Here is a 1,153,433-nt window from a genome sequence, read left to right as displayed (position 1 = left end):
AGCACACACACACACACTCTCTCTCTCTCCCTCTCCCCCTCTCTCACTGGATACCCATGGTATATGTGCCATGAAAATTATGTTTTTGCAGGAACAGCACAGTACGTTACAAGATGACAACAAACATAATTTACCAAACTTAAATTACCAAATTATACATTACACAGATATGCACAAATTATACAGAAAAGTAACAGTATTGGTTTATTATTGCCTCACGTACCAGGATACAATGAAGAGTTCATCTTTCATACTGTCCATACAGATCAGATCATTACACAGTGCATCGAGGTAGAACACGGTAAAACAATAACAGTGCAGAATATCAATAACAATAAAGGGCTTTGCGGTAGGGACATTTTAGCAGTTTTTAGAGTAGGTTACATGGTCGGCACAACGTTGTGGGCCGAAGGGCCTGTAATGTGCTGTAGATTTCTGTGTTTCTATGAAAAAAGTATGGCACGTACAGAGATAGACTGCGTGGCCTCCTATGTGGAAGGAGATGCAATTTAGAGGAACACACATGATATCGGAGGAACTCAACATGTCAGGCAGCATTAATGGAGGCGAATAAACAGTTGTTTTGGGCCAAGAGCCTTCATTAGGACCTGCTGAGTTCTGCCAGCATTTTGCATGCATTGCTCAAGAATTCTAGCATCTGCAGAAACTCTTGTGTTTGGGAGATCTGATCTAAAGGTATTCCACATTAGGAGTTGCAGTATTTAGTGTGTTTGGCAATTCTGGGCACAGTGCTAAGTAAATCTTTGCTACTGAAGTGCCAAGTTCAATGGGAGACTCATCTAAACGAATCCTTCGAATGTCTGGTTTCTACTTGATGAGATTCTGAGCCTATTTTTTTTACCCCAGAGCATCGATTACTATTCTATGGTTTTTGATCTGAATTTATCCAATAACCTAAAGCACGGAATGGGGTGGTGCAGGAGAACCTTAATCATTGACCTAATCATTAATCATTGACTTAATCATTGCTTATCACTTAATGTTGAGCTTGAGGTCTGCATTCAACATTTAAATAAACCAACTATCTGGCATTCAGCATTTCACAGCCTTGCAAAGAGGTTGTTTGCATCTGCTATTCAATTGAAACCAGCTCAGTTCCATGGGCTGATGTCTAAAATTATAGACAATAAATATCAAGGGTCATTTTAATCACATCAAATTGGATCAAGTGCTAGTTTTCATGGACAGGGTGTAAAACAACTGGACTATCTAAACTAATGGCATACAAGTTGTGATTTAATTTGATGTAACGGTTGCATGGGTAAATTGTCTTGTTTTTCTTCATATGTTAGGGGATACAAATGTGAAACTGACATTAGATTACGGCCAAAATTTTCAAGGCTGTTTTGTCTTTCAGAGATGATGAAAGTGTAGCTCTTTCTTCTGAAAAGCTGCATCAGCAATTCAAATGTGCATTTTAGTGTGGATTGTTATCAAGGACCTAATTAAACTTTGTTCTCTCCCCACTTTCACTCACCCTCTCTCAAGTACACTTTTATCCCCTTTCCACCCCCAGTACTTCCCTTTCCACCCCCAGTACTTCCCTTTCCACCCCTCCCTCCCTCTTTCCCACCCTCTCTTTATCTCCCTGCTCCCTTTCTCTAGAATGCTGATGTTTTAATTTCTTTTCCATGTTTTCTACTTCTTCTGTCCCCATTCAGCAAGTTGATCTTTCTTGTAATGTTGGGTGTTTGCCCACTTTTGTGGTATTAAGATGTTGGTGATATTGGAAGTTCATGTATTTTTTTCCCTCTGTCTCCCTTCACCTTACCCCGCCACCACCCCACCCCCCTCTCTTTTATCACAGTGAGTGTGGTGTGAAAGAAATGCGCCCAGATGGGGACCTTGAAATGAGCAGTACGGAGCAGTCATCACTCCTCAGTGGTGCTGACGTGGTGACCAATGGCAATAAGAGCGATCTGGAGGCAGCCAGGAGGCTGGCCAAGAGATTGTACAATTTGGAAGGATTTAAGCGATCTGATGTGGCGCGACACTTGGGTAAAAAGTAAGTCTGTGCTCCCCTTTATTGTTTAACATTTGCAGGAGGCTTTGCTGACCTGAGTTTAACCGATTCATTGCACATTATTGCACAGCCAGCTTGTTACATTGACCGGACTCTTGTTCTCAATTGTAGCATGTTAAAGGGTGTTCAAATTGTGCTTTCAAAATTATTTAAAAGCTGAATTTTTCCTCTGGTGTTCAAGGTGCAATCAAATCAGAGATCAGACTATTTGGGAGTGATCCCTCTGTCAAAGGATGGCGGAAGTCTAGGACTTTACAGTGAATAGCTGATCTGTAATAGAGTTGCACATTTTATGGCAGGGAGTTTTATTTGGCTTGGTTATTAAGAAATGTGGGATTAAGATGGATAGATATAGTTAAGACTCCACTTGATTGAATGATAGAACCTTCTTGAAGGGCTGAATGTCCCACTCCCTGATGTTATGTTTCAAGGGGTTGGGCTGCCCTTGTACTCCACCCCTCCCCCTGTGCTGCTGATACCTTTCATTTTTTTCAGAAGTGACGAGCACCGTTCTGAGGGTAGATCTTTCAACTGGTTTGGCCACAATCTTATCTTGAGTAACTGATGTTTAAGCAACGACTGGGTGGGACATCTAGTGCTGCACTGTACTGATCAGTCTGTCCCTGACTCCTGACATGAAGATTAGTGCAATTCTTGACTATATCGAGGATTATCTTGGGCTACAGGATAGTATCAGTGTGTCAGTGAAATGGGCTGAGAAACCGCAGAATTAATTTAATTCAGATTAATATGAAGTAGTTCATTCGTGAGTTCTGATGAGTCATGAGCATACACAATGAACGGTAGGTTCTTACAGAGTACTACAGAGTAGAGGGACCTTGGCATACAAGTCTAACGATCCTTGAAGGTGGTAGGGCAGGAAGATAATGTGGCTAAAACGGCAAGTGGGATACTGGTCTTCATTCGGGTACTGAATAGAAGAGCAGGGTGGCTATGCTCCAACTTTATAGACATTGCTTAGGCTTCAGTTGGAGTGCCAATCTGTGCAGAGGAGTTTCGCCAGGGTGTTGCTGGGATGGATCACTTTTGTTATGAGGAGGGACTATAATGGGGTAGATCTGTTTTCTCTGGAAGAGAGGAGGTTAAGAGGGGGCATGATTGAGATACTTAATAATTGAGGGATATAGATAGGTAGAATGCAGCAAACTTTTCCCTATATCAGAGGTGAATAAAGCTAGAGAACATAGGTTTAGGGTGAGGGCTAAGGGATTTGGAGGAAATCTGAAAAGGACCTTCTTCACCAAGAGAGTGATGAGAACCTGGAATGTACTGCCAGTGAGATCGTGGAGGTGTCTAGTCAAGCATTTAAATCCTCTAGACATTGAAGGCTATGGGCCAAGTGCTGGAAGAAGCGGGAATGTGGTAACCTGTGACCATGCTATGACATCTGTGTTTGCATGTTGTGGTGTGGTGGTCTGAAATGAGCTGTAGGTCAAAACAAATCCGATGGTACAATGCACACAATTATGATGCAGCAGCATAGAACATAGTTTGGAGCGTATTACCAGTGAAGGTGAGGGCTGTTGAATTAGTGTTTGCTGAATATTAATCTGTATAATATGGATCACTTTGCGGTATCTTTGGTTTTGCCACAACATTCTAAATAAATGTCCATATCACCTGAACTGTGCTCAGAAATCTCACTCTGTGCAGGATTAATACAGAGCCTTTTTAGTTAAGTTTTTGCAGACTGACGGAATTCATATCCGTGTAAGATACACTCTGGACTCTCGAGCACATAATCCAGACTGACTCAGCAGAGCAGTGAAAAGATATTACTTTGCCCGAGAAGCCACCTTCAGGGTGAAATACAATCTGTCCTCTTCTGGATGTACAGGAAGATCAGAAGACTTCTTGTGGTGGCCTATTCAATATTTATCAACCAACCAACATCACAAACTGTTACCCTTTGTCTGATTACCTCATTTTCTGCACTCTCATCGATTACTGAATGCATTTGATTGATATAAAATCGTTCAAGCTGGTCTTTGACCTTACATTTGCATATCACTGCATTTTACTTTCTTATGTCTCCATTGTGTGCCCTCCTACTCTAATTTTATTTCCCCCCTGTAGTGATGGTCACTACACTGGGAGCAAAATTCAACATGCGTTATTTTTGCATTCTTCCTTAGTTCTTAATTAAAATGAGATTAGAGTTAAACCTTGGCATAACAGGAGTAGGGAAGTGGTGACTGTGATGGTGGTTCCTTTTAGTAAAAACCTGCATAACTCCCTTCTGTTACATTATAAGGTGTGGAATAAATGGGCTGGCTGAGTGGGGCAGCTAGTAGGCTTATTGGCACACGGTTTCAGTGACTTGGGTTTTATTCCGACCTCTGATGCAGTTTGTGTTGAGTTTGCACATCATCTCTATGGCCATGTGTGTCTCCCCAGGATGCTGCAGTGTCTTCCCACATCTACAGATGTGCTAATTCCTAGCTGAACGGGCGCTTAGTGTGTAGATGGGTGATAGAACCTGCTGGGGCTTGACAGAACGCAGAGTGAATAGGTTACAGGGAAAGTGGCTGTGCAGTGGGAGTGGAATAGTCCTTGAGCTGGGAAACACTTAGTGGCTTCCATTTGTGATAAGGAAATATGGAAACAGTAGAGACTGCTTTTTGTTCTGACAGTGTTCCCTTGTATATTGCAGTGATTATGAGTTCTAGATCTGCGTTTGAGTGAAACACTATTGTCGTTCTGTGCTATTCCTGCATCGTTCTGCTTGCAACTTCAAGCAGACCAGCTGAAACTCACTCCCACTTGTGGAGCTGAAGTTGGTCAAATTGTGCAAAGACTTTCTCCTTATCCAATCATCACATGTATCTCCCATTGTATACTCTACCTTTCTTTTTATAATGGTAACCGCTTCAGTGTGATCCAGACACTTTTAATTGAAACCTACATGGACTTGGTGATGAGTTGGTTTGAAGAGCAGAACTGCAAAATGCAATGCTTCTTGATTTATTTTTAATCAATTTCTTGTGATGTTCAATTGATCACTCATGCTAGTTTTATTAGGTCAACAAGGTAGTTTGCATAATGATTTTGTATTAAACTAGATGAGAAATGCAGTTGCATATGTTAATTACTGCCATATCTTTATAACTTATTGAGTTAGAAACAGCAAGGCTTTCCATTATAGGAGAATTGGCACTGTTGCATTAAAAAAAGTGAATGGGGATAAAGAGGCTTGAAGCAGCAAGTCATGTACAAACTTTGTATTTTCCTGACTCCATATATACCAAAAGCAGAATTAATCAATATCAAAGCAAAGTATAGTGCTTCACAGCACCGGTCACTTGAGTTCATCCTGCTCTTCTAAAATGCTGGCTAAAGATTAAAGATTAGCTTTATTTCTCAGATGTATATCAAAAGATGCAGTGAGATGTGTCATTGCATCACCAAGCTTCACGATCTGAGGCTCTGCTGCTGAAAGCCATGCTTCCAGCACCAACATGGCACGCCCACGTTTACCATCCTAACCCGAGAGTATCTGCAGGCGCTGGAAATCCGAGCAACACACACAAAATGCTGGAGGAACTCAGCATCTGTGGAAAAGAGTAGACAGTCGGTGTGTCAGGCCGAGATCCTTCATCAGGACTGGGGAAAAAAAGATGAGAAGTTAGAGCAAGAAGGTTGGAGGGTGGAGGGGAGGGGAGGGGAGGAGGGAGTACAAGGTAATAGGTGATAAGTGAAATCAGGAAAGGGAAGGGGTGAAGTAAAGAACTGGGAAGTTCACTGGTGAAAGAAATAAAGGGCTGGAGGAGGGGGAATCTGAGAAGAGAGGGTAGAAGACCATGGAAGGGGGAGGGACACAAGAAGGAGGTGGAGGGGGAAACAGGAATGGGAATGGTGAAGGGGGGGAAAACTACTGACTTATTTACAATTACTTACTGACCCTAACCTGCACATCTTTGGAATGTGGAAGGAAGCCAGAGCACCTGGAGGAAACCCATTATAGGTAGCGGCAGGGATTGAACTCCAATCACTGGAATTGTAAGGTGTTGTGTTACTGTTCTGCTCATGCCGTGTTTGCACGTTCTCCCTATAACTGAAGTGTGCTCTGGAAGCTGCAGTTTTCTCCCACATACCAAAAATATGTTGGTTGATAGGTTATAAATTATAAATTAACCCTTCTGTGTAATTTGGGAGGTAAGTTGGGGGAGAGTGTAGTTGTGGGGGAAGTTGAAAGGAAGTTGGGGAGAATAAAACAAGTTAGTGTATAATTGGGTACTTGATAGACACTGTGAATGCAGTAGGCTGAAGGTGTTTTTCTGTACCGTATCCCTTTATGGCAAAGCAATGTTAGCTCTTTCACGGCCCGAATAAAAGCTGCTGAGGTTGTACTGTCGAATGTTGAATACAAAATGTGATAAATTGTTTGAAAGCTAAGTGATCTGGAAACCAGTGGGGAAATGGCAATCAGGCATGATGCAGTTGAATGGCAGAGGAGAGTCAAAGGGCTCAGCGCCCTTTTCTTGTGTTTTGCATCATTGGATGAAGTGCATAGTAGAGCTATGGAGACCGGAATAGCTTGAGCTTCAAATCTGTGCTGAATTGTCACATCCCAGCTGGGCTAACAAGTGCCAACAGGCTAATGCACAAGGGAGTGGATATATATTGATTAAATTACTAAATATAACAACAGCAGAATAGCTGAGAGAGGAAGGGTGAAGAGTACAAAACACGGCAGTGCCATTGTGAGAGGGATGTGAAAGAGGTGAATTGGTTCAGGAGTCTGTTAGAAGTGGGAAAGAAGCTTTTCCTAATCTGGATATCCAAGCTTTCAAGCTCCTATATCTTATCCCATAAAGTAGAGCGAAAAGGGAACGGCCAGGGTGACAGGCAGCTGTGTCTGTACCATGTGACCTTCCAGTGGCAATGCACCATGAATTTGGACTGGATGGAATGAAGTGAGGAAGGAATTGTTTTAATAGCCATTGAACTGTACTCTGAGTGGGTTATTGTCTTTGTGTGGGAAGAAAAGGAAGAATGTTGTTTTCCATGTTAACTGAAGGAATGTTGATAATTTCAAGTCTTGTTCCATCAGGAACACACTTTTATAAAAAATGTTCTCATCATTACAAGTCGTGTGTGTTTTTATCTCCCTATTTGCAGTAATGAGTTCAGCAAGTTAGTAGCAGAAGAATACCTCAGATTTTTTGACTTCACTGGGTTGACCTTGGACCAGTCCCTAAGGTAAGCTGTGAGTTATTCTAGGGGAGATACAAGCTGCTACCACTGATACCACCAGCCACTCCCCATCTCTCCTCATGAATCCCCCTCCATCTCCCATTATATTTGTAAATTAAACCAAAATAATTACACGTTTCCTCCTGTGATTTGATCGAGGACTTGGGAGGCATTCACTCTGCCATCTCTTAATTTAAGTAGAAGGTTAGTTTGCCAGGGAAAGCTACAAATATTTCAGTATAACTTCTTGCACTACTTTTGTCACTGTGTTGTTGCTGTGTATACTGTTTATTCTGTGAGCTTCACATGAGCAAAGTTTCATTGAACTAGGGAGTAGGTGACTATAACCTAACTGGAAGCTGAATCTAGCCTGCGAGTATGAGGTGGGATTTAAGCGACACAACAGCGCCAGCTACTGGTAAACCATCAATACTGCACCCAGCCTTGCTTTGAAATTTGACAGGCTAATTTATTTAGAGGTATGGAACAGTAACGAGCCCTTCTAGCCCAGCGAGCCTGAGACACTCAGTTACACTTATGTGATCAATTAACCTACGAACCTGTACATGTTTGGAATATGGGAGGAAACTGAAGCACCTGCAGTCACGGGGCATGTGCAAACTCCTTACGAGTTTGGCGAGAAATGAACCCGGGTCACTGGGGCTGTAATAGAACATGGAACGTAGAACACAGAAATCTACAGCACATTACAGGCCCTTCAATGTTGTACCAGCCATGTAATCTACACTAAACTCCTGAGAATTACCATAACACATAGCGCTCTGCACCCTTTCTGTGGTTTCCACATCCTAACTGTAGTGAGGTGATCAGAACTAATAGTGTTATGCTAACAGCTTACACCACTGTGTCTAACGTTCGTTTGTGGGGTATCATTAAGTGTCTTTCAGGTTCTTTTTGTTCTTTCTTCACTCAGCCTGGGATCCTTCCCCTTGCTCTCTCCTTTCAGTAGCTTCATCATTTCTTTACCTTCTGTTAGCTGGGGTGGATCAGATTGACCTCTGCTGTCAAGAAGTAACATGACATTTATTCAAAATAGACATGTCAGAAAGGCCTTTCAGAATCCCCTCTGAGACTGTCTCAATCTGACTGTAATACCACTGCAAAGCTCTTCCTAGCTGCACAGCTGGAGGGGTGTCGCAGTCATCCAACACTCTGTCAGGATTTTATTGCCTAATTCAGTAATCTCTCATTTTATTAGTGAGGGGTCTTCAAGCGGGCTCGATGCACAGTATGCTATCTGGCAAAGTGACCCTCTTGTGTAAGCGGTGGGAATTTAAAGGGAGCACTCTAACTCGAGTAGCTTTAATTGACACATGTGGCAAAAAATTCTCAAGTTTATGAATTGTACCTGACTAAGCTCAGTATCACCTGGCAAAGTGCAGGAGGTCATATTGTGGTGAGACACCAGTACCTGGGTACAAATGGGCTCTAGATCAGCAAGGCTTAGGGAAAATGCTGCTGAGATTTGACCTTGTAACCCTTCCCTAACATAATGACAAAAGTTGCATGTGTTTGGTCTCAGGAGTCCTTGTTCAGACAATCTATTGTGGAGTTGTCACCCTCTTCTTCTGCTTAATGTCTTCTCATTCTTTTGCAGAATTTTCGTGAAAGCATTTGCACTGATGGGAGAGACTCAGGAGCGGGAGCGGGTTTTAATTCACTTCTCCAACAGATACTATCAGTGTAACCAGGGCTCTATTCCTTCGCAAGGTAGGTTCAATCCCCACTGCAGGCATTGTTCTGTGTTCTTTTATATTTTTGTGACCTGGCTTTTGGAAGGCATTTATTACCCATATCTAATTACCTTTGATAGTGTTGACCTCACACCTTGAACTTCCACAGCTGGAGGGTGAAGCTACTTGAACAGTGCTATGGTAGGGTGGGAGCTCTGGGCTTTAGACCCAGTAATGGTGAGGGAACAGTAATATATTTGTAAGGCCTTAGGAGTGTGACCAGGTCAGTCTGACCAGTTTAGTGTTATTCTCTTTGAACATTAGGGCTGTAGTAGAATTGAACAGCTTGCTAGAGCATTTCCATAAGAACATAAAATATAGGAGCAGAATTAGGCCATTCAACCCATTGAGTCCATTCACCATTCCATCATAGCTGATCCACCTCCTTCTCAGTCCCAATCCTCCGCCTTCTCCCTGTATTCCTTTATGCCCTGACTAATTAAGAATCTGTGCCTTAAATATACCCAATGACTTTATGTCTTGGCTTCCACAGCCACCTGTGGTAAGGAATTCCACAGATTGATCACACTCTGACTAAAGAAATTTCTCCTCATCTCCATTCTAAGTGGATGTCCCTCTATTCTGAGGCTGTGTCCTTTGGTCAGACTCCCCCACAATAGGAAATATTCTATCAAAATCCACTCTATTGAGACCTTTCAACATTAAATAGGTTTCAATGAGATTCCACCCCACCCCCCCATTCTTCTGAATTCCAATAAGTACCAGCCCAGAACCTTCAAATGCTCCTCATACAATAAGCCTTTCAATTTTGGAACCATTTTTGTAAACCTCCTTTGAACCTTCTCCAGAGTCAGCACAGTCTTTCTTAGATAACGGGCCCAGAACTGCTCACTATACTCCAAATGAGGCCTCACCAGTGCCTTATAAAGCCTTATCATTACATCATTACACCCTAATGTTAAAATTGCACTTTCCTTCCTCACCACCAACTTTCAGCCTGCAAATTAACCTTTAGGGAATCATGAACAAGGATTCCCAAGTCCCTTTGTGCTTCAGATTTTTGAATTTTCTGTCCATTTAGAAAATAATCTATACTTTTATTTCTTCTACCAAAGTGCATGACCATACACTTCCTGAAACTGTATTTCATCTGCCACTTCTTCACCCATTCTCATAATCCGCTTAAATCCTTTATAGCCTCTCTGCTTTGTCGACACAACGTGCCCCTCCACCTGTCTTTGTCGTGGTTTCTCGTGCCCCACAAATGACCAAGAGACGCAGAAGATTCTTCAAGAAGGGTTAAACTTTAATTTGCAAATCAAAGCTGAGACTGTCATTGAGCTAGTCACTGATTGCACCCCCCCCCCCCTCCGGACACAGCAATTTTTATAGCAATCTCCTGGTCCAGTTGCATTAGCATATGTAATCGCTACACCACATACTGCACGTACATCATGTCCCTATTGTTCCTATCAATTGGCTTAATCATGTTCTAATCTACATCTCTTAGCTACCTCTCATTAACACATCATTGTCTTCTACATTTTTAGGATACATGCATAGCAAATAGCAAGCTCAGAACTGCAAATAGCAAGCTCAGAACTGACTTCATAGTTTTGGTAAATTTATACTTTTATACTCCAATATATCCCCCCTTTGAGGGTCTCACACAGAGAAAGAAGACTAAGAGTCTGCGCACAAAAGCCCCAATAAACTCAAGCACTTATTCCCAAATCTCGGGTTAAGCTATAATTTTCTGCGCCAGGACCTCAAAGTATTCTCTCCGTTACCCTGGGCCGCTGAGCCAAAAATCTGTCCCTATTGTATCTGAGACAGGGAAAAAGACTCAGCAGCCCTTACAATCTACTCCCACACTGTCGTTTTGCTCCTGTTCATCCTGCAGGTGTTGTAAGCTGTAACGATACATTATCGGTGTTTCTTTCTCCACTAAGCTTGCTTCAGTAATTGCCACGAGCATTGGAAATTGTTTGGTTGCAGCACGCACTATAAGAGATTTGAGACAAGGAAGAAAACAGCACAAACGCACAGCTCAACAATACTGACAGTTATTGCTATTTTAGTCAGCCATGCTCCCCACCCTCCGAGTCTACTTTCTAACCAAACAAAGAACTGATGTCCGAACCCTGCATTCTGTTTGACCTCCATCCGCAGATTCTTTAACTTATTCATTGCTCTGGTGAAAGACCCTTCTGAGCTAGTATTGTTCGTATGAAAGTGCAGCATTGTTCTCCAAACATTACACACACACCCCCTTTCTCTGCCAAAAGCCAATCCAGTACCTGTCTGTTTTGCCACGCCACCCTGCTAGTTGCATCTAGCTGTTGCCCTAAGGCCTCCAGTGCATCATCGGTGTAGTTGATGAACCTCTGTTGATTGTAGTATATATAGTTTATCCATTCAACATTTTTGCTTACCCCTATCACAGGTATGATAGCTTCCCAGCCTGCAGCAATCTCATTTCGTGCCTTGAATTCATTAGGTATACCTCTCAGCTGCCCTATACTGTCAATCCGGATTGTCGGGTCCGGGTCATATTTTCTCTTCTGCCGTAGCAGAGTCCGCTGCTCAGGGAAGTTAGCATTGGACTGTACTTCAGGGGACATTATAACTTCCTGAAGCAGCATGACACACGTACATGTTCCTGCCCACCTGAGGGGGAGCGTAGAACTCAGACCTCCTTCCTGTCCACACAGCCACCAAGTGTCTGCTAATGGGATAGTCTGAGAGTCCATTGCACCCTCAGGAGGAGGGGAACCCGTCAAGTATCTTTTACCTGGGGTTACATCCCACGTCTGAGTGCAGTTGCCTCGGAAGTGGCCAACCGGGTGAGTGCCCACCCGCATGAAACATTCATAATTCAGATGGTCCTGCATTATAAGCTGTTGCAGTGTAGGTGTCTGGCTTCTTTTATTTATAGCCCATGGTCTGCTGTAATTGCATTCAGAGGCAAGCTTGCTTTGATCAAACTGCGAGGAAGCTTGATATAGCATACGCCAATAGGGACACATTGGTGCATTGTTCATACAGTTTTGATAGCAGGGATCTGCTTTGCAAGTGGAGGAGTTATAAGGCATGGGAACTACATGCTGAGTGGGGCTTTCCCTTGAGCACAGGTAACAATTCTGTCTCTTCATCATTCCTGCCGTGTAAGTTGCCCATTGATACCACTGATTAGTACGTGTCTTTAACCATGGCGAGGAGGTAAGTGTTGTGCTCCTCTTACTTCTTTTCTGCAGGTTACCAGTCCCATTTCATATCTGCCCCACTAATGGTTCCCAAGTCTGCACTAGAGTATGTGGGTGCTTTGTCCCCGGGGGCGCAACTGGTCGTTCCCAGCTCATCGTCATTATCTGAAGAAGCCCTATTATCCACCACCACATCCTGAGGGTCTTGAGGCCTGTCCTCAGAATCAAAAATTTCCCTTACTAATTGATCAAACTCCTGCGGTGCAGTGTCAGCTTCTTGTTCCCCCTGTCTGTCTCCTGCTAACTGCTCTTCCGCATCACTTACCTCGGACACTTCACCTGATTGCCCTTGCAGGACTGCCCTCATGCAGTGGTTCAGATGGTACCAGGTGGAGCGTCCTTCTACCTGAACTGCGGTGGGTGATGTCTTAGTCACCGTAAAGGGTCCCTCCCTTCTTGGCTCGTTCCACTTTCTCCGAAAAACTCGCAGGTAAACCTGGTCTCCTGGTTTAATCGGTCCTTCCCCTTGTACGGTCTCCGGCTCTTTCTGTTTTTCCTGGGCATAAATGGACCTATGTATCATGGTTAGCTGCTGCATGTATTGTTTCAATTCTATTTCCAATTGTTCCAAGCTAAGTCCCTTATACGGCCCTCTCCACTGAGGCACTGGCATGGTCCTCCCAGTGAGCATCTCATGCGGTGTCAGGCATGTCATTCGATTAGTTTGCATGCGGTAACTCATCAATGCTAACGGTAAAGCATCGACCCAATTAAGTTTAGTGTCTGCACAAATTTTGTTTAATTTGGTTTTCAGGGTTCCATTAATTCTCTCTACCATGCCCTGCAACTGAGGGTGGTATACACATCCAAATCTTTGCCTTATCCTCAGCGCCTGTAGTACCAGTTTGACCACTTTCTGGATAAAAGCTGAACCATTGTCTGAGCTAACTTCTGTAGGTATTCCAAACCTTGGGATCACTTCATTTGTCAGGAATTTCACCACTGTCTTTGCCCCTTGATCTCTTGAAGGTACCACTTCCACCCATCTGCTAAATCGATCAATTACTACCAGCATGTATCTTTTCCCTCTCACTGTCTTTATCATGTCTACTTAGTCGATCACTAAATGTTTAAATGGTCCTTCAGGTACAGGAATATGACCTATTGGGGTTGTAATTCCCTTCCGAACATTATTTTGTGCGCATACCTCGCACTGTGACAAAACAAAGTCCACTGAAGCCTGTAAATAAGGTGACCAAAAACCATCCTTCTTTATTTTCCTTATCACTTACCCCCTTGCACAATGGTCCATCCCATGCGCTTCTGAAATCAGAATCGTCAGTAGAGGGGTGGGTGCTACCAACAAACCGTCTTCCGTGCTCCACAAGCCTTCCGGGTTCTGCTTGGCCCCCCTTTTTCTCCACATTCTCTGTTCTGCCAAAGTTGCCTTACCTTGTATTTCATTAGGTCCTCTACGTCAGGTTCTGGAGTTAGGCTTACCTTGGGGGCAATGACAGCTGACGTACACCCAGACGCTTTTCTGGCTGCCTCGTCCGCAGCTTGATTTCCCTTTGTTATTACATCGTTTCCCTTTTTGTGTGCCTGGCATTTTACTATAGCCAATGCTTTAGGTTTCATTATGGCTTTTATTAAGTCTAGAATTTGCTGACAATGTTGTATGGGATCTCCACTACCTTTTTTAAAACCTCTCTGCTTCCACACTGCCCCGAACAAATGGCATACTCCATGAGCATATGCCGAATCAGTATAGATGTCTACTTTCTCACCTTCCATCATTTCACACGCAGCTGTCAGGGCTTTGATTTCTGCTAATTGGGCGGAACACGGTTGGGGACAGGACTCCATCCTAATAATCTTATAGATCCTGCTGCACCACTGAGAATCCTGCGTGATTTCCATCATAATCCCTATAACAAGAGCCATCTACGAACAGAACCTTTTTATCTATATCCTCTAGTGGTTCTGACCGTAAATCTGCTCTCAATTTGGCAATGCCATCATCTTCCCTACACAATCATGGGGTTCTCCTTCATAGTCTAAAGGGACAAAATCGGCTATATTACTGGTAGTGCATCTCTGTATAGTTATGTCAGGAAATGTCAATAGCATCTGATACGCTGCTATCCTGGCTGGCGTCAGCACAAATTTCCCTCTTTCCAGCAATTCTGCTACTTTGTGGTGTGTGTACAGAATCACAGGATAGCCCAGGGTTACCGATGATGCCTTTTCATATGCATAGTACAGCACTGCCAATCCCTGATAACAGGGTGGGTACCCCTGAGCCACCTCATCTAGTCTCGTACTGTAGTATGCTATCGGCTGCTTTGCTTTTCCTGTGCCTGTCTCTTGTGTTAGAACCGCTGTGACATACCCCTCCTGTCGATTGGATACATACAAATAAAAAACCTTCTCGTAGTCAGGAAAAACCTTCTCGTAGTCAGGAAAAACCTTCTCGTAGTTAGGCAAAGCTAATGCTGGTGCTGACTGCAATTCCTGCTTAATAGTATTGAAAGCTATCTCCGCCTCTCCATTCCACTGTAAGCCGTTCTTCAAATTTGTATGTCCTGCTTCTTTCATTATCTTTCTCAAAGGTGCCACAATCTCAGCATATTCTCCTATCCAATCTGAGCTGTACCCTGCCATTCCCAAAAACGTCATCATTTGCCCTACAGTCTGGGGTTTGGGAGCCTTAGTTATTGCCTCAATCTGATCTGGTGCTATCACCTTCACTCCCTTGGATATTACCCTGCCTAAGTATTCCACTTGCTGCGTGCAAAATTGCAGTTTCTTTTTGGATACTTTATGTCCTCCGCGCGCTAGCTTCTCTAACAGAGTTATAGTGTCCTGCTTACACTGTTCCTCGCTGTGGGAGCAAATCAACAGGTCATCCAAATACTGTAACAATGTACTTTCCAACGGCATGCCCTCTAGGTCTGCCTTCAATACCTGATTAAAAATGTGTGGTGAATGTTTAAATCCTTGCGGCATTCTGGTATAGGTATACTGAGCACCTCTGTAAGTAAATGCAAAAAAAAAGACACTGATCGGCTAGAGGAATGCTGAAGAAAGCCGAACACAAATCAATCACTGAAAAGTAACTTGCTTCTGGTGGAATATTAGTCAAAAGCGTGTGTGGGTTGGGGACTACCGCTGGCCAGTCCTCTACCACATCATTTACCGCTCGCAAATCATACACCAATCTCCACTTAGATTTATCTGCTTTTAAGACCGGCCGCAACGGGGTATTGCATGGACTGTTTGTTCTTTCAAGCACTCCTATTTCAAGCAACCCCTGCACTGTCGACACTATTCCCTCTTCTGCTTCTGGTCTTAGTGGGTATTGTGGTCTCCTGGGTGGAATTGCTCCTTTTTTCAGCCTTATTTCCACCGGACTAGCTGTTTTTATTTTCCCAACGTCCGTGTCATGCTGTGACCACAGAATAGATGGCAACTCATCTAACCTTCTATCTTTCTGCTGGCTTCTTTCCTTTCCTATCAAGGCCATGTGTGGTTGGGGAGTTATTTCGACCTCTCTCACTGTCCCTACCATATCTACACTTACCATTATTTTAATACAATTGTTGTCTTCTGATATCCACACCTCTGGCGTGATTTTCCTCCGGGCTGTTACGGTTTCAGCACTCTTAACTAAAGGTCCTAAGTCTTTAGACTGATATCCCTTGTTTACCAACAACGTTACGTAGGGCGCAGCCTCTGGTATCCTGTACCATTTTTCTAAAAAGGTGTTCCACTTAACTTGTAAAGCTGCCCCTTGCTTTCCAATTATCACAGCCTCCCCTTCCAGGTGCTGCTGGGTACATGCCTCCAGGTGCCATTTCTCCTCTAACTCCCTGTTCTGAGTCTCGTCAAAAATCACTGTACAATGTAGCTCAGATTTGGGCATTACAGCCCTGGGTAATATAGCCTGCACGCCCTTTTTCCATTTTTCCCAGGTTTCCTGAATCTGATCTGCGATGTCTCCTATCCAAAAGACATTAGCCTTCTTGTCTTCTTGCACTATCAATTGAGCCCCTGCTCTTTTCACACTCAGCCCATTTCTGGTGCATCCTAATTTTAATTCCAGTTTCAACAAGGCATCTCTGCCTAACAAATTAATCGGAGTTCCTTTAAATACTAGCACCGGCAAAACAATTTCTTTATTTCCCATTCTCAACCACACTGGAGCCGTGCACTGTGTCAACTGTGTTTTCCCCGAGAACCCTACCGTCTTAATAAACTTTCCTGACATGGGAAGGTGAAGGGCATACTGTGGCTGTACGCAAGTGTACATGGCTCCAGTATCTATCATCATTGGTGTCAGTTGCTCTTCTAACATAACCTGAACAATGGGTTCCTCGTCTGCCTCCCTTGTTATCATTGGGTAATGTCCCTTCCCACTCAAGTTCTCGGGGCACCCCTAATACCTCGCATAGGGGTTCACAGGTCTGCTTGGGCCTGTGGGGGCTGGTCCTTGGCTAAACTTTAGTTCCCTTCTTATCGGTTCCTGCTGGTGTGTGACAGGCCATAGTATAAACGGACAATCTCTTTTCATGTGACCTGGCTGATTACATTCCCAGCACAATCTCTCTACCTCTCTTTCCCACTGTCTTCTCACTGGTCTCCTTTGCCCATAGCTCCTCTGTCCCCCTCCTTGGGACTTCCAGTCCTGTCTGGGCTGTTTGAATTTAGTCTGTTCCTGATAAGGCATTTGTGGGAATGCTCCCTCAAAGACAATTATTGGCATAGGGTTTTCCAGCCCTTGTCTTACAATATGATCGGTCCCTCCATATAGCAATGCTTTGTCCAGTTCGATGGCTGTACTCGAACTGGTGGTTGCTGGCAGCATCTTTTTGCTTTTCTCTTTTTCCTTCTTTTTAAGTTCTTCGAGCTGCATTTGTATTAACTTTCTTTGCACCTCTTCCTGCTGCTCAGCCAACCTTCGTTTGTCTTTCTGGTATTTTTCAACCGCATGGACTACATGGTCGCTAAATTCTTGTGGGGTCATTGACGTCAGCCCAACCACTTCCTCCAGTTTGGATTTTACTTGTGGAGGCATTGCATCCAAAATGCTATGTCGGAACAGTGAGGTCATAAATAAGCTATTCTCCACCTCTTGCTCAATCTCCAGTCTCCACCTTTTCAACTGGTTTTCTACGTAGGCTGCTGGGTTTTCAGTGTCTCCCAGTGGATCCCCCTTTAAGGCTTTGGGGTCCACTTTGGGTGGATAAAGCTTTCTGAGGGCCTGCCATACCCTCTGCCTCACTCTGTCAAACCCATCTCCATCAGTTCTTGGGTCGTTCAAGTTTACTATGCCAGCCATTTCCATTAGTTCGTTAAATTTGGAGGTTCCCATCAACCTTATCAACAGTGCCTTCAAATCTTCCATAGCCATTAATCGTCCCGCTGTTTCTTCTTCAAAGGCTCTAATCCATTTCCCTGCTCCTTCATGTAAATTGGGCGGAGTGTTTTTCAGCCCTTCTAGGTCCTGGGATCCCCAAGGGATATACTGCACTTGTCCTGATCCTTTAACTAACAACGGCATCATTCTTCCTCCTTCTTCCCACCTGCCCTGGCTCTTCTCCTCACCTGACTCCCCATCTGTCTCAGGGTATGTCTTTACTGCCTCCCACACAAATGTCTCCGGGGTCCTCTTCTTCCCTCGGTCTCCCTGTGGAGTCCTTTCTTTTTGTCTTGATTCAATACTTGGTTGGCCCCTAGAGTATTTTTCGCATCTCTCCTGGCAATCCCCTCTCAGTAACTTATCTAGCTCTCTCTCTACTTCCGCAAGTCGCTCCCCTACTGCCTCCTTCTGTCCTTCTAGGCTTCTGCCTCCTACCTCTTCCCCACAAATTCTCGCATCCTCTCTCTCTCCACTTAACCCTTGCTCCTCCAATGAGTCACCTTCTTTTCTAGTCTGTTTATTTCTATGGTATAACCGATACTCCTCATACTCCTTTACCTCTCTCAAGTATTTCATCCGTTCAATCCCTTCTTCCATTTCTCTCTGTACCTGTTCTATCTTTATCCTTTCTGCCTGTATCTCCTTCCATATCACCGCTCTTTCCTTCTCATATTGTTTTTTCTCCTCATTATCCCAAAACCTGTACTACTCCCTGCATGTTTACTGTCCCCGTCAGCAGGGGGCACTGCTTAGGGGTTCCTTCCTCATTATAGGGAGGGGGTTTTTCTGTTTCTTTTGCATCCGGGTATGGAGCCGAAGCCAGCTTCTCACCGTACCCTTCTCTCTCTCTAACAGGCTGTTTCTCCAGCACCTTAGTGTTTTCCTCATTTGTAATCAATATTCTACATGTCCTCCTCAGCCTTTCTCCCTCCGTTCTGAAGAGTTTTAGCACTTCCACTTCTCGTTCTCTTTTTTGCCCTCTTTTAGATTTATCTTTTGGTTTGTAATTTTTAATTAGTCCCTCCATTTCTTCGCACAAACTTACATCAAACGTTCCTTCTCTTGGCCACTTTGTGACCAGGTTTTTGGTTCTTTTTTCCCATTTTTCTGAAGTTTTTGTGATCTCATTTTGAATTAATGGGAATTTTTTGCTCAGAATCTCTACTGCTGTTCCTTTACCTACAATGTTATTCTCTCTTTTAAGGTATTTCAGAGATTCACAGTTTGTTTACTGGATATTATTTACTCTAATTCTACACCTAGTCCTAGTCTAACACCACATGGACTTTTTCTTCCTAGTCTAACACCACGTGGACTTTTTCTTAACTAAACTTACTCTAATTCTATGCCTATTCTATTTTCCTTTCCCTGCCCGTTCAGCCCTTCGTCTCATACGAAGCGGTACCCACAGGGATTTCCCAACACCATGTGGACTTTTTCTTAACGTCTTATTAACTTATTTGTACTTACCCTCACTGCAGTGTTCTTGAGCAATCCTCTGAGCCTCCTCTGTTAACCCCCAATTCTGCCAGATTCTTTGGACCGGAGAGACCCTTCGGCAGCGGTTCCACACTTCTGAGACTCCAAGACCTCCCCAAAGCCAACAGAATTCTTAGTCCAAATTGTCGCAAAAAGCGCTTTCCTTTTGTTTGGGTGCACCCTTAATTCTGTTAGCCTTGTGGGGGTCCCTAGAGGACTGGGAAGCGTCCCCAATCTGCTGTTTCCCTTCCGCGGGTCTCTATCCGGTCCTGCCGCGGTCGCCAATTTTGTCGTGGTTTCTCGTGTCCCACAAATGACCAAGAGACGCAGAAGATTCTTCAAGAAGGGTTAAACTTTAATTTGCAAATCAAAGCTGAGACAGTCATTGAGCTAGTTCCCCCCCCCCCCCCCGCGCGACCTCTGGACACAGCAATTTTTATAGCAATCTCCTGGTCCAGTTGCATTAGCATATGTAATCGATCTATAGTTGCATATTACACGTACTGCACGTACATCATGTCCCTATTGTTCCTATCAATTGGCTTAATCATGTTCTAATCTACATCTCTTAGCTACCTCTCATTAACACATCATTGTCTTCTACATTTTTAGGATACATGCATAGCAAATAGCAAGCTCTTTCTGTACCTACCTTTCATTAACACACCATTGTCTTTTACATTCTTAAGACTTCAGTCTCCTACCAAATTGGGTACATGCATAGCAAATAGCAAACTCAGAACTGCAAATAGCAAGCTCAGAACTGACTTCATAGTTCTGGTAAATTTATACTTTTATACTCCAATATCTTCATATTGTCTGCACACTTGGCCACAAAGCCGTCAATTCCTTCATCCAAATCACTGACATATATTCTAAAAAGAAGCGGTCCCAGCACAGACCACTAGTCACCAGCAGTCAACCAGAAAAGCCTCCCTTTATTCCCACTCTTTGTCACCTGATCTATCCATGCTAGTGTCTTACCCAGCCTTTCTCAACTTTTTTGCCTTGGAGAAACTTGAAATAATTTTCGGGTCTCAGGGAACCCCTGCGTAAAAATTATTGTATCTACAGCTCTCAATACATTAGTGAGATCAGTAAGTTGTAGATATAATAATCCAAAGATAATTTGTCAATGCTGTTTTGAGTAGAGAGTGAACTTTTAGCCAAACATTCTTGGGGGGGAAAAAACAGGTAGTTAAGCTTAGCTTACCTTTCTTGAAATTAATCCCTTTCTTTCCCTTTCATAAATTTGAAAACCTCATAAGGCTGTTAATAAACTTTGTTTCCTTGAATTTGTCTTGAAGCCATTATTCGGGAGTGTGGCTCGTTTCTGACAGCACATATAATAAATAAACTTCTGTTAAATAACTGGCTTAAGCCAAAAGGGGATTTAATTTTTCTAAAGGTAGGCTCAGTAGATTTAATTTAATAAAGGTTGCAAATTAATTAATGCTATTTACAATATGAAAATTCAATGACAGTGTTGAATAGTAAAGTTACTAAAAACCATAAGCCAAAACAATATGAATATATATATGTATATCCTCAGACACAATTCTATACAAGACTTTGTAAAAACATTTTCTTGCTAAGTGAGATGATCAGGCTCAACTATAGACCTAGCATGTGAAACCTATGCTTGAATTTGCTGCACAACTACTCAATTCTGGGTTGAACTTGAGCTAAGTAGACACGGATTTCACCTCAACTTTTAACTAAAGCAAAATGATTTCTATCCTTGCTCTTGATGCTTGTTAAACAAGGAAAATCTTGTTCACATATGTAAAATGTTGTAAACTGCAGCAAAGTGTTCATTGCTTTCCTATGAATGGCACAATACTCTTCTTTCAGAGAAATCCAGAACTTGTCCAGGGGCAGGTCAGTAAATTGCATCTTGAATGCACGATCAGAGTGCAGCTCAGAAAGGTTTTCATCTTCTCTCAAAGTCAAGTTCTCAGGCTGAGCAGATGATTCAGAGAAAGGGTCCCTCACCCAGTCTACATTTGTGTTGAAAGGGAGGTGATTGATAAAAAATGATGAAAAATGTCTGCTAAGTAGGTTAGATTATGTAGCCATTCTTCATCTACAAAGCACTCAGCAAAATCTGGCCTTCTACTTTCTTGAAAGGACTCCTGCAATTCACCTTTCAGAATCAGACACCCTGCTGAGAACTCTTCCTCTGTTAAGCCACTGGATTTCTGTATGTAGCAGGAGATTGAGGTGCTTGTCCTGAATTGTCACACAGTTTTTCAAACATTCTCGAGTGAACTGGTATTTGTTTAAAGTTAACCATTTTTGTAGCATCTTCCAGAATTGTTTTCATCTCATCTCCAAGAGTTTTTGACATTGAAACCCCAGTTGAGAAACCCTGAATTCTTACCTGTAATGCCATGGACTCTTAACTTGTTAAGAAGCATCATGTGCGGCACCTTGTCAACGGCCTTCTGAAAATCCAAGTACATAACATCCACTGATGATCCTTTGTCTATCCCGCTTATTATTTCTTCAAAGACTTTCAACAGATTTGTCAGACAAGACTCCCTTAAAGAAACCATGCTGAATTTGGCTAACTTTATCATGAGTCTCCAAGTACCCCAAAATTGCATCCTTAACAGTCAACTCCAATATCAACCCAGCCCCTGAGGCCAGATTAAATGGCCTGTAATTTCCCTTTTTCCGCCTTTCTCCCTTCCTGAAGAGTGGAGTGACATTTGCAATTTTTTGGTCCTCTGAAACCATGCCAGAATCCATTGAATTTTGAACTATTACTAATGACTCCATAATCACTCATTTTTGCTGTATAATATGCCCTCTTATTGGCTTTAATGTTGGCTTTGACTTCTCTTGTCAGCCGTGGTTACATCATCCTACCTTTAAAATACTTCTTTGGGATGTATCTATCCTGCACTTTCCAAATTGCTCCCAGAAACTCTAGCCATTGGTACTCTGCCATCATCCCTGCCAGTGTTCTTTTCCAATCAATTTTGGCCAGCTTCTCCCTCATCTCTCTGTACAGTAATTCCCTTTACTCCACTGTAATACCGATACATTTGACTTTAGCTTCTCCTCCTCAAATTGCAAGGTGAATTCTATCATATTATGATCACTCTTTCCTAAGGGTTCCTTTATCTTAAGGTCCTTAATCAAATCTGGTTAATTGCATAACACCCAATCCTGAATAGCTGATCCCTTAGTGGGTTCTACCATGAGCTGCTGTAAAAAAGCTATTTTGTAGGCATTCCAGAAATTCCCCATCTTTGAATCCAGCACCAACCAATTTTCTCAATCTACCTGCACGTTGAAATCTCCTATGACTATTGTAACATTACCCCTTCAACATGCATTTTTGATCTCCTGTTGTAATTTGTAAACCAAATCTTTGCTACTGTTTCCCATCAGGGTCTCTTTACCTTTGCAGTTGTTTAGCTCGACACACTGTGAATCTATATCTTCCAGTCCTATGTCACTTATGTCTAATGACTTGATTTAATTTTTTACCAATAGAACCACCCTGCCCTTCTGCCTATCTCCCTGTCTTTTCGATACAATGTGTTTCCTTGAACATTAAGCTTACAGCTATAATATTTTTTCAGCCACGATTCAGTGACGTCCATCACGTCATACATGCCAATCTGTAAATGTGCTACAGGTCCATGTACATGATTTCATAGATCGCGTGTATTTAAAAATATAACAACTGAAGTCCTGCATTCAGTACCCTTTTGATTTTTTCCCCTTTTTATGTTGCAACTCATCCCATTCACTGAAATTTTGTCCTATCATCAGTCTGTCCTTGCTAACAGTCTCACTACACACTGTTTGTAAACCAACTGGCCCATCCTCAGCCCTATCACTCTGATTCTCATCTCACTGCCAAGTTAGTTTAAACCCTCCTGAACAGCTCTAGCAAATCTGCCCACAAGGATACTGGTTCCCCTTGGTTTCAGCTGCAACCTGTCCCTTTTGTACAGGTCGTACCTCCCCCAGAAGAGATCCCAATGATCCAGAAATCCAAACACCAGCCCCTTGTTCCAGTTCCTCAGCCACACATTCATCTGTTAGTTTATTCTATTCTTACCCTCACTGTTAAGTGGCACAGGCAACAATCCAGAGATTACCACTCTGGAGGTCCTGCTTCTCAGCTTTCTACCTAGCTCTTTATCTTCTCTCTTCAGGACTGCCTCACCTTTCCTAGCTATGCCATTGTTGCCAATTTGCACCAAGACTTCTGCCTGCTCACTTTCCCCCTTTAGAATGCCGTGGACCTGATCCAAGAGATCCCCAATCCTGGCACCAGGGAGGCAACGTACTGTCCAAGTGTCTCTATCAGGCCCACAGAATCTTGTCTCAGTTCCTCCGACTCTGGAATCCCCTGTCACCACTGCTGTCCTCTTCACCTCTCTTCTCTTCTGAGCCAGAGACCCGGTCACTACGACTCTCCCCAGTAGATTGTCCCCCTCAACAGTATCTTAACGTGTTATATTTATCAAAGAGAACAGCTACAGGGGTACTCTGCACTGGCTGTCCATTTCCCTTACTTCTCCTGACAGTCACCCATTGCCTCCTGCAGCCTAGGGGTGACTACCTCCCTGAAGCTCCTGTCTGTCTTTTCCTCAGGCTCCCATATGAGTCGAAGCTCATCGAGCTGCAGCTCTAGTTTCTTAACATGTTCTCTGAGGATCTGTGGCTCAATGTACCAGGTACAGATGTGGTTATCTGTTAGGCTGGAGGTCTCCCTGAATTCCCACATCCCACACACACAGCAAAACACGGCCCCTGGAGCCATTCTCACTGCACTACCTGTGCCCTGACAGACGAGGAATGAAAAATAAAGAAGAAAAAAGAAACCTACCTGATACTTGTCAAAGCCTGGATAAGCCAAAACCGCTCCAACTCTTGCCCACTCACACTAGTTCAGAGATTAGTTAAGAATCAGCAAAATTGCAGTGAGTCTGAGATCTAATTGTTGGCCAGACTGGGTAAGAATGGAGCATTTCCACGCCTTGCAAGATGGTACTGAACCCAAATGGATGGTTTGATGGTTGGCTCAGCTTTATTTAATCATCCTGCTGTCTTAGTGAAATTTGAGCTTGAGTTTCTGGATTGTTATCGCAGACAAAGTGGATGTCTATAATAAAGCTTCAATGATCCACCATCTGAATTTTCCTGATAGTTTAGCAACCACTATGTGATGCTTCACCCGCACACCCTCTCAACCAGCCGGAGCCCTAGTTCCCCCTTTCTCCACATACTCACCTGCTTCACTGAGGCAAGTGTTAACCCATTGTGTAACATTTCAAAAAATGAATTCAAATGTGTTGATGCATTGATTGAGGGCAGGAGACATCCAATAATCTAGGAAATATGCCAGTCTAGCACCATCCAAAATCCTGATGCTATTAGATTATCAGAGCTTTACAGGGAAAAAATATTAGCCACTGGGATTACATAACACGTGTTTTTAGCACTCCTAGCACAATGCCTTTGAGATCCGATTCTGTCAAAGCTTTGTCAAATTTTACTTGTTAAATTTTGGTACTACATCTATGTTTTTAACTTATTATAATATTAATATTTCAGAACTTCTGCTAAGTAACTATTTAAAAAAATCTCACTATAGTGTTGGTCTTAATCTGGGTCTGCAATGCAGAACCTTAGAAAATATATGCATTCCTTAATGGCTACATGCCTCTGACCTGGCGGTCACTACCATACACTTTCCAACCCCTGCTATTCCACTTATCGTAAATCTGATTGAAGATCTCTCGATCCTTGAGTAACCCTGAGAGATACTTCTACTCTGTATAGTTATCTCTGAGCATCATCATCTTGTGGTGATTTCCTGAGATTCCAAGAGTGATACTGTCTGGAGCTTAGCTCCTGGTCGAGTCACCTATGGTGGTAAAGTTAAGGGTGACATTCCAGACGAAGAGTGATCCAACCAAGACCTCAGCAGTGGAGCTGGTGGACGATAATGACACCTCACAACAGCAGTGAAGATGGAGAAAAGCTGCAGCAATGAAGGATCCCAGTCATATTGGATGTTATGCCACTGGATACTGACCCTGATTTGTCAAGGACCGTGTGATGGCTACTCCCACATTAAACTTAGTCACACACAGGCATTCTTCATTACGAGAGTAACCCCTTCAGAGAACAGCATATTCAACTTGATTGATCGCCCTTCTAGTTATTTTCCTTTGGAACAATGAAAATAGTTTTGCTTTAGTTTTATTTTTTTCTTGGATTGTAACTACTATAGCTACTGTTTTATTTTAAGGCAATAAACATTATATGGCCCACCTACTTGCAAGGAAATTGAATAAAATATTTCATCTACCTGCCGAATTTCCATTATTCAAACCAGCCAGCAACTCTGCTTCTCTAACCTGTTGCATTCTGTTCTCAGTGACCTTGCCTATCAAAAGCAGGTTGAATCCACTAATGTTCTGTTCCCTGTAGCTCAGCTGAACATAAAGAACTTCCCTTCCACTTGATTGTATGTTTAACAGATTTACATCTTGGTATTTTAATTCTGAGAATCAATGAATAATAGGATGCTGACAAGACAAAAAAAACAGTACTGAGGCATGAAAGAAAGGAATTTGACATTATTTGATATTAAAATGGAGTTTTAAATTCCATGACTGTTGTAAGACTGGGATATTTTCACAAAATGGACAGCATGATTCCATGGAATATTGTAATGATTGATCACTTAACTGGAAGCTAATGTGTTAGGAAGCAGTACATGAATCATTGGACTGAGATGCATAATTAGTGTGGCATGCTTTTGGATGCCTGATTCCAAGTCTTCACACTACTGGATATATTCCTTTCCTTGTGTGCTTTGAGTATATTGTAATTAATCAAGCATGTCTCCACCCATAAGATATAGGAGCAGAATTAGGCCATTTAACCTATCAAGTCTGTTCCACCATTTCATCATGGCTGATTCAATTTTCCTCTCAGCCCCAATCTCGGGCCTTCTGCCCGTATCCTTTCATGCCCTGACCAATCAAGAATCTGTCAACTTCTGCCTTAAATATTCATAAAGACTTGGCCTCCACTGCAGCCTGTGGCAAAGAATTCTGCACATTTACCACTCTCTGGCTAAAGAAATTCCTACTCATCTCTGTTCTAAAAGGATGGCCCTCTATTCTGAGGCTGTGTCCTCTGGTCTCAGACTCTTCCACCATAGGAAACATCCTCTCCGAATCCACTCTATCAAGGCACTTCACCATTCAATAGGTTTCAATGAGGTCATCCTTCATTCTTCTGAACTCTAGTGAATACAGACCCAGAGCCATCAAACACTCTTCGTATGACAAGTCTTTCAATCCTGGAATCAGTTTTTTATGAACCTTTTCTGAACCCTCTCCAGTTTTAACATATCCTTTCTAAGCTAGGGGCCCAAAACTGCTCACAGTACTTCAAGTGAGGCCACACCAGTGTTATATAAAGCTTCAATGTTACATCCTTGCTTTTATATTCTAGTCCTCATGAAATGAATGCTAACATTGCATTTGCCTTCTTCACCACAGACTCAACCTTCAAATTAACCTTTAGGGAATCCTGCACTAGGTCTTTCAAATCCCTTTGCACCTCAATTTTTTGTATTTTCTCTCCATTTAGAAAATAGTCAACCCTTTCATTTCTTCCACCGAAGTACATGACCATACACTTCCTGGTACTATTCCACCTGCCATTTCTTTGCCCATTCTCCTCATCTGCCTAAGTCCTTCTGTAGCCTCTCTACTTCCTCAAAACTACCTGCTCCTCAACCTATCTTCATATCATCTACAAACTTTGCAACAAAGCAGCATGCCACCATCTGATGGTAGGTAGACTCTGAACACGTCAAATCTCTCAGTTTTGAAGAGGTTGGTTGTTTCCAGAAGGGAAATCCAGAATATTAGCTTTTCTTCCTTGGTCTGATTTTAATGGCAGTGATTAACATTTGGTTATAAGAATCCTGTCACTTGGTGGCATAATTAGGAGACACGAGTCTGCAGATGTTGGAATTTGGAGCAAAAAACATTCTGGTGGAAGAATTCAATGGGTCAAGCAGCACCTGAGGGAAGAAATGAATTTAGCTTCATTTGTCACATGCACCCGGAAACATCAAAACATAGAGTGACTCGTGGTTTTGTGTCAACGGCCAACGCTGTGCGCTGGGGGCAGCCTACAAGTGCCGTCATGCTTTTGGAGCCAGCATAGCATGCCACAACTTATTAACCCTTCCTAAACCATATTGCTTTTGAATGTGGGAGGGAACAAGAGCACCCAGAGGAGAAACACTTGTTCTCTTTGTGACCCACACTGTCATGTGGAGAACATACAACTCCTTGCAGGCAGTGGCAGGAATTGATCCTTGATCTACCCCAAACAGCCGCTGGCACTATAAAGCATTACACCATCTGCTAGATGTTGATATTTTGGATCAAAGCTCTGCAGGAGTTTGACACAAATTGTCAGCAGTTCCTTTTCTCCCACAGATGCTGCTTGGCATGCTGAGATCTTCAAGTAGATTGTATGCTGCTCTTACTTAAGTGAAAAATATCTGCAAAATCCAGATATTTCTGACCTCATTACTTCCTATTGCTGCACAATATTTAACTCTTACGTAAAGTGGATTAGTGACTTAAATTTACTTGGTACTGCTGACTGAATTCATTTGATTGCATTAATTAAGGCTTCTTGTCTTGTTGCAAAAACATTGTAGTTCAGTTACTAATCTTCTAGCATTGAAAAAGTTCAGAAGTATGTTTTAAATTATTTTTCAAATGACTGTTTCTACCTAATTGGGAATCTCTCAATAAACAAATTGAATTTGGGCTTGTGTAAGTGGTTTGATTGGTATTCATGAGCCATGCAGTTGAGGTTTGCTCTCCCTGGAAAACTTCCAAAATTGTGTCAGTGGCTTTCTCGTGAGGTATTGGTTGATCTCAACCCCAAAATACTCCACTTTCTACTTTCTCTGATCTGACCCAGAGAACAAAGGATAAAGGGAGAGGTGAGTGGCAAAGTAGTTAAAATTCATGGGCCAACAGCAGCTGTAAGCCAATTGATGTTGTAAATGGCAGAATTTCTGCACTGATTCATTTTAGACAATTTAGTTGGTAATGCTGGGGTAATTAAGTGTTCCTTAAACATTGTCTCAACTCTGTAGTTGGAACTGGCATGTTGACATGTTCACACAAACATGATTTGTCAGCATGTTTTGCCATAGAGTGAGCACTTACACAAGCCTTTCTGCCCTTTTACAGATGGGGTCCATTGCCTTACTTGTGCACTGATGCTGTTGAATACTGATCTCCATGGCCATGTAAGTATTAAGATCCAAGCATTTATATACAATATAAATTGATATGCTTAAATGGAAAATGAAATTAGATTCTATTATGGAATGACTTTGTATACTGTTCACTGCCTTAAATTCAGTTCCATGATTTGCGAATGGAAGTGAAAGATATTTGATGATATTAAGTCCACAAGCTGTTACCTATTAGGACTAATGATTTCCTAATTTGATTCAAGTATGTAGTCTATATTTGGTATGCAGTCTTCATGGTTATCTCTGCTAAATTGATTCAAATTGTTTTGCCATCGTCGGTCATCATAATATTTCCTCAGCTTCGCCAGTTTAATTTACAGTTTATGGCAGCAGCGCACTTGTTTATTCATTCTGGCTCAAACACATCAGCACAGTTATCTGAGAATATTGTTAATAGAATGAATTTCTGTTCCAGTTAACTGATTCAGATTGAAAGCCATTGCTGTCTATCCAGTTTTGTCTTTGCTTGACTTAATAACATCAGTATGTTTTGCACTTTTTTCATTACATAAACCACTCACTCCTATGATTGGAGAATGAATTTTTCCTGCTCTTCTGAAGTCATAGAGACTCTGCTCACCTATATGAATCACTCTTGTTACCAGAACTTCTAATTTTTTGTGTATTGCTTGCATCGTGAACAGATGCTGTTGATAGAGAATATGGCTGCTTTCTCTGCATAGAATACATGATATAAAGTTTATGTTATTCCTTTTTTATAAAAAGCTATTAACTCTTTTGAACTTGTGCAGTCTTTATGTTCTCTGCATAATTAGCTCCTGTAGAATACATAACACCACAGTGTTACAGGGTGACCAATGGCAATACATTTGCCATTGCTTGCTGTAAATAGCACAAGATAGGCTGTATTACTACAGAGAGAAATGAAGCAAGTGTGCAGAAGGTTTAGACCACCCATATTATTAATGGCTGATCTGTGCTCTTGCTGAATTGCTTTGGAGTTGTGACCTTGGATCAAATAGGAAAATGATTTTCAGTAAATTGATAGAAATCGCAGTTCCTTGTCAACAATTTTGTAAATTCAATTTACTCCAAATGTTTTAAGTTCTGTTGCCCATTTGGAAACATGTCAGTCAAGCATTGTATCAGACAACAGTGAGGAGCCTTCTTCATCCTATAGGCATTGCACAGTTTGAGCTTCGATGCCCCTTAATGCAGGTACAGCTACAGATACGTTACAAGAAAGACTAGTGAGATAGATATAATTGGTGGATTTAGACCCTTTCTTATTCGGAAGGCTTTCACCTCTGATGCTAGTCAACGGCTTCTATTTATGGTTAAATGGAAGTTAAGCATCATATTTAGCTAATATGCTTAGGATGATGAAGAAAGCCATTTGGTTTATTGGGACCATGCTGCCTCACAGTGCATTCTAAATTCCCCCCACTAATTCATCCTGTAGTCTATTCTGGCAAAGCGTTTCCATTAACTCCCTGCCATTTCACGAGGAGAAAATCCTGTCCTTTTAACTGGCTTTGCCTCCAATGGAGAAGTATTCTTACAATTCCATTGAACTCAATGGAAAAATAACAAGAAATGAGTGTTAATCTGAAGTTGCTAGGTCATATAAGGTGCACAGTGGAGCACTGACACCTTCCCAAGGTATTTATTTCTTTTTTAATTGCTCATGTTTGAATCCCAGGCTGGCAGTGTGAGTTACACCCAAACTGTTTGGCTTCAAGAGGCAGTCACCACTTAACAGCTGGGGTGCTAACTAAACGTAGTGATGGGTTGCTGATGTAAAGGGCTGATTATCCTACTTCTGTTTTGTGTGGAGTTGAGACGGTTAGTGTGATATCACTGTAGAAAGTCAAGCCTGACAAACTCTGCATCATTGTTTGCAAGTAGGATGAAACACCATACCAGTGAGTAAGGCGGCTTTGCAGGTTGTGCAGTTTGCATGCTTTATCAGCTTTTTGCTTTTTGACATTAGCTCGCAGCCCCAGAGGACTGAATTAGTCAGATTTTTGTTGTGACCGAACTAGGTTGTTGGGGTTGCAGTCCTTCACAATCCTTACCTAAATGTAATAACTATTGGCAGTAGTGAGTTATGTGACAGATCTTCATTTCCCAGATTAGGTTCATGTCATAAAGTAACGGCAGCTTCTGCTGGTGCAGCTAATGTGTGATACCTGCAGGCGGCATCATGATTCCACTGCTCTCGTTAGGAGAATCTCTTTCCGTAGTGAATTATATTGGGAGCTTTGTACCCGTGGGAAGGATAGATAGATACTTTATTGATTCCAAAGGAAATTACAGTGTCACAGCAGCATTACAAGTGCACAGATATACATATATTAGAAATAAGAAAGAAGAAAAAATAAAATACCTCAAACAGTCTAACAGGAGGAAGTCATCGCTTCCCGGCTATAGGTTGACTCATTATAGAGCCTACAGACCGAGGGTAAGAATGACCTTATATAGCACTTTTTGGAGCAGCACAATTGTCTTAGCTTATTACTAAAATTGCTTCTCTGTTCAGCCAAAGTGGCATGCAGAGGGTGAGAAACATGGTCCAGAATTGCCAGGATTTTCTGTTGGGTCCTTTGTTCTACCACAGCCTCCAGTGTGTCCAGTTTAACTCCAATAACAGAGCCAGCCTTTCCTGTTGGCATCACCCACACATCCTCCATGTTGTTGCTTCAGTCAAGTCTGTCATCCAGGTGCACCCCAGGTACTTCCAGGTCCTCAGCATATCCACATCCTCACCATCAATACTAACAGGGAGCAGTGCAAGCTTAGTCTTCCTAAAGTTCATCCCCATCTCCTTTGTCTTGCTGATTTTGAGCTGCATCATTTGACAAAGTCCTCCACTAGGGATCTGTATTCATCCTCCCAACTTCCTTTTATAAACCCATCTAGTGCTGATCACAGTGTTATGAGCAACAACACTGTTTTTTAAAAGAGAACCAGTGGATGGAGCTAACATTACTCTTTCCTGTGAGTGGAATTAAATCTTCAAAGAAGTTGTCCTATTTTCATTGGTTGCTTTCAAGATATGGTTGTTACTGGCAAGGCCAGATTTCATTAGCAACTGATGGGTATCCCATTCTGAGCCACAGCAACCTGTGTAACATTGTTGCCACAGGAAATGCTGGGCTTTTGATTTGCCTGCTGTAGAAGGATACTCGTTGGGATGGTGTTTGATGCTGAGGTACTTCCTGAGCTTGCTCTTGTAGATGAGGGCTTTGAGAGTTGTTGCCAAGGAAGACTTGAAAGATCATGTGGGGTTTCAGCATTGCATCACTAAACAGGAATGTAGGCTGCAGGCAGGCCCTGAAAGCAAACTCCTGCAGCTGTTGGAAGTCTGAAATAAAATCAGAGCAATATTCAATTGACTAGGCAATATTTGTGAAGAGAAAAACAGTTAATCATGAACACAAGAGAATCTGTAGATGCTGGAAGTCTTGATTAGCATGCACAAAATGTTGGAGGAACTAAGCAAGTCAGCAGCATCTATGGAGGGGAATGAACAATCAAAGTCCGGATGAAGGAGCTTGACCCAAAACATTGACTGTTCATTCAGTCCTGATGAAGGGTCTCTGTCTGAATCATATATTGTTTATTCCCCTCCATAGATCCTGCCTGACTTACTGAGTTCCTCTAGCATTTTGTGTGTGTTGAAAACAAATTTAATGTTTTCAGTTGATGATGCTTCATCAGATTTGAGAAAAGTAAAAAAGTTTCCCAGTTCTACGTTGCAGAAAAAAGCAGGAAGGTGTGAAGAGAATGAAAAGAGAGATCTGTGAAAGGGTGGAGATCAGAAAGATGGTGTTGGGCTGCTCTTATTGTTCCTACCTTAAGCTCTATACACTTAGGATAATTTTATATTTCAGCAAAGTAGCTTCACATCTGTGAAGCTACTGCTAATTACTTAGAAGGGGAGTTGCTGTTTATTGCTGTTAACTAACCTAATCTGCCACAGTCTGAGGTTTGATCCATACGTTGTATCGGCATAAACGTCAATACAAGGATCATGATGTTCAATATTTTCATGTTTCTAAATGCCAGAGCTTTTAATGAATCATTGACTAAGGTGTTTTCAGATTCTTCGCATTTTTTAAATTATCTGAGGATTGTTTCTTCATACTTAAATCAATAATGATTGAGTGATAAAACTGGTGCTAAAACTTGTACTGTACCTCAGGGACTCATTGGAATTCCAGGGAGAATGTTTCCATTAACAAGCCTGAATAGGAATTTCCTTTAGATAGACATGGAGATATTATGTAAACTTGCTGATAATTCTATATTATCAGTGAAAATGTGAGCAAACTTGAATATTGGTAATACATCTTTTACAATAGTTTCAAGATTGCTATACTTTGTGTTTAACTGGCAGCAGTGGTAAAACTAGAGTCCATACTTTGAAAGTGCAATTATGAGGGTAAATTTCACATCTCAATATCACAGCAGAGATGTTTTGTTGGCTTTCAGATCTCTAGCAACAGCAGCTTTCATATTGCTTTTTAGTATCAAACTTTCAGAGGCAACAGTCAGTTTCCGAAATGCTGGCATCCATAATAGCAGTGATATCGAGTAGATTGAACCTAATTTGATTGGTGCGATCTTTTGATCTCAGCGCAGGGAGATGCCATACCACTATTACAACAGCAAACTAATTGCTCAGCCAACCATTAACTCCAGGATCATATTCTGTTTGCTAAGTTGTTAATGCAGATTTATGGGTGACATCAAAACTCCATCTCTCTGATCTAAATCAAAAGTTTTTAAAAAGAAAAATAACATTTTTATTCCCCCCCTTTGAAACTGTACTGTATCGCCTTCATGGAAGTCTGAATTTGTAACAGGCATAGAAAATTCCAGATGCTTTTTCCACTAAGGCAGAACTTCTGAGTCAATACCCCAGTTTTAAGAGGCATACTTGCAGTCCCTTCTTCTTCCTCTCGAGGTCAGCAGAGAGACACTGAAGCTGGTAATATAGAAGTCTTCATTCACTACAGACACTCTTATGGAGACACTCTTGATAGAGGCCCACAACCCCAAAGGCGTATCACATTTTTACACCCTTAAGATCAAGGGTGATTCAATACAATTTCAAAAGTTACAATCACAAACGAGAAAATTTGTAGATGCTGGGAATCTGAGCAACGCATACAAAATACTGGAGGAATTCAGCAAGCCAGGCAGCATCTATGGAAAAGAAGTACAGTTGACATTTTGGGCTGAAACCCTTCAGCAGGACTGGAGAAAAAGGCTGAGGAGCAGATTTAAAAGGTGAGGGGAGGAGAGAGAGAAATGCCGGGTGATAGGTGAAATCTGGGGGGGGGGGGGAAACAATTAAAGAGCTGGGAAGTTGATTGGTGAAAGAGATTCCATTTGGGTAGCCTCCAACCTGATGGAATGAACATCGATTTCGCAAACTTTCAATAATGCCTCCCAACACGTCCCCTCTCTCCATTTCCCATCCACCTTTCCCTCTTTCACCTCATCTTCTTGCCACTCATCACCTCCCTCTGGTTCTCCTTCTCCCTTTTTCTTTCTTCCATGGCTTTCTGTCTCTTTCACCAATCAACCTCCCAGTTCTTTACTTCATCCTTCCCCTTCCAGGTTTCATCTATCATCTGGTGTTTCTCTGTTCCCTCCCCTCACCTTTCAAATCTGCTCCTCAGCTTTTTTTCTCCAGTCCTGCTGAACCATTGACCTGCACCTGGACCATAGTCCACCATACTCTCCTGTCCACGTACCTATCCAAACTTCTCTTAAATGTAGAAATCGAAATTGTATCCTCCACTTGTGCTGGCAGCTCGTTCTACACTCTCACCGCCCTCTGAAAGAAGTAGTTACCCCTCATGCTCCCCTTAAACATTTCTTCTTTTTACCCTTAACCCATGACCTCTAGTTGTAGTCTACAAATTCTCTCTCTTGGGATCCAGCACCAACTGGATTTTTCCAATATACCTGCATGTTGAAATTCCCCTTGAGGGCAACATTGCCCTTTCTACATGTGTTTTACGTTTTAACATTCAAAATGTTTCAATGAGATTCCCCTTCATCCTTCTAAATTCCAGCGATTATATACCCAGGGCCATCAAATGTTCCTCATATGATAACCCTTTCATTCCGAGGATCATCCTTGTGAACCTTTTCTGAAACCTCTCCAATGCCAGTATATCTTTTCTTAGATGAGCCCAAAACTGTTCACAATACTCAATGTGAGGTCTCACCAGTTCACTATAAAGCCTCAGCATCACATCCCAGCTCTTGTATTCTAGACCTCTTGAAATGAATGCTAACATTGCATTTGCCTTCCTCACCACCACTGTACCTGTAAGTTATCCTTTAGGCTGTTCTGCACAAGATCTTCCAAATCCCTTTGCATCTCAGATATTTAGATTTTTTCCCCATTTAGAAAATAGCCTGCATATTTATTTCTACTACCAAAGTGCATGGCCATGAATTTTCCGACATTATATTTCATTTGACACTCTCTTGCCCATTCTCCTAATCTTTCTAACTTCTGCGTCCCACCTGTTTCTGTAACTATCAACCACAAACTTAGTAACAAAGCCATCTATTCCATCATCTAAACCATTGAAAAACAGCAAAAAGAGAAGTCCCAACACTGACCCTTGCAGAACATCACTAGTCACTGGCAGCCAACCAGAAAAGGATTCTTTCATTCCCACACGCTGCCTCCTACCAATCAGCCAATGCCCTAACTATGCCAGTAACTTTCCTGTAATGCCATGGGCAGTTAACTTGGTACGCAGCCTCATGTGTGGCACCTTGTCAAAGGCCTTCTGAAAGTCCAAATATACAACATCCACTGCAGCTCCTTTATCTATCCTATGTGTAATCTCCTCAAAGAATTCCAACAGATTTGTCAGGCTGGATTTTCCTTTAAGGAAACCATGCTGACTTTATCCTATCTTGTCCTGTGTCACCAAGTATCCCATAACCTCATTCTTAACAATAGACTCCAACATCTTCCCAACCATTGAGGTCAGATTAACTGGTCTAGATTTTCCTTTCTGCTGCCTTCCTCCTTTCTTCAAGAGTGGAGTGACATTTGCAATTTTCCAGTCCTCTGGCACTATGCCAGAGTCCAGGGATTTTTGAAAGATCATTACTAATGCCTCCACAATCTCTACCTCTATCAGAAACCTAGGGTGCAGTTCATCTGGTTGGGGTAACTTATGTACCCTTAGGTCTTTCAGCTTTTTGAGCACCTTCTCCCTTGTTGTAGTAACTGTGCTCACTTCTCTTCCCTCACACCCTTCAACATCTGGCACACTGCTAGTGTCTTCCATAGTGAAGACTGCAAAATACTCATTTACTTCATCTGCCGTCTCCTTGGCCCCGTAATTATTTCTCTGGTCTCATTTTCTAGCGGTCCTAAATCCACCCTCATCTCTCTATTTTTTTACATACTTGAAAAAACTTTCACTATCCACTTTGCTATTGCTTGCTAGCTTGCTTTCATGTTTCATCTTTTCTCTCCTAATGAATCTTTTACTTCCTCTCTGTAGGGTTTTAAAAGCTTCCCAATCCTCTGTCTTCTGGCTAATTTTTGCTTTGTTGTATGCCCTCTCTTTTGTTTTTACATTAGCTTTGACTTCCCTTGTCAGCCACGGTTGTACTATTCTGCCATTTGAGTGTTTCTTTTATTTTTTGAATACATCTATATTGCACCTTCCTCATTTTTCCTAGAAACCCACACCACTGCTGCTCTGCTGTCATCCTTGCCAGCATCTCCTTCCAATTTACTTTGGCCAACTCCTCTCTCATACCGGTGTAATTTCCTTTACTCCACTGAATTACTGCTACATCAATCTTCACTTTCTCCCTATCAAATTTCAAGCTGGACTCAATCATATTGTGATAACTGTTTTCTAAGGGTTCTTTTACCTTAGGCTTCCTAATCACATCCGGTTCATTACATAACACCCAATCCAGTATAGCCGATCCCTTAGTAGGCTCAATGACAAACTCTTCTAAAAAGCCATCTTGTAGGCATTCAACAGACTCACTCTCTTGGGGTCCATTTCCAACCTGATTTTTCCAATTGCCGTGCATGTTGAAATCTCCCATGACTCATAATATTGCCCATTTGAAATGCCTTTTCTATTTCCAGTTGCTATCTGTGGTTCACATCCCAGCTACTGTTGGGAAGCATGTATATAACTGCCATCAATGTCCTTTTACCCTTGCAGTCTCTTAACTCAACCCACAAGAATTCAAAATCTTACGATCCTATGTCATATCCTTCTACTGATTTGATGCCATTATTTACCAGCAGAGCTACAGAACCCCCTTTGCCAACCTTCCCATCCTTCCGATACAACATGTAACCTTGGATGTTCAACTACCAACTACAACCATCCTTCAGCCATGATTCAGTGATGGCTACTACATCATTTCTGACAATCTAAAAGTGCAACAAGAACATCCACCTTATTTCTTATACTCTGTGCATTAAAATATAACATGTTGAGTGCTGTATTTGCTACCCTTTTTGATTCTGCCTCCCTAATGCACTGATACTCATCTTGCTGGTTGCAATTATGTCCTATCATCTGCCTGCCCTCCCTAACAGTCTGACTGAATGCTACCTTTGCTTTTTTACCATCACTCCATTTCCCACTCCCCTGCCAAATTAATTTAAACCCTCCCCAACAGCTCTAACAAACCTGCCCGTGAAAACATTGGTTCTACTCGCGTTTAGGTGCAACCTGTCACTTTTGAACAGGTCATTCCTCCCCCAGAAGAGATCCCAATGATCCAAGAACCTGAAGCCTTGCTCCCTGCTTCAGCTTCTCAGCCACGCATTAACCTGCCAAATCATCCTGTTTCTACCCTCACTGGCATGTGGTGCAGGCAGCAATCCAGAAATTACTACCTGGGACGCCCTGCTTCTCAGCTTTCTACCTAGCTCTCTGAGTTCATTTTTCAGGACTTCTTTGCTTTTCCTTCCTACATCATTGATACCAATACCTTTGGCCACTCACCCTCTCTCTAAAATGCTGTGGACATGATCTGAGATGTTCCTGTCCCTGGCCCTGGCACCTGGGAGGCAACATACCATCCAGGTGACTGGTTCACATCTACAAATCTCCTGTCTGGTCCCCTGACTATTGAGTCCATTATGACTACCGCTCTCCTCTTCTCCCTCTTACCCTTTTGCACCATGGACCTATGCTCAGTGCCAGTAACCCAGTCTCTGTGGAACCCCCCACTACAGTATCCAAAGCAGCAATACCTGTTTTTGAGGGGAATGGCCACATTGAGATTGAGATGATGAAAGAATAATGGTACGATTTTAAAAGATAAATATCCTCAGAATAGACGTACTGAGGGAGGCAGGGATTGTCACAGGCTTCAGAAAGGGAGGAATAACATGGACAAGTCTGCCTATTCACGTTTCCATTTCTGATAGTCACCCAGCTACTCACCTCCTCATGCTATCTCAGTGTGGTTTTATTGAGGGCAGTATAGTCTATTTGATCATCTGGGTTCTTTACTGACCGTGAAGGTTACCACAGTCTTGCTTGTGTAAAGTCCATACATCTAGGATCTGCTAACAAAGAAACCCATAGACACTGTCCTGGCTTTAGTGTTGTTATATTGCTATATTTCTTCACTATTCTTGGTTGGTGCGGCTGTAACGAAACCCAATTTCCCTCGGGATCAATAAAGTATTTCTGTCTGTCTGTGCTTGATGATTGGAGTAGCTATGGCAATGCTGGCTAGGTTCTGTACTCTATAGTTTGTACATATTCACTGCTCCTGACTTGTCCATGTTATTTCTCCCTTTCTGAAGCCTGTGACAATCCCTGCCTCCCTCAGTATGTCTGTTCCGAGGATATTTATCTTTTAAAATCTTATCATTCTTTCATCATCTCAATCTTCATTATTTGGACAAACCCAGGAATGCACTTCACTGATTTTGAATATTTGTGACTCACCTCTTTCTGCCTTCGCCGTTCTTCTGCTTACATCTGTACTACAAGTAGCCTCTCCGGTCATTGGCAAGGGTAGCTCAGTTATTGATGCCGAAGTCCCTGTGTCTGTGAACGCATCACATTGCTGGTTCCCTAACAATGCTGTTGTGTTCATCTGTGGATCACCATTGCTGACAGTGGGGCCATCACCAGCTATTTGTCTGACCTTGAGGCTGTCTTTATTAATTCTATAAACTGGTCAGCAGTAAGATTGGACAGAGGGCACTGTTGGGATTGGGGATTTGGCTTCTGATGTGTCTCTTCTTGTCTTGGTGAGTGACTTTTGTGTATCCTTCCTCGGTTAGGACACTGTCTCTAACCATGACCTGGGAGACCACAGTTGTCACATATTATCTCCTATGCCCTCCTAAGGACTAGTGGGGCAGTCCCTTGTTAAGTGCTGTGGTTGGTGGCAAACAAGGCAAGATCCCTACACCTTTACAGCAGCTATGTCTGATACCTTACAACCTCTTTTCCCCCTCTTTCAAATCCTACCATTATCCCTGAGTCTAAGACCTCCTGATGTGCTGAACTCTGTCCTTCTTTGAGCATTTCCAGGTAGACTGGATCAACCCTCCCTGGAATGCCTGGCCCTGAGTATTTCTCATATGCCTTGAGTTTTCACTCTGTGCACAGGTTCATTGGCCTTCTGACAACAGACATTATAATTCCCCTGTTACTCCCTCCTCCTCCAAGTCGGTGCCCTCAGTTCTTCCTCAAAGTTCAGATATCTTTCCTCATTGTCGGCATTCCCAGTAGTTGCTCATGTTCCATCCTGCACCCCTGGAATCACATTGTCACTTGTATTTCTTGGGCATTTAGCTTTAGCAATATGTGTATGCCTTTGAGATGCATCTGGTGGATTTTCGATCATTTCCTCTTACACCAAATTTCATACACAACAGTAAGTGAAGGCAGTTTGGACAGAAAGCTGTGCTTTCCCCCCGGGGTGGAAGGCTTGTCGATGGTGGAGATGAGTGTGAGTGACTGGCTGTGATGATCAGGATTCTGAGCCTGTTATTGCCGGTTCTCAATAGGTGCCATTCCGACAGGCCGTTTGTGAGTATTTTCCCACCTGCCAACTCCCTGGTCCAGCACTTTGCAATTTACCTTGTCACCCTTCCTCAGCAGTTAACCATGGCTGCTGCCAAGTGTGCACCCACCTGCTGGGCCTCCCCAGTCTGTCCAGACCCCCAACTAATGCATCTTTGTATTGTTCTGACTGTCTTGCTTGTTTTTCATGCGTGCCTCTTTCTCTTTGTAAGTGTTCTAACAGTTTCTTCAATCTATCCCTCTCTATTTACATACTGTCTCGGTCGGTGTCCCTTCCTTCTGCAGCCCTTCTATTTGTACACTCTATGATTCCATCCACTTTGTTCTCTCTTGCAAATATGCATGACATAGAATGACTGCTGCTTCATCTCCCTTCCTCTTTGATTGACCACCACTGCCAATGTTCCTCTGGGCTGTAGGTCTTAACCCATCCAGCTTGTCCATTCCCTGTTCAGCCTTCTCAAGTTTATGGAGTGAGTTCTCCCTGTAGAAGGTTAAATATTTCTGCACTAAAGCCAATCTTCTTTTCTCTCTCTCTCTCTCTCTCCCTCTCTCCCTCTCTCCCTCTCTCCCTCTCTCCCTCTCTCCCTCTCTCCCTCTCTCCCTCTCTCCCTCTCTCCCTCTCTCCCTCTCTCCCTCTCCCTCCCTCTCCCTCCCTCCCCTTCTTCTCTCTCCTCTCCCCCCCCCCCCAAACAAACTGCCTACCTCCCACCCTCACTCTCCACCATGCCCTTTGAAACTCCATGATCCTCTGCTGGTTGTCGACCTAATCTGATCTAAGTATGCGTGCTATTCTTTAAACAAAAATACTCACCCCCTTAGACTGTATCCCGGACGAGCCTCAAATGTTGTGACTGTGATCGATGTCAGCGGAGAGACACTGAAGCTGGTGATACAGAAGTCTTTATTCATTACTACAAACAAATATTCTCATGGAGTCACTCTTGGTAGAGGCTCACAAACCTAAAGATACATTACATTTTTTTATACCCTTAAGTTCAAAGGTAACAGTAGGTGATTTAATACAATTTCAATAGTTACAATGACATTGTTTAATTCGATACCTTGGTTCTTTTGAGATACATAGTGGAAGCTCATTGTAATTGATAAACCTCTAAAGTTCCAAATGCCTTCGGGAGAAACTAATTAATTTAGATATTCTAAAATCTTTTGATGACAGAGAGCTAAGCCCAACATTAACATTGTCAGGGCTGTCTCTGAGTACACAAAAGCTATTGACTGCCTATATCTGTGTTATGCAAAGTGACAACATCTGTCTGGTCTGCCAGATTGCACTAAAGTCACAATGGTACAAATAATTTAGGCATGTTACCTGGTTTGACACAAATCCATTGTCTTAACGTTTGACTCTAGCATATCAAGCTTCTTGAATTTATTTACAATAAGAACTGAAGCCCGGTTCTTGTTTGAATTAGTATCTGCTACATACATGTAGCTCCAGAATACTCACTAACCCTTCCTTCTACTTGGAAAACAGATGCAGAGGATGACACATTTACTGCCCTGGGAGTAAGAGGCATATTTGCAGTGCCCTCTTCTTCCTCTCATTGTGGAAGGTTGTCATGGTACCCATTAGGGTATTTTGATAGTCTGTTTCATTTCAGGTGTATATTTTACTTCTGTATAAATCAAACATGGAGCAAAGAACCAATCCCATGACTCTGGTGATTGATGCTAGTTCTGAAAACATCAGTTTTATATCTGGGCAGGGTGCTCTCCATATTGGGAACATCCCAGAGAGATTTGGTTTTGTTGTTTTCTGACTTTCTTGGCAAGTGCAACATGTGCTAATCTTTGCAATTCTTTCAACGTTTCAGAATATTGGAAAGAAGATGACCTGCCAAGACTTCATTAACAATTTGGATGGATTGAATGGAGGAAAAGACTTCCCAAAAGAGCTATTAAAGGTATTGGATGTGGATCTGTTTGTGGTATAGAATTGAAATGGACTGAATAGGTATCCACTTGTAATCTAAAGGAAGTGGTGAAAGCACAAGGATGTTGTTTGAGGGCGGGGACAGTATGCTGTGACGGCTGATTGTCCCATTGTGTACGCATCTGTATTTTTGCAATCACTTGTTTACTTGCGGACATTGCTGCAGTGCTGCTGTTTATTGTCTGTAATTGCTTCTGAATTGAAAATTTAGATCAGATTCAACCTCATTGATGGGTCTGAAGTGAAGTAGATGCGAGTTAGGGTAAGGAGGACAGGTTTTCATTCCTTGAAGGACATTATTGAACCAGCTTGGTTTATGTGATAATCTGGTATTCTCAGTTTCCCTTTATGGAGACAGGAATCTTTAATAATTTGAGTTTTCCTTGCTGCCGTGGTGGGCTTAGAACTTGTGTTTATGTCAGTGGTTAATGAGTCCAACATATAGGCTTATTACAGTGGTGCTAAAAAGTTTGTAAACCCTGTAGAATTTTCTCTGTTTCTGCATAAATATGAACTAAAATGTGATTGGATCTTCACTTAAGTCCTAAAACTAGATAAAGAGAACCCAATTAAATAAGTAACACAAAAAGCATTATACTTGTTCATTTACTTGTTTGGAAAAATGATACATTATTACATGTATTTGTTGGAAAAAGTACATGAACCTCTGGGGTAATGCCTTCTACAAAAGATTTAACAAACTTTTAGCACCAATGTATTTACCACTGTAGTCCTGTTATCAAAGTGTTTTGGGCATGTAACTGGATGAGGCATCTTTACCATAAGGTATCCATAAGAATGAGGTATCGGATAACCCTGTGATCTCTATCTTGGAGGCCAGCGCCAGGCTACCTTTCAGGCGGGTGAACCCTCACAAGGCAGTCTGAAAGCCTGTGCCAACCAACTGGCAGGGGTATTCAAAGACATTTTCAATCTCTCATTGCTACAGTCAGAAGTTCCCACCTACTTCAAAAGGGCAACAATAATGCCAGTGCCCAAGAAGAGCAGCGTGAGCGGCCTCAATGACTATCGTCCAGTAGCATTCACAATTATGTTGATGAAGTGCTTTGAGAGTTTAGTCATGGCTAGAATCAACATCTGTCTCAGGAAGGACCAGGACCCACTGCAATCTCTCCGTACCTACAATAGGTCTACAGCAGGCATGATCTCAGTGGCTCTCCATGCAACCTTGGGCCACCTGGACAGTACAAATACTAACATCAGGATAACACGAGTGAATCTGCAGATGCTGGAAATAAATAAAAAAACATGAAATGCTGGCAGAACTCAGCAGGCCAGACAGCATCTATGGGAGGAGGTAATAACGACATTTTGGTTTCCTGATGAAGGGTTTCAGCCCAAAACGTCGTTATTACCTCCTCCCATAGATGCTGTCTGGCCTGCTGAGTTCTGCCAGCATTTCATGTTTTTTACTAACATCAGGATGCTGTTTATTGACTAATTCAGAATTTAACACAATCCTTCCTACAGTTCTGATCGAAAAACTACAAAACCTGGGTCTCTGTATCTCTCTCTCACTGACAATTAACAATGGTGCTGTACAGGGATGTGTGCTTAGCACATTACTCTGCCCTCTCTCCACCCATGACTGTGTGGCTAAGCATGGCTCAAACAGCATCTATAGATTTGCTGATGATACAAACCATTGGAGGCAGAATTTCAGGTGGTGACAAAGGGGATACAGGAGCGAGATATACCAATTGTGGTGTTACAACAGCAAACTGGCACTCAACGTCAACAAGACCAAAGAGCTGATTGTGGACTTCAGGAAGGGTAAGACGAGGGAACACAAACCAATTTTCATAGAGGGATGAGAAGTGGAGAGAGTGAGCAATTTGAAGTTTCCGGGTGTCAGTATCTCTGAGGACCTAACCTGGATGCAGCATATTGATGCAGCTAGAAAGACAGCAAGATGGTGGATGTATTTCATTCGGAGTTTGAGGAGGTTCAGTTTGTCACCTAAAACATCCAACAACTTCTACAAATGCACCACGGAGAGCATTCTGATTGGCTGCATCTCTGTCTGTTATGGGGAGAGGTGTCTACTACATGACATCAAAATAAGTTGCAGAGACTTATAAAAATTAGACAGCTCCATCATGGGTACCAGCCTCCATAGTATCCAAGGCATCTTCAAGGAGCGGTGCCTCAGGAAGGTGGTGTTCATCATTAAGTATCCTTACCAGTCAGGGTATGCCCCCTTCACTCTGTTACCGTCAGGAAGGGGGTACAGAAGCCTGAAGGCACACACTCAGCAATTCAGGAACAGCTTCTTCCCCTCTGCCTTCCGATTTCTAAATGGACATTGAACCCATGAACACTACCTCACTACTTATTTATTTCTGTTATTTTGCACTACTTATTTTAACAACTATTTAATAGAGATATATACACTTACTGTAACTCTTTTTTCTCTGTATTTATCATGTATTTCATTGTACTACTGCTGTTAAGTTAAATTTCATGATATGCTGGTGATGTTAATTCTGATGCTGATATTATTTCTGGTCTATTAGAGATGCTGTCTGTACTTGTGTTACTCCTAAACTCCAGTGTCAATGTAACTTCCAGAGAATGAGCAATTTGCACTTAGTTTAATATTTTGCCCCATGCTCTTCTGCATGGGAACACGGACCTGTCCAATCCATCAATACTTGTGTGTATTTTTACCACAGAGAGTGGTGAGCAACCTGCTTTCACCTGGCTGGCTTCTTGGCTTCAACATGGAATTGTTCTGGTACCCTTCTGCTATATCCCAATTCCAGATACCAATGACCAGTCACCCTTGTGTTTTCTGACCCACTTTTGCTTCTAGTCCAATAATAGGACAACTGTAAGTTTTACAAATACTCCTTAATCACCACCTACCATCACAGAAATGGCTTGGGCTTCCCCATTGCTGAAATCTCTTCAATGGAAATACACATGTTTGAACTTCAGTTCTGGCCCTGCAAGCATTGATTGTTCCCTGAATTGGAGGCTACACACAACACACAACTAGTTTGGAACTCACATTTTTAACTCCTTCACATCTGTTCCTTTGCTTGAAGCCCACCAATTTGACAAGACTTTTGGGTTATTTTTAACGTGTCTCCTCTGGCTCTGTGTTAGCCCTTCTGAGAATACTTATGTGAAAGTGGTAAGTTAAGATCCAACATAAGTTGTAGTTGCTAATTCTGCTCTCAAGTAATCGCAGGAAATGAAGTGATTTGAAAATTCAAATGTTTGGATATTAGTGATGCATGTGATGTCATATGGTAGCTAATGACTGAGAACAAATGAGCAAGGCTTGAGTTTTCCCTTCCCTGGAGAGTAGCAGATGTACAAAACACCTGCTGTCAAAATGATTAATAAGTAGTATGCCAGTTTAAAAGCATAATGGAATTTGATATTAGGAGTGGAAATTAATATTATTGAAATAAAAGCAAAACATATTGGAATTACTTGAGTCAACTGCATTTGAGAAGGTTCCTGCTTTTAGATATCATTGAATATACATGAGTAGCAATTGTTGAAGAAAACCTATAGGAGATTATTCCTGAACTTCTAGAATCAGGTTTATTATTACTGGCAGATCTCATCAAATGTGTTGTTTTTGGCAGCAGAAAATACTATAAGTTACAATAGGAAATATCTTAAAAAGTAAGCATGGAAAAAGAGAACAAATAAGAAGGCAGTGTTCATGGGTTTGTTCGTTCAAAATTTTGATGGCAGAACTTTTGTTCCTTATGATTACTTACCACGTGACATCACTAATATCTGAAGATCTGTATATAATCTCATTTTCTACCGTTAATTGGGAGTGGAACTAGCAACTATATGGATACTTTTAAGTTCTCACTTTCACCGAAGTATTAACTTTAGCCTTAGGGTATCCTAGGCTCTCTGTGTAAATAGAAAAACCAAGAACTTGAGTGCAGATGTGACTAACATCCATCCTACTTCAGCAGGATTTCATCAGGGCAAGTACAAGACTGATTACAAAAATCTAGAGAGTTCAGCGTGGTCAAAAGCAGAATATAAGAAACAAAGTGCAAGTGAGTTGGAGATGGCAGCTCAAGAGTATTTCTACCCCTATGTGCTTCATGGATGAGTTACATTGGACTATTGTTGTCTCGGTCAGTTTGGATAGGTGTAGAAAATGTACTAAATATCAATAATTGTGGAAATTCCTGAAGAATTTCTTGGTAAATGGAGTGCTGGAGGTATCTCCTGGATATCGGTGCCTTGTTATCAGCGTGAGGTAGCTTTGAAAGCAAAGTGACACACTGGGGCCTTGTTTGTCTTCTGAAACATTGCTTTATTACAGGTGGTGCTAGGACTGGATGTTCTTGTTGCATCTGTTTGCCTGATGCACATTCTGTGAATGACACACCATGCAATCTCAGACTAATTATTATATGCAATCTGTTCTCTTGATGTTTCTATGACTGATCCACCCCCAGTGTTGAGGCAAAGTAAGTTCCAACACTAGCAAACCTCTTTCCATGTTTAATTTTCAAACTTAAAAAATGGAAAGATTATTTAGTAGCAAGTTCACCCAATCTGGTGGCTGATTCAAGCAACAAACCTGTCATTGTTTTCTTGTATTGTGTGGATTCCAGCTTGATCTCAGGACTGGGGATATTAGGAGAAGCTGTTAGAGGTGTTGAGTGCTTCCTCCACTAACTCCAATATATGGGGCTTATAATCTCTTCAGTTGGTTGGGCGAGCTTTCATTTCAGTGTGAACAGCACCATTGCAATGCTGGACTTCCATTCTTGTTTATATTGCTTATAGAAACCACATGACAGATAATAAGTGCACAAACTGTTGTGCAAAAATACACCACCAGTCATATCAGTTCAATGCGTGTTTCGTCAAGGATTGAAATAAGTTTTGATGCAATTCAACATGTTTTGTGATGAATGATTGGAAAGTCAGACTGAGATGAGCATGAGCATTGATTTTTCTAAATTTAAGGTAATTTTTGCCCACCCCTTCTGCTCTGCTCACATTTTACTTACGACTGTGAGGCTAAGCACAGCTCCAATTCTATGTTGAAACTCCGTGCTGATGACACGCTATCGTAGGCTGAATCAAAGGTAGTAACAAATAAGCAAATAGGAGGGATATTGAAAATCTGATGGACTAGAGCCACAACAGCAATCTCTCACTCAATGTCAGCAAGACCAAGGAGCTGATTTTTGATTTTAACAGGAGGAAACCAGAGGCCCACGAGCCGTTCCTCATTGCGGAAATCAGAGGTGGAGGCAGTCAGCAATTATAAATTCCTTGGTATTGTAATTTCAGAGGATGTCGTGGGTCCAACACATAAATGCCATTATGAGTGTAAAGGGGGTTTCTTCTTTTCCTTTGTTACTGTGTATGTAATCAAAATGGCGTCTTTGTTTTATTAAAAGTAGGAATGCTGGCGCCTTTGTTAAAAGTAGGAATGCTGGCGTCTTTGTTATGATAAGTGCTGGAAGCTTGTTTGGGACTGTAAACTGATTGTTGGCGGGGATTTTGGGGAGTCGGCGCGATGGAGTGAGAGAGAGAGGACGGGATGCTGGAAGCTGGGCGATGGAACGGACCCCGAGCGGGGGTCCCCGGCCCAAGGTTTTCGGTGAGGAGAGGAGACGGAGACAGAGGAGTGTGGAGCGTCTGGTCGACCACCGTGGGTGGTCCCAGGAGGCGGGTCGAGGAGTTCAGAGGGGATCGAATGCCCGAAGACTTCAGTAATTGAGCTCCAACGGTTGTGCACGAAGTGGTTTGGACTTTGATAAGTTTGGCGCCTTTTCTTTTTTTTCTCATATTCATATATACTGTATCGTTAGTAATCGCTTAGTTATAGTAATCTTTATAAATTGTGCTCATTTAATCACATAAAGTGTACTGTCTGTTTTTTGGGCGAGGCGGGGACATCACACAGCATCCACACCAGCTGATTACCCAGTTTGGCGGGGCCGAAGGCTGCTCCCCCTAGACGAGAACGAGTTTGAGCGATGCCTGGGGCGACCCAGGGGTTACATGAAGAAAGCATGGCAGCACCTCTACTTCCTTGGCAATTTGTGACCATTAGGCATGGCGGGTTAAACTTGGACAAACTTATATAGATGTGTGCTAGAGAGTATATTGATTGGCCGCATCACCGCCTGGTAGAGAAATACCAATGCCCTTGAACGGAAAATCCTATAAAAAATAGTGGATATGGCCCAGTCCAGCATGGGTAAAGCCCTCCCCACCATTGAACACATCTACATAGAGCGCTGTTGTAGGTAAGCAGCATCCATCGTCAAGGACGCCCAGCATCCCACCATCCAGGTCATGCACTCTTCTCACTGCTGCCAACAGGAAGAAGGTACTGGAGCCTCTGGAGTTACATCACCAGGTTCAGGAACACTTATTACCCCTCAACCTTGACCAGAGGGGAAACTCCACTCATCCCAACAGTGAACTGTTTCCACAATCTATGGATTCACTTTCTTCATCTAATGTTCTCAGTATTTATTGCTTATTTATTATTGTTGCATTTTTTCTTTGTATTTACATAATTAGTTGTTTTCTGCACGTTGGTTGTTTGTCTATCCTGTTGCGTGCAGTATATCATTGATTTTATCGTACTTCTTGGAAATGCAGTATATGACCGCAAGAAAGTGAAGCTCAGGGTTGTATATGGTGACACAAAGATTTTGCTTCCTGAATATTTTTGAGTGTATCTTATGGATTTTGCACTGCTGATCATGAAAATTACCATGAAATTTCCCCATCATGCACCATCTTTTAAAATTTGCCTATATTTGTTAGTTCAATTCATAATTCAGGTCAGAATAACTGATGCCAAAATTAAGGAAGGAATTTTTGATGGTCCACAAATTAAACAGGTTATCAATAACAAGCAATTCAATGAACTTATAGTGGATCAGAGAAAATCGCATGGGAGGCATCAAGGATGATTAAATTTTGGAGCACCAAACTACGTGCAGTTGATTGAAAACATGCTTCAGTCATACAAAGCCATGAAATGCACCACGTCACTAAAGATTCATTTACTGCATTCCCATTTAGACGACTTCCCTGCAAATCTTGGCACAGTCAGTGACGAGCATGGTGAAAAGTTTCACCGGGACATTGCAGTCATGGAGAAATGATATTAGAGCAACTAGAATCCAACAATGTTTGACACTTTAGTGAGAAGCCTCAGACACTGAGTACAAATGAAAATCATCACCGAAGCATTTTTAGCTTAGTTGAGGTCTCGCAAAGTGTCAGCACCATTATGCAATTAAACCCATTATATTCAATAAAAGTTAATTTCTTGTGTCTCCAAATTCCTACGAGATACAAGTAGTCTGAAATGATTTTTGTGTTCAGCTTCAAGCAGTCTATGATAAACAAAAAAAAATTCTGAGGAAGCAGCACTTTTAAAAAATTTGTTGTCCAATATAATAAATTTACTTTGAATTTGGAAGATTCTTGGCCCAAAATATTGACTATTTACCCCTTTCCATAGAGGCTACCTGACCTGCTAAGTTCCTACAGCATTTTGTATGTGTTATGCTGAGCTTCTGCTCTTTTCACAAGTTTGTAATTTATGGTGATAATGTATTGTACTGCTGCTGTAAATGAAACAAATTTTCATGGCATTTATACACTGTGTATGTGTTTGCTCATGATAATGTTTGTCCATGACTTGAATTTCTGCAGCAATTGCAGAATTTCTGCAATACTCAGTTATGATCATTTTTTAAAAAATTGGCTGTCAAATGCTGATAGGGCACAATCTGGAAAATTGATCCTGCCATTTTGTCTTATCAGTTGCATAAAACTTAGATTAGGCCACACTTAGCATATTGTGTGCATTTCTTGTCTCCCCATTACAGGAAGGATGTGCAGGATTTGGACAGGGTTTAGAAAAGATTTACCATGATGCTGCCTGGATTAGAGGCTATGAGTTATAAAGAAAAGTTAGACAAAACTTGGGTTGCTTTCCTTTAAGTATTGGAAGCTGAGTAATGACCTGGCAGAAATTTCTAAAATTACGAGAGGCAATAAATAGGGTAGACAGCTAGAATCTTTCTTTCCAGGTTGGAAATGTCAAAACTAGAAGACATAGATTTAAGGTGAGAGTGATAAAGAAATTGAAAAGAGAGAGTAGCTTTATTTGTCACCTATACATAGAAATATACAGTGAAATGCATCTTTACATCAAAGATGAAATCAAGTTTTCTTTAACACAGGGAGCGGTAGGTATCTAGAATGTACCACTGGGAACAGTGGTCGAAGCAGCTACAATATTGATATTCAAGAAGCTTTTAGATAGAAACACTGAAATGCAGGGAGATAGAGTGATATATGGAAAATATACAGGCAGAAGGGATTAATTTGAAATTGAGCGGATGGGCAAAGAAGTGGCAGATGGAATATAGTCAAGAAGTGTATAGTCATGCATTTTGGTAGAAAGAAGGAAGGCGCAGACTATTTTCTAAAAGAAAAGAAAATTTAAAAATCAGTTGTTCAAAGGGACTTGGGTGTTCTTATGCAGGATCTCTTAAAGTTTAACTTGCAGGTTGAATTAATGGTAAATAAGGCAAATGCAATGTTAGCACTTATATCAAGATGACTAGAATAGAAAAGCAAGGATGTAATGCTGAGGCTTTATAAATCATTGGTCAGACCACACTTGAAATATTGTGAGCAGTTTTGGACCCCTTAACTAAGAAAAGGTATGTTGGCATCAGAGACTGTCTAGAGGAGGTTCATGAGAATGATTCTAGGAGTGAAAGGGGTTAACATATGAAAAATTGATCCTGCCAGTTTGTCTTATCAGTTATCAGAAGAACGTTTGATGGCTTTGGGCCTGTATTCTCTGGAGTTTAGAAGAATGAGGGAGGATCTCATTAAAACCTATTAAATATTGAAAAGCCTACATAGAGTGGATGTGAAGAGGATGCTTCCTATAGCAGGTGAATCTAGGACCAGAGGGTGCTGTTGTGTGAATTGAGTCACTGGAGAAAGGTACTGTTGGATACAAAGCAGCTTCTTTATTCAACTAAACAAGGAACAGCAGGCATCATACGGACATGCTTTTGGTCGAAAGGACAAGGGCAGCGGATAGCTGAGACATCAGCATGTGGGTTCACCTACTAATTGCATTTGATCCTGACTTTGAAATACATTGTCATGTTTTCATCATCACTGGGTCTAATCCAGGATCATTGTCCCCAAAAGGACTGTGAGAGTTCCTTCACCAAGACTTGTCATAGTCTAACTAAGAAGGTGACTCACCATTTCTTCTGAAGAGCAATTAGGGACATTAATAAGCAATGTACTTTGAAAAATTCATTAAGTAAGTAATTTGAAGATAAACAAGTTTGTCGATGCTTGAATCTAGAACAAAATCAAAATTTCTGGAAGACTTCAGTAGATCAATCATATTCTCTGGAGGCAAAAGGTATATACTGATGTTTCTGACTTAGACTGCATCAGAATTGAGAGGCAACACAGGGAAGATAGTCGGTATGTTGAAATATGTAGCGGGGGTAGAATAAGTGAAACCAGATGGAGAGCAGATGATGGATAGATGGAACCAGGTTGGTGGAGGAGATGCCAGGGAAGAACTAAGGGAGAGAAAACTACGTGGAGAGGCAAATTTGGTTTGGAGGAGAACATCTGGGGTGTAGATTACCTGAAACTGAAAAAATCAATGTTCATTTCACTTGGTTTTAAGCAAGCCATGCAGAATACAAGATATTGTTCTTCCAATTTATGCTTAGCCTCGTTGTTATCATGGAGAAGGCTGACGACAGATATTTCAGAGCTGGGAGTGGTATCATGAAGGAGAGTTAAAATGGCATGCAACCAGACACTTGAAATGTTAGTTGCAGGCAGAGTGCATGTATGCCCCACAAAGTTGTTGTCTAATCTGTGCTTGACTCCTCTGGTGTAAAGGATGCCATCTCATAAGCACAGGCTATGGTAGAACAGGTAAGAAGAGGTGTAAGTGAACCTCGGCTTCACATCGAATGACTGGTGGTGACCGGAGGAGGAGATGATGGGGTAGGTGTTATAACCTCTGGATGCAGGGAAGAGTGCTGGGAGATGGGGAGGGGTGAGGGGGGAGACCAGGGAGTCATTCAGAGTGGTCCTTGTAGAAATGGAGTGGATAATGGAGGAGGTGGAGGTTGAAGTGCTGGATTTTGTGTCTGGTGGGTTCAAAGTTAAGGACAAAAGGTAGAGGGGTGGTGTCAGAGCTGTGGTGTGGAAGCTAGCAGAATATCTGTTAGAGCACCACCTTTAGCCAAGGGGAAGAAAGAGGATATTTTAGTTGTAAAGAAAAAGGCCTCATTTTGAGAGCAAATACAGTGGAAATTGGGAACCAGAAATGGCAACTTTACAAGTGACAGAGCTGAAGAAGAGAAGGTAGCTGTGGGAGGCCGTGTGTTTGTAGGAGATGCCAATCTTGTGAGGTGGAGACATGGATCTCTAGGAAAGGAAATGAAATGTCAGAAATGGTCCAGGTAATTTTAAGGGCAGGGTGGAAGTTGGTGGCAAGGTTATGAAGTTGATGAGTTCTGCCATAGTGGAGAAGGCAGTACCAACACAGTCTTTGATGTAGCAGAGGACGAGTTGTGAGGATCCACCAGAATAGGTTTGGCACAAGGTCTGTGTTGGCATGGGTGGAGGGGGTCTTGCTGAAGGAAAGAATGAAAAATCAGCTTTTCCATCATGAGAAAATCTGCAGATGCTGGAAATTCAAGCAACACACACTGAATGCTAGAGGAACCCATGACTGTGATGTAGGGTCTTGCCCTGAAGCGTCAGCTGTTTACTCTTTTCCATAAATGCTGCCTGGCCTGCACTGTTCCTCCAGCATTTCATGTGTGTTGCTCAGTTTTATTGTATTTTTCACGTGGGCATCGATGCGTACAGTGAAATGCACCATTTGCGTCATTGACCAATACAGTCTGAGGATGTGTTGGGGCAGTCTGTCTTCAGACACCAACAAAGCGTGCCCACAACTTACTAATCCTTACCAAACCATACGTCTTTGGAACGAGGGAGGAAACCAGGGCACCCAGAAGAAACCCACATAGTCATGGGAGGAATGTACAGACCCATTACAGGCAGCAGTGGGAATTGAATGCAAATCTCCGGTGCTATAAAGCATTATACTAGCCACTGTGCTGCCCAACTCCGCTACCATGCCACCCTTTGTTGGAAGGAAGAAGTTTGGAGAACTTTGTGCATCACAGGACAGATTAGCTTCCATAGATTTGAGCAGGTTAGTGTATAAGGGTTCAATGAAAATCGCCCACTGAAACTTGTAATGTAGAAACTCAAAATGTGGGTGTCCTGTAATCTTTGATACCTTTCCTCCCTTTCCTCCTCTTAATCCTCATTTAGTTGTATTGGAGTCTGATGGACTCCCATTTTGGGTGGGTGTGAGGAATAATGCTCTGTAGAGATTTCACTGGAAAAGAATATAGATCATCTCATGTCTTAGGGATATACAGCAGGGATCACATCTGCCTTTCTTACTGCAGACCTTCTCTCTTCTGAAGATTTCACCTTGTTTCCATGGTTAAAGCAGAAGCTATCAACCATGCTGGAACATCTTTGATCATTAGCTTGGCCTTTTAAGGCCACACATGATTTAAGATGTAACAACATATAATTGAGAAGGGATACATTGTCTCTCCCCCCCCCCCCCCCCACCCACCGATCACACCTTATCTCTGAGAACAATGGTTTGTCTTTGTCCAGCAGCTTACTACGCCACCATCTTGGTAAAGGGACATGGAAACAGGCCATTCAGCCCGCCCACCTAATTAATGCCAATTCTCAGCTTCCTGTTTTGATTGATTCTGTGAGTCCAATTTTACTCTACCCTAAGTTCCATCACACCCTGTCCCTCACCCTGGTTCTATCATGCATGTACACACCAGAGGCATTTAACAGTGGCAAATTAACCTAGTGAACCACACGTACAGTATATGGAAAGATCAATATTCATCCCTTACTTAAAAGCAACTTATCTAATGACTGAACTCATTTTCAATTACTAGGACAATCCTGTATAATAACTGACATCTGCTGTTGAGCATCTTACAGTGAATAATACCAGTACAGTGAGCTGTTAGCTCTAAAACATATTGGGAAATCCAGAGGTATCCAGAGGAAAAAGTCAAAAAAGATAAGTTGCTTTCAGAAAGCACAGTGCAGAATGGTGTTGATTTAGGGAAGGAATTCCAGAGCTTCCATTAATGTTTAGCTAGCGTCCTGTTGCTGAAGTAGGATTAGAATTATTCCTATTGATTCAAGAACCTGATGGTTGTAGAGAAGTCGTTTTCCTGAACTTGTGATGGGGGACTTTGGGCATCTTGCCCTATGGTAGCCAGGAAAAGAAGGCTTAACCTGATGGTGGGGATCCTTGCTGATAACGGCTGCTTTCTTGAGGTAGTTACTGTCAGTGATGGGAAGGTCAGTGCCCATGATGGACCAAGTAGACTCCACTACGCTCTGCAGCCTGTTGCATTTCTGTGTGTGGTTACGTTTGTTCTTTGTGCTATCACCAATGTTACTTGCACAATATGGCTCAAATTTAAGAGACGACTAGAGCTGTTCTAACAGAGAAGTAAGAAATAGCATATCCAGGCTCATGACACGATTTGTGCCTTTTATATCAGGGTTATTAAAATAATTCCATAATCTTCATAAAACTAATCTGCGTTTGCAGTGAATTGTATTACATTTTATTGTGATACTGTGCGCTTACTGCTTTGAAAATGGATTGAATTATAGTCTTCATTTGCTCATAAACAGATAAATTTTATGTTTAAGGAGATAGGCAATAAAAATGATTTAAATGCATCTTTTGACATTAAGGTAAAATTTACAAACTAGTATGAATGAAATTGCTTGTAAATCTTTAGTCAAGGGTATTTAGTTTGCTGTCAGACTGTGCCAGTGGGGGGAGGGATTTTTTTAAAAATTAAAATCTTAAAAGGTCAAAACAAATTTCGATGTTGATGGCATACTATTTTTTCACTGTTAATTTGCTGTCAGTTTGTAGCCATGATTAAAGGTTTACATTGCTGCATTCGAACATCAATCCTCAAGCACATTGTAATTAAAGTGCTATTTGAGCTGCCTACAATTCAATAAAATTATTTAAAATGTCATAGGGGTGGGGGAAGTAAAGTGAGATTTAATCATTGTGCTGTTCCTTATTGGTGTAATGAAATGAAATTGACTGCCATGTGCCTTTTTCTGCATTTAGCTGCACCTGTCCACAAGACTTCTTAAGACCTATAGAATGCCAGTTAGAACTGCTGGTGTCATCTTTTGCTGTCACTTCCAAAACCAATCTAGTCATGTCTGCTTGGTAAAATTCCCATTGGGGGTTCCAGCTTGGAAGAGCACAGAGCTTTAAGTGTGGTGGAATGTAATCCATCTTTTTGGGAGACTTTGGCACTGCCCCAACCTTCACTTGAAACTTGCAGCTCAACACTAGGAGGTTTTTTGTTAAAATGAAATTGCTTCCACATTGCAGATTATTTTAAATTCTTAAAGGCAAGTCTTGAGCTCAGTTTGGCGTTGCTATTCTTTCGTTCTTTACATGAGCAGCATTTTTGCTCCACATAGGTTGAAGGAATTTTGTGATAGCTGGATGGAATATTGATGGCGACTTGTCATTTATGCATACAATCTGCTGGAGAAACTCAACCGGTTGAGTGGCATTTGTAGGAGCCAAAGAATTGTTTGTGTTTCAGGTTGAAGGCCTGGCATCGAATCCTAATACAGCATTTAAAACCTGAAATATCCACAATTCCTTTCCTCCCTCAGATACTACTCGACCTGCTGAGTTCCTGTAGTAGAAAATTTGTTGCTCCCAATTCCAGCATCTGTAATTTCTTGTGTCTTCATGGTACAATTCATCACACTTCTTGCCTGAAGGCAGTCTGTTCCCAATCATTTGTTCGTGAATAGAAAGTTGTCAATTTTGTGTGATGTCATTAGGAGAACGGAGAACTTGCCAAGCTGAAGGAATTGTGTAGGAAGTTGAAGTTCAGGAGCTGGTTCTAGTGATGGCTGTGTTTGGAAGGCATGCTTTATTATGTTTTAGTTTCCTTTATTCTATTAAATCCATTAGAGATTACAACAGATTTACTTGAGCTGTATGATTATCATTGATGAGATGTCTGTGTAGAAACCATTAAATGGTCCTTTAAATGGAAGACTTGTTTTGAACTTAAAATCCGAACAAGATTGGGTTCCTAAATTTGTAGTTCTGAAATGTTGCGCATATATCTTTTATTAGTTAATTATCAACCTTTTCACAAATAAAATTTATATTTGGATGTCCCTACTTTCTATAGATATCTGTTTTCTGTTTTCATTCTTTTTATACTTGATCATTTTGATTTTCCAAGATAGATTTCTGGATTTGCCATTTCACAACCACACTCTCATAAGAAACCAGGAGAAAACCAGGAGACATGTATAAAGGGTCAAGTTACTTTATATTCCTCCGGGTTTCTGCTAATATTTTAAATGGTAAACCATTGAATACTTGTGGAATTTGTCTTCATTTGCAAATTTGCTATCATAGCATCTAGAGACCTTGATTGTCTATTGGCCCACAATGTACAGAAGTTAGAGAACGTTTGTTGCATTTTGCTTAAATTTAATGATGTTTTATGAAAGCTTTCCATCTGGAAATGTCTGATACACCAGTTTATCTCAGGAACTGAGATTTCAATTTGCCCAAATAATGGATTATACAGTTCTGAAATATCAAAATAGTATTTTTTCAATAAATTGTGTTTAATCTCTTTCACTGCCTTCATTAAATTTTCTTTATTGATAGCGCAAAACTTTGACCTCACAACTTTGTTCAAAACTGTTGCACATTCTAGCTTCTGCCCTCTTCCTTTCCATTCCAGATGAAGGGTCTCGCCTGAAATGTCACTGTTCATTTCCCTCTATAGATGCTTCCTGACCTTCTGAGTTCCTCCAGCATTTTGTGAGCTGCAAATCAAAGTTGTTTCTTCAGCCTAACTATACACCTAACTTCCACAAAATGCTGGTGGAACACAGCAGGCCAGGCAGCATCTATAGGGAGAAGCGCTGTCGACGTTGGTCTCGGCCCGAAACGTCAACAGCGCTTCTCCCTATTGATGCTGCCTGGCCTGCTGTGTTCCACCAGCATTTTGTGTGTGTTGTTTGAATTTCCAGCATCTGCAGATTTCCTCGTGTATACACCTAATTTGTTGATTTCATCAGTACAGTTCAGTCAGTAGCACTGATGGAATTCTTTAGTTTCAGTCATTTTTGTCAATTAATTTTCAAGATTGGTAGAATATAATGGAATAAGGTATAAAAGGCTTGAGAAGGAATGAGAGAATTATGATCCTCCACTGATTATTGTACCCTTTCAAAAAGTTATTGAGCTGAGACAGTGAATTAGTTTCCTGTAAGAATTGACTGGTACAGGTATTTTATCAACATTTTGCTGACTCCATAGGTAAGAGATCACTTTACTATCACTTGAACACAGAGATGGATGGAGAGAGGCAGATACACAGAGGTTTCAATGTTTCTCGACCATCCTGCCCTTTTGCTTCCTCCTGTCATTAGGTTGGGGGGTGGGTAATGGAAATAATGAAAGAGCCCACATTCCATACTCTGTTCCCAGAAATTGTCCACGAAAGTGAGGCTGAGATAATTATTCCTCACAAGAGCGTGGAGGTGCAAAGTTTGAAAAGAAGCCCAAAGAGAAAGGAGAGAAAGGAAAACGTCTGGCACATAAACAGAAGAGAGTTGTAATAAAGATGCATTTTCCAACTTTCTCTGTACACTGCCAGGAGTGATTTACCAGAACATTTGTGCCTAGGTTTGGGATAAAGTGTTTGAATAAGTGTTCCATGTGGAGTAAGAAGGCAACTTAATTAATCTTCTCTGGAATCCAGATAAAGCCTGAGGATTATAGCAATTGACCATATGACATAGGAGCAGAATTGGGCCACTTGGCCCATTGATTCTGTTCAGCCATTTGATCATGGCTGATTTATTTTCCTTTCAACCCCAAGTATACACTCCTCTGGTTTAACATTTAAAAGAATACATCAGTGAAGTTGGAGGGACAAGATATGTCTCTCCAGTGCTTTAATTAAAAAATTATAGGAGAATGAACACACAAGATGTAAAAACTGTGATTACTGAGCAGAGTAATGAGGATTATCGAAACGGGATATGTGCACATCAGGATAGATGCGTAGGTAAAAAGGCATCCAGGAGAGAGACAGGCATAGGTACGCTCAAAGGAAACAGAGCAAGTTCACAGAAAAATAAATTTCTAAAATGTCATTAAAGATATCATGGTATTGATATTGTGAAGAGATAGGAAGCTGCAGATGTCATAAGAATCCGATATGCTTAATTGAAGTGAACAGAGAGCGAGGGTCCACACCATTAACCTGGTTTAGAAGACAAAACAAAGCCAAGAGGGTCTCCTTAAAACCAGAAGATGCCTTATTTTATGTTCCCTTCTGAATTCCTCTGTTCACATTTATATTGGAAAGTGCCTGTGCAAACTGGTCCAGTTAATTCCACCCACAACCGGTGGCTACATAACAGGTTAGGAGAAAATAGTGTCTCTGTTTTTAAGACCTAAAATTTGTTAGTTATTTAGTTACGACATTAGACTGTGGAGCTGCTGGGGTTGTTTCTGAAGCAAAGAGGGAGGAGATCTGTTAGAGGTATACACCATAATGATGTATTTAGATACAGTAAGTAGAACCTGATCTGTTAGCAAAAGGGATACAGATTCATACTGATGGTAAGATGTAAGAAGGAAGAAAATCTGTATTCAGAGTGACTCTGGTTTGAAACTTGTCTCCTGTAAGAGTGGTAGAACTCTTGGGGCTTGACAACTGACGGGAGCTCATTTGCATGGCAACCGTGACTGAGCAGAGAATTGGGACTGGCAAAGTTAAATTGCGACACTCCATCACATGGGCATCGAAACGTACAGTGAAATGCACCATTTGCATCATTGACCAATACAGTCTGAGGATGTGTTGGGGCAGTCTGTCTTCAGACACCAACAAAGCGTGCCCACAACTTACTAATCCTTACCAAACCATACGTCTTTGGAACGAGGGAGGAAACCAGGGCACCCAGAAGAAACCCACATGGTCATGGGAGGAATGTACAGACCCATTACAGGCAGCAGCGGGAATTGAATGCAAATCTCCGGTGCTATAAAGCATTATACTAGCCACTGTGCTGCCCGACTCCGCTACCATGCCACCCTTTGTTGGAAGGAAGAAGTTTGGAGAACTTTGTGCATCACAGGACAGATTAGCTTCCATAGATTTGAGCAGATTAGTGTATAAGGGTTCAATGAAAAGCGCCCACTGAAACAGTGCTGCTGAAATGGGAAGTCCAGTTAAGGAAATTGATAAGAAATGATTGAAAGCATTCTGTTCTTTATAATGTTTGTGCAGAGATACATGATGGTCATTTAACATGTGTTCTGGGCAGTCCTTCTGGGATTTTGGAGTTCTGAATGCCTTCGGACTCACCTTGCTATTACAAAGAATTGACTCTGTGTGAAACCTCTGGAAGTAGTGGACATGGAAAAGACCTTGCCATTAGTAGGGGAGACTGGGAACCATGGGAATAGCTTCAGAATAAATGGAAGACACCTTAAAATGAAATGAAGAGGAATTCATTCAACCTTTGGGTGGTAAATCTGTGGAGTTCATTGCCACTGACTGCAGCAGAGGCTAAATTTTTGGGTAAATTTGATTTTCTTGATTAATAAAGTCGATAAGAGTTGCAGGAAGAATGCAGGAGAATGGATTTAAATTTTTAAAACCATCTGTGATTAAATGGTGGAGCAGACTCGATAGGCTGAATGGCCTAATTGCAGTAAAATTTCAATTCTACTTCTGTCAGAAAGGAGGTTGAGGAGCCTGAAGACACATACTCAGTGATTAAGGAGCAGCTCTTCCCTTCGGTCGTCAGATTTCTGAATGATCCATGAACACTACCTGGTTTTCCCTTTGAAATATTTATTTATTTTGTAATTTATAACATTACAAATTTACATCATGCTACCGTGCAGCAAAACAATAGATTTCATGTCATAAAGGGCAGTGATAATAAACCTAATTGTGATTCTGACATTCTTTGGTCCCTCATCCTCTCTCTTAAAGAGCACAAGAGAGAGCAGCAGAATTAGGCCATTGGGCACATTATGTAGGCATCAAAGTATTTTTCCACTAGGTTGCATGTGCTTTAATTTGTTTGTAATCCTGTTGTCTTAGCTGTTCTGCAATGACGAGATAGAGCAAGGCTCCGACACTTGGGTTTTCCAAGAATAACATCAACTTTATTGCCAAATTTGAATTTAAGACGAAATTGTGCATTCTTCTTGACAAAAAAAGGAGTTGTAATTAAAAAGGTACTTAAAATACTGATCATTAAAACTTTGTTTTGTCAGATATTAGGCCTATTAATAAGTGATAGAGACTTTATTTTCTTTCTTGAGTGACTAACAGCTCTAAGATCTAAAGGGTGGATAAGCAGCCTGGTTTTATTACTTAAACACCAGGTGGCAACATTAGTCTCGGAGCAAGCTTGTCTTTTGTGTGCCATAGCAACGGCAACAGTGTTAGAGAGTATGCTGCAATGTTGATTAGCTCTGCTTCTTTCACAGAAATATGTAACCTTTCCCTCTATCTCCTGGCAGAACTGTGTGCAGGCAAAAATAGAGCTGTTTACTGCACCTACTGACTTCAGCTCCACTGAAACTTGCAGTAACGGCATTTTCGGTGCTTGGCTTTTCAGGGCGTTTGGCTTTGACACAGCTGACACCCAAGGGAAAGCAAAGAGCTATTTGTAGAGGTTACGTTTTTCTCCCCAATTAACGGCAATCCTGCATGACAAAGAGCTTGGAAGTGGTGGTTGGGGAAGCGGAGATGAGTGAGAATCTTGCGCTTATACACGTTCAAGAACTAGTGGTCACCTTTGGCTCATTTGAAGAGGGGCTTCAGTCACATCAAATCTGATTCTATTGGGGTTTCAGCTGAGGTTGTGTTACATTCTGTGGAGCTCGGCAGCCAGATTGTAAAACATAGACTGTAATGAAAACAGAAAATGCTAAAGATGCTCATCAAGTGAGGCAGCGTTTGTGAATAGAAAAATAAGGAATTAAATGTAATGAAGGCCCATCACCCTAAAGCATTACAATCATTTACTACTTTTATTTCAAATTTCCAGCATCATTTGTACTTTTATTTTGCCGAGCATGAATTGGGGATTTGCATTGAAGTTAGGATCACTGCTCAAAGCTATTATGAGCTTAGTTAGAAGTTGAATGGGTTATTTGTTTGAAGTCTTTTTTCACATTATTAAGAATTGCTAGGGAGGAAAACAATATAAGCTCCACACAGACAGCACAGAGATCTGGCTGGAATGAGTGTCGCTGGAACTGAGGCAACAGCTCAACCAACTGTGCCACCCTTGAGATCTGAAGAACCATTCCTTCACTCACTGTGCCATTGTGATGGAGGTACTGATGATGAAGGAATGGAATATAATCAGGTTGGAGAAGAGATTAAGTCATTCAAGTGCTTCCCTTCCTCCACCATCAATGCTGCCCTCAAATGTAACTCTTCCTTTTCATGTACGTCTGCTCTCACCCCATCCTCCTGCTACCCTCCTAGGAATGAGGTTCCGTGTGTCCTCAACCAACCACTGACCAGCCTCCGTGTCCAGCAGGTAATTTTCTGCAACTTCTGCCATCTCCAACAGGATCCCACCACCAAGCACTCCCCCTCACTTTCTGATTTCCATAAGGATTGCTCCCTAAGCGACTCCCTTGTCCATTCATCCCCCACATTCATCTCCCTCAAGGCACTTATCCTCGCAAGCAGAACAAGTGCTGCACCTATCCCTACTCCTCCTCCCTCACTACCATTCAGAGCCCCAAACAGTCCTTCCAGGTGAGGCGACACTTCACCTGTGAATCTGTTGGGGTCATGTACTCTGTCCAGTGCTCCTGGAGTGGCCTCCTGTATATCGGTGAGACCTAACACAGATTGGGAGACTGCTTTGCCAAGCCTCGTCCATCAGAAAAAGTAAGATTTCCCTGTAGCCACCCATTTTAATTCCTGTTCCCATTCCCATTCCGATATGTCAATCCATGGCCTCCTCTACTGTCGTGATGAGGCTACGCTCAAGTTGGAGGAACAACATCTTATATTCCATCCTCCAACCTGATGGCATGAACATTGATTTCACTAACTTCTGGTAATGCCCACGTCCCTTCACCAATCCCATCCCCCTTTCCCTCTCTCACCTTATCTCCTTGCTCGCCCATCACCTCCCTCTGGTGCTCCTCCCACTTTTCCTTCTTCCATGGCCTTCAGTTCTCTCCTGTTGGATTCTTCCTTCTCCAGCCCAGTATCTCTTTCACCAATCAACTTCCTAGCTCTTTACTTCATCCCTCCCCTCACAGTTTCACCTATCACCTTGTGTTTTTCCCTCCCCCTACCCCCACCTTTTAACTCTACTCCTCATCTTTGCTTCAGTCCTGATGAAGGGTCTGAGCCCAAAATGTCGACTGCACTCTTTTCCATAGGTGCTGCCTGGCCTGCTGAGTTCCTCCAGCATTTTGTGTGTGTTGTATGTGGTGACATGTAAGACCATAAGACATAGGCATAGAAATTGGCCATTTGGCCCATCAAGTCTGCTCTGCTATTCAATCATGGATGATCCTTTCTTCCCCTCCTGAAACCCATTCCCCAGCCTTCTGCCCGTAACCTTTGATGCCGTGTTCAATCAAGAACCTATCAATCTCTGCTTTAAGTACACCCAACAACTTGCCCTCCACGGCTGCTTGTGGTAACAAATTCCACAAATTCATCATCCTCTGGCTAAAGAAATGTCCCCACAGCTCTGTTTTAAATGGATACCCTTCTATCCTGAGGCTTGTACTAGACTTCCCCCACCATGGGAAGCATCCTTTCCACATCTATGCTGTCTAGGCCTTTCAACATTCGAAAAATATAATGAGAACCCCCCTTGCCAAGGGATGGATTGTCACTGCAAGGGATATGTCTTACAATGGACCTAGCTAATGAGGGTTCCTGGTACTCGAGTCTTCCCTTTCAGTGACACTGAAGTAACCCACGCTAGCGATACTTCCTCACAAGTGGCCTGAGTGCAGTTGGAAGTTGCAGTAGTGGTATGCAAGCACGCAGCTATACATTCAGGTGTGCTGTCGCTTTAATAGATTGGATGCATGGTAGCTGCAGAAGGAAAATAGTGAACTTTACGAAATAAATAATCAATCACAAAATTTTCTTTTTCATTGGTTGTACATCTTTTTTTATGGAACCTGTGTAATGCGATGTTCATAACTGTTTTGCTATGCAATACAATTTCCAGACGCATATGCTCTGAGCTTTTTTAAAAAAAGAAAATATTTTCCATTTGGGAGCTGTTCCTTCTGTGAGCTGACAGATTGCCTCCCCGTTATGGAATCCATCCAATTGCCTAAAATATTAAGCACACTGCTTTGTGTGACACTTTTTTTAGTTTAACAGTACGGAAGGTGCGAGCCATCTGCTTTTTTGCCTCAAACATTTTGGGCAGGTTACGCAAGGTTCGCTGCCCGATACTCACCTTGTTCTGAAAGCCATCCTGCCGCTGCGAAGGAGACGGAATTAAAAAATATATTTTCCTCTTGAAGAATGGAGCTTCAAGGAATAATTCACATTGTAATTTTAAATCAAAGTTAATGAACTCACTAACAAACATCTTCCCTGAGCCTTGTGGAGTGTGCTTTCATTTGAAACGAGTAGTTATAGGACTCTGGAGCCCACTCTACCATTCAATAAGCTTGTGGTTGATTCGATCCGCCACATCTCCACTTTCTTGCCTGTTCCCCATAGCTCTCTACCACCAGCAGACAAAGCTCTATTTCAGCCTAAATGTAGTCAGTGACTCAACCTCCATAGCAGCCTAGGAAGAGAATGACAAAGGTTTTCTGTTCTTTGAGTGGAAACAAACTATTCCCTTAATTAATCTTAAATGAGCAATACCTTATCTTAAATTATGCATATTGCTTCTAGACTCCTCTCCGATGCAATACCCTCATAATCTTATATGTTTCAATACTAGCATTTAAGAGCTTTTAAATAGTCCTATGAACATGCAGGAAATGCAGTGATTTCATTCAATTTGGCATCACGTTTAGCACGTACCTTGTGGGAAAGGCCTGCTCTTCTGCTCTAATGTTGACATGGTAATATACAATCGCTTCACTGATTGGGGTTCATAAGGAGTTGGTGCCTTCTCCTCGTGACCCCATGGGTTTCCTCTGGGTGGCTCCAGTTTCCCCCCTTACTCCAAAGACATACGGTTAGAATTATAAACACAAAGTACACTGCAGATGCTGGGGTCAAAGCAGCAAGTACAACAAGCTGGAGGAACTCAGCAGGTCGGGCAGCATCTGTGGAAACGAGCAGTCAACATTTCGGGCCGAGATCCTTCTTCAGGTTAGGATTAGTAAGTTGTAGGCATGCCATGGTGATGACGCCTGCCCCAGCACAATTTTTGGACTGTGTTGGTTGTTGACACAAAATGTGCTTTTCACTGTGACAAATAAAACTGATGTTCCATGTATGCTCTAGTACTGTTACCTCTCTAAATGTTACTGATTTCAGCCCCACCTGCCAGTCATTCCTTATAAGCCAAACCTCTTTTCCCATGAAGTGCATTCATGAGTCTTCTCTGAATTGCCTGCAATTCAAGTATATCCTTCCTTAAATCGAGAGATCCTATTATACAAAACTGATAGGCTTTGCTCAGACAGTGCATCCTCCCAGTTGAAACAAAACCTGTCAGTTTCTTTATTTCATACCCATTACAATAATGACCGTCATCCTACCATTCCTGTTTTCTGCTGCATCTGTGTGGGTTCTTTTCAAGTCGGCCCCTTCATCCTGTCTACTTGCCTATTGTGTGCAGAGATCCACCACTCATTAATAACAGTGCATCATCAGTAATTTCACCCCATGCGATGTCATGAATGAGCTATGGAGATGAGATACAGTGTTCATCTATCTTGCCAATAAGTCACATCTTTACTCCTGCCATATTGAATGTTCCTGCTGGACTGAAGGAGGGTGTTGTCTTCCTCTGTGTAGCTTCAGATACAGGTGAGTGATGTTTCAGTAGCAGCAGCAACTTACTGCTCATTTTGCTGTTCCTTAGAGACAAGTGACAATAATATATATTACACCTGCACCAGATGCTAAACTGGAACCCATGAGTGATGTCGGCCACTAACTCCTAACTGAAGCAGTTTGAGTACAAGAAGCTCTATCCCTTTGTTAATGATCTGTCCCTTTTCATAAACAACCTCTTGAATGACACTGAGCAATGAATGAATTAAAGGCTGCCAAGGCAAAAGGCATGGATATCTCAAACTCTACTGTCCTACCAATAAACTACTAGCTTGGCAACTCCCATTTATTAATGACCTCATCTTTGATTGCCTTGAAGACTTATAGCATATTGCTTGAGGATCTATAACATGCTACAAAATCGTATACAAAGATGTTGGATTCGGTCCAGTACATCACAGGCAAAGCCCGCTCAGCCATTGAGCACATCTACATGAAACGCTGTTGTCGGAACGCAGCATCCATCATCAGAGATCCTTGTTACTCAGACCGTGCTCTCTTCTCGCTGCTGTCATCAGCTAGAAGGCGCAAGATCCTCATGACTCCCACCACCAGGTTCAGGAACAATTATTACCCCTCAACCATCAGGCTCTTAAATAAAAGAGGATAACTACACTCAGTTGCCCATCCATTGAGATCTTTCCACAACCAACAATTTCACTTTAATGACTGTTTATCTTGTTATTTCATGTTCTCCTTATTTGTTGCTATTTATTTATATTTGCATTTGCACAGTTTGTCTTGTAGTTCATTGATCCAGTTATAGTTACTATTCTATAGATTTGCTGAGTATGCCCACAAAAAATGAATCTCAGGGTTGTATGTAGTGCCATACAGTACTTGTACATTGATAATAAAATTCTCTTCAAAATTTTTGACCTTTGAACTTTGCTGTTCTTTCTGTGCTTTATGGTAAGCTATGTTGGAAAGAAGGAAGGAATGAATTTGAATTGCACACAAAAGGCTGTCACCCTCTACCTCGTTTGCATGTTAAGTATATTTCACGATTGTACACAATCACATTTCCTTTTCCGGTTTCTGATGCTGACAGTGTTGACAACGTGGAGTTTGCGGTGATTTGTCTGCAGATTTTAGAACTGGCTTATTTATACAGTTTTTATTGACAAAATTATTGATTCACAATGTCAAATTCCAAAGAAGCAGAGGACGTGAAGCACAAAAGAACTGCTAGTTGATTTAAAGCGGAATGGCTTAATGAAGCCGCAGAAACTATTACACCTAAAGCTCATGAGGTCAGGAAGATGCAGCTATGAAAAATATTTATGTACAAAGCAGAAACTGGAGTTACCTGCATGTATTGTTGTGATGCAAAAGTTGCTCATTGATGTGTATTATTTTATTTCTTTTAAACAATGAATAACAAACTGGACTTAGTAGTTTATTATCCTCAGATAGCTTCAGGTTTACTTCCACTTAAAATTCAGTGAGCAAAAAATTGCATAGCACAAGATCTTTGCGCACGCTGGTCATTACAAATTAGAGGGAACATTGATTGTAATGATCCATCAGAATCAATTGACAGGAAAACTGCTGGGTGCTAAATAGCGTGGTACTCATTCCCAGTGCAATGAAGTTCAGCAATGATAATCAAACAAACAAGGCATCTGATTAAATCTATGTAGCAGGATTACTAGTTGTCAGGTTCCTGTATGTAGGACCTTTTTGGATTGGTTCTTGGGATAGGGGTGATAGTGGCAAAAAGCATTCCTCTCAGATTCCTTGGGCGGCTTACTTCAAACCAGTTTAGCAGAGATGATAAGCTCTCTTACATCACCTCCCCTGGCACAATTGAGCAGGTAGTCTTTGCATTTGCTGCCAGATTTATTGAATTTGGATCGCTGCTTGATTCATGAAACAGCTGTGTCACCCGATGGGGAAAAGATCTCAGTGTTGATTTATCAGTGTTAATCGCTTGATTTTATTTTTGAAACAGTATTGCATTTTCATTGGGCCAGTGTTTTTCTCCAGATGAGATGGTTTCTTTGTGTATTCTGAGTGCATTCAGGGAACTTGTAAAACACTGGGGTGAAAGTACATGATCAAGTGTCAGTCAATAAGGTCTCTGCCCTTTCTCTACAATGGCTAACTTTGGTGGCAACAACTGACTGCTGTCAACAGAATTGCATTGCAAGTGTTTTCAAAACAACCTAAAGCTTCAAAGTTTCTGGAATTTTGTGTAATTCTTGTTCCCAGTTCTCTTTTCAGTTTATGTGAAGGCATTTTTACCCCCGCCCCACCCCCCCGCTCCCCACTTTCCCCAAATGGCTTTGGCACTTCACTGCTATTTCAACACATCTTTCTAGGTCCAGTCTTAACCACTATTTGGACGCAGACTGTATTGCAGACTGATATTTACATGGGATTTCTCCATGTAAACTCCAGCAAGATGCTGGAGTGGGGATGTTGGCTAAGTTATTAGCCCCCATCCCCAATCCAAATCGAGGCTGATTGGCTCAAATGGCCAAGACAGATGAGGAACTGACTTGGGATATTCTGACCCTACACAATCAATAGGGGCCAGTTTCTTTCTTTCCTTTAAGATCAGCAGTTTGCATCTTCTTCTTGCATGGAATGTGGCAAAAGATTCAGCTCATGAAGTTTTCTGAGCTTAACTTTTTAAAAAAAAGTGTACTTTGTTTAAACCTGACAGATCTGTCAATAAGTGGATTGCCATAAATGATTACATTTCACACAAACTTTTCTGTCTCAAATGTTCCCAATCAAGAGCCCTAAACTGGTCACCAGTAAAGGATAGTTACCATTCAGGGCAGAGTGGTTCCTTCCCAGAGTAGTGTATTGTCAGCAATGTTAAAAGTACATTGTAAAATATGAAACAGTTTAACTTTACCAATCACAACCTTTTTATTTGTCTATAGTCTACAGGGTTGCAACTATGGGTTGGATTGCTTTCTGTTCTTGGATTTAAGACATGACATCAGTGAGTGATAGAGGTGCACCATGAAGCAGAATTATAAAGACTTGTTCTGCCAAATGCATTGCTGCTGAATGTATGGAACCTTAAGCTAAATAATAGTTCTGACGAAGGACCTCACCAGAGAGATTCCCATCCATAGATTTCTGTGATTCAGTGGCAATAATTGCACAAATGTGCTATATAAGCCTCCATGTGGAACACCGACACAAACTAGCCTGCAGTTTGATATTCATTTGCCTGGATTCCAGTTATTGAAACCTTTCGTTTCTGAAGGAGTTAGAGCACACTGCATGGCTGTAATTGAATTTAAAGAAAATTAATCATCTTATAAACTTAATATGGTCCACACCACCCCAGGGGTTTATATCAATAATAAATCTCGATGAACATTTAGTAACCTCCAACCAGGGTGATGTGCACTGCTAAACAAACAACTTTCCTCGTTCCCTTTCCCATTCACATAATTTGTCAGTGTGTCACTGATGGACATCATTTAATTTGTGTGAGCTGCAGTCCTTTCCTTGGGCTTCATATTTTAAATTGGCATAATAAAGTTATATTAAAGAAGGAAACAAATTAATTTCCTGAGGGGAAAATGTAGATCAAGACATGCAAATATTTCACAGATGGGAATTAATAACTGTTGTTTAAGTTTTACATTTTAATTTGGTAAGCATGTTGCTTTGTGAACTGCTTTTCACAGAGAGGTCTGTGACACTTTTATAATCTGTTACCTCCTTGCTTCCCTCTTCCCACTTCTGCAGCTCCTTCTGTAATCCCCTTGCTCCTCTCTTTGCTCTTCCTGACCTTCCTTGTCCAACCTACTGATCTTCCTCTAGTGTCACTCCCTCCCCTTCACATTCTCCCCCTACCTTCCTTCCCTCCAACCCCTGAATCTTCAGAAACCCTTCTATCCCCAACTATAATGACCTGCCCCCGATCTTTGCCTCATCTCCAATCTTTTTACCTTCACCCAAGCTTGCACTTCCCTTTATTTTCCTAATGCCTTACCACTCCATTGTCAGTACACACATTCTCCCTTTGTGTTTAATGTCCTCCTTTCTCATCCAGCATTGTACCAAGGTTTTCACAGTGACAAGATCCTGTGTTAACTTCTGGAGTGTTCATAACTCACCATCTAGAAAGTTAGTAAGTCCTCAACTAAAAAAATTAACTCCTTTGAGGAAATTACACCCATCCTTTCATTTATTTTTCAAAGTATTGATGTAAATTGCAAAATCATATCCTAAGCAACACACACAAACTCAGCAGGTCAAGCAGCATCTATGGAAACGAATAAACAGTTGACTAATTTCTTCAGAAATACAACTCATGAAATTTTAAAAATGAATAAGATTCAGCAATAATGAATGTCGCTGATGGAAGTACACAGCTTTTCTTGTTTGTGTGTGTGGTAATTTATAGCCAATACTGGAAGCGAGCAGTTATGCTGTCATTTTGTGGGACCTTGGTGAGAACAAGCTTGGAGTGCTGTTTGAAGGCCTGTTCTCCCTGGACAGGAGTGTGCATGTAGTGGAGAGAATGCAGACTTTACTCAGGATTGATTTGAGGCTGAAGGATTTGTGGATTTCTAGATATTACGGCCGCATGGGAATTTGGGATTAGGAAGGAAAGTGGTTTTGAGATGTGAAATCAGTCATGTACTAATTGAAAGATGTAAAAGTCCTGAGGGACTGAATGATTTAGCCTTGATTTAGCATGAGCTGGACAAATCAGGGCAGCGATAAAATGTTTATACCGTACAATTACCAGGCAATGACCAACTCTCACTGGGCAAAGTTTTACTACTTCCCTTTGATGTTCAGTGGTTTTGTCATCCCTGAATCCTCCAGCACTATCCTAGAGGTCACCAAGGACCAGAAATGGACGTGGACTAATTACATAGACATTATGATTACAACAGCAAGTCAAAGGTGAGTGATGCATCTTCAGAGTTTTTCGACTGTCAACAAGATACAAGTCAGGACAGTGATGGAATAGTCCACCTACCTAGATGTCTACAGCTCCAATAACCCCAAGAAGCTCAACGTAATCCAGGGCAAAGCAGTCCATTCGATTGGCATCTCATTCAGTATTTTACCACTTCTTTTACAATCAGCAAATCGTACGAAGTATGATAGCTTTCACAGTGTTTCCCAAATTTTCAACCACTGTTAGCTAGGTGGACATAGATCCCTCTCCAAATCACACAGCATTCTTGGAACCAATCAGTGTTGTTTCATTGTTGTTGGCGCAATATCTCAGAACACCCTACCCAAAAGCACTAATGGGGGACCTTAACTTCAAAGACTTTGGAAGTTCAAGAACATGATTATTATAGTATCAAGGAGAATGACGGATGCGTAGCAAATGTAAGCTTTGCAGTCATGTCACACATACCCTGTGGGACTCTTTTAGTTATTCATACAAATAAGGTTGCCTACTCTGAAGGGAAGGAAATACCCTCTGGAAGCAGACCTAGATCCAGCTCTCTCACCACCCGAATCACAGTAATAAACCGAAGAAGCAAGTGAATTCATTAGGACTTTCAAACTAAAGGACCGGGCGCAGGAGTGGGTATGATGTTGCATTATATATATTTCTGTAGGAATGGGTGGGTGATTCAGAGGTGCAGCTGGACGTGACAGGAGAGGAGGTGGTGGGGCTTGATGTATTTGTGTGTGGTGCTGTTGAAATGTGTGTACGTTAGGGGTACTATGTATTCTTTGGGAAGAAGAATATCCAAGGGAGCTATCTACGTTGAAAGTCCCCTGCAGGTTCTGGTGTTCACCCAAATCTTGCTCTCCTCGATGTTAGCATCTGCTGCCAATGCACAAAGGATGCAGAAGCAGAAGCTAGCTGTGCTAATTGGGGAGGACTGTTAGCTGACCCTAGACATGGAATACATGAGGTCTGAGCAAAGAGCTGGAGCAATGTACTGTAACACTAAATGAGCTGTTCATTACAAACAGAAAGACAACTGCTACTGCTGACAGCATTGAAATCAAGACCAGTTTCCTGTTAACCATTTTGAGTCTCGTACTATACACTGGCCTCAGTGCCTCACTATGGATAAACTACTCATGCCTCATGTAATTTTTAACATCCTTTTGTGGAGTAGCTTGTTTCAGGTGTATAATTAATTTTATCTTGTATTCATTGTTCATATTCTTTGGGGAAGGAACCTGCATTTATAGTTCACTTTACCATCCGCAACACATGCAAAATTAATTCTGCCTATAAACAAACATGACAGCCAGTGATAAAATAAGTACCCATTTCTCTCTTTAAGCCAGGATGCTAAATGAGAGTCATGGGAAATGTTCTATTAATAAAAAGGCTACCTAGCTATGATTTAATAACTTCTTTAGAGGACACCAGCTCTGACTCAGTACTACATGGTTTACTGTGCTCTGGCCTCTACAGTGGGACTTGAACCCACAACCTTGGATTCTGCAGTGGACATGCCAGAAATGAGACCAGACTGACACCTATTGGTAGGTGGAAAAAAACTTTGAGACTGCAGTATTCCAGTGGGTAATTGGTGCATTATTGTCACATGTACCAGGGTACAACAAAAAGCCTTTGTTTGCCTGCCATTTGGACAGATCATTTCATGCATAATTACACTGAGGCAGTCTAAAAGAAACAAACCAGAATGCAGAATATAGTGGTACAATTACAGATAGTGCAGTGCAAAGTAGACAAATAAAGTGCAAAGGTCATGACTTAGTAGATTGACAGATCAAGACTTCGTTGATATATGAGGTCCCTTCAAAAGACTTACAACAAAGCTGTCCTTGAGCCTGGTGGTATATGTTTTCAATCTTCTGCTTGAAGGGAGGGAGAAGAAAAGAGAACAGCTATGGTGGATGGGTTCTTTGAATACACTAGCTGCTGTCCTGAGGCAGTGGAAGATATCGACAGAGTCACTGGGGAGGCCCAGTCTTTTGTTTATATTCATTATGTTTGCTTTTGCCATTTTGGAGGTTTTGTTAGGATTGCTTGTTCATCTGCCCTGTTGGGTGCAGTCCTTCATTGATTCTATTGTGATTCTTGGACTTACTAAGTATGTCTGCAAGCAAACAAATCTCAGATTTGTATATTGTGAACATATATGTGCTTTAATAATAAGTTTGAACAGGTGGATATTGCATCAGTAATATTGGCTGGGGTAGGTCTGAGTGAGTGAGAAAGTAAGAAGGACCTCCCCAATCTCAAGGTTTTCAAGATATTTTACTAGATTGTTTCTGTTTTAGTGTAGGAAATTTGCTTCCATCAAAATCCAACAAGCATGATGGCAAAATTACTTTTTTGTGTGTGCTGATTGTGAGTAAAGTTTAACCGAGACTCCAAGGATGTAATGACCTTTGAAGTAAAACCTAGGTCTTACTTAGCTTATTTTGTTTAAAGTCTCACACAAATGCAGTATCCCCATTTAGAGAATGGTTGCCTTTCTGAGAAACACATTAGTAATGCAAAGGTAGGTGTGTGGAGAGGTAGTCTTGCCTCCCACCTATAGGCAACTTGTATCGCCATTGCTAGAATGAAATGAGATAAATATCAGAAAATGAAAAAACTGTAGAATTTGTGGAGTCACATGAGATTGGCAGCAATAGGTTAGGTTAACGACTTAAAATATGTGAAACATTTTCCTTAACTATTAACATTTTGAAGTTATATTGAATGTTAACAGTGCATAATCTATAAGCTAAGAAGTTGTAATAAAAAGTCATTAGAAACACAACCTTTAAAGAAAAGCTCTGGGCAAATATGAACCAAAATAAGGCCTGTTTAAATTTTGTTTTGGTCCAGTTTGATTAATATCCACTAACCAACATACAGTATAAGAGTGTAATTTGGATCGCATGAATAGAGGCCATATCTTTTATGCCGACCTATTAAAACTTACCAAAACATTTTCCAGGAGTGATCTGTATGTAGAATCAGAACAGTCGAGATTGTCTCTATCAATGACATTGATATGTGTGTGTTTGTTGAGTTGCCCTCTGGAAGGTCAGCTTCTTCACTGGCTCAATTGTTCTTTCAACAAATGATCTGAGTTTTAAACTAAGGGAATAGAGAATCTATCAAATAATACAATGCACTGGGACTCAAATAAGTGCAAGTTTGTCTGAATATTACTTCCATAAATTTCATTTAGAGTCATAGAACACAAGAGCACAGAAACAGGCCCTTCAGCCCATCTTGTCCATGGCAAACTATTAATCTGCCTAGTCCTATTGACCTGTGCCCGGACTAAAGCCCTCCCCATCATTGAGCACATATACAAAGTGCGGTATCCACAGGAAAGCAGCATCTATCTACAAGAACCCCTTCTACCATCTGGTCCATGCTCTCTTCTCGCTGCTACCACCAGGAAGGAGCTACAGGAGCCTCAAGACCCACAACAGGTTCATGAACAGTTATTCAAATATGATGGCAAAAGATAGTATTAATGGTAAGACTCTTGGCAGTGTATCTTGGGATCCGAGTCCATAGGACGCTCAAAGCAGCTACGCAGGTTGACTCTGTGGTTAAGAAGGTGTATGGTGTATTGGTCTTCATCAACCGTGGAATTGAATTTAGGAACCGAGAGGTAATGTTGCAGCTATATAGACCTTGGTCAGACCCCATTTGGAGTACTGTGCTCAGTTCTGGTCGCTTCTCTACAGGAAGGATGCGGAAGCCATAGAAAGGGTGCAGAGGAGATTTACAAGGATGTTACCTGGATTGGTAACAGGCTTTTAGATAGGTACATGGAGCTTAGTAAAATAGAGGGCTATAGGTAAGCCTAGTAATTTCTAAGGCAAGGACATGTATTGCACAGCTTTGTAGGCTGAAGTGCCTGTATTGTGCTGTAGGTTTTCAATGTTTCTATGTTTCTATTACCCCTCAGCCATCAGGTTTAAGTTTAATTGTCAATCAATCATACATGAATATAGCCAAAGGACACAGCTGTTCCCGCAATCTATGGACTCACCTTTAAGGACTCTTCATCTCATGTTCTCAATATTTATTGCTTGCTTGCTTATTCATTTATTTATTTATTAGTTCTTTTTGTATTTGCACAGTTTGTTGTCTTTTGCATGGGTTGTTCATCCATCTTGTGTGTGTGTGTTTTTCATTGAATCTGTTGTGTTTCTTTTTATTTGCTGTGAATCTCAGAGTGGTATATGGTGACATGCAAGTACTTTCATAATAAATTTATTTTGAACTTTGAACTTTGTAGCCCTCACATCCAAGTATCTGTCCAAATTTCTGTTAAGTGTTGTAATTTAAACTGCATCCGTCACTTCCACTGGCAGCTAGTTCCACACTCGCGTCCCACACGTATTATTTCACCAGGCATCACCATGTATACACAGTATATCATCAAGTGCCTGTTATGTAGTTGTACGTGGTTACTCCTCAGAGGACGGCAGACCATCACAAGATTCGCTTCAGTATTAGTTAAGATCCCAGCTTCTGGACTCCAACTCTGGGAGACATTTTAATTTGGCACTTTCAGTGTTAAAACATTATTCTTCACAGCAGCTGTTCTTCGGGGCTTCTGTTGGTTGTGAATTTTATTCTCCCGCTTCTCAAGCTAATCCTTAAGGTCTGATTCATGTTTAGGCCCTTGCCCTTCTCCGTTATGCTATTACCTTTCTCTATTGTAAACTGGCAAGTGTAGTGAATGGAGGCAAGGTCTTTGAACATAGTCATCGTGTTATGGTTGATTCATTGTCTTTGCCCTCACGTAACTAGCCACTGTATCACAGTAAGTATTCATTATGTCTACTCCCACAATGTGTTTCACTCATCTGTCTGGCCACTGAAAATTTTTTCAGAACGTGAGTCTTCCAATCTAGACATTTATAAACAGAAAATCATGTTGGGATCACACTTGTCAATGTATGATCCTTATGCCACCTGTACTGATCAACCACTATATCTGCTGTATGCGTGGAGGTGCTGATGGTGTTGGAAATCAGTAATAACTTTCTTTTTAGGATGGTTGTTCACATGTGGTATGGATTACATTTCGGTTTCAGTTGGAAGACATACACTCCAGTAGTTAAAGTGGGTTCTGTGAAGTTGGGGTTGCGAACTGGAAGGCTTCGCAAAGCTCAGAGAGTGTAAAATATCCAAGACCTCTTCACCTGATGTGCCTTTACGTAGACATCACTGGAATCGATGCTTTGAGTATTCTTAGAAACCTCAGGCAAGTGTGCAGCACTGGAAAATCACCTGACTGGCTGGTAAGCCACCTTGAGCCATTAATTATAGAAGAAAAAAAATGACTTGCTATCTACACACTAATGTTAGCTATTAATATCCTTCCATCATTACTCAAATGTCATGTATATAGCCTCTGTGGGTTATAGAATGTGTACTAAATTAATGGAAAACTTGATGAATTCTGTGACTGCAGTGCAGGAGGAATGAAGATTCTCTTCCATCTCCCTTTTAGTTGGTATTATATGCTACCAAAGAACAAACACGACAAATCAACTGAAGGTCTGAGATACTTGATTTTTTTTTTGTCCTATGCTGAGCAATTCTGTTTTTGGGAAGTGCTGTTGCAATAAACTGGAATGACTTGGAGGAGCTTAGTAGTATAAGAATAATAGATCAACTGAAGTGTGAACTTGGTTACTGCCTCTCACTTATTTAGGCAATCAGATTCCTTCTGTCCTCCAAACGTCAGATGGGAGTGTCAGGACCTGCACTATATTTTGAAAGTATAGGGTATTGGAAATATACTGGAGGTCAATCAACTCTGTATGGATAGTTAATATTTCAGCTCAACAGTTTAGTTCTGTTGGAGGGTTAACCACCTGAAACGTTAGCACTGTTTCTCTTTTCATCGTGGCTGACCACCTTGTTGAGTGCTTCTACCATTTTCTGTTTTATTTCATATTTCCAGCATCTGCAGTATTTAATTTTTGCATTTTACAATCTGATCTAAGGTAGAAAAACTCCAAAAATAATTGAGCGGCTTAAAGCAAAAGTCAGGTTTGTCATGCTCACATGCTCAGGTACAATAAAAAATATGGCAGCAGCGTCACAGGCTCATAGCATTAGGGGCACATCAATTAAACATCAGTTATACACATTTTAATGAGAACAAGTACAATTAGAATAAAAATTAGTCTATTGTAGTGCAAAGTGGTCAAAAGTGGTCATCGTATTGCTATACTGTGAATGATTAAAGATGTTCATGTAAGTTTAAGGACAAACGATTGAGGGGAAACAGCTGTTCTTGAACCTAGTAGTGTGTGAATTCAGGCTTTTGTACTGTGAGAAGATAGCATGGCTTGGATGGAAGGGTGTTTGAAGATAGGTGTTGCCTTTTTACTGCAAAGTTCTATGCAGATACTTTTGCTACTGGGGTGGACTGTGCCCATAATGCATTGGGCTGACCCCATTAAATATCTACTCACTGCTCCTTTGAGATCATTAAGATTTTTTGTATACATTTGATATCCAGAAGTCATCCAAATAGTCATGTTTCACCTTTGACAACAGGGTTCATTTGTTCTGGTGTAACGAAGTTCCACAAAATGAAAGTGTTTTTTTTTTCTCAGATCCATTACCTGCTTTCTTTACCAATGTATTTTGACCTGCTGATCATCCAGTTTCCTTTCCTGATGTCCATTTTAGCTGATATTGCAAATGTTTCTCAATCATTCAGAGACAATGAAACTAATCCAACCTTAGCCTTTCAATACTTGTGTCACGCCCGTGGCCCCCTCCTTTTTGAGAATCGCAGGATCGCTATTGATTCGAGTCAGGAGACCCAGGAAATGAGAGAATGACATGCAGAATCCACAAAGAGTTTGGAATGTGTCTTGGCCTCCGAAAGGCGGAACCATTGATAACGGCTGTTGTGTTGGAGACGGGATTGTGTATTGAATCCTGTATGATGCATCGAAGCGCCAGGCAATGAACCGAGGGGGGGGGGGGGGGTTGGTGGAGGGATTGCATCATCCCAACCTGATTGACATCTGAGACCCTGTGAGTCAGGATAAAAGAGGGTCTGGGGAACAGCCCCTTCAGACGCACCAGAAGAAATGCTAGAACTCCTGTAACAGCGTAACAGCGTAACAGCGAAAGCCAGTGGAACCAGCCCACGTGCGTCCTTTTCCATTTGCCTCGGAATTGGTGGGTCTTGCCACGGAAGCATGGCTTTAGCTAACCTCAAAGGGGAAATCAGTCCCCCAACGACTCTCGAAGGATTGACATCATAAAAGGAATGGGCAAGTTAAACCTCCGTCTTTCTCTCCAACCAAAAAGGCTGCAGCCTACAGCTTGACTGAACTAAAGTGACTTTTATATTTCCATCGGACAATACATTATCCCCTAGACAACGATAGAGCTATTTCTTATTGATTATTATTATACCCGCGCTTTTAGATTTAGTATTGACGGCGTATATTATCGGTGTGTTTGCAGTGATATTATTTTTTTGTATTTTTATCAATAAATTCTGTTAAAAATAGTATCATCAGACTTCAACGGACCTCTCTATTTTTGCTGGTAAGTGACCCAGTTACGGGGTACGTAACAATTGGGGTTCTCGTCTCGAGATCTGATACCAAATTGGGGAGCCAGTGAATCGGGCTTGTAAGTCCAAACTTGGATCTGGTTACGTGGGTAGCCAGACGGGAAACCAGCAAAGATGGACATGGGTGAATTTATAGAAAACCCGACTCTGGAGGCGCTAGAGGCGGTCACCAAATCAGACTTGATAAATTTGGCGAAGGGGTTAAACCTCGCAGAGGTGAGGTTGTCAATGAAAAAGCGGGAGGTGTGAAGGGCAATAACTCAGTATTATATTGGGAAGAATGTGTTTGCAGCTGAGGTATTGGAAAATATCCCTGAAAAGGTACCAGCTAGTGGGACGGCTCAGTTAGAGTTGGAGAAATTAAGGTTGGAACATGCAATTAAGTTAAAGCAGCTGGAAGCAGCTGAGAAGGAGAATGAAAGAGCCGAGAGAGAGAGAGAAAGAGAGGGAAAGAGCTGAGAAGGAGAAAGAAAGGGCCGAGAGAGAAAGGGAACATGCGCTCCAGCTAAAGGAGTTAGAGGTGAAACGGGAGCAGGAAAGAGCTGAGAAACAAAGAGAGCACGAAATTCAGTTAAAAGAGCTGGAAGCAGCTGAAAAAGAGAAGTTAAGGCAAGAGCAACGAGTTCAGGCGTCAGACCGAGAGGAGCAGTTTAATGTTAGTCGGGAGTTGAGGTTAAACGTACTTCTGTTCGAGGAGACGGATGTTGATTGCTATTTCTTGCTTTTTGAAAAGGTGGCAGTGAATCAGAAGTGGCCCAGAGATCAGTGGGTGGCGTTGTTACAAAGTGTGTTAAAAGGGAAGGCACAGTGGGCATATATGGCGTTGTCCATGGAGGAGGAAGAGGAGGAGAGTTATGACAAAGTAAAGGCAGCCATCCTCCGGAGTTATGAGTTAGTACCTGAAGCGTATAGACAAAAGTTCAGAAATTTGAAAAAAGGGTGGAATCAGACCTATACCGAGTTTGCCTATGAGAAGGGTGTGCTCTTGGACCGTTGGTGCACAGCAGAGATAGTGGAAGAGGATTATTGGTGTCGCAGGGAGTTAATTCTGATTGAGGAATTTAAAGGTTGTGTTTCAGAGGATATCCGGATGTATTTGAATGAGAAGCCGAATAAGTCCATTTCAGAATTTGCTAGGTTCGCAGATGAATATGCCCTAACCCACAAGACAAAGTTTTCCTCGAATAAAAGTTCCCAGAGAGACCGTGGGAACGATCGAGAAAGCCGGCCGGCCGAGGCAGAGGTCCCGCTGGGAGCTAGTGGTAAGATTGAGGGGGAAAGGCAAGACGGCCAGAGATTTCCGGGCTTGACCTGTTTAATTGTGGAAAGGGGGGGCATATTGCATCTAGGTGCTTTGCTCCAAGGAAAGAGACAGGAAAAGGGAAAGCAGCAGTCCCTATCGGATGTGCCGTGGTAATCAGTAAATCGACAAGAGAGCCCCGGGTAGACAGAGTACGAGAAGGGTCTGAGACTTGTATGTCAAATGGAACCGTGTCTGTGAGGGAGGGAGGTACACCAGTTCCAGTACGGATCTGGAGAGACACGGGTGCTGAACTGTCATTGATTAGCAGTAAGGTACTAGATTTTGGTCGCAAGACGGGAGTGGTAGCTGTGAAAGGAATAGGAAAAGGGACGGAAATGGTGTCCTTGCATAAGATCATTATGAATTGCGAGCTAGTCTCTGGACCAGCTGAAATGGGGGTGCGATCAGAATTCCCGAGAACTGACGCGGACGTCCTTCTGGGTAACAATTTAGCTGGTGGTAAGGTTTGGTCAGCAATGACGCTGACGAGCTGGCCGGTTAGCGTTGCAGCCCCGCCCCTAGAGTCCAAGATCTATCCCGCATGCGCGGTCACTCGCAGCATGTCGAGAAAGGCAGCTGAGAACGAGAGCAGTTTAAATCTGGCTAGTATCGATTTGGCCGAGACGTTTTTACCGATCCTGTACCGCGAGGGTTTGGAGGGTGGTAAAACCGAGAGTAGTAAAGTGAAAGAGAGTAAGGGAGAGGAGGTAGCCCTGCCCTTAGCGAGGAGTGAAGTGCTAGAGGCACGAGATAAAGATGAGAAACAGATAGAGCTGTTAAAAGGTCCAGAGGTGGACATGGATGATCTGTCTGGTTTGGCAGAACTGTTTGAAGAAGTTGAAAATTCTAAAGGTGTTCCCAATAATGAAATGAGGGCAGTCCTAGATGTAAAGGGTGCCCTTACCTTGAAGAAGTCTGCTGGGTTGGCAGATGAGGTTGTTTCAGCCTGCGGGGTTGAGTTTACTCTGGAAGGGAGTTGCCCAGGGAGTAGCTGGGAGAATCAGGGGAATTTAGAATTTGGACCGGGTACGGGTATTGAAAGCCTGGAAGAGGCAAATGTCCCATTTGAGTGTGTCCAAGATGTGGATGCACATGGTACTGAACCTGGTAATGGAGCTCAGAAAAAGTCTGAGGTATTTGATTCAGTTGAAAAGGAAGGCAGTCCTTGTGGGTCAGATAGACTTGGTTCAGTGAAGAAAGGGTTAACCTTGGTAATAGTGGGAAGTGAGAGTTCCCAGGTGTTTGTGCTCGAAGGTGTGTTAAAAGTTAATGTGGAGATCGAAAGTGGGGAGATGAATATTATTATTGAAGGAAAAGGGAAATATGTAGTTCCCAAATCGAATGAAGAAAATTTAAAGGCTGGATTAATATCAAAGGCAGCAACCAGGCTCCAGCCATTTCACTGGTGTGGTACCACAAAGCCTGCGGATCACTTACAGGTTGAGTTGGAAGAGGACGGGGGCCCCCCATGCTATTGTTATTCCAGAGTGTGGTGTGAAAAGACAGAATTTGAAATGCTGCTTGAACAAAGAGTTCGAACTGAAAACTAATAGCCTGAAGGGTCCTGAAGAGAAAACTAGCAACTTGCGTAAAATTAAAGAATTGGGTGGAAATTCAGAAGATGGTCTAAGTTTGGGACACAGTGTTGATAAAATAACTCCTATGGAAGAAGCGGGCGAAAGCCTATTTCGCCAGGGTACCCAAGCCCCCCACGTGGGAATTAACAGGAAAAGAGGCGAGGGTTAATAGGGACGCCATTTTTAAATAGCAAAAGCCGGTTTTACAGGATTTCGACAAAGCATGTGAATAATAAAGACAACCCCCATGGAAGCCTGCCTGTTAAGTTTGAAAGCAACATAAAGATTAGTATTTGCATGAACTTTTGTAGTATACACTTAAGCTAAGATCACCACTCTTTAGTTTTTGTTTGCTGAAGGAAAGAAATAAAAATAGGTGGTTATTAAATTGAAGTCTGATGCTACAAGACTTTAGTAAGGTACAAGATGTTAAGATATTAAAGGAAGTGACACTGTAATCGTTAACTGTTTAGATGCTGAATTGAATGTATACCTGTATTACTCTGTAGAAAAAAACTTTGGTGTTGTGTTAGATTCTAAAATCCTGCAAGACTCTGTATTACTCCGTTTTTACTGATGGTAAAAATGCATTGAAGAAAGGGGGTGTTACGCCCGTGGCCCCCTCCTTTTTGAGAATCGCAGGATCGCTATTGATTCGAGTCAGGAGACCCAGGAAATGAGAGAAAGACATGCAGAATCCACAAAGAGTTTGGAATGTGTCCTGGCCTCCGAAAGGTGGAACCATTGATAACGGCTGTTGTGTTGGAGACGGGATTGTGTATTGAATACTGTACGATGCGTCGAAGCCTCCAGGCAATGAACCGGGGTGGGGGGTGGTTGGTGGAGGGATTGCATCATCCCAACCTGATTGACATCTGAGACCCTGTGAGTCAGGATAAAAGAGGGTCTGGGGAACAGCCCCTTCAGACGCATCAGAAGAAATGCTAGAACCCCTGTAACAGCGTAACAGCGAAAGCCAGTGGAACCAGCCCACGTGCGTCCTTTTCCATTTGCCTCGGAATTGGTGGGTCTTGCCACGGAAGCACGGCTTTAGCTAACCTCAAAGGGGAAATCAGTCCCCCAACGACTCTCAAAGGATTGACATCATAAAAGGAATGGGCAAGTTAAACCTCCCGTCTTTCTCTCCAACCAAAAAGGCTGCAGCCCACAGCTTGACTGAACTAAAGTGACTTTTATATTTCCATCGGACAATACATTATCCCCTAGACAACGATAGAGCTATTTCTTATTGATTATTATTATACCCGTGCTTTTAGATTTAGTATTGACGATGTATATTATCGGTGTGTTTGCATTGATATTATTTTTGTGTATTTTTATCAATAAATACTGTTAAAAATAGTATCATCAGACTTCAACGGACCTCTCTATCTTTGCTGGCAAGTGACCCAGTTACGGGGTACGTAACACTTGTAAAATGCCACTGTCTCCAAACCTACCTTTACAGTCCTTAACTATTGTTTGTTTCCAAATCCATAGATTCTTCAAATGCTTTGTACAGTTAAAGAGAGACACTGATGCAATCCTGATGAAAGGTCTCGGCCTGAAATGTCGACTCTTTATTCATTTCCATGGATGCTGCCTGACCTGTTGAGTTCCTCCAGCATTTTGTGCGTGCTACGCTGGTGCTTCCCTTAATTGCTTGAGGCAGTGAATAGAGAGACAAGGATAAAGTAAGATGTTGATGCAATGACAGTTAGGCCACAGCCTGGGTACTATGTGTATTTTTAGGTCCGAATTACAAGAGGACAATGATTACATTGGAGATGGAGTAGAGGAATTTGGCAGGCCATGAAAATTTTAGCCACGAGCAAAGATTTAATAAGCTGATATTTTCCTTGGAACAGAGGAGGTTGAAGGGGGCGTGTAGTTGAGATGTATGAAATAAGAAGTGCCACCTTTGATCCATTTTCATTAGTCAATGGATCAAAGATCAGGGAATATGGACTTTGAAATAATTGGTAGAAGAGAGATGAGGAAAAGTCATTTCAAAAAGAGATGGTAGGGGTCCAGAAGTCACTTCCTGAAAGGGTAGTGAAGGCCTAGCCCTCATTGCGATTAAAAAGTCCCTGGATGTACAGTATACTTGAAGAGATGGGAGCTGCATGACTACAAAATTAGTGCCATAAGGTGGAAAGAGGCTAGGTATCTCTTCTGCAAATGGGCTAAATGGCCTCTTTCCATTTGGTGTTTTTCCAAGCCATCTTCCTAAAGCTTATGTTTTATCTTTTCTTTTGGGCTTTTGCCCAGTAAAGTAGTGAAACAATTATAAGCAGTCAAAAATAACAATGTCAAGGATTTTGTGCATCCACGTGCGAGCAACCTTCAGGAGGGTGAAACCATGAAAAGCATCCAACCCAAACAGGACACCTGACCAAGTACTAAAGGCCTGTGCTGATCAACTGGCTGGAGTGTTCATTGAGATCTTTATCATCTCACTTTGTCAGTCTGAGGTACCCTCTTGCTTCAAGCAGGCTTCACTTATACCATATATGTCAAACTCAAGGCTCGCGGGCCAAATCCGGCCCGCGGTGGAATTATCTTTGGCCCGCGAGATAATATCTAATTACTATTAAAGCTGGCCCCAGTTATCGAAGCGCCTATGGCGTATGATATGGCTAATGCTGAGTTTATTCAGGTACCAGGTTTTCAGGGTTTTTGGTGTTTATTCGGCAGTCTTGCTCGGCAGTCTTCTTCATAAGAAACGGAATTTGTAAAGTGAAACACTTTGTAGTTATAGCAGAGACTGAGACACATGAGAGCAGGCTGAAAAAACGGAGGCAACGAAAACTGCGTTCGCACGCATCCGACTGATCCGGCCCGCATGAAGCTGCATTTTGCTCAATCCGGCCCGTGACCTAAAATGAGTTTGACACCCCTGACTTGTACTGATGCCTAAGGAGAATGTGGTAACCAGCCTCAGTGACTATCATGCAGTAGCACTTACCTCCACAATAATGAGGTATGTTGAGGGGTTAGTGATGAAGCATATCAACTCCTGCCTGAGAAGTGACTTGGATCCGCTCCAGTTTGCCTGCCAGCACAACAGGTCCACAGCAGATGCCATTTCATTGGCTCTTCACTCAACCCTGGAACATCTGGAAAGCAAAGGTACATACATCAGGATGCCCCTTATCGAATATTGCTCGACATTCAATACCATCATCCCCGTAAAACTAATCAATCAGCTCCAAGACCTTGGCCTCAGTACCTCCTTGTGCAATTTGACTCTTCATTTCCTCACTTGCAAACCCCAGTCAGTTCAGATTGGCACCAATATCTCCTCCAGAATCTCCATTAGCACAGGTGCATCACAAGGCTGTGTGCTTAGTCCCCTGCTCTACTCGCTTTACACTTATGACTGTATGGCTAAGCACAGCTTCAGTGCCATGTTCAAGTTTGCTGACAACACCACTGTCATAGGCTGAATCAAAGGTGGTGACGAATCAGCATATAGGAGGGAGATTGAAAATCTGTCTGAGTGGTGCCATAGCACCAATCTTATTGAATGCCAGTAAGATCAAGTAGTTGAATATTGACTTCAGGAGGAGGATACCAGAAGACCATGTGTCAGTCTTCATCAGAAGATTAGAGGTGGAGTGGGTCAGCAACTATAAATTCCTCAGTGTTATCATTTCAGAGGATCTTTTCTGGACTCTCCTTTTGAGTGCATTTAAGAAGAAAGCACAACACCACTAATTCCTTAGGAGCTTGTGAAGATTTGACATTTCATCCAAAACTTTGACATACTTCTGTAGATGTGTGGAGGAGAATATATTGACTGGCTGCATCACAGCCTGGCATGGAAACACCAATGCTTTTGAATGGAAAATCCAACCATAAGGAATGGATATGGCCCAGTTCATCATGGTAGAGCATACCCCAACATTCAGCTTATCTGCACAGAGTGTTGTTGCAGAAAAGCAGAATCCATCGTCAGGGAACCCTGGTGCCATCAGGAAGAAACTACAGGAGCCTCAGGTCTCACACCACCAGATTCAGAGATGGTTATTACCTCTCAACCATCCGGTTTTTGAACCAAATGAGATAACTTCGCTCAACTTTACTTGCCCTATCACTGAAATGATCCCACAACCTCTGGACTCACTTTCAAGGACTCTTTATCTCAGGTTCTCCAGGTTGATTGCTTACTTGCTTGCTTGCTTATTTATTTATTTATTGATTGATTTATTTATTAGTTATTTCTTTCTATTTTTCATTCACATAGTTTATTGTCTTTTGCACACTGGTTCAACATCCAAGTTGGAGCAGACTTTCATTGATTCTATTATGGTTATTATTCTATTATAGATTAACTGAGTATGCCCCACAAGAAAATGAATCTCAGGGTTATCTATGGTAACATATATGTACTTTGATGATAAATTTATTTTGAACTTTGACTTGCCTTTCCACCATAGTCTTTGCACACACCATCTTTCTCCTGTTGCATTTCCCTGTGCTTTTTGTGGGATAGCCCTCATTTAGTTACACTTCTGAATTTATGCTTTCTAACAATTGTGTCTCCTCCTGCCTCTGTAGTTTTACTTCTAAGACCACACAAGCCCAAAGAAACCACCCACAGCTACAGAGAAGTGGTACCTGGACTCTCTTATCTTTCTTATTTACACTCTCTTTTGATAATAGCATGGAACTTTCCAACCCTAACTCTTTATCAGTTCAGCACCTTTCAACTCCCTTCCACCTCTTTGTTGTCAGTTTGTCCACTATCTAGTCCTTGAGCCTTGACTGGAAGATTGAAACCAGTATATTTACCTCCCAATCCAAACTCTATTCCCATTGCCACTTCCTGATTGATTCCGATAAGCTAACCATTAACACGTGCAGGTGCATTCCTCCTCCTGAGCTCATCTCCTCCTTCTACATTTCCATCACTTTGATAAACATCCACCTCCTGTGTTAAAACACTCACTGGTGACATTGTTACGTCTAAATTCTTCAGGCGGTCTTCTGCCTGATTCATCCAACCTAAGTTTCAGGGAGTCCCATCCTGCACCAGGTCTCCCTTAACTATTAGCCAGTCATTTGCCGATGTGCACTGACTTCAATTTGCAACTTTTTTTTCTTGTGTTTAAATCTTCTCATTTGATCTCTCAACAGCTTTAGAGTCTTAAAGTAAAATTGAACAGAACAGGCCCCTCATCTCAACTCGTCCATACCGAACAAGAATTCCAATTAAAATAGGCACATTGGTCCATAATCTAAACTTTTCTTATCCATGAGCTTATAGTCTTATTGTCTACTTATCCAAATGTTGTTATTGTACTTGCCTTAACCACATCTCTGACAGCTTGTCCCATATACACCTTATCCTCTGTGTGAAGGAATTCCCCGGGGTTTCTGTTAAATCTCTCTGCTCTCAAATTAAGTTCGCTAGTTCTTGATTCCCCAAACCTGGGAGAAAGATTGTGTCCATTTATCCTATCTACTGTTGCCCCACACAATTTTAGACACTTCTATAAGGTCATTCGAAGGTTTGTATCTCTATATCTCAACTTCAAACCCAATTGTTACTCCTCTTTTCAGTCCTTTGTCGCCTTGTGTATCCTCCCTCCTGTTTGGAGTACACCGGGTGACTGTTTCTTCACCTATCTAGACTCCACACTTTAGAATTCCCATTCTGTTACTCCCAGCTTTAAAGACTTCTTAAAGCTCATCTCTCTTTCCCACACTTCTAGTATTCACTTTCTTGCCTGCTCCATCAGTCCCTGTGTATCTACATGAAGTATCTAAGAATGCTTCTTCAAATTAAAGGTGTAGAAATGAAATTTGTTTCAAATTTAAAAAAATATTTATTCACTTATGAACTTGGACTATGCAACCACTGATGATCCCTCCCAAATTTCCTTTGAATTGAAGTGGAAAAGTAGTAGTCAAACACACAAATCTCCCAAGAATCAGATAGAGACCCAGAACTGGTAAGGATGGCAGACTCTCTTCTTTGATGCACGTTATTTGCGTGAGTACTTTAACTGTGATACTTCTTTCCATATCTTTTTGTTCAATTGAATTATTTGACATTAAAAAAATCTCCAGCTGCTGTGTGGGATTCTCAATCATTCATCCACAAGTCTGGATGTCAGCCTACGGTACCTGTAACCTCCAACTTCTCCTCACAACAAACGTGTATATCACTGAGAGGGTCAAGAAAAGGGGAAAACAGCTACAGTACAGTTTCTTAAATCAAAATCTATATGCTTTGAAGTGTCATGTTATTTAATAAATAAAATTTATATCATTTTCACTAAGTGTGAAATTAACCATGCATTAGTGGGAAGAAATTTATAAGCAAGAGAGGGAGAGGCATAACTGTATTAGGTGGGTTAAATACCGATCATTATGAAAATAAAAACTAAAACAGCAATACCCATCACAGTTTGGGATTCTTTGTAGCTCTTTCTGTCAGCAGGTTGCCATGTCATTACTGCTCTGTTCAAATACCGCTTTTTTTTAATAAGCTCAAGGAAACATCTCAGCAATTTGCAGGAGGTCTGATTAATACAGGTTTTATATCTCATGTACAGTGCCTTTCTCTAAATAAAGCTCAGTTTAGTTCCCAAAGTGAAGCTGATGGTCTATTATAATCTTTATTCATAGTATTTCAATGCTTACCTTTAATGAGCTTGCAGTTCAATAATCAGGAAACAGTGATGTTGCTATTTTGAATATAAATGAACTGCTTGTCTGGCTCTTTGCCATTGGCTTGGGCCATTCAGGGGATGGTTTTTGTGTCTGTGTGTATGTATGTGTGTGTGTGTGCGCGCGTGAATGTGACTTAAGCCCCTAATGTGAGCCTGCACTGAAATAGCAGTCCAAACCTGAACAGTGTGGGAAATAGCTGGAAAAGACAGACACAGTTCTCTTACTGAAGCTGGAAGACTCTGGTACTGTGAAAGCTGCCTCTTGATCAGATGCTGATTACTGAGCTTGAGATTTAACACGGTGCTGGTTCCCTCCGTCCGTCCGACCACCGAGAACACAGCGAGTGCCTTCGGGGAAATGATCGGCGTGAACAGTGTCCAGGGGACTAGCAAGGTCCGAGTGAAGAGTAGTGGGTCAGTGAGGTATCAGCGAGAGGAATTGAGACACCTACCTCGCCGCTCCAAGTCACTGAAGACCTCCTATTCCTCTGAATTTTCGGCTTCCAATCCATCAGCAGGCAAGGTACGCGAAAGAAAATATAAATATCAGCCCATTCAAAGGCAGGCTCGCAAATAGGTTTGAAGACAGTGTAGCGTGATACTTAACCATCTCCTACCATTGTGGGAACATAACTAGTACATGTGAAAATACTATTGGTTTATAGCCATGCAGAATTTTTATTTACTTAAGGCTATTTCTTGTCTGTCGTGTATCTCTATCCCCTTGTTAAGCCCTTTTATTCTGTATTAGCTGCTTCCCTCACTAACTGCTGCAATTGATTTAAGCTACATACACACTGGAGCTCCAATATTTAAAGCTCTTATTTTCCATTTGATAGAAAAAGCAGCCACACTCATAATTCATGGAAGGAATATAATTTCAGCTGTAATATTCACACGTTGCTTTGAAGCATGTCTCTGTAGTTATTTTATTAATAAGGCGTTACATGGAATAGTCTTCAGCTTAAAACAATGCAGCAATGACTTGTGCAATAAAAAAGCTGCTTTCCCCTTCATTATGAATCCAAATTTCCCTTTGGATGACCTGATAATTACTAGGGGAATTAGCCTCAGATTATTTACCGGGTGCAATGTGCATTTGTGTTTATTTTTGAGGATGAATTCTGTTGGGGAAAAGCTTGGGCTGAAACTGATTCTTTAAACAGTTTAGTTTCCCAATTGATTTATTTTTGATTACCCATGACTTGCCAGTGCACCCCTTAACAGAGCCGAAACCATAAAGGCACGTTGTCTCACACAACGGTATCTGTGAATATAGAAAAGAAAACAGCAAATAGACAGCAACTTGTTTATGCTTTCACTTGTCAGTAGTATTCCAATTCCACTCCGTGTATCTGAAATTAGACCCTTGAAAATCACACAACAGTTAACTTCAAGTTCTCACGGTTTAATGATCTGATCAACATTTGCCCAAACCAAATCATGTTAGCTCTGTAAGAACAGTGTATGTGCAAGGCATATTCAAAGGCTTTTGAATGTGTGACAAGTTACATAAGGGTGCAGAATAAAGAAAACAATTGCAGTCAACAAAAATAATTCTGTTATTTGTAATGAATTGAAAATCGCAAAAGCCCATTTTGATCTTGACAGAATTCAACTTAATTTAAAAACTGTGCTTGAAACTCTTTTGCATTGACAGGAAAACCTCAACAAATAAGGTGCATTTGGGGTACTTTCAGAGTTAGCTGATACTAGATTAAGTTTAAATTAGCAAAATGTTGAGCATCCGTACTGGTCTGTCATAGTAAGGGTCTTTAAATGCATTTTTGGATATTTTGTCAAGAAGACCTCCATTCTTGTATACAAAATAGAATAATTCTCAATCAGTGCATAATTGTGTTAGTGGCAATCCAAACCAGCTTTTAAGATAAGCCTCCCCAGTTCTTTCACTAATTGAAGGAAAATTGAAGTGGATACTTAGGGAATTGTATCGAACTGAAGTGTTTCTTATTTGCCTTGTGCTGAAGTGTAATTGTTTGTAATAATGTTTTTAATTTTAAATAAGAGATAGTGTTTGAATGGACTTGGAGCTGGCAGAAGGAACATTTTAGTTTATGTTTCTTTAATATTAGGGATGAGTATTGAATCACTAACAGTTACAAAAATAAAGTGAAGGAGACCCTTGCAAAACGCTGTCCCACCTTGTATATTTAATCTGGTTATTATCATAACTTAATTTGTGTATGTATTGGAGTGTATTGAAGTAATTGATTGCATCCTAAACAATAAACACAATAAATAAACTTGCTGCTTCTGCTTACATTGCAGGCGTTGTACAATTCAATCAAGAATGAAAAGCTGGAGTGGGCAATGTAAGTAGGGTAGTGAGGATGGCAGTTTCTGACAATGTGCTACTGTGGAGCTGTGTGATGTGTGCATCTTAATCCTATTTTAGCAATGCTTTTATAATGAGACAAATGATGTTTTGGTTGTGACATTCTTCTCTCATGTATACGTAACAAGTCCTATCTCATGGTAGTGAAAATTGGTTGATGAGACCTTATTAGGATCTTGCTTTGCTTAACGATGGATCTGAAGATATGCTGCCTGTCTATTTCTTATTTCTGTACGATGCAGTTGAGTTGGGCATGAGGGTTTATTATGGTTTTGTTGGCCCTTGCACCAGCATAAGAGCGGATGCAAGCCAAATCTTGGCCCCCATGCTAACCTGACAGCCTGTCAATATTCTGACATCATCCGCTGCACCTTCCTAACGTTCCAAGGAGACTTCTAACAAACTGAATGTTAAATAGGTGGTTAGTTTAAACACGAAGTGGTGCCATTCCACTTGAGGCATTTGAATATTGGAGCAGAATTGGAAAGAGCCTGAGAATGGATGAGCATTCAACCAGCATTTTGCTTCTTTTATAATTTTTCCTTTCTCTTCTTTATTTCTGAAGCTTCTAAGGGCACAAAGATCTGTCAATTTGTTAATGTGGTAACATTTTATCATTGAATACTATTATGTCAGCCTAATGAGTTCGGAAATTAATCTCCAAAGGATTCTGGGTTCGGTTGTCAACTTGGCTGCATCAGTCATCCACTTAGTTATGGATCTGGCTTTATGCTGGACAGCACAGCACCCTCCTCATTCCCTATATTAAAGCTGCCTTTCAGGCACATCAATAACATTACTGAAATCCAGCTTCCAAATGTACACTGCTATCATTCAGCACCCTTGACTTCTCTGTGCTGTGAAACAGGATCCAGAAGAGCCAAAACTTTGTCTAGTTCAGCATTGGCAAGGCTGAAGTCACCCTTTCTGATCCCCGTTACAAAGTCCATACCTCCAGCATTGAACTCTGACGTCACACCACTGACCCCCTTTGCTAATCTTTGGCTGAATAAGGTCATTCCTGCCAGTCTCACATGGTGGGTTGACTTTGAGACTGGTTTCAAAGAGGTAAGGAGCCTTGCACTTGTACACTGCTTTTCATGTTTTCAGGATATTGCACAGTGTTTGAAAGCCAATTAATTACTTTTGGAATACTGCTGCTTGTTATCAAGGCAATTACAATGACCATAAGGAGCAGAGCAACTCATCTACACTATTTTGCTACAAATTGTGGAAAATGTAGCTCAAAACACCACAAGAACGCTCCTCTTTGAATTATGGCAAGGTTTTTCTGAGGTCAATTGTACATATAAATGGAGCCTCAGTGTGGTACCATATCCAATTGGTAGTCTCCTCCCTTAATAATGTGCTTATGAGACTAATTTCTGTGAGGGGATGTGTAAATTCACTTGGGATATTGTAAGTGTATCAAGGACCAACATTTTAGCCCAGAGACCCTGCCTTTCACCAAGATTTGTAATGATGGCTCTACCCTAATTTCAGTCAATGTGCTATCCAAGCTCTATGTGCTTTATTTACACTGAATCATGAGTTCTCCATGGCATTCCAAGAGTCTTTCCTAGTGTCATGTCCCAAAGTAAGTCCTGTTTGCCTGCCACCATCGTACCCAATAACTAGCACAGGATTTGTTTTCCTCAGCCTACCACTTTGTGAGAATTTCCAGCTTCATTACAAAGGTTTCCCCTAAACTTTCTTTCCCCTCTCAAAACCTACCGGTATTTCTTTAACCTACCTTGATGTGTCAACACAGCTTTATGTGAAGCATGGTTGGAATTTTTTTTGACATCCATGGTGTTGTGTTTGCTAAGTTTTGTCCTTCACACTGACTCCCCATGTATGTTTATTGCAAGCTTAGATACTGTGCCACGTAAAACTGACTATCTGGATGCTCCAGTTTCTATTAGATTGCATTACTGTGTCAAAGCACTGGTATAAACCTACTATCATGTGAAAATTGCAGGTTCAAACCCCATCTGGCACTTGAAAACAAGGGGCCATTTCCATTTTAGCAGGTTAAGGTTTAATCACTTCCCCTCCACTCTCAGTCTTGATGCAGAGTCTCAACCCAAAACATTGGCTACATATAGTATTTCCTTCTTTTGACGACCCACTGAGTTCCTCCGGTAGTTTGTCCAAATTACGGTATCTGCAGTGCCTTAAGTCTCCAAGGTTTATGCATTATCTAGCACTTTGAAGTATTTCACAAAAGTTTCAATAATGTGTGAATGTATGCTTTTGTCTATATTCTCAATTTGGAGTTCTTGCTTTGCCAGTGTAGTATCACTGATCATTTCCATCAGGATGGAGAAAAGTCATGCCCCTGTAATGCATTGCCTTTGAACACAAATTACTTATTAATCTGTAACATGCTGAAAATCTAATCCTCTGCTAAGTGTTCTTGCCTCAAAAGTCTTTATTGATTTTTCAATCTGGTTAATTGACCTAATCTTATCAGATTCTGCATTTTGTTTCCAAGAAACACTTTCCAATATACACATTGAAGAAATTCTTTAATCATTAGCTGTCAGTTTAACAATATTAAAATCCATTGTGGAAGTTACATTAAATGTGATTGTCTTATTCTGGATTTTAGCTATAAGTAATCTGTGGTATTGCTTGACCACACACCTCTCTCCAGGTTTTTTAAGGTTTTTACCATATTCACTACCTCTTTTAATAAAATGCATGGTTTCAAAAACACGCCTTGTGCTGTGTTATATGTCGACGAGCTTCATTGAACAGTTAATGCTTGTACAATACTGCAGATGCTGGAAATCTGAAGTAACAACACAGAATGCTGGACATATTCAGCATCAGGCATCATCAGTGTAGAGAGAAATAAATAAACACTACTGTTTCGTGATTCTTCATCTGTGTATTTCTCTCTCCACTAATGCTGCCTGGCCTGCTATGTATTTGCAGGATTTCCTGTCTCCTATTTGAATTCATAGGTCTCTCAGTTGTTGATATTTAGAAGCTCCACCTCTGGAACATACAGTACCTCTTGCAGATTAGATTGTAGAATGGGTCTAATGATGGGCCAAAGATAACTTTATCTTCCTGCATCCCCTTTTCTTCCCCAGCCCTGTTCATTAAGTAGGCACATGAGCCATTTTTTCATTCATACCTGACTGTTAAATTCCATTGGCCATTCTCCAGAGTTCCATATTTAGCGTAGCCTGGCTTCATTGCCATGACCAATTGCACCTTTTGGCATCTTCATCAATCTCTGTTGAGTTGTTAATTCTGTCCGTTCCATCTCATTGATCTAAAATTGAAATCACAGTCCCAACACTATTACCAAAGTCATAAAGTAACTGATAGCAGTCCTGCTCAAACATTTCTTGGCCAGTCGCTTCTAGCACTTCAGTCAACCCTGATTATTGTGGTGAGGTTGTGTTTATAAAATAGGAGCAGGAATAGCCTACTCCATCTTTTGTTATGACATTGGAGGAGGTCATTTCAGTCTGTCATATCTATGTTAGCTTCCACGCCTTGTAACCAATTCTCCCCACAGTCCAATCAGCAGTTCTGCACTTCAATAGATTATGGAGAATTCGATGGGAACCAGAACTCACCATTCCTTTTTATTCACTTTACATCCTCTTGCTAATCAAGAATTTACCAACCTTTGAATTTGGAACAGTACAGCACAGAAACCAGTCCACTGTGCCTGCACCAATCATGCTGCTAGTCTAACTAATCCCACCATAATTTCTTCCAGGCTCAACAAGAAGCTCAGAGACCTCAGCCTTCACCCTGCCTTGTGTAGCTGGATCCTAGACTTCCTGTCAGATCGCCGGCAGGTGGTAAGAGTGGGCTCCCTCACCTCTGCCTCTATGACCCTCAACACAGGAGCCCTTCAGGGCTGTGTACTAATCCCCCCTCCTTTACTCTCTGCACACCCATGACTGTGTCGCCACCCAGAGCTCAAATCTGCTAAATAAATTTGCTGATGACACTACACTGATTGGCCTAATCTCAAATAATAATGAGGCAGCCCACAGAGAAGAAGTCATCACCCTGACGAAGTGGTGTCAAGAAAACAGTCTCTCCCTTAATGTAGCAAAAACAAAGGAGCTGGTTGTGGACTACAGGAGGAATGGAGACAGGCTAATACCTATAGACATCAATGGATCTGGGGTTGAGAGGATGAGCAACTTTAAGTTCTTTGGTGTAAACATCACCGAGGATCTCACGTGGTCTGTACATACTGATTGTGTGGTGAAAAAGGCACAACAGCGCTCTTTCACCTCAGATAGTCGAAGAAGTTTGGTATAGCCCCCGGAATTCTAAGAACTTTCTATAGGGGCACAATCGAGAGCATCTTAACTGGCTGCATCACTGGCTGGTATGGAAACTATACTTCCCTCAATCACAGGACTCTGCAGAGAGTGGTGTGGATAGCCCAGTGCATCTGTAGATGTGAACTTCTCAGTATTCAGGACATTTACAAGGACAGGTGTGTAAAAAGGGCCCGTAGGATCATTGGAGACCCGAGTCACTCCAACCACAAACTGTTCCAGCTGCTACCATCCAGGAAACGGAACTGCAGCATAATTTATTTCTTACATCCTTCACATATATGAAGAGTAAAAATCTTTATGTTCTGTCTCCGTCTAAATGTGCAATGTGCAGTCATAGTAATTTATAATAAATAGAACAGTCAATGTAATATAGAGTACACTCAAATCAGCGTGAGTTAGTTAGTCTGATGGGAATTTCACAACTAAAGATGCACTGGGCTGTCTGCACCACTCTCTGCAGAGTCCTGCGATTAAGGGAGGTGCAGTTCCCATATCAGCCAGTGATGCAGCTAGTCAGGATGCTCTCAATTGTGCTCCTATAGAAAGTTCTTAGGATTTGGAGGCTCATACCAAACTTCCTCAGCTGTCTGAGGTGAAAGGGTTGCTGTTGTGCCTTGTTCATCACACAGCTGGTGTGTACAGACCAGATGAGGTCCTCATTGATGAGAATGCTGAGGAACTTGAAGCCATTTACCCTCTCAACCCCAGATCCATTGATGTCAATAGTTGTTAGACCATCTCCATTCCACCTGTAATCCACAACCAGCTCTTTTGTTTTTGCAACATTGAGGGAGAGGTTGTTTTCTTGACTCCACTGTGTCAGAGAGGTGACTTCTTCCCTGTAGGCCACCTTGCTACTGTTTGAGATAAGGCCAATCGTTGTAGTCTTGTTGGCAAATTTAATTAGCAGAGTTAGTGCTGTGGTTGGTGACACAGTAATGGGTATACAGAGAGTAAAGGAGGGGACTTAGTACACAGCCCTGAGGGGCTCCTGTATTGAGAGTCAGAGGGGTGAAGGTGAGGGAGCCCACTCTTACCACCTGCTGGCAATCTGACAGGAAGTCCAGGATCCAGTTGCGTAAGGCACGGTCAAGGCCGAGGCCTCAGCTTCCTGTCGAGCCTGGATGAAACTATGGTGTTGAATGCTGAACTGTAGTCCAAGGACAGCATTCTCACATAGGCATCCTTCTTCTACAGATGTGTAAGGACAGTATGTAGAGCAGTGGCTATTGTGACATCTGTCGATCAGTTGTCTCGGTAGGCGAATTGTAGGGAGTCCAGTTTGGGTGGTAGCAAGCTGCAGATGTAATCCTTGACCAGCCTCTCAAAGCATTTGCTTATTATTGAGGTGAGTGCGACAGGACGCCAGTTGTTCAGGCATGTTACCTTGGTAACATAAAAGCTAGGACCAACAGGCTCCGGGACAGCTTCTTCCACCAGGCCATCAGACTGATTAATTCATGCTGATGCAACTGTATTTCTATATTATATTGATTATTGTATATAATATTTATTATAAATTACTATGATTGCACATTGCACATTTGAACAGAGATGTAATGTAAAGATCTTTACTCCTCATCTATATGAAGGATGTAAGTAATAGTCAATTCAATTCTTTTACCCACAGTGCCTGCACCCAATCATGGTGGCAATCTAACTAATCCCATCTGCCTGCACATGGTCTGTATCCTTCTATTCTCTGCCAGTTTATCCTCATCCAAATGCCTCTTAAACATTGTTGTATTTCCTTGCACCACCTCCCCTGTCAGCATGTTCCAGGCACTAATTCTGTAAGTTAAAAAAAAACTTGCCCTGTAAATCTCCTTTAAACTTTCTTCCTCTGTTCTTAATCCTGTGCTCTCCAGTATTTGACATTTCTATCTTGGTATAAAAATCCCATTATCTACCCTATCTATCTGTGCCTCTTATATTATAAATTTCTGTCAGGCCACCCCTCAGCTTCTAGCACTCCAGAGAAAACAATCGAAGTTTGTCCAACCTCTCCTCACAGATAATGCTCTCTAAGCCAGGCAACATTCTAATGAACCTCTTCTGCATCCTTTCCAAGGACTTCATAACCTTTTACTGCACACAAAATACCAAATGTGGTCTAACCAAAGTTTTATGCAGCTGAAATGTAACATCCTGTATATTATACTCAGTGCTCTGACCGTTGAAGGCAAGAAAGCTATAGAATATGTTCTCTTTACCATCCTATCTACTTGTGTTGTGACTATCAGAGAGCTATCAGGGAAAAAAATTCTAAGACTCCCCTATTGTGATTTGAGGAAGAGAGTTCCAAAGACTTTTGACTCTCTTAGAGAGAGAGAAAAATGCCTAATTTCTGTTTTGAATGGGCAGTCCTTTTTTTAAACAGATCCACAAGAGGAAACTCCCTTTACACAGGATTATAAGTAACATAGGAAGGCTCTAGCAGAACTCAGCAGTCAGACAGCATCAGTAGAGGGAAATGGACAGTAGATGCTTCCATATGCAGGTTTTTGACCTACAACAGTAACAGTCCATTTCCCTGCATGACCCACTGAGTCCTGCCAAAGGGTCTCAGGTCAAAACGTCGGTTGTACTCTTTTCCATAGATGCTGCCTGGCCTGCTGAATTCCTCCATCATTCTGTGCGTGTTCCTCCATCACCTGTGTGTATTGCTCCGGACTTTCAGCATCTGCAGTCTCTCTTGTGTCTGCAAGATTTTAAGTATTTTAATTAAGTTACCTCTCAGTCCAGCAAATACAAACCTTGTATGTCCAACCTTTCTTCATAAGACAATCCACCCATTCCAGGTATTGATCCAATAAACCATTGCTGAACTGCATCCAACATACGTACATCCTTCTCTCCTGTTATAACCATTGCAAGTGCTTTCTCAAAGATCTCTGGATTATAAATTTGAGGATGCAATACATTACATATCAGTGGAGAAGTACTATGGAGAAACTAGGTACTGCAGATGCTGGAGTCTGGAGAGAAAAATAAATTGCTGGAAGAACTAAGAACTCAGAACTCGGTCACGGAACAGCGGCTGCTATATTTACTCTTCTCATCCTCAGATCTTTTTAAATTTACAGCACCTATTTCATTGCACAGATCACTCACAACCTTGTTGCTATGGAAATCACTATAGTGATTAAATAAACCTTAGCCAGTGAAACGTTGTTCAGGCGTCACCATTTCAGAAGCTTTGATATTTTTGCTGAATATGGGTTGTTGTTTTTTTGCCTGCGACAGGGGAGTTGGGTTTAATTTCATCCATCCAACAAATCACTGCATTCACCCCAGTATTTCGCTCTCCATTTTAAATTTTCATTGCTGCTCAGAAGTACATCCAGTCAACTCTGGATTTCCCAAAGCTCTACTAATCCGATACTTAGCAGGATCCCTTGCAACATTTGTGTATGCTACATATGAAAATAGAGACAGTTTTGGTGAAACAAAACCTCTTTAATTGATTGTGTCCACATACAGGGTTTGGAGTTGGGGAGCTGGATTTGAGGGCACAAACTGCTGAGGAGGCTTTTGGGGAAATTGATCCTTGAAATTTAAAGATTTTCAATCAAAGCTAACTGGGGGAAAGTTGATCAATTGCAAGTTGTCACCCAGGCTCAGTTAGAAGCACTTCTGTGTCTCTTCATTCACGGAATTGGACTGCAAGCTCACTCTAGTGTGTTGAACATAATGTCCAGGTTGACACCTCAGTGCAGCGATAAGCAAATAAAATGTTAGAGCACACCCCTAGCCTCAGACTCAAGTGAACAAAACAACATTTTATTCCAATATCCGCAGCAAATCACCCTCTTCCTACAACTGTTTGCAAGGCACAAGTCAGGAGTCTTTTAAAATACTCTCTGCTTGCCTGGGTGAGTGCAGCATGATCTAACACATCTAGCTCAGGGATAAAGCTGTCAACTTGATAGGCACTTACTTGGTCCACTACCATAAGATGTTCCCATCCTCCAGTGCTGGTGCAGTATGTCTTGGATGTGAATCATGTATGCAAAAGCACTGCAGATCTGCTTTGTTAACATCTTCCAAACCACCCCCACCCATGTCTGGCACACGGATGTGTTGCCAGGTCACATACTATCGTGATGTAGGATCCTCAAATCATACAGCAGAGAAATGGGTCTTACGGCTCAACTAGTCCATGCCAAACAAGATGCCCATCTAAGCCAGTATCATTTGGCAGTGTTTAGTTCATATCCCTCTAAAATTTTTCTATTGATATGCTTGTGCAAATGTCCTTTAAACGTTCTTAATGCACCTGTTAAATGACTTACTCTGGAAGTTTGTTAAATTTATGAACTACCCTCTGGGAAAATGTTGCTCCTCAATGGTTTAATTGTTCAATTTAATATCAGAGAATGTATACAGTATACAATCTGAAATCCTTACTTTTCACAGACATCTACAAAACAGAAACACCCGAAAGAGTGAATGACAGAAAACATTAGAACACCAAAGCCCCCCTTCCCCTCCCACACACAAGCAGCAGCAAAAGCATTAACCCTTATGTCCTTATTAAAATTCTCCTTTCTCACTATAGACCTTTGTCCTCTTGTTCTTGATTTCCCAGCCTCGGGGAAATCACTGTTTGTTCACCCTATCTATGCCCCCAGTGATTTTATATCCCATTCCTTCATTGTTACCGGGTCTAAATCCAGGAGTTCCCTACCCAGCAGTAGCGTGTCTGTACCTACACCAGAAGAGCTATAGTGGTTTGAGGTGGTGATTCATTTCCACTTGCTTAAGGCCAATTACGAATAGGAGTCGGAATTGGTATATTGTCACATGCATCAAGGTACAATGAAAAATTGTTTTGCTTGCCATCCATGTAGATCATTTCACTACATCAGTGCATTGAGGTAATACGGGGAAAACAGTAACAGATGCAGAATGAAGCATAATTCTTAGAATGACTGCAATAGAAGTAAAGCATGCAACTTCAGAGAGCTCCTTGCAATGAGTAGCTACACTCTAGCAACTTCTAATCAAAGACTAGCAGGCTAAGATGCAGATCTTTTAGTCACACCACAACTCTAAAATAAATAAAGTATCCTCCTACTGCCTTGGCAAGTATTTATCACTTAATCCTTGACGTCACCAGAACATACCAAATGATTATCACATTAGTTATCTGTGGGACTTTCTGATGTATGGAGAGGATGTAACAGTAAATGTACAATGAAATTAATTGGATTTGATTCATGATGAAATGCCTAGTGTGGAAAAACTCTATATAAATATAATATATTGCTCTCCTCCCACAGCCTGTCTTCATCTGCCCATCATCCTTCACTCTTCCTCAGTCCACCAATCACCTTGGAGTCCTGCCTTACCACTCTTCCTCTTTATACTGGCTACCTGTCTTCGCCACTCCCAGTCCTGATACATAGTCTCTGAAATATCGACAATTCCTTTTGCCCCACAGATGTTGCTCAACCCACTGAGTTCCTCCAATAGGTTGTTGCTCCAGATTCCAGCAGCTGCAACCTCTTCTATGACCATTATATAGATGGCCTCTTTTTGACAGAGGGAATGACGTGCTAATTTGGAACCTTTGCTTTCAAATTTGCACCTCATACTTTCCTATCATTGCTTACAAATATATATTCCATAGAACTACTTCAGGCACAACACCTATGTATTATTTCTGTTCATTTGCCATAGGCTTATTAATGGTGCCATTCTTTCAAAGTTTTTCATTTAATACATTTTTTCACTCATGCCAGTTGTCTTATTTGACATATCCAATTGTTCCCACTGTTTCAGAAAGTTGGAAGTACTCAGGTTGAATATTTCAGATTGAAGTACTTGTGAACTAATTTGAGAGTGAATGCAACAGATCCCTGCTATTTCAAGCCAAACAAGAGAGTCTGCTGAAGCAACGACCATCTCCATTGGTGTTTTCTTGTGCTAAACCTTTTACAGATGTAACTAACGGGGCATATCTGGGTGAAAAATTTCCTTGTGGATGGGCATTCTCTCACCTGCACCTTTTGAGCATCTGCACTTGTTAATAAGCAAATTTCCTATAGAGATACTACACCTCTCTTCAAAAAAAAAATTGTCTGGTAAATCTGTCTAATATGTCTCAAAGGTTGACACCGATTTCTGAGCCCTCATGAGATTAAGCACATACCCATAATAACATTCACATGAATTTAATGCATTGTCCAATCTCACTACCCTTTCAAATACTTCACCAGCCCAAAATGCTGTTTCACCGAGCACTAATCATCTATGTACAAACAAGCTGGATGAACTCAGCAGGTCGGGCAGCATCCGTTGAAAGGAGCAGTCAATTTGGTTGGAAATTACATCGTACATTAGTTACGTCCATTACATTTTAAACATTAGTATTTGTTTGTTCTTCTCAGATAACTGCTGTTGTAGAGATGGTTGGTCTGGGGTATGTAAAACAACTGAGCACAAAGTTGCCTTGCTACTCACCCAACTTCAGTTTGTAATACCTTCCCAAACCCTGGGGTGATAGAAGAGGTTCTGCTCAAGCTCAGTTGCAGTTTGCTAAGCATACCTGAATGAGAGGTGGAAGCTGAGGTGTTCTGACTGAAATGTTAACCAGGTCACAAGCTAAACCAGTAAACATTTCTGAAGCTTGGATAGTGAAAGCAAGTGCTGGAAAACCCCCACAGGCCAGGCAATATGTGTGCAAAGGGAGACAGAGCTAACATTTCAGGTCACAATCCCTTCAGGAAAACTGTTGCCAGGGTCTTGATATAAGGTTTTTGACCTGAAAGTGTTGTTCTGTTTCTCTTCGCACCCCTATTGCCTAACCTATGGAGTATTCCCAGCACTTCCTTTATCTATCCAATCTGCCTTGTTGAGTATATCCAGCTTTTTCTGTTTTTGTTTTAGATTTCTAGCATTGACAGTTTTCTTTTCACTTTGTGTAGATGTTGATATTTCTTTTACTGGTGAGGACACAAGTTGTAGTTGTATGGGATAAACTTCTAGGTGTGCACTCCTCATACTTGTACGTGGATTTGCAAACACCTTACCCAGGTCTATTTCCCTGCAGATTTATGCAAGTTTGCTTCATCTACATTCTGGGCCAAACCACCTTCTATCATTGATCCAGAAGCTATCAGTAACCCACAAGTCACAATTTCCCAACAAAGTGGCTGAACTAGATAAATACTCATAAAAGTCCATGAATTGAGCAATGTCATGCATGGAAGACACCCTATCATCGTGAGTTCCTCCAGCAGCTTGTTTTTGATTTGCTCCAGATTTCAGCATCTGTAATCACTTGTGTCTCCTATCATATTGAGTTCAAGAGCTGTTACAGCTATATAAGACTTTAGTCAGGCCCTGCCTGAACCCTACTTGGAGTCTGGTCACCTCACTACAGGAAGGATGTGGATATTATAGAGAAAGTGTACAGGAGATTTGTAAAGATACTGCCTGAATTGGAGGGCGTACCTTATGAGAATAAGTTGAGTGAAGTTGGCCTTTTCTCCTTGGAGCAACGAAGGATGAGAGGTGACCTGATAGAGGTGTATAAGATGATGAGAGGCATTGATGATGTGGATAGCCAGAGGCTTTTTCCCAGGGCTGAAATGGCTAACACAACGGGGCATAGTTTTAAGGTGCTTGGAAGTAGGAACAGAGGGGATGTCGGGGTAAGATTTTCACACAGAGTGGTGTGTACATGGAATGCACTGCCAGTGATAGTGGTGGAGGTGGATACAATAGGGACTTTTAAGAGACTCTTAGATAGGTACATGGAGCTTAGAAAAATAGAGGGCTTTGCAGTAGGGTAATTTTAGGCAGTTTCTAAGAGTAGGTTACATGGTCGGCACAACATTGTGGGCCGAAGGGCCTGTAATGTGCTGTAGATTTCTATGTTCTATGTTCATTCCTACCTTGGACTGGGTGTACGTTTCCCCTTCCAGGCATTCACGATTAACACTTCAAGCTTTCTAGACTGTGAGAGATGGGCATTGAGTTTAGTTCTGCAACATCCTGTAAGGAAGTTTAAACTTAAACACCTAGAAATAGATTTCGCTGTTTTCTACTGCACCAACCCTGCTGCACATCACATTAACACCCTTCAGTTTACTCGTGGAGGTTATGAAATTGGCCAGAAGAACTTCTGAAATTGTGTTAGGGTGGTTTACAGAGGAAACGTGTGATTCCCAAGGGATCTTGTCCAATTTAGTTGGACTGCTGGCATTTTGCTGCGTATCAGCTTTTGAATGATCTCAGTGTTTAAGGGCATGCTTCCCATGGTAGCTACAAAGCTACACACAAAGACGGCTAGTATGAGGGAGGGGGAGAGGGAGAGGCTGTAGGTATAAAGGAGGGATGTAGGGATCCTGGGATAAAGGGTTGTTTTCTGTGCCAGGTAACAGAAGACTTGGAGACATGAGAAAGCTGTGCCTACACAGACACATTCACACTCAGACACATGAACACAAGCACATGCACGCATACACGTCATTGCACACAGGCATACACACACATGCACATACATGTTTGCAGACACACACAAAGAGTTAACTTCTCAATATTTTATGTATGTGCCCACACATACACACCAGTGCACATGGTTATATGTTCTCGTTCTGTCTGTCCCTGGACCCACTGGTGGGACATGTATATGTGGTAGTGGTGGTGGTAGTGATGGCAACCATGGCTGCATTTCTCCTGGCTCTCTTCTGCTGTCTTCTGATTGTTCTTCCCATCTCCAGAATATGAACCCCATCTCTACACAGCTGTCGCCAAGTGTTACGGTCAGCAGCAACATCCTCCAGGTCCTCAGGTCTGATCTTGCACTTCCTTAAAGCATTCTTCATCTGATCCTTATAGTGCTTCTTCGGCCCTCCAGCTGAGTGTCGACCATGATGTATCTGGCCGTATAACACTCTGTGGGGTAGCCGTAATGGGGGCATCCTTATCACGTGGCCCAGCCACTGCAACTGACGCTGGCGATCATGGCCTCAATACTTCTGAATTTGGTCTTTACAAGTATTTCAGTGTGAGGACACAGACACACACACACACACACACACACACACACACACACACACACACACACACACACACACACACACTCTCTCTCTCTCTCTCTCTCTCTCTCTCTCTCTCTCTCTCTCTCTCTCTCTCTCTCTTTTCCATCAATCCTCCGCCAAGCCTCATTCTGTTCAATCCGTTTCCATTCTGACACTTGACATTTATACTCTACCTTTCTCATCTTTCTGTAAATCACTTCTTTAGTCTTCTTTAGTGCTGAGCAAAAAAACCCAAGGGCAGTGGGCCTGTGAGACAGTGCGAGTTGCAGGAGGATAAAGAATGGGATTTGCTGTGCTGCAACCCAGCATGTTGAAGATGGGTGTAATAGCCTCCTGCTGTGCTACGATAAGTCAGTTTATCCCAGAGAGGGAGGAATTGTGCAGTGGCACAATTAGTAACATTGTTCGTTACACGCCTGATAGCGATGAAGATTAGATAGATAAAATGGAATTGTGAACAAAAGTACCCAATCTAGTTTCCCGATGGATGTGAATTCTCTCGGAAGTGGTGACTAGCACAACCTAACCCACGTTAAATCACTTCATTCCCTCAGTTTGCTTGTTAAAAACAAGCCCTCACAAACCCAGTTTCTAGACAATGCTGCTGTTGTTCATCAGCTTTTTTTGGCTTTAGCATGAGCTCACCTTAGGGATGTAGCACTCCTGATTAAGTTGCTAGGCAAACACTTCTCATTAGATTGTTATAAATAGCATAACTGCGGGGATTGTTTGCATTGGAATAAGGTAGTTCATGTTGGAAAATGCCAATGCGTTGTGAAGATGTAATGGGCTTATTTACTGGATCAAGATCATGCACACTGCTGTACTTTTTCACCAGGCTGATAATGATCTCCTCACCCCTTGTAAAAAAGTCTTATCTGTTACTGTATAATGAAATTCATTGTTCCTTACACTCTGTTGTTAAGTACTCCAGCAAAGGAGAATTAGCCTGCTGTTACTTATATTTATGGAGAAATATCTATTGACGACTGACATGTTTTATTCATTGTGCATGATTCTGTACACTAGGCTTTATGAAAACATCATGCTTGATATCTAAACATTATCAATTTTGAGGACCATTAGACAGATGCATTTGTAATGTTATTTGTCTCAATAATACTTGTGTCAATAGCAACTGATTTTGTATTGTCTTTAAACATTGTTTACTGTTTATGTGTTTCTTCCTCCCTTTCTGTCTCTTTCTCAATATTTTTTTCTTATATCCTAAGAAGGAGTAAGTTGGAGAAGGTGGAGAGGGCAGAAGGAGCTGTTGCCCTGGAACACAAGAGATGGCAGATGCTGGAATCTGGAGCAACAAACTATCTGCTGGGGGAACTCACCTTCCTCCTCATCTGGTTTCACCTATCACCTGCCAACTTTTACTTCTTCCTCTAACCTCACCTTATTTTGGCTTTCTCCCCCTTCATCTTCAGTTTTCATGAAGTGTCGAACTGTTTATTCCTCTCCACAGATGTTACCTGACCTGCGGGGCTCCCCCAGCACTTTGTATGCGTTCCTCGAGATTTTCAGCATCTGCAGAGCCTCTTGTGTTGATAAGCTAGTGCATTTTTTTCACTGAGGTGGTATTCGGTATTACATTTTGCTGACCAGTTAATTATATGGATATCTAACTATTATGCTACATTACTGTAGGCAAAAGAAATGTATTACCAATATCAGCATGTAATCTTGAGTCCAGGTATACGTATAAGGAGAAATCAAAGCAAAGGTTCAGGACTTCATTTCTATTTCATCTGAGTACCCTGTTAAGCTATGCTGCAGGGCTGTAAGTTATTCGTAGTTATATACTCATCTATGCTGTGTTCATCTTTTGTTTTTAATTCCATTGTTAATCCCTGTCCACTTTTAGAATAGAAATTGCTGAGGAAACTTGTCATGCTGTAATTACACCCACCCTCCAGTAGTGACACTATCGCACCACCACTTAATTACAATGTGACAAGTTTACATTGGCAGTTTCCATTATTGTTAAGAACGTTACAAAACAAATATAAGTCTATATGCAAACAAATGGCTTTTTGAAAAGGAAATGTATTTTAAAATGTTATTTGATGACTTATGAAAGGGCTAAGCATCTGCCTTTAAATTCTCTGATGAGCCAGTGGTTGGGTTTTAATTAGATTTTTCTTTAAACATATGGTTCCATTGAAAAAAGACCTAGGGTTAACAGTGTCCTAATGTTATCTGTGCAGAGAAAATGGAAAAGATAGAACCAACCAGAGAAGTATTAGCTTTGAGGTAAAGGGTTCAAAAATCAGATATGGTGTCCACGGTCAGTTATCTAGCTGAAAAACATAAAGTAATGTCTTGAATATAATAATCTTCTTTTATATAATGTGATTGACGATTGCAGTGGCGGCTATCAGAAAGAAGTGAATGCTTGCTAGAGACCATATCACAGAGCAGATCAAATTTCTTTCTTTCACGAAATCCAATTAGAGTGATTTATAATAAAACAAGATTAAATTGTGTTGGAATAAATAACGAAGATCAGAATCTAGTCTGGCTGCTTCTTACTGGGTGGGTAATGAAAGAAATGCATGGGGCATAACATTTAAATCATTAATTACAATAATGTCTACACTCTAAACTTAAAATTATTAGCAATAAATTGTCTTGCAACCCCCTGAAGTAAATAATGCTATAGAAGTTAGAGTTGTTATATTTATTAGCAGAAATAAGATAATAAATAGTGCTAAGAGTGATGAAAGCAAGCTGTTTAACTTACTCTAAGTTGAAGAAGAGACCTTGTGAATATCAAATTATTTGTTGATGCTGTCGTTACATTCAGGAGCCTGTAGCATTAAGGGTCAACTCACCAGTTCTTCACCACTCTCTCCAACCCCCGCCAGCATCATTATATCATGGGCAAATGCTCTGTGACTTTTTATTCCCGAACTCATGGCATTAAAACACCGATCTTTAATCCATATACTGTATAGCAGGATTATAGGGTTAACACTGGTATCTTTTTACCTGCTGACTTGGTAATGTCCTGGACTAACCAAGTGACCTCTGACTGCAAAAGCTGGACAATATTCGGGTGGAGAAGCATGCTGCTTATTTACCTGAACCCACTCTTCGGATAATTGAGGATCCCACTCTGTGTGTCCAGGACTGTGAATTAAAATGTGCTACTATATCTCATGAGACTATGAGAACAGTTAAAGTATTTTAAATTTCAATCATTTTCACTGCAAGCTAACGTTGAGCTGTTTACATATATATATATACCTTTTTATGTATATGTTCATGCACGTAGATGTCTGCAGCTCGTTGGTAAATTGTAGTGGCTCTGCAGCATAATCTTGAAGGTGCATTTCTTGAAGATAATGAGATTGTAGAATGGAATTCTGTACTTAATTGTTTCTAATTATGTGATTGTGAGAAAGGTAGAACTCATTTGGAGCAAATAGCCAATGCAATTATCAACCCACGACACCAATAAAGCTGAAAGCCTAAACAAAACTTCTTCTGCATTGTTTTCCCAAGAAAGAAATTTGCTTCCCACTCGAGTAAATCGACAGGATTTACAGAGTGTTGGCCATTTCAAAGTACCATATGTTAACAAAGCTCCAGCTCCTTCTATCTGAGCAGGAGAACCACAGACTCTTTGTATTTCACTGTAAAAAAAAAAGTCAAACAAAATCTAACACAGTAACATATAGGAGCTGGTTTTAAGGAATATCTTAAAGAAGAGCAGAATGATGGAAGGGGAGAGTTTAAAAGTTTAGGGCCAGTACATTTGGAACTAATGGTCACAGTGCTGGGCATACTCAAGAGGTCAGAACTAGAACTAAAAGAAGCAGAGCAGTTGTTAGGCTGCATGGGCCCACATGCCTACAATAAGGTCATACCTGTTCTCTACAATCCCTGATATGCAAAAAGTCATCTCAAACTTAAATATATTCAATGACTCACCCCTTACAAACTCGTGAAGTAGAGATCATGAATCACTAAGATATGAAATTGATTCACATCTCAGTCTTTAATGAGCAACCCTTTTCCATGAAACTATCTCCATAGTTCTAGATCTCTCGATAAGGGGAAGTATTTCTGAGCATTTACCTGATCAAGAGTGCCTGAAATGTTATGTTTTGGGAAGATCACTGAAATCACAGGTTCGGGAATAGCTACTTTCCTGTAACCATCAGGTTCTTGAAGCCATCTGGACAACTCTAATCCAACCTTGACAGAGCATTATGGACTACCTATTGTACTACCATGGACTTGTCTTTGATTTTGTCTTTGTTCTAAGATCTTGTTTTTGCACAATCTTTTACTCCCTCCCCCTTTCACTGTCTTGTATAACATAGTTTATGTGTTGTCTATACCTGTAATCCTGTGATGTCACTTTGAGCATGATTTTTATTGTACTTCTACCTCACTGCACTTGTTCACATGACAATAAACCAGACTTGACATTTATTGGAACACTAGTGAGTATAGGCCCACCTTGCTCAAGCTCCTTTCATAAGACAGCCCCCTCATTCTAGGATATCTGATCAAACTCCCTCCAATTCTTTCTATAATAAGGTGACCCAAGATTGTACTCATTAATCTGATACAGCCTCACCAGCTCCCTGTACTGTATTAGCAAAGATTACTCTACTTTTGGTCTCTAACCAGTCTATTGCCTTCCTGATTATTTGTTGACCTGCATGCTGACATTCTGTATTTCATGTCTGAAGAGATTTAGGTCCCCTGTACTGCAGCGTTCTGTCACATCCCTCCATTTAAACAATAATTTGTTTTTCTATTCTTCCTGCCAGAGTGCACAACCTTATGCCTCATCACATAGTACTCCATATGCCAACCTTCTCCCACACACCTACCTACCTATGTCCCACTGCATTCTCTGCTGCCCTTTAGTTACAGCTTGCCAATTTGAAGATGCCTCTGTTACCATGACTCTGTTTTCTTCCTGTTTTTAGCTATTTCTCTCTATTAGCTCCAATGGCATGAGCTTCTGTGGTGACCTCTGATATGGTACTGTATCAAATGCCTTTGAGAAATCAAATTACACTACACCTACCGATAAACATTTAGCCACATTGATCCTTGCATCCTTAATTAACACTATTAACAAAATCAAAGGGATTCTCCTTCCTGTTGATCTTGCTTGATTATATCATGATTTTCTAAATGTCTTGCCACTCCTTTCTGAGCCATGGGTCCCTGCACTTGTCTGATGATGTAAGTGGTAGATTAATTGGCATATAGTTATTACATAATATAATGTAAATGAATCAACAGACAAATCAAAATGGTACAGAAAACTGAACTAGCAGTGATCACAGGCTTTCAGTTCACAGCTGGAGACCATTCATGGACGCATTGGTAATCATTTTCCAGTGTTCTATAGACTCAGGAACAGTTCTTGCTGATTGGAGGGTGGCTAATGTTGTCCCACTTTTCAAGAAAGGAGGGAAAGAGAAAACAGGGAATTATAGACCGGTTAGCCTGACATCAGTGGTGGGAAAGATGCTGGAGTCAATTATAAAAGAGGAAATTACGACACATTTGGGTAGCAGTAGAAGGATCAGTCCGAATCAGCATGGAATTATGCTTGACTAATCTTCTGGAGTTTTTTGAGGATGTAACTATGAAAATGGACAAGGGAGAGCCAGTGGATGTAGTGTACCTGGACTTCCAGAAAGCTTTTGATAAAGTCCCACATAGGAGATTAGTGGGCAAAATTAGGGCACAAGGTATTGGGGGAAGAGTACTGACATGGATTGAAAATTGGCTGGCTGACAGGAAACAAAGAGTAGTGATTAACGGGTCCCTTTCAGAATAGCAGGCTGTGACCAGTGGAGTACCGCAAGGTTCGGTGCTGGGACCGCAGCTGTTTACAATATACATTAATGATTTAGATGAAGGGATTAAAAGTAACATTAGCAAATTTGCTGATGACACAAAGCTGGGTGGCAGTGTGAAATGTCAGGAGGATGTTATGAGAATGCAGGGTGACTTGGACAGGTTGGGTGAGTGGGCAAATGTATGGCAGATGCAGTTTAATGTGGATAAATGTGAGGTTATCCACTTTAGTGGCAAGAACAGGAAGGCAGATTACTATCTAAATGGAGTCAAGTTAGGAAAAGGGGAAGTACAACGAGATCTAGATGTTCCTGTACATTAGTCAATGAAAGCAAGCATGCAGGTACAGCAGGCAGTGAAGAAAGCTAATGGCATGCTGGCTTTTATAACAAGAGGAACTGAGTATAGGAGTAAAGAGGTCCTTATGCAGCTGTACAGGGCCCTGGTGAGACCCCACCTAGAGTATCGTGTGCAGTTTTGGTCTCCAAATATGAGGAAGGACATTCTTGCTATTGAGGGAGTGCAGCGTAGGTTCACAAGGTTAATTCCCGGAATGGCGGGACTGTTATATGTTGAAAGATTGGAGCAACTGGGCTTGTATACACTGGAATTTAGAAGGATGAGAGGGGATCTGATTGAAACATAAGATTATAAAGGGATTGGACACACTGGAGGCAGGAAGCATGTTCCCGCTGATGGGTGAGTCCAGAACTAGAGGCCACAGTTTAAGAATAAGGGGTAGGCCATTTAGAACTGAGATGCGGAAAAACTTTTTCACCCAGAGAGTGGTGGATATGTGGAATGCTCTGCCCCAGAAGGCAGTGGAGGCCAAGTCTCTGGATGCATTCAAGAGAGAGTTAGATAGAGCTCTTATAGATAGCGGGGTCAAGGGATATAGGGAGAGGGCAGGAACGGGGTACTGATTGTGTATGATCAGCCATGATCACAGTGAATGGCGGTGCTGGCTAGAAGGGCTGAATGGCCTACTCCTGCACCTACTGTCTATTGTCTATTTAAGGGGTTTGCTTCAGAACTGACAAGGCAATCTATTCTATCCATAGTTATACAACAATACTTTCTCAAACAGTCTAACATCCATTTCTAGATAAGTAAAACAATAATCCTATCTCTTCTGCCTGCAATATTCTCGGAATTTCCTTCATATAGACCACACAACATCGGGGTATTACTTTTAAAAGATAAACTTGCCATAGGAACACTTCTCCCCTTACAACATTGGATTCAATAGAAAAAAAGAGGCTCCATGCTACAGAAAATAGTTACACATAGTTTACTAGGAACACAGTCACTCTGTAATGCAGGGTACATTGTGCAACTTTGTGCCAGTTCTTAGGATGTGAATGTACTGGTAGGTTTGCATGCATTGACCATTTAGATTAGTGAGTGCTGCCTTTCACCATCACAGTCTCAATTCTGTGGGGTACTCCAACATTGCTATTAGTTAAGGAGCCTCAGAAAGGTACTGAAGCAGTGACATTGTACCTGGTAGTATGCTATGAGGATCTTAGACACATGGACAAATTATAGAAAAAAATCTCTATTGATTAGTCTATAGCAAAGCTGGACAGGTGGCAAGACAAAAATAGAGAGCTTGGAAAGCTATGACTCCAGAAATCAAATGTTCCTTGCGGTCTGCTAACCTTTATAGATTTATAGGGATTTTCAGCAGAGAAAGTCATTTATCATGCTAGCTAAAAATTGACATGAAGTTAACATTGCTCCCCAGGTCTTGCAGGATTTGGTTCTAGAAGTGTTTTTGCAGGAACATTTTAAGCATAATGAGAATTTCTTCCTCCACTATCTGAGCCGTAGAGCAATCTTTTTTCTTCCCTCCCTTTTAATCTCTTATGAATAAATGCAAATTTAAGCAAAAAAAAACTTCAGCTGCTGGAAATCTGAAATAAAACTAGACAATTCTGGTAACACTCAGCAGATCAGCATCATCTATAGAAGGAGGAACAGATTTATTATTTTGCTACGTCTTCTTTTGCTAAGATATATCATGCTTATCACACATCACATCTCAAATTTTTCGGACAGCAACGAAAAAATTGTTTCCTTACAGAAATCAATGTAATTTGTATTTGATAGAATCAATTATAACTGTTTCCATCATCTCCCCAGGGAGTCTATTCCATTGAATTATCTGTTTGCTTTTATTGAAGCAGATGGTTTGCATAAAAATTATTTCATTGTGCCTGAGTTCAGATGAGCCAGAGCAGAAATATCAACACTATCATTTGTCACACAGTTTCTGATAAACTTTTGACATGTAACATGGGGAAATTTTCACATTAAATGTCCGTGTACTTTGTATCTGTTGGAGGGTTTTGAGTAACTTTACTGATGTTTTCCCGGGGAAAGACTTGTCCATTAAACTGTCCACCTGAGTCATTGACAATAACATTCCCAAACATCGTGATTAGGAACCTGGAATATTTGTGTTCCCTCAATACAGGTAGCATTTTAGTGCTCCAGTATAGACCTCCTAAGTTGTCATGCTTTCACAGTGCAGTAGAGCACACAGTAATCCAACTGAAGACGTCAAGATTTTATATCGGCTCATTATTAGTTTTTTTTAAAACTTTCTTTCAGGCGTACAAATGGCCTGTCTTAGGGCTGTATACAATTCCTGACGCAAGCAATGTGCCTGAATTGTAAATGCTATCTGAAGGTATTGACTAAGCCACTGTTTATCTGACAGGGTGTCCAGTGTTGAAAATATACATCTGTAACACAAACATCTTAGCAAAGAATCCTAAGGTGTTGCCTTTAATATTCTATGAGCTTGTAATTTATACACCAGTGCAACTCTGAGCTTACTTCTAATGAGTGAATATTTAATGCAATTTTATTTTTAACTGAAATGAATCACCTTGTACTTATTAATATGGAATTTCATCTACCAGCAATCCTCTAACTTATCAGTAGCTCATTGCAGATTCCATCAGCCTATGAAGGAGTATTTATACCCCAGTTTAATTGGTTTACGTTGCTAAAACTTGATGCACATTTATTTCCTTAAAATAAATAACACTGTTTAGAGTAATTAGTAAAAACACCATTTGCTTTGATGTGGCATCAGAGAGCATACTATGGCTCCCTTCGACTTGAGTCAGAAGGATCTGTGTGGAAGGCTTGAGCAAAGAAATCAGGCTGACTCAGCGCAGTACAAAAAAAAAAGCCTCTCCATTGAAGGTGCAGACTTCTTTTTGGCTCAGACATTAGCGCTCTCTGTTATGTCAGGAATAAGTAGCTACGGTGTTATATGGGAATTGGCTCTAATGTCCAGACAATATTTATCCCCATTCAAATCAATAAAGCAGATGATCTGAATATCATCATGCTGCTATTTGTTGGTACTTGCTGCATGAAACCTGCAGGAGTTAGATTCTATTGGTTGTGAAACAGCTGGGGAGGATGTAAAAGGTGCTGTGTAAGTGTCAGTGTGTTGTCCCTGCCTCTGAAAGGATGCCATTTCCTATCACCTAATGCACCATGTAACCATTGAAAATTGTAGGAGTTCATCAAATGGTAACTTAGATGTTTGTTTCATCTTTAGTTGGCTAAAAAGCTACTTCAACAATGTGTAAAGGCTCATTCAAATTAATCAAAGAGGAAGCGGTGTGTTGTATTAAATCATATCAAAGCATATCCATTAGTTTGAAAACATAAGCTGGATGATCAGGACTGGATGAAGGTTATCGGCTGGAAACGCCGACTGCACTCTTTTCCATAGATGCTGCCTGGCCTGCTGAGTTCCTCCAGCATTTTGTGTGTGTTGCTTGGATTTCCAGCATCTGCAGATTTATTTTGTCTTTAAGCTGATTCTCATTCTAATTCCTTCTAGAAATACTATTTTATATATATGGGTGATTTTGGTTTTTAGCATTATTCCATGTAAAGTACCACTAACTGTTGTGCTAATTGCTAAACACTGTTAAGACAAATATGTACGATACGTGAAGGTATCTGCGTACATCTGTTGATGTCCTCTATTGTAGGATAATTATAGTTTAAACGTGTCATACTGCCATAGAACCTTCCCCAAATTCACTGTAAACCTTGGACTTAACACCAGTTGTAGAAAAGGCAAAATATATACGCCTTGAAAATATTTGTATGGTCCTGTCAACATTATCTGACCTCCACTCCTTGATCTTCCATTACAGATAAAATGAAGAGCCATCAGAGAATGTAATAAGTGCAAGTGTGGATCAGCTGTTTGGCCTTTCATGCCTGCTCTGTCAATCCATAAGATCTTTTTCCTCTGTGACACTTTCCTGGACCAACCCCATATCCCATGGTACTACCCCCTAGAGAGTGCCCATGCACTTGTACAACACAAAAGCCAGACAGACACTGGAATTACTTGCAACAAAACAGATTATTAATAAATTAATTGTAAATGATGGCTGCCACTCCCAACTTTTTCCCCTTTTGGCAAGATGGGCACAGCCTTTAAGTACAGGAGTCAGAATGTGTAAATGTCAGTGGTTGTCCTCTTTGTAATTAGAAATAAGTTAAATTAGATTAAATATGTGAAAATTATTGATCCATCTTTGTAGTTCTTTCACATACTTTATAAATATAATAGAAGTATTTTTGTGACAAGTTAGTGACTTAAAGTAACAGAAATTCAGTGTATCAGTTAATATTTCTAGACAGGTATTGATGGTTTGCAAAGCCCAATTTCTTCCTATAAACTAGTTAATTGAAATGTCAGTACTCAAATCCTGGGAGGCTATCCTATATGACTGATTTTGCTTCACTAGTAAACAATAAAAAGGAACCTTGTGTACATGCTGGGTCCACATTCCTATTGGATAACTTTGCAGTAAATATTTACAGCAGAAACTGCTACGAACACCCAGTGTGTTAGGCAGCATCTATGGAGAGAGAAAAACTAAGCTGCAACCAAGAAATTTACTATTCTGCTCCACACATGTTATCTGACATGCTGTGTGTTTCTGGTGGTTTCTGCTTGTATTTCAGCTTTTCAGCATTTATTGTACTTTGCTTTTAACGTCCAGTGAGCACATTCAGGAAAAGTTTACCCTAGCCTCTTCAAAGAATATGTAAAATATCCATTTTCCTTGGTTCTAGAACCATACATTTTGATCTATTATTTGGCAGACTGAAGTATTTTGATAAATATTGCACAATTCTCTTTACAAGTATCATTTTTCTCTCTCACTTTTGTCTTCCTCCAGAAATGAAGAAGAGTTGAGGAAATCTCTCTCTGAGCTTGCTAATGACAAGACAGATAATGCTGGATCCAAGACCAGCAATCGTATTGGTTCTGGTACTAATCCGTTCCTTGACATTCCACAGGATCCCAATGCTAAAACATACAAAACTGGCTTTCTTTCTCGAAAAATTCATGCGGATATGGATGGAAAAAAAAGTGAGTCCTGACGAGAGGTTATTCCTCCATTCCTATTTCATTGCTTACCTTTATGCTGTGACAGTATTAAAAGTGATTTGCTTCCTCCCCGGAAGGGGATTAAGAAGCCAGAATGGTTTTGAGAAATTGAAAGTCCTGGTAGGTTTGGGTTATGTTTTCCTTAGCATAGATCATTTCTACGAGGCATAAAGTCAATGAATCATACAATTGTAGAAGAAACAACGATGTCCCTGTGCTGACTCTTTGAAAAGCCTATCCAATTGCATAATACATTTTTCTCTCCCTATTGTTTCTTTTCAGACAGATATAATACGCTTTTAACATCTACTTCCACCAATACCCTATATTTAAAAGCGGGTAAAATCCCATAACTTTCCCACTTACTCCTTTCCTGTTTACCTTAAATGAGGTTTCAGTGTTTGCAAACCCTTGTCTTTCCCCTTGTCTTTCCATGTTGGCTTGCTTATGAAGGGGAAACTGCACACTGGGAGGAAAAGGTAATGCTTATTTAGAAAAATCTGTCCGTGTGTGGCTGCCCATTCTTAGCAAATATGCATAAGATATTCACTTTCTGGCTTTAACTAGTTCTTTCTCCATGGAATATGTAACCAAACAAAAGGAAGAATAATTTGAAATCAGTGTTCTGACAAATTACTTACACTCTTCATTAAGTTATTTTTACAATACAAAGTGACTTTGGTATATTGCACAAGGTACTGACAGACTGCATTGATGTCATATAATATGATGCTCCCTGGTTGCTGCTACTGTTTCACTAGCAACATAAGCATAAAGGCAGTCATTCTTCATCATGTATACAATCAGGAAGATACTTGATTTCATGAAGAGCTATGAGCTAGAAAGTTTCTAGTTGAAGCACAAATTGTCCTCGTGAAGTTTTCTGCTGTTTTATTATTTTTGTCCATGGATGTGGAAAGCAATAAAAATGATTTAAAAGAATCTGTCTCCCATAGCAATATACAGTAATTCCACAAAGACAAGAAGTTATGTTCTTCTGCTCAAGATCTTCAAACGTACACTATGAAGTATAAGCAATTCCAGCAATAAGATGTACCTATTGCACATGGATAGTCCTCAACTTAGAAATTGATATGACACCATATGACTGTAAAATGCTGTGATTGGGATGTTGGTATATTAATGAGATGTGTCAGAGAGCAACATGTCTGCTCAGCACAGAATCATCATAACCTCTGCTTTTGCAAGCACGTTGAATTTCTTTTTAACACTGACAAATGGGACATGGTCACAGCTCAGGTAGTGAACTTGATTGGCATGGATGAGTTAGGCAAAAGGGCCTTTTTCTGTGCTGTATGATTCTATGACTCTAGTTTGTTTTTCCACTGGGTTCTTTAAATTTGAAATAATAGACAAAGCAGAGAAGACCATACATTTGGAGACACAAGGGACAGTAGATGCTGGAGGTCCACAAAAGCTGTAAGTCCAGAAATATATTTTGGAAAATTTGAAGAAAATGATTTTTCATCATCTTGCACCAAGCCAACAGGTGACATCCTTGGATGGTGTTCTCCTCCTTTCCCACTTTCACCTGTGAACCCACTCATATTTGGAACCCAGAGTTCCCCTTTACTTAATAAATCACCCTTTGACATTTTCAACAGTGTCAACTGTAGTATAATTACTTGTAATTCTGAATTAAAAGTATAACAATGCAAAATTGCTCAGCAATCAGACAGCATCTGCGGAGAAAGTGAGAGTTAATGTTACAGTTTAGAACTGGGGTCAAATTAAAACAAATTTTAAGCTGATTTGTTTTTTCAGCTTTTCTCTCAATGCAGGCGTTGTCTTCTCCACATTTTTATACCTGTTCTGACTCTATATTTTTACAAAACTTTGACAAAAAAGTCATCAGCATGAAATATTCTTGTTTCTTTCTCCATGAGTGCTGCATAAGTTGCTGAGCATTTCCACATTTTAGTTCAGCTTATTTGAACCAGTTCTTTAAATTTCAGCCCACCTTTTCTGAATGGCAAGAGTAGGGAATGCAAAGTGCGAAATTGACTGTCCTGTTCCAACTCACTGATATAGAATCCTCATGGTCAACACTTTGAGATAATACTTGATGTCTTTGCCAAATTACTAACGATGGCCACTGTCCATTCTGTAATTATTTTAATGCCCAGAGCACATTTCTGAATCAATATTTTTTTGCATTACCATTATTAGAGCAAAGCCCACACTCTGCTGGATGGAGACATGGCAGCTTCAATCAATGTAGGTTTGGTTATCTGCATACATAGTAAATGATATATGGGTGGAGCAGAAGCCAGGAGATAAGTTATGTGCCAATAAATTTGGATGACTGCTGACTAGTTTTGGAAGAAAAATGTGCAAGTTTGCAACATGGCAGTAGTGCTTTGCCAATACAATAAAACACAAAGGCATTCCTTTGAAGGGTCTGCTAGAGGAAGTTCTCAATACTTTGAAATCATATGTTGTTATTTTTGATTGAGACTTTCTGGTATATAGTGTGATGTCACCTGAAGACATTGCAGCTATCAGAATTACTTAGGATTCAGACTCATCCTGTAATCTAGCCCATCCATCCTTGTTTTCTATAATTGATATGTCAACTCTTTATTCCTTTCCACAGACGCTGCCTGACCTACTGAGCTCTTCATCTTGTGTGTATTACCTTTGTAAATTATGTTCACAGCTCAGTGTATGCAAATATTCATCCTACTGTTATGCCCATCTTTTATGTGAAAGGACCTGAACTGCTGTTCTTAATCTGTGTTATCCATTCTCCTTGAACGGGCAATGATGCTATGAACATGCAGTGAAAAATATGTTGATAAGCTTGTGAATGGGATGACATGGAATAACTTCGAGAATTAGATTTGATGTCTTAATTCTAGATTTGGCCCAACTCTGCATTATTCTTGGAAATTTTGCAAGGAGACAACTGATATCTTTACAGCTGTTTGTTTCAGTAATTTATTTAACTAATGTTGTATGCTTATAAATTAGTTTTTTTAAATCACTCTCCAACCATCCGTTTGTTTACAGAAGTTATGGAACTATTCCTGAAAGAACATTCTCTTCCTAGAGCACATTCTATTCAAGATGGAAAGTCTAAACCAATGGCACTTTTATTGACTCTGAAACTTACTCCTCTGTCTGATCCCTACATGTGTTTTTTTTTGTGTCAATGCAGCTCCCAGGGGAAAAAGAGGTTGGAAAACATTTTACGCTGTGCTCAAAGGCATGATTCTTTACTTACAAAAGGTAAACTCATCCTCTTTTGATTCACTGATGCAGTTCAAATTGTCAATGTGCCTTGCTTTGCAGCAAATGTATGAAAAGTTCTGGATGCCAGCAACCTTGTGGATCATTTTCTGGTGAAGTGTTACGTACCCCGTAACTGGGTCACTTACCAGCAAAGATAGAGAAGTCCGTTGAATTCTGATGGTACTATTTTTAACAGTATTTATTGATAGAAATACACAAAAATAATATCAGTGCAAACACACAGATAATATACGTCGTCAATACTAAATCTAAAAGCGCGGGTATAATAATAATCAATAAGAAATAGCTCTATCGTTGTCTAGGGGATAATGAATTGTCCGATGGAAATAGATAGTTCGTTCAGTTCATACAGGCTTCAGCCGTTGGGGACCCTGTGTGGCAATTGTTGGAGAGAGAGAGAGACGGGTTAAATCTTGCCCATTCTGTTTATGATGTCAATCCTTCGAGAGTCGTTGAGAGTTGAGTTCCCCGTTGTTAGCTAAAAACCGTTTTTCCATGGCAAAGGTCACTGATTCCGGGCAAATGGAAGCGGACGCACGTGGCCTTCCACCAGCTTTCGCTATTACGGGATCGCTAGCGTTTCTTCTGGTGCGTCTGAGGGGCTGTTCCCACAGACCCTCTTTTTATCCTGACTCACAGGGTCTCAGGTGTCAATCAGGTTGGGATGATGCAATCCCTCCACCAACCTCCCCCCTTGTTTCATTGCCTGGGGCGTCGATGCATTGTACAGGATGCAATACACAAGTCCGTCTCCAAGAGACAATAGCCGGCATCAATGGGTCCGCCTCTCGGAGGCCAAGACACATTCCACCGCCTTGTGGATTCGGCATGTCTTTCTCTCATTTCCTGGGTCTCCTGAATTGACTCAATAGTGATCTTGCGAGCCTCTCAAAGGAGGGGGCTATCCCCCGCACCCTTCGGCCCCTCAGAGCTGTGGTACATTCATAACACCCCCTTTCTTCAAAGCGTTTTCACCAGCGGTGAAAACAAAGTAGTACAGAGTCTTACAGGATTTTAGAATCTAACACAATACAAAAGCTTTTCTTTTTCACTACAGAGTAATACAGTTATACATTCAATTCAGCATCTAGATGGTTACCGATTACAATCGTCACTTCCTTGAATATCTTAACATCTTGTACCCTACTAAAGTCTTGTAGCATCAGACTCCAATTTAGTAACCACCTTTTTTTTCTTCAGCAAACAAAACTAAAGAGTTGTGATCTTAAGCTTACGTGTATACTACAAAAGTTCATGCAAATACCAATCGTTATGTTGCTTTCAAACTTAACAGGCAGGCTTCCATGGGCGTTGTCTTTTATTATTCACAGGCTTTGTCGAAATCCCTTAAAACCGGTTTCTGCTATTTAAAAATGGCGTCCCCATTAACCCTCGTCTCTTTTCTGGTTAGTTCCCACGTGGGGAGCTTGGGTAACCTGGCAAAATAGGCTTTTGCCCGCTTCTTTCATAGGAGTTATTTTATCAACACTGTGTCCCAAACTTAGACCATCTTCTGAATTTCCACCCAATTCTTTAATTTTACGCAAGTTGCTAGTTTTCTCTTCAGGACCCTTCAGGCTATTAGTTTTCAGTTCAAACTCTTTGTTCAAGCAGCATTTCAAATTCTGCCTTTTCACACCACACTCTGGAATAACAATAGCATGGGGGCCCCCGTCATCTTCCAACTCAACCTGTAAGTGATCCACAGGTTTTAAATTTTTTTCATTCGATTTGAGAACTACATATTTCCCATTTTCTTCAGTGATAATATTCATCTCCCCACGTTTGATCTCTGCATTAACTTTTAACACACCTTCGAGCACAAATACCTGGGAACTCTCACTTCCCACTTTTACCAAGGTTAACCCTTTCTTCACTGAACCAAGTCTATCTGACCCACAAGGACTGCATTCCTTTTCAACTGAATCAAATACCTCAGACTTTTTCTGAGCTCCATTATTAGGTTCAGTACCACGTGCATCCACATCTTGGACACACTCAAATGGGACATTTGCCTCTTCCAGGCTTTCAATACCCGTACCCGGTCCAAATTCTAAATTCCCCTGATTCTCCCAGCTACTCTCTGGGAAACTCCCTTCCGGAGAAAACTCAACCCCACGGGCTGAAACAACCTCATCTGCCAACCCAGCAGACTTCTTCAAGGTAATGGCATCCTTTTCATCTAGGACTGCCCTCATTTCATTATCGGGAACCCTTTAGAATTTTCAACTTCTTCAAACAGTTCTGCCAAACCAGACAGATCATCCATGTCCACCTCTGGACCTTTTAACAGCTTTACCTGTTTCTCATCTCCATTTCCTGCCTCTAGCACTTCATTCCTCGCTAAGGGCAGGTCTATCTCCTCTCCCTTACTCTCTTTCACTTTACTACCCTCTGTTTTACCACCCTCCAAACCCTCATGGTACAGAGTCGGTAAAAACCTCTCGGCCAAATCGATACTGGCCAGATTTAAACTGCTCTCGTTCTCAGCTGCCTTTCTCGACATGCTGCGAGTGACCGCGCATGCGAGATAGATCTTGGAATCTAGGGGCGAAGCCTCAACACTCACAGGCTGTTTTGTCAGCGTCATTGCCGACCAAACCTTACCACCGGCTAAATCGTTACCCAGAAGGACGTCCGCGTCAGTTCTCGGGAATTCTGATCGCACCCCCATTTCAACTGGTCCAGAGACGAGCTCACAATTCATAATGATCTTATGCAAGGGCACCATTTCCGTCCCTTTGCCTATGCCTTTCACAGCTACCATTCCCGTCTTGCGACCAAAATCTAGTACCTTACTGCTGATCAATGATAGTTGCTCCCCCGTGTCTCTCCAGATCCGTACTGGAACTGGGGTGCCTCCCTCCCTCACAGACACGGTTCCGTTTGACATACAAGTCTTAGCCCCTTCTCGTACTCTGTCTACCCGGGGCTCTCTTGTCGATTTACTGATTACCACGGCACATCCGATAGGGACTGCTGCTTTCCCTTTTTCTGTCTCTTTCCTCAGAGCAAAGCACCTAGATGCAATATGCCCCCCCTTTCCACAATTAAAACAGGTCAAGCCCGGAAATCTCTGGCCATCTTGCCTTTCCCCCTTTCCATCTTACCACTAGCTCCCGGCGGGACCTCTGCCTCGGCCGGCCGGCTTTCTCAATCGTTCCCACGGTCTCTGGGAACTTTTATTCGAGGAAAACTTTGTCTTGTGGGTTTGGGCATATTCATCTGCGAACCTAGCAAATTCTGAGATAGATTTATTCGGCTTCTCATTCAAATACATCCGGATATCCTCCGAAACACAACCTTTAAATTCCTCAATCAGAATTAACTCCCTGAGACGCCAATAATCCTCGTCCACTATTTCTGCAGTGCACCAACGGTCCAAGAGCACACCCTTCTCATAGGCAAACTCGGTATACGTCTGATTCCACCCTTTCTTTAAATTTCTGAACTTTTGTCTATACGCTTCAGGTACTAGCTCATAACTCCGGAGAAAGGCCACCTTTACTTTGTCATAACTCTCCTCCTCTTCCTCCTCCATGGACAATGCCGTATATGCCCGCAGTGCCTTCCCTTTTAACACACTTTGTAACAACGCCACCCACTGTTCTCTGGGCCACTTCTGATTCACTGCCACCTTTTCAAAAAGCAAGAAATAACTAACAACATCCGTCTCCTCGAACGGAGGTACTAACCTCAACTCCCGACTAACATTAAACCGCTCCTCTCGGTCTGACCCCTGAACTCGTTGCTCTTGCCTTAACTTCTCCATCTCCAAGTCATGTTTCCTCTGTTTCTCTGCCTCCCTCTCCTTCTCGGCCCTTTCCTTCTCTTTCTCAGCTGCTTCCAGCTGTTTTAACTGAAGTTCATGCTCTCTTTGCTTCTCAGCTCTGTCCTGCTCTAACTCTTTTAGCTGGAGCGCATGCTCCCTTTCTTTCTCAGCCCAGTCCCGCTCTAACTCCTTTAGCTGGAGCTCATGCTCCCTTTGTTTTTCAGCTCTTTCTTTCTCCTTCTCAGCTGCTTCCAGCTGCTTTAACTTAATTGCATGTTCCAACCTTAATTTCTCCAACTCTAACTGAGCCATCCCACTAGCTGGTACCTTTTCAGGGATATTTTCCTATACCTCAGCTGTAAACACATTCTTCCCAATATAATACTGAGTTATTGCCCTTCACACCTCCCGCTTTTCATTGACAACCTCACCTCTGCAAGGTTTAACCCCTTTGCCAAATTTATCAAGTCTGATTTGGTGGCCACCTCCAGCGCCTCCAGAGTCGGGTTTTCTATAAATTCCCCCAAGTCCATCTTTGCTGGTTTCCCGTCTGGCTACCCGCGTAACCAGATCCAAGTTTGGACTTACAAGCCCGATTCACTGGCTCCCCAATTTGGTATCAGATCTCGAGACGAGAACCCCAATTGTTACGTACCCCGTAACTGGGTCACTTACCAGCAAAGATAGAGAGGTCTGTTGAAGTCTGATGGTACTATTTTTAACAGTATTTATTGATAGAAATACACAAAAATAATATCAGTGCAAACACACAGATAATATACGTCGTCAATATTAAATCTAAAAGTGCGGGTATAATAATAATCAATAAGAAATAAGCTGTATCGTTGTCTAGGGGATAATGAATTGTCCGATGGAAATAGATAGTTCATTCAGTTCATACAGGCTTCAGCCATTGGGGACCCTGTGTGGCAATTGTTGGAGAGAGAGAGAGACGGGTTAAAATTTGCCCATTCTGTTTATGATGTCAATCCTTCGAGAGTCGTTGAGAGTTGAGTTCCCCGTTGTTAGCTAAAAACCGTTTTTCCGTGGCAAAGGTCACCGATTCCGGGCAAATGGAAGCGAACGCACGTGGCCTTCCACCGGCTTTCGCTATTACGGGATCGCTAGCGTTTCTTCTGGTGCATCTGAGGGGCTGTTCCCACAGACCCTCTTTTTATCCTGACTCACAGGGTCTCAGGTGTCAATCAGGTTGGGGATGATGCAGTCCCTCCACCAACCTCCTCCTTGGTTCATTGCCTGGGGCTTCGATGCATCGTACAGGATGCAATACACAAGTTCGTCTCCAAGAGACAATAGCCGGCATCAATGGGTCCGCCTCTCAGAGGCCAAGACACATTCCACCGCCTTGTGGATTCGGCATGTCTTTCTCTCATTTCCTGGGTCTCCTGAATTGACTCAATAGTGATCTTGCGATCCTCACAAAGGAGGGGGCTACCCCCGCACCCTTCGGCCCCTTAGAGCTGTGGTACATTCATAACAGAAGGAACAAACATAAAGTACAGTAAAACTCTGCCGTGGACTGTACAGAATAAAAACAGAAATAATTCAATAAATTGGATTCAAATGAAAGATGTTAGTGATTGTTTTACCAAACCTGCACCTGATTATATCGACTGTTATTCCTCCCATTGTGCAACAGACTCCCTGCTAGCTCTGTAATTCATGACATTTTGTGTATAATAGATGTTAAGTGAGTTAGGCTATTTCACCAAGAAATCAAGCAGGGAATTCAGAAAAAGCCTCCCTTTCAATAGATCTATACATTTCACAGGAGGCAGGACATAAAAGTTGGATAGATTTATTTGCAGAGTTTAAATGCTGGCATGGACTAGCTGGGTAGAATGGCCTGTTTCTCAGGTAATCGCTTCTGGAATTGCCAGACTTCTGAATGCTGCCTCAACTTATCTTCTAATGGGATGGAACAGAATCAGTAAGCGTATGGATCTTTATCTTTCATTGCAGACAGTATGTGCAGTCTACAACATTTGCTTTGCATTAATCTGAAAAACAGGTTGATGTCATAATACATCAAAGATTGATGGAAATAATTCTTCAGCTGAAGAAACTACTTGACAATAGCACTTGTCGACTGCAAAGTAATGGCCTGTTGACAAAGAGTAATAGTTGCTGCAAGCAGTGCATCAGTTGATTACTTTCAGAGTCCAGCCAATTTAAATGGGATTACTTGCGTGGTGGTAGGAGGAGCCTGTATTTGATGAACTGACATCTTCTATAGCCTGGAATTTTTAAACCTTAATTCTTATTCTGAAATGCGTCAATTGTTCACTTTCAGGACAGCTGCTGTTCACGGGTTAAGTTGTGCAAGGCAGATGTATGAAGCAGCATTTTTTTTAAAATTCAGAGCTGGGGAAGGAGTGCAGTGTGGGAGGAAGACCTGTCCTTTTCAACTTTGATGGTTGGACATGCAATTCCATCTCCATTTTTGTTTTCCTGTTTTCATTCCTTGATTTTTCAATTGCGTATCACACATGATGCGCATTATCCAGGGAATTTCTGAATCCATTGTATTTCTTAACTTATTTCCACTAAATTTCCATAAGACATAGGAACAAAATTAGGCTATTCAGCCCACTGAGTCTTCTACCATTTCTTGGCTGACTTATTATCCCTCTTCAACCTCATTCTCCCGCCTTCTCACTATAGCCTTTGACACCCTGACTAATCAATAACCTATCAACCTCTTCTATGAATATACTCATTTATTATACTCACAGTAATTCATTGCAATTAATTCCTCTAGCTAAAGAAATTCCACCTCATTGCTATTCTAAATGGACATCTCTCTATACTGAGGCTGTGCTCTCTGAAACTAGATTCACCCACCATAGGAAACATCCTTTCCACATCCGTTCTGTCTAGACCAGATCACCGCACTCCCTGTCCTTTTAAATTCCAGTGAGTACAGACCCAGAACCATCAAATGCTCCTCATATGTTAACCCTTTCATTCCCAGAATTATACTTGTGAACCTCCTGACCTCCTTCAATGCCAGCTTATCTTTTCTTAGATAAGAGGCGCAAAACTGCTCACAATACTCCAGGTATGGTCTGACCAATGCCTTATAATGCCTCAGTGTTGCGTCCTTGCTCCGATATTCTAGTCCTCTCGAAATGAATGCTAACATTGCATTTGCCTTCCTCACCACCGATTCAAGCTGCAAGTTAACATTCAAGGAATCCTGCGTAAGGACTCCCAAGACTCTTTGCACCTCTGTGTTTTGAATTTTTCTCCCATTTAGACAATAGTCTATGCATTTATTTCCCTACACTATATTCCATCTGCCACTTCCTTGCCCATTCTCCCAATCTTTCTGAGTCCTTCTGCAGACTCTCTGCTTCCTCAATACTACATCCTCCTCCATCTGTCTTCATATTGTCTGCGAACTTGGCCTCAAAGCCATCAATTCCATCATTCAAACCATTTTCATATAATGTGAAAGAGCAGTCCCAGTACCAACCCCCCCCCAGTCACCAGCAGTCAACCAGAATAGGCTCCCTTTATTCCCACTCAGCCTCTTGTCGATCAGCCAGTCTTTTGTCAATGCTAGTATCTTTCCTGTTAAACTATGGGCTCTTATCTTGTAAAGCAGCCACATGTGCAGCACCTTGTCAAAGGCCTTCTGGAAATCCTAGTTAACAACATCCACTGAATCTCTTTTGTCTATCCTGCCTGTTATTTCCTCAAAGAACTTAAACAGATTTGTCAGGCAAGATTTCCCCTATTGTATCATGTGCCTCCAAGTAATGTGAAATCCACTCCTTAATAACGACTCCCAACATGTTATCAACCACTGAAATGAGGCTAACTGGCCTGTAATTTCCTTTCTTCTGTTCCCTTATTTCATAAAAAGTGGAGTGACATTTGCAATTTTCCAGTCCTCTGGAACCATTCTAGAATCTAGAGATTCTTGAAAGATCATTACTAATGCCTATGACTAATTTCCAACAAATTCAAAAAAATTACCAGCCTACTAAGATGCTCAAGAGATTAAATGACATACCATAGGCCAAGTCTTGCAATAAGAAGAATCTGTCAATGTCATATTTATACAAAATCAAACTTCATTTATTGAACACCTGAACACCTACGCCCTGTCTGCCAGAGAAAGCAGGATCTCCCAGTGGTCACACGTTTTAATTCCACATCCCATTCCCATTCTAATATGTCAATTCATGACCTCCTCTGTCAAGATGAAGCCTCACTCAGGTTGGAGGAACAACACCTTATATTCCGTCTGGGTAGCCTCCAACCTGATGGCTTGAACATTGATTTCTCCAACTTCTGTTAATGCCCCTCCTCCCCTTCTTACCCCATCATTTATTTATTTATTTATTCATTCCTCTTTTTTCTCTCTCTCTTTTCTCTTTCCCTGTCCCTCTCACAATAACTCCTTGCCTGCTCTTCATCTTCCTCTGGTGCTCCCCTCTCCCTTTCTTTCTCCCTAGGCCTCCTGTCCCACGACCCTCTCCCTTCTCCAGCTGTGTATCCCTTTTGTCAATCAACTTTCCAGCTCTCAGCTTCATCCCTCCCCCTCCTGTCTATTCCTATCATTTTGGATCTCTCCCTCCCCTTCCCCCTTTCAAAATTCTTACTATCTCTCCTTTCAGTTAGTCCTGATGAAGGGGCTCGGCCGAAACATCGACTGTACTTCTTCCTATAGATGCCACCTGGCCTGCTGTGTTCCACCAACATTTTGTGTGTGTTGCTTGAATTTCCAGCTTCTGCAGATTTCCTCGTGTTTTCATTGACATATGCAGAGTTGCAATAGAAAAGCTTAATTGTAGCAGCATCACAGGCACATAGCAGAATAAAAACAAGAAAAAGAAACTAAACAATAATTATAATTTTTTTAACATAAGAACACAATTACAACAAAAATAAACAAAGTAACAAACTCTATTGTCCAGGCATCTCCACTGATCGAACTGAGCACCAAGACCCTATTTATAAGTTAACGTGTAGACATAACTCTGTTCCCATGATTCTTAATGAAATTCAGGAGAACTTAATATAAGTTGAGTTTGGTACACGCAAGATTGTGTGTCCAGTTTCTGTGGCCTCAGTGCAAACTGAACCATGATGATGTTCTTGAATTTTGTCATGTCTTCATGTGGTTGGAAGAGCTCATTCATATTTCAGTAGCCAAACAGTGTACTGTGTTGTATATGGTGTGTATGTAAAAGGGTATCTCCTGATTTACCATGGACGTTAGCATGAAAGAAGTGCTTTTAGTAAAGACACTGGGTCTGCCTTTACCCATGTGAGCCGTTATTGAATTTTAAATTAAGAATTACAGAGCAATTTATTACAGGCTGCTTTCATCGTTGGTTTTGAAAGGCTGAGCATTACTTTAAAACAACGAAGCATTTCAGAAGGGTGTATAGCAGAAAAACTGCTTCCTTTGGTGGTGTGGTACCAATAATTCAGGAAATAGCAGCAGAATGAGACCATTTGTCCGCTCACGTTTGCTTCACCATTCATCAAAGTCATGGCTGATCATCTCCATGTTCCATGATTTCATGAATATTCTGGGAGGGATGAATTCAAATCAAGGAGGCTCACTTTAAAAGTATTTTGAACTGAAACCAAGAAATGTTTATCACAGGAAGGATAGTGGATGTTTAGTGCTGTCTGTCTCCACAAAGCTGTGGATCCTATAATTTAGTTAGAGCTCCGTAGACTTTCAAGACCATCAAGAAATGTGAAACCATGCTGAACAAATAGATTTCTGATACAAGTCTGCTATGATCTCATTAAATGGTGGAAGGGCTGAATGGTGTGATGATATGCAGTGAAAACCACTATAAAAGGGTAATTAGTGACTGATATAACATCAAAGGTTGTGACTCATAAGCAAAGCAATAATCTTAAGATTTAAATACCTTAAATTATTTTGCCTGTGGTCTATGCTTAGTTTCTCTCGTGTATTTTTAATGCTGAGAGTCATATGTGAGCTGTTTTCAAATGGATCAGTGTTAGGAGAGGGAAATAAGGAATGGAAGCAAAGCATTTGTAAGGTGGATTTAAGAAAGAGCTGATTTTGAAAATGAGCTGGGGACTAAGTGTTCTAGTGGAATTATTTTTATAAAATCATCAACGCAGGTTTACAGCAATAGTTAAAAGGAATTGCAATAGATTTGTGCCGTTTAATTTCCACAAACACAGCAGAAAATAAACCTACACTCTTCATGGTGCATATTAATTCAGCTCCGTTTGTGAATCTTGGTTTTATCAAAAAGCTGTCTCCTTCCCTCTCTGTCTTTCCTTCCAGAAGCAGCTACTACCATACCAGTTACAGAGGTGACTAGGGTATTTTGATAAAGTTTTGTCCTGCCCTTCTCTGTCATCAAGCCCTATACTTTCTAATCAGATTACAATTAGGAGCATGATCTCTGATTGATTGGAATAGATATATTTCCCAAATTGAATGCCCTGAACTTCCTTTGTAAGCTGAATTTCAGAACCAGAGTCAAACTACATAAATTATTACACTTTGCATTCTACATATACTAGAAATCATACTTCTATCAAATTGTTTCATGCCATTCCATAGCATTATGATTTTTCAATAGTATAATTTTCAACAGTGATCCAGCATATTTCAAGGATTTATCCCAGGATACTTCCTCAGTAGAACATCTTGGTGAAAACAGTATCACTGAATTTCGGTAGGATCTGTAATAATTTCTTTTGAAAAATCAAAGCTTGTCAATAACATGGAAGAGAAACTAAACCGCTAGAATTGTAAGGATATTGTCAGTGTACAAATGTTCCCAATTTAAATTGTAATCAGTCTTTAGTGATGTGAAGATAATGACAACAACCATTAGAATGAAATTGGGAATAAAGAATCTAACATGACATGAGTCCACAATTCAGTTAAATATTTGCTTCAGTGAAATAGATGAGAGCTTGTGTTTGTATTCCATTAAATCTATCAAGAACTGAGCTCAAAGCATCAGGTTTTCCTGGATCCCACCCACTGGCTCAACATCCAGTCCACCTGCACTTTGTGGAGGGCTGAAGGCAGAGTGTCTCTAGTAGAGAGCAAATTCAGATCAAGAGGCCTTGGCTCACAAAGGCCATATAGCTTTTGATAGCTCACCAGCTGTCAAAAATTTAACGGTTTTTAAATGTCTCTAATAGACAACTTTAAAACTTCAAATAAATTTAAATAGTGAATTAAATACAAAAGAAAAAGATTAAAAGCTTTAGAATAAGCCAAGTACCTATCTTTTCACTTGAGTAGAATTGTTGATCTTTCATCTGCTGCCCTGTTGTAGAGCAGAGACTGGGATACAAGGTAAATTTGGATCTCTTTCCAACTTAACTTACTCCTCCCTGGGCTCAGCAGGGATTCCAGTAGTAGAGCAGGTGTGCTGGTCCTTGACAGTGCATACCTGCAAGTCCAAGACTTCCTGAGGCAAGAATGGCCAATATCCAAGAGTACCCCTACTCTTCATGGAACACATGAGAAAATGAGCACCAACTGTCAGACAGCAGAATTTGGCCCAGTATAGCTACAGAAGGCTGTGTATAGATCCCAAAACTGCAGCTGAGCACCACTAATAGATATTCTTCTTTTACTAATCAAACTTGTGCCAGAATTAATTAACATTGATCATTCATGAAAATGTGACACGGTGTACTGGGAAGGTGGGCTCAGATACTCAGACAAAGGCTCATGGTGCACTTCGGCAAGCTAGAAGACTTTCAGGTGTGCACGAGGAAATCCGCAGATGCTGGAAATTCAAGCAATGCACACAAAATGCTGGTGGAATGCAGCAGGTCAGGCAGCATCTATAGGGAGAAGCGCTGTCGACGTTTCGGGCCGAGACCCTTCGTCAGGACTTCGTTCCACCAGCATTTTGTGTGTGTTGCTTAAACTTTCAGGTGTCACTGGATCACAGGGAGGGGAGATGAATCATCAAGCTCCTCCAATTTACTTGCCGGTCTATTCTGATGCTTAGTAACAGCTTTGGGCAATTCAACCCTTCAGGTGTACTCTGCTACTCATTGGATTCATTTACTGCCTCGCCTCCACAATGCTCTCACTCAACAAAAGACATATCATTCTTTTATATGTTGCAGTAATACTTGATATGAGGAATATTGCTCATTTCTAGTGGCCATTGTGTGAAGAGCAGCTTTCTTTTGCTGAATAATAAATGATCCAACTCTAAGATTAACATCCCTCACTTCAATCCATCAGCAGAGGTAATGGTTTCTCTGCATTTACCACAACAAACCCTTTTATGATTCTGAGCTGTAGGGAAGTGGCTGTGAAACTACAATGGATTCCAGTTATTTGGGCCATTGGTGATTCAGGGAAGCTCCTTCAAAGTTCAAAGTAAATTTATTATCAAAGTACGTGTCTGTCAACATAGGCAACCCTGGAATTCATTTTCTTGTGAGCATACTCAATAGAATAATAACCATAATAGAATCAATGAAAGACCACTCTGAATGGGCATTCACCCAATGAGCAAAAGACAACAAACTGTACAAATGCAAGTAGAAATAAATAATAATAAATAAATATTAGAGAACATGAGATAAAGAGTCCTTAAAAGTGAGTTCATAGATTGTGGGAATATTTCAGTGATAGGGCGAGTAAAGTTAATCCCCTTTCATTCAAGAGCCTGATGGTTGAGGAGTCGTAACTGTTCCTGACCCTGGTGGTGTGAGACCTGAGGCTCCAGTACCTTCTTCCTGATGGCAGCAGCAAGATGAGAGTGTGAGCTGGGTGGCGGGGGTCCTGATTATGGATGCTGCTTTCCTGCAACAATGCTTCATGTAGATGTGTTCAGTGGTGGGGAGGGCTTTACCTGTGATGGACTGGGCTATATCCACTACTTTCTGTAGGATTTTCTGTTCAAGGGCCTTGGTGTTTACATACCAGGCTGAAGTGGCAGCCAGTCGATATACTCTTCACTGCACATCTATAGAAGCTTGTGAATGTTTTAGATGTCATGTTGAATCTTCGCTAACTCCTAAGGAAATGAGGCACTGTTATGCTTTCTTCGTAATTGCACTTGAATGCTGAGGTCCTCTGAAATGATAACACCAAGAAATTTAAATAGTATCTTATTATTTATTTATTTTTATTATTCTACTGAGTATGGCATGCTCTGATGAGGACTGGTTCATGGACCTTTGGTTTCCTCTTCCTGGTCAATAAGCTGCTTGGTCTTGCTGAGGTTCTCGCTGTGGCACCACTCAGACGGATTTTCAGTCTCCCTCCTACATGTCGATTTGTTTTTGATGATTCAGCCCACGACAGTGGCCATTGGCAAACTTGAAAGTGGCCCTGGAGCTGTGCTTAGTCACACAGTCATAAGTGTAAAGCGCGTGGAGCTGGGGGCGGTGGGGGGGGGGGGGGGGTGGGGGAGGGTTGTTCAAGACACAGCCTAGTGGAGCACCTGGGCTGCTGCAGATTGTGGTGGTGATATTGTTGCTGGGGTCTGCAGGTGATAAAATTGAGGGCCTATTTGCACAAGGAAGCATTGAGGCCAAGGTCTTGAAACTTACTGATCAGTTTTGAGGGGATAATAGTGTTAAATGCTGAGCTGTGGTTGATAAAGAGCATCCTGATATATGCATCTTTGCTGTCCAGATGTTCCAGGGTTGAGTGAAGAGCCAGTGAGATGGCATCTGTTGTAGATCTATTGCGCCGGTAGGAAAATTGGAGCAGATCCAAGTTGCTTCTCAGATTTGATATGTTTCATCACCAACCTCTCAAAACAGTTAACCACTGTGGATTTAAGTGCTACTGGACAATAGCCACTGAGGCAGGTTATCATGTTCTTCTTAGCAACTGTATTAGTAAAGACTGCTTGAAGCAGATGGGTACCTCAGACTGCCAAAGTGAGAGGTTAAAGATCTCAGTGACACTCCAACCAGTTGATCACCACAGATGTTTAGTACTTAGCCAGGTACCCTGTTCGGGCCAGATGCTTTTCATTGGACTGTGTCATGTAACACCATGGTCCTGAAAAACATTGTCTCATTTTTACTATGTACAGTACCAGCAGTTATGGTCGAAATGACAATAAAAGTGAATTGACTTGATTGACTTGACTTGGATCACCTTCCTGAAGGATGCTCGTAGGTCAGCCTCAGAGACAGAAATGACAGGATCATAGGGGGCTGTGGGAGGTTGTGATGGTCAGAGCGAGCACAGAAGGCATTGAGTTCATCTAGAAGTGAAGCCCTGTTGTCACCCATGTTGCTTGGTTTTACTTTATAAGAGCCACTTATTTGGGGCAACTCATAAAGAACAAAAAAATGAAGAAAATATCTGGGATTCTTTTTGTTTATTTGGGAAACAATGCTGTTTGAGAGGAGACCATTGCCAGCCAGTTTTTAACTAGCGTCGGACGGTTGCGCTTGTGTGGCCTTTAGACACCACGCTGATTAGAGCGAAGTTTTTTAAATAGTGTCAATGATTTTTCTCACTGATAGTTGGTGAGGAATAAGCAATAAAGCAATTCAGAACTGTTTTACTGACAGCGGGTGTCAAGCAGTGAGGCTTGTAGATGCGAGAATCAGCTGGGAGTGAAAATGAAAAAATTTCACTACTTCCATTAGTTAGGAACAATGAAGTATTTGAAAGTATTGACTATCATCTTGAATGTTACAATGAAAATGAAGATTTGGAGGCTGCAATCATCGAAAGCACTATATGAAGGCAGTCCATTATTTGTACTAGGTGTCTGCACTGATTTTGTTCATTTACAGTCAATCTAAAGAACATGGCAGCATACAGTGTATGAATTCCTCCATCAACGACTACCAAGAACTAATACATAGTTTTATAGCACTGTACTGCAGTAGTATTGGTAGTGTTCTGATTTGTTCTATATTTCATTCAAATACATAATTTGTTACTAAGTTAAAATTAGTTTGTCTTTTTTATACCTTTTTAGCTATTTCCATGAAACTTCAGGTAATTGGGACAGATACTTAATTCGGCCAAAATGTACTGGTCCCGATGTGTTCCAATTAACCTGAATCCATTGTATTTGGAGACTAGAACTAGCAGAGTCACAATGAATCAAATGATCTCTCATGTGCTGAAAGAGGTATTAAATATTGATTGCTCACTATCTAGTGGAGAATGGCATCTATTTTCAGACAGTCATAGAAAAATACATCATGGAAACAGGCCTTTCGGCCCATCTACTCCATGCCGAAACATTTAAACTGTCTAATCCCATCAACCTGCATCTGAACCATAGGCCGCCATATCCCTACTATCCACGTACCTATCCAAATTTCTCTCAAGCTTTACAATAAGAGCTTGGACACACCACTCGTGCTGGCAGCTCGTTCCACATTCTCATGACCCTCTGAGTGAAGAAGTGTCCCCTCATGTTCCCTTAAACACAGCAAATTTCACCTTCTGTCCATTGAGCACTGTGAAACAACAGAGTTGACAGTTCTGTTTAAATTGCCCACTACTTGAGCCCTCTTTTTGCTGCCACTCACTTTACTCTTTGAGTTGTTTTTATGAGCTGTCACTCCATGTCAACAAGCTGCCCATCTGCTTTGTCCTGAGACAGAAGGACCAAATAGCCTCTCTCATCAGCACTGTACCTTGTGAGTCCTGTCAACAAAGAAACTTAGAATCAGAGGCAGATATGTGGAAGGGAATAAAAAGGTAGTAAGTGTAAAGAAAATGGGGAGATTGGGATGCAGCAGTGCAAAGAGACTCATCCTGAATTATCTCTTCATTTGTACTGCTGACCTTCCCTTGAGAATAACTATGTCAAGGAGCAGCCATCTTGAGGACCAGCCTAGACAGTGTTCTAATATTTGGTACCATAGTGAGATGGTGATATGCAACCTGGTTTTCAGTTCTCTGGAGACTCATTCCAGGAATGCAAGTGTGAGGTTCTGGTTGGTTACGTGGATCCCAATTATGTGGATTCAATTTTATTGTTCTCATAGGCACATATGCATATGGAATAAATTAGCTTGTTGGAGCACCGGCACAGTAAATTACAAGCATGACAAACATAAGTTAACAGAGTTAAATTAACATAAATTTAGTATTAGCATTCATTTTCCTCCTGTGGGCAGCAGGGAACCAGAACAAAACCAGACAACTGTGAATAGTATTGCTTGCTTTGTTGTCTCAGCAGCGCGTGATGTACAAAAGGTGAAGATTTCCAATATCAGGTGCCAGTCTGTCACGGAATAGCAAGAGGTGGATGCTTAACACTTCATACAGCACAGAGAGAGATCATCTGATTCGTTGTGACCCTGCTGGCTCTGCTGAACAATTAGTTCCACTCTCATTTGCTCTCTCCTCATTGCATAGCATATTCCCCTTTACCAACTACAATTCTCTTAAAAATCACTATTAAATCTGGTTCCATCACTCTTTTAGGCAGTCTGCTCCAATTTACAATAACTTGCTGTGTAATAATAATTTACCCTATTTCCCCTCACCAACTTCTTAAATCTGTGATTTCTGATTCCGGTTCTTATCAGTGTAATCTGTTTCTAATATAGTATCTGACAATACTATGTTGATTGGCCTTATCTCAAATAATAACGAGGTAGCCTACAGAGAAGAAGTTATCACCCTGACACAGTGGTGTCAAGAAAACAACCTCTCCCTCAATATCACAGAAACAAAGGAGCTGGTTGTGGACAACAGGAGGAATGGAGACAGGCTAACCTCTACTGACAGCAATGGATCTGGGGTTCAGAGGGTGAACAGTTTTTAAGTTCCTCGGCATCCACATCACCAAGGGTCTTACGTGGTCTGTACATACTGGCTGTGTGGTGAAAAAGGCACAACAGCACTTCTTTCACCTCAGACGGTTGAAGAAGTTTGGCACGATTCTCCAAATCCTAAGGTCTTTCTACAGGGACACAATTGAAAGCATCCTGACTGGCTGTATCACTGCCTGGTATGGGAACTGTACTTCCCTCAATCGCAAGACTCCGCAGAGAGTGGTGTGGACAGCCCAGTGCATCTGTAGATGTGAACTTCCCACTATTCAGGACATTTACAGAGACAGGTGCATAAAAAGGGCCCGAAGGATCACTGGACACCCGAGTCACTCCAACCACAAACTGTTCCAGCTGCTACTATCTGGGAAACTGTACCGCAGCATAAAAGCCAGGACCAACAGGCTCCGGGACAGCTTCTTCCACCAGGCCATCAGACGGATTAATTCACGTTGATAACAATTATATTTTTATGCTATATTGACTGTCCTGTTGTACATACTGTTTATTACAAATCACTATAAATTGCACATTGCACATTTAGACGGAGACATAACAAAGATTTTTACTCCTCATGTATGTGAAGGATATAAGTAATAAAGTCAATTCAAGATGCAGAGCTTTTTTTCTACAGTTACAAGTCAATCAATTTTATTCAGTTTGTTGGAGCTTACTGTGGGCATATGTACATAATTCTAATGCAGTAGAACTGGATTTGTGGGCATTTTTTGCAATGTTTATTTTATTAGCTTGAACGCTGTGGTCAGAACATTGATTTCTTTACCGATTCAGTTAAAAATTTCAAATCAGGCTCTGGTGTAAGTTAAATACGCACTAACTGGAGTCAAAGCAGCAATTATTTTGTTTTTGATATTCAAGGCCATCCAAATGATTGACTGTATTGTTTACTGCATGGGGATAGACGATGCAGGGCTCGAGTGGCAAAGTTGCATTAACTAGATGGAGGAAAAGATGATATTTATTGTACTTCTGCCAGCTAGGTTTGTAAAATCTTATTAATTATTGATGCATGCAGTTCCTATGGTTGAGCCATTGTCTTTGGATGGTGTGGTGTAGACTGAGTGTTATTTAGCTGATTTAAGATTGAGCAGGTAGAACTTTGCTGTGAATCTACTGTAACAGAATTGTATAGCATTACTGTGTAGTGAAAAGATAGCACTGTGAAAATAAGTCAGGTAACTATAAAGGTCTTCTAGAGGTCAGTGATTCTATAGTTGCACAATAATAAATTTGGCAGCCAGTTCACATCTTTAAGTCTCAACAGGCACTTTTGATTTTCATTTTTGCTTTCGTACTGAAGGTTTGAAAGATCAGTTTATTTTAATCTATTCCTCTCAGAAAATGGTAGGAAGGCCTTCCTGGAACCAGCAGGTTGCTAAGTAAATCGGACACATTCCAATATAGGCATGTTCACTAATTTGCCCATTTTATCAATGATTAATGTGATCAAACAGTTTTGTATACAGACTCTGCATAGCCTCCATTAAGAATACCAGGACTTTGCTAAAGAGGATGAAGAAATGACATTATGTCAAGTAAAGTCTAGGACAGGAGTTTCCAACTCAGGATCCACAAAACCCCTTGGTTAATGGTGGGGATCCATGGCATAAAAAAGATTGGGAACCCCTGATCTAGGATGTCGATGCCATTTTAGATTAATGGGCAGTTACTTGTTTGAGCTTGATGAGAGGAAGCTCACATGCCTTGAGGAAGAAAGGTTTAGGTTCGCGTTTCAGAATCAGAGTCAGGTTTAATATCACTGGCATATGTCATGAAATTTGTTGTTTTGCAGTAGCAGTACACTGCAATACATAATAAAATAAAAATGTGAATTACAACAAGTCAATAAATATAATTAAATTAAATTAGTGCAGAAAGAAAGGAAAAAATAGTGAGGTAGTCTTCATGGAATCACGGTCCGTTCAGAAATCTGATGGTGCAGGAGAAAAATCTGCTTCTGAAGCATTGAGTGTGTGCCCTCAGGCTCCGATACCACCCCTCTGATGGTAGAAATGAGAAGAGGGCATGACCACTTAATGATAGATGCCGTCTTGTCTCGGCGTCACCTTTCGAAGATGTCCTTGATGCTGGGGAGGATAGTGCCGTAATGGACCTGGCTGTGTTTACGACTTCCTGCTGTTTCTCCAATCCGTGCAGTGGCCCCTCCATACCAGATGGTGATGCAACCAGTTCACGGTACATCTGTTGAAATTTGTGGGTGTCATTGGTAATATACCAAGTCTCCTCAAATTCCTAACGAAATATAGTAGCTGCTGTCAATCCTCCTTTGTAATTGCATCATTATATTGGGCCCAGCATAAATCTTCAGAGATGTTGACACCCAGGAACTTGAAATTACTCACCCTTTCCACTGCTGATTCTTCAATGATGACCGGTGTGTATTCCCTCGACTTCCCCTTCCTGAAGTCCAATGTCGGTCTTACTAACATTGAGAGTAAGATTTCAAACAAGAGAAAATCTGCAGAGTGTAAGGTTGTTCTGGTGACACCTCTCGACCAGCTGATCTATTTCTCTCCTATAGCCTCCTTGTTACCATCTGAAATTCTGCCAACAGTAGTTGTGTTGTCGGCAAATTTATAGATGAATACTATAGATGTGCGTAGCCACACAGTCGTGGGGGTAGAAAGAGTAGGGCAGTGCATCCTTGAAGTGCGCTAGAGTTGATTGTCAGCGAGCAGGAGTTAGTTTTTTTTCCGATCTGCACCGACTGTGGTCTCCCAGTGAGGAAGTCAAGGATCTAGTTGCAGAGGGAGGTACAGAAGCCAGGTTTTGAAGGTTGTTGATTGGAAGTGAGGGTATGATTGTGTTGAATGCTGAGCTGTAATCCATAAACAGCAGCCTGGCATAGGTATTACTATTGTCCAGATGATCCAAGGCAGAGTGGAGAGCCAGTGAGATTGCATCCACTGTAAGACCCATTGTGGCAACAGGCAAATTGTAATGGGTTCAGGATCCCTGCTTATGTAGGAGTTGAGTCTAGCCATGACCATCCTCTCAAAGCACTTACAAGGGAAAATCTGCAGATGCTGGAAATCCAAGCAACACACACAAAATGTGAGTGCCACTGGGTGATAGTCATTCAGGCAGCTCACCCTACTCTTCTTGGGCACTGGTATGATTGGTTGCCCTTTGAAGCAGTGACAGATTGAAGAGACCCTTGAAAACTCCCTTCAGTTGGTTGGCATAGGTTTTCAGAGCCTTACAATCAGGGCCTTATGCCTTGCGAGGGTTCATCCTCTTGAAAGATATTCTGACATTGGCTTCTGAGGTAGAACCACTACAACTGGCTGTTCATTCCAAACACTCACCACTCTTTGTGTGAAGAAGCCACCTCTGATGTCCATTTTAAATCTCTCACCTCTGATCTTAAAACTACACCCTCTAGTTTTCAGTACTTGGTTCCTGGGTAAAACGTTAAAAAGAATTTAGCACAATTTATTTGAATATCAGATAGTAAAAGATTTAAAGAAAATATAGACCAGCTTGTAGGATGGACAGACAAGTAGATAAAGTTGAACAAAAAAAAGTAACATGTTACTCTTTGGTAGGAAGAACACAGAGAAGCAACTGAACCAAAAGGCATGATTCTAGAAGATTCTAAAAATATGTAGTGCTTAGTGTGGGCAGGTTGAAAACATGGTTAAGATAAAACAAAGAAGTGCTGGATTCTATAAAACAAGGCACAGGAGCAGGAGCAAGAAGTCATGAAGAACCTTCATAAAATGTTGATCAGCCACATATCCAGTTCTATGCGTGACAGTTTGAGAAAGACATGGAGGCTTTGGAAAGGGTGCGGGAGAAATTTAATAGAATTATTCCAGATATACTTGTTAGTTTAGTGAAGCCGCATTTGTTTTGGAATAGAGGGTGTTTCAATCAAGGAGTCATCTAAAAGCCATAAAGAATCCAAACAGATTAGGACCTCCTATTGGCAAAATGGTGAAGAACCAGAGGGCATAGAATGATGATGATTGGTTGAAAAGACTAAAATGAGAATCCCCCCTTTCCCTTTCTCCCATGGTCCACTATTCTGTCCTGTCAGATCTGTTCTGCTGTCCTTTATCTCTTCCATCTGTCATCTTTGAGCTTTTCACTTCTCTCCCCCTCCCACCTACCATCCTCTGATATGTTTTCACCTATCATGTTCCAGCTTGTATTCCTTGCTCTCCCCATACCTTCTTATTCTGGCTTCATCCCTTTCTTTTCCAGTCCTGATGAAGGAGCCCTGCCCGAAATGTAGGCTCTATTCCTTTCCATAGATGCTGGCTGACCTACTGAGTTCCTCCAGCATTTTATGTGTGTTAAGTTAAGAAAACTCTTGTCTTACCAGATTGAGAGGTTAGTTTCTGGAGTATATTACTGAACAAAATGGGATGAGATAAGGGAAAGTTCAAATGTGACATTCGAAAGAGAGCATGTCAATTTCTAAAGGGAAAGAGTGTTAGGGCTGTAGAGAGAGGCTAGGGAAAGGGACTTAATGACAATTAAACAGGTATGTGGATTGTTAAGTTTTTCAAAGTTATGGGCCAATTGCTGGCAAATGGGACTAGTTTTAATGGGTCAGCACAGACAAAATGGGTTGAAGGGTCTGCTTCTATGCTGTATGACTACTGGGTGACTCTTGCATGGAGTTACTCTTGCATGGAGTTAGTTCCATCCCAATGGGCCAAATGACCAAAGATTCAAAATGCACTTATTATCAAAGTATGTATGCAGTATACAACCCTGAGGTTTGTCTTCCAGCACACGGCCATGAAGCAAAGAAACATCTTGGAACCTGCTGAAAGAAAACATCAAATGCCCAATGTGCAAAAAAAAAACTAATCATAAAATGGCAAAAAAACAAGTGACTAACACACAGAGTTTTAAACATCAGACCGCAAGAGTCCTTGAAACAGTCTCGGAATGTTCAATTTAGTTCAGTGCAGTTCATTGACTGCAAGCTACAGCCACAGCAGCCCGATCAAAATTACTCAGAATAGAATTTAAAAAGGAGAAACCAGAAACACAGGTAACTGCAGAGTCCTCTAAAAACGAGTTCAATCCAGAAACTGCGCCAATCAAACATCGCCCCAGACCCAAGACTCCTGCACCTTCTTCCGGCAGCAGCAAGCAAGAGGGAGAGGGAGACTGGTCAAGCACAGGCAGATGACGCAGAACACCCCCTCACCTCCCGCTGTCGTCCTCTTGCTCGACACTTTAATCGTCAAGTTGGTTGAGGTTTGTATCCACTAGTAGGCTGCACACTCCATTCTCAACCTCGCTGAATTTCCTCAGAAAAATAAAGAGCACCAAATCGCTCAGTTGGCCCAAAATCACGTTATCATGATGCTAATTACAGGCTCCAATCACAGGCAGGTTATTAGTAGATACATATTTAAAAGAGGGAGGAGAAGTAGTAGTAATTTCATGAACTCTCTGTATTTCTGTACACTGCATTTCTCTGTTATTCTGTAGTGTTGCTCTCTCCCCAACCCTCCACTTCATTTTGTGTTCCCTTTCCTGGAAGCATTGTCATTAAAGCACAAACTACCCCTCGAAGTCTATATTGTCTCATCTGCATGTTGAGACACTGCTCTTTCATGGGCTGCTTGGCCATATGGAACATAACACATGAGCAAGTAATGTGTGGTTTCGCTCAAGGTAGTTTACAACATGTACCCTGATTTCTAACTCCTGAAGTACTCCACCACTTACCCTAGATTATTTCCCACCATCAGTTTATCAGGGCAGTTGTTACAACATCACCTAAGGTGAACCAGTCAAAGCTTTGAATTTGGGGACCCTCTGCAGCTTATATTTATGTAGAGCTGAAGGAGTTTTGCTCATGGAGTCTTATGTCACATATTTATGTAAGAACGTAAGTGTGCACTAATTATAGTGGTATCTCGATCAGCTTGGTAAGTGGGCCGAGGTTTGACAAATGGATTTCAGTTTAGATAAGTGAGAAGTACTGCATTTTGTGAAGTCAAACCAGAGTAGGATTTATTAGTGAATGATAGGATTTGGGCAATGTTATGGAACAGAGTGATTTAGGAATACAAGTACTTTGTTTGCTGGAAGTCACAGCACAAGTAGACAGGGTAGTGAAGAAAACATTTGGCATGCTGGTTTTCATCAAAGATTTGGGACATTATAAGATATTGATGAGACTGTACTGAGACCGTACAACTCTGGTCATCCTATTATCAGAAAGACATTACTAGACTGGAAAGAGTGCAGAGATTTATAAGGGTGCTGCCAGGAGTCAAGGACCTGTGTTATAGGGAGAGCCTGGGCAGGCTAGGAATTTATTCTTTGGAGCATAACTTTCTTTGGATTGAGGGGTAAAGTGATGCACACAGTCTTTTTCCCAGTGAGGGGAAAATGAAAACTAGAGGGTAGAAGTTCAAGGTGGAGAGGTGAGACATTCAAAAGGGATCTGAGGGGCAACTTCTTCACACAAAAGGTGTAAATGGTTTGTATGTAAAAGAGCTCCCCGAGGAAGTAGTTGAGGCAGATAAAACAAGAACATTTAAAAGACCCGTGGGACAGGTACATGAATAGGAGGGGCTTAGAGGGAAATGGGCCAAATTGAGGACAAGTGGGATTAACATCGTGGTCAACATGGATGAATTGGGCCATAAAGTCTGTTTCCATGCTATTCCATTGTAAGACTCTAAGACTGCATGTCTCGAGGACTCTGATTATATAAACCATCATCTGCTGCATACCTAGCCTATATGTACAGTAATACAACACAACTTGTAATCCAGTGAATGTAGATAAACCATGATTGAAACTCACAGAGCAGTGACAGTATTAGGGATTTATAGCCAGTCAACAGTGCTGGAGAGTGAACTGAATAGATGAATAGATTGACTGCTGTTGTCAGGTCTGACCCCAGATTTAAATTGGCATCTGAGAAAAGTTACTGACTCCCTCACTTTCTCCATTTCCTCCAAAGGATGAATACAAGCCTGAAAAAAATCTGTCAGAAGACGATTTAAAGAATGCAGTCAGCATACATCACACACTGGCAATCAAAGCTACCGAGTACGAGAAGCGACCCAACGTGTTCAAGCTGAAAACAGCCGACTGGAGGGTCTTTCTTTTTCAAGCACAGTGCGTGACCTTTATGAATTATGGATTGGTGGAAGGGTGTGGGATGGATCAGGAAAAAGAATCTTCTAGATCGGTTTTTTGAAGTTAGAGCATGTTTAGGGGTGTGTGTGTGTCTGAACAGACAAAGAGATGAGATCACACACCTCAGTCCCCAGCCTAAAAACATGTATTGTCCTTTCTCTTACAGTTGCCAAGTTCCTTTAAAAGCATTTTACTGAAACTTTATTTTCTCTCTTAATATTTTTTCACCTTTAAGTAGTATCTCTTGCTTGGGAACTCATGCCAGTTGCAATTTTCTCTTATTTCAGTAACTCTTCCATTTAAGTCACCTGAGGGCCACCATTTATTGCCCTCTGCACGGGACTTCTAACCTCCACACTCAGGAGGAGGGACTGAACCCTCAACCTTCTCATTTGGAGGTGAAAGTGATAATGGCTGGCAAGGGAAAGAACATGCACCAGTTATGTTTCAAATATTTAACCACCATGTGTGGGCAAGGAACGTAGCAGATTTTTACCCAAAGCCTGTCATGTTGCATCACGAGCCCACTGTTGTGTATTTGTACGGTTACCACTTTACTTTTGCTGTAACTTTCTGGGTGTTCATTGTTTTACAGAAGCCCTGAAGAAATGGAGTCTTGGATAAATAGAATGAACCTGGTAGCAGCCATGTTTTCTGCTCCGCCATTCCCAGCTGCTATTGGCTCCCAGAAGCGGTTCAGCCGTCCGCTTTTGCCAGCCACCACCACCAAGATGTCACAGGTAAGGCTTACAGTGAGCAAACAGGTTAGGTGCAGGAGAAGGGCACCTAGCTGCTGGAGTCATCTCGCATTTGATTTGTTTGCACCTTCTGCTCTGTCTTCCTGTCTGCCCCGGTACCTTTTCAGCCGTTACCTCCCTGCCTTAAAAACATTCAACAGCTGTGATTCGACCTTCAGGAAGAGAGCTTCAAAGTTTCTTTAACGGTTAAAAGCCGTGCTTCACCATTGTAAGGTCCACCGGTTCACCCTTCCACAGAGAACTTTGCTACTGGGAAACATTGCTAGGAAGTTGGGAGGTTATTGCTATGCTGCAGAATCTTCAGCAAAGTTCAAAGTAAATTTATTATCAAAGTACATAGATGTCATCAGATACAACACTGAGGTTCGTTATCATGCGGGCGTGCTCAATAAATCCATAGAACAGTAAGCATAACAGAATCAATGAAAGATAGTATCTCATTCAGATGAGTGGGCAGTGTCTAACTGAGCCACACTGTGGCATTTGCTGCATGACATAAGATGCAAAAGACTGAAGGGACAGTGCTTAGCAGAGAGAATTATCTAACATTCATGGTCACACCCATATTTAAATGGAAACAACTGAAAAGATGAAAGTTTAAAAAAAGAAACAAAAGTTCCCTAATACTTTTACCTTTCCTTCATACACTCAAAGCACATGGGCCAATTGTTACCCTTGTCTTGCCTCCACCTACCAGCCCTGATGAAATCAGATAACATCCCACATAGGTGTGGGCAGATCTGAAATCTCCAGGATTTGTTCATTTGGATGAACACAGCACACTTTATTTGCTTATGAACATTCTGTTCCAGACCCACCTTCACTAGAAATATGTAAACATGCACCTAGTTATCAGCTGAGAATGCAGGGATGATGTGGCAGAGGCATGAGGGGTAATTTTAATCTAGTTCACTCAGGGAAGCTGACATCCTCCCACTTTCCACCTGCTGTACTTTGTGGTTAATGGAAAGTTAACTCCTGGAGCGTTGAACTGACACTTGATCAAGCAACATCAGATTCTGTTTGAGTGTATTAGGTCAATAGTATCTTATTCAAAAGAGCTGGCAATGGTAATTACTTTCCTTTGAACTTCCATAAACAACCCTCCTTGTGTTATTTCCTCTTTTCCCTGACTGGATCACAGAAACGTTGTTAACATAATTCATGTACTGTACTGGGAATGGTGCTTGAGTGTACAGTGACAGCAGCTGGAAGTCTGATTCTGTGTCCACGTATGGTGTAGTGGGGACTTTCAGAGCACTTAACATTCCTGGCAACTTCCCGAAGAGAAGAGAAGAGAGATTAAAAAGGAAGGGGCCCCTGGATGTTCCAGTGTTTTCTGTATCCTGAATATTTCACTGGTAGTTGTAGCCCTAGATGTTCCCATGGTCTCTGTTACTGTGGTTTCCCAATGCCAGTTGAGCATCACGTGCAGTCTGAAAGAAACCAAACAGAGAGAGTGCTTACGTGTTGAGTTTCAGTTTTCACTCCTTTTCCAGTCCACTTGTTCAGACCTTTCCATTGGCAAGTCTGAAATAAAAACAGGAAATTCTGGAAAAACCAGCAGGTCAGCCAATGTCAATGGAAAGGCAAAAAATCAGTTTTTAGGTTGAGCATATTCCATTGGTGTTCCATGATGATCTTTTTAACTTTGAGATGACTGTCCAACCAAACAAACATTCCATCATGATCCGCCTTACTGCTTGAGGAAAGTGACTGTTTTTGAGTCTGGTGGTCCTGGTGTGGATGCTATGTAACCTCCTCCCTAATGAGAATGGAACAACCTGTTCATGAGCAGGGTGGGTGGAACCCTTCATGAAATTGATGGCCTTTTTCAAGTACTTTTCTGTATATATGTCCTTGATGGCGGCTAGGCTGGTGCCAGTGGTGCATTAGGTAGTTTTGGCTACCCATTTTAGAGCCTTCCTGTCTGCCACGGTGCAGTTCCTGTACCATGCAGTGAAGCAGCACATTAGGTTGCTCTCTACTGCGCATCTGTAGAGGTCATGAATATAGATGTACATAGTCCAGCTCTCTTCCGCCTCCTCAGAAAGTAGAGATATTGGTGAGCTTTCTTGATTGTGTTGCATGCGTTCTGGGGCCATGACAGGTTATGCAAAATGTACACATGCAGGAGATTGAAACTGCTTGTAGTTTCCATTACATTGCCACCGATGTAAAGAGATGTGTGAGCGGCGCGTATTCTTCTGAAGTCATTAACCATCTTCTTTGTTGACATTGAGAAAGAGGTTATGTACCTGGCACCAGGACTCGCGCTCTTCCACCTCCCCTCTGTAGGCCACCTCATCATTGTTGGTGATGAGCCCCACCACTGTTGTGTCATTGGCGACCTTGACAATATGATTACTCGGTTGTTTGGCCGTGAAGTTGCACAGTCTCGGTATTCCCAGTTTTGTTTGGTAATTTAAAGTTTAATGTAAATATAGTACTTTGTTACCAGCTGTAGATGAAGCTTGTTTAAGGGGATTTGTGTGTTGAACCACACAACCCCTTTTCCACATGAACACCCCAGATGCCTCCCACATGTCATGTCTTCCCCATTTAAAGTCATTAAAGGATAGCCAACACACTTCACAGACACTACTGCCCATTGGAGAAGCAGTAACTTCACTCTCATACTGACCCTGGAAGTAGGTCAATACTCTAAGGTGATCTCTACATGGCTGCTGAGGAAATGAGGGAAAATGGAAGTGAGTTTGGGTAATAATGCATGGGTCTCTCGGGGGGAGTCTTCCCTTGAGTATGAAGCCCGACTGTTGTGTCCCTGATTCCCCAATGAACAGTCCCATCAGAGATCAAGATGGCTATGAATGACTTATTTTACTTATTGACTACTTATTTTAACTTAACTATATAATAAACATATACAGTATATACTTAACATAACTCAGTTTTTTCCTCTATATTCATTTATCATGTATGCTTCATTTAACTGCTGCCGTAAAGTTAACAAATGTCATGATAGATGCCATTGATATTAAATCTGATTCTGATTCTGAACGACAGTTAGCCTTAACCTGTACTGAGGGATGCTGGCTGTTGATCCAGTTTCTGTGGTCAGCCAATGGGAAATGTATGTGGTTAATCACGATGAATTATGAAGGATGTGCCTCGTCCAATTGACAGGACTCCAACCTCCAACGTGCTCCAGATGGCTTCTTATGCATGTTTTACACATTGAAAATGGTCATAGATGTAATTAGTCTAATCTAGTTTTGAGGTGAAGGATTTGCATTTCAATAGCAATTCTGATGCCTCTTCCCTGGAGTCCCAAAGCTTGTAACAGCCAATGAAGTACTTTTAATGTTATAGTTGCAGTGTAGGAGTGCAGCTTCCAAATTGTGTACAGAAAGGTGATTCTTAGCCTGAGAATCAGCTGATGATCAGGTTTTCAGAAACACTGATTGAAGGATCATTTTTGCCCAAAACATTGCATACAAACTGAAAAGCAAGAAATCACTGCTGTTAGAATTCTGCAATAAAGACAGAAAATGCTGGAAATACTTAGCAGATTGGGTAACAATTGAAGAGAGGGAACCAAAGTTAATGTGTCAGGTTGATGATATTTTATTAGAGAAATGGGATGGAAGATGATGTACTATTGTTCCAGCATTCATTATTTTTATTCTTGGGTAAAATTCACCTGCTCTTCTTCAAAGTAATGCTTTTGGTCTTACTACACCCCTGTGAAAACATTATTGGGATTTGCTGGAACAGCTCATTTGAAAGAAGGAACCTTTGACAGTGTGGCAGTTCCTCAGAACTGCACTGGGATCTCAGCGAGATTTTTGTAGTCTGTCCTCTGGTTTGAATGCTAACCTCTGACCCACAATAACAAGACACTCTTTTAACAACTCAGAGTGAAAATTGTTCAGACACAAGAGAATACAGATGCTGGAACTGCAGCAAACAGTGTGCTGGAGGAACATAGTGATCAAGGAACACATATGGAGGGAAAGGAATGAAGGGTTTTGACTTGAAGTGTCGACAATTCCTTTCTTCCCCACTGATGCTTCTCGACCCACTGTTCATGCAGCAGACTGTTGTGAAAAATATTTGAGTTTGATTGCAATGATAATGAGAGTCAGGCCCCACAGAGCAGATATTGAGTTGTTGGCTGAGAGCACTGCATAGACACTGGCCCTTAAGCCTTACTCCCCAATAATTCCATCAACCTTCTTAATGTTTAAAAAGCAAATCAGTAACAACAGGCAATGCATGAAATAAGTTACTACAATTGATGGCCACTTTTTAATTATTAAAAGCATCCTGTTTCATTAATCTTGCACTTTAATTTACAAACATAGGAGAAATGCCTTTGCAGCAGAACGTAAAACCTGAAGGGACACAAGGGCATTGAGCTTGTCTCTCTTTATGCAGTAGATGCGGTTGATCTGACGGTTATTCAAGCATATAACTAATAAAGGATAAATCAGAAAAAGGGAGAATTGTCTGAGAGTGGAATTATATCAGTCCAGGATTGTTGAGCTCTTTCAAATACATGATGTCCTTTTTTTCTCAATCTTCCTTTTACATCCTTGATTAAATTCACTCATGCACTATTTACATTCATTTTAGTTCAATGTGTTGAATTTGATTGCCAACACTCAGCTGTTAGTCAGCCTTCTACCTTCTGTGGTTTATAATGATACGCTTGTTACAAGCATAAGGTCCTTGAAGTTGAAACACATGGAACAGATTAGTGGAAGTGATCAGCCAACCTGAACCAGTGGGGGACTTACAAATATTTAGGTAATGCTTCTGCATTACTATTAATAATCTATATCTGACAGCTCCCTCCCTTTCTCTATCTCTGACTCAAACTGTCAAACAACATTTTTTATAAGCCTAGTGATTCCAATGGTTATCATGACTATACCTCCACCCACCCTGTCACCTGTAAAAATGCTATTCCCCTTTCTCAGTCCCTTCGCTTCTGCTGCATCTGTTCCTAGGATGTGGTTTTCCTTTCCAGATCATCAGAGATGTCCTCCTCCTTCAAAGAATGGGGTTTTCCTCCCTCCACTATTGATGCTGCCCTCATCCACCTCCCCCATTTCCCATACATCCATGCTCATCTTCCCAGCGCCTTGCCAGTGATTGAGTGAGTTCCTCTTGTCCTTACCTACCACTCCATGAGTCTCTGCATTCAACATGTCATCCTCCATAACTTCTTTCTCTGAAGGGATCCTACCACTGAATATTTTTTTTTACTTCCCCCTCTGCTTTTTGCAGGGATTGCTCCCTCTGTGATTCCCTTGTCCATTTGTCCTTCCCTATCAATCTCCTTCCTGGCACATATCGCTGCAAATGACCTAAGTACTACATCTGCCCTTTCATGTCCATTCAGGGCCCCAAACAGTCCTTCCAAGTGAGGCAACACTTCACCTGCGAATCTTCTGGGGTCATCTTTTGTGCCCCGTGCTCCCAATGAGGCCTCCTCTATGTTAGACCATAAGACATAGGAACAGAAGTAGGCCATTCAGCCCATCGAGTCTGCTCCGCCATTCCATCATGGCTGATCCCAGATCCCACTCAACCCCATACACCTGCTTTCTTGCCATGTCTTTTGATGCCCTGACCAATCAGGAAACTATCAACTTCTGCCTTGGCCTCTACTGCAGTCTTCGGAAGAGCACTCCGCAGATTCACTACTCTCTGGCTAAAAAAAAAATTCCTCCTTACCTCTGTTCTAAAAGGTTGCCCATCAGTTTTGAGTTAGTGCCCTCGAGTTCTGGATACCCCCACCATAGGAAACATCCTCTGCACCTCCACCCTATCTAGTCCTTTCAACATTTGGTAGGTTTCAACGAGATCCTCCCCTTAACCCTGTATTCTTCTAAATTCCAGTGAGTACAGGTCCTAAACTGCCAAACATTCCTCATATTCCCCTTCGTTCCTGGAATCATTCTTGTGAACCTCCTCTGTCTCTCTCCAATGACAACACATCCTTTCTGAGATATGAGACCCAAAGCAATTGACAATACGCCCAAGTGCAGCCTGATTAGTGTCTTATAAAGCCTCAGCATTATCTCCTTGTCTTTATATTGTATTCCCCTTGAAATAATTGACAGCATTGCCTTCTTTACCACACTCAACCTGTAAATTAACCTTCTGGAAGTCTTGCATGAGGATTTCTAAGTCACTCTAAACCTCTGATGTTTGAACCTTCTCCCCATTTAGATAATAGTCCACACTATTGGTCCTTTTATCAAAATACATTATCTTACATTTCCCAACACTGTATTCCATCTGCCAGTTTTTTGCCCATTCTTCCAATTTGTCTAAGTCCTGCTGCAATCGCATTGCTTCCTCAGCACTACCTAACCCTCCACCTGTCTTCCTGTCATCCATAAATTTGCCACAAAACCATCAATTCCATTATCCAAATCAGGGACAAACAATGTGAAAAGTAGCGGTCCCAATACTGACTCCTGAGGAACACCACTAGTCACTGGAAGCCAATCAGGAAAAGTCCCCTTTATTCCAACTTGCCGCCTCCTGCTTGTCAGCCATTCCTCTATCCATGCCAGTATCTTTCCTGTTACGCCGTAGGATTTTAACTTGTTAAGTAGCCTCATGTGGCACCTTATCAAATGGCTTTAGAAAATCCAAGTAAATGACATCCACTGCTTCCTCTTTGTCCACTCTGCTTGTTACTTCCTCGAAGAACTCTTAACAAGTTTGTCAGGCAAGATTTCCCTTCACATAAACCATGCTGACTTTGACTTATTTTATCATTAGTCTCCAATTACCCCGAAACCTCATCCTTATTAATAGACTCCAACACTTTTTCCAACCACTGAGGTTAGGCTAAGCAGCCTATAATTTCCTTTCTTTTGCCTTCCTTCCTTCTTAAAAAGTGGAGTAAAATTTACAATCTTCCTGTCCTCCGGGACCATGCCAGAATCAAGTGAAAGATCATGACCAATGCATCCGTTTTCTCTTCAGCAACCTCTCTCAGGACTCTGGAATGTAGTCCATGTGGTCCAGATGACTTATCCGCCTTTGAGTTTGCCTAGTACTTTTTCCTTTGTAATAGCAAGGGCACTGACTCCTGTTCCTTGACACTTACGGACCTCTGGCACACTGCTAGTGTCTTCCACAGTGAAGACAGATGCAAAGTACACATTAAGTTCTTCTAGCGTTTCTTTCTCCCCCATTACTACCTCACCAGCATCATTTTCCAGTGGTCTAATATTAACTCTCACCTTTCTTTTACCCTTTATATAACCAAAAAAAAACTTTTGGTATCCTGCTTTATATTATTGGCTAGTTTACCCTCATATTTCATTTTTTCCTTTCTTTTAGCTTTTAGAGTTGCCTTTTGTTTAAAAACTTCTCAATTACCCAACTTCCCAATCACTTTTGCTACATTATTTGCTCTTTCCTTGGCTTATAATGGTGAGACCCCTCGTAAATTCAGGGAGTGCATCATCAAGCACCTCTGCTCCATGTGCCAAAAGCAGGACTACTCAGTGGCCAATCATTTTAATTCCCATTCTCATTCCCATTCCAACATATCAGTCCATGGTGTATTCTCGTGCCAAGTGCTAGGGTCGAGAAGCAGCACCTTATATTCCAAACACGAGGAAATCTGCAGAGGCTGGAAATTCAAGCAACACACACAAAATGCTGGTGGAACGCAGCAGGTCAGGCAACATCTATAGGGAGAAGTACAGTCGACGTTTTGGGCTGAGACCCTTCGACAGGACTAATTGAAAGAAGAGATAGTAAGAGATTTGAAAGTGGGAGGGGGAGGGGGAGGGGGAGATCCAAAATGATAGGAGAAGACAGGAGGGGGAGGGATGAAGCAAAGAGCTGGAAAGTTGATTGACAAAAGGCATACAGAGCTGGAGAAGGGAAAGGATGATGGGATGGGAGGCCTAGGGAGAAAGAAAGGGGGAGGGGAGCAGCAGAGGGAGATGGACAGCAGGCAAGGAGTGATTGTGAGAGGAGCAAAGAGAGGAAAAAAGGGGGAATAATAAATAAAAGGGGTAGGGTAAGACAGGGAGGAGGGGCATTAATGGAAGTTAGAGAAATCAATGTTCATGCCATCAGGTTGGAGGCTACCCAGACGAAATATAAGGTGTTGTTCCTCCAACCTGAGTGTGGCTTCATCTTGATAGTAGAGGAGGCAGGGATCGCTCCCTACGCGACTCCCTTGTCCATTCGTCCCCCATCCCTTCCCACCGATCTTCCTCCTGGCACTTATCCTTGTAAGCGGAAACAGTGCTACACCTGCCCTTACACTTCCTCCTTCACCACCATTCAGGGTCCCAGACAGTCCTTCCAGGTGAGGCGACACTTCACCTGTGAGTTGGCTGGTGTGGTATACTGCGTCCGGTGCTCCTGGTACGGCCTTCTATATATTGGTGAGACCCAACACAGACTGGGAGACCGTTTCGCTGTACACCTACACGCTTTCCGCCATTGAAAGCAGGATCTCCCAGTGACCACACATTTTAATTCCACGTCCCATTCCCACTCTGATATGTCTATCCATGGCCTTCTCTATTGTCAAGATGAAGCCACACTCAGGTTGGAGGAACAACACCTTGTACTCTGTCTGGGTAGCCTCCAACATGATGGCATGAACATTGATTTCTCTAACTTCCGTTAATGCCCCTCCTCCCCTTCTTATCCCATCCGTTATTTATTTATTCATTTATTCCCCTTTTTTCCCTCTCTTTTTTTTCTCTCTCTCTCCCTCTCACAGTCACTCCTTGCCTGCTCTCCATCTCCCTCTGGTGCTCCCCTCCCCCTTTCTTTCTCCCTAACCCTCCCGTCCCATGATCCTTTCCCTTCTCCAGATGTGTATCCCTTTTGCCAATCAACTTTCCAACTCTTAGCTTCACCCCTCTCCCTCTGGTCTTCTCCTATCATTTCAGATTTCCCCCTCCCCCTTCTACTTTCAAATCTCTTGCTATCTTTTCTTTCAGTTAGTCCTGTCGAAGGGTCTCGGCCTGAAACGTCGACTGTACTTCTTCCTATTGATGCTGCCTGGCCTGCTGCGTTTCACCAGCATTTTGTGTGTGTTACCTTATATTTCATCTGAGTAGCCCCCAATCTGATGGCATGAATACTGATTTCTCCTTCCAGTAGAATTTTTTCCCCTCTCTCTCCCCTTCCATTTTATTCTCCACTCTGGCCTTCTCACCTGCCTATTATTTTTCCCTGGATCCCCTCCTCCTCCTCTTTCCCTATGGTCCACTCTCCTCTCCTATCATATTCCTTCTTCTCCAGCCCTTTACCTTTCCCACCCATGGCTTTAACTATCACCTTCTAGCTAAGTTCTTTCCCCTTCCCACATCTCTTTTATTCTGGCATCTTTTCCCCTTTATTTTCAGTCCTGAAAATGAGTCTCAGCCCAAAACGTTGACTGCTCACTCTTTTCCATCAATGCCACCTGACTTGCCAAAATCCTCCAGCATTTTGTGTGTGTTGCTTTGGATTTCCAGCATCTGCAGATTCTATCATGATTATTAATAGCCATGTTTATCTTTGTCTACATGAAAGGTCTATGTCACAGGTATCACCTCATCCCATACTTGCTCTCAAATTCCTCAGGAAAATGAATGCCATCATGGTCAGTAATCTCAACATTAATTCCCTCAAACAACTCTCTAGTTTGAAGTATTCTTGCATCATTTGAAGGCTGTGTTAAAGCAGGAAAACTGAAGCTGCTGGAATCTGACAGGAGGTTATCAGCTTGAAGAGTAATCTCTGTTTCTGTCTCCTCAGATGCTGCCTGATCTACTGAGTGCTTTTATTAATTATTCCCTTTCATGGAGTTAACAATTCCCACTATGTATACTTATTGCCTGTGCCATGAGGGATATTTATTTGGCTGACATCAATAGTGTTAGTTATTAAGTACTGAAGGCAAAGTGTTTATTTCATGATACTTTATAACTGGTTCTTTATCGTGGAAAATCCGTTCTGTATATTTATTGTTCTGCTATATTGTTCATTTATTGTTCCTTAATTCCTTAAAGGAAATATGAGGAGAGGTTGACTGGGTTGGGGTGAAAGGGTATTGGAGACAGAGAACCCCATTACAATTAAAGATTACCTGCATGATCACTTTGAAGCTGTGTAACCTGCAGGGTAGCAGCCAAAGAGCTGGGGTGTTGGATCATGGACAGTATGGATTGAATTGTCTTCTCTAGTGGTGCAAGTTTCTAAGTGTCCAACACTAGACTCTTGCAAAGGTCAACAATGGTCACGTTCATTATTCAGCGCACAAACTCCTTTTCTGAAGATGGCTCAGTGGGATAGCTGTCCTCTGTGTTGGAAATTATTTCATTTAGTACCAATCCAAGTGGGTATTCGATCTGGTACCAGCTCTTCTCCTCCCAAACTGGCTGGGTTTTTCCCCCTCCATGTTCCTCTGGCAGCTACATATACGGATTCCTATGTGGCCTACAAAAAGCTGAGGTGCAAGGGACTGGGAGTCCTTGTGCAGGATTCCCTAAAGGTTAATTTGCAGATTGAGTCTGTGGCGAGGGAGGTTTCAAAGGTACATTTAATGTCAGAGAAATGTATACAATATACATCCTGAAATGCTTTTTCTTTGCAACCATCCACAAAAATAGAGAAGTGCCCCCAAAGAATGAATGACAGTTAAATGTTAGAACCCCAAAGTCCCCCCGCAGCTCCCCTCCCTCCCTCGCGTAAGCAGCAGCAAGCAACCATCTCCCCCCCCCCCCTTTCCCCACCGGCAAAAAAAAAGCATTGGCACCCGCCACCGAGCACACAAGCGCGCAGCAAAGGCAACAGCAAAGACTTGCAGTACTCCAAAGACTACGCATTCACCCGGTATTCGATAAGCCACAGGCTCTCTCTCTCCCTAATAAGGGAGAAAGAGCTGTCTCCATTTCACAACGAGAGGGGAGACGTAACGAACAACTCGCTGGTTCACGATATTAAGAGTCCGTTGCGTCACTTTTTCCGAGCTCTGTGCCCAAAGATCTCAGGTCTCTGGGCAAACAGCCAAAGATCTTCTGGCTCCCACAACACACCGGTCTGTCGGGACACCGACATTCGATCCGCCCGTCTCCAGAGCCCTGAGATCCTAGGCCTCCAAAGGCGAGCCGAACTCTTAGGCTGAGCCTTTGGCCTGTCGGATAACGGCCAGTCGTGACACCCCGAGAGCGAGTCCCATTCCTGCAAAGAACCAAAGTCAGCGTGTAACTCCAGGTCAGGGTCTTCAAAAGCTGCTGAAATTTGAAGGCAAATGCAATGTTAGCATTCATTTCAAGAGGACTAGAATAAAAAAGCAAGGATGTAATATTGAAACTTTATAAAGCACTGCTGAGACCTCACTTGGAGTATTGTGAGCAGGTTTAGGCCCCTTGTTTTAGAAAGGATGTGCTGAAACTGGAGAGGGTTCAAAGGAGATTCATGAAAATGTTTCTAGGATTGAATGGTTTGTCATTTGAAGAATGTTTAATGGGTCTGGACCTGTATTCACTAGAATTCGGAAGAATAAGGGGTGACCTAATTGAAACCAGTCGAATGGTGAAAAGCCCTGATAGAGTGGATATGGAGAGGATGTATTGTGGGTGAGTTTTAAGACCAGAGGACACAGCCTCAGAATGGAGGGTGTCCTTTTAGAACGGAGATGAGGAGGAATTTCTTTAGCCAGAGAGTGGTGAATCTGTGGAATTCTATGCCAGAGGCAGCTGTGGAGTCCAAGTCTTTATGTGTATTTAAGGCAGAGATTGATAGATTATTGATTGCTCAGGGCATGAAGGGGATCTGAGGAGAAGGCAGGAGATTGAGGCTGAGAGGAAAATTGGATGAGCCATGATGAAATGGTGGAGCAGACTCAATATGTCAAATGGCCTAATTCTGCACCTATATCATATGTTCTTTCCTGGCATTAACTACAACCTGACGTTTGGGAAAGAATTCCGACAGGAATTGTAAGGCTGTGAATCTCGAGGTGTGCCACTGCAACTTGAATGGAAAATCGTTGCCAGAAGCTGTGCGTTTAGCACAACATCCTCTGTTTTGTGCCTCCTGTTACGAGTTGTCATTTAAAGAATTCATTAGCTGGGAGGACCCTTGATGATTGATACAGTGCATTTAGATCATTTCAAGTCGCTTTTTATTGTCATTTCAACCATAACTGCTGGTACAATACAGAGTAGAAACGAAACAACATTCCTCCAGGACTGTGGTGTGTGTGTGTGTGTGTGTGTGTGTGTGTGTGTGTGTGTGTGTGTGTGTGTGTGTGTGTGTGTGTGTGTGTGTGTGTGTGTGTGTGTGTGTGTGTGTGTGTGTGTGTGTGTGTGTGTGTGTGTGTGTGTGTGTGTGTGTGTGTGAGAGAGAGAGAGAGAGAGAGAGAGAGAGAGAGTCTGGACTCTGGGTATTGAGGAGACTGATGGCTTGGGGGAAGAAACTGTTACATAGTCTGGTCGGGAGAGCCTGAATGCTTCGGTGCCTTTTCCCAGATGGCAGGAGGGAGAAGAGATTGTATGAGGGGTGCATGGGGTCCTTCATAATGCTGTTTCCTTTGCGGATGCAGCGTGTGGTGTAAATGTCTGTAATGGTGGGAAGAGAGATCCGATGATCCCTTCAGCTGACCTCACTATCCGCTGCAGGGTCTTAGAATCCAAGATGGTACAATTTCCGAACCTGGCAGTAATGCAGCTGCTCAGGATACTCTCGTTACATCCTCTGTAGAATGTGGTGAGGATGGGGGGGTGGGGGATGGACTTTTCTCAGCCTTCGCAGAAAGTAGAGATGCTTCTGGGCTTTCTTGGCTATGGAGCTGGTGTTGAGGGACCAGGTGAGATTCTCCACCAGGTGAACACCAAGAGACATCTGAGTGAAGTGTAGATCAAAGCACATTATTCTTCAGTGACTCCAGAGCTGAATGGATGGTGTATTGCACTATTGTCCAGGTGCTTAAAATAGAAAGTACTGTTGTCTCTTTACTAGTGGATGTATACATTAGAAGCAGGTGAAGACCATTTGGCCCTTCAAGCCTATTCTGCCATTTAATAAGGTAATGGCTGACCTGATTGTAATCTCAAATTCACCTTCCTAGCTACCTTGGTAACATTCCATTTCCCTTTGAGGAAGTGAATTCGAAAGGCACATGACCCTCTGAGTGAAAGAAACTTTGCTTCATCTCTGTCTTAAATGGATGGACCTTCACCTTTAAACATTTTTTTCTTAATTCTAGATGTGCGTACTGCCTCTCCACAAAGAGCCTGTCAAAATTCCCCAGGATCTTACATGTTTCAATTAAGTCCATGTTCACTCTTCTAAACTACATGCCCATCTTTGTTCATTAGACAATCCACCCATTCCATGTTTTACCCAGAACTCCATCCAGTTCATTAACGTTCTTTCTTAAATAAGGAGACCAATATTGTGGTATTCCACAACACAAGCAATATTTTTAACATATTTGTGTACATTCTTGCTGTGTTCTGTCCTAATAGAGCTATTTAACAGTAGATAAAAAAAAATCATACTAAGTTTCTATTTACAGATATTTTTAAAATAGGTTGCCACCACCAGTGGGCATTTGGCCCAGTAAGCCTTTGCTAGTGATACTATTCTACAAGAGTTAATGGCCAGTGCTCCAGAAGAGTCACTGTCCACTCTAATTCATCTGGTCCTATCAACCTTTTCCTCTCTGTAGGGATCTGGTTTCATCTTCAGTGCATATTTGTTGTTTATGTTAAGTACTTCACTTGGTAGCAAGTTCTATTGTCTCACCAGTCTCGTGGCAAAATGAGCATTAAGATTTGATCTTTAGAAATAAAAACAGTTCATGGCCATTCTACTCCATGTGCTGCTTTGTCACCCAATAAGATCGGCTGAAATATTATGTAAATACTGACTTTCTGCACCAACTCTATAACCCAATATTCCCTTAACTTTCAAAAAATCATGGATCTGTATTACTGCTATACTTAGTGACTGAGCCTCCTCAACCCTCTTAGGTTAAAAAAAAATCAAAAGATTCAACAGCCTCTCGGTGAAAGGTATTTCCTCTGTCCTGAATAACTGGCCCTCTATTTTGAGATTGCTACCTTTTGTTCTGAACACATAGCACCAAGGAAAACATCAGCTCTCCATCACCCTTGACTAACCCTGGAGGAGTTTTGTATGTTTCAGTAAGATTATCTGGAGTGTCCAGCCCCTGTTTGTTGAATCCCTTAGGAGCTGCATATCCATCCGGAATTCAGTCTTGTGAATCCTGATGAAGGTTTTTGGCCCGAAGCGTTGGCTGTTTGTTCCTCTCTGTGGATGCTGCCTGCCCTGGTCAGTTCCTCCTGTGTCTTGTGTGTGCTGCTCTGGATTTCCAGCATCTGCAGAATCTCTTGTGTTCAGTCTTGTGAAGTTTCTTCGGTGAACCTCACTCACAAGTAAATTCCCAGCCAGGTTGAGAGAAGAAAGCTGTATACAATATTCTAGGTGCTGCAAACCAAAAACTTTCTGGAAATCTGAAAAGAAATCAGGAAATGCTGGAAACACTCAGTAGATAAGGCAGTGTCTGTGGAGATAGACACGGAGTTCTTCACCAGTTCTGGTGAAGGGTTTCTAACCTGAAAGATTAAATTTCACTTCCCACAGCTGTTGAATATTCCCAATATTTTCCACTTTTATTCCAATATTGCAAGTGTAGTCTTCCTGAGTCATATATAACAGCAGTATATCCTGTATGGATTTATTGGCATTGATCATTTCTGACTTGTAAGGTTTTAGTTTTATTCTTTGCTTGTCATTCTTTCCCACACCTCCTTTCGTCTCTGTGAAATGGCTGCTTCCTCTGCACAGCTAATGGTGTACACAGGCACTCAACCCCAGCCCTGTAATTCCAGTTACTGCTTCTTCTGTTTCCATTAGTGACAGCAGTGCTGGCATCTTGTGTTATCCTGCTACCCAAGTGTCAATACCAGTTGAGTTGTTGGCTACGTCTTACCTGCTTCTGAGCTTTTAGCATATGGCATTGCCATGGAAACATGACTTGATATGCTGTAATGTGAGAATTTTTCCAGCATTGCATTACAAATTGCACCTACTGCCGTGATACTGCCAGCTGCCCCTTAAAAGATGAAGGAACTGATTTAATAATAATCTAGATCTCTGCAGTTAGGTTCTGGCCTTGAATTCCATTGTTCTTTTTTCATTACTTTGTACCTTAGAATGATGGAGTTGTGTAGCACAGAACAGGTCCTTTAGACCACTACATCCAGGCTGATCTACATTAATCCCCTTTGCCAACATGAGGTTTGCACCCTTGTACGCCTCATCAATTTAAGTGCCTGTCTAAATGTCTCTTAAACATAGTGATTGCATCTTCTCCACTACCTCAAACAAAGTACACTCATTAATCTCCCAGCTTCATTGTGTGTTTTTATTTAGCTTTAATGCCTTGGAGTTTCAATACATATCAGTGGTGATGAGGTATTTTTAAAGTAAACCCGAAATGACTACCTACTGGTTGAAGCACAATGAGACGTTTGAATTATTAAAAAAGCAGTGCAGCATGTGTTGTTCAGAAGGGAAGACACGATCGAGTTTAAAAACATAGCGGAAAATGGAAGAATTCACCGGTTCACAAACAGTGAGTTCTGGGTGATAATAATCATTAAAAAAAATCAGAAATGGCTGGCTACATTAGAAAGATAGGCGCATTCCATTACACAACAGATAACTGGATTTTGTATATTGAATGGATTGAGCAGTATTTTACAGTAAATTGAATAGCTGATGGAAGCGAGTGCCAATTTTGCTGAGTATTTTGGATTTAAAAGCATACAGTTTGCTTCGATGTTTAACTGCTCCAATCAAACCAGCCAAAATGAGCTTTGGTGATATCATGAAAGTAATGCAGGAACATTTAGAACCAAAACCATTGTTGATTGCAGAACGCTTTCAGTTTCATAATGGAACCAAAAGGAAGGGAAGTCTATTTCAGCATACATGGCTGAATTGAAGAAATTGAGCATTTTCAGTTCAGTGATGAGCTTAATGATGCACTGAGAAATCATTTAGTTTCTGGAATCTTGGAAGAAAGCATTCAAAATCGACTGCTGACTGAAGCACAATGTACATTTTCTGAGCAGTTGATATTGCCGTTATCAATGGAAACAGCAAACAGAGACACAAATGACTTTCACTCAGGAATGAAAGTAAGTGTGAACAAAATTGCAGTGTCTCGACAGGTCTGCCGGGCCAAACAGATCGTGTTTCTGCTGTGGCAGGGGTTCACATACACCAGGCAAGTGCAGGATTCAAGGTGAAACTTGTAGAAGATACAACAAAGTAGGACATTTCAGACAGACAGACATAAATGGACTGCACAGGGCACGGAAAAAGAATCAAAAAGAACACCAGTCTGCACACAGCTGATGAAAAGTCTGATAATGATGAGAATGACACAGAGCAGGGTCTCCTTGAGATTTACAATATGAAAACTAGCAAAAGACTATCAATATGGCTTACACCAGAAGTGAATGGCAAATTAATTAAGATGGAGTTGGACACTGGCTCAGCTGGTTCAGTCATTTTACAAGATGACTTTGATCGGCATTTCAAAGATACTGAACTGAAGCCTGCAGATATCCAACTGAAAATCTATACTGGGGAAAAGGTAATTCCTGTGGGAATGACATTCATAACAGTGAAATACAACAACGAGTAAGCCACACGGGTCTTTTATGTGGTAGAAACAGGAGGGCCAGCATTCTGGGGTTTGCTTGGCTAACTACAACTTGATTGGGGATTTATCCACCATTTGCATGCCGCACCCGATGTAATGGAGTCAAATCAAAGCAAATTAAGTAAGGTACTAGATGATGCCACATCAGTATTCAAGAATGGCACTGGAAACTCAAATGTATCAAGTGTAAAATAGTGTTAGATGAAAATGCCACACCTAAATTTTGCAAAGCCTATCCGGCTCCTTGTACCACCTCTGATAGAGCAGCCAGTGAGCGTGATTGCATGGATGCTGGAGGAATACTTTTCAAGATTGAGTGGAGACCATGGGCAACACCAGTGGTCCCAGTAGCCAAGAAGAATGTGTCTGTGAGGATCTGTGTTGATCTTAAAGCCACCATCTACCCAGTAGTAGATCAATACCTCTGCCCAGGAATGAGGATATCTTTGCAAACATTTCTGGTGGAAAACACTTCAGCAAAATGGACATAGCTGAGGCCTACTCACAGATGGAGATGGAAGAAGAATACAAAGTGTTTCTCACCATATACACTCACAACAGGCTTTATCACTATAATAGGCTTATTTTTAGAGTAGCATCTGCACCTGTACTGTGGCAGAAAGCCATGGACCACGTGCTTCAAGGCTGCCCAGTATGACATCATTGTTACCAGTAAGGATGACAAGGAACATCTCCAAAATCTCAAGACAGTGTTAAATAGATCAGAAAATTATGAGCTCAGAGCATGATGCAACAAGTGTGAATTCTTTAAACCAAACATCACTTACAGTGGGCACACCATTGTCGCTCAAGTATTACACAAGTGGGCTGAGAAAATTCAAGCAACAATGGATGCCTCGAGGCCAAAGGACTTGTTACAGTTGCAGCCTTCTTTAGGATTTGTTAATTTCTATAACAGGTTCCTGCCAAACCTGGCTACTGTGCTCCACCCCTTAAACCCATTACTACAGACCGAAAAGAAATGGCAATGGACAAAGCAGTGTGAGATAACTTTCCAAGAGGTAAAGGAAATGGTGACATCAGATATTATACTCACACATTATGATCCACATTGTCCAGTGAAGTTTGCCATCTGCTGTTCAGGATGCCAACACGTAGAGAAGAAAGATGTCCAGAGCTGTCAGAAACACTTTCTGCAGCCTCAGGGTCAACTCCTACAAACACCTGAGGTTGTTTCACAGCCAGAACTCTCACCTGCCAAACAGAGTGATTCCCCCTTGTCAGGAAATAGGTTATTCCACAGGAGTAAGAAAGCCTCCATGGCGATCAGATCTATAGGCCTGAATGGCTCAATTTAAACATTTGCTATGCTGTGGATGTCTGTATAGGAGTTGTATTATAGAGTATATTGTGTATACAGCTGAGATGCATTCTATATTGGAGCTTCCAGCTAAGCAGGGAGGAGTGTTGTATATTTAATATTTCAGTAATATTTGAGTAATATTGGAAATACATTGTTTAATTAAGTATTCTTTGTTGTTTATACAATGCCTTGTGGGTTTTATGTAGAAGTGCGTTAATGCCATTCGTCATCACACCACCACATGATTAGCGGACACCTCGTTTAAAGTAAAATTGAATTAGACACATTTATCCATGGCTCTTTGTTTTGCATTCAATTAATTTTAATGTTTTGAAGAACAGTATGACACAAGAACAGGCCCTTCAGCTCACAATGTTGTGCCGCACTAATTAAACTAGTAATTAGATCCTTCATATTCCTTCATTCTCTGTGCATTCATGTGTCTATCTAAGAGCCTGTTAAACATCCCCATCACTAGCCTGGCAGCAAATTCCATGCCCTCGCCACTCTCTGTGAAAAACTTGGCCTGCACATTTCCTTCAAACTTAACACCTCTCACCTTAAATGCATGCCCTTTATTATTAAACATTTCAACCCTGGGAAAAAAAGATATTGTCTGTCTACTCTATCTATGCCTCTCATAATCCTATAAAACTCTATCACGTCTCCCCTCAGCTTCTGCTGCTCCAGAGAGAACAACTCACATTTATCCACCTTCGCCTTATAGCACATGACCTCTAATCCAGACAGCAAGCTGATGAACTACTTCTGCACCATCTTGAAGCCTTCCCATAATGGGGTGACTTGAACTGAATACAATACTCCAGATATGGTCTAACTAGAGTTTTATAAGGCTACAACATAACCTCCTGATTTTTAAGCTCAGTGCCTCAACTAAAAAATACAAGCATGCCATAGACCTTCCTTAACAACCTAACAACCTTACAACTAGTGCAGCCACTTTCAGTGACCCCAAGATCCCTTCCACTTTTATTTCTTTGCATCTGCCAATGCTGCATGACCTACTAAGACCCTACAGTTGATTGATTTTTTGTTCTTTTTATGTTGGCCTGCAGTTCTCTCCCCCTCAGTTTGACTGTGTATTTATCAAACCCCGCACATTCACTTACAGAAAAACCAAATCTCTCTCCATTAAGATATCAGTAGCTCTATCCTAATCATTTAGAACATTTGGAGTCACATAAAATTGTTAAAGAATTTAAAGAATACCATATTTGTCACATGTACATCAAAGCATTGAAACATATGTGTTGTTTGGATCAAATCAAAGAACAAGGATTGTTCTGGGCAGCCATGCTACCAGCACCAGCATAGCATACCCACAACTCACTAACCAAGGAGTAACCTCTATATCCAAGGACTGGTGAAAATGCAGAATGGGCTACCACAGAGGAAAGCATGCATTTGAGGTGCAACAGGAAAAGAACATGAGGGAAAGGGAATAATCTAATGTTATTGGAAGGAGAGGCTCAGGGTGACTGAGTTGGTCTTGTAGCTCCAGCAGACGGCTGGAATCTAGCAAAATAGAAAATACTGAACTAACTCAGACAGATGAGCAGCATCTTTGGAAAGAGAAACCATCCAACATTTCACATAGCAATCTTCCTCAGACCTTAAACACTCCAACACATGAAAGTGAGTCTCTTTCACTTGGTAAGGTTTGATGCTCAAGGTGGGATATTGAAAAGATTCTATAAGCATTGTCAATGTTTAAAATGTTGACACATTGCAGGGATTTTGAAATTGCCATTGTAAACAAAATGTCTGCAGCCAGATTCCTTGTGCTTGTCTTTATTCTAATTATTTATTATGATTAATGCAATTATTATTGTTGAACTGTCACAGGAAGATCAGATGAAGTCACATGAGGCCAAGCTGAAGCAGATATCCACTGAACTCACTGAGCATCGTTCTTACCCACCTGACAAGAAGGTCAAGGCCAAGGAGATTGATGAGTACAGGCTGAAGGAGCACTACCTGGAATTTGAGGTATGGTCTGGCAGTGGAGCAAGTCATTACTGAGTTGAGGAGACTGTCAACAAATGACGGAACATGTGTGGCAGTGTACAGAAGTAAACTATATTCACACGTTGACTATTAGACTGTCACAAGAAAGTATCAGCAATAGAACTTAGTGTAAGTAATTGCTGCATTATACAAAGTCATATGCACATGAAAAGCTTACTTGCAGCATCACAGGCATAAAGAATTAGTGAGATAACAATTCAAAAGAAAAACACAAATTACGCCAAATTTTTACAAGGAAGAATTGCAATGGTTAAAAAAAAGGTAATCGTAGTGCCACTTAGTCATAATGTTGCTAAACTGAGGAAGTTAGAGTTGTGCAAGCTGGTTGATTATTGCACTGACCCCTTTTAAGTTAAGACCCTCCATAGGCCAGGATTGACCGTGGATATTGTGTCTTAGCTGTCTACATTGTTGATGCAACACCATAAGTTGATACACAAGCCAGGGCAGTATGATATGAAGTTCAAACTGTTGCCCATGTGGGAGGTTCTCCCCTTCACTCGGTTGATGAATTCAAAGGAACGGTAGAGACTGATACAGGTGGCATCGTATAACAGCCATGGGAACTCCAGGTCCGGATTTTTCCTTTGGGTTTACTCCCAAAGCCTTCTCCATAAGTGGTTTTAGTCACAAGGCAGTGGAGATTTGAGAGCTGAGTTTTCTTTCTAGTTGGGCTGCCAACCTCAACTGATAAAGCCCCCATCTGCTCAGAGCAACAGGTTTAAGGCAACAGTATCCTGTCTTTGCCCCTTCTCCTGCCAGTAGACACAGTTCCACTAGGTTTAGTAGCTAAGCCACATATGAAGGCCAGGAGCTGGACTTGGTTAGATTTGGATCATTAACGTGAACATCTCCTTGGTCAGATCAGGGTTAGACTTTGATTGATCCTCTAATCTAACGAGAGGTTTTAACAAATTTAGGGGTGTCTCAGAGATTCGTGTTGTTGTCCAGGGGAGGTCCTGTTGTTTTATTTGAAGCAACCAGCTTGTATGTATTTTACAAATGTCAACATGCCTCAGTTTTAAGAGCATACCTTGGTATGGTTCTCACAGTTGAATGAATACACGTGAACAGGTGTAATTCTACAAAATCATCCCTAATACAGCAATGTGTTCCCCTAATGTTTCCTCATTGCCCTGTATACTATTCTAAATCAAGAACCTAACTCATTTTTTAAAGCCCTGATGCTTTCTCCTTCCTCTGCCACTATAAACATGACTTTCCAGATCATAATCTCCTCTCCACAAAGGAAGCATTTGCTCATTATCCCTTTGTATCTTTTGTCCATATTCTCTGCTCCCAATCCTTGAACTATCTATGAATGGGGAAATTTTGTTTCAGTTTAATGTGATTAAACCAGCCATTGTCCATCCACCTCTATCAAATCTCCACTCAGCTACCTGATAGCCAATTTGCTTTGCTGAGGCATCTCTTTTACTAATTTATTTGCCAGCTGAAATGTTGTTCCAAGAAATGTTCTTCTTTACTTGAGGGAGGCAGGTATCCTTTTACCAATTCCTAACTGGTTCTTTCAGTCTCTTCAAATTGTCTTCACTCTTCCCTTGAAATGCTTAGTCATAAGAAAATATGCATTAATTATTAAGTTGATGTCAATTCAGGAGGATGATGGCATTATAGTTGTGTTGCAGAATGAGGAATTTATAGGCTTGGATGTCAAAATGAAATGGCCACACTGTTACAGCACCAATGCCCAGCAATACCACACTTATTTGCTAAGAGGAGATACAAGCTCAGGTACTCTGTGTCAACCAGAGACATAATGTCAATTAATTGTTTTAAAAATATCTGAAATAATTAGTATCGCTATTGCTAATACTACTCATCTCGTCTATCAATGACTTTTAGGGAAGGGGATTTGCTCTCTTCACCCAGACTTGCCTTAATCCAGATCCACAATTAAGAAACATACCCTCTAAAATGCCCAATGCTTCACTCAGTTGTGTCAATAATATTAAGCACTGTGGGAACATAATTTATCAAAAGGACTGCAGCAGCTTTGAACAGGGTCACATATTGCAGAATGATGTACATTATTAACTTGAAAATTCAGATTATTCTGAACGAATTTCAGCAGGATATATATTCAAAGAATTTTTTTTATAAACAAGGTCGCAGCTACTTATGGAATTCCTTGTGTTTTTAATGACAAAAGTACAAATGTACAGAATCACAGGACATATTATTAAAAATACAGGTCTATGGAAGTTGTCAACATATTAAAATCTGTACATAAATGGGAATAAAGGGCTAAATAAATACCGTCTTAAATCTCTGCTAGCGAGATTTAACTGGAACGCTCAGATAAGTAAAAATAAATCTAAATGCTCATAATCGAAAAAGATTTACTTACCTGCTTATGGGACCTGTGAATGTCCCCTGTTGAACCGCTAGATCAACAGAGTCACCACAGAATCTTTGTCTTCCGAGTGATTAATTCTGCTTTACCCACATCTATTGTTTGTTCATAATTTCCCTTGAGAAGGTGTTGGTGAAGTTCTGAAGCTGATAGCTTGCTAGGTCATATTAGAGGGCATTGTCTTCAATAACCCTTTAATCGAGTCTAGACTTGTGGAGAACCAAATCAAGTTAGCAGAATGAGTTTATAGAACATGTACCAAATATGATTTAATAACAATTATGTTGTTTTATAATCAGCGTTATCAATATTAGATTTTTCATATCTAGATTAATTGAATTCAAATTAAAGTTTACTGTCATATGCACAGGTGCTATAAAAAACTTACTTGCTGCAGCATCACAGACATTGCATTAGATATACAGCATTCACATTTAGAACAAGTTATAACACAATTTTTACAAGATAAAACACAAGTCAAAACAAAATAAATCCATTTTCTTGCAAAGAGATTTAGTGCAGAAATTTACCATTTTTTGCTGCCATGGTGGAATTTGAATGTCTCTAGATCATTATCTATTCCAGGTAATTGTCTGTCAATAACTTTCTGTGAGGCAGAGAATGTTACTATTGGATAACGCTGCCAAAACAACTTCAATCAAATTCTAGATTCTACACGGTCGGGTGTAGCACAAACAATTTGGCAAAAGGTTTATTGGGAGCTGCAGTCTGTTCATTTTGGCTTTTTCACATTTCTCTTAAGGCAGTTGCTTACTTGAAGCTCTGTAGCACAACTTGGAATGGCAACCATGCTTATTTCTGCCCCTGCTCCTCTAATTAAAAGTTAGTCATATAGACGTTGCCCCCTGCTTGCTATGTTGATATTCAATAGTAAAACAGTGTTTACAAAATGCAGTTTAGATTGGACTTTGAAATCTGGGAAAACCCATTTAACATTGCAATTTGTGCACTAATGATCTGAGCACAGGGCAGCAGTGCATCGTGAATACGAGAAAACCATCTCCAGTCTCTGGATATGCTGACCTTTTCATGTATAATAGTGCTTGTGAAATGATCGACAGGGTAAATTTATATTTCTGGCAACCATCTGGGTCAGATTCAAGGGCATGAAATAAATCATGATGCTGCTTTGTGTTAAAATGTTAGTTCATGCGAACATTGAATGTATGTTTTATTTGAAAATGGAAAAAAAAGAAGTAAAAGCTAACAGCTTGCAATTGTCATGGTGAAAAACCTGTCAGTGTTTCATTTGGAGACGTAACTTACTTTGAAACATTGCTTATGACAAGACTGGCATCCAAACATTTAGCCAGTCTGCAGAATTAGCTCACTCTGGGTTGCCCTACTTTATGAACCAATCCACCTTCCCATTGTAAATTGTCCCCATATTGCCATTGCCAGTAGTACACAGTGAGCTATTGTTCACACAGAGCGATAGCTCTTCCTCCTTCTGCAAACTTGAATTTGCTGCCATCAGGTCACAGGATGTGGAGTTACTGACTTTCATTTTTACCTCTCAGAAGCCCTCTCCAGTTTTAACTCCACCGTTTCCTTGTGTTCAAGTCCACTGGCCCATATCTTATCCTTCACTCCACCAACTCAGCCTGTTTTCTAATGTCATCTACCACTTGTTGCCTGTCAGTTTGACTCATGCCTTATGTTTCTTTAAACCTCCTGTTTCCTCTCCTCACCAATTTGACCAATATTCCTTTGCCTCTTCTTGATTCATTCCTTATTCATCCACATTTATTATCACCCTGGCTGGCTAATTATTCATTTATTGCCCACCACCAGTACAAAATAAGAGATGAAGGGTTATTCTAAACAGAATTACAGAGTCATACATCATGGAAATTGAACTTTAGGCCCACCTAGTCCCCGCTGACCATCAAGTACCAATTTACCTAATCCTATACTAATCATATTTTCTCACCACATTCCCATCAACTTCTCCCCTCCCCACCCCTGGGCTTTACCATTCACTTGCATTACATACAGGAAACAACCTCGGCCACCTTTCTTCATTCTTTCAATTCACGGTAACCCTCTGCACATTTTGCTTAACCTGCCAATCTTTCCCGTCAGACATTCATCCTTACTTTCAGCCACCTTCCTTGAAAGAAGGACATTAAATGTATTCACAGGTGGAGCAACAACCCACCTACTGTACCTCTTGCATGCACTATACATCTACTAGGCCTGGTACAACTATTAATTTTGGAGCAATGGCTCCATGTGTATTACTGGAATTTCTGCTGTATAAAGAAATGTGGAACTCATTTAAGATTCAGGATTGTTTAATATTTCCTGTACACAAGTGCAAAGGAGAATGAAATAGTTGTTACTCTGGATCTGACGCAGGACACGAGAAAGCCCACGAAAAATAAAGGACACGATAATAATAAAAATAAATAGAAATACATAAGAAAGCTTATACATAGATTGATTGTATGTCCATAAAGTAATGCTAGTCTGTACGTAAGGAGACTGACAGGAAATAATAAAGTAGTGGTAGTGTAGCTTAGTGGGTGGGGCTGTTGAGCAGCCTTACTGTTTGGGGAAAGTAACTGTTTTTGAGTGTGGTGGTACTTGCATGGATACTGGGTAACCTTCCCCCTGATGGGAGTGGGACAAACAGTTCATGAGCAGGGTGGGTGGGATCCTTCCTGGCCCTTTTCTGGCACCTTTCTGTATGTGTGACCTTGATGGTGGGTCGGCTGGTGCCAGTCATGCATTGGGTGGTTTTGCCTTCCTGTCCACCAAGTGCACTTTCCACACTAAGCAGTGATGCAGATGGTCAGGATGGTCTCTTCTGAGCATCTGTAAACTGACATGAGTATGGATGTGCAAAGTCCAGCTCTCTTCAGCCTCCTCAGAATGAGACCACTTGGAGGGAGCTGGCTTACATTCAAAAATTTCAGCTGATGTGCTTTTTATGCTTGTTTGAGACTGGGCGGGTCTGCTGTAATATTGACTCATCTTTCTTCTTTCCTGTAGCATGATATGACTTGCTGGACATTTCCTGCAGCTCTGCAATTCATATCTTGTGCACATTCCTTGATTTATGATCACCCTGTAACACCTCCCTCATGAACTTATCAACCAAATAGCTTCATCAATAGTTTAGCACCACTCAACCCTGACGTAACTATCAGTGAAATTCCATTTATCCTACCCATCTGTACTCCCAACTCTTTCTCAGTTCTGAGGAAGAGTGTAGGCTGTACTTGTTTTTCCATGGATGCTGAGTGTTCCCGTATTTTCTGTTCATATTTGGGATATGAGGTCCCTGCAGTTTATTGACTTGCATTTTTCCTGCAGCCAAGAGACGTAAAATTGATGTGATTGTTTTGAGCAAGGTCAGCTCTTGGCAGAGATTACACGGGCCTTTGAGATCACTAATGAGCCTTGCAGCATTCTGCAAGATCTCTTTTACAGATCAATCACAGATGTAAAGAGAAAGGGACATAGTTTGCTTTTTAGTGAATATTTAAAGCATGGTATGATAATTCCAAAGCATTCATTAAAAATCATTAATCTACAAATGCCATTCTTTAGATAAGCTAATTATTTATGATCATACCATAAACTATATTTTGTCACAAAACCAAAGAAACCATTGAAATTGCTCATTTAGTTCTCTCAAAGCACACAGACTTAGTTGATAAATTAGTTTATGTTAGATTGTTGAATGTTAGAGTCTCCTTACATCTCCAGGGTGAAGCACTGATATCTTTTTGTTTTTCTCACCTTGTCAGAGAGAAAGAGCTTGATTTATTTCTGTTCTTTGGTTTTCACCTCAATGGAGCACTGACTTTGAGGGGAGAAAATGCACAAAACTTTTGATTTCTGATGACAGCCACTACATGCTCTCCACAGGGAGTTCAGTGCTGTAAGGTGTATTTGTTGGCTACAAATTCTAAAGCTGTCTCCAGGGATAGCATGAGGAGTTATTTTCCATTTAATCTTAGCCTGATGAGCAAACAGTAACATTAGCAATTATTGACGTTTATTTAGCAGCTCCTTAATTCACTCTAATGGTAATTAAGTTATTGATGAAGGAATTGGATGCACGGAAGTCCATCAGCCTTATTAGAAGAAATGACACAATTTGTATTCCACACAAATGAGTGCTTTCTGCAATACCAACATTAGGTGTGGGTTTGCGGAGACAAATGATTGCTGGATCTGGTGAATTCCTTTCCAGCATATTTCCTTTCATATTTCTTCAGTCCGAACTGTGCTGATGAGAGCAGTGAAATGTAATACTGATAAGCTGAGATTATCTGCCTGAAGATTGAATAGGAGTCGCAATGTTTTATTAGTATAGCTGTAATTTCACAACCATTTCATTTGTATTCTTTTAATAATGATTCTCTAGTGCATCACATCCTGCCACGAATATTTCTTCACTTGCTGATATATGGCTGATCGTTCTGAAGGTAGAGATGCATTGACTTTTTGATCAGTGAGATCAGTTGCCATTCCACTGGAATTATTCAGCTCCATTTCGAAACCCTGTTCAATACATCACTCTTAATAGTTCATTTGGAAGGAATAGTCTGACTTCACTTGTCATTTATTTTGCATCGTTCATTGTTCAGCTGGATGGTACATCTTGTACCTAATAAAGTGGGCAGTGAGTCCAGGTTCATAATCTTCTGCTGCTGTAGCACATCAGCATTCATGGCGTACATTCAGAAATGCTCTTCTGCACAGCATTGTTGTAACGCTGTTGTTGTCTTCCTGTCAACTTCAGTCAGCCTGGCCATTCTCCTCTGACCTCTCCCATTAACAAGGTGTTTTCACCCCCAGAACTGTTTGTTTTTGATTTCACACCATTCTCTGTAAACTCCAGAGATTGTAGAAAATCACAGGAGATCAGCAGTTTCTGAAACACTTAAACCACTGTGTGTGGCACCAACAATCAGTCCATGGTCAAAATCACTTAGATCGCACTTCTTCCCCATTCTGATATTTGCTGTGAACAACTGAACCTCTTGAACGTTTCTGCATGCTTTTATGCATGGAGTTGCGGCCGAATTAATGTGGTTTTACTGCTAAAGGGCTGGTTTCATTGCTGTCTTTGATGCTTATGACTAACCCTAGACGGCCATCATCCTTTGCCGCACCTGCCTTTTAGGCATCCAAGTTTAAATTGTGTAAGAACTGATGGCATATTTCTTGTTTCTTCTGGAATTAGAAGTATGTTATGTAAACTGCACTCGAAAGGTAAAATATACCCATTTGTCCCAGTATAAGTTAGTATCTGAGTTATATAAAGTGATAATGAGTATGTTGTTTAAAAACTTAATAACTGGTCTTGTAGAGTCATAAAGGAATACAGCATAGAAACAGACCCTTCAGGCCCATTCATCCATACTGACCAAAGTGTCCACCTAAGCTAGTCCTGTATCACTCTAAACCATATATGTCAAACTCAAGGCCCGCGGTAGAATTATCTTTGGCCCGCGAGATAATATCTAATTACTATTAAAGCTGGCCCCAGTAATCGAAGCGCCTAGGGCGTATGATATGGCTAATGCTGAGTTTATTCAGGTACCAGGTTTTCAGGGTTTTTAGTGTTTATTCGGCAGTCTTCTTCATAAGAAACGGAATTTGTAAAGTGAAACACTTTGTAGTTATAGCAGAGACTGAGACACATAAGAGCAGGCTGAAAAAACGGAGGCAACGAAAGCTGCGTTCGCACGCGTCCGACTGATCCAGCCCGCATGAAGCTGCATTTTGCTCAATCCGGTCCGTGACCTAAAATGAGTTTGACACCCCTGCTCTAAACCTTTCCTATGCATGTAGTTATCCAAAACCTTTCTGAAGTTGTTGTAGAACCAGCTTCAACTACTTCCTTTGGTAGCTCATTGCACCCTTTGTATGAAGAAAAATTGCCCCTTGGTTCCTTTTTAAATCTGTCTCCTCACCTTAAACCTATGAACTCTAGCTTTTGGGTTCCTTTCCTTGGGAAAAACATACCCCTTATCTATGTCCCTTATGATCTTATACATGAATTTTAAGGTTATCGCTCGGTCGCTTACGCTCCAAGAACTAATGCTGTAGGTTACCCAGCATCCCCCATAACTCAACTCCTGGCAACATTCTTGTATTTCTGCAGACGTATGAGTACATGGTATGATTTAGTTGTAACTAAATGTATGTATGATGAATGGAAACAGATGGAGAAGGTAATAAAGAGAGTGGTTATTGGCTTATCCCTTGTTCTTCAACGAAAACAAGAGGGATAAAATCATCTTTGATTGTTTTCTTTATTTTTATGAATGCAGTTTTCATTGTTGAGGCATTTCGTTCATGCATCAAGCAATTACCATGCTGTCTTCTGTTACAGAAAACACGGTACGAGACCTATGTTCAGCTCCTGAAGGATGGAGGGCAGGAGATACTAAACAGTGTGGAGAATGATGGCAATGGGATGAAAAAGTCACATTCCAGCCCATCACTGAACCAAGAGATGTATCCTGTAAACACAAAAGTCAAGCGCAATGTCTCGGAAAGAAAAGACCATAGGCCTGATACAGCCAACAACAAGCAGAAATCTTAATTCCACAGCAGGAACACACCTCCCAACCCCTGTCACCAAAATGTAACCAAGTGACGCAATCTGTGACTTGTATATTTTTGTGTAAAATATGATTTAGATGTCAACTTTTTGGTAACAGAAATTGTGAGTATGTGACTGATATGCTAGTCCTTCATTTGCAGACACTCCTATAGCTTCTAATATATTTTTTGGGTTGTTTGTAGATTGACATTTTTTTTAAATATTGCCTTAAAGAGACAGACTCCTACGTGCTGACCTACTATTTTAAAAACCAATGAAGGTCATTCAGTCCAAGGTTTACACAAGACGGCTATCAATGATTGCCAGCCTACAAATGGATACGTGTCATTTCCCAGACAGTGGCTGCATTTCAGTGTATGCGTCTGTATAAAGTCGGGAACAAGGGGGCTGCTGACCTTTGCAGTCCTTTTTTTCATTTCTAATAGTTAAATTATTTAAGCAAACACTCACAAAGAAAGTGGAGTTAAATGAAGGTTCCTCTGGGTGTTTTTATTTGTAAAGAAACATGGCTTTGTACAGTGCAGCTTTCTTGAGATCAACAAAAAGCATTCTCTTTAATATGCTATTGGCTGGATCCCAGATCATTTCTCCTTCCTCAAAGTGAGAAAATATCTTTCAACTTTCTTATTCACCTCTTTTCTCTTATTCCCTTCATTAGATTATTTGGGACCCTGCATTTTAGTGATTCCTGTTAGCAAACAATTTCCACACCAAAGAGAGCATCAGTTTCTCTCTGTCTTTTGCGTGCCAGTTACATAGCAGTAGAGATAATTCAGCATTTAGCAACACCACATGCCAGTAGTGCAGTGTCCTTGCACAGCCCACCCCACATCAACAACTACTACTGAGCCATGGAGCAGTAGTCTCTAGTGTTGGGAGAAAATAGTTTGAGACACTTTCCATTTTTAAATGATCACATGCTCCATTTTCCACTTGCTATAAATGCCAAACAACCTTGTTACCTGTATATGATGTTTCCTTTACAAGAGTATAACAAATATATAGAAGGTACCATCTGAATCCTATTGATTGTATCTTTAAAAACTAGTATTTATAGTGCACTTTAAACAGGACACATAGCTTGACCACTTGTTTTTACTATATTTTTTAAGTAATGCGTGTACGTCTTCCATTTTGTTGTATAGTTCTAGGCACTTGCACCCAGGCAAGTCCTGGCACCAGTCAGACAAGTTAAAGAGACAGTATTGTCAGAGAATTGCAATTGATCTAATACAACATTTGCTTGAAGCAGGAAATTGCATTTTGTCCTTCAGAGCCACTGCTGTGATTGAATTTCTATTGCAACGAGCCTGTAATTTAACCCTCAACATGCCAATGTAGTCAGGGTCTCACACCTGAAAGAGGTGCACAAAGTTGTGCCTAATTGCAGACTCAGTTCAACACACCAATCCCGAAAAAAGCTCATTTTTTTCTATAAAGAAATAACATCACTCTTGCCCGGCAGAATGTCACTCATATCTTCTGTGTCTGCAGATAATCAACGGCTATAATGGAATTTAAAGTGAAAAGTGGTATCTGCTAATGCATTTTCAGAGGCAAATTGGTGTCTCTGCTCAGTGACATTTGGTATTTCTCTGTGCTGTTATGATATATTTATTGACGTTCTTTGTTGCATCTCCATTCAGTTCTATAGCCCAGTGGATTTTTTTTAAATGTTTCCTGTATATAATAGATTTACTGTACAATAGCATGCAGGAAGCCTTCTTTCTGCTGCTGATGTTCCTTGTTTTTGCATGCTGTCCTCTCAGAGAGACAAGAGCTCACATCAATAAATTCTATTAGATGTTGTATTGATTCCTGACTCTTGCTTACAAGTTACCTTAAAGTTTGTGCTTTTTTTTTTCATTTACTGTGATGGTATCTAAAGTAGACCAGGCTGAGGAAGTCAAAGTGGAAAATAACTTTAATCTCAAAGTGCACATATGTCACCATACACAACCCTGAGACTTATTTCCTCATTTTCTCAATGAGGCCGCAATAGATTAACACTACCTAGGACAGAAGGGAAAAGAGGAAAATCAGAAATTAAAAATCTACACAACAATCAGATAAAACTTCTAAGGATATATTTTGATTAACGAGTACAGGATTCAGCACTCCATGTTGGCATATGCAATTTTGATAAGAAGTATACGCTACTAAAGTTAAATGAGAGCACAACTCAGAAGAATGGAGCAATTATCACTGTTGAAGAAAAAGTCAAGCAATGGAAGAGCATGACCTTCCATGGAAGACATTCCCCATGACCTGAGCAAACTAGGTGTCAACAAGGAAGCGTTGAACGACTGACTCAGAGTTGGAGACCTCTTCCCAGAAACAGAATGGTTCGTTGTGGTAATACTTGACCAGCTGGTTAACACAAATATCAAAAATGCGTAATAAAAGACCTACAAATTCAAGATGATAAATGTCCAAAATGCCAGGAAAAAAACAGAAAAAATAAAACACGTTACAATTTAACAGTTATAGCAGTTTAACTCCGTCTGATTACTTATACAGGCACAATCAAGTGGCAAACATCATTCACCAAAATTTTGCTCTAAAATACAAACTGTTGGGAAAAAAATCATACCTTAACTACAAATACAAGCCTAATCCAGTTGTAGAGTCAGAATCCCACAGATTATATTATGACCAATCCGTTATTACAGATTGGACAATCCATTAATGGCAGTTCAGATATAATAATACAGGGTAAGCAAGCAAGAACAACTTCCTTAATAGATATAGTCATTCCAAGCACACATACCATACAGAAATCAATAAGCGAAAAACGCTGAATTAAAAGAGGAAATTGAAAGACTTTGGAACATGAACAGTGTGTACAATGTCCCGATAGTAATACTTACAACTGGTATCATCCCAAAGGCACTACACAACACCATTAAATAATTTAGGTTACACAGCAATATCTATGTAACTCTTCAGAAAGTCACAATACTAAACACCACTACAATCATCTGAAAGTTCCTAGCAATTGAGAAATGAACATGCTTGGCTATGATTGTCCCTCAGGTTTTACCAGCTTTAGCTGAGGAAAAAAATAATAAATAAATAAACAAGCAATAAATAACAAGAACATGAGGTGAAGAGCCCTTGAAAGTGCGTCCATAGGTTGAGGGAACAGTTCAGTGGTGAGGCAAGTGAAGTTATCCCGTCTGTTTAAAGAAGGAAACCTGGTGGTGTGAGACCTGAGGCTGCTGTACCTTCTGATGGCAGCAGCAGCAAGAAGAGAGCATGGTGTGAGTGGTGAGCATCCCTGATGATGGATGCCTCCTTCCTGTGACAACACTCCGTGTAGATGTACTCAGTGGTGGGAAGGGCTTTACCTGTAATGAACTGGGCTGTATCCGCTACTATTTGTAGGATTTTCCTTTCAAGGGCATTAGTATTTCCATATCAGGCTGTGTTGTGGCCAGTTAATATAAACTCCACCACACACCTATGGAAGTTTGTCAAAGTTTTAGAAGTCATGTCGAATCTTTGTAAACTTCTAAGGAAACAGAGGCATTGTTGTGCTTTCTGCATAATTGCACTTGCGTGCTGGGCCCAGGATAGATCCTCTGCAGTTTTAACACTGTTGCTGACCCTCTCCACTTCTGATTCCTCAATCAGGACTGTTCCATGGATCTCTGGTTTCCTCCACCTGACGTCAGTCATCAGCTCCTTGTTCTTTTGGCATTGAGTGAGAGGTTGTTGTTATGGCACCACTCAGCCAGATTTTCAATTACCAGCTATATGCTGATTCGTCACCACCTTTGATTCGGCCTACAACAGTGGTGTCATCCATAAAAATGGCAATGGAGTTGTGATTAGCCACAGAGTCACATGTGTAAAGTGAGTAGAGCAGGGAGGGGCTAAACACACAGCCTTGTGGTGCAGCTGTGCTGATGGAGATTGTGGAGGAGGCGTTGTTGCCAATCCAAACTGACTGGGATCTGCTAGTGAGGAAATCCAGAAAACAACTGCACAGGGAGGTATCGATGCCAAGGTCTTGGAGCTTATTGATTAATTTTGAGAGGATAATGGTATTGAATGCTGAGCTACAGTTGATAAAGGGCATCCTGATGTATGCAACACAAGTGAATCTGCAGATGTTGGAAACAAATAAAAACACAAAATGCTGGCAGAACTCAGCAGGCCAGACAGCATCTATGGGAGGAGGTAGTGACGACGTTTCGGGCCGAAACCCTTCATCAGGAGTGAAGTAACATGGGATGGTCGAGGGGGGATAAGAAGTGCGGGGAGGGATGAAGTAGAGAGCTGGGAAGTGATAGGCTGAAGGGAAATGGGCTAGGGGGAAGGTGGAAAATTATGGGAAATAAAAGAGAAAGAAAGGTAGGGCTGGGGGGAGATTATAGTGAGGGGGGGGGGGAAGAGAGAGAAAGAGAACCAGACTAAAATTATAGATAGGGATGGGGTAAGGGAGGGGGCAGGGGTATCAACGGAGGTCTGTGAGTTGAATGTTCATGCCGGCAGGTAGGAGGCTACCTAGGCAGGAGATAAGGTATTGCTCCATCAACCCTGCGTGTGACCTCATCTTGACTGTAGAGGAGGCCATGGACAGACATGTCGGAGTGGGAGTGGTCTGTGGAATTGAAGTGTGTGGCCACAGGGAGATTCCGCCACTGCTGGAGGACTGTGCGCCGGTGTTCAGCGAAACGGTCTCCCTGTCTGTGGCGGGTCTCCCCAATGTATAAATGGCCGCATCGGGAGCACCAGATACAGTATATCACCCCAGTGAAGTGGTGCCTCACCTGAAAGGACTGTTAGGGGCCTAGGATGGTGGTGAGGGAAGAAGTGTGGGGGCAGGTGTAGCACTTCTTCCGTTTGCAGGGATAAGTGCCTGGAGGGAGGTTGGTGGGGAGGGATGGGGGGGATGAATGGACAAGGGAGTCGCGTGGGGAGCGATCCCTGCGGAAAGCTGAGAGTGGGGGGGGAGAGGAAGATGTGTCTGGCGGTGGGATCCCATAGGAGGTGGCTGATGTATACCTTTTTCCCCAGGATTTCCCAGGATTGAATGAAAAGCCAATGAAATGTCATCTGCAGTGGACCTGTTGTGCCGGTCAGCAAATTGAAGCAGATCCCAGTTGCTTCTCAGACAGGAGTTGATATGCTTCATCACCAACCTCTCAAAGCAAATCACTGTGGATTGAAGTGCCTCTGGATGATAGTCTGAGGTAGACTGCCACATTCTTTGTAAGCACCAATATAACCGAAGCCTGCTTGAAGCAAGAGGGTACCTCAGACTGCTGAAATGATAAGTTAAAGATCTCAGTGAACACTCCGGCAGGTGATCAGCACAGGTCTTTAATACTCGGCCAGGTACCCCATCAGAGCTGGATGCTTTCCATCAGTTCACCCTTCTGAAGGATGCTCTCAAGTCAGCTTCAGGGACTGAGTCTCTGGGTCATCTTGTGCTGTGGGAGTCCATGATAATTCCTCCATGTTTTGTCGATCAATGTAAGCATAGAAGCCATTGCACCCACTTGGAAGCAAAGCCCTGTCGGCACCCGTGTTGCTTGATTTGACTGTGTAAGTCCAATATAAAGTCATTGTAGCCCATATTTGTACCATCTCCTTATTGGTGCAAGATGTCCCAAAGCAGAACAAAGTCAACACATCAAAACTGATGTCACAAGAGACTACAGATGCTGGAATCTGGAAAAAAAGCTCAGTGGGTTGATCAACATCTGTGGGGTGGGTGGGTGCAGTGAAGGAATAATAGGAAGTTGAAACCCTGCATCAGGACAGAGTGGAGAAGGGAGCAGGCCAACATAAAGTGAAGAAGGGGGCTGAGGAGGGGTGTAAGGTAACAGGCCGGTTGTGCCAGTAGGAGAAGGGTGCAGAGAAACTGCAGCTGGTAGGTGATAGATGGAGGCAGTCAAAGAAGAAGAAAATATGGTGAGAGGCAAATGGAGTTCAATACTGAGTCTGTAAGCAAAGGCTCAGAGAAAAGGTTCAAACACTTAGGCTTAAGGATTCTAATGGACCTCAGCCACATGGGTGAAGCAACAGGGTTTAGATGGGTGGATTAAAAAAAACACAAAATGCTGGCATTTTTTAGAGCCACCTCCTTAAGTACTCTGGGATGCAGACCATCAGGCCCTGGGGATTTATCAGCCTTCAGTCCCATCAGTCTACCCAACACCATTTTCTGCCTAATGTGAATTTCCTTCAGTTCCTCCATTACCCTAGGTCCTCTGGCCACTATTACATCTGGGAGATTGTATCTTCCCTAGTGAAGACAGATCCAAAGTACCTGTTCAAACTCATCTGCCACTTCCTTGCTCCCCATAATAAATTCGCCTTCAAGGGCCCAACTTTGGTCTTAACTAATTATTTCCTCTTCACTTACCTAAAGAAGCAGAGAGTAAAGCCCTAGCTCCCTTAATCTCTGATCATAATGCATACTCTCTAAACCAGGCAGCATCCTGGTAAATCTCCTCTGTACCCTTTCCAGTGCTTCCACATCCTTCCTATAGAACTGGCCACAGTACACCAAGTGTGGCCTAACCAGAGTTTTATAGAGCTTTATCATTACCCTGTGACTCTTAAACTCTATCCCTCGACTTATGAAAGCTAACACTCCATATGCTTTGTTAACTACCCTATCTGTGAGGCAACTTTCAGGGATCTGTGAACATGTACCTCCACATCCCTCTGCTCCTCCACACTCCCAAGTATCCTGCCATTTACTTTGTACTCTGCCTTGGAGTTTGTCCTTCCAAAGTGTACCACCTCACACTTCTCAGGGTTGAGCTCCATCTGCCATTTCTCAGCCCACTTCTGCATCCTATTAATGTCTCTCTGTTTCATAGATTCAGGATCAGTTCCTGTGGATTGGAGGGTAGCTAATGCTATTTAACATTTTTAAGAAAGGAGGGAGAGAGAAAACAGGGAATTATAGATCAGTTAGCCTGACATCGATGGTGGGGAAGATACTGGAGTCAATTTTATAACCATATAACCATATAACAATTACAGCACGGAAACAGGCCATCTCGGCCCTTCTAGTCCATGTCGAACGCTTACTCTCACCTAGTCCCACTGACCCGCACTCAGCTCATAACCCTCCATTCCTTTCCTGTCCATATACCTATCCAATTTTACTTTAACTGACAATACCGAACCTGCCTCTACCACTTCTACTGGAAGCTTGTTCCACACAGCTACCACTCTCTGAGTAAAGAAATTCCCCCTCGTGTTACCCTTAAACTTTTCCCCCCAACTCTCAACTCATGTCCTCTTGTTTGAATCTCCCCTACTCTCAATGGAAAAAGCCTATCCACGTCAACTCTATCTATCCCCCTCTTAAATTTAAATACCTCTACCTTCTACGCTTCAATGAATAAAGACCTAACTTGTTCAATCTTTTCCTGTAACTTAGGTGCTGAAACCCTGGTAACATTCTAGTAAATCTTCTCTGTACTCTCTCTATTTTGTTGAGATCTTTCCTATAATTCGGTGACCAGAACTGTACACATTACTCCAAATTCGGCCTTACCAATGCCTTGTACAATTTTAACATTACATCCCAACTCCAATACTCAATGCTCTGATTTATAAAGGCCAACATACCAAAAGCTTTCTTCACCACCCTATCCACATGAGATTCCACCTTCAGGGAACTATGCACCATTATTCCTAGATCACTCTGTTCTACTGCATTCTTCAATGCCCTACCATTTACCATGTACGTCCTATTTGGATTATTCCTACCAAAATGTAGCACCTCACACTTATTAGCATTAAACTCCATCTGCCATCATTCAGCCCACTCTTGTAACTGGCCTAAATCTCTCAGCAAACTTTGAAAACCTACTTCAATATCCACAACGTCACCTACCTTGGTATCATCTGCATACTTACTAATCCAATTTACCACCCCAACATCCAGATTATTAATGTATATGACAAACAACATTGGACCCAGTACAGATCCCTGAGGCACACCACTAGTCACCAGCCTCCAACCTGACAAACAGTTATCCACCACTACTCTCTGGCATCTCCCATCCAGCCACTGTTGAATCCATTTTACTACTTCAATATTAATACCTAACGATTGAACCTTCCTAACTAACCTTCCGTGCGGAACCTTGTCAAAGGCCTTACTGAAGTCTATATAGACAACATCCACTGCTTTACCCTCATCAACTTTCCTCGTAACCTCTTCAAAAAATTCAATAAGATTTGTCAAACATGACCTTCCACGCACAAATCCATGTTGACTGTTCCTAATCAGACCCTGTCTGTCCAGATAATTATATATACCATCTCTAAGAATACTTTCCATTAACTTACCCACCACTGATGTCAAACTGACAGACCTATAGTTGCTAGGTTTACTCTTAGAACCCTTTTTAAACAATGGAACCACATGACCAATACGCCAGTCCTCCGGCACCATCCCTGTTTCTAGTGATATTTGAAATATTTCTGTCAGAGCCCCTGCTATTTCTACACTAACCTCCCTCAAGGTCTGAGGGAATATCCTGTCAGGACCCGGAGATTTATCCACTTTTATATTCCTTAAAAGCGCCAGTACTTCCTCCTCTTTAATTGTCATAGTTTCCATAACTTCCCTACTCATTTCCTTTACCTTACACAATTCAATATCCTTCTCCTTAGTGAATACCAAAGAAAAGAAATTGTTCAAAATCTCCCCCATCTCTTTCGGCTCCACACATAGCTGTCCATTCTGATTCTCTAAGGGACCAATTTTATCCCTCACTATCCTTTTGCTATTAATATAACTGTAGAAACCCTTTGGATTTATTTTCACATTACTTGCCAAAGCAACCTCGTATCTTCTTTTAGCTTTTCTAATATCTTTCTTAAGATTCTTCTTACATTCTTTAGAAAGAAATTAGAAAAGCTAAAAGAAATATAAAAGATGAAATAGCAGCACATTTGGATAGCAGTAACAGGATCGGTCCGAGTCAGCTTGGATTTATGAAGGGGAAATCATGCTTGACTAATCTTTGGGAATTTTTTGAGGATGTAACTAGGAAAATGGACAAGGGGGAGCCAGTGGATGTAGTGTACCTGGACTTTCAGAAAGCCTCTGATAAGGTCCCACACAGATTATTGGGCAAAATTAGAGCACATGGTGTTGGGTGTAGGGTACTGACATGGATAGAAAATTGGTGGGTAGACAGAAAACAAAGAGTAGGGATTAAGGGGTCCCTTTCAGAATGGCAGGCAGTGACTAGTGGGGTCCTGCAAGGCTCGGTGCTGGGACCGCAGCTATTTACAATATACATTAATTACTTAGATGAAGGGATTAAAAGTAACATTAGCAAATTTGCTGATGACACAAAGCTGGGTGGCAGTGTGAAATGTCAGGAGGATGTTATGAGAATGCAGGGTGACTTGTACAGGTTGGGTGAGTGAGCACATGCATGGCAGATGCAGTTTAATGTGGATAAATGTGAGGTTATCCACTTTGGTGGCAAGAACAGGAAGGCAGATTACTATCTGAATGGTGTCAAGTTAGGAAAAGGGGAAGTACAATGAGATCTAGGAGTCCTTGTTCATCAGTCACTGAAAGTAAGCATGCAGGTACAGCAGGCAGTGAAGAAAGCTAATAGCATGTTGGCCTTTATAACAAGAGGATATGAGTATAGGAGCAAAGAGGTCCTTCTGCAGTTGTACAAGGCCCTGGTGAGACCACACCTGGAGTATTGTGTTCAGTTTTGGTCTCCAAATCTGAGGAAAGTCATTCTTGCTATTGAGGGAGAGCAGCATAGGTTCACAAGGTTAATTCCTGGGATGGAGGGACTATCATATGTTGAAAGATTGGAGCAACTGGGCTTGTATACACTGGAATTTAGAAGGATGAGAGGGGATCTGATTGAAACATATAAGATTATTAAGGGATTGGACTCGCTAGAGGCAGGAAACATCTTCCTGATGTTGGGAGAGTCCAGAACCAGAGGCCACAGTTTAAGAATAAGGTGTAGGCCATTTAGAACAGAGTTGAGGAAAAACATTTTCACCCAGAGAATTGTAGATCTGTGCAATGCTCTGTCTCAGAAGGCAGTGGAGGCTAATTCTCTGAATGCTTTCAAGACAGAGTTAGGTAGAGCTCTTAAAGATAGCGGAGTCAAGGGATATGGGGAGAGGGCAGGAACGGGGTACTGATTGTGGATGATCAGCCATGATCACAGTGAATGGCAGTGCTGGCTCGAAGGGCCGAATGACCTACTCCTGCACCTATTGTCTATTGTCTATTGATCATGTGGATAGTCAGAGGCTTTTTCCCAAGGCTGAAATGGCTAACATGAGAGGGCACAGTCTTAAGGTGCTTGGAAGTGGGTGCAGAGGAGATATCAGGTATAGTTTTTACGCAGGGAGTGGTGAGTGCGTGGGAATAGACTGCCGGCGACGGTGGTGGAGTCCGATATGATAGGGTCTTCTAAGAGACACCTGGATAGGTACATGGAATGAAGTTTAGAAAAATAGAGGCTATGGGTAGCCCTAGGTAATTTCTGAAGTAAGGACACGTTTGGCACAGCTTTGTGGGCCGAAGTGTCTGTATTGTGCAGTAGGTTTTCTATATTTCTATGTTTTCTAACAGGATAACATTGGCTAATATTATTCAAAATCAGGTTTATTATCACTCAGGTATGTTGTGAAAGTTTTTGTTAGGCAGGGGCTAGATAGTGCAATAATAAAAATTACTATAAGTCCCAAAATAGTGCAAAATAGTGTGATTACATTTCTTTTTTCAGTTTGGCCTGCAGCATAACTTACGAAGGAAATGTACTACACAATACTATGTCAGAGACAGGGTCCATACTGCCAAGAGCTTGATTAGGCTGATGTTGTGAATGGTGAAGTTGGATGAAGATGGACTGTGACACATTCCATTGAAAGTTTAGATGAGAAAGTTAATTTGCACGGATCAGCAGAGTCTGACAGAAGCAGTGTAGAGTAGCGATACTCAACCTGGGGTCCTTGGCAATGAAAAGGTTGAGAACGGCTGGTGTAGAGGCAGGTGAACGGTAGCACAGCAGTTGCCACGACACTATTACAGCTTAGGGCGACAGAGTTCAGAGTTCACTTCTGATGTCATGTTTATGGACTCCGTATGACCTCCCCGTGGAATGCAAGTCTTCTCTCTTGCTGCTCTGGATTTCCTCCTACAGACGGCAGACGTACCGGTTGGTAGGTTAATTGGTAACTGTCCTGTGATTAGGCTAGGATTAAATCAGGGATTGCTGGGTGGCACAGCTCAAAGGGCAGGAAGGGCCTATTCCATACTTTATCTCTGTGTTGCCTTTAAGGCATTTGTTTAGTTTATTATATTTTCGCTTTAGTAATTCGTTTGTTATCGTTTTCTAGTTAAAGTTAAGATTGTTTAAAGTAAATTTGTTGTCTGTGATATATCGCGGCATGCGACGACGTCACACCCGGTTTCGCCACGTCTTGTGGGAAAATACTGGTTTGGAGAAACGGGAAAGAGGGGGCTTATGTGTGCAGGATCAGCACGAAAAAGTTTTCTTTCTACGCACTAGAAACATTAGTGAAGCAACGCCGTAAGTTCATGAGATAATCGATATGTTGAATTAAAAATGTTAACGCCGATTCTGTTAAAGGTAATGACAGTTGATAAAGTTTATGTTTTTTGTTCTTTAAAGAGTTGCAGATAGTTTGTGTTGAAGTGTATTTAAAGCCAGTTGATGGCGTAGGTAGATTCTGACTGTATGTTGCACTTTAATGTAATATAGTTGTTGTAGTTTTACTTTTGCAAGTATTTATGATGTAAATGTGATGTCAAGAAGGAAACAAATACTGTATATATTTTGTATTGTTTTATCAACAGTTTTCACCATACGTTAATGTGGAAGAGTGAACAGTAAATGGTTAATCTTACTGGGACCGCCTCATTGACTGGTTTATGCTTGGTGTTTAGTTCAGAGTTCTTTTACACCTGTGCGAGAACACTACAGTGAAAAGGCAGCATTACTAGGTGTTTCAAACGCTGCAATAACAACACGATCCAGCATCAAGTCGTTGCCATCCAGCGACAGGGACAGTAGGGCATCATCAAGTAAGGCTGCCCATGCAAGAGCTAAGGCAGAAGCCGCCAAGGTGCGAGGGTTGTACGCCGAACAAGAAGCAAAACTGAAAAAGGAAGTGGTTGCCAGAGAAGCCGAAAACCAAATGGAAAAGGCTGCCAGAGAAGCCGAAAACCAGTTGGAAAAGGTAAGGATAGAGTCAGAGTTAGAAGTGCTGACGCTACACCGAGAAGCAGAAGCTGCCAGGGTGGAAGCAGAGATAATAGAAAATGCTGAAGAAATGCATGTTCTGGTTGACGTAAAATCTACTTCAGAAAAGACCAGATTGGAACGCACAAGCGACTATGTCCGATCTCAAATGGACTTGAAGATTCGTTTTTCCTCTCCATACTTATATGTTAACATCCCACCTCACGAGGAGTCTCAGAGAGGCCCAATTGCATCACATTCATCTGAGGAAGACAATTTACCCTTGCAACTCCGCGATGAATTCAAGAATGAAGGGGCTGATGACAAATACTTCTCGACACCAAACTTACCAGATTTGGCGAGAGGAGAGGCAAAGGCTGAATTCAGAACAGCAAATTCCATAACAAATGTACACCCTTAGTCATATACCCGCCGACATATTCCCCCAGCCAGCATGCCACTAGCAGTTGAACCCATGGCACAGTATATAGCTCGACGAGATCTCGTCACGTCAGGACTATATCAGTTTGACGATAAACCTGAAAATTACTGTGCATGGTACTCCTCATTCGCCAACGCTATCCACTGAGTCCAGCTCGGAGCAACCCAAGAGTTGGATCTTATGACGAAATGGCTGGGAAAAGAATCATGTGAACAGGTGAGCTGCATACGTTCAGTGTACATTAACAACCCCAAGCTAGCCTTACGCAAAGCATGGGAGAGACTTCGGGAGTGCTATGCGGCCCCTGAAATTATTGAAACGGCACTATTCCGATGTCTGGAAAATTTTCCTAAGGTGTCAGCCAAGGACCACACTAAGTTAAGAGAGCTCGGAGATTTACTCATGGAGATTCAAGGCGCCAAAGAAGATGGCTATTTAACTGGTCTATCATACCTAGATACTTCATACGGGATTAGACAAATCGTGGACAAACCTCCAATTGGGCTGCAGGAAAGGTGGGTGTCTGTTGGCTCAGAGTACAAGGAAGAGAACGATGATCGATTTCCTCCCTTTGAGTATTTCACTAGGTTTGTGTGCAATGAGGCAAAGAAGTGAAATGACCCTAGCTTCCTGAGTCCAGGTAGCAGTACAATTTACACCAAGCCAGTTAAATCCACTTCAAATAATTTCAACATTAATAAACCTGTCTCAGTGCGTAAAACTGAAGTCTTTACAACTAACAATGACCCTAGCAAGAATTGTCCATTGCATAACAAACCCCCCCCCTCAAAAAATGCAGAACGTTTAGGAAAAAACCCCTTGAAGAGAGAATGGCCCTTCTCAAGGAGAAAAAAATATGTTTTAAACGCTGTTCGTCTACCTCTCACCTTGCTAGAGAGTGTACGATTGCCGTGAAGTGCTCGGAATGTAACAGCACTAATCACGATGGGGCCATGCATCCCGGCCTGTTACCGCGAACCGACAAAGCTCCTTCACCCCAACAACAGGACGGCGGGGAGGGAGAAGCTCACTCCAGGACAACTGTTGTCAGCTCGAGCTGCACAGAAGTTTGCGGTCAAGCTCAGTCAAGCCGTTCCTGTTCAAAGATCTGCCTCACTAAGGTGTACCCTCAGGGAGCCAAAGACAAGGCCATCAAAGCCTATGTAATTCTGGACGATCAGAGCAATTGCTCACTAGTCAGACCAGAGTTCTTTAACTTGTTCAACATTGAGAGTAATCAGTTCCCATACTACCTTAGAACTTGCTCAGGCAGCGTGGAAACTTATGGAAGGAAGGCAGAAGGCTTCCAGCTTGAGTCGCTGGATGGTAAAGTTGTCATCTGTCTCCCTCCACTCTTAGAGTGCAATGAAATTTTGAATAACTGCACTGAGATCCCGATGCCAAGTGCAGTGCTACACCAGCCACATCTCCATCACATCGCCAAGCACATCCCAGAACTGGACCCAAAAGCAGAAATATTCCTGCTATTAGGAAGAGATGTTCTCCAGGTGCACAAGATTAGGCAGCAGGTCAATGGACCACACGACGCCCCCTTTGCCTGGATCTGGATCTGGGCTGGGTGGTGATAGGAGAGGTGTGCCTTGGCAATGTGCACAAACCGACAGTTAACATACTCAAGACCAATGTGCTGGAGAGTGGCCGCCATTCAATTTTTCAACCCTGCACAAGTTTCATGTGTATCAAGGAAGCACGACAAGGCTTTAACAAATGTAAAGTAACCAACAAGACGCTGGGACGGTCAGTCTTCGCGCAAACTGAGCATGATAATAAACTTGCTCCATCAGCACAAGACGCCATTTTCTTAAAAATAATGGACACTAAGGTCTTCAGAGATGAAGCAAATAATTGGGTCGCCCCACTACCTTTCAGAGAACCACGCCAGCGCTTGCCAAACAACAAAGGGCAGGCAGTCAAGCGGTTCACATCCTTGCAAAAAACCCTGAAAAGGAAACCTGAGATGCAGCAACAATACGTAGCATTTATGGAGAAGATCTTCGCTAATGGACATGCTGAAGTAGCACCGCCACTGAGGGAAGGCGAGGAGTGCTGGTACCTCCCAACGTTTGGGGTTTACCACCCACAAAAGCCCAATCAGATCAGGGTGGTCTTTGACTCCAGTGCTCAGTGCGCTGGTATCTCGCTTAAAGACGTGCTCCTTACAGGCCCCAACCTAAACAATACCCTTCTCGGGGTCCTGCTACGCTTCCGGAAGGAGAAGGTCGCAATCTTAGCGGACATCCAGCAGATGTTCCATTGCTTCTTAGTACAGGAGGACTATCGCAATTTCCTCCATTTCTTATGGCACAAGGACAATGACATTAACAAGGAAGTCATTGAGTACCGGATGAAAGTCCACATTTTCGGCAATAGTCCATCACCTGCCGTGGCCATCTATGGGCTGCGAAGAGCCATCAGAGAGGGCGCACAGGAGCACGGCGATGACACCGTTAAGTTTGTAGAAAGGCACTTCTATGTTGATGACGACTTGATATCACTACAGAAAGAAGACGAAGCAATTGATCTGCTCTGACGTACACAAGCCTCACTCGTTGAGTCAAACCTCCGCTTGCACAAGTTTGCATCAAACTGTCAGGCAGTAATGGAGGCCTTTCCACACGATGATTGTGCTCCGGCAATCAAAGACCTAGATCTGGATGGAGAAACCATACCCACACAAAGGAGCTTGGGTCTCCTCTGGGAGATTACGACTGACTCATTCACCTTCTCCGTGCCGACCGTGATCAAACCATTTACCCGCCGTGGAGTTCTCTCCACTGTCAACAGTGTTTTCGATCCCTTGGGTCTACTGGCACCAGTTACGATCCAGGGAAGAGTCCTTCGCAGAGAACTTACCTCTGAGCTCTCTGACTGGGATACTCCCCTACCAGAAGACCAGCTAAGCAATTGGGAAGCTTGGAGAGATTCACTTCAAGATCTAAAACAGCTTCATATCCGACGTAGGTACACTGCGACCTCACCCACCGAGGCAGCGCACACAGAATTGTGTGTTTTTTCGGATGCGTCTATCAAGGCCATCGGTGCTGTGGCTTACTTGAAAGCAGTCGGGAAGGATGGTCAAGTTGAAGTTGTTACGTTCCCCAGTAACCGGGTGACTTACCAGCAAAGATAGATAGGTCCGCTGAAGCCTGGTGCTACTATTTTCAAACGTTTTATTTATAAAGGGGCACAAACGTATGGTTAATACAAAACATTCAGATCATATACATCGTCAAAACTCAATCTAAAGCACAGGTGTAGTAATACTCAATCAAAAATGAGCTCTATCGTTGTCTAGGGGATACTGAGTCCAATTGAATATAAGAGTCACTCAAAGTCTGCAGGCTTCCCCGTTTCGGGAAGCGCTGGCATTTCACGTGTTGGAGAGAGAGAAAAGGAACACTTGCCCGTCGTCTTTGCGAAGCAAATCCCTGCTGTTAGTTAAAGCGGTTTTCCCTTTTGGGTCCAGCCACAGACTCCCGATCTGGAATCTAACGCACGTGGCTTCCTTCAGAATGGCTTCCCGCTCCGATGGGAAGCACTTTCGTGTCTTCTTCGTGTGTCTCCTTGGTGCGTCTGAGGCCCCGCCTCGGCAGCCCACCTTTTATCTGGACTGGCAGGGTTGTAGATGTCCATCAGGGTGGGGGCGAGGCAATCTTTCCCCCATCACCCATCTCACATTGCCCTGAGGGTTTGCATGTAGGCCAGTTCCTTATTCCACAAAGGTGTCTCCCAAGACAATGGCTATGTCCAAGGCTTTTGTCTTGTTGGGCGACCAGCCCACATTCCAAACCGTAAGGCTCTCTCTCTCTCTCTTGCGATTCTCACAAAGGAGGGGGCTGAGGTCATGACAAAGTAGGATTTGTAACTGGTAAGGCGAAGCTCACTCCTCAGTCCGAGCCGACAATTCCAAGGCTTGAACTGTGCGCAGCTGTCCTGGCTGTGGAAATGGCAGATCTTATCCAGGATGAGCTAGACCTAGAGCTGGATGATATCAAGTTCTACACAGATAGCAAAGCAGTGCCTGGTTATATTTATAACGAATCAAAATGCTTCTATGTGTACGTTCATAATAGAGTTCAACGTATCCGCCTGTCATCAAAGCCCGAACAATGGCATTATGTACATACCGAGGATAACCCTGCAGACCACGCATCGAGATCCTTACCTGCATCCCGCCTGGCTCAGACATCCTGGTTCACCAGACCCCCTTTCTGTATCAGCCACCAACAGAAAAAACTCAAATGAGCGAGACATTTGAGCTGATCGAACCCAAAAGAGACTCGGAAATTCGGCCGCAAATACAAACAGGAGTCACCTACCTTGAAGAATTGATACATACTAACGAACGCTTTCAGCGGTTCTCCACTTTGAATTCTTTAGTGAGAGGACTTGTGTTCCTCATTCACATGGCCAGATCACACAAACACTCATCCCGAAATAGTAAATGTAAGGGATAGCACAAATGTAACTTACCTTGCACTGCGGACGAATTGGCCCAGGCAAAGGACGTCATCTTTAAAGCAACTCAAAGAGCAGCTTTTGCAAGGGAGTTTTCGGCTCTCCAAGCTAATAAACCAATACCAAAGAACAGCCCTTTGAGGAAATTCAACCCGATCCTGAAGAACGATATCATCTGCATTGGAGGCCGGTTAATACACTCCCAACTTCCAGCTGCAGAAAAGAGTCCAGTAATCCTGCCCAAAGACAGCCATGAGTCCTTACTGCTCACTCACCATCACCATGAACAGGTAAGGCATCAGGGCCGTCACCTGACGGAAGGAGCAATAAGGGCAGCGGGACTGTGGATCTTGGGAGGTAAAACACTGATCAATTCAGTACTCCACAAACGTGTAACCTGCAGGAAACTGCGAGGCAAGTTGGAAGCTCAACGTATGGCGGACCTCCCACCAGAACGCCTCGAAGCCTGCCCTCCTTTTACATATGTGGGGCTCGATGTATTTGGTCCCTGGACTATCACTACAAGATGCACCAGAGGAGGACAAGCAGAGAGCAAGTGGTGGGCCATCATGTTTAGCTGCATGAGTTCAAGAGCGGTACACATTGAGGTCATCAAATCTTTGGATACATCCAGCTGCATTAACGCTCTCAGGCACTTCTTTGCGCTAAGAGGCCCTGCAAAACAGTTAAGGTCTGATTGCGGCATGAACTTTGTTGGAGCATCCAAGGAGCTGGGGATGGACAAAATGGTGCAAAAGTACCTCAGTCAGCAGGAATGCAACTGGGAGTTCAACACACCACACGCCTCTCGCATGGGAGCGAATGATTGGTATCGCCAGAAGAATTCTTGATTCAATGTTTCTGCAGCAACGCACCTGACTGACCCACGAGGTACTGTGCACACTAATGGCAGAGATCACAGCCATTATAAATGCACGACCACTCCTACCTGTGTCTTCTGACCTGGAAAACCCCTTCATACTCTCGCCATCAATGCTCCTTACGCAGAAGGCAGGAGCTCCCCCTCCACCAGGGGACTTCTCTGATAAGGATTTGTACACAAAGCAATGGAGACAGGTCCAGTCTCTGGCAAATCGGTTCTGGTCTCGTTGGAGACATGAATATCTACCTTTGTTGCAACACAGACAAAAGTGGACAGAACCCTGCAGGAATCTTCAAGTTGGAGATTTAATCCTGCTCAGGGACAAGCAAATCGCCCGCAACTGCTGGCTATTGGCCAGAATCACTGCCACATTCCCTAGTAGGGATGGACATGTCAGGAAGGTTGAGTTGAAAACTTCTGACCAAGGTGATGTGAAAATTTACCAAAGGCTAGTTGCAGAAGTCATTCTACTTCTACCTAAGGACTGATTTAGAGACTGAAGTTTTGTATTATGTTCATTGTGACCTTATGGAAGGTCAGGCGGGGAATGTGTTGCCTTTAAGGCATTTGTTTAGTTTACTATATTTTCGTTTTAGTAATTCGTTTGTTATCATTTTCTAGTTAAAGTTAAGATTGTTTAAAGTAAATTCGTTGTCTGTGATATATCGCGGCATGCGATGACGTCACACCCGGTTTCGCCGCGACTTGTGGGAAAATAGCGGTTTGGAGAAACGGGAAGGAGGGGGCTTATGTGTGCAGGATCAGCGCGAGAAAAGCTTTCTTTCTACGCACTAGAAACATTAGTGAAGCAACGCCGTAAGTTCATGAGATAATTGATATGTTGAATTAAAAATGTTAACACTGATTTTGTTAAAAGTAATGACGGTTGATAAAGTTTATGTTTTTTGTTATTTAAGGAGTTGTGGATAGTTTGTGTTGAAGTGTATTTAAAGCCAGTTGATGGCGTAGGTAGATTCTGACTGTATGTTGCACTTTAATGTAATATAGTTGTTGTAGTTTTACTTTTGCAAGTATTTATGATGTAAATGTGATGTCAAGAAGGAAACAAATACTGTATATATTTTGTATTGTTTTATCAACAGTTTTCACCATACGTTAATGTGGAAGAGTGAACAGTAAATGGTTAATCTTACTGGGACCGCCTCATTGACTGGTTTATGCTTGGTGTTTAGTTCAGAGTTCTTTTACACCTGTGTGAGAACACTACAATCTCAATAAGTAAATGAATTCAAATCGACAGTGACTAGCAATTTGGAGGAATGAGTGTGGCTGTTCAGACAACTTCCATTTGGAAATATGGAGATTATATGGATGGGATTGTGGGGTCCATTTTCAAAGATCTCAAAGGTACATTTAATGTCAGAGAAATATATGTAATATACATTCTGAAATGCTTTCTTTGCATAGAAATTTCTAACACATTTGCTCCATCATGTCCGTTTTCATCAAGATAGAACTACCAACTTATTCGCACATTCCTGCAGGTCATATACACCGGGGGTTGAACCCAAGTCTCTGGCACTGAAGCGCTAGCTCTACCAACCATTCCACTGCTCCACCCTCAATTATGAAGTCAAAGCCAGAAGAAAGAGCCTGCTCTATCTGGCAGGCAGCTTCCGACTCTGAAGGAAAGAAATGTTTTCTCTTTACCAGAGACACAGTCAATCAAGTTTAAACAGTTCCAACTAAATCACAGTAAAAAAATGACAAGAGCAGGATCTTTCATTGACAAGGAGCATGAACATAGAACAGTACAGCACAGTGTACACCTTTTGGCCAACTATGTTGTACCAACCTTTTAGACTACTTTTAGATCAGTTTAACCCTTCCTTGCCACATGTCCTTCCATTTTTCTATCATTCATGTGCTTAACTAAGACAAGCTCAAATGTCTCTGATGTATTTGCTTCTACCACCACCCCTAACAGCGTGTTCCACACACCAACCTATGACATCACTCCTATACTTTCCTTCAATCAACATAAAATTAGCCTCCTCCCCTCTTAATAGCTATTTCTGTTCTGGCTGTTCACTCTGTCTATGCCCCTTATCATCTGGTACACCTCCATCAAATCAGGAAGGGTAGAGAGGATGAGAGAAGCAGCCTGCAGTGCGTAGTGCTACTCTGGGGATGTGGCTGCATTACGCTGTTGGAAAGCTGTGCACTGAAACGGTGTTGGGAGCTTCTGCACCGAAACTCCCTTCCCCACATGGGACCCTGAAAGGACCATTAATTCTGAATACTTCAAGAACCTGATATTCAGCACATTGAAGAGCAGGAAGATGAGCAAACAGAGAAGTTGGTTATTCTGTGCCATATGTAGTTACTAGCAAAGGAATTCAATTTGCTGCTCACTGTCAAATGTATAGTTGATCAGGAAATATAATTCAGGCCTTGCAGTGGGCTGACACCACATGAATGAACTACAAGACATTTACCCTCTTGTAACACTTAACTGATATGACCCTGAATCTGTGATTCACGTATATGCAGTCAGCATTTGCTGGGTGTGTGTAGGTATTTTACCTCTTAACTCAGAGCCATCAGAGACTGGAATACAGTCAGAACACACACAATTCTGAGGTTCAGATTGTGCTCCAGACAATCTAGTCTGCCCTTTCCATCTGAGATCAACGTGATTATCAGTCATTTTCTTAGCCTCTCGTTCACTCCGGGACAGTGACTATATATGCCAAGATTGCAGTCCCTCCAATGCTTCACACAAGATACCACTGACAAGAGAGAGGAATGTGTTTGCTTTCTTGAGGAGAGAGTGGAAGATATAGTGAGCAAGTAGATCTGATGGTTAGGGAAATGTTAATATAGACCAGGGAGGCATTCCAGTCTCTACACACAAAGCCCTGACCCACAAGGATGGTGATTCCCTGAATGCCCAACCATAATGTTCTCTGAGTAAATGGTGCATATCCAGACACTGTGCTTTATTTTTGGGGTAGTCTGTTGTGCCTGCTATATTTCAGCAATATTTGATGGATGAACAGTTAGGTTTTGAAGTAAAGTGGCAGTTCACCCTTTCTTTGATTCCATTCTGATCTCCTGGTAATGTTGGACAGTACAAGTAGAGTCATGGCTGTATGGAGTTTCACTGAGTCTGACACTGGTATCCACCAAGATGTGATTGTACTCCTTGAAGGTCTCTGATATTGGCTGTCAGTACCACTCGAGGTCTCAGACCCAGTCATCAGCTGTTTCATAATACACCAATGGCCATCGTGAAAACAGAGAAAATGAAAATGAAAAGAATTGCAGATGCTGGGAATCTGCAATAGAAACAAAAATTACCAGAAACATTCAGCAGGTCTGGCAGCATTTATGGGAAGAAAGGTAGTTAATGTTTCAGTTCTAAGAAAGAGTGTCAGACCCAAACATTACTTGTTTCTTTTTCCATAGATGCTATCTGAACTGTAGGGTGTTTTTGCCATTTTCTGCTATTTTTGTGAGAATAATGTGATTTAGAAAGTAGAACATAGAACAGTACAGTTTAGTACAGGCCCTTTGGCTCATGGATGTGCTGACCTATACAATCCACCATGGTTAAGCTAACCCTTCCACCCTACAATGCCCATAATCCTCAATTTTTCTTACATCTATTGTGGCTATCGAAGAGCCTTTTAAACATCCCTATTATATCAACCTCTACCACCCCAGCAGTACATTCCAGGCACCTGCTACTCACTAGCGTCTGACATCCCAGGTTTAATCTCTCAACCATCAAGCTCCTGAACCACAGTGGATAACTTCACTCACCCTAACATTGTACTGATTCAACAACCTATAGACTCACTTTCTAGGATGTTATAACTCATGTCCTCAATATTTATTATTTATTTATTAATTATGATTTTTTTTATATTTGCACAATTTTTTGTCTTTTGTACATTGGTTATTTGTCTATCTTTGTGAGCAGTTTTTCATTGATTCTTCTGTGTCTTTGTACTTATTGTGAATGTCAACAAGAAAATGGAAATGACACATAACTATGTACTTTGACAATAAATTTACTTTGAACTTTGAGCTTAAAGTTTCCTCCACTCGCATTAAGTTGATACTCTTTGATATTTGGCATTGCCACCTTGGAAAAAAGGCACTGGCTATCCACTCTGTGTTTCTCATAACCTTATACACCTCTATCAAGTCAACACTCATCCTCTGTTGCTCCAAAGAGAAAAGGCCTACCTGGCTCAACCTTTTTTCACAAGACAAGTTTTCTCATCCAGGCTGCATACTGACAAATCTACTCTGCACTCTCTCTAAAGCTTCCACATCCTTTCAATGAAGAGGCAACCAGAATTGAACTCAATACTCCAAGTGTGATCTGACCAAAGTTTTATTACATTACCTTGCAGTTCTTGAAAATTCAGTCCCCCTACTAATGAAGGCCAATATACCACATGTGTTCTTAAGCACCCTCTCAACTTGCATGGCAACTTTGAAATATCTGTGGACTTGGACACCAAGATCACTCTGTACTTCCACATTGCTAAGAATCCTACCTTTAAACTTGTACTCATCCTTTATGTTCAATCTTACAGAGTGTATGACTTTACTTTTCCAGATTGACCTTTGTCTGATACTCCTCTGCTCAGCTCTGTATCCGGTCTATATCCTGTTGTAACCTATGACAGACTTCAACACTATGCACAACACCACCAGCAATTGTATCATCTGCAAACTTACTCCTAGTCATTTAGAAAGATCATAAAGAGCAGAACAGATCCTAAAGAGTAAGACCACTAGTCATTGATCTCTGGAAACAGTGTGCTCTATCTGCTACCACTCGCTGCCTTCGCTGGGCAAGCCAGTTACAAATCCATGCAGCAACATTTCCCTGGATCCCATGCCTCATGACTTCCTGGATGAGCTTACCATGTGGAACCTTGTCAACTGCCTTACTAAGATCCACATACACCACATCCACCACTCTACCTTCATCAATTAATTTATCACTTCCTCAAAAAACTTAATCAGGTGTGTGAAGCACAACCTGCTGACCATCACCAATAGGACTATGATTCTCCAACTGCTTGAAAACCCTGTCTGTAAGAAAATTCTCCAATTAGTTTGCCAACCACTGATGTAAGACCACTGGTCTATAATTCTCAAGATTATTCCTATTATCCTTCCCGAACAAAGTGACATTTGGCATCCTGCAATCCTTAGGTGCTGTTCCTGTGGTAAGGAAGGATGCAAGTATAATATTCAATGCCCCAACAAACTCCTCCCATGCATCCAGTAACCTGAGATGTATCCCATTTTTTAAATATCCTAATATTTTTAAAGTTTAAAATTTTGATGCATCCTCTTTCTTAACTTTGACATCCTACAGCACACTAACATGGTCTACACTGACTGCTCATTCAGAAATGTCCCTCTCCCTCATGAAGACTGAAATAAATAAAACTTTTATAGATGTGTGGTAGAGAGTATATTGACTGGCTGCTTCACATCCTGGTATGGAAGCACTAATGCCCTTGAATTGAAATTCCTACAAAAAGTAGTGGATACGCCCCAGAAAGAATGGGCATTGATGGATAGAGGTATTCTCTGGACGTGCTATCAAAGTATTATTTTAAGTCCATTGTACGTCCCGGTCACCTGTAGCCATCATTTTGATTTGGAACACTAAATGGTGAATTGCCATCATGCTATGATGTGCCTGGTAATGACCAGGGAGCAGTCTCACCGTTTATGTTGACATTATGGACATCTTGGATCAGGTCCACAGGATTCTAAGGGGAAAAGGTGAGCAATCAGAAGTCTTGGTACATCAGTGTTCCAAGTTCAATGTAAATTTATTATCAAAGTACATATACAATCTTGAAACTAACTTTCTTGTGGACATACTCAATAAATCCATAATGGAATAATGACCATAATAGAATCAATGAAAGTCCATATAAACTTAGGTTTTCAAACAGTGTGCACAAGACAACAACTTGCAAATACAAAAAGAAAGAAATAATAACAATAAATAAGCAATAAATATCAAAAACATTAGATGAAGTGAGTCCATAGATTGTGGGAACATTTCAATGATGGGGCAAGTGAAGTTGAGTGGTTGTCCCTTTAAGAGCCTGATGATTGAGGGGTAATAATTGTTCCTGAACCTGGTGATGAGTGTCCAGAGACTGCTGTACCTTCTTCCCAATGGCAGCAGCAAGAAAAGACTGTGGCCTTGCTGGTTGGGTTCCCGATGATGGATGCTACTTTCCTGAGACATTGCTTTATGTAGGTGAGTTCAATGTTGGAGAGGGCTTTACATGTGATGAACTGGCCCATATTCTCTACCAGGCTGTGATGCAGCCAGTCAATATACTCTCCACCACATACCTATAGAAGTTTGTCAAAGTTTAGATGTCATGTCAATTCTTCACAAGCTACTAAGGAAGTAGAGACACTGCTGTGCTTTCTTCATAATGCACTTACATGCTAGGCCTAGGGCAAGTTCTCAGAAATAATGATTCTGAGGAATTTAAAGTTGTTGACCCTCCATCTTTGATTCTCTGATGAAGACTGGCTCATGGGCCTATGGTTTCCTTCTCCTGAAATCAATAATCAGCTCCCTGATCTTGCTGACATTGAGTAAGAGGTTGTTGTTCTGGCACCACTCAGCCAGATTTTCAATCTCCCTGCTACATGCTGATTTGTTACCACCTTTGATTCAGCCTCCAAAAGTGGTGTTGTCAGCAAACTTGAATATGGCATTTGAACTGTGCTTGCCACTCAGCCACAAGTGTAAAGTGAGTAGAGCAGGGGGCTACGCACACAGCCTGCAGTGTACCTGTGCTGATGGAGATTGCAGAGGAGATGTTGGTGCCAATCTGAACTGACTGGGGTCAGCAAGTGACAAAATTGAGGATTCAATTGCACAAGGATGTATTGAGGCCACAGTCTTGAAGCTTATTGATTAGTTTTGAGGGGATGATGGTACTGGATGCCATGCTACAGTTGTTCTTAGGCAGAAGTTGATACTTTTCATCACCATCCTCTCTAAACACTTCATCAGTGTGGATGTAAGTACTATTGGATGATTGTCATTGAGGCAGGTTACTACATTTTTCTTAGGCACCAATATAAGTGAACTTTGCTTGAAGCCTGTGGGTACCCCAGACAACTAAGTCAAAAGGTTAAAAATGTTAGTAAACACTTCAGCCACTTGATCTTCACAAGTCTTTAGTACTTGGCCAGGTACCCCATCTGTCAGCTCTCACGTCAGCCTCAGGGACTGAAATCACAGGATCATTAGGGTCTTTGTGAGTTCATGATGTCTGTGTTTGGCAGTCAGAGCTAGCACAGAAGGCATTGAGCTCATCTGGAAGTGAAGACCTGCTGTTGCTTATGTTGCTGGATTAAACTTTCTAAGAGGTGATAGCATTGAATTCCGGCCTCAACTGTTGAACTTCCTTCATTGAGTCAAGTTTAGTCTGGATTTGGCAGTTTGTCTGTGAGATGCGTTCTGAAGATCGTGCCTGGACCTCTTGTAACTTCCTTGGTCATCAGACTTGAATGCCTCTTATCTAGCTCCCAACAGATTACAGATCTCATGGTTTATCCAGGATTTCTGATTGAGGAAGACTCTGAATAATTTTGTAGGGAGACACTCAACTACAACTGTTTTAATGAAGTCCGTGACAGACATGATGTATTCATTCAGATCCACAGATGCGTCCTTGAACACGGCACAGACCACCGACTTGAAGCAATCCCATTGCCACTGCTCTGCCTCCTGCGACCACTTCTTTTTTGTCTAAATCTCTGGAGGTTTGCTCTTTAGCCTCTGCCTGTATGCAGGTAGAAGGGCAGTCAGTGATCAGATTTACTGAAATGCAGTCAGGGCATGGAACAATAGGCATTCCTTATTTCTGTATAACAGTAGTCTAGTGTGTTGTGACCTCTGGTGACACAAGGTATATGCTAATGGTAAATGGGCATAGTTTTCTTCAAATCTTCCTGCTTGAAGTTCCCAACTATGATTTGAAATGTGTTTGGATGAACTGTTTCTTGTTTGGAGATGACGTCATACAATATCTCAAGTGCTTGATTATAGTCGCCCACTGGTGACATGTAAACTACAGTCAGGATAATGGAGCAGAACTCCTTAGATAAACAGAATGGATGCCATTTGACCATTAGGTGTTCAAGGTCGGGAAAGATGAGGTCAACAAAACTGTCACATCAGAGCACCACCGAGAATTTATCATGAAGCCTCCACCTTTTCCAAATCAACAATTTGGTTCATAATGTGAATCGAGCAGCATTTGGGTCTGATTGCTGTTCCTGGTGTGCTGGGAGTAAGCCACGTGTCATTCAAACATAGAACACAACAATACAGCAATCTTGCCCTTAGGTCCTCTATTTTGTTCTCCAGTGACTGCACATTTGCTAACAAGAAGTGGTCTCATTCTACTGTGTTTTAGCCTGGCTTGGAGATCCTCACTCCTGCCTTCATCTGCTCAAATGTGCTGTATCTGCTTGCTGGAGCATTACGTCTGCCGAGTCTTTCATAAGATCTTGAAATCTGTAGATCATTAAGTTGATTTAAAAGTACTTTGCTTAAAGGGAAATTATATGCTGCAGATTGCAGTGAGGGTAATTCAAAAGAGGGTTATTTAGAAGTATTGTACATGGCCCACAGAATGTTGCTGTGGTTCACCAATTGATTAATATTGGCACCAATGACATAGGTTTCTGGATCATTGGGATTTCTGGATCATTGGGACCTCTTCTGGGGAAAGTATGACCTGTACAAAAGGGATGGGATACACCTGAACCCAAGGGGATGACCTTCTTTGCAGGCAGGTTTGCTAGAGCAATTCAGAAGAGTTTAAACTAATTTGACAGGGTGATGGGAACCAGAGCGATAGGGTTGAGGATTGGGCTGTGAGAACAAAACTAGATGCTGTATGCAGTGGGACTGTCAGGAAGGCCAGGCAGATGATAGGGCAAAATTGCACCCAGTGGAATGAGTTGCAATGTAAAATGAGGACAAAATCAAAAAGGGTGACAAATAAAGAACTGAAGGTGTTATATTTGAATGTACGCAGTATATAGAATAAGGTAGATGATCTTGTAGCACAGTTAGACATTGGTAGGTATGATGTGTAGACATCAAGGTGTCATGGCTGAAAGAAGATCATAGTTGAGAGCTTAACATCCAAGGATACATATTGTATCGAAAGCGCAGACAGATAGGCAGAGGGGGTAGGGTTTCTCTGTTGGTAAAAAATTGCAATCAAATCCTTATAAAGTGGGGACATCGAATTGAAAGATATAGAATAAAGAATGTGTAGAGTTAAGAAATTGCAAAGATAAAAAGACTATGATTGGAGTTATATGTGCAGTAACCAGGATCTGGACTTCAGCAAGAGATAGAAACTGCATGTCGAATGTGCAATGTTATGAAAGTCATGGGGGATTTCAATGGGAAAATGAGGTTGTTGTTGGATTCCAAGAGAGAGAATTTATAGAATGCCAATGATATGGCTTTTTAGAGCAGGTTGTGGTTAAGTCCACATGAGGAAAGGATGTTGTGCAATGAACTGGATTTGATTAAGGAGCTTAAGGTAAAGGAACCATTAGGAACCAATGATCATAATATGATAGAATTCACCCTGCAATTTGAGAGGGAGAAGCTAAAGTCAGATGTATCGGTATTACAGTGAAGTAAAAGGAATTATAGAGGCATGAGTGATGAATTGGCCAAAGTTGATTGGAAGGGACACTAGCAGGAATGACAGCAGTACAACAATGGCTGTTGTTTATAAGATGTTTATAAGAGAAATTTATAAGAAAATATCTGCAGTTCAGATATATCCAAAAGAAGAAGTATCCTGAAGGCAGGATGATGCCAAGACAAGGTTAATCAAAGCCAACATAAAAGCAAAAGAGAGGGCATATAATAGAGCAAAAATTAATGTGAAGTTCGAGGATCTGGAAGCTTTTAAGCACCAACAGAAAGCAACTAAAAATCCATAAAGATGGAAGAGATGAAATATGAAGGTAAGCTAGCCAATAAAATCAAAGAGGATACCAGATGTTTTTTACAGAGGCGAGAGTGGATATCAAATCGCTAGAAAGTGACAAGGGGAGATAGTAAAGGCAGACAAGGAAATGGAGGACGAACTGAATAAGCATTTTGCATTGGTCTTTATTGAGGAAGACACTAGCAGTATTCTGGAAGTTCAAAAATGTCAGGGGGCAGGAGAGCAGTTGCTGTTATTAAGGAGAAAGTGCTTGGGAAGATGAAAGGTCTGAAGGTGGATAAGTCACGTGGACCAGATGGACTACACCCCAGGATTCTGAAAGAGATGGCGGAAGAGATTTTGGAGGCAATTAGTAATGATCGTTCAAGAATCACTAGATCCTGACATGGTTCGGGAGGAATGGAAAATTTCAAATGTCATGTCATTCTTTAACAGGGAAGGAGACAGAAGAAGAGAAATTATAGGTCAGTTAGTCTGATCTCAGTGGTTGGGAAGATGTTGGAGTTGGTTATTAAGGATGTGGTTTCAGGGTACTTGGAGGCACAAGATAAAATAGGCCACAGTCAGCATGGTTTCCTTAAGGGAATGTCTTGTCTGACAAATCACTTAGAAAGCTTGAGGAAATAACAAGGAGGATAGACAAAGGAGAATCGGTGTATTTGGAGTTGGGTGTTGTGTATTTGGATTTTCAGAAGGCCTTTGACAAGCTGCACCACACGAGGCTATTTAACAAGTTAAGAGCCCATGATATTACAGGAAAGATACCAGCATGGATAGAGAATTGGTTGATTGGCAGGAGACAAGGGAGCCTTTTCTGGTGGCTACTGGTAATGTAGTGTTCCACAGGGATCAGTGTTGGGACCACTTCTTTTTACATTATATATCAATAATTTGGAGAATGGAATTGATTGCTTTGTAGCCAAGTTTGTGGACAATATGAAGATAGGTGGAGGGGCAGGCAGTGTTAAGGAAGCAGGGAGGCTGCAAAAAGACAGACTAATTAGGAGAAAGGGCAAAGAAATGGCAGATGGGATAAAATATCTAGACGTGCATGGTCATGCACTTTGGTAGAGGGAACAAAGGTGCAGACTATTTTCTAAATACACAGAAAATTCTAAACTCCAAGGTACAAAGAGTCTTGGGAGTCTTTGTGTAGGATTCCCTTAAGGTCAATTTGCAGATTGTGTTGATGGTGAGAAAGGCAAATTCAATGTTAGCACTTATTTCGAGAAAACTAGAATATAAGAGCAAGGATGTAATGTTAAGGCTTTATAAAGCACTGGTAAGGCCTCACTTGGAGTATTGTGAGCAGTTTTAGGCCCTTTATCTAAAAAAGGATGTATTGACGTTGGTGAGGGTTCAGATGACGTTCACGAGAAAGATTCTGGGAATGGAAGGGTTATCAGATGAGGAGAATTTGATGGCTCTGGGCCTGTATTCACTGGAATTTAGAAGAATGAGGGGTGAATCTCAGTGAAACCTATAGAATGTTGAAAGGCCTAGATTGAAATGGATGTGAAGAGGATGTTTCCTATAGAGGGCACAGCCTCAGAATAGAGGGACGCCCTTTAGAACAGAGATGAGGAAAAATTTCTTTAGCTGGAAGGCAGTGAATCTGTGGAATTCACTGTCACAGGCGGTTGTGGATGCCAGGTCATTGGGTGTACAGTATTTAAGGAAGAGATTGATAGATTCTTGATTAGTCAGTGCATTAAAGGTTATGGGGTGAAGGCAGAAGGCAGAATGGGGTTAAAGTGAAAATTGATCTGCCCTGATGAAATGGTGGAGCAGACTCGATGGGATGAACTGTCTAATTCTGCTCCTATATCTTATGGGCTTATGGAAAGCAGCCAATGTAACCTGAGGGGCCCTGTGCCCCCTCCCTTCACCTCACCCTGCTCACTCTCTCTCCTTAAGAGATCCATCAGGCAGAAGATGGAAAAGCTTGAGGACATGTACCACCATGCTCAAGGGTGGCTTCTATCTAGCTGTTCTCAGACTCTTGAATGGAACTCATGCATCCTAATGATGAACTCTTGCTTTGTTGATGTACCTCATCATGCCCTTGAACTTTCTTGCTGCACTGCACTTTCTTTGTTTCTCTAACACTATACTCTGCATTCTTTTCACTTCCATTTGAATCAGCTCAATGTACTTATGCATGGATAGCACATTTATCTCCATATCTCAATACCTGCAGCAATAAAATTGCCAATTGTCTAAATACCTATTCAGCATCAGGATAGAAAGTTCAAAGTAAAATTTATTATCAGAATACGTACATGTCACCACATACAGCTTTGAGATTATTTTTCTGTGGGTATACTTAGCAAATCTTTCAAACAGCACATTTGGAAAGAGGTGAAATCACCGGACAAAATCAGCATGGATTTGTGAAAGGAAAATCATGTCTGATGAATCTTATAGAATTTTTTGAAGATGTAACTAGTAGAGTGGATAGGGGAGAGCTAGTGGATGTGGTATATTTAGATTTTCAAAAGGCTTTTGACAAGGTCCCACACAGGAGATTAGTGTGCAAACTTAAAGCACATGGTATTGGGGGTATGGTATTGATGTGGATAGAGAATTGGTTGGCAGACAGGAAGCAAAGAGTGGGAGTAAACGGGACCTTTTCAGAATGGCAGCCAGTGACTAGTGGGGTACTGCAAGGCTCAGTGCTGGGACCCCAGTTGTTTACAATATATATTAAGATTTAGACGAGGGAATTAAATGCAGCATCTCCAAGTTTGCGGATGACACGAAGCTGGGCGGCGGTGTTAGCTGTGAGGAGGATGCTAAGAGGATGCAGGGTGACTTGGATAGGTTAGGTGAGTGGGCAAATTCATGGCAGATGCAATTTAATGTGGATAAATGTGAGGTTATCCACTTTGGCTGCAAGAACAGGAAAACAGATTATTATCTGAATGGTGTCCGATTAGGAAAAGGGGAGGAGCAACGAGACCCGGGCGCCATTGTACACCAGTCATTGAAGGTGGGCATGCAGGTACAGCAGGCGGTGAAAAAGGCAAATGGTATGTTGGCATTCATAGCAAAAGGATTTGAGTACAGGAGCAGGGAGGTTCTACTGCAGCTGTACAAGGCCTTGGTGAGACCGCACCTAGAGTACTGTGTGCAGTTTTGGTCCCCTAATCTGAGGAAAGACATTCTTGCCATAGAGGGAGTACAAAGAAGGTTCACCAAATTGATTCCTGGGATGGCAAGACTTTCATATGAAGAAAGATTGGATTGACTAGGCTTATACTCACTGGAATTTAGAAGATTGAGGGGGGATCTTATTGAAACGTATAAAATTCTGAAGGGATTGGACAGGCTAGATGCAGGAAGATTGTTTCCGATGTTGGGGAAGTCCAGAACGAGGGGTCACAGTTTAAGGATAAAGGTGAAGTCTTTTAGGACCGAGATGAGGAAAAACTTCTTCACACAGAGAGTGGTGAATCTGTGGAATTCTCTGCCACAGGAAACAGTTGATGCCGGTTCATTGGCTATATTTAAGAGGAAGTTGGATATGGCCCTTGTGGCTAAAAGGATCGGGGGTATGGAGAGAAAGCAGGTACAAGGTTCTGAGTTGGATGATCAGCCATGATCATACTGAATGGTGGTGCAGGCTCGAAGGGCCGAATGGCCTACTCCTGTACCTATTTTCTATGTTTCTATGTAACTGTAAACAGGATCTGTAAACAAACTGCAAATGTAGATAATAAATAAAAGCAATAAATAATGACCATGAAATAACAAGATAAAAGAGTCCTTAAATGAGTGTAGTTACCCACTTTTGGTCAAGATCCTGATGGTTGAGTGGTAGTAACTGTTCTTGAACCTGGTGGTGTGAGCCTGATGGCAGCAATGAGAAAAGACCATGGCCTGGGTGGTGAGGATCTTTGATGATGGATGCTGCTTTTCTATGGCAACTTTTCATGTAGATATGCTCAATAGTTAGGAGGATTTTACCCATGGATTACTGGGTTGAATCCATCACCTTTTGTGGGATTTTCCACTCAAAGGCATTGGTGTTCCCATACCATCCCATTTCATGTTCTTTCAACACCATATCAGGCAGTGGGTTCTAGAGCATAATAAAGAACTGTTGTTTTCTGTTCTCACTGGTTCTTTTCACTGACACCATGTCCTCTGGTTACTGACTGTTCCGCTGCTAGAAGTAGTTCGTATTAATTATTCTACCAAAATTATGTTTTTGAATGCCTTTATCAAACCTCTACTTAACATTATTTCCTCTGAGAACAATCATAGCTTCTCCAGACTCTGAAATAACTGATATTTAAGAGGACCTTAGTTCCTCTCTATATTTTCTCTAATGCCTTACCTTTCTTCCTAAAATGTATTCCCCAAAATTGCAAACAAGTTGACCAATATGATTCAATTTTGCATATTTCTTCATTTATAAAGCAAACAGAACTGCGCATTTTTGTTATAAACTTTCTCCATTTGCCCTGTTTCTTCCAAATGTTTGTGTATGCACAATCCGAGGTCTTGGTTTTCTAGTACTTGAAACCCCTTTTTACCGTCCTCTTTAAAAATGCAGCTCGTTAACCCCTTGCTAACAGCCACTTGAGTCAGTGGTGTTAAAACCACCATCCTCAAACTCCATACATCTAGGATAGATATGATTTGGGCCCCACCAAACCTAGGGGGTTGGGATGCCTTGTCCACCCAAACCCCGATCTGTATGTGTACTGTGTAATTACTGGCCCTATACAATCATCAGATGGCAAGAAATAACACTGCATGCAATTATTAAAAAAGTATATTTATAAATGTCAGCTTTATCGAATGGTTAGTAGGAAGCAGAAAAGAAAAAAGTTAAAAGGGGCCCATTAGTTCACCCAGTCCAAATGAGCACCTAAGTTGGAGCTCATCTCAAAGTTGTCTTTAATTTGCGCTGGACCCTCAGTCTGCATGAAAGCACACACCACCTTCCAAGTGTCACTCGAAATCTATCTCGAACAAATCGGCTCTCCCACGGGAGTATTGGCCCTTCCTCCTTGAAGCCATTCATCTGCACAAAGTACCTTGTGCAACAGAGACAGCATCCTCAGTCATCTTCCCTCCTGTCTTCTTTCAAAAAGACCTTGACCCACACCAGCATCTGTTACAAAATCCTCTCCGTCCAACATTCTCTAGAACCTTCTCCCAATTCCACTATCCTGATTGGCTGACACAACATTCCTAAGTTGAACAACAAAGCCCTTATCTTAGTCAAACTCAAACAGGCTGAAAGAAAACATCTGCTCTTACAGAACTGCCAAAATGAAATACCTATGGCATAGCAGTAAAATTCTTAACCATTACATACTCCAGTAAAAAAAAACTTCCATCTAGTTCATACTGTCTCCCTTATCCTTTACTCTTTTTTTCTGGTAAGCAGCATCTGTGTGTGTATGCCCATTGCCCAGTCTATATTTTCCTGAATCCTGCTACTAACCTCCTCACTTTTTCTTATGTTTTTAATTAGTACAGATATTCAGATCCAATTTCAATTATTTCAAGATAATATCTGTACTCTTTTGTGTGTTTGTTGCTATTAACTTTACTTTCATCCACGTTGAAAGAACCAGGTGGTTAACAAATTAAGCACAACCATTTCAAAAGTGGACTTTTCTGTGTCTGTGCGAGCCCTGGTGTACTCCATTATCTTCTCAGAGAGGTGGTTACTCAATGGTCATGGTTCAACTGGTAGAACTTTCCTAAGGAAGCAATGACCAAAAAACTATATCTCATAGTCACCTGCTGAAAGTCTGACTCGAAGATTCCCATCCAGAATTGCTTCCCTGAACAGCAATGCCAGCATCACGGAAACTGACCATTCATTTGCTAGTTATCTGTGAGGTTTTGCCAGGCACAAAATGAAATCCAGCTTTTACCCACTGAAAAATAACTTTAACTGCAAAATTAATCCTCCTGCTATGCATCCACCTGGGTGTGATGGGTAGTTGCAGTCAAAACGTTTTAATTGAGTGCTGTGATTGACAGCGTGCCAGAACTTTATCGTCCGATCATTTTCATTTGAGGTGCAGATCGCTTGCTATTGATAGGAATTCTTGGAGAGCTAATGTAGGCTTAATGTGAGAAATGGTCCCTTTCTATATCATTAGGGAAAATAATATAAATATTTTATGATTATAACCAGGCAGCTAATAGTAAGAAACAGGTGGCAGTGAAAAACGCTTGGACTCTGCTTGCTCCGAAAGTTCTCGGCTAGGGAGGGTTCAGAGAACTGCAGTGTTGAAAGTGTCCACTTCAACTACCAGCAGCTTCATTAACATGCTTCTGGGGTCTTGTATCTCCCACGCACTGTTTCCAGGAATTCAGATGATCACATCTAACAAGTGACCACTTGAAATGTGTTTCCACAGTTGCTAGGAGACCAATACTGGTAGTGTCTGGTTTAAAATCTATGAGTATGTAACTTCAATCCTTAGTACAGCTGACAGATATTTCTGTTATTTTATTGTTCAGTACTGACATTTACTCTGCAAGTTATTAAAATTCTTCTGCGTGTCACCCCACCCTGCACCTTGGCTGGAATGAGAAATTTCACAAGGACATTTGCCTAAATGAGTTGGAAAAGAAAGAATTCAAAACCAAGTGACACATGGGCATGACATATGTCACACATCTTGTCTAGAATACTGCTGGTGCAAGGAAAGCTTTATCCATCAACGGAACTGACGATCATTAAGATATAATGATCCTCACCTCTGTCGCCTGGACAAATATCATGTTAAGACATAATAAGAGAAAACAGATACAGGGAAACAAGAGAACAGTATGAAGTACCGGAATATCCTTCAAATTTTCTAACATGGAGCCTGCAGATACACACTAGGCCAACAGACATGTTCCTAAGGTTCCATTTTCTAGCAAGAGAGGTCATACAACCTAAGGATTTCTAGGAGAATGGGCAAGAAAGTGGCAAATGAAATACAATGCTGGAAAGTGCACGTTGGTAGTAGAAATAAATGTGCAGACTATTTTCTAAATGGAGAAAATCCAGGAATCTGAGATGCAGAGGGACTTGGGAGTCCTTGTGCAGAACAACCTGAAGGTTAACTTGCAGGTTGAGTCTGTGGTGAGGAAGCCAAATGCCATGTTAGCGTTCATTTCAAGAGGTCTAGAATACAAGATCAAGGATGTGATGCTGAGGCTTTATAAGGAATTGGTGAGGCCTCACCTTGAGTATTATGAATAGTTTTGGGCCCATAAGACCATAAGATATAGGAGCAGAAGTAGGCCATTTGGCCCATCGAGTCTGCTCGACCATTCAATCATGGGCTGATCCAATTCTTCCAGTCATCCCCACTCCCCTGCCTTCACCCCATACCCTTTGATGCCTTGGATAAACAAGAACCTATCTATCTCTGCCTTAAATACACCCAATGACTTGACCTCCACAGCCCCTTGTGACAACAAATTCCACAGATTTACCACCCTCTGACTAAAGTAATTTCTCCGCACCTCAGTTCTAAATGGATGTCTTTCAATCCTGAGGACATGCCCTCTTGTCTTAGAATCCCCTACCATGGGAAATAACTTTGTCATATCTAATCTGTTCAGGCCTTTTAACATCCAGAATGTATCTATGAGATCCCCCCTCATTCTCCTGAATTCCAGGGAATGCAGTCCAAGAGCTGCCAGACATTCCTCATACGGTAACCCTCTCATTCCTGGAATCATTCTTGTGAATCTTCTCTGAACCCTCTCCAATGTCAGTATATCATTTCTAAAAATAAGGAGCCCAAAACTGAACACAATACTCTGTGTGGTCTCTCGAGTGCCTTCTCGAGCCTCAACATCATATCCCTGCTCTGAAATTTTATAACTCTAGGAATGAATGCCAATATTACATTTGCCTTCTTCACAACCAACTCAACCTGGAGGTTAGCCTTTAGGGTATCCTGCACAATGACTCCCAAGTCCCTTTGCATCTCTGCATTTTGAATTCTCTCCCCATCTAAATAATAGTCTGCCCATTTATTTCTTCCACCAAAGTGCATGACCATACACTTTCCAACATTGTATTTCATTTGCCACTTCTTTGCCCATTCCCCTAAACTATCTAAGTCTCTCTGCATGTTGCATGTTTCCTCAACATTACCTGCTTTCCCACCTATTTTTGTATCATTGGCAAATTTAGCCACAAATCCATTTATACCATAGTCCAAATAATTGACATACATTGTAAAAAGTAACGATCCCAACACCGACCCCTGTGGAACTCCACTGGTAATCGGCAGCCAGCCAGAATAGGATCCCTTTATTCTCACTCTCTGTTTTCTGCTGACCAGCCAATGCTCCACCCATGCTAGTAACTTCCCTGTAATTCTATGGGCTTTTATCTTGCTAAACAGCCTCATGTGCTGTACCTTGTCAAAGGCCTTCTGAAAATCCAAGTACACCACATCTACTACATCTCCTTTGTCTACCCTGCTTGTAATTTCCTCAAAGAATTGCAGTAGGTTTGCCAGGCAGGATTTTCCTTTCAGGAAACCATTCTGGTGTTGGGCTATCTTGTCATGTACCTCCAGTTACTCTGTAATCTCATTCCTAACAATCAATTGCAACAACTTCCAAAATACTGATGTCAGGCTAACAGGTCTATAGTTTCTTTTCTGCTGCCTCCCACCCTTCTTAAATAGCACAGCAACATTTGCAATTTTCCAGTCATCCGGTACAATGCCAGAATCTATCAATTCTTGAAAGATCATCATTAATACCTCCGCAATCTCTCCAGCTACTTCTTTCAGAACCCGAGGGTGCATTCCATCATGTCCAGGAGATTTATCCATCCTCAGACCATTAAGCTTCCTGAGCACCTTCTCAGTCATTATTTTCACTGCACAAACTTCACTTCCCTGACACCCTTGAACATTCGGTATATTGCAGACATCGCCCACTGTGAAGACTGATTCAAAATATGCGTTAAATTCCTCTGCCATCTCTGCACCTCTCATTACAATATCTCCAGCATCATTTTGTATTTGTTCCATATCTACCCTTGACTCTCTTTTACTCTTTATATACTTAAAGAAGCTTTTAATATCTTCTTTGATATTAATCGCTAATTTCCTTTCATAATTCATCTTTTCCTTCTTAATGACCTTCTTAGTTTCCTTCTGAAAGTTTTTAAAAGCTCCCCAATCCTCTATCTTCCCACTAACTTTGGCTTCCTTGTATGCCCTCTCTTTTGCCTTTACTTTGGCTCTGACTTCACTTGTCAGCCACGGTAGTGTCCTTCTTCCCTTTGAAAATTTCTTCTTATTTGGAATATATCTGTCTTGCACTTCCCTCATTTTCCACAGAAACTCCAGCCATTGCTGCTCTGCTGTCCTTCCTGCTAGTGTCTCTTTCCAGCCAATTTCAGCCAGTTCCCCTCTCATGCAATTGTAATTTCCTTTATTCCACTGAAATACCGACACATTGGATTTTATTTTTTCCCTCTCAGATTTCAATGTGAACTCGATCATATTGTGATCACTGTTCCCTAAGGGTTCCTTAACCTTAATCTCTCTTATCACCTTTGGATCATTGCACAGCACCCAACCCAGCACAGCCGATCCCCTAGTGGGCTCAGCAACAAGCTATTCTAAAAAAGCCATCCCTTAGACATTCTACAAATTCTCCCTCTTGAGCTCCGATACTGACCTGGTTTTCCCAATCCACTTTCATGTTAAAATCCCCAACTATTATCATGACATTACTCTTCTGACATGCCTTTTCTATCGCCTGCTGTAATTTGTAATCCACATCCAGGTTGCTGATTGGAGGCCTGCATACAGCTGCCATTAGGGTCCTTTTACCCTTGTCATTTCTTAACTCAACCCATAGAGACTCTACACCTTCCAATCCTATGTCATCTCTTTCTAATGGCCCCTCATCTTAGAAAAGATGTGCTGGCGTTGGAGAGGGTCAAGAGAGGGTTCGCAAGGATGATTCCAGGAATGAAAGGGTTACCATACGAGGAACATTTGATGGCTCATCCCTTTTGTACAGGTCATATCTTCCCCAGAATAGATCCCAATGATCCAGAAATCTGAAGTCATTTCCCCTGCCCCCATTCCTCAGCCACACTTTCATCTGGAAATCATCTCATTCTTTTCCTCACTGGTGTGTCACATAGCAAACCAGGGATTGTTACCCCAGGGGCTATGCTTTGCAACTTTCTACCTATCTTCCTAGATTCTTGCTTCCAGACCTATTGCCTTTTCCTACCTCTGTCATCGGTGGCAAGGTGTACCAAGATTTCTGACTGCTCACCCTTCCCCTTTAGAATGCTGTGGACCTGATCTGAGATGTCCCTGACCCTGGCACCTGGGAGGTGTCTCTTTCCTGTCCACAGAATTTTGTCTCTAACAATGGAATTCTGAATCACTACCGCAGTCCTCTTCCCCACTGCCCCCCCCTCCACCCGCTTCATTTCTGAGTCATACCACCAGGCTCAGTGCCAAAGATGTGGTCACTGTAGTTTCTCCTGATATTGTAGGTCATCTCCCTCAAAAGTATCCAAAATGATATACTGACAGCAACTCTGCACTGGCTGCCCATTTCCGTTCCCTCTCCTGATAGTCACCAGCCTCCTTTAACTTAGGGTGACTACCTCCCTGTAGCTCCTGTCTATCACCATATTTTCCTGTAAGAGACAAAGGTTAACAAGAGGAAGCTCTAGTTCCTTAATATGTTCTCTGAGAAGCTGCACTTCAGTGCACTTATCCGGGAGGCTGGATGTCTCCCAGAATTCCCATATCTCACACAAAGAACACAACACAGTCTCTGGAGTATTCTCACTGCACCAACTATGCACTAACTGATGAAGAATGAAGAAGAAACTTACCAGAACCTTACCTTGCTCAAGTATGTTCTTGCTGAAGCCTGTTAAGCCAAAGCCTCTACACTCTAACACTGGGCCACTTCAGCAATGGCCACCCTGCTTGTCCCACCTTATTTTTATTTGCCATCACTAATAAGTTGTGGTTTGATTGGGCTGCGGAGAAAAATGGAAGCCCACGAACATGACTTTTTAAATCGCTTGCTGCTGGCTGTGTGGAGCTTCACCAGTCGATTTGATTGGGCTACAAGAAAAAGTCAAAAGCATATGAATGTCATTTTCTAAATTGTTGACATTGGGTGAGACATGATTGTGGCACCAGTCAAACAGATTCTCGGTCTCCCTCCTGTATGCTGACTCGTCACCACCTTTGATTTGGCCCACCACAGTGTTGTTGACAGCGTTCTTAAGTATGGATAGGGGCAGTTCTTAGCCTCAAAGTCATAAGTATAAAGTGAGTAAAGCCCTGGCAGTAATATGAGAAAGCTCAGCTTCACATGTGGATGTTGATATATGGAATTCTTTTCATAAAATGGAGGTGATGGGAACGCAATTAAATTATAACATTAAGACTGATGTTTTCTTTTCCTCATGTGCCAAGACTGATAAAGACAGCTTGATTCAGATTTAATTTAATAGGAAGCACGATTGAAGTACTATTCCTACATTAACTGAAAAACTTCAGTCCTGGGTTTACTTGGAATCTCAAGTGTCCTTTGTAGTTTCTGCTTTTCACCTAAAGGGATGTTTTGCTGGTAATCAAGAAAAACAGTCCCTGAGAATTTCAAACACAATGTTGTTTATCATTATTATAATATTTTGCTCTCTGGGCAGCTATTGTTATTAAATTTATAATTAAGTTCAAACAGAGGGAGGAATAGAACTCATCTGTTCCTCCCTCCCATCTCATGATCAGACACAGAAAAATAAACAATCAAATTGGGCTCCAGAACAGATTGTCTTGGGATTCTAAGCCAGTCCCATAATAGATAACTTTGAGTTAAGCAGGTTTGGAAGATTTGAAGCAATTTGATATTCTTTGGAATATAGAGGGATAACATTCTTAAGGTCTATGAGTCGGGTGTCTGCAAATGAGCAATATTTACACCTTTGTAGACACACAATAAAAGGAGTCTCAATAACATGATCCAGAAAGGATTACACTTTCCAGTGAAAGAAATAAATGCAATTTGAGGGAAAGCCATAATAGTTAAATATAGTGTCATTGTTTGACAACACACTTCTATAAAAATTTATGAACCTTAATTGCCAAACCTAACTGGTAAGAGAGAGAAAAGAATGGTTCAAATTATTGGCAATGCTAGCAGTCAAAGGTCACTTAAGGAATAAATAGAGCAACCTGGAGAACCTGGTGTCAAGTTAGGAAAAGGGGAAGTACAACGAGATCCAGGTGTCCTTGTTCATCAGTCACTGAAAGTAAGCATGTTGTGAAGAAAGCTAATGGCATGTTGGCCTTCGTAACAAGGGGAGCTGAATATAGAAGCAAAGAGGTCCTTCTGCAGTTGTACAGGGCCCTGGTAAGACCACACCTGGAGTATTGTGTTCAGTTTTGGTCTCCAAATTTGAGGAAGGACATTCTTGCTATTGAGGGAGTGCAGCGTAGGTTCACGAGATTAATTCCTGGGATGGTGGGATTGTCATATGTTGAAAGATTGGAGCGACTGGGCTTGTATACACTGGAATTTAGAAGGATGAGAGTGGATCTGATTGAAACATCTAAGATTATTAAGGGATTGGACATGCTAGAGGCAGGAAACATGTTCCCGATGTTGGGGGAGTCCAGAACCAGAGGCCACAGTTTAAGAATAAGGTGTAGGCCATTTAGAACAGAGTTGAGGAAAAACTTTTTCACCCAGAGAGTTGTGGATCTATGGAATGCTCTGCCTCAGAAGGCAGTGGAGGCCAATTCTCTGGATGCTTTCAAGAAAGAGTTAGATAGAGCTCTTAAAGATAGCGGAGTCAAGGGATATGGGGGGAAGGCAGGAACGGGGTACTGATTATGGATGATCAGCCATGATCGCATTGAATGGCGGCGCTGGATCGAAGGGCCAAAGGGCCTACTCCTGCACCTTTTATCTATTGTCTATAATGTGACAAAACCATGGCAAAAAGGTTATAGCATTATATAAACAAATAAACGTTATATGTTTATAGTTGTGTAAGGCATGAAACTTTCCTTTGCAAATCAGGATCAGGTTTACTATCACTGGCATATGTTGTAAAATTTGTTAACTTTGTGGCAGTAGTGCAATGCATGATAAATATATTACATGATAAATAGAGCAAGTGTATAATGTATGTATGTATATTATATCATTAAATTAAGATACATAGTGTAAAAACAAAAATGTTTTAAAAATAAGATAGTGTTCATGGGTTCAATGTCCATTTAGAAATCGGATGGCAGAGGGGAAGAAGCTGTTCCTGAATTACTGAGTGTATGCCTTCAGGCTTCTGAAACAATGAGAAGAGAGCATGTCCTAGGTGGTGGGGGTCCTTGTTGATGGAAGCTGCTTTTCTTAGGCCCCTCTTCTTGAAGATGTTTTGGATACTACGGAGGCTAGTGGAGCTGAATAATTTTACAAGTTTCTGCAACTTAATTCGAACTTGTGCAGTAGCAACCCCCCCCCAATAACAGACAGTGCTGCAGCCTGTCAGAATGCTCTCCAGGGTTCATCTATAGAAGTTTTCAAGTGTTTTAGATGACAAACAAAATTTCCTCAAAATCCTGATGAAATATAGCCACTGCCTTGCCTTCTTTATAACTGTATCAATATGTTGGGACCAGGTTAGATTCTCAGAGACAACGACACCCAGAAACTTGAAATTGTTCACTCTCTCCACTACTGATACCTCTATGAAGATTGGTTTGTTTTCCCTTATCTGACCTTCTCTGAAGTCCACAATCAGTTCTTTCATCTTACTGACATTGAGTGCCAGGTTGTTGCTGTGACACTGCTCAACTCGCTGGTATATCTTGCTCCTGTATGCCCTCTTGTCATCATGTGAGATTCTGCCAACATTGGTTGTATTATCAGCAAATTTATAGATGGTATTTGAGCTATGCCTAGCCACACAGTCATGAGCATAGTGAGAGCAGAGCAGTGGGCTAAGCCACACACCTGAGGTGTGCCAGTGTAGAGTGGAAGTGGAGATATTATTTCCAATCCACACGGATTGTGGTCTTCCAGCTAGGAAGTCAAGGAACGAGTGGAGAGGGAAGTACAGAGGCTCAGGTTCTGTAGCTTTTCAATCAGAACTGTAGGAATTATGGTGTTAAGTGCTAAGCTGTAGTAAATGAACAGCATATTGACATAGGTATTTGTTTTATCCAGGTGATCCAAGGCTGTGTGGAGAGCAACTGAGATGGTGTCTGCTGTAGACCTACTGTGGCAATAGGCAAATTGCAATGGGTCCAGCTCCTTGCTGAGGTAGGAGTTGATTGTAGCCACGACCAACCTCTCAATACATTTCATCACTGGGTCACAGGGTCACTGGGTGCTGCAGGGATCCTCACATCTGTTGTTTTATTCTCCCTTTCAAAGCGAGCATAAAAGGCATTGAGTTCGGCTGGTTGCAAGCCTCCAGGGAAATGGTTCTAGGTAATTCAGAAGGCAGAAGGAGCAGCCAGGCCAGATTTAATTTATCCTCAAGTAATGAGAGAGATAACAGAGGTTGAGAGTGATACCCTGGTAAATTCATCAGTTGATTAATGCCAGATGATTGGAGAAAGCATATGTGGTACCTTACTTAATAAAAAGGGATCAAAGCCAAATCTGGAAGCTGTAGATCTGCAAGTCTAAACTCTGCATCAGAAAAGTTAATGGTATTAATCCTAGCATGTGGAAGATGATATAGTTGCCTTAGCAAATATCCAGACGGCTACAAGATTAATTTCTAGCTTAAGGTGGCTTAGGTAGGCTTATGGATTTAACCCACATACTTCAAAACATTTAGACTGTGCTGACCTGATAGAAAACTATAAGATAATGAAATAGCCGGAGAGAGGGCTGAGTGAAAAATTATTCCAATTGAACTGAATTGTGGGGTTCAGCAATATTCATTTAAATGTTGCCAGATTGAGTATTAGCTGGCTTTGTCCTCATAACACAAATCCTTTCGATATATTATCAGTTTGTACATATGTTCTGGTTTACTGCAGATCTTCAGAAGGGAGATGGACTCATACTTGATTATATAAAGAGGTTCCCTGATACAGAGCATAAATCCTTAGAGATTGACATCGGTGCACTTTAGCTTGTGAAGCAAAGTTGTCACATTATGTGGAGTAGGTTACACTGGGCTTGCAGAGTATTTTGCCAATAATTGAAATATATATTACCCACGCTTCCCTGTGGCTATTTCTTTGCTTTTTCCTCCCCTTCACCCATTAACGTTGTGAATTGTTCCACGAGAAGGCAGAATCTGAGTGGGTTCCCTGTGGTAATGGAATAGGTAATCAGAAAGGCACCCAGGCTGTGATGCACAGGCTCCTTTCGTAGCGCCTCAATGGCTCGGAAAACATTGCTCAACAAACTAAGAGATCAAACAGCTTTCATATCCTCATGTCCCTATCTAGCCCCGGTGCAGGATTTCAGTCTCAAATGTTAACAATTGCTTTCCATCCACAGATTGTGTTTGGCTTGCTGGGTTCCTCCAGCAGCTTGTCTTTTGCTTTATATCAAATATCTGGATGAGATCCTTTGATGCGTATAACAAGGTGATGGGGCAATTATGTTAGATTATATTAACATAAAAGCTATTGAAATGTTGATTAGCAAAATAAGACCCAGCTGGCTTCTGCCATGTCAGGTAAGTACCACACCTCAGGAACTCAAGTAAAATGGGCCCCACAGTATGTAACAGTTAGCATACGCTATTACAGCTCAGGGCTTTCTGGATTTCGAAGTTCAGTTCCGGTGCTGTCTGTAAGGAGTTTGTATGTTTTCTCTATGAACCATGTAGGTTTCCTCTGGGTGCTCAGGTTTCCTCCTACAGTCCAGGGATGTACTGGTTAGTAGGTTAATTGATCATTGTAAATTGTCCATTGATTAGGCTAGGGTAAATATGTGGGTTGCTGGATGCTGTGGCTCATTGGGCCAGAAGGGCTGTTCTGCGCTGTATCTCTAAATAAGTAAATAAAATGTCATACTCGGTATCTTAAGACCTGGAGAGAGAAGCAAACTGCTGCACAGGTTTCAGGAAAGTTTTCCTGTGGAACTTCGGTGGATAGTGGGGAAAGGAGTAGGAAAAGTGGGGCAGGTTCACAGTTCCAGCAATCAGGGCTCAGTCCTAACCTCTCGTGCTGTTGGTGTGGAGTTTGCACGTTCTTCCTGAGGCTGCGTTGGTTTTGTCACAGAGCTCCAATTTCCTCCCACATCCCCATAAAATGCAGATTAGTGGATTAATTTTGATTAGTGTAAATTTTCCTTATGTGTAGATGAGTGGTAGATGCTCTTTATGATACTAATAAATTGGTAATTGGTTCATTAATATCATATGTACCAACAGTGAAAAAATTTGTTTTGCCTGCCATCCATACAGGTAATTTTAAAACTTAAGTATATTAAGGCAGTACAAAAGGAAAAAACAATAACAGAGTGAAGAATATAGTATTATAGTTATAGAAAAAATGCAGTGCAGGTAGACAATAAAATGAAAGGTCCATGACAAAGTAGATAGTGAGGTCAGGAATTCATCTCTATCGTACAAGAGGTCCTTTCAATTGTTTTATATTAGTCGGCTGCCTTTGAGCCTGGTGGGCGTATTTTGAAGCGTTTGTATCTTCTGCTAAATGGAAGGGGAAGGGGGTGGGAGAAGAAAGAATACCTACAGTGGGAGGGCTCTTTGATTATATCGTGTGCTTTCCAGAAGCAGTAGAAAGGCTAGAGGTAGAGTGCATGGAGGGGAGTCTGGGTTTCATAATGAACTCGGCTGTCACCACAACTCTCTGCAACTTCTTGATTAATGGGATGTGGGAAAAATAAAATGGGACAGGGTTGTAGAGTTAATGGATGCTTGGGGATCAGCACAGACTTGATGGGCTGAAGTGCCTGTTTCTATGCTTTATGATTCTATGTCTGTGTTTCTCTGAGAATTCCATTCTGGTTGGTGTTGTCAGCTTGCTGATGGAGTGAGATGTTTTTGAGGTGCCCTGAAGCAAAATTTTCAACGGCTGACACAAGAGGAAGAAAAAGTTTGAACTCTGGATTCTGAGCAAAGCTGAGCCACATCAAGAGCATCCACTGGGCCGCCCAGGGACCCTGCTTTCACCATTGATTATATAAATCAATACTATTCTGCCTTCTCATAATCTTGTCCAAACTACAAAAAAGAGCACAAGGAAACCAAGCCTTAATATCAAGATCAATGGGTTATTTGACAAAAGAAGGCAAGGTGTTACAGGTGTCTGTCCTCGTGAATGAGGCTGTCACTTAACCGTCTAACTGAAGCTCCAGACAATCACTGAAGGAACTCAGTAGATCAATCAGCATCTGTGGATGGGAAGTACTTGTTGCCATTTTGGCACAAAACCCTGCACCCAGACCTGAAGCCTCATCAGTTCCTTTACTTACTCAGACCCAAACATGATGATCAACCCACCAGATTCCAGCATCTGCAATCTCTTGTGTCTCTTCCTGTCAAACATCTATCCGATCAGTCTTCGAAGAACCATTGGTATGGTGTATCAGACCATGTTGTTAATTGACCATTAGATGAAGGCGAACAGCTGAAGGGGTTTCATTTAGAACAGCTAATGATAGAAAATGAAGGCCAGGGATACAAAAACCCTGAGTTGATACTCATGAAGGATGAACAGAAATGATTAATTTTGATGGCAGAAGTACCCAAGTCTATAACAAAGGGTCATAAATAGAGGATCATTTTGAATGGTTTAAGTTCCTATTAGGACACCTTAAGGTTGGATACTACTTTCATTCTGTTTAGTATTTTAAAATAACAATGCAGAGAAAAGCATAGCCTATAAATTCATCGATAATGTCTGAAAGGATGACAGTCGAGAGTGAATGGAATTTGTGATATCAAAATCTGAACTCAAGATTAGCCATGGCAATCAGTAAAATTAGAGCAGAGAAAAGAAATGTGGAATAAAACATGGCTGGGAATAAAGTTAACAGTAACAAGGAGAGAGGAAGGTGCAAGGTGCCTCCAGCAGAGTCTCGAGAGGAGGATTCTGCACTGTTGAAAGCAGCAAAAAAAGATCCTTGAGGATCTTGGTGGCTCAGGCAGCATCTGTGCAGGATAATGGACAGCTGACATTTCAGTTTGAGCCTCTTCATCTGGACACAAATGACAGCCAGAATCTTTTTCCCAGGGTAGAAATGTTAAATACTAAACGGCAATACTTTAAGATAAGAGGAGAAAAGCTTAAAGGGGATGTGCGGGGTAACTTTTTACATAGAAAGTGGTAGGTTCATTGGCAGTGGCACTTAGCATTTCTACCCTGGGAAAAAGATTCTGACGGTTTACCATTTCAGTCCAGATGAAGAACCTCAACCTGAAATGTCCTCCACAGGTGCTGCCTGATCCACTGAGATCTTCAAGGATGTGTTTGTTGCTTTCAACAATGGTGGCAAACAAGAGGCATTTAAATAAGCACATGAATGTGCAGAGAATGGTGTGATATGGATCATGTATAGGTAGAGAGAATAGTTGTAATTTGGCATCATGTTCAATGTTGACATCATAGGGAGATGGACCTATTCCTGTGCTGCAAGGTTCCATGCCTTTACTCGATATCTGCTTTGAGAGCCTGGTGTTGGGTGTGCAAATGGTGCAACCTGCCCTGTGGAGCCAACTGAGTGTATCAAGTGCCTCAGTGCCAAGGATGTTGGCACTGGGAAGAACTCTGATATTAGTTCACTTCTGTTTCCGGTGTATTTGGTGTTTTTTGTGGAGAAAATGTTGCTAGTATCGTTTAAGAATCATGAAGTGCCTGTTGTAGTTAGTCCATGTCGTAGAAGCTTGTGGAAAAGCAGGGAATACTGCCACTCTATGGACCATAAATTTTGTGTTGGATCTGAAGTCTTATTCTTCAAGCAATTTTTCTGTCAACTGACCAAAAGCTACTCTGGTGAATTGAAGACAGTTATTAATTTAATCAAATTCACTGAGAGGTAACTCCTGAGATATATGGGGAGTGGGCATTGACAATGTACAAAATGTAGCACAGACCTGGTGTGCAGAATGGATTTCCTCCTGTTCTGTAGGATTCTAGCTCCTTGATTATTAGATGAGGAATGCACTGTAAGTCTGATGGTTAGGTCTTGTCTTGGGCACATAGCAATGCCAACTCTCTCTTTGTAGATGCTACAGAGTCATATAACAGTACAACAAGAGATGGAGTAACAAGCAGCAGAACAAAACACATTAACTATTGGCAAGAAACCTGAGAATCCTTTTGCAATGTTTAGATGAAAAGACCGGTAACTAAAGAATGTTGAAGTGAGACATACTCACAAAGTAACAAGTTAAGTATAACGTTGTGACAGTAGATATCATGATTTTGTAAAAATAAATAAATCATTCACTCCTTCCTCACTGTATTACCATGACAGCATCTGTCTTAAACTTGTGTCATAAACCTCACTAATTTTAGAAGTGACAATTCTACAGCAGTTTCTGTTATTCTGATAGGAATTTTGAGTGAGAGAAGCCAGTGATTAGGTGGTGATAAAGTCTTATTTACTGTCCAGAACCTTAATGTTCTTGTCCACAAAGAACAAATTCTGTATGTTATTTTCAGGGTGCCATAATGTAATACTTTTGTAGCCTGATTTCTATTACTTTGAATGTTCAATGTATATTCCACATAACAAAAGTGACCACAGCAGCATTTTTTACATTTAAGAAACATTGCAAGGTACATTTGTTTGTCATGCAATGATGCTGAAAAACTAATTCACACCTTTATATTGAAGAGGCTAGACTATTACAATGCACTTCCAAAGCAATCTATTGACAAGTTTCAACTCATTCAGAGCACAGCTGCTAGATTTTTAACTGAAACCACAATGAGAGAGTGTATCACTCCCACCCTAGCTACTATGCATTAGCTTCCTGTATCTTTTAGAATTGATTTTAAAGTTCTCTTACTTGTTTTTAAAGCTCTGAATAGTCTAGGACTAGAGAATATCACAGAATTGTTTTCATTTTATAATCCTGCTTGAGTTCTCAGATCTTCTTCCCACTGGTCTCTTAATTTTAAATAATTTCTTTCAAAAGATAATTGGTAGGTCAGCTTTTTTGAACTACATTCCTCATCTGTGGAATTCAATACCTAAAACCATAAGGGATGCAGACTCTTGTTGACATTTCTAAACACCAGCTCAAAGCCTATTTATTTTATCTTATTTTTAACTAACTTCTTTATCTTTTATTTTCATATTTAATTTTATTTTCATGTATGCACTTTATCCCATTGTAAAGCACGTTATATTACATCATCTGCATGAAAAGTGCTCTGTAAATAAGTTATTATTGTTGTTACATATTACTATTGTTTTTAATGGCAGATAAGCTTTCATTTTCATAGCTCCAAGAAACTCTGCTGATATGAAAGAAAAGGTCTGCATTTCTAATGTTGTCAACACACCAAGATTCCTGGACATGAGGGACGATAACCAGCTTCATCCCATTCATGTCTGGAGTCTTTGCATAATATGCAACTATCTGTCCACAAATACAGACACACTTCCTATTTCATTTACAAAACCTCTCTAAGTGTGACAAAGGTTCTTCAGTGCATAAATAAGACATAAATCTTGTGTGCTACAGAATTTCTCTGCAGTGGTCCCTCATACCAAATTTGCACGGAAAAATTCTGAGAGGGATTCATTGAAAGATACAAGAGACATTGTCAAAGTTGATGTCTCCTAATCCTGACAAGAGACATTTTAGAAACAGACGGAGAAATCGTGTTCAAATCCGTAGTCTCAGAAAGTAATAGAGTGGTGAAGAAAGCATACATATGACATGTGGGTCTTCATTGGTCAAGCCACATAAATACAAGAGTTGAGATATTATGTTACAATTTTACAAAACATTGTTTAGACCAAACTTGAAATACTGTATGGAGTTCTGGTCACCACATTATTGGGAGGTTGTGGTTGAGCTGGAGAAAGTGCAGAGGAGAATCACCAGATATACACGAATACTTCTAATCTCCAATCTATACATAACTTGTTACTCAATCTATCCTCTTGTGACAATCAGGAACTAGACTGGTTTATACTACTTCTATAGTAAGCATACTTTTTTTTCACTATGGGGAAAATACTGCATTCAATCCTCCAGGTACAATTCACGAGTGCCTTGCAGATATAGTAAGGAATCCTTGCATGTCGTTAAATCCAAGATACCATCTGCTTCCTGAACTGCTTGGTGCAACTACATATCTGTTTTTTTCCACAAGAGGTATACAAAGGAACCAAGACTTACAAAATATTGTAGCATTGGCAAATTTTGAAACTTTTCACCAAGCAATCTGAAGAACTCGGCAAGTCAAGAGGAAAGGGATTGTTGGCATTTTGGGCCAAAACACTGTATCATGTACCCCCATCTAAATTACTGATAGACCTTGTGAATAGCTGGGACCCAGTACTGATTTGTGTGATAACCCACCAATCACCATCTGTCCACTGAAAGGATTCATTTTATCCTACCCTCAGTTTCCTGTCAATCAATTTGCAGTACATGCTAATATACTCTATTACTGACATTTGCACATGCTTGACTTTTTCATAGTATATCACAAGTGGAACTTTACCTGTTGTTACAGGCTGAAATATAGATGTAAATACGGAGGAATGGTACTTCGCTGAAATAGACTGTCATAGTCCAGTCCGAAGTCCGCATTCCAGTTCACAGTCCGGTCCATAGACTCCGGGTCCTCCGGCTGTCCCTTGTTTCAGCTGGACTTAACCATAAGCACCTGATGCTCATCTTGGGGCTGGGAATATAAGTGGCCCTGAGATTGAGTGTGGTTGGGGGTTGTCTTGTCAAGATTTCCTGGGAGCAAACTGCTGGTGAAAGGCGAGAATGGCTACTTGCCATCTTTATGCTGCATTAGAGAACCATTGCTTCTTGGAGCCTTGCCGTCAGTAGTTGGAGCAGTCACTGCGGTATGGATTCGGCTGTTTGCTGGGCCAGCTGGGTGGCTGTCAGCCACCCAGAGCTAGGTAGGGATCTGGTTGCTTCTGTAGCCAGTCATGGTTGCTGGCTGTGACCGTGACTTGGAGCAACCCCGATGCAGAGATGGAACTGTCTGTTGTTCTTTGGTGTTTGTCTCTTCCTGTACTTGCCCTGTGGGGTAAGTCAGGTGGTTCTGCTGTTGCCCTGTGGGATGATTTGTCTTGTCCTCTCCTCTGTGGGGTAAGTCAGCCTAATCTGCCATTGCCCTGTGGGGGAAATCTGTCTTGTATTTGCCTCTGTTGGGTAAGTCAGGCTGTTCTGCTGTTACCTGATGGATGGTCCTGTCCTACCTTGGTCTGGAGTGAAAGTTGAGTCCTGACTTGTTGAAGGATAAGTCCTGGCTCTATGTCTATGTACTGTCCAGTCTCATGTTAGTGTCTTGTTAAAGAGGAGTCCTGGCTTGTTGAAGGATAAGTCCCAGCTCTATGTTGATGTACAGTTCCTACTCTGCCTCCAAGCTCCAGCCTCTGAGTTATGCAAGCCTCAAGACCCCAGCCTCAAACTCCAAGAATCCAGGCCTGGTTTAAGGTCTGAGCCTGAGTCAAGACCCAGGTTCTGGGTCCTTGTCCAGTCTCGGGCTTGGAGTCCACACCCAGGTTCCTTCTTCCCAATCCCTCATCCTGGTCCTACTTCCCTAGCCTAGTCTGTGACCTGTCCTGTCCTTTAGTTTTGTCCTGTCCTGTTCCTAGTACTTCAGTGTCTGTGTCCTGCATCTGGGTCCATTTCCAATGCCCCCCTTATGACATAGACTGCATGGTTTTATTTTATTAAAGTTAAGGACTTGCTTCTCACCAGAAAGGAATGAGATAAGCAAAGTGCAAAATGTTGAAAATGTGAAGCAGAAGGTTAACAGGGAATCTATGCACAAATAGTGCCTGTCCTCTTTACTTGGCCTGAATGAAATGTGATTCCTGCCTTGTATTAATCTTGTTGCAAATCCTGGTTACATCAAACCATTACTGATAGACAGATAGGCCACTTGTGCTTTGTTGGAGCAGCTATGGATGAATGATAAAAGTTGTCCTTGCCAGTATTCCCACATATGGTGATTGGTTGAAGAAAGGGCATTTTGGTATTTCTGAAGGTATAACTAACTCTGCATCATCGAACATAGAATAGTACAGCACATTACAGGCCATTCGGCCCACAGTGTTGTGCCGACCCAACACATCTGAAGGGTAATTCATCAGTTTTGCATGTGAACAGCATATAGCACTTCTACACACCTTATGAAGAAAGGAACAAGGCTTGAAAATAAAAAAAAGACATTACAGAATTCTTATACTAATTGTTTGGAACTGAGTTGATTATTGGTGCAGTATTCTGTTAATCACCAGTTAAATGTTTTTATTTGTGTAGATTGCAAATGTCTGGGCTGGTGTTAACTGAGGCTGAAATCTTGTCCAGAAGAAACTCTCACCAGCAATCTTTCGTCAATGGAAGAGAATGTCTGATAATCTGTCAAGAGCCACTGTCTTGTAAAAACTTCAACTACTTTTCTAGAGCATAATGAACTGCTTCCTGAGGCAATAACTTTGGATCTTACAAGGTGAGCAAGGTTTCTAAGTTTATCAAGAACTTTATCTCATTTAGCTTTGTGATGAAAGACAGCAGCTCAACAGACTGCTCTGTCCTAGGCCAGGCTTTTTAGTTAATCTTGGACAATCCTTCTCCTAAGGATGAGGTCTTTGTATCTTCTGTTGATGTTTCTCAACCACTAGGTCTTTACAGAGTGTGGTTGCTAGCCCGATGCCTAATCCTGCTCCTTTTGCAGCTGGGCTTGGGACCATCCATGATGAGAACATAGAAACATAGAAAACCTACAGCACAATGCAGGCTCTTCGGCACACAATGCTATGCCAACTATGTACTTACTTTAGAAATTACCTCAGGTTACCCATAGCCCTCTATTTTTCTAAGCTTCATGTACCTATCCAGGAATCTCTTAAAAGACCCTATCGTTTCCGCCTCCACCACTGTTGCCGGCAGACCATTCCCACACTGATCACTCTCTGTTTTTTTTAAAAAAAAACTTACCCTTGACATCTCCTCTGTACCTACTTCCAAGCACCTTAAAACTGTGCCATCTTGTGTTAGCCATTTCAGCCCTGGGAAAAAGCCTCTGACTACCCACACAATCGATGCCTCTCATCATCTTGTACACTTCTGTCAGGTCACCTCTCATCCTCCGCTGCTTCAAGAAGAAAAGGCTGAGTTCACTCAACCTATTCTCATAAGACATACTCCCCAATCCAGGCAACATCCTTGTAAACCTCCTCTGCACCATTTCTATGGTTTCCACATCGTTCCTGTACTGAGGTGACCAGAACTGAGCACAGTACTCCAAGTGGGGTCAGACCAGGGTCCTATACCCTATACGGGGTTCTGTTACAGTTGTAACATTACCTCTCGACTCTTAAACTCAGTCCCACAGTTGATGAAGGCCAATGCACCATATACCTTCTTAACCACAGAGTCAACCTGCGCAGCAGCTTTGTGTGTCCCAATGGACTTGGATCCCCAAGATCCCTCTGAGCCTCGACATTGCCAAGAGTTTTACCATTAATTCTACATTCTGCCAACATATTTGACCTACCAAAATGAACCACTTCATACTTATCCGGTTTGAACTCCATCTGCCACTTCTCAGCCCAGTTTTGCATCCTATCGATGTCCCGCTGTAACCTCTGACAGCTCTCCACACTATCCATGACACCCCCAACCTTTGTCATCAGCAAATTTACTGAGCCAACCCTCCACTTCCTCATCCAAGTCATTTACAAAAATCATGAAGGGGTCCCAGAACTGATCCCTGAGGCACATCATTGGTCACCGACTGCCATGCAGAATATGACACGTCTACAATTACTCTTTGCCTTCTGTGGGATAGCCTTATCAAATGCTTTGCTGAAATCCATATACTCTACATCTACTACTCTACCTTCAACAGTGAGTTTAGTCACATCCTCAAAAAAATTCAATGAGGCTCATAAGGCACGACCTGCCTTTGGAAAAGCCATGCTGACTATTCCTAATCATATTATGCCTCTCCAAATGTTCATAAATCCTGCCTCTCAGGATCTTTCCCATCAACTTACCAACAACTGAACTAAGACTCACAGGTCTATAATTTCCTGGGCTATCTCTAATTCGTCTCTTGAATATAAGGGAACAACCCCCCCTCCCCAATCCTCTGAAACCTCTCCCATCCCCATTGATGATGCAAAGATCATTGCCAGAAGCTCAGCAATCTCCTCCCTCACCTCCCACAGTAGACTGGGGTACATCTCATCCAGTCCCGGTGACTTACCCAACTTGATGTTTTCCAAAATCTCCACACATTCTCCTAATGTCTATATTCTCAAGATTTTCCGTCCATTGTAGTGAATACTGAAGCAAAGTATTCACTAAGTACCTCTGCTATCTCCTCCGGTTCCATACATACTTTCCCACTGTCACACTTGATTGGTCCTATTCTCTCACATCTTATCCTCTTGCTCTTCACCTACTTGTAGAATGCCTTGGGGTTTTCTTTAATCCTGTTCGCCAAGGCTTTCTCATGGCCCCTTCTGGCTCTCCTAATTTCATTCTTAAGCTCCTTCTTGCTATCTTATCTTCTAGATCTCTATCATTACCTAGTTTTTTGAACTTTTCGTAAGCTCTTCTTTTCTTCTTGACTAGATTTTCAACAGCCTTTGGACACCATGATTCCTGTACCCTACCATCCTTTCCCTGTCTCATTGGAATGTACCTATGCAGAATGCCACGCAAATATCCCCTGAACATTTGCCACATTTTTGCCGTACATTTCCCTGAGAACATCTGTTCCCAATTTATGCTTCCAAGTCCCTACCTGATAGCTTCATATTTCCCCTTTCTCCAAGTAAATAATTTCCTAACTTGTCTGTTCCTATCCTTTTCCGAATGCTATGGTAAAAGAGATAGAATTGTGATCACTATCTCAAATGCTTTCCCACTGAGAGACCTGACACCTGACTATTACCAATACCAGATCAAGTACAGCCTCTCCTCTTGTAGGCTTATCTACATATTGTGCCAGGAAACCTTCCTGAACACAGCTAACAAATTCCATCCCATCTAAACCACTTGCTCTAGGGAGATGCCAATCAATATTTGGGAAATTAAAATCTCCCACCACAACATCCCTGTTATTATTGCACCTTTCCAGAATCTGTCTCCCTATCTGCTCCTCGATGACCGTGTTACTGTTGGGTGGTCTATTAAAAAAAAATACACAGTAGTGTTATTGACACCTTCCTGTTCCTAACTTCCACCCACAGAGACTCCGTAGACTTCCATGTCTTCCTCCTTTTCTGCATCCGTGACACTATCTCTGAACAACAGTGCCATGCCCCCACCTCTTTTGCCTCCCTCCCTGTCCTTTCTAAAACATCTAAAGCCTGGCACTCAAAGTAACCATTCCTGCCCCTGAGCCATCCAAGTCTCTGTATTGGCCACAACGTCATAGCTCCAAGTACTGATCTATGCTCTAAGCTCATCCGCTTTGATCATGATGCTTCTTGTATTAAAATAGACACATCTCAAACCATTGGTCTGAGTGTATCCCTTCTCTATCACCTGCCTATCCTCCCTCTCGCAGTGTCTCCATTCTTTCTCAATTTGTGAGCCAACGGCCCCATCCTCCGTCTCTTCAGTTCAGTTCCCACCCCCCAGCAATTCTAGTTTAAACTCTCCCCAGTAGCCTTAGCAAACCTCCCTGCCAGGATTTTGGTCCCCCTTGGATTCAAGTGCAAGTCTTTCTTTTTGTGCAGGTCATGCCTGTCAAAAGAGCTTTATCTTCATTTATTTTTAGGAAATTATTGCTTATCTATTTGTTTATTGCAGCCATACCAGAGGTCAGAAGATGGGGTGTTATCGTCATCAGGCTTGACCAGATTAAGAACACAATTGTATGTCATCTACATAAATTGGGAAATCAGGTTTATGCTCTCTAATAATATCTCCTAAGAGGACTAAGGCAGCGATTGGAAACTGTCCTACCAGCCTGCGTGTTCCTGGGACATAAGTGGTAACTGGACCACTGAGAACTGGAGCATTGGCAAACAGTTACTGAGAAAACGTGAAAACTCCACTGTTATGAAACCAGTAACTGGTTTCACTTACCAGCAAAGATAGATATGTCAGTTGAAGTCCAATGGTACTATTTTCAAAAGTTTTATTAATAAAGGGGCACAAAAATTAAGGTTAATACAAACATTCAGATAACATGCGTCAATACTCAATCTAAAACGCAGGTACATTAATAATCACTCAGAAATAAGCTCTTTCGTTGTCTAGGGTATAATACTGAGTCCAATTGGAAATATAAAGAGTCACTCTGAAGTCTGCAGGCTTTTCCCTTTTGGTTTCACGTGTTGGAGAGAGAGAGAGAGAGATTGTTAGGAAAAGAGAACACTTGCCGTTGTCTTTATGAATCAAATCCTCAGCCTCAGAGGATTTGGCTTCCCTGGTGTTAAATAAAAGCGGTTTTCCGTTGGTTCTAGCCACAAACTCCGCATTCGGAATTTAACGCACGTGGCTTCCTTCAAAATGGCTTCCCGTTCCCACGGGAAGCGGTATCGTGCTTCTCGGTGTCTCCTTGGTGCGTCTGAGGGTCGTCCTCTTTCAGACCCTTCTTTATACTGCCTTACGGGATCTCAGGTGTCAATCAGGTTGCAGGTGATGCAATCTCTCTCTCAACCAGCCCACTTTGCCCGAGGGCTTTACAATGTCCCTGCGAGTGGGCACGTCTGCAGTTCCCAGGTGTCTCCTGAGAACAATGCCACAGTCGCCAGCTTTTGTCCCAGTGGAATGCGGTATCCAGCACGTCGCTGTCTTTCCATTTCCTGTGTCCATTCGGCATGTCTCTCTCTCTCTCTTGCTCTCTCTCGGGTCATTGACCCCCCTTTCACTAGGGCTCTTGCAATTCTCACAAAGGAGGGGGCTGGTATCATAACACCACACAGACACCAAGGTTGGGATTGACCTGAGGTCTATGATGCTATAACACTTAATCTCTATTATCTGCGGTATTGTATGACCGACATAGGGTCAGAACTTGGTAATAGATGGGAAGAAAAGGCTTTCCACCAATTAGTATAACTTAATCCAAGCAATGATACACCTGAAGTGCTAAAATTTCTGGGCTCTCATTGCATCTGAAGACTAGAAGTCTTCATAGTTGCCCTTTGAGGAAAATAGTGCCAAAGATACTAGTTGGATCTTATTCAAGATACTCTGCTGCCAAAAGAGGGAGGCAACCAGCCATGGGTATGGATAAACCTGTGAATGTGTGGGAAATCAGTTGGAAGGAAGAATCGAGTGAGCTATGTGGGTGGAAATGATCTGTGCTAAATGTCAGGATAAATTTCTTCAGATTGGATTTATAGTTTAAGAAGTGAACTATTGCAGGTTGCCAAAGGAAAGGCTTGTATAATTAAAGAGAATATTCACTGGGGTGCAGTATTCACCAAAGAGATTGGAGGTGCTGAGTTTGTACTTGAAGGGTTAAAAGAAAGACTGACAGAGAACAAGATAAGGAACCCAAAACTTAGCACAAAAATTGAATACAACACATCCAATGGTTACTCTTTCATTGGCTACCAAACAGTCTCCATTCAAAAATGTTCATCAGCTTAGATGGAGTTAAACATAACATGCAGAGATGAAAGATCAGTGTGTATCTACAATATGCATAATACAAACATGTCCTCGCTTTAAGAAAAAAGGAACAAGGCTTGGAAATAAGACATTACAGACCTAAGAATTCTTGTGTGGATCTGAATTGACTCTTGGTACGTAAAGGAATGCAGCATTCTTTTAACTATGAGTTAAGTGCTTTTACTTGTGTAAGTTGAAAATGTTTCTACTGGTGTCAACTAAGAGTGAAATACTGTCCAGAAGAACCTCTCTAGGGAACTTTAATCACTGGAAGAGAAGGTCTAATTATCCATCAGCAGCTCTTGTCTTGCCTTGGATCTGAAACTTCAACTATGTTTTCTAGAGGTAAATGGGATTCTATCTGGGGCAATGTCCATTGCAAGTGATATTTAGACACCATTCCAGTTATAAATTGATCCCTTTATCAAATGTGTGAACCTGTAATTAGAGCACCACCCAGAAACTTTACTAAGATGACATTGCAGTGCAGAATTGAGAGTGTGCTGGGAGCAATGCAGGTAAGCCACTGATCTGAAGCCTCTACAAATTAAACATAGATTTTATCACTTTGTTAAATGAAGAAAAATTCTCCCATCCTCCTTGTCAACACCTTAAAAAAAAAAGCAACCAACAATCTGCTTGAGGAACTTAATGGATCAATAGTGGGTGAAAGGAACTGTTGACATGTTTAGTTGACAGTTCAAAATTCTTCCCCCCCCCCCCACCCCCACAGCCACAGCTCGGCCTGCTGAGTTTCTCCACCAGATTGTTGGTTGCCCCATGATGCAGCATCTATGACTACCTGTGTCTCCATCTAAAGTGAATATCATTGCTATTAGTGTGGTAATTAGCAGTTGGTTTTTCAGTTTTGTTTTTCACACCATTCTCTGTGAACTCTTGGGATTATTTTGCTTGAAAAATCCTAGGAGATCAGCAGTTTCTGAGATATTCAAACCACTCCATCTGGTACCAACAATCATTCCACAGTCAAATTCACTTAGGTCATGGAGGCAAGGTTGGTAGGAAAGTTTATTACTTATTACTTAATTAAATCTTAAGAGAATAGAGGGTATGTCCACAAAGCCAGTGCTCTGCTCTGGGTGTCAGATGTGGGATTTCCGGGAGATTTCCTGCCTCTCCGATGGTCACTTCTGCACCAGGTGCATCAAGATGCAGCTCCTTAGAGACCATGTTAGGGAACTGGAGCTACAGCTCGGTGACCTTTGGCTTGTTAGGGTAAGTGAGGAGCTGATAGACAGGAGCTACAGGGAGGTAGTCACCCCAAGGCTACAGGAGATTGGTAAATGAGTGACTGTCAGGAGACTGTCAGAAGGGAGAATGTCAGATAGTGGAGAGCACCCCTATGACTATCCCCCTCAAAAATAGCACTCAATTTGAGTAATGTTGGAGGGGGGAAGACCTACCTGGGGGAAGAAACAGTGGCTGCGCCTCTGGCACTAAGTCTGGCCCTGTAGCCCAGAAGGGTAGGGAACAGAAGAGAGTGGCAGCAGTTAATAGGGGACTGTATTGTCAGAGGGACAGATAGATTATTCTGTGGATGCGAAAAGGAAACATGGAAGCTAGTTTGCTCCCAAATACCAGGGTTTACGATGTTACTAAATGCATCCACAATATCCTGAAAAGGGAGGGTGAGCAGCTGGAAGTCATGGCACATATTGGTACCTAAGACATCGGTTTAAAAAAAGGAAGGAGGTCCTGAAAAAAGAATACAGAGTTAGGAAGGAAGCTGAGAAGCATCATCTCAGAGGCAGTAACCCTGGGATTGCTGCTTGTGCCATGCGACAGTGAGAATAGGAATAGAATAAGGTGGCAGATAAATGAGTGGCTGAAGAATTGCAGGGGACAGGGATTCAGATTTCTGGATTATTGGGACAAGTTCTGGGGCAGGTGGGACATGTATAAAGGGGAGGGGTTTCACTTGAATCCAACGGGGGACCAATATTCTTGTGGGCTGGTTTACTAGAGCTGATGGGAGTAGTTTAAACTGATATAACAGGAGGATGGGAACCAGTATGATGGAGCTGAGGATGAGCCAGCAGGATTACAAGTAAATGCTGGGTGTAATATGAATGTAAGGAAGGACAAGCCAATGATTGGGTACAAATACAGACAGAGCAAAGAGTTAAATTGTACCACAGAGGCAAAATTTAAAAGGGTGAAGAATGCCGGACTAAAGGGGCTGTATTTAAATGTGTGTAGCATTCAGAATAAGGTGGACAAACTCATGGCGCCATTAGAGATTGGTTGGTATGACTTTGTGGGCATCTCTGAGCCATGGCTGAAAGAAGGATTGGGAGCTTAACATCAAAAGATATCCTTTGTATTGAAAGGGCAGACAAGAAGGCATAGGCGGTAGTGTGGCTCTGTTGAAAAGAAATGAAATTACTTCTTTAGAGAGAGGTGAGATAGGGTCAGAAAATGATCAGTCTTTGTGAGTGGAGTTAAGAAACTGAATGGGTAAAAATACCATTATGGCAATCATATATAGCCCTTCAAATAGTAGCCAAGTTGTGGGGTTGAGATTGCAATGGGAGCTGGAAAAGGCATGTAATAAGGGTAATGACTCAATTGTAATGGGGGACTTCAATATGCATGGGGATTGGGAAAATCAGGTTGGTGTCGGATTGCAAGAGAGGGAATTTGTTGAATGCCTATCAGAAGGCTTTTTAGAGCAGCTTGTGCTTGAATCTCCTCTGGGAAAGCCTTTCTTAGATTGGGTGCTGTGTAATAACCCAGATCTTATTAAGGAGCTTAATGTAAAGGAACCCTTGGAAGACAGTGATCATAATATGATTGAATTCATACTGCAATCAGAAAGGGAGAGGCATAACTCATATATATCAGTAACTTGCATGTGGGCGTGTGGGAATAAAGGGGGCCTTTTCTGGTTGGCTGCCAGTGACTAGTGCTTTTCCTCAAGGGTCAGTATTGGGACCACTAATTTTCACATTGTTTGTCAATGATTTGGATAATGGAATTGATGGCTTTGTGGTAAAGGTTGTGGATGATACAAAAATAGGTGGAGGGGTAGGTAGTGCCAAGGAAGCAAAGCGATTGCAGCAGGACAAATTGGAAGAATGAGCAAAAAAGTAGCATATGGAATACAGTGTTGGGAAATCTATGATAATGCATTTTGGTAAAAGGAACAATAGTGCAGACTATTATCTAAATGGGGAGAAAATTCAAATATCAGAGGTGCAGAGGGATTTGCCAGTCCTCATGCAAGACTCCCAGAAGGTTAATTTACATGTTGAGTCTGTGGTAAAGAAGGCAAATGCAATGTAGGCATTTATTTCAAGGGGAATAGAATATAAAAGCAAAGAGATAATAATGAGGCATGATAAGACATTAGTTAGGCTGCATCTGGAGTATTGCCAACAGTTTTGGACCCCATATCTCAGAAAGGTGTGTCATTGGAGAGAGTCCAGAAGAAGTTCACGAGAATGTTTCTGAAAATGAAGGGGTTAACGTATGAGGAACGTTTGGCAGTTTTGGGCCTGTAGTCACCAGAATTTAGAAGAATATGCGGGGATCTCATTGAAACCTACAGAAACGACTAGGATGTTTCCTATGGTGGGGGTATCCCGAACTAGAGGGCACAACCTCAAAATTGAGGGGCAACCTTTTAGAACAGAGGTAAGGAGTAATTTTTTTTAGCCAGGGAGTAGTAAATCTGTGGAATGTTCTGCCACAGACTGCATTGGAGGCCAAGGCAATGGTATATTTAAGGCGGAAGTTGATTGTTTCCTGATCAATCAGGGCATCAGAGGATATGGCAAGAGGGTTGGTGATGGAATGGTGGAGCAGACTCAGTGGGCTGAATGGCCTAATTCTGCTCCTATGTCTTATGACCTTATCACATTTTTTCCCCATTTTAATGTTCAGTCTGAACAGAATTGATCCGAACACAATTGATCCTCTTGACCATGTCTGCATTTATGCATTGTGTTGCTACCACAAGCTAATTAGATATTTGCATTACAGATCCGGTGTACAGGTGCATCTAGTTGAGTAGCCACTGAACGTAGTTTCAATGAAAGGTTGAATAAGTGGTTTATATTAAATATTGGAATTAGTGCACAGCAGAATGCTTTCTTCTGGTTGCAATTGAGTTCAAGCAGAGATATAGGGAACAAAATGTTTACTTAACACAAGCAACACAACACTGCGGGAAATTTATTCTCTGAATAGTACCATGTATTAGTGACCCATCAAGCTACATTATTATTTTCTCAGTATGTTTTGGTAGCAAGGACACTGGCTATGCACAGTATTATGTACTGTTGACTTTTCAGGTTGATACATGGGATGTGAATTTGCAATAAGCAATGAAGCAAATATCACTATGGTTGCAAAGGTCAATGAAAGCAATGATATATTTAAATGATACAAGCAATGATACATATTAAAGTTTGCCAAGTTTCTGGAATTCAGGAAATCAAATTAAACTCCTAGATGCTAACATGTTTCAATGCAGCAAGAAAAGATGAGTCTTTCTTTGTAGAATATGATGCTGGTTGTGAACAATGATCATTACTTCAATGTGTTGCAACGTTAAGGGTTGTGTCACACGGCTTTGCTCCCCGGATTGCAATGATGCTTGGAGACCATACTGCAATGAGCCCTTTAATAAATCTTCCATTTTTGATTGGGACTTCCGCCGTGCTGGAGGCAGAATTTCTTGGATGCATCCAAAATGGTTTCTAATCTCTGGATAATCAACCTTTTTTAATGCCATGGATCAATACCATTAAGCAAGAAGTCCATCAACCCTAGGTTTGGAACCTCTAGTCTAGCTAGAGGAGAGATCTTATTGAACCACGTTTTGAGAAATGAGCCTTTCCTTATGACTGGCTTTACAGTGACAGAGCAATTTGGGAGATGTGATCACAACTCTTCAAGTTTTAAGATAGCTATGACTAATGATAATTCTGGACCTTGTGGGAAAGTATTAAATTGAGGGGACAGGCGAAATTATGGTATAATTAGACAGGAACTTGCATAAGTTGAATTGGAGCAGAACTGGGAGTTGTTTAAAGATGACCTGCTCAGAGATCAGGGTTGGTATGTTCCAGTAAAGAGGAAGGACAAGGATAGCAAGGTCAGGGAACCTTATCTGAAGAGACGTTGTGGATTTAGTCAAAAAGGATAAGGAAGCATATATAATGATTAGAGAGCTGATGAGGCTCATGTGGGACCTCCAGAAATGGCCTAATTCAGGGCAGAAGGGTGTGGTTAAGTAGCTGTTTTGGGAGGTGATGTGGTACCTCCACCATTTATACTGAGTATACTGTGTTTTCCTGTTGCATGGACGCCATGTCTTCAAATGCCAAACGGTATTGAGCAGTGATGGTCCAGGGACTCACCTGAGGTGATGAAGAAGGTGCCAGAGACTATGATGAACACCTTGAAAAGAATGATAGGATGAAGCAGCATTACTGTGGGTTTATGGCAAATCTGGAATCTTTAAGGATATAACTTGTAGAATAAATAAGGAAGAGCAATTGGATATGATATTTAGATGATAATTTTCAGAAAGCTTTTACTTAGGTCTGGTAGCACATTGGCCAGCTCTTAAAGGTTCAATCCTGACCCACAGCTACTATATAGACACTTACAGCATAATAAACTTTAAATTGTCCTATTTAGGACATTCATCACTGTGGAAGATTTCTTTAAATCATTTGGAAGTAACCGGGCTGAAGAAGAGCTTCTGGCTTAATTGACAGAATCATAACATCGGCAAAGTATAATCAAATTTGAGTATTACTTCAGTTGTCTGTTATATTTTATTAACTCCAGAAACTAATTGAAAGAAAACATGAGAGCCCAGGGATACTAGTGTACTTAGTTTCTTTTTAATGAGGCACAAACATATGAGATGGTGGTGTAATGCCATAGAGCATGCCCATACTTCTTGTATATAACTTATAATTGCTTAAGTAATCAAACAAGAATGCTTAGTCTAACAACATTACTGAAATATTAAATACACTATACTCCTCCGTGCTTAGCTAAAAACTCCAACTTAATATAGAAGGCATCTCAACTCAAATACGCAACATATTGCTCTGTAGTCACTGTGGAGGATTTCTTACTTTTGAGAGCTAATATCTTTCCTGACCAGGGCTGGGGAGGGGGCGGTGGGGGGGGGGTGTGAGGTCATTCTGTTTGGCAGGTGAGACCTGTGGCTATGAAACAATCTCCGGTTCTTGGGCCTCCTCCCAGGTGGTTGTAGGAATTGACTCTGGCACTGCAGAAAGTGGTTTTGACAGCTGTGGCCCCTTTCTTCTCTAACAATTGACTCTACTCTCCTCAACTGATCAATGTGCCATCTCCAGATGATATCAGATGTGATATCCACTGTGCAGGAGGATGGTCCAGTGTTGTCCTTAATCTTTCTGAGTATTCACTTTTGATCACCTCTGTCGTCCCTTGCCAGGACTACCAGTCCAGCAGTGAAACATGGAACCTCCTTGTTTGTGAAGCCTTCGAGTGGTCTCTGCTGTTTTACCTGCATACTCCTTCTGAGATTGGGATTGAGGAGATTGAAGCATGAATGCAAGGAATGACCCAGGAACAGCATACGTAGCTGGTGAGTTGTCGGTTGTGGAGTGTGCTGCATTGTGATATGCAAGGAGCAAATTGGCAAGCTTCTGATTCAGTGTCAGTGTAATGTGTTCTGCTGACATTGCTCACTGTGAATTCTTTGACTCTGGACAAACCTTTCCACCAAGCCATTTGTAGTTGGATATGGTACAGTGCAGTGTATTAAACCTAAACAAAGGAGATCACAACAGGATGAGGGAGGGGTTGGATCAGATAGACTGGGGACACAGGCTATATGGTGGGACGTTAGGGAACAGTGGAAGACTTTCAAAGAAAATTTTCAGTGCTCAACACAAGTACCTTCTAGTGAAAAGCAAGGACAGAAAGGGAGGGGGAGTCGGCCATGGATAACTTAAGAAATAAAGGAATGCATCAAACTGAAAGCTCTTGCAGACAGTCACCAAGACAAATAGGAAACTGGAAGACTAGGAAAGCTTTTAAAAGCAACAAAGAAACACTAAGTGAGCAATTGAGAAAGGGAAGATAGATTAAGAAAATAAACTAGCACAAAATATAAAAACAGAAGAAAAGTTTTAATAATTATATAAAGCGGAAAAGGGTGGCTAAAGTGAATGTAGGTACCTTGGAGGACGAGAAGGGGGGATTGATATTGGGGAATGAGGAAATGGCTGAGGCTTGAAGTGTCTATTCTGTGTCGGTCTACATGGTGGAGGGAGCATCTAACATGCCAAAGAGAGATGTTATGGATATGATGGAAGGTGAGGACATCGATACAATAGCTATCATTAAAGAGGTAGTGCTGAGCACACTTGTGGGCCTAAAGGTAGACAAGTCCCCTGGTCCAGATGGAATGCGTCCCAGAGTATGGAAAGAAATGGCAGAGGTTATAGTAGAGGCCAGTTAGTTTAACATCTGTAGTTGGGAAAATACTTGAAGCTATCATTAAAGAAGAAATAGCGAGGCATCTGGAAAGAAATGGATCCATCAGGTAGATGCAACATGGATTCAGCAAAGGCAGGTCCTGTTTGACAAACTGAAGATATAATGAGTTCTTTGAGGATGTGATGAGCGCAGTGGATAGAGGGGAACAGATGAACATTGTTTACTTGGATTTCCAGAAGGTGTTTGATAAGGTGCCATATAAATGACTTATTCATAAGATAAGAATGCACGGAGTTGGGGGTTATGTATTGGCATGGATAGAGGATTGGATAACTAATAGAAAGCAGAGAGGTGGGATACATGGGTGTTCGTCTGATTGGCAATCAGTGGTAAGCGGTGTGCCGCAGGGGTTGGTGCTGGGCCCGCAGCTGTTCATGATATACATTAACAAACTGGAAGCAGGGCCACGTGTAATGTATATAAGTTTGCTGATGACACTAAATTGAGTGGAAAAGCAAATTGTGCAGAGGATACGGAGAGTCTGCAAAGAGATATAGATAGGTTAAGTGAGTGGACAAGGGTCTGGCAGATGGAATACAATGTTGGTAAATTCAAAGTCTTCCACTTTGGAAAGAAAAATGGAACAGCAGATTATTATTTAAATGGTAAAAGATTGCAGCATGCTGTAGTGCAGAGGGACTTGGAGTGCTAGTGCATGAATCATAAAAAGTTGGTTTGCATGTGCAGCAGGCTATCAAGAAGGCTAATGGAATGTTGGCCTTCATTGCTAGAGGGATTGAGCAGGGAGGTTATGCTGAATCTATACAGGGCCACATCTGGAATACTGAGTGCAGTTCTGGTCTCCTTACTTGGGGAATGATATACTGGCTTTGGAGGAGGTGCAGAGGAGGTTCACCAGCTTGATTCCAGAGATGAGGGGGTTAGACTATGAGGAGAGATTGAGTTGGCTTGGACTGTACTGGCTGGAATTCAGAAGAATGAGAGGAGATCTTAGAGAAACATACAAAATTATGAATTGAATTGAATTGACTTTATTTCTTATATCCTTCACATACATGAGGAGTAAAAATCTTTATGTCATATCTCCGTCTAAATGTGCAATGTGTAACTTATAATAATTTGTAGTAAATAATATGTACAACAGGACAGTCAACTTAGCATAGAAATGCAATTGTATCAGCGTGAATTAATCAGTCTGATAGCCTGGTGGAAGAAGTTGTCTCGGAGCTTGTTAGTCCTGGCTTTTATGCTGCGGTACCGTTTCCTGGTTGGTAGCACATGGAACTGTTGTGGTTGGGATGACTCAGGTCCCCAATGATCTTTCGAGACCTTTTTACACACCTGTCACTGTAAATATCCTGAATAGTGGGAAGTTCACTTCTACAGATTGGGCTGGGCTGTCCGCACCACACTTTGCAGAGTCCTGCGATTGAGGGAAGTACAGTTCCCATAGAAGGCAGTGATACAGCCAGTCAGGATGCTCTCAATTGTGCCCCTGTAGAAAGTTCTTAGGATTTGGGGATCCATAGCAGACTTCTTCAGCTGTCTGAGTAAAAGAGGCACTGTTGTGCCTTTTTCACCACACAGCCAGTATGTACAAACCACGTGAGATCCTCGGTGATGTGTATGCCAAGGAACTTAAAGCTGTTCACTCTCTCAACCCCAGATCCATTGATGTCAATAGAGGTTAGCCTGTGTCCATTCACCTGTAATCCACAACCAGCTCCTTTGTTCTTGTGACATTGAGGGAGAGGTTGTTTTCTTGGCACCACTGTGTCAGGGTGATGATTTCTTCTCTGTAGGCTGCCTCATTATTATTTGAGATTAGGCCAATCAATGTAGTGTCGTCAGCAAATTTAATTAGCAGATTGGAGCTGTGGGCCCCACAATACTGGTCCTTCTGTTTTTATCATATACAAGCCCAATGTGGCTTGTTGAATGCTGTATTTCACTATTATAAGTGTCATTCTTACAGGAATGATCTTTTCTCTAGTATAGGTTTTTAGTTGGATATCTGCAGGCTTCAGTTTAGTATCTTTAAATTGCAGTTCAAACTCATTTTGTGGAATGACTGAAACAGCTGAGCCAGTGTCCAATTCCATTTGAATTAATTTGCTGTTCATTTTGGTGTAAGCCATATTGCACATCTCTTGTTAATTATCACATTGTAAATCTCCAGGCTATTTATTCCTGTGTCATTCTCATCATTATCAATTTTTTCAATCAACAGAATGCAGATTAGTGCTCTTGTTGAAAATGCAACTTGACATTTTACCCTGTACAGTCCATTTATTTTTGTCTGCCCAACATGCTCTTTGTATGTGTCCTACTTTTGTTGCATTTTCTGCAAGTTTCACCTTTAAACCTGCATTGGTCTGATGTATGTGAGCCACTGTCCCAATGGTAAGACGATTTGTTAGGCCAGGCAGGTTTCTGTTCAGACATTGCAATTTTGTTCATGCTCACTTTCATTCCTGACTGCAACTCCATTGATGCAGCACATTCAACTGACCTATTAAATGTGAGTGATGCTTCATTTAGGAGCCATTTCCGAATGTTTTCGTGTAAGATTCTCTCAGTGCATCATTAAGACCATTACTGAATTGACAATGCTCAGGCAATTTCTTCAATTCAGCCATGTAAGCTGAAATGGACTTCCCTTCCTTTTGATTCTGCTTATGAAATCTAAAATGTTCTTTGATCAACAATGACTTCAGTTCTTAATGTTCCTCCATTTCTTTCATATCAGCAATTCTCATTTCAACTAGTTCGTTTGGAGTGGTCAAACCTCAAAGGAAAATGTATATTTTTCCACTTGTAGCACTCAGCAAAACTGGCACTTGTTGGTTATTTAATTTGCTTTGAAATACTACTCAATTCATTCAGTTTACAACATCCAGTTATCTGTTGTGCAATCGAACCGCTTCTTTCCAATGTAGCCAGCTATTCCTGCTCTGTTTATTTTTTATTATTATCATCATCATCCAGCTCTCACTGTTTATGAACGCATGAATTTAATCCACTTTCTGCCTTTTTTTAACTTGACCATCTCTTTCCCCTTCCAAGGAAACAGGTGCTACACTTTTTTTGACTCGAGCACCTCTCTTCACTTTCTATGAAAATTGTGGTGCACTTCAGCAGCTAGATAGTCATCTCAGGTTCATTTTAAAACTTACTAGTTGCCACTGTTATGTTTTGTAACACTAGAAATTAATTGAAAGAAAAACAGGGTTATTTGTGTACTTGGCTTTAAGTGAGGCGAGTATATATGATGTGATGGTGTAATGACGTATGCCATTCATGAACATATGTAAATCCCATAATGAATTATGCAAACAAATAAGAATGCTTAATCAAAGAATATATTTACAATATTACTGAAATATAAAATACATTACAATCTCTTAAAAAGGAACACTATAATTGATATGTAGGAATTTACCCTGGAGAGACAAAAAAATTGTTTAGTTTCTACATTAAAAGGAATGTTTTTCTTTGTGGAATATGATTTTGCAGCTATTGGGATTCTGCCATTCTGTGAACTTTGTGTTTTGCCTCCAGTTATTTTTTTCTGTTCTGCAGTGCAGATAATTACTTATTGGTATTGTCATGATTAATGCTAACTGTTTGCTTTAATCATTGTGACATGCTATTTAATGCAATCATTTCATTTCTGAATGCAGTGCTGAATTCTAGCACGAGATCTTTGAACTTCCAAAGAAAATTAGAAATCTAGAACAGTACAACCATCTTCAATTAACACTTTCTGGAATTCTCTCTCCTGACAAAAGATAGGGTATTGGTAGGGCATTGAGGAATGCAGTAGAACAGAGTGATCTAGGAATAATGGTGCATAGTTCCCTGAAGGTGGAATCTCATGTGGATAGGGTGGTGAAAAAAGCTTTTGGTATGCTGGCCTTTATAAATCAGAGCGTTGAGTATAGGAGTTGGGATGTAATGTTAAAATTGTACAAGGCGTTGGTGAGGCCAGATTTGGAGTATTGTGTACAGTTCTGGTCACCAAATTATAGGAAAGATGTCAACAAAATAGAGAGAGAGTACAGAGAAGATTTACTAGAATGTTACCTGGGTTTCAGCACCTAAGTTACAGAGAAAGGTTGAACAAGTTAGGTCTTTATTCTTTGGTGTGTATAAGGTTGAGGGGGGACTTGATAGAAGTATTTAAAATTATGAGGGGGATAGATAGAGTTGACGTGGATAGGCTTTTTTCCATTGAGAGTAGGGGAGATTCAAACAAGAGGACATGAGTTGAGAGTTAGGGGGCAAAAGTTTAGGAGTAACACGAGGGGGAACTTCTTTACTCAGAGAATGGTAGTTATGTGGAACAAGCTTCCAGTAGAAGTGGTAGAGGCAGGTTTGATTTTGTCATTTAAAAAAAAAATTGGATAGATATATGGACAGGAAAGGAATGGAGGGTTATGGGCTGAGTGCAGGTTGGTGGGACTAGGTGAGAGTAAGCGTTCAGCATGGACTAGAATGGCCGAGATGGCCTGTTTCCGTGCTGTAATTGTTATATGGTAATACTCATGGCCCTCTTTGACACTGTCATTTTTTCTGCATTCTCCTCCTTTCTTGCCCCTCTTTGCTACTTTTACCACTCTGGGTTCCTTAAAATGCCTTCTCCTGCTTTTCTTCTCTTTCTATCACTGTCCATCCTTTTGATTCCTCCCACTCCCATTGACAGGACTAGATAAAGAGAATGCAGAGAGAATATTGCCAATAGTGGAAGAGTCTAGGTGCAAAAGGTGAAGTCTCAGAATAGGCTGCTCCTTTAGAACAGAGGTGAGAAAGATTTTTTTAGCTAGAATGTGGTGAATCTGGAATTTGTTGCTACAGTTGGCTGTGGAGCCCAAGTCATTGGGTAAATTTAAAGTGGACATTGATAGTTTGTTGATTGTTAAAAGCATCAAAGAATCTGGGAGAAGAAAGGAGAATGGGCTTGAGGGGGGGAAAATCAGATCAAATGGTGGTGCAGACTTAATGAGCTGAATGGCCTAATTCTGCTTCTAAGTTTTATGGTCTTGTGTTCATTCCATTTTTCTTCCCTCTCCCTACCCCTCCCCCAATATTCCGATTCTCTTCCCCTTCTCATACAACTTCCAGTCTTCTCCCTCTTTCTACTATCTCACCCCCCACGCTGACCCTTTCACCAAGCCTGTTCCTGTCCACTTCCTCCCCTTCCCCCTCCTTTATTTCCTCTTTTCATTACCTTCTCCTTACATTGTCTCATTTCTATATCCCTAATGATCCTTTTATCTCTTTTGCAACTCCCCACTTCTCCCACTCCCTCTAAGCCCTCTCCACTCCTCTGTCTGCAAAGATACTGACTTTTCAGCAATAAGTCTGTGCACCTGCAGAGGGGTGGGACTACATTTTTTAGACTTGATAACCTTTCAGGTATGTTTTTTAAAGAAGGTTAATGCTTGACTTTCCAACTCTTCACATCCATCATATTCGATATCTGTTTTTCTAATTGACTAGAAAATAAAATCAAAAGGCAGATGATGCCAATTTGCTGAAAGTGGAAGGATGGAGAAGAAGGTACTTGTCAGGGTGAGTAAAAACAGGCAGGAGCAAAGTAACAAATACAATTGGACAGATTGAAGAGTGTGTATTTTAATACTGGGCATATTATGGGTAAGGGTGATGAACTTGGAGCATGGATTGGTACATGGAACAATAATGTTATTGTTGTGTTTATTATTGAGGGATAATGCAGAGTGCACCAGGATGCCAGCATGCAGGATACTCAACTGAACTTCATTGATTCCCCTGCTTATACAGTATCTGAACTCCCATGTGGGAGTAGCTACCTGAGTGGCAAAGGAATAACACTATTAACTACCACTACAGTTGGGGCCATTACAGATAGAACTCAAAAATTGGAATGGTGTAAACATTCTGATAGGATTGATGGGAGATCCCCTCCTTTCACCCCAACCCCCACCCCCAATAGCCACCAGAACATTGAGGAACAGTTATACAGGCAGATTAAGGGAAGGTTTAAAAAGAATAAGGTTGTTGTCATGGGGGAATTTAATGTCCCTAATATACAGTGCCTTTAAAAGGTATTCACCTCTTTCAAGGCCGTATTTAGTAGATACACCTTTGGTAGCAATTATAGCCTTGAGTCTGTGTGTGTCAGTCACTATCAACTTTCCACATCTGGACACTGCAATTTTTCCCCATTCTTCTTAACAAAACTGCTCAAGCTCTGTCAGGTTGCATGGGGATCATGACTGAACGGCCCTTCACAAGTCCAGCCACAAATTCTCAGTTGGATTGAGGTCTGGACTCTAACTTGGCCTCTCCAGGATATTAACTTAGTTGTTTTTAAGCCATTCCTGTGTAGCTTTGGCTTTATGCTTGGGTCATTGTCTTGTTGGGAAACAAATCTTCTCCCAAGTTGCAGTTCTCTTTCAGACTGCATCAGACTTTCCTCCAGGATTTCCCTGCATTTTGCTGCATTGATTTTACCCTCTACCTTCACAAGCCTTCCAGGGTCTGCTGCAGTGAAGCATCCCCACAGCATGATGCAGCCACCACCATGCTTTACGGTAGGGCTGGTGTGTTTTTTGATGTGAGGTGTTTTGCTTACGTGAAGCATAGAATATATTCTGATGGCTAAAAAGCTCAATTTTGGTTTCATCAGACGATAGAACCTTTATCCAGCTGACTTCAGAGTCCCCCTCATGTCTCCTGGCAAACTGTAGCTGAAACTTCATGTGAGTTTTTCCAACTGTGGCTACCTCTTTACCATTCTCCCATAAAGCTGCAACTGATTAAACACTCGGGCAGCAGTTGTACGTGCAGTCTCTGCCACTGAAGCTTGTAACTCCACCAGAGTTGTCTTTGGTCTCTTGGTGGCTTCCGTCATTAGTCTCCTTCTTGCACGGTCACTCAGTTTTTGGGGACGGCCTGCTCTAGGCAGATTTACAGATGTGCCATATTCTTTTTATTTCTTGATGATTGACTTAACTGAACTCCAAGGATATTCAGTGACTTGAAAATGTTCTTGTATCCATCTCCTGACTTGTGCTTTTCAATAACCTTTACTTGGTGTTGCTTGGAGTGTTCTTTTGTTTTCATGGTGTAGTTTTTGCCAGGATACTGACTCACCAGTAGTTGAACCTTTCAGATACAGGTCTATTTTTACGACAATAATTTGAAACACCTTGACTGCACACAGATCTCCAAGACACAGATCTCAATTTAATTAATAATGTGACTTCTAAAATCAATTGATTCTACCAGTGATGATTTGGAGGGTGAATACTTATGCAATCAATTATTTTGTGTGTTATATTTGTAATTAATCTAGATCACTTTGTTAGCACTGTTTTCACTTTGACACAAGAGTTTTTTTCTGTTGATCGGTGTCAAAAACGCCAAATTAAATCCACTGTGATTCAATGTTGTAAAACAATAAAACATGAGAACTTTCAAGGGGGTGAATACTTTTTATAGGCACTGTATACTGGGACCACTTATTGCAAGAGGTTTCGACGGGGTAGAACTTGTTAGGTGCATCCAGGAGGGTTTCTTAAATCAGTATGTAGATAGTCCATCAAGAGGAGGGGCTGTAGTTGGGTAATGGGTCTGACCTTTCAGTAGGTGAGTAGTTAGGAAATCGGTGACCACAACTCCTGATATTTTAGAATTGCTATACATAAGGGTAAGCGTGGACTATGTGGGAGAGTATTACACTGGATCAGAGCAAATTATGAGAGCATTAGGTGGGAATTAAGGAGAGTTATTTAGGAACAGCTGTCTTTGGGCAAGTACACATCTGACATGTGGAAGGTGTTTAAAGACCAACTTCAGTGTACAGGACAAGGATGGAAAAGTAAGAAAACCTTGGATGTTGAGAGAGGTGATGAATTTAGTCAAGAATATAAAGGATGTAAAGCTTAGGAAGCTAGAATCAATCAGAACCCTTGAGGATTATAAAGAAGACAGAAAGAACTCAAGAAGGGAGTTAAGAGAGCAGAAGAGACCATGAAAAGTGTTGGGCAAGTAGGATTAATGAAAATCCCAGGGCAGTCTATGTATATATTAAGAGGAAGCAGATAACTAGGGAGAGGGTAGGGCCACTCAAGGATAAAGTGGGGAATATTTGGTTGTATAGTGAGGTTAGTTGAGAAGATCATCAGAGTCTCTCTTCCTGCCGATACGGACATTTACACTACATGCTGCATCCGCAAAGCAAACAGCATTATGAAGGACCCCACGCACCCCTCATACAAACTCTTCTCCCTTCTGCCATCTGGGAAAAGGCACTGAAGCATTCGGGCTCTCACGACCAGACTATGTAACAGTTTCTTCCCCCAAGCTATCAGACTCCTCAATACCCAGAGCCTGGACTGACATCTTACTGCCCTATTGTCTTCTTTAATATTTATTGTACTGTTTTGTGCACTTTATGCAGTCCTGGGTAGGTCTGTAGTGTAGTGTAGTTTTTTTTTTTCTGTGTTGCTTTTTACGTAGTTCTGTCTAGTTTTTGTACTGTTTCATGTAACACCATGGTCCTGAAAAACATTGTCTTGTTTTTAGTGTGTACTATATCAGCAGTTATGGTCGAAATGACAATAAAAAGTGACTTGACTTGACTTGGATGCAGAGGATGTGTGTGAGGTCCTTAATGAGTACTTTACATCATTATTTACCAAGGAGATGTGGAGGATAGTGAGATGAGTGCTGAATGCATTGATATGCTAAGACATTTTGAGGTAAAGAAAGTTTTCTTAAAGAGCATTAAAGTGAATAAATTCTCAGGACCTGATGGAATATACACCAGGTTATTGAGAGAAGCAACAGATTAGGTTGCTGAGGGATTGATCAATATCTTGATATCCTCTCTAGCCACGGGCAGGGCTCTGAAAGAATGACGAGTATCTAATGTTGTACCATTTTTCAGTAAGGCAATAAGGGATAATCCTAGAAACTATAAACCTGTAAGTTTCATGTCCTTGGTAGGGAAAATACAGGAGAGAATTATTAGTGATATGATTTATGAGCATTTGGAAAACCATGGCCTAGTTAGGGAGAGCCAGCATAGCTTTGTATGGGATAAGTCGTGTTTTCCTAACTTGATTGAGTTTTTTGAGGTGGCATTTTGTTTGATAAAGATAGAGCTGTGGAGTTGTCTATGTGGATTTTAGTAAGGTGTTTCACAAAGATCCTCATGGGAGGCTCATCCATTAAGATGCATGGGATCTGTGGTGAATTGGCCATTTGGATTCAGAAGTGGCTTGCTCATGGAAGACAGATCATTACGTCATTGACAAAGAGGTTGTTTTCTTGTGTTAGGATGATGCCTTCTCTGTAGGCTGCCTCATTATTATTTGATATAAGGCCAGTCAATTTAAAATCATCTGCAAACTTAATTAGCAGATTGTAGCTATGGGTGTGACACAGTTGTGGGTACACAGAGGGTAAAGAAGGGGACTTGGTACACAGCCCTGAGGGGCTCCTGTGTTGAGGGTCAGAGAGGCAGATGTGAGGGAGCCCACTCTTACCACCTGCTGGCAATCTGACAGGAAGTCCAGGATCCAGCTGCACAACCAGTGTGGAGGCCGAGGTCTCTGAGCTTCTTGTCAAGCCTGGAGGGAATTACGGTGTTGAATGCTGAACTGTAGTCCAAGAACAGCATTCTCACATAAGCATCCTTCTCCAGGTGAGTGAGTGTGGTTTGCAAGAGCTGTGGCCATTGTATCACCTGTTGATCGGTTGTGTTGGTAGGTGAATTGTAGGGGTTCCAGTGTGGGTGGTAGCATCCTGCAGATGTAGTCCTTGACCAGCCTCTCAAAGCACTTGCTTATTATTGAGGTGAGTGCGATAGGATGCCAGTTGTTCAGACACGTTACCTTGGTCTTGGGTACAGGGATAATGGTGGATGTTTTGAAGCAGGAGGGCATTCTAAACTGGGAGAGGGAGAGATTAAAAATGTCTGCAAACACACCTGCTGGTTGTGCCGTGCACATCCTGAGTACCCGCCCTGGGATGCCATCTGGCCCTGCAGCCTTGAAGCTGTCCACTCGTTGGAAACACCTGCGTACTTCAGCCTCAGATGACAAAAGTGCAGGTTGCTTCGGCAGCTCTCCTTGGGGGTTCTGTGTTGGCGACTTTGATTGTTACTGTTAAGTCGAGTCTGACTCTTTGTGATCTACCACAGGGACCAGAGAATCTGTTGAGTTTTCATGGCAAGACATGGAAGTAAATTATCAGGCCTTTCTTCAGCACAGATACTGCTGCTGCCCAGGTTGGGACCTGGCTGGGTTTGAACTCATCTGTCTTGAAGTCTAGTGCTGATGCCACTACACCACCAGCCAGCGACATTGAACCAAATGTAAAAAAGATTTAGCTCATCTGGGAGAGAGGCAGCGATGTTGGCAGCACTGCTGCATTTAGCTTTGAAGTCTACGATGGTGGGCAGACATTACCATGTGTTGTTGGTGGAGAGTTGTGTCTGGATCTTGTCCCTGTACAGTTGTTTCACTCCCTTGATGACTTCACGTACATCATTGCTGCATTTCCTGAGATCGTAGTGGTTAATGGCGGTGAAAACTGTCTCACAAGTTAAGTACAGTGCTTATGGAACTGTAAATCCAGAGTTTCTAGTTTGGATAGACCCTGACCAATTTTTGGGGACAATGTCCTCAATGCACTTCCAGATGAAGTTCAAGACCCCTACTGTGATCTCAGGGACATCCTCATCATGAAAGGCATTCCAGTTGAGGTCATCAAAGCAGTCCTGCAGCATGGAAACTGATTGGTCAGACCAAGTGTGGACGGTTTTAACTATGGCCGCCTCTTGTTTCAGCTTCTGCCGTACATGGGCAGAAGTAGGATAGAGGAGCAATCACACTTCCCAAGCGACCCTTAGTAAGTTTGCAGATGATGTTCCACACTGCCAAGAGTCTTACCATTAATACTATATTCTACCATCATATTTGACCTACTGTTGTGATGGAAAATAACTGGTTCTTTGAGTCTCAACAGTAGAGGCCTGGACACACACAGTTTTAATAATAAGGAATTTATTTACAAGGGGAAGTTGGGTCAACACAAGCAACTACAATACACAGGAAGCGGTGTGGGGATAGGGTACGGTTACACAAACAAAGAACAAGGGAAAAGCACTACAACAGCTATCCCCTTTGACCTTGGATAGCTGCGGCTCCCTTACCAGGACAAACGATAGACCTTCCCAAACATAAATCAATGCACTTACCTTCAATGAGGTGGTCTGTAAGAGAGAGTGAGCCAGGGACAAGTCTCACCTTTTATAACATGGGGCTGGACGAGATAATCCAATTAAGGTGACCAATAATTTAGGTGTGCATTGATTAGTTGGGAGGGACCAAATGTTGATTGGCATGTGGTGTGTCCTCCGACCAGCCAGGTGGCAGTGCGTCTGTCACGTGGCCGGTATCTCTGGATACATTCCACCCCTCGGAAGACGCACCACATAGCCAACACACATAAGAGGGTGAAACAAAATCGCATATACCAGAAATAACCAATTTTGAGCAGCTAAGTAAATGCAGAGACACTCTTAATCAGCTGGCATGCGCAACATAGTATAGAAATGGCTATGATTACAAGAATGAGTGCAATGGACCAGTGAATGACAGTTGCCCACCACCCCCCTAGGGACCCAAACAGCCACCAATTGCCCCATGAGGTGTTGTGCTGGAGGAGCTGGTGGAGGTGAGACATTTCCTGCCTGACCAGCTGTGAGTTCTGCTTTGAGGGCCTTCGAGACAGTTTCGGGCAGGGGAGGCGCGGAGGGTGGCTCGGTATGGGTGGTCTTTTTGTAAGTAGTCTTCCCCCTGCAATGCTCCTTCCACAGGGCATATAGGTTGGGGGTGGGGATGCCATCTATCTGGTTACGATCCACCCCTGCACGCAGCAGGTCCATGTACAGCTGCCTGCATGTATATCTGAGAGGGATAGTGTCTAGGGCCCCTGTCTTGGTCTTCCGGACCTGCGTAGGTGCCCCCCTCGCATATATTCTAATCCCTCCAGGAGGGTGATGACATCCCGTACGGTCCTACCGCTGGCTGGTGCCATGAGGGGCAGGATTACCGACTTCAGATCGGGGCGCGCGGTAGTGACCAAGTATCCCGCTAGGGTACCGGTCACTCGTGTGTTTTTAAGGAAATTACGGTCGCAGGCACCTTGATAGATGCCGTTGACCAGTGCCCATTCCCTGTTAACCCGGGTGCCCTCACTGACCGTACCCCATTGCGGGCGCCCGTGTAGATCCCACTCCAGAAGTGTGGGATAGCGAGCTTGTACCGCGGTCACTACCCGATCCCACAGGGTTGTGCCGTTGTGGATTTCCGCTTGTGGCGCCTGCAGCACATTGTTTATGCTCTGCTGGTCAGAGAGGCTTCCCAGGGCGCTTGCCTCCTGATGGGAGAGGCTGAGGTTGGGTCCCCCCTCGTCCCACAGCCGGAGCAGCCAGGCCGTGAGGTGCTCGCCTGGTCGTTGGCGGTAGCGATCCGCCAACTGGGTCAGCTCCTTGGGGGAGAAGTCCCGGGTCTCCATGGTCTCGGAGTGACTAGGGGAAGGTCCGGCCGTCTCCCCCTCATTCCCTTCCTCCCTGCGGTGAACCTGGGACCGCGTGGTGACGGGTCGGGCATGTTGGAGCTCAGGTGAGAAGGGGGAAGGGTGGTTGTGGGACCTTGGTTGCTCAGGCACCCCCTCGTCGTCACTATCCAGCCAGATGTCCCCATCCCCCAGCCATGCATCCAGCTTGTCGCCACACTGGACTAAGACTCGAATCTTTAATGGATCCGGCTGCCAGCCAGACCGACGGGCTGCCCTGGCCTGCTGAAGTTTTATCAGGCGACAGGCAAGTTCAGTTCCCCTAACTTCAAGGTCATTGGCTCGGGCCTGGGCAGCCTGTGCTGCTTCCTTCAGCGTGCAACAACGCTGACTGAGGTCTTCAATTTCCCTGTCCTTCTGACCACACAAGTGCTGCAGGTGATCAGTAATTCTAACCTGGCGTCTCAGCAGGGACGCAAACAACCAGAAGGCTCCCCTTTGACTCCCCTTGGCTTTGGGGAATGCTGATTCCTTCAGGAGGGAGACCACATGATGGCCCAGCTTCTCTCCACGGGGCTCTAACTGCTCAGACCAGTCCACTGGTTTTCCATGGTCTGCCAGCATGCTGGCCAGACTCTCAAATCCCTCCCTTTCATCAGCCCATCCAGGGATCTTATCCTGGGTGCCTGCACTGGCTTTCCTCCCCTTATTCCAGAACATTATCCTCTGTGCTTGTGTCCAGCCAAAACCTATGAGACCCTGCTCCGCAGCGCCAAATGTTGTGATGGAAAATAACTGGTTCTTTGAGTCTCAACATTAGAGGCCTGGACACACACAGTTTTAATAATAAGGAATTTATTCACAAGGGGAAGTTGGGTCAACACAAGCAACTACAATACACAGGAAGCGGTGTGGCGACAGGGTACGGTTACACATACAAAGAACAAGGGAAAAGCACTACAACAGCTATCCCCCTTGACCTTGGATAGCTGCGGCTCCCTTACCAGGACAAACATAGACCCTCCCAAACATAAATCAATGCACTTACCTTCAATGAGGTGGTCTGTAAGAGAGAGTGAGCCAGGGACAAGTCTCACCTTTTATAGCATGGGGCTGGGCGAGATAATCCAATTAAGGTGACCAATAATTTAGGTGTGCATTGATTAGTTGGGGGGGGGGACCAAATGTTGATTGGCATGAAGTGTGTCCTCCGACCAGCCAGGTGGCAGTGCATCTGTCACATGGCCGGTATCTCTAGATACACCTACCAAAATGAACCACCTCACACTTATCTGGGTTAAACTCCATCTGACACTTCTCAGCCCAGTTTTGTAAGTGTTGCAGAATGGAGAATAGCAGTGGTCGAGTATGGTATCTCCCCATGTGCACACCTGGATGTGCTGACAGAACTTCGGAGAGACTATAGTCAGTGATGCTCGATGATAGTCTCCAGTGATGATGAAAGCAGCCTCTGGGTGTACAGTCTCCAGGGTGCTGATGGTCTCGTACGGTTCCTTGAGTCAAATCAGTTTCAGCCTGCGGTGGAATATACACAGCTGTGATACCTACAGCCGAGAGCTGTCAAAAAGGTCTACACAGCAGCACAAGGTACTCCAGATCCGGGGCACAAAAGGATTTGAGGGCATGCACATTCCAAGGGTTGCACCAGGCATTATTGACCATGAAGCATACCCCACCTCCTTTACTCTTCCCAGATAAGTTTTTAGACCTGTCCGACCAGAACAGGGAGAACCCAGAGGGCTCGACGGCGTGATCTGGTATCTCCTCCACCAACCAGGTCTCCACGAAGCACAAACCATCACATTCCTTAGTTTCCCGCTGGTAGGAGATTCTGGCTCTCAGTTCCCACAGCTGTTGTCCAGAGACTGAATGATAGCCAGGAGTATGCCAGGGAGTGGTAGCCGATTAGGATGCCATCTCAACCTCACCAGGACACCGGCCCTTCTCCCTTGCCTCTGACACTGCTTCCTAGGTAGAGGTATAGTAAATCAGCCTCCCATGGATTGTGAAAACAGGGGTTCCCAGTGTAGAAAAGGTGTCATGTTGTGGGTAAATAGCGTCTTCCCGATTTTCAGAAGAGTCGGTCAATTCTATCTGATGTAACTATCAGCTTCTTGAACAAGAAATGCAAAGGAAATTGCAGAAATTAACAGTACACTATAAAGTTGGTACGGGGCTCACAACACAGCTGCCATACGCGGTGCTATCATAATGGTCGAAGCACTTTTCTTAGCTGGAGGTCTGTGATTAGTACTGTTCCGCAAGGATCTCTACAGGGACCTTTGCTATTTGTGGTGTATATAAATGACCTGGATAAAGTGTAGTTGGGTGGGTTAGTAAATTTGCAGATGATCCTCCACACTACCAAGAGTCTTACCATTAATACTATACTCTGCCATCATATTTGACCTACCAAAATGAACCACCTCACACTTATCTGGGTTAAACTCCATTTGCCACTTCTCAGCCCAGTTCTGCATCCTATCAATGTCCCTCTGTAACCTCAGACAGCCCTCCACACTATCCAGAACACCCCCAACCTTTGTGTCATCAGCAAATTTACTAACCCATTGCTCCACTTTTTCATCCAGGTTATTAATAAAAATCACTAAGAGTAAGGGTCCCAGAACAGATCCCTGAGGCACACCACTGGTCACTGGCCTCTGTGCAGAATATGACCCATCTACAATCACTCTTTGCCTTCTGTGAGCAAGCCAGTTCTGGATCCACAAAGTAATGTCTCCTGGGATCCCATGTCTCCTTACCTTTTTAATGAGCCTTTCATGGGGTACCTTATCAAATGCCTTGCTGATATCCATATGCACTACATCTACAGCTCTACCTTTATCAATGTGTTTCATCACATCCTCAAAATTCAATCAGGCTCGTAAAGCACGACCTGCCTTTGGAAAAGCCTTGCTGACTATTCCTAATCATATTATGCTTCTCCAAATGTTCATACTTCATGCCTCTCATGATCTTCTCCATCAACTTATCAACCACTGAAGTAAGATTCACTGGACTTTGGAACCTCTCTTGTGTCCATTGATGACGCAAAGATCATCGCCAGAGGCTCAGCAATCTCCTCCTTCACCTCCCACAGTAGCCTGGGGTACATCTCATCCAGTTCTGGTGACTTATCCAACTTGATGCTTTCCAAAAGCTCCAGCGCATCGTCTTCCTTAATATCTACATGCTCACGCTTTTCAGTCTGCTGTAAGTCATCCCTACAATCACCAAGATCCTTTTCCGTAGCTCATACTGAAGCAAAGTATTCATTAAGTACATCTGCTATCTCCTCCGGTTCCATACACACTTTTCCACTGTCACACTTGATTGGTCCTATTCTCTTACGTCTTATCCCCATGCTTTTCACATACCTGTAGAATGCCTTGACGTTTTCCTTAATGCTGTCTGCTAAAGCCTTCTCATGGCCCCTTCTGACTCTCCTAATTTCATTCTTAAGCTCCTTCCTGCTATCTTATAATCTTCTAGATCTCTATTACCTATTTTTTGAATCTTTTGTAAGCTCTTTATTTTTTGACTAGATTTACAACAGCCTTTGTACACCAGTTCCTGTACCCTACCATCCTTTCCCTGTCTCATTGGAACATACCTATGCAGAACTCCACACAAATCTCCTGAACATTAGCCACATTTCTTCGGTACGTTTCCCTGTGAACATCTGTTTCCAATTTATGCTTCCAAGTTCTTGCCTGATAGCTTCATATTTCCCCTTACTCAAATTAAACGCTTTCCTAGCTTGTTTGTTCCTATCCCTCTCCAATGCTATGGTAAAGGAGATAGAGTTGTGATCACTATCTCCAAAATGTTCTCCCACTGAGAGATTCCCAGGTTCATTTCCCAATACCAGATCAAGTACAGCTTCTTGTCTTGTAGGTTTATCTACATTTTGTCAAGAAACCTTCCTGAACACACCTAACAAATTCCACCCCATCTGAACCCCTTGTTCTGAGGAGATGACAATTGACATTTGGGAAATTAAAATCTCCCACCACACCAACCCTGTTAATATTACACCTTTCCAGAATCTGTTTCCCTATCTGCTCCCTGATGTCCCTGTTACTATTGGGTGGTCTATTAAAAAAAAACACCCAGTAGAGTTATTGATCCCTTCCTGTTCCTAACTTCCACCCATAGAGACTCAATAGACAATCCCTCCATAACTTCCTCCTTTTCTCAGCCACGACACTATCTCTGATCAATAATGCCACACCTCCACCTCTTTTGCCTCTCTCCCTGTCCTTTCTGAAATATCTGTAGATGGTGGGAAATAGCAGATGGAAGTTAACTTGGCCACATGTGAAGTGTTGCACCTTGATAGATCATATATAAAGAGACAGTACACTGTTAAGGGCAAGACCTTTAGCAGTGTTGATGAGCAGATGTATATTTGTATCCAAAGCTCAAAGCTGCCGGAAAGTGGCTACAAAGGTTGATAGGGTGGTGAATCAGACATTGGTATACTTGCTTTTATTGGTCAAGGCATTGACTTCAAAAGCCAGAAAGTTATGTTGCAGCTTTATAAGACTCTAGTTAGGTCACATCTGGAGTATTCAACGATTCAAAGTACATTTATTATCAAAAATGTATAAATTATACAACCTTGAGATTTGCTTGCTCACAGATAGCCACAATTCAAGAAATTCAAAAAAACCCAAATAAAGAGAAAAAAGAATAAAAATAAAAGACCAACACCCAATACACATGAGAAAAATATCACAAAATCATGTAAGAAAATCGAAAACAACAATCCGAACTTCAGATCCAAATGCCTGAGCATCCCAGAGTAGGCCCAAATTGCATTCAGTTCTGGTCGTCCTTTTATAAGAAGGATGTCAATCCTTTGGAGAGGGTGCGGAAGAGGTTTACCAAGATGCTGTCTAGATTAGAGGATATGTGCACAAACTTGGGTTGTTTTTCCCTGGAGTGGTGGAGGCTGTGTGGAGTTTGATAGCGGTGTAAGGTTCTCAGTAATGTTAACTGCTAAGGCTAATGAAATGGCTTCTCTGTAATGCTAACTGCTGATGTAATGGTTTCTCTGTGGCTGTGATGTTTGGGTTATAACTGCAGATAATGGGGAACTAACCAATGGGAGACATGTTATTCTATCTTGAATGTCTCGGAACAGAGTTTTCATGGGGTTTTTCAGTCAAGGCGAGTGAGGAGGAAGAACAGGTGCGGGGAGCACTCGTTGATCACTGGACGGAGTCTATGAGAATTTGAGACACAACAAAAAATAGTTATAAAGTGTAATCATTTAATCACTTATAGTGTACTGTCTGATATTTACTTTATTACTTTATCACTTTATCATCGCTAAACAATTGAAACTAAAGCGTACAATCATCACAGCGATATTTGATTCCGTGCTTCGCGCCCCTGGAATACAAATCGATAGTAAAATAATAAAAAATTAAATTTAATAGAAAAGGGAAAGTAAGGTAGTGCAAAAAAACCCCAAGAGACAGGTCTGGATATTTGGAAGGTACGGCCCAGATCCGGGTCAGGATCTGTTCAGCAGTCTATCACAGTTGGAAAGAAGCTGTTCCCAGATCTGGCCCTGCGTTGAGTTTGTACTGGGGTACATTACACAGCATCCACCCAAACTTGAATGCCCTCTTTGGCGGGGCTGAAAGCAGATTCCCCTAGATGAACGTGTGGGCAGGCCTAGTGGGCGACAGAGGTTAAAAAGATTATGAAAGGCATAGACTGAGGAGAGAGACAGTATCTTTTTCATGCTTTTGAAATGAGGTAACTAATTTGTTTATGACTTTTATGACCATGGAATAACCTCAGAAGTGGAGGTGGATTTGTTGCAGACACCTTATGAACAAAGATGAGGTTTTAAGAACATTTGAAATGGAAGTAGGATGGAGTTGTCTTCCATAGAATCTGACCCTTCAGTCCAAAACACAATTTAAAATAATTCCATATGCCCACATTTGCCCTATATCCCTCTATTTATGTACCTGTCTGAGTGGCTTTCAATTTTGTTAATGTACCAGACTCACCTACTTTCTCTGCAATTCATTCCCTTTACTGTCTACAATCTAGAAGAAAAAGTTGCCCCTTAGATGACCTTAAAATTTTCCTGCTCTCACATTAAATCTATTTCCCCACCCTTGGGAAAAGTAGTGTCTACATTCACCCTATCTGAGCTTCTCATGACTTTGTGCACCTGTTTAGCAGGTTGGGACATTGTACCCCTCAGTCTCCAGCCTGGAAGGAAGTCCCCACCTGCTCAACCTCTCTCCATAATTTACCCCTTAAATTCTGGCAACATGCTTGTAAATGCTGGGGAGTGGGACTGAGGAGGGGAGAAAAGGATCAGCCATGTTTGAATGGTGGAGAAGACTTGATGGGACATATGGCCTACTTCTGCTCCTTATGGTTTAAATCTCCTCTGCAACCTATCCTATAGCAAGATGAACAACAATATTCCAAATATAGCCTCACCAATATATTGTACAACTGCAACAGAACAATACACATAATGTGCTGGAGAAGCTCAGCAGGTCAGGCAGCATCTATGGATGGGAATAAACAATGTTTTGGGCCGAGACCCTTCATCAAGACTGGAAAGGAAGGGGCAAGAAGCCAGAATAAGCGGGTGGAGGAGGGGAGGAAGAAGTATAAGGTGGCAGGTCATAGGAGAAACCAGGAGAGGGGGAGGGGATGAAGTAAAGAGCTGGGAAGTTGAAAGTGGAAGAGATACAGGGCTGGAGAAGGGTTAATCTGATAGGAGAGGGCAGAAGACCATCGAAGAAAGGAAAGGGGCAGGAGCGCCACAGGGATGTGATGGGCAGATAAGCAGAGAAGGTGTGAGAGGGAAACAAGAATGGGGAATGGTGAAGGGGGGGCAAATTACCAGAAGATAGAGAAATTGTTGTTCATATGACCAGGTTGGAGCCTACCCAAATGGAATATAAGGTGTTGATCCTCCAACCTGAATGTGGCCTTATCATGGCAGTAGAGGAGGCCATGGACTGACATGTCGGAATGGAAATGAGAAGTAGAATTGAAATGTGTCGTCACTGGGAAATCCTGCTTTTTGTGGCATATGGAGCGAAGGAGCTCAATGAAGCCGTCGCCAAATCTACATCAGGTCACTGATATTCACACAACGCCACACTGGAAGCTGGAAAGTAGGGGGAGGGAAAGATTTGCTTGGTAGTGGGATCCTGTTGGAGGAGGCAGAAGTTACGGAGAATTACGTGCTGGGCTCTCAGGCTGGTGGGGTGGTAGGTGAGGACAAGAGGAACCCTTTCCCTGGTATAGCGACGGGAGAATGGAATGAGGGCAGATGTTTGCGAATGGAAGAGATATGGGTAAGGGCAGCATTGATGGTGGAGGAAGGGATGTCCTTTTCATTGAAGAAGGAGAACACCTTCGTTGTTCTGGAATGAAAAGCCTCATCTTGAGAACAGATGCGGCGGAGACGGAAACACTCTGAAATGGGAATGGCACTTTTACAAGTGATAGGGTGGGAAGAAGTGTAGTGAAGATGGTTGAGAGAGTCAATGGGTTAATTAAAGATATCAGTAGATAGACTCTCTCCAGAGATGGAGATAGAGAGATCAAGAAAGGGGAGAGAGGTGTCAGAAATGGACAAAGTAAATTTGAGGGCAGGGTGGATGTTGGAGGCAGAATTGATGAAATTGCCGAGCTCAGTATGGGCGCAGAAAGCAGCATCAATGTAGTCATTAATGTAGCATGGGAAGAGTTGGGGAGCGATGCTGGTGTAGTTTTGGAACACGGTCTGTTCCATGCAGCTGACAAAAAAGCAGGTATAGTTGGGACCCGTGGCCCATGGGAATGAAGGAAGTGGGAGGAGCCAAAGGAGAGACTATTGAAGGTGAGAACCAGTTCCACCAGATGGAAGAGACTGGTAGTGGAGGGGAACTGGTCGGGTCTATTATCCAGAAGGAAATGGAGAGCTTTAAGTCTCTGTTGACGGGGGCAGAGGTGTATAGGGACTGGACAACCATAGTGAAAATGAGATGATCAGGGCCAGAGAACTTAAAGTCATTGAAGAGATTGAGAGTGTGTGAAGTGTCATGGATATAGATAGGAAGGGATTGAACCAAAGGGGATAAAATAAACTTAAGGTATATAGACAGTGGGGCGGGACCAGGCAGAAACAATGGGCAATATAACAACCTAAATTTGATACTGATAAAGGCCTATGGGCCAAAAGCCTTCTTCACCATCCTATCTATCTATGACACCATGTCCAGGTCTTTTGAGTCTGATCTGCCATTCCAAAGATTGCACCCAATTAGCTTCCTCAACTCTGCTTCCTTGACTGACCTCCTCCATGATTTTGATTTGCCCTGTAGTAATGATGTGAAATTTGTTATTCTCACTTCTAGATTAGAATGTTGCGGAGACAGATTTATGTGAACAATGGGGTGTTTAGGTTTCAGGAGTATACAAAGGGGCAGAGATCAACAGTTTGATTTTCAAACACTTTTTTTCATCAGGATGGAAATGGCTGTGTCGATGCCGTGAAAACGATAGTGAATTTCATCTTCTAGGCTTACAGTTCAGTGCTATACAGATGCTGCTTTGTTGGAGGTCCATCTATTGGATGAGAACTCAGTCTCCTTCTCAGGTAGCTGTAAGAGTCCTTGCAATACAAAGAAAAATTATATTTATCAAACATGACAAGTTATTTAAGATGAGCAAAGTTTTGAAGGGGTTAGCTTTTTAAGTTCGAGTTTATTGTCATCTGACTATACACGTGTACTACCAAGCAAAACAATATTCTTCTGGACAACCGTGCTCCAACAAAACTTACAAAATATTAACATAAATAAGTTAATAAAGTATAATTAAAAATGCATGTATCACAGGTAAGCAGTGAAGAGTAAACAGCCCACTGTCCTAGTGATCAGACTTTGGAGGTGGCAGGGTATTCATTAGTCACACAGATAGAGGGAAGGAGCTGTTACTCAGTATGGCAGTCCAAGTCCTGATGCTCCTGTACATCCTTCCTGAAGGTGGTGGGCCAAAGAGATTGTGGGATGGGTGATATGGATCCTCAACAATCCTTTGGATTCTTCGCCTACAACGTTCCCATTGAATGTCACGAAAAGAGGGGAGAGAGACCCCGATGATCCTCTCGGAAGTTTTATTATACTCTGTAGGGTCTTGCAGTTCAGTACCACAGCCAGACAGGACACTTTGGATGGTGCTCCTGTAGGACATTACTAGAATAGGGTGAGTAGCCTCACAAAGTGTAAATGCTGCCGCGCCTTCTTGACTAATGAGGAGGTGTAGTGGGTCCAGGTTAGATCATCCATTATGCACACAGCAAGGAACTTAGTGCTCTTCACTTTCTACAGAGGTGCCATTGATGTGCAATGGAGAATGTCTGGCCTGCACCTTCCTGAAGTACACAATCATCTCTTTGTCCACATTAAGACTCAGGTTATGTCTCACCATACATCAAGACTCATCTACTTCCTCTCTGTATGCCGACTCATCATTGTTGCTGATGAGGCCAACCTCTGTTCTATCAGCAGCGTACTTGATGAGCTGGATGTAGCAGTGCAGTTGTGAGTCAGCAGCATGAACAGCAGCTGCAGAGCACACAGCCCTAGAGGGCATTGGCGCTCAAGGTACTGGAGCTTGAGATGTCGCCACCAGCTCAGACTGACTGGGATCTTTCCAGAATAACTCCAAGAGCCAGTTACAGAGAGGGGCGTTGAGTTCCAACAAGGATAGTTCACCACCTAGCCTCTGAGAGATGATTGTGTTAAATGCCGAGCTGAAGCTGATGAACAATATCTTGGTGTATGAGGCATAATTTTCTAGGAAAGACAAGATGGAGTGGACAGCCGAGGCTATGGCATCATCAGTGGACTGCTTTGTACGGTAGGTGAACTAGAAAGGGTACAATGTAGTTGGAATGTGGGATTTTATACAATGCATTACCTGTCGCTCAGTGCACGTCATGATTGTTGTAATGCCACTTGGGTGGTAATTGTTTAGGTCAGTTACCATCGCTTTCTTGGGTGCTGGAATGATGGTGGCTGCCTTGGAGCATGCAAAGACAGTGGACTCTTTCAAAGAGATATTAAAGATGCCCATTGAGACCTCTGTTAGCACAATCCCTCAGCACCTGACCAAGTACATTGTCAGGTCATGCAGCTTTGCATAGGTTTACTCTGTCTAGGGTCTTCCTCACCTTGTCTGTGGCCAGACAGGGAGCCTGTTCATAGGGGGAGATCAGGCTTTCCTCAAAGTTATATCATTAATTTCACCCACTCCTGCATGGAAGGCACTCAGCCTATCAGAAAGAGAGGTGTTGCTGTCGCTGACAAGTAGGGTTGATCTATAATCTGTTACGTATACCTTGCCACATGTACCACCTATCCCTCGTGTCACAAAAGTGTCCGGAAATTTTCTGTCAGGACATACACTTTGCCTTCCTTATGGCATGGGAGAGCACAGCTCTTGCTGACCTTGGAGCCTTCCTATCCCCCGATCTGAAGGCAGCATCCCAAACCCGAAGCAGTGCACGAACCTCTGCTGTTGGCTATAGTTTCTGGTTTTCCCTGACAGTGTAGTGTTTAATCACAGTAAGGTCCTCAATGCATTTTGCTATGAAACCAGTCCCTGATCCCGTATATTCATCAATGTTGTTATGATGATCGTAGGTAGTCATCTCCCTGAATATGATCCCATCCGTGCTTTCAAAGCAATCCTGCAGCACTGAGGTGGTGCCTTCTGGCCTGGTCCTTTTCTCCCTGTAGACTGGTTTGTCTCGTTTGACCAGTGGTCTGTAAACAGGGATCAGCAAAATGAATATGTGGAGAATCTGAGGTGAGGGCCAGTGGGCGCGAGGGTTGTCAAATTCTCTATGCTCCTTGAGCATTGGTATAAACCTGGCCTAATATATTCTCTACCCGGTTGCAGAGTTGACATGGTGGTAGAACTTTGGCAGGACTGTTTTTAAGTTGGCATGTTTTATAAAGGAGAAAGGCTTTTAGAGTGAATTTTACCCATGTATTATCTTCAGAGTTGACCATTCTTCCATGTGAAGCCGAAATCAGAGTGGACTGGTCATTTTGTAAATGATTATCAGTCACAACAGTAGGATATCATCAGTTTTATAGGACAGGATGACATTACAGGGGTCTGAGGGTTCAGAAATAATGATTTGAGAGAGCTAGTAAAGAGACTGAAAGAGGTGGCAAAGAGATAGAGGTGTGAGATGCCAGATCATGATTTTGAAGCTGCAGCTGTGTTTTTTTTTATTGCAGAAGGGCGGCATGGAGATGAGCAAGCAAGTGGGGGAGTGAGTAATTTTAATTGATTTGCTATTGTCACAGGTATGCAGATAGAGTGAAAAGCTTTGTTTTGCATGCCTTCCACAGAGATCTATTCAAAACATAAGCAAATTGAGGTAGTGCACAAGGAAAAACAACAATAGAATGCAGAATGTAATGTTACAGTTCAGAGAAAGTGCAGTGCAGGGAGACAAATGCAGTACAATACTAATCTCAGAGAGCAGGGAACTTGGGATATTGTAGATAATTCTGACAGAGTGAATGAGAAGGGTATGGTTGTGGAGCATTAGAGGGGAAAGGTGTTGTTAAATCTTGTCAAATTTGCAATCAGAAGATTGAGGAGTAACCAATTAAAATTGTTACAATTACATTTGGTGTCATTGGAAATCGTTCTGAAGGAGTGATAAAGTAGACAAATAAAATGGCTGAAATAAGAGAAAGATACCATATCAGATGCAAGACTCCAGATAATCTAGAGATTAGGGCTAGTAAGAGTCTGGAAATTGCATGTGGGTTTTGTTTCCATGGAGAAGATACAAGGATTGACCAATTACTAAATCTAAGATGGTTAAAGGACTCCTTTTGGATGTCTTACCAGGTTTTATCCCATCATCAGCCTATTGAAATAGAATGAAATAGGCATTAACAGACGGTAGATATCTATAAATAAATTAACTGCCATATTTGCAGGCAAGTACTTAGTTGACTGGACCAGTCTTTGGGACATTTCTGGTTGTGGTGTGGAAGAATTTAGTTGCTCTTCTCTTTTTGATAACCCTTCCAAAGCAGGAGTTGGAAAACTCTGGGTTATATTTTCTACATTTGTTTACTCTCTATGGAGGCTAAGTGGAACACTGTTACAGTTAACTACATTAAAACGGAAGGTGCAAAGGCCTATAATATCATTGCAAGCTTTGTTCTTCAAACTGTATCATTTCTATTGTTTCTGTCGGTTGCTTTTCCAATTAAATGACTTCCACACATTCTGAGAATCACAATATGCTTGCAATCTCATTTAATCAGAACCTCTTGCATAGTGCTTTAACAAATGTGTTTTTTTATTATTATTAAGGTGCCATTTCCACAGCCTGTACTAAGACTTGAATACTGTGTAGGCAAATGCCAGAATTTCACACTATTCAATATCCATAGTTACATAAAGTGATTTTCTTGCCTGCAGTAAAATGGAGCGGCATCATTATGTATTCATCATGATGTTAGTAGTTGACATTTCTATCACATAATTGTAAAGCCTGTCAAATTCAAACAGCTTTGTCAGATTTGAATAAAGTGTGTGGGTGTGTGGGTGGGTGGAAGGCTTTTAAATGTTGCTCTTCTTAATCTTTCTTTTCTTCTCTCCCTCTTGAGTCGAGGGTGCTGAGTCATGTTTGGATATGGTCCTCGGTGTCTGTCACTCCCTTTCTTCATGTGAGTGTGTGAAAACTGTGAGGCTATTCAGCTGTGGAAGGATTGGGGCTTGGCCCAATCTTGGGCTCATCATAAATCAACACGTGACCACCCAGCATTTCTACGTTGTGGCACAATAGTTCTTTAAAGAGCCAACAGCTGCCATCAGAAAACTCATTGCAGACTATTACTTTTAGAATTAGTTATTTATCCAGTCCTGAAACAGCCCATTGATCCTCTTCCAACTCTTTAATCATGGGTTCCTATATGCCTTCCTCACTGACTCACAGCTTTATTTCATGCCTATTATTATTGTAATGTTGTTATTTGTTTATTATTGTCACATGTACTGGGATATTTCCATGTCATACACAATTATATCAATGTAGTAAAGAGGAAATAATAGAGAACAGAGTGTTGCACTTACAGAGAAAGTGCAGTGCAGGTAGACAAATAAAGTGCAAGGGCCCTGATGAGGTAGGCTGGAAGACCTAGAACCCATTTCATGCACTATGGGAGATTAATTCATGAGACTGATAACAGTGGGATAAAAAAAAATCCATAAGTCTAGTGGCATATGTTTTCAAACTTGTGTATAGTTTGCCTGATTAGAGGGGGAATGACCAGGGTGGGAGGAATTCTTGATTATGATGGCTGCTTTACTGAAGCAGTGCTAAGTCTATATTAGTCAATGGAGGGTAGTTTGGTTGGTTTGTGTGAGAGACTCGGCTGTGTTGCAGACAACTTTCTGCAATTTCTTGAGGTGTTAAGCAAAGCAGCTGCCACATCAAGCTGTAATGCATTAGGATGAGATGCTTTCTATGATGCATCTGTAAGAACAGGCAAAGGTCATTGGAGACATGCTGAATTTCAATAGTTCAATAGTTTCATTGACTATCAGAGAATATATACAATATACAACCTGAAATTCTTACTCTCCACAGACATCCTCAAAACAGAAGAAAATCCCCAAAGAATGAATGACAGAAGTAAGAAACCCAAAACCCCCTGTACCCCTCCCATGCACAAGCAGCATCTACCCTCCTGACTCCCCCTCCCCCTACTTATTTTAGCATAAAGCATCAGCATTCCCATCTCCCTCAATGCCAGCAACAGCAAAGCCCCCAAAGAGACACCGTGATCTACAGTATATCAAAAACTAACTGTTCATTCCAACAATTTGACATGGCGCAGGCTCTCTCTCTAACAAGGGAGAGATAGATATTGCTCCTTCCGCAGCAAGAGGGAAAACAAACTGTCAATGCTTCGATGTTATCGCTCTGCACTGTGAAGCATCACTTTTCATTTCGAGTTCCCTGACTCGAGAATTGGCAGCAGACTCTCTCTCACCATTGAGAGAGAGAGTTCACTTGTGTGCAGAGGCCTCCGACAGCCTCTCTTGCTGTCTGAATGTACTGGCTCCCCAGAAAACTTCAGTTTGTGACACTGGCAAGAATTAGTGTCTACAGGGCTGCACAAGACTGTAAAGGCTCCCGACTTCAGGCCACACCTGGACATATCGAAAATGTGGCCAATTGTCAGGGTCCTAGAGTGGGAACACAGAAGAATCTCTTTAGTCTTCTGAGGAAATCAAGGCACCAGTACTTTCTTGGCCATAATGTCCATCTTGTTGGATAAGGACAGATTGTTGGTGATATTTAAGCCTAGGAACTTGAAGCTGTTAACAATATGCACTACAGCACCATTGATCAAGACAGGGCCATGTAATCAACCATGCTTACTGAAGTCAATGACCAGCTCCTTCATTTTACTGATAAGGAGAGAAAGTTGTCATAGGAAGTCATTCCTGCCTGTGGCCATCAAACTTTACAACTCCTCCCTCAGAGTGACAGACACCCTGAGCCAATAGGCTGGTCCTGGACTTATTTCCACTTGGAATAATTTACTTATTTAATTATTTATGGTTTTACATTGCTATATTTCTACACTATTCTTGGTTGGTGCAGCTGCAACAAAACCCAATTTCCCTCGGGATCAATAAAGTATGTCTGTCTGTCTGTCTGTCTGTATACCATGCTGTCAAACACCATTCTGTCTCGTCATCAGCCAAGCAAGTTGAGGATTGTTGGTACTTTTTAAGCAAGATGAATGTCTGAATAAAAACTGACCATTTCACCTTTTTGGTGGCAGAGATGTGAGGTAGAACTTATAGCTCTTGATCTGCTTTCCTGAGATCAAGACTTTTGGAAAAGCTCCTTAATAGGCATGTCCTAATTCTTAAATTCATCCTCTTCACCTCTATTTTTTCTCCAAGTTTTTGGTCATATGCTGATATTTCCTTCATCATGATATACATTTTTTGCCTTATGTTGCACCTTTGTCGCTTTTGAGTTGATATGCCCACTAAGACCTTGGGATTTATCTAATTCATTTATTCAGTCCTGATGCATTTAAATGTAGAAACCTGACCCGACTGTATTTTATCCCTTAAACAGAACCATCAAAGCAATTATATGGGGTTGGCCATTTTTTCAGAGGACCATATTGGGAAGAGGTTGGAGGTCATGCTTTTCCTCATCATGCTACTTGAATGGACAATGCTGATAGTTCCGAGTGGAAGTTCTGGTATACAGCTCTTAAACCAGGTTTCCTGGATTATCAGTGCATGCATGCTTTTGCTAGATGCAATAGTCCAAGATTTGTTGATGGATTCAGAAGACTGCATCAGTCATTTCACTCTGGCACTGAAATCCATTTGGAACCTACTCTTTTCATAGGATTCAAGACTTCATCAATTTCCTTGCTGTATAGCTCATCTCAAAGTGTCAGAAGGGCCTATTGCACACTGTATATCAATAATTAAAAAAATAAAGATTGTGGGGTGAAGGATTGTAGGGCAAAGGGGAAGTTGACTTTTTTTAAATTATTTAGGACTAGAAGCAAATAAATAATTAAAACAGTGGTTCATTCTGAACAATTTGTGTAATACTTAATTTCTATAAACTATTTAACTTATTTTTGATAGATTTTAAATGATTCTGTATGTAAGAGACATCTAAAATTGTTGAGAATTGCTTATAGTGTTTGTGTCCCACAAAGGTGGAGTTTGTGGCTGTTGAAGACTCTGAGACAGTTCTGAGGATGAACTCTCCACTGCAGGAGAACTTATCGCTACCCTGACCACAGCATTGTGAAATGTGGAAGGTCAGGGTGGTTGGATCACTGCATCTAGACCAGATTAACACAATTGTAGAGGAAGTAAAGACCCAACGAATCTAGGCTAAGAAATAGGTATGAGACAGTGCAAATATTTCAAGTTTCTTTTGTGCTAAAGCATAAGTGATGAAAATATCCATCAGCCCAGGAAACAAAGCAGTACTTTTTCAATTCTAGAGATTGTCCTCCTACTGCCACCAAGTTCCCTTACCTTACACTGCTCATTTCTACCTCCTATGCAAGATCCAAATTGTTTCTGCCTGCTAAGTTCAAGTCTGCATACCTTGACTCCATTTTATTCCTCTTGGTTCAGTCCCTTTCTACCTACATCTGCAATACATCACGTGCTTTCAATCTCTTCAACAACCTTCACCCCTGGTTCTGATCACCTTATTTTCACTATGGATGTCTGTCCCCATGCTTTTCTATCCCCCATTAAGAAGGCCTTAAAGCTCTTTGTTTCTTTCTAGACAAAGATATGTTATTCCTTTCCATGGATGCTGCCTGACCTACTGAGTTCCTCCAGCAATTTTGTGTGTTACTCTGGATTTCCAGCATCTTCAGAATCTCTTGTGTTTATAGTTTTTCAGGTCCATGATCTTTCATCAGTCATCTCAATTCAACAATTCAACCTGCTTAGTTCTCATTACAAAAGTTCTTCAGAAAGTATAGCAATGAAGCTGTGTTGATTGACAAGCATTTATTTTATTATCTATAAGCTTGAAAGGACAAATCAGCCTCTTTAGTCTTACTTAATTACTTTGAAAGAACAGTTTTGCTGTAATATATCATTTTTGGTCAGATATGCAGGACCGTGGTAATGACTTGGTATCTAATAATATGAATGAATTGGAGTTTATTATCTTTAAATGGGAGAAATCTTTAACATCAGTAGATTAAAGAAAGAAAAAAACTGAAATTTGCATTTATAGAGCCCCAATCACTTCTCAAGAGTGTTTTTTGAAATGTTTTAGAATTCATGGCTTACTTCTGCAAATGTTGTGCTGCAGGAGCACAATTATATGCAAGCTCCCACAAACAGCTGTGTGATAATTACCAGATAATCTGCTATTATTAATGTTGATTGAGGGATAAATATTAGTCAAGATACCAGGGAGACTTCCCCTGCCCATCCTCAAGACAGCTGGCTGTAAAAGATCCCATGGAGATGAGAGGTCTGACTTAATTGTCCTTTTAGAAGGTCAGCTTAAGGCCATGCTGCCAGAGCAGATCCCAAACTTTAGACAGGCACTTCTTTATGGTAGTGAGGGAATCTTGTAATGTGCTATTGTTTGGATGAGCCTGCAAGCTAACAACTTTTCTGCTTTCATGATCCCATTTTGCATGATGCAGTAAAGTGCAGATCTGTCCTGATCTCAATAGTTTGGAAAGCTAATAGCATATGATAATTTATTAAGAGGGGAATTGGACATAATGTAGGAAGGTTGTGTTGCAGTTATGCAAAACAGGGGTGAAGCCACATCTGGAGTACTATGTACCGTATTAGTCTCCCTTTATAAAGAATGATGTTAATGCGTTGAAAACATTTCAGGAAAGATTTACCAGACTGATACTTGGAATAAACAGTATACCTTACATGGAAAGGATGCAGTCTTAGGATGTGACATATTTCAAATAAGTCACCTCTCACTTTTAAATAAAATGAGAGGAGACTAGGTTGAAATGTGTGGAATTCCTGAAGGAGTTTTGCTGATTGAACGAGGAGAGATGGTTCCTTTTGTTTGCGATTAGCTTTTCTGTTACATATATTGCAACTTGGAGAGAAATGCATTACTTACGGCAAATCCTATCACTGAGAATTTGGCTGGACAGCCTGCAAGTGTGGCCACACTTCTGGTGCCAACACAGAATGCTCACAACTCACCAACCCTCTTTGGAATCTTTGTAATGTGGGAAGAAACTGGAGTACCCAGAGGAAATCCGTATGGCGACAGGGAGAATGTACAAACATCTCACAGTACATACAACAAGTTGCAATGAACCCCAGTCTTACAGCTGGCACCGTAAAGCATTGCACAAACTGCTACATTACCATGCCATACATCAGACTAAAGGTCTGTTAAAAATAAGGGATTGGTCATTTGCAGTGAAAGTAGAGTGTTTGAATATAATTAGGACAGAAACAGATAAGCCAAGGAAAGAAAGGCTATTCAGGGCAGTGGGTATGTGGAGATGAGGTTAAAGTTAGATTGGGCATGGTCCCATTGCATGGAAGAGCAGGCATGTCATAAATAATAATCAGCCCAGAGCTAACAACAACCAAGACACTGCTTGTAGATTGTATTTAATGACCCATTCATACTGGTCTGGATAGAATATCCAGTATCCTTTCCTGGTCTGGTCTTTTTGTGATTCCTGATGCACTTTGTTGTTGACTCTCAGTGTCCTCTGATGGGCCCCAACAAGCCACATCAAAAATAATTAAGGATGGGTATAATTGCTAACCTGACAAATGAGTATATAGACATACACGAGGAAATCTGCAGATGCTGGAAATTCAAACAACAGCACACACAAAATGCTGGTGGAACACAGCAGGCCAGGCAGTATCTATAGGGAGAAGTGCCGAGGCCCGAAACGTCAACAGTGCTTCTCACTATAGATGCTGCCTGGCCTGCTGTGTTCCACCAGCATTTTGTGTGTGTTATATAGACATATGTTTAGTACCTCTTCATTAAATATAAAGGACTTTCATACATATTGAGGTTGTGAAAGATGGTGTAAAGATGTGGATTCTTCTTGAACATCTGCGCTTGAATGATTCAAAGCAGAATGATCTGTCTTCAAGTCGGCAGAGCCATTACAATCAATCCCCCTTAGCACTATGTATTGATTTGTTGTCTGTGCATGTGCTGTGTCTGCACATGTGCTTTGCTCTCTCTCGCTGAAATGTGAATACACCAGTTAAAGCCATCTCCCGCATCCATGCTTTTATTTAATTGACATGTAGTTGTGCACAGACACAACAAATTGGCGACGGGTATGATCATGAATGTCAAAGTATCAGGAACTGCACAGGCAGTTAAGACACAATTACAGGACAAAACAGCGAGAGTTAATCAGCACAAGAAAGCTGTCATAGACATGAGTAACTATGAAAGATGCTCTGGATTTAAAGTGACAATAACGTGGTGATGTCTTTGGTCAGGAAAGTTGACTTATTCGATGACAGCACTAACGAAGGCTGGGAGTTGTATATCAAGAGAGTTGAACTGTACTATAATGCAAAGAACATGAAGGAGTAAAAGAAAGCCCCTGCACTTCTTAGCTTAATGACTGCAAGGACTTACAGTCTCGTATGCAGCCTAGTAACCCCGGAAAGCCAAAAAGCAAAATGTTTGACAAAATTGCTACAATTTTACAAAATCCTTTGAGCCCTACACTGCTGGCAATAGCTCAGAGATCTAGATTTTACAAAAGGAACCAGTCAAAAGATGAAAACCTTTCTAAATACATTGCAGAATTGCGCAAACTTTCTCAGTACTGTGACTTTAGAGATGGATTAAGGGATAGGCTTGTATGTTGCATGCAAGGACAAAGCAATCAAAAGAGACTACTATCCCAAAGAGATCTAACCTTAGAACGAGCATTGACAATTGCAATATCATTAGAGCCTGCAGCAAAGGATGCGGCAGAAGTACAGAAAAAGGGTTAGAATGTGAAATGCACAAAATGTCCCTGAATGGTGCAAAGAGCCAAAAATGTTATCGATGTGGCAAATCCTCCTATGATGCAAATGAGTGTTAGTTCAAAGAAGCTGTCTGCAGAAAGTGTCACAGACAAGGTCACATAGAGAGAGTGCGCAAGGCAGACAAAAAGCACAACCGAGTGAAAAGTCTCAAACACAAAACCAAGTAAATGCATAAAGTTAGATAGATAGATAGATAGATAGATACTTTATTCATCCCCATGGGGAAATTCAACATTTTTTCCAATGTCCCATACACTTATTGTAGCAAAACTAATTACATACAATACTTAACTCAGTAAAAATATGATATGCATCTAAAATCACCCTCTCAAAAAGCATTAATAATAGCTTTTAAAAAGTTCTTAAGTAGTTTACTTAAATACATTGAGTCCTAACCCTGGCACTTTAACATATCTTACTCCTGGCGGTTGAATTGTAAAGCCGAATGGCATTGGGGAGTATTGATCTCTTCATCCTGTCTGAGGAGCATTGCATCGATAGCAACCTGTCGCTGAAACTGCTTCTCTGTCTCTGGATGGTGCTATGTAGAGGATGTTCAGGGTTTTCCATAATTGACCGTAGCCTACTCAGCGCACTTCGCTCTGCTACCGATGTTATACTCTCCAGTACTTTGCCCACGACAGAGCCCGCCTTCCTTACCAACTTATTAAGACGTGAGGCGTCCCTCTTCTTAATGCTGCCTCCCCAACATGCCACCACAAAGAAGAGGGCGCTCTCCACAACTGACCTATACTGAATGTAAAACAGAATCAGACAACATAGAGTTTGACAAAGGAGAACTAGAACTACATAGTATTACTGAAGCAGATCACAATCGATGTATATGGCATAAAACGGAAAATGAAGCTGGATACAGCGTCAGCTTTGTCTATAATTCCACAGGCTGACTACAACAAACTGCTTTCTAAGATGCCATTAGAAAAGATCTCAGCAATGTTGAAGACTTTCACAGCTGAAAAAGTGTCTCCCAAAGGCAAATTGAAAGTAAATGTGACATATGGAAGCTAAACACAACAGTTCGAGCTTTATGTGTTGAAAAGTGGAGGCCACCATTTTTTGGGCATGAGTGGCTAAGAAAAATCCAACTAGACTGGTACTCAATCTAAGCTCTTAGCGAGGCATCAAACGGGTAATGCCAGCCCAAATGGTATCACTAACTAGAGGCTGTTTGGGATGCCAAGTAGTTCAAAAGGTATCCCTACAGGCATCGTTACACCCGTGGGAGTGGCCATCGTCACAATGGAAAAGAGTACATATTGACTTTTTCTAATTGCTGTGCACGATCTCCAACATCCACTGTGTACATCGGTGGTCCAGTTCTTGGAGCTATCCTACCGGCTGTCTACTTTTGCTATGGGTGCTCATTCAAAGTGGCTGGAAGTTAAACCAATGAAGTCAACCACTTCAAAGACTGTCTCCACTCTGAGGACTATCTTCATCAGAAATGGCTTACCAGAACAAATTGTGAGTGACAACAGACCACAATACACATCAGACTGTTCATGAAGAAAAATGGCACGAGACATTTTAAATCAGAATTACATTAAACAATTTTGAATCTTGAATTCTGAATCTACAATTAACTCAGTTTTTCTTTCTATAGAGGCTCTCTGACCTGTTCAGTGTTTCCACTTTTCTACTTTTTTTTCAGATACCTGGCATTTATTATTCAACCTTGAAATTCCAAACTGTTTTTCACCTGTACATTTCCCTGTAATGGGAACAACTTAACAGAACAGAGGCAACAACATCAGCTGTTAAGATCTGAGTTGCTCCCAGTGTTCTGACCTCAGTCTTCAACTTTACTTTCCAAGCAAGGTACTTTGAGGAAGAGGCAGATTTCCATCAACTTCGGATTTCTACCAGAGTTTTCTCTGAGGAACAAATACACTTTATTTCACTTTTTTTATAAAGGAGATCTGAAATTTGAACTGGACAAATATTCATAAACCAGTCTTGATTTTCCAGCCTGGCAAAACTGCTACTGAGAATACCAGTGGGACACGGCTTGCACAATACCTCAATCCATCACTCACATTCTCGACTCTCACAGTCTTGTACAATTGTGAGGACAAGACAAGCTGCAGGTAAAACAAAGCTAGACAGTAGCTTTAAAAGGTAAAAGCAGTAACCCGAGTATGGGTAATGACTTTAAATTTTGAGTAATGCTTCTTCCTCGATGACCCCATCAGCTTTTGGTTACCACTCTCTTTCTTCTTATAACCATATAACCATATAACAATTACAGCATGGAAACAGGCCATCTTGGCCCTTCTAATCTGTATCGAATGCTTACTCTCACCTAGTCCCACCGACATGCACTCAACCCATAACCCTCCATTCCTTTCCTGTCCATATACCTATCCAATTTTACTTTAAATGACAATACCGAACCTGCCTCTACCACTTCTACTGGAAGCACATTCCACACAACTACGACTCACTGAGTAAAGAAATACCCCTCGTGTTACTCCTAAACTTTTGCCCCCTAACTCTCAACTCATGTCCTCTTGTTTGAATCTCCCCTACTCTCAATGGAAAAAACCTATCCACGTCAGCTCTATCTATCCCCCTCATAATTTTAAATACCTTTATCAAGTCCCCCCTCAATCTTCTCTGTACCCTCTCTATTTTGTTGGCATCTTTCCTATAATTTGGTGACCATAACTGTACACAATACTCCAAATTTGGCCTCACCAGTGCCTTGTACAATTTTAACATTACATCCCAACTCCTATACTCAATGCTCTGATTTATAAAGGCCAGTATACCAAAAGCTTTTCTCACCACCCTATCCACATGAGATTCCGCCTTCAGGGAACTATGCACCATTATTCCTAGATCACTCTGTTCTACTGCATTCTTCCATGCCCTACCATTTACCATGTATGTCATATTTTGAGTATTCCTACCAAAATGTAGCACCTCACACTTATCAGCATTAAACTCCATCTGCCATCTTTCAGCCCACTCTTCTAACTGGCCTAAGTCTCTCTGCAAGCTTTGAAAACCTACTTCATTATCCACAACACCACCTATCTTAGTATCATCTGCATACTTACTAATCCAATTTACCACCCCATCATCCAGATCATTAATGTATATGACAAACAACATTGGACCCAGTACAGATCTCTGAGGCACACCACTAGTCACCGGCCTCCAACCTGACAAACAGTTATCCACCACTATTCTCTGGCATCTCCCATCCAGCCACTGTTGAATCCATTTTACTACTTCAATATTAATACCTAACGATTGGACCTTCCATGCAGAACCTTGTCAAAGACATTATTGAAGTCCATATAGACAACATCCACTGCTTTACCCTCATCAACTTTCCTAGTAACCTCCTCAAAAAATTCAATAAGATTTGTCAAACATGACCTTCCACGCACAAATCCATGTTGACTGTTCCTAATCAGACTCTGTCTATTGTTACGTATCCCGTAACTGGATCACTTACCAGCAAAGATAGAGAGGTCCGCTGAAGTCTGATGGTACCATTTTCAAAAGTTTTTATTTATAAAGGGGCACAAAAGTAAGGTTAATACAAACATTCAGATAACATACGTCGTCAATACTCAATCTAAAGCACAGGTATAGTAATAATCAATAAGAAATAAGCTCTATCATTGTCTAGGGGTAAGGTATATATTGTCCGCTATATATCTAAAAGTCTCTTGTGTTCACTGCAGTTCCACCAGCTGCCGTCTTCTGGGGTGTTGCGGTGGTGCACTTTTGTTAGAGAGAGAGAAATAGAGATTGAATTAAACAGTTACCCGGCGGGTTTTTTTCAACCTTTAAGAGTTCGATCCGTCGGAGTCTCGTTGGAGGGTGGCCGGTCACGTGGCCTCTCCGGTAGCTAAAGCCGTTCTTTCGTGGTGAGGTCGCCAATCCCAGGCAAGGAAAAGACGCACACGACCCTCCCCCACCAGCTGTCACTATTAAACGCTGTCGCAGGATTTCTAGTGTGTCTTCTGGTGCGTCTGGGGGGCTGTCTTTACAACCCCTCTTTTATCTGAACTCATGGGGTCTCAGATGTCAATCAGGTTGGGATGATGCAATCTCTCTCCATCTCTCCACCCACGTTGCCCTGAGGGTATACACATAGTACAGTTCCCAATTCGCAAAGGTGTCTCCACGAGACAATGACCACAGTCACCAGCTTTGCCTCGCCGTGAAACGAGGGACACCGCACGTATCTCTCTCTTCTCTTGGGTCATTGACCCCCTCCTTCACTAGGGCTCTGGCGATTCTCACAAAGGAGGGGGCTGGGATCATAACACTATCCAGATAATTATATATACCATCTCTAAGAATACTTTCCATTAATTTACCCACCACTGACGTCAAACTTACAGGCCAATAATTGCTAGGTTTACTCTTAGAACTCTTTTTAAACAATGGAACCATATGAGTAATACGCCAATCCTCCGGCACCATCCCTGTTTTTAATGACATTTGAAATATTTCCGTCAGAGCCCCTGCTATTTCTACACTAACTTCCCTCAAGGTCCTAGGGAATATCCTGTCAGGATCCAGAGATTTATCCACATTTACATTCCTTAAAAACACCAGTACTTCCTCCTTTTTAATTGTCATAGTTTCCATAAGTTCGCTACTTATTTCCCTTACCTTACACAATTCAATATCCTTCTCCTTAGTGAATACCAATGAAAAGAAATTGTTCAAAATCTCCCCCATCTCTTTTGGCTCCGCACATAGCTGTCCACTCTGATTCTCTAAGGGACCAATTTTATCCCTCACTATCCTTTTGCTATTAATATAACTGTAGAAACACTTTGGATTTATTTTCACCTTACTTGCCAAAGCAACCTCATATCTTCTTTTAGCTTTTCTAATTTCTTTCTTAAGATTCTTTTTACATTCTTTATATTCCTTGAGCACCTCATTTACGCCATGCTGCTTATATTGATTGTAGATCTCTCTCTTTTTCCGAACTGAGTTTCCAATATCCCTTGAAAACCATGGCTGTCTCAAACTTTTAACCTTTCCTTTCAATCTAACAGGAACATAAAGATTCTGTACCCTTAAAATTTCACCTATTTCACAAAGATTCTGTACCCTTTAAATGACCTCCATTTCTCTATTACATCCTTCCCATAAAACAAATTGTCCCAATCCACTCCTAAATCCTTTTGGATCACCTCAAAGTTAGCCTTTCTCCAATCAAGAATCTCAACCCTGGGTCCAGACCTATCCTTCTCCATAATTATATTGAAACAAATGGCATTGTGATCACTGGACCCGAAGTGCTCCCCAACACATACTTCCGTCACCTGATCTATCTCATTCCCTAAAAGGAGATCCAACACTGCCCCTTCTCTAGTTGGTACCTCTATGTATTGCTGCAAAAAACTATCCTACACACATTTTACAAACTCCAAACCATCCATCCCTTTTACAGTATGGTCTTCTCAGTCTATGCGTGGAAAATTAAAATCTCCCACAATCACAACCCTGTGCTTACTACAAATATCTGCTATCTCCTTACAAATTTGCTCCTCCAATTCTTGCTCCCCATTAGGTGGTCTATAATACACCCCTATAAGTGTTACTACACCTTTCCCATTCCTCAATTCCACCCAAATAGTCTCCCTAGATGAGCCCTCTAATCTATCCTGCCAGAGCACTGCTGTAATATTTTCTCTGACAAGCAATACAACACCTCCCCCTCTTGTCCCTCCGATTCTATCACACCTGAAGCAACAAAATCCAGGAATATTTAGTTGCCAATCACACCCCTCCTGCAACCATGTTTCACTAATAGCTACAACATCATATTTCCAGGTATCAATCCATGCTCTAAGCTCATCCACCTTTCTTACAATGCTCCTAGCATTAAAATAAATGCATTTAAGAAATTCTCCACCTCTTCCTCTCAGTTTCTCTCTAACGGTGCAAACAACTTTACTATCTTCTTTTTCTTCCTTCTCCCATACATCTGTTCCTACACTTTGGTTCCCTTCCCCCCCTTGTATCTAGTTTAAATCTGCTAGTGCCTCTCTAGCAAACCTACCTGCAAGAATATTTGTCCCTCTCCAGTTCAGATGTAAACAGTCCTGCTGGAACAGGTCCCACCTTCCCTGGAAAACTGCCCAATTATCTATTAATTTGAAGCCCTCCAGCCTGCACCATGTCTTCAGCCACGTGTTGATCTGTGCTATCTTACTATTTCTAAACCCACCTGCACGTGGCACTGGTAGCAATCCTGAGATTGCTATCCTGGAGGTCCTGTCCTTTAACTTGGCGCCTAACTCCCTAAACTCACCTTTCAGGACCTCCTCACTCTTCCTACCCACGTCATTGGTCCCTACATGGACCACGACATCTGGCTGCTCACCCTCCCTCTTGAGAATTCTGAGAACTCAATCCGAGATATCGCGGATCCTGGCACCAGGGAGGCACAGACCATTTGGGATTCTCGATCTCTTCCACAGAACCTCCTGTCCCCCTAACTATCGTATCCCCTATCACTACTGCTCTCCTCTTTTCCCTCCTTCCCTTCTGAGCTGAGGGTCCAGTCTCGGTTCCAGAGACGCAAGCACTGCAACTTGTCCCTGGTAGGTCGTCCCCACCAACAGTATCCAAAATGGTATACTTATTATTGATGGGAACGGCCACAGGGGTGCTCTGCTCATTCTGTCTAATCCCCTTCCCTCTCCTGACAGTCACCCAACTACCTGTCTCCTGACTCCTAGGGGTGACTATCTCCCTGTAACTTCTGTTTATTTCTGCCTCTGTCTCCCAAATGATCCGAAGTTCATCCAGCTCCAGCTCCAGTTCCCTAACACGGTTTGTCAGGAGCTGCAGCTGGATGCACCTTTTACAGGTGTAGTCATCAGGGACAATTGTGCTCGCCCTGACTTCCCACATACTGCAAACGGAATACTCAACTGCCCTAACTGCTGCCTCCATTGCCTACTCCTAAGGTAATTAGATTAATTAAAGGAGCTTACCTGGCCTTACCTCACTTGGAGTGAGGCTCGTCTTCAGCCTCTGCTCGCTTTTTAAATTCTCCCGCTGATCTCAGAGGCCGACTTTCATGTGCTTGCGCAGTCGTGCCCCGTTCAAAACCTCTTGCCCTATTCCTTTCTTCATCTAATCTCGCCTGCATCCTGTTCTCTAACAGACTATTGTTTTGTTCTTTCTCCTTCTGCCCACTTTCTCTGCATATTAAAACATGTTTATCTCCAACATTAACCAGTCCTGATGGAAAGCCATTGACCTATAAAACATGAACTCTCTTGTTATATCCACAGATGCTGTTGATTCAGCATGCCCTTAAAATTTCCTTTTTTTCAGATTTTCTGTGATCATGTGGTTTTATTCTGGGCGCTCCTACCACATCCTAAAGTCTTGATGGTTGGTAGGTTCATTGTAAACTGTAAATTAGCCCCAGAATAAGGAGTGGGAGATGGGAGAGGAAACAGGTTACATGGTGATAAGTGGGGGAAATGGGATTGATAGGAAAAAACTGGCAAAGACTTAAATCAGAATAGCCTCCTCCTACTTCCTGATACGCATGAGTAATGACTCCTGATCCTCAGTGTACTTGACCCCTACTGACCAACCATGGGGTGAAGTTTAATAAAAACTGCCAGATCAACCATACCTTCTGAGTGAAGAAATCAGAGGCCTTCTATATTGGCCAGTGTGCATTTTGTTTCTTTTAGCACTTTCATTTATATACTGCCTTTAGCAGGGTAAGTTGCCTCAAGAAGTTTCACCAAGACACAGACAGGATAAAAAGCTTTGCTGGTAAAGTAGGTTTTAATTGCATGTAACAGAGCAACACTCAGCAGGAGAATTGGAGAAGAGAGGGCCACTATCTGAAGCCAGGTAAACACTGAAGCAAATACAATTAAAAAGTGAGAGTATTGGGGGAGCACAGAGACTCCAGATGGATGTAGGAAAGAAGGGAAGAATAAGACCATGAAGGAACCTGAAGGCGAGGATTTGGCAATACTTACGTTTTGCTTTTACTTGCAACACCAATGTCACATCTGAATATCAGCTCCGTTATCTTGCTGTAGAAAGGGATTGGCTGAAGGAGCATTGGCACCAGATTATGACAGGAGGTGGCTCAGCAGAGCCCCATCACCTGCGGGGAGGCTGCGGAGAAAGCAGAGTCATTCCCAAATGGCTGAAGCCTCAGGCACCAGCCTGTGCGTCATTGTCCTAGAGAATTAAATACAGAATTTCTGCACGTAATATCAGAGTGAAGTGGAAGCTGATATCACGAAGTAATTACACTTACTATTTTAATTTTAATTTTGCAGTGTTGCAGCGACATCACCTGTTAAATTCACTTTGTCGAACTTGATCTAGTCAATTATTTTGTGGAATTGGTTAGACATGTGGTTTTACAATTGATATGGTGATCTTTCATGAAATTAAAGAGTTGCAAAGGTAAGAAGATGTAGCTACAGAAGGCCACAATTGCACCTTCAGGACACCTGATCATCCAATCTTGTAGAGGGCCAAGTGGGATGGCATCCAAAAATGGTTGCAAAGAGAATAAAACACAATTAACCAAGGTTGTTGATGGGAATGTGGGCAGAAAGCCAACTTTGAGCTGCCTGATCATTATAATGATTTCAATGTGCATCCAGCAAAACCCACTCTGTTGATTGGCTCCACTCATCAGCAGGGAGTTGCATATTACATTTTGATATTATCAGTTAAAGCAAGACAGCATGGTTTAAGGGCAATATGCACCTCTTGATAGTGAGGTATGTTGTTGTTGGTGCAAGTGAGGGATTACTGCAGAAACTAAGCTGCCCTTGAAAATAGTGAAGAATTCTCCATTAGGGAAGAGAATTGAAGAAAAATAACATCTGTGGTGGAGGAGAAATATTTTCTGTGCACAAAAACTTGGAATTCTTCTGGGCAGATGTAATGGATTCTGAGGATCAAATACTCGAGAGTCTTGGACAACCATCCAGGTGCAGTATTTACAGGAATTTCAATGACATCATGAGAGGTCAAGGTCAGTAAATGTATCTTCAGATACTGTCTCCTACCACCCACACGACTGGTTTTAGATACTGGTCAATGCATCTTATCATCTTCATCCATCTGCCAAGAGTAGGTGCTACATATTCCTATGTTTCATTTTCCCCTCCCCCCCAATCCTTATACTACAAAGCTTTGCATCTATATCTGTCAACCTGACAACTATTCAACCATAAGACCATATGACATAGGAGCAGAATTAAGTCATTCAGCCCATCGAGTCTGCTCTGCCATTTTATCACTGCTGATCCTGGATCCCACTCAACCCCATACACCTGCCTTCTCGCTAAGTCATTTGATACCCTGATTGATCAGGAAACTATCAACTTCTGCCTTAAATATACCCATGGACTTGGCCTCCACCGAAGTCTGTGGCAGACATCATAACAATCATATTGTCCAATGTTCAAAGGTTTACTTTCCTCTCTGAGAGATTCAGAATGCGGAGGAAGTCTCATGCTCTTGAGTGTTCTAGCCTCCATACAGAAGACAGCGGCAGCTTTTGGCCCATGATAAGTTTTATTCCAGCAAAGATGAATATCAGCACGTGGCTTATGATCTTTTTCACTTTGCACAGTCGTCTTTCCATGGTCTCCTCTGACATCCAAGCTGCAGAAAGTGTGTATGTTCTTCTTTCACACAACCTATCTGTCCCTGATTACAACTTTCAAACTTGTGGCCCCAATCATGAGACACCTCAAGGTGATTGATCCCCAAATCAACAAATCAAAAAATTAGCATCCGTGAGTTTTGACAGCTTAGAATGCACAACCAGGGAGATGATGGAAGCATATATAGTATAGGTATATAAAAAGCTATTGGATAGGCCCATGATTATGCAGAGAATGGACTGATATGGACTATGTTCAGACTGAAGAGAATGAGAGTCATGAGCTTCACTTGATGATATAACATTGTGGGTCAAAGGGACTGCTCATGAGCTGTACAGTTTTATGCTCCATGTTCTAATATTCTAAAAGCTAGTAACATGTGACTTACCATTGTCTTCACATCGCACAGTCCTCTTCCCATGGTCTCTTCAGGCAAGATGAAGCAGAAACAAAATGAAACACAGGTATGGTTACATCTCTAGATTTGCCTGAAAATACTCAGCTCAACATTGAGTCTTGAAAATTGTAACATCCTCAATGAGAAAATGAGGTATTGTTGTATACACTTACATTGGGTATCATTGTACTAGTATGAAGAATTGAGATGGCAAGCAACTGAAACTTCAGGGCCACAGTTGTGGATCGAGTGGAGATGTTCTATAACATGATGCCTCAAATCTGAATTTGGTTTCTCCATTGCAGGGTTCACGTTCTGAGCATTAAATTCAACACCCAGATTTGCAAGGTAATTGACCATTCAGAGGTGTCTCCCTGTGTAGATACACAATTCAAAGGAAGCATAGTCAACCCAAAGTATTGAAATAAACAATGTCATTGTAACTATTGAAACTGTACTGAGTCACCTACTGTTACTTTTGATATTAAGAGTATAAAAATGTGATATAATTTGGGTTTCTGAGTCTTTACCGAGAGTATCTCCAGAATGTTGTCTGCTCGTTGTGATGAATAAATGTTTCTATATCAAACACAAGAAAACCTGCAGATGCTGGAAATCCAAAGCAACACACACAAAATGCCCCGATGAAGCACCTCAGCCAGAAGTTGATTGTTTACTGTTTTTCAAAGATCCTGCCTGATCTACTGAGTTCTCCAGCGTTTTGTGTGTGTTTGTGTGTTGCCAAAGACTTCTCTATCACCAGCTTCTGTCTCTCTCTGGTGATTTTCATTACAGTCATAACAATGAATAGCTGGATGGAGTCACTGGAGTATGGGGAGGGAAGATATAAAAATGTTGCAAGTGTTGCATCTCCTATGATTGTACAGGAAACGAAGGCATATAATAGATGTTGGCTGTGTACCTACTGCATGAGAAGAAGCAGTAGATGTTAGCTAAGTGAAGGCAGAGTCAAATGAACCTAGGGAACATGAGACATGGGTGGAAATTGGCAACAAAGGATTATGATAGCTTTGAGTTTTGTACATATGCAGAAAAAGCCCCAATACAGTCATTAATGGTATCAATTGTGGAGGGAAGAAATGCGACCTTCGTAAAGAATCCTGACAGAAAGATATTGTTCCGGTTGCCACTCACTTCTACTTCCTCCTCCTGTTTCTGTACTTCATCCTGCTCCAATTCATCCTCCTATTTCTGCTCCACAGTTGATCACTGTGCAGCTGGCATCAAGGACAGGGGTATGTCTGTTTATAATGAGCATACCATGAACCCCCTCTGCTCTTGTGCTGAGCACTGGAGGGACCCTCCAGCCCATACTAGTCCCTCTATTGTTTCAGCAAGCCAGTGGTGGTTTTCATCACATTTTGCATGCCTACTTTCATTCCTGTTATTGAATCATAGTGCTACAGCACTTTAACTCAATTCATCCACGCGGACCAATGTGTCTTCCTGAGCTTGTCCCATTTGCCTGCATTTGGCCCATAAACCTCTAAACCTTTCCTATTCATGTACCTGTCTAAATGTCTTTCAGATGTTGTAATTGTTCCCATCTCTACAATTTCCTCAGGCAGCTAACTCCATATTCCGAGCATATACCACACGTTGTGTGAGAAACCTACCTTTCGGGGGTGGGAGGTAGGGAAGGACCTGCTTTTTATATCTTTCCCTTTTCACCTTAAACCAATGCCCTCTACTATTAGACTCTCCTACCTTGGCAAAAAGGCTATGATAATCAACTTTATCTGTGCCTTTTATAATGTTATAAAGCTCTATAATGCTCCCACTCAGCCTCCTTCACTCCAGGGAAAACTATCCCAGCCTATGTAGTCCCGGGCTAAAGGCACAGCTAATGATTATAGAAAAGAGAGTACAGCTACATCAGGTCTAAGAGTCTTTGTAGTCTTCGCAGACCAAAAATGACCATGCTTCATTTTTGGAAGAGTACACAGATGCCTTTGAGGGGCTCAGATGCTTACCCGGTGTACACAAAATTCATAAAGATAAAACAGTGCTAACTGTTATCCATGCAATCAGGGACGGTCTGTTTGCATTTAGAGACAAGCAGAAACAAGAACCAGCATGGAACGGATAAATGTCATGCAGAAAATTGAAGAACCAACAGATTGGGTGGGCTTGCTGGACATTGTGCAGAAGAAAAATAGAGCATTGCCGACATGTCTAGACCTAAGAGATCTCAATTAAACTATCAAGAGAGAACATTTAAAATTGCCAACATTGGAGGAGATCCTGTTCCGGTTTGCAGGTGCCAAGTGGTTCAGCAAACTTGACGCATCATCCGGATTTTGGCAGATGAAGCTTGATGAGAAATTTCAACATTGTACACTTTTAACACACCACGAGGAAGGTATCACCAGGAAAATATATGCTTGCTGCTGGTGCATTGTCTTGAGCAGTCAACAAGAAAGGAAAAAGTGACCAAGAGATTAATGCAGATATACAGGCCTGTATTGACATGATTGTCACCTCCAGTCCAGTATCTCCCAATGATACAGAAAAGATTAGGAAAACAGATGAAATAATAAAAGTACTCAAAGATACAATACAGAAAGGATGGCCAGCAGCTAAGAATGACTGTCGAATGTGTTTCCAGAATTATTGGGCATGCTGAACTGAACTGTCAGTAGTGGAAGATCTGGTATTCAAAGGGAACAGATTTGTGATTCCAGTGTTGCTATGCAAGGAAATGCTCCTGAAGGGTATCTTGTTGAGGAAAAATGTAAATGTAGAGCTTGGGAGGTGATGTACTAGTGAAGAATGAACCAAAACTTCAGCCAGACCACTGCTTCATGTGAAATATACCCTACCTACAGACAAAACCAGCAAGCAGAACCATTTGCACCACACCCTGTACCAGACAGGCTGGACTTCAAAGTTGGAGTGGATTTGTTTGATTGTAATGGGAAGAGAGATTTTGTGGTATAGACTACTTTTCCAATTATCAGAGGTTGCAACATCCAGCAAAGCAGGCATCACCTTCCCGAAATCTGTGTTTGCAAGGCATAGAGTTCTATGTGAAGTGGTATCAGACAATGGTCCACAATTCTCGAGCTGTGAATTTGAGTCATTTGCCAATGACTGGGGGTTTCAATATATAACTTCAAGACCACATTACCCAAAATCTAACGGCCTTGAAGAGAGTTTGGTCTCATGAAGAAAGCACAGGATGGATAAGAGGATTTCCACAAAAGTCTGATGCTTTACAGAAGTGTGCCACCGCAGAATGGCCTTTCACCAGCCCAAATGCTGATTTATTGATGCATACACATTAACGTTCCAGTACATTAAAACCTGTTGACACCTAAAGGAGCACACAAGGTCAAATTGGCTAAAGAGAAAAGGAAAGAAGAACAGAAACAGTATCATGACAAGACTGCAAAAATCGTACCCGTCCAGAAGCCTGGAGATCAAGTGTGAATCCGGAATCACGATTCTAGCATATGGTCAATTCAAGGATATATGCAAGAGGAAGTAGCTTCACATTCTTACCAGATCCACAGAGAGAGAGAGAGGATCACCTCGAAGAAGGAACTGTGTAGATCTATGACCACAAACTCCAATCCATAGCTGGGACACATCACCTGTCAGTACACCAAAGGGACCAGCAGATGTGAAAAATAAACTTGTTGATCAGAGTTCTCAGATACACAAAAATATTAATATGCCAAATACAAGCAATACACCTGTGGAAATATATAGCAGACAAAAATAGATGATTAAACCACCTCAGAGACTGATTGAGAGTTGAGAGTGAAAAGATACTGGCTACAGAAAGTAATTATCTTTATTAGAAAAGATTATTGTTTCTTGCAGGTTTATGAGGAAATAGTGTTGTGTTTGCTTTTATTTAAAGGGGGAAGAATTGTTATTATATGTGTATATAATAAAGGACTTCAATGTGTGTGGTTCACCCGGAACTGGAAATGATGATGGCACACATGCTCAGTGTGGAGTTAAAGCCGTTTCTGTAAGTAAAATGTGCTAGCATTTATCTATGATTTTTGTCTTTATTAAGAACAAATATGACATCTAACTTAATCATATCCTTCCTATATTTTGGCAACCAGAACTGCACACAATATTCCAGGTGCACTCTTGTTGCACAGATATACAAGGGGTGATTGATAAGTTTGTGGCCTAAGGTAGAAGGAGTCAATTTTAGAAAACCTAGCACATTTATTTTTCAACATACATTTACACACTTAGTCCAGCGGTCGAGGAGCATATGGATCTTGGACCTCCAGAAAGTGTCCACAGCAATGGTAATAGATAAGTTTGTAGCCTAACATAGTAGGAGATGAGTTATACAGCTCTCGTTACATGCACATGCAGTTCAACTCTTTGACTGATTATGCAGAAAGTTTGAAGTTAATAACTCATCAGGGTGATTGATAAGTTTGTGGCCTAAGGTAGAAGGAGATGTGTTGTTAACTTCAAACTTTCTGCATAATCACTCAAAGAGTTGACCTGCATGTGCATGTAATGAGAGCTGTATAGCTCATCTCCTTCTATATTAGGCCACAAACTTATCAATCACCCATCTGTGAACACTTTCTGGAGGTACAAATTCCGTATGCTCCATGACCACTGGACTAAGAGTGTAAATGTAGGAGGGGACAATGTTAAAAAATAAATGTTCTAGGTTTTCTAAAATTGACTCCTTCTACCCTAGGCCATGAACTTATCAATCACTCCTCGTGTATGAGAAACACACTAAATAAGTAAACCCTGTCAAGGTTAATGAAGCATAGATTTGTTGGTAAATGGAACAGACCATTCATTCTATTGAGTCTATGCTGAATTTTTTAAACACACTCCTGCTAATCTTATTGCCCAGTTCTTCCTCTATATCTTTGCAAGCATTTTTCCTTGAAGTGTTCATTTAGTTCTATTTTGAAAGTCAGTATTGAATGAGCCTCCAGCACACTTCCAAGCAGTGGATTGTAATCATGACTACTCACTATTTGGAATAGTCTTCCTCAAAATTCAGTTAACTTTTTGCCAATTACTTTACGAATGTGCTGCTTTCAAAACTGTAAATTGCTTCCCTTTATTCACTTTTTCTGGACCTATATTAAATATTCATGCTTCTAGCACATCAGCTCTCAACCTTCCCTGCTTTAAGGAGAACAATCCAAGCAACCCTTTTCTATGTCTGTAACTTTGACAGGATAATATCTCACACAATTCTTCACAGGCATGTGTGTATTCACACCAGAGGGAAGCTTGGTCCCCACACAGCATCATTGCTACCAAATGACTATAATGTTTCATTTTTGCTTTTCATATTTTCAATGGATCATAATAGCAACAAAACCATTGGATGGGGCCAATTTACATTAATAATAGTGTTTGAAGACAGGACTAATGGTTTCCCAGGCAGCAGAATCAGAATCAGGTTTAACAAGAGCTTTGACCAGCAGCCAATCTGGACATTGGAAGTTTTGAGAGGAGGGGACTTCAATCAGGTCTACTGCCCGAGTACAAAAGTTAGCAGTGGGTCATTACAGCGAAAAAGAATTTTGATCAGTGACCAATTGGCATTTTGGATTGATTTGCAAAAGCAAATTAAAGGAAGGCAATCTCAAGCACAGCAGTGGCCATCATCTGAGCACCCAGAGTCAGAGTGGTGACCTTGAGGCTTCAGTCAGAGAAGGCAAAGAAAGGAAAAGGTCTAGGTTAAGTTTTTTTTCTTCCCTTCTTTATATTTGCTCAGCTAGGACAGTAGAGATGCCAGGCAGGATAGTGGAATGCTCCTCTTGCGGGGTGTGGGAAGGCAGGGAGACCCCCAGTGTCCCTGACAACTACAACTCCGAGAAGTGCATCCAGCTGCAGGTTCTAACAATCCACATTCAGGAGTTGGAGCTGGAACCGGATGAACTCTGGATCATTTCGGAGGCTGAAGAGGTGACAGATAGCACAAATAGAGGGGTAATTACAACAAGGTTCAGGGCACAGGAGATTGGGTGACAGTCAGGAAGGGGAAAGGGGTTAATGAGCCAGAGCAGAGTACTGCCGTGGCCATCCTCATCAACAACAGGTATACCACTTTGGATACTGTCGGGGATGGGGACGGGGGGACGGGGGGGGGGAAGAATGACCTAACAGAGGATAGTCACAGTGGTTGGGTCTCTGACACTGAGTCTGCCTCCATGACTCAGAAGGGAAGTGGTGAGAAGTGGCATGCTCTGGTGATAGGGAATTTGTTTGTTAGGGGAATGGATAGGAGGTTCTGTGGGTGAGAACAAGATTCCCAGGCAGCAGGTACCAGGGTCTGGGATATCTCGATCTAATCCTCAGCATTCTTAAGTGGGAGGGTGAACAGCCAGAAGTTATGATCTATGTAGGTACCAATGACATGGGTAGGACAGGTGACGAGGTTCTACATAGACAGTTCAGGGAGTTAGGTGCAAAGTTAAAGGGCAAGACCTCCAGGAATGTGATCTCAGGATTGCCGATCATGCCATTTGCTAGTGATGCCAGAACTAGGAAGAATATACAGTTTAATACGTGGCTAAGGAGTTGGTGTAGGAGGGAGGGCATAAGATTTTTGGATCATTTGGCTCTCTTCCAGGAAGGTGGGATCTGTACAGAAGAGATGGTTTGCACCTGAACTGGAGGGGGTGAAATAACTTAGTGGGAAAGTTTGTTAATGTTGCATGGTGGGGTTTAAACTAGAGTTTCAGGGGGATGGGAACTAGAGTGGCAGAACAGTTAGTGGAGAGATTGTGGAGACAAATGTTGGTAAGACTTCAGACAAAGTTAGGAATCAAAAGGTGTGAGTAGTGTTCTGAGCTGAATATGTTTCAATGCTAGAAGTATCATACAGGAGGTGGATAATAGTACTAAAGATGAGGTAGTTGGCTTACAAACAGAGGCAATGAGTAGTGAACAGAGGCTGTTGGTAGGGCAAAATTATTGTCAACAAGATGAGTTGCAAAGTAAAAGGCGGGCAAATCAAAGAGGGTGAATACAGCACTGAAGATGTTATATTTGAATGCCCACAGTATACGGAATAAGGTAGATGAACTTGCAGCACAGTTACAGATTGACGGGTATGATGCTGTAGGTATCAGTGAATCATGGCTGAAAGAAGGTCATAGTTGGGAGCTTAATGTCCAAAGATACTTGTTGTATCTAAAGGACAAGCAGGAAGGAAGAGGGTGCGGCATTGCTCTGTTGGTTAAAAAATTAAATGAAATGATTAGAAAGAGGTGACATAGGGTTGGAAGGTGTTGAATCAATATACATTTGTAGATAGAGCTAAAGAACTGCAAGGGCAAAAAGACCCTGTTGTGTGTTGTAGACAGACCCCAGACAGTAGTAAGGATGTAGCCTACCAATTACAGTGGGAGATAGAAAATGTGTACCAAAAGGGTATTGTTACAATAGTCATGGTGGACTTCAATATGCAGGTAGATTGGGAAAATCAGGTTGGTGCTGAATTATAAGAAGGGGGATTTTCTAGAGTGCCTATGAGATGGCTTTTTAGAGCAGCTCATGGATAAGCTAGGGGATCAGCTATTCTGGACTGAGTGTTGTGTAGTGAACCAGAATTAATTAGAGAGTTTAAGGTAAAAGAACCCTAAGGAGTAAGTGATCATAATATGATTAGATTCACCTAGAAAATTAAGAAGGGGGAGCTAAAGTCAGATGTATCAAAGGAGTAAAGGGAATTACAGAGGCATGAGAGAGAAGTTGGCCAGAATTGATTGGAAAAGAACACCGGCACGGATGACCGCAGAGCAGCAATGGCTGGAATTTCTGGAAGTGATTCGGAAGGCACAGGATTTATACATCCCAAAGAGAAAGATGTATTCTAAAGGCAAGATTACAGAACCGTGGCAAACAAGAGAAGTCAAAGCCAACATAAAAGCCAAAGAGAGGGCATATAATAGAGCAAAAATTACTAGGAATGCAGACAATTTGGAAGCTTTTAAAAACCAACACAAGGCAACTAAAAAAGTAATTAAGAAAGTAAAGATGGAATACAAAAGTAAGCTAGTGAATAATATTAAAGAGGATACCAGAAGTTTCATTAGATAGATGAAGTGTAAAAGAGAGGTGAGAGTGTATATTGGACCACTAGAAGATGATGGTGGAGAGGTAATAATGGGTGATAATGAAATGGCAGACAAACTGAATAGGTATTTTACATCAGCCTTCACACTGAAAGTCACTAGCAGTATGGTGGAAGTTCCAGCTGACAGGGGTCATGAAGAGTGTGAACTTACCATAACTAGAGACAAGGTTCTAGGGAAACTGAAAGGTCTGAAGGTAAATAAGTCAGCTGGACCAGATAGTATACACCCCAGAGTTCTGAAAGGAGAGCTGAAGAGATTGTGGAGCCATTAGTTATAATCTTTCAAGAATCACTAGATTCTGGAATGGTTCTGGAATGGCTCTGGAAGTCTGGAAAATTGCAAATGTCACTCCATTCTTCAAGAATAGAGAGAGGCAGAAGAAAAGAAACTATAGGCCAGTTAGTTGGATCTCAGTGGCTGGGAAAATGTTGGAGTCAATTATTAAAGATGAGGTCTCAGGGTAACTGGAGGCACATGATAAAATAGACCATAGTCAGCATGGTTTCCTTAAGGGAAAACCTTGCCTGACAGATCTGTTGGAATTCTTTGAAGAAATAACAAGCAAGATAGACAAAGGAGAATCATTTAATGTTGTGTACATGGATTTTCAGACGGACTTTGACAAGGTGCCACACATGAGGCTGCTTAACAAGTTACGAACCCATGGTATTACAGGAAAGATCCTAGCATAGATAAAGCAGGGGTGATTGACAGGAGGCAAAGAGTGGGATAAAGGGAGCCTTTTCTAGTTGGCTGCTGGTGACTAGTGGTGTTTGACTGGGGACTTTGTTGGGACCATATAACCATATAACTATTATTTTTCTGTTATATGTCAATGATGTGGATGATGGAATTGATGGTTTTATTGCAAAGTTTGCAGGTGATGCCAAGCTAGGAGGAAGGACAGGTAGTTTTGAGGAAGTAGAGAGGCTACAGAAGGACTTAGACAGATAAGGAGAATGGGCAAAGAAATGGCAGCAGGAATACATTGTCGGGAAGTGTATGGTCATGCACTTTGGAAGAGAAAGTAAAGAGTTGTCTATTTTCTAAATGGAGAGAATGTGCAAAAATATAGGAACATAGATACATGGAAATCCTTGTACAGGATCCCCTAAAGGTTAATCATGTTGAGTCTGTGGTGAGGAAGTCAAATGTAATGTTAGCATTCATTTCAAAAGGACTAGAACATAAAAGCAAGGATATAATGTTGAGACTCTATAAAGCATTGGTGAGTCCTCACTTGGAGTATTGTGAGATGTTTTGAACCTCTTATTGCAGAAAGGTTGTGGTGAAACTGGACAGGGTTCAAAGGAGGTTCACAAAGATGATCCCTGGAATGAATGGCTAGTCTTCTGAAGAGCATTGGAGGATCTGGACCTGTATTCACTAGAATTCAGAAGAATGAAGGGTGGCTTAATTGAAGCCTATCGAATGGTGAAAGGCCTTGATATAGTGTATGTGGAGAGGAAGTTTCCTGTAAAGGGAGAGTCTAAGACCAAAGGACATGGCCTCAGAATAGAGGACGTCCTTTTAGAGTGGGAATGAGGAGTAATGTCTTTAACCTGACAGCAGTGAACCTGTGGAATTCTTTACCAAGAGCAGCTGTGGAGGCCAAGTCTTAATGTATACTTAAAGTGGAGGTTGATAGATTCTTAATTGGTCAGGGCATAAAAGGATATAGGAAGGAAGGTGGGAGATTGGGGCTGAGAGGAAATTTGGATCTGCCATGATGAAATGGAAGAGCAGATTCGATGGGCTAAAAGGGCTAATTCTGTTCCTGAATCTTATGGTCATATGTTTTAATAGTACTGGCATATGTTGTGAAATCTGTTGTTTTGCAGCAGCAGTACATTGCAATACATAATAACAAAAACAATAATAATAAGTTTGATATTATAATAAGAAGCATATATAAATAAATTAAAAAGCACTGCAAAAAGAGAAAGCAAAAAATACTGAGGCAGGGCTCATGGGTTCATTGTCCATTCAGAAATCAGATGGCAGAGGGGAAATCGCTGCTCCTGAAACTCTGAGTGTGTCTTTATGCTCCTATACCTCCTCCTTGATGGTACCATTGAGAAAGGGGCATGTCCTGGATCATGGCGGTCCTTAAAGATGGATGCCACCTTTTTGAGGCGTCGCCTTTTGAAGGTGTCCTGGACGCTGGGGGAGGTTAGTGCCCATGATGGAGCTGGCTCAGTTTGCAACTTCCTGCAGCTTCTTCTGTTCCTGTGCAGTGGCCCCTCCATACCAGACGGTGATGCACCAGTTAGAATGCTCTCCCCAGTACATCTGTAGAAACTTGCATGTGTCTTTGGTGACATTCCAATACTCCTCAAACTCCTAATGAAGTATAGCCAATGTCTTGTCTTCTTTATAACTGCATCAATATGTTGGGCCCAGATAGATTCTCAGAGACATTGACATCCAGGAACTTGAATCTGCTCACCTTTTCCATTTCTGGTCCCTCAATGAGGACTACTGTGCATTCCTTTGATTTTCCCTTCCAGAAGTCCACAATAAATTCTATCCCCCAGATGCCTTGGAGCCAGCATTAACCTACAGGAGGCACTTCAAAGTTATGGAGAGATATCACCAATATTAAGAGCATCGATTACTGCAGCACAGGAACAAGATCATAGACCCACAATGTCCATGTTGATCATTATATTAATCTTGACTAAGCCCTTCTGTCTGCATATCATCTGTATCCCTTTATTCCCAACCTGTTCATGCCTGTCTTGATGTCTCTGAAATGTAGATGTTGTATTAACCTCCACCACTTCCTCTGGCAACATATCCCCTACACCTTGCATGGGTAATTTTTAAAAAAGCCATATAAATCTCTTTTAAATCCCCCCCCCCACTTCACTTTAAAGCAATGCCCTCTAATATTTGAATTAGAATTGGAATTGGTTTAATATTGGCACATAGACTGAGGTAAAATGAAAGGCAGTTCTTGAATATTTTTCATGCAGATCACATCATTACACAGTGCATTGAGGTAGTACAAGGTAAAATGGTAACAGAATGTAGAATAAAGTGTAACAACTACAGAGACAGTGCAGTGCTGGTATACAATATGGTGCAAGATCATAAGGTGTAGATTGTGAGGTCAAGAGTCCATTTTATCAGTCAATATAACTGCAGGGTAGGAGCTGTCCTTGTTCCTGGCATTTCCACTCTGGGTAGCAGACTCTGCAGAATGTGCCAAAATGAGCCAAGGCTAGAGGACAATTCCAGGCCAATATCAGAACATCAAGACACATTTTGGCTGTGGAATTTGAGCTTCATCATCTGCACATCTTACCGGCACTCTACTCTTTGAGATTGTGGGATGACTGAGAAAAGCTTTAAGGTTGTTCTTAAACCTTATTGTTTCACCTAAGTCTCTGGTCTGAAGAAGAAGCTTCCAGCTGGCACTGAGAATCTCAGGTAGGTTTGGGAATGTATGACGGAAACCAAAAATGGTGACTAGACTACAGAGCTTTTTAAACAATGCAACCAAATGCTGCCAAGCATCTCTTGTCCCCACCCACTACTCCACCTTATGGAAGAAACTGCAGATCATAAATAGGCTTTAACAGCCAATTAAGAATGCCCACCACTGGACTGGAAGACAGTCATAAATAACCCTGAGGGAATGTTGAAAATAAAAGAGGGATTTGTGATTGACTTAAGATGAGATGGTAGGGCATTGTGCAGAGAAAGTCATAATCTAGAATGCAGTAATTGGGGAAAAAACCTGCTGCAATTGCAACATTTAAAGAAGTACTGTGATAAATGTTTGAAAAAGAAAAAGAAATGCAGGAATGTGTAGATAGAAAGAGAAGTTGCTGAAAAGGGGCAATATGTTCAATCTGCACGAGGGCAATGGAATAAATGGCCATTTCCTTTGATATGTAACTGTAATGTCCAATTCATTGCAATGGGGCAGAAATATCCCTTTAAATTACAATTCAGTATTAAAGAAATACAGGTAAATAAACATGATGCTGTTGGTAAATAATTGTGTTTGCTCTTCCTCAGCCCCAGTTATTTTTTCCACAAGAGCATCAAATAAACTCAAAATGTTCTCATCTAGATGATGATTCATTATTATTGAAGGTGATTTAATGGCTTAAAGCTATGTTGATGTTGAAAACTAATATTTAGAAATGGCATGCTGAAAATCTAAACATGAAAGAAGGATTCAATTTGAAGCAGGCAGCTGACACTTCAGTATTGCCCTTTGCAAAGATTGCTGGTGCAATATATTGGCATTCAGGTACATTACCCAGCAACAGAAGCTGTCATTCAGTTGTGTTATAGGGTTCATTTTATCTCGGTCCTAATGAGCATTTGATTCTTTACTTGCTTTTTCAAATAATAGAAGGACATTAAAGTGTAAAAGCTGTAAAGTGTAACTGAGATCAAACTGAGCACCTCTCAATGCTCAGGGTCTGATGACAGGTGCAAAGAGAAAAGAATGTGGGGAGGAGATAATTTGAAGGAAGAATTTATGTTCTAGTGATATTGATGAAACAAATAAAAAGATAGAGTGGGAGGTGAAGACAGTGTGCCCTTTGCTTCATTGTCTGCTGAAAGAACTAGGCAGGATTTCAGAGTGTCCTTTTCAAACAGCTTTATAATGCGCTTGGGTAAGGAGTGCAGGTTTGAGGTTTGAAATGTTTCAGTCCTCTGCTGCACAACACGATCTCGGACAAACTGTACCCAGCAATTTGACTTGGTTTTCAAAGTGGTCTTGCAGAAGAATGTTGGTATGTTCCCTAACCAACTTTGGCTCAGCTGTGCTTGTATTTCTCAGTTCTGCAACTCCCATTGCTTTCAACTCTCTCTGCGCCCTGAAACATCCAGCAGCCACTCAACTGCCCGAGGCACTTGCAGTGTTTCCACAAGTTTAAACACTCCCCCAGGGATCACTGAACCTACTTGGTTAGAACGCAGAAATCCTGCCCCTAAATCCTTGACCATTTGACACCCTTTCTAATAAAGAACCTACTAACTTCCACTTTAAATATACCCAATGACTTGGCCTCTACAGCCATCTATGGCAGTGAATTCCACAGATTCAGTAACCTCTTTGGTGAAGGAATTCCTCCCCATCTCTGCGGCACTCAGATTCTCTTACTTACTCTACTGCATAATCTTTTCAGTAAACACATTCAGATCTTTTTACCATGAATAGTTAGGAGACTATTCCTGAGTTGTGCACCAGACAGAGAGTGGGTAGTGTCAATCATGGAGACCTTCAGAGCCAAGCCTGCTCCTCTATGCTCCTTCTGGTGAAAACCTGTCCACAGGAGCTTTTGCCAAGTATGGTAACTTTGTTAGAGCAGCATTATGGCACAGCTACTAGAGCTTTTGCATCACAGCTCCAGTGACCTGAATTCAATCAATCTTGACCTCCTGTTCTGTCTATGTGGCTCATTCTCCATGTAACTGCATGAGTTACCTCCCACATCCAGTGACGTGCAGGTAGTTAGATTAGTTGACCAATGCAAATACTCTTGTTGTGTAGGTGATCATTAGAATCTCATGAGAATTGATGGAACTGTTGTGGGAATAAGAAAAAGGGATTAAAATGAATGTGTGCTTGATTATCAGTGTGGACATTTTGGATCAAAGAGCCTTATTCAGTGCTTGTACGTTTCTGAGTTTCAATTCAGACATGAAGTGCATCACATGGCCAATATTAGATTAAAGCCCAAACAAAACTGCAGTATGAATCTCAAAACCATGTGGCTAAGATTCAGATGAGGCAACCAAAATTATGGAACTATAATTTCTTGCACTAAGACATCCATTTGTGCACTGCAGGTAGTCGTTCCAACCTCCTGAAGTGTGATTAATTTGGTTTGTGGAGTTTACTGCAGCAGCATGTAGATCTGGGGTCTGATGGGTAGGCCACAAACCTGGAACATCTAAGGAGGTATCTCCTGAGGAGAAAGTGTGCTAGTAGCTATCTGAAACTCAGGTTTGCAGGGTCAGGTGAATAAGCATATTTCAGCAGAGGCCTGATATCATGAGATCTAAATGTTGTAAGTTGAGTAGGGGTACCATACATTACGACAGTGCCGGTAGTATTATACCATTGCATATTTAACTATATGTCATATACAGTATACACTTTTTGTCAACTTGTGCATCTGCAGAGGATATTTTCTTAATATTATTGTGTTAATATTATTTTATTTGCTGTATATCATGTTTGTACTGTGTTTTGCACTTTGGTCCCAGAGAAATGTTGTTTCATTTATCTGTGTACATATGTATGATTCAATGACAATGAACTTGAGCTTAAACTTGAACTTATAAGTACAGCACAAGTGTTGATGATGAGTATTTGCCTGTGTAAAGTCATTATTCATTGGCTGAATTATACCTTGCTTCCTATTAAGTCAGGGAAAACTGATTAAAAAAAATCCTGACCTGAAGGCAGATAAAGGGAGACCATAAGATCGTTCTGTTCCATGTATCACAGAACCTCAACAAGCAGGACTTCAAAGCATAGGGCTTTCAATGGATCCTTAGAACTGATTCCGCGTAAACCTTAGTTTTTTTTCTGAAATACAAACATTTGCATTCTTTAAAATTTGCTCTCATTCACTACGAAACAACCACATTTTCAATGGCTACACTATCATACTTTGTCAAATTTATTCACAACAATTCTTTTCTATCCCTTTGTCTTTAATGGCTAAGTTCCTATTGCATGTACATCCTCTACATGTTCCTTGGCTTTCTGAAGAAATAGTAGCTGCTGAACCTACCTGTCACAATATAACTCATCAATATTAGATCTTTTAAGTCTTGGTCAAGATTAACTCAGTGGACAATGCTACCATGGGCAACATCATCCAAGTGGTCCATGAACTGTTTCTTTCACTTCATTTATGCCTTCTTTTTCTTTTAAATGTGGTTCTGGTACTGTTGGAGCCTGTGATCTACAGTTTGATGGTGAGTTTCCAGGCTGATAGAGCAATCTGGCACTTTGCTGTCTCCAAGAAGGTTCTGGGAGGTGAGAAGCCTGAAGGGCAAATGCTTAGAGCCCACAATCAACTCCATTTCTTGCTAATCTTGCTGGTTAAAGTGTCGAGGACAATTGAAACATTGAGGCGAGTGCTGAAGGTAGGCAAATGTTCAGCACCATCTACCAGCCTCTCTCTCGCTGTCTGCAGGTGATGGTCTCCATATTCTTCCTCACTCACTGATCACGAGGGAAGGCCCCTACATTTGAGTGGTCTCCCACTCTCTCCCTTGATGATGGTGGAAGATGTTATTAAAGTTCTAGGCCTGCAGTTTGTGGCTTGGACTGTAGTTCCTGGTCACACCTTTTTCTGTTGCTATCTTGGGCAACTTAGGATCGGGACAGCCTGCAGATAATGAGCACTGAGCTGAACTTAATATGGACTCTTCTGATTTGTGTTTTTATTTTCTGTGTTTTCACTTGTTCTTTCTTTGTACCATTTGAGTGATTTGTTTTTTTTTGTGCTTTGGGGTGGTGATAATGTTCTTGTTGCCGTTTATGTGATTGTTTCTTGCGCATGGAGAGGTTGATGATCTTGTTGCCATTTGCACTAATTTTTTTGTGTGGGTGGGGGTTGATGTTTTTCTTTGAATGAGTTCCATTCCTTTCTTTGTTTCATGGCTGTCCATGGAGAAGGTGAATCTCAAGGTTGTATACTACATACCTACTTGATAATAAATGCATTTTGAACCCATAGCTTGGTCTATCAATGTAATTAAGGCCCTTAGCTCACTGGAACTTTCTTTCTTTGTCAACTTCATTCAAAACTTCGAATGCATGTCTGCTGTGAACTGGTTGCATTTTTTACAGTGAATAAAAACATAAAATGTAGGTGAGACCTAGCAGCATCTGTGGAGGCGTAAACAGTTTATATTTCATGTCAATAACCTTTCACCAGAACCGAAAAAGCGGTAACAGAAGCCCATTTTAAATTGCAGAAGGGATGACCAAGGACGACAGTGTTTTCCAGTTAATCATCCAATTGTGTCATTTGAGCAAATTTCATCTCCATCTCATCATAGTTTTCTCTCCACAGATATTGTCTGATTTGCTGAGCACTTCCAGCATATTCTATTTGTATCTTCCAGCATCTCAGTTTTGCCTTTCAATTCGATTTTTATGTGAGATGCAGAGTTCAAATAATATACTATATAGCGTATAACTTTAAGTATATTATAAAGGGAGCTGACTTTCCTCAATGACGAGGCTGTGTTCTACTTTGAAGTATAACATCAAGGCTTATATCAGGTTGCTTTGTTCTGACAGTATTGCCAACAGTTCTACAGAACGGAAGGCTAATTGAACTGTTCCATCAATATGTTACGCAATTCTATATTTCTGTCTTGCAGCACTAAACTATAGCATGTGATGGAGATCAAATAGTGGAACATCTAATCTATTCCTTCTCCATTAGAATTTGTGCTGAGCTAATGCTATTAGTTGATCTATTAAATAATGAGATAATTAATCTCTCAGATTTGACAGTCCATGGCTGGTGATTTTTGTGCAGCTCCATTCACTTGAAAAATATAGCTAACTTCTATTAAAATGTAAAGAAAGGGAAGTGTTTGCACTGTTTATATACTAAATAATTTACGCGTTGAACGTGGCTGCAAATTTTGAACCTGCATAATTTTCTTTTATTTATATTGTTACCTTTTTCTTACCTGATATTTTTCAGGGAGATTTGGAACGTTATAACGTGAGCAGAGAGCGAGAGGCCGTGAGAAGTGTCCATGGGTGAGGCTTTGTTTTCTGCTGCCTGTGGTTGAATCACCACACAGAGCCTGTGCTGCCTTTTGGAAAAGCAGCACCAGTGACTCTTGCAAGACTTTGGACACTCTATGAGAGCTAAACCTGTATTACAGGGTCTGGCCCAATGTTTCTCAGAGTGCAGTGTGGGCCTTGATCTCATAAAGTGCAATAGCTCCAACTGTGCAGCACCACGCAATGTACTGCATTGATGTGACACTAATGCATGCTCTGGATTCTGGGCTTGTGCCACAGTTTCCCAGAGTTCAACATTCAAAGTAAATTTATTATGAAAGTACATATTTGTCACCATATCCTCATTTTCTTGTGGGCATTCACAGTAAATACAAAGAAACACAACAGAATCAATGAAAAAACACAACAAAGATGGACAAACAACCAATGTGCAAAAGACAACAAACAGTGCAAATACACAAAGAAAATGAAAGCAAAATAACAAACATACAAATAAATAAATAAGCAATAATATTGAGAGAATGAATTGTAGAGTCCTTGAAAGTAAGCTCATAGGTTGTGGAATCAGTTCAGTGTTGGGGTGAATGACATTGTGTGAAGTTGTCCCCTCTGGTAGTACAGTCCATGTATGTGTGCTCTGTGTCAAAGGCCAGCAATCACTATGGAAGGATATAAGGTCAGCAGAGGTTGTTGTTGAAGACTAGCGATCCCCATGGTCAATGACCTGGCCTTGCAGATGAGAGCTAGTGACCCCCACCAGCTCAATGAGTCTTAGGATTGGAGGTCTGCACGGGGAGGAGGTACAAGAGCTAGTGAACTCTCAGGTCAGCGAGTCCCAAGGTCGGAGCTTAATGCAAGTCTGTAGTTCACAGTCTGTGACTGGCAAGTACTGGGATTGATACCAATGATCAAAGCCCAGAGTCCGTGAGCCTGAAAGTCGAAGCCCAGTGGTTAAAGCTCCTGAGTCGATGTGTCCAGAAATCAGAAGCCCAACATCTGCAAATCCATGGGAGGCTGGAGGCTCAAGGGTGGTCCATTCTATGATTGGAGGCCTGTCTTAGTGTGTGAGTGAGCTGGGGAAAGAAAAGGGGCTGGTTTTGCTGTTTATGTTTGGTGTTGGTGCTGTTACTGTGCCATTCCTGCGATTGCTTGTGTTGTTCCGCTGAACGTTGTAAGCATGCTATGTTGACTCTGGATTGTGTGGTGATGCTTGAGGGCTGCCCCCAGCACATCCTTAGGTTGCGTTTGTTGTATACTCAAGCAACTCATTTCCCGGTATGTTTCAATGTGCATGTGATAAATAAATGAATCTGAATTTCAATTTGCAAATGATTATCAGTCAATTTCAGAATCCAAGTTCGTCGAAAAAAGAACAAAGATCACGAGGATATTTCTATGCAACAACTGTAATTCTTCAATAGGTAATGGAAGTGAAATCTCCACTAAATCTCCAAAAGGAATTATATAAGCACTGGAAGGAAATAATTGTGCAGGCCTGGGGAAATAAGGGCAGCAGTATGGGATAGACTGAAAGCTCTTTCATGAGAACAGCATGGGAATGATGGAATGAGTAGTGCCTGCTTCTGCAATATTCTATAATTCTATGAAGACTGCAGAAGATTTGTGCATGATCGCTTAACTGCATTCAGACCAATTCAAGAAAAGTGACTAACAATATCTTGTGACATTGGTTTTAGGAGACTTTGGGGAATATTATTCCCCAAAGAGTAGTGTAGATTAATTGTACTCTGCAAACATACCCAAGTTATAGCCAACATGGGAGTGGTTAATATATTACTGTATTTCTAGAATGGGAACATATTGTATTTGTATCCCAGCCTTAATCATGCTGAAAGTAAACAACATAATAATTTGTTCAAAGTGACACCAGTAGAAATACAGCTCTCCAATTTTATTGCTGTGTTTGATTGGGCTACATTATACTTAATTCCCGAGTCTTTCAATGTAGTCAAGCAAGAAGAGCAATCAAGCAGACATTGAAAAGCAGAGCACCTTAAACCCTGGCAGAGCTTTCTACAGATCATTCCTTTTGTCTTTCCTGAGGGACTTAATTGCTGTCTCAACTCATTTAACATATATTCTATTTGCATCATTAGAAGCTCAAATTCACCTTCTCATTCACGTTCAAGTCACTTTTTTGACATCAGGTGGCAAACAGAATTGATGGAACTATTCCAACTGCTTAAAATCAAATCATGGCTGTGGGCCATAATGGCAGTGAAATATTTCAGAAGTGCTGCCAGGGCTCTAGCTTTGCTGGTCTCTCAGAATGTGCTGAAAGCTCTGAAAAAAAAAACAGAAAATAAAATCCCAATTGCATAATTGTACCCCTCAGTATCCTGATAAGTCTTAATTTGAAAATATGGGGATATATGTTTGCTCATGTAATTTGTAAAGGCAGTATCTTGTAGCTTAATTCCAAACCTCAGAATGTCATTCAGGAGTCTGGTGTACAGATGCTACATATTCCACACTGACGGTCACTGACCCAAGCTGCATTACTAATCAAACCTATTTTAAGAGTTACAATGAAGTTCTTAATGCCTCATTTATTGAAACTTTAGGCAGACACTTCACAGCAGGGCAATTTTACTGAAAGGCCTTTCCAGATAAGCATAGAACATCTTCCAGTTAAGAATGGGACGACTCAGTGGGGAGTCTATAAATGGTGGTTTTCTTCTGCACTAGCTCCCCTGGTCTCTCTTGGTGGCAGAGGTTATGCGTTCGGGAAGTGGTGTTGGATTAGCTTCATAACTGTGGACTGTTTTATAGATAGCACACTGGAAATTATGACCAATACCTCCATTGAGACACGCAGTCTTTGTCATCAGCCTTATTCAGCCATCCATTTGTCTCTCCCCGCCCAGATTCAGTAGCCATCTGCATCAGGTTTGAGCACGTTGCGTCTTTAAGAGGCAGGGGCTTGGATTTCAACAGTGCGAGGAAGCTTTAATTAGTAATCACAGTATCAGCAATGGCTTGGTGCTCGGTATAGTTGCACTGCATCCAACAAGTGAGGGTTCATCTTGATCCAGCTGTTTTTCAAAGCTGTCCAAAGTTGCCTTCGTGGGATCCTCATACATTAGCCCCTACCTTGCAAATCAAGTCTTCTTGTGCCAAAGTCTCTTCTTTTATTCACGCACAGTAGATTGTGCCACATGCTCATCCGGAGAGATCTTGCCATTCTGTTGCCTTTAATAAAAATTCACTTCTTAATGATAATGGCTGTTCTGTTATCACAGCAGATTCTCTGAGATAACTTAAACCCCTGCTACAGCACAGAGGCAGTCTCTGCTAATGGCAGTACATTTGTTCTAATTTAGTGGAGACTCTTATATTCTTTTTAAATGCCTTCGAAAGATGTCTTGGGTGAATGTGCATCAAGAGAATTCAACTTTTATATTCTCACATTGAAGTGCCATCCTAATTATTTTTTATAAATTAATCTTCCCAGATAGTACAAGGATGCCATAGAAACAAGAGCATTGTCTGGTCAAGAGCACATACTTCTTTCTGGTAATTTAATCTATTGTCTAAAATAGGAAAATGAGCTTTTCATTAAAACAAAGGCACAGTGACTTGATTGAGGCATTTTAAGGTCCGTTGCATTCTGATGAGGTAAAAACTATTTCCTCTGATTGTAGGTCAGTAACTAGAGGTACAAATATCTCCAAGACAACAATGAAATCAGTTTTCAATAGAGAGGATTGAGGATGAAGGGTTTTAAATTGATCTTCTTCAATGAAGAAAGATTTGCTTTATAAACATTTATCACCAGTCAGTAGTACTAAATGTATTATTTAGTCATGAGTGTTTTTGGGGGCAGAGTATAACCACGTAGTATTATTGAGGAGGGAAGAATTCCTAATAGTATCCTCCATGTTCTTAAAGGGTTATTTCAAAGTACTTCACATCCAAAGCTTTGAAATGGGTTTGTAATGTTAGACACATCACAGCCAATTTATGGTTGTAGCAACAAACAATCTGTTGCAGGAACTTGGCAAGTTGAGCATCATCCGTCAATATTTTGGGTCAAAACCCTGCATCAGGACTGAGATTGGAGAAACAAAATGGTTTGTATAAAGATGAGAAGGGAGTATGATGAGAAAGAAGTCCGAGATGATTGGTGGACTGAGAGGTGGTTGAAATATCGGGATGATAACGTACAGGTAATTTGCTTAAGTAGCATCGCTCTCCTTCATCCTTTTTGCAAAATGATGTCTTTTGTGTCCATGTCAGGAAGCAGACAAGGAAAGGCATGGATGACTTTAAGAGGTGTAGTAGTCCCTCAGCACCAGGCTGTGCCTTGCTGTGAAGACTCAGAAAAGAGTTTTGAGCCCACAATCTCCCAAATTGGAAACAGGAGTACTACCACTTGAACCACAATCTAAAGCTGGTCAGTGGAAATCAGAATCCAGTTACTGCTATACCTGTGTTCAGAGTCAGATAGCTTCGAAATAGGCTTTTCAGCCCAACTTATATCAATCAAGACCACAACCTGTGCAAGCAGATTTCCCTCATCTTGTCCTTGTATCTTTTGTTTAGCATTTAAACTTGTGCCCCTTGGTACTTGAACCAATTGCTAATGAAGACAATTTGCCTCTATTTACTCTGTCGAAGCCAGTGTCAGTTTTGTCCATGAAGACACATGAGACTGCAGATCCTGGAATTTGGGGTGATACACAAGATGCTGAAGGAATTCAATTGGTCATGTCTCATCTATGAAGGAGAATGGACAGATGAAGGGTTTCAATCCAAAAGTCAACTGTTCACAGTTTTGTTAATCTCTATCAAATATTTATCCAATCTTTGTTGCAAAAAGAACAATCCCAGCTTCCGCAGTCTAAACTTAAGGTTGAAGCCCCTCATTGTTGAGACCATTTTGTTAAGTGCTTTTTGCACTCTCCCTGGGACCTTCATAATATTCCCAAAGTCTCTTTGAACCATGTTGTGTCACTGATGAAAGGCAAGATTCACCCTCAGACTGTCAATAAAATCAACATGATGGCACAATCTTTAACAACTTTAAAGAGGGAACTGGATAAATAAGTGGAAAGAAAATCTTTCCATGAATAAGTTATGGGTGAAAGGCAGGAAAATGGAGCAATATGATTTCTTTCACCATCCTGACATAGGTATAGTAAGGTCAATAGCCTACTTTGTGCTGCAGAAGTCTGTGGAAGGGATTTCTGTACACACACTGTGATCAGGGACAATGGGTGAGGTAATAGATTAGTCAATGCACATTCCTGTTAAAGAACTCAGCTGAAAATTATGCTACCTGCTGTGTGAACTTAATATGATGCATCCAGGCACAGAGGCAGGAAAATCTTCCCTTATGATTCAATGTTTTAAAACAAAACACGAATTATATCTTTTCATGTGGCACAAAATTGGAAAAGGCAAAAATATTTAAATATTAACTTCTCATGCAACAAATCACGGATGAATGTTCTTCCACAGTCTTGAGTCATGGTCTTCACTGAGGGGAAATGTGAGAGTGTTGTTCATCAGCAAATTGTCTCTCAGCCAAAACTTCAAATGCAATGGGTTTCCTTCAAGAATTCTTTATGCTATACAAAAAAGGTTTTGTTTTCCCTAGAAAGAAACCTTCTCTCTTGCATTGAACCTCACAAGTCATGCAAACACGGTCAAATGGGACTAACTTAGGGGAACACCTTAGGTTAGCATCGACAATGTGTGTCTATATGACTCATAGATGATTCTGTCACAGAAGGAGACTAGTCTTCCCATTGAGTCCATTCTGACTCTTAGCAGAGCTTCTCAGTCATATTCCTTGGCCCTTTCCCCATAGCTCAACAGATAATTTTCTCTTGAAGACCAACCCAAATCACTTTTGAAGTCCATAACTACTGGGTACCTTAACTCATTTTTAGATTTCTAATGAAGATTTCTCTGCAACCAGAAGATAGTGAATATAATGACAAAACATGACACCATTTGGAAGGGACCTTCAATTTCCAAAGGCTCTTCAAACACCTTGAGTCTACATTGCAGGCAAAGCTTGAGCGACAATGAGACTCGTTTCCTGGTACTTCTACAGCTGCATAACTGCAGAGAGTTGCTTGATTTTCCATCCTGAAGTAAGCAGAATAGTTGTGGTATTGGCTAAGTCATTGCGGCTATTAGAAGAATAAGTAGATTAATTTTTGATTGTTAATGGAATAGAGGGATTTGGAGAATCGATGTAGAAGAGGAGATGAGAAGCAAGTCAGCAATGGGCAGTTTTGAGGGGCTGAAAGGTCTATTCCTGCTTCTATTTTCTTTATATTTTCTGAAAATGGAACATTGAAACCCACCGCCAAAAGCCAACCTTGATGCAGATTTTTATACCTTCAGTCCCTATTGACCATCCCCAGTGACTGGTCATTATCCACTCCCTTATGGAAATATGTCTCTCATCCCAAGTTGTCCATGCTGATCCAGGTGACATTCTATGCTGGTCCCATCAGTTTGATATATTTTCCTCTAAACCTTTCCAATCTGCATTCCTGTCCAAAGATCTTTTCATTGTATGTGTATCTGTATCCATCTGTTCAGGACTATTGCTCTTTTAGTAGCAGGGCTACAGAATTTCTAGGTGGGGTCAATTGGGGTTCATAAGTCGTCACAACGCTATTGGATGAGCTGGACAAATGAGTCATTTACAGAGAAATTTCACTCTCACAACGACCTTGAGATGTTGTTCACTGGTGCACTAATAGTTTACTGTCCCGTCCCCCCCATCCCTTCTCAGAAGCATTTCTCCCCACGATTTCAGCGAATTTAACTGCATCCAGGTGACATTTAATGTGACTATGAATCATCGACGATGAACATTAAAAGAGACGTGTCATGGAAACAAAGTACTGAATGTATTTATCCTTAAATGCCCAGTTATTAAAAGTGTTTTGTTTCCCATATTGCAGAGCCATGTTGCTACCTGCTAAGAGAGTGCCAAGATGTGAGTCCAGCTTTGCCAATCTTCATTGCTACTTGCACCGCATTAGTATAAGAAAGAGCTCATCTTTAGGTGATTGTGCTAATCATAAATGAAAGATCATCCATCTGCTTCCTTGGCAACTGAAACATTGCATTCTCAAGGGAAGGTTCTGATCACTGGAAGCAGTGAGAGCAGACAGAGTGATGGATTTCTGTATTGTATTATAGCTTGTAAATGTTCCGGCATCTAACTGATCGGGCCAGGTGACCTGTATTCAAAGGGGTGAGCAGGAGATTCTGGTGTTAATATATTCTCAGAGGGCTGATGGTTTTGTTCTGGGTTGACAGGCTGAGAGCAATGATCTAAAGTACATTAGTTAATGTTTCATTGAATAGCCAAAAGATCGGGGGGTTCAGTGCTGATTTCAGCCCAGCTTCCAGGCAGATGTTATAGCACAGTATTGAGATGGTGCCATATTTCAGTTTTCACATGATTCCTTCCATACCTGGGAATTTAAATTCATCTTATTAAATTAATCTGCAATTAAAGCTAGTTTTATTTATGGTAAACATAAAGCTACCTGACTATTGAAAAAATTCATCTGGTTCACTAAAGTCCCCTTGGGAAGGAAATGTACCATCCTCACCCAGCCTGGCCTTCACATGACTCCAGACCAGCCAATCTGGTAGACCATCAGATGCCATAGCAGCTCAAGGGAAAATAGGGTATGAAGAGTAAGTGGTGGCATTTTCCAGTGATGTCACTGATAAAAATATTACATTGAGGTTCTGCCTTCTCTCTGAAGAGAATACAACAATCCCTTAGGACTATAAAGCAATGATTGACCAACAACAATGGACCATCTGGTCCTTACCTCATTTGAATGATTCGGATGTCATCAGCCATGCATTGGTTGATGGATTTTGAAACATCACAACATGGAAGTACTTGGGAGCCCTATGACTATGGAAAACATCAATGTAAAGGTAATATTTTTTCCATCAAGAAAGTTGTTCGTGTGTCCAAACATTGTAACTCAGGCCATGCTGACTGCTGTTATTAAGATGATTTGGGGGAGGTTCTCCCTGGAGTGTTTGTGATTATAAATGTTGACTATAAGCAGTTGAATAGCTACCTACCACTGACCTCCCAATAACTACAACAATCCTTTTCTGTGTTAGTTTTAATTATGACCACCAGCGAATTAACTCTTGCTTCTAAATAGCATTAACACTTGCCAGGGCTTTCTGATGCTGCACGCAGTCAAATATCTTGATGGAACTTTCACTTCACACCTGGAACTCAGCTCTTTTATTCCTATTTCGTCCAAGTCTGTGTTAGATTTGTCAAGGATTATGGAGACTGAACTAAAGCACAGAGTATAGTCCAGGATCCAAGTAGCCATAAATGTATTGAATGATGAGGTACGGTCAAGGGACTTTATGGACTATCCTTGCTTCTACAAGACGATGAGAGATGTCAGAGAATTGACAGCTCATAAAACAACCTTTCTGACCAAGCAGTGGTTAGCATAATGATTTACAGCACTAGCTGTCAGATTGGGGTTCAATTCCCACAACTGTCTTTAAGACCATAAGACATAGAAGCAGAATTAAGCCACTCGTCCCATTGAGTCTGCTCCGCCATTCCATCACTATTATTTCTCTCAACCCCATTCCGCTGCCTTCTCCCCATTTCCTTAGGTGCCTTTACCAATCAGGAACTAGCAGCCTCTGCTTTAAATATACTCAATAATCTGGTCTCCTCAGCCATCTGTGGCAATGAATTCCGCAAATTCACCACACTTTGGGTAAAGGAATTCCTCCACATCTCTATTCTACTCTGAGGCTAATCCCTCTGTTCCTATAGTTTCCAGCACTGGAGGAGACATCCTCTCTGTGTCCATTCTATCTAGGCCTTTCAATAGATTTCAATGAGATCCCCTTTCATTCTTCTAAACTCCAATGAGTGCAGGCCCAGAGCCATCAAATACTCTGCATACATTTACACTGTCATTCCTGAGGTCATCCTTGTGAACCTCCTCTAGACCCTCTCTGATGCCAGCACATCCTTTCTTAGATAAGGGACTCAAAATTGCTCACAACACTCCAAGTACATTCTGACCAATGCTTATAAATTTTCAACATTACTTCCTTGCTTTTATTGAATTGAATTGTCTTCATTTCTTACATTCTTCATATAAATGAGGAGTAAAAATCTTCACGTTACATCTTGGTCTGAATGTGCAGTGTATAATTTATAGTAATTCGTAATAAGTAGTATGTACAACAGGACAGTCAATAAAGCAAAGAAATACAATTGTATCAGCATGAGTTCATCAGTCTGATGGCCTGGTGGAAGAAGCTGTCCTGGAGCCTGTTGGTCCTGGCTTTTATGCTGCGGTACTGTTTCCCGGGAATGGTAGCATCTGGAACAGTTTGTGGTTGGGGTGACTCAGGTCTCCAATGATCCTTCGGACCCTTTTTACACACCTGTCCTTGTAAATGTCCTTTGTGCATTCTAGTCCTCTTGAAATGAATGCTAACATTGCATTTGTCTTCCTCACCACTGACTCAACCTGCAAATTAACCTTTAGGGAAATCTGTACCAAGGTTCCCAAGTCTCTATGCATCTCTGATTTCTAAATTTTGTCCTCATTTGGAAAATAGTCTATTCCTTTATTCCTTTGACCAAAATGCATGACCATACACTTCCTGACACTGTATCCCATCTGCCACTTCTTTGTGCATTATCCTCATCTAGGTCCGTTTGCAGACTCTTTGCTTCCTCAGCACTACCTACCCCTCCACCTATATTTGAATCAATTTAGCAACAGTGCCATCAATTCAGGCATCCAAATCGTTAACATATAATGTGTAAGGAGTTTATACATCCTCCCCCATGATCTTAGGCTGTTCCAGTTTCCTTCCATATTCCAAAGATGTACCGGTTAGGGTTAGTAAATTGTGGTCATGCTATGTTGGTGCAAGAAGCACGACAATATTTGCAGGCTGCCCCAAGCATATCCTCAATGCAAAAAACACAGAAACATAGAAAACCTACAGCACAACATGTCCCTACCTCAGAAATTACTAGGTTTACCTATAGCTCTCTATTTTACTAAGCTCCATGTACCTACCTAAAAGTCTCTTAAAAGACCCTATCGTATCCACCTCCACCACCGTTGCTGGCAGCCCATTCCACGCACTCAACACTCTCTGAGTAAATAACTTACCCCTGACATCTCCTCTGTACCTACTCCCCAGCACCTTAAACCTGTGTCCTCTTGTGGCAACCATTTCAGCCCTGGGAAAAAGCCTCTGACTATCCACACAATCAATGCCTCTCATCATCTTATACACCTCTATCAGGTCACCTTTCATCCTCCGTCGCTCCAAGAAGAAAAGGCCAAGTTCACTCAACCTATTCTCATAAGGCATGCTCCCCAATCTAGGCAACATCCTTGTAAATCTCCTCTGCAGCCTTTCTATGGCTTCCACATCCTTCCTGTAGTGGGGCGACCAGAACTGAGCATAGTACTCCAAGTGGGGTCTGACCAAGGTCCTATATAGCTGCAACATTACCTCTCGGCTCCTAAATTCAATTCCACGATTGATGAAGGCCAATACACTGTACGCCTTCTTAACCACAGAGTCAACCTGTGCAGCTGCTTTGAGTGTCCTATGGACTCGGACCCCAAGATCCTTCTGATCCTCCACACTGCCAAGAGTCTTACCATTAATACTATATTCTGCCATCATATTTGACCTACCAAACTGAACCACCTCACACTTATCTGGGTTGAACTCCATTTGTCACTTCTCAGCTCAGTTTTGCATCCTATCAATGTCCCGCTGTAACCTCTGACAGCCCTCCACACTATCCACACCACCTCTTCTCCATCAACTTACCAACCACTTTTGCAAGTGCCACATTTCACTCTATGTTCTGATGTTTAGATGTAAAAGGTGAGAAATTAAGCTAATCTTAGATCTTTCATTGACCATGTCTATAGTCCTCACCTCAGAAAAGTGACTAACATAATCAAAGGTCCCTCCTATCATTGTCATTCTCTCTTCTGCCTCTTCTAATGAGCAAAGGATATAAAAGCTTGAAAACATGCATCACCAAGTTCAAGGACAGCTTGAGGGCAAGAATCTTGAGTGGAACAGGAGAATAAAATGGCAAGATCAAACTGAAGAAGAAGCAATGTATTTAAATGTCTGCTGAAGCTAATTCCAGAGTTGACAGAAATGGTAAGGCTGGGGCAGCAGAGAATTAGAATCAGGTTTAATATCATTGATATATGTCATGAAATTTGTTGTTTTGAGGCAGCAGTGCATTGCCATAAATAATAATAAAAACTATAAATTACAATAAGTATATATAAATAAGAAAATTAATCTAAATAACTCATGCAAAAAGAGGCGAAAAGTACTGAGGTAGTGTTCATGGGTTCATTGTCTATTCAGAAATATGATGGTGGAAGGGAAGAAACAGTCCCTGAAATGTTGAGTGTGTATCTTTGGGCTCCAGTGCCTCCTCTTTGATTGTAACAATGAGATGGGGGCATGTCGTGAGTGATGGGGATTCTTAATGATAGATTCTGCCTTTTTTGAGGCTTTGCCTTTTGAGGGTGTCCTGCTTGCTGGGGAAACGTGTGCCCATGATCAAGCTGGCTGAGTTTACAACTTTCTGCAAATTTTATTCTCCTCCTCTGCAGTGGTCCCTCCATACCAGACAGAGATGCAACCAGTTAGAATGCTCTGCAACATACATCAGTAGAGATTTGCAAGTGTCTTTGGTGACATATCAATTCTCTCAAAACTCCTAATTAAATATAGCTGCAATCATGCCTTCTTTGTAATTGCAGAAATATACCGGGCACAGGATAAATCCTCAAGGATATTACCACCTTGTAACTTGAAACTGCTTACCCTTTACACTTTTGATCTCAAAATGAGGACTGGTATGTTCCTCTTGACTTCCTCTTCCTGAAATTCACAATCAATTCTTTCATCTTCCTGATGTTGAGTGCAGGGTTTTTGCTCCAATACCACTCAACTAGCTGATCTATCTCACTCCTGTACAGCTCCTCATCACCATCTGAAATTCTGCCAACAATAGTTGTGCCATCAGCAAATATATAGATGGTATTTGAGCTGTGCCTAGCAACATAATCGTGAGTGTCGAGAGAACAGAGCAGTGAGCTAAGCATGCATCCCTGACTTGTACCTGCGTTGATCCTCAGCGAGGAGGAAATGTTATTTCTGATCCTCACAGATGGTGATCTCCCGGTGAGGAAGTCGAAGATCCATTTGCAGAGGGAGATACAGAGGCTCTGGTTTTGGAGCTTGTTGATTAGAACTGAGGTTATGATTGCATTGAACACTGAGTTTTTTTTAATGAGCTGAGCTAAAGGAGGCACTAGAGGGTGACTTCTCCCATCTCATCAGCAAAACAGTTACATTCTTCTTATTCTAATGTCTTTATCTTCCTTTCCTTTGATCTACAGTGGCACTCAAAAACTATGGTTCTGTACGACAGTGTGTTCCCATTCTTGGAGCTTGCTGATTGGCCATGTTTTGGCACCTCCAGGTTTGGCTTGAAGTCAGGTGACTTTGGGGCCTGCTCGGCCCTGGGGACATGAATTCTCACTGGTGTTGCACACTGAAGTATAGCAGGAGCCGGAACATCAAATACAGCGAGAGTGGCTGTCGGAGGGCTTTGCACTTGGTAATCGATTAGCCAATTCTCAAGTCATGAAACTTGAAATAAAAAAAACAATGCTTCAGACTATCTGCCCTCTTTTTATGGAAGGAGGGATATCTGTCTCTCCTTTGTTAGTGAGAGAGAGAGAGAGAGAGAATGTGGGATGTTAAAATGTTGGAGTGAATGTTAGTTTTTAATGGACTGTAGACCATGGTCTCCCTCTGGGGCCTTTGTTGTGGCTTGCATGGTGGGTAATGGGAATGCTGATGCTTTATGTCAGAATAATTTGGGGTTGGGGAGGGTTGATGCTGCTTGCAGCTGCTTGTGTGTTGGGAAAGGGGGGGTTTGGGATTCTTACTATTTTTCTGTCATTTATTCTTTGGGGGTGTTTCTTCTGTTTCAAGAATGTCTTCGGAGAGTAAGAATTTCAGGTTGTATGTTGTATACATTCTCTGATATTACGTGAAGCTATTGAATTATTGGATTATTAAACTATTGTAATCAATAAACAGCATTTCTATTGTCCAGGTTATCCAAGGCTGAGTGGAGAATTGGTGAAATTGCATATGGGGTAGACTTATTGTGGTGATAGGCAAACTGTGGTGGGCACAAACCTTTACTTAGACAGTTGAGTCTATCCATGACACACCCCTCAAAGCACTTCATCACATTAGATGTGAGTGCCACTGGGTTGGGTGGCTAATGTTAGTGTGCTTCTATGAAAGTGACTCTAGTACATAGTCTTTTACTTGTCTGAAGGTCAAATCTGACCATGTTATTTTCTTCTGACAATTAGCAATTCTGGCAGTTCTTTAAGCTTGTTATTATTTCTTTGGATAATTCTTTTGTCTCTTTCAGCTGTGACAGTGGATCCAGGGCTGGTGTGTTTACCTTTGATCTTTCACTTGTACTCTGATTTGATCACGTAAATAACTTCTGGCAGATTGGATTGCAGGGTGCCTGACTCTTCATTGTAGTACTGAAAGCATATAGTTTTCTGAGCCCTGCATGACTCATTCACTCAAAGGTGGATAGCAAAGACCAAATGAAAAGCTGTTTGCATCTGTGAAATTAAGCTTCGCTACACCTCTGTTAGAAGCATTTTGTTCTGATATTCTGATCTGCAGAGCCTCATTGCTGGAGGAGGCTGTATTTGATGATGATTCCCAAAATACTTGAAAATGGTGTGTCATGATAAATAATCAATGTGTGATTGAAAATGTAGGTGCATGTGCCCTTAGGTTGCACCTTTCTCTAGTTCAAATGTCCCAAAGCACTTCTTAGCCAATAACCCCCTTTTCAAGTTCAGTCCATCTGATCACAGATAGCAATGTCCCTCCAGTATCAAAGAGATAGTGGTCTAGAAGATTTGTCTTATTGGTTGCAGAATCATCAGTAACTTGAATATTGGGGAGACCTCTTGTTCTTCCACTTACTGTGTTGAGATTTTGACACTGACATTGTCTTGAAACCTCAGAAAGCATGACAATTCCAATCAATCAAATCAGTCAGAAAACTGTCAACAGGCAAATGAGTTCTTCTATTGAACTCTACGTTGTCGTTAGGATTTGCAGCACATTAGTAGGTTTGACATTATTGCCCACCTCTACTTGTAACAAAATGTCTGGCTTTCTCTTTTAACTTACACATTAAACAGGGAGTTCTATACTATTGATCTAAGCATAAAGACACCCAGAATGTGCTCTGACTTAGAGGTGACCGTGTTCTATGACTGGGTTAGAAATTCAATTGTGTTATTGAGGGATTTAAAATTTTTCTTTCTTACGATTGTTTGTCTGGACCTCTGGATTGACACTTTCATCATGTAACCACTGCATTACCGTACATAACTGCAACCATGGTAACAGAGTTATTCACACCAATGTGTTACCATGGCAGTTTTCATAACTCCAGCATCCTATTACAGTCAAAGAAACGCGGCTCACTGTATTGAGATAACTTATTCCATCAATCAGTTCTATGAAAACAATGTATAAGGTCAAAGTAAAACCAACCAAGGTCAGACCTTGCACCCCTGTATTTTTTCAGCTGCAAGTATTCCCCGTTTCTCCCTTAAAAGAGGTAATACTAAAGAGCTTAGTTCCATCTACTCCCTTTGTAAAGAGTTAAACTGCCCTCTTCTCCCACCACCATTGACCTAGTGTTTTTCTCAATTTGTTCCTCTTATTTCATAATCTTAAAAATAGTTTGGTATGGCAGCTGCTCTGCCCAAGACTGTAAGAAATTGCAGAGATGTGTACATCACACAAGCCAGCTTCCCCTCCATGGACCCAGTCTATACACACCACCAACCCTGATCATCAGCACTACTCTACCCTTCCACTACACAGAAGATACAGAAGCTTGAAGACACACACCACCACGACACTCCTGCTCTTGAATGGACTTCTCGTATGATAAAGATGAACTCTTGATACCTAATTTGTCGAGTCCCTTGCACCTTATTGTCTACCTATACTGTACTTCCTCTGCAACTGTAACATTATATTCTGCATTCTGTTATTGTGTTTCTCTTTGTACTACCTCAGTGTACTTATGTTTTGAAATGATCTATATGATGACAAGTTTTTCACTGTATCTTGGTACATGTGACAATAATAAACAAATTACCAATTGCCTCTGTTCAATCTCCTTCCAGCTAATCTGCTCTATTGCAAAGATATCATTGAATCTTTAACACTCTGATCATTTGCAACCTTGGTGATATTTATTCCTTACTCATTCGCAGTCTATTTTTATTGCATATAGTGTATCACACTATCTCTGTATACATTTTCCCCTGTGTTTACAAAACCATCTATGATTATTCTCAATGGTAAGACTATATTCGCTGTACCCAAATTCAGGCATTACTAGGCACTAAGATCAAAAGTGGTCTCTGATCTGGTCCCAGGTATGTCACTTCCAACTTTCTTCAGTCTAAATGATACCAAATGACCATAACTCACAAATTCTTGATCCTATTTCTCTCCAATTACAACACCCTCTTGTATTCCATACTTGTTTTTTACTGGAAAACTTCTTGAAAGAAGCAACATCTGTCTTCTAAAAATCTATAACTATCATACCATACACTGGGGCTTTATCTACCCAACCCATCACTTAATTGAAAAAAAAATGGATATATTTGTCAAACATGCCTTATCTTTATCCTGTCTAAGCAGTTTCTCTTTTATTTACCTTTCAGTGTCTTCAGTAACAGAGCTGGCCTGTTCTTGATATTGATGGAAATCACATTTATAGAAACTAAAAGATTTTGTAGATAATGAATGATCTATAAGGACACCTAAAACTGCTATGATAATTTTGGAAGGGTCATATAGGAATTTATTTTCCTCTTCTTGGTGCAGAGTATTTCTCCATTGCTTTGTATCTCCCAGGAATTGAGATGAGCATAAAATTAATAGATAGAAGTTGGTCATAGCAAACTTAATATTCCATTCATCTAGAGCAGAGGTTCCCAAATGTTTTTTTTTAATGCCATGGACCAATACCATTAAGCAAAGAATACCTGAGCCCCAGATTGGGAACCCCTGATCTAGAGAAAGGGAGTGTGTGATGGACCAGATGGAACTTTTCTACCATCTTGTATGCTTGATCTTGAATTACAATCTTATTGGATAGACCAAGGAGGCTATAAAGTACAGCCTGAACTGCAGTAATAGTCCCTGACATTTCTGTGATCCAATAGGAAAATCATCAATGATAGGATACAATATACGCTGTTCTAGGATTGCTCAATGTATAAGGTCAAAGTAAAACCAACCAAGCAACTCTCAAGTCTGCACAATGACAGGGTACTTTCCTACTGCAACTATAATTTATGATGCTGGCATTCTTCCTTCTAATCCAGAAAGTAATTTATTTGTTTGCTACTTCGGGAGAACTTTATCGGAGGGTACTGGCAGTAAATATGTACAAGATTGCTATTCACCAGTTGGGCAATTATTCACTGATATTCTGAAGCACATTTAGCATGTGTTGACAAAATGAATTTAACACAACAGTTCAGGGTTGACCCTAAACTTTAATGGAAGTTTCCACATTCTCTACAGCTATAGTCTTGCTTGTCAGGTTTTTTTTGTTATTCCTTCTTGTTTGCAGCTAATTATTCATGCTGTCACTTTTGTAATAGTCTTCTTTGTCTTGCTCTGACCTTTCAGATTTGCCTTTGGTGTACAAATTGACATTTCTTTTAACTATTCTTTGTCCTTTTCAGTTAAATATTCTTTGCCAAATGTTTACCGATCTGTCAGCACCCAGGAAGCCAGAATACAGTAATACTGTATATACTGTTACATTTCTCCTGATTCCCTTTCTTCTCTTGCTCCTTCCAATCTATCCCTGGTCTTCCCTCCCTTCCCAACTTTCCTCTTAACCCATCTCTTCTCCTCACCTGCTCATCACCTCCCTCTGGTGGCCCTCCTTCCTCCCTTTATTCCATGGTCCACTGGCATGTCCTATCAAATTATTTCTTATCTTCAACCATTTGTCTCTTCCACCTATCACTTCCCAGCTTCTCACTTCATCCCCCACTCTCTTTCCCATCCACCTTCCCCCTCATCTGATTTTACCTGCCAGCTTGTACTCCTTCCTCTCCCCATGCTTTCTTATTCTGGCTTCTTACTCTTTCTTTTTGTGTCCTCGTGAAGAGTCTCGACCCATAAAGTTGACTGTTTATTCCTCTCCCCAGATGCTGCCTGACCTGCAGATTTCCTCCAGCATTTTGCATGTGTCGCTCTGCATTTCCAATACCTGCAGAATCTGTTGAGATTACCTCTAGTCTTCTTATTTTGTTTCTTAAAAGTTCAAAAATAAATTTTTATTAATGTACATATCTGTCACCATACACCAACCTGAAATTCATTTTCATGCAGGCATTCAGATTAAATATAAAGAAACCCTATAGAACCAATGTAAAACTGCAGACAACAATGATGAGCAAATAACCTATGTGCAAAAGGCAAATACAAAAATGAAAACAAAAAGAGAATTATAATAATAAATTAATAAAGAATAAATATTGAGACTTGAGTTGTAGAGTCCTTGAAAGTGAGCCCATAGTTTGTGGAATCAGTTCAGTGTTTGGGGAAATGAAGTTATCCCCTCTGATTCAAGAGCCTGATGGCTGTTTCTGAACCTGGTGATGTGAGACCTACGGCTACTGCACCTCCTTTCAGATGACAGTAGCACGAAGAGAGCATGGCCAGATAGTGAAGGTCCTTGATGATAGATGCTGCTTTCCTGTGAAAGTGCTCCTTGTAGATGTGCTCAACCATTCCTCCATAATGATTCTTGTCATCCTCCCCTTCTTGATTGCATCTATCCATATATTTTGCCCACATTTGGTTCCATCTGCCTACCTCTCCCCTAATGGTTTCCTGCCTCATCTTCCTCACTTATCAAATACTAACACTGACAGCACTTTGTATTCTCTCTTATCACCCTCCAACAGCTATCTTCACCTTCAACTTCCCTCCCCTAACCTGCCTCCATCTTCCTTTTTTTTGCCTGCATCCACACACCAACTCCACCTTTCTCCCTCCCCTACCTGGTTCCGTCTGCCCGTCATCCTTCACCTCTCTTTGACTCTGGTGAGAGGTGAAGGATGACGGTTTCTCCTATAGAAACCTGTGTCATTACACACTCTCTCCTCTTTACACTGGCTATCTTCCCTTTCCACTCACTCCTGATCTAGCGCTTTGACCCAAAACATTGACAATTCCTTTCCCCTCATAGATATTGCCTTAACAATTGAGTTCTTCAATCAGTTTATTTATTTCTCCTGATGTTTGTAATATGACAGCAGATACATATTAGAATATGTATGAAGGATCTTTATACAATTGCCTGATTATGCTGCGAAATGTTTTATCAATCAGGTTTTACTCCCATTGTACAATGCAGCCCATTCTCTTCATGACAACACAATTACAAGCTATTATTTCGGAAGATAATGGAGTAGAAATTCAACTTAGATGGTGGTTAGAGTGTAGGTCGAGTGGGTGTTCAGCGCCTTCTACCAGTTTCTTGCTCGCTGATGCCAGAGGAATGTGTTTGTGTGTCATAGTCTTTCTCTCCCTCTCGTCTGCTGCTCCCAGAGGAAGATCCCTACATTCAAATGGTTTCTCTCTCTCCCTCTCACTCGATGCTGCTGGAGTCTTGGGTCTTGTGCAAAGTTTATGTGGTGAACTACATATACCTGTCTGGACACGCCCCCCACCCCGGCTGACTGCTCCTGTGGCTCCTCCCACAGACCCCGGTATAAAGGCGATTGGAGCCACAGACCCTTCCTCAGTCTCCAGGATGTTGTGTGATGGTCACTTGCTGCTTGTGCTTTCTTCCAGCCAATAAAAGCCTACCTTAACCTACGTCTCAGAGTTATTGATGGTGCATCAATTTTATTGGCTGGAAGTTTTAAAACATGGAAAGCATTTTACGTCTGGAAAAATTGGACATTGATCCTCAAGACTCAGAAGCAGCTCTTGCCTTTGAACTCTGGCTTGCATGCTTCCAATCATACTTGGAACAGATTCCCGTGACTGAGTCCGCTATTATGCACAGAATCCTCCTTTCGAGGGTCACCTCGAAGGTTTACTCCCTTATTAGGGACCTGCCGACCTACCAAGGGGCACTGGACGCCCTCAAAAGACAGTACCTGTGGCCGGTGAACACCGTCTATGCAAGTCATCACTTAGCGACGCGGCGGCAGAGAACCGGCGAGTCAAGCGGAGAGTTTCTCCGAGCCTTACAGACACCCGTGCGGGCCTGCGACTGCAAGGGACTGACAGCGGAGCAGCATTCAGAGCTCCTAGTACGAGATGCCTTCGTTACAGGGATCAGGTCAGTGTACGTGCGCCAGCGGCTGCTGGAAAATGCCGATCTTACCTTACGCTCGGCGATCGAGACGGCCGACACGCTGGAGGCTGCTCTGCACAACGCTGACGCTGTCCAGCCGTGCAATCCCCCGCCGGTTCCGTGGACGCTGCAGACCCCGCCACCCGCGAGTGAATCCAACTCGGCTGCTGCCAGTCCCAAGTCCGCGCAGTATTACTTCGGCGGACTCGAAAAGCACCCCCGAAAATGCTGCCCGGCCCGAGAAGCGACCTGCTCCAGCTGCGGAAAGAAGGGCCATTTCGCCAAGGTCTGGAAGTCTGAACCACGAGCGGGGTTGAGCAGCGCCTTGTGCGAGGCATGGGGGCAGCCATCTTGGTCGCCGCCATCTTGCCTGCCCGCTTCGTGCGAGACATGGGGCGGCCATCTTTGTCGGCGCCACCTCGCCCCGCCTCTGACCGATGGGTGCTCACCAGGCACCAAGACGGCCGTTCAACTCTGGCCTCCGTAACCCTCGACCAAAGCGCCCCACACCAGCTTGCAATGTCAATGATGGACATCCTGGTGGAGGGGCACAGGACTAGATGCCTGTTTGACACGGGCAGCACTGAGAGTTTTATTGACCCAGACACGGTGCAACGCTGCAGACTCGTGACACGGCCGGTAAGCTAGAGGGTCACCATGGCTTCTGGGTCGCATTCCACAGACATCCGGGGGGGGGGGGGGGGGTTGTGTAGCGACATTGGGGGTGCAGGGCACAGAATATCGGGACTTTGCGCTACTGATCATGCCTCAACTGTGCGCGCCTGTGCTATTGGGGCTGGACTTCCAGAGCCACCTAAAACGTGTGACTATGGCATTTGACGGGCCCCTCCCACCACTCACTGTCAGGAACCCTCAGTTTTGTGGGACTTCGTCACGTACCCCGCTACTGACCATGCATACACACCAACAAAAAAAATCCCACCCAGCACCATGCCGACAGCTGCGCTACTGACACCACTTGCAGCCTCTCCACCCTCAAGATCCCTCCCCCACTGCTGTTCGCCAACCTGACCCCCGACTGTAAACCTGTGGCAACTAAAAGCAGGAGGTACAGCGCAGGGGACAGGGCCTTCATTCAGTCGGAGGTGCAGCGGCTGCTCAGGGAGGGGATCATTGAGCCAAGCACAAGTCCTTGGAGGGCCCAGGTGGTCGTTGTTTGGACCAGGCAGAAAAATAGGATGGTCGTGGACTGTAGCCAGACCATCAATAGGTTCACGCAGCTTGACGCGTACCCCCTACCCTGCATCGCGGATATGGTCAACCAGATAGCTCAGTACAAGGTGTACTCGACAATAGATCTGAAATCCGCTTACCATCAGCTCCCCATCCGCCCGGAGGACCGCCCCTACACCGCCTTCGAGGCGGGCGGCAGGCTCTATCATTTCCTGCGCGTCCCCTTCTATGTCACAAATGGTGTCTTTGTCTTCCAGAGGGAAATGGACTGGATGGTGGACCAGTGCCAACTGAAGGCCACGTTCCCATATCTGGATAACATCACCATCTGCGGTCACGACTGGCCGGATCACAACACCAACCTCCAATGATTTTTCCAAGTGGCCAAAGCCCTGAACCTTAGCTATAACAGGGACAAGTGTGTGTTCGGAACCACCCAACTCGCTATCCTTGGGTATGTCGTGGAGAACAGGGTCATTGGCCCTGATCCCGACCGTATGCGCCCCCTGTTAGAACTCCCTCTTCCCACCACCCTCAGAGCCCTCAGATGGTGTCTGGGCTTCTTTTCCTATTACGCCCAATGGGTCCCCCATTACGCGGACAAGGCCCGCCCCCTGGTCAAGTCCACCGCATTTCCCCTCTCTGCCGAGGCCCGCATGGCCTTCAGCCGCATTAAAGGGGACATTGCCAAAGCAACGATGCATGTGGTGGACGAGACCATTCCCTTCCAAGTAGAAAGTGATGCCTCCAACTTCGCGCTGGCTGCTACCCTCAATCAGGCAGGAAGGCCGGTAGCATTCTTTTCTCGTACCCTTCAAGGCCCTGAAATTCGGCACTCCGCGGTGGAGAAAGAAGCCCAGGCCATAGTGGAAGCTATTAGGCACTGGAGGCACTATCTCGCCGGCAAAAGGTTCACCTTGCTGACCGACCAGCACTCAGTTGTGTTCATGTTCAGCAACCAACAGCGGGGCAAAATCAAAAATGATAAAATTTTGCAGTGGAGAATCAAACTCTCCACCTACAACTATGATATCCTGTACCGGCCTGCCTGGAAGACTCAATGAGCCCCCTGATGCCCTATCCCGGGGAGCGTGTGCCAGTGCGCAGCTCGACCAGCTATACGCCCTCCATGTAGATCTTTGCCACCCGAGGGTCACCCGATTTTACCATTTCATGAAAGCCCAGAACCTGCCTTACTCCCTTGAGGACATCAGGATGATGACCAGGGACTGCCAAGTCTGCGCTGAGTGCAAACCGCTCTTCTACCGTCCTGACAAGGCACAACTTATCAAGGCCACCCGCCCCTTTGAGCGACTGAGTGTTGACTTTAAGGGCCCCCTTCCCTCCACCGACTGTAATGTCTACTTTCTCAACATTATCGACGAGTAGTCGCGGTTCCCCTTTGCCATCTCCTGCCCCGACACCACTGCTACGTCTGTCATAAAAGCCCTGCGCCAGCTCTTCACTCTGTTCGGATATCCCTGCTATATCCACAGTGATAGAGGGTCCTCCTTTATGAGTGACGAGCTGTGCCAGTACCTGCTGGCTAGGGGTATTGCTACTAGTAGGACCACAAGCTAAAATTCCCAGGGAAATGGACAGGTGGAGAGGAAGAATGCCACAGTGTGGAAGGCCACGCTTTTAGCCCTTAAGTCAAAAGGGTTGCCGGTCTCTCGATGGCAGGAGGTCCTCCCCGAGGCACTCCACTCTATCCGCTCTCTGTTATGTACGTTCACCAATGCCACCCCTCATGAGCGCCTCTTTTCTTTTCCCAGGAAGTCTGCCACTGGGACCACCCTACCGGCTTGGCTGACGTCCCCAGGGCCGGTGCTGCTCCGGAAGCATGCGAGGAGCAATAAATACTCCCTGCTGGTCGAGAGGGTTCACCTACTACATGTGAACCCCCAGTATGCCTACATGTTCTTACCTGATGGGCAGGAGGACACGGTCTCTGTCTGCGACCTGGCGCCCGCAGGAGCAGCAGACCACTACCCCGAACACTCCACGGTAACTATGAACCCTGTACCCGAGGTGACACCGCGCACACCGAGCCCTACACAGACTCCTCACGACACTCCTATACTGGGCGCCTCGCACACGCATGAGGGATCACTGATGCCTAGTGGGCTGACACCTCCAGTCAGGCCGGAATCAGCACAACCTTCGTCTCCGGTGCAATCACCGCTGGTGCTACGTAGATCGCAGTGACAGATTCGACCACCTGATAGACTTAACCTATAAATATACTTGCAAGAAACTTCGCCCCATGGGGACTCTCTTTTAAAACAAAGGGGAGGTGAATGTGGTGAACTACATATACCTGTCTGGACACCCCCCCCCACCCCCGCTGACTGCTCCTGTGGCTCCTCCCACTGACTGTGGCTCCTCCCACAGACCCCGGTATAAAGGCGATTGGAGCCACAGACCCTTCCTCAGTCTCCAGGATGTTGTGTGATAGTCACTTGCTGCTTGTGCTTTCTTCCAGCCAATAAAAGCCTGCCTTAACCCACGTCTCAGAGTTATTGATGGTGCATCAGTTTAATCGATGCAGTTTGTGGATTGGACTCTGTAGTTCTCGTTACGATGTGTTTCTGGTTGCTCTTTTCTCATTGCTGTTTTGTGTGTCAACCAGCAACACAGAGCTGGATTATTGAACCCAGCTGAACTGGTTCAATGGTTTTGACGTTCTATATTCTTTGTTTTTCACTCTTTTTTACAATTTGCATGATTTGTTCTTATTGCATGATGAGGGTTTGCTGTTTTTCTTTGACCAGATTCCATGGTTTTCTTTCTTTGTTTCATGGCTGTCTGTGGGAAGATGAATCTCAGGACTGTATACTGCCTACATAATTTGATCATAAATGTACTTTGAACTTTGAAATGTTCTTTGAACTATTGGTCTGACTGCTTGCTAAATGCTTATCGTTATTTAATTGTCTGCATTGGAATTAAAGTTCAGGCCTGTCATAGAATGGGCCATCGATCTGCTGTGTTCTTTGTAAAGTACCACATCAAAGCAGAATACTGAATATACGAATTGAAAATCAAAAAGTACTGATTTGAAATAGAAACAGAAACTGCTGGAAACACTTGGCAGGGCAACCAGGACTGGTGGAAAGAGAAATGATCGATGTTTTGGATCTGAATATTAGTACTGTGAAGAGAGAAAGAGGAGTTGGTCTTTTAGGTAGAAGGTGAGGGAGGGATGTATAGAACAGGGAGAGTGTCTCGGATAGGATTTGCTGAAATGGCTTCTGGGGTCTATTATCAGCATTAGTTGTATAATATGCAGTTAGTGGCAAGGTTGTGGTATATGTCCAAGAGGCCATGCAATATTGATAGGATAAGAAAAAATGGAGCAATATGATATAATAAAGAAAATGAAAAAGGCTGAACAAAGTTGAAATACTGCTGACAATTCAGCACTCTTTTCAAAGTAAAGTGATCATGATATAGCATGATTTTCCCAGGATTGGTGACTACTACTGTAGACTATCATTTCAGCAAAAATCCTCAGAGACCGGTCCATTTAGTGTGCTCTTCCATATGTGATAAACAATTGTTTCCTCTGAACTAACTATGCCTTGTAACAAGTTTCTGACACTATGATTTAAATCTGATAATAAATTGAACATAACTAGCAGTGCAGAATAGTCTACAGTAACCAATCTGTCCCCATTGTTTCAGCACTTGTATGAGTGTAGTTGTTTCTCTAAATTAATCACTATTAAAAATGTACTTTGTTTATGCATAGAGGTTATAATAACTTAATAAATAGGCTCTTATTTTGCAGTTGGTGTATCTTTATTGTTTCCTCTAGAATTAAATTAATAGGGCTGACAAAATTTTATTTTACCCAATAATAATGAAACAAAGAAAGTGTGTTATATTTGTTGAAAGGGTCTTAGAAAGGGTTGGTTAGAAGGCAGGTGTGGGGATGGGTTATTGAGTATTTAAACTGCAGCAGACAGTGGGGGGCACTGATGCTCCACTTGAAAATCTAGATTCAGTCTCAGAGAAGTTGATCGGCAGCTACAGGTCTCTTCACAACAACAGAGAAACAATTCACCCATCTCCACTTTCATCCTTCTCTCCCACCGTGCACCACCAATTCCATCTGCCAATTGACCCTTCCTCAGCTAGATTCACCTCTGGATTGACATTTCCTGTCCCACTCCTTCCAGAATCGGAATCAGAATCAGGTTTATTGTCACTGACGTTTGTCGTAATTTCTTCTGTGGCAGCAGTACGGTGCAGGCATAACAAATTACTACCAGTTACAATAAAAATAAATAGATAATGGAAAAGAGTAACAACAAGGCAGTGTCCATGGGTGTGTGGACTGTCCAGAAACCTGATTGCAGAAGAGAAGAAGCTGTTCTTAACGTTATGCCTGGGTCTTTAGGCTCCAATACCTCCTCCCTGGTGGTAGTGATGAGAAGAGGGTATGTACCAGCAGATGCCCTAAAGATGGATGGCATCTTCTTGAGTTACTGCCTTTAGAAGATGTCTTTGATGGTGGATAGGTGTGTGAAAGCAGTAGTGATAGAGATTGTGGAGGCATTAGTAATGAACTTTCAAGAATCTTTGGACCCTAGCATGGTTCTGGAGGACTGAAACTTTGCAAATGTCACTCTGCTTTTTAAGAAAAGAGGGAGGCAGCAGATAGAAAATTAAAGCCCAGTTAGCCTGACCTCAGTGGTTAGAAAGATGTTGGAGTCATTGTTAAGGATGAGTTTATAGAGTACTTGATGACACAGGACAAGATAGGACAAAGTCAGCATGGTTTCCTTAAGGGAAAATTTTGCCTGACAAATCTGTTGGCATTTGTTTTAGAGATTACAATTAGGATAGATAAAGAAATGGAATGGATGTTGTATATTTGGATATTCAGAAGGCCGTAGATATGGTGCCACACGTGAGGCTGCTTACCAAGTTAAGAGCCCATGGTAGCACAGGAAAGTTACCGGCATGGTTAAGTCATTAGATGACTTTTCGGAGGCAGTGAGTGGTAATTAAAGGATCCTTTCCTGGTTGGCTGCTAGTGACTAGCGATGTTCCACAGGGGTCGGCATTGGGACCACTACTTTTTATGCTGTATATCAATGATTTAAAAGACAATTTTTTTGCCAGGTTTGCAGATGATACGAAATTTCATGGAGGGGCAGGTAGTGCTGAGGAAACAGGAAGGCTGCAGAAGGACTTGGGCAGATTAGGAGAATGAGCAAGAGGGTGGAAAATGAAATACAATGTTTGAAAATGTATGGTCATGCACTATGGTAGAAGAAATAAATGTGCAGATTATTTTCTAAATGGGGAGAAAATCCAAAAATCTGAGGTGCAAAGGGACTTGAGAGTCCTTGTGCAGAACACCCTAAAGATTAACTTGAATGTTGATTTGGTGGTAAGGAAGACAAATGCAATTTTAGCACTCATTTCAAGAGGTCTAGAGATCTAGAATATAAGAGCAGGGATGTGATGCTGGCATTGAAGAGGGTTCAGAGGGGGTTTACAAGGATGATTCTGAGAATGAAAGGGTTATCACGTGAGGTACATTTGATAGCTCTGGCCCTGTACTCACTGGAATTTAGAAGGATGGGGGGATCACATTGAAACCACTTGAATGCTGAAAGGCTCAGGCAGAGTAGATGTGGAAAGGATGTTTCTCATGGTAGGAGAATCTAGGACAAGAGGACACAGCCTCAGAATAGATGGGAATCCATTTAAAAGAGTAATGCAGAGAAATGTCATTAGCCAGAAAGTGGTGAATTTGTGGAATTTGTTAACACAGGCATCTGTGGATGGCAGATTGTTGGGTGAATTTAAGGTAGAGATTGATAGATTCTTGCTTAGCCATAATATCAAAGATTACAGGGAGAAAGCAGGGGAGTGGGGCTGAGGAGGGAAGAAAAAAAGATCCATCATGATTGAATGGCAGAGCAGACTCGATGGGTCAAATGGCCTAATTTTACTCCTATGTCTTACGATTTTATGACTGTGGTTTTCTGCAGAGGAAGTCAAGAATCCATTTGGAGAAGGAGCTCTACCTTTACCAGTCTAGTGAAGGTGATTGACTAGAATTGTTGATTGTCCGCACATGGTGCCTGACCTGCTGTTTTACTCCAGCAACTCATTTTTCGATCCAGATTCCAACATCTGCAGTCACTTGTGTTTCCACTCACCTGAAATCTCCCCTCCATTTTCATCACTTGTGGCAGAATTGCGACAAGTATTGTAGATCTCACAGGCAATTGCTACTGTGGTCTGCCAAAGGCTGTCAGTTATCAAATTTTCCCTATCACTGCCATTATCATTTACATCAAAACTACAAATTACAAAACTGTAAGACCAGCTCATCATTTTCTGCCACTGTAGTCAAACTGAAAGCTCAGTTCATCTTGTAGGTTTGATATTTGATATTAAGAAGGGCCCAGACAATGAAGAGACATAACCATAAATTAAAATGCTGTTATCATAAGATTTTGACACTTAGTTTCTTTCTCTCCCCCCCCCCCCCCCCCCGAGTCAAAAGATAATGAGTTCAAATAAATAGGAAAACTGAGTGGATTAAAAGTTGCATCCATGGAGACAGGTTTCTTCTGAGCCAAACTCTTCCTCCTCAGCTGCTGCCTGGCTTGCTGGGTATTTCCAGAGCTCTCTTGTATTAGTTCAGGTTCTCGGCACCTATTCCATTTGAATAGATACTGTATAATGGTATGTACCAGTTGATTTTTTTTACAGGGTATGATTTCAAACTCTTAGTGCACAGAACTTGGTTTGAAAAATTAAGTCTTCAGCTGAGGTTATGGTGTGCTCGAGTGGTGTCATTATTTGGGCGAGATGCCACGATGATGATCCGTTCACCTAGATATGAATGTTTTCATCAATCTGCTATTCTTAAGTGTCCTGGCCAACACTTAACCTTTAAATAGATTATATGGTCATTATTACATTGCTAGGCCAGCTGGTGGCACAATGGTATCACCGCCGGACTCCGGAGCGAAGGCTCCCGAGTTCGAATCCAAGTCGGGCCACCCCTGAGCACGCTTTCCATCGTGCTGGGTTGAGCGTCGAGCTAGCCACTCGGCTTCATAAAAAATACAGGGGTCGAGACAGGAACATTCATATTGTGAACCAGTTAATCCGAAAAGGAGACCAATCTTGACACTATGCGCCAGACAAGAATGGCTGACTGTCTGGTGCAACATGCTTAGAAAAGAATTACATTGCTGTTATAAACATAGAACAGTAGATTATACAGCAGTATAGAGCAGAAATGGGTGCTTTGCCCCACAATATCTGGCCAAACTCAATGCCAAATTAAATGAAATCTCTTCTTCCTGTTCTTTCATTCCCTGCATATTCACATGTCCATCTGAAAGTCTATTAAACGCCAACATCATAGTTCCATCTACCACTATCCCTGGCACTGTGTTTCAGGCACCTTCCATTCTCTGTGTATAAAAAAACTTGTCCTGCACATCTCCTTTCAAGTTTAAAGTTCAAATTGCATTTATTCTCAAAGTAAGTACACTATATGCAACCTTGAGATTCATCTCCTTCCAGGCAGCCACAAAACAAAGAAACAGAATAGAACCCATTAATAAAAGAAGACTGTCAAACACCCAATGTGCAGGAAAAAAAATCAAATTGTGCAAACAATACAATTAAACAAATAACTTTAAGAACTGAAGTTAATGAAAGTGAGTCCACTGCTATGAAGACAGTCACAGCCAATCCAGGAGTCCTCAGTTGCAAGCCTCAACCTTAGTTCAATGCAGAGATGGGTTCAATGTCCACTCAGAAATCGGATGGCAGAGGGTAAGAAGCTGTTCCTGAATCGTTGAATGTGTGCCTTCATGTTTCTGTACCTCCTTCCGGATGGTAGCAAGGAGAACAAGGAATTATCTGGGTGATGGTGGTCCTTAATGACGGACGCTGCCTTTCTGAGGCACTACTGCTTGAAAATGCCCTGGGTACTATGAAGGCATTTCTCAAGATGTAGCTGATTAAACTTACATCTTTCTGCAGCTTACATTGATCCTGTACGGTAGCATCCCCATACCAAATGGCAATGCAGCAAGTTAGAATGTTCTCCACAGTACATCTGTAGAACTTTTTAAGAGTTTTTGGTGATATACAAAATCTTCTCAAACTCCAAATGAAATATACCCTCTGTCGCACCTTTATATCTGCATCAATATGTTGGGCTCAGGTGAGATCTTTGGTCTTACTGACATTGGGTGCAATGTTGTGGTACACCACCACTCAAGTAGCTGATATATTTTGTTCCCCTATGCCCTTTTGTCACCATCTGAAATTCTGCCAACAATGGTTGTATCATCAGCAAATTTATAGATGGCATTTGAGCTGTGCCTAGCCACACAGTCGTGGGTGTAGAGAGAAGAGCAGTGGGCTAAACACACATCTTTGAGGTGTACCAGTGGCGATTGTCAGTGAGGTGGAGGAGTTATTTCCAATTTGCACAGATTGTGGTCTTCCAGTTAGGAAGGCGATGTTCCATTTGTAGAGGGAGGTACTGAGGCCCAGGTTCTGGAGCTTTTCGATCAGAGCTGTAGGAATGATTGTGTAAATGCTGAGCTGTAGTCAATAAACAACATCCTGACAGGTATTTGTATTATCCAAGTGATCCAAGGCCATGTGAAGAGCCAATAAGATTGTGCCCACTGTAGACCTATTGTGGTGACAGACACGAATAGTAGGCTGCTCCTTGCTCTCAGGCCCGGACTTTGCTGCCTCAACTCTGCTTCACCTCAGTTCTGCCACTCCAAATTGCCTCCCAGTCCACTGAAACCACAGCCAAACATTGGTTTGTTCCCCACTCTCGGGCCTGGGGACCCAGGAAGTCTTCTCCTTCCCATCTTAAATGCATGTTCTCTCCTATTAGATATGTATACTCTAGGACAGTCTACCTTTCTATGCCTCTAAGCATTTTGTTGAATTCTATCAGATCACCCCTCATCCTCTGACTCCAGAGAAAACAACCTACGTTTGTCCAACTTCTCTTACAGCTCATACTCTCTAATCCAGGCATTATCCTGGAAAACCTCTTCTGCACCTTTTTCAAAGTCTCCACATCCATCAACCAGAGTTTCACACAGGAGTCCAAGTGCAGCCTAACCAAAGTTTTAGAAATGAGATATTACCTTACAACTGGCTCCTGAACCAGTGTGGATAATTTCACTCACCTCAAAGCTGAACTGACTTCACAACCTATAGACTTACTTTTAAGTACTCTACAAATCATGTTCTCAACATTTTTTTTAAAGTTATTTGCATGATTTGTCTTCTTTGGTACATTGGTTGTTTATAAGTCTTTGTTATTCATAGATTTTTCTTAAATTCTATTGTATTACTTAATTTTCCTGAAAATTCCTGCAAGAAAATGAATCTCAAGGTAGTATATGGTGACATATACATACTTTGATAATAAATTTATGTTGAACTTTGAACTTCAAAAACTGCTGTATGCATTTAGCTATCTTGTTTCCTAAAATACAGCCTGCTCGGAGTCCTAAAGGCATCCAGTCAAGTCTATCAATGTCAGCATAGTGTCCTTCCAAATGGTGAGGAAAGTAATAAGCTAGCAATACGTATTCCTAGTTTAACGAGAAGGTTGCTGAGCTCCAAGTTATGTCGGGGCAAGTGGAAATGTGAATTATCAGCGGTGTACCTACAGCAGGCACATAAACATAGACTGCAACTGAAGGTCTCCATTCAATGTCATGATTGTAAAATTGTACCTGGAAATGATCCTCTATGCCATCTACTCTAGGTGCAATCCAAATTGCAAGATTAGCATTTACAGAATGGCTACTCATAATTCAAGTTCTGAGTAAGTATTTTCCACGCAATCTTTTAATTCTAATAAGAAAAGGAATCTTCTAAAGAAGAAAACAACTCGGTTTCCTTTATTTTGAAGCATATGATAGGATGGGTTTTCTACTTAATATGTGCACAGCGAAGGTCCTCTACAAACCTGCCCAAATATCCACCACAGTCAGGAAGGATCATAGTAAGACCCTGGAAAAGATGAATACCTTCTTCCATGAGTCATAGAGTCAGACAGCATGGAAACAGCCCTTTGGTATACTAAGTTTGTGCCAATCATGCAGCCATTTACAGTAATCCAACACTAATACACCTCTATTTTATTCTCCCCATATTCCCATTAGCACCCGTCAGTTTCTAACCACATTAGAGACAATTTGTAGAGGTCAGTTCACCTACCAATCTTAATGTCTTTGGGATGAGGAAGAAAACTTATGAGAATAGGTTGAGCGTGCTAGGGCTTTTCTCTTTGGAGCGAAGGAGGAAGAGAGGTGACTTGGTGGACATGATAAAAGGCATAAATCATGTGAATAGCCAGAGACCTTTTCCCAGGGCAAAAATGGGTTATATGAGGGGGCATAATTTTAAGGTGATTGGGCTAAAATATAGCAGGAATTTCAGAGGCAATTTTTTTACACACAGAGTGGTGGGTATGTGGAATGCACAGCCAGGGGTGGCGATAGAGGAAGATACATTAGGGACATTTGAGAGACTCTTGGATAGGCATGTGGATGATAGAAAAATGGAAGGCCATGTGGTAGGGAGGATCAGATTGACCTTGGTGGAGTCTTTCATTGATTCTATTATGGTTATTATTATATCATGGATTTATTGAGAATGCCCACAAGATAATGAATCTCAGGATTGTATATGGTGACATATATGTACTTTAATAATAATTTTTCTTTGTACTTTGACCCATAGAAAACCCACAAGGTCAGAGGTAAATGTACAAATTCCATCCATAAAGAGAGCACTTGCGGGCGGGGTCACTGAAGTTGTGAGGCAGCAGTTCCAATGCGGTGCACCAAACTTTAGACCTTTGGAATCCCTCTATCCATAAGAAGGATAATGCTCTCTTTCAGCCTGATGAAACAATGAACCTATCTGATTTCTTTTTCCACTTGGTGACCTATTGCTTGCTGCCTTTGCCTAATCTGAGAAAAAGAGAACACCAAGCTATCTTCTTATTTTGCCACACGTAAAATGATGGAGGAATCCAGTAGGTCAGGCAGCATCTATGGAGGGAAATATTCAGTCGATTTTTCGGATAAGAATCAGAATCAAGTTTATTGTCACCAGCATGTGACGGGAAGTTTGTTAACTTAGCAGCAGCAGTTCAATGCAATACATAGTCTAGCAGAGAGAGAAAAATAATAAATAAAATAATAATAATAAAAAATAAACAAGTAAATAAATTATGTATATTGAATAGATTTTTTTAAAAATGTGCAAAAACAGAAATGCTGTATATTTAAAAAAGTGAGGTAGTCTCCAAAAATTCAATGTCTATTTAGGAATCGGATGGCAGAGGGGAAGAAGCTGTTCCTGAATCACTGAGTGTGTGCCTTCAGGCTTCTGTACCTCCTACTTGATGGTAACAGTGAGAAAAGGGCATGCCCTGGGTGCTGGAGGTCCTTAATAATGGATGCTGCCTTGCTGAGACACCGCTCCCTAAAGTTGTTCTGAGTACTTTGCAGCCTAGTACCCTTCATCTGGACTGAAAGACAGAAAGGAGATATCTCACATAAAAATGATGGAAGTAAGGGGTGAGGCAAGAGGTAGCAGGCAACAGGTGAATCCAGATGTGGAGAGGTGATAGATAATGGCGAGGACAAAGTGACTGGGAGGTGAAAGGTGGAAATAACGAAGAGCTGAAGATGATGGAATCTAATAATTGTTTGTGTGTTTATTGGGTGTGTGTGCCCGTGTGATTTTTGTGTGAAAGGCACTCATGAATAGTGTAAGACAAGTGCCTGTGATCAGAGTAGATCCAATGAGCTGAAGGGTCTATTTTTATGATGTATGACTCCATGACTGCTGAACTGCCACTACCTCTGTCCAGAAGCTTCCAGTGGTATCCTTCCAGCATGTTCTGTGCATCCCAGCACTCTCTCTCCCCCTCTCTTTCCTTCTACCCTTATCCCTACCACTGCCTTCCCCTCTCCCCTTCCCTTTATGTTTAGCATCTAACAGAAAATGGGGAGAAAATCTGCAGAAATTAGCCGGTTGTGTATTCAGATAGTAACCTCATTGTTCTGATCCAGCACACAAATCAAATTCTTTTTAAATCTGTTGGACAACAATCCCCACAGAGTGGAAATTCATGTATCAGAAATTTACCCTTACAGAATTCAGAAATCACTATTCAAAGAAGCTGACATACAGATATTGCTGAGAAAGGTCTTTTGAAGGTAGAAGGTCATGGGGTGGAACATGAAGGCTGGAAGAACTTGTTCTGTCCCACAGGAGAGGAGGTGAAAGCAAAGGTGTGAGAAACGGATTGTAGTCAAGGTCTGCTAGAGAGCTCCCTTCTGTGTTCTGTTATTCACTGTGTCATTGAAACTAGAATGCTTTGACTTTGAAGTACTGTGCCACAAAATTTCTTGTCACAAATGGACATAATTAACGACCTAACTAATCAATTTTCCTTTAAGATCTTCATGGTCAACATGCCCCACCTCCACGCCACCTTCCTCAGCCATAAGGCATGAAGATAAATTGTATATTCAAATACACACAATCATAACATATACTTGAATAAATGAATATGGACAATTGCAGAAATTTATAATGTATAGAGTCTAGCAACCCATACGCCGGCACAGCTCACATAGAAGTGCATTTGTATATATCATGCACACAGAGTTTGATTTTGAAGTGTAGATGGGGAATAATAATTAATGCTATAGATATTTTGAAACTGGAAATATAAAATGTGTGCTGTTTCACATGCTTTGCATACATCTTCAAAGTTCCCGTGAAATGTGTTGTGTATTTATATATTTAAGTATTCTTGTAGATTTATATATATATATATAGGTTGATTAAGCATCCCTGTTCATTGAAATAGTTCATTACAGGTTATATGCACTGTATAAATATGTAAATTGCATATGTCATCACGCTACCATGTGATGCGTGCACACCTCACTTAAAGTAAACCCGAAGTTAGACCCACATTCCTGAACTCCCATGTCTTCCTTGAATAAGTTTAACGATTTGAAGTTAAAAAACATAACATTGGCAACGAGGCATTTTTAAAACGTATCTGACACCGCTACCAACCTGTTAAGGTGCCACGAGATGTTCAAAATAAAATAAAACACAGCGAGAGCAATGTCAAAACAGAGCAGCCCGTGCTCTTCAGAAGGGGAGACACGATCAAGATTTTAAAGGAAAGCCAGAAAAATGGAAGAATTCACCTGATTATAAAGAGAGAGTACTGAGTGATAATCATCATTTTAAAAAAACCAGAAAGGCTGGCTACATGAGGATGATTGAGATGTTTGATTACACAAAAGTTAAGTGGATTCTATATACTGAGCAAATTGAGCAGTATTTTGAAGCAAATTAAATACCAAATGAAAAGTGAGCACCAATTTTCCTAAGTACTTTGGGGTTAAAGGCATACAGTTTGATTTGAAGTTTGACTGCCCCAACCAAACCATCAGAAATGAGCTTTGCTACTATTGTAAGAGAGATGCAGGAAAGCTTAGAACCCAAGCCACTGCTGATTGCAGAATGCTTCAGGTTTCATAAGCGGAATCAAAAGGAAGGGGAGTCTACGTCCGTAGATGTGGCTGAATTGAAAAGGTTGTCTGAGCATTGTCAGTTTGGTAATGGGCTTAATGATGCACTAAGAGGTTGTTTCGGTGGCGAAATCTTAAAAGGAAGTATTCAGAAACAGCTCCTAACCGAAGCACAGCTCACATTTAAAAGAACAGTGGAAATCACTTTCAATGGAAACTGCAGACAGAGATGAAATTGATCTGCAGTCAGGAATGAAAGTGAGTGTGAATGAAGTTGCATCATTTAAACAGAAAGTCGCCTGGCAGAACAACTTGTGTTACTGTTGTGGCGGGGGCTCAGATACATGGTACAAGTGCAAATTTAAAGGTGAGGCTTGCAGAAAATATAACAAAGTAGGACACCTACCATGAGCATGCCAGGCAGACAAAAATAAATGGACTTCTTCGGGAAGAGAAAAAAACTAAAAGGTCAAGTTGCAGTTTCAAAAAGAGCACTAATCTGCATGCTATTGATGAAAAATTTGACAATGATGAGAGTGAAACAGGACAGAGTACCAAACAAGAGAAAATCTGGAGATGCTGGAAATCTGAGCAACACACTCAAAATGCTGGAGGAGCTCAGCAGGCCGGGCAGCATCTATGAAAAAAGTACAGTTGACATTTTGGGCTGAAACCTTCAGCCAGACTGGAGAAAAACACTGAGGAGTATATTTAAAAGGTGGGGGAGGGGAGAGAGAAGTGCCAGGTGATAGGTGAAACTTGGAGGGGGAGGGATGTAGTAAAGAACTAGTAAGTTGATTGGTGAAAAAGACAAGAGGCCATGGAAGAAAGAAGGGGGTTGAGGGATGGAGCACCAGAGGGAGGCGATAGGCGGACAAGGAGAGAGGGACAAGGGGATGGGAATTGGTGAGGGGGTGGGGAGTACCCTTGAGATTTACATTTGAAAGCTAACAATAGACTTGCAATATGGGTTACACCAGAGTGAATGGCAAATTAATTAAAATGGAATTGGACACTGGTTCAGCTGTTTCAGCTATTCCACACAATGAGTTTGGACAGCATTTCAAAGATAGCAAACTGAAGCCTGCAGCTGTCCAACTAAAAACTTATACTGGAGAAAAGATAGCTCCTGTTGGAATGACATTTATGACAGTGAAATACAACAACCACCAATAAGTCACATTGAACTTGTTTGTGATAAAAACAAGAGGGCTAGCATTGTGGGGACATGAGTGGCTGAGATAACTATATCTTGATTGGAGATTATTCCACTATCTGCATGCCACTTTCTCTTCAATGAAGCCAACTGAAAGTGAATTGAGAAAGGTACTGGATGATGCCACAACTGTCTCCATGCCAAACACCATGAATCATTGCCCAACAGAGGACAAACAGGTGTTGGTGCCAACCTCTGTGCCTCTGGTTGGAAAGCACTTTTGATCAAGGAAGGACCATGCTGCTCAGAGGAACTGTGAAAGTGTTGAAAGCAGTAGTCAGAATACACCAATTTATATCGATAACTTATCTGAAAAGCTTTCGATATGAATAAACTTCTCTTGGGCTTCCAGCTGAGTACAGGTTTCGATTATAACTGATGTTTGAGTGAAAAACTCTGCCATCTTCATCAGGGATGATGCCTTGGCATGTCTAGTCTGGTGGTATTTATACCACCTTATTTGCAATCAAATTCCAGTTTTTCCTCAAAGTGAGACCTTTGGCTTTGTTAAAATTCTTTTTCTCCAGTTTTATTTCAATGGCTTTCTTTACTGGGCGGTCCCAAATGCCATTGGTGTGGCGCAGTAGTTCTGTACCTTCAAAGACAATCCTATGGCCATTGCGAATCCAGTGTTCTGTTACCATCAATTTCTCCAGATAACCTAAATGGATACAATTCCTGTGCTCTTTGATGCGGGTTTCCACCATGCATCCCATCTGGTCAATACCCACTGCTCTACATTCACAGGGACCTGAGTCCCAAGTTATCCTTGACCCACAAAAGCTGTGATTTGAGCTTCCTTATGGGTTTGTGGATGGTATTAATCTGATATTTCTTCAGGATCCTGGTGATCCTTCCAGAAACTGTGGAAATATTGGGGAGACAGGCCATAGCAACAGGTTCATCCTTGTTGTTCAGTTTCCTGGCTTTTCCATTGGCCGTTTTAAGGACCCATTTGATTTCCTTCACCTTGTAGCCATTCTGTAGGAATGTCATGTGTAATCATTCAGACTCTGGGTCCAAAATAGTTTTCACACGGTTAATCAAAGTAGAACTGCTCTACTTTGGGAGGTGTGATAGTGGCTCCTATTGTTGCTTTGACCCCAGCATCTGCAGAGTATTTTGTGTTTAGGATCTGCTACTCTGCTGCGAAGTCTCTTCGAGGTATGTCTACCCTGAAGAAGTTTAAATCTTCCCTTCGATGGAAGTTCAGTGAGACCCTCTCTCACTGCTCCTACTCTGTGATCTCCGCCTCTCTCCAACTCTTTGACCACATCCTGACCCAGACCCGCTACCATAGCCATGTCCCCTTCCTGGGAACATGTCCGCCTCTTTCTACTACCCATAGTGCTTTCCCCTTACATTCCTTCTTCACCTTTCCTGCCTATCCCCTCCCTGCTTCCCCTCCCCTACCCCTTGATCTTATTGGTTTTTCACCTGGTACCTACCAGCCTTCTCCTTCCCACCCTCCTCCCACCTTCTTTATAGGGCCCCTGCCCACTCCCTCTTCAGTCCTGATGAAGGGTCTCGGCACGAAATGTTGATTGCTTGTTCCCACAGATGCTGCCTGACCTGCTGATTTCCTCCAGCGTGTTGTGCGTGTTGCTCTTATTGTGAGTGGGTTTCTGATAGACGTCATGTCTGAGGCTACTGTGTGGTTTCCATCATATTAGAATGTCCAGGAACAGGAGGCAACCATTCTTCTCCATCTCCATCATAAATGGAATGTTTGGATGTATTCTGTTCAGATGGTTGTGCAACTGTTGGAGTGTCTGAAGTCCATGAGGCCACTCATTGAAGGTTTCATCGATGAATCCTAACGAAGCTTTAGGGCGTAAGTGTGATGAACCCGGAGCCCCGTCCTCAAAGTCTTCCATGCAGAAATTAGCAATAGCCAGCAACAAGGGCAATCCTTTGGCCACTCTGTCCGTTTGCCCATGGTAGTTCCCCTTATAGAGGAATTACGTCAATGTAAGGGTGTGCTCCAAAAGGTCATTGGGACCCTTATCAAACCTTGACTGCACGAGGACCAAGCTATCATTAACGGAAACTCCTGTGAACAATAAAACCACGTCAAAACTGACCATTATATTCTCCAGGCTCTGCTGGATGTTGGTTATCGTTTTTAAGAAAGTTGGTTGAATCACAGCCCCCAATAAAGGGAGACAGCATAGTTGGAGAATTTATCCCAGTGATGACAGGCCTCAGGCGAACCCTCCTTGTGTACCTTAGGCAGCCTGTAAAGTCCTGATGGTATCGGCATCCGAGGCAGAGTTGTCCCTGTATATGTCTGCTGGCAGTCTAGATTTTTTCAGTGGTGTCCCAGAAAGAAAGGAGTCAATGGAGATACAAAAGCAGAGGATTCATCAGAGAATGTTGTGGATGAGGAAACCAACAGGAGAGATCAAATCACAAAGGGAGCAATAGAAGGATTAATATGAAAATATACCAGAGTTAAATGCATCTTCCAAAGATCCAGATGCACAAAATAGAGAAGAAAAAGGAAAGAAGAGATGGAGATAAAGAAAGTCAACGAGACAGAGAACAGTGTGAAGAAGAGAGGGAATGTGACAAAGACGAAGAAAGGGATTGAAGTAGATCCAGAGAGAGGAAAGGAGAAGAAAGGTGTCCAGATCTGTCAGAACCACTTCCTGCAGTGTCAGAGTCAACTCCAAAGCCTGAGACTGTTTCACAGCCTGCCAAGCAGAGTCGTAATGGGAATTATATACAGACATCTCTATATTAGTAAATATGTGGTGTACAGATTACAACAGAGATAGAACATATATGTGAAACAGGCAATATTACAGTAGTCATGGGGGATTTCAATATGCAAGTATAATGGGAAAATTAGGTTGCTGCTGGATCCAAAAAGGGGAAATTTCTAGAATGCTTACAAGATGCCCTTTTAGAGCAGTTCATGTTGAGCCCACTAGAGGATCAGCTATTCTGTAATAGGTGTTCCAGAATTGATTAGAGAGCTTAAGTAAAGGAACACTTAGGGGTAGAGTGATCATAATATGATATAATTTACCCTGCAATTTGAAGAGGAGAAGCTAAAGTCAGAAGTATCAGACTTACAGTGGAATAAGGGAAATTACAGAGGTATGAGAGAGGAGCTGGCCAAAATTGACTGAAAAAGTACACTGGCAGGGATGACAACAGAGCAGCAATGGCTAGAATTTCTGGAAGCAATTCGGAAGGCACGGGATATATACATCCTAAAGAGGAAAAATGACTTCATGGGCAAGATGGCACAACCATGGCTAACAAGAGAAGTCAAAGCCAACATAAAAACTAAAGAGAGGTATATAATAAAGCAAAAGTTAGTGAGAAGTTAGAGGATGAGGAAGCTTTTAAAAACCAACAGGTGGCAACTAAAAAAGTAATTAAGATTGAAAAGATAGAAGGTGAAATTAAGCTAGCCTATAATATTAAAGAGGATACCAAAAGTTTCTTCAGATACATAAAGTGTAAATGAGAGGTGAGAGTGGATATCAGACAGCTGGAGAATGACGTTTGAGGGGTAGTATTGGGGGACACAGGAATGGCAGAATAACAGAATAAGCATTTTGCATCTGCCTTCATTGTGGGAGACACTAGCAATTTGTTGGAAGTTCAAGAAGATCGGGGCAGAAGTGTGTGAAATTTCTATTACTATGGAGATGGTTCTTAGGAAACTGAAAGCGCTGAAGGTAGGTAAGTGACCTGGACCATGCGGTGCACACCCCAGGGTTCTGAAGACGGGTGGGTGAACAGATTGTGGAGGGATTCTTCCAAGAATCGGTTGTTTCTGGCATGGTTCTGGAGGAATGGAAAATTGCAGATGTCACTAAACTCTTTAAGAAGAGAGAGTGGCAAAAGAAAAGAAATTATAGGCCAGTTAGTCTGACCTCTGTGGTTGGGAAGAAGTTGGAGTTGATTGTTGATGGTGTGACTTCAGGGTACATAGAGGCACATGATAAAATAGACCGTAGTCAGCATGGTTTCCCCAGGGGAAAATCTTACCAAACAAATCTGTTGGAATTCTTTGAAATGACAGCAAGCAGGATAAATAAAGGAGAATTAGTGAATATCATATACTTGGATTTTCAGAAGGCATTTGACAAGGTGCCACACATGAAGCTGCATAATAAGCCATATGGTATTACAGGAAATATTCTAGCATGGATAAATCAGTGGCTGATTGTCAGGAAGTAAAGTGTGGTAATAATGGGAGCCTTTTCTGGTTGGCTGCCAGCTTCTAGTAGTGTTCCAAAGGGCTCTGTGTTAGGGTGCTTCTTTTTATATTATATGTCAATGACTTGGATGATGGAATCGATGGCTTTGTGCCAAAGTTTATGAATGATATGAAGATAGGTGGAGGGGTAGTTTTAAGGACATAGAGAGGCTGCAGAATAACTTAGACAAATTAGGAGAATGGAGAGAGAAGTGGCAGATGGAATACATTGTCTGGAAGAGCTATGGTCATACCCTTTGCTGGAAGAAATACTAGGGTAGACTATTTTCTAAATGGAGAGAAAATACAAAAATCTGAGGTTCAAAGGAACTTGGGAATCCTTGTGCAGGATTCACTGAAGATTAATTTGTTTGTTGTGTCTGTGGTGAGGAAGGCAAATGTGATGTTAGGATTCATTTCACGAGGTCTAGGATATAAAAGCAAAGATGCAATGTTGAGGTTTTATAAAGCAGTGTGAGTCCTCTCTTGGAGTATTGTGAGCAGTTTAGGCCCCTTATCTAAGAAAGAACCTGCTGACATTAGAGAGGTCACAAAGGAGGTTCACAAAAATGATTCTGGGATTGAAAGGCATGTCACATGAAGAGTGTTTGATGGGTCTGGGTCTGTACTCACTGGAATTCAGAAGCCTATTGAATGTTGAAAGGCCTCAATAGAGTGGATGTGGAGAGGATGTTTCCTAACATGGGAAAGTCTAAGACAAGAAGACACAGCCTCAGAATAGAGGGGCATCCTTTTAGAATGGAGATGAGAAGGAATTTTGTCAGCCAGAGAATGGTGAATCACTGAAATTCATTGTCACAGGCAGCTGTGGAGACCAAGTGATTCGGAATAATTAAGGCAGAGGTTGATATATTCTTGATTAGTCAGGGCAGGAAGGAATATGGGGAGAAGGCAGGAGATTGGTGTTGAAAGGGAAAATGGATCAGCCATGATAAAATGGTGGGCCAAATGGCCTAATTCTGCTCCTCTATCTTATGGTCTTTTTCCTGGATTCTTGGTTCTTCCTTGAATAAGTTTAATGTTTTGAAGTTGCAAAATAGAAGAGAAAAGAATATAACAGAAGACAAATGGGGTCAGAAATAAAGGTTGCAAGTGCGATCATTTAGCATTCATGAATATTTTGAAAGCCTGGAGAGAAGGATTGATCTACTTAAGGAGAAATATTAAACTGAATGGAATGAAATTTGTTTATTGATGTCAGAACAGCCTGCCTAATGTACGCTTGACAGTTTTCAATTCGACCTAGTACGGTAATCAAATCCAAAGCACTGCATTATTTCTCCTGGCAATACAAAACTCAATTCATTTCTTGCAAAGCTGAATAACTCCAGTTAACCCAGTGTCATTTCTATAATTCCATGCAGTTTTCCAAATGGAAAAATGTGATATATTAAATTTTAAATATAATTCTAAACAAGAAGAGTGGAACAGAAATGAGAATAATCTATAAATACGTAAGAAACAAGATTTGACATGAATGCTGTAAGAATTTATCTTGGTAGAATGTTGAGTTTTATTGTTCCGATTTGATCCTATTTTGTCTGAGTTCTAAAAAAAAGTGCAGGAAGACACTTGGTGAAAACAAGGTAAAGACAAGAATTAAACAACATCAATTTTTATAAAGTCTAATACTAGCTCAAGAAATTCTAAAGTGCCTCAGAGACTTTTGAAGTGTGGATGGTGGTTTTGTAAATTAATAAACCAGAAAATTTATTTTATTAAACCATCAAATTTTCATGTGTTCTCTGTGAATGAGAAAAGGTAAATGTTAAGCTGCCTTAGTGGTTTTATCTGAGGAGTAAATGATGTTTTCACTGCAATATCTCTAGAGTAGAAAGACCATCTCCCCTCTCCACTCTTAGTCCTGATGTAGGGTTTCAACCTGAATTACTGAGAGTTTCTTCCATCCTTACCTGCTGAGTTCCTCCGGCTGATTTTTTGCTGTTATAGTGTTCTCGCACAGGTGTAAAAGAACTCTGAACTAAACACCAAGCATAAACCAGTCAATGAGGCGGTCCCAGTAAGATTAACCGTTTACTGTTCACTCTTCCACATTAACGTATGGTGAAAACTGTTGATAAAACAATACAAAATATATACAGTATTTGTTTCCTTCTTGACATCACATTTACATCATAAATACTTGCAAAAGTAAAACTACAACAACTATATTACATTAAAGTGCAACATACAGTCAGAATCTACCTACGCCATCGACTGGCTTTAAATACACTTCAACACAAACTATCCGCAACTCTTTAAATAACAAAAAACATAAACTTTATCGATCATCATTACTTTTAACAGAATCAGCATTAACATTTTTAATTCAACATATCGATTATCTCATGAACCTACGGCGTTGCTTCACTGATGTTTCTAGTGCGTAGAAAGAAAACTTTTCTCGCGCTGATCCTGCACACATAAGCCCCCTCCTTCCCGTTTCTCCAATCCGGTATTATCCCACAAGACGCTGCGTAACTGGGTGTGACGTCATCGCATGCCGCGATATATCACAGACAACGAATTTACTTTAAACAACCTTAACTTTAACTAGAAAACGATAACAAACGAATTACTAAAGCAAAGATATAATAAACTAAACAAATGCCTTAAAGGCAACACAGCTGTGTTTCTGGAATTACTCTGCTCTATTTTCTCCAGGACTTCCTTAACATGCTTGTTGATTTTTGAGTCTTACCTTAGTGAACAAAGTGACTGGGCCAGTTTTTGTAAATGTGAAATTAATTTGAAAACTGTTACCTTAGGTCAAATTCTCGTATTTCTTATTAAGAAAATATTAAATCTGCTATGATTTCTTTAGCAATAAAATCCTTTATTGTATTACCTTCGTTATTCAAGGACAGACAAATGATCCCAATGAATCCCAATCAATACAGTAAAATCATTTAAATGGTTGATTGCCTGAACCAATCAATTCCTTATAAAGATCAACATTTGCTTTTGAAAATGCTCATCATTTGATTCAGTATTTTTAGTAATTCTCTTTAATGATTTACAGTTAGCTTATATTTGGAGCACTACAGTAATTAAAGTAAGATGATTGACTTAACTGGAAAATTGTTAATCAGGAAATTATTGTAAACAGAAGCATCTGGATGAGCACTTCAATTACTAAGACATAGAAGACAATGGACTAAATGGGATTGCTACAAATAAATACTTGGCATGGTTGTGATTGGCCATTGGGCCTATTTTGGTGCTGTCTGAAGTGAAGGAGGGAATTAGGTAGTGAGAGATTGCTGTTCCACTGGTCTATGACTGAAGCTGGCAGTGGAATTATCACCAGGCTGAGTGCTCATTAAGTGCTGGATTCACAGCTGTTTCAATCTTGGGACCATCTCACCAGCCTTCAGCAGCCCCAGCTATTACTGAAGTGATATGGAGTGTTCCCCTCCACGTTATCCATGTCTTGCAAAGGAAAATAGGGTGATCTGTTTAAGACTGGGAGACTGGGGCTGTGTCGGCCATTTTTGTTTGACACTTTGTGATGAGGTGGTTTGAGGTGACAGTCTGGCATGACAACATAGTGTTCATCAGGTCAGAGAGTTTGTGGGAGGAGGATGGAAATGGGTTTTGTGAAATCCAGATGAGAGGTGGACTTCGTCTTGGTCAGGCTTCCCATCATGCTTTACAATTACATTTGTACAATTAATCACAATTAGAAAATCAAGCGGGTTTTGTTTCACACCATACATGTGTAAGAACATCTCCTCACAGAAGTTGGTGACTCTCTGGAATTTGGAAACCTGGAGGGTTGTGGAAATTATATAGTTAGAAATATTTAAACAGGAAATGGATATATTTTTGAATGATCAGGGAATAGAGGGCTATGTGAAATTGAGGCAGAAGAAGATATGAAGTCTTGGATGGAACAGACACAATCATAGTGAATAGCAAGTCTTTTTGAGGTCCTGAGTTGAACCTATTTTTACTTTTTTTGTTCTTTTACAGTACACTTACAGCTTTGCGGTAACTTTCCATCTGTGGACAAATCACAGCCTTGCATACTTGGATGCCACCTTTTAGCGACCAGCTAACTTTATCATAAAGTCTTCTAAACATTTAAATCGGGATAGATACTGTAATTTAATGTGTTGCATCTTTAATACAATTTAAGATTTGCGTCCTTAATCATCCCAAGAATACAAATTCAAAGCACCTCATGGCAATCAAAGAATTCATATCCAGTTTTCTTTTAATGTGATAAGTTGGAAATAGAAATCAGGCATCCTTTAGAGAAGGAGACTTTCTATCCTGACACCTATCCATAGCATACAGTAAGTGTCAAACTCCAGTCTGGTCTTGAAAGCAAGGTGATTAAGTTATTACACAAGTGTCCACGTCCCTGTACGATTGATGTTGGGAAGGTGAATTTGAATATCTTCTAAGGAAATTTAAACTCAAATAAATCTGAGCTAAAAATGCTTCTATAAGTAATGGTGATTGCAATAAAATTAATTTGGCTCACTAATGCCTTATTAAGAAGGAAAACTAGAATCATCGCTCTATCTGGACTATTGAGACTCCAGACACACCTTAATTTTTAAGTGGCCTGGGAAATAAGCCAGGATTGAGAAAGAAATATCGGCTTTTCCAGTAATATCTATTTATAATGAATGAATAAAAGATAATCACCTTCTGTTGAAATTATATAGCAAGCCATAGAATTTATATGAATAATCAGCAATAAAGTGTTGGCAATAAAGATAAAAATTTTGTTAATGACTTTATGTCCAGGAATCAGTTTCTTCAAAGGCTGAATACACTTTAGCTTCTATGAATTTGCTAGCATTATAACTAAGACTTCTTAAAGTTAGTTACACTGCATCTGAAACATCAGATTAATTTGATCTGATCTGTGAAGATGCAGGGCAATTATATTGTGGAGCATCAGTATTATAACTGAAATGTTGCAACTCAAAAATGCACACTTAGTTGCACAAAGAGGTTCACTTAAAGAAAATTGTCACATCAATCAGATTCATTAGAGTCTGCAAGGCATTCCACCAGTCTCCGGGCTGCATGTGCTTAGCATAAATGCAATTAAAAGATACATCAATATCAGAGTACTATAAAGAGAAATGCATTTACTTTATTTAATTGCTTTAATTGCTTCAGCTCGGGGTAAGGTACAAAATCATATTTGTTGTGAAGTATGATTTTAAAAATAAATACCATTCACTTACACTAGAGTTGCACCACAGAACTATTTCAGTAGAATATGTTTGATGATAGGATTAATATAGCTTGAAAATAGATTGCATTACAGTATTTAGTCTTTGTGATCAGAATGACAGACAGACAGACATACTTTATTGATCCCGAGGGAAATTGGGTTTCATTACAGCCGCACCAACCAAGAATAGTGAAGAAATATAGCAATATAAAACCATAAATAATTAAAAAGACTAGTAAGTTGATCATGCCAAGTGGAAATAAGACCAGGACCAGTCTATTGGCTCAGGGTGTCTGACACTCCGAGAGAGGAGTTGTAAAGTTTGATGGCCACAGGTAGGAATGACTTCCTATGACGCTCAGTGTTACATCTCGGTGGAATGAGTCTCTGGCTGAACGTACTCCTGTGCCTAACCAGTACATTATGGAGTACTATTATGATGGTGATGTTGTGTTTTAATATGACAATCTGGTCAATAACAAGACACATTGGAATTATCATCAAGTATTTTGGGAATGATAAGAATGCACTAATCTATGATTTTGCATGGTACCTTTGCAAGTGTGGTAATGCCCATGTCATCGAAAAGGGTCGACAGATTGTTATAATGATCCATCTTTTTGAATAACTGTATATTTTGGTTGCAGAGCAGTTGAAGGAAACACATTAACCTTTCATGGATTGTGCATATAATCAAACACATGGGAAAAACCTTGCATCTGATCAATTAAGAGTGCCACTTTTTAAACTTGCATTGCCTTACATGGAAACAATCCTTTAACAGAGGATACAGTATTCTTTTAAAGACAGGCAATTATACAGGAAGGCATTCTCAACAGAATAAGATTGGATAGTTGTATTTATAAAGATATTTATTAAATATTTGGAGATGATTTTGATTTCCTAATCACTCAACTAAGATATGAAACTTCCGCAATGCAGAAAGATCAACATTAGAAGTAACAGGTCCATTCGGGAGCAACACACAAAATGTTGGAGGAGCTCATCAGGTCAGACAGCATAAGTCCATAAAATGTAGGAGCAGAATCAGGCCATTCAGCCCATCAGGTCTGCTACATAATTTCATCATGACTGATTTATTATCCTGCTCAACCCCATTTTCCTGCCTCCTCCACTTACTAATCAAGAACCTATCAACTTCTGCTTTAAATGTACCCATTGTCTTGGCCTCCATAGCTGTTGTGGCAATGAATTTCACCACGCACTGGCTAATGGAATTCTTAATTCCATTTATGGAGGGACAGGAACAATTGACTTTTCAGGCCAAAGCCCTTCATCAGGAAAGAACGAATAACTAAAGAAGGGAAGGGGAAGTATGAGTCGGCAAGTGATAGGTGAGTCCAGGTGAGAGAGAGCAGGTAGATAAGTGGTGGGGAGTTGGGGTGGTGTGAATAATGTGAGAAGCTGGGAGGTGAATGGTGAAGGAGTCAAAATGAAGATGGAGTTTGATCGGAGAGGTGTATCTGAAATACCATGGAAAAAAAGAAAGAGGTGGAAAACCAGAAGGAGTAAGGTGAGGGTGGTGGGAAGGTTGTTAGGGTGGGTAAAAGAAAGAGAAGGAATGAAGGGACCAGAGATACATGGAAAACAAAGTAGAGGAGACAAAGTTGTTACCAGAAGACGGTTTTTGCCATCAGGTTGATGATTACCAAGATGGAATATGAGGTGTTGTCCTCTGATCTGCGCCTTGCTTCAACTTGGCAGTAGAGGAGACCATGAACAGATATGTCAGTGTGGAATTAAAATGGATGCCCACCGGGAGATCCTGGCTGTCACAGCACATGCACCATGAAAATCAAGAATGTGAATTAATCTACTTCATCAAGTGTGTGTGTGTGTGTGTGTGTGTGTGTGTGTGTGTGTGTGTGTGTGTGTGTGTGTGTGTGTGTGTGTGTGTGTGTGTGTGTGTGTGTGTGTGTGTGTGTGTGTGTGTGTGTGTGTGTGTGCGTGCGTGCGTGCGTGTGCGCGCGGTGGAAAGTGGATGGGAATAAACTAGTCTCCGCCACACTAGCCTTGGGTGTCAGTCATATTTCTCCTACTGACTGCAACTCTGATAAGTTTGACTGAAAAACCATCAAAGAAATTGCCCAGCCATCTTCATCTCACCTGACTGTACAGTAAAGAGACAGAGAGTGTTAGCTCTAGTGAACACAAGGCAGTGATAAATTGAAAAGCTGGTGCCAAGAGGGCTTGATCGATGAAATAGGAAAACTACAAGTGGAACACTTCATCTGACTGCGGAGACATAGAATAAAAACAAAGGGTAACAAGCATGCTAAACATTAAATCTACAATTCTTCTTCCTTTCATAAAATGGGGATTACTGTCGAATGTATTCTCATTAAATTTCAACAAACACAAAGACCCTACAAATTAAGATTCCTTTTTATCCAACCGCAGTGTCTCAATGTTGCATGAATATATTCTTCAGAAGACTATAAGAGGCTTCTTCTCTATTCTATGGAACTGCTTCAAACCTGTATTCATCACCTTTTTTGATTTTGCCCGCATGTTACACTTCAACTCATCACTGACTTTAATTTTCCCCTATCATCTGCCTATCCCTCCTCACACAGTCTCACTACACACTATATCTACTTCCATCCTCAGCCCTGTCACTCCAGGTACCATTCCCCTGCCAAAATAGTTTAAACCTTTGCCAACAGATCCAGCAAACCTGCCCACAAAGATATTGGTCTCCATCGAGTTCTGGTGTAACCTGCCCCTTTTGTACAGGTCATACCATCCCTAGAAAAGATCCCAATGATCTAGAATTATGAAACCCTGCCCCCTTGCACCAATTCTGTAGCCACACATTCATTTGTCAAATCATCCTATTCTTACCCTCAATGGCAAGTTGCACAGGCAGCAATCCAGAGATTACCACTCCTGAGGTCCTGCTTTTCAGCTTTCTATCTGACTCCCTATATTCTCTCTTCAACACATCATCCATTTTGCTACCTATGTCATTGGTACCAATACGTATCATGGCCTGTGGCTGTTGATCGTCCCCCTAGAGAACGCTGTGGAGCCAATCCAAGACATCCTTGCACTTGGGAGGCAACATACCCTCTGGGTGTCTCTTTCATGCCCACAGAATCCCTTTTCTGCTCCTCTAACTATGGAATCCCCTATCACTACTGCAAGTCTCTTCTTTTCCCAATCCCTCTGAGCTCCAGAGCCGAACTCAGTGTCAGAGACCTGGTTGCGGTGGCTTCCCCCTAGCATATTGGGAGAAATCTTTTTTGAAAGATCTGAACAAAGTCACGGTATCCTTGTTCAAAAACAACTAGATGCAATACTTGGTTCATAGAATCAAAATCTCAGTATACAGTCTTCTCAGAACTTACTGGCTACGCTATTCTGTCCAGCAAGTATAAGTAGTGACAGACGGGAAAATTCTGAATAATGTCCCAAAGCACCTTCCCCCCAAATCCTGTGGACAGATTCAAAGAATTGATCATGGCTATTACAATGAAAGCAACTAATAAAATGCCCCTGAGGAAAGAAACACAGGGAACAGATGGGACCAGTTTTAAGAAGCTTTCAATAAGTTAATTTGTTGATAAGCAGTGAGACAATAAATCAAGTTAACAGGAATAAAGAATCACTAAAATAAGAGGAAATAAATACAACAATTAGTCGCAGGAAGTTAGTCTTCTGAAAATGGTGGGTGTAGCAGCTGTATGTAATGGCATACATTGGTTTAGTGAAGAATACACAAACACATTGAGTAAAAGCATACAACGTTAGGCTTAGATCAGTATTTAACTTCCATATAAGGAAATCATTTTATGCTATCTAACTTTCATTTCAGTTTCCTCTTTTGTCTTCAATATAGCTCTTTAATCCTGTCTCAACTATTGTACCTAGAAGTTAATTCTTAAATTGACTGCATCTGCAATGTGTACTTCTGTTTTAAAAGGTCTTTATGAATAAAATCTGAACTACTTTGAACAAAACAGATAAGTACTCAAGTCTTCCTTTGTGAATTTAGTTCCTCACATTGAATGGTAGCATGGTGATTAAATGGCTGGCTAGCAAACAAGTTCTCAACTATTAATCCAAATACAGAGTTCAAATCCCACCTTACCAGCTCGGAACTGAATTACGCTGTTTCACGAATGTTCATCATTGAATTACGGTAAGTCTACAATCCTTAGTCTGGTCCAGAGATCTTACATTCTGTCTAAGGTCATCATCAGTCAAATCTACTCTGAATCTGGTGGTTCTCTGGGACTCAAATTGTACCATACCCATCAAGAATATCTCTGCCTGCTTTGGGCTATTCAGTGATATGATTGCTTACGTAGTGTGATGGATCTTGCATCTGAAGCCTTTTAACATTGTACCATAAACATGCACCATGGGCATGCTCCCCAAAATGGGAACTGGGAAGGGAATATGAAATTGAATGTACCTGTTCTAGAGACATCAATAGAACAACTTTAACAAATGAGTGGGAAGCAGAAAGCTTCCCGATCCAATCTGGAGTTAGGAAATGCTGTCATTTCTCCTCCCTTTCGACAAAAATTCTTCACCCTCCATTTTCATTTCCATAACTACTGCCTAGCAAGCTGAGCATTTCCAATGTTTTCTGTTTTAAATTCTAGCCTCTGCCTTGTTTGTGACTTGCATCAGACCCTTAGCTGAATCCCTCTGCTGCGGTGACAGTATCAGGCCAGTTTGACAGTCAAGAAGTGTTGCTTCTTCTTCTCTGGCCCACTCTTGGTTCATAGGTTGAAGAGCATTTGTGACCAAACCAAACCAACCTGAGGATACAGAGTGAATTGTACCAAAAGTGAGATCTTGTTCTTTGGCAACTGGTTTAACCGATCCCTTGTTCCCTTCACTTACCAATTATCCAAATGTCCAATTACTCAAAGGTGTTGGGAGCATGATTTGGAGGAGCAGGGACATGCATCATGAACAGAATGGATCATACAGCCAAAATGAAACAGAAGCTGAGATAGAGGGGCCAGTGAAAGAACCTGATTACTGGTCACAGCATGCACTTGGAGCTCCTCTGCATGGTGCAGGTGTGGCTCATAAATGAGGTTGCTGAACAACAGCTGAAGATGGGTGCTAGATGGTCTGTAAGGACTTGGTAGGCCGAAAGCCCTGTTCTCATACTGTCGGGCTCTATAACTATAAGGTCATATCCCACAACTGCATTCTGGCTGTCAATCAAGTCATTTTCCAATTCATTTAGAAATTGAAAATAGATCAAATCTGCAGAAATGTAACATGCACGTTTCCAGAAATAAGGGGAAGTGATGTATCCAAAGTGGCAATGGTCTATACAAATGATGTTAGGCTCTGTGGGAAAAGGAGACTGTGGATCTGTCGAGGTCCGGTCCACGAAGACCGGACTCCGGGTCTTCCGGCTGTCACTTGTTTCAGTTGGGCTTAATCATATGCACCTGATGCTCGTCTTGGGGCTGGGAATATAAGTGGCCCTGGGTTTGAGTGTGGCTGCTGGTTTATCTTGTCAGTATCCTGTCCTTGCTTCTGCTGGGTAAGCCAGGCTGTCTTTGCTGTTACCCTGAAGCTGGATTGTTTCCTTCCCTTCCCCTTCTTTCTGTAGCCCTTGGCTGGAGCCCCACCTACTACCTCTCGCCTGGAGCCTCGACTGTGTCCTTGCCTATTCTTGCCATCAAGTTCTATTGATGGAGCAAGACTGGAGCCTTGCTGTGTGCAGATAAGAAACTGTCTTTCATTGTTTGGAACTGTCTCTTTGTGTCCACACCTTTGCTAGGTAGGTCTGGCCACTTGTTGCTACCTAGTGTTGGGAACTGTCTTGTTGTGTTCAGCTTTCTATGTATGAGTCCCGGCCCTACGTCCTGTTCCCAAGGAGGGTTCCTGGCTCTGTGTTCTGCGTTCCTGTCTCCCAAGACCAAGTCCGAGCTTCATGTCCTCATCCAGTTCTGCCCAGGAGTGCTGTGTCCTGCCCTGTTGCCTTGCCACATCTTGTCCTCGCCTTGATCTGGAATCCGAGCCTGAGTCAAGACCCAGGTTCCGGGTCCCTGTCCAGTCTCTGGCTCGGAGTCCTTGACCAGGTTCCAAGTTCCTAGTTCCTCGTCCAGGTCCCGCTTTCCTAGTCTAGTCCTAGCCCAGGCCCTGTATCCTAGTCTCGTCCAGAGCCTGTGTCTTGTTCAGTGTCATTTCTTCCTGACTTCCCTTGCATTCTGACACCTAGTACTTCAGTGTCTGTATCTTGCATTTGGGTCTGCTCTCAATGCCCACCTTATGACAGGTTCATGGCAGAATGTCATATTCTGTCACATGTCACTTCCCTTCCTCAGAGAATCTTAGCAGTGTCTCTGTGAAATTTCTGTGCATTACTCAGCTAATAGTCCAGGGCCTTGGAGAATGCCAGTCTGAAGCATTTAGAGCAGCTCTTTATACTGGAATCCCACTGAGCTTTGAGCAACTGAGATACATGTTTCACACATGATTATAAGACATAGGAGCAGAATTAGTCCATTTGGCCCCAAGAATCTGTGCTGCCATTTCATCATGGCATATGACACACTTTCAAAGCAGTTGGTAGTGGGAACATCCTGTAGATCACACAATCACACATTGTGTGCAACTGATCAGGATAAACCTGAACAAAGACCAGTTCATCTTGTATATATTTAAAAATATTACCTTATACATAAAATATGCTAAATATAAATTATAAAGCAAATGTTATGCATAAGGTAGTATCTTGAAACACTGGCACACAGACTACCTCAGGTTGGACAGCCATGATCAGACAATAAATGACATCTTTGCAAGAGATATCCATGTCAAGACCAAATATTCTTTAAAAAGCATTTTAAATGAAATATTAATGCCCTGACCTGAGTCACTGATAAATTCTGACTGCTTTGCATTGTGCTTTTTAAAAAATCTGTATATATGTTGATAATGTAAGTGTAAATTTTTTGTCACTTTTGCAATATAGCCAGAATTGTAATTAGTCTATGCAGAATAAGGAAGCACAGCCTCACAACTAGAGTAAGGCCATATTGGGTGTGATATCAGAGATACAGCAGTAACCAAAATCTGCTTCTCTATTCCCTGATTCTGAGGTGGTACGGGATAAACTGACAATTCATATTTTTCTTTTTCTTTTGGCAACTGGAGTAAAGGTGAACATAGAATTAATGGAAATGAGGTTAAGATGAAAATCAGCAATAATCTAATTGAATGGGGCCTCAAGGGATTACTATTCCCATGTTATTGATATGAAGTCATCAGGGCTTGCCTTAATGTCAGTGTAACTCAGAAAGGATTGGACGATTTCAATGGGTCAGGCTGCGCCTTTGAAGGGAACAGTATGGTCAATGTTTTGGCAAGTATCACTGCCCAGTATGTGGGAAGGAACACTGATTGTTTGATTCTTGAACTTTCCACCCTTAACCTAAGAAGAAAAGACATAGAAGCAGGTGTACTCCATTCACTTCCTTACTCTTGCTCCCTCATTTAATAAGATCATAGCTGATTTTTTTTTTACTTGCTGACACTTCACTGCACTAATCCTATTTTCCCCCGATATCTAAAAAATAACACAGAAATGTAGTAGACACTGACTATCCGCAGTCTAATTAAGAAGGACTTTAAATGTTGGAGGAGTCATGATGTCCCTTTATATGGAAGGTAGGAGAGGAAGTGATGGGAAAGATCCCTTAAGTATGCAGCTGGCCAAACTCAACTACAGCTGCATGGTTATCCTTGATTACCTCATCAACTTTTACTGATGCGCCATAGAAAGCTACACCTCTACCTCTTCCCTCACTACCACTCAGGGCTCCAAACAGACCTTCCAAGTGAGGTGACACTTCACCTGTGAGTCTGTTTTGGTCATCTTCTGTATCTGGTGCTCCCGGTGTGGCCCCCTGTATATTGGTGAAACCCGGTGTAGGTGGGAGAGCGCTTTGCCGAGCACCTATGCACCGCCTGGCCAGGAAAAACAGGATCTGCCAGTGGCCACCCATTTTAATTCCATCTTCTCATTCCTATTCTGACGTGTCAGTCCTTGGCCTCCTCTACTGTTGTGATGAGGTCACTCACAGGTTGGAGGAGCAACGCCTTGTATTCCGGCTGGGTAGCCTCCAACCTGATGGCATGAACATCGATTTCTCAAACTTCCAGTAATGCCCTCCCCATCACCATTCCCCATTCACATTTCCTTCTCTCGCCTTTTCCCTTTACCTACCCATCACCTCCCTCTAGTGCTCCACCCCCCGTTTTCTTTCTTCCATGGTCTTCTGTCCTCTCCTATCAGATCCCCCTTCTCCAGTCCTTTATCTTTTTCACCAATCCACTCCTCAGCTCTTTACTTCACCCCTCCCCCATCCTGGATTCACCTATCACCTTGCATTTCTTTCTCCCCTCCCTTCACCTTACTGCTCATCTTTTTTCCTGATGAAGGGTCTCAGCCCAAAACATCGACTGTACTCTTTTCCATTGATGCTGAGCTCCTCCGGGGGTGTGTGTGTGTGTGTGTGTGTGTGTGTGTGTGTGTGTGTGTGTGTGTGTGTGTGTGTGTGTGTGTGTGTGTGTGTGTGTGTGTGTGTGTGTGTGTGTGTGTGTGTGTGTGTGTGTGTGTGTGTGTGTGTGTGTGTTGCATTTCTAGCATCAGCAGATTTTCTCTTGTTTGAATTGAATTACTTTGTTACTTACATCCTTCATATGCATGAGGAGTATAACTCCTTACATTACATCTCCATCTAAATATGCAATGTGCAATTTATAGTAATTTATAATCAATAGTATGTATAACAGGACAGTCAATATAACATAGAAATACAGCTGTATCAGCATGAATTAATCAGTCTGATGGCTGGATGGAAGAAGCTGTGCTGGAGCCTGTTGGTCCTGGCTTTAATGCTGTGGCACCATTTCCCGGATGGTAGCAGCTGGAACAGTTTGTTGCCAGGTCTCCAATGATCCTTCGTGCCCGTTTTACACACCTATCTTTGAAAATGTCCTGAATAGTGGGAAGTTCACATCTACAGATGCACTGGGCTGTCCGCACCACTCTCTGTAGAGTCCTGTGATTAAGGGAGGTACAGTTCCCATACCAGGCAGTGATGCAGCCACTCAGGATGCTCTCAATTGTGCCCCTCTAGAAAGTTCTTAGGATTTGGGGACCCATACCAAATTTCTTCATCTGTCTGAAGTCAAAGAAGCTCTGTTGTGCCTTTTCACTATACAGCCAGTATGACCACGTGAGATCCTCGGTGATGTGTATGCCAAGGAACTTCAAGATGTTCACCCTCACAATCCCAGATCCAATGATGTCAATAGAGGTTAGCCTGTCTCCATTCCTCCTGTAGTCCACAACCAGCTCCTTTGTTTTTGTGACATTAAGGAAGAGTTTGTTTACTTGACACCTCTGTGTCCGGTTGATGATTTCTTCTCTGCAGGCTGTCTCATTATTATTTGAGATTAGGCTAATCTGTGCAGTATCGTCAGCAAATTTAATTAGCAGATTGGAGCTGTGGGTGGCGACACAGTCAAGGGAAAACAGAGTAAAGGAGAGGGCTGAGGGCATAGCCCTGAGTGGATCCTGTGTTGAGGGTTAGAGAGGCAGAGGCGAGGGAGCCCACTCTTTCCACCTGCCGGCGATCTGATTTGTAATTGAACATATTCAAAGACACTTCTTACCCTGGTTATCCTCTCATCTACCCCCACCCCCTCCCATTGTGCAGAAGATACAAAAGCCATGAGAGCACCATCAGGATAAAGGACAGCTTTTATGCCACTGTTATAAGACTTTTGAACAGACCTCTCATATTCTAAAAAACATTGATCTATCAGTCGATCTTGTCATGGCCCTTGCACTTAGTTGCTTACCTGCACTGCTCTTTCTCTGTAACACAGAACTCTACATATTGTTATCGTTTTCCTTTTGTACTCCATGTGCTAACGTTTGGAAAGATCTCTCTGAATAGCATACAAGCAAAAGTGTTTGCTGTAGCTCAATATACATGATAATAATGATTCAAATTATCAGTTACCTTCTGGACTCATTCCTGGCCATTGTAGCCAAGATCACTAATATTATGCAAGAAATCAACCTGTGAGACGGCAGATTCTTAGACCCTTAAGGGAAACTTGTAAAGAACAACAATATTATTAGCCTCCTGGTGATAAACTGTTGTTTCATATTAAAGATGCATTTTAAAGCATCTTTAACATTGAAAGGTTCCAGAACATCCATCCAGAAAGAATTAACAATAGACACTGGTCTAGAGTCTCGGCAGCACTCGCGGCAGAAACACTTGGCGCAAGCACTCTCGGCAGAAACACTCTCCAGTAACCTTTAAGCTATGAAGCTGCCAAATCATATCAAATTACACATAAAAATACACAGCTTATATAAAGTAGAAATAATGTATGTACAGTGTAGTTTCACTTACCAGAATCGGGAAGACAGCGAGCACACTGATGATGGTGTGTTAGGCTGAGTCATCGGAGGTTGGGGTGGTGGGACACCGGGGTGTCATCTCATTGTCTTTCCATCAGGGCAGGCAGGTCACCTTCTATGTCTGCCTGCCTCGATGTCGAAGGTTGAGTTTCGTCGTCTGCTGTGGCTGATGTGGAAGGCTTGAAAAACGACAATATGCTTGACTGCTTAGCCTCACACATTTTTCTATCATACAGTTCTTTGTCAGCACCCAAACCATCCTGTAAATATGCCCTAAACCTACATAACCCTTCAAAATTAAAGTCATACTTTTCTGCAATCATTGCAGCGTTGTCAATCGCAGCGAAAATCTCACACAATTGCTTCACGTTCAGTTCCTGGATGACTTCACTTTCGGGCCGTTCGCTACTGCGTTTAGTTTTGATTATTATCCTTTCCTCTTGCAATTGCATCAGCTCTTCATCTGTCAGCTCTTGGTCATGGGATGCCAAAACCTCTTCAACATCATCTTCGTCAACTTCCACAAACCCAGTCTCCTTAGCCAAACTCATTATGTCCTTACTTCACTCACCATGATCGAAACGCTTAATTATGTCTAGTTTTACGCTAAGTGGAACACCCTTACACGCTCTTTTAGGCTTTTCCGATACCTTAGAACTCATCTTGCTAATGGATGCACAAAATAAATTGACATAAAGCACAGATGCTCACAGGCATGTGTTTAAGCAATGCCGTCTAGAATGCAGTTCCGGGGGCGGAGCTTGGCTGCTTGGCGCACGCTGCCTTTTTTTCGCATGCTACCTTTTTTCATAACAGTGAACACACCTTCTGTTAGCGAAACCAGGTAACTAATGTAGGTCTTTCGTCACAGCGAGGTGTCGTAAAGTGAATGTTTGAAAAACGGGGACACCTATAACCAGCAACAGTAAGGAAATGGACTAGCAGGAGCTTGGAGTGAGAATTTTGTGTGAGTGGAGAGTAAGCAAGATGAGATGATATTGAGATGATTATTAAAATAGGAAGCACCAAGATAATGGGGAGAGAACCCAAGAATTATTCAGGTGATAACACCTGTTAGAATTATGTGAAGATATAAGGGCAATCTGGTCCTTTTGAAATTCAAATGCTTTGCTTTGTACAAACCCTACTTCACTTTCTATCCATAAGGTGGAAGAGTCTGTGACTGCATTGCAGCACCAATTAAACAATCTACTCCATCTCCATTACATCCAGTCTACACTATGAGAATAGCAAATTACATCACGGGGTCAATGTGCTGGAAATGGTGTGACAGGCAATCTGTTAGAGTAGGATTGATTTGTTCAGAACCTAATAGACAATGCAACAAGCTTTACAGAGAAATCCTCCTCAGGGTAAACGGCAGATTGATGTTCAAAGCAGATGCTGCAAAATGTATCCACAGTATCCTGCACAACTACTAGAGGTAGCTCTATCCCATTGGCAACTTTTAATAGCATTGAATGCTAACAGAGGAAAACTGCAGTGGACCAGGTCTCACCATGTCTCCCTGTGACTTCAGCCAGAATTCTGCTAATGTGTAATCTCTGTGAAGGCAATTACTTTGATCTAACTGACACAAAATTGCAGAGCTCATCAGAAAAGTAGAGAACACTCCTCAGTTGACTGTTCATTTAAACTAACCTTTTTAGCACAGATGTTTAGGTGCTCTTTGGGAGAACACTAATGCAGCAGTTGTAGCAAAATGTCTTGTTTCAGTGTTTTGGAAGGGCAAACGGTTAGGCAGCTGATACTGACAGTAATAAGTCCCTGAGCTAACATAATAGTGCACACTTGATATATTGTTAAGCTCCGCTGCACTGATCTGACAGCTTTAACTTTGGACTCCAAAAATGTTCCAACTTTACTATCTCACTGCTACTGATCCATAACTTGAAGGGGCTGCAGATAAAGACAATTAAGAAAGGAACGAATCACTCATCTTTCTTTTGAATCAAATGCTCTCCGTTGGTCTTCCATCATCTCAACGTTGCACTATCACATAGTGAGAATGGTTTCAATGATCAATGTTTTCCTCTGCACAGCTTTAAGTCATGCTTTTCTCTCTTCTGGCAATCAGGAACTGCATACAGGTCTGACACTGCAGAATACGAATATGAAAGTGATAATGAAGATGCACTATTGCTTGACTTTACGCTTGTCACATCAGTGCCCATTTTAAAAATGTTTAACTTGTAAGATAAATTAGAGGCAGGGTTGCCATTTAGAGATGAGCTGGTCATGAGGAAAATCAGAACCACTTACAAAGAAAACAGACCAGTGATTGAAAGTTCAGTGAAAGATATTTAAGCTTAAGGAAGGATTATATAAATAACTCAAGATGGTGCCAAGCTGCTACCTCCGTTGAGTTCCAGCTCAGATATAGTTGCTTTTTAATAGTTTAATTTTTAACTGTGTTTTAGGTTTGTAGGATGGTTTTGAGGACAATGAGGGGAGCCAGGGGTTAGGTTAAGATTTCATGAACAGTGATGTGGGGGAATTAGAGGTCAGGCCAGGGACTAAGTCCCCTCTCTGCATTTGAGGACCAGCAATGTGGACATGGAATGTCTGTGGTCGGATGTCAGATGTTGGATCGCCAAAGCAAAGACAATACTACCCCTACCCCTCACACATCCCCCCCCCACCATTCAATGAATGACGGGTAAGAGACACTAGGTCTGATGGTCCCTGAGTTCGCAATTCCATGTGACCAGAGTTCGATGCCTAATGTTTAGATTACCGCCATTGTGATTCTGAATTTTGTTGGTATATCCTGGTATTGATGCTTGTAATGTATTTGATATTTCAATAATATTTGAGTAATCTTGTACATATTCAGCATTTTTGTTTGTTTAAATAATTAATTCTTGGTTATATGTAAAAGAAAATGTTAATTGCAAGTGTCATCACTACCACGACATGCGCGCTCCTTGCTTAAAGTAAACTCAAAGTATGCCTGTATTTTTGGACTCCCCACCTCTTCCTTTGAATTAATTTAATGTTCTGAAGTGATAATACACAACAATACTGAGGACTGAGCCCCAAGGATGATCAGGAGTCCAGAAGTCAAGGCCCATTGGATAGAGCCTGCTGAGCAAGTCAATGCCCCGTGTCTGTGTCCATTGAAGGATGGACGCTGGAGGCCTGTCCTGTCCTGGAGTTAAAGGAGAAGGAATGGGGCTTGTTTTTTCTGTTGTTTGATATTTGTGTCTATATTGTTTTGCTGAGCATTGTGGTCATGCCCACGTGTGGCAAAACTTGTAGGCTGTCCCCTGCCCTCTGTCATGTGTGTATCAGTTGTTAAAGCAAATAGCACATTTCACTGAACATTTCAATGTACACAATGATAAATAAATTTATATCTTAAATTGAGAAAGCCAGAAATCAAGAATCTGGTAGATAAAGTGAGACAGGACGAAGTGAACCCATTTCACTTTACATGGCATTCTTGCTACAATAGTATGGAAGGGAACACCAGTGTAAGATAGCACCATTTCCTCTGAATAGGCTCCAATCAGAACAATGGTTGGCCATCTCACTGGTATGCACCTGATTCCCAGAATCCATCCCATTCCTGAATGTTGTGTAGTTACTATTTCAGTAATATTTGAGTAATATTGTAAGTTTATTGTTTGGTTAAGCATTTTTTGTTTAAATAATTAATTATGGGGTATATGTAAAAGTATGTGAATGACATAAGTCATCATGCCTCCACATCATATGTGTGTAACTAGCGTAAGCAAGTTATTCCTGGCTCCACGTTTTCTTTCAATTAATTCTATGTTTTGGAGTTACAGAACTTAACAGTGGTAATGACAAAGTTTTAAATGAACCCAAGATGACTACTTACTTGTGGAAGCGAAGTGAGACAATCAAGTTTTAAAAAAGCACAGTGAGAAGCAGTTGAAAGAAAAACAAATGAGCACAGCATGTACTTCATCAAGAGGTGGCTGGGTTAAAAAAAAGACAAATTCACGGGTTCATAAACAGTAAGTACCGGGTGATAATAATCATAAATAATAAAAGAGCAGAAATGGCTGGCTACACTGGAAAGATTGATGCACTCAAATGCACCACAGATAACTGGATTTTGTATATGGAATGATTTGAGCAGTATTTTGAAGCAAATAGAATAGCCAATAAAAAGGATAGCCAATAAAGAGGATTCAAAAGGAAGAAAAGCATACATGGCTGAATTGAAACAATTGTGTGAGCATTTCAGTTCAATAATGGGCTTAATGATTCACCGAAATATTGTTCAGTTTGTGGAATCTTGGAAGAAAGCATTAAAAAGTGTCTCCTAATTGAATCACAGCTTACATTTAAAAGAGGAGTTGAAATAGCTGTATAAATGGAAACAGCAGCCAAAGTGCAATTGACTTGCAGTCAGGAATGAAAGTGAGCATGGACGAAAGTACAGCATGTAGATGAAAGCCTGTCTGGCCAAACAAATTGTGTTACCATTGTGGCAGGGACTCTTATACACTGGACCAATGCAGATTTAAAGGCAAAACTTGCAGAAAATGAAACAAAGTAGGACAAATACAAAGAGCATGGCAGTCAGACAAAAATAAATGGACTGCACTGGGTAGAGAACAAGACAAAAATTCAAGTTGCAGTTTCATGTTTTTGAAGAAAAATCTGATAATGATGATAGTGATGCAGGACTGCGTAGCCTTGAGATTTACAATGTGAAAACTAACAATAGACAAGCAACTTGGCTTACACTAGAATTAGCAATAAAATAATTAAAATGAAATTGGACACTGGCTTGGCTGTTTCAACCATTCCACAAATTGAGTTTGAATGGCATCTCAAAGATACTGAACCAAAGTCCGCAGATATCCAAGAACTTATACTGCAGAAAAGATCATTTCTATGGGGATGACATTTGTAACCAGTAAGATATAACAACCAACAAGCCATATTGGACTTGTATGTGGCAAAAAGAAGAGGACCAGCTTTTGGGGCCGTAATTGGCTGCAACAATTATAACTTGATTGGAGAACTATTCACTATTTGCATGCCACATCCTCTGCAATAGAGTTAATGAAAAGTGAATTAAGCAAAGTACTTGATGACGCCACAGAAGTGTTCAAGTATGGCATTGGAAACCCCAAACATATCAAGGGTAAAATAGTGGTAAGTAAAAATGCCTCACCTATGCCTTGCAAAGCCCATCTGGTTCCTTATACCATCTGTGATAAAGTAGCCAGTGAGCTAGATCACTTGGAGACTGAAGGAATTCTTTCCAAGGTTGAGTGGAGCCCATGGGCAGCATCAGTAGTCACAGTAGCTAAGAAGAATGGGTCTGCCAAGATTTGTGGTGATTTTAAGGTTACCATCAATCAAGTGCTGAAAGTAGATCAATACCCTCTGCTCAGGATAGAGGATATCTTTGCAAACCTTTCTGGAAGGAAACTCTTCAGCAAAGTGGACTTAGCTGAGACCTACCTACAGATGGAGATGGAAGAAGAGTCCAAAGTGTTTCTCACCATAAACATTCACAAAGGGCTTTATCACTATAATAGGCTTATTTTTGGAGTGGCAACTGCTCTTGCACTCTGACGGAAAGCTATGGACCAGGTGCTGCAAGGCTGTCCAGGCACTCAGTGATACCTGGATGACATCATTGTTACCAGTGAGGATGACAAGGAATATCTCCAAAATCTCAGGACGGTGTTAGAAATATTACAAGAATATGAGCTCAGAATACAATGCATCAAGTGTGATTCTTTAAACAAATCATCACTTCCTGTGGTCACACCATTGATGCACAAGTATTACACAAGTGAGCTGAGAAAATTCAAGCAGCGGTGGATGCCTCAAGGCCAAAGGATGTGTCACATTTGCAATTCTGTTTTAGGATCTGTCAATTAATGTAACAAGTTCCTGCCAAACCTGGCTACTGTGCTCCAACCCTTGAACTCACTATACAGATCAGGAAGAAATGGCATGGACAAAGCAGTGTGAGGTGCATTTCCAAAAGAGAAAGGGAATGGTGATATTAGCCATTGTACTCACACATTATGATTCACATTGTGCAGTGAAGTTTGCCTATGATGCTTTGCATTATGGTGCAGGTGCAGTCATGTCACATTTTATGAGTGATGGAAGTGAATGCCCATAGCCTTTGCATCACGTTCCCCTTTCACTGTGAGAAAGATTATGCACCGATTGACGGAGAAGCTTTGAGTCTGGGGTTGGGGTGTAAAACTTTACAACCAGTACTTGCATGGGAGAGAGTTTACCCTCATTCCTGATCATCAACCACCTTTTCCAGCCCACTGAAGGGTATTCCACTAACAGCAGCAGCAAAAATACAGACATGGGCTCTGTTTCTTGGCTGACAGAATTATAAGATCAAATTCAAGAGGACCACAAATCATGGAAATACTTAGAAACAGAAACACCAAAAAAAATTACAAAAAGGGGACACTCTACTTGATATATTCTCCCTAATACAAATCAGAATTGTTTATTTATTATTAATTTATAGAAATACAGCACAGAATAGGCCCTTTAAGCCAGACCACCCAGCAACCCCCGAGCTAACCTTAGCTTCATCATGGAACAATTTACAATGACCAATTAACCTTTCAGCCAGTATGTCTTTGGGCTTTAGAAGGAAAGTGGAGCACCCAGAAACACGTGCAATCCTGGAGAGAACGAACAAACTCCTTACAAACAGATGCAGGAATTGCACCTGGGTCACTGGTACCGTAAAGTGTTGTGCTAACCACTATGCTACTGAAAATATCTTTATTATGACAGAAATGATCCAAAGGGAAAGTGGAAAAGACCCCACACTGTCTCAGATCTACATGGCAATTCAAAATGGCTGGAATGTGCAGCAGAAACTCTACATCCCCCTTTTTCTCTGGCACCAGGATGAACTTACTCTTGACAGAGGTTGCTCATGTCGGGATTCAGAGTTGTTGTACCATCCAAGCTGAGAGGTAAAGTGTTGGAGAAGCTACATTACAGTCATCTAGGTGTGGTCAAAATGAAAGTTTTGGCTTGAATCTTTGTCTGTTAGCCTGGGATAGATCAGAATTTCCAATAATTTGCCATGCACTGTTTGGGATGCCAACAAGTACAGAAGATGCCAAGAGCAGCACCTCTCCAACCCTGGGAATGGCCTATATTGCCCTGGTAGAGGATTCAAGTGGATTTTGCTGGACCATTCATGGGCACAAATTTCTTAGTAGTAGTGGATGCAGCTACAAAGTGTCCTGAGGTGCTCCCAATAACCTCTACTACAGCCTCGCATACTGCTGATATGTTGAGAAGCCTCTTCTCAAGGACTGGTGATCCAGAACGCTTTGTCAGTGACAATAGATGGCATTTTCTTGTGAAACAGTTTCAGTCATTCCTAAAAGTGAATGGAATAAGATATAATACATCTGCACTGTACCACCCAGCTACATTTACATGGTGGAAATGTTTGTTCAGAGTCTACAGAACGCATTGCGAGCAATGTCAACAGAACACACTACAATGACACTGAATCAGAAGCTTTCCAATTTTCTCCTTGCATATCACAATGCTGCACACTCCACAACCATCAACTCACCAGCCATACTGTTCACGCGCTGTCCCTTGTGCTCACACTTGGATCTCCAAACTTAAAAAGGAGTATACAGGACAAACAGCTGAGAGAAATTGAGGGCTCCCCAAACATGGACGTTCGATGATTGGTGCCTGGATAAGCAGTCTGTAATGTTGAATCAGGTTTGCGGGTCTGGCAAGTGAGACAGAATACATGGACAGCAAATAAGTATATTACTCATTAGTTACAAACAGTAAAAAAATGAGCTAACATTCATGTTCCTCAACTTACAAGAACTACAATGCTGAATATTCAACAAACATACTTATGCAGAGCATACCTTTCCAATGGTTATGTACACCTCTTAAACAAAGGAAGAGAGAGCAAGACTCATCCATGTGTTATTTTATACCCATATATTTGACACTGGACACCAGGCAGCAAAATAATGGGAAAAGCAGCTTCAGTTTCTTAACTAACCAATCATGACAGTGGCTTTTGACAATCAGAATAAGCTCTGCACCCCACAGACACTTCACCTCTTGAAAGTTGTGAACATGATGATCCAACCCTCAGACTAGTATGACTCTTGGGAACTCTCAACCAAGCATCATATAAAATACAAAAGCACAATACCCAGAACTGTAAACCCAATAGTCACCCCCTGCCCCCGTATACTACTGTAGTCCACCAGTTCCCTGTCCCCCACAGAGGCCTGTAGACCCATCCCGGAATGTAATAGCTAATGAGCTGGTCATCCACTTTATCTTTTGCACTGACTCTTGACCAATAATAGTACTAGTGCCACTTTCCTTTGTGAACAGGTAATCTAAAGTCATTGAAATCAGCTCTTGGGACTGTCTGGCCATATTGTGCTGAGAAAGGCCATCATTCAAATCCTCCCTTCCTTTGTAATAGCCCTCTTACCAATGTGCTCATGGACAATGTGCTCATCCAGAGCACTGGGGTTACATTCATACGGCACCACTGATCAGCTGCACCACCCTGTGGGAGCCAAGGGTAGGCCTAGGAACTGCACATCCAGTAAGTGCCATTCAACATCCAGCAAGTGCCCACCTTCACAGCAGCTTTGGCATAGACACAGCTATCCCACAACACTATTCCTGTTCACATTTACCATCCACTTTGCATTAACTGATTGAATTTTTTGAGGATGTGATTAAACACGTTGATGAAAGTAGAGCAGTTGATGTAGTTTATATGGATTTTAGCAGGGCATTTGATGAGGTACCCCATGCAAGGCTTATTGTGAAAGTAAGGAGGCATGGGATCCAATGGGACATTGCTTTGTGGATCCAGAACTGGCTTGCCCACAGAAGGTTGTAGACGGGTCATATTTTGTATGGAGGCCGGTGACCGGCGATGTGCCTCAGGGATCTGTTCTAGGACCCCTACTCTTTGTGATTTTTTATAAGTGACCTGGATGAGGAAGTGGAGGGATGGGTTAGTAAATTTGCTGATGACACAAAGGTTGGGGGTGTTGTGGATAGTGTGGAGGGCTGTCAGATGTTACAGCGGGACATTGATAGGATGCAAAGCTGTGGTGAGAAGTGGCAGATGGAGTTCAACCCAGGTAAGTGTGAGGTGGTTCATTTTGGTAACTCAAATATGATGGCAGAATATAGTATTAATGGTAAGATTCTTGGCAGTGTGGAGGATCAGAGGGATCTTGGGGTCCGAGTCCATAGGATGCCCAAAGCAACTGTGCAGGTTGACTCTGTGGTTAAGAGAGCATGCGGTGTATTGGCCTTCATCAACCGTGGAATTGAACTGTGCGAGGAAGCAGAAGCGAGGTGAGCGGGCAGGAGTCCGTGCCAGGTAAAAAGCAATCCTGAGCCAGCCGGCCCTCCCATCCATTCTGCTCTCCAATGTCTGCTTGCTGAGGGAATTGGGCCTGCAGTCCTTGGAGTCGCCTGATGCCGGTGACCAGAGGTGGGGACATCGTAAGTGGTGCGCGAGGAAGCGGAAGCGAGGTGAGTGGGCAGGAGACAGTGCCAGGTAAAAAGCAATCCCGAGCCGGCCAGCTCTCCAGTCCATTCTGCTCTCCAATGGACATTAAATTGGACGACATCTGTGGCAACAAAATACTCGGCGGGAGTACAGAAATGGATGGAATCCTGGACACCGCCATTCAGCTGTTTATTTATGTAACAGATTTTCCCCCAAGCCATCAGACTACCAACCTACTGCCTTCTGCTGTGCCTATTGTCTTGTTTATTATTTATTGTAATACCTGCACTGTTCTGTGTACTTTATGCAGTCCTGAGTAGGTCTGTAGTCCAGTGTAGCTTTGTATTGGTTTACCTAGTTCATTGTAGTTTTTGTATTGTTCATGTAGCACCATTGTCCTGAAAAACATTGTCTTATTTTTACTATGTACTGTACCAGCAGTTATGGTCGAAATGACAATAAAAAGTGACTTGACTTGAAGAGCCGAGAGGTAATGTGTAGCTATATAGGACACTGGTCAGACCCCACTTGGAGTACTGTGCTCAGTTCTGGTTGCCTCACTACAGGAATGACGTGGAAACTATAGAAAGGGCGCAAAGGAGATTTCCAAGAATGTTGTCTCGATTAGGGGGCTTATATTATGAGAATAGGTTGAGTGAACTCAGCCTTTTCTCCTTGAAGCGACAGAGGATGAGGTGACCTGTTAGAGGTGTACAAGATGATGGATAGTCAGAGGCTTTTTCCCAGGGCTGAAATGGCTAGCATGAGAGGGCATAATTTTAAGGTGCTTGGAAGTAGGTACAGAGGAGATGTCAGGGGTAAGCTTTTTTTACGCATGGAATGGGCTGCCGGCGGTGGATGTGGAAATGAAAGGGTCTTTTAAGAGACTCCTGGATGGATACATGGAGCTTAGAAAAATAGAAGGCTATGGGTTAGCCTAGGTAGTTCTAAGGTAAGGACATGTTTGACATAGCCTTGTGGGCAAAAGGGCCTGTATTGTGCTGTAGGTTTTCTATGTTTTTATGAGTCTGAACCATCAGCAATGATCCTCTCAGAGTAACACAGTGCTGACTGAGATTTCTAATTCGTTCTTAAGACTTGCTATCATTTTATACTGGCATCTTACAATCACTGCAAACAGCTAGAAAGCATCCTGCCAGCTATCTTTTAACCTGGGAAATCCCAACAATTTAAGTATGGAATCAATATGGTGTTCCATTTCAAACCCAGTGAAATCTAACTGGTTTGACCAATATACCAGCATTTCATAACCCATCAGTAGGTTAGCGAGACTTCCAAAGTCCTCACTATTATCTGTCTACTCTGGGACTCTGCATCTCTCAAAAAAGGGAATCCTCTCTTTTAAATAACCTTTCAAAGAAATGCATGCCTGCTCAAATAGCCAGATCCTACTTGCAACACCAAAATATAATGTTGAATCAGGTTTGCAGGTCTGGCAAGTGAGACAGAAAACACTGATTGCAAATAAATATATTAATCATTTACTTACAAACAGTAAAAATTCAACCAAGCATTCACGTTCCCCAAGTTACAGAAACTACAAAGCTGAATATTCAACAAACATACATTGAATGAACATACTTAATGAAAAGTGAGTGCAGAGCATACCTTCTCAATGGTCATGTGCACTTCTTGCCTTAAACAAAGGCAGAGAGAACAAACCTCTACCATGTGCTATTTTATACCTGGGATATTTGAAACTGGACACCAGGCAGCTGCAGTTTCTAAACTAACCAATCATGCCAAGGCAACTTTCGACAATCAGAATAAGCCATGACTCCAACCCCCACTGACACAGTCCTGGCGAGGAACTACAGAGGAAATCAAAAGAGGGTTACTGGGTAAGATTAAGGACAGAATGGACCACTCTCCTACACAGTGGAGATTATGTCTGATGTCAACTGGAGATGACACACCGATCCGTTGGGGAGAGCAGAATCAATTGTTAGAGAAGAAAATTGACCAGAACTGTCAGAACCACTTCCTCCAGTCCCAGAGTCAATTCCTACAACCAGAACCTGAGATTTTTTTTATAGCCACAAGTCTCACCTGCCAGGTAAAGTGACCAACCACCCCTTGTAGGAAGAACGTTATCGCGCAGGAGTAAGAATCCTCCACAGTGATTAGATCTTTGGGCCTAAATGGGACAATTTAAAATTTATGATGCTGTGGGTGCCTATATAAGTGGTTGCATTATATAGTATACAGTAATATTTGAGTAATATTATAATATATTGTTTGATTAAGCATTACTATTTGTTTAAATGATGCATTACAGGTTAATATGTAAAAGTATGTGAATGGCATACAAGATCATCTAGCATGTCATATGCGCATTCCTTGCTAAAAGTAAAAAACTAGAGTACACACGTTATTCTTGGCTCCAGGTTTTCTTTCAACTAGTTTATGTTTTGGAGTTACAAAACGTAACATTGAACGCACTGAGTTTTCCTCCACCAGTCAGCAGAGCATGAAGGAAACCCTGAAGTTCTCTTGATCGCTTCTAAACTTTGTAATGATGCACACACGACCAGATAGTCATTGGAATATTGCACATAAATCATTCCGCACACACTTCACAAAGCAAAGGAATTTCTGAACTATTATTGCAACAACTTCACCCTTACTTCAGTTGTTACACAGCAGGAGGGAAATGTATGTATTACAGTACACCAAAATTATAGTTGCAACCCCCAAATATTTTTCAGAGAGGAATTTATAATGATTGAGAAGTGGCAGAACTTGGGCCTCTGTACCTCCCTCTGCAACTGGATCCTCAACTTCCTAACTGGAAGACCACAATCTGTGCAGATTGGTGATAACATATCCTCCTCGCTGACAATCAGCACTGGCGCACCTCAGGAGTGTGTGCTTAGCCCACTGCTCTACTCTCTATATACACGACTGTGTGGCTAGGCACAGCTCAAGTACCATCCATAAATTCGCTGACAATACAACCATTGTTGGTAGAATCTCAGATGGCAATGAGAGGGCACACAGGAGTGAGTTATGCCAACTAATGGAATGGGCCGCAGCAACAACCTGGCACTAAACATCAGTAAGACGAAAAAGCTGATTGTGGACTTCAGGAAGGGTAAGACAAAGGAACATATACCAATCCTCACAGAAGGATCAGAAGTGGAGAGAGTGAGCAGCTTCAAGTTCCTGGGTGGCAAGATCTCTGAGGATCTAACCTGGTCCCAACATATAGATGTAGTGATAAAGAAAGCAAGACACTGACTTTATTTCATTAGGAGTTTGAAGAGATTTGGCATGTCAACAAATACACTCAAAAACTTCAATAGATGTACCGTGGAGAGCATTCTTACAGGCTGCATCACTGTCTGTTATTGTGGGGCGGGGGGGGGGGGGTGCTACTGCACAGGACCGAAAGAAGCTTCAGAGGGTTGAAAATCTAGTGAGCTCCATCTTGGGTACTAACCTACAAAGTACCCAGGACATCTTCAAGGAGCAGTATCTCAGAAAGGCACCGTTCATTATTAAGGACCTCCAGCACCCAGGGAATGCCCTTTTCTCACTGTTACCAACAGGTAGGAGGTACAGAAGCCTGAAGGCACACATTCAGTGATTCAGGAACAGCTTTTTGTCCTCTGCCATCCAATTCCTAAATGGACATTGAACCCTTGAACACTACCTCACTTTTTAAAAAATATACGGTATTTCTGATTTTTGCATGTCTTTTAATCTATTCAAGATACATATACGGTAATTGATTTACTTATTTATTATTTTAAAATTTTATTTATTACTTTTTTCTGTCTTCTATATTATGTATTGCATTGAACTGCTGCTGCTAAGTTAACAAATTTCATGTCACATGCCAGTGATAATAAACCTGATTCTGATTGAAAGTACAGAAATAAGGACTACTTTGTTATTTTATTGGTCCTAATGTCCAGTGCAAACTCTATTTTTTTCCTAAAAGTAAGCACTGACTTGACAGCCCATGTGTAATTTCATCAGTTAGTTTACAGATCATGTCCCTTCAGTCATTTTTTGTCAGTATAATTATTTACCCGATAAAAGATAATTTTAAAATCTATTCATCCTTCGTGGTGAGGTCTCCAGAGGTCATCAGAGTGCAGAAGGCCATACTGACATCAAAAAAGATTAAAAATCACTGTGAAGTTAGTGACTTTATTTCCTCCTTATGAAGCCTAATTTAAAGTAACAGTCTGCTTAAAAAATGAGCCAAATGTCATTTGCAGTGATTTTCCACAATCGAATTTAATAAACCATCAGGACCAGCAGTGTGAGAGAGGTCTGTCTGTAAGCACTTATGGAATCGTGTGAAGACATTAAAATCTGATTCATAATTGGATTGATCTCAAGACTGCTGACTCTGTTAAGAAATATCTAGTGCACAGCATTCATGCTATAATGCTAAAGAAAAGCCAACAAATCAATGAAGGATAAGCATTCCAGGATCTGAAAAACCTTTGTCATTGTGGTCACACACAACAGCTGTAGGTCTGCATTTCTGGTCTCTTGGTCATTTCTAGGACGAATGTGATAGTTCTCGAGAGGGTGCAGAGGAGAGTTACCAGGAAATTGTCTAAGTTGTAACATTTCTGTTATAAGGACATACTTCATTGGGCTTGTTATCTCTGGGCTGAAGACTGATCTGATAGAGGAATATACAATTGTAAATAAGATTGTAAAAATATTTTCCCTTGGTAGGCCTACCTGAAATAAAACACGGTAGGTAAGGTGAAAGGTAGGAGGTTTAAAGGAACTACAAGGGGACTGCTTTTAAAATAGGGTGTGGGTGGAGTGCGGACGTATTAGAGACAGGTACTCTCACAACATTCTAGAAGCATCTCAACAGACACTTGAGACATAGAAAACCGCAGACCAAATCTTGGTAAATGGGACTACTATACAATCAATGGCATGGAAATATTGGGCCAATGGGTTAGTTTCTGTGCTGTACAACTTTTTGACTTTATTCAGAGTATCAATTTTTCATTGATAGTCTTTCATTGATCCTATTGAATTTCTTTGTTCCATTGTGAATGCCTGCAAAAGAAAGGATCTCAGTATCGTATATGGCAACATGTACGTAGTTTGATAATAAATTTGATTTGAACTTTGAACTATGGTAATATTAATCATATGGCCAAAGTATGAAAATACACAGAAAGGACAATGGCATCAGGGTTAAGAAGCAAGTCTGACAGAAATGTGAAATTAAAATTAGTATTCCAGCTACTGGTGTTCAGAGGGAAACGTGAAACCAAATTACAGATATCCAAGTGCTGTAAGCAAAAAACATTAATGTTTCATTGATGAAGTTTCAGGATATTTCAGATGCTGTAATATAGAGCAAAACAAAACTACTGGATGAATTTAATGGGTCAGGCAGCATCAATATGGGAAAACAGACAGGTTAGCAGTTGTGGTGAACTAGATATACCTGTCTGACTGCTCCTGTGGCTCCTCCCACAGACCCTGCTGACTGCCCCTGTGGCTCCTCCCACAGACCCCTGTATAAAGGCGACTGTGGCCTGCTGCTCTCCCTCATTTTCCCAGGATGTAGTGTTGTTCTTCAGTCAATAAAAGCCGATATCTCACTTCCTAAGTCTCAGCGTGAGTTATTGATGGTGCATCAATTTTATTGACTGAAAGTTACAACATGGAAACCGCTTTACGCCCAGAACGCCTGGACTTGGACCCCCAAGACCCTGGAGCAGCTCTTGCCTTTGAACACTGGCTGGTGTGCTTCCAATCGTACTTAGAGGAGGACCGTGCCACCGACTCGGCTGTTCGGCTCAAACTTCTCCTCTCGAGGGTCGCCCCAAAAGTTTATTCGTTCATCAGGGACATATCCACCTACGAGGAGGCGCTTGCCGCCCTCAAAAGACAGTACCTGCGGCCAGTAAATCCAGTTTATGCACGGCACCACTTGGCAACACGAAAACAGCGGCCTACGGAGTCGACTGCTGAATTTCTCCGAGAACTACAGGCACTCGCGCGGACTTGTGACTGCCAAGCGCTCACAGCGGAACAGCATACGGAACTCTTGGTCCGAGACGCTTTTGTGACTGGGGTCCGGTCAGTGTGTATACGCCAGCGGCTGCTGGAAAAAGCTGATCTTACCTTACGCTCCGCGATAGAGACGGCCGATACGATAGAGGCTGCGCAGCTGTACGCCGAAGAGGTCCAGCCGCGCGATTCCCCGGTTCCGAGCGAATTCGCCAACGCCGCTACCAGTCGCGGTATCTCAAACCCCACGAATTCGCCAGGTATAAAACTCTGTTACTTTTGTGGGCTTCCGAAACATCCCAGAAACAGCTGCCCGGCACGCGAAGCGACTTGTTCCAGCTGTGGGAAGAAGGGCCATTTCGCCAAAGTATGTAAGTCTAAACCGCGCCCGGGGTCGAGCAGCGCTGCGTCTGAGACCTGGGGGCCGCCATTTTGCATGACCGGATGTGGACAACCATCTTTGCCGGCGACACCAGGCCCCGCCCCCGACTCGCCATCTTGCATGCCCGGATGTGAGCGGCCAACTTTGCCGGCGTCACCAGGCCCCGCCCCTGACACGCCCCGTTCAACGCTGGCTTCTGTGACCCTCGACCAAAGCGCCCCACACCAGCTCGCAAGGTCGATGATGGACATCCTGGTGGAGGGGCACAGGACTAGCTGCCTGTTTGACACGGGCAGCACTGAGAGTTTTATTGACCCGGCCACAGTGAAACGCTGTGGACTCGTGACACGGCCGGTACGTCAGAAGATCACCTTGGCTTCTGGGTCGCATTCCACAGACATCCGGGTGGGTTGTGTAGCGACATTGGTGGTGCAGGGCACAGAATATCGGAACTTTGCGTTCCTGGTCATGCCTCGGCTGTGCGCACCTGTGCTATTGGGGCTGGACTTCCCACTACTCTCAAGGCCCTCTGGCGGTGCCTGGGTTTTTTTTCCTATTACGCCCAATGGGTTCCCCATTACGCAGACAAGGCCCGCCCCCTGGTCAAGTCTACCACCTTTCCCCTCTCTGCCGAGGCCCGCGCGGCCTTCAGCTGCATTAAAAGGGACATTGCCAAAGCAACGATGCATGCGGTAGACGAGACCATTCCCTTCCAAGTAGAGAGTGACGCCTCTGACGTCGCGCTGGCTGCTACCCTCAATCAGGAAGGCAGGCCAGTGGCGTTTTTTTCTCGTACCCTTCAAGGCTCTGAACTTCGGCACTCCACGGTGGAGAAAGAAGCCCAAGCCATAGTGGAAGCTATTCGGCACTGGAGGCACTATCTCGCCGGCAGAAGGTTCACCTTGCTGACCGACCAGCGCTCGGTTGCGTTCATGTTCAGCAACCAACAGCGGGGCAAAATCAAAAATGATAAAATTTTGCGATGGAGAATAGAACTCTCCACCTACACTTACGATATCCTGTACCGGCCTGGCAGGCTCAATGAACCCTCTGATGCCCTATCCCGGGGACCGTGTGCTAGTGCCCAGCTCGACCAGCTGTATGCCCTTCATGCCCAACTTTGCCACCCGGGGGTCACCCGGTTTTATCATCTCATTAAAGCCCGGAACCTGCCGTACTCCCTGGAGGACATCAGGACGATGACCAGGGACTGCCAGATCTGCGCTGAGTGCAAACTGCACTTCTACCGTCCTGACACTGCGCAGCTTGTCAAGGCCACCCGCCCTTTTGAGCGACTGAGTATTGACTTTAAGGGCCCCCTTCCCTCCACCGACCGCAATGTCTACTTTCTCAGTATTATTGACGAGTACTCGCGATTCCCCTTTGCCGTTCCCTGCCCCGACACTACTACCACGTCGGTCATAAAAGTCCTGCGCCAGCTCTTCACTCTGTTCGGATATCCCTGCTATGTCCACAGTGATAGAGGGTCCTCCTTTATGAGTGACGAGTTGCGCCGGTTCCTGCTTGCTAGGGGCATAGCTACTAGTCGCACCACAAGTTATAATCCCCGGGGGAATGGCCAGGTGGAGAGGGAGAATGCCACAGTGTGGAAGGCCATACTTTTAGCCCTTAAGTCAAAAGGGTTGCCGGTCTCCCGATGGCAGGAGGTCCTCCCTGAGGCACTCCACTCTATCCGCTCCCTGTTGTGTACGTCCACTAATGCCACCCCTCACGAACGCTTATTCTCTTTTCCCAGGAAGTCTGTCACTGGGACCACCCTGCCAGTTTGGCTGACGTCCCCGGGGCCAGTGCTGCTACGTAAACATGCGAGGAGTAATAAGTACTCACCGCTGGTCGAGAAGGTTCACCTCCTGCATGCTAATCCCCAGTATGCCTACGTGGTCTTGCCTGATGGGCGGGAGGACACGGTCTCTGTCCGCGACCTGGCGCCCGCCGGAGCAGCAGACCACTACCCAAATGGGTCAGGCAGCATCAATATGGGAAAACAGACAGGTTAGCAGTCTAAAAAATAGGGTGATAGTTTAAGGTTTATCCACTACCCACAGCTCCCAGATCAGTTTCAGTAGTTTCTGAAACTGGAATCGGGAATCAGATATAGGACTCGGTAGTCACTACATTGTCCCCTCCCTCAGAAATTTATGGTGAAATTCTTAATTAAAGATCAATACTTAGTTAGATTTAAATATGCTACTCAGCGACTTCAGCATCCAGGAATAAAGGATTTATGACTCGCACTAAGTGATTCACGTTCTTCCAGGCATTCTACACCATTATCTGTAGAAAGTTTCAAAATCTTATTTTCATTTTGCTTTTGATTTTGCAACCAGGGTCAATAAAACATCACAAAACCTCAGTAAATTTATTTTTAGTGACATGTACTTTGTCATCACAGGTAGGAAATTATAGCCAAGGGCAGTCTGTTGTTAGGGCTGAGCTGTGATTGGCAAAATATATTGAAAGCTTTACTTCTCTCACTTTTAGATAACAGCTTCAAAGGATTCCCAGGGAAATCAACTTTACTCCCAACATCTCCAGTGTCAGATTCACCTTATGCTTTTATGTTTGCTGGGAGTTCTCTTGAAATTTAATTACCTGCCACTGCCAATTCTGCATAATTCTTGTCTGACGTTGTTCCCTTTTAGCTATCTAAACTCTAAGACTGAAATAAGCATACATGGGGAGGAATAAAAGTTGAATTATAGTTAAGTCACAGGACTAAAACAGCTCAGAAGGAAGCCAATATGCCCAACAAGTCTGAGCTGGCAGTAAGCAGTCACATTCAGCCTCTCTTACTCCATGCCGCTCTCTCATGTATATATCCAGTATTCATATGATGGTGCTAATCATATCTGTATGTGCTATCCTTCTCTAGAAACATTAATTGGTGCAGAATGAACAATCCCTACCAAGCGCATATAGACTGGTTCTCATGGGGACGGATAAGTCCCACATCAATGTGACAGAGACAAGAGAGACACATTATTATAGAAAAGTTAAAGGGAGTTTTGCTTTGCATCATTCTGAGTGGTTGCAGCTGGCAATGGATCAACATTTAATTGTTTATTTTTCCTTAGCGTTTATACTCCTGATAATGTTGATAATCAACATCTGATTGGACCCCACTATACTTTCTCAGTAACTGACAAGCATGGTTAGTGTTTGATTCTCAAATGAATAATGAGTCAACCAAATGAGCATGAATGAAATTAAATAGCTTTCCACTGCAGCCTCTTACTTGAAGTTTGAGACATCCAATAACCATCTGCTTATTGGAGTATATTTACATGGACAGATTATCACTACATATACTAGAACAGCAGACTGGTTCAGTCAATAAGTATTAATTGGCATTCAAGAAAGCAGTTTAGCTGTGGCATGCTGTCTTTCGGACTTGTAACAATCAAAATCTACATCTCGTGTCAAACAGAAATAGATTACCCACCAACAATGTGTACACTGGTTTTAATAGGAGCATTCATCATCTCCGTGGTTTAGAATTAAATTACCTTGCTGACATCTTGCCCTTTTACATCTATCCAACATTTAGGGTACAGAATATTGACATCACTGGCAATGGCAGCATTTACTGTCAACCCATGAACATCGGGATTTGCTTGGCTATACCAGAAAACAGGGACATAAAAGACTGCAGATGCTAGACTCAGGAGAAACACTGAAAATGCTGAAGGAATTCAGTGGGTCAGGCAGCATTGAGGGAATCAACTTGCTGAGTTGAGACAGTTCTGGGTGGATCTATTAGAGCTGTAGAGAAATGTGGAATGAAAAGAGGCTTTTTGTCCTACCAAGTCCATAATGACCAACCAATTCATTTTCAAAAGTTCAAAATAAATTTATAATCAAATTGTGTATATTTCACAGTTACACTAATTTTTTTGCAGGCATTCACTGTAGAGCAGAGAAACACAATAAAGTCAACGAAAGCTACACATCAACAAAGACAGACAACCAACCAATGTGAAAAACAAAACTGCACAAGTAAAAGTGATTAATTAATTCTAAGAACATGAGTTGCAGAGTCCTTAAAGTGAGTCCATAGGGCGGGGAATCAGTTCAGTTTTGAGGTGAGTGAAGTTATCCATGCTGGTTCAGGAGCCTGTTGGTTGAAGGGTAATACTTGTTCCTGAACCTGAGAGTGTGGGACCTCATATTCCTGTACCTCCTTCCCGATGGCAGCAGTGAGAAGAGTACACATTTACATTTATTTGACAATGAGATAAGCACGGCAGAGCCAGCATTATGCTGCTTTATTGACAGCAGGGGGCAGACATCACACAGATGCTTCAGAATGCTTCTGGACTAGTTATCGTACACTTTAGCCAACCAGTAGGGTATGAGAACAGAGTCCCGATAGACACCAAGATAGACACTATGCTGGCATTTCAAAACAACTATCATCTACAACTCAAGAAATTCTGCAGATGCTGGAAATCCAAAGCAGCATACACAAAATGCTGGAGGAACTCGGCAGGAGAGGTAGCATCCATGGAAATGAAGAAATACTCGACATTTATTTCAGCACTGGAGACAAAGGAGAAAATGCCAGAAAAAAGGTGAGGTGAGGAGAAGACGGATAGGTAGAAGGTTATAGGTGAAGCCAGGTAGGTGGAAAAGGAAAAGGGCTAGAGAGGAAGGAATCTGATAGAAGGGGAGAGTAGACCACAGGAGAAAGGGAAGGAGGAGGGGCACCAGGTGGAAGTGACAGGTAGGTAAGAAAAGGTACGAGGCCAGAGTGGGGAATTGAAGAAGAGAGGAGGCGGAGGGATTTTTTTTACCTCAAGGAGAAATCGATATTCCTGCTATTAGATTAGAGGCTACCCAGATGGAACATAAGGTGTTGCAACTCCACCCTGAGGGTAGGTAGCCTCATGCCACACAAGGAGGCCAACATGTCGAAATGGGAATCGGAATTAAAATGTTGGGCAACCAGGAAGTTCTGCTTTTGGCGAGCGGATCAAAGGTATGAGAGTTTCCAAGAATTCACATGTGGGATATATGCACGTGTCCAGACCGATCACCGACCCATGAAGTGATTTTGATGAAGAGTCTCCACCAAGTCTGAAAGAGATCACAATTACAGATGCAAGGCATAAGGTATATATTCCAGATCCACTCAGCTATGTGCATCTTCCTGCAAGGAAGGCAAATCACAAACATAGGGCTGGAGCAAGAGATTATGCTGAAGAATCCACCTGCAGTGAATCCTTTGAAGGAAAACCCTATTTTGAGACTGCATGAACTAGAGGTCTTTATGAAAACGGGATTGTCAAGAAACAGCAGGAGCTCCCATGCAGTTGTCTAGTAATTTAGCATTTGCTTTGCTTGCATCTTCGGAAACAGCTCTATTTCCATCTGTAATATCTCTATTTTTCTGTTCTTTTGAAGACCCTGACCTGGAGTTACACACTGACTTTGGTTCTTTGCAGGAATGGGACTTGCTCGCAGGGTGTCATGACTGGCCATTATCCGACATGTCAAGGGCACGGCCTAAGAGATTGGCTGGCCTTTGGAGGCCTAGGATCTCAGGGTTCTGGAGATGGGCAGATCGAAGGTGGGTGTCCCAGACCGGTGTGTTGTGGAAGCTGGAAGATCTTTGGCTGTGTGCCCACAGACCTGAGACCTTTGGGCACAGAGCTCGGAAAAAGCAACACAATGGACTTTTAACATTGTAAACCAGTGAGTTGTATGTTACGTCTCCCCTCTCACTGTGAAATGGAGATTTATCTTTTTCTTTTACTGGGGAGAAAGAGAACCTGTGGTATATTGAATACCAGGTGAAACACGTAGTCTTTGGAGTACTGCAGTCTATGTCTTTGCTGTTGCTTTTGCTGCACACTTGAGTCCTCGGTGGCGGGTGCTGATGCTTTTTTTTGCCAGTGGGGAGAGGGGGGGATTGTTGCTTGCTGCCGCTTACACAAGGGAGGGAGGGGAGCTGGGGGGGTGACTTTGGGGTTCTAACATTTAACTGTCATTCATTCTTCGGGACACTCCTCCATTTTCGTGGATGGTTGCAAAGAGAAAGCATTTCAGGATGTATATAGTATACGTTTCTCTGACATTAAGTGTACCTTTGAAACCTTTCAGATTAGCTCAGCAAACTGAAGGATTGCTTGTCAATGGTGAAAGAGTGCCAAGCAGGGAAATGCTAGAGGACTGTCATCACATTTAGAAGAGAACAGTATTTAGAGGAGAGGTTGTAAGTCACTGTACTGGCCAAGAACATTCAAAGAAGTGAAAGTCTTCTCAAGATAGCGCGTTGTTTGTGTATGACTTATGCAGACAACGTAACAAAGATGCTAAAAAGACAGTGGGTGAAGGTAACAATGAATTTCTTTGCGACTAAAAACTACTTAATGGCAATTACATATTTTTCCACCTCCAGAAAACAGACTACAGCACACTGGAAGAACTAAATGGGTCAACCTTCCTAAGAAGGTTGGCGTCATTCAATGTCTGTAGTGAGATGCTGAAGATGTTCTATAGGTCAGTTGTGGAGAGCGCCCTCTTCTTTGTGGTGGCGTGTTGGGGAGGAAGCATTAAGAAGAGGGACGCCTCACGTCTTAAAAAGCTGGTAAGGAAGGCGGGCTCTGTCGTGGGCAAAGTACTGGAGAGTTTTACATCGGTAGCTGAGCGAAGGGCGCTGAGTAGGCTACGGTCAATTATGGATAACTCTGAACATCCTCTACATAGCACCATCCAGAGACAGAGAAGCAGTTTCAGCGACAGGTTACTATCGATGCAATGCTCCTCAGACAGGATGAAGAGGTCAATACTCCCCAATGCCATTAGGCTTTACAATTCTACCGCTAGGACTTAAGAACTTTTTAAAGCTATTATTAATGCTTTTTGAGATGGTGATTTAGATGCATATCATTTTTTTTTTACTGAGTTAAGTATTGTATGTAATTAGTTTTGCTACAACAAGTGTATGGGACATTGGAAAAAAGTTGAATTTCCCCATGGGGATGAATAAAGTATCTATCTATCTATCTATCTATCTATCTATCTATCTATCTATCTAAACAATATCTGTATAGATGAAGTTTTACCTAGATAATTTGGGTTGAGATGCTAATGCAGGACCTCGACATGAAATTTCAGCTTATTTTCTCCACAGATGCTGCCTGAGACAGTTCTTCCAATGTTTTCTTCATCTTGCAGCTTCTAGCAACTGCAGTTTCTTTTGTCTTTTATTTATTGATTCACATACATCGCGTAATCGGCTCTACCGGCCCTTCATCCCAGGCCAACCAGAAACCCCCGATTTAACCCTAGCCTAATCACAGGACAATTTACAATGACCAATTAACCTACCAAATGGTGTGATTTTGGAATGTGGGAGGAAACCGGAGCACCCGGAGGAAATCCACACCATCAGAGGGAGGACATACAAACTCCTTACAGACAGTGGCGGTCTTCTTGAAATGGACAAGCATTGAACTATCATTTGTGATTTGAACACTCTGTTTACCGGGATGACAAATGGCATAGCTGGTCTTGCTGCTGCCTCACAGCTTCAGTGGTCTGGGTTCAGTCCTGACCTCTGACACTCTCTCTTTGGAGGTGTGAAGTGCCCACGTTCTCCCTATGACCATGTTATGTTTCTTCCAGTGCTCTGATCTCCTTCCATATCTGGTGATTAGCAGAATCTGGGGGAAGTTACTGGGGATGTAGGGAGAATAAACGGGATGAGTATAAATGGGTGTTTGGTAATTGGAGTGAGGGACTTGCTTGCTTGCTGTATGATTCTATGACTCCTTATGGTATGCCAAATAGGCAGTACAAACAGTTCAATAGAACTTGCTGTGGATTGGGTGCCACGGTAGCGTAGAGGTGAGCGCAACACTATTACCATAGTAACATAAGAGATAGAAGCAGAATTAGGCCATTCAGCCCATTGAATCTGCTCTGCAAACTTGTAGCAGAGGATGATTTTAATCCATCAACCTCTTCTTAAAGTTCTTATCATCTGTAAGGAGCCTGTACATCCTCCCTGTGGAATGTGTGGGTTTTCTCCAGGCATTCCTGTTTCCTCCCACAGTCCAAAGATGTACAGGGTAGGTTAACTGGTCATTGTAAGTTGCCCCATGATTAGGTTAGGGTTAAGTTGAGGTTGTTGGGTGTTGCTGGGGTGGCATGGCTTGAAGGGCTGGAAGGGCCAATTCTGTGCTGTATTTCTAAATAAAATAAATAATAAATATAATTGGTAATTAGTTTATCATTGTCATGTACTGAGATACAGAGATAGCTTTTCTTTGCCTGGCACCTGGACAGATTAGGCCTGACATACGTACAGCAAGATTGTACAAATGGAAAACAATATCAGATTGCAGAATATAGTGCAATCTAATATTGCTGAAAAGAAAAGCGAGTTAAAGAGAAAGTGTAGTGCAGGTAGACAGATGAAGTGCAACAGTTATGACAACATAAACTGAGAGATCAAGAGTTGCTGGACCATGGTAGCATAGTGGTTAGCACAATGCTACTACAGCTTCTGGTGTCAGTGTTCAGAGTTCAATCGAAGTTCAACTCATTGATGTTTTACCCCCTTAGCCCTGGTACATCTCACAGTGGCGATGCAATGGCAGGGCTTCTAATTGGGGGTTAGTTGGTCGCCAATTTCTGTCCTTTCTCCTCAGCCACAGCCAAAAGCTGCCCTTTTCTAGTTCTTCAGCCAATGCTCTTGTGGACCTCCTGAGCCTCGCTCCAGTCACTGCCATATCATATTGTTGTTCATGCACTGACGAAGCCCAAGCATCCTACCTCCACGGTGTAGATTATGGTCCTCCAGCCAGCTTCCTGACACTCAGCTGCCAGGTCTGAGTACTTCAGCCTCTTCTGCTAATGGGCACTCTCTACTCCTTCCTCCCATGGGATGGTCAACTCAATGAAGTCTTGGCGGTTGTGGACCACAGTTCTATGTCTGGGCGCAGAGATGTGGTGGTGATTTTTTGTGGCAAGCTGTAGCTGTCAGCCAAGATCTGCCTTTATGTTCCACTCATTGCCTGTGGAGAGGAGTCATGAAGGAGCTCTTGAGTGGGTGCATTCAGCACCCTTACCAGCCTTAACAAACAGGATGAGTTGTCATCCTGCTGGGGAAAGGCTGCATCGTGCATCCCACCTGCACATCTCTAGATCTCTGCCAGCTTCTTTAGGACTTGGTCGTGCTGCCATCTGTTGTACCCTTGGGACAGCACAGTCTTGTATCCTGCCAGGGTATGTTGGAGGTTGGCATTGGTGGTGTCACCCAGGGGACAGCAATCCTCACTGCTGAACCACTGGTGAAGATTTCAGGGGCAGAGCGAGGTGTCAGGGGTTGCCCTGGCTCATGTCTGGCTTGTGGGATCTTCCACAAGTCAGACCAGCTGAATGACCTGTTGAAGGTGCCTTCCCATGTTGTCTAGCTTCCCTGGTGGCCCAGTGCCATTGCCTTCACCCTGCAGTGCTCTTGCTCTGTTCTTGTCACCTCCTCCACTACCATAGCTTTCCTCTCTTCTTTGAGGCCCTGGACCTTCTCCCAGTCAAGACCTCAGCTCAATGGCCATGTGATGTTGTCGCTTCTGATCCCTTTTCGGAGTGATAGACTCTGCGACTTGGAGGGTTGATCTTCATCTTTGCCCATGCCACAAACTCATTCAGCCTCTTCAGCAGCCTCCTTGTGCAATGGAGCCATTCATCCAGGTGACTTCTCAGTGGAGGAAGCCTCTGTCCTGACTACCTTTATCTCTCCAATCACCTGCCTTGCTCTAATAAGGCCGATCTCAAAGGCTGCCACAAATAGAATGGGAGACATGGAACATGCCATTGCAATACCTACTTCTGCCACCCTGTTGTAAAGTATCGAAAAGGGAAGCCCATCTGGAGATCACTGAAGTAATCGGGAACCAGGCCTCCTAATGTGGGTATGTAAAAGGACTCTGTTGTACAATTGATGAGTTGGTGAGGCATAGATCCAATGGCATTTGCACCATCTAGCCACACAACATGCTTGGCTTGCTGCATCTGGTCCCATATCAATGATGTGCTGGTCATGCATATCCACACATCCTGGAAAGCCTGAAACTCCTGCCTTCTGGCAGCTGGAGTCAACGTATCCATTGCCCATCCTCCTAGCCACGACAGAGAAGAAGCTTTGACGTTCAGCACTGCAATGCTCCTGAACTGATTGATGGAACTGGAGCTCTTCTCTTTGAGGATGAACGCCATCGCAGCTCTTTGCCACTGTAATGGGATGCGCTGGTTTTTCCAGGCATTTCTCATTCGGTTCCACAAGATCTTTAGCACAAGGGCAGTTTTTATGGAGCTTGTATGCAATTCCATTCGGACCCGGCTCTGATACTGACTTTGCCTTTTTGATGACTTCTCTGACTTCTTTCTCCTGTGCTTACTCTGCCCTTCACAGCCTGGCCAGTTTTTGCTTCACTTCATTCCACAACAGCTTCAAGCCCGCATTCTCCTCTTGTGTTGCTTTCTTTCAGTTCTTCCGTAGCTGGTGTCACCTTTGTAATAGCTGCTCTATATCCTTCTTCACGTTTTCACTTGGAGCAGCGACTCGCTTGATGTCAAATCTATCTGTACATGCCTCGTAGAGGAAGTCTCCAAATGAGTTAACCTTGTCTTCTACTTGGCCATGTAGCGCATGCTATAGGATCGTACAGAGGTCCATCTCCAGCCTCTGCCATTCGGCCAGTTCGTTCACCTTTGGCCATTTGATCTGGTGCCTCCTTATAACCATATAACAATTACAGCACGGAAACGGGCCATCTTGGCCCTTCTAGTCCGTGCCAAACGCTTACTCTCACCTAGTCCCACCGACCTGCACTCAGCCCATAACCCTCCATTCCTTTCCTGTCCATATACCCATCCAATTTTTTTTTTAATGACAATATCGAACCTGCCGCTACCACTTCTGCTGGAAGCTTGTTCCACACAGCTACCACTCTCTGAGTAAAGAAGTTCCCCCTCATGTTACCCCTAAACTTTTGTCCCTTAACTCTCAACTCATGTCCTCTTGTTTGAATCTTCCCTACTCTCAATGGAAAAAGCCTATCCACATCAACTCTATCTATCCCCCTCATAATTTTAAATACCTCTATCAAGTCCCCTCTCCACCTTCTACGCGCCAAAGAATAAAGACCTAACTTGTTCAACCTTTCTCTGTAACTTAGGTGCTGAAACCCAGGTAACATTCTAGTAAATCTCCTCTGTACTCTCTCCTTATTGAATTCTTCCTCTTAACTTTGCAGCTTGGATCAACAGATGGGGGTTATCGGATGTGTTTGAAAGCTCACTACGGGCGGGGGGGGGGGTGGGGTAGCAGTTTATGCATCATTGATGAGCCTTCTTCTCCTACCAACAAATCACCTCCAGCAATCTTGGGTCCTTCAGCTCTGTGATCTTCTACCTGGCTTTGGATCCCTCTTGTCTGATCTGTCACAACAGTGCAAGGTTGCTATTGGCCTTTCTTGCTACACTTCATTCTCCCCGATGAATTTGTAGCCCCCTATGTGTTGGCACATACTCCTATCCATTTCTGCACTTCCAAAAGATCTTTATTTCATTGTCTATATTTGTTCTGGTCGTTGCCATGTAATCCATCCTTTTGGGCCCAACTTTCATCCCGCCTCTCGGGTGTCTTCTTTTATTCATCTTTTAACTACTTCCATGAAACTTCGGCTAATCGGAGTAGCCGCTTAATTGAGCCAAACATACTGGTCATGATATGTCCCAATTAACCAGGATCCAGAATACCTCTTATTGTAATTTACAGTTTTAAAAATTATTGTGCGTTGCAAAACAACTTTTACAACATATGCCAATGATACAAATTTGATTCTGATTCTGAAACTCTCAATTCCATATAAAGGAGACCTATCTTTGGTATGAACAACATTAAAATGATCATGACTACAAGCCAAGATTTTGTGCACAATTACCTAATTTAAAGCAGACATGTGAAACATGCTGGAGAAAAGCCCAGCATCCCTTTGTTTCCTCTAACTCTATAGAAGCTGTCAAACTAGATGTCCAGGAAACATCATCTCATTGTGCATTTGGTGGTAATGGTGGGTATTGGTAACAAGACAAAGAATTTAGTAATTTAGAGAAATTTAATTCCAATCTCACTCTTGTGAATTTAAATTAACAGCACAACCCAGAAATTTAAAGTTGCTTTCAACAAAGCTGACTCTGTGGTTGTTGCATTATTGTCTTTTCAGAAATCAAAACTATTTTATTACATTTATTCAAGTTGTAATGAAATGCTTGGCCAAAATTTAGTGCTGAGTTCATCTGAATGGGGTCAACCAGCTGGTCTAGTACATTCAGTACTTGACTTGAGTCCCACACCAGCACAATTAACTTTAATGTACCTTTAAAGAGGTCCAGCAAAGCATGGGAAATGGAGCTGGCCCACTATTGCCTATTCTAGCAGTGGCAGTATACTCTGCGAATTAATTTGAAATAAATGTGGATATGAGCTTATTAGCATGCTGTGTTTAAGTTCTGATAAACTGCTCCCATATTTCTAAAGAAAGGAAAATTTAAACACATTTTTTGTAATTATGTTTCTCATGAACAGATGGTAATGTGAAAACTTTTCATCATAGTGTGTAGCGCTTAACTTTGAGTTTCTTCACAAAGGACTGTCATCAATCTGGAGGAAGAAATTGATTACGAATATCAACGTGATTTGATAAATGGGACTAAGGATAGTCATTAGGTGTTTTTCTTTCTCCCACTATCTGCAGCAAAGACATAAATAATTAGTGTGAAAAGGTCAGGTCTGAAGCTGGGAAATGCTGAGACATAGAATCAATATCTTTCCACATCAGAAAAAATTGTTCTTATTCAACAGGACATTCATTAAATTATCTGATAAAATGTTCAACTTTCCAGAGCAAATTGTAAATTTAAATACCCATTCATTTCAGGTGGCCATGTATGAGTTGATGTCACACAGAATAATCAAATGCAGAATTAGTTCTGAGGTTGGTGCTGAAAGAAAGTGACAGTCGTGTAGCTGAACGCCACTATTATTAATGTTACATGACAAGGGATTTAAATTGAATTAATATTTGCTCAGCTAAAAACAATAGCATTTTCTGATTTAGAAACCAACAATGGTGTTGCCTGTGATGAGATTAGTTCTCTGATTCTTTTTCAGTCAGGGAGAATAGAATGGAACCAATGCCCACAACAACTTGCATTTTATAACACAGGTGGTAATTCAACAAAACTTGAGTAATATTAGGGCATAGAGGCAGAGAAAATTAAAGCATGGCCCATGCTGGCCCAGATTCTCATCAAAGCTAGTCTTGTTTCCCTCTGTTTGGTCCATATCCCAGTAAACCTCTAAACCTTTTATATCCATAAAGGAAACTAGAAATACAGCATTTAGTGACATTATAGTGACATTGGAAGGCCATTATATCCCAAATACTGAAACTGTGCAAATTCCCTGTGCCTTGGAACCAACACAGGAGCAAGAACTGAAGACAAGGAATATTGCCATAATTACCTCTAATGCCTTCTCCAATTATTAAATGGTTTTCATGTTAGGACAAGTGACCTAATGCTACAGATCAAAGCAGAAAGTAATAGAAAGTCTTAACATCTGTGGCAAGAGAAGCATTTTATGCTTTGGAAAATAAAAGACCAACTTTAATCTAGAGTGGTTGGTGGAGTAATGAACAGGGCAAAGTGAATATTCCTGATAATGTGAGCTCAAGGTTGTCTGTGATTGAACTTTGCTCATCACCTCATTCATGGCAAGGAGAAAAATAGAAACTACTCAGGCAGAGCAAAGATTAAGAGACAGATGGTAGTCCCATTGAAGAGAGAAGTGGTTCAAGGTTTGCATTTCTAGAAGTGGTAGTGTGGATGTTTTAACAGAGAGATGTAGAAATGTGGAGCCATGTAGGGAGGTTATTCTAATGTTTAGGGTAATGCCTCAGCAGCTGCCTATAGATAATCCTTAAATAGTGCTTATAATGACACAAAAAGCCATTTGGCCATTCAGATCCATGCTGCTTCCCTGCGGAACAATTCCTTAATACTTATTTCCCTTTTCTTATTTTCCTTTTATCGGCAACTCATTCTCTCTCACATTCACCCACCAACTCCATTTCAGTTACTTTTGCTATTACGAATACTATAGGGTAACTTACAGTGGCCAGTTAATCTACCAGTACATTTTTTTGGGATCTGAGAGGAAAGTGGAGTAAGCAGAGTCTTTGGAACTACCGTAGATTCCGGATTTTAAGCCGCTACTTTTTTCCCACATTTTGAACAGCTTTGAACTTTGCGGCCAATAATCCGAAGCGGCTAATGCATGATTTTTTTCATGCCGCCTCATAAACATTTTGCCTCGTAACAGTAGACCAATAAAATTGATGAGTAGTTCACAGAGGTCCAATGAAATTGTACGATAAATCAAGCGCACTTTCACAATTAAATTATTGTAAATCAGTCATTTGTACTCACCCTCATCAACATGGAAAACACTCGAAGCATTGTGCTGCCTACTTAGTTTAAACTATATTTGTTTTCTGTACTACATCGCGGGATGCTATGACGTCACACCCGGTTTCGCGGTGTCTTGTGGGAAAATGCCGGTTTGCGATGAAACGGGACGGAGGGAGGGAGCGCATTACGCGAGCGGCTTTGGATCTGAGCGAACGCTGCTTTTAAGTTAAAGGTATCAATAACTTTTCCTGGTAGGCTGCAATATATATATTTTTTTACCAGTCGTTAGGAGATATTGGAATGTTGTTCAGTAAAGAAGTATACGCAACGTATATTTAAAAGTAGCCGCGTACGGGCACGGTTCGAAAAAAAGCATTTGCAATATGTATTTGTTTTTGTTACCATATGGATTTAATTAAAAGTTAAAAAAATCCTCACGTGTAATATCTTTCTGTGTAAATATCTCATATTACAACGTGGGACACCTGCGGCCGAAAATCCGGTGCGGCCTAAAATCCGGTGCGGCCTAAAATCCGATGCGGCCTTTACAATTAAAAAAATGATTTTATTTCTAAAATTAGAGCCAGCGGCTTTTAATCAGGTGCGCTCTGTAGTCCGGAATCTACGGTACTAAATATTTAAATCTGCTACTGATAGCTTTGTCATTGGCCGAATCAAAGATGAGCATATCTACACAGAGCACTGTTGCAGGGGAACAATATCCATCAGCAAGGACCTCCACCATTTTAACTATGCTCTCTTCTCACTGCTGCCATCAGGAAAAGGGTACAGGAGGCTCAGGAAGAGTTACTATCCTTCAATCATCAGGCTCTTGAACCAGAGGGGTAATTTCTCCCAGCCCATCACTAAACTGTTCCAACAACATATGGACTCACTTTCACGGACTTTTCATCTCATGTTCTTGATATTTATTTATTTATTCTTATTCTTAATGTTTCTTTTTTTGTATTTACACAGTTTGTTGTCTTTTGCTTATTGATTGTTCTGCTGGGGGCTGTTTTTCACTGCTTCTATTTTGTTTCATGTATTTCCTGTGAATGCTTGCAAGAAAATGAATCTCAGGGTTGTATCTGGTGAACACATATATACTTTGATAATAAGTTTACTTTGAAGTTTTGAACTCAGGGCTAAATCTTCAGTAGATGAAATGTTACATTTAAGGAGGAAGGGTAAATAAACAGAGCTAAGGTCACACTTTCACAATTTCAGTGTATGTCCGGAGGTCATGTATTTGTGATCCAATATTTTATTTTATTTGAAGATACAGTGCAGAACAGGAACAGGCCCTACTGACCCTTCGAGCTGGCTGTCCCAGTAACCCATTAATTTAACCCACACCTAATCAGGGATAATTTGCGATGACTAATTAATCTACTAATGGTGTACCTTTGGATTGTGGGACAAAGCCAGTGCCCAGAGGAAGCCCCCACATACACTCAAGAAGGAACTTACAAACCCAGCGTACAGAAGATGCTGGAAATGAATTCTGAACTCCAACGCCCCAAGCTGCAATAGCGCTGTGCTGCTGCTGCGTTCACATGGTGCCCCCCCCCCCCATTATTCCGACAAGAAAAGGCTGCTAACACAACAGATTTAAATATAATTACTTCTTTGTTCCTTATGACTTCCATTTTCATTCTGAGCTGGTCCTTGTATCTAGATGAGAGAAGCAATTCAAAACAATTATTACTATCTAATACAGCAACTTACATGAAATGCCATCATCATAGCACGTAGAACAGTATAGCATAGGAATAAGCTCTTCAGCCCGTGCTGTTGTGCCAAGTTAATTAAAACAATGATACCTTATTATGCTAATCCCTTCTGCTTGCACATGGCCATATCTCTACATTCTCTGCATATTCAAGTGCCTGTCTATGAGCCTCTTAAATGAATGCCTCTATCATATCTGTCTTCACCACTGCCCCTGGCAGTGCGTTCCAGGCACACAACACTCTGCATCCTTAGAAGTTTGTGAAGATTCAGCATGACATCTAAAACTTTGACAAACTTCAATAGATGTGTGGTGGAGAGTATATTAACTGGCTGCATCACAGCCTGGTATGGAAACACCAATCATAAACACAAGAAGGTCTGTAGATGCTGGAAATGCAAAACAACACACACAAAATGTGGGAGGAACTCAGCAGGTCAGGCAGTATCTATGGAAATGAATAAACAGGCGGTTTCAGGCCAAGACACTTCTTCAGGACTGAAAAGGAAAGGAGAAGATGCCAGAATAAAAAGGTGGGAGAGGGGAAGGAGGCTAGCTAGAAGCCAGGTGGGTGGGAAAGGTCGAATGCTGGAGAAGAAGTAATCTGATAGGAGAGGAGAGTGAGCCATAGCAGAAAGGGAAGGAGGAGGGGTCCTCTCTCATCTTATCCCCTTACCTGCTCATCACCTCCCTCTGGTGCTCCTTCCCATTCCCTTTCTTCCATGGTCTTCTGTCCTCTTCTATCAGATTCCCTCTTCTCCAGCCCTTTATCTCTTCCACTAATCAACTTCCCAGCTCTTTACTTCATTCCTCCCCTCTTCTGGTTCCACCATCACTTACTACCTTGTACTTGTTCCCCTTCTCCCCCTCACCTTCTTACTCTGACTTGTCATCTCCTCTCTCCGGTGTTGATGAAGGGTTTTGCCATGAAACATCGACTGTTTATTCTTGACCATAGGTGCTGCCTGGCCTGCTGAGTTCCTCCGGCATTTTGTGTGTATTACTTTGATTTCTAAAATCTGCAGGTTTTCTCTTGTTTTTAAGTTCTCTGTTTCTGATTTGTAGAGATTCAGCTGATCTCGTTCAGGATCAAAAGGTTATGTGGGGCATTCAGCCTCCTTTATGCCCAGTTAAGCAATGGGAAAAACCAGGAATCCTGCCGCTGGTTGTTCATCAACTACTCATTGCATGAGGGCACAGAATGACACAGTAGAACAACTAGAAAAAGTTGCTATGTCATAGCTCCAGTGACCTGGATTTATTCCTGACCTCTGCTATTATCTGTGTGGAGATTATACACTCTCTCCATGATTGTGTAGGTTCATTTTGGATGCTATTCATCCCACTACCCAAAGACATAGGTTGATAAGGTAATAGCCCACTTGTAAATTGCCCTTACTGCATAGGAGAATGGTAGATATGGGGAGAGGTGCAATAGAAAGAAAAGTATGGAGAATAAAACAGGATTACTTCAGGATTAGTGTATATGGATGCTTAACAGTTGTAGACTCAGTGTTCTGAAATGCTAGTCTTTGGTTGTAAAAATCTATGATAGCTTGTGAGCTGGGGAGACAGCATGAACTGTCTGGAGCAATATATAAAGATTAAAGCTAAATAATGTGTTAAAGGGGCTGGAAGGTTCTGTTGACTGGAAATTTAGAAACTTTAAGAGAAAAGTCAACATGACACAGTAGAGTGGGAAATGAGTAATAGCAGAGTTTGTCGGGGATGGATAGTTCATACAAACATAGGAGTATGCTTCCAATTAGAGTCAGAGCAGGGGGGAATGGTAAAAGGACTAAAAGCTCGTTATCTGAATGTATGCAATATTCACAGCAGATTTACTGCCACAAATAGGAATAGGTGTACATAATCAAATATACATTACATGATGACTAAGATACATCATTTTTAGAAGAGACCGCTGAAAACAAAGTGAGGCAGTAGGTAGTTTGGTAGAAGAGCTCAACAGGTCAAGTGGTACCTGTGGGAGGAATGGAAGTATCAACATTTCAGGTAGAAAAGCAGGATCAGGACTCATTTCAGATTTCAAACTGAAATGTCAACAGCTCCTTTCATCCCACAGACTCTGCTTGACCAGTTGAGTTCTTCCCGCAGATTGATAGTTGCTCCAGATTCTAGCGTCTGCAGTCTTTTGTGTCTCAAAATTAAAGAAGAGGCTCTGAGGTTAAGGATTGAAAAAAATGGTAGTCAAGAGGAAGAAAAATCAAGTAGAATAAATTTGATTCATTTAGAGCAAGTGGCAGGAAGCATTAACTACATGGAAATACAGGGCATAGTATAACTCAGGAAATTAGATGAACTGTACATTACAAGAGTAATAGAATAATTGTTGATGACTTTAATTTACATATGAATTAACCAAAACAAATTAACTATAGTGTGGAGATAAAATATGCTGAATATATAAGAGATTTTATTTAATGAGTACATTGAGAAGCCAGTAAAGGAATAAGCTATTTTAGATCTTGCATTTTGAAATGCGAAAGGCTGAACTGATGATCTGGTGGATAAGAGATCTTTAGGGAATAGTGTTCATATGACAGGATTTTATATAAAAATTAGAAGTAATTTAATTCTTTCCAAATGCAGGGCCTTAAATTTGAAGGAAGCCAACTCTGTAGGATAGAGAAACACTATAGAAGGTAAACTATGTAAACAGGTATAATTGCAAGTAAGCAATGGCTAACATTTCAATAGTTAATATACACTTCTCAACTTTATTGGGTACACCTGTATACCTACTCATTAATGCAAATATATAATCAGTTAATCGTGTGGCAGCATTTCTGTGCATAATAGCACGCAGACTTGGTTCAAAGCAAACATCAGAAAAGGGAAGAAATGTGATCTTAGTGACTTTGACTGGAATTATTGTTGGTGCCAGACAGGGTATGCGTATCTCAGAAATTACTTACCTGGTATTTTAATGCACAACAGTCTATAGAGTTTCCAGGGAATGGTATGAAAAACCAGATAAAAATATCCAATGAGCAGCAGTTCTGTGCTGTTGCCTTGTTAATGAGAGAGGTCAGTGGAACATGACCAGACTGGTTCAAGCTGACCGGAAGATGACTGCAACTAAAATTACCATGCTTTACAACAGCAGTTTGCAGAAGAGCAAATCTGAACACACAACATATTGTGCATCAGAGCCATACAAGTCTGGAGACCAAGAGGTGTAGGTGTGATATCCAGAAAGCCATCTCTTAAGCAAAGTGGAAATTTTGGACTAGACGAGAATCAATGAGGGATGCTTGACAGCTGTGGGAAGGTTTGAATGCCATAACTTCCTACAAAGTTAAATCTCGAGACATAGGAGACAGCAAAGCCTCGCTTCCAGTTGAGCTCAATACCTTCTATGCTCACTTTGATCACCAGAATGGAGGAACCACCATGCACTTCCATGTCTCCCAATGAACCTTTGGTGTCTGTTTCTGAAGATGATGTGCAGGCTGCCTTCAAGAGAGTGAATCCAAGGAATGCATCCAGTCCGGACTGAGCACCTAGCCAAGTACTGAAAAGCTGGGCCAACCAGCTGGCTGGTGTTATTCACAAATATTTTCAAACTCTCGCTCCTGCAGTGGGCTTCAAACAGGCTTCAATAATACTGGTGCCTAAGAAGAGCGTGGTAACTGTCTAAATGACTATTGCCCAGTGGCACTTACATCCACAGTGATGAAGTGTTTTGAGAGGCTGGAGTTGAAACTTCTCAGCTCCTGTCTGTGGCAACTTGGATCCGCCCCCATTCGCCTCCAAAGCAACAGGTCTACAGTGGATGCTATCTTGTTGGCTCCTCACACAACCCTGGAACATCTGGACAGCAAAGATGCACACATCAGAATGTTCTTTGTCAATTACAGCTTGAACTTTAATACCATCATCCCCTCAAAACTAATCAGTAAACTCCAAGACCAGGGCCTCAATACCCCCTGGTGCAATTGGATCCTGGATTTACACACTTGTAGACCCCAGTCAGTTTGGATTATCAAAATCCTCTCCTCTGCAATCTCCATCAGCACAGGAGCACTGCAGGGATGTGTCCTTAGCTCCCTGCTCTACTCACTTTACATCTATGACTGTGTGGTTAATTACAGCTCCAACACCATATACAAGTTTACTGATGACACCACTGTTATGAATCAGCATCCAAGAGGGAGATTGAAAAGTTGTCTGATTGGTGTAATAAAAACAACCTCTCACTAAATGTCAATAAGACCAAAGATCTGATAGTAGTCTTTAGAAGAGGGAAACCAGAGGCTCACGAGCCAGTATTCAAGAGTGGATTTGAGGTGGAGAGGGTCCGTAACTTTAAATTCCTGGGTGTCACTATCTCAGAAGACTTGTCCTGGACCCATCAGTTAAATATTATTGTGAAGAAAGCATGACAGCGTCTCTACTTCCTCAGGATTCTGTGGAAGTTTGGCAATGGCATCAGAAACCTTGGCAAACTTCCATAGACGTGTGGGGGAAAGTGTGCTGACTGGCTGCATTATAGCCTGGTATGGGAACACCAATGCCTGTGAGCAGAAAAGGTAGTGGATTCGGCCCAGTACATCACAGGTAAATCTTTGAATACATCTATACGAAACATTGCTGTAGAAAAGCAGCATCCATCATCAAAAATCACCACCTCCCAGGCCATGCTCTTTTCTCGCTGCTGCCATTCAGTAGGAGGTGCAAGAGCCTCAGAACTCACACTACCAGGTTCAAGAACATTTACCGGTACTACCTCTCAACCATCGGGCTCTTGAACAAAAGGGGATAACTATACCCATTTAAGGACTCTTTCACCTTGTTTTTACATGCTTGTTATTTATTGCTATTTATTTATTATCTGCACTTGCACAGTTGGTTTACAGTTTATAATTCCTGATGTTTACAGATCCTGTTTAGAGTTACTGTTCTATAGATTTGCTAAGCAGAAGAAGAATCTGTGTTGTACGTGGTGACATGTATGTGCTCTGATACTAAATTTTACTTTGAACTTTTTGAATTTTACTTTTGAACATATTGAAACTTGAATGCATGAGCTACAGCAGCAGAAGACCATAAACATAAAGAAATACATTCCATGGCCACTGTACCCAATAAAGTGGGCACCTAATGTCTATTAAGTTAATAATATAAATTAAAATTAGTTAATATATAACACATTATAAATATTCCTTAAAGCAAAAGTGGATGAGAAGTGGTCCAGTCAAGGTTATCAAGAGAAGTTAAAGATAGCATCACATTACAGGAAGCTTAGGCTGCTGAGGTTTGGGAAATGAATCAAATTCAGTGTAAGAGGATCAAGGAATTAGGTTGAAGAAAGAGAAAATAGAATGCAATACAGTCAAGCAAGAAACATGAAAAAAAAAGTAAATAGTTTTGTGGATAAGTAAAAGAAAGAAAGATTAGTGGAAGTTATAACATATGAGGAACGTTTGACCGCTCTTGGACTGTACTCCTTGGAGTTTAGAAGAATGAGGAGGGACCTCATAGAAACATTTCGAATGTTGAAAGGCATGGACAGAGTGGATGTGGCAAAGTTGTTTCCATGGTGGGGGAGTCTAGTACGAGAGGACATGACTTGAGGATTGCAAGGCGGCCATTCAGAACAGAGATGCGAAAAAAATTTTTTAGCCAGACGGTGGTGAATCTATGGAATTTGTTGCCACAGGCGGCAGTGGAGGCCAAGTCATTGGGTGTATTTAAGGCAGAGATTGATAGGATTCTGAGTAGTCAGGGCATCAAAGGTTATGGTGAGAAGGCAGGGGAATGGGACTAAAGGGGAGATTGGATCAGCTTATGATGAAATGGCAGAGCAGACTCGATGGGCTGAATGGCCAACTTCTGCTCCTTTGTCTTATGGTTTTATGGTCTATGTTCACATGGAATCTTTCAGACAGTAAAAACTATGTTGGGAAATAAGGAAATGAAAGAAAGAGTAAAGAAATGTGTGACGTTAGTATTCAAAAGGCAGCAAGAATCCTCTGAGAAACAGAGGATAATTACCAATCTTTTGAGAATGAATAAGTCAAAGAAATTATTAATAATAAATTGTTACCATTGAAGAAATTAATAGGGTTAAAAGGTACTAAGTAACTGAACAGGTAATCTTCCTATCTGGACTTTTAAAGGAATTGACTGTGAATATAGAGGATGCAATGGTAATAGGCTTCCAAAATTCCCTATTTTTATAATGGTTCCCATAGTTGTTAGTTAACAAGTGTAGTTCCACTATTTGAGAAAGGAGGGAGAGAGAAAAAAAAAACTATAGACCATTTCACCTGACATTGGTAGCAGGGAAATGCTGAAATCTATTATCAATGGAGTGCTAAGAGTTTCATAAAAATACTGTAGATGATGGAATTTTAACATAAAAATTAACACACTGGAAACACCCAGGAAGTGAGGCAGCATCTCTGGAAAGAGAAATATAGTTGACAGTGATCCTCTAATCTGAATCACTGATCTTGAACCCAAAGTGTTAATTCTCTTTGTCTTCACACAGAATCTTCTAGACCTATTGAGTGTTTCCAACATTTTATGATTTTATGTAGAAAGCAACAATAGGAAGGGAGCAGGATTAATGTGAACATATAAATGGTAAATTATGTTTGATAAATCTGCTCATGCTTTTGAATAGATGAGAGCAAATAGTTGATATATATTCAAGTATAGAGATGGCCTTTGATTTGTTACCACCCAATTGATTATTCAATAAATTTAGAGTCCGTAGAGTTGGAGTTAATATACTAGGGTAAACTGAGGAATAGTTAATGAACAAACAGATGATAGGTATAAATTGGACCAATTTTGGGTTGAAAGGCTTTCACTAGTAGGTTGCTACCTGTGTACATGCTGGATAATCAGCTATTTGCAATCTTTATCAGTGATTAGGATAAAGGGATCAAGTACAATATATATCCAAGTTTGCTGAGGATAAATAGCTACATGATAGAATGGGTTGTGTGAGGGTTGGAGAGAGGTTGTAAGAGGATATAGACAGGATAAGAGAATAGAAACATAGAAAATAGGTGCAGGAGTAGACCATTCGGCCCTTTGAGCCTGCACCGCCATTCAGTATGATCATGGCTGATCATCCAACTCAGAACCCTGTACCTGCTTTCTCTCCATACCCCCTGATCCTTTTAGCCACAAGGGCCATATCTAACTCCCTCTTAAATATAGCCAATGAACTGGCCTCAACTGTTTCCTATGGCAGAGAATTCCACAGATTCACCACTCTCTGTGTGAAGAAGTTTTTCCTCATCTCAGTCCTAAAAGGCTTCCCCTTTATCCTTAAACTGTGACCCCTCATTCTGGACTTCCCCAACATCAGGAACAATCTTCCTTCATCTAGCCTGTCCAATCCCTTTAGAATTTTATACGTTTCAATAAGATCCCCCCTCAATCTTCTAAATTCCAGCGAGTATAAGCCTAGTCAATTCAGTCTTTCTTCATATGAAAGTCCTGCCATCCCAGGAATCAATCTGGTGAACCTTCTTTGTACTCCCTCTATGGCAAGAATGTCTTTCCTCAGATTAGGGGACTAAAACTGCACAGAATACTCCAGGTGATAGACCAGGACATGCTATATGAAATATATTGTGGAATGATATGAGATCATCCAATGTGGTTGACAAATGGAAAGACAGAGTGTATTTCTATCCAACTTTGAAGAGTGTTTTGATGTGTTATGAATGAGGAGCAACTCTGATGGGCAGAAGGGTGCAGAGTCGCAACCCCCCCTTTGGAGAATCGCAAATCGCTACTATTCCGATGCTGTTATCAAAGGAAGTGAGAGAGATAAACAGCTCATACAAATTTATGAGAGAGGGGCACAGCACAGGTTGGAATGTCTCCTATTGACAAAGAGAGAGATTACTGCTATTGTCTCTTGGAGAAGGAATCGTGTATTGAGTACTGTTCTATTCATTGAAACCCCTCAGGGGGCAACCAGAGTGGTCTGGTTGAGGGATTGCATCATCCCAACCTGATTGACATCTGAGACCCCATGAGTGGGGATAAAAGAGGGGTCTGGGGAACACCTCTCAGACGCACCAGGAGAGACGCTACGAGACCGGTGGGGGCTTGTGTGTGTGTCCACCCTTGCCTGGGTGATGAGTCCTCCACGGAACGGTCTAGCTAAAGGACGGAGTGGTCATACGCGAATGGCCACAGCAACAATGCATCGATGGGTCCAGATCATAAAAGGAAAGTCGCCAAGTTAAATAGCTGTTATTCTCTCTCTCTTTCTCTCTCTCCAACAATTGCAACACCGCGAACAACAACTACTACAACCTGCATGAACTGAACTGAACTTTATATTTCCATTGGACAATTCATTATCCCCTAGACAACGATAGAGCTTATTTCTTATTGATTATTATTATACCCGCACTTTTAGGTTTAGTATTGACGATGTATATTATCTGTATATTTGCATTGATATTATTTTTGTGTATTTTTACTAATAAATACTGTTAAAAATAGTATCATCAGACTTCAACGGCTACTCCTATCTTTGCTGGTAAGACACCCAGTTACAGGGTTCGTAACAACTTGGGGCCTCATCTCGAGATTTGATACCAAATTGGAGGGCTAGTGAATCGGGTTTTTAAGTCCAGACTTGGATCTGGTTGCGCGGGTAGCCAGATGGGAAACCAGCAAAGATGGACGTAGACGAATTTACACAAAACCCAACTTTGAAGGCGCTAGAGGGGGCCACAAAGACGGACTTGGTAAATATTGCGAAAGGACTAAATCTCGCAGAGATGAGGTCGTCAATGAAAAAGTGGGAGATGTGGAGGGCCATAACTCAGTATTATATTGAGAAGAATGTGTTTTCGGCTGAGGTATTGGAACAGATCCCTGAAAAGGTACCAGCTATTGGGACGGCTCAGTTAGAGTTGGAAAAATTAAGGTTGGAACAGAAGAAAAGGGAGTATGAGCTCCAGCTAAAGGAGTTAGAGGCAAAGAGGGAGCATGAAATTAAGTTAAAACAGCTAGAAGCAGCTGAAAAGGAGAAGGAAAGAGCTGAAAGGGAGAAGGAGAAACAGAGGCAGCATGAGCTGGACATGGAGAAGTTAAGGTAAGAGAGAAGGGTCCACGGGGCGGACCGAGAGGAGAGGTTTAATGTTAGTAGGTTTAGGTTAGTACCTCCGTTCGAGGAGACAGATGTTGATAGTTACTTCTTGCATTTTGAAAAGGTGGCAGTGAATCAGAAGTGGCCCAGAGATCAATGGGTGGCGTTGTTACAAAGTGTGTTAAAAGGGAAGGCACAACGGGCATATGCGGCATTGTCTGTGGAGGAGGAGGAGTATGAGAATTACGAGGAAGTAAAACAGGCCATTCTTTGGGCCTACAAATTGGTACCTGAGGCCTATAGACAAAAGTTCAGAGATTTAAAGAAAGCGTGGAATCAGACATATGCAGAGTTTGCCTATGAGAAGGGTGTGCTCTTAGATCGCTGGTGTGCGGCAGAAAGGGTGGAAGAGGATTTTCAGCGTTTCAGGGAGTTAATTCTGGCTGAGGAATTTAAAGGTTGTGTTTCAGATGATATCTGGATGTATTTGAACGAGAAGCCGAATAAGTCCATATCCGAATTTGCCAGGTTCGCAGATGAATATGCCCTAACCCACAAGACAAAGTTTTCCTCAAATAAGAGTTACCAGAAAGACCGTAGGAACGGTAGAGAAAGCCCGCCGGCTGAGGGAGAAATTCAGCCGGGAGCTAGTGGTAAAAGTAAGGAGGAAGAAAGGCAAGATGGCAGGAGGGTTCCTGGCTTGACCTGTTTCAATTGTGGAAAGGTGGGTCATATTGCATCTAAGTGCTTTGCTCTGAGGAAGGAGACAGGAAAAGGGAAAGCAGCAGTCCCTACAGGGTGTATATTGTTGATCAGTAAATCGACGAGAAAGCCCCAGGTAGATAGAATATGAGAGGGGCGTGAGAAATTTATTTCAGAAGGGACCGTGTCTGTGAAAGAGGGAGAAACACCAGTTCCCGTGCGGATCTGGAGAGATACTGGAGCTGAGCAGTCATTGATTCTCAGTAAGGTACTAGATTTTGGTCCTGAGACCGGAGAGGTAGTTTTGAGGGGCATAGGAAAAGGGACAGAAGCTGTACCTTTGCATAGGATCATTATAAATTGTGAGCTGGTATCTGGACCAGTTGAAATAGGGGTGCGATCAGAATTCCCGAGAGAAGACGTGGACGTCCTTCTTGGTAATGATTTAGCCGGTGGTGAGGTTTGGTCAGCAATGAAGCTGACGAGCAAGCCTGTAAGTGTTGAGGACCCGCCCCTAGATTCCAAGATCTATCCCGCATGCGCGATCACTCGCAGCATGTCGAGAAAGGCAGCTGAGAAAGAGACCAGTTTAAATCAGTCCAGTATCGATTTGGCTGAGACGTTTTTACTGACCCTGTACCAAGAGAGGTTAGAGGATGGTAAAACGGAGAATAGGGAGGTGAAAGAGAATAAAGGAGAGGAGGTAGACCTACCCTTAGCCAGGAGGAAATTTATAGAGGCACAGAGTAAAAATGAGAAACAGTTAAGGCTGTTAGGTCCAGGGTTGGACATGGATGATCTGTCTGGCTTGACAGAACTGTTTGAAGAAGTTGAAAATTTTAAATGTGTTCCCGATAATGAAATGAGGGCAGTCCTAGATGAAAAGGATGCCATTACCTTGAAGAAGTCTGCTGGGTTAGCAGATGAGGTTGTTTTAACCCGCAGGGTTGAGTTTACTCTGGAAGGGAGTTGCCCAGAGAGTAACTGGAAGGATCAGGGGAACTTAGAATTTGAAAAGGGGATGGGTATTGAAAGCCTGGAAGAGACAGATGTCCCGTTTGAGTGTGTTCAAGCTGTGGATGCACGTGGTACTGAACCTAGTAATGAAACTCAGGAAAAGTCTGAGGTATTTGATTTGGTTGAAAAGGAACGCAGTCCTTTTGGGTCAGATGGACTTGGTTCAGTGAAGAAAGGGTTAACCTTGGTACTAGTGGGAAGTGAGAATTCCCAGTTGTTTGTGTTAGAAGGTGTGTTAAAAGTTAGTGAGGAGATAAAAGGTGGTGATGTGGATATTATTATTGAAGGAGAAGGGAAAAGTGTAGTTCCTAAATTGAATGAAGAAAATTTAAAGTCTGGATTGGTGTCTGAAGCAGTAACCAGGCTGAAGGAACAATGGCTTGTTAACAAGGTGCCTGCGAATCAATTACAGTTTGATTTGGAATGTAAAGGTATCCCATTCGCTAATGTTATTCAAGGGTGTGCTGTGAAGAGGCAGGATTTGAAATGTTGTATGGACAAAGAGGGATCGCTTGCAGATATTAAACTGAAAACTAATAGAATGAAGGGTCCTGAAGATAAAATTAATGACTTGCTTAAAAATAAAGAATTGTGTGGAAGTTCAGAAGATGGGCTAAGTTTGGAAAACATTGTTGATAAGTTAACTCCTATGAAAGGAGTATGCAAAAGCCTATTCCACACTGGTGAGCAAGCTAACCACGTGAAATTTAAGTGGAGAAGGGGCGAAGTTTGAAAAAAATGCCACTTTAAATAACAGAATCTGGTTTTAAGGGATTTCGACAAAGCATGTAAATAATAAAAAACAACACCATGGAAGATTGACTGTTAAGTTTAAAAGTAAAATAAAGATTAGTATTTGCATAAACTTTTGTAATGTACGACAGAATAATCACACATGTATTGGTTCACATTTTGTATTATATACTTAAGATCACAACCCTTTAGTTTTGTTTTTGCTGAAGAAAAGGAATAAAAAATAAGTAGTTACTAAATTGGAGTCTGATGCTCCAGGAATTTATTAAGGTACAAGATATTAAGATATTAAAGGAAGTGATAATGTACTCGCTGACTGTTTATCTAGATGCTAAGTTGAATGTATAACTGTATTAATCTGTAGTTAAAAAAAACCTCTTTTGTATTGTGTTAGATTCTGAAATTCTGGAAGACTCTTTATTAGTTAATTTTCCCCTTCGGTGAAAATTCTTAGAAGGATGGGGGTGTTACGAATGAGGAGCAACTCTGATGGGCAGAAGGGTGCAGAGTCGCCCCCCCCCCCCCACTTTTGGAGAATCGCAAATCGCTACTATTCCGATGCTGTTATCAAGGGAGATGAGAGAGATAAACAGCTCATACAAATTTATGAGAGAGGGGCACAGCACAGGTTGGAATGTCTCCTATTGACAAAGAGAGAGATTACTGCTATTGTCTCTTGGAGAAGGAATCGTGTATTGAGTACTGTTCTATTCATTGAAACCCCTCAGGGGGCAATCAGAATGGTCTGGTTGAGGGATTGCATCATCCCAACCTGATTGACATCTGAGACCCCGTGAGTGGGGATAAAAGTAGGGTCTGGGGAACAACCCTCAGACGCACCAGGAGAGATGCTACGAGACCAGAGGGGGCTTGTGTGTGTGTGCACCCTTGCCTGGGTGACGAGTCCTCCACGGTACGGTCTAGCTAAAGGATGGAGTGGTCATATGCGAATGGCCACAGCAACAACGCATCAACGGGTCCAGATCGTAAAAGGAAAGTCGGCAAGTTAAATAGCTGTTGTTCTCTCTCTCTTTCTCTCTCTCCAACAATTGCAACACCACGAACAACAACTACTGCAGCCTGCATGAACTGAACTGAACTTTATATTTCCATCGGACAATTCATTATCCCCTAGACAACGATAGAGCTTATTTCTTATTGATTATTATTATACCCGCACTTTTAGGTTTAGTATTGATGACGTATATTATCTGTATATTTGCATTGATATTATTTTTGCGTATTTTTACTAATAAATACTGTTAAAAATAGTATCATCAGACTTCAACGGATACTCCTATCTTTGCTGGTAAGACACCCAGTTACGGGGTTCGTAACAGATGCACAAAGTATTAACACAAAAAGGAAATGGAATGGTTAGTCTTGATTGCTGGTTTCACCAGTTGAAGAGATGGGATATTGATTGTCATGCGAGTAGCCAGGTGTCGGTTAATCTTCACCGACTTACAAGGAGAATTAGTGTTCTTTTCAAGTTGATATTTGAATTTGTTCAGAGTTTCCCAGTAGGGTTGTATTAGAGTTGAATAAGATGTTTCTTTTGGTGGTATTTCTGAAAAAAAGCCACAGAGGGAATGTTTAGAATCATAATCAGGTTTAATACTGTGTTTACTGCACATACTTTATGCTGTGAAATACCTTTTTCACAGCAGCAGTACACTGCAATACATAATAATAAAAATATGAAATACAATAGGAGGTAAATATAAAATGAATAAGTAGTGCAAAAAGAGAGAAATAGAAGAAATACAGAGGTAGTGGTATGGGTTCATTGTCCATTCAGAAGACGCTGTTCCTGAAATGTTGAGTGTATGTCTTCAGGCCCCTATACCACCTCCTTGATGGTAGCAAGGTGAGAAGAAGGCATGTCCTGGGTGAATGTCTAATTTTGTTGAAAGCCAACTTTTAATGAGCAGCATGAATTCCAGAGTAAATGAAAATCAGACAAAAACTGGAGATGCTGAAAATCTGGAATAACCAAAACCCAGAAAATGCTGGAAGCACACGGTAAATCAAGCTGCATGTGTTAAAACAGAGAGTCAGTATGGATGATTTCACATTATATTTCAAATACCATACCCTTGCCTGTTATCTTACCCTGTCTATATCCTCTGGAAGCCTCTCTCCATCCTTCATACCACCTATGCTATCATCCAACTGTTTATTTATCCTCAGCAAATTTGGATATATGTCAATTGATCCCCATATCCGAATCACTGATATAGATTGCAAATGGCTGAGAACCCAGCATCTTTACAGGAAGTAACCTGATTCTATACATAATTATTATTGAAATTGTTTTGAGAGTATATACTGTATATTAGGAACTTGTGACTGGAAGTGAATAAATGACATTCCAGGTGTCAAGTATAATCACTGGGTGTACTTTTCTAAATGATAGTTGGTTTATTATTGTCATTAACCAAGATTTTTTGGTATGCCAATAAAGACTCTAACAACTTTCTGTAGGTGTATGGTGTTGTGATAGATATTTGCTGTCTAAGGGCCAGGGGATTTTGTTTTATTTTCCAAGCTTGGCTTTCCAAACATAGCAGCTGACACCTGTAAAGATCAAAGTGTTGTTGAAGGAAAAGTTAAACTTCCAACTAATATTCTTTGTTTAGCTTCTAGTAGTAAACAGGAACCAGTCTTCTGTTCTCAATGTAAATGGCAAGGGAAGGAGTAATCAGTTTGAAGTTGAAAAAAAAAGCTTATATAGATAAAACAGACTTGTTGGCCCACGGCACTTGGTATAACTGCTGACGAGGTGCAGTATAAGATAATATGTTATTTAATTGTGCTTGTTTCAAAACAGACAATGCTGGATAAGTTGTTCAGTTCAAGGACACTTCCTGACCGATGAAAACAATCACAGCACTTCAATAGTTGATCTATTAGTAAGTTTATGTATTTGTTGAGTCTCCTTCACAGAATTAATTGTAGGTACCTTAGAACTTTGTCTCCAGAAATGTTAAGAACATTTGTGTTAAAAAATAGCTGAAGAAAATATCACGTGTGTGAAGTCACCCAAATGACAAAAGGACAGTGCAAAGTTAGACAGCATTTCAGTCATTTTCAGAGTAGTCCAGAAACTTCAAGAAAAATGACAGAAACACGGCTGAATTAGAATCTATTTCCCCTGCCTTCACTTTCTGTGATGGCCGACTGATTATTTATCTGAAGCTGATGGGTATGTCAATTTAGCTTATAGGAATTGTACCTGTGTTTTGGAAATCCTTGGTATAACTGCTGATGAGGTGCAGTATAAGATGGTTTGTAACGTGGAAATCTTTTATAAGATAAAAATCCTCTGTGAGTTTTAAATATATTTTAAGAATGTTGTTTGGATTTAAATATCACTGAAAATAAATGAATTGTGTTGAATGTACATTGTTAGCATGTAGTATCTGCTCCTTGATGGGGGGTGGGGAAGCACAGTGCAAATAGTGGATATTGGCGACTAAACTCGCTATGGAGAATATACAGGGATGTGAACCAGTCTTTGAAGATTGGGAATATCCAGTATAACCTCACTTCAATGACAGTTTCCATGGCTATTTATGTCGGAGAGGGTTCAAGGTCTTCATTTGCGTTTAGAACTTCATGATCAGGAAATTCAATACCATCACATTCTGACTGGTTGCATCACTACCTGGTATAGAGGCTCCAGTGTGTAGGATCAAAAGAGGCTGCATAGACTTATCCAGCTCTCTCATGGGCACTAATCTCCCCACTGAGGACATCTTCAAAAGGCAGTGTCTCAAGAAAGCAGCTTCCATCATTAAGGACTTTCACAATCCAGTATGTCCTCTTTTCATTATTACCACCAGGGAAGAGGTACAGGATCCTCAATACCCGCGCTCAACATTTTAAGAATAGTTTCTTCCCCTTCATCATTAAATTACTATAAAGATCCATAAACCCATGAACACTACCCCACTATTCCATTTTCTCATACTTACTTTTTGTAACTTATCGTAATTTTTATGACTTTCCCTGTACTGCTGTCACAAAACAACAAATTTCACAATATATCTGTGATAAAAACCTGATTCTAATTATGAGATACAGTAAAAAGCATTCTTTTGCAAGCCAGATCATTCCAAACATAAGAACATTGTGATAGTACAAAAGGAAAGACAATAATAGAATTTGGAATCTAGTTTTACAGGTACAGGGAAAGTGCAGTGAGATGGACAATAAGGTGCAAGGGCCATGATATGCTTTGACCATGAGATGAAATGTTCATCTTCATCATATAAGAGGTTTGCATAAGAGTAAGATAGAAGCTGTCCTTGAGCCTGGTGGTATGTATCCTCAAACCTTTGTGTCTTCTTGATGGAAGAAGGGAGAAAAGAGACTGGCCATAGTGGGAGGAGCTACTACTGCTCCTACTTCTTACGCTCTCATGTTATTATTCCTTTGTATAGTCACAGTTATATAGCACAGAAACAGGTCCTTCAGCCCAACTCATCCATGCTAACCGAGCTTGTCCTATTTGCTTGTGTTTGGCCCTTATCCCTCTTATCCTTTCCTATCTATGTGCCTTCTTAAAAGTCTTTTAAATATTGTATTCATACCCAGTTCTACAGATTTTTCTGGCAGTTCATTCCATATACCTAGCTTCAGTGTGAAAAAGTTACCCTTTGTTTCTATTTTAAACTTTTCTCCCCTTATCTAAAACCTATTCCCTCGGGTTTCAAACTCCCCTACCCTGGGGGAGAAAAAGTGCCGCATTCACCCTATCTCAGAATCAGTATCAGATTTAATATCTTTGGCATAGGTCATGAAATTCATTGTTTTGTGGCAGCACTACAGCACAATACATAATAAAAACACTATAAGTTACAGTAAGCTAACAAACAATATCAAAGTGGACAGTAAAAGTTTTTTCAAGTGTGTTAAAAATAAAAAAGAAATGAGAGTGGATATAGGACCGCTAGAAAATGAGGCAGGAGAAATAATAATGGGGGACCAGGAATTGGCTGATGAACTAAATGAGTATTTTGCATCAGTCTTCACTGTGGAAGACACTAGCAGTATGCCTGATGTTGTAGTGGGTGAAGGAAGAGAAGTGGGTGCAGTTACTATTACAAGAGAGAAGGTGCTCAAATTGTTGAAAGACTGAAAGGTACATAAGTCACCTGGATCAGATGAACTGCACCCTAGGGTTCTGAAAGAGGTAGCGTTAGAGATTGTGGTGGAATTAGAAATGATCTTTCAAACATCATTGGACTCTGGCATGGTGTCAGAAGACTAGAAAATTGCAAATGTCAATCAACTCTTTAAGAAAAGAGGAAGGCAGCAGAAGGGAGATTATAGTCCAGTTAGCCTGACCTCAGTGGTTGGCAATATGTTGAGGTCAATTGTTAAGAATGAGGTGATGGAGTACTTGGTGTCACAGGACAAGATAGTACAAAGTCAGCACGGTTTCTGTTGTAATGTGAGTATTATTAAAAGTAAGTTAATACTAATCGGGAAGCTGTTGGTAACAAGGGGCTAGTTCCGGGGCTGGTGCGGTTTTACTTCCAGTATGCATTGTATATAGTTCTACCCCCCATGCCGCACGAGCTACCTGAAAGCCTCTGTATTGTAAATATAATTTGCCGTCCCAGATAAAGATGTTCTTTAGGCCATGCAATTGTCAAGTGGTCCTTTTTTTAAAGTAGAAGTTACCACAGTTTCCTTCAGGGAAAATCCTGCCTGCCGAACCTGGTGGAATTCATTGAGGAGATTACAAGTAGGACAGATAAAGGGGACGCAGTGGATGTTGAATATTTGGTCTTTCAGAAGGCCTTTGACAACGTGTCACATGGGAGGCTGCTTACCAATTTGAAAGCCCATGGTTTTACAGGAAAGTTACTAACATGGTTAGAGTATTGGCTGATTGGAAGGAGGCAGTGAGTGGGAATAAAAGGATCCTTTTCTGGTTGGCTGCCAGTGACTAGTGGTGTTCCGCAGGGGTCGGTGTTGGGACCACTTCTTTTTATGCTGTATATAAATGATTTAGATAATGAAATAGATGGCTTTGTTGCCAAGTTTGCAGATGATACAAAGATTAGTGGAGGGGCAGGTAGTATACACCTTGAGTATTGTGAACAGTTTGGGCCCCTCATTTTATAAAAGATATGCTGGCATTGGAGAGGGTCCAGGGGAGGTTCACAAGGATGATTCCAGGAATGAAAGGGTTATCATCCGAGGAATGTTTGATGGCTCTGGGTCTGTACTCGCTGGAATTCAGAAGGATGAGGCGGGATCTCATTGAAACTTTTCAAATGTTGGAAGGCCTAGACAGAGTAGATGTGGAGAGGATTTTCTCATGTTGGGAGAGTCTAGGATAAGAGGGCACAGCCTCAGGATAAAGGGGCACCCTTTCAAAACCGAGATGCGGAGAAATTTCTTTAGCCAAAGAGCAGTGAATTTGTGGAGTTTGTTGCCACATGCAGCTGTGGAGGCCAGGTCGTTGGATGAATGTGTCAATGGGTTAATTGTCCAGAAAGAAATCTGATCATGAAGGGGGAAAAAGCTGTTCCTAAAACACTGAGTGTGTTTTCTTATGATTCTGTACCTCCTCCTTGATGGTAGCAATGAGAAGAGGGCATTTCCTTGGTAATGGGGGAACTCAATGATGGATACCACCATTTTTAGGCATCAACTTTTGAAGATGACCTTGGTGCTGGGCAGGCTGGTGCCCGTGATGGAGATGACTGAGTTTGCGACTTTCTACAGCTTTTTATGAAAAAGGCGATGCAACCAGTTAGAATGCTCTCCATAGTATTTCTGTATAAGTTTGCTAGTGTCTTTGGTGACATACCATATCTCCTCAAACTCCTCATGGAATATAGCCACTGAGGTGCCTTCTTTGTAATTGCATCAATATGTTGGGCCCAGGATAGATATTCAGTGATGTTGACAGCCAGGAACTTGAAACTGCTCTCCCTTTCCACTGCTGATCTCTCAATGAGGAATGGTGTGTTTAATTAAAGTCACCCTGGATCCCAATTCATCTAGTTTACTGGACTATCTTACCCTGTGTACCTGTTTAAGACTTTGTAAGACAAAGGAGGTGATCATGGATTTTAGGAAGACTAAGCCTACACTGCTCTCTGTTACTATTGAAGGCGAGGACGTGGACGTGATAGAGGACCTACAAGTGGGGGGGTGCACCCAGCTGACAGACTTGACTCAAGCACCAACACAGAGGCTGTGTACAAGAAGGGCCAGAGTCATCTCTACTCCTTGAGGAGACTGAGGTCCTTTGGAGTATGCAGGCCTCTCCTTAACAAGTTCTACCAGTCTGTTGTCACCGGTATGATCTTCTATGCAGTGGTGTGCCGAGGCAATGGCATCAACATGGGTGATGGCAACAGGCTCAATAAGCTGATCAGAAAGGCTGACTCTGTTATAGGAGTCAAACTGGACACACTGGAGGCACTGGTAGAACAAAGGACTCAATGGTAAATCCTGACAATTCTGGACAATGTTTCTCACCCTCTGCATCCACCTTGGCTGAACAGAGGAGCACTTTTAGTAATAGACCAAGATGACTACTGCGTTGCTCCAAAATGTGCCATATGAGGTCATTCTTGCTCTCGGCCATTAGGCTTCTATAATGAGTCAACCTATAGCCAGGGAATTGATGACCCCCTCCTGTTAGACTGCTTGAGGTAACTTTTTTTTATTCTTTCTACTTCTCCTCTAATATTTATATCTGTGCTCTTGTAATGCTACTGTGACACTGTGATTTCCTTTGGGATCAATAATGTATCTATCTATCTAAAGTACACGTAGAAAACATCCATTGCCCTGCCTTCAGCAATATCATGAAGGATCCTACCCACTCTGCTCATAGATTGTTTGTTCTACGCCAGTCAGGGAGGAGGCTACACATCGTCCACATCAGGACTGCTAGACTCAAAAACCCAAGCACTAACCCATTCCACCACCACTACTTTATCATTTCCTGTTAGTCCACTTATTTACAGATACTCCTGTGCCTAGCATCATTTTAAGAACATAAAATCAATGTATGTATATAAGCATTATTATTTATATTTATTGTTTTGTATTATTGTGTTATTGTATTTTCTTGTGCTGCATTAGATTTGGTGTAACAATTATTTTGTTCGCCTTTACACATGTGCACTGGAAATGACACTAAACAATCTTGATTCTTGAATTATATTCAATTCTAAAAAATCCCAATCAAATTTGTAAGACAGAATTTCACATACATAAATCTATTCTATCCTATCAATCCTTGACTTTCCAAATGTTCCTTATAATCCCCTCCAGTAACTTTCACACATTGAAGCTAGACTCAGTAGTCTGTAATTCTTTAGTTTGTCCTTGCAGTCTTTTTTAAGTAAGGTCTCATTAACCATCCTCCAGTTTTCAAGTACCTTCCCCATGACTGGATGATTCAAATTTCTTTGTCGGGGATGCTACATCTAGGTGTTTTCTGGAGCTACCACGGAAACAGGCCCTTTATCCCACCAATTCTCTTCCAACTATCAACCACTCATTTTATTCCCCCACACTCCAACACTGTCAAGGTTATACCTGTGGCAATTGGCAGTGGCCATTAAATTTACCAACCTATATGGGAGAACCCACACAGAGAATCAGAGGTCAGAAATGAACCCGATTCACTGGAACTGTGTGTCAGCTAATTAGGAACAGCTGAGGAGCAAAGCGATCTGAACGTCCAGTTGTATAAATAATTAAAAACCATCGTAGAAAGGGTGGATATGTAGTGGAAAACCTTCCTCTAATATTTTTTTAAACTTCTGTGTACGTCCGACATGTTTGCCAGACGTGCTTTGGCTCTGCAAATTGAAGAATGACGACAATGCAACTGGTCCATCTCGTTAATCAAACGGAACGGTTCGCCAGGGAGTCCGGGGAATGGGTCACGTGAGAGGCTAAGTGATTGACGGTAGAAGTAGCCATTCACAGGCAGTCGGTGATGACATAATAGAGCTGGTTCGGGAGCTTGCGGGGCAGGGAGAGGAGAAATGGGCCAATGCGAGTGGGCGAGATGTAGGGCAGGCGGTGGGATGTCTCTTTGTTACGGTCGCGAAATGGAAGAGCGTTGGGTGAAAGGAGAGGGGCGCCGCGGTGGTAGGATCGGCAGGCGATGGCTCTGGTTGCACTGCCTGTGCTGCTGCACCCTGCTGTTCCTCCTTGTGACTTTGCAGGTTAGGTGCTTTCTTGCTGCTCTGTCCCCCAGGAGCACGGCGGCGTCACTGGCGTGGTCCCATTGCCACCTCCCCCCATCCCACTCATTCCACGATACAGGTATTGTGGAGATAACAATAAGACCCTCTCTGTAAAGTGTAACGCTTTCCCCTTATTTACGTGTTTTCATTCAGCTCCACATTTTTGATGCACACTTACCACGTACAACTTGCGCCGTATTTGCAAATAGGCTCTTGCTAATAGCTCTTGTTGCCCACCATTAAAGTTGTAATTACGTGGCGTCTTTCACTACCCAAGAGACCCCTCCCTTCAAGTAAATAATGAATTAGGTTTGAAGTTTAGGACAAAAACAATCGGTAGAAAAACCCATCTGTGGTGGGACTGTTCATAGAAGTCCTTCCCGTGATGAGAATGGAAAAGGACTGAATTGAATTGAAAACCTGACTAGTGATGTATGCACATAGACTTTTCTGAGCAGATAGTCAGTCACGCTTCTTTATCATGAATAATCCCTGGGGTTTCTTTTAACATGTTCTTTTATATTTAAGATTGCCGATGTAAAATAACTTTTAGACAGTTATCTCCATTTAAAAGTTTCCCGTTAATTTAACATTTAAATTGTACTCCCTTTCAGATTAACAGTTCTGTACTCAAACGCAGGATTTTGATGGCTATACTGAAGCTTACTTTCCTCCCACCACAAAGAAAGAACATTTGCTCCGTTCTATTTATTGCATATCCATATCAGCTTCCAACAATGGCATTTTGTTTTAGTAGCTCCGCAACCTATTCTGTCACAAGCCTATCACACATCTTTCAAATTCTTTTTCTTCCCACTTATAAAGCGGTAGTTTATATTTGCTGGTTAACCCACACCTGGATAGTGATAGGAAACTGGAGCATCTCGCAGGCACCCACAGACGTGAAGAGAGTGTGACATCTGATGTGAGACTCAAACCTGGGTCACTGGAGCTATGAAGCAACGGTATTAACCATGGTGCTCTTTAGGAGAAAAATTGTTTATCCCTTTAAAATAAAAGTATGTTCTTGGTTATAAATGATATCAGTGTTTGCCAAAATACTTATTACTTTTTACAAAAGCAGCAACTCAATTATTATTAGGTATTTTACTGTATACTGAATGAAACAATGACGAACTTATTCTGAGATACTGATGAATAAGTTTTTTTTCAAATGAAGTATTTTTATAAGGAGGTTTATGGATCCCTGCTGACAGCCCTACCAATTCCTACCTGTGTGCTTCCATTTTTTTTGTACTGAGGTTTATTTTGAACATGGCAGATTTTCTGAATGAGTTTTCAAGGCTTTGAATACTGACAGCCCTGTGTAAGGTAATTGATAATTTAAAAGTGGCCTTGAGCGTAGGTTTCATCCTGAGAATATAGTGTGGTAGTGGCTTATTTCGATATCACTACGTTAGGTAGATAGGTGATTCAAAGCTAATAAGAGAAAACTGAGGGTTTATAAGGCATTGGTCAGACCATACTTGTCAGTATTGTGAGCAGTTTGGGGCCCCTTATCTAAGAAAGGATGTTCTGGCATTGCAGAGGGTCCAGAGGAGGTTCACGAGAATGATCCCAGGAATGAAAGGGTTAATGTCTAGGGAGCTTGGGAGCTTTCAATGGCTCTGGGCCTTTACTTGCTGGAATTTAGAAGAATGAGGGGGAACTCACTGAAACTTATCGAATATTGAAAGACCCAGATAGAGTGGACGTGGAGAGGATATTTCGTATAGAGGGGGAGTGAGACTGGAAGGTATATCCTCAGAATAGAAGGACATCCTGTTAGAACAGAGATAAGGAGGAATTTCTTCAGCCAGAGGGTGGTGAATTTGTAGGATTTATTGCCAGAGTTGGCTGTGGAGGCCAAGTAATTGGGTATGTTTAAAGCAAAGTTTGATAGGTTCTTGATTAATAAGTTTGTCAAAGGTTATCGGGAGAAGGCAGGAGAATAGGGTGGCGAGGGATAATAAATCAGCCATGATGGAATGGCACAGCGACTCAAAGGGCATAATGGTCTAATTCTGCTGCTACCTAAGTCACGTGGAAAATTGCAAAACAAAAAATTCTGGAAACCATGTAGATTATAATGTTATTCTTGCTATCTCTCCAGTTTATTTTAACGATTTTCTCTTGCTCTTTAATAAACTTTTCTCCATTTCTCCTGTCAGCTCATGCTGGTACATTGCCTGCTTATGTTCCTGTTTATGCTGGAACAGTTCCCATCCCTTCAAAATCATAGTGCCGCAGATAACCCAGCGATCCCCTCGTGGCCCGAATTCTATTTATTGCCATTTCACTGCTCGAGGGAATTAGTGGATGTGACAGATCTTGCAAAACTATTGACCCCAAAACGTTGACCACTAATTTTCTTCAGAATCACATCACTGAATTAAAGCTTATCCCTGCAGCAGTTTGCATAGTTATAAAACTGAATGCTGCAGAGGTGGCAAATGTATCTGAAAAAAGAAACGGAGTCATCATTTTAGGCCAATAACCTTTCATAAGGCCATTAGTGTTGTTACTCTGAAGTCAAATCTTCAAGGAATGGAACGTGATCTATGCCCGAGCAGAACGTTGAAGTCCAGCCTAGGAACTCCCAATGAGTCTGCTAGATAATTGGGACCAGAACTTTTCTCCTTAACCTCAAATAACTAAAGAAACACTGCTAATGCAAATAAACAAACCTACTTAGAAAATTCATCTTTTCAGCACTCTTAAAATATAAGTTAGACACATTTTATAATGTCACTCATGATTTTTACTTAAAGAAAATGATTTTCAAAGTGCTGATGTTGTGCATTGAGTATATGTGTGTGTAATTAATAGTGGCAAAGAGCAATGTGATGAGGGTGGAAATACAGGTAGCGATGGATAATGTTAACTGTGTGGGTGGATATTTGTTTTGTCATTTCAAACTTGATAGCAGTTTTTAAAATATGTGAGAGGTTGGTGTGTTTGCCCAGTTTTATTTTGATAATTGAAAATTCTTGATCTTCCAAACTGTGGGCAGTCATGGATGGGATGCTGTTTTTGTGTCTACCAACAAGAGGCAGTTGTTTTATGGATCCTTTTTTTCCATTAGCAATCAATCCTACCCTGTTAAATTGAATGGGTTATGCCCAGAGTGATTTGGGACTGTTTCCTTTTCTTCCCACCTATTTAGAATGGAGTAAGATGGTCTTAAAACACCATTGTGCTCAATGTGAAGATGAAACATCTGCATTGATACGTAAGGTGCAATATGTTCTAAGCATCTCCCTGCATGAACATCAAGAACTCTAAATCTATACCTTACTTAGGTGATGTTTGAACCTTCTAGTGGTACCAGTTCAATATAAAATGCTCTAAACTTGCCTATTTTTCCTGCTTTATAAATCAACTTTAAGCTTTATAGAAATTATAATGTTCCCTTTAAGTCATGTAGCTAAACAAAAGTTACTGTAAATGTTGTGTATGATGCGGATTGCTTATACCTGTACTTTGCTCTCTTTTTGCAGGCTGTACTCTACAGTAGTTTGCGATTTCTTCCAGACTTTCCTTTCTGCTTAAGCAGCTTTTACCAGTTCCTGCCTCCTGTTGCTGATCCTGTAGCTTACAGCTTGTGGATGCTCTTCTAATTCCACTCTGTTCCTCCTGGTATATATGTGTCTATATTTATACGGATTTATAAAATATAGTGTGACTTTCTATTGTTGCCACTAATTTTCTTTTTCAATGCCAGCTTTCAATAAATTGTACTGTGACTAACAACCATGAAATCAAAATAAAAATAAAACTGCAGATGTTGTAAATCAGAACATTAAGAATCATCTTCAGGTCCATAAAACAGAGTCAAAATCTTGGTTTAGTAAACCTTCACCAGAATTGAAAGATGTTAGAGACTTAGTAAAGCTATTTTGAGAGATTTACAGGCAGTGGAGTGGGATGAGAGGAGGATAGACAACTGACAAAGCGAAGGAATGGAGGTAGATGTGGGACAATGGAAATCCTACAGGCAAAACCAGAGGAGGCTTAAGTACAACAGCAGACACCATCCCTACAGGAAAATTAGGGCCAAAATTCTGATTTAAACTTGCTGTACTTGATGCTGAGGGTGAAAGGTTGAACAGACCAGGCCTGGATGCTGAGGTGCTGTTTACATCCAGGTTCAATCCAACATCAAAGGAGACTGAAGTCAATATATGTGTAGAGTTGAAAAGAAGAATGACAATGCTTTACCAGCAGACAGTGATCCCTCTTCGAGCACAGTATTGATTGGAAGATATATGAACTTCTCCTTGTCCTTGATAATCAGAAGGAGTCTTGCAGTCTCCATAAAACATCATTAAGGCTGATTTATACTTGTTATACTTGTTATGGCTACGTCATAACCCTGATTTTTACTTCTGCATCGCTCTACGTCGTAGTGAGCATGTGTTGGTGTGCGCCAAAACGCTATTTGGCGGTGGAGTTTCTATGCCACTGTGTTGAGTTTCTTTGTGAGAGGCATGGACGAGGAAATGCATTTCAAACATTTTCGCATGTCGGCAGGTAGATTTGATGATTTGGTTCATTTATTTCGCATCGGTGTACGTACAACCTGCAGACATGGCAGAGAAGAAGCAACCGGAAATGCGTAGGAGGAAATGCGATGCTACCAAGCGGACCAATCACAGTTGTTGCGGTCTGCATCGCTGCGACACGTGAGCAACTTTTCTGGAGAGGTGCACGTCATAGGGTACGTGTTACCTATGGCGTAGATGCGACGCACAAGTATAAATCAGCCTTTAGGGTGTGGAAAATCGTGAGCTCATGCAGGTTTCTCTTCCCTCTATAACTCTGGTTAACTTTCAAAGGTGATTATAATCCCAGGAATATTTAGTAAGTGGCGGTTGCTTATCACGTTAAAGAGAAGTGGTTGAAGTAAGACCTCTCTGTGCCTTTGTCACTAATTCTATTTATCCATACTATGTGTTTGTTTGAGTCAGACTGTTTGGCATTTCTGCAAAACTTTTCCTTTGTGTTTCCATTTCCATATCCTCTTCACAAACGTTAAATTCCTAATCACTTAGAAAGCCTTTTAAGCTCCTTGTTAATGTAACTTCTCCCAGTACTTCAACTACTTTTCTAGCTTTCCTGTACTATTCCAAATGATGTTCAACAGCCCTATACTCTCAACGGTCCATTCCCTTTGGTTGTGACCTCTTTAAATTCTTTTGCTCTGCACTTCGGAATTTCTTTCCAAGACGTTGAAACCCAGCCCTCTCACATTGCACCTGTCTGTCCAAATCCAAGATCTTCTTTACAACCCCTCCCCTACACCTTCACACATCCCAACCATATCATCCCCTTTAAAGCTTAATGTTAATCATTTTGATCAGTGGGTAGATTCATGTGTATTTTATTCTACCATTAACAAAAATTAATTCAAAGTCTTTAAGAATTAGACCAGAAGGCCATTAGAAATGAAATGAGACTGTTTTGCCATTCTGTTAGGGCTGACTATTTTTACAACCCCATTCTCTCGCCATCTTACCTTTAACCCCTTATCAATAGAGAACCTATCAACCTCACTTAACTACACCCAGTGACTTGGACTTCACAGTCCAATCTGTGTCAATGAATTTCACAGATTCACCACCCTCTGCCTGAAGAAATTCCTCATTTCGGTTTTAAAGGAATATCCCTGTATTCTGAGTGTGCCCTTGGATCCTAGACTCTCCTACTGATGGAAACGTCCCCTCTGTGTCTATATTTTCCAAGCCTCTCATTATACAGTAAGTTTCAATGAGACCCTCTCCCCTATCTTTCTGAACTCCACTGAGTACCAGCCCAGAGACTCAAATGCTCCTCTTACATTAAGCCTTTAATTCCTGGGATCGTTCTTTAGGACCAGCAGACCTGAGGCCCAGAATTGCTCACAGTATTCCAACATGCTGGCCCAGAGCTAAGGAAGAGGCTGCTCCTTGATAATGCCTAGAATTTTATTGGAAATCTTTTACAGCCCCTTTCACAATAGTTCTATAACATGCATGGAATGGGTTAATTGAAACAACTTTTCTGACTGTGCAATCCAGCAATTGAAAATAACATTCCCTATGCTTACATTTTGGTTTTGGCCTCAGCAATGAATTCTCTACCCAGGATTGTGTGTGAGTGTATTTGAGTATTCTTGTTTGGTAAACATATCTCTTTGAAGTGATGAATACAGATTTTGTGTGTGCACAATTTGTAAAAAGAAAATTTCTGAAATGCTTAACAAATGTTGATTTGTGTCCTTGGAGGTGTTTATTAAATTTGTTTCTGTCTCAATATAACTTGTTGATTGTTGAGATGAGTCATGTGTCAGCTGTTTGTTGGCATGAGTTCAAATCTAGTTTGTTGATATTATTTCGCTAAATAAATTGTAGTCAGTAACAACAAGTTTGTTATTTTAGGTTTGTGGTTTTTAATCTAATCTTCAATAAATCCAAAATTAAAATAATTAAAAACACGATTGAACTGCATCAAAATTTACCTTGCATTATTATATTTTAAGAGTAAGATACTATTAATTTTCTAGTTATTACAGGTTAATTTCATAAAATTATTGAGAATCAGGCCACCACAAGCTTTTGGTTGTATTGATTAAGATAGCATTGATCTTTATTAATTAGAGGGTGAGAATGTGTAAATGCGTAGTTCAATTGTAACTTGGATTTTGAATTGTGAAGCTGGTTGGAAATTGATGAAAGCAGAGTGAGAAAGTTTGCTGCTTTAGCAAAAACGAACTGCTAAAGGAGCTCAGTGAGTCAGGCAGCATCTGTGGAGAGAAACGGATCGTCGATGTCTTGGGTTGAGACCTTCATTTGGATTTCTGGCATTCCATACTCCTGGATCGATATTCCCAACCGCTTGCCTCTGGAACCTAAAAACAAAATTAAAATGCTGGTAGCTTGAAATAAAAACTGCAAATGCTGGAAATGCGCTGCAGGTCAGGAAGTATTTGTGGCGGGAGAAAGAATTGAATTAATGTACAGGGTGAATGCTCTGAACCGCTATCTCTCTCCCTCACTAAGGAGAGTTTGTGGCATTTTCTTTTGTTGTTTCTGACACAACTTGAAAGATGCGAAGCAGGAAAGAGTGCAGAGAAGATTAACCAAAATATTGCCAGACTTGGGGCCTAAGTTATAGGGAGAGGTTGAGATGGCTCGAACTTTAATCATTGGAGTAGAGGAGACTGTGGTGACCTTATGGAGCCGTATAAAATCATGAGAGGCATAGATGGTGTGAATATAGTCTTTTTCTCAGGGAAAGGGAATGAAAAGCTAAGTTTAAGATGACATGGGAGAGATCTGAAAGGGACCATGTAGTGGGTGGTGAAAGTATCAAATGAACTGCCAGAGGAAGTGGTTGAATCAGTTACAATAACAATATTTAATAACCTCTGAGGCCACAAACCAGGCACGCCCAGGATCCTCTTCAGTTTGCGTATAAGGAGAAGGTGGGAGTGGAGGATGCTATCACGTATTTGCTGCACACATCACTCTCTCACCTAGAGGGGGTCAGTTGTGCTGTGAGGATTACATTCCTTGACTTCTCTAGTGCCTTTAACACCATCCAGCCCAAGATCTTAAGGCACAAACTAACGGAGATGGGAGTAGACTCTCACATGGTGGATTGGATAGTGGACTACTTGACAGATAGGCCTCAGTATGTGCGGTTGGGAGACTGTAGGTCTGACACGGTGGTCAGCAGCACAGGGGCGCCGCAGGGAACCGTACTCTCTCCGGTCCTGTTCACCCTGTACACATCAGACTTCCAATATAACTCGGAGTCCTGCCATGTGCAGAAGTTCGCTGATGACACGGCCATAGTGGGGTGTGTCAGGAATGGACAGGAGGAGGAGTATAGGAAACTGATACAGGAATTTGTGATATGGTGCAACTCAAACTACCTGCGTCTCAATATCACCAAGACCAAGGAGATGGTGGTGGACTTTAGGAGATCTAGGCCTCATATGGAGCCAGTGATCATTAATGGAGAATGTGTGGAGCAGGTTAAGACCTACAAGTATCTGGGAGTACAGTTAGACGAGAAGCTAGACTGGACTGCCAACACAGATGCCTTGTGCAGGAAGGCACAGAGTCGACTGTACTTCCTAAGAAGGTTGGCGTCATTCAATGTCTGTAGTGAGATGCTGAAGATGTTCTATAGGTCAGTTGTGGAGAGCGCCCTCTTCTTTGTGGTGGCGTGTTGGGGAGGAAGCATTAAGAAGAGGGACGCCTCACGTCTTAATAAGCTGGTAAGGAAGGCGGGCTCTGTCGTGGGCAAAGTACTGGAGAGTATAACATCGGTAGCTGAGCGAAGGGCTCTGAGTAGGCTACGGTCAATTATGGATAACTCTGAACATCCTCTACATAGCACCATCCAGAGACAGAGAAGCAGTTTCAGCGACAGGTTACTATCGATGCAATGCTCCTCAGACAGGATGAAGAGGTCAATACTCCCCAATGCCATTAGGCTTTACAATTCTACCGCCAGGACTTAAGAACTTTTTAAAAGCTATTATTAATGCTTTTTGAGATAGTGATTTAGATGCATATCATATTCTTTACTGAGTTAAGTATTGTATGTAATTAGTTTTGCTACAACAAGTGTATGGGACATTGGAAAAAAGTTGAATTTCCCCACGGGGATGAATAAAGTATCTATCTATCTATCTATCTATCTAATGGAGAGGAAGGGTTTCGAGGGATATGAGCCAAATGCAGGAAAATGAGACAAGCTTGGATGTGCATCTTGATCAGCACGGGTGAGTTAGGCTGAAGGACCTATTTCTTTGCTGTATTATTCTATGATTTTATGACTAACTTTCTACAATCCACTACTGTTAAGTGAGCCTGCATAAAACTTTACCTCCTTGTTACTGACAAGCAAGGAGGGAGAGGTATTGCTATGGGGATGTTAATTATGCAGGTAGAAAGGCATGTAGGCACGGCAGCACAGACTGAATGTCAGATGGTAAGGAGACCTTTGTTATCAGTAACAGAGAGCATAATGACTGATATAACATGGAATGAAAATGCAATATTTTCTGTAACTTTTCTTATGGTTGGGGGTTACATGTCCAGCAGGGGTTTCTTGTAGCAACAGGAGATTGAAATCGAACATCCTAGCAGGTATTTAATAGTTTGCTGTGTGTGAGACTCCAAAGGTTTGTATAGGGCTTAGTATGATATCTAAGCATGCTAATTTTTTGATAGGCACTGTTAATATATAATTTAATATTCATAATTAAATTTGAAAAGTACATTTTCTGTCTGTATGAAAATGGAACAATGCAGAAGCTAGACAAATTAAGCCCTTTCCTACTGATGTCAACACAGACCTTTTAGTTCATCAATGATTTTATGTGCCTGGGTGGTTTTAGAAATGAGCCTTGGAAATATGGCTGTATTGCTACCCCTTGAATTGGAAGGTATTAAGTACCCCTTCTGATTGCCTCTCCGAACAAGGGATTAGATCTATCATCCCTCATTGCCAGATAATCGTCCAGTGAGCTCCTTGTGTCTGACAGAAGTAATACAGCCCTCACCCCACTCCGTCAAAGTTGAGTTTCTGTTCATATGCACAGGTGCACTGAGAAACCTGCTTGCAGCAGCATTGCAACACATAGCACTAGATCAGCAGCATTCTCAAGAAAAACATTAACTACTATACAGATTTAATAAGAACGAACACAAATAGATCCAGAAATGAAAAATCCATTGTAGTCCAGGAGTGGTCATAGTATTGCTGTAGTGAGGTAGTGAACACGGTTGTGCAGGTTTGTTCAGGAACAGAATGGTTGAAGGGAAGTAGAATAAATGGATTTGAAATGGCGATGTGAGACTTCAGGCTTCTGTACCTCCTGCCTGATGGTAGCTGCAAGAAGCTGGCATGGCACATATTGGGGATGTTTAATGATAGATTTTGCCTTCTTGAGCCAGTTCCTCCTATAGATACTACTGATGAGGAGGGATATTCCCATTATGTATTGAGCTGAGTCCATAATATCTAGCTAGTAAAAAGTTTCTCTGCATAGACTACATAAAATTTTAACCAACTTCTATAGATGGACTGTTGAGAGTATCCTAACTGGTTACATCACACCCTGGTATGGAAACACCAATGACTAGTATTGAAAAGAGCTATAAAATTGGCGAATACAACCTAGTTCATCAAAGGCAAAGCCCTATCTAGCATTGAGTACCTTTACTTGAGTACTGATCCACGAAAGCAGCACCCATCAAAGCCCCCCCTATCCAAGCCATGCCTTATTCTCACCACTACTACCATTGGCAGGTGGTGCAGAGCCTTGGGTCCCATACCTCCAGCTTCAGGAAGAGTTATTACTCTTTAACTATCAGGCTTCTGAACAAGCATGGATAACTTTAATCATCTCTACTCTGAACTGTTTCCACAACCTGTAGAGACACTTCCTAAGACTCTTCACAACTCACGTTCCCAGTATTAAAGTTATTTTTTAAATTTACAGTTTGTTTTCTTTTGCATTAGTTCTTTATCAGTCTCATAAAATTTATTATATTGTTTTTCCCCTGTAAGAAAATGAATCTCAAGGTAAAATATACGTACTTTTGTAGTACAATTACTTTGAATTCTGAACGTAAAGGAGTAGAGAGTCTCTGTTGATAACTTGGTGTGAATTGAAACTTGTGTCAGTTTTCACTTTTAAAAAAAAACTAAAAAGCCAAAGAAACAGGATTTTGAAAGAAACGACTGTAGTTTTATTTTACAATTCAAACTGGCTTTTTAGGCCAGCGACAGTGGAAGTATAGGATGGATAGGTGTAAATTTTGCACTTTGTTTCTCTCGTAGTGGAGCCAAAGGGCCAAACGTCCTGCTCCTGCTCGTAATTCTTGTGCTGTGTGTTAGTTGCAGCTTAGATTATGTTACTAGTTATCAGGATTGAATTCCCGGTAATAACCAGTATGTCTTACAAAATAAGCATCAATGACGTTATTGCAAAAAGCAAAAGGGAGGTGCTGTTATTCAAATTACCCAGAGAACAGTCTGCTGCATGCAACTCCATTAAAGGAATGGGTTGTTGCATGGGATAGCTGATGAGAGGCAGATTAATACTAATGTATATGTCCCTTTGTATGGTCATGCACTTCGGTAGCAGAGGTAATCTCTTCTCGAAGATCTGGCTAGTGGGAATTAAAGCTGTCAGATTTGATTTGTGTTGCACTTTGTAATACTTGCTGGGTGCCCCTCACCCAACAACATGGTGTATAAGTTCAGGGCGTTGTGCCAGCCTGAAGCTCTGTGTAACTGAAGTGCTTATATCTACAGGTGGTGGTTGAACTGGGACAGTTTGAAACAAAGGAAATAAAGGGTGAGGATTTCTACAGCGACAGAATGGAGGATTGGAATCTGGTGAATGACGCAAATGATTTACAGAACAGTGTGAAGCAATATTCCGATTTGGGAATTGAGTGTCCCATTATTCTGTGGTGGTCACCACTGACTGGAGAACCGGGCCGCCTAGGCCAATGTGGAAGAGATACCTGTTTCTTTACAGTAAACAGGACCTATCAGGATCATCAAATGACACGAGCATTCTTGTTTTATGGTGAGTTTTTTTTAAATTCAATGTTCTGTCATTGTAGCCTGATGGGTATGAAGTACACAGGTACAGTGACTTTTGCAGAAATTAAGTGCAGACTAGTGAGAGCACAAAATGGGTAGCGATAGTTGGCCACTCGTGTATGTAGAGAGGAATGGGTGAAGAATCAGATAACATGTAACCTGTTTGAAGCCATCTATTTCCTCTTCCCATCCAAAGTTGAATTACATTATAGGAGATAGGAAGAGGAAGCCATTTGGCGACACAAACCTGCTCTGTCATTTAAGGAAATCTTCTATCCGAAACACCTTTTTCCTGCCCCATCCACAAATACTATGATTCCTTTAATGTCCAGAGTCATACAGCACAGAAGTAGGCTGCTTCTATCAACCATTTTGTCCATCTGCACTAACCCCATTTTCCTCCATTAGGTTTGTATCTTATGCCTTGCCTATTTAAATGACAACTTAATGCCTCTCAAATGTGGTGAATGAAGTTGCCTGCACCACTTTCTCTGACAGCAAATTACAGACATAAACCACTCTGTAATTAAAAAAATCCCATCAGATCTCCTTTAAAACAACTCACTCCCACTTTAACCTCATGTTCTTTTGCTTTTGACATCCCTACTATGGGGGAAAATATTATTTACCTCTGTGTCAATCTCGTAATTTTATATTTTCTTTGTTCCAGAGAAGACAATCCCAGCCTGTGCAATCTCTCCCATTAACTGAAGTCCTCTGGTGAATCCGTTCTGCACCTCTCCAGTGCAACCATATCCTTTGTATAATGGCAAGTAAAACTGTATGTAACAGGAAGGATGTGATTATGCTTGAGAAGGTGTTGAAAAGATTCACAAGGATAAACGATTTCTTCTGAAGCAAAGGAGGCTTGGGGTAACTTCATAAAGTTTTTTTTGAAATTATGTGGGGCATTGATAGCATAGGTAGTCATAATCTTATTCCCATGGTTGAAAAGTCTAAAACAAGAGGATATTGGTTTAAAGTTACAGAGGAAATATTCAAAGGGGATCTTGGGAACAAGTTTTTCTCACAGGATTGAGCCGAGACAGTAAGTGGTCAAGGCAGATGCAAATTAGTGCCTAAATGACTTTTGGTAAGGTGCATGGATGGTGAAATTTGAGTGGGATATTAGCCAAATGCAGATGATGTATATCCAGTAATTTTCTGTGAGCTGTCCTCAAAACTTCAACGTCTACCACCAGGAGCATCTTTATGCCCTCTTCTCACTCATGCCATCACACAGGAGGTACTTTAGCCTTGGGTCCCACACCACCAAGTTCAGGATCAGTTATTACCTTTCAGCCATTAGGCTTCTGAACCAGCACCGATAACTTCAATAACCACTGCTCTAAACTGATTCTACAACCTATAGATTCACCGATGAGGATTCTTTAGAACTCATTCTCAGTATCAGTTTTTATTTGCATAGTTTGTCTTTTTTTGCACGTTGGTGGTTTGTTAGTTATTGTATGTGTGGTTTTTTGTAAACTCTATTGTATTTCTTTTTTCTTGTAAATGCCTACAAGAAAATAAATTTCAAGGTAGTATATTGTAACATATGTACTTGGATAATAAATTTATTTAGAACTTTTAAACATTGAGATACAAGTATATGGGATTAGCACAGATAGACAACATGGACAAGTTGGATTAAGGGTCTTTTAGTGAATGCTATAACTCTATGAATCTGTCCATATCTTCAGCTTCATTCCTAACTCTATATACTCACTGTGTATGACCTCTTCCCTTTTTCTGCGTATGTTTTTGGTACCAATATGCACCACGGCATCTGGCTGTTCACCCTCCCCCTTGAGAATATCCTGCAGCTGCTCCAATACATCCGGCCATAGAATCTCCTGTCTGTCCCCCTAACTACTATCAAGTTCCCTTTCTGCCATAGTTGGATGCATCAGCAAGGGAGATGAGGCTGAGTACAGGGCTACGGTGGGAAACTTTGTCACATGGTACGAGCAGAATCATCTGCAGCTTAATGTGAAAAAGACTAAGGAGCTGGTGGTGGACCTGAGGAGGGCAAAGGGACCGGTGACCCCTGTTTCCATCCAAGGGGTCAGTGTGGACATGGTGGAGGATTACAGATACCTGGGGATACGAATGGACAATAAACTGGACTGGTCAAAGAACACTGAGTCTGTCTACAAGAAGGGTCAGAGCCGTCTCTATTTCCTGAGGAGACTGAAGTCCTTTAACATCTGCCGGATGATACTGAGGATGTTCTACGAGGCTGTGGTGGCCAGTGCTATCATGTTTGCTGTTGTGTGCTGGGGCAGCAGGCTGAGGGTAGCAGACACCAACAGAATCAACAAACTGATTCGTAAGGCCAGTGATGTTGTGGGGGTGGAACTGGACAGTGACTCCCATCCACTCCATAATGTACTGGTTAGGCACAGGAGTACATTCAGCCAGAACCTCATTCCACCGAGATGTAACACTGAGCGTCATAGGAAGCCATTCCTACCTGTGGCCATCAAACTTTACAACTCCTCCCTCGGAGTGTCAGACACCCTGAGCCAATAGGCTGGTCCTGGACTTATTTCCACCTGGCATGATTAACTTATTATTATTTAATTATTTATGGTTTTATATTGCTGTATTTCTTTGCTATTCTTGGTTGGTGCGGCTGTAACGAAACCCAATTTCCCTCGGGATCAATAAAGTATGTCTGTGTGTCACTACCGCACTGCCCGACTTTACTGTTCCCTGCTGAGCCTCAGAGCCAGCCACAGTGCCACTAAACTGGCTGCTGCTGATGGGTCATTTCCCAACAACCCCCCAGCAGTATCCAGCAAGGTATACTTGTTGCTGAGGGGAAAGGCCATGGGGGATCCCTACACTGTCTTCCTAATGCCCTCTCCTGGTGGTCACCCATCTACTATCCAAAAGGTGTACTCAAAATTCTCATCTATAATGTCTTCAACCTCCCAGATGATGTTGAGTACATCCAATTCCAACTCCTTGACCCAGTCAGTCAGGAGCTGACGTTTGGTGTATTTCCTGCAGATGTAGTCATCAGGGATACATCTGACAGGAGAAGCATTCCATCCTGACTACTCTGTATTAAAAAAAAGTTACATCTTCTTGTCTGTGCCTCCGTCTGAATACTCTTGCTGAATACTCTTAAGCCAAAGCCTTTCCGCTCTCTCACTGGCACACTCTGACAATGGCCCCTCCACTTAACACTACCTTCCTTTTATTTGCTGTTGAGTTTAGGCCTCTTGCTCTGACACTTACCACGTCTGCACAGCTGAAAAAAGACCAGCTGCTCTTTCTTTTTTTTTTAAACTCTCTCTTTCTTGACCTTTGGTAGGGCTTTGACACCGGCATTTACCGCACCTGAGCTGCCAAAACAAAATTAGAAAAATAACACAGAATGTGGAGTATAATGTTGTAGATAAGAGAAAGTGCAGTGCAGGTAGGCAAAAATCAGCATTTTTAAAGAGACTGCAAATTCTGGTTTACTCCTCTATCTTCTCTGGCCATTCCTCTTATGGAATTTTACCATGCAATCACAAGGATTGCAATATTTCTCTTTTTATCAATGTCCTTGCCATTATCTAGCAAACCTTCCAGGTGGAGCAGAAATTCACTGGTGTTTCTTCTAGTTTAGTAAATTGCATTCAGTGCTCACATTGTGCTGCCGTTGGAGGAAGCAAATACAGATCGAGTGACCGTTTTGCAGAGCACCTTTGCGAGCTTGTGGATCTCCGTTGGTTAGGGTTGACCATGTGTTCTGACTGTCTACATGCTGTGTAAGCCAGGAAAGTACAAGGAGGAGAGCAAGTTGTTGCCCATGCAGCAGGCTCCCCCTTTCTACACAGTTGAATCCAAAGTAATGGTAGAGACCAATGTAGTTTGGCACCAAGAGCATCGCAAGAGTCGCCAGTCAGCATTGAACTGAATATAGGACTGCGTTCGGGACTCCAAGTCTGGACTTTTTTCTCCTGAAGCTTTCCCCGTGAGTGGGTGTAGCCACAAAGCAGTGAGGTTTGAGATCAGAGTTTTCTTTCTCCTAGATGAGTGGCCAATTATAGCCAGTGAGTCCCATCTGCCTGAAGCAAACTGGTCTTGTGGCACCAGTAACCCACCTTTTTCCCTTCTGTCAGTAGGAACTGTTTTGGTGGGCTTAATAGCTAAGCCACATATGAAAGTCAGGAGCTGATTTTGATTACCAGAGGCTATTTGAGATGCACACCATTAGGAGCATTTCATAGGTAATAGGAGCTTATCCCACTACCTTCTCCAACTATGACAACCTTAAGGGTCTAACACTTGCATTTTGCATCTTATTGCACTCAGACCTTTGTATTTGACTTCTTGTTCTGCTGCAACAAACACCAAACTAGGGTGGAGGAAGAGCGCCTCATCTTCTGAATAGGCACATTGCAACCTTCAGGACTCTAATATTGAATTCAGTAACTTCAAATAACCAACCTCTCCAGTTTCTTTAGAGGGAGGTTGGATGAAGCCTGAGAAATGGAGGAAATGAGAGAGGGCTCCGTCACCACAGAAGGAGGAAAGCCATGTTTTTTTATTTAAAAAAAAAGACGTGTTCTGGAATGAAAATAACTTTATCCTCTCATGATTTTTTTTGGAATGAAGACTCTACTAAGGCTGCCCAAAAGCAGCCACTGCTGCAGAACTAGGGATGGGGAGATGAATCCATCTTTTCCAGAAATATCCACATACCAAAAACAAGTCAAAGATTTTGTATTTGTTCAATAACAATTAGGAGCAGAAAATTTTTCCTCCATCTGTAACTACTAGCTGTAATAGCAGTTTTACATAAGATTGGACTGATATTTCTTGTATTAAACACATTTCATCCAACTGACTGCATTTGTACCCTATCCACTGCTTGTCCTTCCTTACGGTCTCACTACACACTGCATCCACCCTTACACCAACTGCTCCATCATCTGTCCTATCACACCGATTCCCATCCCTCTGCCAACCTAGTTTAAACCCTCCCCAACAGCTCTAGCAAACCTCCCTGTTTTGTACAGGTCATGCCTTCCCCAGAAATAATCCCGATGATCCACAAATCTGAAACCCTGCCCCCTTGCACCAGTTCTTCAGCCCCTCGTTCATTTGCCATATCATCCCATTCTTACTGTCACTGGCACAGGCAGCAAGGTAGAGATAACTACCCTTGAGGACCTGATGTTTTTACCTTCCCTAACTCCCTATATTTGCTCTTCGGGACATCATTCCCTTTACCTAGGTAAGGTCCTTTGATACCAAAGTCCACCATAACCTGTGTTTGTTCGCCCAATCCCTTTGGAACATTGTGGACTTGATTTGAGACATCATTGACCCTGGCACCTGGGGGGGGACAACATATCATTCATGAGAACCTTTTACATCCACAGAATCTCCTGCCTACTTTCCAAACAATTGAATCCCCTATCACAACCACTCTTTTACCCCTTTTCCTTTCTGAGCCACAGAGCCAGACTCAGCATCATAGACTTGATTGGTATGGCTTTCCCCCCTCCTCCCCCAACCAATATCCACAGTGGTGTACGTATTGTTGAAGAGAATGGCCACAAGAGTACTCTGTACTGGTTATCTATTCCCTTTCCCTGTCCTGATAGCCACTTGCCTCCTTTGATTTAGATGTGGCTGCTTCCCTGTAGTACCTGTCTGTGAACCCCTCGTTCTCCCAGTAGATGCATAGGTCATCCCGCTCCAGCTCTCATTCCATAATGTGGTCTGTAAGGGGATACAGCCAGATGCATTTCTCACAGGTTTCTTATCAAAGACACTGGACATCTCCCTGACGTCCCACAAGAAGAACACTTCACTGCCCTGGGTTCCATTCTCACTGCTCTACCTATGCAATAATAAAGAAAGACAAAACTTAGCAGAAACTCACCTTGGCTTTCACCTCCTCTCAACAAAGCTATTTGAGCCAAAGCTTTAATTCCCCACTCTGCTTAAACCTAACTTTTAATTGGCTGCTCCATTTAAACCTAACTTTTAATTGGCCCTTGCCAATTGCCTACTTACCCAGTCAATTTGATACTGAACGGGAAATCTTGACAGACACTGTGTTTTAAATCTGCCACTTCTTGTTCCAAGGAATGGCTCTTACTCCTTGAGACTGAACTTGAAGTCCTGATGGGCATTTTACCAAATTCTAATTCCATTTCTTAAAATGGAATGTTAACAAAACTGCAAGGAAACAAGGTAAAATTCTTGAAGTGTGCTGCAGCTCGAGTGAAAGCAAGCTTTTTTTTTTAGCTTCTTATCAACGTTTCCACTGGGAAAGTGGCACCCATGCAAAAGGATGTTACAAGAGAAGCCAACTGTTTCTGCTGAAGGACAATAATCCAGAGAGCTCTTCAGTGTAGCAGCAGTATATTGCAGATGATGCTCCTGCATCTATGCACTTGGCACTTTGGCTGCCTTTCTGTTTATGTAAGTGGCAGCGCTAGCACTTTTTAAAATAAGTGATTGTGTCACTTAAGAACTGACCTTGGACAATAAATAATCAAAAAGCACGTATAATGTACTGTGCGGCTTTCTATTAGAAAAGAGAAAATAAGGCAAAGAAAAGTTGCATTGAAATCTTTTCATTGCAGTTTTAGTAGTTAATGGACTTCTGCGCTGATGAATAAAACATCACATGGTTCGCCCTTTCAACTGGATCAGGCAGATCTTGTATCTCATTTCAAACAATGGCTGGTGTCTTTTTTCATTTTACATTCCTTTTTTTGTCTACTAGTAAGATATCAAGGTTTGTCTATGCATTTTTCAAAATTGTAAGAAGTTAATCTGGTTATTATCTGAAATTGGGACTTTGCTGTTTGTAAGTTTGTGTGCCCTGCAGTTATGAGTGTGGTTTTTCATTGGTTGATAAGTACTTCAGGGCATCCTGAAATCCTTAGAAGAGCACTTGCAAAAAACATTTCGTCAAAAAATCCTGACAAACCCTTTCTTCTGCTGCCCGATCAGAAGCTATGAAGTTGAAATCTTTGCAGTCCATGCTGTATATTAGAGACCACCAAAATTGCTGACTTGATGCAGCTGACCTGCATCAGGATCCTCCAACATTAGAGTGCAGAAGTTATTTCAGACTCCTTTCAGTGGGTCTTTTCCTGATCTGCTGACCAGAGCAGTGCACACTATGATGTACATCGTGCTAAAACTTCCATTTTCGCCTACCATGTGTAGACTTGTTCACCGTGCCCTTAGTGTTTCCTTCCATACTCTTAACCTGACTTGTAACCCCTTGAATTTAGAAACCTGACAATAATTGGATCAAATTATTTAAAATGTTGGTGGAAAGAAGTATATAGTCTAAAACTACTTCCACTGCTTGCAGATACAAGGAGGAACAAAATCTTAAAGTGAATGCTAGGTACTTTTTTCCCCAACCAAAGTTTATCAGGAAGATGGAATTCTCCTCAGTTGATTCATTGGTTAATAATACTGAGGATGATTGGTGTTAGCGTAGGTTATCAAGGGTTGTTGAGCTAAAAATTTTAGGAGTTACTTTGCAGATCAGCCATGATATTGAATATACCAGTGCTGATGAACCTTTCTGTAATCTGAATTGTGTCTGTACACTCTGTACTATTGCTCGTTGCAAAGGCAAATAGTACAGCTAAAGTGAATACTAAAAAATCCTTTATTGAAGGAATTGTCTCACAGCAAATAGTATCTGGCATAGCAATGTATCAGGAGTCATCTTACATGTACTCTCAGTTTTTAAAGATAGAACTCCAATGAAATGGAAAATGACGAAGGCCTGAACAACAATTGATATGGTACGTTAATGAGAACTTGTCTCCAAACAAGGCCAAATTGGTTGGCTGTAATGATACATCTAAATTTATATTTAAATAGAAGCATTGTGTTCCAAAGTATTAGAAAATTGATACCAAGTTACAGAAAGAGCCATTAAGGAAAATGAATGGTAGCTGTAATGGACCACTGTAAGATCAAGAAAAGTGGAGAAGGAAATTTAGGAAATTGGGTTCTTGGCAGCTGAATACATGGCTTTTAAAATTGGAGAAATTAAGATACAGGTGGAGCATCCCTTTTCTGAAAATCTTAGGGCCGGAAGTGTTATGGATTTTGGACTTTTTCAGATTTTGGAATGTCTGCATCTATATAATGAGATGCCTTGGTGATGGGATCCAAGTCTGAGTGGAAAATCCATTTATATATACAGCTTATGTACAGCTGCTGTAAAGCTCACAGAGTGAACAGTCTGCAGTCAGAGCACTGTCTGACATGATGAAGCTAGATCCTCTATAGACTGGACCATTGGAGATGAATGACCATTCCCGACTGCGTCTCTTACTGGTTTCCATTCCACTGTGATTGGCGTCATATCACCTTAAATTCCAAATAGCCGCCCGTTTCACACCAACTATGATGGGCGGGAGGGTAGTTTGTGCAGGAAACAATTACTTTTAATTTTCAGTTTGATATGATTGATCTTTGCTTGTTTCATGATCAGCATACTGTTAAGCGGCATATGTTCACTCCGATGCTGACGAATTCACTCTTTCAATACACGATCGAGTTCTTAATTTTTCACTTTATTCAGTGTTATTCTGTTTTTCATTAACTTTTGTTCATTATATATGTGAAGTCACTTCTCAGAACTATCTGCATGCACAGAGACCCTCACATCACCTGGGAACCTTCCCAACACTTTGTGGAATTTTCCATTTGTGATATCATACCAGTACTCGAAAAAAAAATTTTTTTTGAAGTGTTTTCGGATTTTAGAATTTCTGATAAGGGGTACTCAATCTGTACAAGGCAGGGTTGAGATATTGTGGAGGGATGATTTTGGAGCATTAAAACCATGGAGTGCTTGAAAAACAATGAAAAGAATTTTGAATTCACAGTTTTGGGCAATCAGACTGGTGAGCAGAGGGGTGATGGGTAAAAAAAGATCCTGATGAAAGTTATTGTACAGGCCCCAGAGTTTCAGGTGCCTAAATTTAAAGCAATAGAAGAAGGCAAATAACCTAGGGATGTACAGGAATTGTCGAGGCTAAAGATACCAAAGTCATCAATGAGGATTTTGAACTGAGTCAGTGATCGAACCAGGTCACTAGGAAGAAATATCCAGTCTTAGTGATAATACGGATATCTGATATGAAAATCATTACAGTACTAAGGTTACAAGTTGGTTCAGCTGCAGAAAGAAAAATAAAAAATAGTGACAAGAGAACAGAGTACATGAATGGGATTAAAGTAGCGCTCTTCACAAAGTTTCAATGGGGGATCACTTCTTCATCAAATGCTGCATGCTGGACCTGCAGTATGACAATTTACAGATAGTGGAACAATCAGTCCATTTCATTCCACTGATAGAACATTAAAAGTAGCTCACCGAGATCTTCCATAAATGCTTACATTTTGGTGTTTATTAAAACAAACTACTTCTGAATCCTTAAGCAGACAATGACCTGTGTTGTGGTCAATGTTGAAGTAATTTCTGGAGTAAATTTCCCCCATTATGCCGTCATCTAAAAGTAGATGAATGGAAAGATGACGCTGGTGTACATTGATGACTCTCTCTGGGCTGCAAGGATTTGAACCAGTTTTCCTCTTAAGTATGTTCCTTTTAAAGTACATTCGTTGCAGTCTGCTGCATGTAAATTTCCTGTTAACGACAAACTACAAAATTACATCAGTGATTTCACGTTCGACAGTTAATTGCAGAGCAGTTAAGTGTGGCGCTTTTAAGGGTCAATTCCATGGCCATAGCTGTAAACATGGCAGGAGAGGTGGGATTCAAACCAGGCTGAAGCGCAGAGGGATAAGGCCTCCTCTGCCTACCATCTTGTTTGTGAATGTCTAGTCACTTGAAAATAAGATTGACGATCTCAGGGTAAGGCTGCTGTATCCGAGGCAGATGAGGCAGGTCTCAATTGTTGTTGCATTGAGACGTGGTTAACAGCGAACACGCTTGGAGCAGCTATGCGATTAAAAGGTTTTGCAATTTTCTGAATGGAATTCTAGTAAAGAAGGAGGTGATGGCTTTTAGTCAATTCTCATTGGTGCACTATCGTTGGGGTTATGTCGACTTCTTGTTCCCCTGACTTAGAACACCTAAAGATTAAGTGTAGACCATTCTATTTGTCTCAGGAGTTCTCATCCATGATCCTGACCAAAGTTTGCATACCACCAGTGGCCAATTATAAGCAAGCACTTGCAAAACTGCATGGTGCTGTCTGTAAAGGAGAAATAGCCCATCTAGACAGATTTCAAATGATAGTCTGCAACCTTAACTGGGCCCGCTTGAAGAAAATCCTGCCTAATTATCACCAGCACATAACCTGTTGCACCAGAGGTCCCAACACACTAGACCACTGCTACACTATGATAAGGAATGCCTATCACAACTTCCCAAGACGCATTTTGGCAAGTCAGATCATTTGGCTGTACTCTTGTAACCTGCATACAGACAGAGCCTAAAGAGCAAAGCTCCAGAGATCAAGACAACCAAGAGGTGGTTGTGGAGGCAAAGGAATAGTTTGCCTTAACAGGATTGCCTTAAGTCAGTGAACTGGGCTGTGTTCAAGAACTCGTCTGAGGACCTGAATGACTACACCAGGGTTGTTAAAGACTTTATTAAAACAGCTGTGGATGAGTGTATCCCCCATGAAATCGTTCAAGGTTTTCAACAATCAGAAGCTGTGGATGAACAATGAAATCCAGGACTTTCTGAGAGTCAGATCAGAGGCATTCAAGTTTGGAGATCAAGAATGCCTCAAGAGGTGCAGGTATGATCTCCGGAAACCCATCTCTCGGGTGAAATGAAGATTCTGGACTACACTAGAATCAACGAGGGATCTTTGACAGCTGTGGTAGGGTTTCAATGCCATAACCTCCTACAAAATTAAATCTTGTGACAAGGGGGACAGCAGAGCTTCGCTTGCAGATGAACTCAATGCCTTCTGTGCTTGCTTTGATCACCAGGACAGAGAGGAGCAATTGCTTACCCACATGTCTCCCGAGGATACTTTGGTCTCGGTATCTGAAGATGATTTGTGGGCTGCCTTCAAGAGAGTATCTGGCCAAGTACTGAAGACCTGTGATGACCAACTAGCTGGTGTATTCATGGATATCTTCAATCTCTCGTTCTGGCGGTGTGTGGTATCTACCTGCTTTAAGCAGGCTCAGTTGTACCAATACCCGGGAAGAACATGGTAACTTGTTCAAATGACTTTTGCCCGGTGTCACTTGCATCCACAGTAATGAAATGTTTTGAGAGGCTGAAGCATATCCGTTCACTTGGATCCACTCCAATTTGCTTGTCGAAGCAATAGGATGCAATCTGGTTGGCTCTTCACACAACCCTGGAATGACAGGACAACAAAGATGCATACATCAGAATGTTCTTTATCGACTACAGTTTGGCATTTAACACCAACATCCCCTCAAAACTGATCAGTAAACTCCAATACCAAGGCCTCAATATCCCTGGTGCAATTGGATCCTGGATTTCTGTACTTGTGGACCCCAGTCAGTTCGGATTGGGAAAAACATCTCCTACACAAGGACTGTGTGGCTAATTACAGCTCCAACACCATATACAAGTTTGCTGATGACACCACTGTTGTGAATCAGCGTACAGAGGGAAGACTGAAAATTTGGCTGAGTGGTGTAATAACAACAACCTCTCACTCAATGTCAATAAGACCAAAGACCTGATTGTAGATTTCAGGAGAGATAAACCAGAGGGTCCATGAGCCAGTAATCATCATAGGATTAGCGGGTCAGTAACTTTAAATTCCTGGGTGTCACTATCTCAGAAGACCTGTCCTGGACCCATCAGTTAAATATTATTGCGAAGAAAGCACGACAGCGCTTTATTTCCTCAGGAGTCTATGAAGGTTTGGCATGTCATCAAAAGCCTTGGCAAACATCTATAGATGTGTGGTGGAAAGTATGCTGACTGGCTGCATTATGGCCTGGTATGGAACACCGATGCCTTTGAGTGGAAAATCCTACAAAAGGTAGTGGATTCAACCCAGTACTCCACAGGTAAAACCCTCCCAACCTTTCAGCACATCGACATGGAGCATTGCCATAGAAATGCAGCATCCATCATCAGAGATTCTCATCACCCAGGCCATGCTTTTTTCTCACTGCTGCCATGAGGCAGAAGGAACAGGACTTACACCACTAAATTCAAGAACAGTTACTACCCCTCACCAATCAAGCTCTTGAACAAAAATGGATAACTGCACTCATTTGAGGACTCCGTTATATTGTTATTTCATTCTCATTTTTTACTGATATTTATTTATATCTGCATTTGCAGTTTGTTTGCAGAACAGTTCTTGATGTTTACTGTTTACAGTTCTATAGATTTGCTAAGTATGCCCACAGAAGATGAATTCCAGGGTTGTATGTAGTGACATGTATGTTCTCTGATATTAAATTTTACTGTGAACTTTGTAATATCATCACATGAGCTGAACAGCCAGTTACATTGAGGGAATTAGGAAATGAGTCTCTTATTTTTAACAGCCATTTTACCAAGAGCAAAAAAACCAAAAAGATTAGGGTCAAAGTTGAAATATCAAACTCTAACAGAACAACATAACAAAGTATAGGATATCAAAATGTTTTGAAGGAATCAAACCAGGATCAAATGGCTGAGTAATTATTGGTAAATTGGTTCACTTCAACAAGGGTTACATAGTGGAAAGGATGAGCAGTTTCAAAATCCTGGATGTCTAAACTTCTGAAGATCTATCCTGTGTACAACATATTGATGCAATTACAAAGAAACCACAACAATGGCTAAATTTCATAGGAGTTTGAGGAGATCTGTTGTAACACCAAAGACTTGCAAATTTTTACAGATATACCATGGATAGCATTCTAATTGGTTTCTTTGGCTTCTGGTATGGAGCGGCTACCGCACAGGATCAGAAAAGGCTGCAGAATGTGGTAAACTCAGCCAGCTCCATTATGGACACTGGCCTCCCCAGCATTCTGAGATAGTGACACCCAGGGATTTAAAGTTCTGACCCTCTGATCCTATGATGATTACTGGCTCATGGACCTCTGGTTTATCTCTCCTGAAATCTACAATCAAGTCCTTAGTCTTATCGATATTGAGTGAGAGGTTGTTGTTATTACACCACTCAGCCAAATTATCATTCTCCCCTCTGTATGCTGATTCACAACAGTGGTGTCATCAGCAAACTTGTATATGGTGTTGGAGATGTTCATGAGCCTCTTGGTATGTGCTTCAGGCTGTTATATCTTGCGCCTGGTGGGTGGAATCTTTGATTATGTTGGCTGATTTACTGAGGCAGCAAGAACTATAGACAGTCTGTGGATGAAAGGCTAGTTTCCATGATATGCTGAGCTCTGTCCATAAATCGACAGTTTAATGTCATGTTCAACATCCCTTTTATAAACTTAGCCACAATTTATTCTACAAGGTTTTTACACTGAGAATGGTTTAAAAAAATGATTCAGTATGTTTTGAAAAATTTCGCATCTTTGAGAACCAGAGGCATGGACTGTCATTGGAACTTTAGCTGCTGTTGGATTTCTGTGTTAGCTGTCTGTATTCCTACAGATTCCAGTGATGGATGCAGAAACTATAGCATAATAACAGTGATAACTGAAGGTTCTTCTGTGGCTACAACTCTAAAGCCATGACTCCAAAGTTCCGGACATAATCACACACATATACACACACACACACACACACACACACACACACACACACATACACACACACACACACACACACACACACACACACACACACACACACACACACACACACACACACACACACACGGCCATTTTATTAGGTACATCTGTGCATTAATGCAAATGTCTAATCAGCTGATCATGTGGCAGCAATCAGACATAGTCAAAATGTTCAGTTGTTGTTCAGACCAAACATCAGAATGGGGAAGAAATGTGATCTAAGTAACTTTTAATTGTGCCATGATTGTTGGTGCCTGACAGGGTAGTTTGAGTATCTCAAAAACTGCTGATCTCCTGGGATTTTCATGCACAATAGTTATAGAGTTTATGGAGTCTGGTGTGATAAACAAGAATAAAACATCTAGTGAGTGGCTGGTCTGTGGGTGAAAATGTCTTGTTAACGAGAGAGGTCAGAGGAGAATGGAGTTTAGGAATTTAGGAAAACGGAGAGTCATTAGTGGAGGAAGGGAGGGAGGGTGTTGTTGAGGATGGTGAGATGATTGAAGTTCTGTACATCAGGAGATTTCCAGTTGGAGGAACTAGTTGAGACTCTTACCTGTTCTTAATTGTCACTGATGGGGGCCACCACAACCCTCTAGTCTGTGTATCTGAAACACATGGAATTCCCACTTCTGTACTCTGTGAATTAGTATTCAATCAACTAACTTCCTCTCCAAGCTAATCTTTTGTCCTTGAATTTTTTTCTTGATAGTTCTATTATTAATGAAGTAATTAAAATATTCCAACAACAATTTGTTTCTTCATGCAGACCTAAATTGATATGCACCTTTGACCAACTTCAATGAGTTGCTCAATTGTGTGGTTTGAACTGATTTAATAGATTTTTGGTCAAGTTGAAAGAGCCTAACCTAGTTGTTAAACATTTGGTGGTATGTTCCATTCTGGGATTGTAGAAACGATTTTGTCAAGATTGTGGGAGTGATATGCTGGTTCTCTGTTTAGTATGGGGGCGGGATTCTGTTGCAATCCACAGCGTACAACAATTTGACAGAATTCTGGATATTACCTCAAATGTTATCAGGAAAGGGATGTTCTGGAGAAAGTGATTCATCTCGTCTCACTGAAGCCTTTCCTTATCTATAAGGCATAACTCAGAAATGTGATAGATTCTCCCCACTTGTCTGGATAAGCGCAGTTCCCAATGAATATTCAAGAAACTGTCAATCATCCAGAAAGCACCAACTAGTTTCACACCCATAAATTTTGCCTCCTTCATTAGAGATGCAACATAGCTACATCATTTGCAAGGTGATCTGCAGCCTCTTCAAAGTTCCTGTAAGAAGTTTTATGGAGATTCAAGTGAAGTTTAAACCAGACAGCAGAGAGAACAACATCTGTAATAGTTTGTAGAGATATACATATGATATCCGTAAATACATAAATAACTGCATTTGTTTACAGTGCAGTGATGGGGGTAATAATTGGAATGAGTGGGTGGGGGCTAATTAGCTCAGGGCCTTTAATGACTTTTCGGTCAGCCGCAATCATCGCCAGCACTTGCTTGTGGAAGAGACAGCACGAGATTTAAAAAGAGCTCAGGGCCTTTTGAGGATGCAATCATAATGATCTTTTGGGCACTAGGCAAAGGCCAATAAAAAGAAGCTAGGTGTAAAGAGAGCGGCCATTGTATAAGTGGACCAGTGTTAGAGTGGTCCTGCTTTGTCTCAGCAGGCTTAGGCAAGAATAGGTGAAGGCTCTAAGTAGGTTTCAAGTAATTTTTTTCTCTTTCTTTGTCTATTAGCACATAGCTAGTGCAGTGAGAATGGATCCAAGGGTAGTGGTATGTTCTTTCTGTGAGATGTTGGAACTCTGAGAGACCTACAGTTTCCCTGATAAGTAAATCTGCAGAAATTGCATTGAGCTGCAGCCCTTTAGAGACTGTGTTAAGGAACTGGAGCTGCAGCTGGAGGACCTTCGGCTCATACTGGTGAATGAGGTGATAATAGGAGTTACAGGGAGGTAGTGTTGCAGGAGGCGGTTACCTGGGTGACGATCAGGAGAGTGAAAAGGAATAGGCAGTCAGTGCAGTGTGCCCTCAATAATAAATATACCACTTTGAATACTGTCGTGGTGGATGATCTACTTAGGGGAAGCTGCAGTGAATATCTCTCTGGCACAGAGTCTGGCTCTGTGGCTCAGAAGGGAAAGGGGATGGAGTGCAGCACTGAGAAGGGACTCCATAGTTAAAAGGAGTGGACAGGAGATTCTGTGTACACGAAAGAGATATATGGATGTTATGTTGTCTTCCAGGTCCCAAAGTCAGGGATGTCTCAGATTGAGTCCATAGCATTTTAAAGGGGGAGGATGAACAATCGGAAAGCATGGTACATATTGATACCAACAATCTAGTTTGGGAAAAGGATGAAGTCCTGAAGAGAGAATATAGGGAGTTAGGTAGAAAGTGGAAAAGCAAGACTTCCAGGGTAGTAATCTCTGGATTGTGGCCTTTGCCGTATGCTAGTAAGGGTAAGAATGCGATGATTTGGCAGATGAATACATGGTTTAGGATTGAGTGCAGGTGAAAGAATTACAGATTTCTGGTTCATGCGATCTCTTCTGGGGAATATATGAGCTGTATAAAAAGGAGTGAAGTTTCAGGTTACACCTGAACTCAAGGGAGATCAGTATCCTTGTTAGTGCTGTGGGGAGGGTTTAACCTATATTGGCATGGGTTGGAAATCGGTGTGAGAGGGCTGAGGATGGGGCAGTTAGCATTCAACTGGATGCAGTGTGTAGTGAGACTGAGGAAGGACAGGCAGATAATAAGGTAAAATTGCAGTCGGTAGGATGAGTTGAAGTGTAACATGGAGGCAAAATTGAAAAGGGTGATGAAACCAGACTGGAGGTGTTATACTTAAATGCACACAGTAAAACGGAATAAGATAGATGAACTTGTAGCACACTTAGAGATTGGCAGGTATGATGTGGGCATTGCTGAGTCATAGCTGAAAGATGATCATAGTTGAGAGCTTAACATCCAGGATACAGATTGTATCAAAAGGGCAGGCGGGTAGACAGAGGAGGTGGGATACCCCATTTGGTAGAAAGAGGTGACATACTGTAGGATCTGAAAAATATAGAATCCTTGTGGGTAGAGTTAAGAAACTGGAAGGGTAAAAAGAATTTAATGGGAGTTATTTATAGGCCTCTGAACAGCAGCCAGAATGTGGACTACAAATTATAATGGTAGATATAAAATACCTTTGTTGGAGATAGAAAATACATGTGAAAAGCCAATGGTGCTATAGTCTTGGGGGATTTTAATATGCAGGTAAATAGGGAAAATCAGGTTGGTGCTGAAACCCAAGAGAGGGAATTTAGTAGAATGCCTATGAGCTGGCTTTTTAGAATGGCTTGTTGTTGAATCCACTGTGGAAAATATAATTATGGATTAGGTGTTGTGTATGAAATCAGATTTGATTAGTGATCTTAAGGTAAAGGAACCCTTACGAGACAATGAAAATAATATGATAAAATTCATCTTGCAGTTTGAGAGGGAGAAGCTAAAGTCAGACGTATCAATATTACAGTGGAGTAAAGGGAATTGTAGATGAATGAGCCAGGAGCTGGCCAAAGTTGATTGGAAGGGGACACTTGCAGGGATGATGGCAGAACAGCAATGGCTGGAGTTTTTTGGGGCAATTCAGAAGGCGCGCAGGACAGATAGCTGACGAGGGAAGTCAAAGACAGCATGAAATCAATGGGGTGGGCATATAATAGTGCAAAATTTAGTGGTTAGTTAGAGGATTGAGAAGTTTTTAAAAACCAACAGAGGGCAACTGAAACAACTGTAAAGAGAGAAGAGATAAAAAATGAAGGTAAGCTAGTCAACAATATGAAAGAAGATAAAAAAAAAAGGTTTTTTCAGATATGAAGAATAAAGGAGAAAGTAGAGATTAGTCCACTGGAAAATGCTGGTGCAGAGGTAGCAATGGGGGACAAAGAAATTGTGGATGAATTTAATGCAGTGCCTTGAAAAAGTATTCAGCTCTCAAACCCTTGTTTACATAAATGAGTATTACAACCAGGGATTTTGATCAATTTAACTGAGAGTTTTTATTTGTGAATCACATACTCCCTTTTCCACAGTACAGCCAAAGAAAACGGGAAATTGTAAAAGCATGAAAACTAAAAATTCAAAAACTGAAATATCATCACTTCAAAAGTATTCATTCCCATTGTTCAGTATTCAGTTGAACCACCTCTCATAGCCATTACAGTTATTTGGATAAGTCTCGATTAACTTTGCACGACGTAATGGAGCACGGTTTGTCCTTTTCGCCTTGCAAAATTGCTCAAGCTGTCCCAGAATAATTGGGGTTGCAGTTGTGGACAGCTTTCTTGAGGTCTTGCCAGAGATGTTCGATTGGGTTAAGGTCAGGACTCTGACTGGGCCACTCAAGGACATCAGTTTTCTTAATTTGAAACCGCTCTGTGGTTGCTGTGCAGTGTGTTTTTGGTCATTGTCCTGCTGATATGTGGACATCCTACCCAGTTTAAGCTTTCTGGTAGAGGCTAGTTAGCATTTCTCTGTATTTAGCAGCATTCATTTTCCCATCAATTCTGACTAGATTTCCAGTCCCTGCTACTGAAAAGTATTCCAATAACATGATGCTACCTTTACCAAACTACAGTAGGGATGGTGTTGCTTGGCTAATGTGAGGTATTATATGTAGGTCACACATATAGTTTAGTGTTGAGACCGAAAAGTTCTACTTTTGTCTCATCTGACTGCAAGACCTTCCTCCACACCTTTACAACATCTTCTTAGTGATGCTTCGCAAAGTCATTACTGCTAACGAAGTGATTTTTTTAAGCTAGGGCTTCTTCCTTGCCACTCTTCCATAAATACCCTTTTTGTACAAGGCATTGTAAAAGTTGTGGAACCATGAACTTCATCTCTAGTTGCAACCACTAACTTCTACAACTCACTTAGAGTGACTGTTGGTGTCACAGTAGCCTCTACTACAAGCGACATTCTTCTCTGGTGACTAAGTTTAGATAGGCAGCTGACCTAGGCAGTGTGGCTGTGGTTTCATATTTTTTCCACTTTTTCACTATGGACCACTGAGCTCGGAGGTATTTTCAGTGTCTTTGAGATGGTCTTGTACCTTCCCCAGATTTATGCTTCTTTATTATCATTTCCCTGACTTCTCTTGTATGCTCTTTTGTCTTCATTTTGCTAGATGGAGTATAGTGTAGGGAACTGCGATGTGATGTACTTTGACAGGAGGAGTAAAAGTGTGGACTATTTTCTAAATCGGAAGAAAATTCAAAACTCAGAGGTGCAAAGGGACTTGGGAGTCCTTGTGTAGGATTCCCTAAAGGTTAATTTTCAGGTTAAGTCAGTGTTAAGAAAGGCAAATGCAATGTTGCCATTCATTTTGAGAGGGCTAGAATTCAAAAGCAAGGATGTAATGCTGAGGCCTTATAAGCCATTGGTCAGACTATGCTTGGACTATTATGAGCGGTTTTGGGCCCCTGTCTAAGAAATGATGTGCTGCCAATAGAGAGGTCCATAGGTGGTTCACAAGAATGAACCCAGGAATGAAAGGGTTAACATATGAGGAGCACTTGATAGTCTTGGCCTGTACTCGTTGGAGTTTAGAAGAATGAGGGGGAAATCTCATTAAAACCTATCAAATATTGAAAAGCCTAGATAGAACGGATGTGGAGAAGGTGTTTCCTATAGTGGGATCTAGAGGGCACAGCCTCAAAGTTAAGGGACATCCATTTAGAGCAGAGATTGGGAAAAATTTCTTTAGCTAGAGGATGGTGAATCTAGAATTCATTGCACGGATGGCTGTGCAGGTATATTTAATGCGGGAGTTGATAGGTACTTGATAGGGCATCAAAGGTTACAGGGAGAAGGTAGGAGAAAGGGGTTGAAGGGTAATAAATCAGTCAGAATGGAATGGCAGATCAGACTTGATGGGCTGAAAGGCCTATTTCTGCTCCTACTTTTGTGTCTTACATCTTATGCTGCAGGTATTAACCCTCGATGTAATGATAACAGAAGTGCCTCTTTTTTTCTGGTTTGAACCTCACTAAAATTTACATTGGTTTGATTATGTTGTGTATTTAGACTTAGTAGTCAGTAACCTTGTGAATCAGTTTGTGCCTTGCTAAAGTTTGAATAGCTCTGTTAAACATTAAAAAACAGTACAGTGCAATATGCATTGAAATCCATTGTTTTTACATCAACAACCAGCACAATCTGAGATGACTCAGATTAGACCATATGACAGAGGAGCAGAATGAGGCCTTTCAACCTATCATGATGGGATCTGCTATCCCATTATGGCTGATTTATTATCCTTCTCAACCCTATTCTCTTTCTTTCTCCCCATGACCTTTGACACCGTTGCTAATCAAGAACCTATCAACCTCTGCTTTAAATATACTTAAGGATTTTGCCTCCACAGCCATCTGTTCCAATGAATCACAAAGATTCACACACTTAGGAAAAAGAACTTCCTCCTTATCTCTGTTCGGAATGGGCCTCTGTCTATTCTGTTCTCTGCCCTCTGGTTCTAGACTCCCCCATAATCGGAAATATCCTCTCCATATTCACTTTATCTGGACCTTCCAATGCTTGATAGTTTCCAATGAGACCCCCCCTCATTCTTCTAAAACAAGAGCTATCAAATGCACCTCATATGCCCCTTGTACATTAACCCTTTCATTTCTGGAATCTTTCTTGTGAACCTTCTCTGGATTCTCTCCAGTGCCAGCACTTATCTTCTTAGATAAGAGGCTCCAAGCTGCTCACAGCACTCCAAATGCAGTCCGGCCAATGCCTTGGAATGCCTCAGCATTACATCGTTGCTTTTATATTCAAAGTGAATGTTAACATTGCATTTGCCTTCCACAAAGCCATCAATTCCATCATTCAGATCATTGATATAAAATGTGAAAAGAAACAGAACACCATTAGTCACCGGTAGGCAACTAGCGAAGGCACCATTTATTTCCACTCCTTACCTCCTGCCAGTTAGCCAGTCTTCTGTCCATGCTAGTATCTTCCCTGTAAGATCATAGGCTCATAATTTGTTAAGCAGCCTCAAAGGCCTCAAATGTCAAAGGCCTTCTGAAAATCCAAGTAATGAAAATTCACCGACTCTCCTTTGTCGATCTTGCCTGTTATGTCCTCAAATAATTCTAACTGATTTGTCTGGCAAGATCTCTCTTGATGGAAACCATGCTGACTTTGGCCTATTTTAACATAAGTCTCCAAATACCATGATACCTCATGCTTAATGGACTCCAGAATTTTCCCAGCCACTGAAGTCAAGCTAATTGGCCTACAATATCTTCTGCTGCCTTCCTTCTTAAAGAGTGGAGTGACATATGCAACTTTCCAGTCCTTCGGTACCATTCCAGTATCCAGTGATTCTTGAAACATCACTACTAATGCCTCTATAATCCTTTCAGCTACTCAGAAGCCTGGGCTGTAGTCCATCTGGTCCAGGTGATTCATCTATCTTCAAACCTTTCAGATTCCCAAGTATCTTCTGCTTGGTACTGTTATCTGTGTTCACTGCTGCCCTCTGACACTCGAAGTTCTGGCAAACAGTATCTTCCACAGTGATGACTGATGCAAAATACTTATTCAGGTTGTCCACCATTTATTTATCTCCCATTACTTCCTCTCCAGCATCATTTTCCAGCAGTCCGATATCCACTCTTGTTTCTCTTTAACTCTATATGTATCTGAAAAAACTTATTGTATATTCTGTTATATTATTGACTTGCTTACCTTCATATTTCATCTTTTCTCTTTATGGCTTTTTTAGTTCCCTTCTGTTGGTTTTAAAATGCGTCCCAATCTTCTTATTAAATTTTGCTATATTGTATGCCTTCCCTTTTTCTTTTATGCCGTCTTTCACTTCCCTTGTCAGCCTTCCCTTCATTCTCCCTTTGGAATACTTCATCTTCTGGATGTGTTTTTCCTGCGATTTCTGAATTGCCCTCAGAACCACCAGCCATTGCTGTTCTGCCTTCATCCCTGCTGGTAACTCCTTTCAATCAACTTTGGCAGATCCTTTCTCATGCCTCTGTAATTCCCATTACTCCACTGTAATGCTGATTAATCTGATTTCAGCTTCTCCTTTTTAAACTGCAGAGTGAATTCTATTATATTATGATCACTGTGATCTTAGGGTTCATTTACCTTAAGCTCCCTAATCAAATCTGGGTCATTACGTAACAGCCTATCCAGAATTGCCATTCCCCTAGTGGGCTCAACCACAAATTGCTCTAAAGAGCAATCTCATAGGCATTTTACAAATTCTCTCTCGGGAACTAGCAACAACCTGACTTTCCCAATCTACCTGCATATTGAAATCCCCCCATGACTATAGCAACATTGCCCTATTCACAGGTCTTTTCTGTCTCCTATTGTAATTTGCAGCCCATGCCCTGGCTACTGTTTGGAGACCTATATATAACTTCCATCAGTGACTTTTTACCCTTGCAATTTCTTAACTCTACCCATAAGGATTCGATATCGTCCAATCCTATAGGATTTGATTTCATTATTCACCAACAGAGCCACCCCCCCCGCCTACCTGCCTGCCCTTATGATGTGTATCATTAGATGTTAAGCTCCCAGCTATGATTGTCTTGCAGCCACAATTCAGTGATGCCCATAACATCATACGTGCCAATTTGTAGCTCTGCTAAAAGTTTATCTATCTTATTCCGTGTACTGCATCCATTCAAATATAACACGTTCGCTCTTTTATTTGTCAACCTTTTCAATTTTGCCTCCATGTTACACTTCAACTGATCCCATTGACTGCAATTTTGCCCTATCATCTTCCTGTACTTTCTCACAGTCTCACTACGCTCTGCATCTAGTTGACACCAACTGTATCATCCTCAGTCATATCACTCTGGTTTCTGTCCCTCTGCCAAATTAGTTTAAATCCTTCCCAACAGCTCTAGCAAACCTGCCCGCAAGGTTATTAGTCTCCCTCAGGTTCAGGTGTAACCTGTCTTTTTTGTACAGGTCATATCTTCCTTAGAAGAGATCTGAATGATCCAGAAATTTGAAACCCTGTCCTCTGGACTAATTCTTCAGCCACACATTCATCTGCCAAATGATCCCATTCTTAACCTCACAGGCACCTGGCACAGGCAGCAATCCAGGGATTACTATCCTGGAGGTCCTGCTCTTCAGCTTTCTCCCTACCTCTTGGGAACCAGCAACAACCTGACTTTTCCAGTCTGTCTGCATATCGAAATCCCCCACGTACAGAAACCTATATTTCTCATCCCTGGTCTCTGCTTTCTGTGCACATAAATGCATGCAGAAGAGGATACTGGGGTATAGGAACTGGGTGTTAGAACATGATGAGAACAATTTCATTATGCAGAGATCCAACAGTGTGGTCCAAAGAGAGTAGAGAGACAACTTTGGTATAATTTTAATGATAGAACAGTGATTGATGCCTATTTACAGTTATGCTGATACATTAAGTTGGATTTGCAGTTATAGCTCCATATTCTCCTGTCCCACCTGAACAAAAGATAACCTGTCTTATTATTGATGTGAAGTATCATTTTTTAATTGTTTGAGTAGTGTTGTTCAGAGTGAAGAGTTTTATCTTTGAGCATTTGGAAAACTTGGAGCATTTTTACCCCTTTGCGTTTCCTGTCCATTTACACTAACTGAGTTGATCACAACTGTAAGCTGCTGAGTGGGAGGTAACACTGCAATGATTGCGCAGTTTTTTGGCCTGTAGAGGGAGATGTTCAGCTTCTTATCCACTTAAGCAAGCTCATAATAAGGGTACAATTAATTCTGCTTTGTGGCAGTTCTATGTGGTTTCACTGTCAGTCTTTTAGGCAGGTGGGCGGAGGAGGGAACCTGTACTATAGTGTGTGCTTGTATCGTTGGCTTTAGATACATTTTGGAGTGCCAAGTGAAATGAGCTATATTCAATGTATATTTGCATTTCATCTATCTATTAGTCTGGGTGGATGGGAACAAAAGCTCCTCTTCCATTGCCAGTATTTTTCGTATCTACTTTGTTGAATTCTCTGAATAGAACTATGGAGGATTGGTACAGGACCTTATAATTCTAAAACGTGAACCATTGCCTAACCAATAACCGCATTCTTCTTGGTAAGTATCCAAGGCTGCAGGTCTGTTTACAGTAGAGCAGATTTACAGTTTATAGTTGCAATGGGAAAGACCTCACTGGGTGAGTGTTAGGGGATGGCATTTTTTTTTAGAAGTGTCAGATGGTTTCTGGAAAAAGGGTTCAGTCCAGGTGTCATATTGGTTTGGTGGTTGCTGACAATTCTTCTCTTCATTGCTGAACACATGGAGTAACACCCTTTGGGTGTGTTAAGCACATGGGGACAATTCTACAACATACAACACCTTGGGCTTCACACGCCACAAAATTCAGCGGACTCACAGAATGAAAGGAGGCCATTTGGCCTGTTTTGTCTTTACTAATCATGTGAAAGAGGAATCCAACTACCTTTTTCCCTTACAGAATACTACAGTTGAATCTGCCACCCCAGTACTCCAGGAGTGCATGTCAGACCAGAACTACTTGCATTGCAAAGGATTTTCCTGATACAATTTTCAGTTCTTTAGCCTATCACCATTATCAAATGGCCCATGACTCTTGGTTCCTCTACCATGAGAACAGTTTCACTCTCAACACTGCTTATCATCTTCATGACACCTCTATTAGAGATCCTCCTCACTCACTCTGTTCCCACCAAGGCTGTACCCTTACTCCAAGGAAGGGCTTGCATATTGTGTATGCCTTCTTTTGCATGAGTTGCTAATTGTTTTATTATTGTCACATGTACTGAGATACAGTAAGAGGCTTTTGTTTGCCTGCCATCCAGACAGATCGTTCCATATGTAAGTACAAAAAAAACAGAGTGCAGGGTATATTGTAACAGTTACAGAAAAAGTGCAGAGCAGGTACACAAATGTAGGGCTATAGCTAGTTAGACTGAAAGATCCAGACTTATTTTTTCAAAATATAAGAAATCTTTTTAACAGCAGGATAGCTGTTGTCCTTGAGCCTGGTAGTAGATGTTCTCAAACTTTTGTACCTTCTGCCCGATGAGAGGAGGAGAAGAGACAATAACTAGGGTGGGAGAAGTCATTGATTATGTTGGCTATCTTGAGGCAGTGGGAAGTGTAGACAGAGTCGATGAAGACAAGGCTGTATCTTGCGATGGACCAGACTGTGTTCACAACTCTCTGCAATTTCTTTGCAGTCTTGCTCACAGCAGTTGCCAATCTTGTCTGAGATACATCCAGATAGGATGCTGACTATGGGGCAGTTCTTAAAATTGGTGAGGGTCATCAGGGTTATGTCAGGTTTGTTGGGATTGATAGGAACATCACTGTCTCCAAGTCCTTTGCCATCATCATTCAGAAGTAAATTGTTTGGGTCTTAATCCTGGGGCACTCTACCCAATAACAGTATGGGAGCACCTTCGCCAGAAGGACTGTGGTGGTTGAAGGTGGTATCTCACCACCAGCATCTGAGGGCAATTAGGGATGAGCAATAGTTGCTCACCCTACCAGTTTGCTTGAAAATGAATAGAACAGCTCCGTTTGTCTCTCAGGAGATAATGGGTGGCATTGTATTTCAAAGACAAAACCCTGGAACATTCTTCACCAAAATTGGATCTTTTTCTGTTGCATCGCTGAGAATTGGGGTCGCTGACGCATCCCCAATAAATTGTACCACCAGGAACTAATTATATATAAATTAGTGGGTGTTCAGATTGAACACAACTGTCCTGCAGGTAGATTTTGTAGAAGTAGGCTTTGTAGAGTCTGTAACCCATCAGCTGCTTTCTGAGTTCAGGTCCATGATCCTCTGTAGGCAGGAGGTTGTTAACCTGAGCACAGTGCACACTTAGCAAAGCGCACACTGGCTACTGCGCAAATGCATTGAAAACTGTGGCATGTGCTCCAAAATGAAATTGTTAACACTTGACCTTGAAGAAATTCTGAGCTTATAATACAGGACGGGCAGCAGCTGCTAAGCCTTCTGACAATGTCAGAAAGGGTAGAGAGGTGGGAGGATCACCTACCTGTGAAGCAAAATACCAGAGTCTCCCTTTAGGAAGAGATTTCCAAATTCATGGCTGGTCAGTAAATTAGCTGATTTATGTCTTAAGTGTGAAAGTTAATGCAAGAACATTGAGCATTCAGTCTGGTTAAGGCGCAATTGTAACTGTGAATGATTTAGCATACATCAGAGAAATTGCTCAGTTAATTAAGCTAGTTACCTTTGACATTGTGAATAATTATAAGTGTGATTAAATATCCTGCTGGATTCCCCAGCCCCCTTTCCTTAGGGAATTGTCACTTCTGCACATCAATGAATTAAGCAAGCCTCATTTTTCTCCTCATTATGCATCTGGTTCAGGCAGTAGACAGGCACTTTCTCTTAAGTTGGCCTCCCATTGTAGCTTCCTGAAAACCGACTACCTTGAAAGCCTCCTCAGTCATTATCAGAAAAGCTTCTGTCTAACCTTATTCTTATTATTAACAACTATGCAAGCAAGACTCTGCAGGTAGTCCTTTAGTTGTGCTTTTTGCCTTTGTTTGCCTGTAAAATGTGAAGCATGCAACACTGAAGTTATGTTTGCAAAGGCATTGTCACACTGAACAACGAACAAGGTTGATTCGGCTGCTTACAACTTGAAGTGCCTGGTTTTTAAAATTCCTTCATGGGTAGAAGGCTTTGCCAGCTGGTCCAGCAGTTATTGTCCATATCCTACCAAAAGAAAAATCACCACGATTTATCATGAAACCATAAAATGTTAAAAATTCAAAGCATATCAGGGAGCATTTGTGGAAAAAGAATAGTAGTTACTCTTTCAGGTCAAAGGCTCTTACAGAGCACATTCGTTTAAGTTGCAGAAACGGTAGGCCAAGGATGGCGAGCACAACGGGAATGGCTCTGATTGGGTAAGGCTAGAGCTGCCTTAAAGATGAACTGTTGATGCAGCTGGTTGATAGATTGATGAAGAACTTAATAAAAGGTGTGAGATGCAGATCAGAGTTCTAGGAAGTGCCGAGCAGAACAGATATTATCAGTGGAAAGAGTTAATGCTGTAGATAGATAAGCTACAGCAGAGTTGGCCAGCAGTGATACAAAAAAAGTGAGTTACCTGAAAGTATTGAATTTGACATCGAGTCCTTAAGGCTACAACATATCCAGAAGGGGGATGAGGTGCTACTTCATCAAAGTTAAATTATATTTAACCACGCACATCAAGGGTGAGCTGCAGCAGAATATTCAAGGCTAATAATTTTCTTGCCTCTGTATCTCTGCCCTTATGTCATAATCAGTGGGTTTAGTGTTAAGAATTAGAAGTGCTGTGTTTTTTTTGCATTGAGAGTGATGACTGGGTAGAGGGAGAGCTGGTGTCTTCAGGGAACTATCTTCTATGGAAGTAACGACCTTCATTATTTTGTCCAAAGCTTGTTAGAATCTTGGTGATAGATACTCTAAAATGATTGAATTGCAACTGAAAAATGGAACAAAAAAGAGAATTAAATAGGCATGTCACTGGCATAGCATTGAAGTTGACTGGTGTCTTGTTTCTTAAGAGTTGCCTATAGATTTTATGCCACTAATATCAGATAGGGATTTTGAAGGATGACCGTGGCTGAGGGATTTTGTGATATTCTTTATCTCCCACCCTGTCCAAGCAAACTGATTGTATCTCACAGCCAGAAAATCCCATTGCATGTTGTGAGTGTGTACTGGCACTGATGTGGAAGATTGTCAGCTCATCAATGTCAACTCTGGTTTATTGTCATTCCTCCTGGAACTGAACTTGCTTTGGTGGTGAACTGTTCCTCATTTCCCAGCAGTGTAGCACATTCGGTCTTCTTAAAAATAGAGCAGAGCCAGATCTTAGAAGAAAGCTTTAAATGTCAACTGAGTTTTAAGTTATTGCTATTTTTAAACTTTTGTTAATATTGTTTATTTTAAAACCCTACCATTAAGAAGTAAATCTCCAATTGCTATTAGTGGAAAAAGTGCTTAAAGAAATAAAGCAGACTTTGAAATGTTATTGCTGCTTCCTTTCTTGGCATGAAGTTGCAGTGTATTAATAGGTGTGTTGTGTGTGGTTTTCTTGCCTCAAAGCCAGAGGGTTAGGGATTCAAGTCCTGTTCCACAGACTGGTGAATAAAACTCTAGGTTGACAGGAATGGTGCAGCACTGTGGCATGATGAAGTGGCACTGCTTTCCACAGTTTGTATAACCTTAGGTTCAGTCCTGACCTCTGGTGCTATCTGTCTGCAATTTATACATTCTCCCTGTAACTATGGGGATTCCTCCGGGTGCTCTTGGTGTCTTCTCATGTACCAAAAATGTGCTGGTTGGTAAGTTTTTGTAGCTGTAGGTGGGGGACAAGAGAATCAATGTATGGGCCAATATCAAAAGTACTTAAAAAGAAAACGGTATTTCCTTTTGGTTTTCAGTCTATCAGGTCTGTCGATGTAAAGTATAGTAACTTTTTTCAGCGGGCTGCGATCAGCATGAGAGGTTGCTCCTTGACGACGTAGCACAAGGTTTAAAAAGAGCTTGGGTGTTTTCAGGACTTATGGCATGCTGCAGCCATTACGATCTATTAGGCACTGGGCAGGGGCCAATAAAAAGAAGTGAGTTGTAAGTGGAGCGGCAGTTGTACGGTGGACAGTGTTGGAGTGGTCAGGCTTAGGTGAGAACAGGCTTCACCAAGTGCAGGTGGAGGTTCTAATTAAGTTTCTAGTAAGTCTTTCTCTGTTGGTACGTAGCTAGTGTACTGAGAATGGGCCCAAGGTTAATGGTATGTTCCTTGGGTGAGATATGGGTACTTTGGGAGACCTCTAGTCTGCCTAATAACTACATGTGCATGAAGACCATGTTAGGAATGGGAGCTGCAGCTGGATGACCTTCGGCTCATGGGAAAATCTGGAGGCAATAGATAGGAGCTACATGGAGGTAGTCATCCCTAAGTTGCAGGGGGCAGGCACGCGGATTACTATCAGGAACGGGAAAGGAAATCGGCAGTCATTGCAGGGTACCTTTGTGGCTGTTCCCCTAGATAATAAGTTTCCACTTTGGATACTGTTGGGGTGGGGACAGCCTAGCGGGGGAAGCTACCGTGACCTGATCTCTGGCACTGAGTCTGTTTCTGCGGCTCAGAAGGGAAGGGGTGAGAAGAGGAGTGCAGTAGTGATGGGGGGTTCCAGAAATGGAAAAGCAGACACCGGATGTGAAAGGAACACCAGGATGGTATGTTATCTCCCAGGTGCCAGGGTCAGGGATGTTTCGGATTGGGTCCACACCATTCTAAAGGGGGAGGGCGAACAGCTGGAAGTAATGGTACATATTGGTACAATGACATTGGTAGGAAAAGGGAGGTGGTTCTGAAGAGAGAGTATAGGGAGTTAGGCAGAAAGCTGAAAAGCAAGACTCCTAGGGAAGTATTCTCTGGATTGCTGCCTGTGCCAAGCACCATTGAGGGTAAGAATAGGAATGTCTGAAGGTAGATAAGTCACCTGGACCAGATGGGCTACATCCTAGGGTTCAGAATGAGGTAGCTGAAGAGATTGTGGAGGCATTAGTAATGATCTTACAAGGGTCATTAGATTCTGGAATAGTTCCAGAGGATTGGAAAATTGCAAATGTCATTCCACTCTTAAAGAAAGGAGAGGCAGAAGAAAGAAAATTATAGGTGAGTTAACCTGACAAGTGTTGGAGTCTATTGTTAAGAATGAGGTCTCAAGGCACTTGGAGGCACATGACAAAATAGGCCAAAGTCAGCATGGTTTTCTAAAGGGGAAATCTTGCCTGACAAATCTGGACAAGGTGCCACACATGAGATTGCTTAGCAAGTTAAAGTGCCCATGGTATTACAGGAAAGACTGCAGCTGGAGACAGAGTGGGAATAAAGGGGTCTTTTCTTGTCAGCTGCCAGTGACTAGTGATGTGCTGCAGGGGTCTGTGTTGGGATTGCTTCTTTTTACGTTATATGTCAATGATTTTGATGAAAGAATTGATGGCTTTGTGGTCAAGTTTGTGGATGATAGGTGAAGGGGCAAGTAATGTTGAGGAAGCAGGGTCTCTGCAGATGGGCTTAAACAGATTGCGAGAACGGGCAAAGAAGTGGCAGTTGGAATATAGTGTAGCGAAGTGCATGGTGATGTACATTGTTAGAAGGAATAAATTGTTAGAAGGATGCACATTGTTAAAGAAGGAATAAAGATGTTGACTATTTTCTAAATGGGGAGAAAATTCAAAATTCAGGTGCAAAGGGATTTGGGAGTCCTCATGCAGGATTCCTAAAGATTAACTTGCGGGTTGAATCAGTGATAAGAAAGGTAAATGCAACATTAGCATTCATTTCAAGGGAGCCAGAATAGAAAGGAAGGATATAATGCTGAGGCTTTCTAAGGTATTGGTCAGACCGCACTTAGAGTATTGTGAGCAGTTTTGGGCGCCTTATCTAAGAGAGGATGTGCTAGCATTGGATTGGGTCCTGAGGAGGTTCTTGAGAGTGATCCTAGTAATGAATGGGTTAACGTATGAGGAGCATTTGATGGCTCTGAGTTTGTTATTGCTGGAAGAATGAGGGGGGAATTCATTGAAGCGTATTGAATATTGAAAGACCTAGATAGAGTGGATATAGAAAGGATGTTTCCTTTAGTGGAGGAATTTAGGACCAAAGGATACAGCCTCAGAATTGAGGGATGTCCATTTAGAACAGAAATGAGGAAAATTTTCTTTAGCCAGTGGGTGGTGAACCTGGAATTCATTGCCACAGGTGGCTGTGCAGGCCAAGTTACTGGGTATATTTAAGACAGAGATTGATAGGTTCTTGATCAATCAGTGTGTCAAAGGTTATGGGGACAATGCAGGAGAATGAGTTGAGAGGGATAATAAACCAACCATGATGGAATGGGGGAGCAGAATCAATGGGCCAAATGTCCTCATTCTGCTCTTACGGCTTATAATCTGATGGGTCTTAATGCAGGGAAGAAGTGACATTGAGTATTATGGGCAGTGGAACATAAATCCTTGAGCCAGTCCTCATTAGGAGGATGGAGTTGGAGAGGGTCAGTAGCTTTCTGTAAATATGTGCAAGAAAATGAAAAGGTAGTATATTGTAACATATATGCACTTTGATACTAAATTTACTTTGAACTTAAAATTGTACTAAAGGTATAACACTAAGTCTGTGGATGCAGAACTTATAACTCCCTATCTGTCAAGTTAACCTGGCTGAATCCTAATCCGTTGCACAGATACTGGATTTTTGTGTTGTCTGTGAATATTAAATCTGGTTAGTGGATTTTATGATTGCCCTCTTGTATGTTTGATGCTGAGGAAGTGGGGTGTACTAACTTTTAAAATTTATGACTTGTGGAAGATGCAGGTTGCTTGTTCAGTGACTGCTAAAGAGAGGTTTTCATAAACAGAATTAAAGTTGAGCTGATCTGGTATTTCTTCCTTCGGGAGGGAAGGATGGGAGGAGGTGGGAGGGAAGAGGCAAATAACAGTGTTTATATTAACACACGAGGGAGAAGGGAAGGCCCGGAGCCAGAGGAAATGTGTGCAGAGTAGCAGTGTATGTTCCCAGTACATGACTTACTTCCCACTCTGTCCATTTATATGTTGTATATGTTTATAGGCTCACCCAAAACCAAATGACACACTCCACATCCTCTGTGCATGTATTAAATCCCACCCAGAACTGAACATATTCCGCATGCTTGGACATCTATCGATAGTCCTACCCATCACCTGACAGATAATTCTAACGCCAGCTACATTTTAATGATCTCCACTGCCCTGTTTCACCAATTTCCAGGTTTTTGCTTTCAAATGAATAGATGAGGCTTGCTGATAATAGTTGGTATCTGATTCTAAACCCATGACTGACAGTCATTGAAGCTATCATAATTCTTAATACTATCTTAGTTCTTAATACATGTACTGCATCATGAAGGAAGGGTCTGAAAGTGTGCATAAAGCATAGGCTTGTGGGTAGAAAGCGCTTTTTGCATTTACATGGATAGAAAAAGTTTAGAGCGATATGTGCCAAACACAGACAAATAAAACTATGTTCAATAGACATTTGATCAGCATGGACCAGTTGGGCTGAAGGCTTTTTTCCAACTCTATGACTCCTGATGTATGGATTCATTGTGTGTATCTTCTCAGACTCGGTAACAGTATCTTATTATTTGTTGCTGTTGAGCAATTGATGGAAGGCTTCTGTCTGTCTGTATAAGGACATCAGACATTAGCAAATCAGCTGAGGTTTTAAAGCAATCTGATAGTATTCTGGTCATTTAAACTGGTACCCTGACACTATCACCATTTGATTTTGAAACTGAATTCAAATTGTCATTATGGGATTTAGAACATAAAATATAGTTCAGGTGCATGATTACCTGTCTGATTTCAGAACCACTGGGAAGACAGCTTATCAACAACCCATAAAACTTTTGAATAGTTGACCAACAGCTTCAGAATGATAGACTGCTCTAAGAGACAGTGCTTTACTGTGGTTGAGACTTGAAATAACAGAATTGTTATTACAGAGATGTAAAAGACTGAAGGTGCTGGAACCTGGACCAACAAGTAATCTGCTGGAGGAATTCAGTGGGTGAGCAGGATCTGTGAGGAGCAGTGGGGGAGAGGAAATGTCAACACTTTGGGATAAAATCCTGTATCAGAACTGATGCAGGCTTTTGTCCCAAACTTCAACAATTCCTTCCCTCCTACACAGATGCTGCTCAACTCTGATTTCCTACAGCAGGTTATTTGTTGAATTCTCATTATATTGAACTTTAGTTTTTTTTGTTAGTAGTCATAAATTGATCAGTTAATAGAAGTTAATATTTCTAAATAAAATTAAAACTTCTCTGCAATCCACTTGTAAAACAAATGCTCTAAAGTTATTCCATTGCAGATGTCCACTGTTTGCTGTTGTCCTTGATCAATGTAACCAGACACTGGATGGAGAGCCACACTGATATTTAATGTATCCCAATAGTGTAATGGTTGGCATAACGCTATTACAGCACTAGCAGCCTGGGTTCAATCCCACTGCTGTGTGTAAGAACTTTGTACATTCTCCCTGTGACCACATGGGTTTCCTCTGGGTGCTGTGGTTTCCTCCCACATTCCAAAGTCATATGGATTAGTAGGTTAATTGATCACATAAATGTAATTGTGTGGCATAGGTTCTTTGGTCAGAAAGGCTTGTTACTGTACTATATCTTTAGATTTTAAAAAATCTAATTGAATTTACATATGTGCCTAATTTAAGTGTTTTACGTTTACTGGCAACATTTGATGTGTTACTCTTTATTCTTCTTTTCCCATTTGAATAGGCACAGACTTTCAAATTGATAGTTTACCGCTGCCTCGGAAGCCCCAGCATGAATGGGCCTTGTTTCATGAAGAATCTCCTAAGAATAATTACAAGCTTTTCCACGAACCCATTGTTACACTGTTTAATTACACCTCCACATTCAGCCGCAACTCTCATTTGCCACTGACAACCCAGTATCTAGAGAGTATCGAAGAGTTGAAGTCACATAAATATATGCTCCCTCTGTCTGAGAAGAATCGTTTGAGGGAGCATTTGGCCCCATTGGTGTATGTCCAGTCTGATTGCGACCCTCCATCAGACCGGGACAGTTATGTACGAGAACTGATGAAATATATCCAGGTAGACTCTTACGGTGAGTGTCTACATAACAAAGACCTTCCAACTGGCCTGAAGGATCCCACAGCCATGGATGATGATGCATTCTACTGGATTCTTGCTCAGTACAAATTCATTCTTGCTTTTGAGAATGCTGTTTGTGATGATTACATTACTGAGAAACTGTGGAGACCATTTAAGTTAGGTGCAGTTCCAGTTTACTATGGTTCCCCAAGTGTAGCAGATTGGTTGCCCAGTAATAAAAGTGCAATACTTGTGGGAAGCTTCACACACCCCAAGGAACTAGCTGACTATATTATACAACTGGATGGTGATGATCAGAGCTACGAGGTCTTCCTCGAGTGGAAACAGGAAGACTTAATCTCCAATGAGAAGCTGGTAACTGCCATGAAAGAACGCAAATGGGGAGTTCGAGATGTTTCCCAGGACAACTACATTGATGCCTTTGAGTGTATGGTGTGCAGTGCAGTGTGGGAAAACCTTAGAAGAAAGCAAAAGGTATGCTGTGGGTTAAGGTCTCTCAGTCATTGGCATTGTCTGAGAGGAAAGGAAAAGACAGAATAGAAAATTTTCTTGAATGCCTTACTACTATTGTACATTCTTAATTTGATGTTTTTGACAGAAATGTGGATAGAAATCTTTTTAGAAATGTTGAGATAGAAGTCTATGTGGAGTGGTGTCCTGCAGAGATCTGTTCTAGGATCCTTGCTCTTTGTGCTTTTATAAATGGCTTAGACAAGGAAGTGGAAGAGTCTGCAGATGACACAAAGAGTGGTGTTGTGGACAGTGTAGTAGGTTGCAAAGGGGCATTGGTAGTGTGCAGAACGGGCCTGAGAAGTGGCAGATGGAGTTCAATCCTGAGAGTTGTGAAGTGATATTCTTTGGAAGGTCAGTCTTGAAGGCAGAGTACAAGGTTAATGGTAGGATTCTTAGCAGTGTGGAGGAACAGAGGGATCTTGGTGTCCACATACATAGATCCCTCAGAGTTGCTGCACAACTTGATAGGATGGTTAAGAAAGCATACAATGTATTGACCTTTATTCATTGGGGGATTGAGTTCAAGAACCATGAGGTAATGTTGTTAGACCCCTCTTGGAGTATGGTGTTCAGTTTGGTCACCTCATGATAGGAAGGATGTGGAAGCTTTAGAGAAGATGTAGAGGAGATTTACCAGGATGCTGCCTACATTAGAGAGCATGTGTTACTAGAAATGTGTCACTAGAAAGTGAGTCTTGGCTTTTCTTTGGAGTGAAAGAGGATCAGAGGTGACTTGATAAAAGTGTGCAAGATGGTAAGAGGCACAGATTGAATGGACAGCTAGAGACTTTTTTCCAGGGTGCCAATGGCTAATATGAGAGGGTGTAATTTTAAGGTGATTGTAGGCAAGTATGGGTTGGGGGGGAGGTGTCAGCGATGGGTTTTTTACACAGAGAGTAGTAAGTGCATGGAACACCCTGTTGGAGACTCTCAGATAAGCAAATGGAGAAAAGAAAAATGGAAGATATGTGGGAGGGAAGGATTAGATTTATCTTGGAGTAGGTTAATAGGTTGGTACAACATTGCAGGGCAAAGGGCCTGTACTGTGCTGTACTGTTCTGTGTTCTTTGTTCTAAATTCAAAGCTTTGTGGTTTAGCAGTGTTTAAATGAGACTGACTTCTAGGGCACATCGGAGGCTGGGAAAAAGTGGAGTGAATGAACAAATCCTTCATCTGTCCTTCTGACAACACCAACAACTCAGCCATAAGATTCCTACTGCTTATGAAAAGACCAGTGCAGATTATTTCAAAGCTATCTCAAATCCCCTTGGGATCTTCTGGAGTTGTCAGGTTTTAGGAAGTCTCAAGTGATCCGTCATTTCAATAGGAGCCAGAATCATACCAAAGTGGGACATGCAGAAAACATATTGCTGAATGATGCTTTCATTGAAGCTTGATTTGTGTGTGTCTAAAGTGGTTTGAGCTTTCCACACAAGTTGGAAACTTGACTGAGACTCTAAGGTTTGTTCCATTCAGCCCAGCTGACATTTTTTCCCCCTCCTGATTTCTGTTAATCACAGGGTTTATCACCAATTGAATGGCGGGGACAAACCAACCACCTCAGCTGTCCAAGGCCAAAGGCTTTTCCTTTCTCAAACGGGGGGACACTAGTCCGAGATTTGTGGATGCCAAGCTTTGACCAATCAAAACGAGAAGCTGCAGCACTGAGGCACCTAGTGGAACTGAACCGAAACTTTACCGTGGAAACCTTCTGGAGAATGGTGTTTAGTGACTAATGACACTGAGATAGATAGTTATTCTCAAAAATCACCTATTCTTCAGATTCTTTTGAGGACTCCATAAATCTAGAATAAGTACATTCAGTGATAACAGTATTTGCACAAATTTCATATGAAATCCAACAAATAATTACTAGAGGCCATATTGTGGCTAGGTGATTATTTAGTTCAAAGTGATTTATCAGTTAGCTTCAGTCGAAATCATCTTGAAGGTAGTAGTGTTTTCTTTTGCACTGGATATTTCCTCAGTGAGAACTGTGGCACATTCCATGGGCTTTGGAAGGATGTCATTGCGAGATAAGTGTTCTGAGTGTGCCCTGTTATTTTTCTGCAAGGGTTAACCTTCTGAAATGACTAGAACATTACATCAGCAGAATAAAAGTCTCAGAAATCTTAATTGTCAATGCAATTAACCCACACTATCTTGGTGAGGTTGCAGTAACAAGAACTAAATAGAAAATCTAAATCGATTGCACACAGTTGCATATCAAGCAATACTTTTCATAAAAGCACAATTTAGACTTGAATATTACCAGCATGTAAATGACAAAGTATGAACTATGCAACAGAGACTCAAGAGTTCTGACCCTCTCTCACTTTTGAAACTCATACTTGTGCCTTTGTGATTTATAGATTTAACAATTCCAAAGGTTTCACTATTTGAGCTTCTGTGAACTTCAGTTGCTGGTGATTTTTTTTTCTTTTGCTATTTGGAATTGCACCCATTAGCCTTTGGCTACTACACTGTCTTGATTTCTAGAACTGTGACACCAGAACAAAATACTACTGGGTGTAGATAACAATGTGAAGTTAAGGTTACCATAAGATCTGCTCTGATCTCATTGAATGGGTCTAGAGGCTGAGTGGTCTACTCCTGCTCCTACTTCTACATTATTAAAATTTTCATCCTCATTTTTCAATTCCTCAATGTACTTTAATTACTCCTTATAACCTACAGTCCTTCCCAGACTCTGTTCTTCACCAGCACTGAACTCATGTACAGCACCTAATTTTCCTCATACCACCAATGACATCTGAGGCCTTAAGTTCTTGAACTTACTGCATTAGCCCCTCCACCTTTTGATACCTTCCTCCTCTTGTTCATATTGTTAGTTATATTGAAAATTGCTTCAATAAAATGCTTAGGAGTGAAACAAGAAAATGCCAAAGACTCTCAGTAGATCACGCATCATGTGTGGAAAGAAAAACCGGTATAAAGTTTCAGATTAAAGACCTTTCATTAGACCCTTCTGATAAGGAGTCTTTCTGCTTGAAATGTTATTCCACAGATGCTGCCTGACCTGGTGAGTGTTCTTAGCATTCTGTTTTTAATATGGATTTGTAGCATTATCTTTTTTCATTTTTCAAACACCTAGGGGTGTTTTACAATGTTACAGGTCCTGTTTCATTGTTGTGGTTCTGTGTCAGATGAAAACATTCTTGAATTTATTGCCTTTGTGTTACAGGAGCTTGGTTTTATTTTCAATTTGAAACAGACTGCTGGAAGATCTCAACACATCAGGCTATATTTGTGGAGGGAAATGGACAGTCAATATTTCGGGGCAATATCCTTCTCCCCGGTTGAAGATTGATTGATTGAAATGACCTCGGGCTAGTGATGTAGTGCTTGATTTTGATAGAGTTGTTATTCTTTGAATAGTTTTGCAATATATATGAGGATGGAATGCAAACATCTTTGGTCTCTCTCTGCTGTCACTGAATATGGTTGGAAAATGCAGTGGAGATGATCTAGTGTAACTGGGTATTTAACTGCATTTGGAGTGGAATCCTATGTACCGAATATTGAAAACCCTGGTTAGAGAAAACATGGAGAGATTGTTTCCAGGAGTGGGAGAGTGTAGCACCGGAGAGTACAGCCTCAGAATATCCCTTTAGAATAGAGGTGAACAGGAATTTGTTTAGCCAGAGGGTGGTGAATCTGTGGAATTCATTGCATCAGGTGGCTGTGGAGGCCAAGTCATCGGGTATATTTAAAGAGGAGGTTGATAGGTTCTTGATTAGTAGGGGTATCAAAGGTTATGGAAGGAAGGCAGGAGAATGAGTTTGTGTGGGATAATAAATCAGCCATGATTGAATCGCAGAGCAGACGTAATGGGTAGAATGTTCTACAATTCTGCCCCTATGTCTTATGGTCTTGTGACATTTTGGAATGTTTGTATAAACAATCCTTTCAGGGTTGACTGATTTCAGAGTTAATTTAATAAACACTTTATTGGATTAACCATGGGGCCTGATTCTCTTGGGCTGGAAAGTTTGCTCTTAATGGAATCAGAAGGCAAATGCATTGTTCAAGTTCATTGTCATGGACATACATACCCAGGATATAAATGCCATGTAAATTAGATTTTTGCAGCAGCAACACAATACATTACAAATATAGCAAACATAAGTTAATATAAATTATACATAACCTACACAACATAATAAACAAAATTAATATAACACTAGTGCAAGCTGAGAGAGAAGAAAAGAAATATAGTCAGTAATTTGAAATATATACATAGTATAGTTTCTGCATTCCATAGTTCAGTGATATATCTGGGGTTGAAACAGGATTGAGGGGGGCATGATAACAGACAGTTCTCCTAAAGTATAGCCTTTGACAGCCAGCACAGCAAAGAGCAGGACTCTGCCAGAAGTAAGAGCTGTCATTAATTTTTAATAGTTTTTGAGTGCCTCTTTCCTGCAGAATTACAATTGAACTAAAATGTAAAGTCAGCAATATATAAAGAATTAGAAACATACAACAGAAAATTTTTTTTGAGAGTAATTTGTTTCCAATCATTTCCCACATAGGAGATTGGTGGGTAAAATCAGAGCTCATGGCATTGGGGGGAAGATATTGACATGGATAGAAAACTGGTTGGCAGATAGAAAGCAAAGGGTAACGGTGAATGGGTGTTTCTCGGAATGGCAGGTGGTGACTAGTGGGGTGCCACAGGGCTCGGTATTGGGACCACAGCTGTTTACGATTTACAACAACGATTTAGATGAAGGCATTGCGAATAACATCAGCAAGTTTGCTGATGATACTAAGCTGGGTGGCAGTGTGACGTGATGAGGATGTTAGGGGAATTCAGGGTGACTTGGATAGGCTGAGTGAGTGGGCAGATACTTGGCAGACGACGTTTAATGTGAGTAAATGTGAGGTTATCCACTTTGGGAGTAAGAACAGGAAGGCAGATTATTATCTGAATGGTGTAGAGTTAGGTAAAGGAGAAATACAAAGAGATCTAGGAGTCCTTATTCATCAGTCACTGAAGGTGAATGAGCAAGTGCAGCAGGCAGTGAAGAAGGCTAATGGAATGTTGGCCTTTATTACAAAGGGAATTGAGTACAAGAGCAAGGAAATCCTTTTTCATTTGTACAGGGCCCTGGTGAGACCACACCTGGAGTATTGTGTACAATTTTGGTCTCCAGGGTTAAGGAAGGATTCACGAGGTTAATTCCTGGCATGTCTGGACTGTCTTACGCAGAGAGGTTAGAGAGACTGGGCTTGTACACGCTGGAATTAAGGAGATTGAGAGGGGATCTGATTGCAACATGTAAGATTATTAAGGGATTGGACAAGATAGAGGCAGGAAATATGTTCCAGATGCTGGGAGAGTCCAGTACCAGAGGGCATGGTTTGAGAATAAGGGGTAGGTCATTTAGGACAGAGTTAAGGAAAAACTTCTTCTCCCAGAGAGTTGTGGGGGTCTGGAATGCACTGCCTCGGAAGGTAGTGGAGGCCAATTCCCTGGTTGCTTTCAAGAAGGAGCTAGATAGGTATCTTATGGATAGGGGAATCAAGGGATATGGGGACAAGGCAGGAACTGGGTATTGATAGTAGATGATCAGCCATGATCTCAGAATGGCGGTGCAGGCTCGAAGGGCCGAATGGTCTACTTCTGCACCTATTGTCTGTTGTCTATTTGCCCAGCAATTGAGATCACTGGGGTCTCAGTTACTGCTGGGGAATCCCAGCAAGATTGTTCCATTGGTGAATTAGTATATGGGTTCCAGCTGAAGATTGAACTAAAGGATTTAGCATTCAAACCTGTCACCTGGACTTAATGTTCCGCAGTACATGCAAGGAGTTAGGGTCTTATGCCTCTTTTGATGATCGAATGCTAAAGTTTGCCAGTAGTGGTTGTTTGTCTCAAGATAGTCTATCATGCCCCCCATTTTTTAACAGCAGGGGTTAAATTTAACCAGACTGCATGAGTGAATCTAATGATTTATAATTAGGACAGAATGTGATAATATGAATTCTGCATACTGCATAAATGCAGTGAGAGACTCGTGTAATTTACTCAGCCACTGTTGTGTATAAGTGACAATATGAACAGCCATGTCTCCTTTAAAACACTCCCTGTCATTTTCATTCTCATTGTCTATCCTCATACTCTGACCATTATATTGCAGGCTGTTATCCTCCATTGCCATGTGTTTACCTGAAAGTACCTGTTATGTGAATTTTCTAAATCAGCGCAAAGAGATAACTCACATTTGTGATGAGCAGCCATTGTGGTGAGATAGTCCCAGAACAGATTAAAAGTGATTTCTGTTGAAACTCAATTTAGGACCATGTCCAGGTATGCACAGTTTAACAAGTTGAAACACCTTTACTGGGAAATGGATCCCAGGCCTATGCACTACATACCAAGCACATTGTGCTTTACATCATAGAAGTATTCTATTGAAATCAGTGATTCTGACCAACGGTGAATTTCTGAGGAAAAGTCCACTATATAATTCTGTTCCACTACTCTATTAGGTTGTTCTGAATACAAAAACATCTTCACAAATCTCTTATTGGGCAGCACAGCCCCATAGCAATTAGCATAATGTTATTACGGTGCCAGCTGCTTGGTTTCAATTCCACCACTGTCTGTAAGGACAGTGTACGTTCTCCCTGTGACTTGTGGGATTTCCCTGGAAGCTCTGCTTTCCTCCCACCTTCCAAAGATGTACAGGTTAGCAGACGAATTAGTCACATTGATGTAGTGGGCGGCACAGGCTTGCTACCATGCTGTATCTCTAATCTTAAAAATTACAGCTATGAGTGGTTTATAGAAACAACCCAAATTAGTAATAAGTGGTGTTATTAGTTTTTAAACTGAGATTAAGCAATGCCTCAAATCAGATGGGTCCACTTTTTGATGAGCCACTGCTAACACAGTCCCTCGTTATAAATCTAACCCCTCAATGTGTAGCCTAGTTTAGTACAGTGAGTGGAAACTGAGAGTGGTTGAAGTGGCTCTTACTTAAAGAGCACTTTTTCAATTTTTGTTATGTGGACGCTTCTGTTGTTGGATGCTTACATAGAATAGGCTTTGAGCCCAGGATGTCTACACCAACCGTAATGCCGATTTTTACCATTCCCATCTGCCTGCACAAGCTCTTTGTCCCCCTCCATTCCCTACTTGTTCATATATGTCTGCTTGTAAACACTGTTACTGTATCTGCTTTGAGCATCTCCCCTGACAGCACATTCCAAGAACACAAGACTGCATAAAAAGCTTACTTTAAACTTCCCCTCTCTCATCTTAAACCTGTGTTCTCTAGTATTTGACATTTCCACCTTGGGAAAAAGACTATCTATCCTATTAAAACTTCTCATAATTTTATATACTTCTATCAGTTCACCCTCAGCTCTGACACTCTGGAGAAAACGAGTTTGTCCAGCTTTTCTTTCTAGCAAAGAAAGTTTCTGGTGGTTTTCTGTTCTTCAGACAGCTATAGCAAACCAATTTTACACCATGTTATGAAAGCAAATAATTTTGTTAAATGCAGCATTTGCAATTGTTCTATTTTGGGAATATTTTAACCTAACATCCAATATAATTGTGGGTTTGTTTTAAAATGCTTCTAGCTTTACTCCAGAAAGTAGCAATTATCTGGGTGTAAAAGGAACTTTCCTCTTGATTATGTTGGAATACATGTCCAACTAGTTGGGGCAAATTCACTTGACTCCATAAATTTCCACCTAAAATTCACCCTAGCATGTATATTTCCCACATAGCCAGTTAGGTTATTTAGCTCAGTACATCAACGGGCATAGAGTATGACAGAAACACTATGCAGCTAGTAAAAGATTAGTTTTATTTGTCACATGTGCATTGAAACATCAAAACATGCATAGAAATGCGTGCTTTTCATCAAATCAAATCAGTGAGAATTGTGTTGGGCAGCGCACAACTATTTAATGCCTATTGATCCCTGGAAATTTTCTCCATTGTTGTTTTGTTTTCCAGAACTCACTGTTTGAAATCCTGTGCCCTACGTTCAGAAGAGATGTGATTAATCATTTTTAACTTGCTGTTGCAATCTGTAGTTGAGCCAAGTTACTGCCATAATATGTGTTATCAAAGTATTACTTAACCTCAAAGCAATAATTGATGTATCCAGGTCTACTTGAAATAATATATTTTACTGGGATTTACTGTTGTAATTAGATCTCTACATTTTGCTTTTTCAAATAAATCTATTATAATGTCTCAATGGAATTACAGTTTTGTGACTCCAACATACTGATCTGGGGTATTAATTTTACATCTAACAGCCTCAGAAAATATTTTTACTAGTAAGATTTAAATTGCTAATACAGGGCTGCAGATCCATACTATACACTTAGAGGACCCAAATGTTGCTAGAAAATACCATTAGATCTCTCATATTTTAGTAAGAACAGTACAGATATTTGTCAGATGTTATAGTACAGTTACACATGTAGCATAGAATTACAGGTTGAAATTTTTAACTTGGTGATTGCCCTGTGTAGATTCTGCCATGATAATGAAAAGACAATTGCACTTATCATTATTATGGGGGAAATCAGGTAGCAGATTCCCTCACCACATACGCTCTCAAATGTGGATTTCAGAAAGCTGCTGTAGGATGTGATAATGAGATCCTTGCCAATGGTCACAACATTGGAATGACTGCATCGGTATAATTTTGTTGTATCTATCTACTATTCTACATTAATAATAGTTGAAAAGTTTAGGACAGATACATTCTGTCAATACTCCCCAATGCCATTAGGCTTTACAATTCTACCGCCAGGACTTAAGAACTTTTTAAAAGCTATTATTAATGCTTTTTGAGATAGTGATTTAGATGCATATCATATTTTTTTACTGAGTTAAGTATTGTATGTAATTAGTTTTGCTACAACAAGTGTATGGGACATTGGAAAAAAGTTGAATTTCCCCATGGGGATGAATAAAGTATCTATCTATCTATCTATCTATCTATCTATTCTGCATTCAGTCAATTGTTAACAGCATTGAATGTAAAAATCGCTACTGAACAACCTCTTTGGCCTGAACACTTAATTTTACAGTTATGACGTGCATCCCTGAGAAGTAAATTAATGTTTGTGATTTAAAGAGAAGTAATTTTTTGATCTTTTTATTTTGTTTTCTCCCTTTAATTCTGTTTACATTTCCTAATATTTATTTCACTTTCATTTAAATCCTGACTTTTATGCTGGAGTACCATTTCCCAGATAGTAGCAGCTGGAATAGATTGTGTTTGGGGTGACTCAAGTCCCCAATGATCCTTCGGGCCCTTTTTTCACACTTGTCTTTGTAAATATCCTGAATCATAGGAAGTTCACAACCACAGATGCGCTGGGCTGTCCACATCACTCTCTGCAGAATCCTGCAATTAAGGGAGGTACAGTTCCCATGCCAGGCAGTGATGCAGCTAGTCAGGATGCTCTCAATTGTGCCCCTGTAGAAATTTCTTAGAATTTGGGGGCCCACACCAAACTTCCTCAACCATCTGAGGTGAAAGAGGCACTGTTTTGCCTTTTTCTTCACACAGCTGGTGTGTACAGATCACGTAAGGTCCTCAGTGATGTGGATGCCGAGGAACTTGAAGCAGTTTACCCTCTCAACCCCAATTCATTGATGTCAATAGGGGTTAGCCAGTCTCCATTCCTCCTGTAATCCACAACCAGCTCCTTCGTTTTTGCAACATTGAGGGAGAGGTTGTTTTCTTGACACCACTGTGTCAGAGAGATGACTTCTTCCCTGTAGGCCACCTCGTTATTATTTGAGATAAGGCCAATCAATGTAGTGTCATCATCAAATATAGTTAGCAGATTTGAGCTGTGGGTGGTGACACAGTCATGGATATACAGGGAGTAAAGGAGGGGACTTAGTACATAGCCCTGAGGGGCTCCTGTGTTGAGAATCAGAGGGGTGAGATGAGGGAGCCCACTCTCACCACCTGCTGGTGATCTGACAGGAAGCTCAGGAACGTGAATGTTGCAGTTGTCAGTCAGTAGCATTATTTCTGCACCACAATACCTTACAATACCAGAATTGGATTTATTTGACAAGAGCAGGTTCATTGCATATGTCTACTTGGTTTCAAAGCTGAGTGGCTAACTAAACCAGTTAAAATCCAACCACTTTACTGTACACCTGGAGTCATAAATTAGCCAGATTGAGTAAGGAGAGCAGATTTGTTTTATCATTAATTTAATGACTGACATTTCTATGTTAGCATTTTATTGCAGGTTTATTTATTTAAATTAATTTAAATTTCCTATAATGGGATAGATCCCAGGTTATTAGCCTAGGCTTCTGAATTACGCCACAAGTAACCTAAAGAAAAATGGAGGGCTATGCGGGAGGAAGGGTTAGATTGATCTTGGTGTAGGTTAAAAGTTTGGCATAACATCGTGAGCCGAAGGGCTGTATTATGTTGTACTGTTCTATATCCATTGTGCCCTTATTTCTTTAGGTAGAATGTGAAATGTACTAGTTTTCATAGTTACCTCATCAACTCTGGAGAACTCGCATCCACTGCCATCAGACTTACAGTTCCCTCTGCTTGCTTCTACCTCCAACCCAAGATCCACAACCCTGACTCTCTGAGTTGGCCTATTGTCTCTGCCTCCCCCTGCCCCACTGAACTCATGTCCTCATACCTCCACTCCATTTTATCTCCTGCTTCGGTCTCCTTCCACCTACATAGAGCTGTAGCACTTCTCATGCTCACAATCTCCTCACTAACTGCCCACCCTGCCTCATTTACACCATAGATGTGCAGTGCCTATACACTTCTATTCCACCATCAAGAATGCCTTAATGCTCCCTGTTTCTTTCTCAATAAAAGAACCAACCAACCTCCACCCTCTTCCATCTGGTGGAACTGGCCTTCAGCCTCCATAATTTCTCCACTTCCTTCAGATTCAAGGGATAACCATGGGCACCTGCATGGGCCCCAGGTATGCCTGCGTTTTTTGTTGGCTATGTAGAACTGTCCATGTGCCAATCCTTCCCTCAACATGCTCCCCAACTCTTCCTACGCTACATTGGTGCTGCTTAATGCACCCATGCTGAACTTGTCAATTTCATCAACTTCCACCTGTACTTAAATTCACTTGGTCCATTTCGGACACCTCCCTTCCCTTTCTCGATCACTCAGTCTCCATTTTTGGAGCCAACTGTCGACTGACAGCTTTTATAAACCTGCTAATTCCCGTGGCTATCTTAACCATACATCTTCCCACCTTGTCTCCTGTAAAAATGCTATTTCCTTTTCTCAGTTCCTTTGTCTCTGCTATTTCCAGGATGAAGCTTGCCTTTTCAGGACATCAGAGGTATCCTCCTCCTTCAAACAAAAGGGTTTCCCTTCCTCCACCATTGATGCTGCCCTCACTTCCATCTCTTCCATTTCCCAGACATCTGCTTTCACCCCATCTTCCTGCCACCTTAACAGTGATAGAGTTCCTCTTGTCCTTATCTACCACCCCATGAGCCTCTGCATTCAATACATCATCCTCTGCAACTTCTGCCTTCTCAAAAGGGACCCTATCACGATACATATCTTTATCTCCCTCTGTTTTGCGCAGGGATCGCTCCATCTGTGATTCCCTTGTCCATTAATTCCCTTAATTCCCTCCCTATTAATCCATTAATTCCATTAATTCCCTCCCTATTAATCTCCTTCTGGCACTTAGCCCTGCAAGTGGTCAAAGTTCTACACCTGCCCATTCATCCCCTCCCTCACCTCCGTTCAGGGTCTCAAACACTCCTTCCAGGTGAGGCAACACTTCACCTGTGAATCTGCTAGGATTGTCTATTTTGTCTGGTGCTCCCAGTCTAGCCGCCTCTACAGTGGTGAGACCCATCGTAAATTGGGGGACTGTTTCATTGAGCAACTCTGCTCCATCCAGTTGACTTCCTGGTGGCCAAACACTTTAATTCAGAATCCCATTCCTGTTCCAATATGTTGGCTCATGGCCTCCTCCTGTGCTGCAATGATAAGGAGCAAAAGATTATACTTTGTCTGGATAGCCTCCAACCTGATGGCAGGAATATCAATTTCTTCTTCCTCCCCCTCCCCTCACCTCTCTTATTCCCTACTAAGGCCTCTTGCCTCTTCTCGTCTATCTATCACCTCCCTCTGGGTCCCCTGCTCCTCCTCTTTCTCCCACGCTACTCCTATCAGATTCCTTCCTCTCCAGCCCTACTCTATTCATGTGGCTTCAGCTATTCTAGCCATCCTCCTTTCGCTCCCCCACCTACTTATTCTGATGTCTTCCCCTTCCTTTCCAGTCCTGAAGAAAGGTCTTGGCCTGAAATGTGGACCACTTGTTCATTTCCATGGTTGCTACCTGACCTGCTGAGTTCCTCCAGCATTTTGTGTGTTGCTTTGGATTTCCAGCGTCTGCAGAATTTCTTGTGTTTATAATTTGCAAACACTTTGGCTTAACCTTTATACTGACATAATATTTGCTAAGTAATTTTGTGTGATACAAATTATGTTTAATTTATTAATATAAGATAAAAAGATTCAAATACTCAGCAGATCAGTTAGCATCAGTGGAGAGAGAAACAGTTAATATTTTAAGTTGATGCTCTTTGCTCAGAACTCCCAACAGATCCATTGATTCAAAACCTTAGCAATGTTGTTTTCTCTCTGCTGATTCTGGCTGACCTGTATTTTCTGTTTTTATTTCATATTTCCATTATCTACAGTTCTTTTTGCCTGTTTTAATGTTTGGATTATTTTTGAAATATTATTGGAGATTGTGCTGGTGATACTTAGTGTCAAAATTACAACTTATTTCTAGTAAGGGTACAGTGGGATTAAGGCAAGACTATGTAAGGACAGGGTATTTAGACTCTCCAACTCGATCTCTTTTCAGTGAGATCGTGTGTAATCTACACCCATTTACACTGAGAACTTTGCCCCAGATACTTGTTAACTGCAGTAAACAAAAAATGTTCATGACGTTTAAAATTAATCAATTGTTATGAAACATTTTGCTATCAATGGAGAAGCCTTCAATCTTCTGCTTCATTTGGGTGTGTAAGTATTTCCTAACTTTGATTTGAAAAAGATTAGCTTTAATTTTTTTATGTGATTTATCTATCAAAAGAAACAGAAATCATTTCTGCCTGTTCCCCTTGATACGTTGAAAACTACATCAAAGCATCACTTTAACTTTTTAAATACTAACAAATACAAGCTTAGTTAGTGTAACTGCTGTTCACAGCTTAATCATTTGAGTCCAGGTATCGTTCTGGTTAATCTACAGTGCATTCCTTTCATGGCATACTCTTCCCAAGGATCGGTATCCAATTCAGACTCCCTGAACTTAAGTTGCAATATAAATAAAGCAGTGTAGTCTGGACATTGTGATCTGAAAAACTGATTTTCATGATTTATGTTTGTGGGTCCCCTATACTTTTTTTAAGATCATTATTTGTAGCTTCGTTCAACTTTTATCTTTTCCTGAGTGCTTATGTTTTATTATGACAAGACTGGAAGGATGTCCACAGTACAGAGTATGCCATTGATAACTGCTTGTCATCGGAAACAGTGAACTTTTACAGAGAAATATAAGGACATACCAAAGTATCTCAGTCTGATCAAATCTTGCACCTTGTTTTGTCTGCCCACATCTGCCGATGTGAATGGATAGTGTGTCATAAGGATTTGGAAGCTAGGAGCATAAAGCTCCATCACTTTTGCTGTGACCTGAAGTATATATTCTGTAAATGCATAAAATGCCCAGCATTACCTGGTGAATTAGAGTACTTAGCCATTGTTGCCTCTGATCACAAGATACAGGAGCAGAATTGGGCCATTTGGCCCATTGAGTCTGCTCCACCATTTCATCATGGCTGATCCATTTTCCTCTCAGCCCCAAAGTCCTGTCTTCTTGCCATAACCCTTCAGTCCCTGGCTAAACAAGAATCTATCAATCTTTGCCTTAAATATACCCAATGATTTGGGGTCCACAGCCACCTGTGGTAATGAATTCCACTGTTTCACCACCCTCTGAATAAAGAAATTCCTCCTCATCTACATTCTAAATGGATGTCCCTCTATTCTGAGGCTTTGTCCTCTGGTCCTGGACTCTCTCATCATAGGACACACCCTCTTCCCATCCACTCTATTTCAACATTCAATAGGCTTCAATGAGATCCCTCACATTCTTCTGAGTTCCAGTGAATATAAGTCCAGAGCTATCAATTGGTCCTCAAATGGTAACCCTTTCTTTCCCAGAATCATTCTCATGAACCTCCTCTGAACTCTCTCCAATGTCAGCATATCCTTTCTTAGATAAGGGGCCCAACACTGCTTACAACACTCCCAAGTGAGTCCTCACCAGTGCCTTAACATCCTTGCTTTTGTACTCCAGTCCTCTCAAAATGAATGGAGCATTGCATTTGCCTTCCTCGCCACAAACTCAACCTTTAGGGAACCCTGCATTAGAACTCTCCAAGTCTCTTTGCACATAGGATTTTTGAATTTTCTCTTCGTTTAGAAAATAGTCTACACTTTATTCTATGAAAGTGCATGACCATATACTTTCTGACACTGTATTCCATTTGCCACTTCTTTGCCCATTCTCCTAAACTGTCTTCATTCTTCTGCAGCTTTTCTACTTCCTCAACACTATCTGCCCCTTCACCTATCTTTGCATCATCCACAAACTTGACCACAACACCATCTATTCTATTATCCAAATATAACATAAATAGAAGCAGTCTCAATACACAGCTGTGAGGAACATCACCAGTCACCAGCAGTCAAGCAGAAAAGGTTCGCTTTATTGCCACTCATTGCCTCCTCTAAGCTATCTATGGTAGTATCTTTCCTGGGGGTTAACTTGTTGAACAGTTTCATGTACCACACTTTGTCAAAGCCCTTCTGAAAATCCAGGTACACAACATCCACTGGTTCCCCTTTATTTATCCTGCTTGTTATTTCTTCAAAGATTTCCTTTAAGAATACCATGCTGACTTCGGCCTATTTGATCATGTGCCTCCAAGTACATCCTTAACAATCTTCCCAACCACTGAGGTCAGACTAACTGGCCTATAATTTCTTCTGCCTCAATTTTCCAGTCCTCCGGAAAGATGCCAGAATCTATTGATTCTTGAAATGCCTCCACAATCTTTTCAGCCACCTCATTCAGAACCCTGGGATGTAGACCATCTGGTCCAAGTGACTATCAACCTTCAGACCTTTCAATTTCCCAAGTACCTGCTCTCTAGTAATGACAACTTCACTTACTTCTGTCCTCTGGCAATCTCTAACCTCCAACATGCTGCTGATACTATATAGAGAAAATTCCTGAGAAGTTTCTTGGTTATCTATAAATTTTAGAGACTTGGTATAGGTTACAAGCTTACTTGGAACATGAGTATGTATTCTGATACTGATATTGTGTTGTGATTCATCAAGGGTTTAAAGTTCACCTTGAAAAGCTCTCTTAAGTTTGATGATTGGAATACAATTTCACTAAGATAGAGAAGAAGATGAATAAGAGTAATAGGAATGCTCTTCAAAACTAAAGAGGAGATTAATTGTTTGAATTGGCCCGCTCTTTCCTGTACGTGGTTTAAAGATCTGTAAAAACAGTGTGAAACCTTTCACCCAAATTTCAGTTCGATCATCAGTTGGTCTTCATTTAGTCCCATGGGACCGCATTCTTACCAATTATTGTTACAAAATTCACAAGCTGTTAAAAGAGGAAGAATTTGCATTGATGGAGTGATTTTCAGCAGGTGAACATACTCCAAGACATTTTACAAGCAATGGGATATCTTTGCCTGGTTGGTGTTGCAATGTAGGAAACACTGGTGTACTCATTGTAATCTGAAGAAGATGGTCTCAGCAAACAATGTGATCAAAGGTGCCATCCTTCAGGCTGTTCATGAATCTACTTGTTTTACTACTACTTTTTCCGTTAAGATGGCAGCACACTCGGACACAGCAACCTCGGGGGTCAACCAATGGAGTTTTTATCTTTTTTATGATCGTAAGACCAAGAACTTTGAGTACTGCAGGTCCACCCCATCAGTGAAGTGCTTATTGACGGAGGAATTAGACTTGGTGCAGACCATGTTGCTTCCTGCTACAGGAAGACATTGAAAGTATTGGAGTTGGTGCACAAAGGCAACATGCAGTGTAACTGTAGGTGATTATCTTAAACATTTCTCTTGTGTTCGCTAGACTCTGTTGGTCATTGATAATGTGAGATGCCCCAGGCCTTTTTTCCCCAATTTGGTGGCATGACAGACAGCAGGGTTGCTGTGCAGCCACAGTTGTAGTGAGGACTAGGCCTTGAACCGCAGGGTTGTCTGCTGCCGCAGTCCAAAAGAGGAAACGCCGAAGGTGGTGTAGTGTGGCATACATGCTCAGTTGGGGGCAGACCTCTCCCTTTGGTGCTGCCCTACAGTGTTAGATCTGTGGAACGACAAGCTGGATTATGTGCGTGTGTGGACTGCTGGGAACTGCACCATCGATTTGCAGGTTATGTCTTACTCGGACTTGAGCGATATATATTTTTTCTTTTGTGTGATGGTGTATGTGCTCACTATCTTGAATGTGCTGCGTATGTTTGGCACTTTTTCCCCTGAGGGACGCAGTTTTGATTGGCTGTATTCATGTATGGTTGAATGATAATTAAACTTGAATTTGATTTGATTCTGTGGAACCTGTGATTTACATTATGATGGTGTGTTTTTGGGCTGATTGAGCAATCTGGTGCTTTACTGTCTCCGAGGTAGATCAGTGAAGTTTTGAGTGGAGTGTGTGGCCTGGAGGCCAAGAATCCTGGAGAAGCAAGACCATGATTGACTCAATTTCTCACCACTCTCACTGATTAAAGTGTTGAGTGAGATTGAAATCAGCGAGGACAAGAGTGGAAGGTTCAGTGCCTTCTGCCTGTGTTTGATTGGTCTCTCTCCCTCTTGCTCACTGCTGCCAAAGGAAGGTGTCTGCATTTGATCAGTCTCTCGCTCTTGCTTGCTGCTTCCAGAAGAAGGTGTCTGCATTTCTCTTTCCCTCTTGCTCGATGCTGGTGGATGGGGCTGGAATTTTGGGTCTCGGACAAGGTTGAATTGAAGCACTTTGTGGATTGGCCGCTGTAGTTCATGTTATGATGTGCTTCTGGTTTCTGGGCACTCCTATTTTTGTTGTTGTTTCTGCGATTTGGACAGATCGGCTCTGCAGCCTGCTGTCAACAAATGATGCTTGAACATTGTTGAACAGTTGAACATTCCAAGACTGTTTCAATGACACCTTGGTTTGATGTTGTGTATTCTGCTTGTTTTTTGCCATTTGGCGATTTGTTTTTTATGATGTTGGGTGTTTGATGCTTCCTCTCAGTGGGTGCCATGGTGTTTCTTTGTTTTGTGGCTGTCTGTGGGAAGACGAATCTCAGGGTTGTATAGTGCATATATACTTTGATAATAAATGCACTTTGAATCTTTGAATTTGTACACAGGAAGATCCCACATTTGACAATTGACATCCAATGTGAGAGGGAGAAAATCATTCCATACTTGTAAGGGCTGGACACCAAATGGAATATTCAAAGTTCAGGGTAAATTTATTATCAATGCCTGTATATTGTATGTCACTATAGACACTGCCTATAAAAGTATTCACTCCCCCATGGAAGTTTTCATGTTTTATTATTATATATGAAACACAGTGGATTTAATTTGACTTTTTTGACACCGATCAACAGAAAAAGGCTCTTGTGAAAGTGAAGACAGATCTCTACAAAGTGGTCTAAATTAACTAAAAATATAAAACACAAATTAATTGATTTGTTCACCCCCTTCAAGTCAGACACACCAGTTGGTTTTAATAGTCACATAATTACTTAAATGGAGATCACTGTGTGCAGTCAAGGTGTTTCACCTGATTGTAGTAAAAATGCATCCATATCTGGAAGATTCAACTGCTGGTGAGTCAGTATCCTGGCAAAACCTACACCATGAAGACATGAAGAGGGTGGCACCGAGAGATCGATGACAACTCTGGAGGAGTTACAAGCTTCAGTGGCTGAGATGGGAGAGACTGTACGTACAACAACTGTTGCCTGGGTGCTTCACCGGTCACAGCTTCATGGGAGAATGGCAAAGAGAAAGCCACTGTTGAAAAAAACTCACAATGAAATCTTGGTTAGAGTTTGTCAGAAGGCATGTGGGAGACTGAAGTCAGCTGGAAGAAGGTTCTATGGTCTGATGAAACCAAAATTGAGCTTTTTGGCCATCAGACTAAACGCTATCTTTGGCATAAACCGCACGTCATCAAAAACACACCGTCCCTACCGTGAAGCATGGTGGTGGCTGCGTCATACTGTGGGGATTCTTCACTGCAGCAGGCCCTGGAGGCTTGGGAAGGTAGAGGGTAAAATGGATGTAGCAAAGTACAGGGAAATCCTGGAGGAAAACCGGATGCAGTCTGCAAGAGAACTGCAACCTGGGAGATTTGTTTTCCAGCAAGACAATGACCCCAAGCATAAAGCCAAAGCTACACTGGAATGGCTTAAAAACAACAAAATTAATGTCCTGGAGTAGCCAAGTCAAGGTCCAGACCTCAGTCCAATTGAGAATTTGTGGCTGGACTTGAAACGTGTTGTTCACTCATGATCCCCATGCAATCTCAAGGAAATCTGCAGATGCTGGAAATTCAAGCAACACACACAAAACGCTGGTGGAATGCAGCAGGCCAGGCAGCATCTATAGGAAGAAGTACAGTTGACATTTCGGGCCTAGACCTTTTGTCAGGACTAACTGAAAGAAGAGGTAGTAAGAGATTTGAAAGTGGGAGGGGGAGGGGTAGATCAGAAATGATAAAAGAAGACAGGAGGGGGAGAGATGAAGCTAAGAGCTAGTAAGTTGATTGGCAAAAGGGATACAGAGCTGGAGAAGGAAGAGGATCATGGGATGGGAGGCCTGGGGAGAAAGAAAGGGGAAGTGGAGCACCAGAGCAAGATGGAGAGCAGGCAAGGAGTGATTGTGAATCTACAACATGCAATCTGTTTTGTAGAGAAGAATGAGGAAAGATTGCAGTGTCCAGATGTGCAAAGCTAATAGAGACCTATGCACCCAGACTCAAGGCTGCAATTGCTGCCAAAGGTGCATCTACTAAATACTGACTTGAAGGAGGTGAATACTTATGTAATCAATTATTTTGTGTGTTATATTTGTAATTAATTTAGATCACTTTATAAACATCTGTTTTCACTTTGACACAAAAGAGCCTTTCTGTTGATCAGTGTCAAAAAAGTCAAATTAAATCCACTATGATTCAATGTTTTAAAACAATAAAAGTATGAAAATTTCCAGTGGGTGAATACTTACACACATTGTACTACCTTGAAATTCATTTTCTTGCAAGCACTTGCAGGAAAATAAAGGAATGTAGTAGAAACAATGAAAAGAAAAACCAAACACAAGGAAGACAGATAAATAACCAATCTACAAAAAAAAGACAAACAGCAAGTCATAAAAAGTGAGAACGTTAGTTGTGGAACTCTTGAAATTGAGTCGATAAGTTGTGGAGTTGCTTCAGCACCAAGTTGAATGAAGGTTCCAGAGCATGATGGCTGCAGGGGAATAGCTGTTCCTGAAACTGTATGGAGGGATATGGGCCGAGTGCAGAGCAGTGGGACTAGGCAGAAAAATGGTTCGGCACAGCCAAGAAGGGCCAAAAGGCCTGTTTCTGTGATGTAATGTTCTATGGTTCTATGGTGGTATGGAACCTCCTGCCTGATGATGTTAATGAAAAGAAAGCATAACCTGACGAAGGGTCTCGGCCCGAAACGTTGACTGCTCATTTCCACGGATGCTGCCCGACCAGCTGAGTTCCTCCAGCGTGTTGTACGTGTTGCTGTTGACCTGGATGATGACAGTCATTGACGATAGCTGCACTTTTCTTGTGACAATGCTCTTTGTAAGTGTGCTCAGTGATGGGGAGGGCTTTGCTTTCAATGCACTGGGGTATATTTATGATTTTTGTAGATTTTTGTTCCTGGCCATTGGTGTTTCCATACCAGGATGTGATACAACCAGTTAGGGTATTCTGCACCATCACCTGTTGAGAGAATAATTGTTTTCAAAGTTAGAGCACATAGTCTAATACTGAAGAGCTAGGGCTAAACTGTTCTGACCACCAGCTGCACTTGTGGACTCAGTACTGAGTCTGGGGGAGCGTTTTGGACCAGTTGTGTGGGAAGGGAATTTGAAAGAGGCTCTGAGAAGGTCCTTGCTTTAAAATATCTTTGTTTAAAATAGGATCGGTTGCAATGAAGCTAATTAATTACATTTCTAATATTAGGTTTAATATAACCAAAATTTAAGAAGTAAATTAGAATCTGGGTGTACTTCACAATTTCTCTATTACTTTTTGGGATGTTGACTAGGATCTTATAGATATTCCCAGTTACCTTGGAGAATAGAGACAATGTGCCTTCTTCAGAAGCAGTTACACTCCCACTTGTGATGTGTCCATAGTGACTCCATCCCTAATGCCGATAAAGTGAGGGTATTGGAATATCTTCTGGCCATTGCAGTCTCAGAAATGACAGCCTAAGCTCTCTTGTATTTTGTCCAGTCTGCTGTGCTGCATTCAATCCTCACACAGCAGTCTCTTCTGCACTGTAGAAACCAGATTTAGCGGAGTACGAACACTTAGTCCATAAAGTGACTGAGTTCCTGGTTCCTTGCCATTTTAATACTCCTGCTCACTCCCAAGCTGATCTATCCTACCCTTCTACAATGAGTTGAATGCTCCATTTTCAGTCTGAGAATGTTGTAGCCTTCCAGAATTAATATCAAATTCTCCAACTTTAGGTAGCTTGCACTTTCATTCCATCTGTATAAGTACTGGCTGCTCATGCTTGTCATCCAAGAGTAATTTTGGCTCTCTTTTCTCTCCTTTTGTATAGTTTGGTTATCCCACAGCCCTGCTATTAATGACACAATAGAGGCAAAGAAGCTTGGACCAATTCTGTCGCATTAATTCATTGGATCTGACCACATCAGAGATAAATTCATTGAGTCAGAGAAGGTGACAGCACGGAACAATTTGCTTAGCTCACTGAGTCTGCACCAGCCATCGACCACCTTTTTACAATAACCTCAGATTAATTCCTTTTGTTCTCTCCATAGACTCATCATCTCTCCTCATCTTCTGTCTCTCACCTCTCCACACTAGGGCCAATTTAAAATGGTCAATTAACCTACTGACAGGCTTGACTTAGAGATGTGGAAGAAACCAGAGTTCCCAGAGGAAACCCATGCATTCGAACCTGAAAACTCCACACGGACAGTACCAGGATCAGGATTCAACCCAGGTCTCTTTCAAAGGTACATTTAATGTCAGAGAAATGTATATGATATACATCCTGAAATACTTTCTCTTTGCAACCATCCACAAAAACAGAGTTAAATGTTAGAACCCCAAAGTCCCACCCCAGCTCCCCTCCTCCCGCATGTAAGCAGCAGCAAGCAACTATCCCTCCCCCACCTGCAAAAAAGAGCATCGGCACCCCCTATTGAACACTCAAGTGTGCAGCAAAGTATCGGTAAAAACACAGACTTGCAGTACCCCAAAGATTACTTGTTCACCCAGTATTCGACATACCACAGGCTCTCTCACTCCCTGATAAGGGAAAATGAGGTGTCCCCATTTCACAGCGAGAGGGGAGACATAACAAACAACTCGCTGATTTACGATGTTAAGCGTCAGTTGCGACAATTTTTCCGAGCTCTGTGCCCAAAGAACTCGGGTCTCTGGACACACAGCTGGAGATCTTCTGTCTTCCACGACAATTTCCACAGAGGCACCAACCTTGAGTCTGCCTGTCTCCAGAGCCACGAAATCCCGAAAATCCAAAAGCAAGCTAATCGTCTGGGTGGCATCGTTGGCATATCGAATAACGGCCGGTCATGAGACCCCGAGAGCGGGTCCCATTCCCGCAAAGAACCGAAGTCAGTGTGTAACTCCAGGTCAGGGTCTTCAAAAGAATCCTGAAAGGGAAAAATAGAGATACTAAAGATGGGAATAGAGCTGCTTCCGAAGATGCAAGCATAGGAGTCGCTGTTAGGCTCCATTGACTCTCCTAAACTCCTCCTCTTGCACACGCACGCATGCACACTCTCACTTCCACTCTCACACTCTCCCTTACCCCACACTCCCTCTCTCTCTCTCACTCTCTTTCGAGCGAGAGAGGGTTGAAATCAATGTGTAAAAATAGCCTTTGTCCCAGTATTCTGTACTATTGCATCCATTCTATTAAACTTGGCCACATGAATATGCAGGGTCAATAATGCACTAACAGTGTTAATTGTGAGATTGTTATATAGACTTAAAAATAAAATAAATAAATGGCAGGCAATTGACATTGGAAATAAAAGATTCCTGATGGAAAGATTGGAAGGTGGCATCGACTAGAAACCTCATTAGCAAACTCAGAATTATTTTAAAAAGCCCCCCAAAGTAATAGTCATCCAATTGGAGCATCGCAGTGGTTTGAAATGTAGTGGGACCAACTACAACATTTGTATATTTCCAGTAGTGGCTGCTTCTATAGCTAACATCTGACTGTTTTAAAACAGAAAATATGCAGAAAACTATACATTTGCTGTGTATTATTTTCAAGAGTTAGATATTGAGGTTGGTACAAATTTCATTGCATAATATTGAGCTATTAAATTTATTCCCATAGAGGAATGAAAAACCAATTTTCTTTGTTCACTCTAAATAATATTCAATACAAAGAATGTGATCACTCATGGCGCTAGTCCAGTAAATTATATCCCCTTCAATGAAGAGGATTATTTTTGTAATATAATCCTAGGGTTCGAACAATAACAGCTGCTTGTTCTAGTGTATGGCTAGATGTGACATGTAGATGTGGATGGTATCCTTCTCATTCACACTTGGTGGGAGTGGTGGTGGAGGTTGTGACTGGATTAAGGTTTGCATGGCCTATGCTGGCAACATTGATGATCATCTATAATTAACCATTGATATATAGTTAATTGGAGTGCAATGACACGCTTGGGTAACAGAGTGAGTCTTGGCACCCTTTCTACAATTCAAGCCTCAAAAACTACTTTGTGGGGGAGTATATCTGACAGAAATAGAGAGACATTTAAACACCAATCAGTTGTTAACAAGCACATGAATCAATTGATAGCACATCCTCTTGATAACTTCTTCTTGTATTTCTTTCAAGATGGATGAGACATGTCAGTATTGATTAAATAACAAAGTGTTTTATGGTCGGGTTAAATTTAGCTACACTTAACCATGAAAAATTATAGAACAAGTGTCAAGGAGCCATGTATTTCCACTATTAATGATTCTGCCAATTTATTTAATCTTCTGAGGGACCTGGAGAGATAGCAGTCAACGTTCCAGAGGGATTGAACTTTTACCCTTGACTCCCCCAGGATAAATGGAATAAGCAGCCTAGACTCAGGAATCCATCCCTCATTAAACAATGCGTTGTCCAATCTGGGCATTTGCATTGTTTAGATGATGTTTACATGTGTACAATGAGGGTTTAATGTTCAACCAACTGCTTGATCATATCAATCTGTAGTCTTTCTAAATGTATACTCACCGTTACGAACTGTGTTTGCAGATTTATTGAAATCCATTCATTAATACATTGCAATTTTTAAAAACTGTCTAGTTGCTTTGTTAGAAAGGTCTTTAGAATGGTGGTTTACTGTCTTTACTCTGTATGACATGCATTTTATAAAGCCTTTAATGTTCTTGCCAAATAAATTTGAATTTTATAATTCTCCCTTGATAATCTTACAGTACACACTTTCTAAAGTTTTGCTCCTCCAATAATTGCTGATTGGTTAACCAAACTGCTGTATTCTCCTCACCTTGCTGTTTTTTGTTCCCCAAAGCTTCTTTGACCAGGACTCAAGGGCCTGAGTTATAAGGAGAAGTTGGTCAGGATAAAACTTTACTCCTTGGAGTGTAGGAGACTGAGAGGTGATCTTATCTAGGTATATAAAATCACAAAGAGCATAGACAGAGTGAATAACCACACAGTTTTGTTTCCCACTCAAAAAGGAATCAAACACAGATATAGGTTTAAGATGAGTTGGGCAAGATTTGCAAGGGACCTGAGAGGCAAATTCTTAATGCAGAGGGTGGTGTTTATATAAAGTAGTGTAAATTTGTTGTCAAAGTATATATATGTCACCATATACTACTTTGAGATTTATTTTCTTGCAGGCATTCACAGCAAAACAAAGAAATAGTCTAATTAATGAAAAACTATACCAAACAAAGGCTGACAAACAACCAATGCGCAAAAGAAGATAAACTGTGTAAATTAAAAAAACAAGTAGTTAAATAAATACTACTGAGAATAGGAGTTGTAGAGTCCTTGAAAGTGGAATTAGTTCAGAGTAGAGATCTGTGAAGTTATCTACACTGGTTCAGGAGCCTGATGATTGAAGGGTAATAACTGTTCCTGAGCCTGGTGATGGTGGACCTAAAGCTCCTGTATCTCCTTCCTGATGGCAGCAGCAAAAAGAGAGCATGGCCTGGGTGACGGGATCCTTGATGATCGATGCGGTTTTCTTGTGGTAGTTCTCCTTGTAGATGATCTCAATAGTGGGGAGGGCTTTGCCTGTGTTGGACTGGGCTATATCCATCATTTTTTGTAGACATTTCCATTCTTGAGCATGGTGTTTCCATATTCGTTAGAATACTCCCCACTGTGCATCTATAGAAGTTTGTCAAAGTTTTAGATGACATGCCAAATCTGCGCAAACTTCTAATAATGTAGAGGCATTGTTGTGCCTTCTTTGTGATGGCACTTACTGTATGTGCTGGTCCCAGGAAAGATTATCTGATGTGATAACACCCTATCCACCACCAGTCCCCTAATGAGGAATGAGCTGTTAGAGGAAGTGGTTAAGGCAGTTATATTAATCGCATTTAAAAGACACTTGTACAGGTACATAGATAGGAAAGGTTTTGGGGGTGATGCACCATCAATAACTCTCCGAGACGTGAGGCGAGATATTGGCTTTTATTGACTGGAAGAAAGAACAAGCAGCAATTGACCACCATGCTACATCCTGGAGACTGAGAGGCAGGGCTCAGGCTCCAATCGCCTTTATACTGGGGTTTGTGGGAGGAGCCATGGTCAGTGGGAAGAGCCACAGGAGCAGTCGGGGGGGGGGGGGGCGTGTCCAGACAGGTATATGTAGTTCACCACAGGGGGATAAATGAGAATAACCTAGGTGAAAATCTTGATCAGCAAGGACCAGTTAGGACTAAGGGTCTGTTGTAGGGGTGTATAACCATGCAGTTTGGACTGCAGCCGAGCCTTTATGCTTCCTGTCAAAATCTCTTCCTCATCTGCAACTAGTATGAGATTCTGTAATGGTTGATTTTCATATAATAGGGACCCACTAATCTGCATTTTGCTCTGATGTTCCATTGTGTGCTATTATCTGCAACTGATTTTTTTTGCTTCAAAACTGAGTGTGGGCTGTTTTATAACTCAATAATGCCAACTGGTGGTAAGTCACTGCCACAACAATCACTTCCCTGATTTATTCAACATGAACAATACAACTGATGGCAAGGAATCCATGCCACAGTTTAAAACAAAATTACAATTAATTCCTGTTAGAGCACTCATAATGTGCTAAAAGAAGATTATACCATCTCTTACACTTTCAAACTGATCTTACTGTTTCTTTTAATGTTACGATTACAAATATTAATGTATTTTGCTTAACATTTACCCATATATTTAACCAGAAATGTATCCTTCTTTAATAATCTCAAATATCATTTTCAGTTTGCTTAATGTTGAAATATTTCACATACACACACACACACACAGACACAGACACACACACACACACACACACACACACACACACACACACACACACACACACACACACACACACAATCATTTCTCTGCATATTCTAGAAATCTTATTTTCCCACTTTATAGGATCTTCATTATTCAACACTGGCATTTCTGAACAGGTTCGTTTCTCCCATCTAAGGAAGGGTAAACTTGCAATGGAATGAGGTAGATGAGTGTTCAACAAATCGATTTTTGATATCTGTGGAGACTTACCTATGCTCCCTTGAGTTTGGAAGAATGAGAAATGATTTAAACATAGTTTTCTTGGGGGACCTAAGAGGATAAATAGAAGGATGATGTTTTCCCTGGCTGAAGTATCTAGAAATTGGGGATATTTTGAAGGAGAAACTCCTTCACTCATTGGGTAGAGAATCTTTGGAATTCTTTACTCAGGAAGTCTATGGAGGTTCAGTCATTAAGTATATGTATTGCAGTGATATTGTATTGACACAAAGATGTTGGCAAGACTGCACTTCAGAGTATTGTGTACATTTCTGGTTGACCTGTTATTGGAAAGATGCTATTAAACTGGAAGGAGTGCAGAGAAGATTTATGAAGAAGGTGTCAGGACATGAGGGCCTGTTATAGGAAGAGGTTGGGCAGGTTAGCACTTTATTTCTTGGAATGTAGGTGATTGAGGGGTGGCCTTATAGAGGTGTATAAAATCATGAGACATATACATTCAGTGGCCACTTTATTAGGTGCACATGTACACTTACTTGTTAATGCAAATATCTAATCAGCCAATCTATGAGTCTGCTTAACAAGATAAGTACCCATGGTATTACAGGAAGGATACTAGCATTAATGATGATTGGCTGACTGACAGGAGGCAAATCGTGGGAATAAAGGGGTATTTTCTGGTCAGCTGCCACTGACTAGTAGGTGTGCCACATGGGTTTGTGTTGGGATTTGTTTTCATGTTACATGTCAATGATTTGGATGAAGGAATTGATAGTTCTGTGGTCATGTTTATGGATGAGACAAAAATAGGTGGAGTACAGCTAGTGTTGAGGAAGCAGGAGTCTGCAGGAGGACTTGAACAGATTAGGGGAATGGGAAAGTATGTGGCAGATGAAGTGTCCAGAAGTGTATGGTCATGCACTTTGGTTGATGGAATAAAAGCATAGACTGTTTTCTAAACAGGGAGGAAAAAAATTCAAAAATTAGATATGCAAAGGGACCTGGGAGTCCTCGTGGATATTAGAATTCATTTTGAGAGGACTAGAATATAAAATGCTGAGGCTTTATGAGGCACTGTCAGACTGCACTTAGAGAATTGTGAGCAGTTTTGGGCTCCTTATTAAGAAAGGATATGCTGACATTGTAGAGGGTTCAGAGGAGGTTCATGAAAACGATTCCAGGAATGAAAGGCTTATCATTTGATGGCTCTGGGCCTCTAATTACTGGAATTCAGAAGTATGAGGGAGGATCTTATCGAAATCTATTGTATGTTGAAAGACCTCAATACACTGGATGTAGAGAGGATGTTTCCCACAGTGTGGGAGACTAAAAGCAGAGGACACAGCCTCAGAATAGAGGGACATCCATTTAGAACGGAGATGAGTAGGAATTTCTTTAGCCAGAGAGTTGTGAATCTGTGGATTTTGTTGCCACAGATGCATGTGGTAATCATGTCTTTATGTATATTTAAACCAGAGGTTGATTAGTCAGGGCATAAAGGGATACGGGGAGAAGGCAGGAAATTAGGACTGAGAGGGAAATGGATCAGCCATGATGAAATGGTGGAGTGGACTTGATGGATTAGGTACACTGAGTTTAGATAGGATGTTTGCAGATCATCTTTTTCCCCTAGAAAGAGAACTAAAAATTAGAGAGTATGGATTAAGGTGAGAGATGAAAGATTTAAAAAGGACCCATGGGACAATCTCTCCACACAGAGAGTGGAGTGTGTTTATGCAGCAAGCTTCACGAGGGAGTGGTTCAAAAGACATTTAGTTAAGTACATGGATAGAGAGGGATATGTGTTAAACATTTGAAACTGGGACTAACTTGGTAGGCATTGATGAGTTGGGCTGAAGAGCCTGTGTCCATGCTGTCTTACTCTGGCTCCAAGTATATTCAATAGGTTTTCAGAGGTTAAAAAGATCAAGGGAAGTAGGGATAAAGAAAGAAGGTGGTGATTGGTAAAGCAGTTTGATGAGGCTGAATGCCTGTAGGTGCTTCTGCTTTTTATGATCTTGTATCTCTTTTCAGCTATTTTCTCTGACCGCTCAGTTCTCTGAACCTGTGTTTGAACTCTGGGTCCAAGTAATCTTCATATCCTTCTCCGAGGCTTTCTTGACACCTTAGTATATATCTCACTATTGGGCTTGCCTTATTTCCATGCAATAGTGGTCTCAGAAAGCTGCTATGTGAAGACCAGAGAGCCGGATTCAGCTTAGCTAAGGGATTGGACGACAGAATGAATGCTAAGAAAGTTGGAAGTCTGAAATAAAGGGTGGCATGATAGCATACACAGAATGCTTTACAGTACCAGTGACGAGGATCCTATCCTGCCACTGTCTGTAAGTAATTTGTACTTTTTCCCTGTGACTGTGTGGGTTTCCTCTGGGTACTCCGGTTTTCTCCCGCATTCCAAAGACATACGGGTTGAGGACCATCAGGGCTCCAGAACCGGCGTGGATAATTTCACTCACCACAACTCACAACTTGACGACCTACAGATTCACTTTCAAGGACTCATTACAACTCACGTTCTCAGTGTTATTATCATTTTTGTTTTTGCACAGCCCTCTTTTGTACAGTGGTTGTTAGTCAGTCTTCATTTATGTAAATTCTTTCATAAATTCTAATCTAGTTCTTTATTTGCCCTGTAAATGCCTGCAAGAAAATGAATCTCAACGAGATAGCATATACAGTATGTACTTTAATAGTAAATTTACTTTGAACTTGGAATTAATGTTTCAGGCCAGTGATCCTTCAACAGAATCATACAACAATCCCCCACCTTCTCTACCATGCTCCCCCTTGTTCTGTTGAAATGTCATCAGCTGGACTCATTATCTCTGCTTTTCACAGATGTTGCCTGACACAGTAATTGTCTTTCCTATTATTAAGGATGGCCTTTAGTCACAGAGGTCACGGATACCATAAAATTTGCTGATGTCTGTAGTCTTTGATTATCTCTAAGGTGCATTTTAATGCAACATTTACTTAGTTTGAAACAGCCCATCCATCTTACTTTGTGGTTGGCATCACAGCAACTGCTCTTGATTACACTCAGAAAATGCTGAAGGAACTAAGCAGGTCAGGCAGCATCAATGGAAAAGGAATAATCAATTGATGTTTCCGGCTGAGAAGCTCCATCGGTACTGGAAAGGAAGGGGGAAGAAGCCAGAATAAGGAGGTGCTGGAGGGTCCTGATGAAGGGTCTTGGCCCAAAATGCCAACTGATTATTCCTTTCCCTAGATGCTGCCTGGCCTGCTGAGTTCTTCCAGCATTTTATATGTGTACTCTATATTTACAACATCTGCAGAATCTCTTGTGTTTATGAACTGATCTTGATGCGGGAGGTCTTCATTAGAATTCAGAATACAGCACTCAATACTATTCTCTAATCTGTATCCTCACAGGAAAGCCTTTCCAATGGGTGTGAAGGATTGATAAACTGTAGGTGAAAGTTTTAGTTCTTTTTATGCAACTGTTTACAATTTATAGTACTTTTGTAGATGATGTATGTGGCAGTCATGGTGTACATGGTAACGTGAATGAATAAAGAGTATGACAAACTGAATTCTAATGTGGTGGGCTGATTTGTCCAGGATGCCTAATGAGAGTCTCAGAGTATGCTGACACATTATTCATTGTTACACCAAGAAAGTCTTCTGGTTCCAAGTTGAACTATGTGTATCTCCACAAGTCAAGCCATGGAGTCACAGGGTTGTACAGAGTGAAAGAGGCCCTTTGGCCCATTGAGTCCATACTGACAATTGGGCATCCATTTACACTAATACAATAATCCCAGTTTACTCTGGCAAGTTTTCATTAATAGACCTAGACTACATTCTACTGGTCATCTGTACATGAATGACAATTTCTAGAGACTAATTTACCTATCAACATTCACATCATTGGGATGAGGAGGAAACCAGAACACTGGGAAGAAATGCATATGATCCCAGGTAAAATGTGAAAACTCCACAGAGACAGCACCTGAGATCTGGATTGAGTCTGCCTCTCTGGCACAATGAGGCAGCTGTGGCACTCAAGTAAATATCAGTAATAAACTACACCATCTGATGCTGTTGGGATTCATAAGACAAACTTTAAGTGGTGACATTGGAGGCTAATTATTCAAAGAGTTTACTCCAACTAAAATTTAAATGTAATTTAACATTTTGCATTGGTGTTTTGGGTGTCTGAAGTGCCTTCAAAAAATGTACGTTACTGTATCTGACATATGCTGTTTCATCTGCATTGTGTAATGTTAATAGGGGTTTGTAACAAATTTTCTGGTCCTCTGTTGCAAATATTGGTGCCATTTTATTGCCACACAACTGGTTCTCATTCACGTTCATAAGGAAGCTTCTGAAATATTGCAGTTTTTTTTCTTCTCGTTGACTCATTCCTTCACCAGAATCTGGTCATTAACATTTCAATCTGAAATCAGTGTGTTCCGGAGAGATGTTACAACTGGACTGGACTGATGAGTGATACCCAGTTCAAATTTGCCATTTGTACCCCAGGCCTCAGAAAACATCTCACCTCTCCCATGAATTTCATTTTTCATTCTTCTACTTAATAACCAAACATGTGAATTGGCAATACTTGATAGTCTATCTTCCTTTGCTAATTTTCCTTCTCATGAATCCTAAAGGATTCTACAGATACGTTAAGTGAAAAAGTATTGCAAGGGACAAAATTTGTCCTCTGGAAGATTGGAATGGTAATCCACATGTGAAGCCAAAAGAGATGAGGGATGATCTTAAGTGAATGTTTTGCATCTGGAGACTGACACAATCTATAGAAGTGAGGCAATGCAAAATCAACGTCATATCAATGCAAAATCAATATCAGAGGAGGAGGAGGTATTTGCTGTTCTGAGGCAAATTAGGGTAGATAAATCCCCAGGGTGTGTCAAGGCGTCCACTTGGAGTCTATGGAAGGCAAGTGCAGAAATTGCTGGGCCCTGGCAGAGATATTTAAATCATCCTTAGTGACAGGGGAGGTACCAGATGATTGGAGGATAGCTAATGCTGTTCTACTATTTAAGAAAGGCTCTAAAAATAAACCAGGAAATTATAGGCCATTGGGCCTGACATCAGTAGTGGTTAAGCTATTGGAGGTATTCTAAAAGATCAGAGATATAAGTGTTTGGATAGACAAAGACTGATTAAAGATAGTCAGCATAGCTTTGTGTGTGGTAGGTCATGTCTAACCAATCTTGTAGAGTTTCTTGAGGAAGTTACCGGGAAGTGGATGAAGGCAAGGCAGCGGATGTTGTCTACATGAAATTTAGCAAGGCATTTGACAAGGTCCTGCATGGGAGTTGGTCAAGAATTCCATGTGCTTGGCAGTCAAGATGAGGTAGTTAGATTGAATGAGACAAAGGCTTTGTGGGAGAAGCCAGAGAGTGGTAGAAGATGGTTGCCCCCCCTGACTGGAGGCCTGTGATGAATGGAGTGCTGCAGGGATTGGTGCTGGGTCCATTGTTATTTGTCATCTAGATCAATGATTAACTGGATCAGCAAATTTGTGGATGACGCCCAAGATCAGATGAAAATTAGAATTAGAAATTATTTAAATCTTACATCCATCCCACAACGTGAGAGAGTAAAAATCTTTGCATTATGACTCTGTTGCTGTGTACAGATGTGAATTTAAAAGTCTACTGGATTGCAGAAAGAAGCTGTCCCGTAATCTGTTGCTCCTGGTTTTAATGTTGTGGTACCATTTGCCAGACAGAAGCAGCTGCTTATTTTATGGCTTTCTTTCTGCAGCTGCTGCTATAAGTGTCCTCAGTGGAGGGAAGGTCACATCCACAGGTACGCTGGGTTGTCTGTACCACTCTCTGCAGTGCCCAGCGATCAAGACGGGCAGTTCCCGTATCAGGCGGTGATACAACTAGTCAGTGGTGCCCCTGTAGAAGGTCTTGAGGATTTGGGGGCCCATGCCAAAGTTCGTCAGTCGCCTGAGGTGGAAGAGATGCTGTTGTGCTTTTTTTTGCCGCAAAACGATGTGTACAGTCCAAGTGAGGTCATCGGTGCGGTATATACTGAGGAACTTAAAACTACTCACCCTCTCAACTGCAGACCCATTGTTGTTGAGCCTCTCTCCATTCCTTCTGTAATGTGATTGGGGGTGTAGTGGACAGTGAGGAAGTCTATCATGGCTTGCAGCAGGATCTGGACTAATTGGAAAAGCAGGCTGAGAAGTGGCAGATGGAATTTAATGCAGACAAGTCCGAAGTGTTACATTTTGGTAGAGGCAACTAGGGTAGGATTTACAGAGTGAAGTGTAGAGCACTGAGGAGAGCGGTAAAATAAAGGGATCAGAGAGTACAGATCCCTAATTCAATGCAAGTAAGTGGCAGCACAGGTAGATAGGGATATAAAGAAAGCTTTTGGCATATTGGCCTTCATAAATCGAAGTATTGAGTACAGGAGATGGGATGTTATGTTGAAGTTGAATAAGACTTTGGTGAGGCCTAATTTGGAGTATTGCACCTAGTTTTGGTCACTTACCTACAAGGAAGATGTAAATTAGGTTGAAAGAGTACAGAGAAAATTTACAAATATGTTGCCGAGTCTGGAGGACCTGAGCTATAAGGAACAGTTGAATAGGTTAGGACTTTATTCCTTGCAATGTAGAAGATTGAGAGATTTTATCAAGGTGTACAAAATTATGAGGGTACAGATAGGGTAAATACAAGCAAGCTTTCATCACTAAGATTGAGTCAGTCTGCAACCAGAGATCATGGGTTAAGGGTGAAAGGTGAAAAGTTGAAGGGGAACATTCTTCACTCAGAGGGTTGTGAGAGTGTGAAATGAGCTGCCAGCACAAATGGTACATGTGAACTTGATGTCAATGTTTAAGGGAAGTTGGGATAGGTACCTGGATGGTATGTGTATGGAGGGTTATGGTCCCAGTGCGGGTCAATGGGAGTAGGCAGTTTTAAATGGTTTGGCACAGGTTAAAATGGCCCAAGAGCCTGTTTCCATGCTGTACTTTTTTTTTAATGACTCCATGATTCTGTGAATAATTCCTGTTGACAATTTCTAACCAAATTTTGACCTGATAATGCAAAAAAGTTTTCAATCCTTGTTTGATTTCCATTGATGTCATGGGTTTCTGCTCAATTCTGTTTTCTTGACTGAAATCATGTTGACTTCCCAATTCACTTCATAGCACTTTACTATTCACTTCACTTTAATTGGCAAGTGTCACCTTTGAGCCTTTTCTCTTCTGTTTTTAAAAAATGCTGGATAAAATGAATCAAATACCTTAAAGCAATATCCAGGTCTATATGAATCCGGCTTTTATATGTGATGACAATGTGGTGTATGGAGAAAATACTTAAGATCTTCATATTTTAATATGATATAGAATGATGCCATTTGGCCCAAGGATCTATGCTGGTTCTCAGGGCAAACCTGATCAATCTCATTTCTCCACTTATTTCCCTGTAATTTATTCCTTCTTATTCCCATTAATAACCTCACCAGAAATCTATACTGGAGGTTATTTATAGAAACCACTTAACTGAGCAAATGACATGTCTTTGGGATGCGGGAAGTAATCTGAGTACTCAGGGAAACCTATGCAATCAGAAGTAGAATGTTCAAATTCTGCATATGTGACATGGATTGAAACCAGGTTGTTAGAACTGTATGGTGGCAATTCTAACTCTGCTATCTCCTTTAAAACTTTACTAATTAGTACTTACTTGCTGCCCGTTAAGCTGCTGGCATTTAGGGCAGCAATGAAGATCCTCCATCTCGGTCCTTGACCATCATCTCTATTGTGCCCTGGTGTAGTTCAGAATCCTTGTTTTTGCCTGTTTGGTACAGCACCAAGCTGTCTTTTGTCTCCTGCATTTCCTCTGCCCTTCAGGGGTCCATTGAAGTGCTGTCTTGGTAACAGAGTTGGCTTCTCTCTCTCATCATGTGCAAACACCATCTCCATTGTTTCCTCACGATGATAGTGACCATGTCCTCTTGATGACACTGATGGAGTAGTACATGGTTGGATATCTGTCTTGACCAGAAAATATGGAGGATCTTCCGGAGTCTCATGGTGTGGAATGTCGACAGCTTGGCAAGGTCTGTCATGTGCCAGCATTCTGACTTGCGCAAGAGTTTGGACAGAACACAGTTTTGGACCAGTTCCCCTGTACTTGGCTGATCTCCACATGTTGCCCATTGATCTGAAGACATTTCTATCTTTGCGAAGTCTGCACTGGATGCCAACCTTGGTCCCAACATCCTGCTGAATGATGCTGGCCAAGTAGGTGAATCTGCCGGTGCTGGGTAAGTCGACGCCATATACCTTGACAGGAGAAGGAGGCTACATTGAGTGTCATGGTCTCCATTTTTCACTGGCTGATTGAGTCCAACCTGTCCACCAAAGGTACATAGGTGCTTCTTTTTCTCTTGCATGTGCTGGTGTGTTTGGGATAGTAATGTGAGGTCATCTGCAAAGTCAAGGTCTTCTAAAGTAGAGAATAGAGTCCACCTAATACCTCTCTGCTTATCTTTTGCTGTTTGCCTCAAAAAACCAGTTAATCACCAGGTTACTTAATCAGGTTTGTGCCAAACCTGACCAACCATCTGAAATTTTTGCTTATTGTCTGTACATATATAGCTGCACTTGACAAGGCTGGATACAGGGGAACTAGTTCTCTATTTCTCCTGACCCTGGAATCTAGCAGCACCATAAGAGCAGTAACTAGGTGTAAGATGGCAAAGCAGAGTCCTGGCCCTGAAACATTGCACAGGAACAGAACCTACAGCCCTCTGCATTCATTTTTACACATTTGCGCTAATCTCATTTGTATGCATTTCCAGCATCTTCAGCTTTGTTGAATTGGGCTTTCTGTTAATATCCATTAGACCACAAGACAAACAGTAGGAGCAGCATTAAACCATTTAGCCCATTGAGTCTGCTCCGCCATTCCATCATGGCTGATTTATTATCCCTCTCAATCCTATTCTCCTGCCTTTTCCCTTTAATCTTTGACACCCTGACTAATCAAGTACATATCAACCTCTGCTTTAAATGACTTGCCTCCACAGTCATCTGTGGCGGTGAATTCTGCAAACTTGTTACCTCTGGCTATAGAAATATCTCCTCATCTTTGTTTTAAATAGACATCTCTCCATTTTGAGGCAGTGCCCTCTGGTCCTAGGCTCAGAATCAGAATCAGGTTTAATATCACTGACGTGTCGTGAAATTTGTTAACTTAGCGACAGCAGTACAATGCAAAACATGATAATATAGAAAAACATAAGTAAATCAATTGTAGTAAGTCTATATATGTATATTAAATTGTTAAATTATAAGTAGTACAACAGCATTAATAATGTAAAAGAAAAGTGAGGTAGTTTTCATGGGTTCAATATCCATTTAGGGATTGGATGGCAGAGGGGAAGAAGCTGTTTCTGAATTGCTGAATGTGTGCCTTCAGGCTTCTGTGCCTCCTTCCTGACGGTAACAATGAGATGAGGGCATGTCCTAGGTGATAGGGTTCCTTAATAATAGATGCCGCCTTTCTAAAGCACCGCTCCTTGAAGATGTCTTGGATACTACTAAGGCTAATACCCAAGATGGAGCTGATGAGTTTTATAGCCTTCTGTAGCTTCTTTTGATCCTGTGCAGTAGTTCCCCCCCCCCCCCCACCATCTTAACAGACAATGATGGAAAGAATCTATTATCAAAGTATATTTACAGAATACAACTCTGAGATTTGTCTTCCCCAGATAGCAGTCAGAATGCCTCTCGGAATGCTCTCTATGGTACATCTGAAGAAGTTTTGCAAATGTTTTGGGTGACAAACCAAATCTCCTCAAACTCCTAATGAAATACAGCCGTTGTCTTGCCTTCCTTATAGCTGCATTGTTATGTTGAGACCAGGTCAAATCCTCAGAGATCTTGACAACTAGGAACTTGAAACTGCTCACGCTCTCCACTTCTGATCCCTCTATGAGAATTAGTTTGTGTTTCTATGTCTTAATCTTCCTGAAGTCCACAATCAACTCTTTGGTCTTGCTGACATTGAGTGCAAGGTTGTTGTTGCGATACCACTCAGCTGGAGGGTATATCTCTCTCCTGTACACCCTTTTATCTCCACCTCCATCCAGCCAACTATGGTTGTTTCATTTATAGATGTCATTTGAGCTATACTTAGCCACATAGTCATGGGTATAGAGAAAGTAGAGCAGGGGGCTAAACACACATCCCTGGTGTGTCAGTGTTGATCATCAGCAAGGAGGAAATATTTTTGGCAATCCACACAGATTGTAGTCTTCATGTTAGGAAGTTGAGGATCTAATTGCAGAGGGAGGTGTAGAGGTCCAGGTTCTGTAGTTAATTGATCAGGACTGCTGGGATGATGGATGCTGAGCTGTAGTCAACGAACAGCATCCTGACACAGGTGTTTGTATTGTCCAGGTGATCTAAGGCTGTGTGAAGAGCCATTGAAATTGCATCTGTCATAGACCTATTGTGGAGACAGGCAAATTGCAGTGGATCCAGGTCCATGCTGAAGCAGGAGTTGATTCTAGCTATGACCAACCTCTCAAAGCATTTCATCATCGTAGATGTGAGTGCTACTGGGCAATAGTCATTAAGGTTGCTTACACTACTCTTCTCGGGCACTGGTATAATAGTTGCCCTTTTGAAGCAGGTGGGAACTGCCACTATAGGAAATAACTCCCCACATCCACTCTAACCAGACCTTTCAACATTCCGTAGGTTTTAATGAGATCCTCTCACTATTCTAAACTCCTTTGACCATCAAATGCTCCTCATATGCTATCCCTTTTATTCCCAGAATCATTCTGGTACACCTCCTCTGGATCCTCTCCAATTCCAGCACATCTTTGGTTAAATAAGGGCCCTAAAATTTCTGACAATACTCCAAATGCGATCGGACCAATGCCTTATAAAGCCTCGGCATTAAATCTTTCCTATTATATTCTAGTCCTCTCAAAATGAATGCTAGCACTGTATTTGCCTTCTTTACCACTGACTCAATCTGCACATTAACCTTTAGAGAATCCCGCACAAGGACTCCCAAGTCACTTTGTGCCTCTGATTTTTGAATTTTCTCCACATTTGGAAAATAGTTTATGCCTTTATTCCTTCTACCAAAATGCATGACCATACACTTACATTATATTCCCTATGCCACTTCTTCGTCCGTTCTCCCAAATCCATTTCCACCTCCAATTTCTGAGCTTGTTCCATGTTAGAAGAAAGTCTATCCCTTATCCCTTCATGACAATACACTTCCCTGCACTGTATTCTATGTGTCACTTTGTTGCCCATTCTCCTAATCTAACCAAGTCCTGTAAACTACCTGCTTCCTCAATACTACCTGCCCCTCCACCTATCTTTGTATCATCCACAAACTTGGACACAAAGCAGTTTCTGACCCTGGCACCTAGGAGGCAAAAAAAACATCCAGTTTTCTTTACCACATCTACAGAGTCTCCTGCTTAGTCCTCTGACTATGCAATTTCCTATCTCCATTGCACTCTTCTTCCCCCTTCCCTTCTGAGCAACAGAGCCAGACTCATTGCCAGAGAGCTGTTTGCTGTAGCTCTCCCCCTCCCCCAAACAGTATCCAAAGCAGTACATTTATTATTGAGGGGATTGGCCACAGGGGTACTCTGCACTGGCTGCTTATTCCCTTTTCTTCTGCTGACAGTCACCCACTTCCCTGCCTCCTGAAATTTATGAACTGAATATCATCGAACTGCAGCACCATTTCTTCAACACCATTTCTTTAAGGGGCTGCAGCTTGATGCACTTTGTGTAAATATAATTATCACAGAGAACTGAGGTCTCCCAGAGTTCTCACATCTCACACAAAGAACATACCACAAATTCTGGATCCATCCTCAACACACTAGCTCTGTATTAATAGACAAAGAGAAAAGAAATCTTAACACTTACTTAGAAATTCTGCATGTGCTTGCCCAAGCCTGTGGAGCCAATGCTTACCACTCTAACACTGAGCCACTCCAACAATGGCTGCTGCGCTAATCCTCCCTCCTTGTTATTGGCCAACTAAAACTTACCCCCGATGAGACTTGTTCATTTCAAATGGCTCTCACCTTGCAATGATGATTGTCTTTCACTCACTCATTCAAGTTGGTCTTTCAAATACTCTGAGAGAAAAAATAAATTGCATATAGAATCATGGATTAGAGCAGAAAACCATTTGGTCCAACAATACTCTGTTGGCCCTTTTGAAAAATAATCAAAGTAAAGTAATTGTTGCCTGTTGCCTGGATTGGGGAGCATGCCTTATGAGAATAGGTTGAGTGAACTCGGCTTTTTCTCTTTGGAGTGACTGAGGATGAGAGGTGACCTGATAGAGGTGTACAAGGTAATGAGGGGCATTGATCATGTGGATAGTCAGAGGCTTTTCCCCAGGGCTGAAATGGCTAGCACAAGAAGGCATAGTTTTAAGGTGCTTGGATGTAGGTACAGAGGAGATGTCGGTTAAGTTTTTTACACAGAGAGTGGTGAATGCGTGGAATGGGCTGCAGACAGTGGTGGTGGAGGCAGAAATGATAGGGTCTTTTAAGAGACTCCTGGATGGCTACATGGAGCTTAGAAAAATAGAGGGTTATGGGTAAAACCTAGGTAGTCCTAAGGTAGGGACATGTTTGGCGCAGCTTTGTGGGCCGAAGGGCCTGTATTGTGCTGTAGGTTTTCTATGTTTCTGTTATACTTGTCTGCTGATTCTCTATTTCTCCCTCATAGCTATGTACTCCTATATCTGTGTACTTGTCTTCTCACACAGGGCATTCCAAATTGTAAACTCCAAAATGTTTTCCCTTAATTATCTCTGATGCCTTAGATCTGTGCTCTCTGAAGTCTTGATGTTTCATTCAACAAAAACATTTCCTTTTTGTTTATCTAATTTAATTTTGTAATTTTAAATGTTTTATCATATCTCTTCAACTTTCCTTAATTTAAGGAGAACAATTCCAGCTTCTCCAGATGGTCAGTGTAAACTGCATTCTTTCATTGCTGGAATCTCTTAGAACCCTTTCCAAATCCTCCATGCTCTTCCAAATTTGTGGTGCCTAAATTTTGTCATCATTCTCTGACAGGGTACTTTGATTTAGCGTTAGCATAATTTCATGGCTTTTTAACTCTGTACCTTCAAAAGACATTTGTGAATTCAAAGGCAACATGAGTGAATCTGCAGATGCTGGAAATAAATAAAAACACAAATTGCTGGCAGAACTCAGCAGGCCAGACAGCATCTATGGAAGGACTCCTGATGAAGGGTTTCAGCCCGAAAGTTGTCACTACCTCCTCCCATAGATGCTGTCTGGCCTGCTGAGTTCTGCCAGCATTTTGTGTTTTTATACATTTGTGAACTTTGGTGATAATCTGTACAGATGGCTTGAAGATTTGTGTGCAGGCACATACATGTCTTTCTATCCTCTTATTCTGTACTAAATTATAACATCCAGCTTGCATTTCCTCTCCTCTTCTGTGAAAAATTATTGATATATTCTTTGGATTATCAATTAATTCTACACTCTAGGTGTATGTCAAAATTAACACCACTCCTGTTACTGAAACCTAGGAATTATCATCTCCTCCCCCATCAATTACACCCTACACTCCCATCCTAAGAATAGCCTTTCACCAGAATTCTTCCTCTGTCCCTGAGGTAAATTTGAAACTATGCTGCAATTTTTTTTTTGTTTTATTTCATACGCTACAATAAGGTGCTGTTTCAAATGTCATTTGGATCTCCAAATACATGTCATCTATTGCAGTGCCCATCATCCACGCTCTTTGGTTCCTCAACAAGAGGACTCAATTCCATTGTTCAAGTATACTTGCACTCAAAAATCTGCCTTGGCTTATTTCTCTTTGTCCACATTCACAGTTTTTAAGTGGCTGTCAAATTTCATCAGGAATACTTCTACTATAATGATCCATCTCATCACTGCCAAGTTTAGGGATCTAATGCGGAAAAAATTATCCTTTTCTATACTTTTAAACTAGGCCTCAAGTATTTGAAATTTTTCAGTTGTCAGGCACCCCAGATTGGAAAATTGCAGCCAAGATTTCTGCAGTTTCTAGCCTCAGCACCTTCAACAATTCAATCTCATCTGAATAGGCACTTGCTATTTTAAATACCACAAGACTTTATTATACAGTACACCATCTTTACCAATATTTAACACCTGCATGTTAAGTAACAAGACATTTACATTTGTGTAGCAACAGATGCAAAGTAAAATTTCTTCAAAAGCTACTTGTGTGAACAGCATCCTCAAGCCACTGGGGCACTGAGTTTAGAATACTCAGGAAATTAAAGCCATCATGGGGAAAGAAAATGTTCTTTTACAGTGACATAAATTGCCTGTGCCACATGCTAGTGAAGCCAGATATAGGAAGGTCATACAGTTTGACACGGTGGAGTTGGTGTAGGAGGGAGGGAATCAGATTTTTGGATTATTGGGATCTCTTCCAGGGAAAGTGGGACTTGTACAGAAGAGATGGTTTGCACCTGAACTGGAGAGGGACTAATATCCTCATGGAAAGGTTTGCTAGTGCTGCAAGGGGGTGAGGTAGGGGGTAAACTAGTGTTCAAAGAGTGATGGGAAACCAAAGTACCAGAGCAGGTAGTGGAGGGACATTGTTGGCAAGACATCAGACAAAATTAGGAGTCAAGAGGTTGAGCATAGTGTAACCAATGCATTCAGCCACATATATTTCAATGCAAGAAGTATTGTAGGAAAGACAGGTGAGCTCAAGGCACGGGTCAACAAAAGGAATTACGATATTTGCGGTTCTGTTGTTTCAGAAATGGCAGAGCGGGAGTGGAAAGCGGCCAGTGAGTGAGTGTGCTGGTAAAGGAGTGGACCTTTGAGGTTTTGACTTGGGGAGCGGCCTTGTCGAGGGAAGTGCCTTGTGAGGAAAGTGCGAGTCTTTGGCTTGAGAGTCTTCGGTGACGAGGCTGAGAGAGGAGACTACGCCACAGTTGGAGAGGGTGAGAGGTGGTGAAGAGATGACAGGTAAACTGATTCAGTGTGATGCTTGCCTGATGTGGGAGGTCAGGGATACTGATGGTGTCTCCGGCTGCTACAACTGTGAAAAGTGTGTCCGGGTTCAGCTCCTGAAGGACCGTGTTGAGGCACTGGAGAGGCAACTGGATGACCTCAGGTTCATCCGGGAAAACGAGAGATTTCTGGACAGGACCTACAGTGAGATCGTTACACTGAAGATACCGGAAGAAAGAAGGAGTGCGACGATGAGGAAGGGATGGATGCTTGAAGTACAGGAGACCCCGGGGGACGTGCCTCTTGAAAACATGTTCACCCTCTTGGAAGCTGTCGGGACAGAAGACACTGCCAGTCTGAGAGGCGGACGGGTCTGCGAGTCAAAAATTGGCACTGAAGCAAAGCCGAAGAGTCAGACGTCAGGCAGAGACGTGGTAGTAGGGGACTCCATAGTGAGAGGTACAGAAAGGGGTTTCTGCGGCAACAAGTGGGATTTAAAGATGGTGTGTTGCCTCCCTAGAGCCAGGATCCAGGACTTCACAGACCAATTGCAGGGCATCCTCAAGGGTGAGGGTGAATAGCTGGAAGTGGTAGTGCATGTCGGCACAAATGACGTTGGGAAGAAGAAGAAAGAAATTCTGCAGTGTGACTTCCGAGAACTCGGAAGAAGGCTGAAAAGCAGGCCCTCCAGGGTCATTATCTCCGGTTTGCTTCCAGTTCCTCGTGTTGGTGAGGGCAGGAACAGGGAGATATGGGATCTCAATGTGTGGCTGAGGAGCTGGTGCAGCAAGCAGGGTTTTAGATTCTTAGACCACTCTGATTTGTTTTGGGGTAAGGATGAATTGTACAAAGGAGACGGGTTGCACCTTAACAGGCGGGGGACCAGCATTCTTGCAGGCAGGTTTGCCACTGCTACACGGGTGTGTTTAAACTAATAAGTGGGGGGAGGAGACAAACTGGAAATATAAGGATGGAGTTAAAGGGAAAGAGAGAATAAGAAAAGTTAAGAAAGACAACAGAATTAAAGGGGCAAAAAGCTCAGGAAGGGATCGGAGAGTATGGCCAAGTGCAATAGGTATTGATGTGAGAAGCAAAGGGAGTAATGGATTAAAAGTATTACATATGAATGCACGAAGTATAAGAAATAAAGTGGATGAGCTTGAGGCTCAATTGGAAATTGGCAAATATGATGTTGTAGGAATAACAGAGATATGGCTGCAAGAGGACCAAGGCTGAGAAATGAATATTCAAGGATATACGTCCTATCGAAAGGATAGACAGGTAGGCAGAGGGGGTGGGGTGGCTCTGCTGGTGAAGAATGAAATTCAGTCCCTTGCGAGGAGTGAAATAGAATCAGGAGATGTAGAGTCAGTATGGATAGAACTGAGAAATTGTAAGGGCAAGAAGACCCTAATGGGAGTTATCTACAGGCCCCCAAATAGTAGCATGGATATAGGGTGCAAGTTGAATTAAGAGCTAAGATTACTATGTCGCAAAGGTAATGCTACGGTTGTAATTGGGGATTAACATGTCGCAAAGGTAATGCTACGGTTGTAATTGGGGATTTCAATAAGCAGGTAGACTGGGAAAATCAGGTTGGTACTGGACCCCAAGAAAGGGAGTTTGTGGAGTGCCTCCGAGATGGATTCTTAGAACGGCTTGTACTAGAGCCTACCAGGAAGAAGGCAATTCTGGATGTAATGATTGTGTAATGAACCGGATTTGATAAGGGAACTCGAGGTAAAGGATCCATTGGGAGGTAGTGACCATAATATGATAAGTTTTAATCTACAATTTGAGAGGGAGAAGGGAAAATCAGAAGTGTCAGTATTACAGTTAAACAAAGGGGATTATGGAGCCTTGAAGGGGGAACTAGCCAAAGTTGACTGGAAGGATACCCTAGTAGGGATGACAGTGGAACAACAATGGCAGGTATTTCTGGGAATAATACAGAAGGTGCAGGATCAGTTCATTCCAAAGAGGAAGAAAGATTCTAAGGGGAGTAGGGGGCGACCGTGGCTGACAAGGGAAGTCAAGGACAGTATAAAAATAAAAGAGAAGAAGTATAACATACCAAAAATGAGCGGGAAGCCAGAGGATTGGGAAACTTTTAAAGACAACAGAAGATAACTAAAAAGGCAATACAGGGAGAAAAGATGAGGTACGAAGGTAAACTAGCCAAGAATATAAAGAAGGATAGTAAAAGCTTCTTTAGGTATGTGAAGAGAAAAAAATTAGTTAAGACCAATGTTGGGCCCTTGAAGGCAGAAACGGGTGAATTTATTATGAGGAACAAGGAAATGGCAGATGAATTGAACAGATACTTTGGATCTGTCTTCACTAGGGAAGACACAGACAATCTCCCAGATGTAATAGTGGCCAGAGGACCTAGGGTAATGGAGGAAGTGAAGGAAATTCACATTAGGCAGAAAATGGTGTTGGGTAGACTGATGGGACTGAAGGAGGATAAATCCCCAGGCCCTGATGGTCTGCATCCCAGGGTACTTAAGGAGGTGGCTCTAGAAATCATGGATGCATTGGTAATCATTTTCCAATGTTCTATAGATTCAGGATCAGTTCCTGAGGATTGGAGGGTAGCTAATGTTATCCCACTTTTTAAGAAAGGAGGGAGAGAGAAAACAGTGAATTATAGATCAGTTAGCCTGACATTAGTGGTGGGGAAGATGCTGGAGTCAGTTATAAAGATAAAATAGCAGCACATTTGGTTAGCAGTAACAGGATTGGTCCAAATCGGCATGGATTTTCTAAGGGGAAATCATGCTTGACTAATCTTCTGGAATTTTTTGAGGATGTAACTATGAAAATGGACAAGGGAGAGCCAGTGGATGTAGTGTACCTGGACTTTCAGGAAGCCTTTGATAAGATCCCACATAGGAGATTAATGGGCAAAATTAGAGCACATGATATTGAGGGTAGGGTACTAATGTGGATAGAAAATCGGTTGGCAGACAGGAAACAAAGAGTAGGGATTAACGGGTCCTTTTCAGAATGGCAGGCAGTGAAGAGTGGGGTACTGCAAGGCTCAGTGCTGGAACTGCAGCTATTTACAATATACATTGATGATTTAGATGAAGGGATTAAAAGTAACATTAGCAAATTTGCAGATGACAGAAAGCTGGGTGGCAGTGTAAAATATGAGCAGGATGTTAGGAGAATGTAGGGTGACTTGTACAGGTTGGATGAGTGGGCAGATGCATGGCAGATGCAGTTTAATGTGGATAAATGTGAGGTTATCCACTTTGGTGGCAAGAACAGGAAGGCAGATTACTATCTGAATGGTGTCAAGTTAGGAAAAGGGTAAGTACAATGAGATCTAGGTGTCCTTGTTCATCAGTCACTGAAAGTAAGCATGCAGGTACAGCAGGCAGTGAAGAAAGCTAATGGCATGTTGACCTTCATAACAAGGGAAGTTGAGTATAGGAGCAAAGAGGTCCTTCTGCAGTTGTACAGGGCCCTGGTAAGACCACACCTGGAGTATTGTGTTCAGTTTTGGTCTCCAAATCTGAGGAAAGTCATTCTTGCTATTGAGGGAGTGCAGTGTAGGTTCACAAGGTTGATTCCCGGGATGGCGGGACTGTCATTTGTTGAAAGATGGGAGCGACTGGGCTTGTATACACTGGAATTTAGAAGGATAAGAGGGGATCTAATTGAAACATAAAAGATTATTAAGGGATTGGACATGCTAGAGGCAGGAAACATGTTCCCGATGTTGGGGGAGTCCAGAACCAGAGGCCACAGTTTAAGAATAAGGGGTAGGCCATTTAGAATGGAGTTCTGGAAAAACTTTTTCACCCAGAGAGTTGTGGATCTATGGAAAGCTGTGCCTCAGAAGGCAGTGGAGGCCAATTCTCTGGATGCTTTCAAGAAAGAGTTAGATAGAGCTCTTAAAGATAGTGGAGTCAAGGGATATGGGGAGAAGGCAGGAACGGGGTACTGATTGTGGATGATCAGCCATGATCCCATTGAATGGTGGTGCTGGCTCAAAGGGCTGAATGGCCTACTTCTGCATCTATTGTTTATTGAGTGAAAATATCAGGGAAAATGTGACAGCAGTGTTCAGTCAGGATAGGTTGGAGAACTCGCGTAGTGAGGATTCATGGGTGGAACTGAGGAATAAGAAAGGTATGACCACATTAATGGGGCTATGTTATAGACCATGTAAATTTCCGCATATTGACTGGGGCTTCCATGCTGTAAAACGACTAGATGGGGTAAGGTTTGTTTGTCTAATGTATTCAGGAGAGTTTTCTTAATCAGTACACAGAAGTCTCAGTGAGGGAGTGTGATACTTGGTCTCCTATTCGGGAGTGAGAGTCTGCAAGTGACAGAAGTTTGTGTAGGGGGACGCTTTGCATCTAGTGATCATAATATCATTAGTTTCAAAGCAGATGTGGAAAAGGATAGGTCTGGTCTGTGGGCTGAAATTCTAAATTGGAGGAAGGCCATTTGTGATGGTATCAGAAAGAATCTGGTAAGTGTAGATTGGGACATGGTGTTTTCTAGCAAAAGAGTACCTGGTAAGAGCGAAGCCTTCAAAATCGACGTTTTGAGCAAACAAGTCTTGTAAGTACCTGGCAGGATAAAAGATAATTCAGGTTCAGATTCAGTTTATTGTAATTTAGAAACCACAAATGCAATGCAGTTAAAAAATGAGACAGCATTCCTCCAGAATGATATCACAAAAGCATATGACAAAACAGACTACACCAGAAAATCCACGTAACGTTTGGCAATCCCCAATCCAGAGTCTGGAGAGGCTGCTGCGTATTAATGTCGCGCTACCGTCTTAGCGTGTTCCCTGGAAAGGAGCTCCAAATCCACCAGACAAACAAGACCAAAAACTAAAGCTACAAGACCTGCACAAAACCACATAGTTACAACAGTACAAACAATAGCATAATTAATAAAAAAACAGACCATGGGCACAGTAAAAATAGTACAAAGATGTTAAAGGTCTATAAGTTCAAAAGAAATCACCACACAGTTTCCACAAGTCCCCAGGGTCCCGACAGACTCGCCATCCCACGAAGGGAATACCCCCGCTATGGGCTTCCATGGCGCCGCCGGACTCAGCCTCGCAGACGCAGCACACAATGAAAGCTCCATCGAACCCAGCCTCGCAGACGCAGCACACAGCGAATGATAACAGAATGAAGATAAGTTGATGGGGAAGATCCTGAGAGTCAGGTTTTATGAACATTTGGAGAGGTATAATATGACTAGGAGTAGTCAGCATGACTTTGTGAAAGGCAAGTTGTGCCTCACGAGCCTGAGTGAATTTTTTGAGGATGTGACTAAACACATTGATGAAGATAGAGCAGTAGACGCAGTATAAATGGATTTCAGCAAGGCATTTGACAAGGTACCCCATGCATGGCTTATTCAGAAATTAAGGAGGCATAGGATCCAAGGAGACATTGCATTGTGGATCCAGAACTGGCTTGCCCACAGAAGGCAAAGAGTGGTTATAGAGGGGTCATAGTCTGCATGGAGGTCGGTCGCCAGTGGTGTGCCTCAGGGATCTGTTCTGGGATCTTATGCTTCGTGATTTTTATAAATAACCTGGATGAAGAAGTGGAGGGGTGGGTTAGTAAATTTACTGATGACACAAAGGTTAGGGGTGTTGTGGATAGTGTGGAGGGCTGTCAGAGGTTACAGCAGGACATTGATAGGATGCAACACTGGACTGAAAAGTGGCAGATGGAGTTCAACCCAGATAAGTGTGAATTGGTTCATTTTGGTAGGTCAAATATGATGACAGAATATAGTATTAATGGTAAGACTCTTGGCAATGTAGAGGATCAGAGGGGTCTTGGGGTCCAAGTCCATAGGACACTCAAGGCTGCTGCACAGGTTAACGCTGTGGTTAAAAAAGCATACAATGTATTGACCTTCATCAATCATTGGATTGAGTTTAAGAGCCGAAAGGTAATGTTCCAGCTGTATAAGACCCTGGTCAGACTCCACTTGGAGTACTGTGCTCAGTTCTGGTCACCTCACTACAGGAAGAACATGGAAACTATAGAAAAGGTGCAGAGGAAATCTACAGGGATGTTGCCTGGATTGGGCAGCATGCCCTATGAAAACAGGTTGGGTGAACTCGGCCTTTTTACCTTGGAGCAACGGTGGATGAGAGTTGACCTGATAGAGGTGTCTAAGGGGCATTGATTGTGTGGATAGTCAGAAGCTTTTTCTCAGGGCTGAAATGGTTAGCATGAGAGGGCACAGTTTTAAGGTGCTTGGAAGTTGGTACAGAGGAGATACCAGGGGTAAGTTTTTTATGCAGAGAGTGGTGAGTGCGTGGAATGGGCTGGTGGTGGAGGCAGATACAATAGGGTCTTTTAAGAGACTTCCTGGACAGGTATATGGAGCTCAGAAAAATAGAGGGCTATGGTAATATAATATGGTAAATAGGTAATTTCTCAAGTACAATGTTTGGTACAGCTTTGTGGACCAAAGGGCCTATATTGTGCTGTATGTTTTCTATGTTCCTAACAAGTTTAGGGAACCTTGGTTTTCACAAGATATTAAGAAAAAAAAAGGAGGTACATAGCAGGTATAGGCAGGTAGGAGTAAATGAGGGACTTATGGGGTATAAGAAATGCAAGAGACTATGCAAGAAGAAATCAGGAAGATTTAAAGAAGGCATGAGGTTGTCCTAGCAGACAAGGTGAAGGAGATACACAGATCTGTTAAGATCAAAAGGATTTCAAGGCACAACATTGATCCTGTGGAGGACTGGAAAAAAGCAAATGTTGTTCCACTGTTTTTAAAAAAGGCTCTAAAAATAAACCAATAAATTATAGTCCGGTAAGCCTGACCTCAGTGGTGGAAAGTTAGTGGAAGATATTCTAAGAGACTGGATTTATGAGTATTTGGATTGACAGGGACTGATTAGGAATAGTCAGCATGGCTTTGTGCATGGTAAGTCATTCCTAACCAATCATATGAAGTTTTTCAAGGATGTTACCAGGAAAGTTGATGAAGACAAAGCAGTGGATGCTGCCTACAAGGAATTTAGCAAGACATTTGACGAGGTCTTATAGGAGGTTGGTCAGGAAGGTTTAGTCCCTTGGCATTCAAGGTGAGGAAGTAGATTGGATATTGGATTAGACATTGGCTTTGTGGGAGAAGCTGGAGAGTGGTAGTAGATAGTTGCCCCTCTGACTAGAGGCCTGTGACTAGTGGAGTGCAGCAGGGATCGGTGCTGCGTCCTCCGTTTTTTATTATCTATATCAATGATCTAGATGATAATGTGATTAACTGGATCAGCCAGTTTTAGGATGGCACCAAGAATGGGGGTGTACTGGACAGCGAGGAAGACTATCAGAGTTTGCTGTGGGATCTGGACCAGCTGGAAAAATGGGCTAAAAAACTGGCAGATGGAATTTCATGCAGACTTTGTTGCACTTTGTTAGGACCAGCCAGGGTAGGTCTTCACCATGAACGGTAGGGCACTGAGGAGTGTGGTAGGACAACGGGATCTGGGAATATAGGTCTAGAACTCATTGAAAATTTACAAGCATGTTGCTAAGTTTTAAGGAAAAATTGAATAGGTTAGGACTTTATTCCTTGGAAATTGAGGGGAGACTCCATCAAGGCAGAAATAATTATGAAGGGTATATACAGGGTAAATGCAAGCAGGCTTTTTTTCACTGAGGTTGGGTGGGACTACAATTAAAGGTGAAAGGAAAAGAGTTTAAGGGGAAGATGAGGGGAAATTTCATCATGATGTGGAATGAGCTGCCAGTGCAAGTGATGCATGTGATCTTGATTTCAACAGTTAAGAGAAGTTTAGATAGATACCTGGGTGGGAGAGGTAAGTAGGCTTACGGTCCAGGTGCTGGTCACTGGGACTAGGCAGTTCAAATGGTTTGGCATGGACTAGTAGGGCCGAAGGTACTATTTCTCCTATGATTCTATATATCTGTAACCATAATCAGCCTTTTCACTATGTACAAAAAATTGTTGGAGCAGTATTTTTTAAATCTTTGTGCCATAAAAATGTCTAATGTTTCAGATCCTGAATACTTCCATAGATTGATGTTTTATAGTGTTCAGTGACTTTGCTACTTAAGATGCTTTGCATAATCAATACAAAATACAGTGCACTCATTTAGCCCTTTGCATTGGCAATCCATAGGCAAGTCACATTTCCTTCAATCAATATTAGCTAATTTTCAATTTAAGACAAACTGATATGTGTTAGCCTGATTAGTCTAAAATGAATTTTAAATACAGGGTAGTTAATTGGAATTAAGCAAAAAAGAACTGTAGAGGAAACAGACTTCACCTTTTTAATTATATTACCTTGCAAAATGTCAATTTCAGTGAAATAAATATTCTTCTAAGGCAGTAAGTTTGATGCCAACTGTCAATTATACAGAACATGCTTTTTATTTATTCCACAGTTCTCAAGAATGTTGCAACCTTTGCTTGTATGAGAAGTCCTACTGAGACCCATAGCCCTGACTGCTAATTGCATTGTTGAAATACAAAGTAATCCAGTTTTTACTTATGCCTAAGGAGCCCAGTGCATGGGCACCTCCCCCCCGCCTTGGTTCAATTTGTAGCCGTGCTGATTACTGCATAATATTACTACACTGCCTATTTCTGGCTTGTTGGTGAAAGAATACTGATGTCTCACTAACATTAACGAGCTTGGAAGAAGAATTCCCCTGGGGCGTGGTTCAATACTGCAACCATTTCCACATTTTATGCAGAGTCGTGTCTTTATTTCATTGAAATCGTGTTCCTCTTAAGAAGTCTGTATTCATGACTGGTTCACATTGAGATAAGTAATCATCTCTGGCCTTCGATGAATATTCAAGTGATATGCCTTTTGCTTTCGGTAATTGTCAATGCCAGGAGAGAAGTGAACTTGGAAAATATAACTTACAAGTTTATTGTATTAGCATGAAAATAGAGGCAGCAATTTACTTCCTATCAGACATATTCAATCATGGTTAGAAGTAAACGGCAAAACTTGATGGAGATAAACTTGAGGAATGCCTTTTCCCAAGTGATTTATCCAAATAAGCAATTTAAACAGAGCAATCACCTGTTTGGATCCTGCAAGAACAAGTCCAAAATAATGAAAAAAATAAAGATGGCTGTAAAACATTGTAACCTGACTTAACCCATTAATGTTTCATTAGCCTTGCCTTGTTCTTTACTCAGTTACCAAATGGAGTTCAGGTTTGAATTTAATGAAAATGAAAGCATTATTGGTTATACTGATTAATCAGCCATACATTTTGCTTGCAAATTTTCATTGCTTCTCGCCTTGCTGTACACTCCTAGAACAGTACTAGATTCCAGATGGTATCTTATCCAAGTCAAGCTACTACAACTTCTCTTCTATTACCTGTCTCTGCCTCCAGTTCAGATTGCTGAAACTCATGTTATTTTAATGTTCACCTGGATTGGCCTCCTGTCTTGCACCCTGGATAATATATGCCAACTCACACTGCTGCAAGGAATGAGATGAACCCAATTGCAGGACACTGGCACGGAGATTGAGTTAGGATGCAGACGAGGGTGTGAGAGTGGCTGGAGCTGAACGGCAAGCAGGAGGCAGGCAGAACTTAACTTGACACGGGGCGTTGCTGGCGCTGAATGGCAAACAGGAGTCAGGCAGCAAAAACTTATCTTGACACGGAGCGTAGAAAGGCAAGCGGTAGACAATACTTTTCTTGACACGGAGAGACGGAGTTACACAGGTAAACCTCAGTACGGAAGTCAAACTTAGAATACACAATCCTAAGCAGCTGGGAACTTTAATAACCACACTGGCAAAAACAACGATCTGGCAACGAGTGGAAGCAAAGCCAGGGTTTTTATGCTGCAGGTCTTGATGAGAGCCAGGTGTGTTGCCATCAAAGAGAATTAGGAGAAAATGGGGAACTGATGGTCGGGACTGTGACATACACAGGTTCCCAATTGCCCTTTCAGTTTCTAATGTACGTAGGCTTACAGTTATGTAATGCTGAAAATTCCCATTCTGCTTTCAAACCTCTCAATAACATTTCAGTCTCTCTGTGTCCTTCTCCAGCTCGGCTGTCCTTTGAGTGTTCTGTGCTCTTCCATTTGCAGTCTCTTCTACAAAGCTAATGAACCTAATGAAGATCTCAAGTTTTGAAGCTCCTTAAATTTCTTAAAAGGCTCCTGTGTCATTCTAATCCTAATTATTTAATCAAAACTATCCCAGTATCTGCAATATGACTTGGTCTCAAACTTTGGTTGATTGTACCCCTGAGCAAAAGTCAGGAGCAAACATCTGCAGGATCTTTATCTGGTCCTAAACCTTCTGCCTGTTGTAAACTTGTGCTTGCAGGAATGGTTCGAATGCAAAACAAGGTTTCAGTCAAAGATAATCAAAATCTGATAATGTGAAGTAGCTGACTCGGCTCATTGAGACAGAAATCCCTGCATATTATCTGGAGGTAAGGATTGTACAGCATCACAAAAACAATTAATTGTCCCTTTAAATTTGAATGTAACTGACTGACTATTGAGTCAATCAGGATGAAAAGACATGTATGGTGCATGTTTTATCATCAAGTGATTTATTGCATTGATTTTGGAATCATTTATCGAATTTTCAAAAATATTGCGCAGCAATCAGTTTATAAAATTTTAAAATATTAAAATGCCACAACTCACAAGGTAATAAATGTGAAGTGATATAAGACAGTGAAGAGGTGCCCATTGGAGCTGCAAAGATAATTTTTGGCCATAAAGGAAAATAAAAAATGATGAAAAAAAAATCTAATGAACTTGTGGTTTGTAAGTGCTATAAAACCACAATAAAGCATCAGAAAATGAACAAAACTTTCAACAGGAGTGGGTGACAGGAGAATCTTTTGATGGGTGTATGAGAGAGAGTAGGTTGCAAGGAGATAAGTGGGGGATGGGACTAATGGGTGTGCAGACAGCTGGCAAAAATTCAATAAGCAGTATGAACCTCTTTCTGTTACACATCATACAATGTGAGATCTGCTTCTAGATTGAGGCATCTTCAGAATGTCCCCAGCAGTACCAAGGAATCACAGATCTTACAATGTCAGGAGATATCTAGCAGTAGCAATAAACAAATAGTAATTGAAATGGTTGGGCTGTCTTATGAGGAAAGGGTTGACTGTGTATCAATTGGAGTTTGGAAATATTATAGAAGAGTGGATGGAAGCAGATTCTGAAGGGTCTTCACAGGGTGGATGTGAAAGAATATTCCTTTTGGGAGAATCTGGAACTAGGGTCATTAAGAGATTACCCATTTAAGACAGAGCTGAGATGGCATTTTTTTTTCTCTAGAAGGGTCATGAGTGTTCAGAACGGTCTTCTTCAAAGGGATGTGAAACCAGATAAGGTGAATAGAAGGCAGAGCTGGATAGATTCATAATAAACCGAGGGATGTAATATTATCCTGGTGTAGGCTGAAATTCAGAGCTCATATTTTGGTCAGAATAACCAAGATCTTATGGTCTGGTAGAGCAAGTTCTAAAGGCCAGCTGGTAGCCTTTTCCAAATTTCTTTTTTCAGGTTTATATGTTCATAACAGTCTGCACACACCACATTATGCAATAAAGAATCTGACAATAGTGTTGGCCAAATCTACACTAGGGTAACCAATTGTGTGTCTGTATGACCACTCAAAACACTGCTGGCAAAAGGCTCCTGTCAGAAAATTGAATAACAACCTCATCTACATAAAGGTAGTGTGAAGGCCATGGTGGTTTTAGTTAATATGAAATGTTGACATGGAATCTGTTGAAATTAAATTTAAAAAGCTAACAAATACTCAACAGGTCAGGCAGGATCTGTGGAGAGGGAAAGATGCAATGCTTCAGGGTGATTTTTTTTATCAGAGCTGGAAAACATAGATGTCTATTTTAAAGTGCAAAGAGGGGAGAGGTGGAGAGAACACAGGAATTGTCTATGATGGGTAGTGACCAAAAAAAAATACATATGTATGGCACCATGGTATTGACTGAAGGAGGTAAAAGTTTGTTAACTGCAACTTTGGAGGACATATGAACATAGGCAGGTCAGAGGAAAAACAGACACAATTAATCTGTAAACATGAGGAAATCTGCAGATGCTGGAAATTCAAACAACACACACAAAATGCTGGTGGAACAGAGCAGGCCAGGCAGCAACTATAAGGAGAAGCACTGTCAACGCTTTGGGCCGAGACCCTTCGTCAGGACTAACTGAAAGGAAAGATAGTAAGAGATTTGAAAGTAGTGGGGGGAGGGGGAAATGCGAAATGATAGGAGAAGACCGGAGGGGTTGGGATGAAGCTAAGAGCTGGAAAGGCGATTGGCAAAAGTGATACAATGAATCTGTACTGAATCTGTGAAATAGAGTGTAGCACTGTAGGAAACTGGTATCATCAGCAAAGTGTCATCACAGACAACACTTAGCAACCAATAACTGGCTATCTCTTGACTACTGAGCTCCAGACTTTATCACAGCTTTGGCCCAAACATGGAGTTAAATACTAGATGTGAGATGAGAGTGACATCATGTCAGAATTTGTCCAAGTGTGACATCAAGATGGCCTGGTAAACTGAAGACCATTCTAGTGTTTGGAATCTTATTTTGCATCAAAGAAGATAGTTATTGGTGGATGTTAATCACTCTAGTCTTAGGACATCACCATAGAAGTTCTCTAGGAGAACGTCCTAAACTCTACCAGCTTCAGCAGTTTCATCAATAACCTTCCTTACATCATAAGTTCCAAAGGGGAGTTATTCACATGATCGTACAATACCCTATTCCTTTGTCCCTCTTCAGTAAAAGAAGCAGTCCAACCTATTTACACGAAGACCTAAAACTCGTCAAGCATGGGCTGATAAGCAGCAAACAATAATTATGATGTAAAATACCAAGCAGTGATGACTTCCAACACGAGAGAGTCCATACACCTATCAGTGGCATTACCATCAATCATTCCTCCATCAACAGCATCCAAGGGGTCACCATGAACCGGAAATTCAATGGAATCAGCCACATAAATAGAATGGCTGCAAGAGCAGGTCAGAAGTCAAGGGTACTTCAACAAGCGACTCACCTGGCACCCCATTACCTCTCCACCATGTAGGGATTGGTCTTGATGTGAGCGGCTGCAACAACTATTAGGAAGTTTGACACTATTGTAGGGAAAGAATAACAAGGGTTAAACTGGTAAATACAGATGTGGATTGTGCTGATGTCATAACAAAGCACCGCAGACAAAGCCTGGAATGGAAAGCAGCAGCGACAACACTGAAGTTTCAGAAACATTACTAATTACGATGAAGTGTGCACCCATTGTTGCAATAGAAAATTGGATTTGCTGTGAGACCTGCAGAGAATCATTTTGTAACCAGGGCGGAGTCTGTTACTTAATTAAGTTGTTCTGTAGCCACTATTCCGTTATCAAAAAGTAGTTTTACTGGTAATCTCATCCATAGGGAATGTAAAAAGTGTACTAAATTTATGCTCAGGTAGGTCAACTTTGACTGGTTTCCTGGTATGCAGCAGATTTTATTTAACAGCCTGGTATTTCAAACATCACCTCCGTGTGTCCTTTCAGTTTGCTCCTACAGATAGTACCCATGATTGGCATTCCATTCCCCACCATTCCCTCCACCCCCATTACAAGTGGCTGAAATGCATATCATCTACAAAATTCAGTAAGGCTACTTACCTCGGCTACTCTGACAGCAGCTTCAAAACCCAAAACCTATGTGGCCCAAATTGGACAAGGGCATCAGGAGTGTCGAGCACCATCAGATGCAGGTTCTCTTTTTGTTGCACACTATTCTGATATAAGAGTGCATTACCAAATCATTGCAATTCATTTATATTAAGTCTTGCACTACCTACCAACAACAAAGTACATTTACCAGATGGACTGCAGTAGTTCAAGAAGGCCATTACTCACCACCCCTTCTGGGGTAGGGGCAATGAGGGAAGGTCAATAAATTCTGTGAGAAGAGGCATAGATTTTGAGAAATTAACTTAAAATTATCTGAAATAAAGGAAAATACTGCAAAGGTTCACAGGCAACATCTGTGGAAAGACAAAAACTAAATTACATCAAGTTGGTCAGGGATGTAGCTTCTTGCAAACTGAAACATAAACAGAAAACTGGCCAGTTCTGATACAAGCTACAAATGCTGGTTCTCAGAAATTGTTGGATCTGATGTTAAATGCAAAGGCTGAAGCAAGATTGAGATGGAAGATGAAGTGCTCTTTTGCAAACTTAATTTAAGCTTCCTTGGATCTGTGTTGGAGGCCAAAGACAGAAAGGTCCGAGTGGGTGGAGAATTAAACTGACAAGAAATGAGACGCTTGGGATCACCATTGTGGAATAAAAGGAGATGTTTTGTAAGGTGGCTGCTGAATCAGAATCAGGTTTAGTATCAGCATATATCATGAAATTTTTTAACTTTGTGGCAGCAGTACAGTGCAATACATGATAATATAGAGAAAAAAACAATTGCAGTATGTGTACATATGTTAAGGAGTTAAATAAGTAGTGCAAAAAATAGGAAATAAAAACGTAGTGAGGTAGTGTTCATGGGTTCAATGTCCATTCAGAAATCGGATGGCAGAGGACAAGCAGCTGTTTCTGAATCGTTGAGTGTATGCCTTCAGGGAATTTACAATGCGATAAATTGGGAAAAGAATAAGTGAATTCTTGTTTTACTTGGATTCCTGGATTGTGGGAAGGGAAGAGGTTAAAAAGTAATGCATCTGGCCATCAACACTATCTGATGAGCTGAGAATTTCCAGCAATTTTTTTTTGTTTTTTTTATATTTCAGATTTGCAGCACCTGCTGTTTTTGGCACTTTGATTTCAGATGGACTAATTGAAATAGATTCTGTTATTCCAAGGGATAAAATAACAATAAAGAAATGATCAGAGACAAGAAATTGAGAGAGCCTGAGGCAATTAGATGATTGTCTTCCACATAAAACTGGTCGATACAAATTTTGAATCACTGAATTCTTTTCTAACTTGTTTCCAATTAGACTTAAGTGAAACAGCTCATTCCAGAATTATTTGCCTTATCAGCACTGAGCTGGAAATTTCTTCAAGCCCTGATAACACAGATGAGGAAGAATTGTTGTTCAGAAAGGCAAGGAGAATTTTTACAAATTAACCTTTGATTGATCATGAACTAAACGTGTGTTTTTTCTTGCAATATGACAATATTCTGCATCAGAATAGGGTTTCAATAATTCAGTATTAATACAGTTTAGGACCCACACTGTCTAATTGGGCAGACTTGAATGTATAGTATAGGGAGGGAGAATTATTTTATCATTGCTTATTATTCTGCTTCAGACTAGAAATTGAAATATTTGTCTTCAATCTTGTTGGATCACGTCAATTATCTCGTAAGTCTCTGTCTTTTGCCTGTTTTTCATTATGTGCTACCTTCATTTGAAAACAAATTTTGACATGCTCTACAGCTCCCCTGCATTGCAAGCAACTGTTGAGACATTGTTAATTTTGCAGGTTATAAGAAGGGCAAGAGCTAACAATACAGTAGCCGTATTGTGCCACTTTTAACACTTGAGAGTACCCCCAGTGAGATATGAATTCAAAGCGCAGTTGGCTTTGGCTTTTTGTTTCAACTTGTGTGTATTTCCATTTAAAGAGTTCCTATTTAGGCAACTGTAAAGCATGGTAATGTGGTGATTGTACATGAAGTACCTTTGAGTGAATAATACTCTATCTTCTGGCAAATGAATTCCAGCCATTTGATTGGTATTGGGTTAGCATATTACTACTTTTAATTTTCTGAAAATAGATTACACAAGGAGAATGAGGGATGACCTCATTAGAATATTTAATATTAGAAGGGGTACATATATGGTGGGTGGGGGTTGCAGTCTTTTCCGCCAGAGAGGGGAAAGGTTTAAAGGGGACTTGAGGGGCAGAGGATGTCTTTGAGGCAGGCAGAATTGTACCATTTTGCATATCACTTGGATGGATACATGGAGGAGTGGGGCATATAGGCCAAATGCAGGAAATTGGGACTAGCTGAGTGGGCACTGTGGTCAGCATGGACTGGTGGGCCAAAGGGCCTGTTTCTGTGCTGTATTGCTCTTTGACTCTAACCTGCCAGGTGGGATATTAAGACCACTAGATCACCGAGCCATCAATTGTGCTGCCTGATATTATACATTGAAACAGTTTATCACACTAATTTCCCATAAAAGTAACTTGCATTTTCTATGGCACATTTCAGAATCTCCTGCGTTCCAAAATGCTTGGCAAGCAATAGTGTACTATAGAAGTGCAATTGGTGTTGTAATTTGGGAAAAATAGCATATACTTTAGATAAGCTGAAGTCGCACAAACAGGAAGGTGTTGATGATGATGCAATCATAATTTTTCATATTTTCCAGTACTAGATAAATATTGAATAAAGTACTGCAGAGAATACTCCTTCAAATGATCTTCAGATGCAACATTAGACCCAGCCTAGATTGTATGCTCTAGCCTCTGGAATACAAGCTTCTGACCAACTTGTAAGTCATACTAGTATCTCCAATTCCATCTGCTCTGATCTTGTTCATTAATCTCGTGTGGGATCTTACAGAAAGCCTTTCGGAAATCAAAATTCACAACTACATCCTTTGGTTTGCTATCACTTACTCTGCCAGCTTCCTCTTGAAAGCAGGTTATTCAAACGTGATATCCTTTATTTAAATCTATGCTGACTTTGCACAAACATGTAATTCTTAAAGAGCCTTGCTAATACTTGTTTTATGATAGATTCCTGCATTCTGAAATTTTCTCTGCAACCAAAATACAACCAGTAAGCTCTTAGTTCTGCTCCTCAGGTCCCTTTTAAAGCTTTCCCCCTCACACTAAACCTATGGTACATAGCTTTGGACTCCCCTCTTCTAAGAAAAAGACTGTTACCCTTTCATTGATGTCTGTGAAGAGAAAGGATTTCATGTTGTTTACTGTATATATTCTCTGATATTAAATGGAACCATCAAACCATTGAACCCTTCCTTTTTGCCACCAAATATATAAAATCTAACATAGTTGTTTCTCTGGTCTGTTTCTGATCTCTTATCTCTTTCTCCAATATATTTCAAAATTCATCCTCTAAATTGTTAGTACTAAGGTCAATGCATAGACATGTGACTATTGTTTAACTTCCTTTATGTTCAGTGACCCTATTATTACTACTTTCTGGAGGCCTCTGCTTAAATGCTACTTCTTTTTTCTGACCGTAAGTGCTTCTTAGCTCCACCCCAACCGATTCTAATTCTGTATCATCATTTGCCTAACCAAGGTTCTTTCCTGCTACTTTCAGGAAGTTCTCCCTTATTAACAGTGCTATAGCATCTTTTTTTAATTTTGTTGATCCTACCTAACTGATTATCTCGTTGATTATTTATTTCCAATGATTATATCCTTGATTATTTATTTCCAATGTTTGATTATCATCAGCCCCTTTTCAATAGTGGTGCTTTATGGCTATTTGTGCAGATGCAGCTTGCATTTAAATGTAAATCCTTTAAATTTTGTCTTTGAATTTTGGTTTTTGTACTGACTATTTGCTGCTTGCCTTTGTTTCGGCTGCCTGTATTTTGCTTCCTGCATTTCTAACTTCCACTTCAAGTTCTGTATTTAAATTTCCTCCCATCCCGGCTAAACTACGTTTTACATTCTTTCAAAGCACAGATAAATCCCACTGAATGGATGCATGTTGGTCTTGGTCCTGTTAAGGTGTAACTGCTTTGATTTGGATCAGTCTCGCCTGCTCCAGAAATGGCCCCAAAGTCACAGACATCGCAAGCTGACGAAGGGTCTCCGCCCGAAACATCGACAGTGCTTCTTCCTATAGATGCTGCCTGACCTGCTGCATTCCACCAGCATTTTGTGTGTGTTGCTTGAATTTCCAGCATCTGCAGATTTCCCCGTGTTTGCGACATCGCAAGCTCTTCCTTCTGCACCTATTCTATTCTCCTCATTGTGTAATTATCCTGAAATTACTGCCTTTGATGTTTTGCTTGTTTAGCTTTTTCTTAGGTCCCTAAATTCTGTCTTCATGAACTCAAATTCAGATTCTGATCAGCTTATTGTCATATACACCAGGGTGCAATAAAATTTCTTGCTTTTGTGAAGCTCACAGTATAAGCACTGTAATAACAAATACAACAATAAATACAGCTGCAAGTGCAAAACAAGAGAATGGTGCAATTATATTGGAGTGCAGACTGAGGTAGGGCAAAAGGAAATGCTAAAATGGCGATAGGGGAAGAGATAGAATTGAAGGTGGCAGCATCACTGGGAGTGGGATCAGAGAGGGCTAATTCTTTGAGAAGTCGGGCAGCCGTGTAGGAAAAGCTATTCATGACTTTCAGTCTGTTGTATCTTCTCCTAGAAGTTAGAAGAGAGAAAAAGGAACAACCAAGTTGGCAGGCATCTTTGACAAATCAGTTAGCCATCCTGAAGCAACCTCATCAGTGCCCGCCTTTGTTGTTGCTTCCTTTGACTTCTCAAGGGTGTAGTGACATAGCAGTTAGCCCAAAGCTTTACAGCACCAGCAATCACTGATTGGGAATCAATTCCCACCGCTGTCTGAAATGCGTTTGTACATTCGCCCCATGACCGCGTGTGTTACCTCGTTCCAAAGGCATATGGTATATGGCTAGGATGAGTAAGTTGTGGTCATGTTATGTTGGCGCTGGAGCAAGGTGACTCCTGAAGGGTGCCCTCAGCATTCCTTGGTCTCTGTAAGTCAGTGTCACAAGATGCATTTCCCTGTGTGCTCTGACGTACACGTGACAAGTAAAGCTAATCTTTAATCGTTATCATTTCTCTCCTTTACGATGCTGTGCAGTTGTTGACCCCAGTACTAGGCAGGAAATATACCGCCTGGGAGTCACAGCTATAGCCTATAAATTTTGAATTCCCACTTACAATTGCTACCTCAGCGTTCTTCCACCCCTCCTGTGAGGCTAAGCCATTCACAATGCCATACTTGCAGCTCTAGTGGACCATTGCCCTCATAAAATGCAAAAATCTGTTCGTAAGAAAGGTGGACTCCGGGAACTGCAGGACTAACTTACTGATCCCCCTGCTATACCTGGCAGTCACCTATTATCCCTGAGTGTGCACTTTAGCTGGGGTGTGACAATGTTATAAAGCTCCCCTCCTCATGGATTTATTTAATCCCACATGTAATAAAATGGAAAATGGAGAATATTTTTATTATTTACCCACTTACTTAGAGATGCCTTTAAATCATTTGTTTGCTTAGGTTGGAGCAGATTGGCAGCACAAGTGGGAAAATGTTGCACCATCTGACGTGGCAGAGCAGCAAAGTCTGCTAAATCATTCGGTGAGATGTGACTTCATGACACTCACACTGGAGCAAAGCTCTTAATGCCGGTGAATCACAACAATTATGTGAAAAGAAAGTGGGAGCAGTGGAAATCCCCAGGGCTCCATTGAAGTCCTACCTCATTACCACCTTTAATTCTAGATTTACCAGTTATGAGTGGGTGGAGAGTTAGACAACCTGTTTACTGAGCAAGAAGAAAAAAAATACATGCTTCTGCTTTTGTCTTACTAAAGCTGGGCTTTTTATATAAAATAATACCTAATAGAAATTCAGTTTGCTTACTAATAAGCTGATGTCATGATGCACTGTTTTATTTTAATATATCTAAAATAAGGGTGCAGCCTTGTGCAGCCCTTGCTTCATAACCTCAGAGAGCCAGGTTTGATCTCGCCTCCAATGCTCCCTGTGTGAGTTTGCATGTTCTCCCTCTGACTATGTGAGTTTTTGATTGGTATCCCAGTTTCTTCCCATGTCCTAAAGCCCTGCCAATTGATAGATACACCATTGACACTAAATTGCCTCAAGTGTTTCTAGATAACTATAAGAATCAGGAAGGAGGTGAGGGAAAAAACAGAAGAGTAGAATGGGATTAGTATAGGGTTAATGTCTTTGGATACTTAGTTCGCGTAGAGTTGATGGGCCAGAGGGCCTGTTTTACACTGTTTTTGAGTCTGGAATTCTCTGACTCTGCTTGAGGTACACTTGATTCAACCTGCAACAAATAAACTTTCTCAGTGGAATAATGAACAATGTTTCAGCTTTATCCCCAGGGTAATTTTTGATTGGCTAAAATCATTAATAACCATGCTTAGATGAAATGGACACTGAAATTTTCCAAAAGAAAGCCTGCCAGGTCATTAGCACAGGAAGTCAGAAACTTTGGTATGTTAGGGTTGAATGAATTCAGAAGTTCTATAACTTTTGGATTACTACCTTTGGAGGGCTGTCTTTGGATTGGAGAGGTTCGTGGGCCAAGATTGGAACCAACACTTCCTTATACACAGGAGAGGAAGACTGGTTTGTGCATTGACGTATAGTGCTCACTTTTCCAATATTCATTAATGAGAACTTTGAAACTTGTCTTCGCCAATGGATTGATACTCTGTCAATGTTAGTTAAACCTCTGCTCTGAACTTATAGCTGCGTTTGAGAATCTGAGGCATCCATCTTTGTCTGGCTGGCTACTTTCTTTAGCTTCCAACTGGGACTGATTGGTCTTCTATCCCCTCCGGACTCTGGGTCTTGTAGCCAGGCCTCCTGTCACCCGGAGCCATTGGATCATCTTGGCCTAAGGAGTTACACCTGTCGCCTACTAGGAGGCAGGTGTTTATAAGGGGCTCGGGGACTGAGCCGAGTTGGGGGGTTGTCCTGATCCGAAGCCGGTTTAACCCGCTCTGTACCTGGTTTGTCTGCTCTGAATCCGGTTCTGCCCGGGTTCTGACCTGCTCTGTATTGGTTCTGTCCCAGATTCGTCTTGTTTTCCTGCTTCTCTCGTGTGCGCTGGTCCCGCTGTTCCGCCGTATTTGCCTTGCCCGTGCTGTCGTGCTGTCTGCTTGCTTCTCCCTGTTTACCAGTGTATCCAGGTTGTCCTGCTGCTCACCCTAGACCCAGCTCCCTTCTGTTCCCTTGCCTCTGTCGGGTAAGCCAGGCTGTCGCCGTTACCCCTTGGGTGGTTCTGTCCCTTCCTGTCCCTTGCCTCCATCGGGTAAGCCAGGCCGTCTGCTGTTGCCCGGCGGGGGGACTCGGTCCCCTTCCTACCCTTCACCTCAGATGGATTGTGCCCCGCACCTGCCCAGGTGTCCGCGCCTTGCCCAGGCCTCTGTGTTTCCGCCTGAGAGGCGACCCTGCCCGGGATCCATGCAGCCCACCCTGAGGACTCCGACCTTTTCCACCCCTTGCTCCCTACGGGTTGTGCCTGCACCTACCCAGGTGTTCTGCGCTTTGCCCAGGCCTCTGTGTTCTTGCCTGGGAGGCAGCCCTGCCCAGGAGTTATGCGCTCGCCCCAGGGGGCTCTTCTGCCTGCCTGCACTCTGGGATCCTCCTGCCCTGCATTACCCCTTGCATGGCATGCCATCCCCATCCTGTCCTACCCCTAGTACTTCAGTGCCTGCATCCTGCATTTGGGTCCATTCCATGTCCGCTCCTGACAACTGCACTACACATCACCCTTCCAAGCCCAAATCACCCATCTGGCTTAAAATCTCCAGAATCAACCTGAATTCCAGTTATGTGCCCTGGATTCCTTTCACCTTTCTAAACTCAACTCCCTGTCGTCAAGGTATTCCCAATGATCTTTCCAAAACCTCACACCAGTCATCTGCCTACCCATTCCCACTGGCCATATCACAGGGCCCCTTTCGATAGCATACTCAATACATCCCTGCCCTGCACAGTTCTCTCCTCAGCTAGCCTCCCCCATCATCTGCCCAGAAAGAGCCTACATCACTGTGTGCAATGCCAAGCAGCTTAGGGGTGCAATAAGACCATAAAACATAGAAGCCGAATTATGCCATTCAGCCTTTGGAGTCTGATCCACAGTTCAATCGTGCCTGATTTATATTCCCCCTAACTAACTCATGCTCTCATGGCTTTTTCCTGCAACTTTTGTTGTCCTTACTAATCACGAACCTATCAACCCCTGCTTTAAATATGCTCATTGACTTAGCCGCCACAGCCATTGTGACATTGAATTCCACAGATTTGCTATCCTCTGGCTGAAGAAATTCCTCTTTATCTTTCTAAAGGAACATCTTTGATTCTGAGACTGTGCCTTCTGGTCTGAAACTCCACCACATCCTCTCAATGTCCACTCTATCTAATATTCAGTGGGTTTCAATGAGGTCCCCCCTTATTCTTCTAAGCTCTCAGAGTACAGGTCCAGAGCCATCAAACACTCCTTGTACACTAACTCTTTCATTGCCGGGCTCATTCTTATTAACCTCCTATGGACCCTTGCCAAGAAGACTAGAGGACTTTTAGAGGGCAAGACCATACATTGCTGCAGACCCAGTAAGACTTATGGACCATTGTTTGAGAGTTCCGTATCTAAGCAAGGGTGAGTTAACTGAGTTGTTTAAAATGATTCGGTGGGGGTTCTAACTATGGAGGACTTACCCATAACCACTTTCAGCCAGGCTCTCATAATGTTAGTCTTGCAGGTCTATGAAACTCCTAAAAACAGGGTCATTCTCTTGGTGAAAATCTCATTCACCAGCACTCACCCTTTGACTGTGGGAACTTTCTCCATTCCTCACACACACTCTCTCCACCATGGAATCCAAGCTATGTGTTGTGATTGTCTGACTGTCTTAGGAGAGCACTGCTGATGTCCGACCCCCTTCTCTGGCTGCTGCACGGCCAAATGTCATCTAACTATGTGAAGTCACTTTGGGATCAAGCCAAAGTGAGATTGTTTTTAGCCAATCTCATAATGAACAGACTTTGGTGCCAAGTGTAGGCAGAAAATATGTGCAATCCAACTTTCCATGATTTAATAATTGTATACTGCAAGTTAGAGATGAAAATTTTCAAGGTGAATGGAAAGATAGATAGGGATGAAATGCATGTTTCTCTCCCCAGTGGTGCTATTAGATGGCTAGGACTTCCAATATAACTTCTTATTAGTCCTGCTTCCTGTAAGATGGCAGCATACTCGGACGCCGCAGCTTCTACGGGCCAACCAAAGGTGTTATTGTCTTCATTAACTGTATTTGCTATGATCACAAGACCCTGGTGGACATTACATGTACGATATGTGTCTTGTGCTGTGAATGACTGTTGTATAGGGTTTTGCACCTTGGCCCGAGTGACACTGTTTTGTATTGGCTGTATTCATGGATGGAAAAATGACGATTGAATGAACCTGTCTTTCAGCAGCCCATCTTCCCTTTACTACACTCTTTTCTTTAATATATTTAGCTGCTATTGTTCAAATTCCCTACAGGGTGTCCTTGTATTCCTTTATTGCCTCTCCCATCACTTTCTTTCTGCTGCCTCCTGCTTTTCCTGGCTTATTCATTCTGACAGTTTATTTTGCATTCATGTTTAAGTTTGACTCCAGTCCGTCAAAGGCACAGAACAACAATACTGAAGAATATTGGGAGAGTTGATAGGAATGTGTTCTGCTACGGGTTGGGGGGGGGGGGGGTGGCAGAGGTTATACAATGTATTCAAAGAGTTGTTTTGGAGCTAGAAGTACAACATAATTTGGAATTTTGGAGAGAAGGGAAGGAGTCTTGGAAGACTCGTAAAATAAAGAGCCTCAAATAATTCCTCAAATAGTAACTTCACTGTGCCTTTAAATGCAAGAAGAAGCTATCCCAAAGATGGCATAAAGTTGAGTAGTGCTCCATCATGTGGATGAACTGTTACTGCAGTACTTAATGCAGTTCTATTTATCGCAGTTCTGTGTTGTACACTAAAGTTACTACTAGGTCCTTCATGGTAGGCTGATCCAGAAGTTTTTTTTTGACAAAATCCCTCATGGTAAACTGATCCAGAGATTGTAGATGCTTAGAATCCACAATGATTTAGTTTTCAGAATTGGCTTGTTCATAGAAGTGGTAGAAGGGTATTATTTTAACTGGAGGTCTGTGACCAAGTTGTTCTGCAGGGATCAGCACTGGGGCCTCTGATAACTTGGATGAAAGTACAGATCAAAAGGTTAAAAAGATTGTAGACAACACAAGATTGGTAGAGTTGAAGGTTATCAAAGAATGCAATCTGATATAGATCAGTTACAGGTGGAGAAATGGCAGATGGAGTTAAATCTGGATTGAACTTGGGGCAGGTCAAATGTAGAAAAAAGCATACAGTTAATGGCAGGACACCTAACAACATTGAAGTACAGAGTGTTTAGGGGGTATGGATAATAGAAGACAGTCAGGATCTTTTATCCAAGGTAGAAAAGTCAAATATTAGTGGACATGCATTTAAGGGGAAAGGGGAAATGTTTGAAGGGCAGGGAAAGTTTTTCGTTAAAGAGGATGGTGGGTGCCTGGAACAGGCTGCCAAGTGTAGTACTGTAATTTAAGAGGGAATAAAGGGATATGGATCACGTGTAGGCAGAAGACATTTAGTTTAATTTGGCGACGTGTTGAGCATAGGTATCGCGGGTTGAAGAGCCAGGTCCTGTGCTCTATGTTCTGTCTTCTAGTTTATGTGTCTGGCTTCTATGCATGTATTGATTGAGGGAATGAGAAAGGCATAACATTTTTCATGAAGTTGGTGTCTGGAAATAGGACCACATGTTTCAGCTGCGTCATTCAATTTTGTCAGTGTGCCTAACGCACTAAAGTATAGAGGAAACTAGATATGATGCACAGCTAGATACCATTTTTTGAGAATTTGTTTTGTTGACATTTAGCCATAGACACTAGATTCAGATTCAGATTCAGATTAGTTTATTGTCATATACACTGGGGTGCAATGAAATAACTTGCTTGCTTGAAGTTGTAGTACAAAACAAAATGTTAAAGGTGGCAGTAATGGAAGTTGAACTAAGAGTTTGAGAATGTGGCAACACCACTGGAAAGAGGATGTGAAAGAAGTAATTGATTCAGAAATCTGATGACAGTAGGGTAGAGGCTGGTCTGAAGTCTTGATTATTCAGGCTTTCAAGATCCTGTATCTGCTCCTGCAGAGAAAAGGATTTGGCCAAGAATCCATGAGGATACTGTTAGCCTTCCTGAAGCAATGCACTGTGAGGATGGACCTTGGAAGGAAGTGGCCAGTCCGTTACTGGCAGAGCTACGTTTACCATTCTCTGCAATAGGTATTAATCCAGAAGCATGTAAAGCCTGCTTCAATATTACATGAAGGATATCTGCCTGAGTAGTCCTTGATGCTGGGTATGTACTTATTTACAATATAACAATATTTAGAGATGCCCTTTGGTTTTCCACTCCAGGACATTGATCCTCTGAATATCTCTTGTGTGCTCCTGCATGCTGTGTAAGAGTGTGAGGCTGCTTCATTAAAGCACATATCTTCCAGTAAGATGGCAACGTGTTTGACTGCAGCAGCTTCTACAGGGTCAAGCAAAGGTGTTAGTGTCCTTTTTAAATATATTTTTTATGTTCATAAGACCCTGCTGAACATGAAGGACTTCAAGTACACCAACAGCATGTTGTTGGTTGGAGAAACTGAAATGCTGGACCTGACACAGATGGTGCTGCCGCCTGTGTCAGTGAGGTGTTGGAGGAGTCGGTGTGTGAAGGACGAATGCAGTCTAGCAGCGAATGATCATCTTAAGCAAGAGAAAATCCAAACAACACACACAAATCACTGGAGGAACTCAGCAGACCAGCAGCATTTATGGAAAAGAGTACAGTTGACATTTCAGGCTGAGATGCTTCATCACGACTGGAGAACATCTATTTTTCTCCGGTCCTGACGATGGGCTCGGCCCAAAATGTCGACTACTCTTTTCCATAGATGCTGCCCTGCCTGCTGAGTTCCTCCAACATTTTGTGTGTTTTGTTTGAGTGATCATCTCAGTTGATTTTCTTGTGACTGCAACACTCTGTTGGTCATTGCTAATGTGGAATACTGCAAGTTCAATGCACTGATTAATTGGTGGACAACAAGGGCAGATGGCAGGGGAGCTGTGTGGCCTCAGACGTAGCGAGGACTAGACCTGAAGCCGTGTTGTCACCTGTTTATAGTCGCCCAGGAGAGAGGCATTAGCGTAGGTATGCTCCAGAGGAGGCATCCAAGCTGGGGTCGATGCAGAGGACAAGCTGTTTTGTGATCAACTGCAGATTTCTACAACGTTCATGGACTCGAGATCTTGAACTATATTCTCTGTGTGACTGTATTTTACTGATAGCTTATATGGCAATATATGCCTTGTACTCTATGCTGTGCTTTGCACACTGGTCCCGGAGTAACACTGTCTCATTTGGCCATATTCGTAGGTATTTATGTTTGGGTGAATGACAATTAAACTTGAGCTTGGTCTGGCCCTATGTACTACTGATCTTTACAGTACATTCAAGCAGGCACCAGTTATTTCTGCATCCTGATATTTAGAATGTCTTATAGCTGTTACAATTATTTTGTCACTCTTGTATTGTGGTCATTAAAAGCATTAATTTCTTTGTTGTAATCTTCCATAAGCAACAAGAGATAAATGACTGGTTGATCTATTTGAGTGATAATGGTTGACAGGTGACTAAAGGCCTCGCTACCAGTGGCCAGGTGTTTGAGCAGGCAGACTAGATCTTAGATTACTATTTCCTCTGACGTGCTTAATGTGAGCTTGGATTATGTCCTCAGGTTGCTGGAGTGGGATTTATTTACCACCTTCCCACTCAGAGCAGAAGGTGCAATTGCCATGACAAGACCGTTAGAGATGATATTTAAGCTACAGCCAGCAGATGCTAAAGAAATGCATTTCCGATGAGTGGAAATGCCATTCAAAAGACTTTTATTAGTTATAATTAGGTGAATGTTGGCTCTCACTCACTTTACTCCAAAGTAAAGCTACAAGAATTTATTCAAACTATGATTACATTCCATTGAATTTAAAGGTACACTGAGAGGAGCAGTGAAAAAAAATACATCTTCTAGCTGGGGCACGGATTAAAGTTTAAGACTAGGTCTTTAACATGTAAATGTGGTAGAATATCAAAAAAAACTGCAGACACTTGAAGCCTAAGATTAAATAAAAGAAACTGCTGGAAACTTAGGAGTTCAGATAGCATCTGTGGAAAGAGAAACAGAGTTTGTACAGCATTTCTTTTCTTCATCTTCTGTCTCTGAAATTCGCTGTTTTCCCCTCTCCATTAGCCTGAGCTTATCTGCCAGGCATTTCCTGCACCTCTGTATTTCACAGCTTTTACATAATGTTTCCTCTCTGTTATTTCTCCTTAACTGTTGACCAGATAAGTTTACCAACAGCTTATCCCAATGGTTATCATGGTCTCATCTTATCAGAGAAAACCGCTCTGTCTTGTCTAGCCATCCCCTACCCTCCCTCCAACATTCTCTCTCGTTTTGAGTCTAGAAGAAGTACTTTCCCTCAGATTAACCCTGCTTCACCTTTCAAAATCCTGACTGAGTTGTTGAATGCTTCCAGCATTTTCTGTTTTTATTTCCATTGGCCTAAGTTTGGAGTTCTCTTCTGAAACGGCACTTATTGATAAATCCATTGTTAATGTGAAGTCTTAAATGGATTGATCTCTGTTAGCCAATTAAAGACAAAGAAGTAAAGATGGAGTCAGGTTACGGATCAGCCATCGAGTGAAGTACAGCCCATCACCTCCCTCTGGTTCTAATCCTCTTTCTTTCTATTCCTTGGGCCACTGTCCTCTCCTATCAGATTCATTCTTCAGCTCTTTAACTCTTTCATTTTTCACCTCTCATCTCCTTGCATCCCCCCCCCCCCCTCACCATCTACCTTCCACTTCACCTGGTCTCACCTACCACCTACCAGTTTGTATTCTCCTCTCCCCCCACCTCCTCATGCTGGCTTCTTCCCCCTTCCTTTCTATTCTTGATGAAGAATCTTACATTAACTGTTTATCCTCTTCCCATAGATGCTGCCTGACCCACTGAGTTCCTCCAGCATTTTGGGTGCGTTACTCAAGATTTCTAGCAACTGCAGGATTTCTTGTATCTAATCCTGTTCCTTTTCTTTTTTTTATCTGAGAACAGACAGAGGGAGTAGGAATGAAAGATGCCAATGCTTCTGGCAGAAGCTTCTGTATTGCATAATTAAAATTACTTTTACCAGATGAACACAGGTGTGGAACGCTGGAGAACTGCAAAGCACTATCATCTGACTGTTTAGCAATTACATTATAAACTGCAGAAATAAATAATTTAATTTTGCTTGGCATTCTTATGAATAAAACATAACAGGCATGACATTTGTAAGCTGAATTAAATCATTTTCAAATTAACTTATTTTGTCAGATGACGCTGATAATAACATCACTCTTTTAGAGTACCTAACAGGGTGGAAATATAATTAAAAAGAAAACTGCAGGTGCTGAAAATCTGAAACTAAAACAGAAAAGGCAGGAAACACTCAGCAAATCATACAGCATCTGTAGAAAAAGAAATAGAGCCAACATTTCCTTTGTCAGGATCCGATGTAATTACAGAGTTACCAATTGATCATAGCTTACCAACTCTACACTGCTCTGGTAATGGTCACTGCGGTTATGTATATAACGGTTTCTGTACAAGCTACAGGGGCTCGCCAGGTTATGGAAGACTTGCGGAAATCTTTTTTTAAACAAAATCTATCAATTTTTTTTCTCAAGATAGGGTGCAATTACAGAAATGCAAACATCTTCAGGATTTATAGAAAAGAGGTAAAATTAATTTAAAAAGTAATGATTTGTCAAATAAAAAGCTTACATGTAACCTCCCCACACGAATCAAACAGATACGTTGTCTTTAAGGAAGGAACAGCCAGTGCACAAGGGGAGGCCAACCAAGATATTTGCTTTGAAAACTGACAAGGCTATCACTTATAATGACATAGTTAAAATACTTTAGCAACCAATGTAATATCAATTGATATTTTTAAGGCCACTGAACCTACTGGTTGAATCTGGGACATTTTGAATCTATACCATTGTAGCTGCGCAGTAAGACGATAAATAAATGTTCATGTTACCCTGATTAAAATTGTTTGTTTCCTTACAGAGTAATCAGCTTATGATTAGTTTTCAGGAACAGAACCCTCATATAACCCTGAGATTGCCTATCTTTGTACCTTTGGATAAATATCTGTTTCTAGTTTTACTCTTTTGGGATAGTCTAGTACAAAGAAGGGAACTTAAGAAAGGAACTGAAATTTATTTTTTCTGGAAAAGTACGACTGGCAGGACTTATAAATTTATTTTTAATAAAGTACTGTATGATGGATGAAAGGATCCTCCTTCTTTCCTTCCCTGCAGTACATTTGCACATGACAAAATGAGAAAAGAGCTAGTCAATTTTTAGTCAATTTACGGTTTTAAGGAACATGTAAATGCTAATTGAGAAATTGGTTTTAGGATGTAGTCACTTTATTAGAACCGATTCATCCGGTGGCCAAGGACAGAATAAAGATCTGGTGGATTTGGAAAACAGGTGGTGATGCATTATCTTTTGTAAGGAATATGCTTCATGATTCAAATAGCTGTCTCTTTACAGTTTCTGTTACTCTTCTCCATAGATGCAGCCTGCTGAGTTCCTTCAGCATTTTGTATGTGTTACTTTGTATCTAAAATAATTTTTCTTCAATTCTTTTACAGGACATGGAAATTGTTGGCAAGTCATGAATTATGATCTATCCTTATTTATTCCCGAGTGTTGGGGAACTGCTGTGTGTTAATTCAATCCACCCTGCCATATTTACTTACTTTTTCTTAATCAGGCCGTGGAACATAGAGATCAGCTTTGATCAAACTGAGCAGCAGGACAGGTTACAGGAGTTAAAGAGCTCAATCCTTTACCTAATGTGTGGCCTTTCTGCTTAACATTTTGATATTAAGTATGAAGGATTAATTGGATCTTTCATGATCCCTTGTTGCACTATTGTTTCTGTAATATTCTGCTTATTTAATACATATTTTCAGAAAGTAGTATCTTTTTTTCTTGAAGTCTGCACTTGATTGAATATTTCTGAATATTACCAAAGTCTAATGCCCTCATGAGTCAAGCCTCATGAAGACCAGTACTGGTCACTGGATTAATCCCAAGGCTAATCCATATTGATGGAGGATGACTAGCATTCTTACAGCTGATTAGTGTGAATGATCCAATTTTTAAGATTAGGCTGTCAGAATTAGGCCTTCTCTCAAAGTGATTGAGCAAACAGTTCCCAGCAGGGCAATTACATGGACTTCAAGGTCAGGTGAATTGACAGCAATGATCTGTGGTGAATTAGGGCACATGATAATTGGGGCAATTTGGAATTTAAAATCAGGGATGTTTGGATGTACTGGCTAAATGAGTTCTTACAGAAAACTCTGGGGAAGCAGCAAACAATCTGCTGGAGGAACTCAGCGGGTCAGGCAACATCTGTGAGAGGAAAGGAGTTATTGACGTTTCAGGTCAAAACCCTGCATCAAGACTTTCGGAAATAACATGTAGAATCTGAATGGTGCCTAAACTGAGGCATGAGTACAGCATAGTGCACACACTGCATGCAGCAAGTGGGCTTGTTGGCCTGATGTCAAACTGATCTTTATTTACCAGCATTGTGGGAATGTTCTTTGTGCATTCGTCATTTGGGGGATGAGTGGAAAGAATTGTTTAGAAGTAGTCAGGTAGAGCTTCACTGAACATGTAAACTGATTTCATTAATGTACAAGGAATGGTACAAGATGATCCATGTTAGAAGAGACTTCGAACATTTGGAAGGGCGAAGACTACAGGTGCATTGGAATTCTAGTAACTACAAATTACCTCATCTTGACTCAGGTATACCTCCTATATGACAACATTAAAGGACCTCACAAGCGAAAAAATCTGCAGATGCTGGAAATCCAAGCAACACACTCAAAATGCTGGAGGAACTCAGCAGGCCAGGCAGCATCTATGGAAAATATTAGGCCATGACCCTTTGGTAGGATCGGAGAACAAAAGCTGAGGAGTAGATTTAAAAGCTGGGGGGGTGCGGAGGGGAAAGGGAAACACCAGGTGATAGGTGAAACTTGGAGGGGGAGGGCTGAAGTAAAGAGCTGGGAAGTTGATTTGTGAAAGAGACAGAAGGCCGTGGAAAAAAGAAAAAAGGGGGGAAAGGAGAACCACAAGGAAATAAGGTGAGGGATGGAAAAGGAGATGGGAAATGGTGAAAGGGGGGTTTTTAGGGGCATTACCAGATGTTTGAATAATTGATGTTCATGCCATCAAGTTGGAGGCTACCCAAACAGAATACAAGGTGTTGTTCCTCCAACCTTAGTGTGGCCTCATCGCCACAGTGGAGGAGGCTGTGGATTGACATATCGGAATGGGAATGGGAAGTGGAATTAAAATGGGTGGCCACTAGGAGATCCCGCTTGTTCTGGTGGACGGAGCGTAGATGCTCGGCAAAGCAGTCTTCCAATCTATGTCGAATCTCACCAATATACAGGATGCCACACTGGGATCACCGGACACAGTAAATAACCCCAACAGACCCACAGGCGAAGTGTTGCCTCACCTGGAAGGAGTGTTTAGGACCCTGAATGGTAGTGAGGGAGGATATGTAGGGATAGGTGTAGCACTTTTTCCTGCTTGCAAGGATAAGTGACAGGAGGGAGATCAGCGGGGAAGGATGAATGGACAAGGGAGTCATGTAGGGAGCGATTCCAGCAGAAAGCGGGAGAAGGGAAGATGTGCTTGCTGGTGGGATCCCGTTGGTGGTTGAGGAGGTTTTGGAGAACTATTGCTGGATGCGGAGGCTGGTGGGGTGGTAGGTGGTAAGGGACCTCATCTGCTGCAAGGACTGCATTGGTTTAAGGATTCAGATCGCTGTTACCTTCTCATAGGCAATAAGGAAGGTGAAAGGGATTCTAGCCAATGAACTCTATATCCAAAGTTCAAGGTAAAATTTATTATCAGAGTACATACATATCACCCCACACAACCCTGAGTAGATTCTTTTCCTACGGGCATACTTAGCAAATCCATAGAACAGTAAACAGGATCAATGAACAACAAACTGTGCAAATACAAATATAAATAAATAGCAATAAATAATATGAAGTAACAAGATAACGAGTCCTTAAAATGAGACCATCGAGCCTAGTTATCCCATTTTGTTCAAAAGCCTGATGGTTGAGGGGTAGTAACTGTTCTTGAGCCTGCTGGTGTGAATCCTGAGACACTTGTACCTTCTACCTGAATGAATAGTGATAAAGAAAAGACACATTCAGTAACAAATCAATCTACGTCTAGAAGTTAGAGGCCTGATGTCTACAATTGCAAGTCTGGAAGCTTGGGGCGTGATGTCTGTGAGTCTGCAACTACAAATCCAGGCCCGAGACCGGAGGATGGAGGCCCAGTGTTTGTGAATCGGAGAGTTCGGAACACAAGACTCAGGTGGCAGCCTTGTCCTGGTGGAGTCCTAGCTGTATGTCTGAGTATGTGGGAGAGTGGGCAAGGGGGGTTGTTTTGCTGTTGTGTTTTTTTTTGTTTTGTTGCTGTTGTTGATATTGCTTATGTTGTTTTGCTGAGTATTAGTCTGTGCTGTGTTGGCACTGGAATGTATGGTGACATTTGCAGGCTGTCCCTAGGACATCCTTAGGTTGCGTTGTTTGTTAACACAAGCAACACACTTAAATGCATGTTTTGATGTACCTGTGATAAATAAATGAATCTGGATCTCAATCTGAAATGAATCTGAGGCTGTACCCTCAGATCCTAGACTCTGCTACTGATGGAAACATTCTCTCCATGTCCACTTTAACCAAACCTTTCTGTATCCAGTAGGCTTCAATGAGATCTCCTTCATCCTGAACTCCTTTGAGTAGGGACCCAGAGAAATCAAACACTTTAAGTATGTGACACACACAAAATGCTGGTGGAACGCAGCAGGCCAGGCAGCATCTATAGGGAGAAGCACTGTTGATGTTTCGGGCTGAGACCCTCTCGGCTTTAGGGGCATTACCAGAAGTTTGAAAAATCGAAGTTCATGTCATCAGGTTGGAGGCTACCCAAATGCCTCCAACCTGATGATGTTGGTGTTGTTCCTCCAACCTAAGTGTGGCCTCATCACCACAGTGGAGGAGGCCATGGAATGACTCCATGCTTTAATGCTCCATGCTCGGCTTTAAATATGTGTTAGATTAGAGTGTAAAATTGTATTTTTCTTGCACTTTAACTTTCTCTATGCTTGCTAATATTTATATATGTATATCACCTATTTCTGTGCAATTGTTTCAGTGAATTTTCAATAATTGTATAATTGCTAGTTCTGTATGTGCTAGAAGTTTCTTTGCAGCCTGAACCTGACTGTTTCATAGGTTACCTTTTATCAATGGAATGTTCCTTGTCAGTCTAGTCTGAGCTAGTTTTAGTATAAGATACTACAAATATTTAATTCTTTGTCTTTTCCTTGCTTTTGTAACACTTAATATAATAGCCATGACCACCAAGTTTTATGCTTCATTCTTGATTGACATAGAACCTCTGGATCATAGCATCACAAGATACAACACATGTTAAGCCTGTCACTCCTGGGATCATTCTTGTAAACCCCCTCTGGACCCTTGCCAGGGCCAGCACATTCTTCTTTCAATACAGTGCCCATTATTGCTCTACGTGTTCTGACCAGCAGCTTATGAAATCCAGGCATTGATTGATAGATAGATACTTTATTGATCCCAAAAGAAATTACAGTGTCACAGTAGCATTATGAGTGCACAGATATAAATATTGGAAGAGAAGTAGAAAGAATAGCTCAAGCAGTCTAGCAGGAGGGGGTTATCACTTCCCCGGATATAGGTTGACTCATTATAGAGCCTAATAGCCGAGGGTGAGAATGACCTCATATAACACTCTTTGGAGCAGAGCAGTTGTCTTAGTTTATTACTAAAAGGGCTCGTCTGTTCAGCCAAGTTGGCATGCAGAGGGTGAGAAACATTGTCCAGAATTGCCAGGATTTTCTGTAGGGTCCTTTGTTCCACCACAGCCTCCAGTGTGTCCAGTTTAACTCCTATTACAGAGCAAGTCTTTCTAATGAGTTTATTGAGCCTGTTGGCATCACCCGTGTTGATGCCATTGCTTCAGTATGCCACTGCATAGAAGATTGTACTGGTGACAACAGACTGGTAGAACTTGTGAAGGAGAGAATTGCACACTCCAAAGGACCTCAGACTCCTCATTAAGTCGAGGTGACTCTGGCCCTTCTTGTACACAGCCTCTGTGTTGGTGCTCCACTCAAGTCTGTCATCCAGGTGCACCCCCAGGTGCTTGTAGGTTTCTCACCATCAATAGTAACAGGGAGCAGTGCAGCTTTAGTCATTCTAAAGTCAGTTCTCTCAATATGAATGCTAACATTGTATTTGCCTACTTTGCTACTGACTCAAATTGCAAGTTAACCTTGAGTAATTCTTGAACTAATTCTCTCAAGTCTCTGCATTTTCACCCCATTTAGAAAATAATATACACCTTTATTCTCCATATGGAACTGCATAATCTCACATTTCCCAATGTTATATACCACCAGCCACTTCTTTGCCCACTCTCTTAAGCTATCCTAGTTCTTCTGTAGACTAACTGCCTCTGCATCACTATCTGTACCACCACCTATCTTGGTACTCTCTGCAACTTTGGCCATAATGCATTCAGTTCCTTCATCTAGGTAATTAAAGTAAAAAGTTGCTGTCCCAACACAGTTACCGGGAAACATCCTGAAAAGGACCCCTTTAGCTGTCACTCTTTGACTTCTGCCAAATAGCAAGACTTCAATCCAAGTTACTATCGTGCCTCGTGCACCATGGACTCTTATCTTACCTTATACGTGGCACCTTGTTAAAGGCCTTCTGAAAATCCAAGTAAATAATATCTGCCACTTCTCCTTTGTTTAACCCAACTGTTATGTCCTCAGAGAAGATTTATCAGACAAGATCTCTCCTTAGAAATAAACCATGCTGGCTTCCAAGTACTCTGAAATTTTATCCTTAATAATGGACTCTAAAACCTTACTAGCCACTGAGGTCAGGCCAACTGGTCTATCATTTCTTGTATTTTGCTTCCCTCCCTTCCTAAACAGATATGGAGGACAGGCAAATTAGGAGCTGTAATGATGAGCTGTCTAGAAATCGTGGACGCATTGGTAATCATTTTCCAATATTCTATAGATTCAGGAACAGTTCCTGCTGATTAGAGGGTGGCTAATGTTGTCCCACTTTTCAAGAAAGGAGGGAGAGAGAAAACAGGGAATTATAGACCGGTTAGCCTGACGTCAGTGGTGGGAAAGATGCTGGAGTCAATTATAAAAGAGGAAATTACGACACATTTGGATAGCAGTAGAAGGATCAGTCTGAGTCAGCATGGATTTATGAAGGGAAAATCATGCTTGACTAATCTTCTGGAGTTTTTTGAGGATGTAACTATGAAAATGGACAAGGGAGAGCCAGTGGATGTAGTGTACCTGGACTTCCAGAAAGCTTTTGATAAAGTCCCACATAGGAGATTAGTGGGCAAAATTAGGGCATAAGGTATTGGGGGCAGAGTACTGACATGGATTGAAAATTGACTGGCTGACAGGAAACAAAGAGTAGCGATTAACGGGTCCCTTTCGGAATGGCAGGCTGTGACCAGTGGGGTACCGCAAGGTTCGGTGCTGGGACCGCAGTTGTTTACAATATACATTAATGATTTAGATGAAGGGATTAAAAGTAACATTAGCAAATTTGCTGATGACACAAAGCTGGGTGGCAGTGTGAAATGTCAGGAGGATGTTATGAGAATACAAGGTGACTTGGACAGGTTGGGTGAGTGGGCAAATGTATGGCAGATGCAGTTAAATGTGGATAAATGTGAGGTTATCCACTTTGGTGGCAAGAACAGGAAGGCAGATTACTATCTAAATGGAGTCAAGTTAGGAAAAGGGGAAGTACAACGAGATCTAGATGTTCTTGTACATCAGTCAATGAAAGCAAGCATGCAGGTACAGCAGGCAGTGGAGAAAGCTAATGGCATGCTGGCTTTTATAACAAGAGGTATTGAGTATAGGAGTAAAGAGGTCCTTCTGCAGCTGTACAGGGCCCTGGTGAGACCCCACCTGGAGTATTGTGTGCAGTTTTGGTCTCCAAATTTGAGGAAGGACATTCTTGCTATTGAGGGAGTGCAGCGTAGGTTCACAAGGTTAATTCCCGGAATGGCGGGACTGTCATATGTTGAAAGATTGGAGCGACTGGGCTTGTATACACTGGAATTTAGAAGGATGAGAGGGGATCTGATTGAAACATATAAGATTATTAAGGGATTGGACACACTGGAGGCAGGAAGCATGTTCCCGCTGATGGGTGAGTCCAGAACTAGAGGCCATAGTTTAAGAATAAGGGGTAGGCCATTTAGAACAGAGATGTGGAAAAACTTTTTCACCCAGAGAGTGGTGGATATGTGGAATGCTCTGCCCCAGAAGGCAGTGAAGGCCAAGTCTCTGGATGCATTCAAGACAGAGTTAGATAGAGCTCTTAAAGATAGTGGGGTCAAGGGATATGGGGAGAGGACAGGAACAGGGTACTGATTGTGTATGATCAGCCATGATCACAGTGAATGGCGGTGCTGGCTGGAAGGGCCGAATGGCCTACTCCTGCACCTACTGTCTATTGTCTATTGATTGCAACATCTTTGGTCTGTAATTCCTCCAGCTCTGTAGAGGGGAAAACCAATTCTATCTGCCAGACGGTGATCAACGGGAGCGGAGAAGCCCAAAGCAGCATCCAGTGGGAAGATCAGCTTGGGGTTTTAAGGAAGGAGTGCTGCAAAGAGCTAGCCTCTACTTGTTTGGAATCCAGAACCACATCCTAGTTATTATCATCAATTACTGTGTTGATCTTTTATTTATGTGTGTATAATGGGTGTGTATGCATGTGGTCATTATTAAGGTTTGGAAGTGCGTCATCATGTGCACGTACAGGAGCATGTATAATGTGTGTGTTGGAGGGGGCACACGTCAGTCAATCATTCTGCTCTATGATGTTCTAGTAACAGTTTTTTGGTTCCTTGGGAGCTAAATGTATTCAGCACCTATAAAAATAAAGCATTTTCAATGTATCACACACAAAATACTAGAGGAACTCAGCAGGCCAGACAGTTTCTATGGAAAAGAGTACAGTCGACGTTTTGGGTCAAGAGTCTTCAGCAGGACTTAAGCATTTTCAATGAAACTGCAGAGTTGTCAATCTATAATTTCTCATTTGATCATTCACAGTAACGTGCAATTTTATTAATTGTCACATTGAATTATGTATCTCAAAACTTGAATCAATGTGCAGCAGATCGAGTTGCCTTTTCCCAACACAGACCAACAAAAATGCTTCCCTCAGAGCTCCCGATTAGTCTGTCTAGCATAGAACCTCTTATTCTTCTTTCCAGATTTTGTCTATTCTTCAGAATCCAGTGCTGAGTGTCTTACCAGCTGACATGAATTAACCGGCAAACTAGCCACTCTGTATGTTCTGATGTCGGACAGACTTAAGTTGTCAGGGCAGCCACAATGATTTGATTTACCTTAAGATAAACCACACTAATGATTTGACAAACCTCTTGATGCTGGGCAACAAGAGGGTAAATGGAATCATAGTGCTTTGTCATAAGTGGGTTGGAGGGAAGATTACAAGAAGCAAGAGCACTTTGCCCTCTCGTGGCATGGAACCTAATCACACAAGCCGCTTCCTCTGTTTTGTGCTTGATGGATGCTCATGGGCCCACTTGAGAGCAGCAGATGAGTCAAGTATAGACCAGAAAGCCTGACTTCTGATATGACTCGGTTACTGGTGATAACTCGAAGAATCAGGAGGCAGATGTGGTCCACAGAAAATAAAAGTTCATAGCTTGAATAGGTACCAACTCTACGTGTGAGCCCCAGGAATGGTAACACTATCTACCAAGTGGAAATGAAAATTGATTCACCTGTTTGTATAGTTGATGTAATTATAGGTTTATTGATTATAGGACCCATATGAGGTTACAGTTATGTGGACAGCTGGTGGTGCAGTTAGGTTGTGCTCTGAAATGACAGTATGAGGGCGCTAGTGCCTCATTTCCAATCTTCCTTCCCAAGGTAGATTTGCCTGGAGGAATTCAGATAAGTATAGTTTATAAGTAACAGGTGCATGTGCACACACTGATGGCACAGCTATTTTTAGCTGGAATGTACAATGTTTTTAAATGCTCTGACGTTCTTTCCTGCAGGTGATGGCTGCCACTGTGGGAACATTTTGAGATTGGACTTCATTTGAGAGTCATTTGTCCAAATAACATTCACTGTCGCTGCGACTTCCAATGCAACCTAATCCACCTGAAATATGAAACTTGATAATAAATCGGCAGAGTATGTATTGTACATATGGGAGGGAGGAACTCAAAATGCCCTTTGGAACATTCTTTAAATAGCAGAGAAGACAAATAATGCTGTATTATCTTTGAGCTATGGGCTCATAGAGAAGGGGGGTTGCATTTGGCCCATTGTATCCGTGCCAGCTTTTTTATCCTGTTAGTTGCCAATCTTTAGTTTATTATTACAACACAAGGGGCAATCATTTAAAACTGAGATGCATAGCGATTTCTTCTGCAGAGGTGGTGAATCTCTGGAATTCCCCCCCAGAGGGTTGTAGAGGTTAGATTCTGGGAAGTATTTATGGAGCAGATAGATACATTTTTGAAAGAAGAGGCGAACTGAGGACTTTGGGGAATTAGCAGAGAAGAGGATCAGATCATCTAGTGAATAGTCCCAGCACCCTTGAAGACCCCTGTGGCCAACCGCTGCTTTTATTTCCAGGTGTTTGTTAAGTAGATAAGGGAAATACTTTCCTAACATATTTCAAATTTTCAAGCAGAATTTAGCAGCTTGTTATAAATATAATAAATATTACTGTTCGCCCCTTATATTTACATAAGTTTTCCTAAACCTGTATCTCTGTTGCAGATCCTTCTAATCAAATCCTGTTAAATTTCAAAATTGCTAATAATTTTAAAACTAATGCAGAGCAGACTCGATGGGCCAAGTGGCCTAATTCTGCTCCTGTGTCTTTTGGCCGAATTTGTTTTTCTTTCTAAATCTCCATGCATAACTGAAATTCCTCATTCCCACAACCTACATGCGCTTTCCTCACAATGATAATAATTTGTAGAGATAGCTGAAGCATTTACTATTTCAAGCAATTAACTTAAAGTAGAATAATCCTGACTGAAGTGGGAGAGTCTGATAGTAAATACAGTAAAAATAAGATGATTGTCTCTGTATGTGATCCAAGCTGATTTTATTAACAGATTTCTGAATAATTAGTAATAGCAGATTGTATTTTTATAATGTGTTTTACACAGCAACACCTTATGGCATTGTGGGATTCTTAGCAAACAAAATTTCACTGAGTCACATAAGGTGAAGATTGGTCAGTAGAGTATACCTTAAGGATGGTTTTAAAGGAGAAAATGAAGAAATGGAGGGAATCAGAGGATCAGGGAAATAGCTCTGGAACTCAGGCCAAAATAGCTCAAGTGGTGTTGAACAATTAAGGTTTGGGATGTAGAAAGAGGAAAGGGGGGAGAGAGAATATTTCATTATTTATCTCTCCTGCTATGTAAAGAATGTTGCAAAGGGAAGTCAAATAGGGTTAGGACATAAAATATTGAACAAAAGGGCACTAAGGAATATTGATGAACAGAGGGACCTTGGACTTCAAAGTGTACGGATCCCTGAAAGTGAAAGCTGAAGTAGATAAGGTGGTGAAGAGAGTATATTGCATAGTTGCCTTCATATATGAGGCTTAGAAAGTAAAAGTTGGTATGTTATGTTGCAACTTTACAATGCACATCTGGAGTATTGTGCCGGCCACCACACCAAAGGGAGGATGTGATTGTGCTGGAGAGGTGCAGGAAAGATTCACCAGGATTTTGCATGGAATTGAGAGCTTTATTTATTGAATTGAATCGAATTGACATTATTTCTTACATCCTTCACATACGTGAGGAGTAAAAATCTTTACATTACGACTCTGTCTAAATGTGCAATGTGCAATCATAGTAATTTATAATAAATAGAACAGTCAATGTAACATAGAATACACTCAAATCAGCGTGAGTTAGCCATTCTGATGGCCTGGTGGAAGAAGCTGTCCCAGGGCCTGTTGGTCCTGGCTTTTATGCTGTGGTACCATTTCCCAGATGGTAGCAGCTGGAATAGATTGTGGTTGGGGTGACTCGGTCCCCAATGATCCTACAGGCCCTTTTTACACACCTGTCGGTGTAAATGTCCTGAATCATGGGAAGCTCACAATTACAGATGCACTGGGCTGTCCACACCACTCTCTGCAGAGTGGTGTTGAGAAAAGAAATTGGACAGACTGTGCTTATTTTCCCGAAATAAAAGGTGCTAATGGTGATCTAATAGAGGCATGTAAAATAATAAAAGAAAAGAGATAAAGATAGAGAAAAGTTAGCTTCGTGTGTCACAAGTACATCGAAACATTTGCATTGAATCAAATCAAACCCACGAAGATTATTCTGAGCAGCCTGCAAGTGTTGCCATGCCTTCTGGTGCCAACATAGCATGCCCACAATTCATTGATCCTAACTGGCGCATCTTTTTTGGAATATGGGATGAAACTGGAGCATCCTGAGGAAAGCCCCACAGTCACATAGAGAACATACAAACTCCTTTCAGACAGCAGCAGGAACTGAACCCCAATCTTACAGCTGGCACTGTGAAGCAAAAGCATTAACTACTATGTTACTATGACGCCCACCGATAGGGTAGATAATCGGATTCTTTTTCCCCATGATAGGGTTACTAAAAGCAAGAGGACATAGTTTTAAGGTGAACGGAAGGAGTTTTAAAGGGGAATTTGAGGGGAACAATTTTTATATGGAGAATAGTTGAAGCAGTGCATACGAGCTCAATTTCAACATTTTACAGAAGTTTGGATCAGTATATGGATGGTAGGGGGTTGGAGGGCTATGTTCCAGTGCAGGTTGATGGGAGTAGGCAGGTTAAATGGCTCAGCACTGAGCAGAAGGGCCGAAGGGCCTGTGTCTATGCTGTGACTCCGTGACTCTATTTGGAGCTCACTGCTAGAGAAGGTGATGGAATCAAATGCAATCACTGCATTTAATAAACATTCAGACAGGCAATTAAACGGGCAAAGCATAGAAAGGTACTGACCTGATGCAGACAAATGGGATTTGTGTAGAGGAGCAAAAAGCGAAACAGATGTGATGACCTGAAGCGCCCTTTCAGTGCTGTACAACTGTATGATGATCAAAGCACAAATAGAGTTGCCTTCGCCTCTGATGGAGGAAAGTAGAAACCTATCCCTTATTAGTTCTGCTGCTTTGAACATTATACATTTTTGTACATTCTGTTGCTAACCAGCTAAAGCGGATGTCTCATGGCAGAAAATATAAATGATTTGTCTTTACTGGGATCGCATAAATGCGTGTTGTCACCACCAAATAATTGCTCAGCCAATGTTTCCTGAACCGTTTATGTGGGTTGGAAATGAAATTGTTGGTGTCAAGGAAGATAAATTACTTTTTCTCCCCCCCCCCCCCCACCCCCAATTCCATTTAAGCAGATCAATAACCAGAAGGGGAAGATATCAAGGCTGTGGTGCGGTCTAGCTGGCTGCTCTACACAAATGGAATTTAGGACATTTGAAGAAAAAGGAAGCAAAGCTCTGGGGAAAAGGGGTGGAGGGTGAAACTCAGGTTTAGATGAATGGATAGAGCCAGAAGCTACAACTCCAGTGTTTAAGGTTACATAATGCACGTAATTACCTAACAAAGTCTTAAGCACCTCAGCAACAGCACTTTTGTTAGAAGTTTGTGAGTTCAAGCCCCAGACCAACGATGTGAACACACAATACTTTTTGTACAACACCGTCAAACATGTTAGTATTTGAGATTCCTGCCTATTTGTTTAGAATTGCAGAGGATATTTCCAGGTGTGCTGCCCAATATGTATTCCATCACAAAATGGATTAATTGGTTGTTAGCCTCAGAGGCACATGTGCTGTGCACAAATTGATTTCTATTTATGAAAAAATACCAATAACTACAGTCCAAAAGTTAATCTTTTCCAGAGTCAATCGTAGGCTCAGTGTGACTGTATCATTGACAAGGTTTAGCTAAGCACTAAGCATCTGAAGAAATAAGTTCCTTCAGATTTTATTTGGCCCAGGTTCCTCAATGACTAAATCCTGCTCTACTGCTGAAACTGGTTTCTATTTAGGTCAGACTAAACAGTTGAGCTCAGTGGAAAGGACACTGGAAAAGTCCTTGATCTGTCGAGACTGAAGTTGTTTGGCAGCTCTGGAGAAAAAAAGTACATTTTGATTATTGTATTATCTTAATTAGTCAATTTTGTGATAGCAGGGGGATAAATACATTCAGTAAAGCTCTGTAATCCAGCACATTCAAGACTATGCTGATACCAGATGCAATTCGATATACCAACAGATTTTAATGCATTTGTTAAAGATGTTATGCATTACTACAATAAAGTTTCCAATGAATGTGGTAAGTTAAATGGGAGCCCATGGAATAAAGCCCTGGAGAGGTTAAAGTGTATACAGGAATCAGAACCTCAGAGAATTTCAAGGGAGCATGGGAACCAGAGCCCTTGTAAGTTTAAAGGGAATGTGGGAAGCAGGCATGGTGAGTTCAAATTAAATTTATTATCGAAGTATATATATATCACCATATTCAACCTGGAGATTCACTTTCTTGTGGGCATACTCAGTAAACCCAAGATATGGACTGAGAAATGGCAGATGGTGTTTAACCCAGATAAATGAGAGGTGATATGCCTCGGTAGGGCAAATACAAGGAGACAATACATCTTTAAGGGCAAGGTCCTAGCAGTATTGCTAAGCAGAGAGATCTTGGGATCTAAGTTCATAGTTCTTTGAAAGTGGTTACGAAGGCTTATGGGATGCTTGCTTTTATTAGTCAAGGCATTGAGTTCAAAAGTCAGAAGGTTATGTTACAACTTTATAAAACTCCGGTTAGGCTAAGTCTGGAGTACTGCATACAGTTTTGGTTGCTCGACCATTGGAAAGATGTTGAGGCTTTAGCAAGGGTGCAGAGAGGGATATGGACATGGTGTAGGTGGGAAGGATTAGTGTTTGGGAGTTTTTGATTTGCTTTTGAGCTGGTTCAGCACAACATTGTGGGTTGAAAGGCCTGTTCCTGTGCTGTACTCTTCTGTATTCTATATTCTAATTCATGAAAGACTGCACCCATTAGGATGTGCAGACAGTGTGCTAAAGAAAACAAACTACAAATACAAAAGGAAAAAGAAATAGTAAGAAGAAATAAATAAGCAATAAGCATTATGAACATGTGATTAAGAATCCTTGAAAGTGAGTCTATAAGTTGTTCAAAGATGGGACGAGTGAAGTTATCCCCACTGTTTCAAGAGCATGGTGGTGTGGTACAAGAGCATGAAGCTCCTCTACATTATTCCTGATGACAGCATGGCCTGGGTAGTGGGGGTCCTTGGTGGATGCAGCTTACCTGTGATAGTGCTCCTTGTAGATGTGCTCAGTGGAGGGAAGGGCTTTACCTGTGATGGGCTGGGCCATATCCATTAGTTTTTGTAGGACTCTACATTCAAGGCACTGGTGTTCCATATCAGGCCACGATGCAAGCACTCAATATACCCTCCACCACACATCTATAGAAGTTTGTTAAAACTTTAGACATCATGCCAAATCGTCTCAAACTTCTAAGGAAGTGAGGTGCTGCTGTGCTATCTTCATAATTGCACTTACGTGCAGGGCCCAGAACAGATGCTCTGAAATGAAAACATCGAGGAATTTCAAGTTGCTGATGCTCTTAACCTTTGTTCTCCTGATGAGGACTGGCTCCTGGACCTCTGGTTGCCCCCTCCTGAAGTCAATGATTAGCTCCTGCTAGATTTTCAATCTCCCTCCTATATGCTGATTTTAGGTTGACAGTGGTACATGCAACCTAAAAGCGTAGCACGAATTCCTGAACGGGTCCATTACTCCTCACCGATGAAAGCGTAGCACGAATTCCTGAACGGGTCCATTACTCCTCACCGATGAAAGCGTAGCACGAATTCCTGAACGGGTCCATTACTCCTCACCGATGAAAGCGTAGCACGAATTCCTGAACGGGTCCATTACTCCTCACCGATGAAAGCATAGCACGAATTCCTGAACGGGTCCATTACTCCTCACCAATGAAAGCGTAGCACGAATTCCTGAACGGGTCCATTACTCCTCACCGATGAAAGCTCTGAGCAGGATTGAAATTGATGGGGATGAGAGCGGAAGGTGAGTGGGTGTTCATCACCGTCTGCCTGCATTTGACTGGTTTCCCTCTCCCTTTGGTCGCAGCTAATGGAGGAAGGCGCGGGAGTCTTTCGGACACTGCAAGGTTTGATTGGTGCCACTCGTGGCTGTGGATTCATTTTGGAGAGCTCTGCGGTTCATGTGACATGTGTTTCTGGTTACTTGGTTTTTGATATTTTTGTGTGATTTGATCAGGGCGCTTTGGCGCAGGCTAGTCCTGCGGTCTGCGGCCAATGAATGACAGAGTGCTAAACTGAACTGAACTGAACACCCTTACACTGTTTTGAAAACTCTGCAGTTTGATGTTTAATATTCTGTATGTTGTTTGCTCACATTTTGCTGTTAGTGATGCACCATCAATAACTCACGCTGAGACTTAGGAAGCGAGATATTGGCTTTTATTGACTGGAAGAATAAACAGCACTACATCCTGGGGAAAATGAGGGAGAGCAGCAGCCCACAGTCGCCTTTATACAGGGGTCTGTGGGAGGAGCCACAGGAGCAGTCAGACAGGTATATCTAGTTCACCACAGTTAGTATGATTTGTTCTTTTTCTGGCGTGTAGAGTTTTGATGGTGTTCCTTTGTTTTGTGGTTGCCTTGGAGAGGATGAATTTCAGGCTTGTGTACTGTAGCATACTTCGATAATAAATCTACTTTGAACCTTTGAATCATCTCCACATTTGATTTGGCGAATGCCAGTGGTGTCATCAGCAAGCTTAAATATGGCATTGGAACTTCATAGTGATAGGTATAAAGTTCATAGAGCAGGGGGCTAAGCACACAGCCCTGTGGAGCATCTGTGCTAATAGAGATTGCGGAGGAGATGTTGTTGCTAATCTGACCAGGCTGGGGTCTGCAAATGATGAAATCAAGGATTCAGTTGCACAAGGAGGTATTGAGGCCAAGGTCTTGAAGTTTATTGATTAGTTCTGAGGGGATAATAGTGTTGAATGCCAAGCTGTATTCAATGACAAGCATCCTGATGTATGCATCTTTCCTGTCCAGGTGTTCGAGAGTTGAGTGAAGAGCTAATGAAATGGCATCTGCGATGGACCTTTTAGTCTGGTAGGCAAATTGGAGCGGATCCGAGTAGGACTTAATGTGTTTGATCACCAACCTCTCAAAGCACTTGATCACAGTGGATGCAAATGCTGCTAGATGATAGTCAGTGAGACTGGAACCACTTTCTTCTGAGGCCCCTGCTTGAAATAATATGCTGGTGAGTTGAGAGGGAGCATGCAAATTGGGGCCGTAGTCAGTTTCAAGGGCGTGTGTGAACCAGGGTTGTGGTCGGTTTCAAGAGAGCTTGAAAACTGGGGACCTGGTTAGTACAAAGGGAGCATGAATCAGGGCCCTGATGAGTTAGAGTGTCAGGTTTTGTTGCAGCTGCACTCAAATATTCCATCAGGCTTGTGTCACGTGGAATGCAGGAAAGGTTTGGGGTGTCAGGAGTTAAGTCACTCACTGCTGAATATATAACATCAAGTCAAGTCAAGTCACCTTTACTGTCATTTCGACCATAACTGCAGGTACAGTACATAGTAAAAATGAGACAACGTTTTTCAGGACCATGGTGTTACATGACACAGTACAAAAACTAGACTGAACTACATAAAAAAAACACAGAGAAAGCTACACTAGACTACAGACCTACACAGGACTGCATAAAGTGCACAAAAACAGTGCAGGCATTACAATAAATAATAAACAGGACAATAGGGCAAGGTGTCAGTCCAGGCTTCGGGTATTGAGGAGTCTGATAGCTTGGGGGAAGAAACTATTACATAGTCTGGTCGTGAGAGCCCGAATGCTTCGGAGCCTTTTCCCAGACGGCAGGAGGGAGAAGAAATTGTATGAGGGGTGCATGGGGTCCTTCATAATGCTGTTTCCTTTGCGGATGCAGCGTGTAGTGTAAATGTCCGTGATGGCAGGAAGAGAGACCCCGATGATCTTCTCAGCTGACCTCACTATCCGCTGCAGGGTCTTGCGATCCGAGATGGTGCAATTTCCGAACGAGGCAGTGATGCAGCTGCTCAGGATGCTCTCAATACAACCCCTGTAGAATGTGATGAGGATGGGGGGTGGGAGATGGACTTTCCTCAGCCTTCGCAGAAAGTAGAGACGCTCCTGGGCTTTCTTTTTTATGGAGCTGGTGTTGAGGGACCAGGTGAGATTCTCCGTCATGTGAACACCAAGGAACTTGGTGCTCTTTACAATCTCTACTGAGGAGCCGTCGATGTTCAGCGGGGAGTGGTCGCTCCATGCCCTCCTGAAGTCAACAACCATCTCTTTTGTTTTGTTCACACTAAGAGACAGGTTGTTGGCTCTGCACCAGTCCGTTAGCCGCTGCACCTCCCCTCTGTAAGCTGACTTGTCGTTCTTGCTGATGAGACCCACCACGGTCGTGTCATCGGTGAAGTTGATGATGTGGTTCGAGCTGTGTGTTGCAGCACAGTTGTGGGTCAGCAGAGTGAACAGCAGTGGACTGAGCACGCAGCCTTGGTGCTCAGTGTTGGAGATGCTGCTCCCGATCCGGACTGACTGAGGTCTCCCAGTCAGGAAGTCTAGGATCCAGTTGCAGAGGGAGGTGTTCAAGCCCAGTAGGCTCAGCTTTCCAATCAGTTTCTGATTGCAATCTGATTCCAATCTGATCTGCTGTAGGGAGCCTGGGCATTTATTGATAGGGACCTCGCATTTACTCTTCTCACTTCACTAATTCTAAAACCAAAATTTAAGCTGGGCTGCTACAGACAACATAGAGTAAAAATTGACAAATGTGCTAGCTGGGCTAGTAACTGAACTAACTCACAGTAACAACAGTGAATCCAATCTTTACAAGTGTTGATCTCTTTGCTAAATGCAGGGTCTTTACTTCTGAACAATTACTAATGGACTTCCAATGAATAGAAGTGGTCATCTGCTTCATTTGCTTCAGATTCTTCTGTGGTTAGCAATGAAGGAAAATGTGTCAGTTGTGTATATCAAGCTGATAGCATCTAGTGTGTTTGCCTTTCTCATTGCCCCCTTAGCCTCGATGACTGACTCCCCACTTCCTCCATTCCACCTGGTTAACTCCACTTCACTGTAAACTCCCACCACATTGTCCAATCCAATGGAGATTCACAAGAGTTGTTTACTTATTAAAGAAAGAGGCTATTTGGCCATAGACTCCATGCATATTCCTAGAAGGACAATCTAATCAATCCTTCATCTTATTCCCTGCACCACTTTATAGGGTCCGAGTGGTCCTGATGTGACCTCAGAACAAGTAGATTTGCTCCAAGTACCAAAACTTCTTATCTCAATTCCGTTTGGACTGAACCATTCGTTTGTCCTGTATTCCAAGAATATTTAATCTTTTAGGGAATTTTAGCTGTAACATCTAAATTGGTAGTGGACAATTTTGTCGGTTAATTGAAAATGAAGTGTTAATTTTGCAATCGTTTTCAGTCTTAACTAATATCTAAGCTGTCAATAATGAATTTTAAACTGTTCTGCACCAGGTTTGTTCTGATGAGTCAACAAACAGGTATATTTTGGGAGTGAAAGGGAGTAGGCAAAAATTGATAAGGATGCTGGTAACAGATGAATCACAGCACTACCATTTGTCAGTTGATCACTTTGTTCTTTGAGAAATTTTTCAACAGTTTTATTCTCCAATTTTAGTACCTCCTGTGCAACAGATGTGCATCTGTTTCTGAAAAACAATAATCATCTCAAAGAGACCATCACTGCATGGTCCCTGCTAGAACATTACTATAGCTAAGCAATATCTTACCAAGAAACACGAACCAGCTCCTCGACCAGAAGAAATTATAGAGCTGAAGGAAGTACAAGGGTCTGGGCCAATAGAAACCGCAGGCCAAAAGATTTGATGGATCTGTGTAAGGAGAAAGGGCATAAGCAATCAGAGAAAAATGAGGTTGTGTGAAGTAAATGAGCTTGGTCTGTGTCAGTGGTCTCGAGTTAATAACTATCGTGCCCCACCAACTCTAGGAAGAACAGCAGAGTTACAGAAAAATCACAACACAAAAGGAAGCCAAACTGTCTCCATGCTGAGATTTTGGAGCAGCACAAATCTGAACTTGGATTGAGAAAGTTGTAACCCATTTGTTTAGTATTGTTTGTTTCGAGGGGCCTGTTATTAGTTTCAGCAACAGAGGCAGCAGTGTTTGTTCATTCTGGACAAGTTTAGTAAAACTCAATTAATCTAGCACACTGTTGACCTTCGTGGTGCTGAACAAACAAACTTTTTTGGATTATTTGATGTTATTCTTATTAATACCTTAAACCAGTTTTCATTTACTTATTTTTAGATCTTACACAGTATAATAATTCTTTCAGTCACTCTAGGTCTGGGTACAAGGTGCTACTGAGTTCCAAGGGAGCATGAAAATTAGTGACCATTGAGCAAAAATACCATAAGACATAGGAGCAGAATTAAGCCATTTGGCCCATCGAGTCTGCTCCACCATTCAATCATAGCTGATCTTTTTATCTCCTCCTCAGCCACTCTCCCCAAACTTCTCCCCATAACCTTTGATGCTGTGTCCAATCAAGAGCCTATCAAGCTCTGCCTTAAATGCACCAAACCACCTGGCCTCCTCAGCTGCCTGTGGTAATAAATTCCACAAATTCACCACTCTCTAGCTAAAGAAATTTCTCCGGATCTCAGTTTTAAATGGATGCCCCTCTATCCTGAGGCTGGGCTCTCTTGTCCTAGACTCCCCCACCATGGGAAACATCCTTTCCACATCTACTCTGAATAGGCCTTTCAACATTCTAAATGTTTCAATGAGATCCCCCCTCATCCTTCTATATTCCAGCGAGTACTGACCCAGAGCTATCAAATGTTCCTCATATGATAACCCTTTCATTCCTGGAATCATCCTTGTGAACCTCCTTTGGACCCTCTGCAATGCCAGTACATCTTTTCTTAGTTGAGGAGCGCAAACCTGTTCTCAATATTCAAGGAGATACCTCACTAGTGCCTTATAAAGTCTCAGCATCACATCTCTGCTCTTGTATTCTAGACCTCTTGAAATGAATGCTAACATTCCATTTGCCTTCCTCACCACCATCTCTACCTACAAGTTAACCTTTAAGGTGTTCTGCACAAGGACTCCCAAGTACCTTTGCAACTCAGATTTCTGGATTTTCAACTCTTTAGAAAATAGTCTGCACATTTATTTCTAATTCCAAAGTGCATGACCATGCTTTTTTATCAACTGTCCTATCCTGAGTCCCTTCACTCTGGCTCCTACCCCCCTACCAAATTAGCTTAAATCCTCCCAACAGCTCTAACAAACTTGTCTGCGAGAATATTGGTTCCCCTCGGGTTCGGATGTAACCCATCACCTTTGAACAGGTCATACCTTCCCCAGAAGAGATCCCAATTATCCAAGAACCTGAAGCCCTGTCCCCTGCACCAGCTTCTCAGCCACGCATTAATTTTTAAAATCATCCTGTTTCTACCCTCACTGCCACATGGCACAGGCAGCAATCTGGAAATATCTACCTGGGAGGTCCTGCTTCTCAGCTTTCTGCCTAACTCACTAAATTCTCGTTTCAGGACCGCTTTGCTTTTCCTTCCTATGTCATTGGTACCGATATGTACCAAGACATCTGGCTCCCTCTCCAAAATGTTGTGGATGCAATCGGAGACATCTCTGATCCTGGCACCTGGGAGGCATTTGGGTGTCTCATTCACATCCACAGAATCCCCTATTTGTTCCCCTGACTATTGAGTCCCCTATCACTACTGCTCCCCTCTTCTCCCACTTCCCCTTCTGCACCACAGTGCTAGTCACCCGGTCTCAGTGGCATTTCCCTGGGAGCTCATCCCCCACAACAGTATCCAAAATGGTATACCTATTTTTGAGGGGAATGGCCACAGGGGTGCTCTGTGCTAACTGCCTATTCACATTTCCATTTCTCCTGACAGTCACCCAGCTACTCACCTGCAACTTCGGGGTGACTACTTCTCTGTAACCGATCGATTATCTCCTCACTCTTCCGTACAAGCAGAAGGTTATCCAGCAGCTCCCGATCCCGAAGACGATCTTCAAGGTGCTGTAGCTGGATGCACTTCATTCAAATGTAGTTGCCTGGGAGACTGTGGCAGAGTCCGGCAGAGAGAACCCAGAACATCCGGCAGAGAGAACCCAGAACAGCCATTCACTAGACTAGGTGCAGTAAGAGAGAGAAAAAGGGGAACCTTAACAGAAGCTTACCCAGAGCCACTGCTTCTTTCAAGTGGAAGCCTCCTTTGAGCTGAAGTCTGACGCTCCTACTCCCAACAGTGGCTGCCCCAACAATAGCCACCCCGCTTGTCCCTCTGTACTTTTAAACAAGCGTTGTGAACCTGCGAGAAGCCTCATCGCCGTGGCCTGCTTTTGCTGCTGATTGGGCTGTCAGGATGTGGAGACTGTGGGGTAAAGGCCTCCTGGATGGCAAGGAAAAGCAGCCTCTGGTGAACCAGAATAGTCAGGTAGCTGATTACCACTCATCTGCTGCATTACTTTGGTTGTTGGCTGAAGTGTCCTCATTCACCTTGTGCAGGGTTCAGTAATATAGAACATAGTACAGTAGAGCAGTACAGCACAGGACGTCCCTGGTCCCACGATGTTATGCCAACATATATAAACATACTCCATAATCAAACTGACCTCTCCCTATGTTGTGGGCTCTCCTTTTATTATTTTATCCATGTGCCTACCTAAGAATCTCTTAAACGTCCTGAAAGTACCAATCTCAACCACCATCCCTAGCAATGGATTCCAGGCAGTATTGCTCTCTGTGTAAAAAATTCTCTCTCTGACATCTCCCTTAAACTTCCCTCCACTGACCTTAAAAACATGTGCGCTGGTGTCAGTCTTTACCGCCCTGGGAAAAAGATGCTGGCTGTCCACTCTGTCTGCACCTCTTACAATCTTATAAAATTGCCTCCCATTCTCTTTCACTCCATAGAGAAAAGCTCTAGCTTACTCAAAATGCAAGATTAAAATTTCCAATTATCACTAACGATGGTTGTATATTTGGGAGATGTGTTCCCATCTTTGGAAGGGCTAGTGTGCAGAGAGGACAAGTTGTGGAGCCAACCGTAACAAACTGCTTTCTCAGTGTAGCAACAATCTAATCAAATGGACCCTATAAACCCTGTAGGAATGGTCGCTTTCAAAAGATATTTTTTTCTGATTTAAGTGAAAAGTTATTTCTGGAATGTGCCTTGGTTTCTGGTGGCTTTGCATATCATGCCTGTACAGGTCCCAGGAACTTTTGTCCTTTATAGCAGCGTGCCATTGTGGAATCCATGCAAGTGCCAGCACAGCCATAGGCTATACAAGGACCTTCATTTCATGTGCTGACACCAGTTCACTGATTAACCCATCTCAGCTTTCAGCCTCCCCTTCATCTTGCCTTTCACAATACAACAGCAGAATGGAATTCCTGAATATGTTTTAGTTCTGTTTAAAGGCATTTTCTTCCTTTTCTTTTGTTTATGAAGTGGTAAATAGCATTTCAGAGTCAGATTACCACAGGGGTTGGTGGAAGTCAAGCCAAGAAGTTCTGTGCAAACTTAGGCCACCAGATAAAATGTCCTCTAATGCAGAAACATTGCAAGGAACAAAATGATCCAGCACATGAAATTATCAGGTGATTTGTTTCATTGACTATGTAAATAACCATAAGACTAATTTATTCCAGCATTTGACTATATAATTGTATTTGAAGTCGAGGTCCATTTGGTAGCATTCTCACCTCTGCACAGGTTGGTTCTCGGTTTGTCTTGCATCCTAGTGACTTGGGACAAACACAGTGCAGTGGTGAGAGACTGCTGCAGTATCAGGGTGCCTGCATTTGGGTCAGAAGCTTCCCTAAGTACCCCAACTTCCCCCTCAGTTGGAACTGATAGACTCCATGACACAATTCTGAGAAGTGGTAGAGCTGTGGACTTTGCGTGGTCCATCATGAAAACAAACTTCCCCTCCGTGGGCTTTATGTGTACTTCTCGGTGCCTTGAGAAAGCAGTCCTCATGATCAAAGGGTCCTCCCACTCCAGTATTCTCTCTTCTTTCTCCCCCCCCCCCACTTCCATCAGACACAAGACACAAAAGCTTGACACCATGCACCACTAAGCACAAGGACAGCCTCTATGGCCAGTGTCACGAGACTATTGAGCAGATCTCTTGTACAATAAAGATGATCTTTTGACCTCACAATATACCCCATTGTAGCCTTCATCCTTTATTGTCTGCACTTTCTCTGTAACATTAACACTAGATTATGGATCGTGTTAATTGTTCTGTTATTGCTTTTACCTTGTATTACCTCAACTTACTATGTTTTGAAATGATCTGTATGGATGGTATGCAATATTAAGTTCTTCAATGTATCTGAGACAATTAATAATTTTCAATTGCCAATCTTTTTTACCACATCAATATCACCTACCTAACTGCAGCTCCTACCAGAGAGTAGTGACAAGATATCAGGCGCAGAGGAATACCACCATATATAGGTCTGGTGCCGGGTTGCTTACCATCTTTACTTGGAATTAATAGCTGTTCCTTCGTTTTCACTGGGTCTGAATCCTGGAGCTCTCTCTCCAGCGTGCATCGTAATAGATCCCTATCCCTTCTTCTGAAAAAACCACTTCGGATCAAGGGCGACTTGCTTTCTCTGTGGCTTTGTGGGTTCTGAGGTGGTCAGTGTGAAAACAGTAAATTCTGCCACAGGTGGGGAGTTCCTTCACCAGAAGTACCACTGCAGTTTCAGAAATCAGCTCCACCGGCACTTTGTCCAGGACATTGGCTTTGCCAATGATGTAAAAAAAAGTTAAATATAGATTATTTGGTCATGATCAGATTGTTGTTTGTAGCAGCTTGCTCTGCATTTAATACATTTACTGTTGTCTAAACTTCCAAAGAAAGGGCTTTGGGACTTTATGACAGCTTATTGTGCATTAAATGCTATCTACTCTTCAAATGTAAAGGGCTTGAGGTATCTTGAAAAGATCATGATCATGTGACTAGAAATGCAAAGTCGTTTCTTTGAGATAGTGGTGGTTGTCTAGGGAACTTCTTTTATTTCAAAAATAAACATCATTCTTAAAAATATTTTTAAGAAATATAAAATAGTGCATGGTTTTCTTTGCATTCATAGTGCCACCCATTCATGGTACAACAGACAATCTGCTGAAGGAACTCAGCAGATTGAACAGCATCTGTTGCAGGGTTTTGACCCAAATCATCAACCGTTCGTTTCCATCCACAGATGCTGCTCAACACATCTAGTTCTTCCAAATGATTGTTTGTTGTTTCAGATTCCAGCAGCTGCACTCTCTTATGTCTTTATATATTCACAGTGTTGTCAAGTAATACATTCTCCATACAAAGTACCAACGCTGCTCAAGAAATCCATTTCACATGTTTGAGAGACTGATAAAAAGTGCCCTGCTCCTCAATGTGTAGTGACAGCAGGAACTTAGATTATGTTGTCCAGGAAACACGAAGTAAAGACACTCTTCATACCTCAATAACTGACTTGGCATAAATGCCCACCTGATGTTGACAGATCTCTACTGAGCTGGTCTCACAACCATTGCGAAGGATTATTTCTCCAGGAGTGGCTTGAGGATACAGGGATGCATTGCGTTCTGTTAGATACCAATGTGTAAGGCTGGACTGTATGAAATCACTCATCAGATTCATGGAAGACCCGGAGGGAAATATTATGACATTTTGCAACTTATAGGAAGTCCCCAACTTTTCATTATGTTGCATTCTTCACTGAAATTGAATCTGGTAATGCATGAAAACTTGGCCTTAAGCAAAATAGTTTCGAGGAACCTGTAAGTGCTTTGTGCAGCAGCACAATACTATTAAAGTCAAGAACGGGGACAAATGGCAAACATCTCACTGCTGTGTTCTATCATTCTATGGCCATGAGGACTCACACATCTTGCATCTTCCCCTCCATCATCAGATGTCTGAATAGACAGTGAACCAACCCATGAATTCTACCTCACTATTTTTGCTGTATTTATTTAATTTATGTGATTAAATAAGTTATTAAATTATTTTTAATTTAATTGAATTTTAATTGAATTTTTATATAGGCAGTTTATTTCTTACTGTAATTTATAGTTTTTTTGTATTGTAATGTACTGCTGCCGCAAAACAAATTTCATGAAATATGAATTAATCATAAACCTGAGTTTGATTCTCATTCTGAAATTCTTTACAAAGGCAGAAGGAGGCTGCCTCCATCTGTAAGAGAGTGATTGGCAGGTAACCGGGTAGTGGAGGGAGACCGAAGTACAGAGGAATAGGTGGGTTACAGAATCAAAGTTGGAAGTAAATTTATTATCAAAGTACATATATATCACCGTACACTACCCTGAGATTCATTGTCTTAGGGCATTGACAGTATATACAAAGAAACACAATAGAATCAATGGAAAATCACACAGAAGAAGACAAACAACCAACCAATTTGCAAAATGCAACCAGCTCTACAAATTCAAAAAAACAACAACATAATAACAATAAATAATAATTAATAAATATTGAGAATATGATGAAAAGCCTTTGATCTATTTTTTGTGGGAACAGTTCAGCGTTGGGGTGAGTGAGGTTCAAGAGCATGGTGATAGAGGAGTAATAACTGTTCCTGGACCTGATGGTGAGTCCTGAGGCTCCTGTACCTCCTTCCTGATGGCAACAGTGAGAAGAGGGCACGGCCTGAAAGGTGGGGGTCCTTGCTTTCCTACAACGCACTCCTTGTAAGTGTGCTCAGTAGTAGAGCGGGCTTTACCCATGATGGACTGAGCTGCATCCATCACATTTTTAGGCTTTTCATTCAAGGGCGCTGGTGTTTCCATACCAGGCCTTGATGCAACCAGTCAGTGTACTCTCCACCGCACAGCTATAGAATTTTCTCAGTTTTAGATAGCTATAGAAGTTTCCCAAAGTTTTGGATGACATGCTAAATCTTAACAAACTTTTAAGTTAAAGACACTATCATGCTTTCTTTGTAACAGCAGTTACAGATCCTCTAAAATAATAATGCTGAGAAATTTGAAGTTGCTGACCCTCTCCACCTTTGATTCCCCGATGAAAGCTGGCTCGTGGAGATCTGGTTTCCTCCTCCTGCAGTCAATAATCAGCTCTTTGGTCTTACTGACATTGAGTAAAAGGTTATCGTTATGGCTCCATTCAGCTAGATCTTCAATCGCTCTCCGATATGCTGATTTGTCAGCACCTTTGATTCGGCTGACAGTGGTATCATTAGCAAACTTAAATATGGTATTGGAGCTGTGCTTAGCCTCACAGTCATAAGTGAAAAGTGAGTGTAGCAGGGGGCTAAGTGCATAACCTTGTGGTACATCCGTACTGATGGAGACTGGTTACCAATCCAAACTGTCTGGGGTCTGCAAGTGGGGAAATCAAGGATCTAGTTGCCCAAGGAGGTACTAAAGCCTAGATATTGGAGCTTATTGATTAGTTGTGAGGAGATGATATTATTGAATGCACAGCTGTAGTCCACAAAGAGCATTCTGATGTACACATCTTCATTTTCCATAGTTGAGTGAAGAACCGATGAAATGGTACCTGCTGTGGACCTATTGTGAGAATAGACAAATTGGGGTGGATCCAAGTGACTCCTCAGCCAGGAGTTTCGTACCAGTCTCACAGTGGATGTAAGTGCAACTGGATAATAGTCATTGAAGTAAGTTACCATGTTCTTCTTGTTCACTGGTATAATTGAAGCTTGAAACAGACTGCTGAAGTAAGAGGTTAAAGATAAGAGTGAACACTCCAGCCAGTTAATCAGCACAGGCCTTCAGTACTCGGCCAGGTGTTTTCTATGGGTTCACCCTCCAGAAGGTGTTCTCACATCAGCCTTAGAAACTGAAATCGCAGAGTAGTCAGGGGCTGTGTGTGTTCATGAAGTTATCTCCATGTTTTGGTGGTCAAAGTAAACATGAAAGACATTGAGCTCATGTGGGAGCAAAACGTTGTTGACACCTATGTCACTTTGTTTTACTTTGTAGCAGGGTGATAACATTCAAACTCCGCCACAGCTGTCAAGGACCCTTCTGTGACTCCAGTTTGGTCCACTTTGCATATGAGATGTCTTTCTGGAGGTCGTACTGGACTGCTTGTATTCTACTTGGTTACCTATTAGAAAAAACCTCTATGTTGCCACACATGGCACATTGCAAACTACGCACCACACAGGAGTTAACAATTCAGGCACCTTTGCTATTTACACATTGTTCTCAGCCACATTTTATTTGTTGTACTGAAACAAATGCAAAAGCAATTATCTTTGAGCTATTTTACTGAGGAATTTTGTTGTGTAGTTTGAAATGACCAGCTTGGAGAATCTGAACAGTTAGTCTCATTTAACCCACTACTGGGCTAAGCAGGTGGCTGCATGGACCTCCATATACCACATTAAATGAGTTAATATTGAAGAACCCTGCAGGCAGTGCAGTTAATTGAAGATTTGGCATTACAGACAGGCACAGCAGGTGAGCGGCAAAGATTAACAAGCTCTGTAATAGCCTGAGCCAAGAATATGTATTCATGTTTTGTTCCTGTCAATATGATATTCCTATTAGACCCCCAACATACAACAGTTTTTCCTTTAATATTCTCCATACCCACTTGCCACTGTTAGTATCATGTAGTATACAGAACAGCTACTATATACTAAATTGCTGTATAGTAAATGGAAATGTACAGTTACTGATCTATATATTTGCCAAGTATGCCCACAGAAACAGAATCTCAGGGTTATACTGTATGTGGTGACACGTATGTACTCTGATAATAAATTTGACTTTGACTTTGTTGCAGAGATTGCTACATCAAGCTACCAGAGAATGCAATTTCCTGACTCACGGCAGTCAACTTGGGAAGTCCCACATCACCAGGTTCAGGAACAGCCTCTTTCCTAACCGCCTTCAGATTCTTGAACTGATCTTCACAAACCTAATCCTACCTCAACAATGGAACACCACAGTTCACCTGCAGCACCACCATGGACTTCTTTCTAATTATGTCTTTGCAAGTTTTGCACATTCTTCACTGTTTTGGATAAGTTATGTATAATTTATATTTGGTGTGTTGTCTGAATCTACAAGCCTGTGATGCTGTTGCAAGCATGTTTTTTTAATTGTACCTGTACCTCACCATACTTATCCATATCATAATAAACTTCACCTGGTGATACTTTACTCAAAAGCAGTGATCACGATGCTTAGGGCAGTGGTTGATGTGCTAGGGGTATGGGTCTGAATGATAGTTAAGTTAAAGCTCTAATGAAGTTTTAGTGGAAGCTAGAGTCTTAAAAGCACGTGGTTCAGGACTGATAGGGTGCTGGAGTCATGGGTACTAGGACTTGGGGGTAGGTGGGGCAGAGGTATCAAGGGGAAATGGAAAAAGGATGGGCTATGATGAGGGAGAGAGCTAAGAGCTGACCTTCAGAAAAAAAATACATTGTCCCCAGCCCAGATGAAGAGTCTTGACCTGAAACATCGGATGTCCATTTCTCTCCATCTGATCTGCTGCGTTCCTTCAGTGTTTTGCATGTTGCTTCTAATTCCAGCATCAGCAGTCTCTTGTGTCTGCATTGCTCGTGTTTGTTGAACCCCATCTCATATTTCACATGATTCACTCTCAACTGTCCTAGGAAAAGGCTAGCCCAGCCAGGTACTTCAAAGGAAAGGGAGATGGGAAATATGTGCTGAAGGTTGCCAACAAAGCCCACATCCCATGAATGAATATAGAAAACATATTGTTTCCTACAAGAGAAGCACCAATGGAGATGCCAGATTGCCTTGTTTACAGTGGGAACCCAGTCCTTTTAATGCAAAATGTAAACAGGGAGTTGGATGCTATCTTCTGAATTAGATTTGCTTAGTACACGGGTTGGATTACTTACCCACTGACAGTAGTATTTTGTTGCATCATTTTCTGCTCCATGCTTTCAGCTAGATCAGTCCAGCCCAGCTAGTTACGTGTTTCTATAAACAATCAGGCAAACGTAAAGAAATATCAATTCTGTGATTTGCAGTCGCAAATTCTAAATTGCCCTAATATTGTAATGCACACTTTTGTGAAAGAAATCTGTAATGTTTACTTTGTAAATTTACATTCACCAGTTTAGAAATACAGATGAATTATTAAGCAATAGTTTTTATTAATAGTAGAGAGTGAAAAACCTGGAGTCAGTGTCAGTTAATGGATGTGTTTGTGGGGGGTGGGGATAGATTTGAAGGGAGACATTTGATTTTGGGTGGTTTAGCGTAAATGGGCTTTGCTATCCGGAAGTTCGTATCAAGACTTCTCCAGGTAAACACCTGCCTGATCCAAACATAATTCTGACCCAAGTTCAGAAATTCCAGAGTACCAAACCACTTCCCACTGACTCCTCCTGTGTACAGTTTTGGTTCCAAGCATAACATATCAAGGCAAAATCCGGATCCCAGCAGAAAATATTCCCCAATTAGATCAGTATTTTTGTTTAAAGAGCTATGGTCACCATTTTAGGTCAAGCCACACAGTGTTATGTTTGGATCAGAATGTTTTACAAGGAGGATGTGATACTTGACTACATCCTTCAAACCCAATCCACTTCCACATTTATTAGCGAGGAACAGTTGGATCTGATGAAGCCATACATACATAATCTGAGTTGTCATAGTCCTTGAGTGAGCATCCAGAATTTTCAATCTTAATGTTAGATTTTCAAGATTAGCTGTTTCTTTTTTTTAAGAGGAATCATCATTAAGAGCCGCCACAGTAGTGTAGTAGTTAATGTGACATCATTGCAGCTTGGGACATCATGTTCGGAGTTTACTTCCATCATTATCTGTAAGAGGTGTGTATGTCCTCCCCATGGTATGTGTGGGTGTTCTTTAGGCCCTCTGGTTTCCTCCCATAGTCCAAAGAGGTAATGGTTAACAGGTTAATTGGTCATTGTAAATTGTCCTGTGATTAGGCCAGAAGGGCCTATTCCTCACTGTATCTCTAAGTAAGTAAATGTAGGGTAGTAGGTTTTGTGGGATTACCACAGTATAGGTAGGAATAATGGTTAGTATCAACATGGTGGGCCAAAAGGCCTATTTCTAAGCTGTACATTTCTGTGACGCTATATTAAGGAATTGCCACTATCATCAAGGTAGCATTGACAAGGGGACTGGCCTGCAAATCAGGCTGATTTCCACAATGATGTTCAATTTCCGGGCCACAGTAGGAAGCCTTGCTGAGTGGCATATGCACTGGATTTTGACCTATGTTGCATATGTTCACTTTGCCTGCTCTAACTTAACCCCAGCCATACTGAATTTTGGAGCCCCTATGCTGGTGAGAGCTTCCTTATGGAAGCCTCCTGTTAACCAAGGAAAGGTGCATCACTGAGCTGCCTCTGGAACCTCTTCTTCGCAACCTCAAAATATTTGCTTCTGCAGTGGAGTGTGTACATATTTTGCTTTCAAAGATCTTGTTATGGTCCTCATCTCCATTGAAACCTCTGATATTTAAATCCTCAGACAGACTTCTAGTGGGACAGTGTGTATTTCAGGAACAGCAGGGAATTCCATTTATTGTCGATACAGACAATGTATGGCCTTTGTCCTGAGTGCTCTTTTCTAACTGGAAATGGGATGGAATGAGAACGCTCAGACCGTAGTCAAGATGATATCTCTTCAAAACTTTCAATGACTATGTTAGCAGATTGCAGTTCTGCAGGCCGTCATGTTAAAGTAGTGTCATAGCACAGAAGATATGTTAATTTTTCCAAACTAATTAATAGGCAGAGTTATAATTATAATCTAATTGTAGCCATCTTCTCAGGGACTGTTGTAGATTCATAATTTGAAGAAAGAATCCTTATGCTTCAAAATCAAATACTTGATGTGATACTATACACAGGTTCTGTGAGAATTAGACCATCCTATGATGCGGTAATTGCAGAAGTCCAAACAAGTGCTTGGTAGGGATTAAGTGGCTGGCGTAGCCTCAGCCACGCCATTGCGCAGCGGTGCCAAGTGGAGACCTGGTGGGAAACACTCCCAGCAGGCAATGGCAGAAGACCAACATTGCTTGATGCCCTACACTGGGGATCGTGCAAGTCTGTGGGGAAGGCGGTGTTTTAAGAAAATAAAGAATGAAAGTAAAGAAAAAATAAATAACTAAACTGGAAATTGTCATGGATCATTTGGCCAGCGGTCCAAAGAACAGAAAACTCAGTGAAGAACAGAATCACTATATTTACTATACAAGTTATCAAATCACCACTTTTAAGAAAATAAATGACTCAAATCTGCTCCTCCCAAGATATTTTTTCAATTATATTGGCCGTTATCTTAACAGAAATGTTATTTTTCTCTTTTCATAATCCACATTTCCCTTAATGTTCTTTGCAACTTTTAAACCTGGTAAGCAAATTCAAAGATGTGACAATAGTTGAGATGCAAAGTACCAGTATGGTTTAGTTTTTCCTTCCATTTAAACATGCCAAGGCATTTCCACTCACGAAATAGCACTTAAAATTGTGATGCACTAAGGACAAAATAAAAGATATTTGCTGTCTTGCAAGAGCCAGTACTGGGCAAGATGCACCTTTGGCCAGTCATTTATCTGTTAAAATATTTCTGTTTGTTACAAGATTCATGCTCACCTCCAGCTGATGGTTAGGAATGTGACCAGACTCTCAGCATACCCTAAACCCTCACTATCAGCCATCTGCACCACTTCTAGTACACGCTGTCAGATTTATGCAGAAAAACTGCATAAAATTGTTACATCTGACAGAAGCACAGGAGATATGGCAGGAAGCTGGCAAGAGTCCATACACAAGAAAGGGGATATTGCTCACTGCTTGCACTTATAAAGAATTTTCCATTCTCTCCTTATATTCCTATTGCCAATCAATTCACATAGGGCTTTAACTCCGCCCACAACCACCTTGCTGTCCTTTTTGGTTTGACCTGTTATCCCAGGCCTTTGTGGTACAATACCACAGAGTACAGACAAGGTTCCCATAAAGGGCTGAGAATTTCCCAGTTATCAACAACTCGTAGCCAAAGGTAAAACATGATGTTGCAGTTATGGAGTGCTGTTTAGACACAGACATGCAGAGATTCAACACGGAAACAGGCCATTCATTCCATCACATGCATGATGACCTTCACGCTCTGCTACACTAATCCCATTTATCCACATTAGGACTGTATCTTTTGATGCCTCATCTATTTAAGTGTCTGTCTAAATGCCTCTTAAGTGTTGTGGTTTTAACTGACTTCACCACTTCCTCTGGCAGTGGGTTCTCAACATAAAGTACTCTATGTGAAAAAAAATGAATGCCCAGATCCCCTTTAGAATTCCTTTTTCTTTCCTTAAACCCTGTCCTTTTGTTTTTAATACCTTGACCACTGGAAAAAAGATTTGACTGGCTATCTAAGCCTCACATAATCTTATTGTGCTTCTGTCAAAGTTTAAACTAAATTTATTGTCAAAGTACATATGTGTCAGGTAGAGTAGTTACTAATAGTGGAAGCATAAGTAGGCCATCTGGTTCCAGTGTGGATGACCTTTGTACTTCAGCTCCACGTTTCTGTATTAACTCCATATCCCCTTATTCCCTTCATTTTCTTAATATCGGAACATCGCGTGACCTCTGGTTTGAATATATTCAGCAATTGAATCTTGATAGCTTTTTTGAATAGAAAATTCCAGAGGTTCATCACCATTTGGGGGAAGAATAGATCTGATTGTGGCACTTGGTTTTAGATACCACAGCCAGGGAAAACATCAATTCCATATGAACTCTCTTCTGATATGTGAAAAGCATTGCAGATCTAGTGAATCATGGAAGTTGACAAGCACTGTATCCACTATTCTCATAGCCTCCTCATTTAAAACCATATGAGAGAAGCGGATTTCTAATGACATTAACTGATATCTTTTAATATCCTTATTGAACTTTAATCACAGAAATGTATTCATTCCTCTGAACGGAATTATCAAATGGAAAAGTAACGCATATAACCCCAGCATTTGAGTGGAAGAAAGGGCCAGTTGGCTAGAGAACAGTTTCAAGGAAAATGTCGGAAGTTGTTACCAAGGAAGATGCAAGGGACTGCAGATGCTGACATTTGGAGCAAAAAAAGAACAAACTGCTGGAGGAGCTCAGGGGGTCAAGAAGCATCGGTGGAAGCAGAGAAATTGGCGACATTTCAGATTATGACCATACTTCAAGATTGAAAAACACTAGTAGAAATGAGCAGAGTCAACATGAATTTACAAAAGGAACATCATCTGTGATGAATCTGTTGGAAGTTTTGGAATATGTAAAGGGAAACCAGATGCCATGCTATACTTAGACTTTCAGAGGTCTTCAATGAGGAACCAAATGGAAGTTATTGATCAAAATTGGAGTATATGGAATTGGGGGGGTGGAAGGAAATATACTACCATGGGCTGTGGACTGATTAACAGATAGAAAATATTGAACAGGAATAAACAGAAAAAGAGACAGAAAAGATAGTGCAGTTTTTTGAAATAGTGAGGACTGGAAGGAATTAGTAGTATTCAGATCTAGCTGGGTGTCCTTGTACAGTTGGGGCAGCATGGTAGTGTGGTTAGCACAACATTTTACAGTACCAGTGAAAGGTGTACAATTCCCACCGCTGTCTGTAAGGAGTTTGTACGTTCTCCCTGTGACCGCGTGAGTTTCCTATGGGTGCTCCAGTTTCCTTCTGCACACGTACCAGTAGGTAGGTTAATTGGCCATCGTAAATTGTCCTATGATTAGGCCAGGGTAAAGTCGGGGATTGCTGGGCAATGCAGCTCAGAGGACCAGAAGGGCCTACTCGGTGCTGTATCTCAATAAATAAATCACTGAAAGTGATAGGGAAGGCAATCAGTCACATTTTAGTTTTTATTGCAGAAGGATACGAAGGCAAGAGTAAGAATGTGTCACTCCAGTTACATACAGTCTTGGTGGGATGGTACCCAGTGCAGGTTGATCTCAGGATGAATATCTAAGTTGAGTTGATTGTCATATACATATGTATGCACAGGTATAATGCAAAACTTGCTTGTGTCACAATCGCAGGCACATAGCATTAGCGTCACAACATTCACAAGAAAAATATATACAGTACTGTATGAAATAATACAAGAGAAGCAATTAGAACTTATTAGACAGCAAGTGCTGTGGTTCAAAGTGATCTAAGTCGCCTAGTGTTGCTATACTGAAGTAGTGATTAGGTTGTTAGATATGATACGATGGAGGCACAATGACAAATCCTCATCGGATATAAAATCCTTGAATGGAGATTTTTAATGAGGGATTAGGAAATTGTGCCTGTACTCTCAGGAAATTAAAAGAATGAGAAATGATCTCAATGAAACAGAACAGTTTGCAATAGGCCTCAGAGCATAGATGCCAAATTGATACTTCCTTGACCAGGGTATCTGGATACAGAGGCCACAGCAATTCTGAAGGATGGTCATTTAGGACAGAGAAGAGATGTTTTTTCTTTGATGATAGCAAATTTTTGAAATTCTATTCCAAATCAATCAATCGAGATAAACTGATAGATTTTGAGATACTAAGAAAATCAAAGAATATCAAAGTTCAAAGTAAATTTGTTATCAAAGAACATACATGTCATCATTTACTACCCTGAGATTTATTTTCTTCTGGGCATTCCCAGTAAATACAAAGAAACACAATCGAATCAATGAAAAAATGCACACAACAAAGGCAGATAAACAACCAATATGCAAAAGACACCAAACTGTTCTATCACAAAAAAAACAGAGTGGTATTAATAAATAATAAGCAATAAATATTGAGAACATGAGTTGTAGTTCTTGACAGAGTGTCCATAGATTGTGGAATCTGTTCAGTGTTGGGGGTGAGTGCCTAATTGCCTAAGTGCCTAATTCAAGAGCCTAATTGTTGAGGGGTGATAACTGTTCCAAAACCTGGTGGTGTAGGACTCCTGTACCTCCTTTCTGCTGGCAACAGCAAGAAGAGAGCATGACCTGGATGGTGGGAGTCATTGATGATAGATGCTGCTTTCCCGCAACAATGCTCCTTGTGGATGTGCTCAGTGGTGAGGATTGCTTTACCCGTGATGGAATGGGCCGTATTCACCACAATTTTTAGGCTTTTCCATTCAAGGGCATTGCTTTTCCATACCAGGCCATGATGCAACCGGTCAGTATACTCTCCATCACACATCTGTAGATGTTGGTCAAAGTTTTAGATGACGTGCCAAATCTTCACAAACTTCTAAGAATGGAGAGGTGCTGCTGTGGCTTCTTGGTAATGGCAGTAATGTGCTGGACGAAGGGGAGATCCTCTGAAATGATAATACTAAGGAATTTAGAATTGCTGATCCTCTCCACCTTTGATCCCCTGATGAGGACCGGCTCAAGGACTTCCGACTTCCTCTTCCTGTTGTCAATAATTAGCTCTTTGGTTTTGCTGACATCGAGTGAGAGGTTATGGCTCAGAAAGTAGCCTTGAAGTAAAAATTAACCGTAAATATATTGTATGGGGAAACAATCACAAGGGGCTAGGTCTGCTTCACTTTACATATTATATTCAAATGAGATGTAAATAAGGCCGGGCCTCATTGAACCCGGGCCTTTTTTTGTCTTTGAATATAGAACATGGGAATGTAGAACAGTACAACACTGAGATGGGTCTGAATGCAGTGCTGAATTAATTACTTCAGTACTTAAATGCCTGTCTGAACTAATCCCTTCTGCCTACACAATGTCCACAATGTCCCCTGTACATTCATGTGCCTCTCAGAGAGCCTGTTAAACACTTCTATTATATTTGCCCCCACTAGTAACCCTGCATTTCAGGCACCCAACACTAGCTGTATAAAAAAAATTGCCCTGAACATCTCTTGAATTTACCCCTTCTCACTTTAATTGCATGCCACCTAATATTATACATTTCAACAATTGGGAAAATGATACTGACTCACTACTCTTAACTGTGACCTCAGTTTCTGCAGCTCCAGAGAAAACAATTCAGCTCATCCAAACTCTCCTCATACATGCTCTTTCATTCTGGCAGCATCAGTTTCTGCACTTCCTTCAGAGCCTCCACATCCTTCTTGTAATGGAGCAACCAGAATTGAATGCAATGCATCATGATGGATGGAAGGGCAGAAATTCCTAAAAAGGGAGAAATCAGGAGGATGCTACAGGGCATGCATCGGAGGTAAGGGGAGGAAAATTCTAGATGAGATATGCAGGGCAAGAGAGTGTTTGGTGTTAGGAACGTGCTGATGGGTGATGGTGGAAGCATGTGGAAATGCGGAGAATAGAAGGATATGGATCATGAGAAAATAGATGGAATTAGTTTACTTTGGCATCATATTAGGCATAGACACTATGGGTTGAAGGGCCTGTTCCTATGTTTTCTGTATCTCAACCAAGGCAAAACTTTGGAAGGACAGGATTCGAATGATCAATCCTGCTGGGACTTCGTTCAGTTTTGGATACACAACGACCACACTGTGGAAGTGAGACCGTAGTATGTCTTAGTCAACTTCAATGAACAATACTTGTTTTTATTGGTATAAAAATTATTGCATTACTCATTCCATTTTCTGTTAATTCTCAAAGTGATAACTTGTAGTCATAATTTCACTGGTTAGTTTTATTGTCATTCAGTGTGCTCCGCCAGAGGCAGTGTGGTGTGTCGTCGGTGCTGCTCCCAGTGTTGGCTCAGCTGAAGATAGTCCATATTGTGGTCAACTGCAGATTTCTGCAACGTTCATGGGCACCATTTGTGTGACTGTATTTTACTGCTATATTTTATGTGAGCTATATGTGCCTTGTTCTGTAGGATATATTCTACTCCTCAATTTCAACTTGAACATAGCGTGAGCTCAATGTTTTACAGGTGATCAACACTGTGAGAATTCAGGGTCCACATCAAATCACAAATCCCAGTCCTGATGAAGGGTCTCAGCCTGAAGCATCAGCTATTTATTCCCCTCCAGAGAAGCTGCCTGACCTGCTGAGCTCCTCCAGCACACCGTGTATATTGCTCTATATTTCCAGCTTCTACAGTACCTTTTGCGTCTACAATCTCTAATCCACTGGGGTGGCACCGTGGCACAAAGGTAGTACTGCTGTCTTTACCTTCAGTGATCTATGTTCATTGCTGAAGTCTGTTGCTGGTTTAGAGTTTGTATATATGTCCTTGTGATCACATCCCCAAGGTGTCAGGTCAATAGTTTAACTGGCTACTGTAGGTGAATGGTTCGAGACTCTGCCATGTGAGAGAGAACAGGTCAGAGGAGAAGAAGTGAGAGAGTGGGATGCTCTGAGGATCTTACTTGCCATATGAAAAAGTAATGATTTTTAGTGAATGATATTGAAGACTCGGATAGTGGAAAGCTAATACCCTTAGTGAACTCTGTTTTTATTTTCCATTATGTTATTCATGAACTATGAAGAATGTTGTCTTCCCATAGCTCTGAGGTGGAGCAGAACTGCTGGATATTACAGCACAAATTACCTCTTCATCTTAGAAAAGTTCAGGCAAAATTATGCGAGACACAAATAGGTTAGATAGAGTTATTCCTTCAGGGTAGAAAGATCAAATATTAGAGAGTATAGCTTTACGATGAGAGAGAGAAAGTTTAATGGAACTGTGTGAGGTAAGGTTTTTTCCAGCGAATGGTAGATGCCTGGAACACACTACCAGAGTTGTTGTTGGAAGCAAATAGGATAATTGTGTTTCAGATGCATTTATATGGACACATAAACATGCATGGAATTTATGGATTTTGATCACGTGCAAACCAAAAAATTTACAGTAGTTTAATCTTGTATTATGGTGAGCACAGACATCGCGGGCTGAAGGGCTTGTTCAGGGAACATATTGAGCAGTGCTATACTGTTCTGTGTTCTCAGTATGTAACACAATATGGATGCATTGCAGACCCTTGCAATGGGTATTGTCCTGGTGGAGAATGGAATGAAATGGAAGGCAAGGGAAATGCAATAAAGTAATCCAAAACTGCTTCTAAAATTTCCCTTTGCCTGCAGAAGCTTTGGGCATCTCCTCCCAATGTCCATCCTCAGCAGGTGAAGGAGCAACAGTGAATGAAGCTGGTGAATGAACAGGCTGGCACATGTAATCTCCCCTGTGGCCTGGTGCAGGAGGGGACAGATGGGAAGGAAATAGATATTTCATGAATAGTACACTTAAAATGGAATGGGTTCCGAACAGACATTAAGCAGCCTTCTGTTAGAAGACACGGCTTACCTGGAGGCACAGTAGTACAGCAGCTAGTGTAGTGCTTTACAGCACAAGTGATGGGGATTCAATTCCTGCCACTGCTTGTAAGAAGTTTGTATGTTCTCACTGTGACCGCGTGGGATTCCTCTGGGTACTCCAGTTTCTGGAATTGTGCGGGTTAGTATGTGATAGTAACTTCGGGCATGCTATTTTGGTGCCGGAAACATGGTGACACTTGAGGGCAACCCCTAGCCCTTATTCAGACTGTGCTGGTTGTTGATACAAATGACACATTTGATGTTTTAATGTGTATGTGACAAATAAAGCAAATCTTTATCTTTATTGAAGGCTGGGCTCTGATACAGAATGGGTGGAAAAATATGGGACACCATGAATCGAGAATTCAGGAACATTTGATATTCAAAGACTGGCAAAAAATTTGAGAATGTATCGAACAGCAAGTGTACCCACTTGCCATGCATTTGGTTCTGTCTGCCCAAAGGCCAGCATTTCATCCACATGGCAAGCAAGTAACCAGGACAAGACTATTTCCTTTTCATTGTTATATTTTTTTGCACAGTAAGGACAAAGGAACAGAAAGCCATATCTGCCCTCAAACTACCCCACCACTCTAGATCTCACCAATTCCACATATGCTCTATCCCAAAATAGCCTCTATTTACATCCTACCTGCAAGTTATGATGACTGAATAGCCTGTTTCTTTTCAATAAATGTCCTTGATACTGTGATTTTGAAGCGGAGCATTTTGATCCTGAACTATATCATATGCACATACACATTCAGTTCAGGTGATCAGTCCAGGGTCTGCTCTGTATATCAATTTTTGGGGGAAGGGTAAAGTGAAGGAGAAAAGTTTCATGTTGCCTTGGTGATTATTTGACAGGAAAAGGTGGGTGTTTTAAATAACTATTTTTAGCTTGAAAATTGGAAGACTTGTGGTTAAGCAAAGAGTTGTGGTTAAATGAGGAGGTGGCATCCGCCTTCACTGGCAGTGTTGTTTATGTATGTGTTTATTATTGGGGTGGGGAGAGAAGATGTATTCGTGTTAACCTGTGGTCAGTGAAGAAGGCTTGAATCTGCTTGTCACTGAGGGTGAGGCTAATCAATTTTATTCTACATGGTTTGATTAAGTAGTTGTATCTGTTCCCAGTAGTAATCTAGGGAACACTTGGTTATTTGGAACCTGGGCTTGCTGTGGCACAGAGGTAAAGCTACACACCCAAGAAGTTTCGGAGACATACAACAAGCCCTCTACCCCGTGCCCTCACAAGCTTCTGTTGACCATCAATCACCCATTTACACCAATCCTACATATATTTCATTCTCACAAAATGCTGGAGGAACTCGGCAGGTCAGCCAGCATCTATGAAAATGAATAAACAGTCAACATTCTGGGCCAAGACCCTTCATCAGGACTGGAAACCCTTGGCTTCAAACGTTGATTGTTTATTCTTTTCCATAGATGCTGCCTGGCCTGCCGAGCTCCTCCAGCAATTTGTGTGTGCAACTCTGGATTTCCAGTATCTGCAGAATCTCTTGTGTTTATATTTCATTCTCCTCAGCTTATTAGAAAGTCCCTCCAGATTTAACCACTCACCGACAGAGCAGGGTCAATTTACAGTGGCCAGTTAACCTACCAGTCTGTTTTTTTTAATGTGGGAGGAAACCAGAGCACCCAATTGAAACCCATCCAAACTTAGGAGGAACGTGCAAACTCCACAAGACAACACCCAAAGTCAGGACTGAACCCAGGTTTCTGGTACTGTGAGGATGTGGCTTTGTTACTTGCTCCAGGCTGCAGCTTTATCTTAGAACTGTGAAGCAGGACGATGAACAGCCCTTTTATACATAGCAAAATCACATAAGGAATGAAGTGATCACGGCTTTTGAGGGATAAATGCTGCCCTGGACTTTCCTGTAGTCTACCAATCTTTCAAACTGAGAAAATAGGTAAGATCCACGGTTTAACACCTTACTTGAAGGACTGTACCACTGACACTGCAGTCCTCCCCCAGTACTGTATTGTTGTGCATATTGGGATTCTGATACTCTAGTCTCTGGAGTGACAAGAATGCAAAATCTTTGGATTCAGGGCTACACTGTTCTCTCTTATTTACCTTTCATTAGGCAAATCCAGTTCTGCTTTCTGACGCTGAAATGATTTGCATACTCCTCTTTGCTCTCTTCCCCAAGCCAAAACTATTAAGCTTTTTACAGCTAGGAAGGAGATTTGAACTGCCGCTGCCTGCTATAACTAACCGGAAACTGGCCCCACTACCCAGCATTCATCCAGAGTGGTTCACAAACAGTTTACCATTTGTCAGGAACAGTGAAACAAGAGAAATCATCCAGATCTTTGCAATTAAAGCTCTCTGATGTGTTTATACATTGTTTGCCAACAGCTTGGTGAAGGCAAAGCAGACAAAGCTCCTTGTTATGCCTATCTGCTAGGCAAATTAGCCCAGTCATTAAGAACATTTCAGGCTGATGCCAGTTATGAACTCTACTTTGTCAGTGTCCTCTCCTGCTACCAGATATGGGTCACAGCTCTGGAACACATCCAGCTCTGCGTACATGCTCGAAAACCTAAGAATAGAAAGCTTTCTGTACCTCATGCTGGCCATTTTCATCAAGCATAATATTTTTGCAGAACGACTCACCATTTCTGGTTTGACAATATTTACGTTTGACTGGAGTTATAAATACTCAACTGATCAAACTCAGCAGTGTCCATTTGGTTGATGAGATCAACACCAGTCCCAGAACTCCAACCCTTCCCCCCACCCTACTTGAAAATTAAATAGCTCTACTGCCAAAAGTCCCTTATTTGTAGTGTGTCGCCAAAGTCAGAGAAGATGTTAATCATCGATCAATGCAGAATGAGGCCTTTTGAAAAGATAACTAGGATTTCAGTGAATTATTCAATAAATAGAGCTTTTTCAGCAAAAGAATTGTAAATGAAAAGATGCCAGACTAGAAACTGTGCGCAGCATGGCGCGATATTGAGTATAGGAGGGTCTTGCTTACACTATTTTCAAAGAGCTGTGTCTTCAGTGTGGATACAGTATGTCACAACACCGAAGCAGTGAATGTATTCAGCAACCTTTCACATCACTGAGTCTCGAGTGTAATGCTTGGATCAGGAGAACAGCTCAGAGGTGGAAAGAGAAAGCTATATCTCTCACAGACAATGGGAGAGAAGGTGGAAATCCTAAGAAAACTAAAACTGTCAGAGTGCCTGGAAGCCACCACACAATGAAAGTTGGTCTTAATTTAGCCTTTTGGGGGTTATGTGGTCAGCAGAGGAGCAATAGTTATGTTCAGTGATAGAATCCCCACAGTGGTTTCAGATTGCAGTGATGGAGATTTTCCTAGTTTCCTGTCCAATATTTATTCACCCATCAGTTGCATTCTCTGCTGAATCTTGCCAGAAACTCCTGTTGAATCAGATAGTTAGTTCTTTGCTGAAGTTATGCGAGAGTTAAGAGTATCAGAACAACACCTGAGAGAATGAAAAGAAAAGGCTTTTCTAATGAGAAGGCAGGAGATTGGGGCTGAGAGGAAATTGGATCAGTCATGATGAAATGGCAGAACAAAATCAATGGGCCAAATGGCCTAATTCTTCTCCTATATCTTAATGGTCCTATCATCTCAGAACAGAGGTATATTTAAAGTGGAGATTGATAGTCTCTTGATTAGTAAGAGCATCAAAGGTTACGGGGAGAAAGGAGGAGAATGGGGTTGAGAAGGACAATCAGGCAGCCATTATAGAATGGCGGAGTAGACTTGATGGGTTGAATGGCCTAATTCTGATCCTATCTTATGGTCTTATATCAAAGAAGTAGATGATTTCAATTTGAATATATTGTTAATACATTCTCAAACAGCAATGAGGTGTGTAACAAGTAAGGGCAAAATATTTCACACGCTCTCAATTTCTTCAATGACTTTAAGTTCCCTGGCCCCAATCAGCTCATTTTCACTATGGATTCCAGTCCCTATGCACATCTATCCCACATCGAGGGATTTAAAGCTCTCTGTGTCTCTCTAGACAACAGACCCAACCAATTCCCCTCCACCACCACTCTCCTCCATTTGGTGGAACTGGCCCTCATCCTTGAGAATTTCTCCATAGACTCCTCCCACTTCCCTGAACTGCAAGGTGTAGCCATGGATACTCTCATCAGTCTTATCTATGTCTGTCTTTTTGTCAGCTATGTGGACCAGACCATATACCAAACCAGCATCAGCATCGCTCCCCAACTCTTCCTATGCTACATCGGTGCTGCTTCCTGTGCCTATGCTGAGCTTGTCAATTTCATCAGCTTTTCCTCCAACTTCTACCCTGCCCTCAAATTTACTTGGTCCATTTCTGACATCTCTCTCCCTTTTCTTGATCTCTCTGTCTCCATCTCCGGAGACAGCCTATCTACTGATTCTGTTATAAACCCACTGACTTTCACAGCTATCTTGACTGTAACACTTCCCACCCTGTCACTTGTAAAAATGCTGTTCCCTTTGCTCAGTTCCTCCATCTCCACCACATTTGTTCTCAGGATGATGCTTTTCATTCCAGGACAACTGAGATGTCCTTCTTCTTCAAAGAAAGGTGCTTCCCTTCCTCCATCATTAATGCTGCCCTCACCCACATCTCTTCTGTTTTGTGCAAATCTACCCTCACCCCATGCTCCTGCCGCCACACCAGGGATATGTTCCCTCTTGTTCTCAACTCCCACCCCACAAGACTCCGCATCCAGCACATAATTATCTGTCACTTCTGCCATCTCCAACAGGATCCCATCACCAAGCACATCTTTCCCTCCCTTCCACTTTCCACTTCCTGCAGGGATTGCTCCCTACATAACTCCCTTGTCCACTCGTCCCTCCCCTCTGATCTCCCTCCTGGTGTGGTATCCTGTATACCAGTGAGAGCTGACATAAATTGAGAGACCACTTTATTGAGCACCTTTGCTCTGCCACAAAAAGCAGGATTTCCCGGTGGCCACCCATTCCAATTCTTCCCATTCCCGCTCTGATATGTCAGTCCATTGCCTACTCTACTGCCTCGATGAGGCCACACTCAGGTTGGAGGAGCAACACCTTATATTCCGTCTGGTTAGCCTCCAACCTGATGGTATGAACGTCAGTTTCTCAAACTCTTGGTAATTGACTCTTCCCCCCCCCCCCATCCCGCTCCTTCACTTTTCCTCATTCTTGATTCCCTCTCACATCTGGACCTTGTCTTCTTACCTGCCCATCACCTCAATCTGATTCTCTTCCCCTTTCCATTTCTTCTATGTTCTTCTGTCCTCTCCTATCAGATTCCCCCTCCTCCAGCCTTTATCTCTTCCACCAGCTCTTCAGTTCACACCCTTCCCCTCTCCCGGTTTCATCTGTCACCTACCACCTTGTACTTCTTCCTCCCCCCCCCATCTCCTTCAGCTGACTTCTTACCCCTTCCTTTCCAATCCTGATGAAGGGTCTTGGCCCAAATCGGCAACTGTTTGTTCCCATCCATAGATGTTTCCTGACCTGCTGAGCTTCTCCAGCACATTGCATGTATTGCTCTAGATTGCATCTGCAGTATCTCTTGTGTCTAGGGCAAAATATTTGAATTCTTGTTGCCTATTTGTTTGATGCTTTGGGAATTAATTTTAATATGGCTCCAATACACATGGATGCATTTGTCACACTAGCGTCACGCTAGTCATACTGGGAAGTGACATAGCACACCAGAAGCATGCAGAGTCAAGATAACATTAAGTCAATATGAGTGCAACACTGATTTGATGCACGAACTCTGAAATTTGACATCAACACATTCAAAATTCTGGAGGAACTCAGCAAGTCAAGCAGTATCTATGGAGAGGAATAGTGAGTTGACCTTTTTCGGTAAGATCCTTCATCAGAACTACAGATCCTGGAAATCTCGAGCAACATTTGCAGATGATGGAAACTTGTGAGTGACATTTGAGATTTACAACTTGCTTAAGATTTTCGGTCTCTTTTGCAGTGCTTGTTGTTCAGTCATTAAGTTGAGTCTGATTCTTTGTGACCTCATGGACCATAGGGTCTGTAGGGTTTTCATGACAACCTATGGAAGTTGATTGCCAGGCCTTTCTTCTGCACAGATTCTGCTGCTGCCCAGGTTGGGACCCAGCTGGCTTTGAACTCAGGACCATCTGCCTTGAAGTCCAGAGCTGATGCCACTACACCACCAGCCGGCCCAATACTTAATTGGATCATTAAGTAGTAACAGGTTGGTTTATTGAGTGTTGCTTGCAGTGAGTTAATATTTGGTATCCCCAAACTTACCTGTGGTTTTCCATGTCTGAGGTAAAATGCACTACATAAACAATAGTCCAAATCAGATATGAGTGGTTCAGTCCCCTTTCCCCTAGGAGAGCAGTGTGCTGGGGAGCATGGAGGAAGGCCAGGTGGTGCAGGGCTTTTGTGCTTAAATAGAAACGAAACAAGGTGTAGAAGGGCCGAGTTGTCAGCTTATTGAATCAAAGGAATGCTGAGATCAGTTCCACAGCAGGAGCAATGGCTGCCCTAACTCCACTTTAGCAAGTCTGAACAAAGCATGGACTGGTGCTACAAACAAGAAGATCAGAATCACTCCACTCCTTCTTGCAAAGGTCATGGTGGGCATCAACGTTTACATCCCTGCTTCATTCAGACTGGGACAGACGACATTTTCTCACATTTGTTCTCTTTCTGCTGCATACAGAATCACAATCAGAATTGTGTTTAATATCACTGGCATATGTCATTAAATTTGTTGTTTTGCGGCAGCAGTACATAACAAAAGCTATAAATTACAATAAGAAGTATATATAAAAATAAATTATGCAGTGCAAAAACAGAGGGGAAAAATACTGAGGTAGTGTTCATGGGTTCATTGTTCATTTAGAAATGTGATTCCAGAGGGGAAGAAGCTGTTTCTGAAATGCCGTGTGTGTCTCTTTAGGGTCCTGTACCTCCTCCTTGACAGTAGCGACGAGAAAAGGTCAGGTTCTGGGTGATGGTGACGTCATTAATCATGGATTATGTATTTTTGAGGCATACCTTATAAAGGTGTCCTGGATGCTGGGGAGACTAGTGCACATGGTGGATCTGGCTGAGGTTATGCCTTTTTCTGTTCCAGTGCAGTGGCCGCTTCATACCAGACAGTGATGCAACCAGTTAAAATGCTCTCTAGGGTACAACTGTAGAAATTTGCCAGAATCTTTGGTGACATACCAAATCTCCTCAAAGTTCTAATGAAACATAGCCACTGTTGTGCCTTCTTTGTATTTGCATCAATATGCTGGGCCCAGGATAAATCCTCAGAGATGTTGACACCCAAAAACTTGAATCTGCTCACCCTTTCCACCTCTGATTCCTGATGAGGACTGGTGTGTGTTCCCTCAATTTCCCTTTCCTGAAGTCCACAATCGATTCCTTGGTCTTACTGACATTGAGTGCAAGGTTGTTGCCGCGACACCTCTCAACCAGCTGATCTATCTCACTCCTGGACACTTCCTGGTTACCTTGTCACTGTGTGAGATTCTGCTAACTCCAGAAGATCAGAATATATATAATTCTCCCTCACTGGTGAATAGTAGACAGTACAATCACATGTTTTTGGGAAGATTACTGGTTTCCCAATGATGGAAGATACCACCAATGACACTCACAAATTTCTAAGGCCACCACATATGATTTCTGAGATATATGGTAAGCTTAATGCACTTGCTTTCTAACGCGCTGTTGCTATGCTATGTTACCCCTGGTGTTCAGAAAGAGGTCAGAATATGCTCCTTCTGCACTAAGCCTTTCTGGTGTTAATACCGGAATCACTACCTCCAATCAAAGAGCAGCTTGTGAAGACTGATGGTTACTGTGGGTTTAGATAGGCACATAAGTATGCAGGGAACAGATGGATATGGATCACGCGCAGGCAGGAGAGATTCAGTTTAATTTGGCATCGTCTTCGGCTCAGATGTTGTGGCTGAAGGACCTGTTCCTCTCCTGCACCAGGTTCTCTTTTCTTTTCTCTAACCACCTGACACTCAAACCTACATAAGAGAGCAAATTGCTTTGAGAAAGGGACCTGATACAAATAGAAAATGAGTCCTTTCAAGCAATGCTTCCACTGGCTGGACTGCTGTGGAGAACCCTTGCAGGAAACTGTAGATCATCCTCAATACTCAAGACAGTTTATTCCATTCAGCAGTGACTTACAATCACAGAGACTCTGCCCGTGTCATCAGCCAGGAGGAGCAGCAGCAAAAAGCAAGAAGGAGAAGCATAAAAGATTGAGAACATAAACCACCAGGCTGAAGGACAGCTTTTATCTGACTGTTATAGACCCTTGAATGGATCTCTTGTATGATAAGGAACTCGTGATCTCTCAGTCTACCTCATCATGGTCTTTGCACCTTACTTGTTTGACTATGCAGCACTTTACTTGTAACCATAACACTTAATCTACATTCTGTTCCCTTTGTACTACCTCAATGTATATATATATATGGAATAATTTATCCAGATGGCACACAAGGAGCCGTTTTTCACTCTATCTCGATGTGTATGACAATATTAAACTTATTGCCAGGAAGGGAAAGACCAGAAGGAGAAAGATCTTTTTATTTCAAAGATTCACTTTATTCTAATTTATATATTAAAAAAATACTAAAGGAAAAACACAGCAAACCTTTTACAATCATGATTGTTATATTTTTAAAAACCAAATTACATTTCTACTTGGGGTGATCTGTGGTTCCCAAGTGATACACCCTTTTATTGTTTGAGGGGCTTCCCCACCTGACTCATCCCCTCTGTGTCCTGTAATGAAAGAGCATAGACTGTGGTCCTTTCCCACAGAGCCTTTGATTTGCTGCATATACTCCTGCAGTCTGGAATGTGCCACTCGGCAGCATCCCTTACAGACATCTAGCTGTGCAGAAGACCAATAAATTTCAGGCAGACGAGAGAGATTATTTCACCGAGGCGATGATTTTCCAAAGGGCAAAAAGAAAGAAGAGGAAGTGAATCTACACCTATTAATGAACACAATTCCAGCTCTCCAAACTGGAAATTGTGGTCATATTTTCTTATCGTGTCTCTGGTGCCTACCAGTGCAGAATACATTACAACACCATGAAAAGTCTGCACAAAATTTACATTTCTAAGAACATTTGCATATCCAATTATGCAGAAAACTATATAACACTATATGATCACCCTTTGGACTGCCTTAGTTTCTGCTTTTCCTCTCTGACAGCTCCAATGCAATGTCATCCCAGTTGATTTAGATTTATGTCTACTGTCAGATTTCAGTGGAGATGGATTTCGGAATGGTCTGGAGCTGGTCCAGACCTGGAAGACTAGGCTTCAGCATGTGCCAGATTGCTATGATCAGCAGCAGTCTTTTGTGGACGACTTGAACTCATGGAGTTGTGGAACAACAGAGTCCTACAATGTGGAAATGGGGCCTTTGGGCCAATTGCGCTATGCTGACCAAAATTCCCATCTAAGGTAGTCCTTTAGATCACTCTAAACTTTTCCTGTCCAAGTACCTGATGTGCAGACAATTTATGCATTTTAAGCTATTTTGTGCCTGTTACATTATACTAACAGCCACTACCAAGAGGGGTAACAACCATTGGGAAATACTGTGCATCATTCACCTTGACAGTGTTGATGTTGTCCTAGATTCTGTGACACAGCTGATGATGTCAAAGGTTACACATTGCACCTTACTGTTACTGCCAGCAGAAATCGGGGCTTCTGGGGGAAACCTTTGATTTTTAGTGTTAACACACTGAAAACCAAATCACTCTAGAATTGTCAAGAATGTGTTTCATGTATTTGTTCACAGAATATGTACATTAGTGGTAAAGGCAACATCTATTCACCATCCATAGTTACACCTAGGATGCTGTTAATCATCAAGCAATGTTGATATGTCCAGAATCTCATATAGGCACGTCTTAGGGATGTTGGAGCCAAATGGAGAATGTACAAACTCCACATAGATAGAAGTTAGAACTCAACTGAGTCTCTGAGAATAAAAGGTGGCGCTTGTGATCATTGGATACTTTCTTTGGGCTGCAGAAAAGCAGAGGTGCAAGCTCTGGAGGTGAATCCATGAAAAGCACCCAGTCCTGACGGGGTATCTGGACACGTACTAAAGACCTATGCTGATCAGTTGACCGGTCTGTTCACTGAGATCTTTAACCTCTCACTTCAGCAGTTTTGAAGTGCTTCAAGCAGGCTTCAATTATACTGGAGCCCAAGCAGAGCCTGATGATCTGCCTCAATGACTATTGCCCAGTAGCACTAATGTACACAATGATGAAGTGATTTGAGAGGTTTGTGATAAAATATTTCAATTCCTGCCTGAGAAGTGACATAAGTTCCATTCCAATTTGCCTACCAGAGCAACAGGTCCACAGCAGACACCATCTCATTGGCCCTGATTCTGATTCTTCATTCAATCCTGGAACACCTGGACAGCAAAGGTACATACATCAGGATGCTTTTTATCAATTACAGCTCAACATTCAATACTATCATTCCCTCAAATCTAGTCAATAAGCTTTAAGACCTTGGCCTTAATACCTCCTTGTGCAATTAAATCCTCGATTTCCTCAGGTGTAGACTTTGGCCAGTTCAGATTGACAATAACCTCTCTTCCACAATTTCCATCAACATAGGTGCATCTTCAGGCAGATGGAGCTTGTCAGCCTGGGAAGAGAGGGAAAACTCTGATTTCAAACCTCCGCTGCCTTGCGGCCATACCCACTCATGGGAAAGGCTTCAGGAGTAAACCCTGAGGACAAATCTGGAACTGGAGTCTCTAAGGCAGTCCGACGTTGCCTTCAACCTCGTTCTGTCAACTCCAGCGACAACACTGGTGCCAAGCTGTATAGGCCCTTGCCCTTCCCTTGGACAACATCAGTGTCATGGAGAGGGGAGACTTGCTGCATGGGCAACTGCCGATCTTCCATACAACCTTGCTCAGGCCTGCGCCCTGGAAACCATTCCAGGCACAGATTCATGGTCTCACGAGACTAACGGATGCCACCAAGTGCCCCACAAGCCTGTGTGCTTAGCCCCCTGCTCTGCTCACTTTACATCTATGACTACGTGGCATAGCACACCTCCAGTGCCATATTCAAGTTTTCAAGTGCCATATTCATATTCAACACCACTGTTGTTGGCCAAGTGAAAGATGGTAATGCATCAGCATATAGGTGGGAGATTGAAAATCTTGTTGAGTGTTGTCATAACAACTACCTCTCACTCAATGTTCGCAAGACCAATGAACTGATTATAGACTTCAGGAGGAGGAAACAAGAGGTCAATGAGTCAGTCCTCAGTTGGAAGATCAGAGGTGGAGAGGGGTAGCAACTTTAAATTCCTAGGTGTTATTATTTCAGAGGACCTGTCCTGGGCCCAGCATGTAAGTACAATTATGAAGAAAGCACAGCAACACCTCTACTTCCTTAGAAATATGTGGAGATTTGACATGACATCTAAAACTTTGACAAACTTCAATAGATGTGTGGTTTTAGAGAACATTGACTGGCGATGTCACAGCCTGGTAAGGAAACACCAATGCCCTTCAATGGAAAATTCTACAAAAAGGAGTAGATATGGCCCACTCCATCACAGGTAAAGCCCTCCCAACCCTTAAGCACATCCACATGAAACACTGTCACAGCAAAGTAGCTTCCATCATCAGGGACCCCCACCACCCAGGACATGCTCTCTTCTCAGTGCTACCATCTGGAATAAGATAGAAGAGCCTTAACCATCAGGCTCTTAAACAAAGTGGATAACTTCACTCAACTTCACTTGCCCCATCATTGAATGCCACAGGCAATGGATTCACTTTCAAGGACATTTCATTTCATGTTCTTGATATTTATTGGTTATTTATTTGTGCAAATGTCTTCTGCACTCTGGTTGATAGCCCTAGTTTGCTGGTGGTTCATCGTCTCTGTTATATTTACTGTTTTATAGAGTTGCTGAGTATGTCCACAAGAAAATGAATCTCAGGGTTGTATAAGGTGACATATATGTACTTTGATAATAAAAAATTACATTGAACTTTGACCTTTGGTGCTGTGAGGCAGTGGCTGTACGTGCTGCACTGCTGTTCAGCACTTTGCATCACAGGGATGACCTGCATACATCTCCAAGTGTCATTTCTTGGCCAATATTCATGAGAAGATTTCAGAGCTGTACTCTTCAGTGATCGTAGCCTTAAAGTAATTCATAGGAGCTGCATGCAGCAGCAGTTGGCCCCACGGTCAGCCCTACTTTGCAGCAGCTGTTGACACCCAAAGAGTTCATCGACTTGTTAATCACCCGCAGAAGGCCAGGTTCGATGGGGATTGCAATGCACACTTCCCTTATTCCTGACTCCCAACCCCACCACTTCCCCTTATTTTCTTCCAACTTCATGGCCGCCCTTTCTGTCACTGGATAGGGCTCACTGTGGAGAGAGTTAACCTCACAGTGGCTGGTGTGACAGTAACAGAGCAGCTTCTTGATGGGATGCAGACAGGTCAAGTTTTAGCTCATGTGAAAAATGCCATAGTACTGATTTTCATGTAATTATACAAAGTTTTTGGGAGATCAGAATCCAAGTACATGCCTAAAGAGGGTAAAATTCAATTTCAAGTCCAGTGATTAAAGATGTCTAATTATAGGCATCCATCATGAATGCATAAGCACAATGCTAATTTTTGCCAGTACTTTCAAATGTGCTTTACATTACATATCCAAAGCAACTTCTTGTCAATATTTAATAAAGCATGCCACAGATATTTTATGTGTCTAATTTATTGTTTAGACAGGATCAGCCAAAATAATGATAGTGGAGAGTGGACGTGACAAATCTGGCATATTCCCAATTAACACAAAAGTACATGTCTAGACTTTTACTTGTAAGAGTGACAATAGATATAAATTAGACATAATTTACACTCTAAGGACGGTATGGATGACTGGTACCTTAAGTGAGATCCCCAAGTGAAACCAATTCCAACCCTCACTATAAACTGAAGCTTAATCCTTTCCATTTGTACTAATATTTCACATTTATCCATCTCATTGTCTCTGACATGTTTTACATCCTCTTCCAACGCAGACAAATTGCTTTTGCTGTTAAGCCACTTGCTCTTTCAGATAAAATGGATTAAATGGTTGCAAGTGTTTTATAAATCTTAACGCTAGTGCAATAAAATCTGCTCTTAAAAAAATGTTGTGAACCTGCAGATCCGAAACTCTCTAAATATACACAAATCCTAATTATAATTCATGATGCTGGCTTCATGACATCTGTCTGTGGGGGAGGGGGTGGAGGGGAAAAATTGTCACAGGCATAGCATGATAGCATTCCCACTTTTTATGATTGCTTGCCTGCCATGAACAGATGGTTTGAGTGGTTTATTTTGATGGCACAAATTTGCAGTGCAGAGCAACAATTATCTGAGAATTATCTGAGGTTAATATATTTTAACACTTATGAACTAATCCTACAAGATCGACAGAACAGGCAGTACATGTTTACAGAGGCACGGGTGATCTACTCTGAGCTAATTGTTTCTTGCTAGTCAATTTTCTTACGGTGGGCTCTGTCGAGTAACCACCACCTTACTCACACATTGAATTCAGAGAGCTTGTTTTACACCTGCTTTTGTGAAAAAGCAGGTCACTTGGGTGCAAAACATGAGGTACATCCCAATTCCATGAGTTAGTCTGAAATAGCTTTCACTCTGCATAACCATCTGTTGTGTAAAACTTCCAAACCTATGCATCTGCAAATTGCCAAGGTTCACTTGGCAGAAAAGTTTGCAGTCCAAGTTTGTCCTGTAGTACGGACTATGAGCATCACATTGTAATGCATGCACTTCAGATTTGACCCCTGAAATTTGTTTCATTGACTTTGCACTTCTCCAGTCCAAGACTTTCAATCATCCCAAAATTTACTTGCTCTCTCCAGTTGCAGCCATTATCTTGGGTGGCACAGGGGCATAGCTGGTGGAGTTGTTGCCTTACACCTCCAGGCACCTGAGTTCACTCCTGGGTTCTGGTGTTGTTTAACTATACAGGCTCCCCTGGGTGCTCTGGTTTCGTTCCTCATCCCAAAGCCATGCAGTATGGTGGGTGAATTGGGCACAATAAATTACCCCTAGTTTGTAGGAGTGTGGAAGAACCTTAGGGAGAGTAGATTACTGGCAAAGTTTGTCAGGAATGACCGTGATGAGTGAATTGGCTAAGCCAAAATAGCTTCTCTCTTTCATAAGGAAATGTAGGATTGATTTTGTTGTCATTTGCCTCCTCGCTAAGCTCTAGAATTCTCACCTCTTCATCACTCTTTTGTGATGAGTGGTCCCTAAAACTTAATTCTTTGATCAAGATTCAGGTCTTCTTCCCTAATAATGTTTTTAAGTGTGAAAATTAATTTGATGGTGCCTCTCTTTGGGTTATTTTGCTGTACTACGATGTTTGCTGTGCTTTTCCCGATCTCTCTGGAAGGCCTTATGAGATATTGGACTCCTAATTACCCTGATTACTTTGGGTGATTTTGCTGCACTAGATGTTAATGTTCTTGATGAAATATATGCTGTTATTAAATATTCCTCATTGTTTGCATTGAAAGATTGGTTCTTATTTGGCACTGGAGAATTGACATTTTCTATCGACAATGAGTGTACCAACTTTTTCAACTAAAGTGGAAATCTGGGGACTGTCAACCTGCTCTGTCCTGGACATCATTGATGTATCAGTACTTTGGCTGGATATTCAGCCTTCAAATACTTCATGTGTGGAATTAACCCACTGGATTCACTTTTAACACATTAGAAAGAAAAGGGTTTGTCATCTCAAATGCAAGTGACATCAGAATCAGAATCATATTTAATATCACCAGCATAAGTCATGAAATTTGTTAACTTTTCAGCAGCAGTACAATGAAATACGTAATAAATAAATATAAAGAAAATAACTGAATTACCTTAAGTATATATATGTCTATTAAAAAGTTAAGTTAAAATAAATAGTGCAAAAATAACAGAAATAGTGAGTAGTGAGGTAGTGTTCATGGGTTCATTGTCTATTTAGGAATCAGATGGCAGAGGGGGAGAAGCTGTTCCTGAATCACTGCGTGTATGCCTTCAGACTTCTGTACCTCCTTCCCAATGGTAACAGTGTGAAGAGGGCATGAACTGGGTGGTGGAGATCCTTAATGATATGTCTTTATTACCAATAAATAATTCCCTGAAACTGTACACTAACTTTTACAAACTGTGGTTTCAAATTTTATGAGCGATGCATTTGCCAAATAATTCTCTCTGTCTTCTTTCTGTCTCATTTATATTCTTAATCATATCATTTCTTTTCCCTCTGTGCATTATTTCACAATGGATTAGTGATCTTGCCTGTGCATTGGGGTGTTTGGTATGCTTCAGTAAGGATTCTTTAGATCAATGGTCAAAGAGATGCATTGCTGCTTTTCCTGATCCCATTGGAAGGCCTTATGAAATATTGGACTCCTAATTGACCCTCATAATGAAGAGGCAGCATCACTTGTGCATCACTGACTGAAAGAAACAGGACTGTGATGCATTACTGTCCTACAAATAAAATGGATAGCCAATAACTTGGAGCCTTTAAATCCTAAACTGAAATCTTTGCTGCATGCTCATACACTGATTCACTCATTGGCACTTACTGTGATTTACTCCAAATTAATTGGATGTGGTCGATTTCATGCTATTTCTTTTAATTGGCAAGTGATTTGCCTTAGGATTTTTAAAAAGTTACTTTAACATTTACCGAGAAGATAAATAATGGCCCTGAAATAGCTGCTAGATGCCAAAGTAGTGTCGAGTTTAATGGCACTGACGTTATTAATGTATTAATGATCCAACTGTTTGTGATATAATAGATTAGGAATCACTTGAAGTGCTTTGAGCATCCCAATCTATGCTCTAACTGGTGCTCCTATCTCCCACGCAAAACTCTCGTTCTGCTTACTCCCAGGGATTGATTTGCCTGCCTCTAAATTCCCGAATCTGGAGCAACAAACAATCTTCTGAAGGAACTCAGTGGGTGAGTAGCAGCGATGGAGGGGAAAGGAATTGTCAATGTTTCGGATTGAAATCCTGCATACTAATTTAAGGTTATGGCCTGAAAATTTGACCGTTTCTTTCCGCACACAGATGTTGCTCAACCCACTGAGTTCCTCCAGCAACTAGTTTATTACTCCAGATTACAGCATCTGCAGTCTCTTGTGTCTCCAACTAAGTTCACTGCTCTATCTGCTGCCTATGCAGTTTGTTTGGTCAGTGAGTGTCTTCAAGTTCATATCAATCACGGCCCTGCTGTAAAAATTGAGCAAATCTCTATTGCTTATTGCTCATTGTCAGTCTCCCTCCATCCTCCTACCCACAACTTCATATTTAGTCTTTAAATTCTCAGTGCAATCACAAGTATTTCCAACATCTTTTTTACTTTTATACATAGAAGATTACACTATAGTACAGGCCCTTTGGCCCACAATGTTGTGCTGATCTTTTAACCTAATCCAGGATAACTCTAACCTTTCCCTCTCACATAGTCCTCCATTTTTCTATCATCTATGTGCCTATCTAAGAGTTTCTTAAATGTCCCTAATGTATCTGGCTCCACAACCACCCTTAGCAGTGCTTTCCATGCATTTACTATTCTCTGTGTAAGAAAAAACTATCTCTGACATCCCCTTAAACTTGTCTCTAATCACCATAAACTTAATCCCTTTCATATTAGCCATTGCTGCCCTAGCAAAAAGGCACCAGCTGACCACTCATCTATGCCTCCAGCACAGGACAAGTGTTGCTTCCACCAATTTATTTTTTGTTTATGATAGACTGCTTGAAACTGAACACAAATATAATTTCTGACTTAATGACTATCGCCTGGTAGCACTCACATCGACAGTGATGAAATGCTTTTAAAGATTGGTTATGACTAGACTGCACTCCTGCCTCAGCAAGAACCTGGACCCATTGCAATTTACCTATCACCACAATAGGTCAATGGCAGACGCAATCTCAATGGTTCTCCACGTGGCTTTAGACCACCTAGACAACACAAACACCTACGTCAGGATGCTGTTCATCGACTACAGCTCAGCATTTAATCCCATCATTCCCACAATCCTGATTGAGAAGTTGCAGAACCTCGGCCTCTGTACCTCCCTCTGCAAATGGATTCTTGACTTCCTAACCGGAAGACCACAGTCTGTGCGGATTGGTGATAACATATCCTCCTCACTGTCGATCAACACTGGTGCACCTCAGGTGTGTCTGCTTAGCCCACTGCTCTACTCTCTCTATACCCATGACTGTGTAGCTAGGCATAGCTCAAATACCATCTATAAATTTGCTGATGATACAACCATTGTTGGTAGAATCTCAGGTGGTGACAAGAGGGTGTACAGGAGTGAGACTATGCTGACTGGTGCCGCAGCAACAACCTGGCACTCAACGTAAGTAAGACGAAAGAGCTGATTGTGAACTTCCAGAAGGGTAAGACGAAGGAACACATACCAATCCTCATAGAGGGAACAGTAGTGGAGAGAGTGAGCAGATTCAAGTTCCTTGGTGTCAAGATCTCTGAGGATCTAACCTGGTCCCAACATATTGATGTAGTTATAAAGAACAGCGGCTATACTTTATTAGGAGTTTGAAGAGATTTGGCATGTCAACAAATACACTCAAAAACTCGCATTCTGACAGGCTGCATCACTGTCTGGTATGGAGGAGTTACTGCACAGGACCAAAAGAAGCTGCAGAAGGTTGTAAATCTAGTCAGCTCCATCTTAGGCACTAGCCTACAAAGTACCCAAGACATCTTTATGGAGTGGTGTCTCAGAAAGGCAGCATCCATTATTAAGGACTTCCAGCACCCAGGGCATGCCCTTTTCTCACTGTTACCATCAGGTAGGAGATACAGAAGCCTGAAGGCACAGACTCAGCGATTCAGGAACAGCTTCTTCCTCTCTGTCATCTGATACTTAAATGGACATTGAAGCTTTGGACACTACCTCAATTTTTTAATATACAGTATTTCTGTTTTTGCACATTTTAAAAAATCTATTCAATATATGTAATTGATTTACTTGTTTATTTATTATTATATTTTATTTTATTATTATATTTTTCTCTCTGCTAGATTATGTATTGCATTGAACTGCTGCTGCTAAGTTAAGAAATTTCATGACACATGCTGGTGATAATTAACCTGTCTGATTCTGATTTGTATCATGTAGGAATTTGGAGAAACAAGAAATTAACTTTTATTGAATATAATGAGTTTAATTGCATAATGATGTTGATGCTGTGCAACAGTTTAACTAAACTAAAAATATTTTGTACTCAGTGTCTGAGGCTTCTTGCTTAAGTGTCAAAAAATAATCAGTCGGCGTTGATGGATTCCAGTTGTCCTGATACTGTTTCTCCATGACCACAACATCCTGGTGAAACCTTTCACCTTGCTCATCACAAGATTTGCAAAGAAGAAGTCTAAATGGGAATGTAGAAAATGAATCTTTAGTGAACTTCATGGTTTTGTATGCTTAAAGCATGTTGTCAGCCAACCTAATGCAGTTTGGTGTTCTGTAGATGCCAAAAAAAAATTCAACAACTTCCTTGAATGCCTTCCATGTGATTTTCTCCGGTCCCACTAGAAATTCTTCAAATTGCCTGTCATTGATGACCTGTTTGGTTTGTGGACCAACAAAAATGCTTTCCTTAATCTTGGCATCAGTTATTCTGGGAAGCATTTGTCTCAAATATCAAAATCCTTCATAGAAATTTTTGTTCCTGGTGATAGCAAATTCCATCCTTGCAGTCCTGAACCCAATAATTATTACTAAAACCTGTCCTGCCATGCAGCAGCCGTGCTGCCTAAGCATGCCCAAGCATGCCTGGACAAGATAGGAAACTTTCCAGTTTTTGTAGGCAACATTTTAATTGACTTGAATTATGAATTGAAATAATAAACATAAGTGATTTCAAAAAATGGTGCTTGATAGGGAAATTCATGGTAATTTTCATGATCAATAGCCCAAAATTCACAAGATACACCTAAAGGTATTCAGGAAGCAAAATCCAGTGTAATGATTTTATACATCTTTACCAAGTCATCTCTCAACCTCCTTTGTCTAAAGAAGCAAGCCCTAACTTGCTCAACCTTTCCTCATCAGATATGCTCTCCCTCTAAAACTTCTACATCCTTCCTATAATAGGGTGAATAGATGCAAGTAGGCAGTTTAAATGGTTCAGCATGGACTAGATGGGCTGAAGGACCTCTTTCTGTGCTGTATTTCTCCATGACTCTAAGACACTAACTGAATGCAACACTCTATAAAAGTCTTGTCTAAGCAGAGTTTTATTGAACTGCAATATTACTTCATGGCTCTTGAGTTCAATCCCCTGACCAATGAAGTACACATCATGCACCTACTTAACCATCCTATCAACATCTGTGGCAACTTTGAGGGATGTATGGATGTGGACCTAAGATCCCCTTGTTTCTCCACACTGCTAAGAATCCTGCCATTAACCCTGTAATCTGCCTTTAATTTGATCTTCCAAAATGTATCACTTAACACATTTTCGGGGTTGAACTCCATTTGGCACCTCTCAGTCCAGGTCTAGAACATAGAATAGTACAGCACATTACAGGCCCTTTGGCCTACAATGTTGTGCCGACCTTCAAACCCTACCTTCCATATAACCCCCCACCTTAAATTCCTCCATATACCTGTTTAGTAGTCTCTTAAACTTCACTAGTGTATCTGCCTCCACCACTGACTCAGGCAGTGCATTCCACGCACCAACCACTCTCTGAGTGAAAAACCTTCCTCTAATATCCCCCTTGAAATTCCTTCCCCTTACCTTAAAGCCATGTCTTCTTGTACTGAGCAGTGGTGTCCTGGGGAAGAGGTGCTGGCTGTCCACTCTGTCTATTCCTCTTAATATCTTGTACACCTCTATCACGTCTCCACTTATCCTCCTTCTCTCCAAAGAGTAAAGCCCTAGCTCCCTTAATCTCTGATCATAATCCATACTCTCTAAACCAGGCAGCATCCTAGTAAATCTCCTGTGTACCCTTTCCAATGCTTCCACATCCTTCCTATAGTGAGGTGACCAGAACTGGACACAGTACTCCAAGTGTAGCCTAACTAGAGTTTTATAGAGCTGCATCATTACATCTTGAACTCTATCCCTCTACTTATGAAAGCTAACACCCCATAAGCTTTCTTAACTACCCTATCTACCTGTGAGGCAACTTTCAGGGATCTGTGGACATGTACCCCCATGTACCCCCATGTACCACCTCACACTTCTCCAGGTTGAACTCCATCTGCCACTTCTCAGCCCACTTCTGCATCCTATCAATGTCTCTCTGCAATCTTCGACAATCCTTTACGCTATCTACAATACCACCAACCTTTGTGTTGTCTGCAAACTTGCCAACCCACCCTTCTACCCCCACATCCAGGTCGATAATAAAAAAATCACGAAAAGTAGAGGTCCCAGAACAGATCCTTGTGGGACACCACTAGTCACAACCCTCCAATCCGAATGTACTCCCTCCACCACAACCCTCTGCTTTCTGCAGGCAAGCCAATTCTGAATCCACCTGGCCAAACTTCCCTGGATCCCAAGCCTTCTGACTTTCTGAATAAGCCTACCGTGTGGAACCTTGTCAAATGCCTTACTAAACTCCATGTAGATCACATCCACTGCACTACCCTCATCTATATGCCTGGTCACCTCCTCAAAGAAGTCTATCAGGCTTGTTAGGCATGATCTGCCCTTCACAAAGCCATGCTGACTGTCACTGATCAGACCATGATTCTCTAAATGCCCATAGATCCTATCTCTAAGAATATCTTCCAACAGCTTTCCCACCACAGATGTAAGGCACACTGGTCTATAATTACCCGGACTATTCCTACTACCTTTTTTAAACAAGGGGACAACATTCGCCTCCCTCCAATCCTCCGGTACCATTCCCATGGACAACGAGGATATAAAGATCCTAGCCAGAGGTTCAGCAATCTCTTCCCTCACCTCGTGGAGCAGCCTGGGGAATATTCCCTCAGGCCCCGGGGACTTATCCATCCTAATGTATTTTAACAACTCCAACACCTCCTCTCCCTTAATATCAACATGCTCCAGAACATCAACCTCACTCATATTGTCCTCACCATCATCAAGTTCCCTCTCATTGGTGAATACCGAAGAGAAGTATTCATTGAGCACCTCGTTCACTTCCACAGCCTCCAGGCACATCTTCCCACTTTTATCTCTAATCAGTCCTACCTTTACTCCTGCCATCCTTTTGCTTTTCACATAATTGTAGAATGCCTTGGGGTTTTCCTTTACCCTACCCACCAAGGCCTTCTCATGCCCCCTTCTTGCTCTTCTCAGCCCTTTCTTAAGCTCCTTTCTTGCTACCTTATATTCCTCAATAGACTCATCTGATCCTTGCTTCCTAAACCTCTTGTATTCTGCCTTCTTCCACCTGACTAGATTTTCCACTTCACTTGTCACCCATGGTTCTTTCACCCTACCATTCTTTATCTTCCTCACCAGGACAAATTTATCCCTAACATCCTGCAAGAGATCCTTAAACATCGTCCACATGTCCATAGTACATTTCCCTGCAAAAACATCATCCCAATTCACACTGGCAAGTTCTAGCCTTATAGCCTCATAATTTGCCCTTCCCCAATTAAAATTTTTCCTGTCCTCTCTGATTCTATCCTTTTCCATGATAATGCTAAAGGCCAGGGAGCGGAGATCACTGTCCCCCAGATGCTCACCCACTGACTGATCTGTGACCTGACCCGGTTCGTTACCTAATACTAGATCTAGTATGGTATTTCCCCCTAGTCAGCCTGTCAACATACTGTGACAGGAATCCATCCTGGACACACTTAACAAACTCTGCCCCATCTAAACCCTTGGAACTAATCAAGTGCCAATCAATGTTAGGAAAGTTGAAGTCACCCCTGATAACAACCCTGTTATTTTTGCACCTTTCCAAAATCTGCCTCCCAATCTGCTCCTCGGTGTCTCTGCTGCTACCAGGGGGCCTATAGAATACCCCCAGTAGAGTAACTGCTCCCTTCCTATTCCTGACTTCCACCCATACTGACTCAAAAGAGGATCCTGCTACATTACCCACCCTTTCTGCAGCAGTAATAGTATCCCTGACCAGTAATGCCTCCCTCCTCCCTTTTTAACCCCCTCTCTATCCCTTTTAAAGCACTGAAATCCAGGAATATTGAGAATCCTTTCCTGCCCTGGTGCCAGCCAAGTCTTCGTAATGGCCACTACATCATATTTCCATGTATGTATCCAAGCTCTCAGTTCATCACCTTTGTTCCTGATGCTTCTTGCATTGAAGTACACACACTTTAGCCTTTCTACCTTACTACCTTTATACCCTTTATTCTGCTGCTCTTTCCTCAAAGCCTCTCTATATGTTAGATCTGGCTTTACTTCATGCACTTATTTCACTGCTTTATCGCTCCGGGTCCCAACCCCCTTGCAAATTAGTTTAAACCCTCCCGAACCATGCTAGCAAACCTACCTGCAAGGATATTGCTCTCCCTCGAGTTCAGGTGCAACCCATCCAATCAGAACAGGTCCCACCTTCCCCAGAAGAGATCCCAATGGTCCAAAAATCTAAAACCCTGCCCCCTGCACCAGCTCCTCAGCCATGCATTCAACTGACATCTCCTCCGATTCTTACCATCACTATCACGTAGTACTGGCAGCAATCCTGAGAACGCCACCCTTGAGGTCCTGTTTTTCAGCCTTCTGCCTAGTTCCTGAAACTCACACTTCAGGACCTCATCCCTCTTCCTGCCTATGTCGTTGGTCCCAACATGTATCACGACTTCTGGTTGCTTTCCCTCTTGTACCAGGATGTCATGCACCCGGTCAGAGACATCCCGGACCCTGGCACCCGGGAGGCAACAAACCATACGGGTTTCCTTCTCACGTCCACAAAACATCCTATCTGCTCCCCTGACTATGGAGTCTCCAATGACGACAGCTCTCCTCTTCTCTGTCCCACCCTTCTGCACCACAGGGTCAGACTCAGTGCCAGAGACCCTGCCACCATGGCTCACACCTGGTCAGTCGTCCTCGCCAACAGCATCCAGGACGATTAACTTATTATTCAGGGGAATGGCTACAGGAGTGCTCTGTACTACCTGTCTACTCTCCTTCGCTTTCCCCCCTTGGACTGTCACCCAATGACCTGCTTCTGGCAGCCTAGGTGTGACTACCTCCCTGTAGCTCTCATCTATGACTGCCTCATTCTCCCTCATGAGTCGAAGGTCATCCAGCTGCTGCTCCAGATTCCTCACACAGTCTTCCAGATCGCCCAGGTGCATGCACTTCTGGCAGATGTGACTCTGCGGGAGAGGGGGGTTCCCCCAAGACTGCCACATCTCACAGGAGAGGCACATCACCGTCTCAGGAGGCATTGTAAAGACTAACTGGGAACAAACTCGTCCTCCACCTCTTCTTTTCAACGCCTCTCGAGTCAAAGCCTCAAATCTCCATTCCTTCACTGGCCGCTTTCCACAGGCCGCTCTGCTTGAGCTTCCCCTCTATTTGTTTGAGCTTTTCAAACTGCTTGGTCGCCTGACCTCAATTGCCCAATCAGCTACTTTCTGCTGAGTCTGAGCTATTCAAATCTTGATTGTCTAATCAACGGCTTTCTGCTGAGCTATTCAAGTCTTGATTGACTTGATTGCACAGTCCAACTGCCAAAACTGCCAGAATCTCTCGAGTCAAGGCCTCAAATCTCCACTCCTTCACTGGCCTACTCACTCACTGGCCGCTTTCCAGTCTACATCCAGTCAATATCCTTTTGTAACCATGACAACTTTCACACTATCCACAACGCTACCAACCTTCATGTCATCTGCAGACTTACTAACCAGCCCTTCCATTTCTCCATCTAAGTCTTACACTGTAAGACTGTCAAAAAAAAACAAATTTCACAATGTATGTCTGTGATAATAAACCTGATTCTGATTTTCTGATCTTGGCCTATTTCTTTTGGGTGGCCTTTTTTAAAACATCTTGTGACCTCCCTAGTGTTGTAAACCCCATGTTAAAGTCCACTGCCCTGAAGGATTATGGAATAGGCAAATTGAATGGATTATTTAATTGGGAACCTACTCAAGATGGTAAAAGGTAATTTTAAGATGAGAATCCAGAAATCTCTCAGAATGATTAAGACATGAACAGCTACTCCCCCTCCACCAACAGATTTATGAACGGTCCAGAAAGCCATGAACACTGCCTCAATATTTGTCTTTTGCACTATTTATTTATTTTTTTGTAATTCAAAATAATTTTATTTCTTTGCAATGTGCTGCTGCAGCAAAATAACTAATTTCATGTTGTATGTTACAGTGATGATAAATTTGAGTCTCTTTCTACATAAATGGTGGTGGCTTAGACTGCCAAATCTGTTTCAAAACAATTGAATGCTCCAATATACAACAAAAACATTTTCTAGATAGCTGAGCCAAATGGACATACCCTCTGCAGCCTTGTTATTCAGGAACCAAACTCTTACTACCCATCTCATTCCTTATATGAGTATAGTCTTTTCATCCAAACATCTGTGTGCAAATTTTAAAATACAAACAAGAATAATTTTTTGGCCTTCTTTGTAGTGCTTACACTTTTATATGACTGCACTGACTGTGTTTAGAATCTCTATTTTCATTTTCCTTACTGAACATCAAGATAGAAGAGACACAATGTTAATTTTAACTGCTTACTGGAGGAAATGGAGAACCATTGTTTCTGGGGGGGGGGGGGGGGGGTGGTGGTGGAAGGACAGGACTTTTCTGAATGTGGTCTACTCCTGCTACTTCAAAGTCTTAAAATCCAAATCATCATTGTGCTTAAAAGGGAGCTGTGATATTTCAGTGCAGCTCATCAGCATAATTTGTGGTGAGTATACAGTTTGGAGAACCTTTGTATTATCTTAATACTTCTAAAAGCTTACTTGCATTTGTTAAAAGTTCAACCAATCCAGCCAAGGTCTGTTCTGGCTCAATCATTTGAGTTGTTGCTTATGTTGTGTTGAAGGAGGAAAGACCATCTATGAAAAGATGTAAATAATGGGTGCCTTGCTGAGGATATCAGTGGCAAATCCCATCAGAGTGCTTTGGAGTGAAATTGGGTGACTAGGTTCCCAATTAATGACAACTGACCAACCATATTGTTTACTCACAAGTTGTGGACATTGCAGACATGGCTGATCTTTATTGCACACCCTCAATGGACCTGAGGATAAAGCTCACGTTGAGATGCAGTGATGGGTCTGTAGGTTAGACTGTGCAAGGACAGCAAAATTCCTTCCTTCCTGTTCATTAGGGAACCAAATAGTTTTTTGTTTATGAAAATCCAGGAGTTTCATTATCACCATTCTGTTACAGACTTTGGTTCTGTATTTATTTCATTACTTTAATGTTAACACTCCAGCTGAAATCTAGGGGATCATACATGTCTGTAGGCCAATATTTCAGATCTCTGGAAACTAGTTTAATAACTTAGCCACTATTCTACCACATGGGCTTAACTGTTAATTTATTTTTGCGTTTCTGCCATTTTATTAAGCTATTTAAATTTAACATGTATTTACTCTCTTTGTGACAACCCTGGCTTTACTAATAATTATTATTGTTCTTCTGGTTCTCCTTCCCTGTGTATTAAAACTGAAGCTTCTTGTGTCTAGACCTTAACTTTATGTACGTACATTGAATCTATGTATATGAACTATCTTGTAATATAGTGGTTTTTATCATTTTTTTTCATCTTATTGTGTTTTCTGTGTGCTACATTGAATTCAGAGTAACAATTACTTGATTCACTTTACTCTCGTGTACTGGAAATGTCATTAAACAATCATGAATCTTGAATTCGTTGTCAGACTGAATATCAAAACTGCACTGCAGAAGTCTTCATATGGCTGCTCCTTCCTTCAGTCTCTTCAATGCCAGGCAGGCTGCTGTCTAACCAATCCATCCTGATCTGACTTTTGCCCTCTCCCTTTTTCAACTCTCTCATAGCCTTTCATCTGTCCTTTCTATTAGAAATCTGCACAAAGAAATTTGAATTCTGGCTGTTGTCCATTAACCTAGACGTCCTGATGGAATTGAAATATCTCATTTCCCTGATCAGCCTCATTAGGCCACATCTATCAGAACTGATTTAAAAGCATTAGGAATAAATTGGTGTCTTAACAAAGCCTCCCCAAAAATGGCCAGCTCCCATTAATCATTAACCATTAAATGGTGTCAAATAGTTTCAAACCAAGCACTCAAAGAGCGGTCTTTATATTATGGTCAGAAAGCAAATAATGATAGCTAATGACTGAAGCTGTACTCTATGAAACTGAATCATGAATGAGGATGCTACTCCTTCCCATTAAAGTTTGACTGCAAACTCACTTCAGGATCTTGCCTTACAGAATGGTGTTGATCCATATGGAGGAAGCAGGATGGAGAGGAGTGGTGGCATGACTGGACATTGATATGTAAAAAAAACAGTTCTAATTTACAACTGGTCCTTTCTGAGTCTCCAAAGGTGGCTGTTACTAGGATTGTCTGGTACAGATTGTTTAAAGTGAAGGGCCTGCTGTTGGTATTATTCTTCCCACGAGCCCTAACAGCCAACAAAATGAAACACTACTCATAACTGTATCATGTTTTGGAATGGAAAATAAAACAAGTGAGAAGCATTCAAAATGATATTAAATGATTACTACTGAGGGGAGAGAAATAACATTAGTGAGATTAACTAAGGAATAGATCGATGATAATGGATCAAACAAAACTAGTTAAGGTTAATCTCAAAATAATGATGCTTTTTGACAGAGTAAATAGATCAGCAGTTGACAACAGAGTCTAGGGGTTTTAGATAACTAGCGAAGTGACAGAAGGGGAGGTTGAAGAGGTATTAGATTAGCTTTATTTGTCACATGTGCATCAAAATATTGAAATATATCTGTGCAGTGAAATGTGTTGATTGCATCGAATCAGATCAATGAGGATTGTAGTGGGGGCTGCCCGAAAATATTGCCACACTTCCAGTGTCAACACAGCATGTCTGCTGTTGACTAACCCTAGCCATACATTTTTGGAATGTGGGAGGGAATCGGAGCATCCAGAGGAAGCCCACATGGTCAAGGGGAAATGTACAAACTCCTTACACACAGCAGTGGGAATCAATTCCTGATAAGTGAGCACGGGCACTTCAAAATTTCACACAGAGAGTTGTCAGGATCTGGAAGAGATGCCAAGGTGGGTGGTGAGAACATATTCAGAGGAAACTTTCAAGATACATAATTGAAATGGAATGACTTGCAGGGCTATGAGGAAAAGTAGTAATTCAAGTTGGTATCTCGCTCAAAGAGGTGTATCTGCTCCATACAATGTGGTGAGATTCTAAAATTGCACTTGAAACTTAATCTTTCTTTGTTCATCTTTTATGATCTAGGTGTTATTAATATGGCCAACATTTATTGCCCAACCATCTTGTCATTGAGAAAGCATTAATAAGCTAAGCCATCACTTCCTAGTGAAAGCAAAATGGAGGGCTATGTGGGAGGGAAGGTTCAGATTTATTTTAGAGTAAGTTGAAAGTTTGGCACAATGTAGGGAGCTGCAGAACCTGTACTGCGTTGTAACGTTCTATGTTATTGTCCATCCATGAACAACTTCTACCTGAGAAGTGACTTTGATCCAGTCCATTTTGTCTTCTGGAGCAACAGATCCACAGCAGATACCATCTCATTAGCACTTCGCTCAACCTTCGAACATCTGGACAGCAAAGATGCATACATCAGGATGCACTTTTCCAACTACAGCTCATCATTCAATACTATTATCCCCTCAAATCAAATCATTAAGCTTCAAAGCCTTGTGCAATTGCATTTTTACTTTCTCACTTGCAGGTCCCAGTCAGTTCAGATTGGCGCCAACATATCCTCCACAATTTCCATCAGCATAGGTGCACCACAAGACTGTGTGCTTAGCCCCCTGTTCTACTTGCTTTACACTTATGGCTGTGTGGCTAAGCACAGCTCCAATGTCATATTCAAGTTTGCTGGTGACACCACTGTTGTTGGCCAAATCAAAGGTGGTGATGAATCAGCAAATAGGAGGGGGATTGAAAATCTTGCTGAGTGATGCCACAACATCAACCTCACATTCAATGTCAACAAGACCAAAGAGTTGATTATTGACTTCACAAGGGGGAAACCAGAGGTCCATGATCCAGTTTTCATCAGAGGACCAGAGGTGGAGAGGGCCAGCAACTTTAAATTCCTCAGTTATTATTTTGGAGGACCTGCCCTGGACCCAGCACGTAAGTGGAATTATGAAGAAAGCATGGCAGCGCCTCAAATTTCTTCTATAGATGTGTGTATTGACTGGTTGTATCACAGCCTGGCATGGAAACACCAATATCCTTGAATGGAAAATCTTACAAAAGTGGATGTGGCCCAGTTATTCACAGGCAAAACCCACCCCACCATTGTTACAGGAAAGCAGCGTATATCATCAGGGTACCCCCCCCCCCCAAACACCCAGGACATACTCTCTTCTCATTGCTGTCATCAGGAAGGTGGTACAGGAACCTCAGGACTCACACCACCAGGTTCAGGAGCAGTTACTATCCCTCTGCCATCAGGCTCTTGGACCAAAGGTGAAAACTTCACTCAGCTTCACATACCCCATCATGAGATGTTCCCGTAACCTATGGACATGCTTTCAGGGTCTCTTCATTTCATGTTCTTGATATTCATTGCATATTTATTAATTGTCATTCATTCTTCCTGTATTTGCAGTCTGTTGCCTTTTGCTCACTGATTGAACACCCAAGTTAGTGAGGTCTTTCATTGATTCAATTATAGTTATGATTCTCTTCTGGATCTATTGAGTATGCCTGGAAGAAAATGAATCTCAGGGTTGTATATTGTGATATAAATGTACTTTGATAATAAATTTGCTTTGAATCTTGATTGCTGTTGAGGAAGTAGTGGTGCGTATCTGCCTACTGCTGCAGCTCTCCGGGTGAAGGTGCTCCAACCAGGAAGCTGGAGGAGAGTTGCAAGATTTAGATTTGGCTACGCTGAAGGGCTGTCGATATATTTCCGAGATAGGATGGTGTACAACTTGGAGGGAAACCTACAGGTGTTGTTCCATTACATTTCTTTTTCTGTTTGGCGGTAGAGGTCGCAGTTTGCGGGGGGATACTGCTGGAGCTTTCTTGGTGAGTTACTCTACTTTGTAGATTTTAGCCACATTATGCTTGTAGTTGTTCAGGGTGGTTGATGGGCTGACAATCAAATGGAAGCAATGCTTGAGCATTATTGGAACTGAAATCTTCTAGGCCAGCAGAGAGTTTTCCATCATACCCTTGCCAGTGCTCTGAAGGAAAGGCTTTAATCTGGAAGGTGGTGAGTAACTTGCCACTGGATACCCAGCCTTTCTTGTAGCCACAATATTTATGTGGATGGCCTAGTTAAATTTCTGGTTAAAGGTGTTTAAAGATAAAGGTTAGCTTTATTTTCACATGTACATTGAAACATACATTTCAATGCATTTTTTTTGTGTCAGATCAAATCAGCAAGAATTACGTGCAATGCTTCTGGTACCAACATTACATGCCCACAACTCACTAACTTGTGTCTTTAGGATGTGGAAGGAAATTGGAGCACCTGGAGAAAAGCCATGCACCCTATATAAACTTAAAAACAGCAGCAGGAATCAGACCCCAATCTTACGGCTGGTACTGTAAAACAATTGCACTAACAACTATGCTACTGTTACATCCATAATGATGATCTACACAAAAATAATCAACTAGAATCATAAACACACTAAATTAATTAAACCATTGATGTTGCTTTTTCACACATTAACAGGGAGTGAAGCATTGAGCCCAGTAGTAGTGCCTATATTGCTTGGCCTTGTTGTCCTCTACTTACTGAGTATGCTTCTAACAGTGTTTATCTTCTCAAAGGCATTTGGAAGTTTGTGCCATTTATTGTGACCATGAAACCGCCAGAATGTCATAAAAACCCTCCTGGTTCTTTGGAGACCCAGCAAAGTGATCGACTTTCAACATGCCTTTTGAAATGTGCAAGAGAGAGTGGAGATGGACTACGCATGCCAATCTAGCTAGTGTTTTTGAAAATGAATAAATTATGAAATGGCCATGTAGTCAATATCCGTTAATGGGCCTATCTTCAGGAATCCATTGAAAGAATTGTTTATTTAAGAATCTGGTTGAGGTCACCTTCTGGAATTAAAGGGACCTACTTTCCTTTGCTCAGTTCTTAAGCTTGTTGAGATAATGTTTAGCAGTGTTTCATTACACTTGTTGAGAGTAGCTTCACGTTGACTTACAGCTGGATGAGAAATAAGTCAATTTTATGTCTTGCTGATTTTTTTTTTATTGAGATACAGTGTGGTGTAGGCCCTTTGGGTCCTTTGAGCCATGATGCCCAACAATCTCCTGATTTATTACTAGAATAATCATGGGACAATTTACAATGATCAATTAACTTACCAACTGGTATGTCTACAGACTGTGGGAGGAAACCTACATGGCCACGGGGGGGGGGGGGGGGAACATACAAACTCCTTAAAGGCAGCAGTGGGAACGGAACTCAGGTCACCTGTACTGCAAAGCATTTTGCTGTTCACTACACTACCATGCCACTCGTTTCCTGCTCCAATAAGCAATACTTTACATACAAGAACAGAAAGGTCTTTTTTCTTTGTGTAAATCACTATGATTCTACAATTCTGAGTGAATAAAGGTGAAGTGATTCTCTTCTACTGTCCAAATACAATCGGTAGCAATAAATAAGAATTTGTTAACTATCATCCATGGTACAGTGAGACTTCAACAGAAATACTGAGAAGTACTCTCCTATTTGGATCAGATGCATGTTGACTTTAACTCCTAAGCAAAACAGTTTGGCTGGTCTCAGTACAGTGTGTATCAAGCGCCAATTAACAGCCAAAAAGAGGCCCAACTCAAACTCGAGTAAACCCAATATTTACATCTACCAACCAGAAGTCACATTGAGGACTTAGGACAATTCTGTTAGGTTTATGCTAGTAGAATATTATCTACACAAACTTCTTGCTTGTGTTGTATACAAGACTGAATTTTTGACTCCCTCTTTCTGGCCTCCCCACCCCAGTCTAGTTGTGAGCTCTCATTTCTTTTGTTCCTTTCCCGCCTCCCATCACGGCCTCTCCGAGTTCCTGTTGACCCCTGAAGATTGCTATCTGCTCCCTTCACTATATTCCAAAGGTCTATTTTCCTGCCTGATCTAATATTAGTCAATATTGTTTTGTTCCTCAGATACAACCCCACATATCTACAAATCTACCAGCATCATGAAACTCCTGGAATTAAAATCCTTCAACCTTTTTAAGACCTTATCTTCAAAGTTGCCTTCTTCTCCTAAGGTTTTGAATGTCCTAAATTTGACCCCATCATCTTTACCCAATCACTGAAATTATTTGGTTCCAAGTTAACCTATCAGCCTGGGTCAGGAAATCTCTTCTCTCTTCCTGTGCCTGAACAGTTGGCTTTTGGCTCCTCCTTTTTCTCCATCCATTTTCTCACTTCAAAACTACTCCTCTTGACCTTGCTAGTGTAATAAAACTGAAGGACTATAATTGTGACATCTGGCAGCACATCAACAGAAACTCACACTAACTAAATGCTAAGACCCAATTATCCAATGTCTTTGCTACCCTAATTTATAATTTCAGTCAAGAGTTTCTGATCCAGTGCTCTTGCTAGCAGCTGTCTGAGATGGAACTAGAATGAATGCCTCCATCCTTACTTCCAAATCCAGCAATATCTTTGTCTTCTCCCTTGCTATCTAATTATCTTCCACTCTCCAGCTTCTTTGCTCTCCAGTTCTAGCTCTTGGATATCCCTAAATTACTGTACCTTCAGATACTATGATCTGAAGTTCTGCATTTCCTTCTATAATGTAGTAAGAGGCCATTCACCCATTAATTCTATGATAGCTCTCAGGGCATATCAATCAGTTCCATTCTGTCACTTAATTCCTCTATTCTCTATTACAACCAACGAACTTCATCATGGTTTTCCTACTATTTACCCATATGACAGACTATTTTAAATAGCCAGGTAACCTCCTAGCATGTCTTTGGGTGTGGCAAGAAACCTGAGCACCCAGGGTAAACCCGTGCAGGAAGTATGTGCAAACTCCACTCAGATGGCACCTGTGGTCAAGATGACCAGCTCTCTGATGAAGCGGACCCACCTGGTGCATCACTGTGCTACCCTGAACCTTTTGACTCTCATACTTCTACCTCTTTTAAGAAAATCCTTAAACCATATTAATATAAATTGACAGTGATTTTTCAATCTTTTCTTTAAAAGCTCATTACATAGCTAGTTACGAACCTTTGTTTGGTAATTCTCCTGGGAAATACCATAGCACATTTTATGATACTAGATAATGTTGTATTTATTTAATGAGAAAAAACATTGAATAGGAACTTTCAGCCTTCAAGCCATGCCGCCCATCAACCCCCGATTTAACCCTAGCCTAATGATAGTCCAATTTACAATGACCAATTAACCTACCAACTGATCCGTCTTTGGACTGTGGGAGGAAACCGGAGCACTTGGAGAAAACCTACGTGGTCACCGGCAGAACATACAAGCTCCTTACGGACAGTGGCGAGAATTGAACCCAGGTCACTGGCACTGTAAAGCTTTGTGCTAAACACTACATTAGTGTGCCTTCCCTGTTGCTACTACATGATTGCTGTCAAAAGATTGAAACATTAAGGTACATTTTAACTTGTCAGGGATACTGTCAGGTACTAATAGTCAAATAGTGATACAGACGTGCCCTTTTATTTTTGGCTATATGATTCTTTTCCTTTGTGGAAATAACATTATTGGGTAACAGATTTGCTTTTATTGCTTGGAACTGATTTCACCATCATGTCATTCATTGATTAATATGAGAATCAAAGAATTTGGGTATTTTATTCTCTGAAAAGGAATTATTACTTCTCCCATGCCTGCAACTAAAATGTATGTTGGCTTCTTTTGTACATTTATAATTTTAAGATGTAAGGATATTCTCTAGCTCCATAAATACAATATTTATTTCTGCATTCAGTTATCCATGGGGAAATTAAAGACTGGAAAATGTAATGGTGTGTATTGCAGTTCTACTGATATCAAACTGATGAACATAAAACAGCTTCCTTTACATACCCTTCCCTCTCTTTTAGATAGTGCTAAAGCACGCTGCTTCATGCCATTGAACTGGAATGAATGGATTTATTTAATTCCTTGAGAGAACACGCCCTTCAGGGAGCTCTCAGTTCTCTCTCCAAACCACTCTGTCACAATAGGGCAAAGATTGGCCAGTAGCTGTTCTGCTTTTCAGTTAGATACTAGGCAAATCCATTTGCTTCACATCTTTTATACTCTTCCCCACCCACCCCCACAACCTTGCTAGCGTGAAGCCTCTATTTATTCTAAAGCCTACTTCTGTTTTGGAAGAGATGGGGTATCCAAGTCACTGAGAAACTAGTTCTTGATTTTGCTCCCACAAGGCCTTGCTCCAATGTGACAATTGTGCCTTTTCTTCTGAAAGTCCCCACAGAAGGAAATAGTCCCACTAAGTTTACTCCAGTGGATCAGTTTAACATTTTAATTACCTCACCCTGATCACCTTTACTCTTCTCTTCCCAGCCATGCTTATACAACCTACCCTCATCTTTGTATCCAATTCCCAATGATATCACTAATGAAGATGAATACATGGCAGTGCTTTTGTGTCTGCTGAATATGAGAAAAATGCAAATCAGTTGATTAGTGTAAGTCAGCTAATAAATGTCAATTTCATAAGATTATCTCTCAGTGGTATTGTAACTCTGAGTAAAAGAAAAACCTTTCTAAGAGCAACAGAATAGTCCTAAAAGATTAGAAAGGGCTCTACAATTGTGTATGGGTAAATATTCATATAGATTCAACTGTACAGGTTCTCTTATAGATTAAGGAAGCTACATTAAAACAGTTTGTTCTAAAATTAGTCTGATTTCTTTTCCTTTCTTTACTTTTTATTCCTTTTGTATTATATTGATGTATTTACGTATGGAATGATCGGTCTGGATGGTACACAAAACAACAGCTTTCCACTGTAGCTCAGTATATGTGACAGTAATAAACCAATTACCAATGCAGTATCAGATTGATAGATTTACTGTAAGAGATACTATATTATACATTCAGGTTTTCAACTTAATTGTCTCATGACAAAGACTGATCATTTCCTAACGAACGAGGAAGACTAGCTTAGAAGCAATGGAACTGAGCTGAGCTCGTTGTGCATCTGAGAGGGAGATGACATGAGCTACGGCAGATACTGGAAACCTAGAACCATACACACAATGTGCTGGAGGAACTCAGCAGGTCAGGCAACATCGATGAAGGGAATGAACAGTTGTTGTTTAGGGCCGAGACACTTCATCAGGACAGGACAGAGGGAGATGATATGAGGTAATGCTCGGCATTTCAGGCAGCAACCATTGAGGAAAAAATAGCAATTAATATCTCAGTCTGATGATTTTTCATCAGAATGAGGAGATGTTACTGATTTCAAATATTAACTCTGTTCCTCTGCAGAAGCAATCTGACTTGTTGAGTATTTAAAGCAATTTCTGCTTTTGTTTCTCACTTCCAACAAGTTTTTAGATGTTCTGTGGCTGGACAGCCTGAGCTAGGGGGTCATGCTTTCAGAACAGAGGATGGCCATCTGGCAGTGGGATCGGGAAAGTTCTTTTTACACCTATTTTCCCAATGTCAGAAGGCTGCTCAATTCTTGAACAATTGTTGAGTATATTCAAGGCCAGGATCTCTGGATACTCCGGAGTCAGGATATATGGGGATCAGCTAGGAAAGTGAGTAGGGAACAGGATCTTACAAACTGGCAAAACTGGTTTAAAGCACTACCAAAAGAAAAACAGAAAATGCTGGAAATACTCAGCAGGTCAGGCAGGAACTGTGGAAATGGAAACAATTAACATTTCAGGTCTGGAACGTCTCATAAAAAATGAAGAAGAAAAAAAGTAAGAAATGAAAGTTGGAGTGAAGTGGGCCTGAAATATTTACTAGTCTTTCCACGGATGCTGATAAACCTGTTGAATGTTCATAGCAATTCCTGTTTCCAGCCTCTGCAATTTTTTGTTGATGGTTATTTAATATTGCAGGGTCTTTGCCTGTGTTTCTACAACCTGACATTGAATCTCGCCAATTTGTATTCTAAGATTGTGAAGTCATCTATTTGGGGCAGGTAAGAAAATTAGTAAAACACAAAGATAAACAGCAAAATGAGTTGGATAAAGAAACACAACATGCCTATGTCTAATATGAAATGGTTTAATGTTTTTTTTAAAAAAATGTAATTTCACAAATGAAAATCATATGGAATATTTGAACTTGTGTTAAGTACATTCCCACTCCTGTTCCACCAATTGCAAATTCAGCTTCAGCTGAAGTGAAATATAACTTGCAGGGTTTTTTTTTCCTTAGAAAGCCACATTGAAAATCAAAAACAAAAAATGCATCAAGATGTTTTGCAATTTGCACATACTGGATTTGCAGCATCTAACAATTAGATGCGGATTATATTTTCTTCACAAGAAAGATATAGATCGTCTTTATACTTGACAATAAATTATTTTTATATGTTTTTAATTTTTTTTAAAAAACCAAAAAAATCAGAAAAAAATGTGAAACATAGAACATATATTTTTCAGAGGTTATTTTACAAATAAAAGTGAAACAAAATTCACTGACTGCCATAAAGTTGTGATATAAATAATAATTCTACTGCCATGATATTCACAGAGCAACACTGGACAGTTTTCACAGGGAAGTTCATTATTAATAACAGGTACAGGACAAATAAAGCCACTACCAAAGAAGATGCTTTGGTTCCATACATAGTCTTACCTCTCTCTCCCCTGCATACATAAAAATGAAACAATTAAAATTAAAATAGGGGAGTGCCAAAATACAGACAAACGTTTGCAGGCATCAATTGTCCTCTGGTCTGAATACAAAATCTCATTCTTGGAACTCATGAGCTTAGCTTCTGTAAACCAATCTTATGGAAATGACCAGTCAATAATAGTAAGACACTGTCAAGATTCAGCACATATTCTTTTCCCTTTGATCTACATCCACTTCTATTTTCCCCAATCCCTCCTCCCACCCCCAGCTTTTATTTCTCTCTCTATTTTTTGTTCCAAGTTAGTTGGAGTGATTTTTGCAAAGAAGCCCTTTGTCTGTGACATGCTCAAAATCTGTCCCCCCTTTAGCTGTTATCTGCTTCAAGCAATCTGGCCATATATCCCAGTGTCCTACCTAAACATTTAACTGCATAGTAAGCATGCGTCTCTAAATAATACCAGCTAATAATGTGGGTAGTGTCTTCAGTGAATTATGAAAAGCTGTCAAGAGTACTGTTGAAAACTGTAGGGGTGCAGTCAAAAGGTGTAAACTGCATTTGATTCAACCAAAAGCTGATTTCTGTACGCTGTTTATATCTCATGCACATTTAGAAAGGACAGTTATAATATCACATGCGTGTGCACCTGGCAGATTAGGATGTGTAGCATGCGTACTGTATGTCGTAAGAGTTAACACTTAGTAGAATCATTTATCATTCAATGGTGCTTCAATATTTGCAAATTGAATGTGGTGGAAACATTTGATTAGAAGCACCTCAACAAAATTCCTACTTAATTTCAGAGCAGACTTTCTCCAAGCCAAACCTAGAGGGGAGATAACAGTGTTTGAGTGCACCCCTGCTGTTTTCATTTTGTGTAACCCACTGGAAACCGCAGCTTGTGGAAGGTCTCAGTAGTGATGTAAAATTTGTTTTCACTAGGGTAAGGATGACTGGTGTTAAACAAAATCAAACCAATTACCTTCCCCTGAAGGTAGTCATTTTCCAGAGGATGGGGTGAGCTGATATGCAACTGCATTTTCCATTAATTGCTGGGCATCAGAGTTTGCCCAGTTTGAAGTTCAGAATAAATTGGAAACCAAGTGTTTTTATTGAATGCCCAAAGCTAAGCCACTTCAACTGATATCTGATACCTCCCCTTCTTGCATAAACAGTCAGCAATATCTTATTCCTCTGCATGTGGGAAAATGCACCAAATATTTCATCTTTGCAATTTTTAAAAAGGTGTACTGCCTCAGATGCATAAAAATTAATTTGAAACTGTGATAAGGAATGTGGGAAATGTCTAGCCCAGCCAGATGCTTTGCATAGCTGTCAAATATTACTATCCTTTTTCATTACAAAGCCACAGACATGCCATTTGGAGTCACAAGTGGGTTAACATCGCACATCACTGCTTCCGGATAATTAACATGCACCCAATGATTTAAAACGATGCAATGCTAAAGGTAATGAAAATATAGGGTTGACACACCTGACATTTCTGTCACATCTCTATCATAACGATAGAATGGACTCGTGCTGATTAGAAACATACCATTGCAATTTTGAATAATTTAGATTTTCAGTAAGTTCAAAGAACTGGTTTGACAGTACAGTACCCTCTGGGGTTTCCCTGGATTTTAAACAGTTGAACTTATAAGCCTTAAAAATCAGAGAGTTACGGATTGAGAATTCAGGAGGCATCCGGCTTTCTTTATTGCAAAGAAGTAACTGAAACTGTTGCAGCTACATCGACTGGAGTGATAATGAAGTACACAATTAAACAGAAAAAAATATTTGAAAGAGGTTTTAAATGCGTTTGTTTCACAAACACAGGAAGATATCAGAAACTTTGTCCTTTTGCTAGATGCAGGTTCAATGTTTTAATATTTTAAACTTTTATATGCAGTCATCTGCTCCTCCAATTGGTGTTCTATTAAAGGATTAATACTGCCACAGTGTCAGTTCATGAGAGGTAAACACTGCGTGACACAGAGATCTGGTTTCGTTATAGCTGATAACAAGAAGAATGTATAACACACTGTTCTAAATGATTTGGTATCATTACTGAAACCTAAAGTGGAGACCAACTATAAGTTTCTAGTATACTCCAGAATACAGGCCATCAGCCAGAATCCTTTGCCCTCTCATTAGCAAATGGTGGAATGGAAGACACTATTCATTCTGAGTGACCCACTCCTGATCTTTCTTTGCCATCTCAACAGCAACTCAACTAACTGTGCAGCTCAAAGTTCACCCAAACTCCTCCAAGTGAAGCAGACAGATTCAGCTGAGATCTGCTGGTGTCTGATAGAAGTTGGGGGGTGGGAAGGGTGGGTTGAAGGGGAATACTGTGTCGGCTTTTCAAAAAAGCTACTCTGCAGAGTATGGCATGGAACCAGCAAAAATACCAAATAAACTGCCTGTCCTCAGTCAAAGCGAGCAGCTTCGTGGAACTAATTTCATCTAACTGTGTCCCCCTACACACATATAATGCTCTGTATTTTGCAAAATCTTTACATCAGTTTGCTCTCAAAGACAGCGAGATGTGAAGTGATTAGTTGCTTTAACAGGTTTCCTCATGAGACAAGTCCCCAGTTGGAGAGCTCTAAGGTTCTGATGGTTTTTTTTCCTCCAAGTCTCTGGTTCAGGTCTCTCTATAGGAAAGTTTTAGTTTAACTTTATAAACTTTAGGTGCCACCAGAAATCACAGCTGTGAAATACTATTGAGCAAGATTAAAATCCCAGAGTCAAACATCTTCTTCACTCCCTCCCATGTGTGTTTCTTATTCCCTCTTGCTGTTGTTGACAATCAATTTATTATATCCCACACTAAACACTACAGATAACCCAAGCTTTAGCGCTCAGAGATAATACATTGGACATCTGAAGGAAATCCCTCAGGCTGGACAGAAGTTGCTTGAAACTGGTTGTTCTCAGCATAAAATAACATAAAGGCACCATTGATATCTTTCTGTGTTGAAATACTGTAAAAACGCTACATATGGCACATTAGTATTGTGAATGCTAACTTTTTTTTACATATATATATTTTAATCTATAAAAACTTGTAGACTCTCTACCAGCTGCAAGGTTCTTCTGCTAAAATAAAATAAAATGTTTAATTTAAAGTAAAGTATCCGGAGTACTTCATTATATAAAATAAAGTTTTACTGGTGCATCGATGTGGTGTTAAACGGCAATAGGGTCCTGATTAGCCATTACATTGGTCAGCCTGACTTGCAACTCTTCCTGTGCTGAGTACCTATTGGTAGAGTTAGTCCTGTTCTCAGCCAATCGGTATGCAGGGGCTGATTCTCCACTGACTGCTATGGGGTTCTGTATGGTCAGAAATGGCGTCTCTTCACCTATTCGTTCATCTTCAGTTTCGCTGTCAGAGCTATTGCTGTTTGAGGTTGGATTGCTCTCATTTTCCACTTTGTGTGATATTTGGCCATTAAGCTTTGTTCTTTTCCCCCTCCTGCTGCTGGCCCCTTTCTTAGGAGGCTCAAGGGCCAGCTCATACTCCTGTGTGGTCTCATATTCATCGTCCTCGACCACCCTCTGAGGGCTGGCTGGGACACTGGCGCTGTCCCTGGCTGAACCACGGTACTGCTTGTAAGCATCCTGCCTCTTTTCCCTCTGCCGGGGCGGTGTCACCAGGAGAAGGGGTCTCTCTTCTTCGATCGAAGGGCTGATGGGAACCGAGGGCATGGATATCGTCAGGCTGGAGACTGGTGGTGACATCTCAGAACCGGGCGACTTCAGAGACATGGGGGTTCGGAAATCGACAGGTGACATTCTAGCTGGGGTGGTCATAGCAGAGACAAACCTGTAACACGATAAACAGAACCAATAAAGGTTGAGAGAAAGACCTGGGCTTTCATTGATAAACTCTTCTGATGCCCACTTTCTCACCCTATGGTTAGCTGGGCTCTCCATACTTATAGTTAGAAGTGCCTTTGTCCCTGTAGAACAGGAGTTCCCAACCTTTCTGATGTCATAGACCAATACTATCCATGGACCCCAGGTTGGGGGATATCTGCAGAGGGTCAGAAATGGATGCTTAATGTTCTAGGGTTTCAATTTTTTTTAGAAAAAGGAGATGGGAGGTGGTTGTGAGTTGCACTATTAATTAGAGACAGCTACACTTAGAGAGGACATAACGAAGGACTCATCCATTGATTGTCCCACAGTCACCCCCCACTCCTTAAATAGCCACCAGTACAGTGAGGATCAGGTATGCAGACAAATTAAAGAAAGGTGTAAAGCCAATAGGATTGTAATAGTGAATGAGTTCAACTCCCTATTAGATTCGGAACTCCTTAGTGCAAGAGGTTTAAATGGGACAGAATTTGTTAGGTGCATCAAAGAGAGGTTCTTAAATCAAAATGTAAACAGTCAAACAAGAGGAGGGGCCACAGAGAGCCTGATTCCAGATAGTGACCCTAGCCTAATAACTGACCTTTCAGCAGGGGAACAGGTAGGGAAATGTGGTCACAACTCCTTAAATATGGATCTTGAGGCAAGAGATGGTATTGCTGGGGCCTTGACCAATATCTTTGTGTCCTTTCTATCCACAGGCAATGTCCGAGAGTACTGGTGAGTAATTAGCGTTGTTCCATTATTCAAGAAGGGGAATAGAGCTAATCCTGAAACCTATAGATCTGTGAGTCTCACATCAATGGTAAGGAAATTATTGGAGTAGATGATTATGATCGGGATTATGGGCATTTTGAAAATAATGGCTAATTATGACAGTCAGCATAGCTTTATGCAGGGCTAGTTCTGTCTAACTAATTTGACTTGAGTTTTTTTTCCGAGAGGCGACAAAGATAATTGATGAAAGTAGAGACGTGGATTTTGTTGATATGGATTTTAGTAAGGTGATTAATAAAGCCCCTCATGGAAGGTTCACTCGTGGCATCCAAGGTGAATTGACCATTTAGATTCTGAATTGGCTTGCCCGTAGATGACAACAGAGGATAGAGGTTGATGGGATGTGTCATGACTGGAGGTCTGTGATTGGTGCTGTTCCATTGAGCTCTATAACAGAACTTCAGCACATTATTGTAAATTTGCAGATGATATAAAGACTGGTGGTGTATGCGTACCGTAGAAATCAGGCAAAGGATACAGCATGATATAACTCAATTGCAGAGAGAGATGCAGAGCAAGCAGAGGAAGTTTAATGTAGCCAAATGTGAAGTGTTGTACTTTGGGAGAGCAAATGTACACTGGTAATGGCAAGACCCTTAACAGTATTGATGTGCAGAGGGCTCTTGGGGTCACAGCTGCCTGAAAGTCACTACACAGGTTGAGAGAGTGGTAATAGGCATATGGCATGTTTGCCTTTATTAACCAAAGACTTGAGTCCAAGAGTTGGGAAGTTTTGTTACAGCTTTATAAAACTCTAGTTGGGCTGCATCTGGAGTACTGCATTCACTTGTGGTCACCCCTCTATGGGAAGGGTGTTAAGGTTTTGAAAAAGCTGCAAAAGAGATTTACCAGGATGTTACCTGGATTAGAGGGTATGTGCTATAAGGAGAAGTTGAACAAACTTGGGTTGTTTTCTCTAGAGTGCTGGAGACTGAAATGAGATCTAACAGATGTTTATAGGATATGAGAGACATATGTAGTCAGTATCTTTATCCCAGGGTTGAAATGTCTAATACCAGAGGGCATGCATTTAAGGTGAGGCGGGCAAGTTCAAAGGAAATATGTGGGGCAGTGGTGGGTGCCTGGAATGTGCTGCCTGGGGTGGTGGTGAAGGAACACATGATAGAGGCATTTAAGAGGCTCTTAGATAGGCACAGGAAATGGAAGGACATAGATATTGTGTAGGCTAAAGAGATTGGTTTAGTTGGGGTTTTGATTACTAACTGAATTAGTGCGGCACCATATTGTAGGCCTAAAGGCCGATCCTGGGTTGTTCTGTGGAGTATTCTACAATTCTACACCAATTCTACTCCATCACCCTCTGTCCGCAACGTCGAGCCCGTTCCTTCAATCCCTCCAGCTACAGTCATACTGACCCCTACAGTCAGAGTTGCACTCTCAGTCTCCACAATCTCGTTTGTACCCTCATTCCCTACAGTTGCAGTCAGACCCACCCTGCAGACAGCTTCTACCCGAGTCCATCCAGTTCCAAACAGACTGCCCGTGCAGTCGAACTGTGCCATCAGTTAGTCAGACTTGCCATTCAATCACTGCTGCTCGCTCACTCTCTAGAGTCTAGTCTGTGCACTCAGTTCCTGCAGTTCCTGAACAGAAAGGTTTAGAGGGAACATGAGAGGCAACTCTTTCACACACAGAGTTGCTGGTATGTGGAATGAGCTGCCAGAGGAAGCTGCAGAGGAGGGTACAATTACAAAATTTAAAAGGTATTTTGTCAGGTGCAGGGATAGGGAAGATTTAGAGGGATATGGGACAAATGCTGGTAAATGAGACCAGTTTAGGTTGGCACCTTGGTCATCACGGACAAGTTAGGGTCATGGTCTTGTCTCTGTGCTGCATAACTCTTGTATAACTCTAGAACTGTATGACCCTACAGTCAGACTACTCCCTCTATTCCTACAGTCTAGTACGCATTTTCAGTCCCTGCAGTTAGTCAAACTGACCTAAAACTCAGAGCCCTTATTCCTGACAGTTACCCGTCATCTGCTTTTCCAGAGCTACTCTTCATTCCGCCTGGAGGCACGTCCTGTAAGTAGAAGCTGGACAAACTTGGGTTGCCTTCCCTGAGATGACAAAGGCTGTAAGGAGGCCTGACAGAACTTTATAACATTATGAGAGGCATAGATAAACAACCAATATCTTTTCCAAGAGTCAAAATGTCTAACACGAGAGGACATGCATTTACAATGAGAGGGGCAAGTTCAAAGGAGATACGTGGGACAAGTTTTTTTTTTACTTAGAGAGTGGGGGGGGGGGGGGGGTGCCTGAAATATGCTGGCACAGGTGGTCGTAGAAGCACATACACAGAGCCTCTTAGATAGGCACATGAATGTGCAGAGAATGGAGGGAAGTGGACCATGAAGGGATTAGTTTAGCCAAGAATTTAATTAGTTCGGAACAACATTGTGGTCTGAAGTCTGTTGCTGTGCTACTCTATGTTCTCTGAACTGCATCATTGCCTATAGTCAGAGTATACCGAATCCTAAATTTACTGACTGGGTTGCCCTAGAACAAGAGTTGAACTTCCAGTTCCTACGGTTACAGTGCGTGTGTTTCTGTAATTGTAGTTGGAGCTCACTTCATAAAGTTACAGGCAGACTTACTTCTTCAGTCAGAACTGGGCTGCCTGTCCCTACCATTAGAACGAATCCATTAACCCCAGCAGGTAGAGATGTATCCCAAGTGCCTGTGATATCAGGATGACTTCCCCCAGCAGACAGAGTTGTGCCCTCACCCGCTCTACACCCACAGTGTGTTCTATGTATACAAGTGCCCGAAAGGTCTACCTTTCACTATGCGGCGAATCTCGGAGAGAGTCTGGAGTATCTCTCGAATTCCTCACGCAGATGAGCATCTCCCGCCGACCTGCCACCCCATTGAGGCGACCTCTGTGATTGACTGGGCTGGTCTGCCTGCTGGTTTCCATCGACGATGTCACAAGCACTGAGTGACTGTCTGAGATGACACTTTCCGTCTGGCCCGTACTCCAGCTGCCAGCAACATAAAAAGAAAGCACTTCAGCAAGTGTACCGTTGCCAAGCTCACAGAGAGGGGAAGGAAACGGTGGAAATTTGATAATGGTCCTGACCCCCCCCCCCCCCACCACCTTGCAAAATTTCAAGGAGATCAGGAGGGAGGTACAGCAGCTTCCTGATGAAAACAGGAAGATCAGTCTATAATGGTACTGCCCCTCCTCCCAGCCACACAAACACTAATTTAGATCTTCATGATCAGTGACCAAAAGTGGACATTCATAGAAGAACCTGAATTTTACGCTGACGTAAAAACTATAGATGGATATAGGCTGAATGTGACTAACTCAGTTCGGCAACTTGCTCGGCATGAATGAGTTGCACTGACTGGCCCATTTCCATGGTGTAGAACTGCATGACTTCCCTGCTTTTCCTCAAACAGTGCTGTTCGGTATTTTTAACAGTCACTAGAGAACAAGGTGCAGTTTAACAACTGATCTAAAAGACTGAACTTGTGGCAGTATGGCACTCTTCCAGTGACACTGCCATGTTTATGTGCTCACGTTGTGGGATTGGGTTCAAACTCACACACTCTGAGACTGAAGCAAGTATACCACCAACAATGCCATGAACAACAATGAATTGCCAGTAATACAAGTATAATAACTGTGAGTACAGAAATACCTGTTCATCTAAATCCTAAATGGTAGTTTCAATATCTTAAGATTAAATCCTCAAGACTACCCTCCTCCTGCTCTTATTCCTATCCAGTCCATCCCATAAATGCTGTTGTTACGTCTTACGGATGATTTCTTTCAGTCCAGCTCTGAGATGGCCAAGGACCACATTTTGGCTCTCTGAAATATTCGGTCCTGATGTATTATTACATCTTCAGAAAGGGTGCATGAGGAACACTTTTGACACAACGGCTATAAAAATCAAAATATAGTTGGAGAAAACTGTGCCATTGAGTCTTGCCCATTGTTCACAACATCTGGCTATGTTATAACAATCAGTTTCTTAGCTTCCATTTAAAAGTTGATAAGGAAGGGAGGGAAATGGAGATCAAACTTTTGACTACATCATATTAATTTGAAACAAATAAGATGTAGCAAGTGTAATCATTGGTTTTAATACATTATTAGCACCCACTCCATTATAATTCCACTTCCCTCATTGACCATGGAAATTCAAGGCTCTTCCTGTGGGCTCACATTATTATACAGAATTGCACAGTTACAACAGTAAAAGTATTAATTCAGGCCAATTGGTGTAAGTTTGTACTTACATAAGCCTTATTTCACCCTACAGTACCCTAATCATATCAGCTTATGATATGATCAGCATACTTCTATCCCTTAATAAAACTGGATAATGCTAGTAATGCTTAGCAGATCAAACAGCATCTGTGAAGAGAGAAAAGGAGTTTTTTTTCTGTGTTAGCACAATTTGTTTTCTTTTTCACTTTGGTTGGTTGTCAGTGTTTATGTGTAATTTTCTTTAATTGATTCAATTATATTTCTTTGTTCTTCTGTGAACACCTGCAAGAAAATGACTCTCATGATAGTATATGGTGACTTATTCATACTTTGCAAATAAATGTACTTTGAACGTTGAAGATTCATATTTCAGATCAATGAGTTTACTTGAAGTTTACAATGAGGTTACTCTGAAACATTAAGTTCTGCTTTTTAATCTGTTGAATATTTACAGGATATTCAGAGGTCCAACATCTGTACTATCTTGCTTTTGGTGTAATTTCAGTCTTTTCTCTTTTACCAGTTATCAAGTTTTCCTTTAAGGTGGGCCAGTGCTACTTGCATCAGCCATTCTCAGCATCCTCTTGGTATAAAGGAGCTTCTCTTGAATTTCCTGTTGAACTTATTCTCTGCAATTGTACATTTTTAACCCCTGACTTTGAACTATTCAGCTCTCTAACTTGCCTATCAAATCTGTTCGTAATTTTAAACAAGGACATGACTTTATACATTCACTTTTCTAAACAAAGGAGCCTCAGTCTGTTTATTCTTTCCTAATAGCTCAGTGCTCTTGCTGCTCCTGCTGCCACAGTTGTACATTTTCTTTTTGTGCCCTCGAGATCTGTTTGAAATACGGAGGGCTCTCCAACCAAGGTTTGTGTCAATTTTACAAAACTTCATTGCTTCCAACTTTGAACTTGAACAGCATACTATCAGCATGGTACTATCATACTGGTATTCTGTACTTAAAGCCCAAACTTTGTGCTTGTGCTGTTCGGGTTCCATGTTTCTAACTGCCTTTTAAAAGGATTTTGGCATTAAAATCAAGGAGAATTGAGATGGTGGCTGGTGGATACCCCTAACTTTGAAGTTTCCTTGTTCATATTTTCTTGGGGAATTGTGAACGTTAGTCAGATGTACTGACCATATGTGTTATCACCAGGGTAATGAGGATGGGGCCACAGCCTATTTTGCTGAAGATCTGACTGCGATTAAAATTTTCAGTACTGTAGCCCATTTAGTCAGTGCTTTGAAAGGCAGTGTTTTCTTCCCTTTGAAAAACATATGGTCCCTTGCAGATCTTTGGTACAGATTCAAGAACACTCTTTAATCCTGGTTTCTTTACCTATGGCTGGGGGTGTGGGTGACTGTAGTGGAGTGATGGGCTGTCGATGTGTAGTGACTTGTTGAAAATGAGGTCTCCGTCTCTCGCTCAATGACGTGCTCAGTGGATCCAGGGTTTTTCAGTATATATTGCTGAAAATAGATAACACAAGGTTAGAACAGTGGAAACTAAGAACCATAACAAGATGCCCATCTCATCACTCATAGACCACACTTATCGAGCATTATTTTTGAAATCGTACTTCATCTGAGACCTGCCTCCTCTCTTTCTAATATTTATATAAAATCAATTAAAATAGGAACAATACGGCGTAAACTATCAGGAGTCCATTGATGAGTGACTAAATATAGAACTCTTGATCATTTTTAAAAATTCTGCCTTTCTCTATCAGGATACATCCAGGATTTTGGTGAGCTGATCAATTTTTTGTGTTTTGGAGTATTAAAATATCACAGAAATAAAAGGAAATCAACATACAAAAGCTAGAAGTTGATATACAATGTAATGCGCCTCATTATATTGCATTCCAGATGCATTCTGGGTATTACTGCACACTCCCAGACAGAAATTAGATTGACATTAATTTCACTTGCAACTTGGGTATCATAATGCAGGTGTTAAAGTTTTTCCCCAACTCCCATGTCATACAGTGAGTGAACTGTAGTGAAGAATTAAATGCTACCTTACACTTCCTTGTTGAAACCCTGGCAAGTTTTCAGTAAGTATCACCATCTAATTGCATATCTCTTTGGAGAGCAGATTCTTCTTTTACTGCCAATTTTATAACCTGCATAACTGTTTAAAGTAATAATAAGCAAAAGTATTTTTCTCCATGCTGAGTAACATCCTGAGATGTATTTGGCAACATAATAGAGACTGTATTTATCATTGTGAATCAAGAAATTTGCTTCCAATGAAGCATTTGGAATGCATTTCAGCTGCATACAACTCTAGTCACATTAGAGGAAGGAAATATTTCAGAGGCAATCTACCAAGGATAGAAAGTCTACTTTGGAGGTAAGGTTGGCTATCTCAGTATTAAGATCTTTCACAGAGAAGGGTGATGGGTATTTTAATCAAGGTTTATCAATAAGACTGACCTATTTCTCTTAACAAGCCATTTGGTTTCTCAAAGGCATGGATATGTGGTAAAGAATAGAAGGAAACTTAAGAATTTTTTTTCTTCAGCCAAGAAATGGTGGTGGTCTGGAACTCATTGTGTTAAAAGCTGGTAGATGCAGAAACCTTCATCACATTTTTAAAATACTTGGATATGTACTTGATATAATAAAGCCAACAGGGACTGAGAACTATAAGGTGGGATTAGTCTCAGCCAGGCTGAACAGAATGGGTGAAATGGTCTCCTTCTTGACTACAAATTTCTATAATCCGATGATTAATGAATGTTGGCTATGATATCACCACCAACCTTTCTGGGTAATTGGCTTGGAAATCCCTGATAGAATATTGGCTCAAATTACACAATACGGTATACCAATTTCATACCCAGTGGAGCAATTAGAATACATTGGAACTCATGAGAACATATGGCATCATGTAATCCACTTTACACCGGGACCAATATTGTGGGGCTCAGGATTTGCGGAGGGATGTTGGCTCAGCAAAGTTTTAAGGACCAGCTTCTCTTGGGATACTCAGTCCTGCTACAGCCCCTCATCTTCTGAAGAGAGGAACAGCTGTGTGTGATGATGTTAGTGAAGAAGTGAAAGGGAACTTTGGCTGCATCTTAGCCAATGTTACTTTAGAACAACATGCTGTTTGGTAGATATAAATCTATCTTTGAGCACTCTCAGTTCACTGGCTGACTGTAAGAAAGTTGCAACCATTTGGAAGTCAGGATTTGGAAGGCATTGGTGCAGTCCAGAAATGGCCCACTCTCAGTTTTTATTCCAAGGTAATAAAATGACCCAATGTTGACTGTAGCTTCAGACCTTCCCGAGATGTTTAAATATAACTGGATATTACAAGCCAGATTGGTCAGTACTGAAATACTTGTGCTTGTCAATTTATTTTACGATGTAGTACTTAATGAAAACTAATATTATGGAAGTACAATATAAACTGAACTTTCATATTATTAGAGACACAATGGCTCAGCCAGTCGAATTATTGTCTCACAACAGCAGAAGTCTGGGTTCAGTCCTAAGCTCTGTAACTGCCTGTGTGGAATTTGCATGTTCTCCTGTGACTGTGCAGGCTTTCTTTGGGTCCATTTCCTCCCCATCGGTAACACAGATAACTTTGTAGGTTAATTAGGTACTGGTGTGCAGGTGAGTGGTAGAATCTGGGGGAGGGGAGCTGCTGAGAATATGGGGAAAATAAATATTGGGATTATGGTATGATTTGTGTAAATAGATTGGCATGGACTCAATGGGCCAAAGTGCCTAGATCTCTGAATGTTTAAATCAAGATAGAGTACAAGTAATGGGTGACATGTTCTCCAAATAATGGATAGACTGGGACACTGATATGTCTGATGCTGCAATTTGACCTATAATCATAGCAGTTACTGTCAATCTGTAAAGGTCACCTGGCTATGTTTTGTTTAAACTGCAACCTCAGTCAATTTACCTCTGAACACATCAAACATGATCTTATATTCTCTTTGAGAATAAAACTTCCATTGCAAGAATATCAGTTTTACTTCTAATTTACCAAGATATCTAATGATCTCTTTTTTCTATTTTTTGCATTAATTATGTATTTTATAATTTATAGTAAGATTATGTCTTGTACTGTACTGCAAAACTCAAATTTCATGTCATATTACTGTTAATAAATGTGGCTCTGAATGTACTCTGTGCTGCTAATTCCATATGGTATCTATTGATAATGACACTAGCTTTTGTTGTATGTTTCATCTACTAACAGACTAATCTTGATAACTCTGTACTTGTCAAAACAAACGCTCTATCATTAATTCCGCATTAGATTTTTGACAAGCTCATGCCACACCATTAATGTTGTATAATGCCAAAAGAATAATACAATTCTGTTAATTTTATGTGTTTAGACACATAGTCGACAAAATACTGTATCTCCTATATTGCATCTTCACACAAAAGAACAGCATGCTATTAAGTCATGGAACAATACAGCATTTACATAAACCCCTTGGCCCAACAAGTCATGAAACCTTGCTCTTCATCCAGCTAGTCCCATTTTCCAGCACAGGAATGGCAAGATGGAGCTATTCTAAATAACTCCTAATATTCCCCAGGCTGCTCCACGAGGCAAAGGAAGAGATTGCTGAACCTCTGGCTAGGATCTTTATGTCCTCATTGTCCATGGGAATGGTACTGGAGGATTGGAGGGAGGCGAATGTTGTCCCCTTGTTCAAAAAAGGTAGTAGGGATAGTCCAGGTAATTACAGACCAGTGAGCCTTACATCTGTGGTGGGAAAGCTGTTGGAAAAGATTCTTAGAGATAGGATCTATGGGCATTTAGAGAATCATGGTCTGATCAGGGACAGTCAGCATGGCTTTGTGAAGGGTAGATTGTGCCTAACAAGCCTGATAGAGTTCTTTGAGGAGGTGACCAGGCATATAGATGAGGGTAGTGCAGTGGATGTGATCTACATGGATTTTAGTAAGGCATTTGACAAGGTTCCACATGGTAGGCTTATTCAGAAAGTCAGAAGGCTTGGGATCCAGGGAAGTTTGGCCAGGTGGATTCAGAATTGGCTTGCCTGCAGAAGGCAGAGGGTCGTGGTGGAGGGAGTACATTCAGATTGGAGGGTTGTGACTAGTGGTGTCCCACAAGGATCTGTTCTGGGACCTCTACTTTTTGTGATTTTTATTAACGACCTGGATGTGGGGGTAGAAGGGTGGGTTGGCAAGTTTTCAGACGACACAAAGGTTGGTGGTGTTGTAGATAGTGTAGAGGATTGTCGAAGATTGCAGAGAGACATTGATAGGATGCAGAAGTGGGCTGAGAAGTGGCAGATGGAGTTCAACCCGGAGAAGTGTGAGGTGGTACACTTTGGAAGGACAAACTCCAAGGCAGAGTACAAAGTAAATGGCAAGATACTTGGTAATGTGGAGGAGCAGAGGGATCTGGGGGTACATGTAGTTAAGAAAGTTTATGGGGTGTTAGCTTTCATAAGTCGAGGGTTAGAGTTTAAGAGACGCGATGTAATGATGCAGCTCTATAAAACTCTAGTTAGGCCACACTTGGAGTTCTGTGTCCAGTTCTGGTTGCCTCACTATAGGAAGGATGTGGAAGCATTGGAAAGGGTACAGAGGAGATTTAACAGGATGCTGCCTGGTTTAGAGAGTATGGATTATGATCAGAGATTAAGGGAGCTAGGGCTTTACTCTTTGGAGAGAAGGAGGATGAGAGGAGACATGATAGAGGTGTACAAGATATTAAGAGGAATAGACAGAGTGGACAGCCAGCGCCTCTTCCCCAGGGCACCACTGCTCAGTACAAGAGGACATGGCTTTAAGGTAAGGGGAGGGAATTTCAAGGGGGATATTAGAGGAAAGTTTTTCACTCAGAGAGTGGTTGGTGCATGGAATGCACTGCCTGAGTCAGTGATGGAGGCAGATATACTAGTGAAATTTAAGAGACTACTAGACAGGTATATGGATGAATTTAAGGTGGGGGGTTATATGGGAGGCAGGGTTTGAGGGTCGGCACAACATTGTGGGCCGAAGGGCCTGTAATGTGCTATACTATTCTATGTTCTATGCTCTATGACTACACCTTACTGCTGCTTATGTGTGTTTTGTGCTGTTTATGACTATTGCTACTATACTTTGCACCTTGGCCCTGGCATAACGTTGTTTTGTTTAGCTGTATTCGTGGGTATTCGTGTATGGTTGAAAACAATTAAACTTGAACTTGACCTTAAATCTGCAGTGCAACTACTAATGACATTGCTGGTCTATATTTGTTGCACTGATACCACTGATAGCAGTCTAACTTTAGACCTGTACTAGATCGAAGAGGTACTTCAAACCACCTAAATGGCTGAATCTACTCAGAACCTCTGATTTAGCATCATTTCCTTTGCACTCACTCTGCATGGTTGCATACTCCAGAATGTGTGTATGGGGGGTGGGGGGGGGGGGATTGAAACATTTTGTTTTCATTGCATGTGTGACTGCAGTTGTTGGATGCTGCTTCTGGCTTAAAACCTGTTTGATAGATCTGTGGAATAAGTGGCAATTAAAAAAAAATCACATCTCTGGCATTCCTGTAATACGGAGAACCAAAAAGCAGTGCCACTAGCTTATTGCTCAGAAGCCCAAGTTGTATCGTGCACTCACAAAGCAGGGTGAATGGATACTGATGTCAGGTGAACTTACATTTGCCAGTTGAACATTTTCTGCTGGGGGGTTTGCATGATGGGGTCCATTTACAAGGTTTACCATGTTGTTTCGCTCGGAGCGGAGACTTTGCCTTAGACGATCGTGCAACTTTTTTCTCTGTTTTCTGTGAAAGGCAGCAGGAGCGATGCATGAGGGACAAAAATAACTGTCATTTGGGACAATTTCTTTACATTAGAAGCAGTAAATTTCCAAGGATGAATTTTCAGCACTCCTTTCATTCAGCACCAGGGTAGCATTCAATATGAATGGCCAACCCTTTACATATGGCTCACATATTGGTCTTATTTAATCCTTCCTCTGCATCCTGTCCAAACCAAGTGCTTCTAAAAATAAATACAGAACGAACTAACTGAATGAAAGGTTGTACTGACTGAAAACATGTTACGTTTGCAGCCGTTCCTACATGGCACAAGTTATGTGATACATTTGTAAATGAGAGGTTTAAAATCAACTTCAACCCAAATATCGCATTGAGAAGTAAGTAGAAATACATACAATTTACAATGCAGAGATAGTATTCTAAGTCCACATGGTCTGCACCAGGATTTATGCTGCACACTTTACACCTCAAACCTTGACAGCTCTTCCTCTTTCTTTATGTATCTTAACTAAATCTACACTATTTACTTCAGCTTTTCCACCATCTACAATATGCCTGAAATTTCTACTGAATTCCCTTTGATACTTATCATGAATTGCCGTTCATGAGAAATTCATTTTTAATCAGTAGCCCCAAATATTCTCTGCTGTAGTTAAATTAATAGAACTGAATATTGGGAACAGTGCACAACATGTAGTCAGCATCTATATATTTAGTGCTACTGACCAAGGGCAAACCACTGGGATCTTATCCTTGTGTCCTCTGGCTTTGGATCCCCTACCCCCACAGCAACTTCCCTCAGTAAATATATCCAATTGGTTAAAATCTTTCCTTCTCTACTCTGAAGCAGATGCTGTACTTTGAATTTAATTCACAGATATTAACATAAAGCAGAACTGTAAGGAGAAAATAAAACATTATACAAGTTGAAAATTGATCCTGATTTTGTAGGCAGTGAGCCTTTCTGTTTATTCTCCTTCCCCTATTGACATCAGTGGATCTGGGGCTGAGAGGGTAAACAGCTTTAAGTTCCTCAGCATCTATATCACCGAGGATCTCTCGTGGTCCGTACACACCAGCTGTGCGGTGAAAAAGGCACAACACTGCCTCTTTCACCTCAGAAGGTTGAGGAAGTTTGGTATGGGCCTCCAAATCCTAAGAACTTTCTACAGGGGCACAATTGAGAGCATCCTGACCAGCTGCATTACCGTCTGGTATGGGAACTGTACCTCCCTTAATCACAGGACTCCACAGAGAGTGATGCAGACAACGCAGCACATCTGTAGTTGTGAACTTCCCATGATTCAGGATATTTACAAGGACAGGTGTGTAAAAAGGGCCTGAAGGATCATTGGGGACCGAGTCACCCCAACCACAATCTATTCCAGCTGCTACCATCCGGGAAATGGTACCACAGCATAAAAGCCAGGACTTTGAGTGTATTTCTATGTTACATTGACTGTTCTATTTATTATAAGTTATTATAAATTACTATGATTGCATATTGCATATTTAGATGGAGACGCAACAACAATTTTTACTCATGTATGTGAAGCATGTAAGAAATAAAGTCAATTCAATTCAATTCTTTCAGTTACTGACTGTACACAAGATGCAGCTGAAAAGCTGCGTGGGAAGCATCCGGCAGAATTCTGGGCTGATGGAGATCAATGGTTCCAGGAGTGCCTTTGAACCTTCATTCCTTTCCTCAGGAATGTTGCATGTTCTCTGCGAGGTGATGCAGTTAAGATTGGAGGGTTATTGGCCAAGTATGGGCAACTGGGACTAGCCGGGAGGATGCAGTTATCAGCATGGGCCAATTGGACAAAAGGGCCTTTTTCCATGTTTTTTTTTAACTATATGACTCTGTGATTCTATCAACTCACTCAAATGGAAAAAAAAATAGGTTACTAAGTACTGCATGCAAGTAACACTGTCACTACTCCTAAGAGAGATTTTAATCATTGTACGCACCATTGCATTTTGAGCATTCTTCATATTCTAAATACACACTGCAGGTCAAATTATTTTAGGTATTTGGTGCCAAACGAACAAGTTGGCAAAAGCTAACCATTATTAAACCTGTCTGATTCTCTTTGAATGGATTTCAGCAGATGGCTGATCCCATCTTGAGACCATGCCAATGCTGAATTTTATTCCCATTAACGTTACAAAACACTTGTTTGGGATTGAGAGATATGGTGGGTGAGGGTGGGCCAGATGCATTGAATAGCATCCCTACTTTCAGCTTCTGTCACAGCCAGTTTTTTTTGAAGGGTTTGCCTCCTCAGCTTAGTTCATTGAACCTTCTGCTCCTCATTAAAACAAACATTAAGGATGTGAATTTTCCCTCACGTTCACAGTGTTAAACACATGTTGCTGCATACTAGTCAACTCCCCATCATTTGAATCCACTAGTTAATGGAATCTAGTGTGGATACAGGATACAAGTGACAACTGACATGATACACCAGTGATCAAAGACAAGATTATTTCCCCTTGGGTTACTGAATGTTATGCTGCTCTGGAAGAAGGTTTCCAAAGCTGGGTGCAAAGCACATTTGTATATTGTTTGATCAGCAGATGATATTCAGAAGAACTAGTTTCAGCTAACTCCATCAATGTTCCCAACAAACCCAATAATAGAATCCAGAGCATTAATGTTTCTATCAGCATTTGCTCCACTGTCCATCATTACAGCCTGTCTGTAAAAGACCATCAATCAATACAAGATTAGAGTCTAGATCCTGAGCTCTGGATTTGTGCTAGGGTAAAAAAAAAAGCTTAGATTTTTTGAAGACATTTCCTTGAGATCCTTTCCAACAAGCAAAGAGAGATCTACATCCATATCAACACACATAAAATGCTGGAGGAACTCAGCAGATCAGGGAACATCTAGATGCCACACCCATATATTGGTTTGTGTTTAATCTTGACAGCTGAAGCAAATCACATCTACACTCCAATTTTCTTTTTAATTATGAATATTATATTTTACCCCAGTAGTTTAGTAAAAATCCCTACCCAAATGGGATAAAACATTCCTTTGCAACTTGAGAATTATTTAAGATGCTTCACTTTTAAATATTAGTTGTAAAAAGGATTATTTTAAACAAAGCAGATTTTCAAACAAAAAGTGTATTTTGAACAACATGTATCTGCTGAAGTAATTTAATGGGTCAAGAGGCATCTATGGGATGAAAGGAATTTGTTCATGTTCTGGGATCAAAACTTGCATCAGAACCTGCTGAGTTCCTCCAAAAGATTGCTTATTGCTTCAGGTTTGAGCATTTGCAGTCACTCATATTTACAAAGCAAATTTGCCTGGGCAATAAAAATAAGAGAAGAGACAATTTGGTGTTGATCAGGATTTACGATAGAAGATGAAACTTTGGATTACTTTGTTTTGCAGTACGCCACCACACACATGATGCCAACCACCAAAACAGCAATACAGATCCCTGTAATCGTCAGTACTCGCTTCTGGTAGAGCTCCTCAGCCTCTGCAAAGAGAAACAGAAGGCAGCAGGTCACAGTCTGAGGCTTGCCATTTGGCACACAAGGTTATGCAATCATTTCACTCTATTGACAAGGAGATGTTGCTGGCATACTTTCCGTTTTCCACCTGCACTGAGCTCTCAGTTCAATGCACAAAATGGAAACTCTCCGCAATGCATTTTGTTTTGAGTAAAAGGCAACTCCTGGCTTAGGCTAAGCTTTTGTGTTTCATTTTATGTTTCTTTGGATTCATGCTGTGTCTAAGTAGAAGTACAGAACTGAGTGTACTTCCTTTTTTTGATTAATTATAGATGTGGTGGCTGCATGGCTATCTGTAGGCATCAATGGCCGGGGGATGCAATAATGCAAATACAATGAGTTCCATCTTTACTTTGAGACCCACCCATCCTTTTAACAATGAGCATTGCCATATATGGGTAAACATATAGCAATATTCTCAGTCATAAATATCACTTCTGACAGTCCTTTCAGAAACCATGTGTACATTTTCCAATTAAGCCACAACTCCCCATTCCAATTGATTCAATTCTACTACGTAAGTATAGTATTAAAAGAAAACAAAAAGCATGATATAAGCCAGGCTTTGCCTTTTCAGACTCCTGCAGTGCATTAGAAAAGTGCCTCACAACTCTACAATACACTGGAGTTATTACTGGATTCTTACTCATTGATGTTTCCTGCAGCATAATCCCATATTAGAGGTAATTGTAGTCAATTCATTGGCCTTTTTAAATAAAATGCATATGAGTTTAAAGAGGTTTAATTGCTCTAATTTTGAACATGTTTGTTCCCACTTCTTCACTTCCTCCATGAAGCCTTGGATCAGGCAAGAGGGAAATTGTTCACTGGGATGCATTCAGTGTGACCCAAACTCTTAACTTAAATTAACATCACTGGCAGAGAAACATCACTGTGTAAACCATTTTCAAGGTAAATTTCAGAACAGAGGCCAGCTGACAGGACCAGGATATCTTTATCAATTAGCTGTAAATTTTTTCCCCAGATCTTTCTTTACAAGAATGAACCATAACGAAAAATCTGTAGCAAAATCTGAAGTTTTTCTTGCACCAGACTGATTTTTGAGATGACTGAACTGCTGAATGAAGAGAGATCGAGTTTACTAGGTTTGTATCCAGTAGAATTTAGAAGATTGGACTTAAATGTACTAAGTTCTGAACAGGCTAGAAAGACTGGATAGGCAGAAGGGGAGGGAAGATGGTCTCTAGAAGCAGGGGTCACAGTCTTAAGATACAGGGCACAAAATTTAGGACTACGATGAAGAGAAATTTATGCATGCAGAGGGTGGTCGACCTGATAAAATCACTACTACAAAAGGCCTTGGAAGGCAACTCACTGATGATATTTAAGAGGGAGATAGACACTTTTTAAGATGCAAAATAAAGTGTGGGCTTGTGGGAATATGGTTTTCATAGATGATCAGCTATGACGGTATTGGATGGCAGAACAGGCTGGAAAGCTGAATGGCCAAACCCTGCTTCTGTTTTTTTTTCTGTTTTGACATTTCTTTTAAAACCACAGAATGTGTGTGTGTGTGTTAAACATAGCACACTGTGAGAAATAAGAGGCTCGGTCTTATCAAATCAAAAGTATCTGTCAAAGTTCAAGCTTAATGGTGGGATATACTGGCAGGTGGTTTTGGACTTTAATACAAGGGAGGTGTATCCTTTGCAATGAAGAGACCATTTAATTCCTTGTGCATATAACATTAACTTCTGGGATTAGGCAAATATATTCTGCATTTGTTTGTGACAAGAGATATATAATTAGGGGATAAAGCAATAGAAAGTAAAATATATGATACTGGACGAGTCATCATAGAATCATCATTAAAATTCATAATACACAGAAAAATTTAAGAGAGTTCAAGTATAGTGCAAAGACTTCAAATTCTGCATGATTTTTATAAATACAAAGGAAAATGTTATCTCAACAGCTGGCCGTGTCTGTGTTTACATTATTAACATGCCTTGTACCTATTTCCTGTCTGGCTGCCCAATAGCCATTCTGCTATTTACAATAACAACATAGGACAATCACAACAGATGGATCAACACCAAGCCCATACAAGACCAAACATCAATTCAACTGGAATAATTTAGGAAACCTAGACTCGCCAAAACAGCGAGCAATGTTTAAAAGAATGAACAATGAAGAGGATTACAGAGTAGTAGAAATTTTAACTTATAAACAGTAGTTTCAGGTTAGAAAGTCAACTGTAGGTCTGGTATAGCATGCTTGATAGAGGAAAACAAAATAGAGAAATACCTGGGAAAGACAGTGATTGAAGCAAAGTGTGAAGGGATGTCCCACACTACATAACCACCGACTGACTGAACCAGCACAAAATTTAATCACGACTTACTTGGTACTTTTGAAATGATAAAAAAAATATAACAAAGATAAAAATGAGAACAATTACATTTGAATTCAACTGCGTGCAGCATAAATTTACCAGAATGATTCCCGGATTCTAACAATAGGGTGAGACTACACAAACTAGAATGGTACTTATTGGATTTTCAAAGGTTAAGGGGTGATTTGATTGAGGTTGATTAGTATTAGGAGGAAATTAAGAGAGCAGATATAGGGTCAAGATGGTGCTGAGCTGCAGTTTCTGTCAAGATTGTGGCTCAGGCTTAGTTCTTTTATAAGTTTGTAAAATGGTTTGGGGGATGGGGGTTGTATGTTTCAATATACAGTTGGTATACAAATTGGAATCGAAATCATAACCTGAATATGAATCTGAAAACGTAGTTTAAGAAACTGGTACTAGAGTTATGATCAAAAATTAGAGAAACTTTAGATAGGAAACACTTCTGTGCACATGAGAATGATTGTAATTCTCTTCTGCAAATGGTAATCATTACTTGGCCAATTATTAATTATGAATTTAAATTTGATGGAGTATTGCTAACAAAAGGTTTTAAGAGGATTTAGGCTAATGGCTCACAGATGAAGTGAAGCTTCAGATTAGTCTGATTTGAATAGTAAAAAGCTCATGCACTAAGTAATGTACTTCTTTTTCCCATGCTTCTATGGATTAGAGCTCAATTATTATAATTATTTAACTGTTTGCTCCCTTTCCTAGCATTCAGACTCTGAGATAGTTGTGGATAATAAGAGATTGGTTGAGACAAATGTGGTTAATTTTGCCATTAGTACACGAGTCCTGAATATTTATGAAATACGTTTTAAGTGGCTGTGCATTTTCCTACCTCCTTCTTAATTATGTTACTTATTCTTAGAATTTCACCTTTCACAACTACTTTCCTGTTAGAAACAATTCAGATCTCAATAGATTCCATTAGGCCTTTGAGTGAATACCTCCTTTCAAACTCTGATGCTACAGAAAAATTTGTCCTGGCCCAACAACCCCTGCCCAACTTTATCTTCCCCAATTATGAACCTGTGGGGGAGGAGAGAATTAATTTAACTTGCAGGTCTAAGTTTGCATTGAAAAAGTCTTCAATTAAAATACAATTTGTTGTACAATTACTGCAACTTAGAGCTCCAAGCATAAGGGGATTTAGCCAATATCACTCATTATTTTTCCATTATCTGTGGCTGCAGATGGTTTGGAGTTGTTGGGAAAATGGCCTTGTCCTGTGCATCTACACTAATCCACCAGTGATATTCAAGGCCAGAAAAGTGGGAACACAATGTTCTTCCCTTGACAATCAAATGGAAATCGAGAGAGAAATTACAAGGGGATAACCATAGCCCTGAATAACATAACAAATTCACAGGACATCAAGATCATACAGTGACCATGGTGAGAACAATTCTGAATTGCAAGACAGTTTTATTTTTAAAGTGGTTTCAATTTGGCCCAAATAAGTGGCCATTAGCTTAAGCAAGCAATAGATATTTTAACTTGTAATTAAACAGGGGAAGTGGGGTTGGAAGGGGAGGAGGTGGGAGGGAGCGACCTTTTTGTATTCTCCAGAGCAGCAGTCATTTGGCCAACCATAGATAAATAGTTGAACACTTAACACCCTCTGTCTCAAGAATCCCGCTAGTAAAGATGGTTTTCCATTTTCACAGCTTGCCGTCACAAATATCATTAACCTTTGGCAGAAATACTTATCACCCCCTATAAATTGAGTTGATATACATTTATAGTATATTATTGTAGGAATGTTGTACCCTCACAAGTTCCACTCTTCGACCTTGAGGCTTTCAGCTTGTTTATTCACTTTTTAAACATTAGAAATAGCAGCTAAGCTGCAAAGAGTTTAAGATGTAGGAAGCTTTCTCCCAAAGTAGGGAAAAGGAGTTTTAAAAATCAGCTATATATTAGGCAAGTCTGGACACCTCTTTTGACTTCTCTGAGAACAGATGCTGTGTTAGATTGAAGGCTACTGAGTTTTATATTTAAATTATAATATCAACCTTAAACTGACTTTGCATCACCAGTTTGGACAGTTTATTCCAGTCATTGTGATGCTTGAGAAATGAGACTTAAGAACTAAATGGCAAAAATATTATGTGGACTGACTGTGAAAAGATTTTACCATGGCTTAATCAAGGGAGAAATAATGTAATACCTGTACAGGCTATTTCTTTTCATTCATCTTATCTTTATCTAGTGATTGGAAGTATTAGATTGTTTGTCCTATGCTATCATGTGCACTTATTAGACAATCAATGAATTGTTTTAATGGCAGCTGTTTTGAGCAGTTTGAACAGCTTTCAAGAAAATGATAAAAGGCTCATGACACCAAGTGTGAGAAACAAAATTCAATTTCAGATCGAGCAAAATGTTGTGTGAATGGAGGAGCAGCCCAGAGATGAGCAGGTCGGTCTTCTCCAAACTACACATCAAGTTCTCAGGCTGCAGCTTGGGTGAGGCGCATGGTCTGTTTCCTATGTGCTAGCCGCAAGAAGTGTGGAACCGTGGCAGACAGGCTGTTATGGCTGGATCATCCCTTCCAAAAGCAACAAGAGCAAGGGGGGAGGGGAGGGGAGACAGCAGGGAGGAGGAGAGACTGAGTTAGGAATCAGAGGAAGATCATAGGTGTCAGGCTCTATTCTGCAGATTAAAAGGAATGATTTGTCCATACCCATAAATTCAATTCCAAGATGCTCTGCCAATGCAGAAAGTTGACAAAAAGGAAAGGAAAAAACAAGGGAGAAAAAGTTTCAGAGAAGAGCAGTTCAACATACTGGGGGAAAAAATCACACAAATAACATGATTAGCCTGTGTTTGCAAACCAGAGACAATGATGAGTGGCCACATTCCAGAGGAAACAGTGCTCACATAAGCTGCTTTGCTGTTCTGTAACGAGCATATTCTCAACAATAAATAACAGATCCATAAAATAGTTGGGGTGCAAACTACAGGTTTAAAATATACAAGATAATTTAATTACTAGTAAGAAAATTACTTAAGACCATTTTGGTAACATTACAAAAAAACTTAGTGGGATACTCAGGTGAAATCAACCTTTTGTCTAGCAGACATGTTGGTGATTTTTTTTCAAGTTGTGAGGTTAAATGATGCCTTTAGTGATTTATATGAAGGTGACAACATATTTTACCAGCCCTATGTCAGACTATGTTCAGGCATAGTAAACAGTCTTTTTAAAAGATGCATTATTTATGCTGGAGTTCTCAAAAACAGGAACGTTTTAAATAAATAAGAGTTACAATCAGGTAAAGCCAGGCACAGCAAGACATTTCTCTCTAGGAGGTATATCAGAAAATGTTGTTTTGAAATCAAAAAGTGCCTTCTGTTCCAGTTTGAAAGATGGAAATTGTCTTATAGAAGCCAAACAGATTTTTAATTTCAGAATTTCTGCATTTCAAACACTATCTAACTTCACACAGCTTCAAAAAGGCATCATGTAAGCCTTCACAAACTATTTTTAATTTAAAATTTATACATTTGGAATAAAAAAAATTTAAATACAAATAATACACTGACACAATTTCACAAATAAATTATAAATTTCTTCTAATTTCTGACTGGAGGGATAATTTGCTGGATTTGCCCTTGTTTTCCTCACTGGAAATCAGTACACAGTCTTGTATGAGCACTGCTAATTCCATACATTAGATGTATTGGAAGAGAGAAACAAAGCAAGAGTTCAAACAGTAGACATGCTCAAGTGTGCAGACTGTTACAATCATATTGCAAATTTACACTTAAATCAATGTTAGGTGAAACTACAATCAAGAGAAAATAAGAAGAAACATGTACTTATACAAACATTGGAATGAAAACCACAACATTAAAGATGCATGCACACAAAACAGGAACTTATAGCTTCAACATGCATCATAATCCGCAGGCACCTAAATCTCCCACAGCACCCCACCAAGCTTCATCATTCAACCAACTTAAGGATGCAGACTGTTGCATTACAGATCTGACTACAGCTATTAAAGTTGTCTGGTTATTGTCAGGCTACCACTTAAAATATTTTCAATGCTGTAAACAGTGAGAAATTGGCTTTCTAACTGAAGGAGGAACACAATATGGGAATAATGATGCTTAGCACTTGAGAGTGATACTGTCTGAGTACAACTTTTTTTAAAAGATACGTCAAACAAGTTTAAAATTCTCACTATCAAACATTAGTTTAGCCAGCAGAGTAATCCTAAACATGACAAAGGGAGCAGAACATGTCCAGAATTTAGCAAACTGATGGGAGCATTCCAATTCTTATTTAACATTGTCTAAAAATCCATTGAGATATATACGTATTTAACCGGGGAAGGAGATTTTAAAACCATTATCACTAGAATCTAAACACCCTATTCTTATGGACAATAGTTTTCTCTGCACCTTACAGCACAATGTAATTAATGTTAATTATCATTTTAATATGTGAATGGTGGAGAGATGGTGAATTGTATTGAAATTCAGTCCATTTGGCATTCTTCACAGGAAGTCTAGGCCACGTAAAGCCTTCAGATGAATGGCAGCTGAGTGTAAGGGCAATAAGTGAATAGACTGCAACATAATACTGTCCTTATTTTAATTTTGCCATTTTATATTGCTATGTCCATATTTACAATGGGGAAGTGTCCATCTAAACTCTTTCCCCTACAAGGACGTCCAAACAAAAAATGCAAGAAGTACTTAGCAGGTCAGGTAGCATCTGTGGAGAGAGAATGTTAAATTTTCAGGTTATTAACCTGAAAAACGTTACTGACCTGAAACATTAACTCTGTCTCTTTTTTACTGATTCTGCCTAATCTGCTGAGTACTTCTAACATCTTATGTTGGCATTTCACTTGTCAGCAGCTTTTGGATCCTAGAATGGCATACTCCCAATGGCAGAGGTGCTATAGTGTCTGCAGTGGTGGAAGCATATGATTACAATGTGACAAGATGGCAAAAACAGTTGTTCATGCTGGTCTGGACATCATAATTTCTGAAAGCATTAAAGTAGCAAGAGGTTGCTGCAGATGCATTGTAGCAACGTTAAATCAGGACACATTTTAGGAGTGAAGTGCTGATTTTAAAACTTTCTTATCTAAAAAGGAATGTTGCGTTTGATGACCATCAAGAGCTCTGAATCAATTCCCGCAAATGTCCATCAAAAACAAATGGGCCTAGACTTTATCTGTTAAAAGAGTTTGTTTGGAAAACAAATAAATACAGAATTGGAGCTCTGGAATGTGCATTTTTGGAATTATCAGTGGCGTTTGGCTGATACTAGTGAGCTGTTATCATATCCTCTTCCCTTTGTTTTTTGTAATAACACATTCTTTGGGCACTCTGTGGAATGGATATTGCCTTGGGTTGTGTCAGAGTAACACAGCATTTTGTCCATGAGTCCTTCAGGAAGGTTGGAGCTGCAGTTTTGCGCTATCAGAAGCCACATGTCTGAGCTGTTGCTTCCTCCATGGCACTATCAGCATCTCTAATGCTTCCTCAGGCATTAGTCAGATACCAGTCTGTCTGCTGCTCAGTGAACTTTGTTTTCCATTTTAAATGCTGGGATCTTCTACCTGACAAAAATAGAGGCACCTTCTCAACAACGATTGAGAAGGAAGTTTGCCTTCAATGGGACAATTTGGAATGGGTGGTAAAATTCCAGCCTGGCCAAGAATGCCTATATCCCGTGAACAAACTAAAAGTAATTGAGTTCTTTTGCAGCTCACAGTGTATGGGACAAAAATCAAAGGCCTTTTTTTGATCCAGTAATGTAGTTTCACTTTGAAGGGGCAACTTGGCATTAATCTGAGAGACTAACCATTAGAAAAATATTACTCTCTTTGTCTCCTGCACCTCCATAATCCAAAGCAATTAAATATCAAGCAATCCATTATGAACTGCTAACCTCTGATGTAGCTGCAATCTCATGAGATAGTGGAGGATCTAAAATATAATTGGGAATTGGGAATGTCACTGCTAAATGAGAGTACTGATCTTCCTAAATGATTCCCACAAGGAAGGAGGCATCTGTTCATCTGAGTAGGGACATTGATTTGGAGTTGGTGGATGCTTCGAAGTTGTCTCACTTCATGTTGTCAACAGATCACTGTATTTTGATTTTTTAGAAATTGTTTCTCTTTCCTCTTTTGCCCATTTTTAATCCCCGTACCTCAAGTTCCCTCATTTTCTCTCTTTACCTTCCCCTCCTCCCTCCATCTTGCCATTATTCTTACTCCTCCTCAACCCAGAGCTTCTATGCTCTCTATTTGACTTTGTATTGCCTGCTCTGCCTCTCCACGCCAATCCCCACTGCCCCTTGTTCTCCTATATCATTTGCACAGAGGGGCAATTCCATAGGTGTTCTCATCCTGAAAACTTTATCTCTTTCATTCCTCTGGACCATGCTGAGTCCATTGTTCTAAATGGCCTGAGCTTTTAGGAGTATAAATCTTACAACAGCATTTCAGATGTCTGATTGGCAAAAGCATCACTTTAAATAAATGATATTCTTCTCCTATTCCAGGTGGCATGCTCAAATCAGACAAGGACGCATCAGTCTCGATCAGTGGGATCCATTTTAAAGTCCTGATAAGGGATACTTTGTCCATTACTTCACAATTTGTGTCTCTGCTAATCTAAACAATAAAATATCATTACAATAAATCACGCCATAAGGCAGCCTGCTTTTCTTTAAACTGTCAAAACACTGCCTATTCTCCTGCATTGCTTGTATTTCTCAGTTCTTGATTAAGCTGCCAAGTCTGCTACTGTTGGAACACTGCTGTAGATCTGTGCCTTATTTTCCAAAAAGAAAGCTAAGATCTCTCCATTGGGAGACCAGGGTGTAATTAGATTTGCATTGAATGGTGTTTGTCTATCTGGTGCAAAAATCAGTGTTTCACAATACCCTTCCCTCAAATTTCTGTGCCAGGACTAGCAGGTCTTCTTGATATTTGGATTCCCAGTATGAAAGGAGGAGGATTTAAAACGGTCTGGGGGGTGGGGGGGGGGGGCAAGTTCTTTGCCTAGAGGCTGGTGAGTAAATGGAACAAATTGTAAATGAAATGGTTAAGGTGGGTACAATTACATGCCTAAAAGATATTTGCATCTGTTTATAGAAAGAAGGGTTTAGAGGGATAGAGGCTAAATTCAGGCAAAGGCAATTGATTATCTGAAGAAGATAACTTGGTCAGCATGGACAAGATGGGTCAAAAGGACTGCGTCCATGCATTATAATTCCAAGATTCTCCAGGACTCTTCCTCCATATGATCTCCACAACACAATGAAAAGTATTGACTATTGAAGTGTTATGATTTCTGCAGCAGCAGGAAATAAGAGATCTCCCTGTGATTTTTGTTTCCTTTCTATCAAGCAGGCAATTCACATGCCCTTCAGCCAATAAGTTCATTGCTTTCTCATTTAACTGCAGGAAGTGAACACTAGTGGACAGTATTTAATGTGCAGTCTCCTTCGTACTGAAAAGACTGATTGGCTCTTTGGCAGGGCATTTAGGAGTAAACCAGTGACTAGTGGTGTTCCACAGGGGTTGGTGTTGGAACTGCTTCTTTTTGCGTAATATATTAATGACTTGGATGATGCAATTGATGGCTTTGTTGTGAAGCTTGCAGATGATATGAAGATATGTGGAGGGGAAGGTAGTTTTAAGGAAGTAGAGGGGGCACAGAAGGACTTAAGACAGATGAGGAGAATGGACAAAAAAGTGGCAGATGGAATATAGTGTTGTGAAGTGTATGGTCATGCACTTTGGTAGAAGAAATAAAAGGGTAGATTATTTTCTAAATGGAGAGAAAATACAAAAAAACTGATGCACAAAAGGGACTTGGGCATCCTTGTGCAAGATTCCCTAAAGGTTAACTTACAGGTTGAGCCTGTGGAGAGGAAGGCAAATGCAATTGTAGCATTCATTTCAACAGGTCTAGAATATAAAAGCAAGGATGTAATTTTGAGACTTTATAAAGCACTGGTGAGGTCTCACTTGGAGTATTGTGAGTAGTTTTGGGCCCCATATCTTAGAAACAATGTGTTGAGACTGAAGAAATTTCATAAAAATTATTCCAGGATTGAACGGCATGTCATATGAAGAGCATTTGATGGCTCTGGGTCTGTATTCGCTGGAATTCAGAAGAATGGGGGGTGACAATTGAATCCTATCAAATGGTGAAGGGCCTTGATAGAATGGATGCGGAGAATATGTTTCCTATGGTGGGAGAGTCTAAGACTAGAGGACACATGCTCAGAATAGAGGAGAGTCCTTTTAGAACGGAGATGAGGAGGAATTTCTTTAGCCAGAGAGTGGCAAATCTGTGAAATTCATTGCCACAGGAAGCTGTGGAGACCAAGTCTTCAAGGCAGATGTTGATAGATTCTCGACTGGTCAGAGCACGAAGGGGTATGGGGAGAGGCTAGGAGATCGGAGCCGAGAGGAAAATTGGATCAGTCACGATGAAATGGCGGAGCAGACTCAATGGGACAATTGGCCTAATTCTGCTCCTATATCATTTTGTCTTATGGTCTTATTTCTGGGCCACATGACTACAAGGCAATGGATTTTGCCTCCTTGAAGGACAACATGATTTTATGGCAACCTAAACTGTTTCACTAGTAAAGTGGTTATACGACTGCATAAATAACCAGATAGTAGTGTGAATGATCTGGAGAAAAATAAATTCAAATCTCAACTCTGCATTGGGACACTTATATTTGATTAATTGAATAAATCCATAATAAAAAACCTTGCCTCACCAATGATGACCTTTGAGCTAGTGTCTTTGAATATTTTTAAGACAGGTGATGCATAGATTCTCAATAAGCATGGAGTGTAATGTTGCCACAGATGGAATGAAATGCAGAGTTAAAGTTGCAACCATATGAGCCATGATATTATTGAAGGCACCAAGGTCTATCTCTTCTCATAGGTGTGCAGGAGATTGGGTTTGGACGTGATGGGAAAGCAAAGGGTTTTAGGGGAAAGTCTCTAGAAAGGAATTAGAACCACTGTAGTAGCAAAGGGTGTCAGAAACATACAGAAAGGTGTTTTGGTGCGAAATTAGCAAAGAGAAAAAAAGAGGGAATTTATGGAATCCAATGATTTTGTGCTGCATTATCTGTAGTTCTGTGAAGATTTTAATACCTAAGAGATCAGCAATCTTGTGTCAATGTTGAGGAAGTGGAATCATTGCAGGGTTAATATATTTTAATAATGGTATCTTCTGAAGCAGTGTGGCATCTTTAGGGAAATGGTTGGATGGGAATAAGCTCATGAAGATTTTATAAAATTGTGTCTTGTTCTAATACAATATGTTCAGCAGCAAAAGTAATGCCTGTCCCACACAGTGGGACATCAATATATTAAAACATTGACACCTAATTGTAGATTATCCCACAAGAGGAGACATCCTCTCCCATCCACCCTGTCTAGGCTCCTTGGGATCTTTGGGTTCCACTCAAGTCATCCCTCCCTCTTCTAAATTCCAGCAGATACAAGTTTCACCAGTCTACCCTTTCCTCAAAAGACAACCCACCTATTCCAAATAACTGTTTCTCCAATATTCCTTTTATAATATGTCCTGGACATTGATTTGATACCAGATTGCAGAAGAAGACTGCACATGACCTCTACTTTCCACTTAGCTTTTTTGTTTCATTTTTTTCTTCATTTCTTTTCAAGTCGTTGTCAAAAAAAAGTTGGAAATAAAAATCCAACATTGTATATGTATACTGTTCTGAGCCTTTATAATGAATCAGCCTATCACTATATAGTAATGAAAAACCCTTCATTTCTCACAGCACTCACTAGGATTAGACCACTGTCTAGTTTCCATTCCTTTTAGTTTCTTTCCTTGGTTTTGCTTTCTACTTCGTTGGGTTGTCTTCCTACTTCCTCTAATGTCAGATCCAACAATCCAAACTGCAAACTATTTTACTTCAGGAAACTTCTAATAAGGTGATTTGTCTAAAGGAGATGAGCATTAAGAGTGACACGAGACTATTTTTGTCATGTGGCTGAAATCAGGAATGTACTGCTTGTAGATGTTGTGAAAGTAGGTTCCACTGTGGCCTTCGAGAGAGGGTTGGGTAAGTAGATGTCAATGGTTGTAAAGCCACAGAGAAGAGCTAATGTGTAGAACTAGTGTGATGCTGGATATGAAGGGCTGAATGGACTCCTGAGTTGTAATCATTATAAAATCCTATTAGAATTAGCTCAAAAGGGTGTGGAAGAGCTTTACAAGGATATTGCCAGGATTTAGAGGACTGTATTATGGAGAAAGGATGAGCAGGTTGGTACTGTTTTCATTGGAGTGTAGAGGAATGAAGGGTGGTCTTATATACATGTATAAAATGATGAAGGGCATAGACTTTTTACCAGGATTGGAGAGTCAAGGAATCAAGGATTTGAGGGCACAGGTTTAAGGTGAGAGGGAAGAGATTTAATAGGAACCTGAGAAGCACTTTTTCATCCAGTGGGTGGTAAGTATATGGAACGAGTTGCCAGAGAAAGTGGTTGAGGCAGGTACATTTAACAACATTCAACAGGTATTTGGATAGATATATGGGTAGGAAAGGTTCAGAAGGATATGCTCGAAATGTGGGTAAATGATGCGAGCTTGGTTGGCGTGCCCCATTGGGGCTGAAGCACCTGCTTCCAAGCTGTATGCCTATGAATGTATGACTCCATTAGATTCGTACAATTTTTCTTCTTCTGTTTTGCTACAGTACATTGCTTCTGATAGCTGTCACCTTGCCACTACCAGGGGAAAGGAAAAACAAGCTAAAGGATGCTTTTTGTCTACTTGCTATGCAACGACATAGAGGCCACATTGGGGATTATACTTGTACAAGAAAGGATCTGGCAGAAAACTAATGGAGACTATCCTCCATGGAAGAGGTGTGACGGAGTCCTTCCACGTGGATTCATTTGTGGTCTCTGGTGACACTGCATGACATTTCCTTATTTAGTTTTCATTTCACTCTCTGTCCCTGTTGATCCTTGACTACAGTGTCCTTGCAAATATGACATACTTTGTGCATCCACAGTTTCCCTCAAATGAAATCAGAATCGGGTAAAGTATACAGGACTGGGAACACATACCAGCCGGGCTCCATATCTGAGGGATGGAAGCATATATCATATGGGTTTTTATTGAAATCTGGGATTTTTATGGTCATTTCTTGGTGAAGGATAATAGGTAACTGTGTATCAGTGCTGTGAACAGTGTCATTGCATGGGGCAAGTCATAGCCATTCATTTACCATCAAACTTGTACTCAAATAATTAATCCTGCTTTGGCATTTCCAAGATTCACCATGTTAAAGTTCTATTCTTACTTAACTTTTGTCCTTTCAATCTATAATGATTCACAATTGCAACAATAACTTGAAAGGGTCACATCATTGCCTTCCTTTCCAGTTCCCTTCTTTCAGCTTTTCATTGTAACTTGCCCCAGTAGGACTCCAGCCCTTAACTACAGACTGTGATGGTGACAAAGCACACTGTCACAAACACATCATTCCTCTCTTTGATCCCTACAGTTCCCCAGTGTAGTATATGCTACATTTTCCTCAAACGCATGTTTGGCTTTTTATTGATTGAGCTAACGCTAAACAAGAGGCCCCGAGGTGATTTATAATGTCGCAGAAAATGGTCTTTCATCAGTGCATCAGTCATCATTGTGTTTGCTACACGGAGAGTCACAAATCCTGAGCTACGTTGCTGTGCTGACGGTACAGAGGAAGGCCATTTATCATGCCATTACTATTTAATACCATTGTATTTACAGACATTTTTGTCTGTGCTTTAACTATGGTTTTCCATTCCCTGTGCACCTTCAATACCACAGTCCTTTGCTTTCTGATGTGTGCCACAGAGTAGAGAGTAAACCTCCCCATTGCTACCTTCTCCTACTTCTCCTACTAAGTACCGAGAATCATACAAAACAGCACCCTGTCAATGTCCTTTCCTTGTGAAGCAGCCACCCTCACTGTACCGATGTGATGAAAAGATCTTTATGGATGGTGCGCAAAACAAAGTTTCACACAACACCTTGGTACATTTGACAATAATAAACCAATATAATAAATTACATACCAATTTACCCAGGACTAAGCAGTCAAAAGATCATGGCAGGAACTAACGTAGTGTTCTTTCATCATCACTGGATCTGATTGCTGAAACTTGCTCTTCCAACAATACCTGGGGAACCATCACCAGAAATACCACTGGATGAAGAAGGTGATCACAATCACCTTTTCCATCGAGTTGGGGAACGTCAAAAAAACAATGATTTCACCAGGAATATCCACATCCCAAAAAAAAAAATTAATACTATGATACAACAGGGAGTATTATGGAAAACCTCCAATGCAAGGAACTTACTAGTGTCACCAAGTCTATTAGGAAAGCATTGGATTTTGTTTATGTCAGAGATTTTGTTTTTGTTTATGTTGTTGTCTCTGTTGTTTTTTTATGTAGTTCAGTCTAGTTTTTGTACTGTGTCATGTAACACCATGGTCCTGAAAAACGTTGTCTCATTTTTACTATGTACTGTACATAGCAGTTATGGTCAAAATGACAATAAAAGTGACGTGACTTGACTTGAAACTGGGGCACATGGAATCATTTCAGAATAAGTCATTAGAGTGGCAGCCAAGTAACATTCAAATTGGAGAAAGAGATAAACAGTTGTGTGCAAATAATTGGGCACTTCATCTTCGAGTGTCCTCTGTTCATTTGCCAGTGGTCTAAAGGACATCCACTACTGATGAAAGGTGTTGGCTTCCCAAAAACTTCACAAGTGACATAAAGGAAGAACTAAATACAGGCTGAGATTAAAAGACAGCACAGTTTATGGGATGAGCATATAACCTCACTAGATAAATCTCAAGGGTTACTTTTGGCAATGATAATAGAATGGTGAATTGAATAGCAAGAATCACTAGATGAGACCAAAACATCTGGAAAATTTAATATCACTTTCGCTATGCCAACACAAAGATGTTGAAAGAGCACTGAATGATCAGGCAAACAGTAAATGATATTGGTCAAAGGGATCTTAGCTAAAATATAACATCATTGCCAAGGAGGATGTTTTCAAAATTCTAAGATTCATGTGATTATTGGACTGGAGTTTATATTGCTCCCCTTCAGTTTTCTGTGTTTCCTTTCTTGTTGCTGATTGGTGGGTTGGGTTCTGTGTGGGGGATATCTTAGTTTTTGTGCAAGGGAGGGGTTGGGGATTTGGCGTCTGATGCTCTTGTTGGTTTTTCTGCGTGGGCAATCTGTTAGCTTTTGTGTATGAGAGAGGGTGGTGGGGATTTAATGCTTTTGTCACTGGTTATTTTGTGAGGGGTTTAGGGTTTGACCTTATTGTCACAGTTTGTTTGGCGAGCGAGGCAGTTGGGGGTTTGGGGTTTGATGTTACAGCTACTGTTTTCCATATTGGTTATCTGTTAGCTTCTTATGTGATGGAGGTTTGTGGGGGGTTGTGTTGGGGTTTGCGAGTTTTGTTTCTTTTTCTTTTAAACGCGGGAAGGGGGTTGATGGGTTCTCTCTTTTCTCTATTTCATGGCTATCTGGAGAAGACGAATATCAGAGTTGTATTGTACATACATACATTGACAATAAAAAACCTGTGACCTTTGAGTGTTCTCAAATACCTTCCAAAGAACTACACATGATTTCCTATCATGATTGCCTTGAACTTCATTAGATTAGGCTTTCATATTACTGAACTCTACTAGCTGTCCCTCTCTTACCACATTTACCTGACCTGTAACTCTAATCTTTTCAAATATCACTGACTATACCAGGAAGCATCTCTGAGAATGGTCATCAATTGCTTTTGCTTTTAGCTAAACATGGTCTCGTTTCTTCTTGACAATGCTCTACGATTCTTCTGAGCCTGAATGCCACACCAGTGGACTGCCCTCATTACAGAACATTCACATCTTGCAACCCTCAATTGACCTCCCACTGGCTCACTGTCAGCCTCTCTCTTCCACCTCTGCAACTACTGACCAACCCTACGCTAGCCACTCGCTTGTAACTCCTGTGTTTGGTTCCATGGCTCGCTGTTGTCCTTCAGTCTGTGTCTTTTCCTTTTCTTCTTGGTAAAAGGATACCATCCAAGTGAAGATGAAAATTTGGGATTAAGGGGAAATAGCAGCAGCAGTAACACAATAACACTGACAGCATTAGCAGCAACACCAATAGCAGGAATCAACAGTGTGACTAAGCATGCTTCAAATCAGGGTGAGACAGAAGTGGACGTACTGTAGAAACTGGCCATTACGTAGTTTTGGCAGCGATCACCAGTAAACTCATTTGGACACCTGACAAGACAAATAAAATGAGAGAGAAAGAGAGGAAAGAAAAGATAAGTAATTGTCAGGATAGAGCCATTGATGGCACAAGGCCTTATCACCTTGGTGTGGTCATTGCTTATCTGTAAATTATCACCCCGACCAAATTCAATAATTGCCATTGCAACACAACCAAAACAAAAAATTATTCCGTGGGTTCACTCACAAGCCATGAAAATCCATTTCTTGAATTTATCTGGAGATGTTTATCAGAATCAAATCAAAATTAAAAATAAGACAGCCTGTTTACACAAGGGGACATTAAACATTAAAAAATCTTCACTTGTTCTGAAGATTTCTGTAAATGTTTTATACTTCCATTTGTTCGATTTGCAGGTTGGAAATTATATATTTACAAATTTAGAAATAATTTCCAGCTTTTGAAATGTGCTTGGATATTTTTTACGTTAATCACATGATAAACAGTGGGCATTTTACATCCTGACAAAAGAAAGCCTATAATTCTGTGAATTGTTTGTAAATGTTTTGAACCATTAACTGCCAATACAGACAGAGGGAGAATCTCAATGGCTGTGAACTCAACCCAGGGTTACCAGGCAACTGAGTCTCTGCTGCACTGTTTCTCAAAGTGAAAGACACTGTGCAAAAAAAACCAGCTTTAAGAAAACAGTCAGTAAGTACATGGTTGTGGCATGCTTGGTCACATTTTCAGAAATTGCCCAAATGATTTTATAGCATCTTTATTTCATATCAGTGACAACACCAAGGATTTTTTTTCTGAGCTGTAGGGGAGAGAATAAAAACCCAGACATGATTATATCTTCACATACGTTCAGGGATAAAGACCCTCATGGGTACAGTCTCTGCACATCTTTCTCCAGTGAATCCACGATCACACCTGGAGGGTAGAAATGGGACATAAACAAACAGAACAAATACACTTGTCAGCTCTATGCACATGGTTAAAAGCGACAAAACTTGTGGCATTAACAAACGAACCAATACCAAGGAGAGTTACTTGGTGAAATCAGGCAGTTTGAAATCAGCCAGAATCCATTGGGTAATTATTACCCTTTCAGCTCGACTGCCTCCCCTTTGAAGATCATGGCGATTTTCATGAAGTTATTTGTCAATTTATAAATAGAAGCACAATACCATTACCACTCAGGTATCACTGTTCACATATACAGATAGAACTTCATAGTTTATGAGAAAGTTTAAATTTCTAATCCTTCAAAAAGCTTTTCAACATAAATGAGTAATGAGCAATGTACAATGCAGGATTATCTCATCTTTTAGTTTTAACTTATCTCTGTAATTCCCCAATAACTACTCGGTTTTGAACTTAATTTTAACTCGATAGTAAAGAAAATCATAAGGTATAAATTTTAAAGTTAATGACAGACCATTGCACAATGCTTGGTTATTGTTTATTCTCATGAGGAATCAGTGATTTGAGTTCTATCTGTCACCACAAATTTAATAGCCACATTGTTACTGAATAAATATTTGTTTGGTTGGGTCACACAAGCTGTTAAATCAAAACCGCATCTGCTACCAATTGACTGTATCAAAATATCCCAGAGAACAAAAACCAGTGAACAGCTTAGCTCAGACCAGACTCTTGGGGTGAGGAAAGTTCAGCATCAGTGAGCTGATAGAATTTTAAGCATTCGGGGCTATTGGATGTAAGTAATTTGGGGAATTCAAAATCAAACTATCAATTAGCAAGATGTTTAATTTATTAAAACTTCACAGGTTCCAAACTGTCCTGTCAAGTTCAGGAGTAACTGAAATCCAGACCAATTGACATAATTTCTAGTGAGATGTGCAGGAGAAATCGGGTTCTTGACCAAATGGATTCTTCTCCAACCATACCTTTTGCCCCGCACTAATTGCTAATTAGGCTACTCACTGAGATAATTTCTGTTTATTTATCTTTGAAATAAAACAGCTTTGTTATCAAAACTGACTATAGCTGAAGGAATCTGGAAAAAAGATATTCTTCTGAAACAGAAATAATATCATCCAAGCACAATGTTTCTTGTTGATGGATTTATGCATTTATTGGGATCTAACATGTGCCAGCATGATGGACACACCCTATTCCACCATACCACCATACCATTGATAATTTGAAGTCATTCTTTATTTTTTATCAGTTTTTTTTCTTCTGTTTCTCTTCTGAATCCAATGACAGGATGGCAGTTTGAGTTTCAGGTGCAGTGTGGGTTTAAAGGCTGTATTATACAATGCCTGAATATGGCCCATTGCTTGGTTTCTGTTACAAATCTATAACAGCTTACCTTTTTACTTCAAGGTAATGATAGTGATCTCCCCCATGTAGACATTATGAGGAGAATGTGACTAAGCCATTTTCAGATGCTTGTCTACAATAAGATTTATTAAATATTATTTATTGATATGCAGTGCAGAATTGGCCCTCAGCAACTGCCAACTTAACCCTAGCCTAATCACGGGACAATTTACAATGGCCAATTAACCTACCAACCAGTACATCCCAAGAATGTAGGAGGAACCCAGAGGAAACCCACACCGTCACGGGGAGAATGTACCCACTCCTTATAGGCAGCAGTGGGAATTGAACCCACATCGCTGGTACTGTAAAGTGTTGTGCTAACGGCTATACTATCGTGCCTGTTCCTAATTAACCAATGGGCTGTCAGTGTTTGTCTTGAACACCTTAAAGCATGTTTTGTTTTGAGCCTTGTGATTATTTATCCCTCCAGTGTTTTCTTTCCAGTAGCAACCAGCTCACTTCAACCAGATGGGGAGGAACTGCTTGGGCTGAAAATCGCTAAATGTAAATATGATTGTTATTACTGCTATTATGACCAGTTGCTAAGCTGTGTCAATGCAACACTTTAATTATAACATGGGAATACTCAAGTTGATTGATGGAAGTGCCTGTGAATATTGCTTCAACACGTTTTAAGCCAAGCAGTACATCTGTATCTGATTTTATTCCAAATGCTTGTAACAGCCATGGAGGCTGACTGCTTTTGTGCAATTTACAGTGCACTAGCTAAGGATGGAAAACAAATGAATAATCTATGTTTAAAATCGAACGGTCGAAATTAGATTATTACATATTTAAAATGCTACACATACTTGATTAAAATTGAACTGAATAATAGTGGTTCCTTGGTTAAAAAAAAATCTGCTCTGACACCATGCTAAACCCTAAAAGCACACCCATTTCAATATCCTGTTGAAGGACTGGCCTGAAATGTTGACTTTTTATTCATCTCTATAAATGCTGCCTGACCAGCTGAATTCCTCCAACATTTTGTGTGTGATGTCATTCTCATTTATTGTTGGGCTACACACAGGTTGTCATTTACTTTCAAATAGTCTTGTTATTATTTCACTATCTTTGGGACTTCCTAGCATATCCTGTGATTCAACTGATTCCAGTGAGTCTCAGAGGCTATAATGTAAGTGTGAAGAGAATTTAAGAGTGACCAGCAAAGGTGGGGATTAGAAATCGAAATCTGGATGTTGTGCAAATTAAAGACTTGCAGAAGTCCTCTGAATATAAATAAAGTGACCTCTGGAAGCATTTCGCTATTATTCTCACTCTTTCTTTATCCATGTATGTATGAGTTTGCATATATGTGTAGGGAGTGGGGGGTGGTGGTTGGAGAGGATAGGTCTGTGTATGTGTGGATGCCTGGAAAAGAAGGGCTTAGAGGGATATGGGCCAAGTGTGGGTAAATGGAACTGGCTTGGAGGCACCATGATCCGCACGGACAGACTGGCCCAAAGGGCCTTCTTCCTGGTTATATTACTCTAGACTTCGTAGGTGGGTTTGTTTGTGTGTCTATGTGTATGTAAACTGTCCCATGCTGATAGAATTTAACAATACTCGGGGCATCAACATTTTAATGAAACTGCAGTCAATAGTGTCACTCTTTTCATGTCAGTGTGATGTGACCCTAGTACTTCGGCTGCAGTGTCTGCTATTTTCCAGTTTAAACCCTCATTTTTCACTTAACAATGCAGAAGAGCAGGGTGGATTGTCAGGCAAACAGAATAGTTAAAGTTACCCTATATTGTGTCGTCTCCTCTGTGAAAAAAATCAAAACCAGAGACAGACAGAATAGATTTCTTAGCATTAAAAGTTATACAGAAACAGATCACTTTGACCTGTTGATTCAGATATGTGAATGATGTTAAACCCGAAGATAGTGCTATTCAATAATATAAAGGAGGTCTTGTACAGAAGTAGTATAGCTACAATGCCATCAATAATATTAAATCAGAATGATTTGGATGTGGTGTAGAAGGCATGATCTGTATGTTTTCGGATGAGCTGAAGACTGATAGAATTGTTGATAATGTGGAGGGTGATATTGATGTACTGGTAAAATGGGCTGAAAAATGTCAGATGGACCTTAATCCAGTAAGTGTGAGGCATGGATTCTGGGAGTGCTAGTGAGGCTCAGAATGGCAAGGTTCTTGGCAGTACTGCGGGGCTCCTTGGTGTGCAAGTCCAAAGATCTTTGAGGGTGACACCACAGGTAGAAAATGTGCTTAAGGCAGCAAATGAATGCTGGCATTAAATATAAGAGCATTAGTTGGGGCACTGAACAGGGAGGTTATACTCCAACTTTGTAAAACATTGGCCACACTTTATCTGGAGTATTGGGTGCAGTTGCAGTCACCACACAACAGGAAGGATGAGTTAGTGCCACAGAGGGTGCAAAGGAGATTCACCACATTGGTGCCTAGGGTGGATCAGTTCAGTTATTAGGGGAGACTAGGTCTGTTTGTCCTGGAGCAGAGGAGGTTAAAACAGGTCATGATTGAGGTATATATATCTATGAGGTGCATAACTAAAGCAGGCCACGTGAATCTTTTTTCCCTTACCAATGGTGAACAGCACTAGATGAAATAGATTTAAAGTACGGAGTGACAAATTGAGAGGGGATTTGAGGGAGAAAATTTTCACCCACAAATACCTGGAATGCACTGCTGGAAAGAGTGGTGGCAGAGTCGTTGACAGCATTTAAGAGGTGTCCGGATGAATACTTGAATTGCCTAGGTATTGAAGGCTTTGGGCCAAGTGCTGAACGTTACAATTAATATGGATAAGTGCCCACTGGTTGGCATGAAAGTGATGGGCTGAATGGCCCATTTCTATGCTGTATGACTCAAACAGCAACAACAGATACAAGCCCAATTTAAATGTGGTACATTATCCAAGAACCTGTCTTTCACAGCCCACATCAGAGATATCCAAAGTTACAAAGAAATAACCCAGGGCCAGTCTTCCTCCCTTTGAAACAATATAAATATACACCTCACGTCAAATGGGGAAACTACTCTCGCTGTGGATGTGAAATAGATGAGTTTTCATAAGGCAAATAATTTCATTGTTGAGCACAGGACTTGGTCTACAAAACGGTGACCTTTCAGTGTTGGAGATGTCATCAGCCCAAATTACCTTCTGAATAGACAGACTCTCCACTGACATTCAGAAATAGCTGCAAGCACAGGCACACATAAAATACACATGTACATGTATTAAAAGGAAGGTCTAAGATGATGGAAACTAAGCTCTTCTGCAAAGACTTACATATGTACATGTATGTAGACACACAGGCACAATGTGAACTAATATGCCTACAGATACATGTGTGCATACACACGCACACACTCCTTTATAAATAATATGCACGCACTTCAGTCCTGAAACATTTAGAGTTAATAATCACTGAACTGATTCCTCGGTAGAGGTTCATTGAGGAGAGATTAAGCAGACAGGGCTTATACTGTGTACTGTTTAGAAGAATGAGATGTTAGTTTATTGAAATATCCAGTATTCTTTTGGGTATAGCGTACCCCACATGATGGCAATTTGGGTCATGGAAACTCCTAAGTCACCACCAAAGATTTGAGACACAGAATAAAAATCTTATGGAATTTATGAGAGGGAATAAAACTAAATAAATGCAAAATGCAAAAAAAAGTAATAATTTTGGCCAAGTGTTCACATTAGGGAAAAGTGTGATGGGACAGTTTTCTAGGAAACCAACCCCTCCATTATGTGTAGGTGTACTGTACTTAACAGGCTGAACATAGAGTCAATGTTTTTCCTGGCTGACTGTCCCAAACTAGGGATTACCATCTCCAAATATGGGCTTGGTCATAGTTGTAATGCACTGAAGTAGGCACTTCTGCCCAAATGGCTCGTGTCTTTCCCTTCTCAGCTAGTCCTGTGTCTGTCCCATATCCTTCTAATTTCTTTCTATCCATGTACCTGTCTAATTAACTTTAAAATGATAATATACCTTCCTTAACCACTTCTTCTGGCAGCTCATTCCATAATCTGACCACCCTCAGGGTGAAAAGGTTTCCTACTAGAATATCACCTCTCACCTCACGCTGATAGTCTCTAGTTCTCAACGGCACAGTGGTGAAGAGAATGAGTGATCTACTCCCTCAAAGCCAGTGAATCTTGCAAATTCTCTGCTCAAGCTTGCCTTAGAGGCTTGATTGTTGAGCATATTCAAGACAGAGTTGATAAAGTTTTAACAAAGACCGAAAATGCTGGAAACACTCAGCAGGCCAGATGGTATCTGTGCCGTGAGACCTGCTCAGAATTTTCTACTTTTGTTTCAGATTTTGGGCATCTGCAGTTTTTCAATTTTTATTCACCTATAATTTTTTTCAATCTTAAGGGCTTCAAGAAATGTGGGTTTTGTGCAGGAAAGTAGTCCTGAAGTAAATGGTGGAGAGGGCACACGGGGTGAATATCCTACTACTGCTTTTTATTGTCCTAAACCTAATCTGTAGTACATTTCCTTTTGTTAGTGATGTTCAAGAAGAGAATTCCTTAGCTATGTACCTGGCCACATCAGGTGGAGAATGGCATCTTCAGTTCATCTCACTCTGCGATACCCACTCTATCTACTGATATCATATGCCCACAATGGAAATTCCCCAGCTACAATGAAACAAAGCTTGCTGTAGAGTTTTGCGCGTTGGCATATGTGTGGGTGACAGTGTGAGTGTTGGCGCGTGTGAGAGTGTGGGCGTGTGTGTGAGTACGCACGCGATCAGGTGCACCCATGCGTGTACGCATGTGACAGAGGAAAGAGACTGTGGATAGGAAATGCAAGTGGAGAAGAGAGAATCCACATTAGGGTGCGTGAGTGTGAAACAGTAAATGTGCATAATTTTGTTAGGAGAGGAAATGTACCTTAACGTGTGTTACTAAGTATGTAAGAGTGATGATGAGTGGTCAAGAGAAATACGTGTTGATGTGCACGTGCACTGGTTTGAATGGGGGAGGGACAAAATGCAGATTTGTGTCAATGCAGCACCTCCTATTCCAATTTGCTGGCCTAGAACTCAACATTGAAATTCCCAATTTCAGGAAAATGACTCTTCTGTGTTTCTTTCCCAGTTCCACCAGAACCTTTCCTGCTTCCATTATTCACACACCTATTGATCTGGGTTTCTTCCTTGGCCTACCCTCCTTATTGTGGTTTCATCTGCCCATCATCCCCTCCCTCACGTGGTTCTACTTACACCCAACAACCTCTGACCCTTTATTCTGCCCTTCCTTTCCCCTACCCTGCCCCATCTGACCATCATCCTGTACCTCATCTTGTTCCACTCATCACCTAACTGCCCGTCCTACCCCTCTCTCTCTCATCTCATGTTAACATCAAGAAAGGTCGACCATCCCTTTACCTCTACAGATGTTCTTAATCCTATGAGTTTCTCCAGCAGTTTTTTTTTGCTCCAAAGCCCAGCATCTGCAGACTAGGTATGTGTGCGAGGTCATGTCAGTAATGATAAGGCAAAAAAAATACATACATCAGTGTGGGAGTGTGTGCGATTTTGCTGCACATGTGTGTGTACATGGGTGTATATGAAAGGGAAAGAGTGAGATTATGTCTCTCTGTGTGCATGTGCTTTGCACATAGACCCTGTGCAGGATGCATCTTATGATCTATTAAACATGCAGTGTGTTCTGGGTGGGAAAAAGAAGCAATTAAAATCAAAACTAGTGCATGTGCTTCAACAGGTACATTTTCATTAATACAACTTTGCACCCAATAAGCTATGATTTCTGGACAATAAATTTCAGTTGGATGGGGTTCCGATGCTTTGCAAATGGGTACATTGAAAGTACATATCAGGCCCAGCAGTGGAGTTCAGAAGGCAGAACAGACATGCTAGAGTATTCATCCATTTAGATCCTGAATATAAAACAGCCAATTGCTTTAAAAGGATTTTAAAGTATATGGGTGAAACTTGCCAAATTAAAACCAGTTCATTAAATTTAGAGTTAAAATAAATAAATTCATTGGGTAAATTCTGCAGTTATTGCTGCATAAATAATTCAATATTGTACGATTCAGCTGGAGCCACATGGTCATTTTGAAAACGATGGCAACTGCAGTAAACTTGAAACTGTGATACAGGACTGCTGAAAGAGTCTGGTCCCAGTAGCTGTGAGCAATTTGAGCTATGACAAGTGCTAGGTTTTGCCTGCTGGAAGGAATATGCTGTTTAGCCTAAGAGTCACAAAGCTTTCCACCACAATGGGATTTCTCTCAGGTCACGTTTGAGAGAGACTACATGAGTACCAATAACTGTTGAATCTCGTGAGCTCAGAGATGTTGGAGCGGAAACCAAATGGAACTTCATTCCTGCAGTTTCAATGCTCCTTACACTCTGATGGTTGTTGTACAGAAGCTACAGACTACAGTTCATGAGAGATCACTCACAACTCCCTCAATATTACTGGTAAGAAACCAGGAAAATACAATGATATGCAGCGACTTGTGGAAAGGAGTGAATGAAGGTTTGATTCACTTACTGACAGGAGAGCTTATTAATACCATTGATAACGAAACACTGTCCCCCGTTCACACAGTAATGCCGATTGCTCTCGTTGCATGGCCTTGCATGGCCTGACCAGGGTGTTGGTGATGTGGTAGCTGCAATAGGAAGAAGAACAATATTAAAAGGCACTGCAATTATTTTATTTATAGCAAAGATCACAAAGCATGAAGATCATTTGCATAATTTGTACTCCGGTGTATTGTACCAAACTGCCTTTTTTTTGGGATATCATAATTGTTAAATTACTATTGGGAGAATGGGATGCATCCATAATTTAAACTTCTGGCCTGGTACTCAATAGTCTTTGCAGCCCTGTTCCTTCCAATCTCAGATCTTCCTGAAAGTGCTGCATTCCTCCAGCTCTGGCCACTTGGGCATCCCCATTTCCTTTACCCCACAATTGATGGTAATATGTTGAGCCATTTTAGCAGAAAGTTTTGGAAATTACTCCTTGAACTTCTTTACATGTCACCCCTTGTAAAGTACTCTTCAAAACAAGATCTTGTACGCCAGTGAAAGCATGTATTTCAAAAATTATTCACAGGCCTTGCATTCAGGGCAATTCTTCCCATTGGCCAGGAACAGTAGGTGAATGAGCTCCAGTCTACCTGTCAGCCCCATGGACACCGCCAGGTTCAGGAACAATTATTACCCTACAACCATCAGGCTCCTGTACAGGCATGGATAACTTCAATCAGCACTACACCGGAGTGGTTCTACAACCTACAGACTCACTTTCAAGGATTTTACAACTCATGTTCTCAGAATTATTATTTGCAGTTTGTCTTCTTTTGCAACTTGGTCATTTGTCAGTGTTTGCTCATTTATAGTTTTTCGTAAGTCCTGTTGTATTTATTTTTTCCTTGTAAATGCTTGAATAAAATGAATCTCAAGGTAGTATATAGCAACATTTACCTACTTTGAAAAGAAATTTACTTTGAACCTTACTCTGTTAAATTACAGTTTCTGTCCTGAAGACTTAACGAACAGGAAGAAAAATGGTACTTAAGATAGAAGTGGTAGCAATTGTGTCATGCATTAGGATGTTCACATTATTCTACCATATTAATACTCAGATTATAGCTAAATTGGTGTAATGGGAAATACAGCACAGAATGAGTTATCATTGCATTGTGGAATATTTTGTGCTAGGATTCATTATCTATTTCTCTTTTAAAGTGCAATGAAAAACAATTATAAAGAAGAATAATATTAAAACCTATTTGGCGGTTTAAGTATGGATATGGAGTAAAATACATAAAAAAGCATAGTGTATATTTACATTGTAAACAGCATTATAAAAGTGGATTAAAGTGCTCACAGTGCAGTTACTGATGGGGAGGAGGGAGGTTGGGGGTAGGCAAGAACCAAGGTGAAGAGAATCTCACCTACAGGCAAGAGAATTTTCAATATATTTAAATCAGATAGTCCCAGGAAATAGATTGCCATCTTTAATCAGCTTGAAACTAAATATTGACCTTTACTCCACCATTTTTTTCAATGCACTGTGATCCCTTTGCTTCAGGTCCAGGAACTCCATTAACTTTTCTAATTGAACTGGAGCCTCTGCTGCAAGCATTGCTTTAAGCTCCAGAATCTTCTCTTATGTCACTCTATAAGTGGCTTTCACACCGATATAAAGTATTGGTAAAAGGCGTGCGCACACACAAACACTCACACAAAGACCAGAGCATGCATTAGCAATCTGGATAGTGATTGAAATGAAGTCACGATGCAAAAGAACTGAAAGGAATTGTCCTCATGGCTTTTTAAAAAAATGCATCCTATGGTTCTAAAATACATCTGTGCTGCACTTTAGCAAAAAACCGTTCCTTCATTACTTTCATCTGTGGACTTCAACTATTGTGATTTCATCTTTGAAAATTTTTACTTAAAGATATCACAATATTACACATGCCATAAGGCATAAATCCTTCGCATTACTTCTTGAAGCACAAATCAATTCTCGGAATATTGTCAAAAGTTTATTTTATTTTCTAACATACCAACAGCTAACTGCACAGAGCAAAACAATGATTCATTCCCCACCAGGATCTGCAGCAAGCAAACACCAGGATTCCACATCAACACCAGAGCTCATCCACCCAGACAGAACAACTTCAATATTTCAGTCATTTTTAAACTTGCTACATTTGTTCGCCGCCAGTAAAAGAGCACACCCCATCTCATTGTATCAACCTTACCTGGGAAGGTGCGCATTTTTAAAAAGCCTTGAGATATGAAGATATCTTTCACTCGTGAACAGGATACTTTGCGCTAATTTTGCTGCAGTCAGAAGCTGCTCCTGTGGTCTCTAAAACAATATCAAGACTCCTCTTTTTTTTGGGGTTTAAATATGCTTCTTTGTCCACGTCATTGCACTGTCAATTATCGTACGTTGGCACAGGCTGGCAGGTGAGGCGTCAGCTCTCAGTGACCCCAGCACCAATACCAGAGCAATGCGGCGGAGCTTAGCTTAGCTTAGAAAAAAAAGACACATTTGTCTTCAAATAAATTTCAACCACGAAGCACATACACACGCTGCATCAAAACACTTTTCTTTGCTTTTCTCCATAAAGAACATGGATTTAAAATTAAAAAAAAAATCTGTCATTAAACCTTGTCAAAGTAGATCCAACCATCAAACCAAGCAGGAGACCTCCTGACTCATGTGAAAGAGAACACAAAATGAGACTGCTCACACAAATTAGACCATTTTACAACAGGAGAAGGCAGCATATTCATTTCAGAGCTGTCCAATTCCCTCAAAGCTATTTCACACTGGCACTTCACAGTGCCAGTCTATTGGCATTCTAACTGCACAAAAGCCATGGCTTCAGCACCGTCTCTTTTGACTTCTTATTTGCTCAACACATTTATCTGGAATTCTCATGCCATCTGAGATGAGGCACGAGATATTTCAATGTCTCCTTGGGGTCTGTTGCTTAAACAACAGGACACAGACCAGAAGCTCTGCCAACTTAGCAGTACAACATCGTGTGCGAGACTAGACTGAGTGCAATCGATCCTTAAGCAGGTCAGCGTGTTTCCATCCTTCATAGCGAAGCCTGTCAGAGAAGGAGGCAATGACTCTGCTGGACACTCAACTTTCCAAAATTCATTCTACACTGAATCCAGTTAGAACAATTGGCGGAAGACTGTACTAAGTTGGAATAATATAATTGACACCAAGTTCTGAGTAATTTTACACAGAAACCAAGTGATAATTTCATTAACAATCTAAACAGCTGTCTGTTAAGCTCAGCATGTAGGTTCTCAAATGAAAGCTAAGCTCTTTCAAAACCAACTGATAAAAATGTAGGTGCAGTTCGACTTTGGTGCTTACATCACATCCTTCATCAGAGCTTTAATGATGCTTCAGCTATTAAATACCTGCTTTTGATGCATCATGAGAAAATATTATAATTAAGAGACTAATTATTCACATCAATGTCAATATTATTTGTAGTGCCCTTAATTGCTGCACTCATTAGACCAGAAAAGAGAGATAACTAACTGATAAAAAGTAGCAGATGAATTATTTATTTTAAGGTAAAATATACTCATAAATCTACACCATGAGTTTTTACATCACATGACGGTAAGGCAACACTACCTCCTATAAGGGAGAGTACAGCCACCTTGCCATAGTCCTGACCATCAACACTCTGGGCTCCTCTTTTGACCAGAACAAAGCTGGGGAGAGGATGTATTTAGACCACAAAACATAGGAGCAGAATTAGGCCATTTGGTCCATTGTGTCTGCTCAGCCATTCAATCATGGCCGATACTCTTTTCCCCCTCCTCAGCCCCACTCCCCAGCCTTCTCCCCATAACATTTGATGCCAAATCTAATCAAGAACCTATCAAGTTCTGCCTTAAATACACCTAACAACATAGCTTTCACAGCTGCCTGTGGTAATAAATTCCACAAACTCCCCACCCACTGGCTAAAGAAATTTCTCTGCATCATTGTTTCAAAGGGACACCCCTCTATCCTGAGGCTGTGCCCTCTTGTTCTAGACTCCTGCAGTGGGGGGGGGGGGGGAAACATCTTTTCCACATCTACCCTGTCTAGGCCTTTCAACATTTGAGGTTGCATTTAGCAGCAACTTCCTAACTTCCAGGCTTTTGAAAGCCCTGCCACCTTGAACTTGATGAAATAATTTCTGCTCTTCTGAATGAGTGCAAGTCCAATAACACTCAAGAAACTTTCCAGAGAAAAATGACCAGCTTGGTTAGGACACAATTCATAGTGCAGAACAGTCACTCTGCCCACAATCACTGATCCAAGCAACATGCTCCAATTACTTTCAATGATTTCTAACATCAAGGAGGTCAAGGACAATAGATGTATGAGAATGGTACCTACTTCAAATTTGCTTTCAAACTACCTACCATCTTGATTTAGAATAATATCACCATACCTGGTATTCTATACTGAGCAACACCATCAGAGTTCCCATGCAATCTGGCCTGCAGAAGTTTAAGAAAGCAGATAACGAGCACCTCTCAAAGGTAATATGTAACAGACATTAAATGCTAGGTTTGCAGCCAATACCCATGTCACACCTGAGAACAAGTAATCCTAACCTCACTTTTCTATGCAAAGTACAGATGCAACTCGAAGATGCATCTTTACGTCCATAAAGCTCTGGATCCTGGGACAAAAAAACCTTTCAATACCAAATGGATGGCCTCTTATAATAAATTTCTAGGCTTATGGGGAGAAGCTGGAGAGTGAGGTAAGAGCCAGCACTGGATTGCTAGTCTGAATGGCCTTTTATGTTGTAGGAATCCATGAAGAACTAAGAAACTTAGATCAAAGGCAAATAAGTGTGGTCAGGGAACGGACTGGCCATGAATTCATTGACCAGCAGCGAAAGATCCAGAACTTTCTTGATCTTATCCCACTATTTTCTACAGTTTTAAATATCCAGATTATCCTAGGTGCTGAATAAGACCACAGGAAATAGAACTTGGTCATGCGACCTCTCAAGATTGCTCTGCCATTGAAATACTGTAAATCCATGCCTCATCCACCCATGGTGTCCAAATATTTACCACACCAAGTTTTGAATATGCTCAACGTTTCAAAGCCCATATCCTCTAGTTTGCCACTACCAAAATTTACAAACTCTAACATATAATTTTTTCTACGTCTCGATCTAAGTGATTGTGCCCCCACCCCAATCCCCCATTTGACATCTTGATACTCTTTCTAGTTCTAGAATTACCAATCTAAGAAAAATTTTTCTCAATATCTATATACTGCCAATCCCTTTCAAAATGCTGTCTGTCTCAATGAGCGTATAATTAATTCACACACTAATCTTAGTGTTGGTTGCAGAGAAGGTCAATGCTGTTTTGAGTACTCTTGCACCTTATGTGATCATTTCCTCCCTGTACCTTTTCATAGTCCCATAATTTATGGAATTGAAAGGACTGGCAGAAACTCTGCATAATTCATGACAAGAGGACAGTGGGACATGGTCCAAAGAGCTTCAGGAATATTAATTCAGCAGAGTGAAACTGTGCCAAACTAAACTCTGCTTCAGCACAACTGGTGGAGTCAGCATTGATGCACTAAGAGGACGAGCGGCTTGTCTATCAGTCAGGGTAGCAAACGGCTGGCGAAGCAAGAGGCTCACTCTCCAAAATCTGCTGACATTCCATAAGGTTCACCTTTGAGCTCTCAAAGCTCGATTAAATTACTGTCCATATCTCACTGTCAGCTGTTTATTACACCAGGCCACTCTAATGCTGAATCATGTACCAGATAGAAGTTGAATTAATAATAGAAATACATAAAAAACTCAGCAGAATACTGAGGTGAGTTGGCTGGAAAGATTGATTCAATTTCCCAGCAAACCAGTTGGCAGTATTTAGAGACCATTTTAAAGTTAATAGTCTGATACAGTTTTCAATCAGTAGTAAGTGTAAATGAACATGTCTCATATTCCCAACTGCATAGATTTTTATATTCAACTTCTGTGACTTTATCACTGACTAATGCTAAACAAATGCATGTTTTGGAATTAAATGGGCTCAGCAAAAATTAAATGGATGCACTTTATGGAATTAAGTATTCCTCAACTGCATCTTTATTCTTTATTCATCCTGTTTTCATGCCTCAGGAGGATTGCATGCGATTATTTGCAAATCCAGGTCTAAAACACTCACACCATCCTTTCACATTGCTAATTAATCTTCCATTTTAAATTTGAATAGGCTGTTGTTTGAAGCTGCTTAAATCTATTTATAGTGACAAACTCTAAACAGTATGAAGGTGTATTTGTTTGCTTTCTTAGATGATCAGTTTTAGGTGTCGAAGTATTAGATGTTTATTGTGGGATGTGATACTTAGTGCTGATCCACTCCGCTTAACTACATGAAAGAAAATTTGATGAAACTAGCACAGAGCAATTAGAAAGAAAAACAAAATTCAAACTCTAAGTTGGAGCGATTCACAAATACTAATACACCTAAATTAAAAAAGTGGCTCAGATGCACTGTCTCATTTATAGACTATCCCTAGGCATATTTACCAATCCTTTCAGTGTAAAAAACAAAGATGCATGTATATACACATTTGATACCTTCTTCAAGACAATTCAACATGCTTTACAATCAGTGAAAGGGATGGGATATGTCATTGTGCTAAAGGAAACAGACCAGCTAAGGATCAGGACCCAAAGGGGTGGGGATGGTAGGGTTGGTAAGTGCTCGTGGTTTGTGAGTTGTTGAAAGGGACATTGGAACTTTAGGGGACCAGAGTGTTAGATTATTGGGGGCTGGAAGGTGGGGGAGGGGAGGACATGGAGAAATGGGGAGGTGGAGAGGACCTGGAAAATGGGGAAGGTGGAAGAGAGAAGTTGGGAAGGATCTAAAGGAATATAAACCAATGTGGGATTTATAGGAATAACAATGTCACCATGCAATGTTGAAACGTGTGCCATGATTGCACAATTATGTCCAATTTGGTCCAATTTTCCTCCAGAAAGTTCCACTGAACAATGTCATCCACAGATAATGAGAAGATTGTGTCAGATACACGAGGGTTAATCATTCGAGAAAGTGTTCAGATATTTCACTCTAAGTAAAATTAATTTTTACATAATGTTAAACAAAGCATATTATGTGCTTGGATTTCTCCGGCGACAGCTAGCAAAAAGGAAGAGAACATTGAAACAAAAGGAAAATAAAGTATTCTTTTTATCATAAACTGAGTTCTGAGTATTTAATTAAGTAAGGGTACATATGACTTAGAGGTATTTTTATCATTGTCATGTGATACGAATCATTTGTTTGAATTAGAATGCTGATCGGTTGATGCAGAGAAAGGGATTCCCTGGATTTTCTGGCAATCCAAGGGTTAATAACAAATTATGTCAGAGAACTGCCTTACACTTACATAGCAACGCAAGTCTCATTTCCAACAGTGGCTGGGCCAAACACTCACTGTGGGGTGACCTGCTTTTTAACACAAAGGCTCGTTTATCCAGTTGGATATTTCAGTACCAAGGACAACTCTTGCCTTTTCTTTCGAGCTTGTCACTGAGCTCCGGGCTCCATGGGGGTTCCCTCCCAGTTCAAAAGACGGAGCAGCGAGCTGCCGGCTGGTCCTTCTCGCAAATGTCACCTTTGTAAACCGTACCGCCTCCTGGGCTCAGCGAGGCAAGATCACTGGCGTAATTACACGAAACACTTGCAACAGCTTAAGGACACCGACCACAAAGTGACATTCACTCATCAGAAGCTACAGAGCTTGAAGCAATCCCATGCTGTGGTGGATGAGGGGGGTGTGGGGTGGAGGTGGGGAGAAATGTGAGTGATGATGCTAGTCTTGCTGGCACTACGAATTATTTCCCGGTTACATTGAACAATTGTCCAGCACCGAGACCGTACTTTATACCAGACCTCTATTGCTCTCGTGAACGGCAGTCTAATCGACATAGAGCGAACTTTAAAGCAACAAGCCAGATCTGTGTTTGTAAGTGCTACTGATCGCATCCAACAGGAAAAGATCTTTGTAGGATGAACAGATGGCCGGGTTTAATTGGGAGTTCAGGATCATTAAATTGATAGAATTCTTTTTTTTTTACTGTGAGTCTTTATTTTACTTCGCTGATTTAATTCCAGACGAATTTTAAAAGGAAGCAGTTTGCCCGTGAAAGCGCACGCCAAGTAGGGCTAGTGGCATTGCCCAGCCACCCACTCTCTCTCTCGCTCACACACACTCACAGACAGAGCTGTGACTACAGAGGTAAGGAACGGCACGCTGGGGAGTTGGAGGCACAGATCTCTCACAAGGGCGACACATTTACAAGGAAGTCATTAGTGTCTGTTACACAAATGAGGTATCAACTCTATTGAGCCGTCAACAACAGGATTATGGAGGTAATATCAATAAATCCTACTCGCCCAGAGGCTGAGCAGGATGAGGCCATTCTGCCCACACATCCTATCCACTTATCACTACCCCGAATTTGTACTTGCCATTTGGCGGGGAAATGTTACGCCTTCTCTGCGGGAAGATAGTTGGTTCGATTAAAAATATTGGAAATCAGAAACTGAAAATGCACGTGGGTACTGACAGGAAACCGACCCTCACAGAGACGCATATGTTGCGTTTGTAAGCAAACTGCAAAACACATATTTTGCCAGGCATTCGCTTTAAAGATAAAGCTGCTTTAGGTAGGATTTATTTTCTCAATAGGTGCTAAATAAAAGAAGCCAGATTAATGCGTCTGCAGGTATAGTTGGAGTCGTGTACTTTTGACAGATGGTTCCAAGGGCGGATGTTAATCTGTGCCTGAGCTTTTTACATTGTACATTGCAATATAGCACTTGGCTTTAAATTTATCTACTGATTTCCAATCAATGGAATTTACTCGCTCTGCTTCCTCCCCTGCACTTTTGGCCAATGGAAAGGTGGGTGGGAAAGTGGATCCTTTCCCCGTCCGTTGCCAGGATCAGCTGATCAGTCTATTCCATCACCAGGGCCAAGTTTGGGATCTTCTCATGCAATGACTCAACAGACCAGTTCATGCCCTGTTATATTAGATACTGCCATGCGGAGTTATGGCATTGATTTCTTCCAGCTCACTCTGAGCACAGAGCTCTGCACAGAACACAAAGCCCTCTCCCACATCATGTTGGGAGATTTCATGCCAGGCCACAGCATGAGAACTGTGACAAGGAATGCAAGCAGCTGCAGGATCAGACCAATTGTATCTAAACGGGCAACTGAATAGCCAAGACAGAGTGCTAGGAACTGGTCAGTGGGAACAGGCAAGACAGGTACTTGATAGGTGGCATGAGCAGGGCTGAAGGGCTTGCTTCAGTGCTCTGTAACACCACCATTCTTGTTCCAATAAAGGAACCAGAGATACTCAACAGAAGCTATTTTACAATGTTGATTAAAGCTTACACCTGTATCACGGCATCAGAGAGAAACCCCCGTTCTGTGCAAAACATTGTAAAAGGACTCCACAAACAGGATTGTCTGGCAATGCAGTACTTAGTGCCAGGCTACATTTTGCAGTCATCTGTGTGCGACTGTAGCTCAGATCTACAACCTCGGGGGTCAATGCAAGAATGCTGCCTACTGAGCCAAGGCTGACGCTATGATCACCGTTTCATACAATTAATCCTTCCATCTGGGAATTTACAGTGGCCGCTTCAAAAGGGATAATCCCTCCAGCGACCATCTCTGAGAGGGCAATTGCCAAGATCCTTATTCACTTCTTGACTGAAACCTTCTCTGATGTAAAATAACTCCAAATTCTGGCCTTCAGTGTGAATGGGCAAAATAACACTGCCAACTAAAAACAGCTATTCACCATCTGACACTTATCGCTGACCAGAGTATTCATCCCACCCCAGAGCTCAGTTTCTAATCGCTTCATTTCAACACTTCTTTCACGTGCAACTGCGCTCCAAAGCCGCTTGTGGTATCTGCCTTGCTACAAACAGTGAACACTGAAAGTAGAGACGCTGGAAATCTGATAATGCTGGAAACCATAGATCAGGCAGTGTCTGTGGAGTGAGAAACAAAGTTAACATTTCAGGTCCTGAAACATTAACTGTTTCTCTTTCCATAACTGCTGCCTGACCTGTTGAGTGTTTCCAGCATCCTGGTTTTACTGCTTTCAAGGAGGCCTAGCTTTACTGGTCAGGCAGAGGCCTGTAATATCCCATTTACAAGATCCAGCAAGTGTCTGCCGTGTGAGTTGGGTGCTCTTGGCATGGGGCTGATCTTCTCCCATCTTTCAGAATGGCAAATCATTCCTGAGGTGCTTGACGAATGCTTCACAATATCCAGAGGACAACCCTGGGGCACTGCTAAGGTATTCTCTTGCCTAGAATATTTTATCAATGGCTGTCCGCTGCTGAGGCACAATTTTATATTTGGCTGGTAGTGTGACAGTCTAAGGACATTGCCAATGGCATGATTATCCTTATTCTGTCTCACACTGCAAATTCTCCGAGGAAACATTTTGATTTACACAGTAACCACCAGTGAAGCTTTCAACAGTGGTGGGTGACTTCCTGACTTGCTTTAAAACAGAATTCTCTATCCCAGTTCAAATATAATATTTATGGATTTTCTGTGGTACCTCAGCCTGAAGTAGGGATGGAGCCAACCCAAACTAAATCCATATAAATTACATTAGAAATAATAGCAATTTCAGTTTTTCTATAGTTAATCTCCAAAATGCCAAGAGGGACTAGAGCATATGGGTGAGGTAAGCTTAGCCAAAATCTCCAAGCCTGTGAAGTTCCTAAAGGCACCACATTCCCATTGAATTGGAGGGCTGGATGGATTACTTAACTTTATAATAACTAGAGGACAAGCCTCCCCTCTTGGTACCATTACTCCCCCCCCCCAACCCCTGCCACCCATTTCCTCTCATCAGCTGGACCGCTTAGTGTTCAGCCAAGCTGGGTTTAGGACACAGAGCAACAGCTATATCATTAACGTGAGGAAGTCTGCAGATGCTGGAAATCCTAAACAACGAACACAAAACTCTGGAGGAATTCTGAGCAGATCCGGCAGCATCTTTGGAAACGAATAAACATTTTGGGCCGAGACCTTTCCTTAGGATTATCTGCTGTCCAGCATTTGAGCTTTGATGCCAACTCCATGTCTGCGCTCTGCACAATACGAACAGGTCTCCTTTTAATATTTGAAAGAGAGACATTTTCTCACATCATAGAATAAGATTATTGTGTCTATCAATTCAATGTTGGCTGTCATTGCATTCCAAGCAGTCCCACTGACCCACCTATTCTCACCCACATGCCTGTCAACTCCCCATTCGTTGCCTAACCTCATGGACAAGGAAATTTCCAAAGACCAGTTAAGCTACCAACACACAGATGTTTGGGATGTTGGAAGAAACTGGAACACCTGGGGAAAACCAAAGTAATTATAGGGAAAACATGGTAGCTCCATGCACACAACACACAAGGTCAGAAACTAGAGTCACTGTAAGTGTGAGGTAGCGGCTTTACCTGCCACCTTGTGGTATCAGCTCTCCCCAAGTATCTACTGAGAATATCCAGTGGGGAGAAATAAAACAGCTGGAGGGACTCAGAGCATCAGGTAGCATATGTGGTGGGATATGGACGGTCAACATTTTGAGTTCAGACCATTCACCTGGACTGTCCATTTTTCTCCACTGATGCTGTCCGGTGCCCCAAGTCCCTCCTGCAGTTTGTTTTTAGCTCACTGAAATATATGGCTCAAGATTCTGGCATCTGCAGTCGCTTTTGTGTCTCCATGATCCTGGTAACAGGGTTCAACATCACTTCCTTGATAGGGAAATTCAGTTTTTAATACACAGAATGCAACATCCAGCTGGTAAAATCTTCTCTCTAAATTTACTGTAACTGCAAAAGAGGAAAGAGCCCCGATTAGGCAAATGGAATAATCTGCCGGGCTGCAGGATAATATCTCAGTGGGCCAGACAACAGATCATCCCATTGACAGGGCACTAGAGTGAGGAAGGTCATAGCTATTTCCTCTAGCAACAGCTCTTCTCTCCTCCCCACAACTCCCTCCCTCCCCTACCATCCACTTCTGACAAACCACAAATGATCTTGAGAAGGACTTGGCTTCCAGAATTCTGACTGCACTATTATATTACAGCTCGGATAAGCTGACATTGACTTTCTAGTGCTGTTTTTGGAGTAAAGTAAATGGCAATCGATAGATGGAGAATAGAAAACACGTCCAGGAAAAGCAACAAGGCCCGTCGTGACACTGCAGTTATCCTCCTGCAGGAAAATGAGATGGGCTGGCGGTGGGGGCAGGGAGGTACGTGAAGCCAAGGTTGGACATAGATCAGACTGTCTGGGGGACTTGGCAGTGAGGGAAGTGGCTGTAAGGCTTGTGGTCAGGAGTTGTCACTCTGGTGCATTTAAAACACAAATAAGAGCATAAAAAAATAGAAGCAAGAATTGGCTACAAGGTCTTGCTAGAGTTCAACAGCATTCAGACATTGCTGTCTAATCCCACACCTTTCCTTGCCTGCATCCTTAAACTCCCCTAAGGTTCACTTAAAATGAACTAACTGAACATCCACAGTGTGCTGGGTTGAAATTTTTAAACAGTTAACAAATCTCCTGAAGTATAAGATTTCTCCTCATCTCTCACACTTATAAAATTATGAGAAGCACAGATACAAATATAGTCAGAGTCTTTCTCCCCTAGGGTAGAAATAGCAAATACTTGAGGATATGCGTTTGGGGGGGGGGGGGTAGTGGGGGAAATGTAAAGGAGATATGTGTGGTGTTTTTTTTATATACACAGAGTGTTAAGTGCCTGGAAGGTGCTGCCAGGGTTGGTAGTGGCATTTAAGAGATATTTAAACAGGAACTGAACATGCAAGGAATGAGGTGATATGCATTATATGCAGGAGGATGGGATTAGATTTATTTGTCGTGATAGTTGACACAGACATGATGGGCCAAAGGGCCTGTCCTATGCTCACTGTCAAGGCCTCTCACAAAGCATTGCTAGCTTGGCAAATTAACCATTTGCAATCCCACAGTTGTCATCAATAAAATCAAATACTCTGAACTCTTCCTATTCACACAGATGGTTACTTATAGAAATTAAGGAAATCTATGAATGAATAGGAGGCCTTGCAGCCCATGTGCTGAGCAATAGCATTCAGCTTACAACCACTTCTCACCCTTCTGTGCAGAATAATTTGTACATGAAGGTGTATCAAGAGCTCTCCCCTCTTGTAACTGCCCTTTTCAGCATTTCACGCCAGGGCCCAGCAGTTTCTCGATGAGGGTTGTGAAGTGGTACAGCTGGTAGCACTGCTGTCTCACAGCTCCAGCGACCCAGGTTCAATCCTGGCCTTCGGTGCTCTCTGTGTGGAGTTTGCATGTTGTCCCTGTGATCAGGTGAGTTTCCTGTGGCTTCTTTGATTTCCTCCCACAACCCAAAGAGCCGTCATTGACAGAACTAAATGGCCTTTGCAAGTTGCCCTTTGCGTGTTGCTGAGAGTTTGAATCTGGGGGCAAGTTGATGGGAATGTGGGGAGAGTCGTGTAATAGTGCTTGGTGGTGAGCAATGACTTGATATGATGGAAGGGCTGATCTCTTGGTGTCTTATATTACGACTCACACAATAACTCCATAGCTTTCACTTCAATTCCTGCTTATTATTTTCTCAAATTCCTTAATTCAGTGGCTCCTGCTTATTGACTGTCGATATGGAAAATACTCTGACAATACACATAACATAGGCCTTTTTTTATTAATCAGTTTGATTAACCTCCCCTCACCTTTCCCTGTTACAATGAAAACAATCGTTGCCAAAACAAAACTTCCTTCATTGCTAAATATTCCTGTTAATCCCTTTCCTTACAGTAAGTGCCATCGTTTGAGTCATAATGCAATAGAACATTGTAACAGGGTATTCATCCTATTGAGGCTGTGCTGATTGTCAAGCACCCATTTACGCTAGTGCTATCAAAGCCTTGCTGTAATATGACAGTCAGAGTTGTATATTATTATGAGAAAGGGATTTCTCTACACAACTATGCAAGTCAATAATTAGATCAATTTAGATAAGAATCTCTGTTCCTGTTTAGGCTTGTGCTGATCTATTTCTCAAAATTTAAAACAGGATTGTGACAGGAATAAGGAGGAGAACGCAGGAAGCAGGGGAGGCTGTGAGCAGAGTTTAAAGACAATTAATAACTGATGGCTCTGTATAATCATCTCATTACTGTTTCTCTGCACTGAGCATTGAAAAATCACTCTGAATGTAGTTAGTAAAAGACCAAACAAACTGGACAGCAAGACACTCAGGCACATTGCATGAATGGGCCACCTACTTAACACTACATTTTCTGCTCTGAGCAATTCTATCCAGAGAGCTTGATATTGTAAAATTGATTCACTTGCTCATTACCCACAGAGCAAAGATAAGTGTTCAACTGTGGACTGGGAGCATAATAAAAAAGAAGGAATAAAATAGAGACAACAATTCCCTTGCTCCCACCAGTATAATAAAACCTTCATTAGTATGAATGCATTTGGAGCAATTTTCACACTATATATCACCACATCATGGGATTCCTGCAGAGCCCAAAGGAAATGATTAGCTATTTCTATTATGCAGTTTGCATCCCTGTCGAAAGAAATACCGTGGCTGAAAGAGGACAGGAGAGAAAAGAACCAAAGAGTGCAGAAGGGGGACATTTGGTCCAATGCATCCATGCCAGTTTTCTGAACAAGTTACAAAACTAGTCCTATTGCCTCTACCCTGTCACAACAGCTCTGCCAGCTCCTTTCCTCCCCCAGAATCCAATTCAATTGTGAATGTTAAATACAAGTAGAGAATGCTAAAGCATTCTGTGGATGCTACATGGTTACCACACAACAGAGAGGACTTCAACAAAAGGAAGTGCAGATGCTGAAATCTGAATCAAAGAATAAGCTACTAAGGAGCTTAGTGAGTCAGATAGCATCTGTGGAAGCAAAGGAATAGTCAGGTCAAAACCCTGCATCAGTACTGAGTATAAAGGGGAGCTAGCCAGCATAAAAAGGTGAGGCAGGAACTGGCAAGTGATAGGTGGATCCAGATGAGGGAGGTGGGGGCTGAATTGGCAGACGGAGCCAGGTGGGGGAGGAAAGGTTGAAGCTAGTGAGGCTGGGAGGTGATAACTGGAGACAACAAAATGCACATATTTTCCACTCTGTAATTTTGGATTTGTTCTTGATAGCTCACTTGGCAAGAATGTAACGACATCTTGATTCAAAAAGTCATTAATGTTGAACAAAATGAAAGAAAAAAATGCTCATGAGTTATGGGTAGCACTCGCAAAAGCTTCTAACAGATCATCTGTAAATGATGCATTAAAGTGTTGGAAATGGAGTCACACCCCAATGGAACTGGATGAGAGGGGTAGGAGAAAACGGGGACTCCATGAGGATGCAGTCCCTCTTACAGCTATCTCTCATACTCCTTTTTCTCTTTGGTTTAGTTACCCAGCTGCAGAATAACCACTGTGTTAATTCATTCCCAGAAAATGATACAATGTGTATTGATTTATACAGTCAATTGATTGCTAAGCATTTTGCCTTCACTGTCTTTTCAGGATATCCTATTGAAATAAATCTGAGGGTGTGGTGGCATGTTTTGGCTCTTTTACCAGCAGCCCACCGCTGCCCAAATTCAATCCAATGTGCTGAGCACAGACCCAATAAGATCCTATCAGGTTCACTTGCTTACAGCTGAAATGAATCAGCAATGGCTGTACCTGCTCTCTTTACTTCAAGCTTTCAAGATTGAAACTAAAATACAAACAGACTGATCTATCAACTAGCTGCTGGAAGGAAAGTTTAGAATGAGCTCTGTGACTCATTTAAACCTCATAGCGCACTAAGTTTTGTTGCAACTTTAAGATTTTGAAGGATGTAATGAAGTCCAGACTGCAAGTAGGGTGCTTTATAGGGCAATCACCCAAAGACTGCAACAGAAGTAAATATTTATAGTTAGATCCACTCCCTCTCTGTTACCCCTTGGCACCTTCTTTTGCCAGCCACTTCCTTTCACAGCAGATGATCTTACTGTAATATAAGAAATCATGAGGGCCACAGATAGAGTGATGCACTCAGTCTTTTCCCCAGCATTGGGTATCAAGACTATAGGGCACAGGTTTAAGGTGACAGGGGAAAGGTGCCAGGGAACTTGAGGGACAATGTTTTTAAAAAAACACCGGGGGTAGTCAGTATGTGGAATGAGCCACCAGAGGAAGTGGTCAGGCAGATACAACAATGACTTTTAAGAGCCATTTGAATGGACACATGGATAGGAAAGGTTTAGAAGGTCATGCGCCAAATGCAGGTAAATGGGACTAACTTGGACCAATTTGGTCAGAATGGGCCAGTTGGGCTGAAAGGCCCATTTCCATGCTATAAGACAATATGACTTAATGGCTCAGCAGAACACAAGTCATCTCCAACACCATTAATGAGCTACGTTCAATGACACTGCGTCACCCCTCTGTTGAAGAGACAGGGACTTACTAGACAATCTAGTAGTTGGTATGGGAAAAACTAATACCTCCTTTCTCTTCTGCTATTCTGGCATTCAGAGGCAAAATTTTCTTTCCTCATTCTCACATCTAGAAGATTAATTTAGGCTGTTGCCACAAATGAAACTCTTCATCCAAGCCTAAACTCTGAACTAGGACAACAACGGTACAGCGAGTGGGAAGAATTTAGAGGCTGGGCCACTCCTCTACCAAAATCATGCTGGTATGGTACTCAAAATCTCAGAAGTATAAACCCTGTACAACACACACACAAAATACTGGAAAAACTCAGCAAGCCAGGCAGTATGGAGGCGAATAAACAGTCAATGTTTCAGACTGAGATGTACATGTTCAGATAGAGTATAAATCTTGTACCTGGATGTGCTGTATGTACGTTATAGTATTGAACATGTACTGTATGTTACAGGTCTTGCCCAGGCATCATCCTGTACATATGAAAAAGTGTTTGGGAGACTAGTAGATGGATTGTGCAGCTGTTGAAGGGCTGCTGGTATCTTCTACCCATGTGGACTTGGTTCATGACTGCATTTCTGACTTGCGAATAGTCCAAATTATGATCAGTTCTCTGTAACTCAGAAATGATCCGTTCTGTGCTGCTATGATTCTCTTTTATGCATTTAACACTTGAAGCCTCAGGTTCTACTCTCAGCAAGACTTTCGGTTATACCAGCTGAGGGACCTGTTGGCAATTAGCTTTGCATGTTGCAGTAATATTTTAAAATTTACAAGAATATTTCATTTCTTAGAAAATATTTTCAATAAAAAGTACATACTCAGTTCAGATACATTTAGTGTCAACAGATTCAGTACATTAAGGATTTTTTATTTTGTTATGGAAATACCACATGGCTTTTTCCTTCACACTGTGAGTGCCAAGGAAATTTATGTGTGGGGTGGGGACAGGGGGCTTTTCTCTGCACACTTCGCCTGCCTGCACTCTGCAGCTCAAACTTTTGGATTGAGGCAGAAGGCACCACTCAGCTGCAGATAGTTCCTCTGCTGGAAAACCTGCAGATTTTGGATAAACCACAGAGTCTTTCACTGAGCTCATCAGCTTTCCAGCAGTAATTGATGTGAATCTTGCTGTGGGCTTGGGATAGGACTTGGCAGACAGCGAAACACAAAGCTTGGACTGGAAGGGAAACAGCTTGAGTCACATGCACCTTACTGTCAAGTATTAAATCCAGCTAGTGGAGCTGAGATTAGGGTCTGTGGACAGCAACATAGGCATAAAACATGCTGGTCATTAGAATGACCTTGAGAGACCAGGTTTTGTGGGTGATAAAAGCAATCACAGCGAGAAGCATCCACAATGGTGGAGATTGCTACAGATAGCCCGGGAGGGGGCACGCGCACGCACACACACACGCACACACATAGACACACAGTTGAACACACACTGACACCAACACATGCATGTGAAAATATGCACACAGACAGATGAATGCACATGTTCATACAAACCCACACATGCAGAAAAACATGTGCACACTTACATAGACACACAGACACACGTGCAAGTGCGGACAAAGACATGCAGATAGGTGCACATACATTGAAACACATACAGATAGCTGCACGTGCACATGTACATATAAACACACACACACACACACACACACACACACACACACACACACACACAGATCAGGCTAGCTTTAACTAAACAGATCACCATATTTATTTTTTTACCACTCTCCCTCCTCTCCATTGAGCTATTACTCAATCAATCACTTCAAATCTGCAGCTGCCTGGAGCTACAGAGCAGAGACAGCTGTAAGATACTGAAACCCACAGGGCCCGAGACACCTGTGAGGGGTTGGAAGTTAAAATTATTAATCTCCCTTGTCTCCCAGCTGGAGTTCCTGCACTTAAAATGATTGTACTCTGGAACTGATTTTCAGCCCATGAGCTTTGGCCTTTATTGCAGGCTGGGTGGCTTTCTCTGCTCATTTAGCCTGACAATGAAGAAGCACATGATGCACACAGTTTCATCTTTCATGTGAGCCTGCATGCTGACTTTTACTGAGAAAGGAATGAGGGACGAATGGCGGGGAGGGGGCAGGCCTCCTAAACGTCTGTTGCTCTGGGCGCATAGGGTATTGTTCAGAGCATGTGCAGAAGGACAGAGATTTATAGGGACTTAGTGCATTCCCCGCGCCAGCTGATCACTGAGAAATGGTGTGGAGGAGAGCAGTGCATTTACATTCTGGCTCACCCTGGTTATTTACGGCATGGCAATAAACTGGACTCAGCTAGTAGCACTTGTGTCTCTGACGTGGGTTGAACAGCAAGAAGCTTGTGGAAACCGAGGAGTCGCATTGGAATGATGAAATGGTTTTGACTGACATCATTCTGACTGAGATTGAGCCCTAAGTTTGTTGATGATATGAGGATAGGTAGTTTTGAGGAAGTATAGAGGGTAACAAAGGACTTAGATTAGGAGAATGGGCAAAGAAATGGCAAATGGAAGTTTTGGGAAGTGTACGGTCATGCTCTTTGGTAGAAGAAATGTAAGGGTTGACTATTTTGTAAATAGAAAGAAAATACGAAAAGCTGAGACACAAAGGGACTTGGGAATCCTTGTGCAGGGTTCTCTAAAGGTTAATTTGCAGGTTGAATCTGTGGTGAGGAAAGTAAATGCAATGTTAGCATTCATTTCAAGAGGACTAGAATATAAATGCAAGGATGTTATGTTGAAACCTTATAAAGCACTGGTAAAGCCTCACTTAGAGCAGGTATGGGCCCCTTATCTACGAAAGAATGTGCTGAAACTGTAGAGGGTTCAAAGGAACTTCATGAAAATGATTCCAGGATTGAATGGCTTGTCATATGAAGAATGTCTGATGGCTCTGGGCCTGTATTCACTGGAATTCAGAAGAATGGGCAGTGACTTTATTGAAGCCTATTGAATGGTGAAAGACCTTGATAGAGTGGATGTGGAGAGGATGTTTCTTATGGTGGGAGAGTCTAAGACCAGAGGACATAGCCTCAAAATAGAGGGGTATCCTTTCAGAACAAAAATGAGGAGGAATTTCTTTAGCCAGAGAGTGGTGAATCTGTGGAATTCTTTGCCACAGGTAGCTGTGGAGGCCAAGTATTTATGTACATTTATGAGGGTGATATATTCCTGATTAGTCAGGACATGAAGGGATTCAGGGAGAAGGCAGGAGATTGGGGCTGAGAAGAAAATTGGGTTAACCATGACAAAATGGTAGAGCAGACTTGACGGGCCAAATGGCCTAATTCTGCTCCTATATCTCATGGTCTAAGTGGACTGTTAGTAAAGATCGTGGTCCTGCATGAAAGTATGTAGCAGATGGGACCTGAAGAGCAGTTTCTGAGGATAATCAAGCTTGAGGAAGATGCTCCCCCATCCCTCTCATCTAATGAATTCAAACATGGTTTGAAGTACAAAAACCCAGTGATGTAGCTTTTTGCATTTCTTGCAGTTGATGCATAGTGAAGCCTATTGTGCTCTAGCTGGATGATAACCATACACTGATTCAGGGAGCAGTACTTTGGTCTCTTAGATGAGATGGTTTAGGACAGGAGATTCCAACCTTTTTATGCCATGGACCAATATCATTAAGCCAGGGGTCCATAGACCCTAGGTTGGGAACACTTAATTTAAGAGGTCTACGATGGTAATTTTCCTTCTGGCAGACAGGAGGAAGTCCCTCTGTAGTTATCACAAATGGATTTGTGAAGATGGTCATGACTTTGATCTCCCCGAGGTCCCTTGATGTGTCCTGCTCTTCCCAAATGTGGGAGATGATGTTAATTTGTGAATAGCATCCCCTTCATCTAAATTTCAGAATTTTAGGAGGGAATTTTAGGACAGATTTAAATGGAACTTATGAATTCTTTTTTGTAACACTTGTTTCAATCTTCTTTGGGGCTAATTTTCCTCATTGCAATGTCCATTGGATTAATCACTGGCTCACCATTGGCTTACACTATTAGGGAATATTGTTAGTGTTCATAAGTGAGGAACCATTGTAATTGCCATCAGAGCCAGAGATTATTGTGTGGAATAGATTATACCCAGAGCAGTGCATCAGCCCAGGCAGTACAAAAGGTAAGTTAGCAGCTTTCTTAAGTTACACATGCTGTATGTGGCAACTCAACATGCACAAATCAAACAGCATAAAATCAATAAAGAACCACAATATGCATTTTTATGGGTCTCTGTGATGAACTCTGAACTATTATTCCATTTTTTTAAAGTAATCATTTAGAAAGCAGATATCATTGCAAAAGCAATCACTTCTTTTCTATCCTTAAACGCCCTTGAAGAGGTGGCACTGAGCCACCTCCTTCACCACTATAGTCCTTTGTATCCCACAGCGCTACTGAACAGGGCATTCCAGGATTTAGACCCAGCAACAATTAAGGAACATCTCTAATTTGGGATTGTGTGCAGTTAGCAGGGAACCCAGTAGGTGATGTCTTGTATCCAATGAAGTCATTGATATAATGAAAAGAATAACCAGACATCTGGACACAGCATGTTTCCATCAACAGTATGGTGAAAGGCACAAGATTATCTGTTTCAATTATGTTGATTACGAAGTCTCGGGTTTATATAGCATGGTAGCAAACCCTTCAGCCCAACTCATCCATCCCAATCCTGAGTTTGTCCCAATGGCTGATATTCTTCTGATTCTTCCCTGTAATTGAAACCTATCCAACTGCCTTTCAAATATTATAACTATACTCACCTCTTTCACAACCTCTTGCAAATCATTCCATACATCCAAATCCCACTGTGTGGGGAAAAAAACTTGCTTCTTAGATCTCTTTTTCTACTTTCATCCTCTAGTTTTAGACTGTTTTACCCAGGGAAAAGGCTACGACCATCCACTAATCTATGTTCCTCATGATTTTGAAACCTCTGTAAGGTCACTCCTTAACCTCCTGAGGAATGTAGTTAATGAATGTTATTTGGTGAGAGAGATGGGGAGCCTGTTTTTGATTGTTGCATGGCTTTTTAGAATAAAGGCACTGGGGAGGTCAGTTTGAATGTTTGGTTTCCCTCTGACAGCCCAACACTCCTTCAATACTATAGTGACAACATCCGTCTGCAAAATGAGCTCAGGTCTCTGGAGTAGGTCTTGAACTCTTGCCAAAGACAAGAATGCTAACCACTGGTCCTCATCTGACAGTCAAATGAGCTATGTAAATATACATGTAAATGCAGGGCAGTTCTTTCCCCCATGTACAATATCCCAACTGTTCCACGTTTCAATGGCATGCTTTGGTGTCCACTGAAGTCGATGCAGCTTAACAGATGGACAAAAGGTTTTTAATTTTATATACGCACATTGTGTTATGTAGGAAATAGTTCCCGAAGTGATTGAAATTCTTAGATCCCGTGGCAATGCTCAAGCTGAAATTATACCTTCCCAGGAAATAGCATTTGTATGAAATTGGAGACACAAGTTCAAAACGGAATAATAAATTACCCCTCATGACTTTCTAATCTGATCAGGAAAAAAAATTCCGAAGTACATAACCTGGAAGTGGAGAAGTGGCAAGAGAGAGCTCATCTCTCCGTCATATAGATTAAATCAATACTCTAGACCTCAGAATGTTCACTATCAGAGCAGTGATTATCAGCAGTTGTCTTCCAATGCACATGGAGGGATCTGCAGCCTGCTTTCCTTGTGGAGGAACTGAGATGCAGATCTACAAAACCAATGCACATTAAGCCCAGCAGACACAGCCTTTGTGCTCAGTCAGCTGGACAAACTTCTAAACACTAAGCCAACCTCATAAGAGGAGAAAGAGCAAAAGCCCCTCTTAATTAGAGTGCAACCACTCAAGGGTAATAGTTAAATTACTCAATAGTTGGCCAAAAACTCTAGAAGATAACAGCAGCCAACATCTGCCACACACTAGGCAATATCACTGAAAATTTTGCAGCCACCATGTAGAGATCTGGGCCCCAACTCTTTTTTTGTGTATTCCAATAATTTTACACTCAATGCAAAATTATTGTCAATATGCTTCATTTGATTAAAAAGAAAATATCAAATCCTCCTTTTGCTATGAGGTAATTCTGCCATCTTTCGATGCTTTCTAAATCCTTTAAAATTCGAGTTTATGACTGAGAAATTCTTCCATGCGTTTTTCCAGTGTTGAAACAGTATTAGCAACCTGACTAATGCCATTTGAAAAGCTCTAATTCCTTGGTGCTTATTTGAGATCAGTGCTGCCGTAATCCTCCAGCAATGCCACTCTGTTTCACGAATACTGGGTATTACTGGATGTATTTCTGATGTTAGTCGGCTGTTTTCTCACAGTCTTGAACTGAAGAAACAGACTTAAAAGGTCACCCCACAACATAGCCAGCACTGTTCCAAACACTGAAGAATGTTGCCACAGAATATTTACATACTTTGCTGATGAAAGAGAAAGACAGATTCATTCCAGGGGTAGAGGGTCTTGTATTGGCTTCTGGAGAATTGTGTGTCTGGGGGGCTATTAAAAGTTCAGCCATTCATGGAGAGTGCATGCAGCTGAGGCATCTGCTGGGTATCTCCTGTGTGACTACACTTTACACTCTGCAAGCTCCTCTTCTCTCTTGGGCAAACTGCCACCTCCGAGGAACTGTGAGGAAAAGTGATCAAGGTTCTTAGTGCTACTAATTTGGTCAGATATCTTTCTTCTCTCTTTGCAGCCTATTTCTGATCTGTGAAGGTGGGACCACTTCTATCCTTATGGAATTTCTTCTGGCATCTCCAGCCACTGACATTTTAAGTGTAATCTGCTAAAAACACCTGGGGGATTTGGTGACCCATTTTGGGTCAGTTTACTTGAGCACTGTAGCACTCCGCATATAATTGCAGAAGAAATGTGTTTTCTCCTTCAAACTGTGTTGCTTTGGTAAAAGCATTTTTATATGACTAGCTCCAATTTCATCTCTATTACCACAAACTAATTTTTGTACTGGAGATCTTTTGAAGTCAAAACAGTATTAAGCCACATAAATTTTCCATGGTAATAAAATCATCCTCATCAACCATTATTCCCTTGAAATATGCATTAAAACTTTAAGTCCACTTTCATGCAAAATTCATCTGCATTTTTTCGGGGGAAATTGTACAGATAAGTCCCTAGCTTGCTATTTCCTGTATTTTGATCATTTGCAAGTAAACAAAAATTTATTGAAAGAAAAGAAGAGCAGAAATGGCACAGGCAAACAGTGAGTAAGAGTACTTAAGTCACAATGAGCAAGGAAAATATCTTTAATATGCCCTTTCTGAGATTATACAGTATATTAATTTTACAAGTCTAATACCCTACCCACTGGGATGCTTCACAGATTTCACTAATTGATCTAGGGATTTTAGGTTCATATGCTGCTCTCTGAGAGAGAAAATCCACAAATATTCTGTATCTGTCTGTAAGGGTTAACACAAACAGGAAGTTTCTTTAAATGAAATACCCTTCACTGGCTGTAAAGTGCTTTTGAATGCTCTGAGGTTGTTAAAGGTTTTATGCAAAATCTATCCTTCAATGGTAATTTCAGTCACAAATGGTGAGTCCTCATCTTTGAAATACTCTCCCTAACCCTCTCCACCTTCCCCTATTGCTATAACAACAATAAACTTGACTTCAACTGAAGACACCTCTCAAAGTTCAGATCATTATCCAATCTGTCTTCCCCATGATTTTTATCCAGTTTCAATCAAGACTCTGCAAAGGTCATTAGCATGTTTTCCTACTTTAGAGGAGGATGAATGTTTATATTTCAGTTGCCCCACACAACAGTGTATTGTAAACATACATGATGAAAGCTCAGAGTGTGGGTATTTCCCAGCACTGTCATTAATATGGGAACTGTTAAACATTGAATGTAACCCAGAGTTGGTCGCATTGATATAGATATCTGTCAACAGTACAGGTGCTCCCTAGGTTACGACAGGGTTCCTCTCCTGAGAACTATTTGTAACCTGAACAGTATGCAAGCAGGAACTGAGCAAAAACAGTGTTGGGAGAGGATCACAGAAACAGCTGTGATAGGAAAGCAAGAAGGCGTGGAAAGAACGACAAGTTTTATACAGTTCAATAATATCTTCATGTTCAATGGCTCAGTAGAGAAGGAAAATATTCCTTTTCTAAATGCATAAGTGTGTGAAACAGAAATAGAATAGCCATTTGAAAAGTGGCATGGAGTAAGATAGAAGTCTTACATGGAGCATTAGCAATTGGACGAGGAGTAGACCTGATTTCTTATTCATTGTGATCATGGCTGATCTCCAGCCACATTGCCATTTTACTGCAAAATCCACATGTTCCTAATTCACTTAACATAAAGAAATCTATCAATCTCTATTTTGAATGAACTCAGTATCTCAACTTCCAGAGCCCTTTGGTGAAACAAAAAATTCCATAATTTCACTACAAATCATGTGAAGAAATTTCTCATCTCAGATCCAAATGGCCAACTCTTTGTTTTCAGGTAGTAAGTCCCTAAGTTCTAGACTCCTCAGCAAGAGGAAACATCTTTCTTGCATCCAGCCTGCTATTTTCTGCAGGAATTTTGTGAGCTTCAGTGAGATCCCCTCTCATTTTGTTAAACTCTAGAGAACGCAAGCCAAACCTAGTCAGTGTCCCATCATCTTGGATCGAGGCTAGTAAATCTACTTTGCTTTCCGCTATGACAAGTTTGGGTAAGGGCGTTAAAACCACACATAATACTCCAGATGCAATCTCACTAAGGCCCCATTTAATAGGACTCAGACATCTTTACTCCTGTGCTCAAATCATCTCAAAATAAAGGCCAACATAACCACCAACAAGTACCTGATGGACTGGAGAGTCTATTTCTGTTCGGAATAAATGCAATAATTATTTAAAGTATTATGTGATTCTCATACTCATTCTGAATATATAGTCACTGGATATAATGCAGCTATCAATTAGTAGGGAATTTATCACCTGCTGTCTTACTAAAGAGGACAAGGACAAGGAGAAATCCTGTCCTACCAATGACAGCCAATACTTTCTTGAAAGTGTAACAGAGAAATCAGATCTCTTGCCAGCGTTGTGCAGAAGCCTTTGTAACTACTCAAGAATGACTCTTCTGCCCAAGTTTCTGCTGACAGCATGAAGAAAAGACAAAAGATATAAATACTTGTTGCCCTTAAACTATATTACCAGGATAATTTCACTTGAGTTAGAAGCCATCAATAATTTCCTAGGGATTCAAATTACTTAATATTCAACAATATCTGAGCTATTTTTAAATGGATGACTGGTTATACTGCAACAAGAGCACACAGAATAACCAACTGTGTTGATTCTGATACCCAGTATTTCTTGGCAGCTCTGGGCCTTTGGGTGTAAAGGTTTGATCTGCGATTAAGTGAGCCTGTGTAGGCCTTTAGGCCAGTTTTAATAGACTGCTTGCTAAATATAGAAAACAGTGATGTGTACACAGAAGGTCTGCACACTGCACAGCCATTATCAATATTGCCAGATGCTCCACGAAATAAAGCAGGCAGGTTACAAAATTAAATGGCCCTTTGCCCTTTCCTCATTTCATTGGGGTTTGCAGAAGGTCATTTGGCTCCACAAGCTGTGGATGACTTTTCAAGGAGTGCACTCCACTGAAAAGACTTGCTCATTCAATTAATTTGAGTTGGTTAATCTCAGCAAGTTTGCTGGAGATGGTCTTGTGGCCTATAGTCCCAGATGGTCCTTCACAGTCATGAATAGGAACTGTATTCTTCATGCTAGTTATCAGGGCACAGTTACATTCTGCCATCAAGCAGCAGATCCCATTACTGTTGTAGTGACCCAGAAGAGTAAAGCATCAAGATGCCCAAGTAATAGTACAAATTAAATTTCAAGGAGTCTGCTAAAAATTTGGGTTTGCATTCCATGGGATTTAGAAAAAGACTTGTCTTCATCACAGATGGAAATTTTGAGAGTAGAATGAGTGGAGATAAGAACTATTTCTACTAACTGGAGAGTCTCAGAGTAGGACTCAAGATCACGGGCAAGTCTTTCAAGAGTTGAAAAACATTTCTACACCTAAAAGGGACATGATACAATAAGTTACAATAAGTGTATGGGACATTGGAAAAAATGTTGAATTTCCCCATGGGGATGAATAAAGTATCTATCTATCTATCTATGGGAGTCAGGAATTCTCTTCCACTGATTTGGGGAAAAACCAGTTATACTGTATATCCTTAGACTGTATCTAGGCAGTGAAAGTAACTGTTTGTTGAGGCGGCACTTGAAGTCTGCCTCCTGTCAAGGCTCATCAAGGCATCAAATTTCCCATAACTACTTGCACAGAGACCAAATGAGGATTTCCTCTTTTTTTTTTAGAAAAAGGTTTTCTTTTACTTTTGGTCACTAGACTATATTGTGTTAAATTTTAAAGAAAATCATGGATTTCCCCACCGAATCCTGAGTCCTAAAGATGCAGTCTCTTGGGCCATGTGTTCACATGTACAGGAGCTGATACGCAATGGCCACTTCAAGACATCTTCCATCATGAAGTAAATTTGGGACCTGGAAACTCAGGACACTCACGAACATGGTTGCTATGAACTTGCAACTTATTGTCTATCTACATTGCAATTCCTCTGTAATTGTACCACTTTATTTGCATTCCATTATTGTTTTACCTTGTACTACCTCAATGCACTGTTGTAATGAATTGATGTGTATTAATTATTTGCAAGACAGGTTTTTCACTGTACCTCAGTACATGCGACAATACTAAACCAACTTAAATTTAAATAGCACCAACAGTGACAGGCTATCATAACCTCGGCATTCACTGCGCGTGGAGCATCACAGTCGCACAGCTTTGGAGCAGTTGCTTTACAGCTCCAGTGGCCTAGGTTCCATCTTGCTTTTTGCTGTCATCTGTGAAGCTTTCCATGTCGAGTCTGTGGCCCTGTGGGTTTCCTCCAGGTATGCTGGCTTCATCCCAAAGACATGCGCGTTAATTGGTAGGCTAACTGGCCACTGTAAGTTGCCCATCTTGTGGATTGAGTGGTGGAATTGGGATCTGTTGATGGGACTAACAGAAAAGTAAAATGGAATGCGTATGGACTTAGTGTAAATGGATGCTTTGTTAGCAAACTGGGCTGAAGCACCCATTCCTGTGCTTTATAAATCTGAATCCAGTCTAAAGATCCCACACTGGCCTTATCAACCAATTTAGAATCTTTAGAATAGGATTCTGCCTCCTTCCTTTCCAGTACTGAGGGAGGGTCTCAGCCCATAACACTGACTTTTTATTCCTCTCTGCAGATACTGTCTTACTGAGTTCCTCCAGCACTTTCTGTGCTCAAGATTTTGAGCATCTGCAGAACCTCTTGTGTAAAAGAGTGAAGGTATGTCATCCTTCATCCTGAGTGAGTGTTTAGAAAGAAGACAACAACTGTGTTCACAACTAATGCAACAGCTGGACATTACAGAACATTGCCATATTCACTACTTTCTTCACAGTGCATCGAATAGTGGACATTAGACCAGGGTCAAGTCATTCAGCTCCTCTGTTATTTAGGTGCACCACATCTTTGTTACCAATATAAATCTATTAACCTCAGGTCTTAAAAGCTTCCCTTGTCATAGCATCTGGAGCCTTTCAAATGAAGTAATTCTATATTCATACAGAAAAGTATTTGCCAATTTCTCTTCTTGATGGCCTACATCCAGTTCATTCTTGACTCTTACAACAATATCTCCATATTGACCTCATCAGGTCCTTTGCCGTTTAAAAATGAATGCTGCATAACTACGTCTTCCTTCTTAGTGCAAAGCAATGCAACCCAAACCTATGCAACAATAAAATTCTGGAGGAACTCAGCAGGTCAGCCAGCATCTATGGATGGTAACTAACAGTCAATGTTTTGGGTCTCGACTAGAAATGTTGACAGTTTATTTCCCTCCATAGATGCTGAGTTCCTGCAGCATTTTGTCTGTTGCTCTGGATTTCCAGCAGCTGCAGAATCTCATTTTGACACTTATGCAACCTGTTTGCAAAATTTAACTCATTCTGCCCTCATGTCTTTCTGATGAAACTGTGCTGGGTCTCCTCCAAGACCAAAAGCATCTTTCCTATCCAAAGTCAAAGTATTTCCTTAATGACAAACGGGATTTTTGCCATGATGCAAACCAAATATAAACTGAGTGGCCACACTGGCAGAAACAGTGTTTGAACTGCTCCTGGGAATGTGGTGGGTGATTGGGAGACCACCAGCGCTCTACTCATCAACACAGTGACAGGGATTCAGCGCCCATGCCAAATTGAACACCCAATTTCAAATGTTCCTTTAGCTTTGACCCTAGATCCTGTGATATCCTGCAGGATATTGGTTTCTTGTTTGCCGAGTGCCTCCAAGATGGCAATTTCAAATTCCATTTGCACAGATGAGCAGATGGACTGCAAGATGGAGCATTCTTTCCTAGGACAGACCTGCACTGCATGACACTGATGCCAGCGAGATCTGTCTCCGTCTGTCTCAATCATTTATGGGAACCTTTTCCTGTCTCCAGTAGAGATTCAATTTTGTTCTTTAGGGCTTGTGGCTATGCATATTTAAATTATGAGACAGAGCTGTTAAATGTCTATCTGCCAAAAGAATTCCTCATAAAATCAAACTAAAACTGCATGGCATATTATGGAATCACATTATAATACCAGCTATGGATTCTAGAAAACACACACACACACACACACACACACACACACACACACACACACACACACACACACACACACACACACACACACACACACACACACACACACACACACACACACACACACTCCCCCCCCCCAAATGAATAAAGTGCAAACACAGCACAAATTCTCAATACTCTCTTTTGAGCCTGCTGAAATGTGTTGTAAGTAGTTCTGTAGGAAATAATGTCCCACCTTACATACAGTCATGAATGATGAGGTACATTAAAAGATAGATGTCCCAAGTTAGTTTGAGGGGCAATGCTACTGAAGTGTGAAATGGTGGCACTTTCCTCATTCCACGTTGCTGTCATAAGATTAATTTTTCCCTCTCTGCTTCAGCTCCATTAATTTGGGTTCAACTGATTCCATAAATGAGGCTGCAATGAGACTGATGAGTAAATGATGTCAAGTATCTAATGTAATAATATATATTCAGAGTTAAATTAGAGCTCCTTCTATATATGGAGCTAATGATTTTTAATTATTCAATGAGTCAAATTTATTAGTGAGCGATATTATTTGATTGGACATCAGGGCTAATGCTGAGGCCAGCACTGTTTTTCCACTGAGGTCCAGGTTCCTAGCATTGGCATGGACCTTGAGTTGATGCCAGCAACTTCCACCTTAATGCCTGTGATGTCTCGCAGTGTTCTTCAATGAGTTCAATGGGGCAGTACAAACCTCCAAAATTTACAATTATTGGACTGGGAACACTGCCCAATCAACAAGCATTGGGTTATACAGCTCTATTTCTTTGCATAAATGGCAGAAATGAGTAATTAGGGTAAAAGTGGAGTTTCTTTTATAAATATTAGGTTAGTTAATTGGTAATTGGTTTATTATTGTCACGTGCACTGAAGACAAAATGAAAAGCTTTGTCTGTGTGTCATCAGAAAGATGATCCCTTCCATAAAAGCATCGAGGCAATTACAAAAAAAAGAAAAGCAGAGTGCAGAATATAGTGTTACAGTTACAGAGAAAGTGCAGTGTAGACAAATCAAATGCATCAGCCATGACGAGGTAGACTGAGAGATCAAGACTTCAGCTTTATCGTATAAGAGGTCTACTTAAGAGTGTTATAACAACAGGATGTAAGCTGTCCTTGGCCTAGTCGTATGTGTTCTCAAGCTGTTGTATCGTCTGCCCAATTAGAGGGAGAGAAAAGGAATTTTTAATTTGTTTCTAAGGCTGTATATTTTGAAAACATTTCAACAGTATTATTTTGTGTATTCTACATACTGCAGCCCTTCTCACTCTCCTGTCTGCCTCCATATAACCCTTAATCAGGTATATTACAGTCTGAATTAGTTTTAGACAATCCAAAGTTATTTCTGAGTGAATGTCAACAACTTTTCACAAACAACAGTGACAACTCTGTCTGTCGGCAGGAACAGGGCCTCACCAGCTGTCGAAGCCATTCTGTTTGTGCATCTGGTTAGTGGCATCTGTGCTGATACAGTTCCTAGGCTCTTCTCCACCATGCCAAAATGCCAGAAACCAGTCTGTCAGCAGAAAACTGCCCCAGAGAGCTCTCTATTACAGACACAGTAGCTCAGGGGCAGGCAAGCAGCAATTTTCAGGCAATGCTAGATTTTCCTCATTTAGCATTAAATTTATTCTGAAAGGTGCTCATTTCTCTGATGTAGCCGTGATTCTAGCAGTTGTTGTAAAATAGACCTTGAATCCACCAGCACTGGAGGGCTACTCCAGTTAACAAACCTGTGCCCACTGATTGAAAGAGCTTTCCTATTAGTTCTACTTCCATGCTCTTTCCCAAATGTAATTTTTGTCCAACAGATCCTCCCCAGGTTACAAACCTGACTAATGAAAGAGTGTTATGCGCTGGCTGCTGCAGGGCTAAAGACAAGTTCTGCCATCTGAGAATTCGGAGTGCAGCAATATCATTGCATCTTGTAGAGAAATCTGAATTGCCAAGTTAGATGCCCTGGTTGAACTACACTTTACCCTTCGTTGGCCTATGTTTTTACATAAATATAATGCCAGGTGGTTGTATTTCTGACTTGGAAACTGTTTGGGTTACAGTTCTCAGGAATGGAACTCAAAGGAGGACCTGTATTTAAATATACATCCAATCCCCTTTGGAAAGTTGCTCATTAATCTGCTTCTACAAGGCTTTTCATCAACATCATGAAAAATAACATTGGATCATTGCTTTGATTCTTTTACTTATTATCTTAAACTGGTAAACTTATCCATTGGAAACAGTTTTCTTCCTATATTGAAAGACTTCACAATTTTGAATTCCAATAATTTTAATTTTAATCTTTCAAGAATGATCTGAACTTCTTCAATCCTAATACTTAACTGCAGATGCTCATTCAACTACCTCATGCTGGGCCCACTGTTGTTTGTTATCTATATCAATGATTTGGATAAAAATCTACAAGGTACGGTTAGTAAGTTTACAATGATAATAAAATAGGTGTTATAATGAACAATGAAGGTGGTTATCAAATATTACAGGAGGATACAGGGGGTGGGAGAGGGAGAGAACGAGAGAGAGCACGCCTCTGGTATGTCAAATTGTCAGGTGAACAATTAGCTTTTGTTGTATTGCAGATCATTGTCTTTCTGGGGAGCTTGTTTGGTAGGTGGAGGGTGCCAATGGCTTTTGCTGAAGTGGGGGAGGGTGATGGTCAATACTTTGCTGCTGCTTGTGCATAGATAGGGGGAGTGGGGGGGCTTTGGGTTCTAATGTTTTTACTGTCACCCATTCTTTGGGGCACTCCTCTGTTTTTGTGGGTGTCTGAGAAGGAAAAAATTTCAGGTTGTATATTGTATACATTCTCTAATATTAAATAGAACTATTGAACTACACTCAAAACACACATCAAATTCTCTACTAGATCACTGATTTCAAAACATCATTAAGGGTTTCACTATAAGCTATACGAGGGTGATTGATAAGTTTGTGGACTAGGGTAGAAGACGTCAATTTTGGAAAACCTAGCACATTTATTTTTCATGTTTCATTTTTCATTTATGTTTAGAAGGTGTCTTTTGCTGAGAACCTACAGAAGTAAAATCCTTTAAAGATTTAGAGATTACCTGAAATGAGCCACTCTCTACTGAGCAACATCTGTAGTGTACCTATTGACCTGTTCTGACCCGAGTTCTGAGCTGGCCCACTTCTAACAAGAGTGCCACTTTCCTACAGATTAACTACAGATGGACAGAAGTTTGTGTGCCGGTCCTTGGGCAAATGTCGTTGCCTTTGGCAATACATTCCTCTCAAGAGTCAATTGTGGCTCTGGCTGCTGTTGTAGATCCTTTTTTTTCCGGCCCTTTTGCTTCTTCCTGCCCTAAAGCAAAACTCTCACTGGGATTTGCAAAAGACTCAAGTGGCTGACAGATTTTAGGCAATGCAATAAAAGGTACCAGTAAACAAGACAGCAGGAGGTATGAGGCAGACCTGCACACCTAGGCTGTGATGCACTTTGAACACTCTTTCCCAAGGCAGAATGAAATTCAAAGTAGCGGAAGAGAAAAGAATAAGTCTTGTTGTTTCAACACATTTAGACTGTTGTTCCACAAAACACAAAATAATCAAAGAGGACATTGAATACTCTTACACAGGGCATCTGGGATGACTATTAACATGCTGAAAATTTAAAATGGTTTTGATCAAACTATGCCTTTCATAAGCTTCCTCTACAGATGAAAATTAGAAGAGTTGCTTAACTAATCTCCAATGTGATTTTGTCTGTTTTACACTTTAAAGTTTCAAGTTCCCCTTAAGTGACATTAAACTTTCAGAAATAAATTGTAATAAGGACATAGTTTACAGATTAATTTTGTACTGAATTAATACTTTTCAATTCTGCATTTATAGAGGTACAGATGGTGGTAGGGGTGGGAGTGTATTTCTGTGAAGCGAGATGAACACTCTGTCGATGTGCTGAATTCCTGATCTCAGGTAGGCAATGAGGTAACACTAAGGAAAGTCTGTGGTAACCTCAGAGTACTGCAACCCTGTGTGTGCGCTTGTACTTACACTGTAAGGCATTATTGCATTTGGAATATCATTTTAATGTGCAGAACACTATCAATAGAAATAACAATGGCTACTCACAAAGCTTGCACATGTTGGACCACCCAACGATATAGTATCATTTCTGCACAGGCTCAGTTGTAAAATGGTGCAGAGTGGTACCGAATTTGTCAAAATTCTTTGCACCTTCTCTGTAGCTGTAATTTTGCAATCTGTTTATCTTTTTACTACCTCGATGTACGTATGGCACAATCTGCTTGGATGGCTGCAACCAAAAGCTTTTCACTGTATCTTGGTACATGTGACAATAATAAACCAATTTCCATCCCAAATTCCAATAACTTGTTCCTGTTTCTCAGTTCTAAAGAAGGGTCCCGAGACCAAAACATCACCCATTTCTCTTTCCTCAGATGCTGCTGAATTTTCCCACCAATTCTTGTGTTTTATTTTGGATGATGAATCCCAGGTCAGGCGATTGGCTATACTCTTAGCAAAGCGATAGTCTGAAGATTGGAGCAAGAAAGAGGAAGAAATTTGAGAAAGTTTTAATCAACCCATTTGTGATTATAGTGTTTCTGAAAGCAGTGTTTAACTCACAACACGTCTCAGGAGTTGAGGATCTATTTAAAAAATTGCTCATCAAGCTTCCCACGGAGAACTGTGAAGTCTACTGAAAAGGTGTTGGTCGATGAGCTCATTGGAAACTTTCCCACCTTGTGGGTGTCCAGTGAAAACAAGGCTGTTTGCCATCTGGAAGGGTATTTCCAGGAGCTTCGAACTGCGCTGCTTCTTGCAAAAGGCATCTCCTACAGAGCTCAGAGCACCGAGGCGGGAAACAGAAAACAACTTGTGTTTATTGGAGAAAGATGTCCCACGGTGCTTCAAAAGAGTTTATCATCCAAAAACTGACAATGAGCCCACATAAACATTTGAGCAGAGGTGAGCAAAAGCTTAACAAACAGATGGGGAAGCTATGCAGCTAAAAAATTGGGAGCTGGTAACACAGAACACACAGAAGTATAGGCATCTAGGATGGAGAATGAATATCTGGTTGAATGGTGCCACAACAACAACCACTCACTCAATGTCAGCAAAACCAAAGAGCTGATTATTGACTACAGGTGGAAGAAACCAGTGGTTTCTGCAAGTACTGTAAGTGAATCTCAGGGTCATACGTAGTATATTGAACTTTTAAAAAGTAAAGAAATTCTTACTGGGCTTGGCGCCCATGGAATCTGGAACCAGGAGGACATGGTGCCAGGATGCAACTGAGCACGCTTGGGACAAAGATGTGAAGGAATTCCTTCCCACAGAAAAAGATGAACCTGTAGCACTCCGATACACAAGGCAGTGGAGACTAAGTTGCTGAATCTATTTAAGTAAGGCTTCTAGATGTTGGAGACATCAAGGAGTATGGGAAGACCAGGGGAATAAGATAGACAAATGGCCACTGTCATATTGAATGGTGGAGCAGGCTTAACTTTCCCATGTTAATACCTTGCACTCTTCCTCCACTGAAGTTAATACAGTGCCTTGAAAAAGTATTCAGCCCCTACAACTACAACATGAGCAATTTCAATTTCCAGAGTGTCAAGATCTCTGGGGATTGAACTGCTGCTGCTGAGTTAACAAATTTCACAACACATGCCGGTGATAGTAAGCCTGATTCCGACATGTTACTGTCTCATTTTCTAAATTTAAAATATATTGAAGTAGGATTTTTGAGCTAATCTACAAAACATTGTGTATCAAGTCAAATCAAAAGAAAAATTACAAAATCTGTCAACAATTTACTAAAAATTATAAACCAAAATTATGAGGCTGAAAAAGTATTCATCCCCTTTGTAATTACTTCGCAAACTTTCCTGAGGTGAAATGTTACTTTACCAACTCAACAAATTTATTGATGTAGAAAATACCCTATCTCTCTATAAGGTCAAATAGTATCATAGACTATCAACAGATCAAACCAAGATAAAGAGCATTCAAGACAAGTAAGGGAAATGATAGTAGAGGAGCACAAATCTGGGGAAGGGTACAAGACCACTTAAACGCACTGAACATACCCAAACTCAGTGCAGTCCATTGTGAAAAGGTGTGCAAATATAAAAACCACAGCCACCCTGTGTAGTCACTGCCTCAACTTAGTCGCTGTGGAAGAATGGCACTTGTAAGAGAAGCTACTGTGATGCTAATGATCACTCAGAGAGCTGCAGAGGTCAGTGGCTGCAACTCTAACACTGCGTAAACTTATCATCCCTACTGTAAAGTATGGTGGAGGTAGCATCATGCTTTTCAGCAGTAGGGAATGGAAATCTAGTCAGAATTGATGGGAAGATTAGTGCTGCTAAATACGGAGAGATCCTGGAGGAAAACCTGCCTGCCTCTGCCGGAAAGCTTAAACTGGGGAAGAAGTTCATTTTCCGGCAGGACACACTGTCAGAGCAACCATGGAGTGGCTTCGAACGAAGAAAACTGATGTCCTTGAGTGGCCCAGTAAGAGTGCTGACCTTAACCTGATCAAGCATCTCCGGCAAGACCTCAAGACTGCTGTTCACCTCTGCTCCCCAACTAACCTGGCACTTCTTGAACAATATTGCAGGTTTAATGGGCAAAATTTGCTCTATCACATTGTGCAAAGCCAATAGAGACTTATTCAAAGAGACTACTGGCTGTAATAGCTGTGAGAGGTGGTTCAATTGGTTCAGTTAAGGACTGGGCAAAGTGTGGTGAAGACTTTTGAATTGCTGACATTTCAGTTTTTGAATTTTTGGTTTTTCATGCTTTAAATTTTTCCCTGCTTTTTGGGGTTCTGCTGTGAAAAAAAGGAACATGTGATTCACAAATAAAAATTCTCAGTTAAATTGATCAATATCTCTGGTTATAATACTCATTTATGTGAACAAAGGTTGGGGGCTGAATACTTCTTCAAGGCACTGTAAATGAATCTCAGAGGCAGAGTTTAAAATGCTGACTCCATGATATAATATCTTTTACATCTCCCGCTGAGGATGAACCACTAGACACTGATATCCCTCGATTTCTGCTGTTTAGACAGAAGTTTCAAAGAAGGTGACTTGGTGGATGTATATGACTGATGTTTCCTTATTACTGGCTCATTCACTTGCAAACTTGTTAAAGTAGCCAACATGATTAAAAAGACTCTGCCCATCTAATATGCTCTCTCTTCTCCCTCCTATGCTGCAAAAGGGACAAAAACCTCAAAGTATGTACCACCAGGCTCAAAGATAGCTTCTGTTCCACTTTTCTGTTCTATTGAACAGTCTGCTACTATGATAGACTCTTGACCTTACAATCTACCTCATTATTGCCTTGTAACCTTATTGTTTGTGTGCACTGCCTTTTCTCTGTAACAGTAACACATCATTATGTATTCTATTATTGTCTTCCATTGTCTAACCTCAATGCACTGTTGTAATAAAATGCTGTTTTAAACTAAATATTGCTATTGTACCTCAGGACATATAACAATAATAAAGCTATTTACTTATTAATTTCTATTTACTGTCTCTCTCCTAGTTTGTCTTCTATATTGAATTTGTATACATCTTTAAGAACTGGGTCTATCATGCAGCTTGAGTTTTGATATAATATCAGCTTCTGTGGTTTGTTGAGCACTGTTTGCCTACAATAAAGGATAGAGTTACATATTCAAATTGCATGTCGCTCTGTGTTAGTCATCAAATACTTACCCATCCTAAACCCATTTCCTAGCACTTGGTCTAAAGCCTTGTATAGCATGTTGCTTTGATTTGCCTTCTAAATACTGCTTAAATTATATGAAAGTAGCTGTCTCCACCTCGCCCTCAAGAAATACACTCTAGATTTCCATACACACTAAATCAACCCCTTCTGTATCTCCTATCCCTTACCTTAAGTGTTTCCCTATAAAGGAATTCTCCTCGCCATCTATATCCCTCATAATTGTATATACCTCAAATTGCAAACACTTCAAGCATCTCTGCTTCAAAGAACCCAATATCTCATTGTAACTGAAACGCTCAGTTTTTCTAGTTTATCCACTGTGCTTCTGCCTTCAGGCATCCTCGGTCAGTAGACCAAGATTTCTCTGTTCCTCGGTACATCTTATGGTCTTATCATTCACTGTGTGCATCCTAGCCTTACAAATGCATCACCTCACAATAGAACACAGAGTAAAGGAAAAGGCCCTTTGGCCCTTGATGGTGTGCCAGGCTGATTAAACTATTTAAAAAATGCCTAACTAAACTAATCCCTTCTGTCTACACAATATCCTCATCCCTCCATGCTCTGCAGTGTCACGTACCTATCTTTAGAACATTTTTTCTGGATCAAATTGCATCAGCAATATCTCTGCCTATCTTACCAACTCCTCAATATCATTCAGTAGCCAAAGACCACCCTCCTCAATTTATCAGCAAATTAGCATTATACATTGCATTCACATCCAGGTTATTAATATCTGGATGTGTATGGAGAGCATGTGATTAGCTTTTTTGATAACCCAAAAAAAATAGAAAGGGTTGCAAAATCAATCCCAGTAGCCCATCATTGGCCACAGCTTTCAAATAAGTAAACAACCATCTACCATCTCCCATTGCCTTCTATCAGGAAACTAACTCTGGCTCCAATATGACAAATTGCCCAGGATCCACAGGGTCTAATCTTTTGGACCAGTCTCCTTGGTGGGAACACCTAGCAAAGCCTAAAAGATGCCACATATTTGTATTTATTTTCTGATCTTAAGAAAACAATGATTGTTCAATTCTCTGGCCAACAGTAAAGTAAAAATTTATTTTTTTTAAAATTTAGTTCATTGCTGGATTGTAGGCTGCAATATTCATGCAAACAAATCCAATTAAGAAACATCAATGAGCTTGATAACCCTTGATGTCTCTCATATAGATGTACAGTGAAACGTGTCATAGGGTCACGTATACTGCACCAAAAATCACAGGGCCTGTTGCAGAATCTACAGTGAAGTACAGCTGCATTATAAGAACAAGATGAAAGGTTCACTGCTGTCTTTCTCGGTGTCATGAAGTTATTTTACTGGATTTGGGAATGCATTCAACATGTGATCTTGTCCTCATGCAGTTTGACCTCATTTACATAAGTACATGGTGATAAATTCAGTGCAGAAATTGAATGATCACCAGATCATTTTCCAGTCCCTCCCTCTCTCTTCCCTTCCCTCTCCTCTCCCTCATCTGGCTCGATCTGCTTTTTCCTTATGTTGCTACCTACCAGCCTTTGTCTCAACAGTCCCCCTCCCCTACCTGCCTCCATCTGCCTCTGTTCCACCTATCACCTACCGGCCCCTATCTCACTCTTGCTTCCCACTTTTATATACTGGCAATCTTCTCTCCATACTCTCAACCCCAAACTGTTGACCATTGCTTTGCAACCAGCTGAGTTCTTCCAGCAGTTTATTTTTTTTGTATCAGGTTCCAGCATCAGGAGTTGTCTGCATTTCCATCCTACTGATCCAGAGTCGAAGGTTCAAATCACACCAAAACAGCTTAAGTTCAGTTAATTATGTAAAATTGGAATAATTTTTTTAAATTATCAGCGATGATGACAATGAAACTACTGGACTGTTGTAACAACCACTCAGTTTATTAATGTTCTTCGGGGAGAAAACTACCATCCTTGCCTAGTCTGGTCTTTAGCTCACTCCAGATCTCAGCATAATGGTTCGACTCTTAACTTTATTGTAGCCTTGCAAGACTCAAAGGATCTCAGTTATATAAAATCACAACAAGGAACCCTTACAAAACAACGTCTTTCCAGCACACTGCCCCTACAAAAAACAAATGGTATGGATGACCAGAATAATTGCCCCTTTGGAAAATGAGATTGATAAGCAAATTGTAGATCTTCTGGTAATATCCAAGAAAACAATTCACCACCATCTCCTCGAGGCCAGTTAGAAATGGGCAATAAATGCTGAACTTGCCTGAAATAAAAAGCAAATGCTTGCTAATGTGAATGTTTGTTGAAGGGAATGTGAATTTCATTAAATGTTTTCAGGACATGATTTACATTGTTAAAACAGCTACAAAGATGAGGCATAATGTGCACATTAATGAACAAAATTCAGGATGCAGCAAGGTAGAGTGAACTGAATGCAGAGTTTAGGGCTGATGCAAATGATGCAGCTTGTATGATACATTTGGTGATATGCAAGCTAACTAGATGACAGGATATGCAGGGCATAGGTTACACTTGCAGTCTCCTGATACTGTGTGGAATCATGTTGCATAGTACAGGTCACTGTGTAGTAGGAGAAAGCTCAGATACTAAGTAAATAATTAACAAGGATTTGATAACTACAAAGGGTTTTGATAGAGTGAATGCTGTAAATCAGCGATATGGGGAACATCATTGTGAAAAACAAATGATTGGAAGGAGTCAGGCGGTTTATGGGGGAGAAGGAATTGTTGGTGCTTCTGGTCGAAACTCGAAACGTCATCAATTCCTCCTCTGTTGCCACTCCCCCAAACATGTACTACTTGACAAACTGAGTTCCTCCAGCATTTTGTTTTCTTCCAGATCCCAGCTATTTGGTGTCTCAATCAATGTAAATATGATACAAGAACAAGGAGAGGGGATAGGAAAACTACCCTTTAAGAGTTTGTGGCATATAATAGACATTAGACAGACCAACGAAAGTTTTAAGAGGCATCTATTTGGGATTGAAGGGGGTTGAGAAGCTGTGAGAAGATGAAGCATTGTGTTAGCTTTGGTTTCTTACAGTGGAGATACACAAAGGGCCAAATAGTCACCATTGTTTTGTAATCTTCCAGGCATTAATTTACTCCCTAAGTTTTGGTTTAATTCAGTTTCTGAAGGCCAGTCACAAAAAAAATCTTCCAGTCAGATTTCCTATTTTTAAAATGTCATCTGGCAAACAAAACAAGGTCGTTGAAATTCTTTGACAGCAGAGCTTTTGATCACACACCAAGCCGAGTAACAAACTGTCATTTGGAATTTAATGTGAACTTGGATTGAAGATAAAAGTCACCTCTTGATGCTGGTAGATGGACATGAATTAAGTTGTCGTGGGCAATTCTAATTCAGTTCGCTGAAGGACAAGTTCAAAATATGAAATTCTCCAAAAGGCAAATTGAACTACCCATTGAAAAATTGGGCCTTGTGTGAAATGGAACAGCAAGAACACTGTTGCTGTTTGCAATGATCATCACATTGAAAAAGGTAAATTTCCCAGTGTGAAATTTCACAGGTTCCCTCGAGAAGTTTTAATGTATGATCTAAACAAGTATGGTCAATTATCAGTCAATACAATGAACTCGCAGATGGACTTTACCTCCTACACTATAACTTCAGCAAAATGCAACTCCACCTCTCTGTTTATCTCTACCAATCTGAAGAAATTTGTAATATTCCTCTTTTCGCAGATGTGGCCAAGTGCTTCCAACATTTTTAGCTTTCATTTTTGTGGGTAATACAGTGTTGCAGTAAGTAGAACCACTGTCATGTACTTTCTATGACCTGGCTTCAGTCCTGCCTCAGATGCTGTCTGTGTGGAGTCTGCATGTTCTTTCAGTGACTGCATGGTCACCTTCCAAATCCCAAAGATGTGCAGGTTGGTGGGTTAATTGACCACTGCAAAATATCCCAAAATGCAGGTTAGTGATGGAATCAGGGGGGATTTGATGGGAATATTAATGTAGGATTAGTGTAATTGGGTACTTGGTGGTTGGCATGGGCTACTGTAGTATCTCTTCATGATGATAATTTTATTCAGTTGTCCAGCACTATTTTACCAAGGAGTGTCCAAGGACCTCACTTGGTCTGTACATATTGACTGTGTGGTGAAAAAAGCACAACAGTGCCTCTTTCACCTCAGAGAGTTGAAGAAGTTTGGCATGAGTCCCCAAATCCTAAGGACTTTCTACAGGGACACAATTGAGAGCATCCTGACTGGCTGTATCACTGCCTGGTATGGGAAACTGTACTTCCCTCAATTGCAGGACTCTGTGTAGTGTAGATGTGAACTTCCCACTGCTCAGCACATTTACAGTGACAGGTGTGTAAAAGGGCCCAGAGAATCATTGGGGACCTGAGTCACCCCAACCACAAACTGTTCCAGCTGCTACCATCCAGGAAACGGTACCGCAGCAGAAAAGCCAGGACCAACAGGCTCCGGGACAGCTTCTTCCACCAGGCCATAAGGCTAATTAATTCACGCTGACACTATCACATATCTAAGCTATATTGAGTGTTCAGTTGTAGATCTTACTGTACATACCATTTATTATAAATTACTATAATTTGCACATTACACATACTGACAGAGATGTAACGTAAAGATTTTTACTCCTCATCTATATAAAGGATGTAAGAAATCAATTCAATTCAAAATAAGGAGGGAAATTTCTAGTAAATATTGGGAGCATTTCCATTGGCAGCTGGATCAGAAGCAAGAGGAGACAGACCTAAAATTATTGACAATGAAGGCAAGTGATAATTGGAAAGATCTGAGGAGAATGCTTTTTATCTAGAGAATTAACAGGCAAAGTACAATTTAAATCCTGTTCAAGAGAACTGAATTTTTACATATGGGTCAGAACCATTTAGATAGCTGCTTTACAGACAGACCCAGCACAATGGGCCAAATGGCCTCGTTCCTTGCTGGGTGCTTTTACATATGGTATATAGTGACAGTATTCACAGACATACAGTCTCTACGTTGAGGAAAAGCTCAACAGTATAAACATAAATAGGCTCAACAGCAAGCTTATTTTTAAAAATAGTCCAAATTGGGAAATTGAGATACAATTGAATGGCTGTGAGTTAAAAACAGATTTTGCAAGATCAGAGGCAAACCCAAGTCTTTGCATCACACCGTGCTGTCCTTGCTTGCCTGTGGGTTGGAGATAAGCTGAATCTTTACTTGTGCTGTGACCTTGAACATTGTCCCTATTAGTCTTCGATCCACACGTGATGAAAATCTGAACAAGCCAACTCTCATAGAATGCTGCAAGATTTTTTTTTAAAGTGATCTCAGCCAACATGTTTAATTGGCTGTGTGATACTCTCACTCAGGATGAATAATGTGACCCGGTCTTAGCTCAGTGGGACAAGGAACAGCAGTGGGATTGGTGCCAGATGGGAACTTCTGGGAAGAACTTCCCTTCAAAGGTAGAGAAACAGCATAGATTCCTTCTGATAATGCATTTTTTACCCTCAGGTGAGGAAAAGACTGTGAGTATCAGAAATTTCTGCTTTGCAGGGTGGGAATTCCAGCAGTTCGACTGGCACTTAGCATTGATTTTGAAACAAAAAATAATTCTACCCATCTTTTCACTAAGTGCATGAAAAGTCTACAGTAAGGGTGTTTCTACTGTAAGTATCTGATTGGAGTCTACTCTGACCAATAACATTAAAAGCCCTCTCATACTTTCAAAAAATCAGCAAGTTACAACTCAAAATGATAGGCTAGTCACCTCCAGCAGTGATTATCACACAAGGCACTTCAAATGTGTTGATGGGATGGTGGAGAAGAAGGTTGAGATGGTGTGTACGTTTAGTCATTGACCAACAATAAATGAAAACTAAATTCTAAGATATGAAGAAAAATATTTCAAATATCTCCAGGGAATCTGACAAAATAAGCGTGAAGGAATGATGGATGAGATTTACACTGTGTCACCTAACAACTCCCTTGGTTAATGGCAAGTCATGTATTGTTACTTAGACACACAGCACAAACAGGATAAGGATGAAAATGGCTGCCTTGCAAAAGGAGCAGTACTACTGAGTATGTGCTTAAGGAGCAACCACCCTTCTTTTCACATTTGAGTAATTGGTTTACTGATTTACTTTAAAATCCATCCGCAGCACCGGTTCACTTCCGTTAAAAAAAACATAGCAGGATCAGTGTCATCCTGCTCAATATCAGGATCACATTCCTGTGCAGACAATTAATAACTTGGAAGGATTCATTAAACTACCTTTGGCAATAGATTGCAGAGAAATCGATGAGACCCATGAATTGCTGTGGAGTGAGCTGCCACAAGCAGAAATATTCTGCAGATGTCTGCATTAGGTACAATTACTGGAAAGAATAAAGTAGTTCAGAAATCCTTACCCTGCCGGTTTCTGGTTGATCCAGAGCCAACTGATGCTGAGGTCAAGGAGATGATGTACTGCATGAAATGTAAATCTGTAACTGGTCTCAGCAAAAAGGTCTGTCTCCCATTGGTGACCATTGTGGGCAATTTACAAAGCCATATGTTTCTACATAAGTTCTATAGGAACAGGGAAATCTGGGTGAAAACCTGCTTGAGTTGTTGAAAGTCTCAGTGTTACGTACTGACATAAATTTTGACCCTTACAGGTTGCAGTCCAGCTTCCCTGTACATTATGTACTAAACATAACACGAGAGGGCATTCTGGGTAGATGACTTACAAGCAAAATAACCAGCTGTACATTTGCTCATGGCCTCTCCATCTCACAGAAAAGTTAATGTGCAACGCTAGTGGTGTAACACCGAGCAAAAAGAAAATGCTCGCTGTGTGAAAATGGCCATAGAAAGCATGGTGACTGAAGAAATCGATGGGAAAGAATGAGAACAGGATGGTTAAATAAAACAAATAAGAGGGAGAGAGAGACAGATAAGACTAATTAACTTTTCTGGAACCTGGTTGTGATTGAAAACGGTGATCTTGCTTGGAAGTGTGGGCTGTATGATGAAACAACAGAGCAATGGAGTTCATATACTGAAGGATTTTAATATTTTGCACTGGCATATCAAATTTCAGATGATATTCATGTTCCAACATCTCTGAATGTGATGGGTGCAGAAACACCTATTGTGCAGTCTAGTGCAATCTGCCTCCCCTGGCAATAAGTGTAATGAGGTCATAGTTAAAATCTTAAAGGACCTCTGTTCATTTAAACCTTTGATTATTGCTGAGGTTTAGATTTTATAAAAGGAATCAAGAGAAAGGAGAGTCTATTTCACAGTTTGTGTTGGTTCTGAAGCAATTCTGAAGCTGTGATTTTGGGTCATCGCTGAATGACATTAAGTGATAGACTCGTTTGCAGTCTGTGAAGTGAAACAAATCAGAAACATTTGCTTACAGGAGACAGACTAACATTACAGAAGGCAATTAAGATTAGTACATCTATCGAGATGGCAGCTAAAGAAGCACAGACACTAAGCATATCTTCCCAAAATCATAAAATTTCTACTGACTTTAAGAATAAGACACCAGTTGGCAATTACCTTTGCGGCAAAACCGGGTATTCAGTAAAGAATGCTGGTATAAGGATTTAGATTGTTGAAGCTGTGGCAAAAAGGGACATATTGAATGTGTCTGTAAAAGTAAAAAGATATGACAACCAAAAATGCTGTAATGAACAAAAAGAAACATATGTAGAAGATGGAGCATACTGATGATAGACTGAGTGACTCTCACTCTGCGGTTGAAGCAGTTTTGCATGTTTTATCTGCTTCAGGACACAAAGACTGAGAGTGGGTGTCCCTGAGGTTGGATGGGGCCACAGTAGGGATGTAGGTAGACATGGATGCTGCAGTATTGCTGGTGTCAGAGACAGGTTACAAGGAGAAGTTGCAGCATCTCACCCCAGAAGGGGCAAGGAGGAATTTAAAGACTTACACTGGTGAGGTTGATCCATTAAGGAGAGTAGTACATGTTACAGAGGAGATCAACAAACAGAGAAAGAATTCCAGTGTACATAGTTAAAGGTCGTTATCTTCTGGGACACTTGTGGTTGGAGCAGCTCAAACTCAACCGGCACAGAGTGCACTTGATTGGTGGGAGTACTGGTCTACTCGAGGCATTGAAGAAACACATGGATGTATTCAACAGAATTACTCATTATTGGGAAAAATGGGTGTGAGCACCTACAAATCTTGGACACTACACGACAAAGTCTCAAGGAATATGGGCTAAGGATCCAGAAAGACAAGTATGAGTCCTTTCAACCTTTGGTTGAATATTTGGGCTATGTGATCGACAAGTCATTGCTTCACAAGGTAAAAGCAATGGCGGAGGGTCCATCACCGCAGAATGCAAGTCAATTAACATCTTTCTTAGGACGACTAACTTACTATGCAAAGTTTGTTCTTAACCTAACTGGTGTGCTGAAACCACTTCATGAGATTTTAAATAAGTCAACACACTGGCAGTGGACAGATCGCTGTAAAGAGGCTTTTATAAAGGCTAAAACAACTTTGTCATCTGGAAAAGAGATCTTTTACTTCAAGGAAGTACCTGCAGCTCCAATAACTGTGGCACAAGTCCAGAAGCACACACGTACTGAACCTTTTCTATGTAAAGTGGTGGATATGCTAACTCATGAATGGAAAGGAAAGCCAACCATAGAATCAAAACCTTTCCAGGCTCAGTAGAAAGCAAGTGCTTGATGAGCTGCACGTAGGACACTGTGGTGTAGTGCACATGACAGAAATCGCATGTAGCTACTTCTGGTGGCCAGGAATAGGTGTAATCATCAAAAAGAAGGCAGAGGATTCATATTGATTTTGCCAGACCTGTACAAGGCCATACATTCTTGGTCATAGTGGACACACACGGCAAATGGCCCAAGGTTGCCACCATGAAGAGCACTACATCTGAAATTTGCAGAGAATTACATTCCACCTTTAGCCATTTTGGGCTTCTTCAAAATGGCCCGCAGCTCCTGTCTGAAGATTTCAAGGCATTTATGAAAGCAAACAGGATTCAGCACATTAAGCCCGCACTGAATCATCCAGCCACTAATTGCCTTGCTGAATGATTTGTACAAACAATGAAAAATGCCCTCAGTGGGACATGGATCCCTCAACCAGCGTCATAGCACTTTCTTGTCGACATACTGCAACATACCTCATGCCACCACCAAAATGGCTTCAGCCACTGCATTGCTGAAAAGATAGCTTTGCACAAGGCTTAACTCGCTTAGAGCCTCAAGCACAAATCAGATTGTGCTGATTGAATAGAAAACTTAAGTGAAAGACATGCCAAAGCGAAGTACAGAGGTTTCCCAGCAGGAGAGAGAGTACTTGCCTGGAACTATATCTCAGAGGCAAAGTGGATATCTGTGATGGTGGTGGCACAAACCGGTCCTGTGCTGTACACAGAAGCAACTAAACACCACAAGATCTGGTTGACCAGCTGTTGCCTTCTTCTCAGACTATTGTAAACCAACACAAACTGACCAGTCCAGATCCAGTTGTAGAAATGGGACAAGATTCTGAGACAATGACTACAGAACCTCTTTTAAGATCAAATGACATAACCACTACTCTCCAGACAAGAGAAAATCTACAGATGCTGGAAATCTGAGCAACACACAAAAAAAAAATGCTGGAGGAACTCAGCAGGCCAGGCAGCATCTATGGAAAAAAGTATAGTCAACGTATTAGACCAAAACCCTTCGGCAGGACTGGAAAAAAACTGAGGAGTAGATCTGAAAGGTGGGGGGAGGGTAGAGAGAAATGCCAGGATGAAGCAAAGAGCAAGGAAGTTGATTGCAAGTATCCTTGCAAGTGGAAGATCTCCCTCCCGGCACTTATCCTTGCAAGTGGAACAAGAGCTACACCTGCCTCTACACCTCCTCCCTCACTACCATTCAGGACTCCAAACAGTCCTTCCAGGTGAGGCGACACTTCACCTGTGAGTCTGTTGGGGTCATATACTGTGTTTGGTGCACCCAGTGTGGCTTCTTGTATATGGGTGAGACCCAGCGTAGATTGGGAGACCGCTTTGCTGAGCACCTAAGCTCCATCCACCGGAACAAGTGGAATTTCCACTTCCCATTCCGATATTTCCATCCATGGCCTCCTCCACTGTCAGGATAAAGTCTCATTTAGGTTGGATGAACAACTCCTTATATTCTGTTTGGCTAGCCTCCAACCTGATGACATGAACTTTGATTTCTCAAACTTCAGTAATCCCCCCTCTTTCACCATTTCCCATCCCCTTGTTCTTGTCCCAGCTCTTTGCTTTATCCTTCCCCCTCCAAGTTTCACCTATTGCCTGGCATTCCTCTCTCCCCTCCCCCCCACCTTTCAAATCTATTCCTCAGCTTTTTTTCTCCAGTCCCGTTGAACGGTTTCAGCCCAAAACATTGACTGTACTTTTTTCCATAGACGATGCTTGGCTTGCTGAATTCCTCCAGCTTTTTCAGAATCAGAATCAGGTTTATTAACACCAGCATGTGACATGAAATTTGTTAATTTAGCAGCAGCAGTTCAATGCAATACATAATATATACAAGAGAGAAATACTACCATTATTAATAATAATAATAAGATAAAACAACAATAATAAACAAGTAAATCAATTACATATATTGAATAGATTAAACAACTGTGCAAAAATATAAATACTGTATATTAAAAGAAGTGAGGTAGTGTTCAAAGCTTCAATGTCCATTTAGGAATCGGATAGCTGAGGGGAAGAAGCTGTTCCTGAATCACTGAGTGTGTGCCTTAAACCTTCTGTAGCTCCTACTTGATGGTAACAGTGAGAAAAGGGCATGCCCTGGATGCTAGGGGTCCTTCATAATGGATACTGCCTTTCTGAGACACCGTTCCCTAGAGATGTCCTGGGTACTTTGTAGGATAGTGCCCAAGATGCAGCTGACTAGATTTACAACCTTCTGCAGCTTCTTTTGGTTCTGTGCAGAAGCCCCTCCATACCAGACAGCGATGCAGCCTGTCAGAATGCTCTCCACGGTACAACTATAGAAGTTTTTGAGTGTATTTGTTGACATGCCAAATCTCTTCAAACTCCTAATAAAGTATAGCCACTGTCTTCCCTTCTTTATAACTACATCGATTGTTGGGACCAGGTTAGATCCTCAGAGATCTTGACACCCAGGAACTTGGAGCTGCTCACTCTCTCCACTTCTGATCCTTCAATGAGGATTGGCATGTATTCCGTCATCTTACCCTTCCTGAAGTCCACAATCGTCTTATTGACATTGAGTGCCAGGTTGCTACTGTGGCACCACTCCACTAGTTGGCATATCTCACTCCTGTACACCCTCTCATCACCACCTGAGATTCTACCAAAAATGGTTGTATCGTCAGCAAATTTATAGATGGTATTTGAGAGTAGAGCAGTGGGCTAAGCACACACCCCTGAGGTAAACACTTTGTGTGCGTTACCAGTGCTCTCCCACCACCTCTGCTTTCTGAGGTGACTGCTACTGACAATACAGTACCCAAGCCAAGATCTATACATACACCACCACGAGATAAAATGACTTTGGCATCATCCAGGTCATTGGTACCCTCACAGGACCAGATGGCCTCCAGACAGATTGAACCTCGAGTTTAGTGACTAACCCTCAGCACGTGGGGCAGAACAATCCCCAGGGTTATGTCTGGGAATAGAGGCAGTCTATGCTCTTTTCCGAGTTCAGAATTTTTTTTGACTGTGGTTGAATTTGACGATTACTCCACTGAATGTTAATACTTCAGCAGCTGCTCTGTATACAGGAAGGGGGAGAAACCGCCATATTAAGGGGGAAGGGATATGTTATATATTCATATATATTTTGACCCTTACGGGTGGTTGTCAAGCTTCCCTGTGTGTTATGTACTGAATGTAATGTGAGAGAGCATTCTGGGTAGATGACTTACAAACAAAATAAACAGCTGCACCTCTCTCTTTCTCATGTGAGTTATTCCCGGCCACCCGGCTTCCCAGTACCACCAACATAACACTGAGGAACTGTTAAGTGTAGGGCTAGGATTATGAGTATTCATAAATAGTGCCATAGAGTAAAAAGCAGTTAGGTTACATGAACCTATACAAAAGGAACAAGTAGAGTATAAACTCTAATTCTGGTGCACTAATATTGGGAAGGGTGTCCAAGTCTGATAAAATGTAGTTATGAGTATTGCAATATAGCTACAACAAAATGCTGTAGAAGCTAGTGTTATTCTTCTTAAAGCAAAGATAGAAAAGGTGATTGGTAATTTGTAATTGGTTTAGCATTGTCACATGTACCAAGGTACAGAGAAAAGCTTTTGTTTGTGTACCATCAAGACAGAATTTGTTACATAGAGTATATTGAGGTGGTATAAAAAGGAAAAAAAAAAGTTTGCAGGAAATAGTGATACAGACGAAGTACAACGCAGGTAGATAAATATGTGATGGATATTCACCGTCAAAGACCAGGGGGCCTTTTGTTGTCAATCTCATCTAATTAAACACAGCAGCGGTGAGCTCCTAGAGATCAAAGTGCTGCTTATAAGTTAAAGTTCTAACTAATATTCTTTGTTTAGCTTCTTGTTGTAAATGGGAGCCAGTCTTCAGTTCTTAACATAGATGGCAAGCAATAATCAGTCTGCACAGCTTTTCGAACAAACATACTGTCAATGTATGACAGACTGCTGGCCCAGAGCACCGCGGCTAACTGCTCAAGAGAGACAGTATAAGACAATGGTGTTATGTTAGTTGGGCTTTTATCAAACCAGACAAGATGGGCTAAAAATAGAAGCCCTGATGGTGGCAGAGTTTGTCATCTATAAACAGAGTTTGTCAATTAAAATCGATACCTATACCCGGCTGGTAGTCCAAAATGAGTTTATTCGAACACTGTCCAAGTATTTAGTTCAAGGAAGCTTGCAGACCAGATTGATACTATCAATTAGTACATCAAATAGCTGATCTATTAATAGTTGGAAGGTTTGTGTGCTGAAAGAGTCAGCTTTACAATATTAATTGTGGGTATCTGGGAATCTCTGTTCCCAGAAGCTTTTAGACCACCCATGTGAAAAGGTATCTAGTAAAATATCATGTATATGAAGTCACCCAAATGACAAAAAGCAGTATAAATGTAGAGAACAATCAGGCTTGTTGGGAATGGTAAAGAACACCAAGAGATTTGGTGGACTAGAATCCATTCTTCTGCCTTTGATTTTTGAGATGGATGAGTCATTTGTACACAACTCATTAGTAAGTTTTTTTAGCTCATAAAAATTGTACTTGTGTTTGGAAAACTCTGTGTTTTAGAAATTGTTTGTAATTTGGAAATGTTTCATAAGATAGAAATCCTCTGTGTTGTAAATATGTTTTAAGAATTTTATCTGGATTTAAACACGTATCATTGAAAATAAATGAACTGTGCTTAAACTACTTTGTTAGCTGGAAGTATCTCCTCTTGGTGGGTTGGGAGGGGGAGACCTACCACTCAAATAGTGGGTATCGGCAGCTAAACTCACCAGGGAGAATAAACAGGGAAGTGAACTAGTCTTTGAAGTGTAAGTGGCTACAGTATACCCTCCTTTTAGTGAGGGTACCCATAGCTATCTATATCAGATAGGGCTTAAGATCTTTCTTTGAGGTTAGAACTTCACGGTCAGCAAACCCAATACCATCACAAATAAAGTTTATTAATAGATATAAGGTTGAAGTGGTCTAGAGTAGGGATTTTCAGCTGAGTATAAACTTTGGTACAGACGGGCATAGCTGAATGGCCTGTTTGTAGCAGAAAAAGTCTACGCAAACATTCCACAGGAGCTGCTCATCATGGGGATTAGGCATCTGTGTAAATCCTCATTCACACTTTGCAATTGATTGCAACAGAGTTATGGAAATATTCAGATTCTCCACCATTGAATTGTATAAAGATCTTCCATTCAGCACCATTGGCACTCACCATAATCCCTATTTCTAATGGTCACTATATATTAAAGTTACTTATTTTATAGCAATATCAAAGATTTTTATGATATAACACATAAAGCTAAATACCAGCACTAATAGCTTCTTTCAATAATGTTAAAAGATATTTTTCTGAAAATAAAAAAATGTATAAAATCTGAAATTAAAACAGATAATGCTGAAGACACTCAGCAAGTCAGTCAGCAACTGTGGAAGAAGAAACAAATCTGAAACATTCATTCTGCCTCACTTTCTGCAAATGCTGAATGAACTGCTGAGCGTTCAGTACTTTTTGCTTCTGTTTGTTATTTTCTCTCCTCTCCTAAAGACATAGATTCCATGTTGGTTCAACAAATTTCAGGTAATTTCCAGCCTCATTCACAAGCTTAGTAAATGGACAGCAGACTATTCAATGAATGGAACGTCATTCAACTAGAGCAATCAAGAGACTGACACTGGGACAATTTCTGCCTGGAATTTTACTGGGAATTTCTCTGCATCACTTGCCTACACCACTCATTCCTGGGATCAGTGCCTAGCTAATACTCGTGACCACACTTGCCACTGTTTCTGACTCGGTCACTCACTGGCATGGCCAGTTATTGGGGCAGGCCACCCCTTAAAATTTTTTATTAAAACCCTCCATTGATAAGTGTAGAAAACTGTATTTTCAGCAAACTAAAACTGGGACGAACTGAGCACCCATGGAGAGCACCAAAAGAAGCCAGCTTTAGTCACGTTTTGCTAATGTCATTAAAGGATGACATGATATTCGATATCCAAGGGTATTGCTTGCAGAATTACTTACCCTCACCACCAAAATGATGACAAATTGACTTTCATCTGCACTGTGACCAGGTTGCCTGGCTTACAAGCAAATCACTGTCAGTAATACTGAAGCTTAATTCTCCTGACCAATAACATTCTTTCAAAGCAAATTTGCTCACTTCGATCACTTCCTCTCCACATATTGTAAGTAAACACATTGTTTCTGTTGACCGAAGTCCTGGCAGATAATGAGGGCAGAAGGTAACCCCAATCCATCATTCACTGGCAGGATGTAATCTCTTGTCCTGCTCTTGCAGCTGAAGTAAAAGGTTGGGGGATGGGGGTGCTTATAGTCATTGACCTGTGACCTGCAGGTGTTGGCCAGGCTATTATGTCCCATTCAGTTTTACAAGGATACAACAACCTCCAGGCACACATTGTAAGGATATATTGACAGCTCATCCCTCAGCCCTACTTTTTAAGGTGATTTTAAATAAACAGAAATATTCCAAGGCAAATCTCATTTCAAACTTTTTTAAACGATCTATAAATTCCTGCTAGTAATTCTACATCCTCACTAGCATCCTTCCTTCTGACATTTTCTTTAAAACAGTCATTACAAGGACGTTGCCTGGATTGGAGGAAAAACATGAGGAAAAACTTCACACAGAGAGTGGTGAATCTGAGGAATTCTCTGCCACAGGAAACAGTTGAGGCCGGCTCATTGGCTATATTTAAGAGGGAGTTAGATATGGCCCTTGTGGCTAAAGGGATCAGGGGGTATGGAGAGAAAGCAGGTACAGGGTTCTGAGTTGGATGATCAGCCATGATCATACTGAATGGCGGTGCAGGCTCGAAGGTCCAAATGGCCTACTCCTGCACCTATATTCTATGTTTCTATGGAGATCATGAGAATAGGTTGAGTGAATTCGGCTTTTTCTCCTTGGAGCGACGGAGGATGAGAGGTGACCTGATAGAGGTGTATAAGATGATGAGAGGCATTGATTGTGTGGATAGTCAGAGGCTTTTTCCCAGGGCTGAAATGGCTAGCATGAGAGGGCACAGTTTTAAGGTGCTTGGATGTAGGTACAGAGGAGATATCTGGGGTAAGTTTTTTTTTTTACGCAGAGAGTGGTGAGTGCGTGGAATGGGTTGCAGGCAATGGTGGTGGAGGCGGACATGATAGGGCCTTTTAAGAGACTCCTGGACAGGTATATGGAGCTCAGAAAAATAGAGGACTCTGAGTAACCCTAGGTAATTTCTCAGGTAAGGTCACGTTCGGCAGAACTTTGTGGGCTGAAGGGCCTGTATTGTGCTGTAGGTTTTCTATGTTTCTATTAATTTGGTCATGTTTTATTTAGTCAAGGATCCAGAGGTTATAGGTATTAAAGACACTAAACAGTAGCAGTATGCCAATCAGCCCCTCCTGTTTTTCCACCATTTAACAAGTGCGCTTTGTTACTTAACACTTAGCAACAAATAAAATTACTAAGCCATATCCGTTCTTAGTATCTAACAATCTATCAAACTCAGTCTTGAGTATATTCAATGCCTGCACCTCCACTGCCCACTGGGTACAGAATGCTGTAGATTCATGTCTTTCAGTTCTCAACCTCTTGCTCTGGAGCAATGACTACTGTCTCTAGACTGTCAAGTCACAAGACACGGCCTTCGCAATCCCACTCAGAATCTTGGACTTGTTACTAAGATCACTTCTTTCAAGTTGCGGCAAGTATTGCACAATCATCATGCATCTCTCTTTATAGGGCAATCCCTTCATCCCAGGAATCAATCAACTGAAACTACATAGTGTTAATTTTATGGTAAGCATGCCCTTTCTTTGATCAGACCAAGACTCCACACAGTGCTCGAGGTTTGATGTCACCAGAATCTGTATAGCTGCAGTTACATTTCCTCACATTTTTATTCCATGCAGTAAAGATTAACTTCACAGGTGACTAGGAGAGACAGATTTGACTAGAAGAGTTTGCACCTGTTTACACCCGCATCTGATGCATAAATCATGTATTTAAATCACTGTGCTTATTGAAATGTTTGAGCCCATTTGCTATTGAAGGCCTCCCAATCAGAAAACTGGACCACGAAGTTCCTAGCATCATTTACTCCGGGAGAAGTCTGATTAGTCTGTTGCAATTTTGAACACTTGATATCAAAAGCAAGTGCATGTCATTTCCAGTATTTTATAATGGAGAATAAATCTAAAGATTGTGACTCTGGCCACATTGTCAGTGTTTACCTTATCACCTCAAGACTGACAGGGTCAAAGTGTTTTGATGAGCTATTTGTGTTGAATACAGCCTTTGTCAAAGATCTCCAGGCTGATTCCTCCGCACTCCTGCAGGATGGCTCTCCATTTATATGTAGTCCATAGGAAAAAGCTTGCAATTATTGGAGGAATCAATCATCTTGCTCAAACCTTCATTCTAAAGGGTTCTGCTGCTGTCTGGACAATATCCAGTTCCTTCACAATTCCTCATTGTTAAAGCAGCCCACGCCCATATGCAACAAGGCCCAATGACATCCAGGCATGGGCTCATAGCTAACATAGCATTTGTGCCACATGTGACACGCAATGACCAATTCTAACTAGAGTCTGTATACTCTCTAATAATTAATGGAATTCTCACCAATTCTTCCAATATCCTGTGATTCACAATTAATTGGAAATTTAACTGGACCATCCACATAAATATTGTGGCTACAATAGCTTGTCAATGGTTGGAAATTTTTATTGAGTGGCTCACATAATTACTCTTCAAACTCTTTTCACTACCCAAAGGCTCAAGATGGGATTCCAAAGCCTGGGTCAGCACAGCTCATCCTGAATCAAACGGCCTGGTTGACTGGCATTCTGATCCACCGCAGTAAACAGCACAACTGTCTCACCATGGTGCTGCTGTTCACCATGTACATAATGCACAGCTGCGATGGCTTCCAGATTTATGACCTTTGCCACCCAGAAAGGCTGAAGAGAAATGAAGGTCTCCTCCAGTGCACACACAATTTGAAATGTAACACATTTTCTTCATTGTCACTGGCTCAAACTCCTGGAAATCCTATTTGATGGCATTGTGGGAGTATCTTCACGATGAAGTCTGTTGCATTTCAAGTTGGCAGCTTGCTACCACCTACCATTTGGCACAAAGGAAGGACAATATTCTGGCTTTGACAGCAGTGTCACAGTCCAGAAACAATCAAAAACAATTGATGAAGGGCCTCAAACCTGAAACATTGACTGTATTGTCTTCTATAATTACCTGAACTGCTTGAGCTTTTAATCACTGGTTCCTATTTCCATAACATAAAGAACTACAGGAATATTGGACTCTTTAGTAGATCATTAAAGACCCTGGATTCTTGGTATCCAGTGTGGGCATTGCTACATGGACTGGACTCAATTTTGCCATAGTTTTGCTTGGGATGTGGCCAATATTTATTCCTTCCTCCCCTGATACCAATTCACATTCTCATTTCTACTGCTGGTCCTGGATGCGAATGTTGTTTATGTCATGTAGTGCATCACTCGGCCAGTGTAGTTATTATATCAAGTGGTCTTCCACTCCATCTCCTTTGCACCTCTTCAACAAAAGGTTCAATTTTTTTTTCTCCAGCAATATACTGAGCTGAAGTTTTCCAGACATAGACGAGCAGCCTTTAGTGGAGAGAGCCACATTGTTAGAGGAAAGAGAGGAAATGCTGTAGCAACTGAGAGTAAACTATAAAGATGTACAGATGTGAAAGATTATAGATGTGAAATTAGGGAAAGGAGAGGTGAAAAATGTGTGATAAGCTTCATTCATATTGAGGAGCATAACTCCCCTGTGACCTAATGAATACACCGAGCATCTGGAAACTCATTCAAGGCAGTGATGCAATTAAAAAATAGACAAATTACATATAGGATGAGCAAGCAAAAGCACAGCACTTCTTAATATTATCTGACCGTAAGACATTGGAGCAGAATTAGTCCATTCAGCCCATCAAGTCTGCTCCGCCATTCCATCTTGGCTGATCTCATACACCTGCCTTCTCACCACATCCTTTGATGCCCTGACTGATCGGGAAATTATCAACTTCCACTTTAAATAAAGGCACAGACTTGGCTCCCACCACAGTGACACTATGCTGCTGACATTTGTTTGTCTTGAGACTGAAGTTGGATGACCATCTCTCAATAAAAGTTTTGTTAAAATTGTCTTAAGATAATAGATTATTCCCATCCTGTTCCCCAGTAACAGCCACCATATGTTTACCAGTGAGAGAGTATCACAATCAATACGGACCTACTTAACTTTCATTATTATTAGCTGAAATGAAAATCTCATGAGACTCTGCTGTTCCTTTACTTAAAGGCTACTAAATAACTTGGAGCTTCTTCTACATTTTCCTCGACAGGATTTGACGGCATTTGGTTTTTAAAGGGTCTCTGACTTCAGTTTCTGGTGGTGCCAACATTGTACAGGCATGAGCTGTGAGATACCCTGTCCTTCAGTTAACATTTTGTTCTCTCAGTATAACAGGAATTGGCTGTTCAGCTATTTTGCATAATCAATGAATGGAACTATCCTCAGTGAAGCTCAATAACTTAGAGTGAAGATTCTTTGGGGAATAGAATAATGCACTTGGATGAATGTTAATACACATGATGAAGGGTCTTGGCCCAAAATGTCATCTCCTAATATCTTCCATAGATGCTGTCCTCCAGCATTTTGTGTGTGTTACTCTGGATGAATGTTATGCCTTGAAATGTAATTTCATTTTGTGTCTAAGCTTCTCTCTGTCACTTAGTCCTGTTCCTGTGTAGCCAAGAACTTGGGAGCCAACAGGGTCTGTACATTGTTGGTCCTATTGGAAGGAATAAATAGGGGCAAATATTGATCAACAGCCTAACACTCTCTATGAAGAAGAAAGCAGGAGACAACAGTTCAATAGACAAGATTCATAGAGAAAGGATTCAGATTTTGAAAGTCAAGTGCAGAGTACAAAGAGAAATTGGACCCTCTAGCAAGTGTAAGTGGGACGCAATTTAAATTAAATTGTAAAATGAATGAAGGGGAAAAGAGAACAAATTTCTAAGGGCAATCATTCTCATTGAAAGGGATGTCAGAATCAGATTTTATAGAAAATTTTAGAATGGCATAGTATAGGGCCAAGACTTGGCTATCTAGCCTTCTATTCTCTTATGCCATTGACTGTGATCACACAGTTCTGCAGACTACACACATTTGCCTGTTCCTCACATCAGTTAACATTTTGATTTAAAAAAAACATTAATTTCAGACTTAAACTTTAACAATTCACTTACATATTTATGATGACATAGAAGGAGGATATTTGATCCACTGAGCTTATTACAGCTGCCATTTACTCTTTCCTCTTTACTCTGCATTTGTTTTATCAGTTACCTATACAAAGGAGTAATTTTCAGTGGATAAGTAACCTATCAGAAAGGTCTTTGGGACATGTAAGGAAGCTGAAGCACCCAATGGAAACCCACCGATAGACATAGGGAGAACGTGCAAACTGCAACTAGACAGCATCTGACATCGTGATTGAACTTGGATCACTGGAGAAGAGATCAGCAGCACTAACTGCTGTGCCAACATGCTGGCATTGGGCAAACCTCTATAGCTGTTTGCAGAAGACAGCTCAAAATTCAGCACCCCATCATACTATTAAAAGCTCTGAATAACTTTTAGGTTACATACCCGAATTTTATACTTCCAAATACACAGAAGTGTAGGACTTGATTTAGAACCATCTTGGAAAGAAGCCATTAAAAGAGCTGGACGACCATATTCTGTGCTAAAGAACCACATTACTCTGAAGATATGATTCACCAATGCAGACACAAGCTGCAAATTTGCAAACAGAGAGCAGTGTTACTTTATCAACATTGCACAACACTGAGGGTAATCTACCACCATTGCACAGCATTGACAACAATCTCATAATTTTGTACAACACTGAACAACCAACACTCCAGAGTACTGAATTCAATACACACAAACTACACATTATTGACTCTACTCTTATCAAAGCCCATTATTGACTGTAATCTACCAACAATGGACAGCCCTGGCCTCTAACTCTGAAAGGTACACAGGAGATACAGGAGACTGCAGATGCTGGAATCTGGAGCTGCAAACAAGAAGGAGGATTTCAACCCAAAACATTGACTGCCCATTTCCCTCCTGACCCACTAAATCTCTGCAGCATCTTGTATGTTACTCCCTGGTAAACTTCACTCTACAAACAGTGCAGCATTGGCCTTATTCATTCCAGCACTCTGGAACACTGACTCTAACACTGCACAATTGATATTATTCTATTCCCAAAGCTCAGAACTCACTTTAATCCATCATCCTTATACAAAATTGACAAATCTATGAAAATTATAAAGAATTTACTTTAATGAACTAATATTGCACCACACTGACTATATTAAGAAACACTGCAAAAATTAATTCTAAACTACCAGAGCTGTACTGAAATGAATTTTATCTACCAATAAATTTAATCTTCTAGCATTGGCTAGAAGTGAATTTAATCAGCCAACAACGGATAGCGTAACATTAATGTGTGAATATTACACATAATTAACTTTAATCCAATACTTCAGAGCAATGACTTTAATCTAACACACTGCACAGCACCACCTTTATTCTTCCTTCAGAGCATTCACAATATTCTATCAGTGATGTATTTTATTCTAATTGATCAACAATGCAGAGTACAGAAAAATATTACAAAAGCATTGCATTTGATTAACTTTAATCTACCAATCAGAGTGGAGTATTTAATCACATAGCATATCATTAACTTTATTCTTCCATCATAGTGCAGTACTGCCATTAATCTGCAAATTCCATATTGTATTTACTTTATTCTATCACCAATTAAGTTTTACCAGCACTGCAGAGAATTGACTTTATGCCTTAAACAGCAGTGAGATTGCTGCCATGGTACAGCATTGAGTTTAATCAATAAAGACTGCATTGTATTGACTGTATCTACCAGCACTGCCCAAAATCCTCCAATACAGCACAAAATTAATGTTAGTCTACAAACACTACACAGCATTTGGTCTTTAATCTAACGACATATATTTTATCGACCAACACTGCAGAACGCTGACTGAAATCTTCTAATACTGAACAGTATTGACTTTAATTGATCAACACCACACAGTTTTCACTTTATCAAAAGTGCACAGTACTGACCTTCAGATTACCAATATTGCACAGCACCGATCTCTAATGCACTAAGACCATACAGCTTTGATTCTAATCTACAAATTGCACAGAACTGTTCTTAATCTATCAATAATGCACAGAAATGATCTTCAATTCACCAAATTTGCACAGGATTGATTTTAATCTACCAGAACTGCACCGCACCGCATTTATTTTATCTAGCAAAACAGCACAACATGAATTTAGCCTACCAACAGTGATTTTATTCTGCAGATGATACACAGTATTATTCCTTGCTCTACCAACATTGCACAGCATTAATATTAATTGCATGAGCATTACATAGCATTGATCTTTAATCTACTAATACAGTACACCATGAATTTAATCTACCATCAGTAAACAGCACTGACTAAAATGTTGCAAAACCACTTATCACTGATTAAATTCTGAACAGCAGTGATCTTTAATCAACCAATACTGCATTGTGCTGACTTCAGTCTGTGATATTGAACAGCATTGATCTTTAATCTATCTACTGCATTCTGCTGACTCTAGCCGACCAATGTTTTACGGTGCTGACTTTATTCTGCTGGTATTTCAGTATATTGCTAACACTGCCTTGTGTGGCTTTTTTCAATAAACAAATTGAAGTGGTAAAAATAAACAGCTGAACACAATACTCCTCTCCATGCAGTCTGTCTGTTCAGATGGAGAGATGAAAGCAGTACTCAAAAGGTAATGCTGAAAGAATTTTCCAAGTGAAAGTAAATTTTATGCTGTCTCACTTATTGACTTTCCTAAGAGGGTGAATGAAAAAAAACTCTCTCGCGATCCATTAAGTCCCTGGCTAGAGTCCAGCTCTTCGTAAATTTAACTGCATGCAGCAGGCTGACAGGTCCAGAGCCAGTTTATTGCAGATCCTCCCGCCCAGGACACTTACAGCAGTATTTTTGCTGGGAATGGCTCATATGCAATAAAGCTCACACAGATTTATCAATACTCAGCATGCTTATTAAAGCATGAAGGTGCAATATGCAGATACTGGTCAGGACGCAAGCCAACCTGAAACCCTCCTGAAGAACACTGAAACCTCTAAGGTCCCTGTAAGTCACTGCATTGTGCTTTCACAACATTACATGGAATAAGGATTAGGACCCTTACTAATGGTATGGTATTTCAGAAGAGTTATTTAATTGAATAGCAGACCTAGCCAGAACAAAACATTGTTTTCTTTATCAGGACCAGTTTCATATTCCTTATTTTGAAAGGGAAAACCATGCCAGCCAAGACAAATATCTCATCCCTGATGTAAAGGAGGGGCTCCAGAGTGTCTCAGTAATCCTGAGACTAAGGTGTAAACGCACAGCAAGGTTGTGACAGATTTAAGGACTTTTGTTGTTTTAGAGAACTAGAGATTTTATTGTTTTACAGATGAATGAGAATGATAAATGAGTCAGATGTGGGATTGGAAGAGAAGGGTGACAGCAAATTTGGCTCTCTTTCCAGTCATAAAACTCAGTGAGGTAGCAGAATAATGGAGGGTTGACAGAGTGGTGTAGCGAGAGGAACTGCTGCCTCACCAGGGTTTAATCTGGACCTCGGATGCTGTCTGTGTGGAGAGTGCACTTTCTACCTGTGTCCCCTTCAACTTTACTGCCGGCAAGGAGCAATGAGCTGGAAGGTTGGTAGATGCAGATTCAACAGTAACTTTTACTTCTATTTACTTAGAGATCCAGTGCAGAATAGGCCCTTCTGGCCCGTGAGCCGCACCACTGGCAACCCCTGCCTAATCATGGTTCTATTTACAATGACCAATTAACCTACTAACTGTGGGAGGAAACTGGAGCACCTGGAGGAAACCCATGCATTCCACAGGGAGGATGTACAAGCTCCTTAGAGGATGCCGGGGTTAAGCTCCAAGTTCAGAGCTGTAATAGCAGTGTGCTAACTGCTATGCTACCATGGTGCCCTTTTAACAAGGGATTGGATGCATTTTAGCAGTGAAACATTTTACAGGTCAGTGGCTTCTTCAGCCCTGAGGACCATGGGAGCAGTACCTTGCCGAGGCTATTTCAACAGTACCCTCAAGTGCAAAGCCTGGGATTAAGGGAACCTGCAATCACATTTCATTCTGACCTAGAAAAATATCATATGCCCTTCATCATTCCGAGGCCCAAATCCTAGAATTATCAAACCAATAATATCATTGGAGTCTTCACCATGAAGACCATAGCACTGAAAGTAGTTCTCTATCAAACTCTCAAAGGCAATTAATGACTGGTCTTGCCTGCAGCTGTCCTAAAATGAAAATGTATATCACAGAAACAATGGACCGAAAGGACTGCTTCCATGTACAGTCATATTATAATTGGGTTGGTTCATTCCCTCACTTTGCCCCATACTACTGATCTGGTGCCAACAGGCAGTAACCAAGGGTTTCACCGTGGCGATGGTGGGAGGACTGAAGCATACAGATGGTCAGCTGCTAGAATAGATAAATGCTGAATGAGCAGAGGAGGAGTTGACATCTGGGATAAATCAGCCATGGTCGTTCTGAATGGAAGGACAGGCTTAAAGAGCCAGGAGCCCACCCCTGCACTCATTTCCACATGAAGCATAATCTTCTTTGAGCCTTTATTGGAAGACTGTCAGCTTAGTCCTTAACACCTTCTATTTATACGGCCATAGAGTGATCATGGAGGTTGTAGAGAACCTCCAGAGTAATAGAACACCAAACGGGCCCTTCGGCAAAGCTCATGCATGATGACCAAGATGCCCATCTAGACTAGTTCCATTTGCCCATGGTTGACCAATATCACTCTAAACCTCTCTATGTACCTGTCCAAACATCTTTTATAGTCTGCATGGGCCATTAAGCACCCACTTACAGTAATCCCATTTTACTTTTTCAACATTTCCACAGGTATTTTACCATCCACTTCCACACAAGGAACAACTTAGAGTGGCTGACTAATCTATCAACCCACATCTTTGGGACATGGGAGGACATTAGAGCTTCCAGAGGAAACCCATGTAGTTACGAGGTCTTCCAATTTAAGATGGCGCTGGTGAATTTCAGTGACTTCTGGTTGGTGGCTAACGAAACAAAGAGAACAACTAAATACTTTGTTAATCACACTTCTTCTGGCAAACAATCATCACAAGTAATAGTCTGTAACCTCCTTTTGGAATTGAAGGCAGCTCTATGTAGCAGAACCGAGGCGAGGCAGCAGGTCCATTGCTGCGAGCAAAGAGAACCCAAGGTTCGATCTATATATGCGCCATGTCGAAGGCCGAATCATCGCGGCAAGGTTTAGGCACCGAAGCGCACTGATTCAATGAAACTTGATGTTTGGACGGAGACTTCAGTGCAGTGCCAAATCAAAAAGATCAGGCCAAATGGAAGCAGTGGGCTCCAGGCACCAGGGTGCACCGATTCATCTGAACTTGGTGTTTGTATGGAGATTTAAGTGTCGGTTACATGCTGAATCGAGGTGGTGGGGTTCAGGCCCCAGAGCAATTTGAGACAATTGAATCTGATGTTTGGATGTTGAGTTAGGCGCCAAGCCAGATTGAAAAGATCGGAGTGGTGGGGCCCGAGGTGAGGGAGAGAGGGGTTCAGAACGAGCTCTGCACTGAACTATGAGACTCTCTTGTAGAGTTCTCTTCAGAACGCCATTTGCTTTTGGCTTTTTTTTCTCCATCTCTGTCCATTGGGTGTTTAATGGTCTTCTTTTAATATGGGTTCTTTTGTGTTTCTTTGTTTGGTGGCAAAACTCAAGGTTGTATAATACGTTTGTACAAACGTATATACATACTTCGATAATAAGTGTACTTTGAACCTTCGAAGAGCATGCAAACTCGGCTGAGTCAGGATCGAACCTGATTTGCTTGGGCTGTGAGGTCACAGCTCTACCAGCTGCACCAATGTGCCATCCATCAGGCTCTTCCCCTTTGTCTCACTGGGATGCGTGAGTTTTTCAACTGGGAAGAGAGACAGATTTACTCTTAGCACATCCCTTCTAGTCCCACATATGACTCAGTTCTCATTCTCAATCAGTGGTTCACGTCTAAGGGTGCCAGTATTTTGTACTCTGAGGTTTATCCCACTGACATTGAGGGAGTGAATTACAAAGGCCATGTGCAACACTTAGTCATCGCTACACAGCACAGTTAGCACTATCAATCAGCATTTACTCCAATGCAACGTTATCCAAAACTAGGCTTTTCTCTACAACATATCACACACTTTCCATTCTGAGCAATTCTGGCCATGATTCAGCTGGTAATCTTGTCTGCAGAATGAGTATGTACCTGCTGTATTCCCTCTCTTTCTCAGCATTTCTCTCTAATAAAGGCTACTTGCTACACTTAAAGTGATTCAAATTATTTATGGGAGACCTATAGCTAAATACTTATGTCTGTTATTGTAACTGCTTGGGCAATATTTTGTTCAACAACACCTACCGCAACCCCACCCCCATGGCATCCCACCCTCTCTGACCCCCTCCTATAGTGTTGCTGATAGAGTGTTCACACCCCTCTGTGAAATTGCTTTGGAACAGGTTGCCAGCCCTTCAGGTCAGAGAATGATGGATGGATGATTGGAAAGGGAAGTTTACTTACTCTCTCTGTCCCGTTAATTATACGACACAATGGCAGGGCTATGATGTCTTTGCCTGAATATGTTAATAAAGTTCTCAAAAAAAACTAAAATATTTTTTTCTCATTATTCAAGACTCTAAACTTACTAAGATCTACTTTGCTCCCTCCGGACACCAGCTTGGTTTAGCAATGCATAGTGGGTAATGATTTCAGTTTCACAACATTTGGATAATTTAATACACACCACTGGAAATGCTTATTGTGTCTTGAATTAGCCAACATTTCTCTTGGTTTATAAATTTATCCAGTACTGGAATATGAGGTCATCATTTCCATACCCATATACTGTTACATGGCATATAAATTCAAGTAAATGTACCCTCAGACTTTGCTCGGAAATGCAATGGATTGTTACAGAGATTATATTAACTGGGCAGTTTAGGTATTAAAGTGGTGACTGATCACACAGACCCAATTTCAAAGCCTTCTGCCAATCTCATCTGAATGCAGATAGCTTCAGCATGTAGTAAAGCACTCCATTTACACTTGATCCTCAATAGACCGTGGCTTTACTGACTAAAAGGCTCAATTTGCCACACGTTCAGATCTGTTGTAATCATTGTGTAGCAATTTCCAGAAAATTAGCTCAGTAGCAATGGCACTTAAGCAAATTCCAATCAAAGCCTCCTTGATTAAATAAGATGGTGCTAGTTTGGGCACCCATTAGTTTCCTATTTAAATAGACACTTGTAAATAAAAACAATATTTCCATTTCTGTTGAGGAATGCCTTTTAGTTTCCCTGTAGAGTCTCAAACTCGAACAAAACACTGGGATGCCTTTCCCCTTCTCTCCGTTATACAGTTGGCCAAAAAAATCTCTCAGAATCCCCTGAAGATATTCCTCTGCAGCTGTTCATTCAGTCATAACAATTTCCAACATTTCTCCAAGCCTTTTTTTTAAATTCCCTGGGTGATGCAAAGCTTTTTTTTCTGCTCAAGGACAATTTGCATGCACAATACATGTTTGAAAAGCAGCATAATTGTGAATTTTGAATATGGTTATCAACAGTCAACGTGCAGTGACAATAATCATACCCAAGTCTAGTTACCCATTTAATAATGAAGGGACAAGTTAACCCTTCAGGCACAGGCTTTGGCCTTTGTGGGTGGCTTTTATTTAATGGTAGTGGAGATAATTAAATGGTGACAGTAATCTCCATGCATATCACTCATCAAGCTCTTTCCCAACGGAACAAGATTCACAAGCTTCAGTATATATAAAGCGGAGATTGTTCAATTCTTGATTAGTAAGGGTGTCAAAGGTTATGGGGTGAGGTGGCGGAGGCAAGAGAATGGTGTTAAGAGGGAATAATAAATCAGTCATGATCAAATGGTGGAGAAAACCTGGTGGGCTGATTGGCCTAGATCTATATCTCATGGTCTTAAAGCATGACCTGCCTTCAGAAGCAGTAACACGGAACATTATGCAGAGGGGTTGGGCTTTTGGGTTGTCCCTTTGATCTTGGCACTAAAATTAGGAATTCAGCATCCAAAGCACTTTATACTTGTTTAGCTAGGGAGCATCTGGGATGGTTTTGGTTTAAGTTGGGCCAGATGGAGCTTGGCAAGAATCTTGCCTCGACCCACAGTGGACTACAATACAAACACAAGGATCAGGCTGGGACAGGGGAGTGTGTTCCTTGGAAAATCCACAATGCGGTGGCCCCCTGAAATCCCTCAGTGTACCCCAAGGTGACCGATACACCTGACAAGTAGGCAAATCAAGTGTAGGCCAGAGACTAGGCATTATTTGGGTTTATTGTATGAGAAATGTCTGATAACTTGGGGCATGTTCGAAATGGAGTTCAGAAGGACAGAGGGGTGATCTTACTAAAACTTACTGAAAGGCCTGGATCAAGTGGACATGGAGAGGATGATTCCATCAGTGGGAGACTCGAGGAGCCATGGGCACATCCTCAGAATAAAGGGATATCCCTTATTGAACTGAGTTGAAGAGGAATTTCTTCAGCTAGAGGGTCGTGAATCCGTGGATTTTGTTGCTGCAGGGGGCAGTGAAGGCAAAGTCAATGGGTGTATTTAAGGTAGAAAATAGAACATAGAACATAGAATAGTACAGCACATTACAGGCCCTTCGGCCCACAATGTTGTGCCGACCTTCAAACCCTACCTTCCATATAACCCCCCACCTTAAATTCCTCCATATACCTGTCTAGTAGTCTCTTAAACTTCACTAGTGTATCTGCCTCCACCACTGACTCAGGCAGTGCATTCCACGCACCAACCACTCTCTGAGTGAAAAACATTCCTCTAATATCCCCCTTGAACTTCCCTCCCCTTACCTTAAAGCCATGTCCTCTTGTACTGAGCAGTGGTGCCCTGGGGAAGAGGTGCTGGCTGTCCACTCTGTCTATTCCTCTTAATATCTTGCACATCTCTATCATGTCTCCTCTCATCCTCCTTCTCTCCAAAGAGTAAAGCCCTAGCTCTAGAAAAGAACCAAGGCCCTAGAAAGCTCTCGAGGCCCTAAGGCCCTAGAAAATGATAGACAATCCTTCCAACCTCACTTCAAGGGTGGTTACTGAGCACTACCAATGTTGGTGTGTACCGTCTCAAGATGTCTTAGTGAAGTGGTAAAGGAATGGAGACTCATGATCTGAAGGTGCAGGAGCAAGTGTTAATAATGCAATGAAACTCTGTGCAGCTGCTACAGAGGCTCTGACATGAAGGACACTGACAGGCAGGGCCTTATGTAATGGCCGCTCAAATACTGTAAGGTAAAACCATGAGTGACATTGACCTATCTGTAAGAGGTGATGGTAGTAAAAGAGATATGGATTGTATTCACGTATATTCTATGAATAAAGTACAGTATAGTTTTAGGGAAAATGAGAGCTATGATCTGGACCACAGGACATGGTGTCCAGGGAACATTTGTTCACAGGGTAAAAGGGCCAAGAAACTGATCATTACTGGACAAGACTTTGCAGTTTGAAGTACAGAAAAAAACTGCTGATCATATCCTGGTGAATGAATAAAAAAAGAATGTCTGATGATTACGCAGAATCAAACAGCTATGTTTAAACAATAACCAGAGTAGGTTACATCAGTCATTCCCATTGGCTTTATTATTACGTTGCAGTCATAGATAAATTAATGGCCAGTATCATCTTTAACATCCCAATCATGAGCCATTTCAGAGATATTTATAAATTTCATGCAAGAGCTCAGGGGGGAGAGGAAACCGGGCTCAGGATAAGCAAGTCCCAAAACAAGCAATAGTGTTTTTGGGGAATTCAAGGCAATTCTACAAAGCTGTAGAATTTGAAGTTAAAGTCCAACATGATAAACATAGGAGGCAGAACTAGTGGCCACAAGATGATGTTAATATTTACATATTAGAAAGGGGCAGAGGATAGTGTAGGTAGAAAAAAAACTCATTTTAGAGGCACTTAAAACTCGAGTGCTATGTTTTAGGGCACGGAGTAGGAAGGTTAAAGGAGAAACGTGGAAGAATTTATTTCACCAGGTATTACTGAAACTCTTCCCTTGCCAGAAAACTTAATACTTTCTTTTTCCTTATTTATAACTAGACTATCCAACAAAACAGAGGCTCGATTATTTTGTCCCATCTCATCGCAGGTGATGTTGATGAAATAAAATAACAATTTAGTTCAAAATGATAGTCAGGGCAAGCAGCAACTCTCTATTCAGGGATTAACAGACAAAAAGTAGAAAGCTCAATCTCTCTAGAATTTTAAGCACTGATCACAGGAGACACACATGCAGCTTTTTAAAAGTCAGTGACAATACAGAACCCGCCAGCCAGTTAAGACACGCATAGATTGCTGTAGAAACACATGGTTCCTAACTCTTTCCCCTTTGTACTATCCTTGACGTAATATTTTGCAATCTTGGAAAACAAAGATATGTGCAGTGATGTTTCGAAATGTTGGAAAATAAGTAGAAAGTTTTGACGACGCTGAATTAAACAGAAGAAAGAGAGATTAAATTACATCAGAAACAGGTGTTTTCTTACCAAATTAAATTTCTAAGAGATTTACTTTATCTTCAAGGACATGGTGAAATCACAGAAGTTTTCCCTCTGTATGACTATTTGTCACTCAGGAGGTTGAGTAGACTGGACATAGTGCAAACATGCTGTTAGAAGGGGTAGGACAGGTAAATATCTTGCACATTCTGCAGTTTACCATCAACTGCCCTTGGATAGAGATGTCAACATTTCCATTGATCCACTCAGACAGACTGAAGAAAGGACTTTGAAAGCAGCTAATTTATGTTGATTACCAGGTTAAAATTCAGGAACTGTTATAAGTGTGAAAACTCCTTAAAATTAATTCCTTACATTTTAACTCGGTAATTATAGGGAACATAATTTGTAAAGTTATTCTAAGATAAATTTTCAGCATGACTTAGGGCTGAAATCTGAAGCATCAGCATTGCGACAATAGATTTTTTAGTCATAGTTTATTAACATGGAGAATGTCATACTTGATTGCTCAACTGTGTGAGATGTAACAGTTTAATGAAATACCATATTAGTTGGGGCTAAGTTTCAATTAATTTCCACCTCTCTCCCTCTCTTGTCTTAAGTAATTGAAGTGAATTAGCTGCCTTCAAAGTCCTATGGAGAAACAACAGTAATTAATCAACTGAAACCCTGACATTTCAATTGAACCTGCTTTGTGGTTATGGTAATATATGAATTAAGACTAGTCAATTAACTTAAAAAAACAGACACTTGCTGGGATTCTGGGATATAATTTAGACTATACTTTGAGGGAAATCTATACCAGTTAAGAAAGTTCTTAATACCATGGGTCAGCTTTATTCATAATATATAAAGCTGTGACTCATGAGCATCAGCCAGATTCTTTCTTTATTATTTAAAGATACAGAGTGGACAGCTATCGAGCCACACCGCCCAGTTACCCACCTATTTAACACAAGCCTAATCGTAGGACAAATTACAATGACCAATTCACCTATTAACCGGTACATCTTTGGACCGTGGAGGAAACTGGAGCACCCATGGCAAATACCCATGGTTCATCAGGAGAAGTACAACCTCTTTACAGACAGCACCGAAACTGAACTCCGAAATCTTACTTGTAATAGTGTTGCACTAACCGCCATGCTATTGTGGCTACCGTGGTGCCCAGGTTCAGAGGTCATGGGTGTAAGCTCATTCAAAACTTTATCCTGAATTTTTTGGTATTATACACAGACACAGCCCTGATGAAAGGTCTCGGCCTGAAAGGTCGATTGTTTACACTTTTCCATCGATGCTACCTGGCCTGCTCAGTTCCTCCAGCATTTTGTGTGTGCTGATAGGATTTCCAGCATCGGGGAGATTATCTCTTGTTTGTAATGAATGAGAAGACCAATTTCACAATGAGTACAAAGGGACAAATAGAGTGAACCATAAAATCAACTGAACTTTTCAGCAACAGTTCATTTTTGGAGTTGCGTGAATGAATTTCTAGCCTAATATCCTCAGATGTATTTGATAATAACATTGGATTTGCGCTTGGACTGTCAAAAGTTCAAGGTAATGCGTTTCTTTACACAGCCTGCACTTGTATTCTAAAACTCCTATTCCCAATGAGTTGGACTATTCTTACTGATTCTTACTGCCAGAGTGAAAGCTGGCTTACTTCCAAAGGATCAGATCAGCCTGACAGTCTAACGGTGATAGAAGTGGCTGCCAGCGAACTGGAAGCTTCTTCCTTTCATTTATTGAGATACAGCACAGAGTAGGCCCTTCTGGCCCATTGAGCCATGCTACCCAGCAATCCCCCAATTTAACGCTAGCTTAACCACAGGACAATTTCCAATGACCAATTAACCTACCAACTGATACAACTTCGGACTGTGGGAGGAAACCAGAGCAACATACAAGCTCCTTGCAGGCAACGGCAGGAAATGAACCCAAGTCACCTGTAGTGTAAAGCGTTGTACTAACCACCAACTGAGAGGACAGCAGAAGTGCCAAAGACCACATCAAACCTCGTGACTGAGCTGCAGAGTGGAGGTCAGTAACTCTCAGTGGAAACACTCTGTTCTGTTTTGCTGGGAGGCCTTGGTGAATGTTTGAAACAGATCTCCCAACCATCCTAGGGAATCAAAAGCTAAAGGCAGAAGAACATAGAAACAAAGGAAGAGGACTGGACTATTTAGCCACCTTTCAACGATGTTACAGGGTTATAGAAAGATAGATCATAGCCATTCAGCCCATCAAATCCATAGCAACTATTTGCATGAACCTATTGTTTTAATTCTTTTAACAATGGCATCAGCTCCCCCATATCTACCATCTATCTACACACTAGGAGCAATATATGTGGTTCACTTAACCTACCAATCCCCACACCTGGGAGAAAACAGGAGAACCTAGATTAAACCTACTGAATGGCACAGAGATCATGCAAACTGCACACAGACAGTAGCTGAGGAAAGATACAAAATTCAAAGTAAGTTTATTATCGAAGTTTGTATAGTTATAAAGAATCTGTTCAAAGTAGTGATAAATGAAGTTAAAATCCTTGGTGCTCAGGTGATTGTTGAGGCATTAGTAGTGATCTTTCAGGAACCACTAGATTCTGGAATGGTTCCTGAGGAATGGAAAATTGTAATTGTCACTCCATACTTTAAGAAGGGAGGGAGGCAGAAGAAAGCAAATTGTACGCCAGATGGCCTAACTTCAGTGGTTGGAAAGATGGTGGAGTCTATTATTAAGGATGAGGTTTCAGAGTATTTGGAGGCACATGATAAAATAGGCAACAATCAGCATAGTTTTCTAAAGGGGAAACCAGGCCTGACAAATCCATTGGAATCCTTTGAGGAAATAACAGGCAACATGGGCAAAGGAGAGTCCGTGGATCAACTGAAGACCTTTGACAAGGTGCTGCACATAAGGCTGTTCAACAAGATAAGAGCCCATGGTATTACAGGAAAAATATCAGCATGGATAGACGATGGGCTGACTAGCAGGAGGCAGATTGGGAATAAAGGGGGCCTTTTTTGGTTGGCTACTGGCGATTATATGTGTGCTATAGGGATCAGTGTTTGGACTCGAGTGAATGAAAGCTTAACAAAAGAAAGAAATAGAGATGAAAGCAGAAAATTTACAATGGACATATAAAAACATGCCTGCAATCAAGGCATATAGCACAGGTCTACCCTACAACCCTCTACTTTGCACCTAGTGTCTTGTTTTATCTTCTAGCCACCCAAGAGCAAGCTCTCTAGCACCATTCTGCAGCTCAATGAACACTCAGCAATTCGGTGCCTGCATACTGCTGGAAGATCATTGACACAGGAATCTGAAGCACATTCACAATTTTTCCAGATGCTGAGCCTATCAGTTGTCCTAAACTGGGTTATTTCCCAGATGCTGAGCAGACAACACTATTTCACTGCCAGCATCAAGCTCTATAAATCTCACTGGGAGGCGGGTAGCCAACAATCACTCTGCTGATTAATTTCAAGAGGCTGAAAGAAAAGGCAATCTGGTTACATTAAAGGAAGCACTGCACACTCCAGAATCATAGGAATGTCTTTCAGGGCAATGATGAATGCACTGAACATTTATACTGCACAAAACTTGTGACGTTTATCCAGGTCAACCATAGAGAGTGTTTGGTATGTCCGACGCAGCAAATGTAAACTTGAAAAGATATTGGCTGACAAAGGTGGGATATGGAGTTAGTGGAGAGTATGAGGTAGACAAAGAGAAGAAAGAAGGTGAGGAGGGGAAGAAGTGGGGTAGGGGTTAAGGGAGGAGAAGGGAGAAGGGTGAAGGAGGGAGAACAGGAGGGTAAAAAGGACAAGCACATGAGATTCTGCAGATGCTGGAAATCCAGTGTGACACACACAAAAGGAAGAATAAAGAGTCAACATTGTGGACTAAGATGCTTCATCAGGAGAAAAGGAAGCGGAGTGGAAAATGAAGATGCGAGAGGGAAGGAGGAGGACGTGAGGAATAAGGAAAGGAAAGCTGGTAGAGGGAGAGAACACAGTGGGGGACATGAAGAAGAGGAAGAGAGGAATGAGGAAAAGGTGAAGGAGGAGTGAAGGAAGAAGGAAAGGTAGAGCATTGAGGAGAGGAGGGAAGGAGATAGAGAAGAAAAGAAGTGTCAGAGAAAAAGGAACAAAGCAAAGAGGGAGAAGAGAAAGTGAAGGAGTTAAGAAAGGAGAAAGAATAATTAATTGCTCATTCTCACCCAGGGATTTTACCCAGAGTCAAAGCCGGGGTGTTAGAAAGAAATAGCAGGAACTGGCTGTTCAGTTATCACTACTCCTACAGTCAATTCAGCATTGATTAAGCTAAAGGAAGGGTGCATGTTTAGATAGCTTTTCCTTTCAAATAAACTCTTTTTTTGATCTTAGCTCTGTTTTAAAAAAACACTTTCTTTTGCTGGTCCCTCACTGCACTCTTTCTGCTCACCACCCTCTTTGCCTGATAGTGAGTTAATCAATTCCCCAAGGCAGTCTGGCATTAAGCTGGCTCATTTCCGGGCCTTCCCCATTACAAATCGCTTTGACTCCTCAGGCCTTCCCAAGAGCACCGAGCTCATCGGTGAAAATCAGATATCGATCAGAAGCAGGGCAGAGGGAGATGCAGGAGTGGGAGGTGACCGCAAATTCATCTTAACAAAATCAGATTCAGAAACCACATTATACGCAACAAGGTACAGCAGCTGCAAGCTAAATCATTGAAGGCCCTCTGAATGAATGAATTTGTTCTGGTTTCCCTTTGCACTGTGATTATCTGGGTGAGTGTTTGATGAGAACAGTGTGAGTGAATATCAGTATTTGGTGCTCTATCTAGCACTGGGGCCCCTTCATTAGAGAAACCTCACTGGAGGTGTCCCTCTTACACTTCCCTTCCATCATCATCCACTCTTCAGTAGCAATATTCCATTTTCACACCCATTCAACTAAACAGTGGCCACTTTATTAGGTACAACAGTAAACCTGCTCATTAATACAAGTATCTAATCAACCATTCATGAGACAGCAACTCAACGCATAAAAGCATACAGACATGGTCAAGGGGTTTAGTTATTGTTCAGACCAAACATCACATTGGGGAAGAAAGAAGAAAGAAGTGGCTTTGACCGTGGAATGTTTGTTGGTGCCAGACAGGGTGGTCTGAGAAACTGCTGATCTCTTGGGATTTTCATGCACAGCAGTCTCTAGGGTTTACAGAAAGACAAAAGCATCCAGTGAGCAGCATTTCTGTGGGCGAAAATGCCTTGTTAATGAGAAAGGTCAAAGGAGAGTGGCCAATACTGGTTCAAGCTGAGAGGAACGCAATAATAACTCAAATAACTACAGGTTACAATAATGGCATGCAGAAGAGCATCTCTGGATGCATCTGTGAACTTTGAAATGGATGGGCTTCAGCAGCAGAAGACAATGAACACACATTCAGTGGCCACTTTACGAGATATAGGATATACTTAATAAATTTGTCATTGTGGTTATATAATTGTATGTGTACAGACACCCAAACAGACACCTAATCAAAGCAAGTGTACATCTCATGCACATACATAGAAAAACTCACACTCAGAGGGACGTACACATAATATATTTATGCCCATGATTATTCATCCGAATAATTTTAAGGCAGAGGTAAGATAGGCACTTAACAAGTGAAGGGTATGAATGGAAAGTTGATGTTATGATTATATCAGCCCTAATCTTACTAAATGGCCGAGCAGGGCTGTGTGGCATGGAATGGCTTACTCCTGCTATGTTCATATGTGTATACATTCATATTTGCATCATCAGGCACACAGTGGAATACTCATACTCCTTTGCATGGATGTGCATGTATTGACTTACAGATGCTTGCATGCCTTTGTGCATTTAAATTTACATTAATTCATATAAAAAGATACATTTTTATTGGCACAAATGCAAACCCAAACAGATACATTGGCACATATTCAGATAAACAACAGACACATACACATTTAGATCTTAGTACAGGATACATTGAAACTGCACTGCCAATCAGTCAGCAAGGAAATATCTTTGCATCTCTCATTCTGGACATGATATAAGGTTGGTGGGGGGGGGGGGGGTGGTCCTTGAAACAATGTAAAGAAAACATACTGGACCTACATAGTTTTGGGAAATGATTCAGGCCAGATATTTACCAAGGGAAAACACAGAGTGTAGCATTTGTCCCAGCAGAGAGCTGGGACATTTTGAAATTAAGGTGGATAAGTCTTCAGGAATTGATGGCATATATCCCAGAATATTGAGAGAAGCAAATGAGGAAATTGCTGGGGCTTTGGCAAAGGTCTCTCTGTCCTCACTAGCAACCAATAAGTTCCCAGAGGACTGTAGAGTAGCACATGTTGTGCCTTTGTTCAAGAACGGAAATAGGGATAATTCAGGTGATTATAGGCCAATGGGTCTCATGTCAGTGGTAGGCAAACTATTAGAGAGGATACGGAAGATTTATGCAGATTTGGAAAAGCATGGCCTACTTATGGACAGTCACTGTGGATTTGTATTGGACAGATCATGCCTTATAAATGCAATTGAGTTTCTTGAAGAGATGACAAAGGAGCTTGAAACAGGTAAGGCAGTGAACATTATTTGGATGGACTTTAGTAAAGCATTTGATAAGATCCCTCATGGCAGGTTGATTCAGAAGATGAAGATGCATGGGATCCAGGGTAAATTGCAAGTTTGGATCTAGAATTGTCTTGACCACAGAGTACAGAGAATAAGGATGGAAGACTGTTTTTCTAGTTGGAAGTCAATGATCAATAGTGTTCTGCAAGGATCGGTGCTGGGATTGCAGTTGCTTGTGATATACATCAATTATTTGGCTGAAAGTTTAGATGGGTGGATACCAAACTTGTGAATGACAATAAGATTGATGGAGATGAGGGCAGTTTGAAGGACAATCAAAGAATTCAGTGGGATATAGATCAGTTACAGATATGGGCAGAGAAGTGGCAGATGAAGTTTATCTGGACAGGTGTGAAATGTTGCAGTTTGGGTGGTCAAATAGGAGGAGAATTAAATTGTATCTCAGTTGCATTGACATATAGAGGGATCACACTGGGTTCATCTTCATAGTTCACTAAAAGCAATTACACAAGTGGATAAGGTGGTAAGATGTAAGGGTAAGGAAGTCGTGCTGTATCTATATAAAACTTTGGTCATTCTCCACTTGTGCATTACATATAGTTCTGGATACCCCATTATAGGAATGATGTGGAGACTGAAGTGGGTGCAGAAGATCTTAGTTAGGATGCTACCTGGATTAAATGATCTGAGCTACAAGGAAAGGTTAAACAAACTTGGGTTGTTCTCCCTGGAGCATCTGATGCTGAGGAAAGACCTGATAGAGATTTTTTTTAAACTGTGAAAGGCATAGATAAGGTAGACAGTCAGAATCTTTTCCCCCTGAGTGGAAGTGCCAAACAACAGAGGACATGCTTTTAAGGTTAATGTGGAGGTACATGGAATGGGTTTTCTGTTGTAGTACTTGAAGCAGGCAGATTGTGGAGTTTAGGAGACTTTCAGATAGATAAACGGATATGAAGGGACTGGAGGGATATGGACAACACACCAGAAGACATTTAATATAAATTGGCACAACACCGTGGGCCAAATGTCCTGTCTGATGCTGTACTGTTCCATGTCTATGCCTGTTACAAAGTTTAGATCTCTACTTCTCTTTTACCTGCTTTGTGCTTTTTCCAAACTTCCAGCCTTTATTTCTAACCAGCAACATTACACACTTTAGCAATTCTTTTCTTCATTAAATCCTTTCTATATTTGGGATTGTTTTCACAGTGTTAGTAAAGAAAAATCCTAAGTCTGTTGATGGTTTAAAATGTGCAAATGAGGAGCTGGTTCATGTGTAAACAACATGTGGGCTCTGTTGCAACTTCATAGTTTTTTTTAACACTTTTATTAAAGGTGTATTAAGCTTAGCAATTCCATCATTGACACTTCCCAAAGAAACAAAGCAAATGGCAATCTTAGCAAATGTTTATCCACGCCCTGTGACATTGGAGGGTCTGGTATTAATGGAAAGTCTTGGCAAAATCAGTCTGTACAGTTAGATATATGTGTTCAGCAGACTAGAAGAGCCAGCTGATGTTGGCCTGGACCAGTTGGGCCAAATGACCTGCTTCCATGTGGTATGACTCTATGATTCGGGGTAGAATAGTAATTTCCTGATCATTGATAGCTGCCAAGCGAACTCCTCTAGAATAACCTGTGCCCTATCAATGGTTCAAAACTCTCAATCTTAGGTTTGGCAGGAAAGGAAATCTTCTAAATGACCCAAACTCACCTAGATGCGACTCCAGACCCACTACTGTGGTTGAGTCTTCACTGCCTCTTCGATTCTATGGCAACTAGGAATAGACAATAAATGCTGGCGTTGTTAACGATGTCTTTAAATTAAGTAGCTCTCTATATCCTGGCTCTTTTTTCTGATCAATGTTAATCACAACACTCAACAGTTACTGGGTGAACAAAGACTCAGTTTCGATCCCTGTTTTCAGTTTCCCTTCAGCTTCTCCTCAACCTGCCTCTGAGACTCCCTTCAGCCCCAAATTCTTCCAAAACCTAATCTCATTGAATATGTCCTGCTACAATCACTCCACCACAGCTCCTCAAGTCTTCAGATACCTGACCTTGGGCTGGAATTGCTACATAATACTTATTTCTCTCTCTCACTTCATCTCCTTAAAGATTCCTCACCTTTCTGACCAGTCCTTAGTAATCTGACCAGTTAGCTGTCAAATCTTGCTTCCCAATCAATTTGAACATCATGGGGATACATACTATGAAAGCAAATTATTATTTGATTTTATTTGCTTCTCCATGGGCAAGACCTGGGATCTTTGGATTCTCTAAGCTGACCATTATATTTATTGACCACATTCCTAGCTGTCCATTAGTCCTCTTATGCACTTGTGATATGGCCAGTACAAAAATCAATTTGACATCATTATGAAGCAATTTCTGAGATTACCACTGGAGAATGGATGACTCATCCACCACAGCATCTGGGAATGTTACTGGCACCCCTGTGCAAAGGTTGATTCTCTGCGGCAAACAATGAATGCAGTCTTTACAATGGAAAAAGTGCTGTTTACCCGAGGATGTGATGGGCTATTTCTGTCACTTTTGGGCTTTGTTATGTATCATCTGTACCTAACCTGTTAACTCATTTGTAGAAACAGTTTAACTCTCAGATTAAAATAGTATACTCATAAAAGAATGTGATTGGCACACCAAAAATAGCAGACAGTGGGAATTTGAACTACTGGAGATTAATTTCACAGATGCCTCTACACTGTATTTGCTTCTTCCTGATGCACCGCTAACATATGAAAGATATGCTTTCTGCAAACGTGACAATCTGTTCATCATCCAGTTAGATGATGAGTTCTCTCTATGGAAAGGCCATCCAGTGTTTGCCAGACTGCTCTTTCCTCATTGAGGCCTGTACAGTGGCACAGCAAATAGTGCTGCTGCCTGCACAGCTCCTCTGATGCTGACCTTGGGTGCTGTCTGAGCAGATTTAGCTTGCTCTTCCTGTGTCTGCAGGGGCTCTTTCCAGCGATTCAATTTCCTCGTGCATGGAATGATCTATCCGGTTGGCTTGCAGACAAGTTTTTCATTCCATCTCAGTACATGTGAAAATAATAAACCAATTACCAATTATGAAGACATTTGAAAGGAGAAATCCACCTTGTATCTACAGCCACTTCCAGTTTTTCTAAAAGAAAATATAATGAATTGTCTTTTAAGCATTCCCTCCTGTAAAACTTCAGTGTTCCATCAACCTTTTGTGGGAAGATACAAATATAGAATAATTTAAGGAGCTTGTGCTTCACAAAAAAAAAGAAAATGTCTGCTGTGTATGCATCAATATAGGAGGTTCTTTTTATAGATGAGTTCACATAGCTGATACCAATGGAAAAATAGCATTGTAAAGCTAGAAATTTAAATATGCATAATCTATTTTGGAGTCAAATGGTGCCAATGTCCATTGAGGTAATGACACAGGATGGAAAGGTCTTTGGCATCATGTGACCGGTATCAGTGAAAAGGTGGACGTGCTTCAGGAACGTAATACAATATCTATTCACGGCTCAGGATGTTTCCTGTGGTCAAATGCCATCTTTATAGACTCAAATCTGACAGATTTAAAAAAGTTGGCAGATATTTCCATCACACCAAGATTTCTGAATTCACCCAAAGTTAATATTGGAGCAAGAAATGATAATAGCATTCAAGACTTGCTTGGTCATGAATGAAGAAGAATTTAGGAATAAAGCTGACCACTCTAACTTATCATATGATGGACAAACACCAGTGTGGCATGAGTGGGTTGCTTCTGCTCTAATACACTGCCTTTGTTGAATTGTGCTGCAATTTTTGAATAGGCTTTGGAGGATTGGTTTCTGGTAAACAAACTATGAATTTTCATAAATTCATTGTACCTTTCCAGAAAAAATTCAAATCAGTTTTTGAACAACACAAAGCCTCTATTAACCTGGCCATCAAATATACTCTTAGGTAGTCAGTACTGATAAGCTAGTTTCAGTGAAAAGTATCACGCCTATGCTTGCTTTCAACCACATTCAAATTGGATCATTTGTCATCACACCATTAGTCATCATGGATGCTAATGAACAGCAAGAAAATAGTTAGGTTTTGACCTTGTTTGCCTTTGGATAGCAAGATCAACTAACATATCCCAATTACAACTCAAACAAAGGTCAACTAATTTGGCATGGCTCGGCAATGAACCTTTGATCTATCTTGGCTATAAAGCCTTACACTTACCATCTTTGTTTTGATACATTTTGGAACACAAGATTATGCACCATGCTACCCAAAGTATTAGACAGGTATGTTTCACAGAGAAGTGGTTAAGATTTGTAAAACATAGCTGGGTAATACAGACATTCTGGACATACTAGTGTACACTGTGGTATCTCTGGCTCACATGAACATGTACCACACAACCCTGGTGGACGTGAGAGTATTGCAGAGCCTCTGGAGAAGAGGTACACCAGAGTGACAATGGTATTCTTCAAAAGGCATCCACAAGTATTCGAATGAGCTGCTCTTCTTCCCCACTCACCCTGACCCTGATCCAGCTCCAGAAACAGGGGAGAAATTGACTGGAGGATTTATGAGTTCTTTGTGCTTGGTGTTTTACAAGTGACACATTGCTACACATAACCATGACACTTAAGGAAATCATTTGATTCAATGCACTATTGAGAACTGAATGAGTGCAGATACAATGCATTACTTGGGCAGCGTGATGTCATAAAATTACGAACAGGAGTAACAATTATGGGATAGAACTATGCTGCCAAAATCCATTTCTGATTGTTTATGGGCATCGTATTAATAAAGCAAACTTCTCCATCATCTTTCAACTGTGAAAGATAATAGTACTGAATATGCCAGTAAGAAGAAGCTTACTAGTATAATTAATTATTAACTCAATGTTTCACTTTCTAGTGAACATGTTTATTCAATTGAAGTAACATTAGGCTCAGCAACACTAGGCCATTGAATTACACAGAATTTAACAACATAGCAATAAGCCATTCACTCCAAAAGATCAGTGGTGGTGCTTGGGTCCCACACAATTCTTCCCAACACTCTTCATCGCACCCTATTAATATGACCCCTTCTTTAGTCCTTCATATGTTTATCCAGAATTCTGGTTTAAATGCACTCAGTTCACTTCCCCTTCCCCGCGAGGTTGCGACTTCCCACACTTCCACCAGTGTTCAGGAAGCAACATAGAAAAGGAACGAGGGACAGAAAATAAGCCAACTGAGGGGGAAAGAAGGAGGAAGTCAAACATCTTCCTATTGTAGTGGAAGGGATTGACCAGTGGCCTGCTGGAGTTGACACACATTCTGGGGTAATCCTGAATAAGTAGGAATCCCAAGACTGCCATTTCTTCATGGATGAGTAGATCTGGTTGATAAAATCTCCCACAGACTGATCCAATAAGTAATTGGACATTTCATGTCTTAAATCCGCTGAGTCATTATCTAGTAACCCCACATTTAAACTTTAAAGAAAAGCACCAAAACGTTGACATTTTTGTGAACAGTTAAGGCAACTGAAAACTCTTATTGTTTATTAGAGTTTGCAAACTCTATGCCTTTGTACAAACTTGAGAAGTTGTCATCCCCAGCAAAACAACAATTTGCTTTCATGTATCTTTAACCAACGTCTAAGCACCAGCTTGGCTGTCTTTACACTGTCCTTGATTTTCATCATCTTTCATACCAACTGTTCTGTATTGATTTTGAGAATGAACAGAATTACAGCCTTGTGTAATTTGCTCAGTATTAATGAATCGCACAAATTCCCATCGAAGGTGCGTGCATGCAGAGTCCAGAAATTGTGGATAATAGTGGATTATCACCACTGCAGTTAAGCAAGTAGGAACAGGGAACATCAAAGGCATGGCACGCAGCCAAAAACTAGCTGGGAAAAAAATCTTGCAAAGTCATTGTACAAATGGGTAACCTACAAGGTAACATTAACAAGATTGTCTTCCTGTAAGTCTCTGGAAGAGACAAGAATTAATTAGCCCAAAGCAGTGAATGACCTTGAAATTCATCTCAAAACCAAGCAGGAAATCATTGGACAAGGATGCACACACAGAGACATGCACACGTACACAGGCACCCATACACACACAGAATGATAAAGAAAAGATATGATTATTTGTTTTAAATATACACACTGCTTCTTGATTAATCGCTCACTTCAAAGTATCAGATTCTTGTCATCTGAAATGAAACACAGGGTCTAATTTCAAATTTAATGGATCCTATACATAGAAAAGCTAGAATATGAGTTAACAAAATATTTCTTTTTAAATGCCACAGTTTTCATTCACCAGCACAAGAGGCTCAGCAGAGTATCCCTGTTACAACGTAATGCTTCATGGTAAATACAAGGAACTACTAACGAAGACTCACGGGGTTATACAACACAACAACACTGGCTCAGTTTCTGTCCTATAATGACATTAAGCACAAAGAGCTGTGAATGGGAAAAGTGGTGGGGGAGGTGGGCTTCGGTGGGGGAAGGGACTGGTGATTTAAAGTAGTTTGCTGCAACACGGTAATGCTGATTGACATTAATTTTTTGGAGGGGTATTTTTCCTCTGCTTTCTTTAAGAGGTATTGTGTGTGCTCTGTTAATGCAAATATTGAAGCCGAAGTAATCATTCTCTTTGAAAACACGCAGAACTGAACTGAAAGGGAGTTACAATTGTACCACTCAATATTTGCTCTGAATTAAATACAGCCTCTGTAAAAATCCAAAATTCACCTTTTATAATTGAATACTTTACCTTGTAAAACTGGCCAAATGGACATGTTAAATATTCAATTTGCCTAACTTAGCTTTCCCAGCCATAGTTTTTATAACATCAAAGTACAACATTATATATAAAAAAAGCAGCAAGAATTTTCTTCCAAGAATGAACAAAGTAAGTTACTTACTAAACGCTGGTGCAATAACAAGGTTTGTGTCGGTCATTTGGGGAACTGATACAGATGTCGACTCTGTCACCTCAGGACTTTTGGTGACTACAGTTTCAGGGGAGAAAGCTTCAAAAACGATGGAGGACAGGAAGAATGGAGAGGAGGTTGGGGGATGTGAGGAAGGGGTGGTGAAGGGTGTTGAGGTGAGAACCAAAGAGTCATCAGAAGTGCTCAGCGTCTGGCTCAAATCGGATATCGGAATGGTGGTGGTAAAGGCAGCTGATGGGGGCCATTCTGCCACTGTTGCTTGGTCAGCAGAGATTATAGGACCCTGCCCTATGCGCTTGGGATCAAGGTGCGTCAGAGGTTCGTACTCAAATATCTTGTCCACAAAAACCCACTTGAGGCCGGCAATGCAAAGCCCCAAGCTCACCAAGCAGGCCAAGATGGGCACGATGCAGATCTTCTCCGAGTTCAAGCAAGTTCGCACACGCTCCACCTCCATGCAGATGCAGCAGGTAGCAATGAGACCGCTCATTCCCAGCGCGCCGTTCCCGTCTAACTGGCTCGCCGTTGAACTGTCCTCCGCCGTGCCAGATGGGGTCGGACAAGGAGGGGTGGAGAGTTCGGGGGAGCTTGAGCCCACTTCCTCGGTCATCGTTCTACTGCATTAGCTGTTCTCTGAAGCCTTTCAATTAGCAAGTGGCTGAGGGCAGGGAGGAGCGGGGAGCCGAGCCATCAGACGGGCATTGATGACAGCATCATTTGCTTGGGGAAGGACTAGAGGCAGCTTGGCAGCTCTTCTCTGCTTCCTTTCCCTTCAAGTCAATTTAAGAGTTCGGCACAAAACGTTCAGTCATTCCCGGGTTCAGCAGCACAGTCCCTGGATGAAGGGAGTGGTGTTTATTCTCATTCAGCCGCCTTTTGGTGCTTCCTCTAATCTCTCACCTGCAGAGCCGTGGGGGGGGTGGGTGGCCCACACCTTCGCCAGTACAGTCACAGCAGCAGCAGGACGCTGTTGTTCTCAGTGTATCTGCACTGCTCACGACACAGAAAAGCTGAAGTCATTAAGGAGCAGCAGGTGCCTCTCTTCTCTGCACAGTGGAAGCGAGGTCATTAGTTACAGGGATGCTGCAAAACTCAGAGGGTGGGAGGCAGGGAAGGAGGGGTAGAGAGAGGGAGAGGCCAAACTGAGCCTCCTCCTCCTCCTAGTTCACACACGCACTCACTCACACTCACATCCACACACGCACACACACACAAACACACACACTCTCCCTGAATCAGAGCACACCCACGCTTACACACAGCACACACACTCAACACACACACACGCACACGCACCATTCAGAACTGCAGAGTCTGCAAGCAACTTCCTAGTTGATCCAATTAGGAGGAATGAGCCATCAAATCAGAAGGAGGCAGGCAGCATCAAATTCTCTGGCTTCATCCCTCCCTCCGCTCGATATAGACGAGTCAGCAATTGATTATGCTAATGCACAGGAGCTGGATGTGATGGGGCAGAAGAGGGCTGCTGAAACTGGCAGACGTTGCAAGTATCCCAGGGGGATGGGGTTTCCTCCAGTAATTTTACTTGTACGCTCTGGGAGATCGGATTTCATCCCACCATCGTGTTTCATTTCTCATGGTAAAGAAACAAGAATAGTTTAAAACCAGCAAACAGGTAGATAAACAGGAGTCCTGATATTTCACAACTGACAGGCTGTCTAGCTTTAGTATTTTTTATTCATTTAGGCAAAGTGTCCATCTGGAAGAGAGCTGCTGTCCAGCAAGGTGTAAGGTGACCTAACCATGAAGGTCTGACATTCTGAAGGCGGAAATCTTAATCTGCTCCAGTGTTGCAGAGTCTCCAGTCCTACCTCAGTTTACTAATTAACCTCCTAGTGACGGCCGTTTGCAGATGTAGAAAGAGCAAAAGTACACTGGAAAGGAAAGTGAGAATCCCTCCCCTCTGTGAAATGTGAACGTGATGGATACTGAGGAGCAACTTTTCAGGGAAACAGACATAGAGGGAGAGAATAAGAGAGGCAAACTGAGGGATAAGATGGGAGAATAGAGGGGGTAGATAGAGGGGATGGGGGATAGGGGCGATAGAGTGGGGGTGATAGTATGGGGGGAATAGAGTGGGAGCGATGGTGAGGGCGATGGTGGGGGATATTGGGGAGAAAAGTGGAGAAAGAGAAGGTGGGGTGAGAAAGGGAGAGGGGTTGAGAAGGGGGGAGGGTTGGAGAAGGGGGTGGGAGGGGAGAAAGGGGGAGGGTTGAGGGGAGGAAGAGCGTGGGGTGGGAGGACGAGCGCGCTGGTGGGGGGAAGAGAGAGTCACGCTTAGTCAAACGGAAAGGTTAAGAGAGCGGAAGAATATCAGACAGATTCAGACTGAGTTAAAGAGAGAGCCTGATTAAAATAGACAGAGAGAGAAAGGCTGTCTGACAAGAAGTCAGGCACAGAGTAAGTTATAGAGCAGGCAGGCAGAGTCAGAGAGATGGAAAAAGAAACACACAGAAGACAAAGACAGAGGCACAGTCAAGACACGAGAGAGAGTAAGAAAATGTGAGCACTTAAGAGACAAGCCATTTTATAAAAGTGAGCATTTAGGGACTGTCACCTGTGTACAATGAGGCTCTTCTGACATCTATTATTAATACAGCATTTTAACAAATCATCCAATCCCAGCAATAACTGTAGCCGCTACCATTGAGGATAGTAAGCTTTGGAAGATGAAGCTGTATGCACAGTGGACCCAGTCTATAAATAGTGCAGCAATTTACCACATGGATACCCTAACTCTCTGCTCACCGCTGCAAATTAATAAAAGAAATCATGCTTCTCGCCCCACACAACCAGCTGTGCGCTGAAAGTAGCAACGTAAAAGTAGGTCAGAGAAGAGTGACTCTTATCATTGGTGCTTCAGAGCACCACCTTCAACAAGAAAAATGAGCAAATTTAGTCCCAGCAGTAGAGGGGATTTGAAACAAAATATGGAAGTAACTTAAAAAGAATGATTAAATATCCACATTGGAATGTAATCCTGGAAACTCTCATGGGGAGTTGATTGCACAAATTCAAACAAATACTTTAGTGCAACATGCTTCTCTTTGTACAAAGCCCAGCTGCCCTCAGATAGGACAGACAGTCAGAACCTTTATCCCAGCAGAGACTTCAACCTTCAACCATTCAGTTCTTGAACCGAACAGCACAACCCTAATCTCAGCATAGCAGTATTATGACCAATTGCGACTAATCACGCCACATATAATAGACTCTTTTGTTATGATTGTCTTCTTTCTGGTATAATTTATGGTCATGTTTTTATTGTGATTGTTGTGTCTTTAACGTTATGTGCCTATCATACTGCTGCAATTATTTTTCTCATTGCACCTATGCACGGTAATCGCAAGGCTCTGCAGAGAGTGGAGCGGACAGCCCAGCGCATCTGTAGATGTGAACTTCCCACTATTCAGGACATTTACAAAGACAGGTATGTAAAAAGGGCCCAAAGGATCATTGGGGACCCGAGTCACCCCAATCACGAAATGTTCCAGCTGCTACCATCTGGGAAACGGTACCGCAGCAAAAAAGCCAGGACCAACAGGCTCCAAGAAAGCTTCTTCCACCAGGTTATCAGACTGATTAGCTCACACTGATCTGAGTGTATTTCTATGTTACATTGACTATCCTGTTGCATATACTATTTATCATAAATTACTATAAATTGAACATTGCACATTTAGATGGAAACAAAGATTTTTACTCGTCATGTATGTGAAGGATGTAAGTAATAAAGTCAATTCAATTCAATTAACAATAAATCTGACTTTGGTTTTAATTTTATAATATCAAACACTAGAGAACATGCATTCAAAGTGAAAGGGGAAACGTTTAAAGATGTGGAGGGCCATTTATTGCTTCTCCCCACACAGACTTCCATGGGTAGTGGTAGAACCAGACATAAAACTGGCATTCAAGTAGCTTTTAGATACTTTTAAAAATGAAGGCAATTGAGGGATATGGATCAAGTACAGGCAAAAGAGTTTTAGTTTAATTTTTTCACGATTCTCTGCACAGACATCGTGCGCTAAAGGGCCTTTTACTGCTCTGCACCGCTCTATGTTCTGTTTTCTAGTCTCAGTGACACCATTCTGTATGAAGAAGCCTGCCCTGATAATCCAGAGTACAAGTTCGACTTTTGAAAATTTGAGTTCAGCCTTAACAAAATTAAAGGCCAGAAAACTAGCAGTCATCATACCAACAAAATAAAATCACAAAATCCAAACTTGTTCACTGATATCGTTTGGGAAGAATTCCTGTCACCTTTAAATCAATTGGGCTATATGCACTGTAACTCCAGCCCACATTAATATACTTGGCTTCTGAAGGGACTGCAAAGCCATTCGGATGCTGGCTGTGGCTCACAATAATACCCCAAGGTAACTGGAGACAGCAATAAACACCTGCCAGCTCAGAAAAATCAACACTCCAAATATTAGATTTTAAAAGTTAGTCCTATGCAAGTTCTTACATGTGCTTTTTCTTGAAGATGACTTAATATACTATAGAAAGTTAATTGTATTTAAATACAGACTCCTCAAATTATCTTATTCTCTAGAATGTTGTCCTTTGGGTGATAACTGCAAGTATTGTTTTGAAGAGCTCTTTTAATCAGATTCCACAATATGCTGGCTACACCTGTACATGATTTCTTTGAGGATGCCTCTTAATGAAACTTCATTATGGCAGTCTTTCAAAATGCCATATTGAGCTTCATTGTAAATCTGTCCTTTTTGCTGGCCAGTCATTCCACAGTTTTTTTTTTGCCACAGATATAATGAAGCTTTATTTGATTCCAAGATGAGGGACGTTTGGGAGAGGTCCTTTTCTAAGGCATCCTCTCTTCAACCAGTTATGGTCAAGGATGGTCCCAACCCAGGCTGTGAAAGAAAGAGGGTTTCCCAGATGGTAGCAGCTGGAACATTTCGTGATTGGGGTGACTCGGGTCCCCAATGATCCTTTGGGCCCTTTTTACATACCTGTCTTTGTAAATGTCCTGAATAGTGGGAAGTTCACATCTACAGATGTGCTGGACTGTCCGCTCCACTCTCCAGGTGGGTATCTTCTGGTTGTCTGAAATCCAAACTTTGGTTTATCTTCTCCTCTTAAGCCCATTGTCCCTGGGGAATAGCTCACCACAGTTCTTTGTCCTGGGCCAGTCTGTCAATTTGGCCCCAGGTGTAGCTCATCTTCAAAGATCTTTCCTCTCCCATGGAGGTGGTCTTTGGAGCTTCTGTTGGTGCTTCTGTCATGCTGAGTTTTTTTACAGGATGGGGCAGTTTTTATAAGGCTGAGTTGCGAGCTCAATGCTCAACCCAGCACAATGGAAAGCGTGCAAGGATTCGAACTCAGGATCCTTCCCTCCAAGTCCAGCACTGATGCCACTACACCACCAGCCAGCTGTATATAAATGGAATTTGTTTTTAACAGAACTCTTCTCAAGTTCCCAATATCCTAAATACTATACAGCCAATTAAGTACATTCAGTGGAAGAAGGATATGTAGCAAGTTTGGTATTGTGCCTTGAGCGCATTTGAAACATCACCTGGTTATCTGCCTTTTCAGGTTGTGGAAGAAATAATGGGTGGGGAGAAAATCCCTGACTCTTCGAAAAGGCACTGTGGGACCTTTGATATCCATTTGAGATGCAAGCTGAGTTCATCTTCCCAGCCTACAGATGGCAGGATTTTCCACAGTGCAATTCCAAGTCAAGAGCTGGTACCCAAGACTATCTAGAAAGCTGGAATCCACAGTCTTCTGGCTTCTTTTCAAGCACAGCGTGTCACAAGCAAAACCTGCAACCTCCTTATTTCCTTTCCAGATCAGGAACTGAGGAACTGAGGCCAGGAGGAAATCAAGAATGTTGTCTTTTGGGGGAGGGGTCAGGACGAAAAGCCCTCATCATATGCTGTATGGACCAGAATGGGAAGAAATCAAATCAAAGGCAACACAAAGACAACACTAATTTTGAAAACAGTTTGGATATTGGAAGCACACGAGGAAAAACTTTGTACTTATTTCATCTGCTCTTAAAAAAAAGACAAACAAACAGAGGAACCTACGGTGAAGCAGATGCAGTTAACCAGTGGGTACCTCCCAGTAGTTCCCTGACCCCATTTCCCTTTATTCCTTGCTGCATCTTCCTCTTCTATCAGATTCCATCATCATTGTTGCTTCCAGCTTGTGACGTGATTCCCAGTCTCGTTCCCACTCCCTCATCTACCGTTCAGCCAACCCGCGACCACCTGAATCCAACTGATAACTCTTGCTCCATCCCTTCCCGCCATCTCTTTATATTGGCTCTCTTTTCTCTTTTAGTCCTGATGAAGTGGCTTGAGCCAAAATATTGACTGTCCATTTCCCTCCATAGATGCCGCCGGACCTGCTGTGTTCTTCCTGTGCTGCTCCAGATTCTGGCATCTGCAGCCTCTAAATATATGGTAAATGTCAATTGTACCTCAGTTAGTCAGACTCTCACCTTCTGAGTTAAAACTTTGAAGATCAAAGTCAAAGCCTCCACCGGTGAAGAGCGGAGGGACTATTGCACTCTGGGAAACACTATTGCTCAGATCAACCGAATTTCACAGAATACATGGAATTGTTTGAAGAAAAGGAAAATACTTCATCTGAGTCACTATCTCCCTCTACCAACATCAATAGAATAGATTATCTAATCATTACCACCCCGCTGTTTGTGAAAGCGCTTTGTGTAAATTGGCTGCTGTCATCAGCAATGGCTCAGCAGTAACAAGTACTTGGTTTATTACAAAATCATTTTAGGATGTTCTGAAGTCAGTGCACAACCAATATTGACACAAGCTTTTCTTTAGAAGCAGGGAAATGTTCAACAATTTTACTGCCCATGTTAGTTAATTCTTGTGTTTATCCTGTGAGAATCAGTATCCTCCCTGACATCACAACAACTACTGCTGTGAAAGTCTTCGGGATATCCTAAAAGTAATGAGATAGGTGTTATATCATTGCAAATCATTCTTTCCACAGTCTTAACAAGCACGCATTCTTAAGTACTTGTTACTACACCGTATAATTTTGCTATTTAAGTCAGGCCTGACAAATTGATAATGTTGCCCTCGTTTCCCCCCCCAGCCCTTTGTCTCAAGCAGAGTTCTGAAGTTTACTGTTTTCACTGGAACGTGGCAGGAGATTGGTATCCAGTCCAATTGCCAACCATGCAGAGTAGCATTGGATCATAATAATTAAAGCCCAGAGAAATATTATGGTGATGCTAAAAGAAACTGCTTGTCATTACCTGAAACTTTTATTAGTTATAAAAGTAATAGACACAATTTGCAAAGATTGAAACTTAAGCAGCGACCAATTAACTGTGAACCTATTTGCATTCTGTCTAGCAAGGGGAAATAATCTCTAATTGGTGTGGGACTATGAACGTGGATATATTGGAGGAAGCAACACTGAGTTTGTTGGACAGGGCAATTGGTTAGAAGATGACATATTCACATAGTTAAGTCCAACATGAACTGGAAATATGGCATCCATCATTAAGGAGCCTCACCATCCACTCCATCTGGGATATGCCCTCATCACATTACTACCATCAAGGAGGTGGTACAGGAGCCTGAAAACACACATTCAACATTTTACGAACAGCTCCTTCCACTCCACCATCAGATTTCTGAATGGTCCATGAACACTACCTTGCTGTAACCCTAACCCTAATGTATATTTAAGGCAGAGGTTGATAGATTCTTGATTGGTCAGGGCATGAAGGGGTATGTGGAGGGGGTGGGGTTGGGGAGGTGACAGGGAAGCAGGAGATTGAGGCTGGGAAGAAAAATGGATCAGCCATGATAAAATGGTGAAGCAAACTTGATGGGCCAAATGGCCTAATTCTGCTCCTATATGCTGTGATCTTATGGTCTTATTCCTGTTTTGTACAATTATTTATGTTTATAGTAACTTAAGTGATTTGTTATGCCTGATCTGTACCGCTCCCACAAAACAACATGACTGATGTCAGTAACAATAAACCCGATTCTGAAATGCTAACCATCTATGACTGCCCTATGTAAACCAATTTCAGGCCCCGAGACAGACCTCCTGTTTCACCGGGTGACTGGCTTACTGGCAGCTGCATCAAAGCAGCTGGCAGCCCCAGAGCACCCAGTGAACTGTTCTTTGAAAGGCTGATCCAGACCCCCAGAATAGCTGGTGAGACAGAAGCTCCCAGGTGTGTTGTATCACTTATTACAATGCAGCTGGCTCAAGCACTGTACATCAGTCATCTGCCAAGGCCTTTGAAAGAAAATGGTTTAAAAGCCTGTGTCGAATGAGGTGCATTTTCCCTAAATGTGTGTGCCAAGCTGACGTGATGACTAGAATTTCTGATGGGACTGCAAAATTTAATGTGCAGAAAGAGAATAAAATCCACTGTTACTCCGAGCCAGAGTAACAATTCTCTCAGAGGAAAGAAAAGCTAAGTACCTGCTTTATATTTATTTCAACTTCAAATCCCGATGCAGGTTTTTGACCCAAAACGTCCACAATCCTATTGCCCTCACAGACGTTGCTCGGCCCACAGAGTTCCTTCACCAGATTGCTTCAGAATCACGTTTATTATCACTGACATTTGTTGTGAAATTTGTTATTTTGTGGTAGCAGTACAATGCAAGACATAAAATATACTACAAACTACAACAAGAAAAAATACGTAAGTAAATAGTACAAAAAAAGGGAGCAAAAAATAGTGAGGCAGTGTCCATGGAGACTGATTCACAATTCTGCTGGCAGAGGGAAGGAGGCTGTTTCTAAAATGTTGAGTTGGTGTCTTCAGGCTTCTGAACCTCCTTCTTATGTTATGAGCATGTGTGTTATTTAAAGTCCCAGTTTGGCTCAGTGGATAACATCTTTGAGTTAGAAGATATGAGCTCGAAGTCCTAGCCTTAAGCATATAATATGGGCCAACACCATAGTGCAGTATTGTGGTGCTGCACTGTCAGCAGAGATGCCTTATATTGGTGTCAAATACCCCATCTATGCAGAGAAAACTGGTCTCTCTGGCTGATGCTCAACCCTGAACTACACCACGAAGGCCACCTTGACCCTCCACCTCACTGCTGTCTGTGGGATTTTGCTATACCCATGCAGCTACATGGAAGGTGGTGCTTCAAAAGTAATTAGCTGATGGTGAAGCTCCAAGTGGGTCTACAGAGGAAGTGAGATTACGGTGTGTTCTTAGGATATGGACATTGGCCACTGAGAATTAAGCTAAAAAGGAATTTATTTATGTGGGGGTTGTCGATGAATATCTATAGAGAATATTTGTGGCTGTGATCAGTAGGTACGAAAGGAATCAAAGGGAGAAGAGGACCAAGCGGAGAGAGTAGGGGATCAAGAACAATGCCATTGAATGACAGAACAGGCATGTTTTGTGTCTGGTGCACCTATCACTTAAAAAAAGACAACTTTGGTTCTATTCATATTTAAATGGGAATATTAGTGCAAGCTGCAAAAATGTTAAATTGAAACAGTAAGCTCTTGCCTCATTCCTTACAATCAGCATTTTAAGATGTGAAAGAGTGTTTATTATTCTTTCCAAATCAGGCCAAATGCCATGAATGTGAATGTGGCTTGATGAACATGTTTTCATTCACTTGTGGGTCAATTAATCTTAATGGATTAATATAGAAGAGCAGGGGCAAAGGAAGGGGAAAGGAAAAGGTTAGTGAGACCAATCAAAACTTTGGCAGGCAGCAGCTTTGAGTGAAGCACCAGCTGCATCCTAAAGAAATGTTGAGGATAATGTCTTCTGCTCTCAGGAGAGCTAAAGGCCAAAAGTCAAACTGCATGGGAGTATTTTCTATGGCTACCTGAGGCAGGCTGCATAAGCTGAAGTCAGCTTCTCTGCCCATACATATAGATTTTTTTAGAAATTTAATTATTGATTTTTCATCCTGGTTAATTGGAGGAACATTGATCAAGGTGAAATACTTTATGCAATCATCGCTCTGCACTTTTCATGCTACAGATTAACACTAGCATTCCGCTTTTATGCCTTCCTACTCTGCACTCTGAGGAAGGAATCTGGCTGAAGCATACTTCTCCAAATGGTACTTGATGCTGTATCAGTGTATATCTGAGTTTGATAGATTTTCGATAATCAGACTCATTAAGGGTGTTTGGGGAAGAGGCAGACTTAAAGGAGTTAGATCATGGTAAAACATGTTTAAAAGACTAAATGGTGCGTTTCTATGGTGATGTTCATCAACTGGCCTTCAATGTGAGAGAAGGCCTCAAATGGCTTTGCCAGAGGAGAAGATGATGGGCTGAATCCAAGTAAAACTACAGAGTGACTTTCTTCTGCTACACAGAGAGTAATTATATTGCCTACTGATGTCAAACTGGTTCCACAATAGTGGTTAAAAAAAATAGCCCACACTTTACCATCTAAACAATAGGATCAGGAAGGAGTTAGAGGACCAGCCATCCGGTCCATACCTTTGCAGCGTGAGAAAGGTTCAATCTAACTCTTTAGCAAATGGCTCTAGGATTGTGTTTCAACCAGCTACAGAACCAAGTCAGATAGGTTGTACCTTTGGTATGAAAAATTGGAGAGAAGGTCATCCTCGATTGGCAGCAATAAATGCATAATGCTTCTGCAGATGCATATTTTACTCCACTTACAAAATTCAGTTTGATGGAACCAAATATCAGAAGAGCAGTACAACGCAGCCAATATCATAATATGCTAATCAAAGAATTTCCACATTAGAGAGTCTAACACTACCTAATGCTAATGTATTTGTGAATCATAGCAAGGCATAGAAATGAGCTAGTCAGAACACAGTTGGTCCATATCTCAACCCCATATACCCACTAAGAATTAACTGGTGAGATCTTCTGGGAGCGCTGGGTCATTGTGCACTGAACTCAAGAGTAGGAGCAGGTAAGAGAATTGCCACAAATATTGCTCCTAGGCATTGAAAACCTAACATTGCTCCCTTTCTATGATGTAACATCCTTTTCCTTTGCAAAATGTAACCCCAAACAAAGGGGCTTTGCAGCACGAGGCCTCCGATGTTAAATAAATGATGAAGCAAGATCCTAATCACAGACAATTACCCCTAACAGATGTTTTTAAATTGAATGGCTATGGCATAAATCACTCCTTAAATGTATGGTTAAACGGAGCTATATATATTATTTATATTGATGAAAATCTATAACATTTTGCATCTTTGCTGGGGGATGCAGCTCAAGATCAAGTTATTGGCTGAAGAAAGTTTGTCAGTCCATTAGGAAATGAGCTTGTATTCCTGCCGGCACAGTTCACTCGGCAATAAGATTTATTAACAGAAAAGCCTAAGGCCTTGGAGACAGTCCTGAATGTAGTAGGAGTAATGCAGCCAATTCTCTTCAATTTGAGGGGCCTTCTGCTGTTTTACTGCTTCCTGACAGTTTAGTGCCTCTGGCCACTGCTTCCCTGGCACAGGGATGCCTAGGTGGGAATGCAACAATTTCACAGGCTTGCTAGGCCATGTGCAAGAGGAGCTGACTGGCAGTGCCATTGTTAGCCTCACTCTCACCATGTGGCCTGTCAATCGCGCAGGTCTCTATCATCTCCAAGCCTGCTTGCCTGAGTAACTCTCTGAGCCAGTGTGACAGTCTGCCCGTCGGTGAGTCAGAACAGAACAAGAGGCAGGAGTCCATCCGCATCTAATTATTCTCAAAGCCCAATGGCTAATCCAAAAATCCCCAAGTTATTCCCTGTAAAATTTGATTATTTTCCTCGGTTATAAAGGCTGCTAACTCTCCAAGGAGTACTGGTACTTGTTCAGTCATTGAAACAACGCCTTGCACCATTCTTTCAGCGACCATGTCTTACATCTGCTGCACACCACTAAGTAAAACAAATTTATTTTTAAATATAACTATGGAAACTAAAGTGTCCTTTCAGAATGGGCACATGCTGCCATGCTATTGATCTATAGAGTAACATGCACTAACATTGTGCCTTTAACATGGTAAAATAGCCAAGGCATTTTATAGGCATGTTACCATGCATACAACAGCATATTATGATAGCTCCCAAAGACTAGTTAGAGTATTTTGGAGTAACCTGGAATTGGAAGAGAGCAGTTGAGAATAGGAGATCACTCTCAATGTCTGATAAAGAAAGATATGAGTCTACAGCATAGAGGCTGAGGACAAAACTGAAAATGGTGATGCAAAGGAGAATCGGTGCTGGAATAGCAGGAGCAGCGAGAATGACAAGATATTAGGTGGTTGAAGATCCATCTTTGTAAAATGCTTCATGAGAACAATGACTGGCATTAGTCATTAAACTCTCCATGGTCAGATGGTCTGTTACTGCTCAGTAGCCAAAATGGAGAGAGGAACACTTGAGCAGAGGTGGAGAAGGAATCCTCAATAGAACCAATGAGCTGGTTCTATGAGCCATCAGCCAACCAGAGTCATAGAGTTGAAGAGCTACATATATGGCACAGACTACTTCGCAATTTGGAAATTTGGAGTTGACTGTGGTCCCATCGTGGATTTCATTTTAATCGAAGTGGTCACTGGTAAGAAAATGTTGAATGAAATGACCTCCTACCACGCAGGAGATACAACACTATAGAGATGCACCTGCAAATGGACTATCATCACCAGGATGGATCAACAGGACCTGAGTTAAGAAGCAGCAGAAGGGATTCAATCCTGACCTGATATCATCTCCCATCACCTTTAGGTGTTTAATACAGCCATGTGAAGAATAAACTTTTAAGAGTGTAGAAAGGATTAAGGGTACAAATGACAAAACACTCAATCTGTCTTGATGCAGAATTTCAAATCAAAACATTGACAATTCCTTTCTTTCCACAGATGCTGCTCAACACCCTGAGCTCCTCCACCTGATTGCTTGTTGCTCCATATTGTTTCATCTGCAGTCTCTTGCATCTCCATGTGAACAGGACATCACTAAAATTACAAAAGCACTTTCCTGGACAGAAATGGACCTCCCAATTTCTATTGCCTCTAAATTCACATTCAAGTTATACCTTCCTGAAATAAGAATATAATTGCTGTTCTTTTATGCTTGCTGGTTTCAAATCCCAAAAGGCCCTCCTCAAGCAATGTGATCACCTCCAACACATGGGTTACGGTGATGGAATATGGGTACATTAGCATGCACAGTTCTGAAGATACGAGTTCGAATCTCACCATGGCAGCGAGGGAATTTAATTTCAAGAGGACATACATTTAAACTAAGGGATAAGCAATTCTGAGGGAATCTAAGGGGTCCTTTGTCAGCCAGTGAGTGGAGAGTACCGGAAATGTACTGCCACTGAGAGTGGTGGAAGCAGAGCCATGAACAGCATTTAGATCAGCATTGAATCACCTGGGCACTGAAGACTACAGGACAAGTGCAGGAAAATGGGATTAATACAGATAAGTGTCCATTAGTCAGCATGTGTGTGATAGGTCAAATGCCCTGTTTCCTTTTTATATTACTTTATAAATGTTACAGGGAGACCTGGTGATGGTGGTGGAATAAAACTAATGGTAACCATGAAAGAATTGGATTGTCATAAGACCACATCTGGCTCACTAACATTTCAGGGTAGGAAACTGCTATCCTTACCCATATAGTGAATAAAGTTAAAAAAAAAGAAATCACCTTCAACTTAAGGACAATAAATGATACCCAACTCAAATAAAATGAATAAATTTCCTTCCAAGAGATGCAAGGATATGTTCATTGATGTGACAATTTTATCCAGGTTACCTACTTTGAAACACTGTGATGTCAAACATTTTGTATGAATGGAGGTTGAAAATCTCAGTGGAGTTGCCTGTGAGACCACACTTGCTCAGCTGTGCAGTGGTCTCAGACTTCTTCCAGTTGGAGAACGAAACAGTGACCCCCCTCCACACCAGACTGCTGAACCTCATTCTGTCTGAGTGTGCATGCTGCAAGGAAGATGAACCTTTGCAGCACATTAGGAGGTTATTTGGCCTACCAATTTCTTTGTGAAGCACTGTTTGCAATCTCATTTTCTCACTTGTCTGTAGTCTGCGGTCACTTTTTGTTGCAATTTCAGGTGGGGTAAGGAGTTAAGATAACTGGAGCTGAAATCCTATCACTCCAATCACTCCAAGATAATGTCTTCAAAACGCAACAAAAGAACTTCATTATAACATTCTTACAATACTAAGCATTCTTCAAACCCAGGTTTAGTGTAAGGAAGCAGAGTGACTGCTTCCTCATTCCAACACCACCTCACTAACCCACTGGGAATCCTGGTTCTGCTTGTTTATGATGTCCAAAATGTCCAAATAGCTCATTTACACCTTGGAATGTGTTCTAGATTGCAAAGGTATTTGCACTGTAATGATTAGCTGTCAGGCTAGCTGTTTTACTGGAATCCAAACAAGCTAAACCGCAATAACTTGTGATTTATTGCAAATACAAACATATTACTTCAAAACCAATGTACTAAAGTAGAAATATGTTGGTTTCCTTCACCTTGCGCATCAACATATCTTTCTATTTCTTTTTCTTGCAATTTTCCAGCATTCATGTTTGAATCGATGTAGTTATAAAGAAGGCAAGAAGGCTATACTTTATTAGGAGTTTGAAAAAATTTGGCATGTCAACAAATACACTCAAAAAACTTCTATAGTTGTACCATGGAGAGCATTCTGACAGGCTGCATCACTGTCTGGTATGGAGGAGCTACTGCACAGACCGAAAGAAGCTGCAGAGGGTTGTAAATCTAGTCAGCTCCATCTTGGGTACTAGCCTACAAAGTACCCAGGACATATTTAGGGAGCAGTGTCTCAGAAAGGCAGCGTCCATTATTAAGTACGTCCAGCACCCAGGGCATGCCCTTTTCTCACTGTTTCTCCCCTCTGCCATCTGATTTCTAAATGGACATTGAACCTTTGGACACTATCTCACTTTTTAAAAGATATACAGTATTTCTGTTTTTGCACGTTTTTTAAAAAATCTATTCAATATACGTAATTGATTGAACATTTCTAATTTTAAAAAAAATCAGGCTCTTCATCACAAACTGGAAGATGATGTTAGTGATGGAAAGACGATTAATTGTGATGCTAATAAATACAGTTGGTACATTATTAATTGACTTCTGGTCACAAGTTGACAGATGTGCCCTGGCAAAAACAACTGAGAATTTTCACTTCAAATTATGGTTTTTTTTGGATCGATTTCAAAAGGAAATCAAAAGAAGAATGGAAATTGGAAGGGAGTTGCGCTGTTTTGAAGTAACACAGCCTCAGCCTTCTCTCCCTCTGTGGTTCTCAGTCTTCCTGCCTTTTTCATCCTTCATCCCTATATCTGGGAGTCCACTGACTAAAGCTGAACACCTGCTCCTGACCATCTGCTGCTCTGTAATTGGTTGCAGGCAATGCCGACCGAGACATTAGGGCCTATAGGGGAAATGATCCAGGCCAGGTTATATCATTGAGGCTGAGACTTCAGTGCAGTGCTGCGTGACTGCTGCACTCTCAGAGATACTGGCTTTCAGATGAGACATCAAACTGAGGCCCCATCTGGTCTTTTAAGGTTGAAGTAAAGGAACCACAGATCTCTTCAGAAGTTGCCTCCAGTGTCCTGGTTGGTATACCAACACCCGAAACAGAGTTTTCTGGAGTCACTTATGCCATTTGATGTTTGTGGAACTTGGCACACAAACCCACCCTCTCCTCCCCCTCCACACGAAACTTTGGCTACTGCTTCCAACGTCACTCAGTTAACTGTACTTCAAAATACTTCACTGGGTCTCTGGAACATATGGAATCATGAAAGAGCCCCATTACCAATGCAAGTCACCTCACCCTACTTAAAGCTACCAGAGGCATGTTGAAATTCTCTCTTCCAGTAACATTAAAGTGCTCCCTCTTTTGAGTAGGGAAATAGTTTGTTTTGGGGATTTCAGCTAGAGGGGATAGTTACCATGTTAGCTCCTAGGCTTCAGCTTCTTGGGTAAGGTGAGGTATCAGCACACCTCAAAACTGACTGCTGAGGAAGAAGGTAAATATACCTGAAGACCCAAGATAAAGATCATTCCCATTCATTGTTGGATGCAAATCCTTTGACTCAAATTTGTTTTATTTTCACTTATGACTTAGAGTTGTTGGTTCAAGTTCCCATTTGAACACCAAATGCAGAATATTTCAGTGCAAGGGAATTCAAAGACCATAAGATCATGTGCTTGGGTATGTATCAGATAGGTCAATAAAATTATCATGAACTGAAAGATAATATTTCTACAAAATGATTGAAATCAAAAGAACCATCCACAGTGTCCAACACAGATGGTAAAACTAATGACGGCTGAAGCTGGAATCACGTTCAAGAAGCTCAGCAGATTGAGCAGCATCTGTGCAAGCAAAGAAGTAGCTGATGTTTTGGATCATGACACTGCGTCAGGATAATACCCAGGATGTAGAGTCTAGTCGGGTGAATGATGAGGACAGAAGGGAGTTTTATCTCTATTCTGTCTGGGGGTGTGTGTTGTGGGAAAGAGATGATATGCATGTGTGGGCTGCATCAGTCATGGTAGAGATGAAGCCACATTTTCTGAAGAAAAGGTGAGCATTTAAAACGTCCTAGAGTGGAATACCTCTTCTTGAGAACAAACGTGGCAGAGATGGAGAAAAGGGAAGAAAGGGATGGTATCTTTGCAGTAGATCAGGTGGAAGGAAGTGTCCTCTTGGAGTTGGCTAGCTCATAGCAAATGTCTGTAGATAGTTTGTTTCATGAGATGGAGACAAGAAAATTCCAAAAAATAGAGAGAGGTATCAGAAATAGTCCACATGAATTTGTCAATGGTTCAGGGCAAAGGTTATATAATTGATGAGACCTGGGAGAATAAACTGTGTTTGAATTAAAAGTCAATGATTCCACAACACAATTGAAGAAAGAACAACCCTCCGCAGTGTCCAAACAGATGGTCACACTGAGATTGCAGATGCTGCAGTTTGGAGCAAAAAATAATTTGTTAGTCCTGAGATCATGGTCCTGATGCCAGGTCCCAACCCAACAATATTGACTATTTGCCTCCACGGATGCTTACCCATTGACTTAACAGAAAACATAGAACAATACAACATGGGAACAGGGCCATTAACTTATGAGATAAATGCCAACCATGATCCCAATCTAAACTACACATCTGTTTGTACATGGACTATATCCCTCCATTCCTTGCCTGTTCATGTTTCTATTGTATCTGCTTCCATTAGTGCAGTGCATTCAAGGTACCTACTACTTTGTGCAAAAAAAGTCTCATAAATCTCCTTTAAACTTTCCCCTTCTCACCTTAGAGCTTTGTCCTTTAGGACTGAACAATCCCACAGGAGGATAAAGACTCCGACTATTTCCCTATTATGCCTCATAATTTTATATTCTTTTATGAGGTTGCCCCCTCAGCTTTCGACGCTCCAGAGAAAACAATCAAAGCTCCTCCAGCAGCTTAGTTTGTTAGCCCAGATCAGATAGCGATTTCCTTTGTTCTTTGTTAGGTCTCCTGAAACACAATAGTCTACAATTTCTCAGCATAGCATTAGCTGTGTAACACATCGGAAATCTAAGAGTTAATGAGAGGTGCTATATAAACGAAGTTATATTCCTTACAAGTGAGACCAATAAACAAAATGGAGAATGAAAATCCTCGGTCCTTGGACCATACAACACTGGTGCTGGTGCTTGATTTCACTTTCCTTTCAGAGGTAAAAGAGGTTGGTAAATCTTCATGGAAATGTCTGTTCAAAATCAAAAACTTAACTGAATAAATATCCCCACAATTATAATACACATCATTATTCAATCCTAAAGAGCTTTGCTTGCCAGTGCTATTTCTTTGTTAAAAACAGAACTCCAACTAAATTTGTCACATACACTATTTCTTGAAATACTCTTGACCAGGCTGCTGTAAATCTCTTCATGGCTGGAGTGTCATTTCCTTCTTTCTAAAGCAATTGACTGGCAAGACGTTAATTGGTTTGGATGAGAATCTATTTCACAGATCCACTGCTCTGTGGGGAGAATCGTTATTTTACTTTTTTTTCTTTTTGATAATGCCTGCCAATTTTTCATTGTACTTCCTGGATCTGTGGCCATTGTTTAAGTAACCTTTCAAACCCATGCCATTGACAGGGATCACAGAAGCATTAGGATTAAAGTTCACAATGACCCAACTCCTTTAAACAATTTTACTGTGCTACCCTTATCTTTATCATGGCCTTCTCTCTACAGTGGTACATGAAAATCCCTCCTGTACTCCTCCCTCAATGGATTCCCCTGGTTATGATACATTTCTCATGTTTCTTAGGGAGACAAAACTGCTCACTACCAGTTTCCAATAGCACTTCCTTGAAGATTGACTGATGTTTGATTCGAGGAAGTAGATTTCTGTTTCACAGATACGTTATTTTTGTGAATGCACACTCTGGAAGGGCAAAGAAAGCAGATACACAGGAACATTCGAAAGGAACTGGGTAATTTCCTGAAAGGGTAAGATTTATGGGATGCAATAATGTATATAATTTGTCTACTAAATACATTCAATTTTATATTTATATGTATAAAGTTGATTTCCTCCAGTCTACAGGGGTCATGGTGTTTTAGGAAATTTATCTTGTGCCCCTCTTTGATTGATTTCTGTGTGAACTACGAGTAGATGTGCATTCTGCATGTTTAGGAAAAATAAACTTCATAATAGATGCAAAAGCAAGGATGTGATAGGAAATCCACGTTCCTTTTGAAAGATACAGTTCAAGTGATGATAGGGTGAATAGCTTCTTTGTATGCTTCATGTATAACAGGCAGGATATATTCATAGGGGCTATAAAGTTAGAGGGGTAGGTGATGGGCAAAATACATAATGGAATGGAGTGAGAGGTGCCAATCCATCATTTAAAGTACCTGAACTGTTCTTTTGGACACATCTATCAAACATCCTCACCATCCGGACCATGCTATCATGGGGCAGAAAGTACAGATGTCTGAAGTCCCACACTATCAAATTCAAGAACAGCTACTTCCATTCAACCATTTAATTCTTGAACTAACCTGCAACAGCAATAATCACCACATCAGTATAGCGACACTTTAACCACTTTGTACTACAGTGAAGTTGGTTAATTTTTGGTCTAATTGTGTGCATTCTTGCATAATTTATATTTTATTTATGTTATACTCATGAACGTTGCGCATCTGATGCTCTGCATCCACGAGTAACTTTATTTGTACATGTCGTTGTGTATATGACAATAACCTCAACTTTGATTGATTGATCTCTTCCTGTTGCACTTCCTTGACTCTTGGTCTCATGAAATTTCCCATCTACCTATGAAACTCCAGGAGCCAATACTGCAAATAGGTCATTTCTGATGAGCCCTGTTAGCTCCTACAAGTTGAAATATACACCGTTCGTACACGGAAGATTTCTAAAAGAGATTTCACCTCATCACATCACATCAAGCTACAGTAAGGAGTAGTAGACTGTTTAAAAGAATCCACTGATCCAAGCATATGCAACGTAGCTAGTGAAAGTCAGCAGCGTGTAGTACTGACCCTGTGCTTGGCTATTTAACTAGGGGTTAGTCAACCAAATGTCCTCAAATATTATATTAAGTTTATATGATTTAAAGGCATAATATTATCTTAACACTAAGATTAGTGCAGATAGGTACAATGAATAACATGGGCCTGATTAACTGAAGGATCAGTTTCTGAGCTGTCCAACACTATAACCCTCTGACTAAATCTTTGTGGACTGCAGTAGAAGCCAATTTAAAAAAAACCTCTGTAACTATTCTAGCACAAGAATTTACCACACAGAATTTATGAATTTATAAGATGAACTTTTAGCCAGCATCTTGGAAGAAGTCCTTCAGACATTAAGTCTCTACCCTGGGCAGAATATATATTCCAATCACAATTAGCATTATCATAACCATTGGGTATATTGCTCAGTCATATTCATGTCATCCCTGTATCCATTGGAAATACCTTCCAGTCATGGGCCTGAGAAGGCATTCCATATATCAATGGGAAATATTTCCAGGGTTTATACAATCACAAGATTTTACTTTCATTATTTTATTTGGTAATTGATTTTAAAGTGAGTAGTGGGCCATTGTGCTCAAACTGTACATGCTTCAGAAAATAATGTTGAAGAATATAGGGAAAAAATCTGTTTTCCTGCATCAGTCAGGTTAATTCCCATCTTTCTCCTTGTTTTGAACGACTCTCATGGCAGTAATAATAATAATAGGACTTCAGATATAGCTCTCTCAACTGTTGAGTCGGGAGGTTATGGGCTCAAATCCTACTGCAGGCACTTGACTGCATAATCTAGGCTGAAACTCCAATATTGGAGGTGCAGCTATTTGGGGGAGGTGTGAGTCTCTGTCTATCCTCTCAGAAAGAAAACAAACATTCTGTAACATGCATGGCAGGGGAATTCTGCCTGGAGTTCTGGCCTGTATTTATCTTTCAAGCAATACCATTAAAACATTATCTGGTCATTATCAGATTGCTCTTTCCAAGAGTTTGATGTGGGTACCTATGCTGATTCATTTCCCAGAGCAGGACAGAAAATGCCTTAAAAGTAAATAATTGGTTATAAAGCTCTTTGGGATGTCCCATGGTCTGGACAGCAAAGTATAAATGCTGGTAATTATTCATTCTTTACATTTTTAATATTATAACCATGTAGGAAATATAAACACAAGTTCTTGCAAATATTTTAGCGTCCTGGAAAAATAACTCCAATTATGTTCATTGATTATCTTTGGAGCTACAAACTATAACTTTCTAAAGCTATTACCTAACCCACATTATCGAGGCAGTTGGGAGAAATCCTCCATTTGTCTCTCTCACACACACATAGTGACATACCTATGGGCAATCTGGAATGGGAGATAGAAAACACGTAAAAATACTGGAGATGTTCAACAGGTTAGGCAGCATTGGTAGAGAGGAGAAGCCCGATTAATAATAAAGATCTACGCCCTTTCCTGAGAACTGGAATAGTTGCAGAATAAATAAATTTCAAAATGCTGACAAAGGGAAAAATAAAGGAGAAAAAATCTGCATAATGTGAAATACAAGAGATTATCATTGCACTTTGATGAAAGACATTTGCCTGAAACATTAAAACTGTTTCTCCTTCAACAGATACAACCAACCTGCCAAGCATCTCCAGCATTTCACATTTTTATTTCAAGTTTCCAGCATCTGCAGTTTTATATTTGCCTTATTGAGTATTTCCAATAAACTCTGCGTTTAAGGGGACACAAAGAATTGCATATGCTAGAATCCGGAGTAAAATATATAAAAACACACTTGAACTTGGTTAGTCAGGCAACATCAATTGACATTTTCGGTTGAGAGCCTTCATCTAGACTGAAAGTTGACTGCGAGATAGCCAGGATATTTTGGCCCTGCTAGCTCTTGCTCCACCCTGTTCCTTCAGCTTTTTATATCTCCCCTCTAGTTTCAATCCAGGTGAATTATCAATTGTCCATTTCCCTCAGTTAATGCTCTCTGACCCACTGAGTGCCTCCACTTTTTTTAAAAAATGTATTTTACATTTAGCATACTCCTGTAAAAATCTAGAAACCAAATCCAATTGTCTACCAACCTGTCTGGCAAACAACAGCAGGGAAATGTACTGACTGACGGCGAACAACAAACAAATAATCCTTGGGCTAAACCAACTGATTAATTCTACATACTGACATCTCTATCTCTTTTATTGTGAAATGGAATTTAATAAATCTAGTATTTATGATGACACAAAATCTGCCAGACCATTGACAAAACCAAATCAGCCACAATCAGCCACATATAGCCTCAAAGGAAAAGGAACCTGCCATTCTTACCCACCTTGCTGATTAGTACTACATTGACCCTGTACCACAGGTGACTGACTCAACCAAGGATGGGCAAAACATTAGATCTTCTCACATCCTAGCCAATATTACCAGAATATTTATATAATATTAATTTAATATAGGAATAATGATATCAATGTTATTGGTCAGCAGAATGATGCAGCTAGTACAGACACTGCCTTATAGTTCCATTAACCTGGGTTCAAACTTGACTTCTGGCGCTATTGGATGGAATTTGCTTGTTCTCCATATGGATTTCCTCCAGATTCTTCTGGTTGCTCCCATATCCCAAAAGCATTTGAGATAAGAGGTTAATTGGCCACTGCCTGTTGCTTCTAGTGTATTCGACTTATAGAACCCGAATGCAGTTGATGGCAATATGGGAAGCAGGATTAGGGTGAAAATGGATGTTTGTTGGTTGTAAAGGACTTGGTGGGCTAGAGGGCATATTTCAATTGTACATGTTTATAAAGTGAATTCAGTGCATGTAAAGTATCCCGAGGAGCTCCACATACCCAGGACATTATAGTAAAGGAGGAGATATTACTGGAGGCCAGCCCTAATTTTGGTCAAAATGGAAGACATGAGGAAGACTGCTTGGAGAGTTAATTGGATTTAACGAGGGAGTTCTGGACCTCAGGACATAGACACTTGAAGCAGAGCTGTGCAGGAGGAGTAGAGTTAAAAGAAGCCGGGGTACTGGGCTGAAAGGAAGTTGCCGAGCTGGGGCTGAGCAGAGAAGATAGATTTGTTTATTTAGATTATTTCTATCCTTTGTGGATTTACTATCATGCCATGCAAAATACAGGGGCTTGAAAGCTTGCAAGATCAGACTTCCTCACTGCTCACAGACTTCTAAACTATTCACCTCTTACACATCCCCTTCCTGGTGATGCTGTCGCATTCTTGGACTCTATTCCACATCCGTTCTCATCTCAGCTATCACCACCTTAGCATTGCTTTTTGCAGCACCATTCTGCTACTTTGCATTCATCACAGCATTTATTGCTGCATTTGCTATTACCGTGTGTACTGTTCACTCTGCGAGCTTCACACCAGCGAGGAATTTCACAGCACCCTGGTGGATATGAAAATAAACTAATCGGGATTGGAATCTGCATGCAGCTCGTCAGGGTTGGCAGGATGCAGATTGATTATAAAATGCCAGTCGATGCACTTAAAACCTTTCGATTTTACTTGGAATGGTCCTCAGTGCCATGATGAGACAGTACAAAAGAGATAAGACCATTTTCTCAAAATGGCTTTCTGTTGAGGATTTAGGTCATCAGTACTTAATGTGATTCTGAACTGCACGCTCTGCATCCATCTGAAGGCATGATCCTTTCACATTTAACCTACTTGATTATGAGACAGAGCCATTCAGTGACAGTGTGTCATGCTTCATACAAAGTAACAAATATTCGAAGAATAGCAATGAGAGATGAAGGAGAAAGTTCATTGATTTCTTTATGAATATTTTGGCTGCAGGGTAACTCCCATCTCTATACCAGACTGCTAGCTTTCTATTTCTCTATATTTCTAACTCATTGCAAAAGAACAGCAGAATACACAAAAAAAACTTAATATCATCCATTTCGTGTGGCCAAAGGGTAATGGCTTAAAAAAAAACAGTAAACAAATTTCACTAGCATCCATTATTTGATGCTGTGGTTTTGCACTGCTGTTTGCTGACCTTTCCCAGAGGAAGTAGGTCATTTGCACATGACATTTCTCAAATGCAATATGTTGCACAGACTAGTCTAGCAATGTGCCAACACCACAATTTGCACTGCAGAACACAGTAGGCATTTCTGATTAGCTGAGGATGGAATTACCACTGATGACAACTCCATCTGACGTAGAGAGGAAAGAAAACAGTTAACAAATTGACAAGAGCGCTGCCATTTTCTCTTTAATCCTGCATGATTGAAGTCACATTTCAAGAGGAGGAGAATCAGATACTCAGAACCGAGCAAGAGGTGACAAGGTTTTCCAGAATGGCAAATTTCCAATGCAGCAACCAATTGCTTCTTAACGATTACAGTACTTGTGCCTGTCTGAGTCAAACCAACAATATTGTATTTTCAGTTTGATTTGTGTAGTTTCCCCAGACATCCTTCAGAAGTGGTGGTGAGAGGAATTGGAAGTAAATTCGGCATTGGAGTTTATAAAGAAATAGGTAGATCTAAGCTGGTCCGGATAAGGCTTTTCAAGATACCACTGATTCAGTGGGGCTCCTGTATTGTATGACTCTCAGTTACTCTTTCCAATGTGGTGTTCTGATGAAGAAACTACACAGGAATTCAGCTTCATATTACACGTTTGTAGATTAACAACCTGTGCTTTATGGGTTCCCACATAATGGACCAAAGTCTACAAGTCAGAGCAGAAAAGGATTATTGAATCTATTTTTCAGGCACATTTAACACACATGATGCCAGTCATATGTACTTTAAAGGCAGGCAAAAACAAATCTTTTGGTCAAATGAATAATAATTTATTGTTTTTTAATAAGTCAAATTCTGCAATCTCAGAATTGCAGAGAACATTTAGGAACTCAAACAATTATTTGTTTTATTTTCAGTGTCTGTGCCATTTACTTATTAGAGCAAAAATCTGCTGCAACAACTGTACAGAAGTACTTTAAGGGGCTGCCTCCAATGAGCCCCACTCTGCACTAATAATGAATGCAATATCAATGCTCAGCTATATGAATGCATGATAAAAATACAAAAGAAATAACTTTACTACAGGAGTGCAGCAAAGCATGCAGGAACAGTAAATGTGGCAGACTGGGAGATAGACTTTGGTGAAATTGACTTACTAATTCATGATACCTTTCACTGGGTAGTGCTGATCCCAAGGAAGTATCTGAGTTGCTTTTTCTCAAGAATGAAGGGGGGGGGGGGGGGGTTGATGATTGGGTCTCTGGTAGTCAGTTTCTGAGTCTATAGGTGGAACTTTTCCCTAAGCTTTCATGGTCTAATCTTCAAAGGCACGGATTATGTTTAATTTTCACAAAAGAACCAGATATTGGTTGTTTTGCATATTTAATATGCCACTCCCCTCACATTCACCCCAACGACTTGACCTCTAGTCCTGATGAAGGGTCTCGACCCAAAACATCAACAGTGCTTCTTCCTATAGATGCTGCCTGGCCTGCTGCATTCCACCAGCATTTTCTGTGTGATTTTACCTCTCTACCTGGGTGGGCAGGTATAGTATCTACGTCCTCGCATGAACAGGTAGTATCCAGTGTTGAAAGGGTTAGAGTGTATTGGCAAGTTTCCTGGTCACAGCAGTTAACAACACATCCACTTTTACTAGGATTGCTTGCATAAGAGTTGGGAAGCCCCCCTCCCCCACTCAGTTGATGATCACAATTCCAACTTTGGTCCATCCAAGATCAGTTTACCCAAACCTGGGGTTGACCAGTTGAAGGTCAATCCCAAATCTAAAATAATCCCACAGACTCCTTCTCTGAAATGACTTAGGATGTGATTGGCTCATTCCCTACTTCAAATAAATCAGGTGGGGCAAGAAGAATTAAGAGGGCTTTTTCAGTAACTAGCATAAGAATACAAAATGTGGTGTTAATAGCTGGTCAAATGTTTGTCAGACAATACAAGTGCAGGTCACCAATTTCTAAAATGTAGAACAAATGACTTCTTTCTCAACAGCTCGGACATGCTTCAACACAACCACTGTGACTTAATTGAGAATACGTAGTGGTGTCCAGTTACTGAAGATATGTTTCTACACTTCACGTATCAGGTTGGGAACTTCTTGCCAAGAAAAACGTTACCAAACGAAAAAGTTTTATGGAAACAATGTACTCTGCGAAAATATAGATTTAAATGTACTTTCTCTTAAAAAAATTGACTAACTTATTAATTGTTTTAAATTGAGAACATTCTGCCTTAACTAAACATTTTACTTTAGAGATAAGCGGCACAAAGCTTTGGATTTTCTACCTGAGTGACTTCACACGTGTGTATGAAACTGGCTGGATGTCAGCCACTCTAACTACAGAAGATGCATGATCGAGCATATTGTAACAGAATGGGTTCCAACACGTCTTCAGTACTAGTGACCTGCAGTATCAATCCTACGCCTACTTTTTCAATCCTACGCCTACTTTTTCAATCTTAAAAAGGAATGGGACTGAAAGCCTACGTAAACATCCCTAGGTAATCCACAAAAGGAAAGAAATACTCAGCCAACCTAAGTGCCATTCTGGCTAGTTTCCCGCCTGACACTGCCTATGGTTCAGCTGTTCCAGAACATAGGAGATGCTTCTTTAACCGAAACAACAGCAGATTTATACAAAGATTTCAACATGCCAAAGTACAGATACCTTGTCCAACATCTATTTAATACTACAAAACTGAAAAGTCAGATCCTTTTTCAGACTTGCTGACACAAGCCAAACACCTGTTGCCAGCTTCTGTAAATGTTATTGAAGTTGAATGTTATCGGATCTTGATGTTAAAAACAGCTTTACACAAGAGCACCAAATACAATATTTACTCCAGATCATTGGGAATCACTTACTGTATCAGACAAATTCCAAAAATAATTAAAAGCTCAGCCAACACACAACTTTATTCAATAGATTCAATTTAAAAAATCCAGGATTTTAGATGATTTTGAAATCACCTGTGGTTTTGTATTTAGAGATTTTGCATCTTTTATCATTCAATGGCCAGAGAACATGACAAACTAGAATCCATCAGCAGATAGAAAGTGCAAATTACAACTGCAAATGTCACACCACTCTTCAATAAAGAAGGGAGGCAAAAGAAAGGAAATTATCAGCCAATTAGTCTGACCTCAGCAGCTGGGAAACTGTTGGAGTCAGTTGCTAAGGATGAGGTTTCATGGTACTTGAAGGCACATGATAAAATAAGTCAAAGTCAGCATGGTTCCCTTAAAGAATATCTTACCTGACAAATTTGTTGGAATTCTCTGAAGTAGTAACAAGCAGGATAGACCAACAAGAATTGGTTGATGTTGTGTACTTGGATTTTCAGAGGGCCTTTGATAAGGTGCTACACAAAAGGCTGCTTAGCAAGACAAGAGCCCGTGGCATTACAGGAAAGATACTGGCATGGATAGAACATTGGCTGATTTGCATGAAGCAAAGAGTGGGAATAAAGGGAACCTTTTCTGATTGGCTGTCGGTGACTAGTGCTATTCCACAGGGATCAGTGTTGGGACCACTTTTTATTGCTTTATATGCCAATGATTTGGATGATGGAATTGATGGCTCTGAAGCCAACCTTGGCGATGATGTGAAGATAGCTGGAGAGGCAGGTAGTGTTGAGGAAGCAGGGAGTCTGCAGAAGGACCTGGACAGATTAGGAGAATACGCAAAGTAGTAGCAGATGGAATACAGTGTCACAAAGTGTATGGCCATGCACTTTGGTAGAAGGAATAAAAGCACAGACTATTTTCTAAATACAAAAAACTGAGGGGCAAAGGAACTTGGGAATCCTTGTGCAGGATTCCCTAAAGATTAATTTACAGATTGAGTCAGTGGTGAATGTAACGTTAGCATTCATTTTTAGAGGACTAGAATATAAAGGCAAGGATGAAATACTGAGGCTTTATAAGGAACTGGTGAGGGCTCACTAGGAGTATTATGAGCAGTTTTGGGTCCTTTATCTAATAAAGGATGTGCTGACATCGGAAAGGATTCAGAAAAGGTTCACAAGAATGATTCTGTGAAAGAAAGGGTTATTGTATGAATAGCATTTGATAGCTCTGGGTCTAAACTCAATGGAATTTAGAAGAATGAGAGGGGATCTCACTGAAACCTACTGAATGTTGAAAGGCCTAGATAGGGGTAGGCCTCTGTTAGTCTCGATAGACCACGGATTTGCACCTTGGAAAGATTCCAGGGCGCAAGCCTGGGCAAGGTTTTTTTTTTAAATGGAAGACCGGCAGTTGCCCAAGCTGCAAGTCTCCCCTCTCCATGCCACCAATGTTGTCCAAGGGAAGGGCATTAGGACCCCATAGAGCTTGGCACCAGTATCATCGCAGAGCAATGTGTGGTTAAGTGCCTTAACCACGCAAGCCTCAGCAAAGGCTCGAACTAGCGACCTTAAGATAACTAGATGAATGCCTTAACCACCTGGCCACGCGCCAACACAAAGACCTAGATAGTATGGATGTGGAGAGGATGTTTCCTATAGTGGGGGAGTATAGGACCAGAGGGCACAGCCTCAGAATAGAGGCAGACAAGGAGGAATTTCTTTAGCCAGAGGGTGGTGAATATGTGGAATTCATTGCCCCAGGTGTCTGTAGAGGCCAGGCCATCAGAGGTCGATAAATTCTTGATTAGTCAGGGTGTGAAAGGTTACAGGAAGAATGCAGGAGAATGGGGTTGAGAGTGAAATGGATCAGCCAAGATGAAGTGGTGGAACAGACTCACAGGCTGAATGGCCCAATTCTGTTCCTATGTTTTATGTTTTTACGGATAGGATGTCTACTGACGGTTGATGCCGTCAATCACGAGCTACAAAGTCTCAGTGTGCTTCACCAATGACAGGCTTCAAATTCGTGTTCACTGTTCATTATTGGGAAGAAATCGTGCAAGTTTCTGCCGAGATGTCTATGTCTTTAATGAAAAAGTTAAAAACTTCATTACACCTTGACAATGGACATTTTGAAAGACAAGGATGAAACCTGCTTTAATGTTGAGGCATTGTGCAGAGCTTCTGGTCAAAAATTTCTGACTTTCCATGTTTTTTCTATTAGTTGTGCTGAGAAAGTTTAAAAAAAAAGGGAGGTGCTGTCAAGAGGAAAATAATTTTCTACAAAATAGCATTAGTGCCGAGGTAATTTTCCATAGCAGAACTATTTTAAGTAAAGAAAAACTATGCAATGGCATCTTATTGGCAAATAATTTACCTGTGTACTGGCATTTAGAGAAACAGACATCTTTTGATAATCAGCATATTGTCTCTGTGTGTTTCATTTAATTCAAATGCACAAAGATGACAAAATATCCAACATAATCACACACATTTAGCTCTATTGACTAAAAACAAATTTCTCTCTTTTAGTCTACATTAATTGATCTTCAATTGTTTTCCATTAGGATATTACTACCTTTCAGTTACAGAGGAGTCAGAAAGGAAGGGTTAACTGGACAAAAGAGCGGAATGATAATATGCCCAGTATTAACATCCAGCATCTTCTTGTTTTTATATTTGCTTTCAACCTTCCATTTATAATGGAAGCTTCCTGCATAAATTTGACACCATATTATTTCACCCTTAGGTCATTGGAAGCTTCGAGTGAAGGATCATTAAAATGTGATGTTTACATACAAGTTATCATTATAAATGTGAACACAGATATTTCTAAAGAGCCTAGTTGTTGGCAAAGCTGGACTTTAGCACAAACAAAACAGATGATAACATACTGGCAGCAAATTACATATCCAGTCAAATTTTCATTCCACAGTAGAAAACCAGATAAGTAAATTGGCTGGGAATTATTGCATATGTGTTCAAAATAGAGAACTATATAATTGTATGGGGTGGAGATGCGTCTCTACCACCGGAGGTGCAAGGCACCCCTTCCCTTCGCTAGCCTACAGGCCACCGTTGGGGTAGGTGTAGTACCTGCTCGGCCCCCACCTGCAGTCAGGGTCACGGGAAGCCATGGGAGCAGATGGTGGGTGGTCGTATGAGCGGCTGTGCATATCAAAAGTCCTGGTTATGTGACCATTGACACCAGGCAACCTCTGAAGTGTTATTGATTACGACTGAGGCTACCCATCTTGTAAAGACGTAGCCCAGTAGAAGGCAATGGCAAACCACTTTTGTAGAAATATTTGCCAACAACAGTCATGGTCATAGAAAGACAACAATCACCCATATCATACAACACAGCACATAACCAACAATATACTTATAGACAACTCTTCAATTCTATTTGCCCCAATACTAAATGACTATTAACTTAGAAATTCACTTTAATAGCCCTTGGTTATATCCTTTCTTATGATTGACGATACAAAAATTATCTATCAATGCAATTTGCTTTGTGTTGCAAAATGAAGCAATAAAATATTTTTACCATTAGGCAAAAATGTAAAGCAAATTGGCTTCTAAGTCTCATATATATTATATAGTTAGGCATAAAATTGAATTTATCATCAAATAATCTTTCTTTATTCTTCACAGAAATTCTAAAAGCACAATTTCAGCAGAAATGTTTGCATTACGCATGTTGCTACTATTGAACAAGTCCTTTCATCAACTTAGGCATTTTGCCAACTCAGCTCCTTGAACTGTCCTCCAGCATTTAACTTATTTCTCATCTGCTCTTTACATAGAACATAGAATAGTACAGCACATTACAGGCCCTTTGGCCCACAATGTTGTGCCGACCCTCAAGCCCTGCCTCCCATATAACCCCTCACCTTAAATTCCTCCATGTACCTGTCTAGTAGTCTCTTAAATTTCACTAGTGTATTGCAAAATGGTTGGTTCCCATTGGCTTCTCACCATCACAGGAAACATTAGTATGTTGGGCCAATACAGAGTCAACAGTGAGCTTAAGGTAATACTGATCAGTATGTGGTTAAACTGGTGATTGAACTGTTTCAGACACACATCACCAATGTGAATCACACAATCACTCTTACCAGGCGTAACAGCTATGTTGCTTATAGACGAGTCTTCACCCTGCTGATTGACAGCTTTACACGTATATTTTCCAGCATGTGATGGTTTCACTTTCCTTATCAGAAGTTCGGATTCCTTCCTGCAAAAAGTAACAAAAGACGCTTTCACTTTGTTGAAGAGGTGACGGGAGGAAAGTAAACTGAGTTTACAGATGCACCTGCGTTGGACAGAAGATTAAGCTGCCCTGGAGCAGAGATGATTGCATCTCTGAGAGGTAGAGAACTGAAAGAATGACCTTACACTAAAATCATGAATTCTGTCTCCAAACATACAGCTGAATGCACATCTTATGTTATAGAGTCATAGAGACGTACATCATGGGTACAGGCCTTTCAATGACTCCATGCCTACGGTGCCCATTCAGCTTATCCTAATTCTCAACATTCAGCTCATATCCTTCTAAGCCCCACCCCTCCATATATCTATCCATATGTTTTGTAAATGGCACTACTGTACCTGCCTAAATCACTTCCTTTGGCAATTCATTCCAAAATATTCACTACCCTCTGCATGAAAAATCAGGTCCCTATTAAATCTTTCCACAAATTCTATTCCTCCTAGTTTTAGATGCCTCTACACTGGGGAAGAAACTGTTACCACGCACCTTATCATCTATGCCTTTCATAATTTTAAACATTTTTGTAAAGTCACCCTTTATTCTCCTAGGTTCCAAGGAATAAATTCCTAACCTGGTCAACCTCTCCCTGTAACTCTGGTCCTCTAGTCCTGGCAACATACTTGGCATTCTTTTTTCTGCACTCTTTATAGGTGAGCGCGTTTTTCTTCTAACAGGCTGATCAAAACTACATGCATCCTCACCAATGACATACAACTGCAACATAAAGTCCCAAATCCTAGCCTGATGAAGGTCAGACTTTTTCACCACCTTGTCTACTTGTGACGATTCTTTCAAAACCCATACACTTGACCTCTTCAAATAACTCTAAAAGGTTCGTCATGCACAAGTTCCATACTCAAATACTTGCTAACTCCTCTTAATCAGATTCTGCTTTTCCAAGTGCTAGCAGACCCTGTCCCTCAGACAGGAGTTAGGAAGATTATAAGGAATAGAGATGAATATAGTCCCTGTAATAGATTGGAGAACAGATATCCATGTGGTAGGGAGATACACACATTCCTGCAGCATTTGGGAATTGGAAAAGGCAAAGGCAGACCCTGCAATAGAAGTGAATGCAGAACCTGCATGGAGGTCCCTACAGCAGAGGGAATTCAAAACATGAGAAGTTTTGCAGTTAATAGAAATCTTGAGCAACACACACACACACACACAATGTTGCAGGAACTCAGCAAGGTAAGCAGTGTCTCTGGAGGGAATAAACTATTGAAATTTCAGGCTGAGACCCTTCATCAGGACTGGTTTTTCTTCTACCCTCCATAGATGATGCCTGATCAGTAGAGGGAAATGATGTCTCTGCAGTGATTAAAATATTATTTTGCTCTTTTTGTCTAGGCCAAAGAGAGGTACTACATTGGTGCAATAAGGATTAGAGTTTTAGAGCCATACAGCATGGGAAAAAACCTTTCAATCCCTGTACCATGTGACCAAGATGCCCATCCAAGATAGCCCATTTGCCAGAATTTTGCCCATATCCTGCTAAACCTTTCCAATCCATGTACCAGTCCAACTGTCTTTTAAATGTTGTTATTGTACCTGCCTCAACCACTTCCTCTGGCAGCTGATTCTACATAGATACCACACTTTGTGTGAGAAAGTTACCACTCATGTTCCTCATAAATTACTTTTCTCTCAGCTTAAATCTATGCCCTCTAGTTCTTGGCACTCCATTTTAAGGAAAGAAACCCTTATGATTTTATACACCTCTGTAAGATCACCTCTCAGCCTCCTGCATTCTAAGGAATTACAGGCTAGCCTGCCCAACCTTTCCCTATAACTAGGTTCCTCAAGTCATAGCAGCATCCTTGCAAGTCTTTTCTGTACTGTCTTCAGTTTAGTAATATCTTTCCTATAGGAAAATGGCAAAATTAAACACATATCCCACATGCAGCCTCACCACGAACATTCAACTTTGATACTCAATGTCCTGACTTACAAAAAAACGTCATCACCCTGTCTACTTGTGAGTCTACTTTCAGGAAACAATTTACTTGTATCCAATGGTCCCTCTATCTACAACACTCCCCAGCCCTTCATTCTGAAAGTCCTACTTACATTTGACTTTCCAAAATACAACACTTTACACTTATCCATAGTAAACTCCTTTTGCTATCTGTCAGCCCACTTACTCAGCTGATCAATATACCTCTTCACCATTCAGGTATAAGAATCTTGTTGGCACTGAACAAGTAGTTGCTGAAAGATGACACAGTCTGTCAAAGCAGAGAATGCTCTGTTCCATAGTCCTGATATTCAATTTCTTTGTAACCAAAACTGGCAAAGGCCGAGACATTGGTATTTTGTTCATTTTGTTTAAAAAGAAACATTAGCAGCCTTGTGGCTTCATGGCAAGTGCCATGATCCATGTTTGATTTAATTAAGGGAGTTAAACTTTGGCTGCTTTCTAATTTACCTTCCTAACCGGAAAAGGCAATAATTTCTTCAGAGACGCACCCATCTATCTGTATAATCTGCAGAATTGGTTGCCATAATTTTGGGCTTACAGTGGGTGGAGGAAATTTGTCCTTGCAAAGTTGTAATTTCCTCAGATTCTTTCTCGGTTTTGACTAGTCTTAAAACAGGTAATTCTAGCAGCAGGTCATATTTCCTGCTGGAAGTTCTTTAAACTTTATTTCATATTCAAAGTATTGGTTTACATGTCTACTTCTTATGGATCCCTGCATATAGAGGTGTTGAAGGGAAGGAAGGGGTTGATTGTTTGGCCAAGAGAGATGTTAGAAGTTGAACTGTCGATATAGATTTTAGCAAATCAGAAGCCAAGGGTTCAGTGGGGCTCAGAATTAGGGGAATATGGCAAGGCTTGTGAGATAATGGGCATAAGGGGAGGCATCTTTACAGAATACATCAAACTGTTGGATTGATTGGAGAAGGAAGTAAAACAAGAAGGGGTGGAATTACATTGGCTTGACATAGAGTTAGGCATACTATGCTTAATTAATATCTTGCCGGAAAACATCACTCTGGGGTTTGCAGGTATAGTCATTCTTTTACAATGTGAAGCATGTAAGATTGAAAGAAAGCAAACGCAAGCTGCACTACCATCTCTGAAGGTTGATAGTTTTCATTTTAAAACTTTACTAAATTATGGAAGTGACATTAATTTCATTCACAATATTGTCAAGTCACTTTTTATTGTCATTTCGACCATAACTGCTGGTACGGTACACAGTAAAAATGAGACAACGTTTTTTCAGGACCATGGTGCTACATGAAACAGTACAAAAACTACACTGAACTACGTAAAAACAACACAGAAAAAAATCTACACTAGACTACAGACCTATCCAGAACTGCATAAAGTGCACAAAACCGTGCAGGCATTACAAAAAATAATAAAGACAATAGACACAGTAGAGGGAAGTAAGTTGGTGTCAGTCCAGGCTCTGGGTATTGAGGAGTCTAATGGCTTGGGGGAAGAAACTGTTACATAGTCTGGTCGTGAGAGCCCGAATGCTTTGGTGCCTTTTCCCAGATGGCAGGAGGGAGAAGAGTTTGTATGAGGGGTGTGTGGGGTCCTTCATAATGCTGTTTGCTTTGTGGATGCAGTGTGTGTTGTAAATGTCTGTAATGGTGGGAAGAGGGACCGCCATATGAAAGAATAATGTCTTTCATTATTTACAAACTATAGGGCTTTTTGGGGTAATTGAATTTTCATTTGATAAACAACTAGTAGGGGCTTTACTTCCCAACTCTCTATACCACACTCCAGTCCAGTTACTGGTGGTAACACACATTTAAATTGGACTGCCAACCACCATTAAAAGACAGAAAAAGAAGATGTGCACCCATGATCCCTTTTTGTCCAACAGTATTCCTGAAGAGAAGTAGAATTTATTGCATGTATCTATATTGCATATAACAACTAAAAACACAAGTACGAACATATGGCAGGAGCAAACTCACATCGCACTCTCTCTAGGACAGAATGCTGGGAACCAGCTCAATAAACATTGTGAGAAACTTCACTGTGAGACACATTAAGGGCCCACAAGCAAAATGAAATATTAATGAAAATTCTATTTTTTTTTTGCGTATCATTTGGTACTTTTAGTCAATGGAAAGAATGACTGATGAAAAAGGCATTACTTTGAGGGATAAAGAGGACAGGGAGAGAGCTTCACTAATTAAACATTATGATTGCTCAATATTTAATTTTAAAAAAGAGTGAAACCTAAACTGATTCCTGAGTTGTCATGAGGGCTTTGAGTGTCTCATCTATTTCACCACTTTCTTGAAGCCTTTCAAGTTCATATTTCCTGGTAATTTGCAATAATAACATTGCTAGGTGAATGTATTCATAGCATGTTATGTATTGCATGTTGTAAATGCTGTGGTGTGCAGACTCTTTGATGAGTGAAGCTTTGTGAGTTGGGAGATCTAGTGGTAGGTCTTGTGTATTGTATAGCTAGTACAGTCTGTACAGCATTCTGAAAGGTGTGCTGCGTGCCAAGTGTTGTATCTCTCCTGTGTTGTGATTCTCAGTAGTGTGAGGCATCCAGTCTGTCCATTAGCACCTTTACAATCGATAGGGAGAAACATAAATCAGTGGGTGGAATCAATGAATCTTTTTCACACCGTTGATAAATGGCATTGTGAGAATGGGTGGAACAATGAGAGCTTCCTGGCTATTTGGCCACAAGTTTGCGCTCTTCTTGGACTAGACAGAACCAAGATCCTTGATACCTTATCTAAAAGAAAGGACATCACCAACCCACTGACTTCTCCAGAGCTGAATGAAAATTGAGAATATTCAATCTAATACGCTATTTCTCCTCAGGAGAGAACATGATCTCAGATTCAGAAAATTTCATTCACGTTCAGTGATCTGAAGTCTTCAGGTGGTTGTTCTTAGAAAGGGTGCCTTCTTTTATCTAAGGTAATAAATTAGAGCCCCAATGTCTTTCCTGTACAGTGGATGCAAATGATCCTATAGCTAGTACGTCCAAAATAAATTTATTATCAAAGGGGATAAATGTCACAATATACAAACCTGTGATTCATTTTCTTGCAGGCATACAAAATAAGTTCACAATAGAATAATAACCATAATAGAATTAATGGAAGATCACGCCAGCTGGGCATTCAACCTGTGTTCAAAAGACAAAAAACTGTGCAAATACAAAAAGAAAGAAATAATAAAAAATATCGAGAACATGAAATGAAGAGTCCGTTAAAGTGAGCCTATAGTTGTGGGAACATTTCAGTGATTGGGAAAGTGATGTTGAGTGAAATTATCCTCTTTGGTTCAAGAACCCGATGGTTGAGGAGTAATAACTGTTCCTGAACCTGGTGATGTGGGATCAGAGGCTCTGGAACTTCCCACCCAATGGCAACAGAGAGAAGGGAGCATGATCTGGATGGTGGGGGGGGTTCCTGATTACAGAAGTGCCTTTCTGCAATGACACTCTCTGTAGATGTGCTTAATGGTGGGGAGGACTTTATCCGTGATGAACTGGGCTGTATTCACAGTTTTGTAGGATCTTCCATGCAAGGGCATTAGTGTTTCCATATCAGACTGCGATGCAGGCAGTCAATAAGTTCTCCACCACATATCTAAAGAAATTTCTCAAAGTCTTAGGAGTAATGTTAAGTATTTGCAAACTTCTAAGGAAGCAGAGGCACTGCCACGATTTCTTCATAATTGCACTTACGTGCTGGGCCCAGGGCAGGTCTTCTGAACTGATAACACTGAGGAATTTAAAGTTGCTGACCCTCTCATCTCTGATCCTCCAATGAGAATTGGCTCATAGTTCTCCAGCTTCCTTCTCCTGAAGTCAACAATCAGTTCCTTGGTCTTGCCAAACATTAAGCGATTGTTGATGTGGCACCACTCAGCTAGATTTTCAATCTCCCTCCTATATGCTGATATGTCACCACCTTTGATTCAGCCAATGACAGTGGTGTCATCAGCAAACTTAAATACGGCATTGGAACTGTGCTTAACCACACAGTGATAAGTGTAAAGTGAGCAGAGCAGGAGGCTATGCACACAGTCTGATGGTACACTTGTGCTGATGGAAACTGTGGAGCAGATGTTGTTGCTAATACAAACTGACTGTAGTCTGCAAGTGAGGAAAATGACGATCTAATTGCACAAGGATGTATTGAGGCCAAATGTCTTGGAGCTTGTTAGGTTGTAGAAGGATGCAAAGTGAGGGCTTATGAGGTAGAACAGCACACACAAAATGCTGGTGGAACACACCAGGCCAGGCAGCATTTATAAGGAGAAGCACAGTCGATGTTTTGGGCCGAGACCCTTCGTCAGGACTAACTGAAAGGAAAGATAGTAAGAGATTTGAAAGTAGTGGGGGGAGGGGGAAATGTGAAATGATAGGAGAAGACCGGAGGGGGTGGGATGAAGCTAAGAGCTGGAAAGGTGACTGGCGAAAGTGATACAGAGCTGGAGAAGGGAAAGGATCGTGGGACGGGAGGCCTCGGGAGAAAGAGTGAGGGGGAGCACCAGAGGGAGATGGAGAACAGGCAAACAACTAGATATGTCAGGGATGGGGTAAGAAGGGGAGGAGGGGCATTAACAGAAGTTAGAGAAGTCAATGTGTGCAGACTGAGGTTCTTCCTAGTGCCCTGGAAAAACTTATCCTTCAGCTTAAATCAATCTTTTGGCCATTTTGACATTAAATGCAAGTTGTGAATTGATTGCAAACTGTGTACTCTCTTCCTGCACCACAGTAGCTGTAACAGTTCCAAACTGCACTGTGTGTAATTCACTTCAGAGAATCATTTATTAAACATCCCTTATTTGTTAAACAGCAGAAAAGTTACTCTTTTGAAATCATTAATAGCTGATTGAATTATGGTTCACAATTAATATTCAACTGTAGGCAACAAGTTTAATTCTTGGTCAGTATTGAGCTGTGACAAGGGAGTCTCTGTGGCTAATCCAGGGTTTGTTTTCTGGAAGTTCCTCAGGATTCGGCACAACTTGCTTATCTTCTGGTTTTGTGGGTTCTGATGCAGCCACATGTGGGAAGTGCAGTCACTTCCATAGTGGGGGCAGCTGGTGTCTGATGAGGCAAGTGTGCGGTTGGCTTATGAGAGATGGTGCATTCTTCTTGCCACTTCTGCAGGGCTTCTCTCTGCTACCAATGCATGTAGCAAGGATCTCAAAGCCATCCCAAACCCTCCTTCTGCATACCGAGCAATCTAACTATTCAAATCACCAACTACAATCACTCTATTTTCGAGGCAATTAAGGATGACTGGCATCACTAGTAATGTATACGTTTAACAAAGGAATAAAGCAAATGCACACAAACCAGTAATACCTGACAGGAAGAACAGGTGTGTGGTTATTGTCCAGGAATAAAATGACTTTTTCCACATTTAAATATACAACTGGCCATTAGTTTTCATTGTTCAGGAAGAAAACCATATGACAGAGTGAATTAAAACATCAAGTTATATAATGGAAAATTAGAAAAAACATAGAAAGATCATTGACCTCTGATTTGCTCATTGACAGCATTCTGTAGATTAATTTAGCTTCACATCTTGTCAAACTTAGCAATGTTTAACCACTACTGCTCCCTTGATGCCCCTGCAGTGATGATGTCAGCATTCTCTGTTCAAACAAGCACGTTCCAAAATCAATAGCCAGACAAATTCTTTTTTAAAGAAAGCATGTTAATATTAATGACTTTTTATAAAGGTATTCGATGTTCCTGTAATTCAAATTAAGGGAACAATACAACCAATTGGTGTGGGCAGTCATCACTACAAATCAATATAATTTTTGTTACTTCATGCACTATCTTCAAGCTGAAAGGACAATGTACTATAATAGCATATTACTAAAAAGTTTACTTTGATGAGCATCCACAAATTACCCAGAGGTGGACTTAAAGCATTAGCACATCCTTGGGGTTCAGATAAAAAATAGAGAAGTTGTATTTCTAGTACTTATGACTCAAAAAGAACATCTGAATGATCATCTATTCACTTGTGTTTTTTATTCATTTATTCATGGCCATTTAAAAGCCAAGCCTCAACTAACTTGGTGAATTCTTGATCTGGGTGTCACCTCAAGATTCCACCTTTCCAGTGCTCTCCGTTGGTCTCTGATCTTTGATTCATGAATGCAAAGTCCATAATTCTGAATTGTTGCACTTTGCGATTCAATCTGTCTGTACCCTTGCAACTTTCCTCATTCTCTAAACTCTTTCAACTTTGCTAGATCTGGTGTATTATTCAATCTCATACTCAACTCATCATTGACAACCTACCTATAACCCAAGTCCTGGAATTCCTACCTTAATTCTCTCTGCCTCCCTATCATCCTCTATCACAGCTCTTAAATTTTGTCCCTTTGACCTGACTTTTAATCATCTCTGCAAAGTTTACAGGATGGAGGGATTTGCAATAGAATAAGTTTCATAGGGAATAAAGATTTACTTGTTGTTAGTAGATGTTGCCAGCGTTTACTCAGCAGTACCAACCCATTACTGATCCATCCATCCCACTGCCAACTGGAAGCTAGGCAATTCCAGTATCCTTTGCAGTTGAGGTTCAGTCACCACACACTCTCACCTGTCTGGGCCTATATCACCTGTCATTACTTATTACCCCAACAACTGGTAAAAGGTGGGAATTCAAAAGGAAAATCATGAGCACTCAAGAGAATGCAGATGCTGGGATCTGGGGCAAATAAGCTGCTGGTGGTATTCAATAGGCAGGGCAACATCGATGAAGGCAGAGATTTCATATAGTCGATATTTCCGATAGAGACCCTGCATCAGGAAAACAGTGGGGCACTTGGAGATCAGAGCTACAGTAGAAATAAGTTTAGTATTCTGGCTGCTTACATAACAGGCTCCAAAACACAGGGTCACGAGACTGCAGGGGATTGTAGACGCAGCCAGAGCTGTCGCAAGTACACCCCTCCCCAGTCATGTGGACACATCATGATGGCAGTGGTTTTCAGTCTGTTTCTAATCATGTATAGTTTTCAGAATATTCTATTGTATTTCTTTTTCCTGAAAATCTTTGCAAGAAAGTGCATCTCAAGGTAGTATATGGTAACAAAAAATTTACTTTCAACTTTGTACTGCTGTTGCAAAACAACAAATTTCACATAATATAAGACAGCGATAATAAACATGATTCTGATTCTGTAAATGGGCAAAAAGTTTAGGCACTGGTCCTATTTCTCTGCTGTACAATTATATATATAACCAACCGTGCAAAAATCTTAGGCATCCTAGCTATATGTACCTAACATCTACTGTAAATTACTGTAGTAATTTTATATATTACACTGTACTGCTGTGGCAAAAATTAGACAAATTTCATGACATACATGAGTGATGATAAACCCAATTCTGACAGGTGTCTCCATTATCTCCATAGGTGTCTCATTCTCCGAGAATGAGAAGGAACAGTGAGAAAGGAATCATAGTGTGGAAAAGAGGAAGGAAGAGGGGATGGAGCAGGAGGCACCAGGGAGGTATTCTGTAATTATCAATAAACCAATTGTTTCTAATCAGATGACTTTGCCTAGTGTCTAAGGTCTGGGTGGGTCTTCACCCGTGACACACCCCTGCCCCTGGCACTCCTTCTCTGCCCCTCCTGCAACATTCCACCGTCGCCGTTCCCAACATCTTTTGCTCCCACCAGATTTATAAACCCACTTACCACTCCACATTGAAAAATACAGTACTGTAAAAGTCTTAGGTATCCTTGCTCCTGTACATGTATGTGCCTAAGACTTTTGCACAGTACTATATTATATACACACTACGCGCGCGCGCACACACACACACACACACACACACACACACACACACACACACACACACACACACACACACACACACACACACACACATTAACAAGATGAAGTCTTTAGCGTCTGCTAACATGACTAAGCAATCCATTAAGTTTTCTTCTCTAGTAGTTAGAAGTAGTTCAACAACAAATGTTGTGGCATAGGGCAATTGATAGTTTACTCAACAGCATAGCCTACAGTACACTTCATAGGCTTTTTTCTCCCCAGTAATTTTAATTAAGAGTCACAAAGGAACAGCAAGGAGCAGGTCATTTATTGGGTTAGACACGAGGCAATACTCTGGGAAACATTGATAAATGTTGCATTTACGCTTCTAGCCCCAGCAACTGCACAAGATAGAGCTGGAAGCATAGCAAGTTGACTTTAAATCATCACCTAACCCACTACTGAAGTCGAAGTGAGAGGGGGACTGAGATAATCGATGACTATATATGAGCTTGTGTCACTCTTTTCAAGCATTTGGTTAGCTGGCCTAATAGCCTGTATGTCACATTATGTCCAGTTGCATTCCTGTGAAATACATTTGGATGTCTGTATTACTATCATTACAAACACTAGAAAAATGCAGGTAGTTATTGCTCTTGTTGCTGGGTCCTTACTTGTGTATTAAAAAGCAGTTACTAAAAGTAGAACATTTATAATTTTCTTGATATGGCATTATTCATTTGAAAGAGCACACCATTATTTTAAAAAGCTGCTAAAGTTATGAAAACCATAATTAATTCTAAATTTGTTAAAACAAACTAACACACTGCAGTCTAGTGTAATTACTGCCTCATACCACAACCCATCCTTATACCATGTGAAGATGTGCTGGTAGATTTAACTTTTGTTTGGAAGGATCATTCAAAGTAACCACAAAGAGCAAATTTTGCTGAAACCTGACAGGTGTTCCTGCAGGGTTTAAAATACCTTTTCTTTTTCTTGATCCTGATTTCTTTGGACTTTTTCACAATCAGCTCTTTCCCATCCTTATACCATGTGAAGGTGGGCCATGGAAATCCTGAAATAGCTTCACATCTCAGTACAAGCTTCTTCCCCTCATTCACCACCACATCACTCTTCAGTGGTTTTATCTTTGGAGCTGAAGCTGTGAAAGAGAAGAATTATCAGTTAACCACCTGTTTCAGAAAGATGTAAAAATACAACTAATGCAAGAGCAGAAATCTCAATGTTCTCAGACGATAAGCTGGAGTCATACATATCCATACATTAAGTCTGCAAGCCATATGGATATTAGACCATAAAACCATAAGATATAGGAGCAGTGTTAGGCCATTCAGTTCATCGAGACGGCTCTGCTATTCAATCATAGCTGATTAGTTTTTCAATCCCATTCTTATGCCCTCTCCAAGTAACCCTGACCCCCTTTACTGATCATTTTTTCACTTCACATCAGTAGGCAATGCAGTTTATAGAAAGTTTCTCAAATCCATTGATTAGCGAGTCTCAACATCAATCCCGATATTTGTCTTGGAAGCCCAAGATCTGATTGAACCTGGTGAATTACCTGCCTTTTTTGCACTATATCTTCTTTTTCACTGTTTTTAAAAAAATCAGGAACCTGATTCGACAACACCCATCCTGACTCCTGTCCAAAACAAATTCACCCTCAGTTAAGTCCAAATGTCAGACAGGTGTGGAATGCGTCTAAAGAATATATAAAAGATCAAATGGGCAGAAGTACAAGGGCTTGAATTGCTTTAGCAGGCTTCAAGATAGCACATTTACAAGGACATGACTTTATCTGGTGACTGTTGCTTTGTCTGTATTTCACATGCCATTCTACAAGGCAGGAGCTGTCAATCACCTGCATTTTCATTAAAGACTCGACTCACTTGGAAAAAAGACTTTGACCAGAATGTGCTAAGATCCAGTCAATGGGTGTCTTGTAGTTGACCCCTCACTCTGCCTCTGGACTGGAGTATAGTTAGGGAAATAGACACAATTCTCTCTTGTAAGGATCAAGAATCTCAAAGGCTGTGTTTTCAGCCTGGTGCCCAGTTCAGGACATCTCATCTGGCTTGCAGAGGAATTTGAAGTGGGAGGGGGGAAGATCCAGTTGGTATGGTCTATGTGGCTACCAACGGCATAGGAAGTACAAGGAAAGGGGTTCTGCTGAGGGAAGTTAAGCAGCTAGGGACTAAATTAAAATACAAAATCAAAAAGATATTAATCTCTGGATTATTACACCAGCCCTGTGCAAATTGGCAAAGTTTTAATAAAACCAAAGAGCAAAATGCATGGCTTAAAAAAATCAGTGTGGGGGAAGTGGGTTTGAATTTGTGGAACATTGGCACCAATATTGGGGAAGGAGGGAGCTGTTCCGATGGGATGAGCCCTATCTGAACCATGCCGGGACCAGAATTCTGGTTCATGTTATCTGCTAATATTCTAGATTAGAGATTACCAACCTGGGGTTCACAGACCCTTTGCTTAATGGTATAGGTCCATGGCATAAAAAAGTTTGGGAAGCCCTGCTCTAGATGATGGAATTAATTTTCTTGTGGCCAAGTTTGCAGATGACACAATGGCAAGTCGAGGTGCAGGCAGTGTTAAGGAAACAGGAAGGAGGCGTAAAACCTTCAGCAATTTAAGAGAATGGGCAAAAAGATGGCAGATAAAATACAGTGTAGGGAAGTGTATGGCCATGCACTTTGGTAGAATGAATAAAGACATAGACTATTTTCTAAATGGGAAGCAAATTCAGAAATCAGACATGCAAAGGTACTTGGGAGTTCTAATGCAGGATTCCCTGAAGGTTAACTTGCAGGTTGAGTGAGTAGTAATGAAGGCAAATGCAATGTTAGCATTTATTTTGAGAGGACTAGGAAACAAAAACAAGGATATAAAACTGAGACTTCATAAGGCATTGGTCAAACCACATTTGGTTTATTGTGAGCAAATTTGGGCCCCATACCCAAGAAAATTACTTTGGCCTCAGCCTCACTCCCATTACTATTCCTCATTTCCCGTTGGGTCCCAAGGTAAAAAAAAATAGCCATTATCAGCCCCTAATGCATCAGCCGTCGCAGCTCTGAGAATTCCAGATAACATGATTCACAAAGAGAAGAAATTCCTATTTATTTCTTAAGAAGGTGACCCTTTATTCCAAAGCTATGCTCTAGATTTCCTTTGTGGAATAAGTCCCCTCAGGACCCATGGAAAATGATACATTTCATATGAGAGAAACAAGCATTAGTGTTCCAGGTTAACGAATGAAATAGAAACTTGAACTGTTTCTCTCAGCACTAATGTAGTCACTTCTAACTGAGATGCGAGTGTTTCTGATTCTCACTGTCCAGAATATTTGGCTCTTTAGTGCCCGTCATAAATACAAGATAGCTACTAATAGAGCAGGAAAAATTACTTTACTTAGAGGTCAGTCCAGTTGTGAAACTTACGTGTACTGGGTACAGTTGGAGTGAAAATAGATGCGTGTAAGAGACAAGAGGGTGTTGATATTAGATGAATGAGAGGAGCCTCTCATATGGACCATTTATAGGCTCTTTATGCACTTTGCATTCTTTTCGTTTTTGACAGAGCTTTTTTGAAATTTGAACATTAACAATTTGTAAACACAATGCAGATAAACAGCATTTAGTTGGAACAGTGCATAAATACCAAAATAAAAGCAGTTTGGATGAAGATGGCAGCTATCATATTGGATTAAAATTCTATGAAGTCAATGTTTAGAATCTTTCAAAAGCCAAAGCTCAACTTTCATTAATTACTTTGATTATAAAGACACCTGGAAGCCAATTACATGCATCATCCTCATTATTGTTGCAGCTGCCATGAGCTCCCTTAACATCTGTGCAATAATATCCCAAACACTCCTCATTACCTCATTAATGATTGGGTCAAATGTACGGCACTGAAGGATGCAGCTCATTTGAATTTAATTGTTCTAAAATGTTCAAATAAAACATTTTCTTTTTTTCCCCCTTTAAGATGATCAGACATGTTGGAAAGGGTTCAAAAAGGCTCAATTCCAGCAGTGCCATCAGGATGAATTAAATCGGAGAATACTGAAACTGCTTTGTGGAGATCAAGACACAATCTCAAGTGCTTTCTCGGCTTTACTCTCAGAGGTATTAGTGTCTGTTTTAGTTTTATCTTGGTGGTGAAATTACTCATTTCCTTCTGATGGCCCCATCTCCAAAACATCCTCCAGCCCTATAACCATCTGCAATCTCGGCATTCATTCAGCTTTTGCTTCCTAATAATCATCAGCTCTAATCACTCTACGATTCACCATCTTGTACTTGATGCCAAGGTCCCAAACTCTGATGTTCCCTTGATAATGAGCTCCACCCTTCTCATCCTCTTCCTTAATTAGACAGAATTTTAACCCTACTTGCACGACTCAACTTTTGTTCACCTGTACTAGAAACTTAAATGGTATATTTTTATGGTAACATTCTTTTGAAGAGTCTTGGGCACTCTTATCATGTTAAGGTTTCTTTATGAATATAGACATCGATGGGTGTTTTTGTGAAGGCAAAGATTTTGCTTTTCTTCTCTGCCTAACCACACTGAACGGTACCATCTGCCTAGTTTCAACATCTATAAAATGTTTTGTTACTTTTCAGGAACCAGACTTGACTCCACTCTCAGAACAATGCAGGGTTTCAACTTGAAATATTCACAATTTATTTCTGCCTACACATGTTGCTCAACTCACTAGCTTCTTCCAGTTTCTTGTTATAGATTCCAACATCTTGTGCCTCCTCTTACTAACTCTCTTCCTCTAATTCCACAGTTTCCTTCCACTTGTACATTTATTTTGTCCAAACTGGAGAAGCATCTTCCGTTTTTCATTCCTGTCCTTGTGAAGTATGTCTAATTAATGCAGTAAAATCAATGTAAGGCACTTTTATTTAAGCACTATCTTCATTAAACAAAAATCAACCAGGAAATTATTTCAAAAACTACAATTCACCAAACCACTCCTATATTCTTGTCTGTGCTTCTTGGATTGCCACAAGGCACAATGCAAGTTTAAAGAACGACATCTCATCTTTTGTCTGTATATATTGTGGCCTCTTTCTTTCACTCTGTATCAGAATTTGACATTTCTATCCATCATGACTTTCTCTCTGTTTTTTTATCTACTAGTACAGCTTGGCCTGCTAAGTATGGCCCACAGCCCCACTGATAACAAGCAGAGAACCATGATGTGCTTGTATCTGAAATCCTCACTGTCCTCATCAACCCAACAGATCTCACCTTATCAGCTCTAGCTAGCTCATGCACCTTCTTGTTTCCTCTCCTACTTCTGATGAAACCTCCTGGATCTGAAATGTTAATATTTTCCAATATCTCCAATGCCTTCAATACTACTCTATTATGGACCCAACCCAATAAATATGGATTAGCTTCCTTTTGAGTCGGAGTGAGTAAGTTTTGAAAGCAACATGTATGGTTCTGAATATCCAGAGGTAAAATACATGCACAGTTAACACAGGAGTGGGAAACTTTCTGAAACCAGGGGCTACATCAGTATGCAAACGATACTATGCAAAATGTTCTAGAGAAATTAGCAAATATTATTCAGAGCACCATGTCTGGACTAAGGGTCATTTGTGAAATTGTAATAGTTTGTTAGTTGGCAAATTGCACATTAACATTCAGTTACTATGTGTCAGAATTTTAAATGAGAATTAAAATAATTACACCATGCATAATTAAGTGGATTTTCAATCACTGTGGAGTTCAGAGTCCTTTGTGTAAACATCACGCTTACCATCAAGGTAAACCAGGTGAAGGCCCTATAGGTGGGCATACGTGCTGTTGAAATACATCAATACTGGCAAGGTGAGTTCCACAGAGACTTTTAAGACTCTTTCAAACATGAAGTAAATTAACCCTCAGTCGTTTGTGAATGGAGAAGAGGAGAAAGGCTCTGATATTACAATACCAAGTATTACTGATTCAAGTACAACTCAGAGTTACACCTCAAGCTCAAGGACTGTGGAAGTCCAGGCAAGGATTTCAGAGGGAATGAGTACAGCCGACATTTCGGGCCAAGACCAGTAACATCGACCGTACTCTTTGCCACAGATGCTGCCTGGCCTACTGAGTTCCTCCTGCAGTTTGTGTGGATTTCCAGCATCTGCAGATTCTCTTTTGTTTGTCTGAGGAAACGATGCAAGTTTGAAAGCAATGATAATAGGTTAACTCCATTCACCTGCTCTGGTGAATGTTAAATGCTCCATTATTTATGTGAAGTAGGCTATGTAAGTAGCCTACTTCAATAAGGGGAAAGACTCCTCCAAGCATCCTGGCCAACACTCATCCTTTGAGGCTGGCAAAGACTTACTAATTAACCTTTGCTTTCATGGGATCTTGCTCTACATACATTGCTGCCAGCTCTTCCTACATTGTGACAGCAAAGCACCACAGAAGAAATTAATAGATATTGGAATTTCCTGAGGACACAAAGTGTGCAAGTTGTTTCACTGGAAAGTCAAAGAAATACAGCCTCTTACATTAACTGAACTGCTCTGAAAGTAGTGGGAATAAGGAAATACGCAAGTAACCTAGAAAAATGTCATTCTCATTAGCATTAACATCTTATATCTCATTTCACTGCACTTGGGCTAACTCCCAATGCCATCATTGCCAGTATCAGCAAGGGTGATTGTGAAACTGAGGCAGATTATAAAATCATTCTGTTCAAAAGTATCCTAGGGCAAGAAAATGTACCACCATTACCCAGTATGGCCCATTTCAGACACTAGGCCCAAAATAATAACTGCTTGGCACGTCAGTTAGCTCAGAGAACATACAACATAGAAGAGTAGAGCACAGGAACAGGCCTTTTGGCCCTGTTTCTGTACTGAGCCTGAAGGCAATTGAAACTAATCCCTTTTGTCTGCACATGATCCAGTTCCTTCCATTCCCTCCACATTCATGGGCCCATGTAAATATTTCTTGAATGCTGTCGTTGTATCTGTTTCCACTACCTCCCTGGCATCTGTTTTTACTGTGTAAAAACTGTGTAAAAACTTGCCCTGCATATCCCTCTTAATTTTTCTCCTCTCACCGTATACTTTGATATTTGGCATTTTACTTCGGGGAGAAAAGATTCTAGTCATGCCCCCATCCGTCTCTCAGAATTTTATAAGCTTCTGTCTGGTCTCCCCTCAGCCTCTCACTCTTCAGAGAAAACAGCCCAAGTTTGTCCAGCTTCTCATTACTGATACCTTCTGCTCCAGAGAGCATACTGGTAACCTTCTGCTGCCCCTTATAACAATTACAGCATGGGGGCCCTTCTAGTCTGTGCCGAACGCTTACTCTCACCTAGTCCCACTGACCCGCACTCAGCCCATAACCCTCCAACCCTTTCCTGTCCATATACCTATCCAGTTTTACTTTAAATGATAATACCGAACCTTTTCCAAAGCCTCCACATCATTCCTTAAATGGATCAGAAGCGAAGGAATACTAGAACCTTGTGATATACACTATGGCTTGGGAGCAAAATAGCTGAAGAATCAGAGAGAATTGAAAATTGCTTCATTTTGTCTCCTGAAAACGAAGTTTACACAATTGGGTCAATTCCACAACATCCTCTCAGGGTCAAGGGAAACGGTAGCTGTTCAGACACGTGGCCAGACACCATTCTGGAGCCCAGATAAGCCTCTCAACATGACAGGGGTGAATGACTAGTTTTGCCAAGGTAAATAATTTGGGAACTTTTTGCAATTGTCTGCAACCAGTCACTTTTTCCGCCCATTCATTCCACCTGAGGAAGTCTGCTGACCCAGTCTATGACTCTCGGACAACTGCCTGGCTCTCGGCTGTGGACTGGGTCATCAGCTGCAGCAGCAAATAGTCACCGTGCAAGAATGTAGAAGAAATTTGACAGAGATTAACAAAACGGGGAGTCATTTCTGCTTACAAACAGACCATGTTTTAACTCCTTCACTACATCATTTTTGGACAAGATAAACAATGTCTGAATTATACCATGGTGTGCAGACACAGGTGTCAGATGGTGCTAAGTAGCTGTGAAAAAAACCTGCAGATATTCCATCCAATATTTCAAGAGACCTCATCATCCTTTTGGTTTTCTGGCTGTCAATTTAACAGCCAGTACTGAAAGCCAGTGCAGTACAATGCTGCATATCGATTTATTGACATGTCTCATAAACAGAGAGGCCTGTGTGAAGTATCCTAACACTGATCAAGTTCTGTCGGTGCTTCCACATACCCTATTAATGTAAAGCACTGCAGGAAGTAGGGAAAAGATGATCAGTGGTCACCAGGAATACCTGGGAGCACTTAGAGCCTGTACAAGATGATCTAAATAGTACAGCCTTTGTATATTAGAGGATAGCTAATATGTTCAAGGGTCAGGAAGGAATCAGGATGTTAGGGAGGAAGGGTGAAAGTTGAGGGGCAATAACGGGGTTCCGTGAAGCATATTATTTTACCCTAATTATTTTAACCCTCATCATAGACTCTCCAGCCAGGAGGTGCTGGTCTGGTGGGTCCAAGCCAACTGGAAGCACCCATCCAAATCTACTGGGTGTACTCCTGGTGAAGTCTTTGGAATTGGATCCCTGGATCCTCTAGAAATCCACGAGAGTGCACCTGCAATGGTCCTTTCCCTCACTGCACATAATCCTCATGATACGGTGACTTGGCAAAGTTAGATCACTTAATCAGTAACCTAGTCACCTGCACAAGAAACCAGAGATCCCAGGTTCAAATCCCACCAGGCCAGCCATGGAATTTAAATTCAGTTAATTAGCTGGAATTTAAACAGAAACAGCCCATTTTTAGCAATAGCGATGATAAAATTACTGGGTTGTTGTCACAATCAATCTGGTTCACCAGTGTTCTTCAGGGCACAAGGTCTTGTATTGTTACTCAGTCTGGCTTATTATGTCTGCCTCAGAAACTCAAGAGATTCTGCTGATGCTGTAAATCTTGAGCAAAACACGCAAAAGGCTGGAGGAGCTAAGCAAATCAGGCAACACCTATAGAGGAGAATAAGCAGTCGACATTTCAGGCTGAGATCCTTCTTCATTACTGGAAAGGAAGGAAGCAGGAGCCAGAATAAGAAGGTAGGGGCATGGGTGTAGGGAAGGGAAGAAGTACAAGCTGGCAGGTGATAGGGGAGAGCAGGTGGAGGTGGGGAGGGGGGTGAAGGAAGGCAGGATGAAGTAAGCAACTAGAAACAGATCAGTGAAAGAGATAAAGAGCTGAAGAAGAAATCTAAAAGGAGAGGACAGTGTCACCTATCATCTGCCAGTTCGTTCCTCTTCCCCTCCCCACCTTCTTATTCAGGTTTCTCCCTCCTTCTGTTCCAGTCATGAAAAGTCTTGGCCTGAAACCTCAACTGTTCATTCCCCACCATTGATGCTACTTGACCTGCTGAGTTCCTCAAGTATTTTTGTGTGCATGGCTGGCTCAGACAGGCTTACTTATAGGAGAAAGAGGTTAGATCCCATGGAGATATATAAAAGTGAGGGGTGTAGATAGGTTGAATGCATGTAGATTCTCCTCCCCCTGCCCCACTAAGGTTGGGTGAGACTAGAGATCATAGGCATAGGGTGAAAGGTGAAATTTTCAAGGGGAATCTGAGGGGAAGCTTCTTCACTCAGAGCTTGTGTAATTATCTAGTAAATGCCAGTGGAAGTGGTAGATGCAGGTTCAATTAGAACATTTAAGAGATGCTTGGATAGGTGCATATGCGGGAGGGTTTTGGAGGGAATATGGTCCTGTTGCAGGTATATGCGACGAGGGTCACCATGGGCTAGATGGCCTGAGAGCTTGTTTCTGTGCTGTAGTACTCTATGAGTCTATAACTACTGGCCCACAGTAATGTGTTGACTCTCAAATAGCAACTAGAGATGGGTAATAAATGCTGGCTTTGCCAATGTCCAAATCCTGAAAACTGATGGAAAAAAAACACACTTTACTTCAGGTGAAATGTGTGTTTTTTGCTTAACTCATTTAATTTATCCTTTCTAAGATGCTGGTCCTGTTTGTATCATTCTGAACATTGTGGGCATGCTATGTTGGCATCAGAATGTGTGGCAACACTTGCAGCCTATCCCAAGGACATCCTTATGTTGTGTTGGTTGATGGAGCAAACGATTCATTTCACTGTATATTCCGACATACCTGTGATAAACAGATGAACCTGAATCTGATTATTTCAACAGCCGTGCTTTGTGCCCTCCAACTGCTGACCTATAACCTGTGTGTTGCTGTGTGTTTTTGTGGATGCGCTATTGGGAGACACAAATTAGACGCAATACTCAAGGGGCATTTGACCTGTGATGGGCATGTACTAGAGGAGAAAGCTTCAATGACTTGATGATACACCAATGCCACCACTTAATATCATTTTAAATGAAGACCAATCCTTTATTGATAGTCTAACATGCTTTTAATGTAATTCATTACAATAATTTGGAGGTGTGGTTAATACATTGTCTGAGTTTGTATTTTTTCCAGTAGTTTCTCACATACAGACAAAATTGACCAATGGACAGTTGAAAAGAACAGAAACTGCTCATTGCCCAAGGACAACCTGCATTCTTCAGAATAATCTCACATCATCACTATCCTAACAACTCTTCACATACTGGTTATCTTTTCCAGCTATTCAAGTACTGATTTTTGCTGAAACACTGTGAACAGGAGGTCACCTTCACAATCAAAGTTTGCCTAGTTAGCTTCCTTCCATGTCCTGGCCAGTTGTAGAACACAACTGGGCTGTAATCCATACAACAGCCCTCTTGACCATTTGATTACAGTGAGATGACAAGCTGTTTGTTAGTAGAGTGCAAAGCTGCTGCAACTCCATCTGTATCCACACACTGGCACTGAAAGTTTATTCAGGATTGAACCCACAATTTAGTTCTCTCTTCAGGAACGTTGAGGACTCAGCTCAGGGTTTTCCAAGTTCTTGATTAAACAACCTTTTGCATCAGTTCACTTCCATAGCAGAATCCACATAGACCATGGACAATGTGGCCAGAAGCTCCACCAATGGAAAGTGGTCGATGATCTAAAACAGGACTGAGGACATAAGACCCATGGAATACCTCATATCAACCAGCCTGTGACAATCTGTTGCAAGAAGTGCCTCATTTCCCCTTTGCTGTTCAGAAGTGGATTAAGTGTCATGCTGTTCTCCGTCACGTGAAAGAGAAAGGGTTTGCCTGTGGGAAATACATGTTGGGGACTGGTAGCTGAGAACTAGCTTGGTTGTGTCAACCTGATATCCAGGTTATCGTAGAAAGATAATACCTGTCCACCAGAAGGGAACTATAGGAAAGAGTCACAGAACAATAACATTGAAAAAATACTAAGGGCAGCAGAATGACTATGTGCCAATGGGTTGCTGCATCTAATGGAGATCAATAAATAGTCCTCCTGACATTGTGAGAATATCTATTAACTTTAAATAAATGATGAGCTGGTTTCTGTTGACTATGACAAATATTGAATTAATCCAAACAGCACTAGGGTGAAAAAAAGTTGCATCAAGTTGGGAACTAGCTAGCAGATGCAGTATGTCATGATTATTGGGACTAAACCTCTGAATTAGGCCCCAGCTGGTGGGATGAAGATCTGTTAGTTTGGTAGCTCAGTATTGTACACTGAACCCCTCAAAGGACAACCTCACTTCAAGAAAGAATGTATCTCACACTATCAATGTCACCTCTGGGGTGGAGTATATCATACAAGCAAAGTACATGTCTGAGGGAGTACAGAGACAGGAATACATTTTACTTATTTTGCTTCACTGAAGGCAAGAAGATCAAATCAACAATGGCAGGTAAGCAGTGTAACAGTTCTTCGCTGCTGTGAGAAACCCAAATACAGGCTGTAGAGATGCAGGAAGGCCTGACAACAGCAAGCTCTGAAATCAATTGATATTTAGCAAGGTCACACTGAAAGCCTAGCAGTGCCAGGGATACACTGCACATCTGTAATCAAAGGTGATCATGCACTTGGTACTCCAGTCAGAAATTATATCTTTCATTATGACTTCTATAATAAGCAGGACACTTATAGTTTAGTCCTCAGTGCTGCTATTCAATGAGGCTTTCATTCCTCAGAAGGATAAGCATGCAGGTTCTCCCAGTTCTTCGATCCATTTCAATAATGAAGAATAGAAGCACTGGAGTGAGTGATTAGGCCAACTGTCATTTAGGAATGCCAATATACCTTTGCTCTTCTGAAAGGAATTTATTTCTTTTGTTAAAGGAATTTATTTCTTTTGTTGAAGGAATCTGCAATGATGATAGAATTCAAGTCACCAGCCTGATCTGTAGTCTGGGTTCTGTAACACTATTTAAGAATCCATTTGGAGGGAATTATAGAGAGGTCTGATCTCCAGATCAGAAGTCTCAGGTTCAAAACTTTGTGATAAAAAGAATGAGCTCCTTAAAATGGGAGTAACAACCTCACCACCTGACTAACAACTTATTAAAGCCGGGTGCTGTGTGTTCAACATGCCTATCTCATTAAGGAAATGCACCCCTTTAAATGTAGAATCGGCAGTTGCTGAAGTAAATTAAGACCTCAGTTGCAACTTTAGGCAGAAAGTGGTCAGAAGCTGTGGAGAGTTCATTCTATATTGGTGATGAAAGTAAGGACACCCAGTTTTAAGAATCCAATTTCCTTTGAGAGCTGCTAGATAATCTGTGGGAAGGGGTGAAATTCATAAACCCATGATCCTTAAACCTGGAAGGTTTGATTACTAACCATGAAGCTAATATTTCCCACTTGTGTACAGTTCTTTGCCACATGGCAACTGCATGATTCTATTTAATACATTAAGTTATCAAATAATTTGCTCTACATACAGTCTACATGTTCACCAATATTCATCTCTGGAGAGAGGAAAGGGAAAATAGAACCAATCATGCAGATATCACAGATTTGATGAGTTGATTGGACCCCCAAGCTGAAATGAATGCTTGGATAACCAGCAATCAATTCTTCCACAAATCTCTCCCTGACTGCCTTTTACTCCCTAGTTAAATTGATAAATCATGAATATAATCGCATCTGGATTTGCATTTGCCAGATGCAGCTTATGTATTAGATCACACTGTACTACATTGGGGAATCTACCACAACATCCAAAAAGGGTAAAAAAAAAAATTGAGTCATCTTTGTTAAGGAGGAGACAAGAACCAAGACTGTCATTGTCTTCTATTTGGAAGGATCAAACTGCACTGGTGAATAGCTGGTATTAAGCACAGAGTTACCAAGGAATTATCTAGCTCATGCAAATCAGAGACCGCTCTTGTTAATTAAATACAAGGCAATTGAACAAGTGCAAGAGAATATCAATATTCAATGTTCAAGTATTGCACTGGGCACTACTCAAAGTATGAATGCTACCAGCGACTGAGAATTGTAAGCGATTTATTCTGAAGTTAATACTTTGCCCCTTCTTCCTCCACCATGCCTCACTGCCCATCCCCAGGACCCAGCAGAATCCTCACGCAGCTCTTCCCTGAACTCTGAATCTCACCAATCTTCTCTGGTGAGATGGGGGGGGGGGGGGGGGGAGGAGAAGAGAAATTAAAACACAAACACAGGTCAGGCCTGGAGTCACACTGTCTTTGGTAAAGGTATAGGCCAGTACAGGTGCACCACAGAGCCCTGCAATTTAATTAAACATTGTGTTCTGAAGCTGCACTGATCGATTCATCCACAAAACTTTGAAAATATCTTAGGAGAAGGGTGAAGTTACAAGGAGATTGATGTTCAGTGTAACGGCAATTCCCTCCTCTACTGGTCCTTCAGTTCATGGGAAGTATACAATTACTGCTCTGTCAGACATGCTGTCTAATAGGATGTACAAGGAAATAGATTTACACAAATCAGGAATGGATGTGTAGTTCTAAATCCCTGTCACAATGGGGGATTTCTTCATTTTTATTCTCAGAATTTAGATTTTAAATCATCTCCTGAAACTTATGAGGCTGTGCAAGTCTATTAAAACAAGGGAGTGATTCCATTTTAGTTTGTACAGTGCCTAGCATTGTGGTGGGGCAACAACTACCTATGATACATTAACTGAACATGTTTGGCACTCCTCTTTCCCCTCAGTCCTTTAGAGTGCTTCCAATGAGCTCTCCCCATGGAAGACTATGCCCAAGCATTTTCAAACTGAATTCAGACCTCGAAACCTTCACACTGCAGTGCATAAATGGCAGGCTCGTGGTCATCTTTACTAATACCAACTTTAAAAGTTAATCACATTTTCAATGTCAAAAACAAATTTTGAAATTGTGTTCCCTGTGTCATGTACACAATACTATTCCACTCCATGTAGGAAACCAAAGGTAATTTACTTACAGTAGTCTTGTACTTGCTACCCACCCCCAGACAGTGTGAGGTCAGGATTAACTCTAGACAGGACACCTACACCTCGATCAACAGAGTCTGCCACTAAAATAGTCGAAATGGAAGCAGAAAGATTCCAATTAATCTAATTTGACTGACTTTTTTTTTAAAGTTATGCTTACCAAATTTTAGATCATCAGTATGGTCTAGTTTCTAAATGATGTCAGCATGTTTTAATTTTACAATAGACTTTTGAAAGTTGGTATACACACAGCTGAGTAACATGGAGGTAAAAGATGACCCATGATCTTGAGTGAGAGGTGTCAGATAGCCTATGGTAGTATTTATTTCTTATAGAGTTGAGTTACATGTCCTAAATTTAAAAAAAAAACTATAATCAATCCAAAGTATTAATTTGTTGCCAGTTTTAAGACCCAATTTCTATTTCTTGTATATTTTCTGATGTTCATGTCTTATGATATAGAGGCCAAGCAAACCTGAAGATGGTAATAAAGTGAGATATGGTGAAGTTAGCATCACGTTGAAAACTCCAATTGTAACCTTATCTACCAGCAAATCAGATGTATATGTTCTTAAACATTTCAGCTTCATTGTTAGAAAAAAGAAACACAAATTGAAGCACTGACTTGGAATTAGAAATTTCTCTTAAATCTGGGAGCACGGTCTCAGAAATGTAAAATAGAAGCACAATAGCAGTGCCATAGGTGGGAGGGCATAATGCAGCACGAGAAGATACTCTGATAGTTTGCAATATAGATTCAAACAAAGGTTTCTCATGGGGAAAAATAGCATAAAATATTTATAACATTGCAAATGACCAAAGCAGAACAAGTACTAAGGATAGTACTGCATGAAACTTAGTTAATTAGCTTTTTGAGCAACAGCTGAAATTTAATCTGCAAAGCCTCATGAGCAAAGAGATTTTTTTTCTGCTGAAGAGATTCACCTAATGTAGCACATTACGAAACCTCTGATTGACTCTAATTGTAAGTGTTCAGCCTCAGTACATACAACTTTGTGACATGCTTCGTTGACACACTTTGATGCTCTATATCTTGTTGCCAAGAAGTGTCCTCCTTCACCTTCTCAGAAGACGCAGCTGGAAATTCTACTTACTGCTGCTCCCTCCGTGCTCTGCCCTGAAAATATATGGCCAAGCACCATGCAATTTCAGTTCTCGCTCTCAATCATCATAGTTATTGGTTGCTGTCTGTGAGGATACTCTTCAGTCCTTGAAAAATATCTGACTTTGAATCACTGTGGTTCCCTGTGTAAGTGGCAGTGATATCCTCCTGCGTGATGTGACTGTATGGTTTTAGTAATGACACAACTGTCAGAAAAATAGTTTAGCAAGATAAAGTAAATACAGAAATATTCCATTCTCTTTTATTCTGCTGTTTTAGAAAGCGGTGGAATTGGTTCTGCAAAGATCAGAAAGTCTGGACAGAAGCATAAATGGAAGGAATGATTCTGTATTCTGTGGTTTTCCATTTATTTGTTTGGAAGACTTGATTTTTCTGCAGGTGCAGGGCCTGAAAGCTTTATTTCTCAGTAGACTATTTCTGAGTTATAGGCATCACCCAAGTAATTCAGCTCCTGAGCTGTTCCCACTTTTTTGTGTTGATATTATCACTCTTCCAGCAATGTAGAACACAGAGATTCTCATTTGTTCGGACTGGCGGGGTTACAACTAAATATGGATCCAAAGGATTCATTTCCCCTCCCTAATCTCAAATTCCTGATTGCTGCTGTTGATGAAGTGACCTTTTCCCAAGTAATTTTAGCAGCCCTAGAGAACATTGTTCCCTCAGCCTAGGCAAACAGGATCGACTACAGGAAGTAACACATTGCCGAGGCAGAAGTCCACACACACACATGGGCAGCTGTAGTCATGAGTGGGACCTCTCAAACTACTCTCCTGAACAACCCCACCTACCCCTACCTGGGCTCCCAAGAGTAGATGTAGAAGAGTAGGTCACTGAGCAAAGAAACAGCCCCTCCCTTGTACCATCTTGTCCGTGCATACCACCGATTATCCAGTTCTTCTAATCCAACTTACCGACACTTGGTCCATAATCTTTTATGCCTTGCGATTCAAGAGATCAACTGGATAATTCTAATAGTGGAGAGGGTACAGTTCCTCCACAGCTCAGCAGCATTTGACTAATGTACAATCTGTCCATACAAATGAGTGAGTGGGAGACTGGCGGGGTGGATATGTCGGCTGCCGTAGGGCTGCAGGCATCATCTGACAGGTGGAAATTCAGTTCGCAGCCACACTTCTGATTTGTGATCTGTTCAGGTTATACAATTTAACTAATTTGCAGAGATTATTCTGTTTCTGTCATGCACAGCAAGTCAATAAATGCTATTTATTTCACCGTCATTCTTTTTACAGAGGAGCAGGAAACACCTTGGTCAGTCTAGCAAAAGGAGGAGGAATTCAGAATTGAACTGGTGACATCGTTTATAGTCTCAGGGTAGCAATCTGCTCTGAATAATTTTGTGGTATTTCATTGAAGAGAATTGTTATGTCCCAGACATTGATTTCACACACTGCCCCCAGACACTTCCCCAGATAATAAGACAACTACTTCACTGTCTATTTGATCCTGAAGTGAGCATCCAACCTTCATATTTTCTCCATTACTAAGATCTTTTATGTCTGAAAATTTAGTCTGTAACCTTATGTCAGCAATGTCAGAAATGACATCATTTACTTTGATTACTTATCCCCTATGTACTGTAACTTCAAATGACTCCACCTCTGCCTCAACTTATTCAAAATCTGAGGCTCCTTTCCTCATTTGCACCCAAGTCCCACTCAGTATCGTCCTTCTGCTGAGGCTCCAGGCTACCAGTCACGTAAATCTTAAACTTATCATAATTGCGTCTGTTTCTGTTGGGGAGAGTCAGAGGAGGAGTTGATGGGAAATGTGGAGAATAAGATTAGTGTAGCCGAGTCAAATTGTGTGCTTTTAAAAGGCAAACACGAGGAAATCTGCAGATGCTGGAAATTCAGGCAATGCACACAAAATGCTGGTGGAACGCAGCAGGTCAGGCAGCACCTATAGGGAGAAGCGCTGTCGACGTTTCGGGCTGAGACAGTCCTGACGAAGGGGCTCGGCCCGAAGCCTCGGCAGCGCTTCTCCTTATAGATGCAAATTGTGTGCTTGATGGCTAACGTGGAACCTTTTGGCTGAAGGAGCAATTTTCATGCTATATGACCCCATGACTCCATAGCCTTTCCATGTCCAGCCTCAGGAATTCTGCATCCCTCCAGAGATGTTATTCCTATTTCTTTCATCTCTCATGCAGTATAGTGGAGCAAGCCCTAACACCCATTCAGGAATGTCTCCTAGCAAATGCATGTGCATATTTAGTACACATACAATCCCTAAACACTGATCTCTGTTGGGTGAACCATACATTGGATCAACTTGAGACTTCTTTATGAAACCCTTCCTCTCATATTACAGACGATACAGTGTGGACACGGTCCCTTAATTAGATATTCTTATTACCTAGAACTATATGTCAGGAGTGCCAGCAGAAAGAGGGAATAGGTTTAACATAAACTCATTATTACAGGCAAATAGGCAGGTGATTTTGAAAAGAAAACCTCCATGCAGGAGAGAAACGGGAATAAAAATTGATACCAAAATACCACTTAAAGTCAAATGCAATAGGAGTTAATTTGAAGAACTGGTAATTCCACATAAACTTAGACTGAAAGAAGTCAGTGGAGAAGTTTGTAGAACCCATTCATGAAATGAGCTCAGATAGTAAAAGAAAAGCTGCTGAGGGTCAGGGCAGGGAAGTTTACACTTCAGTATTCACCACTGCTGCTCTGATTAAAGCACTTACAAAGTGTATGTAACCTTGCCTTGTATCCTGCCCACCAACAGATGTACCAACAATATGTTCAGTCCATGCTAACCCCCCCACCATATTTCTTTACAAAAGCCTTTGTCTGACAAATTACAAAACAGTGCACCTGAAATACAGCATGCACATTGTGAAATAATTCAGTTCTCTGAAGCAAAAACTTCTTTCTTTCTTTTATTGGCAGATCTGCATCAAGTACTCCTCAAGAGTAGAGCACAGCTGGCTCAAAAATCCTCTGATTCAATCAGAGCACTCCAGAATCAACATTAACTGAGTACCTTTCCTAATGTATAGTGCAAATAATCCTAAAGACTTCCCATTAAACCGTTGGTCTACTATCAATAAGCTCTGAATCAAAGATGCACTGTGGACTGAACCTACTTGTAACTAATTGAAACACCTCAAAATTAGCCAAGGAGCACTCGTAGATAATCCAATTATAGCAGCAGGTCCAGGATGGAAATGATTTCACCCTCCAGCTCATGCTGAATTCAAATCTAGAAAAGTACTCTGCAACTCTGAAGTCATGCTATAATTGTCTAACTCTCTGGTCTTTCAAAGAAATATTTGATTTCAAAATGATCACATTGTTTCCTGTGGCATTATTGTGATTAACAAGTTACCACAATCAGAGTAGAGCGAGGAGTTTTTTTTTGTCATTTCTGCTTCAGAATGCAACTCAAGAAATAAATGATAAAGATCAACAGACCATCACTCATTTTAAAAGAATAGTACTTTATTTTTTATATGTATATACATAAGACAACTGATATACAACTTAAATGTAACTAATTTCATGCCAGGACCATATTTAATAAACAAAATCATCAAAATAGGATAACTTAATAGAATGTTCCAAGCAGTTTGACAAGGTTTTAATTGGGCAGGTGATTTAATTTGTTTATTAAAGTAGGAGAATGATACCTGGAGGTTAAGGAAGGGAATTCTTGGCAGGGACTCAACATCCAAATCGGGTTTAATATCACTGGCATATGTTGTGAAATTTGTTAATTTGTGGCAGCAGTATGTTGTAATACATAATAATGAAAAAATATAAATTATAAGAAATATATAAATAAGTAGGACAAAAATAGACCAAAATTAGAAAAAATAGAGAGTGCCTATGGGTTCATTGCCCATTCAGAAACCTGATGCTGGAGGGGAAGAAGCTATTCCTGAAACATTGAATCTGTATCTTCAGGCTCCCATACAATCCTCAGGTTGGTATCGGTGAGAAGCGGGTATATCCTGGGTGATAGGCATCACCTTTTGAAGGTGTCCTCGATGCCAGGGAGGCTAGTGCCTATGGTGGAGCTGGCTGAGTTTGCAAATTTCTGCAGCTTTTTCCAGTCCTGTGCAGTGGCCCTCCATAACAGATGGTAATGTAGCCAGTTAGAATTCTCTCCACGGTACATCTGTAGAGATATGTGAGAGACATACTACGTCTCTTCAAACTCCTAATGAAATATAGCCACTTTCATGCCTTCTTTGTAATTGCATCAATATGGAGGGCCCAGGATAGATCTTCAGAGATGTTGCCACCCAGGAACTTAAAGTTGCTCACCCTTTCCACTGCTGGTTCCTCAACAAGAACTGGTATGTGTTCCCTCGACTTCTCCTTCCTGAAGTCCACAATCAATTCCTTGGCCTTACTGATGTTGATTGCAAGGTTGCTGTTGCAACAAGCTGATAGATCTCACACCTGCACACCTCTCGTGAAATTCTGCCAACAATAGTTGCATCATCAGCAAATTTATGGATGGCCTCTGTGCTGTGCCTATCTACATACTTGTGGCTGTAGAGAGAGTAGAGCAGTTGGCTAAGCATGCACCCTTAAGGTGCATCAATGTTGACTGTCAGCGAAGTGATATGATTTCTGATCTGCACAGGTGAGGAAATCAAGGATCCAGTTGCAGAGGGAGGTACATAGGCTCAGGTTTTGGAGCTTTTTAATTAGTACTAAAGGTATGATTGTGTTGAACACTGAGCTGTAATCAATAAACAGCAGCCTGACATAGGTATTACTATTGTCCAGGTGATCCAAGACCGAACAGTGAGATATTGAGAATGCATCCACTGTGGACCTATTGTGGTGATAGGCAATTTGAAGATGGTTCAGGTCTTTGCTTAGGGAGGTGGTATCTCACTGATGCCATCAACGAGGATGTACGGGAGCCTGAAGATACAGATTCAATGTTTCAGGAATAGCTTCTTCCCATCCACCATCAGATTTCTGATTGGGCACACATTTCAGAGACAGAGAGATGAGATCAGGAATGGGGAAGAGGATTGTAGGGCTTAAGGAAGTTACAAGAATCAGGAGTAGCAAAGCTCTGTAATTAAGGATAAGAGTTTTAAAAATCATGGCATTACTCAACTGAGAGCTAATGGGTGTCAGAATTTCTTCTAATCTCCTTCTGGCTGTGGTTTCTTTTGTGCCAAACAGGTGCGGCATTGCTGTCAACAAGAAGTCTTTGAATTTTGGTACATAGTGCATCCCTGCGTGGCGCCTGACACCCAGGAAGAGTGCAAAGAGGTTCAAGGGCAGATTCCTGGTGTTAGAAGCTATGAAACACCAGATAGCTGGTTGTTTTCAGGAACTTGCAAATGTAAAGGGAATGGGAAAGGTAATTCAAAATAATCAGAGAATAATGAAAATGCTGGAAACACTCAACAGGTCAAGCTGCATCAGTTAACATTTTAGGTCCTTAAGGATAATTTGAGGATTGTATTTTGAATTGAAAGACCAAGATGAAAGGTCGATGGGTTCAAGATAACAAAGTAGACTTACGAAGGTGCCTTGCACATGCAAAGAGTGATCTTCGTGTGGAATAGACTACTGGATAGTCTTGTGGAGTAAAAATCTCGGAATCTATTTGGAGACTTTAACTGTTCAGGAAGTCACTTCTTCCGATCATTCACATACTTCCCTTTTTATGAGCCACAAATGTGACCTCAAAAGTATTGCAGTGGAACATGCTACACCATCAACTAAAGTATCGGATTAATATTAGACCTTCAATTGGAACACCTTATCTGAGGAAGTACACCAGTGCACAAGCCAAGCGCTGTTGCTATCAACAGTCCCACACCTTCTGAGCAATCAGGCCAAATACTACAGTGTGTCAGAAGATCTCATAGTATTCCGTATGGAAGGAATTTGCAAAAGTAGTTAATCCAGGTGTAATTGCACAGCAGGTGAATGATTAACACATCATTGCCATTGTCAGCTCTGCTATTACATAACTGAGGAATATAATAACTAGGCGGTATCGTCTAAGGTTGGAAGCATCAAACGGTGGTGTGGATTCCAGTTACAGGCACTTCAGTCATTTAAATACAATTAGAAACCACAAAGTACTTTCATGTTTACAGATTTGAATTTTGTATCTGGGCTTGGAAAAGAATTGCCGTCACCCATTCTGGTTCACCAGTGACACACCATTGGCCCTACTGCCAGCTTCCAGAGTCAGGCAACTCAGCCACTACAAACCAGAAAGTGAAAACTGCATGGAAAAATGGGGATGAGTTCCCTGGTTCAAGCCCTCCCCAGAGCAACAAGCTATATACCCTCACCCCGAGCAGTCTCAGTGCTCAGGAACCACTGAGCTACCGCTGAGAGACAAGTTTTTAGTTTGTAAACAAAACTTGAGAGCTACACAAAGATTGAAACAGTAAATAGGTAGGCTGTCTTTTCTTTCCTCCCACACACATTTCATATTTTCATGTTTCCCTGCAGCATAGGAGGTGGTTATACTGGCTCAGTATTTTCCCCTGGAATCTATTCTCCCTCATTTCACATTGAACTCTCCACAAATTTTCCTACTTATTCACACACCATGGACAGCCCAAATGACCAATTAACCTCCCCACCAGCACGTCTCAGAGAGGTGGGATTATGTTGGAGTACCCTTGAGAAATTCCCATGGTCAAGGAGAACATGTAAACTCTGGCAAAAAGCAAACTGCTGCAGGAACTCAGTAGATTAGGCAGCGTCTGTAGAGGCAGAGGGGTGGCAGGTGTTTCAGGCTGAAATGCTGCATCGTGCAACAGCACACAGATAGGACTGGAGGTCAGAATTAAACAAAAGTGTTCAGTGCTGGGGCTCCACTAGTTTGTTCCAAGTGTTCCGATCAGATTCACACATACACCTAGTGGCCACCTAATTGGCAAATATCTAAACAGCCAATCACATAGCAGCAACTCAATGCATAAAAGCATGCAGACCTGGTCATGAGGTTCAGTTGTCCCAAAACACCAAAATGGGGAAGAAGTGTGATCCAAGTGACTATGATCGTGGAAAGATTATTGGTGCCAGTGGGGTGGCTTGAGTGTCTCCGAAACTGCCGATTTCCTGGGGGTTTCACACACCAGAGTTTACAGAGAATAGTGCAAAAATGAAAAATACCCACGAGTGGCAGTCTGCAGGCGAAAGCACCTCGTTAATGAGAGATGTCAGAGGAGAATGGCCAGACACGTTCAAGCTGACAGTAAAATAAACTTCCTGTCAAATAACCAAATATTATAACAGTGGTGTGCAGAAGAGCATCTCTGAATGCACAACACATCGAACCTCAGTGGATGGGTTACAGCAGAAGACCACGAACATACATTCAGTGGCCACTTTATTAGGTGCAGGAGGTAGCGAAAATGTTTAGTGTGATGTCAAGATAGCAGAAGAAGCAAACCCAAAATAACTTCTCTCAGAGTTTGAGTTACTTCAGGAGATTAGCAAGTTTAAATCTGCTTTCATTATTACAACTACTTAGCTAAAGAATATCAAAAGAATTAAAATACAACTTTATCATAACCCAGTGACGGTATAGAAACAGTTGTCATCTACAACAGCAAGATGTTCATTGCTATTCATTCAGAATCACTGAACTGTTACAGCAAGAAAGAAAAGGCTTTTTGACCCATCTTACTAATGCTAACTCTTTGTAAAGTGATCCAGGCAAATTTATTCCCTGCGAAATCTAGTTTTTACTATGGCTCAAGCTTCTTGCAGTCTTCAAAGCACAATAACCCCTAAACTCACTGGTTGACTTATTTCCAATCACAGAGCTAAAAAAGAAGAGAGTAAAAAAATTGAAAAGCTGATGTGCAAAATGCTAAACCCTTAAAATTCAATAAATAAGAAGCAGATATCACTAAAAGTTGAGTACTTTTTAAAGGACACTTTTACAAAATGTGGTTTTCTTTTAAGTTAAATGGCTCTAAGCCTCTTTTAATTTAATTAATAGGATTTAACAACCTGTAATCCTGTTTATTCAGATGGATTTTGATTAGGTTAAAGAGATGATTGACTCTGCTGAGCAATTTTAACCAATAATAGTGGGCACATCGTTTAATTGAGACAACAGATCTCGGACACAAGAGTGAAGTATTCAGACAAAGCAAAATACTTCTATAGAACAGCTCAGTGCCTAAGAGTCCCTTAAATGTTCCTAATGTATCAGCCTCTACCACCACCCCAGCAGTGTAAAAAAAATCTTCAGATATCTCTCCTAAACTTTCTTCCATCTACTTTAAATGGATGCCCTCTAGTATTGGCTATTGCCACCCTGGGGAAAAGGTGCTGGCTGTCCACTCTATCTATGCCTTTTATAACATTATACACTTCTCTCAAGTTGTTTCCCATCCTCATTCACTCTAAAGAGAAAAGCCTTAGCTTGCTCAGCCTTTCCTCATAAAACATGTTAACTAATCCAAGTAACATCCAGGTAGATCTCCTCTATATCTTCTAAAGCTTCCATATCCTTCTTATATTGAGGCGACATAAACTGAACACAATATTCCAAGTGTGGTGTAGCCAGGGTTTACGGAGTTGCAACATTACCTCGGGGCTCTAGAACTCAATCCCCTAACTAATGAAGGTCAACCTACCATACTCACCAATTTATGAATTATTCTACAATTTTTTAATATGAAGAAATTTGCAGTCAGGAGAATATATTACTCTCCCATTGAGACATACATCAAACAAGCTCCTCGGTTTTCAGGAAAGCTTTTGTTGGTACGGGTGTTCCTATACAAAATTGGTTTTCAAGTTGCTCATTTTCATGGTAAATATTCTTACCAGTGGTTCGATATTCATAAGTATAAAAACTATTATGCTGGTGTAAGCACTTAAAGTAAAAATAATCTGCTGATCTAGAATCAGTGTATTGATCAGTATGCGAATTTAGCTGTCTGAGATTCATTCCACGGTTTTTCACTGAATTAATTAGAAATAGCTAGTCTCCCAGTGTGGATTGAAGAAGTTCCTCCACTTGAGGGTTGGCTATTCTATTGTTTGCTTGTTATCTGTCACACTTTCCTACTCATTCTAATACATCTACGTTCAACAAATAGTCTTGTATTAAAATATCAGGTTTATTTTCAGGACTCTTGAGTTCAGTGCAAAATATCTTGCGACACTATTTTGAAGGCAGGAGGGCACATTTTCTTAGTGACCTGGATAACTTCTGTCCCTCAACCCACAGATAGCCGATCAGTACCACATTACTATTGTTATCTCCCTGTTGTGTGCAAAATAGCTATCACGTTATGACAATGGCCACAGCAAAGCATTGTGGAAAGCAATGAATAAATTTTAGTCCTCTAATTTCCTACTTTGACCAATCGCCTACAGCAAAATTCTTAAATTGATGTGTATCCTGCCAATGGTAATCCACAGCAGGAGAGACCATAAAGGTTAATTTGGACCAGAATATCATTACGGTTTGTATCCCAGGCACTGCTCTGGGAGCCTTTTAAGCACAGCTCAGGGATCATTATTATGGAGCAAGGAAGAGCTGACCCACCCCAAATCAAGGTAGCTATCACCGTGATATGATAATGAGCTCAGTTTCTAGGAATCAGGAAACTTTTCGGCAGTTCATGAAGCACCAGCGGTAATTTCATCTCCTCCCTTTAACAAAGTCACTCACGATGAGGTGTTGAATATATCCTCAGAGCCTTCCAGATTGTACTGAATAATAAAAATCAAAACAATGCCACGCACTGATTGCCTCAAATTACACATACTGATATTCTTTCTCAGTGTACTTCAAGTACAAATACTTTACAAGTCTATTGGGTATGCACTTGGAATACATGCCTAGTGCGGGCAAGTGGGATTAGCACAGAGTTGAGGTGACCGTAAAGGTCAACTAGGTCGAGTTGAGCCAAAGGGTTGGTTTCTCTACTGTATGACTCCACAACTAATAGAAATTATGGACAGAGACCATTCAGCCTATTGAACTCATGCTAGTTTCTTTATAAATTCCATCCAACTACACCTTCATCGTCTCTAACTTACCTCGGCATTTGGTTTTCCTTCATGTATTTATTCAACCTATTTAACCCTTTGAAATATCCAGTGAGTCAGCTCATTCTGATCACAGCAGGATTTTTATGGGCTGTGATCGCCAAAAATATCTTTAAGGTTGATCAGGGGACTGAAAAGCTCAGAGTGGTCATCAGTGTACATCCAGTGGAATCCACCAATCCCTGGGTCCTCCTTGCCTACTCCTTCACCCCCAGCGTTCTTTAAAGGGTTATTTTGATATCCACATCTTTTACAGTTTGAGTTAGTGTAATTAGTTTATATACATTAAACAACAGAGGAGCTCAACAAATCAGGCAACATCTATGGAGAGGGATATGCAATCATAAAGTTTCAGGAATTGAGTGACCCGACAATTTACGACTCCGCTATCTACCCTTGTTACTCCTTCTCAACACTTTGGTTAAGGCATCATTAGCTGGTACCACGCTAGTCTCAGCGTCTGGCCAACTCCAAGGTTAAAATTCTTAAAGTCACTACTGCTCCTTGAAAAGTTAATCAGATGCAAGCAAGAGGATGCCGAGCCGAGGACGGGGCCAGGTAGGTAGAAAGAGAGCAGTCAGTACCAGGTTACGTCGGACGAGGCCAGCAGAGGGAGCCCTCGGGACGTCCAGAGGGTGCTGTCAGCGCGCTGTGAGGCACATTTCCAATTGTAAGTGACTAGGTCTACACTCCACACGGGGGCTACCCTGACATTAGACCCAGGTGCAACCAGGTAACTCACCGGCGTAAGTTCAAACAGAGCCACCTCCGTATCTCACTCTGGGCAGGATTGGGAAATAAAGCGATTAGAAATTTAAAGAAATCGAAAGAGAAAGAGTCCATTCTCCGGGGTGAGGAGGAATACCACAGTCGAATAGTAAAAGGCAAAAAATAAAATAAGCAGTTTCAGGAGAAAGTCTGAGCAAAGAAGACGCGACGGGAGAGGGTTTTCACAGTGAAGGAATCGCCAGCGCTGGCGTTTTCTCAATGACAGCTCAGAAATCAGCTCGCAAAAGTTTCCCAAAGTTTTTTTTAAGAACACCAAACTTTTACCTGGCTTACCTTCTTCCTTGGTTTTCGGTCTGTTTCTGTCCTTTTTCCCTTTGCCTTTTCCTTTACCTCTTCCCCTCTGTTTCCCCTCGGACATTTTTCTCTTGGTTTTTAGTTGCGTTAAAAAAAAAGTGATGTCGGAATGAGAGTTAAAATCCGCCGGCAAGGTGAACGTACGCCAGAAAATGGCTTAGAGGTCGCGCTGGGCTGTTCGACTCTGGTCCCGGAATCTCTTGGTCCTGTTCTGGTCCCTCCTGTAACTTGCTCAGCAGCCGAGAGCGGACTGAGTGAAGTTTTTTTTTCCCTCCCAAGTCTTGCTGTTCAAGCGCCCAACACGTATTGCCCCTCCCTTAGAGTAAAACCTCACCAGTACTAACACTTACGCCAGTGTTTTTATTAAACCCCGCATAGGGGTGGGGGGGAGGTGGTGTCTGAGGATACGCTTCATTACTTATTCCAGAGAGAGGATGTGCTTCCAAATTATCTTATAGGAGGACCAAACTCCAGCTGTTGTTTTTATTTCTCTTGTTTTGTTTTGCTTTTAAAGATAGCTTGATGTTCACGAAACAAAACAGGAAAATTAGTGACTTCTGATAAACTTTTCTGCCCACTCACTGGCTTAGACTCCTTCCTGAGTGGAGGCAGATCACGCAATAAGGTGCCCTTTCCACACTCCAGTTAGGTACTTTCAGGGATAGACGGGCGACCCCCCGCAACCTCCCCAATAAACACAGAGTGGAATTTACTTCCAGCATGCCTCTGCCCTTCCAACCAAGGCAGTTCCCCTGTAAATAAACCCAAATTAATCCCTCTGCCTTTCTGTTTTTACAACCGTTTATTCTTCAAGTACTTATCCTTTTAATGGTTTCTATTGAAACCATTTCCACCAATCCCAACAACTAACACTGACTGACTACATTTTCCTGAGCTCTTTTTTCCCCTGAGAAGCTCTGTGTCCCATTGGCTAAACTCCCCTTCAGTCTGCCCCATCTTCAACCTCTTGGGGGGTGGGGGGAATCCTCTAAACCAGCGGTTCTCAACTTGGGGTTCACAGACCCCTTGTTTAATAGTATTGGTCCATGGGAACCCCTGCTCTGAGCCCTACATGATTTGAATAACTGGTTTATAAATATGAAAGATCTAGAGTGGTGGGCCAAGTGTGGGTAAGGGAATTATCTTCGGTGGGTGCCTTAGCTGGCATAGGCAAATTGGGTCAAAGGGGTTATTTCCATGCTGTGTTAACTTTATGACGAGAGAAGATGGTGGAGGCGAGTACTCTTACAACAGTTAAGAAGCAACTGGACGAGCAGTTGAATCACCAAGGCATAGTAGAGTGTGGTCCAATTGTATTAGAAATAGGCACTTAATATTCAGGATGAATGCGGTAAGCCGACGATGCTTCTGTATTCTATGACTTTATAACTATATGGCTATCAAATTATCAAACAGTCCCCGCTGCTGTTAGGACAACAGCATTAATTTCTTTATCTTCTCCATGAAACTGTCATCCCTGGAACTATTTCAGAAACCTTCACTGTATTGTCCATAAAGGGGTGCAATGTTCCATCCGGAAGGAACTAGGATCTTATACCAATAAAACATAACTTCCTTGGTTTGATGGGTTTTATTCATCCACTCTGTCCTTTTTAAAGATATTCACACACACATTATTTTAGTTGCTCAGTGCCCACTCTATCTTCATTCACTTTGACTCTTCAGTGAAAATCTTGACAATGAAGAATAAGGTCCATATGTAATCTGCTCAAAATGTCTGCTTGGGGCTGATGGAAGTAAGTGAATAGGATGTCCTGCTTGTGTCTTATCAAATTCTTAACATGGATTTTAAAGGAAAATTAGACAAATCCCATTACTTCAAAAGCCAGTCTCACTTCCAAACTTGGAATCTGGACTAATCCTAAGAAGTGGCTTTCAAGATTAGTTTGCCTGACTGCACAACTGATATGCAGATTGAGAATTTATTTTCTTTCATGACAGTTTAAAATATTTTCCATGGATTCGACCGAGATTATGTGCCCAGCAATGTTCTATATTATTCCCAGTTTGAAATGTAATTAGCCACATCTGGATTCGCAATTAGCCACATTTGGATAGTGGGGAATGTTTTGGATAATTCACTAGAGTCTTTTTCCTTCTAATGTCATAATTTAACTCCTTGTACTGAGGTTATTGCTTTGACTGGTAATTTTTTGATTTCCCCCTTTCCTGTAATATAGTTGAACTGATGGGCATATGCGACCTCAGTTTCCAGAAGGCATTTGATAATGTGCCACATCAAAGGCCATTCAACAGACTACAAATTCACAATGGAGGAGATAAGAAGACTATCTGGCAAATAGAAAATATTAATACATCTTCTTTAGGATGGGCGTATGTAATCTAATGTAGTGGATTGGTGCCGGAGTTTCAACATTTTACAATTTATGTATTTTATTTAGGTGAAGACACCAAATACTGTATACGACTACTAAATTTATCTATGATACAAAGGAAAGCAATTTGTGAAGAGAGTATAAGGACATAGAGATATTTAATCTTCTAAATATGGCAAGATGTTAATTATCCATTTTGGTTGAGAAAACTATGAAAGAAATATATTCTCGACATTATGAAAAAAATGTAGTTCTCTAAAATACAAAGGGGTTGAGTTGTCCTGGTGTATAATTCAAAAAGGCTAGATGGCATGTGAAGCAACTGATAAGGGAAGCCAATCTTATCGTTTATTGCAATGGGAATTGAATATAAAAGAAGGGAGGCTATGCATCAGTTATGTAGGGCACATCTGGAATAATGCATGTAGAACTGGTTTCTTTATTTAAAGAAGGATTTAAATGCAATAGAAACTATTCAAAGAAGGTGTACGCTTGGAAGAGTAGAATGGCTGGGTTGTTAAATGAAAAAAGATTGGATACATTAGGCTTTTGCATTTAGAAGGGTCTGAGGAGAATTGATTGAAAAATAAGATCTGGAGAAGATGCTTCTTCTTGAGGGAGAAACTTGAATGAGGCAGAGGGGTCACTGTTTAAAAATAAAGAATTATATTTGTTGGTACTCTTTTCTTCAAAGGACAATGGTGGAAGCAAAGTCTTTGAGTATTTTTAAGGCTGGGGTTGAAAGATTCTTGTTAAACAAAAAGCTACAAAGTTGTGTGGTAGCAAGAATTCAGAGCTGAGGTTATAATTAGATCTGTTGTGAACCTAGGCTTAAACTGCTGGGTGGAGGCAGGCAATCTCACATTTAAGAAGCAACCTAATTTGTATATTCAAAATAATTAAATTGGATAATATTAATGGTTATTAAGGGCTCCATTTATTTGATTCAAATTTTAACAAGTTATAAACCAACATTTTACATGTAGTGGCAGCTACCATGGTTGATTGTCATCAATGGATAAGACTATCAGCGAAACTATTGAGTATTGCCAAATCAACACTGGGATGAGAGTAATTCTCAGATAGTATCTATCAGGACTGGAATTGAATACAACACCGAAACAGGAGATTCTACAGATTGCTTCTTCTCTGCATCCATTAGTCGGTGTGGTTTGAGTGAATAGGTGAGTTGCATTGCTGCAGTATTACTTTGGGACCCACATTGATGAGATGAAACTCTGCTCCATACATTGGGCTGAAATGTAATGACCAGTGCGGTGTCAATCTGAATCGCAAGACAATTTAGTTAACAGTTTACCAACTTGATTGGAAATTAGAAGAGGTTTAGTTTAAGATATGAATTCTTCATTCGAATGAGAATAAAGTTACCACTGAACAAAACACCACATTAAAACCTGACATTATGGAAGGTGTTCTAGAACTTAGAACATTACAGTGCATTTCATGCCCTTCGGCCCATGATGTTGTGCTGACCCTTTAATGTACTCTAAGATCAATCCAACCCCTCACTCCTTCCATGTTTTTAATATCCATGTGCCTATCTAAAAGATGCTTACCTGTCCCTAATGTACTTACTTCCACCACAACCTACCATTCCCTCTCTTAAAAAAAACCTGCTTCTGACATCCCACCTATATATTCCTCCACTCAACTTGCAATTATGCCCCAGGAGAAATGTCTTCTACTGTCCACTCGATCTAGGCCTCTTATCATCTTGTACACTTCTATCAAATCACTTCTCATCATGCTTCTCTCCAAAGAGAAAAGCCCTAGCTTGCTCAACATATCCTCATAAAACATGCTCTCACATCCAGGCAGCATCCTGGTAAATCTCCTCTCAACAGTCCCTAAAGCTTCCACTTCCTTCTTATAATGAGACAGTCGGAATTGAATACAATAATCTAAGTGTGGTCGAGCCAGGTTTTATAAAGTTGCAATATTACCTCCCAGCTCTTAATCCATCAACTAACGAAGGCCAACAAACCTCAATAACACTATCAACTGATCTAAGCTTTTCCTTTTTAACGTTTAACTCTTCTTTCAAACACTTGCATGCTTTTGATTTATAATTACAGAAAACACTGTTTTTGGAGTGGTGGACAAAATCTGTACTTATTGAAGGAAAGGATGCAAATGATAAACAACGTATAATTTACCAAATTTACTGCTTGATATCAACATCAATCCATCCCTGTTTGTTGCTCAATGGCTTTACATGACCTCAAACACAGCTATCCTTATGACCCACTTGAGTGAGATTATCATGATAATCTTCGATTGTTTAAAAGTAGACATCCATGGTTTACCCAACAGAGAATGCTTTCAACCCATCAGACTGCGTCTTGGATGTAAAAAATCGATGTAGCCAAAACCTAGCACTTTTGGTACATTTAGATAATATGGACTGGTTGAAGGGAATTAAAATTTGCCCCGACCATTCAACAAAATGAGAATTCATTGGCTGGTAATGTTTTATAATATTAACATGGCATTGAATGTTACTATTATAAATAATTGTATTATATGGATAATAATTATCTTGGGGCATTGAGTAAAATGATCAAGAAATACTGAGATGAAAAGGTGTTGAAGGACCCTTGAAGTTCTCAACAAGGAAATTTCTTGAGCTTGGTGGTGCTAATTCATCAACTGGTCTCCTCTCAGAAGCGAATGGAGGATTTTGGAGACCATATTAATTGCTGGTGTCAGTATTCCTGTGAGCAAGCTGTTTATAGTTGCTTATTTTACTAGACGAGATGTTCATCACAATGAAGACTAAAGGTAACTAAAGGAAAACTAAAGTAGTCCTTTAAAGATAAAGGATTACTAAGAATTACATTTCATTGAATGCATAGCATGAAAAAGAACTGTCACCCTATTCAGTTCATGCCAAATTGTATGCGATAGTTGAGCCCTTTCCTGTTTTAATTGTGGTGACAATATTATAAAAACATCACTACATTGTAATTATATCTCAATAAAAGCCAATATTGAATGGAAAAAAACTTACCGACTAAAAACCATAAAATCAATATACTTATATATAATTGGATATTAAAACAGAACTTCCTGTAAAGATGTAAAAGTGGCAAAAGTTTTCATTTCTACATTTAATAATGTGGAAAATTGTTTTTAAATAGCTACTCAACGTCCAACTTTGAGTTGTTCACACTGTATTCTGTACAGATTAGCAGGAAGTGTACATCCCATTGGCATCTGGCTGATTCTGTGACCATGTAATATCCCCCAGGTACATGTATCCAACCCATTTACCTCGGCCTCATCCTACACCGATCCAATATAATTCAGAGTCTAATGGCAGAGGCACAATTGGTTCTTTTCAATGTTTCCAACATAACGCACTTCCTGCCTCTCATGTTCTGACATTCCAGGCAGTGTTGTGGCGATATTCTGAATCATACCCCTTATACATCTGTTCGGTCTGAGGTGAAGTGCAGGGCTTGTTCATTATGGGTTTTTTTTGCCCATCCTTATTTCATACTGTAATTTCATCTTCATGCCACTGTTTGGTGCTATAGGACCTTCATTGGAAGTGTAACTAGCTAGGCATTTTCAGTGACCAAATGTGGCCGTGAGAATTTATAGTGGAAAATTGTCAACAGAAAAGTGCATTAAGTTTCTAAGTATATTATGATTAGGGAATAAGCCTCCTTTCACTTCTATAAGCGATGTTAAACATGGACTATTATCAAGAACTATCGATTTCTGTGTGAATAAACAATATAATTTTGAAAGTGGATCCACTCAAATTCTTCACATATTCAATCTTGCAGGTAAAGTAATGCTGACCATTATCAGGAGTTCAGCATTATTTTGCCTACAAGATCGAACATGAGAGGAATTTGAGTGGATCCTCTGCTCAGAGAAGTATATTATTTATTTACACAGAAATCGATAGTGCCGAAGATGAGCCTATCATTTATACACTACTGCTGTTCAGATCCAAGGCTGGTAAGTGTAATCATGCAGATCTTAAGTGTGTGCACCAAGTTCTTGTTATTGCCATTAAACTGTTAATTTCCATAGAATAATGACGCTAATGTCTCTCTTAGTGAGAATTTTATATTAGTACATTAAGCATTTACAAATTCCTTGCCTAAGATATAAACTATGTTTGGGTGTAAATTAAACATTAATAAATAATAACCCTTTGTGGAATAAGCAACAACAAAAACCTCTATGCATTCGTTTACATTTGTGTTTAAGTTTTTATTTTCAAGAATAAGTTTTCAAACTTTGCAAGAAGTATTTATTTTAAGATATTAAATTATTTAAAGGATGGGATAGTGGGGCTGCTGAAGGCACTAGAGACAGGGATTACTCTTGTCCTCAGGTGCTGTCTATCTATATGGAGTTTGCATGTCCTCTCTGTGAAAGCTTAGGTTTCTTTCAACTGCTCTGACTTCCTCTGACATCCCAAAGGCATTTAGGTTGGTGGTTTTATTGGCCATTGTACATAGAGAAGTTGATGTAGTGGTGTTCTGCAAGAATCTGTACTGGGACCTTTGCGATTTGTGATGGATATACATGAGCTGGATGAAAATGTAGATGAGTGATTGGTAAGTTTGCAGAAGATATGAAGATAGGTGGTGTTGTGGATAGTGTAGAAGACTGGCAAAGAATACAGCATAATATTGGTCAGTTGCAGACATGGGCAAAGGAATGGCAGATGGAGTTTAGCTCAGATAAATGTGAAGTGGTGCATCTTGGGAGGTCAAATGTAAAGAGACAGTACACTGTTAAGGGCAAGATGCTTAATGATGTTGATGAGCAAAGGGATCCTGGGGTCCAAGTTCATAGCTCCCTGAAAAAGGCTACTCAGGTTGATAGGATAATTTCAAAGGCATATGACATGCTTCCCTTTATTAATCGAGGCATTGAGTTGAATAGGCAGGAAGTTATGATGCAGCTTTATAAAATTCTGGCTGGGTTATATCTGGAGTATTGCATACAGTTCTGGTTAACACATTATAGGAAGGATCTCGGGGCTTTGTAAGGGGTGCAGTAGAGGTTTACCAAAATACTGCTTGGATTAGAGGACATGTAATATAACGAGAGAATGGACAAGCTTGGGTTGTTTTCTCCGGAGTGCCGGAGGCTGAAGGGAAAGCTGATAGAGGTTTATAAGATTATGAGAAGCATAGATAGAGTAGCCAGACAGTACCGTTTCCCCTGGGTTAAGAAGTCTAATACCAAAGGGCATGCATTTAAGTTGAGAGGGGTCATTTCAAAGCAGATGTGAGAGGCATGTATTTTACATAGAGCGGTAGGTGCCTGGGACGTGCTAGAGGCAGATATACTAGAGACTTTTAAGAGATGTTTAGATAGCACATGAATGTGAGGAAACTGGAAGGATATGGACACTGTGTAGGAAGAGTGGATTAGATAGGTTGTCCTTTTGATTACTAATCAAAGGGCCTGTTCCTGTGCTGTACTATTCTATGTTCTAAGAAAATGTGGAGAGAATAAAAAATGAGATTTTTACAGGATCCGTGTGTAATGAGTGGCTAATGGTCAGTGTAGACCTGATGGGATAAAAGGCATCCACAATGTTTCTCTTTAGGATTATCTGAAAACTGATTATATTAGTAGAAAGTGTAGATTCAGTTATTAGGGTTAAAAAGCCACTTTAAGAAATGGTTGATCATTTCCATAATTGACATACTCTCCCCACCTTTGAGCATGTCTATAAGGAGTACTGTCACAAAGAAGCAACATCCATTATCAAGGACCCCTACCATTCAGGCAATGCTCTCTTCCCACTGCAGCCATCAGGCTCCTGAACCAACATGGAAACTTCACTCAACACTGAATGGTACAATGGACTCACTTTCAAGGACTCCATAACTCATGTTCTCAGTATTATTCATTTACTTAACAGTATTTATTTATTATGTTATTATTTTGTACTTGTACAGTTTGTCCTTTGCACATTGATTGTTTGTCAGTCTTTGTGTGTAGTTTTCCATTGATTGTGTATTTCTTTGCTCTGCTGTGAATGCCTGCATGAAAATGAATCTCAGGGCAGTATATGGTGACATATACATGCTCTGATAAATTTACTTTGAACTTTGAAGAAATAAGAATAGAAGTAGTTCTGATAACCCTGCTCTGCTATTCGATGAGATCGTGGCTGGTCCAACCTTAGCCTCAATCATCACAGTCTCCCTCTCATCCCCTTGATTCCCTATGGATTAAAGATCTGTAAGTCTCTACCTTGTATATACTCAATGATTCCATCTCCTATGCAAGCACGTCCTTCCTTATCAAAGGAGATCAAACTCCACACAATGGTGCAGTTATCCAGCACTCTGCAATGTTGCATCAAATCTTTTTCACTTCGTTCCCTTTGCAAAAACAACCTGAATTATTTTGAAATATCCTTCTAAACTACTTTCTGTATCTACAAGCTAACATTTTGAGTTTCAAGGTTCGAGATACATTTATTATCCAAGTATGTATGCAGTATACAACTTTAAGATTTGTCTTCTCCAGACAGTCACAAAACAAAGAAAATCATGGAAGTCATTCAAAGAAAAGCATCAACCCCCTCCCCCATGCACAAAAAAATTTGCGTAAATGTCAACAAGAACATCAAATCCCTCCCCCACGCTGGTTAACCATTTGTTAACCAGGACTCCCTGACCTATTTGTGCTACAATATTTTGCAGTCTCACACCATATAAATATTTTCTCATTCTTTCTGCCATCTTGCATAACTTCACATTTCTCAGCATTATACTCTATCTGAAAAATTGTCTTTATTTATCACCTCCTCAACATAGTCTGTGCCCAGAAGCATTTCTCAGAGTTCTTTTGATTACGGATGAAAAACCTGAAGAGCTGAGAAATAATATTGGCTCAGAAGCTCATAATGCACAATTAATTTGGGTGGAGACAGGGAGAGCAGATAAAGGAAATATAAAAATCTTCACTACTTCACACAATCGTCACACTTATCGTCACTAAGTCGTCACTACCTCCTCCTGTAGATGCTGTCTGGCCTGCTGAGTTCTGCCAGCATTTTGTGTTTTTATTTTCTTTATTTCAGTTTTTTAAATCCTCCTCACCATTTCCTAAATTACCCATCTCGTGATTCCTTCCTAGACTGCAACTGCTGAAGACTGCAGCATAAATCCCTGTGGCACACCACTAGATGCTAGCTGCAAATCTGATAATGAAGGATTTCCCATTAGCTGGTCACTCCCCATGCACGACTTTGGATACTGTTGGGGGGGAAGAGGACAACCTACGGGGAAGGCACTCAGGTTCCTGGCACTGAGTCTGGCCCTGTGGTTCAGAAGGGAGGGGGGTGATGACAGGGATTCAGTAGTTGGGAGAACAGACAGGAGATTCTGTGGACATGAAAGAGACTCCCTCATGGTATGTTGCCTCCCAGGTCCCAGGGACATTTCAGATCAGCTCCACAACATTCTAACGGGGGTGGGGGGAAGGGGGTAAGCACCTGAAGTCATGGTACATATTGGTATCAACAACATAGATAGGAAAAGGGATGAGGCCATGAAGAGATAATATGGGGAACTAGGTAGAAAGCTGAAAAACAGGCCCTAAACAGTGGTTATCTCTGGATTTCTGTCTGGATCATACTCCAGTGAAGGTAAAAAAAAAGGATTATTTAGCAAGTTAATGAGTGGCTAATGTCAGGGCTTCTGATTTGTGGAACTTTTCTGGGGTATGACTTGTACAAAAGGGATAGCTTACAGTGCCTATAAATAAGTATTCACACCCCCCACCCGCACCCCATGGAGGTTTCATCTTTTATTGTCTTACAACATTGAATCACAGTGGATTTAATATGGCTTTTTTGACACTGATCAACAGAAAAAAACTGTACACCTGAACTCAAGGGCGACCAATATCCAATGCCCATCTTGCAAGAGCTGTAGGGGAGGGTATAAACTAGTGTGCCAGGAGGATGGGAACAAGAGTGATAGATCAGAGCATGGGGCAGTTGGTGTAAAAGTAGATGCAGCATGTAAAGAGAATGTGAGGAAGGATAGGGAGTGGAAATGGTATCATTGCAATGAGTTTGATGGGCTGAAATGTGTCTGTTTTAATGTGAGAAGTATCAGGAATCAAGAATCAGGAATAAACATGGACCAGTACAGGAATTTACAACAATGTGGCTATTGCAGAGACTTGCCTGTGGCAAGGGCAGGAAAGGCTAATGAATGTTCTGGAGTGTAGATGGTTCAAAAGGCACAAGGAGGGAGTTAAAAGAAGTGGAGAGTGGCATTGCTAATTAGAGATAGTATCACAGCTGCAGGAGGGAGAACATTGTGGAGGAATGATCTACTGAGTCAGTGTGGGTGGAAGTCAGAAACAGGAAAAGGGAAAATCACTCCGTTGGAAGTATTCTATAGACTCCCTAAAAGCAACAGAGATGCTGAGTTGCAGATTGAGAGGCAGATTTTGGAAAGGTGCAAAAATAACAGGGTAGTTGACATGGGTGACTTCAACTTCACTAATATTGACTGGTACGTCTTTAGTACAAAAGGTTTAGATGGGGCTGAATTTGTTAGAGTGTCCATGAGTGATTCCCAACGCAATATGTAGACAGGCTGACTATATTAGGCAATGAACCTGGTCAGCAGTCAGGTCTCTTGATGGGTGAGAATTTCAGAGAAAGTGAACACAACTCTTTACCATGGCTGCGGAAGGGATAGGAGCAAACAGTATGGGAAAGTATTTAACTGGGAGGGTGATAGCAACATTATTAGGCAGGAACTTGGGATGGTAAGTCAGGAACAAATGTACTCAGAGAAATGCACACCACAAATGAGAAGATTGTTTAGGGAGCACTTATATGAGGTTTGTCCCATTGAGATAGGGAAAGGATGGTAGTGTTAAAGAGCCATAGTTGACCAGAGATGTGGAATATCCAGTCAAGAGGAAGAAAGAAGCATACTTAGGGGTTAGGAAGCAAAGATTATTGAGAGTATTACAAGATTGCAAGGAAGGAGTTTAAGAAGGCACTTTGGAGAGCAAGAATGGGACTTGGCGAGTAGGAATAAGCATCTGTACTGTGCTGTACTATTCTATATGCTATGTTCAAACTCTGCTTTCCTTTTTGCCTTCCCCTGTGGGAACATCAAATAACTCTTAAGATTCAGTTTCCATTTTTGTTCAGCTTCCAACCATGTACCTGCAGTGAATATCAGATTAGTACCAATTTATATCTATTTGGGCTATCAGCTCATCAATCTTATTACAAATTCTGTATTAATTCGGGTAAACAACCATTACTTTAATCTCATCATTTTCCCTTTCTCTGAATCTATTTACTGTTACTTCCTTATGCTTGTATGACTTGTCCTTTCCTGATACACTTAATACCTATGCTACTGTCCTGTTGTATTGGCTTTGCGTTTCTCTTGCCCTTCTAAAGTACCCTTTTACCTGACCCACCAACTTTTATTTCCTGATTTGATTCTCTCCCCTTTGGTCCTACCCTCAAGTTCCTATACCCCTGCTGCTCTAGTTTCAACCCTTCCCAAGAACCCCTGAAACCCTGATCCTGCTGATTTGTAAATTCTGGCTTGTATAGGTCCTGAAATTATTCAAATCCCTTAGGAGCTTAAATTCTTTCCTCCAAATCATCTCTCCTCACATTCATCATCACTACTTATTCCCCTCTCCGCGCTTTGTACTGCATCGGGCAGCAAGCTTGCGGTCTTTTTTTAGCATTTGTCTGTCCTTCACAAGGCAAGGTTGCTAGCTCAACATGCAACACAGCGCGGATGGGAGAGATGCAAGGAGCCAGATGGATTCGAACCAGGGACCACTTGCCTTGAAATCCGGTGCAGATGCTGCTATGCCACCGGCCACCACTTCCATCAGCACTATTCTTTCTCTATTCACACTAGAACATGGCAGTTGTGGCAATCTGCAGATTGCAACCTCTATTGCTTATTTTCCTTCCGAGCTCCCTAAACTCTGCCCGGAGTATCTCATCCCTTCTTCTACTTAGTCCTGTTATGGATAATAACCCTTGATGATGCTTCTTCCTTTACAGGCGTCTCTGCAGCTATTCAATGGCATCATTGTCCTCAGTACCCAGGAGGTATTGCACTTTCCTGGAGCCATGTCCACTATCTCAGACTGACTATTAAACCCCCCTTTCTATAGCTGAGCCTCCTGTGCAGCTCTAATCCTGTTTGCTATCCCATAAGGAACCCTTACCCTCACTACTATCAAAAAGGGGAAATCTGCTTTAAACTAACTTCTGATGTCAAAATGGAGACTTTCTGGAGGACAATGCACATTCTTGGAATTTGATTGTACACAAACTTCAATAAAGTCTGTTGCAAGGCTGCATTCTAAAGACCAGCACCATGGTAACCATGATGTAAAACAATTGTGATGACGGAATTTTATATGAATGAACTGACCTTAGGCTACTTGTGTTTAGAGCTGCAGAAGAAACAAGATTGCAATAAAGAAATGATACAAACAAGATTCAATGGGGGGGGGGGCAGTGATTAGTCATTGAAAAGAGAAGTTAGTATTGCTAGATTGTCAGATATCTGTTTCATGCTTAGAGCAGGGAGTGAACTCTGAGAAGATCCTGGCCAAAATTACTCCCAAACCAGTGATAGGTGGGTTTGAAAAAAGAGTGATTATGGATCAACAAGGCTATGAGACCCTTATACCGTACAAGTGGTGTGGTCTCACTCAGTTTTGACTCATTGGCGCAATTGTTGTCAATGCTGCTAATTTGAAACCATAGTTACTACGCATTGCACTTTAGGTGTTTCAGTTTTATAATCCTTGCATAAAGAATGAGAATTCTACTCTCAGCAGCATGAAGCTTTCTTCAGGAATTTGATTTTCACTACAGGCGTGGCCAACTCCAAATGCAATTTTTTGATCTATTGAATCAACAGAGATCTGGCTAGCTTCAATCACTTGGTATCTATGGGGTTAATTTTGTCTAGCACAAAGTAGAAGGCTTGGGTGCCCTTCTCCATCACTCTATATCACTGTGGTATGTTTCTGAGCCACACAGATAAGGGATTCTCCCCGTGATCGGTTAGGTGAGAGGGTCTATGACATTTAGGTATTTCCTGCTTTGATTTTCTCCCTTTTGATTCTAACCTCAAAGTCCCATTCCACTGCCACTCTAGTTTCAACCCTTTGCAAGGATTAAGGTGAGAGGGGAGATATATACAGGAACTTGAGGGACAACTTTTTCACCCGGTGGTCAGTATATAGAATGCGCTGTATATAGAGGAAGAGGTTGAGGCAAGTACGTTAACTGCATTTAAAATGTACTTGATCAGGTACATTGGATAGGAAAGGTTTCAAGTGATAATGGATCAAGGCTGGCAAATATCTTAAATGGGAATCTTGGTCAGCATAGACCATTAGGCTAAAGTGCTGTACTCCGTGACTTCAAACATCAGTATCTTTGAGGAAATACAGAGAATATTGTGGTGGGTGAGGACAGTAAAAGTTTAAAGGGTTGAAAACAAGGCGTTCTTGAGATTGTATTCCATCGCTCTGGTTTACACTACCCTATGCTTCAGGTAGAGAGATTCCCAAAATATATTGAAATGATTTGTCTTCCTTTTAGAGAACCATTCCTGAGCAAGATCATACTTGTATAATGCAAACTTGTTTGCCTTTTTAAGATCTTCATTTTACCTTTGGCGAACGATTATATTTGCATCTACATAATTTAGAGCCATGCATCCAAGAACTGCTCCTGTATTGCTTCTGTGCATTTCTTACAACAGATTAAAGTCTTATAGGCAGCACACCAGACTTCAGCATCATCTACTTCATGAATCAGTCACAAGACCAAATGCTTGGTTTCAATTTATTGTCAAGAGTCTTGGTGATCAGTGTTAATCTTCCTTCTTCAGTAACCATTTCCTATTAATAAATTCCTTCCCAGTGAAAATCCAGTTTAAAAGGGTTAAATTTTTAATTTGTCAGTTATGGCTGGATATAACTCAGCAATATATAAGCTTGGCTATTTTTGGTCAACCTTTTTTTTCAATATATATTCTTGAATTTGAACGGTCATAGAGTCGTAGAAAGTACAGCTGAGAAACAGGCCCTTTGGTCCATATAGTTCACACTGAACCATTTAAACTGCCTAATCCCTTTGACCTACACTGGGATCATAGTACTACCATCTATGTACTTTTCCAAACTTCTTATTGACATTGAAATCCAGCTTGTATTGCACCACTAGTGTTGGCAGCTCATTCTACACTCTCACAACCTTCTGAGTAATGAAGTTTCCCCTCAAGTTCTCCTTAAACTTTTCACCTTTCACCCTTTACCCATGACCTCTGGTTGTAGTCGCACCCAATCTCAGTGAAAAAAGCCCGCATTTACTGTATCGATACCCTTCATAATTTTGTATACCTTTTTCAAATCTCCTCTCAATCTTCTACATTCTAAGGAATAAGGTCCTAACCTATTCAAACTTTCCTTATAACTCAGGTCCTCCAGACCTGGCAGCATCCTTGTAAATGTTCTCTGTACTGTTTCAACCTTGTTTACATCTTTCCTGTAGGTACGTGACAAAAACTGCACACAATACTACAAATTAGGCTTCACCAATGTCTTATGAAGCTTCAACATCACATCTCATATTGTGTACTCAATACTTTGATTTGTGAAGGCCAATGTGCCAAAAGCTTTCTTTATGACCCAATCTCCCTGTGACGCCACTTTCAATGAACTATATATCTCTTTTTCCAGATTCCTTAGTTCCCACCATTCACTGTGTAAGGCTTACTATGGTTGGTCCTACCAAAGTGCATCAATTTGCTCTTGTCTACATTAAACTCTATCTGCCATTTTTCAGCCCATTTTTCCAGCTTGTCCAGATCCCACTGCAAGCCACGTTAGCCATCCTTGCTATCCACTACACCCCCAGTCTTGGTGTCACCCTCAAATATTCTGATCCAGTTAACCACATTATTATCCTGATCATTGATATAGATGACAACAATGGACCCATCACCATTCCCTGTGGTACTCCACTAGTCACAATCCTCCAGTCAATGAGGCACTCTCTGGCATCTTTCTCAAAGTCAATGTATAATCCAATTTACTACCTTCTTGATTGATCCCCCTTGCAAGACCTTGTCAAATTCCTTGCTAAGGCCCTTGTAGACAGCATACACTGCCTTGCCTTCATCCACTTTCCTGGTAACTTCCTCAAGTTAGACATGACCTCCCATGCATGAAGCTGTGCTGAAAATCTTTAATCAGTTCATGTCTATCCAACTACTTATATATCCAGTCCCTTAAAATACCTTTCAATAACTTACCACTACTGATGTCAGGCTCAATGGCCTATAATTTCCTCATATATTTTTAGAGCCTTTCTTAAACAGCATTACAATATTGGCTATCCTCCAAGCCTCTGGTACCTCACCTGGCACTAAAGATGACTTAAATATCTTTGCTAGGATCCTGGCAATTTCTGCACTTGCCCCTGAGGGAACACTATGTCAGGCCCTGGGGATTTAAACACCCTAATTTGCCTCTGGAAAGCAAACACCTCCTCCTCTGTATAAGGTCCATGAAGTTGATGCTTCTTTGTCTCACATCCATAGATTCTGTGTCCATCTCCTGAGTAAATACAGATGTGAGAAAATCATTGAAGATCTCCCCCATCTGTATTGGCTCCAGACATAAATTACCATCCTGATATTCCAGAGAACCAATTTTGCCTCTAGCAATACATTTGCTCTTAACATAACATAGAATTCCTTAGGATTCTCCATCACCTTATCTCCTAGGGCAACCTCATGCCTTCTTTTAGCCCCCCTGATTTATTTCTTAAATGTTCTCTTGCATTCCTTATACTCCAAATGCACTTCATAGGTTCCTGCCTGGCTATACCTGCTATGTACCCCCCTTTTAACTTCTTAACCAGGGCTTCAATATCGTTTGAAAACCAGGGTTCCCTACACTTGTTTTCTTTACCTTTTATTCTGACAGGCACCTACAAGCTTTGCACTTTCAAAATTTCACTTTTGAAGGCCTCTCACTTATCAAGTACACCTTTGCAGAAAACCGTCTGTCCAGTCCACACCTGCCAGATCATTCTGTTACCATCAAAATTCTCCAATTTAGAATCCCAGCCAGCCGAAACTTATCGCATTGTGATCACTAGACACAAAGTGTTTCCCTACACAAACAGCGAGATGTTTTCTCCCAATCTGTGTACTTCTGGCTTCTTTATTTAAAACAGGCATTATTTATTCACAAACAAGAGAAAATCTGCAGGTGCTGGAAATCAAAGCAACACGCACAGAATGCTGGACGAACTCAGCAGGCCAGGCAGCATCTAGGAAAATAGTAGCGTTGATGTTTTGGGCTGAAACCCTTCAGCAGGACCGGAGGAAAAGAACTGAAGAGTAGATTTAAAATGTGGGTGGAGGGGAGAGAGTACTACCAGGTGATAGGTGAAACCTGGAGGGGGAGGGGTGAAGTAAAGAGCTGGGAAGTTGATTGTTGAAAGAGACAGAAGGCCATGGGGGAAAGAAAAAGAGGGAAAGTGCACCGGAGGGAGGTGATGGGGGGTGAGAGAGGGGAAAGGGGGTGAGAAGTGGAGAAGGAGTTGGGGGTTGTTGGGGGGGGGGCATTACCGGAAGATAGAGAAATTGATGTTAATGCCATCAGGTTGGAGGCTACCCAAATGGAGCATAACATGTTGTTCCTCCAACCTAAGTGTGGTCTTATCCCTACAGTGGAGGAGGCCAAGGGTGGACATATCAGAATGGGAATGAGAAGGAGAAGAATGGAAATGGGTGGCCACTGGGAGATCCCGCTTGTTCTGGCTGATGGGGCGTAGAAGCTTGGTGAAGCAGTCTCCCAATCTACGTCGGGTCTCACTGATGTACAGGAGGCCACAGCAGGAGCACCGAACACAGTAAATGACCCCAACAGATTCACAGGTGAAGTGTCACCCCACCTGGAAGGTAGTGTGGGAGGAGGTGTAGGTAGGGACAGGTGAAACACTTGTTCCACGTTATTTATTATATTTTCTATGCCTGGTGAGTCCTGCTACAATTTATTTCTGCATTTGAAAGATCACACTTTGGTCTTCTGTCGAGAAATTCTCCTTAACTTTCTAAGGGATGCAATGAAGCTCTACAAGGAGAACCACAATCGGCAAAGATTTCCTGGGCTAGCCCTATTATCCCTCCTGGATATTAGTCCCTTGAACCTTTTTGCCAGAGGAAGTTCTTTCTGCAGGTACAATAGTATTACTTAAGAAGCACTTGGATACATAGGTACATGAAGGGTCGGGCCTTGAGGGAATGGATCATCCAGATACAGAACATTGGGAGTACATGGCGGGTCGGGCCTTGAGGGAATGGATCATCCAGATACAGAACATTGGGAGTACATGGCGGGTCGGGCCTTGAGGGAATGGATCATCCAGATACAGAACATTGGGAGTACATGGCGGGTCGGGCCTTGAGGGAATGGATCATCCAGATACAGAACATTGGGAGTACATGGCGGGTCGGGCCTTGAGGGAATGGATCATCCAGATACAGAACATTGGGAGTACATGGCAGGTCGGGCCTTGAGGGAATGGATGAGCCAGATACTGGACATTGGGACTAGCTGGAGGGTTGGGCCTTGAAGGGATGGATGGGTCGGGCAGAGGACATTAGCAGTACGTGGAGGGTCGGGCCTTGAAGAGATGGGTGGGCGGGACACAGGACGTTGGGACTAGCTGGAGGGCATCATGGTCAGCATGAACTTGTTGGGCTCAGCTGACTATATCCATATCATCTATTACTCTCTGACTTTACCTAAAAACCTCAGGCAGATCATGTCTCAGACATCTAACGTGAAAGATACCCTCTGGTGGATTCTGTTGCATTCTGATTCCAAGTGTGCACTATGAATCCAGATGCAAGGGATCACAAAGGACTGTAGATTTGCAGCCACCATCTTTGACTTTGAACAGACAGGAGACTGAAATCTTGTGGAGCGTCCTCTGTGTTTCTGAGCATTCATAGGAAGGGAGATGAATTGTCCTGTTTAATCAAACATGCTTCGGTCATTTGTTCTCAACATCAATTTAGCTTCTGTCTGCTAAACTTCAGTCTAGAATGAACTCCCAGCTGTATCCTCGCTCCCTCCTGTACCTGTTAAATCTGAATGTCACCCTAAATCCCACCTCAGTCCTCCAATCACTTAAGACTCCTGCTTCACCACTCTCCTTCCCCTGTTTATACTGGCCATCTCCCTTCTCCACTCTTAATCCTAACGCGTGGCTCTGATCCAAAATGTCAACAATTCCTTTCCTCCCACAGATGCCGCTTGGCCCATTGAATTCCTCCAGCAGACTGTTTGTTGAACAAAGTCTGCCATGGGTGATAAAGGGCCTAGGGATGAATCTTTTCCTTTCTTTATTGATTCTGTTACCAAAAAATCAGACAGAATTAATTTAAAAATTGAAGGAGTTAATCCCAAGCTGATATTCAGAATCCTTCAGCAGTATTTCAGTCACCTTTCACTCTGATGGAGCAAATGGTTAAGTCTAACTTAGAGAGGACAGCAGTGTATAAATTTCATTATTGAAAACTTGTTTTCTGTGCTGTTTTATGATCACCTTACATTGAGCAGAAAATAATCCTACCCTTTTTATTCTGTCAAAGCTCTTCAGATTTCTGATTCTTTAGCTCTATCTGTTCCAATGTAAACAATACTGATTTTTCAAGATATCACTTACATTTATAATCTTATCCCTGGTATGATTTTGTCATGTTATGTACTTTCTAAGTTAATTTTCTTCCCAAAACTTTACATAGTCCTGTAATTACATATCTGTGCTGAAATCCAATTGCAACTTTGGTTCAATACTTTTGTGTGCCAGATTGCTGACACAGTGTACAGTTATTGCAATGGACACATAACTCCAGCAGCACTGGTTTCATCCTGACCTTGGGTCTGCCTATGCGGACTTTTCCCTTTCTCTCTGTGATCTTGAATGCACCGGTTTCCTCATGTATCTTAACGATGTGCTGTTCAGGGGGTTAATTGACAAATGTAAATTACCCATAGTGTAGGTTGATGAGAGAAGGAGGCAGTGGGGTTGGTCAGTTTGCTTGGGAGAGAAAATAGATTGCGGGAATGGGAATGTGTGTTAGTATTGATCTAATGAGTCAAGAAGCCTCCATAGGCTTCAGAAGAATATTTGAATTTCACTTTCAAAGACCTCTCACTTTTATCAAGTACACCTTTGCCAGAAAACAGCCTGTTCCAATCCACACTTGCCAGATCTTTTCTGATACCATCAAAATTGGCCTGCTCCAATTTAGTATCTTAACCAGACCAGACCTAACTTTTTGCAAATTTACTTTGAAACTACTGGTATCAAGAAGGCAACATTCAGCACTGACCCACCACCAAGTATGATCATGGTTGATCTGATTATTAATCCCAACTCCATTCTCTAGCTGATTCCCACAACTTTAATTCCCTTATTGTCCACAATTTTATCATTCCAGCTCTCCAAGGCCTTCATGAAGCCTATATCCTTCTGAGAAGTGAAGTTATACTTCATTTGTTGTAAGAGTCTGACTTCTTATCCTGGGATCGTGCCTCTCATTCTAGACATGCCTCCCCTCGCTCACTAATGGAAAAATCCTTAGAGCATCTGTTCTGAAAGGCTCCTGTGAATGATGTATGTCTGAATGCAATCATTTCTCACCCTTCAATGCTCAGATGGTATGGATCCAATCTGTCTGAACTGTTCAGATACACCAGCTCCCTCAGCCTAGGGGTTGCATTGGTAAACCTATACTGTACTGCCTCTCTGGAAAGTAAGCCCTTCAATGGTATGGGCAGAAAAGTAAACAGGAAAATTAATTATGGCATCAATATTATTTAACAGGAACTCATCTACATGTACATTCCTGATTGTGGAACGTGGCAAGCAGAGATCAGCAAAAAAGTATTTGGTTTAACTCAGCAGGTTGGGCAGTATCCGTTAAAAGGAGCAGTCAAGGTTTTGGGCCGAGACCCTTCGTCAGGACTGAAGAAGGAGGGGGCAGGGGCCCCATAAAGAAGGTGGGGGGAGGGTGGAAAACCAATCAGAGGAAAGATCAAGGGGTGGGGGAGGGGAAGCATGGAGGGGATAGGCAGGAGAGGTGAAGAAGGAATCTAAGGGGAAAGCACTATGGGTAGTAGAAGAAGGCAGAATCATGAGAGTGGTGATATACAGCTAGCAGCAATATGCCTAATTCCCTCCCTCTCCCTTCCGCCATCCCACTTTCACTCTGTCTCCTCTTCTAGCTGCCTATCACCTCTCTCATGATTGGTTTTCCACACTCCCCCCCCACCAGTATAGTACTTAATTATGGGGCCCCTGCCCCCTCCTTCTTCAGTACTGACGAAGGGTCTCGACCCGAAACGTTGACTGCTCCTTTCAACGGATGCTGCCCGACCTGCTGAGTTCATCCAGCTTGTTTGTACGTGTTGATTTGACCACAGCATCTGCAGTGTACTTTGTGTTTAAGTATTTGGTCTGTTACTTATTGGGCAGATTTTCTCATGAGGAGAGATTGGACAGGCTTCACTTGCAACCAAGTGAGCCCAGAAGATTGAGCGGGGACAGGCGGAACCATGCAAGATCCTAAGGGGTCTAAACAAAGTGGATATGGAAAGAATGTTTTCTGCTGTGGAACAATTTAGTACTTGGTGTAACCATTTAACAATGAGGGGTTGTCTATTAAAGGCAGGAATGAAGCAAACTTTTTCTCTCAGGTGATTGTGAGACTTCGACATAATTTTCCTGAAAGGTCAGTGGATGCAGAGTACTTGAATCTATTTAAGGTAAAGGCAAATAGATACTTGATGAATGAGGATCTGGAAGCTTCTTGCAGATGGGCCGGAATGCAGGGTTGAGATTAATATCAGGTCAGTCACAACAAGCCATGATCTTGTTAAATGGAGGATCTGACATGAGAGCCCTATTTCTGTGCCTAATCTGAACACTGATGTGTAATTACTAATCCAAATGGTTAGACTAAGATTATGTTCAGAAATTCACAGCCATTTTAGTAACTTGCCCTGAATGAAAGAATAATTGGAAAATAAAATAATAGGATGAGTTAAACACATTGTGAAGCTTTTTGACATTAAAAATCCAAGCACTAATGGCAACCTATGAGCTTGACTTCACAATCTGAATTGTCATTGATATTGCTGTGAATTATGAAGAGTGATTTCACTTGTTGTGTGGCTTCAGCTTTTTGTGATGTGCTGCCTGGTTTCTGAACAAGTGTTCAATGTTTGGATGAAATTCCTTTGCTTATCTATCTGTCTGCATTGAGGGAAGTGATACAACTTTGAACCCTCAAAGCATTTTTCCTCCCAGATAACATCAGTTATGCTGAGAGAAATCTTCCTGTATTGCTGAAAATTGAACAGAAAAAATTAGCATGCTCTATTTATCCAATATACTGTTCTGTAAATGGACTGTTAAAGTACACTCGCCAGACTATTGTACAGAAGCCATTGGACGAGAACATTAGAGAACAGAGATCACAAGTTTTGACACCACTTCCATGAAATTTAGTTTGCATAAGCACAGCTCACAAAATGGGTGATGCACACAATAGCTACCTTTCACAAAGCAATGAGATATTTCCTCTGCACTGCTTACTGAAATTATGCAGTCCCTTGGCATTTCAACGTTTGTGTGTTTCTGTTGTTTTTCTGAAAAGTTTTTACATCATTCCCAGGTTACGTCTTGTTTCCATTCCACAGCAATATTCTCAACCCAAGCAGTTTGCAAGTCAGAAACGTAGCCCGTTAGTATTCCCACAGATCAGACAATGCCTGCAACCTACAGGCTGTACATCAATTGGCCATCTGTAAACTGGAGAGAATCTGTATTAAGAATAGGTTAGCCCCTTTACTTGGATGTTTCTGCCATGGAAGCTTCAGATTCATTTATTTATCACATGTACATCAAAACAAACAGTGAAATGCATAGTTGTGCTGGGGGTAGCCCACAAGTATTGCCACACATTGTGACACCAATATAGTATGTCCACTAGTTTGCTAAACCTGTGTCTGGTACATTTCAAAAAGGTGAATTAGAAACAAGTTGCTTATTTCATCGTGGGCAAAGTGGCAGTCAGGATGTAGTTCCTCCTTTCAGGAGGCAGAAACAAACTGACATGAAGGGCAAGTTATCTTTATTGAATGCTGGCACAGATATGGGCCAGGGACGTGGAGAATGTAAACTACGTCAAGGAGGAAGATCTCTGAAGATGCAGAAAGTAAACTAAAACCCACAAAACCTCCTGATTAAAAATTCTGATCCTTGATCATATCTATAAGTGTAAATAGAAAATAGGGGAAAACAGGTACATTGTTCTTGAGTGAATAGAGAATCAATTGATAATTATACAGAAATATTTCAAATGTCATTAGAAACAGGGATGGTGCCGGAGGATTGGCGTATTGCTCATGTGGTTCCATTGTTTAAAAAGGGTTCTAAGAGTAAACCTAGCCATTATAGGCCTGTCAGTTTGATGTCAGTGGTGGGTAAATTAATGGAAAGTATTCTTAGAGATGGTATATATAATTATCTGGATAGACAGGGTCTGATTAGGTGCAGTCAACGTGGATTTGTGCGTGGAAGGTCATGTTTGACAAATCTTATTGAATTTTTTGAAGAGGTTACGAGGAAAGTTGACGAGGGTAAAGCAGTGGATGTTGTCTATATAGACTTCAGTAAGGCCTTTGACAAGGTTCAGCACGGAAGGTTAGTTAGGAAGGTTCAATCGTTAGGTATTAATATTGAAGTAGTAAAATGGATTCAACAGTGGCTGGATGGGAGATGCCAGAGAGTAGTGGTGGATAACTGTTTGTCAGATTGGAGGCTGGTGACTAGTGGTGTGCCTCAAGGATCTGTATTGGGTCCAATGTCATTTGTCATATACATTAATGAACTGGATGATGGGGTGGTAAATTGGATTAGTAAGTATGCAGATGATACTAAGTTAGGTGGTGTTGTGGATAATGAAGTAGGTTTTCAAAGCTTGCAGAGAGATTTAGGCCAGTTAGAAAAGTGGACTGAATGATGGCAGATGGAGTTTAATGCTGATAAGTGTGAGATGCTACATTTTGGTAGGAATAATCCAAATAGGACATACATGGTAAATGGTAGGGCATTGAAGAATGCAGTAGAACAGAGTGATCTAGAAATAATGGTGCATAGTTCCCTGAAGGTGGAATCTCATATGGAGAGGGTGGTGAAGAAAGCTTTTGGTATGCTGGCCTTAATAAATCAGAGCATTGAGCATAGGAGTTAGGATGTAATGTTAAAATTGTACAAGGCATTGTTAAGGCCAAATTTGGAGTATTGTGTACAGATCTGGTCACCAAATTATAGGAAAGATATCAACAAAATAGAGAGAGTACAGAGAAGATTTACTACAATGTTACCTGGGTTTCAGCACCTAAGTTACAGGGAAAGGCTAAACAAGTTAGATCTTTATTCTTTGGAGCGTAGAAGGTTGAGGGGGGACTTGATAGAGGTATTTAAAATAATGAGGGGGATAGATTGAGTTGACGCTTTTTTCATTGAGAGTAGGGGAGATTCAAACAAGAGGACATGAGTTGAGAGTTAGGGAGCAAAAGTTTAAGGGTAACATGAGGGGGAATTTTTTTACTCAGAGAGTGGTAGCTGTGTGGATTGAGCTTCCAGTAGAAGTGGTAGAGGCAGGTTCGGTATTGTTATTTAAAGTAAAATTGGATAGGTATATGGACAGGAAAGGAATGGAGGGTTATGGGCTGAGTGCGGGCCAGTGGGACTAGGTGAGTGTAAACGTCGGCATGGATCAGAAGGGCCAAGATTGCCTGTTTCCGTGCTGTAATTGTTATATGGTTATATGGTTATATAATTATTAAAATAACAACATCTGATTCAGGTCAGGTCATCAGAGAGGTACTTTCAGTTTTCTTTGCCTCTCCCACAGTACTCTATGGATCTTAAACAGTGGCCAAAATAGATGAGTATAGTACTTAATTAATATTAAGACAACTAGCCATTTGATCTGAAGACATGAAATCACATCTCAGTATGACAACTAAGGCAATTAAATCAAGCAATGAACTAAATCTCAATTGGGGAGCTTTCTATGGTAATACCCTAAAGACAGGGAACTCTTACACAGTTTAGCATCAGACCCACCAGCATGATTCACTCTTATGTCCTCACTATGGGTAAGGGCAACAAGTGTCAATTTTTCCAGTGATGTGAACATGATGTCAGCTGATTGTCTTTTTCCAAAATATTTCTGTTTATAAGCACAGAAAGGACATTCCAATAGGGGTCTAATAAAACAAAGGTTATTTTCACCAGCCAAGGAGATACTCTTGTATAGATTTTGAGCAAGTGCAGTTTTATCTTCATATAAAACTAATGGCATTGTATCAAAATTTCATTGATGGGATTGAGGTGCAACATGCCCCCTAACAGTGGGGAACACAGATTTCAGATAAATTCCATGGGCTAATGAAAAAGCTGGAAAAGGCCTTGGTTCCTTGTTCAAGTTGGAGAATTGGCTGTTCTCTTCAAGTGCATGTGGGTAGATTTATCTTTTGCTTCAACATGGAGAAAGGAAAGGAATCTGGAATTAGTTGAGACAGATACAAAAGTTTAAAAGTTCATTTTATCGTCAAAGTATATATACAGAATTGAAATCTGAGATTTGTCTTCTCCAGATAGCTATAGAATACTGAAAACCATAGAGGTTGCTGAAAGAAGGACATCAATCTCCCCACATGAAAAGAAAAGGATACAAAAACTCGCAAGCCCCAAGCCCACTCCAAACCCTTCCACACATAAAAACTGACAGATCACCCAAACCTCCAGCCCACCAATCGGCAACAAGAAAGAATGTTCGAGAACACAAAACAAACGTAGAACTGAAAGAGGCCAAAATGAACCACAGTGCAGTCCATAAATCTCAGAATTTGGGTAACATCTCCTAAAGCATAGGGACCCAGTAGCCTGATAACATTTAAAACACACTTGGTCAGATAAGCAGATAGGAAAGCTTTAGAGAGATATGGGCCAAATACAGGCATATAGGACCAGCTTAGATGAGCCTCTTGGTTGGTATGGATGAATTTGGCTAAAGTGATTCCATTGTATATTACTCTCTGACTATCTAATCCAGCAGCACCACCTGAAGGTAGTAAAATTTACAATCTCTTTTACAGGATTTTTATTTAGATTAATTCCTGGAATGATTATTATACTGTAAAGTACTAAGGCTTTAAAGAGAGACAATGCTGTCTCTTTAAGAGGAGAGATGGTACCAACTCATGTTATAACATTGATCACTGTACAGGAAGCAGCAAGCATGTTTGGACAGGCATCTCAGTATTTGCTTTCTTCGAAACTCAGGTTGATCAGTTGGCTGCTCTTTTCAAGTATACGTGGGTGGCTTTAACTTTCACTTTCATGACACCACAGTTGCTGATCAGACTTTGAATGTTACCTGCAGCTCTCTATCTCCTCCCTGATAAAGATCGGAGTTTTGGGGGAGAATATTCATATTGTCCTTACGCCCCCTGAAAATGCCAGCGTTTCACCAGGTGTGGCAAGGTATTGTGCTGTTTTATCAAAGACGTCTCAGGTCACTTGAATATATAACAAAAAGAATCAGCAGGAAAGAACATAATCAGGAGTTTAAAAATTTTGTGCAAGACCATGAGAAAGAACCTATTTCCCTGTGAGGGTTGGGGAGATGGGGTGGAGGAGACAAGGCAATGTGGGTGGGATGGAATAGGTGCTTATTGCAACAGGAATGGGAGAAGGAAATTAGCCACAGCACATAGTGCTCATTTTCCTTCTTATTACCTTTTCCTTTGAGCTGTTTCCTTTCATCATTAATTATTGAAATCTGGCTGTCAACAGGAAAGCCGGTAAAAGCAAACAGCATTATTGTGGGTCTGGGGTCTCATAAAACAACCCCAGGAAGGACAACTAATTTCTTTCCCTGAAGGAGGATATTGAAATAAATGCCAACCTGTTCATTTCATGGCCACCATTGATGATTCTAGCTTTTATCTTATACTTAAATTCAAATTGACTGGATTTAAATTCTGCAGGTGCCATAGTGGGATTTGATCTTCTGTTTCCTTATCATTAGGCTATGTCTCTAGATTTCCAATCTGGTATCAGAACAGGTATTAAGTTCCAACGTTCCCTGATAGCTTTGCATGGTGATTCCTCAACCAATTAAATTTATTTTAAATGCGAGATTGTTAAGTTTAGGCTTCAGGACTTACCCAGAGGTGAATACAATATAGAATGATTTAATTATAGTTAGCCTTATCATACTGACAGGTCTCAAAATGCATCTGAATGCACTATGATTAGGGAGACAAAGCTGCTCTGAAGCAGTTTTTCATCCCTCATCTGTGACATCGGTTAAATTTGTTTTCTTTAAAGAGTATTCTGTTTAAGCCCCTATCCATGAGAACAATGTTCCTTTTACATCAAGTTCACCAGATCTGACTAGACTCCGAACAATAAAAAGTCAACAACAGTGTGAGGTCTGAAAGGTGCCAATTGTATATCATATTGCTTGTTGCCATAAGCACCCATAAAAGATTAAAGCATCTCTTCTGTCTGTTTTGTTGTCAATAGAGTCATTTAAGACTCTTAGATAGGTACATGGAGCTTAGAAAACCAGAGGGCTATGTGGTAGGGAAATTCTAGGCAATTTCTAGAGTAGGTTACATGGTCAGCACAACATTTTGGGCCAAAAGGCCTGTAATGTGCTGTAGATTTTTATGTTTTAATACATTTCTGCAATTTTCTGTTTTTTTCCCAGTAAAATTAGCAAGAAAGCTTATTCCATTAGATTGAATTGTAAAATTAAACTTTTTCTTCAATCCCAAAATGATGACAATTTTTTCTCCACAGCTTCCTCTAACCCCAGAACTACCAAGAAATCTGTTCCAGTTCTAACTTGTGGAATCAAAGAAGTCATACATACAGCATGCACACACATCATTCCTACACTAATCCTATTTTCACATTGCTTCCCCCTCCCAGATTTTACCACTCATCTGGAGTCTGCGGACAATTTAAAGTGTCAGTTAACCTACCAACACAACTGGATTTGTGGTTTGGGAGGAAAGCCATGCTGTCAGAGAGAGAGCTTGCAAACTCCCCACAGACAGCACCAGGGGTCAGAATTTAAGAAAGGAAACTGCATCTGTAGGACAGTTGTTCTACTAGCTGTGTCACTCTACTACGCCTCAAGATTTTATCCAATTTTAATCATTGGCAAAAGTGCTTTCAGTTGTAAGGCTCTGAGCTTTGGATTTGCCCTCCCGAAACTCTCTACCACTTCCCTCCTATGCTCCTTCAAAGTTTACATTCTGGACATGAAGCCCAGGATCAAGTTCCGATTGTAGTAGCATCTTAGGATGCCATATGACATTAAATGTGCTTTATAAATGCAAGCTGTTATTATTTTTGTTCCTCTGATGTGTTCCATGACATTGAGAGAAATCAAGACAGCTATGGACTATTTTGAATCAAGAATTATCTGAGCAGAGGCCAAAGTTAGGTCAGCTATAATACAGAATGGTGTAGCTGGCTCAGGGAGACAAATCACCAACTGTAGTTCATTTCTTGCATGAACTATCAACCTTTTAATTTCTACTATGCTTTTTAAATCTGGTATTTCTTACTGGTCATTTATTTTAACATAACATACGGAAGATCTGGAAAGGAAAACATTGCAACAGTTCCACTGAAATCTTACATTACAGAATGTGCACATTGCAATTTCCCATTTTCTAATTTGCTTCTTAAAGGTCCAAGTGGCTTTGTGAAACTGTATCAAACCCTACTGATAAGTTATTTACAGTATCTCTTTGACCCTTGGGAGTCCAGATGTCCTCAGCTGGTAATATGCAAGATTTCACCACTGCTTGCAAATGCCCCTCAGTCATAAATGGATGATAATACCCTCATCCCAGGTTCCTGATCACTTCCAGTGGAACGTGGCTGTGGGTGTCAGTCAGTCAGTCAAATCAAACTCATTTATGTTTCTTCAAACAGTATGTGACTATAACAGAAAAATAGTCAGGTCATCTTCCCTGTGGTCAAACAACAGGGTGGAACTTTAAAAACACATGTAAATCTGAGTCCAAATATGCCTCCTCTGATTCCTTAAGGAGCACCCAAAATTTTCCAAAGCCTCTAAACAGTAATACATTTTACAGTTAAATGCCGGCTACATCAGCCGCTCAGGGAGTTTATTTTTGTGTTCATCACCACTGTCTACATCCCCCCACCCTCTGCCCTCTGAGCGCAAATGCCAAGGATGCACTGGGAGAACTTTACGGTATCATCAGCTCCGTACAAAACAACAAACATCTGGATGGCTTTTTCGCCATTGCAGGAGACTTCAATCATATTAACCTGCAGGGCATTTTACCCAAATTCCACCAACACAGCAACCATGTCCACTAGGGGATCCAGCAGACCGGACCATGCTTATAAAGAGAGATGTGGTGGTTATAAAGTCACCTCATGCCCTCATCTTGTCCTCTCTGTCCACATCTCTGTAATATTAGTTCTAACATACTGACTGCTGCTGAAAACAGAGAAACAAGTTAAGAGGACCATCACTGTATAGGTTAATGAGGCAACCTCTCTGTTTCAGGATTATTTAGAATGGACTAAATAGCAAATGTTCAAGGAGGCCGCCACAAACAGAGAAGGCACAGACCTTGAGGAATATGCCTCATCTGTAAGTGTGTAGATGACATTGGAACCTCAAGGATGGTCATCTCGCAAGCCAACCAGAAGCCCTGGCTGAACACAGAGGTGTGCTCCTTACTAAAAGCCCAGGATGCTGCCTTCAAGTTTGGTGACAGAACAGCTCTGAGAGCAGCCAGGAGAAAGCTTGTCTTAAACATCAAGAGGTCAAAGTTCAGGAACACATGCACGACAATGATCCCTGGCATCTGTGGCTGGGCATCAAGGGCTTTACTGACTATGCAAAGAAAAACAGTGTTGATTTTACCAGCAACACCTCTCTCCCCAATGCTCTGAACAGCTTTTATGCAAATTTTTGAGGCATGCAACACAATGCCACCCACGAGAGTTGCCCCCTTCAGTTGCACAGATTTTGTTAAGTATTCATGGCAATATTCTGTTTTGTGTATGTGATGTATGTTTTGTGGGTGCCCTGTCGGTGAGACCACACTTAGAGAATATTGTGTTCAGTTCTGGTCACCTCACTATAGGAAAGATGTGGAAGCTATGGAGAGGATGCGTAGAAGGATGAGAGGGGATTTGATAGATGTCTACAAGATTATGAGAGGCATAGATAGGGTGGATAGCCAGTACCTGTTTCCTAGGGCATGAATAGCAAACACCAGAGGGCATATGTACAAAGTTAAGGGAGGGAAGTTTAGGGGAGACATCAGGGGTAAGTTTTTTTACACAGAGGAATGACTTGCCAGGGATGGTGGTGGAGGCTAAAACATTAGGGGTATTTAAGAGCCTCTTGGCCAGGCACATGGATGAAAGAAAAATAGAGGGTTACGGGGTAGTATGGGTTTAGTACTTTTTTAAGGATTATATGGGTCAGCACAACATCAAGGGCCGAAGGGCCTGTACTGTGCTGTAGTATTCTAGTGTCTGTGCTCTGGAAGAATGCTGTTTTGTTTGGTTGTATGTATGTACAGTCAGATGACAATAAATTTGAACTTGATATTTACGTACATATAATCAATCTCTTGTTTATAAGCTACCTTATGTATTTATATTTATTATTTTTTAAAATTATTGTGTTCTTTATCTTAGTGTGTATTTCATCTGTTGCGTCAGTTCCAGAGTAACAGTCATTACGTTCTACTTTACATTTGTGTACTGAAATGACATTAAACAATCTTGAACCTTGAACCAAAAGGAGTAGGGAGAACCGGAAGATATACTTAAGTCTAGATTTAGATAGATTAGTTTATTATCATTTACATCAGGGTGCTAGTAAAGTTCTTGTTTGCATGCAGCTCACAGAGTAAACAATGTTCATAGTAATAATAAATACAACAGCAAGCTCAAAACTGCAGAATGGTGCAAAGATTGTTATGCAACCTGAAAGAGAGCAAAAAGGAAGCAGAGTATTGTCCAAGTATGCAACGTAATGCAGCATAAATAATCTACTGGGATAAGAATTCATTCCTCAAATATCACCAAGAATATAAGCACAAGGGATTCTGTAGATGGTGGAAGTCCAGAGTAACACACACAAATACTGGAGGAACTCAATAGGTCAGGCAACATCTATGGAGATGAATAAAGTATCAAAATTTTGGGCCAAGACGCTTCATCAGGAGTGGAAGGGAAGGGGTAGAAGCCAGGATAAGAAGGTGAGGGAGAGGAAGGAGAACATGCAGGTGAAGCAAGTGAGGGGGATTGTAGGTAGGTAGGGGAGGGGTTGAAGTGAGAAATTGGGAGGTGATAGGTGAAAGAAGTAAAGGGCTGAAGAAGGAGGAAACTGAAAGGAGTGGAGTGTGAACCATAGGAGAAAGGGAAGGTAGAGGGGCACCAAAGGGGGTGATAGGCAGGTGAGGAGAAGAGAAGAGGTAAGAGGCAAGCCAAAATGGGGAAGGCAAAACAGGGGAGGGGGGATGAAATTACTGGAAGTTAGAGAAATCAATGTTCATGCCATCAGGTCAGAAGTTATTCGGACAGAATATAAGGTGTTGCTCCGCCAACCCAAGAGTGGTCTCATTGTGACAGAGGAAGCCATTCACTGACATGTCGGAATTGGAGTGGGGAGTAGAATTAAAATGGTTTTGCCAGTGGGAAATCCTGCCAGTTGTAGACAGAGTGAGGGTGCTTGGTAAAGCACTGCCACTCTATGTCGGGTCTCACTGATGTATAGGAGACCGCACCAGGATAAGGTAGATGATCCCGACAGATTCGCAGGTGAAGTGTTGCCTCACCTGGAGAGACAGTTTGGAGACCTAAACAGGAAGAGGTGAATGGGCAGGTGTTCTTGTGCTGCTTGGAGGGTTAAGTGCCAGAAAGGGGGCGGGGGAGAGAATTGGTGCAGAGGGATGAATGGGCAAGGGAATCACCAAGAGAGTGATCCCTGCAGAAAGTGGAGAGTGGGGTGTTTGATGTGAGGATCCTGTTGAAGGTGGAAGAAGTTGTGGAGATTGGTGTGCTGGAAGGTTAGGATCATGGAGCAGTACATAAGACAAAGAGGAAATCTATCCCTGTTAGGGCAGCAGGAAAATGGGGTGAGGGCAGATGTCTGGGAAAAGGAAGAAATAAGGTGAGGGTAGCAGCAGTGGTAGAGGAAGGGATTTTTTTTTTCCCATGGCTCCTGGATGAGATGCTCATGTGAAACTCATGGCTTGGGAGCTGTCAGATGTGCTTTTGTCCCAAAGGCATTCAGTACCAGAAGTCTATTGTCATTCAGTTGCTCTCATCTGCAAGTATGGCACAGATTGCAACTACAAGACCATAAGACATAGGAGCAAAATTAGACCATTTGGCCCATCCAGTCTGCTCTGCTGTTCCATCATGGCAGATTTATCACCCCGCTCAACCACACTGACCTGACTTCTCCCCGTAACCATTGACATCCTTACCAATCAAGAACTTATCAACCTCCACTTTAAGTTACCCAGTGACTTGGCCTCCACAGCTACCTGTGAGAATTAATTCCCCAGATTCACCACCCTCTGGAAAAGAAATTCCTCCATATCTCCAAAAGGGATATCCTTATATTCTGAGGCTGTTCCCTCTGGTCTTGTACTCCTCCAACTATAGGAAACGTCCTCTCCATGTCTACTTTATCTAGGCCTTACAATATTCGATAGGTTTCAATAAGATCCACCTTTATTTTTCTGAACTCCAATGAGTGCAGGCCCAGAGCCAGCCAATGCTTGTGAATCTCCTCTGGACTCTCCCCAATGCCAGCATATCCTTTTTCAAATATGGGTCCCAAAGCTGCTCACAATACTCCAAATGAGGTCTGACTAATACCTTATAAAACTTTAGAATTACATCCTTGTTCACTCTGATACCAAGAAAGTAATGAAGTAAACAATGAATGAAGGCAGATAAGCTTGGGATTCAAACACTTAACCACCTTATTTACAGGCAGCGAATAAGCTGATGATCAAGTGATCACTACTTGGTCACAGAGTTATTTTTTTACTCCCTCTCTGAATTTTACTAGTCTCCCCGGGACACAAAACCTTTAGCTCACTTGTCAAGAATCATAACCACTGCTTATTGTTCAATTGTGGAAGGAAAGGATTGAAAGAATGAGTGATGGACAGAGGAAAGAAGAAATAAGGAGGGGAAGGAGGGAAGGAAAGATCAGGAAAAGAGAAAGGAAAAAGAAGGGATGAAGTAAGGTAGGAAGAGAGGGTATGAAGGATAGAACAGGTGAGAAATAAAGGAAGCAAGGTCTAGGAGGAATGATGAAGAAAAGAAATTAGGAGAGTGGCAAGAAAGATGGAAGGATAAGAGAAGGGAGGAAGGATGGAGAGGAGGAAAGGAGTATGCACTGGAATTCAGAAGGATGAGGGGGATCTCATTGATTCCTTTCAAATGTTGAAAGGCCTAGACAGAGCAGATGTGGAAAGGATGGGGTGGGAGAGCTTTACGATAGAGGGACGCCCATTCAAAACAGAGATGCACCGAAATTCTTTTAGCCAAAGGGTGGTGAATTTGTGGAATTCACTAGAGGCCAGGTTGTTGAGTGTTTTTAAGGCAGAGATTGATAGGTTCTTGATTCAATGGTTCTTGATCAGCCATGATTCAATGGTGGTGCAAACTCGATGGACCAAATGGCCTAATTCTACTCCCATGTCTTATGGTCTTATGGGCAGGATAAAAGAAAATTGGTAGGTAGGTATTTTTTGAAACATAATATTCTGGGATTGATTTACCAAGAAGGTTGTGAAGGGATGTTTTAACTGATTATAGCTAGGTGAGAACAATTCATTTTGGAGATCTGAAACAAGGGGAACAAATGTTTAACCATGAAAGTAGAGATGAAGTGCACATTCGGCCAATATCCAATTGAATCAATTTGTTATTTCTTCAGTTCCTTGTGCTATGTTTACTACAATTCTTCTAAACTCAAGGAACCGAGAATCAGGTTAATTCAAAGACTCTTCTCAATTTAACTGTTAAGAATTTGGCATGGTTCCAGTGATTCTGAATGGTAATCTTTCCAGTGTTTCATTCTTATAGTGTATTACATATAACTCAGTTCGGTATTCCCAGTAATTTCTGGCCATGGCAATGATGAGCAAAATCCTAAAATAAATTTCAGCTGGAGCCCTTGGGCAGGATCAATGCAACCTTTAGACTTAACAGGGCTGTGCGCCAGATGAAGGAAGGAAATCCTCACAACGTAGATAATGGCTTGGTTACATGTTCAAGAGTTGTGTTATACCCATTGATACAACACACACATTCATCAACATAATCCTGGCTGAGCTGTACCTCAAATCCTTTGCTTGCTTTTGGTTCTCAATATTCTTCCTGGACAAAGACCTACTAATCACTGACATAAAGCACTATCCCCAGGTGCATCTTTTGTCATTCACTAGTTATTACCTCCTTCTTTCAGTACATTCCTTCATAATTTAATTTGTCCTGCTCTCAACATTATCACAAGCTTTCCCTCTCTTTTGCTCTCTTTACCCAACACCACTGTCACTGAAACATAAATTTGTTTATCTAACTTTCTCCAGTTCTGATGAGACTTGTAATGCTAATGCTGCTTCTCTCTCTAAAGATTGTGCCCAACTTGTTGTGTTGAGCATTTCTGTTCTTTTTACGTATCTGCAGATTGTTTTTTACTTTTGGTCTTCAGCCAATCACTACCTTGAGCCAACTCCCAGAACCGTTCTTCTCTAAGCTCTAGGAACAATTAGGAAATGGTGTATTTTCATCTCTCCCTCTCTTCCATTCTTCATTCCTTCCTCCTTCTTGTCCTCTCTCTTCCTCCTTCCTCACTCCTCCCTTCTTCCCTCCTGCCTTACCTCATCCCAACCTTGTAATCCCCACTACTTTCTTTCCTCAGGTAAATTGAATGTTTAGGTTTGGTCAAGTAAACCAACATCTAGGATTCTTGCCAGATTTAATAAAGACAAATCTGGATTTTTGCTGTCATTAGAAAATGAAAAGGACAACTTTGGGACTTCCGGGTATTAGAACCTCAAAATCTAGATCAATGGATGAATTTGGAAACTATGGTAACATTATTGAGTACCCAGTACTGCATGAGTTATTTAGTACAAATACTGCTTTGCCCTTTCTCTTCCAATTTCACTTCAACACATTGAAGCTGGTGCTCCAGAGTAGAAAAGCTGATAGCAAAATACTAGTCTGGATTAGGTGCAAGAAGTTGTGTATGGGGCTAGACCATAAGAAGGAAACAGTAAGCTTAAGGTTTTATTACAAGTGGCCATGAAACCTATGAGATATTGCAAGACCTAGATAGAGTGGAAATGAAGAGGATGTTTCTATACTGGGTGAGTCTAGGACCAGATGGCATAGCCTCAAAATATGAGGATGTTCCTTTAGAACAGAGATGAGGAGGAATTTCTTAATTGGGACTTCCCTTCCACAGATTAAGCTCCATCATTCTCTGTTGTTTTTTTCTGCTGACTGTACTGTTTGGGCAGAACTCATTGATTTCTGTGTTTTTTGTACATATTGTAATTGTTCACAAGAAAAAGAATCTCAGGGTTGTATATGGTGACATATACAGTGTGTGTAGGCCCCCATTAGTCTCAAAACACCATGGATTTGCGCCTTGGAAAGTTTCCAGGGTGCAAACCTGGGCAAGGTTTTTTTTATGGAAGACCAGCAGTTGCCCAAGCTGCAAGTCTCCCCTCTCCATGCCACCAATGCTGTCCAGGGGAAGGGCATTAGGACCCATACAGCTTGGCACCGGTGTCATCGCAGAGCAATGTGTAGTTAAGCTCAAGGACACACACGTAGTTCAAAGGCTCAAACTAGCGACCTTCAGATCACTAGACAAATGCCTTAACCACTTGGCCACGCGCCAACATATACAGTACATACTTTGATAACAAATTTACTATAAACTTTTGAGGATGTGACTATACACATTGATGATGGTAGAGCAGTAAATGGCACCCCATACAAGGCTTATTGAGAAAGTAAGGAGGCATGGGATCCAAGAGGACATTGCTTTGCGGATCCAGAACTGGCTTGCCCACAGAAGGCAAAGAGTGGTTTTAGACAGGTCATATTCTGCATGGAATCAGTGACCAGTGGTATACCCCAGGGATCTGTTCTGGGACTCCTTCTCTTCATGATTTTTATAAATGACCTGGATGAAGAAGTGGAGGGATGGGTTAGTAAATTTGCTGATGACACAAAGGTTGGAGGTATTGAGGATAATGTGGAGGGCTGTCAGAGGTTACAGCAGGATATTGATAGGATGCAAAAATGGGCTGAGAAGTGGCAGATGGAGTTCAACCCAGATAAGTGTGAAGTGGTTCATTTCGGTAAGTCAAATATGATGACAGAATATAGTACAGTATTAATGGTAAGACACATGGCAGTGTGAAGGATCAGAGGGACCTTGGGGTCCAAGTCCATAGGGCACTCAAAGCTGCTGCACAGTTTGACTCTGTGATTAAGAAAGCATATGGTGTATTCGCCTTTATCAATCGTGGGATTGAGTTCAAGAGCTGTGAGGTAATGTTGCAGCTATATAGGACCCTAGTCAGACTCCACTTGGAGTACTGTGCTCAGTTCTGATCGCTTCACTATAGGAAGGACGTGGAAACCTTAGAAAGGGTGAAAAGGTGATTTATAAGGCTGTCGCTTGGATTGGGGAGCATGCCTTATGAAAACAGGTTGAGTGAACTCAGCCTTTTTTCCTTGAAGTGACAGAGGATGACAGGTGACCTGATAGAGGTGTATAAGATGATGAGAGACATTGATTGTGTGGATAATCAGAGGCTTTTCCCCAGAGCTGAAATAACCAGCATGAGAGGGCACAGTGTTAAGATGTTTGGAAGTAGGTACAGAGGAGATGTGAGGGGTAAGTTTTTTACACAGAGAGTGGTGAGTGTGTGGAATGGGCTGCCAGCGACGGTGGTGGAGGCGGACATGATAGGATCTTTTAAGAGACTCCTGGACAGGTATATGGAGTTCAGAAAAATAGAGGGCTATGGGTAACCCTAGGTAATTTCTCAGGTAAGGACATGTTTGACACAGCTTTGTGTGCTGAAGGGCCTGTATTGTGCTGTAGGTTTTCTTTGCTTCTAACTTAAATCACCTTTATTTCACTGAAGGTTTCATGTGTTTCTTCAAAGGAATCTTCTTCACAGTCATTCTCAATTTAATAGTGAGATTGGATGAGAAGGGATATTTACAGAACAACTCAAACAGCAAAGATCTCCACTACTGTATTTCACCACATGTTTAATAATTATCCATTGACCAGTACTGTTGGTGAGGTTTTGATGTTTGCTGTTATTACACTGTGAAATTGACAGGAGCTTTGGGACTTTTGCATGCAAATAGCTTAATCTTGAATGATTGTTGTCAACCTATCTGGCTATAAAAACCCAGTTTTATCCATATAGCTATCCAAGACTAACCAGGGAAGAGAACATTTTGAATATACAGTACAATCTTCTTTTGGACTCCAGGCACAACGCACAGGTAAAGGATTATTTTCTTACAGATGGATGCTATGGTACAGGAATGTTATTTACTGCTGTGGATTTGCTGTCTGAGAACTTTGAAACCCAAAGCTGTAAGTAAGCTGATACAGTGTACCTGAAGAAAGTGGCTACAAATGGGTTAAATTGGCAATGGTACCTTTAGGACTGTATGGGTACAAAGAATGCACATTTCATGAATCAGAATCAGAATTAGGTTTAATATTATCACTGGTATATGTCATGAAATTTGTTAACTTCATGGTAGCAGTACAATGAAATATATGAAAAAACTGAATTACAGTAAGTATGTATATGTCTATTAAATAGTTAAATTAAAATAAGTAGTGCAGAAGGACAGAAATAATAAAGTGGTGAGGTTAACTTCATGGGTTCAATGTCCATTTAGAAACTGGATGGCAGAGGGGAAGAGGCTGTTCCTGAATCACGGAGTGTGTGCCTTCAGCTTCTGTAGCTCCTTCCTGACGGTAACAATGAGAAGAGGGCATGCCCTGGATGCCAGGGGTTCTTTATGATGGACACCACCTTCCTGACTCCCAACTCCTTGAAGGAGTCTTGGAGACAATGAAGGCTAGTACCCTTCACGGAGCTGACTAATCGTACCGAGGGTCTAGTGAGATGGAGGAACTGAGGAAAATACATGTTAGTAGGGAAGTGGTGTTAGGTAAATTGAAGGGATTAAAGGCAGATAAATCCCCAGGGCCAGATGGTCTGCATCCCAGAGTGCTTAAGAAAGTAGCCCAAGAAATAGTGGATGCATTAGTGATAATTTTTCAAAACTCCTTAGATTCTGGATTAGTTCCTGAGGATTGGAGGGTGGCTAATGTAACCCCACTTTTTAAAAAAGGAGGGAGAGAGAAACCGGGGAATTATAGACCGGTTAGTCTGACATCAGTGGTGGGGAAAATGCTAGAGTCAGTTATCAAAGATGTGATAACAGCACATTTGGAAAGAGGTGTTATCATCGGACAAAGTCAGCATGGATTTGTGAAAGGAAAATCATGTCTGACGAATCTTATAGAATGTTTTGAAGGTGTAACTAGTAGAGTGGATAGGGGAGAGCCAGTGGATGTGGTATATTTAGATTTTCAAGAGGCTTTTGACAAGGTCCCACACAGGAGATTAGTGTGCAAACTTAAGGCACACGGTATTGGGGGTATGGTATTGATGTGGATAGAGAATTGGTTGGCAGACAGGAAGCAAAGAGTGGGAGTAAACGGGACCTTTTCAGAATGGCAGGCAGTGACTAGTGGGGTACCGCAAGGCTCAGTGCTGGGACCCCAGTTGTTTACAATATATATTAATGATTTAGACGAGGGAATTAAATGCAGAATCTCTAAGTTTGCGGATGACATGAAGCTGGGCGGCGGTGTTAGCTGTGAGGAGGATGCTAAGAGGATGCAGGGTGACTTGGATAGGTTAGGTGAGTGGGCAAATTCATGGCAGATGCAATTTAATGTGGATAAATGTGAGGTTATCCACTTTGGTCGCAAGAACAGGAAAACAGATTATTATCTGAACGGTGGCTGATTAGGAAAAGGGGAGATGCAATGAGACCTGGGTGTCATTGTACACCAGTCATTGAAGGTGGGCATACAGATACAGCAGGCAGTGAAAAAGGCAAATGGTATGTTGGCATTCATAGCAAGAGGATTTGAGTACAGGAGCAGGGAGGTTCTACTGCACTTGTACAAGGCCTTGGTGAGACCACACCTAGAATATTGTGTGCAGTTTTGGTCCCCTAATCTGAGGAAAGACATTCTTGCCATAGAGGGAGTACAGAGAAGGTTCACCAGATTGATTCCTGGGATGGCAGGACTTTCATATGAAGAAAGACTGGATTGACTAGGCTTATACTCACTGGAATTTAGAAGATTGAGGGGGGATCTTATTGAAACATATAAAATTCTAAAGGGATTGGACAGGCTAGATGTAGGAAGATTGTTTCCGATGTTGGGGAAGTCCAGAACGAGGGGTCACAGTTTAAGGATAAAGGGGAAGCCTTTTAGGACCGAGATGAGGAAAAACTTCTTCACACAGAGAGTGGTGAATCTGTGGAATTCTCTGCCACAGGAAACAGTTGAGGCTGGTTCATTGGCTATATTTAAGAGGAAGTTAGATATGGCCCTTGTGGCTAAAGGGACCAGGGGGTATGGAGAGAAAGCAGGTACAGGGTTCTGAGTTGGATGATCAGCCATGATCATACTGAATGGCGGTGCAGGCTCAAAGGGCCGAATGGCCTACTCCTGCACCTATTTTCTATGTTTCTATGTTTCTACAAGTTCCTGCAACTTCGGTCTTGCACAATAGTACCCCACCCCACCCCCCATACCAGATGGTGATGTAGCCAGTCAGAATGCTCTCCATGATACATTTGTAGAAGTGATACCCTGACTCTGATTTTAAGATTATAGCAGATTTAAAGATTTGTTCCAGATCAGAGTGAATAACTTCCCTGTATTCTATTCTCATGATTTTTTTGTTATCCAAGAATCTTTGATTAGTTCACACTCAACATACCAGGGGATATAAAACCATGTAATCGGTCCCTATGAATCCTTTTCTGGGCCTCTTCTGATCCCAAAACAATGTAATTTACCTTATCCTTGGTCAAATAAATTTCAGAAAAACCATTGTTGAAACTTCTCGGGAACTGGAGCTTCTGATGAGATTATGTGAGTAATCACTTGGGTACAACTGGCTATTTGTTGAACATGAGAAAGCAGGTTACAACAAAGATTGTATCAGTTACAGAAAGAAGGATCGTCCAGTGAATTACTTAACTTCACTTACACTCTTAAACTGAAAGTATTCCAGTAAATGTTCCTGAGATACTAGCATGTATAAATATAGATAAATTTTCATTGTCAACCTGTTAACCCAGATTTCTTTTCACCCACAGCTTGATTATCCTTCTCAAACCCACATTCATAATGACTTCAGATACTTACCTTAATTAAATAAGTATGGTTCGGTTGTGATTCTGGTTTCAAGATTAATTTCCTGTGACTTAGAAAGATTGCTTGATTATTCAGAGTTGCTCCCAGATTTTCTGTAGGAGCAGAACTGACCAGGGAATTGACTCATTTCAAAAGCAACATTTTCGAAAGAACAGTCAGAGACTGCTTTAGGATTGATGCATCCTTCAGAGATAACTTATAGGCCAGTTCCAGAAATAACTACATCAATTCAGCATTACAGAAAACACATTGTACTATTGCCATTGCTCACTTAATTCATTACATTAGTGTATGAATTAATCAGATTCAGCAGTCAAATTGGCTGAGGGAGTGGACATTAATCAATTGGGAAAGGCCACATATACAATAGTTCAATGCATATATTGGTGCACCATTACATTTCTGCCAGTCAGCTTGGCCCTTGCCTCCTCAGGACGTGCACACAGTACATCTTCAGCACCATGTCTTGTTTTTAGCAGCCCCATAGTCCTGCCAAATTAGTAAGTGATCCTTCTCTCCCCCTATCTTCACTCCCACTCCTTCCCGTGACTAATTCCCTATAAGATGTTATGTGAAGGTTTAAAATGCGTGAAGATCATGCCTCTTAAATGATATTATTACACCTGTCTCTATCACTTCCTCTGACAGCTTGATCCATATACTCACCACCCTCTGTCTGATAAAGTAGACCCTCAGGTCCTTTTTAACTCTTTTCCCAATCACCCTCAATCTATGCCCCCTAGTTTTGGGCACATATATCCTGGGGAAAGAACTGTTACCATAGTTTATCTATGCCTGTTATAATTTTAAACGTTTCTGTAAGGTCATCCCTGATTCTTCTCTATTCCAAGGAGGAAAGACCTAGCCTGGCCAACCTCTCCCTATAACTCAGCCTCTCTTGTAAATATTTTCTGCACTCTTTGAAGTTTAACTATATCTTGCCTCTAACAGGGTAATCAAAACTGTATTGTATTCCAAGTGCAGCCTCACCAACTTAAACAATACAAAATATTGTCCCAGCTCCTGTGCTCTTGCCCTGACTAATATCCCCCACCCCCCACATATCTAGCCTTTTTGAAAATTTGTGGCCACGATTTCAGCTGTCAAAGTCCACTTTGCAACTCTTTCCTCCCCTTAAGAAGCTTTGGATTGAAAAATCATTGGGCCTTCATCGTCTCGAAGTCTAAATCTAGAACAATCAAACAGTATTGTACAACTATCTTCACTGTAGATCGCAAAAGTCCAAGGAGGCAGTTCACAACCAACTTTTCAAGACATGGACAGTGAATGCAGACTTTATAGGTGGAATCCACAACCTGCAAATTAGTAACATAAAACTTCTTAGTACAAGGGGAGAGCAGCCAAACTAATGTTTTAATTATGTTCTGCATTAATCACACTCCTTAAAATAATCTATTTTCCAAAACAACGCTTAGGCCTGGAGGATGCTCAGAATTCACTTCTAAATGTGGTAACTGGAAATGTTGATTAAATCTTATCAGGCAATCAATATGTGGAAAATTAAATCAAAATCAAACTAAACTAGAGAAGATGCTATTATAGCTCTGATTAAACTCAGACTTCAGAGTTGAACCCCAATGTCCTCTGTAAGGAGTACGTTCTCCCCTTGGAACGTTTGGGTTTTCTCTGTGTCCTCCAGTTTCCTCGCAATCCAAAGATGTACCAGGTAGGTTAATTAGTCATTGTCAATTGTCCTGTGGTAGTTAAATTGGGTTTGTTGGGCGTTGCTGGGCAGTTTGGTTTGATAGCTGGAAGGGCCTATTCTGTGTTATATCTCTAAATACAGTTTTAAAATCTTTTCCCATTTCTGATGAAGGGTCTTCTAACTGAAACATTAATTCAGTTTTTCTTTCCACAGATGCTAACCAACCTGCTGACCGTTCCCAGCATTTTCAGTTTTTATTTATTAATTTTTAAAAAATTTTAGCAATAAGTATTAGCTTACCCAAAACTCACTTTTTTTTTTTTAGGTATTTACAAATCAGAGACTTTTTAAGATCTCAATTATGTACATTTCCTATAAGCTCAGATAAGAACTTACTAGACGTAATTTTTAGTTTGACACCTTTTCAAAATGATTCAGTATCTAATATTTATGGTATGTTGCTGGAGATGAGGAATGTTCCTTTAGACTAAATTAAGGATCTCTGGGAACAAGATTTACAGGCATCAATATCTGAGGAAAATTGGAATGAAATTTTTAAACTGGTTTGTACTTCATCGCTGTGTGTTCGTCATTCCCTCATACAATTTAAGGTGGTACATAGAGCTCATGTGACTAAGGATAAGCTATCTCATTTTTATTCAGATATATCTCCCTACTGTGACAGGTGTAATAATAGAGAAGCTTCATTAATTCATATGTTTTGGACTTGTCCGAATCTTGAAAAATATTGGAAGGAAGCAATAAAACATGGAGTAGACCCTTCCAGCCCTCCAAGCCAAGCTACCCCAGCCACACCTGACAAAACTGATTAACCCTTACCTAATCATGGGACAATTTACAATGACCAATTAACCTATGTCTTTGGCCTGTGGGAGGAAACCAGAGGACCTGTAGAAACCCATGCAGGGCTTCCAGGGCAGGACGCACAGAGACTCCTTACAGAATGGAGCTGGAATCGAACTCTGAACTCTGGAATGCTCTGAGCTGTAAAGGTTCACACTAATTGCTACACCACCATGGCGCCCATTTCAGATGATGCAAGTTGGTTTATAAAATCCAGTATTTGGTCAATAAAAGGCTGAACGTAGATATGTGTAAAGTAGCAGGTAGCACAAACTGGAGGAACAGTTCTCCAGGGCAGTTGGGGCAGGTAGGGTTGACTGTGGTGACCAGACATTTAAGTAACATAGTTACTCACAGATATAGCCATGTTACATACATGTATAGAATTAATGAAATAGTGCACTTTTGCAGAGATTGTTGTAAACTATATTCAATCATGTGGCAGCAATTCAATACATAAAGGCATGTAGTCATTGTCAAGAGGTTCAGTTGTTGTTCTGACCAAACATCAGAACGGGGAAGAAATGTTATCTAAGTGACTTTGACTGTGGATGCTTTGAGTATCTCAGAAATTACTGATCTCCTCGGATTTTCACATACAACAGTCTCTAGAATTTACAAAGAATGGTGCAAAAGGCGAAAAAAAATCCAGTGAGTGGTTTAACAGTGGGTGAAAACACTTTGTTAATGAAAGGGGTCAGAGGAGAATTGCCAGACTGATTCAAGCTGACTGGAAGGCGACAGTAACTCATAACTCCATGTATTGCAACAGTGATGTGCAGAAGAGCATCTCAGAATGCACCGCATGTTGAACATAGAAATGAATAACTACAGCAGCAGAAGTACGCCAACATACACTCAGTGGCCACTTTATTGGGTACAGGAGGTAATTAGTTTGTATTAGTTAAGTGGCGCTATACTTATTAATACATAACTGAATTTAAACTGCATCTTGACTTAATGTAAAGATTTGATCATTGAGATACCAGGTAGACTGAAAATACATCACTGGTTATGTAGGAATAAAATAAGGGGGAATTGGCATTCCAAGGCATATTTTCAATTTACATGTTGTTAGGAGGACAAAGAGAACAGGCTCAAACTTGTGGGAGATGAATTCTGCTCATCTGTCAGGAAATGCATCAGGAAATGAGAGATCAATTCTTGGGTAGGGCAGTGCAGGTTAAAACCTTGAAATGAGTTAAAAGTCAGGGAGCTGCTATAAGAGACAGAGATATGCTGCCCTTCTGAATGGATAAACTAGAACATGTACACATTTTCTTTTATTCCCTTAGCATTGTTGACAAGGCCAGGATTCAATATCTGTCCTCAAAATGCTTTTTTAGACGACTTGGTACCTTAGGGAATAAATTAATAGATTGATACTCACTGGCCTGAACTATTGATCCAGAAATATAAGAGGATTAGAACCCAAGAAATAGAAGCAGGAGGAACTCATTCAGTATAATTGTGGCTTATATTTTACTAGCTGTCACTTTCTACTACTTAGCCCATATCAGGAGATTCCTTTAATGTTCACACATTTATCAACCTCTTTGTTAAAAATAATTATTGAGTCTTTTGGATATAGAGTTCCAAAGGCTCAGTATACTGGATGAAAAAACTTTTTCTCATTTCAATCTGAAGTCATTTCCTTGTGTTAAGACTATGTTCCCTGGTTTTAGGCAGGTTAGACAGGGATAGTATTGTTCCTGCATCCATCATGGCAAACCCTGTAAAAATTTTATTTTTTACTCCTCATTCATTCTTCTCAGTTCCAGAGAGTATAGTTACACTTCCTTTATCATGGGCATATATCTTTCCTTGGGTAAGGAGACCAGTCCCTTGCACAATATGCCAGATGTGTTATTAACAGGGCTCTGTGTAATTTCAGAAAGACATCTTTATTCTTGTTTTCTTGCAATAAAGCCAGCATAATATTTGCTTTCATAATCACTCATTTTATCCATATATTAACTTTCAATGATTCATGTTCAAGGACAACCAACTCCCTCTGGAAATCAATGCCTTTCAAGAACCCCTTACTACGTTGTTTCTATCTTTTTTGTTGAGGATGGCTTTACATTTTTTTCACATTGTATTCACGCTGCTTTATTCTTGTCCATTCACTCAAGTGCAAATATGTCCTTAATACCTCTCTGCAGCTTTTTCACAATTTACACTTTCACCCAGATTTTTCTCAACACAGCACAAGTTCAAATCCTGTGATGGTAGTAGATGAATTTACTTCAGTTAATTAGATAAATCTGGAATAATCAGCTGGTCTCGATAATAGCCATTGTGAAATTTCTGGATACTTGTTCCCTAATTTCATTCAAGAAGGGAATTTGCAATCTTCAGCTGGCCTGACATATGTATAACTTCAGGTCTACAGCTGTTGTAAAAATGGTTTAATTAATTAATGCCTTTTGAAGGATGAATCTCTGGCCTACATGTGAATCCAGTTCCTTTATATTTGAGTTGACTCTAAACTATCACCTGAAATGACCTAATACATCAAGCTATTATGTTAACCCCATCATAACAATATATATTGCTAAGGCTACAGAGGTTGAAAGAGGTGGCTCAGGCCAACAGGAATAGGCAATAAATGCCTGCATTCTTAATAATAGTCCCATTTCAAGAATGAATATCTGCTCATTCGTTTGTAACAATTTATAAACTTAAGGCAGTTTAAGCAGGGAGTGGCGGAGGAAATTTTTAGTTAAAAGAATAGTGTAGTGTGTAGCATAGCAGTTAGTGTAACACTTTACAGTGCCATTGACTGGGGGTTCAATTCCCACTGCTCTCTGTAGGGATTTTATATGTTCCCCTTGAGACTAAGTTTATATATACATTAGATGAGGTTCAAAGTCAAAGTGAAATTTAATACCAGAGTACATACATGTCACCAAATACAACCCTGAACTTCTCTTTCCTGCAAGCATCCTCAGGAAACCTATAGACTAGCAACTGTAAGGAGGCTCAAAGAATAACAAACTGTGTAAATGAAAATTTATGGTAAATAAATAGCAATAGATAATGAGCATGAAATTACAAGGTAAAGAGTCCTTAAGGTGAGACAATCGGTTGTGAGAACACCAGAAAAAGAATGAGTGTATTTATCTCCTTTTGCTCAAAAGCCTGATGGTTGAGGGGTAGTAAGTGTTCTTGAACCTGGTGATAAGAGTCCTGAGGCTCCTGTACCTTCTACCTGATGGCAGCAATGAGAAAAGGGCATGGCCTGGGTGGTGAGGATCTTTTGATGAGGGATGCTGCTTTTCTATGGCAATGTTACACGTGGATGAGCTCAATGATTGGAGGGCTTTACCTGTGATGGACTGGGCTGAATCCATTATGTTTTGTAGGATTTTTCACTCAAAGGCATTGGTGTTCCCATACCAGGCCATAATGCAGCCAATCAGCACATGTCTATAGAAATTTGCCAAGGTTTTTGATGACATGCCACATCTCTGCAGAATCCTGAGGATGTAGAAGCGCTGTCTTCCTTTCTTTGCAATTATATTTATATGATGGGTCCAGGACAGGTCTCTTGAGATAGTCACACCAGGAATTTAAAGTTACTGACCCTCTCCACCTCTGATCCTTTGATAAGTACTGGCTGATGAAACTCTGGTGCTTTGGCGAGAGTGAAAAGATCTAAAAGGGTTCTGAGGAGCAACTTTTTCGCTCAAAGGGTAGTGAATATATGGAATGAATTTCCAGAGGAAGTGGTTGAGGCAGGGGCAATAGCATCATTTAAGAAGCACTTGGACAGGTAAATACAGGAACTGGGCTTAGTGAGATATGGGCCAAACGGAGAAAATTGGAACTAGTTGGGTGGGCACCATGATCGGCATGGATTTGGTAGACTAAAGGCTCTGTATCCGTGTTGTATCGCTGTATGACTCCATGACTCTAGAGTTTCACCTAGAGTTTAGTTGGGACTTACCCAAAGTCCAACACCTCTCTTGTGACCTCACAGGTGGAACAGTAAAAACTTCCCCAGTCTTAGAGTCAAAGATCACAGATTAATACAGGATCGAAACTGACCAACTAGTCCATACTGACCAAATGTGCATTACAGGTAGTCCCATTTGCCACATTTGGCCCATATCCTTCTAAACCTTTCCTATCCATGCACGTGTCTACCTAACATCTGTCAGGCTGGGAAATCTCACTGAACCTTTGCTAGTTCAGACCTGCCACAAGTACAGAGGCAACTTAAAATTATAGGGAAGAAACAAGTGTTGAGGAATGGTCAGTAGAATTTCTATTTGATTTAATTCCATTTGGAAGTGCTTGTTTTTAAGCACGTGCATGTGTTTTGTGTTTTTATAATTAAAACTAACTCTATTAAATGTTAGTTTTGTTTTTAATAATTCACAAGGGCTTTTAAATGTTTGTGCACATCAAAGAACTTCACAAATGTTCAGATGAATACTTCTTGGTGAATGCTTTTGATAGCAAGTTTCTACCAGCAGTCAAAGCCATTCTGTGAGTGAGGCCAGCCATTCCACTGAGTAAAGCCTTGCACTTCTCAATGAGCTGGGAGTCTGGTTCCCTGTGGAGGAGCGTGCTCTGTAACAAGCAGGAAGAATTTGCAGGGTGCAAGGGCAGTACTAGGGATGATTTTGCCCCATGAGGTGAGTGAACATAACTGTCCTGATTTGCATTTGATTGAATCAATACCAATTACTTTAATCATCTCCACAGAGATTGCATGATATGCAGCGGACATCTGAAATGTTATTGCTGTCTGTAAATTGGACCAATTTACATGCAAATCAAGTGTAAGAAACAAAATTTGCCTGTTTTGACATTTTTGACCCATTTCTACTCATTGGGAAATTGAGCAACCAAGCATCATTTTCCTGTCTTATTTTCTGCACGTAATTATATTGTCAATAATAACCCGTTTTATTTTTTTCCAGAGGCAGATATTAGATGCAATGGGTATGTAGAGTGAATTTCATATAGAGCTCACAATAAAATAGGGAGCATATTGTAAATTCCTGGTGTTTTAAAGTTTTTGCTCAAGGTTCAATTTTTATGCTCATTTCCTAAATTTCAGTGCTGTAGAGACCTCTCAGTCATCTAGACCTAATAATTGTCATCTGCATCAAGGGGCACCATCAGCCTTGCCCCATGTTCTGGCCTGAGGAGAAAGACAAGGCTTTCCATTCAGAGATCCATGACCCTCACTCTCCTCACTTCTTTGAACCCTGCACCCTCACATCAATTGTTGCACTGCTGTGGAGCAATCGCCTTAAATGCCCTGACCACCTTCACACATGAATGATGCAGCAACAGACCTCTGTTTATAGGAGGTACTTAAAGGGGAACTCTGAAGGAGAACAGACCATGATAATGAATCTTCATTGTGTTTCTTTGTGATTTTTGATTTGGCATTTGTGATACGCATACTTAGTGATCTAAAATGCCTAAAGCTCAATTGGTATACTTTGCACAGTCAATAAAACATTTCTCTCTCTGCACCCCCACACCATGGTTATGCTTACCCTGGAGAAGTTTTCCTCCTCCCTTTGACAGGGGTTCTGTGAGATCCTCTCTCACTGTTCCTCCTCTGTGATCAGCCACATTTGCAGAACTTCTTGTGTCACCATCAATGAAATATAGTCTTTTATTTCAGCACAGTGGTGCAACAAGTTCAGCTGCCGCCTCACAGTTCTAGTGACCCGGATGCTGTCTGTGTGGAACCTGCAAGTTCTCCCTGTCACTGCCCAAGTTTCCTCTGGGTGCTCCAACTTCCATCCACATCCCTAAAGACATGCAGATCATTGGGGTAATTGGCCTCTGGTGCAGGTGAATGATAAAATCTGGGGGAGCTGATAAGAATGTGGGGAGAATAAAAGTATGATTAGTAGAGGGTTGGTATAAACAAGTGCTTAATGGTCGGCATGGACTTGATGGGCCAGAAGTCTTGTTTCTGTGTGTATGACTGTGAGGGTAATAAAAACTAAAAGTAAACCTGAGTTTCCAATATGAATCCATCTTGGAATAAACAGACACCTGTTTACCCCATTTACCACTCTAATAGAAGACATGCTTTTAAGGTTAGAGAGGTTAAGTGCAAAGAAGATGTGTGGAGCAATGTTATTTTTTACATAGAAATGATGGGTGTTCTCGGTGCGATCTTCAGTGTTCTATACTTATCTGCCATTGGTTTTGTTTGTTCAATATTTTTGCATCAGCAGTGGATGCACACATGTTGACCATCTGGATGGGATTTCTGAGGTCAATGAGAGTAAAAAGATTAACCAGCATTGACAGCTTATTGCCAGTGTGAACACCACTAAATTCAGGAGGTCAGCAGGTTACTCAAGAGAGTTCTTACTCTTATATCTAGAGATTAAAATCATTGAAGGCATGCAGAATTTGTGAAGGAACAGTACTTTAATGGGATTGTGATAGTGACACTCCCCCTTGTGGTTTGGTAGATATAACCATATAACCATATAACAATCACAGAACGGAAACAGGCCATTCCGGCCCTCCTTGTCCGTGCCGAACTCTTAATCTCACCTAGTCCCACCTACCCGCACTCAGCCCATAACCCTCCACTCCTTTCCTGTCCATATACCTATCCAATTTTACCTTAAATGACACAACTGAACTGGCCTCTACTACTTCTACAGGAAGCTCATTCCACACAGCTATCACTCTCTGAGTAAAGAAATACCCCCTCGTGTTTCCCTTAAACTTTTGCCCCCTAACTCTCAAATCATGTCCTCTCGTTTGAATCTCCCCTACTCTCAATGGAAACAGCCTATTCACGTCAACTCTATCTATCCCTCTCAACATTTTAAATACCTCGATCAAATCCCCCCTCAACCTTCTACGCTCCAATGAATAGAGACCTAACTTGTTCAACCTTTCTCTGTAACTTAAGTGCTGAAACCCAGGTAACATCCTAGTAAATCGTCTCTGCACTCTCTCTAATTTATTGATATCTTTCCTATAATTCGGTGACCAGAACTGTACACAATATTCCAAATTTGGCCTTACCAATGCCTTGTACAATTTTAACATTACATCCCAACTTCTGTACTCAATGCTCTGATTTATAAAGGCCAGCGTTCCAAAAGCCTTCTTCACCACCCTATCTACATGAGACTCCACCTTCAGGGAACTATGCACTGTTATTCCTAGATCTCTCTGTTCCACTGCATTCCTCAATGCCCTACCATTTACCCTGTATGTTCTATTTGGATTATTCCTGCCAAAATGTAGAACCTCACACTTCTCAGCATTAAACTCCATCTGCCAACGTTCAGCCCATTCTTCTAACCGGCATAAATCTCCCTGCAAGCTTTGAAAACCCACCTCATTATCCACAACACCTCCTACCTTAGTATCATCAGCATACTTACTAATCCAATTTACCACCCCATCATCCAGATCATTTATGTATATTACAAACAACATTGGGCCCAAAACAGATCCCTGAGGCACCCCGCTAGTCACCGGCCTCCATCCCGATAAACAATTATCCACCACTACTCTCTGGCATCTCCCATCTAGCCACTGTTGAATCCATTTTATTACTCCAGCATTAATACCTAACGACTGAACCTTCTTAACTAACCTTCCATGTGGAACTTTGTCAAAGGCCTTGCTGAAGTCCATATAGACTACATCCACTACCTTACCCTCGTCAACATTCCTCGTAACTACTTCAAAAAATTCAATAAGGTTTGTCAAACATGACCTTCCACGCACAAATCCATGCTGGCTACTCCTAATCAGATCCTGTCTATCCAGATAATTATAAATACTATCTCTAAGAATACTTTCCATTAATTTACCCACCACTGATGTCAAACGGACAGGTTTATAATTGCCAGGCTTACTTCTAGAACCCTTTTTAAACAATGGAACCACATGAGCAATACGCCAATCCTCCGGCACAATCCCCATTTCTAATGACATCTGAAAGATCTCCGTCAGAGCTCCTGCTATCTCTATACAAACTTCCCTCAAGGTCCTGGGGAATATCCGGTCAGGACCCGGAGATTTATCCACTTTTAAATTTCTTAAAAGCGCCAGTACTTCCACCTCTTTAATTGTCATAGGTTCCATAACTTCCTTACTTGTTTCCCACACCTTACACCATTCAATATCCTTCTCCTTAGTGAATACCGAAGAGAAGAAATCGTTCAAAATCTCTCCCATCTCCCTCGGCTCCACACATAGCTGACCACCCTGTTTCTCTAAGGGACCAATTTTATCCCTCACTATCCTCTTGCTTTTAATATAACTATAGAAGCCTTTCGGATTTACTTCCACCTTATTTGCCAAACCAAACTCGTAACTTCTTTTAGCTTTTCTAATCTCTTTCTTAATTTTCCTTTTACATTCTTTATATTCCTCGAGCAATTCCTTTACTCCATGCTGCCTATATCTATTGTAGACATCCCTCTTTTTTCGAACCAAGTTTCTAATATCCCTTGAAAACCATGGCGCTTTCAAACCTTTAACCTTTCCTTTCAACCGAACAGGAACATAAAGATTCTGTACCCTCATAATTTCACCCTTAAATGACCTCCATTTCTCTATTACATCCTTCCCATAAAACAACTTGACCCAATCCACTCTCTCTAAATCCCTGCGCATCTCCTCAAAGTTAGCCTTTCTCCAATCAAAAATCTCAACTCTAGGTCCAGTCCTGTCCTTCTCCATAATTATATTGAAGCTAATGCTATTGTGATCACTGGACCCGAAGTGCTCCCCAACACATACATCTGTCAGCTGACCTATCGCATTCCCTAACAGGAGATCCAACACTGCCCCATCTCTAGTCGGTACTTCTATGTATTGTTGCAAAAAACTATCCTGCACACATTTCACAAACTCTAAACCATCCAGCCCTTTTACAGAATGAGCTTCCCAATCTATGTGTGGAAAATTAAAATCTCCCACAATCACCACCTTGTGTTTACTACAAATATCTGCTATCTCCTTACACATTTGCTCTTCCAACTCACGCTCCCCATTAGGTGGCCTATAATACACTCCTATCAGTGTTACTACACCTTTCCCATTCCTCAATTCCACCCAAATAGTCTCCCTAGAGGAGCTCTGTAATCTATCCTTCCAAAGCACCGCCATAAGATTTTCTCGGACAAGCAATGCAACACCTCCTCCTCTGGCCCCTCCTACTCTATCACACCTGAAGCAACTAAATCCAGGAATATTTAGTTGCCAATCACACCCTTCCTGCAACCATGTTTCACTAATAGCTACAACATCATAATTCCAGGTATCAATCCACACTTTAAGCTCATCCACCTTTCTTACAATGCTCCTAGCATTAAAATAGATACATTTAAGATACTCTCCACCTCCTCCTCTCTTTTCATCCCTAGCAATGCATTCAAATTTATTATCCTTTTCTTTCTTCTCCCCTACAACTTCGGGCTGGGCGCATCCCTTCTCCATCACCTGCCTTTCCTCCCTCACACACTGTCTACTTACTTGCTCTACTGGTGAACTAACCTCCTCTCTCATAGTTTCCTCAAATTGATTTCCGCCCCCCCCATCTTACTAGTTTAAAGTCTGCCCTGTAGCCCTAGCAAACCTCCCCGCTAGGATATTGGTCCCCCCAGGATTCAAGTGTAACCCGTCCTTCTTGAACAGGTCACGCCTGCCCCAGAAGAGGTCCCAATGATCCAGAAACTTGAATCCCTGCCCCCTGCTCCAATCCCTCAACCACGCATTCATCCTCCACCTAATTCCATTCCTACTCTCACTGTCGCGTGGCACAGGCAGTAATCCCGAGATTACTACCTTTGCGGTCCTTCTTCTTAACTGCCTTCCTAACTCCCTATACTCTCGTTTCAGGACCTCTTCCCCTTTCCTACCTATGTCATTGGTACCTACATGTACCACAACCTCTGGCTCCTCACCCTCCCACTTCAGGATATCTTGGACGCGATCAGAAACGTCCTGGACCCTGGCACCAGGGAGGCAAACTACCATCCGGGACTCCCGATCACCTCCACAGAACCACCTGTCTGAACCCCTGACTATCGAGTCCCCTATTACTATGGTCCTCTTTCTTCTATCCCTACCCTTCTGAACTACAGGGCCGTCCTCTGTGCCGGAGGCCCGGCCACTGTCACTTCCTCCAGGTAGGCTGTCCCCCCCAACAGTACTCAAACATGAGTACTTATTGTCAAGGGGTACAGCCACTGGGGTACTCTCTAGTACCTGCCCCTTCCCCTTCCTGACCGTGACCCACCTATCTGCCTCCCGTGGCCCCGGAGTGACCACCTGCCTGTAACTCCTCTCTATCACCTCCTCACTCTCCCTGACCAGGCGAAGGTCATCGAGCTGCAGCTCCAGTTCCCTAACTCGGTCCCTCAGGAGCTGCAGTTCGACACACCTGGCGCAGATGTGGACATCCGGGAGGCTCGGAGACTCCAGGACCTCCCACATCCGACACTGAGAACAACAAGCTGCCCTCACACTCATACTTCCCGAATAACTGAAAATAACAAGAACTAAAAGATAAGCCTACTGTGCCCTCTTCCGCCTAAGCCGTCTGAGCCCAAGCCCTACACTCTGCTCCCGGCTCACTCCACTGCCCTCAAATGAAGCTGCCCGCTGCTTAAGGCTGCGTTCTTTTTATATCTTCCCTCCTTCCCAGGCCTCCTTCACGCGCCTGCGCAGTCCCGCCTCTCAGAACTCCGATCTGAGAAGCAATTTGAAAATGGCCGCCGCTGCACTTCTTCTCAAAGCCTCGCTGTCCTCTTCCAAAAGAGCCCATAATAATATAAGCCCATATTATGATGCGACTTGCAGGCAGAGTGCCAGATATACGATGTAATGAGGTAAAATCCTGTGAGTCATGTAACAGGATTGGGAGGATTTCATAATTGCTCAGGTTTTACTCAGGGAATCACTAAAACCATCTGGTAACTGTTGTAAAGAAACTGCACGGGATGGTATTTACATGAAAGTTCTCACGAGTTCTCACTGAGAACCTTATGCCCTCCCTGACCTGTCTATCAGGTCAGCCTTGGCTACAACACCCTATGAAATTTTCCATGGACTAAAATGCTGCTTGGCTCATTTGCACAGAAAGATTCTGATACCCACTGCTTATCACCAATTAATTGCTTCCACGTTTTTTTCTTCCAGTTGCCTGCAAGTCCATTCCCCAAATGGTTGGCTCTCTGATAGCAATTAAAACGTTCACCCAGTATGTCTCAGTTGTGCCTGAGGTTCAAACTGAAATATGCTGCTTTGAAACTGCTCTACATTGAGTTGGAAGACTTATTCTAAAACAATGAACTCCAATGCCTGGGGAGAGGTGAGAAAATTAGTCTAGGCGCTGCTCCACCTTTTCCTCATCTCAAAATCCTTGTTGGAAGTTTCCTTGCAGGAATCTAAGGATTCAGATCTGCCACCTATACTTACATCTATTGACACTGATTAGTTTGGTTTTGAATGAGAACAATTCAACCTGATACCTTATTGCTGATGATCCTGGACTACCATTCTCGTCGTTCTGAGTTCAGATCCCATTATGCAGTTTTTTTTTTTAAAAACTTCAGACCCATGAATCATGACATCTATAGAGCCATAGATTCAGACAGACAAACTGGACAGGCTAGTAAAGCAACTGCTTAACCCAAAACCACAAGAAATTATTGAGAGCTTTGAACACATCCCAATCCATCACACAAGCCTGCCTTCCACCCCCCATTGACCCTGTCTATGCATCCTGTTGCCTCAGGAAAAGCAACCAATGCAAACAAGGACCCCTCCCAACCCATATTTTTGCTTTCTCCTTTCCATTGAGTAGAAGATACAAACACTAGGGAGAATGTACCACCATGCTCAAGGACAGATTCTACCCTGCTGTTATAAGATTCTTGAATGGACCTCTTGTATGATAAAGACGACCTCCTGAAATCTCTTTCTACCTTGTACTTTATACGTCTACCTGCACTACACTTTTTCTGGAACTGTTACATTATAGTCTATATTCTTTTCCTGTTTTATCTTGTACTACCTCAGTGTACTTACAGTATGTATGGAATCATCTGTCTGGATGCTATCCAAACGTGACAATAATAAACCCATTAACTTCAGCCATGATTCACCATCTTACACTTACCCTCCATTATTCCCATTTGTTACTCTGCTTACATTCATATCAACTCTTCCCAAACTCTACTGTTTGTACTTGAGGTAACTCACAGTGACCAATTAATCTATCAATCTCTACATCTTTGATTGTGGGAGGAAGCCACAGCACTCAAAACAAACTCATGTTGTCACAGGGAGAATGTACGTACTCCACAATGATAGCATCCGAGATCAGGATTGAACTTGGCTCTCTGGCACTGTGAGGCAGTATCTGAAGTGATCACACCACTGTGCTGCCCAGATGAGCTTCAAGAGAGAGAAAATAACACATTAGTGTCTGGACTGTTGTCAAAGCTCAATGGTTCCCAAAAGAGAACCTACTTTTCTCTATCCAATCTGGTCTCTAAACTGTGCAGTTGGTTCTGGATGTCCTTATCGTGATCAGGGATGAGCAATAAATTGCAGGTTTGCTGATTTCAGCCATATCCCAGCTTCATACTGAAAAAGGATTGTCAGGAATGTGAAAAAAAAAATCTCACAGAAGAAAAATCTCACCATGTTCTGACTAGGCAAATAATAACTCTGCCTGGGGCATAAGCCGCATGTAGGAGCAGAATTAGACCATTCAGCCATTTGAGGCTCTGCTCCACCATTTTATCATGGCTGATAAATTATCCCCTTAAGCCTCATTCTCCTTCCTTCTCCCCACTAACCTTGATACCCTTACTAATCAAGAACCTATCAACCTCCATCTTAAATATACCCAATGACTTGGCCTCCACAGCTGTCAGAAGCAATGAATTTTACAGATTCACCACTTTCTAGATGTAGAAATTCCTCCTGATCTGTGTCCTAAAGGGACATATTTATATTCCGAGGTTGTTCCCTCTGGTCTCGTACTCCCCTACTACAGGAAACATCCTCTCCATGTCCACTCTATTTAAACCTTTCAATATTCAATAGGTTGCAATAGATTCCACCCACCCCCACCATTCTTTTAAACTCCAGCGGATACAGGCCCAGAGTCATCTTATGTTAACCCTTTCATACTAGGAATAATTCTTGTGAACTTGGTCTGGACCCTCTCCATGCCAGCACATCTTATCTTAGATAAGGTGCCCAAAACCACTCACCATATTCCAAGTGCAGACTGAACATTGCCTTATAAAGGACCACTCACTGAGAATGCGTCCAAGCCCAGAAAGAGCTAAGATTCTGCTTGGTGAGATTCTGATGGGGTTCCTTTTGCACAACACAGTACACTACTACCTGCCAGTGAGCACAGGTGAGATTGATCTACAATAGGAGGAGGCTTCATTATATTTATCTCATGACTAATTTAGATCATTGATTCTATCCACTTACACTGAGTGTATCTGGGCTTCTTTTTAAAAGTCACTTCAATTACGGTAAGTCGTGGGTTGTGTTTTTCTTTGGACTTGTTTAATTCTGAGTCTGTTTATATCAGCATGTTTATAGTAGATGGCTTGAACAAACAATAAAATGGCTGCAGGAGGGGGTTTTGATGATTGACAGGCTGGCAAATATATACCTCAGTTTAAACCATCCTAACCCTAACCATATGTTTTGAACCTAGACCCCAGAAAATATTCTTCGGATTCTTATCGCAAAGCTAAGCAAGACACCTGAAACAACACATTGTCTCTTGGGAAACTGCAAATTAAGCCCAGGTACTCCAATATAGCCCAAGTCCGGGGGTGGGGAGGCGCGGATAAAGCAAAATAAAGATCAGCTGAACAGAAGCAATGATAACTGTGTGATAAGTGAACTTGGCAGTTACCAGTGAAACTCAGAATCTTAATGGATGAAAGCACAAAGACAAGCGGGTTGATTGTACCATTACCTACAAACCCTGGACCTTCACGTGACATTTCACTACACTTCTTGAATTTTCCTATTCTTCAATTAAGAAAATGCATTGCTGTTTGCAAACTTTCTGGCTCAGTTCTGTTCTTCAACTCTATATTTTGAGCCAATAAAAGAGCAATAAATTGCCAATTTAATCAGTGGCATTTGATTTGAAAGGCATTCATTTTCTGAAGAGACCCAATAACAGTAAAGTAGATCCAGCTTCCTACATTCAATCCTCCACCATCCTGCTCAGCCACCCTTGGTTATATTAAACTAATATTGTCTACCTCTGCTCAAATAAAAGGTCTGACTGAGTCTGACCCAAACCATATCCAACCAACTTGCACAAAACTGATCAAAGGTGAGGCCACATTTGGAATATTGGGTCTGTTTTAGTCACCCTCTGTAAGAAAGTTGTCATTCATCTGAAAGTAGAAAATTTTGCCAAGACTCAGGCGACTAAATTATAGCAAGATATGAGCAGGTTAAGACTATTCACTGGAGCACAGAGGAATAAGGGCTGATCTTATTCAGGTGTATGAAATCATGAGGGGCATAGACAGTTTTGATGATGACGGGCTGTTTCTCAGGGTTGGGCAATTAAGAAACAAAGGGCATAGATTTAAGTAAGAGGTAAAAGATTTAAAAGGAACCTGAAGTGCAGCTTTTTCACTCAGGGGCTGGTGATCAGTACATGGAATGAAGTGCCAGACAACATATTTGAGGCAGATACATTAACAATATTTTGAAGACATTTGGACAGGCACTTGGATAAGAAAGGTTTAGAGGGATAAGGACCAAACATGGGCAAATAGGACTTGCCTAGATGGAAATCTTAGTGAGTATGGATCACTTGGGCCAAAGGACCTGTTATTGTGGTGCATGAATCTGTGACTCTTTCCCTCTGCAAAGAGTTTATGAGTACCATAGATTCCGGACTACAGAGCGCACCTGATTAAAAGCCGCTGGCTCTAATTTTAGAAATAAAATCAATTTTTTACTTGTACAAGCCGCACCGGATTTTAGGCCGCACCGGATTTTCGGCCGCACCGGATTTTCGGCCGCAGGTGTCCCACGTTGTAATATGAGATATTTACACAGAAAGATATTACACGTGAGGATTTTTTAACTTTTAATTAAATCCATATGGTAACAAAAACAAATACATATTGCAAATGCTTTTTTTCGAACCGTGCCCGTAATGCGGCTACTTTTAAATATACGTTGCGTATACTTCTTTACTGAACAACATTCCAATATCTCCTAACGACTGGTAAAAAATATATTTACTGCAGCCTACCAGGAAAAGTTATTGATCACCTTTAACTTAAAAGCAGCGTTTTGGCTCCGCCGCTCCCCCCCCTCCTTTCCGTTTATCGCAAACTGGTATCCCACAAGACGCGGTGAAACCGGGTGTGATGTCATAGCATCCCGCGATGTAGTACAGAAAACAAATATAGTTAAAACTCTTCTAACTTTAACTAGAAAATGAATTACTAAGCGAAAATATTATAAACTAAATAACTGCCATAAAGGCAGCACAATGCTTTTCTTCGAGTGTTTTCCATGTTGATGAGGGTGAGTACAAATGACTGATTTACAATAATTTAATTGTGAAAGTGCGCTTGATTTATCGTACAATTTCATTGGACCTCTGTGAACTACTCATCAATTTTATTGGTCTACTGTTACGAGGCAAAATGTTTACGAGGCGGCATGAAAAAAAATAATGCATTAGCCGCTCCGTTTTAAAGGCCGCAAAGTTCAAAGCAGTTCAAAATGTGGGAAAAAAGTAGCGGCTTAAAATCCGGAATCTACGGTATATACGTCTGATGTGACCTGAGCCCTGCACCTATAATCGGGTATCACAGAGCTTGAGTCAGTCTGCTGGACTCCATCTTATGCCAAGTCTCGGTCGTTAGTCAACATCACAGTTGGTGTCTGTGATGTTTTTGAGATCTTGAATACCTTCAAAGCATAATGTAACAGCAGCTGAAGATAGAAATCTATGAGTCGTTAACTTCTTAGTAATCTTGAAATCATCTTACACAACGGAGCCTACTTAAGTAACTCTACTTTTATCTGCCTGTACATGCTGTTTTCATAGTAGAAACTAGTTACTCATGCAGAGAAATAGGAACTTAGCTTACAAAATACTGTGGGCTTGACTCCAAAGAGTCATATACAAAGAGCTCTACTACTTCACTTTACTGGGTGTATCCAGCCAGCTTTAAGTTAGGGGTTGGTTTAACTTTCACACCTAGAAACATTGAAACAATCGAAGCGTTGCATAGGTCTACAGCAATTAGTGAGTCACTATTAGCTCCAAAGGACTGCCACTCTTTATGGGCTGCCTTTCATTGGCAATGGAACATATGACGAAAACACACAAAATGCTGGTGGAACACAACAGGCCAGGTAGCATCTATAGGAAGAAGCACTGTCAACGTTTTGTGCCGAGACCCTTCGTCAGGACTAACTGAAAGAAAAGATAGTAAGAGATTTGAAAGTAGGAGGGGGAGAGGGAAATGTAAAATGTTAGGAGAAGATCAGGGGGTGGGGGGAAACTAAGAGCTGGAAAGGTGATTGGCAAAAGGGATACAGAGCTGGGGAAGGGAGAGAATCATTGGACGGGAGGCCTAGGGAGAAAGAAAGGGGGAGGGGAGCACCAGAGGGAGATGGAGAACAGGCAGTGTGATGGGCAGAGAGAGAACAAAAAGAGGAGGGGGGAGTAAATAAATCAGGAATGGGGTAAGAAGGGCAGGAGGGGCATTAATGGAAGTTAGAGAAGTCAATGTTCATGCCATCAGGTTGGAGGCTACCCAGCCGGTATATAAGGTGTTGTTCCTCCAACCTGAGTGTGGTTTCATCTCGACAGTAGAGGAGGCCATAGATAGACATATCAGAATGGGAATGGGACGTGGAATTAAAATGTGTGGCCACTGGGAGATCCTGCTTTCTCTGGCGGACTGAGCGTAGGTGTTCATTGAAATGGTCTCTCAGTCTGCGTCGGGTCTCACCAATATATAAAAGGCCACACTGGGAGCACCGGACACAGTATACCACACCAGCCGACCCCCAGGTGAAGTGTCGCCTCACCTGGAAGGACTTTCTGGGGCCCTGAATGGAGATGAGGGAGGAAGTGTAAGGGCAGGTGTAGCACTTGTTCCGCTTACAAGGATAAGGGCCAGGAGGGAGATCGGTGGGAAGGGATGGGGGGGAACGAATGGACAAGGGAGTTGCATAGGGGAGCGATCCCTGCGGAAAGCAGAAAGGGAGGGGATGGAAAGGTGTGCTTGGTAGTGGGATCCCCATCCCTTCCCACCAGCATTTTGTGTGTGTTGCTTGAATTTCCAGCACCTGCAGATTTCCTCATGTTTGCGAACATATGAGGATGCACTGCGTGGTCGATTGTGATCCAATGGCCCAGCCGCTTGATTTAGGGAACATGAGTTTGAATCCCATACAGCAACTGTGGAAATTAATGTGATTAAACTAATGTGAAATATAAAAAACATTGGTCATGAAATTACCTTTCTGGCGAAACAGCCCTTCTGGCTCCCAACCTGACGTAGATTGGGGAACACCTTGTCGAGCGCTTTTGCTCCACCTGCAACCATTTTAATTCCAATCTCTTTTCCCAATCCAACATGTCAGTCCATGGCCTCCTCTACTGCCACTATGAGGCCGCTCTCTAGTCAGAGGAGCAATACCTCATATTTCATCTGGGTAGCCTCTGGCCTGATGGTATGAACATCAATATTCCTAACTCCTGGTATTTTTCCCCTCCCCCTTCCCTCTTCTTCAGTTCCCCACTCTGGCTCTCCTGTTATCTCTTCTCATCTCCTCACCTGCCAAACACCTTCCCCCAGTGGCCCTCCCTCTTTCCTTACCCCATGGTCCACTCTCCTCCTATCAGATTCCTTCTTCTTCGGCCCTTTGCCTTTTCCACCTATCATCTTGCAGCTTCTTACTTCATTCCACCCCCCCACCCTCCCCACATGCACCTGGTTTCACCTATCACATTTTAGCTTGTACTGCTTCCTACCTCCCCCCCACCCACCTTCTTATTCTGGTTTCTTCCCCCTTCCTTTTCAGTGCTGATAAAGGGTCTCAGTCTGAAATGTCAACTGCGCATTCATTTCCTTGGATGCTACTTGTGCATTTTGTGTGTGTTACTCAGGATTTCCAGAATCTCTTGTGCTTCTGGTCCAGGGAAGGGATGCTATCAATTCTGCCTTTTATGTGACTCAAAACAGAAAGCAATGGATTGATGACTGCCCTCTGATACTGGCTTGGTATACATTTCAAGGGTAATCAATGCGCAATTTGCTGATTAAATAAAAACAAATCTCTCTTAAGCTGATCTGAGCTGCCTTAACTGTTAAGTGAGGACAACAAATAGGTACCATGGTAGTTAATATAGTACAATAACAGCACTGCAACACAGCAGGTAGTGTTGTTCAGCAAGCTACTCTATTCGAACTACCCGCCTGACTTAATAACACTACAGTTACCACACAAAGGACAAATCACCTCCAATAATAGTCCTGAAGAAGGGTCTTGGCCCGAAAAGTTGACTGTTTATTCATTTTCATAGATGATACCTGACCTGCATCACCATTTGGTATTGGGGTGGGGGGGCGCACTGTACAGGATCGTAATAAGCTGCAGAAGGTTGTAAACTCAGTCAGCTCCGTCAAGGGCACGAGCCTCCACAGCCTCCTGGACATCTTTAAGGAGCGATGCCTCAAAAAGATAGTATCCATCACTTATGACCCCCCATTACCCAGGACATGCCCTCTTCTGATTCCTACCATCAGGGAGGAGGTACTGGAGCCTAAAGGCACACACTGAATGATTCAGAAACAGTTTCCTCCCCTCTGCTTTCAGATGCTTGAATGGAATTTGAACCCATGAACTCTATTCATGGGAACTGTACCTCCCTCAGTTGTAGGACTCTGCAGAGAGTCCAGCATGTCTGTAGATGTGAACTTCCCAGTATTCAGGACATTTACAAGGACAGGTGTGTAAAAAGGGCCCGTAGGATCATTGGAGACCCGAGTCACTCCAACCACAAACAGTTCCAGCTGCTACCATCTGAGAAACGGTACCGCAGCAAAATAGCCAGGACCAACAGGTTCTGGAACAGCTTCTTCCACCAGGACTTCAGACTGATTAATTCATGCTGATGAAACTATATTTCTATGTTATATTGACTATTCTGTTGTACTTAATATTTATTGTAAATTACTATAACTGCGCATTGTACATTTGAACAGAGACGTAACGTAAAGATTTTTACCCCTCATGTATATGAAGGATGTAAGTGATAAAGTCAATTTAATTTAATTCAATTCAATTTGATTTCACAACTGTTTTGCTCTACTTATTGAATTTAACTTTTTAAATAGATATATATACTTACTGTAATTCACAGTTTTTATTATTGTGTGCTGCAATGCACTGCTGCCTCAAAACATCAACATATTTCACGACAAATTCCAATGACATTAAACCTGATTCCGATTCTGGTTCCTCCAGCATTTGGTGTGTGTTGTTCCGGTAATAGTTTGACCACCTGAGCTGCTCTGGTGATTTCACCTTGGCACTTCTGGTACTTCTCAGGTAGACTGCGCTGGTGAGACCCTGCTAAACCCTGCTGTAGCCAGCATTCAATATTCAAATATTTAAGGTTGTTTATTGTCTCTCTTCAGTGCACACATGGAAAGGAGAATAAAATGATTGTTACTCCAGATGCAGCATAGGAAAACACAATAAGCACAAAGAATGCAATAAACCCCCTCCCCCTCAAAAACGCAAGAAATATAAATCTAAAAGCAAACACAACGTACAAGTAACTGTTGCATACATAGACATGGTATATGCATGCTAAGTGATGTATATGCAGTGGTAGTGGGTTGTTGGGTGGGTTAATAGATGGAAGTGTTGATAAGCCTGATGGATTAGGGGAAGTAACTGTTTTTTTGGGTGTAGTAACCTGCCGTGGTTTATCCCCCACCCAAGAAGTAATCTCTTGTGTCTCCTCCGCTACAGGGATCTGATACTCCCGGGCTTGGACCCACAGGCATGATTATCAGATTAATTAATGGTTACTATATCATCATCCTTATTATAGAGCAATTCATGTGATAGTTCAATTATTAATGGTGGGCAGAATACCCACCAGCTGTGTGATTGCTACGGTCTAAGTTGATATGACTGCATAGACTATACAGGCACTAGTCAGTAGAGTTACTGCAACAACACTGTGTTACCACAGTGCTAATGGTGCCAACGTGCCGTTACCATTAGACTGGTGGTATGGTGCAGCACAGATTGCTCTAGGTGGCTGAGTACAGTAGTACGGGTAGAACCGGAGTGACTTCATGATGAGGCAAGTGACTGCAGATGCCGGAGTGTGGAGGAACAAACAGCCTGCTGCAGGAAGTTAGTGGGTTGAGCTACATCTGTCAACATTTTGGGTCAAAATCTTGCATCAGGACTCGAGGCATCAACAGTTCCTTTTCTCCCACCGATGCTGATCCTCTAGCAGATAGTTTAAAGTTATAGTGAATGTATGGTTTAGGCTTTCTGAATTTCATATTGCATCTCATTTTCCAGCTGGGTATCTCAATACCCAATGGTAAGAATGCTGAGTTTCCCCACCAGGTAGCCCACACCCACACTGCCCTGTCACCTACTTTTTGTCTCTCTTTGTTCATCTCCCCATCTGGCTCCACCTATCAGACCTTGCCCCACCTGCTTCCACCTATCATCTGCCAACATCTCTTCCACCACTTGCCTCTCACACCTAGATCCATTTGTCCATTATCCCTTCCCACCTGCTTCTGCCTATCATCTGCCAACAGCTTTCACCTCCCTCTCACACCTGGATCCATTTGTCCATCAGCCTTTCCCCTTCTGGTTTCACCAATCACCTACCAACATCTGTCCGACCCCCTTGCCTTCCCCACCGGTCTGCTGTTACTTTTCCCCATGTTGTTCCACCTATGTCACCCCCTTCATTTTGCTGTATACAGACAATCTTTCCTGTTTCCTCTCAGTCCTAATGGAGGGTCTCTAACCAAAATTTCAAGTTATACTCTTTGCCTCCACAGATGCTGCTTGACCCATTAAATATCTTCCAGCATTCTGCTCTATAAGGTTCAGAAAAAGCTACCGAGACAGCACAGTGTACAGGAACTCCTTCAGCTCAAGTTTGGTGCTTAAAAATCATTGGTGAGTCAAGCATATTTCATATATGGTATATATTTGAGAGAAGGAAATGGGATGCACTGACATTTAAAATCTAAGGCAAATTGAAACAACTGCTTATGTTAGAGGATTTTAGGGACTGCTTAAAATAACAGAATATAAACTTTCTTGAGTGGTAGTTTAAAAAGCTTTTGAAAGCCCTTTGAACTGCAGAGACAACTCTGTGCATCTAAATTCTCTGATTGTGGCAGTTAGTTTCAAATATGGCTGAAGCATTGACCCCGCTTTACAGATGAGGACAAGGCAGTTTAGAGTTCCGATTGTGTGTGCTTTCTGATTTTCTCAGTGCTTACAGAATGAAAAAAAATTGTACTTCGTAGTCAATATTTTGCATTGCTTCATATATGAAGAGATCTGGGATGGATAAACTCCCATCTTCCCTCCTACACATGCCCGTCACATTGTTCCTTTTCTACAAATAGTTTACCGATCCTTCTCAAGGTGTGCGGCATATTTCCCTGCAGTTGACATTCAGCTGAAATGTTATGCTTTCAAAATGTCATGTTAATACACTTCAACAAAAATATTTACTGTTTTATTTTTAGGACGCGTGTGGGGCATTTTCTTTTTTATTTATTCACTTTTTGATATTTGGCCACCATAAGCAAAACCAGGATTTATTGTCCATCCCTCTCTATGCTTCAGAAGGTGGTGGCAAACTGCCTCCTTGAATTGCAACAGTTGTCTAAGTGCTCCGACAATGTTTTCAGCACCAATTTCCAAGATTTAGACCCAGCGAGGATGAAGAGATAGCTATTTATTTTTAAATTCCAATGATGCGGGACTTGGTTGGAGTTTGCAGGTGGTGATGTTCTTATGCCTTTGTCCCTCTCATTCCTGGTAGGAGGGGTCATTGGTTTGGGAGGTACTGGAAAATAGCCTAGGTGTGGAAGTGAATTTAAAAAGACCTTTTAAAAGAAAAAAATGCTACATTATTCTCTTAAATGGGCAAACTCTTATTTTTACAAAATGGTTATTACACTTGGTTCAAATAAGTAAGATTTTGCAAATGTTGCCATCCATCCTGTCAAAACCTCGTAGATCTTATATAATGTATTTTAACCAAGTCTTTACTCACTTTTCCCAAGCGCAGTGGAGACAGGTGAATATAAGGCGGCACCGCTGTACTGTGTCAAATCTCAAATAACAAGTATAGGAAGGAGATAGAGAGCCTAGTGGCAGCATATTATGACAACAACCTTTCTTTCAATATCAGCAAAATGAAAGGTTGTTTATTGACTTCAGAAACCGGGGTGCTCCTATTTACATCAACAGTGCTGAGGTTGAGGGGCTTGAGAGTTACAAGTTCCTAGGAGTGAACATCATAAATAGCCTGTTCTGGTGCAAACACATAAACACCATGCCAAGAAAGAGCACTGACGTCTCTACTTCCTTAGGAAGCTAAAGAAGTTCAGCATATCCCTGCCAACCCTCACCAATTTTCATAGATGCACCATAGAAGCATCCTACCTTGATTCATTACATTTTGGCATGGTAACTGCCATGCCCAAAATCACAAGAACAGCAGAGACACATGGAAACAGCTCAGCACATCACAGAAACAAGCCTCCTCCACAAATCATGTCGATACATCTCACTGCTTTGGTAAAGCAGTCAAAATACTGCTCCTAACCCAGTCATTCCTTCTTCTCCCCACTTCCATCTGGCAGAAAATATTAAATCCTGAATGCAAGTAACACACCTATCCCACTATTATCAGACCACCGAGCAGCTGATAAAATGGACTCTTGATCTCACAATTTGCCCTGTGTCCCTTGCTCCTTATTGTCTGCCTGCACTGCATGTTCTCTGTAACTGTGACACTCATTCTTCATTCTGTTATTGTTTTCCCTTGTATACCTCTCTGTACTTGTGTGCGATGAAATGATCTGAATGGATGGCATGCAAGACAAAGTTTTTCACTGTACCTCAGTAAATATGACCACAATAAACCAATTTATCCATTCTATTTAATAAAATCAAAGTTCAATGTTCAAAGCAAATGTATTATAAAAGCATGTTCTGTATATGTTAACATTTACTACCTGGAGATTTGCTTTCTTGCAGGAAAAATAATGGATCTATGAAAAACTATACATAAACAAAGTCTAGCAAAGGTGGAAAAGAAAACAACTGAGCAAATAAAAGATAATACTGGGAACATGTGTTGTGAAGAGTCTGTAAGTCATAGAACCAGTTCAGAGTTATGGTAAGTTGTGATAATAAAGATTTATTACCCTACAGCCTTCACTCCGGTTCCGGACCTGATGGTTGTTGGGGACTAACTGATGCTGGTGGATTGCGACCTAAGGCTACTGTACCTTCTGCCCGGTGGTAGTAGTGAGAAAGGAGCATGGCCTGGATAGTGGTGGTGGAAGGGAGGGGGTCTTTGATGACGATGGCTGCTTTCTTCTGAAAGTGATCCATATTGATGTACTCAGTGGTGGGGTGAGCTTTGCCTGTGATGGAAAATGAATTAAAAGTGAGGATCAATGATTACAACTAATAGTATTCATATTTCATCCCCACAATTTCCTTCAATATCACAGTCACTACACTTTGAAAGGTTTTTTAATTGGCAGTAATAAGCTTTGGCATGAGTTATTGTCAGTCCTTTTTATGGATAAGAATTCCTTTCAGGATTCTATGGTGCATATCAAAGAATTTATTGGAATTACATAAGAAATCATGTCTTGTTATTCACAAAGTACACCTGAGCTTTTGATTGTCCCAGAATTCAACACTGTAGCATTGCTGACATTTGAATAATGAGCACACTACATTCCAAGCAACCTCGCTGAATACACCATCAAACTCTGCCTGCCCCAGCTGTGCAGAGTCTGACGGTCTCTCATCAGACTTCTCAGACACCTCAGCACCCACAGAAACAGCGGAGAAGCAAATCATCCTCAACCATTTTAGCATTCAGCAGAATACGGGATGCTGTGGCGGGATGCAGTTATAGACGATAGAAAAGAGGATTGGAGGCAATTATCCACACATTCCATTCAGAGCAATTACAGAAAAACTGGTAAATAGGTTTAGGAAATTCAGTGAAAAGCCTTTGTTTGAAAACTGTCCATTCAGATCTTTCCAAACACAAGTACATTGAGGTAATACAAGGGAAAACAATAATAATTAAGTGTTATTGTTTCAGTGCAATGCAGGCAAACAGGGCCACAATGGGCTAGATTGAAAGTTCAATAGTTTATCACACTACAGGATCTCCAATAGTCTTACAACAGTACAGTAGAAGGTATGGTGACACGTGCTTTCAGGCCAACAATGTTCGCTCAGATGAAAAATTAGAGAGTAATTCATTTGTAGGATTGCTTCAGAGAAACAGAACAACAACAGAACAGGTGATGGAGCCACCTTCTTGATAGAAGTGATGAATGGCACACGAGGAGTTCAAGGATGAAATTGCAAATGGAAAATTCGTCCTTAAAAAGGGAAAAAATATTTCAGTTTGCTGCAAAGTAATACTCTAAGGGAAGCCTGGGCTGATACTGATAAAACCAAGGGAAATGCAACATAGACAGAAAGAGGCAAAGCAATAAAGAACACAAAGAAAGTTAAACTGAAGAGGAAAAATAAAGCAAAAATATGCAAAGCTTTTGATAGAATGAGGAGATAACGCATTCAGTCATAGAGCCAAAGCTATACAGCATGGATACAGAAAACTACCAGGATGGCTCAGGTACTCAAATCAGCATTGGAAGTGATTTTGTCCTTTGAGGGACAACTGCAGTGATCCTAAGTTGTCTGTATGAATTACAGCAGCTGGTTGCACAACACTACCTGCTGTGATGCAGTGCTATAGCTACATTATACTATATACCACAGTACCAAGTTCTTCCCTCAATTAACAGATAATGTAATTCAGATCAGTTTTAAAGAGATTTTTTTTTAATGTATTAAGACCATAAGACATAGGAGCAGAATGAGGCCATTCAGCTCATTAGGTCCACTACACCATTCCATCATGGCTGATCCCGGACTCCACTCAACCCCATACACTTGTCCTTTTCCCATACTCCTTGATGCCCCAACCAATCAGGAATCTATTAAGTTTCACTTTAAACATACCCTTGGACTGTGCCTCAACCATAGTCTCTGGCAGGGCATTCCACAGATTCACTACTCTCTGGCGGAAAAGATTCCTCCTTACTTCTGTTCTAAAATGTCGCCCCTCAAATTTGAGGCTGTGCCCTCTAATTCTGGATACCCCCACCCGAGGAAACATCCTCTCCACATCCACCTTATCCAGTCCTTTCAACATTCTGTAGGTTTCAATAAGATCTCCATGCATTCTTCTAAATTCCAGTTGAGTGCAGGCTCAAAGTTGTCAAATGATCCTCATATGTTAACCCCTTCATTCTCAGAGTCATCCTCGTGAACCCCTCATTCCTGGAATCAGCCTTGTGAACCTCATAGTTTGACGAGTATTCATAGGATGTAGACAAATGGCAGCATCAATCATCCTGGAGCCAGTATCAGAGGGCAGTAAAATATTGACTTCAATGCTGTGGTTTGAGTCACAAAAAGCCGAACTGAGTAAGAAGAGCAGATGTACTTCCTTAAAGAACATTAGTGAACATTAAAGGGCTTTTATCAAGAAACATTATCCCATTTGCCTGCAATAGGACCACATCCTTCATGCCTTGCATACTTATGAGTCAATCTAACAGTTCTAAGTACCAAGATAAAGACTATGGGAGAAGAGAGAAATGACTAACAAAGGTAGATTGTGTAGATAGATTACTTGTGAATAATTTGTGTTAAGACAGTCAACCCTTTAAGAATTATGTTATGCTTACATTAGGTGGTTAGACAGATTCAGACACGAGTCCAAATAAAGGCATGAAAACATTTCATTGTAGACACCATGAATTGTCCATTAAGCACGGTTATATAAAGAGGGGACACAAGTTATAAATACTGGTAATAGAACCATTAACAAAAGGTTTTAAATTCAAAAGATCGTCCAATAAATTTTTATCAGGACCTATAGGAAAAGTAGTTCATTGGAAACGTAAGAAATCTCTAATTTGAAGGTATCTGTAAAAATGGGGACACAAGTAGCGATACTGAATTTACAGGAGAGTCATATGTAGAATACTCCGGTGTAGTAAATATAAAGGCAATAGCTAGACTATAAGCAAGGACAAAGATATAAAAGTCCGAGCCAGAAGACACACATTTATGTCAGAACTGCAGAATTGCTCTTGTCCCATTGAACTTGTGTCCTAATATCTCAATTTAATTTTATCGCCCTGGGTTCAGTCCCTTCCCAACTACACCCATGACATTCCTCAGCCTCTCAATCTCCTCACTAACTTTCAATCCCTTGGCCCTAACCACCTCATTTTCATCATGGATGTCCAGACCCTATACATTTCTATCCCCTATCAAGAAGGCCTTAAAGCTCTCCGCTTCTTTCTCAATAAAAGAACCAACCAGTTCCCCTCCACCGCTACCCTTCTCCAAACGGCAGAACTGGTCCTCAGTCTCAACAGTTTTTCCTTCAGTCCTTCCCACTTTCTGCAGAGTTGAGGGGCAGCCATGGGCACCCACAAGGGCCTCAACTGTGCCTTCATTGGCTACATAGAACAGTGAATGTTCCAAGCCTTCACCGGTAATGGTCTCCAACACTTCCCCTGCTACATTGATGACTGCATTGCTGCTGTTTCATGCACCCATGCTAAGCTTGTCAATTTTATCAACTTTACCTCCAACTTCCACCCTGCCCTTATATTCACTTGGTAAATTTCGGACACCTCTCTCTCATTTCTCAAACTCTCAGAGTCCATCTCTGGAGACAAACTGTCTACCAATATCTTTTATAAACCCACCGACTGCCATGGCTATCTTAACTAGACTTCTTCCTATTCTCCTTATAAAATTATCATTTCCTTTTCTCAGTTCCTTTGTGTCCACCACATCTGTTCCCAGGATACAGCCTTCCTTTCCAGGATATTAGAGATATCCTCCTCCTTTAAGAACGGGGTTTCCCTTCCCCTACCTTATGCACATCTCTTCCATTTCCCAAACATCGGCACTCCCCCCTTCTTCCCGCCACCTGCACAGTAATAGAGTTCCTATCAGCCTCCACATCCAACAAATCATTCTCTGCAACTTCCATTATTTTCAAGGGGATTCTACCATCTTTATCCTCCTCCCCTCTTTTCACTTTCTGCAAGGATCTCATCACCAAACATAACTTCATCTCTTTTCCTCTCTTCACTTTCTGCAGATATTGCTTCCTCTCTGATTCCCTTGTCCATTTGTCCCTCCCCATTAATCTTCCTCCTGGTACTTATCTCTGCAAGTGGCCAAAGTGCTACACCTGCTCTTTCACCTTCTCCTTCACCTCCTTTGAGGGCCTCGAACAATTCTGCCAGTTGAGGCTACACTTCACCAGCGAATCTGTTGGGGTCATCTATTGTGTCTGATGTTCCCAATGTAGCCTCCTCTACATTGCTGAGACCTGTCATTAATTAGGGGACCGCTTTGTTGAGCACCTCTGCTCCATCCCAGTGACCAAACATTTTAATTCTGATTCCCATTTCGACATGTTGGTCCATGCCCTCCTCTTGTGCCATGATGAGACCCTCAGAGCGGAGGAGCAACACCTTATATTCCATCTGGATAGGCTCCGACTTGATGGCATGAATATCAGTTCTTCCTTCCAGTAAAAAAAATCCTCTGCCCTCCACTTCACTTATTCCTTGATCTGATCTCTAAACTCTTCTCTCCTACCTATCATGATCCTGGTCGTTTCCTTCTTCCCTTTCTCCAGTGGTCCACTGTCCTCTCCTATCAGATTAATTTTCCTCCAATCCTTTACCTTTCCTACCCAGTTGGCTCACCTATCACCTTCCTGCTGGTCCTTCTTCTCCTTTCCCCACCCTTTTATTCTAAAATCTTCCTCCTTTCTTTCCAGTCCTGAAGAAGGGTCTCAGTCCAAAGCACTGACTGTTTCTTTATTTCCATTAGATGCTGCCTGACCTGCTAAGCTCCTCTGGCGTTTTTTGTGTGTTGCTTTGGATTTCAGCATCATCAGACCTTCTCGTGTTTATAACAAGCTTATATAGGCTGGCATTATAGAGTGGGCCGAAGGGCCTGTACTGTATGGTACTATTCTGAGTTCTATGTTCTGTTTTCCTCGTGGCAATATACAGCTATTTGTAGTGGCAGGGTGTAAAGCATTTAGAGAAGTTTTCCACCACAGAATGCAAGATAGGTGTGAAATTCAATCATTGGTACGCATGGACTCCCTGAAGAAGTTGTAAGAAATAACGTGCAGATTAAATCTTTCAGGTTTGAACAATTCATGAAAAGCAGTAGAACAAAAAACCATTTCACTTCCTCTTACCACTCAGCTTCAACTGGAACAACAAAAAGGTAAACTTGAAATATAAAGAAGGTTTTGAATAAATAGGTTGTGGAAGGCCAATAAAATGTCATGATGAAACAGTGACTTTGCATTTCAGCTAAGCTGTAGGGAAATGCCACACTCTACAACCGGATTTATCTCTGCGGAAAAGTTAATGAATAGAAGAGTCAGAATTTGCAAGGAATAAGTAGGAAAGGCAAGAAAAGCAGTGAAAATATTCATGATAAGAGCTTCAAGGCGAAGTGATCTGGTTAGTATGATAGAGGGTATATACTGAAACACACCATAGGTCAGACAATTGGGGAGACAGTGGAAGTACAAAGGGATAGAAATTATCTTTTGAAAATTAGGAAGAGATTGGTTATCTGATCAAATAATATCTGAGAGAACAACAAAGGTGGCTGTGAGATCAGAATCAAAGTCAAAGTCAAATTTGTTTTCTTATGTATGCAAGTATGTATCCAGAGGTGCAATGAAAAGAATTTTTGCAGCCACAGTAAAGGCACAGGCACATAGCATCATATTATCAGCATTCACAAGAAAAACACAAGTTATAGACAAAAAAGAACACAATCAGAACAAAGTCCATTTCAATGCAAAGTGATCAAAGGGGTGGTAGTGTTGCTAAACTGTAGAGATTAATGTTGCGCCGACTACAGTAGTTCAAGACCCAAATGACTGGCTGAACGGAAGTAAATGGTCTTGTATCTGGTGGTGTAGGACTTCAGATTTCCGTACCTCCGGTTTGATGGTAGCTGCAAAAAGATGGCATAGACTGAATGGTGGGGATCCCCTTGGTGATGGACGTTCCTTTATTGAGGCTTCACCTTCTGTAGGCATAAGAATCAATGTTCCCTCTAATTGGTAATGATCTGTGTATGCAAAAATCTTGTGCTGTGTAACATTTTGCCCAGAGACAACTACATGTGTGCACTGAATTTTTAAGTAGAAGTAAACCAAAAGCCATTCTATGGATAATAAGCCATTCCATTTTAAGTGAACCAGCAGTTCTTTTGCGCTTCATACCTTTTGCTTCTTTGGAATTTGACATAGTTAATCAATAATTTCTTCAATAAAAACATTACAAATAAGCCAGTTCTAAAATCTGCAGACTAATCAGTAACAGGAAAAGGAAGTGTGATTGTGTATGATCATGAAATATATTTAACATGCCTAAGAGGTAGACCGTGACAACCTTTTGCATGCTGTTTAAATTCCTTTGTTCACTAGTAGCAAAGGATGTGTGCGTGTGAACACGTGCACACCTTAGAGGGAACAGAGACTAGAATACTGGAACAGGATATGCCCTTAAGCTCACCAGCCAAGGTAAGTTTTCATGCTGCTGTATGGTGGTTCCCATGGACCCCGTAGTTGAAGGCCAATGACTCATTTCCCAGCAGTCAGTGCAGAAGTAATGGGGCATCAACATACTGTTGTCGTTGAGACTTGTATGGGTAATGATTTAAAAATACTCAGAGCAAGAAACACATGGGTGGTTTTTTTAAGAGATAAATTTCACCTGTTTTGTGCCATTTTCTATTTTTGAACATTTGGACTAAATGTAACACCTATTTTAGATGCCAAACAATGATATCCAATTTCTAACTACAGGTGCAAATACGAGGGAGGGTAGACCTGTCATTTTTAAAGATAAGCACATAGTGCAGAGAAAATCTTTTGAAGCACGTAAAACTGCTTGTATTGATATATGTAAGCACAATTCAGAAGACATAAATCCAACCCCCATTTCTCATCAATGCAGATGTATGGATTTGAAAGGCACATTAATGAGAAAAAACAATACTCTAACTCAAAATGCAGAGAAACATTTTTCAGTGAAATATTAAGAATGTTTATTCAGATAGAAGGAAACCAGCAAATAATTTGTACACATCGTATTTTGTAAATCATAACTAATGAGGTAAAGACCAGAGTGTGCACTTCAGAATTATTGTCAGATTCACAGAGCTATTCAGCACAGAAAGAAGCCCTTTGGCCAGTTGGCCAGGTTTCCTTGTTGAGATAGTCCATTTGCCCGTCTTTAGGCCATATCCCTCTATGCCAATCTGTTCAAATATCTTTTAAGCATTTAAATTGTCCCCATCTCTACCACTTCCTCTGGCAACTTACTCAACTCATGGAAAAGATATTTAGAATAACAAATATTGGGTAGAAACTGGAGATAACTCCCATAAACTTTAAAATAATTACTCAGAATACAGGCAGAGCATTGATCTAACATCACGTCTAGAAGGCAACGTTTTTGACACAGTACTCCTTCAAGACTGTACTGACAGGTCAATCGAGACTTTGGGATACCATGATGAATCTGCACAGTGGAGACACAAGAGACCGCAGAATCTGAACACAACACACAAGTTGCTGGAGGATATCACTGGATCAGGCAGCATCTAACGGGACAGTCAACATTTTAAATCAAGACCTTTCATCAGAACTGGGGAAAGTAGGGTAGAAGAGGACTCCTTCCTGTAAGTAAGGAGTCTAGAATGAGGTGTAGGATTTTGCATGAGACTGCAGAAAAAAACTCCTTATGCAGAAGAAAGAGGAGGCTATGCAGTAGTTAGAGATTAAAACATAAAGTATGTCAAAAATTAGATTACCTGTAAATGAAGGGAAAGGTGTCAAAAGGGTTGGAAAATTGGAGGGTGAAGGCTAACATATTTCATTTTTGGCTGAATAGTCTTTTCTGCATTGTCAAACTTCATGCATTGGTCACCTTGGATCCAGGTTAACACAGCGTTCCAGCATCTTCATTATGTTCTCAGTTGTTATTTTATTAAGATATCCTGTTTGTTAATGCATATATCTAATCAGCCAATCAGGTGGCAGCAACTCAATGTATAAGGGCATGGGCAAGAGGTTCAGTTGTTGTTCAGGCCAGAGAAATGTGACCTAATGAATTTGACCATGAAATGATTGTTGGTGCCAGACAGGGTGGTTTGATTATCTCAAAAATTGATGTTCTCCTGGAATTTTCATGCACAGCAGTCTCTAGAATTTACAGAAAATGGTGCGAAAATCAAAAGAAATCCAGTGAGCAGCAGTTCTGTAGGTGAAAACGCCTTGTTAATGAGAGAGATCAGAGGAGAATGGCCAGACTGGTTTAAGCTGACGAGAAGTCAACTGTAACTCAAATAACAACTCATTACAACAGTGGTGTGCAGAACAGCATCTCTAAATACACGAATGTTGAACCTTGAAATGGATGTGTTACAGCTAAAGCAGCAGAAGACCACAAACATACGCACAGTAGCCACTTTATTCGGTACAGGAGGTACCTAGTAAAGTGTCCATTGAGTGCATTTCCTCTGGGTCTTCTCTAAGAGGCAATTTGAAGTTACCATTGCTGAGCTCATTCCACTTTGGAACCAGCAGGCACTTTAGAGAGAAGGGATTTTCAGTCCAACAAATCCCAGCTATGTTGGAAGCAAGTTTTGAGAATTGAAAGTGCATTATTCCCAATGTTGTGCACATTTCCCAGAAACCTTGATTACATAATGTCATATAAACAGCTTGAAGAGTTCCTTGAACACAACAACATTCCATAGTTTATCGTTTGAAGTGGAAGGTACAGATAAAGCTTGGTTTCTGGCAGGAGTACATTTCAGAATTCAAGGATAATATCTCAATGGGAGTTCATGGTATTGTGTGTAACTTGTTAATACCATTTATCCATTCAAGTAAATACAGATTGCAATGGAACAAGTAAACATATTCCCGCAATACTGTGAAAAAAAACAAAATGTGCAATAATTTGTTAAAGCATAAACATGATTTAAGCAGTGTAAATATTTTACAATAAATATTATGCATGAAAATAAATAGTGCTGAATAAAAGGAAACAGAAGTTTGGCCAGTGCTGTTCATGGGCAGTGATGGTCAAATCACTGTTTTATTGCAATATACTTTTTAAAGGTCACAACGTGTGACTCACTTTTTGCTTTGTCAAAAAAAAAATGATGCCACAGTAAAACAATGATGCTGCTCCGGGTGGTCCAAGCTCCTTCTTCAACTCCCGGTGATTGTTCCATCCTTTAGTTTACCGCTGTGGTCTAGCCCTCTTTATCCTAAACTTCCCACTCATCCATACTCTAGATTTGTATTTTAACTCAATGGGATACCAACCTTATCACCAGTGATTTAACTGACTCTTAAATGGTCTACCTCTTTCCATTTGACTTCCACCCTTTTTCTTTGTTCCTCCATTTCAATATTATTAGGAAGGACTTGAAACAATGGGCGGCTTTTTCCCATGTCATGACTGAACAGTCCTCAGATAAATGTAGGGATGGAACATAATGGTGTACAGGCTAATTTCAGTTCTTATATCAATGATAAAATCTGTTACAAACACCAAATTCAAAGAAGGTATAATGAGGGCACTCTAGGTTTAAGGATCTAGTGCTTTCCCATCATATATGATGAGTAAACTCTTCTCGGGCTTCCAGCTGGGAGCAATTATGACAAACAAATGTCATCGAAACCTCGGTGATAATCGATACCTGAATCTGGCTGGAAGCCCGAGAAGAGTTCATTTGCACCCTAGGGTTGTTTTCTAATACTAACATTACAAGACCTGATATAACAGTTTGTTCATTCAAATGATTCTGACTGAGATATCCTGTAAAATATTTATTCAGTTTTGTCATCTGCACATTGCTGACAAGACCAATATTTATTGCTCTTGACAAGATAAGGATAAGACACCTCCTTGAATTAGTGGTTCTTCTGGTGGAGGTGTTTCCGCAAAGCTATCTAACAAGGAGATCCAAGATTTAGACCCAGCGACAATGAACGATGAGAGATGTATTTCAGTTTCAGACGCTTTACAGCTGGGAGGAAAACCTGCAGGTGGTGGTGTTCCGATGCACTCCTTACTTCTGTCTTTGCAGCCTAGGCAAGTAAATCAATATTGATAGATGCGGCACCCTGCAGCTAATGAGAGCTACGACTGGAGGGAATGATCACATAGGACAGTAGATGGGTTACCAATTAAGTGAGTGGCTTCAACACACAAAAAGCTAGAGGAACTCAGCAGATCAGGCAACATGTACAGATGGAAATAGAGTCAATGCTGTGGGCTAAGACCTTTCATCTAGATTGAAATATTAAAGGAAGATGGAGGGATGCGATGAATCCAGGTGAGGAAGGGTGATAGGCAAGAGGAGGAGGGGCTGGAGCGGGATTGCCCTCTGAAGTTGGGAGGTGTCAGATGGATCTGACAAGGGACTGAAAATGATAGAGCGGAAGGCAGAGCATAGAATAAAGGGGGGGGGGGAGGAACCAGTGGGAGAAATGTATTGGTAATGGCAGATGTTGAAGGAGAGGAAGAGGAAAGGGATGGGGTGATAGAGGCCAGCTGGATCAGGAGGAAAGAGAAAAAGGCAGGGACAGTTACCAGAAATTGGAGAATTGAATGTTCATGCTGCCAGGTCGCAGATTACTCAGGTGGAATATGGGATGCTGTCCTCTAATTTGTGGGCTGGGTGGATGACCTAGGCTGACAAAAGCCAGAGTTCTGGCAATCTTACTGGAGGTTATGTTCACCCTATAAACTGCGACAGTATATATGGCAGCCACAGTATATGTGTGGTAAACCGAGTGAAGTTTCAGGTCCATGTTAGTTCTCAGGATGTTGGCAATGGCAATGACAATCTCACTGAATGTTAATGATAATGCGCCCCTGCTTTACCTATGGAAGAACCCATGGGTCCCATATTGGCCTCATGAGTCACCTCAGAATTTACAAAATGAGAATGGAATTAATTGACTGGTTTTAGTACAACGAGCTGGAGGTCAGTTGGTTTTCCACTGTTTGTGAGAATGAAGTCAGATAGTGATAGAACACTCTCCAGTTGTCTGGATGAACGCTCAGCATCGTCCTGGACAAGGTGGTCTGATTGGCACACTCGCCACTCTAAATATTAATTCCGTCCATCACCAGTGCACAGGGGCTGCAGTAAATACACTTACACAGCTCACCCAGGTATCTTGGTGGCAGCCTTTTTGCAAACCAGTGATCTCTACCACTAAAAAGCCAGTTCAGCTGCATGAGTACATCACACACACAGGTTTCACTTTAATTTGTATGTTCTGATTTGGAAAAATACTGCTGTTCCTTTACCACAGCCAAGTTGAAATCCTGGAACTTACTGTTCAACAGAATGGTGGGAATACCTTCACTAGAAGGACTTAGCAGTTCGAGAATGTGACTCATCACCACCTTCTCAAGGGCAGTTCGGTGCGGGCAACGAATGCTGATTTTGCCATTGCCTCTTGCATCCCGTGGATAAGGCAGTTCTGAGTGGGAGCTGAACTGATGGAGTCGCCACCTTTTGGAAATGGGTGAAGTTTAGTGCAGCGAACCTCTGTAGCCCACGCAAGGATTAGATTGAACTGAATTCTGTACACAGCTCAGTATATCACTGAAACCAGACTCCCTTCCATAGGCATCTTGTTGCCTCTCTAAGTGGGCTGAATAATCAAAGACCCCACCCACCTGGGACATGCTTTCCCTCTTCTCAACCTGTAAGCATGTACCACCAGGCTCAAGGCAGTTTCTACTCTGCTGTTATAAGGCTATTAAACAGTTCCCTGGTATGACAAGTTGGACTCCCGACCTCGCCATCTATTTCATTATGATCTTACACCTCAATGCTTACCTGCATTTTCTCAGTAGCTGTTACACTTTATTCTGCATTATTATTGTTTTACCTTGTTCTGCCTCAATGCACTGTGTAACGATCTGATCTGTATGGACAGTATGCAAGATAAGCTTTTCACTGTGTCTCAGTACATGTGACATTAATAAACCAATTCCAATTCCAGATCCTCAGAGCTAGAGGTTGGCAAGTAATTTTGTCAGTTTGGTAAGTGGCTAGATTGATAAGAGATTAATAGAGAATACATTGTTATAGCCAGTTCTTGTAGGTGGAGAATGACAAATCATTCATTACTGCGAACAAACTGATTTGCAAGTCAAGGACATTTGCCCAGAAGAACCAATAGAGAAAATTTGTAAATAGAATGTTTGTAAATCGAAGGATGTTAGTACTTAGCATCTGTGATTTAATAACATTTTCCTTGCAAAATTACTAAACCTTCAATATCTTTGCATAATCAGCCTCCTGAGAGTTCTTATGCCATATTCATGCATTCATTAAGGAAATGTAGCTTGACTTGTATTTCACAACTTTGATTTGACTGGAATTTTTACAGGTAGTCGAACTTTTGCTCCGAAAAAAAATGGCTCCAATAGAGATCTGCACTTCTACAGTTGTAACAACTCCTCCATAGAATTGTAGCTAATTTAAAATATTAATGGCATCTGATATTGCTGTGAACACATCTTTTTAGATTACTTAAGATAATAATATGGACTAAAATGTTCATTTGTTCCATGATGTGCATCTGCAAATTGGTTGTTTTTTTAATGTTTTCATTTGTCTGAATAAAATTATTCTGTTAGACCTGGATTTCCTTTGCTCTTCCTCGATGTGAAATTGAAACACAATTGACTTTCTAGCTTTTACTTATAGGTGATTAATATAGAATGCATTGTCAAATAATAGGTCAACAATACAATTATTTCTGGTTTTGCAACTATATCCAGCTTGTGATAAAAGGTCAAGGTGATGTTTCTGATACATTCCTTAATTTGATTTAAAGTTTGTATTAGGGAACAAAAGCTAGTGCTAAATGTTCAGCTAATTTTTCCTCTATTTATTTCCTTATGATGGAGAAGGTGGCATTTAACCCATCTATTTCAGAGCAATCTCATCAATCCCAACTCACCAGGCTATATCTCCATGAGCTTTTCTTTTCCACATAGCCATTAATTCTCCTACCATCCGTTTATACAAGGGCAATTTACAGTAGCCAGTTAACCTAACAATGAAAATGTCTTTGGGATGTGGATGGAAACTGGAGCACATTGGAGAAACCCATGCCAACTTCAAACAGACAGCTTGGGAGGTCAGAATTGAATTCAGGTCCCTGGAGCTGTTAGACCCCTTGTCCAAGTACAGTACCACAAGTCTCCTCTTGGCCTTCATCCAAGATACTTTATTCTCCTTACCACATCCAGGATGTGTGAAGAAAAGCTTGTGGGGTTCCAGGTATCAGGTGCAATGAGGTTGAGACTGGTGGGAGGGAGAACAGGAAAGGGATGACATGGGCTTCAGACCGATGTTGAAAGCGTAAATGAGAGTCAGACAAGGGCTGTGCTGCAATAATCAGGAGAGTGTGCTGAACTCCATTATAAGACTATAAGACATAGGACTGGAATTAAGCCATTTGGCAGGAGTATGGCAGGAAGGCAGATGGTAGAAAACTCCATTCTTACACCTTTATTTTTTGCACTATTTATTTATTTAAGCAATCCTTTATGTCTTTGCACTCTACTGTTGCTGTAAAATAACACATTTCATGTCATATAAATCAGTGACATTCTGATTCTAATTCTGATTTACCAAACAATGCGCATTGTAATCATTGCTGGGGTCGGCCCTGCAGCGGGTAAACTACTGGAGAGGAATCTCACTGCGAACGACACAGGGATTCCTTCAAGCTAATGTAAGCATTGCTGAACCACAGAAAAGAGGCAAAAGTAAAGTGAAAGGGAGAAGGGGGATAGACAACGAAAGGGGATGTGAGGGAGGTTTCCATTTGTAGAATTATTCATGTTATATGAAAGTGAATTGCTGCCACACCTTGCCAACAATAGGCTTTCATATATAACATTTAATACAATATCTTGGGGGTCTACAAGTCAAGTCAAGTCACTTTTATTGTCATTTCGACCATAACTGCTGGTACAGTGCATAGTAAAAATGAGACAATGTTTTTCAGGACCATGGTGTTACATGACACAGTACAAAAACTAGACTGAACTACGTAAAAAACAACATGGAGAAAGCTACACTAGACTACAGACCTACACAGGACTGCGTAAAGTGCACAAAAACAGTGCAGGCATTACAATAAATAATAAACAGGACAATAGGGCAAGGAGTCAGTCCAGGCTCTGGGTATTGAGGAGTCTGATAGTTTGGGGGAAGAAACTGTTACATAGTCTGGTCGTGAGAGCCTGAATGCTTCGGAGCCTTTTCCCAGATGACAGGAGGGAGAAGAGATTGTATGAGGGGTGCATGGGGTCCTTCATAATGCTGTTTCCTTTGCAGATGCAGCGTGTAGTGTAAATGTCCGTGATGGCAGGAAGAGGGACCCCGATGATCTTCTCAGCTGACCTCACTATCCGCTGCAGGGTCTTGCGATCCGAGATGGTACAATTTCCGAACCAGGCAGTGATGCAGTTGCTCAGGATGCTCTCAATACAACCCCTGTAGAATGTGATGAGGATGGGGGGTGGGAGATGGACTTTCCTCAGCCTTTGCAGAAAGTAGAGACGCTGCTGGACTTTCTTTGCTATGGAGCTGGTGTTGAGGGACCAGGGAACATTAACAATTATATTTAATACTGAGCTACATAAAGGAGGTAGGCAACTTGAGCTTTCAAAGTAAAGTTTCAAGAAAGACCTTAAAGGAGGAAAAAAAAAGAGGAATCCTAGGATTAAGGAAGGAATTCTGGTGATCCTAGTTCCTTTGACAAAGCAATAGCTGAGAAATTAAATATGGGAATACTTAAGGTCTTGGAATTAAATGAGCACATAGATAATGGAAAGTTGGAGAATTGATAGAGTCTGATATCAGCAGGGACAAAGTGTTTGAATATGACAACAAGACTGAGTGAACTTAAATTGAATTTTATTGTCCACTATGTCTGAACCAATGAGATACATCCAACAAATACAGATCAATCCCAACATGTAAACCATTTTACTCATGGATTTTGTATCTAAACATCAGCAGTTGTTTGCAAATCACTGACATTTCTTCATTAATGGGATCAAGATTTCTATGTCAACATGGAAGCTCTGAGGTTGCTATTCACAGTTACATTTCAAGGGTGTGTTCCCATAACAAATTCCTTAGGGAGACAACAGCCAACACCCTAGCACATACGAGAAGAGGTTTACCTGAACAGCATGTGCTGGGTTAAAACTATCAAAATAAGAATGTCTTCACTTTAATGAACATGGGCAACTGCTGGGTACAAAGGTAAGCTGTAGTTAAGTTAAATGTTTTTAAAATTATTTTAGTTTACTTTGTATTAAAGTTCTTTTAATTGTATTTATGTTAGCTTCTCTAATACATTTATATTATCATTTAAAAATAATTATTTGGATTTCTTCCTGGTTTTCAAATGTTTCTGAATGCAAAAATATTCAAAGTGAGTTATATTTTTCACTTGGTTTTATTGCTGGGGTGTGGTTTAAGTGTACCAGATCAAAGTATCTGAAACTAAAGTAGAAAATACTGGTACTACTCAGCAGGTGAGGCAATATCTGTGGAAAGAGAAAGAGAATTAATCCTTTAAATTGAAATCCATTTGTCAGGACTTGTTTGACCTGTGATGTTAACTTTGTTTCTCTTTCCTCAGATAATGACCATTTCCAACATTCTCTGCCTCCTTTCATTATTTGCTTTTTCAGGGGTGGGACTTGTGAACTTGCTGTTGGGGATTTGGACTGGACTTCACACATGCCATCGTCATCAGTCATATTGATGCCAGGAAATTTCCACTAGTTATGGTCTGGACATTTTGTGTAGGTCAATAGTCCACAAAATCAAGAAGGATAGCAAAAGGAAAGATACAAGTTAATGGTACTCGTTAAAAGCGTATATTCAAAATGGAGCTTACAAATGATCATGTTTGTTGCAGTCTGTAGATAGATAGATAGATAGATAGATACTTTATTCATCCCGATGGGGAAATTCAACTTTTTTCCAATGTCCCATACACTTGTTGTAGCAAAACTAATTACATACAATACTTAACTCAGTAAAAAATATGATATGCATCTAAATCACTATCTCAAAAAGCATTAATAATAGCTTTTAAAAAGTTCTTAAGTCCTGGCGGTAGAATTGTAAAGCCTAATGGCATTGGGGAGTATTGACCTCTTCATCCTGTCTGAGGAGCATTGCATCGATAGTAACCTGTCGCTGAAACTGCTTCTCTGTCTCTGGATGGTGTCTGTAATGCTGCTAAATATAATCTTACCATTTAGGGATGGAAAAATCAGATGTTTAGACAGTGAAACAGCTGATATATCTACCAATTTCAAATTCCTTGCAGCATTGTTGATCACTGATCTTGCCCAGTGCCTTCCATCTTCATAAGTACCACATTGAAAGAAGAGGATGTGATTACAAATGAAATAGTTCTGTTTTTCTCATTCATTTTTTAGGACGTGAACATATCCAACGTGCCTAGCATTTATTGCCCAAACATAATCTTTTCACAACAGAGAAGAAGCAGGAAAAACAACTATGTTTTACTTGAAAGAATGAACGCCCAATAAGAGACACTGAGAACTGAATGAGAACTGTGGGACTCTGCAATGATGACTGATAATGCCACAACCATAAAAAAGACTGTAGTGGTAAAATGTCCCACCCCATATTTTCTGGTACTAATCTGTAGTCTTAATACTGCTTAATGGTTATTGATTCTTTGAAAATTCAAAAGTCATTAGCCCTGAATAATATAAATAAGGAGGTTAAAACATAGAAGCAGGGGAAGGGGTAGGCTTCATAGCTCCTAGAGGCTGCTCAACCATTCAGTATAACTGTGGAAGGTCTGATCTTGGCCTGAGATTTACCTTTATGCCTGTAATCCATAATCCAATAGTCCCCTGTAGTTTATGTAACTTGATTTAAAAAGTACATAATAATTCAGCACACAGATCGCTTGGATACAGACGTACAAAGCTTCAAAGCGTGCTAGGGCTCCATGGTATCGTAGCAGTTAACATGACTCTATTACAGCTCAGGAATCAGAGTTCAAAGATCAGTTCCAAAACCATCTGTAAGAAATTTGTACGTCCTTCCTGTGAGTGCATGGGTTTCCTCCGGGTGCTCTGGTTTCCTCCCACTTTCCAAAGGTATACTGGTTCAAAGGTTCATTTTATTGTCAAAGTATGTATGTACAATACAACTCTGATAACTGTCTACTCCAGATAGTTATTAAATACAGAAAGACCATGGGTGTTGATAAAGGAAGAGACATCAACGCCTCCCCAAATGGCATGATAAAGAAAAGAAACAAATCCCGCCCCCCACCTGACTGCAGCGAAAAAAAATAGCCACAATAAAGGTTAGTAGATTGATTGGTCATTGTAAATTTTCCTGTGATTAGGCTTGGGTTAAATATAGGGGCTGTTGGGCAGGGTAGCTCATTGGGCTGGAAGGGCCTGTTCTGTGCCATATCCCTAAATAAACACACAAAATAGGAGTCACCATGGAAACAGGCTCTTCAACACTACTGGTCCATGCCGACAAAAGTGCCCACCTAAGTGAGCCCATATCCCTTTAAAATAGTCTTTTCTATGCTTAACCAAATGTTTTTAAAACATAGTTATTGTAAAATAAGACTCCTTGTCTCAACCAATCAGAAGTTCTTTCTCCAATGGCAGTGATTTGCCCCTTCTTTATTGCCATTATCTGAGCCAACTGCGCTTTCGCTTTAGGGTGTGGTAGAAAAACGCAACGATCCATTTGAATTCGGCAAACTTCGGGGGCCCTGCCTGTCACTGCTCATGAGGAAGGGCACTGACAGGAAAAGCTAGATCACAGCCACATGGACACACAAGAGACTGCAGATCCCGGAATATGGAGCAACACCCCAGAAGAGCCCAATCAGTCAGGCAGCATCCATGGAGGGAAATGGAGAGTCAATGATTTCGGTTGAGAAATTTTATCTGGACTGAAAGACAGAGGAGTGATAGGTAGAATAAAAAAGGCGAGGGGAAGGGGTGGATTAGAAGTTGGCAAATGATAAGTGGATTAAGCTGTGGAGTGATAGTCAGATGGAGGAAGGAAAGAATGGGAAAAGCAATAGAGGTTGGGAGGTGATGATAGCTGAAGATAACAAAGTGCTGGCAGTTGATGGAATCTGATAGGAAAGGAAGGTGGAGCATGGAACCAAATAAGAGAAGTAGGGAGGGCAGACGGAAACAGTAGGGGAGAAGTTACAGTGCGAAGAATGTGTGCATGATGGGGAGATGCTCCTGTCTTTAGAACATCAGTCCAGGTCTCTTGATTGCAAGTGAATTTATGTATCGATTAGCTGCAATCATTCTCGGAAGCTTTTGACCTTCTGCTGGGCACCTCTCTAATATTCCCAATAAATCTTTGGAAGACACATTGCTTCCAATGCTAGTGTTGTGTGTGGATGACAGCCCACCTCCATGTGACCCAACAATGGGATTAGACCAAGACAGTTGCAGACTGGGAATGTTTGTGCGTCATGTGCTGTATCTTCACTTCATGAGAATGATGATTGTGAAATATTGGAATTCAATCCCAAAGTTTAAATTACTCCTAATGATAAATAACAGAAAGTATATTTCATTATCATTGCTCAAGTTCAAGTCGACATGTTGTTATTTGGGTGAGAAATTTCTAATGAAAAGGGGAATGTTGGTGTTCCACACTTTCTATTGTTTTATTGTTAAGGTCACGACTACACCTGGAGCATGATGGGCAGATGGAGCTAGAAGAGGAAAGAATGGATGAGCATTTTTTTTAATGGAAGACCGGCAGTTGCGAGTCTCCCCTCTCCACGCCACCAATGTTGTCCAAGGGAAGGGCATTAGGACCCATACAGCTTGGCACTGGTGTTGTCACAGAGCAATGTGTGGTTAAGTGCCTTGCTCAAGGACACACACACAGCCTCAGCCAAGACTCGAACTAGTGACCTTCAGATAACTAGACGAACGCCTTAACCACTTGGCTATGCGCAACATCTTGGAAATAAGGGAGTAGGGGAGGGTTGGAAAAAGTGAACAGTGTGAGAGAGGTCTGGCAGGAGTGAGAAAGGAATAGAGGAAAAATTCCCCCTCATTGACACTGAATTTGAAGTGTTGATCTTCTAGATTACATTTGGCCTCACCTTGGCAACAGAGAAGTTTAAGGAGAGGCGAGCTGGTGTGGAAATGAAAATGGAAGCTGAAATAATGCAGAAGCAGAAACTCAAGAGGGAGACACATAAGACACTACTAGGTTCCATCATCTCCAGCCCTTAGTCATTTCCATCTGTCACCTCCCAGATTCTGGCATGATTCCCACTCTCCACTCCCTCATCTGCCAGGTACCGCCCCCTCAGCTAGATCCACCAAAAGGGAAACTCAAGATGGCCACTGTAGACAGACAGCGGGTATACAAGAGAATGATCACTTTAAGACCTTTCTGAATGGGGATGGAGTGTCTAGAGACTGAATGTCCAAGCTACCCAGTCTTGTTACCCTCTCTCATCCGCTTCCATCTGCCCATCACCCACTTCCTATCCACCTGGGGTTCTTCTTCCTGCTTCAGCTTTCCTATTCCCTCTCCAATCTGGTTCCAGTCCATCGTTCTAACAAGGATAATGTTGCATTGTAGGTGGGTGGAATTAGTATAGATAAGCAAAAGGCTGGCATAGATGTGATGGGCCAAAGGGCCTATTTCTGTGTTGAACAAGTCCATGATTCTATTCCATTGGAATGCTAAAATGGGTCATTTCACCCAATGACTCCAATGTTTTTATTCGTTACATCTTCTACACCCAGCTGTTATAGCTTTGGTCTTTGCCACATTTACATCGGCACATCACAAAATGATGGGGAAGGCATACATTTGCTTTTATGTGTAGCCACATCATCATTGTGTTTATGAAAATTTTTCCTGTGTTTGTAGTGTGTGTTTACAATGACACAAGCAGCAATGAGCAACAGGGCAAACCCCTATCCTTCCCTCACCATTGTGGCTGCCTATTAAACATGGAAATAACTCAGGAGAATCTGCTTACAACCTCTGCAATGCTTGGTTATATCTCCATGTTTTCACGAAAAGGAGATCTCAAGCACCTGTCATTGCTTTGCGTACAAATTGTTATTGATTTGGAGTCAATAATAACTCAAAGGAACACCTGAGCTGTTCTTCATACCAAGCTGACTTGGTCCACACCTCATTTTAACCTGGCCCAAGATGATGAATGCTCTTGGGAGAGGAAAGGAAGGAAAGGGCCCAGAAAATGGGAAGCGCTCTGGCTCCAACAAGATTCTATCTTTCAGGGTAATGGAAGGGAGAGTGGAGGAGAGAGAATTCTGTGTCTCTTCCATTTACCTCAGCATCACATCCTATATTAAGCACTAAAAACCTATGGAGAAATTCAGGACAAATGACTTGGCTCTTGGAGTGGTGAGAATGTCAAACTGGCTCCCTTGTGGAGTGTTAAATAAACAGAGTAAATTCATTTCAGGGGATACCTTGATATGTTTGCTTGAGAAAGAAACAGGATGGTATACTGAAAGCATGACAAGTTGGGAAGAAGCTAATATGGGTCAGCTGTGTAGATACAAACGATAGTTAGGTTGGTTATGCTCCATAGACATTGTGTTTCACTGCATAGACGTTCACCAGACTGACTCCTTGGCTTTGTTGCATTGAGAGGAACATTGCCAATGGGCTGATATGTATTGCTTATTGACTTATTCTTATTCTTTCTCTCTTTATTTTTTGTATTTGCACAGTCTGTTGTCTCTTGTACACTGGTTAAACACCATTTTGGTGTGGTCTTTCATTGATTCTATTATGGTTATTATTCTATTATGGATTTATTGAGAATGCCCACAAGAAACTGAATCTCAGAGCTGTATATGGTGACATATATGTACTTTGATTATAAATTTATTTTGAACTTTTGAACTTTGAGTTTTTGATAGTGACAAGAGATTTCATTGTGCAAGTTCAAAGGGGCTTAGCAGAGTAGATGTAGATTTATGGTTCCCCTGACGGGTGTCTGCAAGCAGTAGTCATAGCTTCAAAATAAGTAGATGGTCATTCAGCAGAGATAAGGAGAAGCTTATTCTCCCAGGATGTAGTGAATCTTTGAAATTCTTTACCCAGAAGGGCCCTGGAGATTCATTTGTTGAATATATTCAACATAAAGGTTGATAGATTTTCAGATATTAAGTAACCTTAATTTCTTATGAGGTTTGTTTTGTAATTCTGGGCTGTGTGCACTCTGCTCTTGTTCAAGTGGTTCAAATGGCTCCATTTTAATATCAGTGAATGTATGCAGTGTACAACCTGAAAATCTTATTCTTCGCAGACATCCGTAGAGAACAGAAGAAAACCCCAAAGAATGAATGACAGAAAAACGTTAGAATCCCAAAGGCCCCTTTCCCTCCTCACTTGCACAAGCAGCAGCAAAGCATCATCTTTCCTCCTCCCCCTCCACCCATGCAGCGGGAAGCGTCAGCAAGCACCTCCCACCAAGCAAGCAATAGCAAAGCCCCAAAGAGAGACCATGATGTGCAGTCAATAGAAACTATTCTTTACCTACAGTTCGACATGCTTGGGTTCTTTCTCTCACTCACGAGGGACAGAGAAATATCACCCATTTCACAGCGAGAGGGGAGACTAACAGAATAACAAACTGCAGTCAGTGTATCTGCCCTCAGCTGTTGCTTCCCCACAATATATTGGGTCCTCCGACATATTAGTGGTTGCTTGGTGAATTCCAGTGCTGTTTGCTTCTTCAGTTGAAGTGATTTTAAATCCCAACCAACAAAGCTGCAAAGTGGCCAGTTTGAATACCTGGCAGGATCCTGTGGGTGATTTCCTCGGTGATACAACATCCTGCAACAACTCCAAAATCTTTTGCATTTGAAATGGGATTTCAATGGCTCCAAAGCAGAGTAGACGATTAACCAATCCCTTTCACTATTAGAGATTTGCACCTATGCTCAGGTCCAAAGCAGATTATTTGACCATTTATCACTTTTCTTTCATGGCAGCTTGCTTGGCAAAATACAGGTTGTTGCCATGTTTCCTACTATGTCATATTCTCCAAGTGTTTCTTTGGTAATGCAGCCTTTTGGACCAGTCTAAAGGCATGATAGGTGTTATATGAATGCAAATATTAACTACTAGTCTTCCATTAGTTTTCCCCTTGAGTTCCATTCCTTCCTGTTCAATGTCCGACTTGTTAATCTTTCTGATGTGCCTTCCTGCAAGGATCACTACACAGGCTGGAATTAGCTGGTGCTTTTGAGACCTTGCCTATCAAGGCCAGCAATAAAATAAAACCGGATTGTAAACCAAGTTATAATTCCAAACTGAGATGAAAGGCAGGGGTTGAGGTGCTTTCAACCAGAGTTCAAATCTGGGTATGCTGTAACATGTGATTTTCCAAAATGTCCCCAGCATTTGTAAGCTGTAGAATGTTGGAGTGGTCTCCGGTAGTCACAATGAGGGCAAGTCCAACACTTCAGCTTGACACCACCAGGTAAATGCAGCGTAATCAATTAATATTCATAAATATCTGCTGCCTTCCATACTGGTGGCACAGGACTACAGTGTATGCTGTCTACCATGTGCACTGCAGTTATTCATCCTGGATAGTTGAACCCAATCTCCCAAACCCCTAAACTCCACCACCAAGAGGACAAAGGGCTACAAGTTCATGGAAACAACAGCATCTACAGTTTCCTCTCCAATTCTCAAATGTGGAAACACATCAGCATCTCTCTGTCTTAATCCTGGAACACTGTCGCCCACCAACATCACTGGGCAGCTTCATCAGAAGGACTGCAGACGCTGAAGAAGATGGCTTACCAAATCCTTCTCAGGGATAATTGGAGATGCCAATAAATGCCAGCTTTGCCAGTTACACCCTCATTCCATAAGGGAATAAAAATTACAGTGGAAATGAAATCACAATAGCCTGGTGACAACTGATTGCAATTTTATTTGACAAACATTAAGTTTGTTATCAAGCACCATTCTGTTTTAATAAAGGAGGTGATTCCTGGTAGTTCATAGACAAAGTGACTATGTTCATGTCAGCATGTGAAATCTTTGATATAATAAACAATAATTTAGTTTAATTCAATTTGAGAGCATTGTCAGTCTGGCTATAAAATGATAGCAGTCTCTCTGTCGTGGTAACAATGTTTATGTTGGTACCAAGGGAGACACAAGAAAAATCTGCCAATTTTAATTGTATCTCAGCACCTTAGAAGCCAAGAGTCAGACTTCATTATTTCACATTGCAAGTGAATAACGATTTTAAGTTATGTACATCACACTTAGGCAATAATATCTCTGGTTGAAGAGCCAACTGTCATCAGTAACTAATACACAGAAACACAAGCATTCAGAGCAATGGTTTCCATACACAAGAAAATTTCCCCCATCCAGGACAATCAACACCCTACAGAGCACCACAAACATTCACTCCCTCCATTTCAGGTGCATCAAAGCTCTAGAGTGGATCAACTGCAGCAAGTTGTGATAGCTGTTTCAAGCCCACCTTCTGAAACCATAGCTACTACCACACCATCACATTGTGTGTACACTTTTCTTCAACTCACTAACACTCAGACTTGGAAGTACACACAGTGGCCACTTTATTATGTATCTTCTGTACCTAATAAAGTGGCCATTGAGTGTACATTCGTGGTCTTCTGCTGCTGTAGCCCATCCACTGTTCTTTAAGGTTTGGCATGCTGGGCATTCAGAGGTGCTCTTCTGCACACCACTGTTGTAACACTTGGTTATGTGAGTTACTATCACCTTCCTGACAGCTTGTTCTAGTCTGGCCATTCTCCTCCAACTAGGCTCATTAACTAAGTGTTTTCACCCACAGAACTTCTGCTCACTGGATTTTTTTAAAATTATTTTTTTATCATTCTCTGTAAACTTTAGAGACTGCTGTGCGAGAAAATCCCAGAAGATCAGCAGTTTCTGTGATACTCAAACCAACCCAATTGGCACCAACAATCTTTCCACAGTCAAAGTCACTTAGATCACATTACTTCCCCATTCTCATGTTTGGTTTGAACAACAACTGAACCTCTTGACCATATCTGCATACTCTTATGTATTGAGTTACTACTACATGATTGGTTGGTTAGATATGTGCATTAACAAGCAGGGGTAAAGTGTACCCAATAAAGTGGCCACTGAGTGTACAGTAGAATATAAAATATTACAATATAGAACAGTACAGCACAGAACAGGCCCTTTGACACAGAATGCTTGTGCAAACCATGATACCAAAGAAAGCAATCTCATCTGCTTGCACATGATCCATGGCCCTCCATTCCTTTCATGTTTGCTTGTCTGTCTAAATGCCTCTCACCAATATGATTGTGCCTGCTTCCTCTACTACCCCTGACACCTACCACTCTTTGTGTAATAAACTTGTCTTGCAAATCTCCTTTGAACTTTCCCCCTCTTGCCTTAAAGTTATTCCCTCTACTATTTGATATTCCTACCCTGGGAAAGAGTCTCTGGCTATCTACTCCATCGATTTCTCTCGTTGCTTTATTAACTTTTATCAGGTCAATCCTCAACCTCCATTGCTACAAGGAAAACACATCCAAGTTTGTTTAACCTCTCCTTATTAGTATTTCATTGCTGCTGTAGCTATATCTTGCAACTCCTGACGAGCAGCTCCAACCAACACCTTCCCAAGGACAATCAGGGGACTGGCATTGAATGCTGGTCTTGCCAATGACTCCCACGGGTGATGAGAAAATGTAAATAAAAACACAAAGTAATTACCCATGTTGAACACTGCACTTGGTTTCAACAAGAGCAAAAGACAGTGCCATCAGGTAGAAGGTACAGGAACTTCAGGACCCACAATACCAGTTTGAGGAACAGTTCTTACCCCTTACCAGTTCTTACAGGGTCTTGAATCAACGGGGATAACTTCACTCAACTTCCCTCGCACCATCACTGAACTGTTCTCACGACCTATGGACTCATTTTCAAGGATTCTTCATCTCATGTTCTTAATATTTATTGCTTATTTATTTATGATTATTATTATTTCTCTTTTAATTTTGTATTTGCACAGTTTGCTGTCCCTTGTATGTCTGACTGTCCTGTTGGGTGTGGTCTCGCACTGATTCTATTATGTTTCTTGGATTTGCCCACAAGAAAACAAGTTATAAAATTACTTTGAACTTTAAACTTTGAGAAGAGCAGGAGCAGTTGACCCATCATTCAACATGAATAGGCAACTTCAAATCCTCAACTTCATTATTAGTTACTTGATTAGTTTTAGTTTCAAGATAAATCCATGTTTATATTCTTTGACCTATCTTGTCAGAGAAACTTATTAAAGTAGTGGATATAAACAATTTTATATACTGTATTTTGTTCAATGCAGAAGGTGGAAATGTGATTCATCAAGTCTATACTGGCTCTCAGAGCAATCCCATTTCCAGAGTTATTTCCCTATCATCTTTTCTCACACACTCCTGTTGATACAGTAGGAGTAATTCAGAGTATCCAGTTCATGGAACAATCAGCTTGTCTTTGAGATGTGAAACGAAAGCCGAGCAACCATGTCAAACACCGAGTCACAGGGAGAATGCGCAAATTCCACACAGACAATACCCAAGGTCAGAATCGGTCCTTGGATCATTGGAACTATGAGACACTAGCATTATGGTGTTCTCACGGAAACATCAGAACAACCCAGAACTGTCCATCTTACTAGTAGCTTGTATTGCAAACAACAGTTGATGGCTATTAGCTTTAAGATCCTCATCAACATGGTTCTGTAAGATACACTACACTACAGCAGTGTCAGTTTCAGCTGTAGACATTTGCCTGATAAATCTCAGCCTGATTGCTTTAATAATTTGTATTAGTTAAAGAGGTTAATATCAATATGCTTCTCAACTTCACTTCACAAAATATTATTTAGATCTTAAGCTTCTTCAAATGAAGAATCATTGCTCCCATTACAAATATGTAAGGCAAACAATCATTTACTGTAATCCAGTTTATAATGCATGTTTTGGTTCCTTGGGTCCTGTGTTTGGTGGGATTTCCTGCCTCCATGTGGATGTTTCTGGCTACTACATTGTTATTGCAGGTGTACAGACCAGGTAGACAAATAGTTAGCTACAAGAGTAAAGATGAAGCTCAATTAGACTGCCACCTCTCGCAGAAAGCAGATTTCCTGCATATTTATGAGATAATCCCTCTAGACTGTTTGGCCTTGTTTATGCACAGGGAAGAACCCAGCAGATAAATCATATCAAGGACATAAAAATTGAACCTTGGTCAATAGTAAAGCTACAAAAGGCCTGGTGACACAAATCAGTTTTTTACAGACAAGTTAGTAGGGATATTTCATTGCAAGCAAAGGTTGATTCTGAACTAATGGTGATTTAAGAGTGAGCAGGATGTGATTTCCAATAGTAAAATAATAGAAAAAGGGAAAGAGAGAAATAAAAATGTAGAAAGATATAAACACAAAAAATAAACAACATCAGAACAGAGAGGAAAATTAAATGGAGGATAAGAAAGAGATGTAGAAAACTCCTATTATTAAATTAAACCCTAATCCCACCATGACAAATTCAAACCTAATGAAATCTTATTTGATGTCTAATCTGACCCAAATCTATATGAAGCAATCTGAAGAAGGATTTGCTATGCTGGTAATCAAGAACAAAAGCACATGCCACAATATTAAGTAAATCATCCTGACCCAGATAAAGTACAGATCCAGACAGAAATGACTCAGGATTAACTAAATGCTTCATATGAATATACATCTAACCAAAACTAAACATGACATATACTGTTCAGTCTGGTCCTGACATGATCAGGACGAACAGTGAGGCTTTAAAAGGAGAAAGAGAGAGATTGTAAGGTAAAGGGGTGAGATAGAAAGAGGGAGAAGTTAGAGAAAGAATGAAGTTAGAAAAAGAGAAAGAGAAGGAAAAGGAAGGTCAGATGGATAGAAAGAAGAGAAAGAAAGAAGCTCTAAGCTTCAGTGACCCTGGATAAACCAATGAAGAAGTTTGATGGGAGCATTGATATTTTGGAAACTTAAGGAAAAGAGCATGATATTCAACATTACTGGTGGTGCAGAATGGGTAGTAGAAAATTGGGGTAACTTGTTATAGTCTTCGTCATAGTCACAGAGTATTGCAGCATGGATGCAGGTTCCTTAGCTTACCAGGTCTGTGTCCATGCCAACAAGCTTCCATTTAAACTAACTACACACCCACATTCTCTGACACAAAAGCCACAGATGTGGAGCAGCACTTCCATGAACTGTAGTGCCAGGTTCAGAAAGAGGTTCCCTCTGAGCTATATGGAAATATCTCTCATGTCATGTTTGATGGTTGCTCCCCCACTTTCATACAAGCCCCTGATTCCCAGAAATTTACCTAATGTGCCCCTGCAGAAGTTATGTGGATATTTACGGAAACAGTTTTTTTTTCAGCTGATCAAATAAAAGCTCCAAGACAAAGTCTACTGCAATCTTTGCGCATGCTTCCCAATGGCCAATGAAGCCTGGTTGTCCTACCAAAAGAAACTAAATAATTTGGTCTTGTAATTTAGAAGGTTGAGGAATATTCAAACATAAAATTTTCAGGCAACTTGACAGGGTAGATTTGAGATGAAATAGCAAGGGTAAATAGCAATCTCTTGCAGAGGGCGATAGATCTCTGGAATTCTCTGACTCTGTGGGTAGTGGACACTAGATCATTGGAAGTACTTAAACTGGAGATAGAAAAATATTTGATAGATCGAGGAAGAGAGGAATGGATAAATGGTGAAGAAGAGGAATTGAGAACAGTGCAGGTTAGCCATGACTAAATGATTTGGCAGGCTTGAGGGGTCCAGTGGCCTACTCTTGCTCTCATTTTCTTGCATTCTTGTAAGAGAAGGAAGAATATTGTTCATGAGCAATGGTTGTGACCCAGGGTCACAGGCTAGTTGTAAGAGTAATGGTGCCTGAAAATCCAGTTTAATGTGTATTATTTCAATAGATCAAGCATATCAGATCAATAATGGTGAACTGAATGACAAAATCTATTGTTGATGTCACTTGTGGTCACCAAACCAAGAGCTGAACATTCTTCAACAACAGCTGTGTAGTCCTTTTGACATCATGTTTCATCTATTTCTGGTTTATTTATGCATTCAGGAGGAAAGGAAAATGGCCAGTAACATCATGAAGGATCCCACCACCCTGCTCATGGACTGTTTGTGCCACTCTCTTCAGGGAGGAGGCTACGTGGCATCCATGCCAGGACCACCAGACTCAAAAAGCAGTTACTTCCCCCAAGCAGTTAGACTCCACCCACTAACCCACCCTCAACCACCAATATTTTATAATTCTCTGTCAGTCGCTTTATGTACAGACACTCCTGTGCATAGCATCACATAATGAACACACAATTAATCTCTGTGTATAATCTCTCTTATGTGTTTATGTTTATTCTTTATTACTCTTCTGCTCTTTATCGATTAGGCGGCAAAGTATGATTGGGGAGGACGGTGCCAGCGAACAGCGTGACCAAGGGTGACATCCTTCATACGGTTCATGAAACTACTTCTTTCACGTTTTTGTCTTTCAAATGTGATTCTGCTACTGTCTGAGCCTCTGCGCCATTGCGCTCAGATATGGCCCAAGTCTGATAGTTCACAGACTTTAATGAGAACAAAGTTAGAGAGAAAAGAAAACAATAAACACTAGGCCAAACATGACCATTAACTAGAACTCTCAGATGGAAAATGAAGCCAACACTATGACTGAAAGGAGTAACTAAATATAAAATAAATACCACTAGTCTTCAGAGTCAGTTGACTCTTCAGTCTAATTTTCTCAGGCAAGGCCAAATGCAAGCAGGGAGTGAAACATTGCTGTACTTTGCTCAAGTTTTGACAAGCACTATGATGAAAAAATGGAGTTAAATACCACTACAATGAAATAATAATTAGCTGACACGTGCATATTCACGAGCACAACTGCTGTATCTGCTGCGCTGTGGTTGTGACGCTATGATCTATGTTTAGGTGGTGTGTCTTTGGGCCGTTTGGGCCAGTGTCACCTGGCACTGTGCTGTCTCCCAGGGAGCTTCGTGAGGTTTCGAGGGAAGTGTGCGGGCTGGAGGCCAAGAAGCCTGGAGATGGGTCGCGAACCCACGATCGACTCAATTTCTCATTGATCTCGCCAATTAAAGCATCAAGAAAGATTGAAATCATCGAGGTGAGAGCAGAAGGCGAGCAGGTGTTCAGCACCATCTACCGGCCTCTCGCTCACTGCAGCCGGAGGAGGATGTCTCTCCTTCCTGTTCACTGCTTCCAGAGGAATGGGCTCTTGCTCCCTCTCACTCGATGATGGTGCCTGTGCCCTGGGTCTTGGGCAAGTATTAATCGATGCAGTTTGTGGATTGGACCCTGTAGTTCATGTACCGATGTGTTTCTGGTCACTCATTTTTGTTGCTATTTTGTGTGATTTTGATCAGATGGACTGGCTCTGCGGCCTGAAGTTAATGAACAACACAGAGTTAATTTGAACTGAACTGAATATGCCTGGACTGTTTCGACGATTGTTTTATATTCTGGTGTTTTATATTCTGTGTTTTTTGCCCTTTCTTTTGCTGTTTACATGATTTGTTCTTTCTTTTGCACATTGGGGTGTTGTGCACTGCAGTGTTTTTCTTTGAAAGGGTTTTGTGCCTTTCGTTCGTTGTTTCATGGCTGTTTGTGGGAAGACAAATCTCAGGGTTGTATACTGTAAACATACTTTGACAATAAATGTACTTTGAATCTTTCTGTTTTTTTGTGTGCATCAGTTCCAAAGTAATAATTATTTCGTCCTCCTTTACGCTTGTGTACTGGAGATGACATTAAACAATCTTGAGTCTTGAAGTGGTGCAATTTTGTGCGTCTAATAAACAATTACATCAACTCTGCTGCTCAGTCACGAGTGTTGTTCAATTCTACTGCAGTTATCTGACGTTACTATTTCTCACAGCCGCTGCTTATCCCAGTTGTCTCAAAGATAGACTATTGAATCAACCCACATTAGTGTCACTTTTAAGTGCAGTTTTACACCACGGACTTCTGTTAAAATGAGACCACTACTCCGTCTCCTTATATTGATGTGACTTGAATCAATGTCGCAGGGGAATAATGACTTTATACACCACATTAAACAGCTAGGCTGGGCTGGAAATGACAGAAGTAATCTGTAGGAAGCAGTGACTGATCTGACTAAGGATGTAAACCCAAAAAGTGAATCAGTAAAGTAGTGTTGTGGTTACGTCAATGAATTAGTAATCCTATGAACCTATTGATGAGCTGAGGTGATTTCAAATAACACTCTAGCAGCTGGGGAAGTTAAATTGGGTTAATTGCAAATCTGGAGTTTTAACAGCTAACCTGTGAACTAAATTGTTGTTTAACCCCGCCTTATTCCTTAATGCCCTTTACGGAAGAGAGTCTAATAGATCCACGTCCACATGGCAATAAGGTGACAGCTGAGTCTGTTGAGTAATGGTGCAGAAAGCCATTCAGTTCCAGGACAATGAGGAATGAACAACTGCAGGCCCCTCCCACTGGTGCCCCCATCCTGTGAATAAATAAATGCGTTCTCGTCACTTGCAAAGTGACACTAAAAGAAATTTGTTCATAGTTTCAATGAATGCGTGATGTTATAATGTAAATGGTTTGAATAGAAAGCTGTGCAAGTACCCTCTACTAGAAAATGCTTGGCAGGCAGTAGCACAGCCAGGTTCTGTAACTCAAGGGACTGATGTGATGGATAACCTGACAGCATGCTTTAGTATGATTTGAAAATCAGTGGGCAAATGCCTCCTTGTGTTGCTTGCTGTATTTCTGAAATTACCAGAGAGCTCTGCTATTTTCCTCAAGATATTTCTTCTCGTCTCCAAGACTGTGTGTTAAGTACATCAGAGATACAAACACACCATGGGCCAAAGGGCAACCCAAACCATCGGAGCAGGTCAAGGAATATTTGATTCAGGTGGGAAACTGGAGAGATTTAAGACAGAGTAGCAGCAAGGAGCTCTGTGTACTAGCCCTGCTTTAGGACCTTACGTTCATTGTAACATCACACGCTGTTAATCCACGTTCAAGATTGCTTTGTGCCTTTAAAGTAGTTGTTGATTGAACTTGAAACTCATCATTGACTGCCAGGATTGAAGCATACACAAAATTCTGGAGGAACTCAGCAGATCAGGCAGCATCTATGGAGAGGAATAAGCAGCACTGGTCACTGATGAAGGATCTCAACCCGAAAAATTGGCTGTTTATTCCTCTCCATAGATGCTGCCTGTCCTGCTGAGCCTCTTCAGCTTTTTATGTATGTAACTTAACAACTGCATGTCTTTTGGATATGGAGGGAAACCATCACACCAGGGGAAATCATGCAGTCACAGTGAGAATTCAGGTTCAGGATGGAACCAAGCTCGCTGGAGCTATGTGATATCAGAACTACCCACTTCCCTTTGCCCTCAATTTAGGATGAATTTCTGACACTACCAAATGTAGACTTGACTTGCCAATCCATTGAGTTTTTCTATCTGGTAGTGAGTATGGATTGTTAGCAGAAAAGAGCAATTTATGAAAAATTGGCAAAGGAAACAGGGGTGAAAGTTATTTTAAATTTCATATTGTATTCTGTATAGAATATACTGCTTGCTAGTGTGTAGAGGAATATTCAACATCAATTTTGAAAAGTAAATTGAATATGAAGAGCAAAACTGCAGGGCTATGGGGAAAGAATATGACTAATTAGATAGTTCATTCAAAGAGATGGCATTAGCACTATGGATCTAAAGGCTTGCTCTTTATTCCACTGACCATCCAGCTATCCATCTTCTTGTCAGTCCTTCAAAGGTAAACAATATAAAAATCTACAATTAGTGCCTAAATGTGACACTTGCTCAAATATTTGCAATGCAAGCCAGTTTCCCAGGATAGAAATCTATGTGGTCAATGCAGAATTGAAGGAGTCTCACTGCAAAAAAGATGCCAAAACTGGGGAATCCTCAACAGCTACCTCTTCTGCTATTGTCACTTCAGCATTTCTTTTTGCACTACCTCAGATTGCTACCATCAATCTTTTCCCTATTCCATCGATTTGCACTCAGTACTGTATTTATTGTTATATTTATTATTATCATATATACTGGTTATTCTGTGAGTTCACCTGAACAAGGAATTTCATTTCACCCATGCGTATAAACTATTCTTACGTCTGTGCACAACTACTTATCAGTTAAATAAAAGCATGGATGCAGAAGATAGCTTTAACTGGTGTATTCACACTGCGAGAGAGAGGGAGCAATGTGCATGCACAGACAACAGATCAATACGTAGTGCTGGGGGTGGGGTGGAGCTTGCTGTAGAAGAAATAGATCCATTCATTACACTTCCTCCCTCTTTAGACTAATGCAACATAACAGTGCATCTTTGGAAACAGCTCTATTTCTATCTTTAATATCTCTACTTTTTTCTTTCAGGGTTCTTTTGAAGACCCTGGCCTGGAGTTACACACTGACTTTGATTCTTTGCAGGAATGGGACCTGCTCTTGGGGTCTCACGACTGGCTGTTATTCGATATACTAAGGATGCGACCCAGAGGATTAGCGCGCCTTCAGAGTTTCGGGCTTTCATGGCTCTGGAGGTCGGTGCCTCTGCAGGAAATCGGTGTGTCGTGGGAGACGGAAGATCAAAAGCGGCAAGCTGGCTGCTGGCTGTGTGCCCAGAGACCCGAGTTCTTTGGGCACAGAGCTCAGAAAAAGCGACACAACAGACTTTTAACATTGTAAATCAGCGAGTTGTTTGTTATGTCTCGCCTCTCGCTGTGAAATGGTGAGATCTCTTTTCCCCTTATTAGGGAGAGAACGAGCCTGTGGTATGTTGAATTACCGAGTGAATGAGTAGTTTTTGGGGAACTGCAAGTCTGTGTCTTTCTTGATGCTTTGCTGCACACTTGAGTGCTCGGTGGGGCTGCCAATGCTTTTATTTGTTGGTGAGGGAGTGGGGATCATTGCTTTTCTGCCGCTTATACATGGGGGGGGAAGCTAGTGGGGGGCTTTGGCATTCCAACATTTAACTGTCAGTCAATCTTTGAGGCACTCCTCTGTTTTCATGGATAGTTGCAAGGAAAAAGAATTTCAAGATGTACAAACCCCATTTCCAGAAAAGTTGGGATATTTTCCAAAATGCGATAAAAACAAAAATCTGTGATATGTTAATTCACGTGAACCTTTATTTAACTGACAAAAGTACAAAGAAAAGATTTTCAATAGTTTTACTGACCAACTTAATTGTATTTTGTAAATATACACAAATTTAGAATTTGATGGCTGCAACACACTCAACAAAAGTTGGGACAGAGGCATGTTTACCATTGTGTTACATCACCTTTCCTTTTAATAACACTTTTTAATCGTTTTGGAACTGAGGATACTAATTGTAGCAGATTTGCATTTGGAAATTTTGTCCATTCTTGCTTGATATAAGACTTCAGCTGCTCAACAGTCTGTGGTCTCCGTTGTCTGATTCTCCTCTTCATGATGCGCCATACATTTTCAATAGGAGATAGAGCTGGACTGGCAGCAGGTCAGTCAAGCACACACACTCTGTGTCTACAAAGCCACACTGTTGTAGCCCGTGCAGAATGTGGTCTGGCATTGTCCTACTGAAATAAGCATGGACATCCCAGGAAGAGACGTCGCCTTGATGGCAACATACATCTCTCTAAAATCCTAATATACGCCTCAGAGTCAATGGTACCTTCACATACATGCAACTCTGCAACTCACCCATGCCGTGGGCACTGATGCACCCCCATACCATCACAGATGTTGGCTTTTGCACCTTTCGCTGATAACAATCAGGATGGTCGTTTTCATCTTTGGCACGGAGAACTCGACACCCGTTTTTTCCGAAAACTAGCTGAAATGTGGACTCATCTGACCACAGCACATGGTTCCACAGTCTTTCGGTCCATCTGAGATGAGCTCGGGCCCAGAGAACTTGCCGGCGTTTCTGCATAGACTTGATGTATGGCTTCCTCCTTGCGTAATACAGTTTCAAGTTGCATTTCTGGATGCAGCGACAGACTGCGTTAAGTAACAATGGTTTTCCGAAGTACTCCCGAGCCCAGGTGGCTATAATTGTCACAGTAGCATGACGGTTTCTTAGGCAGTGCCGCCTGAGGACTCGAAGATCACGCGCATTCAACAGAGGTTTCCAACTTTGCCCTTTATGCAGTGATATGTCTCTGAATTCTCTGAATCTTTTCACAATATTATGTACTGTAGATGTTGAAAGACCTAAATTCTCTGTAATCTTGCATTGGGAAATGTTCTTTTTGAACTGACTAACAATTCTTTCACGAATTTTGGCACAAAGGGGTGAGCCACGACCCATCCTTGCTTGCAAAGACTGAGCCTTTGATGGACGCTACTTTTATACCCAGTCATGATACCTCACCTGCTACCAATTAGCCTGCTTAACGTGGAGTCTTCCAAACCAGTGTTACTTGAATATTCTGTGCACTTTTCAATCTTATTTTAACTCTGTCCCAACTTTTGTTGAGTGTGTTGCAGCCATCAAATTCTAAATTTGTGTATATTTACAAAATACAATTAAGTTGATCAGTAAAACTATTGAAAATCATTTCTTTGTACTTTTGTCAGTTAAATAAAGGTTCACGTGAATTAACGTATCACAGATTTTTGTTTTTATTGCAGTTTGGAAAATATCCCAACTTTTCTGGAAATGGGGTTTGTATATTGTATACATTTCCCTGACATTAAATGTACCTTTGAAATTGTTGGAAGTTGTATATGGGCAAAACATTCAATTTCCCTTTCAATAACCCATATTCCAAATAAACATGCTTTCACAGTAATAGTGCATAAATAATTTCACAGTTATAAAGGTTCAGTCTTTTGTGTGGTGTTGTTTCTTTCATGCTAGTGCCTCTGGATCTGTGAAGTGGCATCAGATTGGGTAGGTGTCTTCTCTAAGACAATGTTCTCGGCTTCTGGTGTCACATTGCTGTCAGTGATGTCACCACAGAGAGGTAAGTCCAGTGACTGTGATGTGTCAGTCTTGTTGGATGTAGTCGACTCAGGTGTGTTCTTTGATTGAGAATCTATTATCTGGTCCACATGACGCCTCCATGTCTGATCTCCAACGTCAACTGTGAACATCAGTGGTCCAGGTCTTGAGGCTATCTTACCAGATGTCCATGTGTCTTCTCAGTAATCATGCTCTAGGATTTCCTGTCCAATCTTGAAGATCCTTGCTGCTTCACTTGGCAACTAGTTGAACTGTTTATTTTACACTTCCCTCCATAGATCTGGCTTCAGGAGGTCTATGGGAGATCTCAGTTTCCTGTTCATGAACAGCATTACAGGTGTTTGATTTGTTGTTGCATGAATAGAGTTCTGATACACAAAAAGGAAGTTGTCCACCTTGTGCTGTAGAGAATTGTCCTCCTTGTCCATCGCTTTAATGGACTTCTTGAAAATTTGGATAAACCTTTCAGCTAACCCATTCATTGCTGGGTTGCGAGGAGCTGACTTGAAATATCTGATGCATTTCTGTTCATGAACAGTCTGAATTCTTCTGACATGTATTGTGGTCCATTGTCACTCATAATTTGTTCTGGTAAGCCATTTTTGGCAAAGCTGGTCCTCAGAGTGGAGAAGACTTTATAACATGGCCACTTTGAATCAGCATCCACAACTATCAGAAACTTGAAGTCTATGAGCAGCCCAGCAAAGTCAATGTGCACTCTTTGCCATGGTGATGATGGCCACTCCCATGGGTGTAATGGTGCCTGTGGGAGTGCATTTTGAACTTTTTGGCATCCCTAACAGCTTTTGGACAAGTCTTCAATCTGTTTATCTGTTCCTGACCACCACACATAGCTCCGGGTGAGGTTCTTCCTCTTGTATCCAGGTGTCCTTTATACAGATTATCTAAATTTCTGGTGTACAGTTTAGAAGCAACCACAACATGAGATCTACACATCAACGTTCTTTGACATACCAACAGTTGGTCTCATCTCGCTGAGAACTCTGGAAACAGAAGGTTATCATGAGCTGTCCATTGTTGCATGGTGATTTCATAGATTTTTGACAATATCAGGTCATTCCTTGTTTCCCTTTGTATTTTGGAATTTATTACCAGCAACTGGTCCTCCAATGCGGTGTGGAACACTTCTGCTGGGTCACAGACTAAGGACTTTTCTTCTTCAGTTGCCAATAGCAGAAGATGTGACAAGCCATCACCGTTTCTGTGTTGTTTGGTACCCTTGAACTCTATGTCATAAGAGTGGGCTCTTAGAGTGCCCAACATTGTAACCGGGTAGCAGTCATTACTGGAATTCCCTTCCTGGGATGAAAATGGACACAAGGAACTGGTGATCTCTCATTAGTGTAAACTTTTGTCTATAGAGGTGGTGGGGGAACTTCCTTATTCCCCATACTAGACCAAGGGCCTCTTGGTCGATCTGTGCATACTTGCATTCTGCGCTTATTGGTGATATTGAAGTATATGCATTCAGATCCATCTTTCATAATAAGTGACAAAATGGCTCCAGTGCCATAAGGGATGCATCGCATTCCAATCTGCAGGGCAGGGATGGGTCATAATGGGTGAGCAGTTCATTGGATGTTATTAGTCTTTTGTTTCCTTTAATCTTTCTGACCACACCCACTTTGTTCCTGTCTGCAACAGTGTATTCAATGGATACAGCACTGCAGCAATGTTTGGAAGAAATCGGTGGTAGTAGTTCACAAGGCCCAAGTATGACCTGACTTGTGATACTTTTTCTGGTTTGGGTTCCTGTAGCACTGTTTCAATCTTTTCTTGTGACTTGTGTAAGCCATACTTGTCAATGGCATGTCCACAATATGAGATTTCATTCTTGAAAAGCTCACATTTCTCTCTTTGCTTGTAGACCATACCCACTCAGCCTGGTAAGCACTTTACCAGGCTGAGTGTTCTTCATCATTTTTGTCAGTCACAATGATGCCGTCAAAGTACTATTGTGCTCCTGGGATACCTTGGATTACCTAGTCCATTGCTCTTTGCAATTTGCTAGAGCTGATGCGACACTGAAGACAAGACAATTATATTGGAACAGTTCCTTGTAAATGTTGATTGTGTGGAATTTCCTGCTTGATTCCTCAATCTCCATTTGCAAATAGGCTTCTGACAAGTCAATTTTTAAACACCTCTCCCCTCCTGCTAAAAATGCAAAAGATGTCTTCGCTGCACAGTACACAGCACTGGGCTGATGCTCACCCTGAAATCCCCACAAATGTGAACGGCTCCGGCTGTCCGTTTCTTGATCACCAGGACAATGGGTGTGGCCCAATCACTCCGGTCAACTTCTTGGAGAGAATTCCAGATGCCTCCAAGCTCTGCAATTCAGCATCCATTTCAGGACATAGTGCATAAGGCAGTGGATGTGCTTTATGGAATCTTGGTGTTGCTGTTTCATCCAGTTCAATTCTGGCCTTCATGCCTTTGAGTTTACCAATCCCCTTCTCAAACACTTCCTCATTAGCATTAAGCAGCTGTGCCATTCTCTGGTTAGTGCTACCATTTGGGCTGCTGTTGCCTGTTGATGCTACACTGAGAGCTTTGATTGAGTGCTAGTGTAGTTGGATTTTTCTCAACCATTCAGATCTGAAAAGTGCTGGCCCTCCACTTCTCGATACACAAAGCTCTAACTGCTGTGTTTGGCCTCTATACATCACCTTCATTTACAGTTTGCTTTGGCGGGACACTTTTCCACCTGTGTCACTGAGGTCTTCTCTACTGATATCTTAGAAAACAGTCTGTGGAATTATAGACAAAACTGACCCTGTATCCAATCACAAATAAGAGAAAACCTGCAGATTCTGGAAATCCAAGCGGCACACACAAAATGCTGAAGGCAGTGCTGAAAGTTCTTGGCCCAAAACGTCGACTGTACTCTTTTCCACCAGATGCATCTATTGTGATCCATATTATATTGTGATCTGATTCAATAATACTATGCAGTTCTAGGCATGTCAGTAGCTTCATGCATTTACTTAGTATTGTGGTTGAGAATTTTCACTCGGTTGTGTGTTTTGTCTGTCTTGCAACTGACTTTATGTGACCTTGTCTGAGACACTTTTTGCAGACTTTTTCTTTGAACCAACAGTCATTTGGTATTATGTGAGGATTTGCCACATCAATAACATTTTGGCTTTTTACACCATTCTGGAACATTTTGTGCATTTCACATTCTAACTTCCTTTTCTGTAGTTCTGCTGCATCCAATGCTGCAGTTTCTAATGATATTGCAACGGTCAATGCCCATTCTAAGTTTAGGTCTCTTTCTGCCCATAGCCTTGATTGAGTGCTTTGACTGTGCCTGTCCCTTAATGCATCGGGAAGTCCATCTCTAAAGTCACAATATTGGAGAAGTTTGCATAGTTCTGCAATGTACTCAGAAAGGCTTTCGCCTTTTGACTGGTTTCTTTTGTAAAATCTAAATCTCTCAGCTATTGCCAGCAGTTTAGGGCTCAAATGATCTTGTAAAATTGTAACAATTTCATCGAATATCTTGCTTGCTGGCTTTTCAGGGATTACTAGGCTGCATAAGAGATTGTATGTTCTTGGGCCCATTAAGCTAAGAAGTGTCGGGACTTTCTTTTGCTCCTCCATGTTGTTTGTGTTACAATACAGATCAGCCCCCTTGATCTACAACTCCCTGTCTTCATTAGCACTATCAAATTCATCAGTTTTCCTGAATGAAGCCATCACCATGTTATTTTCACTTTAAATTTAGCGTGCCTTTCACTGTTACTATGCACTGAACTCGTGTTTGTTAGTGTCTGTGACTGCCTTCTCGTGCTGTTTAACTCTCTCTGTTGTGTCCCGTAACTGTCAGTGCAGTTTGTGATATTTTCTGACACTCAAGTTCGTACTTGTCGCCAATTTGTTGTGTCCGTGCACAACTACATATCAATTAAATAAAAGCACACGTGTGTGAGACGGCTTTAACTGGTATATTCACATTACAATGAGTGCAAGAGAGAACAACGTGCATGCGTAGACAACAGCACATGCACAGACAACGGATCAATATGTAGTGCTAAAGAGCAGGGGGTGGGTTTGCAGTACTTTAAAAGACATAGATCCATACATTACAATTCCGTATCTGAATTTGAAAAACTTTGTGATGAAGGAGCTCAGAATACAGCAAGTCACCCAGTTAATAACTGAATACACGCTCATGTGCCCACACCTCTCCAGGAAACACTTACAACTCTGCATTACTGACATTGCAGTTGGGTTCGGAGCACCAAAATCATCCTCTATTGCTCGAACACCAGAATATATTGGAAATAAATAGCAAAAGACATGCAATACTACCTGACATCTTACTAACATCCTCTGTATAAAGTCTAATGGACACTGGCATAGATTGTGAAAAAGGTAGTGCAATATTATTTAAGCACAGGAGCCTTAAAGGTGCACACTCAACATGTTAGAAACAGTTTCCTGCCCTCCGCCCTCAGATTTCTCAACGGCCCAGGAACCCGTGAACACTACCTCACTATTTTACTCTCGTTTTGCACTATTTATTTATTTTTTATATATTTCTTATTGTAACATACTAATTTTATGTATTGTACTGTATTTCTGTTAAAAATACAACTAATTGAGAGGAAAATTGGCAGAGGAATACAAAATCACAACTAGTTTAAATAAGACAAATAGAAGGCAGATCAAGAATACTTTCCACAGATTCTGACTTGCTGAGAATTTCCAGCATTTCTTCTATAAAGTTTTGAACTTCCAATATCTAATGTTTTTGATTTTCATAGAGTTCAAGGTTAGGTGAGGCAAATGGGATTAGTCATGAATTTACAAAGAGCTATTACAGACTTGCTGGGCCAAATGGCTGCCAACTGCACTATAATAATTCTATGATACTATAATAAAATTGTGAGGGGTTCTGGAGAGCAGCCGCACTGATATTTGCAGCTATTCAATTTCAAAATCATCCTATGTTTTGCAGTCACTATTAATTAGATCACTCCAAGTTAAATTAGCTGCAGAAACTCAGCAAGGCAGGCAGTGTCAATGAGGGGGAATGTGGAGCACAATTTTTTAATGATGAAGGGTCTTGGTCAGAAACTTCGAATGTTTATTCCACTTCACAGATGCTACCTAACTTGTTGAGTTCCTCTAGCTTTTGTCTGAGTTGCTCAAGATTTCAAGCATTTGCTGAATCCCTTGTATTACAGTTATCTTAGCCCTTCTTTTCACTGAATATTCTCTTGCCTTTTTGTTTCAGAAGACTTTCCTAAAGCCTATATTTGCTACCAAATTTAGTGATCTATGCTCCTGGTCTATCTAACAATGGAGCAGAGACTATTCCTCTCTACATCATTCTCTGTGTGAAGGGCTTTGAGATGCTTTTTAAAGCCAGATACAAGAAGGCTGCTGTAAACTGACAAGGAGACAGTTAAGGAAGCTGAATTGAATGTTCTGGTGAGGCTTCCAGAAGTGCATTTGAATGTTCTGAGGTGCAGCAAATTGAATCATTGTGCTGAACAAAATCCCAGGAAATTCATTCAGAGATTCTTTTGCTCCAAGGATGGAAATGCGCCATAAATCTCAGTAATGTGAGTAAACAGGTTTTCTGCAGTGAGGTTAAAGAAGACAAAGAAAACAGGAAATTTTTGTCAATTATTCCTTGTCTCAACAGATATCCTAACTTTTGGTTGCTGGTGAAGGTCCCCAAATGTTGCTATATATCTTGGCACAGCCCATAGAATCTGAGCACCAGTATCTTAATTGGGACTATTCTCATGTCACAGCATGAAAAAAGGCATTTCGGCCTAACTAGTCTATGACGACTTCAACTCCCAGCCAAGTGTGCCCAGGTTTGCCCACATCTGACTCATATCTGTTTAAACTTTCCTGAACCATGTACCTGCCCTGTTGCTGGATGCCCTCCAATGACATATTAAATCAAGTACATCATGAATACGGAGTTTCCTTCACTCAGAGCAAATAAATGTGGAAGTCATTACCCTAAAGTTTGCTGATTCACGACCAAGTGCTCACTGGATTCTCGATCATTGGATGTCGCTGACTGGAAAACCAATGCTTTGCTCTTTTGGAAGAGACTTTGTGGGCTGTGATCATCCTGAATTCCATGTAGCAGAATTCTTTGCAGCCAGTGGCAGGACAATAGACCAGGGATAATTATGGATCTGGCCTTACCCTTTCCTCTTGAATCTAAGCAGCTGACGTCTCTATAGCAGATCAGGAACTCAGATTTGAGCAAAGCTTGAAAGACACTCATATCCCAGCTATGCCTTGCTACCCACTGTCACTTGAATAACTGACAAATAGCCTTTCCTTCAACCTAATGACTTGTTTATTAGTCATTATGTCTTTCAGCACTCTATCTCCATCTCAACCAAATCGACTTTAGTGCCTCTCAGATATTATCATTCTTTCACCTTGTTTACATCCCACAGCTGGAAATGGGGAAGTGCCCAGAAGTAATCTTACTGGGGCCTCTTTAAGAGGAAAACAACACAGGCTTTCTTTTTGTCGCAATGCAGACTGAAGAACATCTTGTGTCCTCCTGGTAAAATGCTTTGCACATTGAATATTCGTCTTGCCAGTTAACCACTTAAATAATTTAAGGGGAAGATTTTAATTCAACTGGTCCGAGCTGCTGCATTTCAGCTAAATGACTGCAAAGGATCGAAGCAGAGAGGATGCAATAGGGTCTTTTAAGAGACTCCTGGGTAGATACATGGAGCTTAGAAAAATAGAGGGCTATGGGTAAGCGGAGGTAATTTCTAAATTAAGTACATGTTTGGCACGGCATTGTGGGCCGAAGAGCCTGTATTGTGCTGTAGGTGTTCTATGTTTCTATATCTCTATGTAATCCAGGAGGTCTGAATCCTCTGTGAGGGCTGCAGCAATGGCAGATTTATGAAGGACCCCACTGAGTTTAGAAACAGGCCATTCACAGCGAGTGGTCTAACCCAGGGTTTATATTTCACATGAGTTACCTTCCACCATAATCCATTTCATTCAATTAACTTCTCCCTCTGTGTTACCTTACTTTGGGGCATTGGGTACAGTTTTGGCCACTCTGTTATGTCAAACAGATCACAAAGCTGGAAAGAGTGTAAAGAAAATTTACAAGGACTTTAGCTAGAATGGCAGGGAGATGTGACCATCAACAGCAGGGCTACAGGTGATAGGGTTAAGGGCAAGAAAAATGATACGATAATTAAGACCATAAGATACAGAAGCAGAATTAAGTCATTTGGCCCATCGCATCTGCTCCACCATTTCATCATGGCTGATCTAATTTTCCTCTCAGCCCCAATCTGCTGCCTTCTCCCCATATCTCTTCATGCCCTGATCAATCAAGAATCCATCAACCCCTGTCTTAAATATTCTTAAAGTCACCCCTCATTCTTCTGAATTCTAGTGAACACAAGCCCAGAGTTGTCAAACGCTCTTAGATCCAGATCTGTCCAATTTGACTTTTGATCATGACACTACCTGCTCCCACCTCTCCTTCTGTAGTGAGTGAGAGTGAGGTGCAATGAGAAGCCCAGGTTAGTTCCCAACATCCTGAAGAGGTTCAGCATTGCCGCCTTCGTCTTGGCCACCAATGGGTTCACGTCGGGAAGGCACTTCTAGCAAGTGGACATGGGAGAAGAGAAGGATTGGAGTCTGGGTGTGGCAAAAGAGTTTATCAACCAGAAGGGTAATATTTGGGGGTCTCCTAAATATGGATACTGGACTGTGTACAGGGACAAGGACAATTAAGATTGAAAGAAGAACAGCAAGGAACAACAGGCTAATAAACATGATATCTGATGGGTATAATGTGTTTATTTCAATGTTAGGAGTATTATGGGTAAGGAGGATGTACTCAGAGCCTGGGCTAGAACAAGCTGTTGCAATGTTGATGCCATTACCAAGACTTGGAGAAATGAGAGACAGGATACATGGGTTTCATTGTTTCAGATATGATAAAGAGGAGGGTAAAAGAGGTGGAGGGGCTCACTACTGACAAGGGGAAATGTCACTGCAGTAGCCAGAGAGGATCTACTAGAAGGCTCATAGACAGAGGCAATTTAATGGAACTAAGAAATAGGAAAGGTGCAATTATGCCATGGAATTATATTTTTGGCCTCACCATAGCCACTGAGAGGTGAGGGAATAATATGAAGGCAGATCATGGAAAGATGCAGGAACAACAGGTTGTTATAGTGGGCAACCTTTTCTTCTCCAGTATTAACTGGAACTTCCTTAATACAACAAACTTAAATGGGTTGGGAGTTCTTCAGTGCAACTAAGAGAGGATCTTGGAACAGCCTGTGGTATTCCAGCTGCAAGAGAGAAATTACTGGACCTAATTTTGGGAAATAAGCCAGGCCAGGTTACAGACCTGAAAGTGGGTGGGTATTCAGGGAACAATAATCACAACTCATTACGTTTTAAGGTAAGGATGAAATTGATCTTGTAGGAAGGTATTAAGTTGGAGGAGGGAAAATTATGACTGAATCAGACGGGATCTAAGGGGCATTGATAGAGAGCAGCTATTGATGGACAAATCCACATTTGGGAGTTGTTTAAAGACCAGTTGATCAGACTTAAGGACTGGTGTGTTCCAGCAAGGAGCAAGGATAATGATGACAAGGTAAGGGAACCTTGGATGACACATGGAGTCCTAAATTTAGTCTAAAAGACAAACAGAAGTATATGTCAGGTGCTATGAAGTTAAAATCAGATTGGGCTCTGGTGGAATATAAAGGTAGCAGGAAAGCGCTAAAGCAGATGATGATGGAATGCCAAAAGAGGCCATGAAATATCCTTGGCAAGCAGGATCAAGGATAACCCAAGGCAGTTTATACTTATGGTTAAGTAAAATATGGATAATTAAGGGAGGGTTGGTCCATTCAAAGATAAAGAAGGAGAGAGAGCAAGTTGCTGAGGTTCAAAATGAGTTCTTTGTGTTGGTATTTACTGAGAGGAGGGAATTGGAGGATAGTGAAAACAGTGTTAGGCAAGGTAGTGTGCTGGGACATTTTGAGATTAAGGAGGTGATGCTGGGTATTTTGAAAAGAATTAAGTTAGATAAGTCCGTGGGGTCTGATTGGCATATATCCCAGAATATTGAAAGAAGCAAGTGAAGAAATTGCTGCAGCTTTGATAAAGATCTTTGTGTCTTCACTAGCCACAGGCAGGATCTCAGAGGACTGGAGAGCAGCAAATGTTGTGCCTTTGTTTAAGAAAGAAAATGGGGATAAGCAGCCTCCCCTCTATGTACTCTGTCTACACTTCGCATTGCCTCAGTAAAGTGGCCGCAAAATCAAAGGTCCCACCCGTCCTGGACATCCTCTCTTCTGCCCTGTCCCATCGGGCAGAAGATACCACAGGCTGAAAGCACATACCTCTAGGCTCCTGAACAGCTTCTATCTCAGAGCCTGAATAGACCTTATGTACAATAATATAGAATATTGGCCTCACAATCTACCTCATGATCTTGTACTTTATCATTTACCTGCGCTGCACATTTTTGGTAGCTTTTACACTTAATTCTGCATTGTTATTGTTTTAACTTATTCTAACTCAATGAACTGTACAGTGATTGATCTGTATGAACACCATGCAAAGACAAGCTCTTGGTACATGTGACAATAATAAACCAATACCAATAGGTATATGCATTGGAAAGGTTTAGACGGTACGGGCCAACATGGGCAAATGGAGCAAGCTTAGATGGGCATGTTGGTTGTCATGGATGCACTGGACCACAGGGCCTGTCTCCATGCTGTGTCACTCTATGATTCCCCTTAAATGCATGTACACTACTCATGATGCCTTCTGACAAGGCAGGGGTTCTGATCAAAGGCTTGTAAGGTGGTTTACATATTTCAGCTTATGAAGGGAAATCTCTGCAAAATTCCATTGTTGTTGGGTGAATATTTGACATTTCTCTTTTTGCTTCTTCCTCACTCCATGTACACTTCAAATTCTCACCTGGTCCATTGAGTAGAAGATACAAAAGCTTGAGAGCACATACCACCAGGTGCAAGGACAACTTCAATCCTGCCTTTACAAGAATCTTGAATGGAGCTCTTAGATGATAAAGATGAACTCTTAATCTCTGTGTTAATCATCATGGCCCTTGCCTTTTATTTGAACTGTACTTTCTCTGCAACTCTAACATTATTCTCTGCATTCTGTTCCTTTTGCATTACCTTCATGTACATGTATATGGAATTATTTTTCTGGATGGCATGGAAACAGAAGCTTTTTTCTGTATCTTGGTATATTTGACAAAAATAAACCAATTACCGGGTTTGTACTCTTCGCTATTTGTTAGTTGTTTGGTGGTCCCAACTTACAGCTATCACTATCCTGACAACAGTGTGCCACAGTGGACCAGCAGTTAGTAGGCATTGTCCTTGTGGGGTCTGCACGTTTTCTCTGTGACCATGTAGCCTTCTTCCAGGTCAACCAGCTTCCTACGTAATTTTGCAACTTACCCCTTGGAGGACAATAATGACAAAAAGAATTACAGGGAAGTTAATGGGCATATGAGAAAGAGAATAAGTTGCTGTGGTATCTGAAAATAAGGAAGGGGTGGTGAGTGGAACTTTAGGGATTGTTCCACCATACCCTGATATGAACCCAATGGGCCAAAAGACCTCCTTCTGTGATGTCAAACATAATATTAAAATCTTCATAGAGTGCAATTTACAAATAAAGCTCAAATGCTCTTTAAGACTTGACATTGGGGTAAACTCATCAGAATATGTCCATTGAAAATTAACTGGAATTGAATCGATCTAACCTCCAGTGCAAATTCTCTTATTGTTTGTAATATATCCCTAATGCACAAACTCCAAGGAACATCTCTTTTCCCACCCAGACCTTTCCATAATACTCTCTCAGCCCAACCCCGAACATTGTCCTTCCATATCTATCAGTCTGCTTTCTTTACGGGCTTTGGCATGCGGTAGCAGAGGGTGTGGACAGAAACTCTGACTGAAAAGGGCAATAAATTATGGAGTATTTGCATGTAAATGAGTAATATCCATGTGATATAATGACAGGATCATACGTGTGATGTAAATGCATGAGGTAGTTAATGTTATTCTGCAACATGTTCTGAAGCTTCTTGCAGTTCTAAGGAGTTATTAAAGGTGGTGTTTACCAGCTGTACAATGGTGGTTCAAGAGTGAACAAGAATAAGAAAAACAGTAATTATGTTCAAACAAGCTTAACTCACTTCAAACAATCTGCAAACACTGTTGCTGATGACTATCTGTTGCCATGGTACCAGGCACAGAAGTCTGCAAAACTTATATAGTAAAATGCTGGGATAAAGCCTATGCACATAATGATATGTAGATTAACACTATGGATTCTAAATGGATCTGGCTGTCTATGACCTGGTGGAGAGCTACCTCCCTGAACCAAGACATTCGGCACATTTGTCTTCTTTGGTCAGGGCACACATGTTGGAATGTCATGTCACAACTGTATAAGTTGACATTGAGACCATACTGGTGTAGTTCTGATTGTTAAAGTTTGTCATTAACCTGGAAATGATGCAGAAAGAACTCCCAAGGATGTTTCTGGGACTGGGGGGCTTGGGTTATAAGGAGAGGCTGGATAGGCCAAGATTTATATTCCCAGGGAGCAGAGGAGGCTGGGGTGATTTTATAGAGGTATATAAGTTATGAGATGCAGGCCATAGTGGACTGTCATAAGGTGAATGGCAATAGTCCTGTTCCTAAGGAAGGGAAGTCTCACTCTAGAGGATATAGGTGAGAGGGGAAAGATTAAGAGGGATCTCAGTCATAATTTTCTCACTCCACACACAGATGGTGGTGCGTGTATGAAGAAGTTGGAGAAATTAGAATGCTTAAAAGACATTTGGGCATCTACATGGAAAGGTAAGCTTTCGAGGGATATGAGCCAAAACAGATGCAAGCTTGGATAGACGTATTATTTGGCATGGATAAGTCTGTTTCCCTGCTGTACATGTAGCTCTATGATTCTATGACTCATTACTGCTTGCATATTGAAAATATTCCCATATGGCTGACTGATAATGATCTTCCAAGAATTTGACCTAGTGATGGATAAGGAACAGCATGTCCCCAGTCATGATGACAGTGTGGTTCCTAAATGTCTTCTTCCTTTGAACTTCTTGGTGTGAGATTGCCAAGGCAAGTTGCTACAGTGCAAATTACCCATGGAGGATGGATAAGATGTTGACTAAATGGACTGCTTTCTTCCTGACGGGATTAACTTTCGTAAGCAATGTATAATTTTAAATGAAAGATTTGGGGACACATTTATCTAATATACGTTGATAACAATGGCATTTTTAAAAATTGCTGACCTGGTCTGATGGTTTTGACCAGACAGAACTCAAGGCACTTTCTTGAGGAGACAGCAGTAATTCTGAGTACACACAATCTCCAGCACTACTGAGTGACAAAAGACAGCAAACATTCAAGTGCAGTCTATGCCATTTAATGCGCTGCAGGAACATTTGGCCTACAGAGTGAACAAAGGATATGCATGTTTGGGGAGGTAATGAGAGCTCACTAATGAAAAAAAACAGAAGCTGAATAAGTTTACTGCTAGTTTAACTATAATCCCAAGAAAGGTCAAGAGTAAAACTTCTGTGGCCAATGGGCCAATTTGTTTTATTTCTTTTAATCCATTTTGTTTCCTTTTTTTTTAATATTTACTTCCTCAATTTTTCTGATCTCCCAGGTAGGTCCTTGACATTACAATAAGAAACAAATGAACAAAATGTACGGAGGTTGTGGTACATCATCTCTAGTTTATAGTAATGCAGTCTTGGGCAGTCTCTCACCATACTCTCTCCAAAAACCTCAACCCCATAGGATAGAGCCCAATGCACATAACACATCAGCCTTTCAGTTCTCCTATGGCCACAAGCACACATTTGGTACCTGTCAACCAGTGGCTTGATTTTAGAATTCCCATTCTCTGTCTGTGGCCTTGTCCCTCCTCATCTCTGGTCAACAGAGAGTGAAAACACTTCTCTCTGCTATCTTGTTAGCTCTCTCTTTCTCTACCATGATTTCAGACATCAAAGCTCTGAAGATCTGGAACTCCTTTTCTACACTGCCCTGTCTTCCCATCACTCTCACCTCCCTGATTAAAATCCATCACTTTGTGACTAAGCATTTGGCTATCTGCCTTACTGTTCTTGGTAAGGAGTAAATTTCCCTCAGGCCACTTCAAAGGATTGTTTATGAGTCAACCATGCAGGTGGATTGGGAGAGTCAAATAGGCCAGGTGAGATAAGGGTGGCATATTTCCTTCCCTGAGGAACATCAGTGAAATAGCTGAGTTTTGATGACAACTTGGTGGCTTCTTGGTTACCATTACTGATATATTTTTGTTTTTCCTAATTCATTTCATTATCTGAATTTAAATTTCCAATTCTCACTGTGGAATCTAAAACCTCAATCCTAGAAAATCAATCCCAGACTCTGGGTACAAGAACAGTGACCTACCATACTCCCATTAGGTGCTATTTAGACCAGGTGCTAAAAGGTGCTATGTCAATGTCAGCCCCTCCTTCACCCCAGACCAAGGATCATAACCAAATAGCAAAGCAACTATGTGATTCTTAGAGTCACCTTCACTGTAAAAGAACAATGGCATGTCAAAAGTCAGGATAATAATGTGGCGGCAAGGACAGTTGAGCTTTGCTTTCCACAGTGGAAGAAAAACATATTATTCAGATCTAAAGGGCTCATTGAATCATACAGCCAAGAAACAGGCCTTTTCACCCATTATGTCCATGACGGTTATCAGCTACCCATCTGTCAGCTTCCATTTACCAGTTCTTTGTCCGTTAATTTCTGTGTCTCAGTGACTCAAGTGTTTATCCAGATCGGGATACTTTTTAAAACAGTGCAAGTTACCTGCCTCCGTCACCTACTTGGGGAACGTATTCCAGATTCTAAGGGAAATATTTTTTCTTCAGATCCCTTTATCCTAAACCTCTGTCCTCTCAATACTTTGGCCTTGCTCTGGTATCCACATAGTTCAAATTATCTGGGATGCAGATGAGACAGGAAGGGTTTGAGGCAGAAGAGGAAAGCACATTGCTGACTCCAGTTCAAGCCCTAATTAATGTTAGCTTATGTGTCTTAATACGTATTGGAAACACTGGGTCTTGTTCGGAGCTGGCAGATTCAACAAGGGAGCACAAACCTAATTTAGGCATTCAGGGGCTAGAGAGTATTCCCAGGAAGGTCAACAGCTTGGGATGGCAGTGAGTGGGGGCAGTCGGCACATTTTGTGCACCACAGTCCCAAGGAAACACCGGATTGCATGGAGAGAGAGAGAGAGTTTAAAAGAAGTGAGAGGGGGTAGTCGGCACATGTTGCACGCCATGTCCCAAGGAGACATTGGATATAATTAGGCATTTGGCAAGAACCAATAAAAAAAAGTTAGTTTTAAGCAGAGCGGCCTTTGTGTGAGTGGGCCAGTGTTGGAGTGGGGAGTTGAGGCTTTGGTTCGTCAAAGCTTTGGGGAGGAGAGGCGAAACCTTGGGTAGTTTTTTTTCATTATTTATTCTTTCTTTATTTTTATTGCATATTTACAGTAGTGAGGATGCCAGACAAGATACTGGAATGGCTCTCTTGCTGGATGTGGGAAGGTAGAGAGCTCCAGGGTCTCTGACGACTACACCTAACTGCTGAACGGATCCTGACCCGGATCTGGGCCATACCTTCCAAATATCCGGACCTGACTTGCACTACCTTACTTTCCCTTTTCTAATTATGATTTATAATTTAAATTTGTATTATATTTACTTCGATTTGTACTTCAGGGAGCGCGAAGCACAGAATCAAATAACGCTGTGATGATTGTACGCTCTAGTATCAATTGTTTGGTGACAATAAAGTAAAGTACATCCTGCTGCAGCTTCTAACGGACTGTGTTAAGAAGTTGGAGCAGGAAATGGATGAACTCCAGATCATTCAAGAAAGCTGAGGGTTGATAGTCAGGACCTGCAGGGAGGTAGTTACAACTATGGTGCAGGGCACACACAGGTAACTGGGTGACTGTAAGGAGGAGAAAAGGGGATAGCCCGTTAGTGCAGAGTACCCCTGTGGCTGTTCCCCTCAACAACAGGTATACCACTTTGAATACTGTTGGGGGTATGACCTAGCAGAGGAAAGCCACAGTGGTCAGGTCACTGGCTTTGTGGCTCAGAAGGGAAGGGAGGAAAGAGAAGGGCTGCAGTGAAAGGGGATTCATTAGATAGGGAAACAGAAAGGAGGTTCTGTGAACGAGAACTAGATTCCCAGGTAGTACTTGCCTCCCTGGTGCCAGGGTCAGGGACATCTCGGACTGGGTCCACAGTGTTCTAAGTGGGAGAGTGAGCACTGAGGTCATGGTCTATGTGCCGAGGTTCTGCAAAGTGAGTTCCATAGATTAGGTGCAACAGCAAAGGACAGGACATCCAGGATTGTGATATCAGGATTGCTGCCCATGCCACGTGCTAGTGAGGCTGGAAATGGGAGGATTGTAAGGTTAACACAGGGCTGAGAAGTTGGTGCAGGAGGGAGGGATCATTGGCCTCTCTTCCAGGGAAGCTGGGACTGGTGCAGAAGCAATGGCCTGCACCTGAACTGCCGAGGACCAGTGTCCTAGTTGGAAGGTTTGCTACTGCTGCATGGGGCCGGTGGTGGAGTTTAAACAAGCGAAGGAGAGTTGCAGGAAGATGGGAACCAGAGCACCAGAATAGATTGTGGATTTATTTATTTATTTTATTGAGATAAAGCTTAGAATAGACACCACCCAGTATCCCCCTATTTAACCCTAGCCTAATCATGGGACAATTTACAATAACCAATTAACCTACCAATGAGTACTGTGGGAGGAAACCTGGAACACACAGAGGTAAACCCATGCAGTCACAGGGAGAACATACAAACTCCTTACAGACTGTGCTGGGAACTAAACCTGGGTCGCTGGTACTGTAAAGTGTTGTCTAAACCCCGTTGTTGTGGAGAAAGGTGTTGCTAAGCCTCCATATAAAGTCAGGAATAGGAAGGTTGGGCGTGGTGGGGAGAAAGTTCTGAGCTGTATATATTTTAATGCAAGGAGTACTGTAGGAAAGGTGGACGAGGTTAGGGCATAGATTAGCACATGGAATTATGACTTTTAAGCCATTAGTGAGACTTGATTGCAGGAGGAGCAGGACTGGCAGCTCAAAGTTCCATGGTTCTGTTGTTTTTGGACATGATAAAGTGTGAAGCATTAAAGGTGGGGGGGGGGAGTGGAACTGCTAGTCAGGGAAAATGTCACAGCAATGTTCAATGAGAACAGATTGGAGAGCTTGTCTAGTGAGACTTTATAGATGGAACTAGGAAATAAGAAAGTTATGACCATGTTAATGAGATTACATGATAGACCACCCAACTGTCCACAGGATTTACAAGAGCAAATTTGTAGATAAATCACAGACTGTTGCAAGAAACTTAAGTTTGTGTTAGTAGGTGAATTTAACTTTCCACATAATGACTGGGACTCCCAAACTGTAAAAGGGTTGGATGGGAAAGAGTTTGCCATATGTGTTCAGGAAAGTTTCCTTAATCAGTATGCAGTAGTCCCAACTAGAGAGAGCGTGATACTAAGTCTCCTATTAAGGAGTGAGACAGAGCAGGTGACAAAAGTTTGTATTGGGAAACGCTTTGCATCCAGTGATCATAATGACGTTAGTTTCAATGTAATTATGGGAAAGGATAAGTCTGGTTCTTGGGATGAGATTCTCAATTGGAGAAAGGCCAATTTTGATGGTATCAGGATGAATCTAGGAAGTGTGGATCGGAGCAGATTGTTTTCTGGCAAAGGTTTACTTGGTAAGTGGGAGGCCTTCAATAGTGAAATTTTGAGATTACAAAATTTTGAGTTTGTATCTTCCAGTCAGAATACAAGGCAAGGATAACAGGTTTTGGGAAGCTTGTTTTCAAGATATATTGAGGACCTGGTTTAGAAAAAGAAGTAGGTACAAATGAGGTACAAGAACAAATGAAATACTACAGGAGTATAAGAAATACAAGTGAACACTTAAAAAGGAAATCAGGAGGGCTAAAAGAAGATGACGTATTGCTGGCAGACAAGATGAAGGAGAATCTTAAGGGCTTCTACAGATATATTAAGAGCAGGACAAAATTGGTTTCCTGGAAGTTCAGAGCAGTAACCGATGAGTGAAAGAGATGGGGGGTGCGGCCTTCAATGGATTTTTTGTGTCAGTATTTACACGGAGTCTATGGAAGTGAGGCAAAGCAGCGGTGAGGTCGTAGGCCCTATGCCGAAGATAGAGCAGGAGGTGGTTGCTATCTTGAGGTAAATTAGGATAGATAAATACCAGAGCCTGACAATGTATTCCCTCAAACCCTGTGGGAGGCTGGTGTAGAACGTGCAGGAGCCCTGGCATCCTTAGTCATGGGTGACGTGCCGGAGGATTGGAAGATAGCTAATATTGTTCCATTGTTTAAGAAAGCCTTGAAGAATAATCCAGGAAATCAGTAGTGGGAAAGTTATTGCAAGATATCCTAAGGGACAAGATATATAAGTATTTGGATAGACAGAGACTGATTAGGGATAGTCAACATGGATTTCTGCATGGTAGGTCATATCAAACAAATCTTACAGAGATTTTTTAGTAAATTACCAGGAAATTGAATGAAGGCATGGCAGTGGATGTTGTCTATGTGGACTTTTGCAAGGCCTTTGACGAGATCCCGCTTGGATGGTTTAGTCACTTGGCATTCAAGATGATACAGTAAATTAGATTAGACATTGGTTTTGCAGAAGAAGCTGGAGAGGAGTTGTAGATGGGTGCCTTTCCGACTGGGAGGTTGCCTGTGACTAGTGGTGTGCTGCAGGGATCATTGCAACAAAGTGCAACACCTCACACTTGTATGCATTAAGCTTCTTTGTGGAACTTGTGTGGCTTAACGGGACTTTGTCTGCTTCCTCCCATTATTCTATGTATGAAATATTGAGTAAAAGTACATAAAGGTTCAAGTGACACCATCTGAATCTGACTTCTGCCTGCTCGTCTTCCAAGCATCTAGATCCAGCCGCACTTTGAAGTTAAAGGTTCCCACTTCAATACAGAGATCACCTAACTGCTACTTCCTTGATGGCTTCTCTCTTCCTACTGTCCCCACCAAGCAGTTTCCCTCTAATCACAACTTAACCTTCTTTATCAGTGGTTCCAGATCTTGGCATTCCCATTGCAACAGCTCTGTGAGAGATTTTCACCTGAAATACTGCAACGGTTCGAGAAGTTAGCTCACTACCACCTTTTCAACGACAAGGTGATGTTGCGGCTTTTTAAAATTCTCGTTAGTCCACACTTGGAATATTGAATTCAGTTCTGGTTGCCTCATCATAGGAAGGATGTGCAAGATTAGAGAAGGAGCACAGGAGACTTACCAGGATGCTGCCTGGATTAGAGAACATGTCTTATGAGGATAGGTTGAGTGAGCTAGGGGTTTTGGTCTTTGGAGTGAAGGAGGGTGAGAGGAAACTTAATAGAGGTGTATAAGATGATAAGAGGCATAGATCAAATGCACCGCCAGTGCCATTTTCCCCAGCTGGTCATGGCTAATATGAGAAGACATACTTTTAAGGCATTTGAAAGAAAGCACGGGGGGTGTCAGAGGTAGGATTTTTTTTAAACAGAGTGATAAGTTCATGAAATGCACTGTCAAGGGTGGTGGTAGATACATTGAAGCCAATTAAGAGACTTGTAGATAGGCAGACGAGTGAAAGAAAAATGGCGGACTATGTGGGAGGGAAGAGTTACATTGATTTTTGCTGTAAATTAAAATGTTGGCTGAAGACCCTGTACCATGCTGTACTCTTCTATGTTCTATTTACACTGGGCCATAAATTCTGGCTTTCATGTCGTGTCAAGTTTATGGCGAAGGGTCTCGGCCCGAAACGTCGACAGTGCTTCTTCCTATAGATGCTGCCTGGCCTGCTGCGTTCCACCAGCATTTTGTGTGTGTTGCTTGAATTTCCAGCATCTGCAGATTTCCTCGTGTCAAGTTCATGGTCATGTGCATAAGTACAGGAAGCTCCAAGTACAATGAAAAGCTTACCTGCAGCAACATCACAGGCATCACAGACATCAGCAACAACATCACAGGCATCACAGACATCAGCAGCAACATCACAGGCATCACAGACATCAGCAACAACATCACAGGCATGTAGCAACATCACAGGCATCACAGACATCAGCAGCAACATCACAGGCATGTAGCAACATCACAGGCATCACAGACATCAGCAACAACATCACAGGCATCACAGACATCAGCAACAACATCACAGGCATTTAGCAACATCAGCAACATCACAGGCATCACAGACATCAGCAACAACATCACAGGCATGTAGCAACATCAGCAACATCACAGGCATCAGCAACATCACAGGCATGTAGATTTAGACAACACACAGAACATCAATTATACATAAATTTTACAAGATGTTGAGGAGAAAACAAAGTGGCATTGCCATCAATGTCAACAACTCAAAAAATAAAACACACAGCATAAGAACAGAAAAATTACAATTTGTGGCAAATGGGACTTGTATCAATAAGTATAATGGTCAGGTGAGCAGGGTGGTTTGAAAAGGTTGTCTCTATGCTGGAAATGGACTTCCAGTGTTAGGCACTATTCTGTATTTTTACACAGCCACACAACATGAGAAAGGGTAACAAAGACATAGAACAGAGAACAGTCCAGCACAAACACACACCCTTCAGCCCATAGTGTTATGCCAAGCTAACTAGTAATTAAACTGTTAATCCTTTCTGAAGGCACTTGCTCCATATCCCGCCATTCTCCGCACATTCATGTGCCTACCCAAGAGCCTGTTAATTACTTCTGCCATATCTACCTCCACCACCACACATTCCAGACACTCACCTATCTCTGAGTACAAAAACTTGCTGTGTACATAATCATGACTTTACAAACTTCGATCAGGTCTCTCCTCAGCCTGTGCCACTCAGAGGAGATTACCCTATTTGGCCTAACCTCCCATTATAGCATATTCACTCTAATCCAGGGCAGGATCCTGGTAAACTTCTTCGGAATCTTCTGCACAGCCTCCGCATCCTTCTTATAATGGGCCAAACAGAACCGAATGCAGTCCTGTACTCCAGGTGTGGCCCAGTCTGAGTTTTATAAAGCTGCAACGTGACTTCCCGACTCTTGAACTCATTGCCTCCTTTACCACCCTCTTGATATCTCCATCCTTTTGGATGAGTGGACACACAGTTACAAAGAGGGAAGCAACAGAAAGTTACATAAATGTTACACATCTGAGAGAGGTCTTTTGGCCCATCAAACCTATTCCAACCCCATGCCATGGCACTCTTGCCAGATGCAGTTCCTGACCTTCACCCCATGGCCCCGCAGCCCTTGCTTCATGTGCTTATCCAGATCCTTTTTGTCTGCATCAATGTCACAGCTGTATCTCCCTGCACTGCAATTCTGCCAGTACATTCCAGACTCTCCCTATTCATTGTACAAGAAACATTTTTTCACCTCATGTCAGTATTGGAAAAGCAGAAAGAACTGTGGCATTACTGGTAATGTGGATTTGCACCAGAGAATTACTTTTGAAGTTCAATATCTTTTGGAAATGTGTCGCTATGGTGTAAGTTAGGTGCTGCATGGCCATTTATACAACAACAAATGGCTGCTCTTGAGAAAACAAATGGTAATTAGGGCGCTTTTGTGACTGCAGAACTAATTAGATAGTAAAATGCTTTTAATGGAAATTTCAATGCATATGAGAGAGTAAGGAATAGAAGAGGATGTTGATCAGTCGGATAAGGAAGAGGGTGGAGACTGAAATGGTCTTAGTTCTGAGCTGTAAATGAAACACTGCTATTTCTGTCTCTGATACCATGCTATTTGAAAAGCCCACTGTAAATTGGTGTATTGGTGCTATAAGATTTTCAAGTTTATATATATAACAATGGGTGGTGGTGAATTTCACACAACCTATAATTCAGTAGAAAGGCATTCACATGACATCATCCTGTAAGGGAACAAAGCACCATCAGTTTTTGACACTGTTCCACTGAGTGAAACTTATGCCATTATTCCAGTAATTACTTCTAATTGTGTTGCTTAGCTGTCACTATATCAAACTGGATTCACTCCCTGTTGGTGAGGTAACATGTCAGACAGGTATAGTCATCCTGGATGTGGACAGAGAGATGTGTTTATAGCATAACAATTCTTGCAGTTTTTTTTTCAAAATTGTAACCAATTTCTAGGGAATATTAACTTCCACATCTCAGTCCAAATCAAATAAAGTATTCAAGTCTGGCCAACATAATGTATAAACAAAGACAAAATATTTGAGATACCTGGTGTTAAAGATGTTAATAAAGCTTGATTTCTTCAAGCCTAACACACAGCATGGTGCACACACTTCTGAAATTTTATGTCACAATGAAGTTTCTAAAGTCGGTTCGGTGCACGGATACGATTATGCCGCATATTTAGCTCAAGAATGGAATTCTGCTCCCTACTATCATTCTCCAAAAGTCTCATACCAACAGTGAAGAATGCCACTCCACCTCATGGATTCACACTAAATCCCAGGAATGCAACCCCATTACCCTTCTTGTTATTTCTCTGTGTCCCAACAACTATATTCTCTCCCTGATATACTGTACATCAACTTCTTCTGTTTTCTTTAACCATGAAGCCACACTATGGAGTAATTTACAGCAGTACATTAACTTCCTAGCATGCCCTTGGGATGTGGGAGGAAACTCACATAGTCACTGTGAGAATACGTAGGCAGCGACCAAACTTTGTATCAAACCAAGAATTCTGGAGCAGTAAAGCAAGCTCAAATCAAAGCTCAATAAACATATCTACAAACCATGTTGTAAACAATTTTAATACCCCTGTTTTGTTTAATACCTAAAGCCAAGGTTTGAGGGAATGCTGCTTTTATCCTGCTATGTCTGTCAGGAAGCTGACAAAATTGTGAGCAACTCTATCTTCCACTGATCTTAATAGAAACATAGAAAAACATAGAAAACCTACAGCACAATACAGGCCCTTCGGCCCACAAAGCTGTGCTGAACATGTCCCTACCTTAGAAATTACTAGGCTTACACATCGCCCTCTAATTTTCTATTTTTTAATATTAATATTAATGTCCATTACATTGATGGCTGATATTCTTCAACCACATCCCTATCCAAGTCCCTCTACAGGAGACCGCAGAAAATCATGTCTTTTTAACTTGGGCTGTATTCTCAGAAACACTGCTCAGTGGGCCTAAAGCTGTACTTACCTTCGCTGACCAGAGTGTGTCGTCCAAACAAAGCCCGCGCAACAGCCAGACAGATCTTTAGCTATATTCAGGCTAACCTCAAATCAGCATTAATACTATAAAACACAAAACTTTTGTTTGACTGCCTGAAGGTGGGTCTAGCAGTAATCGCATGCCAACTTTTGACCTCAAGATTAATATTTAAATCTTAAAGGCAAAATAAAAATAAAATAAAGTTTATCAGCAGTGCTTATGTTCACACTAAGCATGACAGGAGGCCCCGATACCTCATCGTTTATCTGGTAGTTGCTGCATTTTCAGTGTATCGCTATGTAATGCGTACTACTTAATTGCATTCTCTCTAACACAAGAGAAACAGGAATAGACCATTTGGCCTTTAAATCTTGATTCATCATCTATTATGATTAAGGCTGATCTACCTTAGTTTCTTTCTCCACATATCTCTTGATTCCCTTAAAATCCAAAATCAATTGATATCTGTTTTGAATTAACTCAATAACTGAGCCGCAAGTCCCCAGGTCCTAATCGAATAGGTCACTGGATATTGAAATAGGCAAGAGAGGAGAGTACTGGGATATGAAATGAGTTTGGACAAACATAGATTTTTCTTTTTCTTGAGCATTAGAGACTTGGAGGTGGGGGGATGGGGGTGGTGGTGACCTGATCGAAGTGCATAAAATTATGAGAGGCATGGATAGGCTAGATTGTCGGAGTCCTTTAGCCAAGGTAGAAATGGGAAGTACTGGAGGACATTGTTTTAAGGTGAGAAAGAGGAAGTTTGTGAGAGGTAGGTTTTTCCACACAGAGCAGTAAGTGCCTGGAATCTGCTCCCAGGGGAGGCAGGGAAGCAAATAAGATAGCAATGTTTAAGAGGCAGAAATAATTCCTAAAATGTGTAGTTCTCGAGACTTCCTCCCTGCATCACAACTGAGTTTCCAAAGAGCTACTTGTGTTTCGGAGGCATTTAATCAGGTGCAAGAACAGGCAGGGAATAGGGTGATTATAGACCATGTACAGGCAGATGTACAGATTAACTAGTCATTATGGTTGGCACAGATATCAGGTGATCAGGAGGCTCCCACACTGCACACCATTAGTTAATTTTCTGGAGGTATGAAGAACTGAACTGAGCCTAGCGGCATTGTGCATGCAGAATCACTGAAGGACTCCATTGTGTATTATCATGCCATTGTCACCTCACAATAGAATGGTGACCACTTTCTGTTTCCACAACCTTCACTTTAGGGTGGAATGAGAGAGGAATTAGGCTGACTGCTGATGAATCACCTCTGTTCTAGGGCTACCAGGTGTCGCAGTGAGTTGGGTGTGTCAACTGGGATCATTTACAGCACAGAATGTCACTCTCCATAGGGGGGAAAAAACTGAAATAAGAACAAACATGAGCAACATATATTTAGTAATCATCTCATTTTTTGCAGTACTAATTTTTTAGAATTTGGCCACAAGTTGATAGCACATTAACACCTTCCTACTCAGGAAACAATTTTCTGTGGGTTCATTTGCTACTTGATCAGGTCGCAAGCTTAAGTAAAAGACGAGGGAAATGCTACAGCATAACACAGCATTCCAAATGCATGTTGATTCTAGGAGAAATTGCAAGTCAAGAGAAATGCTGCGAGCACAACACTGTAGGAAAGGAACAAAACAATTCCGGATACCAACTTGTATTCATGTAAGGCTTCTCACATCGTAGACCCATTCTAGGACCCTACATAGAGTGCCGCCTGAAAAATCAAACTTCGTTTGAGGTAAAATAAGACATTACATAGAAAACAGTACTATGCAACAGTCTTAGGCAATATACTACAGCTAGGCTGCCTTAGACTTTTGCACAGCACTATAGTAATTTTATATGTTGCACTGTACTGCTGAGTACAGTTTCCTATACTTATTCTTATTATTAAAAATCATGTGAGTGATGATAAACCTGATTCTGTGGACTTTATTGTGGACTGAGAGTTGAAAGGGGGCAGGAAGAGGGGAATCATGCTTGGGAAAACAGGAAGAGAGATGGAGGGAGTAGGAAGCAGCAGAGAGACATTCTGTAATGATCAATAAACCAATTGTTAGGAATCAAATGACCTTGCCTGTTGTCTCAGGGCTGGGTCTGTCTGCAGCCGTTCCACCCTCCTGTCTTTGGCACTCCTTCTCTGTCACCTGTCCCATATCCCTCCCATGATGCTCCACCCTCACCATTCCCAACATCCATTGCTCCCGCCAGATATACAAACCCATTCTCTGCTCCACATTGACAAATACAGTATGGTGCAAAAGTTATAGGCACCCGAGCTATATTTATGTGCCTATGACCTTTACTGTATAATAGGTAAGAATCCCTAAAAACTACAGGAAGTATGTGTGCTACATGTCATGCCTTTCCTGGTATCACATCATATTTCATATATATGTGTGCGTATATAATTTCTCATTTTTCCTCATCTATATATATTTATCCAGAAGTAGGCTATTTGGCCAATCAAGTCTGCACCACTGTTGTTTACATATTGGTGAGTGGTTGCAGCCATTTTCTCTACACATGAATATCAACCTAGTACCGTATATATAGCAGAGAAATGTCAGTCTCTCAAAAATGGGAATGTCAATACCTGTGCCATCAAGAAGTCTAGAGATTGAAGAGATCGTGAGTGAGTTCACTAGTATATGAGCTGTGGGCAAGACCTCTTATCAGGATATTCAATAGTTCTCAACTTCAGAGCTTCAGAGTATTTCAGGAATGGCATGTGTAAACTGAAGCCAGAAGAAATAGCTGCCAATGGTTTCTCTAGACCCTGGTTACACATGCCATACATCAGGCTGAGAATACAAGCCAGAAAGTACAGCGTTTAAGCCTTTTCGATCAGGTGCTGCAAGCTGGCAGATAAAGAGGTCAGGTTCAGAAGTTCTTTCCATGGAGACACGTGTGATCAAAACATTGGCGTAAGTCACTGGCACTATTACAATTGAAGTTTGTGGATGGCCTACCCAATGAGGAGTGCAAAGCCTGAGCTCAGAGGCTATCTAATAGATCTTCGGCGAAGGAATAAGCCAGAAAAGGACCAATAAGATTGTGAAATAATTGTGTGATTAAATCAAGTGCTGTCGTAGCTCTGAATGGAAAGAAGATTTATATCAATGTTGTTGTAGAATGGTTTGATAATATCTCCAAACACTTTCCAGTCTACTACAAACATGGTAGGAACACTTTCTTAAATCCCATGGGTTTGCAATGTTGGTTGCCCGTGAGAACTGCAGAAGTGAAGCAAAGGCATCAGTAAAATGGTGGTGATACACTCAGCAAGAAGGTGTACATGACGGAAGTGTCCACAACACAACAACACAAAGATCAGTGTTTAGCATCAAGCAAGTCAGAAGTATTCTTCAAGGAAAGATATCCTGATGTGATTAACAGTTTGTGACGAGCAGGTACAGGCACTGATCTTGTTTATTCTGTCCAATAGAATATTCAGTCAGTAGCGTGCTGTTGGAAAGAGCACCCTGCCATTTAACTGGATGATGCAAGATAGATGGTGTCACTGGAAGGTTGCATTATCAGTCCCAGGATCCACCAATAACGTGAAAGGTGAGAAACTTGGCATTGGGAGATGGTGGTGCGACCATTTCAAAGAATCAACCGCACAGAGTTACTGAGTGCTTTGAGTGAAGCTCAAATTGTCCGGGATGCCCTGCTGTCTCCAGTGAACTTCTCCATGCTTTCAATGCTTATCCACTTCTTCCAATTCTCTCATTCTCTCATAGGGAATTTAAATTCATATTTCATTATACACATTTGCACCAGACTGAATTAGTCAGTAGAACACCTTAGTAACACTAAAGATGCAGCTTCCTGTTAAATCCAGGGCCTAAATGAAAGCAGATAACTTATATAATTTGCAAACACCAAATGTTACTTGATTCTTCTATGGGGTTCCGAGAACAGCTATATCTTTGGAAGGCGTCACAGTGATATCCTTCCCCTTCTATTAAGGTGGATGCTACAGCACTTCTTACCTTCCTTGTGCAGCTGGAACTAAACAAGTGGGCTGGGGTCAGTGTGCATGTTCAAAGCACTGGTTACATGAGGTGCAATAGACAAATCGCCTCTTGGCTATAAGCCCATTTAAACTACACAACAGCTTGCTAGTGTATGAGTCACCTCTGCACTAAGGATTAAGCTAAAGATATCTGTTAAGACTCTCCAATACAGGTGTTTGTTCATTGACAGCTTCAACATGCCTCTGGCCAATAGGATCACTGAGAGAAACATTTTTACCACACTTTAGCCCACATGACCATTTCCCATCTCTTGCTATTCAATTGCCTCCAACAACATTCATTCATCATTTCTTTCATCTAACCACTAGTAAAGAAAACCTTGGGTTTCCATCACATGGAGGTATCAGAGGACCTCAGAAACTTAGATGTGTTACAATGCATGCCCCATTAAATACACAACAGCCAATTGTTCCTGTTCTTTTGAAAATCTTGAGGGCCATTTAAACCCAGTGAAATCTGATTCCCATGTTCCCTTTAATCGCATAGAATCATAGAATTATACAACACAGACCAGGCTCTGCAGGCCCAGTTGTCCATGGCAACCAAGCTGCCTACTTGAGCTGTCCCATTTGCCTGCATTTGGCCCATTTCCCTTTAAACCTTTCTTATCTATGTACATGTCTCGCTATAATTGTGACTGGCTCTGCCAATTTCCCTGGCAGCTCATTCCACATACTTACCATCTTCTTTGAAGTGTTGATCTCAGATCCCCTTTAAATCTTTCTCCTCTTTATTTAAACATATGCCCTATACTTTTAGATTCTCCTATGCTTTAACCATCCAACCTATCTGCACTCCTCACCATTTCATATTCAATACCTCTATAACATTTCATCCCTACTTCCTGCACTCCTTTAAGCTTAGTGGGTTCACTGAAAAAATTCTTCTTCTTCTGTATGATATCTGAAAAAAGAATTACAAGTATTTGGTGGTATTAATAAAACAATATCCAAACATCTGAAATATCTTCCAATCCAGCACTTCTAAAGCCCAAGTAGAAACATAGAAAACCTACAGCACAATACAGGCCCTTCAGCCCACAATGCTGTGCTGAATATGTCCCTACCTTAGAAATTACCTAGTGTTACCAATAGCCCTCTATTTTTCTAAGCTCCGTGTACCTATCCAAAAGTCTGTTAAAAGACCCTATTGTATCCGGCTCCACCACGGGTGCCGGCAGCCCATTCCATGCACTCACCACTCTCTGCGTAAAAAAACCTAACCCTAACATCTCTTAGAAACATAGAACCATAGAACATTACAGCACAGAAACAGGCCTTTTGGCCCTTCTTGGTTGTGCTGAACCATTTTTCTGCCTAGTCCCACTGACCTGCACCTAGACCATATCCTTCCATACACCTCTCATCCATGTACCTGTCCAAGTTTTTCTTAAGTATTAAAAGTGAGCCCGCATTTACCACTTCTTCCGGCAGCTCATTCCACGCTCCCACCACTCTCTGTGTGAAGAAGCCCCCATTAATTTTCAGTTTAAACTTCTCCCCTTCACCCTTAACCCATGTCCTCTGGTTTTTTTTCTCCCCTAGCCTCAGTGGAAAAAGCCTGCTTGCATTCACTCTATCTATACTCATCATAATTTCATTTATCTCTATCAAATCTCCCCTCAGTCTTCTACGCTCCAGGGAATAAAGTAAAAACCTATTCAACCTTTCTCTGTAACTCAGTTTCTCAAGTCCTGACAACTTCCTTGTAAATCTTCACTGCACTCTTTCAACCTGTCATTAGGTGACCAAAACTGCACACAATACTCCAAATTCGGCCTCACCAATGCCTTATACAACCTCACCATAACATTCCAACCCTTATACTCAATACTTTGATTTATAAAGGCCAATGTACCAAAAGCTTCTTTATGACCCGATCGACCTGTGACGCCACTTTTAGGGAAATTTATATCTGTATTCCCAGATCCATCTGTTCTACTGCACTCCTCAGTGCCCTACCATTTACCTTGTATGTTCTACCTTGGTTTGTCCTTCCAAAGTGCAATACCTCACACTTGTCTGTATTAAACTCCATCTGCCATTTTTCAGCCCATTTTACCAGCTGGTCCTCTGCAAGCTTTGAAAACAAGCTCACTCAACCTATTCTTATAAGGCATGCTCCCCAATCCAGGCAACATCCTTGTAAATCTCCTCTGCGCCTTTTCTACAGTTTCCACATCCTTCCTGTAGTGGGGTGACCAGAACTGAGCACAGTACTCCAAGTGGGGTCTGACCAGGGTCCTATATAGCTGCAACATTACGTCTCGGCTCAAACTCAATCCCATGGTTGATGAAGGCCAATACGCTGTATGCCTTCTTAAGCACAGAGTCAACCTGCGCAGTAGCTTTGAGTGTCCTATGGACTCGGACCCCAAGATCCCTCTGATCCTCCACACTGCCATCATATTTGACTTACCGAAATGAACCACCTCACACTTATCTGAGTTGAACTCCATCTGCCACTTCTCAGCCCAATTTTGCATCCTATCGATGTCCTGCTGTAATCTCAAACAGCACTCCACACTATCCACAACACCCCCAACCTTTCTGTCATCAGCAAATTTACCAACCCATCCAACCACTTCCTCATCCAGGTCATTTATAAAAGTTCCCTAACCTGGTCCCTAAGGAGCTGCAGCTTGATGCACCTGGTGCAGAGGTGGCCGTCCAGGAGGCTGGGAGTCTCCTGGACATCCCACATTCAGCACCCAGTACAGAACACTAGCCTTGCAGACATACTATCTATTCCTATTCTTCACAAGTAACTTACCTCGCTTTGACCCATTATCTCTGAAGCCCCATTGAGCCAAAGTCCTCCTACTCTAAATTGCTCTACTCCGATGCTGGCTCTATAAACCTGTCTTCTTTTTAAATTCTTCCCACTGGTTTAACTCGCTGATGTCCACGTGCCCGTGCAGTCGTGCTTTGATCAAACCGCTGAAGAAAAAATGTGCCAGATTAAAATTTTACTGGTTAATTGAGATTATTTGTTGTTTCCGTTTTCACACTATTTCTCAATAGGCCATTGTGGCTTGTTCTACTTCAATCCTTGAATTGATCAAACATTCCAGCCAGTTTTTCTGTTAAAACCGCAACTCACATGAATCCATTTCATGGGGCAAACAGATCAAATTCTTCTCAGTTGCTGATCTGTAGTCAGTGAGACACACTTCAGTGAACCTGCAAATTCACATCGCTGACTAAAATTTCATTGGGTACTTTCTCAAGTGGTTTAATCTTAGTTTATGGGCTAACGGAGCGGATAAGATTGGTGGGCAGAGGGTGTTGGTGGTACTCCTAGCCCATCGATCTCTGTCCACCTCTCTCTAAAGAAATGCTTCACAGCTGAAGTCTGCTGATCAGCGGTGTGTGTCTCGAGCTGTAGTTAGATGATTTGTGTGAACTAAATGGTATTCTATTTGCATGTCCAGGTGTTGAAGTGAAGAGATCACAGCTGTTTATCTCCCACCAGTGAATTCTGCCACAGGGGTATGTTAAAATAATAGTTTGAAGATTATAAAAAAGGCCCATTGGTGAGACATAGAAAAGTCAAGAGCCAGGATCCCTAAACATAAGATAATCATTCAAAATCCAATAGGATTTCAAGAAAATTATCTTCATATTGAGAATAATCATAAAATGAAGCTTGGTCCTTCGAGGAATAGCTGGAATATGGTAAAGCACTGATAATCCAGCATCCTCAGGGTTTGGTGCTTTGGGACTAGAAGTATTTTTGGACTATTGGATGTTTCTTCTCGTTATAACTGAACTTGTCTTTTTACACATTAAACAGCGATGTAGGGAGCTTAACATAAAGGAACCCTTAGAAAAAGTGATCATAATATGCTTGAATTCACACTGCAATTTGAGAGGGAGAAGTATAAGTCACATTTATCAGGATCACAAAAGAATAAAGGGAATTACAGAGGCATGAGAGAGAGCTTACCCAGGCAGACCTGGTGGGAATGATGGCAGAACAGAGATGGCTGAAATTTCTGGGAATGGTTCACAAGGTGCAGGATAGATATGTCTCACAGAGGAAGAAGTTCTCAAATGGAAGAGGTAGGCAACCGTGGCCAACAAAGGAAGTTAAGGACTGCATAAAAACCAAGGAAAGAGCATTTAAGAAAGCAAAAGTGAGTGGTAAGTTGGATGTTTGGGAAGCTTTTAAAATACAACAAAAGGCAACTAAAAAAGCTATAAGAAAGGAAAAGATGTAATACGAGGGTAGACTAGCCAAAAGTATAAATCGGGATATCAAAGGTGTTTTCTGTTATATAAAGAGTAAAAAGGGAGGTGAGAGTTGATATTGGACCACTGGAAAATGATGCTGGTGAGGTAGTAATGGGGGACAAAGAAATGACAGATGAACTTAATGGGTACTTTGCATCTGTCTTCACTGTAGAACACACCAGCAGTGTGCTAGAGGTCTGTGAGTGTCAGGGAGCAGGAGTGAGTGCTATTACAAAGGAAAAATGTGAGGCAGACTGAAGGATAAGTAACCTAGACCAGATGGACTACATCCCAGAGTCCTGAGAGAGGTTTCCAAAGAGATAACGGATGCATTGGTCATGATCTTTCAAGAATCACTTGATTCTGGCATGGTCCTGGAGGACTGGAAGATTGCAAATGTCACTACACTCTTTAAGAAGGGAGGAAGGCAAAAGACAGGAAATTATAGGCCAGTTAGCCTAACCTCAGGGGCTGGGAAAGTGTTGAAGTCTGTTATTAGGATGAGGTTTTGGGGTACTTGGAAACTAATGGTAAAATAAGTCAAAGTCAGTATGATTGCTTGACAAATCTGTTGGAGTTCTTTGAGGAAGTAACAAAAGAAAAAAAAGTAACAAAAGGAGGTAGACAAAAGGAGAGGCAGTAGATGTCATTTACTTGAATTTTCAGAAGGCATATGATAAGGTGCCACTCATGAGCTGTTTAACAAGATAAAATCCTATGGTGTTACAGGAAAGATACTCGTATAGATAATGGAGTGCCTGACATGCAGGAGGCAGTCAGTGGGAATAAAAGGGACCTTTTCTGGTTGGCTGCCAGTAACTAGTGGCGTTCCTCAGGGGTCAGTATTGAGACCGTTACTTTTCACATTGTTTGTCAATAATTTGGATAATGAAATTGACGGCTTTGTGGCAAAGTTTGCAGTTGATAAGAAGATAGGTGGAGGGGTAGGTAGTGCTGAGGAAGCAATGCGATTGAGGCAGGATCTACACAAATTGTAAGAATAGGCAAAAAGGTGGAAGATGGAATGCAGTGTTGGGAAATGTATGATAATGCATTTTGGTAAAAGGAACGATAGTGCAGACTATTATCTAAATGAGGCGAAGGTTTAAACATCAGAGATGCAGAAGGACTTAGAAGTCCTCATGCAAGACTCCCAGAAGGTTAATTCATAGGTTGAGTCTGTGGTAAAGAAGGCAAATGCAATGTTGGCATTAATTTCAAGGAGAATTGAATATAAAAGCAAGGAGATAATGTATAAGACACTAGCCAGGCCACACTTGGAGTATTGTTAACAGTTTTGGGCCCCATATCTCAGAAATGATGTGTTGTCATTGGAAAGAGTCCAGAGAAGGCTCACAAGGATGATTTGGGGAATGAGGGGGTTATAATACGAGGAGCATTTGGCAGCTTTGGGTCTGCAGTCACTGAAATTTAGAAGAATACTGAGGGATCTCATTGAAACGTACCAAATGTTGAAAGGACTAGATAGGGTGGACGTGGAGAGGATGTTTCCTATGGTGGGGGTATCCAGAACTAGAGGGTACAGCCTCAGAATTGAGGGGTGACCTTTTAGTATAGGGGTAAGGAAGAATTTTTTTAGCCAGAGAGTAGTAAATCTGTGGAATGCTCTGCCACAGACTGAGGTGGAGGCTAAGTCCGGGGGTATATTTAAGGTGGAAGTTAATCGATTTCTGATTGGTCAGGGCATCAAAGGATAAGGCGAGGAGGCAGGTGTATGGGCTTGAGTGGTATCTGGGATCAGCCATAATGGAATGGTGGAGCAGACTCAATGGGCTGAATGGCTTAATTCTACTCCTATGTCTTATGGTAATAAATTTTCAAGGCATCCTGGGGAATTTAAAGGGAGCTGGAAATAGGTTTCAGTTTGTAGTTTTTGACCTACATGCGAGATGTTCCAGCCACAATCCTGACCCTGGCTCCAGTCACATGCACACACAGTCCAAATTCCAAGTTCGCACTCAGTACTGCTGGGTGAGCTGAATGCTGAACCAGCAGAACTATCAGATGCTAAATTTCCTTTAGATTGATTTAGGGGAAAGCTGGATAAGTAGTACAGCAAAGAAAGTATGCTAACAGGGTTGGAAGAAGAGGATGAGGAAGAAGAGGTGTTTCAACTTTGGAATGTTTTAGCAGTAGGCTGATGTCATGTATTCAACAAGCTTCAGCTTGGCATTTTCTTAGATTTAATGTAAGGTACGAATGTGCCAGTCAACAAATACTTTTAAAAAACTTCTACAGATGAACTGTTGAAAGTGTCCTGACTGGTGCATTATGGTCTCCTGTGGCAAATAGAATGTGCAGGTATATAAGAAGCTGCAAATAGCAATGGACTCTGACCAATACATCATGGGCATATCCCTCCCTACCATCAGTAAGATGCACTGCCTCAAGAAGGCAACAACAATCATCAAATAATCCCCACCATCCAGGCCAGGCCATCTTCTTGCAGCTATCACTGAGAAGAAGGTATATGCCACATCCCACATCCCACATCACCAGGTTCAAGAACAGCTATATCCCTTCAACCATTTTCTTGTAAATGCTGCTTATCTGATGCTAAACATAAGAGACTTTGCAGATGCTGGAAATATAGAGTATCACACACAAAATACTAGATGAACTCAGCAAGACAGGCAGCGTCTATGGAGAGAAGTCCTGATGAAGGCTGTTTATTCACCTCCATTGTACATCCTGACTTACTGAGTTCCTCCAGCATTTTGTGTGTTTTTCTGATGCTATATGCTTGTGATGCTGCTGCAAGTAGAATGGTCTTTGCATTTACTTGTTCATATGATAATAAACTTGACTTTGAACAACTTCGAGGAGAGAGTCTCTTGCTGTCCAATGTTTACTAGAGAGCCCCTGTATTTTTAGGTCGTATCTAGGTACTTCTAAGGTATGAAAAACACTAGCAGGGAGCAGTTGGGTTGTATGTCAAAAATACCATGTTATGTTTCATTACTGCTGACTTCCATAATGCATGAATGATTAACTATGGGACTGATACATTTATTGAAGTAGTGGACCAGTGCAAATGCTCCACTCCATGTGCAATATTAGAAAAGCAGATGAAGAATCAGGTATATCCCCAACATTCTGTTTTGTTAAATACTTGGGTTTGGAAATTTGGACTAGTATTGCAATAATTATGTGGCCACTGTGATATAATCAAATCAGAAATGTGAAACCATAATGGGCTACTTATTTATTCCGTGCCCTCTTTCTGTATTGAGTGTTTGGGCTTGGAGGCACCAAGACTTGCAGAGTAGCGTTCTATAGAGTATGATGCAGTGAAGTCCACACACTGTAGTAGTTCAGGCAGCAAGGAAGAATCCAATAATGATCATAAAATTTGATTTTAATTATGTTAATTGACAGTGAAATGTCCTCCTCCATGTGATGTATGAAGACTTTGGAATGATTACTGAGATTGAAGTGTTGTTCCATATCCTCAGTTGTTGGAAACTACCAGGAGCCTGTCCATTGACTCGATTCAATCCAATTGACTGCTTGCTGTTCAGTTAGTTGTTTAACGTTCCAAGCATATGGAGGGAGGGGCAGGGTTGCATATAGTCAGCAAAGATAAAGATCAAGATTTTTTATAACTTGATGGGTACTGTGTTAAGCTACTCTCAAAGAAGAGGAGGATACTAAACTGTGGGTCGATGAAGAAGGAGTAGGGCTCACGAAGATTCTGCATGCGTGCATGTTGAGCTTGAATGCATTGACTCATCACTCAGTGTACACATCCAGACAATAACTGACACCTGCTCCTTTAGTGAGGTGCCACCCAGCTGGATCCAAGAGTGCAGATGCTGCCTTGTTAGCAAGTGTGTTTCATATCTGGAAGCAATTACCTCATTGCTTATTTGGAAGAAAGTCTTCTTTCAGTTAAAGAGAAAGTGGGTACTGAGATAGAAAGCTGAATTCGTAGAAAGGGAAGGAATCTGAGATGGGAGAAGACGAATGTGAAAATTGGGAAGAGAGAAACAACAAATGGAAAAGAATCTGGAACAAAACAAGGTATTTCAATAAATCAACATCTAGAGGCATTGGACAGAAAGACCGAAAGAAATTCACTAGGTCAACAGGTTCATTTCCTAAAGCCAATCACATAAATGATTCTGGTTCACAATTGAACAATTTGACCTGCTTGATCCATTTACTGCATGTCTCGCTGTGACACATGTTACGTCTCGGTGCAGAGTTTGAGATGTTTCATAAGCAGCCATTTGGTCAGAAGCAGGCAAGAACAAGTACAGTCTTCCATCTGTAAACGTCCCTCAATCTTTGTACACAAACTCCTTTACCACCATATCAAATAGGAACAGCAAAGTTATCCTTAGATTCCTAGCTAATATTTCTCCATCAATCAACATCCCTAAAAACAAATTTTCTGGTCACTATTACATTCCTCCTTGTTTGCCTGAATTACCACAGTGTCAGAACTTCCAAACCTCACTGGTTGTAAATCACTTGGGTTTCCTGATAGAGAGATGGAAGCTATTATAAAAGTGGGGGTCAATTTGTGTTATTCTTTTGTGTTAAAGAACTGATCTCCAAAGAGGAACCTTTTGTGTTGGAATGGAAAAAGACTTTGAGATTTAGTCCACTGGCAAAATGTTTCTCTTATCACTTGGCATGCTTATTTGAGATCACAACAACCATATTTTTCAGCAACACGTACAACAAGCTGGAGGAACTCAGCAGGTCGGGCAGCTTTCCACGGATGCTGCCCGACCTGCTGAGTTCCTCCAGCTTGTTGTACGCATTGATTTGACCACAGCATCTGCAGTGTACTTTGTGGTTAGCCATAGTTTTCTACGTGGCTGCAGTTGCCTTTGAAGCTTGAAACACATCACGTAAAATACTGTAGCTCCATATGGTTTGCTGCACATCCCATAGTGTAATCCTTCATAGTCACTGAGGTGCCCTTTTTCTCCTGCCCAAAAGAACCACTTCAGTATCTTCCTGACTTTGGATTTCCACTGGGACTGTTTCCATTTGGCAATCTGCCTTTGTTTGGCCTTATGTATCAAATTAAATCAACTTCTTAAAAAGTTTTCAATAAACCTAAACCACTTCCTTATCTGTAAAAACAAGAAAATAGTTTGGCTTTCAGCAAATTCAATTCTACTTCATTAAACAGCACCACCACAGGTTTTAACATTTTTCCTTCACAAGGGTCATTTAAATATTATGGTTGTAGCGAACATTACATAATAGAAACCATATAATGGGAAAGTGTGATCTGAAACCAACTGCTGTCTGATTTAAATCCGCCATCACATAGCGCTACTCTTTATTAACATTGCCCAGTAGATTGAGGTTCAGCTCTGCCAATGGCGAGCGAGCTGTAACATTTGTTTGCCTTAGAAATGCCTTAATGAGCATTTTCTGATGCAACAAGATGCTTGAAGCAGCAGCTGGTAACCTGACCTGTGACCTTTGTGTTCCGTGGGAGAAAATAATCTTCATCTGCAGCTGCTTTCGAACCTGGAGCTGTGGAAGGAATTGTCTTCTGCCATCTCTCTTGGCTGTGGGACATACATTAACTCGTGTTAAGTGTACCAAGCAGATACCCATGTAGCATGAGCAACTTCCAAATGGTTGCAACCCTCAGAAGCCCCAGCAGTGAGCAAGTCAATTCTCTTCATTTTCAAATCTATACTGAGATCCCGTCTGACTGGAGATGGAATACGTGAATACTTTTGCTGGTAATGTACCAGTGAACACAGTTGCTGGTGGTTGGCAGGGATCATTGCTGTGCATATCCAGTAAGGGAAGGAAAGAACTTGGTTTTTGGTACTGGCTCTTGAGAATGAGAAATTACAAGATAAAGCAGCACGTTCAGATTGCACTGTGTGCTGTGAAAAGTGGTTTATCTATGTACTGGATATTGTCTGCAGTGTCTAGGTTGGTAAAAGCCTTGTCTCTTGTTGTGGGTTCAGGTCCAACTCTGAAGGCTTTAACACAACAATCCAGACTGATATTCAAATCCAGTGCTGTTCTACGGCTACAATGGTTAGCTACACAAAAAATGATAGTTGCATTTATAGAGGGAAATGGACAATTGATGTGTTGGGTCAACACCTTGCATCAGGAGTGATGGCTTCTTTGTCATGGAAAAGACATCACACCTTTGTGAGCCACTACCTCGTGGAAAGAAGGAAAGAGACAATAAGACAGAGGAAACGGCAATGAGAATCAGCTGATTATAGTGTTGAATGGTTAATGTCAGGTACAAGCTAATTCACAACCAACAGCCATGAATTGGTGCCAAGATAGTGTCACAGTCAGCACGACGGTATCACAGCTCAGGGAGTCAAAGTTTGGAGTTCGATTCCAACATCATCTGTAAGGAGTCTGAACATTCTCTCCGTGGGTGCATTGGTTTTCTCCGAGTCCTCCGGTTTCCCCTCACAGTCCAAAGACCTACTGATTAGTAGGTTAATTGTACTGTTAATTGTTCAGTGATTAAGCTAGGGTTAAATCAGGGATTGCTGAACAGTGAGGCTCGAAGGGCCAGAAGGACCTATTCTGCACTGTATTTCCAAATAAATTTAAAAATATATATAAATAAGTAAATTCATTTCACAACTCTGGCTGCAATAATGAATTCCATTTCCGTCCTGAGAAATTCCAATAGAAAACCCATTTCCATTCAGTTAACACGAGGAAATCTGCAGATGCTGGAAATTCAAACAACACACACAAAATGCTGGTGGAACACAGCAGGCCGGGCAGCATCTATAGGGAGAAGCACTGTCAACGTTTCAGGCCAAGACCCTTCATCAGGACTCACAAAGGGTGTCCTGACGAAGGGTCTCGGCCCAAAACGTCGCCAGTGCTTCTCCCTATAGATGCTGCTTGGCCTGCTGTGTTCCACCAGCATTTTGTGTGTGTTGTTCCATTCAGTTAGATTGGAAAAAGGTCATACTCAATCCCATTTATTGGAATGTTTTACTGTCCTCGGGCTCACCCAGGGTCATATGGAGGAAGCTGAGTGCAGCAGGCTTGTTTGCCTTCTGAGATGTTTGATTTCACTAAAATGAGAAAAGTGCAAAAGAAGTCAAGCAACTATGATTGACATAATTCTGCTTTCGTTAACATGTTCAGGCTAAACTTCATTTTGACCACAGAGCACCCCTGCTGTATGCCCTTCCTACATCTATGGTGTTTTGTCATCTACATTATAGTTCCAGTACAGCAACTTTTTATTTGTTTCATCCCCTCTTGGCTTTCCGCATTCATTCCTTTTATTTACAGCTCATCCAGGCAGATCATCTACAATTAGCAAGACTTCCCCGCCCTCTCTCAGTCAGTGCCATCACCACTTGTGCCATTCAGTTCCTCTTGGCCTCCACCCAGTCAACAATCTTTCCTTAGATTTTGTTCACCCCTCCCTTTTGCCGCAAGTCCAAAATAAAAACAGGGAATGCTGGAATCAGGCAGCACCTGTGGAAAAAGAAACAGCAAAATAAAATGTTCTCCCCAGTTCTGACAAAGAGTATTGAATCCAAATCACCAACTCTGTTTTTCTTTCCACTGATGCTGACTGATCTGCTGAGTGTTCCATCAGTTTCTGTTTGCGGACCTGTTGTTTAACTAAGAAATGATCCTGATGTCAGTCGGTACCTGAGTTGTACACATCACAGGTCCATTGCTCAGTTGGCGGGGGTGGGGGGCAGATTAACCAGCACCATTGTTCTTAAAGAGGCTGCTGGAGGAAGCCGATTAAATAAATTTGATCTTCTCCCTCACCAGATCAATAGCCCTGTCAAGGCTTGAGGTCAGGGAATGCTTTCTTGTGTTTAAACTGAGAAGGTACAGCTTGTTATCCCCCATTAGGCCCTCCCTTCAATGTTAATCAGGTCTTGGCACCCCTCAGTGACCCTGCTCTTGGGGATGGGGGTAGAAACACTAGGGTAACTCCAGTTAATACACCTTCTCTTCTGATTCTGGTTTCTCATTGATTTTCCAGCCAGCTGTCCACTAAGAGAATACTGTCCACCCACAGCAGGTGCCATTTAAAATAGAAATGCGGGTGTGCCTAGTTAGAAAATGGCAAGCTCACTTTCATTGTTAACTATTTCATTAGATTGTGAAGGTTAAAATCCCTTTGGGAAGGGAAGCTGAGCGTAACACACACCTAGGTCAACACTGTTGCATGGTAATCTGAAAGCAGGGCTCTCCCTTTTCAAAAAACAAGTGACATCATTCTGTGCTATCCCTCCGTGTTTACACTACATGTGCAGGGGAGGGCACTGTGCGTCTGACAAGCAGGGAGTTGCTGAGAGAGACAAAGGCAGATGGTCCAATGTAATGATGCAGACAAGTAAAAACCCCAGCAGCGTCACTGCTTGTGCTGAAGCTATTTTTAGGTGGATCTGCAGCTCTGCTCTAGCTCATTGTAATTCTTCCACTGTGCCCCGGCTCTCCCTGTCTGTGCGGGCACCTTTATCAGCAAGTTAAATTGGAAGTATAACAACTGCTGCTATTTCTGTTGATGGGACGTGTTGGGATTAAATCTCCAACATCTGCCTAGGGGGAGAGAAAGAAAATAGCAATGATTTCAAAAACAGAAGAGGAAATCACCGATAAAAATAACTTAAAAGGAGAGCACAGATGAAAATACAGTCAATTTAAATTGCAAAATGAAGAGGCTTCATGATCTAATAGCCTAGGCCTGTTTCTATATTCTTCTGATCTTCGAGTACTCCCAAACAAAGAATTATAAAACATATTTCCTATTCCTTTCATTATTTACATGTTCCTCTAAATAATTTTCTCCAATTTAGCACCACCTTTTTCTGCAGCTTTAGGTTGCGTGGTTTCAGCTATTGATGAAAAGGTATTAGCTGGGAGCCCACAGTTGGTATTAAGAATAATGGCCGCGGCCCCAACCATCAGACAAGCCATTCTTCAGCAATTTGATACAGTCGCTGTGATATCAAGAAAGAGCTGAAAGCACAGAATAAGAAAGGCTGTTGGAGCAAAGAGAATCCCAGTGAATTGCTTCTGCAGTCTTTGTTCTTAAATAATGAAAGGAATAGGAAATGCGTTTTAGAATTCTTTAAAAGGAAGTACTTGAAGGTCAGAGGAATATGAACTGTTTATTACCTCCTATAAATGCTGCCTGACTTCCTGAGTTCCTCTCGTATCTTGTGTGTATTGTTCAATATCCCGGTGACTCTGGTGAGGATTAGTTTTCCAGAAATATCTGCATGTTGAGACAAATTCTATCAAAACTGCTACAACATTGGCTTCAACAGAAAATAACCCACGCAAGTCCTTTGTCCATAAAGCAAGACAAATACAATCCAACAAAGTAATTCAATGTGTCATCAGCAGAGTTGTGATCCTCCTACAACCTATCAACCTTAGGTATGAATTAGTAAACTGATTTATTATTGTAACATGTACTGACTTGCAATGAAAAATTTTGCTTTTAATGACATCCATACAGAAAATGTCATCACAATAATACATCTAGGTACTAGAAGGGAAAATTGATATCAAAATGCATAATAAAGTGCTACACATCCAGATAAAGCATAGTGCAGGTAGACAAATAGAATGCTAGGCCATGATGAGGTAGCCATCAAGAGTTCATCTTATTGTACCAGAGATCCATTCAATTGTCTTACAACAGAGTGATAAAAACTATCCTTCAGCATGCTTTCAGTCTTTCTTCTCCTCTGCCGATGGGAGGGGAGAGAAGGGAGAATGTCAGGATGGCCGAGTTTCAGACCCATTCACAGATTTAGCCTAAACACAGATCAGTAAGCTGATTTCCAGAGGTAAGATGAAGGCAACAATTGACAGAGCGTGGCATCAAAGGGAACAGAACTGAAGGGTGTCATACCTCACACAACGTTGTTGGCTGCAGTTGTTAGGGGTCAATCATCTCTTCCTGGGACATCACTGCTGAACTTCCCCAAAGCAGCGCACATAGCCCAAACATCTGCAGCTGCTTCCTCGGTGAACTTCCTTTCATCAAAATGTCAGAAATGGGGATAATTCTACAACATTCAAATCTATTTGTAGCTTCTCAGAAGATCAGTATGTGAATTCGGAGAAGGAGAAAACCCTTCACCTGTAAGCTTGCTCTACGTTTAATAAAGATGAGTTCTCGATTTCCCAGTTTGCCTCATCATGTCTCTTGTACTCTATTTGTTTACTTCACTACACTTTCTCTGTAGCTAAAACACATTATTTACCTCATCAAGGCCTTGCAGGTTATTATCTACCTGCACTACACTTTCCCTTTAATTGTAACACTATATTCTGCATTCTGTTATTGCTTTTCCCTTGTACGATCTCAGTTCACTAATATGATGAAAAGATCTGTATGAATGGCATTCAAAACAAGGTTTTTCACCGTATTTCGATACACATGACAATAATAAATCAAGACCAACAGAGAGAGTAATTATTTTGGGCGATTAATGGGGTGGCAAAAAGAGGATCCTGTTTGGCTGGATCCTCGAGAGTTGATAAAGCTGTACCCTTGGCAAGTGAGAGGATTTGTTCAAGCTTCTGACTTATGCCTTGCAGCTAGCAATCTGGGGTGTTGGAGATCAGTCACTCACTGTAGAATATCCAGCCTCTAACCTTCTGCAATCACAGTGTTTATGCAGTTCGTCAAATTGAATTTCTAATCATCGATAATCCCAAGGATATGCGTGTATCGGGACCCGACAGTGGTAATCCTATTGAATGTCAAGGGTAGGCAGTTAGGCACAGTTTCATTGCAGACAGCCACTGTCTGGCACTTCTGTGGTACAAATGTTACTTGTTGCATAAGTTCATGTCTGGATGTTGTCTAGATCATTCTGCATGCTGTCATCCACTTGAACCTGATGCAGTCATCAACAAAACAGCCTCCCTTCAGAACTTTAATTGGAACAATGAGCAGCTCGACACCATGGTTATGTCAAGAAGCCGGGTCTGAAACATCTGCAGTAATGACTTAGAACTGATGTAACAGATCTCCAGCAGTAACAGTGTCTTCCTTTGTTCAAGACAAAGAGTAGGATCCTACTAATTAAATTATCGACCCAACCCAACATATTTCAATTCATCAACATTTCTTATTACCCTGCAATTTACTGGGTACTGTATGTCCTATTTGTATCTTCCTTCGTCCAGGAAGCTTTTTAAAAGCAGCTTTATAAAACTCTGCTTAATCTGGAGTAATGCATTCAATTCTGACCAGACCATTATAGGAAGAATACTTTGGAGAGAAATCCATGATACATTTTATAAACTGCCTGGGAGTGGGATTAAGTTAGAGTGCTATTTTTGACCTGCATCAATGTTATTGGCTACATTGCTTTTAGACCATAAAACATAGGAGCACAATCAGGCCACTCGGTCCATCGAGTCTGCTCCCCCATTCAATCATGGCTAATCCTTTTCTCCCCTCATCAGCCCCACTCCCCCAACCTTCTCCCTGTAAACTTTGATGCCACGTCCAATCAAGAACCTATCAAGTTCTGCCTTTACTACACACAACAGCCTGCCCTCCACTGCTGCCCGTGGTAATAAATTCCACAAATTCACCACCCTCTGGCTAAAGAAATTTCTCTGCGTTTTTCTTTTAAATAGATGCCCCTCTATCCTGAGGCTGTGCTCTATTGTCCTAGACTTCTCCACCATAGGAAGCATCCTTTCCACATCATCTCTGTCTAGGCCTTTCAACATTTGAAAGATTTCAGTGAGATCTCCCCTCATCCTTCTCAATTTCATTGAGTACGGACCCAGACCTATCAACCATTCCTCATATGTTAACCCTTTCATTCCCAGAATCATCCTTGTGAACCTCCTGTGAACCCTCTCCAATGCCAGGGCATCCTTTCTCTGATGAGGAGCCCAAAAATGTTCACAATCCTCAAGGTGAGGCCTCACCAGTGCCTTATAAAGCCACAGCATCACAATCTTGCTCTTGGATTCTAAACCTTTTGAAATGAATGCTAAATGAATACTAACATTGCATTTGCCTTCCTCACCACTGACTCTACCTGCAAGTTAACCCTTCGGGTGTTCTGCACAAAGACTCCCAAGTCCCTTTGCATCTCAGATTTCTGGATTTTCTCCCAGTATAGAAAATAGTCTGCACATTTATTTCTACTACCAAAGAGCATGACCGTACATTTTCCAACATTGAATTACATTTGTTATTATCCTAATCTGTCTAAGTCCTTCTGCAACCTACCTGTTTCCTCAACACTACCTGCTCTTCCACCAATCTTTGTATCATCTGTAAACCTGGCAACAAAGCCATCTATTCCATCATCTAAGTCATTGACATACAGCATGAAAAGGAGCGGTCCCAACACCGACCCCTGCAAAACTCCACTAGTCACTGGCAGCCAACCAGAAAAGGATCCTTTTATTCCCACTCGCTGCCTCCTACCAATCAGCCAATTCTCTAACCATGTTAGTAACTTTCCTGTAATACCCTGGGCTCTTAACTTGGTAAGCAGGCTCCTGTGTGGAACCTTGTCGAAGGCCTTCTGAAAGTCCAAATATACAATATCTGCTGCATCCCTTTTATCTGTTCTATGTGTAATCTCCTTGAAAAAGTTCATCAGGCAAGATTTTCCCATAAGGAAATCATGCTAACTTTGTCCTATCTTATCCTGTGTCAGTAAGTACTCCATAACCTCATCCTTAGCAGTTGACTTCCCAACTGCTAAGGTCAGGCTAACTGGTCTATAATTTTCTTTCTGCTACCTTTCCTAAAAAGTGGAGTGACATTTTCACTTCTTCAGTCCTCTGGAACCATGCCAGAGAGACCAGCCTTGTTGTACTAAAGGATGCTTTTGATATTGCTTGCACTTATGGACGCTTTGTATATTCCTTGCAAGGTTACTCTATAATTTATTTTTATTCTTTTTCCATCACCCTTTGGTAAATTATAGATACTAACATTTTACTAGGTTAGTACTAATCTTCACAGTATTGTTTGTCTTTCCCTTAAATTTGATATCCCTCTTGACTTAACTATTTAAGAAAAATGAAATATCTCCTTAAATATCAGCTGTAGTCTATTTATGCCTTGTCTGTAATGTGATGACCCTCTATCCATGCTCCAGTTTAATTAATGTTGTATGTCAGAGCTAGCAGAGCTTTCCTTGTTTGTCTGTCATCTATGTCAATGATCTGGATAATAGGTTAATTGTATCACCAAATTTTCAGATGACACCACGATTGGGGGTGTAGTGGACAGTGAGGAAGGCTATTGTGGCTTGCAGAGTGATCTGCATCATCTGGAAAATAGTCTGAAAAATGGCAAATCAAATTTAATACAGACAAGTGTGAGGTTTTGCACCAACCAGGGTAGGTTCTGCACAGTGAATGGTATGAGTGTAATAGAAAGTGGTGTCACATTAGATAGGGTTGTAAAGAAAGATTTTGGCACATTAGCCTTTATAAATCAATGCATTGAGTTATGGAGATCAGATGCTACATTGAAGTTGTAGAAGACATTGGTGAGGTCTAATTTGGAGTATAGTGTGTAGTTTTGGTCACCTACCTTCAGGAAAGATGTAAACAAGCTTGAAAAAGTATAGTGAAAATTTACAATGATGTTGTTGGGTCTGGAGGACCTGAGTTATAAGGAAAGATTGAATAAGAACTATATTCTTTAGAACATAGAAGATTGAAGGAGATTTGATAGAGATAAACAAAATTATGAGGGGTATAGATCGGACAAATGAAAGCAGGCTTTCTCCACTGAGGTTGTGTGGGACAACTAGAGGTCATGGGTTAAGGATGGAAGGTGAAAAGTTTAAGGGGAGTGTGAGGGGAAACTTCTTCATTCAGAGGATCATGAGAGTGTGGAATGAGTTGCCAGCACAAGTGGTCCATGCAAGTAAAATTTCAACGTTTAAAAGAAGTTTGGATAGGTACATGGATAGTAGGAGTATGGAGGGCTACAGTCCCGATACACGTCTATGGGAGCAGGCAGTTTAAATGGTTTTGGCATGGACTAGATGAGCCAAAGGACATGTTCCTGAGCTGTACTTCTGTGGAGAGGGTGCAGAAGAGGTTTGCCAGGATGCTGCCTGGATTCAAGGGCATGTACTACAAGGAGATGTTGGCAAACTACAGTTGTTTTCCACAAGCTATGAGGGGAGACCTGACAGAAATTTAAAAGGTTATGAAAGGCATGGATCAGATGGACAACAGTTTCTTTCTCACAGGATCAAAATATCTAATACTATGTCAAATGCATTTCAGGTGAGAAGGAGAAAGTTCAAAGCAGATGTGTGGGGCACAGAGATCAGTGGATAACTGGAATGTGAATATGCAGAGACATTTAAGAGGCTTTTAAATAGGCACATGAATGTGCAGAGAATGGATGGATATGGATGTTCTGTAAGATGAAATGATTAGTTTAATTACTAGTTTAGTTTGGCACAATACTGTGGTCAGAAGAGGCTGTTTCTATGCTGCAGGATTCTATATTCTATGTTCTAGGATAGAAAGGAGCGGAAAAACAGAACTACTGAATTGTTAGCCAGTCTTAACAGAAGAAAGAATGCTATGAAGAAGAACAGAAGAAAGGGAACTACGGATTGGAACTCTAACATCTCCCTGTTCATTGGTATGTCCTAGTGTTTTATAATTAACGTGGATGTCTTACTCTTATTTGAGTTTTCAAAATACATCACCTTATACTCGTTGGAATTGTTTCCTTGCAATATCTTTGAGAACTCAAGGCAAACTCAAAAACAAAGAGAGAAACACCAAGAAAGTTAATTGTTATGAAGAAAATATGTGACAAGATACTGGAAGCGTTTCATGCAGTCGGTATCTAAACTCTGTCAGCATTCTCCTGCAGTATAATTAACTTCTAATGACCTTCATTTGACTCATAGAGCTTTGCATGTATATAATGAGGAGGCACTGTCCTCCATCACCACAGGGTTCTCAAACCAATTTTCCACTCTTTGCTCCACTGCTTTATGAACAGGTTTTTCTATGGGTTGGTGAAATTAAGAGAAGAGGAAGGTTGTGTTTTCCATTTTGTACTTGCCCCTGCCGGGGTCTGGTGCTGAGATTTTTCTGTTCCTGGGCATTGTTTTGCAGCAGCTTCAGTAGTGGTAGCAGTATTTATGATACTGGCAGACAGAACCCTTGACTCGGGAGAGGATATCTGCTGATGGTTGTTTACAATTATCTCCCCACACAAAACCAGGCATCGTAACTTCATTGTTTATCTGATGAAAATGAAGGAGCAAATACCTTTGTTGGAAATCAGAAGGTGTCACAAAAACATGACAAAGGAATCAAACTTCCCTGCTTCATCAAAGAAGAGTCAAGAAAAAGCAGAACATTAATTCCGGGAGCATTGCAAGTGCAATCAGGTTTTCTAAGGACTCCGTTGTTATATTTCCCAATACCGGTTTCCCTTATTAGGAAGTTCCTGTGGCAGTCTGACATAATCCTGAGGAAACCTGGCAGTACCAGACAGATGCCTACAGAATGTGGACAAGATTCAGCTTCTGTAACATAACCACAGCACACTTCATTTCCTGAAAATAGTGCTAAGGATGTTTCTACTTGTTATTTACATTTATTCCCTTCAGATCCACACAGTGTGTAAATGTAGAGACTGGAATGACACCAGCCTTCTGCCTCATGCAGATTAAGGGCATTTGCAAAAGGGCCTTTGTGCAGAAAGTATGTCCATTTAACAAGCTCCTCCAAAGGTGCTCCGATTTAAATACTATTACATGCTGCTGTTTCCCCTCAGAAACTTAAAAGCTCAGATGACTGTAACATCTTGAGGGCACATCAGGAACATGCAATGTGATTTGTCGCAGTTTAAGCTTATTTAACAAAAATCACAGTTCCAGTCTTCATTACAATGAAAATGTTTTTATTTATGTTTTTGGCTTCTCTCTGAAGTGCAGGAAGATGATTAGCAGTTTGAACGGCTGAAAAGTGAATACTCCTTCCCATTGCCTACCTTTATGGCATCTGACATGTTGGCTGTATTCATCATGGAAGATAGTGGGATGACTTTCTGAGCCCCCAGGACCCATAAAATGAAGAAGAATCAACCACACCCAATGTGCGTTGTTGGCCCTTGCTCCAGAATGCTGTGATGAAACTGGACACGGTTTTAGTTCAATTGGAAAAGGACTTGAACCTCAAAGCTACATTTACAATTAAACATAAAGGTAGTAGCATTACTAAAGTCCAGGTTCACTCAAGAGCACATATAAGATCACAGCCCATATAATCCCACCAACCAGGCACAATATTCCAACATTTTGATATCCTGAGTAAATCTGAATACTAAGATTTCTAATTAGCAATAAACTGACCTTGGGACAATTGCATTTTATACTATTTGTATTTGTGGCCTGGGAGGGTTTTTTTCTGTCCTTTATTCATAACTTTTCCATAAAGGTTAATCATTTAATGGATTCACAGTATCTAACATTTGACCTTCCCATAATTATTCTCCTGATTTCTTTCAGGGATTGTCAGCAATCCCAGAAGGACACAAGTCTCTGCCAAACGTGCTGAGAGCTATTACACAAAAACGTTTAAGCTCCAAAAACATTGCAGCAGCAGATGTAATTCATGCGTTGTAAAGCTGCCCAAAATTGCTGAGCATGATAGCACTGTGCATAAAATTGACACAGTGTGGGGTCCAACAATAATTCATTTTATAGTCGGCTGATAAAAGAACCTTTTTGTTTTCATTAAGAAGCTAATTACCCGACACAGCTGTCATCCTCTTCAAAGGAGAGCAGGCTGCAGAGCAAATGTTAAGTTTGTGGAATAAAACCGATCCTCTGAACATATATTATGTTCTGTCACTGCTGTGACATGGCTGCTACAGAGTTTCAATGTTTCTGTTCTGGGCTTAGATTTAAACCAATTATTCTTGTCAGTTGAATAGTGAAAGCTCAGCTGGGCTGTGGATGTTTGAACAGTCATTAAGGTGCATTTTTACCCCATTTGTTCCTTTGTTTTTGCTTCCCTGCTTCCTAATCCAATGGGATTAGAAGGTTGTAGGTTCTGATATGGAATGCTAAAAAGAAATCTAGACAGGAAAACCAGGGAAAGCATGAGTCTCTCCTAGATGTCAGCATCTGGGAGAGGGTACAAAGAAATTAATTTACACTAGTTGGCAAAGGGATCATTGACTGGCATGTGTCTGAAACTTTATCTGACCTGTGATGGAGGTAGAAACCCTCACCTCAATTAAGCTGTATCCAGTGAATTCCTGAAGAACTATAACTTGTAGGGCTATGGATGATGAGCTAGGAAACAGCATTATCCTGAAGCCTTAACCATATTGGTCAAAGGCCCCTTGTACAATCTCACCTTTTGGATGTGTGGAATCAACCTCTAACTTCTCTCTTGCTGGAGCTTAACATTTTGAGAGTACCGGTAGATCTTTCATTTGGCCACATAGTCAGATAGGGGCTCAGAATGACTCTTGAGTCCTTGTACTTGGCTCATTTATCAACTTATATCTGGTACTCCTTTGAAGAGTTAATTGAGCCAATTATTTAAACATGAAGTAGATTGTCTTGCATTTGTTGTTTTAAATCAGGTTAGGCCACAATAGCTTTCAACCATGCTCACCACAAAAGTCAAAGTTTCTAAAGACACACTTGACTTTTGTATTAAATTAAATTAAGACACTACCTATCTCATATACCTGGACCAAAGGGTGATGAATACTTCCTGAATTTGGCTGGAACTAATATGAAATGTCACTCTAAATGCCTTATCCCTCAGATTAGTGGAACACTTCTCTGAAAGGTCCTTAAGTTCAGAATAAATGATGATTTTATGCTTATTATGAAGGATGAAAGTATACAGAATTAATCAGCAGTTGAAAGTGCAATCTATTCCTTGGCTTCTACCCAAGTATTTGATTCTCTGATACCAAAATAACACTCACGTAAAGAGTCCTGTTTACTATCCGTCTCATGTTTCAGGCTGAAGACACTTGATCAGAAAAGTTTCCATCTGAATTGTTGGCTCTGGTTTCTTTCCATGGATGCTACCTACGCTGCAGATTCTTCCCTGTATTTTCTGTTTTTATTTCAGAGTTCTTTCAGCCTCAGTATTGATGGGATGAATGGAAGTGGAATGGAGGATGAATAGCAGCAGATCATTCTGTAAAGTACTGGTGACTCAGAAATGGCCATTTTTATTAGAGAGACATTTCTGTACAGCCTGATATTTTGGGATGTTCACTACCAGGACTTGGAATTGGGCTGAATTTTTCTTTGGTGTTTATCTGCTCACTGCTTCATTGTTGTTCACAGGGCTTTGTGTACGTGTATATTGATCGACTCGCATGCTTTCCTTGTTTTGCAGCAGTGTCAAACCTTTAACAACACATAAACACAAAGGATTCTGCAGGTGCTGGAAATCTTGAGCAACATGCACAAAACGCTAGAGGAACTCAGCACGTCAAGCAACATTTATTGAATTGAATAAACAGTTAACCTTTCAGACCAAGAACCCTTTATCACCCCTTCAATAGTTAAAAGGCTGCAAAGGCTCTTTGGGGCACTCTGAATTCACAAATGATGCATCTTTATCAATTTATCTTAATTAGAGTTTAGTGTTTAGTACTTTTGAATCTAATCTGCTTCCATCTGATTTTCAAGTAAATGATGGGAAAAGTGTTGCATACCACAAAGTGAACAATTGAATAATAGATAGTTTCTGTATCTCCTTACTTGTTTTCACACCCCTATCATTGCCAAAGCAGGAGTAAGGTTGAGGATGAGGAGTGAGGTGTAAGGAGTGAGATGAGAAGAGTGAGATTGGCCTCTCACTTGTAGTTCCTTGTACAAGAGAACAGCTATTAGTTTAATCACATTATAGCCATTACTGAAGCATCAATTTTTCTTATGCTATTTACTTTTACATTGAGTCAAAGCTTACACTTGGACGGAGCTAATACTACTGTTCTGCGTGTGAAAGGAATTTGGGGAAACGTGAGGTAACGTTATTGGGACTTGCAAGAATCTGAAGAATTGATGGAGTAATTGCTGAGAAGCTGCTTCCACAGGAGTGTTTAGAACAGATGGGTAAAATCTCACATAAAAAGGTCAACCATTTAGCAATGAGAGGACCAAATGTTTCTTTATGCAGCGAACAGAGAACATACAACACAGGATTGGCCCTTCAGACCACAATGTTGTGCTGAACTAATTAAATTAGTAATCAAATGCCTAACTAAATTAAACCCTATGTCTTACACAATGCCCATATCCATCCATTCCCCACACATTCACATGCCTATCCAAGAGCCTCTTGAATGCCTCTATTATATTTTCCTCCACCACCACACCAAGCAATGAATTCCAGGCACCCGCCACTCACTATGTAAAACAGTCCTGCCCATGCATCTCTTTTGAACTTAATCCCTCCAACCATAAATGCATCCCCTCTGGTATTAGACATTTCAGCCCATGGAAATGATATCAGCTATGTACACTGTGTGTACTTTTCATAACCATGAACCACTGTCAGATCTCCCCTCAGCCTCCCCTGCTCCAGAGAGAGCAACCCAAGTTTGTCCAACCTCTCCAAATGGCTCATTCCCTCAAATCCAGGCATCAACCTGGTGAACTGCTTCTTCACCTTCTCCAAAGGCTTGATATCTTCTTTATTAATAGGACAACCAGAAGTGAATGCAATACTTCAGGTGTGACATAACTAGCGTTTTTAAAAGCTGCACATAACTTTCTGGCTCTTGAACTCAATTTGTCAATTAATAAGCATGATTGTTCACAACCACCAACATCTCCAAAGGGATCCAACCACCAGGCACATCTTTACCTCCCCCCCCCCCCCCCCCACTCTCTGCTTTCTGGCGGGATTGTTCCCTCCATGATTCCCTTGTCTATTTGTCCTTCCCCACTGATATCCCTCCTGTCATTTATTCCTGCAAGCAGCCAAAGTGCTAGACCTGCTTATTCACCTCCTCCCTCACCTCCATTCAGAGACTCAAGCAGTCCTTTCAGGTGAGGCAACACTTCACCTCTGAATCTGCTGAGGTTGCCTATAGTATTTGGTTTTTCTGATGCGGCCTCCTCTACATTGGTGAGACTCGTCATAAACTGGGGGGACCTCTTCGTCGAGCATCTCTGCTCCATCCGCCAAAAGCGGAACTTTCCGATGGTTTTGACATGTTGGTCCACGGCCTACTCTTGTGCCACTCTCAGGGTGGCGGAGCAATACCTTTTATTCAATCTCGTTAGCCTCCAACCTCATGACATGAATATCAATTTTCCCTTCCAGTTAAAAAAAATCTTCCCTCCCCATCCCCTCTTCTTCTATTCCCCAGTCTGTTCTCTTACCTCTTCTCACTTGCCTATCACCTCCCCCTGGTGCCTCTTCTCCTTCCCTTTCTCCTATGGTCCACTCTCCTCTCCTTTCAGATTCCTTCCTCTCTAGCCCTTTACCTTTCCCATCCATCTGGTTTCACCTACCACCTTCTAACTATCCCTCTTCCCCTTCCCCCACCTTTTAATTTTGGTGTCTTCCCCCTTCTTTTCAAATCCTGAAGAAGGGTCTCAGCCCAAAAGGCTCTTCTTCATGGATGCTGCCTGAACTGCTGAGTTTCTCCAGCATTTTGTGTGTTTTGCTTTGGATTTCCAGCATCTGCAGATCTGCAGTCTTGTGTTTAAGTATGCTACATGAATGCTTTACCACCTTATCAACCTGTGTAGCTACTTCCAGGGAGCTATGGACTTGGACTCCTGGATCCCTCTGCAGACCAACACTGTTAAGGGTTTTACCATTAACAATGTACTGTCCCTTTATACTTGATACAAATTCTAATTCTTTGGAATTTTCACCTCAGAGTGCTGTAGATGTTCAGTCAATAAATACAGTACAAAGTGGAGATCAATAGGTTTTACAGAGATGACCCACGGCCTTTGAACCCAAGTAAGAGAATCCGAAGATATTAAAACTGAAAGCAAGGAAGCAAAGGACGAGCCATGATCTTATTAAATGGCGGATTGGGTTTCCAGGAGCCTGCTGCTGTTTCATGTTCTCTCAAGTAAACAAGCCTGCTGTGCACAATTGCTGAAATTCAGTCTATTGTTGATAGGAACTCTCACAACCTATCAAAGATGCTCCTGGTCCTTGCAGAGCAGTAAGTCGCAAGTTGTATAGCACTGACCCTTCTGTCTGTCATGTTTATGCTGAACTTTTTGCCCATCGACACTAATCTCGTTTACCCTCATTAGGCTGGTAGCTTTCCATTCCTGGATTATTTCAGAGCCTATCTAAATGTCACTAAAATGCAGTAATTGTTTATGTCCCTGCCACCTTCTCCAGAAGAGAGGGTCAGGCATTAATCGCTCTCTATGTAAAAAATGTTCATCTGCAATCCCCTTTAGAACTTCCTCTCAATTTTATACCATCCTCTTGTTTTTGATACCCCTGTTGTAGGAAAAAAGGCTTTGAACACCTACTCTACCTATGCTTCTCATAACTTTAAATGCCAGTACCTCCATGCGGATAACCCTCTGCCTCCCTCACTCCACGGAAGCAAACCCAGCCTATCCAGAGTCAAAAAGTTGTAGAGACAGAAATGAGCCTTTTGACCCATTTGTCCGTGTCAACCATTTTGTCCACCAACACTAATCCCCTTTGCCCACATTATTTCCATATCTTTCAATGCCTTATTTATTTACATGCCTCTCTAAATGCCCCATGAGTTCATCTGATTTGATCAATTCCACTAGCAAAGGATTCTCAATATCGCTGTGTAAAACACCTACTTCTCAGGAAAACCCAATCAAACTCCTTCCTCTGGCCTTAGACCTACGGCTGCTTGTTCTTGATACCTCCCTTATCTGTCTCCATAATTGAAGTACTCCAACCTGAGCAACATTCTAGTGAACCGCCTCTACATTCTCTCCAGCACAATCACCTCCTTTCTACCTTCAACTCTACACATCACCTCAAGTGCAGTCAAACCTGTGTTTTGTGAAGCAACATTCACGAAAAAAGTATTCAAGAAAACAGCATCAGCTCAACAGTAATAATTTGGAAGGAGTGAACACCCACTGGAATTTATGTCAGGAACTGGTGGTTTGTGGAAAATAAACTGCTGGCGTCATATAGCTATTACTTATGAGTGCTATATTCCTCAGTCATTCACTATGCATTAGGGAAGTGCAATCTCTCTCTTCTACATATAAATAAACCTCTAGCGTATTAACATCACCAGGGGTCCAAATCAGGACAAGATGCTTCATATTTCAATCTGTTCAGCAGATGTAATATGGTCATGAGAAGAAAACATCGAAAACCTGAAAAAGCTCGCACTTCCATTACACCAGTCATTCAACACAGTGAAATCAGACTATTTTTGGAGCTGTTGTTGGGAGTCTTATTACAAGCTTAAATCTAGATTATAGTTGGCACACACAATAATGCACCACTCTGGACTATTTACTTCCCCTGTACATGAAGGTTAAGTAATTTGCATTATTGCTGAGCCCAAGACAAACTGTCAAATGGGAATACATGGAATCTTTTCCAAATTCCAGGAGGAAAACCAAAATTTCATTTGTGATTATCGATGTCACTTGATGAGTATAACATTTACCAAAGTGAGGTCTCCTTACGATAATAGATAAATGGAAGAAAGTTCAGAATTACTCCCAGCAGTCACTGGCATTCAGATAAACTGTTGCCCATTGGTGGAAGGGCTTGGAATAAGGGGATACAAATTTAAGATGATTGGCAAAGAAACAAAGGCGACATGAGGAAAAATATTTTTACAGAAAGGGAGATTAGCATCTGGGATACATCGCCTGACAGAGTCTTGGAAACCAAGTCATTCATTTCTTTCAAAAGTTTTTGAAATCGGAAAGACCGCATGGCTACAGAAAATGGCCAGGAGAGTGGGATATTTTCTGCAGATTGGGCATAAGATGCGAAGGGCTGAAAGGGGTAATTTCCAGTAACACATAGAGTGAAGGACAGTTATAATGTGCTTCAATTCAATGTAATTCAAACTAAAATAATATATTCAATAGGTTTTGAGAAGCAATACTGCAGAAAGAGGAATTGTGGAAATGCCTAACAGGTCAGGTAGCATCAATGGGGAAAGAAATAGAGATAAAAGTTCAAGGCAATGATTTTTCATCAAAATTGGACAGAAAGGTGTGTAACTGGGGATGTGTGGAGATACCGAGGGAATATTTGTATTTAGGGTGGAGACCAGTGTTATAAACAGAAGAGACCCTGAAGATGCTGTAAATCTTGAGCAACTCACACAAAATGCTGGAGGAACTCAACAGGCCAGATAGCATCTAGGGAAAAGAATAAACAAATAAACGTATGGGCTGAGATCTTTCATCAAGACAGGAAAAGAAGATGGAAGAAGCCAGGATAAGAAGTTGGGAGGGGATGGAGTACAACCTGGCAGGTGATAGCTGAAACCAGGTGAAGGGGAAGGTTGGTGATTGGGGAAAGGGGGAATGAAGGAAGAAACTGGGAGGTATTAGGTGGAAGAGTTTAAGAGATGAAGAAGAAGTAATCTGATAGGAGAAGACAGTGGGCATGAAAGAAAGGGAAGGAGAAGGGATACCAAAGGGAGGTGATGGGCAGGGGAGAAAGAAGAACAAGAAAAGGGAATTAAAAAAGAGGAGGAGAAGTTGGACAAATCGATGTTCATGCCATCAGACTGGAGGCTACCCATTCAGATTATGAGATGTTGCTCCTCCAACCTGAATATGGCTTCATTGTGGCAGCAGAGGTAGCCATAGACAGATACTTCAGAAAGGGACTGGGAGGTGGAATAGAAATGGGTCGTCCCTAGGAAGTCCCACCTTTTGAGGCAGTTGAAGTGAAGGTGCTCAATAAAATGGTCCCCCAAACTACGTTGGGTCTCACTAATGTTGAGGAGGTGACACAGGGAGCACAACATACAGTAGATGACCTCAAAAGTCTCGCAGGTAAAGTGTCGTCTCACCTCAAAGGACTGTCTTAGGGCCTGAATAGTGGTGAGGGAGGAAATGTAAGGTGTAATACTTGTCCTGCTTGCAGGAATAAGTACCAGGAGAGATATCAGTGGGTAAGGATGAGTGGAAAAGGAAATTGCTTTGAGAGCAATCCTTACAGAAAGCGGGGGCTTTGTGGTGGGAGGATGAAGGGAAAGATACAGTTAGTGGTAGCATCCCTTTAGAGATGGCAGAAGTTGTGGAGAATGATATGGAGATTGATCCAGTTCTTGCACTGTAGAAGAAGGCGATGAAAGCTTATTCATTAAGCTGATCAGTCTGAGTGTAGATAGAAGAAGAGCAACAGAGATAATAAAGAGCCAAAAATGTTGGAACTTGGAAAGACAGAACACTGTCATTGGTGGAAATCTGAAATAGGAGAGGATGTTGGAATTACTCAGCAAACCAAGTAGAATTAGCAGAGAGAGAAGACTGACCTAATATAACATACCCATAAGATCAGATACGCCAAATGGAAAAAAAAAATCTGAGCTAATGTTGAGAGAAGGATGTTCTAGTCAAGAGGTTATTGATTGGGAATGTTATTGTTGCTTATGATGGTATTATTGCTTAAGATGGTGACCAAACAGATTAATCTACACACTATGCCATTCAATAGGGATCATGACTAATCTTTTGCCCCAGTTGCACTTCCCTGTACTAATCCTATTTCCCATTATTTCCTTAATATACAAAAATCCACTGATCTTGCTCATGAATATCATCAGTAATTGTGCTCCTATAGAATAAGAACATTTCATATCTCAGTCCCAAAAGGCCAAACTCCTGCCTTGAGACTACAACCTTTGGCTCTAAATGCCCCAGTCCAGGGCAACATAATCACTGCATCGACCCTGTCAATTCTCTAAGAATTTTGCACATTTCAATGAAATCACTAAAAATGTTAATTAGGAGATAATTCTCCACATTTTAAAATTTGAAGTAATAAGCAAAGAAATTTGTTGGGTCATTGTTGGTAAGCACATTAAATGGCAGTCTCTCTGTGCTCTGCACTGCTTCAGAAGTTCAACACGCTGCCGTTGATATATATCAGGTCATATATTTAGTGATTTTTGACCGAGTCATAGCTCTATTGTTATGACTTTAACCCCAATTCTACCTTCACTAGAAATAGTAATTTTGGTTCAGCTGATCAAATCCTTGAATCATATTAAGCTTAAGTTACATCATTTCTTCATTTTCATTCAAGGGAATATAAATTTATTTCTTGTGATCACTCCTTACAATCCTTCTCGTTTAGACCTGCAAATGGGTTTGCACGAATGGAAGGGAAGAAATTTGGGGCACTTTACTGGGGTGATGTTCCAGACAGAAATGATAAACTCCAGTCACTTGTCAGGATTTGAAGATTATCTATTTTTCCCTCTTGTTTATCTGAGAAAAGGAAGCGTGGGATGTTAACCACATGGTTTGACCTTTATTTTGTATTTTCTTTTCCATTTTCAGCTTTGTTTTTGCACCAGGCACAACCCTCAGTGATTCCACATGCCTCCGTCATGACTGCCAACATCAGTGCTCTCAACTCAGTTGAGTAACCAGCCTCTTTAGCTGTCAGAACTGTTTTTAGACTTCCTGTTTTTCTTACCAACCATCTACCTAAAGAAACTCAATTCCACAAAGGGACTGCAGGATCAAAAACAAACATCATGTCTTTGAAAGTTAAGGGTGAGGTATAAATAGCTTTAGTTTCCAGTTTTAAAAGTTCAGATATATTGGGTCTGAATTTCCAAAGACTTTGTCACAGTTTCCTCCTTATAGTTGGGTAAGAGCTTTCCTAGAGAGATAACCAACCCATGTCATTGGAGATGAGGAGAACTTGTGGGGTAACTCAGAGTCAACTGGAACATTGATAGAGAATTGTCAAGCAATAATAAAGTGATATACATTCAGTGGCTAGTGTTTTGGGTACACCTACTCGTTAATGCAAATATCTAATCATGTAGCAGCAGCTCAATGCATACAAGCAAGCAACCACAGTCAAGAGGTTCACTTGTTCAGACCAAACATCAGAATGGGGAAGAAATGTGATCTAAGTGACTTTGACTGTGGAATGATTGTTGGTATTAGATCGTGTGGCTTGAGTATCTCAGAAAGTGCTGATCTTCTGAGATTTGCCCATGCAACTTTTTCCAGATTTTACAGAGAGTGGTGCAAGAAATGAAAACCATCCAATGAGCAGCAATTCTATGTGTGAAAATGCCTTGTGAATAAGAGTAGTCAGAGGAGAAATGGCCAGACTGTTTCAAGCTAACAGGAAGGCAACAGTAACTCAAATAACCTAGCATTACAACAGTGGTGTGCAGAAGAACATCTCTGAATAGACAACCCTTCGAACCTTGAAGTAGATGGGCCAGAATGGCAGAGAACCAGAAACATACCCTCAGTGGACACTTTATTAGATACACGAGGTATCATTGTGTGTATTCTTCACATTATATTTACAACAGAGAATATGTTGAGGGTTAGAGTCAGTGAGGATATAATTTAACTAAATGGTTTATAATTTAACTGTCCCATTCCTGGGAAAGTAATAAAGGGAAAACATGAAAAAAACATGGCAAAGATGTGCTAAGAACATGGTACAAACACTTTTGAGTCAATATGTCTCCACATTGACAAACAGTGCAAGACTAAATGCTAACTCCCCTTCCAAGTTATTTTCTTCTATTCCATATCACATACTCTCTTCTCCTTGAATTACAACTATGTTAAAGTCAGGAAGGAGTAGACAAAGCAGGTTCTACTTATGTATTACTTCTTAATTTCTTTGCTTGTGTCTCAGTTTGAAAGGACTACACACTCTCACTGGACTTCAATTTAGAATGAGACTGAGAACTATCCTTTAGAATGGTGTGCTCCATAGGTCCATATTGTCTGTTGCGATGTCCTGCTCTACAGGTTTAATTGGACTTGCTATTTTCTCTTGGTCGTTTCAACTCCATGGCCACCTAGAGGAAAACGGCAGGACCAATTGAACTTGGTGGCATCCATGGATATTGGGCATGGTCACACCTCAGTATCTTCATCAATAATTACACTTATCATTATCTTTATTTGTCACATGTACATTGAAAAATAAAGTAAAATGTGTTATTTGCACTGGTGACAGAGATGGTCCAATTATGTGCTGGGACAGTGCTCCAGTGTTGGTATGCTTCTGGCATCAAAATAGCGCACCCACAAGTTACTAAACCTTACGTTTTTGGAATGTGGAAGGAAACTAATGCACTCAGAGGAACCCACAGGGAAACCCTACAAACTCCTCACAAACAGTAGCGGGATTTGAACCCTGAGTTTCAGAACACTGAAGCTGTAAAATATTACGCTTAACACTCTGCTACCGCATCACCCTTGTGAAAAAAATGTACTGGACACTCATTCCTGCTGCACAGAATCCGCTCTACGCAACTCTGAAACAAGTCATCAGACCTTTCTCAGATGAAAATATAAGTGAGACAGATAGCAAGTAAAAGAGGGAAATAATACATCCATATTTACACATACAAGACAAGTTAGTGTTCTTTCATCGATTACCTAACAGATACAAGTTTTTGGATGTGAGGCAGGTTTTTCCATTGAAGTATAAACATCTACGATATTTGGTTTGCCTTGTGCATCATATCTATAACCAATACAATATTCAAAAGGAGATAAGCCACTTCAGTACATTGAAATGTAATCCGAGGAAATATCTATAACTTTAGAAAATATTTTCATACGAAAGCACATCAAGGGGAACCACGTAATGAGTGACATTCATATACTGCCTTTCCTAACCACAGGAAAGTGCTATAGTCAGCACCTGCTGCTTTTGATTTTTACAACTACATCTTTGCCATCATTCTGAGGTTCTTTTTAATTGCCCATGGCAAGGTGATGGAGAGAAATTTGGGAGAGTAAATACTGCTTAAAACAAACACTTTTTTGGAATATTGTTCTCTTTGTGCACTTGTAGCAGAATGACTCCATTTGATGTGTTCTCTCTGACAAACCAGTCTGATTCCCATGAGGACGGCCAGAAGGTGGGCAGGAATGGCTTGAAGAGGTACCAGATAGTATGAAGCAGAATACTGCACTTAATTCCTATTGTTTTTATTGCTAGCTCCAGGCTTTAGATTATTAAGATGAAACCTTGGGCGCCATCTGTGATGGTTCTTTTTTCCTGATTTTTCTCCCTTCTTTCCCTGCAAAGAGTGGGTCACATTGCAGTTTTTAATTCAGTAGCTGCTGTTTGCCCTACTGTGTCCTTAACTGCCGACATTTTATTTTTGTATTGATTTTGTGCTAATCTGATTCTATCTACAAACATATACACACACACACACACACACACACACACACACACACACACACACACACACACACACACACACACACACACACACACACACACACATATATAAACAATCAGACAGCCTCACACAAACACATGCATGCAAATGCAGATATACACAAACAAACACAAACACAATATTTCCAATAAAGTTAAAGAAACAGAAAAAGCATTTTTGACATCAGAGTTATTGATATCCAGAGCTCATTGCTAGAGGAGGAGGTGGAATCAGATAACTACATCTAAGAGAATTTTAGACAGACATTTGGCTAGACAAAGCAAGGATATGGACCCAATGTATGCAAATTGGATAGTGTAGATGGACAAAAAAGCCAGCGTGGACTTGGTGGGCCAAAGGCCATGTTTCTGTGCCGTATATCTCTATGACTCCAATTTTGGCATGTAACTCTGTTTCCGAAAACGCCAGCACAGTGATCAGATTCTGCACTCAGTTTTTCTTGTCACTATCTCAATGTACTTATGCATGGCATGATCTGAGCAGAAGGCAGCAAACAAAAGCTTTTAACTCTATTTTGTTACATGTAACAACAACAAACCAATACCAACACTCAAGTTGGACCCTACATAGGGCTGCAACATGTTTCTTGCCCAGAAGCAGATCATACATCCAGTGTTAATGTTTCTCATTAACAAGCACAAAATACTGGAGGAACTCTTAGCTGTGTCTTTAATGTTTCACATTCCACATTTATTTATCTCACCTCATCCACTCTTCCTTTTCTTCTCCTAAACATATCTAACCTCAATTCCACTCTGTGGAGATGTGCTCCACTTTCCAGCAATACTGTGAATGAAATCTGTTGAAATCCCAATAGGATTTATATTTCTGCTCCCAGCCTTTATAGTCCAAGCTATTCTTATTATTCTGAATAGGATAATGATTTATATGAAACAAATACTTGAGTCATCTCCTGTTTTACATGTTGCTTGTATCTTCCTATTCTCATTGAGAAGCCTTGGGCCTTCTTTATTGTTCCTTTCCCAACAAAGTAACAAAGCCTTCTCTTTCTCCTAAAGTAGGAGCCACAAAGTAATACTACAGATCCCTTACAGGGGTATCCTGCTTTTGATGTCCTATATCCAGCACCCTAACCAAACCAAAACTCTCACTGTAAGTTTGGGTAACTGGAACCAACTGACTCTCCAAATTCTTGATCACTCAGATCCTTTGCCTTGTTCAGATCTTTCATGTACTCTTCTGCCATCCATTCTCTTGATTCAATTACCCAAGTCCTTGATGTAGGCCTCAAAGTAAACAATCTGTTGACTCAGAGATGAGAGTTCTAGTAAACGAGCAAAGGGTGATGACTTTAATAGTGAAAGGACAAAGTACAATCTCCTCTTGTCCCACAAGATCCTGGGTAGGTCTGTAGTCTAGTGTAGTTGTTTTCTTTCTCATGTTGTTTTTTTCATAGTTCAGTCTAGTTTTTGTACTGTGTCATGTAACACCATGGTCCTGAAAAACATTGTCTCATTTTTACTATGCACTGTACCAGCAGTTATGGTCGAAATGACAATAAAATTGACTTGACTTGTCTTGCCTTGAAGATATCAAACTCCTCTGATTCAGACTAATAGAGCACCTGTTCCACTTGTGTTTTCACCAACTGAAATCCCAAACTTTGAATTCCCTCATTCTCTCCCCTTTAAAAACCAAACTTGTTGACCAAGAATTTAGTCCCTTGGACATAATTTATGTATAATTTATGTTCTGTGAGTTGTTCGAATCTATGTACCTGTGATGCAGCTGCAAGCAAGCTTTTCAGTGCACTTGTGTATATGACAATAAAGTTGACTTGTCTCAGTGTCAAATTTTCTTCGATGAGAAACACTCCCGTGATAAGACTCTGCATTGCACTCTTCAATCATGGAAGCAACCAGTAATTCTCCACTGCACTTATTCAAACCACTTGAACTAGACCAAGCTTATATTAAAGCAAAGACATAAAAATAAATGTTTCAAACACGGCCGTTTGAGTGTACAAGATTGGACATATTCCCTTTGTCCCAACCAGCATTCTGGTCAGCTGCACCAGCTGAATATAACATGTATTGTCATCAAAGCTGGCAGCTGAGGGCAGATTGATGCCTGTAGTCACTTTCTATAGTCTTGTTTACCCTGAACATCAACAAGTGCATGCTGAAAGGTTAGACATGTATAACACAGTCTGTTTGGATTGCTCTAAAGTGGAGATGATTAGTATCATGTTCCACGTCTCCAAGCAAATTACAGCATTGCTTGTGAGTGACTATGAAGTCACTCAGCTGTGACTGATGGAGGGGCTTTTCCTTTTGCTATATGCATTAATGGTCAGTACCTAGGATGATAGGTTATCTGGTATTCTCAAAATTAGCTTGTACTTTCCATTAATTGAGAGAAACAATAGCTTTTAAAGCCTGTTACCAGATCATCAATTTTTGCGAATGCCATCTGGATTTAATAAATATGTTTATTGTTTGGAAGTCTAAATATAGGAGTGGATTGACAAAAACTAGCTTTTTATGCTGCACTATCACAAAGCAAAATAGTATGTTTGATTAGCACGCTACAACACACAACTTTAAGTATTCGCTCCTTCCACCAAATGTGATGGAACAAGTGCAAAGCCCACTGTAATAATTTGGCAAGAATTCTTCACTATCACTGATCAACCTTAGAGCACCACTACCTGTGAGATCTGCTCCAAATCATTCATGATCCTGACTTGGAGATATATCACTTTTCCTTTATCATTACAAGATGATAAAGAAAACATTTGAACTCCCTCCTAACAGCATTGTGAGAATACATTCCCCATGAGTAAAGCAATTGTTTAAGGAGATTGAAAAGAAATTACAGATTCTGGAAATCTCAAGTAAAAAGAGAAAGTTCTGGAAACACTCAAGAAGTTAGATGGTATCTTGAAAGAGAAACAGTTAACAGTTCAAGTTAGGGACCTTTCACTGCAACAAGTGGAACCTTAATTTGCAGAGAAGGTGACGGGAAGAGCTATGGCTGTATGTGGACAGATCTTTATTTCTCTTCTACAGCTGAAAATTACCTTTTACACAGTCTAAGGAAAGGTGTCAACTTAAACTGTTACCTCTATTTCTCTTTCCACAGAAGATGTTTGATTAACATTTTCAGTTTTTATATCAGTGGTTTAAGAAGATCATCCAAGGATGACCATCAAATATTGATGCTGCCAAAGATAGCCTCATTCTCTAAAACCAGGCTGATTACATTTTTCCATGAACCCTATAAACAGCTGGTTACCTTGAAGTGCGGTCAAGATCGTCACTAAGTATTTTCCAGCTATTTCCCAAAACATGCGAATATCATGTTGTATTTTTCTTCATTGTCAGCTCCCTTCATTGCTTTGCTGTTGCTCAGTGGCTTGTATTCTACAGAACAAACATAATGTGTTCCATTCTTCATCTGCCCTCCTGTTTAAAGCTGGCCCATGCTTCTATCTGTGACAATATAGGTGCTATATTCAGTAAGAAATAATGGCCAGCTATTATACATCCTTAAGTCATACAAAAGCCCTTTGCAACCAACTGTAGGATGAAGGCTAAGTAAATTCAGCATGTTCCCGAAGACTCTTATCAATTTTTACAGATGCATCACAGCTTGGTATAGCAGCTGCTCTCCCCAAGACAGTAAAAAATTGTAGAATTTTGAATGGAGCACAGTCCATCTATCTCCCCTCTACTGACTGTCTACACTTCTCACTGCTTCTGGAAAGCAGCCAATGTAATCAAGGACACCTTCCACCCTAAACATTCTCTCTTCTCCTCTCTTCCATTTGCCAGAAGGTACCAAAGCCCGAGGGCACAGACCAGCAGACACAAGAACAGTTCATATCCTTCCATTTTCAGAATCATGAATGGCCCTCACATATGGGTGAAATCTTGATTTGACAATCTTCCTCATCATAGTCCTTGCACTTTATTTATCTACCGACACTGCACTTTCTCTAATTACAGTATACTCTGAATTTCGTTCTCTTTTTACAGTCTCAGTGTAAATACGGCATGTATGGCATGATTTGTCTGGTGGCATGCAAATCAAAAGCTTTTCAACTGTATTTAAGTACATATGGCAATAATAGGCCAATACCACTTATCTGCAGGAGAGCTGGCTCTACTGGTAGAAGACTTAGCTGCACATTGTTAGGGGTCAATGTCAAATATGTACCCTTGCTTTGTGAGACTCTACATTGAGGCCTCAGGGCTGCTGATTGGTCCCTGGGACTATTTTCAATGCTGACATTAATTATGGTGTGTGCGATAAAAAGCTGAAAGAACTGACAAGGAGATGTCTTTCTGTCCGCTGTTGAACAGCCCGACGGTACAACTGCACAATTTCATGACGAGTAGGGAGCAAGAGAGAATCTTTGTTCATGTGGCTTGCTCAGGCAAGATATAGAAGATAAGCAGTCCTTTGAGGAAAAGTGTTCTGGCAGCTGGAGGAGAGGCAAACCGACAGAAGGTGCAGTGAAACAGAACATTTCATTCTGCAACAATACAAGCTGCTGCTCGAATTAATGCTGCAAACCCCATATGTTGAAAACTATAGCCTAGATACTGATTTGCAATAAATTTTAAACCCTCACAGTTGAATTATAAAGATCTCTGCTGCAGAGGATCATCACCAAAATGCTGGACAAGAAAAGACCTGTTCAGAATAACACAGAAAGTGCAGGATGCACTTTGGCTCAAGATCCTTCATGTGGACTGAAAGAAAGATCACCGTTTCTCTTTCCATAGATGTTGTCTGACTAGTATTTTCTGTTTCTTTTTTCCTTTTTCAAAGGGGGTTTATTCAATGATTACAGCATCACATTATTAAGATATTGCAGTATTACATGATTTACAATTTTAAATTAAGTATCACAAACCCTCTCTGTCCAGAATACATCTGAGCCTAGAAACCTCCACTGTACCTGTGAATAATGCGCACTACTTCTTTAGGGGCATGTGGGCATAGGCATAACGCCTGATGAGAGGCAGGTAGCATTTTCTGTTATTATATTAGTCGCTGAAGAAGATGATTCAAGGATTGGCATTTGAAGGTTGACTCTGTTAAATACGACTCCATCCTCTAAAGCTGTGACAAATCGCATCTTTCAGTGCATTTCAAGGGACCTCTAAGCACAGCCAGTTACTTTGAAGTACATTCAGTATGGCGCAAAGGGATTTTCCAGCTGTTTTCCAAAAGTTATGAATGCCTGTCTTGTATTTTGCTTCATTGTCAGAGTACAGTCAGCGCCCTCCTTTGCTTTGCTGTTGCAGCAGTGGCATTGAGTTCTGCAGAATTACCAACTTGTAAACTAGGCACCATATTTCCTCTGCCCTTCTGTTTAAAACTAAACTATGCTTAATTCAGTGCCGGTAAGAGTGCTGAATTCAAGAATAAATAATGGTCAGCCTTAATACAACCTTATGTCATCCCAAAGACCTTTACGGCCAACTGAGTATTTAGAGTAGTTCCACTTCTATACTTTCAGCTTAGGTCATTATCTTCATGTCAACAGCTCTGGGACAGGAATTTTTACTTATCAAATTCATACCATCCATCAAACATCCATTTACAGCCATCCTACTTTAATTCTATTTTATTCTCCACACAGTCACGTTAATTCTCCCAGAGTCTACCACTCACCTACACATTAGGAGTAACTTACAGTGGCCAACTAACCTAGCAAGCTGCCTGACTAAACAGTACAGAGACTAGAGAATCCAGAGAAACAATCACAGGTTCACACAGAGAATATGCGAACTCCACACAGACAACAGCGGATGTCGGATCACTGGGGCTGTGAGACTGCAGCTCTATTAGTTGTGCCACAGTGGGCTCCCTGAACTTTGTTGTCCTCAATGTATCATACTCATCTGATACCAGAGTGTGGTTTTCACTTGGCTATCCTTTCCTGCAGCAAGTTCCATTCCCTAATCACCTTTGAAATAACCTTCTTAGATCCTTGCTTCAGATCTTTCAATCAATTATCTTTATTTATTTCTGACTGCACAGAGCATAGAAACATAGAAAACCTACTGTGCAATACAGGCCCTTCGGCCCACAATGCTGTGCTGAACATGTACTTACTTAGAAATTACCTTGGGTTACCCATAGCCCTCTATTTTTCTGAGCTCCATGTGCCTGTCCAGTAGTCTCTTCAAAGACCCTATCATATCCGCCTCCACCACCATTGCCGGCAGCCCATTCCATGCACTCACCACGCTCTGCGTAAAAAAACTTACCCTGACATCTCCTCTGTACCTACTTCCAAGAACCTTAAAACTATGCCCTCTTGTGTTAGCCGTTTCAGCCCTGGGAAAAAGCCCCTGACTATCCACATGATCAATGCTTCTCATCATCTTATACACCTCTATCAGGTCACCTCTCATTCTCCACCGCTCCAAGGAAAAAAGGCCGAGTTCACTCAATCTATTCTCATAAGGCATGCTCTCCAATCCAGGCAACATCCTTGAAAATCTCCTCTGCACCCTTCCTATAGTTTCCACATCCTTCCTGTAGTGAAGTGACCAGGACAGAACATAGTACTCCAAGTGGGGTCTGACCAGGGTCATATACAATTGTAACATTACCTCTCAGCTCTTAAACTCAATCCCACGGTTGATGAAGGCAAATGCACTGTATGCCTTCTTAACCACAGAGTCAACCTTTGTAGCAGCTTTGAGTGTCCTATGTATTTGGACCCCAGGATCCCTCTGATCCTCTACACTGCCAAGAGCCTTACCATTAATACTATATTCTGCCATCATATTTGACCTACCAAAATGAACCACCTCACACTTATCTGGGTCGAACTCCATCTGCCACTTCTCGGACCAGTTTTGCATCTTATCAATGTCCCTCTGTAACTTCTGACAGCCCTCCACACTATCCACAACACCTCCAACCGTTGAACCTTTGTGTCATCAGCAAATTTACTTACCCATCCCTCCACTTCCTCATCCAGGTCATTTACAAAAATTACGAAGAGAAGGGGACCCAGAACAGATCATTGAGGCACACCACAGGTCACTGACCTCCATGCAGAATATGACCCGTCTACAACCACTCTTTGTCTTCTGTAAGCAAGATAATTCTGGATCTACAAAGCAATGTCCCCTTGGATCCCATGTCCCTTACTTTCTCAACAAGCCTTGCATGGGATAACTTATCGAATGCCTCACTGAAATCCATATACACTACATCTACTGCTCTACCTTCATCAATGTGTTTAGTCACATCCTCAAAAAATTCTATCAGGCTCATAAGGCACAACCTGCCTTTGACAAAGCCATGCTGACTATTCCTAATCATATTATGCCTCTCCAAATGTTCATAGATCCTGCCTCTCAGGATCTTCTGCATCAATTTACCAACCACTGAAGTAATAATGTTTTGCTGCTTCTAAGAAGAATGCAGACAATAGAACACAACACTCTCAATGTTGTACAAGATAGGTAACATGCAAAAGGGATAAACAGAGCCTGCTCAACCCACTCTCAGATGTCACATTACATATGTCACACTCCAGATGTCACAGTCTGTCATGGGAAGCCAGGTATTGTATTTCATCAGAGCCATGAAATTCCAAGTGATCTGGGCACCTAATCAGGTTGTGGAACCAGTAAGAGGACGACAGCATTGGGCTGGTGATTGGTCGGTTGTGATGAGGGTTGGCAATGATTGAGGAAAACTCATGTTCAGATGTCTATTTTGACTGGGCCTCATGTGCAATCTGACTGACTGAGCTGGTGTTTTAATTGAACCATTGCATGTGTGGTGAGCTGCTCTTTGCTCTTATTGTTTTAGTTAATGGCTGGTAGTCGACATGTGATTATGTTAATACTATTTTCGTTGTGTGATTTAAGACAGTTCTTTCCTGGCCTGAGGACTTTTCCCAGCACGGTTATCATGCTTAATCTTTTCCATATTATCTATGGCATCTGTCCAGCATTAATTCAGGTTGTTTGATCACTCTTTTGTACGCCATCTGTAACATTATTAATTTATGATAAATGTAAGCTTAACTACCAGCACCTTAACTTCTGACTTGGCATTTTACAGCCTCTCAGGTTATGCTCAACAACACAAGCTATCAGGCATCCCAAACTCACACCTCACATTTCCCATGTCTTGTTTCTCTTCTCTGCTGGATTTTCAGAGTTCATTTAGTTCCTCCGATTTGCACACCCTCTGGCCTTTGTTATTCACTCACGCCGCTCTTGTTCACCACCGCTTCTGTGACTTGCCCTCCAATCATTTCACATCCTTCTTTTGCTCCCTTCTCCATCCTCCTCCCCTGACAATTCAAAACTTGTTCTGTTGCCTCCTGGTTCTACTGAAAGGTTATTGATCTGAAACTTTAACTCTTAACACATTATAATTAAATAGATATTCCCCAGCCTGCTGAGTATTTCCTTTAGGAGCAATTTACTTCCACTCTGCTGTTGATCATAGTGATAATATCACTGTTGTACCAATAAATCATCATCAATTGATCAAAATAATTACATTACCAAAAAAATGACATTTATACAGCTTCAAATAACAAGTAGGAGCATGGCTTTTCAATAGGTATTGCCATTGTCTGATAGTTCACTGACCTAGACATGATCCTGACCTCAGCTGTTCTCCGGGTGGAACTTACACACTCTCTTTTACCATGTGGGCTTCCTCTGGATGGTCTGGTTTCCACACACATTCCAAAAATGTATTGTGGGTTCATTTCCACTATAAATTACTCTTTATTGTAGGTAAATAGCAAATATAAAGCAGTTGCTGGGCATATATTTTAAACAAGTTGTTCTGGCATTGGAGGGAAATAAGAAGTGGAGGGATGTAAATAGTGTAAACCCAGAACCTGGATGGACCTGATGGCCAAACAGCTTTCTATCTCATCATCATGAGAAAAGATAACCGCCATTGAGAAGCAATAAGCAAACGTTTATTTAATCTCATGTCATGACAAGATCCCATGAATTGTACATGAGCCTGTCTCCTTTGAAAATTCCTTACAATTCACTTCCTCAGCAAGGCTCTTCATTAGTTCCCCAAGTATATTGGTTCTGGCCTGTAGTTCATTATTTGCCTAGTGGGACATCCCTGACTGAAATGTTGGCGTTTGGTTTAAAAGCACTGCCTCAATACAAGTTATCAGAAAGCAAAGCAAAAGAGCAGATGTAGGAAATCTGAGATTATAAAAAAAAAACAAAGAATACAGATCAGGTAACATTCACAGAGAGAGAATCTATGTTAACATTTCAGGTAGATAGCTGCTGATCAGAACCAACTTGCTCAGAATTCCCTGCAGTCCTCATTTACATTCCATCGGCTTAGTAGGTCATTTGTATTCTTAGCTGCACTCCACCTGAAATAGCCTTCTTTTTCACATTTTTCTAGCTGTTAAATTCATGAGGGATTCCCTCAGTCTGTAAATATAATGTTCTTGTTACTGAACTGTGGAACTGAAAAGGAAGGATTCCATCACAACCCTGCTTTTCTTTTCACTTTGATGTTGGATAATCTTGATTTTACTACCTATCACAAGCAGATAGTCTGTGATTTATAGAACAGGAGGTAAAATAAATACAATCACAGTCTAGCACAGAGGAATCATTTTTATTTTCTGATTTCTCTCAAGCTTGGGCCAGCTAAATGTTCATCAAACTGCACAATGTCACAAATAATAGATCTCAGATAATAATATGATGTGGTGCCACATTCTTCTGTGTGGAGAGCTTTCCATCAAAATAAAAACACTTTAGTCAATCTAGCTAGGATGATTTTCTCTTCTGGAGCAGGAAACACCCTTTGAAATATTGACTGCATTGTAGCCAAACTGATGAATTACTCTACAATTCAATTTAAGAAGACAAAGGGAATGCAAATTAAATCTTCAGATTGTTTAAAAATAAGTGGAAAGCAAGCAGTAGCAGTGGATGGCCAGTGATTACAAGCCATTGAAGAGAAAGAATGAGATGGGTTGGAGGATCTCCAGGGATGTTAATCAGAGCTATCTGAAACTAAACTCTAGGCAAATATTTAAAATGTTTTATGCTGGTCTTCTGCTTGATTGATACATTGCGGCCTGGGCAGGGAATGGATGGATCAGCAGGCTTGGGGAAGATCGAATGGGTAACAGATGATTGACAAGCTGGAGAATCTCAGAAAGGATTAGGAAACTGGATAAGTAGAAGATTGGGGAAGGATAGAGTTGAAAATCAAATGAGATGGGGACTGCAGGTCCGGGTTGGCGGGAGGTCATAGGAAAGATGAAGCAGAGAGGAGGGAAGGAATCAGAGTTCAGTGGGAAAGGTGTGGAGAAAGGGAGATCAGGGAGCAGGGAAGTGCTTGGATGTATTGGTATCCGGGCTTGATACCTTCTCCCAAAGCATTCCTGTGCATCCTGATTCCCATCACTTTCCCAAAGCATGCAAGCCTATCTCCCTGAGGCTTCAAAGCTCTGGAAGTCCAGCCTTCAGGGTCTGAAGACATGGAGAAAAATATTCTCTTCAAAATATTTTAGCAATCGACTCTTATGTTGAGAGGTAATCACCTCTCGACTACACTTGTGTGCAGTTGGTGGAAGGTTGGGATTAGGTTTGACTTTATTTTAAGAAGATTCGTTTTGCATTTTTGCATTGTCTGAAAGCTAATACAGAGAAGGAGGCCAGTCAGCCTGTCCTTCTGCTAGCTCTGCAGAGCTTAATCCCATAATTTTACACCACAGCTACAATCTTTTTCTTTGAGGAATTTATCTAATTCCTTTTGTTTGAGCTTTTCATTGAATCTCACAGTACATTCCATGTAGATACCATTATGATGCCTCTAATGTCAGTCTTGTTTACAGAAACTACAGACTGTTTAGGGCACTAAGAAGTTACAACATTTACAAGGAAAATAGAACATTCCAGATACTGGAAGATCTGAGTAGGAGGATGGAATGGGGAGGATGTTTCCATTTGTAGGTAAGTCTGTAGGTAAGGTCACAGTGTCTAAAGAGACATCCTCTTAAAACTTAAACGAGGAGGAATGTCTTTAGCCAGAGGGTAGTGAATTTGTGGAATTCATCACCACAAAGGGCTTGAGGCCAAATCATTGGGTGTATTTAAGGCAGAGACTGGTAGGTACTTGATTGGTAAGTGGGTCAAGGGTTATGGTGAAAAGGCAGGAGACTGGGTTGAAGAAAAGTAAACACAAAGTACACTGCAGATGCTGTGGTCAAATCAAGATGTACAAACAAGCTCGATGAACTCAGCAGGTCGGGCAGCATCTGTTGAAATGAGCAGTCAACATTTCGGGCCGAGACCCTTCGTCAGGACTGAAGAAGGAGGGGGCAGGGGTCCTATAAAGAAGGTGGGGGGAGGGTGGAAGGTGCCAGGTGAAAAACCAATCAGAGGAAAGATCAAGGGGTGGGGGAGGGGAAGCAGGGATGGGATAGGCCGGAGAGGTGAAGAAGGAATGTAAGGGGAAAGCACTATGGGTTGTAGAAGAAGGCAGAATCATGAGAGAGGTGATAGGCAGCTAGAAGAGGAGGCAGAGTGAAAGTGGGATGGTGGAAGGGAGAGGGAGGGAATTACCGGAAGTTGGAGAATTCAATGTTCATACCAAGGGGCAGGAGACTACCCAGACAGTATATGAGGTGTTGCTCCTCCAACCTGAGTTTGGCCTCATCATGGCAGTAGAGGAGGCCATGTATGGACATATCTAGATGGGAATGTGAAGCAGAGTTGAAGTGGGTGGCAACCGGGAGGTCCTGTCTGTTGCGGCGGACGGAGCGGAGGTGCTCGATGAAGCGGTCCCCCAATCTGCGTTGGGTCTCGCCGATGTAGAGGAGGCCACACTGGGAGCACCGGATGCAATAGATGACCCCAACAGACTCACAAGTGAAGTGCAAATATGAGGAAATCTGCAGATGCTGGAAATTCAAAAAACAACACATACAAAATGCTGGTGGAACACAGCAGGCCAGGCAGCATCTATAGGGAGAAGCGCTGTTGACGTTTCGGTTCTCGTCCCGAAACGTCGACAGCGCTTCTCCTTATAGATGCTGCTTGGCGCTGTGTTCCACCAGAAGGGTCTCGGCCCGAAACGTTGACAGCGCTTCTCCCTATAGATGTTGCCTGGCCTGCTATATTCCACCAGAATTTTGTGTGTGTTGTCACAAGTGAAGTGTTGCCTCACCTGGAAGGACTGTTTGGGGCCCTGAATGGTGGTAAGAGAGGAGGTGTAGGGACAGGTGTAGCAAGCGTAAGTGCTTCCCAAACAGTCCTTCCAGGTGAGGCAACACTTCACTTGTGAGTCTGTTGGGGTCATCTGTTGCATCCGGTGCTCCCAGTGCGGCCTCCTCTACATCGGCGAGACCCGACACAGATTGGGGGACGGCTTCGTCGAGCACCTCCGCTCCATCCGCCACAAGAGACAGGATCTCCCGGTTGCCACCCACTTCAACTCTGTTTCACATTCCCATTTTAATACATCCATACATGGCCTCCTCTATTGCCATGATGAAGCCAAACTCAGGTTGGAGGAGCAACGTCTCATATACCGTCTGGGTAGTCTCCAGCCCCTTGGTATGAACATCAAATTCTCCAACTTCCGGTAATTCCCTCCCTCTCCCTTCCCCCATCCCACTTTCATTCTGCCTCCTCTTCCAGCTGCCTATCACCTCTCTCATGATTCTGCCTTCTTCTACTACCCATTGTGCTTTCCCCTTTCATTCCTTCTTCACCTCTCCGGCCTATCCCCTCCCTGCTTCCCCGCCCCCATCCCTTGATCTTTCCTCTGATTCATTTTTCACCTGGCACCTTCCACCTTCCCCCCACCTTACAGGGCCCCTGCCCCCTCCTTCTTCAGTCCTGACGGCAGGTCTCGGCCCGAAACATTGACTGCTCATTTCAATGGATGCTGTCTGACCTGCTGAGTTCATCCAGCTTGTTTTTACGTCTTAGGTTGAAGAAAACTCAGCCATGATTAAATGGCTGAACAGGCTCAATAGGTTCAAATACCTAATTCTACTCCTATTTCTAATGGACATAGACACTTTGACAGGTACATGGAAGGGACATTTGCTAAATGCAGGCAAATGGAACGAGCTTGCATTGTCACCTTGGTATGTATGAGGTGGGCAGAATGGGGCTGAAGGGCTGAAGGGCCTGAGCTGCCAAGAGGACAGCGTATTTGTTTTGTTGTTTTTCTTGGTTTCAGAGGAGACTCAGCTTCATCCTATATCTAATGTTTTAGTGCTGCTTAGAAATGAACCTGGTATCCATTGTGGGTAATTATTAACACCCAGCACTTCTTACTCACCAATGCAGTATTGAAAGTGTGCTGTAGTACCAGATGTGCTGTCCTTTGGAGAAGACTTTAAACAATAATAGGTTAATGGCAGGTGCGATCTCATTGGGTCAACACTTGGCCTTGGATCACCTGCACAATACAAATATCTATGGCAGGATGCTGTTTATTGACGACAGAACAAGGTTTAACGCCATCTTCCCTGCAGACCGGATCGAAAATCTACAGAACCTGGGCCTCTGTACTTCCCACTTGACTGGATCCTTGACTTCCTAGCTGGCAGGCCACAGTCTGTGTGGATTGGAAATAATATCTCCACCTTGCTGATGATCAACACTTGCACACCTCAGGAGTGTGTGCTTAGCCCGTTGCTCTACTCTCTCTACACCCACGACTGAGGCACAGCTCAAACAGCATCTATAAATCTGGTGATGATACAACCATTGGTGGTAGAATCCCAGATGGTGACGAGAGGGCGTACAGGAGGGAGATATATCAGCTATTGAGTAGTATCACAGGAACAACCTTGCACTTAACTTCAGTAAAACCAAAGAGCTGATTGTGGACTTCAGAAAAGGGAACATGTACCAGTCCACATAGAGAGATCAGAAGTGGAGAAAGTGAGCAATTTTAAATTCCTGGATGTTAATATCTTTGATGGATCTAAGCTGGTTCCAATACAGTATATCGATTCAGTTATAAAGAAGACAACACAGCAGCTATATTTCATTTAGAGTTTGAGGAAATTTGGTTTGCCACCTAAAACAGTTGCAAATTTTTACAGATGTACTACGGAGAGCATTCTGACTGGCTGCATCACTGCCTGGTGTGGGGGAGGGGGCTACTGCACAGTATTGAAGTAATCTGCAGAAAGTTGTAGAATTAGTCAGCCTCATCATGGGTACTAGCCTCCATAGTATCCAAGACATTTCAAGGAGCAGTACCTCAAAAAGGCAGTGTCCGTCATTAAGGACCCCACTACCCAGGACATGCCCTCTTCTCATCGTTACCATCAGGAAGGAAGACACACACTCAGCAATTCAGTAACAGCTTCTTCCCCTCTGCCATCCGATTTCTGAATGAAGACCACTTCACTTCTTTTTTATTTCTGTTTTTACGCTACTTATTTAATTTATCTATTGTATATACTCTTAGTGTAATTCATAGTTTTTTTCCTGTGTTATCATGTATTGCACTGTACTGCTGCCGCAAAGTTAACAAATTTCATGACATATGCCCATAATATTAAACCTGATTCTGATTCTGATATTACCTCAAGGAAACACTGTTGAGCCCTCTCTGTTACATTGCCCAATATTAATGTCTCTGCTGATTCAGGAAAATCAATCATTTGTTCAAAATCGCATCATTATTTCCCTGATTTTGCCACCTGCAAATTGCCCAATGTGCCTCCTACATAACAGTCGTGACTACACTTCAAAACAGCCTCATTGGCTATAATGTAAAAGTTTGTGCATTGGGATGTATTGAGTGGTGCATGAAAGCTATTCTAGACATTCAAAATTTGCTTTCCCTTAGAGCAATATATTTTTATAAAGTAAATATATAAAATAATACCAAAGATAAATGTAAAATATCCACATTCCTTGAGAAATTCTGTTTTTGTAGGCGAGATTCATACCAATTCTGCATTATCACTTCTAAAATGTTATCAGTTTCATTGGGAAGGAGATAATCTCCCCTGGGATAGACTAACTCACTTTTTGCTTTTCTTTTATAATCTCTTGGTAAGTACTACTGTCTGTTGATATGGTCTATATGAATTTCAAGACTAGTTCTTTTGAAAGTTGAGTGATAAATCTTTATCTGAAATTTGAATTGGGTTTTCTAACAGCTACCATCAGCATGAATATTATTTTATTGTTTGCAAAGGGTTCTTCATCAGATACTCATGCAAGTTCTGAAATGATAAATCAGTCCCGGCCTTTATGAAACAAGTGGATTTATTTGTTATTCATGTGCACTTGCTGGCAGCCCAGCTTTGAGAAGCCTACTTCAGAGACTTGAGTTGAGCACATAATCTGGGCTAACACTCCAGGGCAGTACTGAGGGATTGAAGGATGTGAATGAGATTTTAAACTAAGACTTCATCTACCTTTTCAGGAAAAGGTTAAGGAAACCCCAAGACTATTCAAAGAAAGCAAGGAGATTTACTGGTTTTCCAACCAATATTATTCCCTGAGTAAATATAGATATATTAACTGCTTATTTGTCTGTCTCCTGTTTTCTGGATAACGAAACCTTCTCTGCATGGGCCATCCTGAGAAATACCCAAAGGTGCCATATAACTGCATTTCTTTTTAATGCCACTGAATTGGCAAATGACAAATCTGCCTAACATTCAGATCTGTGAAGCCCTTTTGGGTTCACTTTCAATTATCCAATCTCCTGTACTGCAGAGAATCCTTAAATGGTATTACAGTAAACACCTTACAAGCAAACTTGACTTTAAGACATGCAGTCTTAGTAAACCTTGATTCTGCTAAACTAAAGTTGGAAATTGTATCCTCAGTCCACGTTAGAGGCAAATGAGAATTATACATACACATATTTGCTCCAATTTTTTAGACAGAGAGACTTTACATTAAATATAGAGCTGATTATTACACAGAGTCTAATTGAAAGCACTTCCCTCAAGTACAGACAAAATGAAAACACATTTTACATGTGTACAAACAACCTTGCAAACATAATGTTTTTAATACACATCTGGTGTTCTGGTGTTTCAATGGTCTATATTCAGTCTGAATAGCAAAATGCCACTAGTCCTTGAACTGATTACTGTATTGCTATGCTTTGGAAGAGCTTGCTGCTTCCCACAGAGGTCACATTCACTGTGAATAATTACAGTTAAAACACTCCCCCACTGCTGAGCCCTTCTCATTCTTTATTCATGTTACCTAATTAGATTTTTAATCTCCAATTCATTTTAATGTGCTAACTCACATATCAGATATCCCATTACTGCAACGCCCTACTGTAACGGCAGATAGAATGGCAATACAATTTCCTGGCAGTTTATTCAAGACTCATTATTGTGTAATAATTAAATACTTTGAACAAGGTTAAGCCTCTTTCTAGCCATTGTTTTAATTTCAAGTTCTTCATGTCACTAGAATATATTAATATATCTGGTACAGATATTTTAGATGATTTAAAGAATACAATGTATTTTTTCAAAGCATTGTTTTAATAAAAGTATTGCCTTTGATTATGATATAATAGTTTGATGTTTTGAAAGAAACTAATTATTTTGATTATTGCAACAAAATGAGTTCATTAGGTATTTAATAACTATGCCAATTAAGTTGCCATTTCTTAAAGGCAACCTTTTTTTCATTTCCTCCTTTTAGGATGTAAAATAGTCTCTTTGAGCATTATGGGAAGGCATCAGTAAGCATGGATCAAATATTGCAAAAGAAATGTTGACCTGCCTTCAGAATTCTGATCAATAAATGTAGCAGATTTACCCAATTGCCGCTGTCTCCAACACTGAACCTTGCCTCTTGTTCTTTTGGTAACACTGTATATCCTAAATGTAACCAGGTGACAGCTGAATATCATTTATATTGTTAAAGTGCGCTTATGTATTCACCTTAGTAATACTAAAATAGCTGCCCGTGCCTTTAAGAGAAAACGATGATATCATTTTGCTTGTGTTGAATGAAGAGTTACCATGTTCCAGAGAAAATGATGTCTGTGTGCTTTTCCCAGGTTTGGTGAGGAAAATTAAATTATATTTGATAATATTCATTTAAATTCATTTATATTTGAAAATCTAGAATATGAGTAATTTGATATGTTTTACATATGAGTGCTTTAGATTTTCGTGAGTATATTGATCAGTGCTGGAATAGTGTGGTTGTGTGAATTTTCTATCGGCCTACTGGGTTAGTTTTTTAGTAATTCAACTACAAGTCAATATATTACAAAAGTTTTTGTAAAGTTTTATTTTTGTCTTTCTTTATTGTTTCATGACTGAATGTGAATGTAACGGAGTAATGTGAATGTGGTAATCTCTGTTTACATAGCACAAGCAAGGCAAACTCATTTCAAGGCCTAGCCTATATGTGTTTGGAAGTTAAGCAAGTGTGTGCCAAAAGCGAATACAGTCAGCCCTCCTTATCTGCGGGGGATTGGTTCCGGGACCGCCCCCCCCCCCCCCCCGCGGATACCAAAAAACACGGATGCTCAAGTCCCTTATTTAATCTGTCTCAATGCGGTGGTCTTTAGGACCCAGCGGAACCCTGGACCTTATTTAACCTGTATCAGTGCGGTGGACTTTAGGACCTTGTGCAGTTCTGAATCTGCAGGATTTCTGTTCACGAAAATAATGATGATCACGATTGAAAATAAAGTGGAAGTAATAAAGCAATCTGAAAGAGGTGAAACGCCATCAGTCATTGGAAAAGCGTTAGGCAACAGTCGGTCAACAATCGGAACAATTCTAATGGAGCATTTGAAAGGCCCTGCCCCGATGAAAGCTACAATTATTACTAAGCAACACAATGGTTTAATTATTGAAATACATATGTTTCTTAAGTGTTTTATATGCATAGAAAGGTAAAATATATACTATATACTAAGACAAATGTTTTACTGACTGAGGCTACATAATACCAGATGTACCTGTCCCGACTTCAAATCCGACTTAAAGACGGACTCAGGAACGGAACTCGTTCATAACCCAGGGACTGCCTGTACTGTTAAATCATCTATAGGTTACTTATAATACCTAATACAATGTAAATGCTATGTAAATAGTTGTTAACCTGTATTGTTTAGGGAAAATTGACACGAAAAAAAGTCTGTACATGCTCAAACAACGAGTGCTGGAGAGAGAACTTACGGGTTTCCCAATCCGCGGTTGGTTGAATCCGCGGATGCGGAACCCACGGATAAAGAGGACTGACTGTATATCTCTTAGTTAAGATGAAATGTATTTATTCATATTTTTGATGGTGTGTATAAGGTACAGGGTTGGTGGGATTCTAATATTTGTATTTTTTAGAGTTGCCACTACCGTATTGGTTTTGTATATTTCGGTTTAGTTATTTCCATACTGCATATGTAACAAGGGTGTGGTCTAGAATTAAACTGAGATTGTAACAGCAGGAAATGTTTTTTTTTAAATTAATGTCGTTGTTTTTATTTTGATACCCTCTTCCTGTATTAAAACATCTAAAGCAGATAAAGGAATTAAAGACCCAAAAATGTATTTGTTGTCCTACGTGTGTAATTTTCCTGAGGCTACAAAATATAGTGATCCAAAGGAAGGGAATGCAGGTAAATTTTGACTTTGACAGATTGTCCAACCAGGCAGTTATGAAGCAGCAGGTTGTTATGTTCCTTCCCAATTTCCAGTTCCATTGAAATCAAATCTTAGAAAAAGGGCTAAAAGGAGCAACGGCAAAGCTTTTTGGGATCTTTTACACCTAGCACTTTCAGTGACCAAGCTGCTCAAGTCCTGAAGCACATACTACTAAACTGAGTCTGCAGCATGTAATGAGTGAACTTTTACATCACCATCGTAAATTTGACATATGCATCTATTGTCAGGAAGATGCTTCAGGGCAGCTTAAGAGAGGATTGCAATTATTGTCTAAAGAATTACACACAAAAATTGCTGGAGGAGGTCAGGCAACATCTGGTAAATGAATAAACAGTCAATGTTTCAGGCCAAGACCCTTCCTCAGGTTTGGAAAGAGCTTTCCCCCTTCCTTTCCAGTCCTGAGGAAGGGTCTTAGCCAAAAACATTGAAACATAGAATACCTGCAGCACAATACAGGCCCTTCAGCCCACAATGCTGTGCCGAACATGTACTTACTTTAGAAATTACCTAGTGTTACCAATAGCCCTCTATTTTTCTAAGCTCCATGTACCTATCTAAAAGTCTCTTAAAAGACCCTATTGTATCCGGCTCCACCACGGGTGCCGGCAGCCCATTCCATGCACTCACCACTCTCTGTGTAAAAAATCTGCCCCTGACACCTCCATTGTACCTACTTGCAAGCACCTTAAAACTGTGCCCTCTCGTGCTAGCCATTTCAGCCCTGGGAAAAAGCCTCTGACTATCCACACGATCAATGCCTCTCATCACCTTGTACACCTCTACCAGGTCACCTCTCATCCTCCATTGCTCCAAGAAGAGAAGACCAAGTTCACTCAACCTATTCTCATAAGGCATGCTCCCTAATCCAGACAACATCCTTGTAAATCTCCTCTGCACCCTTTCTATGGTTTCCACGTCCTTCCTGTAGTGAGGTGACCAGAACTGAGCACATACTCCAAGTGGGGTCTGACCAGGTCCTATATAGCTGCAACATTACCTCTCAACTCCTAAATTCAATTCCACGATTGATGAAGGCCAATGCACCATATGCCTTCTTAACCACACAGTCAACCTGCGCAGCAGCTTTGAATGTCGACTGTTTATTCTTCTCCATAGATGGTGCCTGATCTGCTGAGTTCCTCCAGCAATTTTTGTATGTGTTGCTCTGTGAAATCCAGTGTGCTCTGGATTTCAAGCATCGGCAGAACCTCTTGTGTTTATGTTGTCTAAAGAGCTCTCTTAGTCAATACTAAAGCATTAAGTCATGAGTCAGAAACCTGTGAGCAATTACTAAATGATTAGGGAGAGATTATCCAATTAATTTAATGCAACAATATTCTCAGAGCAGTCCTCCTTTAATATATATTAAATATATTTAAGAAGATTAAATATTGTTATTTTCTTGAGGTTAATTATCCAGATTGACATTTGTAAGTGAGACAATGATCGTTCTGGTCAAGATGGTGCTGATCTGTGTTGTCTATCAAGGTCAGACATAATTGTTTTTTATGTTCGTAAGCATTGTTTTGTATCAGTGCTGGGAGGTAGGTGTCTGGGATGTGGTTTAACCCAGGTGCTCCAGTTTCCACCCGCAGTCCAATAATGTAGCAGTTAGTAGGTTAATTGATCATAGATTCATATAAATCTACAACACATTACAGGCCTTTTGGCCCACAATGTTGTGCCAACCAAGTAACCTACTCTAGAAACTGCCTAGAGTTACCCTACCATATAGCCCTCGAGTTCTCTAAGCTCCATGTACCTAAGAGTCTCTTAAAAGACCCTATTGTATCCACCACTACCACCGTCGCTGGCAGTGCATTCCACACACCCACAACTCTTTGAGTAAAATACATACCTCTGAAATCCTCCTTTCAAGCACCTTAAAACTATGTTCCCATGTGTTAGCAATTTCAGCCCTGGGAAAAAGCCTCTGGCTATCCACATGATCAATGCCTCTCAACACCTTATATATCCTCAGTCGCTTCAAGGAGAAAAGGCCAAGTTCACCCAACCTATTCACATAAGGCACACTCTTTGTAAATCTCCTCTGCTCCCTTTCTATGTTTTCATATCCTTCCTGTAGTGAGGTGACCAGAACTGAGCACAGTACTCCAAATGGGATCTAACTAAGGTCATATATAGCTTTAACATTATCTCACAGCTCATGAACTCAATCCCACGGTTGAAGAAGGCCATCACACCAGACGCCTTCTTAACAACACTGCCAACCTGCGCAGCAGCTTAGAGTGTTCTATGGACACAGTCCCCAACATTACTCTGATCCTCCACACTGCCAAGAGCCTTACCATTAATATCATATTCCGTCTTCAAATTTGACCCACCGAAATGAAGACTTCACACTTATCTGGGTTGAACTCCATCTGCCATTTAATTGTAAATTATCCTGTGATTAGGCTAATGTTAAAAAGGTGGGTTGCTGGGCAGTGTGGCTTATTGGGTGAGAAGGGCTTATTCCTCAATGTATCTCTAATTCAATATATAAATAAAATAAAGAAATAAATATGAGTTTACTAAGAGGACAGACCAAAGTCAGGTTGATACGCTTTGCAATTGAAGGCCAGTGCCCCCTGTTGACAGCTATCAGATCAGCAAGCAGTGTGGAAAAGGTCCAGTGATCCCCGTTGTCAATGACCAAAGTCAGTGGACCCCATGAACGAGGACTGGTGATCCCCCCAGGGTTGGAGGTCAGTGTGAGCCTGGAGTTTGATGCCTGGTTTTCATGATCCAGTCATCGGTCAGTCCTGTGGTCGATACTAAAGGACAAAGAAAAAATTTGCAGAAACTGGAAGTTGAGGCCCGGTGGTCGAAACCCTGAATCAGCATGTCTGGAGGTCAAAGGCCCAATACCTGTAAGCCTGCCAGTCCACTGGGGAAGTTGGATGCCCGATATCTGTGAGTCCAGTGGGGACTAGAGGCCCGGAGGTGGTCTGTCCTGGGGTTGGAGGCCTGTCTGTGTGTGTTAGTGGGTAGGTGGGTGGCAGTGAGGAAAGGGGTTTATTTTGCTGTTGTTGTTGCTTGTGTTGTTCTGCTGAATATTGTGAGCATGTTATGTTGGTGCCCGAATGTGTGTCTGCACATGGGGATTGCCCGCAGCACATGTTGGCTGTTAATGCATATGTTTCAATATACATGATAAATTAATCACAATCTGAGTGACAAATAACATTTCTCTCCCTTTGCTGAGACCTCCCTGTTTGTTCAGTTACAAGGGGGAGCAGGCAGCTGGAGGATATGTTATGAATTGCTGATGATGCCAGGACCAAGTTTTCATAAGATTCGTGTCAGTCTTGAGTAAAGAACAGCAGAAGGGTTAAAGGTAATTTATATTATTATAGGAAACACATACAGGGGGAATGAGTAGATGTGTATGAGTTAACTTAATGGCTTGGTAATGTGAAAGGCATTATCCTCAATGGCAATTGAATTCCTAGACACATATCATGAGGAATTAAGTTACACATTATTAGCCTAACTCTGCACCATTTATTAGTCGCATTTAACATACTTGGGAAATCCAGGATCACTGCTTGAGGAGACATTGCTTCAGTGGAGAGCTTTCAGGCATCAGTGATAAGAATAACTAAAGCTTAGGTCTCTCATAATAAGGACGAATTAAAGAAATGAATATGTTCTTTGGATAAAGGATGTAATTTAAGTCATGAAAAATGCAGAGTCAAGTAATGCAGGCAGACTTATCTTAGAGTCTTAAGCATTGATTACACCAAAGAGAAGGCCTCAGTGCCTCAAACTAAATTGAAATGAAGCACTATAGTGATAATCAATTGCTTAACTGTCACATAATTCTAAAAGAAACTCAATATTGACTTTCTTAATCAATAACTGAAGGCTATGGGATTAAAAATAACAAAAGATTATTAAGTATGCTCTGCTATCTCACTATTATGCAACAGTGGAAATTCTCCAGAAAAACTTGAGATCATTTAAAATTCTACTGACAAGTCCTGCTTGCAGTCTCCCCTACACTTGTTCACCTTCCTGATTAGATAAATAATGGATTTAAAAATTCTCCTCCTTGTTTTCATTTTCTTCCATGGCCTCTTCTCTTTTTCTCTCTTTGATCTTCTCAAAGTTCAAAAGTAAATTTATTAACAAAGTACATACACATGTCACCGTCTGCAAACCTGAGATTCATTTTCTTGTGGGCGATCACAGTAAATACAAGAAACACAACAAAATCGATGAAAGACCACAATCAACAGGGCTAACAACAGCCAATGTGCAAAAAAACTGTGTAAATATAAAAGAAAAACAACCCTAATGATAAGTAAATAAGCAAAAAATATCGAGAACAGGAGATGAATAGTCCTTGAAAGTAAGTCCAGTTCAGTGGGAGTCATTCAGTGATAGGGCGAGTGAAATTATCCCCTCTGGTTCAAGACCCTAATGACTGAGGAGTAATAACTGTTCCTGAAACTGATGGTGCTGGTCCTGAGGATTCTGTGCTTTCTTCCTGGAGGCAAGATAGGCATAGCCTGGGTGGTGGGGATCCCTGATGATGGATGCTGCTTTCCTGCGACAATGCTCCATGTAGATTTGCTCAGTGGTGGAGAGGGCTTTACCTGTAATGGACTGGGCCATATCCACTGCTTTTTGTAGGCTTTTCTGTACAAGGGCTTTGGTATTTCCTTAATAGGCCATGATGCAACGAGTTAATATACTCTCCACCAAACATCTATAGATGTTTGCTAAAGTTTTAGATGATAAGTCGAATCTTCGCAAACATCTAAGGAAGTAGAGGCCCTGCCATGCTTTCTTCATAATAGCACTTAGACCCTCTGAAATGATAACAATGGGGAATTTAAAGTTGCTGACCCTCTCCACCACTGATCTTCCAACGAGGATTGGCTCATGCACCTCCAGTTTCCTTCTTCTGAAGTCAATAATCATCTCCTTGGTCTTGCTGACATTGAGTAAGAAGTTGTTGTGGTACCACTCAGGCAGATTTTCATTCTCCCTCCTATCTGCTGATTTGTTACCACCTTCGAGCTGGTCAAAGACAGTGATGTCATTGTCAAATTGCAAATGGCATTGGAGCTATTCAATGGTCATCTAGGATACTGAGCCCCTTCTAATGAATTATTTTAACAATCCCAAAATTTAATCAGCCCAACATGCTTTCAACTGATTCATGTGGTCCAATCTCTCGAGTGGAATTGGAACACACCCCTCCCAATTCTGCTCAGAATGAGTGAATTGCAGTGAGATATAGTCAGCTCCATAACCACAAAAGATTCTGCAGATGCTGGAATTTCCAAGGCAACACATGCAAAATGCTGGCGGAACACAAGTCAAGCAGCATATATGGAGCAGAATAAGCAGTCAATCTTTCGGGCCAAAATCCTTCATCAGGACTGTAAAAGAAGTGGGGGGGGGGGGGGACCAACTTGCATTACTTCTCTTTCTGGATTTTTAAAAAATTCCTATTTGTTGAGGGCAGATTACATCTGTTACAGAGCCCCAGCAAAAAAAATGGCAAAGTGAACTTTGCTGATTTCTCCCTCAGTATCAGACTTTGTAATGTTGTTGTAATGGAGTCTCTAATGTTGTAATAGAGTCCCTAAGGCAGTCCGATGTTGCCTTTAACCTCGCTCTGGCAACTCCTGCGACGTCACTGGTACCAAGCCTTATCGGCCCTTGCCCTTCCCTTGGACAACATCGGTGGTGTGGAGAGGGGAGACTTGTTGCTTGGGCAACTGCTGGTCTTCCACACAACCTTGAGAGGACAAGACTTGCCAGGTGCAGATCCATGGTCTTGCAAGACTAACGGATGCCAGCATCATCATCAATGTGTTGTCAACCATTAAGCTCCTGAAAGAACGTGGTTCAACAATTAGGCTCCTGAAATGGCATGAATAATTTCACTCTCCTCAACACTGAACTGATCACTGAACACAAACTATGGATTCCCTTTAATGGATTCTACAATTCCTGTTCTCAGTATTATTTATTTACTTTTTTGGTATTTGCATAGTTTGTCTTCTTTTCCACTTTGGTTGCTTGTCAGTCTTTGTGCATAGTTGAGTATTGTTTCAATGATTCTATTGTATTTCTTTGTTCTTCTGTGAATATATGCAAGAAAACAAATCTCAGGGTAATATATGGTGATATATACTGATGCACCATCAATAACTCTCGGAGATGTGAGGCGAGATATAGGCTTTTATTGGCTGGCAGAAAGAACAAGCGGCAAGTGTCCACTACACAACATCCTGGAGACTGAGGCCAGGGCTGTGTCTCCAATCGCCTTTATACTGGGGTCCGTGGGAGGAGCCACAGGAGCAGTCAGCAGGGGGGCATGTCCAGACAGGTATATGTAGTTCACCACATATACATACTTTGATAATAAATTAACTTTGAACTTCAGTCATGATAAGAGTCACGACTGTATGTCTTCATCTACTTTCATTGCTTGAAATCATCCATTCCTCCCTAGCATTGAAAATAGAAGTTTCTGCCTCAGATGTTGCAAATTTCTGGAATTACAGTAGTACAGCACAAGGAATCTGGAAAACACTGACTGTTGTTACTTCGTGTAGACAAAGGAAATCTGGATGACTTCAGCAGTACTCTGAGCAGCAGATGGTAGTAAGTAACGTTGCAGTGCAGTGTATTTATCAATGAAGGGTGAACATATCATTGTAAATGATCATTTAAGACTATAAAAAAGATGTACTGAACAATACAAAGTACCCTTTTTAGTGTGATGTTCATCCAGAACTCTACAAGCTTAATTTTAGATCTACTAAAACCTATAATCTAAATAAATTCCCAGGAAATCACCAGAATGGTGGCAGGGTTACAAATCTTTGATGTTAGGAAGAAGTTAGAGATGCCAGACTAGTACTGCTTGATTCAAAGAAGGGTAAGTAAGAAAGATTTGTATTTGTGTAGTGCATTTAGGATGTTACAAATTGTTTTGCAGTCAGTTAAAAAGCATAAGATACAGTTTGTATACACCTGACCCTAAAAATTAATATCAATAGAAGCAAAATATCATTTTGACTGAATCATATATTGCTAGTCTGGGAATATGTTCCTTGGGAATATTTACATTTGTCCAGGACAGCAGACAAATCTTTGATTTAACATCACATCCAAAAGGTGACATCTCCAACAGCTCTGTCAATCTTTGAGCCTCTGGATTGAAAGGGAGCTACAAGCACTAAATGGCACCAATGAGTTTAATAGGGAAGATTTACTGAGGATTTCATTCCTATTATTTGATCAGATTTTAGGGTCAGGGCTTTACTGGTAAAGTCAGCATTTATTCCCATTCCTAATTCCCCCTAAACCTGGTAGTCTGAGAAATTGAAGGTCCAAATATGTTGCTGCAAGCCTAGATCTGTAGCACATTTAAGTCAAACTGGGCATAGATACTAGATTTCCTCCTATGAAGAACATGATGAACTAGAACCACCATTAATAAGAGTAGCTGTTCCTTTATTAACTCCAGGTTATGACTTTGCTTTAAATTCCATGGCTGACATTATGGATTTGAGAAGCAAACTGTTGGTAGAACTCAGCAGATCAGGCGGCATCTGCGGAGGGAAATAAACAGTTGACTGTCCAAATGAAATCCAGGCGAAGTGTCTTCACCCAAAATGCTGACCCTCCACAGACACTTCCTGACCTGTTGAGTTCCTCAACCCTTGTTTGTTGCTCCTGATTCTAGCATCTGCGTTCTTCTGTGTCTCCAAGGTGGGATTTGATTTCAGATCTCTGCATTCTTAGACCAGGCCTCTAGTGACTTAACTACTGAACCACATTCAAATGAGCTTTGATAAAGTTAATAAGAAGAACCTTTTTCAGTGACATAAAGGCTAGTAATCATAGATTTAAGGTGATAGGAGCAAAGATAAGAGTGTAAATGAGAGGACTACTTGTGTAATTTCATTTTCATTCACTTTTTAGATTTGCATATTGTTGTCAAGACAAGAGCTTATTGCTGATCCCTAATTGGCTTTGTAAAGGTGATGAGATGGTTTCTTGAATTTCTGCACCTTTCAGTGATAGAACTCACGCCCTACTATTGGGTAAGGAGTTCCAAGGCCGAGACGCCCCAACAATGAAAGACCAACTTCGGTGAACAAAATGGAGGTGAACCTGTAGATGGTTCCCATCCATCTGCAGCTCTTGATATTTTTATAGTTAAGTGCACAAGTTTAGAAGGAGCCTTTGGAGTAGCCTGGGTCAGTGTGTTTTGTCAATGCCACTGTACACTGGTAGCAGAGTGAATTTTTAGAGTGATGGTCAAAAACTGGAGTCCATCACCAGAAAAGAAACAGTGGAAGAAGATTCAACAAAAACTTTAAAAAATTGTACAATTACTCAAAAAAAAACTTCTGGGTTCTAGGGAAGGAGGAGCGAGATGAGACAAATAGAAGTGATCTCTCAAGCAATCAGTACTGCTATGATAGACCAAATGGTCAATACAATCCCTGTCTATGAACAATGTATGATTGGTGCATTCTTTGTATGTATAGAATAGATTGGCTAATAGCCTGCTTGCTAACTGAGCCCAATACCAAATGCACAGAAAACCCAAGATCATATAATTTAAAAGCTTCAGTATGCCTGAGCTCCATTTTAGCTTCATTTTTCTGCATTGTCCCATACAACTTTATTCCTGTGGTATTGAAAAATCTGTCCATACCTCTTTTAATGATGCTCATCGACTGAATCTTCACTGCAATCTGAGATTGTCGTTCAAAGACAGTGGGTGGATCCACATGATGGACACTGAGAGTGACTAATGTGAGAAAGTAAATTTAAAGATTTAAAGGGAGAAGGTCATGTGATGGATTAGCAATCCCAATTGGCTGTATTCTCCAGGAATGAGGAGCAGTAATTTGAATAAAGACACTTAGGCTACGTCCACACTACACCAGATAAATCCATAACTGAAACTTTTTCTCTTCGTTTTTACCCTCCATCCACACTAAAACAGCGTTTTCGCCCCCCAAAACTGGAGCTTTTCAGAAACACTTTCCAGGGTGGGTATTTTTGAAAACGCTGCTTGGGCAGATCAGTGTGGACGGAGTAATCGGAGAAATCTGAAAATGCTGTCAGACGGCAGCACGTCATTTCATTGTTTTCTTGAACACAACCTAACAATTTCAGAACAGACGGCAACGACACTGAAGCCAGAAGAGTTAGAAACGTACTCACCAAATACTTTGACCCATAACTTACTGAATAAATAAGTATTCTATACTCACTTTGCCCTGTTTTCTGTCCTTGCTTGTATGAAGGTGATTAAGTATAAAGTCTATTCCAATAGGGAAAGAGGAATGCACTATTTATTACAGTTAATATTGGCTTAGTAAATATAGGACACATGTCCTGGGGGTCATTTGCGATATAAAAAATGCATAATCAAACATTTATAAATTGAAGAGTATCTGTACACAATTTGACATGTGTGGGTTGACTCAGTCCCTTTAATATAGAGTTCCCATTCCACCTGAAACTCTTTGAACACCTAAGTATTTCCATGACATTATTATTGAATTGTTCTCCACATTCTACTTCATTCTTGCCCATTCCCTTAACCTGCCTTAAACAGAACTCTCAATGATCTTACCTAGTTGTGTCGAAGTAAGAGTCAATGGTTCCCATCTTTACTAAGTACTCCTTATACATGTACCAGTCTGTGAAGTATATAAGTTTATAAAATTATGAGAGGCATAGGTAGGATAGATAATAAGAATCTTTTTGTTTCCAGAGAAGAAGTATTGAATAATAGTAGGCGTAGCTCTAATGTGGGAGGGGAGAGCCTTTTTTTTTTTACACAGAGTGGTAGGTGCCTGGAATGTGCTGTCAGGGCAAGTGGTAGAAGAAGATACAATAGAGGCATTTAGATAGACACATGAATATGCAGGAGATGGAGTGACATAGATCATGTACAGGCACAAGATACTGGTTCAGTATGACATCCCTAGAGACCATGGGCTGAGGAGTCTATTCCTGTCCTGTGCTGTGCTGCATTGTTCTATGTCTGCATTCCACTTGTGCCCAAGGAACTTACTTCTCTATAGTTCTTGCAAACTTTTGACTATAACAAGCGCCTGCTCTGCAGCCACAAGGGGACCCCAAAGATAACACGGAGTTTCCAACTGCAGAGGCTAGAACTTGTTGGCTGTGAATTGAACATTTCCTGTGTAACCACTTCTGACTGAGGGTACAACAGCATATCTTACCAATCCCCCAGGCTCAGCTGGAGTTTAGATAAACATAACATTCAGAATGCTGCTCCAAACAACCAGAAAGGATAAAAGCAGGGACTTCTTTAAAAATTCCCTTTGAGTATTGGACATTGTTAGTTTTAAAAATCAATATTAGTATTGGAATTAAAGGATATTTGACTGACAGAAAGCATCACCCTCTCAGTAAGTACTTGAAGACCATGATGATGAGGATGGAGGCTGACTAATATTATTATAGCAAGAAGCAAGTTGGAGGTAGGAAGACATTTGAGGACATCTCCAGGAAGATATCCAATAGGAGCTGGCAATGCTTTTTGGGTAAACTCCCTGGTACTGAGAGGAGGTGAAATTTCACTCAAGCTTTAGAGCTTTCTGTCCTCTCTGGACCATTGAATATTGTTAGCCTGAGCTACTGAATATATCTCAAATGTGAAAGCAACAGATTTTTTGCAAACATATGCAATCAAGAGGAAAGATATCGGGAAGGAAGGTGAACCTGAGGCGTAACATCCGCAATCTATTCTTCTGGACTTAAGCTCCCACTCCATCGTGGGTTGGTTGCCAAAGGTTATTTCTACCCCTTGCTTGACATCACATTAATACCTAAAATCAGCTGTTGCCTTGTATGAGTGAGCTGAAATGAATTTGACAAGAGTTACCCATGCTGCAAGTAGAGTCATAGAGAGATAAATCACTATGCCCGCCAAGGCCAGACTGACAATCAACTACCAACTTACACTAATCTTCCATTAATCCCATTTATTCAATTCTCTCAAGATCCTAATCAAGTTCTCCCAAATTCTACTACTCACCTACACACTCCGGGCAACTTACAGTGGCCAATTCACCTACTAATTTGCATATATTTAGAATGTGGAAGGAAACTGGAGTCCTGGGGGAAGAATGGGTCACAGGGGGATTGTACAAATTTCACACAGCCAACACCCAACGCCAGGTCTCTAATGCCTTGCGGCAGTGGTTCTACCAGCTGCGCCACTGTGTCACACGCAGAAAAATAACTTTTCCTTCTCTTCATATGAATGAGATATTTATTAATGGGACTTTGAGACAACATGCTTACCATACTCTTTCAGTGCATTCTCCCCTCAGAGTATCTATAATAACCATTACACCTTTCTCAATTAAAATGAAATTAATTTATAATGAAATGTTATTTGCTGTGTCAAAACGATATAGAGAAAGGGACTCGCAATACTGGGAGCCAGCTGAATTAATTTAACTCCACTGGAACATATTAAACCGTTCATTATAAAGGGAATTCAATTATAAGAATCCATTATAACTTCGGTTCAGTGTGCTTGAATGCTTTCATTTACTGCAGCATGCCAACAAAATAGTACATTCTTTTTCTTTCCTCAAATATAATCTCCAACAAAAGGACAGAAATTGTATTTACTTCAGAATGTCATCACATGTGGCTGATCTAATCATGGGCACCTCCGGAAACCTCTTAGAAGTTGTAGAAGTGATGTATCACAAAGATATATATTGACTTTACATTTCTGCTGCCTCAGGAAAGCAACCAACATGATCAAGAACCCCTTCCACCCCAGTCATTGTCTCTTCTTTCCCTCCCCCTTCCATTGGGTAGAAGATACAAAAGTTTGAGAACACGTACCACAATCTATCTCGCTGTTATAAGATCTTTGAACAGACCGCTTATACACTGAAGGTGAACTTTTGATCTTTCAACCTACCTCATCGTGGCCCTTGCACCTTATTTTTTTTAACCTACAATGCACTTTCTCTGTAACTGCAATAAAATATTCTGCATTCTGTGATTCTTTACTTTTTGTACTACCTTAATGTAGTTCTGTATGGAATAATCTGGATGGCACACAGACAAAAGCTTTTCATTGCATCTAGGTACATATGACAATAATAAATTAATTACCTATTACTGTAATTAATATTGATAATTGGTCCTGAATGGACCCTGTCAAATTTGAATAAGGTAGAAATCATTACTGAGTAGTGTGTGTGACAGACCATAATATCGTGTATGTAGCCTGAATTCCACACCTGAAATTTGATTTTGTGGAAATTTTGCAGAATTCATCACTCAAGTTACAAGTTATAGTGTGAATAATAAAAGACAAACTTCTTTCTCAATTTCTTTCCAAACTCTAAAATGATGAGGCTGGCTATGGATTGGCACAGATATATATTTGTGCTTTGGGAAGGACCAAGACATTTTAATTTAGGGTTGTGACTATCTGGAAACAGTGTTGTAACAGTTGCTGTATTCATGCAGAGAACAGAGTTCAATTCTTACTTAAATCCAGTTTTTGGAATAAAGAAACTGGAAATAAAAATCCAGTAGTAAAAGTTCTGACAGATCCATAAGATTGTGTGATGGATGGATTCTATCATATTCCTTGGAGATGGAAACCCAACTATGCTAAGGCTTGTCAGTGACACCAGTCCCACTTCAGTGCAGTTGAATCTTAACCATTCTTTGAAGCACTAATTGCCTATGGCTGTCACATGTTCCAACTATGAGACTCCTGCATAATGCAAGTTTCAATCTTCATCACACCTATGAATTGCACAGTCAATTGGCCAATCCTGGTCTGAGCCTTTTGTACGTTTGAAGTTTTAACTTGTTCAATCATGTGGCAAATTATTAGAAGGATGTTTATTTGCTTTGAATTATCAGGACCTTGGGACTTTTCCCTGGGCATTTTACAGCCAAAGTGGTCCTTCAGATGAGTGATTGTTCCCCCAAACCCAGTGTCCACATAATCTTTCCCATTTTTGACCTCTTCACACGTAAACCTTCTAGCCCTTATTCTTATCCTAGCCTACTTGTTCGGCATCTCCCTTCCCACACATGTTTCTTCCCTGTTTCTGCCTGCCCATTGAGAATACACCATTCCTATTCTTTCTTTTCAGGCCTGCAAGTTGCTCTAAACTCTTCTCAGCTCTCAGAATAATTCAATCTCTTATGGTGAGTAAATATTTGCTCTAGAAAATTTGTGTCTCTTTGCTTTGACCACCCTCTTACTAATTACTGATGATATTTATCCTCTTATAACTGTTGCAGATTTCTATGATATGATTGTTGTTGGAAGAAGGGTTAGGGCATAGGGTGGGGTTTGTTCCAAATATTACTCACACCCTGCGCAAAAGAGGTTAAACCTGTTCAGAATAGAGACAGTCTTAGACATGATGTCACTGGGGTGAAAAAAAAACATGAGGAAGCTTTAACAATCCACTAGCACAGTGACATAGACACTCCAAATTGAACAGTGTTCCCACTGTGGCGTAGAATGTAAAATTAACCAACATTTGTTTGGAGTCTACAAGAAATAAGCATTTATATCCTGATGTCCTGATGAAGGGTCTCAGTCCGAAAGTCTTTTCCATAGATGCTGCCTGGCCTGCTGAGTTCTTCTAGCACTTTGTGTGCGTTGCTTGGATTTCTAGCAGCTGCACACTTTCTCTTGTTTGCATTTATATCCAAGTCTTACCTCATCCCATCCGAGATGTTCCCTTTGATCAGCCCATCCCGCTGCCACTTTCACTGCTACCTAGAACTAACTTTCACTTAGCGTCTTTCCCACTTCGATGAAGGTTTCTGGACCTAAAGTGGTGACTGCCCCTCTCTCCATAAGTAGCGCCTGACCTGTGAGTATTTACTGCACTTTCTGATGCAAGCACGCCAGGAAGATTCAGTGGCGCATTCTGTGAACACCTTCAGCTATTTTGTATCAAGCTTTACATGCCTCAAAGCAATGATGGTGGACTGGACACATCAAGCAGATGCAGGAGTTCTGAACTTTCTACTGTGCAGTCAACCACAGCAAGAACAGAGCTCTGAGGAAGTTCCAATAATGAGGACTAAAGACATGCTCAACAGTAGTCTGAGGGCACATGACCTTGGCGGTAGTTGGGGTGTTACAGCCATAAAGATGAGATGATTGCATGCAGCACAATCTGCAAAATTGTACTCTTGGTCTCTCAGTCTACCTCATCATTGCTCTTTCACCTTTCACCTCATTTGTCCACCAGTCTGTACTTTCCTTGCAACATTATATTCTGCATTGTGCTGTAGTTTTCCATTTGTACTACCTTGATATACGAATGTTTGGATTGATCTATCTGGATGACATGAAACAAAAGCTCTTTGTGACATCTCAGTACATGATAATAAATCAACTACCAATTACAAGATGGATGCAATACATTGCATTAAATCACTGTTCATGTCATAAGAATGATGGCAGTTTCACTGGCAGTCAGAGTTTACTCACTAAGGCATAATGGGATCTCTTTCTGATTGACCTGGTGGAGCAAACAGTCTGGATGGAAAATGACAGCAGGAGCTATGATCGGGTGGTTAAAGGTAGGTGGTCATGTAGTGAAACCGTCAGAAATAAGCCCAGTCATGGCTAGTGTTGCTGTTGTAACTCCAAATTTCTCCAACAGCTAGAGAGCTGCCATCTCTTCTCAAAAAGAAATTACTCATGATTCTAAATGCTTTGATCCTTGTGAGGATTTCAGCCACTTGCTCCATCCAGGCTTAAACTTCTCCAGGCACACTGAAGGTGGTAACTCCTTTTGCATCATTAGACAACAGAATACAACCTTTCAATGCATTGCTTAATTAATTTTAGCTATCTATTATTCTTAGCAGGCTGAGATAGTTCCTGATAAATGTATTCTTCTGAATTTCCCCAGAATTGTTCCTGCTGCTTTGCAGTATGTCAATACTGTCCTTCTGGCTTTTTGTCAGTAGTTGTACTTGGTATTAAGTACAATATTTCTTTCAGAGTACTTCAATTAGGCAGATTCGGCAGCAGGGAGACCGTGGGCTGCAGGCAATTTCCCTTTGGATAAGGTGAAGTTATCAGAACAAGATTTCATCTCATCTTAATGCTATTAATGGAAAACAATGCTGGAAAATGCCACATGCGGCCACTGAAATGTGAGTAAGGTTTCCATCATGACATCAGCTTCTGAGATGAGCAAAGACCTTGGTAATACTGATAAGGCAGGAAGGAAGACTCGCCAATCAGGAAACTAATGGCACGGGGTTTTGCTGAGGGCCGTATTTAACAATAGGGCCTGATTTAATAAGTATTTTCTGTGAATGGTCAAGTGTCATCTGAAGTGTTCAGACATTGGCAAGGGTGTAGACTCCCTTCTAAGAGAGGACTAGAGATGGAAACAATAACAGGCAGAAGGGGAACTGGCTGAGTGGGGGAAGGGATTTTGAAATGGAGAAGGGTTCATTGGATGGAAGTACTGTAGACATTCAGAAGGAGAAGGCTTTGGATATAGGGGCACTGGGACACATCAGATATTCTGGACGGTCCCAATCTTTGGCAACAATAGTTCCATCAATTCCCAAGCCATTGAGATTCCTTTGACACATTTGGATTAAGTAGTTGGGTTAGCCAAGTAGATTTGTTTTAGTGGGGTAACAGCTGCTGCTAAGGGTTTCAGTGCAGTGTTTAATCAGCATGAACACACGTTGCAGCACCTGACCCTGAAACTCACTCATCATGTCTGGAGGCTTGTCCATTCACACTGAGCAGTCCAGCTGCTGACCAAGCAGCTTTCCAATTAGGAGATGAGTGATAGGTGAGAGAACACTGGAGGGTGTGAATAGTTATTCCTATAACAGTTAGGGCACATCAAAACTACTTCATCATCTACAATACCCTTTGGGAGATCTGGCAAGTCACCAATATTGCTCTGGAACCACTTCCTCCTTCCTTAAGGGATCCCTCCAAATTCAGAAAAGAAGCCTCTGCAGCCCCTTTTGTTACAGTGGAATGAATTCACAGTTTGCTTAAACAACTTCAGCGATCCATCCCAATATATTCCTCAGGTGGCCTTTGTTACAGAAGCCAGACTTCAGCCAGTTTGGCTTCCTCCACATGGTTTAAATAAAATGCAGAGAGTACTAGATATAACAAAGGTTTTGGAACAATACCAAGCCCTGTTTTTTTCATAGTGAAGAGTTGCACTCCAAAACTTCTGCACTTTTAGCCACACATTCGAGCACAGTAACTACGCTGGCATCCACCCATTAACAGTATCAGCAAACTGCATTTATTCATCACTAATCTGATTTGTAGAAACCTAATTTACATTTTGCCTGAACCCCTCAGCTCCAAGCTCAATAGCTGCAGATGATGTTTACGGTATTGCCCGTGGTCCAGTCATCTGCAACTGCTTCTTTCCAACACAAAGTCAGAATTAATGTTGGTTGCACAATGCCCAATTTCATTTGCAACTCTTCAGCAAACAAAGATGCCCTATACCTGGACAATACACCGGCATGGGCTAGTAAGTATGAAGTAATTTTCATACCACGGAAAAACCTAGGCTATGACCATCCCAACAAGAGCACGTCTTACAATTTGTATTTAACAGCAGTATCAGTCTCCAACCATCAGCCATGGGATTGTGAAAGTGTGTCAACAAATACACTTGACATTCAGACAGATAACTACCTTGGCTATAAGAGCAAGTTAGGGCTGGAAATCCTGCAGTAGGTGAATCACAACCTGACAATCCAAGCCCTTTCCATCATCTATAAACCACAAATGAGAAGTATGATGGAATACTTAACCTCTGCCTAAAAGAGGGTATTTACACCTATACTCCTGAGCATCGGTACCATCCACGATCGAGATTCATGCTTCCACCAATAGCGCACTGTGACACCATCTGCAAATCCTTCTTCAACAGTATTTCCCAACCACAACGAGCATGATGACAAGGGTGGTAAAAAGCTTAGCAACAACACCATCTGGAAGTTCCCTACAAACACCCTGCTTAATTACTTATATAGTATGTGATTGTTCTTTTATCACCACTAAATCCTAAACTGGGCCGAAATCCTAGAGCTCCCTGCTCAACAGATCTTTAGAAAGCAAAGTCTGGTGGTTTAAGAAGATGCTCGCATCTCCTCAAGATCAATTGATTGATAAATAATTGCTTTGTCTGCGATACTCCCATCCTGTAAGACCAACTAGAAAACCTAAACTGATTCTACTTGCAGCCTAACTGAAGAATCACACAGCACAAACGGAGGTTAATCAGCTTGCCTGTGTTGGTTCACGGAGAGGTTGGCCATATTATTCCCACTCACTTGCTCTTTTCTCACAGCTCTGTAAGCACAGATATAATTTCATTTGAAAGTTTTTAATTTCCAGCTCCTTTGAAGGTGATGCCTTCCATATCATAGGAATTCACAGTGTAACAGAAATATTACCTCATCTCCCTAGTGGATCTTTTGCCAATTATCCAAAATCATTGCCCCCTGCTCGTGTCCCTCTTGCCAATGGAAGCAGTTTCTTATTATTTACTTTGTCAAAAGCCTTCATGATTTTAAACTCTTCTAATAATAAATATTCCTTTAAACTTCTTTGTTCTGAAGAAAATAATCCCCGTAATGGGGAGCATTTGTCATATTCAGAATGGCTTGTAATTTGCTGTCAAAATAATGGAAAAGATAATCAGACTTGCCATTATTTGGAAATGCACCAGTGACTTCAGGCAGAGGCAGATACAAAGTGAAAAATGGAAATTCAGAGGTTGTTTCTGGTACTTACTTTATGTCATTGTCAGGGTCACCATTGGAATGCATTGTACAGCATGAATCTGTTTCCCTGGAAATTCGATCATGTAGTGTATATTTTTTTATTGACTTGAAGTGCAAAATCAATGTGTTCTGCAATATACGCAAGGGAAACTGATTCACCAGCCTCCTTGCTCTGTGCATGGAAAACACACGACTAAATTCACTCTGCTCATGTAACTCTAAAAATCACACTGGGCTGGCATTCATTGTGTTTATGCACTGTGTGAATGGACTGAAGAAAATCACTTACATCGAGTCCTAGAAGGTACAGCTGCAAGCTCCATGCACAATAGCATGTTAGTGTGTATTTCCATGCGTAATTTCTACTCTTCTATTTTTGTGCAATGGAAGCAAACAAAACCCCACTCTGAAGGTTAAGTAAAAACATGGTAACACAAGTGACTGTAGATGTTGGTATCTGGAGCAACTCAACAGGTAGAGCAAGAGGGGAGAGGAATTGTTGAAATTTGGTATCAAAATCCTGCATTGATCCTAATACAGGGTTTTAACCCAAAACAGCACAGATGTCTCAGCCTGAAACGTCAACTCTACTCTTTTCCACAGATGCTTCTTGGCCTGCTGAATTCCTCCAGAACTTTGTGTGTGTTGCTCGGATTTCCAGCAGCTGCAGATTTTCACTTGTTCATCGCAGTCCCTTTCCCATCCATAGATACTGTTCGTCCTGATGAGTTTCTCCAGTAGGTTATTTGTTGCCCTGAAAGTTAACAATTAACCCTTATGTGCCTATTTAACATTGTGAAAAGTATTAATCTGAGCTCTCAATGTGGCCACAGAAGCTCTCAGACTCTGCAAGATAATAGTGATAGATTCATAGACTCATGTAGCATGGAAACAGGACCTTCAACCCAACTTATCCATGCCAAATGTGTTGCCAAGTGAGTTAATCCCATCAGCCAGTGTTTGGCCCATAATCCTCTAAACTTTTATCTATGTATTTATCCAGATGGCTTTTAATCATTGCTAATATGCCTGCCTGAACCACGATTTCTGGCAGCTCATTCCAAATATGCACCACCAAATGCATGGCGAAGGTGCCCCTGATCTTCCTTTTATTTCTCTCACCTTTGATTTTAAATCTATGTGACCATACAACATAGGAGCAGGATTAGCCCATCAAGTCTGCTCCACCATTCAACCGTGGCTCATCCATTTTTTCTATCTCCTCCTCAACCCCAGTTCCCAGCTTTCTTCCCATAACCTTTGATGCCATGTCCAATCAAGAACCTATCAATCTCTGCCTTAAATATACCCAATGACCTGGCCAACACAGCTGCATGTGGCAACAAATTCCACAAATTCACTACCCTTTGGCTAAAGAAACTTCTCCACTTCTCTGTTTTGAAAGGGTGCTCCTCTATCCTGAGGCTGTGCCCTCTTGTCCTAGACTCTCTCCTGTGCTCTTGGTTTTTGCACCCTCTCCCAGGGATTATGCTCTTTCATTCTCTTTATACCTCAATCAGATTACCTCTCAATCTCCTACATTCTAGTAAATAAAGTCTCAGTTTATGCAACCTCTTCCTGTAATTCCACTCCTCCTCCCAAAGTCTAAGCAGCATCCAAGTAAATCTTTTCTGCATTAAGTTTAATAACGTCTTTCTCTATAATAGTGACCAAACCTGTCTACGATACCCTAAGTGCAACCCGACCATTGTCATATAATTGCAACATAACTTCCCAACTCCTATATTCAATGATCTGCTGCATGAAGGCTAGCATGCAATGGTCTTCTTCACTCACATATGTGACACCCCTTTCAGAGAACGATGTGCTTGGTCTCTCTATTCCTTAACATTCACCAGAGCCCTATCATTCACTGTATAAATCCTATACTGGTTTGATCTCCCAAAGTGCAATATCTCACATTTATTGCAATTTCCTAATCCTTAGTCCACATATGTAGCTAATCAAACTCCCCTTGCAATTTTTCATAACTTTCTACACTTCCTAAAACACCATCTATTTCAGTGTGATCTGCAAACTTACTAACCATGCCTTGCATGGTTCATAGCCAAATCATTTACATGAATTATAAACAGCAAGGATCCCAAATGAATACTGAAAGTAATGGATAGAGTGGAATTGAAGAGGATGTTTCATTAGTAGTAGAGTCTGGGATCCGAACAGCCTCTGAATAAAGGGATGTCCCTTTAGAACTGAGATGAGGAGGGATTTAATAATATGCTAATTCTCAATTATGTGGTATTCACAGAACACAAATAGACCATAAAGTGTGTATGCACATCTGTGTGTCTATGTGCAGCTCCTTAAACAGATCCAGACTATTAACCTTGACTGCTCTCACATTCTAACTACCCTGGAGAAGAAGTTACGCCTGAGTGCTCTTTTGGATTAATTACAGATTAATTACGTTATTTTAGTTTGGAGCAGACCAAAAGAAAGGAAGCATTATTTCTACATTTGGTGTCAGAGGAGAACAAGAGAAAGAAATTAAAATTGTCTGTTGTCACTTTTGTATCCATCCGTCCAACACCCATACAATGTTCCCTTTAAGATGTATGTGTGCATGCACACACATCTTTTGCTACTAGCACACAAAAAATTGTCACCCTCTACCTCATTGGCATGTTAAGTATATTTCACGATCGTACACAATTACATTTCCTTTTCTGGTTTCTGATGTGGATGGTGTTGACAACATGGAGTTTGCGATGATTTGTCTGCAGATTTTAGAACTGGCTTACTTATTCTGTTTTTATTGAAAAAAATTATTCAGTGTGCTCATGTTGTCACTGGGGCAAAAATTGCACAGCACAAGATTTTTGCACACACTGGTCATTACAAATTAGACAGAACATTGCACCCATTCATCTATCCACCTGGGTTTCCTCCCGCTTGGCTTATCATTCCTGTGCACTCTATCATATGGTTCCACCTGCCCATCATCCTTCCATAAGATGGTTCTGTTTATCATTTACCAGCTTCCTTTTCCTGCTGCCTGCTTCCATCTGTGCATTTCTGCTCTTATCTGTTTCCATAATTCACTACCAGTCTTGGTTTAGAAACTCTCCCATTCCATCCTCCCACCCCCAACTTACCTTGCACTTCCTGCCCATCATCTCCCACCTCACCTGGTTCCACTCATCACCTCTTAGCTCTTGTCTTACCATTTCCTTTAATCTCTTTACACTGTTATTTTGTCTCTATGCTTTCGGTCGTGACACAGAATCTCAATCTGAAACATCAGCTATCCTTTTCCCTCTGATAAGGAGAACCCACTGAATTCCTCCAGAAGATCGTACTTTGCTCCAGATACTTTTTCCTCCATTCTATTAAATACGTGCACATCTATATCTTCCTTCTTTTTCCTCACTCCTCATAGTGGCACAGCTAGGAAAGGTGCTGCCTTACAGCCTGGGTTCAATCCTGACTTCTGGTGCTGCCTGTATGGAGCATGTGTATTCTCATTCTCCCTTACAGCTTCATGTCTTCTTTCAGTGTGATGACCAGAAATATGCACAATATTTCACCTGCGGTCTATCCACTGTACTTTAGAAAGTTGCAGTGGAGGCAAGCACCCTATCCACCTTGTACACTGAAGTCCTTTCAGGATCTTTTTACATTTTACACCGCATCCTCTTTGTTCCTCAACACCTATGATCTATGATCTGAAGGTAGGTAAGTCATCTGGACCAGATCGACTACATCCCAGTGTTCTGAAAGGGGTGGTTGAAGAGACTGTGGAGGCATTATTAATGATCTTGCAAGAATCACTAGATTTCGGAATGGTTCGGGTGGATTGGAAAATTGCAAATATCACTCAACCCTTCAAGAAGGGAGGGAGGCAAAAGAAAGGAAATTATAGGCCATTTATTCTGACCTCAGAGGTTGGGAAGATGTTGGAGTCGATTATTAAGGATGAAGTCTCAGGGTGCTTGCAAACACATGATAAAATCAGCCGTAATCACAATGATTTCATTCAGGGAAAATCTTGCCTGACAGATCTATTGGAATTTTTTGAAAAATAACAAGCAGGATAGACAAGGGAGAATCAGTGGATGTTGTGTACTTGGATATTCAGAAAGCCTTTGACAAGGTACCATGCATGAGGCTGCTTAACAAGTTAGGAGCCCATGGTATTACAGGAAAGATTCTAGCATGGTTAGAGCATTGGCTGATTGGCAGGAGGCAAAGAGTGTGAATAAAGGGAGCCTTTTTTGCTTGACTTCTAGTGATGAGTGGTGTGCCACAGGGGCATGTGTTGGGACCAATTCGTTTTACATTATATGTCAATGATTTAGATTTTGAAATGATGTGGCTTTGTGGCCAAGTTTGCAGATGATAGAAAGATAGGTGGAAGGGCAGGTAGTGTTGAGGAAGTAAAACACTACAGAAGGACATAGACAGAATAGGAAAATGGGCAAAGAAGTGGCGATGGAATACAATGTTAGGAAGTGTATGGTCATGCACTTTGTTAGAAGAAATAAAAGCATAGACTATTTTCTAAATGGAGAGAAAATTCAAAATCCGAGGCATTAAGTGAATTGGAAGTTCTATTGTAGGTTTTCTTAAAGGTTAATTTGCAGGTGGAGTCAGTGATGAGGGAGGCAAATGCAATGTTACCATTAATTTTGAGAGGACTAGAATATAAAAGCAAGGATGCAATGTTGAAGCTTTATAAGCCACTAGCAAGGCCTCACTGGGAGTACCATGAGCAGTTTTGGGCCCCTTATCTAAGAAAGGATGTACTGACATTGGAGAGTGTTCAAAAAAGATTCACAGAAATGATTCCAGGATTGAAAGGTTCATCATGAGGAATATTTGATGGATCTGGGCCAGTACTCACTGGAATTCAGAAGAATGAGGAGGGACCTCACTGAAATCTGTTGAAAAGTCTCGTTAGAGTGAATGTGGAGAGGATGTTTCCTGTGGCGTACGAGTCTAAGATCAGAGGAGTGGGATGTTCATTTAGAACAGAGATAAGGAAGGATGTCTTGATCAACTGGTAAATTGGTTACGGCAGTGGTAGGTTACATTTAATCTTGATAAGATTGATAAATTTGATAAGGTGATGCATTTTTGAGAGTCCAGTTAGTGCAGGTCACATGCTATGAATATGTCCCACACTTAAAACCATAAGGTTTAGGAGCAGAATTAGGCTATATGGCCCATCGAGTCTGTTCCGCCATTTCATCATGGCTGATCCATTTCCCTCTCAGCCCTGACCTCCTGCCTCTTCCCCATATCCTTTCATGCCCAGACTAATCAAGAATCTCTCAACCTCGGCCTTAAGTATACCCCGTGACTTGGCCTCCTTAGTTGCCTGTGGCAATGAATTCCACAGATTCACCACTCTCTGGCTCAAGACATCCTTCCTTACAAAGTTACCTCTACAAAGAAAAACAATTAATTCAAAATCTTCCACCAATAATCTGTGCTGACCACCCTTCAACAACCTTTCTCTTTCTATGTTCAGATTAAACCTCCCTCTGAAAATTGTTGCCAATAATTTCCCTTCCACTGACGTTAGACTAACTGGCCTGTAACTGCTTGGCTGATCCTTGCTGCCCTTCTTGAATAAACATATTATACTTTCTGTCTTCCAGCCATCTGGCATCTCAGTTGTGGACAGTGAAGATTTAAATATCTCCAGTAGCGCCCCAGTTATCTCCTCCGTTGCCTCCCATGACAGCTCATCACATCCTAGGTCCTTAACTGTACTTACGCCTGCTGAAACATTTAGTGCCTCATTTTTTAAATGTTAATATGCTCTCGAATTTTCCTATTCCAACTGAAATCAACTACAGTGTCTTTCTTCCACAGAAAGTGGTAAGTGCTTGGGACACACTGCCAGGCATTGTCATGGAGATATCATAGAGATATTTAAGAAACTCTTAGCTTGGCACATGGATGTAAGAAAAATGGAGTGCTATAAGTTGTATAGGAGGGGAGGTTTGGTTTAATCCTAAAGTAGGTGTATGTAAGTTGGCACAATGTTGTGGGCTGAATGGCCTGTACAGTGCCCTACTGCTGTATGTTCTATGTTCTTAGTGAATACAAATCTTCATTGAAGATCACACCCACATTCTCTGCCTTTAGACACAGATTGCATTTTATAAGTATATTAACAGCAAGAGAATGCAGCTCCACTCGTTTGCTTTCAATATACTTATAAAATATGCTAGAATTTTTCCTATCTGCCATTGACATTTCCTGGCCTACTTTGCCCTCATAATTGTTTTTTGTAAGTATCCCTCCCCTACTCTCTACACTCCTAAAGGGCTTGTTCCTACAAAGATTTATTCCTACTATACATCTCCTCTTTATCAGACTCCCAAGATTGAAGACTGCATGGACTTGGTATCCTTACTCTTTACCCTCAAAATCCCTAAGCTCTTACTCTCTGAATATGGACTTATCTCTAAGTAGCTACACACAGTCCACATTGCAGTATCCTGTCTAATGATATTGAAATCAGCCTTTTCCTAATTTAGACACTTCATTTTTGGACTATCTTTTTTCCTTTCCATGACTACTTTGAACCCTCTAGTTATAACAAATATCCCCAAAGTGCTCACCCACCAACACTTCATCCATTTATTCTGCTTCATTCCCAATTAGGACTATTTATAGACACATACACAGAGCTCTTAGAGATGCACTTTAAAAATTCCTCCACATTTAATCCTTTCACACCAAGGTAATTCCAGTACAGAGTTGTTAATAGCTAGGCTTTCTTTCTCAGTTCTGACAAAACATCTGTCCTGAAACATAAGCTTTATTTCTCTTTCCACAAATTCTCCCTGACCTACTGATCATTTCCAATATTTTCAGCTTTTATTTCTGTGGTCATACATAGTTGATATCAATATCCTTTTCTTTAATCATCAGGTGTACCAATACTTACGCTTGCAATAAATAGTAAAACACCTGATGCCATCAGCTTTGTGAGTGTGGAATGGGAAATAGGTACATTTTGAATGGTATGTATTCACCATTATCTCTGCGTGAAATCACATCCAGGCACTTTGTAATTTAAATGTTTTTGCATTTGATTGACTAGATCTCAGGAAAGCGAATTACAGAGTTTCTTATTACTGTTTTATTCTTGTGTACCATTAAGAATCCTAATTTTCCAGACCTTTAATTTAACTGTCTTTTGCTTTATAATTTCAAAATCATTCCTTTGGAAGTAGCTACCAATTATCGGTATGTTTAATAGTAACAATAGTGTTTCTATAAAAATTTCAGGTGTTTTTCTTTGCTGAAGATCAATATTTCATAGACTAAAAAGAACCAGATTGTTTTTTTTTCCATGTCTTGTTAGTTCCTCACATGACATCATTGGACAAGATTAAACCTTAAACCCGTAGCTTGATATGGGAATGTGAAGTCCCTCTGGAAGCTCAGCCTCATATCCATGATTTTTCATGAATTTAAATGAACACAAAATCAATGGAGACAAATTGTGATTGCCTTGCTCTCTGTCAATACTCATTTGGAGAACAGCCCCGATATTCCTGCAATTAGATCACAAGATCACAAAACACAGGAGCAGAATTAGACTATTCAGCCCATTGAATCTGCCATTCTATCATGGCTAATTTATTATCCCTCTCAGCTCTGCTCTCCTACCTTCTCTCCTTAACCATTGATGTCCTTACTACTCAAGAACATATCAACCTTCATTTTAAATATACCCAATGACTTTGCCTCCACAGCCGCCTGTGGCAATGAATTCCACAGATTCACCAACCTCTGACTAAAGAAAGTCTTGCTTAAGTCACTGCAAAAACCTGAGGATGAGGTTAGGATGAAGTTAGCAGAAGCTACACAGTTTATGAATGCTTTGATATTGTATTGAGAGGCCTCAACACTTATTGGGTGTTGGGCATGTAGTAAAGACAGCAACCAGTGTTAATTTACATCAAAGCTGCATAAGTTATGGGTATTTTCCTATTAAGGGCAGCATTCTGAGAAGATTCTAATTCAATTATCTGGTAACAGGAAATGATGGCTATCTGCATTTGTTGTGTCATTATCAAGCACTAGGAGTTGCAATGTGCCTAGACAGGAAATGAACAACATAAGACCAAAGGGCACAGGAGTAGAATTAGGACATATCTCCTATCAAGTCTTCTCCACCATTCCATCATGGCTGATTCCGGATTCCACTCAATCCCATCCACCTGCTCTCTCACCATATTTTTTGATGCCCCGACCGATCAGGAATCTATCAACCTCTGCTTTAAATAGACTGGGCCTCCACCGCAGTCTGTGGCAGAGCATTCCAGAGATTCACCACTCTCCGTCTAAAAATTTCCTTCTTACTTCCATTCTAAAAGGTCGCCCCTCACTTTTGAGGCTGTGCCCTCTAGTTCTGGATACCCCCACCAGAGGAAATATTCTCTCCATATCCACCTTATCTAGTCCTTTCAACATGTGATAGGTTTCAATGAGATCCCCACGCATTCTTCTAAATTCCAGTGAGTACAGACCCAAAGCTGCCAAACACTCCTCATATGTTAACCCCTTCAGTCCTGGAATCATCCTTGTGAATCTCCTCTGGACTCTCTCCAATGACAACGCATCCTTTCTGAGATAAGGACCCCAAAACTGTTGACAATGCTCCAAGTTCAGCCTGACTAGTGTCTTATAAAGCTTCAACATTATCACCTTGTTTTTATATTCTACTCCCCTTGAAATAAATGCCAATATTGCATTTGGCTTCTTTACCACAGACTCAATCTGTGAATTAACATTCTGGGACTATTAAGTCCCTTTGCACCTCTGAGGTTTTGCACTTTTCCCCCATTTAGATAATAGTCTGTACTGTTATTCCTTTCACCAAAATGCATAATCATACATTTCCCAACACTGTGTTCCATCTGTTACCTCTTTGCCCATTTTTCCAGTTTGTCCAAATTCTGCTGCAATCGCACTGCATCTTCCCTCTGCTGTCAGATTTCTAAACACAGGAGCATTACCCTGCTCTTTGCATCATTTATTTATTTTTACTATTTATAGATTTTTATGTCTTTGCACTGTACTGTTGCTACAAAACACCACATTTCACATCATATGACAGTGATAATAAATCTGATTCTGTTTCAATTTCTAAATATTCAAACTCAATAATAGATTCTACAACTTTAGGTTACTCTTTTTTTCTGTCTTTATTTCAAGTAAGTAGACATGGAGACAGAAGAAGAGGAGCTTAACAACATGTTAAGCCCAGAACACTCAATAGGTTGGGAGAGGTCAGGGATATGGGAGTGTAGTGTTCGATGATGATCTTGATGCAAGGTCTTGACTCTATGGATCAACCATCCCTCTGCTTCTACAAATGATTCCTGGTCTGCTGAGTTCCTCCTGCAATTTATATTTTGCTTCGGATTCCACCATCTACAGTTTCTTATACCTCTGAAACACATAATGGGCTTCATAATTGTAACACTATTTGGTCTCATGCCAACTAAATAGTGCAAACCCGTTCCTCTCTTACATTCACTCCTGATGAAAATGATCAAGGTTTCTCTCTTTCCTAGTTCTGCTAAAGGCTTTTGGATCATAAACACCAAGCCCATGTCCCTTTCCACACATGCTGCCTGACCTGCTGAGCACTTCTAGAATTTTCTGTTTTATTTCAGATTTATAGAATATATAACTTTTTTATTGGTGTTCATAAGTCTTCTAACCATCCCCATGGGGATCAGACTGAGAGTAAGTACCTTGCAAGTACAAAACGATCATAGCATATTCAGAACTTTCCTTGGATGAAGATCCTCTCCACCCATCAAGGAGTAATCTACAGGGAACCTTTGTAGTCATAGGCACTTGAAAATTTTTGTCAAGAAGTACAAATGCTGAGATCCTGATGAAACAAAATCTGATATGCAGCACAAGCACCTAACAAGAAATTGATCAGGACCTCCAGGTTTCCATCTGTGATGGAAATAATACACTCTATTGATCTACATTCCTCTAGGGCTAATTGAACTTCCAGGATCCACTGAACTGCATATGCTAAAAACCCAATGATCCATTTACACCTTCTTACTGTGAACTCACATGTCTTGGAGGTTCTGAGGTAATTAATAGAATGGGTCCAGGTTTCAACAAGGGCCTTTCCAGCCTCACAATGTAATTTTGGCCTTGATTTTCTATCAATGCCTGCCTCAGGGAGATGAAAGGATAACATAAAACTTAGAGACAAACTAACCATGTGGTCAGTCGAAGCTTTGGAAGAAACTCCTCACCCCTACTGAATCTATACCCTTTTCTATCTAAAGTCCGGTTAAAATTCCCCAGAGCTGTTCCATGTCCAAAAGACGTAGGAGTCCTTCCTTCCAATCATCCTGTTTGTACCTACTGGGTATTCGAGCACCATCCTACCTTCTCTGCTGCAATCCTTTTGTGTCATTCTCGATTGCTGCAGGCTTTTCCCTATTCTACACACCTTTCTGTCCATCCTCCCTGCTCAGCTAGATGATGTTATAGCGATGTTTTCTGTCAACTCTTAATAAAAATCAGAAACATGCCAGTTCCCGTGTTACACCTGCTGAGTTCCTCCAGCATTTTGTGTGTTTTGCTCTGAAATTCCAACATCTGCAGAATCTGTTGAGTTTCTCAGTTCCACTGTTGGATGAATTTGAAATAAATAGCGCCATTCCAATCCTCGAACATGGGCTCTGCCGACTGCTGAAGGCTTTTCAGCTGCTTTGAAATTTCAGTCCTTACTTTGCTTCTGTCTTACTCCTGCTTTGGACTTTGAAACTTCATTTATTTATTGAGATACAGCATGGAATAGGCTCTTTGTAACCTTCAAGCCGTGCTGCCGAGCACCCCCTGATATGACCCTAGCCAATTTACAATGACCAATTAACAATGACCTACCAATTGGTGTTTTTGGACTGTGTAAGGAAACCTGAGCACCCAGAGAAACCCCACATAGTCACAGGGAGAATGTGCAAACTCCTTTCATCTTGTGGTGGGAATTGAACCCCGGTTCTTGATACTGTAAAGCATTGTGCTAACCACCATGCTAACATGCCACCAAAGCTCCCCTCTCTTCAAACTTGAATCCCAAAGGGTGAGTGTGCAAACAATCAGAGGAATTTCAACAAGTTTCTGCAACTGAAAAGCTAAATGGCTAGAGATGCAAACTTCTGAGGAAGTAAATGACTACTTTTAAAGAAGGAAAGAGAGATACTGAGGTGAAGGGGCATAAAATCCTTCCAAAGAAGTGGAATTCAGATGGATGAAGATTTGTCTCACTTCTCAGAACGCTGGTAGCCCCTACTCACCATCATCAGGAAATTAGAACAAAAAAGAAGAGAGGTGACTTTGATGCCAGAAAACAGAAAACTGTCTGAAAACAAAGCGGGAGAGCTTTCTCTCTGGTCATCATTTCCACAGATCAGCCTGACCTGACTGTGACGAGTGAACACAACCAGCAGCTACCTGCTTACTGAAGCCAAATTTCTCCCCTGGCATTACCCATCCCTGCAGCTTCTGTGCGCATTAATGTTACCATTAAGGTGCAATGAACAAACTGCAGGAGGAACACAGTGGGTCAAGCATCATTAGAGTTATTAGTAAAATAATTAGACAGGAACTGGAGGAAATACTTTGCCCCCACAGTACCGGTATTATGATCTGGAATGTGCCATGAAGGAATGATGAAAGCCAATGAGTAGATCATATCTACTCTATAACTTGCTGGACTATAGGAAATGACTAGGCAGAGAAGCACAGATTGCATCACTGTCAAAGAGCAGACTCTAATACAATGGATAGAATTGTTTCTTTCCATTCTGCCTTGCACTGTAATTCTGAGAGGCAATGACACCGACTCTCAGCAACTTATCGAGTCCTAGAAAGTTACTCAAAGGCAATATCACGGCATGTATTTTTTCTCAAATCAAGCAATTCGATTTCAATCTGGTGACACACTTGCAAAGTACTCACTTGTCATATGGGCATACTCAAAGGTTGAAATCCTGATTGAGGTCAACTCCAAATCTGCTTATGCATCTGGAGGCTTGCGGTAACAGATGTAGGCAGCTGCAGAAGCCAAGATGGGAAAAGAAAAATCAAAAACAATATCAATTAGGTTATATTTTAACTCCTTTTTCCTCAGACCTTGTGTTGTTGGGCCTGTAGCTCCTAGGCTATGACACCTAATTGACAGCTAGTCTAATGGCCAGAGATATTAACTATCATGTAATGATATCACTTTTCAGGCCCAGGGAGTAGTCAGTGTACTTTCCAGTCTGGATATGTGTTAAAGCAGGGAGTCCCTCTCTTTATAATTTAAATTAGTAAATAAACTGACCTCTACAAATGTCTGGGGTTACTAGTGAAAAACTACCTTTAGTGAATGAGCACTAAAAATGTCTTTTTGTCTATTATATTAGCACATTAACCTGTCTTTTTTATATAGATTAGTACCTTTTACAAAACAACAGGCAGAGTAATGACATATGATTGTTAAATGCCAGTTTGCTTGTAAAATCAATAGTAATCCAAATCAGTCAGCATTCAGGAATGAAATAGGACATTGGTTATGTGGTGCACAACAATGACATCTCACTGAAACTAAGGAGCTAATTGTTTGCTTTGGAAGGGGAAGGATGGTGAGTATCCACAAGTGGTGAATTAGCAGTGGAGAAAGTCAGCAGCTTTAAATTCCTAGGCATAAACATATTCAGATGCTCTGTCCTAAGCAAAGCAGATAAATGCAATCACAAGGAAGGAGCGTCAACATTGCTACTTTCATAAAAGGTTAAGGTTTGGCAAGTTATCAAACACTTCTGGAATTTTTACAGAGGTTCTATTTGAAGTGTCCTGACTGGTTGCAAGATGGTCTAACACAGCAATTCCAAAGTGCAGGAATGTGAAACGCTGCAGCGAGTAGTGAACTCAGCTCAATACATCACTGACACATCCTTCCCCACCATCAGACATCAGGTGCTGACTAAATAAGGCAATATCTATCATCAAAGATCCTGACTATCCATGTCACCTTCTCGGCGCTACCATCAGAAACAAGGTACAGAAGCCCGAGGAACCACAGCACCAGGTTCAAGAACGGTTACTTCCTTTAACCCATTCAGTTCTTGAAACAACCTAAATAACCTTAATCACCACCTCAGCACGACAACCACTCGGTACTACGTTGTATTTTATTTTATTGCGTTCTAATTGGTTTTTTTTCCTCTCTTATAAAAACTGCGTCTAATTGTTTCCTAATTTATGGTTTCCCTGTGACCGCTGCTTCTCCGATGCTTGGTGCCGGTGATGCTGCTGCAAGTTTTTCGTTGAACTTGTGCATGCATGTATTTTTTTGCATATGACAATAAACATGACCTTGATTTTGATACTCCTGTATAAATAATTGACTACTCCTCCACAAACATATCCCGAAAAAGTTGTGGAATTGTTAATGCGTATGCTTATTTATTTACAGAGTCTTTAAAAGGCTATGGCATAAATATTGTTCATCTTAGACCAGAAGACATGACCCACATGTACAGAATGGACATGCTTTTTAAAATGGGCTTTGGGAAGGGTAGCTGAAACTGGATAAAAGAGTTTTACACAGATGTCACCAACACAGCTCAAATAAGTATGGCCAAGATGTTGTTTGACCTTGCTTTGTCAGTCTGTAATACGAGTTCCCTACCATTTTAGTAAAGTTATGAACGTGAGAAAATTTGAAGCAATTGCATCGACTCCAGAAGAACATGTAAATTCTGCTCCTTTTGCATTGAGATTCTGCGCCATTCAACTGTTTGAGGTATGTTCACATGATTTCTTCTTCCAACAGGCTCAGTGTGTTTCATGATCCATAGTCTTAAGACAGAAGACAGTTTGGTATTAAGGACAAATCTTTCTACACACACAAAATGCTGGAGGAACTCAGCAGGCCTGGCAACATCTATGGAAAAAAGTACAGTCGAGGCTTCTGGCCGAAACCCTTTGGCAGGACTGGAGAAAATAAAGCTGAGGAGTAGATTTAAGGAGTGGAGGGAGGGGAGAGAGAACCACCAGGTGACAGGTGAAACCTGGAGTGGGAGGGATGAAGTAAAGAGCTAGGAAGTTGATTGGTGAGATGAGGTGAGAGAGGGAAAAGGGGATGGGTAATGGGGGGGGGGAGTGGGGGGTGGTTGGCTAATCCTTCTACATTAGCCTGTACAATGGAAAGAGAGTACAGCCTCCCAGAATTCCCGGAATTTTACACCATAGCAAGTGGGAGAACCTGGACCTGCCACTGACCCTGTCTGAGCTCCTTTGAAATGAATAGGACTCCTAAAAGTGTATCCATGTTGCAGTTACATCAGTGGGGTTGGAGGAACCCAGACCTGTTGAGAGTGCCCAATGGAACCATGAGGAAAATCATCAGCCTTGGGTACAAATAAAAAGAGGAGAGGAAGAAGATCATAAATCAGTGAGCCATCTCACTGTGGGTTACAAGATTCTGTCCATGGCCATCACCAGCTGAATCAAATCTTTTCTGAGTCAGGTGATCCACTTGGACCAGAATTGCACAGGAAGATCTCTGCCATTCCAACACTGATATAGTGGACAGAGTTGCATATGTATGCCACAGAGACTAGACACCAGCTTAGTCATCTTGAACAATGGGAAATCTTCCGACAGGGTATGGCACTTGTACAGGATGAACATACCTTCCAAATGCAATTGGGAAGGAGGTACAGGAGCCTTAGGTCCCACACCACCAAGTTCAGGAACAGTTATTACTCTTCAACCATCAACACCTTAACAGCACGGATATCTTCACACATCTCAACTCTAAGCTAATTCCACGACCCCACAACTCATGTTCTTTGTATATTTATTTAGTATTTTTTACTTGCATAGTTTGTCTTTTGCAGGTTGGTTGTTTATCAGTCTGCTTGTAAGTAGTATTTTTTGTTGATTCATTGTATTCCTTTGTTCTATTGTGTATGCCTTCAAGAAAATGAATCTCAAGGTAGTAGATAGTGACATATAAGTACTTTGATAATAAATTTACTTTGAATTTTGAAATGGATTTCAGGGAGGGAAGCTGAAATCTGGATATGAACATTCTACATGCATATCACCAACATAGTTCAATTTTACAGATGGGAGACTCAAAGTCTCCTAATCAACTACATAACCAGGAAAGACTTTCCTCTCTCCTATATTATGCTTGTATGTTCTATTAAGCCTTTTGCTGAACCAGGAAGAACAAAAGCATAAAATGAGTGACAGTCTGAGGTAGAAGAAACAATTGGTCAAATCTCCCTGGAAATGGGCAGTATTACCATCTTCTGCTTGGACCAGCGGTTTCTCTATGGGTTGATTGGCATCAGCATGAACTGGCCTCATGTCAGAGTCAATCACAGCAAGAGACAGGCCATGTTTTCTAGCAACTGGGCTGATCAAGCCTTAATTGTCTTCACCACTGGGTCTGTGACAAGAATTGACTGAAGCAGATAACAGTGCGGATGGAACCTTCTTCTTTATGGCAGGAGAAAAGCCAGTGTGACCATTTGGAGGTATCAGTATCACTGTCTGTAATGTAGATGTGGCCCATCTCTTGCCCTGTATCATGACTGTCAGTCTCCTGAACCAGTTTCAATTTCATTTGGATATTCAAAATGGATTGTAACCACAAGAATGTAGTTGTCAGGGTTTTAAGAACACTTGGGGCAAAATATTTACCAAATGGTTTCCTCATTGAGGTTGCCTTCATTGTGTATGGCTACATCAAGCTGTGTATATAATCTACATACACAAACACCATATGCCAAAGCATTACCAGTCTCTGCTGTTATCAAGGATGAACCTAGACTCAACTGACGTGGACCATGTTGTACCATCTGTTCCTTTGTGTTTCTGTGGAGAAATACAAACTTTTGACCACAAGGAGCTTACCCAGCTGGAAAGTTCTAGAAATATAGAGACAGAGGCACCCTGTGGGACTCGATACCAATTTTCTCACATAGGTAACTCACTATTTTGTTGTGTTTTTAACAGAATTGGCTACTTCAGGCTCCAATCATTTTGGCTCAGTTTTTCCTTCATTTTTATGAGGTCTGTCTTTCTGAGCATCTTCCACAGTTTTCATTTTGGCAGCACATTACACAAACAAAGAAGCTTAATCTAATCTTAACTGCTGCATAACCCACTTTAAGTTATCAGAGTGCTTTTGCTTCACTTATCCCTCCCCAATATTCACTTCCACCTGAAACTAAACAGTTTCCTTTTTCTGGTTCTGTTGAAGGGTGCTAGTCTTGAAATTCTTACAAAATCTCTGTGTAAGAAGCTGCAGAGAGTTGTGGACTCACCTCAGCACATCACATCACAAAGAGCAGCATCCCCTCTATGGACTCTGTCTACATTTCTCACTGCCGTTGTAAACATCAAAGACCCTACTTCCTCATTTACCACCAGGCTCAAGGAGAGCTTCTGTTACAAAACTCTTGTACAATGGATCTCCTGTACAATGAGATGGACTCTTGACTTAACAATCTACCTCTTCATGGCCTTGAAGCTTATTGTCTGCCCGCACTGCACTTCCTCTGTAACCGTATCTTGTTATTGCTTTTCCCTTGAACAACCTTGATTATTGATGTGATGAAATGATCTGTATGGTTGACCTTCAAGACAAAATGTTTTGCTGTATCTCCATACACATGGCATTTAAATTTGGCAATACAGGTCTGTATAAGAAAGTCAGGTAGGATTTGCTGAGGGCTATTTCAAGAGCCTAGAAACAATTCTGGGGGACATCAGATGCATGTCAACAGGTTGGAGGTGGAGGTGACAGCAGGTTGGAGGTGACATCAGATGCATGTCAACTCTGGCAGGGTTTGCAGGCCATTACTTCCTACAAAGCAAAACTCAATGGCATGAATGGCAACTACGCTTCATTACCAGACGAGCTCAATGCCTTTTATGCTCACTTTGAAAGGGAGAATAAAACTAGAGCCATGAGGATCCCTGCAGTATCCAATAATCCTGTGATCTCTGTCTCGGAGGCTGACGCCAGGCTGCCTTTCAGGAGGGTGAACCCTCGCAAGGTAACAGGGCCCAACAGAGTACATGGTAAGGCTCTGACAACCTGTGCCAACTAACTGGCAGAGTATTCAAAGAGATTTTCAATCTCTCACTGCTACAGATGCCACCTGCTTCAAAAGGGCAACAATTATACCAGTGTCCAGGAAGAGCAGTGTGAGCTGCCTCAATGACTAACGTCCAGTAGCATTCACATCTACGGAGATGAAATGCTTTGAGAGGTTGGTTACAGCCAGAATCAACCCCTTCTCAGGAAGGACCTGCACCCACTGTGTTTTGCCAATCGCCACAATAGGTCTACAGCAGACGCGATCTCAGTGGGTCTCCACGCAGCCTTGGATCATCTGGACCATGCTAGTACTAAGTCAGGATGCTGTTTATTGACTATAGCTCAGCATTTAGCGGCAACATTCCTACAGTCTTGATTGAAAAGCTGCAGAACCTAGGCCTCTGTACTTCTCTGTGCTCCTGAATACTTGACTTCATAACCAGAAGACCCCCATCTATGCGGATTGGAATTAACATTTCCACCTCACTGACAATTAACACTGGCGCTCCACGGGGATGAGTGCTTAGCCCACTCTTCTACTCTCTCTACACCCATGACTGTGTGGCTAGGCACAGCTCCAATGCCATCTGTAAATTTTCTGATGACACAACTATTATTAGCAGAATTTCAGATGGTGAAGAAAGGGTGCACAGGAGTGAGATATATCAGTTAGTTGAGTGATGCTGCAGCAACAGCCTTGCACTCAGAATCAGTAAGACAAAGAGTTGATTGTGGACTTCAGGAAGGGTAAGATGAACCAACCCTCACAGGGGGATCAGAAGTGAAGAGAGTGATCAATTTCAAGTTTCTGAGCGTCAATATCTCTACTGGACTTAAACTGGTCCCAACATATTGATGTAGCTATAAAGAAGGCAAGACAGTGGCTATACTTCATTAGGAGTCTGAGGAGATTTGATTTGTCAACTAAAACACTTGAAAACTTCTACAAATGTACCATGGAAAGCATTCTGACTGGCTGCTTCACTGTCGGGTGTGGGCAGGGATGGCTACTGTTGCATAAAATTGAAATAAGTTGCAGAAACATGTAAGCTCTGTCATGGATACCAGCCTCTGTAGTAGCCAAGATATCCTCAAGGAGCCATGACTTAGGAAGGCAGCATCCATTATTAAGAATCCCCACCACCTAGGACCTGCCCACTTCATACTGTTACCATCATGAAGAGGTACAGAAGCCTAAAGGCACACACTCAGCGATTCAGGAACAGCTTCTTCCCCTCTGCTATCCAACTTCTAAATGGACTTTGAACCCATGAACACTACCTCACTATCTTATTTGTTATTTTGCACTACTCATTTTAACCTAACTATTTAACAGACAAATATATATACTTAGTGTTTTCTCTATATTTATCATGTATGTTATTGTACTGCTGCCGTAAAGTTAACAAATTTCACAACATATGCCAATGATATTAATTCTGATTCTGATATGTCAATAATACACTTATTTATTTTCTGACTTCCACAGATGCTGCCTGACCTGATAGGTTCTCTTTTCCCCAGCTTTTCCTGTTTTCTGCTATTGGATCCTGTGAGATGGTTTCCCCGACCAGAACATCAAACTAAACACTCCATTCATGGGAGTCCAGACTCCTTCCTCAAGATTCTAGGTAGCCGGATTCAGAAAAATCGACAGACTACTGGAACAAAAGCTCTTAAAGAAACAGGAGATTTTCACTTAAAGAAAAGTAAGTTTTTTTTAAAAAGTAAGGATTTGAAAAGTCTGAATTTAGGTCATATATTTGACACTGCTACCTTACCCCCACAACTCAAGTATGCCCTCTTCCCAAGCATTCTCCACTCTAATTTCCTTAGTGTCTCCTTCTTTCCAGGAGGTAAACTATATCCAAATTAAAGGAGTAGCTGGATAAACTGCACATACCACAAATGACAATTTTCCACTGTGCCTAATTAGCATTGTCACCTGACCATCAAGCAACAAAGTGATAGAGCAACACTCCTACAGCTCGGAGTTCAGAGTTCAATTCTGGCTCTGGTCTGTAAGGAATTTGTACATTCTCTCTGTGGAATGTGTGAGTTTTCCCTGGGTGATCTGGTTTCCTCCCACAGTCTAAAGACATACCGGTTAGTAGGTTAATTAGTCATCGTACATCATCCCGAGATTAGGTTAAGGTTAATCGTGTTTGTCGGGGGTTGCTGGGGCAGCGTAGCTTGAGGGGCCAGTAGGGCCTACACTGCACTGTATCGCGAAATAAATAAATGTTTTAAAAAACCAACCCCAATCTGTCTGAACATTTGAATCCTGCCCAAGCAAGTATTTGCTAATTATTTCAGGCCAGAATAGATGTACTCCCTTTAAGTCACACTCGGGGTTTATTGGCAGCAGGGGATGTTAACTGAGCCACTAATCTCTTTACCCTTCTAAGCTCCCCTCAGGAATCACTTTCACTGACAGTCAGAACTGCCCATTAACTCCGAGTTAACGCGTTAATTACAAAGACTTTGAATCATTTCTATATGCCGTTGTACTTATCAACGATCCAAGCAACTAGCGTTCAATTTTACGACCCTAAGTTGTTTTGTAATTAAATGCAGATTGTTTAAAGCCTGGCTATTATTACTGTTAATATTACCAATTAGACGAGAGGCACCATCCTTTCCTGAATTAACCCTGAATTTTCATCACCACACTCACCCCCCAGCCAAAGGGTATTTGCAGGGAATTATCTTTTCAGCTACCAAAATCAATATGAATTATGATCCGTTATTTTTTGAAACTGCACAGTTGTGTTATTAAAGAATGGCAAAATTTCATAAGTGTATGAAGTCAGGTTGTGTGCATTTCAGGATTGCATTTCTCTCAGTGCAATGTTAATGTAGATTTAAATAAAACACCCACACTTGTAGGGAATCTTTCCAAGCAGCAAGACAACCCAAAGTGATTTATAGAGTACTTTCCAAATGCAGTGTCTGTTCCAATCTTGGAAGCTGCAACAGTCAATTTGTGAGATAATGACCAGATAATTGTTTTTTTTTGTTAATTATGGTGATAGGAACATTCAGTCTAGAAGACATTCAGATGGCATATGAGGTGCTGATACTCAACCGAGGGGTTTGCAGATGTTGGAAATCCAGAGTAACACACTCAAAATACTGGAAGGACTCAACAGGTCAAGCAGCATCTATGGAGAGGAATAAAGCGCCAACATTTCGGTCCTAATGAAGGGTCTCAGTTTGAAAGGTCAACACTTTATTTCTCTGCATAGATACTGCCTGTCTTGCTGAGTTCACCCAGCATTTTGTGTGTTGATCCTCAAGTTTATATTGGGCTTCATTATAACATTCAAGGAGGCCACAGACTGACAGATCAGAGTGAAAGTGAACTGCCTGAAAAGTTGACCAACCCTTTGCCTCCACATCAAAGACAATAAGATATAGAAGCTGAATTGGACCATTTGCACATTGAGTCTATTTTGCCATTCAATCATGGGCTGATTTTTTAAAAAATTCCCATTGTCCTGCCTTCCCCTTGTAATCATTAACCCTCTTACAAATCAAGAACCTATCAACCTCTGCCTTAAATACACTCAGTGACTAGGCCTCTTTAGATCTCTGTGGCAATGAATTCAGCAGATTCACCGGCATCTGACTGAAGAAATTTTTCCTCATTCATCTCAGCTTTAAAGGGGTGTACCTTTATTCTGAGGCTGTGCCCTTGAATCTTAGTTGTCACAAAGAGATCCGCTAATGGATGAACAACATCTCTTCTTCCATCTAGGGACATTAAGCCTTTTAGACCCAGAAGGATATTCTCAGGACTTAAGCTCTCTCGAGCAGTTTGGGACTTTTTAATGACTTTAGGAGAATGAGGTGTAATCTTAAAGGAGTTGTTAAAGAGCATGAAGGGCATAGATAGGATCAATACATCCAGCTTTTTTCCAGAGCTGGGGATAGAGAATTAGTTGATGTAGGTACTGTACATTAAAAGGCACTTGAACAGGTATATGGATAGAAAAGGGTTAGAGATATATGAACCAAATGTCAGCAAATGGAAGAAGATGGTGCCAGTGAACAATGTGGCCAAAGGCGACACTTGCAGACAATTCACAAAACTACTTCTTTTACTTCTTTTGCTGATGCTCATTTCAAATGTGATTCTGCAACTACTGGAACCAATGACTTACATTTTGATGGCAGGTTTTCGGGCTGATTGAGCGATCTGATGCTTCGCTGTCTCCAGGGGCGCTCAGTGAGGTTTGGAGTAGGATGTACGGCCTGGAGGCCAAGAAGTCCATGATCATTTCTCGCCGATCTTGACTATTAAAATGGAGAGCAAGATTGAAATCAATGGGGATGACAGCAGAAGGCAAGTGAGTGCGTTCAGCACCAGCTAACTGCAATGGACCGGTTTTTCTCCCTCTCACTCGCTGTTGCCAGAGGAAGGTGCCTGCATCTGTCCAATTGCACTCTCTCTAGGTGCTCCCTGAGGAAGGTCTTGGTTTAATCGAGGTGGTTTGTGGACTAGAGTCTGGAGTTCATGTTTCTTGTTTCTAGTTTCTTCTTTTTTATATTGCTATTTTGTGCAACTTTGATTGGGACTGAGTGGCTCTGCGGCTTGCAGCACTATATTGAACTGAAGTCAACTAAACTTTGTGAACATTCCTAGACTGCTTCAATTGTTTGATGTTTTATATTCTGTGTGTTTCACTCATTTATTGCTGCTTGCATAATTTGTTTTTGTTTTTTGCACGTTGGGTGCTTGATGTTTTCTTTGAATGGGATCCATGATGTTTCTTTGCTTTGTCTCTGGGGAAAACGAATCCCAGGGTTGGATATTGCACACATAATTTGATAATCAATGTACTTTAACTTTGAATCTGTGAAATCTCGGTCCCCATGGACCAGTTGGGCTGAAAGCCCTGTTTCCATGCTGTGTAATTGTATAACTCTTCAGCCCTAACTTTAGATAACTTGCTCTTTCTCTTCATCTGTCGGCCATCGGAGCTGGCCACTTCTGCCAGTCACTCATTTCAGAATTTGCCTCAGTTTTTCTCATCCATTAGCATGGACTGACCTGAAGGATGTGTCAAAGAGAGGAAAAATTCACAGGGTAACAGAACTGATAGCACTAGTGGGAGGTGAAAATTATATAATTTTTCACAAGCCTGCAGCAATTGCATGGTTCGATGATTCGAAATTTCCAAGTATTCTAATTCCTAGAGTCTGACCTCCTACCAACACCTATTAAATCTGACAGATTCACAGGTGTTTTACTTAGAATTAAACACCAAACTTAAATGTCATCTCACCTCACCCTAAGCAGAATGTTCAAAGAGAAGCCAATAAGTCCAACCCTGATAATCTCTGCCAACTCCTTTAGGGCTTATTTAAAACAAACTTCTCTCACTCTTTCCTGGTGTGATTCAGCAGAGGCAACACTGCAGTTATTGCTGCTATGTTACAGCTCCAGGGACTCCTGAATTGAGCGATAGAGTACATATGTTCCTCCTGTGACCATATGGATTTCCACCAAGTGCTCTTTTCCTATCTCCCAAAATCATGGTGGTAGATAAATTTATCAGCTGTAAATTATCTCTTTGTGAATAACGCTAGTAATAAGACTCAAAAAGTTGTTGGGATGTATGAGAGAGAATATGTTGTAAGGAGACAGTGCAATAAGGAGAAGGGTTGTGGAGCTGATGGCAATGATCCCTTGGGAACAGGCATGGACCCAATAAATTGATGATATGCGTTAGATGATAAATTGAGTCTGTTAATATTTCTTTTCAGTGCCTGACGGCTTTTTACCAGGTTAAATGTGTTAACTGCAAGTTGCTTCTGTGCAAAGGCTCCTGAACACTCATTGAGATGCCAGCGGAATTTCAGTCTGACCTTCATCCCTATCTATTTATAACTCTTGGGCAAAAAACGAAAAGAGCCTGATTGTCAGTGTGTCGCTGGGTTGAATGATGCTGGCTTTAAAACTGACTGAGCAGAAAGGGTGAGTGGCAGGGCTGTGTGTGAGCTCCTTCACGGAACATCAGCAGCAACAATAGGAAACCATGAGTAACACACACAAAATGCTGGAGGAACTCAGCAGGAAATAAATAAACAGTCACTGTTTTGGGTCAAGACCCTTCCTCAGGACTAGAAAGGAAGGGGAAAAATGTCAGAATAAAAAAAAGGTGGAGACAAGGGAAGAAGGACTATCTAGAAGGTAATTGGTAAAGCCAGGATGGTGGGAAAGGTTGGAGAAGAAGGACCATGGGAGAAAGGGAAGAAGGAGGGGCACCAGGGGAAGGTGATAGGCAGGTGAGGAGAAGAGGCAAGAGGCCAGATTGGGGAATAGAAGAAAAGAGAATGGAGAGAGGAAAAAATTACAAGAAGGAAAAATCAATGTTCATGCCATCAGGTTGGAGGCTACCTAGACAGAAAAGATGTGTTGCAACCCCACCCGGTGTGGCTTCATTGTGGGAAAAGAGGAGGCCATGGATTGACATGTCAGAACAGGAATGGGGACAGAAATGAAAATTGTTGACTTCCTGGCAATGTCACTTTTGGTGGATGGAGCGGAGGTACTCAACAAACCGCTTCTCCAATTTATGTTGGGAATTACCACTGTAGAGGAGGCCACGTCAGGAGCAATAGATGTCGACCCCAAAAAATTCTCCCTCACCTCAAAGAAATGCTTGGGGCCCTGAATGGAGGTGAGGGAGGAGTTGAATGGGTAGAAGTAGCTTTTCTGTCACTGGCAGGATATGTGCCAGGAGGGAGTTGAGTGGAGAGGGACAAATGGACAAGGGAAGTGATCCCTGCAGAAAGCAAAGAGTGGGGATGGGGGCATGCTAAAGACGTGTTTGGTGGTCAGATCCCATTGATGATGGTGGAAGTTGCAGAGAATGTGTCAGATACCGAAGCTGATCTGATGTCCATCATCCTGGGAACAGATGTGGATGAGACCCAGAATAGGAAACCAGAGCAGGTGTGATGAGAGAGAACAAAGAATGTCATCATTCATTCATAAGTGACTATTCAACATTCAGAAGGTTAATTATGTATTCATGTTGGCAAGGACAACATACACTATGCCATTCATCCCATTCCTCTGCCATTTGCAGTATTTTATGATCCTAAACAGCACTGACGTACAGAGTGGTTTTGGGGTCCAAGTTTATATCTCTTTGAAAATGACCACGCAAGCAGAAGAGTGATAAAGCTGGCATTGGGGATGCTTACCTTTGTTGATAGGGGAAGAGTATAGAAGAGTCGGGAGGTCACGATGCTGTTCTATGAAACTTCAGTTCAACTTTATTATGTGCAGTTCTGATTGTCCTTTCACAGGAAGAATGTGGAGGCTTTGGAAAGGTTATAGAAGAGATTTAACAGGATGCTGCTTGGATTAGAGGGCGTGAGACTGGGCAACATAGGTTGTTTTCTCTGGAGTGTCAGAGGCTGAGGCGATTCCTCACAGAACTTTATAAAATTATGAGATACCTAGAAAGGGTTTACAGCCAGAATCCTGAACTTTAGGTAGAAATGTCAAATACTAGAGGGATAGTTTTAAAGTGAGAGGGAGGAAGTTCAAAGGAATGAGTAGGGCAAGATTTTTGTACAGAGAGTGGTAGGTGCTTGGAACGCACTGCCAGGGGTGGCAGTGGAAGCAGATATGATAATGGCTTTAAGAAGGTTTTATATAGGCATGTGAACTGGATCACGTACAGGCAGAAGAGATTACTTTAAGTTGATATCATGTTCAGCACATAGTTCTGTTCCTGTTCTGTAGTGTTCTATGATTTATGTTCTATTCCTGGGTCAATTCAGAGGAAATTCACAGTGATCTGGGGTTAAAGTCACATCCAGACCAGACCAGCTAAAAACAGCAGGATTCCTTCTGCCAGGATGACTATTTTCATGGCCAACATTGCTAGCACTTGACTTTAATTCCAGATACATGTATTTAGATGATTTTAAATTCTCAAGCCACCAATCCAGAATATGAACTCATGCCCTCTGCTTTACATATCCATTGAAGAAGCTACTCTCTTACGTTACCACAAAACAACCACACAATATGAGCACCGTACCATGTTGGAACATCTAGCCAAAGGCATTTTAATGAGCATCAGTGAATATGCACTCACAGCTCTCTGACAACTTTGGATAATGACAGGAAACACATCACTGTCTGAACGTTAAATATGCCACTGCTCTTCCTGTCCTTCTTACTGAGAAGGACATTGCATCGGATGACAGCTTGACACTCAAGCTGTGGTGATCCATAACTGGATTCAGTAGACACACTATGAGAGGTCTGTCAGTAATATGTGTTCGTGAAGCTATTGTTTGTCAGTAAGTGAGCCGCTTTCCCCCAAATAACCTCACACTACCCAGTAAAAATCAAGCACTATCCTTCTAGAAACCAAACAGTCCATCAATTCAAAGTAGTAACTCCTGCTTCACCCTGCATCTCTCTTCTAGTCACTGTCCTTGCTCTACTACCCCCATCCCCATAAGCCTGATCACAGGCTAGCTGTGGCTGCATTTGCTATGTAATACTGAACTTAATTTGTATCGAACTAGACTAATAAAATTCCCATAAATGCTCACTTAATTCTCCATCTCATTCCCTTTCTGATATCTGTCAGTGGCCTTCTGCACTGCTATAGAGAGACTCAACAGACCCAATACGTATACAAAATTATGAAGGGTATAGATAGGGTAAATGCAAGCAGACTTTTTCCACTGAGGTTCGGTGGGACCATCTTGACATCATGGGTTAAGGGTGAAAGGTGAGAAGTTTAAGGGAAACTTGAGGGAAAGCTTCTTCACTCAGAAGGTCATGAGAGTGTGGAACAAACTGCCAGCACAAGTGGTCCATGCGAGCTCAATTTCAATATTTAAGAGAAGTTTGGATAGCTACATGGATAGTAGGGTTATGGAGGGCAATGGTCCAGGTGCAGGTCATTGGGAGGAGGCAGTTTAAATGTCTTTAGCATGGACTAGATAGGCAGAATGGCCTATATCTGTGCTGTACTTCTCTGCAACTTGACTCTATAACACAAGGGTGAGAAGCAACTCTTCATCTTCTACCTGGGCATGTTCCATCTTCTGGATTCAACTCTGCACTTCCGATACTTTGCTTCCTGTTTATATCTCAGCTGGTCTTTTTTTGCCGTATGTCATCTGCTTGTGATACTCACTTAGTGAGAATACCCTGGCCACCTATTTGCAATACTTCTTTTACCTATTAACAATTTATCCTCCTACCCTCACAGGTATTCCCTTTGGTTATACAGCTGTTGGAGGGATATTAGGGATAGGGTTAATCACATTTGGAAGAGACTGGGGTAATTAGTGAGTGTCAGCATTGCTTTGTGTCAGGCAAGTTATGTCTTTCAAGCTTGATTGAACCTTTTGAAAAGATGACCAAGATGGATATGAGAACAGGGCAGCTGATGTTGTCTTCATGGAGCTTAATAAAGTATTTGACAAGGTTCTCCATGGTAGGTTGATCAGGATCATGTGTTAATCTTTTAAAATAGAGTATGAATACACAGGGAATGGATGGATATGGATCCTGTTCAGGCAGAGTAGACTGGTTTAATTTCCTTTCATGCTTGCTGTGTATTCAGGTGCTATCTAAAAGCATATTGAATGTCACTACCTCACCTGCTTCCATCACCACCACCTCCGCAGTGTGTTAACACCGTTGTCTGTGTAAAATACTTGCCCCTCTATACCCTTTTTTCCCCTCTTAACCTAAAGCTGTACCCTCCAATATTCAACGTTTTTACTCTGAAACAGAGAATCTCAAAGTTTAAAGTAAAAATTGTTATCAGGGTACGTACATGTCACCACATACACCCTGAGATTCTTTTTCCTTCAGGCATACTTAGCAGAGCCATAGATCAGTAACTGTAAACAGAATCAATGGACAACAAACTGCAAATGCAGATTAAATAAATAAGCAATAAATAACAAGCACGAAGTAACAAGATGAAGAGTCCTTGAAGTGAGACCATTGGTTGTGGGAGCACCAGAAGTAGAATGAGTGTAGTCATCCCCTTTTGTTCAACAGCCTGATGATTGATGAGTAGTAACTGCTCTTGAACCCGGTGGTGTGAGTCATGAGGCTCCTGTACCTTCTACCTGATGGCAGCAGTGAGAAAAGGGCGTGGGCTGGGTGGTGAGGATCTTTGATGATGGATGCAGTTTTTCTACAGCAGAGTTTCATGTAGATGTGCTCAGTGATTGGGAGGGCTTTACCCATGATGTACTGGGCACTACCTTTTGTAGGATTTTCCGCTCAAAGGCATTGGTGTTCCCATACCAGGCCATAATGCAGCCAGTTGGCACACTTCCCACCATACATTTATAGAAGTTAGTCAAGCTTATTAATGACATGTCAAGTTCCTGCAGACTCCTGATGAAGAAGAGGTGCTATCTACCCTATCAATGACTCTCATAATTTTATGAAGTTTGATTAGGGCTAATCTCCTCAGCTTCCAATACTCCAGAGAAAACAATACAAATCTGTCCAGCATCTCCTTATAGGTATTGTAGGCTGAAGAGTCTGCTCCTGTGTTGTAGTGTTCTATGGTCTATGGCCTATCCAGCCCTCCTCACCACATTCTCTGTAACTTAAAGCTACTCTTTCTCTGTGTGCACCTTTTCTGAGGAATAGTTTTTGACTTTAAAAGTCAAGCCTATTTCCCTTTTTGCAGATGCTGCTTGATCTGCTGAGTAAACATGGGAATGTAGGGACAGGAGTAGGGCCACATAGCCCACCATGGCTGATCTGGCCCGGTTCCCATCTGCTCCTCTGCACCAGTTCCTGACCTTTCAAAACGAGATCTACTCCTTCATTCACTATCTCAACAGGCCAGCCTCTGGCAGTTTCTGTTTTTATTTAAAAACTGGAGCATCAACAGTTTCTTTTATCGTCTCTTTCTTGTTGCTGGTATCTTGTGGCCCTGAATACAAAAAATGCTCCTTCACAGAAACTCCATGAAACAGAGATTGATACTGAGGTAGGTGAGGAATCTTGAGGCCATGTGACCAAACGCTCGGAGCATTGTAAAGGAGCAGAGTGTAGGAGGGGTGACAGATTCAGGCAGGATCTTTACAGTCCAGGCAAATAATGGCATGATCACCATTGGTGGAGTGATGCAATTCAGCGACAAAAAAAAGGACAGAACCAAACAAGTGTGGTGATTTCTTGAGCTGTAAGTCAGAGAGAAATTAAAGGCAAGGAATTTTGAAGCAACATACACTATCGTGCTCAAGGACAACTTCTCTCCAGCTGTTATCAGACTCTTGAATGGACCTCCCATACACTAAATGATGAACACTCAGTCTCCCAGAGTACCTTGTCATGACTGCATTTTCTCTGTGACTCTATGCTCTGTATTCTGTTTTCCTCTTTACTTGCTTGATGTACTGCATGGAATGGCCTGTTTGGATGGCACGCAAACAAAAGCTGTTCACTATATCTCAGCAGACATGAAAATAATAAATAAAAATTGATATGTGATGTATGTTACTGCACTATTTCTTTTATGAGACCAACAGCCAGGTTCTGTACTGCCAGCCTAAACCTGTGCTGTCTGTGTGCCTTCATCAAGCAGGCTCAATGCCCGACACTAAGTCTCGCTGCCCCGCTCACCCTGAGTTCTGATTATGCCTCTCTGACACACGCCATTTAACTGACGGGAGCAGATTCCATAGATTGATGAGGACTGGAGCCCTGTGTCGCAAGGTTCGCCGGCTGCAATTCATTTTGGCAGATAAATCTCATTGTCGTTCCTGAGTGATGGGCTGATATCGTCACAATATTAGTTTTCGGTCTCACCACACTGTGAGTTATTGGTGATGTCAGGCACCAGGGAGTTTCGTCGCATTAGGAATTCCCAGTGTAATGGATTCTCAAGTCTGAAGGAATCAAATGCATAAAACATAACCCATGCATCACTGTGCGATGCTTAGGATTTTTCAAAGAACTAAAATATCCAACTGTTGCAAATTTCAGTGTTTATTTGAAGGACAACTTTTCTGAGACACTTGATGCTTCAGTGTGTGTCTTTTTTTTAAAGTTCTTCACTTTTATTTCAATATATATCCATTCTATTCTCGCTGCTGTACTATTTTGGTACAAATTCTGCTGCATCCTGCCCCTCCTTCTCTGCTTCATCATCTGCTTACTGTTTTATTCTTTCCTGTGAAGTGGGTGTTTCTGGCAAGACCAGCCTTTATTGTTCATCTCCGATTGCCCTTGAGAAGGTGATGCTGAGCAACCTTCTCAGATTCACAGAGTTGTTCAGCATGGAAGCAGGTTGACTGTCATACCTACCTAAACAATTCCACTTGTCTGTCTTAACTCTATATTGCTCTATGCCCTGCTCATTCAAGTCCAGATACCTCTCAAATGTTGTTATGGCTCCTGCCTTCACTGACTTTTATAGCAGCCCATTCTAAACATTGCAACACTTTGTGTGAGAAAGGTACCTCTTAGATTCCACCTCAGTCTCCTTCCTTATACATTGTTTATTTATTTTACATATATCACAGAAGAGGCCCTTTCAGCCCTTTGAAACTCACCACCCAGAAATCCCCCAATTTAATCCTAGTCTGATCACGGAACAATTTACAATCACCAATTAACCTAACAACTGGTTTGTCTTTTGAATGTGGGAGGAAACCCACACCATCAGGGGGAGAATATACAAACTCCTTACAGGCAGCAGCGGGAATAGAACCAGGGTCACTGGTACTGTAAAGCCTTGTGCTAACCACTAGGCTACCATGCCGTGCCCCCCCCCCCCCCCCCAACCCTCACCATAACCATTATGTCTATGTCCTTTAGTTTCAGACTCACCTACCACAGGGACCAGAGTCTGGCTTTCTACACTATCTATGGATCTCATAATTTTACATACCGGTCATATATCATGTCATCTCTCAGTCTCCTTTCTCCAGGGAAATCAGACCCAGCTTTTCTAATCTCTTTTTGTAATTCAAGTCCTCTGGTCAGGCACCATAATTGTGGATCTTTTCTGCACTCCCTCCAGTGTCAGTCTTATCTTTCCCATAGTGTGGTGACTAGAACTGATTGCACCATGCCTAGTGCAGGTAATCAATATTATGCACAACCGTAACATGACAACACAACTCTTGTACTCAGTGCCTCAGCCGATGAAGACAAGCATGTCATGTACCTTCTTCACCACCCAGTCTACTTATTTTGCTGCTTTTAGGGAGCAGTGTGCAGTTGATTCCAATTAATTGGGACACATTGGGATCAATACATTTTAGCCCAATTAAGCACCTGCCCCAATTAGTCAAAGTTTCACGGAAATAGGTAAAACGTATAAAAAAGACAAACTACCATTTAATTGAGTAACAAATGGTGTGTTTAAGTGAAATACAGAGCAAATTAGAGCGCTGACAATGCTAGTTATTGATGGAGGAATTATTCCAGTGTATGCTGCCGTGCTCTTTTGATTGACTGTAAATGAACAAAATCAGTGCAGACACCTAGTGCAGATAGTGGACTGCCTTCATACAATCCTTTTCACAATCGCATCCTTCAAATCTTCATTTTCATAGTAACATTTAAGATAATTACTAATTCTTTCAAATTTTTCATAGTTTCTAACTTGTTGAAGTAGTGAAATCATTCCATTTTCACTTCCAGCATCACCAAGCCTGCTTGCTTGCAACCATACTGAGCAAAACAGTTCTGAATTGTCTTACTTCTTGTATCTTGTACTGTCAGTGACAAAAATCACTGTTTTTTGAACGCAGGCACATACAACTAATACTATTTTAAAAACTGTTCACTCTAAGTATGGTGTAATGTTTAATGGCCACACAAGTGCACACGACTACTCTAGTTAGAAATTTCAGCAACAGTATCCTGCCCCAATTAAGTGGTAGGGTGTCTCAAGTGGAAAAAAGGGAATCCCAGCTAGTTTCTCAGTTAGTTTTTGTTCTTTAAGAGTTGTCCCAGACAAGTGACTGCCCTGATTAATTGATGGCCAAATTAACCGGACACCACTGTACTTGCTCTTCAATGTCTTTCTATTCAGCACAGTCTCCAGGGCCCAGCCAATCACTGTGCATGCCCTGCCCTGTATCACTTCTTAAGTTAAATTTGAAGAGTTGCAGCCACATGAGGAGGATTCTCTCACAATGAGAAAGGAAGTTCTGGGATTATCATTTCTTATTTGCAGCCAGTATGTGCTATTTTTACTACCGGGTTTACGCTCAGTGTGTTCAGAATCTCTATAGTGGGACAGAATCCATTGTACTTCTCAGTAGACTATTTGGCTATGGAACGATGACAAGTAAACCTTGACCCCAAACAGTAGGCTGGGGGGCTTACCTACAAGGAAACTCCCATATCGTTGTCTCCAGTGCTGAAGGCCACATAGGTCAGTTCAGAAGCAGAATTAGGTTAATTATCACCATCATGTGTCATGGAATTCCTTAACTTAGCAGAAGCAGTTCAATGCAATACATAATATAGAATATAACAATAATAATAAAAAACAAGTAAAACAATTACAGTATACATATGTTGAATAGATTAAAAATCATGCAAAAATAGAAATTATATATATTAAAAAAGTGAGGTAGTGTTCAAGGGTTCAATGTCCATTTAGGAATCAGATGGCAGAGGGGAAGAAGCTGTTCCTGAATCGCTGAGTGTGTGCCTTCAGGCTTCTGTATCTCCTACCTGATGGTAACAGTGAGAAAAGGACATGTCCTGGGTCTGGAGGTCCCTAATAATGGACACTGCCTTCCTGAGACACCACTCCCTAAAGATGTCCTGGGTACTTTGTAGGCTAGTGCCCAAGATGGAGCCGACTAAATATACAACCCTTTGCAGCTTTGTTCGGTCCTGTGCAGTAGCTCCACCCCCCATCCCAGACAGCGATGCAGCCTGTCAGAATGCTCTCCACAGCACATCTATAGAAGTTTGAGCTAAGATCAGTTATACTATTTTAGAGCAAGGAATGAGACCTAAGATCCTACTCTGCTTGGCTCTGCTGAGAAACCATATGAAATACTCACAGCATTTGGAAAGGAAATGGATTAGGCCATTCGGCCTGCTAGTCTTGTTTAGTCACCCTATTGGATTTTGAATGAATTCATATTTTTATTCACAAGCTATTGATACTCTGAAAACAGCAACCTATATTAATACTTATGAACAATAGCTTAAAACACTCCTAAGAGGCTTCAAAACTTTCTTGATTTCATTTTTGGAATTTTAAATTGACAGAAAATCTCAGAGACATGGCAGACATTTACACACAGCGAGTTCACATAGTCACATGATAATGAACCTGCGTTACTGTTCTGTGAAGCTGAAACTTGGTGTTCCAGGAGACTGGAAATACATTTGTTGTTCTTTATTGGAAATAGTTCCACTTGAGACAGCAGATGGACATTGAGTGTGCACCATTTAATGACTGCTGAAAGACTGCAACATTCCCTTTGTATTGCATGGGAGATTTATATGGATCTTTACACTGAAATCTCTGGACTGGGACTTGAACCCAGAACCTTCAAGATTATATTCAAATTTATTGCCATCTGACTATACATATAGTATATATAATCACATTCCTCTGAACCACAGCTCACCCGCAATATATATATCACGCACAGCACATGAAACTAAATATTACCACTAATAAGTTAATAAAGTCTAATTCAAAATGCATGTGAAGTGCGCAGCCTAGGTAAACAGTAAACAGCTCACTGCCCTAGTGATGAGACCTCAGTGCTGGCAGGGTGTTCATTAGTCTCACAGACTGGGATAAGAAACTGTTACCCTGTCTGGCAGTCCTAGTCCTGATAGTCCTGATGATAGTGTGTCAAAGAGATTGTGAGATGGATTTAGGCATCCTCAACAATGTTTTGGGCCCTTCATATACAATGCTCCTGATAAGTGTCACAAATAGGTGGGGGAAGAAGACCCTGGTGATCCTCTTGGTAGTTTTCACTCTCCTCTGAAGGGTCTTGCTGTTCTATACCCTGCAGCTTTCATACCGCACAATGATGCAGGTAGGACACTCTTGATGGGGCTCCTGTACAAAGTTGTGAGATTGTGGGCAGGGAGCCTTGCACACTTCAGTCTCCTCAGAAAGGGTACATGCTGTTCTGCCTTCCTGACTCGTGAGGACCTGTGGTAGGTCCAGGTTAGGTCATTATGTGCAAACCGAGGAACTTTGTGACCTCCATGGCAGAGCCATTGATGTGCAATGGAAAGCAGCTGAGCTGTGCCTGCCTTAAGTCCACAATATCTCTTTTGTCTTGTCTACACCGAGACTCAGGTTGATGTTCTCACGCCATTTAGCCAGCCTCTCTACCTCCTCTCCTTATCAGTGAACAATGATACAGTTTGAGCGGGATCTGGCAGTGCAGTTGTGAGTCAGCAGTGTGAACAGCAGTAGACTGAGCCCACAGCTCTGGGGGGCACCGATGTTCGGTATGGTGGAGCTTGAGAAGTTGCTGCCAACTCAGACTGACTGGGTCTTCCTGTCATGAAGTCTAAGATCCAGTTACAGAGTGGAGTGTTTGGCCCCCAGCGAGGACAGTTTACCCACCAGCCTCTCAAGGATGATCATGTTAAATGCCAAGCCAAAGTTGATGAAAAACATTCTGGCACATGAGGCATTGTTTTCTAGATGGGACAGGATGGAGAGGAGTGCAGAGGCTATGGCATCATCAGTAGACCAGTTTGAGTGGTGGGTGAACTGGAAAGGGTCCGATGTAACTGGAAGGTGGAATTTTGAAAGATCCATTACCAACTGCTCAAAGCACTTCATGATTATTGAGGTCAGTGACACTGGCCCATAAACATTTAGGCCATTAATCTCTACCAGACTTGGAAGAACCACCAGCAGAAACATAGCTGATGAAAAAAATTGAGAAGGATTGGAGGAAGAGGCAGCAGAAGTTGTATACAAGGATCAAGGTCAGGCGAGGCCAAGGCTTGGATTTGGCTTAATGGATTAAAAAGAGAAACTTAGCTGGTTGAGTAGCATCTGAAGAGGCAGAGGAATAGTCAACACTTCCAGTTCGGTCTCTCTATCAGGGCTGTTCTGAGACTCTGTAGATACTGCTTGACCTGCTGAGTTCCTCCAGCAGTTTACAAACTGTAGATCAACTGCCATGAACTTGAGTAATTCCCGAAACTGGAGGAATTAGGATTGTTCTCCTTGGAGCAAAGAAGTTTGGGGAAATATTTGATGGAAATGTACAAATATGTGATAAGTTTAGGCAAATAGTTTAAGGACTATGGGTATAAATCTAAAATCCTGAGCAAAAGGCTTAAGAGAGATGTGAGGGAGAAGAAACCTTTTTTCTTGGAGAGTAGTTATGATCTGGTATATTCTGCCAGCAGTGGTGATGGAAGAAGAATCTGGTATCTGAACAGATATCTGAGCAAAATGGGATAGTTTCTTGAGAGGAAGTAATGTTCAGGCGTTATGGAGGGAGATTAGAGGGGAATAGATTGACATAACTGCTCTACTGGGAGTCAGCATAGGCCCAATTGGTCAAATAACCCCTTTATGTGTCTTAAAAATACATTGAATTTGAAATAAATAATTCCATGTGCTCTTTGCACTATTTGTGGAGGGTAGGAGTGGAGGAGGCTTGAGAGAACAAGATTTAAAACAAGTGGTTGAAGTTAGTCTGAAATCTTATCTCTCTGATGATTTTGAACAGTGGAATGTGAGGCCCAATGTATTGAATGTGAGGTGACCATCTTGTCTGATTGATTGCTGGTTTGCTTACGCCCCAGAGTTCTTACCCAGGACCCCGTTTTCATCTACGGTGACACTTGATTCAATTTGGGATTGCACAAATGTTGCGGAGTGACAAGATTGAAAATGCTACAAATGAATGGAAATTTACTGTGGACTTCATTGGTGGGTCAGACAGTAAAAAGGAAAACAAAGTTCCCCTTCTATGCAATGTGATTGTGACTGTTGGAAGGTGCAGCTAGAGTTGATTGTATAGCTTAGATCTTTGCATCCTATGAACGAATAGCCTTCATAGGTTACACACGGGTAAGTACAAAGAAGCCACTGACATTACTAAAGCCAGACTCAACAAGAATCACTGGCTACAGAAGTAGCGAGAAGGAAGTCATCAACACAAGAAGTTCTGCAGATGTTGGAAATCCAAAGCAACACACACAAAATGCTGGAGGCACTCAGCAGACAGGCAGCATCTTTGAAAATAATGTTTTGGGCTGAGATCCTTCTTCAGGACTGGAAAGAAAGGGGGAAGATACATGAATAAAAAGCTGGGGGGGGGGAGAGGGCTAGCTAGAAGGTGATAGGTGAAGACCAGGTACTTAGGAAAGGTAAAGGGCTAGAGAGGAATGAAGGAAAAAGAAAAAGAAGGTATGGAGGATTACTGCAGTTATCAAAGGTGGTAAGACCACTTTATGGCAAGAAGATTTCTTGAGCAAACACAATCTACATTAATTTGAAAAGGAAAGTGCCTCCTGAGGATCACAATAAAATAGGAACTTTCCATCCCTGTCATGTAATATCTGTGCTAATTAGAAATTGTACAACTATGATGGAGCCACTTACTTGATACGTGGCAAAAATCAATAAGAGATTTCAATCAGTATTCGTGAAGAGTTTGAACATGAAGGTCAAAGCTGGAAATGCAGAACAAGGCATAGACATGAATTTATTTTAGATAAATGTCGATTATATGTGAGCTTTGAACTTGATTCAGAGTGTCCTGCCATTTTAATTAATATTCTTTATATCATAATGGTTTTGTTCTACTAAATTCTTAACAATAGATCAGCCATCCTCATTCCGATCTCTGCTTGGGTATTGTGGGCAATTGGAAATCTGGTTCAACACACTAATTAGCCAAAGGGATTTTACTGCTATTGCGTAGCCAACAAGGTTTCCCTAAAATGATTTAGAAGGATTTCATCACCATTATAGATGAAACATGAGCAGGGTCTATCATCAGATTAGGAGACAGTAAAAGACATTTCTAATTTTCATTGTGAATTGCATGCACAAGAAGATAGAGAGAGAATGAGACAGGAATCAGCAGCCTTTCAAACTTATACAATGCAGGACACAATTAGTAACAACCCTAATCAATTAGTCTGAGTTCCAATTAATCTCTGGTAAATGCTGCATAGATAAAATAAGGCTGGTGATCAATAACAACTGCATTCTTTCCATTTGTTGACTGCAAAAATGAAATTGAGAATTCAGTGGCTTATTTTACAATAGGAAATGTTGATCTAAATCAGGGGGAAAAAAAACAAAACTGCAGGCATGGGAAAACACTTCAGGGATTTCCCAAACTGCATTTTAAAACCTGTATTTCATAAGTTAGCAACCTTCCTATCCTATATTATCTGAATACATAAATAGAAGGCAATGATTTTCCAATCCTTCATCTTTCTGTTATGTTTTCCCAATAAACAAGATGAAAGCTTGAGAAAAGTAATTTTAAAAAGCCAAATTGAATTAGTCTTGAATGGTATGGCTCCTGCACTGGACACAGGGTTAAATCCTGAACTTGGAGGCTTGACAAGACCTGCTGCGGTATTTCAGCTTGTAATGACCATCAGCGCCTCTGGCTGACAACTTAAAGAGATATGGGACTATCTGGAATCTATCCTCCCACTCTGGGAGTGGTACATCACAACAGGAAAACCCCAGAAGACAGTGAAGATTAAAGAAAAGAGTGATATTAATATACTAATATTCATTGGGTATACATTAACAGTGAAAAAAAACTGATTGGTGTTCTTATTTCAATTACAGTATGAGGTAAACCTACAGATAAATTAAACCACACAGATGAGATGAGTAGCAATCTGCAGTGTGGAAACTCCTGAAAACTAACAAACACACTTGGAATTTTCTGTACAGGATAGGGAAAACGTCACTAAGATGGAAAAAGAGCAAAGATCATTTCTGAGCATGCTGACGGGACTTGAGTGCCTGAGGTTTAGAGAGAGCTTGGGCAGGATAAGAATGTATTCCTTAAAATGTAGGAGACTGAAGGGTGGCCTTGTAGAGGTGTATAAAATCATGAGGGGGTATAGAAAGGATGAACACATACAGTCCTTTTTCCAGGAAAGGGTAACTAAAAACTAGGGGGCATAGGTTTGAGTTGAGAGGTGAAAGATTTAAAAGGGATCTGAGGGGCAACTTCTTCACACAGAGGATAGTGCATACATAGAATAAGTTGTCAGGGAAACTCACAATCACAGCATTTAAGAGCCATTTAGATTAATACATGCATAGGACGGATTTATAGAGATAGAGGTAGGAAAATTGGAACGGGTTGGTGGGCACAGTGGTAGGCGTGTATGAGTTAGGCCAAAGGGTCTGGTCTTATACTATGACTCTAAGACTCAAAGGAGCAGTTTGTAATGCCCCAGCAGTGGGTCCAGATAACAGCTGTTGTCTCTTCAGAGCTGGAATAACCACAGGTTTTCATCTATTTATATAAAGCTGCTGTTCTTTTATTGTTTAAAAAATATCCATGTCACAGATCATAACAAAGAACAGGCAATCATGCAATATGTTTAAGTACAGCTATGCGCTCCTCTGTAAATATGTAATAAATATTCAGAAGATAAATGAACTGCTGCGCTAATTTGTTTCTTTAGTATTTGCAATGTATCATCAAATTCCAGAAAACATTCCAATGGATATTTATTGTGGGTGTTCCTAACATTTGAAATAGGTTTGTACATGACACTGCAGTAATTTTTCAACTGAACTAAATTAATTCTTGTTGATTAAAGCAAAGTTTAAAAATCACCAGTGACATACTTTGGGTTGTTACAATAAAAATGTTTTGTCTCTCAGTACCAGCAGTCTGCAGTTTACTGTTTTTCGTCCTGAAGTGCTGGCATCAAGAAATCGCAGGTAGATACATCACGGTCTGCAGTGCTAGACGTTAACATCAACCAATAGAATTTAATCCCACATGATCACAAGCAATCTTTTTCATGCCGACATGGATGGATTTGCCAATTTATCCAGAAATGTTTCAATTCATTGCACCATTTTAGAGTGCCAGTTATAGAATCAGAGTGTCACAGAGAGATATAGCATGAGAAAAGTCCTTCAGGCCACTTTGTTCACACTGACCATCAACCACCCATTTACACTAATCTTATATTACTTCCATTTGTTTTCATTTTCCCTACATTCCCAACTACTATTTCCAAATCCTATCATTCAGATGCTCTCTGGGAACAATTTACAGTGGCCATTATCCCACCCACCCACATGTTTTGGGAAGTGGGATGAAACAGGACCATCTGAAGGGGAGCCGCAAGGTCCCAGGGAAATGTACAAACTCCATGCAGACGGCACCCATGATCAGGATTAAACACAGGTCTCTAGTGTCATGAGTCTGCTTCTTATGTGTATTCATTAGAGAAACAATTCCACCATAGGTGGAAATTATATACCTACAATCCCTTTCTGTGGATCTAAGAGTATAATTCACAATATCTCAATATCTTTCTCATATAGGTGCCTGATCTTGTCCATCATACATTAAAATCCATAAAATATTTCAGAAAACAATTTCAAATCCAGATCATTAATTACTGGATGAAACTCTCTGCTCAATATAAAGCCCCAAAGTGAAATGTTTCTGGCAGTTCCACTCCAATATCACACGAGCAGCAAATGTACACTAAAACAGTTGGTGTAATTTAAATAAGAATCAAGGGATGCTCAAAAGATGAATAGAACAATCACCATCATAAAGCAGAGACCTTCTTGTGAAGTTTGGAGTGCTGCGTACGAATCTAGGCACTGCCCTACAAGAAGGAAGTGGTCAAAATAGAGAGAGTGAAAATGAGAATCACTCAGATGTTGCCTGGAATGGATGGCTGCTGCTCTAGGTAGAGAATGGATAGGCTGAGATTGTGGTCACCAGGGTGAGGGGAGACCTTATTAAGGTCTATAAAATAATGTGGATCATAAATAGTATAGATGGTCAGGATCTTAGAACTAGATTGCACAGATTAAGGTGAGAAGATAGAAATTCATATGAGACCTGCGGAGTAAATTGAGGCTGCTGATTCTCTGGAATGAGCTGCCAGAGGAGGTGTTAGTGGCAGATACTATTACATAAGACCACAAGATACAGGGGCAGAATTAGGCCATTTGGCCCATCGAGTCTGTTCCACCATTTCATCACAGCTGATCCCCAATCTCCTTCCTGCCTTCTCCCCGTGTCCCTTCATACCCTGACCAATCAAGAATCTATCAACCTCTGCCTTATATATACATAAAGACCTGGCAGCAAATATTATTCTGTTTCAGAGGCCTAGATAGGTAAGGAACAGAGTGATACAAGCCTGATGCAGGCGGAAAGGTACCTGATTGACATGGATGAAGTGGAACAGAAAAACCTTTTTTTTCTGTGTTGTTTTTTACGTAGTTCAGTCTAGTTTTTGTACTGCATTATGTAACACCATGGTCCTGAAAAAACATTGTCTCATTTTTACTATGTACTGTACCAGCAGTTATGGTCAAAATGACAATAAAAGTGACTTGACTTGACTATTTCTGTGCTGTATGATTCTATGACTTTAAACTGGCCTAAAGGAAGATTGCTGGATGTAGGTATAAAACCATTATTCCCGTTCAAATGAGTTAATTTTCAATAACTGGCAACTCCCATTTTAATCAATGTTGTTCTTAATTTACTCCACTATGAAAAAAAAAGCCTTGCCTTTGTTAGGACACAAATATAAGGAAGTAGGAAACAGAAAAACCAGGTCTTCAAACTGCATTTTAAATGTGAATGGCATAACATATGACAATGGACTTACAATCTGTCCCTGCTTGCACATTCTACAGTACCAACACAGGGTAAAGCTAATATACTGCAAAACAAGAGTTTAGTATGTCACAATCATTTGTGTTGTACTTGTGTGAATTATCTTACCCTTTTTAACATACTATAAAATTTACTTCAACATTGTAGTAGGCCTCCATTCGTCTCATTTTTTTTATGGAAGTCTGGCAGTTGCCCAAGCTGCAAGTCTCCCCTCTCCACGCAACCGATGTTGTCCAAGGGATAGGCATTAGGACCCACACAGCTTGGCACCGGTGTCATCACAGAGCAATGTGTGGTTAAGTGCCTTGCTCACGGACACAACGCACTGCCTCAGCTGACGCTCGAACTAGCAACCTTCAGATCACTAGACCAACGCCTTAACCACTTGGCTATGTGCCAACACACTTCAACATGCTACCTTATTAACAGCAAGAATATTGTGACAACACGATTGTAGTAAAAAGAACTTAGTACTCTGTAATATTAGCATTCAATCATACTAACATTCCATATCACTTTAACAGACAAACTGCTAACTTGATTTAAACTCAGCACTCAGTAATTGTCACGTGTTATACTACAGAGCAGAAACTTTATTCAAACACCACCATCATGTCTTTGCTGAATGTAATTTTACAAAAGAAAATACATTTTGTTTACCACTTATTATCTTCATTCTTTATACCAAGTAATTCAGGGCATTCCTGATAAAATGTCAAAGTCATATATGTTTCATTGACAAACTTATGTCCGTGAAGTATTTCAGAGCCCCTCAATCTCTAATGGCCCCAGAATTTACACTGTGTTGTTTTGAACCCCCATAGAGAATTTGCAGTGACCACACTAAGCTTGAGTGAGTTCCTCAGACATATTTATGAACCTTAGGCTGTACCAGACAGTGATGTTGCCCGTGAACATTAAGCAGTGGAAGATCAGTGAGATTCGGGCAGATCAAAGCATGTCTTTCACTGAGTTTCACTGTCTTGGTGTGTGCCCTGGGAAAAGCCTGCAGAGGACAAAATTGCTTGAATGAACTTTGACAAAGACGACAACACCACTTCACAGACATTTTTAGCAAAAGCAGCCCACAAGGAAGTGAATGACTATCTCATCTGAACTGCATTATTTCCAATGCAGCATGCAGCGCGATTGCAACTCTGGCCGTTGCATAAAGAACCAGGCAGAGAAACACAAGCCAAGTGAGGACTTGGTGCTTAGTTGAGAGCCCTGGATATCATCGTCTGCTCAGTGTAGCATCCCATAGAATCTACTATCTCCTTCAACCACATGATCTACAGGAAATTCACTGAAGACTGCTTCCTGATTGACTTAGTCACTGGCATTTTTCTGCAGGAAAATTCTGCAAAGATGTGATGAAATATAGTCCAACTGAAAAGAAACTTATGTGGCAGGTTCGTCCTTCACAACCCTGGGCCTGTAGTGAGATTTAATGTTTGTGTACTCAGGGTCTATGCACAGCTTGATGTATGCATACACAATGGTGGATATCAGGATAAAGACTGCATTGAATACATTTCTCCACTCTCTCTCTGGAGACCAATATCCTGTATCTTATCTCTACAGACATAGAACATAGGACACAGAACATAGAACAGTACAGCATGTTATAGGCCCTTAAGCCCATGATGTTGTGCTGACCCTTTAACCTACTCCAAGATCAATCTGACCCTTCTCTCCCACTTAGTCCTTAGTTTTTTCCATGTGCCTATCAGAGAGTCTTTTAAATGTATCTAATGTATCTCTCTCTACTACCAGGTTCCATGCACCTACAACTCTCTATGTAAAAACAAACTACCTCTGATACACCCCTATACTTTCCTCCAGACACCTTAAATTTGCACTCTCTTTTATTATTCATGACCCATTTTGAATCTCCAGATGAAACAGAAGAAGTCTTTGGTCATTGCAAGGGTGCAGGAGCAAATATTGGACCATAAGATCATAAGATACAGAAGCAGAATTATGGGTCATTCGGCCCATCAGATCTGTTCTGCCATTCTATCATGATTGATTTATTATCCATCTCAACCCCATTCTCCTGAATTCTCCCGGTAACCTTTGATTCTCTTATTAATCAAGAACCTATCAACCTCTGCCTTAAATACATCCAATGACCTGGCATGCACAGCCATCTGTGGCAATGAATTCCACACATTCAGCAGTTTCCGGCTAAAGAACTTTTTCCTCATCTCTGTTATAAATGGACGTCCCACAATAATTCTGAGGCTGTGCCCTCTTGTCCTTGACTCCGCCACTACAGAAAGTATCCTCTCCACATCCATTTTATTCAGACTAGTCAATATTCAATAGCTTGCAATAAGATCCCCCCACATTCTTCTAAACTCCAGCATGTATAGGCACAGAGCACTCAAATACTCCTCATATGTTAACCCTTTCATTCCTGGGACGACTTTTGTAAACATGCTCTGCAGCCTCTCCAATGCCAGCACAGCTTTTCTTAGATAAGTGACCCAAAATTGCTCACAATACTCCAAGCGCAGTCTGACCAATGCCTTATAAGACTTCAGCATTACACACTTGCTTTTATATTCTAGTCATCTTGAAATGAATGCTAACATTGCAATTGCCTTCCTTACCTCCAACTTAACTTGCAAGTTAACCTTTAGGCAATCCTGCATGAGGACTCCCAAGTCCCTCTGCACCTCTGATATTAGAATGTATTTCCCCATTTAGAAAGTCCATGCCTTTATTCCTTCTGCCAAAGTGCATGGCCATGCACTTCCCTACATTATATTCTATCTGCCACATCTTTGCCCGTTCTCCCAGTCTAAGACCTTCTGCGTACTCCCTGCTTCCTCAATAGTACCATCCTCTCCACCTATCTTCATATTGTCCACAAGCATGGCCTCAAAGCCATCAACTACTTCATCCAAACCATTAATATACAACGCAAAGAGAAGCAGTCCAAACATGGGACCCTGCGGTACATCACTAGTCACTGGCAGCTACCCAGAAAAGGCCCACTCTTTAGAAACATAGAAACATAGAAAATAGGTGCAGGAGTAGGCCATTCGGCCCTTCGAGCCTGCACCGCCATTCAGTATGATCATGGCTGATCATCCAACTCAGAACCCTGTACCTGCTTTCTCTTTGCCTCCTGCCAATCAGCCAATCTTCTATCCGTGCTAGTATCTTTCCTGTAATACCATGGGCTCTTATCTTGTTAAGCAGCCTCATGTATGGCATCTTGTCAAGGCCTTCTGAAAATCCAAGTGCATACATACACAGAGTCTCCTTTGTCCAACCTGCCTGTTATTTCCTCAAAGAATTCCAACAGATTTGGGAGGCAAAACTTCCCCTTTAGAAATCCATGTTGATTTTTGGCCAATTTTATCACATGCTTCCAAGTATTCCAAAACCTCATCCTTAATAATAGACTCCAACATCTTTCCAACCACTTGTCAGGCTAACTGGACTATAATTTCCTTTCTTCTGACTTTCTCACTTCTTAAAGAGTGGAGTCATATTTGCAATATTCTAGTCCACAGTAAGCGCTCCAAAATCTAATGATTCTTGAAAGATTGTTACTAATGACTCCACAATTTCCTCAGCTACCTCTTTTAGAACCCTGGTGTGTAGTCCATATCGTCCAGGTGACTTATCTACCTCCAGCCTTTTCAGCTTCCCAAGCACCTTCTCCTTAATAATACCAACAACACTCACTTCTGCCCCCTGATACTCTTGCATTTCTAACAGGCTACTAGTGTCATCCACAGGGAAATTAACAAAAGAAAATATTTATTAAGTTCCTCCGCCATTTCCTTGATCATATTACTACCTCTTCAGTGCCATTTTCCAGGTGTCTGATATCCACTCTCATCTATTTTTAACTCTTTATATACAGTATCTGAAAAAATACATATTTTTATATTACTGGCCAACTTAACTTCGTATTTCATCTTTAGGGTCTTTTTAGCTGTTTTCTGTTGGTTTTGAAAAGTTTCCCAATCCTCTAACTTTCCACTAATTTTTGCTATTTTATATGCTCTCTATTTTGCTTTTAAGCTGTCTTTGATTTCCTCTGTTAGCCATTGTTGCCTCATCCTTCTTTTAAAATATACTTCATTTTTGGGGTATACCTTTCCAATGCCTTCCGTTGCTGTTCTGCCGTTATCCCTGATAGTGTCCCCTTCCAATCAACTTCGACCAGCTCTTCTCTCATGCCTCTGTAATATCCTTTACTCCAATGTAATACTGATGCATTCGGTTTTATCTTTTTCTCCTCTAAGTGTAGGGTTTATTCTATCTTATTCTGATCACTGTCTCCCAAGGGTTCCTTTATCTTATGCTTTTTAATCAAATCTGGGTTATTACATAACACCAAATCCAGAAATGCCATTCCCCTAGTGGGCTTAACCACAAGCTGCTCTAAACAGCCATCTTGTAAACATTCTACAAATACCCTCTGTTGGGATCCAGCGCCAACCAGATTTTCCCAATCTACTTGCAAATTGCAATCCCCCATTATTATCGCAACATTGCCCTTTTTCATGCCTTTTTATTTCCCATCGTAATTTGTAGTTCACATCCTGCCTGCTGTTTGGAGGCCTGTATATAACTTCCATCAGGATCATTTTTACCCTTGCAGTTTCTCAACTCTACCCACAAGGATTCTACATCTTCTGATCCTGTCACTTCTTACTAAGGATTTGATTTCACTTTACCAATAGAACTCACCCACCACCCACCCACTCTGCTACCTGCCTGTCCTTTTTATACAATGTCTCTCCTTGGATGTTAAACTCCCAACTATGATCTTCTTTCAGCCACGCCTCAGTACTGCCCATAGCACCATACACACTAATTTCTAACTGGACTACAATATTATCTACCTCACTCAGTTTACTGCGAACATTCAAATATAACACCTTCAGTATTGTATTCATCTTTCGATTTTGGCCGCTTGTTATATTTTAACTCATCCCACTGACTGCAATTTTGCTCTGTTATCTGCACGTACTTCTTCAGGGCCTCACTACACACTGCATCTGGTTGAATAGCAACTGCTCCATCCTCAGCCCTATCACTCCGATTCCAATCATCCTGCCAAATAAATTTAAACCCTTCCAACAGTTCCAGCAAACCTGGCCGCAGGGACATTGGTACCTCTCAGGGTCAGGTGTAAACTGTCCTTTTTGTATAGGTCATACCTTCCCCAGCGAAATCCCAATGATCCAGTAATCCAAAACCATGCCCACTGCACCAGTTCTTCAGCCACTCATTCATCTGCCAAGTCATCTTATCCTTACCCTCACTGGTGTGTGGCACAGGCGGCAATCCAGAGATTACTCCCCTGGAGGTCCTGCTTTTTAGCTTTCTGCCTAACTCCCTATATTCTATCTTTGCGTCCTCTTTCTTTTTCCTAACAATGTCGTTGGTACCAATTTGTACCGTGATTTCTGGCTCTTCATCCTCCCCCTTCAGCAGGCCACAGACCCGATCCGAGACATCCCTGACCCTGAAACCCGGGAGGCAACGTACCATTTGGGTGTCCCTTTCTCATCCACAGAATCTGCTTTCTGTCCCTCTAATTATGGAATGCCTTATCACTACTGCATTCCTTTTCTCCCCCCGCCACCTTCCCTTCTGAGCCACAAAGCCAGACTCAGTGCCAGGCCCCCCCCCCCCCCCCCCCACCAATAGTATCCTAAGCAGTATGCATATTATTGAGGGGAATGGTAACAGTAATAATTTGCACTGGCTGGCTATTCCCTTTCCCTATCACGGCAGTCACCCAGGAGGTACCTGCCTCCTGCAACTTAGGGATGACTACCTCCCTGTTGCTCCTATCTATCACCTCCTCATTTTCGGGTAGGAGCGGTAGGTCATCCAGCTGCAGCTCCAGTTCCTTAACACCATCTCTAAGGAGCTGCAGCTCGATGTAGTTCTCTGGGAGAGTGGAGATCTCCCAGATTTCCCACATCTCACACAAGGAACATACCACTAACTCTGGACCCAGTGCACTAGCTATGTAGTAGCAGTAAAACAATATATGACTCACAAACCACATAACTCCAAGCACCTTATGCCTGATGACTTACTTCTTTCCTGCCATGGAGAGGGAAGGCTGCTCTCACATTACCAGTTTTTGCTTCATCTCAGCTCTCCACTCCAGCCAGTTCTGTTGCGTGCCTCGATTCATCCAACCCAGACAGCCAGCACCTTCGGACAGCCAGGTCTGATGATGAAGTAACAGAGGATGTGTTCCCACCAGTTACCAAAGAACATGACTATGACTCTGATCACAGGGACCAGCTTGAACTGTTGCATATAGCGATCAAGCTACAGACCGACTGTGAAGATGATGACATCATCCATGCACAGTCGGGATGAGTGCCCTGCTCTCTGGTATCGCTATCTCTCTTATATATTTTTGCCTTTCCTAATAGTTTCAGTAGTCAAACATGGCAGGAGAGATGACAACCTTACCTGTCTCGAAGTCTGATGGGGAAGTTTTCAATTTCACACACATTAATTGGGACTAGGCTTTTGATATCTATGTAGAGTAGTTGAAGCTATTTTGAAGAGCGTGTATGTGAGAGGCCTTCTCCTGGTCAAAAATAGCCGAGTAAATGTCCACTCCCTGCCTCATAAGTGCAAAGTGGGAGGACACCAAAGATCTGACACGGGAGTGGTCTGGATGGATTACCTACACTTGAATTGACTTAATTTGATTAGTGATGGCCTTGGACATAAATCTCACAATCCATATTTAATAGTGAGATTGGTCACCAATTCCTGCTCTCTGCTGTTCTTCTTGTAGACAAGGTGATGATGCCTTATTTAAAGGCTTTGATGTGCTGCCAGCTGGAAAGGAATCGCTGTACACTTCCAGCAAGTCTGTTCCCACTCAGTTCCACAGAATCAAGTACAACTCCTTAGTAAGTTGCTGCTTCCAGCAGTTTCATTCATCTCAGTCCAACGGTTGGAACTTAGCCGAGTTGGTCCAAACTCCTTGGTTTTATTTATGCCTCCAAGATAGAGATTGGGAAATTCCAGGAGGCTTTCCCATCAAACATGTCCTTACTATGCCCAGTTGTGAGTATGCTACTGAATCGTTGTTGTCCTTAAGGCTGGTGATCACAGAGCTCCCTGTGGGTATCTTTTGGGGAACAGGAAACAGAACCCAGCTTATCCTGTTTCACAGAGCATGAGCACATCTCACCTTCCTCCAGAGAGAGTGAGTGCATCTCATCCTGCTTTTTGGAATACACAAATGTTGAATCAAAGATGTCGGAATGTTCCAACAATAGTGGTCGAGTGTTTTACGTTTCTATCTATGTTTACTCTTTCATGGGAATGTGAACCTTCTTGTTTTAATCACTTTAACACCTCTGTCAAGATAGATAAAGGAACTTCATCTGGATGCACCGAGTGCTTGCAGGAAATTATTCACAGTGTAATTTCAAGGCTAACCTGATGATAATAATCAGTTCAGAGATTAATGTTATTGAACTGTTTTAAAATTACAACAATGCCCCCATTAACACTGAGATTTGCATTTTATGTTGTCAAAGCCCCACAGGGTAAATGGCCATTATCATTCTCATTAATGGTTTAACCAAATTATATGCTATTTTTTGTAGATTGCAGGAATTAATCAAATATTTATGGCGCTGGATCACATTTTTCCCAAGTTATTAATGTGTCACTGTCATCTAAATATGTAACCCAATATTCATGCCACCATTTAATTACTGATCAAGAAGCAATACCTCAGTAAATAGGACTTGAATTCCTTTGTGCCTTCATGCCAAACTCCTAAGCTGATTCTTTGCAATATTTTCCCTATGTCCACTCTGATAACAATGCTGTTGCCTTTTGCCCCAGCTGCCAGTGAGTGCTATTATTTGCCAAGTTAGGTCTATATTTATAGATTACCATTCAAGCTCAGAACCTGACCAGAGACCTTGAAGTATAATGCACTGACCTGCAAGGTGCTGGTAGTTTCATTAAGGCAATAGAAAACTAATGTAGAAATTAAACAATCAGGCACTCAACTCCAGCTATACAGGTACAAGGGGAAATTATAGCAATTCTCCAGGAAGATCCCTGCTCTCTATATAACATTTAAAAATAGCTGTAAAATTATTCTTTTTCATGAAAAGAATCTGTGTTGTTGAAAAAGGATCTAGTGATTTCCCAGCGTATATGACAAATAAACTCTCCTCGGGCTGGGTGCAGGTATCGATTTTAACCAATGTTTTGATGACAAACTCTGCCATCTTGATCAGGGTAGATGCCTGAGCATGTCTAGTCTGGTGGTATTTATACTCTTATCATCTGTCCCTCGAGGTTTGTTCTATGATGTTAGTATTATTTGATGTTTGTTCTTGTATTATTAAAAAGTAAGGTTGAAAATTGAGATCATCGCCATACGCACAAGCATGTTGGAAAGGCACAACAAAAATCTTACTTGTCTCAGCAGCACAGGCACATAACGTTAGAGACATGTCATACACAAGATAAACATAAATTGTACATAAATTATTCAGAATTGTACAAGAAAGAACACGACTAGAACAAAAGAAAACCAAGTCAGTTGTAGTGAAAAGTGGTCATAGTGATGCTATACTGAGATAATGATTGGGGCCATGCGACGAATGGTTGAGGGAAGTACATAACTGCTTTTGAAGCTGGAGGTGTGGGACTTGAGGCTTGAGGATCTCCTACCTGATGCTAGCTGTGAGATGATGACGTAGATCCCTGATGATAGATGTTGCCTTCTTGAAGCAGCATCTCATGTAGAAATTACTGATGGTGAGAGTGCAGTGCCTGTGATTAATCAGGCTGAGTCTCTGCAGCTTCTTACATTCCCATGCACTAGACTGACTTTCCTGTACTGCAGAGATACTGTCCTTTGAATGAAACATTAAATCCAAAAACACATCTACCCTTAAGGGGATGTAAAAGATCTCAACACAGTATTTCAAAGAAGACTAGGAGAATTCTCCCCCATGAATTGGTTAGTACTTATAAAACATAGAAGAGTATAGCACAGACAAAAGTCGTTTCAACACATGATATCTACACCAAGCATGATGCCAAATGAAACTAAATTACTTCTGCCTGCAACTGATCCATGTTCCTCAATTCCTCTCATCTTCAAGATTGAAGATTGAAGATTATTTAAATCATTTCCAGTACACAAGCACCACAGAGAATGAAATAATTGTTATTCCGAATCCAATTCAGCACAAAAACAAACACATTAAGTTAAAGAGCACTATTATAAAAATCCCAATAAATATAAATGTGTAAGAAAGCTTATATGCATAGATTGGCTGTATATACATAAATGATGGTGTGTCCAGGAGTGTCTATAAATAAGGTGACCCTGACAGGAAATGGTAAAGTAGTGGTGGGGTGGGTTAGTGGGTGGAGGTGTTGAACAGCTTTACTGCTTAGGAAAAGTAAACGTTTTTGTGTTCAGTGATGTTTGGTTGGATGCTACATAGCCTCTTCCTGATGGGAGTGGGACAAACAGTCCCGGAGCATGATATTGCCTGCATTTTTTCTGGCCCCTTTCTGTATATATGGCTGGGGCTGGTGATGCATTAAGCAGTTTCCATTCCATGCAGTGATGCAGCCTGTTAGGATGCTCTCTGCTGCATGACTGTAGAAGGTCTGTAAGAGTATTGATGTGCATAGTCCAGCTCTGTTCGGCCTCCTCAGACATTTGAAACATTGGTGAGCTTTCCTGATTTTGTGGGATGTGCTCTGCGACCACAAGAGGTTTTGCGAGATGTGCACGTACAGGAGTTTGAAACTGCTCGCATGTGTATATCTAACAGCCTCTGAAATGCAACCATCACATCTGCATCCACTACAACATCTGAATGCCCATTCCAGGCACCTACCACGTTCAGTGTAAAATATTTGCCCCACTCATCTCCTTTAAACTTTTTTCCCCTCTCACCTTAAATGCATGTCTTCTAGGATTTGACTTTTCTCCCTGCAGAAATTATTTGGATTATCAACCTTATCTGTGCCTCTCATAATCTTATAAAGATTTCCCCTCAGCCACCAATGTACCTACACCTTAGGAACTGCAGTGGTTCAAGAAGGCAGCTCATCACCACCTTCTCAAGGGCAACTAGGGACAGGCAATAAATGATGGTGATGCCCACATCCCATAAGTGAATAAATTTTTTAAAAAAGAACCAAATTTGTACAACTTCTCCTTAATACCTCTTTTCCAGGCAGTATCCTAGTCATTCTCTTTGGCACCCTTTCTAAAACCTCCATATCCTTCCCGAGATTGAGAAACCAGAATTGCACACAATACTCCAAGTGCACCTTAACCAAAGTTTTTACCTTCCACATTGATGCACCATCAAGAACTCTCGGAGACGGGAGGCGAACAATAGGCTTTTATTAGCTGCAAGAGACCACCGCACAACATCCTGGAGACTGAGGGGGGAGCAGTGCCTCCAACCGCCTTTATACAGGGGTCTGTGGGAGGAGCCACAGGAGCAGTCAGCAGAGGGGCGTGTCCAGACAGGTATATGTAGTTCACCACACACATATAATCAAAAAACATATTTATATCAGACTATATTTACTATGAGGAGCTAGAGGAACACAACGGATCAAACAATATCCAAGGAGGGAAATGGACAGTTAGCAATCTGGTTGAGACCCTTCATCTTGACTCAGTAAAGGGTTTTCTCTGAATTTGATCACATTTAAGTGCTACCTGACACACTGATATTGTCTAGTGTCTCTTCTGCTTAGCTCCAGATTCCAACATGGGCAGTCTTTTTCTGTCTCTGTATTGTTTTTACTGCTGGCTTGCTGTGCACAAATTGAGTGGTTCTGCATTCTATAATACATCAGCTACTCAATATTTTGAGGTTTTAAGGAGTTTGTAAATTTAGCATTAAATAAGAAAGAGCCTGATGTAATCTGCGACACAAGAGGTTCTGCAGATGCTGGAAAGATTGAGCGACACACACAAAATGCTGGAGTAACTTAGCAGATCAGGCAGCATCTACGCAAGGAAACAAGCGGTCAATATTTTGGGCCAAGACCTTCTGATTGACAGTTCTTTTCCATCCATAGATGTTGTCTGACCTGCTCAGTAGCTCCAGCATTTTGTGTGTGATATAATCAGTGGTTCAGGTATCAATGAGCTTTCATCATAGTTTCCTCTCAGTTCAAGCAGTTGATCAGCTTGATGGTATCTCATAGACACCTCCCAACCACCCTGATCACCAAGGTTGGCTTTGGTTTAATGAAACTCACCTTCTGACTTAATTCAGAAAAACTCAGGTATTATCACTTCTATAATCAATGCCACTCATTTTTAAACTTACACATTAGCAGGATGTATAGGTTGCTGACAATGCCAGTGTTGTTGTCCAACCTTAATTACATATTGGAATAGGATCAGAAGCAAATTACAGCCCTTTAAGAATGCATTAATATTCATTAAGTTTATGGCTGATATGTTCTTTGTCAATCGTGACTTCAAATATATTCTTTTTCTTCACTTCCACAGCTCTCTTTAATGGTGAATTACAGAGATTCACAAACCACTGAAGAAATTCCTTTTCATCTCTGCCTTAAGCGGGCAGCCCCTTATTCTGAAGCTATGCTTCATAATTCTAGATTTCCCTAAGAAGAAAATCTTTCTATCTGTCTCTACTCTAACAAGACCTCATTGAATCTCACATGTTTCAATAAAATTACATCTTATTCTTCTAATTCTTACTATCTCCCTCACCTGATTAACCTTACCTCTTAAGTCAACTCCTTCAGCCCCGGAAATTACCTAATAAATCTTCTCTGCACTGCTTTTCAACACAAGTATATTTTTTCTTTAAATAAGCAGATTAGAACTACATAATACTCCAGGTGTAGCCTTGCTAATGCCCTGCACATTGTAGTAAGTCATTGCTATTTATAATACTTGCTGTCATTTGAAATCAAGTCCAATGTTCCTTGCCAATTACTTACTGTATCTCCAAGCTAACGTTTTGTGTTTCATGCATAGTAAATTTCTGTAGTCTGTCTTCATTTGATCCATATGTTCCTTTTTCTCTTTAACCTACCAAAGTGGATAACTTCATATTTCCCCGAGTTATACTCTATTTGCAAAATGTTTGCCCACCAACTGAACCAATACCAAAGAAATGTGGGAGTTAAACCTAAACCTGGAGTCACATTTCGTCCAGACTGAGTAAGAACAGCAGATTTCCTTGCTCAAAGGACAATAGTGAATCAAATCTGGTTTATGAGTTTGAGTAGCTGTACAGTCACTATTCTAGAGAATAAGGTTTTAGCTCAAGAGCAGTCAAACAGTGAAATATAATCACAGACCACTTGATAAGAGTGAAATGTTGTTTCTTAAAAACATAAAAAATCTACAAAAAGTTAATTCCTAGTTTACTGTTTATTGTTGTTTCTTATTATGTATGGTTTATACCTGAGTTTGGGCAGCTTTCCAAAGTTGTTACATTACAGCCTTGTTCTTGTTACTGAAGTGTTTGGGATTATGAGGGCTGGCAAAGTAATAGATGTCAGAATGCAACTATGAAAATAATTTCATTATAGTAAAACTGCTTATGCAGAATGTTAAGGGTTTCTTTGGGGTGAAGAAGTTATTCAGTTTTACATTACCGATCTCAAATGTACTGTTGCGAGGGATTGAGGTGTGTTTCCCATCATGAAGAAAGTGAAAATCAGATTAATTTAAATAAGTGAAACCTGTAGTTTGTTTCTGAATTTTCTGCACGGCCTTGGAGATTGTCTTGTCTAACTCCTGGTGCCTCAACACTCCTACATAAAGATGAGAAAACAGCAATCAGTCAGAAAATCAAATTTTAGCAAGAGCAAGTGGGTAAATATTTCACATTGACGACCATCCTAATTAGAGATAAAAGTAATTCTAAGTTGAAGAGAAAGGGGAAGGACTGTATTCAGGTGCAGAATCCTAGAGAAAATGGTGAAAGAGGGTGGTAAAGGCTGGCATACAGCAATAAAAGGTTGGCAATTATGAGGTCAGTTGCTCCATATTCCAGCATCTGCAAATTTGCATGTCTCTCTGACAAAAACTATGTCAGCAGGAGTTGTAAACAAGAGGAAAATAAAATCAGAAATGACTAAAACTGCAAAAGCTGAAACTGGTGATTATTTGAAACTGTTGAATCTCTAAGACTGCAGTGTGTCAGTTTGGAAGACGAAGTATTGTTCTTTGCATTTCTCTTGAGCTTCATTGGAACTGTGTGAGAGGAAAAAGACAGAGAGGACAGACTGGAATGGAATAGAGAATGAAATCAGAATCAGAACAGATTTATTATCACCAGAGGCAAGAAAATCTGCAGATACTGGAAATTCAAGCAACACACACAAAATGCCTATGGAACACAGCAGGCCGGGGAGCATCTATAGGAAGAAGTACAGTCGATGTTTCGGGTTGAGACCCTTCGTCAGGACTAACGGAAAAAAGAGATAGTAAGAAAGTTGAAAGTGGAAGGGGGAGGGGGAGACCCAAAATGATAGGAGAAGACAGGAGGGGGAGGGATGAAGCTAAGAGCTGGGAAGTTGATTGGCAAAAGGGATACAGAGCTGGAGAAGGGGGAGTATCATAGGATGGAAGGCATTGGAAGAAAGAAAGGGGAAGGGGATCACCAGAGGAAGATGGAGAACAAACAAGGAGTTATTGTGAGGTGGAAAGAGAGAGAGAAAAAAATTTAAAAATTAGAGATGGGGTAAGAAGGGGAGGAGGGGCATTAACGGAAGTTAGAGAAATTAATCTTCATGCCATCAGGTTGGAGGCTACCCAGATGGAATATAAGGTGTTGTTTCACCAACCTGAGTGTGGCTTCATCTCGACAGTAGAGGAGGCCATGGATTGACATATCGGAATGGGAATGGGACGTGGAATTAAAATGTGTGGCCACTGGGAGATCCTGCTTCCTCTGGCGGACAGCGTGTAGGTGTTCAGCAAAATGGTCTCCCAGTCTGCGTTGGGTCTCACCAATATATAGAAGGCCACAACAGGTGCTCCGGACACAGTATATATCACCAGCATGTGTTGTGAAATTTGTTAGCTTAGCAGCAGCAGTTCAATACAATACATAATATAGAAAGAAAAAAGTAAAAATAAATAAGCAAGTCAATTATAGTATATATATTGAATAGATTAAAAATTGTGCAAAAACAGAAATAATATATATTAAAAAAGTGAGGTAGTGCTCATGGATTCAATGTCCATTTAGAAATTGAATGACAAAGGGGAAGAAGCTGTTGCTGAATCGCTGAGTGTGTGCCTTCAGGCTTCTGTACCTCCTACCTGATGGTAACAGTGAGAAATTGACAAGCAATTGGAATCTCAGGGTTACTTTGTAGACTCAATGGATATGTTCTGCAAGTGGTGTCCCAATTTGCATTTGGTCTTCCAATATAGTGAAGGCCACATCACAAGTACCATACAGTATGTTACAGGAAGGGTGAAGATACAAGGGAAAGTAATCAGAGCTTCACATAGAAAGAGTGTTGGGAATGTAGAGTTTGGGAAGGGTGAAAGTAAAAGTGTAAAAGATGATACTATGAGAAGGAGGTGAGTAGTAGTAGTGATGCGAGGGTGCAGAGGAAACTCTCCTTCCAAATAGAGATGTACACTCAGTGGTCACTTTATTAGGTACATCTGTACATCTCCTCCTTAAAACAAATATCTAATCAACCAATCATAATGCAACGATAATTGGAAAGCATCAGCCATACTAAGGCACATTGTGCCGAGAGTGCCTGGATTGTTTTCCCAATATTATGATTTTACCTTGGAAATGATTGCTGGTGCTGTCTAAAATCTCTCTTTTGCAACATTGCATAAAAACCTGCAGACATGGTCTAAGAGTTTATGACCAAACATCGGAATGGGGAGGAAATGGGATAAGTGACTTTGACCATGGAATGATGATAGGTGCCAGATGGGGTCGTTAGAATCTCTCAGAATCTGCTAATCTCCTGGGATTTTCACACCTAACAATTTGCAGAGAACGGTGTAAAACAAACAAAAGAGAAAAATCCAGTGAGTGACAGTTCTACGGGCAAAAAGAAAGGAATGGAGGGTTATGGGCTGAGTGCAGATAGGTGAGAGTAAGCATTCGGCACGGACTAGAAGGGCCGAGATGGCCTGTTTCCATGCTGTAATTGTTATATGGTTATATAAAATTCCTTGTTAATGAGAAAGTTTAGAGGAGAATGGCCAGACTGATTCAAGCTGAGAGGAAGGTGACAGTAACTCAATTAACCATGTGTTACAGCAGTGGCTTGAAGAGGAGCATCTCTGAATGCACAACATGTCAAACCTTGAAGTGGATAAGCTACAGCAGCAAAAGACCATACCATTCACTCTGTGCCCATTTATTATTTACAGGATGTACCTGTATTTAGGTGGCATCATAATGAGCATCTTGGAAATTGGAGAAAATAATTTTAAATAGGAAGCCTGGCAGTCTGGATGATCAAGACACTGGAAACCCTAACCTCATTTCTTAATTGACAAAATTTCATTTCTCCTATGTACGCTGACTGCTAACAAGCCCAAAATGTGGGAGATAGGTTATGTAATAAGCCAAATGGATTAGATCCATTTGCACCTGTTTCTCTTGTGCAAATGTGTGGTGAACTACATATACCTGTCTGGACACGCCCCTCTTCTGACTGCTCCTGTGGCTCCTCCCACAGACCCCTGTATAAAGGCGGTTGGAGGCACTGCTCCTCCCTCAGTCTCCAGGATGTAGTGTGGTGGTCTCTTGCTGCTAATCCTGGTCTCTTGAAGCTAATAAAAGCCTATCGTTTGCCTCCCGTCTCTGAGAGTTATTGATGGTACATCAATTTTATTAGCTGCAATTTTAAAACGTGGAGAGCAATTTATGACCAGACAAATTAGACATTGATCCTCAATCTCCCGAAGCAGCTATTGCCTTTGAACTCTGGCTTGCATGCTTCCAATCGTACATGGAAGAGATTCGTGTGACAGAGCCTGCTATCATGCACAGAGTTCTCCTCTCCAGAGTCAGTCCGAAGGTATACTCCCTAATCAGGGACGGGCCGACCTACCAAGGGGCACTGGACGCCCTCAAAAGACAGTACCTGCGGCCAGTGAACACCGTCTATGCAAGACATTGCTTAGCGACGCGGCGGCAGCGGGCCAGAGAGTCGAGCACTGAGTTTGTCCGGGCCCTACAGACACTCGTGTGGGCCTGTGACTGCAGGGGACTGACGGCAGAACAGCATGCGGAGCTCCTGGTACGAGGCGCCTTTGTTACGGGGATCAGGTCAGTGTACGTGTGCCAGCGCGCAGCTCGACCGGCTATACGCCCTCCATGCAGATCTTTGCCACCCGGGGGTCACCCGATTTTACCATTTCGTGAAAGCCCGGAACCTGCCTTACTCCCTTGAGGACATCAGGACGATGACCAGAGACTGCCAAGTCTGCGCTGAGTGCAAACCGCACTTCTACCGTCCTGAAAAGGCACAACTTATCAAGGCCACCCACCCCTTTGAGTGACTGAGTGTCGACTTTAAGGGCCCCCTTCCCTCCACCGACCGCAATGTCTACTTTCTCAACATAATCGATGAGTACTCGCGGTTCCCTTTTGCCATCCCCTGCCCCGATACCACTGCCACGTCCGTCATAAAAGCCCTGCGCCAGCTCTTCACTCTGTTCGGATATCCCTGCTATATCCACAGTGATAGAGGGTCCTTCTTTATGAGTGACGAGCTGCGCCAGTACCTGCTGGCTAGGGGTATTGCTACTAGTAGCTATAATCCCTGGGGAAATGGACAGGTGGAGAGGGAGAATGCCACTGTGTGGAAGGCCACACTCTTAGCCCTTAGGTCAAAGGGACTGCCGGTCTCTCGCTGGCAGGAGGTCCTCCCCGAGGCACTCCACTCTATCCGCTCCCTGTTATGCACGTCCATCAATGCCACCCCTCATGAGTGACTCTTTTCTTTTCCCAGGAAGTCTGCCACTGGTACCACCCTACCGGCTTGGCTGACATCCCCAGGGCCAGTGCTGCTCCAGAAACATGCGAGGAGCAATAAATACTGCCCGATGGTCGAGAGGGTTCACCTACTTCATGCGAACCCCCAGTATGCCTACGTGGTCTTACCTGATGGGCGGGAGGACACGGTCTCCGTCTGCAGGAGCACCAGACCCCTACCCTGAACACTCCACGGTGACTATGAACCCCATACCCACCGAGGTGTATACCCACGAGACACCGCGCACACCAACCCCTACACAGACTCCTCACGACACTCCCATACCCGGCGCCTCGCACACGCATGAGGGATTACTGACGCCTAATGGGCTGGAACCTCAAGTCAGGCCAGAGCCAGCACAACCACCGTCACCGGTGCAATCACCACCGGTGCTACGTAGATCGCAGTGACAGACTCGACCGCCTGATAGACTTAACCTGTAAATATACTTGTAAGAAACTTCGCCCCATGGGGACTCTTTTAAACCAAAGGGGGGGGGGGTGAATGTGGTGAACTACATATACCTGTCTGGACACGCCCCTCTGCTGACTGCTCCTGTGGCTCCTCCCACAGACCCCTGTATAAAGGCGGTTGGAGGCACTGCTCCCCCCTCAGTCTCCAGGATGTAGTGTGGTGGTCTCTTGCTGCTAATCGTGGTCTCTTGCAGCTAATAAAAGCCTATTGTTCGCCTCCCGTCTCCGAGAGTTATTGATGGTGCATCAAAATGTTGCAAAAAAAAAAGAGATTTTAGACAGCACCAGCAATCATTTCCGGGGTGAAATCATAATATTGGGAAATTGATCCAGGCACTCTATACACAATGTGCCTTAGTATGGCTGATGCTTTCCGATAATCGTTGCTCTTCAGTGACGCAACAAATCACACCCCATACGTGTCCTTCCTTACGAACATGAACTGGATCCTTTGGTCAACCATTGAAGGAAACGAGAGCATATCATGCAGGGGTCTGCACTGTCGTGTTGATGTTTTGCGTATGGCGTCTGCCTTTGATGCTTAGGGTAATGATTGTTCCACTACTGACTGGAGCCCTTCTGCACAACAGTGCTGTACGATGCAACCTCCAATCTTCAGCCTCCACACCTAGCAGTGCCATGGCACCACTCGCAGCATGAGACTTCATCAGACCAGGCCATCTTGTCCGGAGAGTGGCAAATAATCAGCGGTTTACTGCAAATGGTTACTCTGAGATGTTGGACAGGAGAGTGCAGTTATCAAACAGCATCTGTGCCAAAAAGGAGAGAGGTAATACTCTCTTCCACCATGTTTTCAAGCAGCAATACAGTCTTTTAAACAGCTGGAGACAGCTCCACATCTTTCCAGTGATCAATGCTACAATGAAGCATCAGCTGACGGTTTCTCTAATATCAGGAAGAGTACAGATACTGTTTTGGAATGCAATTCCTGGTGCAAACCATGCAGTGAATGCTCCTATAGCATTATATATCAAAGAAAATGGCCCTTTGGCCTGTTAGTGATTAAATGTCACCATTTTTAACCACTTTTATGTTTTTTTTTTTACGGATAATATAATTGGATGTTAGTTTAACACATTAAGAAAGGGAAATTCCAGTTTCTCAGCATTTCAATTAAGCCTGGTCCTGCTATACCTGCCAAGATGTAGTTAAACTGGAATGAGTGCAGAAAAGGACTATAAAGATGTTACCAGGGCTAGACGGCCTGAATTACAGGGAGAGGTGGCCTGTCTAGATTTAGGAGAATGAAGGTGGCCTTATGGAAATGTTTAATATTGTAAAAGCACAGATAAAGTGGTGATGGTAACATTTTTTTCCACCCAGTAGGGAAGTCCAAAACTATGGGGCATAGGTTTGGGGTGGGAGGGGAAAGTTTTAAAAATGAACTGAGGAACAATTTTTCCTTATAGTGGGTTCTGAACTTATATGGAATAAACTGCCAAATGAAGTGGTTAGACAGGTCAATAGCACCATTTAAGGAACACTTGGGTAGGCACATGGAGGGGAGAGGCTTGGAGGGATATGGGCCAAGCACAAGCACATGGGACTAGCAGGGTGTACAGTGTGGTCAGCATGGGCAGGTTAGGGTTGAAAGGCCTGCTTCTATGCTCTAATCCTCTAAGACAATGTCTGAACCCGCGTTAGTATGTACTCCTTTATCTGTCTCAAGGATCTTATCATTGTGCTGTTTGATCACAAGTATCCAGGAAACAAATAATTATTATAAAGGCATTCTTTGAAAAAAATCACTTTACATGTTGAATCTACTTTTCTGAGATGAAGCAATTAGTTGGAAATGTGTACGTATCAACAAAAACTCCCAATTATACAAGCATCATTAGCACAGTAAAGTGCCCCAAGGCACTTCACAGAATCATAAACAGACAAAAATTGACACTAAACCAGAGTGTAAGATATTAAGGTAAGTGAATGAATGCTTTGTGAATGAAGTAGTTCTAAGGAGCATCTGAAAAGAGGGTGGGAGAGAGAGATAATGATCAATGTTCCCTCTAATTTGTCCTGACCAGTGTGCATAAGAATCTTGTGCTGTGCAAATTTTTTTGCCCAGTGACAACATGTGCTCACTGAATTTTTGAGTAGAAGTAGACCTGAAGCTGTTCTAAGGATAATAAGCCATTCCACTTTGAATGAACTAGCAGATCTTTTGTGCTTCATGCCATTTGCCCCTTTGGAATCCGACAGAGTGAATCAAAAATTTCTTCAATAAAAACAGTATAAATAAGCCAGTTTTAAAATCTGCAGACAAATCATCACAAATTTCACTTTGTCTACACCGTCCACATCAGAAACCAGAAAAGGAAATGTGATCTGGAATATATTTAACGTACCAAATGAGGTAGAGGGTGACAACCTTTTGTGCACAGTCTAAACTCCTTTGTGCGCTAGTAGTAAAAGATGTGTGCACACGCACATACACACACCTTACAGGGAACATTGGTAGTGACGCAAGGGTATTTTGAAGGAGAGTTCCAGAGATGAAGCCCAAAGCTTCTGAAGGCACAAGTGCCCAGTGGAAGTCAAGGAACAGCAGACTACACACATTAGAAGCAGACTCACTATTATATTGCAGATTCTGCTTGGAAAATTCTATCTTGTAAATATGAGAATAAAATGATGCTTGTCAAATCTGTTACATAGAAAATTACCATATAGCACAGGAAAAGAAGCTTCAGCCCTTAACTTCTCTGCCAGGCAAGATGCTAAATTAAAATAATCCCTTCTGCCTCCACATAATCCACTATTTTATCTGCTTCCATTACTATTCCTGACAGCCAGCTCCAGGTTCCTACCTGTGGAAAACAAAACTTGCCTGCACACCTCCGTTAAACTTCTCACCTCTCATCTTAAATGCACATCCTCTAGTATTTGACATTTCTACCCTGAGAAAAGATTATGGTATCCAAACCCCTCATAATCTTAAAAAAATTCTATCAGGTTTCCCTTCAGCCCCTGATGCTCCAGAGAAAACAACCTAACCTTGTCTATCCTCTCCTTACGGCTAATACACTCTAATCCAGATATTAAGACCACAAGATATAGGAGCAGAAGTAGGCCGTTTGGCTCATCGAGTCTGCTCTGCCATTCAATCATGAGCTGATCCAATTCATCCAGTTATCTCAACTCCCCTGCCTTCTCCCCATACCCTTTGATACCCTGGCTAATCAGGAACTAATCTATTCAAGTCTTTTAACATTCGGAATGTTTCTATGAGATCCTTCCCCATTCTCCTGATCTCCAGGGAATACAGCCCAAGAGCTGCCAGACGTTCCTCCTACGGTATCCTGGAACCATTCTCATGAATCTTCTCTAAACCCTCTCCAATGTCAGTACATCCTTTCTAAAATAAGGAGCCCAAAACTGCACAGTACTCCAAGTGTGGTCTCACGAGTGCCTTATAGAGCCTCAACATCACATCCCGGCTCTTATATTCTATACCTCTAGAAATGAATGCCAACATTGCATTCGCCTTCTTCACCACCAACTCAACCTGGAGTTAACCTTTAGGGTATCCTGCACAAGGACTCCCAAGTCCCTTTGCATCTCTACGTTTTGAATTCTCTCCCCATCTAAATAATAGTCTGCCTGTTTATTTCTTCCATCAAAGTGCATGACCATACTCTTTCCAACATTGTATTTCATTTGCCACTTCTTTGCCCATTCCTCCTAAACTATCTAAGTCTCTCTGCAGGCTCTCTGTTTCCTCAACACTATCCACTCCTCCACCTATCTTTGTATCATTGGCAAATTTAGCCACAAATCCATTAATACCATAGTCCAAATCATTGATATACATTGTAAAATAGACAATCCCAACACTGACCCCTGTGGAACTCTACTGGTAACTGGCAGCCAGCCAGAATAGGATCCCTTTATTCTCACTCTCTGTTTTCTGTCGATCAACTAATGCTCCACCCATGTTTGTACCTTCCGCGTAATTCCATGGGCTCTTATCTTGCAAAACAGCCTCCTGTGTGGCACCTTGTCAAAGGCCTCTGAAAATCCAAGTACACCATGTCTACTGCATCTCCTTTGTCTACCCTGCTTGTAATTTCCTCTAAAAATTTCAGTAGGTTTGTCAGGCAGGATTTTCCTTTCGGGAAACCATGCTGGCTTTGGCCTATCATGTCATGTGCCTCCAGGTATTCCATAATCTCCTCCCTAACTAGCAATTCCAACAACTTTCCACTCACTGATGTCAGGCTAACAGGTCTATAGTTTCCTTTCTGCTGCCTCCCACCTTTCTTAAATAGCGGAGTAACAATTGCAATTTTTCAGTCATCCGGTACAATGCCAGAATCTATCGATTCTTGAAAGATCATTGTTAATGCCTCTGCAGTCTCTCCAGCTACCTCCTTCAGAACCCAAGGATGCATTCCATCAGGTCCAGGAGATTTATCCACCCTCAGATCATTAAGCTTCCTGAGCACCTTCTCAGTTGTAATTTTCACTGCACAAACTTCACTTTCTTGAGTATTCGGTATAATGCAGGTGTCTTCACTGTGAAGACTGATGCAAAATATGCATTCAGATCCTCTGCCATCAGTGTCTCTCATTACAATATCTCCAGTGTCATTTTCTATTGGGCCTATATCTACACTCAACTCTCTTTTACCCTTCATATACTTAAAAAAGCTTTTAGTATCTTCTTTGATATTAGTCGCCAGCTTCCTTTTATAATCCATCTTTTCCTTCCTAATGACCTTCTTAGTTTCCTTCTACAAGTTTTTAAAAGCTTCCCAATCCGCTATCTTGCCACTAGCTTTGTATGCCCTCTCTTTTGCTTTCACTTTGGCTCTAACTTCAGTTGTCAGCCACGGTAGTGTCCTTCTTCCATTCAAAAATTTCAAATATATTGTTCTCCAAGTCAAGATATTGTTTTCTGCTGTTCCTCGTGCTTTGCCGAAATGTAGTCAAGAGCATAACATTACGCTGGACAAGCAGATCTTAGGATAGGCAAGAAATTAGGTCAGAGTACAAGAAAACTTCTACTGACAAAGTGCTTGGCTCTGACCCTAGACATGGAGCATGCTCTCTTTGTGCTTCTACTCCTCAGGAATATGGGCTTTCCTTGGGAGAGGAGGTTGTGCTGTTTTAAACTAACCTTAACTGGCATAGCAATTGGAACCTTGGTTCACCCTCAGCTCCATCAGAGTTTCAAGTACTCCCTAAAAGTAGAAAACTCAGTTCTAAGGTAATGCAGCACTATCATATGAGCCATCTATCAAATGAGACATGTACTACCCTCATAAGGGATGTAAAAAATCTCACAGCATCACTTTGAGCAGGTAACTGATGTGCCCAAGATCACAAGAAATTGTGGAGAGTTGTAAACAAGGGCAGCCCGTCATAAAAGAAAAGATTTTCCTCCATTTTCACAGTCCATACTTCCTGCTGCCTTGGGAAAGTAGCCAACATAATCAAAGACCCCTTCCACTCCAGTCATTTTCTCCCACTTTCCATCACGGAGAAGATTCAGACATTTGAGGACACATGCCACCAGGCTTACAAACAGATTCTATCTCACTATTATAAGATTTTTGCATGGACCTCTAAAGATGAACTCTTGATCACTCATTATATCTTAGCATGGTCTTTGTACTTTATTTGTCTACCTGTACAGTACTGCACTTTCTCTGTAACTGTAACACTCTATTCTACATTCCTTTTCCTTTCCTATTGTACTACCTGATGTACTTATGTATGGAATATTCTGTCTGGATGGTATGTAACAAGAACTTTCCTCTGCATCTCAGCACACCTGGCAATAATAGAGCAGTGGTTATAGTATCTCAGCCAATTATATTGAAGAAAACCTAATCATTGACACAGTCCTTTAAGTGAGAGCTTATCAGGTGCAGATTGATCACTGCTTTCTCAGTGCTACAAAATTAAGCAGAACATTTATGGTCTACTCTAACACAAGAAACTTGGCAACCTCTGAGTGCTATAGGCTAAAGGCCAGGGACAGTTCACTTCTCTCATATGAAAGCACCTGCTGATTTCTCTCAAAGTTCAAACAAATCAAGAAAAAATGGTCTATCTACTGGGAACGCACTTTAAAACGTACACGTAAATTTAAATTAATAGCAATTTTTTTAGTGTCTTGCTGCAGCCTCTTTCAATTTAAGAATTTTTTTTAGATAAACAGGTATATTGAATGAAAAAATTAAAGTCAAGCACTCATTTTGAATCTGAATGATTCTAGCTGGAACCAAAGAAGTGCCAAACTTTTATCTACAGGAATCAAAGAAAAGGTAACAGGAATAGCCGCAGGCCTGGTGTGATACTTGCTGCAGTTCTGAGTGCTCTAGACACTCCCAACTCCGCATTTTACCCAGATTGTCATAATCCATGATCGCACTGTAGTTCAAAACTCTATTTCAGCCACAAATTTACATTGATTCATCATCCACTGCTCTTTGGAGCAAAGAATTCCAAAGACAAAGAGAGAAGATGTTTGTAACTGATAACCAAATTTTCTCCCCTTTCTCTAGATATTTAAAATGGTCATGCAGGTAGATAGGATAGCAGAGAAGACATATGGCAGGGTTGTCTTCTTGTTTTTGGCACTGAGTGTGAGAATAAGGAAGTCATACTGTAGCTATACTTACTTAAAATTTTGGTTCGGCCGCACTTGGAGTATTGTGTGCACTTGTAGCCTCCTCATTGTAGAAAGAATTTAAATTGGTTAAGTTGGTTTATTATAGTCACGTGGTAAAGTGAAAAACTAGTCTTGCATACCATTCATATGGATCAATTCAGTGCAACAGTGCATTGAAGTAGTACAAGCTAAAATAATAATAAAGTGCAGAAGAAGGTTGCAGTTACAGTGAAATTGTAGTGAAGGTACCCAATAAGGTGGAAGATCATAACAAGGTAGAGCATGAGGTCAAACGTCCATCTTATCAAGAAACCATTCAGCAGTCTTATAATAGCAAAACAGAAACTGTCCTTGAGCCTTGTGGTGCAGATTTTCTGTCCACGGAGATGGAGCTGAAAAGAGAATATCCAGGGTGGATGCGTTTCCGAGGCAGTGGGAAGTGCAGAAGTACAAAACAGGAACCAATCTTTTATCCAATCACATCTGAACCAAATACAATGGCAAATAAATGAAATTTCCTCTGCTTATTCATGGCCCATATCACTCCATTTCTTGCATAATTCATGTACTGTCTAAAAGCCTCTTAAACATGACGATCATATCTGCTTCCATCACTACATGTGGCAGTGCATTCTAAGCATATACCACCTCTGTGTCAAAAGTCTTGTCCTGAACGTCTCATTTAAACTTTTCATCTCTCACCTTAACCGCTTGTCCTTTAGTATTTGACATTTCACCCTGGGAAAAGGATTCTAACTGTCTATGCTATGTGACAATGAGATGTGTCCAAAACTCTCTCTACAGTTTCTGGCTGTTGCAGGATATGGAGGCTTTGGAAATGGAGCAGACAAGGTTTATCATGATCAGAATCAGGTTTATTATCACCAGCATATGTGGTGAAATTTGTTAACTTAGCGGCAGCAGTACAATGCAATACATGATAATATAGAAAGGAAAAAATAATACCTAAATCAATTACAGTAAATATACATATGTACAAATGTATGTATATTGAATAGATTAAAAATACTGCAAAAATAGAAATAACATATATTAATAAAAAGTGAGGTAGTGTTCATGGGTTCAATGTCCATTTAGGAATCGTATGGCAGAAGAGAAGAAGCTATTCCTGAATCGCTGAGTATGTGCCTTCTGTACTGCCTTCTTGATAGTTATAATGAGAAGAGGGCATGACCTGGGTGATGGGGGTCCTTAATAATGTATGTCACCTTTCTGAGGCACCGCTCCTTGAAGATACCTTGGGTATTATGAAGGCTAGTACCTAAGATGGAGCTGACTAATTTTACAACTTTCTGTAGCTTCTTTTGGTCCTGTGCAGTGGCACCCCCACCCCCCATTTCAGACAGTAGCAGCCTGTCAGAGTGCTCTCCTCTACTGTCACAATGAGGCCACACTCAGGTTGAAGGAGCAACACCTAATATTCTGTCTGAGTAGCCTCCAACCTGATAGCATGAACATTGATTTCTCAAACTTTTGCTAATGGACCCCCTCTCCTTCAACATTCCCCATTCCCATTTCCTTCTCTCACCTTATCTCCTTACCTGCCTATCACCTCCCTCTGGTGCTCCTCCCCTTTCCCTTTCTTCCATGGCCTTCTGTCCTCACCGATCAGATTCCCCCTTCTCCAGCCATTCATCTCTTTCCCTCCATGCCTCCCCCCTCCCAGTTTCACCTATCACCTACTACCTTGTATTTCTTCTTCCTCTCTCCCCACCTCCTTATTCTGACTTCTCATCTTTTCTCTCCAGTGGTGATGAAGGGTCTCGGCCCGAAACATTGACTGTTTACTCTTTTCCATAGATGCTGTTTGGCCTGCTGAGTTCCTCCAGCACTTTGTGTGTGTTGCTTGGATTTCCAGCATGAATATTACCTGGATTAGAGGTTATTAGCTATCGGGAGAGGGTGAACAAATGTGGGTGGCCTTCTCTAGATTATCAGAGGCTGAGAGGGGACCTGATAGAAGTTTATAAAATTATGAGAGGCATACATAGGGCAGGCAGTCAGCGTCCTTTTCCAGGGTATAAATGTCATGTACTGGAGTTATTGCATTTAAGATGAGAGGGGAAATGTTTAAGAGATGTGCAGGATAAGATGACTTACACAGAGAATAATAGGTGTCTGGAATAGGCTGTCCGGGATAGGGTAGTGCTGGAAGCAGACAGAATACTGGTGTTTTGATGGCATGTGAATATACAGGAAATGAAGAGATATGGGTCATAAATGGGCAGAAGAGGTTTAGTTTAATATGCCATCATCTTTGACTTATTGGTAAAAATACCTCTTCCTGTGCTGTACTGTTTTATGTACTATTTTCCACGTTCTATGTCCTCAAGGCATTTCCATAAGAATCTTAATTTTTTCAGTGATTTCACTTCCTATTCTTTTAAACTCCTGGCAGCTCTAACCACTATAATCAATCTTTCCCCAGAGCACGGTCCTTGGAGCCGAGGAACCAGCTGAATGATCCAGCATTGCACTGACTTCCTTCTGACATCCTTCTTTAAAGCAGAAATGGAAATAGTATGCAGAGCATTCGGCATCATCTCATCAACACCCCTTCAATCCTTTTATCAAATCAAAGCAACCTCTTTGAAGTGTGTCCATACATCCTGCAATGAAACTGCCTGTCTGTGAAATAACAAGAAAACATTTTGGGGGAGAAAAGCATCCCATTCCCTGGAAGTACCCCAACAGTGATTGTATTTTGATTAAAAATAATGAGAAACACTCTCTAACCAAGGCAAATGAACGATGTACAATCAAGCACAACTTACAATGCAGCATTTAAAGAGTTGGAAATGTTATAGAGTTATAGAGCATGGAACCAGGCCCTTTGACCCATTGAGTTCATACCAGATATTAATCATCCATTTACATTGATCCGACACTAAACTCATTTTATTTTCTCCACATTCTTATCAACCCCACCCAGATTCAGCCACACACCTATGCACTAGGGACAACTTACTGTGCCCATTAATGCGCCATCTGCTCATTTCTGAGCTGTGGGAGAAAAGAAGAGCAGCTGGGGGGAGTGCTATTGGTTACAGAGAGAACATGCAGAGAGCAGTGGAGGACAGGATAGAACTCTAGTCAATGGGGCTGGGCAGCATTCGCCCCATTCCCCACACTCCCTACCAGCACTACTTGATCATTTCCTGTCAGGGTCACCGAATGTACAGATACTCCTGTATCCAGGATCATTTATGTACAATCAATCAATCTATGCTTATAAACTAATCTTATGTATTTATATTTATTATGTTCTTTATGCTTATTGCGATATATGCTGTACAGATCCAGAATAACAAACAATTCTCTCTCCTTTACCCTTGTGTACTGACAAATGACAATAAGCAATCCTGAATTTTGAATCACCGTCAGCAAAAGAGGAGAAAGTACAATGTAGCTAATATTTATAGATCAAATAAAATAATATTTCACATGAAAAATTAATGTCAACCACTTATTTTAAATCATAATGTACAAAAAAGTGGAAAACAAACATAAGATTCAGCTCGAACCTGAAATTTCATGATAAAACAGTTCATCATATGATTTTAAAATCTGATTTATTTTCATATTCTTATTAAATGGAATTGTAATTCGTGTACTTAAAATTAGATTATTAAGATCAGAATGTTCACTAATCAGTCATTACAGCTCAATATCCCGTAGAAACTGCTTTATACTTCATGGAACAATGTGCAATTAGGGTTATATTCCAGGGTAGTTTACAATTAAGATTATATGTAAAAATACAAAGATTTCATCAGCAAACACGAGGAAATCTGCAGATGCTGGAAATTCAAACAACAACACACACAAAATGCTGGTGGAACACAGCAGGCCAGGCAGCATCTATAGGGAGAAGCGATGTTGACGTTTCGGGCTGAGAACCTTCGTCAGGACTAACCAAAAGGAAAGATAGTAAGAGATTTGAAAGTAGTGGGGGGGAGGGGGAAATGCGAAATGATAGGAGAAGACCGGAGGAGGTGGGATGAAACTAAGAGCTGGAAAGGTGATTGGCGAAAGTGATACAGAGCTGGAGAAGGGAAAGGATCATGGGACGGGAGGCCTAGGGAGAAAGAAGGGGGGAGGGGAGCACTAGAGGGAGATGGAGAACACTACCAAACACATTTTCCCTCCCCCCCTCTTTCTGCTTTTCACAGGGATCGCTCCCTACGGGACTCCCTTGTCCACTCATCCCCCCCATCCCTTCCCACCGATCTCCCTCCTGGCACTTATCCTTGTAAACGGAACAAGCGCTACACCTGCCCTTACACTTCCTCCCTCACCACCATTCAGGGCCCCAGACAGTCCTTCCAGGTGAGGTGACACTTCACCTGTGAGTCGGCTGGTGTGGTATACTGCGTCCGGTGTTCCCGGTGTGGCCTTTTATATATTGGTGAGACCCAACGCAGACTGGGAGACCATTTCGTGGAACGCCTATGCTCGGTCCGCCAGAGAAAGCAGGATCTCCCAGTGGCCACACATTTTAATTCCACGTCCCATTCCCATTCTGATATGTCTATCCATGGCCTCCTCTATTGTCAAAATGAATCCAAACTCAAGTTGGAGGAACAACACCTTATATACCAACTGGGTAGCCTCCAACCTGATGGCATGAACATTGACTTCTCTAACTTCCGTTAATGCCCCTCCTCCCCTTCTTACCCCATCCCTGACATATTTAGTTGTTTGCCTGTTCTCCATCTCCCTCTGGTGCTCCCCCCGCCCCTTTCTTTCTCCTGAGGCCTCCTGTCCCATGATCCTTTCCCTTCTCCAGCTCTGTATCACTTTCGCCAATCACCTTTCCAGCTCTTAGCTTCACCCCACCCCCTCCGGTCTTCTCCTATCATTTCGCATTTCCCCCTCCCCCCACTACTTTCAAATCTCTTACTATCTTTCCTTTCGGTTAGTCCTGACGAAGGGTCTTGGCCCGAAATGTCGACAGCGCTTCTCACTATAGATGCTGCCTAGCCTGCTGTGCTCTACAAGCATTTTGTGTGTGTTGTTGTTAAGATTTCATCAGCTTTTTTGTACTCTGCTGGGGAAAGCTGCAGAACAGTCCAAATGGTGGGGAAACTCTGAATGGCTGACAGAGGCATTACAGATTTCACCTTTTAAGTAGGCACACACAGAAATGACCAGTTTCACATTGGACACATGGTGAACCCTCTTCAAGATCAGAATCAGAATCAAATTTATTATCGTCCACATACGTCGTGAAACTTGTTGTTTTGTAGCAACAGTACAGTGGAAAACATAAAAATTGCTATAAATTACAATAAATAAATACTTTGATGTATGAGCAAGTGAATAAATGAATGAACTAACAAATAAATAGTGGAAAATGGGAATAGCGAGTTGGTGTACATGGACAGTTCATAAACCTAAAGGCAGAAGGGGAGAATCTGCTCCTGAAACGTTGAGTGTGGGTTTTCAGATTCTTGTGTCTCCGCCCTGATGACAGCAATGAGAAAAGGGCATGAATTGGACGCTGAGGTTCCTTAATGATGGATGGTGTCTTCTTGAGGCATTGTCTTTTGAAGATGTCATCAATGGTGGGGAGGCTGAGTCTTCGAATCACTGCGGCTTCTTTTAATCCCATGCATTGCAGCCTCCATACCTGACGGTGATCCAACCGGTCAGAATTCTCCCCAAAGTACGAGGGGTGATTGATAAGTTCATGGTGAGTTATACAGCTCTCATTACGTGCACACGCAGTTTAACTCTTTGAGTGATTATGCAGAAAGTTTGAAGTTAATAACTCATCTCCTTCTACCTTAGGCCATAAACTTATCAATCACCCTTTGGTGGACACTTTCTGGAGGTCCAAGTTCCGTATACTCCACAACTGCTCGACTAAGTGTGTAAATGTAGGAGGGGACTATGTTGAAAAATAAATGTGCTAGGTTTTCTAAAATTGACTCGTACCTTAGACCACAAACTTATCAATCACCCCTCGTATATCTGTAGAAATTTGTTGGTTTCTGTTATGGTTTCATTATGATTGCATCAATAGAATCATTCTCATGAACTTCTTCTGGAATCCCTCAACATCACCACATCTTTTCTTAGAAAAAGGGCCAAAAACTGCTCACAATACTCCAAGTGTGATCAGGTCAATGCCTTAAAAAGCCTCAGAATCACATCGTTGCACTTATATTTTTGTCATCTCAAAATAAAGGCTAACATTGCATTTGCCTTCCTTACCATAGACCCAATGGGCAAGATAACCTTTAAGGAATCGTGCACAAGGACTGCCAAGTCATGTTGCATCTCTGATTTTTGAATACCTTCCCATTTAGAAAATAGTCTACATTTTTATTTCTTCAACTAAGGTGCATGACCATACACTTTCTTCCATCTGCTATTTCTTTGCCCGCACTCCCAATCTCTCCAAGTCCTTCTGCAGATTCCCTGCTTCCTCAGCACTACCAGCTCTTCCACCTGTTCTTTGTATATCTGCAACTTGGCCACAAAACCATCAATTCTGTCAACCAAATCGTTGACATATAACATGAAAAGTGACGGTCCCAATACTGACCCCTGTGAAACACCATTAGTCACTGGCAGTCAACTAGAAAAGGCCCCCTTTATTCCAACTCTTTGCTTCCTGCCAGTCAGCCAATCTTAATCCATACTAGTATCTTTCCTGAAATACCCCTTTCCTTGTTGACCAGCCTCATGTGTGGCACCTTGTCAAAGACCTTCTGAAAATCCAAGTGAACATCATCCAATGATTCTCCATTGTCTCCTTTATCGTGCAACTCCAAGTACCCTGAAACCTTTCCCCAAATACCTTCTCAACCAATGAAGACTAAGTGATCTACAATTTCTTTTCTTCTGCCCCCCTCACTTCTTAAAGAGTGAAGTGACATTTGTAATTATCCAGTTCTCCAGAACCTTTCCAGAATCTCGTGAATCTTGAAAGATTACTACTATCGCAACTAAAATGACTTCAGCTACCTTTTTCAGAATGCTGGGCTGTAGACCTTTGGGTCCAGATGACATATCTACCTTCAGACCATTCAGCTTCCCAAGCACCTTCTCCTTAGTAATAGCAACTACACTCACTTTTGCCCTTCGACACTATTGTATTTCTGGCATATAGCTCAAGTCTTCAATACTGATGCAAAATACTTATTAAGTTCATCTGCTATTTCTTTGTCAAGCATCATTTTCCAGCAATCCAAAATCCACTCTTGCCTCTCTTTTAATCTTTATATCTGAAAAATACATTTGGTATCCTCCTTGATATTATTGGCTAGCTTACCTTTATTTTTCATCTTTTCTCTACTTACGGCTTTTTTAATTTGCTATCTATTGGTTTTTAAAAGCCAGTCCTTTAAATGCTATCATATTATGTTCACTATCTCCTAAGAGGTCCTATACCCTATATACTCCTTAATCAAATCTTGTTTATTACACAACACCTAATCCAGAATTGCCTTTCCTCTAGTGAGCTCAACCACAAGCTACTCTAAAAAGCCATCTCTTATGCATTCTACAAATTTCCTCTCTTGGAATCCACCACTAACCTAATTTTCCCAGTCTACCTGCATATTGAAATCTCACATGACTATCATAACGTTGCCCTTATTTTGCATTGTAAGTTACATCCCACATTCCAGCTACTGTTCAGGGGCCTGTATATAATTCCAATCATAGTCTTTTTATCTTTGCTGTTTTTAAATCTACCTACAATGTTTCCAAACCTTCTGATCCTATGTCACCTCTTTCAAAGGATTTGATTTCAATTTTACCAACAGAGCCACCTCACCCCCTCTACCTACCTATCTGTCCTTTCAATACAAGGAGTATCCTTGGATGTTAAGCTTCCAGCAATTTCTATATAATTCTTGTGACAGCAAACTATATGAGCAATGCCACAGCTTAGGGCAAGGGGCATTCAATGCTGCTTTGATGATGCTATGTGCCAGTGGTCCTATTGCAAGTAAGTTTTTCATTATACTTGGATATACATGCACTTATGCAGATGATAATCAACTCTACTTTGACTTTGACTTTGAATAATTACAAGAACAAACATCCCTTGTATGAAAAAGAATAATTTTACTCTTTAGTTTAAAGCACTCCTAATGAGTTAAAACCAGTTCATTGAAATAAGGTCATCGCTGCATTGTTAAGCCCTATATTATTATCCTTTAATCGATGTTGAATTCATCTTGAATTCATCCAATTACATGTCTGTCAATAGTTACAGAGTAATACCCATAACTATACATGGAAATATAATTCTGCCACTATTTACCACTGAAAAGATTCAGAACTCTCCTTCACATATTTTCCCCTTCCAGAAGTTAAATCACATAGCTATCAATCACTTTAGACTTTTCTGTTATTCTTTAGGCTATTTATTCAACCTGATTGCTTGCTTCACATTTGTAACATGAAAACATGTCACACTGCACTTAGTGAAATAAATGGTTTGAAACTCTCAATCTGACCAAGTAGTATTTTATTGATTTTTAACATGCGAAAATAAATAAGACCATAAGGCCAAAAAACTCAGGAGCAGAATTAGGCCATTTGGGCCATTGAGCCTGCTTTGACATTTGATAATGGCTGATTTATTTTCCCTCTCGACCAAATTCTCCTACTTTCTCCCTGTAACCCTTGATGCTCTTACCAATCAACCATTGAACCTCTTCTTTAAATATATCTAATGACTTGACCCCCACAGCCATCTGTGGTAATGAATTCGAAAGGTTCACCACCCTATGGCTAAAGAAATTCCTTCTCTTCTCCGTTCTAACAGGATATCCTTCTATTCTGAGGCTGTGCCCTCTAGCCCTGGTCTCTTTCACTATTAGAAATACCCATTCCACCTCCGCTCTGTCTGGGCTCTTTAATGTTCAGTAGGTTTCAATGAGATCCCTCTTCATTTTTCTCAAATCCACATGTACAAGTCTAGAGTTAACAATTTTTTTCCTCACATGTTAACCCTTTCATTCCCAGGATCATACTCAGAAATGTACTGAGTCCCATTTTTACAGTGTGGATAATAAGCTGAATTTCTATAGTAGGTGTGAATGGTTACTTTTACTATCAGTAGTTCAACATATCAGGTGGCAGCTTTAGAATTTAACTTGTATTTTTTTTCATCTGGAAAAATATTAAAAAATAACTGACACCAAGAGGCTGTGAAATCATTGGATTGTCATTATAATCTATCTTGCTCAGTAACATCTTTTAGGGAAGGAAAACCTATCGAGAAATTTATCCCTGGCCAGTTCTGCTAAAACCGCCATATGACAAAGGTGGTGAATTATACTCTGCCTCAGAATTTCAATTACATTAAAGTCAATAAAGCTTAAATTCAGAGGCAGAGTGCATGGTGCCACCACTATTAATGACACACTTGATCTTAGATGATTTGTAAACAGAACAGATGAAAGATGGAAAATATTTGGACTAGTTGCATCACAGCTTGGCTTGGAAACTCCAGTGCATATGAACACGAGTCGACAGACAGTAGTGGATACAGCAGATACAGCCAGTTCCAGCATGGGAACAGGTCTCTAAACCACTGAGAACATCTGTAAAGACGATGTTTTAGGAAATCAGCATCCATCATTAAGGACCCCACCATCTGGGCCATGCCATCTTCTCACTGCTACCATCAGACAACAGGTACAGGAGACTGAAGATTCACATCTCAAGGTTCAACAACAGCTTCTTACCTTCTGCCATCAGCTTCTTGAATATAGTCCGAGTAACACTGGCTCAGGTTATATTTCTTTTTATTTCTCCCTCAACTTGCACTAAAGTTGTAATGTCTATTTTTCCATGTAACTTATATATAAGTTATGAATTTAAGTTTAAGTTAACTTATTTTTGTAATGTACTGTGATGCTGCTGTATGCTCATGCCAATAAACTTGAACTTGAAATTGAATTTCTAAATATAAGGCTTTAAAATTTGATTTCAATTCTGCACCAATGTGGTTAAATTTTAACCTCTCCTTGACCCATCAAGCTGTTAGTGATTCAAGAAAAGCAAGCCAGAACACTTGCTCAGATGAGCCAGGGATGAGTAATAAATATCAGCCTGATGAGCAACTTCCATAATCCAGGAATTAATAAGCAAGTTGGACTCTCTTGTGTTTCAGTGAACCTGTTGCCAGAGTTAGTCCAAGAGGAGACAACAATAAGGACAAATTTATTTTCTTTCATCCCTCTCCCACAAAGTTGTCTCCCCTTTAAGAAGTAGCGCATGTGATGAATTGCTGTCTGTGCTTTTGATGTATTGCTTTAGTGTTGAAGCTTCCAGAGACACCTTGTTTGCCTTTGGGAGAAGCTGTCTGCCTGTGCTGCGATAGGCACACAGGAGAGAAATGCTGATTTGCACAATGTGAGTTTTTTTTTTAAAAAGCACGCCTTTGTTCGCTGTTCAAATAACTGACCATCTTCCAGCATCTTCATGAGTGATCAAAGGAAGCTCAAGATAGAACCCATAATGGTGGAAATGGGACCAAGGGGAAAGCACTACTTGGTGAATCTGCTTCTATAACTTGGATTATGTTTCTGAAACCCCTGCCTGCCCACTATTAAGAGATGTAGAAGAATGTATTTTTCCTTCAATTCCACTTATGTAGAATGTAGAAGGAAAACATTTTTACTTGTTTTTTTGTTTTCCTGATAGATAGATAGATAGATAGATACTTTATTCATCCCCATGGGGAAATTCAACTTTTTTCTAATGTCCCATACACTTGTTATAGCAAAACTCATTACATACAATACTTAACTCAGTAAAAAATATGATATGCATCTAAATCACTATCCCAAAAAGCATTAATAATAGCTTTTAAAAGTTCTTAAGTCCTGGCGGTAGAATTGTAAAGCCTAATGGCATTGGGGAGTATTGACCTCTTCATCCTGTCTGAGGAGCATTGCATCGATAGTAACCTGTCGCTGAAACTGCTTCTCTGTCTCTGGATGGTGCTATGTAGAGGATGTTCAGAGTTATCCATAATTGACCGTAGCCTACTCAGCGCCCTTCGCTCAGCTACCGATGTTAAACTCTCCAGTCCTTTGCCCACGACAGAGCCCGCCTTCCTTACCAGCTTATTAAGACGTGAGGCGTCCCTCTTCTTAATGCTTCCTCCCCAACACGCCACCACAAAGAAGAGGGCGCTCTCCACAACTGACCTATAGAACATCTTCAGCATCTCACTACAGACATTGAATGACGCCAACCTTCTTAGGAAGTACAGTCGACTCTGTGCCTTCCTGCACAAGGCATCTGTGTTAGCAGTCCAGTCTAGCTTCTCGTCTAACTGTACTCCCAGATACTTGTAGGTCTTAACCTGCTCCACACATTCTCCATTAATGATCACTGGCTCCATATGAGGCCTAGATCTCCTAAAGTCCACCACCATCTCCTTGGTCTTGGTGATCACCAACTTTCAGCCAAAAAGAAAGGATGTTTTGCTTCTCTAACTGTGAGACCTTTCCTGTTACTGTTCCCTTTGCTCCTAACTGTGCCTTTAAATCTAGGTCCTAATTTTGGAATTCTCTTCACTTCCTTAAGGACTCTCCCCATCTCTGTAACCGATTAGCTTAAATGTTTCCATGAGTTGCTGATAACTTTGGTCTGATAATAATATCATAAAACCCAGATGCTATATAAATACAGACCACTGAGGGTGAGCTACAGTGTGCATAACCAAAAGAGTTAGGATCAGTAATAGGGTACACACCCCCTTGAGCTTGTTCAACCATTAAACAAGATCATGCCTGACATTTTCACTTCATTTATTTTAACCTGTCAAATCACCATCCCATTGACTACCCCAGAATCCTACTGACCACTGCTTCGAACATACTCAATGACTGCGCATTCAGACCCTGCTGGGTAGATAATTCCGAAGATTCATTACATTCTGAATGAAAAAGTTGATCCCGACTTCAGTACTTGCTATTAAATGCTTTATCCTTAATTAAGGGATACTGTACAGCATCTCAGTATCAGAATTGATTTATTGTATTAATTCCAAATTATGACTTAAAAAGCATTTGGACAGGTGCATGAATAAGTAAGTTTTAGAGGCAGATGGACCAAATGCAGGCAAATAAGACTAGTTCAGTTATGTCGTTTAGTTGGTATGGATGCGATAAGATTAAAGGCTGATTTATACTTGTGGTGATTTATATCCTGTGCAGTAACCCTGATTTTCACTTCTGTGTCGCTCTACGCCTTAGCGAGCATGGACTGGTGTGCGTCAAAACACTAGTTGGCAGTGGGGTTTCTATGCCACTGTGTTGAGTTTCTTCGTGAGAGACATGGACGAGGAAATGCATTTCAAACATTTTCGCATGCCGGCAGGTAGATTTGACCATTTGGTTCATCTATTTCGCATCACTGTACACACAGTGTACAAACATGGCAGAGAAGAAGCAACCGGAAATGTGTAGGAGGAAATGCGATGCTACCAAGCGGACCAATCACAGTTGTTGCGGTCTGCATCGCCACGACGTGTAAGTAACTTTTCTGGAGAGGTGCTCGTCACCCTACAGCATAGGGTACAGTGTAGGTACAGCGTAGGGTATGTGATACCTATGGCGTAGATGCGACGCACAAGTATAAATCAGCCTTAAGGGCCTGTTTACTGTGCTATGTAGTTGTAAGACTCTGTGACTCTAAATCATACATATTTCAAGGATATCATCTTCCAGATCTCTAAATTCCAAAGAAACATCATCCATTCTATTCAATCTTTCCTTAGGGAATGATTCTCTTGTCCAGCTATCAGTCTAGTACATCTTTGCTTACAAAGCAAGTAAATCCTTCCAGGTAACCAGAGAACAAGACGGTTATCTGGGAGTGGTGGCATTGTGGCTGGATGTGAATAGATAGTAAAATTAATTTCCATGCTCTCATTTTGTAAAACCCCAGCATTCATTGATTTCTGAATGGCAAGAGTGTCAGTTCATAATGGAAGCAGAGACACTGTTCTCTGCTGGTGACAGCAACTGTCATTGCAATCTGAGACTGTGAAATCCTTTCAGGGCTACAGAAAGACAGCTTGAAAAAATATGTAACTCTAAGGATTACCTAGATCATGATGAGATTGAAGTGCAGAGCTTAGCTTGCAAGATAGTAAAGAACCGCAAGATGTATTTACTCTCCAGCTGTGGATCTTCTCTGTCGATGTATGGTTGAACTTAATGTCAAAGGTGCCACTTGATACAAGTTAAACACAGAACATAGAACATGGAGCTGTACAGCACTAGACTGGCCTTTCAGCACATGGGCGCTGTACTAATTCTGATGCCAAGTTCTGTCTTCCTCCTGTGTATCATCCATATCCTTCCATTCCCTTTATATCCATGTACCTTTCTAAAAGCCACTTAAATGCCACCAAACTTCCCATTTCCATGACTACCCCCGTACCTTATTCCAGGTACCTTTCCACTCTTTGTGTGAAATACTTGCCTCTCACCTCGCTTTTAAACTCCCACACCTTCTGTCCTTAAAAGCATGTCCTCTGGTGTTTGGCATTTCTAACCTGGGAAAAAGATTCGGACTACCTATCCTATTTATGCCGATTATAATTTTAAAACCCTAATGAGGTCTCCTCTCAGCTTCCAACACTATAGAGGGACAGCCCAAGTCTGCCCAACCATTCTCGACAGCTCATGCCCTCTAATCCAAGCAGCAACCTGGTAAGCATCTTCTTCATCCTTTCTACAATCTGCTCATCAGTTTCATAATGGGGTAATAAGAAATGACCATGATATTCCAAGTGCAGTCTGACTGAAGTAGTATTAGTTGCAACATTTCCTATGCTGAACACAACATCCCTACCAATGAAGCCAAGCATGCCATATACCTGGTTTACCATTTTATCCACTTGGGTGGCCACTGTTAGTGAACGAGAGATGGATTCCAAGAATCCTCAGTACTTCAATGCTTTAATATTCTAACTGACAGGAACAAAAAACATCATACTGGTAGAGGAACTCACGGTTAGAGGAATCTGTGGATGGACTTTCAAAGTTTTGGATCAATGAGTCCAGCTAAAGGGTCTTAACCTGAAACAGCAATTGTACAATTCCTTCTATTAATGTTGCCTGATCAATTCAGTTCCTCCCAAAGTTCTTTATTTTTGCTCTAGACTCCATCATCTGCATACTCTTGCATCTCTATAATAAAGGACTGGTTTCCTTGTCTATTTAGCCCTCCCCACTGATCTCCAAGAATCCATAATAAAGTGTTTTCTCTGGAATTTTATATAACAGCAACAAAAGCAAATTCTTCCTCCTGGCACTTGCCCTTGCAAGCGGAACAAGTGCTACATCTGCACCTACACCTCCTCCATCACTACCATTCAGGGCCCCAAAAGGTCCTTCCAGGTGAGGCAACACTTCACCTGTGAGTCTGTTGAGGTCATCTACTATATCTGGTGGTCCCAGTGTGGTGTCTTGTATATTGATAAGACCCGATGTAGATTGGGAGTCTGTTTTGCCAAATACCTAGGCTCTATCCACCAGGAAAAGTGGGATCTCCCACTGGCCACCCATTTGAATTCCATCTCCCATCCCTATTCTGACACATCAGTCCAAGACCTCTTCTACTGTCATGATGAGGTCACACTCAGCTTGGAGGAGCAACACCTTATATTCTATCTGGGTAGCATTCAAACTGATGGCGTGGAGATCGATTTCTTAAACTTCCAATAATGCTGACCCCCTTCACCATTCCCCAGTCCCATTTCCCTCTCTCACCTTATCTCCTTACCTGCCCAGCATCTCCCTCTGGTGCTCTTTTCTTTCCCTTTCCTTTCTTTCATGGCCTTCTGTCCTCTCCTATTAGATTCCTCCTTCTCCAGCCTGGTATCTCCTACACAACCAACTTCCCAGCTCTTTACTTCACCCCTCCTCCCTCCCGGTTTCACCTCTCACCTTGTGCTTCTTCCCCCCCTCCCTCATCTTCTTACTGTGACTCTTCATCTCTGTTCTCCAGTTCTGTTGATGAAGGATCCCAGCCTAAAACATCGACTGTACTCTTTTCCATTGATGCTGCCTGGCCTGCTGAGTTCCTCCAGCATTTTGTGTGTGTTGCCTGATGATCTAAGGGCAAGTTTGCTGGACAAGTTATGAAGTGTTGATATTTTCACTGAATCTCATTTTTTAACAGTGTGAGTGACGTCAAATCAAAAGAGGTTGTGATAAAGTCCTTGGAGGAAGGAAATCAATGAGACACAACCGTGTCACAGAGGCACGGTGAGTAGGGCTGTTGCCTCTCAGCTGTAGTGACCTGGGTTTAATCCTGACCTCTCTGTGTCTGTTTGTTCATCCTCCTTCAGACCACTCCCACCGGAGATCCTGTTTTCTTCCATATCTCAAACATGAGTAACTTTAACCATTGTAATTAGCTCCCAACGCAAAATTGTGATCGTTGTCCGGGGAATAAAATGGGATTAGTATAAAAGGGTGCTGGAGGCCTGCATGGACTCAGTGGAACAAAGGGCTTTTAGCTCTGCTGCGTGACTTTGTGAGTCACACCCTGTCTCATCAGCAGTGCACAGAGACTTCATCATTTGAAATGCCCCCCTGCCAGCAGCCAGGTTACAAAGGGTTCAGTCCAGCGGTCTATTTCCTCCAAAATTTCGTGATTCATCTCTCCGCTCTACACGCCACTCACAAGGAAAGAAATTCATGGAAGGAAGGTGATGTAAAGGATTTCTGATCTTCCAGTAACCAAGAGCAACTTTGTTATGCCTTGATGGCCAACTCCAGCTTTAGAATAATCTGCTCAGGAGAATCATAACAATATAACTTTGAAGTGCACTGCTTTAAGATCAGAGGGTGAGTTATGGATTTGTGCAGCTCAGAAACAGGCCCTTCAGCCCACCAAATAATAATAATAATAATAATAATAAGTACTTTATTGATCCCAAGTGAGAAATAATTTTGTTACAGCAGCAACATTTAAAAACACACTTAGCAATAATAATAAATAATAATTATACATAAATATAATAATAATATTAGCTAATAATAAAGTACAGAATAATAATATGCACAATAATAATTTATCAACGTGCAATAATAATGTATGAAATAATAAAACAGAGACTTTTGTCGTATGACGTGTGTTCTATGATTGCGTATAGCAATGGAAGTTAAAAGTCAAAGCAACATCTTCTTTCAAATGGGTAGAAACCCCAGGAAAGAAGTTCCGGAGAGATGGTGGGCAAGAGGTTTGCCATATCATTCTTCCAACAGCTAGTCTATACGTGAATACAACAAATCTGTTTCAAAGAGATTTAGAAGGGCATGTCATGAGCAGCAGCTACACCTAAGGATGAGGGAAAACCTGATGAAGCTCCATTGGATGACTAGAACAACAAACAGTGTCAGGTGATTACACTGCCAATAAATTAGTTCAAAAAATTTTAGTTGTGCTGCATTTGGCAGTGGGAATGAACTTTCAGGTGCAGTCTTTCATCGATTCTGTAATGGTTATTATTCTATTCTGGATTTATTGAGTATGCCCGCAAGAAAACAAATCTCAGGGTTGTATATGGTGTCATATATGTACTTTGATAATAAGTTGAACTTTCAACCTTTCATGAACACTTTGATCATTATGGTGAGGCTTAAGCTATGTGCAATGTGGACTGCACATTAATTGCAAGCATCTTACGCCAATGTTGGAGCTTAAAAACTTGCATCTACTCAAAGCCACCATGCCACAACCCTGCTCAGACACAGGCTCAGAAGTAAGTTCCAACTGTACCACTTCCCTATTTTCCACACCACCGGTAACCCATTCCTGCTGAATACTGAACAGTTCTGACAGGATCAGAGACATCGACACCAGTTTCCACAAAGTGAAGTGATTATTATTTAGCAATTGGTATGATAGTCCACATCAGGCAAGGTCAGAAAAAAAAAGGCAAAATAAGTAAATGGATTGTGCATGAATGCATTTGTTTTCCTTTTCCATATGTCAAATTGTGAAATGTTTGAATAGTTTAGGTAGTTCAAAATTTGCAGACTTGTGGACTTAAGGAGAGATGGATAGCAGGTTGCTACAACACTTTATACTCTATTCAGAATTTTGCCCAATCATTGTCCACGTTACTAAGCAGATGCTCCAATCACAGCCAACAATCTGAGTAAAGGATAATGGTAAAGAGACATCAATGCTGATTGTAATACATCTGCCTTACTCCATGGAAGCTTTTACTGGTGGTGATACCCAAACCCTAACACCATAATCTTATTGTCGCCAGTAGTATGGAGGAAGTGAGCAGGTCACTTACAGGAGGGTAGTGGGATCCTTCCAAGATGCAAATCAAGCTTGACAATGTCACCAGGTCGTGAATGGGCAGGAGCTGTGCCACTGCTGCTGCTGCTGGAGATGGATCATGACCAAATTGCAGGCAGCACTTCCTTTTCCAGGACCCACAGGAAAGTCTTCAGGGCCTCTTATCCTCGACTCCCATCTCTGTCCAAACCCTGAGGTGTCCAGGATCTGCAACACCTCCTATTACTGAATTCCAAAAGCACAGCATTCAGGCCCCAGGTGACTATGTCGGGCCTTCCACTGTCACTACCCCTGCATTAGAGTCGTAACCATTATTCACAGACTCAGAATGTAAATATCTGATTCATAAAAGTGACAATTTTTTCTATAATTCATGAGCTTTGAGAGGGGTGAGTTGTTCCAATTCTGACGTCAATCCGACTCGGTTTATGGTCCCACAGATGGCTCCTGATCTCCATATCTCACTCCTTTTACGATACTAAGATCTCAGCTCTGACCCATCTTTCTGGGGACTTTTCTGCATCTGGATCCAGGCGTTTAAACTGGGCTTTGAGATAACTGCTTTCTGTCAGTCATGGTCTTGCAGAGCTACTTCTGAATGAAGCATGTGAATTCATGAGACTTTCCAGCACAAAGGATCTGATAAGTTATAAAATGGATAATATAATCATGGCCTGTATGTGTGTGTAAATCTATGTAAACATCTGCAACTCAGACTTCCGTCTGCGTCAAATGATGTTAGTGAAGTGATAAATCAGCATCAACAGAGCGTTACATCCTCAAATGATTCCTTGTGTGGTTTTATTATGCACATTGTTGAGGTTTGGACTGAATACTTAGGCACGCAGAGATTGCATCAGACTTAAGACAACAGGAAGCAAAGGCAGGGTGCATCCCAGTACATGCCACAGACCTGCATTTAGACGCAAATTGCTTGCTGGGTCAGCAGCAGAGTTTTTCTCCATTTCCCAAATGCGCCTTCACAGAGCTTCCCAGAAATATCCTACCTTTCTTCTCATTTGGGACTATTCTGAGCTTAGATCAGTGGGCAACATTCTTGCCCTTCGGTTAGAAGGCTGTTGGTTCAAAGCCAAACTCTGATGCAACATCTGATGTGGAGAAAGATGTGGACAACAGTGAAGCCAATGTGGAACATACTAATATATGAGGGCATTCTGAGATAATGAAAGATGTATTGCTGGGTTTCTTGAAGAACATGAAGCGGTCATCCCAGGGCTGATGGATAGTTATGGATAGAGGCAAGACATGAGGTAGCTGGGACCTTAACCAAAATCTTTGTCTCCTCTCTACCCTCAGCTGAGGTGCTGGAGAACTGTTGAGTATCTAACGTTGTTCTATTGGTAGAGACTGTAAACAGGGATAATCTGAGAAATTATAGACCAGTGAGTCTCACGTTAGCTGGGAGGGTTCTTAGGGTAAGAATTTTTGAGTATTTTAAAAACTATGGCCTAATTAAGGACAGTCAGCATGATTTTATGCGGGGAAAATAATATTTACTATCTTGATTGAGATTTTTGAGGAGGTGAAATAGGTGATTGATGAAAGTAAGGCTGTGGATGTTATCTACGTGGATTATAGTAGGGCATTTGATAAGATCCCTCGTGGTAGGCAGATCTAGAAGATTAAAGATATGGTCCTTGATTTAAGAGATTCGGCAGATGTTGGAAACCTTGAGTAACACACACACACACACTGCCGAAGGAACTCAGCAAGTCAGGCAGCATCTATGGAAGGACATGAACAGTGGGTCTACCAAGGCCCTTCAGAATTTTACAGTTCTCATTGTACCTGTATCTCACTGTACTTGTGAACATAACAGCAATGTCTGTATACTCACTCCTCCTAGAACAATCTTCACATCCCAGAATTCAGTCTAGTGAACATACCTTCAAAGTAAGGCAAACCAGACTGTGTAGTACCTCTAATGTGATCTCACCAAGTCCTTTATAATTGTGTTAGGATTTATTTCCTGCCATTCCTTCACATAAAAAGTTAACGCCACATTTCCCTTTTAAATTGTTTGTGGTAACAATTATTCAAGTGCCTAAGAAGAGGAGTGTGAGCTGCCTTAATGATTATCACCCAGTAGCGCTCACATCTATGGTGATGAAATTAGATTGGTCATGGCTAGAATGAACTTCTGCCTCAGCAAGGATGGGGATCCACTGCAAACTTCTTATCACCACAATGGGTCTATGGCAGATCCCGTCTTTACATGGCTTTAGATCACCTGGATAACACAACCATCTATGTCAGGAAGCTGTTTGTTGACTATAGCTCAGCGTTTAACACCACCATTCCCATAATCCTGATTGATAAGTGACAACACCTAGGCCTCTGTACCTCCCTCTGCAAATGGATCCTTGAGTTCTGAAATGGAAGACCACAATCTGTGCAGATTAGTGATAATATCTACTTCTCAGTGATGGTCAACACTGGTGCAACTCAGTGGTATGTGCTTATCCCACTGCTCTACTCTCTATATACCCGACTGTTGTGGCTAGGTATAGCTCAAATACTATCTATAAATTTGCTGATGATACAATCATTGTTGGTAGAATCTTAGGTGGAGATGAGGGGGCATGTAGGAGTGAGATATACCAGCTAGTTGAGTGGTGTTGTAGCAACAATCTTGCACATAATGTTAGTAGGATGAAAAAACTGATTGTGGACTTCAGGAAGGTTAAGACAAGGGAACATGAACCAATCCTCATTGAGGGATCTGAAGTGGAGTGAGTGAGCAATTTCAAGTTCCTGGGTGTTAAGATCTCTGGGAAACTAACTTGGTCCCAACATATCAATGCAGCTATAAAGAAGGCAAGATAGTGGCTGTACTTCATTAGGAGTTTGAAGAGATTTGGTTTGTCACCTAAAACAATCAAAAGCTTCTACAGATGTACCATGGAGAGCATTCCAACAGGCTGCATCACTGTCTGGTATGGGAGGGGTCAGAGCTATTGCACAGGTCTGAGAGAAGCTACAAAGCGTTGTAAAATTTGTCAGCTCCATCTTGAGTACTAGTACACTAACTGGCTATATATATATATATATATATATATAATTTCTTCTTTGCATTATTTTAATCTATTAATTTATCAATATACATATATATACTTACTAGATTTTCTTTTTTCACTTACTATATTATCATGAATTGCATCGTACTGCTGCTACTAAATTAATATATTTCATGACACATGCCAGTGATGCTGATTCTGATCCTTATTCTGACCTACAATATTAACTTCCTCTGACATGTACTTTATAAATCAGGCCACTCCAGATGCCTGTACTTTCCTGATTCTCACCTTGCAAATAAGACAGATTTTCCTTTTTTTTCCTTCTAAATTAGCCAGCATCATTTTTTTCAAATTATATTTTATTGCCAGTATTCATTAGACTGAAACTCCTCACAGTTTGCATGCCCATCTGAACTTATTTCATCATGGATTCTTTATGGAGTCTTCCTCATTTACATTCACTGGTACAAGAGGGATCCTAATCTTAGTCCCTTATGGTGACCTGTGGCATGCTTTATTAATTGCCGTGTAATTGCATTTATTCATATCTGTTCTGGCTGATATATCATTCATTGCAAGTGCTTCAGTGGGACTTTTTTGTAAGTCGTTTGTAACTAAGATAGCTACTTATCCCGCCTCCTGTTTTTACCTTCCAACTTTATCTCTATAGCTCTCTATTCCCCTCACTCTCATATACCTGTACAGCCTCCTCTGAAATAAATGATACTACTTGCTTCTACCACTCCCTGTGGTAGTGGGTTCCACATTATCAACATACTCCGGGGGCAGAAGGTAATAGTTTTTTCTATATCCCATTCTGGATTTCTTCATATGCTAGTGGGCTCGAGTTATACTCATCCTGACAGGCATAAACACTCTGTTACAATCAACACTTATTATTTAAAGATCAGCTTTGGATCACCTGTGATTTCTTTTCACAAAAGAATCCAATTTGTTCATCCTTTTTGAAAATGTATGCCCTCAAATTTTGTAAACATTCTCTGCACCCTTTCCAGAAACCCTGTATCTTTTCTATAATGCAATGGCCAGAAGTGCAGAGAGAATTCTAATATGGTGTAACCAACATTCAAAACAGATTTAGAAAAATTTGCTGATAAGCATCCCGAAAAAAACCTTGAATTGTCCTTTCATAAATACCTCATAATTCTGTTCTGAAATGTGAGTGAAAGATGCTACTTTATTGTAAAACACCTTTTTTCCAAGAGCCATGTCTGGAATAGTCAACTACGTTGTTCTCCCTATTACTGATGCTGATCAAACTGGGTTATTATCTCCTGTCGTCTCAAAGAATTCTGTGAGGTTTGTGAAGCTTGATCTCAGCTTTTCAAATTCTTGATTATTTCCAACTCTCTCGCGTTTATCAATATGTGGTAATTTCATCCTTAATTGAAGACTCACATTTTTCTGACCACAGATGTTAAACAAACTGACGAGTTATTATCCCTCTCTTGATCTCATTTTTTTTAAAACTGGAAACTACTTCTTTCAATCTATAGTCCCGACAGTTCAGCTGAACTCACATTGTTTGAAGTATCCCCTTGAGTTCCTGATACTTGGTCTTTTATTTGCTTACCCATCATTTAACAGTTCTTAGCAACACACACAAAATGCTGGAGGAACTTAGCAGGCCAGGCATGGAAAGGAGTACTGTCAATGTTTCGGGCCAAAACATCTCCAGTCCTGCCGAAGGGTTTCAGCCCGAAACGTCGACAGTACTTTTTCCATAGATTCTGTCTGGCTTGCTGAGATCCTCCAGCATATTGTGTTTGTTACTCGGATCTCCAGCATCTGCAGACTTTCTCTTGTTTGTGATTTAACAATTCTTGTCTATTAATCACTCATTCAGAATCAGAATCAGGTTTATTATCACCGGCACGTTGTGGTGAACTGCATATACCTGTCTGGACACACCCCTCTGCTGACTGCTCCTGTGGCTCCTCCCACAGACCCCTGTATAAAGGCGGTTGGAGGCACTGCTTCCCCCTCAGTCTCCAGGATGTAGTGTGGTGGTCTCTTGCTGCTAATCGTGGTCTCTTGCAGCTAATAAAAGCCTATCATTCGCCTCCCGTCTCCGAGAGTTATTGATGGTGCATCACACGTATCATGAAATTTGTGACTTAGCAGCAGCAGTTCAATGCAATACATGATAATACAGAAAAATATAATTGAGTAAATCAATTACAGTAAATATATATATATATATATATATATATATAAAATAGATTAAAATGGGCTGAGACTAAAAGGACTAAAGGATCTCGGACTAAAAGGGCCGAGATGGCCTGTTTCTGTGCTGTAATTGTTATATGGTTATATGGTTAAAATAGGGCAAAACAGAAATAATATATAAAAATGTAAGGAAATGTTCATGGATTCAATGTCAATTTGGGGATCGTATGGCAAAGGAGAAGAAGCTGTTCCTGAATCACGGAGTGTGTGCCTTCAGGCTTCTGTATCTCCTACCTGATGGTAACAGTGAGAAAGGGCATGCCCTGGGTGCTGGAGGTCCTTAATAATGGATGCTGCCTGCCTGAGACATCGCCCCTTGAAAATGTTCTGGGTACTTTGTAGGCTAGTACCCAAGATGGAGCTGACTAAATTTACAACCTTCTGCAGCTTCTTTCAGTCCTGTGCTGTAGCCCCACCACCCCATACCAGACAGTGATGCAGCCTGTCAGAATGCTCTCCATGGTACATCTATAGAAATTTTTGAGTGTATTTGTTAATATACCAAACCTCTTCAAACTCCTAATGAAGTATAGCCGCTATCTTGTCTTTATAATTGCATTGATGTGTTGGGACCAGTTAGATCCTCAGAGATTTTGACACCCAAGAATTTGAAACTGCTCACTCTCTCCACTTCTGATCCCTCAGTGAAGATTGGTATGTATTCCCTCATCTTAACCTTCTGGAAGTCCACAATCAGTTCTTTCATCTTACTGATGTTGAGTGCAAGGTTATCGTTGTGACATCACTCAACTAGTTGGTGTCATAGTCCAGACTGTGAATTTTTCATATTCTCCTAATTCCCTTTCCCCCGTGTTCTCCTGGGCTCCTTGAGTGTGGCACACCTGATTCTCATCTAAACGCAGCATAAATACCCCGGCTTTACATCCACTCGTCACCAGGTCGTTGTTTCAGCCAGCATGGTAATTCACGTACCCGGCCGCTTAGGTTTTTGTGTTCTGTTTTGTTTCAGTACTGTGGTTTACCAGTGTAAACTCTGTCTCTCCGTGTCAAGATAAGTATTGCCTGCCGCCTGCCTTTCCGTTCATCCTCCTGTTTGCCTTTCAGCTCAAGCCAAGCTTGCTCCCTGGTTTGCATCCCTGCTCTGCCTCGTTCAGCCGCCCGCCTACGCTTTCCGTTGGCTCAGTGGGTAAACACCTCGCTCTCACCATAGCGACCCGGGTCCAATCCCCGGTCAAGCCTCGCTCACTCCTCTGCTTTCCTCGGCCTAATCCTCACTCCTCTGCCTTCCCTGCAACCATGAGTAAACACTCTTCAGATTACTCTTCCTCCGTGTCAGTGTCCTGCGTTTGGGTTCACCCGTTCGCCGCAACAGAACAACCTGGCCCTACATGGACCCAGCAGACACAAACACCGTCCAACAAGCCCTCACCAGCCAGGAGTGCCCACTGGGGCAGCATGACCAACTCCTCCAGGAAGTCATGGAGAACCTCCGTTCCCTGTCTGCTCACGTCACACAAATCAGTAACCTGGTGGACCGTGTCTCCACTGAACCCACCCCTGGAACCCAGTCTACCCAGCCTCGAGGGCCTCACATACCAGAGCTGGAGCACTATGCTGGAGACCTGGGGAAGTGCCGGAGACCTGGAGACCTCCTTCAGCGCTCCCTGGTGTTTGAGCAGCAGCCGTTGACCTACCCCACATATAAGTCTAAAGTTGCCTATGTCATTGGGTTGTTAAGGAGAAACGCTTTAGCATGGGCCACAGCAGTTTAGGCCAACCAACCTGATATCTACTCCTCTTTCGCCAGTTTCATTGCGGAGATGAGAAAAGTCTTTGATAACCCCGTCCGGGGTAAAGACAGTACCAAGCGTGTACTCATTCTCCGCCAGGGCTCCCGCAGTGTTGCTGAGTATTCAGTGGAGCTCCGGACATTAGCAGCCGACTCAGGGTGGAACGAAGAGTCAGTCCAGGGGGTTTTTCTGAACGGACTCAATGACCTGGTGAAGGACGAGTTGGCGGGGAGAGACGAGTCCGACAGCTTGGATTCCCTGATCTCCCTGGCCACCGGGTTGGACAATCGCTTCCGGGAGCGCCATAGAGAGAGAACTGGTCGTCCACCACTTTTGTGCACTTCTCGGCTCTCTTTACCACCCCTCGTCAGAACAAGCCTCTCTCCCCCTCCTGCACCCTGAGTAGCTCCCAGCCCTGCTGTTTCCACCGCCCCGGGAAAGGAACCCATGCAGCTGGGATGGAACCGCCTTTCTTCTGCTGAACGTCTCCGGAGAATGAGAGCACCTGTCTCCTTCGGCCAAAAAGTGGGGGCTCACCAGTAGCGGGGGGGGGGGGGGGACCCTGGTGAGCCAGACAACCTTCCCTTTCGTTCCCCGACCTTGAATGCAGCTTCAAGCCACTCTGTGTTATAATCAACTGTCCCTGCCTCTGCTAGTGCTAGTGGACTCCGGCACAGAGGGAAGCTTCCTAAATGAAAACCTAGCCCTAATATTTCTCGTGAGCCTCTGTGTACCTCCCCCAGACGTAAATGTGCTAGACGGAAGGTTCCTGGCCAGTGTCACGCTCTGCACGGAACCCCTGCTTCTCCTTCTCTCCAGGAACCATCGAGAACAGATATGGTTCAATCTAATCTCCTCTCCTCAGGCCCCTTTAGTTCTCGGCCACCCGTGGCTAAGCCATCATTACCCCCACATTGACTGGTCCACTGGGAAGATAGTCAACTGGAGCTCCTTCTGCCATTCCTCTTGCCTGCAATCAGCCCTTCCCCCAGTGGAGGTCACTGCGACCTCGTCCACCTCTGAGCCCCCTGACTTGTCCACCGTTCCCGTAGATTATCATGAACTTGGGGAGGTGTTTAGTAAGCAACGGGCTCCTTCTCTGCCTCCACATCACCCTTATGACTGCGCGATTGACCTTCTCCCTGGAGCCTCATTGCCCACCAGTCAGCTGTGTAGCCTGTCCCGTCCAGAAAGCATGTAAGCAGAGTCCAAAGATAGAGCACAAGGTGGTGAGAAAGGATCTGAAAAAGGTAATTTTGAACAACTCAGTCATGTTCTAAGGATAAAGTGCCAGATCTGCTTTGTAATGAGAAAAATTGAAGAAATTGTAGAAGGGAAAAAAGTTATTGTACATTTTGAGTTAAAGGAATGGCATCCAAGAGAAAATGAAACAAATAGTACAGAAAAAAATCTGGAAACACATTCTCTAAGTCAAGTGAAAAATTTGAAAAGGATCAGGCTAATAATGAAGGAACTGATAGAAAATTCCCCGTTGCATTTAGAAGGAAGCAGACTGGATACTAGGAAATTGCACACGCTTCTCCAGGAAACACGGTGCCAGAGTAAACCAACCACTTGTGCAGCTAAGAACGTAAGCAGTCCTGAGCATTTGTCTGTAACTGAGCAAGAAAAGCCTTCACTGACTTCCACAAAAAGAGAAACCAACAACTGATTTAAAGTCGGGAAAATCTCCAGCACCAGTATCAGTTACAAGATCAAGAAATCAGCCATCTCCTGTGATTAAAAAAAAGGGCGTAGAAAAGAAGCAAGTCCAGAACCCCAAAGACAACAACATAAAACTCAAGCTACCCAGATCCATGTGCAATCATCCTACATTCCACATCTCCCAACTGAAACCTGTGTCTGTCAGCTCATTGTGCCCTCCTGCCAAACCCGCTCCACCTGCCCGGGTCGCCGACAATTCAGGCAAGCCCGGTGGTTTGCCTGGAGGCTCCCGTTAAGGGGGGTACTGTCACGGTCCAAACCGTGAATTCCTCATATTCTCCTAATTCCCTTTTCCTCGTGTTCTCCCAGGCTCCTTGATTGCAGCACACCTGATCCTCATCTAAACCTGCAGCATAAATACCCCGGCTTTGCATCCGCTCATCGCCAGATAATTGTTTCGGCCAGCGTGGTAATTCACGTTCCCAGCCGCTTAGGATTGTGTATTCTAAGGTTTATTTCAGTACTGTGGTTTGCCAGTGTAAACTCTGTCTCCGTGTCAAGATAAGTATTACCTGCCGCCTGCCTTTCCGTTCATCCTCCTGTTAGCCTTTCAGCTCAAGCCAAGCTCGCTCCCTGGTTTGCATCCCTGCTCTGCCTCGTTCCGCTGCCCGCCCACGCTCTCCGCTGGCTCAGTGGGTAAACACCTCGCTCTCACCACAGCGACCCGGGTCCAATCCCCGGTCAAGCCTCGCTCACTCCTCTGCTTTCCTCGGCCTAATCCTCACTCCTCTACCTTCCTTGCAACCATGAGTAAACACTCTTCAGATTACTCTTCCTCCGTGTCAGGGTCCTGCGTTTGGGTTCACCCGTTCGCCGCAACAGTTGGTATATCTCGCTCCTGTACACCCTCTCATCGCCATCTGAGATTCTACCAACAATGATTGTTTCATCAGCAAATTTACAGATGGCATTTGAGCTGTGCCTAGCCGCACAGTCATGGGTATAGACAGAGTAGAACATTGAGCTAAGCACACACCCCTGAGGTGTCCCATTGTTGATCATCAGCAAGGAGATGATAGTATTACCAATCCACACAGATTGTGGTCTTCCAGTTAGGAAGTGGATGATCCAGTTGCAGAGTCCCAGGTTATGTAGCTTTTTGATCAGGACTATGAGAATGACAATATTAAATGCTAAGCTTTTGTCGATGAAGAACATTAAGACATAGGTGCTTGTATTGTTCAGGTGATCTAAGGCTGCATGAAGAGCCATCGAGATTGCATCTGCCATAGACCTATTGTAGTGATAGGCAAACTGCAGTGCATCCAGGTCCTGTCTAAGGCAGGAGTTGATTCTAGCCAGGACAATGGGGAAAATAGTTAGCAGGGCTATGGAAACAGAGCATGTTGATAGGAGTAAGCAGAGAGCACGCCAGCTCTTGGTAAAAGAGCTGGCATGCACCCAATAGGTTGAATAGTTACTTCTGTTTCATAAAAGGTACCGAAGCATTCGGGCTGTCATGACCAGACTATGTAACAGTTTCTTCCCCCAAGCTATCAGACTCCTCAATACCTAGAGCCTGGACTGCCCTCTACTGTGCCTATTGTCTTGTTTATTATTTATTGTAATGCCTGCACTGTTTTGTGCATTTTATGCAGTCCTGGGTAGGTCTATAGTCTAGTGTGGGGTTTTTTTTCTGTGTTGTTTTTACGTAGTTCAGTGTAGTTTTTGTACTGTTTCATGTAGCACCATGGTCCTGAAAAAGTTGTTTCATTTTTACTGTGTACTGTACCAGCAGTTATGGTTGAAATGACAATAAAAAGTGACTTGACTTGATATTCTTGTTTGGAATCAGGAAATCTCTGGCAATAAAAGTAAATATTTAATCAGATAATTATGTGATGATGGAATCCTTTCTTGAACAGTGTTTGCTTCTGGTGAAGAATATCCTGTAATCCAATAGGGCTAGTTGGGAAGGGAGTCCCAGGACTGAGATGCCATGATAGAGGTAAAGGGCCAGCGATATACTCCCAAGTCAAGATGGTGCATGGTCTGGAGGAGAACCATAGGTGGTGGTGTTCATCTGCACCCGATGCCCTTGCCCTCTTAGTGGTAGAGGTTATGAGTTTGGAGAGTGCTTTAGAAACAGCCAGAGTTTGTATTCTGTGGGCAGTATATTTTGCAGCCACTAGGTACAAGTGATAGAGAAACAAATCATAAACACAAGAGATTCTGCAGATGCTAGAAATCTAGAGTAAAACACATAAAATGCTGGACGAACTCAGCAGGTCAACAACTTTTATAGAAAGGAATGAAGAGTCCTGATGAAGGGTCCCGGCCCAAAACCAGTATTTTGTGTGTGTTACTTGTGATGGAGGGATATTTATTGTAGTTAATAGGGTGCCAGTTAAGTGGGCTGCTTTCTCCTGGATGGTACTGAGTTTCTTGAGAGTTGTTGGCATTGCACTCATGCAGTCAAGTGAAGAGTATGGCATCACACCCATGATTCGTGTCTTGTAGATGCTGGGAAGACCTTGGGGTGTCAGGAGATGAGTCACACACTACTGCACCACAATGATTATATGTTTCTACATTGGATGATTAGGTTTTACAAAGAAGTACTGCCTGACCTGCTGAGCATTTCCAGTATTTTCTGTTTATATTTCAGATTTGCAGTATGCTGTTTTTGTGTCAGAACTATATTTGTCTTGCAAGTGTTGAATGGGCTCCAATTTCTACATTCTTTTGCTAATAGAAACGCCTACATATTCAATGACTTCTACCACCTGGTAGGACAAGGACTACAGACAAACGGGGGTTACGCCAATTTCAAGCAACACACTCAAAATGCTGGAGGAGCTCATCAGGGAGTAGCTATGGAGTGAAATGAGCAGTCAAAGTTTCAGGGTTCTAGAAGTAAGCCTGGCAATTATAGACCTGTCAGTTTGACATCAGTGGTGGGTAAATTAATGGAAAGTATTCTTAGAGATAGTATTTATAATTATCTGGATAGACAGGATCTGATTAGGAGTAGCCAGCATGGACTTGTGCGTGGAAGGTCATGTTTGACAAACCTTATTGAATTTTTTGAAGTAGTTACGAGGAATGTTGACGAGGGTAAGGCAGTGGATGTAGTCTATATGGACTTCAGCAAGGCCTTTGACAAAGTTCCACATAGAAGGTTAGTTAAGAAGGTTCAGTCGTTAGGTATTAATGCTGGAGTAATAAAATGGATTCAACAGTGGCTAGATGGGAGATGCCAGAGAGTAGTGGTGGATAATTGTTTATCGGGATGGAGGCCGGTGACTAGCGGGGTGCCTCAGGGATCTGTTTTGGGCCCAATGTTGTTTGTAATATACATAAATGATCTGGATGATGGGGTGGTAAATTGGATTAGTAAGTATGCTGATGATACTAAGGTAGGAGGTGTTGTGGATAATGAGGTGGGTTTTCAAAGGTTGCAGGGAGATTTATGCCAGTTAGAAGAATGGGCTGAACGTTGCCAGATGGAGTTTAATGCTGAGAAGTGTGAGGTTCTACATTTTGGCAGGAATAATCCAAATAGAACATACAGGGTAAATGGTAGGGCATTGAGAAATGCAGTGGAACAGAGAGATCTAGGAATAACAGTGCATAGTTCCCTGAAGGTGGAGTCTCATGTAGATAGGGTGGTGAAGAAGGCTTTTGGAACGCTGGCCTTTATAAATCAGAGCATTGAGTACAGAAGTTGGGATGTAATGTTAAAACTGTACAAGGCATTGGTAAGGCCAAATTTGGAATATTGTGTACAGTTCTGGTCACCGAATTATAGGAAAGATATCAATAAATTAGAGAGAGTGCAGAGACGATTTGCTAGGATGTTACCTGGGTTTCAGCACTTAAGTTACAGAGAAAGGTTGAACAAGTTAGGTCTCTATTCATTGGAGCGTAGAAGGTTGAGGGGGGATTTGATCAAGGTATTTAAAATGTTGAGAGGGATAGATAGAGTTGACGTGAATAGGCTGTTTCCATTGAGAGTAGGGGAGATTCAAACGAGAGGACATGATTTGAGAGTTAGGGGGCAAAAGTTTAAGGGAAACATGAGGGGGTATTTCTTTACTCAGAGAGTGATAGCTGTGTGGAATGAGCTTCCTGTAGAAGTAGTAGAGGCCAGTTCAGTTGTGTCATTTAAGGTAAAATTGGATAGGTATATGGACAGGAAAGGAGTGGAGGGTTATGGGCTGAGTGCGGGTAGGTGGGACTAGGTGAGATTAAGAGTTCGGCACGGACTAGGAGGGCCGGAATGGCCTGTTTCCGTGCTGTGATTGTTATATGGTTATATGGTTATTGAGACCCTTCGACAAGACTGGCCACTGAAGGGTTGCTTCACGATGCCTCAGTCAAAACCTCAGCTGTCCATTTCCCTGTGGAGTCACCGGCATTCAATCTGTCCCCACCCCACACACATTCTAGCACCACACCCTCCAAAACCTCCATCTTGCTCCACCATTCTGCCCCACCCTTCCATCTCCCCCGTCCCATGGTCACACACAACTACCCCAATGTTTCCCGCCACAGGCCCCTCGCTACCCCAACCTGTTTCCTTATTACACCGTCAACTCCGCCACTCTCTCCACCCCAGCTCACTCCACCCAGTCTAGTCCATCCCGCATACCTCCCTGATGTCAGGCCCCAGGGTTTCATGGCCCCAGTCTCATGCTCAGCTCAGAATGTACTGGAGATCTTTTGTTTTTTAACATGTTTTGAAGTATATTCGCAGCATTATTCCTGTAGGTATTGGCATAGAACTGGATTGGAGATTATAGATTTGAGTCACAGTGCCAAAAAATAAGGCTGCTGCTGTTCGGCACAAAGTATTTTTTGATTGCTTAATCACATCACAGTTGTTTTAATCAGCTTGCATGAGATCCCTGCACAAGGAAACTCAGGACTGTCAGAGGACAGGAGGGGTAAGACTATCAGGTTAGTGGACCCATACTTAATAGTAACAATCTGAAAATGGGCTGTGTTTTTTTTTCCTGTTTACTCCCCCTGGCTTTATTTTTCTGTAAAATGAAGGAGAAAAGTGACGTAGGAGAGGTATCTTTTAGGAAATGTAGGGAAGGGTTGATTGAACTCACAATGTGAGATCAGGAGTTAGTTATCAGAAGAAGGCAGTGCCTGGGACTTTTCAGCAAACTGGTGATTATATTACTGAGCTAGTAGTCCAGAGTAATTCAGAGGCACGAAGTGATGATTCTGAAACATGAATTCAAATCTCTCCATGGCAGATGGTGAACTTAATTAAATAAATCTGGAATGAAACACTAATAAAATAGGCTACAGCAATGGCATTGAATTTCATCTAATTTAGTGAATGTAATTTGGTGTGCTTACCCAACCTCCCCTATGTGACTTCATATCCACTTCCCACTGAAAAAGTCTGGTAAGCAAGAACTGCCGTTAGTTCACCAGCACATCTGTAATGAGTGTGGATAAGTAGCCTTGCTGACAATGCCTACACCCATTAATAATTAAACAAAATGAAGCCTTGATGGATAAGCTGTTGCCTTGGAACCCAGAACCTGGCTGGCTTGTTAATGTTCTCAAGCAGTAACATGCACATCTCTGGGTGAAAATTTTCTCTGAGCACTCACCATGGAGTGGCATCACATTTGATTGGTGACTGTGGTAATGTATTTAATATCTGAACCAATGAGATAATTGGAGAATGAGATAGCAATAACTTGACATTTTAAGGGCATGTAGGGCCTGTGAGTCTGGAAGATGACAAGAGGTAACCAAGCAGCTGGAAGATTCAACATTCATTTAAAAAGATCCCCGATGATTTTTATCCTGGGTTACTGAGAAGGTGGAATGAATCTCTAATTCCTCAGAGCTCCTGGTCAATATGGGAGGTTTAGTTAACTTGCCAGTGAACAGCAAGGCTTATGGTTCCGTGACCTCTTTCAATCTGTCACGAGTAGTTACTGGGATAATTGAGTATACGAGCTCAACCATGAGAAGGAAAGGGAAACTTGTATATATGTAATATTCATGCCTTTCATGTTCCAGAGCACTTAAACTGAGGTCGAGGCAATGTCACGTTGGCGGCTGTGTTAAAGGCAGCTTGTGCACAGCAAGGTCCCATGGGATAAAATTAAAGAATAACTTGATTAAATGATGCCATCGGCAGGTTAAATATTGAGAACTATCCAGCCTTTCATGGATGCATAACTTGCCAGCCAGTACCTCAGTTTAATACCATATCTGAAGTATAGTGTCTGTTAGGGTCACCAGCATCCTGAGGAAGTGCAACTTTTTCACTTGGACCGCCTGCAGCATAAGAGCCTTGCATCAGCTCTAAAGCTAAAAACGCAAACCATCTCTTCCAGTACGTGAGGGGGCATGTCACTGCCTGCATAATTAGTGAGTGTCTCACCTTCACCCTTCGTGAGTTGTGCTGGCAGGATTTATTCTGAGGGCAAGACTGGGTGTGCAGTTGTAAAGTGTACAGCCACTGAGATTTATGACATTGACGTTCTGATATAATTGGCAACATTCAGTCAAACTTGAGTGGCAGAGAGCATTAGCTGCACTGTGTGACTGGCCGAAGTAGAGACGTTCTTTGGACTGCCACACCATTCCACTCAGATTTATAAATAAGCACAGATATTAATAAAAACTTAACAAATTGCTCAAGTTCAGGGACTCTCCCAGCTACAGAATCACAGGATGATGACACCCGTGGCATTTAAAATCAAAAGGCAATACTATTACTCTGAGTGTACAAGGAAGTCCAATAGCAGTGCTTTTCTGGACTTGCACCAAAACTTAATCTTTTAGGATATATGGTTTACAACATTGCCTCCAAACGTTGTCAATTTATCAGTTAGTCAGCGCATTCTGTCCTTGGAATCTTCAGTAGTCAAGTGGTTGCTAATTAGAGCTCATCTCATGTAATGGTGCACAATGGATTCTTAATATGACCAGTATTACTCATATCCCACACCAGTAACTAACAGTTCCCACCACACAATTGTTCACTAAATACAATGATCATTGGATTCACATTAGTCTTTGTTATTAATTTGTACTGAGTGGCAACAATTGCATCTTTTCTGATCACAGCCACTTAATTCTGATGGCTCATTAACAGGAGGCAATGGCCTATTCCAGTAGATTAGGCAGAGATGAAGTCAAAGTGTCCCTAATCCCCTTGGCTGTGCATCAGGGATTCAATAGATTTATGATTCCAGTGACAGCACAGTGAAGATATACAAAGATAACTTCCAAAACTCATAGACAGTGTTTTGTTCTCAACTTCTCTTATTGAATTTTGAGTCAAGTGAAGGGTAACTGGGGGAACAGACTAAGAGTCACGGCAAGGAGGTGCTGTGAAATGAATATTAATATGTCAAGAGGTCCAATAGATTTGATATTAATCTCGACGGATGGTAAAATGGGATGGTATATAAGAGGCATCTGGTCCAAACTAACAAGTCTCACGCCACGCTGATTAGCTTGAAACCTGGGCTTTTGCGTTAGACAGGATGGTAGAACAGGAAGAACTAAAAAAAGAGAATGAATATTTTTGGTATCACTTAGATTTCTGGTGTCAACTTACTTATATTTCTTTAAGGATCTTTTTTGGAGTTGACATATAAAAAAGCTCAGCACTATAGGGCACCGTTTACCCTGAGGTTCCTTGGTTCCTCTGCTTCCAGCATCACTCCCATCCCAGTCTCTGATCTGTTGTTCAGCTGCTAGAAGGAAAATTGGAAACTCAATGGGTGAAGGGCCTGCTTACACACTGCGTGTCTCTATAATTCTATACCTCTCTGAGCCACACCTACGCTGGAAGTCAGAGACTGCTTCAGGCCAAGCTAGAGTGTAGGTCCCAGGTAGATGGACAGGAATCTCAGAGCAACATGATATCTACCCCAGTATTTTAGCTCTGACACTGACCTTCATCCGTCTCATTCATTTAACATGGCCACATCTCGCCAAACTTCAGGACAGATTCTTGTGAAATGATGGTCTTTTTTATAATTCACTTGGTCATTTGTTTTGTCTACTGCCATTAGCCAGGCTCTGGCTCCAATAACACTTGCCGTTATCAGTCAGCCATTGACAAATCAGTGAAGAGTGCTTGTTCAGGATGACTCTTTTCCTTTCTGCATTGTCGCCTAGTGTGACTCAGAATCCATAGTTTGTGAAGACTCTGTACTGATACAATGAATCAGTCTGCTTCACACAACCTAAATCCTGCTGCTCATGCAGTAACAAATGAAATTATTGCAATTTGTGACAAGGTCCACATAGAATGAAAGCTGAAGGGTGCCAGGAATTCCAGGTATCAATGATAGAACAAAGAACCAAAGATCTTACATCGGGGGTAAGGCACGGAGACAGATTTCTTATTAATCTGAGACCCATTGCCATTTGGTGGTGGCCCTACCTGTGTGTCCCATTATGGCCATGGTTCAGTCTTTGTCTTTCAGTACCGGTGTGGTCCAGACTGGTATAATGTAGAAGAGTCATAGAGCATAGCAAAAAGTCCTTTAACTCACTAAGTCCACACCAACAATCAAGTGCCCAGCTAGGTTTATCATTTTACTTATTTATTTTATTTAGTGATACAGCACAGAGAACACCTTCCAGCCCTTTGCCCAGAAACCCCTAACAAGCCCCATTAACCCTAACCTAATGATGTGACAATTTACAATGACCAGATTACCTACCTTTGGACTGTGAGAGGAAACCAGAGAACCCAGAGAAAACCCACACGTTTCACAGGGAGGACGTACAAAGTTTTCTCACAGAACAGCACCAGAATTGAACTCTGAACTCTGAACTCTGTAATTGTGCAGTGCTAACGGTTACACTACCATGGCTACACCAATCCCATTATACTCATTTCAGATCCTCCCCCCCCCCCCCATAATATTCTAACACTCATCTACACACCAGGAGCAAGTTACAGAGTCTAATAAACATACAGACTCACTTGTCTTTGGGATGTGGGAAGAAACCAGTGCACCCAGTGGAAACACACCCAATCATAGGGACAATGTGTAACTTCCATACAGACAGCACCCAAGGTCAGAATTGAACCTGGATCTCAGGAGTCGAGGCAGTAGCTCTGCTGACTTTGCCACTGCGGTGTCTACTAAAAAAAGAGGCTATCACAACACAGGAAATGGTTGCACTCACACAATGGCTTCAGCTAATGGTGACGGTTCCCCAACCTTTATCAGTAACACACCCAAGCTCATTGGTTGTCACTGTTCTCTCTAAACTGTGCAGGTGCGCAGCCATGCACTAATTCAAATACTTCCGTGCACATAGGCTTTGTGCCATTCAGCTGGAATTTCCTTTTATATAATGTTAATTTAATTATGAAATTATGTTAATATAACTTTGAAATTATTCTAATGTAATTTTGAGTAATGTTACTATAATTGTGAAATACCACACAATTAATTATGTGTTAATGAATATAATTTTAAAATGTACTAAATAATACACATACCACAGCCTTTACTTTGAAATGTTTTAGAGTGAACTGCCGAACCACTTAACGCCGACACCATCTAGTCAAAACATTTTACTTTTGTCATTGTGCCTGTCAGTTGTTTTGACCACATGGCATCGTTTACTTGTACAAACACACTGGAGGAACTCAGCAGGTCGGGCAGCATCCGTGGAAACGAGCAGTCAACGTTTCGGGCCAAGACCCAGTTCCTCCAGCATGTTGTACGAGTTGCTTTGACCCCAGCATCTGCAGTGAACTTTGCGTTTATCATTTACTTGTGTTGTGAGTTATAAAAAATGTTGTTTTGAACACATTTTGCACTCTAAAGTACACACACTCACACTGTAAACCATTTGCTTGACTTAAGCACCAGGCCTGATTGGAAAGGATAGGTAGGGGCCAAATCGAGACAGTGGGTCCTGTGCCCGAGAGTGTATTAAGGTGGTAGTGCCCAGATCTGCGAGCAAGCAACAACTAGCTGTTTGGCTGATTTAAGCAGCTCGCCAGATTAAAAAGGTCAGGGTGTCAGGGCCGGAAGAGAGGGACAGGCTGGCGTTCCATTCACTGCTCACGAGGTTTACTCAATTCTGCGCTGAACAGAAGCTGTGACCTGCAGCTAACGGGCTTCTGGACCAGCTGTGACTAGTTTTGTGATTGTGAAATTGCTTTTGTGAACTTCAGTTCCGAATGCTTTTGCTTACTCTTATTGTTTGCACGATTTGTTTGTTTTCTGCACATTAGGTGTGTGGCGGTTTACCGTTTCTTGGGGTTTCTTTGTTTTGTGGCTGCCAGGGGAGACGCATCTCCAGGTTGTATATAGTATACATTATATTTTTATATATAGGCATCCGTTAGTCTCGAGAGACCATGGATTTGCACCTTGGAAAATTTCCAGGGCGCAGGCCTGGGCAAGGTTGTATGGAAGACTGGCAGTTGCCCATGCTGCAAGTCTCCCCTCTCCATGCCACCGATGTTGTCCAAGGAAAGGGCAAGGGCAGATACAGCCAATACAGCACTGGTGTCATCGCAGAGCAATGTGTGGTTAAGTGCCTTGCTCAATGACACAACATGCTGCCTTAGCTGAGGCTCGACCTTCAGATCACTAGACCAATGCCTTAACCACTTGGCCACGCGCCAACATAGTATACATATTTTGTTAGTAAATATACTTTGATCTTTGAACTTTAAAACAAACTTCATTAAATAATAAACTAACCTACCTACGTACTTCCCAGTGGCCAATCTCTGCCACTCATTTGAATATGGCCAGTGTACTTAGTCCAGATTTAACTGAGTGCCGGGAAAGCAGCAACCACAATTACCACATCAAAACATTGGTAGCTCCTGGTATCAGTGCTAGTGCGGAGGACAAAGATCTGGCATATTAAAAATGTTTCACTCACCGTGCCACCCAATTGATGGTCTCATCACAGAGGGAATAGGGGCTATCTACAGATGCCGACACACACCCAACCAAGCTGTGGTTAACAGACACCATTACTGTGTCAACCTGCGTTTATTCTTTTAGTGATGTGCTTATATTCCTTGCTGCTTTGTGCTACCGTGTGATCGATTAACTCTCGTAGCATGACAGCAAGGTTCCATTTGTATAGTGCTTTTAAAGTAGTAGAGAGAGTTCACTGGATCATCATCAGACTGAGTCTGACAGCAGCTCAAAGACATTAAGACAAACAATTGAAAGCCTGCCCAGAAAGGAAGGCTTTAAGGAACCCTTAAAGGGGAAGTTTCGCCACATTGAAATCGGACACTTGAAGAGATGTGACCTGCAGGATTGTAACTGAGTGCTGGAATGCAGGATTAGGCACCACATGTGAGACAGTAATGATGGGCTGAGTGGTCTCTTTCTGCATCATATGTGTTCTACAAGGCTTTGGAGCTAAACTAGCTCAATGAGTCAAGTTGAGTTTATTGTTATGTGCACAAGTACAGTGAGGTCCAGGTACAATGAAAAGCCTGCAGATTTGGACAACACGCAGTGCATGAAAGATACTTAAATTGCACATATGATGACAGTGACATGAGTGCTTGAGAGGACACAAAAAACTGCAGCGAGTTTGAGGAAGATAGAGAAGGAAAATTCCATGGAAGGAGCTGAATAAAGGTTACATGTTCTGAGTATGAGATGACCCAGTAGTGATCAGTAAGCTTAGGAGGCAGGGAGGAATGGAATGCTTCAATCAAAACCTGAGGCTGGTATGCCTGGGTCTAATAGCAAGCTGTTACAAAGGGCCATGGCTTTGCGGGGGGATCATTATTTACATTTGGCAGCATTTAATTCTGTTTCATATGCATAAGTCTGCACATATTTCATTTTGCCTCTAATTGCTCTGAGTTTTACTGGGAGCTGTATTTATAATAAGAACCTCAGCAGAGTGACCATGTCTGTTAAACATTTCCAGAGGTATAAACTGAATAGTATTAATTTTGGAACCAATATATTTTTAATAGGCTTTTACTGCAGTGTATTATAAATTGAATAGATTTTTTTGCTGATATAACTGAAATTTCATTTTCCCCTAGTTGCAATGAGAGTAGTTCTGATATAAATAGCAAAGTGATTCTGTAAGCCTGCTACGGCTCAGATCAGGCAACCAGAATTCCAGAAACACTACAAATTAGAAATAACTGAGTACAGTGCAGTCTTGTTCTGTAATGTTTTACCTTCTCATGCTCAAGGTTTATCAGCCAGTAATAATTGTGTGTGCCTCTTGATGCACAAGTGCACTTCAAAACCAAAAGGAATTCCTAACTGATGTCAGATAATATTGCCACTCATGCCATTAGAAAGCTGGTTCAAAACAAAGCAAAACTGAAAGTTAATGTCAGTTAAAAGAAGTGTGTATGCTGCATTTTACTGATCAATGTTATATGAATGATACCACCATATTAAAATACTTTGCCACAGTCTGTACTATTTGGAAGCTCTGGATTTACACGTGAACGACCATGACGGTTCATTTGCTTTTTATTAACCAGGAGATGCAGATAATTAACTTGTAAGGGGGACAATTTTCCTGCTGAATGTGCTAAATTCACAGATGTCTCCTTAAATGTGCTGGTTTCGATGTTCAGTGCAAACGAAGCAGGGTTTGCCACAGATGTAGTGCAAAAAAACCAAAATATCCAGTATAGGACTACAATTAATAAAGGACATATTAACTAATAAAAGTTGCTCCGGGAAGTTTGGGAACTTTTTGAAACTTGTGTGAAAGAAAGGGAGGCTTGCATTTATATAGGAGTTTTCCCATTCCAGCAGGTTTACAGTACATGAAGCACTTTAAAAACAGAATTTCTAATGTAATGAAATAACATAGTAGCCCCCTAATGCAGAACAAGCTCTCATAAACAGTAAAATGAGAATGAGCAGATAATTTCTTTTTATTGTAATGTTGATTTGAGGATAAACAATGGCCTGAATACCAGAGAAAAACTCCCTTGCTCTTCAAAATAGTGCCAAGGTTTCCATTAGATCACACTCTGGTCCAAAGAATTACTGTTAAATAGTAAAGCTTTATCCTGAAGAATCAGTTCAATGGCTATTCCATGAATAGCCTTACTGGTCAGCATAAAACATGGCAGCTCTTGGTGTGTGAATAATGTCATCTAACGAACCATGGAATAAATTATTCAGGTACAGTAACATAAAATGTGCTTGTGAAAGTGGCAATACTTTGACATATAGGATTGAGAATGTCTACTCCATTCCCTCAAGGAGATACACTAGGACTGTCTGTTCCAGTGAAGGAGGATGACTACAGGCTTCCATACAATAAACATTTCTTCTTAGTTTCTGTACAACTGATAAGATCAGTCAAGGAAAAGTTATGACAATAAGGGAGGTGGCTATTAGGTGGACAAAGTAGCCACTTCTTCCCACAATAACATTCACCTGTGGTGCCAAGGTTAGATCAATATAGGGCTAAATATAATCTGGGAGTTTGGAAAATATACCAAGCTTAAATTCACCAGGCAGAGAATACATTGAATGATGCTGATGCATTCTTCACCTAGGAAGAATGCCTTTTATATCCTTTGCCAATCAGACTCTTTACTGATAAGACCACAAGAATGGAGATATAGGAGCAGAAATAGGCCATTTTGCCCATCAAGTCTGCTCAGCTATTCAATCCTAGCTGCTTTTGTTAATCCTATTAGCCTGCCTTCTGCCCTTTACCATTAACCCCATTACCAATTAAGAACCTGACAATCTCTGCCTTAAATACATACAACCATAAGAGCATAAAGTATAGGAACGGAATTCATCAGTCTTCGCTGTTGAAGACACTAGCAGTGTGCCAAGTGTTGAAGGGTGTGAGGGAAGAGAAGTGAGTGCAGTTACTGTTATGGATGAGGTGATTGGAGTGCTTGGTGACACAAGACAAGATAGAATAAAGTCAGCACGGTTTCCTTAAGGAAAAATCTTGCCTGACAAACCTGTGGAATTATTTGTGGAGATTACAAGTAGGATAGATAAAGTGGATGTTGTACATTTGGATTTTCAGAAGGCCTTTGACAAGGTTTCACAAATGAGGCTGCTTACCAAGTTAAGAACCCATGGTATTACAGGAATGATATTAGCATGGTTAGAGCATTGGCTGATTGGTAGGAGGCAGCAGTGGGAATAAAAAGATCCTTTTCTGGTTGGCTGCCGGTGACTAGTGATGTTCCGCAGGGGTCGCTGTTGGGACTGCTTCTTTTTATGCTGTATATTGATGATTTAGATGATGGAATAGATGGTTTTGTTGCCAAGTTTGCAGATGATACTAAGATTGGTGGAGGGACAGGTAGTGTTGAGGAAACAGGTAGGCTGCAGGAGGACTTAGACAGATAAGAAGAACAGGCAAGATATTTGACAAATGAAATACAATATTGGAAAATGCATGGTCATGCACTTTGATAGAATAAATAAATGTGCAGATTATTTTCTGAATGGGGAGAAAATCCAAAAAAATCTAAAATGCAAAGGGACTTAAGAGTCCTTGTGCAGAACACCCTGAAAGTTAACTTGCAGGTTGAGTTGGTGGTGAGGAAGGCTAATGCAATATTAGCATTCATTTCAAGAGGTCTAGAATCTAAGAGCGGGGATGTGATGCTCAGGCTGTTTAAGGCACTGGTGTGGCCTCACCTGAGTATTGTGAACAGTTTTGGGCTCCTCATCTAAGAAAAGATGTATTAACAGTGGAGAGGGATCAGAGGAGGTTCACAAGGATGATTCCGGGAGAGGTTTATCATACGTGGAATGTTTGATAGCTCTGGACTGGTACTTACCGGACTTTAGAAGGGTAAGGGAGGATCTCATTGCAACCTTTTGAATGTTGAAAGGCATAGTCAGAGGTGAAAAGGATGTTTGCTATGTTGGGAGAGTCTAGGACAATAGCGCACTGCTTCTACATAAGGGGGGGCGTCCATTTAAAACAGAGATACGCAGCAATTTCTTTAGCCAGGAGTTGGTGAATTTGTGGGATTTGTTTCCATTGCTGCTGTGGAGGCCAGGTCATCTTAAAGTAAGTTAAAATGTTGGTGTAACATAATGGGCCAAAGGGCCTGTACTATACTGGAAAGAATATTATAAACAGCTTTGGTTACCTGTTATAAGAAAAGCAGCATTCAAATGGAGAGAGCATAGGGAGAGATTGGAGAGGTTAGGTATTTATTTTTTGGAATATAGGAGTTTGAGGGGTGACCTTATAGAGGTGTATAAAGTCATGAGGGACATAGCCAGGTGGATTCCCATAGACTTCCAATGATGCTGTCTGGCCTATTGTTTGCATTGCATTTTGTTTGCGTTGCTTGGATACACATAGCCTTTTATCAAGAGTTACTATAAACTAAAGAGCACAAGGTGAGAGGGGAAAGATTTAACGGGAACTTGAGGGAGAGCTCCTTCACATGGAGGATGGTGTGCTTATGGAATGAGCTGCCAGGGTAAGTATTTAATGTGGGTACAGTAACAGCATTCAAAAGACACTTAGAGAAGTTCGTGGAGAGGAGGGGTTTAGAAGAATATAGGCCAAATGGAGGCAAATGGCACTATGGGCTGAAGGGCTGGCTTCTGTGCAGTGTACTCTATGACTCTCTGATACCTCCTGACTAACAGACCCATCTGGTCAAGGCACCATCTATTAAAATCCCCACAGCTAAATTCTTCAAGAACCCCTCCTGCCACACCTTATCATCAGTTGCCTCTGAAACTTGTCCTATTGCTCAATCCGTCTCTACTGCTAATAATCCATGCAACTCATCATCTCCATAGGAGTTGGGCTCAAGGCCTAATGTGGGGAACTTTCAGAACTCACCACGCAGACCCAGGGACCGCACCATCTGATCTACAAACCACAATGTTAAAGAATCAGAATTAGGTTTAATATCACTACCATATGTTGTTTTGTGGCAGCAGTACATTGCAGAGCATTATAATAATTATTAAAAAATAGGCATCCGTTAGTCTCGAGAGACCATGGATTTGCGCCTTAGAGAGTTTCCAGAGTGCAGACCTGGGCAGGGTTGTATGGGAGACCGGCAGTTACCCATGTCGCAAGTCTCCCCTCTCCATGCCACCGATGTTGTCCAAGGGGAGGGCCAATACAGCTTGGCACCAGTGTCATCGCAGCGCAATGTGTGGTTAAGTGCCTTGCTCAAGGACACAACACGCTGCCTTAGCTGAGGCTCGAACTAGTGACCTTCAGATCACTAGACTAACGCCTTAATCACTTGGCTAGGCACCATAATGATTATTATAAATTGCAATAAGAACTATATATAAAAAAGAAAATTACATTAAATAAGTAATGCAAAAGGCGAGAAAAAACACTGAGGTAATGTTCATGGGCACAATGTTCATTCAAAATTTGGTAGCAGATGGGAAGAAGCTGTACCTAAAGTGTTGAGTGTGTGTCTTCAGGCTCCTGTGCCTCCTCCTTGATAGTAGTTGTCCTTAATGATGGATGCCGCCTTTTTGAGGCAGTGCCTTTTGAAGGTGTTTCAGATGCTGGGAGGCTAGTGTCCATGATAGATCAGGCACAGCTTACTTACTACAGCTTTTTCTGGTCCTGTGCAGTGGCCTCTCCATACCAGACGGTGATACACCAGTTAGAACACTCTCCAGGGTACATCTGTAGAAATCTGCAAGCGTTTTTGGTGACATATCAAAACTCCAAATGAAGTACAGCTGCTGTCATGCCTTTTTTGTAATTGCATCAATATGCTTGGCCCAGGATAGGTCCTCAGATAAGTTGGAACTTGAAACTGCTCACCCTTTCCACTGCCGATCCCTTGATGAGGAGCGGTGTGTGTTCCCTTGATTTACCTACTCTGAAGTCCACCATCATTTTCTTGGTCTTGCTGAGTTTGAGTGCAAGATCGTTGCTACAACACCACTCAACAATCTGATCTATCTCAGACCTGTACGCCTCCTCATCACCATCAGAAATTCTGCCAATACTAGTTGCGTCGTTGGCAGATTTATAGATGGTGCTTGAGCGGTGCCTAGCCACACAGTTAAGTATTGAGAGAGTAGAGCAGTGGGCTTAGCACGCATCCTGGAGGTGAGCCAGTGTTGATTGTCAGCAAGGAGATGTTCTTTCCAATCTGCATGGACTATGGTTTCCTGCTGAGGGAGTCAAGGATCCAGTTGCATAGGAGGGTAGGGAAGCCGAGGTTTTGGAGCTTGCTGATTAGAAAATACATGTCCTCAGATTTCCCCTGCAGAGTACTTCATGGTAACATGGATGTCTTTACAGTTTTTTTTCATTTTTAACTTTATATTCACTCTGTCAGGCAGCACACATGTGAGTGAACCCAGAGCACAGCAATAAAATAGAAATTGTTGTACGTGAAGAAAATACTACCCAACAAATTCACAAATTAAAAGCCATCATAGCCACCAGCAGAAACATTCAAGAGGTAATTCCAATGAATTATTTATCATTCTTTCTGCAGCATAGCAAGCGGCCTCTGGGTTTTAAACTGATTGTGATATTTGTCTATGAAAGCTGCCACGGTTAAACATGGAGTTTCTGTAGCTCAGTTGCTCCAGGCGATTCAGCATTTAATGGCATAGCATTTCTTTCCAGCACGCTAAACGCTGCAAGGAGGGAGATTCTCGACCTGATGTAGCAGGCAGCTAGAGAGCATGACGGGTGAAATCACAAATGCATAATACAACAAAAATTGCTTTGTGCTGCTGAATATTACAGCAGAGTAAGGTTACTCAGCCCAGTTTGTATATGCTAGCTCACTGGGAAAGTGGTCCAATAACTCCACCACCTCTTTCCATAAGACCCCAACCTTTTTCCCTTTCAGGTACCCATCCAGTTGCCACCTGAAGGTTAGAATATAACTTAATTTATTTCCTTTTTGAATGTATAGAGCATTGTAACATTCTGAATAAAAAAAAATCTTCTCCTTTCTCTCTTCACTGCTTCTTTTGCCAATCATCATACGATCGAGCCCGCTACCTAATGACCCTCCTGCGTTTGGAAACAGTTTCTACTGAATAACACTGTCAAAAATCCTTTTCATTTTTAAGACCTCCATTAAGTAAGGGTTAATCGAGGTCCAGATAGATGGTGAAGGAACTGAGCGCTCTGAGAATTATGGTGAGTGGGAAGTAACTGTAAATTGAAATACACGCCAAAGGTAAAATACTCAGACACACACCGCCTGAAGTGCTTTGTAGAAACGCCCGTCTTTTTAGAAATCTCTGTAGATTTTTTCTTCTTATGGGATCAAAAGTGGTTGGAAGGATTCGGAGAGCTAGGCAATTGGAGAAGTGAGGACCAGGAATCAAGTCAGATCAAAGGTATTGTCATGTGTGCAAGTATGCTGAGCTACAGGTACAATAAAAAACTTGCTTGCACTAGCATCACAAGCATGGGGTACATATCGTAATTATATATGAATTATAGAAGACAGTGAAGAGAGAGAGAGGGAGAGAGAAGAGGGGAGGGAGCAAAAAAGACCTCACTCCTTACAATAATACACTCCTCACTTTTTAAAAACTATACAGTATTTCTATTTTTGCACGTTTCTTTTAATCTATTCAATGCACTTAATTGATTTACTTGTTTATTTATTATGATTTTTTAAAATTTTATGTATTATTATTATTTTTTTCTCTCTGCTAGATTATGTATTGCATTGAACTGCTAAATTAACAAATTTCACGTCACGTGCTGGTGATAATAAACCTGATTCTGATTCTAATGTAAAGCATATATGATGTTATGGATCCTCACTCACATATTTGTCTTGTGGACCAAGGGCCTCCCCCTTCAAAAGCCAGTAAATGTACATTCCTTCGCACGCGCCCACAACCGTGGGTGGAAATAAAATAATAAAAGATAATCAGCTATAAATTAAGTACACTTTAGGGTGCCTATCACCCAGAATGATGCCATTGTTTTCCCAATATATCCCCCACTTGCTCCCTTTTCCACAATTTCTTTACTATAATATAGTACCACAGGCACCCTGCATTCATTTTGTTTAATTATACATATAATATGGGCAGTGTTAACAGGACTACCATTTTGTGTCCGCTTTTAATTGCCCTTGCTCTGAACCATTGCTCTGGGCCCTGACTCTCACATAAACCAGATCACTTCAGAATAACTGAGTTCTTACTCTTAAAGCAATCACGAAACAGTTGGTTTTCACAATATGTTCACTTTCACCCTCAATGAGACCACTGCTCTTAAAATTTCAGAAATAGTTAATTAAGCAAATATTAACTTGAACATCTCACTCTGGAACATCAGCCCAAGTCTTTGAGTTACTAATCCAGTAACTAGATCCCACCGTAAGTGGATTTTTAGCAGCATTTGATTGCACCTGCTCTAGAAAGTCTCATTCCATACACGTGTCATGTGATGTTGACCAGGAGCAGTGATACAACTTGACTTACCCTTACCCTTGTGCGTGTTGCTTTGACCCCAGCATCTGCAGAGTATTTTGTGTTTACCCTTGCCTAATCTCTGTGCAAATTGAAGATCCATTATATCATGCATGGTGCAGTTAACTGCTAGTGCTCTGGAAGGGCTCTTGTTAACGTGGGTGGATAGCTGAGACAAAATCCTGCCCAATATATTGAATCCATCGTTTGAAATGCAATCACGATTCCCATTATTTTGATTTGCTGTTGAATTCAATTCAATGAAAGATGACCATAAATGGTTGGGCACACAGAATATAACTTTTTGTTGGTCACATTGTAGGGATGTTGAGAGAGTTAAAAGCTGAGACCTTGACAAGGGGATTCTCGATCGTATCTGTCAGGTAGTTGAGTTTGACCGTGTGCTGATCAACCAAGGTGCCGCTATATTTTCAGCCACTGTGATTGAATATTTTTCCCTTGGTTTCCATTTGCCCACAGCCACGAGCTCAGTGTGAATTAGATGAGCTGTTAAACAAGGTGGAGATGGGATTTCATTCGAGTTATTGTATTGAAAGTGGCAACAGCAGATTGGGATTCAGTCGGCATTTAACAAGCTCTGTACGGCTGCTATGTGCTGTTACAGCAAAGCCCATGTAAACAGTTCCACAGCTAAAAAACTGCATACTGCCCGTGGGCAGTGAGTGAGCCGGAATATCTATTGAAAACATTGCATCAATCAACAAGGTGCATTGGGCCAGCCAATCAGCTAGATGGTGCTTACAGCAAGTCTCACAGAAAACAGTTTACTTTATACAAGACAAAGTCTATTAACTCAACACACAGAATCTGTTCACTTAGTGCAGCAAACAGTCGACAGATTTTACTTAAAAAGTATCTATGAACTGCAGAAAATGGTTCAAAGTTGAAACTAATGGAACATCTTCCAGAAGAAACTAGAAGGGAAAGGCCACCGGACCTCTCAATTCTGTCCCACCCTTAAACACAATCATGGCTGATCAAAGCTCGTCCCAACTCTTTTTCTCTGCCAGTTCCCTATAATCATCAATTCCTCAAGTGTTCAAATCTTTATCTATCTTCAACTTTTTTTTTAATTATTTGGTCTCCACCACCCTTGGGGACAGAGAATTCCGGAGATACATTACTCTCTGAGAGAAGAAATGTCTACATACTTCTGTTTAATTGGGCAGGCCTTTATTTTACAGCTATGTCATTTCTACTAAAATCATCTCAATGTCTATTCTCTCAAAACCCTTTAGCATCATACATGATTGAATAAGGTGAAACTCCAAGCACAACCAGTTGAGCCTTTCTTAGCAAGACAACCTGACATCCTGATGTTTAGCCGAGTAAGTCCTCTATGGACTGCCTCCAATACCACAATATTGTTTTTTAGCTAAAAGGTCCAGAACTGTGGTCCCAGTAACACCCTGCACAACTGTGGAAAAAACCTCTCCATTGGTAAACATCACACCCTTTGCCATACAGCTCAACGTGCCTTTTTAGATACTTGTTGGACCTGCCAGCTAACTTTTTGTGATTCATGCGCTATAACATCAAAAATCTCTTTGAACCTCATGTCAGAGGTAAGGTTGTTTTATAAACAGAAAAAGGTGAATGCATGTAACACCCTCCCAAGCAAATACATTGGGAGCATTCAGGAAACACATAGATAGGATGATAGAAAAAGTAAAAGCTACATTGGAGGGAAGGGTTAGATTGATCTTGGAGTAGATTAAGAGGGTGGCACAACACCTTGGGCCGAAGGGCCTGTAATTTGCTACGCTGTTCTATGTTTAATCTGCTGGAGGAACTCATGGATCAAGCAACATCTACGGGGGAAAAGAATTGTCAATGTTTCAGGTCTAAATGCCGCATCAGACTGTTACCCCAGATACCGCCTGACCAATAGACTGTTATTGCTCCAGATTCTGGCATCTCCAGATGTCACTTTGGTGCTGCCTCTATTCTTACCTGTTCCCTCTACTACTTTACTGTTCTAATCACCTACCTACAACAGATCTGCTTGTAACTTCTACTGCTCTCTGGAGGAAAGCCCAAAGATTCACAGCCACCCAAGAGAAGAAATTCCTCCTCAATTCAATCTTAAATAAGTGGCTCATTATCCTGCAATCATAACCACTGGTTTTACATTCCCCCACCAATACAGCATCTGTCAAATACAGTCAGGACCCATCTACCATGGACTTTCCCTTGTTACCCCAGATATTCTCTCCTCCCCCCACTCCCATCAGGCAAAAGCCTGAACTCACCTATCACCAGACTCAATGACAAACTTTATCCCACTACTATAAGACTACTGAACAGCCCTCTTGTATGCAAAGATGATTTATTGACCTCACTATTTATCTCATCATGGCCTTGCACCTTTTTGTCTACCTGCAATGCCCTGTCTCTGCAATTCTGACTGTATATTCTGCATTCTGTTATTTTTCTCTTGCATGATCTTGATGTACTGATGTGGTGAAATAGCTAATAGAACCGTGTAGAGCAACATTTTTCAGTGTGCCTTGGTATATGTGACAATAATAAACTAAATATCAATTACCAATGCCTTCAGACTAAAGTGTTGTCCAATTTTAATTGCCGGTAATTGAAAGTTGTTTTATGAATTGAAGTAGATCATCTGTTCTCTGGGCACGAAGACAATCACTTTACCCATCTGTCAGAAAAGAATCCGACCAAGGTTGAAATAATAGACCCACCTTGTTTCTAATTTGAATGTGAAAGAAGGGGAAAAAAACACGTTTGTCTTTTGTGAGGAAAATTCTCAGGTATCCTTTCCTCACACTATGATAGAAATGCAAATCAGGTAACAGCTAATAGTTCAGCAGTATGAGAAAAAGGTTCTCAAAATAAGAGCAACCGTTGCTCTGAGCCACTAGGAAGCTCATACATCAAAGCCCTTGCCGCCTACACTAGTCTCAAAATAGAATTGATTTTCTAATCTTTGGCAGCAAGGACACATACAGACTTGTCTACTGTCCATCAAAATGCAACAAAACATCACAAGCAGAAGGAGTTTTACCAGCTATCATTGATACAGAGAGTTTGAGGTAAAATTTCTTTAGAACAGTTCCCAGTATTTTTACTACATATGTCAAAGCTAAAATGTTTATAAGCATTGCTCTCTTCAAACTGTGCATCATTCTACTTGTATGAATACAAGTTAAAGAGCCAGTGCTTTGATTTATATGAAATCATGCAGTCTGCAGAGGTATGCCAAAATGCTTTCAATAGAAGCGCTCACAATGAATATTGTAATTACATAAAAGAATGACTTGTATCTGTATGGAATAATTCACAGATTGAAAACGTTCTGGTGCTTCATAAATTTAGAGTACTGTTAAAGGTGCACTTGCTGCAATGGAGGAGGATATCATAGTCAGTTTGCAAATATATAGGTCCAATAAAAAGCAAAAGAAGGCCTTGCATTTATATAACACCTTTCATGCCCTTCCCGCTGTCAAAGCATATTAGAGATATTGATGTGCAATGACTATTAATAAATGGTAATGTAATAATGACCAAATAAACTGATTTCAGTGATGCGGATCATTGAAAATAAGGTTGTCTTATCACAGGGGAAACTACTCTGCCCCTCTTAATCACAGACAGTGCTTTCATGCCTCGGGAAGTTAGAAATGGAATTTAGAACGTAGAACTGTGCCGCACAGAAACAGGCCCTCTGGCTCACAATGTTGTGACAAAACAATTAGATTTGAAACAATTCAAGCAATTTCTGTAGTCTTTTATTACTTTCACCAGGTTTCAAATTTGGAATCTTCCAGAGATGTTGGATTTGAATTCTGTTCTCAGTTCTATGCAGGTGTGCATTTTGCTTTCATTCAAATTTCTATCACACTAAATATCCAAAGTAGAATGCAATAAGCAGCCACACTATATTCCATGCATAGGCTCTGAGGGCATATTCCAACTTGTGCGGAAGGAACAGATATTAAATAGATTGCATGGGAGAGTCCACATGCACCAATCACTGAATAATTAAAAGAGATACTGCAAGAGACTAGGCTGAGGTTATCTTATTCTGCTAGGAATGACTTCATGATGGATGACATTAAGGAAATTAAAGCAGGAAGGTAACAAAACTTTCTTATTTTTAAATACAGTTTAGTTTATACAGTTTAGGAAGTGTTGTTCCAGCCACCTACCATTCTCTGGGTAAAAAACTTGTCTTGCACATCTCCTTAAACGTTCCCTCTCCCACCTTAAATGCATATGCTCTAATACTTGACATTTCTGCTCTGGGCTCCCTACCCCATTTATGCCTCACATAATTTTATAAGCTTCTACCAGGTATCCTCTCAGTCCCTGATGCTCCAGAGAAAACAACCCAAAAATTTCCAACCCCTCCTTATAACTTGTACTCCCTGATTCAGACAGCACCCTGGTAAACCTACTCTGAAATCTCTCCAAATTTTCACATCTGTCCAAAATTACACACATCACCAATTATAGGAAGCGTCATGTTCAAGATGGAATGTGTAATAACCAAGAGTATTGACTCTTGTTTTTGATGGCCTTGATGTTTCTGGATCTGCCTGTTGGCATTCTGACATTTAAGTTTAATTTTGCCAAAAAAGATTGGCCTAGCATTAAATTGAATACTGCTGACTGGAAATAATGTTCCTTTGTCCCAAAAAGTTGGATAATGAAATACTCAATTGCTACTCAGGAATAGCTTTGCTTACTTCATTATAGACTTACACTCTACTTAGTTTAACTCACGGACCTTAAATGGATTAGATTCTTTACACATATTTACATTTCTTTTCCATGTATCTGTAAGAGCACTCCTCACTTTCAGGAGCAGCTGTGGAATTTTTAGTGAATCATATCATTTGAGTGTGTGTCTTTGGAAAGATTTGTCACAACAGATAATGGAAAGGTCTGCAATATATTTGCCTGTGATCTCAGAGGATCATTGAGATAACCACCTTGGAAACTGTGTCAGATGGTTGGTTGTTTATCGAGGTCTGTGCAGTTTCCAGTGTGAGTGGGTGTTTAGCGTGCATCACTAATATACAACCTGGCACGATAAAAGCCAGTGACTAAACTGCTCATACCACTAATATTTATGTCTTAATGACTGTAATTGTGGACTGATGCCAATTAGCACTTCTATTGGTTTATATGAAATGTTGTAGTGAATTTACAGTCTTTGGATGATTAAGTATTCTTTCACCTTAATTTATCATCACTATGTTGAAATAAAGGCTCATCACATAATCTTCCAAATAATATATTGTACTGCATAACCTAGAAATAAGTCTCCTTTGTGTAGTATCCGAAGCTTTAAAATACCAAGCATCATTGGAATTTCAACAAATAAAAATCTATAGGTTTAGCTCTGATTCTATTCCACACCAGCACAAATCCCTAGCAATTTTAGCTAAGATAGCTGACCCTAGTTGTTTTTTCCCTCTTTGGGTGTGTAGATATCATACTGAATCTATTCATTATTTTCCCGGCCACTATGATTTGGCAGTTGATGATGCATGCTATGTTAAATACACCGATAAATCTTCATTATCGTTTTGGATGAAATTCTGCTTGTGTTTAGCAGTCCCTGGAAATCACATCTGCTGACATCTGTGATATTCAAAGATAAGCAATCGCCATGGGAGACAGTACAACTTCATACTCACTTCAATATCTTGTGCATAGTTATTGGAGATCTTATATTCTTGGAGCCTTTGAAAGAGAAACAAAATAATTGACTGGCCGTACTTTTCTTTCCTATTCAAATCCACTCATTAGAACGTAATTAGGCAGTTATTAGACAGAATTATTTCCTTCCCCAAAACCCCAAAGAGAGCAATTTAATGCAACATAAAATCATCTTGCAACAATTAAATGCAAACATGATACCTAACAGTAACATCTGTATTGACACACAGTGAATTAATAATCCCCTGTGTCACATGTTTTAACCCAAAATAATTTGACAGGCTTCTAAGGACTACCTTCGAATTACTGTCAATTATTTCTTGAGATCTCTGACATGCAAGAAAAGTTTGCTTAATTTAATAAACATCGTTCCATCCCAAAAAAAAATCAAATATCCACCTGGACATTGAGTTTTCAGCAGGATACTGTAAGAAAGAGATTAATTCCATACAGAGTGACAGATGAGGTACATTCTTGGGAAAATGCTGAGTTGAAGAATGCAACATTTAACTTCATGACAACTAAATATTTTCTTCTGCTTGACTTTGGTGTGAATCAAATCAAAGAGAAGTTACTTTGAAGTCCACTCATTGTCCATAATTATCCCATTGGGTGTGCCCAATCCAAGGAGGTGATTTTGGAATTTCATCATAAGTCTCATTGAAAGTTTGTGGCATGTAGGATTGCCATTCTGCCTTTCAGGTCCACATTATTTGTAATTTCAGTAACAAATGTCATTCATAAGAATATATGCAAGCAAAACAATGGTGTTCTTTACATTCATAGTTTTCTTCAGTCTATTTATTCCCAGTATTATCATTTCTGTTCATCTATACAGTCAGCAAGTTCTGTGTGCAGAGCATCATCTAGTTTCGTGTGGCCTCCTGCATCACTACAGACTTCAAATACTTCAGAGGCTTTTGCACAGGACTTTACATTTCAAATGTAGCAGCAGAAGGACCTTAGTCGGCAGCTCTTCCTTACCAAGACTCAATGCATCCCTCAGCATGTACTGCATAGGCTTAAAAATTGCCATTTAACAGCATCCTTCTATGAGCATCTCATATTGTGTTCATACTGATCAGAAAAAAAGATACCCCAGCCTAATCCCATCATCCAGAACTTGGACCATAGCCCTTCAGAACGTGGCTTTTCAATCACATATTTAAGGTGATGGGGGTTTCTGCTTCCTTTGGCTCCAAACTCACACCACATTTCCTTGTGTGTGTTGGCTGTCATTGTATGTTTCAATATATACTAGATAGATAAATATGAATATAAATGTGAATGTAATTATCTGAACAGTCTACACAGCATTTTAGATGGAAGGGCAGCAACATGCACAAAAGGGTGGAAGAACACAGCATTTTAGGCAGGTTCTTTTCAGGGAAATAAACAGTTCATGTTTTAGACCCTTCATCAGGACCTTGTAACTCTTTATCAGTTTTCAACTGTTTATTCCCCTCCATAGCTGCCACCTGACTTGATAACTTCCTCCAGCATTTTGTGTGCTTTGTTCAAGATTTCTGGCATCTGCAGAATCTCTTGTGTTGGATGTAAGGGGCTCTTTCCGCACTGAGTGATTTTTTTAATATGTTGGTCTGCTGTCTGTGGAAGTGGCCTCTGATCTAATGAGGACAATGCTTTATCTCACAGAGGATTGAGAAAGGGAAAAGTATGTGACTACCCAAGATTAAACACTTACTGAGTGAGGAGAAAGGATTTCAAAAGCAGTACTCTGCAGGCAAACTGAGAGTTAGTAATATTGAATATGCACTCTGCAAATGAATATTTTTGTTTATTACCACAATAGTTATTTTATTTATGTAATTATCAGGTTGGCTTGGACAGGTCATGCTGCAGAGACGTTGGAGAGAGAAATGCCTGTAGCTCACCTTCAAACTCAGATAGTGGGCAATTGTAAAAGGCACAGAGTCATCTGCAGTAGATGTGCAAAGAGGCTCATCGCAATCATTTCATCAGAATGACTGAACTGTACGTTAGCCAACTTATATCCAAAAAGTGTTTAGAAGCAACTACTTAGGACAGATCAAAGTTAGGGAGGCATTAAACCAAGCCATTAATAATGTGGGAGTTTAAAAATGAGTAAGATTGCCTGGTGATGCTTAGAAAGACATTGTCTCATCGACCAGTTTGGCAGTCAGTCTAATCTCACCTCTTTTTGTGTCTAATTCATCTTACACCCTAGTAAACTTGGAAGTTCTAGTGGTAATTTCAAGACTAATTTAACCTGTCAATTGCTTCATTTTCTTGCATCAATAAGTTGCTGAGACCCAAGATCATAGAAGAATGTCCAGGCTCGAAGGGAGGAGACACCAGAGATGTGAAATATCTAGTCCTGTAATTTGAAAAATAACTCTCACTTAAAAAAAATAAAGCAATACAAATAGTTACACAATCTCTGGAGTTCCTGCACATATTTCTGCAGTGATATGATTCATATTCAACGGCATTATAAATAATCAGCAGATGATGTTGAAATTATTACTTGAATTGATCAAACTAAAACAACAAATTGCAAGATACTGTATACGTAATAAGATCCTAAACTCCATGCATTTTCTAAATTCTTCATGTAATGCCAAACAATGACGAACATGCACTTTGTCTGATTAATGATTTCTTTTTTACAACAGTATATTCGACAGAAAGAATACACTCACATTTAACATACTGTCTGAATCCATTCAACAGAAAGCTTGGTCCAAATAGAACTATAAATGAAATTGTGTAACAGATAGCACCTTGTATTTTAGAAGTGCAGAAGGTATTAAGGTAGATTTTCTCTTTTACTACATGTGATGAACAAGTTTCCTTTGTTCTCATATCCTCATCACCATCCACAGTATTTGAACCTACTCTATTTGCAGAGAAAGGACATTAAGTCAGCTAAGTATTCAGAACAGTAGAGAAGGCAGACCAATATGGCTAAACTTACAGGAGGTTTAGAAGACAGGTACAGTACATGGATACAAGTAACATTTGGAAAGGTATTTACCAAATGCTGTACTGGCAAGTGGGATTAGTTTGTGTGGAATCTTGGTCTGCATGGATTATATGAGCAGCAGGATCTATTTTCATGCAGCGTAACTCTATGACTCTATCAGTCTAGGCAGTTATCAAAGAATAAAATAATATGATCATGAAAATGTAGTTTCTTTTATTCATTTATGTAAGGTACAACCTACAGGAAGTGCATTCAACTAGACAATTCCATCAACGCTGTTCTAACACTTTCTCACCTCTTGTTGGTGGTTTATTAGTAAACTGGTGAAGTCCACTTTGACGCTCAGTTCACGTGTGGCTTTCGTGCCTGCACACTCGGCTGTGCTGAGCAGATGTGACCAGTGCATCTTGTTTCTGACCCTTCAGCTCCCCGCCCCCAACTTCCTACGCTGACTTCTCTTTCTCTCCAGTCCTGATAAAGGATCTCAGTCTGAAATGTTGACTGTTTGCTCCTTTCTATGGATGCTCCCTGGCCTGCCGAGTTCCTCCAGCATTTTGTGTGCGTTGCTTTTATTTCCAGCATCTGCAGATTTTCTCATGTTTGTGATATTACTACCACTGCGAGTTCCCTTCGAAGAAGTTTAAACCTTCCCTTCTCTCTCTGTTGGCATCACCAATGTTAATGTCATTGCCCCAGCACACCACCACACAGAAGGTTGTACTGGCGAAACAGACAGGTAGAACATGTGAAGAACCTCAGTCTCCTCAGGAAGTAGAGGAAACTATGGCCCTTGTTGTATACAGCAAAATAATGAATGAACTTTTATCAATTAAACATGAATAATGTAAATATAGTGTTTTTAATGTTTTAAATTACCTTAATCCTTTTGATTGCTTTCACATATTTTTGATCATCAAAGACATTTAAAAGCAATTCATTGGCTAGCCAAAAGCTATCAGTCTAAGGGACCCAGTTCTGAGGCCAAGTCTCCACTTGCAAACCACTCAGCTTTGTGGGACATTTATTGCAATAATACCTGCAATTTGTTTTGACTCACAAGATACCAATAAGTAGGTGCAGCCACAGTATCTGTGTGGAGGCTGGGTTTGGGAGCCAGGGATGGTATCAGTAGGAGGACCAGACTGGATCGAGCATGATTTGCCCATTGTTAAAAATTATGCTAAGTCCACTACAGGGCTCATAACTCACAGGATCATCATTTAGAACCAGCCATGAAAGGCTGGGAACTCAGTGAAAGCAGAACCAAAATAATTCTGTCAGTGTCGTTAGTCCAAAGACATTGGATTTTTGTAAAAGGCTCACTAGTTCACTGATATCTTGTAGAAAAACTAAGTTTCTATTCTCATGCTGTCTGGCCTACTTATTGGTCAGAATTCATGCATGTAGTTGAATCCCTAACACTGGGGCTGTATTTACATTGTGTCTGCTCCATTAGTCTGTCCCATGACCTGACAGAAAACTTCCAAAACACTACTCTAACCTCTGTCACAAGAAGAGATCCCCAGATAAACTGAGGGAAAGAGTTAGGGATGTGCTTAAAGGCTTTTTTATTAATGCAAAATCACCATTTACTATTGGGAATTACAAGAGCTGCTCTTCTTAAAGAGCAGATACTGGGGATGGCACTGATTACAGTGAGTTCTTTGTCAATAGCACATGGAATGGTGTCAACAATGCCAACACCTGGATTCTTATAGACTTCTGCTGGCACCATATACATTTATCTATAGCGAGAAGTACCGAGAAACAATAGCATTCTTCTGGCACACTGGCCTTCATCACTCAGGACACCGGGCACAGCACATGGAATGTTATGTTGCAGTTGTACAAATTGTTGCTGAGGATTGATGCTAGAGATTGTGTTCAGTTTATGTACCCTGTAGTAGGAAAGATGCTATTAAGCTGGAAAGGGTGCAGGGGAGATTTATAAGGATATTTTTCATGACTTTCTTTCATAAGCCTTTCTTTTCTTCTTGACTAGATTTTTGACAGCCTTTGTACACCATGGTTTCTGTACCCTACCATCCTTTCCCTGTCTCATTGATATATACCTATGTAGAAGTCCATACAAGTACCCCCGAACATTTGCCACATCTCTGCCATACATTTTCCTGAGAACATCTACTCCCAATTTATGCTTCCAAGTTCCTGCCCGATAGCTTCATATATCCCCTTACTCCAATTAAATGCTTTCCTAACTTGTCTGTTCCTATCCCTCTCCAATGCTATGGTAAAGGAAAAAGAATTGTGATCACTATCTCCAAAATGCTGTCCTACTGAGAGACCTGACACCTGACCAGGTTCATTTCTCAATACCAGATCAAGTACAGCCTCTCCTCTTGTAGGCTTATCTACATATTATGTCAGGAAACCTTCCTGAACACACCTAACAAGCTCAACCCCATCTAAACCATTCATTCTAGGGAGATGCCAATCAATATTGAGGAGATTAAAATCTCCCATCATGACAACCCTGTTATTATTGCACTGTTGCAGAATCTGTCTCCCTATCTGCTCCTCAATGTCCCCGTAACTATTGGGTGGTCTATAAAAAACACCCAGTAGAATTATTAACCCCTTCCTTTCCTAACTTCCACCCACAGAGACTTCGTAGACAATCCCTCCATGACTTCCTCCTTTTGTGCAGCCATGATACTATCTCAGATCAACAGTGTCACGTCCCCACCTCTTTTGCCTCCCTCCCTGTCCTTTCTGAAACATCTAAAGCCTGACACTCTAAGTAACTATTCCTGCCCCTGAGCCATCCAAGTCTCTGTAATGGCAACAACATCATAGCTCCAAGTACTGATCCACGCTCTAAGCTCATCCGCTTTGTTCATGATACTCTCTGCATTAAAATAGACACATCTCAAACCATCGGTCTGAGCGCATCCCTTCTCTATCACCTGCCTATCCTCCCTCTCACACTGCCTACAAGCTTTCTCTATTTGTGAGCCAACTGCCCCTTCTTCCATCGCTTCAGTTTGGTTCTCACCCCCCAGCAATTCTAGTTTAAACTCTTCCCAATAGCCTTAGCAAACCTCTCCATCAGGATATTGGTTTGCTCAGATTCAAGTGCAACTCATCCTTTTTGTACAGGTCACACCAAGCCTAAAAGAGGTCCCAATGATCCAGAAATCCTGCTCCAATCCCTCAGCCATGCATTTATCCTCCACCTCACTCTATTCCTATACTCACTGTCATGTGGCACAGGTAGTAATCCCAAGATTACTAACCTTGTGGTCCTGCTTCTCAGCTCCTTTCCTAACTCCCTGTAGTCTTTTTTCCGGGCTTCCTCCCTCTTCCTACCTGTGTCGTTGGTACCAATATGTACCACGACCTCTGGTTGTTCTCCTTCCCACTTCAAGATATCGTGGACGTGATCAGAATCATCCTGGAACCTGGCACGTGGGAGGCAAACTACCATCTGAGTTTCTTTCCTGCGTCCACAGAATTGCCTGATTGACCCCCTAATTATAGAATCCCCTATCACTGCTGCCATCCTCTTCCCTTCCCTACCCTTCTGAGCCAAGGGCTGGTCTCTATGCCAGAAGCACGGCTACTGTTGCTTCCCCCAGGTAGGTCACCACCCCCAACAGTACTCAAACAGGAGTACTTATTGTTAAGGGGGACAGCTATTGGGGTACTCTCTAGTATCTGATTCTTGCCCTTCCCTCTCCTGACTGTTATCCACTTATCAGTCTCCCCATGCCCTGGCGTGACGACTTGCCTATAACTCCTCTCTATCACCTCCTCACTTTCCGTGACAGACGAAGGTCATCGAGTTGCATCTCCAGTTCCCTAACGCGGTCCCTAAATTGCTGCAGCTCAATGCACCTGGTCCAGATGTGGCCATCTGGGAGGCTGGGAATCTCCTGGACATCCCACATCTGACACTGAGCACAGAACACTGGCCTCACAGACATACTTCCTATTCCTATTCTACACAAGTAACTTACCTCACCTTGACCCATTATCGCCAAAGTCCCTTTGAGCCAAAGCCCTCTTACTCTGACTCACTCTACTCTGTCACCCGCTCCTTCAAAGCCTGCTCTATAAATCTGTTTTCTTTTAAAAACTCTTCCCGCCGGGTCTAACTCACGGATATCCACGCACATGCACAGTCGTGCCTTGATGTCAGTAATCCTTTGAGAGGGAAGATTGGAAGGATAGACAATGCTGGCTACCCTTACTTGAAATGACAGTAAAGTCACAGTGCAGTCATGTGTAAGAGAATCCCTTTGCCAAGTCCTGAGCATCTGCCATGCAAAATGCCATTGCTTAAATTTTGCCAGATGAAGGAATGGTGAAGCTCTATGATTAAAAAAAAATCCACTTATAGGAAGAAATAAATTTCTATTGGCAGCTAGTGAGAACCATTTGGCAGACCTCTCACCAATCACTTTTAATCGCAGTGTTTATTCAACTGTATAAATGCTATGTGGTAATTTATAGAGTAACAACAGGATTGTTGACTGTGAGCACTGGTTCATCTCAAGGACCTACAAAATATTGAAATATTTCCTCCAACAAATAGCAGATAAATCATCTTGCAACATTCCCCTTGCTGTGCCCTCAACTAAGATAATCAAAAGCTGACAAAATATTGTGACACTGATGAGTATGTTCACTTGTCACGGCAATACATTCACTTGGAGGCTTGCAGGGTACGAAAGTTTTTGTGTACTGCAGATCGGTTTTGAAAACTACAATCGTATAACATTGCACAGCATCTTTTAATGATCCATCTGGATGAACATTACAAGTTAAGTATGCCCTTGCTTCAGAGACACGGTATTTTGGGGGCCACACTGATACTAGATCACAAATATCTTGCTTTGCAGTGAGAGAACTTCCTTCATTTTCATGGCCAAATTTATTACTCATCCCCGCTGTGTGCATACATCTACTGATGCTTCTGGACACATCATCAGTGATGTTCCTGGAATCATTGGGTGTTTCGGGTCTTTCAACATCATACACCCTCCTCCAGGTGACCCAGCCGGGGCTGATCAGACCCCAGCTTGTGTCCAGATGGCTAGCTACACATGACTCCATGGCTCCCCTCTCTTGAGCCACAGCCACCCTGAGGCCCTCTGCCACATCGGTGATACTGCAGATTGCTCTCCTCTTCCTCTCTCCCTCGATGCCCAAATTGCTGTAGGCTCTGGCTAAGGAATGGGCTGCGAATCCCCTACATCTGACTTCCACTGGGAGACACCTCGCTCTCCATCCAGCCTGCTGGCAGTTGCTGACCAGTCCTGCGTACTTCGATAGCTTCCTTTCAAAGGCCTCTTCCAAGCGATCTTCCCATGGGACTGTCAGCTCCAGCATCACCACCTGCTTCGTAGACTCAGACATAAGGACAACGTCTGGTCGCAGGGTAGTGGCTGCGATATGGTCGGGGAACCTCAGCTGCCTTCCGAGGTCCACCAACAGCTGCCAGTCCCTTGCAGAGGTCAGGATGCCTGCTAATGTTCTTTTGGCAGGTATTGCCCTATCACTCTTGAACAGAATTGCTTAATAGGCCATTTTCAGAATCCATCACATTACTGTGGATCTGGAGTCGGACTTGTGCATCTTTTTATATTGAGAAGCTGTGCAGAAAAGGCCGTTTTGACCCTTTGAGATGTGTCAGCCACCAAACCCCCGATTTAATGCTCGCCTAATCACAGTACAATGACAAATTATCCAACCAACCGGTACATCTTTGGATGTAGGGGGGAAGCGGGAGCACCCGAAGGAAACCCACACGGTGACGTACTGAGTCCTTATGGCGGGAATTGAAACCCGGTCACCTGTTCTGTGAAGCGGTGTGTTAACCACTACGCTGCCGTGCTGTGGAGGAGGGCAAATTTCCTTTGCTGAAGCAGACGAGTTTTTACAACAATCCACTACTTTCATGGCCATTGGTAACAGAAATATATCCCATGTTATTGAAAATTTAAATTCCACAAAAAATGTCAAGGTAGGCTTGAGGGAATGAGTGGCCAACTCCAGTGTCTACTGCCCCTGGATTGCTATTGACCATTAAACCATCACACTGTCAGGCATTGCAAGATGTAAATAACAAATACCTGTCTTCATAATGAGAATCATGAGTACTGAGAAATCACTGCGGTTTTGATGAGTTAGTAAATTTAGGACTTGTCCATTGTCACAGGTGGATGTAAAAGATCCACGGCATCATTCTGAGGAGTCCTGACTGATATTAATCTCACACACATTTTCTAAACAGACTGAAGTCAGACAAGCACAGGCCTTTTGCTCCAACTCATTCTTGCCGACCAAGGTGCCCACCTAGGCTAGTCCAATTAGCCTGCATTTGGCCCATATCTCTCTAAAGAACATAGAACAGTACAGCAAAGTACAGGCCCTTCAGCCCACAAAGTTATGCCAAACTTTTAAACTACTCTAAGATCAATCTAACCCTTCCACTCCCATAGGCCTCCATTTTTCTTTCATCCATATACCTATTTAAGAGTCTCATAAATGTCCAGAATGTAACAGCTTCTACTATCACCCTGAAAATACTTCCAGGCACTCTGTGTAAAAAAACCTACTGTACCTCTATACTTTCCTCCAATCACCTCAAAATGATGCCCGCTCATTTTACCAATTTCTGCCTGGGAAAATGTCTCTGGCTGTCCACTCTGTCTGTGTCCCTTATCATCTTGTACACCTCTATCAATTTACCTCTTATCCTCCTTCACTCCAAAGAGAAAAAAATGCGTAGCTCACCCCATCTTGATAAGACATGCTCTCTAATCTATACAGCATTCTGTAAAATCTCCTCTTTGCCCTCTCTTAAACTTCCACATTTTTGCTATAATAAGGCCACCTGAACTGAACACAATACTCCAAGTGCGGTCTCACGAGTGTTTTATAGAGCTGCAACATTACCTCATGGCTCTTGAACTCAATCCTTTGACTAATGAAAGGCCAAAACATCATATGCCTTCTTCACCACCCAGTCAACTTGCATGGCAACTTCAGAATCAGAATCAGGTTTATTATCACCGGAATATGTGGTGAAATTTGTTAACTTAGCAGCAGCAGTTCAATGCAATACATAACATAAAAGAAAAAATAATAATAATAAATAAGTAAATCAATCACAGTATACATAGATTAAATAGATTAAAAATCATGCAAAAAGTGCAACAACAGAAATAATATATATTAAAAAAGTGAAGTGGTGTTCAAGGGTTCAATGTCCATTTAGGAATCGGATAGCAGAGGGGTAAAAGCTGTTCCTGAATCACTGAGTGTGTGCTTTCAGGCTTCTGCACCTCCTACCCGGTGGGAACAGTGAGAAAAGGGCATGCCTGGGTGCTGGAGGTCTTTAATAATGGACGCTGCCTTTATGAGACACTGCTCCTTGAAGATGCCCTGGGTACTTTGTAGGCTAGTACCCAAGATGGAGTCGACTAATTTTACAACCTTTTGCAGCTTCTTTTGGACCTGTACAGTAGCGCCCTCATACCAGACAGTGATGCAGCCTGTCAGAATGCTCTCCATAGTACATCCATAGAAGTTTTTGAGTGTATTTGTTGACATACCAAGTCTCTGAAGTATAGCTACTGTCTTGCCTTCTTTATAAATACATCAATATGTTGGGTCTGGGTTAGATCCTCAGAGATCTCAACACCCAGGCACTTGAAACTGCTCACTCTCTCTAATTCTGATCCTTCTATGAGGATTGGTATGTGTTCCTTCGTCTTACCCTTCCTGAAGTCCACAATCAGCGCTTTCGTCTTACTGATGTTGAGTGCCAGGTTGTTGCTACGGCACCACTCTACTAGTTGGCATATCTCACTCCTGTATGCCCTCTCGTCACCACCTGAGATTATCACCAATCCATACAGATTGTGGTCTTCCAGTTAGGAAGTTGAGGATCCAGTTGCAGAGGGAGGTACAGAGGCCCAGGTTCTGTAACTTCTCAATCAGGATCAACTTAAGGAATTCATGGATGTAGACCCCAAGATCGTTAAGTTCTTTCACACTGCTAAGAATCCTGCCATTAAACTTCTACGTTGCCTTCAAGTTTGACCTTCCAAAGTACATCACTTCACATTTTCTTATCCACGTTCCTGTCCAAATGTCTTCAAATTGCTGTTGCTTAACTTGTGATAGCTACTTTCTGGTGGCAGTTTGCCTCATAGGTGCATCACCTCTCTAGAAAGGAGTTGTCACTCAGATGCCTTTTAAGTATTTCCCTTCTCATCTTAATCTTGTGCCCTCTTGATTCAATTTCTCTGGGAAAAATGATTGTGTGTATTCACCTGATCCATGATCTTCTGGTTTTGCATAACCCTATAAGGTCATCCCTTAGTTTCTACATTCCAAGGAATAAAAGACTTGTTAATTAAATGACAATTCTCCCAAAGTGTTTTGTTATTTTGGTTCTGGGAATTTACAAATCAGGAAAAGCTGAAGGCCACTCAGTCACTCAAGAATGCATTACATGTAATAAGTTATGGCTGTTCTGGTTGTAAATTCATGTCTGTATTCTATATATGGTATTCATTCAATTGCCTGCATATCAACAACCTATTTACTTCTGCCTTGGGATTTTCCAGTGACTGCTTCCACAGCTCTCTGGGGAAGAGGATTCAAAAAAATTCACGACCCCCAGATTGTTTCATTTCAATGGATGACCCATTACTTCTAAACAGCAATATCTAACTCTCAACTCTTCCACAAGAAAACAACCTCCCCAAGTCCATTCTGTTAAAGGCCTCTTAGTACCCTATATATGTTAATCAAGTTCCATCACTGAGCTTAAACAGATACAAACAATGCCTGGTCTCTCCAACCTCACCTCATTAGTTAACACATTCATTCCAAGTACTAGTTTATTAAAGTTTATCTGAACTGCTTCCAAAGCATTGATAGCTCTCCTTAAATAAACAGGCCAATATTACACACTGTACTCGTAATGTGGTCTCATCAATGCCCTGTGTAACTGAAGCATAACCAATTGCATCCAATTACCTTTGTAATAAGTGATAAAATTCTGTTAGCACTCCTAATTACTTTCCTACTAGCCTTTTGGAAATCATACTCCAGGCCACCCAAAACCTTCCATCCATCTTATCAACATCATTATGATTTTATAAATCTCTGTAAGGTCATCCCTCAGCCTAATATCACTAATATCAGATTATGAAGCCATTGAGATTAGATCTGACAGAAGTATATAGAATCTTATGAGAGGCATACTTCAAAGTAGTATTTACACGGGCACATGATGCAACAGAGAATGGAGGGACTTGGTTTAGGTTTAATTTCATTCGGCATCTTGTTCTGTACAGACATTGTGAGCTGAAGTGGTTGTTCTTGTGTTATACTGTTCTATGTACAATTTTCATCTTAAACATAGAAAATAGGTGCAGGAGTAGGCCATTCGGCCTTTCGAGCCTGCACCACCATTCAGTATGATCATGGCTGATCATCCAACTCAGAACCCTGTACCTGCTTTCTCTCCATACCCCCTGATCCCTTTAGCCACAAGGGCCATATCTAACTTCCTCTTAAATATAGCCAATGAACCGGCCTCAACTGTTTCCTGTGGCAGAGAATTCCACAGATTCACCACTCTCTGTGTGAAGAAGTTTTTCCTCATCTCGGTCCTAATATCACTAATATCAGATTATGAAGCCATTGAGATTAGATCTGACAGAAGTATATATAATCTTATGAGAGGCATGAGGGTTATGAGTATCTTTGCCAGGGTGGAGATGTCAAATTCTAGAGGGCATACCTTGAAGATGAGAGGAGAAAAGTTTAAGTTTTTTTTTCATCGTCTGCGAGGCTGGTTTCAACGGAGCTTCCATTGTGTGCTGCATCTGCGAGGCTGAGTCGGGCAGTGCATTGGAAGTCCATAGCGGGGTACTCCCTTCTGCCGCCTGTGTGGGATGGCGAGTCTGTCGGGACCCTGGGGACTTGTAGAAACTGTGTGGTGATTTCTTTTGAACTTATAGCCCTTTAACATCTTGGACTATTTTTACTGTGCCCATAGTCTGTTTTTTTTAATCAATTATGCTATTGTTTGCACTGTTGTAGCTATATGTTGTAATTATGTGGTTTTGTGCAGGACTTGTAGCTTAAGTTTTTGGTCTTGTTTTTGTCTGGTGGTTTTTGGAGCTCCTTTCCGGGGAACGCGCTAGACGGTAGCGCGATATTAATACGCAGCAGCCTCTCCGAACTCTGGATTGGGGATTGCCAAATGTTACGTGGATTTTCTGGTGTAGTCTGTTTTGTCATATGCTTTTGTGATATAATTCTGGGGGAACGTTGTCTCATTTTTTAACTGCATTGCATTTGTGGTTTCTAAATGACAATAAACTGAATCTGAATCTGAATCAGGAAAGGCTTCCCCTTTATCCTTAAGCTGTGACCCCTCGTTCTGAACTTCCCCAACATTAGGAACAATCTTCCTGCATCTAGCCTGTCCAATCCCTTTAGAATTTTATATGTTTCAATAAAATCCCCCCTCAATCTTCTAAATTCCAGTGAGTATAAGCCTAGTCGATCCAGTCTTTCTTCATATGAAAGTCCTGCCATCCCATAAATCAATGTGGTGAACCTTCTTTGTACTCCCTCTATGGCAAGAATGTCTTTCCTCAGATTAGGGGACCGAAACTGCACACAATACTGCAGGTGTGGTCTCACCAAGGCCTTGTACAACTGCAGTAGAACCTCCCTGCTCCTGTACTCATATCCTCTTGCTATGACTGCCAACATACCATTTGCCTTTTTCACCGCCTGCTGTACCTGCATGCCCACCTTCAATGACTGGTGTACAATGACACCCAGTTCTCATTGCACCTCCCCTTTTCCTAATCGGTCACCATTCAGATAATAATCTGTTTTCCTGTTCTTGCAACCAAAGTGGATAACCTCACATTTATCCACATTAAATTGCATCTGCCATGAATTTGCCCACTCACCTAACCTATCCAAGTCACCCTGCATCCTCTAAGCATCCTCCTCACAGCTAACACTGCCACTCAGCTTCATGTCATCCGCAAACTTGGAGATGATGCATTTAATTCCCTCGTCTAAATCATTAATATATATTGCAAACAACTGGGGTCCCAGCACTGAGCCTTGAGGTACCCCACTAGTCACTGCCTGCCATTCTGAAAAGGTCCTGTTTAGTCCCACTCTTTGCTTCCTGTCTGTCAACCAATTCTCTATCCACATCAATACCATACCCCCAATACCATGTGCTTTAAGTTTGCACACTAATCTCCTGTGTGGGACCTTGTCAAAAGCCTTTTGAAAATCTAAATATACCACATCCACTGGTTCTCCCCTATCCACTCTACTAGTTACATCCTCAAAAATTTCTATAAGATTCGTCAGACATGATTTTCCTTTCACAAATCTATGCTGACTTTGTCCGATGATTTCACCTCTTTCCAAATGTGCTGTTATCACATCTTTGATAACTGACTCTAGCATTTTCCCCACCACCGATGTCAGACTAACCAATCTATAATTCCCCGGTTTCTCTCTCCCTCCTTTTTTAAAAAGTGCGGTTACATTAGCCACCCTCCCATCCTCAGGTACTAATCCAGTATCTAAAGAGTTTTGAAAAATTATCACTAATGCATCCACTATTTCTTGGGCTACTTCCTTAAGCACTCTGGGATGCAGACCATCTGGCCCTGGGGATTTATCTGCCTTTAATCCCTTCAATTTACCTAACACCACTTCCCTACTAACATGTATTTCCCTCAGTTCCTCCATCTCACCAGACCCTCGGTCCCCTACTATTTCCGGAAGATTATTTATGTCCTCCTTAGTGAAGACACAACCAAAGTAATTATTCAATTGGTCTGCCATATCCTTGTTCCCCATGATCAATTCACCTGTTTCTGACTGTAAGGGATCTACATTTGTCTTAACCAATCTTTTTCTTTTCACATATCTATAAAAGCTTTCACAGTCAGTTTTTATGTTCCCTGCCAGCTTTCTCTCATAATCTTTTTTCCCTTTCCTAATTAAGCCCTTTGTCCTCCTCCGATGGACTCTGAATTTCTCCCAGTCCTCAGGTGTGCCACTTTTTCTGACTAATTTGTATGTTTCTTCTTTAGACTTGGTACTATCCCTAATTTCCCTTGTCAACCATGGGTGCACTACCTTCCCTGGTTTATTCTTTTGCCAAACTGGGATGAACAATTGTTGTAGTTCAGCCATGCGATCTTTAAATGCTTGCCATTGCATATCCACTGTCAACACTTTAAGTATCCTTTGCCAGTCTATCTTAGCTAATTCACGTCTCATACCTTCAAAGTTACCCTTCTTTAAGTTCAGAACCTTTGTTTCTGAATTAATTATGTCACTCTCCATCTTAATGAGGAATTACACCATATTATGGTCACTTTTACCCAAGGGGCCTCGCACAACAAGATTGCTAACTAACCCTTCCTCATTGCTCAATACCCAGTCTAGAATGGCCTGCTCTCTAGTTGGTTCCTCGACATGTTAGTTCAGAAAACCATCCTGTATACATTCCAAGAAATCCTCTTCCTCAGCACCCTTACCAATTTGGTTCACCCAATCTATATGTAGATTGAAGCATCTTTTATTGATGTTTCGTCGAAACTTGTTGCTTAACAATTGTTTGCCAGGTTTCCCAAACTACAACACCATTTGCATTTCAAAGTATTCAAATTGTGCTATGGATATTCTGAGCTTGTGGAAGGCATTGGGTAAATGCAAGGGATAAATTCTCAAGAAGAAGGATAAGTCCTGATGAAGGGTTGTATCCTCAGGCAGCTCCATCATTGGCACACCCCTCACAACCAAACTCTCCCCACATCTTCAAGAGGTGATGCCTTAAGAAGGCAGCATCCATCATCAATGATGCTCACCATCCGGAACATCTCTTTTTCATGTTGCTACAATAGGGGTGGAGGTACAGGATCCTGTTTAAGAACAGCTTCTTCCCCTCCATCATCAGATTTATGAATGATCCATGAACCCATGAACCTCACTGTCTTTTGCACTATTTAATTTTGTAACTTACAACAAATCTCACAATATATGTCAATGATAATAAACCTGATTCAGAACTCAGGACTCTTCATCTGGATCAGAAAGAAAGAGGAATATAGCCAGTGTAAAAAGCTGAAAAGTGATAGGTTGATGCAGGTGATTGAGGGCAGTACCTCTACTTCCATAGGAGTTTGCAAAGATTCAGCATGAAATCTATAACTTTGACTAACATCTGTAGATATGTGGTGGAGAGTATATTGACAGGCTGCATCTCAGCCTGGCATGGAAACACCAATGCCTTTGAATGGAAAATCCGACAAAAATTTGTGAACATGGTCCCCACCATTGAGCATATCTACATGGAGCGTTGTTGCAGGAAAGCAGCATCCATCATCACAGATCCCTATCACCAAAGTCATGCTTTCCTCTCACTGCTGCCATCAGGAAGAAGGTACAGGAGCCTCAAAACTTACAGAACTAGGTTCAGGAACAGTTATTACTCATCAACCATCAGGCTCCTGAGCCAAAAAGGATAACTTCACTCAACTTCATTTGTTCCATCAGTGAACTGGGATTGATTATGTCCGCAAGAAAGAGAATCTCAGGGTCGTATATGGTGATATACATGTAATTGAATAATAAACTTCCTTTGAACTTTTAATTCCATTAATCATGTTTGAGGAAGAAGCATCAGTCATCCTGATGATAATAAGGTATCATTGAGGTAAATCCTTCCATTAAAATAATGTCTTAGGTTCTTTAATATCCTTCTGACAGAACTTCATTGAAGCACCTCATCCGATCATTGACATCCCTGACACTGCAACACCTCTTCAGTGCCTTGTGCAGTGGCAGACTATATTTTCAAGGTCAGGTGTCTGGAGAGGAACTTGAACCCACAACCTTCTGACTTTCTATTAAGCAGGGGTTCCCAACCTGGGGTCCATGGACTCCTTGGTTAATGGCAGGAATCCATGGCATAAAAAACGTTAGGGACCGCAGGTGCTTAAAAGAACCTTGGAATTTTTTGAATATGTGCACAACTGATCCACTGGCAATAAACTCAACTACCTGTAAAGTCAGACCTGATATTATCATACCTTCTAGTTTGACTATGTATACTTAACCAAAATCTTTACAGACTTTTGAGATCTTTTGCTTTTGCTAATTTGCTGGATATGTATTTGGATACTATGCAATACTGATTAAAACACATTTGACTATATTACTATGACCATACCTCTGACTACTCAGTAACATAATCCTGAATCTCACCAATAATTCAGTTCATGGCCTCAAAATAATTTAAATATCCTGAGCAGTTATTCAGGTTATGGTTTCACATATAGCAAGAGTTTTGTAGTAGAATCTTTCCACATTTGTCAGCATTAGTTCGTCCCTCTCATGAGCCTTGCTTTCTGTTACTGCTCTGGGTGCTAATGTGAAATGGACGTGGCTTTAAAAGAGCCAGACTGCTCGTCTGTACTGAGGTGCTCATTGCTGTAGCTCTCATGGCAACTGCAAACAGACAGTAAAGGATACTCTCAGTGCTGATCTCTCATTGAAGGAGTTTCTGTGCATCAGAAATACCTACCATTACTTTATAACCTGATAGATTCAAAGAGAACTATAAACAAACAATTATCTGCGTAGCATTTTGCTGTTAAAATCAATAATACGCACAAAATCCAATCGTGGGAAGTTTATTTTCAAAAAGTTGTTCACAGATGTTATAATGTATCCTGAATAAAGATCTTTCAGGTGAATGTAATTTCATGGTGCTTATGGCATGGGATCGTCAAGTGGAATCCCCAGCTGTTGCTCTTGCCAACAATTTTATTTGTTACATTTTTTTCTTACTTTTAAGTCTGAACATTTCTATTTGCTTGTCCATCACGTCCGCTTATGCAGACCTACACAGGCTCCCTGGGCCCAATCTACTCTTATGGCCTTGTTCAGAGATGTTCATGCTTCATCTGACTCCACTCACAAAGCCTTCTCTGATCAATTCCCATCCCATAATTATTCTGTCCAGTCACGCCGCTTCCTTGGCTCACAGCACACAGCGAAGGTCTTCACGCTTTCAAGTTTGCTTTATTAAGATTTCTCCCTGAATTCTTCTGAATCTACACTGTTCGTTTCACCATTGCCCTTTCAAAAGGCTTCTTAGAGTCCAACTGTTTTGATTTGGTTCTTATTTTATTCCCTGGTTTCAAGAAACACTATTGCTATGTTATGGCATGCTGTTTAGATAGTTTCTCTACAAGATATGAAATAACATGAATGATTTTTATAATTGACATTAAAAGAGTATTTTATTTGCTTTGTTTCTTTCCATCACAACTCCAGCTCATGCAAAATTGGAACAAGATGTTCTTTTAAATGTATGTCATTTGATAAAAAACAAAGTTCATTGTTTTAGCCAATAAACAGTGAAATTCATCATGATCATGCTATATATCTTATCAGCTTAATCTTTGCTGTCTTTTTCTGCCTTGAAACAAAAATGGGAAGCCAAATAGGCTGTCTATACACTTGGTCTCCAGAAAAGGGATATAGCCAAAATAGCTACTGTAATGTTTTACTCAGTATCTCAAAATAAGAATTACATTTGAAGCTTTTCTTATTTAGACAAATCCAACAATGAATTTGCAAATGGTTAAAACTCTACTAAAAGCAAATATAATAAAAGCCCAGTTAATTTGATTTTACTTGCGTTACTTTGGCCAAGATACTTAAAAGAGTCCTGCGTCCTTCTTCCAATAACATAATTGGATTACTCATATCAAAAACAATGGGTGGACATTTCGTCCAAAAGGCAGTACTTCCAGCACTGTCATGCTCCCTCGTGGTCAGACTAGATTATTTGCTCTAAGTATATTGCGCCAAATAATGACAAGACTACGAAGGACTGAACGAAGCTGACACTAAGCTCACCCTCTGTAATATCTTGCAATAAAAGGATATTTCTGCATCAGGTATTCTTCTAATGGTATCACCTAATCAGGAAGTTCTAGTTATACTTAGGTTTTCATTGTGCTAGTGAAACTTCAATATGCTTATTGCGTACCACATTTACAATACTTCCTTCTGTGAATGAATGACACATTTTGGAGCAGTCTCCTACTGAGCAGCGCTTTGCAAATCGCCTCATCATAATCAGACAATACAGTGAAAGCTACGGAGAGTGACCTCTCCTGCATTAGAGGCTAGACACATTATTAGACTTTCTGCGATTACAGGCATGACTATCAATATATAATGACTTTCTTTGTCAACCTTTGAAAGATGAAGCATCTAAAAATAATGAGATATACAGGGGAATATGCTCCAGAAATGGGTTTTATTGTTCTGCAGTTATTCAGTTTCGCTAACTGATCAGTTGTTCCAACAAATTAAAGATCTTAAAAGCATGTCATATAGTTTTAAACATCTCAGCAATGAAATGCCTCTGGGTAATAATATTACTGCTGCACAAGACCCACAGGTATTTGCAATTTAATCTTTGAAATTTGCACAGTCTTATGAAAATAAAGCATTTTCTTTTAATGTGGGCGTTAATTTTCTTTTCTACATTCACGGGGACAAATTGATAATAACATAGCGCTTACAAACCACTGTGGTGGCCAATTTATAGCCAGCACTGACAAATGACACAGAATTAAAGTGTAATTTTGAAGGAAAACTATTCATTCCATGGACGTGCATGTTCCTGGCAAGGTCAGCATTTATAACCCTGCGCTAATTGCCCGTAACTGAATGGTTCACTTGGCCACTTCTGAGGGAAGAAAGCAACATCTGGTTAAATGGCACCACAGTGTGCCTGAATGGATATAATTTTTAAGCAATTCTCAACTGCACAATAACATGTTGCAGTGAAAATAACTGTTTGTTATATAAAGCAGAGCCCAGAGCACCAGAAGTGGTTCAGATCTTCTTTTTGTAATCTCTGAAGCTTTGCTGGTGAATCTCAATATTCACTCAGTGAATTTAATCTATTAGCAATCCCCCATGTTCAGCAGTTTGTAAGTAGGTTGCTTCACCTCCCCTGTTGCTCCGGACTGTTAATTAAATATAGACATTTAAGCCTCTGGAATTGTGCAATCTCCCTGTTAATGTGTCGCTTAAGGAAGGTTACCTGCCAGTATACTGTAACTGTCTAAACCACAATGTAGTTTTCTGAGTATAGAAGTGTGACTAGGTCTCACTGGTCTCCAACCAGTTGACTTCCATGAAGAACTGCTTTGCTCCCTGACATCCTTGCACACCAGGCACATCCCAAAGTGCAGTCGGGAACGTGACCCTCAACCATGTGACTCTCAACCACCAACAAGAAGTCAAGCAAAATTGATGGCTTATTTGTGACAGACCTCTAGTCGCTAGGAAAATAGGAACTGGAGCAGACCATGTGGACAGAGCGATAGAGTCATAGTCATACAGCACGGAAGCAAGCCTTTCAGCTAACCAAGTCCATGCCTACCACGATGCCCATCTAAGCTGGTCCCATTTGTTCATATTTTGTCATGCCCTCTAAAACTTGCCCATCCATGTGCCTTATCAATATTGTTTATGGACCTGACTCAGCCGTGTCCTCTGACAGCTCAGTCTATATATGGACCACCCTCTGGGAGATGAAGCCACCTTTCAAGTTAAATCTTTCTTCATTCACCTCTCCCAGCATGCCTTCTCATTCAGTGGGATCATGACTGATCTGATCTCGAATTCAACCCCAATTTGCTTCTAAAATTTAATGATTCAGCTCCACTTTTCTCAGTGGGTAGGGAATCCCACTGAGGGAAAATGATAACGCATATTTTCCACTGGAAACATGCACTCAATTTAATATATTTCATAACAACAAAAACATACCATGAAAAATATGCAAAAGTACATGGAACATTGTTTCCTAAGGTTTTTATAGCTGGGGGTAGTAACGGGGATGATTTCCCAGAATCTATTAAAAGTTCCCAATGGCGTGCGTTTCAAATTGGCTCTGACAAGAAGTCCAGCTCCTGGCCTTCACGTGTGGCTTAGCTACAAAGCCCGGCAGAACTGTTTCCACTGACAGGAGAAGGGGCAAAAGCAGGTTACTGGCACCTTAAAACCAGTCGCTTCAGGCAGATGGAGCTCATCAGCCGTGGTTGGCAGCTCATCTAGGAGAAGAAAATCTCTGCTGCATTGAGCTATATCCTCTCACGGTGAAGGCTTTGGGAGTAAACCCCGAGGGAAAATCCAGAGCTGGAGCTCTTAAAGCCACCCTACGCTGAGTATAATGCTGATTGACAATTCCTGCAATGGCACTGATGCCAAATTGTGTCAGCCTCTTCCATTCCTTGGAATTCATTAGCTGTGTGTGGGGGGGGGGGGGGGGGAGGGTGGAGTTTGCTACAAGGGGAACAGCTTACTTTCCCCGGCTTGTGTACTGGCTCGTGTATCATGCAGACAGCTGGGACGCAACAACCATGCCTCGACCAGTGGAGGGCCTCAATGACATGGAACATCCAGAGCATATGCTCTTCACATACCTGAGACTCAAGAGACACTAGATGCTGGAATCTGGACTGAAGGTAAACAAGCTGGCGGAGGAAAAGCAAAATGCTCTGATACAATAGGGACATTTAAAAGACTCTTAAATAGAACTGTCCAATAGGTGTAGGAATCACAATCTGTTTCTCGACATCAAGAAGACAAAAGAAATTAAAGTTGATTTCAGGAAGGCAAGAGGTCCCAAACAAGCCCAACTAATCATGAATGCTGAGGTAATGGGAAGGGTCTCTAGTTTCAAGTTTTTGGGGATGAACATCATCGAGGAGATCTCTTGGACTGTCAACTCAACCTCGATAGTAGGGAAGGTACAACAGTGGCAATACTTCCTGAGGTGCTTAAGGAGAGCTAATCTGCCCCAAAATTGCTGATCAACCTTGATTGATGTGCAATAGATAGTATACTGACATATGGAATGACAGTGTGGTACTCTAGCTGCAGCAAGACAGATCACAATGCACTCCAATGGGTGATTAGGATGGCCCAGCACATCACTGCAACTCAACTCCCAGACCTGGAGACCATCTACAACTCTCGATGCCTACAGTGCACTTGTAACATCATTAAAGACCTATCCTATCTGGGAATCTCCTGTTGAACCTCCTGTCACCTGCTAGGCAACACTGAAACACCTTAGTCAAGACAGCGAGACTGAAAAACAGCTTCTTCCCGAGTTCTGTTGTGCAGCTGAATAATTCTACACCCCGGCTTAACAATGACCTTTGAGTGTTAAGTACTGTTGAAGTCGTTGTGACATGTAAATATGGGATTTTTATTTAGTTAAATCATACCATATGCATTATAAAAATCTGTTTTGCACAGACTGGAGTAGCATCACAATCTCATCTTGAGCAATGACAATAAAGTTCTATTCTATTCATGAATGTAAGCAGAGTGGTGGGTTATGGGCTGTGTAGGAGGGAGGGTTTAGATTGATTATGGAGTATGGTTATATCGGTCAGTGCAACATTGTAGCTTAACAGGCCCTTATGGTGTTGTATTGTTCAACGTTTTATGTTCTATGAACTCAGACAGCATCTGTGGAGGGAAATTCACCTGCCTAGTCTGCTTAACCATTGATGACCTTATTAATTTAGTAATGACTTGGCCTCCACAGCTATCTGTAGCAATGAATTGAGAGATTCACTGCCTTCTGGCTAAAGAAATTCCTCTACATCTCTGTTCTAAAGGGACATCCTTATATTCTGAGGCTTAGTCCTCTGGTCCTAGACTCCCACCACAATTGCAAACATTCTTTACACATCCACTCTACTTAGGCCTTTCAGTATTCGGTAAGCTTCAAATCAGAACATGCCCCACTGTTCTTCTAAATTGCAGCGAGTACAAGCCCAGATCCATCAGATGCATTACTTTCATTCCTGGAATCATTCTTGTAAACCTCTTCTGGACCTTCTCCAATGACAGCACATCCTTTCATAAATATGTGGCCCAAAATTGCTCACGATACTCCAAATGTAGTTTGATTAATGCCTTATAAAACCCCAGCATTACATCATTGTATTTTTTATATTCTTGTCCTCTTGAAAAGAATGCTTACATTACATTTGACCTCCTTTCTACCCACTCAACTTACAAGTTAATGTTTAGGAAATCCTGCACTTGGGTTTCCAAATCCCTTTGCACTTCCAATTTCTGAATTCACTCCCTGTTTAGAAAATAGTCCATGCCCTTATTCCTTCTCCCAGCGTGCATGTCCTTACACTTCCATCTGCCACTTTTAATCTGTCCAAATCTTTCTGCAAACTCCCTGCTTCTACCTGCCCCTCCACCCATTTTTGTATCATCTGCATATTTGGTCACAGAGGCATCAATTCCTACATGGGAAGGGCTGGAGCAAGCGCTGGGAAACTATAGGTAGATCTGGGTGAGGAGGGATGATAGGCAAATGGGGAGGGGAAAGCGGAACTAGTGACAGAGGCTGGGAGGTAATAGGGGAGGCAACAGAGGACTGAAGATAATAGAAGGTGAAGAATAGAAGTAGGTGAAGAGGGCAAAGGTGAGTAGTGAGGAAGGGCTCACAGTGGAAGCAGTGTCTGGATGATGAACAGATAGAGTAGAATTCTAAGACCCTCTTTATTTTTTTGGTTAGGAAAATTTAGGTTTGAAACCATTATTTGCACAAGTTTAAGAAAATGCAGTTATGGTAGATTTTCTAAATTTAACAGACTCAAAATGTCACATAAAGCATTCAAAGATATAAAAATATACAGTGAGGGTAAATTTTTTTATAAAAAGCTACAACAATTAATTTGGTCTTGATTGCACATAAAAGTTAATTTTCATATTCCATTTAGAAAATTCAATTCTACGAAACCTTGAACTGGAATGAGTGCAGAACAAGTCCGTAAGGATGTTACTGGGTCTGGAAGGCTTGAGTTATAAGAAGAGGCTAAATAAGCTGGGGAGTTTTTCCTTTGGAGCGTGGGAGGCTGAGGGATGACTTTATAGAGGTTAATGAGGAGTCTTGAAAAGTTGGATTGTTACATTCTTTTCCCTGGGTAGGGAAGTGTAAAGTTAGACGCATTCATTTAACCCTTACGTACTGTTCAGGTCAAATTTGACCTGTTTTGCCATTTGACAGCAGCAAAAACACCCTAAATGCCATTTTTTAGCCAAAGTCTTAAAGTCTTTTTCGTCTTCAAGTGACCCAAAATGTGCAAAAATGAAAATATTTAAAATTGTTATACTTTTGTACAGGTGCTACAAATTTTTGTACATTGAGGCTGTTCCAGGTCAAATTTGACCTGTATCTATTGAAATGGATTTTAGATCTCTGAAACATTAATTAAGGATTAATCTCCCATTTATTAGTGTCAGATAGGCTATTTATACATTCTAAATAGATCAGTGATTCAAAATTTGGTATAGAGACTTGTTATGAGGGGATTCTTGGGCCGGGTCAAAATTGATCTGGATCATACTGTGAAGGTATAGAGTATGAACAGGTTGCCTGGGTTAAGGTAAAAGTGGAAAGATCTAAAAGGGATCTCAGTGGAAATGATTTCACAGAGGGTGGTGGGTATAATGAACATTGTGGCAGGTGTAAGTTGGGACCAGGTAACAAGATAGAGGTAATTTTAATATAATGATGTTTTGGCATCAAATCAACATGTCAATTATGTGTAAAAATGTCCTTCAGGGGGAAAAGGTGTGCAACATTACTCTGATGGCATTTTCATGCAAAAATATTCTGGACAATGTTGTCTGTGATCAACCTGGTACCATACAGCCACTTGCCCTGTTAGACTTGAAACTGCTCAGTTATGCTTTCAGAAACAGCTCTGAAATCAATTTTTAAACAGGCCAAAGTGAACAAATAGTGCTTTGTGGATGAAAACAGATTGGAACTGCAACAAGACAAACTGAGTGTTATTTTACTTATGAAGGCAGGGTATTACTCGTAACACAATAGGGTGTTCCTTAGATATTTGAATCTAGCTTTATAGGTATTGTCTAGTACTAAAACTAAGTACTGCTAACTTGTCAGAAATTAGCAGTGAGGCAAAAATACTTCTGCTGTCTAAAACTTTGCTTTGCAAAATCAATAGTGCCTTGGCTTGTTCAATGCATTTTGGAGATGAATTAATGAACACATTTCCATTTTAATAATAGTAACCTGATCTAGAGGTTTGTGTTTAGGGCTCTCTAAAGGAAGCTTTCTCATTGAGGTTTAGTCTTTGTTAGCCAAAGATCTGCCCATTCCAGAGGAAACAATTATACGAGTATGCTAGATGCATACCTGTTGGCATTATGAGAACAATTTTTATAACTATAAACTATTAACTGATGAGTTGTTGACGTTTTGTTAGGACAAGCAATTTCTCATAAAGTCATAAGGACCAAAACAATATACAGATGTTTATTGTTTTCTGCATAACGATTAACATTCTGAACTCAGTTGAACTGCCAATTGTGAATTAATTAGCGGGCTAATAAAGTAAAAAAGGAAGTGAGACACTGGAACTACACAGAGAGACTAAAATGTGCCCTTTGCCTCTTGCACTAAAGACTGACAATTGTACATTCCTCCCCAAGCTCCTAAAACATTCAACACTGCTAGCCACTAAGGACAGATTTCTATGCTCGAATAATATAAAATTTATAGATCATAATTTAACCTCTGAGATTATAGTGTGAACACTTACTTTAAAAAAAAATACACCTAGTATTTGTACATTCTTTCCAAATGGTTTAGAATGACGTCTTTGCAGTTTAATGGTCAGATTTCAGGCAGCTCATGTGCTATTTTCCTTTTTATTTATTTAACATAATGTTTATTTTATTTTGTGATGCACTGGAGAGTTGGTCCTTCCAGCCCTTTGAGTCACGCCTCCCCAGCAACCCCTGACAAACCCAATTAACCCTAACCTAATCTTGGGACATTTTACAATGAATGATTAAGAATCTTCCAATATCCCCAGCTACAGCAAACAGTTAGATACTCCAGGGATCTTCTTTTATTCTATAGCTTGTATGTGCCCCTGCCCACAATTAGCTCCACTCATAAATCCTGTCCACAATTACCTCCACACTCAAACCCCATGCTCAAATCCTGCCCATAGTTATACCCACAACAAACCTTATCCCCATACCTGCTCATAACAAGCTCCTACATAACTTGGCCCTTATGGTTGGAGTATAATTTATGCCAACCTTACTTCAAGTCACAAATCATTGAAAGTACCCGGAGTGGCCACTTTATTAGGCACACCTGTACACCTGCTCATTAATGCAAATCCAATCAGCAAACCAAGTGGCAGCAAGTCAATGCATGAAAGCATGCAGACAAGGTCTCGAGGTTCGCTAATTATTCAGACCAAACATCAGAATGGGGAAGAAATGTAATCTAAATGACTTTGACCATGGAATGATTGTTGGTGCCAGATGGGGTGGTTTGAGTATCTTAGAAAATGTTGGTCTCCTGGGATTTTTCAAGCACAAGGGTCTCTAGAGTTTACAGAGAATGTTTGAAAAACATTAAAAAATCATCCATTAAGCAGATGTTCTATGGGCAAAAGCACCTTGTAGTGAGAGAAGTCAGAGAGAATGGCCAGACTAGTTCCAGCTGACAGGAAGGTGACAGTAACTCAAATAGCCAAGCATTATAGCCACACTTTGCAGAAGAACATCACTGAATGAACAACACATCAACCTGCAGTAGATGAGCTACAGGAGGTACCTAATAAAGTGGCCTCTGAGTGTGTGTCACTATAGCTTCATCAGTGTAATACCTTGAAGGTAACTTTCAGAAATTGTATTAATCTATTGTTCAATGCTCCCCGGTGGTTGGGTGATGCAAAAAGTAAAATGATTTCACACAGAGAAAATATGCATATTTAATTCTGAATGTTTGCACTCAGCTATATCATTTTGGTCATTGATTTGTATAAATCCCAGAATGACAACACTATGGATTCATCTTCAGAAGTAAGACTGATATTTTTCTAGGAGGTGGCTCAAATGACCTTCTCAAGATAAACAGGCAATGGACATTATAGACTGGCCTCAAGTAATGCTCAAATCCTGGACTGTGAATAAAAAAATTTGCGCAGCATGGCCAATTACATCGAATATTTCCATGTATTTGTGTTTTTCAGATTAACATTGATACCCTATCGAGCATCTTATTAGAAGTTAAATACTAAGATGTTAAGTTTATACTATATGACTTAAATTTTTTGATTTGAGTAGGACGGCTTTTATAAATACTGTATCCTGAATGTGGTACAGTGAGACTGTGAGTCAGCCCTGATTTATGAATATGAGGCTCTTTTTCTGTTTATTCTTTGAATGTCTCCATCTTGTCACAAATTCATGTGCCTACAAATTTGTTCTCATTAACTTCTTACTTCTATTAACTCCGTGGGCGTACTGTTTAGATGGGAAACTCATGGAACAGCGTATGATCTGATGGCGCTATTTGAAGACACTAGTCCTCCTGATGACCTGACCAACATTCCTTTAATTAAACATCACCTTACATAATCTGTGGATATCCCAAAGCACTTAACGGATAATTAAACATATCTAAAGTGTTGTTAGTGTGACGAGTAAGGCATAGCAGTGAATAAGAGCACAAAGAGATCCCATGAACAGCAAAGTGATAACACTCAGGTAACTCTTACAGTGATACTGCTTGGATTGCCTGCAGAAATGAGAGAATTACACGGCTCCTCATAGAATTCCAGAAACTTTATAAATATAAAAGGTTATCTTACAGTTGAGAAACATTATGGTCCATACTACTCCAAGTACTGTGTTACTATGGCCTGCACAAAATGCTGGAGGAACTCAACGGGTCAGGCAGCATCAATGGAGAGGAATAGTCGAATACATAGATAGGAAGGGGGAAGAAGTCCAAATAAGAAGGTAGGGGAGGGTTAGAAGTACAAGCTGGCAGGTAATTGGTGAAACCAGGGAGGGGGAAGGTGGGTGGGGGGGAGACAGGGCATGAAGTAAGAAGCTACGAGGTGATAGGTGAAGGAAGTAAAGGGCTGAAGGAGTTTGATAGGAGAGGGCAGTGGACTATGGGAGAAAGGGAAGAAGGAGGTGCACCAGAGGCATATGAAGGAAAGGGAAGAGAGGGGGGTAAGAATGGAGTCAGAATAGGGAATGGAAAAAGGAGAGAATCAGGGAGTGGGGAGAAATCACCAGAAATGAGAAAACTTGATGTCAATGTCATCAGTTTGGGGGGTACCCAGATGAAAATGAGGTCATGCTCCTCTAATCTGAGAGTTGCCTCATCTTAGACCATGGACCATCATGCAGAAATGTGCATGGGAAGTCAAATTAAAATGGGTGGTCACTGGGAAATGCTGCTTTTTGTGGCAGACAGATTAAAAGTGCTTGACAAAGCAGTTCCCAATCTATGTTGGGCCTCACTCTTGTAGAGGAGGGTGCACCAGGAGCATTGGATAGAGTAGATGGCCCAACAGAATCTCAGGTGAAGTGTTACTTCACCCGGAGGACTGTTTGGGACCATGAACAGTGGTGCCGTAAGTGGTGTAGGGGCAAGTGTAGCACTTGTCTCGCTTGTAGGGATAAGTGTCAGGAAGGAGATCACTGGGAAGGGGCGAGTGGACAAGAAACTCATAAAGAGAGTGATCCCTGCAGAAAGCAGAGCTGGGGGGAGGTAAAGATGTGTTTCGTGGTGGAATCCAATGAGAGTTACTGCCTCTATCACCCTATCACACCCAGGAGAAAATCCTCTTCGATCAATAACATAACAACTATCCACTGATTGTTGTCCCAACTGTTGGGTAAAATAGACCCTTTCTCTTCACTCTGTTTTGGCCCTTCATAATTTATACACCTGAGTAACTCTTCCCCTCAGCTTGTTCTGCTATAAATGAAATTAAGATTCAAGATTCAAGTTTATCCAATCCAGTCCAGTTTATCCAATCTTTCCTGAAAGCTTACCGTTTTCACCTCAGACATTCTTCTCCTAAATCCCCCAGTGGCATCATTTCTTCCTGCAATGTGATGACCAAAACTGTACACAGTACTTCATCAGTACTGCATTGTGTCTGGAACATAATCTCCCTACCCAGCTGATAAAGAAAAACATCTGATATAACTTCTTAACCACTTAGTGTCATATATTTCCGCTCTACCACAAAAAGACAAACAAGGTCTCAGTTAATTATCATTCACCATAACACAGCCAATCTGAAAAGGACTGAGGTTATTCTTTGGAATAAAAATGATGTCTTCCACTTCTACAGCCAGCCATGATCTCAACATCCAGCTCTAAATGAGTGAAGATCATTTTATTAACACGGAATAAGGTGAGTCATACAGACAACATCACTGCATTGGACTGCCGACGTTTGTGTGACCTACTGAGAAAATCATCATTCTGATTATTTACAGTTTTGGTTCACCAAGTCAAAAACACTATATCATCAATGGTGAGATAGTGCTTCACAGTTTACAGTAAATTAAAGCATGACAAAAACAGTCATAAAAAGAGAACAGATTGATCCTGTTGCATTGAAATAAGTTTGGCTGAAAGCTTTTCAGGAAATAAACAGTAATAACTTATATTCACTTAATGCTTTTTTATAATGAAGATAAGCCCATGTTCTTATATAACAAGATTGAATTTGACACTTCATATATTTTATTGGACACAAGCTGTCCCCAGATAACAAGTGTGCTCCATTTTTACAGATGTTCATAAGTTGATTTTGTCTGTAAGTCACAGACTGCACTAAAGTCACTTTGTATGGTAAGTTTTGTAACAAATAGTATGTAAAGCACTTAAGACTGATAAAAGACAATTACTATAAGTGGAGAGAGAGAGAGGGGAAACTAGTTCTGCCATTCAAAGGAATGAGCATTTGTATGCATATCAAACATTTAAATTCAATGATAGTGTCAGAGCTCATTTGAATGTAGATCTTTGGTAACTCGGGGACAGCCTACATATAACTATACAACCAGAGACTAAATAAGTGTTACCTTTTTCAGGTATTCTAGTGAAAAGGTCCTAAACCTGAACCCTTAACTGTGTTTTTCTTCCATGTTACTGAGGCTTCAGATTTTCAGGCCATGCTTCTGTTATCACAAGGTCACATTCTCTTTTCTCTAGAGAGTGAGGAGTAGTCAGCACTAATATTTTACAAATGCCCTTTAACCAAATGCCAATTAACTAAAGCACCATTTTGTGACTGTGCTAAGCTGCAGATTTCTGGTCACACAGGCTAAAAACATTGTGGCCTCTCTTTTTTAAATATACAATTTATCTCGTCAAAGTAGCACAGTAAGAATAATGCTGGGTCCAGGTGGGTAAGCCAGTTGATTGTTTAAAGAATGACAGAGAGCATTAACGCAGATCCTGTATCATACTTGTGAATTAAGCATTGGTTTGTTCTGGTATTCAGCGGCCACTTTATTATGCACACATGTACACCTGTTTGTTAATGCAAATATCCAATCAGCCAATCACGTGGCAGCAACTCAATACATAAAAGCATACAGACATGGTCAAGAGATTCAGATCAAACATCTGAGTTGGGAAGAAATGTCATCTAAGTGACTTTGACTGTGGAATGATTATTGGTGCCAGATGCGGTGGTTTGAGTATCACAGAGACTGTTAATCTCCTGGGACTTTCACACACAACAATCTCTAAGGTTACAGAGAATGCTGTGAAAAACAGAAAAAAACATCAAGTGAGTGGCAGTTCTGTGGATGAAAATGCCTAGTTAATGGGGAGGTCAGAGGAGAATAGCCAAACTGATTCAAACTGACAGGAAGGCGATAATATTGAGTTGCATCAGTGGTGTGCAGAACAGAATCTTTGAATGCACAACACATCGAACCTCGAAGTGAATGAGCAACAGCAGCAGAAGACCACAAACATACACTCAGTGGCCACTTTATTAAGTAAAGGAAATACCTGAAGTTCTAAACTCAAAAGAAAACCTTAAGCCCTATCCAACATAAATAGCCATGGAAACCCTCACTAAAGGAGGCTATACTGTATTTACCTTCCCTTCAAAAACTAGTTCACATCCCTGTTTATCCTCCATGTTGAGTTTAGCTGCCCATGCCCACTATCTGAGCAGTGGATCTCCTCTCCGTACCAAGGAGAAGAAACTTCCAGCTAAGAAAGTAGTTAACATATTTAATTTATTTTCATTGTTAAAACATATTTAAAACTTGCAGAGAATTTCTATCTTATAAAAGACATGCAAGTTACAAACCATTTCTAAAACACAAAGGATTTCCAAAACACAGGTACAATTTCTACAAGTCAAAAAGACATACACAACATTGCAGTATAGGCTGAGTGGCACAAAATGCATTGAAAACCAGAAGGGACAAGTTGATCACCCATCTATTTGGCAGTCAAATCTTGCATTCGCTTGATCTCAAACTTACCAAACTAATATGACAGTTTCCTGGTGGCTGTGCTTTGGTTAATAAAGATTGCAATACTGCCTTTGATGTCTCTGCAGGGTGATGTTTAGACTGACCATAGACATCCCTCTGCTACCTTTACAAGAGGTGTCTCATGTATGATATCGACACGCCTGCACCATTGTCACTCTGCCTGCAGTTTATAAACATCGGTCAGTGTCAATTAATTGACCCCAGCAATAAGCAATAATGGATTAATTGTGTGACAATACCAATACCGTGTTTCATTTGGTTCATTGAAGAGTGCAGTTTAATCAATAGCAACTTTGTTTACACTGAGAGGATTAATAATGCCTTTCTAATAAACCCTCTGCTTTAACTTCAGAAACATAATAATAGTGAATATGAGAAAAGAAATCAATAGAGGAAATGACCTGTAATATCTCTCTAGATGAACTTGTCCTACGTGAAGAAAAGGTCCTTGCACAGACAAGGTGTGCATAGATGCTTTAATCTGTATGGTACTGTGCTCTTAATCTAAGCAAAATGAGATTCAGCCATATTGCCTAAACACTGTGTAGAAGATCCAGGTTAGTTAGATATGGATTTCAATCCTAATTTAAGAGAGGCTGATTATTCCAGTAATGTCTGCATTCTCTACAGTTTGCATTTCAGGGTAAGCTCAAGAATCATATCGCTGAATGTCGTCACTGTTTATGCAGTTTAAAGGACTCCCTTCCTCAGCAGAATACACCCTTTGAATAACATGCTGTGCTATTCTTAACTTATTCAATCCTTTATTCCACCCACAAGCTGTTGTTTTTAATGGCCTTGAAAGCATCGAATTTTATCATTCAATATCCATCACACAGGGAGGCTAATTTTAAATCCGATTTATCACTAGGAGACAGGGCACATGCTCAATACACCTGCTATTGATTTACTTTATCTTTTAAACAGCCCAAAATTAGCTTCATTAACTGTGTGGCAGGAACTTTGCCTGGGTGAAAGTAGTGAATCTGTAGATTTATTTCACTCAAGGATTTATTAAAAGCCCATATTTTTGTTCACATTTCTGTTTCATCCATATAACAATATAACAATCACAGCACGGAAACAGGCCATCTTGGCCCTTCTAGTCCGTGCTGAACGCTTACTCTCACCTAGTCCCACCAACCTGCACTCAGCCCATAACCTTCCATTCCTTTCCTGTCCATATGCCTATCCAATTTTTTTTAAATGACGATATTGAACCTGCCTCTACCACTTCTACTGGAAGCTTGTTCCACACAACTACCACTCTCTGAGTAAAGAAGTTCCCCCTCATGTTACCCCTAAACTTTTGACCCCTAACTCTCAACTCTTGTCCTCTTGTTTGAATCTCCCCTACACTCAATGGAAAAAGCCTATCCACATCAACTATCTATCTCCCTCATAATTTTAAATACCTCTATCAAGTCCCCCCTCAACCTTCTATGCTCCAAAAAATAAAAACCTAACTTGTTCAACCTTTCTCTGTAACTTAGGTGCTGAAACCCAGGTAACATTCTAGTAAATCTCCTCTGTACTCTCGCTATTTTGTTGACATCTTTCCCATAATTTGGTGACTAGAACTGTACACAATACTCCAAATTTGGCCTTACCAATGCCTTGTACAATTTTAACATTACATCCCAACTCCTATACTCAATGCTCTGATTTATAAAGGCCAGCATACCAAAAGCTTTCTTCACCACCCTATCCACATGAGATTCCACCTTCAGGGAACTATGCACTATTATTCCTCGATCACTCTGTTCTACTGCATTCCTCAATACCCTACCATTTACCATGTATGTCCTATTTTGATATAGTCCTACCAAAATGTAGCACCTCACACTTAGCAGCATTAAATTCCATCTGCCATCCTTGATCTTTTATTCCAGAGCAAGACTGGTGAGGGAAAAGGTGTGCCCTTCTTTTTTTCAAAAATCTTCATTTTTTCAGACTCCTATCCTTCACTTCAAGACATATTTTAATGCCTCTTCCACCCAACTCACTCTATCTCAGTTTTTTTTTTCTCCATTTAGTACCTTCTTTCAGTTTATTCAACTTTCTGAGTCTGACATTGCTTTGTCAGTAGGACAGTGCCTGAAAGGAAAACCCACTCATACTCATGCCGATCTATCAGAAGGAAAGTCAGTCTGTCCTAGATGACTACAGTTGAAGAATTTTAAATTTCCTATGTAGGGTTCAAATACCACTTCTCCAGGTTTACATACAGCAGTACAACACAGCCACAGACCCTTCGGCCCACAACGTGGTGCTAAACTAATTAAATTAGCAATTAATTAGCAGGAGTGTCAAAGTTTACAGGGAGAAGGCAAGAGGATGGAATTGAGAGGGAAAATATATCATCTATGATTGAATGGTGGAGCAAACTTGATGGGCTGAATGGTCTAATTCTACTCATGTCTTATTGTCTTATCTTCTTAAATGCCCCACACATTGCTTTTGAACTTACCCCTCTGCCCTCCCCTTAAGTGCATGCCCTCTAGTTATAGACATTTCAAACCTAGGAGATCATACTGGTTGTCTATTCTATCAACAGTATGCCTCTCATTATCCTATAAAATTCTCTCAGCTCTTGCCTCAGCCTCCAGTATCCTAGAGAAAACCACCCAAGTTTGTCTAACCTCTCCTCATAGCACAAGCTCTCTAATTCAAAAAGGATCTTCTGCACCCTCTGGAAGGATACAATTTATTAGAGTTTCCTTTCAACATTGCAGGTGAAAATAATAACCTTCTGCACTGGACCTGTCTTGAAATCTCCATTTGTGTTTTCCTGCAAACTCCATTTTCTTTCCCAAGATCCACCATGGGTAAAGTCCCATAAACATCCATTTATGGGTTCCATTTATTTTATTAGGTGGTGAAGCCCTTTGTTAAAGTCTTCCCAGACGAATAGCAATTTACTGGACTTCCTATGATTTGCAATAATTGTGTTGAGGAGTAATATCTGACAACACAGTGTAATGAATTCATAAAGTTATGACATTCTGAAATTCAATCAGATGCCAACAAGTTAGGAGTGAGAACTTCTAGTTCACACCTGCGCCATAGATAGTACAGATTTAATAATTACATCTGTATCTGACAGACCCATGTAAATTTTCAGCAGCTTCCCAGCCACGTCCATTGGGAAAGTACATAAGCTCCTGTCAGAGCAGCTCCAAAGCTGCATAATTGAGATCCAAATTTCAGTAGAGTGATGGTGTTTGAGCTACACAGTCTTCCAACCACTGAAGAACAACTTATAACATTTACAGATTTAGCATCTTGTTTTTGGGACTTCAAAGGAGGTTTACCATTCAATGCTTTACTCTGGGCCATGTAAGGAGATACCGTGAAAGTTGAACAAAAGCTTGGATTAAGGGCATCTGAACGACAGTGAGAGAGAAAAAAAAGGAAGTGGGAGTTCAGGAGGTTATTCAAGAGTTTAGATCTTTGATGCTCAAAGTCATGGCCACTGATGAATTAGCAATGAAGGTTGGGAGTAAGACCAGGGATGAAGAAAATCTTAGGGTTTAGAGGAGCTTAGAGAGATAGAGAGATCAGATGTTGCTGGAGTGGCAGTTATGGTTGAGGGCTGAGTGTAAGGGTGTAAGGCAATGAATGAATGAGATTCAATGTCAGGAATGTTGTGGGCAGAAGAGTTTTGGATGAGCTTAGGTCTTGAGAAGGTCCAAGGGGGGAGCCCAGCCAGGAAAACAAATCTAAGATGATCTACTAATGATTTGTTTGACTGAGGGAATATCCAGCTGAAGCTGCAACCCTCTAATTTGAAATTGCTAATAGAATTCAGGGGGCACGTTTTAGACTGTTGAAAACATTGGCAATAGCTCTTGTCTTCATTTAGTATCAATTTTTTGCCTTATTGCAAATGATATATAAAGCAAATTGAGCTGTTGTTGCAATTAAAATGAATCATTTTTCTCAAAATTTGTTTATGAGAAGCATCATCAGCTAATCTTTAAATGGGAATTATGGGGGACTCTGATTAACCTTGAACCACCATCCAAAACAAACATTAGCTGCAGACAAACAGGCATGGGTTCCTGGAAGCAAACTTCTGGGATCAGCAGATTTGGCAACTATGGTTCCCTGTCTACTAGGCTCTCCACAGGAAAGGCATCTGGCAAAGCTGAGCAAGGATTGTATCAGCTATGAAAGCATTTGGATGCTGTTCTGTCTTTGCAATCCACTATTACTAATGTTCTTTTGAACGTTTTTATTTGATCAGTGAATGTCAGACAAACTGGCAAGAATGGAGCAACAGGAGAACTTGAAGACACATGGTAAGGACATGATTACATTGGAAATGGGGGAGAGGAGATTTAATAGGATGTTATCTAAGATGGTTTCAGTTATGAGGAGAGATAGGCTGGGGATAGTTTACCTTGGAGTTGAGGCTGCTGAGAAAGGATCTGATTGTGAAGAGCAAAATTAAGAGGGCATGGATAGAATAGGTAGTAGTAAATACTCCCCAAAATGAAGGTATCTCATATTGGATGGTATAGGTTTAAAGTAGAGAATTGTAGGTTTAGAGAGGTCTTGAGGAAGAACGTTTCACTCAGAAGTGGTTGCATTCTGGAACACACTGACTGAGGATGGGTTAGCGACAGAGACTCTCACAACATTTAAGAAATATCTAGATGAGTTCCTACATTGCTAATGCATAGAAGGCTTGTGTTTGTAAATGGGGTTAAAATAGATAAACTGGCTAGGTAAGTACATATTTCCTGGACCCAGCACATAAGGGCAATTACAAAGAAAGCATGACAATGTCACTAGTTCCTTAGAGTTTGGGAAGATTCAGCATGACATCTAAAACTTTGACAAACTTCTACAGATGTATAGTGGAGAGTATATTGACTGGCTGCATCACAGACTTGCATGGAAACACCAATGCCTTTGAACAGGAAGACCTGAGAAAAGCAATGTATATGACCCAGTCCATCACAGGTGAAGCCCTCCCACCATTGAGCAAATCTACATGAAGCGTTCATCATCAGGGATCCCCACCACCCTGTTCATGCTTTCCTCTCACTGTGCCATCAGAAGGAAAGTACAGGAGCCTCAGGACTCACACCACCAGGTTCAGGAACAGTTATCACCCCTCAATCATCAGGCTCTTGAACCAAAGGTGATAACTTCACTTGCCCATCACTTGACCTGTCCTCACATACTATGGAATCATTTTCAAGGATTCTTCAACTCCTGTTCTCAATACTTATTGATTATCTATTTATTAATAGTATTTCTTTCTTTTTGTGTTTGCACATTAGTTGTCTTTTGCAAATTGGTTAAACCCCCAAGTTGGAGCAATCTTTCATTGATTCTATCATTGTTATTATTATAGATTATAATAATATTATAGATTTTTTGAGTATGCCCACAAGAAAATGAATCTCAGGGTTGTATATAGTGACATGTATGTAATTTGATAAACAATTTATTTTGAACTTTGAATATGGTAGGCTGAGGGATCTGTTTCTGTGCTACACCGCTCTATGATTACTTGATACTTATTGATGGAGACACTGATGGAGAGATTCAAGTGAACCATCTAGGAAATATGTTATCTCAAGTCCCCTTGGGTTAATGAATGTCTTGTTTCAGATGTTAGCACAGTCCTCTTCCCTTATTAAGTGTAAACACTTTCAGAGATCTCCAAGATAACTCATAGGGATATAAAAACACAAAAATATAACTGCAGATGCTGTGGATCAAAGAATACGTACACGACGCGGGAAGAACTCAGCAGGTCAGGCAGCATCTATGAGAAAAGAGTAGCCAACGTTTCGGGCCGAGACCCTTCATCAGGAATGGGGGTGGGGAATAGAGGGCTGAAGCCCAGTAATAGAAATAGGGGAGGAGGTAGGGCTAGAGGCGCCAGGTGGAGAACCAATCAGAGGAAAGATAAAGGGGGGAGGGGGAGGGGATAAGCATGAAAGAACTGTAGAGATAAAGAAGCAGAAAGTTGAAAGGGGAGAGAGGCAGAGAGGGACCTGGGATAGGGAAGGGGAGGGGGAGGGAATTACCGGAAATTGGAGAATTCAATGTTCATACCACCAGGCTGGAGGCTACCCAGACGGTAGATGAGGTGTTGCTCCTCCAACCTGAGTTTGGCCTCATCATGGCAGTAGAGGAGGCCATATATGGACATATCTAGATGGGAATGAGAGGCAGAGTTGAAGTGGGTGGCAACCGAGAGGTCCTGTCTATTGTGACGGACGGAGCGGAGGTGCTCGACAAAGCAGTCCCCCAATCTGCGTCGGGTCTCGCCGGTGTAGAGGAGGCCACACCAGGAGCACCGGATGCAACAGACGACTCCAGCAGACTCGCAGGTGAAGTGTTGCCTCACCTGGAAGGACTGTCTGGGGCCCAGAATGGTGGTAAGGGGGGAGGTGTGGGGACAGGTATAGCATTTGCGCTTACAGGGATAAGTGCCAGGTGGGAGTTCTGTGGGGAGGGACGTGTGAACCAGGTCATCATGGAGGGAACGATCCCTGCGAAAAGCTGAGAGGGGTAGGGAGGGAAGGATGTGCTGGGTGGTGGGGTCCTGTTGAAGGTGGCGGAAGTTGCGGAGGATAATGTGTTGGATCCGGAGGCTGGTGGGATGGTAGGTGAGGACAAGGGGAACCCTGTCCCTGTTGTGGTGATGGGAGGATGGGTTAAGGGCTGAAGTGCGGGAGGTGGAGGAGATGCGGGTGAGGGCATCTTTGATGACGCCAGAAGGGAAACCACGATCCTGAAAGAAAGAGGACATTTGAGAAGTCCTGGAATGGAAAGCCTCATCCTGGGAGCAGATGCGGCAGAGATGGAGGAACTGGGAATAGGGAATGGCATTTTTGTATTGGGCAGGGTGGGAAGAGGTATAGTCAAGATAGTTATGGGAGTCAGTGGGTTTGTAGAAGATGTCAGTGGATAGTCTGTCTCTGGAGATGGAGACCGAGAGATCAAGAAAGGGGAGAGAAGCGAGATGGACCAAGTGAATTTAAGGGCTGGGTGAAATTTAGAAGCAAAGTTGATGAAATTGACGAGCTCAGCATGGGTGCAGGAAGCAGCACCAATGTAGTCGTCGATGTAGCGGAGCAAAAGTTGGGGAGTGGTGCCAGTATAGATTTGGAGCTTAGACTGTTCCACATAACCCACAAAGAGGCAGGCATAGCTGGGGCCCATGCGAGTGCCCATGGCTACACCCTTGATCTGGAGAAAGTGGGAAGAACCAAAGGAGAAGTTATTGAGAGTTAGAACAAGCTCCGCCAACCGGAGAAGTGTGGTGGTGCTAGGGAACTGGCGGGGTCTGTTATCCAAAAAGTAGCTGAGGGCTTTGAGGCCTTCTTGATGTGGGATGGAGGTGTATAAGGATTGAACATTCATGGTAAAAATGAAGCGGTCGGGGCCGGGGAATTGGAAGTTATTGAAGAGGTGAAGGGCATGGGATGATGTTACTCGGACTCCATTTTATCCCCCAAAGTTCAGACTCTCCCCACCTACATCCAGGATACATCCCATGCCCTTCACCTCTTCAATGGCTACTCTTTTCTCACAGATGCTGCCTGACCTGCTGAGTTCTTCCAGCGTCGTGTACGTATTCATAGGGATATAAATTTGGCAAAAATCACAGAAGGACGGAGACAAACAAATACTTTGCATTACCAGCTGGATCAGCCAGTTAGGAGAGGGTAGATAGTGATTGGCCACATGCTCAGAGTGCCTACTTCTAAAGATGATTAGTTCATCTAAATACTCCCAAGCCATTGTTATCACTGAAAATGCTGGTATTTATTACCCATCACTTGTTGCCCAGAAAAGGATGTCTTTTTCCCGGAATCACTGAGTCCATGTGTTAGTCATACATAATAGTCTTCGTAATGGCTGAACGTAATTGAATGCTTTACAGGACTGCTTTAGGGGACAGTTAAAGTTCAAGCAGACAGGCATCAACTTATTTGTATCCAGTAATTCCACGAAAGAATAAAGGGTGTTTACCTATTAAATGGCCTTCCTCAATCTGTTGTGGGATATCAGCTCTTCAAATATTATTCCCTGCAGTGGCCCAGACTTTTACTGAGATATGATATTAGGATCATATCCGAGGCTATCAAATGGCCTTTCTGAATTCAGTAAGAGGGTCTACTGAGTGTCCATCAATAACTCCACCCACAGCACACTGCAGCTGCGGAGAAAACCAGCTGCAAGATGCATCTTGCCAAGCATCATTCAGCAGTGGTTCCCAGACCCATGACCTCTGCAGCCTAGCAGGTGCATGGAACACATTCTCCTCCAATTCATACATCATCCTAACCACAACTAATCCTTCATATCATTATTGAAACCCTAGAACACCTTACCAAGTAACCCTTTGTGGAGTATCTTAATGCCATGGACTGCAACAAGGCTAAGAAGTTAACTTGTCACTGATATTTCCAGGGGCATTTAAGAATAAGGTGCTTACCATTTGGTTATATCATCTATTGCTTCAAAGCTCCCATTCTCTGTTGCTTCAGCTTTGTAGAGCTTCTTTACGAGCTTCCTGGTCATAGGTAAAACAGTTGAATTGAAACGAGACATTATATTCCCAAATCCACCCCCCCCCCCCTCCAGTATGTCACATCCACGCACTACAATAATTACTAAAATACTTGAGACATTAAGTCAATGCCCATTCTGGTTACCTTTAGGCACTAGGACCAAGGAGAGTGATTGAAGCAGACAGCCTGATCACCAGTAGATTATTGCAGATGTTGACAAAAAAGTAAGTGGACATTCATTTAGCATTCATTTCAAGGGTACTAGACTATGAAGGCAAGGATGTAATGCTGGGACTTTATAAGGTATTGGTCAGACTGTACTTGGAATATGGTGAGCAGTTTTGGACACCATTATCTAAGAAGGTGGTGAATTAGTGGTGGAGAGGGTGCAGAGGACTTCACAAGAATGTTCTTAGGAATGAAAGGATTAACGTATGAGGAGCATTTGATGGCTTTGGGCCTGTACTCACTGGAGTTCAGAAGAATGAAGGGAGGAATCTCATTGAAACCTATTGAATATTGGAAGGCCTAGATAAAGTGGAGGTAGAGATGCTTTCAATAGTGGGGTTCTAGGACTAGGAGGCACAGCCTCTGAAAACAAAGATATCTCTTTAGAACAGAAATGGAGAGGAATTTCTTTAGCTGGAGGTTAGTGAATCTGTGGAATTCATAGTTTCAGATGGCTGTAGAGTCCAAGTCATTGGGTATGTTTAAAATGGTGGCTGATAGGTAAGGGTGTCAAAGGTTATAGAGAGAAGGCAGGAGAGTGGGATTGAGAGGGATCAGCTATGATGGAATGGCAAAACAGACTCAATGGGCCAAATGGGCCAACTGTGCTCCTATGTCTTACGAACAAAGGATGATATAAGTAATGACCAGGTGGCAGTCAAGTCCTTTAGGGGGAGAGCCATGAAAAGCCAAAGGCTTTTTATTTAAGCTGAGTGAAAGGAGCTTTAGTTGACATTGAGAATGAAGAAGGGTGAAACAATTACTGGTTGCTTTGACCATGAGATGTATATAGAGATTTTGGGGTGCAAGCTCATATATTCCTGAAAGTGGCAACTCAAGTAGATTTGGGTAGTGCAGTTTTATGAAACTTTGATTTGCCTATACTTGGAGAACTGTGTGCTGTTTTAGTCACTGCATTACAGAAAAGATGTGGAAGTTTTGAAGAAATAAAGAAGCTCGCCATGAGGTATCCTGGATTAGAGAATATTAGTTATAGTATATGGAAAATATTGAAAAACAACTTGGATTGTTTAGTCTCAAATATTGGAACTTGAGGGGCAACCTAATAGAAATATGTAAAATTAAGAGGCAGGGATGGGATGGATGGATAGTAATTCTTTCTTTTACACCAGGATGGAAATATCAAATACAAGAGGGCATATTTTAAGGTGAGAAGAAGAGGTTTAAAGGAAATCTATGGAACAAGTTTTTATTTTACAGTGATAGGTGCCTGCCAGTGGAAGTGGTAGAAACAGAAATGATAACAATTTTCAAGAGGTATTTAGACAGGCACACGGACAGACAGAATGGATGAGTTTAAAACATGTGCTAGCATTTGGGAGTTGTGGATTGGCATGGTCGCGATAGATGTGGGCTAAAGGGGCTGTACCTATTTTGCACTCTTTTTCAAGTGCTTTCAAGGTGATTTACTCTCGACATGGGTTCAGAACTGCAGTGTTTGCCTATGAATTTCACATTGTGGGTAGTTAATATAGGAGTTAATAATTCCAAGTATGGTCTCACTAACCTTGAGTTATTGCAATCAGATGTCTTTACTCTTGTACTCAAATCCACGTTTATATACATATTAACTTTCACTGATTTGTGAACCTTATAATTTCTCACAATTTAAATAAAAATACGGTCTCTTTCTATTTATTTCTATCTATTTAAGTGTATTCCATGCTGTATCTAAATAAAGATAACCCTGTTTTTACTCTCTGCCCTGTTCTTGACCATTCTCCAAGCTGTTTGTTCTCTTTGAAGGCTCTCAGCATCGTCCACAGTGTGATTTAACTAAATCCATATGTTTGTTAATGATACATACCAAGATCAGCAAAAATCTTTGTTTTGCATGATACACATACAGGCCATTTCATTACAATAGTGCATTAAGGTACTCCAGGGCAACTTTCATCAGCAATCTTTATATTACACGTTATTGCCTCACTCAAATCATTGTTACAAACTGAACAGTTGGGTCCTAGGATTGCACCCTGAAACACACCAGTCATGCCATTCCAAACTAAAAGTAATTCCTACTCTTAGAAAATTAGAGGGTTATGTGGTAGGGAAATTCGAGGCAGCTAGTAGAGTAGCTTACATGGCCAGCACAACGTTATGGGCCTGTAGTGTGCTGTAGATTTTCTATGTTCTATGTCCTTCCCATCCATTAGCCAATGTTGTTATGTCAGTATTTTACTTTCAATTTCATGTGCTCTAATTTTGTGTATTAACTACTTATGTCAAACTATCAAAGTGTTAACAACTGGAATACATTCTCTTCACCTTTCCAGTTATATAAATGGCCTCTTTTGTAACACAATATTTTGTTAGCAACTAACCAGACATTTTTCAACATGGCGTCAGTGCGATTAAGACCAAATGGCCATAACAATTTGCACTGAACAGTAAGACTGGATCCTTGAAATTCTGCTCATTTTAAAATCCCAATTAAAAATTAATCTATGGCCCAGGCCACTTATTCAAAAGTGAGCACAAAGGTCATTCCTAGAAGTCTCCTTTGCAAACAGCAAACATAGCCACCAGTATGGAACAATTACCCTGAAACTTCTCTTTGACCCATTCTCATGTTAACAAGCAACCTCAGACATCCAATAGGTTTTCGCACTGGACAACACCGAGAGAGTACAGGGCCTGGAAGGACCAACAATTTGCATCCTGCTCTTGAAAATTATTGCTGAATGACTTTTGAAGCTAAATATGAAAGTTGGGGAGAAATATTTTAACTCTCCGGGGTCTGATAGTCAAAGAAGTCTTGATTACCTTCAATGGAAGATATATTCATGTGAATTTTTTGCATATGTGAACATGTAAAACTAGTTTCTGCAGTGAAATTACTCTCACTTAATGACTGAATTACTATTCACAAGGGTTCTTCTCTGGTTCATTTAGAGATGTATAATATTTGTTAATGCTTAGATGCTCACACACTGCAAAAGCTGCAGCAATGTAACACTTTTAATTCTCATTCTCTCTCTCCACACCCCTCCTCCCTCTCCCTACACTCTCTCTACTCTCTCTCAGTCAAGGAAGGGAAGTTAATGTTGGTACCTGAAGAAAAGATGTGTATTGTCTCAGTCGACTTCATATAAGAAACTGGAAAATACAAGCTGGTTAAAAGATCAACCAAATCTGGTGGTGGACATCTGCTGTGAGTCAGTCATATTCCCTTGGTAATCTGAGAAGGCTTTAGAAAACTTTGTAATATTACGATCTGACTAAAGTTAATTGCCTTTAAAGATAAAGGTGTGAGATGTCTCTCCTGATAATCCAGGCTTAATGGCAATGAAACTTTGCACAGAAGTTAGATCATTTTCAGAACGAGGTCAAGTGTTATTAATATAATTCTTGGTTTAGCAGAAATACTGCCCTAACAATATTTGGAATTTACTTCAATCCATTTTTAGCTGGCAAAAGCTCCAAATGCCCATTCTGAAGGAAAGTTAATCCACCTTATGTAGCAGTATCCCTCCCCAGAACTATTGTGTTAAGATAGAATATCCATAGGCAGCTTAACTTAGCCATTTACCAATTAGGGAATGGTAGCCTAATGTTTGATAATGTTTCCCAATGAGTAAACCGGAAAAATAGCCCAGTGATCACGCAGCCATGAGTTCAAAGCTTACCATGGTATCTGAGGAGCTTTAAAGTTAGTTCATTAACTAAGGTGGCTGCCAATCTCATAAGAATATTGGAAGTAGAAGGCAATATTTCCTTCAATTGTTGTGCTAGCTCTTTATTCATTAAGTTCATGGTTAGTTCATAACATCTGCACCCCTTCCCTGTAGTTGCCCCATATCTTTCTTTTCATCCCTCCCCACCTGGAGACATGCCAAATCAACACAAGCTTCTAAGAAAGTAAACGTGTTGCTGTGCCTTCTTTGTGATGACACTTAATTCCTCTGATATGTAACTCCAAACAATATAAAGCTACAGACCCTCCCTGCCTCAGTTCCTCCAATGAGGACTGCCTCATGGACCTCTAACTTCTTCCTTCTGTAGTCAATAAACAACTCTTTAGTTTGGACCATAAGACCATTAAGATATAGGAGCAGAAATAGGCCATCCGGCCCATCAGGTCTTCTCCGCCACTCAATCATGGGCTGATCCAATTATTGCAGCCATCCCCACTCCCCTGCCTTCTCCCCATACCCTTTGATTCCCTGGCTAACCAGAACCTATCCATCTCTGCCTTAAATACACCCAATGACTTGGCCACCACAGCCACTCGTGGCAACAAATTCCACAGATTTACCACCCTCTGACTAAAGTAATTTCTCTGCATCTCTTCTCTAAATGGACATCCTTCAATCCTGAAATCATGCCCCTTATCCTAGAATCCCCTACCATGGGAAATAACTTTGCCATATCTAATCTGTTCAGGCCTTTTAACATTCAGAATGTTTCTATGAGATCCTCCCTCATTCTCCAGGGAATATAGCCCAAGAGCTCATATGGTAACCCTTTCATTCCTGGAATCACTCTCGTGAATTTTCTCTGAACCCTCTCCAATGTCAGTATATCCTTTCTAAAATAAGGAGCCCAAAACTGCACATAATACTCCAAGTGTCGTCTCATGAGTGCCTTATAGAGCCTCAACATCACATCCCTATTCTTATATTCTATACTTCTAGAAATGAATGCCAACATTGCATTTTACCTTCTTCACCACTGACTCAACCTGGAGGCTAACCTTTAGGGTATCCTGCACAAGGACTCCCAAGTCCCTTTGTGTCTCTGCATTTTGAATTCTCTCCCCATCTAAATAATAGTCTGCCCGTTTATTTCTTCCACCAAAGTGCATGACCATACACTTTCTAACATTGTATTTCATTTCTCACTTCTTTGCCCATTCCCCTAAACTATCTAAATCTCTCTGCATGCTCTCTGTTTCCTCAACACGACCTGCTTCTCCACCTGTCTTTGTATCATTGGAAAATTTAGCCACAAATCCATTAATCTCGTAGTCCAAATCATTGACATAGATTGTAAAAAGCAGCGGTCCCAACACTGACCCCTGTGGAACTCCACTAGTAACCGGCAGCCAGCCAGAAAGGATCCCTTAATTCTCACTCTCTGCTTTCTGCCGATCAGCCAATACTCCACCCATGCTAGTAACTTCCCTATAATTCCATGGGCTTCCATCTTGCTAAGCAGCCTCCTGTGTGGCACCTTGTCAAAGCCCTTCTGAATATCCAAGTACACCACATCCACTTCATCTCCTTTGTCTACCCTGTTGAATAGAAGTTTGTTGTTGTGACTCTACTCAGTCAGATTTTCAGTCTCTCCCATCACCCCCCACCCGCAGATTCCAATTTGACACAACCTCTGATTTGGCCAAAAACTGTGATGTCATCAGCAAACTAAAATATGGCTTTGGAGCTGTACCTTGGTCACGTAATCATATTTATAAAATGAGTAGAGAGGGACTAAATGCACAGCACTGTCAAATTCCCAAGAATTTTATGTTGCATAAATTTTATCATAAGTTCATATTAATGATAACTAGATAATTTGTTGTAAATAATGCAGATAACAATTTACATAGACATTTTAAAACAATGCAATGGGATCTCAAGCATCCACCTGAGAGGCAAGATGGAGGACACAGTTTAATGCCAAATGAGAAGAGACAACAGTTAGCAACGCTAGTAGAATTGGAAGGCCCGAGTTTGTATTTTGAGGTTTTTGAATTGCTCACATTGGTAGGAGATTTGGAAACTCAGTGGTTCAAAAGTTCCAGAAATGCACCTCTATCACTGTGAAAACCATGTACCATTTCTCAGGGATGGCACCTCCAAAAGAAAATCATTTTGTTAGCCTACTGAATGTCAGTCAGCCAACCAGAGATTGGAACAAAGGAATTATTGATTCATCTTCCAACTTCACTTTATCACAAAATCCCAGAGGGAATAAAGCTGACAAAATATTTGTATATGGATAACAGATCATGAAAACTAATTACTGAATTAATCCAGAAATTTGGATTGTGACATCTGTTCCTACGCAGGTATGTGGCAGATGTTGGCAAATTCTACTATTAATTGCATTCAGGAACTCACTGAACACAGAAGAATGGGCTTTGATCATTGAGAATGTGCCTGAATTAGAGTATGAAGGGGATCTGGGAGCCAAGAAGCGAGGATGGGGTTTTCTAGGAAGTGTTGTAATAATGAGAATGGAAAAAGAGGAAGTGAACAAAGAGCAGTAGTAAGGTTTAGAATGATCTGATGATAAGAGCGAGGGTAGGAGGCAAAAAAACCTTATGGTTGCCCCCTGAAACAGGAAGGTCCAACTGAGGTCTGGACACTGAAACATCTCATTGTAGAAGTACACTTTTGCTTTTGAAATAATATCAACATCCATAAGGAGTAAAATGAAATATGGGTCACAAACATTCTCCAAATTAGAAAATTGGTTTGATAGCATGTGTTGAATGGAACATAGTAACTTGTTTTCCACAGTATTTGAATAAGTGTAAAGTGAGTGAAATGGGACCCATCACTTCCTGCTCTGTCCAGCAGATGGGGTGACTTCATGGCGCATTCTCTGTAACCTCTAATGTACACAGAAAAGTAACTTTAAGGATAAAGGGGCCTCTGTGGGCACCTTGGGAAGTTTGGGTATTAGACTCCTGGAACTTTAAACTTTGCCCAGATTTGGCCCAGGATTCTGGGACTTGAGCACATTACCTAGCGCCTGGGCCAAAGTTTTCAGGGTGACTTTCTGGGATATTGCAGTGTGAAATTCCTATCACTAGGACAATGGATACATCTCAGTAGGAAGCTCTTAGGCTGTGATGCAGTTTTGAGACTTTCAGGTTTATTACGCAGAGCCACGTAGAATGGAAAAAGGCCCATCAGTCCAAGTGTGCTGATCAAGGAGCCTATAGTGTACATGCTAATCCCATTTCTCTGCATTTGGGCTTTTCTACATACCTGTCCAAATGCTTTTTAAAGCAATGATGATTCCTACCCTCTACCACCTTGTCAGGCAGCTCATTCCATGTGTAAAATAAAACTTGCCCTTCAGGTCTCCTTTAAATATTTCCTCTTTCACCTTAAACCTTTGTCCTTTAGTTTTAGGCTGCCCTACACTTGAAGAAAGACTGTGACTATCAACACTATCCATGCCCTCATAATTTTATAAAGATGTTTCAGGTCATCCTTTGACCTGCTGTGCTCCAGTGAGAACAGCTCTGGCAGATCCAATCTCACCTTGTAGTAACTAAAGTCCTTAATTCCAAGCAAATGTCTTGGTGAATCTCTTTTTCACTCTTTTTCATGTTATCACATGCCAGAAATGAAAACAATATTCCAAGAGTAGCCAAACAAATGTCTCATGCAACTGCAACATTTTAGTAAAATGGCAGCACATTCGACTGCAGCGGCTTCTACGTGTCAGCCATGATGCTATTGTCCTTTTTAAATGTATTTTTTACGATCTTAAGACCCCACTGGACATTAAGAACTTGGAAGTACTGCAGGTCTGCCACCTTAGCGAGTTGCTTGTTGTCAGAAAAAACTGAAGGAGCTGAACTTGGTGCAGATCATGCCCCTGCCTGCGTTAGAGAGGCGTTGGAGGAGTTGATGGACGAAGGCAGTGTGCACTCTAACAGCGAGAGATCATTTTAGTCACTTTTCTTGTGATCACAAGACCCTGTTGGACATTGCTAATGCAGAATGCGACAAGTCCGATTCACTGACTTATTAGCAGATGGCAGTGGGGCTGCATGACCTCGGTCATAAGACCACAAGACATAGGAGCAGAATTAGGCCATTCAGCCCTTTGAGTCTGCTCCACCATTCCATAAAGGCTGATCCCAGATCCCACTCAACCCATACACCAATCAGGAAACTATAAACTTCCACTTTAAGTACACCCACAGGCTTGGCCTCCACCACAGTCTGTAGTACAGCATTCCACAGATTCACTACTCTCTGGCTAAAAACATTCCTCTTTACCTCTGTTCTAAAAGATTACCCCTCAATTTTGTGGCTATGCCGTCTACTTCTGGATACCCCCACCACAGGAAACATTCTCTCTACATGCACCCTATCCAGTCCTTTAAACATTCAATAGGTTTCAATGAGATCCCCCTGCATTCTTCTAAATTCCGGTGAGTACAGGCACAAAGCTGCCAAACGCTCTTCATATGTTAGCCCCTTTGTTCCTGGAATCATCATCCTCCTGAACCTCCTCTGGACTGTCTCTAATGACAACACATTATTTCTGAGATACCCAAAACTGTTGACCATACTACAAGTGTGACCTGACTCATGTCTTAGTCTTGTGATTAAATGACTTGTGACTAGTGACTGATGCCTCAGCATTATCTCCTTGCTTTTATATTTTATTCTCTTTGAAATAAATGCCAACATTGCATTTGCCTTCTTTTCCACAGACTCAACCTGTAAATTAATCTTCTGGGAGTCTTGCACAAGGACTCCTAAGTCCCCTTTCACCTCTGGTGTCTGAATTTTATCCCCATTTAGATAATAGTCTGCACTATTGTTCCTTTTACCAAAATGCATATTTCCCAACACTGTATTCCAGCTGCAACCTTTTTGTCCATTCTTCCAATTTGTCTGTCCTGCTGCAATCACATCGCTTCCTCAGCACTACCTACCCCTCCACCTATCTTCATATCATGCACAAACTTTGCAACAAAGGCATCAATTCCATAATCCAAATCATTGACAAACAATGTGAAAAGTAGTGGTCCCAATACTGACACCTGTGGAATACCACTAGTCATTGACAGACCAATGCCCCTCTATTCCACTCACTGCCTCCTGCCTGTCAGCCATTCCTCTATCCATGGCAATATCTTTCCTGTAATACAATAAGATTTTATCTTGCTAAGCTGCCTCATGTTTGGCACCTTATCAAATGCCTTCTGAAAATTTAGGTAAATGACATCCATTGCCTCTCCTTTGACCACCCTGCTGGTTACTTCCTCAAAGAACTGTGACAGGTTTGTCAGGCAAGATTTTCCTTTACAGAAACCCCATGTTGACTTTGACTTATTTTATCATTAGTCTCCAAGTACCCCGAAACCTCGTCCTCATAATAGACTCCAGCAATTTCCCAAACACTGAGGTTGGGCTACCTGGCCTACAATTTCCTTTATTTTGCCTTTTTCCCTTCTTAAAGAGTGGAGTAACATTTGGAATTTTCCAGTCCTCCGGGATCATGCCAGAATCAAGTGATTCTTAAAAGATGGTGACTAACGCACCTATTATCAGCAAACTCTCTCAGGACTCTGGGATGTAGTCTATTTGGTCAAGATGATTTATCCACCTTAAGACCTTCCAGTTTGCCTAGCACTTTCTCCTTTATAATACCAATGGCACTCACTCCTGCTCCCTGACACTGACAGACCTCTGGCACACTGATGGTGTCTTCCACAGTGAAGACTGATGCAAAGTATCATTAAGTTCATCTGTCTTTTCTTTGTCCCCTGTTGCAACCTTAGCAGCATCATTTTCCAGTGGCCCAATATCATACTTTCAACTCCCTTTTACTCTTTATATAACTGAAGAAACTTTTAGTATCCTGCTTCATTTCATTGGCTAGTTTGCCCTCATATTTCATCTTTTCCCTTCATAGAGCTTTTTTAGTTGCCTTTTGTTGCTACCTTATACTGTATTCTGGCTTTTACGCAGTTGTTAACCTCCCTTGTCAGCCATGGTTGGCTACCCCTACCATTTGAGAACAACTTCTTCTGTGGGACACATCTATCCTGCGCCTTGTAAACTATTCCCAGAAACTTCAGCCATCTCTGCTCTGCTGCCATCCCTGCCAGTATCCTCCTCCAATCCATCTGGGCAAGCTCCTCCCTCATGCCACTGTTATTCCCTTTATCCCACTGTGATACTAATACATGTGACTTATGCTTCTCCCTCTCAAATTGCAGTATGAATTCAATCACATTATGATCAGTGTCACCTAAGTGTCCTTTACGTTAAGCTCCCTAGTAAGTTCTGGGTTATTAGACAACACCCAATCTAAGATAGCCTTTCCCCGAGTAGGCTCAAGCACAAGCTGCACAAAAAAAGCCAGCTTGTAGGCATTCAACAAATTCCCTCTCTTGTGATCTGACACCAAACTGATTTTCCCAATCCCCATGCATATTGAAGTCCCCCATTACAATTGTGACATTACCCGTATTACTTGCCTTTTCCAGCTCCCTTTGCAATTTCAACCCAACACCTTAGTGTACACTAGACCTGCAATGTTGCCTGTTTACAGCCACCCAGAAGAGGGGCAACAGAGTTGGAGCACTCCACAGGAGGCAGTATGGCACGGCATCCAAGCTGGAGTTGGTGCTGCCCCCCAGTGTTCATGTGACAGAAGACAAGCTGTTTTGTGGTTGAGTGCAGATTTCTGCAACATTCATGGACTCAGGGTATAGGACTATATTTTTTTTGTGAAACTGTATTTTACTGATGTCTTATATGAGCTTGCTGTCTTATATGTGCTATGTGCACGTTGTGCTTTGTGTGACTGATGATACTGTATTTTGATCTCGGAGGAATGCTGTTATGCTGTTTCATTCAGCTGTATTCATGTATGGTTGAATGACAAGTAAACTCGAAGCTGAACTTGACGTAACCAACCCTTACAGGCATATCTCTGCCAATGAAGGTGAGTGAACACAACTCCTTCTTCACTACCCTATCCAAATATGTTGCCATTTTCAGGGAGCCATGAACTTGTACCTTTAAAGTTTCTCTTGATCAACTGATCAATTTTATAAGGTACCTGCTGTTTTCTCAATATATCCATTCAGTATTAGGTGACCCAAATGTATTATTTCTCTTTTTTTTTTGTGTGCCATACTCTGCCAGAGCCTCGGTGACCACTTTTTTCAAGTGGTTGTCTTGGAGGAAAGATTCTGTGGATGGTCCCCAAGGTCCTTCTCACAGCGCAGTGCTTTTTTAACGAGGCCAAGTTGCAAACTCGACACTCAACCCGGCACGGATGGAAAGCATGTCCGGGAGTGGGACTGGATTCGAACTCGGGAAACTACGCTCCGGAGTCCGGCGCTGATGTCACTGCGCCACCATCTGGCCACTTCACATTTGCCTGGATTAAATTCCGTCTGCCAGAGCTCTGCCCAACTTTCCAGCTGACCCTCTGTATCATGTCCATTCCATACTCCACCAATCTTTGTGTCATTAGCAAGCGTACTTACCTATCAGACCTAAGAGAGTCTAATGCAAGTCATTTACAGTAGATTCTGGTTAATTGGGACACAATGGGACAAATACATTTTAGCTCAATTAAGTTGCTGCCACAAATGGCCGAAATTCCATGGAAATTGTTAAAGAAGGTATAAAAACTGATGAACTACCATTTAACTGAGTAACAAATTATGTAGTTAAATGCAATACAGAACAAATTAGAATGCTCCCAATATCACAACAGTACTATAAGACTATCTAATAGTTCCTAATAGTTATTGAAGGAGGAATTCTTCTAGTATATGCTCCTACACGCTTTAGATTGACTGCAAATGTACAAAATCAGCCCAGCCTAGTGTGGATAATAGATTACCTTCATACAACTCTATTGACAATTACAATCTCTAAATCTTCATTTTCATTGTAACATTCAAATTGATTGTCGATACCACAAGTTCTTTGTATATCCTAACTTGTTGAAGTAGTGAAATCCTTTCATTTTCACTCACGGCAAATTCTGGCATCTCCAAGCTTGAATCTGAAAACCCAGTGAGCAAAACAGTTCTGAATCGTCATACGGCTCATTTCTCAACAACTATCAGTAACAAAAATCACTGCTCTTTGAACACTAACAACTGACACTATTTAAAAACTGTTTGCTCCAAGCTCAGCATAGTTCTAATGGCCACACAGTATATGCAACTAATGCTAGTTAAAAACTATGTGGCTACAGCCTTCTGTCCCAATTAAGTGGCATAGTGCCCCAAACAAACAAAGGGAATTCCTACTATTTTCTTGATTAGTTTTTGTTCTTTAAGAGATGACCCAAATAGACAGCTGCCCTAACCTACCCATACAAAATGCTGGAGGAACTCAGCAGGTCAAGCAGAATTTATAAAAATGAATAAAGAATCAACTTTTTGGGCCAAGACTCTTCATCAGGGCTGGAAAGGAAGGGGAAAGAGACCAGAATGAAAAGGTGGGTCAAGGGAAGGAGTACAAGCTGCCATCTTCAATAAGATTCCACAGCCAAGCACATCTGTACCTCAACCTTCCACCCTAACTCTCCTCATTCTCGGTCCCACTGAGATTCCTGTTGTGCCTGTGCACAACTACATATCAATTAAATAAAAGCACACATGTGGGAGATGGCTTTAACTGATGTATTCACTTTGCAATAAGAGAGAGAGCAATGCACATACGTATACAACAAGTCAATGCACATGCGCAGACAACAGATCAGTACGTAGTGCTAAGGAAGATGTCCTAGCTCTGAAAGTAGATCAACGTTACCCTTCCTCCCCTTTTAGATTAATGCAATTTAAAGTGCTACATGTAGAAAAAATTCAATTTCCCTTTCATAACCCATATTCCAAATAACCATGCTTTCACAATAGCTCTCTATGAATAACTTCACAGTTCTAAAGGTTCAGTCTTTTGGGTGGCACTCTGTTTCTTTCAGGATACTGCCTCTGGACCTGTGGAACAGCATCAGGTTTGGTAGGTGTCTTGTCTAAGACAACATTCTCAGTTTCCGGTGTCATGTTGCTGTTGGTGACGTGATCATCACTGAGAGGTAAATCCAGTGACTGTAATGTGTCTGCCTTGTTGGATGCAATCAACTCAGGTGTGCTCTTTAGTTGAGCATCCAATATCTGGTCCACATGATGTCTCCATGTCCGATCTCCAACCTCCACTGTGTATATCAGTGGTCCAGTTCTTGTAGCTGTCCTACCGGGTGTCCACTTGTCTTCTCAGTAATCACGCACTAGGACTTCCTGTCAAACCACAAAGCTCCTTGCTGGTTTACTTGGCAACTGGTTGAACTGTTTATTCTGTAATTCCCTCTGGAGGTCAGGTTTCAGGAGGTCTATGCAAGATCTCAGATTTCTGCTCATGAACAGCATCGCAGGTGTTCAATTTGTTGTTGCATGAACAGAGTTCCGATATACAAAAGGGAAGTTGTCCATCTTGTGCTGTAGAGAAATGTCCTCCTTGTCTATAGCCTTAATGGACTTGAAGGTATGGACCAGCCTTTCAGCTAACCCATTCATTGCTAGATGGTGGGGAGCTGACTTAAAATATCTGGTGCCATTTTTCTTCATGAACAGTCAGAATCCTTCTGATGTGCATTGTGGTCTACTATCACTCACAATTTGTCTGGTAAGCCATTTCTGGTGAAGCAGATCCTCAGGGCAGAGACAGTCTTTGCTGATGTGCTTGACTTCATTTGTGTAACCTCCAGCTACTTTGAATGAGCATCTATAGCAATCAGAAACATGGAGTCCATGAACAGCCCAGCAAAATCAATATGTACTCTTTGCTATAGAGATGACGGCCACTTCCATGAGTGTAATGGTGCCTGTGGGGGTGTGTTTGAATTTTTTGGCATCCCAAACAGCTTTTGGACAAGCCTTCAATCTGCTTATCTGTTCCTGGCCACTACAAGTAGCTCCAGGCAAGTCTCTTCCTCGTAACTGTACCCAGGTGTCCGTCATGCAGATTTTCTAACACTCTGGTGTGCAGTTTAGAGGGAACCACAACATGAGATCCACACATCAGCGTTCTTTGACATACCAACGGTTGGTCTCATTTCGCTGAGAACTCTGGAAATGTAGGGTTACCATGAGCTGGCCATCCTTGCATGGTGACTTCACAGACTTTTGGCAATGTTGGGTCATTCCTTGTTTCCCTTTGTATTTCGGAATTTGTTACCAGCAACTGGTCCTCCAATGTGGTCTGGAACACTTCAGTTGGATCACAGTATGAAGATGTTTCTTCTTCAGTTCCTCAGAGTTGCTGTGTTGTTTGGTACCTTGAACACTATGTCATAAGAGTGGGCTTCTAGGAATAGTGTCCAATGTTGTAACCGGGTAGCAGTCATCACTGGAATTCCCTTCCTGGGATTGAAAACGGGCAACAGGGGCTGGTGATCTGTCAGTAGCGTAAACCTTTGTCCATAGAAGGTTCTTATTCCCCATACTAGACCAAGGGCCTCTTGGTTTATCTGTGCATAGCTGTGTTCTGCTCTCGTCAGTGATCTTGAAGCAAATGCAATTGGGCGTTCAGATCCATCTTTCATAATGTGTAACAAAATGACTCCAATGCCATAAGGGGACACATGACATGCTAG

General features: G+C 41.3%; 3 protein-coding genes and 1 long non-coding RNA gene across 32 annotated transcripts in view; 2 read left to right on the top strand and 2 right to left on the bottom strand.

Moving 5' to 3' along the window:
• Positions 1 to 172,429, top strand: part of psd3l (pleckstrin and Sec7 domain containing 3, like) — a 502,996-nt gene extending 330,567 nt beyond the window's left edge. For 10 of the 11 annotated variants that reach the window (XM_073042543.1, XM_073042544.1, XM_073042547.1 and 7 more), the window contains 12 exons: positions 1,829 to 2,026; positions 7,187 to 7,267; positions 8,880 to 8,992; positions 28,356 to 28,414; positions 41,301 to 41,390; positions 89,048 to 89,091; positions 113,574 to 113,767; positions 116,967 to 117,037; positions 140,608 to 140,765; positions 141,382 to 141,526; positions 161,449 to 161,592; positions 170,388 to 172,429. In XM_073042543.1, coding sequence (XP_072898644.1) covers positions 1,829 to 2,026; positions 7,187 to 7,267; positions 8,880 to 8,992; positions 28,356 to 28,414; positions 41,301 to 41,390; positions 89,048 to 89,091; positions 113,574 to 113,767; positions 116,967 to 117,037; positions 140,608 to 140,765; positions 141,382 to 141,526; positions 161,449 to 161,592; positions 170,388 to 170,600 — 1,510 coding nt within the window. In that variant the 3' untranslated portion in view covers positions 170,601 to 172,429. Of the gene's footprint in view, positions 1 to 1,828; positions 2,027 to 7,186; positions 7,268 to 8,879; positions 8,993 to 28,355; positions 28,415 to 41,300; positions 41,391 to 86,855; positions 87,282 to 89,047; positions 89,092 to 113,573; positions 113,768 to 116,966; positions 117,038 to 140,607; positions 140,766 to 141,381; positions 141,527 to 161,448; positions 161,593 to 170,387 lie in introns of those variants that run through there. The other variant, XM_073042554.1, reaches the window with a different exon arrangement.
• Positions 30,875 to 83,206, bottom strand: LOC140726323 (uncharacterized). Its single transcript, XR_012098613.1, has 3 exons — positions 83,044 to 83,206; positions 40,277 to 40,348; positions 30,875 to 31,751 (listed from the first exon to the last, which is right to left on the bottom strand). It is a non-coding gene; the product is annotated as an uncharacterized lncRNA (long non-coding RNA).
• Positions 172,430 to 402,377: 229,948 nt separating the features above from the next.
• fut10 (fucosyltransferase 10) lies at positions 402,378 to 759,602 on the top strand. Of its 12 annotated transcripts, none has more exons than XR_012098609.1 (6): positions 402,378 to 402,556; positions 413,897 to 414,176; positions 447,345 to 448,180; positions 469,190 to 469,311; positions 469,413 to 469,610; positions 546,634 to 546,764. XR_012098609.1 is itself a non-coding variant. In XM_073042537.1 (5 exons), exons 1-5 carry the CDS (start codon positions 402,416 to 402,418, stop codon positions 759,487 to 759,489), a joined length of 1,362 nt encoding a protein of 453 aa, XP_072898638.1. In that variant the 5' UTR covers positions 402,378 to 402,415; the 3' UTR covers positions 759,490 to 759,602. The 12 variants fall into 12 exon arrangements, 10 of the variants coding, with proteins under 10 accessions (XP_072898638.1, XP_072898641.1, XP_072898635.1 ...); XR_012098610.1 differs by lacking the exon at positions 546,634 to 546,764 and adding an exon at positions 489,199 to 489,250; XM_073042537.1 differs by lacking the exons at positions 469,190 to 469,311; positions 469,413 to 469,610; positions 546,634 to 546,764 and adding exons at positions 592,486 to 592,568; positions 759,468 to 759,602.
• nrg1 (neuregulin 1) lies at positions 592,639 to 995,588 on the bottom strand. 8 transcript variants are annotated; one of them, XM_073042526.1, is made up of 12 exons: positions 948,761 to 948,829; positions 852,801 to 852,938; positions 760,819 to 760,996; positions 749,908 to 750,026; positions 638,072 to 638,192; positions 629,162 to 629,220; positions 617,545 to 617,568; positions 612,342 to 612,444; positions 608,818 to 608,944; positions 603,485 to 603,615; positions 600,695 to 600,898; positions 592,639 to 597,063 (listed from the first exon to the last, which is right to left on the bottom strand). In XM_073042526.1, the coding sequence occupies exons 2-12, from the start codon at positions 852,904 to 852,906 to the stop codon at positions 596,424 to 596,426; spliced, it is 1,812 nt and encodes a 603-aa protein (XP_072898627.1). In that variant the 5' UTR covers positions 852,907 to 852,938; positions 948,761 to 948,829; the 3' UTR covers positions 592,639 to 596,423. The 8 variants fall into 8 exon arrangements, with proteins under 8 accessions (XP_072898627.1, XP_072898631.1, XP_072898628.1 ...); XM_073042530.1 differs by lacking the exons at positions 852,801 to 852,938; positions 948,761 to 948,829 and adding an exon at positions 995,495 to 995,588; XM_073042527.1 differs by lacking the exons at positions 852,801 to 852,938; positions 948,761 to 948,829 and adding an exon at positions 786,518 to 786,827.
• Between the last annotated feature and the right edge of the window lie 157,845 nt (positions 995,589 to 1,153,433).

This window comes from Hemitrygon akajei, chromosome 4, assembly GCF_048418815.1.
Source record: "Hemitrygon akajei chromosome 4, sHemAka1.3, whole genome shotgun sequence".
Lineage (NCBI taxonomy): Eukaryota > Metazoa > Chordata > Chondrichthyes > Myliobatiformes > Dasyatidae > Hemitrygon > Hemitrygon akajei.
The sequence above is the reverse complement of the archived record's forward strand: the minus strand, read 5'-3'. Positions and strand labels throughout refer to the sequence as shown.

Coding starts and splice junctions, on each gene's coding strand:
- fut10 (XM_073042532.1), top strand. CDS start 402,416: ATGTCTCTTTGTTACGGTCGCGAAATGGAAGAGCGTTGGGTGAAAGGA. Junction 414,177..447,344: donor ACGAGCATTCTTGTTTTATG/GTGAGTTTTTTT, acceptor CCATTTGAATAG/GCACAGACTTTCAAATTGAT. Junction 448,181..546,633: donor ACCTTAGAAGAAAGCAAAAG/GTATGCTGTGGG, acceptor ACTTTGTTGCAG/AGATTGCTACATCAAGCTAC.
- nrg1 (XM_073042523.1), bottom strand. CDS start 719,922: ATGACCGAGGAAGTGGGCTCAAGCTCCCCCGAACTCTCCACCCCTCCT. Junction 629,221..638,071: donor ATTAATAAGCTCTCCTGTCA/GTAAGTGAATCA, acceptor TTGTCTTGTCAG/GTGTCCAAATGAGTTTACTG. Junction 597,064..600,694: donor GATTCGCCGCATAGTGAAAG/GTAGACCTTTCG, acceptor ATCGTGTTACAG/GTTTGTCTCTGCTATGACCA.